Source organism: Stenella coeruleoalba (assembly GCF_951394435.1).
Source record: "Stenella coeruleoalba genome assembly, contig: scaffold_126, whole genome shotgun sequence".
Lineage (NCBI taxonomy): Eukaryota > Metazoa > Chordata > Mammalia > Artiodactyla > Delphinidae > Stenella > Stenella coeruleoalba.
In genome coordinates this window covers 1-980,087 of record NW_027646078.1, presented here as the reverse complement: position 1 = coordinate 980,087, position 980,087 = coordinate 1, and the positions used below count along the sequence as shown (strand labels likewise).

The 980,087-nt window shown below is 44.0% G+C and overlaps 2 long non-coding RNA genes across 6 annotated transcripts; both read left to right on the top strand.

The window, feature by feature from the left end:
• Positions 1 to 25,220: 25,220 nt before the first annotated feature.
• Positions 25,221 to 889,063, top strand: LOC307181358. 5 transcript variants are annotated; one of them, XR_013826541.1, is made up of 4 exons: positions 76,609 to 76,676; positions 244,037 to 244,118; positions 278,784 to 278,869; positions 888,979 to 889,063. It is a non-coding gene; the product is annotated as an uncharacterized lncRNA (long non-coding RNA). The 5 variants fall into 5 exon arrangements; XR_013826544.1 differs by lacking the exon at positions 888,979 to 889,063 and adding an exon at positions 806,871 to 806,952; XR_013826540.1 differs by lacking the exons at positions 76,609 to 76,676; positions 244,037 to 244,118 and adding an exon at positions 25,221 to 25,302.
• On the top strand, positions 457,283 to 774,273 carry LOC307181359. Its single transcript, XR_013826545.1, has 3 exons — positions 457,283 to 457,350; positions 769,455 to 769,536; positions 774,189 to 774,273. It is a non-coding gene; the product is annotated as an uncharacterized lncRNA (long non-coding RNA).
• Positions 889,064 to 980,087: the final 91,024 nt, after the last annotated feature.

Below are 980,087 nucleotides of genomic sequence, written 5' to 3'. Positions count from 1 at the left end.
ACTTGGGTTCCACATGCATGTTTTAGCTGAAGGAAGAATACCTTAAACCTGGAGAGTTGAGACCCGTGGAATGGGTACCATGCAATATGACTTCAAAGGGTCTTCATTTGCTCACCGAACCTCTCCAATCCTATCACTGCTGCGTTTATGCCCCTGTACACATGCTTGATTCTCTTTCGGAGACATAGCAATCCATAGGATTTAAGATACTTACTAGTCAGGTACATTCTTAGGCGTTTAATATGCGGTGTTGAGTCCATTTCGTTGAGAAAGGAGTAGCTCTTGTCTATTCCATATTTGACTTAAGGAACTTTATCTGTGCTCATTTCAATCTCTGGTTTTATGCAGCACCCCAACTCACCTTTCCCCTTAAGCAAGCATAAGTTGTTTTTCTAAATTTGAGACCCTGTTCTGTTCTGTAATTCAGTTCCTGTGTAGCCAAGTTTACATTCCGTGTATTACTGATATCTTATGATGTTTCTTTTTCTGTGTGACTTACTTCAGTTAGAATCATCATACCTGAATCCACTCATTGTGCTGCTAAGGGCCTGATGACACAGATTTCATTGCTGAGTGATATTGCTTTGTAAGTAAATACCACAAGTTCTTTATCCATTTTTCACTTTCTGCGATGTTGAACTTGTACTGTAAACGAGGTTCTTGTAAACAGAGACGTTCCAAACTTTGGGGTGGCTGTGTCTTTTTGATTTTAATTTCCCTAAGCTATAGGACCATAAGTGGAAGTGCCCTAGGTTCTGTTGCTTTGTTTTTTAGATGTTTCAGGAAACACCATACACTTCTCCCGAGTGGTTGTTGGCAATTTACATCCCGCCCATCAGCATAACAAGGCTCCCAGTTCTCCATGGCCTGTCCTGCCTTTCTGGATTTTACACTTTTTTCAGATGGCCCTTTTGACCGGGAGGAAGTGAGACTTCATTGTAGTGCAGATTTCCTTTGCAAGCTTGCTTGGTTGGCCAAAAAGGGCGTATGCGTTTTTTCCTGAATATATTCAGGAAAAAACGCATACGCCCTTTTTGGCCAAGTGCATCATTGTGGACGTTCTGCCTCTTTTCCTATGCTTTCAATGCAATTCCAGTCTACCTCCTGAAATCGGTTTCCTGCAATTCTGCCCCGCTTTCAAGTCCTCTTGGCAGCCTTACTTCAGTCTATTTTTGGACAATAGCTGTCATTTATAACTCTGCAGGTTTGTGAATTACAGTGCCCCTGAGCTCCTTTCTTCAACTCGCTTTCTTGTGACCTGGCCGCAACACCGCAGGATGGCTTCAGGCCCTAATCTGGTTCCGGCACGGCACGCTGAGCCTTTGGTTATTTCCTCTTCCTGGTGGGAAATGAGAGTTAAATTTGCCCGTCCAGACACCTCCAGCTAGCCTCTCATTGGTTCTCACTATTCCTGTTCATCTTCCGCAGAAATTGCAAACTGGGCCAAACAGGAGGTTAAAGGCGCTGACTCTCCAAGTGGGGAGAGTGTTAGTAAAGCGTCTGGAATGTTGCACCCGAGTACCAGGGGAGGAAAACTGAGACATATTTGAACACGTCTCCCGATCACATGGTTGATCATACTCTAGGTTCCACATGCATGTTTTAGCTGAAGGAAGAATACCTTAAACCTGGGTAGTTGAAACCCGTGGAATGGGTACCATGCAATATGACTTCAAAGGGTCTTCATTTGCTCACCGAACCTCTCCAATCCTATCACTGCTGCGTTTATGCCCCTGTACACATGCTTGATTCTCTTTCGGAGACATAGCAATCCATAGGTTTTACGATACTAGTCAGGTACATTCTTAGGCGTTTAATATGCGGTGTTGAGTCCATTTCGTTGAGCAAGGAGTAGCTCTTGTCTATTCCATATTTGGCTTAAGGAACTTTATCTGTGCTCATTTCAATCTCTGGTTTTATGCAGCACCCCAACTCGCCTTTACCCTTAAGCAAGCATAAGTTGGTTTTCTAAATTTGAGACCCTGTTCTGTTCTGTAATTCAGTTCTTGTGTAGCCAAGTTTCCATTCCGTGTATTACTGATATCTTAGGATGTTTCTTTTTCTGTGTGACTTATTTCGGTTAGAATCATCGTACCTGAATCCACTCATTGTGCTGCTAAGGGCCTGATGACATAGATTTCATTGCTGAGTGATATTGCTTTGTAAGTGAATACCACAACTTCTTTATCCATTTTTCACTTTCTGCGATGTTGAACTTGTACTGTAAACGAGGTTCTTGTAAACAGAGCCGTTCCAAACTTTGGGGTGGCTGTGTATTTTTGAATTTAATTTCCCTAAGCTATAGGACCACAAGTGGCAGTGCCCTAGGCTCTGTTGCTTTGTTTTTTAGATGTTTCAGGAAACACCATACACTTCTCCCAAGTGTCTGTTGGCAATTTACATCCCGCCCATCAGCATAACAAGGCTCCCAGTTCTCAATGGCCTGTTGCCTTTCTGGATTTTACACTTTTTTCAGATGGCCCTTTTGACCGGGGGGAAGTGAGACTTCATTGTAGTGCAGATTTCCTTTGAAAGCTTGCTTGGTTGGCCAAAAAGGGCGTATGCGTTTTTTCCTGAATATATTCAGGAAAAAACACATACGCCCTTTTTGGCCAAGTGCATCATTGTGGACGTTCTGCCTCTTTTCCTATGCTTTCAATGCAATTCCAGTCTACCTCCTGAAATCGGTTTCCTGCAATTCTGCCCCGCTTTCAAGTCCTCTTGGCAGCCTTACTTCAGTCTATTTTTGGACGATAGCTGTCATTTATAACTCTGCAGGTTTGTGAATTACAGTGCCCCTGAGCTCCTTTCTTCAACTCGCTTTCTTGTGACCTGGCCGCAACACCGCAGGATGGCTTCAGGCCCTAATCTGGTTCCGGCCCGGCACGCTGAGCCTTTGGTTATTTCCTCTTCCTGGTGGGAAATGAGAGTTAAATTCGCCCGTCCAGACACCTCCAGCTAGCCTCTCATTGGTTCTCGCTATTCCTGTTCATCTTCCGCAGAAATTGCAAACTGGGCCAAACAGGAGGTTAAAGGCGCTGACTCTCCAAGTGGGGAGAGTGTTAGTAAAGCGTCTGGAATGTTGCACCCGAGTACCAGGGGAGGAAAACTGAGACATATTTGAACACGTCTCCCGATCACATGGTTGATCATACTCTAGGTTCCACATGCATGTTTTAGCTGAAGGAAGAATACCTTAAACCTGGAGAGTTGAGACCCGTGGAATGGGTACCATGCAATATGACTTCAAAGGGTCTTCATTTGCTCACCGAACCTCTCCAATCCTATCACTGCTTCGTTTATGCCCCTGTACACATGCTTGATTCTCTTTTGGAGACATAGCAATCCATAGGTTTTACGATACTTACTAGTCAGGTACATTCTTAGGCGTTTAATATGCGGTGTTGAGTCCCTTTCGTTGAGCAAGGAGTAGCTCTTGTCTATTCCATATTTGGCTTAAGGAACTTTATCTGTGCTCATTGCAATCTCTGGTTTTATGCAGCACCCCAACTCACCTTTACCCTTAAGCAAGAATAAGTTGGTTTTCTAAATTTGAGACGCTGTTCTGTTCTGTAATTCAGTTCCTGTGTAGCCAAGTTTACATTCCGTGTATTACTGATATCTTATGATGTTTCTTTTTCTGTGTGACTTATTTCAATTAGAATCATCATACCTGAATCCACTCATTGTGCTGCTAAGGGCCTGATGACACAGATTTCATTGCTGAGTGATATTGCTTTGTAAGTAAATACCACAACTTCTTTATCCATTTTTCACTTTCTGCGATGTTGAACTTGTACTGTAAACGAGGTTCTTGTAAACAGAGCCGTTCCAAACTTTGGGGTGGCTGTGTCTTTTTGATTTTAATTTCCCTAAGCTATAGGACCATAAGTGGAAGTGCCCTAGGTTCTGTTGCTTTGTTTTTTAGATGTTTCAGGAAACACCATACACTTCTCCCGAGTGGTTGTTGGCAATTTACATCCCGCCCATCAGCATAACAAGGCTCCCAGTTCTCCATGGCCTGTCCTGCCTTTCTGGATTTTACACTTTTTTCAGATGGCCCTTTTGACCGGGGGGAAGTGAGACTTCATTGTAGTGCAGATTTCCTTTGCAAGCTTGCTTGGTTGGCCAAAAAGAGTGTATGCGTTTTTTCCTGAATATATTCAGGAAAAAACGCATACGCCCTTTTTGGCCAAGTGCATCATTGTGGACGTTCTGCCTCTTTTCCTATGCTTTCAATGCAATTCCAGTCTACCTCCTGAAATCGGTTTCCTGCAATTCTGCCCCGCTTTCAAGTCCTCTTGGCAGCCTTACTTCAGTCTATTTTTGGACGATAGCTGTCATTTATAACTCTGCAGGTTTGTGAATTACAGTGCCCCTGAGCTCCTTTCTTCAACTCGCTTTCTTGTGACCTGGCCGCAACACCGCAGGATGGCTTCAGGCCCTAATCTGGTTCCGGCACGGCACGCTGAGCCTTTGGTTATTTCCTCTTCCTGGTGGGAAATGAGAGTTAAATTTGCCCGTCCAGACACCTCCAGCTAGCCTCTCATTGGTTCTCGCTATTCCTGTTCATCTTCCGCAGAAATTGCAAACTGGGCCAAACAGGAGGTTAAAGGGACTGACTCTCCAAGTGGGGAGAGTGTTAGTAAAGCGTCTGGAATGTTGCACCCGAGTACCAGGGGAGGAAAACTGAGACATATTTGAACACGTCTCCCGATCACATGGTTGATCATACTCTAGGTTCCACATGCATGTTTTAGCTGAAGGAAGAATACCTTAAACCTGGGTAGTTGAAACCCGTGGAATGGGTACCATGCAATATGACTTCAAAGGGTCTTCATTTGCTCACCGAACCTCTCCAATCCTATCACTGCTGCGTTTATGCCCCTGTACACATGCTTGATTCTCTTTCGGAGACATAGCAATCCATAGGTTTTACGATACTAGTCAGGTACATTCTTAGGTGTTTAATATGCGGTGTTGAGTCCATTTCGTTGAGCAAGGAGTAGCTCTTGTCTATTCCATATTTGGCTTAAGGAACTTTATCTGTGCTCATTTCAATCTCTGGTTTTATGCAGCACCCCAACTCACCTTTACCCTTAAGCAAGCATAAGTTGGTTTTCTAAATTTGAGACCCTGTTCTGTTCTGTAATTCAGTTCCTGTGTAGCCAAGTTTCCATTCCGTGTATTACTGATATCTTATGATGTTTCTTTTTCTGTGTGACTTATTTCAGTTAGAATCATCATACCTGAATCCACTCATTGTGCTGCTAAGGGCCTGATGACATAGATTTCATTGCTGAGTGATATTGCTTTGTAAGTGAATACCACAACTTCTTTATCCATTTTTCACTTTCTGCGATGTTGAACTTGTACTGTAAACGAGGTTCTTGTAAACAGAGCCGTTCCAAACTTTGGGGTGGCTGTGTCTTTTTGAATTTAATTTCCCTAAGCTATAGGACCACAAGTGGCAGTGCCCTAGGCTCTGTTGCTTTGTTTTTTAGATATTTCAGGAAACACCATACACTTCTCCCAAGTGTCTGTTGGCAATTTACATCCTGCCCATCAGGATAACAAGGCTCCCAGTTTTCAATGGCCTGTTGCCTTTCTGGATTTTACACTTTTTTCAGATGGCCCTTTTGACCGGGGGGAAGTGAGACTTCATTGTAGTGCAGATTTCCTTTGCAAGCTTGCTTGGTTGGCCAAAAAGGGCGTATGCGTTTTTTCCTGAATATATTCAGGAAAAAACGCATACGCCCTTTTTGGCCAAGTGCATCATTGTGGACGTTCTGCCTCTTTTCCTATGCTTTCAATGCAATTCCAGTCTACCTCCTGAAATCGGTTTCCTGCAATTCTGCCCCGCTTTCAAGTCCTCTTGGCAGCCTTACTTCAGTCTATTTTTGGACGATAGCTGTCATTTATAACTCTGCAGGTTTGTGAATTACAGTGCCCCTGAGCTCCTTTCTTCAACTCGCTTTCTTGTGACCTGGCCGCAACACCGCAGGATGGCTTCAGGCCCTAATCTGGTTCCGGCCCAGCACGCTGAGCCTTTGGTTATTTCCTCTTCCTGGTGGGAAATGAGAGTTAAATTTGCCCGTCCAGACACCTCCAGCTAGTCTCTCATTGGTTCTCGCTATTCCTGTTCATCTTCCGCAGAAATTGCAAACTGGGCCAAACAGGAGGTTAAAGGCGCTGACTCTCCAAGTGGGGAGAGTGTTAGTAAAGCGTCTGGAATGTTGCACCCGAGTACCAGGGGAGGAAAACTGAGACATATTTGAACACGTCTCCCGTTCACATGGTTGATCATACTTGGGTTCCACATGCATGTTTTAGCTGAAGGAAGAATACCTTAAACCTCTAGAGTTGAGACCCGTGTAATGGGTACCATGCAATATGACTTCAAAGGGTCTTCATTTGCTCACCGAACCTCTCCAATCCTATCACTGCTGCGTTTATGCCCCTGTACACATGCTTGATTCTCTTTCGGAGACATAGCAATCCATAGGTTTTACGATACTTACTAGTCAGGTACATTCTTAGGCGTTTAATATGCGGTGTTGAGTCCATTTCGTTGAGCAAGGAGTAGCTCTTGTCTATTCCATATTTGGCTTAAGGAACTTTATCTGTGCTCATTTCAATCTCTGGTTTTATGCAGCACCCCAACTCACCTTTACCCTTAAGCAAGCATAAGTTGGTTTTCTAAATTTGAGACCCTGTTCTGTTCTGTAATTCAGTTCCTGTGTAGCCAAGTTTCCATTCCGTGTATTACTGATATCTTATGATGTTTCTTTTTCTGTGTGACTTATTTCAGTTAGAATCATCATACCTGAATCCACTCATTGTGCTGCTAAGGGCCTGATGACATAGATTTCATTGCTGAGTGATATTGCTTTGTAAGTGAATACCACAACTTCTTTATCCATTTTTCACTTTCTGCGATGTTGAACTTGTACTGTAAACGAGGTTCTTGTAAACAGAGCCGTTCCAAACTTTGGGGTGGCTGTGTCTTTTTGAATTTAATTTCCCTAAGCTATAGGACCACAAGTGGCAGTGCCCTAGGCTCTGTTGCTTTGTTTTTTAGATGTTTCAGGAAACACCATACACTTCTCCCAAGTGTCTGTTGGCAATTTACATCCCGCCCATCAGCATAACAAGGCTCCCAGTTCTGAATGGCCTGTTGCCTTTCTGGATTTTACACTTTTTTCAGATGGCCCTTTTGACCGGGGGGAAGTGAGACTTCATTGTAGTGCAGATTTCCTTTGCAAGCTTGCTTGGTTGGCCAAAAAGGGCGTATGCGTTTTTTCCTGAATATATTCAGGAAAAAACACATACGCCCTTTTTGGCCAAGTGCATCATTGTGGACGTTCTGCCTCTTTTCCTATGCTTTCAATGCAATTCCAGTCTACCTCCTGAAATCGGTTTCCTGCAATTCTGCCCCGCTTTCAAGTCCTCTTGGCAGCCTTACTTCAGTCTATTTTTGGACGATAGCTGTCATTTATAACTCTGCAGGTTTGTGAATTACAGTGCCCCTGAGCTCCTTTCTTCAACTCGCTTTCTTGTGACCTGGCCGCAACACCGCAGGATGGCTTCAGGCCCTAATCTGGTTCCGGCCCGGCACGCTGAGCCTTTGGTTATTTCCTCTTCCTGGTGGGAAATGAGAGTTAAATTTGCCCGTCCAGACACCTCCAGCTAGCCTCTCATTGGTTCTCGCTATTCCTGTTCATCTTCCGCAGAAATTGCAAACTGGGCCAAACAGGAGGTTAAAGGCGCTGACTCTCCAAGTGGGGAGAGTGTTAGTAAAGCGTCTGGAATGTTGCACCCGAGTACCAGGGGAGGAAAACTGAGACATATTTGAACACGTCTCCCGATCACATGGTTGATCATACTCTAGGTTCCACATACATGTTTTAGCTGAAGGAAGAATACCTTAAACCTGGGTAGTTGAAACCCGTGGAATGGGTACCATGCAATATGACTTCAAAGGGTCTTCACTTGCTCACCGAAACTCTCCAATCCTATCACTGCTTCGTTTATGCCCCTGTACACATGCTTGATTCTCTTTTGGAGACATAGCAATCCATAGGTTTTACGATACTTACTAGTCAGGTACATTCTTAGGCGTTTAATATGCGGTGTTGAGTCCCTTTCGTTGAGCAAGGAGTAGCTCTTGTCTATTCCATATTTGGCTTAAGGAACTTTATCTGTGCTCATTGCAATCTCTGGTTTTATGCAGCACCCCAACTCACCTTTACCCTTAAGCAAGAATAAGTTGGTTTTCTAAATTTGAGACGCTGTTCTGTTCTGTAATTCAGTTCCTGTGTAGCCAAGTTTACATTCCGTGTATTACTGATATCTTATGATGTTTCTTTTTCTGTGTGACTTATTTCAGTTAGAATCATCATACGTGAATCCACTCATTGTGCTGCTAAGGGCCTGATGACACAGATTTCATTGCTGAGTGATATTGCTTTGTAAGTAAATACCACAACTTCTTTATCCATTTTTCACTTTCTGCGATGTTGAACTTGTACTGTAAACGAGGTTCTTGTAAACAGAGCCGTTCCAAACTTTGGGGTGGCTGTGTCTTTTTGATTTTAATTTCCCTAACCTATAGGACCATAATTGGAAGTGCCCTAGGTTCTGTTGCTTTGTTTTTTAGATGTTTCAGGAATCACCATACACTTCTCCCGAGTGGTTGTTGGCAATTTACATCCCGCCCATCAGCATAACAAGGCTCCCAGTTCTCCATGGCCTGTCCTGCCTTTCTGGATTTTACACTTTTTTCAGATGGCCCTTTTGACCGGGGGGAAGTGAGACTTCATTGTAGTGCAGATTTCCTTTGCAAGCTTGCTTGGTTGGCCAAAAAGGGTGTATGCGTTTTTTCCTGAATATATTCAGGAAAAAACGCATACGCCCTTTTTGGCCAAGTGCATCATTGTGGACGTTCTGCCTCTTTTCCTATGCTTTCAATGCAATTCCAGTCTACCTCCTGAAATCGGTTTCCTGCAATTCTGCCCCGCTTTCAAGTCCTCTTGGCAGCCTTACTTCAGTCTATTTTGGATGATAGCTGTCATTTATAACTCTGCAGGTTTGTGAATTACAGTGCCCCTGTGCTCCTTTCTTCAACTTGCTTTCTTGTGACCTGGCCGCAACACCGCAGGATGGCTTCAGGCCCTAATCTGGTTCCGGCACGGCACGCTGAGCCTTTGGTTATTTCCTTTTCCTGGTGGGAAATGAGAGTTAAATTTGCCCGTCCAGACACCTCCAGCTAGTCTCTCATTGGTTCTCGCTATTCCTGTTCATCTTCCGCAGAAATTGCAAACTGGGCCAAACAGGAGGTTAAAGGCGCTGACTCTCCAAGTGGGGAGAGTGTTAGTAAAGCGTCTGGAATGTTGCACCCGAGTACCAGGGGAGGAAAACTGAGACATATTTGAACACGTCTCCCGTTCACATGGTTGATCATACTTGGGTTCCACATGCATGTTTTAGCTGAAGGAAGAATACCTTAAACCTCTAGAGTTGAGACCCGTGTAATGGGTACCATGCAATATGACTTCAAAGGGTCTTCATTTGCTCACCGAACCTCTCCAATCCTATCACTGCTGCGTTTATGCCCCTGTACACATGCTTGATTCTCTTTCGGAGACATAGCAATCCATAGGTTTTAAGATACTTACTAGTCAGGTACATTCTTAGGCGTTTGATATGCGGTGTTGAGTCCATTTCGTTGAGCAAGGAGTAGCTCTTGTCTATTCCATATTTGACTTAAGGAACTTTATCTGTGCTCATTTCAATCTCTGGTTTTATGCAGCACCCCAACTCACCTTTCCCCTTAAGCAAGCATAAGTTGTTTTTCTAAATTTGAGACCCTGTTCTGTTCTGTAATTCAGTTCCTGTGTAGCCAAGTTTACATTCCGTGTATTACTGATATCTTATGATGTTTCTTTTTCTGTGTGACTTACTTCAGTTAGAATCATCATACCTGAATCCACTCATTGTGCTGCTACGGGCCTGATGACACAGATTTCATTGCTGAGTGATATTGCTTTGTAAGTAAATACCACAACTTCTTTATCCATTTTTCACTTTCTGCGATGTTGAACTTGTACTGTAAACGAGGTTCTTGTAAACAGAGCCGTTCCAAACTTTGGGGTGGCTGTGTCTTTTTGATTTTAATTTCCCTAAGCTATAGGACCATAAGTGGCAGTGCCCTAGGCTCTGTTGCTTTGTTTTTTAGATGTTTCAGGAAACACCATACACTTCTCCCGAGTGGTTGTTGGCAATTTACATCCCGCCCATCAGCATAACAAGGCTCCCAGTTCTCCATGGCCTGTCCTGCCTTTCTGGATTTTACACTTTTTTCAGATGGCCCTTTTGACCGGGGGGAAGTGAGACTTCATTGTAGTGCAGATTTCCTTTGCAAGCTTGCTTGGTTGGCCAAAAAGGGCGTATGCGTTTTTTCCTGAATATATTCAGGAAAAAACGCATACGCCCTTTTTGGCCAAGTGCATCATTGTGGACGTTCTGCCTCTTTTCCTATGCTTTCAATGCAATTCCAGTCTACCTCCTGAAATCGGTTTCCTGCAATTCTGCCCCGCTTTCAAGTCCTCTTGGCAGCCTTACTTCAGTCTATTTTTGGACGATAGCTGTCATTTATAAGTCTGCAGGTTTGTGCATTACAGTGCCCCTGAGCTCCTTTCTTCAACTTGCTTTCTTGTGACCTGGCCACAACACCGCAGGATGGCTTCAGGCCCTAATCTGGTTCCGGCATGGCACGCTGAGCCTTTGGTTATTTCCTTTTCCTGGTGGGAAATGAGAGTTAAATTTGCCCGTCCAGACACCTGCAGCTAGCCTCTCATTGGTTCTCGCTATTCCTGTTCATCTTCCGCAGAAATTGCAAACTGGACCAAACAGGAGGTTAAAGGCGCTGACTCTCCAAGTGGGGAGAGTGTTAGTAAAGCGTCTGGAATGTTGCACCCGAGTACCAGGGGAGGAAAACTGAGACATATTTGAACATGTCTCCCGTTCACATGGTTGATCATACTTGGGTTCCACATGCATGTTTTAGCTGAAGGAAGAATACCTTAAACCTGGAGAGTTGAGACCCGTGGAATGGGTACCATGCAATATGACTTCAAAGGGTCTTCATTTGCTCACCGAACCTGTCCAATCCTATCACTGCTGCGTTTATGCCCCTGTACACATGCTTGATTCTCTTTCGGAGACATAGCAATCCATAGGATTTAAGATACTTACTAGTCAGGTACATTCTTAGGCGTTTAATATGCGGTGCTGAGTCCATTTCGTTGAGAAAGGAGTAGCTCTTGTCTATTCCATATTTGACTTAAGGAACTTTATCTGTGCTCATTTCAATCTCTGGTTTTATGCAGCACCCCAACTCACCTTTCCCCTTAAGCAAGCATAAGTTGTTTTTCTAAATTTGAGACCCTGTTCTGTTCTGTAATTCAGTTCCTGTGTAGCCAAGTTTACATTCCGTGTATTACTGATATCTTATGATGTTTCTTTTTCTGTGTGACTTACTTCAGTTAGAATCATCATACCTGAATCCACTCATTGTGCTGCTAAGGTCCTGATGACACAGATTTCATTGCTGAGTGATATTGCTTTGTAAGTAAATACCACAACTTCTTTATCCATTTTTCACTTTCTGCGATGTTGAACTTGTACTGTAAACGAGGTTCTTGTAAACAGAGCCGTTCCAAACTTTGGGGTGGCTGTGTCTTTTTGATTTTAATTTCCCTAAGCTATAGGACCATAAGTGGAAGTGCCCTAGGTTCTGTTGTGTTGGGGATGTTGGGAGCCATATAGGAAGTGCCTTTGAGTCACAGCACAGACGAGACCCATAGTATCAAGCAAAGTTGATGCTATCGGGTATAAATATGGAGAAGCAAAGCTCTCCTCTGCAAAGCTGGTGCTGTCAGACATAAATATGGAAAAACAAAGCTTTTTTCCAAATCATGCCCCACACATGGAGTTGCTTTGAGCCAAGAGCCTGGTATCCCTGGGCAGAGAAAGCCCTTCCTCCCTGGGACTCCCTGCTGATGAAAGTTCTTCCTTTCTCTGTCCTGCAATGGCCCCTCTTGCCCTTTTGCCAAGAGGCGCTCTCTTCTCACAATCTCCTAGCCCAGGGCTGATGCCTGGGCTTTTCTGCCCACACTGAGGTTAAGGCCTCCTGGTGGCTGGTGCCGTGTAATTGGTCTCTCTTGCCCAGTGCTGTAAGCTGGGCCCTCTCTGGAGGAGAAACCTGGGTTCCCGAAGACATGTGATCAGAGCCGGGGCCCCGCCAGTTGGCGAGGGAATCCCAGGGCAGGTGCTGGGCGTGGAGGCCACGGGGGCATAGGCTACCAAGGTGACAGAGAACTGACCTTCTCTGGGGGCGCTGCACCTCGCTCACTCGCACACCTCACATCTCCCTGCTTGGCCCCGGAGGATGGCTGGTTAGCCAGAGACGGGTAAGATTCCTCAGGGAAGGAACAACCTAAGACAGGCACAGTCGCAGAGGGGCCATCAGGAGAGAACTTGGGGGCCAACAGAGGTGGGGCATAGACCCTCACCCCCCCAACTTTGCAGGAGCCTGAACCCTCACCCCTTTTGAGAGAGGTCTCTTGTCCCCATGGCTGCTTCGCTTCCCACGCCCAGCTCAGATGAGAACCCAGGTAGCAGACCAGAGACCTGGCCAATGGCAACTGCTCTTCCACCGCAGCAGGGCTCTGTTTCCCATTTCCTCCGTGAACCACAGCTTTTCTCTGTGTGGAAGCAAAGCTTTCCTCTGTGTGGCTCCCCTTGTTTTTCCCTGCCTTTGCCTAAGGTGATTTTTATAGGATTGCTTTTGGTGTTGGGAAAAATGTATAGTTTTAATGCAGGGGTTTAGGAAAGACCCCAATTTAGGGTAAAAACCAAGAGAAGGATTATAGCTACTTTGGCTCCTTTAATGATTATATTTGTTGGGGAAATATAATGGTGGGAACATTTCTACAGCAGCTTTGTACTTTAAAAGAAAAATTGCAAGAGTTATGGCCTCCCAGTGGAGTTATAAACATGCTGGGAAATACCTGGGTATGGTGACAAGGTTTTATGCAACAGTGGGTTTAATCAATGAGCTTACGGTACAATGTCCGCTCCCATGGTTTTTTAGAAGTATAAAAAATGATGTGTATTGTTTTGATTGTTTTGATTACTATTGTAGGTTAGGAAATTTTTGGCTATGGTGGTGGGAAGGTTTTATGCTACAGTGGGTACATAATAAATTAGAGTAGGCTACTTGGTAGCCTTTTATAAGTAAAATTGTTTTTTGTATAATTTAGTGCCTTGTTTTGATTATAAAGGTAGAAGAAAATAGTCTATAAATATTTACAATTGTTAAAAGAATAATGTGCTTGAGTTTGTGCTTTGAATAGTTGGCTGATTGAACAAGAACATATAGGTACAAGAACATCTAATTTTCTAAAGAAGACAATGAAACCACAGACTGTGTTCCTGACGTAGATGTGACCAACATGTGACTAACCACAGGAGAAGAAAGAAACTCTGGGCGATGGGAAAATTACCTAACCTGTTTTAATCAATCTGCTGATGTAAATTACCTTTGTTTTGTGGCCTATGTGGGGGAATTTTTGGCGTGGGAATGAGAATGTTAAATTTGAAAATGAGATCACTTTATAGTATAAAAGCTTTTGGAATCTTGAAAATAAATTTGTCAGATCCTTGCATCCTCTGAGGTGTACTGAGTTCTGTCCACGCCGACTCCGTCTTCTCCTTTGGGTGAATCCTGTTCAGCTGGGGCTGGTCCCCGGCAAGTGGCGCCCGAACAGGGACCTGAAGGGGTAAGTATAATTTTCGGACGGATAGGAGTCTCACCGTAGGGTGCTGCAGACCCCCAGTTAAAGGAGAACTGGTTAGGAAGGTGAGTAAGGCGGTGTCAAGATGGGACACGCTGAGTCCAGAGAGAGGCTCTTATTTATTGATATAGTTAAACATATGATAAATGGAAGAGGAATTAAGGTAACTAATAAGCAATTAACTCAGTTTTTTCAGTTTGTACAGGAACAATGTCCTTGGTTTCCAGAAGAGGGAACAGTTAATATAGAAACCTGGCAAAAAGTGGGGCAGACTTTGCAAGTATATTACAGTCATTTTGGACCTGAGAAAGTTCCAATAGATACTTTTACTTTATGGAACCTTATTAGAGAGAATATTGCTCCCCTGCCTGAGGGTCAAAAAAACCCTTATAAATACCCTCCTTTATGCAAGGAATAGCTATTGCTATTATTATTGCTATTATTATATTGTAGTGGTAATTATGATTATTATAATTATAATTATATGTATTTATATGTAATATATATATATATAAAATATATATATAATAAATAAATAATAATAAAATAAATAAAATAAATAAATAAATAAATAAAATATATATATAAAATATGTATATGTTTATATAATTATATATATATATATTAAATATAATATAATAATAAAATAATTATAATAATAATTATATTATAATTGCTATTATTACCAACGTTATCAATGGAAGGTTTTACCTCAAGGGATGAAAAATAGTCCCACCTTATGTCAGAAATATGTTGACCAAGCTATATGTTCAATTAGACAAAAATATAAAGAGATATATATTATACATTATATGGATGATATTTTATTAGCTGGAGAGGATAGAGCTGTTTTACATGATATATTGCAAGAATTGATAGAGGCTTTAGAAAAATATGGATTAAAGGTAGCCCCTGAAAAAATTCAAACTGAGCCTCCTTATAATTATTTGGGCAGATTAATACAGGAATTTTCCATTCAGCATATACCCTTTCAGCTAAGAACCGATCATTTGGTTACTTTAAATGATTTTCAAAAGTTTTTAGGAGATATAAATTGGATAAGGCCTTTATTAAAAATTACTACTGTGGAATTAAAACCTTTGTTTTTGATATTACAAGGAGATCCTAACCCCTTATCCTCTAGAGAGTTAACTGCAGAAGGAAAACAAGCCATAGAAAAAATAGAAAAAGCTTTAAAAAATGTTTTTATTAAAAGACTAGATTATACCAAACCTTGGGATTTAATTATTTTAAGGACTCCAGTTATTCCTACAGGATTATTATGGCAAGATGGACCATTAGAATGGATACATTTGGCTGCTAATCCTAAAAAAATTGTTGCTTCATACCCATTTATGGTAAGTTTAATTATCATAAAAGAAAAAAAAAGGAGTAGAGAATTGTTCGGGAAAGATGTGGATAATATTATTGTTCCCTATAATAAAGAACAATTAGAAGCCTTGTTAATGTTTGAAGATTATTTGGGAATTGCTTTAATGGCTTATACAGGACAAATATTGTATCATTTGCCAAAGAATAATTTATTATAGTTTTTTAAAGATAATGCTGTTATATTTCCAGTATGGTATAGAAAAGAACCTTTGGAGGAGGCTGTATTAGTGTTTACTGATGGCTCTTCAACAGGTAAGGCAGCTTATATTATTGGAAAAGAAAAATATAGTTTAAAAACAGAAGGATGTTCTGCACAGCAATCTGAAATAATGGCAGTAATTGAAGTATTGAAGAAAACACGAAATTGTAAAATTAATTTATATACGGATTCATTATATATAGTTAAATTATTTCCAGCAATAGAAACAGCAGCCTTTCCTGAGAATAAGAGTACAATTATTAAGTTGCTTAAGAGACTACAAAAGAGTATATGGAAAAGAATACAACCTTATTATATAGGCCACATTAGAGCTCATTCTGGATTGCCAGGGCCTTTAGCAGAAGGCAATGCCTCTGCTGATGCCCTGACTAAAATTTTTATAGTAGATGAGAATAAAGTACAAGAAGCAATAGAATCTCATCAGCTGCATCATCAAAATGCTAATGCCTTAAGATATCAGTTTAGTCTAACTAGAGAAGCAGCAAGGGAAATAGTAAAAAATTGCTCTGTGTGTCCTACACAAACTAATGTACCTCAACAAGGAGTAAATCCCCGAGGTTTGCGAGCTAATGATTTGTGGCAAATGGATGTGACTCATGTACCCAGTTTTGGAAAGCTGTCATATGTACATGTTTGTGTAGATACCTTTTCACATGTAATTGTAGCCTCAGCTAGGACCGGAGAGGCCTTTAAGGATGTGTGCCAGCACTTGATGTTTTGCTTTAGTTATTTGGGAATTCCCCGAAAGTTAAAAACTGACAATGGCCCTGCTTATGTTTCTAAATCTTTTCAGCAATTATGCCAGCAGTTTGGCATAGCCCATAGTACAGGAATTCCTTATAATCCACAAGGACAAGCTATAATTGAAAGAACTAACCAGATATTAAAAAATATGATTTATAAATTGCAAAATGGAGATTTAAAATATTTTTCTCCTCATCATTTACTTAACCATTCTATGTTTGTATTAAATTATTTAAATATGAATGATAAAGAGAAAACTCCTATGATGAGACATTGGGAGATAAATGAAGAAAGTATAAAACCAAAGGTATTATGGAAGGATGTTTTAACAGGAAAATGGAATGGACCAGATATATTACTAACTAGTGGTAGAGGATATGCTTGTATTTTTCCTCAGAATTTTGATTCACCAATTTGGATTCCTGATCGATTAATTAGACACCCTGAGGTGGGAAATTTATCGAAGCATTTTTTAGAAAAGAAATCACACTGCTGAGATGGCGGAATTACATCCCCGGGAAGAAAAACCAATTAACCCTACGGCCTGCGATAAAGAGGTACAAACTTCTCCTGAATTATTGGAGAAAAAACCTACACTGCCTTCTCGTTCACGAAAAAGAAGGTATGCTGTTTCCACCACTGAAGCGGCTCCAATGACTTGGGGGGCAATTAAAAAACTTTGCCTGACTGCTAAAAATACTATGATTACACAAGAATTGCCGTTGACGACTCCTAATTTTTTTGTGGTTATGCTTACTTTGCTTTCAGTTCAGGTGAACGCCAATGATACGTATTGGACTTTCTTTCCAGATCCTCCTATTTTACATACATGTACTTGGACAGATTCCATTATTCCAGTGACTTCTTCATTCCCTGACTTGACCGATGGCATTCGAGGAATACAGGGCTATAAACAATTTGTTATTAATTTTAACTACTCATTTACAGGTCAGACTGACTTTCCTCCAATATGCTTTTTTCTTGGCTCAGGGTCAATAGAAAATAGTCGAACAAAAAATGGATGTTTGTCAGTAGTTGATGCAGGATTTTTGACAGATTCCCCTAAAAGACCCCCTAAAGAGCCAGTAGGAAGAGATAAAACCACAAGATATTTATGGTCATTGTTAGGGAAAGTTGTAGGACAAAATCAAGTTTATGTTAATAAATATCCAGCTAAAGTTGTTCATCCTTCTAGATATGATGATTGTGATGAGGCTGCAGGGGAAGCTACAAATGAATGGATTCGGATAAATATTAAAACTGGATATCCTTTATGGATATATTGTATGTATAATAAAGAGAATAAAATAACCATTCCTGGAACTAGATATTATATTTCAGATTGGAGTACTAATTTTCCTGAGGGAGATTATAGAACATATTTAGAGAAAGGCATATTATATCCATGGAATAATTCCTATATTCCCCGTCCATTGAAGGTAAATAGATGGAATAGTCATGGATGGGTGGCTCCTATTTATACTTTTGTATATGAAAATAAAACCTATTATCAACCTCAGTTATGGAGATTACCCTTAACCACTCGTAAAATAACGTTAATTAGAGCTACTACCCATATGGAAGAATACCATGTTCAAACCTGTGTGTCATCTCCGTATTCCTTATTGCTTTCTAATGATAGTGAAAAGTTACAGATTATGCAGTATAATATGAGATTTTATATTACCTGTCAGCAATGCATACTGACCACTTGTATTGTTCCTGAAATGAATGTGTCAACCATAATGGTGTTAAAAAGACCAGCTTATATTATGTTGCCAGTAGCGCTTAATAAATCTTGGTATACAGATATAGGGGCGGAAATTGTAAGACAGGTTGGAGAGCTCATACGGCCAAAAAGATTTGTGGCTACTTTGATTTTGGGAATTTCCGCTTTGATAGGAATACTGAGTTCTTTTACTGTTGCAACATATACTTTAGTAAAAAAAGTACAAACAGCACAATATGCTAATGATTTATCAAAAAATATATCCTTGGCTTTAGCGACTCAGGAAGCAATAGATAGAAAGTTAGAAGCTAAAGTTGATGCCCTTGAAGAAGCAGTTTTACATATTGGTCAAGAACTTACTGCTTTAAAAATTCGCCTATTTTTAACATGCCATAAAAAATATTCTTGGATATGTGTTACTCCCTTAGAAGTAAATTATTCTGAATATTCCTGGGAAAAAATTCAAATGCATATTTTAAATATATGGAATTCTAGTGATGTAGGAATTGATTTGGAACATTTACATAAACAAATTCATGATATTACAGCCTTTCAATATGATATAAATCCCTCTAAGGCTGCTGCAGAATTTTTACAAAATTTACAAAGTTATTTTAAGGGTAATTCCTTTATGCATATTTTAATAAATTATGGGGCTGCCGGAGTGGTTATAATCTTGCTCCTTATTTCTTTTCCAGTCATTATCCGATTAATTCAAGTTGCCCTCCAGAGTGTATATAAAACCAAAGTGGAATTGCATACTGCCTTTTTAAAAAATAAAAAAGGGGGAGATGTTGGGAGCCATATAGGAAGTGCCTTTGAGTCACAGCACAGACGAGACCCATAGTATCAAGCAAAGTTGATGCTATCGGGTATAAATATGGAGAAGCAAAGCTCTCCTCTGCAAAGCTGGTGCTGTCAGACATAAATATGGAAAAACAAAGCTTTTTTCCAAATCATGCCCCACACATGGAGTTGCTTTGAGCCAAGAGCCTGGTATCCCTGGGCAGAGAAAGCCCTTCCTCCCTGGGACTCCCTGCTGATGAAAGTTCTTCCTTTCTCTGTCCTGCAATGGCCCCTCTTGCCCTTTTGCCAAGAGGCGCTCTCTTCTCACAATCTCCTAGCCCAGGGCTGATGCCTGGGCTTTTCTGCCCACACTGAGGTTAAGGCCTCCTGGTGGCTGGTGCCGTGTAATTGGTCTCTCTTGCCCAGTGCTGTAAGCTGGGCCCTCTCTGGAGGAGAAACCTGGGTTCCCGAAGACATGTGATCAGAGCCGGGGCCCCGCCAGTTGGCGAGGGAATCCCAGGGCAGGTGCTGGGCGTGGAGGCCACGGGGGCATAGGCTACCAAGGTGACAGAGAACTGACCTTCTCTGGGGGCGCTGCACCTCGCTCACTCGCACACCTCACATCTCCCTGCTTGGCCCCGGAGGATGGCTGGTTAGCCAGAGACGGGTAAGATTCCTCAGGGAAGGAACAACCTAAGACAGGCACAGTCGCAGAGGGGCCATCAGGAGAGAACTTGGGGGCCAACAGAGGTGGGGCATAGACCCTCACCCCCCCAACTTTGCAGGAGCCTGAACCCTCACCCCTTTTGAGAGAGGTCTCTTGTCCCCATGGCTGCTTCGCTTCCCACGCCCAGCTCAGATGAGAACCCAGGTAGCAGACCAGAGACCTGGCCAATGGCAACTGCTCTTCCACCGCAGCAGGGCTCTGTTTCCCATTTCCTCCGTGAACCACAGCTTTTCTCTGTGTGGAAGCAAAGCTTTCCTCTGTGTGGCTCCCCTTGTTTTTCCCTGCCTTTGCCTAAGGTGATTTTTATAGGATTGCTTTTGGTGTTGGGAAAAATGTATAGTTTTAATGCAGGGGTTTAGGAAAGACCCCAATTTAGGGTAAAAACCAAGAGAAGGATTATAGCTACTTTGGCTCCTTTAATGATTATATTTGTTGGGGAAATATAATGGTGGGAACATTTCTACAGCAGCTTTGTACTTTAAAAGAAAAATTGCAAGAGTTATGGCCTCCCAGTGGAGTTATAAACATGCTGGGAAATACCTGGGTATGGTGACAAGGTTTTATGCAACAGTGGGTTTAATCAATGAGCTTACGGTACAATGTCCGCTCCCATGGTTTTTTAGAAGTATAAAAAATGATGTGTATTGTTTTGATTGTTTTGATTACTATTGTAGGTTAGGAAATTTTTGGCTATGGTGGTGGGAAGGTTTTATGCTACAGTGGGTACATAATAAATTAGAGTAGGCTACTTGGTAGCCTTTTATAAGTAAAATTGTTTTTTGTATAATTTAGTGCCTTGTTTTGATTATAAAGGTAGAAGAAAATAGTCTATAAATATTTACAATTGTTAAAAGAATAATGTGCTTGAGTTTGTGCTTTGAATAGTTGGCTGATTGAACAAGAACATATAGGTACAAGAACATCTAATTTTCTAAAGAAGACAATGAAACCACAGACTGTGTTCCTGACGTAGATGTGACCAACATGTGACTAACCACAGGAGAAGAAAGAAACTCTGGGCGATGGGAAAATTACCTAACCTGTTTTAATCAATCTGCTGATGTAAATTACCTTTGTTTTGTGGCCTATGTGGGGGAATTTTTGGCGTGGGAATGAGAATGTTAAATTTGAAAATGAGATCACTTTATAGTATAAAAGCTTTTGGAATCTTGAAAATAAATTTGTCAGATCCTTGCATCCTCTGAGGTGTACTGAGTTCTGTCCACGCCGACTCCGTCTTCTCCTTTGGGTGAATCCTGTTCAGCTGGGGCTGGTCCCCGGCACTGTTGCTTTGTTTTTTAGATGTTTCAGGAAACACCATACACTTCTCCCGAGTGGTTGTTGGCAATTTATATCCCGCCCATCAGCATAACAAGGCTCCCAGTTCTCCATGGCCTGTCCTGCCTTTCTGGATTTTACACTTTTTTCAGATGGCCCTTTTGACCGGGGGGAAGTGAGACTTCATTGTAGTGCAGATTTCCTTTGCAAGCTTGCTTGGTTGGCCAAAAAGGGCGTATGCGTTTTTTCCTGAATATATTCAGGAAAAAACGCATACGCCCTTTTTGGCCAAGTGCATCATTGTGGACGTTCTGCCTCTTTTCTTATGCTTTCAATGCAATTCCAGTCTACCTCCTGAAATCGGTTTCCTGCAATTCTGCCCCGCTTTCAAGTCCTCTTGGCAGCCTTACTTCAGTCTATTTTTGGACGATAGCTGTCATTTATAACTCTGCAGGTTTGTGAATTACAGTGCCCCTGAGCTCCTTTCTTCAACTCGCTTTCTTGTGACCTGGCCGCAACACCGCAGGATGGCTTCAGGCCCTAATCTGGTTCCGGCATGGCACGCTGAGCCTTTGGTTATTTCCTCTTCCTGGTGGGAAATGAGAGTTAAATTTGCCCGTCCAGACACCTCCAGCTAGCCTCTCATTGGTTCTCGCTATTCCTGTTCATCTTCCGCAGAAATTGCAAACTGGGCCAAACAGGAGGTTAAAGGGACTGACTCTCCAAGTGGGGAGAGTGTTAGTAAAGCGTCTGGAATGTTGCACCCGAGTACCAGGGGAGGAAAACTGAGACATATTTGAACATGTCTCCCGATCACATGGTTGATCATACTCTAGGTTCCACATGCATGTTTTAGCTGAAGGAAGAATACCTTAAACCTGGGTAGTTGAAACCCGTGGAATGGGTACCATGCAATATGACTTCAAAGGGTCTTCATTTGCTCACCGAACCTCTCCAATCCTATCACTGCTGCGTTTATGCCCCTGTACACATGCTTGATTCTCTTTCGGAGACATAGCAATCCATAGGTTTTACGATACTAGTCAGGTACATTCTTAGGCGTTTAATATGCGGTGTTGAGTCCATTTCGTTGAGCAAGGAGTAGCTCTTGTCTATTCCATATTTGGCTTAAGGAACTTTATCTGTGCTCATTTCAATCTCTGGTTTTATGCAGCACCCCAACTCACCTTTACCCTTAAGCAAGCATAAGTTGGTTTTCTAAATTTGAGACCCTGTTCTGTTCTGTAATTCAGTTCCTGTGTAGCCAAGTTTCCATTCCGTGTATTACTGATATCTTATGATGTTTCTTTTTCTGTGTGACTTATTTCAGTTAGAATCATCATACCTGAATCCACTCATTGTGCTGCTAAGGGCCTGATGACATAGATTTCATTGCTGAGTGATATTGCTTTGTAAGTGAATACCACAACTTCTTTATCCATTTTTCACTTTCTGCGATGTTGAACTTGTACTGTAAACGAGGTTCTTGTAAACAGAGCCGTTCCAAACTTTGGGGTGGCTGTGTCTTTTTGAATTTAATTTCCCTAAGCTATAGGACCACAAGTGGCAGTGCCCTAGGCTCTGTTGCTTTGTTTTTTAGATGTTTCAGGAAACACCATACACTTCTCCCAAGTGTCTGTTGGCAATTTACATCCCGCCCATCAGCATAACAAGGCTCCCAGTTCTCAATGGCCTGTTGCCTTTCTGGATTTTACACTTTTTTCAGATGGCCCTTTTGACCGGGGGGAAGTGAGACTTCATTGTAGTGCAGATTTCCTTTGCAAGCTTGCTTGGTTGGCCAAAAAGGGCGTATGCGTTTTTTCCTGAATATATTCAGGAAAAAACGCATACGCCCTTTTTGGCCAAGTGCATCATTGTGGACGTTCTGCCTCTTTTCCTATGTTTTCAATGCAATTCCAGTCTACCTCCTGAAATCGGTTTCCTGCAATTCTGCCCCGCTTTCAAGTCCTCTTGGCAGCCTTACTTCAGTCTATTTTTGGACGATAGCTGTCATTTATAACTCTGCAGGTTTGTGAATTACAGTGCCCCTGAGCTCCTTTCTTCAACTCGCTTTCTTGTGACCTGGCCGCAACACCGCAGGATGGCTTCAGGCCCTAATCTGGTTCCGGCCCGGCACGCTGAGCCTTTGGTTATTTCCTCTTCCTGGTGGGAAATGAGAGTTAAATTTGCCCGTCCAGACACCTCCAGCTAGCCTCTCATTGGTTCTCGCTATTCCTGTTCATCTTCCGCAGAAATTGCAAACTGGGCCAAACAGGAGGTTAAAGGCGCTGACTCTCCAAGTGGGGAGAGTGTTAGTAAAGCGTCTGGAATGTTGCACCCGAGTACCAGGGGAGGAAAACTGAGACATATTTGAACACGTCTCCCGTTCACATGGTTGATCATACTTGGGTTCCACATGCATGTTTTAGCTGAAGGAAGAATACCTTAAACCTGGAGAGTTGAGACCCGTGGAATGGGTACCATGCAATATGACTTCAAAGGGTCTTCATTTGCTCACCGAACCTCTCCAATCCTATCACTGCTGCGTTTATGCCCCTGTACACATGCTTGATTCTCTTTCGGAGACATAGCAATCCATAGGTTTTAAGATACTTACTAGTCAGGTACATTCTTAGGCGTTTAATATGCGGTGTTGAGTCCATTTCGTTGAGCAAGGAGTAGCTCTTGTCTATTCCATATTTGACTAAAGGAACTTTATCTGTGCTCATTTCAATCTCTGGTTTTATGCAGCACCCCACCTCACCTTTACCCTTAAGCAAGCATAAGTTGGTTTTCTAAATTTGAGACACTGTTCTGTTCTGTAATTCAGTTCCTGTGTAGCCAAGTTTACATTCCGTGTATTACTGATATCTTATGATGTTTCTTTTTCTGTGTGACTTATTTCAGTTACAATCATTATACCTGAATCCACTGATTGTGATGCTAAGGGCCTGATGAATAGATTTCTTTGCTGAGTGATATTGCTTTGTAAGTAAATACCACAACTTCTTTATCCATTTTTCACTTTCTGCGATGTTGAACTTGTACTGTAAACGAGGTTCTTGTAAACAGAGGTGTCCCAAACTTTGGGGTGGCTGTGTCTTTTTGATTTTAATTTCCCTAAGCTATAGGACCATAAGTGGCAGTGCCCTAGGCTCTGTTGCTTTGTTTTTTAGATGTTTCAGGAAACACCATACACTTCTCCCGAGTGTCTGTTGGCAATTTACATCCCGCCCATCAGCATAACAAGGCTCCCAGTTCTCCATGGCCTGTCCTGCCTTTCTGGATTTTACACTTTTTTCAGATGGCCCTTTTGACCGGGGGGAAGTGAGACTTCATTGTAGTGCAGATTTCCTTTGCAAGCTTGCTTGGTTGGCCAAAAATGGCGTATGCGTTTTTTCCTGAATATATTCAGGAAAAAACGCATACGCCCTTTTTGGCCAAGTGCATCATTGTGGACGTTCTGCCTCTTTTCTTATGCTTTCAATGCAATTTCAGTCTACCTCCTGAAATCGGTTTCCTGCAATTCTGCCCCGCTTTCAAGTCCTCTTGGCAGCCTTACTTCAGTCTATTTTTGGACGATAGCTGTCATTTATAACTCTGCAGGTTTGTGAATTACAGTGCCCCTGAGCTCCTTTCTTCAACTCGCTTTCTTGTGACCTGGCCGCAACACCGCAGGATGGCTTCTGGCCCTAATCTGGTTCTGGCACGGCAGGCTGAGCCTTTGGTTATTTCCTCCTCCTGGAGGGAAATGAGAGTTAAATTTGCCCGTCCAGACACCTCCAGCTAGCCTCTCATTGGTTCTCGCTATTCCTGTTCATCTTCCGCAGAAATTGCAAACTGGGCCAAACAGGAGGTTAAAGGCGCTGACTCTCCAAGTGGGGAGAGTGTTAGTAAAGCGTCTGGAATGTTGCACCCGAGTACCAGGGGAGGAAAACTGAGACATATTTGAACACGTCTCCCGATCACATGGTTGATCATACTTGGGTTCCACATGCATGTTTTAGCTGAAGGAAGAATACCTTAAACCTGGAGAGTTAAGACCCGTGTAATGGGTACCATGCAATATGACTTCAAAGGGTCTTCATTTGCTCAGCGAACCTCTCCAATCCTATCACTGCTGCGTTTATGCCCCTGTACACATGCTTGATTCTCTTTCGGAGACATAGCAATCCATAGGTTTTAAGATACTTACTAGTCAGGTACATTCTTAGGCGTTTAATATGGGGTGTTGAGTCCATTTCGTTGAGCAAGGAGTAGCTCTTGTCTATTCCATATTTGGCTTAAGGAACTTTATCTGTGCTCATTTCAATCTCTGGTTTTATGCAGCACCCCAACTCACCTTTACCCTTAAGCAAGAATAAGTTGGTTTTCTAAATTTGAGACCCTGTTCTGTTCTGTAATTCAGTTCCTGTGTAGCCAAGTTTACATTCCGTGTATTACTGATATCTTATGATGTTTCTTTTTCTGTGTGACTTATTTCAGTTAGAATCATCATACCTGAATCCACTCATTGTGCTGCTAAGGGCCTGATGACACAGATTTCATTGCTGAGTGATATTGTTTTGTAAGTAAATACCACAACTTCTTTATCCATTTTTCACTTTCTGCGATGTTGAACTTGTACTGTAAACGAGGTTCTTGTAAACAGAGCCGTTCCAAACTTTGGGGTGGCTGTGTCTTTTTGATTTTAATTTCCCTAAGCTATAGGACCATAAGTGGCAGTGCCCTAGGCTCTGTTGCTTTGTATTTTAGATGTTTCAGGAAACACCATACACTTCTCCCGAGTGTCTGTTGGCAATTTACATCCCGCCCATCAGCATAACAAGGCTCCCAGTTCTCCATGGCCTGTTCTGCCTTTCTGGATTTTACACTTTTTTCAGATGGCCCTTTTGGCCGGGGGGAAGTGAGACTTCATTGTAGTGCAGATTTCCTTTGCAAGCTTGCTTGGTTGGCCAAAAAGGGCGTATGCGTTTTTTCCTGAATATATTCAGGAAAAAACGCATACGCCCTTTTTGGCCAAGTGCATCATTGTGGACGTTCTGCCTCTTTTCCTATGCTTTCAATGCAATTCCAGTCTACCTCCTGAAATCGGTTTCCTGCAATTCTGCCCCGCTTTCAAGTCCTCTTGGCAGCCTTACTTCAGTCTATTTTTGGACGATAGCTGTCATTTATAACTCTGCAGGTTTGTGAATTACAGTGCCCCTGAGCTCCTTTCTTCAACTCGCTTTCTTGTGACCTGGCCGTAACACCGCAGGATGGCTTCAGGCCCTAATCTGGTTCCGGCACGGCATGCTGAGCCTTTGGTTAATTCCTCTTCCTGGTGGGAAATGAGAGTTAAATTTGCCCGTCCAGACACCTCCAGCTAGCCTCTCATTGGTTCTCGCTATTCCTGTTCATCTTCCGCAGAAATTGCAAACTGGGCCAAACAGGAGGTTAAAGGGACTGACTCTCCAAGTGGGGAGAGTGTTAGTAAAGCGTCTGGAATGTTGCACCCGAGTACCAGGGGAGGAAAACTGAGACATATTTGAACACGTCTCCCGATCACATGGTTGATCATACTCTAGGTTCCACATGCATGTTTTAGCTGAAGGAAGAATACCTTAAACCTGGGTATTTGAAACCCGTGTAATGGGTACCATGCAATATGACTTCAAAGGGTTTTCATTTGCTCACCGCACCTCTCCAATCCTATCACTGCTGCGTTTATGCCCCTGTACACATGCTTGATTCTCTTTCGGAGACATAGCAATCCATAGGTTTTAAGATACTTACAAGTCAGGTACATTCTTAGGTGTTTAATATGCGGTGTTGAGTCCATTTCGTTGAGCAAGGAGTAGTTCTTGTCTATTCCATATTTGGCTTAAGGAACTTTATCTGTGCTCATTTCAATCTCTGGTTTTATGCAGCACCCCAACTCACCATTACTCTTAAGCAAGCATAAGTTGTTTTTCTTAATTTGAGACCCTGTTCTGTTCTGTAATTCAGTTCCTGTGTAGCCAAGTTTCCATTCCGTGTATTACTGATATCTTATGATGTTTCTTTTTCTATGTGACTTATTTCAGTTAGAATCATCATACCTGAATCCACTTATTGTGCTGCTAAGGGCCTGATGACACAGATTTCATTGCTGCGTGATATTGCTTTGTAAGTGAATACCACAACTTCTTTATCCATTTTTCACTTTCTGCAATGTTGAACTTGTACTGTAAACGAGGTTCTTGTAAACAGAGCCGTTCCAAACTTTGGGGTGTCTGTGTCTTTTTGATTTTAATTTCCCTAAGCTATAGGACCATAAGTGGAAGTGCCCTAGGCTCTGTTGCTTTGTTTTTTAGATGTTTCAGGAAACACCATACACTTCTCCCAGGTGTCTGTTGGCAATTTACATCCCGCCCATCAACATAACAAGGCTCCCAGTTCTCAATGGCCTGTTGCCTTTCTGGATTTTACACTTTTTTCAGATGGCCCTTTTGGCCAGGGGGAAGTGAGACTTCATTGTAGTGCAGATTTCCTTTGCAAGCTTGCTTGGTTGGCCAAAAAGGGCGTATGCGTTTTTTCCTGAATATATTCAGGAAAAAACGCATACGCCCTTTTTGGCCAAGTGCATCATTGTGGACGTTCTGCCTCTTTTCCTATGCTTTCAATGCAATTCCAGTCTACCTCCTGAAATCGGTTTCCTGCAATTCTGCCCCGCTTTCAAGTCCTCTTGGCAGCCTTACTTCAGTCTATTTTTGGACGATAGCTGTCATTTATAACTCTGCAGGTTTGTGAATTACAGTGCCCCTGAGCTCCTTTCTTCAACTCGCTTTCTTGTGACCTGGCCGCAACACCGCAGGATGGCTTCAGGCCCTAATCTGGTTCCGGCCCGGCATGCTGAGCCTTTGGTTAATTCCTCTTCCTGGTGGGAAATGAGAGTTAAATTTGCCCGTCCAGACACCTCCAGCTAGCCTCTCATTGGTTCTCGCTATTCCTGTTCATCTTCCGCAGAAATTGCAAACTGGGCCAAACAGGAGGTTAAAGGGACTGACTCTCCAAGTGGGGAGAGTGTTAGTAAAGCGTCTGGAATGTTGCACCCGAGTACCAGGGGAGGAAAACTGAGACATATTTGAACACGTCTCCCGATCACATGGTTGATCATACTCTAGGTTCCACATGCATGTTTTAGCTGAAGGAAGAATACCTTAAACCTGGGTAGTTGAAACCCGTGGAATGGGTACCATGCAATATGACTTCAAAGGGTCTTCACTTGCTCACCGAACCTCTCCAATCCTATCACTGCTTCGTTTATGCCCCTGTACACATGCTTGATTCTCTTTTGGAGACATAGGAATCCATAGGTTTTACGATACTTACTAGTCAGGTACATGCTTAGGCGTTTAATATGCGGTGTTGAGTCCCTGTCGTTGAGCAACGAGTAGCTCTTGTCTATTCCATATTTGGCTTAAGGAACTTTATCTGTGCTCATTGCAATCTCTGGTTTTATGCAGCACCCCAACTCACCTTTACCCTTAAGCAAGCATAAGTTGGTTTTCTAAATTTGAGACCCTGTTTTGTTCTGTAATTCAGTTCCTGTGTAGCCAAGTTTCCATTCCGTGTATTACTGATATCTTATGATGTTTCTTTTTCTGTGTGACTTATTTCAGTTAGAATCATCATACCTGAATCCACTCATTGTGCTGCTAAGGGCCTGATGACATAGATTTCATTGCTGAGTGATATTGCTTTGTAAGTGAATACCACAACTTCTTTATCCATTTTTCACTTTCTGCGATGTTGAACTTGTACTGTAAACGAGGTTCTTGTAAACAGAGCCGTTCCAAACTTTGGGGTGGCTGTGTCTTTTTGAATTTAATTTCCCTAAGCTATAGGACCACAAGTGGCAGTGCCCTAGGCTCTGTTGCTTTGTTTTTTAGATGTTTCAGGAAACACCATACACTTCTCCCAAGTGTCTGTTGGCAATTTACATCCCGCCCATCAGCATAACAAGGCTCCCAGTTCTCAATGGCCTGTTGCCTTTCTGGATTTTACACTTTTTTCAGATGGCCCTTTTGACCGGGGGGAAGTGAGACTTCATTGTAGTGCAGATTTCCTTTGCAAGCTTGCTTGGTTGGCCAAAAAGGGCGTATGCGTTTTTTCCTGAATATATTCAGGAAAAAACGCATACGCCCTTTTTGGCCAAGTGCATCATTGTGGACGTTCTGCCTCTTTTCCTATGCTTTCAATGCAATTCCAGTCTACCTCCTGAAATCGGTTTCCTGCAATTCTGCCCCGCTTTCAAGTCCTCTTGGCAGCCTTACTTCAGTCTATTTTTGGACGATAGCTGTCATTTATAACTCTGCAGGTTTGTGAATTACAGTGCCCCTGAGCTCCTTTCTTCAACTCGCTTTCTTGTGACCTGGCCGCAACACCGCAGGATGGCTTCAGGCCCTAATCTGGTTCCGGCCCGGCACGCTGAGCCTTTGGTTATTTCCTCTTCCTGGTGGGAAATGAGAGTTAAATTTGCCCGTCCAGACACCTCCAGCTAGCCTCTCATTGGTTCTCGCTATTCCTGTTCATCTTCCGCAGAAATTGCAAACTGGGCCAAACAGGAGGTTAAAGGCGCTGACTCTCCAAGTGGGGAGAGTGTTAGTAAAGCGTCTGGAATGTTGCACCCGAGTACCAGGGGAGGAAAACTGAGACATATTTGAACACGTCTCCCGATCACATGGTTGATCATACTCTAGGTTCCACATGCATGTTTTAGCTGAAGGAAGAATACCTTAAACCTGGATAGTTGAAACCCGTGGAATGGGTACCATGCAATATGACTTCAAAGGGTCTTCACTTGCTCACCGAACCTCTCCAATCCTATCACTGCTTCGTTTATGCCCCTGTACACATGCTTGATTCTCTTTTGGAGACATAGCAATCCATAGGTTTTACGATACTTACTAGTCAGGTACATTCTTAGGCGTTTAATATGCGGTGTTGAGTCCCTTTCGTTGAGCAACGAGTAGCTCTTGTCTATTCCATATTTGGCTTAAGGAACTTTATCTGTGCTCATTGCAATCTCTGGTTTTATGCAGCACCCCAACTCACCTTTACCCTTAAGCAAGAATAAGTTGGTTTTCTAAATTTGAGACGCTGTTCTGTTCTGTAATTCAGTTCCTGTGTAGCCAAGTTTACATTCCGTGTATTACTGATATCTTATGATGTTTCTTTTTCTGTGTGACTTATTTCAGTTAGAATCATCATACCTGAATCCACTCATTGTGCTGCTAAGGGCCTGATGACACAGATTTCATTGCTGAGTGATATTGCTTTGTAAGTAAATACCACAACTTCTTTATCCATTTTTCACTTTCTGCGATGTTGAACTTGTACTGTAAACGAGGTTCTTGTAAACAGAGCCGTTCCAAACTTTGGGGTGGCTGTGTCTTTTTGATTTTAATTTCCCTAAGCTATAGGACCATAATTGAAAGTGCCCTAGGTTCTGTTGCTTTGTTTTTTAGATGTTTCAGGAAACACCATACACTTCTCCCGAGTGGTTGTTGGCAATTTACATCCCGCCCATCAGCATAACAAGGCTCCCAGTTCTCCATGGCCTGTCCTGCCTTTCTGGATTTTACACTTTTTTCAGATGGTCCTTTTGACCGGGGGAAAGTGAGACTTCATTGTAGTGCAGATTTCCTTTGCAAGCTTGCTTGGTTGGCCAAAAAGGGCGTATGCGTTTTTTCCTGAATATATTCAGGAAAAAACGCATACGCCCTTTTTGGCCAAGTGCATCATTGTGGACGTTCTGCCTCTTTTCCTATGCTTTCAATGCAATTCCAGTCTACCTCCTGAAATCGGTTTCCTGCAATTCTGCCCTGCTTTCAAGTCCTCTTGGCAGCCTTACTTCAGTCTATTTTGGATGATAGCTGTCATTTATAACTCTGCAGGTTTGTGAATTACAGTGCCCCTGAGCTCCTTTCTTCAACTTGCTTTCTTGTGACCTGGCCGCAACACCGCAGGATGGCTTCAGGCCCTAATCTGGTTCCGGCACGGCACGCTGAGCCTTTGGTAATTTCCTTTTCCTGGTGGGAAATGAGAGTTAAATTTGCCCGTCCAGACACCTCCAGCTAGTCTCTCATTGGTTCTCGCTATTCCTGTTCATCTTCCACAGAAATTTCAAACTGGGCCAAACAGGAGGTTAAAGGCGCTGACTCTCCAAGTGGGGAGAGTGTTAGTAAAGCGTCTGGAATGTTGCACCCGAGTACCAGGGGAGGAAAACTGAGACATGTTTGAACACGTCTCCCGTTCACATGGTTGATCATACTTGGGTTCCACATGCATGTTTTAGCTGAAGGAAGAATACCTTAAACCTGGAGAGTTGAGACCCGTGTAATGGGTACCATGCAATATGACTTCAAAGGGTCTTCATTTGCTCACCGAACCTCTCCAATCCTATCACTGCTGCGTTTATGCCCCTGTACACATGCTTGATTCTCTTTCGGAGACATAGCAATCCATAGGTTTTAAGATACTTACTAGTCAGGTACATTCTTAGGCGTTTAATATGCGGTGTTGAGTCCATTTCGTTGAGCAAGGAGTAGCTCTTGTCTATTCCATATTTGACTTAAGGAACTTTATCTGTGCTCATTTCAATCTCTGGTTTTATGCAGCACCCCAACTCACCTTTCCCCTTAAGCAAGCATAAGTTGTTTTTCTAAATTTGAGACCCTGTTCTGTTCTGTAATTCAGTTCCTGTGTAGCCAAGTTTACATTCCGTGTATTACTGATATCTTATGATGTTTCTTTTTCTGTGTGACTTACTTCAGTTAGAATCATCATACCTGAATCCACTCATTGTGCTGCTACGGGCCTGATGACACAGATTTCATTGCTGAGTGATATTGCTTTGTAAGTAAATACCACAACTTCTTTATCCATTTTTCACTTTCTGCGATGTTGAACTTGTACTGTAAACGAGGTTCTTGTAAACAGAGCCGTTCCAAACTTTGGGGTGGCTGTGTCTTTTTGATTTTAATTTCCCTAAGCTATAGGACCATAAGTGGCAGTGCCCTAGGCTCTGTTGCTTTGTTTTTTAGATGTTTCAGGAAACACCATACACTTCTCCCGAGTGGTTGTTGGCAATTTACATCCCGCCCATCAGCATAACAAGGCTCCCAGTTCTCCATGGCCTGTCCTGCCTTTCTGGATTTTACACTTTTTTCAGATGGCCCTTTTGACCGGGGGGAAGTGAGACTTCATTGTAGTGCAGATTTCCTTTGCAAGCTTGCTTGGTTGGCCAAAAAGGGCGTATGCGTTTTTTCCTGAATATATTCAGGAAAAAACGCATACGCCCTTTTTGGCCAAGTGCATCATTGTGGACGTTCTGCCTCTTTTCCTATGCTTTCAATGCAATTCCAGTCTACCTCCTGAAATCGGTTTCCTGCAATTCTGCCCCGCTTTCAAGTCCTCTTGGCAGCCTTACTTCAGTCTATTTTTGGACGATAGCTGTCATTTATAAGTCTGCAGGTTTGTGCATTACAGTGCCCCTGAGCTCCTTTCTTCAACTCGCTTTCTTGTGACCTGGCCACAACACCGCAGGATGGCTTCAGGCCCTAATCTGGTTCCGGCATGGCACGCTGAGCCTTTGGTTATTTCCTTTTCCTGGTGGGAAATGAGAGTTAAATTTGCCCGTCCAGACACCTCCAGCTAGTCTCTCATTGGTTCTCGCTATTCCTGTTCATCTTCCGCAGAAATTTCAAACTGGACCAAACAGGAGGTTAAAGGCGCTGACTCTCCAAGTGGGGAGAGTGTTAGTAAAGCGTCTGGAATGTTGCACCCGAGTACCAGGGGAGGAAAACTGAGACATATTTGAACACGTCTCCCGTTCACATGGTTGATCATACTTGGGTTCCACATGCATGTTTTAGCTGAAGGAAGAATACCTTAAACCTGGAGAGTTGAGACCCGTGGAATGGGTACCATGCAATATGACTTCAAAGGGTCTTCATTTGCTCACCGAACCTCTCCAATCCTATCACTGCTGCGTTTATGCCCCTGTACACATGCTTGATTCTCTTTCGGAGACATAGCAATCCATAGGTTTTACGATACTAGTCAGGTACATTCTTAGGCGTTTAATATGCGGTGTTGAGTCCATTTCGTTGAGCAAGGAGTAGCTCTTGTCTATTCCATATTTGGCTTAAGGAACTTTATCTGTGCTCATTTCAATCTCTGGTTTTATGCAGCACCCCAACTCACCTTTACCCTTAAGCAAGCATAAGTTGGTTTTCTAAATTTGAGACCCTGTTCTGTTCTGTAATTCAGTTCCTGTGTAGCCAAGTTTCCATTCCGTGTATTACTGATATCTTATGATGTTTCTTTTTCTGTGTGACTTATTTCAGTTAGAATCATCATACCTGAATCCACTCATTGTGCTGCTAAGGGCCTGATGACACAGATTTCATTGCTGAGTGATATTGCTTTGTAAGTAAATACCACAACTTCTTTATCCATTTTTCACTTTCTGCGATGTTGAACTTGTACTGTAAACGAGGTTCTTGTAAACAGAGCCGTTCCAAACTTTGGGGTGGCTGTGTCTTTTTGAATTTAATTTCCCTAAGCTATAGGACCACAAGTGGCAGTGCCCTAGGCTCTGTTGCTTTGTTTTTTAGATGTTTCAGGAAACACCATACACTTCTCCCAAGTGTCTGTTGGCAATTTACATCCCGCCCATCAGCATAACAAGGCTCCCAGTTCTCAATGGCCTGTTGCCTTTCTGGATTTTACACTTTTTTCAGATGGCCCTTTTGACCGGGGGGAAGTGAGACTTCATTGTAGTGCAGATTTCCTTTGCAAGCTTGCTTGGTTGGCCAAAAAGGGCGTATGCGTTTTTTCCTGAATATATTCAGGAAAAAACGCATACGCCCTTTTTGGCCAAGTGCATCATTGTGGACGTTCTGCCTCTTTTCCTATGCTTTCAATGCAATTCCAGTCTACCTCCTGAAATCGGTTTCCTGCAATTCTGCCCCGCTTTCAAGTCCTCTTGGCAGCCTTACTTCAGTCTATTTTTGGACGATAGCTGTCATTTATAACTCTGCAGGTTTGTGAATTACAGTGCCCCTGAGCTCCTTTCTTCAACTCGCTTTCTTGTGACCTGGCCGCAACACCGCAGGATGGCTTCAGGCCCTAATCTGGTTCCGGCCCGGCATGCTGAGCCTTTGGTTATTTCCTCTTCCTGGTGGGAAATGAGAGTTAAATTTGCCCGTCCAGACACCTCCAGCTAGCCTCTCATTGGTTCTCGCTATTCCTGTTCATCTTCCGCAGAAATTGCAAACTGGGCCAAACAGGAGGTTAAAGGCGCTGACTCTCCAAGTGGGGAGAGTGTTAGTAAAGCGTCTGGAATGTTGCACCCGAGTACCAGGGGAGGAAAACTGAGACATATTTGAACACGTCTCCCGATCACATGGTTGATCATACTCTAGGTTCCACATGCATGTTTTAGCTGAAGGAAGAATACCTTAAACCTGGATAGTTGAAACCCGTGGAATGGGTACCATGCAATATGACTTCAAAGGGTCTTCACTTGCTCACCGAACCTCTCCAATCCTATCACTGCTTCGTTTATGCCCCTGTACACATGCTTGATTCTCTTTTGGAGACATAGCAATCCATAGGTTTTACGATACTTACTAGTCAGGTACATTCTTAGGCGTTTAATATGCGGTGTTGAGTCCCTTTCGTTGAGCAACGAGTAGCTCTTGTCTATTCCATATTTGGCTTAAGGAACTTTATCTGTGCTCATTGCAATCTCTGGTTTTATGCAGCACCCCAACTCACCTTTACCCTTAAGCAAGAATAAGTTGGTTTTCTAAATTTGAGACGCTGTTCTGTTCTGTAATTCAGTTCCTGTGTAGCCAAGTTTACATTCCGTGTATTACTGATATCTTATGATGTTTCTTTTTCTGTGTGACTTATTTCAGTTAGAATCATCATACCTGAATCCACTCATTGTGCTGCTAAGGGCCTGATGACACAGATTTCATTGCTGAGTGATATTGCTTTGTAAGTAAATACCACAACTTCTTTATCCATTTTTCACTTTCTGCGATGTTGAACTTGTACTGTAAACGAGGTTCTTGTAAACAGAGCCGTTCCAAACTTTGGGGTGGCTGTGTCTTTTTGATTTTAATTTCCCTAAGCTATAGGACCATAATTGAAAGTGCCCTAGGTTCTGTTGCTTTGTTTTTTAGATGTTTCAGGAAACACCATACACTTCTCCCGAGTGGTTGTTGGCAATTTACATCCCGCCCATCAGCATAACAAGGCTCCCAGTTCTCCATGGCCTGTCCTGCCTTTCTGGATTTTACACTTTTTTCAGATGGTCCTTTTGCCCGGGGGAAAGTGAGACTTCATTGTAGTGCAGATTTCCTTTGCAAGCTTGCTTGGTTGGCCAAAATGTTCGTATGCGTTTTTTCCTGAATATATTCAGGAAAAAACGCATACGCCCTTTTTGGCCAAGTGCATCATTGTGGACGTTCTGCCTCTTTTCCTATGCTTTCAATGCAATTCCAGTCTACCTCCTGAAATCGGTTTCCTGCAATTCTGCCCTGCTTTCAAGTCCTCTTGGCAGCCTTACTTCAGTCTATTTTGGATGATAGCTGTCATTTATAACTCTGCAGGTTTGTGAATTACAGTGCCCCTGAGCTCCTTTCTTCAACTTGCTTTCTTGTGACCTGGCCGCAACACCGCAGGATGGCTTCAGGCCCTAATCTGGTTCCGGCACGGCACGCTGAGCCTTTGGTAATTTCCTTTTCCTGGTGGGAAATGAGAGTTAAATTTGCCCGTCCAGACACCTCCAGCTAGTCTCTCATTGGTTCTCGCTATTCCTGTTCATCTTCCACAGAAATTTCAAACTGGGCCAAACAGGAGGTTAAAGGCGCTGACTCTCCAAGTGGGGAGAGTGTTAGTAAAGCGTCTGGAATGTTGCACCCGAGTACCAGGGGAGGAAAACTGAGACATATTTGAACACGTCTCCCGTTCACATGGTTGATCATACTTGGGTTCCACATGCATGTTTTAGCTGAAGGAAGAATACCTTAAACCTGGAGAGTTGAGACCCGTGTAATGGGTACCATGCAATATGACTTCAAAGGGTCTTCATTTGCTCACCGAACCTCTCCAATCCTATCACTGCTGCGTTTATGCCCCTGTACACATGCTTGATTCTCTTTCGGAGACATAGCAATCCATAGGTTTTAAGATACTAGTCAGGTACATTCTTAGGCGTTTAATATGCGGTGTTGAGTCCATTTCGTTGAGCAAGGAGTAGCTCTTGTCTATTCCATATTTGGCTTAAGGAACTTTATCTGTGCTCATTTCAATCTCTGGTTTTATGCAGCACCCCAACTCACCTTTACCCTTAAGCAAGCATAAGTTGGTTTTCTAAATTTGAGACCCTGTTCTGTTCTGTAATTCAGTTCCTGTGTAGCCAAGATTCCATTCCGTGTATTACTGATATCTTATGATGTTTCTTTTTCTGTGTGACTTATTTCAGTTAGAATCATCATACCTGAATCCACTCATTGTGCTGCTAAGGGCCTGATGACATAGATTTCATTGCTGAGTGATATTGCTTTGTAAGTGAATACCACAACTTCTTTATCCATTTTTCACTTTCTGCGATGTTGAACTTGTACTGTAAACGAGGTTCTTGTAAACAGAGCCGTTCCAAACTTTGGGGTGGCTGTGTCTTTTTGAATTTAATTTCCCTAAGCTATAGGACCACAAGTGGCAGTGCCCTAGGCTCTGTTGCTTTGTTTTTTAGATGTTTCAGGAAACACCATACACTTCTCCCAAGTGTCTGTTGGCAATTTACATCCCGCCCATCAGCATAACAAGGCTCCCAGTTCTCAATGGCCTGCTGCCTTTCTGGATTTTACACTTTTTTCAGATGGCCCTTTTGACCGGGGGGAAGTGAGACTTCATTGTAGTGCAGATTTCCTTTGCAAGCTTGCTTGGTTGGCCAAAAAGGGCGTATGCGTTTTTTCCTGAATATATTCAGGAAAAAACGCATACGCCCTTTTTGGCCAAGTGCATCATTGTGGACGTTCTGCCTCTTTTCCTATGCTTTCAATGCAATTCCAGTCTACCTCCTGAAATCGGTTTCCTGCAATTCTGCCCCGCTTTCAAGTCCTCTTGGCAGCCTTACTTCAGTCTATTTTTGGACGATAGCTGTCATTTATAACTCTGCAGGTTTGTGCATTACAGTGCCCCTGAGCTCCTTTCTTCAACTCGCTTTCTTGTGACCTGGCCGCAACACCGCAGGATGGCTTCAGGCCCTAATCTGGTTCCGGCACGGCACGCTGAGCCTTTGGTTATTTCCTCTTCCTGGTGGGAAATGAGAGTTAAATTTGCCCGTCCAGACACCTCCAGCTAGCCTCTCATTGGTTCTCGCTATTCCTGTTCATCTTCCGCAGAATTTGCAAACTGGGCCAAACAGGAGGTTAAAGGCGCTGACTCTCCAAGTGGGGAGAGTGTTAGTAAAGCGTCTGGAATGTTGCACCCGAGTACCAGGGGAGGAAAACTGAGACATATTTGAACACGTCTCCCGTTCACATGGTTGATCATACTTGGGTTCCACATGCATGTTTTAGATGAAGGAAGAATACCTTAAACCTGGAGAGTTGAGACCCGTGGAATGGGTACCATGCAATATGACTTCAAAGGGTCTTCATTTGCTCACCGAACCTCTCCAATCCTATCACTGCTGCGTTTATGCCCCTGTACACATGCTTGATTCTCTTTCGGAGACATAGCAATCCATAGGTTTTACGATACTAGTCAGGTACATTCTTAGGCGTTTAATATGCGGTGTTGAGTCCATTTCGTTGAGCAAGGAGTAGCTCTTGTCTATTCCATATTTGACTTAAGGAACTTTATCTGTGCTCATTTCAATCTCTGGTTTTATGCAGCACCCCACCTCACCTTTACCCTTAAGCAAGCATAAGTTGGTTTTCTAAATTTGAGACACTGTTCTGTTCTGTAATTCAGTTCCTGTGTAGCCAAGTTTACATTCCGTGTATTACTGATATCTTATGATGTTTCTTTTTCTGTGTGACTTATTTCAGTTAGAATCATCATACCTGAATCCACTCATTGTGATGCTAAGGGCCTGATGACATAGATTTCATTGCTGAGTGATATTGCTTTGTAAGTAAATACCACAACTTCTTTATCCATTTTTCACTTTCTGCGATGTTGAACTTGTACTGTAAACGAGGTTCTTGTAAACAGAGGTGTCCCAAACTTTGGGGTGGCTGTGTCTTTTTGATTTTAATTTCCCTAAGCTATAGGACCATAAGTGGCAGTGCCCTAGGCTCTGTTGCTTTGTTTTTTAGATGTTTCAGGAAACACCATACACTTCTCCTGAGTGTCTGTTGGCAATTTACATCCCGCCCATCAGCATAACAAGGCTCCCAGTTCTCCATGGCCTGTCCTGCCTTTCTGGATTTTACACTTTTTTCAGATGGCCCTTTTGACCGGGGGGAAGTGAGACTTCATTGTAGTGCAGATTTCCTTTGCAAGCTTGCTTGGTTGGCCAAAAAGGGCGTATGCGTTTTTTCCTGAATATATTCAGGAAAAAACGCATACGCCCTTTTTGGCCAAGTGCATCATTGTGGACGTTCTGCCTCTTTTCTTATGCTTTCAATGCAATTTCAGTCTACCTCCTGAAATCGGTTTCCTGCAATTCTGCCCCGCTTTCAAGTCCTCTTGGCAGCCTTACTTCAGTCTATTTTTGGACGATAGCTGTCATTTATAACTCTGCAGGTTTGTGAATTACAGTGCCCCTGAGCTCCTTTCTTCAACTCGCTTTCTTGTGACCTGGCCGCAACACCGCAGGATGGCTTCTTGCCCTAATCTGGTTCTGGCACGGCAGGCTGAGCCTTTGGTTATTTCCTCCTCCTGGTGGGAAATGAGAGTTAAATTTGCCCGTCCAGACACCTCCAGCTAGCCTCTCATTGGTTCTCGCTATTCCTGTTCATCTTCCGCAGAAATTGCAAACTGGGCCAAACAGGAGGTTAAAGGCGCTGACTCTCCAAGTGGGGAGAGTGTTAGTAAAGCGTCTGGAATGTTGCACCCGAGTACCAGGGGAGGAAAACTGAGACATATTTGAACACGTCTCCCGATCACATGGTTGATCATACTCTGGGGTCCACATGCATGTTTTAGCTGAAGGAAGAATACCTTAAACCTGGGTAGTTGAAACCCGTGGAATGGGTACCATGCAATATGACTTCAAAGGGTCTTCATTTGCTCACCGAACCTCTCCAATCCTATCACTGCTGCGTTTATGCCCCTGTACACATGCTTGATTCTCTTTCGGAGACATAGCAATCCATAGGTTTTAAGATACTTACTAGTCAGGTACATTCTTAGGCGTTTAATATGCGGTGTTGAGTCCATTTCGTTGAGCAAGGAGTAGCTCTTGTCTATTCCATATTTGGCTTAAGGAACTTTATCTGTGCTCATTTCAATCTCTGGTTTTATGCAGCACCCCAACTCACCTTTACCCTTAAGCAAGCATAAGTTGGTTTTCTAAATTTGAGACCCTGTTCTGTTCTGTAATTCAGTTCCTGTGTAGCCAAGTTTCCATTCCGTGTATTACTGATATCTTATGATGTTTCTTTTTCTGTGTGACTTATTTCAGTTAGAATCATCATACCTGAATACACTCATTGTGCTGCTAAGGGCCTGATGACATAGATTTCATTGCTGAGTGATATTGCTTTGTAAGTGAATACCACAACTTCTTTATCCATTTTTCACTTTCTGCGATGTTGAACTTGTACTGTAAACGAGGTTCTTGTAAACAGAGCCGTTCCAAACTTTGGGGTGGCTGTGTCTTTTTGAATTTAATTTCCCTAAGCTATAGGACCACAAGTGGCAGTGCCCTAGGCTCTGTTGCTTTGTTTTTTAGATGTTTCAGGAAACACCATACACTTCTCCCAAGTGTCTGTTGGCAATTTACATCCCGCCCATCAGCATAACAAGGCTCCCAGTTCTCAATGGCCTGTTGCCTTTCTGGATTTTACACTTTTTTCAGATGGCCCTTTTGACCGGGGGGAAGTGAGACTTCATTGTAGTGCAGATTTCCTTTGCAAGCTTGCTTGGTTGGCCAAAAAGGGCGTATGCGTTTTTTCCTGAATATATTCAGGAAAAAACGCATACGCCCTTTTTGGCCAAGTGCATCATTGTGGACGTTCTGCCTCTTTTCCTATGCTTTCAATGCAATTCCAGTCTACCTCCTGAAATCGGTTTCCTGCAATTCTGCCCCGCTTTCAAGTCCTCTTGGCAGCCTTACTTCAGTCTATTTTTGGACGATAGCTGTCATTTATAACTCTGCAGGTTTGTGCATTACAGTGCCCCTGAGCTCCTTTCTTCAACTCGCTTTCTTGTGACCTGGCCGCAACACCGCAGGATGGCTTCAGGCCCTAATCTGGTTCCGGCCCGGCACGCTGAGCCTTTGGTTATTTCCTCTTCCTGGTGGGAAATGAGAGTTAAATTTGCCCGTCCAGACACCTCCAGCTAGCCTCTCATTGGTTCTCGCTATTCCTGTTCATCTTCCGCAGAAATTGCAAACTGGGCCAAACAGGAGGTTAAAGGCGCTGACTCTCCAAGTGGGGAGAGTGTTAGTAAAGCGTCTGGAATGTTGCACCCGAGTACCAGGGGAGGAAAACTGAGACATATTTGAACACGTCTCCCGTTCACATGGTTGATCATACTTGGGTTCCACATGCATGTTTTAGCTGACGGAAGAATACCTTAAACCTGGAGAGTTGAGACCCGTGGAATGGGTACCATGCAATATGACTTCAAAGGGTCTTCATTTGCTCACCGAACCTCTCCAATCCTATCACTGCTGCGTTTATGCCCCTGTACACATGCTTGATTCTCTTTCGGAGACATAGCAATCCATAGGTTTTACGATACTAGTCAGGTACATTCTTAGGCGTTTAATATGCGGTGTTGAGTCCATTTCGTTGAGCAAGGAGTAGCTCTTGTCTATTCCATATTTGACTTAAGGAACTTTATCTGTGCTCATTTCAATCTCTGGTTTTATGCAGCACCCCACCTCACCTTTACCCTTAAGCAAGCATAAGTTGGTTTTCTAAATTTGAGACACTGTTCTGTTCTGTAATTCAGTTCCTGTGTAGCCAAGTTTACATTCCGTGTATTACTGATATCTTATGATGTTTCTTTTTCTGTGTGACTTATTTCAGTTACAATCATCATACCTGAATCCACTCATTGTGATGCTAAGTGCCTGATGACATAGATTTCATTGCTGAGTGATATCGCTTTGTAAGTAAATACCACAACTTCTTTATCCATTTTTCACTTTCTGCGATGTTGAACTTGTACTGTAAACGAGGTTCTTGTAAACAGAGGTGTCCCAAACTTTGGGGTGGCTGTGTCTTTTTGATTTTAATTTCCCTAAGCTATAGGACCATAAGTGGCAGTGCCCTAGGCTCTGTTGCTTTGTTTTTTAGATGTTTCAGGAAACACCATACACTTCTCCCGAGTGTCTGTTGGCAATTTACATCCCTCCCATCAGCATAACAAGGCTCCCAGTTCTCCATGGCCTGTCCTGCCTTTCTGGATTTTACACTTTTTTCAGATGGCCCTTTTGACCGGGGGGAAGTGAGACTTCATTGTAGTGCAGATTTCCTTTGCAAGCTTGCTTGGTTGGCCAAAAATGGCGTATGCGTTTTTTCCTGAATATATTCAGGAAAAAACGCATACGCCCTTTTTGGCCAAGTGCATCATTGTGGACGTTCTGCCTCTTTTCTTATGCTTTCAATGCAATTTCAGTCTACCTCCTGAAATCGGTTTCCTGCAATTCTGCCCCGCTTTCAAGTCCTCTTGGCAGCCTTACTTCAGTCTATTTTTGGACGATAGCTGTCATTTATAACTCTGCAGGTTTGTGAATTACAGTGCCCCTGAGCTCCTTTCTTCAACTCGCTTTCTTGTGACCTGGCCGCAACACCGCAGGATGGCTTCTGGCCCTAATCTTGTTCTGGCACGGCAGGCTGAGCCTTTGGTTATTTCCTCCTCCTGGTGGGAAATGAGAGTTAAATTTGCCCGTCCAGACACCTCCAGCTAGCCTCTCATTGGTTCTCGCTATTCCTGTTCATCTTCCGCAGAAATTGCAAACTGGGCCAAACAGGAGGTTAAAGGCGCTGACTCTCCAAGTGGGGAGAGTGTTAGTAAAGCGTCTGGAATGTTGCACCCGAGTACCAGGGGAGGAAAACTGAGACATATTTGAACACGTCTCCCGATCACATGGTTGATCATACTCTGGGGTCCACATGCATGTTTTAGCTGAAGGAAGAATACCTTAAACCTGGGTAGTTGAAACCCGTGGAATGGGTACCATGCAATATGACTTCAAAGGGTCTTCATTTGCTCACCGAACCTCTCCAATCCTATCACTGCTGCGTTTATGCCCCTGTACACATGCTTGATTCTCTTTCGGAGACATAGCAATCCATAGGTTTTAAGATACTTACTAGTCAGGTACATTCTTAGGCGTTTAATATGCGGTGTTGAGTCCATTTCGTTGAGCAAGGAGTAGCTCTTGTCTATTCCATATTTGGCTTAAGGAACTTTATCTGTGCTCATTTCAATCTCTGGTTTTATGCAGCACCCCAACTCACCTTTACCCTTAAGCAAGCATAAGTTGGTTTTCTAAATTTGAGACCCTGTTCTGTTCTGTAATTCAGTTCCTGTGTAGCCAAGTTTCCATTCCGTGTATTACTGATATCTTATGACGTTTCTTTTTCTGTGTGACTTATTTCAGTTAGAATCATCATACCTGAATCCACTCATTGTGCTGCTAAGGGCCTGATGACATAGATTTCATTGCTGAGTGATATTGCTTTGTAAGTGAATACCACAACTTCTTTATCCATTTTTCACTTTCTGCGATGTTGAACTTGTACTGTAAACGAGGTTCTTGTAAACAGAGCCGTTCCAAACTTTGGGGTGGCTGTGTCTTTTTGAATTTAATTTCCCTAAGCTATAGGACCACAAGTGGCAGTGCCCTAGGCTCTGTTGCTTTGTTTTTTAGATGTTTCAGGAAACACCATACACTTCTCCCAAGTGTCTGTTGGCAATTTACATCCCGCCCATCAGCATAACAAGGCTCCCAGTTCTCAATGGCCTGTTGCCTTTCTGGATTTTACACTTTTTTCAGATGGCCCTTTTGAACGGGGGGAAGTGAGACTTCATTGTAGTGCAGATTTCCTTTGCAAGCTTGCTTGGTTGGCCAAAAAGGGCGTATGCGTTTTTTCCTGAATATATTCAGGAAAAAACGCATACGCCCTTTTTGGCCAAGTACATCATTGTGGACGTTCTGCCTCTTTTCCTATGCTTTCAATGCAATTCCAGTCTACCTCCTGAAATCGGTTTCCTGCAATTCTGCCCCGCTTTCAAGTCCTCTTGGCAGCCTTACTTCAGTCTATTTTTGGACGATAGCTGTCATTTATAACTCTGCAGGTTTGTGAATTACAGTGCCCCTGAGCTCCTTTCTTCAACTCGCTTTCTTGTGACCTGGCCGCAACACCGCAGGATGGCTTCAGGCCCTAATCTGGTTCCGGCCCGGCACGCTGAGCCTTTGGTTATTTCCTCTTCCTGGTGGGAAATGAGAGTTAAATTTGCCCGTCCAGACACCTCCAGCTAGCCTCTCATTGGTTCTCGCTATTCCTGTTCATCTTCCGCAGAAATTGCAAACTGGGCCAAACAGGAGGTTAAAGGCGCTGACTCTCCAAGTGGGGAGAGTGTTAGTAAAGCGTCTGGAATGTTGCACCCGAGTACCAGGGGAGGAAAACTGAGACATATTTGAACACGTCTCCCGTTCACATGGTTGATCATACTTGGGTTCCACATGCATGTTTTAGCTGAAGGAAGAATACCTTAAACCTGGAGAGTTGAGACCCGTGGAATGGGTACCATGCAATATGACTTCAAAGGGTCTTCATTTGCTCACCGAACCTCTCCAATCCTATCACTGCTGCGTTTATGCCCCTGTACACATGCTTGATTCTCTTTCGGAGACATAGCAATCCATAGGTTTTACGATACTAGTCAGGTACATTCTTAGGCGTTTAATATGCGGTGTTGAGTCCATTTCGTTGAGCAAGGAGTAGCTCTTGTCTATTCCATATTTGACTTAAGGAACTTTATCTGTGCTCATTTCAATCTCTGGTTTTATGCAGCACCCCACCTCACCTTTACCCTTAAGGAAGCATAAGTTGGTTTTCTAAATTTGAGACACTGTTCTGTTCTGTAATTCAGTTCCTGTGTAGCCAAGTTTACATTCCGTGTATTACTGATATCTTATGATGTTTCTTTTTCTGTGTGACTTATTTCAGTTAGAATCATCATACCTGAATCCACTCATTGTGATGCTAAGGGCCTGATGACATAGATTTCATTGCTGAGTGATATTGCTTTGTAAGTAAATACCACAACTTCTTTATCCATTTTTCACTTTCTGCGATGTTGAACTTGTACTGTAAACGAGGTTCTTGTAAACAGAGGTGTCCCAAACTTTGGGGTGGCTGTGTCTTTTTGATTTTAATTTCCCTAAGCTATAGGACCATAAGTGGCAGTGCCCTAGGCTCTGTTGCTTTGTTTTTTAGATGTTTCAGGAAACACCATACACTTCTCCCGAGTGTCTGTTGGCAATTTACATCCCGCCCATCAGCATAACAAGGCTCCCAGTTCTCAATGGCCTGTTGCCTTTCTGGATTTTACACTTTTTTCAGATGGCCCTTTTGACCGGGGGGAAGTGAGACTTCATTGTAGTGCAGATTTCCTTTGCAAGCTTGCTTGGTTGGCCAAAAAGGGCGTATGCGTTTTTTCCTGAATATATTCAGGAAAAAACGCATACGCCCTTTTTGGCCAAGTGCATCATTGTGGACGTTCTGCCTCTTTTCCTATGCTTTCAATGCAATTCCAGTCTACCTCCTGAAATCGGTTTCCTGCAATTCTGCCCCGCTTTCAAGGCCTCTTGGCAGCCTTACTTCAGTCTATTTTTGGACGATAGCTGTCATTTATAACTCTGCAGGTTTGTGAATTACAGTGCCCCTGAGCTCCTTTCTTCAACTCGCTTTCTTGTGACCTGGCCGCAACACCGCAGGATGGCTTCAGGCCCTAATCTGGTTCCGGCACGGCACGCTGAGCCTTTGGTTAATGCCTCTTCCTGGTGGGAAATGAGAGTTAAATTTGCCCGTCCAGACACCTCCAGCTAGCCTCTCATTGGTTCTCGCTATTCCTGTTCATCTTCCGCAGAAATTGCAAACTGGGCCAAACAGGAGGTTAAAGGGACTGACTCTCCAAGTCAGGAGAGTGTTAGTAAAGCGTCTGGAATGTTGCACCCGAGTACCAGGGGAGGAAAACTGAGACATATTTGAACACGTCTCCCGATCACATGGTTGATCATACTCTAGGTTCCACATGCATGTTTTAGCTGAAGGAAGAATACCTTAAACCTGGGTAGTTGAAACCCGTGGAATGGGTACCATGCAATATGACTTCAAAGGGTCTTCATTTGCTCACCGAACCTCTCCAATCCTATCACTGCTGCGTTTATGCCCCTGTACACATGCTTGATTCTCTTTCGGAGACATAGCAATCCATAGGTTTTAAGATACTTACTAGTCAGGAACATTCTTAGGCGTTTATTATGGGGTGTTGAGTCCATTTCGCTGAGCAAGGAGTAGCTCTTGTCTATTCCATATTTGGCTTAAGGAACTTTATCTGTGCTCATTGCAATCTCTGGTTTTATGCAGCACCCCAACTCACCTTTACCCTTAAGCAAGCATAAGTTGGTTTTCTAAATTTGAGACCCTGTTCTGTTCTGTAATTCAGTTCCTGTGTAGCCAAGTTTACATTCCGTGTATTACTGATATCTTATGATGTTTCTTTTTCTGTGTGACTTATTTCAGTTACAATCATCATACCTGAATCCACTCATTGTGATGCTAAGGGCCTGATGACATAGATTTCATTGCTGAGTGATATTGCTTTGTAAGTAAATACCACAACTTCTTTATCCATTTTTCACTTTCTGCGATGTTGAACTTGTACTGTAAACGAGGTTCTTGTAAACAGAGGTGTCCCAAACTTTGGGGTGGCTGTGTCTTTTTGATTTTAATTTCCCTAAGCTATAGGACCATAAGTGGCAGTGCCCTAGGCTCTGTTGCTTTGTTTTTTAGATGTTTCAGGAAACACCATACACTTCTCCCGAGTGTCTGTTGGCAATTTACATCCCGCCCATCAGCATAACAAGGCTCCCAGTTCTCCATGGCCTGTCCTGCCTTTCTGGATTTTACACTTTTTTCAGATGGCCCTTTTGACCGGGGGGAAGTGAGACTTCATTGTAGTGCAGATTTCCTTTGCAAGCTTGCTTGGTTGGCCAAAAAGGGTGTATGCGTTTTTTCCTGAATATATTCAGGAAAAAACGCATACGCCCTTTTTAGCCAAGTGCATCATTGTGGACGTTCTGCCTCTTTTCCTATGCTTTCAATGCAATTCCAATCTACCTCCTGAAATCGGTTTCCTGCAATTCTGCCCCGCTTTCAAGTCCTCTTGGCAGCCTTACTTCAGTCTATTTTGGATGATAGCTGTCATTTATAACTCTGCAGGTTTGTGAATTACAGTGCCCCTGAGCTCCTTTCTTCAACTTGCTTTCTTGTGACCTGGCCGCAACACCGCAGGATGGCTTCAGGCCCTAATCTGGTTCCGGCACGGCACGCTGAGCCTTTGGTTATTTCCTTTTCCTGGTGGGAAATGAGAGTTAAATTTGCCCGTCCAGACACCTCCAGCTAGCCTCTCATTGGTTCTCGCTATTCCTGTTCATCTTCCGCAGAAATTGCAAACTGGGACAAACAGGAGGTTAAAGGGACTGACTCTCCAAGTGGGGAGAGTGTTAGTAAAGCGTCTGGAATGTTGCACCCGAGTACCAGGGGAGGAAAACTGAGACATATTTGAACACGTCTCCCGTCCACATGGTTGATCATACTCTAGGTTCCACATGCATGTTTTAGCTGAAGGAAGAATACCTTAAACCTGGGTAGTTGAAACCCGTGGAATGGGTACCATGCAATATGACTTCAAAGGGTCTTCATTTGCTCACCGAACCTCTCCAATCCTATCACTGCTGCGTTTATGCCCCTGTACACATGCTTGATTCTCTTTCGGAGACATAGCAATCCATAGGTTTTAAGATACTTACTAGTCAGGTACATTCTTAGGCGTTTAATATGCGGTGTTGAGTCCATTTCGTTGAGCAAGGAGTAGCTCTTGTCTATTCCATATTTGGCTTAAGGAACTTTATCTGTGCTCATTTCAATCTCTGGTTTTATGCAGCACCCCAACTCACCTTTCCCCTTAAGCAAGCATAAGTTGGTTTTCTAAATTTGAGACCCTGTTCTGTTCTGTAATTCAGTTCCTGTGTAGCCAAGTTTACATTCCGTGTATTACTGATATCTTATGATGTTTCTTTTTCTGTGTGACTTACTTCAGTTAGAATCATCATACCTGAATCCACTCATTGTGATGCTACGGGCCTGATGACACAGATTTCATTGCTGAGTGATATTGCTTTGTAAGTAAATACCACAACTTCTTTATCCATTTTTCACTTTCTGCGATGTTGAACTTGTACTGTAAACGAGGTTCTTGTAAACAGAGCCGTTCCAAACTTTGGGGTGGCTGTGTCTTTTTGATTTTAATTTCCCTAAGCTATAGGACCATAAGTGGCAGTGCCCTAGGCTCTGTTGCTTTGTTTTTTAGATGTTTCAGGAAACACCATACACTTCTCCCGAGTGGTTGTTGGCAATTTACATCCCGCCCATCAGCATAACAAGGCTCCCAGTTCTCCATGGCCTGTCCAGCCTTTCTGGATTTTACACTTTTTTCAGATGGCCCTTTTGACCGGGGGGAAGTGAGACTTCATTGTAGTGCAGATTTCCTTTGCAAGCTTGCTTGGTTGGCCAAAAAGGGCGTATGCGTTTTTTCCTGATTCAGGAAAAAACGCATACGCCCTTTTTGGCCAAGTGCATCATTGTGGACGTTCTGCCTCTTTTCCTATGCTTTCAATGCAATTCCAGTCTACCTCCTGAAATCGGTTTCCTGCAATTCTGCCCCGCTTTCAAGTGCTCTTGGCAGCCTTACTTCAGTCTATTTTTGGACGATAGCTGTCATTTATAACTCTGCAGCTTTGTGAATTACAGTGCCCCTGAGCTCCTTTCTTCAACTCGCTTTCTTGTGACCTGGCCGCAACACCGCAGGATGGCTTCAGGCCCTAATCTGGTTCCGGCACGGCACGCTGAGCCTTTGGTTATTTCCTCTTCCTGGTGGGAAATGAGAGTTAAATTTGCCCGTCCAGACACCTCCAGCTAGCCTCTCATTGGTTCTCGCTATTCCTGTTCATCTTCCGCAGAAATTGCAAACTGGGCCAAACAGGAGGTTAAAGGCGCTGACTCTCCAAGTGGGGAGAGTGTTAGTAAAGCGTCTGGAATGTTGCACCCGAGTACCAGGGGAGGAAAACTGAGACATATTTGAACACATCTCCCGTTCACATGGTTGATCATACTTGGGTTCCACATGCATGTTTTAGCTGAAGGAAGAATACCTTAAATCTGGAGAGTTGAGACCCGTGGAATGGGTACCATGCAATATGACTTCAAAGGGTCTTCATTTGCTCACCGAACCTCTCCAATCCTATCACTGCTGCGTTTATGCCCCTGTACACATGCTTGATTCTCTTTCGGAGACATAGCAATCCATAGGTTTTACGATAATAGTCAGGTACATTCTTAGGCGTTTAATATGCGGTGTTGAGTCCATTTCGTTGAGCAAGGAGTAGCTCTTGTCTATTCCATATTTGACTTAAGGAACTTTATCTGTGCTCATTTCAATCTCTGGTTTTATGCAGCACCCCACCTCACCTTTACCCTTAAGCAAGCATAAGTTGGTTTTCTAAATTTGAGACCCTGTTCTGTTCTGTAATTCAGTTCCTGTGTAGCCAAGTTTACATTCCGTGTATTACTGATATCTTATAATGTTTCTTTTTCTGTGTGACTTATTTCAGTTAGAATCATCATACCTGAATCCACTCATTGTGATGCTAAGGGCCTGATGACATAGATTTCATTGCTGAGTGATATTGCTTTGTAAGTAAATACCACAACTTCTTTATCCATTTTTCACTTTCTGCGATGTTGAACTTGTACTGTAAACGAGGTTCTTGTAAACAGAGCCGTTCCAAACTTTGGGGTGGCTGTGTCTTTTTGATTTTAATTTCCCTAAGCTATAGGACCATAAGTGGCAGTGCCCTAGGCTCTGTTGCTTTGTTTTTTAGATGTTTCAGGAAACACCATACCCTTCTCCCGAGTGTCTGTTGGCAATTTACATCCCGCCCATCAGCATAACAAGGCTCCCAGTTCTCCATGGCCTGTCCTGCCTTTCTGGATTTTACACTTTTTTCAGATGGCCCTTTTGACCGGGGGGAAGTGAGACTTCATTGTAGTGCAGATTTCCTTTGCAAGCTTGCTTGGTTGGCCAAAAAGGGCGTATGCGTTTTTTCCTGAATATATTCAGGAAAAAACGCATACGCCCTTTTTGGCCAAGTGCATCATTGTGGACGTTCTGCCTCTTTTCTTATGCTTTCAATGCAATTTCAGTCTACCTCCTGATATCGGTTTCCTGCAATTCTGCCCCGCTTTCAAGTCCTCTTGGCAGCCTTACTTCAGTCTATTTTTGGACGATAGCTGTCATTTATAACTCTGCAGGTTTGTGAATTACAGTGCCCCTGAGCTCCTTTCTTCAACTCGCTTTCTTGTGACCTGGCCGCAACACCGCAGGATGGCTTCTGGCCCTAATCTGGTTCTGGCACGGCAGGCTGAGCCTTTGGTTATTTCCTCCTCCTGGTGGGAAATGAGAGTTAAATTTGCCCGTCCAGACACCTCCAGCTAGCCTCTCATTGGTTCTCGCTATTCCTGTTCATCTTCCGCAGAAATTGCAAACTGGGCCAAACAGGAGGTTAAAGGCGCTGACTCTCCAAGTGGGGAGAGTGTTAGTAAAGCGTCTGGAATGTTGCACCCGAGTACCAGGGGAGGAAAACTGAGACATATTTGAACACGTCTCCCGATCACATGGTTGATCATAATCTGGGGTCCACATGCATGTTTTAGCTGAAGGAAGAATACCTAAAACCTGGGTAATTGAAACCCGTGGAATGGGTACCATGCAATATGACTTCAAAGGGTCTTCATTTGCTCACCGAACCTCTCCAATCCTATCACTGCTGCATTTATGCCCCTGTACACATGCTTGATTCTCTTTTGGAGACATAGCAATCCATAGGTTTTACAATACTTACTAGTCAGGTACATTCTTAGGCGTTTAATATGCGGTGTTGAGTCCATTTCGTTGAGCAAGGAGTAGCTCTTGTCTATTCCATATTTGACTTAAGGAACTTTATCTGTGCTCATTTCAATCTCTGGTTTTATGCAGCACCCCAACTCACCTTTACTCTTAAGCAAGCATAAGTTGGTTTTCTAAATTTGAGACCCTGTTCTGTTCTGTAATTCAGTTCCTGTGTAGCCAAGTTTCCATTCCGTGTATTACTGATATCTTATGATGTTTCTTTTTCTGTGTGACTTATTTCAGTTAGAATCATCATACCTGAATCCACTCATTGTGATGCTAAGGGCCTGATGACATAGATTTCATTGCTGAGTGATATTGCTTTGTAAGTAAATACCACAACTTCTTTATCCATTTTTCACTTTCTGCGATGTTGAATTTGTACTGTAAACGAGGTTCTTGTAAACAGAGGCGTCCCAAACTTTGGGGTGGCTGTGTCTTTTCGATTTTAATTTCCCTAAGCTATAGGACCATAAGTGGCAGTGCCCTAGGCTCTGTTGCTTTGTTTTTTAGATGTTTCAGGAAACACCATACACTTCTCCCTAGTGTCTGTTGGCAATTTACATCCCGCCCATCAGCATAACAAGGCTCCCAGTTCTCCATGGCTTGTCCTACCTTTCTGGATTTTACACTTTTTTCAGATGGCCCTTTTGACCGGGGGGAAGTGAGACTTCATTGTAGTGCAGATTTCCTTTGCAAGCTTGCTTGGTTGGCCAAAAAAGGAGTATGCGTTTTTTCCTGAATATATTCAGGAATAATTTGCCCGTCCAGACACCTCCAGCTAGCCTCTCATTGGTTCTCGCTATTCCTGTTCATCTTCCGCAAAAATTGCAAACTGGGCCAAACAGGAGGTTAAAGGCGCTGACTCTCCAAGTGGGGAGAGTGTTAGTAAAGCGTCTGGAATGTTGCACCCGAGTACCAGGGGAGGAAAACTGAGACATATTTGAACACGTCTCCCGTTCATATGGTTGATCATACTTGGGTTCCACATGCATGTTTTAGCTGAAGGAAGAATACCTTAAACCTGGAGAGTTGAGACCCGTGTAATGGGTACCATGCAATATGACTTCAAAGGGTCTTCATTTGCTCTTCGAACCTCTCCAATCCTATCACTGCTGCGTTTATGCCCCTGTACACATGCTTGATTCTCTTTTGGAGACATAGCAATCCATAGGTTTTACGATACCTACTAGTCAGGTACATTCTTAGGCGTTTAATATGCGGTGTTGAGTCCATTTCGTTGAGCAAGGAGTAGCTCTTGTCTATTCCATATTTGACTTAAGGAAATTTATCTGTGCTCATTTCAATCTCTGGTTTTATGCAGCACCCCAACTCACCTTTACCCTTAAGCAAGCATAAGTTGGTTTTCTAAATTTGAGACCCTGTTCTGTTCTGTAATTCAGTTCCTGTGTAGCCAAGTTTACATTCCGTGTATTACTGATATCTTATGATGTTTCTTTTTCTGTGTGACTTATTTCAGTTAGAATCATCATACCTGAATCCACTCATTGTGATGCTAAGGGCCTGATGACATAGATTTCATTGCTGAGTGATATTGCTTTGTAAGTAAATACCACAACTTCTTTATCCATTTTTCACTTTCTGCGATGTTGAACTTGTACTGTAAACGAGGTTCTTGTAAACAGAGGCGTCCCAAACTTTGGGGTGGCTGTGTCTTTTTGATTTTAATTTCCCTAAGCTATAGGACCATAAGTGGATGTGCCCTAGGCTCTGTTGCTTTGTTTTTTAGATGTTTCAGGAAACACCATACACTTCTCTCGCCCGAGTGGTTGTTGGCAATTTACATCCCGCCCATCAGCATAACAAGGCTCCCAGTTCTCCATGGCCTGTCCTGCCTTTCTGGATTTTACACTTTTTTCAGATGGCCCTTTTGACCGGGGGGAAGTGAGACTTCATTGTAGTGCAGATTTCCTTTGCAAGCTTGCTTGGTTGGCCAAAAAGGGCGTATGCGTTTTTTCCTGAATATATTCAGGAAAAAACGCATACGCCCTTTTTGGCCAAGTGCATCATTGTGGACGTTCTGCCTCTTTTCCTATGCTTTCAATGCAATTCCAGTCTACCTCCTGAAATCGGTTTCCTGCAATTCTGCCCCGCTTTCAAGTCCTCTTGGCAGCCTTACTTCAGTCTATTTTTGGACGATAGCTGTCATTTATAAGTCTGCAGGTTTGTGCATTACAGTGCCCCTGAGCTCCTTTCTTCAACTTGCTTTCTTGTGACCTGGCCGCAACACCGCAGGATGGCTTCAGGCCCTAATCTGGTTCCGGCCCGGCACGCTGAGCCTTTGGTTATTTCCTCTTCCTGGTGGGAAATGAGAGTTAAATTTGCCCGTCCAGACACCTCCAGCTAGCCTCTCATTGGTTCTCGCTATTCCTGTTCATCTTCCGCAGAAATTGCAAACTGGGCCAAACAGGAGGTTAAAGGGACTGACTCTCCAAGTGGGGAGAGTGTTAGTAAAGCGTCTGGAATGTTGCACCCGAGTACCAGGGGAGGAAAACTTAGACATATTTGAACACATCTCCCGATCACATGGTTGATCATACTCTAGGTTCCACATGCATGTTTTAGCTGAAGGAAGAATACCTTAAACCTGGGTAGTTGAAACCCGTGGAATGGGTACCATGCAATATGACTTCAAAGGGTCTTCATTTGCTCTCCGAACCTCTCCAATCCTATCACTGCTGCGTTTATGCCCCTGTACACATGCTTGATTCTCTTTCGGAGACATAGCAATCCATAGGTTTTAAGATACTTACTAGTCAGGTACATTCTTAGGTGTTTAATATGCGGTGTTGAGTCCATTTCGTTGAGCAAGGAGTAGCTCTTGTCTATTCCATATTTGGCTTAAGGAACTTTATCTGTGCTCATTTCAATCTCTGGTTTTATGCAGCACCCCAACTCACCTTTACCCTTAAGCAAGCATAAGTTGCTTTTCTAAATTTGAGACCCTGTTCTGTTCTGTAATTCAGTTCCTGTGTAGCCAAGTTTCCATTCCGTGTATTACTGATATCTTATGATGTTTCTTTTTCTGTGTGACTTACTTCAGTTAGAATCATCATACCTGAATCCACTCATTGTGCTGCTAAGGGCCTGATGACATAGATTTCATTGCTGAGTGATATTGCTTTGTAAGTGAATACCACAACTACTTTATCCATTTTTCACTTTCTGCGATGTTGAACTTGTACTGTAAACGAGGTTCTTGTAAACAGAGCCGTTCCAAACTTTGGGGTGGCTGTGTCTTTTTGAATTTAATTTCCCTAAGCTATAGGACCACAAGTGGCAGTGCCCTAGGCTCTGTTGCTTTGTTTTTTAGATGTTTCAGGAAACACCATACACTTCTCCCAAGTGTCTGTTGGCAATTTACATCCCGCCCATCAGCATAACAAGGCTCCCAGTTCTCAATGGCCTGTTGCCTTTCTGGATTTTACACTTTTTTCAGATGGCCCTTTTGACCGGGGGGAAGTGAGACTTCATTGTAGTGCAGATTTCCTTTGCAAGCTTGCTTGGTTGGCCAAAAAGGGCGTATGCGTTTTTTCCTGAATATATTCAGGAAAAAACGCATACGCCCTTTTTGGCCAAGTGCATCATTGTGGACGTTCTGCCTCTTTTCCTATGCTTTCAATGCAATTCCAGTCTACCTCCTGAAATCGGTTTCCTGCAATTCTGCCCCGCTTTCAAGTCCTCTTGGCAGCCTTACTTCAGTCTATTTTTGGACGATAGCTGTCATTTATAACTCTGCAGGTTTGTGAATTACAGTGCCCCTGAGCTCCTTTCTTCAACTCGCTTTCTTGTGACCTGGCCGCAACACCGCAGGATGGCTTCAGGCCCTAATCTGGTTCCGGCCCGGCACGCTGAGCCTTTGGTTATTTCCTCTTCCTGGTGGGAAACGATAGTTAAATTTGCCCGTCCAGACACCTCCAGCTAGCCTCTCATTGGTTCTCGCTATTCCTGTTCATCTTCCGCAGAAATTGCAAACTGGGCCAAACAGGAGGTTAAAGGCGCTGACTCTCCAAGTGGGGAGAGTGTTAGTAAAGCATCTGGAATGTTGCACCCGAGTACCAGGGGAGGAAAACTGAGACATATTTGAACACGTCTCCCGTTCACATGGTTGATCATACTTGGGTTCCACATGCATGTTTTAGCTGAAGGAAGAATACCTTAAACCTGGAGAGTTGAGACCCGTGGAATGGGTACCATGCAATATGACTTCAAAGGGTCTTCATTTGCTCACCGAACCTCTCCAATCCTATCACTGCTGCGTTTATGCCCCTGTACACATGCTTGATTCTCTTTCGGAGACATAGCAATCCATAGGTTTTACGATACTAGTCAGGTACATTCTTAGGCGTTTAATATGCGGTGTTGAGTCCATTTCGTTGAGCAAGGAGTAGCTCTTGTCTATTCCATATTTGACTTAAGGAACTTTATCTGTGCTCATTTCAATCTCTGGTTTTATGCAGCACCCCACCTCACCTTTACCCTTAAGCAAGCATAAGTTGGTTTTCTAAATTTGAGACACTGTTCTGTTCTGTAATTCAGTTCCTGTGTAGCCAAGTTTACATTCTGTGTATTACTGATATCTTATGATGTTTCTTTTTCTGTGTGACTTACTTCAGTTAGAATCATCATACCTGAATCCACTCATTGTGCTGCTAAGGGCCTGATGACACAGATTTCATTGCTGAGTGATATTGCTTTGTAAGTAAATACCACAACTTCTTTATCCATTTTTCACTTTCTGCGATGTTGAACTTGTACTGTAAACGAGGTTCTTGTAAACAGAGCCGTTCCAAACTTTGGGGTGGCTGTGTCTTTTTGATTTTAATTTCCCTAAGCTATAGGACCATAAGTGGAAGTGCCCTAGGTTCTGTTGCTTTGTTTTTTAGATGTTTCAGGAAACACCATACACTTCTCCCCAGTGGTTGTTGGCAATTTACATCCCGCCCATCAGCATAACAAGGCTCCCAGTTCTCCATGGCCTGTCCTGCCTTTCTGGATTTTACACTTTTTTCAGATGGCCCTTTTGACCGGGGGGAAGTGAGACTTCATTGTAGTGCAGATTTCCTTTGCAAGCTTGCTTGGTTGGCCAAAAAGGGTGTATGCGTTTTTTCCTGAATATATTCAGGAAAAAACGCATACGCCCTTTTTGGCCAAGTGCATCATTGTGGACGTTCTGCCTCTTTTCCTATGCTTTCAATGCAATTGCAGTCTACCTCCTGAAATCGGTTTCCTGCAATTCTGCCCCGCTTTCAAGTCCTCTTGGCAACCTTACTTCAGTCTATTTTGGATGATAGCTGTCATTTATAACTCTGCAGGTTTGTGAATTACAGTGCCCCTGAGCTCCTTTCTTCAACTTGCTTTCTTGTGACCTGGCCGCAACACCGCAGGATGGCTTCAGGCCCTAATCTGGTTCCGGCACGGCACGCTGAGCCTTTGGTTATTTCCTTTTCCTGGTGGGAAATGAGAGTTAAATTTGCCCGTCCAGACACCTCCAGCTAGTCTCTCATTGGTTCTCGCTATTCCTGTTCATCTTCCGCAGAAATTTCAAACTGGGCCAAACAGGAGGTTAAAGGCGCTGACTCTCCAAGTGGGGAGAGTGTTAGTAAAGCGTCTGGAATGTTGCACCCGAGTACCAGGGGAGGAAAACTGAGACATATTTGAACACGTCTCCCGTTCACATGGTTGATCATACTTGGGTTCCACATGCATGTTTTAGCTGAAGGAAGAATACCTTAAACCTGTAGAGTTGAGACCCGTGTAATGGGTACCATGCAATATGACTTCAAAGGGTCTTCATTTGCTCACCGAACCTCTCCAATCCTATCACTGCTGCGTTTATGCCCCTGTACACATGCTTGATTCTCTTTCGGAGACATAGCAATCCATAGGTTTTAAGATACTTACTAGTCAGGTACATTCTTAGGCGTTTAATATGCGGTGTTGAGTCCATTTCATTGAGCAAGGAGTAGCTCTTGTCTATTCCATATTTGACTTAAGGAACTTTATCTGTGCTCATTTCAATCTCTGGTTTTATGCAGCACCCCAACTCACCTTTACCCTTAAGCAAGCATAAGTTGGTTCTCTAAATTTGAGACCCTGTTCTGTTCTGTAATTCAGTTCGTGTGTAGCCAAGTTTACATTCCGTGTATTACTGATATCTTATGATGTTTCTTTTTCTGTGTGACTTACTTCAGTTAGAATCATCATACCTGAATCCACTCATTGTGCTGCTAAGGGCCTGATGACACAGATTTCATTGCTGAGTGATATTGCTTTGTAAGTAAATACCACAACTTCTTTATCCATTTTTCACTTTCTGCGATGTTGAACTTGTACTGTAAACGAGATTCTTGTAAACAGAGGTGTCCCAAACTTTGGGGTGGCTGTGTCTTTTTGATTTTAATTTCCCTAAGCTATAGGACCATAAGTGGCAGTGCCCTAGGCTCTGTTGCTTTGTTTTTTAGATGTTTCAGGAAACACCATACACTTCTCCCGAGTGTCTGTTGGCAATTTACATCCCGCCCATCAGCATAACAAGGCTCCCAGTTCTCCATGGCCTGTCCTGCCTTTCTGGATTTTACACTTTTTTCAGATGGCCCTTTTGACCGGGGGGAAGTGAGACTTCATTGTAGTGCAGATTTCCTTTGCAAGCTTGCTTGGTTGGCCAAAAAGGGCGTATGCGTTTTTTCCTGAATATATTCAGGAAAAAACGCATACGCCCTTTTTGGCCAAGTGCATCATTGTGGACGTTCTGCCTCTTTTCTTATGCTTTCAATGCAATTTCAGTCTACCTCCTGAAATCGGTTTCCTGCAATTCTGCCCCACTTTCAAGTCCTCTTGGCAGCCTTACTTCAGTCTATTTTTGGACGATAGCTGTCATTTATAACTCTGCAGGTTTGTGAATTACAGTGCCCCTGAGCTCCTTTCTTCAACTCGCTTTCTTGTGACCTGGCCGCAACACCGCAGGATGGCTTCTGGCCCTAATCTGGTTCTGGCACGGCAGGCTGAGCCTTTGGTTATTTCCTCCTCCTGGTGGGAAATGAGAGTTAAATTTGCCCGTCCAGACACCTCCAGCTAGCCTCTCATTGGTTCTCGCTATTCCTGTTCATCTTCCGCAGAAATTGCAAACTGGGCCAAACAGGAGGTTAAAGGCGCTGACTCTCCAAGTGGGGAGAGTGTTAGTAAAGCGTCTGGAATGTTGCACCCGAGTACCAGGGGAGGAAAACTGAGACATATTTGAACACGTCTCCCGATCACATGGTTGATCATACTCTGGGGTCCACATGCATGTTTTAGCTGAAGGAAGAATACCTAAAACCTGGGTAATTGAAACCCGTGGAATGGGTACCATGCAATATGACTTCAAAGGGTCTTCATTTAATCACCGAACCTCTCCAATCCTATCACTGCTGCGTTTATGCCCCTGTACAAATGCTTGATTCTCTTTCGGAGACATAGCAATCCATAGGTTTTAAGATACTTACTAGTCAGGTACATTCTTAGGCGTTTAATATGCGGTGTTGAGTCCATTTCGTTGAGCAAGCAGTAGCTCTTGTCTATTCCATATTTGGCTTAAGGAACTATATCTGTGCTCATTTCAATCTCTGGTTTTATGCAGCAACCCAACTCACCTTTCCCCTTAAGCAAGCATATGTTGGTTTTCTAAATTTGAGAACCTGTTCTGTTTTGGAATTCAGTTCCTGTGTAGCCAAGTTTACATTCCGTGTATTACTGATATCTTATGATGTTTCTTTTTCTGTGTGACTTATTTCAGTTAGAATCATCGTACCTGAATCTACTCATTATGCTGCTACGGGCCTGATGACATAGATTTCATTGCTGAGTGATACTGCATTGTACGTAAGTACCACAAGTTCTTTATCCATTTTTCACTTTCTGCCATGTTGAACTTGTACTGTAAACGAGGTTCTTGTAAACAGAGCCGTTCCAAACTTTGGGGTGGCTGTGTCTTTTTGATTTTAATTTCCCTAAGCTATAGGACCATAAGTGGAAGTGCCCTAGGCTCTGTTGCTTTGTTTTTTAGATGTTTCAGGAAACACCATACACTTCTCCCAAGTGTCTGTTGGCAATTTACATCCCGCCCATCAGCATAACAAGGCTCCCAGTTCTCAATGGCCTGTTGCCTTTCTGGATTTTACACTTTTTTCAGATGGCCCTTTTGACCGGGGGGAAGTGAGACTTCATTGTAGTGCAGATTTCCTTTGCAAGCTTGCTTGGTTGGCCAAAAAGGGCGTATGCGTTTTTTCCTGAATATATTCAGGAAAAAACGCATACGCCCTTTTTGGCCAAGTGCATCATTGTGGACGTTCTGCCTCTTTTCCTATGCTTTCAATGCAATTCCAGTCTACCTCCTGAAATCGGTTTCCTGCAATTCTGCCCCGCTTTCAAGTCCTCTTGGCAGCCTTACTTCAGTCTATTTTTGGACGATAGCTGTCATTTATAACTCTGCAGGTTTGTGAATTACAGTGCCCCTGAGCTCCTTTCTTCAACTCGCTTTCTTGTGACCTGGCCGCAACACCGCAGGATGGCTTCAGGCCCTAATCTGGTTCCGGCACGGCACGCTGAGCCTTTGGTTAATGCCTCTTCCTGGTGGGAAATGAGAGTTAAATTTGCCCGTCCAGACACCTCCAGCTAGCCTCTCATTGGTTCTCGTTATTCCTGTTCATCTTCCGCAGAAATTGTAAACTGGGCCAAACAGGAGGTTAAAGGCGCTGACTCTCCAAGTGGGGAGAGTGTTATTAAAGCGTCTGGAATGTTGCACCCGAGTACCAGGGGAGGAAAACTGAGACATATTTGAACACGTCTCCCGATCACATGGTTGATCATACTCTAGGTTCCACATGCATGTTTTAGCTGAAGGAAGAATACCTTAAACCTGGGTAGTTGAAACCCGTGGAATGGGTACCATGCAATATGACTTCAAAGGGTCTTCATTTGCTCACCGAACCTCTCCAATCCTATCACTGCTGCGTTTATGCCCCTGTACACATGCTTGATTCTCTTTCGGAGACATAGCAATCCATAGGTTTTAAGATACTTACTAGTCAGGAACATTCTTAGGCGTTTAATATGGGGTGTTGAGTCCATTTCGCTGAGCAAGGAATAGCTCTTGTCTATTCCATATTTGGCTTAAAGAACTTTATCTGTGCTCATTGCAATCTCTGGTTTTATGCAGCACCCCAACTCACCTTTACCCTTAAGCAAGAATAAGTTGGTTTTCTAAATTTGAGACCCTGTTCTGTTCTGTAATTCAGTTCCTGTGTAGCCAAGTTTACATTCCGTGTATTACTGATATCTTATGATGTTTCTTTTTCTGTGTGACTTATTTCAGTTAGAATCATCATACCTGAATCCACTCATTGTGCTGCTAAGGGCCTGATGACACAGATTTCATTGCTGAGTGATATTGCTTTGTAAGTAAATACCACAACTTCTTTATCCATTTTTCACTTTCTGCGATGTTGAACTTGTACTGTAAACGCGGTTCTTGTAAACAGAGCCGTTCCAAACTTTGGGGTGGCTGTGTCTTTTTGATTTTAATTTCCCTAAGCTATAGGACCATAAGTGGAAGTGCCCTAGGTTCTGTTGCTTTGTTTTTTAGATGTTTCAGGAAACACCATACACTTCTCCCGAGTGTCTGTTGGCAATTTACATCCCGCCCATCAGCATAACAAGGCTCCCAGTTCTCCATGGCCTGTCCTGCCTTTCTGGATTTTACACTTTTTTCAGATGGCCCTTTTGACCGGGGGGAAGTGAGACTTCATTGTAGTGCAGATTTCCTTTGCAAGCTTGCTTGGTTGGCCAAAAAGGGTGTATGCGTTTTTTCCTGAATATATTCAGGAAAAAACGCATACGCCCTTTTTGGCCAAGTGCATCATTGTGGACGTTCTGCCTCTTTTCCTATGCTTTCAATGCAATTCCAGTCTACCTCCTGAAATCGGTTTCCTGCAATTCTGCCCCGCTTTCAAGTCCTCTTGGCAGCCTTACTTCAGTCTATTTTGGATGATAGCTGTCATTTATAACTCTGCAGGTTTGTGAATTACAGTGCCCCTGAGCTCCTTTCTTCAACTTGCTTTCTTGTGACCTGGCCGCAACACCGCAGGATGGCTTCAGGCCCTAATCTGGTTCCGGCACGGCACGCTGAGCCTTTGGTTATTTCCTTTTCCTGGTGGGAAATGAGAGTTAAATTTGCCCGTCCAGACACCTCCAGCTAGTCTCTCATTGGTTCTCGCTATTCCTGTTCATCTTCCGCAGAAATTTCAAACTGGGCCAAACAGGAGGTTAAAGGCGCTGACTCTCCAAGTGGGGAGAGTGTTAGTAAAGCGTCTGGAATGTTGCACCCGAGTATCAGGGGAGGAAAACTGAGACATATTTGAACACGTCTCCCGTTCACATGGTTGATCATTCTTGGGTTCCACATGCATGTTTTAGCTGAAGGAAGAATACCTTAAACCTGGAGAGTTGAGACCCGTGGAATGGGTACCATGCAATATGACTTCAAAGGGTCTTCATTTGCTCACCGAACCTCTCCAATCCTATCACTGCTGCATTTATGCCCCTGTACACATGCTTGATTCTCTTTTGGAGACATAGCAATCCATAGGTTTTACAATACTTACTAGTCAGGTACATTCTTAGGCGTTTAATATGCGGTGTTGAGTCCATTTCGTTGAGCAAGGAGTAGCTCTTGTCTATTCCATATTTGACTTAAGGAACTTTATCTGTGCTCATTTCAATCTCTGGTTTTATGCAGCACCCCAACTCACCTTTACCCTTAAGCAAGCATAAGTTGGTTTTCTAAATTTGAGACCCTGTTCTGTTCTGTAATTCAGTTCCTGTGTAGCCAAGTTTCCATTCCGTGTATTACTGATATCTTATGATGTTTCTTTTTCTGTGTGACTTATTTCAGTTAGAATCATCATACCTGAATCCACTCATTGTGATGCTAAGGGCCTGATGACATAGATTTCATTGCTGAGTGATATTGCTTTGTAAGTAAATACCACAACTTCTTTATCCATTTTTCACTTTCTGCGATGTTGAACTTGTACTGTAAACGAGGTTCTTGTAAACAGAGGCGTCCCAAACTTTGGGGTGGCTGTGTCTTTTTGATTTTAATTTCCCTAAGCTATAGGACCATAAGTGGCAGTGCCCTAGGCTCTGTTGCTGTGTTTTTTAGATGTTTCAGGAAACACCATACACTTCTCCCGAGTGTCTGTTGGCAATTTACATCCCGCCCATCAGCATAACAAGGCTCCCAGTTCTCCATGGCCTGTCCTAACTTTCTGGATTTTACACTTTTTTCAGATGGCCCTTTTGACCGGGGGGAAGTGAGACTTCATTGTAGTGCAGATTTCCTTTGCAAGCTTGCTTGGTTGGCCAAAAAGGGAGTATGCGTTTTTTCCTGAATATATTCAGGAATAATTTGCCCGTCCAGACACCTCCAGCTAGCCTCTCATTGGTTCTCGCTATTCCTGTTCATCTTCCGCAGAAATTGCAAACTGGGCCAAACAGGAGGTTAAAGGGACTGACTCTCCAAGTGGGGAGAGTGTTAGTAAAGCGTCTGGAATGTTGCACCCGAGTACCAGGGGAGGAAAACTGAGACATATTTGAACACGTCTCCCGATCACATGGTTGATCATACTCTAGGTTCCACATGCATGTTTTAGCTGAAGGAAGAATACCTTAAACCTGGGTAGTTGAAACCCGTGGAATGGGTACCATGCAATATGACTTCAAAGGGTCTTCATTTGCTCACCGTATCTCTCCAATCCTATCACTGCTGCGTTTATGCCCCTGTACACATGCTTGATTCTCTTTCGGAGACATAGCAATCCATAGGTTTTAAGATACTTACAAGTCAGGTACATTCTTAGGCGTTTAATATGTGGTGTTGAGTCCATTTCGTTGAGCAAGGAGTAGCTCTTGTCTATTCCATATTTGGCTTAAGGAACTTTATCTGTGCTCATTTCAATCTCTGGTTTTATGCAGCACCCCAACTCACCTTTCCCCTTAAGCAAGCATAAGTTGTTTTTCTAAATTTGAGACCCTGTTCTGTTCTGTAATTCAGTTCCTGTGTAGCCAAGTTTCCATTCCGTGTATTACTGATATCTTATGATGTTTCTTTTTCTGTGTGACTTACTTCAGTTAGAATCATCATACCTGAATCCACTCATTGTGCTGCTAAGGGCCTGATGACATAGATTTCATTGCTGAGTGATATTGCTTTGTAAGTGAATAACACAACTTCTTTATCCATTTTTCACTTTCTGCGATGTTGAACTTGTACTGTAAACGAGGTTCTTTTAAACAGAGCTGTTCCAAACTTTGGGGTGGCTGTGTCTTTTTGATTTTAATTTCCCTAAGCTATAGGACCATAAGTGGAAGTGCCCTAGGCTCTGTTGCTTTGTTTTTTAGATGTTTCAGGAAACACCATACAGTTCTCCCAAGTGTCTGTTGGCAATTTACATCCCGCCCATCAGCATAACAAGGCTCCCAGTTCTCAATGGCCTGTTGCCTTTCTGGATTTTACACTTTTTTCAGATGGCCCTTTTGACCGGGGGGAAGTGAGACTTCATTGTAGTGCAGATTTCCTTTGCAAGCTTGCTTGGTTGGCCAAAAAGGGCGTATGCGTTTTTTCCTGAATATATTCAGGAAAAAACGCATACGCCCTTTTTGGCCAAGTGCATCATTGTGGACGTTCTGCCTCTTTTCCTATGCTTTCAATGCAATTCCAGTCTACCTCCTGAAATCGGTTTCCTGCAATTCTGCCCCGCTTTCAAGTCCTCTTGGCAGCCTTACTTCAGTCTATTTTTGGACGATAGCTGTCATTTATAACTCTGCAGGTTTGTGAATTACAGTGCCCCTGAGCTCCTTTCTTCAACTCGCTTTCTTGTGACCTGGCCGCAACACCGCAGGATGGCTTCAGGCCCTAATCTGGTTCCGGCCCGGCATGCTGAGCCTTTGGTTAATTCCTCTTCCTGGTGGGAAATGAGAGTTAAATTTGCCCGTCCAGACACCTCCAGCTAGCCTCTCATTGGTTCTCGCTATTGCTGTTCATCTTCCGCAGAAATTGCAAACTGGGCCAAACAGGAGGTTAAAGGCGCTGACTCTCCAAGTGGGGAGAGTGTTAGTAAAGCGTCTGGAATGTTGCACCCGAGTACCAGGGGAGGAAAACTGAGACATATTTGAACACGTCTCCCGTTCACATGGTTGATCATACTTGGGTTCCACATACATGTTTTAGCTGAAGGAAGAATACCTTAAACCTGGAGAGTTGAGACCCGTGTAATGGGTACCATGCAATATGACTTCAAAGGGTCTTCGTTTGCTCACCGAACCTCTCCAATCCTATCACTGCTGCGTTTATGCCCCTGTACACATGCTTGATTCTCTTTTGGAGACATAGCAATCCATAGGTTTTACGATACTTACTAGTCAGGTACATTCTTAGGCGTTTAATATGCGGTGTTGAGTCCATTTCGTTGAGCAAGGAGTAGCTCTTGTCTATTCCATATTTGACTTAAGGAACTTTATCTGTGCTCATTTCAATCTCTGGTTTTATGCAGCACCCCAACTCACCTTTACCCTTAAGCAAGCATAAGTTGGTTTTCTAAATTTGAGACCCTGTTCTGTTCTGTAATTCAGTTCCTGTGTAGCCAAGTTTCCATTCCGTGTATTACTGATATCTTATGATGTTTTTTTTCTGTGTGACTTATTTCAGTTAGAATCATCATACCTGAATCCACTCATTGTGATGCTAAGGGCCTGATGACATAGATTTCATTGCTGAGTGATATTGCTTTGTAAGTAAATACCACAACTTCTTTATCCATTTTTCACTTTCTGCGATGTTGAACTTGTACTGTAAACGAGGTTCTTGTAAACAGAGCCGTCCCAAACTTTGGGGTGGCTGTGTCTTTTTGATTTTAATTTCCCTAAGCTATAGGACCATAAGTGGCAGTGCCATAGACTCTGTTGCTTTGTTTTTTAGATGTTTCAGGAAACACCATACACTTCTCCCAAGTGTCTGTTGGCAATTTACATCCCGCCCATCAGCATAACAAGGCTCCCAGTTCTCCATGGCCTGTCCTGCCTTTCTGGATTTTACACTTTTTTCAGATGGCCCTTTTGACCGGGGGGAAGTGAGACTTCATTGTAGTGCAGATTTCCTTTGCAAGCTTGCTTGGTTGGCCAAAAAGGGTGTATGCGTTTTTTCCTGAATATATTCAGGAAAAAACGCATACGCCCTTTTTGGCCAAGTGCATCATTGTGGACGTTCTGCCTCTTTTCCTATGCTTTCAATGCAATTGCAGTCTACCTCCTGAAATCGGTTTCCTGCAATTCTGCCCCGCTTTCAAGTCCTCTTGGCAGCCTTACTTCAGTCTATTTTTGGACGATAGCTGTCATTTATAACTCTGCAGGTTTGTGAATTACAGTGCCCCTGAGCTCCTTTCTTCAACTCGCTTTCTTGTGACCTGGCCGCAACACCGCAGGATGGCTTCAGGCCCTAATCTGGTTCCGGCCCGGCATGCTGAGCCTTTGGTTAATTCCTCTTCCTGGTGGGAAATGAGAGTTAAATTTGCCCGTCCAGACACCTCCAGCTAGCCTCTCATTGGTTCTCGCTATACCTGTTCATCTTCCGCAGAAATTGCAAACTGGGCCAAACAGGAGGTTAAAGGGACTGACTCTCCAAGTGGGGAGAGTGTTAGTAAAGCGTCTGGAATGTTGCACCCGAGTACCAGGGGAGGAAAACTGAGACATATTTGAACACGTCTCCCGATCACATGGTTGATCATACTCTAGGTTCCACATGCATGTTTTAGCTGAAGGAAGAATACCTTAAACCTGGGTAGTTGAAACCCGTGGAATGGGTACCATGCAATATGACTTCAAAGGGTCTTCATTTGCTCACCGAACCTCTCCAATCCTATCACTGCTGCGTTTATGCCCCTGTACACATGCTTGATTCTCTTTTGGAGACATAGCAATCCATAGGTTTTAAGATACTTACAAGTCAGGTACATTCTTAGGCGTTTAATATGCGGTGTTGAGTCCATTTCGTTGAGCAAGGAGTAGCTCTTGTCTATTCCATATTTGGCTTAAGGAACTTTATCTGTGCTCATTTCAATCTCTGGTTTTATGCAGCACCCCAACTCACCTTTACCCTTAAGCAAGCATAAGTTGTTTTTCTAAATTTGAGACCCTGTTCTGTTCTGTAATTCAGTTCCTGTGTAGCCAAGTTTACATTCCGTGTATTACTGATATCTTATGATGTTTCTTTTTCTGTGTGACTTATTTCAGTTAGAATCATCATACCTGAATCCACTCATTGTGCTGCTAAGGGCCTGATGACATAGATTTCATTGCTGAGTGTTATTGCTTTGTAAGTGTATACCACAACTTCTTTATCCATTTTTCACTTTCTGCGATGTTGAACTTGTACTGTAAACGAGGTTCTTTTAAACAGAGCCGTTCCAAACTTTGGGGTGGCTGTGTCTTTTTGATTTTAATTTCCCTAAGCTATAGGACCATAAGTGGAAGTGCCCTAGGCTCTGTTGCTTTGTTTTTTAGATGTTTCAGGAAACACCATACACTTCTCCCAAGTGTCTGTTGGCAATTTACATCCCGCCCATCAGCATAACAAGGTTCCCAGTTCTCAATGGCCTGTTGCCTTTCTGGATTTTACACTTTTTTCAGATGGCCCTTTTGACCGGGGGGAAGTGAGACTTCATTGTAGTGCAAATTTCCTTTGCAAGCTTGCTTGGTTGGCCAAAAAGGGCGTATGCGTTTTTTCCAGAATATATTCAGAAAAAACGCATACGCCCTTTTTGGCCAAGTGCATCATTGTGGACGTTCTGCCTCTTTTCCTATGCTTTCAATGCAATTGCAGTCTACCTCCTGAAATCGGTTTCCTGCAATTCTGCCCCGCTTTCAAGTCCTCTTGGCAGCCTTACTTCAGTCTATTTTTGGACGATAGCTGTCATTTATAACTCTGCAGGTTTGTGAATTACAGTGCCCCTGAGCTCCTTTCTTCAACTCGCTTTCTTGTGACCTGGCCGCAACACCGCAGGATGGCTTCAGGCCCTAATCTGGTTCCGGCCCGGCATGCTGAGCCTTTGGTTAATTCCTCTTCCTGGTGGGAAATGAGAGTTAAATTTGCCCGTCCAGACACCTCCAGCTAGCCTCTCATTGGTTCTCGCTATTCCTGTTCATCTTCCGCAGAAATTGCAAACTGGGCCAAACAGGAGGTTAAAGGCGCTGACTCTCCAAGTGGGGAGAGTGTTAGTAAAGCGTCTGGAATGTTGCACCCGAGTACCAGGGGAGGAAAACTGAGACATATTTGAACACGTCTCCCGTTCACATGGTTGATCATACTTGGGTTCCACATGCATGTTTTAGCTGAAGGAAGAATACCTTAAACCTGGAGAGTGGAGACCCGTGTAATGGGTACCATGCAATATGACTTCAAAGGGTCTTCATTTGCTCACCGAACCTCTCCAATCCTATCACTGCTGCGTTTATGCCCCTGTACACATGCTTGATTCTCTTTTGGAGACATAGCAATCCATAGGTTTTACGATACTTACTAGTCAGGTACATTCTTAGGCGTTTAATATGCGGTGTTGAGTCCATTTCGTTGAGCAAGGAGTAGCTCTTGTCTATTCCATATTTGGCTTAAGGAACTTTATCTGTGCTCATTTCAATCTCTGGTTTTATGCAGCACCCCAACTCACCTTTACCCTTAAGCAAGCATAAGTTGTTTTTCTAAATTTGAGACCCTGTTCTGTTCTGTAATTCAGTTCCTGTGTAGCCAAGTTTCCATTCCGTGTATTACTGATATCTTATGATGTTTCTTTTTCTGTGTGACTTATTTCAGATAGAATCATCATACCTGAATCCACTCATTGTGCTGCTAAGGGCCTGATGACATAGATTTCATTGCTGAGTGATATTGCTTTGTAAGTGAATACCACAACTTCTTTATCCATTTTTCACTTTCTGCGATGTTGAACTTGTACTGTAAACGAGGTTCTTGTAAACAGAGCCGTTCCAAACTTTGGGGTGGCTGTGTCTTTTTGATTTTAATTTCCCTAAGCTATAGGACCATAAGTGGCAGTGCCCTAGGCTCTGTTGCTTTGTTTTTTAGATGTTTCAGGAAACACCATACACTTCTCCCAAGTGTCTGTTGGCAATTTACATCCCGCCCATCAGCATAACAAGGCTCCCAGTTGTCCATGGCCTGTTGCCTTTCTGGATTTTACACTTTTTTCAGATGGCCCTTTTGACCGGGGGGAAGTGAGACTTCATTGTAGTGCAGATTTCCTTTGCAAGCTTGCTTGGTTGGCCAAAAAGGGCGTATGCGTTTTTTCCTGAATATATTCAGGAAAAAACGCATACGCCCTTTTTGGCCAAGTGCATCATTGTGGACGTTCTGCCTCTTTTCCTATGCTTTCAATGCAATTCCAGTCTACCTCCTGAAATCGGTTTCCTGCAATTCTGCCCCGCTTTCAAGTCCTCTTGGCAGCCTTACTTCAGTCTATTTTTGGACGATAGCTGTCATTTATAACTCTGCAGGTTTGTGAATTACAGTGCCCCTGAGCTCCTTTCTTCAACTCGCTTTCTTGTGACCTGGCCGCAACACCGCAGGATGGCTTCAGGCCCTAATCTGGTTCCGGCCCGGCATGCTGAGCCTTTGGTTAATTCCTCTTCCTAGAGGGAAATGAGAGTTAAATTTGCCCGTCCAGACACCTCCAGCTAGCCTCTCATTGGTTCTCGCTATTCCTGTTCATCTTCCGCAGAAATTGCAAACTGGGCCAAACAGGAGGTTAAAGGGACTGACTCTCCAAGTGGGGAGAGTGTTAGTAAAGCGTCTGGAATGTTGCACCCGAGTACCAGGGGAGGAAAACTGAGACATATTTGAACACGTCTGCCGATCACATGGTTGATCATACTCTAGGTTCCACATGCATGTTTTAGCTGAAGGAAGAATACCTTAAACCTGGGTAGTTGAAACCCGTGGAATGGGTACCATGCAATATGACTTCAAAGGGTCTTCATTTGCTCACCGAACCTCTCCAATCCTATCACTGCTGCGTTTATGCCCCTGTACACATGCTTGATTCTCTTTCGGAGACATAGCAATCCATAGGTTTTAAGATACTTACTAGTCAGGTACATTCTTAGGCGTTTAATATGGGGTGTTGAGTCCATTTCGTTGAGCAAGGAGTAGCTCTTGTCTATTCCATATTTGGCTTAAGGAACTTTATCTGTGCTCATTTCAATCTCTGGTTTTATGCAGCACCCCAACTCACCTTTACCCTTAAGCAAGAATAAGTTGGTTTTCTAAATTTGAGACCCTGTTCTGTTCTGTAATTCAGTTCCTGTGTAGTCAAGTTTACATTCCGTGTATTACTGATATCTTATGATGTTTCTTTTTCTGTGTGACTTATTTCAGTTAGAATCATCATACCTGAATCCACTCATTGTGCTGCTAAGGGCCTGATGACACAGATTTCATTGCTGAGTGATATTGCTTTGTAAGTAAATACCACAACTTCTTTATCCATTTTTCACTTTCTGCGATTTTGAACTTGTACTGTAAACGAGGTTCTTGTAAACAGAGCCGTTCCAAACTTTGGGGTGGCTGTGTCTTTTTGATTTTAATTTCCCTAAGCTATAGGACCATAAGTGGAAGTGCCCTAGGTTCTGTTGCTTTGTTTTTTAGATGTTTCAGGAAACACCATACACTTCTCCCGAGTGGTTGTTGGCAATTTACATCCTGCCCATCAGCATAACAAGGCTCCCAGTTCTCCATGGTCTGTCCTGCCTTTCTGGATTTTACACTTTCTTCAGATGGCCCTTTTGACCAGGGGGAAGTGAGACTTCATTGTAGTGCAGATTTCCTTTGCAAGCTTGCTTGGTTGGCCAAAAAGGGCGTATGCGTTTTTTCCTGAATATAAGGAAAAAACGCATACGCACTTTTTGGCCAAGTGCATCATTGTGGACGTTCTGCCTCTTTTCCTATGCTTTCAATGCAATTCCAGTCTACCTCCTGAAATCGGTTTCCTGCAATTCTGCCCCGCTTTCAAGTCCTCTTGGCAGCCTTACTTCAGTCTATTTTTGGACGATAGCTGTCATTTATAACTCTGCAGGTTTGTGAATTACAGTGCCCCTGAGCTCCTTTCTTCAACTCGCTTTCTTTTGAGCTGGCCGCAACACCGCAGGATGGCTTCAGGCCCTAATCTGGTTCCGGTACGGCACGCTGAGCCTTTGGTTATTTCCTCTTCCTGGTGGGAAATGAGAGTTAAATTTGCCCGTCCAGACACCTCCAGCTAGCCTCTCATTGGTTCTCGCTATTCCTGTTCATCTTCCGCAGAAATTGCAAACTGGGCCAAACAGGAGGTTAAAGGCACTGACTCTCCAAGTGGGGAGAGTGTTAGTAAAGCGTCTGGAATGTTGCACCCGAGTACCAGGGGAGGAAAACTGAGACATATTTGAACACGTCTCCCGTTCACATGGTTGATCATACTTGGGTTCCACATGCATGTTTTAGCTGAAGGAAGAATACCTTAAACCTGGAGAGTTGAGACCCGTGTAATGGGTACCATGCAATATGACTTCAAAGGGTCTTCATTTGCTCACCGAACCTCTCCAATCCTATCACTGCTGCGTTTATGCCCCTGTACACATGCTTGATTCTCTTTTGGAGACATAGCAATCCATAGGTTTTACGATACTTACTAGTCAGGTACATTCTTAGGCGTTTAATATGCGGTGTTGAGTCCATTTCGTTGAGCAAGGAGTAGCTCTTGTCTATTCCATATTTGACTTAAGGAACTTTATCTGTGCTCATTTCAATCTCTGGTTTTATGCAGCACCCCAACTCACCTTTACCCTTAAGCAAGCATAAGTTGGTTTTCTAAATTTGAGACACTGTTCTGTTTTGGAATTCAGTTCCTGTGTAGCCAAGTTTACATTCCGTGTATTAGTGATATCTTATGATGTTTCTTTTTCTGTGTGACTTATTTCAGTTAGAGTCATCATACCTGAATCCACTCATTGTGCTGCTAAGGGCCTGATGACACAGATTTCATTGCTGAGTGATATTGCTTTGTAAGTAAATACCACAACTTCTTTATCCATTTTTCACTTTCTGCGATGTTGAACTTGTACTGTAAACGAGGTTCTTGTAAACAGAGCCGTTCCAAACTTTGGGGTGGCTGTGTCTTTTTGATTTTAATTTCAATAAGCTATAGGACCATAAGTGGAAGTGCCCTAGGTTCTGTTGCTTTGTTTTTTAGATGTTTCAGGAAACACCATACACTTCTCCCGAGTGGTTGTTGGCAATTTACATCCCGCCCATCAGCATAACAAGGCTCCCAGTTCTCCATGGCCTGTCCTGCCTTTCTGGATTTTACACTTTTTTCAGATGGCCCTTTTGACCGGGGGGAAGTGAGACTTCATTGTAGTGCAGATTTCCTTTGCAAGCTTGCTTGGTTGGCCAAAAAGGGCGTATGCGTTTTTTCCTGAATATATTCAGGAAAAAACGCATACGCCCTTTTTGGCCAAGTGCATCATTGTGGACGTTCTGCCTCTTTTCCTATGCTTTCAATGCAATTCCAGTCTACCTCCTGAAATCGGTTTCCTGCAATTCTGCCCCACTTTCAAGTCCTCTTGGCAGCCTTACTTCAGTCTATTTTTGGACGATAGCTGTCATTTATAACTCTGCAGGTTTGTGAATTACAGTGCCCCTGAGCTCCTTTCTTCAACTCGCTTTCTTGTGACCTGGCCGCAACACCGCAGGATGGCTTCAGGCCCTAATCTGGTTCCGGACCGGCATGCTGAGCCTTTGGTTAATTCCTCTTCCTGGTGGGAAATGAGAGTTAAATTTGCCCGTCCAGACACCTCCAGCTAGCCTCTCATTGGTTCTCGCTATTCCTGTTCATCTTCCGCAGAAATTGCAAACTGGGCCAAACAGGAGGTTAAAGGGACTGACTCTCCAAGTGGGGAGAGTGTTAGTAAAGCGTCTGGAATGTTGCACCCGAGTACCAGGGGAGGAAAACTGAGACATATTTGAACACGTCTCCCGATCACATGGTTGATCATACTCTAGGTTCCACATGCATGTTTTAGCTGAAGGAAGAATACCTTAAACCTGGGTAGTTGAAACCCGTGGAATGGGTACCATGCAATATGACTTCAAAGGGTCTTCATTTGCTCACCGAACCTCTCCAATCCTATCACTGCTGCGTTTATGCCCCTGTACACATGCTTGATTCTCTTTCGGAGACATAGCAATCCATAGGTTTTAAGATACTTACTAGTCAGGTACATTCTTAGGCGTTTAATATGGGGTGTTGAGTCCATTTCGTTGAGCAAGGAGTAGCTCTTGTCTATTCCATATTTGGCTTAAGGAACTTTATCTGTGCTCATTTCAATCTCTGGTTTTATGCAGCACCCCAACTCACCTTTACCCTTAAGCAAGAATAAGTTGGTTTTCTAAATTTGAGACCCTGTTCTGTTCTGTAATTCAGTTCCTGTGTAGCCAAGTTTACATTCCGTGTATTACTGATATCTTATGATGTTTCTTTTTCTGTGTGACTTATTTCAGTTAGAATCATCATACCTGAATCCACTCATTGTGCTGCTAAGGGCCTGATGACACAGATTTCATTGCTGAGTGATATTGCTTTGTAAGTAAATACCACAACTTCTTTATCCATTTTTCACTTTCTGCGATGTTGAACTTGTACTGTAAAGGAGGTTCTTGTAAACAGAGGCGTCCCAAACTTTGGGGTGGCTGTGTCTTTTTGATTTTAATTTCCCTAAGCTATAGGACCATAAGTGGCAGTGCCCTAGGCTCTGTTGCTTTGTTTTTTAGATGTTTCAGGAAACACCATACACTTCTCCCGAGTGTCTGTTGGCAATTTACATCCCACCCATCAGCATAACAAGGCTCCCAGTTCTCCATGGCCTGTTGCCTTTCTGGATTTTACACTTTTTTCAGATGGCCCTTTTGACCGGGGGGAAGTGAGACTTCATTGTAGTGCAGATTTCCTTTGCAAGCTTGCTTGGTTGGCCAAAAAGGGCGTATGCGTTTTTTCCTGAATATATTCAGGAAAAAACGCATACGCCCTTTTTGGCCAAGTGCATCATTGTGGACGTTCTGCCTCTTTTCCTATGCTTTCAATGCAATTCCAGTCTACCTCCTGAAATCGGTTTCCTGCAATTCTGCCCCGCTTTCAAGTCCTCTTGGCAGCCTTACTTCAGTCTATTTTTGGATGATAGCTGTCATTTATAACTCTGCAGGTTTGTGAATTACAGTGCCCCTGAGCTCCTTTCTTCAACTCGCTTTCTTGTGACCTGGCCGCAACACCGCAGGATGGCTTCAGGCCCTAATCTGGTTCCGGCCCGGCATGCTGAGCCTTTGGTTAATTCCTCTTCCTGGTGGGAAATGAGAGTTAAATTTGCCCGTCCAGACACCTCCAGCTAGCCTCTCATTGGTTCTCGCTATTCCTGTTCATCTTCCGCAGAAATTGCAAACTGGGCCAAACAGGAGGTTAAAGGGACTGACTCTCCAAGTGGGGAGAGTGTTAGTAAAGCGTCTGGAATGTTGCACCCGAGTACCAGGGGAGGAAAACTGAGACATATTTGAACACGTCTCCCGATCACATGGTTGATCATACTCTAGGTTCCACATGCATGTTTTAGCTGAAGGAAGAATACCTTAAACCTGGGTAGTTGAAACCCGTGGAATGGGTACCATGCAATATGACTTCAAAGGGTCTTCATTTGCTCACCGAACCTCTCCAATCCTATCACTGCTGCGTTTATGCCCCTGTACACATGCTTGATTCTCTTTCGGAGACATAGCAATCCATAGGTTTTAAGATACTTACTAGTCAGGTACATTCTTAGGCGTTTAATATGGGGTGTTGAGTCCATTTCGTTGAGCAAGGAGTAGCTCTTGTCTATTCCATATTTGGCTTAAGGAACTTTATCTGTGCTCATTTCAATCTCTGGTTTTATGCAGCACCCCAACTCACCTTTACCCTTAAGCAAGAATAAGTTGGTTTTCTAAATTTGAGACCCTGTTCTGTTCTGTAATTCAGTTCCTGTGTAGCCAAGTTTATATTCCGTGTATTACTGATATCTTATGATGTTTCTTTTTCTGTGTGACTTATTTCAGTTAGAATCATCATACCTGAATCCACTCATTGTGCTGCTAAGGGCCTGATGACACAGATTTCATTGCTGAGTGATATTGCTTTGTAAGTAAATACCACAACTTCTTTATCCATTTTTCACTTTCTGCGATGTTGAACTTGTACTGTAAACGAGGTTCTTGTAAACAGAGCCGTTCCAAACTTTGGCGTGGCTGTGTCTTTTTGATTTTAATTTCCCTAAGCTATAGGACCATAAGTGGCAGTGCCCTAGGTTCTGTTGCTTTGTTTTTTAGATGTTTCAGGAAACACCATACACTTCTCCCGAGTGGTTGTTGGCAATTTACATCCCGCCCATCAGCATAACAAGGCTCCCAGTTCTCCATGGCCTGTCCTGCCTTTCTGGATTTTACACTTTTTTCAGATGGCCCTTTTGACAGGGGGGAAGTGAGACTTCATTGTAGTGCAGATTTCCTTTGCAAGCTTGCTTGGTTGGCCAAAAAGGGCGTATGCGTTTTTTCCTGAATATATTCAGGAAAAAACGCATACGCCCTTTTTGGCCAAGTGCATCATTGTGGACGTTCTGCCTCTTTTCCTATGCTTTCAATGCAATTCCAGTCTGCCTCCTGAAATCGGTTTCCTGCAATTCTGCCCCGCTTTCAAGTCCTCTTGGCAGCCTTACTTCAGTCTATTTTTGGACGATAGCTGTCATTTATAACTCTGCAGGTTTGTGAATTACAGTGCCCCTGAGCTCCTTTCTTCAACTTGCTTTCCTGTGACCTGGCAGCAACACCGCAGGATGGCTTCAGGCCCTAATCTGGTTCCGGCCCGGCATGCTGAGCCTTTGGTTAATTCCTCTTCCTGGTGGGAAATGAGAGTTAAATTTGCCCGTCCAGACACCTCCAGCTAGCCTCTCATTGGTTCTCGCTATTCCTGTTCATCTTCCGCAGAAATTGCCAACTGGGCCAAACAGGAGGTTAAAGGGACTGACTCTCCAAGTGGGGAGAGTGTTAGTAAAGCGTCTGGAATGTTGCACCCGAGTACCAGGGGAGGAAAACTGAGACATATTTGAACACGTCTCCCGATCACATGGTTGATCATACTCTAGGTTCCACATGCATGTTTTAGCTGAAGGAAGAATACCTTAAACCTGGGTAGTTGAAACCCGTGGAATGGGTACCATGCAATATGACTTCAAAGGGTCTTCATTTGCTCACCGAACCTCTCCAATCCTATCACTGCTGCGTTTATGCCCCGGTACACATGCTTGATTCTCTTTCGGAGACATAGCAATCCATAGGTTTTAAGATACTTACAAGTCAGATACATTCTTAGGCGTTTAATATGCGGTGTTGAGTCCATTTCGTTGAGCAAGGAGTAGCTCTTGTCTATTCCATATTTGACTTAAGGAACTTTATCTGTGCTCATTTCAATCTCTGGTTTTATGCAGCACCCCAACTCACCTTTACCCTTAAGCAAGCATAAGTTGTTTTTCTAAATTTGAGACCCTGTTCTGTTCTGTAATTCAGTTCCTGTGTGGCCAAGTTTCCATTCCGTGTATTACTGATATCTTATGATGTTTCTTTTTCTGTGTGACTTATTTCAGTTAGAATCATCATACCTGAATCCACTCATTGTGCTGCTAATGGCCTGATGACATAGATTTCATTGCTGAGTGATATTGCTTTGTAAGTGAATACCACAACTTCTTTATCCATTTTTCACTTTCTGCGATGTTGAACTTGTACTGTAAACGAGGTTCTTGTAAACAGAGCCGTTCCAAACTTTGGGGTGGCTGTGTCTTTTTGATTTTAATTTCAATAAGCTATAGGACCATAAGTGGAAGTGCCCTAGGCTCTGTTGCTTTGTTTTTTAGATGTTTCAGGAAACACCATGCACTTCTCCCAAGTGTCTGTTGGCAATTTACATCCCACCCATCAGCATAACAAGGCTCCCAGTTCTCCATGGCCTGTTGCCTTTCTGGATTTTACACTTTTTTCAGATGGCCCTTTTGACCGGGGGGAAGTGAGACTTCATTGTAGTGCAGATTTCCTTTGCAAGCTTGCTTGGTTGGCCAAAAAGGGCGTATGCGTTTTTTCCTGAATATATTCAGGAAAAAACGCATACGCCCTTTTTGGCCAAGTGCATCATTGTGGACGTTCTGCCTCTTTTCCTATGCTTTCAATGCAATTCCAGTCTACCTCCTGAAATCGGTTTCCTGCAATTCTGCCCCTCTTTCAAGTCCTCTTGGCAGCCTTACTTCAGTCTATTTTTGGACGATATCTGTCATTTATAACTCTGCAGGTTTGTGAATTACAGTGCCCCTGAGCTCCTTTCTTCAACTCGCTTTCTTGTGACCTGGCCGCAACACCGCAGGATGGCTTCAGGCCCTAATCTGGTTCCGGCCCGGCATGCTGAGCCTTTGGTTAATTCCTCTTCCTGGTGGGAAATGAGAGTTAAATTTGCCCGTCCAGACACCTCCAGCTAGCCTCTCATTGGTTCTCGCTATTCCTGTTCATCTTCCGCAGAAATTGCAAACTGGGCCAAACAGGAGTTTAAAGGCGCTGACTCTCCAAGTGGGGAGAGTGTTAGTAAAGCGTCTGGAATGTTGCACCCGAGTACCAGGGGAGGAAAACTGAGACATATTTGAACACGTCTCCCGTTCACATGGTTGATCATACTTGGGTTCCACATGCATGTTTTAGCTGAAGGAAGAATACCTTAAACCTGGAGAGTTGAGACCCGTGTAATGGGTACCATGCAATATGACTTCAAAGGGTCTTCATTTGCTCACCGAAACTCTCCAATCCTATCACTGCTGCGTTTATGCCCCTGTACACATGCTTGATTCTCTTTTGGAGACATAGCAATCCATAGGTTTTACGATACTTACTAGTCAGGTACATTCTTAGGCGTTTAATATGCGGTGTTGAGTCCATTTCGTTGAGCAAGGAGTAGCTCTCGTCTATTTCATATTTGACTTAAGGAACTTTATCTGTGCTCATTTCAATCTCTGGTTTTATGCAGCACCCCAACTCACCTTTACCCTTAAGCAAGCATAAGTTGGTTTTCTAAATTTGAGACCATGTTCTGTTCTGTAATTCAGTTCCTGTGTAGCCAAGTTTCCATTCCGTGTATTACTGATATCTTATGATGTTTCTTTTTCTGTGTGACTTATTTCAGTTAGAATCATCATACCTGAATCCACTCATTGTGATGCTAAGGGCCTGATGACATAGATTTCATTGCTGAGTGATATTGCTTTGTAAGTAAATACCACAACTTCTTTATCCATTTTTCACTTTCTGCGATGTTGAACTTGTACTGTAAACGAGGTTCTTGTAAACAGAGGCGTCCCAAACTTTGGGGTGGCTGTGTCTTTTTGATTTTAATTTCCCTAAGCTATAGGACCATAAGTGGCAGTGCCCTAGGCTCTGTTGCTTTGTTTTTTAGATGTTTCAGGAAACACCATACACTTCTCCGGAGTGTCTGTTGGCAATTTACATCCCGCCGATCAGCATAACAAGGCTCCCAGTTCTCCATGGCCTGTCCTGCCTTTCTGGATTTTACACTTTTTTCAGATGGCCCTTTTGACCGGGGGAAGTGAGACTTCATTGTAGTGCAGATTTCCTTTGCAAGCTTGCTTGGTTGGCCAAAAAGGGCGTATGCGTTTTTTCCTGAATATATTCAGGAAAAAACGCATACGCCCTTTTTGGCCAAGTGCATCATTGTGGACGTTCTGCCTCTTTTCCTATGCTTTCAATGCAATTCCAGTCTACCTCCTGAAATCGGTTTCCTGCAATTCTGCCCCACTTTCAAGTCCTCTTGGCAGCCTTACTTCAGTCTATTTTTGGACGATAGCTGTCATTTATAACTCTGCAGGTTTGTGAATTACAGTGCCCCTGAGCTCCTTTCTTCAACTCGCTTTCTTTTGACCTGGCCGCAACACCGCAGGATGGCTTCAGGCCCTAATCTGGTTCCGGACCGGCATGCTGAGCCTTTGGTTAATTCCTCTTCCTGGTGGGAAATTAGAGTTAAATTTGCCCGTCCAGACACCTCCAGCTAGCCTCTCATTGGTTCTCGCTATTCCTGTTCATCTTCCGCAGAAATTGCAAACTGGGCCAAACAGGAGGTTAAAGGGACTGACTCTCCAAGTGGGGAGAGTGTTAGTAAAGCGTCTGGAATGTTGCACCCGAGTACCAGGGGAGGAAAACTGAGACATATTTGAACACGTCTCCCGATCACATGGTTGATCATACTCTAGGTTCCACATGCATGTTTTAGCTGAAGGAAGAATACCTTAAACCTGGGTAGTTGAAACCCGTGGAATGGGTACCATGCAATATGACTTCAAAGGGTCTTCATTTGCTCACCGAACCTCTCCAATCCTATCACTGCTGCGTTTATGCCCCTGTACACATGCTTGATTCTCTTTCGGAGACATAGCAATCCATAGGTTTTAAGATACTTACTAGTCAGGTACATTCTTAGGCGTTTAATATGCGGTGTTGAGTCCATTTCGTTGAGCAAGGAGTAGCTCTTGTCTATTCCATATTTGGCTTAAGGAACTTTATCTGTGCTCATTTCAATCTCTGGTTTTATGCAGCACCCCAACTCACCTTTCCCCTTAAGCAAGCATAAGTTGGTTTTCTAAATTTGAGACCCTGTTCTGTTCTGTAATTCAGTTCCTGTGTAGCCAAGTTTACATTCCGTGTATTACTGATATCTTATGATGTTTCTTTTTCTGTGTGACTTATTTCAGTTAGAATCATCATACCTGAATCCACTCATTGTGCTGCTAAGGGCCTGATGACACAGATTTCATTGCTGAGTGATATTGCTTTGTAAGTAAATACCACAACTTCTTTATCCATTTTTCACTTTCTGCGATGTTGAACTTGTACTGTAAACGAGGTTCTTGTAAACAGAGGCGTCCCAAACTTTGGGGTGGCTGTGTCTTTTTGATTTTAATTTCCCTAAGCTATAGGACCATAAGTGGAAGTGCCCTAGGCTCTGTTGCTTTGTTTTTTAGATGTTTCAGGAAACACCATACACTTGTCCCAAGTGTCTGTTGGCAATTTACATCCCGCCCATCAGCATAACAAGGCTCCCAGTTCTCCATGGCCTGTCCTGCCTTTCTGGATTTTACACTTTATTCAGATGGCCCATTTGACCGGGGGGAAGTGAGACTTCATTGTAGTGCAGATTTCCTTTGCAAGCTTGCTTGGTTGGCCAAAAAGGGCGTATGCGTTTTTTCCTGAATATATTCAGGAAAAAACGCATACGCCCTTTTTGGCCAAGTGCATCATTGTGGACGTTCTGCCTCTTTTCCTATGCTTTCAATGCAATTCCAGTCTACCTCCTGAAATCGGTTTCCTGCAATTCTGCCCCGCTTTCAAGTCCTCTTGGCAGCCTTACTTCAGTTTATTTTTGGACGATAGCTGTCATTTATAACTCTGCAGGTTTGTGAATTACAGTGCCCCTGAGCTCCTTTCTCCAACTCGCTTTCTTGTGACCTGGCCGCAACACCGCAGGATGGCTTCAGGCCCTAATCTAGTTCCGGCACGGCACGCTGAGCCTTTGGTTATTTCCTCTTCCTGGTGGGAAATGAGAGTTAAATTTGCCCGTCCAGACACCTCCAGATAGTCTCTCATTGGTTCTCGCTATTCCTGTTCATCTTCCGCAGAAATTGCAAACTGGGCCAAACAGGAGGTTAAAGGCGCTGACTCTCCAAGTCGGGAGAGTGTTAGTAAAGCGTCTGGAATGTTGCACCCGAGTACCAGGGTACGAAAACTGAGACATATTTGAACACGTCTCCCGTTCACATGGTTGATCATACTTGGGTTCCACATGCATGTTTTAGCTGAAGGAAGAATACCTTAAACCTGGAGAGTTGAGACCCGTGTAATGGGTACCATGCAATATGACTTCAAAGGGTCTTCATTTGCTCACCAAACCTCTCCAATCCTATCACTGCTGCGTTTATGCCCCTGTACACACGCTTGATTCTCTTTTGGAGACATAGCAATCCATAGGTTTTAAGATACTTACTAGTCAGGTACATTCTTAGGCGTTTAATATGCGGTGTTGAGTCCATTTCGTTGAGCAAGGAGTAGCTCTTGTCTATTCCATATTTGGCTTAAGGAACTTTATCTGTGCTCATTTCAATCTCTGGTTTTATGCAGCACCCCAACTCACCTTTACCCTTAAGCAAGCATAAGTTGGTTTTCTAAATTTGAGACCCTGTTCTGTTCTGTAATTCAGTTCCTGTGTAGCCAAGTTTACATTCCGTGTATTACTGATATCTTATGATGTTTCTTTTTCTGTGTGACTTATTTCAGTTAGAATCATCATACCTGAATCCACTCATTGTGCTGCTAAGGGCCTGATGTCACAGATTTCATTGCTGAGTGATATTGCTTTGTAAGTAAATACCACAACTTCTTTATCCATTTTTCACTTTCTGCGATGTTGAACTTGTACTGTAAACGAGGTTCTTGTAAACAGAGGCGTCCCAAACTTTGGGGTGGCTGTGTCTTTTTGATTTTAATTTCCCTAAGCTATAGGACCATAAGTGGCAGTGCCCTAGGCTCTGTTGCTTTGTTTTTTAGATGTTTCAGGAAACACCATACAATTCTCCCGAGTGTCTGTTGGCAATTTACATCCCGCCCATCAGCATAACAAGGCTCCCAGTTCTCCATGGCCTGTCCTGCCTTTCTGGATTTTACACTTTTTTCAGATGGCCCTTTTGACCGGGGGGAAGTGAGACTTCATTGTAGTGCAGATTTCCTTTGCAAGCTTGCTTGGTTGGCCAAAAAGGGCGTATGCGTTTTTTCCTGAATATATTCAGGAAAAAACGCATACGCCCTTTTTGGCCAACTGCATCATTGTGGACGTTCTGCCTCTTTTCCTATGCTTTCAATGCAATTCCAGTCTACCTCCTGAAATCGGTTTCCTGCAATTCTGCCCCGCTTTCAAGTCCTCTTGGCAGCCTTACTTCAGTCTATTTTGGACGATAGCTGTCATTTATAACTCTGCAGGTTTGTGAATTACAGTGCCCCTGAGCTCCTTTCTTCAACTCGCTTTCTTTTGAGCTGGCCGCAACACCGCAGGATGGCTTCAGGCCCTAATCTGGTTCCGGCACGGCACGCTGAGCCTTTGGTTAATTCCTCTTCCTGGTGGGAAATGAGAGTTAAATTTGCCCGTCCAGACACCTCCAGCTAGCCTCTCATTGGTTCTCGCTATTCCTGTTCATCTTCCGCAGAAATTGCAAACTGGGCCAAACAGGAGGTTAAAGGGACTGACTCTCCAAGTGGGGAGAGTGTTAGTAAAGCGTCTGGAATGTCGCACCCGAGTACCAGGGGAGGAAAACTGAGACATATTTGAACACGTCTCCCGATCACATGGTTGATCATACTCTAGGTTCCACATGCATGTTTTAGCTGAAGGAAGAATACCTTAAACCTGGAGAGTTAAGACCCGTGTAATGGGTACCATGCAATATGACTTCAAAGGGTCTTCATTTGCTCACCGAACCTCTCCAATCCTATCACTGCTGCGTTTATGCCCCTGTACACATGCTTGATTCTCTTTCGGAGACATAGCAATCCATAGGTTTTAAGATACTTACTAGTCAGGTACATTCTTAGGCGTTTAATATGCGGTGTTGAGTCCATTTCGTTGAGCAAGGAGTAGCTCTTGTCTATTCCATATTTGACTTAAGGAACTTTATCTGTGCTCATTTCAATCTCTGGTTTTATGCAGCACCCCAACTCACCTTTCCCCTTAAGCAAGCATAAGTTGGTTTTCTAAATTAGAGACCCTGTTCTGTTCTGTAATTCAGTTCCTGTGTAGCCAAGTTTACATTCCGTGTATTACTGATATCTTATGATGTTTCTTTTTCTGTGTGACTTATTTCAGTTAGAATCATCATACCTGAATCCACTCATTGTGCTGCTAAGGGCCTGATGACATAGAATTCATTGCTGAGTGATATTGCTTTGTAAGTAAATACCACAACTTCTTTATCCATTTTTCACTTTCTGCGATGTTGAACTTGTACGGTAAACGAGGTTCTTGTAAACAGAGGCGTCCCAAACTTTGGGGTGGCTGTGTCTTTTTGATTTTAATTTCCCTAAGCTATAGGACCATAAGTGGCAGTGCCCTAGGCTCTGTTGCTTTGTTTTTTAGATGTTTCAGGAAACACCATACACTTCTCCCGAGTGGTTGTTGGCAATTTACATCCCGCCCATCAGCATAACAAGGCTCCCAGTTCTCCATGGCCTGTCCTGCCTTTCTGGATTTTACACTTTTTTCAGATGGCCCTTTTGACCGGGGGGAAGTGAGACTTCATTGTAGTGCAGATTTCCTTTGCAAGCTTGCTTGGTTGGCCAAAAAGGGCGTATGCGTTTTTTCCTGAATATATTCAGGAAAAAACGCATACGCCCTTTTTGGCCAAGTGCATCATTGTGGACGTTCTGCCTCTTTTCCTATGCTTTCAATGCAATTCCAGTCTACCTCCTGAAATCGGTTTCCTGCAATTCTGCCCCGCTTTCAAGTCCTCTTGGCAGCCTTACTTCAGTTTATTTTTGGACGATAGCTGTCATTTATAACTCTGCAGGTTTGTGAATTACAGTGCCCCTGAGCTCCTTTCTTCAACTCGCTTTCTTGTGACCTGGCCGCAACACCGCAGGATGGCTTCAGGCCGTAATCTAGTTCCGGCACGGCACGCTGAGCCTTTGGTTATTTCCTCTTCCTGGTGGGAAATGAGAGTTAAATTTGCCCGTCCAGACACCTCCAGCTAGCCTCTCATTGGTTCTCGCTATTCCTGTTCATCTTCCGCAGAAATTGCAAACTGGGCCAAACAGGAGGTTAAAGGCGCTGACTCTCCAAGTCGGGAGAGTGTTAGTAAAGCGTCTGGAATGTTGCACCCGAGTACCAGGGTACGAAAACTGAGACATATTTGAACACGTCTCCCGTTCACATGGTTGATCATACTTGGGTTCCACATGCATGTTTTAGCTGAAGGAAGAATACCTTAAACCTGGAGAGTTGAGACCCGTGTAATGGGTACCATGCAATATGACTTCAAAGGGTCTTCATTTGCTCACCGAACCTCTCCAATCCTATCACTGCTGCGTTTATGCCCCTGTACACACGCTTGATTCTCTTTTGGAGACATAGCAATCCATAGGTTTTAAGATACTTACTAGTCAGGTACATTCATAGGCGTTTAATATGCGGTGTTGAGTCCATTTCGTTGAGCAAGGAGTAGCTCTTGTCTATTCCATATTTGACTTAAGGAACTTTATCTGTGCTCATTTCAATCTCTGGTTTTATGCAGCACCCCAACTCACCTTTCCCCTTAAGCAAGCATAAGTTGGTTTTCTAAATTTGAGACCCTGTTCTGTTCTGTAATTCAGTTCCTGTGTAGCCAAGTTTACATTCCGTGTATTACTGATATCTTATGATGTTTCTTTTTCTGTGTGACTTATTTCAGTTAGAATCATCATACCTGAATCCACTCATTGTGCTGCTAAGGGCCTGATGACATAGATTTCATTGCTGAGTGATATTGCTTTGTAAGTAAATACCACAACTTCTTTATCCATTTTTCACTTTCTGCGATGTTGAACTTGTACTGTAAACGAGGTTCTTGTAAACAGAGGCGTCCCAAACTTTGGGGTGGCTGTGTCTTTTTGATTTTAATTTCCCTAAGCTATAGGACCATAAGTGGCAGTGCCCTAGGCTCTGTTGCTTTGTTTTTTAGATGTTTCAGGAAACACCATACACTTCTCCCGAGTGTCTGTTGGCAATTTACATCCCGCCCATCAGCATAACAAGGCTCCCAGTTCTCCATGGCCTGTCCTGCCTTTCTGGATTTTACCCTTTTTTCAGATGGCCCTTTTGACCGGGGGGAAGTGAGACTTCATTGTAGTGCAGATTTCCTTTGCAAGCTTGCTTGGTTGGCCAAAAAGGGCGTATGCGTTTTTTCCTGAATATATTCAGGAAAAAACGCATACGCCCTTTTTGGCCAAGTGCATCATTGTGGACGTTCTGCCTCTTTTCCTATGCTTTCAATGCAATTCCAGTCTACCTCCTGAAATCGGTTTCCTGCAATTCTGCCCCGCTTTCAAGTCCTCTTGGCAGCCTTACTTCAGTCTACTTTTGGACGATAGCTGTCATTTATAACTCTGCAGGTTTGTGAATTACAGTGCCCCTGAGCTCCTTTCTTCAACTCGCTTTCTTGTGACTTGGCCGCAACACCGCAGGATGGCTTCAGGCCCTAATCTGGTTCCGGCACGGCACGCTGAGCCTTTGGTTAATTCCTCTTCCTGGTGGGAAATGAGAGTTAAATTTGCCCGTCCAGACACCTCCAGCTAGCCTCTCATTGGTTCTCGCTATTCCTGTTCATCTTCCGCAGAAATTGCAAACTGGGCCAAACAGGAGGTTAAAGGCGCTGACTCGCCAAGTGGGGAGAGTGTTAGTAAAGCGTCTGGAATGTAGCACCCGAGTACCAGGGGAGGAAAACTGAGACATATTTGAACACGTCTCCCGTTCACATGGTTGATCATACTTGGGTTCCACATGCATGTTTTAGCTGAAGGAAGAATACCTTAAACCTGGAGAGTTGAGACCGGTGGAATGGGTACCATGCAATATGACTTCAAAGGGTCTTCATTTGCTCACCAAACCTCTCCAATCCTATCACTGCTGCGTTTATGCCCCTGTACACATGCTTGATTCTCTTTCGGAGACATAGCAATCCATAGGTTTTACGATACTTACTAGTCAGGTACATTCTTAGGCGTTTAATATGCGGTGTTGAGTCCATTTCGTTGAGCAAGGAGTAGCTCTTGTCTATTCCATATTTGACTTAAGGAACTTTATCTGTGCTCATTTCAATCTCTGCGTTTATGCAGCACCCCAACTCACCTTTACCCTTAAGCAAGCATAAGTTGGTTTTCTAAATTTGAGACCCTGTTCTGTTCTGTAATTCAGTTCCTGTGTAGCCAAGTTTACATTCCGTGTATTACTGATATCTTATGATGTTTCTTTTTCTGTGTGACTTATTTCAGTTAGAATCATCATACCTGAATCCACTCATTGTTCTGCTAAGGGCCTGATGACACAGATTTCATTGCTGAGTGATATTGCTTTGTAAGTAAATACCACAACTTCTTTATCCATTTTTCACTTTCTGCGATGTTGAACTTGTACTGTAAACGAGGTTCTTGTAAACAGAGGCGTCCCAAACTTTGGGGTGGCTGTGTCTTTTTGATTTTAATTTCCCTAAGCTATAGGACCATAAGTGGCAGTGCCCTAGGCTCTGTTGCTTTGTTTTTTAGATGTTTCAGGAAACACCATACACTTCTCCCGAGTGTCCGTTGGCAATTTACATCCCGCCCATCAGCATAACAATGCTCCCAGTTCTCCATGGCCTTTCCTGCCTTTCTGGATTTTACACTTTTTTCAGATGGCCCTTTTGACCGGGGGGAAGTGAGACTTCATTGTAGTGCAGATTTCCTTTGCAAGCTTGCTTGGTTGGCCAAAAAGGGCGTATGCGTTTTTTCCTGAATATATTCAGGAAAAAACACATACGCACTTTTTGGCCAAGTGCATCATTGTGGACGTTCTGCCTCTTTTCCTATGCTTTCAATGCAATTCCAGTCTACCTCCTGAAATTGGTTTCCTGCAATTCTGCCCCGCTTTCAAGTCCTCTTGGCAGCCTTACTTCAGTCTATTTTTGGACGATAGCTGTCATTTATAACTCTGCAGGTTTGTGAATTACAGTGCCCCTGAGCTCCTTTCTTCAACTCGCTTTCTTTTGAGCTGGCCGCAACACCGCAGGATGGCTTCAGGCCCTAATCTGGTTCCGGTACGGCACGCTGAGCCTTTGGTTATTTCCTCTTCCTGGTGGGAAATGAGAGTTAAATTTGCCCGTCCAGACACCTCCAGCTAGCCTCTCATTGGTTCTCGCTATTCCTGTTCATCTTCCGCAGAAATTGCAAACTGGGCCAAACAGGAGGTTAAAGGCGCTGACTCTCCAAGTGGGGAGAGTGTTAGTAAAGCGTCTGGAATGTTGCACCCGAGTACCAGGGGAGGAAAACTGAGACATATTTGAACACGTCTCCCATTCACATGGTTGATCATACTTGGGTTCCACATGCATGTTTTAGCTGAAGGAAGAATACCTTAAACCTGGAGAGTTGAGACCCGTGTAATGGGTACCATGCAATATGACTTCAAAGGGTCTTCATTTGCTCACCGAACCTCTCCAATCCTATCACTGCTGCGTTTATGCCCCTGTACACATGCTTGATTCTCTTTTGGAGACATAGCAATCCATAGGTTTTACGATACTTACTAGTCAGGTACATTCTTAGGCGTTTAATATGCGGTGTTGAGTCCATTTCGTTGAGCAAGGAGTAGCTCTTGTCTATTCCATATTTGACTTAAGGAACTTTATCTGTGCTCATTTCAATCTCTGGTTTTATGCAGCACCCCACCTCACCTTTACCCTTAAGCAAGCATAAGTTGGTTTTCTAAATTTGAGACCCTGTTCTGTTTTGGAATTCAGTTCCTGTGTAGCCAAGTTTACATTCCGTGTATTAGTGATATCTTATGATGTTTCTTTTTCTGTGTGACTTATTTCAGTTAGAGTCATCATACCTGAATCCACTCATTGTGCTGCTAAGGGCCTGATGACACAGATTTCATTGCTGAGTGATATTGCTTTGTAAGTAAATACCACAACTTCTTTATCCATTTTTCACTTTCTGCGATGTTGAACTTGTACTGTAAACGAGGTTCTTGTAAACAGAGCCGTTCCAAACTTTGGGGTGGCTGTGTCTTTTTGATTTTAATTTCCCTAAGCTATAGGACCATAAGTGGAAGTGCCCTAGGTTCTGTTGCTTTGTTTTTTAGATGTTTCAGGAAACACCATACACTTCTCCCGAGTGGTTGTTGGCAATTTACATCCCGCCCATCAGCATAACAAGGCTCCCAGTTCTCCATGGCCTGTCCTGCCTTTCTGGATTTTACACTTTTTTCAGATGGCCCTTTTGACCGGGGGGAAGTGAGACTTCATTGTAGTGCAGATTTCCTTTGCAAGCTTGCTTGGTTGGCCAAAAAGGGCGTATGCGTTTTTTCCTGAATATATTCAGGAAAAAACGCATACGCCCTTTTTGGCCAAGTGCATCATTGTGGACGTTCTGCCTCTTTTCCTATGCTTTCAATGCAATTCCAGTCTACCTCCTGAAATCGGTTTCCTGCAATTCTGCCCCGCTTTCAAGTCCTCTTGGCAGCCTTACTTCAGTTTATTTTTGGACGATAGCTGTCATTTATAACTCTGCAGGTTTGTGAATTACAGTGCCCCTGAGCTCCTTTCTTCAACTCGCTTTCTTGTGACCTGGCCGCAACACCGCAGGATGGCTTCAGGCCCTAATCTAGTTCCGGCACGGCACGCTGAGCCTTTGGTTATTTCCTCTTCCTGGTGGGAAATGAGAGTTAAATTTGCCCGTCCAGACACCTCCAGATAGTCTCTCATTGGTTCTCGCTATTCCTGTTCATCTTCCGCAGAAATTGCAAACTGGGCCAAACAGGAGGTTAAAGGCGCTGACTCTCCAAGTCGGGAGAGTGTTAGTAAAGCGTCTGGAATGTTGCACCCGAGTACCAGGGTACGAAAACTGAGACATATTTGAACACGTCTCCCGTTCACATGGTTGATCATACTTGGGTTCCACATGCATGTTTTAGCTGAAGGAAGAATACCTTAAACCTGGAGAGTTGAGACCCGTGTAATGGGTACCATGCAATATGACTTCAAAGGGTCTTCATTTGCTCACCAAACCTCTCCAATCCTATCACTGCTGCGTTTATGCCCCTGTACACACGCTTGATTCTCTTTTGGAGACATAGCAATCCATAAGTTTTAAGATACTTACTAGTCAGGTACATTCTTAGGCGTTTAATATGCGGTGTTGAGTCCATTTCGTTGAGCAAGGAGTAGCTCTTGTCTATTCCATATTTGGCTTAAGGAACTTTATCTGTGCTCATTTCAATCTCTGGTTTTATGCAGCACCCCAACTCACCTTTACCCTTAAGCAAGCATAAGTTGGTTTTCTAAATTTGAGACCCTGTTCTGTTCTGTAATTCAGTTCCTGTGTAGCCAAGTTTACATTCCGTGTATTACTGATATCTTATGATGTTTCTTTTTCTGTGTGACTTATTTCAGTTAGAATCATCATACCTGAATCCACTCATTGTGCTGCTAAGGGCCTGATGACACAGATTTCATTGCTGAGTGATATTGCTTTGTAAGTAAATACCACAACTTCTTTATCCATTTTTCACTTTCTGCGATGTTGAACTTGTACTGTAAACGAGGTTCTTGTAAACAGAGGCGTCCCAAACTTTGGGGTGGCTGTGTCTTTTTGATTTTAATTTCCCTAAGCTATAGGACCATAAGTGGCAGTGCCCTAGGCTCTGTTGCTTTGTTTTTTAGATGTTTCAGGAAACACCATACAATTCTCCCGAGTGTCTGTTGGCAATTTACATCCCGCCCATCAGCATAACAAGGCTCCCAGTTCTCCATGGCCTGTCCTGCCTTTCTGGATTTTACACTTTTTTCAGATGGCCCTTTTGACCGGGGGGAAGTGAGACTTCATTGTAGTGCAGATTTCCTTTGCAAGCTTGCTTGGTTGGCCAAAAAGGGCGTATGCGTTTTTTCCTGAATATATTCAGGAAAAAACGCATACGCCCTTTTTGGCCAAGTGCATCATTGTGGACGTTCTGCCTCTTTTCCTATGCTTTCAATGCAATTCCAGTCTACCTCCTGAAATCTGTTTCCTGCAATTCTGCCCCGCTTTCAAGTCCTCTTGGCAGCCTTACTTCAGTCTATTTTGGACGATAGCTGTCATTTATAACTCTGCAGGTTTGTGAATTACAGTGCCCCTGAGCTCCTTTCTTCAACTCGCTTTCTTGTGACCTGGCCGCAACACCGCAGGATGGCTTCAGGCCCTAATCTGGTTCCGGCACGGCACGCTGAGCCTTTGGTTAATTCCTCTTCCTGGTGGGAAATGAGAGTTAAATTTGCCCGTCCAGACACCTCCAGCTAGCCTCTCATTGGTTCTCGCTATTCCTGTTCATCTTCCGCAGAAATTGCAAACTGGGCCAAACAGGAGGTTAAAGGCGCTGACTCGCCAAGTGGGGAGAGTGTTAGTAAAGCGTCTGGAATGTAGCACCCGAGTACCAGGGGAGGAAAACTGAGACATATTTGAACACGTCTCCCGTTCACATGGTTGATCATACTTGGGTTCCACATGCATGTTTTAGCTGAAGGAAGAATACCTTAAACCTGGAGAGTTGAGACCGGTGGAATGGGTACCATGCAATATGACTTCAAAGGGTCTTCATTTGCTCACCAAACCTCTCCAATCCTATCACTGCTGCGTTTATGCCCCTGTACACATGCTTGATTCTCTTTCGGAGACATAGCAATCCATAGGTTTTACGATACTTACTAGTCAGGTACATTCTTAGGCGTTTAATATGCGGTGTTGAGTCCATTTCGTTGAGCAAGGAGTAGCTCTTGTCTATTCCATATTTGACTTAAGGAACTTTATCTGTGCTCATTTCAATCTCTGCGTTTATGCAGCACCCCAACTCACCTTTACCCTTAAGCAAGCATAAGTTGGTTTTCTAAATTTGAGACCCTGTTCTGTTCTGTAATTCAGTTCCTGTGTAGCCAAGTTTACATTCCGTGTATTACTGATATCTTATGATGTTTCTTTTTCTGTGTGACTTATTTCAGTTAGAATCATCATACCTGAATCCACTCATTGTGCTGCTAAGGGCCTGATGACACAGATTTCATTGCTGAGTGATATTGCTTTGTAAGTAAATACCACAACTTCTTTATCCATTTTTCACTTTCTGCGATGTTGAACTTGTACTGTAAACGAGGTTCTTGTAAACAGAGGCGTCCCAAACTTTGGGGTGGCTGTGTCTTTTTGATTTTAATTTCCCTAAGCTATAGGACCATAAGTGGCAGTGCCCTAGGCTCTGTTGCTTTGTTTTTTAGATGTTTCAGGAAACACCATACACTTCTCCCGAGTGTCCGTTGGCAATTTACATCCCGCCCATCAGCCTAACAATGCTCCCAGTTCTCCATGGCCTTTCCTGCCTTTCTGGATTTTACACTTTTTTCAGATGGCCCTTTTGACTGGGGGGAAGTGAGACTTCATTGTAGTGCAGATTTCTTTTGCAAGCTTGCTTTGTTGGCCAAAAAGGGCGTATGCGTTTTTTCCTGAATATATTCAGGAAAAAACGCATACGCCCTTTTTGGCCAAGTGCATCATTGTGGACGTTCTGCCTCTTTTCCTATGCTTTCAATGCAATTCCAGTCTACCTCCTGAAATCGGTTTCCTGCAATTCTGCCCCGCTTTCAAGTCCTCTTGGCAGCCTTACTTCAGTCTATTTTTGGACGATAGCTGTCATTTATAACTCTGCAGGTTTGTGAATTACAGTGCCCCTGAGCTCCTTTCTTCAACTCGCTTTCTTTTGAGCTGGCCGCAACACCGCAGGATGGCTTCAGGCCCTAATCTAGTTCCGGCACGGCACGCTGAGCCTTTGGTTATTTCCTCTTCCTGGTGGGAAATGAGAGTTAAATTTGCCCGTCCAGACACCTCCAGCTAGCCTCTCATTGGTTCTCGCTATTCCTGTTCATCTTCCGCAGAAATTGCAAACTGGGCCAAACAGGAGGTTAAAGGCGCTGACTCTCCAAGTCGGGAGAGTGTTAGTAAAGCGTCTGGAATGTTGCACACGAGTACCAGGGTACGAAAACTGAGACATATTTGAACACGTCTCCCGTTCACATGGTTGATCATACTTGGGTTCCACATGCATGTTTTAGCTGAAGGAAGAATACCTTAAACCTGGAGAGTTGAGACCCGTGTAATGGGTACCATGCAATATGACTTCAAAGGGTCTTCATTTGCTCACCGAACCTCTCCAATCCTATCACTGCTGCGTTTATGCCCCTGTACACACGCTTGATTCTCTTTTGGAGACATAGCAATCCATAGGTTTTAAGATACTTACTAGTCAGGTACATTCTGAGGCGTTTAATATGCGGTGTTGAGTCCATTTCGTTGAGCAAGGAGTAGCTCTTGTCTATTCCATATGTGGCTTAAGGAACTTTATCTGTGCTCATTTCAATCTCTGGTTTTATGCAGAACCTCAACTCACCTTTACCCTTAAGCAAGCATAAGTTGGTTTTCTAAATTTGAGACCCTGTTCTGTTCTGTAATTCAGTTCCTGTGTAGCCAAGTTTACATTCCGTGTATTACTGATATCTTATGATGTTTCTTTTCTGTGTGACTTATTTCAGTTAGAATCATCATACCTGAATCCACTCATTGTGCTGCTACGGGCCTGATGACACAGATTTCATTGCTGAGTGATATTGCTTTGTAAGTAAATACCACAACTTCTTTATCCATTTTTCACTTTCTGCGATGTTGAACTTGTACTGTAAACGAGGTTCTTATAAACAGAGCCGATGCAAACTTTGGGGTGGCTGTGTCTTTTTGATTTTAATTTCCCTAAGCTATAGGACCATAAGTGGCAGTGCCCTAGGCTCTGTTGCTTTGTTTTTTAGATGTTTCAGGAAACACCATACACTTCTCCCGAGTGGTTGTTGGCAATTTACATCCCGCCCATCAGCATAACAAGGCTCCCAGTTCTCCATGGCCTGTCCTGCCTTTCTGGATTTTACACTTTTTTCAGATGGCCCTTTTGACCGGGGGGAAGTGAGACTTCATTGTAGTGCAGATTTCCTTTGCAAGCTTGCTTGGTTGGCCAAAAAGGGCGTATGCGTTTTTTCCTGAATATATTCAGGAAAAAACGCATACGCCCTTTTTGGCCAAGTGCATCATTGTGGACGTTCTGCCTCTTTTCCTATGCTTTCAATGCAATTCCAGTCTACCTCCTGAAATCGGTTTCCTGCAATTCTGCCCCGCTTTCAAGTCCTCTTGGCAGCCTTACTTCAGTCTATTTTTGGACGATAGCTGTCATTTATAACTCTGCAGGTTTGTGAATTACAGTGCCCCTGAGCTCCTTTCTTCAACTCGCTTTCTTGTGACCTGGCCGCAGCACCGCAGGATGGCTTCAGGCCCTAATCTGGTTCCGGCACGGCACGCTGAGCCTTTGGTTAATTCCTCTTCCTGGTGGGAAATGAGAGTTAAATTTGCCCGTCCAGACACCTCCAGCTAGCCTCTCATTTGTTCTCGCTATTCCTGTTCATCTTCCGCAGAAATTGCAAACTGGGCCAAACAGGAGGTTAAAGGCGCTGACTCGCCAAGTGGGGAGAGTGTTAGTAAAGCGTCTGGAATGTTGCACCCGAGTACCAGGGGAGGAAAACTGAGACATATTTGAACACGTCTCCCGTTCACATGGTTGATCATACTTGGGTTCCACATGCATGTTTTAGCTGAAGGAAGAATACCTTAAACCTGGAGAGTTGAGACCGGTGGAATGGGTACCATGCAATATGACTTCAAAGGGTCTTCATTTGCTCACCGAACCTCTCCAATCCTATCACTGCTGCGTTTATGCCCCTGTACACATGCTTGATTCTCTTTCGGAGACATAGCAATCCATAGGTTTTACGATACTTACTAGTCAGGTACATTCTTAGGCGTTTAATATGCGGTGTTGAGTCCATTTCGTTGAGCAAGGAGTAGCTCTTGTCTATTCCATATTTGACTTAAGGAACTTTATCTGTGCTCATTTCAATCTCTGCTTTTATGCAGCACCCCAACTCACCTTTACCCTTAAGCAAGCATAAGTTGGTTTTCTAAATTTGAGACCCTGTTCTGTTCTGTAATTCAGTTCCTGTGTAGCCAAGTTTACATTCCGTGTATTACTGATATCTTATGATGTTTCTTTTTCTGTGTGACTTATTTCAGTTAGAATAATCATACCTGAATCCACTCATTGTGCTGCTAAGGGCCTGATGACATAGAATTCATTGCTGAGTGATATTGCTTTGTAAGTAAATACCACAACTTCTTTATCCATTTTTCACTTTCTGCGATGTTGAACTTGTACTGTAAACGAGGTTCTTGTAAACAGAGCCGTTCCAAACTTTGGGGTGGCTGTGTCTTTTTGATTTTAATTTCCCTAAGCTATAGGACCATAAGTGGAAGTGCCCTAGGTTCTGTTGCTTTGTTTTTTAGATGTTTCAGGAAACACCATATACTTCTCCCGAGTGGTTGTTGGCAATTTACATCCCGCCCATCAGCATAACAAGGCTCCCAGTTCTCCATGGCCTGTCCTGCCTTTCTGGATTTTACACTTTTTTCAGATGGCCCTTTTGACCGGGGGGAAGTGAGACTTCATTGTAGTGCAGATTTCCTTTGCAAGCTTGCTTGGTTGGCCAAAAAGGGCGTATGCGTTTTTTCCTGAATATATTCAGGAAAAAACGCATACGCCCTTTTTGGCCAAGTGCATCATTGTGGACGTTCTGCCTCTTTTCCTATGCTTTCAATGCAATTCCAGTCTACCTCCTGAAATCGGTTTCCTGCAATTCTGCCCCGCTTTCAAGTCCTCTTGGCAGCCTTACTTCAGTCTATTTTTGGACGATAGCTGTCATTTATAACTCTGCAGGTTTGTGAATTACAGTGCCCCTGGGCTCCTTTCTTCAACTCGCTTTCTTTTGAGCTGGCCGCAACACCGCAGGATGGCTTCAGGCCCTAATCTGGTTCCGGTACGGCACGCTGAGCCTTTGGTTATTTCCTCTTCCTGGTGGGAAATGAGAGTTAAATTTGCCCGTCCAGACACCTCCAGCTAGCCTCTCATTGGTTCTCGCTATTCCTGTTCATCTTCCGCAGAAATTGCAAACTGGGCCAAACAGGAGGTTAAAGGGACTGACTCTCCAAGTCGGGAGAGTGTTAGTAAAGCGTCTGGAATGTTGCACCCGAGTACCAGGGGAGGAAAACTGAGACATATTTGAACACGTCTCCCGTTCACATGGTTGATCATACTCTGGGTTCCACATGCATGTTTTAGCTGAAGGAAGAATACCTTAAACCTGGAGAGTTGAGACCCGTGTAATGGGTACCATGCAATATGACTTCAAAGGGTCTTCATTTGCTCACCGAACCTCTCCAATCCTATCACTGCTGCGTTTATTCCCCTGTACACACGCTTGATTCTCTTTTGGAGACATAGCAATCCATAGGTTTTAAGATACTTACTAGTCAGGTACATTCCTATGGGTTTAATATGGGGTTTTGAGTCCATTTCGTTGAGCAAGGAGTAGCTCTTGTCTATTCCATATTTGGCTTAAGGAACTTTATCTGTGCTCATTTCAATCTCTGGTTTTATGCAGCACCCCAACTCACCTTTCCCCTTAAGCAAGCATAAGTTGGTTTTCTAAATTTGAGTCCCTGTTCTGTTCTGGAATGCAGTTCCTGTGTAGCCATGTTTACATTCCGTGTATTAGTGATATCTTATGATGTTTCTTTTTCTGTGTGACTTATTTCAGTTGGAATCATTGTACCTGAATCCACTCATTATGCTGCTACAGGCCTGATGACATAGATTTCATTGCTGAGTGATACTGCATTGTACGTAAGTACCACAAGTTCTTTATCCATTTTTCACGTTCTGCGATGTTGAACTTGTACTGTAAACGAGGTTCTTGTAAACAGAGGCGTCCCAAACTTTGGGGTGGCTGTGTCTTTTTGATTTTAATTTCCCTAAGCTATAGGACCATAAGTGGCAGTGCCCTAGGCTCTGTTGCTTTGTTTTTTAGATGTTTCAGGAAACACCATACACTTCTCCCAAGTGTCTGTTGGCAATTTACATCCCGCCCATCAGCATAACAAGGCTCCCAGTTCTCCATGGCCTGTCCTGCCTTTCTGGATTTTACACTTTTTTCAGATGGCCCTTTTGACCGGGGGGAAGTGAGACTTCATTGTAGTGCAGATTTCCTTTGCAAGCTTGCTTGGTTGGCCAAAAAGGGCGTATGCGTTTTTTCCTGAATATATTCAGGAAAAAACGCATACGCCCTTTTTGGCCAAGTGCATCATTGTGGACGTTCTGCCTCTTTTCCTATGCTTTCAATGCAATTCCAGTCTACCTCCTGAAATCAGTTTTCTGCAATTCTGCCCCGCTTTCAAGTCCTCTTGGCAGCCTTACTTCAGTCTATTTTTGGACGATAGCTGTCATTTATAACTCTGCAGGTTTGTGAATTACAGTGCCCCTGAGCTCCTTTCTTCAACTCGCTTTCTTTTGAGCTGGCCGCAACACCGCAGGATGGCTTCAGGCCCTAATCTGGTTCCGGTACGGCACGCTGAGCCTTTGGTTATTTCCTTTTCCTGGTGGCAAATGAGAGTTAAATTTGCCCGTCCAGACACCTCCAGCTAGCCTCTCATTGGTTCTTGCTATTCCTGTTCATCTTCCGCAGAAATTGCAAACTGGGCCAAACAGGAGGTTAAAGGCGCTGACTCTCCAAGTGGGGAGAGTGTTAGTAAAGCGTCTGGAATGTTGCACCCGAGTACCAGGGGAGGAAAACTGACATATTTGAACACGTCTCCCGATCACATGGTTGATCGTACTCTAGGTTCCACATGCATGTTTTAGCTGAAGGAAGAATACCTTAAACCTGGGTAGTTGAAACCCGTGGAATGGGTACCATGCAATATGACTTCAAAGGGTCTTCATTTGCTCACCGAACCTCTCCAATCCTATCACTGCTGCGTTTATGCCCCTGTACACATGCTTGATTCTCTTTCGGAGACATAGCAATCCATAGGTTTTAAGATACTTACTAGTCAGGTACATTCTTAGGCGTTTAATATGCGGTGTTGAGTCCATTTCGTTGAGCAAGGAGTAGCTCTTGTCTATTCCATATTTGACTTAAGGAACTTTATCTGTGCTCATTTCAATCTCTGGTTTTATGCAGCACCCCAACTCACCTTTACCCTTAAGCAAGCATAAGTTGGTTTTCTAAATTTGAGTCCCTGTTCTCTTCTGTAATTCAGTTCCTGTGTAGCCAAGTATACATTCCGTGTATTACTGATATCTTATGATGTTTCTTTTTCTGTGTGACTTACTTCAGTTAGAATCATCATACCTGAATCCACTCATTGTGCTGCTAAGGGCCTGATGACACAGATTTCATTGCTGAGTGATATTGCTTTGTAAGTAAATACCACAACTTCTTTATCCATTTTTCACTTTCTGCGATGTTGAACTTGTACTGTAAACGAGGTTCTTGTAAACAGAGCCGTTCCAAACTTTGGGGTGGCTGTGTCTTTTTGATTTTAATTTCCCTAAGCTATAGGACCATAAGTGGAAGTGCCCTAGGTTCTGTTGCTTTGTTTTTTAGATGTTTCAGGAAACACCATACACTTCTCCCGAGTGGTTGTTGGCAATTTACATCCCGCCCATCAGCCTAACAAGGCTCCCAGTTCTCCATGGCCTGTCCTGCCTTTCTGGATTTTACACTTTTTTCAGATGGCCCTTTTGACCGGGGGGAAGTGAGACTTCATTGTAGTGCAGATTTCCTTTGCAAGCTTGCTTGGTTGGCCAAAAAGGGCGTATGCGTTTTTTCCTGAATATATTCAGGAAAAAACGCATACGCCCTTTTTGGCCAAGTGCATCATTGTGGACGTTCTGCCTCTTTTCCTATGCTTTCAATGCAATTCCAGTCTACCTCCTGAAATCGGTTTCCTGCAATTCTGCCCCGCTTTCAAGTCCTCTTGGCAGCCTTACTTCAGTCTATTTTTGGACGATAGCTGTCATTTATAACTCTGCAGGTTTGTGAATTACAGTGCCCCTGAGCTCCTTTCTTCAACTCGCTTTCTTTTGAGCTGGCCGCAACACCGCAGGATGGCTTCAGGCCCTAATCTGGTTCCGGTACGGCACGCTGAGCCTTTGGTTATTTCCTCTTCCTGGTGGGAAATGAGAGTTAAATTTGCCCGTCCAGACACCTCCAGCTAGCCTCTCATTGGTTCTCGCTATTCCTGTTCATCTTCCGCAGAAATTGCAAACTGGGCCAAACAGGAGGTTAAAGGCGCTGACTCTCCATGTGGGGAGAGTGTTAGTAAAGCGTCTGGAATGTTGCACCCGAGTACCAGGGGAGGAAAACTGAGACATATTTGAACACGTCTCCCGTTCACATGGTTGATCATACTTGGGTTCCACATGAATGTTTTAGCTGAAGGAAGAATACCTTAAACCTGGAGAGTTGAGACCCGTGTAATGGGTACCATGCAATATGACTTCAAAGGGTCTTCATTTGCTCACCGAACCTCTCCAATCCTATCACTGCTGCGTTTATGCCCCTGTACACACGCTTGATTCTCTTTTGGAGACATAGCAATCCATAGGTTTTAAGCTACTTACTAGTCAGGTACATTCTTAGGCGTTTAATATGGGGTGTTGAGTCCATTTCGTTGAGCAAGGAGTAGCTGTTTTCTATTCCATATTTCGTTGAGCAAGGAGTAGCTCTTGTCTATTCCATATTTGACTTAAGGAACTTTATCTGTGCTCATTTCAATCTCTGGTTTTATGCAGCACCACAACTCACCTTTCCCCTTAAGCAAGCATAAGTTGGTTTTCTAAATTTGAGACCCTGTTCTGTTCTGTAATTCAGTTCCTGTGTAGCCAGGTTTACATTCCGTGTATTACTGATATCTTATGATGTTTCTTTTTCTGTGTGACTTATTTCAGTTAGAATCATCATACCTGAATCCACTCATTGTGCTGCTAAGGGCCTGATGACACAGATTTCATTGCTGAGTGATATTGCTTTGTAAGTAAATACCACAAGTTCTTTATCCATTTTTCACTTTCTGCGATGTTGAACTTGTACTGTAAACGAGGTTCTTGTAAACAGAGCCGTTCCAAACTTTGGGGTGGCTGTGTCTTTTTGATTTTAATTTCCCTAAGCTATAGGACCATAAGTGGAAGTGCCCTAGGTTCTGTTGCTTTGCTTTTTAGATGTTTCAGGAAACACCATACACTTCTCCCGAGTGGTTGTTGGCAATTTACATCCCACCCATCAGCATAACAAGGCTCCCAGTTCTCCATGGCCTGTCCTGCCTTTCTGGATTTTACACTTTTTTCAGATGGCCCTTTTGACCGGGGGGAAATGAGACTTCATTGTAGTGCAGATTTCCTTTGCATGCTTGCTTGGTTGGCCAAAAAGGGCGTATGCGTTTTTTCCTGAATATATTCAGGAAAAAACGCATACGCCCTTTTTGGCCAAGTGCATCATTGTGGACGTTCTGCCTCTTTTCCTATGCTTTCAATGCAATTCCAGTCTACCTCCTGAAATCGGTTTCCTGCAATTCTGCCCCGCTTTCAAGTCCTCTTGGCAGCCTTACTTCAGTCTATTTTTGGACGATAGCTGTCATTTATAACTCTGCAGGTTTGTGAATTACAGTGCCCCTGAGCTCCTTTCTTCAACTCGCTTTCTTTTGAGCTGGCCGCAACACCGCAGGATGGCTTCAGGCCCTAATCTGGTTCCGGCACGGCACGCTGAGCCTTTGGTTATTTCCTCTTCCTGGTGGGAAATGAGAGTTAAATTTGCCCGTCCAGACACCTCCAGCTAGTCTCTCATTGGTTCTCGCTATTCCTGTTCATCTTCCGCAGAAATTGCAAACTGGGCCAAACAGGAGGTTAAAGGCGCTGACTCTCCAAGTCGGGAGAGTGTTAGTAAAGCGTCTGGAATGTTGCACCCGAGTACCAGGTACGAAAACTGAGACATATTTGAACACGTCTCCCGATCACATGGTTGATCATACTCTAGGTTCCACATGCATGTTTTAGCTGAAGGAAGAATACCTTAAACCTGGAGAGTTGAGACCCGTGTAATGGGTACCATGCAATATGACTTCAAAGGGTCTTCATTTGCTCACCGAAACTCTCCAATCCTATCACTGCTGCGTTTATGCCCCTGTACACATGCTTGATTCTCTTTCGGAGTCATAGCAATCCATAGGTTTTAAGATACTTACTAGTCAGGTACATTCTTAGGCGTTTAATATGCGGTGTTGAGTCCATTTCGTTGAGCAAGGAGTAGCTCTTGTCTATTCCATATTTGACTTAAGGAACTTTATCTGTGCTCATTTCAATCTCTGGTTTTATGCAGCACCCCAACTCACCTTTCCCCTTAAGCAAGCATAAGTTGGTTTTCTAAATTTGAGACCCTGTTCTGTTCTGTAATTCACTTCCTGTGTAGCCAAGTTTACATTCCGTGTATTAGTGATATCTTATGATGTTTCTTTTTCTGTGTGACTTATTTCAGTTAGAATCATCATACCTGAATCCACTCATTGTGCTGCTAAGGGCCTGATGACACAGATTTCATTGCTGAGTGATATTGCTTTGTAAGTAAATACCACAAGTTCTTTATCCATTTTTCACTTTCTGCGATGTTGAACTTGTACTGTAAACGAGGTTCTTGTAAACAGAGCCGTTCCAAACTTTGGGGTGGCTGTGTCTTTTTGATTTTAATTTCCCTAAGCTATAGGACCATATGTTGAAGTGCCCTAGGTTCTGTGGCTTTGTTTTTTAGATGTTTCAGGAAACACCATACACTTCTCCCGAGTGGTTGTTGGCAATTTACATCCCGCCCATCAGCATAACAAGGCTCCCAGTTCTCCATGGCCTGTCCTGCCTTTCTGGATTTTACACTTTTTTCAGATGACCCTTTTGACTTGGGGGAAGTGAGACTTCATTGTAGTGCAGATTTCCTTTGCAAGCTTGCTTGGTTGGCCAAAAAGGGCGTATGCGTTTTTTCCTGAATATATTCAGGAAAAAACGCATACGCCCTTTTTGGCCAAGTGCATCATTGTGGACGTTCTGCCTCTTTTCCTATGCTTTCAATGCAATTCCAGTCTACCTCCTGAAATCGGTTTCCTGCAATTCTGCCCCGCTTTCAAGTCCTCTTGGCAGCCTTACTTCAGTCTATTTTTGGACGATAGCTGTCATTTATAACTCTGCAGGTTTGTGAATTACAGTGCCCCTGAGCTCCTTTCTTCAACATGCTTTCTTGTGACCTGGCCGCAACACCACAGGAGGGCTTCAGGCCCTAATCTGGTTCCGGCAGGACACGCTGAGCCTTTGGTTAATTCCTCTTCCTGGTGGAAAATGAGAGTTAAATTTGCCCGTCCAGACACCTCCAGCTAGCCTCTCATTGGTTCTCGCTATTCCTGTTCGTCTTCCGCAGAAATTGCAAACTGGGCCAAACAGGAGGTTAAAGGGACTGACTCTCCAAGTCGGGAGAGTGTTAGTAAAGCGTCTGGAATGTTGCACCCGAGTACCAGCGTACGAAATCTGAGACATATTTGAACATGTCTCCCGATCACATGGTTGATCATACTCTAGGTTCCACATGCATGTTTTAGCGAAGGAAGAATACCTTAAACCTGGGTAGTTGAAACCCGTGGAATGGGTACCATGCAATATGACTTCAAAGGGTCTTCATTTGCTCACCGAACCTCTCCAATCCTATCACTGCTGCGTTTATGCCCCTGTACACATGCTTGATTCTCTTTCGGAGACATAGCAATCCATAGGTTTTAAGATACTTACTAGTCAGGTACATTCTTAGGCGTTTAATATGGGGTGTTAAGTCCATTTCGTTGAGCAAGGAGTAGCTCTTGTCTATTCCATATTTGACTTAAGGAACTTTATCTGTGCTCATTTCAATCTCTGGTTTTATGCAGCACCCCAACTCACCTTTCCCCTTAAGCAAGCATAAGTTGGTTTTCTAAATTTGAGACCCTGTTCTGTTTTGGAATGCAGTTCCTGTGTAGCCAAGTTTACATTCCGTGTATTAGTGATATCTTATGATGTTTCTTTTTCTGTGTGACTTATTTCAGTTAGAATCATCATACCTGAATCCACTCATTGTGCTGCTAAGGGCCTGATGACACAGATTTCATTGCTGAGTGATATTGCTTTGTAAGTAAATACCACAACTTCTTTATCCATTTTTCACTTTCTGCGATGTTGAACTTGTACTGTAAACGAGGTTCTTGTAAACAGATCCGTTCCAAACTTTGGCGTGGCTGTGTCTTTTTGATTTTAATTTCCCTAAGCTATAGGACCATAAGTGGCAGTGCCCTAGGTTCTGTTGCTTTGTTTTTTAGATGTTTCAGGAAACACCATAAACTTCTCCCGAGTGGTTGTTGGCAATTTACATCCCGCCCATCAGCATAACAAGGCTCCCAGTTCTCCATGGCCTGTCCTGCCTTTCTGGATTTTACACTTTTTTCAGATGGCCCTTTTGACCGGGGGGAAGTGAGACTTCACTGTAGTGCAGATTTCCTTTGCAAGCTTGCTTGGTTGGCCAAAAAGGGCGTATGCGTTTTTTCCTGAATATATTCAGGAAAAAACGCATACGCCCTTTTTGGCCAAGTGCATCATTGTGGACGTTCTGCCTCTTTTCCTATGCTTTCAATGCAATTCCAGTCTACCTCCTGAAATCGGTTTCCTGCAATTCTGCCCCGCTTTCAAGTCCTCTTGGCAGCCTTACTTCAGTCTATTTTTGGACGATAGCTGTCATTTATAACTCTGCAGTTTTGTGAATTACAGTGCCCCTGAGCTCCTTTCTTCAACTCGCTTTCTTTTGAGCTGGCCGCAACACCGCAGGATGGCTTCAGGCCGTAATCTGGTTCCGGCACGGCACGCTGAGCCTTTGGTTATTTCCTCTTCCTGGTGGGAAATGAGAGTTAAATTTGCCCGTCCAGACACCTCCAGCTAGTCTCTCATTGGTTCTCGCTATTCCTGTTCATCTTCCGCAGAAATTGCAAACTGGGCCAAACAGGAGGTTAAAGGCGCTGACTCTCCAAGTCGGGAGAGTGTTAGTAAAGCGTCTGGAATGTTGCACCCGAGTACCAGGGTACGAAAACTGAGACATATTTGAACACGTCTCCCGATCACATGGTTGATCATACTCTAGGTTCCACATGCATGTTTTAGCTGAAGGAAGAATACCTTAAACCTGGAGAGTTGAGACCCGTGTAATGGGTACCATGCAATATGACTTCAAAGGGTCTTCATTTGCTCACCGAACCTCTCCAATCCTATCACTGCTGTGTTTATGCCCCTGTACACATGCTTGATTCTCTTTCGGAGACATAGCAATCCATAGGTTTTAAGATACTTACTAGTCAGGTACATTCTTAGGCGTTTAATATGCGGTGTTGAGTCCATTTCGTTGAGCAAGGAGTAGCTCTTGTCTATTCCATATTTGACTTAAGGAACTTTATCTGTGCTCATTTCAATCTCTGGTTTTATGCAGCACCCCAACTCACCTTTCCCCTTAAGCAAGCATAAGTTGGTTTTCTAAATTTGAGACCCTGTTCTGTTCTGTAATTCAGTTCCTGTGTAGCCAAGTTTACATTCCGTGTATTAGTGATATCTTATGATGTTTCTTTTTCTGTGTGACTTATTTCAGTTAGAATCATCATACCTGAATCCACTCATTGTGCTGCTAAGGGCCTGATGACACAGATTTCATTGCTGAGTGATATTGCTTTGTAAGTAAATACCACAAGTTCTTTATCCATTTTTCACTTTCTGCGATGTTGAACTTGTACTGTAAATGAGGTTCTTGTAAACAGAGCCGTTCCAAACTTTGGGGTGGCTGTGTCTTTTTGATTTTAATTTCCCTAAGCTATAGGACCATAAGTTGAAGTGCCCTAGGTTCTGTTGCTTTGTTTTTTAGATGTTTCAGGAAACACCATACACTTCTCCCGAGTGGTTGTTGGCAATTTACATCCCGCCCATCAGCATAACAAGGCTCCCAGTTCTCCATGGCCTGTCCTGCCTTTCTGGATTTTACACGTTTTTCAGATGGCCCTTTTGACCGGGGGGAAGTGAGACTTCATTGTAGTGCAGATTTCCTTTGCAAGCTTGCTTGGTTGGCCAAAAAGGGCGTATGCGTTTTTTCCTGAATATATTCAGGAAAAAACGCATACGCCCTTTTTGGCCAAGTGCATCATTGTGGACGTTCTGCCTCTTTTCCTATGCTTTCAATGCAATTCCAGTCTACCTCCTGAAATCGGTTTCCTGCAATTCTGCCCCGCTTTCAAGTCCTCTTGGCAGCCTTACTTCAGTCTATTTTTGGACGATAGCTGTCATTTATAACTCTGCAGGTTTGTGAATTACAGTGCCCCTGAGCTCCTTTCTTCCACATGCTTTCTTGTGACCTGGCCGCAACACCACAGGATGGCTTCAGGCCCTAATCTGGTTCCGGCAGGACACGCTGAGCCTTTCGTTAATTCCTCTTCCTGGTGGAAAATGAGAGTTAAATTTGCCCGTCCAGACACCTCCAGCTAGCCTCTCATTGGTTCTCGCTATTCCTGTTCATCTTCCGCAGAAATTGCAAACTGGGCCAAACAGGAGGTTAAAGGCGCTAACTCTCCAAGTCGGGAGACTGTTAGTAAAGCGTCTGGAATGTTGCACCCGAGTACCAGGAACGAAAACTGAGACATATTTGAACACGTCTCCCGATCACATGGTTGATCATACTCTAGGTTCCACATGCATGTTTTAGCTGAAGGAAGAATACCTTAAACCTGGAGAGTTAAGACCCGTGTAATGGGTACCATGCAATATGACTTCAAAGGGTCTTCATTTGCTCACCGAACCTCTCCAATCCTATCACTGCTGCGTTTATGCCCCTGTACACATGCTTGATTCTCTTTCGGAGTCATAGCAATCCATAGGTTTTAAGATACTTACTAGTCAGGTACATTCTTAGGCGTTTAATATGCGGTGTTGAGTCCATTTCGTTGAGCAAGGAGTAGCTCTTGTCTATTCCATATTTGACTTAAGGAACTTTATCTGTTCTCATTTCAATCTCTGGTTTTATGCAGCACCACAACTCACCTTTCCCCTTAAGCAAGCATAAGTTGGTTTTCTAAATTTGAGACCCTGTTCTGTTCTGTAATTCAGTTCCTGTGTAGGCAAGTTTACATTCCGTGTATTACTGATATCTTATGATGTTTCTTTTTCTGTGTGACTTATTTCAGTTAGAATCATCATACCTGAATCCACTCATTGTGCTGCTAAGGGCCTGATGACACAGATTTCATTGCTGAGTGATATTGCTTTGTAAGTAAATACCACAAGTTCTTTATCCATTTTTCACTTTCTGCGATGTTGAACTTGTACTGTAAACGAGGTTCTTGTAAACAGAGCCGTTCCAAACTTTGGGGTGGCTGTGTCTTTTTGATTTTAATTTCCCTAAGCTATAGGACCATAAGTGGAAGTGCCCTAGGTTCTGTTGCTTTGTTTTTTAGATGTTTCAGGAAACACCATACACTTCTCCCGAGTGGTTGTTGGCAATTTACATCCCGCCCATCAGCATAACAAGGCTCCCAGTTCTCCATGGCCTGTCCTGCCTTTCTGGATTTTACACTTTTTTCAGATGGCCCTTTTGACCGGGGGAAGTGAGACTTCATTGTAGTGCAGATTTCCTTTGCAAGCTTGCTTGGTTGGCCAAAAAGGGCGTATGCGTTTTTTCCTGAATATATTCAGGAAAAAACGCATACGCCCTTTTTGGCCAAGTGCATCATTGTGGACGTTCTGCCTCTTTTCCTATGCTTTCAATGCAATTCCAGTCTACCTCCTGAAATCGGTTTCCTGCAATTCTGCCCCGCTTTCAAGTCCTCTTGGCAGCCTTACTTCAGTCTATTTTTGGACGATAGCTGTCATTTATAACTCTGCAGGTGTGTGAATTACAGTGCCCCTGAGCTCCTTTCTTCAACTCGCTTTCTTTTGAGCTGGCCGCAACACCGCAGGATGGCTTCAGGCCGTAATCTGGTTCTGGCACGGCACGCTGAGCCTTTGGTTATTTCCTCTTCCTGGTGGGAAATGAGAGTTAAATTTGCCCGTCCAGACACCTCCAGCTAGTCTCTCATTGGTTCTCGCTATTCCTGTTCATCTTCCGCAGAAATTGCAAACTGGGCCAAACAGGAGGTTAAAGGCGCTGACTCTCCAAGTCGGGAGAGTGTTAGTAAAGCGTCTGGAATGTTGCACCCGAGTACCAGGGTACGAAAACTGAGACATATTTGAACACGTCTCCCGATCACATGGTTGATCATACTCTAGGTTCCACATGCATGTTTTAGCTGAAGGAAGAATACCTTAAACCTGGAGAGTTAAGACCCGTGTAATGGGTACCATGCAATATGACTTCAAAGGGTCTTCATTTGCTCACCGAACCTCTCCAATCCTATCACTGCTGCGTTTATGCCCCTGTACACATGCTTGATTCTCTTTCGGAGACATAGCAATCCATAGGTTTTAAGATACTTACTAGTCAGGTACATTCTTAGGCGTTTAATATGCGGTGTTGAGTCCATTTCGTTGAGCAAGGAGTAGCTCTTGTCTATTCCATATTTGGCTTAAGGAACTTTATCTGTGCTCATTTCAATCTCTGGTTTTATGCAGCACCCCAACTCACCTTTACCCTTAAGCAAGCATAAGTTGGTTTTCTAAATTTGAGACCCTGTTCTGTTCTGTAATTCAGTTCCTGTGTAGCCAAGTTTACATTCCGTGTATTACTGATATCTTATGATGTTTCTTTTTCTGTGTGACTTATTTCAGTTAGAATCATCATACCTGAATCCATTCATTGTGCTGCTAAGGGCCTGATGACACAGATTTCATTGCTGAGTGATATTGCTTTGTAAGTAAATACCACAACTTCTTTATCCATTTTTCAGTTTCTGCGATGTTGAACTTGTACTGTAAACGAGGTTCTTGTAAACAGAGCCGTTCCAAACTTTGGGGTGGCTGTGTCTTTTTGATTTTAATTTCCCTAAGCTATAGGACCATAAGTGGAAGTGCCCTAGGTTCTGTTGCTTTGTTTTTTAGATGTTTCAGGAAACACCATACACTTCTCCCGAGTGGTTGTTGGCAATTTACATCCCGCCCATCAGCATAACAAGGCTCCCAGTTCTCCATGGCCTGTCCTGCCTTTCTGGATTTTACACTTTTTTCAGATGGCCCTTTTGACCGGGGGGAAGTGAGACTTCATTGTAGTGCAGATTTCCTTTGCAAGCTTGCTTGGTTGGCCAAAAAGGGCGTATGCGTTTTTTCCTGAATATATTCAGGAAAAAACGCATACGCCCTTTTTGGCCAAGTGCATCATTGTGGACGTTCTGCCTCTTTTCCTATGCTTTCAATGCAATTCCAGTCTACCTCCTGAAATCGGTTTCCTGCAATTCTGCCCCGCTTTCAAGTCCTCTTGGCAGCCTTACTTCAGTCTATTTTTGGACGATAGCTGTCATTTATAACTCTGCAGGTTTGTGAATTACAGTGCCCCTGAGCTCCTTTCTTCAACTCGCTTTCTTTTGAGCTGGCCGCAACACCGCAGGATGGCTTCAGGCCCTAATCTGGTTCCGGTACGGCACGCTGAGCCTTTGGTTATTTCCTCTTCCTGGTGGGAAATGAGAGTTAAATTTGCCCGTCCAGACACCTCCAGCTAGCCTCTCATTGGTTCTCGCTATTCCTGTTCATCTTCCGCAGAAATTGCAAACTGGGCCAAACAGGAGGTTAAAGGGACTGACTCTCCAAGTCGGGAGAGTGTTAGTAAAGCGTCTGGAATGTTGCACCCGAGTACCAGGGGAGGAAAACTGAGACATATTTGATCACGTCTCCCGATCACATGGTTGATCATACTCTAGGTTCCACATGCATGTTTTAGCTGAAGGAAGAATACCTTAAACCTGGTTAGTTGAAACCCGTGGAATGGGTACCATGCAATATGACTTCAAAGGGTCTTCATTTGCTCACCGAACCTCTCCAATCCTATCACTGCTGCGTTTATGCCCCTGTACACATGCTTGATTCTCTTTCGGAGACATAGCAATCCATAGGTTTTAAGATACTTACTAGTCAGGTACATTCTTAGGCGTTTAATATGGGGTGTTGAGTCCATTTCATTGAGCAAGGAGTAGCTCTTGTCTATTCCATATTTGGCTTAAGGAACTTTATCTGTGCTCATTTCAATCTCTGGTTTTATGCAGCACCACAACTCACCTTTACCCTTAAGCAAGTATAAGTTGGTTTTCTAAATTTGAGATGCTGTTCTGTTCTGTAATTCAGTTCCTGTGTAGCCAAGTTTACATTCCGTGTATTACTGATATCTTATGATGTTTCTTTTTCTGTGTGACTTATTTCAGTTAGAATCATCATACCTGAATCCACTCATTGTGCTGCTAAGGGCCTGATGACACAGATTTCATTGCTGAGTGATATTGCTTTGTAAGTAAATACCACAAGTTCTTTATCCATTTTTCACTTTCTGCGATGTTGAACTTGTACTGTAAACGAGGTTCTTGTAAACAGAGCCGTTCCAAACTTTGGGGTGGCTGTGTCTTTTTGATTTTAATTTCCCTAAGCTATAGGACCATATGTTGAAGTGCCCTAGGTTCTGTGGCTTTGTTTTTTAGATGTTTCAGGAAACACCATACACTTCTCCCGAGTGGTTGTTGGCAATTTACATCCCGCCCATCAGCATAACAAGGCTCCCAGTTCTCCATGGCCTGTCCTGCCTTTCTGGATTTTACACTTTTTTCAGATGACCCTTTTGACTTGGGGGAAGTGAGACTTCATTGTAGTGCAGATTTCCTTTGCAAGCTTGCTTGGTTGGCCAAAAAGGGCGTATGCGTTTTTTCCTGAATATATTCAGGAAAAAACGCATACGCCCTTTTTGGCCAAGTGCATCATTGTGGACGTTCTGCCTCTTTTCCTATGCTTTCAATGCAATTCCAGTCTACCTCCTGAAATCGGTTTCCTGCAATTCTGCCCCGCTTTCAAGTCCTCTTGGCAGCCTTACTTCAGTCTATTTTTGGACGATAGCTGTCATTTATAACTCTGCAGGTTTGTGAATTACAGTGCCCCTGAGCTCCTTTCTTCAACATGCTTTCTTGTGACCTGGCCGCAACACCACAGGAGGGCTTCAGGCCCTAATCTGGTTCCGGCAGGACACGCTGAGCCTTTGGTTAATTCCTCTTCCTGGTGGAAAATGAGAGTTAAATTTGCCCGTCCAGACACCTCCAGCTAGCCTCTCATTGGTTCTCGCTATTCCTGTTCGTCTTCCGCAGAAATTGCAAACTGGGCCAAACAGGAGGTTAAAGGGACTGACTCTCCAAGTCGGGAGAGTGTTAGTAAAGTGTCTGGAATGTTGCACCCGAGTACCAGCGTACGAAATCTGAGACATATTTGAACATGTCTCCCGATCACATGGTTGATCATACTCTAGGTTCCACATGCATGTTTTAGCGAAGGAAGAATACCTTAAACCTGGGTAGTTGAAACCCGTGGAATGGGTACCATGCAATATGACTTCAAAGGGTCTTCATTTGCTCACCGAACCTCTCCAATCCTATCACTGCTGCGTTTATGCCCCTGTACACATGCTTGATTCTCTTTCGGAGACATAGCAATCCATAGGTTTTAAGATACTTACTAGTCAGGTACATTCTTAGGCGTTTAATATGGGGTGTTAAGTCCATTTCGTTGAGCAAGGAGTAGCTCTTGTCTATTCCATATTTGACTTAAGGAACTTTATCTGTGCTCATTTCAATCTCTGGTTTTATGCAGCACCCCAACTCACCTTTCCCCTTAAGCAAGCATAAGTTGGTTTTCTAAATTTGAGACCCTGTTCTGTTTTGGAATGCAGTTCCTGTGTAGCCAAGTTTACATTCCGTGTATTAGTGATATCTTATGATGTTTCTTTTTCTGTGTGACTTATTTCAGTTAGAATCATCATACCTGAATCCACTCATTGTGCTGCTAAGGGCCTGATGACACAGATTTCATTGCTGAGTGATATTGCTTTGTAAGTAAATACCACAACTTCTTTATCCATTTTTCACTTTCTGCGATGTTGAACTTGTACTGTAAACGAGGTTCTTGTAAACAGATCCGTTCCAAACTTTGGCGTGGCTGTGTCTTTTTGATTTTAATTTCCCTAAGCTATAGGACCATAAGTGGCAGTGCCCTAGGTTCTGTTGCTTTGTTTTTTAGATGTTTCAGGAAACACCATAAACTTCTCCCGAGTGGTTGTTGGCAATTTACATCCCGCCCATCAGCATAACAAGGCTCCCAGTTCTCCATGGCCTGTCCTGCCTTTCTGGATTTTACACTTTTTTCAGATGGCCCTTTTGACCGGGGGGAAGTGAGACTTCACTGTAGTGCAGATTTCCTTTGCAAGCTTGCTTGGTTGGCCAAAAAGGGCGTATGCGTTTTTTCCTGAATATATTCAGGAAAAAACGCATACGCCCTTTTTGGCCAAGTGCATCATTGTGGACGTTCTGCCTCTTTTCCTATGCTTTCAATGCAATTCCAGTCTACCTCCTGAAATCGGTTTCCTGCAATTCTGCCCCGCTTTCAAGTCCTCTTGGCAGCCTTACTTCAGTCTATTTTTGGACGATAGCTGTCATTTATAACTCTGCAGTTTTGTGAATTACAGTGCCCCTGAGCTCCTTTCTTCAACTCGCTTTCTTTTGAGCTGGCCGCAACACCGCAGGATGGCTTCAGGCCGTAATCTGGTTCCGGCACGGCACGCTGAGCCTTTGGTTATTTCCTCTTCCTGGTGGGAAATGAGAGTTAAATTTGCCCGTCCAGACACCTCCAGCTAGTCTCTCATTGGTTCTCGCTATTCCTGTTCATCTTCCGCAGAAATTGCAAACTGGGCCAAACAGGAGGTTAAAGGCGCTGACTCTCCAAGTCGGGAGAGTGTTAGTAAAGCGTCTGGAATGTTGCACCCGAGTACCAGGGTACGAAAACTGAGACATATTTGAACACGTCTCCCGATCACATGGTTGATCATACTCTAGGTTCCACATGCATGTTTTAGCTGAAGGAAGAATACCTTAAACCTGGAGAGTTGAGACCCGTGTAATGGGTACCATGCAATATGACTTCAAAGGGTCTTCATTTGCTCACCGAACCTCTCCAATCCTATCACTGCTGTGTTTATGCCCCTGTACACATGCTTGATTCTCTTTCGGAGACATAGCAATCCATAGGTTTTAAGATACTTACTAGTCAGGTACATTCTTAGGCGTTTAATATGCGGTGTTGAGTCCATTTCGTTGAGCAAGGAGTAGCTCTTGTCTATTCCATATTTGACTTAAGGAACTTTATCTGTGCTCATTTCAATCTCTGGTTTTATGCAGCACCCCAACTCACCTTTCCCCTTAAGCAAGCATAAGTTGGTTTTCTAAATTTGAGACCCTGTTCTGTTCTGTAATTCAGTTCCTGTGTAGCCAAGTTTACATTCCGTGTATTAGTGATATCTTATGATGTTTCTTTTTCTGTGTGACTTATTTCAGTTAGAATCATCATACCTGAATCCACTCATTGTGCTGCTAAGGGCCTGATGACACAGATTTCATTGCTGAGTGATATTGCTTTGTAAGTAAATACCACAAGTTCTTTATCCATTTTTCACTTTCTGCGATGTTGAACTTGTACTGTAAATGAGGTTCTTGTAAACAGAGCCGTTCCAAACTTTGGGGTGGCTGTGTCTTTTTGATTTTAATTTCCCTAAGCTATAGGACCATAAGTTGAAGTGCCCTAGGTTCTGTTGCTTTGTTTTTTAGATGTTTCAGGAAACACCATACACTTCTCCCGAGTGGTTGTTGGCAATTTACATCCCGCCCATCAGCATAACAAGGCTCCCAGTTCTCCATGGCCTGTCCTGCCTTTCTGGATTTTACACGTTTTTCAGATGGCCCTTTTGACCGGGGGGAAGTGAGACTTCATTGTAGTGCAGATTTCCTTTGCAAGCTTGCTTGGTTGGCCAAAAAGGGCGTATGCGTTTTTTCCTGAATATATTCAGGAAAAAACGCATACGCCCTTTTTGGCCAAGTGCATCATTGTGGACGTTCTGCCTCTTTTCCTATGCTTTCAATGCAATTCCAGTCTACCTCCTGAAATCGGTTTCCTGCAATTCTGCCCCGCTTTCAAGTCCTCTTGGCAGCCTTACTTCAGTCTATTTTTGGACGATAGCTGTCATTTATAACTCTGCAGGTTTGTGAATTACAGTGCCCCTGAGCTCCTTTCTTCAACATGCTTTCTTGTGACCTGGCCGCAACACCACAGGATGGCTTCAGGCCCTAATCTGGTTCCGGCAGGACACGCTGAGCCTTTCGTTAATTCCTCTTCCTGGTGGAAAATGAGAGTTAAATTTGCCCGTCCAGACACCTCCAGCTAGCCTCTCATTGGTTCTCGCTATTCCTGTTCATCTTCCGCAGAAATTGCAAACTGGGCCAAACAGGAGGTTAAAGGCGCTAACTCTCCAAGTCGGGAGACTGTTAGTAAAGCGTCTGGAATGTTGCACCCGAGTACCAGGAACGAAAACTGAGACATATTTGAACACGTCTCCCGATCACATGGTTGATCATACTCTAGGTTCCACATGCATGTTTTAGCTGAAGGAAGAATACCTTAAACCTGGAGAGTTAAGACCCGTGTAATGGGTACCATGCAATATGACTTCAAAGGGTCTTCATTTGCTCACCGAACCTCTCCAATCCTATCACTGCTGCGTTTATGCCCCTGTACACATGCTTGATTCTCTTTCGGAGTCATAGCAATCCATAGGTTTTAAGATACTTACTAGTCAGGTACATTCTTAGGCGTTTAATATGCGGTGTTGAGTCCATTTCGTTGAGCAAGGAGTAGCTCTTGTCTATTCCATATTTGACTTAAGGAACTTTATCTGTTCTCATTTCAATCTCTGGTTTTATGCAGCACCACAACTCACCTTTCCCCTTAAGCAAGCATAAGTTGGTTTTCTAAATTTGAGACCCTGTTCTGTTCTGTAATTCAGTTCCTGTGTAGGCAAGTTTACATTCCGTGTATTACTGATATCTTATGATGTTTCTTTTTCTGTGTGACTTATTTCAGTTAGAATCATCATACCTGAATCCACTCATTGTGCTGCTAAGGGCCTGATGACACAGATTTCATTGCTGAGTGATATTGCTTTGTAAGTAAATACCACAAGTTCTTTATCCATTTTTCACTTTCTGCGATGTTGAACTTGTACTGTAAACGAGGTTCTTGTAAACAGAGCCGTTCCAAACTTTGGGGTGGCTGTGTCTTTTTGATTTTAATTTCCCTAAGCTATAGGACCATAAGTGGAAGTGCCCTAGGTTCTGTTGCTTTGTTTTTTAGATGTTTCAGGAAACACCATACACTTCTCCCGAGTGGTTGTTGGCAATTTACATCCCGCCCATCAGCATAACAAGGCTCCCAGTTCTCCATGGCCTGTCCTGCCTTTCTGGATTTTACACTTTTTTCAGATGGCCCTTTTGACCGGGGGAAGTGAGACTTCATTGTAGTGCAGATTTCCTTTGCAAGCTTGCTTGGTTGGCCAAAAAGGGCGTATGCGTTTTTTCCTGAATATATTCAGGAAAAAACGCATACGCCCTTTTTGGCCAAGTGCATCATTGTGGACGTTCTGCCTCTTTTCCTATGCTTTCAATGCAATTCCAGTCTACCTCCTGAAATCGGTTTCCTGCAATTCTGCCCCGCTTTCAAGTCCTCTTGGCAGCCTTACTTCAGTCTATTTTTGGACGATAGCTGTCATTTATAACTCTGCAGGTGTGTGAATTACAGTGCCCCTGAGCTCCTTTCTTCAACTCGCTTTCTTTTGAGCTGGCCGCAACACCGCAGGATGGCTTCAGGCCGTAATCTGGTTCTGGCACGGCACGCTGAGCCTTTGGTTATTTCCTCTTCCTGGTGGGAAATGAGAGTTAAATTTGCCCGTCCAGACACCTCCAGCTAGTCTCTCATTGGTTCTCGCTATTCCTGTTCATCTTCCGCAGAAATTGCAAACTGGGCCAAACAGGAGGTTAAAGGCGCTGACTCTCCAAGTCGGGAGAGTGTTAGTAAAGCGTCTGGAATGTTGCACCCGAGTACCAGGGTACGAAAACTGAGACATATTTGAACACGTCTCCCGATCACATGGTTGATCATACTCTAGGTTCCACATGCATGTTTTAGCTGAAGGAAGAATACCTTAAACCTGGAGAGTTAAGACCCGTGTAATGGGTACCATGCAATATGACTTCAAAGGGTCTTCATTTGCTCACCGAACCTCTCCAATCCTATCACTGCTGCGTTTATGCCCCTGTACACATGCTTGATTCTCTTTCGGAGACATAGCAATCCATAGGTTTTAAGATACTTACTAGTCAGGTACATTCTTAGGCGTTTAATATGCGGTGTTGAGTCCATTTCGTTGAGCAAGGAGTAGCTCTTGTCTATTCCATATTTGGCTTAAGGAACTTTATCTGTGCTCATTTCAATCTCTGGTTTTATGCAGCACCCCAACTCACCTTTACCCTTAAGCAAGCATAAGTTGGTTTTCTAAATTTGAGACCCTGTTCTGTTCTGTAATTCAGTTCCTGTGTAGCCAAGTTTACATTCCGTGTATTACTGATATCTTATGATGTTTCTTTTTCTGTGTGACTTATTTCAGTTAGAATCATCATACCTGAATCCATTCATTGTGCTGCTAAGGGCCTGATGACACAGATTTCATTGCTGAGTGATATTGCTTTGTAAGTAAATACCACAACTTCTTTATCCATTTTTCAGTTTCTGCGATGTTGAACTTGTACTGTAAACGAGGTTCTTGTAAACAGAGCCGTTCCAAACTTTGGGGTGGCTGTGTCTTTTTGATTTTAATTTCCCTAAGCTATAGGACCATAAGTGGAAGTGCCCTAGGTTCTGTTGCTTTGTTTTTTAGATGTTTCAGGAAACACCATACACTTCTCCCGAGTGGTTGTTGGCAATTTACATCCCGCCCATCAGCATAACAAGGCTCCCAGTTCTCCATGGCCTGTCCTGCCTTTCTGGATTTTACACTTTTTTCAGATGGCCCTTTTGACCGGGGGGAAGTGAGACTTCATTGTAGTGCAGATTTCCTTTGCAAGCTTGCTTGGTTGGCCAAAAAGGGCGTATGCGTTTTTTCCTGAATATATTCAGGAAAAAACGCATACGCCCTTTTTGGCCAAGTGCATCATTGTGGACGTTCTGCCTCTTTTCCTATGCTTTCAATGCAATTCCAGTCTACCTCCTGAAATCGGTTTCCTGCAATTCTGCCCTGCTTTCAAGTCCTCTTGGCAGCCTTACTTCAGTCTATTTTTGGACGATAGCTGTCATTTATAACTCTGCAGGTTTGTGAATTACAGTGCCCCTGAGCTCCTTTCTTCAACTCGCTTTCTTGTGAGTTGGCCGCAACACCGCAGGATTTCTTCAGGCCCTAATCTGGTTCCGGCACGGCACGCTGAGCCTTTGGTTAATTCCTCTTCCTGGTGGGAAATGAGAGTTAAATTTGCCCGTCCAGACACCTCCAGCTAGTCTCTCATTGGTTCTCGCTATTCCTGTTCATCTTCCGCAGAAATTGCAAACTGGGCCAAACAGGAGTTTAAAGGGACTGACTCTCCAAGTGGGGAGAGTGTTAGTAAAGCGTCTGGAATGTTGCACCCGAGTACCAGCGTACGAAAACTGAGACATATTTGAACACGTCTCCCGATCACATGGTTGATCATACTCTAGGTTCCACATGCATGTTTTAGCTGAAGGAAGAATACCTTAAACTTGGGTAGTTGAAACCCGTGGAATGGGTACCATGCAATATGATTTCAAAGGGTCTTCATTTGCTCACCGAACCTCACCAATCCTATCACTGCTGCGTTTATGCCCCTGTACACATGCTTGATTCTCTTTCGGAGACATAGCAATCCATAGGTTTTAAGATACTTACTAGTCAGGTACATTCTTAGGCGTTTAATATGCGGTGTTGAGTCCATTTCGTTGAGCAAGGAGTAGCTCTTGTCTATTCCATATTTGGCTTAAGGAACTTTATCTGTGCTCATTTCAATCTCTGGTTTTATGCAGCACCCCAACTCACCTTTCCCCTTAAGCAAGCATAAGTTGGTTTTCTAAATTTGAGACCCTGTTCTGTTCTGTAATTCAGTTCCTGTGTAGCCAAGTTTACATTCCGTGTATTACTGATATCTTATGATGTTTCTTTTTCTGTGTGACTTATTTCAGTTAGAATCATCATACCTGAATCCACTCATTGTGCTGCTAAGGGCCTGATGACACAGATTACATTGCTGAGTGATATTGCTTTGTAAGTAAATACCACAACTTCTTTATCCATTTTTCACTTTCTGCGATGTTGAACTTGTACTGTAAACGAGGTTCTTGTAAACAGAGCCGTTCCAAACTTTGGGGTGGCTGTGTCTTTTTGATTTTAATTTCCCTAAGCTATAGGACCATAAGTGGAAGTGCCCTAGGTTCTGTTGCTTTGTTTTTTAGATGTTTCAGGAAACACCATACACTTCTCCTGAGTGGTTGTTGGCAATTTACATCCCGCCCATCAGCATAACAAGGCTCCCAGTTCTCCATGGCCTGTCCTGCCTTTCTGGATTTTACACTTTTTTCAGATGGCCCTTTTGACCGGGGGGAAGTGAGACTTCATTGTAGTGCAGATTTCCTTTGCAAGCTTGCTTGGTTGGCCAAAAAGGGCGTATGCGTTTTTTCCTGAATATATTCAGGAAAAAACGCATACGCCCTTTTTGGCCAAGTGCATCATTGTGGACGTTCTGCCTCTTTTCCTATGCTTTCAATGCAATTCCAGTCTACCTCCTGAAATCGGTTTCCTGCAATTCTGCCCCGCTTTCAAGTCCTCTTGGCAGCCTTACTTCAGTCTATTTTTGGACGATAGCTGTCATTTATAACTCTGCAGGTTTGTGAATTACAGTGCCCCTGAGCTCCTTTCTTCAACTCGCTTTCTTGTGAGCTGGCCGCAACACCGCAGGATTTCTTCAGACCCTAATCTGGTTCCGGCACGGCACGCTGAGCCTTTGGTTAATTCCTCTTCCTGGTGGGAAATGAGAGTTAAATTTGCCCGTCCAGACACCTCCAGCTAGTCTCTCATTGGTTCTCGCTATTCCTGTTCATCTTCCGCAGAAATTGCAAACTGGGCCAAACAGGAGGTTAAAGGCGCTGACCTTCCAAGTGGGGAGAGTGTTAGTAAAGCGTCTGGAATGTTGCACCCGAGTACCAGGGTACGAAAACTGAGACATATTTGAAAACGTCTCCCGTTCACATGGTTGATCATACTTGGGTTCCACATGCATGTTTTAGCTGAAGGAAGAATACCTTAAACCTGGAGAGTTGAGACCCGTGTAATGGGTACCATGCAATATGACTTCAAAGGGTCTTCATTTGCTCACCGAACCTCTCCAATCCTATCACTGCTGCGTTTATGCCCCTGTACACATGCTTGATTCTCTTTTGGAGACATAGCAATCCATAGGTTTTACGATACTTACTAGTCAGGTACATTCTTAGGCGTTTAATATGCGGTGTTGAGTCCATTTCGTTGAGCAAGGAGTAGCTCTTGTCTATTCCATATTTGACTTAAGGAACTTTCTCTGTGCTCATTTCAATCTCTGGTTTTATGCAGCACCCCAACTCACCTTTACCCTTAAGCAAGCATAAGTTGGTTTTCTAAATTTGAGAACCTGTTCTGTTCTGTAATTCAGTTCCTGTGTAGCCAAGTTTACATTCCGTGTATTACTGATATCTTACGATGTTTCTTTTTCTGTGTGACTTATTTCAGTTAGAATCATCATACCTGAATCCACTCATTGTGCTGCTAAGGGCCTGATGACACAGATTTCATTGCTTGGTGATATTGCTTTGTAAGTAAATACCACAAGTTCTTTATCCATTTTTCACTTTCTGCGATGTTGAACTTGTAATGTAAACGAGGTTCTTGTAAACAGAGCCGTTCCAAACTTTGGGGTGGCTGTGTCTTTTTGATTTTAATTTCCCTAAGCTATAGGACCATAAGTTGAAGTGCCCTAGGTTCTGTTGCTTTGTTTTTTAGATGTTTCAGGAAACACCATACACTTCTCCCGAGTGGTTGTTGGCAATTTACATCCCGCCCATCAGCATAACAAGGCTCCCAGTTCTCCATGGCCTGTCCTGCCTTTCTGGATTTTACACTTTTTTCAGATGGCCCTTTTGACCGGGGGGGAAGTGAGACTTCATTGTAGTGCAGATTTCCTTTGCAAGCTTGCTTGGTTGGCCAAAAAGGGCGTATGCGTTTTTTCCTGAATATATTCAGGAAAAAACGCATACGCCCTTTTTGGCCAAGTGCATCATTGTGGACGTTCTGCCTCTTTTCCTATGCTTTCAATGCAATTCCAGTCTACCTCCTGAAATCGGTTTCCTGCAATTCTGCCCCGCTTTCAAGTCCTCTTGGCAGCCTTACTTCAGTCTATTTTTGGACGATAGCTGTCATTTATAACTCTGCAGGTTTGTGAATTACAGTGCCCCTGAGCTCCTTTCTTCAACATGCTTTCTTGTGACCTGGCCGCAACACCACAGGAGGGCTTCAGGCCCTAATCTGGTTCCGGCAGGACACGCTGAGCCTTTGGTTAATTCCTATTCCTGGTGGAAAATGAGAGTTAAATTTGCCCGTCCAGACACCTCCAGCTAGCCTCTCATTGGTTCTCGCTATTCCTGTTCGTCTTCCGCAGAAATTGCAAACTGGGCCAAACAGGAGGTTAAAGGGACTGACTCTCCAAGTCGGGAGAGTGTTAGTAAAGTGTCTGGAATGTTGCACCCGAGTACCAGGGTACGAAATCTGAGACATATTTGAACACGTCTCCCGATCACATGGTTGATCATACTCTAGGTTCCACATGCATGTTTTAGCTGAAGGAAGAATACCTTAAACCTGGGTAGTTGAAACCCGTGGAATGGGTACCATGCAATATGACTTCAAAGGGTCTTCATTTGCTCACCGAACCTCTCCAATCCTATCACTGCTGCGTTTATGCCCCTGTACACATGCTTGATTCTCTTTCAGAGACATAGCAATCCATAGGTTTTAAGATACTTACTAGTCAGGTACATTCTTAGGCGTTTAATATGGGGTGTTAAGTCCATTTCATTGAACAAGGAGTAGCTCTTGTCTATTCCATATTTGACTTAAGGAACTTTATCTGTGCTCATTTCAATCTCTGGTTTTATACAGCACCCCAACTCACCTTTCCCCTTAAGCAAGCATAAGTTGGTTTTCTAAATTTGAGACCCTGTTCTGTTTTGGAATGCAGTTCCTGTGTAGCCAAGTTTACATTCCGTGTATTAGTGATATCTTATGATGTTTCTTTTTCTGTGTGACTTATTTCAGTTAGAATCATCATACCTGAATCCACTCATTGTGCTGCTAAGGGCCTGATGACACAGATTTCATTGCTGAGTGATATTGCTTTGTAAGTAAATACCACAAGTTCTTTATCCATTTTTCACTTTCTGCGATGTTGAACTTGTACTGTAAATGAGGTTCTTGTAAACAGAGCCGTTCCAAACTTTATGGTGGCTGTGTCTTTTTGATTTTAATTTCCCTAAGCTATAGGACCATAAGTTGAAGTGCCATAGGTTCTGTTGCTTTGTTTTTTAGATGTTTCAGGAAACACCATACACTTCTCCCGAGTGGTTGTTGGCAATTTACATCCCGCCCATCAGCATAACAAGGCTCCCAGTTCTCCATGGCCTGTCCTGCCTTTCTGGATTTTACACTTTTTTCAGATGGCCCTTTTGACTTGGGGGAAGTGAGACTTCATTGTAGTGCAGATTTCCTTTGCAAGCTTGCTTGGTTGGCCAAAAAGGGCGTATGCGTTTTTTCCTGAATATATTCAGGAAAAAACGCATACGCCCTTTTTGGCCAAGTGCATCATTGTGGACGTTCTGCCTCTTTTCCTATGCTTTCAATGCAATTCCAGTCTACCTCCTGAAATCGGTTTCCTGCAATTCTGCCCCGCTTTCAAGTCCTCTTGGCAGCCTTACTTCAGTCTATTTTTGGACGATAGCTGTCATTTATAACTCTGCAGGTTTGTGAATTACAGTGCCCCTGAGCTCCTTTCTTCAACATGCTTTCTTGTGACCTGGCCGCAACACCACAGGAGGGCTTCAGGCCCTAATCTGGTTCCGGCAGGACACGCTGAGCCTTTGGTTAATTCCTATTCCTGGTGGAAAATGAGAGTTAAATTTGCCCGTCCAGACACCTCCAGCTAGCCTCTCATTGGTTCTCGCTATTCCTGTTCGTCTTCCGCAGAAATTGCAAACTGGGCCAAACAGGAGGTTAAAGGGACTGACTCTCCAAGTCGGGAGAGTGTTAGTAAAGTGTCTGGAATGTTGCACCCGAGTACCAGGGTACGAAATCTGAGACATATTTGAACACGTCTCCCGATCACATGGTTGATCATACTCTAGGTTCCACATGCATGTTTTAGCTGAAGGAAGAATACCTTAAACCTGGAGAGTTAAGACCCGTGTAATGGGTACCATGCAATATGACTTCAAAGGGTCTTCATTTGCTCACTAAACCTCTCCAATCCTATCACTGCTGCGTTTATGCCCCTGTACACATGCTTGATTCTCTTTCGGAGACATAGCAATCCATAGGTTTTAAGATACTTACTAGTCAGGTACATTCTTAGGCGTTTAATATGCGGTGTTGAGTCCATTTCGTTGAGCAAGGAGTAGCTCTTGTCTATTCCATATTTGACTTAAGGAACTTTATCTGTGCTCATTTCAATCTCTGGTTTTATGCAGCACCACAACTCACCTTTCCCCTTAAGCAAGCATAAGTTGGTTTTCTAAATTTGAGTCCCTGTTCTGTTCTGTAATTCAGTTCCTGTGTAGCCAAGTTTACATTCCGTGTATTACTGATATCTTATGATGTTTCTTTTTCTGTGTGACTTATTTCAGTTAGAATCATCATACCTGAATCCACTCATTGTGCTGCTAAGGGCCTGATGACACAGATTTCATTGCTGAGTGATATTGCTTTGTAAGTAAATACCACAAGTTCTTTATCCATTTTTCACTTTCTGCGATGTTGAACTTGTACTGTAAACGAGGTTCTTGTAAACAGAGCCGTTCCAAACTTTGGGGTGGCTGTGTCTTTTTGATTTTAATTTCCCTAAGCTATAGGACCATAAGTGGAAGTGCCCTAGGTTCTGTTGCTTTGTTTTTTAGATGTTTCAGGAAACACCATACACTTCTCCCGAGTGGTTGTTGGCAATTTACATCCCGCCCATCAGCATAACAAGGCTCCCAGTTCTCCATGGCCTGTCCTGCCTTTCTGGATTTTACACTTTTTTCAGATGGCCCTTTTGACTTGGGGGAAGTGAGACTTCATTGTAGTGCAGATTTCCTTTGCAAGCTTGCTTGGTTGGCCAAAAAGGGCGTATGCGTTTTTTCCTGAATATATTCAGGAAAAAACGCATACGCCCTTTTTGGCCAAGTGCATCATTGTGGACGTTCTGCCTCTTTTCCTATGCTTTCAATGCAATTCCAGTCTACCTCCTGAAATCGGTTTCCTGCAATTCTGCCCCGCTTTCAAGTCCTCTTGGCAGCCTTACTTCAGTCTATTTTTGGACGATAGCTGTCATTTATAACTCTGCAGGTTTGTGAATTACAGTGCCCCTGAGCTCCTTTCTTCAACTCGCTTTCTTTTGAGCTGGCCGCAACACCGCAGGATGGCTTCAGGCCGTAATCTGGTTCCGGCACGGCACGCTGAGCCTTTGGTTATTTCCTCTTCCTGGTGGGAAATGAGAGTTAAATTTGCCCGTCCAGACACCTCCAGCTAGTCTCTCATTGGTTCTCGCTATTCCTGTTCATCTTCCGCAGAAATTGCAAACTGGGCCAAACAGGAGGTTAAAGGCGCTGACTCTCCAAGTGGGGAGAGTGTTAGTAAAGCGTCTGGAATGTTGCACCCGAGTACCAGGGTATGAAAACTGAGACATATTTGAACACGTCTCCCGATCACATGGTTGATCATACTCTGTGTTCCACATGCATGTTTTAGCTGAAGGAAGAATACCTAAAACCTGGGTAGTTGAAACCCGTGGAATGGGTACCATGCAATATGACTTCAAAGGGTCTTCATTTGCTCACCGAACCTCTCCAATCCTATCACTGCTGCGTTTATTCCCCTGTACACATGCTTGATTCTCTTTCGGAGACATAGCAATCCATAGGTTTTACGATACTTACTAGTCAGGTACATTCTTAGGCGTTTAATATGCGGTGTTGAGTCCATTTCGATGAGCAAGGAGTAGCTCTTGTCTATTCCATATTTGGCTTAAGGAACTTTATCTGTGCTCATTTCAATCTCTGGTTTTATGCAGCACCCCAACTCACCTTTCCCCTTAAGCAAGCATAAGTTGGTTTTCTAAATTTGAGTCCCTGTTCTGTTCTGTAATTCAGTTCCTGTGTAGCCAAGTTTACATTCCGTGTATTACTGATATCTTATGATGTTTCTTTTTCTGTGTGACTTATTTCAGTTAGAATCATCATACCTGAATCCACTCATTGTGCTGCTAAGGGCCTGATGACACAGATTTCATTGCTGAGTGATATTGCTTTGTAAGTAAATACCACAACTTCTTTATCCATTTTTCAGTTTCTGCGATGTTGAACTTGTACTGTAAACGAGGTTCTTGTAAACAGAGGCGTCCCAAACTTTGGGGTGGCTGTGTCTTTTTGATTTTAATCTCCCTAAGCTATAGGACCATAAGTGGAAGTGCCCTAGGCTCTGTTGCTTTGTTTTTTAGATGTTTCAGGAAACACCATACACTTCTTCCAAGTGTCTGTTGGCAATTTACATCCCGCCCATCAGCATAACAAGGCTCCCAGTTCTCAATGGCCTGTCCTGCCTTTCTGGATTTTACACTTTTTTCAGATGCCCCTTTTGACCGGGGGGAAGTGAGACTTCATTGTAGTGCAGATTTCCTTTGCAAGCTTGCTTGGGTGGCCAAAAAGGGCGTATGCGTTTTTTCCTGAATATATTCAGGAAAAAACGCATACGCCCTTTTTGGCCAAGTGCATCATTGTGGACGTTCTGCCTCTTTTCCTATGCTTTCAATGCAATTCCAGTCTACCTCCTGAAATCGGTTTCCTGCAATTCTGCCCCGCTTTCAAGTCCTCTTGGCAGCCTTACTTCAGTATATTTTTGGACGATAGCTGTCATTTATAACTCTGCAGGTTTGTGAATTACAGTGCCCCTGATCTCCTGTCTTGAACTCGCTTTCTTGTGACCTGGCCGCAACACCGCAGGATGGCTTCAGGCCCTAATCTGGTTCCGGCCCGGCACGCTGAGCCTTTGGTTAATTCCTCTTCCTGGTGGGAAATGAGAGTTAAATTTGCCCGTTCAGACACCTCCAGCTAGCCTCTCATTGGTTCTCGCTATTCCTGTTCATCTTCCGCAGAAATTGCAAACTGGGCCAAACAGGAGGTTAAAGGGACTGACTCTCCAAGTGGGGAGAGTGTTAGTAAAGCGTCTGGAATGTTGCACCCGAGTACCAGGGGAGGAAAACTGAGACATATTTGAACACGTCTCCCGTTCACATGGTTGATCATACCTGGGTTCCACATGCATGTTTTAGCTGAAGGAAGAATACCTAAAACCTGGAGAGTTGAGACCCGTGTAATGGGTACCATGCAATATGACTCCAAAGGGTCTTCATTTGCTCACCGAACCTCTCCGATCCTATCACTGCTGCGTTTATGCCCCTGTACACACGCTTGATTCTCTTTTGGAGACATAGCAATCCATAGGTTTTAAGATACTTACTAGTCAGGTACATTCTTAGGCGTTTAATATGGGGTGTTGAGTCCATTTCGTTGAGCAAGGAGTAGCTCTTGTCTATTCCATATTTGGCTTAAGGAACTTTATCTGTGCTCATTTCAATCTCTGGTTTTATGCAGCACCCCAACTCACCTTTCCCCTTAAGCAAGCATAAGTTGGTTTTCTAAATTTGAGACCCTATTCTGTTTTGGAATGCAGTTCCTGTGTAGCCAAGTTTACGTTCCGTATATTAGTGATATTTTATGATGTTTCTTTTTCTGTGTGACTTATTTCAGTTAGAATCATCGTACCTGAATCCACTCATTATGCTGCTAAGGGCCTGATGACATAGATTTCATTGCTGAGTGATACTACATTGTACGTAAGTACCTCAAGTTCTTTATCCATTTTTCATTTTCTGTGATATTGAACTTGTACGGTAAACGAGGTTCTTGTAAACGGAGGGGTCCCAAACTTTGGGGTGGCTGTGTCTTTTTGATTTTAATTTCTCTAAGCTATAGGACCATAAGTGGAAGTGCCCTAGGCTCTGTTGCTTTGTTTTTTAGATGTTTCAGGAAACACCATACACTTCTCCAGAGTGGCTGTTGGCAATTTACATCCCGCCCATCAGCATAAGAAGGCTCCCAGTTCTCCATGGCCTGTCGTGCCTTTATGGATTTTACACTTTTTTCAGATGGCCCTTTTGACCGGGGGGAAGTGAGACTTCATTGTAGTGCAGATTTCCTTTGCAAGCTTGCTTGGTTGGCCAAAAAGGGCGTATGCGTTTTTTCCTGAATATATTCAGGAAAAAACGCATACGCCCTTTTTGGCCAAGTGCATCATTGTGGACGTTCTGCCTCTTTTCCTATGCTTTCAATGCAATTCCAGTCTACCTCCTGAAATCGGTTTCCTGCAATTCTGCCCCGCTTTCAAGTCCTCTTGGCAGCCTTACTTCAGTCTATTTTTGGACGATAGCTGTCATTTATAACTCTGCAGGTTTGTGAATTACAGTGCCCCTGAGCTCCTTTCTTCAACTCGCTTTCTTGTGAGCTGGCCGCAACACCGCAGGATGGCTTCAGGCCCTAATCTGGTTCCGGCACGGCACGCTGAGCCTTTGGTTAATTCCTCTTCCTGGTGGGAAATGAGAGTTAAATTTGCCCGTCCAGACACCTCCAGCTAGTCTCTCATTGGTTCTCGCTATTCCTGTTCATCTTCCGCAGAAATTGCAAACTGGGTCAAACAGGAGGTTAAAGGGACTGACTCTCCAAGTCGGGAGAGTGTTAGTAAAGCGTCTGGAATGTTGCACCCGAGTACCAGGGTACGAAAACTGAGACATATTTGAACACGTCTCCTGATCACATGGTTGATCATACTCTGGGTTCCACATGCATGTTTTAGCTGAAGGAAGAATACCTAAAACCTGGGTTATTGAAACCCGTGGAATGGGTACCATGCAATATGACTTCAAAGGGTCTTCATTTGCTCACCGAACCTCTCCAATCCTATCACTGCTGCGTTTATGCCCCTGTACACATGCTTGATTCTCTTTCGGAGACATAGCAATCCATAGGTTTTAAGATACTTACTAGTCAGGTACATTCTTAGGCGTTTAATATGCGGTGTTGAGTCCATTTCGTTGAGCAAGGAGTAGCTCTTGTCTATTCCATATTTGGCTTAAGGAACTTTATCTGTGCTCATTTCAATCTCTGGTTTTATGCAGCACCCCAACTCACCTTCCCCCTTAAGCAAGCATAAGTTGGTTTTCTAAATTTGAGACACTGTTCTGTTCTGTAATTCAGTTCCTGTGTAGCCAAGTTTACATTCCGTGTATTACTGATATCTTATGATGTTTCTTTTTCTGTGTGACTTATTTCAGTTAGAATCATCATACCTGAATCCACTCATTATGCTGCTAAGGGCCTGATGACACAGATTTCATTGCTGAGTGATATTGCTTTGTAAGTAAATACCACAACTTCTTTATCCATTTTTCACTTTCTGCGATGTTGAACTTGTACTGTAAACGAGGTTCTTGTAAACAGAGCCGTTCCAAACTTTGGGGTGGCTGTGTCTTTTTGATTTTAATTTCCCTAAGCTATAGGACCATAAGTGGAAGTGCCCTAGGCTCTGTTGCTTTGTTTTGTAGATGTTTCAGGAAACACCATACACTTCTCCCGAGTGGTTGTTGGCAATTTACATCCCGCCCATCAGCATAACAAGGCTCCCAGTTCTCCATGGCCTGTCCTGCCTTTCTGGATTTTACACTTTTTTCAGATGGCCCTTTTGACCGGGGGGAAGTGAGACTTCATTGTAGTGCAGATTTCCTTTGCAAGCTTGCTTGGTTGGCCAAAAAGGGCGTATGCGTTTTTTCCTGAATATATTCAGGAAAAAACGCATACGCCCTTTTTGGCCAAGTGCATCATTGTGGACGTTCTGCCTCTTTTCCTATGCTTTCAATGCAATTCCAGTCTACCTCCTGAAATCGGTTTCCTGCAATGCTGCCCCGCTTTCAAGTCCTCTTGGCAGCCTTACTTCAGTGTATTTTTGGACGATAGCTGTCATTTATAACTCTGCTGGTTGGTGATTTACAGTGCCCCTGAGCTCCTTTCTTCAACTCGCTTTCTTGTGACCTGGCCGCAACACCGCAGGATGGCTTCAGGCCCTAATCTGGTTCTGGCACGGCACGCTGAGCCTTTGGTTAATTCCTCTTACTGGTGGGAAATTAGAGTTAAATTTGCCCGTCCAGACACCTCCAGCTAGTCTCTCATTGGTTCTCGCTATTCCTGTTCATCTTCCGCAGAAATTGCAAACTGGGCCAAACAGGAGGTTAAAGGGACTGACTCTCCAAGTCGGGAGAGTGTTAGTAAAGCGTCTGGAATGTTGCACCCGAGTACCAGGGTACGAAAACTGAGACATATTTGAACACGTCTCCCGATCACATGGTTGATCATACTCTGGGTTCCACATGCATGTTTTAGCTGAAGGAAGAATACCTAAAACCTGGGTAGTTGAAACCCGTGGAATGGGTACCATGCAATATGATTTCAGTGGGTCTTCATTTGCTCACCGAACCTCTCCAATCCTATCACTGCTGCGTTTATGCCCCTGTACACACGCTTGATTCTCTTTTGGAGACATAGCAATCCATAGGTTTTAAGATACTTACTAGTCAGGTACATTCTTAGGCGTTTAATATGGGGTGTTGAGTCCATTTCGTTGAGCAAGGAGTAGCTCTTGTCTATTCCATATTTGGCTTAAGGAACTTTATCTGTGCTCATTTCAATCTCTGGTTTTATGCAGCACCCCAACTCACCTTTCCCCTTAAGCAAGCATAAGTTGGTTTTCTAAATTTGAGACCCTGTTCTGTTTTGGAATGCAGTTCCTGTGTAGCCAAGTTTACATTCCGTGTATTAGTGATATCTTATGATGTTTCTTTTTCTGTGTGACTTATTTCAGTTAGAATCATCGTACCTGAATCCACTCATTATGCTGCTACGGGCCTGATGACATAGATTTCATTGCTGAGTGATACTGCATTGTACGTAAGTACCTCAAGTTCTTTATCCATTTTTCACTTTCTGTGATATTGAACTTGTACGGTAAACGAGGTTCTTGTAAACGGAGGTGTCCCAAACTTTGGGGTGGCTGTGTCATTTTGATTTTAATTTCCCTAAGCTATAGGACCATAAGTGGCAGTGCCCTAGGCTCTGTTGCTTTGTTTTTTAGATGTTTCAGGAAACACCATACACTTCTCCCGAGTGTCTGTTGGCAATTTACATCCCGCCCATCAGCATAACAAGGCTCCCAGTTCTCCATGGCCTGTCCTGCCTTTCTGGATTTTACACATTTTTCAGATGGCCCTTTTGACCAGGGGGAAGTGAGACTTCATTGTAGTGCAGATTTCCTTTGCAAGTTTGCTTGGTTGGCAAAAAAGGGCGTATGCGTTTTTTCCTGAATATATTCAGGAAAAAACGCATACACCCTTTTTGGCCAAGTGCATCATTTGGACGTTCTGCCTATTTTCCTATGCTTTCAATGCAATTCCAGTCTACCTCCTGAAATCGGTTTCCTGCAATTCTGCCCCGCTTTCAAGTCCTCTTGGCAGCCTTACTTCAGTCTATTTTTGGACGATAGCTGTCATTTATAACTCTGCAGGTTTGTGAATTATAGTGCCCCTGAGCTCCTTTCTTCAACTTGCTTTCTTGTGAGCTGGCCGCAACACCGCAGGATGGCTTCAGGCCCTAATCTGGTTCCGGCACGGCACGCTGAGCCTTTGGTTATTTCCTCTTCCTGGTGGGAAATGAGAGTTAAATTTGCCCGTCCAGACACCTCCAGCTTGTCTTTCATTGGTTCTCGCTATTCCTGTTCATCTTCCGCAGAAATTGCAAACTGGGCCAAACAGGAGGTTAAAGGCGCTGACTCTCCAAGTCGGGAGAGTGTTAGTAAAGCGTCTGGAATGTTGCACCCGAGTACCAGGGGAGGAAAACTGGGACATATTTGAACACGTCTCCCGTTCACATGGTTGATCATACTCTGGGTTCCACATGCATGTTTTAGCTGAAGGAAGAATACCTTAAACCTGGAGAGTTGAGACCCGTGGAATGGGTACCATGCAATATGACTTCAAAGGGTCTTCATTTGCTCACGAACCACTCCAATCCTATCACTGCTGCGTTTATGCCCCTGTACACATGCTTGATTCTCTTTCGGAGACATAGCAATCCATAGGTTTTAAGATACTTACTAGTCAGGTACATTCTTAGGCGTTTAATATGCGGTGTTGAGTCCATTTCGTTGAGAAAGGAGTAGCTCTTGTCTATTCCATATTTGACTTAAGGAACTTTATCTGTGCTCATTTCAATCTCTGGTTTTATGCAGCACCCCAACTCACCTTTACCCTTAAGCAAGCATAAGTTGTTTTTCTAAATTTGAGACCCTGTTCTGTTCTGTAATTCAGTTCCTGTGTAGCCAAGTTTACATTCCGTGTATTACTGATATCTTATGATGTTTCTTTTTCTGTGTGACTTATTTCAGTTAGAATCATCGTACCTGAATCTACTCATTATGCTGCGACGGGCCTGATGACATAGATTTCATTGCTGAGTGATACTGCATTGTACGTAAGTACCTCAAGTTCTTTATCCATTTTTCACTTTCTGTGATATTGAACTTGTACGGTAAACGAGGTTCTTGTAAACGGAGGCGTCCCACACCTTGGGGTGGCTGTGTCTTTTTTATTTTAATTTCCCTAAGCTATAGGACCATAAGTGGAAGTGCCCTAGGCTCTGTTGCTTTGTTTTTTAGATGTTTCAGGAAACACCATACACTGCTCCAGAGTGGCTGTTGGCAATTTACATCCCGCCCATCAGCATAAGAAGGCTCCCAGTTCTCCATGGCCTGTCGTGCCTTTCTGGATTTTACACTTTTTTCAGATGGCCCTTTTGACCAGGTGGAAGTGAGACTTCATTGTAGTGCAGGTTTCCTTTGCAAGCTTGCTTGGTTGGCCAAAAAGTGCGTATGCGTTTTTTCCTGAATATATTCAGGAAAAAACGCATACGCCCTTTTTGGCCAAGTGCATCATTGTGGACGTTCTGCCTCTTTTCCTATGCTTTCAATGCAATTCCAGTCTACCTCCTGAAATCGGTTTCCTGCAATTCTGCCCCGCTTTCAAGTCCTCTTGGCAGCCTTACTTCAGTCTATTTTTGGACGATAGCTGTCATTTATAACTCTGCAGGTTTGTGAATTACAGTGCCCCTGAGCTCCTTTCTTCAACTCGCTTTCTTGTGACCTGGCCGCAACACTGCAGGATGGCTTCAGGCCCTAATCTGGTTCCGGCACGGCACGCTGAGCCTTTGGTTAATTCCTATTCCTGGTGGGAAATGAGAGTTAAATTTGCCCGTCCAGACACCTCCAGCTAGTCTCTCATTGGTTCTCGCTATTCCTGTTCATCTTCCGCAGAAATTGCAAACTGGGCCAAACAGGAGGTTAAAGGCGCTGACTCTCCAAGTCGGGAGAGTGTTAGTAAAGCGTCTGGAATGTTGCACCCGAGTACCAGGGTACAAAAACTGAGACATATTTGAACACGTCTCCCGTTCACATGGATGATCATACTCTTGGTTCCACATGCATGTTTTAGCTGAAGGAAGAATACCTTAAACCTGGAGAGTTGAGACCCGTGTAATGGGTACCATGCAATATGACTTCAAAGGGTCTTCATTTGCTCACGAACCTCTCCAATCCTATCACTGCTGCGTTTATGCCCCTCTACACATGCTTGATTCTCTTTTGGAGACATAGCAATCCATAGGTTTTAAGATACTTACTAGACAGGTACATTCTTAGGCGTTTAATATGCGGTGTTGAGTCCATTTCGTTGAGCAAGGAGTAGCTCTTGTCTATTCCATATTTGGCTTAAGGAACTTTATCTGTGCTCATTTCAATCTCTGGTTTTATGCAGCACCCCAACTCACCTTCCCCCTTAAGCAAGCATAAGTTGGTTTTCTAAATTTGAGACCCTGTTCTGTTCTGTAATTCAGTTCCTGTGTAGCCAAGTTTACATTCCGTGTATTACTGATATCTTATGATGTTTCTTTTTCTGTGTGACTTATTTCAGTTAGAATCATCATACCTGAATCCACTCATTGTGCTGCTAAGGGCCTGATGACACAGATTTCATTGCTGAGTGATATTGCTTTGTAAGTAAATACCACAACTTCTTTATCCATTTTTCACTTTCTGCGATGTTGAACTTGTACTGTAAACGAGGTTCTTGTAAACAGAGCCGTTCCAAACTTTGGGGTGGCTGTGTCTTTTTGATTTTAATTTCCCTAAGATATAGGACAATAAGTGGAAGTGCCCTAGGTTCTGTTGCTTTGTTTTTTAGATGTTTCAGGAAACACCATACACTTCTCCGGAGTGGTTGTTGCCAATTTACATCCCGCCCATCAGCATAACAAGGCTCCCAGTTCTCCATGGCCTGTCCTGCCTTTCTGGATTTTACACTTTTTTCAGATGGCCCTTTTGACCGAAGGGAAGTGAGACTTCATTGTAGTGCAGATTTCCTTTGCAAGCTTGCTTGGTTGGCCAAAAAGGGCGTATGCGTTTTTTCCTGAATATATTCAGGAAAAAACGCATACGCCCTTTTTCGCCAAGTGCATCATTGTGGACGTTCTGCCTCTTTTCCTATGCTTTCAATGCAATTCCAGTCTACCTCCTGAAATCAGTTTCCTGCAATTCTGCCCCGCTTTCAAGTCCTCTTGGCAGGCTTACTTCAGTATATTTTTGGACGATAGCTGTCATTTATAACTCTGCAGGTTTGTGAATTACAGTGCCCCTAAGCTCCTTTCTTCAACTCGCTTTCTTGTGACCTGGCCGCAACACCGAAGGATGGCTTCAGGCCCTAATCTGGTTCCGGCACGGCACGCTGAGCCTTTGGTTATTTCCTCTTCCTGGTGGGAAATGAGAGTTAAATTTGCCCGTCCAGACACCTCCAGCTAGTCTCTCATTGGTTCTCGTTATTCCTGTTCATCTTCCGCAGAAATTGCAAACTGGGCCAAACAGGAGGTTAAAGGGACTGACTCTCCAAGTGGGGAGAGTGTTAGTAAAGCGTCTGGAATGTTGCACCCGAGTACCAGGGGAGGAAAACTGAGACATAGTTGAACACGTCTCCCGTTCACACGGATGATCATACTCTTGGTTCCACATGCATGTTTTAGCTGAAGGAAGAATACCTTAAACCTGGAGAGTTGAGACCCGTGTAATGGGTACCATGCAATATGACTTCAAAGGGTCTTCATTTGCTCACGAACCTCTCCAATCCTATCACTGCTGCGTTTATGCCCCTGTACACATGCTTGATTCTCTTTTGGAGACATAGCAATCCATAGGTTTTAAGATACTTACTAGACAGGTACATTCTTAGGCGTTTAATATGCGGTGTTGAGTCCATTTCGTTGAGCAAGGAGTAGCTCTTGTCTATTCCATATTTGGCTTAAGGAACTTTATCTGTGCTCATTTCAATCTCTGGTTTTATGCAGCACCCCAACTCACCTTCCCCCTTAAGCAAGCATAAGTTGGTTTTCTAAATTTGAGACCCTGTTCTGTTCTGTAATTCAGTTCCTGTGTAGCCAAGTTTACATTCCGTGTATTACTGATATCTTATGATGTTTCTTTTCTGTGTGACTTATTTCAGTTAGAATCATCATACCTGAATCCACTCATTGTGCTGCTAAGGGCCTGATGACACAGATTTCATTGCTGAGTGATATTGCTTTGTAAGTAAATACCACAACTTCTTTATCCATTTTTCACTTTCTGCGATGTTGAACTTGTACTGTAAACGAGGTTCTTGTAAACAGAGCCGTTCCAAACTTTGGCGTGGCTGTGTCTTTTTGATTTTAATTTCCCTAAGATATAGGACCATAAGTGGAAGTGCCCTAGGTTCTGTTGCTTTGTTTTTTAGATGTTTCAGGAAACACCATACACTTCTCCCGAGTGGTTGTTGGCAATTTACATCCCGCCCATCAGCATAACAAGGCTCCCAGTTCTCCATGGCCTGTCCTGCCTTTCTGGATTTTACACTTTTTTCAGATGGCCCTTTTGACCGGGGGGAAGTGAGACTTCATTGTAGTGCAGATTTCCTTTGCAAGCTTGCTTGGTTGGCCAAAAAGGGCGTATGCGTTTTTTCCTGAATATATTCAGGAAAAAACGCATACGCCCTTTTTGGCCAAGTGCATCATTGTGGACGTTCTGCCTCTTTTCCTATGCTTTCAATGCAATTCCAGTCTACCTCCTGAAATCGGTTTCCTGCAATTCTGCCCCGCTTTCAAGTCCTCTTGGCAGCCTTACTTCAGTCTATTTTTGGACGATAGCTGTCATTTATAACTCTGCAGGTTTGTGAATTACAGTGCCCCTGAGCTCCTTTCTTTAACTCGCTCTCTTGTGAGCTGGCCGCAACACCGCAGGATGGCTTCAGGACCTAATCTGGTTCCGGCACGGCACGCTGAGCCTTTGGTTAATTCCTCTTCCTGGTGGGAAATGAGAGTTAAATTTGCCCGTCCAGACACCTCCAGCTAGTCTCTCATTGGTTCTCGCTATTCCTGTTCATCTTCCGCAGAAATTGCAAACTGGGCCAAACAGGAGGTTAAAGGGACTGACTCTCCAAGTCGGGAGAGTGTTAGTAAAGCATCTGGAATGTTGCACCCGAGTACCAGTGTACGAAAACTGAGACATATTTGAACACGTCTCCCGATCACATGGTTGATCATACTCTAGGTTCCACATGCATGTTTTAGCTGAAGGAAGAATACCTAAAACCTTGGTAGTTGAAACTCGTGGAATGGGTACCATGCAATATGACTTCAAAGGGTCTTCATTTGCTCACCGAACCTCTCCAATCCTATCACTGCTGCGTTTATGCCCCTGTACACATGCTTGATTCTCTTTCGGAGACATAGCAATCCATAGGTTTTACGATACTTACTAGTCAGGTACATTCTTAGGCGTTTAATATGCGGTGTTGAGTCCATTTCGTTGAGCAAGGAGTAGCTCTTGTCTATTCCATATTTGGCTTAAGGAACTTTATCTGTGCTCATTTCAATCTCTGGTTTTATGCAGCACCCCAACTCACCTTTCCCCTTAAGCAAGCATAAGTTGGTTTTCTAAATTTGAGACCCTGTTCTGTTCTGTAATTCAGTTTCTGTGTAGCCAAGTTTACATTCCGTGTATTACTGATATCTTATGATGTTTCTTTTTCTGTGTGACTTATTTCAGTTAGAATCATCATACCTGAATCCACTCATTGTGCTGCTAAGGGCCTGATGACACAGATTTCATTGCTGAGTGATATTGCTTTGTAAGTAAATACCACAACTTCTTTATCCATTTTTCACTTTCTGCGATGTTGAACTTGTACTGTAAACGAGGTTCTTGTAAACAGAGCCGTTCCAAACTTTGGGGTGGCTGTGTCTTTTTGATTTTAATTTCCCTAAGCTATAGGACCATAAGTGGAAGTGCCCTAGGCTCTGTTGCTTTGTTTTTTAGATGTTTCAGGAAACACCATACACTTCTCCCGAGTGGTTGTTGGCAATTTACATCCCGCCCATCAGCATAACAAGGCTCCCAGTTCTCCATGGCCTGTCCTGCCTTTCTGGATTTTACACTTTTTTCAGATGGCCCTTTTGACCGGGGGGAAGTGAGACTTCATTGTAGTGCAGATTTCCTTTGCAAGCTTGCTTGGTTGGCCAAAAAGGGCGTATGCGTTTTTTCCTGAATATATTCAGGAAAAAACGCATACGCCCTTTTTGGCCAAGTGCATCATTGTGGACGTTCTGCCTCTTTTCCTATGCTTTCAATGCAATTCCAGTCTACCTCCTGAAATCGGTTTCCTGCAACGCTGCCCCGCTTTCAAGTCCTCTTGGCAGCCTTACTTCAGTCTATTTTTGGACGATAGCTGTCATTTATAACTCTGCAGGTTTGTGAATTACAGTGCCCCTGAGCTCCTTTCTTCAACTCGCTTTCTTTTGAGCTGGCCGCAACACCGCAGGATGGCTTCAGGCCCTAATCTGGTTCTGGCATGGCACGCTGAGCCTTTGGTTATTTCCTCTTCCTGGTGGGAAATGAGAGTTAAATTTGCCCGTCCAGACACCTCCAGCTAGTCTCTCATTGGTTCTCGCTATTCCTGTTCATCTTCCACAGAAATTGCAAACTGGGCCAAACAGGAGGTTAAAGGCGCTGACTCTCCAAGTGGGGAGAGTGTTAGTAAAGTGTCTGGAATGTTGCACCCGAGTACCAGGGGAGGAAAACGGAGACATATTTGAACACGTCTCCCGTTCACATGGTTGATCATACTTGGGTTCCACATGCATGTTTTAGCTGAAGGAAGAATACCTTAAACCTGGAGAGTTAAGACCCGTGTATGGGTACCATGCAATATGACTTCTAAGGGTCTTCATTTGCTCACCGAACCTCTCCAATCCTATCACTGCTGCGTTTATGCCCCTGTACACATGCTTGATTCTCTTTTGGAGACATAGCAATCCATAGGTTTTACGATACTTACTAGTCAGGTACATTCTTAGGCGTTTAATATGCGGTGTTGAGTCCATTTCGTTGAGCAAGGAGTAGCTCTTGTCTATTCCATATTTGACTTAAGGAACTTTATCTGTGCTCATTTCAATCTCTGGTTTTATGCAGCACCCCAACTCACCTTTCCCCTTAAGCAAGCATAAGTTGGTTTTCTAAATTTGAGACCCTGTTCTGTTCTGTAATTCAGTTCCTGTGTAGCCAAGTTTACATTCCGTGTATTACTGATATCTTATGATGTTTCTTTTTCTGTGTGACTTACTTCAGTTAGAATCATCATACCTGAATCCACTCATTGTGCTGCTAAGAGCCTTGTGACACAGATTTCATTGCTGAGTGATACTGCATTGTACGTAAGTACCACAAGTTCTTTATCCATTTTTCACTTTCTGTGATATTGAACTTTTACGGTAAACGAGGTTGTTGTAAACAGAGGCGTCCCAAACTTTGGGGTGGCTGTGTCTTTTTGATTTTAATTTCCCTAAGCTATAGGACCATAAGTGGAAGTGCCCTAGGCTCTGTTGCTTTGTTTTTTAGATGTTTCAGGAAACACCATACACTTCTCCCGAGCGTCTGTTGGCAATTTACATCCCGCCCATCAGCATAACAAGGCTCCCAGTTCTCCATGGCCTGTCCTGCCTTTCTGGATTTTACACTTTTTTCAGATGGCCCTTTTGACCGGGGGGAAGTGAGACTTCATTGTAGTGCAGATTTCCTTTGCAAGCTTGCTTGGTTGGCCAAAAAGGGCGTATGCGTTTTTTCCTGAATATATTCAGGAAAAAACGCATATGCCCTTTTTGGCCAAGTGCATCATTGTGGACGTTCTGCCTCTTTTCCTATGCTTTCAATGCAATTCCAGTCTACCTCCTGAAATCGGTTTCCTGCAACGCTGCCCCGCTTTCAAGTCCTCTTGGCAGCCTTACTTCAGTCTATTTTTGGACGATAGCTGTCATTTATAACTCTGCAGGTTTGTGAATTACAGTGCCCCTGAGCTCCTTTCTTCAACTCGCTTTCTTTTGAGCTGGCCGCAACACCGCAGGATGGCTTCAGGCCCTAATCTGGTTCTGGCATGGCACGCTGAGCCTTTGGTTATTTCCTCTTCCTGGTGGGAAATGAGAGTTAAATTTGCCCGTCCAGACACCTCCAGCTAGTCTCTCATTGGTTCTCGCTATTCCTGTTCATCTTCCACAGAAATTGCAAACTGGGCCAAACAGGAGGTTAAAGGCGCTGACTCTCCAAGTGGGGAGAGTGTTAGTAAAGTGTCTGGAATGTTGCACCCGAGTACCAGGGGAGGAAAACGGAGACATATTTGAACACGTCTCCCGTTCACATGGTTGATCATACTTGGGTTCCACATGCATGTTTTAGCTGAAGGAAGAATACCTTAAACCTGGAGAGTTAAGACCCGTGTATGGGTACCATGCAATATGACTTCAAAGGGTCTTCATTTGCTCACCGAACCTCTCCAATCCTATCACTGCTGCGTTTATGCCCCTGTACACATGCTTGATTCTCTTTTGGAGACATAGCAATCCATAGGTTTTACGATACTTACTAGTCAGGTACATTCTTAGGCGTTTAATATGCGGTGTTGAGTCCATTTCGTTGAGCAAGGAGTAGCTCTTGTCTATTCCATATTTGACTTAAGGAACTTTATCTGTGCTCATTTCAATCTCTGGTTTTATGCAGCACCCCAACTCACCTTTCCCCTTAAGCAAGCATAAGTTGGTTTTCTAAATTTGAGACCCTGTTCTGTTCTGTAATTCAGTTCCTGTGTAGCCAAGTTTACATTCCGTGTATTACTGATATCTTATGATGTTTCTTTTTCTGTGTGACTTACTTCAGTTAGAATCATCATACCTGAATCCACTCATTGTGCTGCTAAGGGCCTTGTGACACAGATTTCATTGCTGAGTGATACTGCATTGTACGTAAGTACCACAAGTTCTTTATCCATTTTTCACTTTCTGTGATATTGAACTTTTACGGTAAACGAGGTTGTTGTAAACAGAGGCGTCCCAAACTTTGGGGTGGCTGTGTCTTTTTGATTTTAATTTCCCTAAGCTATAGGACCATAAGTGGAAGTGCCCTAGGCTCTGTTGCTTTGTTTTTTAGATGTTTCAGGAAACACCATACACTTCTCCCGAGCGTCTGTTGGCAATTTACATCCCGCCCATCAGCATAACAAGGCTCCCAGTTCTCCATGGCCTGTCCTGCCTTTCTGGATTTTACACTTTTTTCAGATGGCCCTTTTGACCGGGGGGAAGTGAGACTTCATTGTAGTGCAGATTTCCTTTGCAAGCTTGCTTGGTTGGCCAAAAAGGGCGTATGCGTTTTTTCCTGAATATATTCAGGAAAAAACGCATACGCCCTTTTTGGCCAAGTGCATCATTGTGGACGTTCTGCCTCTTTTCCTATGCTTTCAATGCAATTCCAGTCTACCTCCTGAAATCGGTTTCCTGCAACGCTGCCCCGCTTTCAAGTCCTCTTGGCAGCCTTACTTCAGTCTATTTTTGGACGATAGCTGTCATTTATAACTCTGCAGGTTTGTGAATTACAGTGCCCCTGAGCTCCTTTCTTCAACTCGCTTTCTTTTGAGCTGGCCGCAACACCGCAGGATGGCTTCAGGCCCTAATCTGGTTCTGGCATGGCACGCTGAGCCTTTGGTTATTTCCTCTTCCTGGTGGGAAATGAGAGTTAAATTTGCCCGTCCAGACACCTCCAGCTAGTCTCTCATTGGTTCTCGCTATTCCTGTTCATCTTCCGCAGAAAGTGCAAACGGGGCCAAACAGGAGGTTAAAGGCGCTGACTCTCCAAGTGGGGAGAGTGTTAGTAAAGCGTCTGGAATGTTGCACCCGAGTACCAGGGTACGAAAACTGAGACATATTTGAACACGTCTCCCGATCACATGGTTGATCATACTCTGGGTTCCACATGCATGTTTTAGCTGAAGGAAGAATACCTAAAACCTGGGTAGTTGAAATCCGTGGAATGGGTACCATGCAATATGACTTCAAAGGGTCTTCATTTGCTCACCGAACCTCTCCAATCCTATCACTGCTGCGTTTATGCCCCTGTACACATGCTTGATTCTCTTTCGGAGACATAGCAATCCATAGGTTTTACGATACTTACTAGTCAGGTACATTCTTAGGCGTTTAATATGCGGTGTTGAGTCCATTTCGTTGAGCAAGGAGTAGCTCTTGTCTATTCCATATTTGGCTTAAGGAACTTTATCTGTGCTCATTTCAATCTCTGGTTTTATGCAGCACCCCAACTCACCTTTCCCCTTAAGCAAGCATAAGTTGGTTTTCTAAATTTGAGACCCTGTTCTGTTCTGTAATTCAGTTCCTGTGTAGCCAAGTTTACATTCCGTGTATTACTGATATCTTATGATGTTTCTTTTTCTGTGTGACTTATTTCAGTTAGAATCATCATACCTGAATCCACTCATTGTGCTGCTAAGGGCCTGATGACACAGATTTCATTGCTGAGTGATATTGCTTTGTAAGTAAATACCACAACTTCTTTATCCATTTTTCACTTTCTGCGATGTTGAACTTGTACTGTAAACGAGGTTCTTGTAAACAGAGCCGTTCCAAACTTTGGGGTGGCTGTGTCTTTTTGATTTTAATTTCCCTAAGCTATAGGACCATAAGTGGAAGTGCCCGAGGTTCTGTTGCTTTGTTTTTTAGATGTTTCAGGAAACACCATACACTTCTCCCTAGTGTCTGTTGGCAATTTACATCCCGCACATCAGCATAACAAGGCTCCCAGTTCTCAATGGCCTGTTGCCTTTCTGGATTTTACACTTTTTTCAGATGGCCCTTTTGACCGGGAGGAAGTGAGACTTCATTGTAGTGCAGATTTCCTTTGCAAGCTTGCTTGGTTGGCCAAAAAGGGCGTATGCGTTTTTTCCTGAATATATTCAGGAAAAAACGCATACGCCCTTTTTGGCCAAGTGCATCATTGTGGACGTTCTGCCTCTTTTCCTATGCTTTCAATGCAATTCCAGTCTACCTCCTGAAATCGGTTTCCTGCAATTCTGCCCCGCTTTCAAGTCCTCTTGGCAGCCTTACTTCAGTCTATTTTTGGACGATAGCTGTCATTTATAACTCTGCAGGTTTGTGAATTACAGAGGCCCTGAGCTCCTTTCTTCAACTCGCTTTCTTTTGAGCTGGCCGCAACACCGCAGGATGGCTTCAGGCCCTAATCTGGTTCTGGCACGGCACGCTGAGCCTTTGGTTATTTCCTCTTCCTGGTGGGAAATGAGAGTTAAATTTGCCCGTGCAGACACCTCCAGTTAGTCTCTCATTGGTTCTCCCTAATCCTGTTCATCTTCCGCAGAAATTGCAAACTGGGCCAAACAGGAGGTTAAAGGTTCTGACTCTCCAAGTTGGGAGAGTGTTAGTAAAGGGTCTGGAATGTTGCACCCGAGTACCAGGGGAGGAAAACTGAGACATATTTGAACACGTCTCCCGTTCACACGGTTGATCATACTCTGGGTTCCACATGCATGTTTTAGCTGAAGGAAGAATACCTTAAACCTGGAGAGTTGAGACCCGTGGAATGGGTACCATGCAATATGACTTCTAAGGGTCTTCATTTGCTCACCGAACCTCTCCAATCCTATCACTGCTGCGTTTATGCCCCTGTACACACGCTTGATTCTCTTTCGGAGACATAGCAATCCATAGGTTTTAAGATACTTACTAGTCAGGTACATTCTTAGGCGTTTAATATGGGGTGTTGAGTCCATTTCGTTGAGCAAGGAGTAGCTCTTGTCTATTCCATATTTGGCTTAAGGAACTTTATCTGTGCTCATTTCAATCTCTGGTTTTATGCAGCACCCCAACTCACCTTCCCCCTTAAGCAAGCGTAAGTTGGTTTTCTAAACTTGAGACACTGTTCTGTTTTGTAATTCAGTTCCTGTGTAGCCAAGTTCACATTCTGTGTATTAGTGATACCTTATGATGTTTCTTTTCTGTGTGACTTATTTCAGTTCGAATCATCATACCTGAATCCACTCATTATGCTGCTGCGGGCCTGATGACATAGATTTCATTGCTGAGTGATATTGCATTGTACGTAAGTACCACAAGTTCTTTATCCATTTTTCACTTTCTGCGATATTGAACTTGTACCGTAAATGAGGTTCTTGTAAACAGAGCCGTCCCAAACTTTGGGGTGGCTGTGTCTTTTTGATTTTAATTTCCCTAAGCTATAGGACCATAAGTGGAAGTGCCCTAGGCTCTGTTGCTTTGTTTTTTAGATGTTTCAGGAAACACCATACACTTCTCCAGAGTGGCTGTTGGAAATTTACATCCCGCCCATCAGCATAACAAGGCTCCCAGTTCTCCATGGCCTGTCGTGCCTTTATGGATTTTACACTTTTTTCAGATGGCCCTTTTGACCGGGTGGAAGTGAGACTTCATTGTAGTGCAGATTTCCTTTGCAAGCTTGCTTGGTTGGCCAAAAAGGGCGTATGCGTTTTTTCCTGAATATATTCAGGAAAAAACGCATACGCCCTTTTTGGCCAAGTGCATCATTGTCGAGTTTCTGACTCTCTTCATATGCTTTCAATGCAATTCCAGTCTACCTCCTGAAATCGGTTTCCTGCAATTCTGCCCCGCTTTCAAGTCCTCTTGGCAGCCTTACTTCAGTCTATTTTTGGACGATAGCTGTCATTTATAACTCTGCAGGTTTGTGAATTACAGAGGCCCTGAGCTCCTTTCTTCAACTCGCTTTCTTTTGAGCTGGCCGCAACACCGCAGGATGGCTTCAGGCCCTAATCTGGTTCTGGCACGGCACGCTGAGCCTTTGGTTATTTCCTCTTCCTGGTGGGAAATGAGAGTTAAATTTGCCCGTCCAGACACCTCCAGCTAGTCTCTCATTGGTTCTCCCTATTCCTGTTCATCTTCCGCAGAAATTGCAAACTGGGCCAAACAGGAGGTTAAAGGTTCTGACTCTCCAAGTTGGGAGAGTGTTAGTAAAGGGTCTGGAATGTTGCACCCGAGTACCAGGGGAGGAAAACTGAGACATATTTGAACACGTCTCCCGTTCACACGGTTGATCATACTCTGGGTTCCACATGCATGTTTTAGCTGAAGGAAGAATACCTTAAACCTGGAGAGTTGAGACCCGTGGAATGGGTACCATGCAATATGACTTCTAAGGGTCTTCATTTGCTCACCGAACCTCTCCAATCCTATCACTGCTGCGTTTATGCCCCTGTACACATGCTTGATTCTCTTTCGGAGACATAGCAATCCATAGGTTTTAAGATACTTACTAGTCAGGTACATTCTTAGGCGTTTAATATGGGGTGTTGAGTCCATTTCGTTGAGCAAGGAGTAGCTCTTGTCTATTCCATATTTGGCTTAAGGAACTTTATCTGTGCTCATTTCAATCTCTGGTTTTATGCAGCACCCCAACTCACCTTCCCCCTTAAGCAAGCGTAAGTTGGTTTTCTAAACTTGAGACACTGTTCTGTTTTGTAATTCAGTTCATGTGTAGCCAAGTTCACATTCTGTGTATTAGTGATACCTTATGATGTTTCTTTTCTGTGTGACTTATTTCAGTTCGAATCATCATACCTGAATCCACTCATTATGCTGCTGCGGGCCTGATGACATAGATTTCATTGCTGAGTGATATTGCATTGTACGTAAGTACCACAAGTTCTTTATCCATTTTTCACTTTCTGCGATATTGAACTTGTACCGTAAATGAGGTTCTTGTAAACAGAGCCGTCTCAAACTTTGGGGTGGCTGTGTCTTTTTGATTTTAATTTCCCTAAGCTATAGGACCATAAGTGGAAGTGCCCTAGGCTCTGTTGCTTTGTTTTTTAGATGTTTCAGGAAACACCATACACTTCTCCAGAGTGGCTGTTGGCAATTTACATCCCGCCCATCAGCATAACAAGGCTCCCAGTTCTCCATGGCCTGTCGTGCCTTTATGGATTTTACACTTTTTTCAGATGGCCCTTTTGACCGGGTGGAAGTGAGACTTCATTGTAGTGCAGATTTCCTTTGCAAGCTTGCTTGGTTGGCCAAAAAGGGCGTATGCGTTTTTTCCTGAATATATTCAGGAAAAAACGCATACGCCCTTTTTGGCCAAGTGCATCATTGTCGAGTTTCTGACTCTCTTCATATGCTTTCAATGCAATTCCAGTCTACCTCCTGAAATCGGTTTCCTGCAATTCTGCCTTGCTTTCAATGCCTCTTCATAGCCTTACCTCAATATATTTTTTAAAAATAGTTGGCCTTTATAACTCTGCAGGTTTTTGAATTGCAGTGGCCCTTAGCTCCATTTTTTAGCTCTTATTTTTGTGGTCTTGCCCCATAACCACAGGATTCCTTGAAGCCCTATTTTTCTTCTGGGGCACCTTGCTGTGCCTTTGGTTAATTCTTCTTACTGATGTGATATTAGAGTGACATGTGCCCATTGAAACCGCTACAGCTAGTTTCTCACTGGTTCCCCCTATTCCCATTCATCCTCTGCACTAACTGCAGACTGTGCGATACCAGAACTTAAAGGCATTGACTCCATGTGGGGATGTTGTTAGTAAAGCGGCTGGAATGTCGATCCGGAGCCCCAGGAGGGGAAAAATGAGGTGCGTTTTAGAAACCTTTCCCGATCATATGGTATACCAGTCGCTGGGTTTCCCAAGCATGGTTTAGCTGTAGGAAGATTCCCTTCAACCTGGAGTGTTGGGACCCTTGGACTGAGTAGCATGAAGTATTGCATTAAACTTTCGGCAGTTGCTCACCAAAGCTCACCAATCCTGTCAGCCCCAAGTGTCCAGCCTTATGTCTTATCCAGCTGTGGGTTTATATGTGGTCAATCCAGGTTGCATCACAGCCCCTGAGCGAATTTTGTAAGAATTTTTCTCTCTTTCATTGTTTCAGCGTTTTGTTTTTAAAATTTATTTCTATAATGGGGTTTAGCTCATTTTCACTGCTGTGTTTGTGCCGCTCTGCACACACTTGATTCCCTTATGGAGATATATCAATACATGGGTTTTAGGATTCTTATTACTCAGATATATTTCTCTGCGGTGTATAGGGTGTGTTGAGGCCAGTTCATTGAGCAAGGTGTAGATCTTGTCTAATACCTATTTGGTTTATTGAACGGTATCTGTGCTAATTTCAAACTCTGGTTTTATGCATCACCCCACCTCTCCTTTCCCCTTAAGCTGACATAAGTGTGTTTTCTAAATGTGAGACACTGTTCTGTTCTGTAATTCATTTCTTGTGCAGCCATATTTACCCTCCCTCTATAAGTGATATCTTATGATATGTTTCTTTTTCTGTTTGACTTATTTCAAGTAGTATTATCGGACCTAAATCCACTCTTTATCCTTCTACTAGCCTTATTACATTGATTTCATGGTGAAGAGATATTCCATTGTACATAAGTACCACATCTTCTTTATCCATTGTTCTCTTTCCTGGGATATTTAAGGTGTACTGAAGTTGAGGTTCTTGTAAACAGAGTAGCCCTAAACTGTGGTGTGCTTGTGTCTTGTTGATTTTTAGACTTCCCTAGATATACTCCCATGATTGGAAGTGTCCTATGCTCTGTAGCTCTGTTTTTTAGATGATTTAGGAACCACCATACACTTCTCCAGAGTGGCTCTCGGCAGTTCACACACTGCCCATCAGCGTATAAAGGCTCCCTGTTCTCCATGGCCTGTCCTGCATTTCTGGTTTTTACAATTTTTTAGGATGGCCCTTTTGACCGGTGGGAAGTGAGACTTCTTTGTTGTGCACATTTGCATTGCTTGCTTGCTTCGTTGCCCATAAAGTGCGTATGCGTTTTTTCCTGGATATAATCAGGAAAAAACGCATACGCCCTTTTGGGCCAACTGCATCATTGTCGAAATTCTGCCGCTTTTCATGTGCGTTAAAGACGAGTCCAATCTATCTCTTGAAATCTGTTTCTTGCAATTCTGTCTTGCATTCAGATCCTCTTCTTTGCCTTACCTCAACATATTTTTGGACGTTAGTTTTCATTTATAACTCTGCAGGTTTGTGAATTGCAGTGACCCTGAGCTCCATTTTTTAAGTTGCTCTTTTGTGAGCTGGCCTCAAACCCGCAGGATTGCTTCAGGCCCTATTTTGGCTCCGGCGAGGCAGGCTGAGCCTTTCTTTAATTCTTATTCTTAATGGGAAATTAGAGTGATATGTGCCCGTCCAAACCCCTACAACTCTTCTCTCATTGGTTCCCCCTCTTCCCGTTCATCCTCCTCACAATTTGCAAAATGTGTGAAACAGAAGTTTAAATGTGCTGATTCTCCAAGTGGGGAGATTCTAAGTAGCGTGGCTGGAATGGTGAACAGGAGCACCAGGAGAGGATAAATGAGGTGCATTTTAGACACATCTCCCGATCACATGGTGTACAGTCCTCTGGGTTTTCCATGCATGTTTTAGCTGTAGGAAGATCCCTTGAACCTGCAGATTTGGGACCCATTGAATGGGTACCAGGTAGTATTACTTTAAAGGGTGTGCATTTCCTCACCCAACCTCACATTTCTCTTAGCGCAAACAGTTTCCAGCCTTATGTCTCATCCTGCTGTGGGTCTAGATGTGTTCAATCCATGTTGCATCACCGTCCCTGAGGAAAAGTTGTAAGAGGTTTTCTCTGTCTCTCTGTCGTTTATTTTTTTCAATTTATTACTATATTGGTTACAGCTGATTTTCAAAGCTCTGTTTCTTGCTGCTGTACCTCCACTTGATTCGCGTACAGAGAGACATCAATAAATTCTTTTTCAGATTCTTACCAGTCGTATATATTCTTTTCCGGTGACTTGAGTGTGCTGAGTGCAGTTCTTTTAGCTACCGTGTAGGCCTTGTTGATTATCAGTTTGGTATTTGGAATGGTATCTTTGCTAATTTCAACCTCCTGGATGATGCCTCACCCCTCCCCACCTTTCCCGTTTAGCAGCCTTATGCGTGTTTTCTACATATTTGACTATGTTTTTGTTTTGTAATTTATTTCATGTGTAGCCATTTTGGATTCCACCTTTAAGTGATATCTTATGATATGTGTCTTTTTCTTTTTGAATTCTGTCACTTAGAATGATCATACGTAACTCCTCCGGAGTTGTTACAACTGGCCATATTTCATTGATTTCCAGGCTGAATAATATTCCACTCTACCTAAGTACCACATCTCTATCCATTTTTTCCCTCCAGAGACATTTAAGTTATATCCTAGTCGAGGATCTTTTAAACAGAGAGGGGGTAAACATTGGGGTGCCTGTGTCCTCTCGATTTTTGTTTTTCCCAAGATATACGCCCATGAGTGCAAGTGCCCTATGCTCTGTAGCTCATTTTTTAGATGCTTTAGTAAACACAATACACTTCTCCAGAATGGCCGTTGGCAATATACATTTCCACTATAAGTCTCACAGGGCTCCCTCTTCTCGTTGCCCTGTCCTGCATTTCTGTTGTTTACGCTTTATGAGGATGGCTCTTCTGACTGATGCGAAGTGATATCTTTTGTAGTATTGACTTCCAGTGCCCACCTGTTTGGTTGGCTAAAAAAGTGTATGCCCTTTTCTTGAATATATACAGAAAAGAACGCATACACCCTTTTTGGCCAACTGCAATGTTGGCAATGTTCAGCTCCTTTTCTTGTGCTTAATGGCGAGTCCTTTCTACCTCCTCAAATCCCTTTCCTGCCATTCTCCCTTGCTTACAAGTCCTTTTCTCTGACTTTCCTCAAGACATTTTTCAGTGATGGATATTTTCAACTCTGCAGTTTTGTGAATTTTACTGCCCCTGAGTTCCATTGTTCAACTCGTGTTTATGGGAACTGGCCACAAAGCAGCGGGATTTCCTCAAGCCCTATACTGTTTCCATGGGCAACCCTAGCCTTTGGTCAATTCGTCTTCCTGATTGGAAATTAGAGTGACATGTGCCTGTCTGAACACCTAGGACTTGTCTCTCATTGTTCCTCATCCTTCCGCTTCATCCTCTGGACAAATTCCAAACTGTACGCAACAGGATGTTGACAGTGCTGACATCTCCAAGTGGGGAGACTGTTAGTAAAGACGCTGGAGGGGTGAACCCGAGCACCAGGAGATGAGGAGATGAGATGCCTTTTCCAAACTCTTCCCGATCAGACGGTATACCATCCTCTGGGTGTGACAGACATGTTTTAGCAGTAGGAAGAGTCCCATTCATGTAAGGAGAACACCAGGGCTTTTTCAAAATCAGTGTCTCCCCGAAACCCAAACTGGGGAAGTTTTTAAGCTACAGCTACACATATGTTCATTAAGGGCCTTGGGAAGTAGGCAGAGTCCAAACTTTAGATGATTGAAGTCTTCAGGGTCAGAAGCACTCACCACCAGCTTCCCTTAGGCTACACTTTAACTGTCATTGATAGATGATGTCAATAAAAATATCTATTCTTTTTCAGATTATTTCCCCTTATAGGTTATTGCAAAATGTTGAGTGTAGTTCCCTGTGCTATACAGTAGTTCCTTGTTGATGATCTATTTTATACATAGCAGTGTGTATGTGTTAATTCCAAACTGTTAATTTATCCCTCCTCCCACCTTTCCCCTTTGGTAATAATAAATTATAAGATTTTATACTTCTCAGAAATGGGGGAGCTGAAAGAGAGGTATCATTTTCAATGGAAAAGCATTTAAAACAAGATTGAAGGTTTAACCAAGATTATTAGCTGTACATCCTTGGAAAGAAATCACTTCGTTTCTCTAATATTGACCTGACAAATAAGACAAACCTTTTCACTGAACTTGCTTATAAAAAGTGATGGAAATATCAAATGGAAGTGTTAAAAACATCTTATTTTACCCGAGCCTTATACACTGTTCTATGTTAACTACAGTTTGGCTCACACATCTGTTCATTGAGGTGACAATAGTCTCAATTTCTGTTACTGATCCTCCAGAGTGGACCCCAACAAGTGTCCCCCTGCCCAGTGTCATTGGGGCCAACAGATCGAGACTGAGTTTGGTTCACAAGCAAAGGAAACTTTATATTTTGATCAGAGAATGGAGAGGTGAGAGCATGCACTACCCCGTGGGCTGTGGGCTGGGCTGCTGTGTAGAGATCCTGTCAGAGTCAGTGGGAGGGAGGGAGGCGGCGGAGCTCTCGAGGGCCGGGTTGGCTGTAGCTCAGGCTCTATATCGTGGAGTCTGCACTGGGCCCCAGGAGCTGAGGTGTCGACCCAGCCATTCTGCACTAGGAAATCTGGTCTGAAGTGCCGGGTGTGGAACCTCTGCATGCGGGACCCTAGGAGCACGTGAAATTAGACAAAGCACAAAGGATAAAAAAGGTTAGACTTGACTTTATTGCCCAGATTCTATTTTTATCTCCCAGGGATTTTTAATGGGCTTTGCTGGGGACAAACCCCTCCTCTGCCTTTTGTCCCGTTCCTCATTCTTGGAGTGCTGAGGGTGCAGACCCTTCTTCTGTAACTGCTGAGTGCTGAGTTGGGAGCCCTCATACCCTGGGGCGAGGGTCAGAGCTTCTCCCCAGCAGCCTCCCGGTGACGTTGATTGTCCCCAGGACCCCTGCCTCCCTGCTCGTCCACCTGAGCACCAGCATTGGAAGTGTTATAGATTCTAATGACCTTTAAGGGTCCAGGAAAGAGATGTGCAGAGACGCTGTGGGGGCCGGTTTCACCCCGCCCCACATTTGTTCGGCCACCTTAGGCTGACCGTCTCTGCCAGCCTAGATGCTCTGACCAGTAGTCTGCGCTTTCTTCAATTAGGCCCCTGAATTAACGTACAAACAGCACCAGGTGTCAGAGCCCTGCCCGCTCAACTCCCAGACAGTCCAGGGTCAGTGGTGACCAAGGACCATGATGGCTACTGAGTCAACAGCCTTTTGAAGTAAACAGGAATCCAGCCGGTCTTATTGGCCACCATCATCACGGTGTCTGTAGGCTTTTCTATGGTGACAGTGTGGTATACTGTTCCCCCGCCAAGATTATTAGCTCCCCTCTGGGTGCAGTAAGTCCTGCAAGCAGTAGTCTACTCTTTTGGGACACACTCTTGTTGTTTTATGAGAGAAACTCCAGGTCAAGTGATGTTCACACGAGTCGTCATGGTGCCCTGTTGCCCCCGGTTATCTCTCTGGATGTTGGAGTTGGAGGGCCTCCTCACTCGAGGTCGGTGTGCCCACGGAGCGAACCCTGCAACTTCAGGGCATGGTTGGTGGTTAGGATCACCACGTGGGGTCCTTTTCCCTTAGGAGGGAGGTGGCCTTTTGGGCTGCTGATTTCCAGGTTTTTAGATACCGCCAGTATCTTGGCCAGATGTGGCAGTGGGCCAAGCCCCTTAGTGACCGTAGTTTATCCTACCTGGATGGCATTCTTGCATTGTTCCATTTCAAGTGGTCCCAGTTTTTGCACTAATTCTCCAATGGCGATTCACCTTTCACCGGGAATGTAAAGGTCAAAGGGTTTAGCTAAATTAGGGAGTTCCAGGGCAAGGGTCTGAATTGACTGCTCTTTCCATTCTTGAAAGGCCACTTCTGGATTCTATTCAAAAGGATCATCATCTTTTCCTTTCAGTGTTTCATATAGAGGCCCAGCTAGTAGACTGTAGTTAGGGATCCAGAAGCAGCAAACCCTGGCCTCCCCAGGAACCCCTAAGCTGTCTTCTAGTTTTAGAAAGGGGTAAGGCTGAAAATGGTTTCTTCCCTTTCCTGGGATGGGCTTCTCTGACCTTCTGTGAGAATGAAGCCCAGGCAGGTCACCGCAGTCTGTGATATTTGAGCTTTTTCTTGGACAACTTCTATCCTTTATTGGCTTGGTAGTTCAGAGGCCTCCTTAGTAGGGCTGGTGATCAGAATGTCGTCTGCATATTGAAGGAGGGTTTCCTTTTCCAGAGGTAGAACTTTTAGGTCTTTAGCTAAGCTTTCCCCAAAGATGGTGTGGGAATTTTTGCACCCTTGGGGCCAGACGGCCCGGAAGTATTGTTTTAGTTGTATGTTGAGTCCTGCCACTCACAAGCCAAAATTTCTTGTGACTCTGGGACTAATGGAATACAAAAGAAGGCATCATTGAAGACTAATACAGAATACCATGTCCTGGTGGTTGGTAGAATGACCAGCAGGGTGTAGGAATTAGGAGCAACTGGAGGTATATCCTCGGTGGCTTCACTGACTGTCCTGACATCCTTTACCAGGTCCCCAGCAGCCCATGGGGCTCTCGTGGTCAGACCAATCCCAGAATATGGAGCTCACCTGGGCAGGTACCCCACCCCCACCCCAGCCCTCGGGGCTCTCGTGGTCAGGCCCCTCCCAGGATACAGAGCTACCCTTGCAGGTACCGTGGCAGGGCTGGGCACACAGGAACCGTGCACATAGCCCTCATTGCAGAGCACCCCCACCTCACCTGTCGCTCAGAGCTGACACAGAGCACCTCAGAGCAGGACTTGAACTAACAAACAGCAGCTGCGACAGGTCTGTGACCCTGGGCATCACTCCGTGAGGCCTCCCTCCACCTGGTCTTCCAGAGACTTCCACTGCACCCGGGGCACCAGGCCTCTGTCTCCAACCACCACCCACCCCTCCTCTGCCTGACTCCTGGGTTCCTCTCATTAGGAGAGGGTTTTCTTGAAGTTGTCTCCCACTCATGGGCCAGATAAAATGATTAGAAAACAAGCCAAAGCTGCAGCCCCTTGTCTATCCTGACTCTCAGGAGCCCACACCTGTTCCTTGGACCTGGCCGGTTCAGCAAGTTCCATTTTCTGCAACTGTGAGCCCCTGAGGGGTGATGATTGGCTGACCTGGGCAGCCTTACCGTGCCGGCCAGCCCTCCCCAGGTGTGCCTGGGTTGAGATCAATATAAATACCACTCCAGGCAGCAAGAGCCCCTGCAGCCGTGCCTGACGCCATTTTCTCTGCCCTGTCAGCAGTCTCGGGGCTGGGCTGGTGGGAGGGAGTGAGAGGCCACGGCTTTGTGGGTGGCCCAGTGTGAGTGGGGCTCTGCTGGACTTTCTGCAGCAGTTGCCAGGCTGCCACCTGCTAAAGAAGAGGATGTGTCACCCATACCTGCTGCTGGAATTTCTCCCTGGGCAGAGGTGAGGAAGGAAAAAAGCAGTGGGGGCAGGGACAGGACGGGTATCTCAGGCAGGGAAATGGAAATCTTCCAGAAGAGCACCCAGGGCCAGGACCATCCTGGCTGGCCTGCAGGCACCAAGTCGGCCGGCATGCTGTCACTCGTGTGGCTCTATGGCCCTTCCTCTAGGCTTTCAAGTCCTTGTATATATTCAGGTGTTTTACCTGGGACGGGTGGGAATAGTTCAGCAGCAACTGGCCTGGGGCTCAGCTCACGTTTACTCACAGATGCCTCGGCACGGTGCCCCAGCTTTGCAATGAGGACGCTTGTTGCGTGGGGGCTGCTGGCTGAATGGGAGACGATTCCCCACCACTGACCAACTTCAGAATTGTTTACAACTGGAGCAAGTGCCCTGATACGGTTTTCCTCTGTGTAACTGGTGGGTTCTGTGTTTTTTTTCTCTTTTTCGTTTTTGGTTCAAGGTAGATTTTATTCCTCTTTTTTGTATTTACAGATATAAGCATGGAAATAATTTATTCATATAAATACATGTATGTGCAGGGAATAATTGTTTTTTCTGTTTTATTTTTTAAATTTTACTTCTTTTTAATTTTGAATTTTATTTTATATTTTTATACAGCAGGTTCTTATTGGTTATCTATTTTATACATATAAATGTATACATGCCAATCCCAGTCTCTCAACTCCTCCCACCACCACCCCCCCAACAGCTTTCCCCCCTTGTTGTCCATACGTTTGTTGTCTACATCTGTTGCTCTGTTTATGCCTTGCAAAATGGTTAATCTGTACAGTTTTTCTAGGTTCCACATATATGCATGAATATACAAGATTTGTTTTTCTCTTTCTGACTTACTTCACTCTGTATGACAGTCTCTAGATCCATCGACGTCTCTACAAATGACCCAATTTCATTCCTTTTCATGGCTTAGTAATATTCCATTTTATATATGTACCACAGCTTTATGCATTCGTCTGTCTGTGGGCATTTAGGTTGCTTCCATTACCTCGATATTGTAAATAGTGATGCAATGAACATTGCGGTGAATGACTCTTTTTGATTTATGGTTTTGTCTGGGTATATGTCCAGTACTGGGATTGCTGTATCATATGGTAATTCTATTGTTAGTTTCTTAAGAAATTCCATATTGTTCTCCATAATGACTGTATCAATTTATATTCCCAACAATAGTGGAAGAGGGTTCCTTTTCTCCACACCCTTTCCAGCATTTTTTGTTTGTAGATTTTCAATGATGCCTATTCTACCAGGTGTGAGGTGATACCTCATTGTTGAATCCATTTCGTTGAGCAAGGGGTAGCTCTTGTCTATTACATATTTGGCTTATGGAACGGTATCTGTGCTAATTTCAAACTCTGCTTTTATGCAGCACCCCAACTCACCTTCCCCCTTAAGCAGGCATAAGTTGGTTTTCTAAACTTGAGACCCTGTTCTGTTTTGTAATTCAGTTCATGTGTAGCCAAGTTCACATTCCGTGTATTAGTGATACCTTATGATGTTTCTTTTTCTGTGTGACTTATTTCACTTAGAATCATCGTGCCTCAATCCACTCATTATGCTGGTACGGGCCTGGTGACATAGATTTCATTGCTGAGTGGTATTCTGTTGTACAGAAGTACCGCAACTTCTTTATCCATTATTTGCTCTCTGGGATATTTAACTTGTGCCGTAGAAGAGATTCCTGTAAAAAGAGCCGTCCCAAATTTTGGGGTTGCTGTGTCTTTTTGATTTTAATTTCCCTAAGCTATAGGACCATAAGTGGAAGTGCCCTAGGCTCTGTTGCTTTGTTTTTTAGATGTTTCAGGAAACACCATACACTTCTCCCAAGTGTCTGTTGGCAATTTACATCCCGCCCATCAGCATAACAAGGCTCCCAGTTCTCCATGGCCTGTCCTGCCTTTCTGGATTTTACACTTTATTCTGATGGCCCTTTTGACTGGGGGGAAGTGAGACTTCATTGTAGTGCAGATTTCCTTTGCAAGCTTGCTTGGTTGGCCAAAAAGGGCGTATGCGTTTTTTCCTGAATACATTCAGGAAAAAACGCATATGCTCTTTTGGCAAAGTGCATCATTGTGGACGTTCTGCCTCTTTTCCTACGCTTTCAATGCAATTCCAGTCTACCTCCTGAAATCGGTTTCCTGCAATTCTGCCCCGCTTTCAAGTCCTCTTGGAAGCCTTACTTCAGTATATTTTTGGACGATAGCTGTCATTTATAACTCTGCAGGTTTGTGAATTACAGAGACCCTGAGCTCCTTTCTTCAACTCGCTTTCTTTTGAGCTGGCCGCAACACCGCAGGATGGCTTCAGGCCCTAATCTGGTTCTGGCACGGCACGCTGAGCCTTTGGTTATTTCCTCTTCCTGGTGGGAAATGAGAGTTAAATTTGCCCGTCCAGACACCTCCAGCTAGTCTCTCATTGGTTCTCGCTATTCCTGTTCATCTTCCGCAGAAATTGCAAACTGGGCCAAACAGGAGGTTAAAGGTTCTGACTCTCCAAGTTGGGAGAGTGTTAGTAAAGGGTCTGGAATGTTGCACCCGAGTACCAGGGGAGGAAAACTGAGACATATTTGAACACGTCTCCCGTTCACACGGTTGATCATACTCTGGGTTCCACATGCATGTTTTAGCTGAAGGAAGAATACCTTAAACCTGGAGAGTTGAGACCCGTGGAATGGGTACCATGCAATATGACTTCTAAGGGTCTTCATTTGCTCACCGAACCTCTCCAATCCTATCACTGCTGCGTTTATGCCCCTGTACACACGCTTGATTCTCTTTCGGAGACATAGCAATCCATAGGTTTTAAGATACTTACTAGTCAGGTACATTCTTAGGCGTTTAATATGGGGTGTTGAGTCCATTTCGTTGAGCAAGGAGTAGCTCTTGTCTATTCCATATTTGGCTTAAGGAACTTTATCTGTGCTCATTTCAATCTCTGGTTTTATGCAGCACCCCAACTCACCTTCCCCCTTAAGCAAGCGTAAGTTGGTTTTCTAAACTTGAGACACTGTTCTGTTTTGTAATTCAGTTCATGTGTAGCCAAGTTCACATTCTGTGTATTAGTGATACCTTATGATGTTTCTTTTCTGTGTGACTTATTTCAGTTCGAATCATCATACCTGAATCCACTCATTATGCTGCTGCGGGCCTGATGACATAGATTTCATTGCTGAGTGATATTGCATTGTACGTAAGTACCACAAGTTCTTTATCCATTTTTCACTTTCTGCGATATTGAACTTGTACCGTAAATGAGGTTCTTGTAAACAGAGCCGTCCCAAACTTTGGGGTGGCTGTGTCTTTTTGATTTTAATTTCCCTAAGCTATAGGACCATAAGTGGAAGTGCCCTAGGCTCTGTTGCTTTGTTTTTTAGATGTTTCAGGAAACACCATACACTTCTCCCTAGTGTCTGTTGGCAATTTACATCCCGCCCATCAGCATAACAAGGCTCCCAGTTCTCCATGGCCTGTCGTGCCTTTATGGATTTTACACTTTTTTCAGATGGCCCTTTTGACCGGGTGGAAGTGAGACTTCATTGTAGTGCAGATTTCCTTTGCAAGCTTGCTTGGTTGGCCAAAAAGGGCGTATGCGTTTTTTCCTGAATATATTCAGGAAAAAACGCATACGCCCTTTTTGGCCAAGTGCATCATTGTCGAGTTTCTGACTCTCTTCATATGCTTTCAATGCAATTCCAGTCTACCTCCTGAAATCGGTTTCCTGCAATTCTGCCTTGCTTTCAATGCCTCTTCATAGCCTTACCTCAATATATTTTTTAAAAATAGTTGGCCTTTATAACTCTGCAGGTTTTTGAATTGCAGTGGCCCTTAGCTCCATTTTTTAGCTCTTATTTTTGTGGTCTTGCCCCATAACCACAGGATTCCTTGAAGCCCTATTTTTCTTCTGGGGCACCTTGCTGTGCCTTTGGTTAATTCTTCTTACTGATGTGATATTAGAGTGACATGTGCCCATTGAAACCGCTACAGCTAGTTTCTCACTGGTTCCCCCTATTCCCATTCATCCTCTGCACTAACTGCAGACTGTGCGATACCAGAACTTAAAGGCATTGACTCCATGTGGGGATGTTGTTAGTAAAGCGGCTGGAATGTCGATCCGGAGCCCCAGGAGGGGAAAAATGAGGTGCGTTTTAGAAACCTTTCCCGATCATATGGTATACCAGTCGCTGGGTTTCCCAAGCATGGTTTAGCTGTAGGAAGATTCCCTTCAACCTGGAGTGTTGGGACCCTTGGACTGAGTAGCATGAAGTATTGCATTAAACTTTCGGCAGTTGCTCACCAAAGCTCACCAATCCTGTCAGCCCCAAGTGTCCAGCCTTATGTCTTATCCAGCTGTGGGTTTATATGTGGTCAATCCAGGTTGCATCACAGCCCCTGAGCGAATTTTGTAAGAATTTTTCTCTCTTTCATTGTTTCAGCGTTTTGTTTTTAAAATTTATTTCTATAATGGGGTTTAGCTCATTTTCACTGCTGTGTTTGTGCCGCTCTGCACACACTTGATTCCCTTATGGAGATATATCAATACATGGGTTTTAGGATTCTTATTACTCAGATATATTTCTCTGCGGTGTATAGGGTGTGTTGAGGCCAGTTCATTGAGCAAGGTGTAGATCTTGTCTAATACCTATTTGGTTTATTGAACGGTATCTGTGCTAATTTCAAACTCTGGTTTTATGCATCACCCCACCTCTCCTTTCCCCTTAAGCTGACATAAGTGTGTTTTCTAAATGTGAGACACTGTTCTGTTCTGTAATTCATTTCTTGTGCAGCCATATTTACCCTCCCTCTATAAGTGATATCTTATGATATGTTTCTTTTTCTGTTTGACTTATTTCAAGTAGTATTATCGGACCTAAATCCACTCTTTATCCTTCTACTAGCCTTATTACATTGATTTCATGGTGAAGAGATATTCCATTGTACATAAGTACCACATCTTCTTTATCCATTGTTCTCTTTCCTGGGATATTTAAGGTGTACTGAAGTTGAGGTTCTTGTAAACAGAGTAGCCCTAAACTGTGGTGTGCTTGTGTCTTGTTGATTTTTAGACTTCCCTAGATATACTCCCATGATTGGAAGTGTCCTATGCTCTGTAGCTCTGTTTTTTAGATGATTTAGGAACCACCATACACTTCTCCAGAGTGGCTCTCGGCAGTTCACACACTGCCCATCAGCGTATAAAGGCTCCCTGTTCTCCATGGCCTGTCCTGCATTTCTGGTTTTTACAATTTTTTAGGATGGCCCTTTTGACCGGTGGGAAGTGAGACTTCTTTGTTGTGCACATTTGCATTGCTTGCTTGCTTCGTTGCCCATAAAGTGCGTATGCGTTTTTTCCTGGATATAATCAGGAAAAAACGCATACGCCCTTTTGGGCCAACTGCATCATTGTCGAAATTCTGCCGCTTTTCATGTGCGTTAAAGACGAGTCCAATCTATCTCTTGAAATCTGTTTCTTGCAATTCTGTCTTGCATTCAGATCCTCTTCTTTGCCTTACCTCAACATATTTTTGGACGTTAGTTTTCATTTATAACTCTGCAGGTTTGTGAATTGCAGTGACCCTGAGCTCCATTTTTTAAGTTGCTCTTTTGTGAGCTGGCCTCAAACCCGCAGGATTGCTTCAGGCCCTATTTTGGCTCCGGCGAGGCAGGCTGAGCCTTTCTTTAATTCTTATTCTTAATGGGAAATTAGAGTGATATGTGCCCGTCCAAACCCCTACAACTCTTCTCTCATTGGTTCCCCCTCTTCCCGTTCATCCTCCTCACAATTTGCAAAATGTGTGAAACAGAAGTTTAAATGTGCTGATTCTCCAAGTGGGGAGATTCTAAGTAGCGTGGCTGGAATGGTGAACAGGAGCACCAGGAGAGGATAAATGAGGTGCATTTTAGACACATCTCCCGATCACATGGTGTACAGTCCTCTGGGTTTTCCATGCATGTTTTAGCTGTAGGAAGATCCCTTGAACCTGCAGATTTGGGACCCATTGAATGGGTACCAGGTAGTATTACTTTAAAGGGTGTGCATTTCCTCACCCAACCTCACATTTCTCTTAGCGCAAACAGTTTCCAGCCTTATGTCTCATCCTGCTGTGGGTCTAGATGTGTTCAATCCATGTTGCATCACCGTCCCTGAGGAAAAGTTGTAAGAGGTTTTCTCTGTCTCTCTGTCGTTTATTTTTTTCAATTTATTACTATATTGGTTACAGCTGATTTTCAAAGCTCTGTTTCTTGCTGCTGTACCTCCACTTGATTCGCGTACAGAGAGACATCAATAAATTCTTTTTCAGATTCTTACCAGTCGTATATATTCTTTTCCGGTGACTTGAGTGTGCTGAGTGCAGTTCTTTTAGCTACCGTGTAGGCCTTGTTGATTATCAGTTTGGTATTTGGAATGGTATCTTTGCTAATTTCAACCTCCTGGATGATGCCTCACCCCTCCCCACCTTTCCCGTTTAGCAGCCTTATGCGTGTTTTCTACATATTTGACTATGTTTTTGTTTTGTAATTTATTTCATGTGTAGCCATTTTGGATTCCACCTTTAAGTGATATCTTATGATATGTGTCTTTTTCTTTTTGAATTCTGTCACTTAGAATGATCATACGTAACTCCTCCGGAGTTGTTACAACTGGCCATATTTCATTGATTTCCAGGCTGAATAATATTCCACTCTACCTAAGTACCACATCTCTATCCATTTTTTCCCTCCAGAGACATTTAAGTTATATCCTAGTCGAGGATCTTTTAAACAGAGAGGGGGTAAACATTGGGGTGCCTGTGTCCTCTCGATTTTTGTTTTTCCCAAGATATACGCCCATGAGTGCAAGTGCCCTATGCTCTGTAGCTCATTTTTTAGATGCTTTAGTAAACACAATACACTTCTCCAGAATGGCCGTTGGCAATATACATTTCCACTATAAGTCTCACAGGGCTCCCTCTTCTCGTTGCCCTGTCCTGCATTTCTGTTGTTTACGCTTTATGAGGATGGCTCTTCTGACTGATGCGAAGTGATATCTTTTGTAGTATTGACTTCCAGTGCCCACCTGTTTGGTTGGCTAAAAAAGTGTATGCCCTTTTCTTGAATATATACAGAAAAGAACGCATACACCCTTTTTGGCCAACTGCAATGTTGGCAATGTTCAGCTCCTTTTCTTGTGCTTAATGGCGAGTCCTTTCTACCTCCTCAAATCCCTTTCCTGCCATTCTCCCTTGCTTACAAGTCCTTTTCTCTGACTTTCCTCAAGACATTTTTCAGTGATGGATATTTTCAACTCTGCAGTTTTGTGAATTTTACTGCCCCTGAGTTCCATTGTTCAACTCGTGTTTATGGGAACTGGCCACAAAGCAGCGGGATTTCCTCAAGCCCTATACTGTTTCCATGGGCAACCCTAGCCTTTGGTCAATTCGTCTTCCTGATTGGAAATTAGAGTGACATGTGCCTGTCTGAACACCTAGGACTTGTCTCTCATTGTTCCTCATCCTTCCGCTTCATCCTCTGGACAAATTCCAAACTGTACGCAACAGGATGTTGACAGTGCTGACATCTCCAAGTGGGGAGACTGTTAGTAAAGACGCTGGAGGGGTGAACCCGAGCACCAGGAGATGAGGAGATGAGATGCCTTTTCCAAACTCTTCCCGATCAGATGGTATACCATCCTCTGGGTGTGACAGACATGTTTTAGCAGTAGGAAGAGTCCCATTCATGTAAGGAGAACACCAGGGCTTTTTCAAAATCAGTGTCTCCCCGAAACCCAAACTGGGGAAGTTTTTAAGCTACGGCTACACATATGTTCATTAAGGGCCTTGGGAAGTAGGCAGAGTCCAAACTTTAGATGATTGAAGTCTTCAGGGTCAGAAGCACTCACCACCAGCTTCCCTTAGGCTACACTTTAACTGTCATTGATAGATGATGTCAATAAAAATATCTATTCTTTTTCAGATTATTTCCCCTTATAGGTTATTGCAAAATGTTGAGTGTAGTTCCCTGTGCTATACAGTAGTTCCTTGTTGATGATCTATTTTATACATAGCAGTGTGTATGTGTTAATTCCAAACTGTTAATTTATCCCTCCTCCCACCTTTCCCCTTTGGTAATAATAAATTATAAGATTTTATACTTCTCAGAAATGGGGGAGCTGAAAGAGAGGTATCATTTTCAATGGAAAAGCATTTAAAACAAGATTGAAGGTTTAACCAAGATTATTAGCTGTACATCCTTGGAAAGAAATCACTTCGTTTCTCTAATATTGACCTGACAAATAAGACAAACCTTTTCACTGAACTTGCTTATAAAAAGTGATGGAAATATCAAATGGAAGTGTTAAAAACATCTTATTTTACCCGAGCCTTATACACTGTTCTATGTTAACTACAGTTTGGCTCACACATCTGTTCATTGAGGTGACAATAGTCTCAATTTCTGTTACTGATCCTCCAGAGTGGACCCCAACAAGTGTCCCCCTGCCCAGTGTCATTGGGGCCAACAGATCGAGACTGAGTTTGGTTCACAAGCAAAGGAAACTTTATATTTTGATCAGAGAATGGAGAGGTGAGAGCATGCACTACCCCGTGGGCTGTGGGCTGGGCTGCTGTGTAGAGATCCTGTCAGAGTCAGTGGGAGGGAGGGAGGCGGCGGAGCTCTCGAGGGCCGGGTTGGCTGTAGCTCAGGCTCTATATCGTGGAGTCTGCACTGGGCCCCAGGAGCTGAGGTGTCGACCCAGCCATTCTGCACTAGGAAATCTGGTCTGAAGTGCCGGGTGTGGAACCTCTGCATGCGGGACCCTAGGAGCACGTGAAATTAGACAAAGCACAAAGGATAAAAAAGGTTAGACTTGACTTTATTGCCCAGATTCTATTTTTATCTCCCAGGGATTTTTAATGGGCTTTGCTGGGGACAAACCCCTCCTCTGCCTTTTGTCCCGTTCCTCATTCTTGGAGTGCTGAGGGTGCAGACCCTTCTTCTGTAACTGCTGAGTGCTGAGTTGGGAGCCCTCATACCCTGGGGCGAGGGTCAGAGCTTCTCCCCAGCAGCCTCCCGGTGACGTTGATTGTCCCCAGGACCCCTGCCTCCCTGCTCGTCCACCTGAGCACCAGCATTGGAAGTGTTATAGATTCTAATGACCTTTAAGGGTCCAGGAAAGAGATGTGCAGAGACGCTGTGGGGGCCGGTTTCACCCCGCCCCACATTTGTTCGGCCACCTTAGGCTGACCGTCTCTGCCAGCCTAGATGCTCTGACCAGTAGTCTGCGCTTTCTTCAATTAGGCCCCTGAATTAACGTACAAACAGCACCAGGTGTCAGAGCCCTGCCCGCTCAACTCCCAGACAGTCCAGGGTCAGTGGTGACCAAGGACCATGATGGCTACTGAGTCAACAGCCTTTTGAAGTAAACAGGAATCCAGCCGGTCTTATTGGCCACCATCATCACGGTGTCTGTAGGCTTTTCTATGGTGACAGTGTGGTATACTGTTCCCCCGCCAAGATTATTAGCTCCCCTCTGGGTGCAGTAAGTCCTGCAAGCAGTAGTCTACTCTTTTGGGACACACTCTTGTTGTTTTATGAGAGAAACTCCAGGTCAAGTGATGTTCACACGAGTCGTCATGGTGCCCTGTTGCCCCCGGTTATCTCTCTGGATGTTGGAGTTGGAGGGCCTCCTCACTCGAGGTCGGTGTGCCCACGGAGCGAACCCTGCAACTTCAGGGCATGGTTGGTGGTTAGGATCACCACGTGGGGTCCTTTTCCCTTAGGAGGGAGGTGGCCTTTTGGGCTGCTGATTTCCAGGTTTTTAGATACCGCCAGTATCTTGGCCAGATGTGGCAGTGGGCCAAGCCCCTTAGTGACCGTAGTTTATCCTACCTGGATGGCATTCTTGCATTGTTCCATTTCAAGTGGTCCCAGTTTTTGCACTAATTCTCCAATGGCGATTCACCTTTCACCGGGAATGTAAAGGTCAAAGGGTTTAGCTAAATTAGGGAGTTCCAGGGCAAGGGTCTGAATTGACTGCTCTTTCCATTCTTGAAAGGCCACTTCTGGATTCTATTCAAAAGGATCATCATCTTTTCCTTTCAGTGTTTCATATAGAGGCCCAGCTAGTAGACTGTAGTTAGGGATCCAGAAGCAGCAAACCCTGGCCTCCCCAGGAACCCCTAAGCTGTCTTCTAGTTTTAGAAAGGGGTAAGGCTGAAAATGGTTTCTTCCCTTTCCTGGGATGGGCTTCTCTGACCTTCTGTGAGAATGAAGCCCAGGCAGGTCACCGCAGTCTGTGATATTTGAGCTTTTTCTTGGACAACTTCTATCCTTTATTGGCTTGGTAGTTCAGAGGCCTCCTTAGTAGGGCTGGTGATCAGAATGTCGTCTGCATATTGAAGGAGGGTTTCCTTTTCCAGAGGTAGAACTTTTAGGTCTTTAGCTAAGCTTTCCCCAAAGATGGTGTGGGAATTTTTGCACCCTTGGGGCCAGACGGCCCGGAAGTATTGTTTTAGTTGTATGTTGAGTCCTGCCACTCACAAGCCAAAATTTCTTGTGACTCTGGGACTAATGGAATACAAAAGAAGGCATCATTGAAGACTAATACAGAATACCATGTCCTGGTGGTTGGTAGAATGACCAGCAGGGTGTAGGAATTAGGAGCAACTGGAGGTATATCCTCGGTGGCTTCACTGACTGTCCTGACATCCTTTACCAGGTCCCCAGCAGCCCATGGGGCTCTCGTGGTCAGACCAATCCCAGAATATGGAGCTCACCTGGGCAGGTACCCCACCCCCACCCCAGCCCTCGGGGCTCTCGTGGTCAGGCCCCTCCCAGGATACAGAGCTACCCTTGCAGGTACCGTGGCAGGGCTGGGCACACAGGAACCGTGCACATAGCCCTCATTGCAGAGCACCCCCACCTCACCTGTCGCTCAGAGCTGACACAGAGCACCTCAGAGCAGGACTTGAACTAACAAACAGCAGCTGCGACAGGTCTGTGACCCTGGGCATCACTCCGTGAGGCCTCCCTCCACCTGGTCTTCCAGAGACTTCCACTGCACCCGGGGCACCAGGCCTCTGTCTCCAACCACCACCCACCCCTCCTCTGCCTGACTCCTGGGTTCCTCTCATTAGGAGAGGGTTTTCTTGAAGTTGTCTCCCACTCATGGGCCAGATAAAATGATTAGAAAACAAGCCAAAGCTGCAGCCCCTTGTCTATCCTGACTCTCAGGAGCCCACACCTGTTCCTTGGACCTGGCCGGTTCAGCAAGTTCCATTTTCTGCAACTGTGAGCCCCTGAGGGGTGATGATTGGCTGACCTGGGCAGCCTTACCGTGCCGGCCAGCCCTCCCCAGGTGTGCCTGGGTTGAGATCAATATAAATACCACTCCAGGCAGCAAGAGCCCCTGCAGCCGTGCCTGACGCCATTTTCTCTGCCCTGTCAGCAGTCTCGGGGCTGGGCTGGTGGGAGGGAGTGAGAGGCCACGGCTTTGTGGGTGGCCCAGTGTGAGTGGGGCTCTGCTGGACTTTCTGCAGCAGTTGCCAGGCTGCCACCTGCTAAAGAAGAGGATGTGTCACCCATACCTGCTGCTGGAATTTCTCCCTGGGCAGAGGTGAGGAAGGAAAAAAGCAGTGGGGGCAGGGACAGGACGGGTATCTCAGGCAGGGAAATGGAAATCTTCCAGAAGAGCACCCAGGGCCAGGACCATCCTGGCTGGCCTGCAGGCACCAAGTCGGCCGGCATGCTGTCACTCGTGTGGCTCTATGGCCCTTCCTCTAGGCTTTCAAGTCCTTGTATATATTCAGGTGTTTTACCTGGGACGGGTGGGAATAGTTCAGCAGCAACTGGCCTGGGGCTCAGCTCACGTTTACTCACAGATGCCTCGGCACGGTGCCCCAGCTTTGCAATGAGGACGCTTGTTGCGTGGGGGCTGCTGGCTGAATGGGAGACGATTCCCCACCACTGACCAACTTCAGAATTGTTTACAACTGGAGCAAGTGCCCTGATACGGTTTTCCTCTGTGTAACTGGTGGGTTCTGTGTTTTTTTTCTCTTTTTCGTTTTTGGTTCAAGGTAGATTTTATTCCTCTTTTTTGTATTTACAGATATAAGCATGGAAATAATTTATTCATATAAATACATGTATGTGCAGGGAATAATTGTTTTTTCTGTTTTATTTTTTAAATTTTACTTCTTTTTAATTTTGAATTTTATTTTATATTTTTATACAGCAGGTTCTTATTGGTTATCTATTTTATACATATAAATGTATACATGCCAATCCCAGTCTCTCAACTCCTCCCACCACCACCCCCCCAACAGCTTTCCCCCCTTGTTGTCCATACGTTTGTTGTCTACATCTGTTGCTCTATTTATGCCTTGCAAAATGGTTAATCTGTACAGTTTTTCTAGGTTCCACATATATGCATGAATATACAAGATTTGTTTTTCTCTTTCTGACTTACTTCACTCTGTATGACAGTCTCTAGATCCATCGACGTCTCTACAAATGACCCAATTTCATTCCTTTTCATGGCTTAGTAATATTCCATTTTATATATGTACCACAGCTTTATGCATTCGTCTGTCTGTGGGCATTTAGGTTGCTTCCATTACCTCGATATTGTAAATAGTGATGCAATGAACATTGCGGTGAATGACTCTTTTTGATTTATGGTTTTGTCTGGGTATATGTCCAGTACTGGGATTGCTGTATCATATGGTAATTCTATTGTTAGTTTCTTAAGAAATTCCATATTGTTCTCCATAATGACTGTATCAATTTATATTCCCAACAATAGTGGAAGAGGGTTCCTTTTCTCCACACCCTTTCCAGCATTTTTTGTTTGTAGATTTTCAATGATGCCTATTCTACCAGGTGTGAGGTGATACCTCATTGTTGAATCCATTTCGTTGAGCAAGGGGTAGCTCTTGTCTATTACATATTTGGCTTATGGAACGGTATCTGTGCTAATTTCAAACTCTGCTTTTATGCAGCACCCCAACTCACCTTCCCCCTTAAGCAGGCATAAGTTGGTTTTCTAAACTTGAGACCCTGTTCTGTTTTGTAATTCAGTTCATGTGTAGCCAAGTTCACATTCCGTGTATTAGTGATACCTTATGATGTTTCTTTTTCTGTGTGACTTATTTCACTTAGAATCATCGTGCCTCAATCCACTCATTATGCTGGTACGGGCCTGGTGACATAGATTTCATTGCTGAGTGGTATTCTGTTGTACAGAAGTACCGCAACTTCTTTATCCATTATTTGCTCTCTGGGATATTTAACTTGTGCCGTAGAAGAGATTCCTGTAAAAAGAGCCGTTCCAAATTTTGGGGTTGCTGTGTCTTTTTGATTTTAATTTCCCTAAGCTATAGGACCATAAGTGGAAGTGCCCTAGGCTCTGTTGCTTTGTTTTTTAGATGTTTCAGGAAACACCATACACTTCTCCCAAGTGTCTGTTGGCAATTTACATCCCGCACATCAGCATAACAAGGCTCCCATTTCTCCATGGCCTGTCCTGCCTTTCTGGATTTTACACTTTATTCTGATGGCCCTTTTGACCGGGGGGAAGTGAGACTTCATTGTAGTGCAGATTTCCTTTGCAAGCTTGCTTGGTTGGCCAAAAAGGGCGTATGCGTTTTTTCCTGAATATATTCAGGAAAAAACGCATATGCTCTTTTGGCAAAGTGCATCATTGTGGACGTTCTGCCTCTTTTCCTACGCTTTCAATGCAATTCCAGTCTACCTCCTGAAATCGGTATCCTGCAATTCTGCCCCGCTTTCAAGTCCTCTTGGAAGCCTTACTTCAGTATATTTTTGGACGATAGCTGTCATTTATAACTCTGCAGGTTTGTGAATTACAGAGACCCTGAGCTCCTTTCTTCAACTCGCTTTCTTTTGAGCTGGCCGCAACACCGCAGGATGGCTTCAGGCCCTAATCTGGTTCTGGCACGGCACGCTGAGCCTTTGGTTATTTCCTCTTCCTGGTGGGAAATGAGAGTTAAATTTGCCCGTCCAGACACCTCCAGCTAGTCTCTCATTGGTTCTCGCTATTCCTGTTCATCTTCCGCAGAAATTGCAAACTGGGCCAAACAGGAGGTTAAAGGTTCTGACTCTCCAAGTTGGGAGAGTGTTAGTAAAGGGTCTGGAATGTTGCACCCGAGTACCAGGGGAGGAAAACTGAGACATATTTGAACACGTCTCCCGTTCACACGGTTGATCATACTCTGGGTTCCACATGCATGTTTTAGCTGAAGGAAGAATACCTTAAACCTGGAGAGTTGAGACCCGTGGAATGGGTACCATGCAATATGACTTCTAAGGGTCTTCATTTGCTCACCGAACCTCTCCAATCCTATCACTGCTGCGTTTATGCCCCTGTACACACGCTTGATTCTCTTTCGGAGACATAGCAATCCATAGGTTTTAAGATACTTACTAGTCAGGTACATTCTTAGGCGTTTAATATGGGGTGTTGAGTCCATTTCGTTGAGCAAGGAGTAGCTCTTGTCTATTCCATATTTGGCTTAAGGAACTTTATCTGTGCTCATTTCAATCTCTGGTTTTATGCAGCACCCCAACTCACCTTCCCCCTTAAGCAAGCGTAAGTTGGTTTTCTAAACTTGAGACACTGTTCTGTTTTGTAATTCAGTTCATGTGTAGCCAAGTTCACATTCTGTGTATTAGTGATACCTTATGATGTTTCTTTTCTGTGTGACTTATTTCAGTTCGAATCATCATACCTGAATCCACTCATTATGCTGCTGCGGGCCTGATGACATAGATTTCATTGCTGAGTGATATTGCATTGTACGTAAGTACCACAAGTTCTTTATCCATTTTTCACTTTCTGCGATATTGAACTTGTACCGTAAACGAGGTTCTTGTAAACAGAGCCGTCCCAAACTTTGGGGTGGCTGTGTCTTTTTGATTTTAATTTCCCTAAGCTATAGGACCATAAGTGGAAGTGCCCTAGGCTCTGTTGCTTTGTTTTTTAGATGTTTCAGGAAACACCATACACTTCTCCAGAGTGTCTGTTGGCAATTTACATCCCGCCCATCAGCATAAGAAGGCTCCCAGTTCTCCATGGCCTGTCGTGCCTTTATGGATTTTACACATTTTTCAGATGGCCCTTTTGACCGGGGGGAAGTGAGACTTCATTGTAGTGCAGATTTCCTTTGCAAGCTTGCTTGGTTGGCCAAAAAGTGCGTATGCGTTTTTTCCTGAATATATTCAGGAAAAAACGCATACGCCCTTTTTGGCCAAGTGCATCATTGTCGAGTTTCTGACTCTCTTCATATGCTTTCAATGCAATTCCAGTCTACCTCCTGAAATCGGTTTCCTGCAATTCTGCCTTGCTTTCAATGCCTCTTCATAGCCTTACCTCAATATATTTTTTAAAAATAGTTGGCCTTTATAACTCTGCAGGTTTTTGAATTGCAGTGGCCCTTAGCTCCATTTTTTAGCTCTTATTTTTGTGGTCTTGCCCCATAACCACAGGATTCCTTGAAGCCCTATTTTTCTTCTGGGGCACCTTGCTGTGCCTTTGGTTAATTCTTCTTACTGATGTGATATTAGAGTGACATGTGCCCATTGAAACCGCTACAGCTAGTTTCTCACTGGTTCCCCCTATTCCCATTCATCCTCTGCACTAACTGCAGACTGTGCGATACCAGAACTTAAAGGCATTGACTCCATGTGGGGATGTTGTTAGTAAAGCGGCTGGAATGTCGATCCGGAGCCCCAGGAGGGGAAAAATGAGGTGCGTTTTAGAAACCTTTCCCGATCATATGGTATACCAGTCGCTGGGTTTCCCAAGCATGGTTTAGCTGTAGGAAGATTCCCTTCAACCTGGAGTGTTGGGACCCTTGGACTGAGTAGCATGAAGTATTGCATTAAACTTTCGGCAGTTGCTCACCAAAGCTCACCAATCCTGTCAGCCCCAAGTGTCCAGCCTTATGTCTTATCCAGCTGTGGGTTTATATGTGGTCAATCCAGGTTGCATCACAGCCCCTGAGCGAATTTTGTAAGAATTTTTCTCTCTTTCATTGTTTCAGCGTTTTGTTTTTAAAATTTATTTCTATAATGGGGTTTAGCTCCTTTTCACTGCTGTGTTTGTGCCGCTCTGCACACACTCGATTCCCTTATGGAGATATATCAATACATGGGTTTTAAGATTCTTATTCCTCAGATATATTTCTCTGCGGTGTATAGGGTGTGTTGAGGCCTGTTCATTGAGCAAGGTGTAGATCTTGTCTAATACCTATTTGGTTTATTGAACGGTATCTGTGCTAATTTCAAACTCTGGTTTTATGCATCACCCCACCTCTCCTTTCCCCTTAAGCTGACATAAGTGTGTTTTCTAAATGTGAGACACTGTTCTGTTCTGTAATTCATTTCTTGTGCAGCCATATTTACCCTCCCTCTATAAGTGATATCTTATGATATGTTTCTTTTTCTGTTTGACTTATTTCAAGTAGTATTATCGGACCTAAATCCACTCTTTATCCTTCTACTAGCCTTATTACATTGATTTCATGGTGAAGAGATATTCCATTGTACATAAGTACCACATCTTCTTTATCCATTGTTCTCTTTCCTGGGATATTTAAGGTGTACTGAAGTTGAGGTTCTTGTAAACAGAGTAGCCCTAAACTGTGGTGTGCTTGTGTCTTGTTGATTTTTAGACTTCCCTAGATATACTCCCATGATTGGAAGTGTCCTATGCTCTGTAGCTCTGTTTTTTAGATGATTTAGGAACCACCATACACTTCTCCAGAGTGGCTCTCGGCAGTTCACACACTGCCCATCAGCGTATAAAGGCTCCCTGTTCTCCATGGCCTGTCCTGCATTTCTGGTTTTTACAATTTTTTAGGATGGCCCTTTTGACCGGTGGGAAGTGAGACTTCTTTGTTGTGCACATTTGCATTGCTTGCTTGCTTCGTTGCCCATAAAGTGCGTATGCGTTTTTTCCTGGATATAATCAGGAAAAAACGCATACGCCCTTTTGGGCCAACTGCATCATTGTCGAAATTCTGCCGCTTTTCATGTGCGTTAAAGACGAGTCCAATCTATCTCTTGAAATCTGTTTCTTGCAATTCTGTCTTGCATTCAGATCCTCTTCTTTGCCTTACCTCAACATATTTTTGGACGTTAGTTTTCATTTATAACTCTGCAGGTTTGTGAATTGCAGTGACCCTGAGCTCCATTTTTTAAGTTGCTCTTTTGTGAGCTGGCCTCAAACCCGCAGGATTGCTTCAGGCCCTATTTTGGCTCCGGCGAGGCAGGCTGAGCCTTTCTTTAATTCTTATTCTTAATGGGAAATTAGAGTGATATGTGCCCGTCCAAACCCCTACAACTCTTCTCTCATTGGTTCCCCCTCTTCTCGTTCATCCTCCTCACAATTTGCAAAATGTGTGAAACAGAAGTTTAAATGTGCTGATTCTCCAAGTGGGGAGATTCTAAGTAGCGTGGCTGGAATGGTGAACAGGAGCACCAGGAGAGGATAAATGAGGTGCATTTTAGACACATCTCCCGATCACATGGTGTACAGTCCTCTGGGTTTTCCATGCATGTTTTAGCTGTAGGAAGATCCCTTGAACCTGCAGATTTGGGACCCATTGAATGGGTACCAGGTAGTATTACTTTAAAGGGTGTGCATTTCCTCACCCAACCTCACATTTCTCTTAGCGCAAACAGTTTCCAGCCTTATGTCTCATCCTGCTGTGGGTCTAGATGTGTTCAATCCATGTTGCATCACCGTCCCTGAGGAAAAGTTGTAAGAGGTTTTCTCTGTCTCTCTGTCGTTTATTTTTTTCAATTTATTACTATATTGGTTACAGCTGATTTTCAAAGCTCTGTTTCTTGCTGCTGTACATCCACTTGATTCACGTACAGAGAGACATCAATAAATTCTTTTTCAGATTCTTACCAGTCGTATATATTCTTTTCCGGTGACTTGAGTGTGCTGAGTGCAGTTCTTTTAGCTACCGTGTAGGCCTTGTTGATTATCAGTTTGGTATTTGGAATGGTATCTTTGCTAATTTCAACCTCCTGGATGATGCCTCACCCCTCCCCACCTTTCCCGTTTAGCAGCCTTATGCGTGTTTTCTACATATTTGACTATGTTTTTGTTTTGTAATTTATTTCATGTGTAGCCATTTTGGATTCCACCTTTAAGTGATATCTTATGATATGTGTCTTTTTCTTTTTGAATTCTGTCACTTAGAATGATCATACGTAACTCCTCCGGAGTTGTTACAACTGGCCATATTTCATTGATTTCCAGGCTGAATAATATTCCACTCTACCTAAGTACCACATCTCTATCCATTTTTTCCCTCCAGAGACATTTAAGTTATATCCTAGTCGAGGATCTTTTAAACAGAGAGGGGGTAAACATTGGGGTGCCTGTGTCCTCTCGATTTTTGTTTTTCCCAAGATATACGCCCATGAGTGCAAGTGCCCTATGCTCTGTAGCTCATTTTTTAGATGCTTTAGTAAACACAATACACTTCTCCAGAATGGCCGTTGGCAATATACATTTCCACTATAAGTCTCACAGGGCTCCCTCTTCTCGTTGCCCTGTCCTGCATTTCTGTTGTTTACGCTTTATGAGGATGGCTCTTCTGACTGATGCGAAGTGATATCTTTTGTAGTATTGACTTCCAGTGCCCACCTGTTTGGTTGGCTAAAAAAGTGTATGCCCTTTTCTTGAATATATACAGAAAAGAACGCATACACCCTTTTTGGCCAACTGCAATGTTGGCAATGTTCAGCTCCTTTTCTTGTGCTTAATGGCGAGTCCTTTCTACCTCCTCAAATCCCTTTCCTGCCATTCTCCCTTGCTTACAAGTCCTTTTCTCTGACTTTCCTCAAGACATTTTTCAGTGATGGATATTTTCAACTCTGCAGTTTTGTGAATTTTACTGCCCCTGAGTTCCATTGTTCAACTCGTGTTTATGGGAACTGGCCACAAAGCAGCGGGATTTCCTCAAGCCCTATACTGTTTCCATGGGCAACCCTAGCCTTTGGTCAATTCGTCTTCCTGATTGGAAATTAGAGTGACATGTGCCTGTCTGAACACCTAGGACTTGTCTCTCATTGTTCCTCATCCTTCCGCTTCATCCTCTGGACAAATTCCAAACTGTACGCAACAGGATGTTGACAGTGCTGACATCTCCAAGTGGGGAGACTGTTAGTAAAGACGCTGGAGGGGTGAACCCGAGCACCAGGAGATGAGGAGATGAGATGCCTTTTCCAAACTCTTCCCGATCAGACGGTATACCATCCTCTGGGTGTGACAGACATGTTTTAGCAGTAGGAAGAGTCCCATTCATGTAAGGAGAACACCAGGGCTTTTTCAAAATCAGTGTCTCCCCGAAACCCAAACTGGGGAAGTTTTTAAGCTACGGCTACACATATGTTCATTAAGGGCCTTGGGAAGTAGGCAGAGTCCAAACTTTAGATGATTGAAGTCTTCAGGGTCAGAAGCACTCACCACCAGCTTCCCTTAGGCTACACTTTAACTGTCATTGATAGATGATGTCAATAAAAATATCTATTCTTTTTCAGATTATTTCCCCTTATAGGTTATTGCAAAATGTTGAGTGTAGTTCCCTGTGCTATACAGTAGTTCCTTGTTGATGATCTATTTTATACATAACAGTGTGTATGTGTTAATTCCAAACTGTTAATTTATCCCTCCTCCCACCTTTCCCCTTTGGTAATAATAAATTATAAGATTTTATACTTCTCAGAAATGGGGGAGCTGAAAGAGAGGTATCATTTTCAATGGAAAAGCATTTAAAACAAGATTGAAGGTTTAACCAAGATTATTAGCTGTACATCCTTGGAAAGAAATCACTTCGTTTCTCTAATATTGACCTGACAAATAAGACAAACCTTTTCACTGAACTTGCTTATAAAAAGTGATGGAAATATCAAATGGAAGTGTTAAAAACATCTTATTTTACCCGAGCCTTATACACTGTTCTATGTTAACTACAGTTTGGCTCACACATCTGTTCATTGAGGTGACAATAGTCTCAATTTCTGTTACTGATCCTCCAGAGTGGACCCCAACAAGTGTCCCCCTGCCCAGTGTCATTGGGGCCAACAGATCGAGACTGAGTTTGGTTCACAAGCAAAGGAAACTTTATATTTTGATCAGAGAATGGAGAGGTGAGAGCATGCACTACCCCGTGGGCTGTGGGCTGGGCTGCTGTGTAGAGATCCTGTCAGAGTCAGTGGGAGGGAGGGAGGCGGCGGAGCTCTCGAGGGCCGGGTTGGCTGTAGCTCAGGCTCTATATCGTGGAGTCTGCACTGGGCCCCAGGAGCTGAGGTGTCGACCCAGCCATTCTGCACTAGGAAATCTGGTCTGAAGTGCCGGGTGTGGAACCTCTGCATGCGGGACCCTAGGAGCACGTGAAATTAGACAAAGCACAAAGGATAAAAAAGGTTAGACTTGACTTTATTGCCCAGATTCTATTTTTATCTCCCAGGGATTTTTAATGGGCTTTGCTGGGGACAAACCCCTCCTCTGCCTTTTGTCCCGTTCCTCATTCTTGGAGTGCTGAGGGTGCAGACCCTTCTTCTGTAACTGCTGAGTGCTGAGTTGGGAGCCCTCATACCCTGGGGCGAGGGTCAGAGCTTCTCCCCAGCAGCCTCCCGGTGACGTTGATTGTCCCCAGGACCCCTGCCTCCCTGCTCGTCCACCTGAGCACCAGCATTGGAAGTGTTATAGATTCTAATGACCTTTAAGGGTCCAGGAAAGAGATGTGCAGAGACACTGTGGGGGCCGGTTTCACCCCGCCCCACATTTGTTCGGCCACCTTAGGCTGACCGTCTCTGCCAGCCTAGATGCTCTGACCAGTAGTCTGCGCTTTCTTCAGTTAGGCCCCTGAATTAACGTACAAACAGCACCAGGTGTCAGAGCCCTGCCCGCTCAACTCCCAGACAGTCCAGGGTCAGTGGTGACCAAGGACCATGATGGCTACTGAGTCAACAGCCTTTTGAAGTAAACAGGAGTCCAGCCGGTCTTATTGGCCACCATCATCACGGTGTCTGTAGGCTTTTCTATGGTGACAGTGTGGTATACTGTTCCCCCGCCAAGATTATTAGCTCCCCTCTGGGTGCAGTAAGTCCTGCAAGCAGTAGTCTACTCTTTTGGGACACACTCTTGTTGTTTTATGAGAGAAACTCCAGGTCAAGTGATGTTCACACGAGTCGTCATGGTGCCCTGTTGCCCCCGGTTATCTCTCTGGATGTTGGAGTTGGAGGGCCTCCTCACTCGAGGTCGGTGTGCCCACGGAGTGAACCCTGCAACTTCAGGGCATGGTTGGTGGTTAGGATCACCACGTGGGGTCCTTTTCCCTTAGGAGGGAGGTGGCCTTTTGGGCTGCTGATTTCCAGGTTTTTAGATACCGCCAGTATCTTGGCCAGATGTGGCAGTGGGCCAAGCCCCTTAGTGACCGTAGTTTATCCTACCTGGATGGCATTCTTGCATTGTTCCATTTCAAGTGGTCCCAGTTTTTGCACTAATTCTCCAATGGCGATTCACCTTTCACCGGGAATGTAAAGGTCAAAGGGTTTAGCTAAATTAGGGAGTTCCAGGGCAAGGGTCTGAATTGACTGCTCTTTCCATTCTTGAAAGGCCACTTCTGGATTCTATTCAAAAGGATCATCATCTTTTCCTTTCAGTGTTTCATATAGAGGCCCAGCTAGTAGACTGTAGTTAGGGATCCAGAAGCAGCAAACCCTGGCCTCCCCAGGAACCCCTAAGCTGTCTTCTAGTTTTAGAAAGGGGTAAGGCTGAAAATGGTTTCTTCCCTTTCCTGGGATGGGCTTCTCTGACCTTCTGTGAGAATGAAGCCCAGGCAGGTCACCGCAGTCTGTGATATTTGAGCTTTTTCTTGGACAACTTCTATCCTTTATTGGCTTGGTAGTTCAGAGGCCTCCTTAGTAGGGCTGGTGATCAGAATGTCGTCTGCATATTGAAGGAGGGTTTCCTTTTCCAGAGGTAGAACTTTTAGGTCTTTAGCTAAGCTTTCCCCAAAGATGGTGTGGGAATTTTTGCACCCTTGGGGCCAGACGGCCCGGAAGTATTGTTTTAGTTGTATGTTGAGTCCTGCCACTCACAAGCCAAAATTTCTTGTGACTCTGGGACTAATGGAATACAAAAGAAGGCATCATTGAAGACTAATACAGAATACCATGTCCTGGTGGTTGGTAGAATGACCAGCAGGGTGTAGGAATTAGGAGCAACTGGAGGTATATCCTCGGTGGCTTCACTGACTGTCCTGACATCCTTTACCAGGTCCCCAGCAGCCCATGGGGCTCTCGTGGTCAGACCAATCCCAGAATATGGAGCTCACCTGGGCAGGTACCCCACCCCCACCCCAGCCCTCGGGGCTCTCGTGGTCAGGCCCCTCCCAGGATACAGAGCTACCCTTGCAGGTACCGTGGCAGGGCTGGGCACACAGGAACCGTGCACATAGCCCTCATTGCAGAGCACCCCCACCTCACCTGTCGCTCAGAGCTGACACAGAGCACCTCAGAGCAGGACTTGAACTAACAAACAGCAGCTGCGACAGGTCTGTGACCCTGGGCATCACTCCGTGAGGCCTCCCTCCACCTGGTCTTCCAGAGACTTCCACTGCACCCGGGGCACCAGGCCTCTGTCTCCAACCACCACCCACCCCTCCTCTGCCTGACTCCTGGGTTCCTCTCATTAGGAGAGGGTTTTCTTGAAGTTGTCTCCCACTCATGGGCCAGATAAAATGATTAGAAAACAAGCCAAAGCTGCAGCCCCTTGTCTATCCTGACTCTCAGGAGCCCACACCTGTTCCTTGGACCTGGCCGGTTCAGCAAGTTCCATTTTCTGCAACTGTGAGCCCCTGAGGGGTGATGATTGGCTGACCTGGGCAGCCTTACCGTGCCGGCCAGCCCTCCCCAGGTGTGCCTGGGTTGAGATCAATATAAATACCACTCCAGGCAGCAAGAGCCCCTGCAGCCGTGCCTGACGCCATTTTCTCTGCCCTGTCAGCAGTCTCGGGGCTGGGCTGGTGGGAGGGAGTGAGAGGCCACGGCTTTGTGGGTGGCCCAGTGTGAGTGGGGCTCTGCTGGACTTTCTGCAGCAGTTGCCAGGCTGCCACCTGCTAAAGAAGAGGATGTGTCACCCATACCTGCTGCTGGAATTTCTCCCTGGGCAGAGGTGAGGAAGGAAAAAAGCAGTGGGGGCAGGGACAGGACGGGTATCTCAGGCAGGGAAATGGAAATCTTCCAGAAGAGCACCCAGGGCCAGGACCATCCTGGCTGGCCTGCAGGCACCAAGTCGGCCGGCATGCTGTCACTCGTGTGGCTCTATGGCCCTTCCTCTAGGCTTTCAAGTCCTTGTATATATTCAGGTGTTTTACCTGGGACGGGTGGGAATAGTTCAGCAGCAACTGGCCTGGGGCTCAGCTCACGTTTACTCACAGATGCCTCGGCACGGTGCCCCAGCTTTGCAATGAGGACGCTTGTTGCGTGGGGGCTGCTGGCTGAATGGGAGACGATTCCCCACCACTGACCAACTTCAGAATTGTTTACAACTGGAGCAAGTGCCCTGATACGGTTTTCCTCTGTGTAACTGGTGGGTTCTGTGTTTTTTTTCTCTTTTTCGTTTTTGGTTCAAGGTAGATTTTATTCCTCTTTTTTGTATTTACAGATATAAGCATGGAAATAATTTATTCATATAAATACATGTATGTGCAGGGAATAATTGTTTTTTCTGTTTTATTTTTTAAATTTTACTTCTTTTTAATTTTGAATTTTATTTTATATTTTTATACAGCAGGTTCTTATTGGTTATCTATTTTATACATATAAATGTATACATGCCAATCCCAGTCTCTCAACTCCTCCCACCACCACCCCCCCAACAGCTTTCCCCCCTTGTTGTCCATACGTTTGTTGTCTACATCTGTTGCTCTATTTATGCCTTGCAAAATGGTTAATCTGTACAGTTTTTCTAGGTTCCACATATATGCATGAATATACAAGATTTGTTTTTCTCTTTCTGACTTACTTCACTCTGTATGACAGTCTCTAGATCCATCGACGTCTCTACAAATGACCCAATTTCATTCCTTTTCATGGCTTAGTAATATTCCATTTTATATATGTACCACAGCTTTATGCATTCGTCTGTCTGTGGGCATTTAGGTTGCTTCCATTACCTCGATATTGTAAATAGTGATGCAATGAACATTGCGGTGAATGACTCTTTTTGATTTATGGTTTTGTCTGGGTATATGTCCAGTACTGGGATTGCTGTATCATATGGTAATTCTATTGTTAGTTTCTTAAGAAATTCCATATTGTTCTCCATAATGACTGTATCAATTTATATTCCCAACAATAGTGGAAGAGGGTTCCTTTTCTCCACACCCTTTCCAGCATTTTTTGTTTGTAGATTTTCAATGATGCCTATTCTACCAGGTGTGAGGTGATACCTCATTGTTGAATCCATTTCGTTGAGCAAGGGGTAGCTCTTGTCTATTACATATTTGGCTTATGGAACGGTATCTGTGCTAATTTCAAACTCTGCTTTTATGCAGCACCCCAACTCACCTTCCCCCTTAAGCAGGCATAAGTTGGTTTTCTAAACTTGAGACCCTGTTCTGTTTTGTAATTCAGTTCATGTGTAGCCAAGTTCACATTCCGTGTATTAGTGATACCTTATGATGTTTCTTTTTCTGTGTGACTTATTTCACTTAGAATCATCGTGCCTCAATCCACTCATTATGCTGGTACGGGCCTGGTGACATAGATTTCATTGCTGAGTGGTATTCTGTTGTACAGAAGTACCGCAACTTCTTTATCCATTATTTGCTCTCTGGGATATTTAACTTGTGCCGTAGAAGAGATTCCTGTAAAAAGAGCCGTCCCAAATTTTGGGGTTGCTGTGTCTTTTTGATTTTAATTTCCCTAAGCTATAGGACCATAAGTGGAAGTGCCCTAGGCTCTGTTGCTTTGTTTTTTAGATGTTTCAGGAAACACCATACACTTCTCCCAAGTGTCTGTTGGCAATTTACATCCCGCACATCAGCATAACAAGGCTCCCATTTCTCCATGGCCTGTCCTGCCTTTCTGGATTTTACACTTTATTCTGATGGCCCTTTTGACCGGGGGGAAGTGAGACTTCATTGTAGTGCAGATTTCCTTTGCAAGCTTGCTTGGTTGGCCAAAAAGGGCGTATGCGTTTTTTCCTGAATATATTCAGGAAAAAACGCATATGCTCTTTTGGCAAAGTGCATCATTGTGGACGTTCTGCCTCTTTTCCTACGCTTTCAATGCAATTCCAGTCTACCTCCTGAAATCGGTATCCTGCAATTCTGCCCCGCTTTCAAGTCCTCTTGGAAGCCTTACTTCAGTATATTTTTGGACGATAGCTGTCATTTATAACTCTGCAGGTTTGTGAATTACAGAGACCCTGAGCTCCTTTCTTCAACTCGCTTTCTTTTGAGCTGGCCGCAACACCGCAGGATGGCTTCAGGCCCTAATCTGGTTCTGGCACGGCACGCTGAGCCTTTGGTTATTTCCTCTTCCTGGTGGGAAATGAGAGTTAAATTTGCCCGTCCAGACACCTCCAGCTAGTCTCTCATTGGTTCTCGCTATTCCTGTTCATCTTCCGCAGAAATTGCAAACTGGGCCAAACAGGAGGTTAAAGGTTCTGACTCTCCAAGTTGGGAGAGTGTTAGTAAAGGGTCTGGAATGTTGCACCCGAGTACCAGGGGAGGAAAACTGAGACATATTTGAACACGTCTCCCGTTCACACGGTTGATCATACTCTGGGTTCCACATGCATGTTTTAGCTGAAGGAAGAATACCTTAAACCTGGAGAGTTGAGACCCGTGGAATGGGTACCATGCAATATGACTTCTAAGGGTCTTCATTTGCTCACCGAACCTCTCCAATCCTATCACTGCTGCGTTTATGCCCCTGTACACACGCTTGATTCTCTTTCGGAGACATAGCAATCCATAGGTTTTAAGATACTTACTAGTCAGGTACATTCTTAGGCGTTTAATATGCGGTGTTGAGTCCATTTCGTTGAGCAAGGAGTAGCTCTTGTCTATTCCATATTTGGCTTAAGGAACTTTATCTGTGCTCATTTCAATCTCTGGTTTTATGCAGCACCCCAACTCACCTTTACCGTTAAGCAAGCATAAGTTGGTTTTCTAAATTTGAGACCCTGTTCTGTTCTGTAATTCAGTTCCTGTGTAGCCAAGTTTACATTCCGTGTATTACTGATATCTTATGATGTTTCTTTTTCTGTGTGACTTATTTCAGTTAGAATCATCATACCTGAATCCACTCATTGTGCTGCTAAGGGCCTGATGACACAGATTTCATTGCTGAGTGATATTGCTTTGTAAGTAAATACCACAACTTCTTTATCCATTTTTCACTTTCTGCAATGTTGAACTTGTACTGTAAACGAGGTTCTTGTAAACAGAGCCATTCGAAACTTTGGGGTGGCTGTGTCTTTTTGATTTTAAATTCCCTAAGCTATAGGACCATAAGTGGAAGTGACCTAGGCTCTGTTGCTTTGTTTTTTAGATGTTTCAGGAAACACCATACACTTCTCCCCAGTGGTTGTTGGCAATTTACATCCCGCCCTTCAGCATAACAAGTCTCCCAGTTCTCCATGGCCTGTCCTGCCTTTTTGGATTTTACACTTTTTTCAGATGGCCCTTTTGACCCGGGGGAAGTGAGACTTCATTGTAGTGCAGATTTCCTTTGCAAGCTTGCTTGGTTGGCCAAAAAGGGCGTATGCATTTTTTCCTGAATATATTCAGGAAAAAACGCATACGCCCTTTTTGGCCAAGTGCATCATTGTGGACGTTCTGCCTCTTTTCCTATGCTTTCAATGCAATTCCAGTCTACCTCCTGAAATCGGTTTCCTACAATTCTGCTCCGCTTTCAAGTCCTCTTGGCAGCCTTACTTCACTCTATTTTTGGAAGATAGCTGTCATTTATAACTCTGCAGGTTTGTGAATTACAGTGCCCCTGAGCTCCTTTCTTCAACTCGCTTTCTTTTGAGCTGGCCGCAACACCGCAGGATGGCTTCAGGCCCTAATCTGGTTCCGGCACAGCACGCTGAGCCTTTGGTTATTTCCTCTTCCTGGAGGGAAATGAGAGTTAAATTTGCCCGTCCAGACACCTCCAACTAGTCTCTCATTGGTTCTCGCTATTCCTGTTCATCTTCCAAGAAATTGCAAACTGGGCCAAACAGGAGGTTAAAGGCGCTGACTCTCCAAGTGGGGAGAGTGTTAGTAAAGCGTCTGGAATGTTGCACCCGAGTACCAGGGGAGGAAAACTGAGACATATTTGAACACGTCTCCCGTTCACATGGTTGATCATACTTGGGTTCCACATGCATCTTTTAGCTGAAGGAAGAATACCTTAAACCTGGGTATTTGAACCCGTGGAATGGGTACCATGCAATATGACTTCAAAGGGTCTTCATTTGCTCACCGAACCTCTCCAATCCTATCACTGCTGCGTTTATGCCCCTGTACACATGCTTGACTCTCTTTCGAAGACATAGCAATCCATAGGTTTTAAGATACTTACTAGTCAGGTACATTCTTAGGCGTTTAATATGCGGTGTTGAGTCCATTTCGTTGAGCAAGGAGTAGCTCTTGTCTATTCCATATTTGGCTTAAGGAACTTTATCTGTGCTCATTTCAATCTCTGCTTTTATGCAGCACCCCAACTCACCTTTCCCCTTAAGCAAGCATAAGTTGGTTTTCTAAATTTGAGACCCTGTTCTGTTCTGTAATTCAGTTCCTGTGTAGCCAAGTTTACATTCCGTGTATTACAGATATCTTATGATGTTTCTTTTTCTGTGTGACTTATTTCAGTTAGAATCATCATACCTGAATCCACTCATTGCGCTGCTAAGGGCCTGATGACACAGATTTCATTGCTGAGTGATATTGCTTTGTAAGTAAATACCACAACTTCTTTATCCATTTTTCACTTTCTGCGATGTTGAACTTGTACTGTAAACGAGGTTCTTGTAAACAGAGGCGTCCCAAACTTTGGGGTGGCTGTGTCTTTTTGATTTTAATTTCCCTAAGCTATAGGACCATAAGTGGCAGTGCCCTAGGCTCTGTTGCTTTGTTTTTTAGATGTTTCAGGAAACACCATACACTTCTCCTGAGTGTCTGTTGGTAATTTACATCCCGCCCATCAGCATAACAAGGCTCCCAGTTCTCCATGGCCTGTCCTGCCTTTCTGGATTTTACACTTTTTTCAGATGGCCCTTTGGACCGGGGGGAAGTGAGACTTCATTGTAGTGCAGATTTCCTTTGCAAGCTTGCTTGGTTGGCCAAAAAGGGCGTATGCGTTTTTTCCTGAATATATTCAGGAAAAAACGCATACGCCCTTTTTGGCCAAGTGCATCATTGTGGACGTTCTGCCTCTTTTCCTATGCTTTCAATGCAATTCCAGTCTACCTCCTGAAATCGGTTTCCTGCAATTCTGCCCCGCTTTCAAGTCCTCTTGGCAGCCTTACTTCAGTATATTTTTGGACGATAACTCTCATTTATAACTCTGCAGGTTTGTGAATTACAGTGCTTCTGAGCTCCTTTCTTTAACTCGCTTTCTTGTGACCTGGCCGCAACACCGCATGATGTCTAAAAGCCCTAATCTGGTTCTGGCATGGCACGCTGAGCCTTTGGTTATTTCCTCTTCCTGGTGGGAAATGAGAGTTAAATTTGCCCATCCAGACACCTCCAGCTAGTCTCTCATTGGTTCTCGCTATTCCTGTTCATCTTCCACAGAAATTGCAAACTGGGCCAAACAGGAGGTTAAAGGGACTGACTCTCCAAGTGGCGAGAATGTTAGTAAAGCGTCTGGAATGTTGCACCCGAGTACCAGGGTACGAAAACTGAGACATATTTGAACACGTCTCCCGATCACATGGTTGATCATACTCTAGGTTCCACATGCATGTTTTAGCTGAAGGAAGAATACCTTAAACCTGGGTAGTTGAAACCCGTGGAATGGGTACCATGCAATATGACTTCAAAGGGTCTTCATTTGCTCACCGAACCTCTCCAATCCTATCACTGCTGCGTTTATGCCCCTGTACACATGCTTGATTCTCTTTCGGAGACATAGCAATCCATAGGTTTTAAGATACTTACTAGTCAGGTACATTCTTAGGCGTTTAATATGCGGTGTTGAGTCCATTTCGTTGAGCAAGGAGTAGCTCTTGTCTATTCCATATTTGGCTTAAGGAACTTTATCTGTGCTCATTTCAATCTCTGGTTTTATGCAGCACCCCAACTCACCTTTCCCCTTAAGCAAGCATAAGTTGGTTTTCTAAATTTGAGACCCTGTTCTGTTCTGTAATTTAGTTCCTGTGTAGCCAAGTTTACATTCCGTGTATTACTGATATCTTATGATGTTTCTTTTTCTGTGTGACTTATTTCAGTTAGAATCATCATACCTGAATCCACTCATTGTGCTGCTAAGGGCCTGATGACACAGATTTCATTGCTGAGTGATATTGCTTTGTAAGTAAATACCACAACTTCTTTATCCATTTTTCACTTTCTGCGATGTTGAACTTGTACTGTAAACGAGGTTCTTGTAAACAGAGCCGTTCCAAACTTTGGGGTGGCTGTGTCTTTTTTACTTTAATTTCCCTAAGCTATAGGACCATAAGTGGAAGTGTCCTAGGTTCTGTTGCTTTGTTTTTTAGATGTTTCAGGAAACACCATACACTTCTCCCGAGTGGTTGTTGGCAATTTACATCCCGCCCATCAGCATAACAAGGCTCCCAGTTCTCCATGGCCTGTCCTGCCTTTCTGGATTTTACACTTTTTTCAGATGGCCCTTTTGACCGGGGGAAGTGAGACTTCATTGTAGTGCAGATTTCCTTTGCAAGCTTGCTTGGTTGGCCAAAAAGGGCGTATGCGTTTCTTCCTGAATATATTCAGGAAAAAACGCATACGCCCTTTTTGGCCAAGTGCATCATTGTGGACGTTCTGCCTCTTTTCCTATGCTCTCAATGCAATTCCAGTCTACCTCCTGAAATCGGTTTCCTGCAATTCTGCCCCGCTTTCAAGTCCTCTTGGCAGCCTTACTTCAGTCTATTTTTGGACGATAGCTCTCATTTATAACTCTGCAGGTTTGTGAATTACAGTGCCCCTGAGCTCCTTTCTTCAACTCGCTTTCTTGTGACCTGGCCGCAACACCGCAGGATGGCTTCAGGCCCTAATCTGGTTCCGGCCCGGCATGCTGAGCCTTTGGTTAATTCCTCTTCCTGGTGGGAAATGAGAGTTAAATTTGCCCGTCCAGACACCTCCAGCTAGCCTCTCATTGGTTCTCGCTATTCCTGTTCATCTTCCACAGAAATTGCAAACTGGGCCAAACAGGAGGTTAAAGGGACTGACTCTCCAAGTGGGGAGAGTGTTAGTAAAGCGTCTGGAATGTTGCACCCGAGTACCAAGGGAGGAAAACTGAGACATATTTGAATACGTCTCCCGTTCACATGGTTGATCATACTCTGGGTTCCACATGCATGTTTTAGCTGAAGGAAGAATACCTTAAACCTGGAGAGTTGAGACCCGTGTAATGGGTACCATGCAATATGACTTCAAAGGGTCTTCATATGCTCACCGAACCTCTCCAATCCTATCACTGCTGCGTTTATGCCCCTGTACACATGCTTGATTCTCTTTCGGTGACATAGCAATCCATAGGTTTTAAGATACTTACTAGTCAGGTACATTCTTAGGCGTTTAATATGGGGTGTTGAGTCCATTTCATTGAGCAAGGAGTAGCTCTTGTCTATTCCATATTTGGCTTAAGGAACTTTATCTGTGCTCATTTCAATCTCTGGTTTTATGCAGCACCCCAACTCACCTTTCCCCTTAAGCAAGCATAAGTTGGTTTTCTAAATTTGAGACCCTGTTCTGTTCTGTAATTCAGTTCCTGTGTAGCCAAGTTTACATTCCGTGTATTACTGATATCTTATGATGTTTCTTTTTCTGTGTGACTTATTTCAGTTAGAATCATCATACCTGAATCCACTCATTGTGCTGCTAAGGGCCTGATGACACAGATTTCATTGCTGAGTGATATTGCTTTGTAAGTAAATACCACAACTTCTTTATCCATTTTTCACTTTCTGCGATGTTGAACTTGTACTGTAAACGAGGTTCTTGTAAACAGAGCCGATCCAAACTCTGGGGTGGCTGTGTCTTTTTGATTTTAATTTCCCTAAGCTATAGGACCATAAGTGGAAGTGCCCTAGGTTCTGTTGCTTTGTTTTTTAGATGTTTCAGGAAACACCATACACTTCTCCCGAGTGGTTGTTGGCAATTTACATCCCGCCCATCAGCATAACAAGGCTCCCAGTTCTCCATGGCCTGTCCTGCCTTTCTGGATTTTACACTTTTTTCAGATTGCCCTTTTGACCGGGGGGAAGTGGGACTTCATTGTAGTGCAGATTTCCTTTGCAAGCTTGCTTGGTTGGCCAAAAAGGGCGTATGCGTTTTTTCCTGAATATATTCAGGAAAAAACGCATACGCCCTTTTTGGCCAAGTGCATCATTGTGGACGTTCTGCCTCTTTTCCTATGCTTTCAATGCAATTCCAGTCTACCTCCTGAAATCGGTTTCCTGCAATTCTGCCCCGCTTTCAAGTCCTCTTGGCAGCCTTACTTCAGTCTATTTTTGGACGATAGCTGTCATTTATAACTCTGCAGGTTTGTGAATTACAGTGCCCCTGAGCTCCTTTCTTCAACTCGCTTTCTTGTGACCTGGCCGCAACACCGCAGGATGGCTTCAGGACCTAATCTGGTTCCGGCCCGGCATGCTGAGCCTTTGGTTAATTCCTCTTCCTGGTGGGAAATGAGAGTTAAATTTGCCCGTCCAGACACCTGCAGCTAGCCTCTCATTGGTTCTCGCTATTCCTGTTCATCTTCTGCAGAAATTGCAAACTGGGCCAAACAGCAGGTTAAAGGGACTGATTCTCCAAGTCGGGAGAGTGTTAGTAAAGCGTCTGGAATGTTGCACCCGAGTACCAGGGTACGAAAACTGAGACATATTTGAACACGTCTCCCGTTCACATGGTTGATCATACTCTGGGTTCCACATGCATGTTTTAGCTGAAGGAAGAATACCTTAAACCTGGGTATTTGAAACCCGTGGAATGGGTACCATGCAATATGACTTCAAAGGGTCTTCATTTGCTCACCGAACCTCTCCAATCCTATCACTGCTGCGTTTATGCCCCTGTACACACGCTTGATTCTCTTTTGGAGACATAGCAATCCATAGGTTTTAAGATACTTACTAGTCAGGTACATTCTTAGGCGTTTAATATGGGGTGTTGAGTCCATTTCGTTGAGCAGGAGTAGCTCTTGTCTATTCCATATTTGGCTTAAGGAACTTTATCTGTGCTCATTTCAATCTCTGGTTTTATGCAGCACCCCAACTCACCTTTACCCTTAAGCAAGCATAAGTTGGTTTTCTAAATTTGAGACCCTGTTCTGTTTTGGAATGCAGTTCCTGTGTAGACAAGTTTACATTCCGTGTATTAGTGATATCTTATGATGTTTCTTTTTCTGTGTGACTTATTTCAGTTAGAATCATCGTACCTGAATCCACTCATTATGCTGCTACGGGCCTGATGACATAGATTTCATTGCTGAGTGATACTGCATTGTACGTAAGTACCACAAGTTCTTTATCCATTTTTCACTTTCTGTGATATTGAACTTCTACAGTAAACGAGGTTCTTGTAAACGGAGGCGTCCCAAACTTTGGGGTGGCTGTGTCTTTTTGATTTTAATTTCCCTAAGCTATAGGACCATAAGTGGATGTGCCCTTGGCTCTGTTGCTTTGTTTTTTAGATGTTTCAGGAAACACCATACACTTCTCCCGAGTGTCTGTTGGCAATTAACATCCCGCCCATCAGCATAACAAGGCTCCCAGTTCTCCATGGCCTGTCCTGCCTTTCTGGATTTTACACTTTTTTCAGATGGCCCTTTTGACCGGGGGGAAGTGAGACTTCATTGTAGTGCAGATTTCCTTTGCAAGCTTGCTTGGTTGGCCAAAAAGGGCGTATGCGTTTTTTCCTGAATATATTCAGGAAAAAACGCATACGCCCTTTTTGGCCAAGTGCATCATTGTGGACGTTCTGCCTCTTTTCCTATGCTTTCAATGCAATTCCAGTCTACCTCCTGAAATCGGTTTCCTGCAATTCTGCCCCGCTTTCAAGTCCTCTTGGCAGCCTTACTTCAGTCTATTTTTGGACGATAGCTGTCATTTATAACTCTGCAGGTTTGTGAATTACAGTGCCCCTGAGCTCCTTTCTTCAACTCGCTTTCTTGTGACCTGGCCGCAACACCGCAGGATGGCTTCAGGCCCTAATCTGGTTCTGGCACGGCACGCTGAGCCTTTGGTTAATTCCTCTTCCTGGTGGGAAATGAGAGTTAAATTTGCCCATCCAGACACCTCCAGCTAGTCTCTCATTGGTTCTCGCTATTCCTGTTCATCTTCCACAGAAATTGCAAACTGGGCCAAACAGGAGGTTAAAGGGACTGACTCTCCAAGTGGGGAGAGTGTTAGTAAAGTGTCTGGAATGTTGCACCCGAGTATCAGGGTACGAAAACTGAGACATATTTGAACACGTCTCCCGATCACATGGTTGATCATACTCTAGGTTCCACATGCATGTATTAGATGAAGGAAGAATATCTTAAACCTGGGTAGTTGAAACCCGTGGAATGGGTACCATGCAATATGACTTCAAAGGGTCTTCATTTGCTCACCAAACCTCTCCAATCCTATCACTGCTGCGTTTATGCCCCTGTACACACGCTTGATTGTCTTTTGGAGACATAGCAATCCATAGGTTTTAAGATACTTCCTAGTCAGGTACATTCATAGGCGTTTAATATGGGGTGTTGAGTCCATTTCGTTGAGCAAGGAGTAGCTCTTGTCTATTCCATATTTGGCTTAAGGAACTTTATCTGTGCTCATTTCAATCTCTGGTTTTATGCAGCACCCCAACTCACCTTTCCCCTTAAGCAAGCATAAGTTGGTTTTCTAAATTTGAGAACCTGTTCTGTTTTGGAATGCAGCTCCTGTGTAGCCAAGTTTACATTCCGTGTATTAGTGATATCTTATGATGTTTCTTTTTCTGTGTGACTTATTTCAGTTAGAATCATCGTACCTTAATCCACTCATTATGCTGCTACGGGCCTGATGACATAGATTTCATTGCTGAGTGATACTGCATTGTACGTAAGTACCACAAGTTCTTTATCCATTTTTCACTTTCTGTGATATTGAACTTGTACGGTAAACGAGGTTCTTGTAAACGGAGGCGTCCCAAACTTTGGGGTGGCTGTGTCTTTTTGATTTTAATTTCCCTAAGCTATAGGACCATAAGTGGAAGTGCCCTAGGCTCTGTTGCTTTGTTTTTTAGATGTTTCAGGAAACACCATACACTTCTCCCGAGTGTCTGTTGGCAATTTACATCCCGCCCATGAGCATAACAAGGCTCCCAGTTCTCCATGGCCTGTCCTGCCTTTCTGGATTTTACACTTTTTTCAGATGGCCCTTTTGACCGGGGAGAAGTGAGACTTCATTGTAGTGCAGATTTCCTTTGCAAGCTTGCTTGGTTGGCCAAAAAGGGCGTATGCGTTTTTTCCTGAATATATTCAGGAAAAAACGCATACGCCCTTTTTGGCCAAGTGCATCATTGTGGACGTTCTGCCTCTTTTCCTATGCTTTCAATGCAATTCCAGTCTACCTCCTGAAATCGGTTTCCTGCAATTCTGCCCCGCTTTCAAGTCCTCTTGGCAGCCTTACTTCAGTCTATTTTTGGACGATAGCTGTCATTTATAACTCTGCAGGTTTGTGAATTACAGTGCCCCTGAGCTCCTTTCTTCAACTCGCTTTCTTGTGACCTGGCTGCAACACCGCAGGATGGCTTCAGGCCCTAATCTGGTTCCGGCACGGCACGCTGAGCCTTTGGTTATTTCCTCTTCCTGGTGGGAAATGAGAGTTAAATTTGCCCGTCCAGACACCTCCAGCTAGTCTCTCATTGGTTCTCGCTATTCCTGTTCATCTTCCGCACAAATTGCAAACTGGTCCAAACAGGAGGTTAAAGGCGCTGACTCTCCAAGTGGGGAGAGTGTTAGTAAAGCGTCTGGAATGTTGCACCCGAGTACCAGGGGAGGAAAACTGAGACATATTTGAACACGTCTCCCGTTCACATGGTTGATCATACTTGGGTTCCACATGCATGTTTTAGCTGAAGGAAGAATACCTTAAACCTGGAGAGTTAAGACCCGTGTAATGGGTACCATGCAATATGACTTCAAAGGGTCTTCATTTGCTCACCGAACCTCTCCAATCCTATCACTGCTGCGTTTATGCCCCTGTACACATGCTTGATTCTCTTTCGGAGACATAGCAATCTATAGGTTTTAAGATACTTACTAGTCAGGTACATTCTTAGGCGTTTAATATGCGGTGTTGAGTCCATTTCGTTGAGCAAGGAGTAGCTCTTGTCTATTCCATATTTGGCTTAAGGAACTTTATCTGTGCTCATTTCAATCTCTGGTTTTATGCAGGACCCCAACTCACCTTTCCCCTTAAGCAAGCATAAGTTGGTTTTCTAAATTTGAGACCCTGTTCTGTTCTGTAATTCAGTTCCTGTGTAGCCAAGTTTCCATTCCGTGTATTACTGATATCTTATGATGTTTCTTTTTCTGTGTGACTTATTTCAGTTAGAATCATCATACCTGAATCCACTCATTGTGCTGCTAAGGGCCTGATGACACAGATTTCATTGCTGAGTGATATTGCTTTGTAAGTGAATACCACAACTTCTTTATCCATTTTTCACTTTCTGCGATGTTGAACTTGTACTGTAAACGAGGTTCTTGTAAACAGAGCCGTTCCACACTTTGGGGTGGCTGTGTCTTTTTGATTTTAATTTCCCTAAGCTATAGGACCATAAGTGGAAGTGCCCTAGGCTCTGTTGCTTTGTTTTTTAGATGTTTCAGGAAACAGCATACACATCTCCCAAGTGTCTGTTGGCAATTTACATCCCGCCCATCAGCATAACAAGGCTCCCAGTTCTCCATGGCCTGTCCTGCCTTTCTGGATTTTACACTTTTTTCAGATGGCCCTTCTGACCGGGGGGAAGTGAGACTTCATTGTAGTGCAGATTTCCTTTGCAAGCTTGCTTGGTTGGCCAAAAAGGGCGTATGCGTTTTTTCCTGAATATATTCAGGAAAAAACGCATACGCCCTTTTTGGCCAAGTGCATCATTGTGGACGTTCTGCCTCTTTTCCTATGCTTTCAATGCAATTCCAGTCTACCTCCTGAAATCGGTTTCCTGCAATTCTGCCCCGCTTTCAAGTCCTCTTGGCAGCCTTACTTCAGTCTATTTTTGGACGATAGCTGTCATTTATAACTCTGCAGGTTTGTGAATTACAGTGCCCCTGAGCTCCTTTCTTCAACTCGCTTTCTTGTGAGCTGGCCGCAACACCGCAGGATGGCTTCAGGCCCTAATCTGGTTCCGGCCCGGCATGCTGAGCCTTTGGTTAATTCCTCTTCCTGGTGAGAAATGAGAGTTAAATTTGCCCGTCCAGACACCTCCAGCTAGCCTCTCATTGGTTCTCGCTATTCCTGTTCATCTTCCGCAGAAATTGCAAACTGGGCCAAACAGGAGGTTAAAGGGACTGACTCTCCAAGTCGGGAGAGTGTTAGTAAAGCGTCTGGAATGTTGCACCCGAGTACCAGGGGAGGAAAACTGAGACATATTTGAACACGTCTCCCGTTCACATGGTTGATCATACTCTGGGTTCCACATGCATGTTTTAGCTGAAGGAAGAATACCTTAAACCTGGAGAGTTGAGACCCGTGAAATGGGTACCATGCAATATGACTTCAAAGGAGCTTCATTTGCTCACCGAACCTCTCCAATCCTATCACTGCTGCGTTTATGCCCCTGTACACACGCTTGATTCTCTTTTGGAGACATAGCAATCCATAGGTTTTAAGATACTTACTAGTCAGGTACATTCTTAGGCGTTTAATATGCGGTGTTGAGTCCATTTCGTTGAGCAAGGAGTAGCTCTTGTCTATTCCATATTAGGCTTAAGGAACTTTATCTGTGCTCATTTCAATCTCTGGTTTTATGCAGCACCCCAACTCACCTTTCCCCTTAAGCAAGCATAAGTTGGTTTTCTAAATTTGAGACCCTGTTCTGTTCTGTAATTCAGTTCCTGTGTAGCCAAGTTTACATTCCGTGTATTAGTGATATCTTATGATGTTTCTTTTTCTGTGTGACTTATTTCAGTTAGAATCATCGTACTGAATCCACTCATTATGCTGCTAAGGGCCTGATGACATAGATTTCATTGCTGAGTGATACTGCATTGTACGTAAGTACCACAAGTTCTTTATCCATTTTTCACTTTCTGTGATATTGAACTTGTAAGGTAAACGAGGTTCTTGTAAACGGAGGCATCCCAAACTTTGGGGTGGCTGTGTCTTTTTGATTTTAATTTCCCTAAGCTATAGGACCATAAGTGGAAGTGCCCTAGGCTCTGTTGCTTTGTTTTTTAGATGTTTCAGGAAACACCATACACTTCTCCCGAGTGTTTGTTGGCAATTTACATCCCGCCCATCAGCATAACAAGGCTCCCAGTTCTCCATGGCCTGTCCTGCCTTTCTGGATTTTACACTTTTTTCAGATGGCCCTTTTGACCGGGGGGAAGTGAGACTTCATTGTAGTGCAGATTTCCTTTGCAAGCTTGCTTGGTTGGCCAAAAAGGGCGTATGCGTTTTTTCCTGAATATATTCAGGAAAAAACGCATACGCCCTTTTTGGCCAAGTGCATCACTGTGGACGTTCTGCCTCTTTTCCTATGCTTTCAATGCAATTCCAGTCTACCTCCTGAAATCGGTTTCCTGCAATTCTGCCCTGCTTTCAAGTCCTCTTGGCAGCCTTACATCAGTTTATTTTTGGACGATAGCTGTCATTTATAACTCTGCAGGTTTGTGAATTACAGTGCCCCTGAGCTCCTTTCTTCAACTCGCTTTCTTGTGACCTGGCCGCAACACCGCAGGATGGCTTCAGGCCCTAATCTGGTTCTGGCACGGCACGCTGAGCCTTTGGTTAATTCCTCTTCCTGGTGGGAAATGAGAGTTAAATTTGCCCATCCAGACACCTCCAGCTAGTCTTTCATTGGTTCTCGCTATTCCTGTTCATCTTCCACAGAAATTGCAAACTGGGCCAAACAGGAGGTTAAAGGGACTGACTCTCCAAGTCGGGAGAGTGTTAGTAAATCGTCTGGAATGTTGCACCCGAGTTCCAGGGTACGAAAACTGAGACATATTTGAACACGTCTCCCGATCACATGGTTGATCATACTCTAGGTTCCACATGCATGTTTTAGCTGAAGGAAGAATACCTTAAACCTGGGTAGGTGAAACCCGTGGAATGGGTACCATACAATATGACTTCAAAGGGTCTTCATTTGCTCACCGAACCTCTCCAATCCTATCACTGCTGCGTTTATGCCCCAGTACACATGCTTGATTCTCTTTCGGAGACATAGCAATCCATAGGTTTTAAGATACTTACTAGTCAGGTACATTCTTAGGCGTTTAATATGCGGTGTTGAGTCCATTTCGTTGAGCAAGGAGTAGCTCTTGTCTATTCCATATTTGGCTTAAGGAACTTTATCTGTGCTCATTTCAATCTCTGGTTTTATGCAGCACCCCAACTCACCTTTCCCCTTAAGCAAGCATAAGTTGGTTTTCTAAATTTGAGACCCTGTTCTGTTCTGTAATTCAGTTCCTGTGTAGCCAAGTTTACATTCCGTGTATTACTGATATCTTTTTTTTTTTTTTTGCCGTAACTACCTTTATTGGTATCGCTTGTGTATCAGTTCATCAAAACCTTTGTTTCATATTTCTCGCCTTAATCCCCTGAAAGTTCCAGATGGGCAAAAATACTTTTAAATACGCAGCTGGCTTCTGTCTTATGTGCTTAATATTATACATTTGTTGCTTGTTTTGCACATGTCTATGGCTGCACTACTTGCAAGACGAAAGTCACATATAAAAATACAGACTAATCGAAACACAAAAGTCAGCCATTGTCTAGAATGTGGTTTACAATACAGAGCTTGCAGACAACACAGACTATATATATATAAGTCATCTGTCTGAAAACAGAAAGTAGTGTCTCAGACTGACTCCGGAGAAAGGTGCTGACACACAGGGAAACTCACTGATGATTCTCCTTTATGTTTATTAGATAGATCAATACCAAATTATTTCACATATATTATATTCAATATCTATATATATATATCTTGTAACCAAATTCTGGTTTAAAAGTCACAAACCAACATGTAAATACAAAATGTTAGGAAAGGTTTAACATACATAGGGGAAAACATGTCTTATGCCTCGCAAAGACTTTCTACAATCTAGCATAAAGGCAAATGTGGTTGAAAAAAAAGGAAATCCATATACAATTACAGAAAAACATTTAGTCAAGCCACCTAATATAAAATATTTCAGATATCATGTCCAAAAACGTCCACGTGTTGCAGAGGTCTCTACAAATCAATTAGAATGACGTCAACAAGATCTGCAAACCGAAGTCTTAGCAAGTAAACGTGACTCATGCTTTTCTCTCTGAGACAATGAGGCTTGACGTTCAGTTAAAGGCAGGTAAACACGACTATGAAGAAACCCTTCTTTACAACAGCTTAACGGTACCCATTTAGGGCAATATACCCGCTTTCCCAGCTATGTGTGCACGCAGTGTTCTGTGATAAAATGACTCAGTTACTTTAAAAAAGCATAAATGGCAAAACAAAATAACCAGAACTCCGCGAAGCTGGTAAAACCACAAAGACACTGAAATCCAGCAACTCCTGAGAGGCTGAGAGATCAAATGAATCATAAAATCTGGATGACTCTGATTTGGGGTTTAACTTTGGTTAAAACTGAAAAGTCTGAAAAGAACCAATGTTTTGGAAGAAGCAGTGTCACTTGTAAACATTCTGCCACCTAACTAAAAGGACGGCCTCTTCTTCTAGACCCACGACTTAATAAGACAGGAAGCTCTCAACACACAGCGCTGGAGAAGATGGATTCCACAAGTCAAACTTGAGTGAAACTGTTCTAATGCAATGTACCAAACACGCGTTTGTTCTTAGGAAAAATTACAAAACTAACAAATATTTTTCTCCAGAATTATAAAAGATAAAATCTATGAATCAGTACTGTTATGTGATTACAGAACAATAGCCAACTGAAAAAAAAAACAAAACACCAACCCACAGGCCGTCTACACCGTCCCCAATCCATTTCCTGCAGCCAGTACTTCCCACCTGCTCTGAGGACTGAGCCTTAGACACCGTTGACTGTATTTAAAGTTGAGTCAACAGTACTCTCTGTCTCTGGGGCAAAAGTAATGCAGCTCATTACTTACACACAACACTTGTTTCATTCTTCAGGACTTTCTTTGATGGGATTACTCAATGTTGGTTACTTTAAAGGTAACAAAAGGTGTCAGAAAAAAATGCCTTGGAATTCTTTTGCAATTCCACAAAGACACCTGGCAATCTGATACGTTCATTCCTCTCCCCATCACAATTTTTGTTTTTTAAAATTACAATTGACAACTCACGTAAGATGTAATTAATTTACTTAAAATAAGAGAGGGCTTTTCAATCAAGTATCCACGTTCCAAATAACTAAAACATTTAGTTAAATCTTTTAAATTAATCTTTTAATAAATCTTTAATTACTCGGTGCCAGTAATTAAGAGGTTGATTCCGTAAAATTCAAACTTGCACATAGGCGTGTCCCACTCAGAAAAGATTTCATACACTTAGCAACTTGTGCTTTTTGTCTCACCTTTTATAAGAAACACAGATTAATTTTAACTTCAGTTTTCCTTTCTGATGCAGACACGTGTACCTTGTGTAAGAAACGGTCTCCAGGCCACCTCCACATGTAGACCTCAGCATTTCCTGAGAGTGTGAAGTCAACCCCTCCTCCAGGAGACTCTCGCCCTTTTGAGACATTCCCCCTTGCACCTTATGTTTGTCAGACTATGTTTACAGAAATCAGATGACTGGATGAAAACTCTACAGGACAGTCAAGGACAGACGAGACGACGAGATGCAGAGCGGGAGCCCCTTCCTCCTCCAGTGCACCTGCTGCGGGCAGCCCTCCAGGAAGGCTTGGCCTCCTCCCCTGGACCACAGACTTACTTTTCTCTGTAATAAAGCAGGTAGTACTTCAGGGGATCTGGCAGAGGGAGGCTCAGGACCTTCTCATGCAGGAAGTTCACCGGGGGCTCGGGCTTGGTGTCCGGCGGGGTTGTCACCTCTTCTTCTTGCCGCTCGTCTTCCAGGTCTCCGCAGCTGGTGTCATCAGAGGGGTTGGAGAGCCGACTGGCAAACACCTCTTTGTCCAAAAAGACAATCGTTTCCATTCGGCGGCGGCGAACTCCGTTTAAACCTGGGAGTGTTCTTCAGTCCGTTCCCGTTTTTGTTCACAGCTTCCTGGTGGATGACCTTCTTAATGGTGCCCCGGATGGCAATGCGCGCCAGGTCCTGGAGGCTGCGAACCGCCAGGGGTGTGGACAAGTCGTGATTCTCCTGACTCCGACTGGCAGGGCTGGACGAGTGGAGCAAAAGACACAGCCAGAATCTTTTTGGTTTCCCAGGCGGAAGGACCCGTCCGAGTTATCTTAGTCAACTTCTCTTCCAGCGGCATGACCAGGACGCCCCCGACTTTGAGGAGGCTCTTCATGTACCCCTCGTGCTGCTTCTGCACGCCTGCCCCGCAGTACACCCGGTCATACTGAGAGCAGCCTGGAGAGATCTCCAGGCAATTGCCGGTGACGAAGGAGGGCTCGCAGAAGTCAAACTTGTCGAAGCTGTCACTCGTCCTGATGAAAAAGTCCAGCTTCTGCTTCGCATACTCTGTCACATCTGAATGGAGTTCCACCCCGTGGTTCACACCAAAAGGACCGAGGATGAGCCCCACCATGGAGCTGAGGTAGCCGGTGCCGCTGCCCAGGTTCAGGAAGGAAAGGCCAGGCTGCAGGTCCAGGGCCTCCATCACCTCCGAATAGATGCACGGAGCAGAGAGGTGGATGTTCCCGTGCTTCCACGCCAGGTCCTTGTACGCGTTCTCCTTAAACTCCTCGAGGTAATAGTCGGCGCGGTCAACAGCTCGGAAGGCCTGCTCCACCAGCTCGGAGCGGATGTACTGCGCCGCCTTCAGATGGTCTGTCAGCTCGTCGTTGTCTTCATCAGCACTCACCGCGCCTCCCATCTTCGGGACCGCGCTTACAGAAAGCTGCCGCTGGAGAGACCTCGGGAACCCCCGGAACGCTGGAGGGCGGACCCCCGGGGAGGGGGGAGGGGCGACGGGAGACGCCTGGGACGCGGAGGGGTGTTTATGCTTGGGGGTGGGGAACGAGAGGACAGCGGAAGAGGACAGGAAGACGGGGAGAGGAGAATGCGGCCCTGGGGGAGGGTCCGGGAGCCCGGGACCACGGGAAGGGGAGGGGTGGAGAGGAGGGAGAGAGGGGGAGGGGGCCGAGGGGCCGCACCGCCCCCATACCCCGCTGCAGGCCAGGCCGAGGGCGGCGGCGGCGGCGGCGGCGGCTCAGTACCTCCTGGCTCGGCGGGCCCGCGGAATCGGCCGCTGGGCCGCACCTGCAGCTCCTCCGGCGCCCCTCGCCAGTCCGCCTCCCACTACGCAGCCCCGACCTCCGCCCTACTGATATCTTATAATGTTTCTTTTTCTGTGTGACTTATTTCAGTTAGAATCATCATACCTGAATCCACTCATTGTGCTGCTAAGGGCCTGATGACACAGATTTCATTGCTGAGTGATATTGCTTTGTAAGTAAATACCACAACTTTTTTATCCATTTTTCACTTTCTGCGATGTTGAACTTGTACTGTAAATGAGGTTCTTGTAAACAGAGCCGTTCCAAACTTTGGGGTGGCTGTGTCTTTTTGATTTTAAATTCCCTAAGCTATAGGACCATAAGTGGAAGTGCCCTAGGCTCTGTTGCTTTGTTTTTTAGATGTTTCAGGAAACACCATACACTTCTCCCGAGTGGTTGTTGGCAATTTACATCCCGCCCTTCAGCATAACAAGGCTCCCAGTTCTCCATGGCCTGTCCTGCCTTTCTGGATTTTACACTTTTTTCAGATGGCCCTTTTGACCGGGGGGAAGTGAGACTTCATTGTAGTGCAGATTTCCTTTGCAAGCTTGCTTGGTTGGCCAAAAAGGGCGTATGCGTTTTTTCCTGAATATATTCAGGAAAAAACGCATACGCCCTTTTTGGCCAAGTGCATCATTGTGGACGTTCTGCCTCTTTTCCTATGCTTTCAATGCAATTCCAGTCTACCTCCTGAAATCGGTTTCCTGCAATTCTGCCCCGCTTTCAAGTCCTCTTGGCAGCCTTACTTCAGTCTATTTTTGGACGATTGCTGTCATTTATAACTCTGCAGGTTTGTGAATTACAGTGCCCCTGAGCTCCTTTCTTCAACTCGCTTTCTTGTGACCTGGCCGCAACACCGCAGGATGGCTTCAGGCCCTAATCTGGTTTCGGCACGGCACACTGAGCCTTTGGTTAATTCCTCTTCCTGGTGGGAAATGAGAGTTCAATTGGCCCGTCCAGACACCTCCAGCTAGCCTCTCATTGGTTCTCGCTATTCCTGTTCATCTTCCGCAGAAATTGCAAACTGGGCCAAACAGGAGGTTAAAGGCGCTGACTCTCCAAGTGGGGAGAGTGTTAGTAAAGCGTCTGGAATGTTGCACCCGAGTACCAGGGGAGGAAAACTGAGACATATTTGAACACGTCTCCTGTTCACATGGTTGATCATACTTGGGTTCCACATGCATGTTTTAGCTGAAGGAAGAATACCTTAAACCTGGGTAGTTGAAACCCGTGGAATGGGTACCATGCAATATGACTTCAAAGGGTCTTCATTTGCTCACCGAACCTCTCCAATCCTATCACTGCTGCGTTTATGCCCCTGTACACATGCTTGATTCTCTTTCAGAGACATAGCAATCCATAGGTTTTAAGATACTTACAAGTCAGGTACATTCTTAGGCGTTTAATATGCGGTGTTGAGTCCATTTCGTTGAGCAAGGAGTAGCTCTTGTCTATTCCATATTTGGCTTAAGGAACTTTATCTGTGCTCATTTCAATCTCTGGTTTTATGCAGCACCCCAACTCACCTTTACCCTTAAGCAAGCATTAGTTGTTTTTCTAAATGTGAGACCCTGTTCTGTTCTGTAATTCAGTTCCTGTGTAGCCAAGTTTCCATTCCGTGTATTACTGATATCTTATGATGTTTCTTTTTCTGTGTGACTTATTTCAGTTAGAATCATCATACCTGAATCCACTCATTGTGCTGCTAACGGCCTGATGACATAGATTTCATTGCTGAGTGATATTGCTTTGTAAGTGAATACCACAACTTCTTTATCCATTTTTCACTTTCTGCGATGTTGAACTTGTACTGTAAACGAGGTTCTTGTAAACAGAGCCGTTCCAAACTTTGGGGTGGCTGTGTCTTTTTGATTTTAATTTCCCTAAGCTATAGGACCATAAGTGGAAGTGCCCTAGGCTCTGTTGCTTTGTTTTTTAGATGTTTCAGGAAACACCATACACTTCTCCCAAGTGTCTGTTGACAATTTACATCCCGCCCATCAGCATAACAAGGCTCCCAGTTCTCAATGGCCTGTTGCATTTCTGGATTTTACACTTTTTTCAGATGGCCCTTTTGACCGGGGGTAAGTGAGACTTCATTGTAGTGCAGATTTCCTTTGCAAGCTTGCTTGGTTGGCCAAAAAGGGCGTATGCGTTTTTTCCTGAATATATTCAGGAAAAAACGCATACGCCCTTTTTGGCCAAGTGCATCATTGTGGACGTTCTGCCTCTTTTCCTATGCTTTCAATGCAACTCCAGTCTACCTCCTGAAATCGGTTTCCTGCAATTCTGCCCCGCTTTCAAGTCCTCTTGGCAGCCTTACTTCAGTCTATTTTTGGACAATAGCTGTCATTTATAACTCTGCAGGTTTGTGAATTACAGTGCCCCTGAGCTCCTTTCTTCAACTCGCTTTCTTGTGCCCTGGCCGCAACATCGCAGGATGGCTTCAGGCCCTAATCTGGTTCCGGCCCGGCACGCTGAGCCTTTGGTTATTTCCTCTTCCTGGCTGGAAATGAGAGTTAAATTTGCCCGTCCAGACACCTCCAGCTAGCCTCTCATTGGTTCTCGCTATTCCTGTTCATCTTCCGCAGAAATTGCAAACTGGGCCAAACAGGAGGTTAAAGGGACTGACTCTCCAAGTGGGGAGAGTGTTAGTAAAGCGTCTGGAATGTTGTACCCGAGTACCAGGGGAGGAAAACTGAGACATATTTGAACATGTCTCCCGATCACATGGTTGATCATACTCTAGGTTCCACATGCATGTTTTAGCTGAAGGAAGAATACCTTAAACCTGGGTAGTTGAAACCCGTGGAATGGGTACCATGTAATATGACTTCAAAGGGTCTTCATTTGCTCACCGAACCTCTCCAATCCTATCACTGCTGCGTTTATGCCCCTCTACACATGCTTGATTCTCTTTCGGAGACATAGCAATCCATAGGTTTTAAGATACTTACTAGTCAGATACATTCTTAGGCGTTTAATATGGGGTGTTGAGTTCATTTCGTGGAGCAAGGAGTAGCTCTTGTCTATTCCATATTTGGCTTAAGGATCTTTATCTGTGCTCATTTCCATCTCTGGTTTTATGCAGCACCCCAACTCACCTTTACCCTTAAGCAAGCATAAGTTGGTTTTCTAAATTTGAGACCCTGTTCTGTTCTGTAATTCAGTTCCTGTGTAGCCAAGTTTACATTCCGTGTATTACTGATATCTTATGATGTTTCTTTTTCTGTGTGACTTATTTCAGTTAGAATCATCATACCTGAGTCCACTCATTGTGCTACTAAGGGCCTGATGACACAGATTTCATTGCTGAGTGATATTGCTTTGTAAGTAAATACCACAACTTTTTTATCCATTTTTCACTTTCTGCGATGGTGAACTTGTACTGTAAACGAGGTTCTTGTAAACAGAGCCGTTCCAAACTTTGGGGTGGCTGTGTCTTTTTGATTTTAAATTCCCTAAGCTATAGGACCATAAGTGGAACTGCCCTAGGCTCTGTTGCTTTGTTTTTTAGATGTTTCAGGAAACACCATACACTTCTCCCGAGTGGTTGTTGGCAATTTACATCCCGCCCTTCAGCATAACAAGGCTCCCAGTTGTCCATGGCCTGTCCTGCCTTTCTGGATTTTACACTTTTTTCAGATGGCCCTTTTGACCGGGGGGAAGTGAGACTTCATTGTAGTGCAGATTTCCTTTGCAAGCTTGCTTGGTTGGCCAAAAAGGGCGTATGCGTTTTTTCCTGAATATATTCAGGAAAAAACGCATACGCCCTTTTTGGCCAAGTGCATCATTGTGGACGTTCTGCCTCTTTTCCTATGCTTTCAATGCAATTCCAGTCTACCTCCTGAAATCGGTTTCCTGCAATTCTGCCCCGCTTTCAAGTCCTCTTGGCAGCCTTACTTCAGTCTATTTTTGGACGATAGCTGTCATTTATAACTCTGCAGGTTTGTGAATTACAGTGCCCCTGAGCTCCTTTCTTCAACTCGCTTTCTTGTGAGCTGGCCGAAACACCACAGGATGGCTTCAGGCCCTAATCTGGTTCTGGCACGGCACGCTGAGCCTTTGGTTAATTCCTCTTCCTGGTGGGAAATGAGAGTTAAATTTGCCCGTCCAGACACCTCCAGCTAGTCTCTCATTGGTTCTCGCTATTCCTGTTCATCTTCCGCAGAAATTGCAAACTGGGCCAAACAGGAGGTTAAAGGGACTGACTCTCCAAGTCGGGAGAGTGTTAGTAAAGCGTCTGGAATGTTGCACCCGAGTACCAGGGTACGAAAACTGAGTCATATTTGAACACGTCTCCCGATCACATGGTTGATCATACTCTAGGTTCCACATGCATGTTTTAGCTGAATGAAGAATACCTTAAACCTGGGTAGTTGAAACCCGTGGAATGGGTACCATGCAATATGACTTCAAAGGGTCTTCATTTGCTCACCGAACCTCTCCAATCCTATCACTGCTGCGTTTATGCCCCTGTACACATGCTTGATTCTCTTTCGGAGACATAGCAATCCATAGGTTTTAAGATACTTACTAGTCAGGTACATTCTTAGGCGTTTAATATGCGGTGTTGAGTCCATTTCGTTGAGCAAGGAGTAGCTCTTGTCTATTCCATATTTGGCTTAAGGAACTTTATCTGTGCTCATTTCAATCTGGTTTTATGCAGCACCCCAACTCACCTTTACCCTTAAGCAAGCATAAGTTGGTTTTCTAAATTTGAGACCCTGTTCTGTTCTGTAATTCAGTTCCTGTGTAGCCAAGTTTACATTCCGTGTATTACTGATATCTTTTTTTTTTTTTTTTGCCGTAACTACCTTTATTGGTATCGCTTGTGTATCAGTTCATCAAAACCTTTGTTTCATATTTCTCGCCTTAATCCCCTGAAAGTTCCAGATGGGCAAAAATACTTTTAAATACGCAGCTCGCTTCTGTCTTATGTGCTTAATATTATACATTTGTTGCTTGTTTTGCACATGTCTATGGCTGCACTACTTGCAAGACGAAAGTCACATATAAAAATACAGACTAATCGAAACACAAAAGTCAGCCATTGTCTAGAATGTGGTTTACAATACAGAGCTTGCAGACAACACAGACTATATATATAAGTCATCTGTCTGAAAACAGAAAGTAGTGTCTCAGACTGACTCCGGAGAAAGGTGCTGACACACAGGGAAACTCATTGATGATTCTCCTTTATGTTTATTAGATAGATCAATACCAAATTATTTCACATATATTATATTCAATATCTATATATATATATCTTGTAACCATATTCTGGTTTAAAAGTCACAAACCAACATGTAAATACAAAATGTTAGGAAAGGTTTAACATACATAGGGGAAAACATGTCTTATGCCTCGCAAAGACTTTCTACAATCTAGCATAAAGGCAAATGTGGTTGAAAAAAAAGGAAATCCATATACAATTACAGAAAAACATTTAGTCAAGCCACCTAATATAAAATATTTCAGATATCATGTCCAAAAACGTCCACGTGTTGCAGAGGTCTCTACAAATCAATTAGAATGACGTCAACAAGATCTGCAAACCGAAGTCTTAGCAAGTAAACGTGACTCATGCTTTTCTCTCTGAGACAATGAGGCTTGACGTTCAGTTAAAGGCAGGTAAACACGACTATGAAGAAACCCTTCTTTACAACAGCTTAACGGTACCCATTTAGGGCAATATACCCGCTTTCCCAGCTATGTGTGCACGCAGTGTTCTGTGATAAAATGACTCAGTTACTTTAAAAAAGCATAAATGGCAAAACAAAATAACCAGAACTCCGCGAAGCTGGTAAAACCACAAAGACACTGAAATCCAGCAACTCCTGAGAGGCTGAGAGATCAAATGAATCATAAAATCTGGATGACTCTGATTTGGGGTTTAACTTTGGTTAAAACTGAAAAGTCTGAAAAGAACCAATGTTTTGGAAGAAGCAGTGTCACTTGTAAACATTCTGCCACCTAACTAAAAGGACGGCCTCTTCTTCTAGACCCACGACTTAATAAGACAGGAAGCTCTCAACACACAGCGCTGGAGAAGATGGATTCCACAAGTCAAACTTGAGTGAAACTGTTCTAATGCAATGTACCAAACACGCGTTTGTTCTTAGGAAAAATTACAAAACTAACAAATATTTTTCTCCAGAATTATAAAAGATAAAATCTATGAATCAGTACTGTTATGTGATTACAGAACAATAGCCAACTGAAAAAAAAAACAAAACACCAACCCACAGGCCGTCTACACCGTCCCCAATCCATTTCCTGCAGCCAGTACTTCCCACCTGCTCTGAGGACTGAGCCTTAGACACCGTTGACTGTATTTAAAGTTGAGTCAACAGTACTCTCTGTCTCTGGGGCAAAAGTAATGCAGCTCATTACTTACACACAACACTTGTTTCATTCTTCAGGACTTTCTTTGATGGGATTACTCAATGTTGGTTACTTTAAAGGTAACAAAAGGTGTCAGAAAAAAATGCCTTGGAATTCTTTTGCAATTCCACAAAGACACCTGGCAATCTGATACGTTCATTCCTCTCCCCATCACAATTTTTGTTTTTTAAAATTACAATTGACAACTCACGTAAGATGTAATTAATTTACTTAAAATAAGAGAGGGCTTTTCAATCAAGTATCCACGTTCCAAATAACTAAAACATTTAGTTAAATCTTTTAAATTAATCTTTTAATAAATCTTTAATTACTCGGTGCCAGTAATTAAGAGGTTGATTCCGTAAAATTCAAACTTGCACATAGGCGTGTCCCACTCAGAAAAGATTTCATACACTTAGCAACTTGTGCTTTTTGTCTCACCTTTTATAAGAAACACAGATTAATTTTAACTTCAGTTTTCCTTTCTGATGCAGACACGTGTACCTTGTGTAAGAAACGGTCTCCAGGCCACCTCCACATGTAGACCTCAGCATTTCCTGAGAGTGTGAAGTCAACCCCTCCTCCAGGAGACTCTCGCCCTTTTGAGACATTCCCCCTTGCACCTTATGTTTGTCAGACTATGTTTACAGAAATCAGATGACTGGATGAAAACTCTACAGGACAGTCAAGGACAGACGAGACGACGAGATGCAGAGCGGGAGCCCCTTCCTCCTCCAGTGCACCTGCTGCAGGCAGCCCTCCAGGAAGGCTTGGCCTCCTCCCCTGGACCACAGACTTACTTTTCTCTGTAATAAAGCAGGTAGTACTTCAGGGGATCTGGCAGAGGGAGGCTCAGGACCTTCTCATGCAGGAAGTTCACCGGGGGCTCGGGCTTGGTGTCCGGCGGGGTTGTCACCTCTTCTTCTTGCCGCTCGTCTTCCAGGTCTCCGCAGCTGGTGTCATCAGAGGGGTTGGAGAGCCGACTGGCAAACACCTCTTTGTCCAAAAAGACAATCGTTTCCATTCGGCGGCGGCGAACTCTCCTCCGTTTAAACCTGGGAGTGTTCTTCAGTCCGTTCCCGTTTTTGTTCACAGCTTCCTGGTGGATGACCTTCTTAATGGTGCCCCGGATGGCAATGCGCGCCAGGTCCTGGAGGCTGCGAACCGCCAGGGGTGTGGACAAGTCGTGATTCTCCTGACTCCGACTGGCAGGGCTGGACGAGTGGAGCAAAAGACACAGCCAGAATCTTTTTGGTTTCCCAGGCGGAAGGACCCGTCCGAGTTATCTTAGTCAACTTCTCTTCCAGCGGCATGACCAGGACGCCCCCGACTTTGAGGAGGCTCTTCATGTACCCCTCGTGCTGCTTCTGCACGCCTGCCCCGCAGTACACCCGGTCATACTGAGAGCAGCCTGGAGAGATCTCCAGGCAATTGCCGGTGACGAAGGAGGGCTCGCAGAAGTCAAACTTGTCGAAGCTGTCACTCGTCCTGATGAAAAAGTCCAGCTTCTGCTTCGCATACTCTGTCACATCTGAATGGAGTTCCACCCCGTGGTTCACACCAAAAGGACCGAGGATGAGCCCCACCATGGAGCTGAGGTAGCCGGTGCCGCTGCCCAGGTTCAGGAAGGAAAGGCCAGGCTGCAGGTCCAGGGCCTCCATCACCTCCGAATAGATGCACGGAGCAGAGAGGTGGATGTTCCCGTGCTTCCACGCCAGGTCCTTGTACGCGTTCTCCTTAAACTCCTCGAGGTAATAGTCGGCGCGGTCAACAGCTCGGAAGGCCTGCTCCACCAGCTCGGAGCGGATGTACTGCGCCGCCTTCAGATGGTCTGTCAGCTCGTCGTTGTCTTCATCAGCACTCACCGCGCCTCCCATCTTCGGGACCGCACTTACAGAAAGCTGCCGCTGGAGAGACCTCGGGAACCCCCGGAACGCTGGAGGGCGGACCCCCGGGGAGGGGGGAGGGGCGACGGGAGACGCCTGGGACGCGGAGGGGTGTTTATGCTTGGGGGTGGGGAACGAGAGGACAGCGGAAGAGGACAGGAAGACGGGGAGAGGAGAATGCGGCCCTGGGGGAGGGTCCGGGAGCCCGGGACCACGGGAAGGGGAGGGGTGGAGAGGAGGGAGAGAGGGGGAGGGGGCCGAGGGGCCGCACCGCCCCCATACCCCGCTGCAGGCCAGGCCGAGGGCGGCGGCGGCGGCGGCGGCGGCTCAGTACCTCCTGGCTCGGCGGGCCCGCGGAATCGGCCGCTGGGCCGCACCTGCAGCTCTTCCGGCGCCCCTCGCCAGTCCGCCTCCCACTACGCAGCCCCGACCTCCGCCCTATTGATATCTTATGATGTTTCTTTTTCTGTGTGACTTATTTCAGTTAGAATCATCATACCTGAATCCACTCATTGTGCTGCTAAGGGCCTGATGACACAGATTTCATTGCTGAGTGATATTGCTTTGTAAGTAAATACCACAACTTCTTTATCCATTTTTCACTTTCTGCGATGTTGAACTTGTACTGTAAATGAGGTTCTTGTAAACAGAGCCGTTCCAAACTTTGGGGTGGCTGTGTCTTTTTGATTTTAAATTCCCTAAGCTATAGGACCATAAGTGGAAGTGCCCTAGGCTCGGTTGCTTTGTTTTTTAGATGTTTCAGGAAACACCATACACTTCTCCCGAGTGGTTGTTGGCAATTTACATCCCGCCCTTCAGCATAACAAGGCTCCCAGTTCTCCATGGCCTGTCCTGCCTTTCTGGATTTTACACTTTTTTCAGATGGCCCTTTTGACCGGGGGGAAGTGAGACTTCATTGTAGTGCAGATTTCCTTTGCAAGCTTGCTTGGTTGGCCAAAAAGGGCGTATGCGTTTTTTCCTGAATATATTCAGGGAAAAACGCATACGCCCTTTTTGGCCAAGTGTATCATTGTGGACGTTCTGCCTCTTTTCCTATGCTTTCAATGCAATTCCAGTCTACCTCCTGAAATCGGTTTCCTGCAATTCTGCCCCGCTTTCAAGTCCTCTTGGCAGCCTTACTTCAGTCTATTTTTGGACGATTGCTGTCATTTATAACTCTGCAGGTTTGTGAATTTCAGTGCCCCTGATCTCCTTTCTTCAACTCGCTTTCTTGTGACCTGGCCGCAACACCGCAGGATGGCTTCAGGCCCTAATCTGGTTTCGGCACGGCACACTGAGCCTTTGGTTAATTCCTCTTCCTGGTGGGAAATGAGAGTTCAATTGGCCCGTCCAGACACCTCCAGCTAGCCTCTCATTGGTTCTCGCTATTCCTGTTCATCTTCCGCAGAAATTGCAAACTGGGCCAAACAGGAGGTTAAAGGTGCTGACTCTCCAAGTGGGGAGAGTGTTAGTAAAGCGTCTGGAATGTTGCACCCGAGTACCAGGGGAGGAAAACTGAGACATATTTGAACACGTCTCCCGTTCACATGGTTGATCATACTTGGGTTCCACATGCATGTTTTAGCTGAAGGAAGAATACCTTAAACCTGGAGAGTTGAGACCCGTGTAATGGGTACCATGCAATATGACTTCAAAGGGTCTTCATTTGCTCACCGAACCTCTCCAATCCTATCACTGCTGCGTTTATGCCCCTGTACACATGCTTGATTCTCTTTTGGAGACATAGCAATCCATAGGTTTTACGATACTTACTAGTCAGGTACATTCTTAGGCGTTTAATATGCGGTGTTGAGTCCATTTCGTTGAGCAAGGAGTAGCTCTTGTCTATTCCATATTTGACTTAAGGAACTTTATCTGTGCTCATTTCAATCTCTGGTTTTATGCAGCACCCCAACTCACCTTTACCCTTAAGCAAGCATAAGTTGGTTTTCTAAATTTGAGACCCTGTTCTGTTCTGTAATTCAGTTCCTGTGTAGCCAAGTTTACATTCCGTGTATTACTGATATCTTATGATGTTTCTTTTTCTGTGTGACTTATTTCAGTTAGAATCATCATACCTGAATCCACTCATTGTGCTGCTAAGGGCCTGATGACATAGATTTCATTGCTGAGTGATATTGCTTTGTAAGTAAATACCACAACTTCTTTATCCATTTTTCACTTTCTGCGATGTTGAACTTGTACTGTAAACGAGGTTCTTGTAAACAGAGGCGTCCCAAACTTTGGGGTGGCTGTGTCTTTTTGATTTTAATTTCCCTAAGCTATAGGACCATAAGTGGCAGTGCCCTAGGCTCTGTTGCTTTGTTTTTTAGATGTTTCAGGAAACACCATACACTTCTCCCGAGTGTCTGTTGGCAATTTACATCCCGCCCATCAGCATAACAAGGCTCCCAGTTCTCCATGGCCTGTCCTGCCTTTCTGGATTTTACACTTTTTTCAGATGGCCCTTTTGACCGGGGGGAAGTGAGACTTCATTGTAGTGCAGATTTCCTTTGCAAGCTTGCTTGGTTGGCCAAAAAGGGCGTATGCGTTTTTTCCTGAATATATTCAGGAAAAAACGCATACGCCCTTTTTGGCCAAGTGCATCATTGTGGACGTTCTGCCTCTTTTCCTATGCTTTCAATGCAACTCCAGTCTACCTCCTGAAATCGGTTTCCTGCAATTCTGCCCCGCTTTCAAGTCCTCTTGGCAGCCTTACTTCAGTCTATTTTTGGACGATAGCTGTCATTTATAACTCTGCAGTTTTGTGAATTACAGTGCCCCTGAGCTCCTTTCTACAACTCGCTTTCTTGGGACCTGGCCGCAACACCGCAGGATATCTTCAGGCCCTAATCTGGTTCTGGCATGGCACGCTGAGCCTTTGGTTAATTCCTCTTCCTGGTGGGAAATGAGAGTTAAATTTGCCCATCCAGACACCTCCAGCTAGTCTCTCATTGGTTCTCGCTATTCCTGTTCATCTTCCACAGAAATTGCAAACTGGGCCAAACAGGAGGTTAAAGGGACTGACTCTCCAAGTCGGGAGAGTGTTATTAAAGCATCTGGAATGTTGCACCCGAGTACCAGGGTACGAAAACTGAGACATATTTGAACACGTCTCCCGATCACATGGTTGATCATACTCTGGGTTCCACATGCATGTTTTAGCTGAAGGAAGAATACCTAAAACCTGGGTAGTTGAAACCCGTGGAATGGGTACCATGCAATATGACTTCAAAGGGTCTTCATTTGCTCACCGAACATCTCCAATCCTATCACTGCTGCGTTTATGCCCCTGTACACATGCTTGATTCTCTTTCGGAGACATAGCAATCCATAGGTTTTAAGATACTTACTAGTCAGGTACATTCTTAGGCGTTTAATATGCGGTGTTGAGTCCATTTCGTTGAGCAAGGAGTAGCTCTTGTCTATTCCATATTTGGCTTAAGGAACATTATCTGTGCTCATTTCAATCTCTGGTTTTATGCAGCACCCCAACTCACCTTTCCCCTTAAGCAAGCATAAGTTGGTTTTCTAAATTTGAGAACCTGTTCTGTTCTGTAAATCAGTTCCTGTGTAGCCAAGTTTACATTCCGTGTATTACTGATATCTTATGATGTTTCTTTTTCTGTGTGACTTATTTCAGTTAGAATCATCATACCTGAATCCACTCATTGTGCTGCTAAGGGCCTGATGACACAGATTTCATTGCTGAGTGATATTGCTTTGTAAGTAAATACCACAACTTCTTTATCCATTTTTCACTTTCTGCGATGTTGAACTTGTACTGTAAACGAGGTTCTTGTAAACAGAGCCGTTCCAAACTTTGGGGTGGCTGTGTCTTTTTGATTTTAATTTCCCTAAGCTATAGGACCATAAGTGGAAGTGCCCTAGGTTCTGTTGCTTTGTTTTTTAGATGTTTCAGGAAACACCATACACTTCTCCCGAGTGGTTGTTGGCAATTTACATCCTTCCCATCAGCATAACAAGGCTCCCAGTTCTCCATGGCCTGTCCTGCCTTTCTGGATTTTACCCTTTTTTCAGATGGTCCTTTTGACCGGGGGGAAGTGAGACTTCATTGTAGTGCAGATTTCCTTTGCAAGCTTGCTTGGTTGGCCAAAAAGGGCGTATGCGTTTTTTCCTGAATATATTCAGGAAAAAACGCATACGCCCTTTTTGGCCAAGTGCATCATTGTGGACGTTCTGCCTCTTTTCCTATGCTTTCAATGCAATTCCAGTCTACCTCCTGAAATCGGTTTCCTGCAATTCTGCCCCGCTTTCAAGTCCTCTTGGCAGCCTTACTTCAGTCTATTTTTGGACGATAGCTGTCATTTATAACTCTGCAGGTTTGTGAATTACAGTGCCCCTGAGCTCCTTTCTTCAACTCGCTTTCTTTTGAGCTGGCCGCAACACCGCAGGATGGCTTCAGGCCCTAATCTGGTTCCGGTACGGCACACTGAGCCTTTGGTTATTTCCTCTTCCTGGTGGGAAATGAGAGTTAAATTTGCCCGTCCAGACACCTCCAGCTAGCCTCTCATTGGTTCTCGCTATTCCTGTTCATCTTCCGCAGAAATTGCAAACTGGGCCAAACAGGAGGTTAAAGGCGCTGACTCTCCAAGTGGGGAGAGTGTTAGTAAAGCGTCTGGAATGTTGCACCCGAGTACCAGGGGAGGAAAACTGAGACATATTTGAACACGTCTCCCGTTCACATGGTTGATCATACTTGGGTTCCACATGCATGTTTTAGCTGAAGGAAGAATACCTAAAACCTGGGTAGTTGAAACCCGTGGAATGGGTACCATGCAATATGACTTCAAAGGGTCTTCATTTGCTCACCGAACATCTCCAACCCTATCACTGCTGCGTTTATGCCCCTGTACACATGCTTGATTCTCTTTCGGAGACATAGCAATCCATAGGTTTTAAGATACTTACTAGTCAGGTACATTCTTAGGCGTTTAATATGCGGTGTTGAGTCCATTTCGTTGAGCAAGGAGTAGCTCTTGTCTATTCCATATTTGGCTTAAGGAACTTTATCTGTGCTCATTTCAATCTCTGGTTTTATGCAGCACCCCAACTCACCTTTCCCCTTAAGCAAGCATAAGTTGGTTTTCGAAATTTGAGACCCTGTTCTGTTCTGTAATTCAGTTCCTGTCTACCCAAGTTTACATTCCGTGTATTACTGATATCTTATGATGTTTCTTTTTCTGTGTGACTTATTTCAGTTAGAATCATCATACCTGAATCCACTCATTGTGCTGCTAAGGGCCTGATGACACAGATTTCATTGCTGAGTGATATTGCTTTGTAAGTAAATACCACAACTTCTTTATCCATTTTTCACTTTCTGCGATGTTGAACTTGTACTGTAAATGAGGTTCTTGTAAACAGAGCCATTCCAAACTTTGGGGTGGCTGTGTCTTTTTCATTTTAATTTCCCTAAGCTATAGGACCATAAGTGGAAGTGCCCTAGGTTCTGTTGCTTTGTTTTTTAGATGTTTCAGGAAACACCATACACTTCTCCGGAGTGGTTGTTGGCAATTTACATCCCGCCCATCAGCATAACAAGGCTCCCAGTTCTCCATGGCCTGTCCTGCCTTTCTGGATTTTACACTTTTTTCAGATGGCCCTTTTGACCAGGGGGAAGTGAGACTTCATTGTAGTGCAGATTTCCTTTGCAAGCTTGCTTGGTTGGCCAAAAAGGGCGTATGCGTTTTTTCCTGAATATATTCAGGAAAAAACGCATACGCCCTTTTTGGCCAAGTGCATCATTGTGGACGTTCTGCCTCTTTTCCTATGCTTTCAATGCAATTCCAGTCTACCTCCTGAAATCGGTTTCCTGCAATTCTGCCCCGCTTTCAAGTCCTCTTGGCAGCCTTACTTCAGTCTATTTTTGGACGATAGCTGTCATTTATAACTCTGCAGGTTTGTGAATTACAGTGCCCCTGAGCTCCTTTCTTCAACTCGCTTTCTTGTGACCTGGCCGCAACACCGCAGGATGGCTTCAGGCCCTAATCTGGTTCCGGCCCGGCATTCTGAGCCTTTGGTTAATTCCTCTTCCTGGTGGGAAATGAGAGTTAAATTTGCCCGTTCAGACACCTCCAGCTAGTCTCTCATTGGTTCTCGCTATTCCTGTTCATCTTCCGCAGAAATTGCAAACTGGGCCAAACAGGAGGTTAAAGGGACTGACTCTCCAAGTCGGGAGAGTGTTAGTAAAGCGTCTGGAATGTTGCACCCGAGTACCAGGTGAGGAAAACTGAGACATATTTGAACACGTCTCCCGTTCACATGGTTGATCATACTCTGGGTTCCACATGCATGTTTTAGCTGAAGGAAGAATACCTTAAACCTGGAGAGTTGAGACCCGTGTAATGGGTACCATGCAATATGACTTCAAAGGGTCTTCATTTGCTCACCGAACCTCTCCAATCCTATCACTGCTGCGTTGATGCCCCTGTACACACGCTTGATTCTCTTTTGGAGACATAGCAATCCATAAGTTTTAAGATACTTACTAGTCAGGTACATTCTTAGGGGTTTAATATGGGGTTTTGAGTCCATTTCGTTGAGCAAGGAGTAGCTCTTGTCTATTCCATATTTGGCTAAAGGAACTTTATCTGTGCTCATTTCAATCTCTGGTTTTATGCAGCACCCCAACTCACCTTTCCCCGTAAGCAAGCATAAGTTGGTTTTCTAAATTTGAGAACCTGTTCTGTTTTGGAATGCAGTTCCTGTGTAGCCAAGTTTACATTCCGTGTATTAGTGATATCTTATGATGTTTCTTTTTCTGTGTGACTTATTTCAGTTAGAATCATCGTACCTGAATCCACTCATTATGCTGCTACGGGCCTGATGACATAGATTTCATTGCTGAGTGATACTGCATTGTACGTAAGTACCACAAGTTCTTTATCCATTTTTCACTTTCTGCGATGTTGAACTTGTACTGTAAACGAGGTTCTTGTAAACAGAGGCGTCCCAAACTTTGGGGTGGCTGTGTCTTTTTGATTTTAATTTCCCTAAGCTATAGGACCATAAGTGGCAGTGCCCTAGGCTCTGTTGCTTTGTTTTTTAGATGTTTCAGGAAACACCATACACTTCTCCCGAGTGTCTGTTGGCAATTTACATCCCGCCCATCAGCATAACAAGGCTCCCAGTTCTCCATGGCCTGTCCTGCCTTTCTGGATTTTACACTTTTTTCAGATGGCCCTTTTGACCGGGGGGAAGTGAGACTTCATTGTAGTGCAGATTTCCTTTGCAAGCTTGCTTGGTTGGCCAAAAAGTGCGTATGCGTTTTTTCCTGAATATATTCAGGAAAAAACGCATACGCCCTTTTTGGCCAAGTGCATCATTGTGGACGTTCTGCCTCTTTTCCTATGCTTTCAATGCAACTCCAGTCTACCCCCTGAAATCGGTTTCCTGCAATTCTGCCCCGCTTTCAAGTCCTCTTGGCAGCCTTACTTCAGTCTATTTTTGGACAATAGCTGTCATTTATAACTCTGCAGGTTTGTGAATTACAGTGCCCCTGAGCTCCTTTCTTCAACTCGCTTTCTTGTGCCCTGGCCGCAACATCGCAGGATGGCTTCAGGCCCTAATCTGGTTCCGGCCCGGCACGCTGAGCCTTTGGTTATTTCCTCTTCCTGTTGGGAAATGAGAGTTAAATTTGCCCGTCCAGACACCTCCAGCTAGCCTCTCATTGGTTCTCGCTATTTCTGTTCATCTTCCGCAGAAATTGCAAACTGTGCCAAACAGGAGCTTAAAGGCGCTGACTCTCCAAGTGGGGAGAGTGTTAGTAAAGCGTCTGGAATGTTGCACCCGAGTACCAGGGGAGGAAAACTGAGACATATTTGAACACGTCTCCCGTTCACATGGTTGATCATACTTGGGTTCCACATGCATGTTTTAGCTGAAGGAAGAATACCTTCAACCTGGAGAGCTGAGACCCGTGTAACGGGTACCATGCAATATGACTTCAAAGGGTCTTCATTTGCTCACCGAACCTCTCCAATCCTATCACTGCTGCGTTTATGCCCCTGTACACATGCTTGATTCTCTTTCGGAGACATAGCAATCCATAGGTTTTAAGATACTTACTAGTCAGGTACATTCTTAGGCGTTTAATATGCGGTGTTGAGTCCATTTCGTTGAGCAAGGAGTAGCTCTTGTCTATTCCATATTTGACTTAAGGAACTTTATCTGTGCTCATTTCAATCTCTGGTTTTATGCAGCACCCCAACTCACCTTTACCCTTAAGCAAGCATAAGTTGGTTTTCTAAATTTGAGACCCTGTTCTGTTCTGTAATTCAGTTCCTGTGTAGCCAAGTTTACATTCCGTGTATTACTGATATCTTATGATGTTTCTTTTTCTGTGTGACTTACTTCAGTTAGAATCATCATACCTGAATCCACTCATTGTGCTGCTAAGGGCCTGATGACATAGATTTCATTGCTGAGTGATATTGCTTTGTAAGTAAATACCACAACTTCTTTATCCATTTTTCACTTTCTGCGATGTTGAACTTGTACTGTAAACGAGGTTCTTGTAAACAGAGGCGTCCCAAACTTTGGGGTGGCTGTGTCTTTTTGATTTTGATTTCCCTAAGCTATAGGACCATAAGTGGCAGTGCCCTAGGCTCTGTTGCTTTGTTTTTTAGATGTTTCAGGAAACACCATACACTTCTCCCGAGTGTCTGTTGGCAATTTACATCCCGCCCATCAGCATAACAAGGCTCCCAGTTCTCCATGGCCTGTCCTGCCTTTCTGGATTTTACACTTTTTTCAGATGGCCCTTTTGACCGGGGGGAAGTGAGACTTCATTGTAGTGCAGATTTCCTTTGCAAGCTTGCTTGGTTGGCCAAAAAGGGCGTATGCGTTTTTTCCTGAATATATTCAGGAAAAAACGCATACGCCCTTTTTGGCCAAGTGCATCATTGTGGACGTTCTGCCTCTTTTCCTATGCTTTCAATGCAATTCCAGTCTACCTCCTGAAATAGGTTTCCTGCAATTCTGCCCCGCTTTCAAGTCCTCTTGGCAGCCTTACTTCAGTCTATTTTTGGACGATAGCTGTCATTTATAACTCTGCAGGTTTGTGAATTACAGTGGCCCTGAGCTCCTTTCCTCAACTCGCTTTCTTTTGAGCTGGCCACAACACCGCAGGATGGCTTCAGGCCCTAATCTGGTTCCGGCACGGCACGCTGAGCCTTTGGTTAATTCCTCTTCCTGGTGGGAAATGAGAGTTAAATTTGCCCGTCCAGACACCTCCAGCTAGCCTCTCATTGGTTCTCGCTATTCCTGTTCATCTTCCGCAGAAATTGCAAACTGGGCCAAACAGGAGGTTAAAGGGACTGACTCTCCAAGTCGGGAGAGTGTTAGTAAAGCGTCTGGAATGTTGCACCCGAGTACCAGGGTACAAAAACTGAGACATATTTGAACACGTCTCCCGATCGCATGGTTGATCATACTCTAGGTACCACATGCATGTTTTAGCTGAAGGAAGAATACCTTAAACCTGGGTAGTTGAAACCCGTGGAATGGGTACCATGCAATATGACTTCAAAAGGTCTTCATTTGCTCACCGAACCTCTCCAATCCTATCACTGCTGCGTTTATGCCCTGTACACATGCTTGATTCTCTTTCGGAGACATAGCAATCCATAGGTTTTAAGATACTTACTAGTCAAGTACATTCTTAGGCGTTTAATATGCGGTGTTGAGTCCATTTCGTTGAGCAAGGAGTATCTCTTGTCTATTCCATATTTGGCTTAAGGAACTTTATCTGTGCTCATTTCGATCTCTGGTTATGCAGCACCCCAATTCACCTTTACCCTTAAGCAAGCATAAGTTGGTTTTCTAAATTTGAGACCCTGTTCTGTTCTGTAATTCAGTTCCTGTGTAGCCAAGTTTACATTCCGTGTATTACTGATATCTTATGATGTTTCTTTTTCTGTGTGACTTATTTCAGTTAGAATCATCATACCTGAATCCACTCATTGTGCTGCTAAGGGCCTGATGACACAGATTACATTGCTGAGTGATATTGCTTTGTAAGTAAATACCACAACTTCTTTATCCATTTTTCACTTTCTGCGATGTTGAACTTGTACTGTAAACGAGGTTCTTATAAACAGAGCCGTTCCAAACTTTGGGGTGGCTGTGTCTTTTTGATTTTAATTTCCCTAAGCTATAGGACCATAAGTGGAAGTGCCCTAGGTTCTGTTGCTTTGTTTTTTAGATGTTTCAGGAAACACCATACACTTCTCCCGAGTGGTTGTTGGCAATTTACATCCCGCCCATCAGCATAACAAGGCTCCCAGTTCTCCATGGCCTGTCCTGCCTTTCTGGATTTTACACTTATTTCAGATGGCCCTTTTGACCGGGGGGAAGTGAGACTTCATTGTAGTGCAGATTTCCTTTGCAAGCTTGCTTGGTTGGCCAAAAAGGGCGTATGCGTTTTTTCCTGAATATATTCAGGAAAAAACGCATACGCCCTTTTTGGCCAAGTGCATCATTGTGGACGTTCTGCCTCTTTTCCTATGCTTTCAATGCAATTCCAGTCTACCTCCTGAAATCGGTTTCCTGCAATTCTGCCCCGCTTTCAAGTCCTCTTGGCAGCCTTACTTCAGTCTATTTTTGGACGATAGCTGTCATTTATAACTCTGCAGGTTTGTGAATTACAGTGCCCCTGAGCTCCTTTCTTCAACTCGCTTTCTTGTGAGCTGGCCGCAACACCGCAGGATGGCTTCAGGCCCTAATGTGGTTCCGGCACGGCACACTGAGCCTTTGGTTATTTCCTCTTCCTGGTGGGAAATGAGAGTTAAATTTGCCCGTCCAGACACCTCCAGCTAGCCTCTCATTGGTTCTCGCTATTCCTGTTCATCTTCCGCAGAAATTGCAAACTGGGCCAAACAGGAGGTTAAAGGCGCTGACTCTCCAAGTGGGGAGAGTGTTAGTAAAGCGTCTGGAATGTTGCACCCGAGTACCAGGGGAGGAAAACTGAGACATATTTGAACACGTCTCCCGTTCACATGGTTGATCATACTTGGGTTCCACATGCATGTTTTAGCTGAAGGAAGAATACCTTAAACCTGGAGAGTTGAGACCCGTGTAATGGGTACCATGCAATATGACTTCAAAGGGTCTTCATTTGCTCACCGAAACTCTCCAATCCTATCACTGCTGCGTTTATGCCCCTGTACACATGCTTGATTCTCTTTCGGAGACATAGCAATCCATAGGTTTTACGATACTTACTAGTCAGGTACATTCTTAGGCGTTTAATATGCGGTGTTGAGTCCATTTCGTTGAGCAAGGAGTAGCTCTTGTCTATTCCATATTTGGCTTAAGGAACTTTATCTGTGCTCATTTCAATCTCTGGTTTTATGCAGCACCCCAACTCACCTTTCCCCTTAAGCAAGCATAAGTTGGTTTTCGAAATTTGAGAACCTGTTCTGTTTTGGAATGCAGTTCCTGTGTAGCCAAGTTTACATTCCGTGTATTAGTGATATCTTATGATGTTTCTTTTTCTGTGTGACTTATTTCAGTTAGAATCATCGTACCTGAATCCACTCATTATGCTGCTACGGGCCTGATGACATAGATTTCATTGCTGAGTGATACTGCATTGTACGTAAGTACCACAAGTTCTTTATCCATTTTTCACTTTCTGCGATGTTGAACTTGTACTGTAAACGAGGTTCTTGTAAACAGAGGCGTCCCAAACTTTGGGGTGGCTGTGTCTTTTTGATTTTAATTTCCCTAAGCTATAGGACCATAAGTGGCAGTGCCCTAGGCTCTGTTGCTTTGTTTTTTAGATGTTTCAGGAAACACCATACACTTCTCCCGAGTGTCTGTTGGCAATTTACATCCCGCCCATCAGCATAACAAGGCTCCCAGTTCTCCATGGCCTGTCCTGCCTTTCTGGATTTTACACTTTTTTCAGATGGCCCTTTTGACCGGGGGGAAGTGAGACTTCATTGTAGTGCAGATTTCCTTTGCAAGCTTGCTTGGTTGGCCAAAAAGTGCGTATGCGTTTTTTCCTGAATATATTCAGGAAAAAACGCATACGCCCTTTTTGGCCAAGTGCATCATTGTGGACGTTCTGCCTCTTTTCCTATGCTTTCAATGCAACTCCAGTCTACCTCCTGAAATCGGTTTCCTGCAATTCTGCCCCGCTTTCAAGTCCTCTTGGCAGCCTTACTTCAGTCTATTTTTGGACGATAGCTGTCATTTATAACTCTGCAGGTTTGTGAATTACAGTGCCCCTGAGCTCCTTTCTTCAACTCGCTTTCTTGTGCCCTGGCCGCAACATCGCAGGATGGCTTCAGGCCCTAATCTGGTTCCGGCCCGGCACGCTGAGCCTTTGGTTATTTCCTCTTCCTGTTGGGAAATGAGAGTTAAATTTGCCCGTCCAGTCACCTCCAGCTAGCCTCTCATTGGTTCTCGCTATTCCTGTTCATCTTCCGCAGAAATTGCAAACTGGGCCAAACAGGAGGTTAAAGGGACTGACTCTCCAAGTGGGGAGAGTGTTAGTAAAGCGTCTGGAATGTTGCACCCGAGTACCAGGGGAGGAAAACTGAGACATATTTGAACATGTCTCCCGATCACATGGTTGATCATACTCTGGGTTCCACATGCATGTTTTAGCTGAAGGAAGAATACCTTAAACCTGGAGAGTTGAGACCCGTGGAATGGGTACCATGCAATATGACTTCAAAGGGTCTTCATTTGCTCACCGAACCTCTCCAATCCTATCACTGCTGCGTTTATTCCCCTATACACACGCTTGATTCTCTTTTGGAGACATAGCAATCCATAAGTTTTAAGATACTTACTAGTCAGGTACATTCTTAGGGGTTTAATATGGGATTTTGAATCCATTTCGTTGAGCAAGGAGTAGCTCTTGTCTATTCCATATTTGGCTAAAGGAACTTTATCTGTGCTCATTTCAATCTCTGGTTTTATGCAGCACCCCAACTCACCTTTACCCTTAAGCAAGCATAAGTTGGTTTTCTAAATTTGAGAACCTGTTCTGTTTTGGAATGCAGTTCCTGTGTAGCCAAGTTTACATTCCGTGTATTAGTGATATCTTATGATGTTTCTTTTTCTGTGTGACTTATTTCAGTTAGAATCATCGTACCTGAATCCACTCATTATGCTGCTACGGGCCTGATGACATAGATTTCATTGCTGAGTGATACTGCATTGTACGTAAGTACCAGAAGTTCTTTATCCATTTTTCACTTTCTGCGATGTTGAACTTGTACTGTAAACGAGGTTCTTGTAAACAGAGGCGTCCCAAACTTTGGGGTGGCTGTGTCTTTTTGATTTTAATTTCCCTAAGCTATAAGACCATAAGTGGCAGTGCCCTAGGCTCTGTTGCTTTGTTTTTTAGATGTTTCAGGAAACACCATACACTTCTCCCGAGTGTCTGTTGGCAATTTACATCCCGCCCAGCAGCATAACAAGGCTCCCAGTTCTCCATGGCCTGTCCTGCCTTTCTGGATTTTACACTTTTTTCAGATGGCCCTTTTGACCGGGGGGAAGTGAGACTTCATTGTAGTGCAGATTTCCTTTGCAAGCTTGCTTGGTTGGCCAAAAAGGGCGTATGTGTTTTTTCCTGAATATATTCAGGAAAAAACGCATACGCCCTTTTTGGCCAAGTGCATCATTGTGGACGTTCTGCCTCTTTTCCTATGCTTTCAATGCAATTCCAGTCTACCTCCTGAAATCGGTTTCCTGCAATTCTGCCCCACATTGAAGTCCTCTTGGCAGCCTTACTTCAGTCTATTTTTGGACGATAGCTGTCATTTATAACTCTGCAGGTTTGCGAATTACAGTGCCCCTGAGCTCCTTTCTTCAACTCGCTTTCTTGTGACCTGGCCGCAACACCGCAGGATGGCTTCAGGCCCTAATCTGGTTCCGGTACGGCACGCTGAGCCTTTGGTTAATTCCTCTTCCTGTTGGGAAATGAGAGTTAAATTTGCCCGTCCAGACACCTCCAGCTAGCCTCTCATTGGTTCTCGCTATTCCTGTTCATCTTCCGCAGAAATTGCAAACTGTGCCAAACAGGAGCTTAAAGGCGCTGACTCTCCAAGTGGGGAGAGTGTTAGTAAAGCGTCTGGAATGTTGCACCCGAGTACCAGGGGAGGAAAACTGAGACATATTTGAACACGTCTCCCGTTCACATGGTTGATCATACTTGGGTTCCACATGCATGTTTTAGCTGAAGGAAGAATACCTTAAACCTGGAGAGCTGAGACCCGTGTAACGGGTACCATGCAATATGACTTCAAAGGGTCTTCATTTGCTCACCGAACCTCTCCAATCCTATCACTGCTGCGTTTATGCCCCTGTACACATGCTTGATTCTCTTTCGGAGACATAGCAATCCATAGGTTTTAAGATACTTACTAGTCAGGTACATTCTTAGGCGTTTAATATGCGGTGTTGAGTCCATTTCGTTGAGCAAGGAGTAGCTCTTGTCTATTCCATATTTGACTTAAGGAACTTTATCTGTGCTCATTTCAATCTCTGGTTTTATGCAGCACCCCAACTCACCTTTACCCTTAAGCAAGCATAAGTTGGTTTTCTAAATTTGAGACACTGTTCTGTTCTGTAATTCAGTTCCTGTGTAGTCAAGTTTACATTCCGTGTATTACTGATATCTTATGATGTTTCTTTTTCTGTGTGACTTACTTCAGTTAGAATCATCATACCTGAATCCACTCATTGTGCTGCTAAGGGCCTGATGACATAGATTTCATTGCTGAGTGATATTGCTTTGTAAGTAAATACCACAACTTCTTTATCCATTTTTCACTTTCTGCGATGTTGAACTTGTACTGTAAACGAGGTTCTTGTAAACAGAGGCGTCCCAAACTTTGGGGTGGCTGTGTCTTTTTGATTTTGATTTCCCTAAGCTATAGGACCATAAGTGGCAGTGCCCTAGGCTCTGTTGCTTTGTTTTTTAGATGTTTCAGGAAACACCATACACTTCTCCCGAGTGTCTGTTGGCAATTTACATCCTGCCCATCAGCATAACAAGGCTCCCAGTTCTCCATGGCCTGTCCTGCCTTTCTGGATTTTACACTTTTTTCAGATGGCCCTTTTGACCGGGGGGAAGTGAGACTTCATTGTAGTGCAGATTTCCTTTGCAAGCTTGCTTGGTTGGCCAAAAAGTGCGTATGCGTTTTTTCCTGAATATATTCAGGAAAAAACGCATACGCCCTTTTTGGCCAAGTGCATCATTGCGGACGTTCTGCCTCTTTTCCTATGCTTTCAATGCAATTCCAGTCTACCTCCTGAAATAGGTTTCCTGCAATTCTGCCCCGCTTTCAAGTCCTCTTGGCAGCCTTACTTCAGTCTATTTTTGGACGATAGCTGTCATTTATAACTCTGCAGGTTTGTGAATTACAGTGCCCCTGAGCTCCTTTCCTCAACTCGCTTTCTTTTGAGCTGGCCACAACACCGCAGGATGGCTTCAGGCCCTAATCTGGTTCCGGCACGGCACGCTGAGCCTTTGGTTAATTCCTCTTCCTGGTGGGAAATGAGAGTTAAATTTGCCCGTCCAGACACCTCCAGCTAGCCTCTCATTGGTTCTCGCTATTCCTGTTCATCTTCCGCAGAAATTGCAAACTGGGCCAAACAGGAGGTTAAAGGGACTGACTCTCCAAGTGGGGAGAGTGTTAGTAAAGCGTCTGGAATGTTGCACCCGAGTACCAGGGGAGGAAAACTGAGACATATTTGAACACGTCTCCCGTTCACATGGTTGATCATACTTGGGTTCCACATGCATGTTTTAGCTGAAGGAAGAATACCTAAAACCTGGGTAGTTGAAACCCGTGGAATGGGTACCATGCAATATGACTTCAAAGGGTCTTCATTTGCTCACTGAACCTCTCCAATCCTATCACTGCTGCGTTTATGCCCCTGTACACATGCTTGATTCTCTTTCGGAGACATAGCAATCTATAGGTTTTAAGATACTTACTAGTCAGGTACATTCTTAGGCGTTTAATATGCGGTGTTGAGTCCATTTCGTTGAGCAAGGAGTAGCTCTTGTCTATTCCATATTTGGCTTAAGGAACTTTATCTGTGCTCATTTCAATCTCTGGTTTTATGCAGCACCCCAACTCACCTTTCCCCTTAAGCAAGCATAAGTTGGTTTTCTAAATTTGAGACCCTGTTCTGTTCTGTAATTCAGTTCCTGTGTAGCCAAGTTTACATTCCGTGTATTACTGATATCTTATGATGTTTCTTTTTCTGTGTGACTTATTTCAGTTAGAATCATCATACCTGAATCCACTCATTGTGCTGCTAAGGGCCTGATGACACAGATTTCATTGCTGAGTGATATTGCTTTGTAAGTAAATACCACAACTTCTTTATCCATTTTTCACTTTCTGCGATGTTGAACTTGTACTGTAAACGAGGTTCTTGTAAACAGAGCCGTTCCAAACTTTGGGGTGGCTGTGTCTTTTTGATTTTAATTTCCCTAAGCTATAGGACCATAAGTGGCAGTGCCCTAGGCTCTGTTGCTTTGTTTTTTAGATGTTTCAGGAAACACCATACACTTCTCCCAATTGTCTGTTGGCAATTTACATCCCGCCCATCAGCATAACAAGGCTCCCAGTTCTCCATGGCCTGTCCTGCCTTTCTGGATTTTACACTTTTTTCAGATGGCCCTTTTGACCGGGGGGAAGTGAAACTTCATTGTAGTGCAGATTTCCTTTGCAAGCTTGCTTGGTTGGCCAAAAAGTGCGTATGCGTTTTTTCCTGAATATATTCAGGAAAAGACGCATACGCCCTTTTTGGCCAAGTGCATCATTGTGGACGTTCTGCCTCTTTTCCTATGCTTTCAATGCAATTCCAGTCTACCTCCTGAAATCGGTTTCCTGCAATTCTGCCCCGCTTTCAAGTCCTCTTGGCAGCCTTACTTCAGTCTATTTTTGGACGATAGCTGTCATTTATAACTCTGCAGGTTTGTGAATTACAGTGCCCCTGAGCTCCTTTCTTCAACTCGCTTTCTTGTGAGCTGGCCGCAACACCGCAGGATGGCTTCAGGCCCTAATGTGGTTCCGGCACGGCACACTGAGCCTTTGGTTATTTCCTCTTCCTGGTGGGAAATGAGAGTTAAATTTGCCCGTCCAGACACCTCCAGCTAGCCTCTCATTGGTTCTCGCTATTCCTGTTCATCTTCCGCAGAAATTGCAAACTGGGCCAAACAGGAGGTTAAAGGCGCTGACTCTCCAAGTGGGGAGAGTGTTAGTAAAGCGTCTGGAATGTTGCACCCGAGTACCAGGGGAGGAAAACTGAGACATATTTGAACACGTCTCCCGTTCACATGGTTGATCATACTTGGGTTCCACATGCATGTTTTAGCTGAAGGAAGAATACCTAAAACCTGGGTAGTTGAAACCCGTGGAATGGGTACCATGCAATATGACTTCAAAGGGTCTTCATTTGCTCACCGAAACTCTCCAATCCTATCACTGCTGCGTTTATGCCCCTGTACACATGCTTGATTCTCTTTCGGAGACATAGCAATCCATAGGTTTTACGATACTTACTAGTCAGGTACATTCTTAGGCGTTTAATATGCGGTGTTGAGTCCATTTCGTTGAGCAAGGAGTAGCTCTTGTCTATTCCATATTTGGCTTAAGGAACTTTATCTGTGCTCATTTCAATCTCTGGTTTTATGCAGCACCCCAACTCACCTTTCCCCTTAAGCAAGCATAAGTTGGTTTTCGAAATTTGAGAACCTGTTCTGTTTTGGAATGCAGTTCCTGTGTAGCCAAGTTTACATTCCGTGTATTAGTGATATCTTATGATGTTTCTTTTTCTGTGTGACTTATTTCAGTTAGAATCATCGTACCTGAATCCACTCATTATGCTGCTACGGGCCTGATGACATAGATTTCATTGCTGAGTGATACTGCATTGTACGTAAGTACCACAAGTTCTTTATCCATTTTTCACTTTCTGCGATGTTGAACTTGTACTGTAAATGAGGTTCTTGTAAACAGAGGCGTCCCAAACTTTGGGGTGGCTGTGTCTTTTTGATTTTAATTTCCCTAAGCTATAAGACCATAAGTGGCAGTGCCCTAGGCTCTGTTGCTTTGTTTTTTATATGTTTCAGGAAACACCATACACTTCTCCCGAGTGTCTGTTGGCAATTTACATCCCGCCCATCAGCATAACAAGGCTCCCAGTTCTCCATGGCCTGTCCTGCCTTTCTGGATTTTACACTTTTTTCAGATGGCCCTTTTGACCGGGGGGAAGTGAGACTTCATTGTAGTGCAGATTTCCTTTGCAAGCTTGCTTGGTTGGCCAAAAAGGGCGTATGCGTTTTTTCCTGAATATATTCAGGAAAAAACGCATACGCCCTTTTTGGTCAAGTGCATCATTGTGGACGTTCTGCCTCTTTTCCTATGCTTTCAATGCAACTCCAGTCTACCTCCTGAAATCGGTTTCCTGCAATTCTGCCCCGCTTTCAAGTCCTCTTGGCAGCCTTACTTCAGTCTATTTTTGGACAATAGCTGTCATTTAAAACTCTGCAGGTTTGTGAATTACAGTGCCCCTGAGCTCCTTTCTTCAACTCGCTTTCTTGTGCCCTGGCCGCAACATCGCAGGATGGCTTCAGGCCCTAATCTGGTTCCGGCCCGGCACGCTGAGCCTTTGGTTATTTCCTCTTCCTGGTGGGAAATGAGAGTTAAATTTGCCCGTCCAGACACCTCCAGCTAGCCTCTCATTGGTTCTCGCTATTCCTGTTCATCTTCCGCAGAAATTGCAAACTGGGCCAAACAGGAGGTTAAAGGGACTGACTCTCCAAGTGGGGAGAGTGTTAGTAAAGCGTCTGGAATGTTGCACCCGAGTACCAGGGGAGGAAAACTGAGACATATTTGAACATGTCTCCCGATCACATGGTTGATCATACTCTGGGTTCCACATGCATGTTTTAGCTGAAGGAAGAATACCTTAAACCTGGAGAGTTGAGACCCGTGGAATGGGTACCATGCAATATGACTTCAAAGGGTCTTCATTTGCTCACCGAACCTCTCCAATCCTATCACTGCTGCGTTTATTCCCCTATACACACGCTTGATTCTCTTTTGGAGACATAGCAATCCATAAGTTTTAAGATACTTACTAGTCAGGTACATTCTTAGGGGTTTAATATGGGGTTTTGAATCCATTTCGTTGAGCAAGGAGTAGCTCTTGTCTATTCCATATTTGGCTAAAGGAACTTTATCTGTGCTCATTTCAATCTCTGGTTTTATGCAGCACCCCAACTCACCTTTACCCTTAAGCAAGCATAAGTTGGTTTTCTAAATTTGAGAACCTGTTCTGTTTTGGAATGCAGTTCCTGTGTAGCCAAGTTTACATTCCGTGTATTAGTGATATCTTATGATGTTTCTTTTTCTGTGTGACTTATTTCAGTTAGAATCATCGTACCTGGATCCACTCATTATGCTGCTACGGGCCTGATGACATAGATTTCATTGCTGAGTGATACTGCATTGTACGTAAGTACCACAAGTTCTTTATCCATTTTTCACTTTCTGCGATGTTGAACTTGTACTGTAAACGAGGTTCTTGTAAACAGAGGCGTCCCAAACTTTGGGGTGGCTGTGTCTTTTTGATTTTGATTTCCCTAAGCTATAGGACCATAAGTGGCAGTGCCCTAGGCTCTGTTGCTTTGTTTTTTAGATGTTTCAGGAAACACCATACACTTCTCCCGAGTGGTTGTTGGCAATTTACATCCCGCCCATCAGCATAACAAGGCTCCCAGTTCTCCATGGCCTGTCCTGCCTTTCTGGATTTTACACTTTTTTCAGATGGCCCTTTTGACCGGGGGGAAGTGAGACTTCATTGTAGTGCAGATTTCCTTTGCAAGCTTGCTTGGTTGGCCAAAAAGGGCGTATGCGTTTTTTCCTGAATATATTCAGGAAAAAACGCATACGCCCTTTTTGGCCAAGTGCATCATTGTGGACGTTCTGCCTCTTTTCCTATGCTTTCAATGCAATTCCTGTCTACCTCCTGAAATCGGTTTCCTGCAATTCTGCCCCGTTTTCAAGTCCTCTTGGCAGCCTTACTTCAGTCTATTTTTGGACGATAGCTGTCATTTATAACTCTGCAGGTTTGTGAATTACAGTGCCCCTGAGCTCCTTTCCTCAACTCGCTTTCTTTTGAGCTGGCCACAACACCGCAGGATGGCTTCAGGCCCTAATCTGGTTCCGGCACGGCACGCTGAGCCTTTGGTTAATTCCTCTTCCTGGTGGGAAATGAGAGTTAAATTTGCCCGTCCAGACACCTCCAGCTAGCCTCTCATTGGTTCTCGCTATTCCTGTTCATCTTCCGCAGAAATTGCAAACTGGGCCAAACAGGAGGTTAAAGGGACTGACTCTCCAAGTCGGGAGAGTGTTAGTAAAGCGTCTGGAATGTTGCACCCGAGTACCAGGGTACAAAAACTGAGACATATTTGAACACGTCTCCCGATCGCATGGTTGATCATACTCTAGGTACCACATGCATGTTTTAGCTGAAGGAAGAATACCTTAAACCTGGGTAGTTGAAACCCGTGGAATGGGTACCATGCAATATGACTTCAAAAGGTCTTCATTTGCTCACCGAACCTCTCCAATCCTATCACTGCTGCGTTTATGCCCTGTACACATGCTTGATTCTCTTTCGGAGACATAGCAATCCATAGGTTTTAAGATACTTAGTAGTCAAGTACATTCTTAGGCGTTTAATATGCGGTGTTGAGTCCATTTCGTTGAGCAAGGAGTATCTCTTGTCTATTCCATATTTGGCTTAAGGAACTTTATCTGTGCTCATTTCGATCTCTGGTTATGCAGCACCCCAATTCACCTTTACCCTTAAGCAAGCATAAGTTGGTTTTCTAAATTTGAGACCCTGTTCTGTTCTGTAATTCAGTTCCTGTGTAGCCAAGTTTACATTCCGTGTATTACTGATATCTTATGATGTTTCTTTTTCTGTGTGACTTATTTCAGTTAGAATCATCATACCTGAATCCACTCATTGTGCTGCTAAGGGCCTGATGACACAGATTACATTGCTGAGTGATATTGCTTTGTAAGTAAATACCACAACTTCTTTATCCATTTTTCACTTTCTGCGATGTTGAACTTGTACGGTAAACGAGGTTCTTGTAAACAGAGCCGTTCCAAACTTTGGGGTGGCTGTGTCTTTTTGATTTTAATTTCCCTAAGCTATAGGACCATAAGTGGAAGTGCCCTAGGTTCTGTTGCTTTGTTTTTTAGATGTTTCAGGAAACACCATACACTTCTCCCGAGTGGTTGTTGGCAATTTACATCCCGCCCATCAGCATAACAAGGCTCCCAGTTCTCCATGGCCTGTCCTGCCTTTCTGGATTTTACACTTTTTTCAGATGGCCCTTTTGACCGGGGGGAAGTGAGACTTCATTGTAGTGCAGATTTCCTTTGCAAGCTTGCTTGGTTGGCCAAAAAGGGCGTATGCGTTTTTTCCTGAATATATTCAGGAAAAAACGCATACGCCCTTTTTGGCCAAGTGCATCATTGTGGACGTTCTGCCTCTTTTCCTATGCTTTCAATGCAATTCCAGTCTACCTCCTGAAATCGGTTTCCTGCAATTCTGCCCCGCTTTCAAGTCCTCTTGGCAGCCTTACTTCAGTCTATTTTTGGACGATAGCTGTCATTTATAACTCTGCAGGTTTGTGAATTACAGTGCCCCTGAGCTCCTTTCTTCAACTCGCTTTCTTGTGAGCTGGCCGCAACACCGCAGGATGGCTTCAGGCCCTAAAGTGGTTCCGGCACGGCACACTGAGCCTTTGGTTATTTCCTCTTCCTGGTGGGAAATGAGAGTTAAATTTGCCCGTCCAGACACCTCCAGCTAGCCTCTCATTGGTTCTCGCTATTCCTGTTCATCTTCCGCAGAAATTGCAAACTGGGCCAAACAGGAGGTTAAAGGCGCTGACTCTCCAAGTGGGGAGAGTGTTAGTAAAGCGTCTGGAATGTTGCACCCGAGTACCAGGGGAGGAAAACTGAGACATATTTGAACACGTCTCCCGTTCACATGGTTGATCATACTTGGGTTCCACATGCATGTTTTAGCTGAAGGAAGAATACCTAAAACCTGGGTAGTTGAAATCCGTGGAATGGGTACCATGCAATATGACTTCAAAGGGTCTTCATTTGCTCACTGAACCTCTCCAATCCTATCACTGCTGCGTTTATGCCCCTGTACACATGCTTGATTCTCTTTCGGAGACATAGCAATCTATAGGTTTTAAGATACTTACTAGTCAGGTACATTCTTAGGCGTTTAATATGCGGTGTTGAGTCCATTTCGTTGAGCAAGGAGTAGCTCTTGTCTATTCCATATTTGGCTTAAGGAACTTTATCTGTGCTCATTTCAATCTCTGGTTTTATGCAGCACCCCAACTCACCTTTCCCCTTAAGCAAGCATAAGTTGGTTTTCTAAATTTGAGACCCTGTTCTGTTCTGTAATTCAGTTCCTGTGTAGCCAAGTTTACATTCCGTGTATTACTGATATCTTATGATGTTTCTTTTTCTGTGTGACTTATTTCAGTTAGAATCATCATACCTGAATCCACTCATTGTGCTGCTAAGGTCCTGATGACACAGATTTCATTGCTGAGTGATATTGCTTTGTAAGTAAATACCACAACTTCTTTATCCATTTTTCACTTTCTGCGATGTTGAACTTGTACTGTAAACGAGGTTCTTGTAAACAGAGCCGTTCCAAACTTTGGGGTGGCTGTGTCTTTTTGATTTTAATTTCCCTAAGCTATAGGACCATAAGTGGCAGTGCCCTAGGCTCTGTTGCTTTGTTTTTTAGATGTTTCAGGAAACACCATACACTTCTCCCAATTGTCTGTTGGCAATTTACATCCCGCCCATCAGCATAACAAGGCTCCCAGTTCTCCATGGCCTGTCCTGCCTTTCTGGATTTTACACTTTTTTCAGATGGCCCTTTTCACCGGGGGGAAGTGAAACTTCATTGTAGTGCAGATTTCCTTTGCAAGCTTGCTTGGTTGGCCAAAAAGTGCGTATGCGTTTTTTCCTGAATATATTCAGGAAAAGACGCATACGCCCTTTTTGGCCAAGTGCATCATTGTGGACGTTCTGCCTCTTTTCCTATGCTTTCAATGCAATTCCAGTCTACCTCCTGAAATCGGTTTCCTGCAATTCTGCCCCGCTTTCAAGTCCTCTTGGCAGCCTTACTTCAGTCTATTTTTGGACGATAGCTGTCATTTATAACTCTGCAGGTTTGTGAATTACAGTGCCCCTGAGCTCCTTTCTTCAACTCGCTTTCTTGTGAGCTGGCCGCAACACCGCAGGATGGCTTCAGGCCCTAATGTGGTTCCGGCATGGCACACTGAGCCTTTGGTTATTTCCTCTTCCTGGTGGGAAATGAGAGTTAAATTTGCCCGTCCAGACACCTCCAGCTAGCCTCTCATTGGTTCTCGCTATTCCTGTTCATCTTCCGCAGAAATTGCAAACTGGGCCAAACAGGAGGTTAAAGGCGCTGACTCTCCAAGTGGGGAGAGTGTTAGTAAAGCGTCTGGAATGTTGCACCCGAGTACCAGGGGAGGAAAACTGAGACATATTTGAACACGTCTCCCGTTCACATGGTTGATCATACTTGGGTTCCACATGCATGTTTTAGCTGAAGGAAGAATACCTAAAACCTGGGTAGTTGAAACCCGTGGAATGGGTACCATGCAATATGACTTCAAAGGGTCTTCATTTGCTCACCGAACCTCTCCAATCCTATCACTGCTGCGTTTATGCCCCTGTACACATGCTTGATTCTCTTTCGGAGACATAGCAATCCATAGGTTTTACGATACTTACTAGTCAGGTACATTCTTAGGCGTTTAATATGCGGTGTTGAGTCCATTTCGTTGAGCAAGGAGTAGCTCTTGTCTATTCCATATTTGGCTTAAGGAACTTTATCTGTGCTCATTTCAATCTCTGGTTTTATGCAGCACCCCAACTCACCTTTCCCCTTAAGCAAGCATAAGTTGGTTTTCGAAATTTGAGACCCTGTTCTGTTCTGTAATTCAGTTCCTGTGTAGCCAAGTTTACATTCCGTGTATTACTGATATCTTATGATGTTTCTTTTTCTGTGTGACTTATTTCAGTTAGAATCATCATACCTGAATCCACTCATTGTGCTGCTAAGGGCCTGATGACACAGATTTCATTGCTGAGTGATATTGCTTTGTAAGTGAATACCACAACTTCTTTATCCATTTTTCACTTTCTGCGATGTTGAACTTGTACTGTAAACGAGGTTCTTGTAAACAGAGCCGTTCCAAACTTTGGGGTGGCTGTGTCTTTTTGATTTTAATTTCCCTAAGCTATAGGACCATAAGTGGAAGTGCCCTAGGTTCTGTTGCTTTGTTTTTTAGATGTTTCAGGAAACACCATACACTTCTCCCGAGTGGTTGTTGGCAATTTACATCCCGCCCATCAGCATAACAAGGCTCCCAGTTCTCCATGGCCTGTCCTGCCTTTCTGGATTTTACACTTTTTTCAGATGGCCCTTTTGACCGGGGGGAAGTGAGACTTCATTGTAGTGCAGATTTCCTTTGCAAGCTTGCTTGGTTGGCCAAAAAGGGCGTATGCGTTTTTTCCTGAATATATTCAGGAAAAAACGCATACGCCCTTTTTGGCCAAGTGCATCATTGTGTACGTTCTGCCTCTTTTCCTATGCTTTCAATGCAATTCCAGTCTACCTCCTGAAATCGGTTTCCTGCAATTCTGCCCCGCTTTCAAGTCCTCTTGGCAGCCTTACTTCAGTCTATTTTTGGACGATAGCTGTCATTTATAACTCTGCAGGTTTGTGAATTACAGTGCCCCTGAGCTCCTTTCTTCAACTCGCTTTCTTGTGAGCTGGCCGCAACACCGCAGGATGGCTTCAGGCCCTAATCTGGTTCCTGCACGGCACACTGAGCCTTTGGTTATTTCCTCTTCCTGGTGGGAATTGAGAGTTAAATTTGCCCGTCCAGACACCTCCAGCTAGCCTCTCATTGGTTCTCGGTATTCCTGTTCATCTTCCGCAGAAATTGCAAACTGGGCCAAACAGGAGGTTAAAGGGACTGACTCTCCAAGTGGGGAGAGTGTTAGTAAAGCGTCTGGAATGTTGCACCCGAGTACCAGGGGAGGAAAACTGAGACATATTTGAACACGTCTCCCGTTCACATGGTTGATCATACTTGGGTTCCACATGCATGTTTTAGCTGAAGGAAGAATACCTAAAACCTGGGTAGTTGAAACCCGTGGAATGGGTACCATGCAATATGACTTCAAAGGGTCTTCATTTGCTCACTGAACCTCTCCAATCCTATCACTGCTGCGTTTATGCCCCTGTACACATGCTTGATTCTCTTTCGGAGACATAGCAATCTATAGGTTTTAAGATACTTACTAGTCAGGTACATTCTTAGGCGTTTAATATGCGGTGTTGAGTCCATTTCGTTGAGCAAGGAGTAGCTCTTGTCTATTCCATATTTGGCTTAAGGAACTTTATCTGTGCTCATTTCAATCTCTGGTTTTATGCAGCACCCCAACTCACCTTTCCCCTTAAGCAAGCATAAGTTGGTTTTCTAAATTTGAGACCCTGTTCTGTTCTGTAATTCAGTTCCTGTGTAGCCAAGTTTACATTCCGTGTATTACTGATATCTTATGATGTTTCTTTTTCTGTGTGACTTATTTCAGTTAGAATCATCATACCTGAATCCACTCATTGTGCTGCTAAGGGCCTGATGACACAGATTTCATTGCTGAGTGATATTGCTTTGTAAGTAAATACCACAACTTCTTTATCCATTTTTCACTTTCTGCGATGTTGAACTTGTACTGTAAACGAGGTTCTTGTAAACAGAGCCGTTCCAAACTTTGGGGTGGCTGTGTCTTTTTGATTTTAATTTCCCTAAGCTATAGGACCATAAGTGGAAGTGCCCTAGGTTCTGTTGCTTTGTTTTTTAGATGTTTCAGGAAACACCATACACTTCTCCCGAGTGGTTGTTGGTAATTTACATCCCGCCCATCAGCATAACAAGGCTCCCAGTTCTCCATGGCCTGTCCTGCCTTTCTGGATTTTACACTTTTTTCAGATGGCCCTTTTGACCGGGGGGAAGTGAGACTTCATTGTAGTGCAGATTTCCTTTGCAAGCTTGCTTGGTTGGCCAAAAAGGGCGTATGCGTTTTTTCCTGAATATATTCAGGAAAAAACGCATACGCCCTTTTTGGCCAAGTGCATCATTGTGGACGTTCTGCCTCTTTTCCTATGCTTTCAATGCAATTCCAGTCTACCTCCTGAAATCGGTTTCCTGCAATTCTGCCCCGCTTTCAAGTCCTCTTGGCAGCCTTACTTCAGTCTATTTTTGGACGATAGCTGTCATTTATAACTCTGCAGGTTTGTGAATTACAGTGCCCCTGAGCTCCTTTCTTCAACTCGCTTTCTTGTGAGCTGGCCGCAACACCGCAGGATGGCTTCAGGCCCTAATGTGGTTCCGGCACGGCACACTGAGCCTTTGGTTATTTCCTCTTCCTGGTGGGAAATGAGAGTTAAATTTGCCCGTCCAGACACCTCCAGCTAGCCTCTCATTGGTTCTCGCTATTCCTGTTCATCTTCCGCAGAAATTGCAAACTGGGCCAAACAGGAGGTTAAAGGGACTGACTCTCCAAGTGGGGAGAGTGTTAGTAAAGCGTCTGGAATGTTGCACCCGAGTACCAGGGGAGGAAAACTGAGACATATTTGAACACGTCTCACGTTCACATGGTTGATCATACTTGGGTTCCACATGCATGTTTTAGCTGAAGGAAGAATACCTAAAACCTGGGTAGTTGAAACCCGTGGAATGGGTATCATGCAATATGACTTCAAAGGGTCTTCATTTGCTCACTGAACCTCTCCAATCCTATCACTGCTGCGTTTATGCCCCTGTACACATGCTTGATTCTCTTTCGGAGACATAGCAATCTATAGGTTTTAAGATACTTACTAGTCAGGTACATTCTTAGGCGTTTAATATGCGGTGTTGAGTCCATTTCGTTGAGCAAGGAGTAGCTCTTGTCTATTCCATATTTGGCTTAAGGAACTTTATCTGTGCTCATTTCAATCTCTGGTTTTATTCAGCACCCCAACTCACCTTTCCCCTTAAGCAAGCATAAGTTGGTTTTCGAAATTTGAGACCCTGTTCTGTTCTGTAATTCAGTTCCTGTGTAGCCAAGTTTACATTCCGTGTATTACTGATATCTTATGATATTTCTTTTTCTGTGTGACTTATTTCAGTTAGAATCATCATACCTGAATCCACTCATTGTGCTGCTAAGGGCCTGATGACACAGATTTCATTGCTGAGTGATATTGCTTTGTAAGTAAATACCACAACTTCTTTATCCATTTTTCACTTTCTGCGATGTTGAACTTGTACTGTAAATGAGGTTCTTGTAAACAGAGCCGTTCCAAACTTTGGGGTGGCTGTGTCTTTTTGATTTTAATTTCCCTAAGCTATAGGACCATAAGTGGCAGTGCCCTAGGTTCTGTTGCTTTGTTTTTTAGATGTTTCAGGAAACATCATACACTTCTCCCAAGTGTCTGTTGGCAATTTACATCCCGCCCATCAGCATAACAAGGCTCCCAGTTCTCCATGGCCTGTCCTGCCTTTCTGGATTTTACACATTTTTCAGATGGCCCTTTTGACCGGGGGGAAGTGAAACTTCATTGTAGTGCAGATTTCCTTTGCAAGCTTCTTGGTTGGCCAAAAACGGCGTATGCGTTTTTTCCTGAATATATTCAGGAAAAAACGCATACGCCCTTTTTGGCCAAGTGCATCATTGTGGACGTTCTGCCTCTTTTCCTATGCTTTCAATGCAATTCCAGTCTACCTCCTGAAATCGGTTTCCTGCAATGCTGCCCCGCTTTCAAGTCCTCTTGGCAGCCTTACTTCAGTCTATTTTTGGACGATAGCTGTCATTTATAACTCTGCAGGTTTGTGAATTACAGTGCCCCTGAGCTCCTTTCTTCAACTCGCTTTCTTGTGAGCTGGCCGCAACACCGCAGGATGGCTTCAGGCCCTAATCTGGTTCCGGCACGGCACACTGAGCCTTTGGTTATTTCCTCTTCCTGGTGGGAAATGAGAGTTAAATTTGCCCGTCCAGACACCTCCAGCTAGCCTCTCTTTGGTTCTCGCTATTCCTGTTCATCTTCCGCAGAAATTGCAAACTGGGCCAAACAGGAGGTTAAAGGCGCTGACTCTCCAAGTGGGGAAAGTGTTAGTAAAGCATCTGGAATGATGCACCCGAGTACCAGGGGAGGAAAACTGAGACATATTTGAACACGTCTCCCGTTCACATGGTTGATCATACTTGGGTTCCACATGCATGTTTTAGCTGAAGGAAGAATACCTAAAACCTGGGTAGTTGAAACCCGTGGAATGGGTACCATGCAATATGACTTCAAAGGGTCTTCATTTGCTCACCGAACCTCTCCAATCCTATCACTGCTGCGTTTATGCCCCTGTACACATGCTTGATTCTCTTTCGGAGACATAGCAATCCATAGGTTTTAAGATACTTACTAGTCAGGTACATTCTTAGGCGTTTAATATGCGGTGTTGAGTCCATTTCGTTGAGCAAGGAGTAGCTCTTGTCTATTCCATATTTGGCTTAAGGAACTTTATCTGTGCTCATTTCAATCTCTGGTTTTATGCAGCACCCCAACTCACCTTTCCCCTTAAGCAAGCATAAGTTGGTTTTCGAAATTTGAGACCCTGTTCTGTTCTGTAATTCAGTTCCTGTGTAGCCAAGTTTACATTCCGTGTATTACTGATATCTTATGATGTTTCTTTTTCTGTGTGACTTATTTCAGTTAGAATCATCATACCTGAATCTACTCATTGTGCTGCTAAGGGCCTGATGACACAGATTTCATTGCTGAGTGATATTGCTTTGTAAGTAAATACCACAACTTTATCCATTTTTCACTTTCTGCGATGTTGAACTTGTACTGTAAACGAGGTTCTTGTAAACAGAGCCGTTCCAAACTTTGGGGTGGCTGTGTCTTTTTGATTTTAACTTCCCTAAGCTATAGGACCATAAGTGGCAGTGCCCTAGGTTCTGTTGCTTTGTTTTTTAGATGTTTCAGGAAACACCATACACTTCTCCTGAGTGGTTGTTGGCAATTTACATCCCGCCCATCAGCATAACAAGGCTCCCAGTTCTCCATGGCCTGTCCTGCCTTTCTGGATTTTACACTTTTTTCAGATGGCCCTTTTGATCGGGGGGAAGTGAGACTTCATTGTAGTGCAGATTTCCTTTGCAAGCTTGCTTGGTTGGCCAAAAAGGGCGTATGCGTTTTTTCCTGAATATATTCAGGAAAAAACGCATACGCCCTTTTTGGCCAAGTGCATCATTGTGTACGTTCTGCCTCTTTTCCTATGCTTTCAATGCAATTCCAGTCTACCTCCTGAAATCGGTTTCCTGCAATTCTGCCCCGCTTTCAAGTCCTCTTGGCAGCCTTACTTCAGTCTATTTTTGGACGATAGCTGTCATTTATAACTCTGCAGGTTTGTGAATTACAGTGCCCCTGAGCTCCTTTCTTCAACTCGCTTTCTTGTGAGCTGGCCGCAACACCGCAGGATGGCTTCAGGCCCTAATGTGGTTCCGGCACGGCACACTGAGCCTTTGGTTATTTCCTCTTCCTGGTGGGAAATGAGAGTTAAATTTGCCCGTCCAGACACCTCCAGCTAGCCTCTCATTGGTTCTCGCTATTCCTGTTCATATTCCGCAGAAATTGCATACTGGGCCAAACAGGAGGTTAAAGGGACTGACTCTCCAAGTGGGGAGAGTGTTAGTAAAGCGTCTGGAATGTTGCACCCGAGTACCAGGGGAGGAAAACTGAGACATATTTGAACACGTCTCCCGTTCACATGGTTGATCATACTTGGGTTCCACATGCATGTTTTAGCTGAAGGAAGAATACCTAAAACCTGGGTAGTTGAAACCCGTGGAATGGGTACCATGCAATATGACTTCAAAGGGTCTTCATTTGCTCACCGAACCTCTCCAATCCTATCACTGCTGCGTTTATGCCCCTGTACACATGCTTGATTCTCTTTCGGAGACATAGCAATCCATAGGTTTTACGATACTTACTAGTCAGGTACATTCTTAGGCGTTTAATATGCGGTGTTGAGTCCATTTCATTGAGCAAGGAGTAGCTCTTGTCTATTCCATATTTGGCTTAAGGAACTTTATCTGTGCTCATTTCAATCTCTGGTTTTATGCAGCACCCCAACTCACCTCTCCCCTTAAGCAAGCATAAGTTGGTTTTCGAAATTTGAGACCCTGTTCTGTTCTGTAATTCAGTTCCTGTGTAGCCAAGTTTACATTCCGTGTATTACTGATATCTTATGATGTTTCTTTTTCTGTGTGACTTATTTCAGTTAGAATCATCATAACTGAATCCACTCATTGTGCTGCTAAGGGCCTGATGACACAGATTTCATTGCTGAGTGATATTGCTTTGTAAGTAAATACCACAACTTCTTTATCCATTTTTCACTTTCTGCGATGTTGAACTTGTACTGTAAACGAGGTTCTTGTAAACAGAGCCATTCCAAACTTTGGGGTGGCTGTGTCTTTTTGATTTTAATTTCCCTAAGCTATAGGACCATAAGTGGAAGTGCCCTAGGTTCTGTTGCTTTGTTTTTTAGATGTTTCAGGAAACACCATACACTTCTCCCGAGTGGTTGTTGGCAATTTACATCCCGCCCATCAGCATAACAAGGCTCCCAGTTCTCCATGGCCTGTCCTGCCTTTCTGGATTTTACACTTTTTTCAGATGGCCCTTTGGACCTGGGCGAAGTGAGACTTCATTGTAGTGCAGATTTCCTTTGCAAGCTTGCTTGGTTGGCCAAAAAGGGCGTATGCGTTTTTTCCTGAATATATTCAGGAAAAAACGCATACGCCCTTTTTGGCCAAGTGCATCATTGTGTACGTTCTGCCTCTTTTCCTATGCTTTCAATGCAATTCCAGTCTACCTCCTGAAATCGGATTCCTGCAATTCTGCCCCGCTTTCAAGTCCTCTTGGCAGCCTTACTTCAGTCTATTTTTGGACGATAGCTGTCATTTATAACTCTGCAGGTTTGTGAATTACAGTGCCCCTGAGCTCCTTTCTTCAACTCGCTTTCTTGTGAGCTGGCCGCAACACCGCAGGATGGCTTCAGGCCCTAATCTGGTTCCGGCACGGCACACTGAGCCTTTGGTTATTTCCTCTTCCTGGTGGGAAATGAGAGTTAAATTTGCCCGTCCAGACACCTCCAGCTAGCCTCTCATTGGTTCTCGCTATTCCTGTTCATCTTCCGCAGAAATTGCAAACTGGGCCAAACAGGAGGTTAAAGGGACTGACTCTCCAAGTGGGGAGAGTGTTAGTAAAGCGTCTGGAATGTTGCACCCGAGTACCAGGGGAGGAAAACTGAGACATATTTGAACACGTCTCCCGTTCACATGGTTGATCATACTTGGGTTCCACATGCATGTTTTAGCTGAAGGAAGAATACCTAAAACCTGGGTAGTTGAAACCCGTGGAATGGGTACCATGCAATATGACTTCAAAGGGTCTTCATTTGCTCACTGAACCTCTCCAATCCTATCACTGCTGCGTTTATGCCCCTGTACACATGCTTGATTCTCTTTCGGAGACATAGCAATCTATAGGTTTTAAGATACTTACTAGTCAGGTACATTCTTAGGCGTTTAATATGCGGTGTTGAGTCCATTTCGTTGAGCAAGGAGTAGCTCTTGTCTATTCCATATTTGGCTTAAGGAACTTTATCTGTGCTCATTTCAATCTCTGGTTTTATTCAGCACCCCAACTCACCTTTCCCCTTAAGCAAGCATAAGTTGGTTTTCGAAATTTGAGACCCTGTTCTGTTCTGTAATTCAGTTCCTGTGTAGCCAAGTTTACATTCCGTGTATTACTGATATCTTATGATGTTTCTTTTTCTGTGTGACTTATTTCAGTTAGAATCATCATACCTGAATCCACTCATTGTGCTGCTAAGGGCCTGATGACACAGATTTCATTGCTGAGTGATATTGCTTTGTAAGTAAATACCACAACTTCTTTATCCATTTTTCACTTTCTGCGATGTTGAACTTGTACTGTAAATGAGGTTCTTGTAAACAGAGCCGTTCCAAACTTTGGGGTGGCTGTGTCTTTTTGATTTTAATTTCCCTAAGCTATAGGACCATAAGTGGCAGTGCCCTAGGTTCTGTTGCTTTGTTTTTTAGATGTTTCAGGAAACACCATACACTTCTCCCAAGTGTCTGTTGGCAATTTACATCCTGCCCATCAGCATAACAAGGCTCCCAGTTCTCCATGGCCTGTCCTGCCTTTCTGGATTTTACACATTTTTCAGATGGCCCTTTTGACCGGGGGGAAGTGAAACTTCATTGTAGTGCAGATTTCGTTTGCAAGCTTCTTGGTTGGCCAAAAACGGCGTATGCGTTTTTTCCTGAATATATTCAGGAAAAAACGCATACGCCCTTTTTGGCCAAGTGCATCATTGTGGACGTTCTGCCTCTTTTCCTATGCTTTCAATGCAATTCCAGTCTACCTCCTGAAATCGGTTTCCTGCAATGCTGCCCCGCTTTCAAGTCCTCTTGGCAGCCTTACTTCAGTATATTTTTGGACGATAGCTGTCATTTATAACTCTGCAGGTTTGTGAATTACAGTGCCCCTGAGCTCCTTTCTTCAACTCGCTTTCTTGTGAGCTGGTCGCAACACCGCAGGATGGCTTCAGGCCCTAATGTGGTTCCGGCACGGCACACTGAGCCTTTGGTTATTTCCTCTTCCTGGTGGGAAATGAGAGTTAAATTTGCCCGTCCAGACACCTCCAGCTAGCCTCTCATTGGTTCTCGCTATTCCTGTTCATCTTCCGCAGAAATTGCAAACTGGGCCAAACAGGAGGTTAAAGGCGCTGACTCTCCAAGTGGGGAGAGTGTTAGTAAAGCATCTGGAATGATGCACCCGAGTACCAGGGGAGGAAAACTGAGACATATTTGAACACGTCTCCCGTTCACATGGTTGATCATACTTGGGTTCCACATGCATGTTTTAGCTGAAGGAAGAATACCTAAAACCTGGGTAGTTGAAACCCGTGGAATGGGTACCATGCAATATGACTTCAAAGGGTCTTCATTTGCTCACCGAACCTCTCCAATCCTATCACTGCTGCGTTTATGCCCCTGTACACATGCTTGATTCTCTTTCGGAGACATAGCAATCCATAGGTTTTACGATACTTACTAGTCAGGTACATTCTTAGGCGTTTAATATGCGGTGTTGAGTCCATTTCGTTGAGCAAGGAGTAGCTCTTGTCTATTCCATATTTGGCTTAAGGAACTTTATCTGTGCTCATTTCAATCTCTGGTTTTATGCAGCACCCCAACTCACCTTTCCCCTTAAGCAAGCATAAGTTGGTTTTCGAAATTTGAGACCCTGTTCTGTTCTGTAATTCAGTTCCTGTGTAGCCAAGTTTACATTCCGTGTATTACTGATATCTTATGATGTTTCTTTTTCTGTGTGACTTATTTCAGTTAGAATCATCATACCTGAATCTACTCATTGTGCTGCTAAGGGCCTGATGACACAGATTTCATTGCTGAGTGATATTGCTTTGTAAGTAAATACCACAACTTCTTTATCCATTTTTCACTTTCTGCGATGTTGAACTTGTACTGTAAACGAGGTTCTTGTAAACAGAGCCGTTCCAAACTTTGGGGTGGCTGTGTCTTTTTGATTTTAATTTCCCTAAGCTATAGGACCATAAGTGGAAGTGCCCTAGGTTCTGTTGCTTTGTTTTTTAGATGTTTCAGGAAACACCATACACTTCTCCCGAGTGGATGTTGGCAATTTACATCCCGCCCATCAGCATAACAAGGCTCCCAGTTCTCCATGGCCTGTCCTGCCTTTCTGGATTTTACACTTTTTTCAGATGGCCCTTTTGACCGGGGGGAAGTGAGACTTCATTGTAGTGCAGATTTCCTTTGCAAGCTTGCTTGGTTGGCCAAAAAGGGCGTATGCGTTTTTTCCTGAATATATTCAGGAAAAAACGCATACGCCCTTTTTGGCCAAGTGCATCATTGTGGACGTTCTGCCTCTTTTCCTATGCTTTCAATGCAATTCCAGTCTACCTCCTGAAATCGGTTTCCTGCAATTCTGCCCCGCTTTCAAGTCCTCTTGGCAGCCTTACTTCAGTCTATTTTTGGACGATAGCTGTCATTTATAACTCTGCAGGTTTGTGAATTACAGTGCCCCTGAGCTCCTTTCTTCAACTCGCTTTCTTGTGAGCTGGCCGCAACACCGCAGGATGGCTTCAGGACCTAATCTGGTTCCGGCACGGCACGCTGAGCCTTTGGTTAATTCCTCTTCCTGGTGGGAAATGAGAGTTAAATTTGCCCGTCCAGACACCTCCAGCTAGCCTCTCATTGGTTCTCGCTATTCCTGTTCATCTTCCGCAGAAATTGCAAACTGGGCCAAACAGGAGGTTAAAGGGACTGACTCTCCAAGTCGGGAGAGTGTTAGTAAAGCATCTGGAATGTTGCACCCAAGTACCAGGGTACGAAAACTGAGACATATTTGAACACGTCTCCCGTTCACATGGTTGATCATACTTGGGTTCCACATGCATGTTTTAGCTGAAGGAAGAATACCTAAAACCTGGGTAGTTGAAACCCGTGGAATGGGTACCATGCAATATGACTTCAAAGGGTCTTCATTTGCTCACCGAACCTCTCCAATCCTATCACTGCTGCGTTTATGCCCCTGTACACATGCTTGATTCTCTTTCGGAGACATAGCAATCCATAGGTTTTAAGATACTTACTAGTCAGGTACATTCTTAGGCGTTTAATATGCGGTGTTGAGTCCATTTCGTTGAGCAAGGAGTAGCTCTTGTCTATTCCATATTTGGCTTAAGGAACTTTATCTGTGCTCATTTCAATCTCTGGTTTTATGCAGCACCCCAACTCACCTTTCCCCTTAAGCAAGCATAAGTTGGTTTTCGAAATTTGAGACCCTGTTCTGTTCTGTAATTCAGTTCCTGTGTAGCCAAGTTTACATTCCGTGTATTACTGATATCTTATGATGTTTCTTTTTCTGTGTGACTTATTTCAGTTAGAATCATCATACCTGAATCTACTCATTGTGCTGCTAAGGGCCTGATGACACAGATTTCATTGCTGAGTGATATTGCTTTGTAAGTAAATACCACAACTTTATCCATTTTTCAATTTCTGCGATGTTGAACTTGTACTGTAAACGAGGTTCTTGTAAACAGAGCCGTTCCAAACTTTGGGGTGGCTGTGTCTTTTTGATTTTAATTTCCCTAAGCTATAGGACCATAAGTGGAAGTGCCCTAGGTTCTGTTGCTTTGTTTTTTAGATGTTTCAGGAAACACCATACACTTCTCCCGAGTGGATGTTGGCAATTTACATCCCGCCCATCAGCATAACAAGGCTCCCAGTTCTCCATGGCCTGTCCTGCCTTTCTGGATTTTACACTTTTTTCAGATGGCCCTTTTGACCGGGGCGAAGTGAGACTTCATTGTAGTGCAGATTTCCTTTGCAAGCTTGCTTGGTTGGCCAAAAAGGGCGTATGCGTTTTTTCCTGAATATATTCAGGAAAAAACGCATACGCCCTTTTTGGCCAAGTGCATCATTGTGGACGTTCTGCCTCTTTTCCTATGCTTTCAATGCAATTCCAGTCTACCTCCTGAAATCGGTTTCCTGCAATTCTGCCCCGCTTTCAAGTCCTCTTGGCAGCCTTACTTCAGTCTATTTTTGGACGATAGCTGTCATTTATAACTCTGCAGGTTTGTGAATTACAGTGCCCCTGAGCTCCTTTCTTCAACTCGCTTTCTTGTGACCTGGCCGCAACACCGCAGGATGGCTTCAGGACCTAATCTGGTTCCGGCACGGCACGCTGAGCCTTTGGTTAATTCCTCTTCCTGGTGGGAAATGAGAGTTAAATTTGCCCGTCCAGACACCTCCAGCTAGCCTCTCATTGGTTCTCGCTATTCCTGTTCATCTTCCGCAGAATTTGCAAACTGGGCCAAACAGGAGGTTAAAGGGACTGACTCTCCAAGTCGGGAGAGTGTTAGTAAAGCATCTGGAATGTTGCACCCAAGTACCAGGGTACGAAAACTGAGACATATTTGAACACGTCTCCCGTTCACATGGTTGATCATACTTGGGTTCCACATGCATGTTTTAGCTGAAGGAAGAATACCTAAAACCTGGGTAGTTGAAACCCGTGGAATGGGTACCATGCAATATGACTTCAAAGGGTCTTCATTTGCTCACCGAACCTCTCCAATCCTATCACTGCTGCGTTTATGCCCCTGTACACATGCTTGATTCTCTTTCGGAGACATAGCAATCCATAGGTTTTAAGATACTTACTAGTCAGGTACATTCTTAGGCGTTTAATATGCGGTGTTGAGTCCATTTCGTTGAGCAAGGAGTAGCTCTTGTCTATTCCATATTTGGCTTAAGGAACTTTATCTGTGCTCATTTCAATCTCTGGTTTTATGCAGCACCCCAACTCACCTTTCCCCTTAAGCAAGCATAAGTTGGTTTTCTAAATTTGAGACCCTGTTCTGTTCTGTAATTCAGTTCCTGTGTAGCCAAGTTTACATTCCGTGTATTACTGATATCTTATGATGTTTCTTTTTCTGTGTGACTTATTTCAGTTAGAATCATCATAACTGAATCCACTCATTGTGCTGCTAAGGGCCTGATGACACAGATTTCATTGCTGAGTGATATTGCTTTGTAAGTAAATACCACAACTTCTTTATCCATTTTTCACTTTCTGCGATGTTGAACTTGTACTGTAAACGAGGTTCTTGTAAACAGAGCCGTTCCAAACTTTGGGGTGGCTGTGTCTTTTTGATTTTAATTTCCCTAAGCTATAGGACCATAAGTGGAAGTGCCCTAGGTTCTGTTGCTTTGTTTTTTAGATGTTTCAGGAAACACCATACACTTCTCCCGAGTGGTTGTTGGCAATTTACATCCCGCCCATCAGCATAACAAGGCTCCCAGTTCTCCATGGCCTGTCCTGCCTTTCTGGATTTTACACTTTTTTCAGATGGCCCTTTTGACCGGGGCGAAGTGAGACTTCATTGTAGTGCAGATTTCCTTTGCAAGCTTGCTTGGTTGGCCAAAAAGGGCGTATGCGTTTTTTCCTGAATATATTCAGGAAAAAACGCATACGCCCTTTTTGGCCAAGTGCATCATTGTGTACGTTCTGCCTCTTTTCCTATGCTTTCAATGCAATTCCAGTCTACCTCCTGAAATCGGATTCCTGCAATTCTGCCCCGCTTTCAAGTCCTCTTGGCAGCCTTACTTCAGTCTATTTTTGGACGATAGCTGTCATTTATAACTCTGCAGGTTTGTGAATTACAGTGCTCCTGAGCTCCTTTCTTCAACTCGCTTTCTTGTGAGCTTGCCGCAACACCGCAGGATGGCTTCAGGCCCTAATGTGGTTCCGGCACGGCACACTGAGCCTTTGGTTATTTCCTCTTCCTGGTGGGAAATGAGAGTTAAATTTGCCCGTCCAGACACCTCCAGCTAGCCTCTCATTGGTTCTCGCTATTCCTGTTCATCTTCCGCAGAAATTGCAAACTGGGCCAAACAGGAGGTTAAAGGGACTGACTCTCCAAGTGGGGAGAGTGTTAGTAAAGCGTCTGGAATGTTGCACCCGAGTACCAGGGGAGGAAAACTGAGACATATTTGAACACGTCTCCCGTTCACATGGTTGATCATACTTGGGTTCCACATGCATGTTTTAGCTGAAGGAAGAATACCTAAAACCTGGGTAGTTGAAACCCGTGGAATGGGTACCATGCAATATGACTTCAAAGGGTCTTCATTTGCTCACTGAACCTCTCCAATCCTATCACTGCTGCGTTTATGCCCCTGTACACTTGCTTGATTCTCTTTCGGAGACATAGCAATCTATAGGTTTTAAGATATTTACTAGTCAGGTACATTCTTAGGCGTTTAATATGCGGTGTTGAGTCCATTTCGTTGAGCAAGGAGTAGCTCTTGTCTATTCCATATTTGGCTTAAGGAACTTTATCTGTGCTCATTTCAATCTCTGGTTTTATGCAGCACCCCAACTCACCTTTCCCCTTAAGCAAGCATAAGTTGGTTTTCTAAATTTGAGACCCTGTTCTGTTCTGTAATTCAGTTCCTGTGTAGCCAAGTTTACATTCCGTGTATTACTGATATCTTATGATGTTTCTTTTTCTGTGTGACTTATTTCAGTTAGAATCATCATACCTGAATCCACTCATTGTGCTGCTAAGGGCCTGATGACACAGATTTCATTGCTGAGTGATATTGCTTTGTAAGTAAATACCACAAGTTCTTTATCCATTTTTCACTTTCTGCGATGTTGAACTTGTACTGTAAACGAGGTTCTTGTAAACAGAGCCGTTCCAAACTTTGGGGTGGCTGTGTCTTTTTGATTTTAATTTCCCTAAGCTATAGGACCATAAGTGGCAGTGCCCTAGGCTCTGTTGCTTTGTTTTTTAGATGTTTCAGGAAACACCATACACTTCTCCCGAGTGTCTGTTGGCAATTTACATCCCGCCCATCAGCATAACAAGGCTCCCAGTTCTCCATGGCCTGTCCTGCCTTTCTGGATTTTACACTTTTTTCAGATGGCCCTTTTGACCGGGGGGAAGTGAAACTTCATTGTAGTGCAGATTTCCTTTGCAAGCTTGCTTGGTTGGCCAAAAAGGGCGTATGCGTTTTTTCCTGAATATATTCAGGAAAAAACGCATACGCCCTTTTTGGCCAAGTGCATCATTGTGGACGTTCTGCCTCTTTTCCTATGCTTTCAATGCAATTCCAGTCTACCTCCTGAAATCGGTTTCCTGCAATTCTGCCCCGCTTTCAAGTCCTCTTGGCAGCCTTACTTCAGTATATTTTTGGACGATAGCTGTCATTTATAACTCTGCAGGTTTGTGAATTACAGTGCCCCTGAGCTCCTTTCTACAACTCGCTTTCTTGTGAGCTGGCTGCAACACCGCAGGATGGCTTCAGGCCCTAATCTGGTTCCGGCACGGCACACTGAGCCTTTGGTTATTTCCTCTTCCTGGTGGGAAATGAGAGTTAAATTTGCCCGTCCAGACACCTCCAGCTAGCCTCTCATTGGTTCTCGCTATTCCTGTTCATCTTCCGCAGAAATTGCAAACTGGGCCAAACAGGAGGTTAAAGGCGCTGACTCTCCAAGTGGGGAGAGTGTTAGTAAAGCGTCTGGAATGTTGCACCCGAGTACCAGGGGAGGAAAACTGAGACATATTTGAACACGTCTCCCGTTCACATGGTTGATCATACTTGGGTTCCACATGCATGTTTTAGCTGAAGGAAGAATACCTAAAACCTGGGTAGTTGAAACCCGTGGAATGGGTACCATGCAATATGACTTCAAAGGGTCTTCATTTGCTCACCGAACCTCTCCAATCCTATCACTGCTGCGTTTATGCCCCTGTACACATGCTTGATTCTCTTTCGGAGACATAGCAATCCATAGGTTTTAAGATACTTACTAGTCAGGTACATTCTTAGGCGTTTAATATGCGGTGTTGAGTCCATTTCGTTGAGCAAGGAGTAGCTCTTGTCTATTCCATATTTGGCTTAAGGAACTTTATCTGTGCTCATTTCAATCTCTGGTTTTATGCAGCACCCCAACTCACCTTTCCCCTTAAGCAAGCATAAGTTGGTTTTCTAAATTTGAGACCCTGTTCTGTTCTGTAATTCAGTTCCTGTGTAGCCAAGTTTACATTCCGTGTATTACTGATATCTTATGATGTTTCTTTTTCTGTGTGACTTATTTCAGTTAGAATCATCATACCTGAATCCACTCATTGTGCTGCTAAGGGCCTGATGACACAGATTTCATTGCTGAGTGATATTGCTTTGTAAGTAAATACCACAACTTCTTTATCCATTTTTCACTTTGTGATGTTGAACTTGTACTGTAAACGAGGTTCTTGTAAACAGAGCCGTTCCAAACTTTGGGGTGGCTGTGTCTTTTTGATTTTAATTTCCCTAAGCTATAGGACCATAAGTGGAAGTGCCCTAGGTTCTGTTGCTTTGTTTTTTAGATGTTTCAGGAAACACCATACACTTCTCCCGAGTGGTTGTTGGCAATTTACATCCCGCCCATCAGCATAACAAGGCTCCCAGTTCTCCATGGCCTGTCCTGCCTTTCTGGATTTTACACTTTTTTCAGATGGCCCTTTTGACCGGGGGGAAGTGAGACTTCATTGTAGTGCAGATTTCCTTTGCAAGCTTCCTTGGTTGGCCAAAAAGGGCGTATGCGTTTTTTCCTGAATATATTCAGGAAAAAACGCATACGCCCTTTTTGGCCAAGTGCATCATTGTGGACGTTCTGCCTCTTTTCCTATGCTTTCAATGCAATTCCAGTCTACCTCCTGAAATCGGTTTCCTGCAATTCTGCCCCGCTTTCAAGTCCTCTTGGCAGCCTTACTTCAGTCTATTTTTGGACGATAGCTGTCATTTATAACTCTGCAGGTTTGTGAATTACAGTGCCCCTGAGCTCCTTTCTTCAACTCGCTTTCTTGTGAGCTTGCCGCAACACCGCAGGATGCCTTCAGGCCCTAATCTGGTTCTGGCACGGCACACTGAGCCTTTGGTTATTTCCTCTTCCTGGTGGGAAATGAGAGTTAAATTTGCCCGTCCAGACACCTCCAGCTAGCCTCTCATTGGTTCTCGCTATTCCTGTTCATCTTCCGCAGAAATTGCAAACTGGGCCAAACAGGAGGTTAAAGGCACTGACTCTCCAAGTGGGGAGAGTGTTAGTAAAGCTTCTGGAATGTTGCACCCGAGTACCAGGGTATGAAAACTGAGACATATTTGAACACGTCTCCCGTTCACATGGTTGATCATACTTGGGTTCCATATGCATGTTTTAGCTGAAGGAAGAATACCTAAAACCTGGGTAGTTGAAACCCGTGGAATGGGTACCATGCAATATGACTTCAAAGGGTCTTCATTTGCTCACCGAACATCTCCAATCCTATCACTGCTGCGTTTATGCCCCTGTACACATGCTTGATTCTCTTTCGGAGACATAGCAATCTATAGGTTTTAAGATACTTACTAGTCAGGTACATTCTTAGGCGTTTAATATGCGGTGTTGAGTCCATTTCATTGAGCAAGGAGTAGCTCTTGTCTATTCCATATTTGGCTTAAGGAACTTTATCTGTGCTCATTTCAATCTCTGGTTTTACGCAGCACCCCAACTCACCTTTACCCTTAAGCAAGCATAAGTTGGTTTTCTAAATTTGAGACCCTGTTCTGTTCTGTAATTCAGTTCCTGTGTAGCCAAGTTTACATTCCGTGTATTACTGATATCTTATGATGTTTCTTTTTCTGTGTGACTTATTTCAGTTAGAATCATCATACCTGAATCCACTCATTGTGCTGCTAAGGGCCTGATGACACAGATTTCATTGCTGAGTGATATTGCTTTGTAAGTAAATACCACAAGTTCTTTATCCATTTTTCACTTTCTGCGATGTTGAACTTGTACTGTAAACGAGGTTCTTGTAAACAGAGCCGTTCCAAACTTTGGGGTGGCTGTGTCTTTTTGATTTTAATTTCCCTAAGCTATAGGACCATAAGTGGCAGTGCCCTAGGCTCTGTTGCTTTGTTTTTTAGATGTTTCAGGAAACACCATACACTTCTCCCGAGTGTCTGTTGGCAATTTACATCCCGCCCATCAGCATAACAAGGCTCCCAGTTCTCCATGGCCTGTCCTGCCTTTCTGGATTTTACACTTTTTTCAGATGGCCCTTTTGACCGGGGGGAAGTGAAACTTCATTGTAGTGCAGATTTCCTTTGCAAGCTTGCTTGGTTGGCCAAAAAGTGCGTATGCGTTTTTTCCTGAATATATTCAGGAAAAAACGCATACGCCCTTTTTGGCCAAGTGCATCATTGTGGACGTTCTGCCTCTTTTCCTATGCTTTCAATGCAATTCCAGTCTACCTCCTGAAATCGGTTTCCTGCAATTCTGCCCCGCTTTCAAGTCCTCTTGGCAGCCTTACTTCAGTATATTTTTGGACGATAGCTGTCATTTATAACTCTGCAGGTTTGTGAATTACAGTGCCCCTGAGCTCCTTTCTACAACTCGCTTTCTTGTGAGCTGGCCGCAACACCGCAGGATGGCTTCATGCCCTAATCTGGTTCCGGCACGGCACACTGAGCCTTTGGTTATTTCCTCTTCCTGGTGGGAAATGAGAGTTAAATTTGCCCGTCCAGACACCTCCAGCTAGCCTCTCATTGGTTCTCGCTATTCCTGTTCATCTTCCGCAGAAATTGCAAACTGGGCCAAACAGGAGGTTAAAGGCGCTGACTCTCCAAGTGGGGAGAGTGTTAGTAAAGCGTCTGGAATGTTGCACCCGAGTACCAGGGGAGGAAAACTGAGACATATTTGAACACGTCTCCCGTTCACATGGTTGATCATACTTGGGTTCCACATGCATGTTTTAGCTGAAGGAAGAATACCTAAAACCTGGGTAGTTGAAACCCGTGGAATGGGTACCATGCAATATGACTTCAAAGGGTCTTCATTTGCTCACCGAACCTCTCCAATCCTATCACTGCTGCGTTTATGCCCCTGTACACATGCTTGATTCTCTTTCGGAGACATAGCAATCCATAGGTTTTACGATACTTACTAGTCAGGTACATTCTTAGGCGTTTAATATGCGGTGTTGAGTCCATTTCGTTGAGCAAGGAGTAGCTCTTGTCTATTCCATATTTGGCTTAAGGAACTTTATCTGTGCTCATTTCAATCTCTGGTTTTATGCAGCACCCCAACTCACCTTTCCCCTTAAGCAAGCATAAGTTGGTTTTCTAAATTTGAGACCCTGTTCTGTTCTGTAATTCAGTTCCTGTGTAGCCAAGTTTACATTCCGTGTATTACTGATATCTTATGATGTTTCTTTTTCTGTGTGACTTATTTCAGTTAGAATCATCATACCTGAATCCACTCATTGTGCTGCTAAGGGCCTGATGACACAGATTTCATTGCTGAGTGATATTGCTTTGTAAGTAAATACCACAACTTCTTTATCCATTTTTCACTTTGTGATGTTGAACTTGTACTGTAAACGAGGTTCTTGTAAACAGAGCCGTTCCAAACTTTGGGGTGGCTGTGTCTTTTTGATTTTAATTTCCCTAAGCTATAGGACCATAAGTGGAAGTGCCCTAGGTTCTGTTGCTTTGTTTTTTAGATGTTTCAGGAAACACCATACACTTCTCCCGAGTGGTTGTTGGCAATTTACATCCCGCCCATCAGCATAACAAGGCTCCCAGTTCTCCATGGCCTGTCCTGCCTTTCTGGATTTTACACTTTTTTCAGATGGCCCTTTTGACCGGGGGGAAGTGAGACTTCATTGTAGTGCAGATTTCCTTTGCAAGCTTGCTTGGTTGGCCAAAAAGGGCGTATGCGTTTTTTCCTGAATATATTCAGGAAAAAACGCATACGCCCTTTTTGGCCAAGTGCATCATTGTGGACGTTCTGCCTCTTTTCCTATGCTTTCAATGCAATTCCAGTCTACCTCCTGAGATCGGTTTCCTGCAATTCTGCCCCGCTTTCAAGTCCTCTTGGCAGCCTTACTTCAGTCTATTTTTGGACGATAGCTGTCATTTATAACTCTGCAGGTTTGTGAATTACAGTGCCCCTGAGCTCCTTTCTTCAACTCGCTTTCTTGTGAGCTTTCCGCAACACCGCAGGATGCCTTCAGGCCCTAATCTGGTTCTGGCACGGCACACTGAGCCTTTGGTTATTTCCTCTTCCTGGTGGGAAATGAGAGTTAAATTTGCCCGTCCAGACACCTCCAGCTAGCCTCTCATTGGTTCTCGCTATTCCTGTTCATCTTCCGCAGAAATTGCAAACTGGGCCAAACAGGAGGTTAAAGGCACTGACTCTCCAAGTGGGGAGAGTGTTAGTAAAGCTTCTGGAATGTTGCACCCGAGTACCAGGGTATGAAAACTGAGACATATTTGAACACGTCTCCCGTTCACATGGTTGATCATACTTGGGTTCCATATGCATGTTTTAGCTGAAGGAAGAATACCTAAAACCTGGGTAGTTGAAACCCGTGGAATGGGTACCATGCAATATGACTTCAAAGGGTCTTCATTTGCTCACCGAACCTCTCCAATCCTATCACTGCTGCGTTTATGCCCCTGTACACATGCTTGATTCTCTTTCGGAGACATAGCAATCTATAGGTTTTAAGATACTTACTAGTCAGGTACATTCTTAGGCGTTTAATATGCGGTGTTGAGTCCATTTCGTTGAGCAAGGAGTAGCTCTTGTCTATTCCATATTTGACTTAAGGAACTTTACCTGTGCTCATTTCAATCTCTGGTTTTATGCAGCACCCCAACTCACCTTTACCCTTAAGCAAGCATAAGTTGGTTTTCTAAATTTGAGACCCTGTTCTGTTCTGTAATTCAGTTCCTGTGTAGCCAAGTTTACATTCCGTGTATTACTGATATCTTATGATGTTTCTTTTTCTGTGTGACTTATTTCAGTTAGAATCATCATACCTGAATCCACTCATTGTGATGCTAAGGGCCTGATGACATAGATTTCATTGCTGAGTTATATTGCTTTGTAAGTAAATACCACAACTTCTTTATCCATTTTTCACTTTCTGCGATGTTGAACTTGTACTGTAAACGAGGTTCTTGTAAACAGAGGCGTCCCAAACTTTGGGGTGGCTGTGTCTTTTTGATTTTAATTTCCCTAAGCTATAGGACCATAAGTGGCAGTGCCCTAGGCTCTGTTGCTTTGTTTTTTAGATGTTTCAGGAAACACCATACACTTCTCCCGAGTGTCTGTTGGCAATTTACATCCCGCCCATCAGCATAACAAGGCTCCCAGTTCTCCATGGCCTGTCCTGCCTTTCTGGATTTTACACTTTTTTCAGATGGCCCTTTTGACCGGGGGGAAGTGAGACTTCATTGTAGTGCAGATTTCCTTTGCAAGCTTGCTTGGTTGGCCAAAAAGGGCGTATGCGTTTTTTCCTGAATATATTCAGGAAAAAACGCATACGCCCTTTATGGCCAAGTGCATCATTGTGTACGTTCTGCCTCTTTTCCTATGCATTCAATGCAATTCCAGTCTACCTCCTAAAATCGGTTTCCTGCAATTCTGCCCCGCTTTCAAGTCCTCTTGGCAGCCTTACTTCAGTCTATTTTTGGACGATAGCTGTCATTTATAACTCTGCAGGTTTGTAAATTACAGTGCCCCTGAGCTCCTTTCTTCAACTCGCTTTCTTGTGAGCTGGCCGCAACACCGCAGGATGGCTTCAGGCCCTAATCTGGTTCCGGCACGGCACACTGAGCCTTTGGTTATTTCCTCTTCCTGGTGGGAAATGAGAGTTAAATTTGCCCGTCCAGACACCTCCAGCTAGCCTCTCATTGGTTCTCGCTATTCCTGTTCATCTTCCGCAGAAATTGCAAACTGGGCCAAACAGGAGGTTAAAGGCGCTGACTCTCCAAGTGGGGAGAGTGTTAGTAAAGCGTCTGGAATGTTGCACCCGAGTACCAGGGGAGGAAAACTGAGACATATTTGAACACGTCTCCCGTTCACATGGTTGATCATACTTGGGTTCCACATGCATGTTTTAGCTGAAGGAAGAATACCTAAAACCTGGGTAGTTGAAACCCGTGGAATGGGTACCATGCAATATGACTTCAAAGGGTCTTCATTTGCTCACCGAACCTCCCCAATCCTATCACTGCTGCGTTTATGCCCCTGTACACATGCTTGATTCTCTTTCGGAGACATAGCAATCCATAGGTTTTAAGATACTTACTAGTCAGGTACATTCTTAGGCGTTTAATATGCGGTGTTGAGTCCATTTCGTTGAGCAAGGAGTAGCTCTTGTCTATTCCATATTTGGCTTAAGGAACTTTATCTGTGCTCATTTCAATCTCTGGTTTTATGCAGCACCCCAACTCACCTTTCCCCTTAAGCAAGCATAAGTTGGTTTTCTAAATTTGAGACCCTCTTCTGTTCTGTAATTCAGTTCCTGTGTAGCCAAGTTTACATTCCGTGTATTACAGATATCTTATGATGTTTCTTTTTCTGTGTGACTTATTTCAGTTAGAATCATCATACCTGAATCCACTCATTGTGCTGCTAAGGGCCTGATGACACAGATTTCATTGCTGAGTGATATTGCTTTGTAAGTAAATACCGCAACTTCTTTATCCATTTTTCACTTTCTGCGATGTTGAACTTGTACTGTAAACGAGGTTCTTGTAAACAGAGCCGTTCCAAACTTTGGGGTGGCTGTGTCTTTTTGATTTTAATTTCCCTAAGCTATAGGACCATAAGTGGAAGTGCCCTAGGTTCTGTTGCTTTGTTTTTTAGATGTTTCAGGAAACACCATACACTTCTCCCGAGTGGTTGTTGGCAATTTACATCCCGCCCATCAGCATAACAAGGCTCCCAGTTCTCCATGGCCTGTCCTGCCTTTCTGGATTTTACACTTTTTTCAGATGGCCCTTTTGACCGGGGGAAAGTGAGACTTCATTGTAGTGCAGATTTCCTTTGCAAGCTTGCTTGGTTGGCCAAAAAGGGCGTATGCGTTTTTTCCTGAATATATTCAGGAAAAAACGCATACGCCCTTTTTGGCCAAGTGCATCATTGTGGACGTTCTGCCTCTTTTCCTATGCTTTCAATGCAATTCCAGTCTACCTCCTGAAATCGGTTTCCTGCAATTCTGCCCCGCTTTCAAGTCCTCTTGGCAGCCTTACTTCAGTCTATTTTTGGACGATAGCTGTCATTTATAACTCTGCAGGTTTGTGAATTACAGTGCCCCTGCGCTCCTTTCTTGAACTCGGTTTCTTTTGAGCTGGCCGCAACACCGCAGGATGGCTTCAGGCCCTAATCTGGTTCCGGCACGGCACACTGAGCCTTTGGTTATTTCCTCTTCCTGGTGGGAAATGAGAGTTAAATTTGCCCGTCCAGACACCTCCAGCTAGCCTCTCATTGGTTCTCGCTATTCCTGTTCATCTTCCGCAGAAATTGCAAACTGGGCCAAACAGGAGGTTAAAGGGACTGACTCTCCAAGTGGGGAGAGTGTTAGTAAAGCGTCTGGAATGTTGCACCCGAGTACCAGGGGAGGAAAACTGAGACATATTTGAACACGTCTCCCGTTCACATGGTTGATCATACTTGGGTTCCACATGCATGTTTTAGCTGAAGGAAGAATACCTAAAACCTGGGTAGTTGAAACCCGTGGAATGGGTACCATGCAATATGACTTCAAAGGGTCTTCATTTGCTCACCGAACCTCTCCAATCCTATCACTGCTGCGTTTATGCCCCTGTACACATGCTTGATTCTCTTTCGGAGACATAGCAATCCATAGGTTTTAAGATACTTACTAGTCAGGTACATTCTTAGGCGTCTAATATGCGGTGTTGAGTCCATTTCGTTGAGCAAGGAGTAGCTCTTGTCTATTCCATATTTGGCTTAAGGAACTTTATCTGTGCTCATTTCAATCTCTGGTTTTATGCAGCACCCCAACTCACCTTTCCCCTTAAGCAAGCATAAGTTGGTTTTCTAAATTTGAGACCCTCTTCTGTTCTGTAATTCAGTTCCTGTGTAGCCAAGTTTACATTCCGTGTATTACTGATATCTTATGATGTTTCTTTTTCTGTGTGACTTATTTCAGTTAGAATCATCATACCTGAATCCACTCATTGTGCTGCTAAGGGCCTGATGACACAGATTTCATTGCTGAGTGATATTGCTTTATAAGTAAATACCACAACTTCTTTATCCATTTTTCACTTTCTGCGATGTTGAACTTGTACTGTAAACGAGGTTCTTGTAAACAGAGCCGTTCCAAACTTTGGGGTGGCTGTGTCTTTTTGATTTTAAATTCCCTAAGCTATAGGACCATAAGTGGAAGTGCCCTAGGCTCTGTTGCTTTGTTTTTTAGATGTTTCAGGAAACACCATACACTTCTCCCGAGTGTCTGTTGGCAATTTACATCCCGCCCATCAGCATAACAAGGCTCCCAGTTCTCCATGGCCTGTCCTGCCTTTCTGGATTTTACACTTTTTTCAGATGGCCCTTTTGACCAGGGGGAAGTGAGACTTCATTGTAGTGCAGATTTCCTTTGCAAGCTTGCTTGGTTGGCCAAAAAGGGCGTATGCGTTTTTTCCTGAATATATTCAGGAAAAAACGCATACGCCCTTTTTGGCCAAGTGCATCATTGTGGACGTTCTGCCTCTTTTCCTATGCATTCAATGCAATTCCAGTCTACCTCCTAAAATCGGTTTCCTGCAATTCTGCCCCGCTTTCAACTCCTCTTGGCAGCCTTACTTCAGTCTATTTTTGGACGATAGCTGTCATTTATAACTCTGCAGGTTTGTAAATTACAGTGCCCCTGAGCTCCTTTCTTCAACTCGCTTTCTTGTGAGCTGGCCGCAACACCGCAGGATGGCTTCAGGCCCTAATCTGGTTCCGGCACGGCACACTGAGCCTTTGGTTATTTCCTCTTCCTGGTGGGAAATGAGAGTTAAATTTGCCCGTCCAGACACCTCCAGCTAGCCTCTCATTGGTTCTCGCTATTCCTGTTCATCTTCCGCAGAAATTGCAAACTGGGCCAAACAGGAGGTTAAAGGCGCTGACTCTCCAAGTGGGGAGAGTGTTAGTAAAGCGTCTGGAATGTTGCACCCGAGTACCAGGGGAGGAAAACTGAGACATATTTGAACACGTCTCCCGATCACATGGTTGATCATACTCTGGGTTCCACATGCATGTTTTAGCTGAAGGAAGAATACCTAAAACCTGGGTAGTTGAAACCCGTGGAATGGGTACCATGCAATATGACTTCAAAGGGTCTTCATTTGCTCACCGAACCTCTCCAATCCTATCACTGCTGCGTTTATGCCCCTGTACACATGCTTGATTCTCTTTCGGAGACATAGCAATCCATAGGTTTTAAGATACTTACTAGTCAGGTACATTCTTAGGCGTCTAATATGCGGTGTTGATTCCATTTCGTTGAGCAAGGAGTAGCTCTTGTCTATTCCATATTTGGCTTAAGGAACTTTATCTGTGCTCATTTCAATCTCTGGTTTTATGCAGCACCCCAACTCACCTTTCCCCTTAAGCAAGCATAAGTTGGTTTTCTAAATTTGAGACCCTCTTCTGTTCTGTAATTCAGTTCCTGTGTAGCCAAGTTTACATTCCGTGTATTACTGATATCTTATGATGTTTCTTTTTCTGTGTGACTTATTTCAGTTAGAATCATCATACCTGAATCCACTCATTGTGCTGCTAAGGGCCTGATGACACAGATTTCATTGCTGAGTGATATTGCTTTATAAGTAAATACCACAACTTCTTTATCCATTTTTCACTTTCTGCGATGTTGAACTTGTACTGTAAACGAGGTTCTTGTAAACAGAGCCGTTCCAAACTTTGGGGTGGCTGTGTCTTTTTGATTTTAAATTCCCTAAGCTATAGGACCATAAGTGGAAGTGCCCTAGGCTCTGTTGCTTTGTTTTTTAGATGTTTCAGGAAACACCATACACTTCTCCCGAGTGGTTGTTGGCAATATACATCCCGCCCATCAGCATAACAAGGCTCCCAGTTCTCCATGGCCTGTCCTGCCTTTCTGGATTTTACACTTTTTTCAGATGGCCCTTTTGACCGGGGGGAAGTGAGACTTCATTGTAGTGCAGATTTCCTTTGCAAGCTTGCTTGGTTGGCCAAAAAGGGCGTATGCGTTTTTTCCTGAATATATTCAGGAAAAAACGCATACGCCCTTTTTGGCCAAGTGCATCATTGTGGACGTTCTGCCTCTTTTCCTATGCATTCAATGCAATTCCAGTCTACCTCCTAAAATCGGTTTCCTGCAATTCTGCCCCGCTTTCAAGTCCTCTTGGCAGCCTTACTTCAGTCTATTTTTGGACGATAGCTGTCATTTATAACTCTGCAGGTTTGTAAATTACAGTGCCCCTGAGCTCCTTTCTTCAACTCGCTTTCTTGTGAGCTGGCCGCAACACCGCAGGATGGCTTCAGGCCCTAATCTGGTTCCGGCACGGCACACTGAGCCTTTGGTTATTTCCTCTTCCTGGTGGGAAATGAGAGTTAAATTTGCCCGTCCAGACACCTCCAGCTAGCCTCTCATTGGTTCTCGCTATTCCTGTTCATCTTCCGCAGAAATTGCAAACTGGGCCAAACAGGAGGTTAAAGGCGCTGACTCTCCAAGTGGGGAGAGTGTTAGTAAAGCGTCTGGAATGTTGCACCCGAGTACCAGGGGAGGAAAACTGAGACATATTTGAACACGTCTCCCGTTCACATGGTTGATCATACTTGGGTTCCACATGCATGTTTTAGCTGAAGGAAGAATACCTAAAACCTGGGTAGTTCAAACCCGTGGAATGGGTACCATGCAATATGACTTCAAAGGGTCTTCATTTGCTCACCGAACCTCCCCAATCCTATCACTGCTGCGTTTATGCCCCTGTACACATGCTTGATTCTCTTTCGGAGACATAGCAATCCATAGGTTTTAAGATACTTACTAGTCAGGTACATTCTTAGGCGTTTAATATGCGGTGTTGAGTCCATTTCGTTGAGCAAGGAGTAGCTCTTGTCTATTCCATATTTGACTTAAGGAACTTTACCTGTGCTCATTTCAATCTCTGGTTTTATGCAGCACCCCAACTCACCTTTACCCTTAAGCAAGAATAAGTTGGTTTTCTAAATTTGAGACCCTCTTCTGTTCTGTAATTCAGTTCCTGTGTAGCCAAGTTTCCATTCCGTGTATTACTGATATCTTATGATGTTTCTTTTTCTGTGTGACTTATTTCAGTTAGAATCATCATACCTGAATCCACTCATTGTGATGCTAAGGGCCTGATGACATAGATTTCATTGCTGAGTGATATTGCTTTGTAAGTAAATACCACAACTTCTTTATCCATTTTTCACTTTCTGCGATGTTGAACTTGTACTGTAAACGAGGTTCTTGTAAACAGAGGCGTCCCAAACTTTGGGGTGGCTGTGTCTTTTTGATTTTAATTTCCCTAAGCTATAGGACCATAAGTGGCAGTGCCCTAGGCTCTGTTGCTTTGTTTTTTAGATGTTTCAGGAAACACCATACACTTCTCCCGAGTGTCTGTTGGCAATTTACATCCCGCCCATCAGCATAACAAGGCTCCCAGTTCTCCATGGCCTGTCCTGCCTTTCTGGATTTTACACTTTTTTCAGATGGCCCTTTTGACCGGGGGGAAGTGAGACTTCATTGTAGTGCAGATTTCCTTTGCAAGCTTGCTTGGTTGGCCAAAAAGGGCGTATGCGTTTTTTCCTGAATATATTCAGGAAAAAACGCATACGCCCTTTTTGGCCAAGTGCATCATTGTGGACGTTCTGCCTCTTTTCCTATGCATTCAATGCAATTCCAGTCTACCTCCTAAAATGGGTTTCCTGCAATTCTGCCCCGCTTTCAACTCCTCTTGGCAGCCTTACTTCAGTCTATTTTTGGACGATAGCTGTCATTTATAACTCTGCAGGTTTGTAAATTACAGTGCCCCTGAGCTCCTTTCTTCAACTCGCTTTCTTGTGAGCTGGCCGCAACACCGCAGGATGGCTTCAGGCCCTAATCTGGTTCCGGCACGGCACACTGAGCCTTTGGTTATTTCCTCTTCCTGGTGGGAAATGAGAGTTAAATTTGCCCGTTCAGACACCTCCAGCTAGCCTCTCATTGGTTCTCGCTATTCCTGTTCATCTTCCGCAGAAATTGCAAACTGAGCCAAACAGGAGGTTAAAGGCGCTGACTCTCCAAGTGGGGAGAGTGTTAGTAAAGCGTCTGGAATGTTGCACCCGAGTACCAGGGGAGGAAAACTGAGACATATTTGAACACGTCTCCCGATCACATGGTTGATCATACTCTGGGTTCCACATGCATGTTTTAGCTGAAGGAAGAATACCTAAAACCTGGGTAGTTGAAACCCGTGGAATGGGTACCATGCAATATGACTTCAAAGGGTCTTCATTTGCTCACCGAACCTCTCCAATCCTATCACTGCTGCGTTTATGCCCCTGTACACATGCTTGATTCTCTTTCGGAGACATAGCAATCCATAGGTTTTAAGATACTTACTAGTCAGGTACATTCTTAGGCGTCTAATATGCGGTGTTGATTCCATTTCGTTGAGCAAGGAGTAGCTCTTGTCTATTCCATATTTGGCTTAAGGAACTTTATCTGTGCTCATTTCAATCTCTGGTTTTATGCAGCACCCCAACTCACCTTTCCCCTTAAGCAAGCATAAGTTGGTTTTCTAAATTTGAGACCCTCTTCTGTTCTGTAATTCAGTTCCTGTGTAGCCAAGTTTACATTCCGTGTATTACTGATATCTTATGATGTTTCCTTTTCTGTGTGACTTATTTCAGTTAGAATCATCATACCTGAATCCACTCATTGTGCTGCTAAGGGCCTGATGACACAGATTTCATTGCTGAGTGATATTGCTTTATAAGTAAATACCACAACTTCTTTATCCATTTTTCACTTTCTGCGATGTTGAACTTGTACTGTAAACGAGGTTCTTGTAAACAGAGCCGTTCCAAACTTTGGGGTGGCTGTGTCTTTTTGATTTTAAATTCCCTAAGCTATAGGACCATAAGTGGAAGTGCCCTAGGCTCTGTTGCTTTGTTTTTTAGATGTTTCAGGAAACACCATACACTTCTCCCGAGTGGTTGTTGGCAATATACATCCCGCCCATCAGCATAACAAGGCTCCCAGTTCTCCATGGCCTGTCCTGCCTTTCTGGATTTTACACTTTTTTCAGATGGCCCTTTTGACCGGGGGGAAGTGAGACTTCATTGTAGTGCAGATTTCCTTTGCAAGCTTGCTTGGTTGGCCAAAAAGGGCGTATGCGTTTTTTCCTGAATATATTCAGGAAAAAACGCATACGCCCTTTTTGGCCAAGTGCATCATTGTGGACGTTCTGCCTCTTTTCCTATGCATTCAATGCAATTCCAGTCTACCTCCTAAAATCGGTTTCCTGCAATTCTGCCCCGCTTTCAAGTCCTCTTGGCAGCCTTACTTCAGTCTATTTTTGGACGATAGCTGTCATTTATAACTCTGCAGGTTTGTAAATTACAGTGCCCCTGAGCTCCTTTCTTCAACTCGCTTTCTTGTGAGCTGGCCGCAACACCGCAGGATGGCTTCAGGCCCTAATCTGGTTCCGGCACGGCACACTGAGCCTTTGGTTATTTCCTCTTCCTGGTGGGAAATGAGAGTTAAATTTGCCCGTCCAGACACCTCCAGCTAGCCTCTCATTGGTTCTCGCTATTCCTGTTCATCTTCCGCAGAAATTGCAAACTGGGCCAAACAGGAGGTTAAAGGCGCTGACTCTCCAAGTGGGGAGAGTGTTAGTAAAGCGTCTGGAATGTTGCACCCGAGTACCAGGGGAGGAAAACTGAGACATATTTGAACACGTCTCCCGTTCACATGGTTGATCATACTTGGGTTCCACATGCATGTTTTAGCTGAAGGAAGAATACCTAAAACCTGGGTAGTTCAAACCCGTGGAATGGGTACCATGCAATATGACTTCAAAGGGTCTTCATTTGCTCACCGAACCTCCCCAATCCTATCACTGCTGCGTTTATGCCCCTGTACACATGCTTGATTCTCTTTCGGAGACATAGCAATCCATAGGTTTTAAGATACTTACTAGTCAGGTACATTCTTAGGTGTTTAATATGCGGTGTTGAGTCCATTTCGTTGAGCAAGGAGTAGCTCTTGTCTATTCCATATTTGACTTAAGGAACTTTACCTGTGCTCATTTCAATCTCTGGTTTTATGCAGCACCCCAACTCACCTTTACCCTTAAGCAAGAATAAGTTGGTTTTCTAAATTTGAGACCCTCTTCTGTTCTGTAATTCAGTTCCTGTGTAGCCAAGTTTCCATTCCGTGTATTACTGATATCTTATGATGTTTCTTTTTCTGTGTGACTTATTTCAGTTAGAATCATCATACCTGAATCCACTCATTGTGATGCTAAGGGCCTGATGACATAGATTTCATTGCTGAGTGATATTGCTTTGTAAGTAAATACCACAACTTCTTTATCCATTTTTCACTTTCTGCGATGTTGAACTTGTACTGTAAACGAGGTTCTTGTAAACAGAGGCGTCCCAAACTTTGGGGTGGCTGTGTCTTTTTGATTTTAATTTCCCTAAGCTATAGGACCATAAGTGGCAGTGCCCTAGGCTCTGTTGCTTTGTTTTTTAGATGTTTCAGGAAACACCATACACTTCTCCCGAGTGTCTGTTGGCAATTTACATCCCGCCCATCAGCATAACAAGGCTCCCAGTTCTCCATGGCCTGTCCTGCCTTTCTGGATTTTACACTTTTTTCAGATGGCCCTTTTGACCGGGGGGAAGTGAGACTTCATTGTAGTGCAGATTTCCTTTGCAAGCTTGCTTGGTTGGCCAAAAAGGGCGTATGCGTTTTTTCCTGAATATATTCAGGAAAAAACGCATACGCCCTTTTTGGCCAAGTGCATCATTGTGGACGTTCTGCCTCTTTTCCTATGCATTCAATGCAATTCCAGTCTACCTCCTAAAATGGGTTTCCTGCAATTCTGCCCCGCTTTCAACTCCTCTTGGCAGCCTTACTTCAGTCTATTTTTGGACGATAGCTGTCATTTATAACTCTGCAGGTTTGTAAATTACAGTGCCCCTGAGCTCCTTTCTTCAACTCGCTTTCTTGTGAGCTGGCCGCAACACCGCAGGATGGCTTCAGGCCCTAATCTGGTTCCGGCACGGCACACTGAGCCTTTGGTTATTTCCTCTTCCTGGTGGGAAATGAGAGTTAAATTTGCCCGTCCAGACACCTCCAGCTAGCCTCTCATTGGTTCTCGCTATTCCTGTTCATCTTCCACAGAAATTGCAAACTGGGCCAAACAGGAGGTTAAAGGCGCTGACTCTCCAAGTGGGGAGAGTGTTAGTAAAGCGTCTGGAATGTTGCACCCGAGTACCAGGGGAGGAAAACTGAGACATATTTGAACACGTCTCCCGTTCACATGGTTGATCATACTTGGGTTCCACATGCATGTTTTAGCTGAAGGAAGAATACCTAAAACCTGGGTAGTTGAAACCCGTGGAATGGGTACCATGCAATATGACTTCAAAGGGTCTTCATTTGCTCACCGAACCTCCCCAATCCTATCACTGCTGCGTTTATGCCCCTGTACACATGCTTGATTCTCTTTCGGAGACATAGCAATCCATAGGTTTTAAGATACTTACTAGTCAGGTACATTCTTAGGCGTTTAATATGCGGTGTTGAGTCCATTTCGTTGAGCAAGGAGTAGCTCTTGTCTATTCCATATTTGGCTTAAGGAACTTTATCTGTGCTCATTTCAATCTCTGGTTTTATGCAGCACCCCAACTCACCTTTACCCTTAAACAAGCATATGTTGGTTTTCTAAATTTGAGACCCTGTTCTGTTCTGTAATTCAGTTCCTGTGTAGCCAAGTTTACATTCCGTGTATTACTGATATCTTATGATGTTTCTTTTTCTGTGTGACTTATTTCAGTTAGAATCATCATACCTGAATCCACTCATTGTGCTGCTAAGGGCCTGATGACACAGATTTCATTGCTGAGTGATATTGCTTTGTAAGTAAATACCACAACTTCTTTATCCATTTTTCACTTTCTGCGATGTTGAACTTGTACTGTAAACGAGGTTCTTGTAAACAGAGCCGTTCCAAACTTTGGGGTGGCTGTGTCTTTTTGATTTTAATTTCCCTAAGCTATAGGACCATAAGTGGAAGTGCCCTAGGTTCTGTTGCTTTGTTTTTTAGATGTTTCAGGAAACACCATACACTTCTCCCGAGTGGTTGTTGGCAATTTACATCCCGCCCATCAGCATAACAAGGCTCCCAGTTCTCCATGGCCTGTCCTGCCTTTCTGGATTTTACACTTTTTTCAGATGGCCCTTTTGACCAGGGGGAAGTGAGACTTCATTGTAGTGCAGATTTCCTTTGCAAGCTTGCTTGGTTGGCCAAAAAGGGCGTATGCGTTTTTTCCTGAATATATTCAGGAAAAAACGCATACGCCCTTTTTGGCCAAGTGCATCATTGTGGACGTTCTGCCTCTTTTCCTATGCTTTCAATGCAATTCCAGTCTACCTCCTGAAATCGGTTTCCTGCAATTCTGCCCCGCTTTCAAGTCCTCTTGGCAGCCTTACTTCAGTCTATTTTTGGACGATAGCTGTCATTTATAACTCTGCAGGTTTGTGAATTACAGTGCCCCTGAGCTCCTTTCTTCAACTCGCTTTCTTGTGAGCTTGCCGCAACACCGCAGAATGGCTTCAGGCCCTAATCTGGTTCCGGCACGGCACACTGAGCCTTTGGTTATTTCCTCTTCCTGGTGGGAAATGAGAGTTAAATTTGCCCGTCCAGACACCTCCAGCTAGCCTCTCATTGGTTCTCGCTATTCCTGTTCATCTTCCGCAGAAATTGCAAACTGGGCCAAACAGGAGGTTAAAGGGACTGACTCTCCAAGTGGGGAGAGTGTTAGTAAAGCGTCTGGAATGTTGCACCCGAGTACCAGGGGAGGAAAACTGAGACATATTTGAACACGTCTCCCGTTCACATGGTTGATCATACTTGGGTTCCATATGCATGTTTTAGCTGAAGGAAGAATACCTGAAACCTGGGTAGTTGAAACCCCTGGAATGGGTACCATGCAATATGACTTCAAAGGGTCTTCATTTGCTCACCGAACCTCTCCAATCCTATCAGTGCTGCGTTTATGCCCCTGTACACATGCTTGATTCTCTTTCGGAGACATAGCAATCCATAGGTTTTAAGATACTTACTAGTCAGGTACATTCTTAGGCGTGTAATATGTGGTGTTGAGTCCATTTCGTTGAGCAAGGAGTAGCTCTTGTCTATTCCATATTTGACTTAAGGAACTTTATCTGTGCTCATTTCAATCTCTGGTTTTATGCAGCACCCCACCTCACCTTTACCCTTAAGCAAGCATAAGTTGGTTTTCTAAATTTGAGACCCTGTTCTGTTCTGTAATTCAGTTCCTGTGTAGCCAAGTTTACATTCCGTGTATTACTGATAACTTATGATGTTTCTTTTTCTGTGTGACTTATTTCAGTTAGAATCATCATACCTGAATCCACTCATTGTTCTGCTAAGGGCCTGATGACACAGATTTCATTGCTGAGTGATATTGCTTTGTAAGTAAATACCACATCTTCTTTATCCATTTTTCACTTTCTGCGATGTTGAACTTGTACTGTAAACGAGGTTCTTGTAAACAGAGGCGTCCCAAACTTTGGGGTGGCTGTGTCTTTTTGATTTTAATTTCCCTAAGCTATAGGACCATAAGTGGAAGTGCCCTAGGTTCTGTTGCTTTGTTTTTTAGATGTTTCAGGAAACACCATACACTTCTCCCGAGTGGTTGTTGGCAATTTACATCCCGCCCATCAGCATAACAAGGCTCCCTGTTCTCCATGGCCTGTCCTGCCTTTCTGGATTTTACACTTTTTTCAGATGGCCCTTTTGACCGGGGGGGAGTGAGACTTCATTGTAGTGCAGATTTCCTTTGCAAGCTTGCTTGGTTGGCCAAAAAGGGCGTATGCGTTTTTTCCTGAATATATTCAGGAAAAAACGCATACGCCCTTTTTGGCCAAGTGCATCATTGTGGACGTTCTGCCTCTTTTCCTATGCTTTCAATGCAATTCCAGTCTACCTCCTGAAATCGGTTTCCTGCAATTCTGCCCCGCTTTCAAGTCCTCTTGGCAGCCTTACTTCAGTCTATTTTTGGACGATAGCTGTCATTTATAACTCTGCAGGTTTGTGAATTACAGTGCCCCTGCGCTCCTTTCTTGAACTCGGTTTCTTTTGAGCTGGCCGCAACACCGCAGGATGACTTCAGGCCCTAATCTGGTTCCGGTACGGCACGCTGAGCCTTTGGTTATTTCCTCTTCCTGTTGGGAAATGAGAGTTAAATTTGCCCGTCCAGACACCTCCAGCTAGCCTCTCACTGGTTCTCGCTATTCCTGTTCATCTTCCGCAGAAATTGCAAACTGTGCCAAACAGGAGGTTAAAGGCGCTGACTCTCCAAGTGGGGAGAGTGTTAGTAAAGCGTCTGGAATGTTGCACCCGAGTACCAGGGGAGGAAAACTGAGACATATTTGAACACGTCTCCCGATCACATGGTTGATCATACTCTGGGTTCCACATGCATGTTTTAGCTGAAGGAAGAATACCTAAAACCTGGGTAGTTGAAACCCGTGGAATGGGTACCATGCAATATGACTTCAAAGGGTCTTCATTTGCTCACCAAACCTCTCCAATCCTATCACTGCTGCGTTTATGCCCCTGTACACATGCTTGATTCTCTTTCGGAGACATAGCAATCTATAGGTTTTAAGATACTTACTAGTCAGGTACATTCTTAGGCGTTTAATATGCGGTGTTGAGTCCATTTCGTTGAGCAAGGAGTAGCTCTTGTCTATTCCATATTTGGCTTAAGGAACTTTATCTGTGCTCATTTCAATCTCTGCTTTTATGCAGCACCCCAACTCACCTTTCCCCTTAAGCAAGCATAAGTTGGTTTTCTAAATTTGAGACCCTGTTCTGTTCTGTAATTCAGTTCCTGTGTAGCCAAGTTTACATTCCGTGTATTACTGATATCTTATGATGTTTCTTTTTCTGTGTGACTTATTTCAGTTAGAATCATCATACCTGAATCCACTCATTGTGCTGCTAAGGGCCTGATGACACAGATTTCATTGCTGAGTGATATTGCTTTGTAAGTAAATACCACAACTTCTTTATCCATTTTTCACTTTCTGTGATGTTGAACTTGTACTGTAAACGAGGTTCTTGTAAACAGAGCCGTTCCAAACTTTGGGGTGGCTGTGTCTTTTTGATTTTAATTTCCCTAAGCTATAGGACCATAAGTGGAAGTGCCCTAGGTTCTGTTGCTTTGTTTTTTAGATGTTTCAGGAAACACCATACACTTCTCCCGAGTGGTTGTTGGCAATTTACATCCCGCCCATCAGCATAACAAGGCTCTCAGTTCTCCATGGCCTGTCCTGCCTTTCTGGATTTTACACTTTTTTCAGATGGCCCTTTTGACCAGGGGGAAGTGAGACTTCATTGTAGTGCAGATTTCCTTTGCAAGCTTGCTTGGTTGGCCAAAAAGGGCGTATGCGTTTTTTCCTGAATATATTCAGGAAAAAACGCATACGCCCTTTTTGGCCAAGTGCATCATTGTGGACGTTCTGCCTCTTTTCCTATGCTTTCAATGCAATTCCAGTCTACCTCCTGAAATCGGTTTCCTGCAATTCTGCCCCGCTTTCAAGTCCTCTTGGCAGCCTTACTTCAGTCTATTTTTGGACGATAGCTGTCATTTATAACTCTGCAGGTTTGTGAATTACAGTGCCCCTGAGCTCCTTTCTTCAACTCGCTTTCTTGTGAGCTGGCCGCAACACCGCAGGATGGCTTCAGGCCCTAATCTGGTTCCGGCACGGCACACTGAGCCTTTGGTTATTTCCTCTTCCTGGTGGGAAATGAGAGTTAAATTTGCCCGTCCAGACACCTCCAGCTAGCCTCTCATTGGTTCTCGCTATTCCTGTTCATCTTCCGCAGAAATTGCAAACTGGGCCAAACAGGAGGTTAAAGGGACTGACTCTCCAAGTGGGGAGAGTGTTAGTAAAGCGTCTGGAATGTTGCACCCGAGTACCAGGGGAGGAAAACTGAGACATATTTGAACACGTCTCCCGTTCACATGGTTGATCATACTTGGGTTCCATATGCATGTTTTAGCTGAAGGAAGAATACCTGAAACCTGGGTAGTTGAAACCCCTGGAATGGGTACCATGCAATATGACTTCAAAGGGTCTTCATTTGCTCACCGAACCTCTCCAATCCTATCACTGCTGCGTTTATGCCCCTGTACACATGCTTGATTCTCTTTCGGAGACATAGCAATCCATAGGTTTTAAGATACTTAATAGTCAGGTACATTCTTAGGCGTTTAATATGGGGTGTTGAGTCCATTTCGTTGAGCAAGGAGTAGCTCTTGTCTATTCCATATTTGGCTTAAGGAACTTTATCTGTGCTCATTTCAATCTCTGGTTTTATGCAGCAACCCAACTCACCTTTCCCCTTAAGCAAGCATAAGTTGGTTTTCTAAATTTGAGACCCTGTTCTGTTTTGGAATTCAGTTCCTGTGTAGCCAAGTTTACATTCCGTGTATTACTGATATCTTATGATGTTTCTTTTCTGTGTGACTTATTTCAGTTAGAATCATCATACCTGAATCCACTCATTGTGCTGCTATGGGCCTGATAACACAGATTTCATTGCTGAGTGATATTGCTTTGTAAGTAAATACCACAACTTCTTTATCCATTTTTCACTTTCTGCGATGTTGAACTTGTACTGTAAACGAGGTTCTTGTAAACAGAGCCGTTCCAAACTTTGGGGTGGCTGTGTCTTTTTGATTTTAATTTCTCTAAGCTATAGGACCATAAGTGGCAGTGCCCTAGGCTCTGTTGCTTTGTTTTTTAGATGTTTCAGGAAACACCATACACTTCTCCCGAGTGGTTGTTGGCAATTTACATCCCGCCCATCAGCATAACAAGGCTCCCAGTTCTCCATGGCCTGTCCTGCCTTTCTGGATTTTACACTTTTTTCAGATGGCCCTTTTGACCGGGGGGAAGTGAGACTTCATTGTAGTGCAGATTTCCTTTGCAAGCTTGCTTGGTTGGCCAAAAAGGGCGTATGCGTTTTTTCCTGAATATATTCAGGAAAAAACGCATACGCCCTTTTTGGCCAAGTGCATCATTGTGGACGTTCTGCCTCTTTTCCTATGCTTTCAATGCAATTCCAGTCTACCTCCTGAAATCGGTTTCCTGCAATTCTGCCCCGCTTTCAAGTCCTCTTGGCAGCCTTACTTCAGTATATTTTTGGACGATAGCTGTCATTTATAACTCTGCAGGTTTGTGCATTACAGTGCCCCTGAGCTCCTTTCTTCAACTTGCTTTCTTGTGACCTGGCCGCAACACCGCAGGATGGCTTCAGGCCCTAATCTGGTTCCAGCATGGAACGCTGAGCCTTTGGTTATTTCCTTTTCCTGGTGGGAAATGAGAGTTAAATTTGCCCGTCCAGACACCTCCAGCTAGTCTCTCATTGGTTCTCGCTATTCCTGTTCATCTTCCGCAGAAATTGCAAACTGGGCCAAACAGGAGTTTAAAGGCGCTGACTCTCCAAGTGGGGAGAGTGTTAGTAAAGCGTCTGGAATGTTGCACCCGAGTACCAGGGGAGGAAAACTGAGACATATTTGAACACGTCTCCCGATCACATGGTTGATCATACTCTAGGTTCCACATGCATGTTTTAGCTGAAGGAAGAATACCTTAAACCTGGGTAGTTGAAACCCGTGGAATGGGTACCATGCAATATGACTTCAAAGGGTCTTCTTTTGCTCACCGAACCTCTCCAATCATATCACTGCTGCGTTTATGCCCCTGTACACATGCTTGATTCTCTTTCGGAGACATAGCAATCCATAGGTTTTAAGATACTTACTAGTCAGGTACATTCTTAGGCGTTTAATATGCGGTGTTGAGTCCATTTCGTTGAGCAAGGAGTAGTTCTTGTCTATTCCATATTTGACTTAAGGAACTTTATCTGTGCTCATTTCAATCTCTGGTTTTATGCAGCAACCCAACTCACCTTTCCCCTTAAGCAAGCATAAGTTGGTTTTCTAAATTTGAGTCCCTGTTCTGTTCTGTAATTCAGTTCCTGTGTAGCCAAGTTTACATTCCGTGTACTACTGATATCTTATGATGTTTCTTTTTCTGTGTGACTTACTTCAGTTAGAATCATCATACCTGAATCCACTCATTGTGCTGCTAAGGGCCTGATGACACAGATTTCATTGCTGAGTGATATTGCTTTGTAAGTAAATACCACAACTTCTTTATCCATTTTTCACTTTCTGCAATGTTGAACTTGTACTGTAAACGAGGTTCTTGTAAACAGAGCCATTCCAAACTTTGGGGTGGCTGTGTCTTTTTGATTTTAATTTCCCTAAGCTATAGGACCATAAGTGGAAGTGCCCTAGGTTCTGTTGCTTTGTTTTTTAGATGTTTCAGGAAACACCATACACTTCTCCCGAGTGGTTGTTGGCAATTTACATCCCGCCCATCAGCATAACAAGGCTCCCAGTTCTCCATGGCCTGTCCTGCCTTTCTGGATTTTACACATTTTTCAGATGGCCCTTTTGACCGGGGGGGAAGTGAGACTTCATTGTAGTGCAGATTTCCTTTGCAAGCTTGCTTGGTTGGCCAAAAAGGGCGTATGCGTTTTTTCCTGAATATATTCAGGAAAAAACGCATACGCCCTTTTTGGCCAAGTGCATCATTGTGGACGTTCTGCCTCTTTTCCTATGCTTTCAATGCAATTCCAGTCTACCTCCTGAAATCGGTTTCCTGCAATTCTGCCCCGCTTTCAAGTCCTCTTGGCAGCCTTACTTCAGTCTATTTTTGGACGATAGTTGTCATTTATAACTCTGCAGGTTTGTGAATTACAGTGCCCCTGAGCTCCTTTCTTCAACTCGCTTTCTTTTGAGCTGGCCGCAACACCGCAGGATGGCTTCAGGCCCTAATCTGGTTCCGGTACGGCACGCTGAGCCTTTGGTTATTTCCTCTTCCTGGTGGGAAATGAGAGTTAAATTTGCCCGTCCAGACACCTCCAGCTAGTCTCTCATTGGTTCTCGCTATTCCTGTTCATCTTCCGCAGAAATTGCAAACTGGGCCAAACAGGAGTTTAAAGGCGCTGACTCTCCAAGTGGGGAGAGTGTTAGTAAAGCGTCTGGAATGTTGCACCCGAGTACCAGGGGAGGAAAACTGAGACATATTTGAACACGTCTCCCGTTCACATGGTTGATCATACTTGGGTTCCACATGCAAGTTTTAGCTGAAGGAAGAATACCTTAAACCTGGAGAGTTGAGACCCGTGTAATGGGTACCATGCAATATGACTTCAAAGGGTCTTTATTTGCTCACCGAACCTCTCCAATCCTATCACTGCTGCGTTTATGCCCCTGTACACACGCTTGATTCTCTTTTGGAAACATAGCAATCCATAGGTTTTAAGATAATTACTAGTCAGGTACATTCTTAGGCGTTTAATATGGGGTGTTGAGTCCATTTCATTGAGCAAGGAGTAGCTCTTGTCTATTCCATATTTGGCTTAAGGAACTTTATCTGTGCTCATTTCAATCTCTGCTTTTATGCAGCACCCCAACTCACCTTTACCCTTAAGCAAGCATAAGTTGGTTTTCTAAATTTGAGACCCTGTTCTGTTCTGTAATTCAGTTCCTGTGTAGCCAAGTTTACATTCCGTGTATTACTGATATCTTATGATGTTTCTTTTCTGTGTGACTTATTTCAGTTAGAATCATCATACCTGAATCCACTCATTGTGCTGCTACGGGCCTGATGACACAGATTTCATTGCTGAGTGATATTGCTTTGTAAGTAAATACCACAACTTCTTTATCCATTTTTCACTTTCTGCGATGTTGAACTTGTACTGTAAACGAGGTTCTTGTAAACAGAGTCGTTCCAAACTTTGGGGTGGCTGTGTCTTTTTGATTTTAATTTCCCTAAGCTATAGGACCATAAGTGGCAGTGCCCTAGGCTCTGTTGCTTTGTTTTTTAGATGTTTCAGGAAACACCATACACTTCTCCAGAGTGTCTGTTGGCAATTTACATCCCGCCCTTCAGCATAACAAGGCTCCCAGTTCTCCATGGCCTGTCCTGCCTTTCTGGATTTTACACTTTTTTCAGATGGCCCTTTTGACCGGGGGGAAGTGAGACTTCATTGTAGTGCAGATTTCCTTTGCAAGCTTGCTTGGTTGGCCAAAAAGGGCGTATGCGTTTTTTCCTGAATATATTCAGGAAAAAACGCATACGCCCTTTTTGGCCAAGTGCATCATTGTGGACGTTCTGCCTCTTTTCCTATGCTTTCAATGCAATTCCAGTCTACCTCCTGAAATCGGTTTCCTGCAATTCTGACCCGCTTTCAAGTCCTCTTGGCAGCCTTACTTCAGTCTATTTTTGGACGATAGCTGTCATTTATAACTCTGCAGGTTTGTGAATTACAGTGCCCCTGAGCTCCTTTCTTCAACTCGCTTTCTTTTGAGCTGGCCGCAACACCGCAGGGTGGCTTCAGGCCCTAATCTGGTTCCGGTACGGCACGCTGAGCCTTTGGTTATTTCCTCTTCCTGGTGGGAAATGAGAGTTAAATTTGCCCGTCCAGACACCTCCAGCTAGCCTCTCATTGGTTCTCGCTATTCCTGTTCATCTTCCGCAGAAATTGCAAACTGGGCCAAACAGGAGGTTTAAGGCGCTGACTCTCCAAGTGGGGAGAGTGTTAGTAAAGCGTCTGGAATGTTGCACCCGAGTACCAGGGGAGGAAAACTGAGACATATTTGAACACGTCTCCCGTTCACATGGTTGATCATACTCTAGGTTCCACATGCATGTTTTAGCTGAAGGAAGAATACCTTAAACATGGAGAGTTGAGACCCGTGGAATGGGTACCATGCAATATGACTTCAAAGGGTCTTCATTTGCTCACCAAACCTCTCCAATCCTATCACTGCTGCGTTTATGCCCCTGTACACACGCTTGATTCTCTTTTGGAGACATAGCAATCCATAGGCTTTAAGATACTAACTAGTCAGGTACATTCTTAGGCGTTTAATATGGGGTGTTGAGTCCATTTCGTTGAGCAAGGAGTAGCTCTTGTCTATTCCATATTTGGCTTAAGGAACTTTATCTGTGCTCATTTCAATCTCTGGTTTTATGCAGCACCCCAACTCACCTTTCCCCTTAAGCAAGCATAAGTTGGTTTTCTAAATTTGAGACCCTGTTCTGTTTTGGAATGCAGTTCCTGTGTAGCCAAGTTTACATTCCGTGTATTACTGATATCTTATGATGTTTCTTTTTCTGTGTGACTTATTTCAGTTAGAATCATCGTACCTGAATCCACTCATTATGCTGCTACGGGCCTGATGACATAGATTTCATTGCTGAGTGATATTGCTTTGTAAGTGAATACCACAACTTCTTTATCCATTTTTCACTTTCTGCGATGTTGAACTTGTACTGTAAACGAGGTTCTTGTAAACAGAGCCGTTCCAAACTTTGGGGTGGCTGTGTCTTTTTGATTTTAATTTCCCTAAGCTATAGGACCATAAGTGGCAGTGCCCTAGGCTCTGTTGCTTTGTTTTTTAGATGTTTCAGGAAACACCATACACTTCTCCCGAGTGGTTGTTGGCAATTTACATCCCACCCATCAGCATAACAAGGCTCCCAGTTCTCCATGGCCTGTCCTGCCTTTCTGGATTTTACACTTTTTTCAGATGGCCCTTTTGACCGGGGGGAAGTGAGACTTCATTGTAGTGCAGATTTCCTTTGCAAGCTTGCTTGGTTGGCCAAAAAGGGCGTATGCGTTTTTTCCTGAATATATTCAGGAAAAAACGCATACGCCCTTTTTGGCCAAGTGCATCATTGTGGACGTTCTGCCTCTTTTCCTATGCTTTCAATGCAATTCCAGTCTACCTCCTGAAATCGGTTTCCTGCAATTCTGCCCCGCTTTCAAGTCCTCTTGGCAGCCTTACTTCAGTCTATTTTTGGACGATAGCTGTCATTTATAACTCTGCAGGTTTGTGCATTACAGTGCCCCTGAGCTCCTTTCTTCAACTTGCTTTCTTGTGACCTGGCCGCAACACCGCAGGATGGCTTCAGGCCCTAATCTGGTTCCGGCACGGCACGCTGAGCCTTTGGTTATTTCCTTTTCCTGGTGGGAAATGAGAGTTAAATTTGCCCGTCCTGACACCTCCAGCTAGTCTCTCATTGGTTCTCGCTATTCCTGTTCATCTTCCGCAGAAATTGCAAACTGGGCCAAACAGGAGGTTAAAGGCGCTGACTCTCCAAGTGGGGAGAGTGTTAGTAAAGCGTCTGGAATGTTGCACCCGAGTACCAGGGGAGGAAAACTGAGACATATTTGAACACGTCTCCCGTTCACATGGTTGATCATACTTGGGTTCCACATGCATGTTTTAGCTGAAGGAAGAATACCTTAAACCTGGAGAGTGAAGACCCGTGTAATGGGTACCATGCAATATGACTTCAAAGGGTCTTCATTTGCTCACCGAACCTCTCCAATCCTATCACAGCTGCGTTTATGTCCCTATACACATGCTTGATTCTCTTTCGGAGACATAGCAATCCATAGGTTTTTAAGATACTTACTAGTCAGGTACATTCTTAGGCATTTAATATGCGGTGTTGAGTCCATTTCGTTGAGCAAGGAGTAGCTCTTGTCTATTCCATATTTGACTTAAGGAACTTTATCTGTGCTCATTTCAATCTCTGGTTTTATGCAGCACCCCAACTCACCTTTACCCTTAAGCAAGCATAAGTTGGTTTTCTAAATTTGAGACCCTGTTCTGTTCTGTAATTCAGTTCCTGTGTAGCCAAGTTTACATTCCGTGTATTACTGATATCTTATGATGTTTCTTTTTCTGTGTGACTTACTTCAGTTAGAATCATCATACCTGAATCCACTCATTGTGCTGCTAAGGGCCTGATGACACAGATTTCATTGCTGAGTGATATTGCTTTGTAAGTAAATACCACAACTTCTTTATCCATTTTTCACTTTCTGCGATGTTGAACTTGTACTGTAAACGAGGTTCTTGTAAACAGAGCCGTTCCAAACTTTGGGGTGGCTGTGTCTTTTTGATTTTAATTTCCCTAAGCTATAGGACCATAAGTGGAAGTGCCCTAGGTTCTGTTGCTTTGTTTTTTAGATGTTTCAGGAAACACCATACACTTCTCCCGAGTGGTTGTTGGCAATTTACATCCCGCCCATCAGCATAACAAGGCTCCCAGTTCTCCATGGCCTGTCCTGCCTTTCTGGATTTTACACTTTTTTCAGATGGCCCTTTTGACCGGGGGGAAGTGAGACTTCATTGTAGTGCAGATTTCCTTTGCAAGCTTGCTTGGTTGGCCAAAAAGGGCGTATGCGTTTTCTCCTGAATATATTCAGGAAAAAACGCATACGCCCTTTTTGGCCAAGTGCATCATTGTGGACGTTCTGCCTCTTTTCCTATGCTTTCAATGCAATTCCAGTCTACCTCCTGAAATCGGTTTCCTGCAATTCTGCCCCGCTTTCAAGTCCTCTTGGCAGCCTTACTTCAGTCTATTTTTGGACGATAGCTGTCATTTATAACTCTGCAGGTTTGTGAATTACAGTGCCCCTGAGCTCCTTTCTTCAACTCGCTTTCTTGTGACCTGGCCGCAACACCGCAGGATGGCTTCAGGCCCTAATCTGGTTCCGGCACGGCACGCTGAGCCTTTGGTTATTTCCTCTTCCTGGTGGGAAATGAGAGTTAAATTTGCCCGTCCAGACACCTCCAGCTAGCCTCTCATTGGTTCTCGCTATTCCTGTTCATCTTCCGCAGAAATTGCAAACTGCGCCAAACAGGAGGATAAAGGCGCTGACTCTCCAAGTGGGGAGAGTGTTAGTAAAGCGTCTGGAATGTTGCACCCGAGTACCAGGGGAGGAAAACTGAGACATATTTGAACACGTCTCCCGTTCACATGGTTGATCATACTTGGGTTCCACATGCATGTTTTAGCTGAAGGAAGAATACCTAAAACCTGGGTAGTTGAAACCCGTGGAATGGGTACCATGCAATATGACTTCAAAGGGTCTTCATTTGCTCACCGAACCTCTCCAATCCTATCACTGCTGCGTTTATGCCCCTGTACACATGCTTGATTCTCTTTCGGAGACATAGCAATCCATAGGTTTTAAGATACTTACTAGTCAGGTACATTCTTAGGCGTTTAATATGCGGTGTTGAGTCCATTTCGTTGAGAAAGGAGTAGCTCTTGTCTATTCCATATTTGGCTTAAGGAACTTTATCTGTGCTCATTTCAATCTCTGGTTTTATGCAGCACCCCAACTCACCTTTCCCCTTAAGCAAGCATAAGTTGGTTTTCTAAATTTGAGACCCTGTTCTGTTTTGGAATTTAGTTCCTGTGTAGCCAAGTTTACATTCCGTGTATTAGGGATATCTTATGATGTTTCTTTTTCTGTGTGACTTATTTCAGTTAGAATCATCGTACCTGAATCTACTCATTATGCTGCTACGGGCCTGATGACATAGATTTCATTGCTGAGTGATACTGCATTGTACGTAAGTACCACAAGTTCTTTATCCATTTTTCACTTTCTGCGATGTTGAACTTGTACTGTAAACGAGGTTCTTGTAAACAGAGCCATTCCAAACTTTGGGGTGGCTGTGTCTTCTTGATTTTAATTTCCCTAAGCTATAGGACCATAAGTGGCAGTGCCCTAGGCTCTGTTGCTTTGTTTTTTAGATGTTTCAGGAAACACCATACACTTCTCCCGAGTGGTTGTTGGCAATTTACATCCCACCCATCAGCATAACAAGGCTCCCAGTTCTCCATGACCTGTCCTGCCTTTCTGGATTTTACAATTTTTTCAGATGGCCCTTTTGACCGGGCGGAAGTGAGACTTCATTGTAGTGCAGATTTCCTTTGCAAGCTTGCTTGGTTGGCCAAAAAGGGCGTATGCGTTTTTTCCTGAATATATTCAGGAAAAAACGCATACGCCCTTTTTGGTCAAGTGCATCATTGTGGACGTTCTGCCTCTTTTCCTATGCTTTCAATGCAATTCCAGTCTACCTCCTGAAATCGGTTTCCTGCAATTCTGCCCCGCTTTCAAGTCCTCTTGGCAGCCTTACTTCAGTCTATTTTTGGACGATAGCTGTCATTTATAACTCTGCAGGTTTGTGCATTACAGTGCCCCTGAGCTCCTTTCTTCAACTTGCTTTCTTGTGACCTGGCCGCAACACCGCAGGATGGCTTCAGGCCCTAATCTGGTTCCGGCACGGCACGCTGAGCCTTTGGTTATTTCCTTTTCCTGGTGGGAAATGAGAGTTAAATTTGCCCGTCCTGACACCTCCAGCTAGTCTCTCATTGGTTCTCGCTATTCCTGTTCATCTTCCGCAGAAATTGCAAACTGGGCCAAACAGGAGGTTAAAGGCGCTGACTCTCCAAGTGGGGAGAGTGTTAGTAAAGCGTCTGGAATGTTGCACCCGAGTACCAGGGGAGGAAAACTGAGACATATTTGAACACGTCTCCCGTTCACATGGTTGATCATACTTGGGTTCCACATGCATGTTTTAGCTGAAGGAAGAATACCTTAAACCTGGAGAGTTAAGACCCGTGTAATGGGTACCATGCAATATGACTTCAAAGGGTCTTCATTTGCTCACCGAACCTCTCCAATCCTATCACTGCTGCGTTTATGCCCCTGTACACATGCTTGATTCTCTTTCGGAGACATAGCAATCCATAGGTTTTAAGATACTTACTAGTCAGGTACATTCTTAGGCGTTTAATATGCGGTGTTGAGTCCATTTCGTTGAGAAAGGAGTAGCTCTTGTCTATTCCATATTTGGCTTAAGGAACTTTATCTGTGCTCATTTCAATCTCTGGTTTTATGCAGCACCCCAACTCACCTTTCCCCTTAAGCAAGCATAAGTTGGTTTTCTAAATTTGAGACCCTGTTCTGTTTTGGAATTTAGTTCCTGTGTAGCCAAGTTTACATTCCGTGTATTAGGGATATCTTATGATGTTTCTTTTTCTGTGTGACTTATTTCAGTTAGAATCATCGTACCTGAATCTACTCATTATGCTGCTACGGGCCTGATGACATAGATTTCATTGCTGAGTGATACTGCATTGTACGTAAGTACCACAAGTTCTTTATCCATTTTTCACTTTCTGCGATGTTGAACTTGTACTGTAAACGAGGTTCTTGTAAACAGAGCCATTCCAAACTTTGGGGTGGCTGTGTCTTCTTGATTTTAATTTCCCTAAGCTATAGGACCATAAGTGGCAGTGCCCTAGGCTCTGTTGCTTTGTTTTTTAGATGTTTCAGGAAACACCATACACTTCTCCCGAGTGGTTGTTGGCAATTTACATCCCACCCATCAGCATAACAAGGCTCCCAGTTCTCCATGACCTGTCCTGCCTTTCTGGATTTTACAATTTTTTCAGATGGCCCTTTTGACCGGGCGGAAGTGAGACTTCATTGTAGTGCAGATTTCCTTTGCAAGCTTGCTTGGTTGGCCAAAAAGGGCGTATGCGTTTTTTCCTGAATATATTCAGGAAAAAACGCATACGCCCTTTTTGGTCAAGTGCATCATTGTGGACGTTCTGCCTCTTTTCCTATGCTTTCAATGCAATTCCAGTCTACCTCCTGAAATCGGTTTCCTGCAATTCTGCCCCGCTTTCAAGTCCTCTTGGCAGCCTTACTTCAGTCTATTTTTGGACGATAGCTGTCATTTATAACTCTGCAGGTTTGTGCATTACAGTGCCCCTGAGCTCCTTTCTTCAACTTGCTTTCTTGTGACCTGGCCGCAACACCGCAGGATGGCTTCAGGCCCTAATCTGGTTCCGGCACGGCACGCTGAGCCTTTGGTTATTTCCTTTTCCTGGTGGGAAATGAGAGTTAAATTTGCCCGTCCTGACACCTCCAGCTAGTCTCTCATTGGTTCTCGCTATTCCTGTTCATCTTCCGCAGAAATTGCAAACTGGGCCAAACAGGAGGTTAAAGGCGCTGACTCTCCAAGTGGGGAGAGTGTTAGTAAAGCGTCTGGAATGTTGCACCCGAGTACCAGGGGAGGAAAACTGAGACATATTTGAACACGTCTCCCGTTCACATGGTTGATCATACTTGGGTTCCACATGCATGTTTTAGCTGAAGGAAGAATACCTTAAACCTGGAGAGTTAAGACCCGTGTAATGGGTACCATGCAATATGACTTCAAAGGGTCTTCATTTGCTCACCGAACCTCTCCAATCCTATCACTGCTGCGTTTATGCCCCTATACACATGCTTGATTCTCTTTCGGAGACATAGCAATCCATAGGTTTTTAAGATACTTACTAGTCAGGTACATTCTTAGGCATTTAATATGCGGTGTTGAGTCCATTTCGTTGAGCAAGGAGTAGCTCTTGTCTATTCCATATTTGACTTAAGGAACTTTATCTGTGCTCATTTCAATCTCTGCTTTTATGCAGCACCCCAACTCACCTTTACCCTTAAGCAAGCATAAGTTGGTTTTCTAAATTTGAGACCCTGTTCTGTTCTGTAATTCAGTTCCTGTGTAGCCAAGTTTACATTCCGTGTATTACTGATATCTTATGATGTTTCTTTTTCTGTGTGACTTACTTCAGTTAGAATCATCATACCTGAATCCACTCATTGTGCTGCTAAGGGCCTGATGACACAGATTTCATTGCTGAGTGATATTGCTTTGTAAGTAAATACCACAACTTCTTTATCCATTTTTCACTTTCTGCGATGTTGAACTTGTACTGTAAACGAGGTTCTTGTAAACAGAGCCGTTCCAAACTTTGGGGTGGCTGTGTCTTTTTGATTTTAATTTCCCTAAGCTATAGGACCATAAGTGGAAGTGCCCTAGGTTCTGTTGCTTTGTTTTTTAGATGTTTCAGGAAACACCATACACTTCTCCCGAGTGGTTGTTGGCAATTTACATCCCGCCCATCAGCATAACAAGGCTCCCAGTTCTCCATGGCCTGTCCTGCCTTTCTGGATTTTACACTTTTTTCAGATGGCCCTTTTGACCGGGGGGAAGTGAGACTTCATTGTAGTGCAGATTTCCTTTGCAAGCTTGCTTGGTTGGCCAAAAAGTGTGTATGCGTTTTTTCCTGAATATATTCAGGAAGAAACGCATACGCCCTTTTTGGCCAAGTGCATCATTGTGGACGTTCTGCCTCTTTTCCTATGCTTTCAATGCAATTCCAGTCTACCTCCTGAAATCGGTTTCCTGCAATTCTGCCCCGCTTTCAAGTCCTCTTGGCAGCCTTACTTCAGTCTATTTTTGGACGATAGCTGTCATTTATAACTCTGCAGGTTTGTGAATTACAGTGCCCCTGAGCTCCTTTCTTCAACTCGCTTTCTTTTGAGCTGGCCGTAACACCGCAGGATGGCTTCAGGCCCTAATCTGGTTCCGGTACGGCACGCTGAGCCTTTGGTTATTTCCTCTTCCTGGTGGGAAATGAGAGTTAAATTTGCCCGTCCAGACACCTCCAGCTAGCCTCTCATTGATTCTCGCTATTCCTGTTCATCTTCCGCAGAAATTGCAAACTAGGCCAAACAGGAGGATAAAGGCGCTGACTCTCCAAGTGGGGAGAGTGTTAGTAAAGCGTCTGGAATGTTGCACCCGAGTACCAGGGGAGGAAAACTGAGACATATTTGAACACGTCTCCCGTTCACATGGTTGATCATACTTGGGTTCCACATGCATGTTTTAGCTGAAGGAAGAATACCTAAAACCTGGGTGGTTGAAACCCGTGGAATGGGTACCATGCAATATGACTTCAAAGGGTCTTCATTTGCTCACCGAACCTCTCCAATCCTATCACTGCTGCGTTTATGCCCCTGTACACATGCTTGATTCTCTTTCGGAGACATAGCAATCCATAGGTTTTAAGATACTTACTAGTCAGGTACATTCTTAGGCGTTTAATATGCGGTGTTGAGTCCATTTCGTTGAGCAAGGAGTAGCTCTTGTCTATTCCATATTTGGCTTAAGGAACTTTATCTGTGCTCATTTCAATCTCTGGTTTTATGCAGCACCCCAACTCACCTTTCCCCTTAAGCAAGCATAAGTTGGTTTTCTAAATTTGAGACCCTGTTCTGTTCTGTAATTCAGTTCCTGTGTAGCCAAGTTTACATTCCGTGTATTACTGATATCTTATGATGTTTCTTTTTCTGTGTGACTTATTTCAGTTAGAATCATCATACCTGAATCCACTCATTGTGATGCTAAGGGCCTGATGACATAGAATTCATTGCTGAGTGATATTGCTTTGTAAGTAAATACCACAACTTCTTTATCCATTTTTCACTTTCTGCGATGTTGAACTTGTACTGTAAAGGAGGTTCTTGTAAACAGAGGCGTCCCAAACTTTGGGGTGGCTGTGTCTTTTTGATTTTAATTTCCCTATGCTATATGACCATAAGTGGCAGTGCCCTAGGCTCTGTTGCTTTGTTTTTTAGATGTTTCAGGAAACACCATACACTTCTCCCGAGTGTCTGTTGGCAATTTACATCCCGCCCATCAGCATAACAAGGCTCCCAGTTCTCCATGGCCTGTCCTGCCTTTCTGGATTTTACACTTTTTTCAGATGGCCCTTTTCACCGGGGGGAAGTGAGACTTCATTGTAGTGCAGATTTCCTTTGCAAGCTTGCTTGGTTGACCAAAAAGTGCGTATGCGTTTTTTCCTGAATATATTCAGGAAAAAACGCATACGCCCTTTTTGGCCAAGTGCATCATTGTGGACGTTCTGCCTCTTTTCCTATGCTTTCAATGCAATTCCAGTCTACCTCCTGAAATCGGTTTCCTGCAATTCTGCCCCGCTTTCAAGTCCTCTTGGCAGCCTTACTTCAGTCTATTTTTGGACGATAGCTGTCATTTATAAGTCTGCAGGTTTGTGAATTACAGTGCCCCTGAGCTCCTTTCTTCAACTCGCTTTCTTGTGACCTGGCCGCAACACCGCAGGATGGCTTCAGGCCCTAATCTGGTTCTGGCACGGCACGCTGAGCCTTTGGTTAATTCCTCTTCCTGGTGGGAAATGAGAGTTAAATTTGCCCGTCCAGACACCTCCAGCTAGTCTCTCATTGGTTCTCGCTATTCCTGTTCATCTTCCGCAGAAATTGCAAACTGGGCCAAACAGTAGGTTAAAGGGACTGACTCTCCAAGTCGGGAGAGTGTTAGTAAAGCGTCTGGAATGTTGCACCCGAGTACCAGGGGAGGAAAACTGAGACATATTTGAACACGTCTCCCGATCACATGGTTGATCATACTCTAGGTTCCACATGCATGTTTTAGCTGAAGGAAGAATACCTTAAACCTGGGTATCTGAAACCCGTGGAATGGGTACCATGCAATATGACTTCAAAGGGTCTTCATTTGCTCACCGAACATCTCCAATCCTATCACTGCTGCGTTTATGCCCCTGTACACACGCTTGATTCTCTTTCGGAGACATAGCAATCCATAGGTTTTAAGATACTTACTAGTCAGGTACATTCTTAGGCGTTTAATATGCGGTGTTGAGTCCATTTCGTTGAGCAAGGAGTAGCTCTTGTCTATTCCATATTTGGCTTAAGGAACTTTATCTGTGTTCATTTCAATCTCTGGTTTTATGCAGCACCCCAACTCACCTTTCCCCTTAAGCAAGCATAAGTTGGTTTTCTAAATTTGAGACCCTGTTCTGTTCTGTAATTCAGTTCCTGTGTAGCCAAGTTTACATTCCGTGTATTACTGATATCTTATGATGTTTCTTTTTCTGTGTGACTTATTACAGTTAGAATCATCATACCTGAATCCACTCATTGTGCTGCTACGGGCCTGATGACACAGATTTCATTGCTGAGTGATATTGCTTTGTAAGTAAATACCACAACTTCTTTATCCATTTTTCACTTTCTGCGATGTTGAACTTGTACTGTAAACGAGGTTCTTGTAAACAGAGCCGTTCCAAACTTTGGGGTGGCTGTGTCTTTTTGATTTTAATTTCCCTAAGCTATAGGACCATAAGTGGAAGTGCCCTAGGTTCTGTTGCTTTGTTTTTTAGATGTTTCAGGAAACACCATACACTTCTCCCGAGTGGTTGTTGGCAATTTACATCCCGCCCATCAGCATAACAAGGCTCCCAGTTCTCCATGGCCTGTCCTGCCTTTCTGGATTTTACACTTTTTTCAGATGGCCCTTTTGACCGGGGGGAAGTGAGACTTCATTGTAGTGCAGATTTCCTTTGCAAGCTTGCTTGGTTGGCCAAAAAGGGCGTATGCGTTTTTTCCTGAATATATTCAGGAAAAAACGCATACGCCCTTTTTGGCCAAGTGCATCATTGTGGACGTTCTGCCTCTTTTCCTATGCTTTCAATGCAATTCCAGTCTACCTCCTGAAATCGGTTTCCTGCAATTCTGCCCCGCTTTCAAGTCCTCTTGGCAGCCTTACTTCAGTCTATTTTTGGACGATAGCTGTCATTTATAACTCTGCAGGTTTGTGAATTACAGTGCCCCTGAGCTCCTTTCTTCAACTCGCTTTCTTGTGACCTGGCCGCAACACCGCAGGATGGCTTCAGGCCCTAATCTGGTTCCGGCACGGCACGCTGAGCCTTTGGTTATTTCCTCTTCCTGGTGGGAAATGAGAGTTAAATTTGCCCGTCCAGACACCTCCAGCTAGTCTCTCATTGGTTCTCGCTATTCCTGTTCATCTTCCGCAGAATTTGCAAACTGGGCCAAACAGGAGGTTAAAGGCGCTGACTCTCCAAGTGGGGAGAGTTTTAGTAAAGCGTCTGGAATGTTGCACCCGAGTACCAGGGGAGGAAAACTGAGACATATTTGAACACGTCTCCCGTTCACATGGTTGATCATACTTGCGTTCCACATGCATGTCTTAGCTGAAGGAAGAATACCTTAAACCTGGAGAGTTAAGACCCGTGTAATGGGTACCATGCAATATGACTTCAAAGGGTCTTCATTTGCTCACCGAACCTCTCCAATCCTATCACTGCTGCGTTTATGCCCCTGTACACATGCTTGATTCTCTTTCGGAGACATAGCAATCCATAGGTTTTTAAGATACTTACTAGTCAGGTACATTCTTAGGCGTTTAATATGCGGTGTTGAGTCCATTTCGTTGAGCAAGGAGTAGCTCTTGTCTATTCCATATTTGACTTAAGGAACTTTATCTGTGCTCATTTCAATCTCTGGTTTTATGCAGCACCCCAACTCACCTTTACCCTTAAGCAAGCATAAGTTGGTTTTCTAAATTTGAGACCCTGTTCTGTTCTGTAATTCAGTTCCTGTGTAGCCAAGTTTACATTCCGTGTATTACTGATATCTTATGATGTTTCTTTTTCTGTGTGACTTACTTCAGTTAGAATCATCATACCTGAATCCACTCATTGTGCTGCTAAGGGCCTGATGACACAGATTTCATTGCTGAGTGATATTGCTTTGTAAGTAAATACCACAACTTCTTTATCCATTTTTCACTTTCTGCGATGTTGAACTTGTACTGTAAACGAGGTTCTTGTAAACAGAGGCGTCCCAAACTTTGGGGTGGCTGTGTCTTTTTGATTTTAATTTCCCTAAGCTATAGGACCATAAGAGGAAGTGCCCTAGGTTCTGTTGCTTTGTTTTTTAGATGTTTCAGGAAACACCATACACTTCTCCCGAGTGGTTGTTGGCAATTTACATCCCGCCCATCAGCATAACAAGGCTCCCAGTTCTCCATGGCCTGTCCTGCCTTTCTGGATTTTACACTTTTTTCAGATGGCCCTTTTGACCGGGGGGAAGTGAGACTTCATTGTAGTGCAGATTTCCTTTGCAAGCTTGCTTGGTTGGCCAAAAAGGGCGTATGCATTTTTTCCTGAATATATTCAGGAAAAAACGCATACGCCCTTTTTGGCCAAGTGCATCATTGTGGACGTTCTGCCTCTTTTCCTATGTTTTCAATGCAATTCCAGTCTACCTCCTGAAATCGGTTTCCTGCAATTCTGCCCCGCTTTCAAGTCCTCTTGGCAGCCTTACTTCAGTCTATTTTTGGATGATAGCTGTCATTTATAACTCTGCAGGTTTGTGAATTACAGTGCCCCTGAGCTCCTTTCTTCAACTCGCTTTCTTTTGAGCTGGCCGCAACACCGCAGGATGGCTTCAGGCCCTAATCTGGTTCCGGCACGGCACGCTGAGCCTTTGGTTGTTTCCTCTTCCTGGTGGGAAATGAGAGTTAAATTTGCCCGTCCAGACACCTCCAGCTAGCCTCTCATTGGTTCTCGCTATTCCTGTTCATCTTCCGCAGAAATTGCAAACTGGGCCAAACAGGAGGTTAAAGGCGCTGACTCTCCAAGTGGGGAGAGTGTTAGTAAAGCGTCTGGAATGTTGCACCCGAGTACCAGGGGAGGAAAACTGAGACATATTTGAACACGTCTCCCGTTCACATGGTTGATCATACTTGGGTTCCACATGCATGTTTTAGCTGAAGGAAGAATACCTAAAACCTGGGTAGTTGAAACCCGTGGAATGGGTACCATGCAATATGACTTCAAAGGGTCTTCATTTGCTCACCGAACCTCTCCAATCCTATCACTGCTGCGTTTATGCCCCTGTACACACGCTTGATTCTCTTTCGGAGACATAGCAATCCATAGGTTTTAAGATACTTACTAGTCAGGTACATTCTTAGGCGTTTAATATGCGGTGTTGAGTCCATTTCGTTGAGCAAGGAGTAGCTCTTGTCTATTCCATATTTGGCTTAAGGAACTTTATCTGTGCTCATTTCAATCTCTGGTTTTATGCAGCACCCCAACTCACCTTTACCCTTAAGCAAGCATAAGTTGGTTTTCTAAATTTGAGACCCTGTTCTGTTCTGTAATTCAGTTCCTGTGTAGCCAAGTTTACATTCCGTGTATTAGTGATATCTTATGATGTTTCTTTTTCTGTGTGACTTATTTCAGTTAGAATCATCATACCTGAATCCACTCATTGTGATGCTAAGGGCCTGATGACATAGATTTCATTGCTGAGTGATATTGCTTTGTAAGTGAATACCACAACTTCTTTATCCATTTTTCACTTTCTGCGATGTTGAACTTGTACTGTAAACGAGGTTCTTGTAAACAGAGCCGTTCCAAACTTTGGGGTGGCTGTGTCTTTTTGATTTTAATTTCCCTAAGCTATAGGACCATAAGTGGAAGTGCCCTAGGCTCTGTTGCTTTGTTTTTTAGATGTTTCAGGAAACACCATACACTTCTCCCGAGTGGTTGTTGGCAATTTACATCCCGCCCATCAGCATAACAAGGCTCCCAGTTCTCCATGGCCTGTCCTGCCTTTCTGGATTTTACACTTTTTTCAGATGGCCCTTTTGACCGGGGGGAAGTGAGACTTCATTGTAGTGCAGATTTCCTTTGCAAGCTTGCTTGGTTGGCCAAAAAGGGCGTATGCGTTTTTTCCTGAATATATTCAGGAAAAAACGCATACGCCCTTTTTGGCCAAGTGCATCATTGTGGACGTTCTGCCTCTTTTCCTATGCTTTCAATGCAATTCCAGTCTACCTCCTGAAATCGGTTTCCTGCAATCCTGCCCCGCCTTCAAGTCCTCTTGGCAGCCTTACTTCAGTCTATTTTTGGACGATAGCTGTCATTTATAACTCTGCAGGTTTGTGAATTACAGTGCCCCTGAGCTCCTTTCTTCCACTCGCTTTCTTGTGACCTGGCCGCAACACCGCAGGATGGCTTCAGGCCCTAATCTGGTTCTGGCACGGCACGCTGAGCCTTTGGTTAATTCCTCTTCCTGGTGGGAAATGAGAGTTAAATTTGCCCGTCCAGACACCTCCAGCTAGTCTCTCATTGGTTCTCGCTATTCCTGTTCATCTTCCGCAGAAATTGCAAACTGGGCCAAACAGTAGGTTAAAGGGACTGACTCTCCAAGTCGGGAGAGTGTTAGTAAAGCGTCTGGAATGTTGCACCCGAGTACCAGGGGAGGAAAACTGAGACATATTTGAACACGTCTCCCGATCACATGGTTGATCATACTCTAGGTTCCACATGCATGTTTTAGCTGAAGGAAGAATACCTTAAACCTGGGTAGTTGAAACCCGTGGAATGGGTACCATGCAATATGACTTCAAAGGGTCTTCATTTGCTCACCGAACATCTCCAATCCTATCACTGCTGCGTTTATGCCCCTGTACACACGCTTGATTCTCTTTCGGAGACATAGCAATCCATAGGTTTTAAGATACTTACTAGTCAGGTACATTCTTAGGCGTTTAATATGCGGTGTTGAGTCCATTTCGTTGAGCAAGGAGTAGCTCTTGTCTATTCCATATTTGGCTTAAGGAACTTTATCTGTGTTCATTTCAATCTCTGGTTTTATGCAGCACCCCAACTCACCTTTCCCCTTAAGCAAGCATAAGTTGGTTTTCTAAATTTGAGACCCTGTTCTGTTCTGTAATTCAGTTCCTGTGTAGCCAAGTTTACATTCCGTGTATTACTGATATCTTATGATGTTTCTTTTTCTGTGTGACTTATTACAGTTAGAATCATCATACCTGAATCCACTCATTGTGCTGCTACGGGCCTGATGACACAGATTTCATTGCTGAGTGATATTGCTTTTTAAGTAAATACCACAACTTCTTTATCCATTTTTCACTTTCTGTGATGTTGAACTTGTACTGTAAACGAGGTTCTTGTAAACAGAGCCGTTCCAAACTTTGGGGTGGCTGTGTCTTTTTGATTTTAATTTCCCTAAGCTATAGGACCATAAGTGGAAGTGCCCTAGGTTCTGTTGCTTTGTTTTTTAGATGTTTCAGGAAACACCATACACTTCTCCCGAGTGGTTGTTGGCAATTTACATCCCGCCCATCAGCATAACAAGGCTCCCAGTTCTCCATGGCCTGTCCTGCCTTTCTGGATTTTACACTTTTTTCAGATGGCCCTTTTGACCGGGGGGAAGTGAGACTTCATTGTAGTGCAGATTTCCTTTGCAAGCTTGCTTGGTTGGCCAAAAAGGGCGTATGCGTTTTTTCCTGAATATATTCAGGAAAAAACGCATACGCCCTTTTTGGCCAAGTGCATCATTGTGGACGTTCTGCCTCTTTTCCTATGCTTTCAATGCAATTCCAGTCTACCTCCTGAAATCGGTTTCCTGCAATTCTGCCCCGCTTTCAAGTCCTCTTGGCAGCCTTACTTCAGTCTATTTTTGGACGATAGCTGTCATTTATAACTCTGCAGGTTTGTGAATTACAGTGCCCCTGAGCTCCTTTCTTCAACTCGCTTTCTTTTGAGCTGGCCGCAACACCGCAGGATGGCTTCAGGCCCTAATCTGGTTCCGGCACGGCACGCTGAGCCTTTGGTTGTTTCCTCTTCCTGGTGGGAAATGAGAGTTAAATTTGCCCGTCCAGACACCTCCAGCTAGCCTCTCATTGGTTCTCGCTATTCCTGTTCATCTTCCGCAGAAATTGCAAACTGGGCCAAACAGGAGGTTAAAGGCGCTGACTCTCCAAGTGGGGAGAGTGTTAGTAAAGCGTCTGGAATGTTGCACCCGAGTACCAGGGGAGGAAAACTGAGACATATTTGAACACGTCTCCCGTTCACATGGTTGATCATACTTGGGTTCCACATGCATGTTTTAGCTGAAGGAAGAATACCTAAAACCTGGGTAGTTGAAACCCGTGGAATGGGTACCATGCAATATGACTTCAAAGGGTCTTCATTTGCTCACCGAACCTCTCCAATCCTATCACTGCTGCGTTTATGCCCCTGTACACATGCTTGATTCTCTTTCGGAGACATAGCAATCCATAGGTTTTAAGATACTTACTAGTCAGGTACATTCTTAGGCGTTTAATATGCGGTGTTGAGTCCATTTCGTTGAGCAAGGAGTAGCTCTTGTCTATTCCATATTTGGCTTAAGGAACTTTATCTGTGCTCATTTCAATCTCTGGTTTTATGCAGCACCCCAACTCACCTTTACCCTTAAGCAAGCATAAGTTGGTTTTCTAAATTTGAGACCCTGTTCTGTTCTGTAATTCAGTTCCTGTGTAGCCAAGTTTACATTCCGTGTATTAGTGATATCTTATGATGTTTCTTTTTCTGTGTGACTTATTTCAGTTAGAATCATCATACCTGAATCCACTCATTGTGATGCTAAGGGCCTGATGACATAGATTTCATTGCTGAGTGATATTGCTTTGTAAGTGAATACCACAACTTCTTTATCCATTTTTCACTTTCTGCGATGTTGAACTTGTACTGTAAACGAGGTTCTTGTAAACAGAGCCGTTCCAAACTTTGGGGTGGCTGTGTCTTTTTGATTTTAATTTCCCTAAGCTATAGGACCATAAGTGGAAGTGCCCTAGGCTCTGTTGCTTTGTTTTTTAGATGTTTCAGGAAACACCATACACTTCTCCCGAGTGGTTGTTGACAATTTACATCCCGCCCATCAGCATAACAAGGCTCCCAGTTCTCAATGGCCTGTTGCCTTTCTGGATTTTACACTTTTTTCAGATGGCCCTTTTGACCGGGGGGAAGTGAGACTTCATTGTAGTGCAGATTTCCTTTGCAAGCTTGCTTGGTTGGCCAAAAAGGGCGTATGCGTTTTTTCCTGAATATATTCAGGAAAAAACGCATACGCCCTTTTTGGCCAAGTGCATCATTGTGGACGTTCTGCCTCTTTTCCTATGCTTTCAATGCAATTCCAGTCTACCTCCTGAAATCGGTTTCCTGCAATTCTGCCCCGCTTTCAAGTCCTCTTGGCAGCCTTACTTCAGTCTATTTTTGGACGATAGCTGTCATTTATAACTCTGCAGGTTTGTGCATTACAGTGCCCCTGAGCTCCTTTCTTCAACTTGCTTTCTTGTGACCTGGCCGCAACACCGCCGGATGGCTTCAGGCCCTAATCTGGTTCCGGCATGGCACGCTGAGCCTTTGGTTATTTCCTCTTCCTGGTGGGAAATGAGAGTTAAATTTGCCCGTCCAGACACCTCCAGCTAGCCTCTCATTGGTTCTCGCTATTCCTGTTCATCTTCCGAAGAAATTGCAAACTGGGCCAAACAGGAGGTTAAAGGCGCTGACTCTCCAAGTGCGGAGAGTGTTAGTAAAGCGTCTGGAATGTTGCACCCGAGTACCAGGGGAGGAAAACTGAGACATATTTGAACACGTCTCCCGTTCACATGGTTGATCATACTTGGGTTCCACATGCATGTTTTAGCTGAAGGAAGAATACCTTAAACCTGGAGAGTTGAGACCCGTGTAATGGGTACCATGCAATATGACTTCAAAGGGTCTTCATTTGCTCACCGAACCTCTCCAATCCTATCACTGCTGCGTTTATGCCCCTGTACACACGCTTGATTCTCTTTCGGAGACATAGCAATCCATAGGTTTTAAGATACTTACTAGTCAGGTACATTCTTAGGCGTTTACTATGGGGTATTGAGTCCATTTCGTTGAGCAAGGAGTAGCTCTTGTCTATTCCATATTTGACTTAAGGAACTTTATCTGTGCTCATTTCAATCTCTGGTTTTATGCAGCACCCCAACTCACCTTTCCCCTTAAGCAAGCATAAGTTGGTTTTCTAAATTTGAGACCCTGTTCTGTTTTGGAATGCAGTTCCTGTGTAGCCAAGTTTACATTCCGTGTATTAGTGATATCTTATGATGTTTCTTTTTCTGTGTGACTTATTTCAGTTAGAATCATCGTACCTGAATCCACTCATTATGCTGCTAAGGGCCTGATGACATAGATTTCATTGCTGAGTGATACTGCATTGTACGTAAGTACCACAAGTTCTTTATCCATTTTTCACTTTCTGTGATATTGAACTTGTATGGTAAACGAGGTTCTTGTAAACGGAGGCGTCCCAAACTTTGGGGTGGCTGTGTCTTTTTGATTTTAATTTCCCTAAGCTATAGGACCATAAGTGGAAGTGCCCTAGGCTCTGTTGCTTTGTTTTTTAGATGTTTCAGGAAACACCATACACTTCTCCCGAGTGGTTGTTGGCAATTTACATCCCGCCCATCAGCATAACAAGGCTCCCAGTTCTCCATGGCCTGTCCTGCCTTTCTGGATTTTACACTTTTTTCAGATGGCCCTTTTGACCGGGGGGAAGTGAGACTTCATTGTAGTGCACATTTCCTTTGCAAGCTTGCTTGGTTGGCCAAAAAGGGCGTATGCGTTTTTTCCTGAATATATTCAGGAAAAAACGCATACGCCCTTTTTGGCCAAGTGCATCATTGTGGACGTTCTGCCTCTTTTCCTATGCTTTCAATGCAATTCCAGTCTACCTCCTGAAATCGGTTTCCTGCAATTCTGCCCCGCCTTCAAGTCCTCTTGGCAGCCTTACTTCAGTCTATTTTTGGACGATAGCTGTCATTTATAACTCTGCAGGTTTGTGAATTACAGTGCCCCTGAGCTCCTTTCTTCAACTTGCTTTCTTGTGACCTGGCCGCAACACCGCAGGATGGCTTCAGGCCCTAATCTGGTTCCGGCACGGCATGCTGAGCCTTTGGTTATTTCCTCTTCCTGGTGGGAAATGAGAGTTAAATTTGCCCGTCCAGACACCTCCAGCTAGTCTCTCATTGGTTCTCGCTATTCCTGTTCATCTTCCGCAGAAATTGCAAACTGGGCCAAACAGGAGGTTAAAGGCGCTGACTCTCCAAGTGGGGAGAGTGTTAGTAAAGCGTCTGGAATGTTGCACCCGAGTACCAGGGGAGGAAAACTGAGACATATTTGAACACGTCTCCCGTTCACATGGTTGATCATACTTGGGTTCCACATGCATGTTTTAGCTGAAGGAAGAATACCTTAAACCTGGGTAGTTGAAACCCGTGGAATGGGTACCATGCAATATGACTTCAAAGGGTCTTCATTTGCTCACCGAACCTCTCCAATCCTATCACTGCTGCGTTTATGCCCCTGTACACATGCTTGATTCTCTTTCGGAGACATAGCAATCCATAGGTTTTAAGATACTTACTAGTCAGGTACATTCTTAGGCGTTTAATATGCGGTGTTGAGTCCATTTCGTTGAGCAAGGAGTAGCTCTTGTCTATTCCATATTTGGCTTAAGGAACTTTATCTGTGCTCATTTCAATCTCTGGTTTTATGCAGCACCCCAACTCACCTTTCCCCTTAAGCAAGCATAAGTTGGATTTCTAAATTTGAGACACTGTTCTGTTCTGTAATTCAGTTCCTGTGTAGCCAAGTTTACATTCCGTGTATTACTGATATCTTATGATGTTTCTTTTTCTGTGTGACTTATTTCAGTTAGAATCATCATACCTGAATCCACTCATTGTGCTGCTAAGGGCCTGATGACATAGCTTTCATTGCTGAGTGATATTGCTTTGTAAGTGAATACCACAACTTCTTTATCCATTTTTCACTTTCTGCGATGTTGAACTTGTACTGTAAACGAGGTTCTTGTAAACAGAGCCGTTCCAAACTTTGGGGTGACTGTGTCTTTTTGATTTTAATTTCCCTAAGCTATAGGACCATAAGTGGAAGTGCCCTAGGCTCTGTTGCTTTGTTTTTTAGATGTTTCAGGAAACACCATACACTTCTCCCAAGTGTCTGTTGGCAATTTACATCCCGCCCATCAGCATAACAAGGCTCCCAGTTCTCAATGGCCTGTTGCCTTTCTGCATTTTACACTTTCTTCAGATGGCCCTTTTGACCGGGGGGAAGTGAGACTTCATTGTAGTGCAGATTTCCTTTGCAAGCTTGCTTGGTTGGCCAAAAAGGGCGTATGTGTTTTTTCCTGAATATATTCAGGAAAAAACGCATACGCCCTTTTTGGCCAAGTGCATCATTGTGGACGTTCTGCCTCTTTTCCTATGCTTTCAATGCAATTCCATTCTACCTCCTGAAATCGGTTTCCTGCAATTCTGCCCCGCTTTCAAGTCCTCTTGGCAGCCTTACTTCAGTCTATTTTTGGACGATAGCTGTCATTTATAACTCTGCAGGTTTGTGAATTACAGTGCCCCTGAGCTCCTTTCTTCAACTCGCTTTCTTGTGACCTGGCCGCAACACCGCAGGATGGCTTCAGGCCCTAATCTGGTTCCGGCCCGGCATGCTCAGCCTTTGGTTAATTCCGCTTCCCGGTGGGAAATGAGAGTTAAATTTGCCCGTGCAGACACCTCCAGCTAGCCTCTCATTGGTTCTCGCTATTCCTGTTCATCTTCCGCAGAAATTGCAAACTGGGCCAAACAGGAGGTTAAAGGGACTGACTCTCCAAGTCGGGAGAGTGTTAGTAAAGCGTCTGGAATGTTGCACCCGAGTACCAGGGGAGGAAAACTGAGACATATTTGAACACGTCTCCCGATCACATGGTTGATCATACTCTAGGTTCCACATGCATGTTTTAGCTGAAGGAAGAATACCTTAAACCTGGGTATCTGAAACCCGTGGAATGGGTACCATGCAATATGACTTCAAAGGGTCTTCATTTGCTCACGAACCTCTCCAATCCTATCACTGCTGCGTTTATGCCCCTGTACACATGCTTGATTCTCTTTCGGAGACATAGCAATCCATAGGTTTTAAGATACTTACTAGTCAGGTACATTCTTAGGCGTTTAATATGCGGTGTTGAGTCCATTTCGTTGAGCAAGGAGTAGCTCTTGTCTATTCCATATTTGGCTTAAGGAACTTTATCTGTGCTCATTTCAATCTCTGGTTTTATGCAGCACCACAACTCACCTTTCCCCTTAAGCAAGAATAAGTTGGTTTTCTAAATTTGAGACCCTGTTCTGTTCTGTAATTCAGTTCCTGTGTAGCCAAGTTTACATTCCGTGTATTACTGATATCTTATGATGTTTCTTTTTCTGTGTGACTTATTTCAGTTAGAATCATCATACCTGAATCCACTCATTGTGCTGCTAAGGGCCTGATGACACAGATTTCATTGCTGAGTTATATTGCTTTGTAAGTAAATACCACAAGTTCTTTATCCATTTTTCACTTTCTGCGATGTTGAACTTGTACTGTAAACGAGGTTCTTTTAAACAGAGACGTTCCAAACTTTGGGGTGGCTGTGTCTTTTTGATTTTAATTTCCCTAAGCTATAGGACCATAAGTGGAAGTGCCCTAGGTTCTGTTGCTTTGTTTTTTAGATGTTTCAGGAAACACCATACACTTCTCCCGAGTGGTTGTTGGCAATTTACATCCCGCCCATCAGCATAACAAGGCTCCCAGTTCTCCATGGCCTGTCCTGCCTTTCTGGATTTTACACTTTTTTCAGATGGCCCTTTTGACCGGGGGGAAGTGAGACTTCATTGTAGTGCAGATTTCCTTTGCAAGCTTGCTTGGTTGGCCAAAAAGGGCGTATGCGTTTTTTCCTGAATATATTCAAGAAAAAACGCATACGCCCTTTTTGGCCAAGTGCATCATTGTGGACGTTCTGCCTCTTTTCCTATGCTTTCAATGCAATTCCAGTCTACCTCCTGAAATCGGTTTCCTGCAATTCTGCCCCGCTTTGAAGTCCTCTTGGCAGCCTTACTTCAGTCTATTTTTGGATGATAGCTGTCATTTATAACTCTGCAGGTTTGTGAATTACAGTGCTCTTGAGCTCCTTTCTTCAACTCGCTTTCTTTTGAGCTGGCCGCAACACCGCAGGATGGCTTCAGGCCCTAATCTGGTTCCGGCACGGCACGCTGAGCCTTTGGTTATTTCCTCTTCCTGGTGGGAAATGAGAGTTAAATTTGCCCGTCCAGACACCTCCAGCTAGTCTCTCATTGGTTCTCGCTATTCCTGTTCATCTTCCGCAGAAATTGCAAAATGGGCCAATCAGGAGGTTAAAGGCGCTGACTCTCCAAGTCGGGAGAGTGTTAGTAAAGCGTCTGGAATGTTGCACCCGAGTACCAGGTACGAAAACTGAGACATATTTGAACACGTCTCCCGATCACATGGTTGATCATACTCTAGGTTCCACATGCATGTTTTAGCTGAAGGAAGAATACCTTAAACCTGGAGAGTTAAGACCCGTGTAATGGGTACCATGCAATATGACTTCAAAGGGTCTTCATTTGCTCACCGAACCTCTCCAATCCTATCACTGCTGCGTTATGCCCCTGTACACATGCTTGATTCTCTTTCGCAGTCATAGCAATCCATAGGTTTTAAGATACTTACTAGTCAGGTACATTCTTAGGCGTTTAATATGCGGTGTTGAGTCCATTTCGTTGAGCAAGGAGTAGCTCTTGTCTATTCCATATTTGACTTAAGGAACTTTATCTGTGCTCATTTCAATCTCTGGTTTTATGCAGCACCGCAACTCACCTTTCCCCTTAAGCAAGCATAAGTTGGTTTTCTAAATTTGAGACCCTGTTCTGTTCTGTAATTCAGTTCCTGTGTAGCCAAGTTTACATTCCGTGTATTACTGATATCTTATGATGTTTCTTTTTCTGTGTGACTTATTTCAGTTAGAATCATCATACCTGAATCCACTCATTGTGCTGCTAAGGGCCTGATGACACAGATTTCATTGCTGAGTGATATTGCTTTGTAAGTAAATACCACAACTTCTTTATCCATTTTTCACTTTCTGCGATGTTGAACTTGTACTGTAAACGACGTTCTTGTAAACAGAGCCGTTCCAAACTTTGGGGTGGCTGTGTCTTTTTGATTTTAATTTCCCTAAGCTATAGGACCATAAGTGGAAGTGCCCTAGGTTCTGTTGCTTTGTTTTTTAGATGTTTCAGGAAACACCATACACTTCTCCCGAGTGGTTGTTGGCAATTTACATCCCGCCCATCAGCATAACAAGGCTCCCAGTTCTCCATGGCCTGTCCTGCCTTTCTGGATTTTACACTTTTTTCAGATGGCCCTTTTGACCGGGGGGAAGTGAGACTTCATTGTAGTGCAGATTTCCTTTGCAAGCTTGCTTGGTTGGCCAAAAAGGGCGTATGCGTTTTTTCCTGAATATATTCAGGAAAAAACGCATACGCACTTTTTGGCCAAGTGCATCATTGTGGACGTTCTGCCTCTTTTCCTATGCTTTCAATGCAATTCCAGTCTACCTCCTGAAATCGGTTTCCTGCAATTCTGCCCCGCTTTCAAGTCCTCTTGGCAGCCTTACTTCAGTCTATTTTTGGACGATAGCTGTCATTTATAACTCTGCAGGTTTGTGAATTACAGTGCCCCTGAGCTCCTTTCTTCAACTCGCTTTCTTTTGAGCTGGCCGCAACACCGCAGGATGGCTTCAGGCCCTAATCTGGTTCCGGCACGGCACGCTGAGCCTTTGGTTAATTCCTCTTCCTGGTGGGAAATGAGAGTTAAATTTGCCCGTCCAGACACCTCCAGCTAGCCTTTCATTGGTTCTCGCTATTCCTGTTCATCTTCCGCAGAAATTGCAAACTGGGCCAAACAGGAGGTTAAAGGGACTGACTCTCCAAGTCGGGAGAGTGTTAGTAAAGCGTCTGGAATGTTGCACCCGAGTACCAGGGGAGGAAAACTGAGACATATTTGAACACGTCTCCCGATCACATGGTTGATCATACTCTAGGTTCCACATGCATGTTTTAGCTGAAGGAAGAATACCTTAAACTGGGTAGTTGAAACCCGTGGAATGGGTACCATGCAATATGACTTCAAAGGGTCTTCATTTGCTCACCGAACCTCTCCAATCCTATCACTGCTGCGTTTATGCCCCTGTACACATGCTTGATTCTCTTTCGGAGACATAGCAATCCATAGGTTTTAAGATACTTACTAGTCAGGTACATTCTTAGGCGTTTAATATGGGGTGTTGAGTCCATTTCATTGAGCAAGGAGTAGCTCTTGTCTATTCCATATTTGGCTTAAGGAACTTTATCTGTGCTCATTTCAATCTCTGGTTTTATGCAGCACCCCAACTCACCTTTACTCTTAAGCAAGAATAAGTTGGTTTTCTAAATTTGAGACCCTGTTCTGTTCTGTAATTCAGTTCCTGTGTAGCCAAGTTTACATTCCGTGTATTACTGATATCTTATGATGTTTCTTTTTCTGTGTGACTTATTTCAGTTAGAATCATCATACCTGAATCCACTCATTGTGCTGCTAAGGGCCTGATGACACAGATTTCATTGCTGAGTGATATTGCTTTGTAAGTAAATACCACAAGTTCTTTATCCATTTTTCACTTTCTGCGATGTTGAACTTGTACTGTAAACGAGGTTCTTGTAAACAGAGCCGTTCCAAACTTTGGGGTGGCTGTGTCTTTTTGATTTTAATTTCCCTAAGCTATAGGACCATAAGTGGAAGTGCCCTAGGTTCTGTTGCTTTGTTTTTTAGATGTTTCAGGAAACACCATACACTTCTCCCGAGTGGTTGTTGGCAATTTACATCCCGCCCATCAGCATAACAAGGCTCCCAGTTCTCCATGGCCTGTCCTGCCTTTCTGGATTTTACACTTTTTTCAGATGGCCCTTTTGACCGGGGGGAAGTGAGACTTCATTGTAGTGCAGATTTCCTTTGCAAGCTTGCTTGGTTGGCCAAAAAGGGCGTATGCGTTTTTTCCTGAATATATTCAGGAAAAAACGCATACGCCCTTTTTGGCCAAGTGCATCATTGTGGACGTTCTGCCTCTTTTCCTATGCTTTCAATGCAATTCCAGTCTACCTCCTGAAATCGGTTTCCTGCAATTCTGCCCCGCTTTCAAGTCCTCTTGGCAGCCTTACTTCAGTCTATTTTTGGACGATAGCTGTCATTTATAACTCTGCAGGTTTGTGAATTACAGTGCCCCTGAGCTCCTTTCTTCAACTCGCTTTCTTTTGAGCTGGCCGCAACACCGCAGGATGGCTTCAGGCCCTAATCTGGTTCCGGCACGGCACGCTGAGCCTTTGGTTATTTCCTCTTCCTGGTGGGAAATGAGAGTTAAATTTGCCCGTCCAGACACCTCCAGCTAGTCTCTCATTGGTTCTCGCTATTCCTGTTCATCTTCCGCAGAAATTGCAAACTGGGCCAAACAGGAGGTTAAAGGCGCTGACTCTCCAAGTCGGGAGAGTGTTAGTAAAGCGTCTGGAATGTTGCACCCGAGTACCAGGGTATGAAAACTGAGACATATTTGAACACGTCTCCCGATCACATGGTTGATCATACTCTAGGTTCCACATGCATGTTTTAGCTGAAGGAAGAATACGTTAAACCTGGAGAGTTAACACCCGTGTAATGGGTACCATGCAATATGACTTCAAAGGGTCTTCATTTGCTCACCGAACCTCTCCAATCCTATCACTGCTGCGTTATGCCCCTGTACACATGCTTGATTCTCTTTCGGAGACATAGCAATCCATAGGTTTTAAGATACTTACTAGTCAGGTACATTCTTAGGCGTTTAATATGCGGTGTTGAGTCCATTTCGTTGAGCAAGGAGTAGCTCTTGTCTATTCCATATTTGACTTAAGGAACTTTATCTGTGCTCATTTCAATCTCTGGTTTTATGCAGCAGCACAACTCACCTTTCCCCTCAAGCAAGCATAAGTTGGTTTTCTAAATTTGAGACCCTGTTCTGTTCTGTAATTCAGTTCCTGTGTAGCCAAGTTTACATTCCGTGTATTACTGATATCTTATGATGTTTCTTTTTCTGTGTGACTTATTTCAGTTAGAATCATCATACCTGAATCCACTCATTGTGCTGCTAAGGGCCTGATGACACAGATTTCATTGCTGAGTGATATTGCTTTGTAAGTAAATACCACAAGTTCTTTATCCATTTTTCACTTTCTGCGATGTTGAACTTGTACTGTAAACGAGGTTCTTGTAAACAGAGCCGTTCCAAACTTTGGGGTGGCTGTGTCTTTTTGATTTTAATTTCCCTAAGCTATAGGACCATAAGTTGAAGTGCCCTAGGTTCTGTTGCTTTGTTTTTTAGATGTTTCAGGAAACACCATACACATCTCCCGAGTGGTTGTTTGCTATTTACATCCCGCCCATCAGCATAACAAGGCTCCCAGTTCTCCATGGCCTGTCCTGCCTTTCTGGATTTTACACTTTTTTCAGATGGCCCTTTTGACCGGGGGGAAGTGAGACTTCATTGTAGTGCAGATTTCCTTTGCAAGCTTGCTTGGTTGGCCAAAAAGGGCGTATGCGTTTTTTCCTGAATATATTCAGGAAAAAACGCATACGCCCTTTTTGGCCAAGTGCATCATTGTGGACGTTCTGCCTCTTTTCCTATGCTTTCAATGCAATTCCAGTCTACCTCCTGAAATCGGTTTCCTGCCATTCTGCCCCGCTTTTAAGTCCTCTTGGCAGCCTTACTTCAGTCTATTTTTGGACGATAGCTGTCATTTATAACTCTGCAGGTTTGTGAATTACTGTGCCCCTGAGCTCCTTTCTTCAACATGCTTTCTTGTGACCTGGCCGCAACACCACAGGAGGGCTTCAGGCCCTAATCTGGTTCCGGCAGGACACGCTGAGCCTTTGGTTAATTCCTCTTCCTGGTGGAAAATGAGAGTTAAATTTGCCCGTCCAGACACCTCCAGCTAGCCTCTCATTGGTTCTCGCTATTCCTGTTCATCTTCCGCAGAAATTGCAAACGGGGCCAAACAGGAGGTTAAAGGGACTGACTCTCCAAGTGGGGAGAGTGTTAGTAAAGTGTCTGGAATGTTGCACCCGAGTACCAGGGTACGAAATCTGAGACATATTTGAACACGTCTCCCGATCACATGGTTGATCATACTCTAGGTTCCACATGCATGTTTTAGCTGAAGGAAGAATACCTTAAACCTGGGTAGTTGAAACCCGTGGAATGGGTACCATGCAATATGACTTCAAAGGGTCTTCATTTGCTCACCGAACCTCTCCAATCCTATCACTGCTGCGTTTATGCCCCTGTACACATGCTTGATTCTCTTTCGGAGACATAGCAATCCATAGGTTTTAAGATACTTACTAGTCAGGTACATTCTTAGGCGTTTAATATGGGGTGTTAAGTCCATTTCATTGAGCAAGGAGTAGCTCTTGTCTATTCCATATTTGGCTTAAGGAACTTTATCTGTGCTCATTTCAATCTCTGGTTTTGTGCAGCACCCCAACTCACCTTTACCCTTAAGCAAGAATAAGTTGGTTTTCTAAATTTGAGACCCTGTTCTGTTCTGTAATTCAGTTCCTGTGTAGCCAAGTTTACATTCCGTGTATTACTGATATCTTATGATGTTTCTTTTTCTGTGTGACTTATTTCAGTTAGAATCATCATACCTGAATCCACTCATTGTGCTGCTAAGGGCCTGATGACACAGATTTCATTGCTGAGTGATATTGCTTTGTAAGTAAATACCACAAGTTCTTTATCCATTTTTCACTTTCTGCGATGTTGAACTTGTACTGTAAACGAGGTTCTTGTAAACATAGCCGTTCCAAACTTTGGGGTGGCTGTGTCTTTTTGATTTTAATTTCCCTAAGCTATAGGACCATAAGTGGAAGTGCCCTAGGTTCTGTTGCTTTGTTTTTTAGATGTTTCAGGAAACACCATACACTTCTCCCCAGTGGTTGTTGGCAATTTACATCCCGCCCATCAGCATAACAAGGCTCCCAGTTCTCCATGGCCTGTCCTGCCTGTCTGGATTTTACACTTTTTTCAGATGGCCCTTTTGACCGGGGGGAAGTGAGACTTCATTGTAGTGCAGATTTCCTTTGCAAGCTTGCTTGGTTGGCCAAAAAGGGCGTATGCGTTTTTTCCTGAATATATTCAGGAAAAAACGCATACGCCCTTTTTGGCCAAGTGCATCATTGTGGACGTTCTGCCTCTTTTCCTATGCTTTCAATGCAATTCCAGTCTACCTCCTGAAATCGGTTTCCTGCAATTCTGCCCCGCTTTCAAGTCCTCTTGGCAGCCTTACTTCAGTCTATTTTTGGACGATAGCTGTCATTTATAACTCTGCAGTTTTGTGAATTACAGTGCCCCTGAGCTCCTTTCTTCAACTCGCTTTCTTTTGAGCTGGCCGCAACACCGCAGGATGGCTTCAGGCCGTAATCTGGTTCCGGCACGGCACGCTGAGCCTTTGGTTATTTCCTCTTCCTGGTGGGAAATGAGAGTTAAATTTGCCCGTCCAGACACCTCCAGCTAGCCTCTCATTGGTTCTCGCTATTCCTGTTCATCTTCCGCAGAAATTGCAAACTGGGCCAAACAGGAGGTTAAAGGGACTGACTCTCCAAGTCGGGAGAGTGTTAGTAAAGCGTCTGGAATGTTGCACCCGAGTACCAGGGTATGAAAACTGAGACATATTTGAACACGTCTCCCGATCACATGGTTGATCATACTCTAGGTTCCACATGCATGTTTTAGCTGAAGGAAGAATACGTTAAACCTGGAGAGTTAACACCCGTGTAATGGGTACCATGCAATATGACTTCAAAGGGACTTCATTTGCTCAACGAACCTCTCCAATCCTATCACTGCTGCATTATGCCCCTGTACACATGCTTGATTCTCTTTCGGAGACATAGCAATCCATAGGTTTTAAGATACTTACTAGTCAGGTACATTCTTAGGCGTTTAATATGCGGTGTTGAGTCCATTTCGTTGAGCAAGGAGTAGCTCTTGTCTATTCCATATTTGACTTAAGGAACTTTATCTGTGCTCATTTCAATCTCTGGTTTTATGCAGCAGCACAACTCACCTTTCCCCTTAAGCAAGCATAAGTTGGTTTTCTAAATTTGAGATCCTGTTCTGTTCTGTAATTCAGTTCCTGTGTAGCCAAGTTTACATTCCGTGTATTACTGATATCTTATGATGTTTCTTTTTCTGTGTGACTTATTTCAGTTAGAATCATCATACCTGAATCCACTCATTGTGCTGCTAAGGGCCTGATGACACAGATTTCATTGCTGAGTGATATTGCTTTGTAAGTAAATACCACAAGTTCTTTATCCATTTTTCACTTTCTGCGATGTTGAATTTGTACTGTAAACGAGGTTCTTGTAAACAGAGCCGTTCCAAACTTTGGGGTGGCTGTGTCTTTTTGATTTTAATTTCCCTAAGCTATAGGACCATAAGTTGAAGTGCCCTAGGTTCTGTTGCTTTGTTTTTTAGATGTTTCAGGAAACACCATACACATCTCCCGAGTGGTTGTTGGCAATTTACATCCCGCCCATCAGCATAACAAGGCTCCCAGTTCTCCATGGCCTGTCCTGCCTTTCTGGATTTTACACTTTTTTCAGATGGCCCTTTTGACTGGGGGGAAGTGAGACTTCATTGTAGTGCAGATTTCCTTTGCAAGCTTGCTTGGTTGGCCAAAAAGGGCGTATGCGTTTTTTCCTGAATATATTCAGGAAAAAACGCATACGCCCTTTTTGGCCAAGTGCATCATTGTGGACGTTCTGCCTCTTTTCCTATGCTTTCAATGCAATTCCAGTCTACCTCCTGAAATCGGTTTCCTGCCATTCTGCCCCGCTTTTAAGTCCTCTTGGCAGCCTTACTTCAGTCTATTTTTGGACGATAGCTGTCATTTATAACTCTGCAGGTTTGAGAATTACTGTGCCCCTGAGCTCCTTTCTTCAACTTGCTTTCTTGTGACCTGGCCGCAACACCACAGGAGGGCTTCAGGCCCTAATCTGGTTCCAGCAGGACACGCTGAGCCTTTGGTTAATTCCTATTCCTGGTGGAAAATGAGAGTTAAATTTGCCCGTCCAGACACCTCCAGCTAGCCTCTCATTGGTTCTCGCTATTCCTGTTCATCTTCCGCAGAAATTGCAAACTGGGCCAAACAGGAGGTTAAAGGGACTGACTCTCCAAGTTGGGAGAGTGTTAGTAAAGTGTCTGGAATGTTGCACCCGAGTACCAGGGTACGAAATCTGAGACATATTTGAACACGTCTCCCGATCACATGGTTGATCATACTCTAGGTTCCACATGCATGTTTTAGCTGAAGGAAGAATACCTTAAACCTGGGTAGTTGAAACCCGTGGAATGGGTACCATGCAATATGACTTCAAAGGGTCTTCATTTGCTCACCGAACCTCTCCAATCCTATCACTGCTGCGTTTATGCCCCTGTACACATGCTTGATTCTCTTTCGGAGACATAGCAATCCATAGGTTTTAAGATACTTACTAGTCAGGTACATTCTTAGGCGTTTAATATGGGGTGTTAAGTCCATTTCATTGAGCAAGGAGTAGCTCTTGTCTATTCCATATTTGGCTTAAGGAACTTTATCTGTGCTCATTTCAATCTCTGGTTTTATGCAGCACCCCAACTCACCTTTACCCTTAAGCAAGCATAAGTTGGTTTTCTAAATTTGAGACCCTGTTCTGTTCTGTAATTCACTTCCTGTGTAGCCAAGTTTACATTCCGTGTATTACTGATATCTTATGATGTTTCTTTTTCTGTGTGACTTATTTCAGTTAGAATCATCATACCTGAATCCACTCATTGTGCTGCTAAGGGCCTGATGACACAGATTTCATTGCTGAGTGATATTGCTTTGTAAGTAAATACCACAAGTTCTTTATCCATTTTTCACTTTCTGCGATGTTGAACTTGTACTGTAAACGAGGTTCTTGTAAACAGAGCCATTCCAAACTTTGGGGTGGCTGTGTCTTTTTGATTTTAATTTCCCTAAGCTATAGGACCATAAGTGGAAGTGCCCTAGGTTCTGTTGCTTTGTTTTTTAGATGTTTCAGGAAACACCATACACTTCTCCCGAGTGGTTGTTGGCAATTTACATCCCGCCCATCAGCATAACAAGGCTCCCAGTTCTCCATGGCCTGTCCTGCCTTTCTGGATTTTACACTTTTTTCAGATGGCCCTTTTGACCGGGGGGAAGTGAGACTTCATTGTAGTGCAGATTTCCTTTGCAAGCTTGCTTGGTTGGCCAAAAAGGGCGTATGCGTTTTTTCCTGAATATATTCAGGAAAAAACGCATACGCCCTTTTTGGCCAAGTGCATCATTGTGGACGTTCTGCCTCTTTTCCTATGCTTTCAATGCAATTCCAGTCTACCTCCTGAAATCGGTTCCCTGCCATTCTGCCCCGCTTTTAAGTCCTCTTGGCAGCCTTACTTCAGTCTATTTTTGGATGATAGCTGTCATTTATAACTCTGCAGGTTTGTGAATTACTGTGCCCCTGAGCTCCTTTCTTCAACATGCTTTCTTGTGACCTCGCCGCAACACCACAGGAGGGCTTCAGGCCCTAATCTGGTTCCGGCAGGACACGCTGAGCCTTTGGTTAATTCCTCTTCCTGGTGGAAAATGAGAGTTAAATTTGCCCGTCCAGACACCTCCAGCTAGCCTCTCATTGGTTCTCGCTATTCCTGTTCATCTTCCGCAGAAATTGCAAACTGGGCCAAACAGGAGGTTAAAGGGACTGACTCTCCAAGTGGGGAGAGTGTTAGTAAAGTGTCTGGAATGTTGCACCCGAGTACCAGGGTACGAAATCTGAGACATATTTGAACACGTCTCCCGATCACATGGTTGATCATACTCTAGGTTCCACATGCATGTTTTAGCTGAAGGAAGAATACCTTAAACCTGGGTAGTTGAAACCCGTGGAATGGGTACCATGCAATATGACTTCAAAGGGTCTTCATTTGCTCACCGAACCTCTCCAATCCTATCACTGCTGCGTTTATGCCCCTGTACACATGCTTGATTCTCTTTCGGAGACATAGCAATCCATAGGTTTTAAGATACTTACTAGTCAGGTACATTCTTAGGCGTTTAATATGGGGTGTTAAGTCCATTTCATTGAGCAAGGAGTAGCTCTTGTCTATTCCATATTTGGCTTAAGGAACTTTATCTGTGCTCATTTCAATCTCTGGTTTTATGCAGCAGCACAACTCACCTTTCCCCTTAAGCAAGCATAAGTTGGTTTTCTAAATTTGAGACGCTGTTCTGTTCTGTAATTCAGTTCCTGTGTAGCCAAGTTTACATTCCGTGTATTACTGATATCTTATGATGTTTCTTTTTCTGTGTGACTTATTTCAGTTAGAATCATCATACCTGAATCCACTCATTGTGCTGCTAAGGGCCTGATGACACAGATTTCATTGCTGAGTGATATTGCTTTGTAAGTAAATACCACAAGTTCTTTATCCATTTTTCACTTTCTGCGATGTTGAACTTGTACTGTAAACGAGGTTCTTGTAAACATAGCCGTTCCAAACTTTGGGGTGGCTGTGTCTTTTTGATTTTAATTTCCCTAAGCTATAGGACCATAAGTGGAAGTGCCCTAGGTTCTGTTGCTTTGTTTTTTAGATGTTTCAGGAAACACCATACACTTCTCCCGAGTGGTTGTTGGCAATTTACATCCCGCCCATCAGCATAACAAGGCTCCCAGTTCTCCATGGCCTGTCCTGCCTTTCTGGATTTTACACTTTTTTCAGATGGCCCTTTTGACCGGGGGGAAGTGAGACTTCATTGTAGTGCAGATTTCCTTTGCAAGCTTGCTTGGTTGGCCAAAAAGGGCGTATGCGTTTTTTCCTGAATATATTCAGGAAAAAACGCATACGCCCTTTTTGGCCAAGTGCATCATTGTGGACGTTCTGCCTCTTTTCCTATGCTTTCAATGCAATTCCAGTCTACCTCCTGAAATCGGTTTCCTGCAATTCTGCCCCGCTTTCAAGTCCTCTTGGCAGCCTTACTTCAGTCTATTTTTGGACGATAGCTGTCATTTATAACTCTGCAGGTTTGTGAATTACAGTGCCCCTGAGCTCCTTTCTTCAACTCGCTTTCTTTTGAGCTGGCCGCAACACCGCAGGATGGCTTCAGGCCATAATCTGGTTCCGGCACGGCACGCTGAGCCTTTGGTTATTTCCTCTTCCTGGTGGGAAATGAGAGTTAAATTTGCCCGTCCAGACACCTCCAGCTAGTCTCTCATTGGTTCTCGCTATTCCTGTTCATCTCCGCAGAAATTGCAAACTGGGCCAAACAGGAGGTTAAAGGCGCTGACTCTCCAAGTCGGGAGAGTGTTAGTAAAGCGTCTGGAATGTTGCACCCGAGTACCAGGTACGAAAACTGAGACATATTTGAACACGCCTCCCGATCACATGGTTGATCATACTCTAGGTTCCACATGCATGTTTTAGCTGAAGGAAGAATACCTTAAACCTGGAGAGTTAAGACCCGTGTAATGGGTACCATGCAATATGACTTCAAAGGGTCTTCATTTGCTCACCGAACCTCTCCAATCCTATCACTGCTGCGTTTATGCCCCTGTACACATGCTTGATTCTCTTTCGGAGTCATAGCAATCCATAGGTTTTAAGATACTTACTAGTCAGGTACATTCTTAGGCGTTTAATATGGGGTGTTGAGTCCATTTCATTGAGCAAGGAGTAGCTCTTGTCTATTCCATATTTGGCTTAAGGAACTTTATCTGTGCTCATTTCAATCTCTGGTTTTATGCAGCACCACAACTCACCTTTACCCTTAAGCAAGAATAAGTTGGTTTTCTAAATTTGAGACGCTGTTCTGTTCTGTAATTCAGTTCCTGTGTAGCCAAGTTTACATTCCGTGTATTACTGATATCTTATGATGTTTCTTTTTCTGTGTGACTTATTTCAGTTAGAATCATCATACCTGAATCCACTCATTGTGCTGCTAAGGGCCTGATGACACAGATTTCATTGCTGAGTGATATTGCTTTGTAAGTAAATACCACAAGTTCTTTATCCATTTTTCACTTTCTGCGATGTTGAACTTGTACTGTAAACGAGGTTCTTGTAAACATAGCCGTTCCAAACTTTGGGGTGGCTGTGTCTTTTTGATTTTAATTTCCCTAAGCTATAGGACCATAAGTGGAAGTGCCCTAGGTTCTGTTGCTTTGTTTTTTAGATGTTTCAGGAAACACCATACACTTCTCCCGAGTGGTTGTTGGCAATTTACATCCCGCCCATCAGCATAACAAGGCTCCCAGTTCTCCATGGCCTGTCCTGCCTTTCTGGATTTTACACTTTTTTCAGATGGCCCTTTTGACCGGGGGGAAGTGAGACTTCATTGTAGTGCAGATTTCCTTTGCAAGCTTGCTTGGTTGGCCAAAAAGGGCGTATGCGTTTTTTCCTGAATATATTCAGGAAAAAACGCATACGCCCTTTTTGGCCAAGTGCATCATTGTGGACGTTCTGCCTCTTTTCCTATGCTTTCAATGCAATTCCAGTCTACCTCCTGAAATCGGTTTCCTGCAATTCTGCCCCGCTTTCAAGTCCTCTTGGCAGCCTTACTTCAGTCTATTTTTGGACGATAGCTGTCATTTATAACTCTGCAGGTTTGTGAATTACAGTGCCCCTGAGCTCCTTTCTTCAACTCGCTTTCTTTTGAGCTGGCCGCAACACCGCAGGATGGCTTCAGGCCATAATCTGGTTCCGGCACGGCACGCTGAGCCTTTGGTTATTTCCTCTTCCTGGTGGAAAATGAGAGTTAAATTTGCCCGTCCAGACACCTCCAGCTAGTCTCTCATTGGTTCTCGCTATTCCTGTTCATCTCCGCAGAAATTGCAAACTGGGCCAAACAGGAGGTTAAAGGCGCTGACTCTCCAAGTCGGGAGAGTGTTAGTAAAGCGTCTGGAATGTTGCACCCGAGTACCAGGTACGAAAACTGAGACATATTTGAACACGCCTCCCGATCACATGGTTGATCATACTCTAGGTTCCACATGCATGTTTTAGCTGAAGGAAGAATACCTTAAACCTGGAGAGTTAAGACCCGTGTAATGGGTACCATGCAATATGACTTCAAAGGGTCTTCATTTGCTCACCGAACCTCTCCAATCCTATCACTGCTGCGTTTATGCCCCTGTACACATGCTTGATTCTCTTTCGGAGTCATAGCAATCCATAGGTTTTAAGATACTTACTAGTCAGGTACATTCTTAGGCGTTTAATATGGGGTGTTGAGTCCATTTCATTGAGCAAGGAGTAGCTCTTGTCTATTCCATATTTGGCTTAAGGAACTTTATCTGTGCTCATTTCAATCTCTGGTTTTATGCAGCACCACAACTCACCTTTACCCTTAAGCAAGAATAAGTTGGTTTTCTAAATTTGAGACGCTGTTCTGTTCTGTAATTCAGTTCCTGTGTAGCCAAGTTTACATTCCGTGTATTACTGATATCTTATGATGTTTCTTTTTCTGTGTGACTTATTTCAGTTAGAATCATCATACCTGAATCCACTCATTGTGCTGCTAAGGGCCTGATGACACAGATTTCATTGCTGAGTGATATTGCTTTGTAAGTAAATACCACAAGTTCTTTATCCATTTTTCACTTTCTGCGATGTTGAACTTGTACTGTAAACGAGGTTCTTGTAAACATAGCCGTTCCAAACTTTGGGGTGGCTGTGTCTTTTTGATTTTAATTTCCCTAAGCTATAGGACCATAAGTGGAAGTGCCCTAGGTTCTGTTGCTTTGTTTTTTAGATGTTTCAGGAAACACCATACACTTCTCCCGAGTGGTTGTTGGCAATTTACATCCCGCCCATCAGCATAACAAGGCTCCCAGTTCTCCATGGCCTGTCCTGCCTTTCTGGATTTTACACTTTTTTCAGATGGCCCTTTTGACCGGGGGGAAGTGAGACTTCATTGTAGTGCAGATTTCCTTTGCAAGCTTGCTTGGTTGGCCAAAAAGGGCGTATGCGTTTTTTCCTGAATATATTCAGGAAAAAACGCATACGCCCTTTTTGGCCAAGTGCATCATTGTGGACGTTCTGCCTCTTTTCCTATGCTTTCAATGCAATTCCAGTCTACCTCCTGAAATCGGTTTCCTGCAATTCTGCCCCGCTTTGAAGTCCTCTTGGCAGCCTTACTTCAGTCTATTTTTGGACGATAGCTGTCATTTATAACTCTGCAGGTTTGTGAATTACAGTGCCCCTGAGCTCCTTTCTTCAACTTGCTTTCTTTTGAGCTGGCCGCAACACCGCAGGATGGCTTCAGGCCCTAATCTGGTTCCGGCACGGCACGCTGAGCCTTTGGTTATTTCCTCTTCCTGGTGGGAAATGAGAGTTAAATTTGCCCGTCCAGACACCTCCAGCTAGTCTCTCATTGGTTCTCGCTATTCCTGTTCATCTTCCGCAGAAATTGCAAACTGGGCCAAACAGGAAGTTAAAGGCGCTGACTCTCCAAGTCGGGAGAGTGTTAGTAAAGCGTCTGGAATGTTGCACCCGAGTACCAGGTACGAAAACTGAGACATATTTGAACACGCCTCCCGATCACATGGTTGATCATACTCTAGGTTCCACATGCATGTTTTAGCTGAAGGAAGAATACCTTAAACCTGGAGAGTTAAGACCCGTGTAATGGGTACCATGCAATATGACTTCAAAGGGTCTTCATTTGCTCACCGAACCTCTCCAATCCTATCACTGCTGCGTTTATGCCCCTGTACACATGCTTGATTCTCTTTCGGAGACATAGCAATCCATAGGTTTTAAGATACTTACTAGTCAGGTACATTCTTAGGCGTTTAATATGCGGTGTTGAGTCCATTTCGTTGAGCAAGGAGTAGCTCTTGTCTATTCCATATTTGACTTAAGGAACTTTATCTGTGCTCATTTCAATCTCTGGTTTTATGCAGCACCCCAACTCACCTTTCCCCTTAAGCAAGCATAAGTTGGTTTCCTAAATTTGAGACCCTGTTCTGTTCTGTAATTCAGTTCCTGTGTAGCCAAGTTTACATTCCGTGTATTACTGATATCTTATGATGTTTCTTTTTCTGTGTGACTTATTTCAGTTAGAATCATCATACCTGAATCCACTCATTGTGCTGCTAAGGGCCTGATGACACAGATTTCATTGCTGAGTGATATTGCTTTGTAAGTAAATACCACAAGTTCTTTATCCATTTTTCACTTTCTGCGATGTTGAACTTGTACTGTAAACGAGGTTCTTGTAAACAGAGCCGTTCCAAACTTTGGGGTGGCTGTGTCTTTTTGATTTTAATTTCCCTAATCTATAGGACCATAAGTTGAAGTGCCCTAAGTTCTGTTGCTTTGTTTTTTAGATGTTTCAGGAAACACCATACACTTCTCCCGAGTGGTTGTTGGCAATTTACATCCCGCCCATCAGCATAACAAGGCTCCCAGTTCTCCATGGCCTGTCCTGCCTTTCTGGATTTTACACTTTTTTCAGATGGCCCTTTTGACCGGGGGGAAGTGAGACTTCATTGTAGTGCAGATTTCCTTTGCAAGCTTGCTTGGTTGGCCAAAAAGGGCGTATGCGTTTTTTCCTGAATATATTCAGGAAAAAACGCATACGCCCTTTTTGGCCAAGTGCATCATTGTGGACGTTCTGCCTCTTTTCCTATGCTTTCAATGCAATTCCAGTCTACCTCCTGAAATCGGTTTCCTGCAATTCTGCCCCGCTTTCAAGTCCTCTTGGCAGCCTTACTTCAGTCTATTTTTGGACGATAGCTGTCATTTATAACTCTGCAGGTTTGTGAATTACAGTGCCCCTGAGCTCCTTTCTTCAACATGCTTTCTTGTGACCTGGCCGCAACACCACAGGATGGCTTCAGGCCCTAATCTGGTTCCGGCAGGACACGCTGAGCCTTTCGTTATTTCCTCTTCCTGGTGGAAAATGAGAGTTAAATTTGCCCGTCCAGACACCTCCAGCTAGCCTCTCATTGGTTCTCGCTATTCCTGTTCATCTTCCGCAGAAATTGCAAACTGGGCCAAACAGGAGGTTAAAGGCGCTGACTCTCCAAGTCGGGAGAGTGTTAGTAAAGTGTCTGGAATGTTGCACCCGAGTACCAGGTACGAAAACTGAGACATATTTGAACACGTCTCCCGATCACATGGTTGATCATACTCTAGGTTCCACATGCATGTTTTAGCTGAAGGAAGAATACCTTAAACCTGGAGAGTTAAGACCCGTGTAATGGGTACCATGCAATATGACTTCAAAGGGTCTTCATTTGCTCACCGAACCTCTCCAATCCTATCACTGCTGCGTTTATGCCCCTGTACACATGCTTGATTCTCTTTCGGAGTCATAGCAATCCATAGGTTTTAAGATACTTACTAGTCAGGTACATTCTTAGGCGTTTAATATGGGGTGTTGAGTCCATTTCATTGAGCAAGGAGTAGCTCTTGTCTATTCCATATTTGGCTTAAGGAACTTTATCTGTGCTCATTTCAATCTCTGGTTTTATGCAGCACCACAACTCACCTTTACCCTTAAGCAAGAATAAGTTGGTTTTCTAAATTTGAGACGCTGTTCTGTTCTGTAATTCAGTTCCTGTGTAGCCAAGTTTACATTCCGTGTATTACTGATATCTTATGATGTTTCTTTTTCTGTGTGACTTATTTCAGTTAGAATCATCATACCTGAATCCACTCATTGTGCTGCTAAGGGCCTGATGACACAGATTTCATTGCTGAGTGATATTGCTTTGTAAGTAAATACCACAACTTCTTTATCCATTTTTCACTTTCTGCGATGTTGAACTTGTACTGTAAATGAGGTTCTTGTAAACAGAGCCGTTCCAAACTTTGGGGTGGCTGTGTCTTTTTGATTTTAATTTCCCTAAGCTATAGGACCATAAGTGGAAGTGACCTAGGTTCTGTTGCTTTGTTTTTTAGATGTTTCAGGAAACACCATACACTTCTCCCGAGTGGTTGTTGGCAATTTACATCCCGCCCATCAGCATAACAAGGCTCCCAGTTCTCCATGGCCTGTCCTGCCTTTCTGGATTTTACACTTTTTTCAGATGGCCCTTTTGACCGGGGGGAAGTGAGACTTCATTGTAGTGCAGATTTCCTTTGCAAGCTTGCTTGGTTGGCCAAAAAGGGCGTATGCGTTTTTTCCTGAATATATTCAGGAAAAAACGCATACGCCCTTTTTGGCCAAGTGCATCATTGTGGACGTTCTGCCTCTTTTCCTATGCTTTCAATGCAATTCCAGTCTACCTCCTGAAATCGGTTTCCTGCAATTCTGCCCCGCTTTGAAGTCCTCTTGGCAGCCTTACTTCAGTCTATTTTTGGACGATAGCTGTCATTTATAACTCTGCAGGTTTGTGAATTACAGTGCCCCTGAGCTCCTTTCTTCAACTCGCTTTCTTTTGAGCTGGCCGCAACACCGCAGGATGGCTTCAGGCCCTAATCTGGTTCCGGCACGGCACGCTGAGCCTTTGGTTAATTCCTCTTCCTGGTGGGAAATGAGAGTTAAATTTGCCCGTCCAGACACCTCCAGCTAGTCTCTCATTGGTTCTCGCTATTCCTGTTCATCTTCCGCAGAAATTGCAAACTGGGCCAAACAGGAGGTTAAAGGCGCTGACTCTCCAAGTCGGGAGAGTGTTAGTAAAGCGTCTGGAATGTTGCACCCGAGTACCAGGTACGAAAACTGAGACATATTTGAACACGTCTCCCGATCACATGGTTGATCATACTCTAGGTTCCACATGCATGTTTTAGCTGAAGGAAGAATACCTTAAACCTGGAGAGTTAAGACCCGTGTAATGGGTACCATGCAATATGACTTCAAAGGTTCTTCATTTGCTCACCGAACCTCTCCAATCCTATCACTGCTGCGTTTATGCCCCTGTACACATGCTTGATTCTCTTTCGGAGACATAGCAATCCATAGGTTTTAAGATACTTACTAGTCAGGTACATTCTTAGGCGTTTAATATGCGGTGTTGAGTCCATTTCGTTGAGCAAGGAGTAGCTCTTGTCTATTCCATATTTGACTTAAGGAACTTTATCTGTGCTCATTTCAATCTCTGGTTTTATGCAGCACCCCAACTCACCTTTACCCTTAAGCAAGCATAAGTTGGTTTTCTAAATTTGAGACCCTGTTCTGTTCTGTAATTCAGTTCCTGTGTAGCCAAGTTTACATTCCGTGTATTACTGATATCTTATGATGTTTCTTTTTCTGTGTGACTTATTTCAGTTAGAATCATCATACCTGAATCCACTCATTGTGCTGCTAAGGGCCTGATGACACAGATTTCATTGCTGAGTGATATTGCTTTGTAAGTAAATACCACAAGTTCTTTATCCATTTTTCACTTTCTGCGATGTTGAACTTGTACTGTAAACGAGGTTCTTGTAAACAGAGCCGTTCCAAACTTTGGGGTGGCTGTGTCTTTTTGATTTTAATTTCCCTAATCTATAGGACCATAAGTTGAAGTGCCCTAGGTTCTGTTGCTTTGTTTTTTAGATGTTTCAGGAAACACCATACACTTCTCCCGAGTGGTTGTTGACAATTTACATCCCGCCCATCAGCATAACAAGGCTCCCAGTTCTCCATGGCCTGTCCTGCCTTTCTGGATTTTACACGTTTTTCAGATGGCCCTTTTGACCGGGGGGAAGTGAGACTTCATTGTAGTGCAGATTTCCTTTGCAAGCTTGCTTGGTTGGCCAAAAAGGGCGTATGCGTTTTTTCCTGAATATATTCAGGAAAAAACGCATACGCCCTTTTTGGCCAAGTGCATCATTGTGGACGTTCTGCCTCTTTTCCTATGCTTTCAATGCAATTCCAGTCTACCTCCTGAAATCGGGTTCCTGCAATTCTGCCCCGCTTTCAAGTCCTCTTGGCAGCCTTACTTCAGTCTATTTTTGGACGATAGCTGTCATTTATAACTCTGCAGGTTTGTGAATTACAGTGCCCCTGAGCTCCTTTCTTCAACTCGCTTTCTTTTGAGCTGGCCGCAACACCGCAGGATGGCTTCAGGCCCTAATCTGGTTCCGGCACGGCACGCTGAGCCTTTGGTTAATTCCTCTTCCTGGTGGGAAATGAGAGTTAAATTTGCCCGTCCAGACACCTCCAGCTAGCCTCTCATTGGTTCTCGCTATTCCTGTTCATCTTCCGCAGAAATTGCAAACTGGGCCAAACAGGAGGTTAAAGGGACTGACTCTCCAAGTTGGGAGAGTGTTAGTAAAGCGTCTGGAATGTTGCACCCGAGTACCAGGGGAGGAAAACTGAGACATATTTGAACACGTCTCCCGATCACATGGTTGATCATACTCTAGGTTCCACATGCATGTTTTAGCTGAAGGAAGAATACCTTAAACCTGGGTAGTTGAAACCCGTGGAATGGGTACCATGCAATATGACTTCAAAGGGTCTTCATTTGCTCACCGAACCTCTCCAATCCTATCACTGCTGCGTTTATGCCCCTGTACACATGCTTGATTCTCTTTCGGAGACATAGCAATCCATAGGTTTTAAGATACTTACTAGTCAGGTACATTCTTAGGCGTTTAATATGCGGTGTTGAGTCCATTTCGTTGAGCAAGGAGTAGCTCTTGTCTATTCCATATTTGACTTAAGGAACTTTATCTGTGCTCATTTCAATCTCTGGTTTTATGCAGCACCCCAACTCACCTTTCCCCTTAAGCAAGCATAAGTTGGTTTCCTAAATTTGAGACCCTGTTCTGTTCTGTAATTCAGTTCCTGTGTAGCCAAGTTTACATTCCGTGTATTACTGATATCTTATGATGTTTCTTTTTCTGTGTGACTTATTTCAGTTAGAATCATCATACCTGAATCCACTCATTGTGCTGCTAAGGGCCTGATGACACAGATTTCATTGCTGAGTGATATTGCTTTGTAAGTAAATACCACAAGTTCTTTATCCATTTTTCACTTTCTGCGATGTTGAACTTGTACTGTAAACGAGGTTCTTGTAAACAGAGCCGTTCCAAACTTTGGGGTGGCTGTGTCTTTTTGATTTTAATTTCCCTAATCTATAGGACCATAAGTTGAAGTGCCCTAAGTTCTGTTGCTTTGTTTTTTAGATGTTTCAGGAAACACCATACACTTCTCCCGAGTGGTTGTTGGCAATTTACATCCCGCCCATCAGCATAACAAGGCTCCCAGTTCTCCATGGCCTGTCCTGCCTTTCTGGATTTTACACTTTTTTCAGATGGCCCTTTTGACCGGGGGGAAGTGAGACTTCATTGTAGTGCAGATTTCCTTTGCAAGCTTGCTTGGTTGGCCAAAAAGGGCGTATGCGTTTTTTCCTGAATATATTCAGGAAAAAACGCATACGCCCTTTTTGGCCAAGTGCATCATTGTGGACGTTCTGCCTCTTTTCCTATGCTTTCAATGCAATTCCAGTCTACCTCCTGAAATCGGTTTCCTGCAATTCTGCCCCGCTTTCAAGTCCTCTTGGCAGCCTTACTTCAGTCTATTTTTGGACGATAGCTGTCATTTATAACTCTGCAGGTTTGTGAATTACAGTGCCCCTGAGCTCCTTTCTTCAACATGCTTTCTTGTGACCTGGCCGCAACACCACAGGATGGCTTCAGGCCCTAATCTGGTTCCGGCAGGACACGCTGAGCCTTTCGTTATTTCCTCTTCCTGGTGGAAAATGAGAGTTAAATTTGCCCGTCCAGACACCTCCAGCTAGCCTCTCATTGGTTCTCGCTATTCCTGTTCATCTTCCGCAGAAATTGCAAACTGGGCCAAACAGGAGGTTAAAGGCGCTGACTCTCCAAGTCGGGAGAGTGTTAGTAAAGTGTCTGGAATGTTGCACCCGAGTACCAGGTACGAAAACTGAGACATATTTGAACACGTCTCCCGATCACATGGTTGATCATACTCTAGGTTCCACATGCATGTTTTAGCTGAAGGAAGAATACCTTAAACCTGGAGAGTTAAGACCCGTGTAATGGGTACCATGCAATATGACTTCAAAGGGTCTTCATTTGCTCACCGAACCTCTCCAATCCTATCACTGCTGCGTTTATGCCCCTGTACACATGCTTGATTCTCTTTCGGAGTCATAGCAATCCATAGGTTTTAAGATACTTACTAGTCAGGTACATTCTTAGGCGTTTAATATGGGGTGTTGAGTCCATTTCATTGAGCAAGGAGTAGCTCTTGTCTATTCCATATTTGGCTTAAGGAACTTTATCTGTGCTCATTTCAATCTCTGGTTTTATGCAGCACCACAACTCACCTTTACCCTTAAGCAAGAATAAGTTGGTTTTCTAAATTTGAGACGCTGTTCTGTTCTGTAATTCAGTTCCTGTGTAGCCAAGTTTACATTCCGTGTATTACTGATATCTTATGATGTTTCTTTTTCTGTGTGACTTATTTCAGTTAGAATCATCATACCTGAATCCACTCATTGTGCTGCTAAGGGCCTGATGACATAGAATTCATTGCTGAGTGATATTGCTTTGTAAGTAAATACCACAACTTCTTTATCCATTTTTCACTTTCTGCGATGTTGAACTTGTACGGTAAACGAGGTTCTTGTAATCAGAGGTGTCCCAAAGTTTGGGGTGGCTGTGTCTTTTTGATTTTAATTTCTCTGAGCTATAGGACCATAAGTGGCAGTGCCCTAGGCTCTGTTGCTTTGTTTTTTAGATGTTTCAGGAAACACCATACACTTCTCCCGAGTGGTTGTTGGCAATTTACATCCCGCCCATCAGCATAACAAGGCTCCCAGTTCTCCATGGCCTGTCCTGCCTTTCTGGATTTTACACTTTTTTCAGATGGCCCTTTTGACCGGGGGGAAGTGAGACTTCATTGTAGTGCACATTTCCTTTGCAAGCTTGCTTGGTTGGCCAAAAAGGGCGTATGCGTTTTTTCCTGAATATATTCAGGAAAAAACGCATACGCCCTTTTTGGCCAAGTGCATCATTGTGGACGTTCTGCCTCTTTTCCTATGCTTTCAATGCAATTCCAGTCTACCTCCTGAAATCGGTTTCCTGCAATTCTGCCCCGCTTTGAAGTCCTCTTGGCAGCCTTACTTCAGTCTATTTTTGGACGATAGCTGTCATTTATAACTCTGCAGGTTTGTGAATTACAGTGCCCCTGAGCTCCTTTCTTCAACTCGCTTTCTTTTGAGCTGGCCGCAACACCGCAGGATGGCTTCAGGCCCTAATCTGGTTCCGGCACGGCACGCTGAGCCTTTGGTTATTTCCTCTTCCTGGTGGGAAATGAGAGTTAAATTTGCCCGTCCAGACACCTCCAGCTAGTCTCTCATTGGTTCTCGCTATTCCTGTTCATCTTCCGCAGAAATTGCAAACTGGGCCAAACAGGAGGTTAAAGGCGCTGACTCTCCAAGTCGGGAGAGTGTTAGTAAAGCGTCTGGAATGTTGCACCCGAGTACCAGGTACGAAAACTGAGACATATTTGAACACGTCTCCCGATCACATGGTTGATCATACTCTAGGTTCCACATGCATGTTTTAGCTGAAGGAAGAATACCTTAAACCTGGAGAGTTAAGACCCGTGTAATGGGTACCATGCAATATGACTTCAAAGGTTCTTCATTTGCTCACCGAACCTCTCCAATCCTATCACTGCTGCGTTTATGCCCCTGTACACATGCTTGATTCTCTTTCGGAGACATAGCAATCCATAGGTTTTAAGATACTTACTAGTCAGGTACATTCTTAGGCGTTTAATATGCGGTGTTGAGTCCATTTCGTTGAGCAAGGAGTAGCTCTTGTCTATTCCATATTTGACTTAAGGAACTTTATCTGTGCTCATTTCAATCTCTGGTTTTATGCAGCACCCCAACTCACCTTTACCCTTAAGCAAGCATAAGTTGGTTTTCTAAATTTGAGACCCTGTTCTGTTCTGTAATTCAGTTCCTGTGTAGCCAAGTTTACATTCCGTGTATTACTGATATCTTATGATGTTTCTTTTTCTGTGTGACTTATTTCAGTTAGAATCATCATACCTGAATCCACTCATTGTGCTGCTAAGGGCCTGATGACACAGATTTCATTGCTGAGTGATATTGCTTTGTAAGTAAATACCACAAGTTCTTTATCCATTTTTCACTTTCTGCGATGTTGAACTTGTACTGTAAACGAGGTTCTTGTAAACAGAGCCGTTCCAAACTTTGGGGTGGCTGTGTCTTTTTGATTTTAATTTCCCTAATCTATAGGACCATAAGTTGAAGTGCCCTAGGTTCTGTTGCTTTGTTTTTTAGATGTTTCAGGAAACACCATACACTTCTCCCGAGTGGTTGTTGACAATTTACATCCCGCCCATCAGCATAACAAGGCTCCCAGTTCTCCATGGCCTGTCCTGCCTTTCTGGATTTTACACGTTTTTCAGATGGCCCTTTTGACCGGGGGGAAGTGAGACTTCATTGTAGTGCAGATTTCCTTTGCAAGCTTGCTTGGTTGGCCAAAAAGGGCGTATGCGTTTTTTCCTGAATATATTCAGGAAAAAACGCATACGCCCTTTTTGGCCAAGTGCATCATTGTGGACGTTCTGCCTCTTTTCCTATGCTTTCAATGCAATTCCAGTCTACCTCCTGAAATCGGGTTCCTGCAATTCTGCCCCGCTTTCAAGTCCTCTTGGCAGCCTTACTTCAGTCTATTTTTGGACGATAGCTGTCATTTATAACTCTGCAGGTTTGTGAATTACAGTGCCCCTGAGCTCCTTTCTTCAACTCGCTTTCTTTTGAGCTGGCCGCAACACCGCAGGATGGCTTCAGGCCCTAATCTGGTTCCGGCACGGCACGCTGAGCCTTTGGTTAATTCCTCTTCCTGGTGGGAAATGAGAGTTAAATTTGCCCGTCCAGACACCTCCAGCTAGCCTCTCATTGGTTCTCGCTATTCCTGTTCATCTTCCGCAGAAATTGCAAACTGGGCCAAACAGGAGGTTAAAGGGACTGACTCTCCAAGTTGGGAGAGTGTTAGTAAAGCGTCTGGAATGTTGCACCCGAGTACCAGGGGAGGAAAACTGAGACATATTTGAACACGTCTCCCGATCACATGGTTGATCATACTCTAGGTTCCACATGCATGTTTTAGCTGAAGGAAGAATACCTTAAACCTGGGTAGTTGAAACCCGTGGAATGGGTACCATGCAATATGACTTCAAAGGGTCTTCATTTGCTCACCGAACCTCTCCAATCCTATCACTGCTGCGTTTATGCCCCTGTACACATGCTTGATTCTCTTTCGGAGACATAGCAATCCATAGGTTTTAAGATACTTACTAGTCAGGTACATTCTTAGGCGTTTAATAAGGGGTGTTGAGTCCATTTCATTGAGCAAGGAGTAGCTCTTGTCTATTCCATATTTGGCTTAAGGAACTTTATCTGTGCTCATTTCAATCTCTGGTTTTACGCAGCACCCCAACTCACCTTTACCCTTAAGCAAGCATAAGTTGGTTTTCTAAATTTGAGACCCTGTTCTGTTCTGTAATTCAGTTCCTGTGTAGCCAAGTTTACATTCCGTGTATTACTGATATCTTATGATGTTTCTTTTTCTGTGTGACTTATTTCAGTTAGAATCATCATACCTGAATCCACTCATTGTGCTGCTAAGGGCCTGATGACACAGATTTCATTGCTGAGTGATATTGCTTTGTAAGTAAATACCACAACTTCTTTATCCATTTTTCACTTTCTGCGATGTTGAACTTGTACTGTACACGAGGTTCTTGTAAACAGAGCCGTTCCAAACTTTGGGGTGGCTGTGTCTTTTTGATTTTAATTTCCCTAAGCTATAGGACCATAAGTGGAAGTGCCCTAGGTTCTGTTGCTTTGTTTTTTAGATGTTTCAGGAAACACCATACACTTCTCCCGAGTGGTTGTTGGCAATTTACATCCCGCCCATCAGCATAACAAGGCTCCCAGTTCTCCATGGCCTGTCCTGCCTTTCTGGATTTTACACTTTTTTCAGATGGCCCTTTTGACCGGGGGGAAGTGAGACTTCATTGTAGTGCAGATTTCCTTTGCAAGCTTGCTTGGTTGGCCAAAAAGGACGTATGCGTTTTTTCCTGAATATATTCAGGAAAAAACGCATACGCCCTTTTTGGCCAAGTGCATCATTGTGGACGTTCTGCCTCTTTTCCTATGCTTTCAATGCAATTCCAGTCAACCTCCTGAAATCGGTTTCCTGCAATGCTGCCCCGCTTTCAAGTCCTCTTGGCAGCCTTACTTCAGTCTATTTTTGGACGATAGCTGTCATTTATAACTCTGCAGGTTTGTGAATTACAGTGCCCCTGAGCTCCTGTCTTCAACTCGCTTTCTTTTGACCTGGCCGCAACACCGCAGGATGGCTTCAGGCCCTAATCTGGTTCCGGCCCGGCACGCCGAGCCTTTGGTTAATTCCTCTTCCTGGTGGGAAATGAGAGTTAAATTTGCCCGTTCAGACACCTCCAGCTAGCCTCTCATTGGTTCTCGCTATTCCTGTTCATCTTCCACAGAAATTGCAAACTGGGCCAAACAGGAGGTTAAAGGGACTGACTCTCCAAGTGGGGAGAGTGTTAGTAAAGCGTCTGGAATGTTGCACCCGAGTACCAGGGGAGGAAAACTGAGACATATTTGAACACGTCTCCCGTTCACATGGTTGATCATACCTGGGTTCCACATGCATGTTTTAGCTGAAGGAAGAATACCTAAACCTGGAGAGTTGAGACCCGTGTAATGGGTACCATGCAATATGACTTCAAAGGGTCTTCATTTGCTCACCGAACCTCTCCAATCCTATCACTGCTGCGTTTATGCCCCTGTACACACGCCTGATTCTCTTTTGGAGACATAGCAATCCATAGGTTTTAAGATACTTACTAGTCAGGTACATTCTTAGGCGTTTAATATGGGGTGTTGAGTCCATTTCGTTGAGCAAGGAGTAGCTCTTGTCTATTCCATATTTGGCTTAAGGAACTTTATCTGTGCTCATTTCAATCTCTGGTTTTATGCAGCACCCCAACTCACCTTTCCCCTTAAGCAAGCATAAGTTGGTTTTCTAAATTTGAGACGCTATTGTGTTTTGGAATGCAGTTCCTGTGTAGCCAAGTTTACATTCCGTATATTAGTGATATTTTATGATGTTTCTTTTTCTGTGTGACTTATTTCAGTTAGAATCATCGTACCTGAATCCACTCATTATGCTGCTAAGGGCCTGATGACATAGATTTCATTGCTGAGTGATACTGCATTGTACGTAAGTACCTCAAGTTCTTTATCCATTTTTCATTTTCTGTGATATTGAACTTGTACGGTAAACGAGGTTCTTGTAAACGGAGGGGTCCCAAACTTTGGGGTGGCTGTGTCTTTTTGATTTTAATTTCTCTAAGCTATAGGACCATAAGTGGAAGTGCCCTAGGCTCTGTTGCTTTGTTTTTTAGATGTTTCAGGAAACACCATACACTTCTCCGGAGTGGTTGTTGGCAATTTACATCCCGCCCATCAGCATAACAAGGCTCCCAGTTCTCCATGGCCTGTCCTGCCTTTCTGGATTTTACACTTTTTTCAGATGGCCCTTTTGACCGGGGGGAAGTGAGACTTCATTGTAGTGCAGATTTCCTTTGCAAGCTTGCTTGGTTGGCCAAAAAGTGCGTATGCGTTTTTTCCTGAATATATTCAGGAAAAAACGCATACGCCCTTTTGGCCAAGTGCATCATTGTGGACGTTCTGCCTCTTTTCCTATGCTTTCAATGCAATTCCAGTCTACCTCCTGAAATCGGTTTCCTGCAATGCTGCCCCGCTTTCAAGTCCTCTTGGCAGCCTTACTTCAGTCTATTTTTGGACGATAGCTGTCATTTATAACTCTGCAGGTTTGTGAATTACAGTGCCCCTGAGCTCCTTTCTTCAACTCGCTTTCTTTTGAGCTGGCCGCAACACCGCAGGATGGTTTCAGGCCCTAATCTGGTTCTGGCACGGCACGCTGAGCCTTTGGTTAATTCCTCTTCCTGGTGGGAAATGAGAGTTAAATTTGCCCGTCCAGACACCTCCAGCTAGTCTCTCATTGGTTCTCGCTATTCCTGTTCATCTTCCGCAGAAATTGCAAACTGGGCCAAACAGGAGGTTAAAGGGACTGACTCTCCAACTCGGGAGAGTGTTAGTAAAGCGTCTGGAATGTTGCACCCGAGTACCAGGTACGAAAACTGAGACATATTTGAACACGTCTCCCGATCACATGGTTGATCATACTCTGGGTTCCACATGCATGTTTTAGCTGAAGGAAGAATACCTTAAACCTGGGTAGTTGAAACCCGTGGAATGGGTACCATGCAATATGACTTCAAAGGGTCTTTATTTGCTCACCGAACCTCTCCAATCCTATCACTGCTGCGTTTATGCCCCTGTACACATGCTTGATTCTCTTTCGGAGACATAGCAATCAATAGGTTTTAAGATACTTACTAGTCAGGTACATTCTTAGGCGTTTAATATGGGGTGTTGAGTCCATTTCGTTGAGCAAGGAGTAGCTCTTGTCTATTCCATATTTGGCTTAAGGAACTTTATCTGTGCTCATTTCAATCTCTGGTTTTATGCAGCACCCCAACTCACCTTTCCCCTTAAGCAAGCATAAGTTGGTTTTCTAAATTTGAGACCCTGTTCTGTTTTGGAATGCAGTTCCTGTGTAGCCAAGTTTACATTCCGTGTATTACTGATATCTTATGATGTTTCTTTTTCTGTGTGACTTATTTCAGTTAGAATCATCGTACCTGAATCCACTCATTATGCTGCTACGGGCCTGATGACATAGATTTCATTGCTGAGTGATACTGCATTGTACGTAAGTACCACAAGTTCTTTATCCATTTTTCACTTTCTGTGATATTGAACTTGTACGGTAAACGAGGTTCTTGTAAACGGAGGCGTCCCAAACTTTGGGGTGGCTGTGTTTTTGATTTTAATTTCCCTAAGCTATAGGACCATAAGTGGAAGTGCCCTAGGCTCTGTTGCTTTGTTTTTTAGATGTTTCAGGAAACACCATACACTTCTCCTGAATGTCTGTTGGCAATTTACATCCCGCCCATCAGCATAACAAGGCTCCCAGTTCTCCATGGCCTGTCCTGCCTTTCTGGATTTTACACTTTTTTCAGATGGCCCTTTTGACCGGGGGGAAGTGAGACTTCATTGTAGTGCAGATTTCCTTTGCAAGCTTGCTTGGTTGGCCAAAAAGGGCGTATGCGTTTTTTCCTGAATATATTCAGGAAAAAACGCATACGCCCTTTTTGGCCAAGTGCATCATTGTGGACGTTCTGCCTCTTTTCCTATGCTTTCAATGCAATTCCAGTCTACCTCCTGAAATCGGTTTCCTGCAATTCTGCCCCGCTTTGAAGTCCTCTTGGCAGGCTTACTTCAGTCTATTTTTGGACGATAGCTGTCATTTATAACTCTGCAGGTTTGTGAATTACAGTGCCCCTGAGCTCCTTTCTTCAACTCGCTTTCTTTTGAGCTGGCCGCAACACCGCAGGATGTCTTCAGGCCCTAATCTGGTTCTGGCACGGCATTCTGAGCCTTTGGTTAATTCCTCTTCCTGGTGGGAAATGAGAGTTAAATTTGCCCATCCAGACACCTCCAGCTAGTCTCTCATTGATTCTCGCTATTCCTGTTCATCTTCCGCAGAAATTGCAAACTGGGCCAAACAGGAGGTTAAAGGGACTGACTCTCCAAGTTGGGAGAGTGTTAGTAAGCGTCTGGAATGTTGCACCCGAGTACCAGGGTACGAAAACTGAGACATATTTGAACACGTCTCCCGTTCACATGGTTGATCATACTCTGGGTTCCACATGCATGTTTTAGCTGAAGGAAGAATACCTTAAACCTGGAGAGTTGAGACCCGTGTAATGGGTACCATGCAATATGACTTCAAAGGATCTTCATTTGCTCACCGAACCTCTCCAATCCTATCACTGCTGCGTTTATGCCCCTGTACACACCCTTGATTCTCTTTTGGAGACATAGCAATCCATAGGTTTTAAGATACTTACTAGTCAGGTACATTCTTAGGCGTTTAATATGGGGTGTTGAGTCCATTTCGTTGAGCAAGGAGTAGCTCTTGTCTATTCCATATTTGGCTTAAGGAACTTTATCTGTGCTCATTTCAATCTCTGGTTTTATGCAGCACCCCAACTCACCTTCCCCCTTAAGCAAGCATAAGTTGGTTTTCTAAACTTGAGACACTGTTCTGTTTTGTAATTCAGTTCATGTGTAGCCAAGTTCACATTCTGTGTATTAGTGATACCTTATGATGTTTCTTTTCTGTGTGACTTATTTCAGTTCGAATCATCATACCTGAATCCACTTATTATGCAGCTATGGGCCTGATGACATAGATTTCATTGCTGAGTGATATTGCATTGTACGTAAGTACCACAAGTTCTTTATCCATTTTTCACTTTCTGCGATGTTGAACTTGTACTGTAAACGAGGTTCTTGTAAACAGAGCCGTCCCAAACTTTGGGGTGGCTGTGTCTTTTTGATTTTAATTTCCCTAAGCTATAGGACCATAAGTGGAAGTGCCCTAGGCTCTGTTGCTTTGTTTTTTAGATGTTTCAGGAAACACCATACACTTCTCCAGAGTGTCTGTTGGCAATTTACATCCCGCCCATCAGCATAAGAAGGCTCCCAGTTCTCCATGGCCTGTCGTACCTTTATGGATTTTACACTTTTTTCAGATGGCCCTTTTGACCAGGTGGAAGTGAGACTTCATTGTAGTGCAGATATCCTTTGCAAGCTTGCTTGGTTGGCCAAAAAGTGCGTATGCGTTTTTTCCTGAATATATTCAGGAAAAAACACATACGCCCTTTTTGGCCAAGTGCATCATTGTCGAGTTTCTGACTCTCTTCATATGCTTTCAATGCAATTCCAGTCTACCTCCTGAAATCGGTTTCCTGCAATTCTGCCTTGCTTTCAATGCCTCTTCATAGCCTTAACTCAATATATTTTTTAAAAATAGTTGGTCTTTATAACTCTGCAGGTTTTTGAATTGCAGTGGCCCTTAGCTCCATTTTTTAGCTCTTATTTTTGTGGTATTGCCCCATAACCACAGGATTCCTTGAAGCCCTATTTTTCTTCTGGGGCACCTGCTGTGCCTTTGGTTAATTCTTCTTACTGATGTGATATTAGAGTGACATGTGCCCATTGAAACCGCTACAGCTAGTTCCTCACTGTTTCCCCCTATTCCCATTCATCCTCTGCACTAACTGCAGACTGTGCGATACCAGAACTTAAAGGCATTGACTCCATGTGGGGATGTTGTTAGTAAAGTGGCTGGAATGTCGATCCGGAGCCCCAGGGGAGGAAAAATGAGGTGCGTTTTAGAAACCTTTCCCGATCATATGGTATACCAGTCGCTGGGTTTCCCAAGCATGGTTTAGCTGTAGGAAGATTCCCTTCAACCTGGAGTGTTGGGACCCTTGGAATGAGTAGCATGAAGTATTGCATTAAACTTTCGGCAGTTGCTCATCAAAGCTCACCAATCCTGTCAGCCCCAAGTGTCCAGCCTTATGTCTTATCCAGCTGTGGGTTTATATGTGGTCAATCCAGGTTGTATCACAGCCCCTGAGCGAATTTTGTAAGAATTTTTCTCTCTTTCATTGTTTCAGCGTTTTGTTTTTAAAATTTATTTCTATAATGGGGTTTAGCTCCTTTTCACTGCTGTGTTTGTGCCGCTCTGCACACACTTGATTCCCTTATGGAGATATATCAATACATGGGTTTTAAGATTCTTATTCCTCAGATATATTTCTCTGCGGTGTATAGGGAGTGTTGAGGCCAGTTCATTGAGCAAGGTGTAGATCTTGTCTAATACCTATTTGGTTTATTGAACGGTATCTGTGCTAATTTCAAACTCTGGTTTTATGCATCACCCCACCTCTCCTTTCCCCTTAAGCTGACATAAGTGTGTTTTCTAAATGTGAGACACTGTTCTGTTCTGTAATTCATTTCTTGTGCAGCCATATTTACCCTCCCTCTATAAGTGATATCTTATGATATGTTTCTTTTTCTGTTTGACTTATTTCAAGTAGTATTATCGGACCTAAATCCACTCTTTATCCTTCTACTAGCCTTATTACATTGATTTCATGGTGAAGAGATATTCCATTGTACATAAGTACCACATCTTCTTTATCCATTGTTCTCTTTCCTGGGATATTTAAGGTGTACTGAAGTTGAGGTTCTTGTAAACAGAGTAGCCCTAAACTGTGGTGTGCTTGTGTCTTGTTGATATTTAGACTTCCCTAGATATACTCCCATGATTGGAAGTGTCCTATGCTCTGTAGCTCTGTTTTTTAGATGATTTAGGAACCACCATACGCTTCTCCAGAGTGGCTCTCGGCAGTTCACACACTGCCCATCAGCGTATAAAGGCTCCCTGTTCTCCATGGCCTGTCCTGCATTTCTGGTTTTTACAATTTTTTAGGATGGCCCTTTTGACCGGTGGGAAGTGAGACTTCTTTGTTGTGCACATTTGCATTGCTTGCTTGCTTCGTTGCCCATAAGGTGCGTATGCGTTTTTTCCTGGATATAATCAGGAAAAAACGCATACGCCCTTTTGGGCCAACTGCATCATTGTCGAAATTCTGCCGCTTTTCATGTGCGTTAAAGACGAGTCCAATCTATCTCTTGAAATCTGTTTCTTGCAATTCTGTCTTGCATTCAGATCCTCTTCTTTGCCTTACCTCAACATATTTTTGGACGTTAGTTTTCATTTATAACTCTGCAGGTTTGTGAATTGCAGTGACCCTGAGCTCCATTTTTTAAGTTGCTCTTTTGTGAGCTGGCCTCAAACCCGCAGGATTGCTTCAGGCCCTATTTTGGCTCCGGCGAGGCAGGCTGAGCCTTTCTTTAATTCTTATTCTTAATGGGAAATTAGAGTGATATGTGCCCGTCCAAACCCCTACAACTCTTCTCTCATTGGTTCCCCCTCTTCCCGTTCATCCTCCTCACAATTTGCAAAATGTGTGAAACAGAAGTTTAAATGTGCTGATTCTCCAAGTGGGGAGATTCTAAGTAGCGTGGCTGGAATGGTGAACAGGAGCACCAGGAGAGGATAAATGAGGTGCATTTTAGACACATCTCCCGATCACATGGTGTACAGTCCTCTGGGTTTTCCATGCATGTTTTAGCTGTAGGAAGATCCCTTGAACCTGCAGATTTGGGACCCATTGAATGGGTACCAGGTAGTATTACTTTAAAGGGTGTGCATTTCCTCACCCAACCTCACATTTCTCTTAGCGCAAACAGTTTCCAGCCTTATGTCTCATCCTGCTGTGGGTCTAGATGTGTTCAATCCATGTTGCATCACCGTCCCTGAGGAAAAGTTGTAAGAGGTTTTCTCTGTCTCTCTGTCGTTTATTTTTTTCAATTTATTACTATATTGGTTACAGCTGATTTTCAAAGCTCTGTTTCTTGCTGCTGTACCTCCACTTGATTCGCGTACAGAGAGACATCAATAAATTCTTTTTCAGATTCTTACCAGTCGTATATATTCTTTTCCGGTGACTTGAGTGTGCTGAGTGCAGTTCTTTTAGCTACCGTGTAGGCCTTGTTGATTATCAGTTTGGTATTTGGAATGGTATCTTTGCTAATTTCAACCTCCTGGATGATGCCTCACCCCTCCCCACCTTTCCCGTTTAGCAGCCTTATGCGTGTTTTCTACATATTTGACTATGTTTTTGTTTTGTAATTTATTTCATGTGTAGCCATTTTGGATTCCACCTTTAAGTGATATCTTATGATATGTGTCTTTTTCTTTTTGAATTCTGTCACTTAGAATGATCATACGTAACTCCTCCGGAGTTGTTACAACTGGCCATATTTCATTGATTTCCAGGCTGAATAATATTCCACTCTACCTAAGTACCACATCTCTATCCATTTTTTCCCTCCAGAGACATTTAAGTTATATCCTAGTCGAGGATCTTTTAAACAGAGAGGGGGTAAACATTGGGGTGCCTGTGTCCTCTCGATTTTTGTTTTTCCCAAGATATACGCCCATGAGTGCAAGTGCCCTATGCTCTGTAGCTCATTTTTTAGATGCTTTAGTAAACACAATACACTTCTCCAGAATGGCCGTTGGCAATATACATTTCCACTATAAGTCTCACAGGGCTCCCTCTTCTCGTTGCCCTGTCCTGCATTTCTGTTGTTTACGCTTTATGAGGATGGCTCTTCTGACTGATGCGAAGTGATATCTTTTGTAGTATTGACTTCCAGTGCCCACCTGTTTGGTTGGCTAAAAAAGTGTATGCCCTTTTCTTGAATATATACAGAAAAGAACGCATACACCCTTTTTGGCCAACTGCAATGTTGGCAATGTTCAGCTCCTTTTCTTGTGCTTAATGGCGAGTCCTTTCTACCTCCTCAAATCCCTTTCCTGCCATTCTCCCTTGCTTACAAGTCCTTTTCTCTGACTTTCCTCAAGACATTTTTCAGTGATGGATATTTTCAACTCTGCAGTTTTGTGAATTTTACTGCCCCTGAGTTCCATTGTTCAACTCGTGTTTATGGGAACTGGCCACAAAGCAGCGGGATTTCCTCAAGCCCTATACTGTTTCCATGGGCAACCCTAGCCTTTGGTCAATTCGTCTTCCTGATTGGAAATTAGAGTGACATGTGCCTGTCTGAACACCTAGGACTTGTCTCTCATTGTTCCTCATCCTTCCGCTTCATCCTCTGGACAAATTCCAAACTGTACGCAACAGGATGTTGACAGTGCTGACATCTCCAAGTGGGGAGACTGTTAGTAAAGACGCTGGAGGGGTGAACCCGAGCACCAGGAGATGAGGAGATGAGATGCCTTTTCCAAACTCTTCCCGATCAGACGGTATACCATCCTCTGGGTGTGACAGACATGTTTTAGCAGTAGGAAGAGTCCCATTCATGTAAGGAGAACACCAGGGCTTTTTCAAAATCAGTGTCTCCCCGAAACCCAAACTGGGGAAGTTTTTAAGCTACGGCTACACATATGTTCATTAAGGGCCTTGGGAAGTAGGCAGAGTCCAAACTTTAGATGATTGAAGTCTTCAGGGTCAGAAGCACTCACCACCAGCTTCCCTTAGGCTACACTTTAACTGTCATTGATAGATGATGTCAATAAAAATATCTATTCTTTTTCAGATTATTTCCCCTTATAGGTTATTGCAAAATGTTGAGTGTAGTTCCCTGTGCTATACAGTAGTTCCTTGTTGATGATCTATTTTATACATAGCAGTGTGTATGTGTTAATTCCAAACTGTTAATTTATCCCTCCTCCCACCTTTCCCCTTTGGTAATAATAAATTATAAGATTTTATACTTCTCAGAAATGGGGGAGCTGAAAGAGAGGTATCATTTTCAATGGAAAAGCATTTAAAACAAGATTGAAGGTTTAACCAAGATTATTAGCTGTACATCCTTGGAAAGAAATCACTTCGTTTCTCTAATATTGACCTGACAAATAAGACAAACCTTTTCACTGAACTTGCTTATAAAAAGTGATGGAAATATCAAATGGAAGTGTTAAAGACATCTTATTTTACCCGAGCCTTATACACTGTTCTATGTTAACTACAGTTTGGCTCACACATCTGTTCATTGAGGTTACAATAGTCTCAATTTCTGTTACTGATCCTCCAGAGTGGACCCCAACAAGTGTCCCCCTGCCCAGTGTCATTGGGGCCAACAGATCGAGACTGAGTTTGGTTCACAAGCAAAGGAAACTTTATATTTTGATCAGAGAATGGAGAGGTGAGAGCATGCACTACCCCGTGGGCTGTGGGCTGGGCTGCTGTGTAGAGATCCTGTCAGAGTCAGTGGGAGGGAGGGAGGCGGCGGAGCTCTCGAGGGCCGGGTTGGCTGTAGCTCAGGCTCTATATCGTGGAGTCTGCACTGGGCCCCAGGAGCTGAGGTGTCGACCCAGCCATTCTGCACTAGGAAATCTGGTCTGAAGTGCCGGGTGTGGAACCTCTGCATGCGGGACCCTAGGAGCACGTGAAATTAGACAAAGCACAAAGGATAAAAAAGGTTAGACTTGACTTTATTGCCCAGATTCTATTTTTATCTCCCAGGGATTTTTAATGGGCTTTGCTGGGGACAAACCCCTCCTCTGCCTTTTGTCCCGTTCCTCATTCTTGGAGTGCTGAGGGTGCAGACCCTTCTTCTGTAACTGCTGAGTGCTGAGTTGGGAGCCTTCATACCCTGGGGCGAGGGTCAGAGCTTCTCCCCAGCAGCCTCCCGGTGACGTTGATTGTCCCCAGGACCCCTGCCTCCCTGCTCGTCCACCTGAGCACCAGCATTGGAAGTGTTATAGATTCTAATGACCTTTAAGGGTCCAGGAAAGAGATGTGCAGAGACGCTGTGGGGGCCGGTTTCACCCCGCCCCACATTTGTTCGGCCACCTTAGGCTGACCGTCTCTGCCAGCCTAGATGCTCTGACCAGTAGTCTGCGCTTTCTTCAATTAGGCCCCTGAATTAACGTACAAACAGCACCAGGTGTCAGAGCCCTGCCCGCTCAACTCCCAGACAGTCCAGGGTCAGTGGTGACCAAGGACCATGATGGCTACTGAGTCAACAGCCTTTTGAAGTAAACAGGAGTCCAGCCGGTCTTATTGGCCACCATCATCACGGTGTCTGTAGGCTTTTCTATGGTGACAGTGTGGTATACTGTTCCCCCGCCAAGATTATTAGCTCCCCTCTGGGTGCAGTAAGTCCTGCAAGCAGTAGTCTACTCTTTTGGGACACACTCTTGTTGTTTTATGAGAGAAACTCCAGGTCAAGTGATGTTCACACGAGTCGTCATGGTGCCCTGTTGCCCCCGGTTATCTCTCTGGATGTTGGAGTTGGAGGGCCTCCTCACTCGAGGTCGGTGTGCCCACGGAGCGAACCCTGCAACTTCAGGGCATGGTTGGTGGTTAGGATCACCACGTGGGGTCCTTTTCCCTTAGGAGGGAGGTGGCCTTTTGGGCTGCTGATTTCCAGGTTTTTAGATACCGCCAGTATCTTGGCCAGATGTGGCAGTGGGCCAAGCCCCTTAGTGACCGTAGTTTATCCTACCTGGATGGCATTCTTGCATTGTTCCATTTCAAGTGGTCCCAGTTTTTGCACTAATTCTCCAATGGCGATTCACCTTTCACCGGGAATGTAAAGGTCAAAGGGTTTAGCTAAATTAGGGAGTTCCAGGGCAAGGGTCTGAATTGACTGCTCTTTCCATTCTTGAAAGGCCACTTCTGGATTCTATTCAAAAGGATCATCATCTTTTCCTTTCAGTGTTTCATATAGAGGCCCAGCTAGTAGACTGTAGCTAGGGATCCAGAAGCAGCAAACCCTGGCCTCCCCAGGAACCCCTAAGCTGTCTTCTAGTTTTAGAAAGGGGTAAGGCTGAAAATGGTTTCTTCCCTTTCCTGGGATGGGCTTCTCTGACCTTCTGTGAGAATGAAGCCCAGGCAGGTCACCGCAGTCTGTGATATTTGAGCTTTTTCTTGGACAACTTCTATCCTTTATTGGCTTGGTAGTTCAGAGGCCTCCTTAGTAGGGCTGGTGATCAGAATGTCGTCTGCATATTGAAGGAGGGTTTCCTTTTCCAGAGGTAGAACTTTTAGGTCTTTAGCTAAGCTTTCCCCAAAGATGGTGTGGGAATTTTTGCACCCTTGGGGCCAGACGGCCCGGAAGTATTGTTTTAGTTGTATGTTGAGTCCTGCCACTCACAAGCCAAAATTTCTTGTGACTCTGGGACTAATGGAATACAAAAGAAGGCATCATTGAAGACTAATACAGAATACCATGTCCTGGTGGTTGGTAGAATGACCAGCAGGGTGTAGGAATTAGGAGCAACTGGAGGTATATCCTCGGTGGCTTCACTGACTGTCCTGACATCCTTTACCAGGTCCCCAGCAGCCCATGGGGCTCTCGTGGTCAGACCAATCCCAGAATATGGAGCTCACCTGGGCAGGTACCCCACCCCCACCCCAGCCCACGGGGCTCTCGTGGTCAGGCCCCTCCCAGGATACAGAGCTACCCTTGCAGGTACCGTGGCAGGGCTGGGCACACAGGAACCGTGCACATAGCCCTCATTGCAGAGCACCCCCAGCTCACCTGTCGCTCAGAGCTGACACAGAGCACCTCAGAGCAGGACTTGAACTAACAAACAGCAGCTGCGACAGGTCTGTGACCCTGGGCATCACTCCGTGAGGCCTCCCTCCACCTGGTCTTCCAGAGACTTCCACTGCACCCGGGGCACCAGGCCTCTGTCTCCAACCACCACCCACCCCTCCTCTGCCTGACTCCTGGGTTCCTCTCATTAGGAGAGGGTTTTCTTGAAGTTGTCTCCCACTCATGGGCCAGATAAAATGATTAGAAAACAAGCCAAAGCTGCAGCCCCTTGTCTATCCTGACTCTCAGGAGCCCACACCTGTTCCTTGGACCTGGCCGGTTCAGCAAGTTCCATTTTCTGCAACTGTGAGCCCCTGAGGGGTGATGATTGGCTGACCTGGGCAGCCTTACCGTGCCGGCCAGCCCTCCCCAGGTGTGCCTGGGTTGAGATCAATATAAATACCACTCCAGGCAGCAAGAGCCCCTGCAGCCGTGCCTGACGCCATTTTCTCTGCCCTGTCAGCAGTCTCGGGGCTGGGCTGGTGGGAGGGAGTGAGAGGCCACGGCTTTGTGGGTGGCCCAGTGTGAGTGGGGCTCTGCTGGACTTTCTGCAGCAGTTGCCAGGCTGCCACCTGCTAAAGAAGAGGATGTGTCACCCATACCTGCTGCTGGAATTTCTCCCTGGGCAGAGGTGAGGAAGGAAAAAAGCAGTGGGGGCAGGGACAGGACGGGTATCTCAGGCAGGGAAATGGAAATCTTCCAGAAGAGCACCCAGGGCCAGGACCATCCTGGCTGGCCTGCAGGCACCAAGTCGGCCGGCATGCTGTCACTCGTGTGGCTCTATGGCCCTTCCTCTAGGCTTTCAAGTCCTTGTATATATTCAGGTGTTTTACCTGGGACGGGTGGGAATAGTTCAGCAGCAACTGGCCTGGGGCTCAGCTCACGTTTACTCACAGATGCCTCGGCACGGTGCCCCAGCTTTGCAATGAGGACGCTTGTTGCGTGGGGGCTGCTGGCTGAATGGGAGACGATTCCCCACCACTGACCAACTTCAGAATTGTTTACAACTGGAGCAAGTGCCCTGATACGGTTTTCCTCTGTGTAACTGGTGGGTTCTGTGTTTTTTTTCTCTTTTTCGTTTTTGGTTCAAGGTAGATTTTATTCCTCTTTTTTGTATTTACAGATATAAGCATGGAAATAATTTATTCATATAAATACATGTATGTGCAGGGAATAATTGTTTTTTCTGTTTTATTTTTTAAATTTTACTTCTTTTTAATTTTGAATTTTATTTTATATTTTTATACAGCAGGTTCTTATTGGTTATCTATTTTATACATATAAATGTATACATGCCAATCCCAGTCTCTCAACTCCTCCCACCACCACCCCCCCAACAGCTTTCCCCCCTTGTTGTCCATACGTTTGTTGTCTACATCTGTTGCTCTGTTTATGCCTTGCAAAATGGTTAATCTGTACAGTTTTTCTAGGTTCCACATATATGCATGAATATACAAGATTTGTTTTTCTCTTTCTGACTTACTTCACTCTGTATGACAGTCTCTAGATCCATCGACGTCTCTACAAATGACCCAATTTCATTCCTTTTCATGGCTTAGTAATATTCCATTTTATATATGTACCACAGCTTTATGCATTCGTCTGTCTGTGGGCATTTAGGTTGCTTCCATTACCTCGATATTGTAAATAGTGATGCAATGAACATTGCGGTGAATGACTCTTTTTGATTTATGGTTTTGTCCGGGTATATGTCCAGTACTGGGATTGCTGTATCATATGGTAATTCTATTGTTAGTTTCTTAAGAAATTCCATATTGTTCTCCATAATGACTGTATCAATTTATATTCCCAACAATAGTGGAAGAGGGTTCCTTTTCTCCACACCCTTTCCAGCATTTTTTGTTTGTAGATTTTCAATGATGCCTATTCTACCAGGTGTGAGGTGATACCTCATTGTTGAATCCATTTCGTTGAGCAAGGGGTAGCTCTTGTCTATTACATATTTGGCTTATGGAACGGTATCTGTGCTAATTTCAAACTCTGCTTTTATGCAGCACCCCAACTCACCTTCCCCCTTAAGCAGGCATAAGTTGGTTTTCTAAACTTGAGACCCTGTTCTGTTTTGTAATTCAGTTCATGTGTAGCCAAGTTCACATTCCATGTATTAGTTATACCTTATGATGTTTCTTTTTCTGTGTGACTTATTTCACTTAGAATCATCGTGCCTCAATCCACTCATTATGCTGGTACGGGCCTGGTGACATAGATTTCATTGCTGAGTGGTATTCTGTTGTACAGAAGTACCGCAACTTCTTTATCCATTATTTGCTCTCTGGGATATTTAACTTGTGCCGTAGAAGAGATTCCTGTAAAAAGAGCCGTCCCAAATTTTGGGGTTGCTGTGTCTTTTTGATATTAATTTCCCTAAGCTATAGGACCATAAGTGGAAGTGCCCTAGGCTCTGTTGCTTTGTTTTTTAGATGTTTCAGGAAACACCATACACTTCTCCCGAGTGTCTGTTGGCAATTTACATCCCGCCCATCAGCATAACAAGTCTCCCAGTTCTCCATGGCCTGTCCTGCCTTTCTGGATTTTACACTTTATTCTGATGGCCCTTTTGACCGGGGGGAAGTGAGACTTCATTGTAGTGCAGATTTCCTTTGCAAGCTTGCTTGGTTGGCCAAAAAGGGCGTATGCGTTTTTTCCTGAATATATTCAGGAAAAAACGCATATGCCCTTTTGGCAAAGTGCATCATTGTGGACGTTCTGACTCTTTTCCTACGCTTTCAATGCAATTCCAGTCTACCTCCTGAAATCGGTATCCTGCAATTCTGCCCCGCTTTCAAGTCCTCTTGGCAGCCTTACTTCAGTCTATTTTTGGACGATAGCTGTCATTTATAACTCTGCAGGTTTGTGAATTACAGTGCCCCTGAGCTCCTTTCTTCAACTCGCTTTCTTGTGACCTGGCCGCAAAACCGCAGGATGGCTTCAGGCCCTAATCTGGTTCTGGCACGACACGCTGAGCCTTTGGTTATTTCCTCTTCCTGGTGGGAAATGAGAGTTAAATTTGCCCGTCCAGACACCTCCAGCTAGTCTCTCATTGGTTCTCGCTATTCCTGTTCATCTTCCGCAGAAATTGCAAACTGGGCCAAACAGGAGGTTAAAGGCGCTGACTCTCCAAGTGGGGAGAGTGTTAGTAAAGCGTCTGGAATGTTGCACCCGAGTACCAGGGGAGGAAAACTGAGACATATTTGAACACGTCTCCCGTTCACATAGTTGATCATTCTTGGGTTCCACATGCATCTTTTAGTTGAAGGAAGAATACCTTAAACCTGTGTATTTGAAACCCGTGGAATGGGTACCATGCAATATGACTTCAAAGGGTCTTCATTTGCTCACCGAACCTCTCCAATCCTATCACTGCTGCGTTTATGCCCCTGTACACATGCTTGATTCTCTTTCGGAGACATAGCAATCCATAGGTTTTAAGATACTTACTAGTCAGGTACATTCTTAGGCGTTTAATATGGGGTGTTGAGTCCATTTCGTTGAGCAAGGAGTAGCTCTTGTCTATTCCATATTTGGCTTAAGGAACTTTATCTGTGCTCATTTCAATCTCTGGTTTTATGCAGCACCCCAACTCACCTTTCCCCTTAAGCAAGCATAAGTTGGTTTTCTAAATTTGAGACCCTGTTCTGTTCTGTAATTCAGTTCCTGTGTAGCCAAGTTTACATTCCGTGTATTACTGATATCTTATGATGTTTCTTTTTCTGTGTGACTTATTTCAGTTAGAATCATCATACCTGAATCCACTCATTGTGCTGCTAAGGGCCTGATGACACAGATTTCATTGCTGAGTGATATTGCTTTGTAAGTAAATACCACAACTTCTTTATCCATTTTTCAATTTCTGCGATGTTGAACTTGTACTGTAAACGAGGTTCTTGTAAACAGAGCCGTTCGAAATTTTGGGGTGGCTGTGTCTTTTGATTTTAAATTCCCTAAGCTATAGGACCATAAGTGGCAGTGCCCTAGGCTCTGTTGCTTTGTTTTTTAGATGTTTCAGGAAACACCATACACTTCTCCCAAGTGTTTGTTGGCAATTTACATCCCGCCCTTCAGCATAACAAGGCTCCCAGTTCTCCATGGCCTGTCCTTCCTTTCTGGATTTTACACTTTATTCTGATGGCCCTTTTGACCGGGGGGAAGTGAGACTTCATTGTAGTGCAGATTTCCTTTGCAAGCTTGCTTGTTTGGCCAAAAAGTGCGTATGCGTTTTTTCCTGAATATTTTCAGGAAAAAACGCATACGCCCTTTTTGGCCAAGTGCATCATTGTGGACGTTCTGCCTCTTTTCCTATGCTTTCAATGCAATTCCAGTCTACCTCCTGAAATCGGTTTCCTGCAATTCTGCCCCGCTTTCAAGTCCTCTTGGCAGCCTTACTTCAGTCTATTTTTGGACGATAGCTGTCATTTATAACTCTGCAGGTTTGTGAATTACAGTGCCCCTGAGCTCCTTTCTTCAACTCGCTTTCTTTTGAGCTGGCCGCAACACTGCCGGATGGCTTCAGGCCCTAATCTGGTCCGGCACGGCACACTGAGCCTTTGGTTATTTCCTCTTCCTGGTGGGAAATGAGAGTTAAATTTGCCCGTCCAGACACCTCCAGCTAGCCTCTCATTGGTTCTCGCTATTCCTGTTCATCTTCCACAGAAATTGCAAACTGGGCCAAACAGGAGGTTAAAGGCGCTGACTTTCCAAGTGGGGAGAGTGTTCGTAAAGCGTCTGGAATGTTGCACCCGAGTACCAGGGGAGGAAAACTGAGACATTTGAACACGTCTCCCGATCACATGGTTGATCATACTCTAGGTTCCACATGCATGTTTTAGCTGAAGGAAGAATACCTTAAACCTGGGTAGTTGAAACCCGTGGAATGGGTACCATGCAATATGACTTCAAAGGGTCTTCATTTGCTCACCGAACCTCTCCAATCCTATCACTGCTGCGTTTATGCCCCTGTACACATGCTTGATTCTCTTTCGGAGACATAGCAATCCATAGGTTTTAAGATACTTACTAGTCAGGTACATTCTTAGGCGTTTAATATGGGGTGTTAAGTCCATTTCATTGAGCAAGGAGTAGCTCTTGTCTATTCCATATTTGGCTTAAGGAACTTTATCTGTGCTCATTTCAATCTCTGGTTTTATGCAGCACCCCAACTCACCTTTACCCTTAAGCAAGCATAAGTTGGTTTTCTAAATTTGAGACCCTGTTCTGTTCTGTAATTCACTTCCTGTGTAGCCAAGTTTACATTCCGTGTATTACTGATATCTTATGATGTTTCTTTTTCTGTGTGACTTATTTCAGTTAGAATCATCATACCTGAATCCACTCATTGTGCTGCTAAGGGCCTGATGACACAGATTTCATTGCTGAGTGATATTGCTTTGTAAGTAAATACCACAAGTTCTTTATCCATTTTTCACTTTCTGCGATGTTGAACTTGTACTGTAAACGAGGTTCTTGTAAACAGAGCCATTCCAAACTTTGGGGTGGCTGTGTCTTTTTGATTTTAATTTCCCTAAGCTATAGGACCATAAGTGGAAGTGCCCTAGGTTCTGTTGCTTTGTTTTTTAGATGTTTCAGGAAACACCATACACTTCTCCCGAGTGGTTGTTGGCAATTTACATCCCACCCATCAGCATAACAAGGCTCCCAGTTCTCCATGGCCTGTCCTGCCTTTCTGGATTTTACACTTTTTTCAGATGGCCCTTTTGACCGGGGGGAAGTGAGACTTCATTGTAGTGCAGATTTCCTTTGCAAGCTTGCTTGGTTGGCCAAAAAGGGCGTATGCGTTTTTTCCTGAATATATTCAGGAAAAAACGCATACGCCCTTTTTGGCCAAGTGCATCATTGTGGACGTTCTGCCTCTTTTCCTATGCTTTCAATGCAATTCCAGTCTACCTCCTGAAATCGGTTCCCTGCCATTCTGCCCCGCTTTTAAGTCCTCTTGGCAGCCTTACTTCAGTCTATTTTTGGATGATAGCTGTCATTTATAACTCTGCAGGTTTGTGAATTACTGTGCCCCTGAGCTCCTTTCTTCAACATGCTTTCTTGTGACCTCGCCGCAACACCACAGGAGGGCTTCAGGCCCTAATCTGGTTCCGGCAGGACACGCTGAGCCTTTGGTTAATTCCTCTTCCTGGTGGAAAATGAGAGTTAAATTTGCCCGTCCAGACACCTCCAGCTAGCCTCTCATTGGTTCTCGCTATTCCTGTTCATCTTCCGCAGAAATTGCAAACTGGGCCAAACAGGAGGTTAAAGGGACTGACTCTCCAAGTGGGGAGAGTGTTAGTAAAGTGTCTGGAATGTTGCACCCGAGTACCAGGGTACGAAATCTGAGACATATTTGAACACGTCTCCCGATCACATGGTTGATCATACTCTAGGTTCCACATGCATGTTTTAGCTGAAGGAAGAATACCTTAAACCTGGGTAGTTGAAACCCGTGGAATGGGTACCATGCAATATGACTTCAAAGGGTCTTCATTTGCTCACCGAACCTCTCCAATCCTATCACTGCTGCGTTTATGCCCCTGTACACATGCTTGATTCTCTTTCGGAGACATAGCAATCCATAGGTTTTAAGATACTTACTAGTCAGGTACATTCTTAGGCGTTTAATATGGGGTGTTAAGTCCATTTCATTGAGCAAGGAGTAGCTCTTGTCTATTCCATATTTGGCTTAAGGAACTTTATCTGTGCTCATTTCAATCTCTGGTTTTATGCAGCAGCACAACTCACCTTTCCCCTTAAGCAAGCATAAGTTGGTTTTCTAAATTTGAGACGCTGTTCTGTTCTGTAATTCAGTTCCTGTGTAGCCAAGTTTACATTCCGTGTATTACTGATATCTTATGATGTTTCTTTTTCTGTGTGACTTATTTCAGTTAGAATCATCATACCTGAATCCACTCATTGTGCTGCTAAGGGCCTGATGACACAGATTTCATTGCTGAGTGATATTGCTTTGTAAGTAAATACCACAAGTTCTTTATCCATTTTTCACTTTCTGCGATGTTGAACTTGTACTGTAAACGAGGTTCTTGTAAACATAGCCGTTCCAAACTTTGGGGTGGCTGTGTCTTTTTGATTTTAATTTCCCTAAGCTATAGGACCATAAGTGGAAGTGCCCTAGGTTCTGTTGCTTTGTTTTTTAGATGTTTCAGGAAACACCATACACTTCTCCCGAGTGGTTGTTGGCAATTTACATCCCGCCCATCAGCATAACAAGGCTCCCAGTTCTCCATGGCCTGTCCTGCCTTTCTGGATTTTACACTTTTTTCAGATGGCCCTTTTGACCGGGGGGAAGTGAGACTTCATTGTAGTGCAGATTTCCTTTGCAAGCTTGCTTGGTTGGCCAAAAAGGGCGTATGCGTTTTTTCCTGAATATATTCAGGAAAAAACGCATACGCCCTTTTTGGCCAAGTGCATCATTGTGGACGTTCTGCCTCTTTTCCTATGCTTTCAATGCAATTCCAGTCTACCTCCTGAAATCGGTTTCCTGCAATTCTGCCCCGCTTTCAAGTCCTCTTGGCAGCCTTACTTCAGTCTATTTTTGGACGATAGCTGTCATTTATAACTCTGCAGGTTTGTGAATTACAGTGCCCCTGAGCTCCTTTCTTCAACTCGCTTTCTTTTGAGCTGGCCGCAACACCGCAGGATGGCTTCAGGCCATAATCTGGTTCCGGCACGGCACGCTGAGCCTTTGGTTATTTCCTCTTCCTGGTGGGAAATGAGAGTTAAATTTGCCCGTCCAGACACCTCCAGCTAGTCTCTCATTGGTTCTCGCTATTCCTGTTCATCTCCGCAGAAATTGCAAACTGGGCCAAACAGGAGGTTAAAGGCGCTGACTCTCCAAGTCGGGAGAGTGTTAGTAAAGCGTCTGGAATGTTGCACCCGAGTACCAGGTACGAAAACTGAGACATATTTGAACACGCCTCCCGATCACATGGTTGATCATACTCTAGGTTCCACATGCATGTTTTAGCTGAAGGAAGAATACCTTAAACCTGGAGAGTTAAGACCCGTGTAATGGGTACCATGCAATATGACTTCAAAGGGTCTTCATTTGCTCACCGAACCTCTCCAATCCTATCACTGCTGCGTTTATGCCCCTGTACACATGCTTGATTCTCTTTCGGAGTCATAGCAATCCATAGGTTTTAAGATACTTACTAGTCAGGTACATTCTTAGGCGTTTAATATGGGGTGTTGAGTCCATTTCATTGAGCAAGGAGTAGCTCTTGTCTATTCCATATTTGGCTTAAGGAACTTTATCTGTGCTCATTTCAATCTCTGGTTTTATGCAGCACCACAACTCACCTTTACCCTTAAGCAAGAATAAGTTGGTTTTCTAAATTTGAGACGCTGTTCTGTTCTGTAATTCAGTTCCTGTGTAGCCAAGTTTACATTCCGTGTATTACTGATATCTTATGATGTTTCTTTTTCTGTGTGACTTATTTCAGTTAGAATCATCATACCTGAATCCACTCATTGTGCTGCTAAGGGCCTGATGACACAGATTTCATTGCTGAGTGATATTGCTTTGTAAGTAAATACCACAAGTTCTTTATCCATTTTTCACTTTCTGCGATGTTGAACTTGTACTGTAAACGAGGTTCTTGTAAACATAGCCGTTCCAAACTTTGGGGTGGCTGTGTCTTTTTGATTTTAATTTCCCTAAGCTATAGGACCATAAGTGGAAGTGCCCTAGGTTCTGTTGCTTTGTTTTTTAGATGTTTCAGGAAACACCATACACTTCTCCCGAGTGGTTGTTGGCAATTTACATCCCGCCCATCAGCATAACAAGGCTCCCAGTTCTCCATGGCCTGTCCTGCCTTTCTGGATTTTACACTTTTTTCAGATGGCCCTTTTGACCGGGGGGAAGTGAGACTTCATTGTAGTGCAGATTTCCTTTGCAAGCTTGCTTGGTTGGCCAAAAAGGGCGTATGCGTTTTTTCCTGAATATATTCAGGAAAAAACGCATACGCCCTTTTTGGCCAAGTGCATCATTGTGGACGTTCTGCCTCTTTTCCTATGCTTTCAATGCAATTCCAGTCTACCTCCTGAAATCGGTTTCCTGCAATTCTGCCCCGCTTTCAAGTCCTCTTGGCAGCCTTACTTCAGTCTATTTTTGGACGATAGCTGTCATTTATAACTCTGCAGGTTTGTGAATTACAGTGCCCCTGAGCTCCTTTCTTCAACTCGCTTTCTTTTGAGCTGGCCGCAACACCGCAGGATGGCTTCAGGCCATAATCTGGTTCCGGCACGGCACGCTGAGCCTTTGGTTATTTCCTCTTCCTGGTGGGAAATGAGAGTTAAATTTGCCCGTCCAGACACCTCCAGCTAGTCTCTCATTGGTTCTCGCTATTCCTGTTCATCTCCGCAGAAATTGCAAACTGGGCCAAACAGGAGGTTAAAGGCGCTGACTCTCCAAGTCGGGAGAGTGTTAGTAAAGCGTCTGGAATGTTGCACCCGAGTACCAGGTACGAAAACTGAGACATATTTGAACACGCCTCCCGATCACATGGTTGATCATACTCTAGGTTCCACATGCATGTTTTAGCTGAAGGAAGAATACCTTAAACCTGGAGAGTTAAGACCCGTGTAATGGGTACCATGCAATATGACTTCAAAGGGTCTTCATTTGCTCACCGAACCTCTCCAATCCTATCACTGCTGCGTTTATGCCCCTGTACACATGCTTGATTCTCTTTCGGAGTCATAGCAATCCATAGGTTTTAAGATACTTACTAGTCAGGTACATTCTTAGGCGTTTAATATGGGGTGTTGAGTCCATTTCATTGAGCAAGGAGTAGCTCTTGTCTATTCCATATTTGGCTTAAGGAACTTTATCTGTGCTCATTTCAATCTCTGGTTTTATGCAGCACCACAACTCACCTTTACCCTTAAGCAAGAATAAGTTGGTTTTCTAAATTTGAGACGCTGTTCTGTTCTGTAATTCAGTTCCTGTGTAGCCAAGTTTACATTCCGTGTATTACTGATATCTTATGATGTTTCTTTTTCTGTGTGACTTATTTCAGTTAGAATCATCATACCTGAATCCACTCATTGTGCTGCTAAGGGCCTGATGACACAGATTTCATTGCTGAGTGATATTGCTTTGTAAGTAAATACCACAAGTTCTTTATCCATTTTTCACTTTCTGCGATGTTGAACTTGTACTGTAAACGAGGTTCTTGTAAACATAGCCGTTCCAAACTTTGGGGTGGCTGTGTCTTTTTGATTTTAATTTCCCTAAGCTATAGGACCATAAGTGGAAGTGCCCTAGGTTCTGTTGCTTTGTTTTTTAGATGTTTCAGGAAACACCATACACTTCTCCCGAGTGGTTGTTGGCAATTTACATCCCGCCCATCAGCATAACAAGGCTCCCAGTTCTCCATGGCCTGTCCTGCCTTTCTGGATTTTACACTTTTTTCAGATGGCCCTTTTGACCGGGGGGAAGTGAGACTTCATTGTAGTGCAGATTTCCTTTGCAAGCTTGCTTGGTTGGCCAAAAAGGGCGTATGCGTTTTTTCCTGAATATATTCAGGAAAAAACGCATACGCCCTTTTTGGCCAAGTGCATCATTGTGGACGTTCTGCCTCTTTTCCTATGCTTTCAATGCAATTCCAGTCTACCTCCTGAAATCGGTTTCCTGCAATTCTGCCCCGCTTTGAAGTCCTCTTGGCAGCCTTACTTCAGTCTATTTTTGGACGATAGCTGTCATTTATAACTCTGCAGGTTTGTGAATTACAGTGCCCCTGAGCTCCTTTCTTCAACTTGCTTTCTTTTGAGCTGGCCGCAACACCGCAGGATGGCTTCAGGCCCTAATCTGGTTCCGGCACGGCACGCTGAGCCTTTGGTTATTTCCTCTTCCTGGTGGGAAATGAGAGTTAAATTTGCCCGTCCAGACACCTCCAGCTAGTCTCTCATTGGTTCTCGCTATTCCTGTTCATCTTCCGCAGAAATTGCAAACTGGGCCAAACAGGAAGTTAAAGGCGCTGACTCTCCAAGTCGGGAGAGTGTTAGTAAAGCGTCTGGAATGTTGCACCCGAGTACCAGGTACGAAAACTGAGACATATTTGAACACGCCTCCCGATCACATGGTTGATCATACTCTAGGTTCCACATGCATGTTTTAGCTGAAGGAAGAATACCTTAAACCTGGAGAGTTGAGACCCGTGGAATGGGTACCATGCAATATGACTTCAAAGGGTCTTCATTTGCTCACCGAACCTCTCCAATCCTATCACTGCTGCGTTTATGCCCCTGTACACATGCTTGATTCTCTTTCGGAGACATAGCAATCCATAGGTTTTAAGATACTTACTAGTCAGGTACATTCTTAGGCGTTTAATATGCGGTGTTGAGTCCATTTCGTTGAGCAAGGAGTAGCTCTTGTCTATTCCATATTTGACTTAAGGAACTTTATCTGTGCTCATTTCAATCTCTGGTTTTATGCAGCACCCCAACTCACCTTTCCCCTTAAGCAAGCATAAGTTGGTTTCCTAAATTTGAGACCCTGTTCTGTTCTGTAATTCAGTTCCTGTGTAGCCAAGTTTACATTCCGTGTATTACTGATATCTTATGATGTTTCTTTTTCTGTGTGACTTATTTCAGTTAGAATCATCATACCTGAATCCACTCATTGTGCTGCTAAGGGCCTGATGACACAGATTTCATTGCTGAGTGATATTGCTTTGTAAGTAAATACCACAAGTTCTTTATCCATTTTTCACTTTCTGCGATGTTGAACTTGTACTGTAAACGAGGTTCTTGTAAACAGAGCCGTTCCAAACTTTGGGGTGGCTGTGTCTTTTTGATTTTAATTTCCCTAATCTATAGGACCATAAGTTGAAGTGCCCTAAGTTCTGTTGCTTTGTTTTTTAGATGTTTCAGGAAACACCATACACTTCTCCCGAGTGGTTGTTGGCAATTTACATCCCGCCCATCAGCATAACAAGGCTCCCAGTTCTCCATGGCCTGTCCTGCCTTTCTGGATTTTACACTTTTTTCAGATGGCCCTTTTGACCGGGGGGAAGTGAGACTTCATTGTAGTGCAGATTTCCTTTGCAAGCTTGCTTGGTTGGCCAAAAAGGGCGTATGCGTTTTTTCCTGAATATATTCAGGAAAAAACGCATACGCCCTTTTTGGCCAAGTGCATCATTGTGGACGTTCTGCCTCTTTTCCTATGCTTTCAATGCAATTCCAGTCTACCTCCTGAAATCGGTTTCCTGCAATTCTGCCCCGCTTTCAAGTCCTCTTGGCAGCCTTACTTCAGTCTATTTTTGGACGATAGCTGTCATTTATAACTCTGCAGGTTTGTGAATTACAGTGCCCCTGAGCTCCTTTCTTCAACATGCTTTCTTGTGACCTGGCCGCAACACCACAGGATGGCTTCAGGCCCTAATCTGGTTCCGGCAGGACACGCTGAGCCTTTCGTTATTTCCTCTTCCTGGTGGAAAATGAGAGTTAAATTTGCCCGTCCGGACACCTCCAGCTAGCCTCTCATTGGTTCTCGCTATTCCTGTTCATCTTCCGCAGAAATTGCAAACTGGGCCAAACAGGAGGTTAAAGGCGCTGACTCTCCAAGTCGGGAGAGTGTTAGTAAAGTGTCTGGAATGTTGCACCCGAGTACCAGGTACGAAAACTGAGACATATTTGAACACGTCTCCCGATCACATGGTTGATCATACTCTAGGTTCCACATGCATGTTTTAGCTGAAGGAAGAATACCTTAAACCTGGAGAGTTAAGACCCGTGTAATGGGTACCATGCAATATGACTTCAAAGGGTCTTCATTTGCTCACCGAACCTCTCCAATCCTATCACTGCTGCGTTTATGCCCCTGTACACATGCTTGATTCTCTTTCGGAGTCATAGCAATCCATAGGTTTTAAGATACTTACTAGTCAGGTACATTCTTAGGCGTTTAATATGGGGTGTTGAGTCCATTTCATTGAGCAAGGAGTAGCTCTTGTCTATTCCATATTTGGCTTAAGGAACTTTATCTGTGCTCATTTCAATCTCTGGTTTTATGCAGCACCACAACTCACCTTTACCCTTAAGCAAGAATAAGTTGGTTTTCTAAATTTGAGACGCTGTTCTGTTCTGTAATTCAGTTCCTGTGTAGCCAAGTTTACATTCCGTGTATTACTGATATCTTATGATGTTTCTTTTTCTGTGTGACTTATTTCAGTTAGAATCATCATACCTGAATCCACTCATTGTGCTGCTAAGGGCCTGATGACACAGATTTCATTGCTGAGTGATATTGCTTTGTAAGTAAATACCACAACTTCTTTATCCATTTTTCACTTTCTGCGATGTTGAACTTGTACTGTAAATGAGGTTCTTGTAAACAGAGCCGTTCCAAACTTTGGGGTGGCTGTGTCTTTTTGATTTTAATTTCCCTAAGCTATAGGACCATAAGTGGAAGTGACCTAGGTTCTGTTGCTTTGTTTTTTAGATGTTTCAGGAAACACCATACACTTCTCCCGAGTGGTTGTTGGCAATTTACATCCCGCCCATCAGCATAACAAGGCTCCCAGTTCTCCATGGCCTGTCCTGCCTTTCTGGATTTTACACTTTTTTCAGATGGCCCTTTTGACCGGGGGGAAGTGAGACTTCATTGTAGTGCAGATTTCCTTTGCAAGCTTGCTTGGTTGGCCAAAAAGGGCGTATGCGTTTTTTCCTGAATATATTCAGGAAAAAACGCATACGCCCTTTTTGGCCAAGTGCATCATTGTGGACGTTCTGCCTCTTTTCCTATGCTTTCAATGCAATTCCAGTCTACCTCCTGAAATCGGTTTCCTGCAATTCTGCCCCGCTTTGAAGTCCTCTTGGCAGCCTTACTTCAGTCTATTTTTGGACGATAGCTGTCATTTATAACTCTGCAGGTTTGTGAATTACAGTGCCCCTGAGCTCCTTTCTTCAACTCGCTTTCTTTTGAGCTGGCCGCAACACCGCAGGATGGCTTCAGGCCCTAATCTGGTTCCGGCACGGCACGCTGAGCCTTTGGTTATTTCCTCTTCCTGGTGGGAAATGAGAGTTAAATTTGCCCGTCCAGACACCTCCAGCTAGTCTCTCATTGGTTCTCGCTATTCCTGTTCATCTTCCGCAGAAATTGCAAACTGGGCCAAACAGGAGGTTAAAGGCGCTGACTCTCCAAGTCGGGAGAGTGTTAGTAAAGCGTCTGGAATGTTGCACCCGAGTACCAGGTACGAAAACTGAGACATATTTGAACACGTCTCCCGATCACATGGTTGATCATACTCTAGGTTCCACATGCATGTTTTAGCTGAAGGAAGAATACCTTAAACCTGGAGAGTTAAGACCCGTGTAATGGGTACCATGCAATATGACTTCAAAGGTTCTTCATTTGCTCACCGAACCTCTCCAATCCTATCACTGCTGCGTTTATGCCCCTGTACACATGCTTGATTCTCTTTCGGAGACATAGCAATCCATAGGTTTTAAGATACTTACTAGTCAGGTACATTCTTAGGCGTTTAATATGCGGTGTTGAGTCCATTTCGTTGAGCAAGGAGTAGCTCTTGTCTATTCCATATTTGACTTAAGGAACTTTATCTGTGCTCATTTCAATCTCTGGTTTTATGCAGCACCCCAACTCACCTTTACCCTTAAGCAAGCATAAGTTGGTTTTCTAAATTTGAGACCCTGTTCTGTTCTGTAATTCAGTTCCTGTGTAGCCAAGTTTACATTCCGTGTATTACTGATATCTTATGATGTTTCTTTTTCTGTGTGACTTATTTCAGTTAGAATCATCATACCTGAATCCACTCATTGTGCTGCTAAGGGCCTGATGACACAGATTTCATTGCTGAGTGATATTGCTTTGTAAGTAAATACCACAAGTTCTTTATCCATTTTTCACTTTCTGCGATGTTGAACTTGTACTGTAAACGAGGTTCTTGTAAACAGAGCCGTTCCAAACTTTGGGGTGGCTGTGTCTTTTTGATTTTAATTTCCCTAATCTATAGGACCATAAGTTGAAGTGCCCTAGGTTCTGTTGCTTTGTTTTTTAGATGTTTCAGGAAACACCATACACTTCTCCCGAGTGGTTGTTGACAATTTACATCCCGCCCATCAGCATAACAAGGCTCCCAGTTCTCCATGGCCTGTCCTGCCTTTCTGGATTTTACACGTTTTTCAGATGGCCCTTTTGACCGGGGGGAAGTGAGACTTCATTGTAGTGCAGATTTCCTTTGCAAGCTTGCTTGGTTGGCCAAAAAGGGCGTATGCGTTTTTTCCTGAATATATTCAGGAAAAAACGCATACGCCCTTTTTGGCCAAGTGCATCATTGTGGACGTTCTGCCTCTTTTCCTATGCTTTCAATGCAATTCCAGTCTACCTCCTGAAATCGGGTTCCTGCAATTCTGCCCCGCTTTCAAGTCCTCTTGGCAGCCTTACTTCAGTCTATTTTTGGACGATAGCTGTCATTTATAACTCTGCAGGTTTGTGAATTACAGTGCCCCTGAGCTCCTTTCTTCAACTCGCTTTCTTTTGAGCTGGCCGCAACACCGCAGGATGGCTTCAGGCCCTAATCTGGTTCCGGCACGGCACGCTGAGCCTTTGGTTAATTCCTCTTCCTGGTGGGAAATGAGAGTTAAATTTGCCCGTCCAGACACCTCCAGCTAGCCTCTCATTGGTTCTCGCTATTCCTGTTCATCTTCCGCAGAAATTGCAAACTGGGCCAAACAGGAGGTTAAAGGGACTGACTCTCCAAGTTGGGAGAGTGTTAGTAAAGCGTCTGGAATGTTGCACCCGAGTACCAGGGGAGGAAAACTGAGACATATTTGAACACGTCTCCCGATCACATGGTTGATCATACTCTAGGTTCCACATGCATGTTTTAGCTGAAGGAAGAATACCTTAAACCTGGGTAGTTGAAACCCGTGGAATGGGTACCATGCAATATGACTTCAAAGGGTCTTCATTTGCTCACCGAACCTCTCCAATCCTATCACTGCTGCGTTTATGCCCCTGTACACATGCTTGATTCTCTTTCGGAGACATAGCAATCCATAGGTTTTAAGATACTTACTAGTCAGGTACATTCTTAGGCGTTTAATATGCGGTGTTGAGTCCATTTCGTTGAGCAAGGAGTAGCTCTTGTCTATTCCATATTTGACTTAAGGAACTTTATCTGTGCTCATTTCAATCTCTGGTTTTATGCAGCACCCCAACTCACCTTTCCCCTTAAGCAAGCATAAGTTGGTTTCCTAAATTTGAGACCCTGTTCTGTTCTGTAATTCAGTTCCTGTGTAGCCAAGTTTACATTCCGTGTATTACTGATATCTTATGATGTTTCTTTTTCTGTGTGACTTATTTCAGTTAGAATCATCATACCTGAATCCACTCATTGTGCTGCTAAGGGCCTGATGACACAGATTTCATTGCTGAGTGATATTGCTTTGTAAGTAAATACCACAAGTTCTTTATCCATTTTTCACTTTCTGCGATGTTGAACTTGTACTGTAAACGAGGTTCTTGTAAACAGAGCCGTTCCAAACTTTGGGGTGGCTGTGTCTTTTTGATTTTAATTTCCCTAATCTATAGGACCATAAGTTGAAGTGCCCTAAGTTCTGTTGCTTTGTTTTTTAGATGTTTCAGGAAACACCATACACTTCTCCCGAGTGGTTGTTGGCAATTTACATCCCGCCCATCAGCATAACAAGGCTCCCAGTTCTCCATGGCCTGTCCTGCCTTTCTGGATTTTACACTTTTTTCAGATGGCCCTTTTGACCGGGGGGAAGTGAGACTTCATTGTAGTGCAGATTTCCTTTGCAAGCTTGCTTGGTTGGCCAAAAAGGGCGTATGCGTTTTTTCCTGAATATATTCAGGAAAAAACGCATACGCCCTTTTTGGCCAAGTGCATCATTGTGGACGTTCTGCCTCTTTTCCTATGCTTTCAATGCAATTCCAGTCTACCTCCTGAAATCGGTTTCCTGCAATTCTGCCCCGCTTTCAAGTCCTCTTGGCAGCCTTACTTCAGTCTATTTTTGGACGATAGCTGTCATTTATAACTCTGCAGGTTTGTGAATTACAGTGCCCCTGAGCTCCTTTCTTCAACATGCTTTCTTGTGACCTGGCCGCAACACCACAGGATGGCTTCAGGCCCTAATCTGGTTCCGGCAGGACACGCTGAGCCTTTCGTTATTTCCTCTTCCTGGTGGAAAATGAGAGTTAAATTTGCCCGTCCAGACACCTCCAGCTAGCCTCTCATTGGTTCTCGCTATTCCTGTTCATCTTCCGCAGAAATTGCAAACTGGGCCAAACAGGAGGTTAAAGGCGCTGACTCTCCAAGTCGGGAGAGTGTTAGTAAAGTGTCTGGAATGTTGCACCCGAGTACCAGGTACGAAAACTGAGACATATTTGAACACGTCTCCCGATCACATGGTTGATCATACTCTAGGTTCCACATGCATGTTTTAGCTGAAGGAAGAATACCTTAAACCTGGAGAGTTAAGACCCGTGTAATGGGTACCATGCAATATGACTTCAAAGGGTCTTCATTTGCTCACCGAACCTCTCCAATCCTATCACTGCTGCGTTTATGCCCCTGTACACATGCTTGATTCTCTTTCGGAGTCATAGCAATCCATAGGTTTTAAGATACTTACTAGTCAGGTACATTCTTAGGCGTTTAATATGGGGTGTTGAGTCCATTTCATTGAGCAAGGAGTAGCTCTTGTCTATTCCATATTTGGCTTAAGGAACTTTATCTGTGCTCATTTCAATCTCTGGTTTTATGCAGCACCACAACTCACCTTTACCCTTAAGCAAGAATAAGTTGGTTTTCTAAATTTGAGACGCTGTTCTGTTCTGTAATTCAGTTCCTGTGTAGCCAAGTTTACATTCCGTGTATTACTGATATCTTATGATGTTTCTTTTTCTGTGTGACTTATTTCAGTTAGAATCATCATACCTGAATCCACTCATTGTGCTGCTAAGGGCCTGATGACATAGAATTCATTGCTGAGTGATATTGCTTTGTAAGTAAATACCACAACTTCTTTATCCATTTTTCACTTTCTGCGATGTTGAACTTGTACGGTAAACGAGGTTCTTGTAATCAGAGGTGTCCCAAAGTTTGGGGTGGCTGTGTCTTTTTGATTTTAATTTCTCTGAGCTATAGGACCATAAGTGGCAGTGCCCTAGGCTCTGTTGCTTTGTTTTTTAGATGTTTCAGGAAACACCATACACTTCTCCCGAGTGGTTGTTGGCAATTTACATCCCGCCCATCAGCATAACAAGGCTCCCAGTTCTCCATGGCCTGTCCTGCCTTTCTGGATTTTACACTTTTTTCAGATGGCCCTTTTGACCGGGGGGAAGTGAGACTTCATTGTAGTGCAGATTTCCTTTGCAAGCTTGCTTGGTTGGCCAAAAAGGGCGTATGCGTTTTTTCCTGAATATATTCAGGAAAAAACGCATACGCCCTTTTTGGCCAAGTGCATCATTGTGGACGTTCTGCCTCTTTTCCTATGCTTTCAATGCAATTCCAGTCTACCTCCTGAAATCGGTTTCCTGCAATTCTGCCCCACTTTGAAGTCCTCTTGGCAGCCTTACTTCAGTCTATTTTTGGACGATAGCTGTCATTTATAACTCTGCAGGTTTGTGAATTACAGTGCCCCTGAGCTCCTTTCTTCAACTCGCTTTCTTTTGAGCTGGCCGCAACACCGCAGGATGGCTTCAGGCCCTAATCTGGTTCCGGCACGGCACGCTGAGCCTTTGGTTATTTCCTCTTCCTGGTGGGAAATGAGAGTTAAATTTGCCCGTCCAGACACCTCCAGCTAGTCTCTCATTGGTTCTCGCTATTCCTGTTCATCTTCCGCAGAAATTGCAAACTGGGCCAAACAGGAGGTTAAAGGCGCTGACTCTCCAAGTCGGGAGAGTGTTAGTAAAGCGTCTGGAATGTTGCACCCGAGTACCAGGTACGAAAACTGAGACATATTTGAACACGTCTCCCGATCACATGGTTGATCATACTCTAGGTTCCACATGCATGTTTTAGCTGAAGGAAGAATACCTTAAACCTGGAGAGTTAAGACCCGTGTAATGGGTACCATGCAATATGACTTCAAAGGTTCTTCATTTGCTCACCGAACCTCTCCAATCCTATCACTGCTGCGTTTATGCCCCTGTACACATGCTTGATTCTCTTTCGGAGACATAGCAATCCATAGGTTTTAAGATACTTACTAGTCAGGTACATTCTTAGGCGTTTAATATGCGGTGTTGAGTCCATTTCGTTGAGCAAGGAGTAGCTCTTGTCTATTCCATATTTGACTTAAGGAACTTTATCTGTGCTCATTTCAATCTCTGGTTTTATGCAGCACCCCAACTCACCTTTACCCTTAAGCAAGCATAAGTTGGTTTTCTAAATTTGAGACCCTGTTCTGTTCTGTAATTCAGTTCCTGTGTAGCCAAGTTTACATTCCGTGTATTACTGATATCTTATGATGTTTCTTTTTCTGTGTGACTTATTTCAGTTAGAATCATCATACCTGAATCCACTCATTGTGCTGCTAAGGGCCTGATGACACAGATTTCATTGCTGAGTGATATTGCTTTGTAAGTAAATACCACAAGTTCTTTATCCATTTTTCACTTTCTGCGATGTTGAACTTGTACTGTAAACGAGGTTCTTGTAAACAGAGCCGTTCCAAACTTTGGGGTGGCTGTGTCTTTTTGATTTTAATTTCCCTAATCTATAGGACCATAAGTTGAAGTGCCCTAGGTTCTGTTGCTTTGTTTTTTAGATGTTTCAGGAAACACCATACACTTCTCCCGAGTGGTTGTTGACAATTTACATCCCGCCCATCAGCATAACAAGGCTCCCAGTTCTCCATGGCCTGTCCTGCCTTTCTGGATTTTACACGTTTTTCAGATGGCCCTTTTGACCGGGGGGAAGTGAGACTTCATTGTAGTGCAGATTTCCTTTGCAAGCTTGCTTGGTTGGCCAAAAAGGGCGTATGCGTTTTTTCCTGAATATATTCAGGAAAAAACGCATACGCCCTTTTTGGCCAAGTGCATCATTGTGGACGTTCTGCCTCTTTTCCTATGCTTTCAATGCAATTCCAGTCTACCTCCTGAAATCGGGTTCCTGCAATTCTGCCCCGCTTTCAAGTCCTCTTGGCAGCCTTACTTCAGTCTATTTTTGGACGATAGCTGTCATTTATAACTCTGCAGGTTTGTGAATTACAGTGCCCCTGAGCTCCTTTCTTCAACTCGCTTTCTTTTGAGCTGGCCGCAACACCGCAGGATGGCTTCAGGCCCTAATCTGGTTCCGGCACGGCACGCTGAGCCTTTGGTTAATTCCTCTTCCTGGTGGGAAATGAGAGTTAAATTTGCCCGTCCAGACACCTCCAGCTAGCCTCTCATTGGTTCTCGCTATTCCTGTTCATCTTCCGCAGAAATTGCAAACTGGGCCAAACAGGAGGTTAAAGGGACTGACTCTCCAAGTTGGGAGAGTGTTAGTAAAGCGTCTGGAATGTTGCACCCGAGTACCAGGGGAGGAAAACTGAGACATATTTGAACACGTCTCCCGATCACATGGTTGATCATACTCTAGGTTCCACATGCATGTTTTAGCTGAAGGAAGAATACCTTAAACCTGGGTAGTTGAAACCCGTGGAATGGGTACCATGCAATATGACTTCAAAGGGTCTTCATTTGCTCACCGAACCTCTCCAATCCTATCACTGCTGCGTTTATGCCCCTGTACACATGCTTGATTCTCTTTCGGAGACATAGCAATCCATAGGTTTTAAGATACTTACTAGTCAGGTACATTCTTAGGCGTTTAATAAGGGGTGTTGAGTCCATTTCATTGAGCAAGGAGTAGCTCTTGTCTATTCCATATTTGGCTTAAGGAACTTTATCTGTGCTCATTTCAATCTCTGGTTTTACGCAGCACCCCAACTCACCTTTACCCTTAAGCAAGCATAAGTTGGTTTTCTAAATTTGAGACCCTGTTCTGTTCTGTAATTCAGTTCCTGTGTAGCCAAGTTTACATTCCGTGTATTACTGATATCTTATGATGTTTCTTTTTCTGTGTGACTTATTTCAGTTAGAATCATCATACCTGAATCCACTCATTGTGCTGCTAAGGGCCTGATGACACAGATTTCATTGCTGAGTGATATTGCTTTGTAAGTAAATACCACAACTTCTTTATCCATTTTTCACTTTCTGCGATGTTGAACTTGTACTGTACACGAGGTTCTTGTAAACAGAGCCGTTCCAAACTTTGGGGTGGCTGTGTCTTTTTGATTTTAATTTCCCTAAGCTATAGGACCATAAGTGGAAGTGCCCTAGGTTCTGTTGCTTTGTTTTTTAGATGTTTCAGGAAACACCATACACTTCTCCCGAGTGGTTGTTGGCAATTTACATCCCGCCCATCAGCATAACAAGGCTCCCAGTTCTCCATGGCCTGTCCTGCCTTTCTGGATTTTACACTTTTTTCAGATGGCCCTTTTGACCGGGGGGAAGTGAGACTTCATTGTAGTGCAGATTTCCTTTGCAAGCTTGCTTGGTTGGCCAAAAAGGACGTATGCGTTTTTTCCTGAATATATTCAGGAAAAAACGCATACGCCCTTTTTGGCCAAGTGCATCATTGTGGACGTTCTGCCTCTTTTCCTATGCTTTCAATGCAATTCCAGTCAACCTCCTGAAATCGGTTTCCTGCAATGCTGCCTCGCTTTCAAGTCCTCTTGGCAGCCTTACTTCAGTCTATTTTTGGACGATAGCTGTCATTTATAACTCTGCAGGTTTGTGAATTACAGTGCCCCTGAGCTCCTGTCTTCAACTCGCTTTCTTTTGACCTGGCCGCAACACCGCAGGATGGCTTCAGGCCCTAATCTGGTTCCGGCCCGGCACGCCGAGCCTTTGGTTAATTCCTCTTCCTGGTGGGAAATGAGAGTTAAATTTGCCCGTTCAGACACCTCCAGCTAGCCTCTCATTGGTTCTCGCTATTCCTGTTCATCTTCCGCAGAAATTGCAAACTGGGCCAAACAGGAGGTTAAAGGGACTGACTCTCCAAGTGGGGAGAGTGTTAGTAAAGCGTCTGGAATGTTGCACCCGAGTACCAGGGGAGGAAAACTGAGACATATTTGAACACGTCTCCCGTTCACATGGTTGATCATACCTGGGTTCCACATGCATGTTTTAGCTGAAGGAAGAATACCTAAACCTGGAGAGTTGAGACCCGTGTAATGGGTACCATGCAATATGACTTCAAAGGGTCTTCATTTGCTCACCGAACCTCTCCAATCCTATCACTGCTGCGTTTATGCCCCTGTACACACGCCTGATTCTCTTTTGGAGACATAGCAATCCATAGGTTTTAAGATACTTACTAGTCAGGTACATTCTTAGGCGTTTAATATGGGGTGTTGAGTCCATTTCGTTGAGCAAGGAGTAGCTCTTGTCTATTCCATATTTGGCTTAAGGAACTTTATCTGTGCTCATTTCAATCTCTGGTTTTATGCAGCACCCCAACTCACCTTTCCCCTTAAGCAAGCATAAGTTGGTTTTCTAAATTTGAGACGCTATTGTGTTTTGGAATGCAGTTCCTGTGTAGCCAAGTTTACATTCCGTATATTAGTGATATTTTATGATGTTTCTTTTTCTGTGTGACTTATTTCAGTTAGAATCATCGTACCTGAATCCACTCATTATGCTGCTAAGGGCCTGATGACATAGATTTCATTGCTGAGTGATACTGCATTGTACGTAAGTACCTCAAGTTCTTTATCCATTTTTCATTTTCTGTGATATTGAACTTGTACGGTAAACGAGGTTCTTGTAAACGGAGGGGTCCCAAACTTTGGGGTGGCTGTGTCTTTTTGATTTTAATTTCTCTAAGCTATAGGACCATAAGTGGAAGTGCCCTAGGCTCTGTTGCTTTGTTTTTTAGATGTTTCAGGAAACACCATACACTTCTCCGGAGTGGTTGTTGGCAATTTACATCCCGCCCATCAGCATAACAAGGCTCCCAGTTCTCCATGGCCTGTCCTGCCTTTCTGGATTTTACACTTTTTTCAGATGGCCCTTTTGACCGGGGGGAAGTGAGACTTCATTGTAGTGCAGATTTCCTTTGCAAGCTTGCTTGGTTGGCCAAAAAGTGCGTATGCGTTTTTTCCTGAATATATTCAGGAAAAAACGCATACGCCCTTTTGGCCAAGTGCATCATTGTGGACGTTCTGCCTCTTTTCCTATGCTTTCAATGCAATTCCAGTCTACCTCCTGAAATCGGTTTCCTGCAATGCTGCCCCGCTTTCAAGTCCTCTTGGCAGCCTTACTTCAGTCTATTTTTGGACGATAGCTGTCATTTATAACTCTGCAGGTTTGTGAATTACAGTGCCCCTGAGCTCCTTTCTTCAACTCGCTTTCTTTTGAGCTGGCCGCAACACCGCAGGATGGTTTCAGGCCCTAATCTGGTTCTGGCACGGCACGCTGAGCCTTTGGTTAATTCCTCTTCCTGGTGGGAAATGAGAGTTAAATTTGCCCGTCCAGACACCTCCAGCTAGTCTCTCATTGGTTCTCGCTATTCCTGTTCATCTTCCGCAGAAATTGCAAACTGGGCCAAACAGGAGGTTAAAGGGACTGACTCTCCAACTCGGGAGAGTGTTAGTAAAGCGTCTGGAATGTTGCACCCGAGTACCAGGTACGAAAACTGAGACATATTTGAACACGTCTCCCGATCACATGGTTGATCATACTCTGGGTTCCACATGCATGTTTTAGCTGAAGGAAGAATACCTTAAACCTGGGTAGTTGAAACCCGTGGAATGGGTACCATGCAATATGACTTCAAAGGGTCTTTATTTGCTCACCGAACCTCTCCAATCCTATCACTGCTGCGTTTATGCCCCTGTACACATGCTTGATTCTCTTTCGGAGACATAGCAATCAATAGGTTTTAAGATACTTACTAGTCAGGTACATTCTTAGGCGTTTAATATGGGGTGTTGAGTCCATTTCGTTGAGCAAGGAGTAGCTCTTGTCTATTCCATATTTGGCTTAAGGAACTTTATCTGTGCTCATTTCAATCTCTGGTTTTATGCAGCACCCCAACTCACCTTTCCCCTTAAGCAAGCATAAGTTGGTTTTCTAAATTTGAGACCCTGTTCTGTTTTGGAATGCAGTTCCTGTGTAGCCAAGTTTACATTCCGTGTATTACTGATATCTTATGATGTTTCTTTTTCTGTGTGACTTATTTCAGTTAGAATCATCGTACCTGAATCCACTCATTATGCTGCTACGGGCCTGATGACATAGATTTCATTGCTGAGTGATACTGCATTGTACGTAAGTACCACAAGTTCTTTATCCATTTTTCACTTTCTGTGATATTGAACTTGTACGGTAAACGAGGTTCTTGTAAACGGAGGCGTCCCAAACTTTGGGGTGGCTGTGTTTTTGATTTTAATTTCCCTAAGCTATAGGACCATAAGTGGAAGTGCCCTAGGCTCTGTTGCTTTGTTTTTTAGATGTTTCAGGAAACACCATACACTTCTCCTGAATGTCTGTTGGCAATTTACATCCCGCCCATCAGCATAACAAGGCTCCCAGTTCTCCATGGCCTGTCCTGCCTTTCTGGATTTTACACTTTTTTCAGATGGCCCTTTTGACCGGGGGGAAGTGAGACTTCATTGTAGTGCAGATTTCCTTTGCAAGCTTGCTTGGTTGGCCAAAAAGGGCGTATGCGTTTTTTCCTGAATATATTCAGGAAAAAACGCATACGCCCTTTTTGGCCAAGTGCATCATTGTGGACGTTCTGCCTCTTTTCCTATGCTTTCAATGCAATTCCAGTCTACCTCCTGAAATCGGTTTCCTGCAATTCTGCCCCGCTTTGAAGTCCTCTTGGCAGGCTTACTTCAGTCTATTTTTGGACGATAGCTGTCATTTATAACTCTGCAGGTTTGTGAATTACAGTGCCCCTGAGCTCCTTTCTTCAACTCGCTTTCTTTTGAGCTGGCCGCAACACCGCAGGATGTCTTCAGGCCCTAATCTGGTTCTGGCACGGCATTCTGAGCCTTTGGTTAATTCCTCTTCCTGGTGGGAAATGAGAGTTAAATTTGCCCATCCAGACACCTCCAGCTAGTCTCTCATTGATTCTCGCTATTCCTGTTCATCTTCCGCAGAAATTGCAAACTGGGCCAAACAGGAGGTTAAAGGGACTGACTCTCCAAGTTGGGAGAGTGTTAGTAAGCGTCTGGAATGTTGCACCCGAGTACCAGGGTACGAAAACTGAGACATATTTGAACACGTCTCCCGTTCACATGGTTGATCATACTCTGGGTTCCACATGCATGTTTTAGCTGAAGGAAGAATACCTTAAACCTGGAGAGTTGAGACCCGTGTAATGGGTACCATGCAATATGACTTCAAAGGATCTTCATTTGCTCACCGAACCTCTCCAATCCTATCACTGCTGCGTTTATGCCCCTGTACACACCCTTGATTCTCTTTTGGAGACATAGCAATCCATAGGTTTTAAGATACTTACTAGTCAGGTACATTCTTAGGCGTTTAATATGGGGTGTTGAGTCCATTTCGTTGAGCAAGGAGTAGCTCTTGTCTATTCCATATTTGGCTTAAGGAACTTTATCTGTGCTCATTTCAATCTCTGGTTTTATGCAGCACCCCAACTCACCTTCCCCCTTAAGCAAGCATAAGTTGGTTTTCTAAACTTGAGACACTGTTCTGTTTTGTAATTCAGTTCATGTGTAGCCAAGTTCACATTCTGTGTATTAGTGATACCTTATGATGTTTCTTTTCTGTGTGACTTATTTCAGTTCGAATCATCATACCTGAATCCACTTATTATGCAGCTATGGGCCTGATGACATAGATTTCATTGCTGAGTGATATTGCATTGTACGTAAGTACCACAAGTTCTTTATCCATTTTTCACTTTCTGCGATGTTGAACTTGTACTGTAAACGAGGTTCTTGTAAACAGAGCCGTCCCAAACTTTGGGGTGGCTGTGTCTTTTTGATTTTAATTTCCCTAAGCTATAGGACCATAAGTGGAAGTGCCCTAGGCTCTGTTGCTTTGTTTTTTAGATGTTTCAGGAAACACCATACACTTCTCCAGAGTGTCTGTTGGCAATTTACATCCCGCCCATCAGCATAAGAAGGCTCCCAGTTCTCCATGGCCTGTCGTACCTTTATGGATTTTACACTTTTTTCAGATGGCCCTTTTGACCAGGTGGAAGTGAGACTTCATTGTAGTGCAGATATCCTTTGCAAGCTTGCTTGGTTGGCCAAAAAGTGCGTATGCGTTTTTTCCTGAATATATTCAGGAAAAAACACATACGCCCTTTTTGGCCAAGTGCATCATTGTCGAGTTTCTGACTCTCTTCATATGCTTTCAATGCAATTCCAGTCTACCTCCTGAAATCGGTTTCCTGCAATTCTGCCTTGCTTTCAATGCCTCTTCATAGCCTTAACTCAATATATTTTTTAAAAATAGTTGGTCTTTATAACTCTGCAGGTTTTTGAATTGCAGTGGCCCTTAGCTCCATTTTTTAGCTCTTATTTTTGTGGTATTGCCCCATAACCACAGGATTCCTTGAAGCCCTATTTTTCTTCTGGGGCACCTGCTGTGCCTTTGGTTAATTCTTCTTACTGATGTGATATTAGAGTGACATGTGCCCATTGAAACCGCTACAGCTAGTTCCTCACTGTTTCCCCCTATTCCCATTCATCCTCTGCACTAACTGCAGACTGTGCGATACCAGAACTTAAAGGCATTGACTCCATGTGGGGATGTTGTTAGTAAAGTGGCTGGAATGTCGATCCGGAGCCCCAGGGGAGGAAAAATGAGGTGCGTTTTAGAAACCTTTCCCGATCATATGGTATACCAGTCGCTGGGTTTCCCAAGCATGGTTTAGCTGTAGGAAGATTCCCTTCAACCTGGAGTGTTGGGACCCTTGGAATGAGTAGCATGAAGTATTGCATTAAACTTTCGGCAGTTGCTCATCAAAGCTCACCAATCCTGTCAGCCCCAAGTGTCCAGCCTTATGTCTTATCCAGCTGTGGGTTTATATGTGGTCAATCCAGGTTGTATCACAGCCCCTGAGCGAATTTTGTAAGAATTTTTCTCTCTTTCATTGTTTCAGCGTTTTGTTTTTAAAATTTATTTCTATAATGGGGTTTAGCTCCTTTTCACTGCTGTGTTTGTGCCGCTCTGCACACACTTGATTCCCTTATGGAGATATATCAATACATGGGTTTTAAGATTCTTATTCCTCAGATATATTTCTCTGCGGTGTATAGGGAGTGTTGAGGCCAGTTCATTGAGCAAGGTGTAGATCTTGTCTAATACCTATTTGGTTTATTGAACGGTATCTGTGCTAATTTCAAACTCTGGTTTTATGCATCACCCCACCTCTCCTTTCCCCTTAAGCTGACATAAGTGTGTTTTCTAAATGTGAGACACTGTTCTGTTCTGTAATTCATTTCTTGTGCAGCCATATTTACCCTCCCTCTATAAGTGATATCTTATGATATGTTTCTTTTTCTGTTTGACTTATTTCAAGTAGTATTATCGGACCTAAATCCACTCTTTATCCTTCTACTAGCCTTATTACATTGATTTCATGGTGAAGAGATATTCCATTGTACATAAGTACCACATCTTCTTTATCCATTGTTCTCTTTCCTGGGATATTTAAGGTGTACTGAAGTTGAGGTTCTTGTAAACAGAGTAGCCCTAAACTGTGGTGTGCTTGTGTCTTGTTGATATTTAGACTTCCCTAGATATACTCCCATGATTGGAAGTGTCCTATGCTCTGTAGCTCTGTTTTTTAGATGATTTAGGAACCACCATACGCTTCTCCAGAGTGGCTCTCGGCAGTTCACACACTGCCCATCAGCGTATAAAGGCTCCCTGTTCTCCATGGCCTGTCCTGCATTTCTGGTTTTTACAATTTTTTAGGATGGCCCTTTTGACCGGTGGGAAGTGAGACTTCTTTGTTGTGCACATTTGCATTGCTTGCTTGCTTCGTTGCCCATAAGGTGCGTATGCGTTTTTTCCTGGATATAATCAGGAAAAAACGCATACGCCCTTTTGGGCCAACTGCATCATTGTCGAAATTCTGCCGCTTTTCATGTGCGTTAAAGACGAGTCCAATCTATCTCTTGAAATCTGTTTCTTGCAATTCTGTCTTGCATTCAGATCCTCTTCTTTGCCTTACCTCAACATATTTTTGGACGTTAGTTTTCATTTATAACTCTGCAGGTTTGTGAATTGCAGTGACCCTGAGCTCCATTTTTTAAGTTGCTCTTTTGTGAGCTGGCCTCAAACCCGCAGGATTGCTTCAGGCCCTATTTTGGCTCCGGCGAGGCAGGCTGAGCCTTTCTTTAATTCTTATTCTTAATGGGAAATTAGAGTGATATGTGCCCGTCCAAACCCCTACAACTCTTCTCTCATTGGTTCCCCCTCTTCCCGTTCATCCTCCTCACAATTTGCAAAATGTGTGAAACAGAAGTTTAAATGTGCTGATTCTCCAAGTGGGGAGATTCTAAGTAGCGTGGCTGGAATGGTGAACAGGAGCACCAGGAGAGGATAAATGAGGTGCATTTTAGACACATCTCCCGATCACATGGTGTACAGTCCTCTGGGTTTTCCATGCATGTTTTAGCTGTAGGAAGATCCCTTGAACCTGCAGATTTGGGACCCATTGAATGGGTACCAGGTAGTATTACTTTAAAGGGTGTGCATTTCCTCACCCAACCTCACATTTCTCTTAGCACAAACAGTTTCCAGCCTTATGTCTCATCCTGCTGTGGGTCTAGATGTGTTCAATCCATGTTGCATCACCGTCCCTGAGGAAAAGTTGTAAGAGGTTTTCTCTGTCTCTCTGTCGTTTATTTTTTTCAATTTATTACTATATTGGTTACAGCTGATTTTCAAAGCTCTGTTTCTTGCTGCTGTACCTCCACTTGATTCGCGTACAGAGAGACATCAATAAATTCTTTTTCAGATTCTTACCAGTCGTATATATTCTTTTCCGGTGACTTGAGTGTGCTGAGTGCAGTTCTTTTAGCTACCGTGTAGGCCTTGTTGATTATCAGTTTGGTATTTGGAATGGTATCTTTGCTAATTTCAACCTCCTGGATGATGCCTCACCCCTCCCCACCTTTCCCGTTTAGCAGCCTTATGCGTGTTTTCTACATATTTGACTATGTTTTTGTTTTGTAATTTATTTCATGTGTAGCCATTTTGGATTCCACCTTTAAGTGATATCTTATGATATGTGTCTTTTTCTTTTTGAATTCTGTCACTTAGAATGATCATACGTAACTCCTCCGGAGTTGTTACAACTGGCCATATTTCATTGATTTCCAGGCTGAATAATATTCCACTCTACCTAAGTACCACATCTCTATCCATTTTTTCCCTCCAGAGACATTTAAGTTATATCCTAGTCGAGGATCTTTTAAACAGAGAGGGGGTAAACATTGGGGTGCCTGTGTCCTCTCGATTTTTGTTTTTCCCAAGATATACGCCCATGAGTGCAAGTGCCCTATGCTCTGTAGCTCATTTTTTAGATGCTTTAGTAAACACAATACACTTCTCCAGAATGGCCGTTGGCAATATACATTTCCACTATAAGTCTCACAGGGCTCCCTCTTCTCGTTGCCCTGTCCTGCATTTCTGTTGTTTACGCTTTATGAGGATGGCTCTTCTGACTGATGCGAAGTGATATCTTTTGTAGTATTGACTTCCAGTGCCCACCTGTTTGGTTGGCTAAAAAAGTGTATGCCCTTTTCTTGAATATATACAGAAAAGAACGCATACACCCTTTTTGGCCAACTGCAATGTTGGCAATGTTCAGCTCCTTTTCTTGTGCTTAATGGCGAGTCCTTTCTACCTCCTCAAATCCCTTTCCTGCCATTCTCCCTTGCTTACAAGTCCTTTTCTCTGACTTTCCTCAAGACATTTTTCAGTGATGGATATTTTCAACTCTGCAGTTTTGTGAATTTTACTGCCCCTGAGTTCCATTGTTCAACTCGTGTTTATGGGAACTGGCCACAAAGCAGCGGGATTTCCTCAAGCCCTATACTGTTTCCATGGGCAACCCTAGCCTTTGGTCAATTCGTCTTCCTGATTGGAAATTAGAGTGACATGTGCCTGTCTGAACACCTAGGACTTGTCTCTCATTGTTCCTCATCCTTCCGCTTCATCCTCTGGACAAATTCCAAACTGTACGCAACAGGATGTTGACAGTGCTGACATCTCCAAGTGGGGAGACTGTTAGTAAAGACGCTGGAGGGGTGAACCCGAGCACCAGGAGATGAGGAGATGAGATGCCTTTTCCAAACTCTTCCCGATCAGACGGTATACCATCCTCTGGGTGTGACAGACATGTTTTAGCAGTAGGAAGAGTCCCATTCATGTAAGGAGAACACCAGGGCTTTTTCAAAATCAGTGTCTCCCCGAAACCCAAACTGGGGAAGTTTTTAAGCTACGGCTACACATATGTTCATTAAGGGCCTTGGGAAGTAGGCAGAGTCCAAACTTTAGATGATTGAAGTCTTCAGGGTCAGAAGCACTCACCACCAGCTTCCCTTAGGCTACACTTTAACTGTCATTGATAGATGATGTCAATAAAAATATCTATTCTTTTTCAGATTATTTCCCCTTATAGGTTATTGCAAAATGTTGAGTGTAGTTCCCTGTGCTATACAGTAGTTCCTTGTTGATGATCTATTTTATACATAGCAGTGTGTATGTGTTAATTCCAAACTGTTAATTTATCCCTCCTCCCACCTTTCCCCTTTGGTAATAATAAATTATAAGATTTTATACTTCTCAGAAATGGGGGAGCTGAAAGAGAGGTATCATTTTCAATGGAAAAGCATTTAAAACAAGATTGAAGGTTTAACCAAGATTATTAGCTGTACATCCTTGGAAAGAAATCACTTCGTTTCTCTAATATTGACCTGACAAATAAGACAAACCTTTTCACTGAACTTGCTTATAAAAAGTGATGGAAATATCAAATGGAAGTGTTAAAGACATCTTATTTTACCCGAGCCTTATACACTGTTCTATGTTAACTACAGTTTGGCTCACACATCTGTTCATTGAGGTTACAATAGTCTCAATTTCTGTTACTGATCCTCCAGAGTGGACCCCAACAAGTGTCCCCCTGCCCAGTGTCATTGGGGCCAACAGATCGAGACTGAGTTTGGTTCACAAGCAAAGGAAACTTTATATTTTGATCAGAGAATGGAGAGGTGAGAGCATGCACTACCCCGTGGGCTGTGGGCTGGGCTGCTGTGTAGAGATCCTGTCAGAGTCAGTGGGAGGGAGGGAGGCGGCGGAGCTCTCGAGGGCCGGGTTGGCTGTAGCTCAGGCTCTATATCGTGGAGTCTGCACTGGGCCCCAGGAGCTGAGGTGTCGACCCAGCCATTCTGCACTAGGAAATCTGGTCTGAAGTGCCGGGTGTGGAACCTCTGCATGCGGGACCCTAGGAGCACGTGAAATTAGACAAAGCACAAAGGATAAAAAAGGTTAGACTTGACTTTATTGCCCAGATTCTATTTTTATCTCCCAGGGATTTTTAATGGGCTTTGCTGGGGACAAACCCCTCCTCTGCCTTTTGTCCCGTTCCTCATTCTTGGAGTGCTGAGGGTGCAGACCCTTCTTCTGTAACTGCTGAGTGCTGAGTTGGGAGCCTTCATACCCTGGGGCGAGGGTCAGAGCTTCTCCCCAGCAGCCTCCCGGTGACGTTGATTGTCCCCAGGACCCCTGCCTCCCTGCTCGTCCACCTGAGCACCAGCATTGGAAGTGTTATAGATTCTAATGACCTTTAAGGGTCCAGGAAAGAGATGTGCAGAGACGCTGTGGGGGCCGGTTTCACCCCGCCCCACATTTGTTCGGCCACCTTAGGCTGACCGTCTCTGCCAGCCTAGATGCTCTGACCAGTAGTCTGCGCTTTCTTCAATTAGGCCCCTGAATTAACGTACAAACAGCACCAGGTGTCAGAGCCCTGCCCGCTCAACTCCCAGACAGTCCAGGGTCAGTGGTGACCAAGGACCATGATGGCTACTGAGTCAACAGCCTTTTGAAGTAAACAGGAGTCCAGCCGGTCTTATTGGCCACCATCATCACGGTGTCTGTAGGCTTTTCTATGGTGACAGTGTGGTATACTGTTCCCCCGCCAAGATTATTAGCTCCCCTCTGGGTGCAGTAAGTCCTGCAAGCAGTAGTCTACTCTTTTGGGACACACTCTTGTTGTTTTATGAGAGAAACTCCAGGTCAAGTGATGTTCACACGAGTCGTCATGGTGCCCTGTTGCCCCCGGTTATCTCTCTGGATGTTGGAGTTGGAGGGCCTCCTCACTCGAGGTCGGTGTGCCCACGGAGCGAACCCTGCAACTTCAGGGCATGGTTGGTGGTTAGGATCACCACGTGGGGTCCTTTTCCCTTAGGAGGGAGGTGGCCTTTTGGGCTGCTGATTTCCAGGTTTTTAGATACCGCCAGTATCTTGGCCAGATGTGGCAGTGGGCCAAGCCCCTTAGTGACCGTAGTTTATCCTACCTGGATGGCATTCTTGCATTGTTCCATTTCAAGTGGTCCCAGTTTTTGCACTAATTCTCCAATGGCGATTCACCTTTCACCGGGAATGTAAAGGTCAAAGGGTTTAGCTAAATTAGGGAGTTCCAGGGCAAGGGTCTGAATTGACTGCTCTTTCCATTCTTGAAAGGCCACTTCTGGATTCTATTCAAAAGGATCATCATCTTTTCCTTTCAGTGTTTCATATAGAGGCCCAGCTAGTAGACTGTAGCTAGGGATCCAGAAGCAGCAAACCCTGGCCTCCCCAGGAACCCCTAAGCTGTCTTCTAGTTTTAGAAAGGGGTAAGGCTGAAAATGGTTTCTTCCCTTTCCTGGGATGGGCTTCTCTGACCTTCTGTGAGAATGAAGCCCAGGCAGGTCACCGCAGTCTGTGATATTTGAGCTTTTTCTTGGACAACTTCTATCCTTTATTGGCTTGGTAGTTCAGAGGCCTCCTTAGTAGGGCTGGTGATCAGAATGTCGTCTGCATATTGAAGGAGGGTTTCCTTTTCCAGAGGTAGAACTTTTAGGTCTTTAGCTAAGCTTTCCCCAAAGATGGTGTGGGAATTTTTGCACCCTTGGGGCCAGACGGCCCGGAAGTATTGTTTTAGTTGTATGTTGAGTCCTGCCACTCACAAGCCAAAATTTCTTGTGACTCTGGGACTAATGGAATACAAAAGAAGGCATCATTGAAGACTAATACAGAATACCATGTCCTGGTGGTTGGTAGAATGACCAGCAGGGTGTAGGAATTAGGAGCAACTGGAGGTATATCCTCGGTGGCTTCACTGACTGTCCTGACATCCTTTACCAGGTCCCCAGCAGCCCATGGGGCTCTCGTGGTCAGACCAATCCCAGAATATGGAGCTCACCTGGGCAGGTACCCCACCCCCACCCCAGCCCACGGGGCTCTCGTGGTCAGGCCCCTCCCAGGATACAGAGCTACCCTTGCAGGTACCGTGGCAGGGCTGGGCACACAGGAACCGTGCACATAGCCCTCATTGCAGAGCACCCCCAGCTCACCTGTCGCTCAGAGCTGACACAGAGCACCTCAGAGCAGGACTTGAACTAACAAACAGCAGCTGCGACAGGTCTGTGACCCTGGGCATCACTCCGTGAGGCCTCCCTCCACCTGGTCTTCCAGAGACTTCCACTGCACCCGGGGCACCAGGCCTCTGTCTCCAACCACCACCCACCCCTCCTCTGCCTGACTCCTGGGTTCCTCTCATTAGGAGAGGGTTTTCTTGAAGTTGTCTCCCACTCATGGGCCAGATAAAATGATTAGAAAACAAGCCAAAGCTGCAGCCCCTTGTCTATCCTGACTCTCAGGAGCCCACACCTGTTCCTTGGACCTGGCCGGTTCAGCAAGTTCCATTTTCTGCAACTGTGAGCCCCTGAGGGGTGATGATTGGCTGACCTGGGCAGCCTTACCGTGCCGGCCAGCCCTCCCCAGGTGTGCCTGGGTTGAGATCAATATAAATACCACTCCAGGCAGCAAGAGCCCCTGCAGCCGTGCCTGACGCCATTTTCTCTGCCCTGTCAGCAGTCTCGGGGCTGGGCTGGTGGGAGGGAGTGAGAGGCCACGGCTTTGTGGGTGGCCCAGTGTGAGTGGGGCTCTGCTGGACTTTCTGCAGCAGTTGCCAGGCTGCCACCTGCTAAAGAAGAGGATGTGTCACCCATACCTGCTGCTGGAATTTCTCCCTGGGCAGAGGTGAGGAAGGAAAAAAGCAGTGGGGGCAGGGACAGGACGGGTATCTCAGGCAGGGAAATGGAAATCTTCCAGAAGAGCACCCAGGGCCAGGACCATCCTGGCTGGCCTGCAGGCACCAAGTCGGCCGGCATGCTGTCACTCGTGTGGCTCTATGGCCCTTCCTCTAGGCTTTCAAGTCCTTGTATATATTCAGGTGTTTTACCTGGGACGGGTGGGAATAGTTCAGCAGCAACTGGCCTGGGGCTCAGCTCACGTTTACTCACAGATGCCTCGGCACGGTGCCCCAGCTTTGCAATGAGGACGCTTGTTGCGTGGGGGCTGCTGGCTGAATGGGAGACGATTCCCCACCACTGACCAACTTCAGAATTGTTTACAACTGGAGCAAGTGCCCTGATACGGTTTTCCTCTGTGTAACTGGTGGGTTCTGTGTTTTTTTTCTCTTTTTCGTTTTTGGTTCAAGGTAGATTTTATTCCTCTTTTTTGTATTTACAGATATAAGCATGGAAATAATTTATTCATATAAATACATGTATGTGCAGGGAATAATTGTTTTTTCTGTTTTATTTTTTAAATTTTACTTCTTTTTAATTTTGAATTTTATTTTATATTTTTATACAGCAGGTTCTTATTGGTTATCTATTTTATACATATAAATGTATACATGCCAATCCCAGTCTCTCAACTCCTCCCACCACCACCCCCCCAACAGCTTTCCCCCCTTGTTGTCCATACGTTTGTTGTCTACATCTGTTGCTCTGTTTATGCCTTGCAAAATGGTTAATCTGTACAGTTTTTCTAGGTTCCACATATATGCATGAATATACAAGATTTGTTTTTCTCTTTCTGACTTACTTCACTCTGTATGACAGTCTCTAGATCCATCGACGTCTCTACAAATGACCCAATTTCATTCCTTTTCATGGCTTAGTAATATTCCATTTTATATATGTACCACAGCTTTATGCATTCGTCTGTCTGTGGGCATTTAGGTTGCTTCCATTACCTCGATATTGTAAATAGTGATGCAATGAACATTGCGGTGAATGACTCTTTTTGATTTATGGTTTTGTCCGGGTATATGTCCAGTACTGGGATTGCTGTATCATATGGTAATTCTATTGTTAGTTTCTTAAGAAATTCCATATTGTTCTCCATAATGACTGTATCAATTTATATTCCCAACAATAGTGGAAGAGGGTTCCTTTTCTCCACACCCTTTCCAGCATTTTTTGTTTGTAGATTTTCAATGATGCCTATTCTACCAGGTGTGAGGTGATACCTCATTGTTGAATCCATTTCGTTGAGCAAGGGGTAGCTCTTGTCTATTACATATTTGGCTTATGGAACGGTATCTGTGCTAATTTCAAACTCTGCTTTTATGCAGCACCCCAACTCACCTTCCCCCTTAAGCAGGCATAAGTTGGTTTTCTAAACTTGAGACCCTGTTCTGTTTTGTAATTCAGTTCATGTGTAGCCAAGTTCACATTCCGTGTATTAGTGATACCTTATGATGTTTCTTTTTCTGTGTGACTTATTTCACTTAGAATCATCGTGCCTCAATCCACTCATTATGCTGGTACGGGCCTGGTGACATAGATTTCATTGCTGAGTGGTATTCTGTTGTACAGAAGTACCGCAACTTCTTTATCCATTATTTGCTCTCTGGGATATTTAACTTGTGCCGTAGAAGAGATTCCTGTAAAAAGAGCCGTCCCAAATTTTGGGGTTGCTGTGTCTTTTTGATATTAATTTCCCTAAGCTATAGGACCATAAGTGGAAGTGCCCTAGGCTCTGTTGCTTTGTTTTTTAGATGTTTCAGGAAACACCATACACTTCTCCCGAGTGTCTGTTGGCAATTTACATCCCGCCCATCAGCATAACAAGGCTCCCATTTCTCCATGGCCTGTCCTGCCTTTCTGGATTTTACACTTTATTCTGATGGCCCTTTTGACCGGGGGGAAGTGAGACTTCATTGTAGTGCAGATTTCCTTTGCAAGCTTGCTTGGTTGGCCAAAAAGGGCGTATGCGTTTTTTCCTGAATATATTCAGGAAAAAACGCATATGCCCTTTTGGCAAAGTGCATCATTGTGGACGTTCTGACTCTTTTCCTACGCTTTCAATGCAATTCCAGTCTACCTCCTGAAATCGGTATCCTGCAATTCTGCCCCGCTTTCAAGTCCTCTTGGAAGCCTTACTTCAGTCTATTTTTGGACGATAGCTGTCATTTATAACTCTGCAGGTTTGTGAATTACAGAGGCCCTGAGCTCCTTTCTTCAACTCGCTTTCTTTTGAGCTGGCCGCAACACCGCAGGATGGCTTCAGGCCCTAATCTGGTTCTGGCACGGCACGCTGAGCCTTTGGTTATTTCCTCTTCCTGGTGGGAAATGAGAGTTAAATTTGCCCGTCCAGACACCTCCAGCTAGTCTCTCATTGGTTCTCCCTATTCCTGTTCATCTTCCGCAGAAATTGCAAACTGGGCCAAACAGGAGGTTAAAGGTTCTGACTCTCCAAGTTGGGAGAGTGTTAGTAAAGGGTCTGGAATGTTGCACCCGAGTACCAGGGGAGGAAAACTGAGACATATTTGAACACGTCTCCCGTTCACACGGTTGATCATACTCTGGGTTCCACATGCATGTTTTAGCTGAAGGAAGAATACCTTAAACCTGGAGAGTTGAGACCCGTGGAATGGGTACCATGCAATATGACTTCTAAGGGTCTTCATTTGCTCACCGAACCTCTCCAATCCTATCACTGCTGCGTTTATGCCCCTGTACACACGCTTGATTCTCTTTCGGAGACATAGCAATCCATAGGTTTTAAGATACTTACTAGTCAGGTACATTCTTAGGCGTTTAATATGGGGTGTTGAGTCCATTTCGTTGAGCAAGGAGTAGCTCTTGTCTATTCCATATTTGGCTTAAGGAACTTTATCTGTGCTCATTTCAATCTCTGGTTTTATGCAGCACCCCAACTCACCTTCCCCCTTAAGCAAGCGTAAGTTGGTTTTCTAAACTTGAGACACTGTTCTGTTTTGTAATTCAGTTCATGTGTAGCCAAGTTCACATTCTGTGTATTAGTGATACCTTATGATGTTTCTTTTCTGTGTGACTTATTTCAGTTCGAATCATCATACCTGAATCCACTCATTATGCTGCTGCGGGCCTGATGACATAGATTTCATTGCTGAGTGATATTGCATTGTACGTAAGTACCACAAGTTCTTTATCCATTTTTCACTTTCTGCGATATTGAACTTGTACCGTAAATGAGGTTCTTGTAAACAGAGCCGTCCCAAACTTTGGGGTGGCTGTGTCTTTTTGATTTTAATTTCCCTAAGCTATAGGACCATAAGTGGAAGTGCCCTAGGCTCTGTTGCTTTGTTTTTTAGATGTTTCAGGAAACACCATACACTTCTCCAGAGTGGCTGTTGGCAATTTACATCCCGCCCATCAGCATAAGAAGGCTCCCAGTTCTCCATGGCCTGTCGTGCCTTTATGGATTTTACACTTTTTTCAGATGGCCCTTTTGACCGGGTGGAAGTGAGACTTCATTGTAGTGCAGATTTCCTTTGCAAGCTTGCTTGGTTGGCCAAAAAGGGCGTATGCGTTTTTTCCTGAATATATTCAGGAAAAAACGCATACGCCCTTTTTGGCCAAGTGCATCATTGTCGAGTTTCTGACTCTCTTCATATGCTTTCAATGCAATTCCAGTCTACCTCCTGAAATCGGTTTCCTGCAATTCTGCCTTGCTTTCAATGCCTCTTCATAGCCTTACCTCAATATATTTTTTAAAAATAGTTGGCCTTTATAACTCTGCAGGTTTTTGAATTGCAGTGGCCCTTAGCTCCATTTTTTAGCTCTTATTTTTGTGGTCTTGCCCCATAACCACAGGATTCCTTGAAGCCCTATTTTTCTTCTGGGGCACCTTGCTGTGCCTTTGGTTAATTCTTCTTACTGATGTGATATTAGAGTGACATGTGCCCATTGAAACCGCTACAGCTAGTTTCTCACTGGTTCCCCCTATTCCCATTCATCCTCTGCACTAACTGCAGACTGTGCGATACCAGAACTTAAAGGCATTGACTCCATGTGGGGATGTTGTTAGTAAAGCGGCTGGAATGTCGATCCGGAGCCCCAGGAGGGGAAAAATGAGGTGCGTTTTAGAAACCTTTCCCGATCATATGGTATACCAGTCGCTGGGTTTCCCAAGCATGGTTTAGCTGTAGGAAGATTCCCTTCAACCTGGAGTGTTGGGACCCTTGGACTGAGTAGCATGAAGTATTGCATTAAACTTTCGGCAGTTGCTCACCAAAGCTCACCAATCCTGTCAGCCCCAAGTGTCCAGCCTTATGTCTTATCCAGCTGTGGGTTTATATGTGGTCAATCCAGGTTGCATCACAGCCCCTGAGCGAATTTTGTAAGAATTTTTCTCTCTTTCATTGTTTCAGCGTTTTGTTTTTAAAATTTATTTCTATAATGGGGTTTAGCTCCTTTTCACTGCTGTGTTTGTGCCGCTCTGCACACACTCGATTCCCTTATGGAGATATATCAATACATGGGTTTTAAGATTCTTATTCCTCAGATATATTTCTCTGCGGTGTATAGGGTGTGTTGAGGCCTGTTCATTGAGCAAGGTGTAGATCTTGTCTAATACCTATTTGGTTTATTGAACGGTATCTGTGCTAATTTCAAACTCTGGTTTTATGCATCACCCCACCTCTCCTTTCCCCTTAAGCTGACATAAGTGTGTTTTCTAAATGTGAGACACTGTTCTGTTCTGTAATTCATTTCTTGTGCAGCCATATTTACCCTCCCTCTATAAGTGATATCTTATGATATGTTTCTTTTTCTGTTTGACTTATTTCAAGTAGTATTATCGGACCTAAATCCACTCTTTATCCTTCTACTAGCCTTATTACATTGATTTCATGGTGAAGAGATATTCCATTGTACATAAGTACCACATCTTCTTTATCCATTGTTCTCTTTCCTGGGATATTTAAGGTGTACTGAAGTTGAGGTTCTTGTAAACAGAGTAGCCCTAAACTGTGGTGTGCTTGTGTCTTGTTGATTTTTAGACTTCCCTAGATATACTCCCATGATTGGAAGTGTCCTATGCTCTGTAGCTCTGTTTTTTAGATGATTTAGGAACCACCATACGCTTCTCCAGAGTGGCTCTCGGCAGTTCACACACTGCCCATCAGCGTATAAAGGCTCCCTGTTCTCCATGGCCTGTCCTGCATTTCTGGTTTTTACAATTTTTTAGGATGGCCCTTTTGACCGGTGGGAAGTGAGACTTCTTTGTTGTGCACATTTGCATTGCTTGCTTGCTTCGTTGCCCATAAAGTGCGTATGCGTTTTTTCCTGGATATAATCAGGAAAAAACGCATACGCCCTTTTGGGCCAACTGCATCATTGTCGAAATTCTGCCGCTTTTCATGTGCGTTAAAGACGAGTCCAATCTATCTCTTGAAATCTGTTTCTTGCAATTCTGTCTTGCATTCAGATCCTCTTCTTTGCCTTACCTCAACATATTTTTGGACGTTAGTTTTCATTTATAACTCTGCAGGTTTGTGAATTGCAGTGACCCTGAGCTCCATTTTTTAAGTTGCTCTTTTGTGAGCTGGCCTCAAACCCGCAGGATTGCTTCAGGCCCTATTTTGGCTCCGGCGAGGCAGGCTGAGCCTTTCTTTAATTCTTATTCTTAATGGGAAATTAGAGTGATATGTGCCCGTCCAAACCCCTACAACTCTTCTCTCATTGGTTCCCCCTCTTCCCGTTCATCCTCCTCACAATTTGCAAAATGTGTGAAACAGAAGTTTAAATGTGCTGATTCTCCAAGTGGGGAGATTCTAAGTAGCGTGGCTGGAATGGTGAACAGGAGCACCAGGAGAGGATAAATGAGGTGCATTTTAGACACATCTCCCGATCACATGGTGTACAGTCCTCTGGGTTTTCCATGCATGTTTTAGCTGTAGGAAGATCCCTTGAACCTGCAGATTTGGGACCCATTGAATGGGTACCAGGTAGTATTACTTTAAAGGGTGTGCATTTCCTCACCCAACCTCACATTTCTCTTAGCGCAAACAGTTTCCAGCCTTATGTCTCATCCTGCTGTGGGTCTAGATGTGTTCAATCCATGTTGCATCACCGTCCCTGAGGAAAAGTTGTAAGAGGTTTTCTCTGTCTCTCTGTCGTTTATTTTTTTCAATTTATTACTATATTGGTTACAGCTGATTTTCAAAGCTCTGTTTCTTGCTGCTGTACATCCACTTGATTCGCGTACAGAGAGACATCAATAAATTCTTTTTCAGATTCTTACCAGTCGTATATATTCTTTTCCGGTGACTTGAGTGTGCTGAGTGCAGTTCTTTTAGCTACCGTGTAGGCCTTGTTGATTATCAGTTTGGTATTTGGAATGGTATCTTTGCTAATTTCAACCTCCTGGATGATGCCTCACCCCTCCCCACCTTTCCCGTTTAGCAGCCTTATGCGTGTTTTCTACATATTTGACTATGTTTTTGTTTTGTAATTTATTTCATGTGTAGCCATTTTGGATTCCACCTTTAAGTGATATCTTATGATATGTGTCTTTTTCTTTTTGAATTCTGTCACTTAGAATGATCATACGTAACTCCTCCGGAGTTGTTACAACTGGCCATATTTCATTGATTTCCAGGCTGAATAATATTCCACTCTACCTAAGTACCACATCTCTATCCATTTTTTCCCTCCAGAGACATTTAAGTTATATCCTAGTCGAGGATCTTTTAAACAGAGAGGGGGTAAACATTGGGGTGCCTGTGTCCTCTCGATTTTTGTTTTTCCCAAGATATACGCCCATGAGTGCAAGTGCCCTATGCTCTGTAGCTCATTTTTTAGATGCTTTAGTAAACACAATACACTTCTCCAGAATGGCCGTTGGCAATATACATTTCCACTATAAGTCTCACAGGGCTCCCTCTTCTCATTGCCCTGTCCTGCATTTCTGTTGTTTACGCTTTATGAGGATGGCTCTTCTGACTGATGCGAAGTGATATCTTTTGTAGTATTGACTTCCAGTGCCCACCTGTTTGGTTGGCTAAAAAAGTGTATGCCCTTTTCTTGAATATATACAGAAAAGAACGCATACACCCTTTTTGGCCAACTGCAATGTTGGCAATGTTGGCAATGTTCAGCTCCTTTTCTTGTGCTTAATGGCGAGTCCTTTCTACCTCCTCAAATCCCTTTCCTGCCATTCTCCCTTGCTTACAAGTCCTTTTCTCTGACTTTCCTCAAGACATTTTTCAGTGATGGATATTTTCAACTCTGCAGTTTTGTGAATTTTACTGCCCCTGAGTTCCATTGTTCAACTCGTGTTTATGGGAACTGGCCACAAAGCAGCGGGATTTCCTCAAGCCCTATACTGTTTCCATGGGCAACCCTAGCCTTTGGTCAATTCGTCTTCCTGATTGGAAATTAGAGTGACATGTGCCTGTCTGAACACCTAGGACTTGTCTCTCATTGTTCCTCATCCTTCCGCTTCATCCTCTGGACAAATTCCAAACTGTACGCAACAGGATGTTGACAGTGCTGACATCTCCAAGTGGGGAGACTGTTAGTAAAGACGCTGGAGGGGTGAACCCGAGCACCAGGAGATGAGGAGATGAGATGCCTTTTCCAAACTCTTCCCGATCAGACGGTATACCATCCTCTGGGTGTGACAGACATGTTTTAGCAGTAGGAAGAGTCCCATTCATGTAAGGAGAACACCAGGGCTTTTTCAAAATCAGTGTCTCCCCGAAACCCAAACTGGGGAAGTTTTTAAGCTACGGCTACACATATGTTCATTAAGGGCCTTGGGAAGTAGGCAGAGTCCAAACTTTAGATGATTGAAGTCTTCAGGGTCAGAAGCACTCACCACCAGCTTCCCTTAGGCTACACTTTAACTGTCATTGATAGATGATGTCAATAAAAATATCTATTCTTTTTCAGATTATTTCCCCTTATAGGTTATTGCAAAATGTTGAGTGTAGTTCCCTGTGCTATACAGTAGTTCCTTGTTGATGATCTATTTTATACATAGCAGTGTGTATGTGTTAATTCCAAACTGTTAATTTATCCCTCCTCCCACCTTTTCCCCTTTGGTAATAATAAATTATAAGATTTTATACTTCTCAGAAATGGGGGAGCTGAAAGAGAGGTATCATTTTCAATGGAAAAGCATTTAAAACAAGATTGAAGGTTTAACCAAGATTATTAGCTGTACATCCTTGGAAAGAAATCACTTCGTTTCTCTAATATTGACCTGACAAATAAGACAAACCTTTTCACTGAACTTGCTTATAAAAAGTGATGGAAATATCAAATGGAAGTGTTAAAGACATCTTATTTTACCCGAGCCTTATACACTGTTCTATGTTAACTACAGTTTGGCTCACACATCTGTTCATTGAGGTTACAATAGTCTCAATTTCTGTTACTGATCCTCCAGAGTGGACCCCAACAAGTGTCCCCCTGCCCAGTGTCATTGGGGCCAACAGATCGAGACTGAGTTTGGTTCACAAGCAAAGGAAACTTTATATTTTGATCAGAGAATGGAGAGGTGAGAGCATGCACTACCCCGTGGGCTGTGGGCTGGGCTGCTGTGTAGAGATCCTGTCAGAGTCAGTGGGAGGGAGGGAGGCGGCGGAGCTCTCGAGGGCCGGGTTGGCTGTAGCTCAGGCTCTATATCGTGGAGTCTGCACTGGGCCCCAGGAGCTGAGGTGTCGACCCAGCCATTCTGCACTAGGAAATCTGGTCTGAAGTGCCGGGTGTGGAACCTCTGCATGCGGGACCCTAGGAGCACGTGAAATTAGACAAAGCACAAAGGATAAAAAAGGTTAGACTTGACTTTATTGCCCAGATTCTATTTTTATCTCCCAGGGATTTTTAATGGGCTTTGCTGGGGACAAACCCCTCCTCTGCCTTTTGTCCCGTTCCTCATTCTTGGAGTGCTGAGGGTGCAGACCCTTCTTCTGTAACTGCTGAGTGCTGAGTTGGGAGCCTTCATACCCTGGGGCGAGGGTCAGAGCTTCTCCCCAGCAGCCTCCCGGTGACGTTGATTGTCCCCAGGACCCCTGCCTCCCTGCTCGTCCACCTGAGCACCAGCATTGGAAGTGTTATAGATTCTAATGACCTTTAAGGGTCCAGGAAAGAGATGTGCAGAGACGCTGTGGGGGCCGGTTTCACCCCGCCCCACATTTGTTCGGCCACCTTAGGCTGACCGTCTCTGCCAGCCTAGATGCTCTGACCAGTAGTCTGCGCTTTCTTCAATTAGGCCCCTGAATTAACGTACAAACAGCACCAGGTGTCAGAGCCCTGCCCGCTCAACTCCCAGACAGTCCAGGGTCAGTGGTGACCAAGGACCATGATGGCTACTGAGTCAACAGCCTTTTGAAGTAAACAGGAGTCCAGCCGGTCTTATTGGCCACCATCATCACGGTGTCTGTAGGCTTTTCTATGGTGACAGTGTGGTATACTGTTCCCCCGCCAAGATTATTAGCTCCCCTCTGGGTGCAGTAAGTCCTGCAAGCAGTAGTCTACTCTTTTGGGACACACTCTTGTTGTTTTATGAGAGAAACTCCAGGTCAAGTGATGTTCACACGAGTCGTCATGGTGCCCTGTTGCCCCCGGTTATCTCTCTGGATGTTGGAGTTGGAGGGCCTCCTCACTCGAGGTCGGTGTGCCCACGGAGCGAACCCTGCAACTTCAGGGCATGGTTGGTGGTTAGGATCACCACGTGGGGTCCTTTTCCCTTAGGAGGGAGGTGGCCTTTTGGGCTGCTGATTTCCAGGTTTTTAGATACCGCCAGTATCTTGGCCAGATGTGGCAGTGGGCCAAGCCCCTTAGTGACCGTAGTTTATCCTACCTGGATGGCATTCTTGCATTGTTCCATTTCAAGTGGTCCCAGTTTTTGCACTAATTCTCCAATGGCGATTCACCTTTCACCGGGAATGTAAAGGTCAAAGGGTTTAGCTAAATTAGGGAGTTCCAGGGCAAGGGTCTGAATTGACTGCTCTTTCCATTCTTGAAAGGCCACTTCTGGATTCTATTCAAAAGGATCATCATCTTTTCCTTTCAGTGTTTCATATAGAGGCCCAGCTAGTAGACTGTAGCTAGGGATCCAGAAGCAGCAAACCCTGGCCTCCCCAGGAACCCCTAAGCTGTCTTCTAGTTTTAGAAAGGGGTAAGGCTGAAAATGGTTTCTTCCCTTTCCTGGGATGGGCTTCTCTGACCTTCTGTGAGAATGAAGCCCAGGCAGGTCACCGCAGTCTGTGATATTTGAGCTTTTTCTTGGACAACTTCTATCCTTTATTGGCTTGGTAGTTCAGAGGCCTCCTTAGTAGGGCTGGTGATCAGAATGTCGTCTGCATATTGAAGGAGGGTTTCCTTTTCCAGAGGTAGAACTTTTAGGTCTTTAGCTAAGCTTTCCCCAAAGATGGTGTGGGAATTTTTGCACCCTTGGGGCCAGACGGCCCGGAAGTATTGTTTTAGTTGTATGTTGAGTCCTGCCACTCACAAGCCAAAATTTCTTGTGACTCTGGGACTAATGGAATACAAAAGAAGGCATCATTGAAGACTAATACAGAATACCATGTCCTGGTGGTTGGTAGAATGACCAGCAGGGTGTAGGAATTAGGAGCAACTGGAGGTATATCCTCGGTGGCTTCACTGACTGTCCTGACATCCTTTACCAGGTCCCCAGCAGCCCATGGGGCTCTCGTGGTCAGACCAATCCCAGAATATGGAGCTCACCTGGGCAGGTACCCCACCCCCACCCCAGCCCACGGGGCTCTCGTGGTCAGGCCCCTCCCAGGATACAGAGCTACCCTTGCAGGTACCGTGGCAGGGCTGGGCACACAGGAACCGTGCACATAGCCCTCATTGCAGAGCACCCCCAGCTCACCTGTCGCTCAGAGCTGACACAGAGCACCTCAGAGCAGGACTTGAACTAACAAACAGCAGCTGCGACAGGTCTGTGACCCTGGGCATCACTCCGTGAGGCCTCCCTCCACCTGGTCTTCCAGAGACTTCCACTGCACCCGGGGCACCAGGCCTCTGTCTCCAACCACCACCCACCCCTCCTCTGCCTGACTCCTGGGTTCCTCTCATTAGGAGAGGGTTTTCTTGAAGTTGTCTCCCACTCATGGGCCAGATAAAATGATTAGAAAACAAGCCAAAGCTGCAGCCCCTTGTCTATCCTGACTCTCAGGAGCCCACACCTGTTCCTTGGACCTGGCCGGTTCAGCAAGTTCCATTTTCTGCAACTGTGAGCCCCTGAGGGGTGATGATTGGCTGACCTGGGCAGCCTTACCGTGCCGGCCAGCCCTCCCCAGGTGTGCCTGGGTTGAGATCAATATAAATACCACTCCAGGCAGCAAGAGCCCCTGCAGCCGTGCCTGACGCCATTTTCTCTGCCCTGTCAGCAGTCTCGGGGCTGGGCTGGTGGGAGGGAGTGAGAGGCCACGGCTTTGTGGGTGGCCCAGTGTGAGTGGGGCTCTGCTGGACTTTCTGCAGCAGTTGCCAGGCTGCCACCTGCTAAAGAAGAGGATGTGTCACCCATACCTGCTGCTGGAATTTCTCCCTGGGCAGAGGTGAGGAAGGAAAAAAGCAGTGGGGGCAGGGACAGGACGGGTATCTCAGGCAGGGAAATGGAAATCTTCCAGAAGAGCACCCAGGGCCAGGACCATCCTGGCTGGCCTGCAGGCACCAAGTCGGCCGGCATGCTGTCACTCGTGTGGCTCTATGGCCCTTCCTCTAGGCTTTCAAGTCCTTGTATATATTCAGGTGTTTTACCTGGGACGGGTGGGAATAGTTCAGCAGCAACTGGCCTGGGGCTCAGCTCACGTTTACTCACAGATGCCTCGGCACGGTGCCCCAGCTTTGCAATGAGGACGCTTGTTGCGTGGGGGCTGCTGGCTGAATGGGAGACGATTCCCCACCACTGACCAACTTCAGAATTGTTTACAACTGGAGCAAGTGCCCTGATACGGTTTTCCTCTGTGTAACTGGTGGGTTCTGTGTTTTTTTTCTCTTTTTCGTTTTTGGTTCAAGGTAGATTTTATTCCTCTTTTTTGTATTTACAGATATAAGCATGGAAATAATTTATTCATATAAATACATGTATGTGCAGGGAATAATTGTTTTTTCTGTTTTATTTTTTAAATTTTACTTCTTTTTAATTTTGAATTTTATTTTATATTTTTATACAGCAGGTTCTTATTGGTTATCTATTTTATACATATAAATGTATACATGCCAATCCCAGTCTCTCAACTCCTCCCACCACCACCCCCCCAACAGCTTTCCCCCCTTGTTGTCCATACGTTTGTTGTCTACATCTGTTGCTCTGTTTATGCCTTGCAAAATGGTTAATCTGTACAGTTTTTCTAGGTTCCACATATATGCATGAATATACAAGATTTGTTTTTCTCTTTCTGACTTACTTCACTCTGTATGACAGTCTCTAGATCCATCGACGTCTCTACAAATGACCCAATTTCATTCCTTTTCATGGCTTAGTAATATTCCATTTTATATATGTACCACAGCTTTATGCATTCGTCTGTCTGTGGGCATTTAGGTTGCTTCCATTACCTCGATATTGTAAATAGTGATGCAATGAACATTGCGGTGAATGACTCTTTTTGATTTATGGTTTTGTCCGGGTATATGTCCAGTACTGGGATTGCTGTATCATATGGTAATTCTATTGTTAGTTTCTTAAGAAATTCCATATTGTTCTCCATAATGACTGTATCAATTTATATTCCCAACAATAGTGGAAGAGGGTTCCTTTTCTCCACACCCTTTCCAGCATTTTTTGTTTGTAGATTTTCAATGATGCCTATTCTACCAGGTGTGAGGTGATACCTCATTGTTGAATCCATTTCGTTGAGCAAGGGGTAGCTCTTGTCTATTACATATTTGGCTTATGGAACGGTATCTGTGCTAATTTCAAACTCTGCTTTTATGCAGCACCCCAACTCACCTTCCCCCTTAAGCAGGCATAAGTTGGTTTTCTAAACTTGAGACCCTGTTCTGTTTTGTAATTCAGTTCATGTGTAGCCAAGTTCACATTCCATGTATTAGTTATACCTTATGATGTTTCTTTTTCTGTGTGACTTATTTCACTTAGAATCATCGTGCCTCAATCCACTCATTATGCTGGTACGGGCCTGGTGACATAGATTTCATTGCTGAGTGGTATTCTGTTGTACAGAAGTACCGCAACTTCTTTATCCATTATTTGCTCTCTGGGATATTTAACTTGTGCCGTAGAAGAGATTCCTGTAAAAAGAGCCGTCCCAAATTTTGGGGTTGCTGTGTCTTTTTGATATTAATTTCCCTAAGCTATAGGACCATAAGTGGAAGTGCCCTAGGCTCTGTTGCTTTGTTTTTTAGATGTTTCAGGAAACACCATACACTTCTCCCGAGTGTCTGTTGGCAATTTACATCCCGCCCATCAGCATAACAAGTCTCCCAGTTCTCCATGGCCTGTCCTGCCTTTCTGGATTTTACACTTTATTCTGATGGCCCTTTTGACTGGGGGGAAGTGAGACTTCATTGTAGTGCAGATTTCCTTTGCAAGCTTGCTTGGTTGGCCAAAAAGGGCGTATGCGTTTTTTCCTGAATATATTCAGGAAAAAACGCATATGCCCTTTTGGCAAAGTGCATCATTGTGGACGTTCTGACTCTTTTCCTACGCTTTCAATGCAATTCCAGTCTACCTCCTGAAATCGGTATCCTGCAATTCTGCCCCGCTTTCAAGTCCTCTTGGCAGCCTTACTTCAGTCTATTTTTGGACGATAGCTGTCATTTATAACTCTGCAGGTTTGTGAATTACAGTGCCCCTGAGCTCCTTTCTTCAACTCGCTTTCTTGTGACCTGGCCGCAAAACCGCAGGATGGCTTCAGGCCCTAATCTGGTTCTGGCACGACACGCTGAGCCTTTGGTTATTTCCTCTTCCTGGTGGGAAATGAGAGTTAAATTTGCCCGTCCAGACACCTCCAGCTAGTCTCTCATTGGTTCTCGCTATTCCTGTTCATCTTCCGCAGAAATTGCAAACTGGGCCAAACAGGAGGTTAAAGGCGCTGACTCTCCAAGTGGGGAGAGTGTTAGTAAAGCGTCTGGAATGTTGCACCCGAGTACCAGGGGAGGAAAACTGAGACATATTTGAACACGTCTCCCGTTCACATAGTTGATCATTCTTGGGTTCCACATGCATCTTTTAGTTGAAGGAAGAATACCTTAAACCTGTGTATTTGAAACCCGTGGAATGGGTACCATGCAATATGACTTCAAAGGGTCTTCATTTGCTCACCGAACCTCTCCAATCCTATCACTGCTGCGTTTATGCCCCTGTACACATGCTTGATTCTCTTTCGGAGACATAGCAATCCATAGGTTTTAAGATACTTACTAGTCAGGTACATTCTTAGGCGTTTAATATGGGGTGTTGAGTCCATTTCGTTGAGCAAGGAGTAGCTCTTGTCTATTCCATATTTGGCTTAAGGAACTTTATCTGTGCTCATTTCAATCTCTGGTTTTATGCAGCACCCCAACTCACCTTTCCCCTTAAGCAAGCATAAGTTGGTTTTCTAAATTTGAGACCCTGTTCTGTTCTGTAATTCAGTTCCTGTGTAGCCAAGTTTACATTCCGTGTATTACTGATATCTTATGATGTTTCTTTTTCTGTGTGACTTATTTCAGTTAGAATCATCATACCTGAATCCACTCATTGTGCTGCTAAGGGCCTGATGACACAGATTTCATTGCTGAGTGATATTGCTTTGTAAGTAAATACCACAACTTCTTTATCCATTTCTCAATTTCTGCGATGTTGAACTTGTACTGTAAACGAGGTTCTTGTAAACAGAGCCGTTCGAAATTTTGGGGTGGCTGTGTCTTTTGATTTTAAATTCCCTAAGCTATAGGACCATAAGTGGCAGTGCCCTAGGCTCTGTTGCTTTGTTTTTTAGATGTTTCAGGAAACACCATACACTTCTCCCAAGTGTTTGTTGGCAATTTACATCCCGCCCTTCAGCATAACAAGGCTCCCAGTTCTCCATGGCCTGTCCTGCCTTTCTGGATTTTACACTTTTTTCAGATGGCCCTTTTGACCGGGGGGAAGTGAGACTTCATTGTAGTGCAGATTTCCTTTGCAAGCTTGCTTGTTTGGCCAAAAAGTGCGTATGCGTTTTTTCCTGAATATTTTCAGGAAAAAACGCATACGCCCTTTTTGGCCAAGTGCATCATTGTGGACGTTCTGCCTCTTTTCCTATGCTTTCAATGCAATTCCAGTCTACCTCCTGAAATCGGTTTCCTGCAATTCTGCCCCGCTTTCAAGTCCTCTTGGCAGCCTTACTTCAGTCTATTTTTGGACGATAGCTGTCATTTATAACTCTGCAGGTTTGTGAATTACAGTGCCCCTGAGCTCCTTTCTTCAACTCGCTTTCTTGTGACCTGGCCGCAACACTGCCGGATGGCTTCAGGCCCTAATCTGGTCCGGCACGGCACACTGAGCCTTTGGTTATTTCCTCTTCCTGGTGGGAAATGAGAGTTAAATTTGCCCGTCCAGACACCTCCAGCTAGCCTCTCATTGGTTCTCGCTATTCCTGTTCATCTTCCACAGAAATTGCAAACTGGGCCAAACAGGAGGTTAAAGGCGCTGACTTTCCAAGTGGGGAGAGTGTTCGTAAAGCGTCTGGAATGTTGCACCCGAGTACCAGGGGAGGAAAACTGAGACATTTGAACACGTCTCCCGATCACATGGTTGATCATACTCTAGGTTCCACATGCATGTTTTAGCTGAAGGAAGAATACCTTAAACCTGGGTAGTTGAAACCCGTGGAATGCGTACCATGCAATATGACTTCAAAGGGTCTTCATTTGCTCACCGAACCTCTCCAATCCTATCACTGCTGCGTTTATGCCCCTGTACACATGCTTGATTCTCTTTCGGAGACATAGCAATCCATAGGTTTTAAGATACTTACTAGTCAGGTACATTCTTAGGCGTTTAATATGGGGTGTTGAGTCCATTTCGTTGAGCAAGGAGTAGCTCTTGTCTATTCCATATTTGGCTTAAGGAACTTTATCTGTGCTCATTTCAATCTCTGGTTTTATGCAGCACCCCAACTCACCTTTCCCCTTAAGCAAGCATAAGTTAGTTTTCTAAATTTGAGACCCTGTTCTGTTCTGTAATTCAGTTCCTGTGTAGCCAAGTTTCCATTCCGTGTATTACTGATATCTTATGATGTTTCTTTTTCTGTGTGACTTATTTCAGTTAGAATCATCATACCTGAATCCACTCATTGTGCTGCTAAGGGCCTGATGACACAGATTTCATTGCTGAGTGATATTGCTTTGTAAGTAAATACCACAACTTCTTTATCCATTTTTCAATTTCTGCGATGTTGAACTTGTACTGTAAACGAGGTTCTTGTAAACAGAGGCGTCCCAAACTTTGGGGTGGCTGTGTCTTTTTGATTTTAATTTCCCTAAGCTATAGGACCATAAGTGGCAGTGCCCTAGGCTCTGTTGCTTTGTTTTTTAGATGTTTCAGGAAACACCATACACTTCTCCCGAGTGTCTGTTGGTAATTTACATCCCGCCCATCAGCATAAGAAGGTTCCCAGTTCTCCATGGCCTATCCTGCCTTTCTGGATTTTACACTTTTTTCAGATGGCCCTTTTGACCGGGGGGAAGTGAGACTTCATTGTAGTGCAGATTTCCTTTGCAAGCTTGCTTGGTTGGCCAAAAAGGGCGTATGCGTTTTTTCCTGAATATATTCAGGAAAAAACGCATACGCCCTTTTTGGCCAAGTGCATCATTGTGGACGTTCTGCCTCTTTTCCTATGCTTTCAATGCAATTCCAGTCTACCTCCTGAAATCGGTTTCCTGCAATTCTGCCCCGCTTTCAAGTCCTCTTGGCAGCCTTACTTCAGTCTATTTTTGGACGATAGCTGTCATTTATAACTCTGCAGGTTTGTGAATTACTGTGCTCCTGAGCTCCTTTCTTTAACTCGCTTTCTTGTGACCTGGCCGCAACACCGCAGGATGGCTTCAGGCCCTAATCTGGTTCTGGCACGGCACGCTGAGCCTTTGGTTAATTCCTCTTCCTGGTGGGAAATGAGAGTTAAATTTGCCCATCCAACACCTCCAGCTAGTCTCTCATTGGTTCTCGCTATTCCTGTTCATCTTCCACAGAAATTGCAAACTGGGCCAAAAAGGAGGTTAAAGGGACTGACTCTCCAAGTGGGGAGAGTGTTAGTAATGTGTCTGGAATGTTGCAGCCGAGTACAAGGGTACGAAAACCGAGACATATTTGAACACGTCTCCCGATCACATGGTTGATCATACTCTAGGTTCCACATGCATGTTTTAGCTGAAGGAAGAATACCTTAAACCTGGGTAGTTGAAACCCGTGGAATGGGTACCATGCAATATGACTTCAAAGGGTCTTCATTTGCTCACCGAACCTCTCCAATCCTATCACTGCTGCGTTTATGCCCCTGTACACATGCTTGATTCTCTTTCGGAGACATAGCAATCCATAGGTTTTAAGATACTTACTAGTCAGATACATTCTTAGGCGTTTAATATGGGGTGTTGAGTCCATTTCGTTGAGCAAGGAGTAGCTCTTGTCTCTTCCATATTTGGCTTAAGGAACTTTATCTGTGCTCATTTCAATCTCTGGTTTTATGCAGCACCCCAACTCACCTTTCCCCTTAAGCAAGCATAAGTTGGTTTTCTAAATTTGAGACCCTGTTCTGTTCTGTAATTCAGTTCCTGTGTAGCCAAGTTTATATTCCGTGTATTACTGATATCTTATGATGTTTCTTTTTCTGTGTGACTTATTTCAGTTAGAATCATCATACCTGAATCCACTCATTGTGCTGCTAAGGGCCTGATGACACAGATTTCATTGCTGAGTGATATTGCTTTGTAAGTAAATACCACAACTTCTTTATCCATTTTTCACTTTCTGCGATGTTGAACTTGTACTGTAAACGAGGTTCTTGTAAACAGAGGCGTCCCAAACTTTGGGGTGCCTGTGTCTTTTTTATTTTAATTTCCCTAAGCTATAGGACCATAAGTGGCAGTGCCCTAGGCTCTGTTGCTTTGTTTTTTAGATGTTTCAGGAAACACCATACACTTCTCCTGAGTGTCTATTGGCAATTTACATCCCGCCCATCAGCATAAGAAGGCTCCCAGTTCTCAATGCCTGTTGCCTTTCTGGATTTTACACTTTTTTCAGATGTCCCTTTTGACCGGGGGGAAGTGAGACTTCATTGTAGTGCAGATTTCCTTTGCAAGCTTGCTTGGTTGGCCAAAAAGGGCGTATGCGTTTTTTCCTGAATATATTCAGGAAAAAACGCATACGCCCTTTTTGGCCAAGTGCATCATTGTGGACGTTCTGCCTCTTTTCCTATGCTTTCAATGCAATTCCAGTCTACCTCCTGAAATCGGTTTCCTGCAATTCTGCCCCGCTTTCAACTCCTCTTGGCAGCCTTACTTCAGTCTATTTTTGGACGATAGCTCTCATTTATAACTCTGCAGGTTTGTGAATTACAGTGCCCCTGAGCTCCTTTCTTCAACTCGCTTTCTTGTGACCTGGCCGCAACACCGCAGGATGGCTTCAGGCCCTAATATGGTTCCGGCCTGGCATGCTGAGCCTTTGGTTAATTCCTCTTCCTGGTGGGAAATGAGAGTTAAATTTGCCCGTCCAGACACCTCCAGCTAGCCTCTCATTGGTTCTCGCTATTCCTGTTCATCTTCCGCAGAAATTGCAAACTGGGCCAAACAGGAGTTTAAAGGGACTGACTCTCCTAGTCGGGAGAGTGTTAGTAAAGCGTCTGGAATGTTGCACCCGAGTACCAGGGGAGGAAAACTGAGACATATTTGAACACGTCTCCCGTTCACATGGTTGATCATCTCTGGGTTCCACATGCATGTTTTAGCTGAAGGAAGAATACCTTAAACCTGGAGAGCTGAGACCCGTGTAATGGGTACCATGCAATATGACTTCAAAGGGTCTTCATTTGCTCACCGAAGCTCTCCAATCCTATCACTGCTGCGTTTATGCCCCTGTACACATGCTTGATTCTCTTTCGGAGACATAGCAATCCATAGGTTTTAAGATACTTACTAGTCTAGTACATTCTTAGGCGTTTAATATGGGGTGTTGAGTCCATTTCGTTGAGCAAGGAGTAGCTCTTGTCTATTCCATATTTGGCTTAAGGAACTTTATCTGTGCTCATTTCAATCTCTGGTTTTATGCAGCACCCCAACTCACCTTTCCCCTTAAGCAAGCATAAGTTGGTTTTCTAAATTTGAGACCCTGTTCTGTTCTGTAATTCAGTTCCTGTGTAGCCAAGTTTACATTCCGTGTATTACTGATATCTTATGATGTTTCTTTTTCTGTGTGACTTATTTCAGTTAGAATCATCATACCTGAATCCACTCATTGTGCTGCTAAGGGCCTGATGACACAGATTTCATTGCTGAGTGATATTGCTTTGTAAGTAAATACCACAACTTCTTTATCCATTTTTCACTTTCTGCGATGTTGAACTTGTACTGTAAACGAGGTTCTTGTAAACAGAGCCGTTCCAAACTTTGGGGTGGCTGTGTCTTTTTGATTTTAAATTCCCTAAGCTATAGGACCATAAGTGGAAGTGCCCTAGGCCCTGTTGCTTTGTTTTTTAGATGTTTCAGGAAACACCATACACTTCTCCTGAGTGTTTGTTGGCAATTTACATCCCGCCCTTCAGCATAACAAGGCTCCCATTTCTCCATGGCCTCTCCTGCCTTTCTGGATTTTACACTTTTTTCAGATGGCCCTTTTGACCGGGGGGAAGTGAGACTTCATTGTAGTGCAGATTTCCTTTGCAAGCTTGCTTGGTTGGCCAAAAAGGGCGTATGCGTTTTTTCCTGAATATATTCAGGAAAAAACGCATACGCCCTTTTTGGCCAAGTGCATCATTGTGGACGTTCTGCCTCTTTTCCTATGCTTTCAATGCAATTCCAGTCTACCTCCTGAAATCGGTTTCCTGCAATTCTGCCCCGCTTTCTAGTCCTCTTGGCAGCCTTACTTCAGTCTATTTTTGGACGATAGCTGTCATTTATAACTCTGCAGGTTTGTGAATTACAGTGCCCCTGAGCTCCTTTCTTCAACTCGCTTTCTTGTGACCTGGCCGCAACACCGCAGGATGGCTTCAGGCCCTAATCTGGTTCCGGCACGGCACGCTGAGCCTTTGGTTATTTCCTCTTCCTGGTGGGAAATGAGAGTTAAATTTGCCCGTCCAGACACCTCCAGCTAGTCTCTTATTGGTTCTCGCTATTCCTGTTCATCTTCCAAGAAATTGCAAACTGGGCCAAACAGGAGGTTAAAGGCGCTGACTTTCCAAGTGGTGAGAGTGTTAGTAAAGCGTCTGGAATGTTGCACCCGAGTACCAGGGGAGGAAAACTGAGACATATTTGAACACGTCTCCCATTCACATGGTTGATCATACTTGGGTTCCACATGCATGTTTTAGCTGAAGGAAGAATACCTTAAACCTGGGTAGTTGAAACCCGTGGAATGGGTACCATGCAATATGACTTCAAAGGGTCTTCATTCGCTCACCGAACCTCTCCAATCCTATCACTGCTGCGTTTATGCCCCTGTACACATGCTTGATTCTCTTTCGGAGACATAGCATTCCATAGGTTTTAAGATACTTACTAGTCAGGTACATTCTTAGGCGTTTAATATGCGGTGTTGAGTCCATTTCGTTGAGCAAGGAGTAGCTCTTGTCTATTCCATATTTGGCTTAAGGAACTTTATCTGTGCTCATTTCAATCTCTGGTTTTATGCAGCACCCCAACTCACCTTTCCCCTTAAGCAAGCATAAGTTGGTTTTCTAAATTTGAGACCCTGTTCTGTTCTGTAATTCAGTTCCTGTGTAGCCAAGTTTACATTCCGTGTATTACTGATATCTTATGATGTTTCTTTTTCTGTGTGACTTATTTCAGTTAGAACCATCATACCTGAATCCACTCATTGTGCTGCTAAGGGCCTGATGACACAGATTTCATTGCTGAGTGATATTGCTTTGTAAGTAAATACCACAACTTTTTTATCCATTTTTCACTTTCTGCGATGTTGAACTTGTACTGTAAACGAGGTTCTTGTAAACAGAGGCGTCCCAAACATTGGGGTGGCTGTGTCTTTTTGATTTTAAATTCCCTAAGCTATAGGACCATAAGTGGAAGTGCCCTAGGTTCTGTTGCTTTGTTTTTTAGATGTTTCAGGAAACACCATACACTTCTCCGGAGTGTTTGTTGGCAATTTACATCCCGCTCTTCAGCATAACAAGGCTCCCAGTTCTCCATGGCCTGTCCTGCCTTTCTGGATTTTACACTTTTTTCAGATGGCCCTTTTGACCGGGGGGAAGTGAGACTTCATTGTAGTGCAGATTTCCTTTGCAAGCTTTCTTGGTTGGCCAAAAAGGGCGTATGCGTTTTTTCCTGAATATATTCAGGAAAAAACGCATACGCCCTTTTTGGCCAAGTGCATCATTGTGGACGTTCTGCCTCTTTTCCTATGCTTTCAATGCAATTCCAGTCTACCTCCTGAAATCGGTTTCCTGCAATTCTGCCCCGCTTTCTAGTCCTCTTGGCAGCCTTACTTCAGTCTATTTTTGGACGATAGCTGTCATTTATAACTCTGCAGGTTTGTGAATTACAGTGCCCCTGAGCTCCTTTCTTCAACTCGCTTTTGTTTGAGCTGGCCACAACACTGCAGGATGGCTTCAGGCCCTAATCTGGTCCGGCTCGGCACACTGAGCCTTTGGTTATTTCCTCTTCCTGGTGGGAAATGAGAGTTAAATTTGCCCGTCCCGACACCTCCAGCTAGCCTCTCATTATTTCTCGCTATTCCTGTTCATCTTCCGCAGAAATTGCAAACTGGGCCAAACAGGAGGTTAAAGGCGCTGACTTTCCAACTGGGGAGAGTGTTAGTAAAGCGTCTGGAATGTTGCACCCGAGTACCAGGGGAGGAAAACTGAGACATATTTGAACACGTCTCCCATTCACATGGTTGATCATACTTGGGTTCCACATGCATGTTTTAGCTGAAGGAAGAATACCTAAAACCTGGGTAGTTGAAACCCGTGGAATGGGTACCATGCAATATGACTTCAAAGGGTCTTCATTTGCTCACCGAACCTCTCCAATCCTATCACTGCTGCGTTTATGCCCCTGTACACATGCTTGATTCTCTTTCGGAGACATAGCAATCCATAGGTTTTAAGATACTTACTAGTCAGGTACATTCTTAGGCGTTTAATATGGGGTGTTGAGTCCATTTCGTTGAGCAAGGAGTAGCTCTTGTCTATTCCATATTTGGCTTAAGGAACTTTATCTGTGCTCATTTCAATCTCTGGTTTTATGCAGCACCCCAACTCACCTTTACCCTTAAGCAAGCATAGGTTGGTTTTCTAAATTTGAGACCCTGTTCTGTTCTGTAATTCAGTTCCTGTGTAGCCAAGTTTACATTCCGTGTATTACTGATATCTTATGATGTTTCTTTTTCTGTGTGACTTATTTCAGTTAGAATCATCATACCTGAATCCACTCATTGTGCTGCTAAGGGCCTGATGACACAGATTTCATTGCTGAGTGATATTGCTTTGTAAGTAAATACCACAACTTCTTTATCCATTTTTCAATTTCTGCGATATTGAACTTGTACTGTAAACGAGGTTCTTGTAAACAGAGGCGTCCCAAACTTTGGGGTGGCTGTGTCTTTTTGATTTTAATTTCCCTATGCTATAGGACCATAAGTGGCAGTGCCCTAGGCTCTGTTGCTTTGTTTTTTAGATGTTTCAGGAAACACCATACACTCTCCTGAGTGTCTGTTGGTAATTTACATCCCGCCCATCAGCATAACAAGGCTCCCAGTTCTCCATGGCCTGTCCTGCCTTTCTGGATTTTACACTTTTTTCAGATGGCCCTTTTGACCGGTGGGAAGTGAGACTTCATTGTAGTGCAGATTTCCTTTGCAAGCTTGCTTGGTTGGCCAAAAAGGGCGTATGCGTTTTTTCCTGAATATATTCAGGAAAAAACGCATACGCACTTTTTGGCCAAGTGCATCATTGTGGACGTTCTGCCTCTTTTCCTATGCTTTCAATGCAATTCCAGTCTACCTCCTGAAATCGGTTTCCTGCAATTCTGCCCCGCTTTCAAGTCCTCTTGGCAGCCTTACTTCAGTATATTTTTGGACGATAGCTGTCGTTTAAAACTCTGCAGGTTTGTGAATTACAGTGCCCCTGAGCTCCTTTCTTTAACTCGCTTTCTTGTGACCTGGCCGCAACACCGCAGGATGTCTTCAGGCCCTAATCTGGTTCCGGCACGGCACGCTGAGCCTTTGGTTATTTCCTCTTCCTGGTGGGAAATGAGAGTTAAATTTGCCCATCCAGACACCTCCAGCTAGTCTCTCATTGGTTCTCACTATTCCTGTTCATCTTCCACAGAAATTGCAAACTGGGCCAAACAGGAGGTTAAAGGGACTGACTCTCCAAGTGGGGAGAGTGTTAGTAAAGCGTCTGGAATGTTGCACCCGAGTACCAGGGTATGAAAACTGAGACATATTTGAACACGTCTCCCGATCACATGGTTGATCATACTCTAGGTTCCACATGCATGTTTTAGCTGAAGGAAGAATACCTTAAACCTGGGTATTTGAAACCCGTGGAATGGGTACCATGCAATATGACTTCAAAGGGTCTTCATTTGCTCACCGAACCTCTCCAATCCTATCACTGCTGCGTTTATGCCCCTGTACACATGCTTGATTCTCTTTCGGAGACATAGCAATCCATAGGTTTTAAGATACTTACTAGTCAGGTACATTCTTAGGCGTTTAATATGCGGTGTTGAGTCCATTTCGTTGAGCAAGGAGTAGCTCTTGTCTATTCCATATTTGACTTAAGGAACTTTATCTGTGCTCATTTCAATCTCTGGTTTTATGCAGCACCCCAACTCACCTTTACCCTTAAGCAAGCATAAGTTGGTTTTCTAAATTTGAGACCCTGTTCTGTTCTGTAATTCAGTTCCTGTGTAGCCAAGTTTACATTCCGTGTATTACTGATATCTTATGATGTTTCTTTTTCTGTGTGACTTATTTCAGTTAGAATCATCATACCTGAATCCACTCATTGTGCTGCTAAGGGCCTGATGACACAGATTTCATTGCTGAGTGATATTGCTTTGTAAGTAAATACTACAACTTCTTTATCCATTTTTCACTTTCTGCGATGTTGAACTTGTACTGTAAACGAGGTTCTTGTAAACAGAGCCGTTCCAAACTTTGGGGTGGCTGTGTCTTTTTGATTTTAATTTCCCTAAGCTATAGGACCATAAGTGGAAGTGCCCTAGGTTCTGTTGCTTTGTTTTTTAGATGTTTCAGGAAACACCATACACTTCTCCCGAGTGGTTGTTGGCAATTTACATCCCGCCCATCAGCATAACAAGGCTCCCAGTTCTCCATGGCCTGTCCTGCCTTTCTGGATTTTACACTTTTTTCAGATGGCCCTTTTGACCGGGGGGAAGTGAGACTTCATTGTAGTGCAGATTTCCTTTGCAAGCTTGCTTGGTTGGCCAAAAAGGGCGTATGCGTTTTTTCCTGAATATATTCAGGAAAAAACGCATACGCCCTTTTTGGCCAAGTGCATCATTGTGGACGTTCTGCCTCTTTTCCTATGCTTTCAATGCAATTCCAGTCTACCTCCTGAAATCGGTTTCCTGCAATTCTGCCCCGCTTTCAAGTCCTCTTGGCAGCCTTACTTCAGTCTATTTTTGGACGATAGCTGTCATTTATAACTCTGCAGGTTTGTGAATTACAGTGCCCCTGAGCTCCTTTCTTCAACTCGCTTTCTTGTGAGCTGGCCGCAACACCGCAGGATGGCTTCAGGCCCTAATCTGGTTCCGGCACGGCACGCTGAGCCTTTGGTTATTTCCTCTTCCTGGTGGGAAATGAGAGTTAAATTTGCCCGTCCAGACACCTCCAGCTAGCCTCTCATTGGTTCTCGCTATTCCTGTTCATCTTCCGCAGAAATTGCAAACTGGGCCAAACAGGAGTTTAAAGGGACTGACTCTCCTAGTCGGGAGAGTGTTAGTAAAGCGTCTGGAATGTTGCACCCGAGTACCAGGGGAGGAAAACTGAGACATATTTGAACACGTCTCCCGTTCACATGGTTGATCATCTCTGGGTTCCACATGCATGTTTTAGCTGAAGGAAGAATACCTTAAACCTGGAGAGCTGAGACCCGTGTAATGGGTACCATGCAATATGACTTCAAAGGGTCTTCATTTGCTCACCGAAGCTCTCCAATCCTATCACTGCTGCGTTTATGCCCCTGTACACATGCTTGATTCTCTTTCGGAGACATAGCAATCCATAGGTTTTAAGATACTTACTAGTCTAGTACATTCTTAGGCGTTTAATATGGGGTGTTGAGTCCATTTCGTTGAGCAAGGAGTAGCTCTTGTCTATTCCATATTTGGCTTAAGGAACTTTATCTGTGCTCATTTCAATCTCTGGTTTTATGCAGCACCCCAACTCACCTTTCCCCTTAAGCAAGCATAAGTTGGTTTTCTAAATTTGAGACCCTGTTCTGTTCTGTAATTCAGTTCCTGTGTAGCCAAGTTTACATTCCGTGTATTACTGATATCTTATGATGTTTCTTTTTCTGTGTGACTTATTTCAGTTAGAATCATCATACCTGAATCCACTCATTGTGCTGCTAAGGGCCTGATGACACAGATTTCATTGCTGAGTGATATTGCTTTGTAAGTAAATACCACAACTTCTTTATCCATTTTTCACTTTCTGCGATGTTGAACTTGTACTGTAAACGAGGTTCTTGTAAACAGAGCCGTTCCAAACTTTGGGGTGGCTGTGTCTTTTTGATTTTAAATTCCCTAAGCTATAGGACCATAAGTGGAAGTGCCCTAGGCCCTGTTGCTTTGTTTTTTAGATGTTTCAGGAAACACCATACACTTCTCCTGAGTGTTTGTTGGCAATTTACATCCCGCCCTTCAGCATAACAAGGCTCCCATTTCTCCATGGCCTCTCCTGCCTTTCTGGATTTTACACTTTTTTCAGATGGCCCTTTTGACCGGGGGGAAGTGAGACTTCATTGTAGTGCAGATTTCCTTTGCAAGCTTGCTTGGTTGGCCAAAAAGGGCGTATGCGTTTTTTCCTGAATATATTCAGGAAAAAACGCATACGCCCTTTTTGGCCAAGTGCATCATTGTGGACGTTCTGCCTCTTTTCCTATGCTTTCAATGCAATTCCAGTCTACCTCCTGAAATCGGTTTCCTGCAATTCTGCCCCGCTTTCTAGTCCTCTTGGCAGCCTTACTTCAGTCTATTTTTGGACGATAGCTGTCATTTATAACTCTGCAGGTTTGTGAATTACAGTGCCCCTGAGCTCCTTTCTTCAACTCGCTTTCTTGTGACCTGGCCGCAACACCGCAGGATGGCTTCAGGCCCTAATCTGGTTCCGGCACGGCACGCTGAGCCTTTGGTTATTTCCTCTTCCTGGTGGGAAATGAGAGTTAAATTTGCCCGTCCAGACACCTCCAGCTAGTCTCTTATTGGTTCTCGCTATTCCTGTTCATCTTCCAAGAAATTGCAAACTGGGCCAAACAGGAGGTTAAAGGCGCTGACTTTCCAAGTGGTGAGAGTGTTAGTAAAGCGTCTGGAATGTTGCACCCGAGTACCAGGGGAGGAAAACTGAGACATATTTGAACACGTCTCCCATTCACATGGTTGATCATACTTGGGTTCCACATGCATGTTTTAGCTGAAGGAAGAATACCTTAAACCTGGGTAGTTGAAACCCGTGGAATGGGTACCATGCAATATGACTTCAAAGGGTCTTCATTCGCTCACCGAACCTCTCCAATCCTATCACTGCTGCGTTTATGCCCCTGTACACATGCTTGATTCTCTTTCGGAGACATAGCATTCCATAGGTTTTAAGATACTTACTAGTCAGGTACATTCTTAGGCGTTTAATATGCGGTGTTGAGTCCATTTCGTTGAGCAAGGAGTAGCTCTTGTCTATTCCATATTTGGCTTAAGGAACTTTATCTGTGCTCATTTCAATCTCTGGTTTTATGCAGCACCCCAACTCACCTTTCCCCTTAAGCAAGCATAAGTTGGTTTTCTAAATTTGAGACCCTGTTCTGTTCTGTAATTCAGTTCCTGTGTAGCCAAGTTTACATTCCGTGTATTACTGATATCTTATGATGTTTCTTTTTCTGTGTGACTTATTTCAGTTAGAACCATCATACCTGAATCCACTCATTGTGCTGCTAAGGGCCTGATGACACAGATTTCATTGCTGAGTGATATTGCTTTGTAAGTAAATACCACAACTTTTTTATCCATTTTTCACTTTCTGCGATGTTGAACTTGTACTGTAAACGAGGTTCTTGTAAACAGAGGCGTCCCAAACATTGGGGTGGCTGTGTCTTTTTGATTTTAAATTCCCTAAGCTATAGGACCATAAGTGGAAGTGCCCTAGGTTCTGTTGCTTTGTTTTTTAGATGTTTCAGGAAACACCATACACTTCTCCGGAGTGTTTGTTGGCAATTTACATCCCGCTCTTCAGCATAACAAGGCTCCCAGTTCTCCATGGCCTGTCCTGCCTTTCTGGATTTTACACTTTTTTCAGATGGCCCTTTTGACCGGGGGGAAGTGAGACTTCATTGTAGTGCAGATTTCCTTTGCAAGCTTTCTTGGTTGGCCAAAAAGGGCGTATGCGTTTTTTCCTGAATATATTCAGGAAAAAACGCATACGCCCTTTTTGGCCAAGTGCATCATTGTGGACGTTCTGCCTCTTTTCCTATGCTTTCAATGCAATTCCAGTCTACCTCCTGAAATCGGTTTCCTGCAATTCTGCCCCGCTTTCTAGTCCTCTTGGCAGCCTTACTTCAGTCTATTTTTGGACGATAGCTGTCATTTATAACTCTGCAGGTTTGTGAATTACAGTGCCCCTGAGCTCCTTTCTTCAACTCGCTTTTGTTTGAGCTGGCCACAACACTGCAGGATGGCTTCAGGCCCTAATCTGGTCCGGCTCGGCACACTGAGCCTTTGGTTATTTCCTCTTCCTGGTGGGAAATGAGAGTTAAATTTGCCCGTCCCGACACCTCCAGCTAGCCTCTCATTATTTCTCGCTATTCCTGTTCATCTTCCGCAGAAATTGCAAACTGGGCCAAACAGGAGGTTAAAGGCGCTGACTTTCCAACTGGGGAGAGTGTTAGTAAAGCGTCTGGAATGTTGCACCCGAGTACCAGGGGAGGAAAACTGAGACATATTTGAACACGTCTCCCATTCACATGGTTGATCATACTTGGGTTCCACATGCATGTTTTAGCTGAAGGAAGAATACCTAAAACCTGGGTAGTTGAAACCCGTGGAATGGGTACCATGCAATATGACTTCAAAGGGTCTTCATTTGCTCACCGAACCTCTCCAATCCTATCACTGCTGCGTTTATGCCCCTGTACACATGCTTGATTCTCTTTCGGAGACATAGCAATCCATAGGTTTTAAGATACTTACTAGTCAGGTACATTCTTAGGCGTTTAATATGGGGTGTTGAGTCCATTTCGTTGAGCAAGGAGTAGCTCTTGTCTATTCCATATTTGGCTTAAGGAACTTTATCTGTGCTCATTTCAATCTCTGGTTTTATGCAGCACCCCAACTCACCTTTACCCTTAAGCAAGCATAGGTTGGTTTTCTAAATTTGAGACCCTGTTCTGTTCTGTAATTCAGTTCCTGTGTAGCCAAGTTTACATTCCGTGTATTACTGATATCTTATGATGTTTCTTTTTCTGTGTGACTTATTTCAGTTAGAATCATCATACCTGAATCCACTCATTGTGCTGCTAAGGGCCTGATGACACAGATTTCATTGCTGAGTGATATTGCTTTGTAAGTAAATACCACAACTTCTTTATCCATTTTTCAATTTCTGCGATATTGAACTTGTACTGTAAACGAGGTTCTTGTAAACAGAGGCGTCCCAAACTTTGGGGTGGCTGTGTCTTTTTGATTTTAATTTCCCTATGCTATAGGACCATAAGTGGCAGTGCCCTAGGCTCTGTTGCTTTGTTTTTTAGATGTTTCAGGAAACACCATACACTCTCCTGAGTGTCTGTTGGTAATTTACATCCCGCCCATCAGCATAACAAGGCTCCCAGTTCTCCATGGCCTGTCCTGCCTTTCTGGATTTTACACTTTTTTCAGATGGCCCTTTTGACCGGTGGGAAGTGAGACTTCATTGTAGTGCAGATTTCCTTTGCAAGCTTGCTTGGTTGGCCAAAAAGGGCGTATGCGTTTTTTCCTGAATATATTCAGGAAAAAACGCATACGCACTTTTTGGCCAAGTGCATCATTGTGGTCGTTCTGCCTCTTTTCCTATGCTTTCAATGCAATTCCAGTCTACCTCCTGAAATCGGTTTCCTGCAATTCTGCCCCGCTTTCAAGTCCTCTTGGCAGCCTTACTTCAGTATATTTTTGGACGATAGCTGTCGTTTAAAACTCTGCAGGTTTGTGAATTACAGTGCCCCTGAGCTCCTTTCTTTAACTCGCTTTCTTGTGACCTGGCCGCAACACCGCAGGATGTCTTCAGGCCCTAATCTGGTTCCGGCACGGCACGCTGAGCCTTTGGTTATTTCCTCTTCCTGGTGGGAAATGAGAGTTAAATTTGCCCATCCAGACACCTCCAGCTAGTCTCTCATTGGTTCTCACTATTCCTGTTCATCTTCCACAGAAATTGCAAACTGGGCCAAACAGGAGGTTAAAGGGACTGACTCTCCAAGTGGGGAGAGTGTTAGTAAAGCGTCTGGAATGTTGCACCCGAGTACCAGGGTATGAAAACTGAGACATATTTGAACACGTCTCCCGATCACATGGTTGATCATACTCTAGGTTCCACATGCATGTTTTAGCTGAAGGAAGAATACCTTAAACCTGGGTATTTGAAACCCGTGGAATGGGTACCATGCAATATGACTTCAAAGGGTCTTCATTTGCTCACCGAACCTCTCCAATCCTATCACTGCTGCGTTTATGCCCCTGTACACATGCTTGATTCTCTTTCGGAGACATAGCAATCCATAGGTTTTAAGATACTTACTAGTCAGGTACATTCTTAGGCGTTTAATATGCGGTGTTGAGTCCATTTCGTTGAGCAAGGAGTAGCTCTTGTCTATTCCATATTTGACTTAAGGAACTTTATCTGTGCTCATTTCAATCTCTGGTTTTATGCAGCACCCCAACTCACCTTTACCCTTAAGCAAGCATAAGTTGGTTTTCTAAATTTGAGACCCTGTTCTGTTCTGTAATTCAGTTCCTGTGTAGCCAAGTTTACATTCCGTGTATTACTGATATCTTATGATGTTTCTTTTTCTGTGTGACTTATTTCAGTTAGAATCATCATACCTGAATCCACTCATTGTGCTGCTAAGGGCCTGATGACACAGATTTCATTGCTGAGTGATATTGCTTTGTAAGTAAATACTACAACTTCTTTATCCATTTTTCACTTTCTGCGATGTTGAACTTGTACTGTAAACGAGGTTCTTGTAAACAGAGCCGTTCCAAACTTTGGGGTGGCTGTGTCTTTTTGATTTTAATTTCCCTAAGCTATAGGACCATAAGTGGAAGTGCCCTAGGTTCTGTTGCTTTGTTTTTTAGATGTTTCAGGAAACACCATACACTTCTCCCGAGTGGTTGTTGGCAATTTACATCCCGCCCATCAGCATAACAAGGCTCCCAGTTCTCCATGGCCTGTCCTGCCTTTCTGGATTTTACACTTTTTTCAGATGGCCCTTTTGACCGGGGGGAAGTGAGACTTCATTGTAGTGCAGATTTCCTTTGCAAGCTTGCTTGGTTGGCCAAAAAGGGCGTATGCGTTTTTTCCTGAATATATTCAGGAAAAAACGCATACGCCCTTTTTGGCCAAGTGCATCATTGTGGACGTTCTGCCTCTTTTCCTATGCTTTCAATGCAATTCCAGTCTACCTCCTGAAATCGGTTTCCTGCAATTCTGCCCCGCTTTCAAGTCCTCTTGGCAGCCTTACTTCAGTCTATTTTTGGACGATAGCTGTCATTTATAACTCTGCAGGTTTGTGAATTACAGTGCCCCTGAGCTCCTTTCTTCAACTCGCTTTCTTGTGAGCTGGCCGCAACACCGCAGGATGGCTTCAGGCCCTAATCTGGTTCCGGCACGGCACGCTGAGCCTTTGGTTAATTCCTCTTCCTGCTGGGAAATGAGAGTTAAATTTGCCCGTCCAGACACCTCCAGCTAGTCTCTCATTGGTTCTCGCTATTCCTGTTCATCTTCCGCAGAAATTGCAAACTGGGCCAAACAGGAGGTTAAAGGGACTGACTCTCCAAGTCGGGAGAGTGTTAGTAAAGCGTCTGGAATGTTGCACCCGAGTACCATGGTACGAAAACTGAGACATATTTGAACACGTCTCCCGATCACATGGTTGATCATACTCTAGGTTCCACATGCATGTTTTAGCTGAAGGAAGAATACCTTAAACCTGGGTATTTGAAACCCGTGTAATGGGTACCATGCAATATGACTTCAAAGGGTCTTCATTTGCTCACTGAACCTCTCCAATCCTATCACTGCTGCGTTTATGCCCCTGTACACACGCTTGATTCTCTTTTGGAGACATAGCAATCCATAGGTTTTAAGATACTTACTAGTCAGGTACATTCTTAGACGTTTAATAGGGGGTTTTGAGTCCATTTTGTTGAGCAAGGAGTAGCTCTTGTCTATTCCATATTTGGCTTAAGGAACTTTATCTGTGCTCATTTCAATCTCTGGTTTTATGCAGCACCCCAACTCACCTTTCCCCTTAAGCAAGCATAAGTTGGTTTTCTAAATTTGAGACCTTGTTCTGTTTTGGAAAGCAGTTCCTGTGTAGCCAAGTTTACATTCCGTGTATTAGTGATATCTTATGATGTTTCTTTTCTGTGTGACTTATTTCAGTTAGAATCATCGTACCTGAATCCACTCATTATGCTGCTACGGGCCTGATGACATAGATTTCATTGCTGAGTGATACTGCATTGTACGTAAGTACCACAAGTTCTTTATCCATTTTTCACTTTCTGTGATATTGAACTTGTACGGTAAACGAGGTTTTTGTAAACGGAGGCGTCCCAAACTTTGGGGTGGCTGTGTCTTTTTGATTTTAATTTCCCTAAGCTATAGGACCATAAGTGGAAGTGCCCTAGGCTCTGTTGCTTTGTTTTTTAGATGTTTCAGGAAACACCATACACTTCTCCTGAGTGTCTGTTGCCAATTTACATCCCGCCCATCAGCATAACAAGGCTCCCAGTTCTCCATGGCCTGTCCTGCCTTTCTGGATTTTACACTTTTTTCAGATGGCCCTTTTGACCGGGGAGAAGTGAGACTTCATTGTAGTGCAGATTTCCTTTGCAAGCTTGCTTGGCTGGCCAAAAAGGGCGTATGCGTTTTTTCCTGAATATATTCAGGAAAAAACGCATACGCCCTTTTTGGCCAAGTGCATCATTGTGGACGTTCTGCCTCTTTTCCTATGCTTTCAATGCAATTCCAGTCTACCTCCTGAAATCGGTTTCCTGCAATTCTGCCCCGCTTTCAAGTCCTCTTGGCAGCCTTACTTCAGTCTATTTTTGGACGATAGCTGTCATTTATAACTCTGCAGGTTTGTGAATTACAGTGCCCCTGAGCTCCTTTCTTCAACTCGCTTTCTTGTGACCTGGCCGCAACACCGCAGGATGGCTTCAGGCCCTAATCTGGTTCCGGCCCGGCATGCTGAGCCTTTGGTTAATTCCTCTTCCTGGTGGGAAATGAGAGTTAAATTTGCCCATCCAGACACCTCCAGCTAGTCTCTCATTGGTTCTCGCTATTCCTGTTCATCTTCCGCAGAAATTGCAAACTGGGCCAAACAGGAGGTTAAAGGGACTGACTCTCCAAGTGGGGAGAGTGTTAGTAAAGCGTCTGGAATGTTGCACCCGAGTACCAGGGGAGGAAAACTGAGACATATTTGAACACGTCTCCCGTTCGCATGGTTGATCATACTTGGGTTCCACATGCATGTTTTAGCTGAAGGAAGAATACCTTAAACCTGGAGAGTTAAGACCCGTGTAATGGGTACCATGCAATATGACCTCAAAGGGTCTTCATTTGCTCACCGAACCTCTCCAATCCTATCACTGCTGCGTTTATGCCCCTGTACACATGCTTGATTCTCTTTCGGAGACATAGCAATCCATAGGTTTTAAGATACTTACTAGTCAGGTACATTCTTAGGCGTTTAATATGCGGTGTTGAGTCCATTTCGTTGAGCAAGGAGTAGCTCTTGTCTATTCCATATTTGGCTTAAGGATCTTTATCTGTGCTCATTTCAATCTCTGGTTTTATGCAGCACCCCAACTCACCTTTCCCCTTAAGCAAGCATAAGTTGGTTTTCTAAATTTGAGACCCTGTTCTGTTCTGTAATTCAGTTCCTGTGTAGCGAAGTTTACATTCCGTGTATTACTGATATCTTATGATGTTTCTTTTTCTGTGTGACTTATTTCAGTTAGAATCATCATACCTGAATCCACTCATTGTGCTGCTAAGGGCCTTGTGACACAGATTTCATTGCTGAGTGATATTGCTTTGTAAGTAAATACCACAACTTCTTTATCCATTTTTCACTTTCTGCGATGTTGAACTTGTACTGTAAACGAGGTTCTTGTAAACAGAGCCGTTCCAAACTTTGGGGTGGCTGTGTCTTTTTCATTTTAATTTCCCTAAGCTATAGGACCATAAGTGGAAGTGCCCTAGGTTCTGTTGCTTTGTTTTTTAGTTGTTTCAGGAAACACCATACATTTCTCCCGAGTGGTTGTTGGCAATTTACATCCCGCCCATCAGCATAACAAGGCTCCCAGTTCTCCATGGCCTGTCCTGCCTTTCTGGATTTTACACTTTTTTCAGATGGCCCTTTTGACCGGGGGGAAGTGAGACTTCATTGTAGTGCAGATTTCCTTTGCAAGCTTGCTTGGTTGGCCAAAAAGGGCGTATGCGTTTTTTCCTGAATATATTCAGGAAAAAACGCATACGCCCTTTTTGGCCAAGTGCATCATTGTGGACGTTCTGCCTCTTTTCCTATGCTTTCAATGCAATTCCAGTCTACCTCCTGAAATCGGTTTCCTGCAATTCTGCCCCGCTTTCAAGTCCTCTTGGCAGCCTTACTTCAGTCTATTTTTGGACGATAGCTGTCATTTATAACTCTGCAGGTTTGTGAATTACAGTGCCCCTGAGCTCCTTTCTTCAACTCGCTTTCTTGTGAGCTGGCCGCAACACCGCAGGATGGCTTCAGGCCCTAATCTGGTTCCGGTACGGCACGCTGAGCCTTTGGTTATTTCCTCTTCCTGGTGGGAAATGAGAGTTAAATTTGCCCGTCCAGGCACCTCCAGCTAGCCTCTCATTGGTTCTCGCTATTCCTGTTCATCTTCCGCAGAAATTGCAAACTGGGCCAAACAGGAGGTTAAAGGTGCTGACTCTCCAATTGGGGAGAGTGTTAGTAAAGCGTCTGGAATGTTGCACCCGAGTACCAGGGGAGGAAAACTGAGACATATTTGAACACGTCTCCCGTTCACATGGTTGATCATACTTGGGTTCCACATGCATGTTTTAGCTGAAGGAAGAATACCTTAAACCTGGAGAGTTGAGACCCTTGTAATGGGTACCATGCAATATGACTTCAAAGGGTCTTCATTTGCTCACCGAACCTCTCCAATCCTATCACTGCTGCGTTTATGCCCCTGTACACATGCTTGATTCTCTTTCGGAGACATAGCAATCCATAGGTTTTAAGATACTTACTAGTCAGGTACATTCTTAGGCGTTTAATATGCGGTGTTGAGTCCATTTCGTTGAGCAAGGAGTAGCTCTTGTCTATTCCATATTTGACTTAAGGAACTTTATCTGTGCTCATTTCAATCTCTGGTTTTATGCAGCACCCCAACTCACCTTTACCCTTAAGCAAGCATAAGTTGGTTTTCTAAATTTGAGACCATGTTCTGTTCTGTAATTCATTTCCTGTGTAGTCAAGTTTCCATTCCGTGTATTACTGATATCTTATGATGTTTCTTTTTCTGTGTGACTTATTTCAGTTAGAATCATCATACCTGAATCCACTCATTGTGCTGCTAAGGGCATGATGACACAGATTTCATTGCTGAGTGATATTGCTTTGTAAGTAAATACCACAACTTCTTTATCCATTTTTCACTTTCTGCGATGTTGAACTTGTACTGTAAACGAGGTTCTTGTAAACAGAGCCATTCCAAACTTCGGGGTGGCTGTGTCTTTTTGATTTTAATTTCCCTAAGCTATAGGACCATAAGTGGAAGTGCCCTAGGTTCTGTTGCTTTATTTTTTAGATGTTTCAGGAAACTCCATACACTTCTCCCGAGTGGTTGTTGGCAATTTACATCCCGCCCATCAGCATAACAAGGCTCCCAGTTCTCCATGGCCTGTCCTGCCTTTCTGGATTTTACACTTTTTTCAGATGGCCCTTTTGACCGGGGGGAAGTGAGACTTCATTGTAGTGCAGATTTCCTTTGCAAGCTTGCTTGGTTGGCCAAAAAGGGCGTATGCGTTTTTTCCTGAATATATTCAGGAAAAAACGCATACGCCCTTTTTGGCCAAGTGCATCATTGTGGACGTTCTGCCTCTTTTCCTATGCTTTCAATGCAATTCCAGTCTACCTCCTGAAATCGGTTTCCTGCAATTCTGCCCCGCTTTCAAGTCCTCTTGGCAGCCTTACTTCAGTCTATTTTTGGACGATAGCTGTCATTTATAACTCTGCAGGTTTGTGAATTACAGTGCCCCTGAGCTCCTTTCTTCAACTCGCTTTCTTTTGAGCTGGCCGCAACACCGCAGGATGGCTTCAGGCCCTAATCTGGTTCCGGTACGGCACGCTGAGCCTTTGGTTATTTCCTCTTCCTGGTGGGAAATGAGAGTTAAATTTGCCCGTCCAGACACCTCCAGCTAGCCTCTCATTGGTTCTCGCTATTCCTGTTCATCTTCCGCAGAAATTGCAAACTGGGCCAAACAGGAGGTTAAACGCGCTGACTCTCCAAGTGGGGAGAGTGTTAGTAAAGCGTCTGGAATGTTGCACCCGAGTACCAGGGGAGGAAAACTGAGACATATTTGAACACGTCTCCCGTTCACATGGTTGATCATACTTGGGTTCCACATGCATGTTTTAGCTGAAGGAAGAATACCTTAAACCTGGGTAGTTGAAACCCGTGGAATGGGTACCATGCAATATGACTTCAAAGGGTCTTCATTTGCTCACCGAACCTCTCCAATCCTATCACTGCTGCGTTTATGCCCCTGTACACATGCTTGATTCTCTTTCGGAGACATAGCAATCCATAGGTTTTACGATACTTACTAGTCAGGTATATTCTTAGGCGTTTAATATGCGGTGTTGACTCCAATTCGTTGAGCAAGGAGTAGCTCTTGTCTATTCCATATTTGACTTAAGGAACTTTATCTGTGCTCATTTCAATCTCTGGTTTTATGCAGCACCCCAACTCACCTTTACCCTTAAGCAAGCATACTTGGTTTTCTAAATTTGAGACCCTGTTCTGTTCTGTAATTCAGTTCCTGTGTAGCCAAGTTTACATTCCGTGTATTACTGATATCTTATGATGTTTCTTTTTCTGTGTGACTTACTTCAGATAGAATCATCATACCTGAATCCACTCATTGTGCTGCTAAGGGCCTGATGACACAGATTTCATTGCTGAGTGATATTGCTTTGTAAGTAAATACCACAACTTCTTTATCCATTTTTCACTTTCTGCGATGTTGAACTTGTACTGTAAACGAGGTTCTTGTAAACAGAGCCGTTCCAAACTTTGGGGTGGCTGTGTCTTTTTGATTTTAATTTCCCTAAGCTATAGGACCATAAGTGGCAGTGCCCTAGGCTCTGTTGCTTTGTATTTTAGATGTTTCAGGAAACACCATACACTTCTCCCAAGTGTCTGTTGGCAATTTACATCCCGCCCATCAGCATAACAAGGCTCCCAGTTCTCCATGGCCTGTCCTGCCTTTCTGGATTTTACACTTTTTTCAGATGGCCCTTTTGGCCGGGGGGAAGTGAGACTTCATTGTAGTGCAGATTTCCTTTGCAAGCTTGCTTGGTTGGCCAAAAAGGGCGTATGCGTTTTTTGTGAATATATTCAGGAAAAAACGCATACGCCCTTTTTGGCCAAGTGCATCATTGTGGACGTTCTGCCTCTTTTCCTATGCTTTCAATGCAATTCCAGTCTACCTCCTGAAATCGGTTTCCTGCAATTCTGCCCCGCTTTCAAGTCCTCTTGGCAGCCTTACTTCAGTCTATTTTTGGACGATAGCTGTCATTTATAACTCTGCAGGTTTGTGAATTACAGTGCCCCTGAGCTCCTTTCTTCAACTCGCTTTCTTGTGAGCTGGCCGCAACACCGCAGGATGGCTTCAGGCCCTAATCTGGTTCCGGCCCGGCATGCTGAGCCTTTGGTTAATTCCTCTTCCTGGTGGGAAATGAGAGTTAAATTTGCCCGTCCAGACACCTCCAGCTAGCCTCTCATTGGTTCTCGCTATTCCTGTTCATCTTCCGCAGAAATTGCAAACTGGGCCAAACAGGAGTTTAAAGGGACTGACTCTCCAAGTGGGGAGAGTGTTAGTAAAGCGTCTGGAATGTTGCACCCGAGTACCAGGGGAGGAAAACTGAGACATATTTGAACACGTCTCCCGATCACATGGTTGATCATACTCTAGGTTCCACATGCATGTTTTAGCTGAAGGAAGAATACCTTAAACCTGGGTAGTTGAAACCCGTGTAATGGGTTCCATGCAATATGACTTCAAAGGGTCTTCATTTGCTCACCGCACCTCTCCAATCCTATCACTGCTGCGTTTATGCCCCTGTACACATGCTTGATTCTCTTTCGGAGACATAGCAATCCATAGGTTTTAAGATACTTACTAGTCAGGTACATTCTTAGGTGTTTAATATGCGGTGTTCAGTCCATTTCGTTGAGCAAGGAGTAGCTCTTGTCTATTCCATATTTGGCTTAAGGAACTTTATCTGTGCTGATTTCAATCTCTGGTTTTATGCAGCACCCCAACTCACCGTTACTCTTAAGCAAGCATAAGTTGTTTTTCTAAATTTGAGACCCTGTTCTGTTCTGTAATTCAGTTCCTGTGTAGCCAAGTTTACATTCCGTGTATTACTGATATCTTATGATGTTTCTTTTTCTATGTGACTTATTTCAGTTAGAATCATCATACCTGAATCCACTTATTGTGCTGCTAAGGGCCTGATGACACAGATTTCATTGCTGCGTGATATTGCTTTGTAAGTGAATACCACAACTTCTTTATCCATTTTTCACTTTCTGCAATGTTGAACTTGTACTGTAAACGAGGTTCTTGTAAACAGAGGCGTCCCAAACTTTGGGGTGGCTGTGTCTTTTTGATTTTAATTTCCCTAAGCTATAGGACCATAAGTGGCAGTGCCCTAGGCTCTGTTGCTTTGTTTTTTAGATGTTTCAGGAAACACCATACACTTCTCCCGAGTGGTTGTTGGCAATTTACATCCCGCCCATCAGCATAACAAGGCTCCCAGTTCTCCATGGCCTGTCCTGCCTTTCTGGATTTTACACTTTTTTCAGATGGCCCTTTTGACCGGGGGGAAGTGAGACTTCATTGTAGTGCAGATTTCCTTTGCAAGCTTGCTTGGCTGGCCAAAAAGGGCGTATGCGTTTTTTCCTGAATATATTCAGGAAAAAACGCATACGCCCTTTTTGGCCAAGTGCATCATTGTGGACGTTCTGCCTCTTTTCCTATGCTTTCAATGCAATTCCAGTCTACCTCCTGAAATCGGTTTCCTGCAATTCTGCCCCGCTTTCAAGTCCTCTTGGCAGCCTTACTTCAGTCTATTTTGGATGATAGCTGTCATTTATAACTCTGCAGGTTTGTGAATTACAGTGCCCCTGAGCTCCTTTCTTCAACTTGCTTTCTTGTGACCTGGCCGCAACACCGCAGGATGGCTTCAGGCCCTAATCTGGTTCCGGCACGGCACGCTGAGCCTTTGGTTATTTCCTTTTCCTGGTGGGAAATGAGAGTTAAATTTGCCCGTCCAGACACCTCCAGCTAGTCTCTCATTGGTTCTCGCTATTCCTGTTCATCTTCCGCAGAAATTTCAAACTGGGCCAAACAGGAGGTTAAAGGCGCTGACTCTCCAAGTGGGGAGAGTGTTAGTAAAGCGTCTGGAATGTTGCACCCGAGTACCAGGGGAGGACAACTGAGACATATTTGAACACGTCTCCCGTTCACATGGTTGATCATACTTGGGTTCCACATGCATGTTTTAGCTGAAGGAAGAATACCTTAAACCTGTAGAGCTGAGACCCGTGTAATGGGTACCATGCAATATGACTTCAAAGGGTCTTCATTTGCTCACCGAACCTCTCCAATCCTATCACTGCTGCGTTTATGCCCCTGTACACATGCTTGATTCTCTTTCGGAGACATAGCAATCCATAGGTTTTACGATACTAGTCAGGTACATTCTTAGGCGTTTAATATGCGGTGTTGAGTCCATTTCGTTGAGCAAGGAGTAGCTCTTGTCTATTCCATATTTGACTTAAGGAACTTTATCTGTGCTCATTTCAATCTCTGGTTTTATGCAGCACCCCACCTCACCTTTACCCTTAAGCAAGCATAAGTTGGTTTTCTAAATTTGAGACACTGTTCTGTTCTGTAATTCAGTTCCTGTGTAGCCAAGTTTACATTCCGTGTATTACTGATATCTTATGATGTTTCTTTTTCTGTGTGACTTATTTCAGTTACAATCATCATACCTGAATCCACTCATTGTGATGCTAAGGGCCTGATGACATAGATTTCATTGCTGAGTGATATTGCTTTGTAAGTAAATACCACAACTTCTTTATCCATTTTTCACTTTCTGCGATGTTGAACTTGTACTGTAAACGAGGTTCTTGTAAACAGAGGTGTCCCAAACTTTGGGGTGGCTGTGTCTTTTTGATTTTAATTTCCCTAAGCTATAGGACCATAAGTGGCAGTGCCCTAGGCTCTGTTGCTTTGTTTTTTAGATGTTTCAGGAAACACCATACACTTCTCCCGAGTGTCTGTTGGCAATTTACATCCCGCCCATCAGCATAACAAGGCTCCCAGTTCTCCATGGCCTGTCCTGCCTTTCTGGATTTTACACTTTTTTCAGATGGCCCTTTTGACCGGGGGGAAGTGAGACTTCATTGTAGTGCAGATTTCCTTTGCAAGCTTGCTTGGTTGGCCAAAAAGGGCGTATGCGTTTTTTCCTGAATATATTCAGGAAAAAACGCATACGCCCTTTTTGGCCAAGTGCATCATTGTGGACGTTCTGCCTCTTTTCTTATGCTTTCAATGCAATTTCAGTCTACCTCCTGAAATCGGTTTCCTGCAATTCTGCCCCGCTTTCAAGTCCTCTTGGCAGCCTTACTTCAGTCTATTTTTGGACGATAGCTGTCATTTATAACTCTGCAGGTTTGTGAATTACAGTGCCCCTGAGCTCCTTTCTTCAACTCGCTTTCTTGTGACCTGGCCGCAACACCGCAGGATGGCTTCTGGCCCTAATCTGGTTCTGGCACGGCAAGCTGAGCCTTTGGTTATTTCCTCCTCCTGGTGGGAAATGAGAGTTAAATTTGCCCGTCCAGACACCTCCAGCTAGCCTCTCATTGGTTCTCGCTATTCCTGTTCATCTTCCGCAGAAATTGCAAACTGGGCCAAACAGGAGGTTAAAGGCGCTGACTCTCCAAGTGGGGAGAGTGTTAGTAAAGCGTCTGGAATGTTGCACCCGAGTACCAGGGGAGGAAAACTGAGACATATTTGAACACGTCTCCCGATCACATGGTTGATCATACTCTGGGGTCCACATGCATGTTTTAGCTGAAGGAAGAATACCTTAAACCTGGGTAGTTGAAACCCGTGGAATGGGTACCATGCAATATGACTTCAAAGGGTCTTCATTTGCTCACCGAACCTCTCCAATCCTATCACTGCTGCGTTTATGCCCCTGTACACATGCTTGATTCTCTTTCGGAGACATAGCAATCCATAGGTTTTAAGATACTTACTAGTCAGGTACATTCTTAGGCGTTTAATATGCGGTGTTGAGTCCATTTCGTTGAGCAAGGAGTAGCTCTTGTCTATTCCATATTTGGCTTAAGGAACTTTATCTGTGCTCATTTCAATCTCTGGTTTTATGCAGCACCCCAACTCACCTTTACCCTTAAGCAAGCATAAGTTGGTTTTCTAAATTTGAGACCCTGTTCTGTTCTGTAATTCAGTTCCTGTGTAGCCAAGTTTCCATTCCGTGTATTACTGATATCTTATGATGTTTCTTTTTCTGTGTGACTTATTTCAGTTAGAATCATCATACCTGAATCCACTCATTGTGCTGCTAAGGGCCTGATGACATAGATTTCATTGCTGAGTGATATTGCTTTGTAAGTGAATACCACAACTTCTTTATCCATTTTTCACTTTCTGCGATATTGAACTTGTACTGTAAACGAGGTTCTTGTAAACAGAGCCGTTCCAAACTTTGGGGTGGCTGTGTCTTTTTGAATTTAATTTCCCTAAGCTATAGGACCACAAGTGGCAGTGCCCTAGGCTCTGTTGCTTTGTTTTTTAGATGTTTCAGGAAACACCATACACTTCTCCCAAGTGTCTGTTGGCAATTTACATCCCGCCCATCAGCATAACAAGGCTCCCAGTTCTCAATGGCCTGTTTCCTTTCTGGATTTTACACTTTTTTCAGATGGCCCTTTTGACCGGGGGGAAGTGAGACTTCATTGTAGTGCAGATTTCCTTTGCAAGCTTGCTTGGTTGGCCAAAAAGGGCATATGCGTTTTTTCCTGAATATATTCAGGAAAAAACGCATACGCCCTTTTTGGCCAAGTGCATCATTGTGGACGTTCTGCCTCTTTTCCTATGCTTTCAATGCAATTCCAGTCTACCTCCTGAAATCGGTTTCCTGCAATTCTGCCCCGCTTTCAAGTCCTCTTGGCAGCCTTACTTCAGTCTATTTTTGGACGATAGCTGTCATTTATAACTCTGCAGGTTTGTGAATTACAGTGCCCCTGAGCTCCTTTCTTCAACTCGCATTCTTTTGAGCTGGCCGCAACACCGCAGGATGGCTTCAGGCCCTAATCTGGTTCCGGTACGGCACGCTGAGCCTTTGGTTATTTCCTCTTCCTGGTGGGAAATGAGAGTTAAATTTGCCCGTCCAGACACCTCCAGCTAGTCTCTCATTGGTTCTTGCTATTCCTGTTCAACTTCCGCAGAAATTGCAAACTGGGCCAAACAGGAGGTTAAAGGCGCTGACTCTCCAAGTGGGGAGAGTGTTAGTAAAGCGTCTGGAATGTTGCACCCGAGTACCAGGGGAGGAAAACTGAGACATATTTGAACACGTCTCCCGTTCACATGGTTGATCATACTTGGGTTCCACATGCATGTTTTAGCTGAAGGAAGAATACCTTAAACCTGGAGAGTTGAGACCCATGGAATGGGTACCATGCAATATGACTTCAAAGGGTCTTCATTTGCTCACCGAACCTTTCCAATCCTATCACTGCTGCGTTTATGCCCCTGTACATATGCTTGATTCTCTTTCGGAGACATAGCAATCCATAGGTTTTAAGATACTTACTAGTCAGGTACATTCTTAGGCGTTTAATATGCGGTGTTGAGTCCATTTCGTTGAGCAAGGAGTAGCTCTTGTCTATTCCATATTTGACTTAAGGAACTTTATCTGTGCTCATTTCAATCTCTGGTTTTATGCAGCACCCCAACTCACCTTTCCCCTTAAGCAAGCATAAGTTGTTTTTCTAAATTTGAGACCCTGTTCTGTTCTGTAATTCAGTTCCTGTGTAGCCAAGTTTACATTCCGTGTATTACTGATATCTTATGATGTTTCTTTTTCTGTGTGACTTACTTCAGTTAGAATCATCATACCTGAATCCACTCATTGTGCTGCTACGGGCCTGATGACACAGATTTCATTGCTGAGTGATATTGCTTTGTAAGTAAATACCACAACTTCTTTATCCATTTTTCACTTTCTGCGATGTTGAACTTGTACTGTAAACGAGGTTCTTGTAAACAGAGCCGTTCCAAACTTTGGGGTGGCTGTGTCTTTTTGATTTTAATTTCCCTAAGCTATAGGACCATAAGTGGCAGTGCCCTAGGCTCTGTTGCTTTGTTTTTTAGATGTTTCAGGAAACACCATACACTTCTCCCGAGTGGTTGTTGGCAATTTACATCCCGCCCATCAGCATAACAAGGCTCCCAGTTCTCCATGGCCTGTCCTGCCTTTCTGGATTTTACACTTTTTTCAGATGGCCCTTTTGACCTGGGGGAAGTGAGACTTCATTGTAGTGCAGATTTCCTTTGCAAGCTTGCTTGGTTGGCCAAAAAGGGCGTATGCGTTTTTTCCTGAATATATTCAGGAAAAAACGCATACGCCCTTTTTGGCCAAGTGCATCATTGTGGACGTTCTGCCTCTTTTCCTATGCTTTCAATGCAATTCCAGTCTACCTCCTGAAATCGGTTTCCTGCAATTCTGCCCCGCTTTCAAGTCCTCTTGGCAGCCTTACTTCAGTCTATTTTTGGACGATAGCTGTCATTTATAACTCTGCAGGTTTGTGAATTACAGTGCCCCTGAGCTCCTTTCTTCAACTCGCTTTCTTGTGACCTGGCCGCAACACCGCAGGATGGCTTCAGGCCCTAATCTGGTTCCGGCACGGCACGCTGTGCCTTTGGTTATTTCCTCTTCCTGGTGGGAAATGAGAGTTAAATTTGCCCGTCCAGACACCTCCAGCTAGCCTCTCATTGGTTCTCGCTATTCCTGTTCATCTTCCGCAGAAATTGCAAACTGGGCCAAACAGGAGGTTAAAGGCGCTGACTCTCCAAGTGGGGAGAGTGTTAGTAAAGCATCTGGAATGTTGCACCCGAGTACCAGGGGAGGAAAACTGAGACATATTTGAACACGTCTCCCGATCACATGGTTGATCATACTTGGGTTCCACATGCATGTTTTAGCTGAAGGAAGAATACCTTAAACCTGGGTAGTTGAAACCCGTGGAATGGGTACCATGCAATATGACTTCAAAGGGTCTTCATTTGCTCACCGAACCTCTCCAATCCTATCACTGCTGCGTTTATGCCCCTGTACACATGCTTGATTCTCTTTCGGAGACATAGCAATCCATAGGTTTTAAGATACTTACTAGTCAGGTACATTCTTACGCGTTTAATATGGGGTGTTGAGTCCATTTCGTTGAGCAAGGAGTAGCTCTTGTCTATTCCATATTTGGCTTAAGGAACTTTATCTGTGCTCATTTCAATCTCTGGTTTTATGCAGCACCCCAACTCACCTTTACCCTTAAGCAAGAATAAGTTGGTTTTCTAAATTTGAGACCCTGTTCTGTTCTGTAATTCAGTTCCTGTGTAGCCAAGTTTACATTCCGTGTATTACTGATATCTTATGATGTTTCTTTTTCTGTGTGACTTATTTCAGTTAGAATCATCATACCTGAATCCACTCATTGTGCTGCTAAGGGCCTGATGACACAGATTTCATTGCTGAGTGATATTGCTTTGTAAGTAAATACCACAACTTCTTTATCCATTTTTCACTTTCTGCGATGTTGAACTTGTACTGTAAACGAGGTTCTTGTAAACAGAGCCGTTCCAAACTTTGGCGTGGCTGTGTCTTTTTGATTTTAATTTCCCTAAGCTATAGGACCATAAGTGGCAGTGCCCTAGGTTCTGTTGCTTTGTTTTTTAGATGTTTCAGGAAACACCATACACTTCTCCCGAGTGGTTGTTGGCAATTTACATCCCGCCCATCAGCATAACAAGGCTCCCAGTTCTCCATGGCCTGTCCTGCCTTTCTGGATTTTACACTTTTTTCAGATGGCCCTTTTGACCGGGGGGAAGTGAGACTTCATTGTAGTGCAGATTTCCTTTGCAAGCTTGCTTGGTTGGCCAAAAAGGGCGTATGCGTTTTTTCCTGAATATATTCAGGAAAAAACGCATACGCCCTTTTTGGCCAAGTGCATCATTGTGGACGTTCTGCCTCTTTTCCTATGCTTTCAATGCAATTCCAGTCTACCTCCTGAAATCGGTTTCCTGCAATTCTGCCCCGCTTTCAAGTCCTCTTGGCAGCCTTACTTCAGTCTATTTTTGGACGATAGCTGTCATTTATAACTCTGCAGGTTTGTGAATTACAGTGCCCCTGAGCTCCTTTCTTCAACTTGCTTTCCTGTGACCTGGCAGCAACACCGCAGGATGGCTTCAGGCCCTAATCTTGTTCCGGCCCGGCATGCTGAGCCTTTGGTTAATTCCTCTTCCTGGTGGGAAATGAGAGTTAAATTTGCCCGTCCAGACACCTCCAGCTAGCCTCTCATTGGTTCTCGCTATTCCTGTTCATCTTCCGCAGAAATTGCAAACTGGGCCAAACAGGAGGTTAAAGGGACTGACTCTCCAAGTGGGGAGAGTGTTAGTAAAGCGTCTGGAATGTTGCACCCAAGTACCAGGGGAGGAAAACTGAGACATATTTGAACACGTCTCCCGATCACATGGTTGATCATACTCTAGGTTCCACATGCATGTTTTAGCTGAAGGAAGAATACCTTAAACCTGGGTAGTTGAAACCCGTGGAATGGGTACCATGCAATATGACTTCAAAGGGTCTTCATTTGCTCACCGAACCTCTCCAATCCTATCACTGCTGCGTTTATGCCCCGGTACACATGCTTGATTCTCTTTTGGAGACATAGCAATCCATAGGTTTTAAGATACTTACAAGTCAGGTACATTCTTAGGCGTTTAATATGCGGTGTTGAGTCCATTTCGTTGAGCAAGGAGTAGCTCTTGTCTATTCCATATTTGGCTTAAGGAACTTTATCTGTGCTCATTTCAATCTCTGGTTTTATGCAGCACCCCAACTCACCTTTACCCTTAAGCAAGCATAAGTTGTTTTTCTAAATTTGAGACCCTGTTCTGTTCTGTAATTCAGTTCCTGTGTAGCCAAGTTTCCATTCCGTGTATTACTGATATCTTATGATGTTTCTTTTTCTGTGTGATTTATTTCAGTTAGAATCATCATACCTGAATCCACTCATTGTGCTGCTAATGGCCTGATGGCATAGATTTCATTGCTGAGTGATATTGCTTTGTAAGTTAATACCACAACTTCTTTATCCATTTTTCACTTTCTGCGATGTTGAACTTGTACTGTAAACGAGGTTCTTGTAAACAGAGTCGTTCCAAACTTTGGGGTGGCTGTGTCTTTTTGATTTTAATTTCCCTAAGCTATAGGACCATAAGTGGAAGTGCCCTAGGCTCTGTTGCTTTGTTTTTTAGATGTTTCAGGAAACACCATGCACTTCTCCCAAGTGTCTGTTGGTAATTTACATCCCACCCATCAGCATAACAAGGCTCCCAGTTCTCCATGGCCTGTTGCCTTTCTGGATTTTACACTTTTTACAGATGGCCCTTTTGACCGGGGGGAAGTGAGACTTCATTGTAGTGCAGATTTCCTTTGCAAGCTTGCTTGGTTGGCCAAAAAGGGCGTATGCGTTTTTTCCTGAATATATTCAGGAAAAAACGCATACGCCCTTTTTGGCCAAGTGCATCATTGTGGACGTTCTGCCTCTTTTCCTATGCTTTCAATGCAATTCCAGTCTACCTCCTGAAATCGGTTTCCTGCAATTCTGCCCCGCTTTCAAGTCCTCTTGGCAGCCTTACTTCAGTCTATTTTTGGACGATATCTGTCATTTATAACTCTGCAGGTTTGTGAATTACAGTGCCCCTGAGCTCCTTTCTTCAACTCGCTTTCTTGTGACCTGGCCGCAACACCGCAGGATGGCTTCAGGCCCTAATCTGGTTCCGGCCCGGCATGCTGAGCCTTTGGTTAATTCCTCTTCCTGGTGGGAAATGAGAGTTAAATTTGCCCGTCCAGACACCTCCAGCTAGCCTCTCATTGGTTCTCGCTATTCCTGTTCATCTTCCACAGAAATTGCAAACTGGGCCAAACAGGAGGTTAAAGGGACTGACTCTCCAAGTCGGGAGAGTGTTAGTAAAGCGTCTGGAATGTTGCACCCGAGTACCAGGGGAGGAAAACTGAGACATATTTGAACACGTCTCCCGTTCACATGGTTGATCATACTTGGGTTCCACATGCATGTTTTAGCTGAAGGAAGAATACCTTAAACCTGGAGAGTTAAGACCCGTGTAATGGGTACCATGCAATATGACTTCAAAGGGTCTTCATTTGCTCACCGAAACTCTCCAATCCTATCACTGCTGCGTTTATGCCCCTGTACACATGCTTGATTCTCTTTCGGAGACATAGCAATCCATAGGTTTTAAGATACTTACTAGTCAGGTACATTCTTAGGCGTTTAATATGCGGTGTTGAGTCCATTTCGTTGAGCAAGGAGTAGCTCTTGTCTATTCCATATTTGGCTTAAGGAACTTTATCTGTGCTCATTTCAATCTCTGGTTTTATGCAGCACCCCAACTCACCTTTCCCCTTAAGCAAGCATAAGTTGGTTTTCTAAATTTGAGACCCTGTTCTGTTCTGTAATTCAGTTCCTGTGTAGCCAAGTTTACATTCCGTGTATTACTGATATCTTATGATGTTTCTTTTTCTGTGTGACTTATTTCAGTTAGAATCATCATACCTGAATCCACTCATTGTGCTGCTAAGGGCCTGATGACATAGAATTCATTGCTGAGTGATATTGCTTTGTAAGTAAATACCACAACTTCTTTATCCATTTTTCACTTTCTGCGATGTTGAACTTGTACGGTAAACGAGGTTCTTGTAAACAGAGGCGTCCCAAAGTTTGGGGTGGCTGTGTCTTTTTGATTTTAATTTCCCTAAGCTATAGGACCATAAGTGGCAGTGCCCTACGCTCTGTTGCTTTGTTTTTTAGATGTTTCAGGAAACACCATACACTTCTCCCGAGTGGTTGTTGGCAATTTACATCCCGCCCATCAGCATAACAAGGCTCCCAGTTCTCCATGGCCTGTCCTGCCTTTCTGGATTTTACACTTTTTTCAGATGGCCCTTTTGACCGGGGGGAAGTGAGACTTCATTGTAGTGCAGATTTCCTTTGCAAGCTTGCTTGGTTGGCCAAAAAGGGCGTATGCGTTTTTTCCTGAATATATTCAGGAAAAAACGCATACGCCCTTTTTGGCCAAGTGCATCATTGTGGACGTTCTGCCTCTTTTCCTATGCTTTCAATGCAATTCCAGTCTACCTCCTGAAATCGGTTTCCTGCAATTCTGCCCCGCTTTCAAGTCCTCTTGGCAGCCTTACTTCAGTTTATTTTTGGACGATAGCTGTCATTTATAACTCTGCAGGTTTGTGAATTACAGTGCCCCTGAGCTCCTTTCTTCAACTCGCTTTCTTGTGACCTGGCCGCAACACCGCAGGATGGCTTCAGGCCCTAATCTAGTTCCGGCACGGCACGCTGAGCCTTTGGTTATTTCCTCTTCCTGGTGGGAAATGAGAGTTAAATTTGCCCGTCCAGACACCTCCAGCTAGCCTCTCATTGGTTCTCGCTATTCCTGTTCATCTTCCGCAGAAATTGCAAACTGGGCCAAACAGGAGGTTAAAGGCGCTGACTCTCCAAGTGGGGAGAGTGTTAGTAAAGCGTCTGGAATGTTGCACCCGAGTACCAGGGGAGGAAAACTGAGACATATTTGAACACGTCTCCCGTTCACATGGTTGATCATACTTGGGTTCCACATGCATGTTTTAGCTGAAGGAAGAATACCTAAAACCTGGGTAGTTGAAACCCGTGGAATGGGTACCATGCAATATGACTTCAAAGGGTCTTCATTTGCTCACCGAACCTCTCCAATCTTATCACTGCTGCGTTTATGCCCCTGTACACATGCTTGATTCTCTTTCGGAGACATAGCAATCCATAGGTTTTAAGATACTTACTAGTCAGGTACATTCTTAGGCGTTTAATATGGGGTGTTGAGTCCATTTCGTTGAGCAAGGAGTAGCTCTTGTCTATTCCATATTTGGCTTAAGGAACTTTATCTGTGCTCATTTCAATCTCTGGTTTTATGCAGCACCCCAACTCACCTTTCCCCTTAAGCAAGCATAAGTTGGTTTTCTAAATTTGAGACCCTGTTCTGTTCTGTAATTCAGTTCCTGTGTAGCCAAGTTTACATTCCGTGTATTACTGATATCTTATGATGTTTCTTTTTCTGTGTGACTTATTTCAGTTAGAATCATCATACCTGAATCCACTCATTGTGCTGCTAAGGGCCTGATGACATAGAATTCATTGCTGAGTGATATTGCTTTGTAAGTAAATACCACAACTTCTTTATCCATTTTTCACTTTCTGCGATGTTGAACTTGTACGGTAAACGAGGTTCTTGTAATCAGAGGTGTCCCAAAGTTTGGGGTGGCTGTGTCTTTTTGATTTTAATTTCTCTGAGCTATAGGACCATAAGTGGCAGTGCCCTAGGCTCTGTTGCTTTGTTTTTTAGATGTTTCAGGAAACACCATACACTTCTCCCGAGTGGTTGTTGGCAATTTACATCCCGCCCATCAGCATAACAAGGCTCCCAGTTCTCCATGGCCTGTCCTGCCTTTCTGGATTTTACACTTTTTTCAGATGGCCCTTTTGACCGGGGGGAAGTGAGACTTCATTGTAGTGCAGATTTCCTTTGCAAGCTTGCTTGGTTGGCCAAAAAGGGCGTATGCGTTTTTTCCTGAATATATTCAGGAAAAAACGCATACGCCCTTTTTGGCCAAGTGCATCATTGTGGACGTTCTGCCTCTTTTCCTATGCTTTCAATGCAATTCCAGTCTACCTCCTGAAATCGGGTTCCTGCAATTCTGCCCCGCTTTCAAGTCCTCTTGGCAGCCTTACTTCAGTCTATTTTTGGACGATAGCTGTCATTTATAACTCTGCAGGTTTGTGAATTACAGTGCCCCTGAGCTCCTTTCTTCAACTCGCTTTCTTGTGACCTGGCCGCAACACCGCAGGATGGCTTCAGGCCCTAATCTGGTTCCGGCACGGCACGCTGAGCCTTTGGTTAATTCCTCTTCCTGGTGGGAAATGAGAGTTAAATTTGCCCGTCCAGACACCTCCAGCTAGCCTCTCATTGGTTCTCGCTATTCCTGTTCATCTTCCACAGAAATTGCAAACTGGGCCAAACAGGAGGTTAAAGGGACTGACTCTCCAAGTCGGGAGAGTGTTAGTAAAGCGTCTGGAATGTTGCACCCGAGTACCAGGGGAGGAAAACTGAGACATATTTGAACACGTCTCCCGTTCACATGGTTGATCATACTTGGGTTCCACATGCATGTTTTAGCTGAAGGAAGAATACCTTAAACCTGGAGAGTTAAGACCCGTGTAATGGGTACCATGCAATATGACTTCAAAGGGTCTTCATTTGCTCACCGAAACTCTCCAATCCTATCACTGCTGCGTTTATGCCCCTGTACACATGCTTGATTCTCTTTCGGAGACATAGCAATCCATAGGTTTTAAGATACTTACTAGTCAGGTACATTCTTAGGCGTTTAATATGCGGTGTTGAGTCCATTTCGTTGAGCAAGGAGTAGCTCTTGTCTATTCCATATTTGGCTTAAGGAACTTTATCTGTGCTCATTTCAATCTCTGGTTTTATGCAGCACCCCAACTCACCTTTCCCCTTAAGCAAGCATAAGTTGGTTTTCTAAATTTGAGACCCTGTTCTGTTCTGTAATTCAGTTCCTGTGTAGCCAAGTTTACATTCCGTGTATTACTGATATCTTATGATGTTTCTTTTTCTGTGTGACTTATTTCAGTTAGAATCATCATACCTGAATCCACTCATTGTGCTGCTAAGGGCCTGATGACATAGAATTCATTGCTGAGTGATATTGCTTTGTAAGTAAATACCACAACTTCTTTATCCATTTTTCACTTTCTGCGATGTTGAACTTGTACGGTAAACGAGGTTCTTGTAAACAGAGGCGTCCCAAAGTTTGGGGTGGCTGTGTCTTTTTGATTTTAATTTCCCTAAGCTATAGGACCATAAGTGGCAGTGCCCTACGCTCTGTTGCTTTGTTTTTTAGATGTTTCAGGAAACACCATACACTTCTCCCGAGTGGTTGTTGGCAATTTACATCCCGCCCATCAGCATAACAAGGCTCCCAGTTCTCCATGGCCTGTCCTGCCTTTCTGGATTTTACACTTTTTTCAGATGGCCCTTTTGACCGGGGGGAAGTGAGACTTCATTGTAGTGCAGATTTCCTTTGCAAGCTTGCTTGGTTGGCCAAAAAGGGCGTATGCGTTTTTTCCTGAATATATTCAGGAAAAAACGCATACGCCCTTTTTGGCCAAGTGCATCATTGTGGACGTTCTGCCTCTTTTCCTATGCTTTCAATGCAATTCCAGTCTACCTCCTGAAATCGGTTTCCTGCAATTCTGCCCCGCTTTCAAGTCCTCTTGGCAGCCTTACTTCAGTTTATTTTTGGACGATAGCTGTCATTTATAACTCTGCAGGTTTGTGAATTACAGTGCCCCTGAGCTCCTTTCTTCAACTCGCTTTCTTGTGACCTGGCCGCAACACCGCAGGATGGCTTCAGGCCCTAATCTAGTTCCGGCACGGCACGCTGAGCCTTTGGTTATTTCCTCTTCCTGGTGGGAAATGAGAGTTAAATTTGCCCGTCCAGACACCTCCAGCTAGCCTCTCATTGGTTCTCGCTATTCCTGTTCATCTTCCGCAGAAATTGCAAACTGGGCCAAACAGGAGGTTAAAGGCGCTGACTCTCCAAGTGGGGAGAGTGTTAGTAAAGCGTCTGGAATGTTGCACCCGAGTACCAGGGGAGGAAAACTGAGACATATTTGAACACGTCTCCCGTTCACATGGTTGATCATACTTGGGTTCCACATGCATGTTTTAGCTGAAGGAAGAATACCTAAAACCTGGGTAGTTGAAACCCGTGGAATGGGTACCATGCAATATGACTTCAAAGGGTCTTCATTTGCTCACCGAACCTCTCCAATCTTATCACTGCTGCGTTTATGCCCCTGTACACATGCTTGATTCTCTTTCGGAGACATAGCAATCCATAGGTTTTAAGATACTTACTAGTCAGGTACATTCTTAGGCGTTTAATATGGGGTGTTGAGTCCATTTCGTTGAGCAAGGAGTAGCTCTTGTCTATTCCATATTTGGCTTAAGGAACTTTATCTGTGCTCATTTCAATCTCTGGTTTTATGCAGCACCCCAACTCACCTTTCCCCTTAAGCAAGCATAAGTTGGTTTTCTAAATTTGAGACCCTGTTCTGTTCTGTAATTCAGTTCCTGTGTAGCCAAGTTTACATTCCGTGTATTACTGATATCTTATGATGTTTCTTTTTCTGTGTGACTTATTTCAGTTAGAATCATCATACCTGAATCCACTCATTGTGCTGCTAAGGGCCTGATGACATAGAATTCATTGCTGAGTGATATTGCTTTGTAAGTAAATACCACAACTTCTTTATCCATTTTTCACTTTCTGCGATGTTGAACTTGTACGGTAAACGAGGTTCTTGTAATCAGAGGTGTCCCAAAGTTTGGGGTGGCTGTGTCTTTTTGATTTTAATTTCTCTGAGCTATAGGACCATAAGTGGCAGTGCCCTAGGCTCTGTTGCTTTGTTTTTTAGATGTTTCAGGAAACACCATACACTTCTCCCGAGTGGTTGTTGGCAATTTACATCCCGCCCATCAGCATAACAAGGCTCCCAGTTCTCCATGGCCTGTCCTGCCTTTCTGGATTTTACACTTTTTTCAGATGGCCCTTTTGACCGGGGGGAAGTGAGACTTCATTGTAGTGCAGATTTCCTTTGCAAGCTTGCTTGGTTGGCCAAAAAGGGCGTATGCGTTTTTTCCTGAATATATTCAGGAAAAAACGCATACGCCCTTTTTGGCCAAGTGCATCATTGTGGACGTTCTGCCTCTTTTCCTATGCTTTCAATGCAATTCCAGTCTACCTCCTGAAATCGGGTTCCTGCAATTCTGCCCCGCTTTCAAGTCCTCTTGGCAGCCTTACTTCAGTCTATTTTTGGACGATAGCTGTCATTTATAACTCTGCAGGTTTGTGAATTACAGTGCCCCTGAGCTCCTTTCTTCAACTCGCTTTCTTGTGACCTGGCCGCAACACCGCAGGATGGCTTCAGGCCCTAATCTGGTTCCGGCACGGCACGCTGAGCCTTTGGTTAATTCCTCTTCCTGGTGGGAAATGAGAGTTAAATTTGCCCGTCCAGACACCTCCAGCTAGCCTCTCATTGGTTCTCGCTATTCCTGTTCATCTTCCGCAGAAATTGCAAACTGGGCCAAACAGGAGGTTAAAGGCGCTGACTCGCCAAGTGGGGAGAGTGTTAGTAAAGCATCTGGAATGTTGCACCCGAGTACCAGGGGAGGAAAACTGAGACATATTTGAACACGTCTCCCGTTCACATGGTTGATCATACTTGGGTTCCACATGCATGTTTTAGCTGAAGGAAGAATACCTTAAACCTGGAGATTTGAGACCGGTGGAATGGGTACCATGCAATATGACTTCAAAGGGTCTTCATTTGCTCACCGAACCTCTCCAATCCTATCACTGCTGCATTTATGCCCCTGTACACATGCTTGATTCTCTTTCGGAGACATAGCAATCCATAGGTTTTACGATACTTACTAGTCAGGTACATTCTTAGGCGTTTAATATGCGGTGTTGAGTCCATTTCGTTGAGCAAGGAGTAGCTGTTGTCTATTCCATATTTGACTTAAGGAACTTTATCTGTGCTCATTTCAATCTCTGCTTTTATGCAGCACCCCAACTCACCTTTACCCTTAAGCAAGCATAAGTTGGTTTTCTAAATTTGAGACCCTGTTCTGTTCTGTAATTCAGTTCCTGTGTAGCCAAGTTTACATTCCGTGTATTACTGATATCTTATGATGTTTCTTTTTCTGTGTGACTTATTTCAGTTAGAATCATCATACCTGAATCCACTCATTGTGCTGCTAAGGGCCTGATGACACAGATTTCATTGCTGAGTGATATTGCTTTGTAAGTAAATACCACAACTTCTTTATCCATTTTTCACTTTCTGCGATGTTGAACTTGTACTGTAAACGAGGTTCTTATAAACAGAGCCGATGCAAACTTTGGGGTGGCTGTGTCTTTTTTATTTTAATTTCCCTAAGCTATAGGACCATAAGTGGCAGTGCCCTAGGCTCTGTTGCTTTGTTTTTTAGATGTTTCAGGAAACACCATACACTTCTCCCAAGTGTCTGTTGGCAATTTACATCCCGCCCATCAGCATAACAAGGCTCCCAGTTCTCCATGGCCTGTCCTGCCTTTCTGGATTTTACACTTTTTTCAGATGGCCCTTTTGACCGGGGGGAAGTGAGACTTCATTGTAGTGCAGATTTCCTTTGCAAGCTTGCTTGGTTGGCCAAAAAGTGCGTATGCGTTTTTTCCTGAATATATTCAGGAAAAAACGCATACGCCCTTTTTGGCCAAGTGCATCATTGTGGACGTTCTGCCTCTTTTCCTATGCTTTCAATGCAATTCCAGTCTACCTCCTGAAATCGGTTTCCTGCAATTCTGCCCCGCTTTCAAGTCCTCTTGGCAGCCTTACTTCAGTCTATTTTTGGACGATAGCTGTCATTTATAACTCTGCAGGTTTGTGAATTACAGTGCCCCTGAGCTCCTTTCTTCAACTCGCTTTCTTGTGACCTGGCCGCAACACCGCAGGATGGCTTCAGGCCCTAATCTGGTTCCGGCACGGCACGCTGAGCCTTTGGTTAATTCCTCTTCCTGGTGGGAAATGAGAGTTAAATTTGCCCGTCCAGACACCTCCAGCTAGCCTCTCATTGGTTCTCGCTATTCCTGTTCATCATCCACAGAAATTGCAAACTGGGCCAAACAGGAGGTTAAAGGCGCTGACTCGCCAAGTGGGGAGAGTGTTAGTAAAGCGTCTGGAATGTTGCACCCGAGTACCAGGGGAGGAAAACTGAGACATATTTGAACACGTCTCCCGTTCACATGGTTGATCATACTCTGGGTTCCACATGCATGTTTTAGCTGAAGGAAGAATACCTTAAACCTGGAGAGTTGAGACCCGTGTAATGGGTATCATGCAATATGACTTCAAAGGGTCTTCATTTGCTCACCGAACCTCTCCAATCCTATCACTGCTGCGTTTATTCCCCTGTACACACGCTTGATTCTCTTTTGGAGACATAGCAATCCATAGGTTTTAAGCTACTTAGTAGTCAGGTACATTCTTAGGCGTTTAATATGGGGTGTTGAGTCCATTTCGTTGAGCAAGGAGTAGCTCTTGTCTATTCCATATTTAGCTTAACGAACTTTATCTGTGCTCATTTCAATCTCTGGTTTTATGCAGCACCCCAACTCACCTTTACCCTTAAGCAAGCATAAGTTGGTTTTCTAAATTTGAGACACTGTTCTGTTTTGGAATTCAGTTCCTGTGTAGCCAAGTTTACATTCCGTGTATTAGTGATATCTTATGATGTTTCTTTTTCTGTGTGACTTATTTCAGTTACAATCATCATACCTGAATCCACTCATTGTGCTGCTAAGGGCCTGATGACACAGATATCATTGCTGAGTGATATTGCTTTGTAAGTAAATACCACAACTTCTTTATCCATTTTTCACTTTCTGCGATGTTGAACTTGTACTGTAAACGAGGTTCTTGTAAACAGAGCTGTTCCAAACTTTGGGGTGGCTGTGTCTTTTTGATTTTAATTTCCCTAAGCTATAGGACCATAAGTGGAAGTGCCCTAGGTTCTGTTGCTTTGTTTTTTAGATGTTTCAGGAAACACCATACACTTCTCCCGAGTGGTTGTTGGCAATTTACATCCCGCCCATCACCATAACAAGGCTCCCAGTTCTCCATGGCCTGTCTTGTCTTTCTGGATTTTACACTTTTTTCAGATGGCCCTTTTGACCGGGGGGAAGTGAGACTTCATTGTAGTGCAGATTTCCTTTGCAAGCTTGCTTGGTTGGCCAAAAAGGGCGTATGCGTTTTTTCCTGAATATATTCAGGAAAAAACGCATACGCCCTTTTTGGCCAAGTGCATCATTGTGGACGTTCTGCCTCTTTTCCTATGCTTTCAATGCAATTCCAGTCTACCTCCTGAAATCGGTTTCCTGCAATTCTGCCCCGCTTTCAAGTCCTCTTGGCAGCCTTACTTCAGTCTATTTTTGGACGATAGCTGTCATTTATAAGTCTGCAGGTTTGTGAATTACAGTGCCCCTGAGCTCCTTTCTTCAACTCGCTTTCTTGTGACCTGGCCGCAACACCGCAGGATGGCTTCAGGCCCTAATCTGGTTCTGGCACGACACGCTGAGCCTTTGGTTAATTCCTCTTCCTGGTGGGAAATGAGAGTTAAATTTGCCCGTCCAGACACCTACAGCTAGTCTCTCATTGGTTCTCGCTATTCCTGTTCATCTTCCGCAGAAATTGCAAACTGGGCCAAACAGGAGGTTAAAGGGACTGACTCTCCAAGTCGGGAGAGTGTTAGTAAAGCGTCTGGAATGTTGCACCCGAGTACCAGGGGAGGAAAACTGAGACATATTTGAACACGTCTCCCGTTCACATGGTTGATCATACTTGGGTTCCACATGAATGTTTTAGCTGAAGGAAGAATACCTTAAACCTGGAGAGTTGAGACCCGTGTAATGGGTACCATGCAATATGACTTCAAAGGGTCTTCATTTGCTCACCGAACCTCTCCAATCCTATCACTGCTGCTTTTATGCCCCTGTACACACGCTTGATTCTCTTTTGGAGACATAGCAATCCATAGGTTTTAAGATACTTACTAGTCAGGTACATTCTTAGGCGTTTAATATGGGGTGTTGAGTCCATTTCGTTGAGCAAGGAGTAGCTCTTGTCTATTCCATATTTAGCTTAAGGAACTTTATCTGTGCTCATTTCAATCTCTGGTTTTATGCAGCACCCCAACTCACCTTTACCCTTAAGCAAGCATAAGTTGGTTTTCTAAATTTGAGACACTGTTCTGTTTTGGAATTCAGTTCCTGTGTAGCCAAGTTTACATTCCGTGTATTAGTGATATCTTATGATGTTTCTTTTTCTGTGTGACTTATTTCAGTTACAATCATCATACCTGAATCCACTCATTGTGCTGCTAAGGGCCTGATGACACAGATATCATTGCTGAGTGATATTGCTTTGTAAGTAAATACCACAACTTCTTTATCCATTTTTCACTTTCTGCGATGTTGAACTTGTACTGTAAACGAGGTTCTTGTAAACAGAGCTGTTCCAAACTTTGGGGTGGCTGTGTCTTTTTGATTTTAATTTCCCTAAGCTATAGGACCATAAGTGGAAGTGCCCTAGGTTCTGTTGCTTTGTTTTTTAGATTTTTCAGGAAACACCATACACTTCTCCCGAGTGGTTGTTGGCAATTTACATCCCGCCCATCAGCATAACAAGGCTCCCAGTTCTCCATGGCCTGTCCTGCCTTTCTGGATTTTACACTTTTTTCAGATGGCCCTTTTGACCGGGGGGAAGTGAGACTTCATTGTAGTGCAGATTTCCTTTGCAAGCTTGCTTGGTTGGCCAAAAAGGTCGTATGCGTTTTTTCCTGAATATATTCAGGAAAAAACGCATACGCCCTTTTTGGCCAAGTGCATCATTGTGGACGTTCTGCCTCTTTTCCTATGCTTTCAATGCAATTCCAGTCTACCTCCTGAAATCGGTTTCCTGCAATTCTGCCCTGCTTTCAAGTCCTCTTGGCAGCCTTACTTCAGTCTATTTTTGGACGATAGCTGTCATTTATAAGTCTGCAGGTTTGTGAATTACAGTGCCCCTGAGCTCCTTTCTTCAACTCGCTTTCTTGTGACCTGGCCGCAACACCGCAGGATGGCTTCAGGCCCTAATCTGGTTCTGGCACGACACGCTGAGCCTTTGGTTAATTCCTCTTCCTGGTGGGAAATGAGAGTTAAATTTGCCCGTCCAGACACCTACAGCTAGTCTCTCATTGGTTCTCGCTATTCCTGTTCATCTTCCGCAGAAATTGCAAACTGGGCCAAACAGGAGGTTAAAGGGACTGACTCTGCAAGTCGGGAGAGTGTTAGTAAATCGTCTGGAATGTTGCACCCGAGTACCAGGGGAGGAAAACTGAGACATATTTGAACACGTCTCCCGATCACATGGTTGATCATACTCTAGGTTCCACATGCATGTTTTAGCTGAAGGAAGAATACCTTAAACCTGGAGAGTTGAGACCCGTGTAATGCGTACCATGCAATATGACTTCAAAGGGTCTTCATTTGCTCACCGAACCTCTCCAATCCTATCACTGCTGCGTTTATGCCCCTGTACACATGCTTGATTCTCTTTTGGAGACATAGCAATCCATAGGTTTTCCGATACTTACTAGTCAGGTACATTCTTAGGCGTTTAATATGCGGTGTTGAGTCCATTTCGTTGAGCAAGGAGTAGCTCTTGTCTATTCCATATTTGACTTAAGGAACTTTATCTGTGCTCATTTCAATCTCTGGTTTTATGCAGCACCCCAACTCACCTTTACCCTTAAGCAAGCATAAGTTGGTTTTCTAAATTTGAGACCCTGTTCTGTTCTGTAATTCAGTTCCTGTGTAGCCAAGTTTACATTCCGTGTATTACTGATATCTTATGATGTTTCTTTTTCTGTGTGACTTATTTCAGTTAGAATCATCATACCTGAATCCACTCATTGTGATGCTAAGGGCCTGATGACATAGATTTCATTGCTGAGTGATATTGCTTTGTAAGTAAATACCACAACTTCTTTATCCATTTTTCACTTTCTGCGATGTTGAACTTGTACTGTAAACGAGGTTCTTATAAACAGAGCCGATGCAAACTTTGGGGTGGCTGTGTCTTTTTTATTTTAATTTCCCTAAGCTATAGGACCATAAGTGGCAGTGCCCTAGGCTCTGTTGCTTTGTTTTTTAGATGTTTCAGGAAACACCATACACTTCTCCCAAGTGTCTGTTGGCAATTTACATCCCGCCCATCAGCATAACAAGGCTCCCAGTTCTCCATGGCCTGTCCTGCCTTTCTGGATTTTACACTTTTTTCAGATGGCCCTTTTGACCGGGGGGAAGTGAGACTTCATTGTAGTGCAGATTTCCTTTGCAAGCTTGCTTGGTTGGCCAAAAAGGGCGTATGCGTTTTTTCCTGAATATATTCAGGAAAAAACGCATACGCCCTTTTTGGCCAAGTGCATCATTGTGGACGTTCTGCCTCTTTTCCTATGCTTTCAATGCAATTCCAGTCTACCTCCTGAAATCGGTTTCCTGCAATTCTGCCCCGCTTTCAAGTCCTCTTGGCAGCCTTACTTCAGTCTATTTTTGGACGATAGCTGTCATTTATAACTCTGCAGGTTTGTGAATTACAGTGCCCCTGAGCTCCTTTCTTCAACTCGCTTTCTTGTGACCTGGCCGCAACACCGCAGGATGGCTTCAGGCCCTAATCTGGTTCCGGCACGGCACGCTGAGCCTTTGGTTAATTCCTCTTCCTGGTGGGAAATGAGAGTTAAATTTGCCCGTCCAGACACCTCCAGCTAGCCTCTCATTGGTTCTCGCTATTCCTGTTCATCTTCCGCAGAAATTGCAAACTGGGCCAAACAGGAGGTTAAAGGCGCTGACTCGCCAAGTGGGGAGAGTGTTAGTAAAGCGTCTGGAATGTTGCACCCGAGTACCAGGGGAGGAAAACTGAGACATATTTGAACACGTCTCCCGTTCACATGGTTGATCATACTTGGGTTCCACATGCATGTTTTAGCTGAAGGAAGAATACCTTAAACCTGGAGAGTTGAGACCGGTGGAATGGGTACCATGCAATATGACTTCAAAGGGTCTTCATTTGCTCACCGAACCTCTCCAATCCTATCACTGCTGCGTTTATGCCCCTGTACACATGCTTGATTCTCTTTCGGAGACATAGCAATCCATAGGTTTTACGATACTTACTAGTCAGGTACATTCTTAGGCGTTTAATATGCGGTGTTGAGTCCATTTCGTTGAGCAAGGAGTAGCTCTTGTCTATTCCATATTTGACTTAAGGAACTTTATCTGTGCTCATTTCAATCTCTGCTTTTATGCAGCACCCCAACTCACCTTTACCCTTAAGCAAGCATAAGTTGGTTTTCTAAATTTGAGACCCTGTTCTGTTCTGTAATTCAGTTCCTGTGTAGCCAAGTTTACATTCCGTGTATTACTGATATCTTATGATGTTTCTTTTTCTGTGTGACTTATTTCAGTTAGAATCATCATACCTGAATCCACTCATTGTGCTGCTAAGGGCCTGATGACACAGATTTCATTGCTGAGTGATATTGCTTTGTAAGTAAATACCACAACTTCTTTATCCATTTTTCACTTTCTGCGATGTTGAACTTGTACTGTAAACGAGGTTCTTGTAAACAGAAGCGTCCCAAACTTTGGGGTGGCTGTGTCTTTTTGATTTTAATTTCCCTAAGCTATAGGACCATAAGTGGCAGTGCCCTAGGCTCTGTTGCTTTGTTTTTTAGATGTTTCAGGAAACACCATACAATTCTCCCGAGTGTCTGTTGGCAATTTACATCCCGCCCATCAGCATAACAAGGCTCCCAGTTCTCCATGGCCTGTCCTGCCTTTCTGGATTTTACACTTTTTTCAGATGGCCCTTTTGACTGGGGGGAAGTGAGACTTCATTGTAGTGCAGATTTCTTTTGCAAGCTTGCTTGGTTGGCCAAAAAGGGCGTATGCGTTTTTTCCTGAATATATTCAGGAAAAAACGCATACGCCCTTTTTGGCCAAGTGCATCATTGTGGACGTTCTGCCTCTTTTCCTATGCTTTCAATGCAATTCCAGTCTACCTCCTGAAATCGGTTTCCTGCAATTCTGGCCCGCTTTCAAATCCTCTTGGCAGCCTTACTTCAGTCTATTTTTGGACGATAGCTGTCATTTATAACTCTGCAGGTTTGTGAATTACAGTGCCCCTGAGCTCCTTTCTTCAACTCGCTTTCTTGTGACCTGGCCGCAACACCGCAGGATGGCTTCAGGCCCTAATCTGGTTCCGGCACGGCACGCTGAGCCTTTGGTTAATTCCTCTTCCTGGTGGGAAATGAGAGTTAAATTTGCCCGTCCAGACACCTCCAGCTAGTCTCTCATTGGTTCTCGCTATTCCTGTTCATCTTCCGCAGAAATTTCAAACTGGGCCAAACAGGAGGTTAAAGGCGCTGACTCTCCAAGTGGGGAGAGTGTTAGTAAAGCGTCTGGAATGTTGCACCCGAGTACCAGGGGAGGAAAACTGAGACATATTTGAACACGTCTCCCGTTCACATGGTTGATCATACTTGGGTTCCACATGCATGTTTTAGCTGAAGGAAGAATACCTTAAACCTGTAGAGTTGAGACCCGTGTAATGGGTACCATGCAATATGACTTCAAAGGGTCTTCATTTGCTCACCGAACCTCTCCAATCCTATCACTGCTGCGTTTATGCCCCTGTACACATGCTTGATTCTCTTTCGGAGACATAGCAATCCATAGGTTTTAAGATACTTACTAGTCAGGTACATTCTTAGGCGTTTAATATGCGGTGTTGAGTCCATTTCGTTGAGCAAGGAGTAGCTCTTGTCTATTCCATATTTGACTTAAGGAACTTTATCTGTGCTCATTTCAATCTCTGGTTTTATGCAGCACCCCAACTCACCTTTACCCTTAAGCAAGCATAAGTTGGTTCTCTAAATTTGAGACCCTGTTCTGTTCTGTAATTCAGTTCCTGTGTAGCCAAGTTTACATTCCGTGTATTACTGATATCTTATGATGTTTCTTTTTCTGTGTGACTTACTTCAGTTAGAATCATCATACCTGAATCCACTCATTGTGCTGCTACGGGCCTGATGACACAGATTTCATTGCTGAGTGATATTGCTTTGTAAGTAAATACCACAACTTCTTTATCCATTTTTCACTTTCTGCGATGTTGAACTTGTACTGTAAACGAGGTTCTTGTAAACAGAGGCGTCCCAAACTTTGGGGTGGCTGTGTCTTTTTGATTTTAATTTCCCTAAGCTATAGGACCATAAGTGGCAGTGCCCTAGGCTCTGTTGCTTTGTTTTTTAGATGTTTCAGGAAACACCATACAATTCTCCCGAGTGTCTGTTGGCAATTTACATCCCGCCCATCAGCATAACAAGGCTCCCAGTTCTCCATGGCCTGTCCTGCCTTTCTGGATTTTACACTTTTTTCAGATGGCCCTTTTGACTGGGGGGAAGTGAGACTTCATTGTAGTGCAGATTTCTTTTGCAAGCTTGCTTGGTTGGCCAAAAAGGGCGTATGCGTTTTTTCCTGAATATATTCAGGAAAAAACGCATACGCCCTTTTTGGCCAAGTGCATCATTGTGGACGTTCTGCCTCTTTTCCTATGCTTTCAATGCAATTCCAGTCTACCTCCTGAAATCGGTTTCCTGCAATTCTGGCCCGCTTTCAAGTCCTCTTGGCAGCCTTACTTCAGTCTATTTTTGGACGATAGCTGTCATTTATAACTCTGCAGGTTTGTGAATTACAGTGCCCCTGAGCTCCTTTCTTCAACTCGCTTTCTTGTGACCTGGCCGCAACACCGCAGGATGGCTTCAGGCCCTAATCTGGTTCCGGCACGGCACGCTGAGCCTTTGGTTAATTCCTCTTCCTGGTGGGAAATGAGAGTTAAATTTGCCCGTCCAGACACCTCCAGCTAGTCTCTCATTGGTTCTCGCTATTCCTGTTCATCTTCCGCAGAAATTTCAAACTGGGCCAAACAGGAGGTTAAAGGCGCTCACTCTCCAAGTGGGGAGAGTGTTAGTAAAGCGTCTGGAATGTTGCACCCGAGTACCAGGGGAGGAAAACTGAGACATATTTGAACACGTCTCCCGTTCACATGGTTGATCATACTTGGGTTCCACATGCATGTTTTAGCTGAAGGAAGAATACCTTAAACCTGTAGAGTTGAGACCCGTGTAATGGGTACCATGCAATATGACTTCAAAGGGTCTTCATTTGCTCACCGAACCTCTCCAATCCTATCACTGCTGCGTTTATGCCCCTGTACACATGCTTGATTCTCTTTCGGAGACATAGCAATCCATAGGTTTTAAGATACTTACTAGTCAGGTACATTCTTAGGTGTTTAATATGCGGTGTTGAGTCCATTTCGTTGAGCAAGGAGTAGCTCTTGTCTATTCCATATTTGACTTAAGGAACTTTATCTGTGCTCATTTCAATCTCTGGTTTTATGCAGCACCCCAACTCACCTTTACCCTTAAGCAAGCATAAGTTGGTTCTCTAAATTTGAGACCCTGTTCTGTTCTGTAATTCAGTTCCTGTGTAGCCAAGTTTACATTCCGTGTATTACTGATATCTTATGATGTTTCTTTTTCTGTGTGACTTACTTCAGTTAGAATCATCATACCTGAATCCACTCATTGTGCTGCTACGGGCCTGATGACACAGATTTCATTGCTGAGTGATATTGCTTTGTAAGTAAATACCACAACTTCTTTATCCATTTTTCACTTTCTGCGATGTTGAACTTGTACTGTAAACGAGGTTCTTGTAAACAGAGCCGTTCCAAACTTTGGGGTGGCTGTGTCTTTTTGATTTTAATTTCCCTAAGCTATAGGACCATAAGTGGAAGTGCCCTAGGCTCTGTTGCTTTGTTTTTTAGATGTTTCAGGAAACACCATACACTTCTCCCGAGTGGTTGTTGGCAATTTACATCCCGCCCATCAGCATAACAAGGCTCCCAGTTCTCCATGGCCTGTCCTGCCTTTCTGGATTTTACACTTTTTTCAGATGGCCCTTTTGACCTGGGGGAAGTGAGACTTCATTGTAGTGCAGATTTCCTTTGCAAGCTTGCTTGGTTGGCCAAAAAGGGCGTATGCGTTTTTTCCTGAATATATTCAGGAAAAAACGCATACGCCCTTTTTGGCCAAGTGCATCATTGTGGACGTTCTGCCTCTTTTCCTATGCTTTCAATGCAATTCCAGTCTACCTCCTGAAATCGGTTTCCTGCAATTCTGCCCCGCTTTCAAGTCCTCTTGGCAGCCTTACTTCAGTCTATGTTTGGACGATAGCTGTCATTTATAACTCTGCAGGTTTGTGAATTACAGTGCCCCTGAGCTCCTTTCTTCAACTCGCTTTCTTGTGACCTGGCCGCAACACCGCAGGATGGCTTCAGGCCCTAATCTGGTTCCGGCACGGCACGCTGTGCCTTTGGTTATTTCCTCTTCCTGGTGGGAAATGAGAGTTAAATTTGCCCGTCCAGACACCTCCAGCTAGCCTCTCATTGGTTCTCGCTATTCCTGTTCATCTTCCGCAGAAATTGCAAACTGGGCCAAACAGGAGGTTAAAGGCGCTGACTCTCCAAGTGGGGAGAGTGTTAGTAAAGCATCTGGAATGTTGCACCCGAGTACCAGGGGAGGAAAACTGAGACATATTTGAACACGTCTCCCGATCACATGGTTGATCATACTTGGGTTCCACATGCATGTTTTAGCTGAAGGAAGAATACCTTAAACCTGGGTAGTTGAAACCCGTGGAATGGGTACCATGCAATATGACTTCAAAGGGTCTTCATTTGCTCACCGAACCTCTCCAATCCTATCACTGCTGCGTTTATGCCCCTGTACACATGCTTGATTCTCTTTCGGAGACATAGCAATCCATAGGTTTTAAGATACTTACTAGTCAGGTACATTCTTACGCGTTTAATATGGGGTGTTGAGTCCATTTCGTTGAGCAAGGAGTAGCTCTTGTCTATTCCATATTTGGCTTAAGGAACTTTATCTGTGCTCATTTCAATCTCTGGTTTTATGCAGCACCCCAACTCACCTTTACCCTTAAGCAAGAATAAGTTGGTTTTCTAAATTTGAGACCCTGTTCTGTTCTGTAATTCAGTTCCTGTGTAGCCAAGTTTACATTCCGTGTATTACTGATATCTTATGATGTTTCTTTTTCTGTGTGACTTATTTCAGTTAGAATCATCATACCTGAATCCACTCATTGTGCTGCTAAGGGCCTGATGACACAGATTTCATTGCTGAGTGATATTGCTTTGTAAGTAAATACCACAACTTCTTTATCCATTTTTCACTTTCTGCGATGTTGAACTTGTACTGTAAACGAGGTTCTTGTAAACAGAGCCGTTCCAAACTTTGGCGTGGCTGTGTCTTTTTGATTTTAATTTCCCTAAGCTATAGGACCATAAGTGGCAGTGCCCTAGGTTCTGTTGCTTTGTTTTTTAGATGTTTCAGGAAACACCATACACTTCTCCCGAGTGGTTGTTGGCAATTTACATCCCGCCCATCAGCATAACAAGGCTCCCAGTTCTCCATGGCCTGTCCTGCCTTTCTGGATTTTACACTTTTTTCAGATGGCCCTTTTGACCGGGGGGAAGTGAGACTTCATTGTAGTGCAGATTTCCTTTGCAAGCTTGCTTGGTTGGCCAAAAAGGGCGTATGCGTTTTTTCCTGAATATATTCAGGAAAAAACGCATACGCCCTTTTTGGCCAAGTGCATCATTGTGGACGTTCTGCCTCTTTTCCTATGCTTTCAATGCAATTCCAGTCTACCTCCTGAAATCGGTTTCCTGCAATTCTGCCCCGCTTTCAAGTCCTCTTGGCAGCCTTACTTCAGTCTATTTTTGGACGATAGCTGTCATTTATAACTCTGCAGGTTTGTGAATTACAGTGCCCCTGAGCTCCTTTCTTCAACTTGCTTTCCTGTGACCTGGCAGCAACACCGCAGGATGGCTTCAGGCCCTAATCTGGTTCCGGCCCGGCATGCTGAGCCTTTGGTTAATTCCTCTTCCTGGTGGGAAATGAGAGTTAAATTTGCCCGTCCAGACACCTCCAGCTAGCCTCTCATTGGTTCTCGCTATTCCTGTTCATCTTCCGCAGAAATTGCAAACTGGGCCAAACAGGAGGTTAAAGGGACTGACTCTCCAAGTGGGGAGAGTGTTAGTAAAGCGTCTGGAATGTTGCACCCAAGTACCAGGGGAGGAAAACTGAGACATATTTGAACACGTCTCCCGATCACATGGTTGATCATACTCTAGGTTCCACATGCATGTTTTAGCTGAAGGAAGAATACCTTAAACCTGGGTAGTTGAAACCCGTGGAATGGGTACCATGCAATATGACTTCAAAGGGTCTTCATTTGCTCACCGAACCTCTCCAATCCTATCACTGCTGCGTTTATGCCCCGGTACACATGCTTGATTCTCTTTTGGAGACATAGCAATCCATAGGTTTTAAGATACTTACAAGTCAGGTACATTCTTAGGCGTTTAATATGCGGTGTTGAGTCCATTTCGTTGAGCAAGGAGTAGCTCTTGTCTATTCCATATTTGGCTTAAGGAACTTTATCTGTGCTCATTTCAATCTCTGGTTTTATGCAGCACCCCAACTCACCTTTACCCTTAAGCAAGCATAAGTTGTTTTTCTAAATTTGAGACCCTGTTCTGTTCTGTAATTCAGTTCCTGTGTAGCCAAGCTTCCATTCCGTGTATTACTGATATCTTATGATGTTTCTTTTTCTGTGTGATTTATTTCAGTTAGAATCATCATACCTGAATCCACTCATTGTGCTGCTAATGGCCTGATGGCATAGATTTCATTGCTGAGTGATGTTGCTTTGTAAGTGAATACCACAACTTCTTTATCCATTTTTCACTTTCTGCGATGTTGAACTTGTACTGTAAACGAGGTTCTTGTAAACAGAGTCGTTCCAAACTTTGGGGTGGCTGTGTCTTTTTGATTTTAATTTCCCTAAGCTATAGGACCATAAGTGGAAGTGCCCTAGGCTCTGTTGCTTTGTTTTTTAGATGTTTCAGGAAACACCATGCACTTCTCCCAAGTGTCTGTTGGTAATTTACATCCCACCCATCAGCATAACAAGGCTCCCAGTTCTCCATGGCCTGTTGCCTTTCTGGATTTTACACTTTTTACAGATGGCCCTTTTGACCGGGGGGAAGTGAGACTTCATTGTAGTGCAGATTTCCTTTGCAAGCTTGCTTGGTTGGCCAAAAAGGGCGTATGCGTTTTTTCCTGAATATATTCAGGAAAAAACGCATACGCCCTTTTTGGCCAAGTGCATCATTGTGGACGTTCTGCCTCTTTTCCTATGCTTTCAATGCAATTCCAGTCTACCTCCTGAAATCGGTTTCCTGCAATTCTGCCCCGCTTTCAAGTCCTCTTGGCAGCCTTACTTCAGTCTATTTTTGGACGATATCTGTCATTTATAACTCTGCAGGTTTGTGAATTACAGTGCCCCTGAGCTCCTTTCTTCAACTCGCTTTCTTGTGACCTGGCCGCAACACCGCAGGATGGCTTCAGGCCCTAATCTGGTTCCGGCCCGGCATGCTGAGCCTTTGGTTAATTCCTCTTCCTGGTGGGAAATGAGAGTTAAATTTGCCCGTCCAGACACCTCCAGCTAGCCTCTCATTGGTTCTCGCTATTCCTGTTCATCTTCCGCAGAAATTGCAAACTGGGCCAAACAGGAGGTTAAAGGGACTGACTCTCCAAGTCGGGAGAGTGTTAGTAAAGCGTCTGGAATGTTGCACCCGAGTACCAGGGGAGGAAAACTGAGACATATTTGAACACGTCTCCCGTTCACATGGTTGATCATACTTGGGTTCCACATGCATGTTTTAGCTGAAGGAAGAATACCTAAAACCTGGGTAGTTGAAACCCGTGGAATGGGTACCATGCAATATGACTTCAAAGGGTCTTCATTTGCTCACCGAACCTCTCCAATCTTATCACTGCTGCGTTTATGCCCCTGTACACATGCTTGATTCTCTTTCGGAGACATAGCAATCCATAGGTTTTAAGATACTTACTAGTCAGGTACATTCTTAGGCGTTTAATATGCGGTGTTGAGTCCATTTCGTTGAGCAAGGAGTAGCTCTTGTCTATTCCATATTTGGCTTAAGGAACTTTATCTGTGCTCATTTCAATCTCTGGTTTTATGCAGCACCCCAACTCACCTTTACCCTTAAGCAAGCATAAGTTGGTTTTCTAAATTTGAGACCCTGTTCTGTTCTGTAATTCAGTTCCTGTGTAGCCAAGTTTACATTCCGTGTATTACTGATATCTTATGATGTTTCTTTTTCTGTGTGACTTATTTCAGTTAGAATCATCATACCTGAATCCACTCATTGTGCTGCTAAGGGCCTGATGACATAGAATTCATTGCTGAGTGATATTGCTTTGTAAGTAAATACCACAACTTCTTTATCCATTTTTCACTTTCTGCGATGTTGAACTTGTACGGTAAACGAGGTTCTTGTAATCAGAGGTGTCCCAAAGTTTGGGGTGGCTGTGTCTTTTTGATTTTAATTTCTCTGAGCTATAGGACCATAAGTGGCAGTGCCCTAGGCTCTGTTGCTTTGTTTTTTAGATGTTTCAGGAAACACCATACACTTCTCCCGAGTGGTTGTTGGCAATTTACATCCCGCCCATCAGCATAACAAGGCTCCCAGTTCTCCATGGCCTGTCCTGCCTTTCTGGATTTTACACTTTTTTCAGATGGCCCTTTTGACCGGGGGGAAGTGAGACTTCATTGTAGTGCAGATTTCCTTTGCAAGCTTGCTTGGTTGGCCAAAAAGGGCGTATGCGTTTTTTCCTGAATATATTCAGGAAAAAACGCATACGCCCTTTTTGGCCAAGTGCATCATTGTGGACGTTCTGCCTCTTTTCCTATGCTTTCAATGCAATTCCAGTCTACCTCCTGAAATCGGTTTCCTGCAATTCTGCCCCGCTTTCAAGTCCTCTTGGCAGCCTTACTTCAGTCTATTTTTGGACGATAGCTGTCATTTATAACTCTGCAGGTTTGTGAATTACAGTGCCCCTGAGCTCCTTTCTTCAACTCGCTTTCTTGTGACCTGGCCGCAACACCGCAGGATGGCTTCAGGCCCTAATCTGGTTCCGGCACGGCACGCTGAGCCTTTGGTTAATTCCTCTTCCTGGTGGGAAATGAGAGTTAAATTTGCCCGTCCAGACACCTCCAGCTAGCCTCTCATTGGTTCTCGCTATTCCTGTTCATCTTCCGCAGAAATTGCAAACTGGGCCAAACAGGAGGTTAAAGGCGCTGACTCGCCAAGTGGGGAGAGTGTTAGTAAAGCATCTGGAATGTTGCACCCGAGTACCAGGGGAGGAAAACTGAGACATATTTGAACACGTCTCCCGTTCACATGGTTGATCATACTTGGGTTCCACATGCATGTTTTAGCTGAAGGAAGAATACCTTAAACCTGGAGATTTGAGACCGGTGGAATGGGTACCATGCAATATGACTTCAAAGGGTCTTCATTTGCTCACCGAACCTCTCCAATCCTATCACTGCTGCATTTATGCCCCTGTACACATGCTTGATTCTCTTTCGGAGAAATAGCAATCCATAGGTTTTACGATACTTACTAGTCAGGTACATTCTTAGGCGTTTAATATGCGGTGTTGAGTCCATTTCGTTGAGCAAGGAGTAGCTCTTGTCTATTCCATATTTGACTTAAGGAACTTTATCTGTGCTCATTTCAATCTCTGCTTTTATGCAGCACCCCAACTCACCTTTACCCTTAAGCAAGCATAAGTTGGTTTTCTAAATTTGAGACCCTGTTCTGTTCTGTAATTCAGTTCCTGTGTAGCCAAGTTTACATTCCGTGTATTACTGATATCTTATGATGTTTCTTTTTCTGTGTGACTTATTTCAGTTAGAATCATCATACCTGAATCCACTCATTGTGCTGCTAAGGGCCTGATGACACAGATTTCATTGCTGAGTGATATTGCTTTGTAAGTAAATACCACAACTTCTTTATCCATTTTTCACTTTCTGCGATGTTGAACTTGTACTGTAAACGAGGTTCTTATAAACAGAGCCGATGCAAACTTTGGGGTGGCTGTGTCTTTTTTATTTTAATTTCCCTAAGCTATAGGACCATAAGTGGCAGTGCCCTAGGCTCTGTTGCTTTGTTTTTTAGATGTTTCAGGAAACACCATACACTTCTCCCAAGTGTCTGTTGGCAATTTACATCCCGCCCATCAGCATAACAAGGCTCCCAGTTCTCCATGGCCTGTCCTGCCTTTCTGGATTTTACACTTTTTTCAGATGGCCCTTTTGACCGGGGGGAAGTGAGACTTCATTGTAGTGCAGATTTCCTTTGCAAGCTTGCTTGGTTGGCCAAAAAGTGCGTATGCGTTTTTTCCTGAATATATTCAGGAAAAAACGCATACGCCCTTTTTGGCCAAGTGCATCATTGTGGACGTTCTGCCTCTTTTCCTATGCTTTCAATGCAATTCCAGTCTACCTCCTGAAATCGGTTTCCTGCAATTCTGCCCCGCTTTCAAGTCCTCTTGGCAGCCTTACTTCAGTCTATTTTTGGACGATAGCTGTCATTTATAACTCTGCAGGTTTGTGAATTACAGTGCCCCTGAGCTCCTTTCTTCAACTCGCTTTCTTGTGACCTGGCCGCAACACCGCAGGATGGCTTCAGGCCCTAATCTGGTTCCGGCACGGCACGCTGAGCCTTTGGTTAATTCCTCTTCCTGGTGGGAAATGAGAGTTAAATTTGCCCGTCCAGACACCTCCAGCTAGCCTCTCATTGGTTCTCGCTATTCCTGTTCATCATCCACAGAAATTGCAAACTGCGCCAAACAGGAGGTTAAAGGCGCTGACTCGCCAAGTGGGGAGAGTGTTAGTAAAGCATCTGGAATGTTGCACCCGAGTACCAGGGGAGGAAAACTGAGACATATTTGAACACGTCTCCCGTTCACATGGTTGATCATACTCTAAGTTCCACATGCATGTTTTAGCTGAAGGAAGAATACCTTAAACCTGGAGAGTTGAGACCCGTGTAATGCGTACCATGCAATATGACTTCAAAGGGTCTTCATTTGCTCACCGAACCTCTCCAATCTTATCACTGCTGCGTTTATGCCCCTGTACACATGCTTGATTCTCTTTCGGAGACATAGCAATCCATAGGTTTTAAGATACTTACTAGTCAGGTACATTCTTAGGCGTTTAATATGGGGTGTTGAGTCCATTTCGTTGAGCAAGGAGTAGTTCTTGTCTATTCCATATTTGGCTTAAGGAACTTTATCTGTGCTCATTTCAATCTCTGGTTTTATGCAGCACCCCAACTCACCTTTCCCCTTAAGCAAGCATAAGTTGGTTTTCTAAATTTGAGACCCTGTTCTGTTCTGTAATTCAGTTCCTGTGTAGCCAAGTTTACATTCCGTGTATTACTGATATCTTATGATGTTTCTTTTTCTGTGTGACTTATTTCAGTTAGAATCATCATACCTGAATCCACTCATTGTGCTGCTAAGGGCCTGATGACATAGAATTCATTGCTGAGTCATATTGCTTTGTAAGTAAATACCACAACTTCTTTATCCATTTTTCACTTTCTGCGATGTTGAACTTGTACGGTAAACGAGGTTCTTGTAATCAGAGGTGTCCCAAAGTTTGGGGTGGCTGTGTCTTTTGATTTTAATTTCTCTGAGCTATAGGACCATAAGTGGCAGTGCCCTAGGCTCTGTTGCTTTGTTTTTTAGATGTTTCAGGAAACACCATACACTTCTCCCGAGTGGTTGTTGGCAATTTACATCCCGCCCATCAGCATAACAAGGCTCCCAGTTCTCCATGGCCTGTCCTGCCTTTCTGGATTTTACACTTTTTTCAGATGGCCCTTTTGACCGGGGGGAAGTGAGACTTCATTGTAGTGCAGATTTCCTTTGCAAGCTTGCTTGGTTGGCCAAAAAGGGCGTATGCGTTTTTTCCTGAATATATTCAGGAAAAAACGCATACGCCCTTTTTGGCCAAGTGCATCATTGTGGACGTTCTGCCTCTTTTCCTATGCTTTCAATGCAATTCCAGTCTACCTCCTGAAATCGGTTTCCTGCAATTCTGCCCCGCTTTCAAGTCCTCTTGGCAGCCTTACTTCAGTCTATTTTTGGACGATAGCTGTCATTTATAACTCTGCAGGTTTGTGAATTACAGTGCCCCTGAGCTCCTTTCTTCAACTCGCTTTCTTGTGACCTGGCCGCAACACGGCAGGATGGCTTCAGGCCCTAATCTGGTTCCGGCACGGCACGCTGAGCCTTTGGTTAATTCCTCTTCCTGGTGGGAAATGAGAGTTAAATTTGCCCGTCCAGACACCTCCAGCTAGCCTCTCATTGGTTCTCGCTATTCCTGTTCATCTTCCGCAGAAATTGCAAACTGGGCCAAACAGGAGGTTAAAGGCGCTGACTCGCCAAGTGGGGAGAGTGTTAGTAAAGCATCTGGAATGTTGCACCCGAGTACCAGGGGAGGAAAACTGAGACATATTTGAACACGTCTCCCGTTCACATGGTTGATCATACTTGGGTTCCACATGCATGTTTTAGCTGAAGGAAGAATACCTTAAACCTGGAGATTTGAGACCGGTGGAATGGGTACCATGCAATATGACTTCAAAGGGTCTTCATTTGCTCACCGAACCTCTCCAATCCTATCACTGCTGCATTTATGCCCCTGTACACATGCTTGATTCTCTTTCGGAGACATAGCAATCCATAGGTTTTACGATACTTACTAGTCAGGTACATTCTTAGGCGTTTAATATGCGGTGTTGAGTCCATTTCGTTGAGCAAGGAGTAGCTCTTGTCTATTCCATATTTGACTTAAGGAACTTTATCTGTGCTCATTTCAATCTCTGCTTTTATGCAGCACCCCAACTCACCTTTACCCTTAAGCAAGCATAAGTTGGTTTTCTAAATTTGAGACCCTGTTCTGTTCTGTAATTCAGTTCCTGTGTAGCCAAGTTTACATTCCGTGTATTACTGATATCTTATGATGTTTCTTTTTCTGTGTGACTTATTTCAGTTAGAATCATCATACCTGAATCCACTCATTGTGCTGCTAAGGGCCTGATGACACAGATTTCATTGCTGAGTGATATTGCTTTGTAAGTAAATACCACAACTTCTTTATCCATTTTTCACTTTCTGCGATGTTGAACTTGTACTGTAAACGAGGTTCTTATAAACAGAGCCGATGCAAACTTTGGGGTGGCTGTGTCTTTTTTATTTTAATTTCCCTAAGCTATAGGACCATAAGTGGCAGTGCCCTAGGCTCTGTTGCTTTGTTTTTTAGATGTTTCAGGAAACACCATACACTTCTCCCAAGTGTCTGTTGGCAATTTACATCCCGCCCATCAGCATAACAAGGCTCCCAGTTCTCCATGGCCTGTCCTGCCTTTCTGGATTTTACACTTTTTTCAGATGGCCCTTTTGACCGGGGGGAAGTGAGACTTCATTGTAGTGCAGATTTCCTTTGCAAGCTTGCTTGGTTGGCCAAAAAGTGCGTATGCGTTTTTTCCTGAATATATTCAGGAAAAAACGCATACGCCCTTTTTGGCCAAGTGCATCATTGTGGACGTTCTGCCTCTTTTCCTATGCTTTCAATGCAATTCCAGTCTACCTCCTGAAATCGGTTTCCTGCAATTCTGCCCCGCTTTCAAGTCCTCTTGGCAGCCTTACTTCAGTCTATTTTTGGACGATAGCTGTCATTTATAACTCTGCAGGTTTGTGAATTACAGTGCCCCTGAGCTCCTTTCTTCAACTCGCTTTCTTGTGACCTGGCCGCAACACCGCAGGATGGCTTCAGGCCCTAATCTGGTTCCGGCCCGGCACGCTGAGCCTTTGGTTAATTCCTCTTCCTGGTGGGAAATGAGAGTTAAATTTGCCCGTCCAGACACCTCCAGCTAGCCTCTCATTGGTTCTCGCTATTCCTGTTCATCATCCACAGAAATTGCAAACTGGGCCAAACAGGAGGTTAAAGGCGCTGACTCGCCAAGTGGGGAGAGTGTTAGTAAAGCGTCTGGAATGTTGCACCCGAGTACCAGGGGAGGAAAACTGAGACATATTTGAACACGTCTCCCGTTCACATGGTTGATCATACTCTAAGTTCCACATGCATGTTTTAGCTGAAGGAAGAATACCTTAAACCTGGAGAGTTGAGACCCGTGTAATGCGTACCATGCAATATGACTTCAAAGGGTCTTCATTTGCTCACCGAACCTCTCCAATCCTATCACTGCTGCGTTTATGCCCCTGTACACATGCTTGATTCTCTTTTGGAGACATAGCAATCCATAGGTTTTCCGATACTTACTAGTCAGGTACATTCTTAGGCGTTTAATATGCGGTGTTGAGTCCATTTCGTTGAGCAAGGAGTAGCTCTTGTCTATTCCATATTTGACTTAAGGAACTTTATCTGTGCTCATTTCAATCTCTGGTTTTATGCAGCACCCCAACTCACCTTTACCCTTAAGCAAGCATAAGTTGGTTTTCTAAATTTGAGACCCTGTTCTGTTCTGTAATTCAGTTCCTGTGTAGCCAAGTTTACATTCAGTGTATTACTGATATCTTATGATGTTTCTTTTTCTGTGTGACTTACTTCAGTTAGAATCATCATACCTGAATCCACTCATTGTGCTGCTAAGGGCCTGATGACAGAGATTTCATTGCTGAGTGATATTGCTTTGTAAGTAAATACCACAACTTCTTTATCCATTTTTCACTTTCTGCGATGTTGAACTTGTACTGTAAACGAGGTTCTTGTAAACAGAGCCGTTCCAAACTTTGGGGTGGCTGTGTCTTTTTGATTTTAATTTCCCTAAGCTATAGGACCATAAGTGGAAGTGCCCTAAGTTCTGTTGCTTTGTTTTTTAGATGTTTCAGGAAACACCATACACTTCTCCCGAGTGGTTGTTGGCAATTTACATCCCGCCCATCAGCATAACAAGGCTCCCAGTTCTCCATGGCCTGTCCTGCCTTTCTGGATTTTACACTTTTTTCAGATGGCCCTTTTGACCGGGGGGAAGTGAGACTTCATTGTAGTGCAGATTTCCTTTGCAAGCTTGCTTGGTTGGCCAAAAAGGGCGTATGCGTTTTTTCCTGAATATATTCAGGAAAAAACGCATACGCCCTTTTTGGCCAAGTGCATCATTGTGGACGTTCTGCCTCTTTTCCTATGCTTTCAATGCAATTCCAGTCTACCTCCTGAAATCGGTTTCCTGCAATTCTGCCCCGCTTTCAAGTCCTCTTGGCAGCCTTACTTCAGTCTATTTTTGGACGATAGCTGTCATTTATAACTCTGCAGGTTTGTGAATTACAGTGCCCCTGAGCTCCTTTCTTCAACTCGCTTTCTTTTGAGCTGGCCGCAACACCGCAGGATGGCTTCAGGCCCTAATCTGGTTCCGGTACGGCACGCTGAGCCTTTGGTTAATTCCTCTTCCTGGTGGGAAATGAGAGTTAAATTTGCCCGTCCAGACACCTCCTGCAAGCCTCTCATTGGTTCTCGTTATTCCTGTTCATCTTCCGCAGAAATTGCAAACTGGGCCAAACTGGAGGTTAAAGGCGCTGACTCTCCATGTGGGGAGAGTGTTAGTAAAGCGTCTGGAATGTTGCACCCGAGTACCAGGGGAGGAAAACTGAGACATATTTGAACACGTCTCCCGTTCACATGGTTGATCATACTTGGGTTCCACATGAATGTTTTAGCTGAAGGAAGAATACCTTAAACCTGGAGAGTTGAGACCCGTGTAATGGGTACCATGCAATATGACTTCAAAGGGTCTTCATTTGCTCACTGAACCTCTCCAATCCTATCACTGCTGCTTTTATGCCCCTGTACACACGCTTGATTCTCTTTTGGAGACATAGCAATCCATAGGTTTTAAGCTACTTAGTAGTCAGGTACATTCTTAGGCGTTTAATATGGGGTGTTGAGTCCATTTCGTTGAGCAAGGAGTAGCTCTTGTCTATTCCATATTTAGCTTAAGGAACTTTATCTGTGCTCATTTCAATCTCTGGTTTTATGCAGCACCCCAACTCACCTTTACCCTTAAGCAAGCATAAGTTGGTTTTCTAAATTTGAGACACTGTTCTGTTTTGGAATTCAGTTCCTGTGTAGCCAAGTTTACATTCCGTGTATTAGTGATATCTTATGATGTTTCTTTTTCTGTGTGACTTATTTCAGTTACAATCATCATACCTGAATCCACTCATTGTGCTGCTAAGGGCCTGATGACACAGATATCATTGCTGAGTGATATTGCTTTGTAAGTAAATACCACAACTTCTTTATCCATTTTTCACTTTCTGCGATGTTGAACTTGTACTGTAAACGAGGTTCTTGTAAACAGAGCTGTTCCAAACTTTGGGGTGGCTGTGTCTTTTTGATTTTAATTTCCCTAAGCTATAGGACCATAAGTGGAAGTGCCCTAGGTTCTGTTGCTTTGTTTTTTAGATGTTTCAGGAAACACCATACACTTCTCCCGAGTGGTTGTTGGCAATTTACATCCCGCCCATCAGCATAACAAGGCTCCCAGTTCTCCATGGCCTGTCCTGCCTTTCTGGATTTTACACTTTTTTCAGATGGCCCTTTTGACCGGGGGGAAGTGAGACTTCATTGTAGTGCAGATTTCCTTTGCAAGCTTGCTTGGTTGGCCAAAAAGGTCGTATGCGTTTTTTCCTGAATATATTCAGGAAAAAACGCATACGCCCTTTTTGGCCAAGTGCATCATTGTGGACGTTCTGCGTCTTTTCCTATGCTTTCAATGCAATTCCAGTCTACCTCCTGAAATCGGTTTCCTGCAATTCTGCCCTGCTTTCAAGTCCTCTTGGCAGCCTTACTTCAGTCTATTTTTGGACGATAGCTGTCATTTATAAGTCTGCAGGTTTGTGAATTACAGTGCCCCTGAGCTCCTTTCTTCAACTCGCTTTCTTGTGACCTGGCCGCAACACCGCAGGATGGCTTCAGGCCCTAATCTGGTTCTGGCACGACACGCTGAGCCTTTGGTTAATTCCTCTTCCTGGTGGGAAATGAGAGTTAAATTTGCCCGTCCAGACACCTACAGCTAGTCTCTCATTGGTTCTCGCTATTCCTGTTCATCTTCCGCAGAAATTGCAAACTGGGCCAAACAGGAGGTTAAAGGGACTGACTCTCCAAGTCGGGAGAGTGTTAGTAAAGCGTCTGGAATGTTGCACCCGAGTACCAGGGGAGGAAAACTGAGACATATTTGAACACGTCTCCCGATCACATGGTTGATCATACTCTAGGTTCCACATGCATGTTTTAGCTGAAGGAAGAATACCTTAAACCTGGAGAGTTGAGACCCGTGTAATGCGCACCATGCAATATGACTTCAAAGGGTCTTCATTTGCTCACCGAACCTCTCCAATCCTATCACTGCTGCGTTTATGCCCCTGTACACATGCTTGATTCTCTTTTGGAGACATAGCAATCCATAGGTTTTCCGATACTTACTAGTCAGGTACATTCTTAGGCGTTTAATATGCGGTGTTGAGTCCATTTCGTTGAGCAAGGAGTAGCTCTTGTCTATTCCATATTTGACTTAAGGAACTTTATCTGTGCTCATTTCAATCTCTGGTTTTATGCAGCACCCCAACTCACCTTTACCCTTAAGCAAGCATAAGTTGGTTTTCTAAATTTGAGACCCTGTTCTGTTCTGTAATTCAGTTCCTGTGTAGCCAAGTTTACATTCCGTGTATTACTGATATCTTATGATGTTTCTTTTTCTGTGTGACTTATTTCAGTTAGAATCATCATACCTGAATCCACTCATTGTGATGCTAAGGGCCTGATGACATAGATTTCATTGCTGAGTGATATTGCTTTGTAAGTAAATACCACAACTTCTTTATCCATTTTTCACTTTCTGCGATGTTGAACTTGTACTGTAAACGAGGTTCTTATAAACAGAGCCGATGCAAACTTTGGGGTGGCTGTGTCTTTTTGATTTTAATTTCCCTAAGCTATAGGACCATAAGTGGAAGTGCCCTAGGTTCTGTTGCTTTGTTTTTTAGATGTTTCAGGAAACACCATACACTTCTCCCGAGTGGTTGTTGGCAATTTACATCCCGCCCATCAGCATAACAAGGCTCCCAGTTCTCCATGGCCTGTCCTGCCTTTCTGGATTTTACACTTTTTTCAGATGGCCCTTTTGACCGGGGGGAAGTGAGACTTCATTGTAGTGCAGATTTCCTTTGCAAGCTTGCTTGGTTGGCCAAAAAGGTCGTATGCGTTTTTTCCTGAATATATTCAGGAAAAAACGCATACGCCCTTTTTGGCCAAGTGCATCATTGTGGACGTTCTGCCTCTTTTCCTATGCTTTCAATGCAATTCCAGTCTACCTCCTGAAATCGGTTTCCTGCAATTCTGCCCTGCTTTCAAGTCCTCTTGGCAGCCTTACTTCAGTCTATTTTTGGACGATAGCTGTCATTTATAAGTCTGCAGGTTTGTGAATTACAGTGCCCCTGAGCTCCTTTCTTCAACTCGCTTTCTTGTGACCTGGCCGCAACACCGCAGGATGGCTTCAGGCCCTAATCTGGTTCTGGCACGACACGCTGAGCCTTTGGTTAATTCCTCTTCCTGGTGGGAAATGAGAGTTAAATTTGCCCGTCCAGACACCTACAGCTAGTCTCTCATTGGTTCTCGCTATTCCTGTTCATCTTCCGCAGAAATTGCAAACTGGGCCAAACAGGAGGTTAAAGGGACTGACTCTCCAAGTCGGGAGAGTGTTAGTAAAGCGTCTGGAATGTTGCACCCGAGTACCAGGGGAGGAAAACTGAGACATATTTGAACACGTCTCCCGATCACATGGTTGATCATACTCTAGGTTCCACATGCATGTTTTAGCTGAAGGAAGAATACCTTAAACCTGGAGAGTTGAGACCCGTGTAATGCGTACCATGCAATATGACTTCAAAGGGTCTTCATTTGCTCACCGAACCTCTCCAATCCTATCACTGCTGCGTTTATGCCCCTGTACACATGCTTGATTCTCTTTTGGAGACATAGCAATCCATAGGTTTTCCGATACTTACTAGTCAGGTACATTCTTAGGCGTTTAATATGCGGTGTTGAGTCCATTTCGTTGAGCAAGGAGTAGCTCTTGTCTATTCCATATTTGACTTAAGGAACTTTATCTGTGCTCATTTCAATCTCTGGTTTTATGCAGCACCCCAACTCACCTTTACCCTTAAGCAAGCATAAGTTGGTTTTCTAAATTTGAGACCCTGTTCTGTTCTGTAATTCAGTTCCTGTGTAGCCAAGTTTACATTCCGTGTATTACTGATATCTTATGATGTTTCTTTTTCTGTGTGACTTATTTCAGTTAGAATCATCATACCTGAATCCACTCATTGTGATGCTAAGGGCCTGATGACATAGATTTCATTGCTGAGTGATATTGCTTTGTAAGTAAATACCACAACTTCTTTATCCATTTTTCACTTTCTGCGATGTTGAACTTGTACTGTAAACGAGGTTCTTATAAACAGAGCCGATGCAAACTTTGGGGTGGCTGTGTCTTTTTTATTTTAATTTCCCTAAGCTATAGGACCATAAGTGGCAGTGCCCTAGGCTCTGTTGCTTTGTTTTTTAGATGTTTCAGGAAACACCATACACTTCTCCCAAGTGTCTGTTGGCAATTTACATCCCGCCCATCAGCATAACAAGGCTCCCAGTTCTCCATGGCCTGTCCTGCCTTTCTGGATTTTACACTTTTTTCAGATGGCCCTTTTGACCGGGGGGAAGTGAGACTTCATTGTAGTGCAGATTTCCTTTGCAAGCTTGCTTGGTTGGCCAAAAAGGGCGTATGCGTTTTTTCCTGAATATATTCAGGAAAAAACGCATACGCCCTTTTTGGCCAAGTGCATCATTGTGGACGTTCTGCCTCTTTTCCTATGCTTTCAATGCAATTCCAGTCTACCTCCTGAAATCGGTTTCCTGCAATTCTGCCCCGCTTTCAAGTCCTCTTGGCAGCCTTACTTCAGTCTATTTTTGGACGATAGCTGTCATTTATAACTCTGCAGGTTTGTGAATTACAGTGCCCCTGAGCTCCTTTCTTCAACTCGCTTTCTTGTGACCTGGCCGCAACACCGGAGGATGGCTTCAGGCCCTAATCTGGTTCCGGCACGGCACGCTGAGCCTTTGGTTAATTCCTCTTCCTGGTGGGAAATGAGAGTTAAATTTGCCCGTCCAGACACCTCCAGCTAGCCTCTCATTGGTTCTCGCTATTCCTGTTCATCTTCCGCAGAAATTGCAAACTGGGCCAAACAGGAGGTTAAAGGCGCTGACTCGCCAAGTGGGGAGAGTGTTAGTAAAGCGTCTGGAATGTTGCACCCGAGTACCAGGGGAGGAAAACTGAGACATATTTGAACACGTCTCCCGTTCACATGGTTGATCATACTTGGGTTCCACATGCATGTTTTAGCTGAAGGAAGAATACCTTAAACCTGGAGAGTTGAGACCGGTGGAATGGGTACCATGCAATATGACTTCAAAGGGTCTTCATTTGCTCACCGAACCTCTCCAATCCTATCACTGCTGCGTTTATGCCCCTGTACACATGCTTGATTCTCTTTCGGAGACATAGCAATCCATAGGTTTTACGATACTTACTAGTCAGGTACATTCTTAGGCGTTTAATATGCGGTGTTGAGTCCATTTCGTTGAGCAAGGAGTAGCTCTTGTCTATTCCATATTTGACTTAAGGAACTTTATCTGTGCTCATTTCAATCTCTGCTTTTATGCAGCACCCCAACTCACCTTTACCCTTAAGCAAGCATAAGTTGGTTTTCTAAATTTGAGACCCTGTTCTGTTCTGTAATTCAGTTCCTGTGTAGCCAAGTTTACATTCCGTGTATTACTGATATCTTATGATGTTTCTTTTTCTGTGTGACTTATTTCAGTTAGAATCATCATACCTGAATCCACTCATTGTGCTGCTAAGGGCCTGATGACACAGATTTCATTGCTGAGTGATATTGCTTTGTAAGTAAATACCACAACTTCTTTATCCATTTTTCACTTTCTGCGATGTTGAACTTGTACTGTAAACGAGGTTCTTGTAAACAGAGGCGTCCCAAACTTTGGGGTGGCTGTGTCTTTTTGATTTTAATTTCCCTAAGCTATAGGACCATAAGTGGCAGTGCCCTAGGCTCTGTTGCTTTGTTTTTTAGATGTTTCAGGAAACACCATACAATTCTCCCGAGTGTCTGTTGGCAATTTACATCCCGCCCATCAGCATAACAAGGCTCCCAGTTCTCCATGGCCTGTCCTGCCTTTCTGGATTTTACACTTTTTTCAGATGGCCCTTTTGACTGGGGGGAAGTGAGACTTCATTGTAGTGCAGATTTCTTTTGCAAGCTTGCTTGGTTGGCCAAAAAGGGCGTATGCGTTTTTTCCTGAATATATTCAGGAAAAAACGCATACGCCCTTTTTGGCCAAGTGCATCATTGTGGACGTTCTGCCTCTTTTCCTATGCTTTCAATGCAATTCCAGTCTACCTCCTGAAATCGGTTTCCTGCAATTCTGGCCCGCTTTCAAGTCCTCTTGGCAGCCTTACTTCAGTCTATTTTTGGACGATAGCTGTCATTTATAACTCTGCAGGTTTGTGAATTACAGTGCCCCTGAGCTCCTTTCTTCAACTCGCTTTCTTGTGACCTGGCCGCAACACCGCAGGATGGCTTCAGGCCCTAATCTGGTTCCGGCACGGCACGCTGAGCCTTTGGTTAATTCCTCTTCCTGGTGGGAAATGAGAGTTAAATTTGCCCGTCCAGACACCTCCAGCTAGCCTCTCATTGGTTCTCGCTATTCCTGTTCATCTTCCGCAGAAATTGCAAACTGGGCCAAACAGGAGGTTAAAGGGACTGACTCTCCAAGTGGGGAGAGTGTTAGTAAAGCATCTGGAATGTTGCACCCGAGTACCAGGGGAGGAAAACTGAGACATATTTGAACACGTCTCCCGATCACATGGTTGATCATACTCTAGGTTCCACATGCATGTTTTAGCTGAAGGAAGAATACCTTAAACCTGGGTAGTTGAAACCCGTGGAATGGGTACCATGCAATATGACTTCAAAGGGTCTTCATTTGCTCACCGAACCTCTCCAATCCTATCACTGCTGCGTTTATGCCCCTGTACACATGCTTGATTCTCTTTCGGAGACATAGCAATCATTGGTTTTTAAGACACTTACTAGTCAGGTACATTCTTAGGCGTTTAATATGCGGTGTTGAGTCCATTTCGTTGAGCAAGGAGTAGCTCTTGTCTATTCCTTATTTGACTTAAGGAACTTTATCTGTGCTCATTTCACTCTCTGGTTTTATGCAGCACCCCAACTCACCTTTACCCTTAAGCAAGCATAAGTTGCTTTTCTAAATTTGAGACCCTGTTCTGTTTTGGAATTCAGTTCCTGTGTAGCCAAGTTTACATTCCGTGTATTACTGATATCTTATGATGTTTCTTTTTCTGTGTGACTTATTTCAGTTAGAATCATCATACCTGAATCCACTCATTGTGCTGCTAAGGGCCTGATGACATAGAATTCATTGCTGAGTGATATTGCTTTGTAAGTAAATACCACAACTTCTTTATCCATTTTTCACTTTCTGCGATGTTGAACTTGTACTGTAAACGAGGTTCTTGTAAACAGAGCCGATGCAAACTTTGGGGTGGCTGTGTCTTTTTGATTTTAATTTCCCTAAGCTATAGGACCATAAGTGGCAGTGCCCTAGGCTCTGTTGCTTTGTTTTTTAGATGTTTCAGGAAACACCATATACTTCTCCCGAGTGGTTGTTGGCAATTTACATCCCGCCCATCAGCATAACAAGGCTCCCAGTTCTCCATGGCCTGTCCTGCCTTTCTGGATTTTACACTTTTTTCAGATGGCCCTTTTGACCGGGGGGAAGTGAGACTTCATTGTAGTGCAGATTTCCTTTGCAAGCTTGCTTGGTTGGCCAAAAAGGGCGTATGCGTTTTTTCCTGAATATATTCAGGAAAAAACGCATACGCCCTTTTTGGCCAAGTGCATCATTGTGGACGTTCTGCCTCTTTTCCTATGCTTTCAATGCAATTCCAGTCTACCTCCTGAAATCGGTTTCCTGCAATTCTGCCCCGCTTTCAAGTCCTCTTGGCAGCCTTACTTCAGTCTATTTTTGGACGATAGCTGTCATTTATAACTCTGCAGGTTTGTGAATTACAGTGCCCCTGGGCTCCTTTCTTCAACTCGCTTTCTTTTGAGCTGGCCGCAACACCGCAGGATGGCTTCAGGCCCTAATCTGGTTCCGGTACGGCACGCTGAGCCTTTGGTTATTTCCTCTTCCTGGTGGGAAATGAGAGTTAAATTTGCCCGTCCAGACACCTCCAGCTAGCCTCTCATTGGTTCTCGCTATTCCTGTTCATCTTCCGCAGAAATTGCAAACTGGGCCAAACAGGAGGTTAAAGGGACTGACTCTCCAAGTGGGGAGAGTGTTAGTAAAGCGTCTGGAATGTTGCACCCGAGTACCAGGGGAGGAAAACTGAGACATATTTGAACACGTCTCCCGTTCACATGGTTGATCATACTCTGGGTTCCACATGCATGTTTTAGCTGAAGGAAGAATACCTTAAACCTGGAGAGTTGAGACCCGTGTAATGGGTACCATGCAATATGACTTCAAAGGGTCTTCATTTGCTCACCGAACCTCTCCAATCCTATCACTGCTGCGTTTATTCCCCTGTACACAAGCTTGATTCTCTTTTGGAGACGTAGCAATCCATAGGTTTTAAGATACTTACTAGTCAGGTACATTCCTATGGGTTTAATATGGGGTTTTGAGTCCATTTCGTTGAGCAAGGAGTAGCTCTTGTCTATTCCATATTTGGCTTAAGGAACTTTATCTGTGCTCATTTCAATCTCTGGTTTTATGCAGCACCCCAACTCACCTTTCCCCTTAAGCAAGCATAAGTTGGTTTTCTAAATTTGAGTCCCTGTTCTGTTCTGGAATGCAGTTCCTGTGTAGCCATGTTTACATTCCGTGTATTAGTGATATCTTATGATGTTTCTTTTTCTGTGTGACTTATTTCAGTTAGAATCATCGTACCTGAATCCACTCATTATGCTGCTACAGGCCTGATGACATAGATTTTATTGCTGAGTGATACTGCATTGTACGTAAGTACCACAAGTTCTTTATCCATTTTTCACGTTCTGCGATGTTGAACTTGTACTGTAAAAGAGGTTCTTGTAAACAGAGGCGTCCCAAACTTTGGGGTGGCTGTGTCTTTTTGATTTTAATTTCCCTAAGCTATAGGACCATAAGTGGCAGTGCCCTAGGCTCTGTTGCTTTGTTTTTTAGATGTTTCAGGAAACACCATACACTTCTCCCGAGTGTCTGTTGGCAATTTACATCCCGCCCATCAGCATAACAAGGCTCCCAGTTCTCCATGGCCTGTCCTGCCTTTCTGGATTTTACACTTTTTTCAGATGGCCCTTTTGACCGGGGGGAAGTGAGACTTCATTGTAGTGCAGATTTCCTTTGCAAGCTTGCTTGGTTGGCCAAAAAGGGCGTATGCGTTTTTTCCTGAATATATTCAGGAAAAAACGCATACGCCCTTTTTGGCCAAGTGCATCATTGTGGACGTTCTGCCTCTTTTCCTATGCTTTCAATGCAATTCCAGTCTACCTCCTGAAATCAGGTTCCTGCAATTCTACCCCGCTTTCAAGTCCTCTTGGCAGCCTTACTTCAGTCTATTTTTGGACGATAGCTGTCATTTATAACTCTGCAGGTTTGTGAATTACAGTGCCCCTGAGCTCCTTTCTTCAACTCGCTTTCTTGTGACCTGGCCGCAACACCGCAGGATGGCTTCAGGCCCTAATCTGGTTCCGGCACGGCACGCTGAGCCTTTGGTTAATTCCTCTTCCTGGTGGGAAATGAGAGTTAAATTTGCCCGTCCAGACACCTCCAGCTAGCCTCTCATTGGTTCTCGCTATTCCTGTTCATCTTCCGCAGAAATTGCAAACTGGGCCAAACAGGAGGTTAAAGGCGCTGACTCTCCAAGTGGGGAGAGTGTTAGTAAAGCGTCTGGAATGTTGCACCCGAGTACCAGGGGAGGAAAACTGAGACATATTTGAACACGTCTCCCGTTCACATGGTTGATCATACTTGGGTTCCATATGCATGTTTTAGCTGAAGGAAGAATACCTTAAACCTGGAGAGTTGAGACCGGTGGAATGGGTACCATGCAATATGACTTCAAAGGGTCTTCATTTGCTCACCGAACCTCTCCAATCCTATCACTGCTGCGTTTATGCCCCTGTACACATGCTTGATTCTCTTTCGGAGACATAGCAATCCATAGGTTTTACGATACTTACTAGTCAGGTACATTCTTAGGCGTTTAATATGCGGTGTTGAGTCCATTTCGTTGAGCAAGGAGTAGCTCTTGTCTATTCCATATTTGACTTAAGGAACTTTATCTGTGCTCATTTCAATCTCTGCTTTTATGCAGCACCCCAACTCACCTTTACCCTTAAGCAAGCATAAGTTGGTTTTCTAAATTTGAGACCCTGTTCTGTTCTGTAATTCAGTTCCTGTGTAGCCAAGTTTACATTCCGTGTATTACTGATATCTTATGATGTTTCTTTTTCTGTGTGACTTATTTCAGTTAGAATCATCATACCTGAATCCACTCATTGTGCTGCTAAGGGCCTGATGACACAGATTTCATTGCTGAGTGATATTGCTTTGTAAGTAAATACCACAACTTCTTTATCCATTTTTCACTTTCTGCGATGTTGAACTTGTACTGTAAACGAGGTTCTTGTAAACAGAGGCGTCCCAAACTTTGGGGTGGCTGTGTCTTTTTGATTTTAATTTCCCTAAGCTATAGGACCATAAGTGGCAGTGCCCTAGGCTCTGTTGCTTTGTTTTTTAGATGTTTCAGGAAACACCATACACTTCTCCCAAGTGTCTGTTGGCAATTTACATCCCGCCCATCAGCATAACAAGGCTCCCAGTTCTCCATGGCCTGTCCTGCCTTTCTGGATTTTACACTTTTTTCAGATGGCCCTTTTGACCGGGGGGGAGTGAGACTTCATTGTAGTGCAGATTTCCTTTGCAAGCTTGCTTGGTTGGCCAAAAAGGGCGTATGCGTTTTTTCCTGAATATATTCAGGAAAAAACGCATACGCCCTTTTTGGCCAAGTGCATCATTGTGGACGTTCTGCCTCTTTTCCTATGCTTTCAATGCAATTCCAGTCTACCTCCTGAAATCGGTTTCCTGCAATTCTGCCCCGCTTTCAAGTCCTCTTGGCAGCCTTACTTCAGTCTATTTTTGGACGATAGCTGTCATTTATAACTCTGCAGGTTTGTGAATTACAGTGCCCCTGAGCTCCTTTCTTCAACTCGCTTTCTTGTGACCTGGCCGCAACACCGCAGGATGGCTTCAGGCCCTAATCTGGTTCCGGCACGGCACGCTGAGCCTTTGGTTAATTCCTCTTCCTGGTGGGAAATGAGAGTTAAATTTGCCCGTCCAGACACCTCCAGCTAGCCTCTCATTGGTTCTCGCTATTCCTGTTCATCTTCCGCAGAAATTGCAAACTGGGCCAAACAGGAGGTTAAAGGCGCTGACTCTCCAAGTGGGGAGAGTGTTAGTAAAGCGTCTGGAATGTTGCACCCGAGTACCAGGGGAGGAAAACTGAGACATATTTGAACACGTCTCCCGTTCACATGGTTGATCATACTTGGGTTCCACATGCATGTTTTAGCTGAAGGAAGAATACCTTAAACCTGGAGAGTTGAGACCGGTGGAATGGGTACCATGCAATATGACTTCAAAGGGTCTTCATTTGCTCACCGAACCTCTCCAATCCTATCACTGCTGCGTTTATGCCCCTGTACACATGCTTGATTCTCTTTCGGAGACATAGCAATCCATAGGTTTTACGATACTTACTAGTCAGGTACATTCTTAGGCGTTTAATATGCGGTGTTGAGTCCATTTCGTTGAGCAAGGAGTAGCTCTTGTCTATTCCATATTTGACTTAAGGAACTTTATCTGTGCTCATTTCAATCTCTGCTTTTATGCAGCACCCCAACTCACCTTTACCCTTAAGCAAGCATAAGTTGGTTTTCTAAATTTGAGACCCTGTTCTGTTCTGTAATTCAGTTCCTGTGTAGCCAAGTTTACATTCCGTGTATTACTGATATCTTATGATGTTTCTTTTTCTGTGTGACTTATTTCAGTTAGAATCATCATACCTGAATCCACTCATTGTGCTGCTAAGGGCCTGATGACACAGATTTCATTGCTGAGTGATATTGCTTTGTAAGTAAATACCACAACTTCTTTATCCATTTTTCACTTTCTGCGATGTTGAACTTGTACTGTATACGAGGTTCTTGTAAACAGAGGCGTCCCAAACTTTGGGGTGGCTGTGTCTTTTTGATTTTAATTTCCCTAAGCTATAGGACCATAAGTGGCAGTGCCCTAGGCTCTGTTGCTTTGTTTTTTAGATGTTTCAGGAAACACCATACACTTCTCCCAAGTGTCTGTTGGCAATTTACATCCCGCCCATCAGCATAACAAGGCTCCCAGTTCTCCATGGCCTGTCCTGCCTTTCTGGATTTTACACTTTTTTCAGATGGCCCTTTTGACTGGGGGGAAGTGAGACTTCATTGTAGTGCAGATTTCTTTTGCAAGCTTGCTTGGTTGGCCAAAAAGGGCGTATGCGTTTTTTCCTGAATATATTCAGGAAAAAACGCATACGCCCTTTTTGGCCAAGTGCATCATTGTGGACGTTCTGCCTCTTTTCCTATGCTTTCAATGCAATTCCAGTCTACCTCCTGAAATCGGTTTCCTGCAATTCTGCCCCGCTTTCAAGTCCTCTTGGCAGCCTTACTTCAGTCTATTTTTGGACGATAGCTGTCATTTATAACTCTGCAGGTTTGTGAATTACAGTGCCCCTGAGCTCCTTTCTTCAACTCGCTTTCTTGTGACCTGGCCGCAACACCGCAGGATGGCTTCAGGCCCTAATCTGGTTCCGGCACGGCACGCTGAGCCTTTGGTTAATTCCTCTTCCTGGTGGGAAATGAGAGTTAAATTTGCCCGTCCAGACACCTCCAGCTAGCCTCTCATTGGTTCTCGCTATTCCTGTTCATCTTCCGCAGAAATTGCAAACTGGGCCAAACAGGAGGTTAAAGGGACTGACTCTCCAAGTGGGGAGAGTGTTAGTAAAGCATCTGGAATGTTGCACCCGAGTACCAGGGGAGGAAAACTGAGACATATTTGAACACGTCTCCCGATCACATGGTTGATCATACTCTAGGTTCCACATGCATGTTTTAGCTGAAGGAAGAATACCTTAAACCTGGGTAGTTGAAACCCGTTGAATGGGTACCATGCAATATGACTTCAAAGGGTCTTCATTTGCTCACCGAACCTCTCCAATCCTATCACTGCTGCGTTTATGCCCCTGTACACATGCTTGATTCTCTTTCGGAGACATAGCAATCATTGGTTTTTAAGACACTTACTAGTCAGGTACATTCTTAGGCGTTTAATATGCGGTGTTGAGTCCATTTCGTTGAGCAAGGAGTAGCTCTTGTCTATTCCTTATTTGACTTAAGGAACTTTATCTGTGCTCATTTCAATCTCTGGTTTTATGCAGCACCCCAACTCACCTTTACCCTTAAGCAAGCATAAGTTGCTTTTCTAAATTTGAGACCCTGTTCTGTTTTGGAATTCAGTTCCTGTGTAGCCAAGTTTACATTCCGTGTATTACTGATATCTTATGATGTTTCTTTTTCTGTGTGACTTATTTCAGTTAGAATCATCATACCTGAATCCACTCATTGTGCTGCTAAGGGCCTGATGACATAGAATTCATTGCTGAGTGATATTGCTTTGTAAGTAAATACCACAACTTCTTTATCCATTTTTCACTTTCTGTGATGTTGAACTTGTACTGTAAACGAGGTTCTTGTAAACAGAGCCGATGCAAACTTTGGGGTGGCTGTGTCTTTTTTATTTTAATTTCCCTAAGCTATAGGACCATAAGTGGCAGTGCCCTAGGCTCTGTTGCTTTGTTTTTTAGATGTTTCAGGAAACACCATATACTTCTCCCGAGTGGTTGTTGGCAATTTACATCCCGCCCATCAGCATAACAAGGCTCCCAGTTCTCCATGGCCTGTCCTGCCTTTCTGGATTTTACACTTTTTTCAGATGGCCCTTTTGACCGGGGGGAAGTGAGACTTCATTGTAGTGCAGATTTCCTTTGCAAGCTTGCTTGGTTGGCCAAAAAGGGCGTATGCGTTTTTTCCTGAATATATTCAGGAAAAAACGCATACGCCCTTTTTGGCCAAGTGCATCATTGTGGACGTTCTGCCTCTTTTCCTATGCTTTCAATGCAATTCCAGTCTACCTCCTGAAATCGGTTTCCTGCAATTCTGCCCCGCTTTCAAGTCCTCTTGGCAGCCTTACTTCAGTGTATTTTTGGACGATAGCTGTCATTTATAACTCTGCAGGTTTGTGAATTACAGTGCCCCTGGGCTCCTTTCTTCAACTCGCTTTCTTTTCAGCTGGCCGCAACACCGCAGGATGGCTTCAGGCCCTAATCTGGTTCCGGTACGGCACGCTGAGCCTTTGGTTATTTCCTCTTCCTCGTGGGAAATGAGAGTTAAATTTGCCCGTCCAGACACCTCCAGCTAGCCTCTCATTGGTTCTCGCTATTCCTGTTCATCTTCCGCAGAAATTGCAAACTGGGCCAAACAGGAGGTTAAAGGGACTGACTCTCCAAGTGGGGAGAGTGTTAGTAAAGCGTCTGGAATGTTGCACCCGAGTACCAGGGGAGGAAAACTGAGACATATTTGAACACGTCTCCCGTTCACATGGTTGATCATACTTGGGTTCCACATGCATGTTTTAGCTGAAGGAAGAATACCTTAAACCTGGAGAGTTGAGACCCGTGTAATGGGTACCATGCAATATGACTTCAAAGGGTCTTCATTTGCTCACCGAACCTCTCCAATCCTATCACTGCTGCGTTTATTCCCCTGTACACACGCTTGATTCTCTTTTGGAGACATAGCAATCCATAGGTTTTAAGATACTTACTAGTCAGGTACATTCCTATGGGTTTAATATGGGGTTTTGAGTCCATTTCATTGAGCAAGGAGTAGCTCTTGTCTATTCCATATTTGGCTTAAGGAACTTTATCTGTGCTCATTTCAATCTCTGGTTTTATGCAGCACCCCAACTCACCTTTCCCCTTAAGCAAGCATAAGTTGGTTTTCTAAATTTGAGTCCCTGTTCTGTTCTGGAATGCAGTTCCTGTGTAGCCATGTTTACATTCCGTGTATTAGTGATATCTTATGATGTTTCTTTTTCTGTGTGACTTATTTCAGTTAGAATCATCGTACCTGAATCCACTCATTATGCTGCTACAGGCCTGATGACATAGATTTCATTGCTGAGTGATACTGCATTGTACGTAAGTACCACAAGTTCTTTATCCATTTTTCACGTTCTGCGATGTTGAACTTGTACTGTAAACGAGGTTCTTGTAAACAGAGGCGTCCCAAACTTTGGGGTGGCTGTGTCTTTTTGATTTTAATTTCCCTAAGCTATAGGACCATAAGTGGCAGTGCCCTAGGCTCTGTTGCTTTGTTTTTTAGATGTTTCAGGAAACACCATACACTTCTCCCGAGTGTCTGTTGGCAATTTACATCCCGCCCATCAGCATAACAAGGCTCCCAGTTCTCCATGGCCTGTCCTGCCTTTCTGGATTTTACACTTTTTTCAGATGGCCCTTTTGACCGGGGGGAAGTGAGACTTCATTGTAGTGCAGATTTCCTTTGCAAGCTTGCTTGGTTGGCCAAAAAGGGCGTATGCGTTTTTTCCTGAATATATTCAGGAAAAAACGCATACGCCCTTTTTGGCCAAGTGCATCATTGTGGACGTTCTGCCTCTTTTCCTATGCTTTCAATGCAATTCCAGTCTACCTCCTGAAATCAGTTTCCTGCAATTCTGCCCCGCTTTCAAGTCCTCTTGGCAGCCTTACTTCAGTCTATTTTTGGACGATAGCTGTCATTTATAACTCTGCAGGTTTGTGAATTACAGTGCCCCTGAGCTCCTTTCTTCAACTCGCTTTTTTTGAGCTGGCCGCAACACCGCAGGATGGCTTCAGGCCCTAATCTGGTTCCGGTACGGCACGCTGAGCCTTTGGTTATTTCCTTTTCCTGGTGGCAAATGAGAGTTAAATTTGCCCGTCCAGACACCTCCAGCTAGCCTCTCATTGGTTCTTGCTATTCCTGTTCATCTTCCGCAGAAATTGCAAACTGGGCCAAACAGGAGGTTAAAGGGACTGACTCTCCGAGTCGGGAGAGTGTTAGTAAAGCGTCTGGAATGTTGCACCCGAGTACCAGGGGAGGAAAACTGACATATTTGAACACGTCTCCCGATCACATGGTTGATCGTACTCTAGGTTCCACATGCATGTTTTAGCTGAAGGAAGAATACCTTAAACCTGGGTAGTTGAAACCCGTGGAATGGGTACCATGCAATATGACTTCAAAGGGTCTTCATTTGCTCACCGAACCTCTCCAATCCTATCACTGCTGCGTTTATGCCCCTGTACACATGCTTGATTCTCTTTCGGAGACATAGCAATCCATAGGTTTTAAGATACTTACTAGTCAGGTACATTCTTAGGCGTTTAATATGCGGTGTTGAGTCCATTTCGTTGAGCAAGGAGTAGCTCTTGTCTATTCCATATTTGACTTAAGGAACTTTATCTGTGCTCATTTCAATCTCTGCTTTTATGCAGCACCCCAACTCACCTTTACCCTTAAGCAAGCATAAGTTGGTTTTCTAAATTTGAGACCCTGTTCTGTTCTGTAATTCAGTTCCTGTGTAGCCAAGTTTACATTCCGTGTATTACTGATATCTTATGATGTTTCTTTTTCTGTGTGACTTATTTCAGTTAGAATCATCATACCTGAATCCACTCATTGTGCTGCTAAGGGCCTGATGACACAGATTTCATTGCTGAGTGATATTGCTTTGTAAGTAAATACCACAACTTCTTTATCCATTTTTCACTTTCTGCGATGTTGAACTTGTACTGTAAACGAGGTTCTTGTAAACAGAGGCGTCCCAAACTTTGGGGTGGCTGTGTCTTTTTGATTTTAATTTCCCTAAGCTATAGGACCATAAGTGGCAGTGCTCTAGGCTCTGTTGCTTTGTTTTTTAGATGTTTCAGGAAACACCATACAATTCTCCCGAGTGTCTGTTGGCAATTTACATCCCGCCCATCAGCATAACAAGGCTCCCAGTTCTCCATGGCCTGTCCTGCCTTTCTGGATTTTACACTTTTTTCAGATGGCCCTTTTGACTGGGGGGAAGTGAGACTTCATTGTAGTGCATATTTCTTTTGCAAGCTTGCTTGGTTGGCCAAAAAGGGCGTATGCGTTTTTTCCTGAATATATTCAGGAAAAAACGCATACGCCCTTTTTGGCCAAGTGCATCATTGTGGACGTTCTGCCTCTTTTCCTATGCTTTCAATGCAATTCCAGTCTACCTCCTGAAATCGGTTTCCTGCAATTCTGGCCCGCTTTCAAGTCCTCTTGGCAGCCTTACTTCAGTCTATTTTTGGACGATAGCTGTCATTTATAACTCTGCAGGTTTGTGAATTACAGTGCCCCTGAGCTCCTTTCTTCAACTCGCTTTCTTGTGACCTGGCCGCAACACCGCAGGATGGCTTCAGGCCCTAATCTGGTTCCGGCACGGCACGCTGAGCCTTTGGTTAATTCCTCTTCCTGGTGGGAAATGAGAGTTAAATTTGCCCGTCCAGACACCTCCAGCTAGCCTCTCATTGGTTCTCGCTATTCCTGTTCATCTTCCGCAGAAATTGCAAACTGGGCCAAACACGAGGTTAAAGGGACTGACTCTCCAAGTGGGGAGAGTGTTAGTAAAGCGTCTGGAATGTTGTACCCGAGTACCAGGGGTGGAAAACTGAGACATATTTGAACACGTCTCCCGATCACATGGTTGATCATACTCTAGGTTCCACATGCATGTTTTAGCTGAAGGAAGAATACCTTAAACCTGGGTAGTTGAAACCCGTGGAATGGGTACCATGCAATATGACTTCAAAGGGTCTTCATTTGCTAGCCGAACCTCTCCAATCCTATCACTGCTGCGTTTATGCCCCTGTACACATGCTTGATTCTCTTTCGGAGACATAGCAATCATTGGTTTTTAAGACACTTATTAGTCAGGTACATTCTTAGGCGTTTAATATGCGGTGTTGAGTCCATTTCGTTGAGCAAGGAGTAGCTCTTGTCTATTCCTTATTTGACTTAAGGAACTTTGTCTGTGCTCATTTCAATCTCTGGTTTTATGCAGCACCCCAACTCACCTTTACCCTTAAGCAAGCATAAGTTGCTTTTCTAAATTTGAGACCCTGTTCTGTTCTGTAATTCAGTTCCTGTGTAGCCAAGTTTACATTCCGTGTATTACTGATATCTTATGATGTTTCTTTTTCTGTGTGACTTATTTCAGTTAGAATCATCATACCTGAATCCACTCATTGTGCTGCTAAGGGCCTGATGACATAGAATTCATTGCTGAGTGATATTGCTTTGTAAGTAAATACCACAACTTCTTTATCCATTTTTCACTTTCTGCGATGTTGAACTTGTACTGTAAACGAGGTTCTTGTAAACAGAGCCGTTCCAAACTTTGGGGTGGCTGTGTCTTTTTGATTTTAATTTCCCTAAGCTATAGGACCATAAGTGGAAGTGCCCTAGGTTCTGTTGCTTTGTTTTTTAGATGTTTCAGGAAACACCATATACTTCTCCCGAGTGGTTGTTGGCAATTTACATCCCGCCCATCAGCATAACAAGGCTCCCAGTTCTCCATGGCCTGTCCTGCCTTTCTGGATTTTACACTTTTTTCAGATGGCCCTTTTGACCGGGGGGAAGTGAGACTTCATTGTAGTGCAGATTTCCTTTGCAAGCTTGCTTGGTTGGCCAAAAAGGGCGTATGCGTTTTTTCCTGAATATATTCAGGAAAAAACGCATACGCCCTTTTTGGCCAAGTGCATCATTGTGGACGTTCTGCCTCTTTTCCTATGCTTTCAATGCAATTCCAGTCTACCTCCTGAAATCGGTTTCCTGCAATTCTGCCCCGCTTTCAAGTCCTCTTGGCAGCCTTACTTCAGTGTATTTTTGGACGATAGCTGTCATTTATAACTCTGCAGGTTTGTGAATTACAGTGCCCCTGGGCTCCTTTCTTCAACTCGCTTTCTTTTGAGCTGGCCGCAACACCGCAGGATGGCTTCAGGCCCTAATCTGGTTCCGGTACGGCACGCTGAGCCTTTGGTTATTTCCTCTTCCTGGTGGGAAATGAGAGTTAAATTTGCCCGTCCAGACACCTCCAGCTAGCCTCTCATTGGTTCTCGCTATTCCTGTTCATCTTCCGCAGAAATTGCAAACTGGGCCAAACAGGAGGTTAAAGGGACTGACTCTCCAAGTGGGGAGAGTGTTAGTAAAGCGTCTGGAATGTTGCACCCGAGTACCAGGGGAGGAAAACTGAGACATATTTGAACACGTCTCCCATTCACATGGTTGATCATACTCTGGGTTCCACATGCATGTTTTAGCTGAAGGAAGAATACCTTAAACCTGGAGAGTTGAGACCCGTGTAATGGGTACCATGCAATATGACTTCAAAGGGTCTTCATTTGCTCACCGAACCTCTCCAATCCTATCACTGCTGCGTTTATTCCCCTGTACACACGCTTGATTCTCTTTTGGAGACATAGCAATCCATAGGTTTTAAGATACTTACTAGTCAGGTACATTCCTATGGGTTTAATATGGGGTTTTGAGTCCATTTCGTTAAGCAAGGAGTAGCTCTTGTCTATTCCATATTTGGCTTAAGGAACATTATCTGTGCTCATTTCAATCTCTGGTTTTATGCAGCACCCCAACTCACCTTTCCCCTTAAGCAAGCATAAGTTGGTTTTCTAAATTTGAGTCCCTGTTCTGTTCTGGAATGCAGTTCCTGTGTAGCCATGTTTACATTCCGTGTATTAGTGATATCTTATGATGTTTCTTTTTCTGTGTGACTTATTTCAGTTAGAATCATCGTACCTGAATCCACTCATTATGCTGCTACAGGCCTGATGACATAGATTTCATTGCTGAGTGATACTGCATTGTACGTAAGTACCACAAGTTCTTTATCCATTTTTCACGTTCTGCGATGTTGAACTTGTACTGTAAACGAGGTTCTTGTAAACAGAGGCGTCCCAAACTTTGGGGTGGCTGTGTCTTTTTGATTTTAATTTCCCTAAGCTATAGGACCATAAGTGGCAGTGCCCTAGGCTCTGTTGCTTTGTTTTTTAGATGTTTCAGGAAACACCATACACTTCTCCCGAGTGTCTGTTGGCAATTTACATCCCGCCCATCAGCATAACAAGGCTCCCAGTTCTCCATGGCCTGTCCTGCCTTTCTGGATTTTACACTTTTTTCAGATGGCCCTTTTGACCGGGGGGAAGTGAGACTTCATTGTAGTGCAGATTTCCTTTGCAAGCTTGCTTGGTTGGCCAAAAAGGGCGTATGCGTTTTCTCCTGAATATATTCAGGAAAAAACGCATACGCCCTTTTTGGCCAAGTGCATCATTGTGGACGTTCTGCCTCTTTTCCTATGCTTTCAATGCAATTCCAGTCTACCTCCTGAAATCAGTTTCCTGCAATTCTGCCCCGCTTTCAAGTCCTCTTGGCAGCCTTACTTCAGTCTATTTTTGGACGATAGCTGTCATTTATAACTCTGCAGGTTTGTGAATTACAGTGCCCCTGAGCTCCTTTCTTCAACTCGCTTTCTTTTGAGCTGGCCGCAACACCGCAGGATGGCTTCAGGCCCTTATCTGGTTCCGGTACGGCACGCTGAGCCTTTGGTTATTTCCTTTTCCTGGTGGCAAATGAGAGTTAAATTTGCCCGTCCAGACACCTCCAGCTAGCCTCTCATTGGTTCTCGCTATTCCTGTTCATCTTCCGCAGAAATTGCAAACTGGGCCAAACAGGAGGTTAAAGGCGCTGACTCTCCATGTGGGGAGAGTGTTAGTAAAGCGTCTGGAATGTTGCACCCGAGTACCAGGGGAGGAAAACTGAGACATATTTGAACACATCTCCCGTTCACATGGTTGATCATACTTGGGTTCCACATGAATGTTTTAGCTGAAGGAAGAATACCTTAAACCTGGAGAGTTGAGACCCGTGTAATGGGTACCATGCAATATGACTTCAAAGGGTCTTCATTTGCTCACCGAACCTCTCCAATCCTATCACTGCTGCGTTTATGCCCCTGTACACACGCTTGATTCTCTTTTGGAGACATAGCAATCCATAGGTTTTAAGCTACTTACTAGTCAGGTACATTCTTAGGCGTTTAATATGGGGTGTTGAGTCCATTTCATTGAGCAAGGAGTAGCTCTTGTCTATTCCATATTTAGCTTAACGAACTTTATCTGTGCTCATTTCAATCTCTGGTTTTATGCAGCACCCCAACTCACCTTTACCCTTAAGCAAGCATAAGTTGGTTTTCTAAATTTGAGACACTGTTCTGTTTTGGAATTCAGTTCCTGTGTAGCCAAGTTTACATTCCATGTATTAGTGATATCTTATGATGTTTCTTTTTCTGTGTGACTTATTTCAGTTACAATCATCATACCTGAATCCACTCATTGTGCTGCTAAGGGCCTGATGACACAGATATCATTGCTGAGTGATATTGCTTTGTAAGTAAATACCACAACTTCTTTATCCATTTTTCACTTTCTGCGATGTTGAACTTGTACTGTAAACGAGGTTCTTGTAAACAGAGCTGTTCCAAACTTTGGGGTGGCTGTGTCTTTTTGATTTTAATTTCCCTAAGCTATAGGACCATAAGTGGAAGTGCCCTAGGTTCTGTTGCTTTGTTTTTTAGATGTTTCAGGAAACACCATACACTTCTCCCGAGTGGTTGTTGGCAATTTACATCCCGCCCATCACCATAACAAGGCTCCCAGTTCTCCATGGCCTGTCTTGTCTTTCTGGATTTTACACTTTTTTCAGATGGCCCTTTTGACCGGGGGGAAGTGAGACTTCATTGTAGTGCAGATTTCCTTTGCAAGCTTGCTTGGTTGGCCAAAAAGGGCGTATGCGTTTTTTCCTGAATATATTCAGGAAAAAACGCATACGCCCTTTTTGGCCAAGTGCATCATTGTGGACGTTCTGCCTCTTTTCCTATGCTTTCAATGCAATTCCAGTCTACCTCCTGAAATCGGTTTCCTGCAATTCTGCCCCGCTTTCAAGTCCTCTTGGCAGCCTTACTTCAGTCTATTTTTGGACGATAGCTGTCATTTATAACTCTGCAGGTTTGTGAATTACAGTGCCCCTGAGCTCCTTTCTTCAACTCGCTTTCTTTTGAGCTGGCCGCAACACCGCAGGATGGCTTCAGGCCCTAATCTGGTTCCGGTACGGCACGCTGAGCCTTTGGTTATTTCCTCTTCCTGGTGGGAAATGAGAGTTAAATTTGCCCGTCCAGACACCTCCAGCTAGCCTCTCATTGGTTCTCGCTATTCCTGTTCATCTTCCGCAGAAATTGCAAACTGGGCCAAACAGGAGGTTAAAGGGGCTGACTCTCCAAGTGAGGAGAGTGTTAGTAAAGCGTCTGGGATGTTGCACCCGAGTACCAGGGGAGGAAAACTGAGACATATTTGAACACGTCTCCCGTTCACATTGTTGATCATACTTGGGTTCCACATGCATGTTTTAGCTGAAGGAAGAATACCTTAAACCTGGAGAGTTAAGACCCGTGTAATGGGTACCATGCAATATGACTTCAAAGGGTCTTCATTTGCTCACCGAACCTCTCCAATCCTATCACTGCTGCGTTTATGCCCCTGTACACACGCTTGATTCTCTTTTGGAGACATAGCAATTCATAGGTTTTAAGATACTTACTAGTCAGGTACATTCTTAGGCGTTTAATATGGGGTGTTGAGTCCATTTCGTTGAGCAAGGAGTAGCTCTTGTCTATTCCATATTTGGCTTAAGGAACTTTATCTGTGCTCATTTCAATCTCTGGTTTTATGCAGCACCCCAACTCACCTTTCCCCTTAAGCAAGCATAAGTTGGTTTTCTAAATTTGAGACCCTGTTCTGTTCTGTAATTCAGTTCCTGTGTAGCCAAGTTTACATTCCGTGTATTAGTGATATCTTATGATGTTTCTTTTTCTGTGTGACTTATTTCAGATAGAATCATCGTACCTGAATCCACTCATTGTGCTGCTAAGGGCCTGATGACACAGATTTCATTGCTGAGTGATATTGCTTTGTAAGTAAATACCACAACTTCTTTATCCATTTTTCACTTTCTGCGATGTTGAACTTGTACTGTAAACGAGGTTCTTGTAAACAGATCCGTTCCAAACTTTGGGGTGGCTGTGTCTTTTTGATTTTAATTTCCCTAAGCTATAGGACCATAAGTGGAAGTGCCGTAGGTTCTGTTGCTTTGTTTTTTACATGTTTCACGAAACACCATACACTTCTCCCGAGTGGTTGTTGGCAATTTACATCCCTCCCATCAGCATAACAAGGCTCCCAGTTCTCCATGGCCTGTCTTGTCTTTCTGGATTTTACACTTTTTTCAGATGGCCCTTTTGACCGGGGGGAAGTGAGACTTCATTGTAGTGCAGATTACCTTTGCAAGCTTGCTTGGTTGGCCAAAAAGGGCGTATACGTTTTTTCCTGAATATATTCAGGAAAAAACGCATACGCCCTTTTTGGCCAAGTGCATCATTGTGGACGTTCTGCCTCTTTTCCTACGCTTTCAATGCAATTCCAGTCTACCTCCTGAAATCGGTTTCCTGCAATTCTGCCCCGCTTTCAAGTCCTCTTGGCAGCCTTACTTCAGTCTATTTTTGGACGATAGCTGTCATTTATAACTCTGCAGGTTTGTGAATTACAGTGCCCCTGAGCTCCTTTCTTCAACTCGCTTTCTTGTGACCTGGCCGCAACACCGCAGGATGGCTTCAGGCCCTAATCTGGTTCCGGCCCGGCATGCTGAGCCTTTGGTTAATTCCTCTTCCTGGTGGGAAATGAGAGTTAAATTTGCCCGTCCAGACACCTCCAGCTAGTCTCTCATTGGTTCTCGCTATTCCTGTTCATCTTCCACAGAAATTGCAAACTGGGCCAAACAGGAGGTTAAAGGGACTGACTCTCCAAGTCGGGAGAGTGTTAGTAAAGCGTCTGGAATGTTGCACCCGAGTACCAGGGGAGGAAAACTGAGACATATTTGAACACGTCTCCCGATCACATGGTTGATCATACTCTAAGTTCCACATGCATGTTTTAGCTGAAGGAAGAATACCTTAAACCTGGAGAGTTGAGACCCGTGTAATGCGTACCATGCAATATGACTTCAAAGGGTCTTCATTTGCTCACCGAACCTCTCCAATCCTATCACTGCTGCGTTTATGCCCCTGTACACATGCTTGATTCTCTTTTGGAGACATAGCAATCCATAGGTTTTCCGATACTTACTAGTCAGGTACATTCTTAGGCGTTTAATATGCGGTGTTGAGTCCATTTCGTTGAGCAAGGAGTAGCTCTTGTCTATTCCATATTTGACTTAAGGAACTTTATCTGTGCTCATTTCAATCTCTGGTTTTATGCAGCACCCCAACTCACCTTTACCCTTAAGCAAGCATAAGTTGGTTTTCTAAATTTGAGACCCTGTTCTGTTTTGGAATTCAGTTCCTGTGTAGCCAAGTTTACATTCCGTGTATTAGTGATATCTTATGATGTTTCTTTTTCTGTGTGACTTATTTCAGTTAGAATCATCGTACCTGAATCCACTCATTGTGCTGCTAAGGGCCTGATGACACAGATTTCATTGCTGAGTGATATTGTTTTGTAAGTAAATACCACAACTTCTTTATCCATTTTTCACTTTCTGTGATGTTGAACTTGTACTGTAAACGAGGTTCTTGTAAACAGAGCCGTTCCAAACTTTGGGGTGGCTGTGTCTTTTTGATTTTAATTTCCCTAAGCTATAGGACCATAAGTGGAAGTGCCCTAGGTTCTGTTGCTTTGTTTTTTAGATGTTTCAGGAAACACCGTACACTTCTCCCGAGTGGTTGTTGGCAATTTACATCCCGCCCATCAGCATAACAAGGCTCCCAGTTCTCCATGGCCTGTCTTGTCTTTCTGGATTTTACACTTTTTTCAGATGGCCCTTTTGACTGGGGGGAAGTGAGACTTCATTGTAGTGCAGATTTCCTTTGCAAGCTTGCTTGGTTGGCCAAAAAGGGCGTATGCGTTTTTTCCTGAATATATTCAGGAAAAAACGCATACGCCCTTTTTGGCCAAGTGCATCATTGTGGACGTTCTGCCTCTTTTCCTATGCTTTCAATGCAATTCCAGTCTACCTCCTGAAATCTGTTTCCTGCAATTCTGCCCCGCTTTCAAGTCCTCTTGGCAGCCTTACTTCAGTCTATTTTTGGACGATAGCTGTCATTTATAACTCTGCAGGTTTGTGAATTACAGTGCCCCTGAGCTCCTTTCTTCAACTCGCTTTCTTGTGACCTGGCCGCAACACCGCAGGATGGCTTCAGGCCCTAATCTGGTTCTGGCACGGCACGCTGAGTCTTTGGTTAATTCCTCTTCCTGGTGGGAAATGAGAGTTAAATTTGCCCGTCCAGACACCTCCAGCTAGTCTCTCATTGGTTCTCGCTATTCCTGTTCATCTTCCGCAGAAATTGCAAACTGGGCCAAACAGGAGGTTAAAGGGACTGACTCTCCAAGTCGGGAGAGTGTTAGTAAAGCGTCTGGAATGTTGCACCCGAGTACCAGGGGAGGAAAACTGAGACATATTTGAACACGTCTCCCGATCACATGGTTGATCATACTCTAGGTTCCACATGCATGTTTTAGCTGAAGGAAGAATACCTTAAACCTGGGTATCTGAAACCCGTGGAATGGGTACCATGCAATATGACTTCAAAGGGTCTTCATTTGCTCACCGAACCTCTCCAATCCTATCACTGCTGCGTTTATGCCCCTGTACACATGCTTGATTCTCTTTCGGAGACATAGCAATCCATAGGTTTTAAGATACTTACTAGTCAGGTACATTCTTAGGCGTTTAATATGCGGTGTTGAGTCCATTTCGTTGAGCAAGGAGTAGCTCTTGTCTATTCCATATTTGGCTTAAGGAACTTTATCTGTGCTCATTTCAATCTCTGGTTTTATGCAGCACCCCAACTCACCTTTCCCCTTAAGCAAGCATAAGTTGGTTTTCTAAATTTGAGACCCTGTTCTGTTCTGTAATTCAGTTCCTGTGTAGCCAAGTTTACATTCCGTGTATTACTGATATCTTATGATGTTTCTTTTTCTGTGTGACTTATTTCAGTTAGAATCATCATACCTGAATCCACTCATTGTGCTGCTAAGGGCCTGATGACACAGATTTCATTGCTGAGTGATATTGCTTTGTAAGTAAATACCACAACTTCTTTATCCATTTTTCAGTTTCTGCGATGTTGAACTTGTACTGTAAACGAGGTTCTTGTAAACAGAGCCGTTCCAAACTTTGGGGTGGCTGTGTCTTTTTGATTTTAATTTCCCTAAGCTATAGGACCATAAGTGGAAGTGCCCTAGGTTCTGTTGCTTTGTTTTTTAGATGTTTCAGGAAACACCATACACTTCTCCCGAGTGGTTGTTGGCAATTTACATCCCGCCCATCAGCATAACAAGGCTCCCAGTTCTCCATGGCCTGTCCTGCCTTTCTGGATTTTACACTTTTTTCAGATGGCCCTTTTGACCGGGGGGAAGTGAGACTTCATTGTAGTGCAGATTTCCTTTGCAAGCTTGCTTGGTTGGCCAAAAAGGGCGTATGCGTTTTTTCCTGAATATATTCAGGAAAAAACGCATACGCACTTTTTGGCCAAGTGCATCATTGTGGACGTTCTGCCTCTTTTCCTATGCTTTCAATGCAATTCCAGTCTACCTCCTGAAATCGGTTTCCTGCAATTCTGCCCCGATTTCAAGTCCTCTTGGCAGCCTTACTTCAGTCTATTTTTGGACGATAGCTGTCATTTATAACTCTGCAGGTTTGTGAATTACAGTGCCCCTGAGCTCCTTTCTTCAACTCGCTTTCTTGTGACCTGGCCGCAACACCGCAGGATGGCTTCAGGCCCTAATCTGGTTCCGGCACGGCACGATGAGCCTTTGGTTATTTCCTCTTCCTGGTGGGAAATGAGAGTTAAATTTGCACGTCCAGACACCTCCAGCTAGTCTCTCATTGGTTCTCGCTATTCCTGTTCATCTTCCGCAGAAATTGCAAACTGGGCCAAACAGGAGGTTAAAGGCGCTGACTCTCCAATTGGGGAGAGTGTTAGTAAAGCGTCTGGAATGTTGCACCCGAGTACCAGGGGAGGAAAACTGAGACATATTTGAACACGTCTCCCGTTCACATGGTTGATCATACTTGGGTTCCACATGCATGTTTTAGCTGAAGGAAGAATACCTTAAACCTGGAGAGTTAAGACCCGTGTAATGGGTACCATGCAATATGACTTCAAAGGGTCTTCATTTGCTCACCGAACCTCTCCAATCCTATCACTGCTGCGTTTATGCCCCTGTACACATGCTTGATTCTCTTTCGGAGACATAGCAATCCATAGGTTTTAAGATACTTACTAGTCAGGTACATTCTTAGGCGTTTAATATGCGGTGTTGAGTCCATTTCGTTGAGCAAGGAGTAGCTCTTGTCTATTCCATATTTGACTTAAGGAACTTTATCTGTGCTCATTTCAATCTCTGGTTTTATGCAGCACCCCAACTCACCTTTCCCCTTAAGCAAGCATAAGTTGGTTTTCTAAATTTGAGACCCTGTTCTGTTCTGTAATTCAGTTCCTGTGTAGCCAAGTTTACATTCCGTGTATTACTGATATCTTATGATGTTTCTTTTTCTGTGTGACTTACTTCAGTTAGAATCATCATACCTGAATCCACTCATTGTGCTGCTAAGGGCCTGATGACACAGATTTCATTGCTGAGTGATATTGCTTTGTAAGTAAATACCACAACTTCTTTATCCATTTTTCACTTTCTGCGATGTTGAACTTGTACTGTAAATGAGGTTCTTGTAAACAGAGCCGTTCCAAACTTTGGGGTGGCTGTGTCTTTTTGATTTTAATTTCCCTAAGCTATAGGACCATAAGTTGAAGTGCCCTAGGCTCTGTTGCTTTGTTTTTTAGATGTTTCAGGAAACACCATACACTTCTCCCGAGTGGTTGTTGGCAATTTACATCCCGCCCATCAGCATAACAAGGCTCCCAGTTCTCCATGGCCTGTCCTGCCTTTCTGGATTTTACACTTTTTTCAGATGGCCCTTTTGACCGGGGGGAAGTGAGACTTCATTGTAGTGCAGATTTCTTTGCAAGCTTGCTTGGTTGGCCAAAAAGGGCGTATGCGTTTTTTCCTGAATATATTCAGGAAAAAACGCATACGCCCTTTTTGGCCAAGTGCATCATTGTGGACGTTCTGCCTCTTTTCCTATGCTTTCAATGCAATTCCAGTCTACCTCCTGAAATCGGTTTCCTGCAATTCTGCCCCGCTTTCAAGTCCTCTTGGTAGCCTTACTTCAGTCTATTTTTGGACGATAGCTGTCATTTATAACTCTGCAGGTTTGTGAATTACAGTGCCCCTGAGCTCCTTTCTTCAACTCGCTTTCTTGTGACCTGGCCGCAACACCGCAGGATGGCTTCAGGCCCTAATCTGGTTCCGGCTCGGCACGCTGAGCCTTTGGTTATTTCCTCTTCCTGGTGGGAAATGAGAGTTAAATTTGCCCGTCCAGACACCTCCAGCTAGCCTCTCATTGGTTCTCGCTATTCCTGTTCATCTTCCGCAGAAATTGCAAACTGGGCCAAACAGGAGGTTAAAGGCGCTGACTCTCCAAGTGGGGAGAGTGTTAGTAAAGCGTCTGGAATGTTGCACCCGAGTACCAGGGGAGGAAAACTGAGACATATTTGAACACGTCTCCCGATCACATGGTTGATCATACTCTAGGTTCTACATGCATGTTTTAGCTGAAGGAAGAATACCTTAAACCTGGAGAGTTGAGACCCGTGTAATGCGTACCATGCAATATGACTTCAAAGGATCTTCATTTGCTCACCGAACCTCTCCAATCACTGCTGCGATTATGCCCCTGTACACATGCTTGATTCTCTTTTGGAGACATAGCAATACATAGGTTTTACGATACTTACTAGTCAGGTACATTCTTAGGCGTTTAATATGCGGTGTTGAGTCCATTTCGTTGAGCAAGGAGTAGCTCTTGTCTATTCCATATTTGACTTAAGGAAGTTTATCTGTGCTCATTTCAATCTCTGGTTTTATGCAGCACCCCAACTCACCTTTACCCTTAAGTAAGCATAAGTTGCTTTTCTAAATTTGAGACCCTGTTCTGTTCTGTAATTCAGTTCCTGTGTAGCCAAGTTTACATTCCGTGTATTACTGATATCTTATGATGTTTCTTTTCTGTGTGACTTATTTCAGTTAGAATCATCATACCTGAATCCACTCATTGTGCTGCTACGGGCCTGATGACATAGATTTCATTGCTGAGTGATATTGCTTTGTAAGTAAATACCACAAGTTTTTTATCCATTTTTCACTTTCTGCGATGTTGAACTTGTACTGTAAACGAGGTTCTTGTAAACAGAGCCGTTCCAAACTTTGGGGTGGCTGTGTCTTTTTGATTTTAATTTCCCTAAGCTATAGGACCATAAGTGGCAGTGCCCTAGGATCTGTTGCTTTGTTTTTTAGATGTTTCAGGAAACACCATACACTTCTCCCGAGTGTCTGCTGGCAATTTACATCCCGCCCATCAGCATAACAAGGCTCCCAGTTCTCCATGGCCTGTCCTGCCTTTCTGGATTTTACACTTTTTTCAGATGGCCCTTTTGACCGGGGGGAAGTGAGACTTCATTGTAGTGCAGATTTCCTTTGCAAGCTTGCTTGGTTGGCCAAAAAGGGCGTATGCGTTTTTTCCTGAATATATTCAGGAAAAAACGCATATGCCCTTTTTGGCCAAGTGCATCATTGTGGACGTTCTGCCTCTTTTCCTATGCTTTCAGTGCAATTCCAGTCTACCTCCTGAAATCGGTTTCCTGCAATTCTGCCCCGCTTTCAAGTCCTCTTGGCAGCCTTACTTCAGTCTATTTTTGGACGATAGCTGTCATTTATAACTCTGCAGGTTTGTGAATTACAGTGCCCCTGAGCTCCTTTCTTCAACTCGCTTTCTTGTGACCTGGCCGCAACACCGCAGGATGGCTTCAGGCCCTAATCTGGTTCCGGCACGGCACGCTGAGCCTTTGGTTAATTCCTCTTCCTGGTGGGAAATGAGAGTTAAATTTGCCCGTCCAGACACCTCCAGCTAGTCTCTCATTGGTTCTCGCTATTCCTGTTCATCTTCCGCAGAAATTGCAAACTGGGCCAAACAGGAGGTTAAAGGCGCTGACTCTCCAAGTGCGGAGAGTGTTAGTAAAGCGTATGGAATGTTGCACCCGAGTACCAGGGGAGGAAAACTGAGACATATTTGAACACGTCTCCCGTTCACATGGTTGATCATACTTGGGTTCCACATGCATGTTTTAGCTGAAGGAAGAATACCTTAAACCTGGAGAGTTGAGACCCGTGTAATGGGTACCATGCAATATGACTTCAAAGGGTCTTCATTTGCTCACCGAACCTCTCCAATCCTATCACTGCTGCGTTTATGCCCCTGTACACACGCTTGATTCTCTTTTGGAGACATAACAATCCATAGGTTTTAAGATACTTACTAGTCAGGTACATTCTTAGGCGTTTAATATGGGGTGTTGAGTCCATTTCGTTGAGCAAGGAGTAGCTCTTGTCTATTCCATATTTGGCTTAAGGAACTTTATCTGTGCTCATTTCAATCTCTGGTTTTATGCAGCACCCCAACTCACCTTTACCCTTAAGCAAGCATAAGTTGGTTTTCTAAATTTGAGACCCTGTTCTGTTTTGGAATTCAGTTCCTGTGTAGCCAAGTTTACATTCCGTGTATTAGTGATATCTTATGATGTTTCTTTTTCTGTGTGACTTATTTCAGTTAGAATCATCGTACCTGAATCCACTCATTGTGCTGCTAAGGGCCTGATGACACAGATTTCATTGCTGAGTGATATTGCTTTGTAAGTAAATACCACAACTTCTTTATCCATTTTTCACTTTCTGCGATGTTGAACTTGTACTGTAAACGAGGTTCTTGTAAACAGATCCGTTCCAAACTTTGGGGTGGCTGTGTCTTTTTGATTTTAATTTCCCTAAGCTATAGGACCATAAGTGGAAGTGCCCTAGGTTCTGTTGCTTTGTTTTTTACATGTTTCAGGAAACACCATACACTTCTCCCGAGTGGTTGTTGGCAATTTACATCCCGCCCATCAGCATAACAAGGCTCCCAGTTCTCCATGGCCTGTCTTGTCTTTCTGGATTTTACACTTTTTTCAGATGGCCCTTTTGACCGGGGGGAAGTGAGACTTCATTGTAGTGCAGATTTCCTTTGCAAGCTTGCTTGGTTGGCCAAAAAGGGCGTATGCGTTTTTTCCTGAATATATTCAGGAAAAAACGCATACGCCCTTTTTGGCCAAGTGCATCATTGTGGACGTTCTGCCTCTTTTCCTACGTTTTCAATGCAATTCCAGTCTACCTCCTGAAATCGGTTTCCTGCAATTCTGCCCCGCTTTCAAGTCCTCTTGGCAGCCTTACTTCAGTCTATTTTTGGACGATAGCTGTCATTTATAACTCTGCAGGTTTGTGAATTACAGTGCCCCTGAGCTCCTTTCTTCAACTCGCTTTCTTGTGACCTGGCCGCAACACCGCAGGATGGCTTCAGGCCCTAATCTGGTTCCGGCCCGGCATGCTGAGCCTTTGGTTAATTCCTCTTCCTGGTGGGAAATGAGAGTTAAATTTGCCCGTCCAGACACCTCCAGCTAGTCTCTCATTGGTTCTCGCTATTCCTGTTCATCTTCCACAGAAATTGCAAACTGGGCCAAACAGGAGGTTAAAGGGACTGACTCTCCAAGTAGGGAGAGTGTTAGTAAAGCGTCTGGAATGTTGCACCCGAGTACCAGGGGAGGAAAACTGAGACATATTTGAACACGTCTCCCGATCACATGGTTGATCATACTCTAGGTTCCACATGCATGTTTTAGCTGAAGGAAGAATACCTTAAACCTGGAGAATTGAGACCCGTGGAATGGGTACCATGCAATATGACTTCAAAGGGTCTTCATTTGCTCACCGAACCTCTCCAATCCTATCACTGCTGCGTTTATGCCCCTGTACACATGCTTGATTCTCTTTCGGAGACATAGCAATCCATAGGTTTTTAAGATACTTACTAGTCAGGTACATTCTTAGGCGTTTAATATGCGGTGTTGAGTCCATTTCGTTGAGCAAGGAGTAGCTCTTGTCTATTCCATATTTGACTTAAGGAACTTTATCTGTGCTCATTTCAATCTCTGCTTTTATGCAGCACCCCAACTCACCTTTACCCTTAAGCAAGCATAAGTTGGTTTTCTAAATTTGAGACCCTGTTCTGTTCTGTAATTCAGTTCCTGTGTAGCCAAGTTTACATTCCGTGTATTACTGATATCTTATGATGTTTCTTTTTCTGTGTGACTTACTTCAGTTAGAATCATCATACCTGAATCCACTCATTGTGCTGCTAAGGGCCTGATGACACAGATTTCATTGCTGAGTGATATTGCTTTGTAAGTAAATACCACAACTTCTTTATCCATTTTTCACTTTCTGCGATGTTGAACTTGTACTGTAAACGAGGTTCTTGTAAACAGAGCCGTTCCAAACTTTGGGGTGGCTGTGTCTTTTTGATTTTAATTTCCCTAAGCTATAGGACCATAAGTGGAAGTGCCCTAGGTTCTGTTGCTTTGTTTTTTAGATGTTTCAGGAAACACCATACACTTCTCCCGAGTGGTTGTTGGCAATTTACATCCCGCCCATCAGCATAACAAGGCTCCCAGTTCTCCATGGCCTGTCCTGCCTTTCTGGATTTTACACTTTTTTCAGATGGCCCTTTTGACCGGGGGGAAGTGAGACTTCATTGTAGTGCAGATTTCCTTTGCAAGCTTGCTTGGTTGGCCAAAAAGGGCGTATGCGTTTTTTCCTGAATATATTCAGGAAAAAACGCATACGCACTTTTTGGCCAAGTGCATCATTGTGGACGTTCTGCCTCTTTTCCTATGCTTTCAATGCAATTCCAGTCTACCTCCTGAAATCGGTTTCCTGCAATTCTGCCCCGCTTTCAAGTCCTCTTGGCAGCCTTACTTCAGTCTATTTTTGGACGATAGCTGTCATTTATAACTCTGCAGGTTTGTGAATTACAGTGCCCCTGAGCTCCTTTCTTCAACTCGCTTTCTTGTGACCTGGCCGCAACACCGCAGGATGGCTTCAGGCCCTAATCTGGTTCCGGCACGGCACGATGAGCCTTTGGTTATTTCCTCTTCCTGGTGGGAAATGAGAGTTAAATTTGCACGTCCAGACACCTCCAGCTAGTCTCTCATTGGTTCTCGCTATTCCTGTTCATCTTCCGCAGAAATTGCAAACTGGGCCAAACAGGAGGTTAAAGGCGCTGACTCTCCAATTGGGGAGAGTGTTAGTAAAGCGTCTGGAATGTTGCACCCGAGTACCAGGGGAGGAAAACTGAGACATATTTGAACACGTCTCCCGTTCACATGGTTGATCATACTTGGGTTCCACATGCATGTTTTAGCTGAAGGAAGAATACCTTAAACCTGGAGAGTTAAGACCCGTGTAATGGGTACCATGCAATATGACTTCAAAGGGTCTTCATTTGCTCACCGAACCTCTCCAATCCTATCACTGCTGCGTTTATGCCCCTGTACACATGCTTGATTCTCTTTCGGAGACATAGCAATCCATAGGTTTTAAGATACTTACTAGTCAGGTACATTCTTAGGCGTTTAATATGCGGTGTTGAGTCCATTTCGTTGAGCAAGGAGTAGCTCTTGTCTATACCATATTTGACTTAAGGAACTTTATCTGTGCTCATTTCAATCTCTGGTTTTATGCAGCACCCCAACTCACCTTTCCCCTTAAGCAAGCATAAGTTGGTTTTCTAAATTTGAGACCCTGTTCTGTTCTGTAATTCAGTTCCTGTGTAGCCAAGTTTACATTCCGTGTATTACTGATATCTTATGATGTTTCTTTTTCTGTGTGACTTACTTCAGTTAGAATCATCATACCTGAATCCACTCATTGTGCTGCTAAGGGCCTGATGACACAGATTTCATTGCTGAGTGATATTGCTTTGTAAGTAAATACCACAACTTCTTTATCCATTTTTCACTTTCTGCGATGTTGAACTTGTACTGTAAATGAGGTTCTTGTAAACAGAGCCGTTCCAAACTTTGGGGTGGCTGTGTCTTTTTGATTTTAATTTCCCTAAGCTATAGGACCATAAGTTGAAGTGCCCTAGGCTCTGTTGCTTTGTTTTTTAGATGTTTCAGGAAACACCATACACTTCTCCCGAGTGGTTGTTGGCAATTTACATCCCGCCCATCAGCATAACAAGGCTCCCAGTTCTCCATGGCCTGTCCTGCCTTTCTGGATTTTACACTTTTTTCAGATGGCCCTTTTGACCGGGGGGAAGTGAGACTTCATTGTAGTGCAGATTTCTTTGCAAGCTTGCTTGGTTGGCCAAAAAGGGCGTATGCGTTTTTTCCTGAATATATTCAGGAAAAAACGCATACGCCCTTTTTGGCCAAGTGCATCATTGTGGACGTTCTGCCTCTTTTCCTATGCTTTCAATGCAATTCCAGTCTACCTCCTGAAATCGGTTTCCTGCAATTCTGCCCCGCTTTCAAGTCCTCTTGGTAGCCTTACTTCAGTCTATTTTTGGACGATAGCTGTCATTTATAACTCTGCAGGTTTGTGAATTACAGTGCCCCTGAGCTCCTTTCTTCAACTCGCTTTCTTGTGACCTGGCCGCAACACCGCAGGATGGCTTCAGGCCCTAATCTGGTTCCGGCTCGGCACGCTGAGCCTTTGGTTATTTCCTCTTCCTGGTGGGAAATGAGAGTTAAATTTGCCCGTCCAGACACCTCCAGCTAGCCTCTCATTGGTTCTCGCTATTCCTGTTCATCTTCCGCAGAAATTGCAAACTGGGCCAAACAGGAGGTTAAAGGCGCTGACTCTCCAAGTGGGGAGAGTTTTAGTAAAGCGTCTGGAATGTTGCACCCGAGTACCAGGGGAGGAAAACTGAGACATATTTGAACACGTCTCCCGATCACATGGTTGATCATACTCTAGGTTCTACATGCATGTTTTAGCTGAAGGAAGAATACCTTAAACCTGGAGAGTTGAGACCCGTGTAATGCGTACCATGCAATATGACTTCAAAGGATCTTCATTTGCTCACCGAACCTCTCCAATCACTGCTGCGATTATGCCCCTGTACACATGCTTGATTCTCTTTTGGAGACATAGCAATCCATAGGTTTTACGATACTTACTAGTCAGGTACATTCTTAGGCGTTTAATATGCGGTGTTGAGTCCATTTCGTTGAGCAAGGAGTAGCTCTTGTCTATTCCATATTTGACTTAAGGAAGTTTATCTGTGCTCATTTCAATCTCTGGTTTTATGCAGCACCCCAACTCACCTTTCCCCTTAAGTAAGCATAAGTTGCTTTTCTAAATTTGAGACCCTGTTCTGTTCTGTAATTCAGTTCCTGTGTAGCCAAGTTTACATTCCGTGTATTACTGATATCTTATGATGTTTCTTTTCTGTGTGACTTATTTCAGTTAGAATCATCATACCTGAATCCACTCATTGTGCTGCTACGGGCCTGATGACATAGATTTCATTGCTGAGTGATATTGCTTTGTAAGTAAATACCACAAGTTCTTTATCCATTTTTCACTTTCTGCGATGTTGAACTTGTACTGTAAACGAGGTTCTTGTAAACAGAGCCGTTCCAAACTTTGGGGTGGCTGTGTCTTTTTGATTTTAATTTCCCTAAGCTATAGGACCATAAGTGGCAGTGCCCTAGGATCTGTTGCTTTGTTTTTTAGATGTTTCAGGAAACACCATACACTTCTCCCGAGTGTCTGCTGGCAATTTACATCCCGCCCATCAGCATAACAAGGCTCCCAGTTCTCCATGGCCTGTCCTGCCTTTCTGGATTTTACACTTTTTTCAGATGGCCCTTTTGACCGGGGGGAAGTGAGACTTCATTGTAGTGCAGATTTCCTTTGCAAGCTTGCTTGGTTGGCCAAAAAGTGCGTATGCGTTTTTTCCTGAATATATTCAGGAAAAAACGCATATGCCCTTTTTGGCCAAGTGCATCATTGTGGACGTTCTGCCTCTTTTCCTATGCTTTCAGTGCAATTCCAGTCTACCTCCTGAAATCGGTTTCCTGCAATTCTGCCCCGCTTTCAAGTCCTCTTGGCAGCCTTACTTCAGTCTATTTTTGGACGATAGCTGTCATTTATAACTCTGCAGGTTTGTGAATTACAGTGCCCCTGAGCTCCTTTCTTCAACTCGCTTTCTTGTGACCTGGCCGCAACACCGCAGGATGGCTTCAGGCCCTAATCTGGTTCCGGCACGGCACGCTGAGCCTTTGGTTAATTCCTCTTCCTGGTGGGAAATGAGAGTTAAATTTGCCCGTCCAGACACCTCCAGCTAGTCTCTCATTGGTTCTCGCTATTCCTGTTCATCTTCCGCAGAAATTGCAAACTGGGCCAAACAGGAGGTTAAAGGCGCTGACTCTCCAAGTGCGGAGAGTGTTAGTAAAGCGTATGGAATGTTGCACCCGAGTACCAGGGGAGGAAAACTGAGACATATTTGAACACGTCTCCCGTTCACATGGTTGATCATACTTGGGTTCCACATGCATGTTTTAGCTGAAGGAAGAATACCTTAAACCTGGAGAGTTGAGACCCGTGTAATGGGTACCATGCAATATGACTTCAAAGGGTCTTCATTTGCTCACCGAACCTCTCCAATCCTATCACTGCTGCGTTTATGCCCCTGTACACACGCTTGATTCTCTTTTGGAGACATAACAATCCATAGGTTTTAAGATACTTACTAGTCAGGTACATTCTTAGGCGTTTAATATGGGGTGTTGAGTCCATTTCGTTGAGCAAGGAGTAGCTCTTGTCTATTCCATATTTGGCTTAAGGAACTTTATCTGTGCTCATTTCAATCTCTGGTTTTATGCAGCACCCCAACTCACCTTTACCCTTAAGCAAGCATAAGTTGGTTTTCTAAATTTGAGACCCTGTTCTGTTTTGGAATTCAGTTCCTGTGTAGCCAAGTTTACATTCCGTGTATTAGTGATATCTTATGATGTTTCTTTTTCTGTGTGACTTATTTCAGTTAGAATCATCGTACCTGAATCCACTCATTGTGCTGCTAAGGGCCTGATGACACAGATTTCATTGCTGAGTGATATTGCTTTGTAAGTAAATACCACAACTTCTTTATCCATTTTTCACTTTCTGCGATGTTGAACTTGTACTGTAAACGAGGTTCTTGTAAACAGATCCGTTCCAAACTTTGGGGTGGCTGTGTCTTTTTGATTTTAATTTCCCTAAGCTATAGGACCATAAGTGGAAGTGCCCTAGGTTCTGTTGCTTTGTTTTTTACATGTTTCAGGAAACACCATACACTTCTCCCGAGTGGTTGTTGGCAATTTACATCCCGCCCATCAGCATAACAAGGCTCCCAGTTCTCCATGGCCTGTCTTGTCTTTCTGGATTTTACACTTTTTTCAGATGGCCCTTTTGACCGGGGGGAAGTGAGACTTCATTGTAGTGCAGATTTCCTTTGCAAGCTTGCTTGGTTGGCCAAAAAGGGCGTATGCGTTTTTTCCTGAATATATTCAGGAAAAAACACATACGCCCTTTTTGGCCAAGTGCATCATTGTGGACGTTCTGCCTATTTTCCTACGTTTTCAATGCAATTCCAGTCTACCTCCTGAAATCGGTTTCCTGCAATTCTGCCCCGCTTTCAAGTCCTCTTGGCAGCCTTACTTCAGTCTATTTTTGGACGATAGCTGTCATTTATAACTCTGCAGTTTTGTGAATTACAGTGCCCCTGAGCTCCTTTCTTCAACTCACTTTCTTGTGACCTGGCCGCAACACCGCAGGATGGCTTCAGGCCCTAATCTGGTTCCGGCCCGGCATGCTGAGCCTTTGGTTAATTCCTCTTCCTGGTGGGAAATGAGAGTTAAATTTGCCCGTCCAGACACCTCCAGCTAGTCTCTCATTGGTTCTCGCTATTCCTGTTCATCTTCCACAGAAATTGCAAACTGGGCCAAACAGGAGGTTAAAGGGACTGACTCTCCAAGTAGGGAGAGTGTTAGTAAAGCGTCTGGAATGTTGCACCCGAGTACCAGGGGAGGAAAACTGAGACATATTTGAACACGTCTCCCGATCACATGGTTGATCATACTCTAGGTTCCACATGCATGTTTTAGCTGAAGGAAGAATACCTTAAACCTGGAGAGTTGAGACCCGTGGAATGGGTACCATGCAATATGACTTCAAAGGGTCTTCATTTGCTCACCGAACCTCTCCAATCCTATCACTGCTGCGTTTATGCCCCTGTACACATGCTTGATTCTCTTTCGGAGACATAGCAATCCATAGGTTTTTAAGATACTTACTAGTCAGGTACATTCTTAGGCGTTTAATATGCGGTGTTGAGTCCATTTCGTTGAGCAAGGAGTAGCTCTTGTCTATTCCATATTTGACTTAAGGAACTTTATCTGTGCTCATTTCAATCTCTGCTTTTATGCAGCACCCCAACTCACCTTTACCCTTAAGCAAGCATAAGTTGGTTTTCTAAATTTGAGACCCTGTTCTGTTCTGTAATTCAGTTCCTGTGTAGCCAAGTTTACATTCCGTGTATTACTGATATCTTATGATGTTTCTTTTTCTGTGTGACTTACTTCAGTTAGAATCATCATACCTGAATCCACTCATTGTGCTGCTAAGGGCCTGATGACACAGATTTCATTGCTGAGTGATATTGCTTTGTAAGTAAATACCACAACTTCTTTATCCATTTTTCACTTTCTGCGATGTTGAACTTGTACTGTAAACGAGGTTCTTGTAAACAGAGGCGTCCCAAACTTTGGGGTGGCTGTGTCTTTTTGATTTTAATTTCCCTAAGCTATAGGACCATAAGTGGAAGTGCCCTAGGTTCTGTTGCTTTGTTTTTTAGATGTTTCAGGAAACACCATACACTTCTCCCGAGTGGTTGTTGGCAATTTACATCCCGCCCATCAGCATAACAAGGCTCCCTTTTCTCCATGGCCTGTCCTGCCTTTCTGGATTTTACACTTTTTTCAGATGGCCCTTTTGACCGGGGGGAAGTGAGACTTCATTGTAGTGCAGATTTCCTTTGCAAGCTTGCTTGGTTGGCCAAAAAGGGCGTATGCGTTTTTTCCTGAATATATTCAGGAAAAAACGCATACGCCCTTTTTGGCCAAGTGCATCATTGTGGACGTTCTGCCTCTTTTCCTATGCTTTCAATGCAATTCCAGTCTACCTCCTGAAATCGGTTTCCTGCAATTCTGCCCCGATTTCAAGTCCTCTTGGCAGCCTTACTTCAGTCTATTTTTGGACGATAGCTGTCATTTATAACTCTGCAGGTTTGTGAATTACAGTGCCCCTGAGCTCCTTTCTTCAACTCGCTTTCTTTTGAGCTGGCCGCAACACCGCAGGATGGCTTCAGGCCCTAATCTGGTTCCGGTACGGCACGCTGAGCCTTTGGTTATTTCCTCTTCCTGGTGGGAAATGAGAGTTAAATTTGCCCGTCCAGACACCTCCAGCTAGCCTCTCATTGGTTCTCGCTATTCCTGTTCATCTTCCGCAGAAATTGCAAACTGGACCAAACAGGAGGTTAAAGGCGCTGACTCTCCAAGTGGGGAGAGTGTTAGTAAAGCGTCTGGAATGTTGCACCCGAGTACCAGGGGAGGAAAACTGAGACATATTTGAACACGTCTCCCGTTCACATGGTTGATCATACTTGGGTTCCACATGCATGTTTTAGCTGAAGGAAGAATACCTAAAACCTGGGTAGTTGAAACCCGTGGAATGGGTACCATGCAATATGACTTCAAAGGATCTTCATTTGCTCACCGAACCTCTCCAATCCTATCACTGCTGCGTTTATGCCCCTGTACACATGCTTGATTCTCTTTCGGAGACATAGCAATCCATAGGTTTTAAGATACTTACTAGTCAGGTACATTCTTAGGCGTTTGATATGCGGTGTTGAGTCCATTTCGTTGAGCAAGGAGTAGCTCTTGTCTATTCCATATTTGGCTTAAGGAACTTTATCTGTGCTCATTTCAATCTCTGGTTTTATGCAGCACCCCAACTCACCTTTACCCTTAAGCAAGCATAAGTTGGTTTTCTAAATTTGGGACCCTGTTCTGTTCTGTAATTCAGTTCCTGTGTAGCCAAGTTTACATTCCGTGTATTACTGATATCTTATGAGGTTTCTTTTCTGTGTGACTTATTTCAGTTAGAATCATCATACCTGAATCCACTCATTGTGCTGCTACGGGCCTGATGACACAGATTTCATTGCTGAGTGATATTGCTTTGTAAGTAAATACCACAACTTCTTTATCCATTTTTCACTTTCTGCGATGTTGAACTTGTACTGTAAACGAGGTTCTTGTAAACAGAGCCGTTCCAAACTTTGGGGTGGCTGTGTCTTTTTGATTTTAATTTCCCTAAGCTATAGGACCATAAGTGGCAGTGCCCTAGGCTCTGTTGCTTTGTTTTTTAGATGTTTCAGGAAACACCATACACTTCTCCCGAGTGGTTGTTGGCAATTTACATCCCGCCCATCAGCATAACAAGGCTCCCAGTTCTCCATGGCCTGTCCTGCCTTTCTGGATTTTACCCTTTTTTCAGATGGCCCTTTTGACCGGGGGGAAGTGAGACTTCATTGTAGTGCAGATTTCCTTTGCAAGCTTGCTTGGTTGGCCAAAAAGGGCGTATGCGTTTTTTCCTGAATATATTCAGGAAAAAACGCATACGCCCTTTTTGGCCAAGTGCATCATTGTGGACGTTCTGCCTCTTTTCCTATGCTTTCAATGCAATTCCAGTCTACCTCCTGAAATCGGTTTCCTGCAATTCTGCCCCGCTTTCAAGTCCTCTTGGCAGCCTTACTTCAGTCTATTTTTGGACGATAGCTGTCATTTATAACTCTGCAGGTTTGTGAATTACAGTGCCCCTGAGCTCCTTTCTTCAACTCGCTTTCTTGTGACCTGGCCGCAACACCGCAGGATGGCTTCAGGCCCTAATCTGGTTCCGGCACGGCACGCTGAGCCTTTGGTTAATTCCTCTTCCTGGTGGGAAATGAGAGTTAAATTTGCCCGTCCAGACACCTCCAGCTAGTCTCTCATTGGTTCTCGCTATTCCTGTTCATCTTCCGCAGAAATTGCAAACTGGGCCAAACAGGAGGTTAAAGGCGCTGACTCTCCAAGTGGGGAGAGTGTTAGTAAAGCGTCTGGAATGTTGCACCCGAGTACCAGGGGAGGAAAACTGAGACATATTTGAACACGTCTCCCGTTCACATGGTTGATCATACTTGGGTTCCACATGCATGTTTTAGCTGAAGGAAGAATACCTTAAACCTGGAGAGTTGAGACCCGTGGAATGGGTACCATGCAATATGACTTCAAAGGGTCTTCATTTGCTCACCGAACCTCTCCAATCCTATCACTGCTGCGTTTATGCCCCTGTACACACGCTTGATTCTCTTTTGGAGACATAGCAATCCATAGGTTTTAAGATACTTACTAGTCAGGTACATTCTTAGGCGTTTAATATGCGGTGTTGAGTCCATTTCGTTGAGCAAGGAGTAGCTCTTGTCTATTCCATATTTGGCTTAAGGAACTTTATCTGTGCTCATTTCAATCTCTGGTTTTATGCAGCACCCCAACTCACCTTTACCCTTAAGCAAGCATAAGTTGGTTTTCTAAATTTGAGACCCTGTTCTGTTTTGGAATTCAGTTCCTGTGTAGCCAAGTTTACATTCCGTGTATTAGTGATATCTTATGATGTTTCTTTTTCTGTGTGACTTATTTCAGTTAGAATCATCGTACGTGAATCCACTCATTGTGCTGCTAAGGGCCTGATGACACAGATTTCATTGCTGAGTGATATTGCTTTGTAAGTAAATACCACAACTTCTTTATCCATTTTTCACTTTCTGCGATGTTGAACTTGTACTGTAAACGTGGTTCTTGTAAACAGATCCGTTCCAAACTTTGGGGTGGCTGTGTCTTTTTGATTTTAATTTCCCTAAGCTATAGGACCATAAGTGGAAGTGCCCTAGGTTCTGTTGCTTTGTTTTTTACATGTTTCAGGAAACACCATACACTTCTCCCGAGTGGTTGTTGGCAATTTACATCCCGCCCATCATCATAACAAGGCTCCCAGTTCTCCATGGCCTGTCTTGTCTTTCTGGATTTTACACTTTTTTCAGATGGCCCTTTTGACCGGGGGGAAGTGAGACTTCATTGTAGTGCAGATTTCCTTTGCAAGCTTGCTTGGTTGGCCAAAAAGGGTGTATGCGTTTTTTCCTGAATATATTCAGGAAAAAACGCATACGCCCTTTTTGGCCAAGTGCATCATTGTGGACGTTCTGCCTCTTTTCCTACGTTTTCAATGCAATTCCAGTCTACCTCCTGAAATCGGTTTCCTGCAATTCTGCCCCGCTTTCAAGTCCTCTTGGCAGCCTTACTTCAGTCTATTTTTGGACGATAGCTGTCATTTATAACTCTGCAGGTTTGTGAATTACAGTGCCCCTGAGCTCCTTTCTTCAACTCGCTTTCTTGTGACCTGGCCGCAACACCGCAGGATGGCTTCAGGCCCTAATCTGGTTCCCGTACGGCATGCTGAGCCTTTGGTTATTTCCTCTTCCTGGTGGGAAATGAGAGTTAAATTTGCCCGTCCAGACACCTCCAGCTAGCCTCTCATTGGTTCTCGCTATTCCTGTTCATCTTCCGCAGAAATTGCAAACTGGGCCAAACAGGAGGTTAAAGGCGCTGACTCTCCAAGTGGGGAGAGTGTTAGTAAAGCGTCTGGAATGTTGCACCCGAGTACCAGGGGAGGAAAACTGAGACATATTTGAACACGTCTCCCGTTCACATGGTTGATCATACTTGGGTTCCACATGCATGTTTTAGCTGAAGGAAGAATACCTTAAACCTGGAGAGTTGAGACCCGTGGAATGGGTACCATGCAATATGACTTCAAAGGGTCTTCATTTGCTCACCATACCTCTCCAATCCTATCACTGCTGCGTTTATGCCCCTGTATACACGCTTGATTCTCTTTCGGAGACATAGCAATCCATAGGTTTTAAGCTACTTACTAGTCAGGTACATTCTTAGGCGTTTAATATGCGGTGTTGAGTCCATTTCGTTGAGCAAGGAGTAGCTCTTGTCTATTCCATATTTGGCTTAAGGAACTTTATCTGTGCTCATTTCAATCTCTGGTTTTATGCAGCACCCCAACTCACCTTTACCCTTAAGCAAGCATAAGTTGGTTTTCTAAATTTGAGACCCTGTTCTGTTCTGTAATTCAGTTCCTGTGTAGCCAAGTTTACATTCCGTGTATTAGTGATATCTTATGATGTTTCTTTTTCTATGTGACTTATTTCAGTTAGAATCATCATACCTGAATCCACTCATTGTGATGCTAAGGGCCTGATGACATAGATTTCATTGCTGAGTGATATTGCTTTGTAAGTGAATACCACAACTTCTTTATCCATTTTTCACTTTCTGCGATGTTGAACTTGTACTGTAAACGAGGTTCTTGTAAACAGAGCCGTTCCAAACTTTGGGGTGGCTGTGTCTTTTTGATTTTAATTTCCCTAAGCTATAGGACCATAAGTGGAAGTGCCCTAGGCTCTGTTGCTTTGTTTTTTAGATGTTTCAGGAAACACCATACACTTCTCCCGAGTGGTTGTTGGCAATTTACATCCCGCCCATCAGCATAACAAGGCTCCCAGTTCTCAATGGCCTGTTGCCGTTCTGGATTTTACACTTTTTTCAGATGGCCCTTTTGACCGGGGGGAAGTGAGACTTCATTGTAGTGCAGATTTCCTTTGCAAGCTTGCTTGGTTGGCCAAAAAGGGCGTATGCGTTTTTTCCTGAATATATTCAGGAAAAAACGCATACGCCCTTTTTGGCCAAGTGCATCATTGTGGACGTTCTGCCTCTTTTCCTATGCTTTCAATGCAATTCCAGTCTACCTCCTGAAATTGGTTTCCTGCAATTCTGCCCCGCTTTCAAGTCCTCTTGGCAGCCTTACTTCAGTCTATTTTTGGACGATAGCTGTCATTTATAACTCTGCAGGTTTGTGCATTACAGTGCCCCTGAGCTCCTTTCTTCAACTTGCTTTCTTGTGACCTGGCCGCAACACAGCCGGATGGCTTCAGGCCCTAATCTGGTTCCGGCACGGCACGCTGAGCCTTTGGTTATTTCCTCTTCCTGGTGGGAAATGAGAGTTAAATTTGCCCGTCCAGACACCACCAGCTAGCCTCTCATTGGTTCTCGCTATTCCTGTTCATCTTCCGCAGAAATTGCAAACTGGGCCAAACAGGAGGTTAAAGGCGCTGACTCTCCAAGTGGGGAGAGTGTTAGTAAAGCATCTGGAATGTTGCACCCGAGTACCAGGGGAGGAAAACTGAGACATATTTGAACACGTCTCCCGTTCACATGGTTGATCATACTTGGGTTCCACATGCATGTTTTAGCTGAAGGAAGAATACCTTAAACCTGGAGAGTTAAGACCCGTGTAATGGGTACCATGCAATATGACTTCAAAGGGTCTTCATTTGCTCACCGAACCTCTCCAATCCTATCACTGCTGCGTTTATGCCCCTGTACACATGCTTGATTCTCTTTCGGAGACATAGCAATCCATAGGTTTTACGATACTTACTAGTCAGGTACATTCTTAGGCGTTTAATATGCGGTGTTGAGTCCATTTCGTTGAGCAAGGAGTAGCTCTTGTCTATTCCATATTTGGCTTAAGGAACTTTATCTGTGCTCATTTCAATCTCTGGTTTTATGCAGCACCCCAACTCACCTTTCCCCTTAAGCAAGCATAATTTGGTTTTCTAAATTTGAGACCCTGTTCTGTTTTGGAATGCAGTTCCTGTGTAGCCAAGTTTACATTCCGTGTATTAATGATATCTTATGATGTTTCTTTTTCTGTGTGACTTATTTCAGTTAGAATCATCGTACCTGAATCCACTCATTATACTGCTACGGGCCTGATGACATAGATTTCATTGCTGAGTGATACTGCATTGTACGTAAGTACCACAAGTTCTTTATCCATTTTTCACTTTCTGTGATATTGAACTTGTACGGTAAACGAGGTTCTTGTAAACGGAGGCGTCCCAAACTTTGGGGTGGCTGTGTGTTTTTGATTTTAATTTCCCTAAGCTATAGGACCATAAGTGGAAGTGCCCTAGGCTCTCTTGCTTTGTTTTTTAGATGTTTCAGGAAACACCATACACTTCTCCTGAGTGTCTGGTGGCAATTTACATCCCGCCCATCAGCATAACAAGGCTCCCAGTTCTCCATGGCCTGTCCTGCCTTTCTGGATTTTACACTTTCTTCAGATGGCCCTTTTGACCGGGGAGAAGTGAGACTTCATTGTAGTGCAGATTTCCTTTGCAAGCTTGCTGGGTTGGCCAAAAAGGGCGTATGCGTTTTTTCCTGAATATATTCAGGAAAAAACGCATACGCCCTTTTTGGCCAAGTGCATCATTGTGGACGTTCTGCCTCTTTTCCTATGCTTTCAATGCAATTCCAGTCTACCTCCTGAAATCGGTTTCCTGCAATTCTGCCCCGCTTTCAAGTCCTCTTGGCAGCCTTACTTCAGTATATTTTTGGACAATAGCTGTCATTTATAACTCTGCAGGTTTGTGAATTACAGTGCCCCTGAGCTCATTTCTTCAACTCGCTTTCTTTTCAGCTGGCCGCAACACCGCAGGATGGCTTCAGGCCCTAATCTGGTTCTGGCACGGCACGCTGAGCCTTTGGTTAATTCCTCTTCCTGGTGGGAAATGAGAGTTAAATTTGCCCGTCCAGACACCTCCAGCTAGCCTCTCATTGGTTCTCGCTATTCCTGTTCATCTTCCGCAGAATTTGCAAACTGGGCCAAACAGGAGGTTAAAGGGACTGACTCTCCAAGTGGGGAGAGTGTTAGTAAAGCGTCTGGATTGTTGCACCCAAGTACCAGGGTACAAAAACTGAGACTTATTTGAACACGTCTCCCGATCACATGGTTGATCATACTCTAGGTTCCACATGCATGTTTTAGCTGAAGGAAGAATACCTTAAACCTGGGTAGTTGAAACCCGTGGAATGGGTACCATGCAATATGACTTCAAAGGGTCTTCATTTGCTCACCGAACCTCTCCAATCCTATCACTGCTGCGTTTATGCCCCTGTACACATGCTTGATTCTCTTTCGGAGACATAGCAATCCATAGGTTTTAAGATACTTACTAGTCAGGTACATTCTTAGGCGTTTAATATGCGGTGTTGAGTCCATTTCGTTGAGCAAGGAGTAGCTCTTGTCTATTCCATATTTGGCTTAAGGAACTTTATCTGTGCTCATTTCAATCTCTGGTTTTATGCAGCACCCCAACTCACCTTTCCCCTTAAGCAAGCATAAGTTGGTTTTCTAAATTTGAGACACTGTTCTGTTCTGTAATTCATTTCCTGTGTAGCCAAGTTTACATTCCGTGTATTACTGATATCTTATGATGTTTCTTTTTCTGTGTGACTTATTTCAGTTAGAATCATCATACCTGAATCCACTCATTGTGCTGCTAAGGGCGTGATGACATAGATTTCATTGCTGAGTGATATTGCTTTGTAAGTGAATACCACAACTTCTTTATCCATTTTTCACTTTCTGCGATGTTGAACTTGTACCGTAAACGAGGTTCTTGTAAACAGAGCCGTTCCAAACTTTGGGGTGACTGTGTCTTTTTGATTTTAATTTCCCTAAGCTATAGGACCATAAGTGGAAGTGCCCTAGGCTCTGTTGCTTTGTTTTTTAGATGTTTCAGGAAACACCATACACTTCTCCCAAGTGTCTGTTGGCAATTTACATCCCGCCCATCAGCATAACAAGGCTCCCAGTTCTCAATGGCCTGTTGCCTTTCTGCATTTTACACTTTCTTCAGATGGCCCTTTTGACCGGGGGGAAGTGAGACTTCATTGTAGTGCAGATTTCCTTTGCAAGCTTGCTTGGTTGGCCAAAAAGGGCGTATGCGTTTTTTCCTGAATATATTCAGGAAAAAACGTATACGCCCTTTTTGGCCAAGTGCATCATTGTGGACGTTCTGCCTCTTTTCCTATGCTTTCAATGCAATTCCAGTCTACCTCCTGAAATCGGTTTCCTGCAATTCTGCCCCGCTTTCAAGTCCTCTTGGCAGCCTTACTTCAGTCTATTTTTGGACGATAGCTGTCATTTATAACTCTGCAGGTTTGTGAATTACAGTGCCCCTGAGCTCCTTTCTTCAACTCGCTTTCTTGTGACCTGGCCGCAACACCGCAGGATGGCTTCAGGCCCTAATCTGGTTCCGGCCCGGCATGCTCAGCCTTTGGTTAATTCCGCTTCCCGGTGGGAAATGAGAGTTAAATTTGCCCGTGCAGACACCTCCAGCTAGCCTCTCATTGGTTTTCGCTATTCCTGTTCATCTTCCGCAGAAATTGCAAACTGGGCCAAACAGGAGGTTAAAGGGACTGACTCTCCAAGTCGGGAGAGTGTTAGTAAAGCGTCTGGAATGTTGCACCCGAGTACCAGGGGAGGAAAACTGAGACATATTTGAACACGTCTCCCGATCACATGGTTGATCATACTCTAGGTTCCACATGCATGTTTTAGCTGAAGGAAGAATACCTTAAACCTGGGTATCTGAAACCCGTGGAATGGGTACCATGCAATATGACTTCAGAGGGTCTTCATTTGCTCACGAACCTCTCCAATCCTATCACTGCTGCGTTTATGCCCCTGTACACATGCTTGATTCTCTTTCGGAGACATAGCAATCCATAGGTTTTAAGATACTTACTAGTCAGGTACATTCTTAGGCGTTTAATATGCGGTGTTGAGTCCATTTCGTTGAGCAAGGAGTAGCTCTTGTCTATTCCATATTTGGCTTAAGGAACTTTATCTGTGCTCATTTCAATCTCTGGTTTTATGCAGCACCCCAACTCACCTTTCCCCTTAAGCAAGCATAAGTTGGTTTTCTAAATTTGAGACCCTGTTCTGTTCTGTAATTCAGTTCCTGTGTAGCCAAGTTTACATTCCGTGTATTACTGATATCTTATGATGTTTCTTTTTCTGTGTGACTTATTTCAGTTAGAATCATCATACCTGAATCCACTCATTGTGCTGCTAAGGGCCTGATGACACAGATTTCATTGCTGAGTGATATTGCTTTGTAAGTAAATACCAAAACTTCTTTATCCATTTTTCACTTTCTGCGATGTTGAACTTGTACTGTAAACGAGGTTCTTGTAAACAGAGCCGTTCCAAACTTTGGGGTGGCTGTGTCTTTTTGATTTTAATTTCCCTAAGCTATAGGACCATAAGTGGAAGTGCCCTAGGTTCTGTTGCTTTGTCTTTTAGATGTTTCAGGAAACACCATACACTTCTCCCGAGTGGTTGTTGGCAATTTACATCCCGCCCGTCAGAATAACAAGGCTCCCAGTTCTCCATGGCCTGTCCTGCCTTTCTGGATTTTACACTTTTTTCAGATGGCCCTTTTGACCGGGGGGAAGTGAGACTTCATTGTAGTGCAGATTTCCTTTGCAAGCTTGCTTGGTTGGCCAAAAAGGGCGTATGCGTTTTTTCCTGAATATATTCAGGAAAAAACGCATACGCCCTTTTTGGCCAAGTGCATCATTGTGGACGTTCTGCCTCTTTTCCTATGCTTTCAATGCAATTCCAGTCTACCTCCTGAAATCGGTTTCCTGCAATTCTGCCCCGCTTTCAAGTCCTCTTGGCAGCCTTACTTCAGTCTATTTTTGGACGATAGCTGTCATTTATAACTCTGCAGGTTTGTGAATTACAGTGCCCCTGAGCTCCTTTCTTCAACTCGCTTTCTTTTGAGCTGGCCGCAACACCGCAGGATGGCTTCAGGCCGTAATCTGGTTCTGGCACGGCACGCTGAGCCTTTGGTTAATTCCTCTTCCTGGTGGGAAATGAGAGTTAAATTTGCCCGTCCAGACACCTCCAGCTAGCCTCTCATTGGTTCTCGCTATTCCTGTTCATCTTCCGCAGAAATTGCAAACTGGGCCAAACAGGAGGTTAAAGGGACTGACTCTCCAAGTCGGGAGAGTGTTAGTAAAGCGTCTGGAATGTTGCACCCGAGTACCAGGGGAGGAAAACTGAGACATATTTGAACACGTCTCCCGATCACATGGTTGATCATACTCTAGGTTCCACATGCATGTTTTAGCTGAAGGAAGAATACCTTAAACCTGGGTAGTTGAAACCCGTGGAATGGGTACCATGCAATATGACTTCAAAGGGTCTTCATTTGCTCACCGAACCTCTCCAATCCTATCACTGCTGCGTTTATGCCCCTGTACACATGCTTGATTCTCTTTCGGAGACATAGCAATCCATAGGTTTTAAGATACTTACTAGTCAGGTACATTCTTAGGCGTTTAATATGGGGTGTTGAGTCCATTTCATTGAGCAAGGAGTAGCTCTTGTCTATTCCATATTTGGCTTAAGGAACTTTATCTGTGCTCATTTCAATCTCTGGTTTTATGCAGCACCCCAACTCACCTTTACCCTTAAGCAAGAATAAGTTGGTTTTCTAAATTTGAGACCCTGTTCTGTTCTGTAATTCAGTTCCTGTGTAGCCAAGTTTACATTCCGTGTATTACTGATATCTTATGATGTTTCTTTTTCTGTGTGACTTATTTCAGTTAGAATCATCATACCTGAATCCACTCATTGTGCTGCTAAGGGCCTGATGACACAGATTTCATTGCTGAGTGATATTGCTTTGTAAGTAAATACCACAAGTTCTTTATCCATTTTTCACTTTCTGCGATGTTGAACTTGTACTGTAAACGAGGTTCTTGTAAACAGAGCCATTCCAAACTTTGGGGTGGCTGTGTCTTTTTGATTTTAATTTCCCTAAGCTATAGGACCATAAGTGGAAGTGCCCTAGGTTCTGTTGCTTTGTTTTTTAGATGTTTCAGGAAACACCATACACTTCTCCCGAGTGGTTGTTGGCAATTTACATCCCGCCCATCAGCATAACAAGGCTCCCTGTTCTCCATGGCCTGTCCTGCCTTTCTGGATTTTACACTTTTTTCAGATGGCCCTTTTGACCGGGGGGAAGTGAGACTTCATTGTAGTGCAGATTTCCTCTGCAAGCTTGCTTGGTTGGCCAAAAAGGGCGTATGCGTTTTTTCCTGAATATATTCAGGAAAAAACGCATACGCCCTTTTTGGCCAAGTGCATCATTGTGGACGTTCTGCCTCTTTTCCTATGCTTTCAATGCAATTCCAGTCTACCTCCTGAAATCGGTTTCCTGCAATTCTGCCCCGCTTTCAAGTCCTCTTGGCAGCTTTACTTCAGTCTATTTTTGGACGATAGCTGTCATTTATAACTCTGCAGGTTTGTGAATTACAGTGCCCCTGAGCTCCTTTCTTCAACTCGCTTTCTTTTGAGCTGGCCGCAACACCGCAGGAAGGCTTCAGGCCGTAATCTGGTTCCGGCACGGCACGCTGAGCCTTTGGTTATTTCCTCTTCCTGGTGGGAAATGAGAGTTAAATTTGCCCGTCCAGACACCTCCAGCTAGCCTCTCATTGGTTCTCGCTATTCCTGTTCATCTTCCGCAGAAATTGCAAACTGGGCCAAACAGGAGGTTAAAGGCGCTGACTCTCCAAGTCGGGAGAGTGTTAGTAAAGCGTCTGGAATGTTGCACCCGAGTAGCAGGTACGAAAACTGAGACATATTTGAACACGTCTCCCGATCACATGGCTGATCATACTCTAGGTTCCACATGCATGTTTTAGCTGAAGGAAGAATACCTTAAACCTGGAGAGTTAAGACCCGTGTAATGGGTACCATGCAATATGACTTCAAAGGGTCTTCATTTGCTCACCGAACCTCTCCAATCCTATCACTGCTGCGTTTATGCCCCTGTACACATGCTTGATTCTCTTTCGGAGTCATAGCAATCCATAGGTTTTAAGATACTTACTAGTCAGGTACATTCTTAGGCGTTTAATATGCGGTGTTGAGTCCATTTCGTTGAGCAAGGAGTAGCTCTTGTCTATTCCATATTTGACTTAAGGAACTTTATCTGTGCTCATTTCAATCTCTGGTTTTATGCAGCACCCCAACTCACCTTTCCCCTTAAGCAAGCATAAGTTGGTTTTCTAAATTTGAGACCCTGTTCTGTTCTGTAATTCACTTCCTGTGTAGCCAAGTTTACATTCCGTGTATTAGTGATATCTTATGATGTTTCTTTTTCTGTGTGACTTATTTCAGTTAGAATCATCATACCTGAATCCACTCATTGTGCTGCTAAGGGCCTGATGACACAGATTTGATTGCTGAGTGATATTGCTTTGTAAGTAAATACCACAAGTTCTTTATCCATTTTTCACTTTCTGCGATGTTGAACTTGTACTGTAAACGAGGTTCTTGTAAACAGAGGCCTTCCAAACTTTGGGGTGGCTGTGTCTTTTTGATTTTAATTTCCCTAAGCTATAGGACCATAAGTGGAAGTGCCCTAGGTTCTGGTGCTTTGTTTTTTAGATGTTTCAGGAAACACCATAAACTTCTCCCGAGTGGTTGTTGGCAATTTACATCCCGCCCGTCAACATAACAAGGCTCCCAGTTCTCCATGGCCTGTCCTGCCTTTCTGGATTTTACACTTTTCTCAGATGGCCCTTTTGACTGGGGGGAAGTGAGACTTCATTGTAGTGCAGATTTCCTTTGCAAGCTTGCTTGGTTGGCCAAAAAGGGCGTATGCGTTTTTTCCTGAATATATTCAGGAAAAAACGCATACGCCCTTTTTGGCCAAGTGCATCATTGTGGACGTTCTGCCTCTTTTCCTATGCTTTCAATGCAATTCCAGTCTACCTCCTGAAATTGGTTTCCTGCAATTCTGCCCCGCTTTCAAGTCCTCTTGGCAGCCTTACTTCAGTCTATTTTTGGACGATAGCTGTCATTTATAACTCTGCAGGTTTGTGAATTACAGTGCCCCTGAGCTCCTTTCTTCAACTCGCTTTCTTTTGAGCTGGCCGCAACACCGCAGGATGGCTTCAGGCCCTAATCTGGTTCCGGCACGGCACGCTGAGCCTTTGGTTAATTCCTCTTCCTGGTGGGAAATGAGAGTTAAATTTGCCCGTCCAGACACCTCCAGCTAGCCTCTCATTGGTTCTCGCTATTCCTGTTCATCTTCCGCAGAAATTGCAAACTGTGCCAAACAGGAGGTTAAAGGCGCTGACTCTCCAAGTGGGGAGAGTGTTAGTAAAGCGTCTGGAATGTTGCACCCGAGTACCAGGGGAGGAAAACTGAGACATATTTGAACACGTCTCCCGATCACATGGTTGATCATACTCTGTGTTCCACATGCATGTTTTAGCTGAAGGAAGAATACCTTAAACCTGGAGAGTTGAGACCCGTGTAATGGGTACCATGCAATATGACTTCAAAGGGTCTTCATTTGCTCACCGAACCTCTCCAATCCTATCACTGCTGCGTTTATGCCCCTGTACACACGCTTGATTCTCTTTTGGAGACATAGCAATCCATAGGTTTTAAGATACTTACTAGTCAGGTACATTCTTAGGCGTTTAATATGGGGTTTTGAGTCCATTTCGTTGAGCAAGGAGTAGCTCTTGTCCATTCCATATTTGGCTTAAGGAAATTTATCTGTGCTCATTTCAATCTCTGGTTTTATGCAGCACCCCAACTCACCTTTCCCCTTAAGCAAGCATAAGTTGGTTTTCTAAATTTGAGACCCTGTTCTGTTTTGGAATGCAGTTCCTGTGTAGCCAAGTTTACATTCCGTGTATTAGTGATATCTTATGATGTTTCTTTTTCTGTGTGACTTATTTCAGTTAGAATCATCGTACCTGAATCCACTCATTATAATGCTACAGGCCTGATGACATAGATTTCATTGCTGAGTGATACTGCATTGTACGTAAGTACCACAAGTTCTTTATCCATTTTTCACTTTCTGCGATGTTGAACTTGTACTGTAAACGACGTTCTTGTAAACAGAGCCATTCCAAACTTTGGGGTGGCTGTGTCTTTTTGATTTTAATTTCCCTAAGCTATAGGACCATAAGTGGAAGTGCCCTAGGTTCTGTTGCTTTGTTTTTTAGATGTTTCAGGAAACACCATAAACTTCTCCCGAGTGGTTGTTGGCAATTTACATCCCGCCCATCAGCATAACAAGGCTCCCAGTTCTCCATGGCCTGTCCTGCCTTTCTGGATTTTACACTTTTTTCAGATGGCCCTTTTGACCGGGGGGAAGTGAGACTTCATTGTAGTGCAGATTTCCTTTGCAAGCTTGCTTGGTTGGCCAAAAAGGGCGTATGCGTTTTTTCCTGAATATATTCAGGAAAAAACGCATACGCCCTTTTTGGCCAAGTGCATCATTGTGGACGTTCTGCCTCTTTTCCTATGCTTTCAATGCAATTCCAGTCTACCTCCTGAAATCGGTTTCCTGCAATTCTGCCCCGCTTTCAAGTCCTCTTGGCAGCCTTACTTCAGTCTATTTTTGGACGATAGCTGTCATTTATAACTCTGCAGGTTTGTGAATTACAGTGCCCCTGAGCTCCTTTCTTCAACTCGCTTTCTTTTGAGCTGGCCGCAACACCGCAGGATGGCTTCAGGCCCTAATCTGGTTCCGGCACGGCACGCTGAGCCTTTGGTTAATTCCTCTTCCTGGTGGGAAATGAGAGTTAAATTTGCCCGTCCAGACACCTCCAGCTAGCCTCTCATTGGTTCTCGCTATTCCTGTTCATCTTCCGCAGAAATTGCAAACTGGGCCAAACAGGAGGTTAAAGGGACTGACTCTCCAAGTCGGGAGAGTGTTAGTAAAGCGTCTGGAATGTTGCACCCGAGTACCAGGGGAGGAAAACTGAGACATATTTGAACACGTCTCCCGATCACATGGTTGATCATACTCTAGGTTCCACATGCATGTTTTAGCTGAAGGAAGAATACCTTAAACCTGGGTAGTTGAAACCCGTGGAATGGGTACCATGCAATATGACTTCAAAGGGTCTTCATTTGCTCACCGAACCTCTCCAATCCTATCACTGCTGCGTTTATGCCCCTGTACACATGCTTGATTCTCTTTCGGAGACATAGCAATCCATAGGTTTTAAGATACTTACTAGTCAGGTACATTCTTAGGCGTTTAATATGGGGTGTTGAGTCCATTTCATTGAGCAAGGAGTAGCTCTTGTCTATTCCATATTTGGCTTAAGGAACTTTATCTGTGCTCATTTCAATGTCTGGTTTTATGCAGCACCCCAACTCACCTTTACCCTTAAGCAAGAATAAGTTGGTTTTCTAAATTTGAGACCCTGTTCTGTTCTGTAATTCAGTTCCTGTGTAGCCAAGTTTACATTCCGTGTATTACTGATATCTTATGATGTTTCTTTTTCTGTGTGACTTATTTCAGTTAGAATCATCATACCTGAATCCACTCATTGTGCTGCTAAGGGCCTGATGACACAGATTTCATTGCTGAGTGATATTGCTTTGTAAGTAAATACCACAAGTTCTTTATCCATTTTTCACTTTCTGCGATGTTGAACTTGTACTGTAAACGAGGTTCTTGTAAACAGAGCCGTTCCAAACTTTGGGGTGGCTGTGTCTTTTTGATTTTAATTTCCCTAAGCTATAGGACCATAAGTGGAAGTGCCCTAGGTTCTGTTGCTTTGTTTTTTAGATGTTTCAGGAAACACCATACACTTCTCCCGAGTGGTTGTTGGCAATTTACATCCCGCCCGTCAGCATAACAAGGCTCCCAGTTCTCCATGGCCTGTCCTGCCTTTCTGGATTTTACACTTTTTTCAGATGGCCCTTTTGACCGGGGGGAAGTGAGACTTCATTGTAGTGCAGATTTCCTTTGCAAGCTTGCTTGGTTGGCCAAAAAGGGCGTATGTGTTTTTTCCTGAATATATTCAGGAAAAAACGCATACGCCCTTTTTGTCCAAGTGCATCATTGTGGACGTTCTGCCTCTTTTCCTATGCTTTCAATGCAATTCCAGTCTACCTCCTGAAATCGGTTTCCTGCAATTCTGCCCCACTTTCAAGTCCTCTTGGCAGCCTTACTTCAGTCTATTTTTGGACGATAGCTGTCATTTATAACTCTGCAGGTTTGTGAATTACAGTGCCCCTGAGCTCCTTTCTTCAACTCGCTTTCTTTTGAGCTGGCCGCAACACCGCAGGATGGCTTCAGGCCGTAATCTGGTTCTGGCACGGCACGCTGAGCCTTTGGTTATTTCCTCTTCCTGGTGGGAAATGAGAGTTAAATTTGCCCGTCCAGACACCTCCAGCTAGTCTCTCATTGGTTCTCGCTATTCCTGTTCATCTTCCGCAGAAATTGCAAACTGGGCCAAACAGGAGGTTAAAGGCGCTGACTCTCCAAGTCGGGAGAGTGTTAGTAAAGCGTCTGGAATGTTGCACCCGAGTACCAGGGTACGAAAACTGAGACATATTTGAACACGTCTCCCGATCACATGGTTGATCATACTCTAGGTTCCACATGCATGTTTTAGCTGAAGGAAGAATACGTTAAACCTGGATAGTTAAGACCCGTGTAATGGGTTACCATGCAATATGACTTCAAAGGGTCTTCATTTGCTCACCGAACCTCTCCAATCCTATCACTGCTGCGTTATGCCCCTGTACACATGCTTGATTCTCTTTCGGAGACATAGCAATCCATAGGTTTTAAGATACTTACTAGTCAGGTACATTCTTAGGCGTTTAATATGCGGTGTTGAGTCCATTTCGTTGAGCAAGGAGTAACTCTTGTCTATTCCATATTTGACTTAAGGAACTTTATCTGTGCTCATTTCAATCTCTGGTTTTATGCAACACCACAACTCACCTTTCCCCTTAAGCAAGCATAAGTTGGTTTTCTAAATTTGAGACCCTGTTCTGTTCTGTAATTCAGTTCCTGTGTAGCCAAGTTTACATTCCATGTATTACTGATATCTTATGATGTTTCTTTTTCTGTGTGACTTATTTCAGTTAGAATCATCATACCTGAATCCACTCATTGTGCTGCTAAGGGCCTGATGACACAGATTTCATTGCTGAGTGATATTGCTTTGTAAGTAAATACCACAAGTTCTTTATCCATTTTTCACTTTCTGCGATGTTGAACTTGTACTGTAAACGAGGTTCTTGTAAACAGAGCCATTCCAAACTTTGGGGTGGCTGTGTCTTTTTGATTTTAATTTCCCTAAGCTATAGGACCATAAGTGGAAGTGCCCTAGGTTCTGTTGCTTTGTTTTTTAGATGTTTCAGGAAACACCATACACTTCTCCCGAGTGGTTGTTGGCAATTTACATCCCGCCCGTCAGCATAACAAGGCTCCCAGTTCTCCATGGCCTGTCCTGCCTTTCTGGATTTTACACTTTTTTCAGATGGCCCTTTTGACCGGGGGGAAGTGAGACTTCATTGTAGTGCAGATTTCCTTTGCAAGCTTGCTTGGTTGGCCAAAAAGGGCGTATGTGTTTTTTCCTGAATATATTCAGGAAAAAACGCATACGCCCTTTTTGTCCAAGTGCATCATTGTGGACGTTCTGCCTCTTTTCCTATGCTTTCAATGCAATTCCAGTCTACCTCCTGAAATCGGTTTCCTGCAATTCTGCCCCACTTTCAAGTCCTCTTGGCAGCCTTACTTCAGTCTATTTTTGGACGATAGCTGTCATTTATAACTCTGCAGGTTTGTGAATTACAGTGCCCCTGAGCTCCTTTCTTCAACTCGCTTTCTTTTGAGCTGGCCGCAACACCGCAGGATGGCTTCAGGCCGTAATCTGGTTCTGGCACGGCACGCTGAGCCTTTGGTTATTTCCTCTTCCTGGTGGGAAATGAGAGTTAAATTTGCCCGTCCAGACACCTCCAGCTAGTCTCTCATTGGTTCTCGCTATTCCTGTTCATCTTCCGCAGAAATTGCAAACTGGGCCAAACAGGAGGTTAAAGGCGCTGACTCTCCAAGTCGGGAGAGTGTTAGTAAAGCGTCTGGAATGTTGCACCCGAGTACCAGGGTACGAAAACTGAGACATATTTGAACACGTCTCCCGATCACATGGTTGATCATACTCTAGGTTCCACATGCATGTTTTAGCTGAAGGAAGAATACGTTAAACCTGGATAGTTAAGACCCGTGTAATGGGTTACCATGCAATATGACTTCAAAGGGTCTTCATTTGCTCACCGAACCTCTCCAATCCTATCACTGCTGCGTTATGCCCCTGTACACATGCTTGATTCTCTTTCGGAGACATAGCAATCCATAGGTTTTAAGATACTTACTAGTCAGGTACATTCTTAGGCGTTTAATATGCGGTGTTGAGTCCATTTCGTTGAGCAAGGAGTAACTCTTGTCTATTCCATATTTGACTTAAGGAACTTTATCTGTGCTCATTTCAATCTCTGGTTTTATGCAACACCACAACTCACCTTTCCCCTTAAGCAAGCATAAGTTGGTTTTCTAAATTTGAGACCCTGTTCTGTTCTGTAATTCAGTTCCTGTGTAGCCAAGTTTACATTCCATGTATTACTGATATCTTATGATGTTTCTTTTTCTGTGTGACTTATTTCAGTTAGAATCATCATACCTGAATCCACTCATTGTGCTGCTAAGGGCCTGATGACACAGATTTCATTGCTGAGTGATATTGCTTTGTAAGTAAATACCACAAGTTCTTTATCCATTTTTCACTTTCTGCGATGTTGAACTTGTACTGTAAACGAGGTTCTTGTAAACAGAGCCATTCCAAACTTTGGGGTGGCTGTGTCTTTTTGATTTTAATTTCCCTAAGCTATAGGACCATAAGTTGAAGTGCCCTAGGTTCTGTTGCTTTGTTTTTTAGATGTTTCAGGAAACACCATACACTTCTCCCGAGTGGTTGTTGGCAATTTACATCCCGCCCATCAGCATAACAAGGCTCCCAGTTCTCCATGGCCTGTCCTGCCTTTCTGGATTTTACACTTTTTTCAGATGGCCCTTTTGACTTGGGGGAAGTGAGACTTCATTGTAGTGCAGATTTCCTTTGCAAGCTTGCTTGGTTGGCCAAAAAGGGCGTATGCGTTTTTTCCTGAATATATTCAGGAAAAAACGCATACGCCCTTTTTGGCCAAGTGCATCATTGTGGACGTTCTGCCTCTTTTCCTATGCTTTCAATGCAATTCCAGTCTACCTCCTGAAATCGGTTTCCTGCAATTCTGCCCCGCTTTCAAGTCCTCTTGGCAGCCTTACTTCAGTATATTTTTGGACGATAGCTGTCATTTATAACTCTGCAGGTTTGTGAATTACAGTGCCCCTGAGCTCCTTTCTTCAACTCGCTTTCTTGTGACCTGGCCACAACACCGCAGGATGGCTTCAGGCCCTAATCTGGTTCCGGCCCCGCACGCTGAGCCGTTGGTTAATTCCTCTTCCTGGTGGGAAATGAGAGTTAAATTTGCCCGTCCAGACACCTCCAGCTAGCCTCTCATTGGTTCTCGCTATTCCTGTTCGTCTTCCGCAGAAATTGCAAACTGGGCCAAACAGGAGGTTAAAGGGACTGACTCTCCAAGTCGGGAGAGTGTTAGTAAAGTGTCTGGAATGTTGCACCCGAGTACCAGGGTACGAAATCTGAGACATATTTGAACACGTCTCCCGATCACATGGTTGATCATACTCTAGGTTCCACATGCATGTTTTAGCTGAAGGAAGAATACCTTAAACCTGGGTAGTTGAAACCCGTGGAATGGGTACCATGCAATATGACTTCAAAGGGTCTTCATTTGCTCACCGAACCTCTCCAATCCTATCACTGCTGCGTTTATGCCCCTGTACACATGCTTGATTCTCTTTCGGAGACATAGCAATCCATAGGTTTTAAGATACTTACTAGTCAGGTACATTCTTAGGCATTTAATATGCGGTGTTGAGTCCATTTCGTTGAGCAAGGAGTAGCTCTTGTCTATTCCATATTTGACTTAAGGAACTTTATCTGTGCTCATTTCAATCTCTGGTTTTATGCAGCACCCCAACTCACCTTTCCCCTTAAGCAAGCATAAGTTGGTTTTCTAAATTTGAGACCCTGTTCTGTTCTGTAATTCAGTTCCTGTGTAGCCAAGTTTACATTCCGTGTATTACTGATATCTTATGATGTTTCTTTTTCTGTGTGACTTATTTCAGTTAGAATCATCATACCTGAATCCACTCATTGTGCTGCTAAGGGCCTGATGACACAGATTTCATTGCTGAGTGATATTGCTTTGTAAGTAAATACCACAAGTTCTTTATCCATTTTTCACTTTCTGCGATATTGAACTTGTACTGTAAACGAGGTTCTTGTAAACAGAGCCGTTCCAAACTTTGGGGTGGCTGTGTCTTTTTGATTTTAATTTCCCTAAGCTATAGGACCATAAGTTGAAGTGCCCTAAGTTCTGTTGCTTTGTTTTTTAGATGTTTCAGGAAACACCATACACTTCTCCCGAGTGGTTGTTGGCAATTTACATCCCGCCCATCAGCATAACAAGGCTCCCAGTTCTCCATGGCCTGTCCTGCCTTTCTGGATTTTACACGTTTTTCAGATGGCCCTTTTGACCGGGGGGAAGTGAGACTTCATTGTAGTGCAGATTTCCTTTGCAAGCTTGCTTGGTTGGCCAAAAAGGGCGTATGCGTTTTTTCCTGAATATATTCAGGAAAAAACGCATACGCCCTTTTTGGCCAAGTGCATCATTCTGGACGTTCTGCCTCTTTTCCTATGCTTTCAATGCAATTCCAGTCTACCTCCTGAAATCGGGTTCCTGCAATTCTGCCCCGCTTTCAAGTCCTCTTGGCAGCCTTACTTCAGTCTATTTTTGGACGATAGCTGTCATTTATAACTCTGCAGTTTTGTGAATTACAGTGCCCCTGAGCTCCTTTCTTCAACTCGCTTTCTTTTGAGCTGGCCGCAACACCGCAGGATGGCTTCAGGCCGTAATCTGGTTCCGGCACGGCACGCTGAGCCTTTGGTTATTTCCTCTTCCTGGTGGGAAATGAGAGTTAAATTTGCCCGTCCAGACACCTCCAGCTAGTCTCTCATTGGTTCTCGCTATTCCTGTTCATCTTCCGCAGAAATTGCAAACTGGGCCAAACAGGAGGTTAAAGGCGCTGACTCTCCAAGTCGGGAGAGTGTTAGTAAAGCCTCTGGAATGTTGCACCCGAGTACCAGGGTACGAAAACTGAGACATATTTGAACACGTCTCCCGATCACATGGTTGATCATACTCTAGGTTCCTCATGCATGTTTTAGCTGAAGGAAGAATACCTTAAACCTGGAGAGTTAAGACCCGTGTAATGGGTACCATGCAATATGACTTCAAAGGGTCTTCATTTGCTCACCGAACCTCTCCAATCCTATCACTGCTGCGTTTATGCCCCTGTACACATGCTTGATTCTCTTTCGGAGACATAGCAATCCATAGGTTTTAAGATACTTACTAGTCAGGTACATTCTTAGGCGTTTAATATGGGGTGTTGAGTCCATTTCATTGAGCAAGGAGTAGCTCTTGTCTATTCCATATTTGGCTTAAGGAACTTTATCTGTGCTCATTTCAATGTCTGGTTTTATGCAGCACCCCAACTCACCTTTACCCTTAAGCAAGAATAAGTTGGTTTTCTAAATTTGAGACCCTGTTCTGTTCTGTAATTCAGTTCCTGTGTAGCCAAGTTTACATTCCGTGTATTACTGATATCTTATGATGTTTCTTTTTCTGTGTGACTTATTTCAGTTAGAATCATCATACCTGAATCCACTCATTGTGCTGCTAAGGGCCTGATGACACAGATTTCATTGCTGAGTGATATTGCTTTGTAAGTAAATACCACAAGTTCTTTATCCATTTTTCACTTTCTGCGATGTTGAACTTGTACTGTAAACGAGGTTCTTGTAAACAGAGCCGTTCCAAACTTTGGGGTGGCTGTGTCTTTTTGATTTTAATTTCCCTAAGCTATAGGACCATAAGTGGAAGTGCCCTAGGTTCTGTTGCTTTGTTTTTTAGATGTTTCAGGAAACACCATACACTTCTCCCGAGTGGTTGTTGGCAATTTACATCCCGCCCATCAGCATAACAAGGCTCCCAGTTCTCCATGGCCTGTCCTGCCTTTCTGGATTTTACACTTTTTTCAGATGGCCCTTTTGACCGGGGGGAAGTGAGACTTCATTGTAGTGCAGATTTCCTTTGCAAGCTTGCTTGGTTGGCCAAAAAGGGCGTATGTGTTTTTTCCTGAATATATTCAGGAAAAAACGCATACGCCCTTTTTGTCCAAGTGCATCATTGTGGACGTTCTGCCTCTTTTCCTATGCTTTCAATGCAATTCCAGTCTACCTCCTGAAATCGGTTTCCTGCAATTCTGCCCCGCTTTCAAGTCCTCTTGGCAGCCTTACTTCAGTCTATTTTTGGACGATAGCTGTCATTTATAACTCTGCAGGTTTGTGAATTACAGTGCCCCTGAGCTCCTTTCTTCAACTCGCTTTCTTTTGAGCTGGCCGCAACACCGCAGGATGGCTTCAGGCCGTAATCTGGTTCTGGCACGGCACGCTGAGCCTTTGGTTATTTCCTCTTCCTGGTGGGAAATGAGAGTTAAATTTGCCCGTCCAGACACCTCCAGCTAGTCTCTCATTGGTTCTCGCTATTCCTGTTCATCTTCCGCAGAAATTGCAAACTGGGCCAAACAGGAGGTTAAAGGCGCTGACTCTCCAAGTCGGGAGAGTGTTAGTAAAGCGTCTGGAATGTTGCACCCGAGTACCAGGGTACGAAAACTGAGACATATTTGAACACGTCTCCCGATCACATGGTTGATCATACTCTAGGTTCCACATGCATGTTTTAGCTGAAGGAAGAATACGTTAAACCTGGATAGTTAAGACCCGTGTAATGGGTTACCATGCAATATGACTTCAAAGGGTCTTCATTTGCTCACCGAACCTCTCCAATCCTATCACTGCTGCGTTATGCCCCTGTACACATGCTTGATTCTCTTTCGGAGACATAGCAATCCATAGGTTTTAAGATACTTACTAGTCAGGTACATTCTTAGGCGTTTAATATGCGGTGTTGAGTCCATTTCGTTGAGCAAGGAGTAACTCTTGTCTATTCCATATTTGACTTAAGGAACTTTATCTGTGCTCATTTCAATCTCTGGTTTTATGCAACACCACAACTCACCTTTCCCCTTAAGCAAGCATAAGTTGGTTTTCTAAATTTGAGACCCTGTTCTGTTCTGTAATTCAGTTCCTGTGTAGCCAAGTTTACATTCCATGTATTACTGATATCTTATGATGTTTCTTTTTCTGTGTGACTTATTTCAGTTAGAATCATCATACCTGAATCCACTCATTGTGCTGCTAAGGGCCTGATGACACAGATTTCATTGCTGAGTGATATTGCTTTGTAAGTAAATACCACAAGTTCTTTATCCATTTTTCACTTTCTGCGATGTTGAACTTGTACTGTAAACGAGGTTCTTGTAAACAGAGCCATTCCAAACTTTGGGGTGGCTGTGTCTTTTTGATTTTAATTTCCCTAAGCTATAGGACCATAAGTTGAAGTGCCCTAGGTTCTGTTGCTTTGTTTTTTAGATGTTTCAGGAAACACCATACACTTCTCCCGAGTGGTTGTTGGCAATTTACATCCCGCCCATCAGCATAACAAGGCTCCCAGTTCTCCATGGCCTGTCCTGCCTTTCTGGATTTTACACTTTTTTCAGATGGCCCTTTTGACTTGGGGGAAGTGAGACTTCATTGTAGTGCAGATTTCCTTTGCAAGCTTGCTTGGTTGGCCAAAAAGGGCGTATGCGTTTTTTCCTGAATATATTCAGGAAAAAACGCATACGCCCTTTTTGGCCAAGTGCATCATTGTGGACGTTCTGCCTCTTTTCCTATGCTTTCAATGCAATTCCAGTCTACCTCCTGAAATCGGTTTCCTGCAATTCTGCCCCGCTTTCAAGTCCTCTTGGCAGCCTTACTTCAGTATATTTTTGGACGATAGCTGTCATTTATAACTCTGCAGGTTTGTGAATTACAGTGCCCCTGAGCTCCTTTCCTCAACTCGCTTTCTTGTGACCTGGCCACAACACCGCAGGATGGCTTCAGGCCCTAATCTGGTTCCGGCCCCGCACGCTGATCCGTTGGTTAATTCCTCTTCCTGGTGGGAAATGAGAGTTAAATTTGCCCGTCCAGACACCTCCAGCTAGCCTCTCATTGGTTCTCGCTATTCCTGTTCGTCTTCCGCAGAAATTGCAAACTGGGCCAAACAGGAGGTTAAAGGGACTGACTCTCCAAGTCGGGAGAGTGTTAGTAAAGTGTCTGGAATGTTGCACCCGAGTACCAGGGTACGAAATCTGAGACATATTTGAACACGTCTCCCGATCACATGGTTGATCATACTCTAGGTTCCACATGCATGTTTTAGCTGAAGGAAGAATACCTTAAACCTGGGTAGTTGAAACCCGTGGAATGGGTACCATGCAATATGACTTCAAAGGGTCTTCATTTGCTCACCGAACCTCTCCAATCCTATCACTGCTGCGTTTATGCCCCTGTACACATGCTTGATTCTCTTTCGGAGACATAGCAATCCATAGGTTTTAAGATACTTACTAGTCAGGTACATTCTTAGGCATTTAATATGCGGTGTTGAGTCCATTTCGTTGAGCAAGGAGTAGCTCTTGTCTATTCCATATTTGACTTAAGGAACTTTATCTGTGCTCATTTCAATCTCTGGTTTTATGCAGCACCCCAACTCACCTTTACCCTTAAGCAAGAATAAGTTGGTTTTCTAAATTTGAGACCCTGTTCTGTTCTGTAATTCAGTTCCTGTGTAGCCAAGTTTACATTCCGTGTATTACTGATATCTTATGATGTTTCTTTTTCTGTGTGACTTATTTCAGTTAGAATCATCATACCTGAATCCACTCATTGTGCTGCTAAGGGCCTGATGACACAGATTTCATTGCTGAGTGATATTGCTTTGTAAGTAAATACCACAAGTTCTTTATCCATTTTTCACTTTCTGCGATGTTGAACTTGTACTGTAAACGAGGTTCTTGTAAACAGAGCCGTTCCAAACTTTGGGGTGGCTGTGTCTTTTTGATTTTAATTTCCCTAAGCTATAGGACCATAAGTGGAAGTGCCCTAGGTTCTGTTGCTTTGTTTTTTAGATGTTTCAGGAAACACCATACACTTCTCCCGAGTGGTTGTTGGCAATTTACATCCCGCCCATCAGCATAACAAGGCTCCCAGTTCTCCATGGCCTGTCCTGCCTTTCTGGATTTTACACTTTTTTCAGATGGCCCTTTTGACCGGGGGGAAGTGAGACTTCATTGTAGTGCAGATTTCCTTTGCAAGCTTGCTTGGTTGGCCAAAAAGGGCGTATGTGTTTTTTCCTGAATATATTCAGGAAAAAACGCATACGCCCTTTTTGTCCAAGTGCATCATTGTGGACGTTCTGCCTCTTTTCCTATGCTTTCAATGCAATTCCAGTCTACCTCCTGAAATCGGTTTCCTGCAATTCTGCCCCGCTTTCAAGTCCTCTTGGCAGCCTTACTTCAGTCTATTTTTGGACGATAGCTGTCATTTATAACTCTGCAGGTTTGTGAATTACAGTGCCCCTGAGCTCCTTTCTTCAACTCGCTTTCTTTTGAGCTGGCCGCAACACCGCAGGATGGCTTCAGGCCGTAATCTGGTTCTGGCACGGCACGCTGAGCCTTTGGTTATTTCCTCTTCCTGGTGGGAAATGAGAGTTAAATTTGCCCGTCCAGACACCTCCAGCTAGTCTCTCATTGGTTCTCGCTATTCCTGTTCATCTTCCGCAGAAATTGCAAACTGGGCCAAACAGGAGGTTAAAGGCGCTGACTCTCCAAGTCGGGAGAGTGTTAGTAAAGCGTCTGGAATGTTGCACCCGAGTACCAGGGTACGAAAACTGAGACATATTTGAACACGTCTCCCGATCACATGGTTGATCATACTCTAGGTTCCACATGCATGTTTTAGCTGAAGGAAGAATACGTTAAACCTGGATAGTTAAGACCCGTGTAATGGGTTACCATGCAATATGACTTCAAAGGGTCTTCATTTGCTCACCGAACCTCTCCAATCCTATCACTGCTGCGTTATGCCCCTGTACACATGCTTGATTCTCTTTCGGAGACATAGCAATCCATAGGTTTTAAGATACTTACTAGTCAGGTACATTCTTAGGCGTTTAATATGCGGTGTTGAGTCCATTTCGTTGAGCAAGGAGTAACTCTTGTCTATTCCATATTTGACTTAAGGAACTTTATCTGTGCTCATTTCAATCTCTGGTTTTATGCAACACCACAACTCACCTTTCCCCTTAAGCAAGCATAAGTTGGTTTTCTAAATTTGAGACCCTGTTCTGTTCTGTAATTCAGTTCCTGTGTAGCCAAGTTTACATTCCATGTATTACTGATATCTTATGATGTTTCTTTTTCTGTGTGACTTATTTCAGTTAGAATCATCATACCTGAATCCACTCATTGTGCTGCTAAGGGCCTGATGACACAGATTTCATTGCTGAGTGATATTGCTTTGTAAGTAAATACCACAAGTTCTTTATCCATTTTTCACTTTCTGCGATGTTGAACTTGTACTGTAAACGAGGTTCTTGTAAACAGAGCCATTCCAAACTTTGGGGTGGCTGTGTCTTTTTGATTTTAATTTCCCTAAGCTATAGGACCATAAGTTGAAGTGCCCTAGGTTCTGTTGCTTTGTTTTTTAGATGTTTCAGGAAACACCATACACTTCTCCCGAGTGGTTGTTGGCAATTTACATCCCGCCCATCAGCATAACAAGGCTCCCAGTTCTCCATGGCCTGTCCTGCCTTTCTGGATTTTACACTTTTTTCAGATGGCCCTTTTGACTTGGGGGAAGTGAGACTTCATTGTAGTGCAGATTTCCTTTGCAAGCTTGCTTGGTTGGCCAAAAAGGGCGTATGCGTTTTTTCCTGAATATATTCAGGAAAAAACGCATACGCCCTTTTTGGCCAAGTGCATCATTGTGGACGTTCTGCCTCTTTTCCTATGCTTTCAATGCAATTCCAGTCTACCTCCTGAAATCGGTTTCCTGCAATTCTGCCCCGCTTTCAAGTCCTCTTGGCAGCCTTACTTCAGTATATTTTTGGACGATAGCTGTCATTTATAACTCTGCAGGTTTGTGAATTACAGTGCCCCTGAGCTCCTTTCCTCAACTCGCTTTCTTGTGACCTGGCCACAACACCGCAGGATGGCTTCAGGCCCTAATCTGGTTCCGGCCCCGCACGCTGATCCGTTGGTTAATTCCTCTTCCTGGTGGGAAATGAGAGTTAAATTTGCCCGTCCAGACACCTCCAGCTAGCCTCTCATTGGTTCTCGCTATTCCTGTTCGTCTTCCGCAGAAATTGCAAACTGGGCCAAACAGGAGGTTAAAGGGACTGACTCTCCAAGTCGGGAGAGTGTTAGTAAAGTGTCTGGAATGTTGCACCCGAGTACCAGGGTACGAAATCTGAGACATATTTGAACACGTCTCCCGATCACATGGTTGATCATACTCTAGGTTCCACATGCATGTTTTAGCTGAAGGAAGAATACCTTAAACCTGGGTAGTTGAAACCCGTGGAATGGGTACCATGCAATATGACTTCAAAGGGTCTTCATTTGCTCACCGAACCTCTCCAATCCTATCACTGCTGCGTTTATGCCCCTGTACACATGCTTGATTCTCTTTCGGAGACATAGCAATCCATAGGTTTTAAGATACTTACTAGTCAGGTACATTCTTAGGCATTTAATATGCGGTGTTGAGTCCATTTCGTTGAGCAAGGAGTAGCTCTTGTCTATTCCATATTTGACTTAAGGAACTTTATCTGTGCTCATTTCAATCTCTGGTTTTATGCAGCACCCCAACTCACCTTTACCCTTAAGCAAGCATAAGTTGGTTTTCTAAATTTGAGACCCTGTTCTGTTCTGTAATTCAGTTCCTGTGTAGCCAAGTTTACATTCCGTGTATTACTGATATCTTATGATGTTTCTTTTTCTGTGTGACTTATTTCAGTTAGAATCATCATACCTGAATCCACTCATTGTGCTGCTAAGGGCCTGATGACACAGATTTCATTGCTGAGTGATATTGCTTTGTAAGTAAATACCACAAGTTCTTTATCCATTTTTCACTTTCTGCGATATTGAACTTGTACTGTAAACGAGGTTCTTGTAAACAGAGCCGTTCCAAACTTTGGGGTGGCTGTGTCTTTTTGATTTTAATTTCCCTAAGCTATAGGACCATAAGTTGAAGTGCCCTAGGTTCTGTTGCTTTGTTTTTTAGATGTTTCAGGAAACACCATACACTTCTCCCGAGTGGTTGTTGGCAATTTACATCCCGCCCATCAGCATAACAAGGCTCCCAGTTCTCCATGGCCTGTCCTGCCTTTCTGGATTTTACACGTTTTTCAGATGGCCCTTTTGACCGGGGGGAAGTGAGACTTCATTGTAGTGCAGATTTCCTTTGCAAGCTTGCTTGGTTGGCCAAAAAGGGCGTATGCGTTTTTTCCTGAATATATTCAGGAAAAAACGCATACGCCCTTTTTGGCCAAGTGCATCATTGTGGACGTTCTGCCTCTTTTCCTATGCTTTCAATGCAATTCCAGTCTACCTCCTGAAATCGGGTTCCTGCAATTCTGCCCCGCTTTCAAGTCCTCTTGGCAGCCTTACTTCAGTCTATTTTTGGACGATAGCTGTCATTTATAACTCTGCAGTTTTGTGAATTACAGTGCCCCTGAGCTCCTTTCTTCAACTCGCTTTCTTTTGAGCTGGCCGCAACACCGCAGGATGGCTTCAGGCCGTAATCTGGTTCCGGCACGGCACGCTGAGCCTTTGGTTATTTCCTCTTCCTGGTGGGAAATGAGAGTTAAATTTGCCCGTCCAGACACCTCCAGCTAGTCTCTCATTGGTTCTCGCTATTCCTGTTCATCTTCCGCAGAAATTGCAAACTGGGCCAAACAGGAGGTTAAAGGCGCTGACTCTCCAAGTCGGGAGAGTGTTAGTAAAGCCTCTGGAATGTTGCACCCGAGTACCAGGGTACGAAAACTGAGACATATTTGAACACGTCTCCCGATCACATGGTTGATCATACTCTAGGTTCCTCATGCATGTTTTAGCTGAAGGAAGAATACCTTAAACCTGGAGAGTTAAGACCCGTGTAATGGGTACCATGCAATATGACTTCAAAGGGTCTTCATTTGCTCACCGAACCTCTCCAATCCTATCACTGCTGCGTTTATGCCCCTGTACACATGCTTGATTCTCTTTCGGAGACATAGCAATCCATAGGTTTTAAGATACTTACTAGTCAGGTACATTCTTAGGCGTTTAATATGCGGTGTTGAGTCCATTTCGTTGAGCAAGGAGTAGCTCTTGTCTATTCCATATTTGGCTTAAGGAACTTTATCTGTGCTCATTTCAATCTCTGGTTTTATGCAGCACCCCAACTCACCTTTCCCCTTAAGCAAGCATAAGTTGGTTTTCTAAATTTGAGACCCTGTTCTGTTCTGTAATTCAGTTCCTGTGTAGCCAAGTTTACATTCCGTGTATTACTGATATCTTATGATGTTTCTTTTTCTGTGTGACTTATTTCAGTTAGAATCATCATACCTGAATCCACTCATTGTGCTGCTAAGGGCCTGATGACACAGATTTCATTGCTGAGTGATATTGCTTTGTAAGTAAATACCACAACTTCTTTATCCATTTTTCAGTTTCTGCGATGTTGAACTTGTACTGTAAACGAGGTTCTTGTAAACAGAGCCGTTCCAAACTTTGGGGTGGCTGTGTCTTTTTGATTTTAATTTCCCTAAGCTATACGACCATAAGTGGAAGTGCCCTAGGTTCTGTTGCTTTGTTTTTTAGATGTTTCAGGAAACACCATACACTTCTCCCGAGTGGTTGTTGGCAATTTACATCCCGCCCATCAGCATAACAAGGCTCCCAGTTCTCCATGGCCTGTCCTGCCTTTCTGGATTTTACACTTTTTTCAGATGGCCCTTTTGACCGGGGGGAAGTGAGACTTCATTGTAGTGCAGATTTCCTTTGCAAGCTTGCTTGGTTGGCCAAAAAGGGCGTATGCGTTTTTTCCTGAATATATGGCCAAAAAGGGCGTATGCGTTTTTTCCTGAATATATTCAGGAAAAAACGCATACGCCCTTTTTGGCCAAGTGCATCATTGTGGACGTTCTGCCTCTTTTCCTATGCTTTCAATGCAATTCCAGTCTACCTCCTGAAATCGGTTTCCTGCAATTCTGCCCCGCTTTCAAGTCCTCTTGGCAGCCTTACTTCAGTCTATTTTTGGACGATAGCTGTCATTTATAACTCTGCAGGTTTGTGAATTACAGTGCCCCTGAGCTCCTTTCTTCAACTCGCTTTCTTGTGAGCTGGCCGCAACACCGCAGGATTTCTTCAGGCCCTAATCTGGTTCCGGCACGGCACACTGAGCCTTTGGTTAATTCCTCTTCCTGGTGGGAAATGAGAGTTAAATTTGCCCGTCCAGACACCTCCAGCTAGTCTCTCATTGGTTCTCGCTATTCCTGTTCATCTTCCGCAGAAATTGCAAACTGGGCCAAACAGGAGTTTAAAGGGACTGACTCTCCAAGTGGGGAGAGTGTTAGTAAAGCGTCTGGAATGTTGCACCCGAGTACCAGGGTACGAAAACTGAGACATATTTGAACACGTCTCCCGATCACATGGTTGATCATACTCTAGGTTCCACATGCATGTTTTAGCTGAAGGAAGAATACCTTAAACTTGGGTAGTTGAAACCCGTGGAATGGGTACCATGCAATATGACTTCAAAGGGTCTTCATTTGCTCACCGAACCTCTCCAATCCTATCACTGCTGCGTTTATGCCCCTGTACACATGCTTGATTCTCTTTCGGAGACATAGCAATCCATAGGTTTTAAGATACTTACAAGTAAGGTACATTCTTAGGCGTTTAATATGCGGTGTTGAGTCCATTTCGTTGAGCAAGGAGTAGCTCTTGTCTATTCCATATTTGGCTTAAGGAACTTTATCTGTGCTCATTTCAATCTCTGGTTTTATGCAGCACCCCAACTCACCTTTACCCTTAAGCAAGCATAAGTTGTTTTTCTAAATTTGAGAACCTGTTCTGTTCTGTAATTCAGTTCCTGTGTAGCCAAGTTTACATTCCGTGTATTACTGATATCTTATGATGTTTCTTTTTCTGTGTGACTTATTTCAGTTAGAATCATCATACCTGAATCCACTCATTGTGCTGCTAAGGGCCTGATGACACAGATTTCATTGCTGAGTGATATTGCTTTGTAAGTAAATACCACAACTTCTTTATCCATTTTTCACTTTCTGCGATGTTGAACTTGTACTGTAAACGAGGTTCTTGTAAACAGAGCCGTTCCAAACTTTGGGGTGGCTGTTTCTTTTTGATTTTAAATTCCCTAAGTTATAGGACCATAAGTGGAAGTGCCCTAGGCTCTGTTGCTTTGTTTTTTAGATGTTTCAGGAAACACCATACACTTCTCCTGAGTGTCTGTTGGCAATTTACATCCCGCCCTTCAGCATAACAAGGCTCCCAGTTCTCCATGGCCTGTCCTGCCTTTTTGGATTTTACACTTTTCTCAGATGGCCCTTTTGACCGGGGGGAAGTGAGACTTCATTGTAGTGCAGATTTCCTTTGCAAGCTTGCTTGGTTGGCCAAAAAGGGCGTATGCGTTTTTTCCTGAATATATTCAGGAAAAAACGCATACGCACTTTTTGGCCAAGTACATCATTGTGGACGTTCTGCCTCTTTTCCTATGCTTTCAATGCAATTCCAGTCTACCTCCTGAAATCGGTTTCCTGCAATTCTGCCCCGCTTTCAAGTCCTCTTGGCAGCCTTACTTCAGTCTATTTTTGGACGATAGCTGTCATTTATAACTCTGCAGGTTTGTGAATTACAGTGCCCCTGAGCTCCTTTCTTCAACTCGCTTTCTTGTGACCTGGCCGCAACACCGCAGGATGGCTTCAGGCCCTAATCTGGTTCCGGCATCGCACGCTGAGCCTTTGGTTATTTCCTCTTCCTGGTGGGAAATGAGAGTTAAATTTGCCCGTCCAGACACCTCCAGCTAGTCTCTCATTGGTTCTCGCTATTCCTGTTCGTCTTCCGCAGAAATTGCAAACTGGGCCAAACAGGAGGTTAAAGGGACTGACTCTCCAAGTCGGGAGAGTGTTAGTAAAGTGTCTGGAATGTTGCACCCGAGTACCAGGGTACGAAATCTGAGACATATTTGAACACGTCTCCCGATCACATGGTTGATCATACTCTAGGTTCCACATGCATGTTTTAGCTGAAGGAAGAATACCTTAAACCTGGGTAGTTGAAACCCGTGGAATGGGTACCATGCAATATGACTTCAAAGGGTCTTCATTTGCTCACCGAACCTCTCCAATCCTATCACTGCTGCGTTTATGCCCCTGTACACATGCTTGATTCTCTTTCGGAGACATAGCAATCCATAGGTTTTAAGATACTTACTAGTCAGGTACATTCTTAGGCGTTTAATATGGGGTGTTAAGTCCATTTCATTGAGCAAGGAGTAGCTCTTGTCTATTCCATATTTGACTTAAGGAACTTTATCTGTGCTCATTTCAATCTCTGGTTTTATGCAGCACCCCAACTCACCTTTCCCCTTAAGCAAGCATAAGTTGGTTTTCTAAATTTGAGACCCTGTTCTGTTTTGGAATGCAGTTCCTGTGTAGCCAAGTTTACATTCCGTGTATTAGTGATATCTTATGATGTTTCTTTTTCTGTGTGACTTATTTCAGTTAGAATCATCATACCTGAATCCACTCATTGTGCTGCTAAGGGCCTGATGACACAGATTTCATTGCTGAGTGATATTGCTTTGTAAGTAAATACCACAAGTTCTTTATCCATTTTTCACTTTCTGCGATGTTGAACTTGTACTGTAAACGAGGTTCTTGTAAACAGAGCCGTTCCAAACTTTGGGGTGGCTGTGTCTTTTTGATTTTAATTTCCCTAAGCTATAGGACCATAAGTGGAAATGCCCTAGGTTCTGTTTCTTTGTTTTTTAGATGTTTCAGGAAACACCATAAACTTCTCCCGAGTGGTTGTTGGCAATTTACATCCTGCCCATCAGCATAACAAGGCTCCCAGTTCTCCATGGCCTGTCCTGCCTTTCTGGATTTTACACTTTTTTCAGATGGCACTTTTGACCGGGGGGAAGTGAGATTTCATTGTAGTGCAGATTTCCTTTGCAAGCTTGCTTGGTTGGCCAAAAAGGGCGTATGCGTTTTTTCCTGAATATATTCAGGAAAAAACGCATACGCCCTTTTTGGCCAAGTGCATCATTGTGGACGTTCTGCCTCTTTTTCTATGCTTTCAATGCAATTCCAGTCTACCTCCTGAAATCGGTTTCCTGCAATTCTGCCCCGCTTTCAAGTCCTCTTGGCAGCCTTACTTCAGTCTATTTTTGGAGGATAGCTGTCATTTATAACTCTGCAGGTTTGTGAATTACAGTGCCCCTGAGCTCCTTTCTTCAACTCGCTTTCTTTTGAGCTGGCCGCAACACCGCAGGATGGCTTCAGGCCCTAATCTGGTTCCGGCACGGCACACTGAGCCTTTGGTTATTTCCTCTTCCTGGTGGGAAATGAGAGTTAAATTTGCCCGTCCAGACACCTCCAGCTAGTCTCTCATTGGTTCTCGCTATTCCTGTTCATCTTCCGCAGAAATTGCAAACTGGGCCAAACAGGAGGTTAAAGGCGCTGACCTTCCAAGTGGGGAGAGTGTTAGTAAAGCGTCTGGAATGTTGCACCCGAGTACCAGGGGAGGAAAACTGAGACATATTTGAAAACGTCTCCCGTTCACATGGTTGATCATACTTGGGTTCCACATGCATGTTTTAGCTGAAGGAAGAATACCTTAAACCTGGAGAGTTGAGACCCGTGGAATGGGTACCATGCAATATGACTTCAAAGGGTCTTCATTTGCTCACCGAACCTCTCCAATCCTATCACTGCTGCGTTTATGCCCCTGTACACATGCTTGATTCTCTTTTGGAGACATAGCAATCCATAGGTTTTACGATACTTACTAGTCAGGTACATTCTTAGGCGTTTAATATGCGGTGTTGAGTCCATTTCGTTGAGCAAGGAGTAGCTCTTGTCTATTCCATATTTGACTTAAGGAACTTTATCTGTGCTCATTTCAATCTCTGGTTTTATGCAGCACCCCAACTCACCTTTACCCTTAAGCAAGCATAAGTTGGTTTTCTAAATTTGAGAACCTGTTCTGTTCTGTAATTCAGTTCCTGTGTAGCCAAGATTACATTCCGTGTATTACTGATATCTTATGATGTTTCTTTTTCTGTGTGACTTATTTCAGTTAGAATCATCATACCTGAATCCACTCATTGTGCTGCTAAGGGCCTGATGACACAGATTTCATTGCTTGGTGATATTGCTTTGTAAGTAAATACCACAACTTCTTTATCCATTTTTCACTTTCTGCGATGTTGAACTTGTACTGTAGACGAGGTTCTTGTAAACAGAGGCGTCCCAAACTTTGGGGTGGCTGTGTCTTTTTGATTTTAATTTCCCTAAGCTATAGGACCATAAGTGGCAGTGCCCTAGGCTCTGTTGCTTTGTTTTTTAGATGTTTCAGGAAACACCATACACTTCTCCCGAGTGTCTCTTGGCAATTTACATGCCGCCCATCAGCATAACAAGGCTCCCAGTTCTCCATGGCCTGTCCTGCCTTTCTGGATTTTACACTTTTTTCAGATGGCCCTTTTGACTGGGGGGAAGTGAGACTTCATTGTAGTGCAGATTTCCTTTGCAAGCTTGCTTGGTTGGCCAAAAAGGGCGTATGCGTTTTTTCCTGAATATATTCAGGAAAAAACGCATACGCCCTTTTTGGCCAAGTGCATCATTGTGGACGTTCTGCCTCTTTTCCTATGCTATCAATGCAATTCCAGTCTACCTCCTGAAATCGGTTTCCTGCAATTCTGCCCCGCTTTCAAGTCCTCTTGGCAGCCTTACTTCAGTCTATTTTTGGACGATAGCTGTCATTTATAACTCTGCAGGTTTGTGAATTACAGTGCCCCTGAGCTCCTTTCTTCAACTCGCTTTCTTGTGACCTGGCCGCAACACCGCAGGATGGCTTCAGGCCCTAATCTGGTTCCGGCATCGCACGCTGAGCCTTTGGTTATTTCCTCTTCCTGGTGGGAAATGAGAGTTAAATTTGCCCGTCCAGACACCTCCAGCTAGTCTCTCATTGGTTCTCGCTATTCCTGTTCGTCTTCCGCAGAAATTGCAAACTGGGCCAAACAGGAGGTTAAAGGGACTGACTCTCCAAGTCGGGAGAGTGTTAGTAAAGTGTCTGGAATGTTGCACCCGAGTACCAGGGTACGAAATCTGAGACATATTTGAACACGTCTCCCGATCACATGGTTGATCATACTCTAGGTTCCACATGCATGTTTTAGCTGAAGGAAGAATACCTTAAACCTGGGTAGTTGAAACCCGTGGAATGGGTACCATGCAATATGACTTCAAAGGGTCTTCATTTGCTCACCGAACCTCTCCAATCCTATCACTGCTGCGTTTATGCCCCTGTACACATGCTTGATTCTCTTTCGGAGACATAGCAATCCATAGGTTTTAAGATACTTACTAGTCAGGTACATTCTTAGGCGTTTAATATGGGGTGTTAAGTCCATTTCATTGAGCAAGGAGTAGCTCTTGTCTATTCCATATTTGACTTAAGGAACTTTATCTGTGCTCATTTCAATCTCTGGTTTTATGCAGCACCCCAACTCACCTTTCCCCTTAAGCAAGCATAAGTTGGTTTTCTAAATTTGAGACCCTGTTCTGTTTTGGAATGCAGTTCCTGTGTAGCCAAGTTTACATTCCGTGTATTAGTGATATCTTATGATGTTTCTTTTTCTGTGTGACTTATTTCAGTTAGAATCATCATACCTGAATCCACTCATTGTGCTGCTAAGGGCCTGATGACACAGATTTCATTGCTGAGTGATATTGCTTTGTAAGTAAATACCACAAGTTCTTTATCCATTTTACACTTTCTGCGATGTTGAACTTGTACTGTAAACGAGGTTCTTGTAAACAGAGCCGTTCCAAACTTTGGGGTGGCTGTGTCTTTTTGATTTTAATTTCCCTAAGCTATAGGACCATAAGTGGAAATGCCCTAGGTTCTGTTTCTTTGTTTTTTAGATGTTTCAGGAAACACCATAAACTTCTCCCGAGTGGTTGTTGGCAATTTACATCCCGCCCATCAGCATAACAAGGCTCCCAGTTCTCCATGGCCTGTCCTGCCTTTCTGGATTTTACACTTTTTTCAGATGGCCCTTTTGACCGGGGGGAAGTGAGATTTCATTGTAGTGCAGATTTCCTTTGCAAGCTTGCTTGGTTGGCCAAAAAGGGCGTATGCGTTTTTTCCTGAATATATTCAGGAAAAAACGCATACGCCCTTTTTGGCCAAGTGCATCATTGTGGACGTTCTGCCTCTTTTCCTATGCTTTCAATGCAATTCCAGTCTACCTCCTGAAATCGGTTTCCTGCAATTCTGCCCCGCTTTCAAGTCCTCTTGGCAGCCTTACTTCAGTCTATTTTTGGACGATAGCTGTCATTTATAACTCTGCAGGTTTGTGAATTACAGTGCCCCTGAGCTCCTTTCTTCAACTCACTTTCTTTTGAGCTGGCTGCAACACCGCAGGATGGCTTCAGGCCGTAATCTGGTTCCGGCACGGCACGCTGAGCCTTTGGTTATTTCCTCTTCCTGGTGGGAAATGAGAGTTAAATTTGCCCGTCCAGACACCTCCAGCTAGTCTCTCATTGGTTCTCGCTATTCCTGTTCATCTTCCGCAGAAATTGCAAACTGGGCCAAACAGGAGGTTAAAGGCGCTGACTCTCCAAGTCGGGAGAGTGTTAGTAAAGCATCTGGAATGTTGCACCCGAGTACCAGGGTACGAAAACTGAGACATATTTGAACACGTCTCCCGTTCACATGGTTGATCATACTTGGGTTCCACATGCATGTTTTAGCTGAAGGAAGAATACATTAAACCTGGAGAGTTGAGACCCGTGGAATGGGTACCATGCAATATGACTTCAAAGGGTCTTCATTTGCTCACCGAACCTCTCCAATCCTATCACTGCTGCGTTTATTCCCCTGTACACATGCTTGATTCTCTTTCGGAGACATAGCAATCCATAGGTTTTAAGATACTTACTAGTCAGGTACATTCTTAGGCGTTTAATATGCGGTGTTGAGTCCATTTCGTTGAGCAAGGAGTAGCTCTTGTCTATTCCATATTTGGCTTAAGGAACTTTATCTGTGCTCATTTCAATCTCTGGTTTTATGCAGCACCCCAACTCACCTTTCCCCTTAAGCAAGCATAAGTTGGTTTTCTAAATTTGAGACCCTGTTCTGTTCTGTAATTCAGTTCCTGTGTAGCCAAGTTTACATTCCGTGTATTACTGATATCTTATGATGTTTCTTTTTCTGTGTGACTTATTTCAGTTAGCATCATCATACCTGAATCCACTCATTGTGCTGCTAAGGGCCTGATGACACAGATTTCATTGCTGAGTGATATTGCTTTGTAAGTAAATACCACAACTTCTTTATCCATTTTTCACTTTCTGCGATGTTGAACTTGTACTGTAAACGAGGTTCTTGTAAACAGAGCCGTTCCAAACTTTGGGGTGGCTGTGTCTTTTTGATTTTAATTTCCCTAAGCTATAGGACCATAAGTTGAAGTGCCCTAGGTTCTGTTGCTTTGTTTTTTAGATGTTTCAGGAAACACCATACACTTCTCCCGAGTGGTTGTTGGCAATTTACATCCCGCCCATCAGCATAACAAGGCTCCCAGTTCTCCATGGCCTGTCCTGCCTTTCTGGATTTTACACTTTTTTCAGATGGCCCTTTTGACTTGGGGGAAGTGAGAGTTCATTGTAGTGCAGATTTCCTTTGCAAGCTTGCTTGGTTGGCCAAAAAGGGCGTATGCGTTTTTTCCTGAATATATTCAGGAAAAAACGCATACGCCCTTTTTGGCCAAGTGCATCATTGTGGACGTTCTGCCTCTTTTCCTATGCTTTCAATGCAATTCCAGTCTACCTCCTGAAATCGGTTTCCTGCAATTCTGCCCCGCTTTCAAGTCCTCTTGGCAGCCTTACTTCAGTCTATTTTTGGACGATAGCTGTCATTTATAACTCTGCAGGTTTGTGAATTACAGTGCCCCTGAGCTCCTTTCTTCAACATGCTTTCTTGTGACCTGGCCGCAACACCACAGGAGGGCTTCAGGCCCTAATCTGGTTCCGGCAGGAGACGCTGAGCCTTTGGTTAATTCCTATTCCTGGTGGAAAATGAGAGTTAAATTTGCCCGTCCAGACACCTCCAGCTAGCCTCTCATTGGTTCTCGCTATTCCTGTTCGTCTTCCGCAGAAATTGCAAACTGGGCCAAACAGGAGGTTAAAGGGACTGACTCTCCAAGTCGGGAGAGTGTTAGTAAAGCGTCTGGAATGTTGCACCCGAGTACCAGGTACGAAAACTGAGACATATTTGAACACGTCTCCCGATCACATGGTTGATCATACTCTAGGTTCCACATGCATGTTTTAGCTGAAGGAAGAATACCTTAAACCTGGAGAGTTAAGACCCGTGTAATGGGTACCATGCAATATGACTTCAAAGGGTCTTCATTTGCTCACCGAACCTCTCCAATCCTATCACTGCTGCGTTTATTCCCCTGTACACATGCTTGATTCTCTTTCGGAGACATAGCAATCCATAGGTTTTAAGATACTTACTAGTCAGGTACATTCTTAGGCGTTTAATATGCGGTGTTGAGTCCATTTCGTTGAGCAAGGAGTAGCTCTTGTCTATTCCATATTTGGCTTAAGGAACTTTATCTGTGCTCATTTCAATCTCTGGTTTTATGCAGCACCCCAACTCACCTTTCCCCTTAAGCAAGCATAAGTTGGTTTTCTAAATTTGAGACCCTGTTCTGTTCTGTAATTCAGTTCCTGTGTAGCCAAGTTTACATTCCGTGTATTACTGATATCTTATGATGTTTCTTTTTCTGTGTGACTTATTTCAGTTAGCATCATCATACCTGAATCCACTCATTGTGCTGCTAAGGGCCTGATGACACAGATTTCATTGCTGAGTGATATTGCTTTGTAAGTAAATACCACAACTTCTTTATCCATTTTTCACTTTCTGCGATGTTGAACTTGTACTGTAAACGAGGTTCTTGTAAACAGAGCCGTTCCAAACTTTGGGGTGGCTGTGTCTTTTTGATTTTAATTTCCCTAAGCTATAGGACCATAAGTTGAAGTGCCCTAGGTTCTGTTGCTTTGTTTTTTAGATGTTTCAGGAAACACCATACACTTCTCCCGAGTGGTTGTTGGCAATTTACATCCCGCCCATCAGCATAACAAGGCTCCCAGTTCTCCATGGCCTGTCCTGCCTTTCTGGATTTTACACTTTTTTCAGATGGCCCTTTTGACTTGGGGGAAGTGAGACTTCATTGTAGTGCAGATTTCCTTTGCAAGCTTGCTTGGTTGGCCAAAAAGGGCGTATGCGTTTTTTCCTGAATATATTCAGGAAAAAACGCATACGCCCTTTTTGGCCAAGTGCATCATTGTGGACGTTCTGCCTCTTTTCCTATGCTTTCAATGCAATTCCAGTCTACCTCCTGAAATCGGTTTCCTGCAATTCTGCCCCGCTTTCAAGTCCTCTTGGCAGCCTTACTTCAGTCTATTTTTGGACGATAGCTGTCATTTATAACTCTGCAGGTTTGTGAATTACAGTGCCCCTGAGCTCCTTTCTTCAACATGCTTTCTTGTGACCTGGCCGCAACACCACAGGAGGGCTTCAGGCCCTAATCTGGTTCCGGCAGGAGACGCTGAGCCTTTGGTTAATTCCTATTCCTGGTGGAAAATGAGAGTTAAATTTGCCCGTCCAGACACCTCCAGCTAGCCTCTCATTGGTTCTCGCTATTCCTGTTCGTCTTCCGCAGAAATTGCAAACTGGGCCAAACAGGAGGTTAAAGGGACTGACTCTCCAAGTCGGGAGAGTGTTAGTAAAGCGTCTGGAATGTTGCACCCGAGTACCAGGTACGAAAACTGAGACATATTTGAACACGTCTCCCGATCACATGGTTGATCATACTCTAGGTTCCACATGCATGTTTTAGCTGAAGGAAGAATACCTTAAACCTGGAGAGTTAAGACCCGTGTAATGGGTACCATGCAATATGACTTCAAAGGGTCTTCATTTGCTCACCGAACCTCTCCAATCCTATCACTGCTGCGTTTATGCCCCTGTACACATGCTTGATTCTCTTTCGGAGTCATAGCAATCCATAGGTTTTAAGATACTTACTAGTCAGGTACATTCTTAGGCGTTTAATATGTGGTGTTGAGTCCATTTCGTTGAGCAAGGAGTAGCTCTTGTCTATTCCATATTTGACTTAAGGAACTTTATCTGTGCTCATTTCAATCTCTGGTTTTATGCAGCACCACAACTCACCTTTCCCCTTAAGCAAGCATAAGTTGGTTTTCTAAATTTGAGTCCCTGTTCTGTTCTGTAATTCAGTTCCTGTGTAGCCAAGTTTACATTCCGTGTATTACTGATATCTTATGATGTTTCTTTTTCTGTGTGACTTATTTCAGTTAGAATCATCATACCTGAATCCACTCATTGTGCTGCTAAGGGCCTGATGACACAGATTTCATTGCTGAGTGATATTGCTTTGTAAGTAAATACCACAACTTCTTTATCCATTTTTCACTTTCTGCGATGTTGAACTTGTACTGTAAACGAGGTTCTTGTAAACAGAGCCATTCCGAACTTTGGGGTGGCTGTGTCTTTTTGATTTTAATTTCCCTAAGCTATAGGACCATAAGTGGAAGTGCCCTAGGTTCTGTTGCTTTGTTTTTTAGATGTTTCAGGAAACACCATACACTTCTCCCGAGTGGTTGTTGGCAATTTACATCCCGCCCATCAGCATAACAAGGCTCCCAGTTCTCCATGGCCTGTCCTGCCTTTCTGGATTTTACACTTTTTTCAGATGGCCCTTTTGACCGGGGGGAAGTGAGACTTCATTGTAGTGCAGATTTCCTTTGCAAGCTTGCTTGGTTGGCCAAAAAGGGCGTATGCGTTTTTTCCTGAATATATTCAGGAAAAAACGCATACGCCCTTTTTGGCCAAGTGCATCATTGTGGACGTTCTGCCTCTTTTCCTATGCTTTCAATGCAATTCCAGTCTACCTCCTGAAATCGGTTTCCTGCAATTCTGCCCCGCTTTCAAGTCCTCTTGGCAGCCTTACTTCAGTCTATTTTTGGACGATAGCTGTCATTTATAACTCTGCAGGTTTGTGAATTACAGTGCCCCTGAGCTCCTTTCTTCAACTCGCTTTCTTTTGAGCTGGCCGCAACACCGCAGGATGGCTTCAGGCCGTAATCTGGTTCCGGCACGGCACGCTGAGCCTTTGGTTATTTCCTCTTCCTGGTGGGAAATGAGAGTTAAATTTGCCCGTCCAGACACCTCCAGCTAGTCTCTCATTGGTTCTCGCTATTCCTGTTCATCTTCCGCAGAAATTGCAAACTGGGCCAAACAGGAGGTTAAAGGCGCTGACTCTCCAAGTCGGGAGAGTGTTAGTAAAGCGTCTGGAATGTTGCACCCGAGTACCAGGGTACGAAAACTGAGACATATTTGAACACGTCTCCCGATCACATGGTTGATCATACTCTAGGTTCCACATGCATGTTTTAGCTGAAGGAAGAATACCTTAAACCTGGAGAGTTAAGACCCGTGTAATGGGTACCATGCAATATGACTTCAAAGGGTCTTCATTTGCTCACCGAACCTCTCCAATCCTATCACTGCTGCGTTTATGCCCCTGTACACATGCTTGATTCTCTTTCGGAGACATAGCAATCCATAGGTTTTAAGATACTTACTAGTCAGGTACATTCTTAGGCCTTTAATATGCGGTGTTGAGTCCATTTCGTTGAGCAAGGAGTAGCTCTTGTCTATTCCATATTTGGCTTAAGGAACTTTATCTGTGCTCATTTCAATCTCTGGTTTTATGCAGCACCCCAACTCACCTTTCCCCTTAAGCAAGCATAAGTTGGTTTTCTAAATTTGAGACCCTGTTCTGTTCTGTAATTCAGTTCCTGTGTAGCCAAGTTTACATTCCGTGTATTACTGATATCTTATGATGTTTCTTTTTCTGTGTGACTTATTTCAGTTCGAATCATCATACCTGAATCCACTCATTGTGCTGCTAAGGGCCTGATTACACAGATTTCATTGCTGAGTGATATTGCTTTGTAAGTAAATACCACAACTTCTTTATCCATTTTTCACTTTCTGCGATGTTGAACTTGTACTGTAAACGAGGTTCTTGTAAACAGAGCCGTTCCAAACTTTGGGGTGGCTGTGTCTTTTTGATTTTAATTTCCCTAAGCTATAGGACCATAAGTGGAAGTGCCCTAGGTTCTGTTGCTTTGTTTTTTAGATGTTTCAGGAAACACCATACACTTCTCCCGAGTGGTTGTTGGCAATTTACATCCCGCCCATCAGCATAACAAGGCTCCCAGTTCTCCATGGCCTGTCCTGCCTTTCTGGATTTTACACTTTTTTCAGATGGCCCTTTTGACCGGGGGGAAGTGAGACTTCATTGTAGTGCAGATTTCCTTTGCAAGCTTGCTTGGTTGGCCAAAAAGGGCGTATGCGTTTTTTCCTGAATATATTCAGGAAAAAACGCATACGCCCTTTTTGGCCAAGTGCATCATTGTGGACGTTCTGCCTCTTTTCCTATGCTTTCAATGCAATTCCAGTCTACCTCCTGAAATCGGTTTCCTGCAATTCTGCCCCGCTTTCAAGTCCTCTTGGCAGCCTTACTTCAGTCTATTTTTGGACGATAGCTGTCATTTATAACTCTGCAGGTTTGTGAATTACAGTGCCCCTGAGCTCCTTTCTTCAACTCGCTTTCTTTTGAGCTGGCCGCAACACCGCAGGATTTCTTCAGGCCCTAATCTGGTTCCGGAACGGCACGCTGAGCCTTTGGTTAATTCCTCTTCCTGGTGGGAAATGAGAGTTAAATTTGCCCGTCCAGACACCTCCAGCTAGTCTCTCATTGGTTCTCGCTATTCCTGTTCATCTTCCGCAGAAATTGCAAACTGGGCCAAACAGGAGTTTAAAGGGACTGACTCTCCAAGTGGGGAGAGTGTTAGTAAAGCGTCTGGAATGTTGCACCCGAGTACCAGGGTACGAAAACTGAGACATATTTGAACACGTCTCCCGATCACATGGTTGATCATACTCTAGGTTCCACATGCATGTTTTAGCTGAAGGAAGAATACCTTAAACTTGGGTAGTTGAAACCCGTGGAATGGGTACCATGCAATATGACTTCAAAGGGTCTTCATTTGCTCACCGAACCTCTCCAATCCTATCACTGCTGCGTTTATGCCCCTGTACACATGCTTGATTCTCTTTCGGAGACATAGCAATCCATAGGTTTTAAGATACTTACAAGTAAGGTACATTCTTAGGCGTTTAATATGCGGTGTTGAGTCCATTTCGTTGAGCAAGGAGTAGCTCTTGTCTATTCCATATTTGGCTTAAGGAACTTTATCTGTGCTCATTTCAATCTCTGGTTTTATGCAGCACCCCAACTCACCTTTACCCTTAAGCAAGCATAAGTTGTTTTTCTAAATTTGAGAACCTGTTCTGTTCTGTAATTCAGTTCCTGTGTAGCCAAGTTTACATTCCGTGTATTACTGATATCTTATGATGTTTCTTTTTCTGTGTGACTTATTTCAGTTAGAATCATCATACCTGAATCCACTCATTGTGCTGCTAAGGGCCTGATGACACAGATTTCATTGCTGAGTGATATTGCTTTGTAAGTAAATACCACAACTTCTTTATCCATTTTTCACTTTCTGCGATGTTGAACTTGTACTGTAAACGAGGTTCTTGTAAACAGAGCCGTTCCAAACTTTGGGGTGGCTGTGTCTTTTTGATTTTAAATTCCCTAAGCTATAGGACCATAAGTGGAAGTGCCCTAGGCTCTGTTGCTTTGTTTTTTAGATGTTTCAGGAAACACCATACACTTCTCCCGAGTGGCTGTTGGCAATTTACATCCCGCCCTTCAGCATAACAAGGCTCCCAGTTCTCCATGGCCTGTCCTGCCTTTTTGGATTTTACACTTTTCTCAGATGGCCCTTTTGACCGGGGCGAAGTGAGACTTCATTGTAGTGCAGATTTCCTTTGCAAGCTTGCTTGGTTGGCCAAAAAGGGCGTATGCGTTTTTTCCTGAATATATTCAGGAAAAAACGCATACGCCCTTTTTGGCCAAGTGCATCATTGTGGACGTTCTGCCTCTTTTCCTATGCTTTCAATGCAATTCCAGTCTACCTCCTGAAATCGGTTTCCTGCAATTCTGCCCCGCTTTCAAGTCCTCTTGGCAGCCTTACTTCAGTCTATTTTTGGACGATAGCTGTCATTTATAACTCTGCAGGTTTGTGAATTACAGTGCCCCTGAGCTCCTTTCTTCAACTCGCTTTCTTTTGAGCTGGCCGCAACACCGCAGGATGGCTTCAGGCCCTAATCTGGTTCCGGCACGGCACACTGAGCCTTTGGTTATTTCCTCTTCCTGGTGGGAAATGAGAGTTAAATTTGCCCGTCCAGACACCTCCAGCTAGTCTCTCATTGGTTCTCGCTATTCCTGTTCATCTTCCGCAGAAATTGCAAACTGGGCCAAACAGGAGGTTAAAGGCGCTGACCTTCCAAGTGGGGAGAGTGTTAGTAAAGAGTCTGGAATGTTGCACCCGAGTACCAGGGGAGGAAAACTGAGACATATTTGAAAACGTCTCCCGTTCACATGGTTGATCATACTTGGGTTCCACATGCATGTTTTAGCTGAAGGAAGAATACCTTAAACCTGGAGAGTTGAGACCCGTGTAATGGGTACCATGCAATATGACTTCAAAGGGTCTTCATTTGCTCACCGAACCTCTCCAATCCTATCACTGCTGCGTTTATGCCCCTGTACACATGCTTGATTCTCTTTTGGAGACATAGCAATCCATAGGTTTTACGATACTTACTAGTCAGGTACATTCTTAGGCGTTTAATATGCGGTGTTGAGTCCATTTCGTTGAGCAAGGAGTAGCTCTTGTCTATTCCATATTTGACTTAAGGAACTTTATCTGTGCTCATTTCAATCTCTGGTTTTATGCAGCACCCCAACTCACCTTTCCCCTTAAGCAAGCATAAGTTGGTTTTCTAAATTTGAGAACATGTTCTGTTCTGTAATTCAGTTCCTGTGTAGCCAAGTTTACATTCCGTGTATTACTGATATCTTATGATGTTTCTTTTTCTGTGTGACTTATTTCAGTTACAATCATCATACCTGAATCCAGTCATTGTGCTGCTAAGGGCCTGATGACACAGATTTCATTGCTTGGTGATATTGCTTTGTAAGTAAATACCACAACTTCTTTATCCATTTTTCACTTTCTGCGATGTTGAACTTGTACTGTAGACGAGGTTCTTGTAAACAGAGGCGTCCCAAACTTTGGGGTGGCTGTGTCTTTTTGATTTTAATTTCCCTAAGCTATAGGACCATAAGTGGCAGTGCCCTAGGCTCTGTTGCTTTGTTTTTTAGATGTTTCAGGAAACACCATAAACTTCTCCCAAGTGTCTGTTGGCAATTTACATCCCGCCCATCAGCATAACAAGGCTCCCAGTTCTCAATGGCCTGTTGCCTTTCTGGATTTTACACTTTTTTCAGATGGCCCTTTTGACCGGGGGGAAGTGAGACTTCATTGTAGTGCAGATTTCCTTTGCAAGCTTGCTTGGTTGGCCAAAAAGGGCGTATGCGTTTTTTCCTGAATATATTCAGGAAAAAACGCATACGCCCTTTTTGGCCAAGTGCATCATTGTGGACGTTCTGCCTCTTTTCCTGTGCTTTCAATGCAATTCCAGTCTACTTCCTGAAATCGGTTTCCTGCAATTCTGCCCCGCTTTCAAGTCCTCTTGGCAGCCTTACTTCAGTCTATTTTTGGACGATAGCTGTCATTTATAACTCTGCAGGTTTGTGAATTACAGTGCCCCTGAGCTCCTTTCTTCAACTCGCTTTCTTGTGACCTGGCCGCAACACCGCAGGATGGCTTCACGCCCTAATCTGGTTCCGGCATGGCACGCTGAGCCTTTGGTTATTTCCTCTTCCTGGTGGGAAATGAGAGTTAAATTTGCCCGTCCAGACACCTCCAGCTAGTCTCTCATTGGTTCTCGCTATTCCTGTTCATCTTCCGCAGAAATTGCAAACTGGGCCAAACAGGAGGTTAAAGGCGCTGACTCTCCAAGTGGGGAGAGTGTTAGTAAAGCATCTGGAATGTTGCACCCGAGTACCAGGGTACGAAAACTGAGACATATTTGAACACGTCTCCCGATCACATGGTTGATCATACTCTGTGTTCCACATGCATGTTTCAGCTGAAGGAAGAATACCTAAAACCTGGGTAGTTGAAACCCGTGGAATGGGTACCATGCAATATGACTTCAAAGGGTCTTCATTTGCTCACCGAACCTCTCCAATCCTATCACTGCTGCGTTTATTCCCCTGTACACATGCTTGATTCTCTTTCGGAGACATAGCAATCCATAGGTTTTAAGATACTTACTAGTCAGGTACATTCTTAGGCGTTTAATATGCGGTGTTGAGTCCATTTCGTTGAGCAAGGAGTAGCTCTTGTCTATTCCATATTTGGCTTAAGGAACTTTATCTGTGCTCATTTCAATCTCTGGTTTTATGCAGCACCCAAACTCACCTTTACCCTTAAGCAAGCATAAGTTGGTTTTCTAAATTTGAGACCCTGTTCTGTTCTGTAATTCAGTTCCTGTGTAGCCAAGTTTACATTCCGTGTATTACTGATATCTTATGATGTTTCTTTTTCTGTGTGACTTATTTCAGTTAGAATCATCATACCTGAATCCACTCATTGTGCTGCTAAGGGCCTGATGACACAGATTTCATTGCTGAGTGATATTGCTTTGTAAGTAAATACCACAACTTCTTTATCCATTTTTCACTTTCTGCGATGTTGAACTTGTACTGTAAACGAGGTTCTTGTAAACAGAGCCATTCCAAACTTTGGGGTGGCTGTGTCTTTTTGATTTTAATTTCCCTAAGCTATAGGACCATAAGTGGAAGTGCCCTAGGTTCTGTTGCTTTCTTTTTTAGATGTTTCAGGAAACACCATACACTTCTCCCGAGTGGTTGTTGGCAATTTACATCCCGCCCATCAGCATAACAAGGCTCCCAGTTCTCCATGTCCTGTCCTGCCTTTCTGGATTTTACACTTTTTTCAGATGGCCCTTTTGACCGGGGGGAAGTGAGACTTCATTGTAGTGCAGATTTACTTTGCAAGCTTGCTTGGTTGGCCAAAAAGGGCGTATGCGTTTTTTCCTGAATATATTCAGGAAAAAACGCATACGCCCTTTTTGGCCAAGTGCATCATTGTGGACGTTCTGCCTCTTTTCCTATGCTTTCAATGCAATTCCAGTCTACCTCCTGAAATCGGTTTCCTGCAATTCTGCCCCGCTTTCAAGTCCTCTTGGCAGCCTTACTTCAGTCTATTTTTGGACGATAGCTGTCATTTATAACTCTGCAGGTTTGTGAATTACAGTGCCCCTGAGCTCCTTTCTTCAACTCGCTTTCTTTTGAGCTGGCCGCAACACCGCAGGATGGCTTCAGGCCCTAATCTGGTTCCGGCATGGCACGCTGAGCCTTTGGTTATTTCCTCTTCCTGGTGGGAAATGAGAGTTAAATTTGCCCGTCCAGACACCTCCAGCTAGTCTCTCATTGGTTCTCGCTATTCCTGTTCATCTTCCGCAGAAATTGCAAACTGGGCCAAACAGGAGGTTAAAGGCGCTGACTCTCCAAGTGGGGAGAGTGTTAGTAAAGCATCTGGAATGTTGCACCCGAGTACCAGGGTACGAAAACTGAGACATATTTGAACACTTCTCCCGATCACATGGTTGATCATACTCTGTGTTCCACATGCATGTTTTAGCTGAAGGAAGAATACCTAAAACCTGGGTAGTTGAAACCCGTGGAATGGGTACCATGCAATATGACTTCAAAGGGTCTTCATTTGCTCACCGAACCTCTCCAATCCTATCACTGCTGCGTTTATTCCCCTGTACACATGCTTGATTCTCTTTCGGAGACATAGCAATCCATAGGTTTTAAGATACTTACTAGTCAGGTACATTCTTAGGCGTTTAATATGCGGTGTTGAGTCCATTTCGTTGAGCAAGGAGTAGCTCTTGTCTATTCCATATTTGGCTTAAGGAACTTTATCTGTGCTCATTTCAATCTCTGGTTTTATGCAGCACCCCAACTCACCTTTCCCCTTAAGCAAGCATAAGTTGGTTTTCTAAATTTGAGACCCTGTTCTGTTCTGTAATTCAGTTCCTGTGTAGCCAAGTTTACATTCCGTGTATTACTGATATCTTATGATGTTTCTTCTTCTGTGTGACTTATTTCAGTTAGAATCATCATACCTGAATCCACTCATTGTGCTGCTAAGGGCCTGATGACACAGATTTCATTGCTGAGTGATATTGCTTTGTAAGTGAATACCACAACTTCTTTATCCATTTTTCACTTTCTGCGATGTTGAACTTGTACTGTAAACGAGGTTCTTGTAAACGGAGGGGTCCCAAACTTTGGGGTGGCTGTGTCTTTTTGATTTTAATTTCTCTAAGCTATAGGACCATAAGTGGAAGTGCCCTAGGCTCTGTTGCTTTGTTTTTTAGATGTTTCAGGAAACACCATACACTTCTCCAGAGTGGCTGTTGGCAATTTACATCCCGCCCATCAGCATAAGAAGGCTCCCAGTTCTCCATGGCCTGTCGTGCCTTTCTGGATTTTACACTTTTTTCAGATGGCCCTTTTGACCGGGGGGAAGTGAGACTTCATTGTAGTGCAGATTTCCTTTGCAAGCTTGCTTGGTTGGCCAAAAAGGGCGTATGCGTTTTTTCCTGAATATATTCAGGAAAAAACGCATACGCCCTTTTTGGCCAAGTGCATCATTGTGGACGTTCTGCCTCTTTTCCTATGCTTTCAATGCAATTCCAGTCTACCTCCTGAAATCGGTTTCCTGCAATTCTGCCCCGCTTTCAAGTCCTCTTGGCAGCCTTACTTCAGTCTATTTTTGGACGATAGCTGTCATTTATAACTCTGCAGGTTTGTGAATTACAGTGCCCCTGAGCTCCTTTCTTCAACTCGCTTTCTTGTGACCTGGCCGCAACACCGCAGGATGGCTTCAGGCCCTAATCTGGTTCCGGCACGGCACGCTGAGCCTTTGGTTAATTCCTCTTCCTGGTGGGAAATGAGAGTTAAATTTGCCCGTCCAGACACCTCCAGCTAGTCTCTCATTGGTTCTCGCTATTCCTGTTCATCTTCCGAAGAAATTGCAAACTGGGCCAAACAGGAGGTTAAAGGGACTGACTCTCCAAGTCGGGAGAGTGTTAGTAAAGCGACTGGAATGTTGCACCCGAGTACCAGGGTACGAAAACTGAGACATATTTGAACACGTCTCCCGATCACATGGTTGATCATACTCTGGGTTCCACATGCATGTTTTAGCTGAAGGAAGAATACCTAAAACCTGGGTAGTTGAAACCCGTGGAATGGGTACCATGCAATATGACTTCAAAGGGTCTTCATTTGCTCACCGAACCTCTCCAATCCTATCACTGCTGCGTTTATGCCCCTGTTCACATGCTTGATTCTCTTTCGGAGACATAGCAATCCATAGGTTTTAAGATACTTACTAGTCAGGTACATTCTTAGGCGTTTAATATGGGGTGTTGAGTCCATTTCGTTGAGCAAGGAGTAGCTCTTGTCTATTCCATATTTGGCTTAAGGAACTTTATCTGTGCTCATTTCAATCTCTGGTTTTATGCAGCACCCCAACTCACCTTTCCCCTTAAGCAAGCATAAGTTGGTTTTCTAAATTTGAGACCCTGTTCTGTTTTGGAATGCAGTTCCTGTGTAGCCAAGTTTACATTCCGTGTATTAGTGATATCTTATGATGTTTCTTTTTCTGTGTGACTTATTTCAGTTAGAATCATCGTACCTGAATCCACTCATTATGCTGCTTCGGGCCTGATGACATAGATTTCATTGCTGAGTGATACTGCATTGTACGTAAGTACCTCAAGTTCTTTATCCATTTTTCACTTTCTGTGATATTGAACTTGTACGGTAAACGAGGTTCTTGTAAACGGAGGTGTCCCAAACTTTGGGGTGGCTGTGTCATTTTGATTTTAATTTCCCTAAGCTATAGGACCATAAGTGGCAGTGCCCTAGGCTCTGTTGCTTTGTTTTTTAGATGTTTCAGGAAACACCATACACTTCTCCCGAGTGTCTGTTGGCAATTTACATCCCGCCCATCAGCATAACAAGGCTCCCAGTTCTCCATGGCCTGTCCTGCCTTTCTGGATTTTACACATTTTTCAGATGGCCCTTTTGACCAGGGGGAAGTGAGACTTCATTGTAGTGCAGATTTCCTTTGCAAGTTTGCTTGGTTGGCCAAAACGGGCGTATGCGTTTTTTCCTGAATATATTCAGGAAAAAACGCATACACCCTTTTTGGCCAAGTGCATCATTGTGGACGTTCTGCCTATTTTCCTATGCTTTCAATGCAATTCCAGTCTACCTCCTGAAATCGGTTTCCTGCAATTCTGCCCCGCTTTCAAGTCCTCTTGGCAGCCTTACTTCAGTCTATTTTTGGACGATAGCTGTCATTTATAACTCTGCAGGTTTGTGAATTATAGTGCCCCTGAGCTACTTTCTTCAACTTGCTTTCTTGTGACCTGGCCGCAACACCGCAGGATGGCTTCAGGCCCTAATCTGGTTCCGGCACGGCACGCTGAGCCTTTGGTTATTTCCTCTTCCTGGTGGGAAATGAGAGTTAAATTTGCCCGTCCAGACACCTCCAGCTTGTCTTTCATTGGTTCTCGCTATTCCTGTTCATCTTCCGCAGAAATTGCAAACTGGGCCAAACAGGAGGTTAAAGGCGCTGACTCTCCAAGTCGGGAGAGTGTTAGTAAAGCGTCTGGAATGTTGCACCCGAGTACCAGGGGAGGAAAACTGGGACATATTTGAACACGTCTCCCGTTCACATGGTTGATCATACTCTGGGTTCCACATGCATGTTTTAGCTGAAGGAAGAATACCTTAAACCTGGAGAGTTGAGACCCGTGGAATGGGTACCATGCAATATGACTTCAAAGGGTCTTCATTTGCTCACGAACCTCTCCAATCCTATCACTGCTGCGTTTATGCCCCTGTACACATGCTTGATTCTCTTTCGGAGACATAGCAATCCATAGGTTTTACGATACTTACTAGTCAGGTACATTCTTAGGCGTTTAATATGCGGTGTTGAGTCCATTTCGTTGAGAAAGGAGTAGCTCTTGTCTATTCCATATTTGACTTAAGGAACTTTATCTGTGCTCATTTCAATCTCTGGTTTTATGCAGCACCTCAACTCACCTTTACCCTTAAGCAAGCATAAGTTGTTTTTCTAAATTTGAGACCCTGTTCTGTTCTGTAATTCAGTTCCTGTGTAGCGAAGTTTACATTCCGTGTATTACTGATATCTTATGATGTTTCTTTTTCTGTGTGACTTATTTCAGTTAGTATCATCGTACCTGAATCCACTCATTATGCTGCGACGGGCCTGATGACATAGATTTCATTGCTGAGTGATACTGCATTGTACGTAAGTACCTCAAGTTCTTTATCCATTTTTCACTTTCTGTGATATTGAACTTGTACGGTAAACGAGGTTCTTGTAAACAGAGCCGTTCCAAACTTTGGGGTGGCTGTGTCTTTTTGATTTTAATTTCCCTAAGATATAGGACAATAAGTGGAAGCGCCCTAGGTTCTGTTGCTTTGTTTTTTAGATGTTTCAGGAAACACCATACACTTCTCCGGAGTGGTTGTTGCCAATTTACATCCCGCCCATCAGCATAACAAGGCTCCCAGTTCTCCATGGCCTGTCCTGCCTTTCTGGATTTTACACTTTTTTCAGATGGCCCTTTTGACCGGGGGGAAGTGAGACTTCATTGTAGTGCAGATTTCCTTTGCAAGCTTGCTTGGTTGGCCAAAAAGGGCGTATGCGTTTTTTCCTGAATATATTCAGAAAAAAACGCATACGCCCTTTTTGGCCAAGTGCATCATTGTGGACGTTCTGCCTCTTTTCCTATGCTTTCAATGCAATTCCAGTCTACCTCCTGAAATCGGTTTCCTGCAATTCTGCCCCGCTTTCAAGTCCTCTTGGCAGGCTTACTTCAGTATATTTTTGGATGATAGCTGTCATTTATAACTCTGCAGGTTTGTGAATTACAGTGCCCCTGAGCTCCTTTCTTCAACTCGCTTTCTTGTGACCTGGCCGCAACACCGAAGGATGGCTTCAGGCCCTAATCTGGTTCCGGCACGGCACGCTGAGCCTTTGGTTATTTCCTCTTCCTGGTGGGAAATGAGAGTTAAATTTGCCCGTCCAGACACCTCCAGCTAGTCTCTCATTGGTTCTCGCTAATCCTGTTCATCTTCCGCAGAAATTGCAAACTGGGCCAAACAGGAGGTTAAAGGGACTGACTCTCCAAGTGGGGAGAGTGTTAGTAAAGCGTCTGGAATGTTGCACCCGAGTACCAGGGTACAAAAACTGAGACATAGTTGAACACGTCTCCCGTTCACACGGATGATCATACTCTTGGTTCCACATGCATGTTTTAGCTGAAGGAAGAATACCTTAAACCTGGAGAGTTGAGACCCGTGGAATGGGTACCATGCAATATGACTTCAAAGGGTCTTCATTTGCTCACGAACCTCTCCAATCCTATCACTGCTGCGTTTATGCCCCTGTACACATGCTTGATTCTCTTTTGGAGACATAGCAATCCATAGGTTTTAAGATACTTACTAGACAGGTACATTCTTAGGCGTTTAATATGCGGTGTTGAGTCCATTTCGTTGAGCAAGGAGTAGCTCTTGTCTATTCCATATTTGGCTTAAGGAACTTTATCTTTGCTCATTTCAATCTCTGGTTTTATGCAGCACCCCAACTCACCTTCCCCCTTAAGCAAGCATAAGTTGGTTTTCTAAATTTGAGACCCTGTTCTGTTCTGTAATTCAGTTCCTGTGTAGCCAAGTTTACATTCCGTGTATTACTGATATCTTATGATGTTTCTTTTCTGTGTGACTTATTTCAGTTAGAATCATCATACCTGAATCCACTCATTGTGCTGCTAAGGGCCTGATGACACAGATTTCATTGCTGAGTGATATTGCTTTGTAAGTAAATACCACAACTTCTTTATCCATTTTTCACTTTCTGCGATGTTGAACTTGTACTGTAAACGAGGTTCTTGTAAACAGAGCCGTTCCAAACTTTGGGGTGGCTGTGTCTTTTTGATTTTAATTTCCCTAAGATATAGGACCATAAGTGGAAGTGCCCTAGGTTCTGTTGCTTTGTTTTTTAGATGTTTCAGGAAACACCATACACTTCTCCCGAGTGGTTGTTGGCAATTTACATCCCGCCCATCAGCATAACAAGGCTCCCAGTTCTCCATGGCCTGTCCTGCCTTTCTGGATTTTACACTTTTTTCAGATGGCCCTTTTGACCGGGGGGAAGTGAGACTTCATTGTAGTGCAGATTTCCTTTGCAAGCTTGCTTGGTTGGCCAAAAAGGGCGTATGCGTGTTTTCCTGAATATATTCAGGAAAAAACGCATACGCCCTTTTTGGCCAAGTGCATCATTGTGGACGTTCTGCCTCTTTTCCTATGCTTTCAATGCAATTCCAGTCTACCTCCTGAAATCGGTTTCCTGCAATTCTGCCCCGCTTTCAAGTCCTCTTGGCAGGCTTAGTTCAGTCTATTTTTGGACGATAGCTGTCATTTATAACTCTGCAGGTTTGTGAATTACAGTGCCCCTGAGCTCCTTTCTTCAACTAGCTTTCTTGTGACCTGGCCGCAACACCACAGGATGGCTTCAGGCCCTAATCTGGTTCCGGCACGGCACGCTGAGCCTTTGGTTATTTCCTCTTCCTGGTGGGAAATGAGAGTTAAATTTGCCCGTCCAGACACCTCCAGCTAGTCTCTCATTGGTTCTCGCTATTCCTGTTCATCTTCCGCAGAAATTGCAAACTGGGCCAAACAGGAGGTTAAAGGCACTGACTCTCCAAGTCGGGAGAGTGTTAGTAAAGCGTCTGGAATGTTGCACCCGAGTACCAGGGTACAAAAACTGAGACATAGTTGAACACGTCTCCCGTTCACACGGATGATCATACTCTTGGTTCCACATGCATGTTTTAGCTGAAGGAAGAATACCTTAAATCTGGAGAGTTGAGACCCGTGAAATGGGTACCATGCAATATGACTTCAAAGGGTGTTCATTTGCTCACGAACCTCTCCAATCCTATCACTGCTGCGTTTATGCCCCTGTACACATGCTTGATTCTCTTTCGGAGACATAGCAATCCATAGGTTTTACGATACTTACTAGTCAGGTACATTCTTAGGCGTTTAATATGCGGTGTTGAGTCCATTTCGTTGAGCAAGGAGTAGCTCTTGTCTATTCCATATTTGGCTTAAGGAACTTTATCTGTGCTCATTTCAATCTCTGGTTTTATGCAGCACCCCAACTCACCTTTCCCCTTAAGCAAGCATAAGTTGGTTTTCTAAATTTGAGACCCTGTTCTGTTCTGTAATTCAGTTCCTGTGTAGCCAAGTTTACATTCCGTGTATTACTGATATCTTATGATGTTTCTTTTTCTGTGTGACTTATTTCAGTTCGAATCATCATACCTGAATCCACTCATTGTGCTGCTAAGGGCCTGATGACACAGATTTCATTGCTGAGTGATATTGCTTTGTAAGTAAATACCACAACTTCTTTATCCATTTTTCACTTTCTGCGATGTTGAACTTGTACTGTAAACGAGGTTCTTGTAAACAGAGCCGTTCCAAACTTTGGGGTGGCTGTGTCTTTTTGATTTTAAATTCCCTAAGCTATAGGACCATAAGTGGAAGTGCCCTAGGCTCTGTTGCTTTGTTTTTTAGATGTTTCAGGAAACACCATACACTTCTCCCGAGTGGTTGTTGGCAATTTACATCCCGCCCATCAGCATAACAAGGCTCCCAGTTCTCCATGGCCTGTCCTGCCTTTCTGGATTTTACACTTTTTTCAGATGGCCCTTTTGACCGGGGGGAAGTGAGACTTCATTGTAGTGCAGATTTCCTTTGCAAGCTTGCTTGGTTGGCCAAAAAGGGCATATGCGTTTTTTCCTGAATATATTCAGGAAAAAACGCATACGCCCTTTTTGGCCAAGTGCATCATTGTGGACGTTCTGCCTCTTTTCCTATGCTTTCAATGCAATTCCAGTCTACCTCCTGAAATCGGTTTCCTGCAATGCTGCCCCGCTTTCAAGTCCTCTTGGCAGCCTTACTTCAGTCTATTTTTGGACGATAGCTGTCATTTATAACTCTGCAGGTTTGTGAATTACAGTGCCCCTGAGCTCCTTTCTTCAACTCGCTTTCTTTTGAGCTGGCCGCAACACCGCAGGATGGCTTCAGGCCCTAATCTGGTTCTGGCATGGCACGCTGAGCCTTTGGTTATTTCCTCTTCCTGGTGGGAAATGAGAGTTAAATTTGCCCGTCCAGACACCTCCAGCTAGTCTCTCATTGGTTCTCGCTATTCCTGTTCATCTTCCACAGAAATTGCAAACTGGGCCAAACAGGAGGTTAAAGGCGCTGACTCTCCAAGTGGGGAGAGTGTTAGTAAAGTGTCTGGAATGTTGCACCCGAGTACCAGGGGAGGAAAACTGAGACATATTTGAACACGTCTCCCGTTCACATGGTTGATCATACTTGGGTTCCACATGCATGTTTTAGCTGAAGGAAGAATACCTTAAACCTGGAGAGTTAAGACCCGTGTATGGGTACCATGCAATATGACTTCAAAGGGTCTTCATTTGTTCACCGAACCTCTCCAATCCTATCACTGCTGCGTTTATGCCCCTGTACACATGCTTGATTCTCTTTTGGAGACATAGCAATCCATAGGTTTTACGATACTTACTAGTCAGGTACATTCTTAGGCATTTAATATGCGGTGTTGAGTCCATTTCGTTGAGCAAGGAGTAGCTCTTGTCTATTCCATATTTGACTTAAGGAACTTTATCTGTGCTCATTTCAATCTCTGGTTTTATGCAGCACCCCAACTCACCTTTCCCCTTAAGCAAGCATAAGTTGGTTTTCTAAATTTGAGACCCTGTTCTGTTCTGTAATTCAGTTCCTGTGTAGCCAAGTTTACATTCCGTGTATTACTGATATCTTATGATGTTTCTTTTTCTGTGTGACTTACTTCAGTTAGAATCATCATACCTGAATCCACTCATTGTGCTGCTAAGGGCCTTGTGACACAGATTTCATTGCTGAGTGATACTGCATTGTACGTAAGTACCACAAGTTCTTTATCCATTTTTCACTTTCTGTGATATTGAACTTGTACGGTAAACGAGGTTGTTGTAAACAGAGGCGTCCCAAACTTTGGGGTGGCTGTGTCTTTTTGATTTTAATTTCCCTAAGCTATAGGACCATAAGTGGAAGTGCCCTAGGCTCTGTTGCTTTGTTTTTTAGATGTTTCAGGAAACACCATACACTTCTCCCGAGCGTCTGTTGGCAATTTACATCCCGCCCATCAGCATAACAAGGCTCCCAGTTCTCCATGGCCTGTCCTGCCTTTCTGGATTTTACACTTTTTTCAGATGGCCCTTTTGACCGGGGGGAAGTGAAACTTCATTGTAGTGCAGATTTCCTTTGCAAGCTTGCTTGGTTGGCCAAAAAGGGCGTATGCGTGTTTTCCTGAATATATTCAGGAAAAAACGCATACGCCCTTTTTGGCCAAGTGCATCATTGTGGACGTTCTGCCTCTTTTCCTATGCTTTCAATGCAATTCCAGTCTACCTCCTGAAATCGGTTTCCTGCAATTCTGCCCCGCTTTCAAGTCCTCTTGGCAGCCTTACTTCAGTCTATTTTTGGACGATAGCTGTCATTTATAACTCTGCAGGTTTGTGAATTACAGTGCCCCTGAGCTCCTTTCTTCAACTCGCTTTCTTGTGAGCTGGCTGCAACACCGCAGGATGGCTTCAGGCCCTAATCTGGTTCCGGCACGGCACGCTGAGCCTTTGGTTAATTCCTCTTCCTGGTGGGAAATGATAGTTAAATTTGCCCGTCCAGACACCTCCAGCTAGTCTCTCATTGGTTCTCGCTATTCCTGTTCATCTTCCGCAGAAAGTGCAAACGGGGCCAAACAGGAGGTTAAAGGCGCTGACTCTCCAAGTGGGGAGAGTGTTAGTAAAGCGTCTGGAATGTTGCACCCGAGTACCAGGGTAGGAAAACTGAGACATATTTGAACACGTCTCCCGATCACATGGTTGATCATACTCTGGGTTCCACATGCATGTTTTAGCTGAAGGAAGAATACCTAAAACCTGGGTAGTTGAAACCCGTGGAATGGGTACCATGCAATATGACTTCAAAGGGTCTTCATTTGCTCACCAAACCTCTCCAATCCTATCACTGCTGCGTTTATGCCCCTGTACACATGCTTGATTCTCTTTCGGAGACATAGCAATCCATAGGTTTTACGATACTTACTAGTCAGGTACATTCTTAGGCGTTTAATATGCGGTGTTGAGTCCAATTCGTTGAGCAAGGAGTAGCTCTTGTCTATTCCATATTTGGCTTAAGGAACTTTATCTGTGCTCATTTCAATCTCTGGTTTTATGCAGCACCCCAACTCACCTTTCCCCTTAAGCAAGCATAAGTTGTTTTTCTAAATTTGAGACCCTGTTCTGTTCTGTAATTCAGTTCCTGTGTAGCCAAGTTTACATTCCGTGTATTACTGATATCTTATGATGTTTCTTTTTCTGTGTGACTTATTTCAGTTAGAATCATCATACCTGAATCCACTCATTGTGCTGCTAAGGGCCTGATGACACAGATTTCATTGCTGAGTGATATTGCTTTGTAAGTAAATACCACAACTTCTTTATCCATTTTTCACTTTCTGCGATGTTGAACTTGTACTGTAAACGAGGTTCTTGTAAACAGAGCCGTTCCAAACTTTGGGGTGGCTGTGTCTTTTTGATTTTAATTTCCCTAAGCTATAGGACCATAAGTGGAAGTGCCCGAGGTTCTGTTGCTTTGTTTTTTAGATGTTTCAGGAAACACCATACACTTCTCCCTAGTGTCTGTTGGCAATTTACATCCCGCACATCAGCATAACAAGGCTCCCAGTTCTCAATGGCCTGTTGCCTTTCTGGATTTTACACTTTTTTCAGATGGCCCTTTTGACCGGGGGGAAGTGAGACTTCATTGTAGTGCAGATTTCCTTTGCAAGCTTGCTTGGTTGGCCAAAAAGGGCGTATGCGTTTTTTCCTGAATATATTCAGGAAAAAACGCATACGCCCTTTTTGGCCAAGTGCATCATTGTGGACGTTCTGCCTCTTTTCCTATGCTTTCAATGCAATTCCAGTCTACCTCCTGAAATCGGTTTCCTGCAATTCTGCCCCGCTTTCAAGTCCTCTTGGCAGCCTTACTTCAGTCTATTTTTGGACGATAGCTGTCATTTATAACTCTGCAGGTTTGTGAATTACAGTGCCCCTGAGCTCCTTTCTTCAACTCGCTTTCTTGTGAGCTGGCCGCAACACCGCAGGATGGCTTCAGGCCCTAATCTGGTTCCGGCACGGCACGCTGAGCCTTTGGTTAATTCCTCTTCCTGGTGGGAAATGAGAGTTAAATTTGCCCGTCCAGACACCTCCAGCTAGCCTCTCATTGGTTCTCGCTATTCCTGTTCATCTTCCGCAGAAATTGCAAACTGGGCCAAACAGGAGGTTAAATGGACTGACTCTCCAAGTCGGGAGAGTGTTAGTCAAGCATCTGGAATGTTGCACCCGAGTACCAGGGTACGAAAACTGAGACATATTTGAACACGTCTCCCGATCACATGGTTGATCATACTCTAGGTTCCACATGCATGTTTTAGCTGAAGGAAGAATACCTTAAACCTGGGTAGTTGAAACCCGTGGAATGGGTACCATGCAATATGACTTCAAAGGGTCTTCATTTGCTCACCGAACCTCTCCAATCCTATCACTGCTGTGTTTATGCCCCTGTACACATGCTTGATTCTCTTTCGGAGACATAGCAATCCATAGGTTTTAAGATACTTACAAGTCAGGTACATTCTTAGGCGTTTAATATGCGGTGTTGAGTCCATTTCGTTGAGCAAGGAGTAGCTCTTGTCTATTCCATATTTGGCTTAAGGAACTTTATCTGTGCTCATTTCAATCTCTGGTTTTATGCAGCACCCCAACTCACCTTTACCCTTAAGCAAGCATAAGTTGGTTTTCTAAATTTGAGACCCTGTTCTGTTCTGTAATTCAGTTCCTGTGTAGCCAAGTTTACATTCCGTGTATTACTGATATCTTATGATGTTTCTTTTTCTGTGTGACTTATTTCAGTTCGAATCATCATACCTGAATCCACTCATTGTGCTGCTAAGGGCCTGATGACACAGATTTCATTGCTGAGTGATATTGCTTTGTAAGTAAATACCACAACTTCCTTATCCATTTTTCACTTTCTGCGATGTTGAACTTGTACTGTAAACGAGGTTCTTGTAAACAGAGCCGTTCCAAACTTTGGGGTGGCTGTGTCTTTTTGATTTTAATTTCCCTAAGCTATAGGACCATAAGTGGAAGTGCCCGAGGTTCTGTTGCTTTGTTTTTTAGATGTTTCAGGAAACACCATACACTTCTCCCGAGTGGTTGTTGGCAATTTACATCCCGCCCATCAGCATAACAAGGCTCCCAGTTCTCAATGGCCTGTTGCCTTTCTGGATTTTACACTTTTTTCAGATGGCCCTTTTGACTGGGGGGAAGTGAGACTTCATTGTAGTGCAGATTTCCTTTGCAAGCTTGCTTGGTTGGCCAAAAAGGACGTATGCGTTTTTTCCTGAATATATTCAGGAAAAAACGCTTACGCCCTTTTTGGCCAAGTGCATCATTGTGGACGTTCTGCCTCTTTTCCTATGCTTTCAATGCAATTCCAGTCTACCTCCTGAAATCGGTTTCCTGCAATTCTGCCTTGCTTTCAATGCCTCTTCATAGCCTTACCTCAATATATTTTTTAAAAATAGTTGGCCTTTATAACTCTGCAGGTTTTTGAATTGCAGTGGCCCTTAGCTCCATTTTTTAGCTCTTATTTTTGTGGTATTGCCCCATAACCACAGGATTCCTTGAAGCCCTATTTTTCTTCTGGGGCACCTTGCTGTGCCTTTGGTTAATTCTTCTTACTGATGTGATATTAGAGTGACATGTGCCCATTGAAACCGCTACAGCTAGTTTCTCACTGGTTCCCCCTATTCCCATTCATCCTCTGCACTAACTGCAGACTGTGCGATACCAGAACTTAAAGGCATTGACTCCATGTGGGGATGTTGTTAGTAAAGCGGCTGGAATGTCGATCCGGAGCCCCAGGAGAGGATAAATGAGGTGCGTTTTAGAAACCTTTCCCGATCATATGGTATACCAGTCGCTGGGTTTCCCAAGCATGGTTTAGCTGTAGGAAGATTCCCTTCAACCTGGAGTGTTGGGACCCTTGGACTGAGTAGCATGAAGTATTGCATTAAACTTTCGGCAGTTGCTCACCAAAGCTCACCAATCCTGTCAGCCCCAAGTGTCCAGCCTTATGTCTTATCCAGCTGTGGGTTTATATGTGGTCAATCCAGGTTGCATCACAGCCCCTGAGCAAATTTTGTAAGAATTTTTCTCTCTTTCATTGTTTCAGCGTTTTGTTTTTAAAATTTATTTCTATAATGGGGTTTAGCTCCTTTTCACTGCTGTGTTTGTGCCGCTCTGCACACACTCGATTCCCTTATGGAGATATATCAATACATGGGTTTTAAGATTCTTATTCCTCAGATATATTTCTCTGCGGTGTATAGGGTGTGTTGAGGCCTGTTCATTGAGCAAGGTGTAGATCTTGTCTAATACCTATTTGGTTTATTGAACGGTATCTGTGCTAATTTCAAACTCTGGTTTTATGCATCACCCCACCTCTCCTTTCCCCTTAAGCTGACATAAGTGTGTTTTCTAAATGTGAGACACTGTTCTGTTCTGTAATTCATTTCTTGTGCAGCCATATTTACCCTCCCTCTATAAGTGATATCTTATGATATGTTTCTTTTTCTGTTTGACTTATTTCAAGTAGTATTATCGGACCTAAATCCACTCTTTATCCTTCTACTAGCCTTATTACATTGATTTCATGGTGAAGAGATATTCCATTGTACATAAGTACCACATCTTCTTTATCCATTGTTCTCTTTCCTGGGATATTTAAGGTGTACTGAAGTTGAGGTTCTTGTAAACAGAGTAGCCCTAAACTGTGGTGTGCTTGTGTCTTGTTGATTTTTAGACTTCCCTAGATATACTCCCATGATTGGAAGTGTCCTATGCTCTGTAGCTCTGTTTTTTAGATGATTTAGGAACCACCATACACTTCTCCAGAGTGGCTCTCGGCAGTTCACACACTGCCCATCAGCGTATAAAGGCTCCCTGTTCTCCATGGCCTGTCCTGCATTTCTGGTTTTTACAATTTTTTAGGATGGCCCTTTTGACCGGTGGGAAGTGAGACTTCTTTGTTGTGCACATTTGCATTGCTTGCTTGCTTCGTTGCCCATAGAGTGCGTATGCGTTTTTTCCTGGATATAATCAGGAAAAAACGCATACGCCCTTTTGGGCCAACTGCATCATTGTCGAAATTCTGCCGCTTTTCATGTGCGTTAAAGACGAGTCCAATCTATCTCTTGAAATCTGTTTCTTGCAATTCTGTCTTGCATTCAGATCCTCTTCTTTGCCTTACCTCAACATATTTTTGGACGTTAGTTTTCATTTATAACTCTGCAGGTTTGTGAATTGCAGTGACCCTGAGCTCCATTTTTTAAGTTGCTCTTTTGTGAGCTGGCCTCAAACCCGCAGGATTGCTTCAGGCCCTATTTTGGCTCCGGCGAGGCAGGCTGAGCCTTTCTTTAATTCTTATTCTTAATGGGAAATTAGAGTGATATGTGCCCGTCCAAACCCCTACAACTCTTCTCTCATTGGTTCCCCCTCTTCCCGTTCATCCTCCTCACAATTTGCAAAATGTGTGAAACAGAAGTTTAAATGTGCTGATTCTCCAAGTGGGGAGATTCTAAGTAGCGTGGCTGGAATGGTGAACAGGAGCACCAGGAGAGGATAAATGAGGTGCATTTTAGACACATCTCCCGATCACATGGTGTACAGTCCTCTGGGTTTTCCATGCATGTTTTAGCTGTAGGAAGATCCCTTGAACCTGCAGATTTGGGACCCATTGAATGGGTACCAGGTAGTATTACTTTAAAGGGTGTGCATTTCCTCACCCAACCTCACATTTCTCTTAGCGCAAACAGTTTCCAGCCTTATGTCTCATCCTGCTGTGGGTCTAGATGTGTTCAATCCATGTTGCATCACCGTCCCTGAGGAAAAGTTGTAAGAGGTTTTCTCTGTCTCTCTGTCGTTTATTTTTTTCAATTTATTACTATATTGGTTACAGCTGATTTTCAAAGCTCTGTTTCTTGCTGCTGTACATCCACTTGATTCGCGTACAGAGAGACATCAATAAATTCTTTTTCAGATTCTTACCAGTCGTATATATTCTTTTCCGGTGACTTGAGTGTGCTGAGTGCAGTTCTTTTAGCTACCGTGTAGGCCTTGTTGATTATCAGTTTGGTATTTGGAATGGTATCTTTGCTAATTTCAACCTCCTGGATGATGCCTCACCCCTCCCCACCTTTCCCGTTTAGCAGCCTTATGCGTGTTTTCTACATATTTGACTATGTTTTTGTTTTGTAATTTATTTCATGTGTCGCCATTTTGGATTCCACCTTTAAGTGATATCTTATGATATGTGTCTTTTTCTTTTTGAATTCTGTCACTTAGAATGATCATACGTAACTCCTCCGGAGTTGTTACAACTGGCCATATTTCATTGATTTCCAGGCTGAATAATATTCCACTCTACCTAAGTACCACATCTCTATCCATTTTTTCCCTCCAGAGACATTTAAGTTATATCCTAGTCGAGGATCTTTTAAACAGAGAGGGGGTAAACATTGGGGTGCCTGTGTCCTCTCGATTTTTGTTTTTCCCAAGATATACGCCCATGAGTGCAAGTGCCCTATGCTCTGTAGCTCATTTTTTAGATGCTTTAGTAAACACAATACACTTCTCCAGAATGGCCGTTGGCAATATACATTTCCACTATAAGTCTCACAGGGCTCCCTCTTCTCGTTGCCCTGTCCTGCATTTCTGTTGTTTACGCTTTATGAGGATGGCTCTTCTGACTGATGCGAAGTGATATCTTTTGTAGTATTGACTTCCAGTGCCCACCTGTTTGGTTGGCTAAAAAAGTGTATGCCCTTTTCTTGAATATATACAGAAAAGAACGCATACACCCTTTTTGGCCAACTGCAATGTTGGCAATGTTCAGCTCCTTTTCTTGTGCTTAATGGCGAGTCCTTTCTACCTCCTCAAATCCCTTTCCTGCCATTCTCCCTTGCTTACAAGTCCTTTTCTCTGACTTTCCTCAAGACATTTTTCAGTGATGGATATTTTCAACTCTGCAGTTTTGTGAATTTTACTGCCCCTGAGTTCCATTGTTCAACTCGTGTTTATGGGAACTGGCCACAAAGCAGCGGGATTTCCTCAAGCCCTATACTGTTTCCATGGGCAACCCTAGCCTTTGGTCAATTCGTCTTCCTGATTGGAAATTAGAGTGACATGTGCCTGTCTGAACACCTAGGACTTGTCTCTCATTGTTCCTCATCCTTCCGCTTCATCCTCTGGACAAATTCCAAACTGTACGCAACAGGATGTTGACAGTGCTGACATCTCCAAGTGGGGAGACTGTTAGTAAAGACGCTGGAGGGGTGAACCCGAGCACCAGGAGATGAGGAGATGAGATGCCTTTTCCAAACTCTTCCCGATCAGACGGTATACCATCCTCTGGGTGTGACAGACATGTTTTAGCAGTAGGAAGAGTCCCATTCATGTAAGGAGAACACCAGGGCTTTTTCAAAATCAGTGTCTCCCCGAAACCCAAACTGGGGAAGTTTTTAAGCTACGGCTACACATATGTTCATTAAGGGCCTTGGGAAGTAGGCAGAGTCCAAACTTTAGATGATTGAAGTCTTCAGGGTCAGAAGCACTCACCACCAGCTTCCCTTAGGCTACACTTTAACTGTCATTGATAGATGATGTCAATAAAAATATCTATTCTTTTTCAGATTATTTCCCCTTATAGGTTATTGCAAAATGTTGAGTGTAGTTCCCTGTGCTATACAGTAGTTCCTTGTTGATGATCTATTTTATACATAGCAGTGTGTATGTGTTAATTCCAAACTGTTAATTTATCCCTCCTCCCACCTTTCCCCTTTGGTAATAATAAATTATAAGATTTTATACTTCTCAGAAATGGGGGAGCTGAAAGAGAGGTATCATTTTCAATGGAAAAGCATTTAAAACAAGATTGAAGGTTTAACCAAGATTATTAGCTGTACATCCTTGGAAAGAAATCACTTCGTTTCTCTAATATTGACCTGACAAATAAGACAAACCTTTTCACTGAACTTGCTTATAAAAAGTGATGGAAATATCAAATGGAAGTGTTAAAAACATCTTATTTTACCCGAGCCTTATACACTGTTCTATGTTAACTACAGTTTGGCTCACACATCTGTTCATTGAGGTTACAATAGTCTCAATTTCTGTTACTGATCCTCCAGAGTGGACCCCAACAAGTGTCCCCCTGCCCAGTGTCATTGGGGCCAACAGATCGAGACTGAGTTTGGTTCACAAGCAAAGGAAACTTTATATTTTGATCAGAGAATGGCGAGGTGAGAGCATGCACTACCCCGTGGGCTGTGGGCTGGGCTGCTGTGTAGAGATCCTGTCAGAGTCAGTGGGAGGGAGGGAGGCGGCGGAGCTCTCGAGGGCTGGGTTGGCTGTAGCTCAGGCTCTATATCGTGGAGTCTGCACTGGGCCCCAGGAGCTGAGGTGTCGACCCAGCCATTCTGCACTAGGAAATCTGGTCTGAAGTGCCGGGTGTGGAACCTCTGCATGCGGGACCCTAGGAGCACGTGAAATTAGACAAAGCACAAAGGATAAAAAAGGTTAGACTTGACTTTATTGCCCAGATTCTATTTTTATCTCCCAGGGATTTTTAATGGGCTTTGCTGGGGACAAACCCCTCCTCTGCCTTTTGTCCCGTTCCTCATTCTTGGAGTGCTGAGGGTGCAGACCCTTCTTCTGTAACTGCTGAGTGCTGAGTTGGGAGCCCTCATAACCTGGGGCGAGGGTCAGAGCTTCTCCCCAGCAGCCTCCCGGTGACGTTGATTGTCCCCAGGACCCCTGCCTCCCTGCTCGTCCACCTGAGCACCAGCATTGGAAGTGTTATAGATTCTAATGACCTTTAAGGGTCCAGGAAAGAGATGTGCAGAGACGCTGTGGGGGCCGGTTTCACCCCGCCCCACATTTGTTCGGCCACCTTAGGCTGACCGTCTCTGCCAGCCTAGATGCTCTGACCAGTAGTCTGCGCTTTCTTCAATTAGGCCCCTGAATTAACGTACAAACAGCACCAGGTGTCAGAGCCCTGCCCGCTCAACTCCCAGACAGTCCAGGGTCAGTGGTGACCAAGGACCATGATGGCTACTGAGTCAACAGCCTTTTGAAGTAAACAGGAGTCCAGCCGGTCTTATTGGCCACCATCATCACGGTGTCTGTAGGCTTTTCTATGGTGACAGTGTGGTATACTGTTCCCCCGCCAAGATTATTAGCTCCCCTCTGGGTGCAGTAAGTCCTGCAAGCAGTAGTCTACTCTTTTGGGACACACTCTTGTTGTTTTATGAGAGAAACTCCAGGTCAAGTGATGTTCACACGAGTCGTCATGGTGCCCTGTTGCCCCCGGTTATCTCTCTGGATGTTGGAGTTGGAGGGCCTCCTCACTTGAGGTCGGTGTGCCCACGGAGCGAACCCTGCAACTTCAGGGCATGGTTGGTGGTTAGGATCACCACGTGGTGTCCTTTTCCCTTAGGAGGGAGGTGGCCTTTTGGGCTGCTGATTTCCAGGTTTTTAGATACCGCCAGTATCTTGGCCAGATGTGGCAGTGGGCCAAGCCCCTTAGTGACCGTAGTTTATCCTACCTGGATGGCATTCTTGCATTGTTCCATTTCAAGTGGTCCCAGTTTTTGCACTAATTCTCCAATGGCGATTCACCTTTCACCGGGAATGTAAAGGTCAAAGGGTTTAGCTAAATTAGGGAGTTCCAGGGCAAGGGTCTGAATTGACTGCTCTTTCCATTCTTGAAAGGCCACTTCTGGATTCTATTCAAAAGGATCATCATCTTTTCCTTTCAGTGTTTCATATAGAGGCCCAGCTAGTAGACTGTAGTTAGGGATCCAGAAGCAGCAAACCCTGGCCTCCCCAGGAACCCCTAAGCTGTCTTCTAGTTTTAGAAAGGGGTAAGGCTGAAAATGGTTTCTTCCCTTTCCTGGGATGGGCTTCTCTGACCTTCTGTGAGAATGAAGCCCAGGCAGGTCACCGCAGTCTGTGATATTTGAGCTTTTTCTTGGACAACTTCTATCCTTTATTGGCTTGGTAGTTCAGAGGCCTCCTTAGTAGGGCTGGTGATCAGAATGTCGTCTGCATATTGAAGGAGGGTTTCCTTTTCCAGAGGTAGAACTTTTAGGTCTTTAGCTAAGCTTTCCCCAAAGATGGTGTGGGAATTTTTGCACCCTTGGGGCCAGACGGCCCGGAAGTATTGTTTTAGTTGTATGTTGAGTCCTGCCACTCACAAGCCAAAATTTCTTGTGACTCTGGGACTAATGGAATACAAAAGAAGGCATCATTGAAGACTAATACAGAATACCATGTCCTGGTGGTTGGTAGAATGACCAGCAGGGTGTAGGAATTAGGAGCAACTGGAGGTATATCCTCGGTGGCTTCACTGACTGTCCTGACATCCTTTACCAGGTCCCCAGCAGCCCATGGGGCTCTCGTGGTCAGACCAATCCCAGAATATGGAGCTCACCTGGGCAGGTACCCCACCCCCACCCCAGCCCACGGGGCTCTCGTGGTCAGGCCCCTCCCAGGATACAGAGCTACCCTTGCAGGTACCGTGGCAGGGCTGGGCACACAGGAACCGTGCACATAGCCCTCATTGCAGAGCACCCCCAGCTCACCTGTCGCTCAGAGCTGACACAGAGCACCTCAGAGCAGGACTTGAACTAACAAACAGCAGCTGCGACAGGTCTGTGACCCTGGGCATCACTCCGTGAGGCCTCCCTCCACCTGGTCTTCCAGAGACTTCCACTGCACCCGGGGCACCAGGCCTCTGTCTCCAACCACCACCCACCCCTCCTCTGCCTGACTCCTGGGTTCCTCTCATTAGGAGAGGGTTTTCTTGAAGTTGTCTCCCACTCATGGGCCAGATAAAATGATTAGAAAACAAGCCAAAGCTGCAGCCCCTTGTCTATCCTGACTCTCAGGAGCCCACACCTGTTCCTTGGACCTGGCCGGTTCAGCAAGTTCCATTTTCTGCAACTGTGAGCCCCTGAGGGGTGATGATTGGCTGACCTGGGCAGCCTTACCGTGCCGGCCAGCCCTCCCCAGGTGTGCCTGGGTTGAGATCAATATAAATACCACTCCAGGCAGCAAGAGCCCCTGCAGCCGTGCCTGACGCCATTTTCTCTGCCCTGTCAGCAGTCTCGGGGCTGGGCTGGTGGGAGGGAGTGAGAGGCCACGGCTTTGTGGGTGGCCCAGTGTGAGTGGGGCTCTGCTGGACTTTCTGCAGCAGTTGCCAGGCTGCCACCTGCTAAAGAAGAGGATGTGTCACCCATACCTGCTGCTGGAATTTCTCCCTGGGCAGAGGTGAGGAAGGAAAAAAGCAGTGGGGGCAGGGACAGGACGGGTATCTCAGGCAGGGAAATGGAAATCTTCCAGAAGAGCACCCAGGGCCAGGACCATCCTGGCTGGCCTGCAGGCACCAAGTCGGCCGGCATGCTGTCACTCGTGTGGCTCTATGGCCCTTCCTCTAGGCTTTCAAGTCCTTGTATATATTCAGGTGTTTTACCTGGGACGGGTGGGAATAGTTCAGCAGCAACTGGCCTGGGGCTCAGCTCACGTTTACTCACAGATGCCTCGGCACGGTGCCCCAGCTTTGCAATGAGGACGCTTGTTGCGTGGGGGCTGCTGGCTGAATGGGAGACGATTCCCCACCACTGACCAACTTCAGAATTGTTTACAACTGGAGCAAGTGCCCTGATACGGTTTTCCTCTGTGGAACTGGTGGGTTCTGTGTTTTTTTTCTCTTTTTCGTTTTTGGTTCAAGGTAGATTTTATTCCTCTTTTTTGTATTTACAGATATAAGCATGGAAATAATTTATTCATATAAATACATGTATGTGCAGGGAATAATTGTTTTTTCTGTTTTATTTTTTAAATTTTACTTCTTTTTAATTTTGAATTTTATTTTATATTTTTATACAGCAGGTTCTTATTGGTTATCTATTTTATACATATAAATGTATACATGCCAATCCCAGTCTCTCAACTCCTCCCACCACCACCCCCCCAACAGCTTTCCCCCCTTGTTGTCCATACGTTTGTTGTCTACATCTGTTGCTCTGTTTATGCCTTGCAAAATGGTTAATCTGTACAGTTTTTCTAGGTTCCACATATATGCATGAATATACAAGATTTGTTTTTCTCTTTCTGACTTACTTCACTCTGTATGACAGTCTCTAGATCCATCGACGTCTCTACAAATGACCCAATTTCATTCCTTTTCATGGCTTAGTAATATTCCATTTTATATATGTACCACAGCTTTATGCATTCGTCTGTCTGTGGGCATTTAGGTTGCTTCCATTACCTCGATATTGTAAATAGTGATGCAATGAACATTGCGGTGAATGACTCTTTTTGATTTATGGTTTTGTCCGGGTATATGTCCAGTACTGGGATTGCTGTATCATATGGTAATTCTATTGTTAGTTTCTTAAGAAATTCCATATTGTTCTCCATAATGACTGTATCAATTTATATTCCCAACAATAGTGGAAGAGGGTTCCTTTTCTCCACACCCTTTCCAGCATTTTTTGTTTGTAGATTTTCAATGATGCCTATTCTACCAGGTGTGAGGTGATACCTCATTGTTGAATCCATTTCGTTGAGCAAGGGGTAGCTCTTGTCTATTACATATTTGGCTTATGGAACGGTATCTGTGCTAATTTCAAACTCTGCTTTTATGCAGCACCCCAACTCACCTTCCCCCTTAAGCAGGCATAAGTTGGTTTTCTAAACTTGAGACCCTGTTCTGTTTTGTAATTCAGTTCATGTGTAGCCAAGTTCACATTCCATGTATTAGTTATACCTTATGATGTTTCTTTTTCTGTGTGACTTATTTCACTTAGAATCATCGTGCCTCAATCCACTCATTATGCTGGTACGGGCCTGGTGACATAGATTTCATTGCTGAGTGGTATTCTGTTGTACAGAAGTACCGCAACTTCTTTATCCATTATTTGCTCTCTGGGATATTTAACTTGTGCCGTAGAAGAGATTCCTGTAAAAAGAGCCGTCCCAAATTTTGGGGTTGCTGTGTCTTTTTGATATTAATTTCCCTAAGCTATAGGACCATAAGTGGAAGTGCCCTAGGCTCTGTTGCTTTGTTTTTTAGATGTTTCAGGAAACACCATACACTTCTCCCGAGTGTCTGTTGGCAATTTACATCCCGCCCATCAGCATAACAAGTCTCCCAGTTCTCCATGGCCTGTCCTGCCTTTCTGGATTTTACACTTTATTCTGATGGCCCTTTTGACCGGGGGGAAGTGAGACTTCATTGTAGTGCAGATTTCCTTTGCAAGCTTGCTTGGTTGGCCAAAAAGGGCGTATGCGTTTTTTCCTGAATATATTCAGGAAAAAACGCATATGCCCTTTTGGCAAAGTGCATAATTGTGGACGTTCTGACTCTTTTCCTACGCTTTCAATGCAATTCCAGTCTACCTCCTGAAATCGGTATCCTGCAATTCTGCCCCGCTTTCAAGTCCTCTTGGCAGCCTTACTTCAGTCTATTTTTGGACGATAGCTGTCATTTATAACTCTGCAGGTTTGTGAATTACAGTGCCCCTGAGCTCCTTTCTTCAACTCGCTTTCTTGTGACCTGGCCGCAAAACCGCAGGATGGCTTCAGGCCCTAATCTGGTTCTGGCACGACACGCTGAGCCTTTGGTTATTTCCTCTTCCTGGTGGGAAATGAGAGTTAAATTTGCCCGTCCAGACACCTCCAGCTAGTCTCTCATTGGTTCTCGCTATTCCTGTTCATCTTCCGCAGAAATTGCAAACTGGGCCAAACAGGAGGTTAAAGGCGCTGACTCTCCAAGTGGGGAGAGTGTTAGTAAAGCGTCTGGAATGTTGCACCCGAGTACCAGGGGAGGAAAACTGAGACATATTTGAACACGTCTCCCGTTCACATAGTTGATCATTCTTGGGTTCCACATGCATCTTTTAGTTGAAGGAAGAATACCTTAAACCTGTGTATTTGAAACCCGTGGAATGGGTACCATGCAATATGACTTCAAAGGGTCTTCATTTGCTCACCGAACCTCTCCAATCCTATCACTGCTGCGTTTATGCCCCTGTACACATGCTTGATTCTCTTTCGGAGACATAGCAATCCATAGGTTTTAAGATACTTACTAGTCAGGTACATTCTTAGGCGTTTAATATGGGGTGTTGAGTCCATTTCGTTGAGCAAGGAGTAGCTCTTGTCTATTCCATATTTGGCTTAAGGAACTTTATCTGTGCTCATTTCAATCTCTGGTTTTATGCAGCACCCCAACTCACCTTTCCCCTTAAGCAAGCATAAGTTGGTTTTCTAAATTTGAGACCCTGTTCTGTTCTGTAATTCAGTTCCTGTGTAGCCAAGTTTACATTCCGTGTATTACTGATATCTTATGATGTTTCTTTTTCTGTGTGACTTATTTCAGTTAGAATCATCATACCTGAATCCACTCATTGTGCTGCTAAGTGCCTGATGACACAGATTTCATTGCTGAGTGATATTGCTTTGTAAGTAAATACCACAACTTCTTTATCCATTTTTCAATTTCTGCGATGTTGAACTTGTACTGTAAACGAGGTTCTTGTAAACAGAGCCGTTCGAAATTTTGGGGTGGCTGTGTCTTTTGATTTTAAATTCCCTAAGCTATAGGACCATAAGTGGCAGTGCCCTAGGCTCTGTTGCTTTGTTTTTTAGATGTTTCAGGAAACACCATACACTTCTCCCAAGTGTTTGTTGGCAATTTACATCCCGCCCTTCAGCATAACAAGGCTCCCAGTTCTCCATGGCCTGTCCTTCCTTTCTGGATTTTACACTTTATTCTGATGGCCCTTTTGACCGGGGGGAAGTGAGACTTCATTGTAGTGCAGATTTCCTTTGCAAGCTTGCTTGTTTGGCCAAAAAGTGCGTATGCGTTTTTTCCTGAATATTTTCAGGAAAAAACGCATACGCCCTTTTTGGCCAAGTGCATCATTGTGGACGTTCTGCCTCTTTTCCTATGCTTTCAATGCAATTCCAGTCTACCTCCTGAAATCGGTTTCCTGCAATTCTGCCCCGCTTTCAAGTCCTCTTGGCAGCCTTACTTCAGTCTATTTTTGGACGATAGCTGTCATTTATAACTCTGCAGGTTTGTGAATTACAGTGCCCCTGAGCTCCTTTCTTCAACTCGCTTTCTTTTGAGCTGGCCGCAACACTGCCGGATGGCTTCAGGCCCTAATCTGGTCCGGCACGGCACACTGAGCCTTTGGTTATTTCCTCTTCCTGGTGGGAAATGAGAGTTAAATTTGCCCGTCCAGACACCTCCAGCTAGCCTCTCATTGGTTCTCGCTATTCCTGTTCATCTTCCACAGAAATTGCAAACTGGGCCAAACAGGAGGTTAAAGGCGCTGACTTTCCAAGTGGGGAGAGTGTTCGTAAAGCGTCTGGAATGTTGCACCCGAGTACCAGGGGAGGAAAACTGAGACATTTGAACACGTCTCCCGATCACATGGTTGATCATACTCTAGGTTCCACATGCATGTTTTAGCTGAAGGAAGAATACCTTAAACCTGGGTAGTTGAAACCCGTGGAATGCGTACCATGCAATATGACTTCAAAGGGTCTTCATTTGCTCACAGAACCTCTCCAATCCTATCACTGCTGCGTTTATGCCCCTGTACACATGCTTGATTCTCTTTCGGAGACATAGCAATCCATAGGTTTTAAGATACTTACTAGTCAGGTACATTCTTAGGCGTTTAATATGGGGTGTTGAGTCCATTTCGTTGAGCAAGGAGTAGCTCTTGTCTATTCCATATTTGGCTTAAGGAACTTTATCTGTGCTCATTTCAATCTCTGGTTTTATGCAGCACCCCAACTCACCTTTCCCCTTAAGCAAGCATAAGTTAGTTTTCTAAATTTGAGACCCTGTTCTGTTCTGTAATTCAGTTCCTGTGTAGCCAAGTTTCCATTCCGTGTATTACTGATATCTTATGATGTTTCTTTTTCTGTGTGACTTATTTCAGTTAGAATCATCATACCTGAATCCACTCATTGTGCTGCTAAGGGCCTGATGACACAGATTTCATTGCTGAGTGATATTGCTTTGTAAGTAAATACCACAACTTCTTTATCCATTTTTCAATTTCTGCGATGTTGAACTTGTACTGTAAACGAGGTTCTTGTAAACAGAGGCGTCCCAAACTTTGGGGTGGCTGTGTCTTTTTGATTTTAATTTCCCTAAGCTATAGGACCATAAGTGGCAGTGCCCTAGGCTCTGTTGCTTTGTTTTTTAGATGTTTCAGGAAACACCATACACTTCTCCCGAGTGTCTGTTGGTAATTTACATCCCGCCCATCAGCATAAGAAGGTTCCCAGTTCTCCATGGCCTATCCTGCCTTTCTGGATTTTACACTTTTTTCAGATGGCCCTTTTGACCGGGGGGAAGTGAGACTTCATTGTAGTGCAGATTTCCTTTGCAAGCTTGCTTGGTTGGCCAAAAAGGGCGTATGCGTTTTTTCCTGAATATATTCAGGAAAAAACGCATACGCCCTTTTTGGCCAAGTGCATCATTGTGGACGTTCTGCCTCTTTTCCTATGCTTTCAATGCAATTCCAGTCTACCTCCTGAAATCGGTTTCCTGCAATTCTGCCCCGCTTTCAAGTCCTCTTGGCAGCCTTACTTCAGTCTATTTTTGGACGATAGCTGTCATTTATAACTCTGCAGGTTTGTGAATTACTGTGCTCCTGAGCTCCTTTCTTTAACTCGCTTTCTTGTGACCTGGCCGCAACACCGCAGGATGGCTTCAGGCCCTAATCTGGTTCTGGCACGGCACGCTGAGCCTTTGGTTAATTCCTCTTCCTGGTGGGAAATGAGAGTTAAATTTGCCCATCCAGACACCTCCAGCTAGTCTCTCATTGGTTCTCGCTATTCCTGTTCATCTTCCACAGAAATTGCAAACTGGGCCAAAAAGGAGGTTAAAGGGACTGACTCTCCAAGTGGGGAGAGTGTTAGTAATGTGTCTGGAATGTTGCAGCCGAGTACAAGGGTACGAAAACCGAGACATATTTGAACACGTCTCCCGATCACATGGTTGATCATACTCTAGGTTCCACATGCATGTTTTAGCTGAAGGAAGAATACCTTAAACCTGGGTAGTTGAAACCCGTGGAATGGGTACCATGCAATATGACTTCAAAGGGTCTTCATTTGCTCACCGAACCTCTCCAATCCTATCACTGCTGCGTTTATGCCCCTGTACACATGCTTGATTCTCTTTCGGAGACATAGCAATCCATAGGTTTTAAGATACTTACTAGTCAGATACATTCTTAGGCGTTTAATATGGGGTGTTGAGTCCATTTCGTTGAGCAAGGAGTAGCTCTTGTCTCTTCCATATTTGGCTTAAGGAACTTTATCTGTGCTCATTTCAATCTCTGGTTTTATGCAACACCCCAACTCACCTTTCCCCTTAAGCAAGCATAAGTTGGTTTTCTAAATTTGAGACCCTGTTCTGTTCTGTAATTCAGTTCCTGTGTAGCCAAGTTTATATTCCGTGTATTACTGATATCTTATGATGTTTCTTTTTCTGTGTGACTTATTTCAGTTAGAATCATCATACCTGAATCCACTCATTGTGCTGCTAAGGGCCTGATGACACAGATTTCATTGCTGAGTGATATTGCTTTGTAAGTAAATACCACAACTTCTTTATCCATTTTTCACTTTCTGCGATGTTGAACTTGTACTGTAAACGAGGTTCTTGTAAACAGAGGCGTCCCAAACTTTGGGGTGCCTGTGTCTTTTTGATTTTAATTTCCCTAAGCTATAGGACCATAAGTGGCAGTGCCCTAGGCTCTGTTGCTTTGTTTTTTAGATGTTTCAGGAAACAGCATACACTTCTCCTGAGTGTCTGTTGGTAATTTACATCCCGCCCATCAGCATAAGAAGGTTCCCAGTTCTCCATGGCCTGTCCTGCCTTTCTGGATTTTACACTTTTTTCAGATGGCCCTTTTGACCCGGGGGAAGTGAGACTTCATTGTAGTGCAGATTTCCTTTGCAAGTTTGCTTGGTTGGCCAAAAAGGGCGTATGCGTTTTTTCCTGAATATATTCAGGAAAAAACGCATACGCCCTTTTTGGCCAAGTGCATCATTGTGGACGTTCTGCCTCTTTTCCTATGCTTTCAATGCAATTCCAGTCTACCTCCTGAAATCGGTTTCCTGCAATTCTGCCCCGCTTTCAAGTCCTCTTGGCAGCCTTACTTCAGTCTATTTTTGGACAATAGCTGTCATTTATAACTCTGCAGGTTTGTGAATTACAGTGCCCCTGAGCTCCTTTCTTCAACTCGCTTTCTTGTGAGCTGGCCGCAACACCGCAGGATGGCTTCAGGCCCTAATGTGGTTCCGGCATGGCACGCTGAGCCTTTGGTTAATTCCTCTTCCTGGTGGGAAATGAGAGTTAAATTTGCCCATCCAGAAACCTCCAGCTAGTCTCTCATTGGTCCTCGCTATTCCTGTTCATCTTCCACAGAAATTGCAAACTGGGCCAAACAGGAGGTTAAAGGGACTGACTCTCCAAGTGGGGAGAGTGTTAGTAAAGCGTCTGGAATGTTGCACCCGAGTACCAGGGTACGAAAACTGAGACATATTTGAACACGTCTCCCGATCACATGGTTGATCATACTCTAGGTTCCACATGCATGTTTTAGCTGAAGGAAGAATACCTTAAACCTGGGTAGTTGAAACCAGTGGAATGGGTACCATGCAATATGACTTCAAAGGGTCTTCATTTGCTCACCGAACCTCTCCAATCCTATCACTGCTGCATTCATGCCCCTGTACACACGCTTGATTCTCTTTTGGAGACATAGCAATCCATAGGTTTTAAGATACTTACTAGTCAGGTACATTCTTAAGCGTTTAATATGGGGTTTTGAGTCCATTTTGTTGAGCAAGGAGTAGCTCTTGTCTATTCCATATTTGGCTTAAGGAACTTTATCTGTTCTCATTTCAATCTCTTGTTTTATGCAGCACCCCAACTCACCTTTCCCCTTAAGCAAGCATAAGTTGGTTTTCTAAATTTGAGACTCTGTTCTGTTTTGGAATGCAGTTCATGTGTAGCCAAGTTTACATTCCATGTATTAGTGATATCTTATGATGTTTCTTTTTCTGTGTGACTTATTTCAGTTAGAATCATCGTACCTGAATCCACTCATTATGCTGCTACGGACCTGATGACATAGATTTCATTGCTGAGTGATACTGCATTGTACGTAAGTACCACAAGTTCTTTATCCATTTTTCACTTTCTGTGATATTGAACTTGTATGGTAAACGAGGTTCTTGTAAACGGAGGCGTCCCAAACTTTGGGGTGGCTGTGTCTTTTTGAATTTAATTTCCCTAAGCTATAGGACCATAAGTGGAAGTGCCCTAGGCTCTGTTGCTTTGTTTTTTAGATGTTTCAGGAAACACCATACACTTCTCCTGAGTGTCTGTTGGCAATTTACATCCCGCCCATCAGCATAACAAGGCTCCCAGTTCTCAATGCCCTGTTGCCTTTCTGGATTTTACACTTTTTTCAGATGGCCCTTTTGACCAGGGGGAAGTGAGACTTCATTGTAGTGCAGATTTCCTTTGCAAGCCTGCTTGGTTGGCCAAAAAGGGCGTATGCGTTTTTTCCTGAATATATTCAGGAAAAAACGCATACGCCCTTTTTGGCCAAGTGCATCATTGTGGACGTTCTGCCTCTTTTCCTATGCTTTCAATGCAATTCCAGTCTACCTCCTGAAATCGGTTTCCTGCAATTCTGCTCCGCTTTCAAGTCCTCTTGGCAGCCTTACTTCAGGATATTTTTGGACGATAGCTGTCATTTATAACTCTGCAGGTTTGTGAATTACAGTGCCCCTGAGCTCCTTTCTTCAACTCGCTTTCTTTTGAGCTGGCCGCAACACCGCAGGATGGCTTCAGGCCCTAATCTGGTTCCGGTACGGCACGCTGAGCCTTTGGTTATTTCCTCTTCCTGGTGGGAAATGAGAGTTAAATTTGCCCGTCCAGACACCTCCAGCTAGTCTCTCATTGGTTCTCTCTATTCCTGTTCATCTTCCGCAGAAATTGCAAACTGGGCCAAACCGGAGGTTAAAGGGACTGACTCTCCAAGTCGGGAGAGTGTTAGTAAAGCATCTGGAATGTTGCACCCGAGGACCAGGGTACGAAAACTGAGACATATTTGAACATGTCTCCCAATCACATGGTTGATCATACTCTAGGTTCCACATGCATGTTTTAGCTGAAGGAAGAATACCTTAAACCTGGGTATTTGAAACCCGTGTAATGGGTACCATGCAATATGACTTCAAAGGGTCTTCATTTGCTCACCGAACCTCTCCAATCCTATCACTGCTGCGTTCATGCCCCTGTTCACATGCTTGATTCTCTTTCGGGGACATAGCAATCTATAGGTTTTATGATACTTACTAGTCAGGTACATTCTTAGGCGTTTAATATGCGGTGTTGAGTCCATTTCGTTGAGCAAGTGGTAGCTCTTGTCTATTCCATATTTGGCTTAAGGAACTTTATCTGTGCTCATTTCAATCTCTGGTTTTATGCAGCACCCCAACTCACCTTTCCCCTTAAGCAAGCATAAGTTGGTTTTCTAAATTTGAGACCCTGTTCTGTTTTGGAATGCAGTTCCTGTGTAGCCAAGTTTACATTCCGTGTATTAGTGATATCTTATGATGTTTCTTTTTCTGTGTGACTTATTTCAGTTAGAATCATCGTACCTGAATCCACTCATTATGCTGCTACGGGCCTGATGACATAGATTTCATTGCTGAGTGATACTGCATTGTACGTAAGTACCACAAGTTCTTTATCCATTTTTCACTTTCTGTGATATTGAACTTGTACGGTAAACGAGGTTCTTGTAAACAGAGGCGTCCCAAACTTTGGGGTGGCTGTGTCTTTTTGATTTTAATTTCCCGAAGCTATAGGACCATAAGTGGAAGTGCCCTAGGCTCTGTTGCTTTGTTTTTTAGATGTTTCAGGAAACACCATACACTTCTCCTGAGTGTCTGTTTGCAATTTACATCCCGCCCATCAGCATAAGAAGGCTCCCAGTTCTCAATGCCTGTTGCCTTTCTGGATTTTACACTTTTTTCAGATGTCCCTTTTGACCGGGGGGAAGTGAGACTTCATTGTAGTGCAGATTTCCTTTGCAAGCTTGCTTGGTTGGCCAAAAAGGGCGTATGCGTTTTTTCCTGAATATATTCAGGAAAAAACGCATACGCCCTTTTTGGCCAAGTGCATCATTGTGGACGTTCTGACTCTTTTCCTACGCTTTCAATGCAATTCCAGTCTACCTCCTGAAATCGGTATCCTGCAATTCTGCCCCGCTTTCAAGTCCTCTTGGCAGCCTTACTTCAGTCTATTTTTGGACGATAGCTGTCATTTATAACTCTGCAGGTTTGTGAATTACAGTGCCCCTGAGCTCCTTTCTTCAACTCGCTTTCTTGTGACCTGGCCGCAAAACCGCAGGATGGCTTCAGGCCCTAATCTGGTTCTGGCACGACACGCTGAGCCTTTGGTTATTTCCTCTTCCTGGTGGGAAATGAGAGTTAAATTTGCCCGTCCAGACACCTCCAGCTAGTCTCTCATTGGTTCTCGCTATTCCTGTTCATCTTCCGCAGAAATTGCAAACTGGGCCAAACAGGAGGTTAAAGGCGCTGACTCTCCAAGTGGGGAGAGTGTTAGTAAAGCGTCTGGAATGTTGCACCCGAGTACCAGGGGAGGAAAACTGAGACATATTTGAACACGTCTCCCGTTCACATAGTTGATCATTCTTGGGTTCCACATGCATCTTTTAGTTGAAGGAAGAATACCTTAAACCTGTGTATTTGAAACCCGTGGAATGGGTACCATGCAATATGACTTCAAAGGGTCTTCATTTGCTCACCGAACCTCTCCAATCCTATCACTGCTGCGTTTATGCCCCTGTACACATGCTTGATTCTCTTTCGGAGACATAGCAATCCATAGGTTTTAAGATACTTACTAGTCAGGTACATTCTTAGGCGTTTAATATGGGGTGTTGAGTCCATTTCGTTGAGCAAGGAGTAGCTCTTGTCTATTCCATATTTGGCTTAAGGAACTTTATCTGTGCTCATTTCAATCTCTGGTTTTATGCAGCACCCCAACTCACCTTTCCCCTTAAGCAAGCATAAGTTGGTTTTCTAAATTTGAGACCCTGTTCTGTTCTGTAATTCAGTTCCTGTGTAGCCAAGTTTACATTCCGTGTATTACTGATATCTTATGATGTTTCTTTTTCTGTGTGACTTATTTCAGTTAGAATCATCATACCTGAATCCACTCATTGTGCTGCTAAGGGCCTGATGACACAGATTTCATTGCTGAGTGATATTGCTTTGTAAGTAAATACCACAACTTCTTTATCCATTTTTCAATTTCTGCGATGTTGAACTTGTACTGTAAACGAGGTTCTTGTAAACAGAGCCGTTCGAAATTTTGGGGTGGCTGTGTCTTTTGATTTTAAATTCCCTAAGCTATAGGACCATAAGTGGCAGTGCCCTAGGCTCTGTTGCTTTGTTTTTTAGATGTTTCAGGAAACACCATACACTTCTCCCAAGTGTTTGTTGGCAATTTACATCCCGCCCTTCAGCATAACAAGGCTCCCAGTTCTCCATGGCCTGTCCTGCCTTTCTGGATTTTACACTTTTTTCAGATGGCCCTTTTGACCGGGGGGAAGTGAGACTTCATTGTAGTGCAGATTTCCTTTGCAAGCTTGCTTGTTTGGCCAAAAAGTGCGTATGCGTTTTTTCCTGAATATTTTCAGGAAAAAACGCATACGCCCTTTTTGGCCAAGTGCATCATTGTGGACGTTCTGCCTCTTTTCCTATGCTTTCAATGCAATTCCAGTCTACCTCCTGAAATCGGTTTCCTGCAATTCTGCCCCGCTTTCAAGTCCTCTTGGCAGCCTTACTTCAGTCTATTTTTGGACGATAGCTGTCATTTATAACTCTGCAGGTTTGTGAATTACAGTGCCCCTGAGCTCCTTTCTTCAACTCGCTTTCTTGTGACCTGGCCGCAACACTGCCGGATGGCTTCAGGCCCTAATCTGGTCCGGCACGGCACACTGAGCCTTTGGTTATTTCCTCTTCCTGGTGGGAAATGAGAGTTAAATTTGCCCGTCCAGACACCTCCAGCTAGCCTCTCATTGGTTCTCGCTATTCCTGTTCATCTTCCACAGAAATTGCAAACTGGGCCAAACAGGAGGTTAAAGGCGCTGACTTTCCAAGTGGGGAGAGTGTTCGTAAAGCGTCTGGAATGTTGCACCCGAGTACCAGGGGAGGAAAACTGAGACATTTGAACACGTCTCCCGATCACATGGTTGATCATACTCTAGGTTCCACATGCATGTTTTAGCTGAAGGAAGAATACCTTAAACCTGGGTAGTTGAAACCCGTGGAATGCGTACCATGCAATATGACTTCAAAGGGTCTTCATTTGCTCACAGAACCTCTCCAATCCTATCACTGCTGCGTTTATGCCCCTGTACACATGCTTGATTCTCTTTCGGAGACATAGCAATCCATAGGTTTTAAGATACTTACTAGTCAGGTACATTCTTAGGCGTTTAATATGGGGTGTTGAGTCCATTTCGTTGAGCAAGGAGTAGCTCTTGTCTATTCCATATTTGGCTTAAGGAACTTTATCTGTGCTCATTTCAATCTCTGGTTTTATGCAGCACCCCAACTCACCTTTCCCCTTAAGCAAGCATAAGTTAGTTTTCTAAATTTGAGACCCTGTTCTGTTCTGTAATTCAGTTCCTGTGTAGCCAAGTTTCCATTCCGTGTATTACTGATATCTTATGATGTTTCTTTTTCTGTGTGACTTATTTCAGTTAGAATCATCATACCTGAATCCACTCATTGTGCTGCTAAGGGCCTGATGACACAGATTTCATTGCTGAGTGATATTGCTTTGTAAGTAAATACCACAACTTCTTTATCCATTTTTCAATTTCTGCGATGTTGAACTTGTACTGTAAACGAGGTTCTTGTAAACAGAGGCGTCCCAAACTTTGGGGTGGCTGTGTCTTTTTGATTTTAATTTCCCTAAGCTATAGGACCATAAGTGGCAGTGCCCTAGGCTCTGTTGCTTTGTTTTTTAGATGTTTCAGGAAACACCATACACTTCTCCCGAGTGTCTGTTGGTAATTTACATCCCGCCCATCAGCATAAGAAGGTTCCCAGTTCTCCATGGCCTATCCTGCCTTTCTGGATTTTACACTTTTTTCAGATGGCCCTTTTGACCGGGGGGAAGTGAGACTTCATTGTAGTGCAGATTTCCTTTGCAAGCTTGCTTGGTTGGCCAAAAAGGGCGTATGCGTTTTTTCCTGAATATATTCAGGAAAAAACGCATACGCCCTTTTTGGCCAAGTGCATCATTGTGGACGTTCTGCCTCTTTTCCTATGCTTTCAATGCAATTCCAGTCTACCTCCTGAAATCGGTTTCCTGCAATTCTGCCCCGCTTTCAAGTCCTCTTGGCAGCCTTACTTCAGTCTATTTTTGGACGATAGCTGTCATTTATAACTCTGCAGGTTTGTGAATTACTGTGCTCCTGAGCTCCTTTCTTTAACTCGCTTTCTTGTGACCTGGCCGCAACACCGCAGGATGGCTTCAGGCCCTAATCTGGTTCTGGCACGGCACGCTGAGCCTTTGGTTAATTCCTCTTCCTGGTGGGAAATGAGAGTTAAATTTGCCCATCCAACACCTCCAGCTAGTCTCTCATTGGTTCTCGCTATTCCTGTTCATCTTCCACAGAAATTGCAAACTGGGCCAAAAAGGAGGTTAAAGGGACGGACTCTCCAAGTGGGGAGAGTGTTAGTAATGTGTCTGGAATGTTGCAGCCGAGTACAAGGGTACGAAAACCGAGACATATTTGAACACGTCTCCCGATCACATGGTTGATCATACTCTAGGTTCCACATGCATGTTTTAGCTGAAGGAAGAATACCTTAAACCTGGGTAGTTGAAACCCGTGGAATGGGTACCATGCAATATGACTTCAAAGGGTCTTCATTTGCTCACCGAACCTCTCCAATCCTATCACTGCTGCGTTTATGCCCCTGTACACATGCTTGATTCTCTTTCGGAGACATAGCAATCCATAGGTTTTAAGATACTTACTAGTCAGATACATTCTTAGGCGTTTAATATGGGGTGTTGAGTCCATTTCGTTGAGCAAGGAGTAGCTCTTGTCTCTTCCATATTTGGCTTAAGGAACTTTATCTGTGCTCATTTCAATCTCTGGTTTTATGCAGCACCCCAACTCACCTTTCCCCTTAAGCAAGCATAAGTTGGTTTTCTAAATTTGAGACCCTGTTCTGTTCTGTAATTCAGTTCCTGTGTAGCCAAGTTTATATTCCGTGTATTACTGATATCTTATGATGTTTCTTTTTCTGTGTGACTTATTTCACTTAGAATCATCATACCTGAATCCACTCATTGTGCTGCTAAGGGCCTGATGACACAGATTTCATTGCTGAGTGATATTGCTTTGTAAGTAAATACCACAACTTCTTTATCCATTTTTCACTTTCTGCGATGTTGAACTTGTACTGTAAACGAGGTTCTTGTAAACAGAGGCGTCCCAAACTTTGGGGTGCCTGTGTCTTTTTTATTTTAATTTCCCTAAGCTATAGGACCATAAGTGGCAGTGCCCTAGGCTCTGTTGCTTTGTTTTTTAGATGTTTCAGGAAACACCATACACTTCTCCTGAGTGTCTGTTGGCAATTTACATCCCGCCCATCAGCATAAGAAGGCTCCCAGTTCTCAATGCCTGTTGCCTTTCTGGATTTTACACTTTTTTCAGATGTCCCTTTTGACCGGGGGGAAGTGAGACTTCATTGTAGTGCAGATTTCCTTTGCAAGCTTGCTTGGTTGGCCAAAAAGGGCGTATGCGTTTTTTCCTGAATATATTCAGGAAAAAACGCATACGCCCTTTTTGGCCAAGTGCATCATTGTGGACGTTCTGCCTCTTTTCCTATGCTTTCAATGCAATTCCAGTCTACCTCCTGAAATCGGTTTCCTGCAATTCTGCCCCGCTTTCAACTCCTCTTGGCAGCCTTACTTCAGTCTATTTTTGGACGATAGCTCTCATTTATAACTCTGCAGGTTTGTGAATTACAGTGCCCCTGAGCTCCTTTCTTCAACTCGCTTTCTTGTGACCTGGCCGCAACACCGCAGGATGGCTTCAGGCCCTAATATGGTTCCGGCCTGGCATGCTGAGCCTTTGGTTAATTCCTCTTCCTGGTGGGAAATGAGAGTTAAATTTGCCCGTCCAGACACCTCCAGCTAGCCTCTCATTGGTTCTCGCTATTCCTGTTCATCTTCCGCAGAAATTGCAAACTGGGCCAAACAGGAGTTTAAAGGGACTGACTCTCCTAGTCGGGAGAGTGTTAGTAAAGCGTCTGGAATGTTGCACCCGAGTAACAGGGTACGAAAACTGAGACATATTTGAACACGTCTCCCGTTCACATGGTTGATCATCTCTGGGTTCCACATGCATGTTTTAGCTGAAGGAAGAATACCTTAAACCTGGAGAGCTGAGACCCGTGTAATGGGTACCATGCAATATGACTTCAAAGGGTCTTCATTTGCTCACCGAAGCTCTCCAATCCTATCACTGCTGCGTTTATGCCCCTGTACACATGCTTGATTCTCTTTCGGAGACATAGCAATCCATAGGTTTTAAGATACTTACTAGTCTAGTACATTCTTAGGCGTTTAATATGGGGTGTTGAGTCCATTTCGTTGAGCAAGGAGTAGCTCTTGTCTATTCCATATTTGGCTTAAGGAACTTTATCTGTGCTCATTTCAATCTCTGGTTTTATGCAGCACCCCAACTCACCTTTCCCCTTAAGCAAGCATAAGTTGGTTTTCTAAATTTGAGACCCTGTTCTGTTCTGTAATTCAGTTCCTGTGTAGCCAAGTTTACATTCCGTGTATTACTGATATCTTATGATGTTTCTTTTTCTGTGTGACTTATTTCAGTTAGAATCATCATACCTGAATCCACTCATTGTGCTGCTAAGGGCCTGATGACACAGATTTCATTGCTGAGTGATATTGCTTTGTAAGTAAATACCACAACTTCTTTATCCATTTTTCACTTTCTGCGATGTTGAACTTGTACTGTAAACGAGGTTCTTGTAAACAGAGCCGTTCCAAACTTTGGGGTGGCTGTGTCTTTTTGATTTTAAATTCCCTAAGCTATAGGACCATAAGTGGAAGTGCCCTAGGCCCTGTTGCTTTGTTTTTTAGATGTTTCAGGAAACACCATACACTTCTCCTGAGTGTTTGTTGGCAATTTACATCCCGCCCTTCAGCATAACAAGGCTCCCATTTCTCCATGGCCTCTCCTGCCTTTCTGGATTTTACACTTTTTTCAGATGGCCCTTTTGACCGGGGGGAAGTGAGACTTCATTGTAGTGCAGATTTCCTTTGCAAGCTTGCTTGGTTGGCCAAAAAGGGCGTATGCGTTTTTTCCTGAATATATTCAGGAAAAAACGCATACGCCCTTTTTGGCCAAGTGCATCATTGTGGACGTTCTGCCTCTTTTCCTATGCTTTCAATGCAATTCCAGTCTACCTCCTGAAATCGGTTTCCTGCAATTCTGCCCCGCTTTCTAGTCCTCTTGGCAGCCTTACTTCAGTCTATTTTTGGACGATAGCTGTCATTTATAACTCTGCAGGTTTGTGAATTACAGTGCCCCTGAGCTCCTTTCTTCAACTCGCTTTCTTGTGACCTGGCCGCAACACCGCAGGATGGCTTCAGGCCCTAATCTGGTTCCGGCACGGCACGCTGAGCCTTTGGTTATTTCCTCTTCCTGGTGGGAAATGAGAGTTAAATTTGCCCGTCCAGACACCTCCAGCTAGTCTCTTATTGGTTCTCGCTATTCCTGTTCATCTTCCAAGAAATTGCAAACTGGGCCAAACAGGAGGTTAAAGGCGCTGACTTTCCAAGTGGTGAGAGTGTTAGTAAAGCGTCTGGAATGTTGCACCCGAGTACCAGGGGAGGAAAACTGAGACATATTTGAACACGTCTCCCATTCACATGGTTGATCATACTTGGGTTCCACATGCATGTTTTAGCTGAAGGAAGAATACCTTAAACCTGGGTAGTTGAAACCCGTGGAATGGGTACCATGCAATATGACTTCAAAGGGTCTTCATTCGCTCACCGAACCTCTCCAATCCTATCACTGCTGTGTTTATGCCCCTGTACACATGCTTGATTCTCTTTCGGAGACATAGCATTCCATAGGTTTTAAGATACTTACTAGTCAGGTACATTCTTAGGCGTTTAATATGCGGTGTTGAGTCCATTTCGTTGAGCAAGGAGTAGCTCTTGTCTATTCCATATTTGGCTTAAGGAACTTTATCTGTGCTCATTTCAATCTCTGGTTTTATGCAGCACCCCAACTCACCTTTCCCCTTAAGCAAGCATAAGTTGGTTTTCTAAATTTGAGACCCTGTTCTGTTCTGTAATTCAGTTCCTGTGTAGCCAAGTTTACATTCCGTGTATTACTGATATCTTATGATGTTTCTTTTTCTGTGTGACTTATTTCAGTTAGAACCATCATACCTGAATCCACTCATTGTGCTGCTAAGGGCCTGATGACACAGATTTCATTGCTGAGTGATATTGCTTTGTAAGTAAATACCACAACTTTTTTATCCATTTTTCACTTTCTGCGATGTTGAACTTGTACTGTAAACGAGGTTCTTGTAAACAGAGGCGTCCCAAACATTGGGGTGGCTGTGTCTTTTTGATTTTAAATTCCCTAAGCTATAGGACCATAAGTGGAAGTGCCCTAGGTTCTGTTGCTTTGTTTTTTAGATGTTTCAGGAAACACCATACACTTCTCCGGAGTGCTTGTTGGCAATTTACATCCCGCTCTTCAGCATAACAAGGCTCCCAGTTCTCCATGGCCTGTCCTGCCTTTCTGGATTTTACACTTTTTTCAGATGGCCCTTTTGACCGTGGGGAAGTGAGACTTCATTGTAGTGCAGATTTCCTTTGCAAGCTTGCTTGGTTGGCCAAAAAGGGCGTATGCGTTTTTTCCTGAATATATTCAGGAAAAAACGCATACGCCCTTTTTGGCCAAGTGCATCATTGTGGACGTTCTGCCTCTTTTCCTATGCTTTCAATGCAATTCCAGTCTACCTCCTGAAATCGGTTTCCTGCAATTCTGCCCCGCTTTCTAGTCCTCTTGGCAGCCTTACTTCAGTCTATTTTTGGACGATAGCTGTCATTTATAACTCTGCAGGTTTGTGAATTACAGTGCCCCTGAGCTCCTTTCTTCAACTCGCTTTTGTTTGAGCTGGCCACAACACTGCAGGATGGCTTCAGGCCCTAATCTGGTCCGGCTCGGCACACTGAGCCTTTGGTTATTTCCTCTTCCTGGTGGGAAATGAGAGTTAAATTTGCCCGTCCCGACACCTCCAGCTAGCCTCTCATTATTTCTCGCTATTCCTGTTCATCTTCCGCAGAAATTGCAAACTGGGCCAAACAGGAGGTTAAAGGCGCTGACTTTCCAACTGGGGAGAGTGTTAGTAAAGCGTCTGGAATGTTGCACCCGAGTACCAGGGGAGGAAAACTGAGACATATTTGAACACGTCTCCCATTCACATGGTTGATCATACTTGGGTTCCACATGCATGTTTTAGCTGAAGGAAGAATACCTAAAACCTGGGTAGTTGAAACCCGTGGAATGGGTACCATGCAATATGACTTCAAAGGGTCTTCATTTGCTCACCGAACCTCTCCAATCCTATCACTGCTGCGTTTATGCCCCTGTACACATGCTTGATTCTCTTTCGGAGACATAGCAATCCATAGGTTTTAAGATACTTACTAGTCAGGTACATTCTTAGGCGTTTAATATGGGGTGTTGAGTCCATTTCGTTGAGCAAGGAGTAGCTCTTGTCTATTCCATATTTGGCTTAAGGAACTTTATCTGTGCTCATTTCAATCTCTGGTTTTATGCAGCACCCCAACTCACCTTTACCCTTAAGCAAGCATAGGTTGGTTTTCTAAATTTGAGACCCTGTTCTGTTCTGTAATTCAGTTCCTGTGTAGCCAAGTTTACATTCCGTGTATTACTGATATCTTATGATGTTTCTTTTTCTGTGTGACTTATTTCAGTTAGAATCATCATACCTGAATCCACTCATTGTGCTGCTAAGGGCCTGATGACACAGATTTCATTGCTGAGTGATATTGCTTTGTAAGTAAATACCACAACTTCTTTATCCATTTTTCAATTTCTGCGATATTGAACTTGTACTGTAAACGAGGTTCTTGTAAACAGAGGCGTCCCAAACTTTGGGGTGGCTGTGTCTTTTTGATTTTAATTTCCCTATGCTATAGGACCATAAGTGGAAGTGCCCTAGGCTCTGTTGCTTTGTTTTTTAGATGTTTCAGGAAACACCATACACTCTCCTGAGTGTCTGTTGGTAATTTACATCCCGCCCATCAGCATAACAAGGCTCCCAGTTCTCCATGGCCTGTCCTGCCTTTCTGGATTTTACACTTTTTTCAGATGGCCCTTTTGACCGGTGGGAAGTGAGACTTCATTGTAGTGCAGATTTCCTTTGCAAGCTTGCTTGGTTGGCCAAAAAGGGCGTATGCGTTTTTTCCTGAATATATTCAGGAAAAAACGCATACGCACTTTTTGGCCAAGTGCATCATTGTGGACGTTCTGCCTCTTTTCCTATGCTTTCAATGCAATTCCAGTCTACCTCCTGAAATCGGTTTCCTGCAATTCTGCCCCGCTTTCAAGTCCTCTTGGCAGCCTTACTTCAGTATATTTTTGGACGATAGCTGTCGTTTAAAACTCTGCAGGTTTGTGAATTACAGTGCCCCTGAGCTCCTTTCTTTAACTCGCTTTCTTGTGACCTGGCCGCAACACCGCAGGATGTCTTCAGGCCCTAATCTGGTTCCGGCACGGCACGCTGAGCCTTTGGTTATTTCCTCTTCCTGGTGGGAAATGAGAGTTAAATTTGCCCATCCAGACACCTCCAGCTAGTCTCTCATTGGTTCTCACTATTCCTGTTCATCTTCCACAGAAATTGCAAACTGGGCCAAACAGGAGGTTAAAGGGACTGACTCTCCAAGTGGGGAGAGTGTTAGTAAAGCGTCTGGAATGTTGCACCCGAGTACCAGGGTATGAAAACTGAGACATATTTGAACACGTCTCCCGATCACATGGTTGATCATACTCTAGGTTCCACATGCATGTTTTAGCTGAAGGAAGAATACCTTAAACCTGGGTATTTGAAACCCGTGGAATGGGTACCATGCAATATGACTTCAAAGGGTCTTCATTTGCTCACCGAACCTCTCCAATCCTATCACTGCTGCGTTTATGCCCCTGTACACATGCTTGATTCTCTTTCGGAGACATAGCAATCCATAGGTTTTAAGATACTTACTAGTCAGGTACATTCTTAGGCGTTTAATATGCGGTGTTGAGTCCATTTCGTTGAGCAAGGAGTAGCTCTTGTCTATTCCATATTTGACTTAAGGAACTTTATCTGTGCTCATTTCAATCTCTGGTTTTATGCAGCACCCCAACTCACCTTTACCCTTAAGCAAGCATAAGTTGGTTTTCTAAATTTGAGACCCTGTTCTGTTCTGTAATTCAGTTCCTGTGTAGCCAAGTTTACATTCCGTGTATTACTGATATCTTATGATGTTTCTTTTTCTGTGTGACTTATTTCAGTTAGAATCATCATACCTGAATCCACTCATTGTGCTGCTAAGGGCCTGATGACACAGATTTCATTGCTGAGTGATATTGCTTTGTAAGTAAATACTACAACTTCTTTATCCATTTTTCACTTTCTGCGATGTTGAACTTGTACTGTAAACGAGGTTCTTGTAAACAGAGCCGTTCCAAACTTTGGGGTGGCTGTGTCTTTTTGATTTTAATTTCCCTAAGCTATAGGACCATAAGTGGCAGTGCCCTAGGCTCTGTTGCTTTGTTTTTTAGATGTTTCAGGAAACACCATACACTTCTCCCGAGTGGTTGTTGGCAATTTACATCCCGCCCATCAGCATAACAAGGCTCCCAGTTCTCCATGGCCTGTCCTGCCTTTCTGGATTTTACACTTTTTTCAGATGGCCCTTTTGACCGGGGAGAAGTGAGACTTCATTGTAGTGCAGATTTCCTTTGCAAGCTTGCTTGGCTGGCCAAAAAGGGCGTATGCGTTTTTTCCTGAATATATTCAGGAAAAAACGCATACGCCCTTTTTGGCCAAGTGCATCATTGTGGACGTTCTGCCTCTTTTCCTATGCTTTCAATGCAATTCCAGTCTACCTCCTGAAATCGGTTTCCTGCAATTCTGCCCCGCTTTCAAGTCCTCTTGGCAGCCTTACTTCAGTCTATTTTTGGACGATAGCTGTCATTTATAACTCTGCAGGTTTGTGAATTACAGTGCCCCTGAGCTCCTTTCTTCAACTCGCTTTCTTGTGACCTGGCCGCAACACCGCAGGATGGCTTCAGGCCCTAATCTGGTTCCGGCCCGGCATGCTGAGCCTTTGGTTAATTCCTCTTCCTGGTGGGAAATGAGAGTTAAATTTGCCCATCCAGACACCTCCAGCTAGTCTCTCATTGGTTCTCGCTATTCCTGTTCATCTTCCGCAGAAATTGCAAACTGGGCCAAACAGGAGGTTAAAGGGACTGACTCTCCAAGTGGGGAGAGTGTTAGTAAAGCGTCTGGAATGTTGCACCCGAGTACCAGGGGAGGAAAACTGAGACATATTTGAACACGTCTCCCGTTCGCATGGTTGATCATACTTGGGTTCCACATGCATGTTTTAGCTGAAGGAAGAATACCTTAAACCTGGAGAGTTAAGACCCGTGTAATGGGTACCATGCAATATGACCTCAAAGGGTCTTCATTTGCTCACCGAACCTCTCCAATCCTATCACTGCTGCGTTTATGCCCCTGTACACATGCTTGATTCTCTTTCGGAGACATAGCAATCCATAGGTTTTAAGATACTTACTAGTCAGGTACATTCTTAGGCGTTTAATATGCGGTGTTGAGTCCATTTCGTTGAGCAAGGAGTAGCTCTTGTCTATTCCATATTTGGCTTAAGGATCTTTATCTGTGCTCATTTCAATCTCTGGTTTTATGCAGCACCCCAACTCACCTTTCCCCTTAAGCAAGCATAAGTTGGTTTTCTAAATTTGAGACCCTGTTCTGTTCTGTAATTCAGTTCCTGTGTAGCGAAGTTTACATTCCGTGTATTACTGATATCTTATGATGTTTCTTTTTCTGTGTGACTTATTTCAGTTAGAATCATCATACCTGAATCCACTCATTGTGCTGCTAAGGGCCTTGTGACACAGATTTCATTGCTGAGTGATATTGCTTTGTAAGTAAATACCACAACTTCTTTATCCATTTTTCACTTTCTGCGATGTTGAACTTGTACTGTAAACGAGGTTCTTGTGAACAGAGCCGTTCCAAACTTTGGGGTGGCTGTGTCTTTTTCATTTTAATTTCCCTAAGCTATAGGACCATAAGTGGAAGTGCCCTAGGTTCTGTTGCTTTGTTTTTTAGTTGTTTCAGGAAACACCATACACTTCTCCCGAGTGGTTGTTGGCAATTTACATCCCGCCCATCAGCATAACAAGGCTCCCAGTTCTCCATGGCCTGTCCTGCCTTTCTGGATTTTACACTTTTTTCAGATGGCCCTTTTGACCGGGGGGAAGTGAGACTTCATTGTAGTGCAGATTTCCTTTGCAAGCTTGCTTGGTTGGCCAAAAAGGGCGTATGCGTTTTTTCCTGAATATATTCAGGAAAAAACGCATACGCCCTTTTTGGCCAAGTGCATCATTGTGGACGTTCTGCCTCTTTTCCTATGCTTTCAATGCAATTCCAGTCTACCTCCTGAAATCGGTTTCCTGCAATTCTGCCCCGCTTTCAAGTCCTCTTGGCAGCCTTACTTCAGTCTATTTTTGGACGATAGCTGTCATTTATAACTCTGCAGGTTTGTGAATTACAGTGCCCCTGAGCTCCTTTCTTCAACTCGCTTTCTTGTGAGCTGGCCGCAACACCGCAGGATGGCTTCAGGCCCTAATCTGGTTCCGGTACGGCACGCTGAGCCTTTGGTTATTTCCTCTTCCTGGTGGGAAATGAGAGTTAAATTTGCCCGTCCAGGCACCTCCAGCTAGCCTCTCATTGGTTCTCGCTATTCCTGTTCATCTTCCGCAGAAATTGCAAACTGGGCCAAACAGGAGGTTAAAGGTGCTGACTCTCCAATTGGGGAGAGTGTTAGTAAAGCGTCTGGAATGTTGCACCCGAGTACCAGGGGAGGAAAACTGAGACATATTTGAACACGTCTCCCGTTCACATGGTTGATCATACTTGGGTTCCACATGCATGTTTTAGCTGAAGGAAGAATACCTTAAACCTGGAGAGTTGAGACCCTTGTAATGGGTACCATGCAATATGACTTCAAAGGGTCTTCATTTGCTCACCGAACCTCTCCAATCCTATCACTGCTGCGTTTATGCCCCTGTACACATGCTTGATTCTCTTTCGGAGACATAGCAATCCATAGGTTTTAAGATACTTACTAGTCAGGTACATTCTTAGGCGTTTAATATGCGGTGTTGAGTCCATTTCGTTGAGCAAGGAGTAGCTCTTGTCTATTCCATATTTGACTTAAGGAACTTTATCTGTGCTCATTTCAATCTCTGGTTTTATGCAGCACCCCAACTCACCTTTACCCTTAAGCAAGCATAAGTTGGTTTTCTAAATTTGAGACCATGTTCTGTTCTGTAATTCATTTCCTGTGTAGTCAAGTTTCCATTCCGTGTATTACTGATATCTTATGATGTTTCTTTTTCTGTGTGACTTATTTCAGTTAGAATCATCATACCTGAATCCACTCATTGTGCTGCTAAGGGCATGATGACACAGATTTCATTGCTGAGTGATATTGCTTTGTAAGTAAATACCACAACTTCTTTATCCATTTTTCACTTTCTGCGATGTTGAACTTGTACTGTAAACGAGGTTCTTGTAAACAGAGCCATTCCAAACTTCGGGGTGGCTGTGTCTTTTTGATTTTAATTTCCCTAAGCTATAGGACCATAAGTGGAAGTGCCCTAGGTTCTGTTGCTTTATTTTTTAGATGTTTCAGGAAACTCCATACACTTCTCCCGAGTGGTTGTTGGCAATTTACATCCCGCCCATCAGCATAACAAGGCTCCCAGTTCTCCATGGCCTGTCCTGCCTTTCTGGATTTTACACTTTTTTCAGATGGCCCTTTTGACCGGGGGGAAGTGAGACTTCATTGTAGTGCAGATTTCCTTTGCAAGCTTGCTTGGTTGGCCAAAAAGGGCGTATGCGTTTTTTCCTGAATATATTCAGGAAAAAACGCATACGCCCTTTTTGGCCAAGTGCATCATTGTGGACGTTCTGCCTCTTTTCCTATGCTTTCAATGCAATTCCAGTCTACCTCCTGAAATCGGTTTCCTGCAATTCTGCCCCGCTTTCAAGTCCTCTTGGCAGCCTTACTTCAGTCTATTTTTGGACGATAGCTGTCATTTATAACTCTGCAGGTTTGTGAATTACAGTGCCCCTGAGCTCCTTTCTTCAACTCGCTTTCTTTTGAGCTGGCCGCAACACCGCAGGATGGCTTCAGGCCCTAATCTGGTTCCGGTACGGCACGCTGAGCCTTTGGTTATTTCCTCTTCCTGGTGGGAAATGAGAGTTAAATTTGCCCGTCCAGACACCTCCAGCTAGCCTCTCATTGGTTCTCGCTATTCCTGTTCATCTTCCGCAGAAATTGCAAACTGGGCCAAACAGGAGGTTAAACGCGCTGACTCTCCAAGTGGGGAGAGTGTTAGTAAAGCGTCTGGAATGTTGCACCCGAGTACCAGGGGAGGAAAACTGAGACATATTTGAACACGTCTCCCGTTCACATGGTTGATCATACTTGGGTTCCACATGCATGTTTTAGCTGAAGGAAGAATACCTTAAACCTGGGTAGTTGAAACCCGTGGAATGGGTACCATGCAATATGACTTCAAAGGGTCTTCATTTGCTCACCGAACCTCTCCAATCCTATCACTGCTGCGTTTATGCCCCTGTACACATGCTTGATTCTCTTTCGGAGACATAGCAATCCATAGGTTTTAAGATACTTACTAGTCAGGTATATTCTTAGGCGTTTAATATGCGGTGTTGACTCCAATTCGTTGAGCAAGGAGTAGCTCTTGTCTATTCCATATTTGACTTAAGGAACTTTATCTGTGCTCATTTCAATCTCTGGTTTTATGCAGCACCCCAACTCACCTTTACCCTTAAGCAAGCATACTTGGTTTTCTAAATTTGAGACCCTGTTCTGTTCTGTAATTCAGTTCCTGTGTAGCCAAGTTTACATTCCGTGTATTACTGATATCTTATGATGTTTCTTTTTCTGTGTGACTTACTTCAGATAGAATCATCATACCTGAATCCACTCATTGTGCTGCTAAGGGCCTGATGACACAGATTTCATTGCTGAGTGATATTGCTTTGTAAGTAAATACCACAACTTCTTTATCCATTTTTCACTTTCTGCGATGTTGAACTTGTACTGTAAACGAGGTTCTTGTAAACAGAGCCGTTCCAAACTTTGGGGTGGCTGTGTCTTTTTGATTTTAATTTCCCTAAGCTATAGGACCATAAGTGGCAGTGCCCTAGGCTCTGTTGCTTTGTATTTTAGATGTTTCAGGAAACACCATACACTTCTCCCAAGTGTCTGTTGGCAATTTACATCCCGCCCATCAGCATAACAAGGCTCCCAGTTCTCCATGGCCTGTCCTGCCTTTCTGGATTTTACACTTTTTTCAGATGGCCCTTTTCGCCGGGGGGTAGTGAGACTTCATTGTAGTGCAGATTTCCTTTGCAAGCTTGCTTGGTTGGCCAAAAAGGGCGTATGCGTTTTTTCCTGAATATATTCAGGAAAAAACGCATACGCCCTTTTTGGCCAAGTGCATCATTGTGGACGTTCTGCCTCTTTTCCTATGCTTTCAATGCAATTCCAGTCTACCTCCTGAAATCGGTTTCCTGCAATTCTGCCCCGCTTTCAAGTCCTCTTGGCAGCCTTACTTCAGTCTATTTTTGGACGATAGCTGTCATTTATAACTCTGCAGGTTTGTGAATTACAGTGCCCCTGAGCTCCTTTCTTCAACTCGCTTTCTTGTGAGCTGGCCGCAACACCGCAGGATGGCTTCAGGCCCTAATCTGGTTCCGGCCCGGCATGCTGAGCCTTTGGTTAATTCCTCTTCCTGGTGGGAAATGAGAGTTAAATTTGCCCGTCCAGACACCTCCAGCTAGCCTCTCATTGGTTCTCGCTATTCCTGTTCATCTTCCGCAGAAATTGCAAACTGGGCCAAACAGGAGTTTAAAGGGACTGACTCTCCAAGTGGGGAGAGTGTTAGTAAAGCGTCTGGAATGTTGCACCCGAGTACCAGGGGAGGAAAACTGAGACATATTTGAACACGTCTCCCGATCACATGGTTGATCATACTCTAGGTTCCACATGCATGTTTTAGCTGAAGGAAGAATACCTTAAACCTGGGTAGTTGAAACCCGTGTAATGGGTTCCATGCAATATGACTTCAAAGGGTCTTCATTTGCTCACCGCACCTCTCCAATCCTATCACTGCTGCGTTTATGCCCCTGTACACATGCTTGATTCTCTTTCGGAGACATAGCAATCCATAGGTTTTAAGATACTTACTAGTCAGGTACATTCTTAGGTGTTTAATATGCGGTGTTCAGTCCATTTCGTTGAGCAAGGAGTAGCTCTTGTCTATTCCATATTTGGCTTAAGGAACTTTATCTGTGCTGATTTCAATCTCTGGTTTTATGCAGCACCCCAACTCACCGTTACTCTTAAGCAAGCATAAGTTGTTTTTCTAAATTTGAGACCCTGTTCTGTTCTGTAATTCAGTTCCTGTGTAGCCAAGTTTACATTCCGTGTATTACTGATATCTTATGATGTTTCTTTTTCTATGTGACTTATTTCAGTTAGAATCATCATACCTGAATCCACTTATTGTGCTGCTAAGGGCCTGATGACACAGATTTCATTGCTGCGTGATATTGCTTTGTAAGTGAATACCACAACTTCTTTATCCATTTTTCACTTTCTGCAATGTTGAACTTGTACTGTAAACGAGGTTCTTGTAAACAGAGGCGTCCCAAACTTTGGGGTGGCTGTGTCTTTTTGATTTTAATTTCCCTAAGCTATAGGACCATAAGTGGCAGTGCCCTAGGCTCTGTTGCTTTGTTTTTTAGATGTTTCAGGAAACACCATACACTTCTCCCGAGTGGTTGTTGGCAATTTACATCCCGCCCATCAGCATAACAAGGCTCCCAGTTCTCCATGGCCTGTCCTGCCTTTCTGGATTTTACACTTTTTTCAGATGGCCCTTTTGACCGGGGGGAAGTGAGACTTCATTGTAGTGCAGATTTCCTTTGCAAGCTTGCTTGGCTGGCCAAAAAGGGCGTATGCGTTTTTTCCTGAATATATTCAGGAAAAAACGCATACGCCCTTTTTGGCCAAGTGCATCATTGTGGACGTTCTGCCTCTTTTCCTATGCTTTCAATGCAATTCCAGTCTACCTCCTGAAATCGGTTTCCTGCAATTCTGCCCCGCTTTCAAGTCCTCTTGGCAGCCTTACTTCAGTCTATTTTGGATGATAGCTGTCATTTATAACTCTGCAGGTTTGTGAATTACAGTGCCCCTGAGCTCCTTTCTTCAACTTGCTTTCTTGTGACCTGGCCGCAACACCGCAGGATGGCTTCAGGCCCTAATCTGGTTCCGGCACGGCACGCTGAGCCTTTGGTTATTTCCTTTTCCTGGTGGGAAATGAGAGTTAAATTTGCCCGTCCAGACACCTCCAGCTAGTCTCTCATTGGTTCTCGCTATTCCTGTTCATCTTCCGCAGAAATTTCAAACTGGGCCAAACAGGAGGTTAAAGGCGCTGACTCTCCAAGTGGGGAGAGTGTTAGTAAAGCGTCTGGAATGTTGCACCCGAGTACCAGGGGAGGACAACTGAGACATATTTGAACACGTCTCCCGTTCACATGGTTGATCATACTTGGGTTCCACATGCATGTTTTAGCTGAAGGAAGAATACCTTAAACCTGTAGAGCTGAGACCCGTGTAATGGGTACCATGCAATATGACTTCAAAGGGTCTTCATTTGCTCACCGAACCTCTCCAATCCTATCACTGCTGCGTTTATGCCCCTGTACACATGCTTGATTCTCTTTCGGAGACATAGCAATCCATAGGTTTTACGATACTAGTCAGGTACATTCTTAGGCGTTTAATATGCGGTGTTGAGTCCATTTCGTTGAGCAAGGAGTAGCTCTTGTCTATTCCATATTTGACTTAAGGAACTTTATCTGTGCTCATTTCAATCTCTGGTTTTATGCAGCACCCCACCTCACCTTTACCCTTAAGCAAGCATAAGTTGGTTTTCTAAATTTGAGACACTGTTCTGTTCTGTAATTCAGTTCCTGTGTAGCCAAGTTTACATTCCGTGTATTACTGATATCTTATGATGTTTCTTTTTCTGTGTGACTTATTTCAGTTACAATCATCATACCTGAATCCACTCATTGTGATGCTAAGGGCCTGATGACATAGATTTCATTGCTGAGTGATATTGCTTTGTAAGTAAATACCACAACTTCTTTATCCATTTTTCACTTTCTGCGATGTTGAACTTGTACTGTAAACGAGGTTCTTGTAAACAGAGGTGTCCCAAACTTTGGGGTGGCTGTGTCTTTTTGATTTTAATTTCCCTAAGCTATAGGACCATAAGTGGCAGTGCCCTAGGCTCTGTTGCTTTGTTTTTTAGATGTTTCAGGAAACACCATACACTTCTCCCGAGTGTCTGTTGGCAATTTACATCCCGCCCATCAGCATAACAAGGCTCCCAGTTCTCCATGGCCTGTCCTGCCTTTCTGGATTTTACACTTTTTTCAGATGGCCCTTTTGACCGGGGGGAAGTGAGACTTCATTGTAGTGCAGATTTCCTTTGCAAGCTTGCTTGGTTGGCCAAAAAGGGCGTATGCGTTTTTTCCTGAATATATTCAGGAAAAAACGCATACGCCCTTTTTGGCCAAGTGCATCATTGTGGACGTTCTGCCTCTTTTCTTATGCTTTCAATGCAATTTCAGTCTACCTCCTGAAATCGGTTTCCTGCAATTCTGCCCCGCTTTCAAGTCCTCTTGGCAGCCTTACTTCAGTCTATTTTTGGACGATAGCTGTCATTTATAACTCTGCAGGTTTGTGAATTACAGTGCCCCTGAGCTCCTTTCTTCAACTCGCTTTCTTGTGACCTGGCCGCAACACCGCAGGATGGCTTCTGGCCCTAATCTGGTTCTGGCACGGCAAGCTGAGCCTTTGGTTATTTCCTCCTCCTGGTGGGAAATGAGAGTTAAATTTGCCCGTCCAGACACCTCCAGCTAGCCTCTCATTGGTTCTCGCTATTCCTGTTCATCTTCCGCAGAAATTGCAAACTGGGCCAAACAGGAGGTTAAAGGCGCTGACTCTCCAAGTGGGGAGAGTGTTAGTAAAGCGTCTGGAATGTTGCACCCGAGTACCAGGGGAGGAAAACTGAGACATATTTGAACACGTCTCCCGATCACATGGTTGATCATACTCTGGGGTCCACATGCATGTTTTAGCTGAAGGAAGAATACCTTAAACCTGGGTAGTTGAAACCCGTGGAATGGGTACCATGCAATATGACTTCAAAGGGTCTTCATTTGCTCACCGAACCTCTCCAATCCTATCACTGCTGCGTTTATGCCCCTGTACACATGCTTGATTCTCTTTCGGAGACATAGCAATCCATAGGTTTTAAGATACTTACTAGTCAGGTACATTCTTAGGCGTTTAATATGCGGTGTTGAGTCCATTTCGTTGAGCAAGGAGTAGCTCTTGTCTATTCCATATTTGGCTTAAGGAACTTTATCTGTGCTCATTTCAATCTCTGGTTTTATGCAGCACCCCAACTCACCTTTACCCTTAAGCAAGCATAAGTTGGTTTTCTAAATTTGAGACCCTGTTCTGTTCTGTAATTCAGTTCCTGTGTAGCCAAGTTTCCATTCCGTGTATTACTGATATCTTATGATGTTTCTTTTTCTGTGTGACTTATTTCAGTTAGAATCATCATACCTGAATCCACTCATTGTGCTGCTAAGGGCCTGATGACATAGATTTCATTGCTGAGTGATATTGCTTTGTAAGTGAATACCACAACTTCTTTATCCATTTTTCACTTTCTGCGATATTGAACTTGTACTGTAAACGAGGTTCTTGTAAACAGAGCCGTTCCAAACTTTGGGGTGGCTGTGTCTTTTTGAATTTAATTTCCCTAAGCTATAGGACCACAAGTGGCAGTGCCCTAGGCTCTGTTGCTTTGTTTTTTAGATGTTTCAGGAAACACCATACACTTCTCCCAAGTGTCTGTTGGCAATTTACATCCCGCCCATCAGCATAACAAGGCTCCCAGTTCTCAATGGCCTGTTGCCTTTCTGGATTTTACACTTTTTTCAGATGGCCCTTTTGACCGGGGGGAAGTGAGACTTCATTGTAGTGCAGATTTCCTTTGCAAGCTTGCTTGGTTGGCCAAAAAGGGCATATGCGTTTTTTCCTGAATATATTCAGGAAAAAACGCATACGCCCTTTTTGGCCAAGTGCATCATTGTGGACGTTCTGCCTCTTTTCCTATGCTTTCAATGCAATTCCAGTCTACCTCCTGAAATCGGTTTCCTGCAATTCTGCCCCGCTTTCAAGTCCTCTTGGCAGCCTTACTTCAGTCTATTTTTGGACGATAGCTGTCATTTATAACTCTGCAGGTTTGTGAATTACAGTGCCCCTGAGCTCCTTTCTTCAACTCGCATTCTTTTGAGCTGGCCGCAACACCGCAGGATGGCTTCAGGCCCTAATCTGGTTCCGGTACGGCACGCTGAGCCTTTGGTTATTTCCTCTTCCTGGTGGGAAATGAGAGTTAAATTTGCCCGTCCAGACACCTCCAGCTAGTCTCTCATTGGTTCTTGCTATTCCTGTTCATCTTCCGCAGAAATTGCAAACTGGGCCAAACAGGAGGTTAAAGGCGCTGACTCTCCAAGTGGGGAGAGTGTTAGTAAAGCGTCTGGAATGTTGCACCCGAGTACCAGGGGAGGAAAACTGAGACATATTTGAACACGTCTCCCGTTCACATGGTTGATCATACTTGGGTTCCACATGCATGTTTTAGCTGAAGGAAGAATACCTTAAACCTGGAGAGTTGAGACCCGTGGAATGGGTACCATGCAATATGACTTCAAAGGGTCTTCATTTGCTCACCGAACCTTTCCAATCCTATCACTGCTGCGTTTATGCCCCTGTACATATGCTTGATTCTCTTTCGGAGACATAGCAATCCATAGGTTTTAAGATACTTACTAGTCAGGTACATTCTTAGGCGTTTAATATGCGGTGTTGAGTCCATTTCGTTGAGCAAGGAGTAGCTCTTGTCTATTCCATATTTGACTTAAGGAACTTTATCTGTGCTCATTTCAATCTCTGGTTTTATGCAGCACCCCAACTCACCTTTCCCCTTAAGCAAGCATAAGTTGTTTTTCTAAATTTGAGACCCTGTTCTGTTCTGTAATTCAGTTCCTGTGTAGCCAAGTTTACATTCCGTGTATTACTGATATCTTATGATGTTTCTTTTTCTGTGTGACTTACTTCAGTTAGAATCATCATACCTGAATCCACTCATTGTGCTGCTACGGGCCTGATGACACAGATTTCATTGCTGAGTGATATTGCTTTGTAAGTAAATACCACAACTTCTTTATCCATTTTTCACTTTCTGCGATGTTGAACTTGTACTGTAAACGAGGTTCTTGTAAACAGAGCCGTTCCAAACTTTGGGGTGGCTGTGTCTTTTTGATTTTAATTTCCCTAAGCTATAGGACCATAAGTGGCAGTGCCCTAGGCTCTGTTGCTTTGTTTTTTAGATGTTTCAGGAAACACCATACACTTCTCCCGAGTGGTTGTTGGCAATTTACATCCCGCCCATCAGCATAACAAGGCTCCCAGTTCTCCATGGCCTGTCCTGCCTTTCTGGATTTTACACTTTTTTCAGATGGCCCTTTTGACCTGGGGGAAGTGAGACTTCATTGTAGTGCAGATTTCCTTTGCAAGCTTGCTTGGTTGGCCAAAAAGGGCGTATGCGTTTTTTCCTGAATATATTCAGGAAAAAACGCATACGCCCTTTTTGGCCAAGTGCATCATTGTGGACGTTCTGCCTCTTTTCCTATGCTTTCAATGCAATTCCAGTCTACCTCCTGAAATCGGTTTCCTGCAATTCTGCCCCGCTTTCAAGTCCTCTTGGCAGCCTTACTTCAGTCTATTTTTGGACGATAGCTGTCATTTATAACTCTGCAGGTTTGTGAATTACAGTGCCCCTGAGCTCCTTTCTTCAACTCGCTTTCTTGTGACCTGGCCGCAACACCGCAGGATGGCTTCAGGCCCTAATCTGGTTCCGGCACGGCACGCTGTGCCTTTGGTTATTTCCTCTTCCTGGTGGGAAATGAGAGTTAAATTTGCCCGTCCAGACACCTCCAGCTAGCCTCTCATTGGTTCTCGCTATTCCTGTTCATCTTCCGCAGAAATTGCAAACTGGGCCAAACAGGAGGTTAAAGGCGCTGACTCTCCAAGTGTGGAGAGTGTTAGTAAAGCATCTGGAATGTTGCACCCGAGTACCAGGGGAGGAAAACTGAGACATATTTGAACACGTCTCCCGATCACATGGTTGATCATACTTGGGTTCCACATGCATGTTTTAGCTGAAGGAAGAATACCTTAAACCTGGGTAGTTGAAACCCGTGGAATGGGTACCATGCAATATGACTTCAAAGGGTCTTCATTTGCTCACCGAACCTCTCCAATCCTATCACTGCTGCGTTTATGCCCCTGTACACATGCTTGATTCTCTTTCGGAGACATAGCAATCCATAGGTTTTAAGATACTTACTAGTCAGGTACATTCTTACGCGTTTAATATGGGGTGTTGAGTCCATTTCGTTGAGCAAGGAGTAGCTCTTGTCTATTCCATATTTGGCTTAAGGAACTTTATCTGTGCTCATTTCAATCTCTGGTTTTATGCAGCACCCCAACTCACCTTTACCCTTAAGCAAGAATAAGTTGGTTTTCTAAATTTGAGACCCTGTTCTGTTCTGTAATTCAGTTCCTGTGTAGCCAAGTTTACATTCCGTGTATTACTGATATCTTATGATGTTTCTTTTTCTGTGTGACTTACTTCAGTTAGAATCATCATACCTGAATCCACTCATTGTGCTGCTAAGGGCCTGATGACACAGATTTCATTGCTGAGTGATATTGCTTTGTAAGTAAATACCACAACTTCTTTATCCATTTTTCACTTTCTGCGATGTTGAACTTGTACTGTAAACGAGGTTCTTGTAAACAGAGTCGTTCCAAACTTTGGGGTGGCTGTGTCTTTTTGATTTTAATTTCCCTAAGCTATAGGACCATAAGTGGAAGTGCCCTAGGCTCTGTTGCTTTGTTTTTTAGATGTTTCAGGAAACACCATGCACTTCTCCCAAGTGTCTGTTGGTAATTTACATCCCACCCATCAGCATAACAAGGCTCCCAGTTCTCCATGGCCTGTTGCCTTTCTGGATTTTACACTTTTTACAGATGGCCCTTTTGACCGGGGGGAAGTGAGACTTCATTGTAGTGCAGATTTCCTTTGCAAGCTTGCTTGGTTGGCCAAAAAGGGCGTATGCGTTTTTTCCTGAATATATTCAGGAAAAAACGCATACGCCCTTTTTGGCCAAGTGCATCATTGTGGACGTTCTGCCTCTTTTCCTATGCTTTCAATGCAATTCCAGTCTACCTCCTGAAATCGGTTTCCTGCAATTCTGCCCCGCTTTCAAGTCCTCTTGGCAGCCTTACTTCAGTCTATTTTTGGACGATATCTGTCATTTATAACTCTGCAGGTTTGTGAATTACAGTGCCCCTGAGCTCCTTTCTTCAACTCGCTTTCTTGTGACCTGGCCGCAACACCGCAGGATGGCTTCAGGCCCTAATCTGGTTCCGGCCCGGCATGCTGAGCCTTTGGTTAATTCCTCTTCCTGGTGGGAAATGAGAGTTAAATTTGCCCGTCCAGACACCTCCAGCTAGCCTCTCATTGGTTCTCGCTATTCCTGTTCATCTTCCACAGAAATTGCAAACTTGGCCAAACAGGAGGTTAAAGGGACTGACTCTCCAAGTCGGGAGAGTGTTAGTAAAGCGTCTGGAATGTTGCACCCGAGTACCAGGGGAGGAAAACTGAGACATATTTGAACACGTCTCCCGTTCACATGGTTGATCATACTTGGGTTCCACATGCATGTTTTAGCTGAAGGAAGAATACCTTAAACCTGGAGAGTTAAGACCCGTGTAATGGGTACCATGCAATATGACTTCAAAGGGTCTTCATTTGCTCACCGAAACTCTCCAATCCTATCACTGCTGCGTTTATGCCCCTGTACACATGCTTGATTCTCTTTCGGAGACATAGCAATCCATAGGTTTTAAGATACTTACTAGTCAGGTACATTCTTAGGCGTTTAATATGCGGTGTTGAGTCCATTTCGTTGAGCAAGGAGTAGCTCTTGTCTATTCCATATTTGGCTTAAGGAACTTTATCTGTGCTCATTTCAATCTCTGGTTTTATGCAGCACCCCAACTCACCTTTCCCCTTAAGCAAGCATAAGTTGGTTTTCTAAATTTGAGACCCTGTTCTGTTCTGTAATTCAGTTCCTGTGTAGCCAAGTTTACATTCCGTGTATTACTGATATCTTATGATGTTTCTTTTTCTGTGTGACTTATTTCAGTTAGAATCATCATACCTGAATCCACTCATTGTGCTGCTAAGGGCCTGATGACATAGAATTCATTGCTGAGTGATATTGCTTTGTAAGTAAATACCACAACTTCTTTATCCATTTTTCACTTTCTGCGATGTTGAACTTGTACGGTAAACGAGGTTCTTGTAAACAGAGGCGTCCCAAAGTTTGGGGTGGCTGTGTCTTTTTGATTTTAATTTCCCTAAGCTATAGGACCATAAGTGGCAGTGCCCTACGCTCTGTTGCTTTGTTTTTTAGATGTTTCAGGAAACACCATACACTTCTCCCGAGTGGTTGTTGGCAATTTACATCCCGCCCATCAGCATAACAAGGCTCCCAGTTCTCCATGGCCTGTCCTGCCTTTCTGGATTTTACACTTTTTTCAGATGGCCCTTTTGACCGGGGGGAAGTGAGACTTCATTGTAGTGCAGATTTCCTTTGCAAGCTTGCTTGGTTGGCCAAAAAGGGCGTATGCGTTTTTTCCTGAATATATTCAGGAAAAAACGCATACGCCCTTTTTGGCCAAGTGCATCATTGTGGACGTTCTGCCTCTTTTCCTATGCTTTCAATGCAATTCCAGTCTACCTCCTGAAATCGGTTTCCTGCAATTCTGCCCCGCTTTCAAGTCCTCTTGGCAGCCTTACTTCAGTTTATTTTTGGACGATAGCTGTCATTTATAACTCTGCAGGTTTGTGAATTACAGTGCCCCTGAGCTCCTTTCTTCAACTCGCTTTCTTGTGACCTGGCCGCAACACCGCAGGATGGCTTCAGGCCCTAATCTAGTTCCGGCACGGCACGCTGTGCCTTTGGTTATTTCCTCTTCCTGGTGGGAAATGAGAGTTAAATTTGCCCGTCCAGACACCTCCAGCTAGCCTCTCATTGGTTCTCGCTATTCCTGTTCATCTTCCGCAGAAATTGCAAACTGGGCCAAACAGGAGGTTAAAGGCGCTGACTCTCCAAGTGGGGAGAGTGTTAGTAAAGCGTCTGGAATGTTGCACCCGAGTACCAGGGGAGGAAAACTGAGACATATTTGAACACGTCTCCCGTTCACATGGTTGATCATACTTGGGTTCCACATGCATGTTTTAGCTGAAGGAAGAATACCTAAAACCTGGGTAGTTGAAACCCGTGGAATGGGTACCATGCAATATGACTTCAAAGGGTCTTCATTTGCTCACCGAACCTCTCCAATCTTATCACTGCTGCGTTTATGCCCCTGTACACATGCTTGATTCTCTTTCGGAGACATAGCAATCCATAGGTTTTAAGATACTTACTAGTCAGGTACATTCTTAGGCGTTTAATATGGGGTGTTGAGTCCATTTCGTTGAGCAAGGAGTAGCTCTTGTCTATTCCATATTTGGCTTAAGGAACTTTATCTGTGCTCATTTCAATCTCTGGTTTTATGCAGCACCCCAACTCACCTTTCCCCTTAAGCAAGCATAAGTTGGTTTTCTAAATTTGAGACCCTGTTCTGTTCTGTAATTCAGTTCCTGTGTAGCCAAGTTTACATTCCGTGTATTACTGATATCTTATGATGTTTCTTTTTCTGTGTGACTTATTTCAGTTAGAATCATCATACCTGAATCCACTCATTGTGCTGCTAAGGGCCTGATGACATAGAATTCATTGCTGAGTGATATTGCTTTGTAAGTAAATACCACAACTTCTTTATCCATTTTTCACTTTCTGCGATGTTGAACTTGTACGGTAAACGAGGTTCTTGTAATCAGAGGTGTCCCAAAGTTTGGGGTGGCTGTGTCTTTTTGATTTTAATTTCTCTGAGCTATAGGACCATAAGTGGCAGTGCCCTAGGCTCTGTTGCTTTGTTTTTTAGATGTTTCAGGAAACACCATACACTTCTCCCGAGTGGTTGTTGGCAATTTACATCCCGCCCATCAGCATAACAAGGCTCCCAGTTCTCCATGGCCTGTCCTGCCTTTCTGGATTTTACACTTTTTTCAGATGGCCCTTTTGACCGGGGGGAAGTGAGACTTCATTGTAGTGCAGATTTCCTTTGCAAGCTTGCTTGGTTGGCCAAAAAGGGCGTATGCGTTTTTTCCTGAATATATTCAGGAAAAAACGCATACGCCCTTTTTGGCCAAGTGCATCATTGTGGACGTTCTGCCTCTTTTCCTATGCTTTCAATGCAATTCCAGTCTACCTCCTGAAATCGGGTTCCTGCAATTCTGCCCCGCTTTCAAGTCCTCTTGGCAGCCTTACTTCAGTCTATTTTTGGACGATAGCTGTCATTTATAACTCTGCAGGTTTGTGAATTACAGTGCCCCTGAGCTCCTTTCTTCAACTCGCTTTCTTGTGACCTGGCCGCAACACCGCAGGATGGCTTCAGGCCCTAATCTGGTTCCGGCACGGCACGCTGAGCCTTTGGTTAATTCCTCTTCCTGGTGGGAAATGAGAGTTAAATTTGCCCGTCCAGACACCTCCAGCTAGCCTCTCATTGGTTCTCGCTATTCCTGTTCATCTTCCGCAGAAATTGCAAACTGGGCCAAACAGGAGGTTAAAGGCGCTGACTCGCCAAGTGGGGAGAGTGTTAGTAAAGCATCTGGAATGTTGCACCCGAGTACCAGGGGAGGAAAACTGAGACATATTTGAACACGTCTCCCGTTCACATGGTTGATCATACTTGGGTTCCACATGCATGTTTTAGCTGAAGGAAGAATACCTTAAACCTGGAGATTTGAGACCGGTGGAATGGGTACCATGCAATATGACTTCAAAGGGTCTTCATTTGCTCACCGAACCTCTCCAATCCTATCACTGCTGCATTTATGCCCCTGTACACATGCTTGATTCTCTTTCGGAGACATAGCAATCCATAGGTTTTACGATACTTACTAGTCAGGTACATTCTTAGGCGTTTAATATGCGGTGTTGAGTCCATTTCGTTGAGCAAGGAGTAGCTCTTGTCTATTCCATATTTGACTTAAGGAACTTTATCTGTGCTCATTTCAATCTCTGCTTTTATGCAGCACCCCAACTCACCTTTACCCTTAAGCAAGCATAAGTTGGTTTTCTAAATTTGAGACCCTGTTCTGTTCTGTAATTCAGTTCCTGTGTAGCCAAGTTTACATTCCGTGTATTACTGATATCTTATGATGTTTCTTTTTCTGTGTGACTTATTTCAGTTAGAATCATCATACCTGAATCCACTCATTGTGCTGCTAAGGGCCTGATGACACAGATTTCATTGCTGAGTGATATTGCTTTGTAAGTAAATACCACAACTTCTTTATCCATTTTTCACTTTCTGCGATGTTGAACTTGTACTGTAAACGAGGTTCTTATAAACAGAGCCGATGCAAACTTTGGGGTGGCTGTGTCTTTTTTATTTTAATTTCCCTAAGCTATAGGACCATAAGTGGCAGTGCCCTAGGCTCTGTTGCTTTGTTTTTTAGATGTTTCAGGAAACACCATACACTTCTCCCAAGTGTCTGTTGGCAATTTACATCCCGCCCATCAGCATAACAAGGCTCCCAGTTCTCCATGGCCTGTCCTGCCTTTCTGGATTTTACACTTTTTTCAGATGGCCCTTTTGACCGGGGGGAAGTGAGACTTCATTGTAGTGCAGATTTCCTTTGCAAGCTTGCTTGGTTGGCCAAAAAGTGCGTATGCGTTTTTTCCTGAATATATTCAGGAAAAAACGCATACGCCCTTTTTGGCCAAGTGCATCATTGTGGACGTTCTGCCTCTTTTCCTATGCTTTCAATGCAATTCCAGTCTACCTCCTGAAATCGGTTTCCTACAATTCTGCCCCGCTTTCAAGTCCTCTTGGCAGCCTTACTTCAGTGTATTTTTGGACGATAGCTGTCATTTATAACTCTGCAGGTTTGTGAATTACAGTGCCCCTGGGCTCCTTTCTTCAACTCGCTTTCTTTTGAGCTGGCCGCAACACCGCAGGATGGCTTCAGGCCCTAATCTGGTTCCGGTACGGCACGCTGAGCCTTTGGTTATTTCCTCTTCCTGGTGGGAAATGAGAGTTAAATTTGCCCGTCCAGACACCTCCAGCTAGCCTCTCATTGGTTCTCGCTATTCCTGTTCATCTTCCGCAGAAATTGCAAACTGGGCCAAACAGGAGGTTAAAGGCGCTGACTCTCCAAGTGGGGAGAGTGTTAGTAAAGCGTCTGGAATGTTGCACCCGAGTACCAGGGGAGGAAAACTGAGACATATTTGAACACGTCTCTCGTTCACATGGTTGATCATACTTGGGTTCCACATACATGTTTTAGCTGAAGGAAGAATACCTTAAACCTGGAGAGTTGAGACCCGTGTAATGGGTATCATGCAATATGACTTCAAAGGGTCTTCATTTGCTCACCGAACCTCTCCAATCCTATCACTGCTGCGTTTATTCCCCTGTACACACGCTTGATTCTCTTTTGGAGACATAGCAATCCATAGGTTTTAAGCTACTTAGTAGTCAGGTACATTCTTAGGCGTTTAATATGGGGTGTTGAGTCCATTTCGTTGAGCAAGGAGTAGCTCTTGTCTATTCCATATTTAGCTTAACGAACTTTATCTGTGCTCATTTCAATCTCTGGTTTTATGCAGCACCCCAACTCACCTTTACCCTTAAGCAAGCATAAGTTGGTTTTCTAAATTTGAGACACTGTTCTGTTTTGGAATTCAGTTCCTGTGTAGCCAAGTTTACATTCCGTGTATTAGTGATATCTTATGATGTTTCTTTTTCTGTGTGACTTATTTCAGTTACAATCATCATACCTGAATCCACTCATTGTGCTGCTAAGGGCCTGATGACACAGATATCATTGCTGAGTGATATTGCTTTGTAAGTAAATACCACAACTTCTTTATCCATTTTTCACTTTCTGCGATGTTGAACTTGTACTGTAAACGAGGTTCTTGTAAACAGAGCTGTTCCAAACTTTGGGGTGGCTGTGTCTTTTTGATTTTAATTTCCCTAAGCTATAGGACCATAAGTGGAAGTGCCCTAGGTTCTGTTGCTTTGTTTTTTAGATGTTTCAGGAAACACCATACACTTCTCCCGAGTGGTTGTTGGCAATTTACATCCCGCCCATCACCATAACAAGGCTCCCAGTTCTCCATGGCCTGTCTTGTCTTTCTGGATTTTACACTTTTTTCAGATGGCCCTTTTGACCGGGGGGAAGTGAGACTTCATTGTAGTGCAGATTTCCTTTGCAAGCTTGCTTGGTTGGCCAAAAAGGGCGTATGCGTTTTTTCCTGAATATATTCAGGAAAAAACGCATACGCCCTTTTTGGCCAAGTGCATCATTGTGGACGTTCTGCCTCTTTTCCTATGCTTTCAATGCAATTCCAGTCTACCTCCTGAAATCGGTTTCCTGCAATTCTGCCCCGCTTTCAAGTCCTCTTGGCAGCCTTACTTCAGTCTATTTTTGGACGATAGCTGTCATTTATAAGTCTGCAGGTTTGTGAATTACAGTGCCCCTGAGCTCCTTTCTTCAACTCGCTTTCTTGTGACCTGGCCGCAACACCGCAGGATGGCTTCAGGCCCTAATCTGGTTCTGGCACGACACGCTGAGCCTTTGGTTAATTCCTCTTCCTGGTGGGAAATGAGAGTTAAATTTGCCCGTCCAGACACCTACAGCTAGTCTCTCATTGGTTCTCGCTATTCCTGTTCATCTTCCGCAGAAATTACAAACTGGGCCAAACAGGAGGTTAAAGGGACTGACTCTCCAAGTCGGGAGAGTGTTAGTAAAGCGTCTGGAATGTTGCACCCGAGTACCAGGGGAGGAAAACTGAGACATATTTGAACACGTCTCCCGTTCACATGGTTGATCATACTTGGGTTCCACATGAATGTTTTAGCTGAAGGAAGAATACCTTAAACCTGGAGAGTTGAGACCCGTGTAATGGGTACCATGCAATATGACTTCAAAGGGTCTTCATTTGCTCACCGAACCTCTCCAATCCTATCACTGCTGCTTTTATGCCCCTGTACACACACTTGATTCTCTTTTGGAGACATAGCAATCCATAGGTTTTAAGCTACTTAGTAGTCAGGTACATTCTTAGGCGTTTAATATGGGGTGTTGAGTCCATTTCGTTGAGCAAGGAGTAGCTCTTGTCTATTCCATATTTAGCTTAAGGAACTTTATCTGTGCTCATTTCAATCTCTGGTTTTATGCAGCACCCCAACTCACCTTTACCCTTAAGCAAGCATAAGTTGGTTTTCTAAATTTGAGACACTGTTCTGTTTTGGAATTCAGTTCCTGTGTAGCCAAGTTTACATTCCGTGTATTAGTGATATCTTATGATGTTTCTTTTTCTGTGTGACTTATTTCAGTTACAATCATCATACCTGAATCCACTCATTGTGCTGCTAAGGGCCTGATGACACAGATATCATTGCTGAGTGATATTGCTTTGTAAGTAAATACCACAACTTCTTTATCCATTTTTCACTTTCTGCGATGTTGAACTTGTACTGTAAACGAGGTTCTTGTAAACAGAGCTGTTCCAAACTTTGGGGTGGCTGTGTCTTTTTGATTTTAATTTCCCTAAGCTATAGGACCATAAGTGGAAGTGCCCTAGGTTCTGTTGCTTTGTTTTTTAGATTTTTCAGGAAACACCATACACTTCTCCCGAGTGGTTGTTGGCAATTTACATCCCGCCCATCAGCATAACAAGGCTCCCAGTTCTCCATGGCCTGTCCTGCCTTTCTGGATTTTACACTTTTTTCAGATGGCCCTTTTGACCGGGGGGAAGTGAGACTTCATTGTAGTGCAGATTTCCTTTGCAAGCTTGCTTGGTTGGCCAAAAAGGGCGTATGCGTTTTTTCCTGAATATATTCAGGAAAAAACGCATACGCCCTTTTTGGCCAAGTGCATCATTGTGGACGTTCTGCCTCTTTTCCTATGCTTTCAATGCAATTCCAGTCTACCTCCTGAAATCGGTTTCCTGCAATTCTGCCCTGCTTTCAAGTCCTCTTGGCAGCCTTACTTCAGTCTATTTTTGGACGATAGCTGTCATTTATAAGTCTGCAGGTTTGTGAATTACAGTGCCCCTGAGCTCCTTTCTTCAACTCGCTTTCTTGTGACCTGGCCGCAACACCGCAGGATGGCTTCAGGCCCTAATCTGGTTCTGGCACGACACGCTGAGCCTTTGGTTAATTCCTCTTCCTGGTGGGAAATGAGAGTTAAATTTGCCCGTCCAGACACCTACAGCTAGTCTCTCATTGGTTCTCGCTATTCCTGTTCATCTTCCGCAGAAATTGCAAACTGGGCCAAACAGGAGGTTAAAGGGACTGACTCTCCAAGTGGGGAGAGTGTTAGTAAAGCGTCTGGAATGTTGCACCCAAGTACCAGGGGAGGAAAACTGAGACATATTTGAACACGTCTCCCGATCACATGGTTGATCATACTCTAGGTTCCACATGCATGTTTTAGCTGAAGGAAGAATACCTTAAACCTGGGTAGTTGAAACCCGTGGAATGGGTACCATGCAATATGACTTCAAAGGGTCTTCATTTGCTCACCGAACCTCTCCAATCCTATCACTGCTGCGTTTATGCCCCGGTACACATGCTTGATTCTCTTTTGGAGACATAGCAATCCATAGGTTTTAAGATACTTACAAGTCAGGTACATTCTTAGGCGTTTAATATGCGGTGTTGAGTCCATTTCGTTGAGCAAGGAGTAGCTCTTGTCTATTCCATATTTGGCTTAAGGAACTTTATCTGTGCTCATTTCAATCTCTGGTTTTATGCAGCACCCCAACTCACCTTTACCCTTAAGCAAGCATAAGTTGTTTTTCTAAATTTGAGACCCTGTTCTGTTCTGTAATTCAGTTCCTGTGTAGCCAAGTTTCCATTCCGTGTATTACTGATATCTTATGATGTTTCTTTTTCTGTGTGATTTATTTCAGTTAGAATCATCATACCTGAATCCACTCATTGTGCTGCTAATGGCCTGATGGCATAGATTTCATTGCTGAGTGATATTGCTTTGTAAGTGAATACCACAACTTCTTTATCCATTTTTCACTTTCTGCGATGTTGAACTTGTACTGTAAACGAGGTTCTTGTAAACAGAGTCGTTCCAAACTTTGGGGTGGCTGTGTCTTTTTGATTTTAATTTCCCTAAGCTATAGGACCATAAGTGGAAGTGCCCTAGGCTCTGTTGCTTTGTTTTTTAGATGTTTCAGGAAACACCATGCACTTCTCCCAAGTGTCTGTTGGTAATTTACATCCCACCCATCAGCATAACAAGGCTCCCAGTTCTCCATGGCCTGTTGCCTTTCTGGATTTTACACTTTTTACAGATGGCCCTTTTGACCGGGGGGAAGTGAGACTTCATTGTAGTGCAGATTTCCTTTGCAAGCTTGCTTGGTTGGCCAAAAAGGGCGTATGCGTTTTTTCCTGAATATATTCAGGAAAAAACGCATACGCCCTTTTTGGCCAAGTGCATCATTGTGGACGTTCTGCCTCTTTTCCTATGCTTTCAATGCAATTCCAGTCTACCTCCTGAAATCGGTTTCCTGCAATTCTGCCCCGCTTTCAAGTCCTCTTGGCAGCCTTACTTCAGTCTATTTTTGGACGATATCTGTCATTTATAACTCTGCAGGTTTGTGAATTACAGTGCCCCTGAGCTCCTTTCTTCAACTCGCTTTCTTGTGACCTGGCCGCAACACCGCAGGATGGCTTCAGGCCCTAATCTGGTTCCGGCCCGGCATGCTGAGCCTTTGGTTAATTCCTCTTCCTGGTGGGAAATGAGAGTTAAATTTGCCCGTCCAGACACCTCCAGCTAGCCTCTCATTGGTTCTCGCTATTCCTGTTCATCTTCCACAGAAATTGCAAACTGGGCCAAACAGGAGGTTAAAGGGACTGACTCTCCAAGTCGGGAGAGTGTTAGTAAAGCGTCTGGAATGTTGCACCCGAGTACCAGGGGAGGAAAACTGAGACATATTTGAACACGTCTCCCGTTCACATGGTTGATCATACTTGGGTTCCACATGCATGTTTTAGCTGAAGGAAGAATACCTTAAACCTGGAGAGTTAAGACCCGTGTAATGGGTACCATGCAATATGACTTCAAAGGGTCTTCATTTGCTCACCGAAACTCTCCAATCCTATCACTGCTGCGTTTATGCCCCTGTACACATGCTTGATTCTCTTTCAGAGACATAGCAATCCATAGGTTTTAAGATACTTACTAGTCAGGTACATTCTTAGGCGTTTAATATGCGGTGTTGAGTCCATTTCGTTGAGCAAGGAGTAGCTCTTGTCTATTCCATATTTGGCTTAAGGAACTTTATCTGTGCTCATTTCAATCTCTGGTTTTATGCAGCACCCCAACTCACCTTTCCCCTTAAGCAAGCATAAGTTGGTTTTCTAAATTTGAGACCCTGTTCTGTTCTGTAATTCAGTTCCTGTGTAGCCAAGTTTACATTCCGTGTATTACTGATATCTTATGATGTTTCTTTTTCTGTGTGACTTATTTCAGTTAGAATCATCATACCTGAATCCACTCATTGTGCTGCTAAGGGCCTGATGACATAGAATTCATTGCTGAGTGATATTGCTTTGTAAGTAAATACCACAACTTCTTTATCCATTTTTCACTTTCTGCGATGTTGAACTTGTACGGTAAACGAGGTTCTTGTAAACAGAGGCGTCCCAAAGTTTGGGGTGGCTGTGTCTTTTTGATTTTAATTTCCCTAAGCTATAGGACCATAAGTGGCAGTGCCCTAGGCTCTGTTGCTTTGTTTTTTAGATGTTTCAGGAAACACCATACACTTCTCCCGAGTGGTTGTTGGCAATTTACATCCCGCCCATCAGCATAACAAGGCTCCCAGTTCTCCATGGCCTGTCCTGCCTTTCTGGATTTTACACTTTTTTCAGATGGCCCTTTTGACCGGGGGGAAGTGAGACTTCATTGTAGTGCAGATTTCCTTTGCAAGCTTGCTTGGTTGGCCAAAAAGGGCGTATGCGTTTTTTCCTGAATATATTCAGGAAAAAACGCATACGCCCTTTTTGGCCAATTGCATCATTGTGGACGTTCTGCCTCTTTTCCTATGCTTTCAATGCAATTCCAGTCTACCTCCTGAAATCGGTTTCCTGCAATTCTGCCCCGCTTTCAAGTCCTCTTGGCAGCCTTACTTCAGTTTATTTTTGGACGATAGCTGTCATTTATAACTCTGCAGGTTTGTGAATTACAGTGCCCCTGAGCTCCTTTCTTCAACTCGCTTTCTTGTGACCTGGCCGCAACACCGCAGGATGGCTTCAGGCCCTAATCTAGTTCCGGCACGGCACGCTGAGCCTTTGGTTATTTCCTCTTCCTGGTGGGAAATGAGAGTTAAATTTGCCCGTCCAGACACCTCCAGCTAGCCTCTCATTGGTTCTCGCTATTCCTGTTCATCTTCCGCAGAAATTGCAAACTGGGCCAAACAGGAGGTTAAAGGCGCTGACTCTCCAAGTGGGGAGAGTGTTAGTAAAGCGTCTGGAATGTTGCACCCGAGTACCAGGGGAGGAAAACTGAGACATATTTGAACACGTCTCCCGTTCACATGGTTGATCATACTTGGGTTCCACATGCATGTTTTAGCTGAAGGAAGAATACCTAAAACCTGGGTAGTTGAAACCCGTGGAATGGGTACCATGCAATATGACTTCAAAGGGTCTTCATTTGCTCACCGAACCTCTCCAATCTTATCACTGCTGCGTTTATGCCCCTGTACACATGCTTGATTCTCTTTCGGAGACATAGCAATCCATAGGTTTTAAGATACTTACTAGTCAGGTACATTCTTAGGCGTTTAATATGGGGTGTTGAGTCCATTTCGTTGAGCAAGGAGTAGCTCTTGTCTATTCCATATTTGGCTTAAGGAACTTTATCTGTGCTCATTTCAATCTCTGGTTTTATGCAGCACCCCAACTCACCTTTCCCCTTAAGCAAGCATAAGTTGGTTTTCTAAATTTGAGACCCTGTTCTGTTCTGTAATTCAGTTCCTGTGTAGCCAAGTTTACATTCCGTGTATTACTGATATCTTATGATGTTTCTTTTTCTGTGTGACTTATTTCAGTTAGAATCATCATACCTGAATCCACTCATTGTGCTGCTAAGGGCCTGATGACATAGAATTCATTGCTGAGTGATATTGCTTTGTAAGTAAATACCACAACTTCTTTATCCATTTTTCACTTTCTGCGATGTTGAACTTGTACGGTAAACGAGGTTCTTGTAATCAGAGGTGTCCCAAAGTTTGGGGTGGCTGTGTCTTTTTGATTTTAATTTCTCTGAGCTATAGGACCATAAGTGGCAGTGCCCTAGGCTCTGTTGCTTTGTTTTTTAGATGTTTCAGGAAACACCATACACTTCTCCCGAGTGGTTGTTGGCAATTTACATCCCGCCCATCAGCATAACAAGGCTCCCAGTTCTCCATGGCCTGTCCTGCCTTTCTGGATTTTACACTTTTTTCAGATGGCCCTTTTGACCGGGGGGAAGTGAGACTTCATTGTAGTGCAGATTTCCTTTGCAAGCTTGCTTGGTTGGCCAAAAAGGGCGTATGCGTTTTTTCCTGAATATATTCAGGAAAAAACGCATACGCCCTTTTTGGCCAAGTGCATCATTGTGGACGTTCTGCCTCTTTTCCTATGCTTTCAATGCAATTCCAGTCTACCTCCTGAAATCGGGTTCCTGCAATTCTGCCCCGCTTTCAAGTCCTCTTGGCAGCCTTACTTCAGTCTATTTTTGGACGATAGCTGTCATTTATAACTCTGCAGGTTTGTGAATTACAGTGCCCCTGAGCTCCTTTCTTCAACTCGCTTTCTTGTGACCTGGCCGCAACACCGCAGGATGGCTTCAGGCCCTAATCTGGTTCCGGCACGGCACGCTGAGCCTTTGGTTAATTCCTCTTCCTGGTGGGAAATGAGAGTTAAATTTGCCCGTCCAGACACCTCCAGCTAGCCTCTCATTGGTTCTCGCTATTCCTGTTCATCTTCCGCAGAAATTGCAAACTGGGCCAAACAGGAGGTTAAAGGCGCTGACTCGCCAAGTGGGGAGAGTGTTAGTAAAGCATCTGGAATGTTGCACCCGAGTACCAGGGGAGGAAAACTGAGACATATTTGAACACGTCTCCCGTTCACATGGTTGATCATACTTGGGTTCCACATGCATGTTTTAGCTGAAGGAAGAATACCTTAAACCTGGAGATTTGAGACCGGTGGAATGGGTACCATGCAATATGACTTCAAAGGGTCTTCATTTGCTCACCGAACCTCTCCAATCCTATCACTGCTGCATTTATGCCCCTGTACACATGCTTGATTCTCTTTCGGAGACATAGCAATCCATAGGTTTTACGATACTTACTAGTCAGGTACATTCTTAGGCGTTTAATATGCGGTGTTGAGTCCATTTCGTTGAGCAAGGAGTAGCTCTTGTCTATTCCATATTTGACTTAAGGAACTTTATCTGTGCTCATTTCAATCTCTGCTTTTATGCAGCACCCCAACTCACCTTTACCCTTAAGCAAGCATAAGTTGGTTTTCTAAATTTGAGACCCTGTTCTGTTCTGTAATTCAGTTCCTGTGTAGCCAAGTTTACATTCCGTGTATTACTGATATCTTATGATGTTTCTTTTTCTGTGTGACTTATTTCAGTTAGAATCATCATACCTGAATCCACTCATTGTGCTGCTAAGGGCCTGATGACACAGATTTCATTGCTGAGTGATATTGCTTTGTAAGTAAATACCACAACTTCTTTATCCATTTTTCACTTTCTGCGATGTTGAACTTGTACTGTAAACGAGGTTCTTATAAACAGAGCCGATGCAAACTTTGGGGTGGCTGTGTCTTTTTTATTTTAATTTCCCTAAGCTATAGGACCATAAGTGGCAGTGCCCTAGGCTCTGTTGCTTTGTTTTTTAGATGTTTCAGGAAACACCATACACTTCTCCCAAGTGTCTGTTGGCAATTTACATCCCGCCCATCAGCATAACAAGGCTCCCAGTTCTCCATGGCCTGTCCTGCCTTTCTGGATTTTACACTTTTTTCAGATGGCCCTTTTGACCGGGGGGAAGTGAGACTTCATTGTAGTGCAGATTTCCTTTGCAAGCTTGCTTGGTTGGCCAAAAAGGGCGTATGCGTTTTTTCCTGAATATATTCAGGAAAAAACGCATACGCCCTTTTTGGCCAAGTGCATCATTGTGGACGTTCTGCCTCTTTTCCTATGCTTTCAATGCAATTCCAGTCTACCTCCTGAAATCGGGTTCCTGCAATTCTGCCCCGCTTTCAAGTCCTCTTGGCAGCCTTACTTCAGTCTATTTTTGGACGATAGCTGTCATTTATAACTCTGCAGGTTTGTGAATTACAGTGCCCCTGAGCTCCTTTCTTCAACTCGCTTTCTTGTGACCTGGCCGCAACACCGCAGGATGGCTTCAGGCCCTAATCTGGTTCCGGCACGGCACGCTGAGCCTTTGGTTAATTCCTCTTCCTGGTGGGAAATGAGAGTTAAATTTGCCCGTCCAGACACCTCCAGCTAGCCTCTCATTGGTTCTCGCTATTCCTGTTCATCATCCACAGAAATTGCAAACTGGGCCAAACAGGAGGTTAAAGGCGCTGACTCGCCAAGTGGGGAGAGTGTTAGTAAAGCGTCTGGAATGTTGCACCCGAGTACCAGGGGAGGAAAACTGAGACATATTTGAACACGTCTCCCGTTCACATGGTTGATCATACTCTGGGTTCCACATGCATGTTTTAGCTGAAGGAAGAATACCTTAAACCTGGAGAGTTGAGACCCGTGTAATGGGTATCATGCAATATGACTTCAAAGGGTCTTCATTTGCTCACCGAACCTCTCCAATCCTATCACTGCTGCGTTTATTCCCCTGTACACACGCTTGATTCTCTTTTGGAGACATAGCAATCCATAGGTTTTAAGCTACTTAGTAGTCAGGTACATTCTTAGGCGTTTAATATGGGGTGTTGAGTCCATTTCGTTGAGCAAGGAGTAGCTCTTGTCTATTCCATATTTAGCTTAACGAACTTTATCTGTGCTCATTTCAATCTCTGGTTTTATGCAGCACCCCAACTCACCTTTACCCTTAAGCAAGCATAAGTTGGTTTTCTAAATTTGAGACACTGTTCTGTTTTGGAATTCAGTTCCTGTGTAGCCAAGTTTACATTCCGTGTATTAGTGATATCTTATGATGTTTCTTTTTATGTGTGACTTATTTCAGTTACAATCATCATACCTGAATCCACTCATTGTGCTGCTAAGGGCCTGATGACACAGATATCATTGCTGAGTGATATTGCTTTGTAAGTAAATACCACAACTTCTTTATCCATTTTTCACTTTCTGCGATGTTGAACTTGTACTGTAAACGAGGTTCTTGTAAACAGAGCTGTTCCAAACTTTGGGGTGGCTGTGTCTTTTTGATTTTAATTTCCCTAAGCTATAGGACCATAAGTGGAAGTGCCCTAGGTTCTGTTGCTTTGTTTTTTAGATGTTTCAGGAAACACCATACACTTCTCCCGAGTGGTTGTTGGCAATTTACATCCCGCCCATCACCATAACAAGGCTCCCAGTTCTCCATGGCCTGTCTTGTCTTTCTGGATTTTACACTTTTTTCAGATGGCCCTTTTGACCGGGGGGAAGTGAGACTTCATTGTAGTGCAGATTTCCTTTGCAAGCTTGCTTGGTTGGCCAAAAAGGGCGTATGCGTTTTTTCCTGAATATATTCAGGAAAAAACGCATACGCCCTTTTTGGCCAAGTGCATCATTGTGGACGTTCTGCCTCTTTTCCTATGCTTTCAATGCAATTCCAGTCTACCTCCTGAAATCGGTTTCCTGCAATTCTGCCCCGCTTTCAAGTCCTCTTGGCAGCCTTACTTCAGTCTATTTTTGGACGATAGCTGTCATTTATAAGTCTGCAGGTTTGTGAATTACAGTGCCCCTGAGCTCCTTTCTTCAACTCGCTTTCTTGTGACCTGGCCGCAACACCGCAGGATGGCTTCAGGCCCTAATCTGGTTCTGGCACGACACGCTGAGCCTTTGGTTAATTCCTCTTCCTGGTGGGAAATGAGAGTTAAATTTGCCCGTCCAGACACCTACAGCTAGTCTCTCATTGGTTCTCGCTATTCCTGTTCATCTTCCGCAGAAATTGCAAACTGGGCCAAACAGGAGGTTAAAGGGACTGACTCTCCAAGTCGGGAGAGTGTTAGTAAAGCGTCTGGAATGTTGCACCCGAGTACCAGGGGAGGAAAACTGAGACATATTTGAACACGTCTCCCGTTCACATGGTTGATCATACTTGGGTTCCACATGAATGTTTTAGCTGAAGGAAGAATACCTTAAACCTGGAGAGTTGAGACCCGTGTAATGGGTACCATGCAATATGACTTCAAAGGGTCTTCATTTGCTCACCGAACCTCTCCAATCCTATCACTGCTGCTTTTATGCCCCTGTACACACGCTTGATTCTCTTTTGGAGACATAGCAATCCATAGGTTTTAAGCTACTTACTAGTCAGGTACATTCTTAGGCGTTTAATATGGGGTGTTGAGTCCATTTCGTTGAGCAAGGAGTAGCTCTTGTCTATTCCATATTTAGCTTAAGGAACTTTATCTGTGCTCATTTCAATCTCTGGTTTTATGCAGCACCCCAACTCACCTTTACCCTTAAGCAAGCATAAGTTGGTTTTCTAAATTTGAGACACTGTTCTGTTTTGGAATTCAGTTCCTGTGTAGCCAAGTTTACATTCCGTGTATTAGTGATATCTTATGATGTTTCTTTTTCTGTGTGACTTATTTCAGTTACAATCATCATACCTGAATCCACTCATTGTGCTGCTAAGGGCCTGATGACACAGATATCATTGCTGAGTGATATTGCTTTGTAAGTAAATACCACAACTTCTTTATCCATTTTTCACTTTCTGCGATGTTCAACTTGTACTGTAAACGAGGTTCTTGTAAACAGAGCTGTTCCAAACTTTGGGGTGGCTGTGTCTTTTTGATTTTAATTTCCCTAAGCTATAGGACCATAAGTGGAAGTGCCCTAGGTTCTGTTGCTTTGTTTTTTAGATTTTTCAGGAAACACCATACACTTCTCCCGAGTGGTTGTTGGCAATTTACATCCCGCCCATCAGCATAACAAGGCTCCCAGTTCTCCATGGCCTGTCCTGCCTTTCTGGATTTTACACTTTTTTCAGATGGCCCTTTTGACCGGGGGGAAGTGAGACTTCATTGTAGTGCAGATTTCCTTTGCAAGCTTGCTTGGTTGGCCAAAAAGGTCGTATGCGTTTTTTCCTGAATATATTCAGGAAAAAACGCATACGCCCTTTTTGGCCAAGTGCATCATTGTGGACGTTCTGCCTCTTTTCCTATGCTTTCAATGCAATTCCAGTCTACCTCCTGAAATCGGTTTCCTGCAATTCTGCCCTGCTTTCAAGTCCTCTTGGCAGCCTTACTTCAGTCTATTTTTGGACGATAGCTGTCATTTATAAGTCTGCAGGTTTGTGAATTACAGTGCCCCTGAGCTCCTTTCTTCAACTCGCTTTCTTGTGACCTGGCCGCAACACCGCAGGATGGCTTCAGGCCCTAATCTGGTTCTGGCACGACACGCTGAGCCTTTGGTTAATTCCTCTTCCTGGTGGGAAATGAGAGTTAAATTTGCCCGTCCAGACACCTACAGCTAGTCTCTCATTGGTTCTCGCTATTCCTGTTCATCTTCCGCAGAAATTGCAAACTGGGCCAAACAGGAGGTTAAAGGGACTGACTCTCCAAGTCGGGAGAGTGTTAGTAAATCGTCTGGAATGTTGCACCCGAGTACCAGGGGAGGAAAACTGAGACATATTTGAACACGTCTCCCAATCACATGGTTGATCATACTCTAGGTTCCACATGCATGTTTTAGCTGAAGGAAGAATACCTTAAACCTGGAGAGTTGAGACCCGTGTAATGCGTACCATGCAATATGACTTCAAAGGGTCTTCATTTGCTCACCGAACCTCTCCAATCCTATCACTGCTGCGTTTATGCCCCTGTACACATGCTTGATTCTCTTTTGGAGACATAGCAATCCATAGGTTTTCCGATACTTACTAGTCAGGTACATTCTTAGGCGTTTAATATGCGGTGTTGAGTCCATTTCGTTGAGCAAGGAGTAGCTCTTGTCTATTCCATATTTGACTTAAGGAACTTTATCTGTGCTCATTTCAATCTCTGGTTTTATGCAGCACCCCAACTCACCTTTACCCTTAAGCAAGCATAAGTTGGTTTTCTAAATTTGAGACCCTGTTCTGTTCTGTAATTCAGTTCCTGTGTAGCCAAGTTTACATTCCGTGTATTACTGATATCTTATGATGTTTCTTTTTCTGTGTGACTTATTTCAGTTAGAATCATCATACCTGAATCCACTCATTGTGATGCTAAGGGCCTGATGACATAGATTTCATTGCTGAGTGATATTGCTTTGTAAGTAAATACCACAACTTCTTTATCCATTTTTCACTTTCTGCGATGTTGAACTTGTACTGTAAACGAGGTTCTTATAAACAGAGCCGATGCAAACTTTGGGGTGGCTGTGTCTTTTTTATTTTAATTTCCCTAAGCTATAGGACCATAAGTGGCAGTGCCCTAGGCTCTGTTGCTTTGTTTTTTAGATGTTTCAGGAAACACCATACACTTCTCCCAAGTGTCTGTTGGCAATTTACATCCCGCCCATCAGCATAACAAGGCTCCCAGTTCTCCATGGCCTGTCCTGCCTTTCTGGATTTTACACTTTTTTCAGATGGCCCTTTTGACCGGGGGGAAGTGAGACTTCATTGTAGTGCAGATTTCCTTTGCAAGCTTGCTTGGTTGGCCAAAAAGGGCGTATGCGTTTTTTCCTGAATATATTCAGGAAAAAACGCATACGCCCTTTTTGGCCAAGTGCATCATTGTGGACGTTCTGCCTCTTTTCCTATGCTTTCAATGCAATTCCAGTCTACCTCCTGAAATCGGTTTCCTGCAATTCTGCCCCGCTTTCAAGTCCTCTTGGCAGCCTTACTTCAGTCTATTTTTGGACGATAGCTGTCATTTATAACTCTGCAGGTTTGTGAATTACAGTGCCCCTGAGCTCCTTTCTTCAACTCGCTTTCTTGTGACCTGGCCGCAACACCGCAGGATGGCTTCAGGCCCTAATCTGGTTCCGGCACGGCACGCTGAGCCTTTGGTTAATTCCTCTTCCTGGTGGGAAATGAGAGTTAAATTTGCCCGTCCAGACACCTCCAGCTAGCCTCTCATTGGTTCTCGCTATTCCTGTTCATCTTCCGCAGAAATTGCAAACTGGGCCAAACAGGAGGTTAAAGGCGCTGACTCGCCAAGTGGGGAGAGTGTTAGTAAAGCGTCTGGAATGTTGCACCCGAGTACCAGGGGAGGAAAACTGAGACATATTTGAACACGTCTCCCGTTCACATGGTTGATCATACTTGGGTTCCACATGCATGTTTTAGCTGAAGGAAGAATACCTTAAACCTGGAGAGTTGAGACCGGTGGAATGGGTACCATGCAATATGACTTCAAAGGGTCTTCATTTGCTCACCGAACCTCTCCAATCCTATCACTGCTGCGTTTATGCCCCTGTACACATGCTTGATTCTCTTTCGGAGACATAGCAATCCATAGGTTTTACGATACTTACTAGTCAGGTACATTCTTAGGCGTTTAATATGCGGTGTTGAGTCCATTTCGTTGAGCAAGGAGTAGCTCTTGTCTATTCCATATTTGACTTAAGGAACTTTATCTGTGCTCATTTCAATCTCTGCTTTTATGCAGCACCCCAACTCACCTTTACCCTTAAGCAAGCATAAGTTGGTTTTCTAAATTTGAGACCCTGTTCTGTTCTGTAATTCAGTTCCTGTGTAGCCAAGTTTACATTCCGTGTATTACTGATATCTTATGATGTTTCTTTTTCTGTGTGACTTATTTCAGTTAGAATCATCATACCTGAATCCACTCATTGTGCTGCTAAGGGCCTGATGACACAGATTTCATTGCTGAGTGATATTGCTTTGTAAGTAAATACCACAACTTCTTTATCCATTTTTCACTTTCTGCGATGTTGAACTTGTACTGTAAACGAGGTTCTTGTAAACAGAAGCGTCCCAAACTTTGGGGTGGCTGTGTCTTTTTGATTTTAATTTCCCTAAGCTATAGGACCATAAGTGGCAGTGCCCTAGGCTCTGTTGCTTTGTTTTTTAGATGTTTCAGGAAACACCATACAATTCTCCCGAGTGTCTGTTGGCAATTTACATCCCGCCCATCAGCATAACAAGGCTCCCAGTTCTCCATGGCCTGTCCTGCCTTTCTGGATTTTACACTTTTTTCAGATGGCCCTTTTGACTGGGGGGAAGTGAGACTTCATTGTAGTGCAGATTTCTTTTGCAAGCTTGCTTGGTTGGCCAAAAAGGGCGTATGCGTTTTTTCCTGAATATATTCAGGAAAAAACGCATACGCCCTTTTTGGCCAAGTGCATCATTGTGGACGTTCTGCCTCTTTTCCTATGCTTTCAATGCAATTCCAGTCTACCTCCTGAAATCGGTTTCCTGCAATTCTGGCCCGCTTTCAAATCCTCTTGGCAGCCTTACTTCAGTCTATTTTTGGACGATAGCTGTCATTTATAACTCTGCAGGTTTGTGAATTACAGTGCCCCTGAGCTCCTTTCTTCAACTCGCTTTCTTGTGACCTGGCCGCAACACCGCAGGATGGCTTCAGGCCCTAATCTGGTTCCGGCACGGCACGCTGAGCCTTTGGTTAATTCCTCTTCCTGGTGGGAAATGAGAGTTAAATTTGCCCGTCCAGACACCTCCAGCTAGTCTCTCATTGGTTCTCGCTATTCCTGTTCATCTTCCGCAGAAATTTCAAACTGGGCCAAACAGGAGGTTAAAGGCGCTGACTCTCCAAGTGGGGAGAGTGTTAGTAAAGCGTCTGGAATGTTGCACCCGAGTACCAGGGGAGGAAAACTGAGACATATTTGAACACGTCTCCCGTTCACATGGTTGATCATACTTGGGTTCCACATGCATGTTTTAGCTGAAGGAAGAATACCTTAAACCTGGAGAGTTGAGACCCGTGTAATGGGTACCATGCAATATGACTTCAAAGGGTCTTCATTTGCTCACCGAACCTCTCCAATCCTATCACTGCTGCGTTTATGCCCCTGTACACATGCTTGATTCTCTTTCGGAGACATAGCAATCCATAGGTTTTAAGATACTTACTAGTCAGGTACATTCTTAGGCGTTTAATATGCGGTGTTGAGTCCATTTCGTTGAGCAAGGAGTAGCTCTTGTCTATTCCATATTTGACTTAAGGAACTTTACCTGTGCTCATTTCAATCTCTGGTTTTATGCAGCACCCCAACTCACCTTTACCCTTAAGCAAGCATAAGTTGGTTCTCTAAATTTGAGACCCTGTTCTGTTCTGTAATTCAGTTCCTGTGTAGCCAAGTTTACATTCCGTGTATTACTGATATCTTATGATGTTTCTTTTTCTGTGTGACTTACTTCAGTTAGAATCATCATACCTGAATCCACTCATTGTGCTGCTACGGGCCTGATGACACAGATTTCATTGCTGAGTGATATTGCTTTGTAAGTAAATACCACAACTTCTTTATCCATTTTTCACTTTCTGCGATGTTGAACTTGTACGGTAAACGAGGTTCTTGTAATCAGAGGTGTCCCAAAGTTTGGGGTGGCTGTGTCTTTTTGATTTTAATTTCTCTGAGCTATAGGACCATAAGTGGCAGTGCCCTAGGCTCTGTTGCTTTGTTTTTTAGATGTTTCAGGAAACACCATACACTTCTCCCGAGTGGTTGTTGGCAATTTACATCCCGCCCATCAGCATAACAAGGCTCCCAGTTCTCCATGGCCTGTCCTGCCTTTCTGGATTTTACACTTTTTTCAGATGGCCCTTTTGACCGGGGGGAAGTGAGACTTCATTGTAGTGCAGATTTCCTTTGCAAGCTTGCTTGGTTGGCCAAAAAGGGCGTATGCGTTTTTTCCTGAATATATTCAGGAAAAAACGCATACGCCCTTTTTGGCCAAGTGCATCATTGTGGACGTTCTGCCTCTTTTCCTATGCTTTCAATGCAATTCCAGTCTACCTCCTGAAATCGGGTTCCTGCAATTCTGCCCCGCTTTCAAGTCCTCTTGGCAGCCTTACTTCAGTCTATTTTTGGACGATAGCTGTCATTTATAACTCTGCAGGTTTGTGAATTACAGTGCCCCTGAGCTCCTTTCTTCAACTCGCTTTCTTGTGACCTGGCCGCAACACCGCAGGATGGCTTCAGGCCCTAATCTGGTTCCGGCACGGCACGCTGAGCCTTTGGTTAATTCCTCTTCCTGGTGGGAAATGAGAGTTAAATTTGCCCGTCCAGACACCTCCAGCTAGCCTCTCATTGGTTCTCGCTATTCCTGTTCATCTTCCGCAGAAATTGCAAACTGGGCCAAACAGGAGGTTAAAGGCGCTGACTCGCCAAGTGGGGAGAGTGTTAGTAAAGCATCTGGAATGTTGCACCCGAGTACCAGGGGAGGAAAACTGAGACATATTTGAACACGTCTCCCGTTCACATGGTTGATCATACTTGGGTTCCACATGCATGTTTTAGCTGAAGGAAGAATACCTTAAACCTGGAGATTTGAGACCGGTGGAATGGGTACCATGCAATATGACTTCAAAGGGTCTTCATTTGCTCACCGAACCTCTCCAATCCTATCACTGCTGCATTTATGCCCCTGTACACATGCTTGATTCTCTTTCGGAGACATAGCAATCCATAGGTTTTACGATACTTACTAGTCAGGTACATTCTTAGGCGTTTAATATGCGGTGTTGAGTCCATTTCGTTGAGCAAGGAGTAGCTCTTGTCTATTCCATATTTGACTTAAGGAACTTTATCTGTGCTCATTTCAATCTCTGCTTTTATGCAGCACCCCAACTCACCTTTACCCTTAAGCAAGCATAAGTTGGTTTTCTAAATTTGAGACCCTGTTCTGTTCTGTAATTCAGTTCCTGTGTAGCCAAGTTTACATTCCGTGTATTACTGATATCTTATGATGTTTCTTTTTCTGTGTGACTTATTTCAGTTAGAATCATCATACCTGAATCCACTCATTGTGCTGCTAAGGGCCTGATGACACAGATTTCATTGCTGAGTGATATTGCTTTGTAAGTAAATACCACAACTTCTTTATCCATTTTTCACTTTCTGCGATGTTGAACTTGTACTGTAAACGAGGTTCTTATAAACAGAGCCGATGCAAACTTTGGGGTGGCTGTGTCTTTTTTATTTTAATTTCCCTAAGCTATAGGACCATAAGTGGCAGTGCCCTAGGCTCTGTTGCTTTGTTTTTTAGATGTTTCAGGAAACACCATACACTTCTCCCAAGTGTCTGTTGGCAATTTACATCCCGCCCATCAGCATAACAAGGCTCCCAGTTCTCCATGGCCTGTCCTGCCTTTCTGGATTTTACACTTTTTTCAGATGGCCCTTTTGACCGGGGGGAAGTGAGACTTCATTGTAGTGCAGATTTCCTTTGCAAGCTTGCTTGGTTGGCCAAAAAGGGCGTATGCGTTTTTTCCTGAATATATTCAGGAAAAAACGCATACGCCCTTTTTGGCCAAGTGCATCATTGTGGACGTTCTGCCTCTTTTCCTATGCTTTCAATGCAATTCCAGTCTACCTCCTGAAATCGGGTTCCTGCAATTCTGCCCCGCTTTCAAGTCCTCTTGGCAGCCTTACTTCAGTCTATTTTTGGACGATAGCTGTCATTTATAACTCTGCAGGTTTGTGAATTACAGTGCCCCTGAGCTCCTTTCTTCAACTCGCTTTCTTGTGACCTGGCCGCAACACCGCAGGATGGCTTCAGGCCCTAATCTGGTTCCGGCACGGCACGCTGAGCCTTTGGTTAATTCCTCTTCCTGGTGGGAAATGAGAGTTAAATTTGCCCGTCCAGACACCTCCAGCTAGCCTCTCATTGGTTCTCGCTATTCCTGTTCATCATCCACAGAAATTGCAAACTGGGCCAAACAGGAGGTTAAAGGCGCTGACTCGCCAAGTGGGGAGAGTGTTAGTAAAGCGTCTGGAATGTTGCACCCGAGTACCAGGGGAGGAAAACTGAGACATATTTGAACACGTCTCCCGTTCACATGGTTGATCATACTCTGGGTTCCACATGCATGTTTTAGCTGAAGGAAGAATACCTTAAACCTGGAGAGTTGAGACCCGTGTAATGGGTATCATGCAATATGACTTCAAAGGGTCTTCATTTGCTCACCGAACCTCTCCAATCCTATCACTGCTGCGTTTATTCCCCTGTACACACGCTTGATTCTCTTTTGGAGACATAGCAATCCATAGGTTTTAAGCTACTTAGTAGTCAGGTACATTCTTAGGCGTTTAATATGGGGTGTTGAGTCCATTTCGTTGAGCAAGGAGTAGCTCTTGTCTATTCCATATTTAGCTTAACGAACTTTATCTGTGCTCATTTCAATCTCTGGTTTTATGCAGCACCCCAACTCACCTTTACCCTTAAGCAAGCATAAGTTGGTTTTCTAAATTTGAGACACTGTTCTGTTTTGGAATTCAGTTCCTGTGTAGCCAAGTTTACATTCCGTGTATTAGTGATATCTTATGATGTTTCTTTTTATGTGTGACTTATTTCAGTTACAATCATCATACCTGAATCCACTCATTGTGCTGCTAAGGGCCTGATGACACAGATATCATTGCTGAGTGATATTGCTTTGTAAGTAAATACCACAACTTCTTTATCCATTTTTCACTTTCTGCGATGTTGAACTTGTACTGTAAACGAGGTTCTTGTAAACAGAGCTGTTCCAAACTTTGGGGTGGCTGTGTCTTTTTGATTTTAATTTCCCTAAGCTATAGGACCATAAGTGGAAGTGCCCTAGGTTCTGTTGCTTTGTTTTTTAGATGTTTCAGGAAACACCATACACTTCTCCCGAGTGGTTGTTGGCAATTTACATCCCGCCCATCACCATAACAAGGCTCCCAGTTCTCCATGGCCTGTCTTGTCTTTCTGGATTTTACACTTTTTTCAGATGGCCCTTTTGACCGGGGGGAAGTGAGACTTCATTGTAGTGCAGATTTCCTTTGCAAGCTTGCTTGGTTGGCCAAAAAGGGCGTATGCGTTTTTTCCTGAATATATTCAGGAAAAAACGCATACGCCCTTTTTGGCCAAGTGCATCATTGTGGACGTTCTGCCTCTTTTCCTATGCTTTCAATGCAATTCCAGTCTACCTCCTGAAATCGGTTTCCTGCAATTCTGCCCCGCTTTCAAGTCCTCTTGGCAGCCTTACTTCAGTCTATTTTTGGACGATAGCTGTCATTTATAAGTCTGCAGGTTTGTGAATTACAGTGCCCCTGAGCTCCTTTCTTCAACTCGCTTTCTTGTGACCTGGCCGCAACACCGCAGGATGGCTTCAGGCCCTAATCTGGTTCTGGCACGACACGCTGAGCCTTTGGTTAATTCCTCTTCCTGGTGGGAAATGAGAGTTAAATTTGCCCGTCCAGACACCTACAGCTAGTCTCTCATTGGTTCTCGCTATTCCTGTTCATCTTCCGCAGAAATTGCAAACTGGGCCAAACAGGAGGTTAAAGGGACTGACTCTCCAAGTCGGGAGAGTGTTAGTAAAGCGTCTGGAATGTTGCACCCGAGTACCAGGGGAGGAAAACTGAGACATATTTGAACACGTCTCCCGTTCACATGGTTGATCATACTTGGGTTCCACATGAATGTTTTAGCTGAAGGAAGAATACCTTAAACCTGGAGAGTTGAGACCCGTGTAATGGGTACCATGCAATATGACTTCAAAGGGTCTTCATTTGCTCACCGAACCTCTCCAATCCTATCACTGCTGCTTTTATGCCCCTGTACACACGCTTGATTCTCTTTTGGAGACATAGCAATCCATAGGTTTTAAGCTACTTACTAGTCAGGTACATTCTTAGGCGTTTAATATGGGGTGTTGAGTCCATTTCGTTGAGCAAGGAGTAGCTCTTGTCTATTCCATATTTAGCTTAAGGAACTTTATCTGTGCTCATTTCAATCTCTGGTTTTATGCAGCACCCCAACTCACCTTTACCCTTAAGCAAGCATAAGTTGGTTTTCTAAATTTGAGACACTGTTCTGTTTTGGAATTCAGTTCCTGTGTAGCCAAGTTTACATTCCGTGTATTAGTGATATCTTATGATGTTTCTTTTTCTGTGTGACTTATTTCAGTTACAATCATCATACCTGAATCCACTCATTGTGCTGCTAAGGGCCTGATGACACAGATATCATTGCTGAGTGATATTGCTTTGTAAGTAAATACCACAACTTCTTTATCCATTTTTCACTTTCTGCGATGTTCAACTTGTACTGTAAACGAGGTTCTTGTAAACAGAGCTGTTCCAAACTTTGGGGTGGCTGTGTCTTTTTGATTTTAATTTCCCTAAGCTATAGGACCATAAGTGGAAGTGCCCTAGGTTCTGTTGCTTTGTTTTTTAGATTTTTCAGGAAACACCATACACTTCTCCCGAGTGGTTGTTGGCAATTTACATCCCGCCCATCAGCATAACAAGGCTCCCAGTTCTCCATGGCCTGTCCTGCCTTTCTGGATTTTACACTTTTTTCAGATGGCCCTTTTGACCGGGGGGAAGTGAGACTTCATTGTAGTGCAGATTTCCTTTGCAAGCTTGCTTGGTTGGCCAAAAAGGTCGTATGCGTTTTTTCCTGAATATATTCAGGAAAAAACGCATACGCCCTTTTTGGCCAAGTGCATCATTGTGGACGTTCTGCCTCTTTTCCTATGCTTTCAATGCAATTCCAGTCTACCTCCTGAAATCGGTTTCCTGCAATTCTGCCCTGCTTTCAAGTCCTCTTGGCAGCCTTACTTCAGTCTATTTTTGGACGATAGCTGTCATTTATAAGTCTGCAGGTTTGTGAATTACAGTGCCCCTGAGCTCCTTTCTTCAACTCGCTTTCTTGTGACCTGGCCGCAACACCGCAGGATGGCTTCAGGCCCTAATCTGGTTCTGGCACGACACGCTGAGCCTTTGGTTAATTCCTCTTCCTGGTGGGAAATGAGAGTTAAATTTGCCCGTCCAGACACCTACAGCTAGTCTCTCATTGGTTCTCGCTATTCCTGTTCATCTTCCGCAGAAATTGCAAACTGGGCCAAACAGGAGGTTAAAGGGACTGACTCTCCAAGTCGGGAGAGTGTTAGTAAATCGTCTGGAATGTTGCACCCGAGTACCAGGGGAGGAAAACTGAGACATATTTGAACACGTCTCCCGATCACATGGTTGATCATACTCTAGGTTCCACATGCATGTTTTAGCTGAAGGAAGAATACCTTAAACCTGGAGAGTTGAGACCCGTGTAATGCGTACCATGCAATATGACTTCAAAGGGTCTTCATTTGCTCACCGAACCTCTCCAATCCTATCACTGCTGCGTTTATGCCCCTGTACACATGCTTGATTCTCTTTTGGAGACATAGCAATCCATAGGTTTTCCGATACTTACTAGTCAGGTACATTCTTAGGCGTTTAATATGCGGTGTTGAGTCCATTTCGTTGAGCAAGGAGTAGCTCTTGTCTATTCCATATTTGACTTAAGGAACTTTATCTGTGCTCATTTCAATCTCTGGTTTTATGCAGCACCCCAACTCACCTTTACCCTTAAGCAAGCATAAGTTGGTTTTCTAAATTTGAGACCCTGTTCTGTTCTGTAATTCAGTTCCTGTGTAGCCAAGTTTACATTCCGTGTATTACTGATATCTTATGATGTTTCTTTTTCTGTGTGACTTATTTCAGTTAGAATCATCATACCTGAATCCACTCATTGTGATGCTAAGGGCCTGATGACATAGATTTCATTGCTGAGTGATATTGCTTTGTAAGTAAATACCACAACTTCTTTATCCATTTTTCACTTTCTGCGATGTTGAACTTGTACTGTAAACGAGGTTCTTATAAACAGAGCCGATGCAAACTTTGGGGTGGCTGTGTCTTTTTTATTTTAATTTCCCTAAGCTATAGGACCATAAGTGGCAGTGCCCTAGGCTCTGTTGCTTTGTTTTTTAGATGTTTCAGGAAACACCATACACTTCTCCCAAGTGTCTGTTGGCAATTTACATCCCGCCCATCAGCATAACAAGGCTCCCAGTTCTCCATGGCCTGTCCTGCCTTTCTGGATTTTACACTTTTTTCAGATGGCCCTTTTGACCGGGGGGAAGTGAGACTTCATTGTAGTGCAGATTTCCTTTGCAAGCTTGCTTGGTTGGCCAAAAAGGGCGTATGCGTTTTTTCCTGAATATATTCAGGAAAAAACGCATACGCCCTTTTTGGCCAAGTGCATCATTGTGGACGTTCTGCCTCTTTTCCTATGCTTTCAATGCAATTCCAGTCTACCTCCTGAAATCGGTTTCCTGCAATTCTGCCCCGCTTTCAAGTCCTCTTGGCAGCCTTACTTCAGTCTATTTTTGGACGATAGCTGTCATTTATAACTCTGCAGGTTTGTGAATTACAGTGCCCCTGAGCTCCTTTCTTCAACTCGCTTTCTTGTGACCTGGCCGCAACACCGCAGGATGGCTTCAGGCCCTAATCTGGTTCCGGCACGGCACGCTGAGCCTTTGGTTAATTCCTCTTCCTGGTGGGAAATGAGAGTTAAATTTGCCCGTCCAGACACCTCCAGCTAGCCTCTCATTGGTTCTCGCTATTCCTGTTCATCTTCCGCAGAAATTGCAAACTGGGCCAAACAGGAGGTTAAAGGCGCTGACTCGCCAAGTGGGGAGAGTGTTAGTAAAGCGTCTGGAATGTTGCACCCGAGTACCAGGGGAGGAAAACTGAGACATATTTGAACACGTCTCCCGTTCACATGGTTGATCATACTTGGGTTCCACATGCATGTTTTAGCTGAAGGAAGAATACCTTAAACCTGGAGAGTTGAGACCGGTGGAATGGGTACCATGCAATATGACTTCAAAGGGTCTTCATTTGCTCACCGAACCTCTCCAATCCTATCACTGCTGCGTTTATGCCCCTGTACACATGCTTGATTCTCTTTCGGAGACATAGCAATCCATAGGTTTTACGATACTTACTAGTCAGGTACATTCTTAGGCGTTTAATATGCGGTGTTGAGTCCATTTCGTTGAGCAAGGAGTAGCTCTTGTCTATTCCATATTTGACTTAAGGAACTTTATCTGTGCTCATTTCAATCTCTGCTTTTATGCAGCACCCCAACTCACCTTTACCCTTAAGCAAGCATAAGTTGGTTTTCTAAATTTGAGACCCTGTTCTGTTCTGTAATTCAGTTCCTGTGTAGCCAAGTTTACATTCCGTGTATTACTGATATCTTATGATGTTTCTTTTTCTGTGTGACTTATTTCAGTTAGAATCATCATACCTGAATCCACTCATTGTGCTGCTAAGGGCCTGATGACACAGATTTCATTGCTGAGTGATATTGCTTTGTAAGTAAATACCACAACTTCTTTATCCATTTTTCACTTTCTGCGATGTTGAACTTGTACTGTAAACGAGGTTCTTGTAAACAGAAGCGTCCCAAACTTTGGGGTGGCTGTGTCTTTTTGATTTTAATTTCCCTAAGCTATAGGACCATAAGTGGCAGTGCCCTAGGCTCTGTTGCTTTGTTTTTTAGATGTTTCAGGAAACACCATACAATTCTCCCGAGTGTCTGTTGGCAATTTACATCCCGCCCATCAGCATAACAAGGCTCCCAGTTCTCCATGGCCTGTCCTGCCTTTCTGGATTTTACACTTTTTTCAGATGGCCCTTTTGACTGGGGGGAAGTGAGACTTCATTGTAGTGCAGATTTCTTTTGCAAGCTTGCTTGGTTGGCCAAAAAGGGCGTATGCGTTTTTTCCTGAATATATTCAGGAAAAAACGCATACGCCCTTTTTGGCCAAGTGCATCATTGTGGACGTTCTGCCTCTTTTCCTATGCTTTCAATGCAATTCCAGTCTACCTCCTGAAATCGGTTTCCTGCAATTCTGGCCCGCTTTCAAATCCTCTTGGCAGCCTTACTTCAGTCTATTTTTGGACGATAGCTGTCATTTATAACTCTGCAGGTTTGTGAATTACAGTGCCCCTGAGCTCCTTTCTTCAACTCGCTTTCTTGTGACCTGGCCGCAACACCGCAGGATGGCTTCAGGCCCTAATCTGGTTCCGGCACGGCACGCTGAGCCTTTGGTTAATTCCTCTTCCTGGTGGGAAATGAGAGTTAAATTTGCCCGTCCAGACACCTCCAGCTAGTCTCTCATTGGTTCTCGCTATTCCTGTTCATCTTCCGCAGAAATTTCAAACTGGGCCAAACAGGAGGTTAAAGGCGCTGACTCTCCAAGTGGGGAGAGTGTTAGTAAAGCGTCTGGAATGTTGCACCCGAGTACCAGGGGAGGAAAACTGAGACATATTTGAACACGTCTCCCGTTCACATGGTTGATCATACTTGGGTTCCACATGCATGTTTTAGCTGAAGGAAGAATACCTTAAACCTGGAGAGTTGAGACCCGTGTAATGGGTACCATGCAATATGACTTCAAAGGGTCTTCATTTGCTCACCGAACCTCTCCAATCCTATCACTGCTGCGTTTATGCCCCTGTACACATGCTTGATTCTCTTTCGGAGACATAGCAATCCATAGGTTTTAAGATACTTACTAGTCAGGTACATTCTTAGGCGTTTAATATGCGGTGTTGAGTCCATTTCGTTGAGCAAGGAGTAGCTCTTGTCTATTCCATATTTGACTTAAGGAACTTTACCTGTGCTCATTTCAATCTCTGGTTTTATGCAGCACCCCAACTCACCTTTACCCTTAAGCAAGCATAAGTTGGTTCTCTAAATTTGAGACCCTGTTCTGTTCTGTAATTCAGTTCCTGTGTAGCCAAGTTTACATTCCGTGTATTACTGATATCTTATGATGTTTCTTTTTCTGTGTGACTTACTTCAGTTAGAATCATCATACCTGAATCCACTCATTGTGCTGCTACGGGCCTGATGACACAGATTTCATTGCTGAGTGATATTGCTTTGTAAGTAAATACCACAACTTCTTTATCCATTTTTCACTTTCTGCGATGTTGAACTTGTACTGTAAACGAGGTTCTTGTAAACAGAGGCGTCCCAAACTTTGGGGTGGCTGTGTCTTTTTGATTTTAATTTCCCTAAGCTATAGGACCATAAGTGGCAGTGCCCTAGGCTCTGTTGCTTTGTTTTTTAGATGTTTCAGGAAACACCATACAATTCTCCCGAGTGTCTGTTGGCAATTTACATCCCGCCCATCAGCATAACAAGGCTCCCAGTTCTCCATGGCCTGTCCTGCCTTTCTGGATTTTACACTTTTTTCAGATGGCCCTTTTGACTGGGGGGAAGTGAGACTTCATTGTAGTGCAGATTTCTTTTGCAAGCTTGCTTGGTTGGCCAAAAAGGGCGTATGCGTTTTTTCCTGAATATATTCAGGAAAAAACGCATACGCCCTTTTTGGCCAAGTGCATCATTGTGGACGTTCTGCCTCTTTTCCTATGCTTTCAATGCAATTCCAGTCTACCTCCTGAAATCGGTTTCCTGCAATTCTGGCCCGCTTTCAAGTCCTCTTGGCAGCCTTACTTCAGTCTATTTTTGGACGATAGCTGTCATTTATAACTCTGCAGGTTTGTGAATTACAGTGCCCCTGAGCTCCTTTCTTCAACTCGCTTTCTTGTGACCTGGCCGCAACACCGCAGGATGGCTTCAGGCCCTAATCTGGTTCCGGCATGGCACGCTGAGCCTTTGGTTAATTCCTCTTCCTGGTGGGAAATGAGAGTTAAATTTGCCCGTCCAGACACCTCCAGCTAGTCTCTCATTGGTTCTCGCTATTCCTGTTCATCTTCCGCAGAAATTTCAAACTGGGCCAAACAGGAGGTTAAAGGCGCTGACTCTCCAAGTGGGGAGAGTGTTAGTAAAGCGTCTGGAATGTTGCACCCGAGTACCAGGGGAGGAAAACTGAGACATATTTGAACACGTCTCCCGTTCACATGGTTGATCATACTTGGGTTCCACATGCATGTTTTAGCTGAAGGAAGAATACCTTAAACCTGTAGAGTTGAGACCCGTGTAATGGGTACCATGCAATATGACTTCAAAGGGTCTTCATTTGCTCACCGAACCTCTCCAATCCTATCACTGCTGCGTTTATGCCCCTGTACACATGCTTGATTCTCTTTCGGAGACATAGCAATCCATAGGTTTTAAGATACTTACTAGTCAGGTACATTCTTAGGTGTTTAATATGCGGTGTTGAGTCCATTTCGTTGAGCAAGGAGTAGCTCTTGTCTATTCCATATTTGACTTAAGGAACTTTATCTGTGCTCATTTCAATCTCTGGTTTTATGCAGCACCCCAACTCACCTTTACCCTTAAGCAAGCATAAGTTGGTTCTCTAAATTTGAGACCCTGTTCTGTTCTGTAATTCAGTTCCTGTGTAGCCAAGTTTACATTCCGTGTATTACTGATATCTTATGATGTTTCTTTTTCTGTGTGACTTACTTCAGTTAGAATCATCATACCTGAATCCACTCATTGTGCTGCTACGGGCCTGATGACACAGATTTCATTGCTGAGTGATATTGCTTTGTAAGTAAATACCACAACTTCTTTATCCATTTTTCACTTTCTGCGATGTTGAACTTGTACTGTAAACGAGGTTCTTGTAAACAGAGCCGTTCCAAACTTTGGGGTGGCTGTGTCTTTTTGATTTTAATTTCCCTAAGCTATAGGACCATAAGTGGAAGTGCCCTAGGCTCTGTTGCTTTGTTTTTTAGATGTTTCAGGAAACACCATACACTTCTCCCGAGTGGTTGTTGGCAATTTACATCCCGCCCATCAGCATAACAAGGCTCCCAGTTCTCCATGGCCTGTCCTGCCTTTCTGGATTTTACACTTTTTTCAGATGGCCCTTTTGACCTGGGGGAAGTGAGACTTCATTGTAGTGCAGATTTCCTTTGCAAGCTTGCTTGGTTGGCCAAAAAGGGCGTATGCGTTTTTTCCTGAATATATTCAGGAAAAAACGCATACGCCCTTTTTGGCCAAGTGCATCATTGTGGACGTTCTGCCTCTTTTCCTATGCTTTCAATGCAATTCCAGTCTACCTCCTGAAATCGGTTTCCTGCAATTCTGCCCCGCTTTCAAGTCCTCTTGGCAGCCTTACTTCAGTCTATGTTTGGACGATAGCTGTCATTTATAACTCTGCAGGTTTGTGAATTACAGTGCCCCTGAGCTCCTTTCTTCAACTCGCTTTCTTGTGACCTGGCCGCAACACCGCAGGATGGCTTCAGGCCCTAATCTGGTTCCGGCACGGCACGCTGTGCCTTTGGTTATTTCCTCTTCCTGGTGGGAAATGAGAGTTAAATTTGCCCGTCCAGACACCTCCAGCTAGCCTCTCATTGGTTCTCGCTATTCCTGTTCATCTTCCGCAGAAATTGCAAACTGGGCCAAACAGGAGGTTAAAGGCGCTGACTCTCCAAGTGGGGAGAGTGTTAGTAAAGCATCTGGAATGTTGCACCCGAGTACCAGGGGAGGAAAACTGAGACATATTTGAACACGTCTCCCGATCACATGGTTGATCATACTTGGGTTCCACATGCATGTTTTAGCTGAAGGAAGAATACCTTAAACCTGGGTAGTTGAAACCCGTGGAATGGGTACCATGCAATATGACTTCAAAGGGTCTTCATTTGCTCACCGAACCTCTCCAATCCTATCACTGCTGCGTTTATGCCCCTGTACACATGCTTGATTCTCTTTCGGAGACATAGCAATCCATAGGTTTTAAGATACTTACTAGTCAGGTACATTCTTACGCGTTTAATATGGGGTGTTGAGTCCATTTCGTTGAGCAAGGAGTAGCTCTTGTCTATTCCATATTTGGCTTAAGGAACTTTATCTGTGCTCATTTCAATCTCTGGTTTTATGCAGCACCCCAACTCACCTTTACCCTTAAGCAAGAATAAGTTGGTTTTCTAAATTTGAGACCCTGTTCTGTTCTGTAATTCAGTTCCTGTGTAGCCAAGTTTACATTCCGTGTATTACTGATATCTTATGATGTTTCTTTTTCTGTGTGACTTATTTCAGTTAGAATCATCATACCTGAATCCACTCATTGTGCTGCTAAGGGCCTGATGACACAGATTTCATTGCTGAGTGATATTGCTTTGTAAGTAAATACCACAACTTCTTTATCCATTTTTCACTTTCTGCGATGTTGAACTTGTACTGTAAACGAGGTTCTTGTAAACAGAGCCGTTCCAAACTTTGGCGTGGCTGTGTCTTTTTGATTTTAATTTCCCTAAGCTATAGGACCATAAGTGGCAGTGCCCTAGGTTCTGTTGCTTTGTTTTTTAGATGTTTCAGGAAACACCATACACTTCTCCCGAGTGGTTGTTGGCAATTTACATCCCGCCCATCAGCATAACAAGGCTCCCAGTTCTCCATGGCCTGTCCTGCCTTTCTGGATTTTACACTTTTTTCAGATGGCCCTTTTGACCGGGGGGAAGTGAGACTTCATTGTAGTGCAGATTTCCTTTGCAAGCTTGCTTGGTTGGCCAAAAAGGGCGTATGCGTTTTTTCCTGAATATATTCAGGAAAAAACGCATACGCCCTTTTTGGCCAAGTGCATCATTGTGGACGTTCTGCCTCTTTTCCTATGCTTTCAATGCAATTCCAGTCTACCTCCTGAAATCGGTTTCCTGCAATTCTGCCCCGCTTTCAAGTCCTCTTGGCAGCCTTACTTCAGTCTATTTTTGGACGATAGCTGTCATTTATAACTCTGCAGGTTTGTGAATTACAGTGCCCCTGAGCTCCTTTCTTCAACTTGCTTTCCTGTGACCTGGCAGCAACACCGCAGGATGGCTTCAGGCCCTAATCTGGTTCCGGCCCGGCATGCTGAGCCTTTGGTTAATTCCTCTTCCTGGTGGGAAATGAGAGTTAAATTTGCCCGTCCAGACACCTCCAGCTAGCCTCTCATTGGTTCTCGCTATTCCTGTTCATCTTCCGCAGAAATTGCAAACTGGGCCAAACAGGAGGTTAAAGGGACTGACTCTCCAAGTGGGGAGAGTGTTAGTAAAGCGTCTGGAATGTTGCACCCAAGTACCAGGGGAGGAAAACTGAGACATATTTGAACACGTCTCCCGATCACATGGTTGATCATACTCTAGGTTCCACATGCATGTTTTAGCTGAAGGAAGAATACCTTAAACCTGGGTAGTTGAAACCCGTGGAATGGGTACCATGCAATATGACTTCAAAGGGTCTTCATTTGCTCACCGAACCTCTCCAATCCTATCACTGCTGCGTTTATGCCCCGGTACACATGCTTGATTCTCTTTTGGAGACATAGCAATCCATAGGTTTTAAGATACTTACAAGTCAGGTACATTCTTAGGCGTTTAATATGCGGTGTTGAGTCCATTTCGTTGAGCAAGGAGTAGCTCTTGTCTATTCCATATTTGGCTTAAGGAACTTTATCTGTGCTCATTTCAATCTCTGGTTTTATGCAGCACCCCAACTCACCTTTACCCTTAAGCAAGCATAAGTTGTTTTTCTAAATTTGAGACCCTGTTCTGTTCTGTAATTCAGTTCCTGTGTAGCCAAGTTTCCATTCCGTGTATTACTGATATCTTATGATGTTTCTTTTTCTGTGTGATTTATTTCAGTTAGAATCATCATACCTGAATCCACTCATTGTGCTGCTAATGGCCTGATGGCATAGATTTCATTGCTGAGTGATATTGCTTTGTAAGTGAATACCACAACTTCTTTATCCATTTTTCACTTTCTGCGATGTTGAACTTGTACTGTAAACGAGGTTCTTGTAAACAGAGTCGTTCCAAACTTTGGGGTGGCTGTGTCTTTTTGATTTTAATTTCCCTAAGCTATAGGACCATAAGTGGAAGTGCCCTAGGCTCTGTTGCTTTGTTTTTTAGATGTTTCAGGAAACACCATGCACTTCTCCCAAGTGTCTGTTGGTAATTTACATCCCACCCATCAGCATAACAAGGCTCCCAGTTCTCCATGGCCTGTTGCCTTTCTGGATTTTACACTTTTTACAGATGGCCCTTTTGACCGTGGGGAAGTGAGACTTCATTGTAGTGCAGATTTCCTTTGCAAGCTTGCTTGGTTGGCCAAAAAGGGCGTATGCGTTTTTTCCTGAATATATTCAGGAAAAAACGCATACGCCCTTTTTGGCCAAGTGCATCATTGTGGACGTTCTGCCTCTTTTCCTATGCTTTCAATGCAATTCCAGTCTACCTCCTGAAATCGGTTTCCTGCAATTCTGCCCCGCTTTCAAGTCCTCTTGGCAGCCTTACTTCAGTCTATTTTTGGACGATATCTGTCATTTATAACTCTGCAGGTTTGTGAATTACAGTGCCCCTGAGCTCCTTTCTTCAACTCGCTTTCTTGTGACCTGGCCGCAACACCGCAGGATGGCTTCAGGCCCTAATCTGGTTCCGGCCCGGCATGCTGAGCCTTTGGTTAATTCCTCTTCCTGGTGGGAAATGAGAGTTAAATTTGCCCGTCCAGACACCTCCAGCTAGCCTCTCATTGGTTCTCGCTATTCCTGTTCATCTTCCGCAGAAATTGCAAACTGGGCCAAACAGGAGGTTAAAGGGACTGACTCTCCAAGTCGGGAGAGTGTTAGTAAAGCGTCTGGAATGTTGCACCCGAGTACCAGGGGAGGAAAACTGAGACATATTTGAACACGTCTCCCGTTCACATGGTTGATCATACTTGGGTTCCACATGCATGTTTTAGCTGAAGGAAGAATACCTAAAACCTGGGTAGTTGAAACCCGTGGAATGGGTACCATGCAATATGACTTCAAAGGGTCTTCATTTGCTCACCGAACCTCTCCAATCTTATCACTGCTGCGTTTATGCCCCTGTACACATGCTTGATTCTCTTTCGGAGACATAGCAATCCATAGGTTTTAAGATACTTACTAGTCAGGTACATTCTTAGGCGTTTAATATGCGGTGTTGAGTCCATTTCGTTGAGCAAGGAGTAGCTCTTGTCTATTCCATATTTGGCTTAAGGAACTTTATCTGTGCTCATTTCAATCTCTGGTTTTATGCAGCACCCCAACTCACCTTTCCCCTTAAGCAAGCATAAGTTGGTTTTCTAAATTTGAGACCCTGTTCTGTTCTGTAATTCAGTTCCTGTGTAGCCAAGTTTACATTCCGTGTATTACTGATATCTTATGATGTTTCTTTTTCTGTGTGACTTATTTCAGTTAGAATCATCATACCTGAATCCACTCATTGTGCTGCTAAGGGCCTGATGACATAGAATTCATTGCTGAGTGATATTGCTTTGTAAGTAAATACCACAACTTCTTTATCCATTTTTCACTTTCTGCGATGTTGAACTTGTACGGTAAACGAGGTTCTTGTAATCAGAGGTGTCCCAAAGTTTGGGGTGGCTGTGTCTTTTTGATTTTAATTTCTCTGAGCTATAGGACCATAAGTGGCAGTGCCCTAGGCTCTGTTGCTTTGTTTTTTAGATGTTTCAGGAAACACCATACACTTCTCCCGAGTGGTTGTTGGCAATTTACATCCCGCCCATCAGCATAACAAGGCTCCCAGTTCTCCATGGCCTGTCCTGCCTTTCTGGATTTTACACTTTTTTCAGATGGCCCTTTTGACCGGGGGGAAGTGAGACTTCATTGTAGTGCAGATTTCCTTTGCAAGCTTGCTTGGTTGGCCAAAAAGTGCGTATGCGTTTTTTCCTGAATATATTCAGGAAAAAACGCATACGCCCTTTTTGGCCAAGTGCATCATTGTGGACGTTCTGCCTCTTTTCCTATGCTTTCAATGCAATTCCAGTCTACCTCCTGAAATCGGGTTCCTGCAATTCTGCCCCGCTTTCAAGTCCTCTTGGCAGCCTTACTTCAGTCTATTTTTGGACGATAGCTGTCATTTATAACTCTGCAGGTTTGTGAATTACAGTGCCCCTGAGCTCCTTTCTTCAACTCGCTTTCTTGTGACCTGGCCGCAACACCGCAGGATGGCTTCAGGCCCTAATCTGGTTCCGGCACGGCACGCTGAGCCTTTGGTTAATTCCTCTTCCTGGTGGGAAATGAGAGTTAAATTTGCCCGTCCAGACACCTCCAGCTAGCCTCTCATTGGTTCTCGCTATTCCTGTTCATCTTCCGCAGAAATTGCAAACTGGGCCAAACAGGAGGTTAAAGGCGCTGACTCGCCAAGTGGGGAGAGTGTTAGTAAAGCATCTGGAATGTTGCACCCGAGTACCAGGGGAGGAAAACTGAGACATATTTGAACACGTCTCCCGTTCACATGGTTGATCATACTTGGGTTCCACATGCATGTTTTAGCTGAAGGAAGAATACCTTAAACCTGGAGATTTGAGACCGGTGGAATGGGTACCATGCAATATGACTTCAAAGGGTCTTCATTTGCTCACCGAACCTCTCCAATCCTATCACTGCTGCATTTATGCCCCTGTACACATGCTTGATTCTCTTTCGGAGACATAGCAATCCATAGGTTTTACGATACTTACTAGTCAGGTACATTCTTAGGCGTTTAATATGCGGTGTTGAGTCCATTTCGTTGAGCAAGGAGTAGCTCTTGTCTATTCCATATTTGACTTAAGGAACTTTATCTGTGCTCATTTCAATCTCTGCTTTTATGCAGCACCCCAACTCACCTTTACCCTTAAGCAAGCATAAGTTGGTTTTCTAAATTTGAGACCCTGTTCTGTTCTGTAATTCAGTTCCTGTGTAGCCAAGTTTACATTCCGTGTATTACTGATATCTTATGATGTTTCTTTTTCTGTGTGACTTATTTCAGTTAGAATCATCATACCTGAATCCACTCATTGTGCTGCTAAGGGCCTGATGACACAGATTTCATTGCTGAGTGATATTGCTTTGTAAGTAAATACCACAACTTCTTTATCCATTTTTCACTTTCTGCGATGTTGAACTTGTACTGTAAACGAGGTTCTTATAAACAGAGCCGATGCAAACTTTGGGGTGGCTGTGTCTTTTTTATTTTAATTTCCCTAAGCTATAGGACCATAAGTGGCAGTGCCCTAGGCTCTGTTGCTTTGTTTTTTAGATGTTTCAGGAAACACCATACACTTCTCCCAAGTGTCTGTTGGCAATTTACATCCCGCCCATCAGCATAACAAGGCTCCCAGTTCTCCATGGCCTGTCCTGCCTTTCTGGATTTTACACTTTTTTCAGATGGCCCTTTTGACCGGGGGGAAGTGAGACTTCATTGTAGTGCAGATTTCCTTTGCAAGCTTGCTTGGTTGGCCAAAAAGTGCGTATGCGTTTTTTCCTGAATATATTCAGGAAAAAACGCATACGCCCTTTTTGGCCAAGTGCATCATTGTGGACGTTCTGCCTCTTTTCCTATGCTTTCAATGCAATTCCAGTCTACCTCCTGAAATCGGTTTCCTGCAATTCTGCCCCGCTTTCAAGTCCTCTTGGCAGCCTTACTTCAGTCTATTTTTGGACGATAGCTGTCATTTATAACTCTGCAGGTTTGTGAATTACAGTGCCCCTGAGCTCCTTTCTTCAACTCGCTTTCTTGTGACCTGGCCGCAACACCGCAGGATGGCTTCAGGCCCTAATCTGGTTCCGGCACGGCACGCTGAGCCTTTGGTTAATTCCTCTTCCTGGTGGGAAATGAGAGTTAAATTTGCCCGTCCAGACACCTCCAGCTAGCCTCTCATTGGTTCTCGCTATTCCTGTTCATCATCCACAGAAATTGCAAACTGCGCCAAACAGGAGGTTAAAGGCGCTGACTCGCCAAGTGGGGAGAGTGTTAGTAAAGCATCTGGAATGTTGCACCCGAGTACCAGTGGAGGAAAACTGAGACATATTTGAACACGTCTCCCGTTCACATGGTTGATCATACTCTAAGTTCCACATGCATGTTTTAGCTGAAGGAAGAATACCTTAAACCTGGAGAGTTGAGACCCGTGTAATGCGTACCATGCAATATGACTTCAAAGGGTCTTCATTTGCTCACCGAACCTCTCCAATCTTATCACTGCTGCGTTTATGCCCCTGTACACATGCTTGATTCTCTTTCGGAGACATAGCAATCCATAGGTTTTAAGATACTTACTAGTCAGGTACATTCTTAGGCGTTTAATATGGGGTGTTGAGTCCATTTCGTTGAGCAAGGAGTAGTTCTTGTCTATTCCATATTTGGCTTAAGGAACTTTATCTGTGCTCATTTCAATCTCTGGTTTTATGCAGCACCCCAACTCACCTTTCCCCTTAAGCAAGCATAAGTTGGTTTTCTAAATTTGAGACCCTGTTCTGTTCTGTAATTCAGTTCCTGTGTAGCCAAGTTTACATTCCGTGTATTACTGATATCTTATGATGTTTCTTTTTCTGTGTGACTTATTTCAGTTAGAATCATCATACCTGAATCCACTCATTGTGCTGCTAAGGGCCTGATGACATAGAATTCATTGCTGAGTCATATTGCTTTGTAAGTAAATACCACAACTTCTTTATCCATTTTTCACTTTCTGCGATGTTGAACTTGTACGGTAAACGAGGTTCTTGTAATCAGAGGTGTCCCAAAGTTTGGGGTGGCTGTGTCTTTTGATTTTAATTTCTCTGAGCTATAGGACCATAAGTGGCAGTGCCCTAGGCTCTGTTGCTTTGTTTTTTAGATGTTTCAGGAAACACCATACACTTCTCCCGAGTGGTTGTTGGCAATTTACATCCCGCCCATCAGCATAACAAGGCTCCCAGTTCTCCATGGCCTGTCCTGCCTTTCTGGATTTTACACTTTTTTCAGATGGCCCTTTTGACCGGGGGGAAGTGAGACTTCATTGTAGTGCAGATTTCCTTTGCAAGCTTGCTTGGTTGGCCAAAAAGGGCGTATGCGTTTTTTCCTGAATATATTCAGGAAAAAACGCATACGCCCTTTTTGGCCAAGTGCATCATTGTGGACGTTCTGCCTCTTTTCCTATGCTTTCAATGCAATTCCAGTCTACCTCCTGAAATCGGTTTCCTGCAATTCTGCCCCGCTTTCAAGTCCTCTTGGCAGCCTTACTTCAGTCTATTTTTGGACGATAGCTGTCATTTATAACTCTGCAGGTTTGTGAATTACAGTGCCCCTGAGCTCCTTTCTTCAACTCGCTTTCTTGTGACCTGGCCGCAACACGGCAGGATGGCTTCAGGCCCTAATCTGGTTCCGGCACGGCACGCTGAGCCTTTGGTTAATTCCTCTTCCTGGTGGGAAATGAGAGTTAAATTTGCCCGTCCAGACACCTCCAGCTAGCCTCTCATTGGTTCTCGCTATTCCTGTTCATCTTCCGCAGAAATTGCAAACTGGGCCAAACAGGAGGTTAAAGGCGCTGACTCGCCAAGTGGGGAGAGTGTTAGTAAAGCATCTGGAATGTTGCACCCGAGTACCAGGGGAGGAAAACTGAGACATATTTGAACACGTCTCCCGTTCACATGGTTGATCATACTTGGGTTCCACATGCATGTTTTAGCTGAAGGAAGAATACCTTAAACCTGGAGATTTGAGACCGGTGGAATGGGTACCATGCAATATGACTTCAAAGGGTCTTCATTTGCTCACCGAACCTCTCCAATCCTATCACTGCTGCATTTATGCCCCTGTACACATGCTTGATTCTCTTTCGGAGACATAGCAATCCATAGGTTTTACGATACTTACTAGTCAGGTACATTCTTAGGCGTTTAATATGCGGTGTTGAGTCCATTTCGTTGAGCAAGGAGTAGCTCTTGTCTATTCCATATTTGACTTAAGGAACTTTATCTGTGCTCATTTCAATCTCTGCTTTTATGCAGCACCCCAACTCACCTTTACCCTTAAGCAAGCATAAGTTGGTTTTCTAAATTTGAGACCCTGTTCTGTTCTGTAATTCAGTTCCTGTGTAGCCAAGTTTACATTCCGTGTATTACTGATATCTTATGATGTTTCTTTTTCTGTGTGACTTATTTCAGTTAGAATCATCATACCTGAATCCACTCATTGTGCTGCTAAGGGCCTGATGACACAGATTTCATTGCTGAGTGATATTGCTTTGTAAGTAAATACCACAACTTCTTTATCCATTTTTCACTTTCTGCGATGTTGAACTTGTACTGTAAACGAGGTTCTTATAAACAGAGCCGATGCAAACTTTGGGGTGGCTGTGTCTTTTTTATTTTAATTTCCCTAAGCTATAGGACCATAAGTGGCAGTGCCCTAGGCTCTGTTGCTTTGTTTTTTAGATGTTTCAGGAAACACCATACACTTCTCCCAAGTGTCTGTTGGCAATTTACATCCCGCCCATCAGCATAACAAGGCTCCCAGTTCTCCATGGCCTGTCCTGCCTTTCTGGATTTTACACTTTTTTCAGATGGCCCTTTTGACCGGGGGGAAGTGAGACTTCATTGTAGTGCAGATTTCCTTTGCAAGCTTGCTTGGTTGGCCAAAAAGTGCGTATGCGTTTTTTCCTGAATATATTCAGGAAAAAACGCATACGCCCTTTTTGGCCAAGTGCATCATTGTGGACGTTCTGCCTCTTTTCCTATGCTTTCAATGCAATTCCAGTCTACCTCCTGAAATCGGTTTCCTGCAATTCTGCCCCGCTTTCAAGTCCTCTTGGCAGCCTTACTTCAGTCTATTTTTGGACGATAGCTGTCATTTATAACTCTGCAGGTTTGTGAATTACAGTGCCCCTGAGCTCCTTTCTTCAACTCGCTTTCTTGTGACCTGGCCGCAACACCGCAGGATGGCTTCAGGCCCTAATCTGGTTCCGGCCCGGCACGCTGAGCCTTTGGTTAATTCCTCTTCCTGGTGGGAAATGAGAGTTAAATTTGCCCGTCCAGACACCTCCAGCTAGCCTCTCATTGGTTCTCGCTATTCCTGTTCATCATCCACAGAAATTGCAAACTGGGCCAAACAGGAGGTTAAAGGCGCTGACTCGCCAAGTGGGGAGAGTGTTAGTAAAGCGTCTGGAATGTTGCACCCGAGTACCAGGGGAGGAAAACTGAGACATATTTGAACACGTCTCCCGTTCACATGGTTGATCATACTCTAAGTTCCACATGCATGTTTTAGCTGAAGGAAGAATACCTTAAACCTGGAGAGTTGAGACCCGTGTAATGCGTACCATGCAATATGACTTCAAAGGGTCTTCATTTGCTCACCGAACCTCTCCAATCCTATCACTGCTGCGTTTATGCCCCTGTACACATGCTTGATTCTCTTTTGGAGACATAGCAATCCATAGGTTTTCCGATACTTACTAGTCAGGTACATTCTTAGGCGTTTAATATGCGGTGTTGAGTCCATTTCGTTGAGCAAGGAGTAGCTCTTGTCTATTCCATATTTGACTTAAGGAACTTTATCTGTGCTCATTTCAATCTCTGGTTTTATGCAGCACCCCAACTCACCTTTACCCTTAAGCAAGCATAAGTTGGTTTTCTAAATTTGAGACCCTGTTCTGTTCTGTAATTCAGTTCCTGTGTAGCCAAGTTTACATTCAGTGTATTACTGATATCTTATGATGTTTCTTTTTCTGTGTGACTTACTTCAGTTAGAATCATCATACCTGAATCCACTCATTGTGCTGCTAAGGGCCTGATGACAGAGATTTCATTGCTGAGTGATATTGCTTTGTAAGTAAATACCACAACTTCTTTATCCATTTTTCACTTTCTGCGATGTTGAACTTGTACTGTAAACGAGGTTCTTGTAAACAGAGCCGTTCCAAACTTTGGGGTGGCTGTGTCTTTTTGATTTTAATTTCCCTAAGCTATAGGACCATAAGTGGAAGTGCCCTAAGTTCTGTTGCTTTGTTTTTTAGATGTTTCAGGAAACACCATACACTTCTCCCGAGTGGTTGTTGGCAATTTACATCCCGCCCATCAGCATAACAAGGCTCCCAGTTCTCCATGGCCTGTCCTGCCTTTCTGGATTTTACACTTTTTTCAGATGGCCCTTTTGACCGGGGGGAAGTGAGACTTCATTGTAGTGCAGATTTCCTTTGCAAGCTTGCTTGGTTGGCCAAAAAGGGCGTATGCGTTTTTTCCTGAATATATTCAGGAAAAAACGCATACGCCCTTTTTGGCCAAGTGCATCATTGTGGACGTTCTGCCTCTTTTCCTATGCTTTCAATGCAATTCCAGTCTACCTCCTGAAATCGGTTTCCTGCAATTCTGCCCCGCTTTCAAGTCCTCTTGGCAGCCTTACTTCAGTCTATTTTTGGACGATAGCTGTCATTTATAACTCTGCAGGTTTGTGAATTACAGTGCCCCTGAGCTCCTTTCTTCAACTCGCTTTCTTTTGAGCTGGCCGCAACACCGCAGGATGGCTTCAGGCCCTAATCTGGTTCCGGTACGGCACGCTGAGCCTTTGGTTAATTCCTCTTCCTGGTGGGAAATGAGAGTTAAATTTGCCCGTCCAGACACCTCCTGCAAGCCTCTCATTGGTTCTCGTTATTCCTGTTCATCTTCCGCAGAAATTGCAAACTGGGCCAAACTGGAGGTTAAAGGCGCTGACTCTCCATGTGGGGAGAGTGTTAGTAAAGCGTCTGGAATGTTGCACCCGAGTACCAGGGGAGGAAAACTGAGACATATTTGAACACGTCTCCCGTTCACATGGTTGATCATACTTGGGTTCCACATGAATGTTTTAGCTGAAGGAAGAATACCTTAAACCTGGAGAGTTGAGACCCGTGTAATGGGTACCATGCAATATGACTTCAAAGGGTCTTCATTTGCTCACTGAACCTCTCCAATCCTATCACTGCTGCTTTTATGCCCCTGTACACACGCTTGATTCTCTTTTGGAGACATAGCAATCCATAGGTTTTAAGCTACTTAGTAGTCAGGTACATTCTTAGGCGTTTAATATGGGGTGTTGAGTCCATTTCGTTGAGCAAGGAGTAGCTCTTGTCTATTCCATATTTAGCTTAAGGAACTTTATCTGTGCTCATTTCAATCTCTGGTTTTATGCAGCACCCCAACTCACCTTTACCCTTAAGCAAGCATAAGTTGGTTTTCTAAATTTGAGACACTGTTCTGTTTTGGAATTCAGTTCCTGTGTAGCCAAGTTTACATTCCGTGTATTAGTGATATCTTATGATGTTTCTTTTTCTGTGTGACTTATTTCAGTTACAATCATCATACCTGAATCCACTCATTGTGCTGCTAAGGGCCTGATGACACAGATATCATTGCTGAGTGATATTGCTTTGTAAGTAAATACCACAACTTCTTTATCCATTTTTCACTTTCTGCGATGTTGAACTTGTACTGTAAACGAGGTTCTTGTAAACAGAGCTGTTCCAAACTTTGGGGTGGCTGTGTCTTTTTGATTTTAATTTCCCTAAGCTATAGGACCATAAGTGGAAGTGCCCTAGGTTCTGTTGCTTTGTTTTTTAGATGTTTCAGGAAACACCATACACTTCTCCCGAGTGGTTGTTGGCAATTTACATCCCGCCCATCAGCATAACAAGGCTCCCAGTTCTCCATGGCCTGTCCTGCCTTTCTGGATTTTACACTTTTTTCAGATGGCCCTTTTGACCGGGGGGAAGTGAGACTTCATTGTAGTGCAGATTTCCTTTGCAAGCTTGCTTGGTTGGCCAAAAAGGTCGTATGCGTTTTTTCCTGAATATATTCAGGAAAAAACGCATACGCCCTTTTTGGCCAAGTGCATCATTGTGGACGTTCTGCCTCTTTTCCTATGCTTTCAATGCAATTCCAGTCTACCTCCTGAAATCGGTTTCCTGCAATTCTGCCCTGCTTTCAAGTCCTCTTGGCAGCCTTACTTCAGTCTATTTTTGGACGATAGCTGTCATTTATAAGTCTGCAGGTTTGTGAATTACAGTGCCCCTGAGCTCCTTTCTTCAACTCGCTTTCTTGTGACCTGGCCGCAACACCGCAGGATGGCTTCAGGCCCTAATCTGGTTCTGGCACGACACGCTGAGCCTTTGGTTAATTCCTCTTCCTGGTGGGAAATGAGAGTTAAATTTGCCCGTCCAGACACCTACAGCTAGTCTCTCATTGGTTCTCGCTATTCCTGTTCATCTTCCGCAGAAATTGCAAACTGGGCCAAACAGGAGGTTAAAGGGACTGACTCTCCAAGTCGGGAGAGTGTTAGTAAAGCGTCTGGAATGTTGCACCCGAGTACCAGGGGAGGAAAACTGAGACATATTTGAACACGTCTCCCGATCACATGGTTGATCATACTCTAGGTTCCACATGCATGTTTTAGCTGAAGGAAGAATACCTTAAACCTGGAGAGTTGAGACCCGTGTAATGCGTACCATGCAATATGACTTCAAAGGGTCTTCATTTGCTCACCGAACCTCTCCAATCCTATCACTGCTGCGTTTATGCCCCTGTACACATGCTTGATTCTCTTTTGGAGACATAGCAATCCATAGGTTTTCCGATACTTACTAGTCAGGTACATTCTTAGGCGTTTAATATGCGGTGTTGAGTCCATTTCGTTGAGCAAGGAGTAGCTCTTGTCTATTCCATATTTGACTTAAGGAACTTTATCTGTGCTCATTTCAATCTCTGGTTTTATGCAGCACCCCAACTCACCTTTACCCTTAAGCAAGCATAAGTTGGTTTTCTAAATTTGAGACCCTGTTCTGTTCTGTAATTCAGTTCCTGTGTAGCCAAGTTTACATTCCGTGTATTACTGATATCTTATGATGTTTCTTTTTCTGTGTGACTTATTTCAGTTAGAATCATCATACCTGAATCCACTCATTGTGATGCTAAGGGCCTGATGACATAGATTTCATTGCTGAGTGATATTGCTTTGTAAGTAAATACCACAACTTCTTTATCCATTTTTCACTTTCTGCGATGTTGAACTTGTACTGTAAACGAGGTTCTTATAAACAGAGCCGATGCAAACTTTGGGGTGGCTGTGTCTTTTTGATTTTAATTTCCCTAAGCTATAGGACCATAAGTGGAAGTGCCCTAGGTTCTGTTGCTTTGTTTTTTAGATGTTTCAGGAAACACCATACACTTCTCCCGAGTGGTTGTTGGCAATTTACATCCCGCCCATCAGCATAACAAGGCTCCCAGTTCTCCATGGCCTGTCCTGCCTTTCTGGATTTTACACTTTTTTCAGATGGCCCTTTTGACCGGGGGGAAGTGAGACTTCATTGTAGTGCAGATTTCCTTTGCAAGCTTGCTTGGTTGGCCAAAAAGGTCGTATGCGTTTTTTCCTGAATATATTCAGGAAAAAACGCATACGCCCTTTTTGGCCAAGTGCATCATTGTGGACGTTCTGCCTCTTTTCCTATGCTTTCAATGCAATTCCAGTCTACCTCCTGAAATCGGTTTCCTGCAATTCTGCCCTGCTTTCAAGTCCTCTTGGCAGCCTTACTTCAGTCTATTTTTGGACGATAGCTGTCATTTATAAGTCTGCAGGTTTGTGAATTACAGTGCCCCTGAGCTCCTTTCTTCAACTCGCTTTCTTGTGACCTGGCCGCAACACCGCAGGATGGCTTCAGGCCCTAATCTGGTTCTGGCACGACACGCTGAGCCTTTGGTTAATTCCTCTTCCTGGTGGGAAATGAGAGTTAAATTTGCCCGTCCAGACACCTACAGCTAGTCTCTCATTGGTTCTCGCTATTCCTGTTCATCTTCCGCAGAAATTGCAAACTGGGCCAAACAGGAGGTTAAAGGGACTGACTCTCCAAGTCGGGAGAGTGTTAGTAAAGCGTCTGGAATGTTGCACCCGAGTACCAGGGGAGGAAAACTGAGACATATTTGAACACGTCTCCCGATCACATGGTTGATCATACTCTAGGTTCCACATGCATGTTTTAGCTGAAGGAAGAATACCTTAAACCTGGAGAGTTGAGACCCGTGTAATGCGTACCATGCAATATGACTTCAAAGGGTCTTCATTTGCTCACCGAACCTCTCCAATCCTATCACTGCTGCGTTTATGCCCCTGTACACATGCTTGATTCTCTTTTGGAGACATAGCAATCCATAGGTTTTCCGATACTTACTAGTCAGGTACATTCTTAGGCGTTTAATATGCGGTGTTGAGTCCATTTCGTTGAGCAAGGAGTAGCTCTTGTCTATTCCATATTTGACTTAAGGAACTTTATCTGTGCTCATTTCAATCTCTGGTTTTATGCAGCACCCCAACTCACCTTTACCCTTAAGCAAGCATAAGTTGGTTTTCTAAATTTGAGACCCTGTTCTGTTCTGTAATTCAGTTCCTGTGTAGCCAAGTTTACATTCCGTGTATTACTGATATCTTATGATGTTTCTTTTTCTGTGTGACTTATTTCAGTTAGAATCATCATACCTGAATCCACTCATTGTGATGCTAAGGGCCTGATGACATAGATTTCATTGCTGAGTGATATTGCTTTGTAAGTAAATACCACAACTTCTTTATCCATTTTTCACTTTCTGCGATGTTGAACTTGTACTGTAAACGAGGTTCTTATAAACAGAGCCGATGCAAACTTTGGGGTGGCTGTGTCTTTTTTATTTTAATTTCCCTAAGCTATAGGACCATAAGTGGCAGTGCCCTAGGCTCTGTTGCTTTGTTTTTTAGATGTTTCAGGAAACACCATACACTTCTCCCAAGTGTCTGTTGGCAATTTACATCCCGCCCATCAGCATAACAAGGCTCCCAGTTCTCCATGGCCTGTCCTGCCTTTCTGGATTTTACACTTTTTTCAGATGGCCCTTTTGACCGGGGGGAAGTGAGACTTCATTGTAGTGCAGATTTCCTTTGCAAGCTTGCTTGGTTGGCCAAAAAGGGCGTATGCGTTTTTTCCTGAATATATTCAGGAAAAAACGCATACGCCCTTTTTGGCCAAGTGCATCATTGTGGACGTTCTGCCTCTTTTCCTATGCTTTCAATGCAATTCCAGTCTACCTCCTGAAATCGGTTTCCTGCAATTCTGCCCCGCTTTCAAGTCCTCTTGGCAGCCTTACTTCAGTCTATTTTTGGACGATAGCTGTCATTTATAACTCTGCAGGTTTGTGAATTACAGTGCCCCTGAGCTCCTTTCTTCAACTCGCTTTCTTGTGACCTGGCCGCAACACCGGAGGATGGCTTCAGGCCCTAATCTGGTTCCGGCACGGCACGCTGAGCCTTTGGTTAATTCCTCTTCCTGGTGGGAAATGAGAGTTAAATTTGCCCGTCCAGACACCTCCAGCTAGCCTCTCATTGGTTCTCGCTATTCCTGTTCATCTTCCGCAGAAATTGCAAACTGGGCCAAACAGGAGGTTAAAGGCGCTGACTCGCCAAGTGGGGAGAGTGTTAGTAAAGCGTCTGGAATGTTGCACCCGAGTACCACGGGAGGAAAACTGAGACATATTTGAACACGTCTCCCGTTCACATGGTTGATCATACTTGGGTTCCACATGCATGTTTTAGCTGAAGGAAGAATACCTTAAACCTGGAGAGTTGAGACCGGTGGAATGGGTACCATGCAATATGACTTCAAAGGGTCTTCATTTGCTCACCGAACCTCTCCAATCCTATCACTGCTGCGTTTATGCCCCTGTACACATGCTTGATTCTCTTTCGGAGACATAGCAATCCATAGGTTTTACGATACTTACTAGTCAGGTACATTCTTAGGCGTTTAATATGCGGTGTTGAGTCCATTTCGTTGAGCAAGGAGTAGCTCTTGTCTATTCCATATTTGACTTAAGGAACTTTATCTGTGCTCATTTCAATCTCTGCTTTTATGCAGCACCCCAACTCACCTTTACCCTTAAGCAAGCATAAGTTGGTTTTCTAAATTTGAGACCCTGTTCTGTTCTGTAATTAAGTTCCTGTGTAGCCAAGTTTACATTCCGTGTATTACTGATATCTTATGATGTTTCTTTTTCTGTGTGACTTATTTCAGTTAGAATCATCATACCTGAATCCACTCATTGTGCTGCTAAGGGCCTGATGACACAGATTTCATTGCTGAGTGATATTGCTTTGTAAGTAAATACCACAACTTCTTTATCCATTTTTCACTTTCTGCGATGTTGAACTTGTACTGTAAACGAGGTTCTTGTAAACAGAGGCGTCCCAAACTTTGGGGTGGCTGTGTCTTTTTGATTTTAATTTCCCTAAGCTATAGGACCATAAGTGGCAGTGCCCTAGGCTCTGTTGCTTTGTTTTTTAGATGTTTCAGGAAACACCATACAATTCTCCCGAGTGTCTGTTGGCAATTTACATCCCGCCCATCAGCATAACAAGGCTCCCAGTTCTCCATGGCCTGTCCTGCCTTTCTGGATTTTACACTTTTTTCAGATGGCCCTTTTGACTGGGGGGAAGTGAGACTTCATTGTAGTGCAGATTTCTTTTGCAAGCTTGCTTGGTTGGCCAAAAAGGGCGTATGCGTTTTTTCCTGAATATATTCAGGAAAAAACGCATACGCCCTTTTTGGCCAAGTGCATCATTGTGGACGTTCTGCCTCTTTTCCTATGCTTTCAATGCAATTCCAGTCTACCTCCTGAAATCGGTTTCCTGCAATTCTGGCCCGCTTTCAAGTCCTCTTGGCAGCCTTACTTCAGTCTATTTTTGGACGATAGCTGTCATTTATAACTCTGCAGGTTTGTGAATTACAGTGCCCCTGAGCTCCTTTCTTCAACTCGCTTTCTTGTGACCTGGCCGCAACACCGCAGGATGGCTTCAGGCCCTAATCTGGTTCCGGCACGGCACGCTGAGCCTTTGGTTAATTCCTCTTCCTGGTGGGAAATGAGAGTTAAATTTGCCCGTCCAGACACCTCCAGCTAGCCTCTCATTGGTTCTCGCTATTCCTGTTCATCTTCCGCAGAAATTGCAAACTGGGCCAAACAGGAGGTTAAAGGGACTGACTCTCCAAGTGGGGAGAGTGTTAGTAAAGCATCTGGAATGTTGCACCCGAGTACCAGGGGAGGAAAACTGAGACATATTTGAACACGTCTCCCGATCACATGGTTGATCATACTCTAGGTTCCACATGCATGTTTTAGCTGAAGGAAGAATACCTTAAACCTGGGTAGTTGAAACCCGTGGAATGGGTACCATGCAATATGACTTCAAAGGGTCTTCATTTGCTCACCGAACCTCTCCAATCCTATCACTGCTGCGTTTATGCCCCTGTACACATGCTTGATTCTCTTTCGGAGACATAGCAATCATTGGTTTTTAAGACACTTACTAGTCAGGTACATTCTTAGGCGTTTAATATGCGGTGTTGAGTCCATTTCGTTGAGCAAGGAGTAGCTCTTGTCTATTCCTTATTTGACTTAAGGAACTTTATCTGTGCTCATTTCACTCTCTGGTTTTATGCAGCACCCCAACTCACCTTTACCCTTAAGCAAGCATAAGTTGCTTTTCTAAATTTGAGACCCTGTTCTGTTTTGGAATTCAGTTCCTGTGTAGCCAAGTTTACATTCCGTGTATTACTGATATCTTATGATGTTTCTTTTTCTGTGTGACTTATTTCAGTTAGAATCATCGTACCTGAATCCACTCATTATGCTGCTACAGGCCTGATGACATAGATTTTATTGCTGAGTGATACTGCATTGTACGTAAGTACCACAAGTTCTTTATCCATTTTTCACGTTCTGCGATGTTGAACTTGTACTGTAAAAGAGGTTCTTGTAAACAGAGGCGTCCCAAACTTTGGGGTGGCTGTGTCTTTTTGATTTTAATTTCCCTAAGCTATAGGACCATAAGTGGCAGTGCCCTAGGCTCTGTTGCTTTGTTTTTTAGATGTTTCAGGAAACACCATACACTTCTCCCGAGTGTCTGTTGGCAATTTACATCCCGCCCATCAGCATAACAAGGCTCCCAGTTCTCCATGGCCTGTCCTGCCTTTCTGGATTTTACACTTTTTTCAGATGGCCCTTTTGACCGGGGGGAAGTGAGACTTCATTGTAGTGCAGATTTCCTTTGCAAGCTTGCTTGGTTGGCCAAAAAGGGCGTATGCGTTTTTTCCTGAATATATTCAGGAAAAAACGCATACGCCCTTTTTGGCCAAGTGCATCATTGTGGACGTTCTGCCTCTTTTCCTATGCTTTCAATGCAATTCCAGTCTACCTCCTGAAATCAGGTTCCTGCAATTCTACCCCGCTTTCAAGTCCTCTTGGCAGCCTTACTTCAGTCTATTTTTGGACGATAGCTGTCATTTATAACTCTGCAGGTTTGTGAATTACAGTGCCCCTGAGCTCCTTTCTTCAACTCGCTTTCTTTTGAGCTGGCCGCAACACCGCAGGATGGCTTCAGGCCCTAATCTGGTTCCGGCACGGCACGCTGAGCCTTTGGTTAATTCCTCTTCCTGGTGGGAAATGAGAGTTAAATTTGCCCGTCCAGACACCTCCAGCTAGCCTCTCATTGGTTCTCGCTATTCCTGTTCATCTTCCGCAGAAATTGCAAACTGGGCCAAACAGGAGGTTAAAGGCGCTGACTCTCCAAGTGGGGAGAGTGTTAGTAAAGCGTCTGGAATGTTGCACCCGAGTACCAGGGGAGGAAAACTGAGACATATTTGAACACGTCTCCCGTTCACATGGTTGATCATACTTGGGTTCCATATGCATGTTTTAGCTGAAGGAAGAATACCTTAAACCTGGAGAGTTGAGACCGGTGGAATGGGTACCATGCAATATGACTTCAAAGGGTCTTCATTTGCTCACCGAACCTCTCCAATCCTATCACTGCTGCGTTTATGCCCCTGTACACATGCTTGATTCTCTTTCGGAGACATAGCAATCCATAGGTTTTACGATACTTACTAGTCAGGTACATTCTTAGGCGTTTAATATGCGGTGTTGAGTCCATTTCGTTGAGCAAGGAGTAGCTCTTGTCTATTCCATATTTGACTTAAGGAACTTTATCTGTGCTCATTTCAATCTCTGCTTTTATGCAGCACCCCAACTCACCTTTACCCTTAAGCAAGCATAAGTTGGTTTTCTAAATTTGAGACCCTGTTCTGTTCTGTAATTCAGTTCCTGTGTAGCCAAGTTTACATTCCGTGTATTACTGATATCTTATGATGTTTCTTTTTCTGTGTGACTTATTTCAGTTAGAATCATCATACCTGAATCCACTCATTGTGCTGCTAAGGGCCTGATGACACAGATTTCATTGCTGAGTGATATTGCTTTGTAAGTAAATACCACAACTTCTTTATCCATTTTTCACTTTCTGCGATGTTGAACTTGTACTGTAAACGAGGTTCTTGTAAACAGAGGCGTCCCAAACTTTGGGGTGGCTGTGTCTTTTTGATTTTAATTTCCCTAAGCTATAGGACCATAAGTGGCAGTGCCCTAGGCTCTGTTGCTTTGTTTTTTAGATGTTTCAGGAAACACCATACACTTCTCCCAAGTGTCTGTTGGCAATTTACATCCCGCCCATCAGCATAACAAGGCTCCCAGTTCTCCATGGCCTGTCCTGCCTTTCTGGATTTTACACTTTTTTCAGATGGCCCTTTTGACCGGGGGGGAGTGAGACTTCATTGTAGTGCAGATTTCCTTTGCAAGCTTGCTTGGTTGGCCAAAAAGGGCGTATGCGTTTTTTCCTGAATATATTCAGGAAAAAACGCATACGCCCTTTTTGGCCAAGTGCATCATTGTGGACGTTCTGCCTCTTTTCCTATGCTTTCAATGCAATTCCAGTCTACCTCCTGAAATCGGTTTCCTGCAATTCTGCCCCGCTTTCAAGTCCTCTTGGCAGCCTTACTTCAGTCTATTTTTGGACGATAGCTGTCATTTATAACTCTGCAGGTTTGTGAATTACAGTGCCCCTGAGCTCCTTTCTTCAACTCGCTTTCTTGTGACCTGGCCGCAACACCGCAGGATGGCTTCAGGCCCTAATCTGGTTCCGGCACGGCACGCTGAGCCTTTGGTTAATTCCTCTTCCTGGTGGGAAATGAGAGTTAAATTTGCCCGTCCAGACACCTCCAGCTAGCCTCTCATTGGTTCTCGCTATTCCTGTTCATCTTCCGCAGAAATTGCAAACTGGGCCAAACAGGAGGTTAAAGGCGCTGACTCTCCAAGTGGGGAGAGTGTTAGTAAAGCGTCTGGAATGTTGCACCCGAGTACCAGGGGAGGAAAACTGAGACATATTTGAACACGTCTCCCGTTCACATGGTTGATCATACTTGGGTTCCACATGCATGTTTTAGCTGAAGGAAGAATACCTTAAACCTGGAGAGTTGAGACCGGTGGAATGGGTACCATGCAATATGACTTCAAAGGGTCTTCATTTGCTCACCGAACCTCTCCAATCCTATCACTGCTGCGTTTATGCCCCTGTACACATGCTTGATTCTCTTTCGGAGACATAGCAATCCATAGGTTTTACGATACTTACTAGTCAGGTACATTCTTAGGCGTTTAATATGCGGTGTTGAGTCCATTTCGTTGAGCAAGGAGTAGCTCTTGTCTATTCCATATTTGACTTAAGGAACTTTATCTGTGCTCATTTCAATCTCTGCTTTTATGCAGCACCCCAACTCACCTTTACCCTTAAGCAAGCATAAGTTGGTTTTCTAAATTTGAGACCCTGTTCTGTTCTGTAATTCAGTTCCTGTGTAGCCAAGTTTACATTCCGTGTATTACTGATATCTTATGATGTTTCTTTTTCTGTGTGACTTATTTCAGTTAGAATCATCATACCTGAATCCACTCATTGTGCTGCTAAGGGCCTGATGACACAGATTTCATTGCTGAGTGATATTGCTTTGTAAGTAAATACCACAACTTCTTTATCCATTTTTCACTTTCTGCGATGTTGAACTTGTACTGTATACGAGGTTCTTGTAAACAGAGGCGTCCCAAACTTTGGGGTGGCTGTGTCTTTTTGATTTTAATTTCCCTAAGCTATAGGACCATAAGTGGCAGTGCCCTAGGCTCTGTTGCTTTGTTTTTTAGATGTTTCAGGAAACACCATACACTTCTCCCAAGTGTCTGTTGGCAATTTACATCCCGCCCATCAGCATAACAAGGCTCCCAGTTCTCCATGGCCTGTCCTGCCTTTCTGGATTTTACACTTTTTTCAGATGGCCCTTTTGACTGGGGGGAAGTGAGACTTCATTGTAGTGCAGATTTCTTTTGCAAGCTTGCTTGGTTGGCCAAAAAGGGCGTATGCGTTTTTTCCTGAATATATTCAGGAAAAAACGCATACGCCCTTTTTGGCCAAGTGCATCATTGTGGACGTTCTGCCTCTTTTCCTATGCTTTCAATGCAATTCCAGTCTACCTCCTGAAATCGGTTTCCTGCAATTCTGCCCCGCTTTCAAGTCCTCTTGGCAGCCTTACTTCAGTCTATTTTTGGACGATAGCTGTCATTTATAACTCTGCAGGTTTGTGAATTACAGTGCCCCTGAGCTCCTTTCTTCAACTCGCTTTCTTGTGACCTGGCCGCAACACCGCAGGATGGCTTCAGGCCCTAATCTGGTTCCGGCACGGCACGCTGAGCCTTTGGTTAATTCCTCTTCCTGGTGGGAAATGAGAGTTAAATTTGCCCGTCCAGACACCTCCAGCTAGCCTCTCATTGGTTCTCGCTATTCCTGTTCATCTTCCGCAGAAATTGCAAACTGGGCCAAACAGGAGGTTAAAGGGACTGACTCTCCAAGTGGGGAGAGTGTTAGTAAAGCATCTGGAATGTTGCACCCGAGTACCAGGGGAGGAAAACTGAGACATATTTGAACACGTCTCCCGATCACATGGTTGATCATACTCTAGGTTCCACATGCATGTTTTAGCTGAAGGAAGAATACCTTAAACCTGGGTAGTTGAAACCCGTTGAATGGGTACCATGCAATATGACTTCAAAGGGTCTTCATTTGCTCACCGAACCTCTCCAATCCTATCACTGCTGCGTTTATGCCCCTGTACACATGCTTGATTCTCTTTCGGAGACATAGCAATCATTGGTTTTTAAGACACTTACTAGTCAGGTACATTCTTAGGCGTTTAATAGGCGGTGTTGAGTCCATTTCGTTGAGCAAGGAGTAGCTCTTGTCTATTCCTTATTTGACTTAAGGAACTTTATCTGTGCTCATTTCAATCTCTGGTTTTATGCAGCACCCCAACTCACCTTTACCCTTAAGCAAGCATAAGTTGCTTTTCTAAATTTGAGACCCTGTTCTGTTTTGGAATTCAGTTCCTGTGTAGCCAAGTTTACATTCCGTGTATTACTGATATCTTATGATGTTTCTTTTTCTGTGTGACTTATTTCAGTTAGAATCATCATACCTGAATCCACTCATTGTGCTGCTAAGGGCCTGATGACATAGAATTCATTGCTGAGTGATATTGCTTTGTAAGTAAATACCACAACTTCTTTATCCATTTTTCACTTTCTGTGATGTTGAACTTGTACTGTAAACGAGGTTCTTGTAAACAGAGCCGATGCAAACTTTGGGGTGGCTGTGTCTTTTTTATTTTAATTTCCCTAAGCTATAGGACCATAAGTGGCAGTGCCCTAGGCTCTGTTGCTTTGTTTTTTAGATGTTTCAGGAAACACCATATACTTCTCCCGAGTGGTTGTTGGCAATTTACATCCCGCCCATCAGCATAACAAGGCTCCCAGTTCTCCATGGCCTGTCCTGCCTTTCTGGATTTTACACTTTTTTCAGATGGCCCTTTTGACCGGGGGGAAGTGAGACTTCATTGTAGTGCAGATTTCCTTTGCAAGCTTGCTTGGTTGGCCAAAAAGGGCGTATGCGTTTTTTCCTGAATATATTCAGGAAAAAACGCATACGCCCTTTTTGGCCAAGTGCATCATTGTGGACGTTCTGCCTCTTTTCCTATGCTTTCAATGCAATTCCAGTCTACCTCCTGAAATCGGTTTCCTGCAATTCTGCCCCGCTTTCAAGTCCTCTTGGCAGCCTTACTTCAGTGTATTTTTGGACGATAGCTGTCATTTATAACTCTGCAGGTTTGTGAATTACAGTGCCCCTGGGCTCCTTTCTTCAACTCGCTTTCTTTTCAGCTGGCCGCAACACCGCAGGATGGCTTCAGGCCCTAATCTGGTTCCGGTACGGCACGCTGAGCCTTTGGTTATTTCCTCTTCCTCGTGGGAAATGAGAGTTAAATTTGCCCGTCCAGACACCTCCAGCTAGCCTCTCATTGGTTCTCGCTATTCCTGTTCATCTTCCGCAGAAATTGCAAACTGGGCCAAACAGGAGGTTAAAGGGACTGACTCTCCAAGTGGGGAGAGTGTTAGTAAAGCGTCTGGAATGTTGCACCCGAGTACCAGGGGAGGAAAACTGAGACATATTTGAACACGTCTCCCGTTCACATGGTTGATCATACTTGGGTTCCACATGCATGTTTTAGCTGAAGGAAGAATACCTTAAACCTGGAGAGTTGAGACCCGTGTAATGGGTACCATGCAATATGACTTCAAAGGGTCTTCATTTGCTCACCGAACCTCTCCAATCCTATCACTGCTGCGTTTATTCCCCTGTACACACGCTTGATTCTCTTTTGGAGACATAGCAATCCATAGGTTTTAAGATACTTACTAGTCAGGTACATTCCTATGGGTTTAATATGGGGTTTTGAGTCCATTTCGTTGAGCAAGGAGTAGCTCTTGTCTATTCCATATTTGGCTTAAGGAACTTTATCTGTGCTCATTTCAATCTCTGGTTTTATGCAGCACCCCAACTCACCTTTCCCCTTAAGCAAGCATAAGTTGGTTTTCTAAATTTGAGTCCCTGTTCTGTTCTGGAATGCAGTTCCTGTGTAGCCATGTTTACATTCCGTGTATTAGTGATATCTTATGATGTTTCTTTTTCTGTGTGACTTATTTCAGTTAGAATCATCGTACCTGAATCCACTCATTATGCTGCTACAGGCCTGATGACATAGATTTCATTGCTGAGTGATACTGCATTGTACGTAAGTACCACAAGTTCTTTATCCATTTTTCACGTTCTGCGATGTTGAACTTGTACTGTAAACGAGGTTCTTGTAAACAGAGGCGTCCCAAACTTTGGGGTGGCTGTGTCTTTTTGATTTTAATTTCCCTAAGCTATAGGACCATAAGTGGCAGTGCCCTAGGCTCTGTTGCTTTGTTTTTTAGATGTTTCAGGAAACACCATACACTTCTCCCGAGTGTCTGTTGGCAATTTACATCCCGCCCATCAGCATAACAAGGCTCCCAGTTCTCCATGGCCTGTCCTGCCTTTCTGGATTTTACACTTTTTTCAGATGGCCCTTTTGACCGGGGGGAAGTGAGACTTCATTGTAGTGCAGATTTCCTTTGCAAGCTTGCTTGGTTGGCCAAAAAGGGCGTATGCGTTTTTTCCTGAATATATTCAGGAAAAAACGCATACGCCCTTTTTGGCCAAGTGCATCATTGTGGACGTTCTGCCTCTTTTCCTATGCTTTCAATGCAATTCCAGTCTACCTCCTGAAATCAGTTTCCTGCAATTCTGCCCCGCTTTCAAGTCCTCTTGGCAGCCTTACTTCAGTCTATTTTTGGACGATAGCTGTCATTTATAACTCTGCAGGTTTGTGAATTACAGTGCCCCTGAGCTCCTTTCTTCAACTCGCTTTTTTTGAGCTGGCCGCAACACCGCAGGATGGCTTCAGGCCCTAATCTGGTTCCGGTACGGCACGCTGAGCCTTTGGTTATTTCCTTTTCCTGGTGGCAAATGAGAGTTAAATTTGCCCGTCCAGACACCTCCAGCTAGCCTCTCATTGGTTCTTGCTATTCCTGTTCATCTTCCGCAGAAATTGCAAACTGGGCCAAACAGGAGGTTAAAGGGACTGACTCTCCGAGTCGGGAGAGTGTTAGTAAAGCGTCTGGAATGTTGCACCCGAGTACCAGGGGAGGAAAACTGACATATTTGAACACGTCTCCCGATCACATGGTTGATCGTACTCTAGGTTCCACATGCATGTTTTAGCTGAAGGAAGAATACCTTAAACCTGGGTAGTTGAAACCCGTGGAATGGGTACCATGCAATATGACTTCAAAGGGTCTTCATTTGCTCACCGAACCTCTCCAATCCTATCACTGCTGCGTTTATGCCCCTGTACACATGCTTGATTCTCTTTCGGAGACATAGCAATCCATAGGTTTTAAGATACTTACTAGTCAGGTACATTCTTAGGCGTTTAATATGCGGTGTTGAGTCCATTTCGTTGAGCAAGGAGTAGCTCTTGTCTATTCCATATTTGACTTAAGGAACTTTATCTGTGCTCATTTCAATCTCTGCTTTTATGCAGCACCCCAACTCACCTTTACCCTTAAGCAAGCATAAGTTGGTTTTCTAAATTTGAGACCCTGTTCTGTTCTGTAATTCAGTTCCTGTGTAGCCAAGTTTACATTCCGTGTATTACTGATATCTTATGATGTTTCTTTTTCTGTGTGACTTATTTCAGTTAGAATCATCATACCTGAATCCACTCATTGTGCTGCTAAGGGCCTGATGACACAGATTTCATTGCTGAGTGATATTGCTTTGTAAGTAAATACCACAACTTCTTTATCCATTTTTCACTTTCTGCGATGTTGAACTTGTACTGTAAACGAGGTTCTTGTAAACAGAGGCGTCCCAAACTTTGGGGTGGCTGTGTCTTTTTGATTTTAATTTCCCTAAGCTATAGGACCATAAGTGGCAGTGCTCTAGGCTCTGTTGCTTTGTTTTTTAGATGTTTCAGGAAACACCATACAATTCTCCCCAGTGTCTGTTGGCAATTTACATCCCGCCCATCAGCATAACAAGGCTCCCAGTTCTCCATGGCCTGTCCTGCCTTTCTGGATTTTACACTTTTTTCAGATGGCCCTTTTGACTGGGGGGAAGTGAGACTTCATTGTAGTGCATATTTCTTTTGCAAGCTTGCTTGGTTGGCCAAAAAGGGCGTATGCGTTTTTTCCTGAATATATTCAGGAAAAAACGCATACGCCCTTTTTGGCCAAGTGCATCATTGTGGACGTTCTGCCTCTTTTCCTATGCTTTCAATGCAATTCCAGTCTACCTCCTGAAATCGGTTTCCTGCAATTCTGGCCCGCTTTCAAGTCCTCTTGGCAGCCTTACTTCAGTCTATTTTTGGACGATAGCTGTCATTTATAACTCTGCAGGTTTGTGAATTACAGTGCCCCTGAGCTCCTTTCTTCAACTCGCTTTCTTGTGACCTGGCCGCAACACCGCAGGATGGCTTCAGGCCCTAATCTGGTTCCGGCACGGCACGCTGAGCCTTTGGTTAATTCCTCTTCCTGGTGGGAAATGAGAGTTAAATTTGCCCGTCCAGACACCTCCAGCTAGCCTCTCATTGGTTCTCGCTATTCCTGTTCATCTTCCGCAGAAATTGCAAACTGGGCCAAACACGAGGTTAAAGGGACTGACTCTCCAAGTGGGGAGAGTGTTAGTAAAGCGTCTGGAATGTTGTACCCGAGTACCAGGGGTGGAAAACTGAGACATATTTGAACACGTCTCCCGATCACATGGTTGATCATACTCTAGGTTCCACATGCATGTTTTAGCTGAAGGAAGAATACCTTAAACCTGGGTAGTTGAAACCCGTGGAATGGGTACCATGCAATATGACTTCAAAGGGTCTTCATTTGCTAGCCGAACCTCTCCAATCCTATCACTGCTGCGTTTATGCCCCTGTACACATGCTTGATTCTCTTTCGGAGACATAGCAATCATTGGTTTTTAAGACACTTATTAGTCAGGTACATTCTTAGGCGTTTAATATGCGGTGTTGAGTCCATTTCGTTGAGCAAGGAGTAGCTCTTGTCTATTCCTTATTTGACTTAAGGAACTTTGTCTGTGCTCATTTCAATCTCTGGTTTTATGCAGCACCCCAACTCACCTTTACCCTTAAGCAAGCATAAGTTGCTTTTCTAAATTTGAGACCCTGTTCTGTTCTGTAATTCAGTTCCTGTGTAGCCAAGTTTACATTCCGTGTATTACTGATATCTTATGATGTTTCTTTTTCTGTGTGACTTATTTCAGTTAGAATCATCATACCTGAATCCACTCATTGTGCTGCTAAGGGCCTGATGACATAGAATTCATTGCTGAGTGATATTGCTTTGTAAGTAAATACCACAACTTCTTTATCCATTTTTCACTTTCTGCGATGTTGAACTTGTACTGTAAACGAGGTTCTTGTAAACAGAGCCGTTCCAAACTTTGGGGTGGCTGTGTCTTTTTGATTTTAATTTCCCTAAGCTATAGGACCATAAGTGGAAGTGCCCTAGGTTCTGTTGCTTTGTTTTTTAGATGTTTCAGGAAACACCATATACTTCTCCCGAGTGGTTGTTGGCAATTTACATCCCGCCCATCAGCATAACAAGGCTCCCAGTTCTCCATGGCCTGTCCTGCCTTTCTGGATTTTACACTTTTTTCAGATGGCCCTTTTGACCGGGGGGAAGTGAGACTTCATTGTAGTGCAGATTTCCTTTGCAAGCTTGCTTGGTTGGCCAAAAAGGGCGTATGCGTTTTTTCCTGAATATATTCAGGAAAAAACGCATACGCCCTTTTTGGCCAAGTGCATCATTGTGGACGTTCTGCCTCTTTTCCTATGCTTTCAATGCAATTCCAGTCTACCTCCTGAAATCGGTTTCCTGCAATTCTGCCCCGCTTTCAAGTCCTCTTGGCAGCCTTACTTCAGTGTATTTTTGGACGATAGCTGTCATTTATAACTCTGCAGGTTTGTGAATTACAGTGCCCCTGGGCTCCTTTCTTCAACTCGCTTTCTTTTGAGCTGGCCGCAACACCGCAGGATGGCTTCAGGCCCTAATCTGGTTCCGGTACGGCACGCTGAGCCTTTGGTTATTTCCTCTTCCTGGTGGGAAATGAGAGTTAAATTTGCCCGTCCAGACACCTCCAGCTAGCCTCTCATTGGTTCTCGCTATTCCTGTTCATCTTCCGCAGAAATTGCAAACTGGGCCAAACAGGAGGTTAAAGGGACTGACTCTCCAAGTGGGGAGAGTGTTAGTAAAGCGTCTGGAATGTTGCACCCGAGTACCAGGGGAGGAAAACTGAGACATATTTGAACACGTCTCCCATTCACATGGTTGATCATACTCTGGGTTCCACATGCATGTTTTAGCTGAAGGAAGAATACCTTAAACCTGGAGAGTTGAGACCCGTGTAATGGGTACCATGCAATATGACTTCAAAGGGTCTTCATTTGCTCACCGAACCTCTCCAATCCTATCACTGCTGCGTTTATTCCCCTGTACACACGCTTGATTCTCTTTTGGAGACATAGCAATCCATAGGTTTTAAGATACTTACTAGTCAGGTACATTCCTATGGGTTTAATATGGGGTTTTGAGTCCATTTCGTTAAGCAAGGAGTAGCTCTTGTCTATTCCATATTTGGCTTAAGGAACATTATCTGTGCTCATTTCAATCTCTGGTTTTATGCAGCACCCCAACTCACCTTTCCCCTTAAGCAAGCATAAGTTGGTTTTCTAAATTTGAGTCCCTGTTCTGTTCTGGAATGCAGTTCCTGTGTAGCCATGTTTACATTCCGTGTATTAGTGATATCTTATGATGTTTCTTTTTCTGTGTGACTTATTTCAGTTAGAATCATCGTACCTGAATCCACTCATTATGCTGCTACAGGCCTGATGACATAGATTTCATTGCTGAGTGATACTGCATTGTACGTAAGTACCACAAGTTCTTTATCCATTTTTCACGTTCTGCGATGTTGAACTTGTACTGTAAACGAGGTTCTTGTAAACAGAGGCGTCCCAAACTTTGGGGTGGCTGTGTCTTTTTGATTTTAATTTCCCTAAGCTATAGGACCATAAGTGGCAGTGCCCTAGGCTCTGTTGCTTTGTTTTTTAGATGTTTCAGGAAACACCATACACTTCTCCCGAGTGTCTGTTGGCAATTTACATCCCGCCCATCAGCATAACAAGGCTCCCAGTTCTCCATGGCCTGTCCTGCCTTTCTGGATTTTACACTTTTTTCAGATGGCCCTTTTGACCGGGGGGAAGTGAGACTTCATTGTAGTGCAGATTTCCTTTGCAAGCTTGCTTGGTTGGCCAAAAAGGGCGTATGCGTTTTTTCCTGAATATATTCAGGAAAAAACGCATACGCCCTTTTTGGCCAAGTGCATCATTGTGGACGTTCTGCCTCTTTTCCTATGCTTTCAATGCAATTCCAGTCTACCTCCTGAAATCAGTTTCCTGCAATTCTGCCCCGCTTTCAAGTCCTCTTGGCAGCCTTACTTCAGTCTATTTTTGGACGATAGCTGTCATTTATAACTCTGCAGGTTTGTGAATTACAGTGCCCCTGAGCTCCTTTCTTCAACTCGCTTTCTTTTGAGCTGGCCGCAACACCGCAGGATGGCTTCAGGCCCTTATCTGGTTCCGGTACGGCACGCTGAGCCTTTGGTTATTTCCTTTTCCTGGTGGCAAATGAGAGTTAAATTTGCCCGTCCAGACACCTCCAGCTAGCCTCTCATTGGTTCTCGCTATTCCTGTTCATCTTCCGCAGAAATTGCAAACTGGGCCAAACAGGAGGTTAAAGGCGCTGACTCTCCATGTGGGGAGAGTGTTAGTAAAGCGTCTGGAATGTTGCACCCGAGTACCAGGGGAGGAAAACTGAGACATATTTGAACACATCTCCCGTTCACATGGTTGATCATACTTGGGTTCCACATGAATGTTTTAGCTGAAGGAAGAATACCTTAAACCTGGAGAGTTGAGACCCGTGTAATGGGTACCATGCAATATGACTTCAAAGGGTCTTCATTTGCTCACCGAACCTCTCCAATCCTATCACTGCTGCGTTTATGCCCCTGTACACACGCTTGATTCTCTTTTGGAGACATAGCAATCCATAGGTTTTAAGCTACTTACTAGTCAGGTACATTCTTAGGCGTTTAATATGGGGTGTTGATTCCATTTCATTGAGCAAGGAGTAGCTCTTGTCTATTCCATATTTAGCTTAACGAACTTTATCTGTGCTCATTTCAATCTCTGGTTTTATGCAGCACCCCAACTCACCTTTACCCTTAAGCAAGCATAAGTTGGTTTTCTAAATTTGAGACACTGTTCTGTTTTGGAATTCAGTTCCTGTGTAGCCAAGTTTACATTCCATGTATTAGTGATATCTTATGATGTTTCTTTTTCTGTGTGACTTATTTCAGTTACAATCATCATACCTGAATCCACTCATTGTGCTGCTAAGGGCCTGATGACACAGATATCATTGCTGAGTGATATTGCTTTGTAAGTAAATACCACAACTTCTTTATCCATTTTTCACTTTCTGCGATGTTGAACTTGTACTGTAAACGAGGTTCTTGTAAACAGAGCTGTTCCAAACTTTGGGGTGGCTGTGTCTTTTTGATTTTAATTTCCCTAAGCTATAGGACCATAAGTGGAAGTGCCCTAGGTTCTGTTGCTTTGTTTTTTAGATGTTTCAGGAAACACCATACACTTCTCCCGAGTGGTTGTTGGCAATTTACATCCCGCCCATCACCATAACAAGGCTCCCAGTTCTCCATGGCCTGTCTTGTCTTTCTGGATTTTACACTTTTTTCAGATGGCCCTTTTGACCGGGGGGAAGTGAGACTTCATTGTAGTGCAGATTTCCTTTGCAAGCTTGCTTGGTTGGCCAAAAAGGGCGTATGCGTTTTTTCCTGAATATATTCAGGAAAAAACGCATACGCCCTTTTTGGCCAAGTGCATCATTGTGGACGTTCTGCCTCTTTTCCTATGCTTTCAATGCAATTCCAGTCTACCTCCTGAAATCGGTTTCCTGCAATTCTGCCCCGCTTTCAAGTCCTCTTGGCAGCCTTACTTCAGTCTATTTTTGGACGATAGCTGTCATTTATAACTCTGCAGGTTTGTGAATTACAGTGCCCCTGAGCTCCTTTCTTCAACTCGCTTTCTTTTGAGCTGGCCGCAACACCGCAGGATGGCTTCAGGCCCTAATCTGGTTCCGGTACGGCACGCTGAGCCTTTGGTTATTTCCTCTTCCTGGTGGGAAATGAGAGTTAAATTTGCCCGTCCAGACACCTCCAGCTAGCCTCTCATTGGTTCTCGCTATTCCTGTTCATCTTCCGCAGAAATTGCAAACTGGGCCAAACAGGAGGTTAAAGGGGCTGACTCTCCAAGTGAGGAGAGTGTTAGTAAAGCGTCTGGGATGTTGCACCCGAGTACCAGGGGAGGAAAACTGAGACATATTTGAACACGTCTCCCGTTCACATTGTTGATCATACTTGGGTTCCACATGCATGTTTTAGCTGAAGGAAGAATACCTTAAACCTGGAGAGTTAAGACCCGTGTAATGGGTACCATGCAATATGACTTCAAAGGGTCTTCATTTGCTCACCGAACCTCTCCAATCCTATCACTGCTGCGTTTATGCCCCTGTACACACGCTTGATTCTCTTTTGGAGACATAGCAATTCATAGGTTTTAAGATACTTACTAGTCAGGTACATTCTTAGGCGTTTAATATGGGGTGTTGAGTCCATTTCGTTGAGCAAGGAGTAGCTCTTGTCTATTCCATATTTGGCTTAAGGAACTTTATCTGTGCTCATTTCAATCTCTGGTTTTATGCAGCACCCCAACTCACCTTTCCCCTTAAGCAAGCATAAGTTGGTTTTCTAAATTTGAGACCCTGTTCTGTTCTGTAATTCAGTTCCTGTGTAGCCAAGTTTACATTCCGTGTATTAGTGATATCTTATGATGTTTCTTTTTCTGTGTGACTTATTTCAGATAGAATCATCGTACCTGAATCCACTCATTGTGCTGCTAAGGGCCTGATGACACAGATTTCATTGCTGAGTGATATTGCTTTGTAAGTAAATACCACAACTTCTTTATCCATTTTTCACTTTCTGCGATGTTGAACTTGTACTGTAAACGAGGTTCTTGTAAACAGATCCGTTCCAAACTTTGGGGTGGCTGTGTCTTTTTGATTTTAATTTCCCTAAGCTATAGGACCATAAGTGGAAGTGCCGTAGGTTCTGTTGCTTTGTTTTTTACATGTTTCACGAAACACCATACACTTCTCCCGAGTGGTTGTTGGCAATTTACATCCCTCCCATCAGCATAACAAGGCTCCCAGTTCTCCATGGCCTGTCTTGTCTTTCTGGATTTTACACTTTTTTCAGATGGCCCTTTTGACCGGGGGGAAGTGAGACTTCATTGTAGTGCAGATTACCTTTGCAAGCTTGCTTGGTTGGCCAAAAAGGGCGTATACGTTTTTTCCTGAATATATTCAGGAAAAAACGCATACGCCCTTTTTGGCCAAGTGCATCATTGTGGACGTTCTGCCTCTTTTCCTACGCTTTCAATGCAATTCCAGTCTACCTCCTGAAATCGGTTTCCTGCAATTCTGCCCCGCTTTCAAGTCCTCTTGGCAGCCTTACTTCAGTCTATTTTTGGACGATAGCTGTCATTTATAACTCTGCAGGTTTGTGAATTACAGTGCCCCTGAGCTCCTTTCTTCAACTCGCTTTCTTGTGACCTGGCCGCAACACCGCAGGATGGCTTCAGGCCCTAATCTGGTTCCGGCTCGGCACGCTGAGCCTTTGGTTATTTCCTCTTCCTGGTGGGAAATGAGAGTTAAATTTGCCCGTCCAGACACCTCCAGCTAGCCTCTCATTGGTTCTCGCTATTCCTGTTCATCTTCCGCAGAAATTGCAAACTGGGCCAAACAGGAGGTTAAAGGCGCTGACTCTCCAAGTGGGGAGAGTGTTAGTAAAGCGTCTGGAATGTTGCACCCGAGTACCAGGGGAGGAAAACTGAGACATATTTGAACACGTCTCCCGATCACATGGTTGATCATACTCTAGGTTCTACATGCATGTTTTAGCTGAAGGAAGAATACCTTAAACCTGGAGAGTTGAGACCCGTGTAATGCGTACCATGCAATATGACTTCAAAGGATCTTCATTTGCTCACCGAACCTCTCCAATCACTGCTGCGATTATGCCCCTGTACACATGCTTGATTCTCTTTTGGAGACATAGCAATCCATAGGTTTTACGATACTTACTAGTCAGGTACATTCTTAGGCGTTTAATATGCGGTGTTGAGTCCATTTCGTTGAGCAAGGAGTAGCTCTTGTCTATTCCATATTTGACTTAAGGAAGTTTATCTGTGCTCATTTCAATCTCTGGTTTTATGCAGCACCCCAACTCACCTTTACCCTTAAGTAAGCATAAGTTGCTTTTCTAAATTTGAGACCCTGTTCTGTTCTGTAATTCAGTTCCTGTGTAGCCAAGTTTACATTCCGTGTATTACTGATATCTTATGATGTTTCTTTTCTGTGTGACTTATTTCAGTTAGAATCATCATACCTGAATCCACTCATTGTGCTGCTACGGGCCTGATGACATAGATTTCATTGCTGAGTGATATTGCTTTGTAAGTAAATACCACAAGTTTTTTATCCATTTTTCACTTTCTGCGATGTTGAACTTGTACTGTAAACGAGGTTCTTGTAAACAGAGCCGTTTTAAACTTTGGGGTGGCTGTGTCTTTTTGATTTTAATTTCCCTAAGCTATAGGACCATAAGTGGCAGTGCCCTAGGATCTGTTGCTTTGTTTTTTAGATGTTTCAGGAAACACCATACACTTCTCCCGAGTGTCTGCTGGCAATTTACATCCCGCCCATCAGCATAACAAGGCTCCCAGTTCTCCATGGCCTGTCCTGCCTTTCTGGATTTTACACTTTTTTCAGATGGCCCTTTTGACCGGGGGGAAGTGAGACTTCATTGTAGTGCAGATTTCCTTTGCAAGCTTGCTTGGTTGGCCAAAAAGGGCGTATGCGTTTTTTCCTGAATATATTCAGGAAAAAACGCATATGCCCTTTTTGGCCAAGTGCATCATTGTGGACGTTCTGCCTCTTTTCCTATGCTTTCAGTGCAATTCCAGTCTACCTCCTGAAATCGGTTTCCTGCAATTCTGCCCCGCTTTCAAGTCCTCTTGGCAGCCTTACTTCAGTCTATTTTTGGACGATAGCTGTCATTTATAACTCTGCAGGTTTGTGAATTACAGTGCCCCTGAGCTCCTTTCTTCAACTCGCTTTCTTGTGACCTGGCCGCAACACCGCAGGATGGCTTCAGGCCCTAATCTGGTTCCGGCACGGCACGCTGAGCCTTTGGTTAATTCCTCTTCCTGGTGGGAAATGAGAGTTAAATTTGCCCGTCCAGACACCTCCAGCTAGTCTCTCATTGGTTCTCGCTATTCCTGTTCATCTTCCGCAGAAATTGCAAACTGGGCCAAACAGGAGGTTAAAGGCGCTGACTCTCCAAGTGCGGAGAGTGTTAGTAAAGCGTATGGAATGTTGCACCCGAGTACCAGGGGAGGAAAACTGAGACATATTTGAACACGTCTCCCGTTCACATGGTTGATCATACTTGGGTTCCACATGCATGTTTTAGCTGAAGGAAGAATACCTTAAACCTGGAGAGTTGAGACCCGTGTAATGGGTACCATGCAATATGACTTCAAAGGGTCTTCATTTGCTCACCGAACCTCTCCAATCCTATCACTGCTGCGTTTATGCCCCTGTACACACGCTTGATTCTCTTTTGGAGACATAACAATCCATAGGTTTTAAGATACTTACTAGTCAGGTACATTCTTAGGCGTTTAATATGGGGTGTTGAGTCCATTTCGTTGAGCAAGGAGTAGCTCTTGTCTATTCCATATTTGGCTTAAGGAACTTTATCTGTGCTCATTTCAATCTCTGGTTTTATGCAGCACCCCAACTCACCTTTACCCTTAAGCAAGCATAAGTTGGTTTTCTAAATTTGAGACCCTGTTCTGTTTTGGAATTCAGTTCCTGTGTAGCCAAGTTTACATTCCGTGTATTAGTGATATCTTATGATGTTTCTTTTTCTGTGTGACTTATTTCAGTTAGAATCATCGTACCTGAATCCACTCATTGTGCTGCTAAGGGCCTGATGACACAGATTTCATTGCTGAGTGATATTGCTTTGTAAGTAAATACCACAACTTCTTTATCCATTTTTCACTTTCTGCGATGTTGAACTTGTACTGTAAACGAGGTTCTTGTAAACAGATCCGTTCCAAACTTTGGGGTGGCTGTGTCTTTTTGATTTTAATTTCCCTAAGCTATAGGACCATAAGTGGAAGTGCCCTAGGTTCTGTTGCTTTGTTTTTTACATGTTTCAGGAAACACCATACACTTCTCCCGAGTGTCTGTTGGCAATTTACATCCCGCCCATCAGCATAACAAGGCTCCCAGTTCTCCATGGCCTGTCTTGTCTTTCTGGATTTTACACTTTTTTCAGATGGCCCTTTTGACCGGGGGGAAGTGAGACTTCATTGTAGTGCAGATTTCCTTTGCAAGCTTGCTTGGTTGGCCAAAAAGGGCGTATGCGTTTTTTCCTGAATATATTCAGGAAAAAACGCATACGCCCTTTTTGGCCAAGTGCATCATTGTGGACGTTCTGCCTCTTTTCCTACGTTTTCAATGCAATTCCAGTCTACCTCCTGAAATCGGTTTCCTGCAATTCTGCCCCGCTTTCAAGTCCTCTTGGCAGCCTTACTTCAGTCTATTTTTGGACGATAGCTGTCATTTATAACTCTGCAGGTTTGTGAATTACAGTGCCCCTGAGCTCCTTTCTTCAACTCGCTTTCTTGTGACCTGGCCGCAACACCGCAGGATGGCTTCAGGCCCTAATCTGGTTCCGGCCCGGCATGCTGAGCCTTTGGTTAATTCCTCTTCCTGGTGGGAAATGAGAGTTAAATTTGCCCGTCCAGACACCTCCAGCTAGTCTCTCATTGGTTCTCGCTATTCCTGTTCATCTTCCACAGAAATTGCAAACTGGGCCAAACAGGAGGTTAAAGGGACTGACTCTCCAAGTAGGGAGAGTGTTAGTAAAGCGTCTGGAATGTTGCACCCGAGTACCAGGGGAGGAAAACTGAGACATATTTGAACACGTCTCCCGATCACATGGTTGATCATACTCTAGGTTCCACATGCATGTTTTAGCTGAAGGAAGAATACCTTAAACCTGGAGAATTGAGACCCGTGGAATGGGTACCATGCAATATGACTTCAAAGGGTCTTCATTTGCTCACCGAACCTCTCCAATCCTATCACTGCTGCGTTTATGCCCCTGTACACATGCTTGATTCTCTTTCGGAGACATAGCAATCCATAGGTTTTTAAGATACTTACTAGTCAGGTACATTCTTAGGCGTTTAATATGCGGTGTTGAGTCCATTTCGTTGAGCAAGGAGTAGCTCTTGTCTATTCCATATTTGACTTAAGGAACTTTATCTGTGCTCATTTCAATCTCTGCTTTTATGCAGCACCCCAACTCACCTTTACCCTTAAGCAAGCATAAGTTGGTTTTCTAAATTTGAGACCCTGTTCTGTTCTGTAATTCAGTTCCTGTGTAGCCAAGTTTACATTCCGTGTATTACTGATATCTTATGATGTTTCTTTTTCTGTGTGACTTACTTCAGTTAGAATCATCATACCTGAATCCACTCATTGTGCTGCTAAGGGCCTGATGACACAGATTTCATTGCTGAGTGATATTGCTTTGTAAGTAAATACCACAACTTCTTTATCCATTTTTCACTTTCTGCGATGTTGAACTTGTACTGTAAACGAGGTTCTTGTAAACAGAGCCGTTCCAAACTTTGGGGTGGCTGTGTCTTTTTGATTTTAATTTCCCTAAGCTATAGGACCATAAGTGGAAGTGCCCTAGGTTCTGTTGCTTTGTTTTTTAGATGTTTCAGGAAACACCATACACTTCTCCCGAGTGGTTGTTGGCAATTTACATCCCGCCCATCAGCATAACAAGGCTCCCAGTTCTCCATGGCCTGTCCTGCCTTTCTGGATTTTACACTTTTTTCAGATGGCCCTTTTGACCGGGGGGAAGTGAGACTTCATTGTAGTGCAGATTTCCTTTGCAAGCTTGCTTGGTTGGCCAAAAAGGGCGTATGCGTTTTTTCCTGAATATATTCAGGAAAAAACGCATACGCACTTTTTGGCCAAGTGCATCATTGTGGACGTTCTGCCTCTTTTCCTATGCTTTCAATGCAATTCCAGTCTACCTCCTGAAATCGGTTTCCTGCAATTCTGCCCCGCTTTCAAGTCCTCTTGGCAGCCTTACTTCAGTCTATTTTTGGACGATAGCTGTCATTTATAACTCTGCAGGTTTGTGAATTACAGTGCCCCTGAGCTCCTTTCTTCAACTCGCTTTCTTGTGACCTGGCCGCAACACCGCAGGATGGCTTCAGGCCCTAATCTGGTTCCGGCACGGCACGATGAGCCTTTGGTTATTTCCTCTTCCTGGTGGGAAATGAGAGTTAAATTTGCACGTCCAGACACCTCCAGCTAGTCTCTCATTGGTTCTCGCTATTCCTGTTCATCTTCCGCAGAAATTGCAAACTGGGCCAAACAGGAGGTTAAAGGCGCTGACTCTCCAATTGGGGAGAGTGTTAGTAAAGCGTCTGGAATGTTGCACCCGAGTACCAGGGGAGGAAAACTGAGACATATTTGAACACGTCTCCCGTTCACATGGTTGATCATACTTGGGTTCCACATGCATGTTTTAGCTGAAGGAAGAATACCTTAAACCTGGAGAGTTAAGACCCGTGTAATGGGTACCATGCAATATGACTTCAAAGGGTCTTCATTTGCTCACCGAACCTCTCCAATCCTATCACTGCTGCGTTTATGCCCCTGTACACATGCTTGATTCTCTTTCGGAGACATAGCAATCCATAGGTTTTAAGATACTTACTAGTCAGGTACATTCTTAGGCGTTTAATATGCGGTGTTGAGTCCATTTCGTTGAGCAAGGAGTAGCTCTTGTCTATACCATATTTGACTTAAGGAACTTTATCTGTGCTCATTTCAATCTCTGGTTTTATGCAGCACCCCAACTCACCTTTCCCCTTAAGCAAGCATAAGTTGGTTTTCTAAATTTGAGACCCTGTTCTGTTCTGTAATTCAGTTCCTGTGTAGCCAAGTTTACATTCCGTGTATTACTGATATCTTATGATGTTTCTTTTTCTGTGTGACTTACTTCAGTTAGAATCATCATACCTGAATCCACTCATTGTGCTGCTAAGGGCCTGATGACACAGATTTCATTGCTGAGTGATATTGCTTTGTAAGTAAATACCACAACTTCTTTATCCATTTTTCACTTTCTGCGATGTTGAACTTGTACTGTAAATGAGGTTCTTGTAAACAGAGCCGTTCCAAACTTTGGGGTGGCTGTGTCTTTTTGATTTTAATTTCCCTAAGCTATAGGACCATAAGTTGAAGTGCCCTAGGCTCTGTTGCTTTGTTTTTTAGATGTTTCAGGAAACACCATACACTTCTCCCGAGTGGTTGTTGGCAATTTACATCCCGCCCATCAGCATAACAAGGCTCCCAGTTCTCCATGGCCTGTCCTGCCTTTCTGGATTTTACACTTTTTTCAGATGGCCCTTTTGACCGGGGGGAAGTGAGACTTCATTGTAGTGCAGATTTCTTTGCAAGCTTGCTTGGTTGGCCAAAAAGGGCGTATGCGTTTTTTCCTGAATATATTCAGGAAAAAACGCATACGCCCTTTTTGGCCAAGTGCATCATTGTGGACGTTCTGCCTCTTTTCCTATGCTTTCAATGCAATTCCAGTCTACCTCCTGAAATCGGTTTCCTGCAATTCTGCCCCGCTTTCAAGTCCTCTTGGTAGCCTTACTTCAGTCTATTTTTGGACGATAGCTGTCATTTATAACTCTGCAGGTTTGTGAATTACAGTGCCCCTGAGCTCCTTTCTTCAACTCGCTTTCTTGTGACCTGGCCGCAACACCGCAGGATGGCTTCAGGCCCTAATCTGGTTCCGGCTCGGCACGCTGAGCCTTTGGTTATTTCCTCTTCCTGGTGGGAAATGAGAGTTAAATTTGCCCGTCCAGACACCTCCAGCTAGCCTCTCATTGGTTCTCGCTATTCCTGTTCATCTTCCGCAGAAATTGCAAACTGGGCCAAACAGGAGGTTAAAGGCGCTGACTCTCCAAGTGGGGAGAGTTTTAGTAAAGCGTCTGGAATGTTGCACCCGAGTACCAGGGGAGGAAAACTGAGACATATTTGAACACGTCTCCCGATCACATGGTTGATCATACTCTAGGTTCTACATGCATGTTTTAGCTGAAGGAAGAATACCTTAAACCTGGAGAGTTGAGACCCGTGTAATGCGTACCATGCAATATGACTTCAAAGGATCTTCATTTGCTCACCGAACCTCTCCAATCACTGCTGCGATTATGCCCCTGTACACATGCTTGATTCTCTTTTGGAGACATAGCAATCCATAGGTTTTACGATACTTACTAGTCAGGTACATTCTTAGGCGTTTAATATGCGGTGTTGAGTCCATTTCGTTGAGCAAGGAGTAGCTCTTGTCTATTCCATATTTGACTTAAGGAAGTTTATCTGTGCTCATTTCAATCTCTGGTTTTATGCAGCACCCCAACTCACCTTTCCCCTTAAGTAAGCATAAGTTGCTTTTCTAAATTTGAGACCCTGTTCTGTTCTGTAATTCAGTTCCTGTGTAGCCAAGTTTACATTCCGTGTATTACTGATATCTTATGATGTTTCTTTTCTGTGTGACTTATTTCAGTTAGAATCATCATACCTGAATCCACTCATTGTGCTGCTACGGGCCTGATGACATAGATTTCATTGCTGAGTGATATTGCTTTGTAAGTAAATACCACAAGTTCTTTATCCATTTTTCACTTTCTGCGATGTTGAACTTGTACTGTAAACGAGGTTCTTGTAAACAGAGCCGTTCCAAACTTTGGGGTGGCTGTGTCTTTTTGATTTTAATTTCCCTAAGCTATAGGACCATAAGTGGCAGTGCCCTAGGATCTGTTGCTTTGTTTTTTAGATGTTTCAGGAAACACCATACACTTCTCCCGAGTGTCTGCTGGCAATTTACATCCCGCCCATCAGCATAACAAGGCTCCCAGTTCTCCATGGCCTGTCCTGCCTTTCTGGATTTTACACTTTTTTCAGATGGCCCTTTTGACCGGGGGGAAGTGAGACTTCATTGTAGTGCAGATTTCCTTTGCAAGCTTGCTTGGTTGGCCAAAAAGGGCGTATGCGTTTTTTCCTGAATATATTCAGGAAAAAACGCATATGCCCTTTTTGGCCAAGTGCATCATTGTGGACGTTCTGCCTCTTTTCCTATGCTTTCAGTGCAATTCCAGTCTACCTCCTGAAATCGGTTTCCTGCAATTCTGCCCCGCTTTCAAGTCCTCTTGGCAGCCTTACTTCAGTCTATTTTTGGACGATAGCTGTCATTTATAACTCTGCAGGTTTGTGAATTACAGTGCCCCTGAGCTCCTTTCTTCAACTCGCTTTCTTGTGACCTGGCCGCAACACCGCAGGATGGCTTCAGGCCCTAATCTGGTTCCGGCACGGCACGCTGAGCCTTTGGTTAATTCCTCTTCCTGGTGGGAAATGAGAGTTAAATTTGCCCGTCCAGACACCTCCAGCTAGTCTCTCATTGGTTCTCGCTATTCCTGTTCATCTTCCGCAGAAATTGCAAACTGGGCCAAACAGGAGGTTAAAGGCGCTGACTCTCCAAGTGCGGAGAGTGTTAGTAAAGCATATGGAATGTTGCACCCGAGTACCAGGGGAGGAAAACTGAGACATATTTGAACACGTCTCCCGTTCACATGGTTGATCATACTTGGGTTCCACATGCATGTTTTAGCTGAAGGAAGAATACCTTAAACCTGGAGAGTTGAGACCCGTGTAATGGGTACCATGCAATATGACTTCAAAGGGTCTTCATTTGCTCACCGAACCTCTCCAATCCTATCACTGCTGCGTTTATGCCCCTGTACACACGCTTGATTCTCTTTTGGAGACATAACAATCCATAGGTTTTAAGATACTTACTAGTCAGGTACATTCTTAGGCGTTTAATATGGGGTGTTGAGTCCATTTCGTTGAGCAAGGAGTAGCTCTTGTCTATTCCATATTTGGCTTAAGGAACTTTATCTGTGCTCATTTCAATCTCTGGTTTTATGCAGCACCCCAACTCACCTTTACCCTTAAGCAAGCATAAGTTGGTTTTCTAAATTTGAGACCCTGTTCTGTTTTGGAATTCAGTTCCTGTGTAGCCAAGTTTACATTCCGTGTATTAGTGATATCTTATGATGTTTCTTTTTCTGTGTGACTTATTTCAGTTAGAATCATCGTACCTGAATCCACTCATTGTGCTGCTAAGGGCCTGATGACACAGATTTCATTGCTGAGTGATATTGCTTTGTAAGTAAATACCACAACTTCTTTATCCATTTTTCACTTTCTGCGATGTTGAACTTGTACTGTAAACGAGGTTCTTGTAAACAGATCCGTTCCAAACTTTGGGGTGGCTGTGTCTTTTTGATTTTAATTTCCCTAAGCTATAGGACCATAAGTGGAAGTGCCCTAGGTTCTGTTGCTTTGTTTTTTACATGTTTCAGGAAACACCATACACTTCTCCCGAGTGGTTGTTGGCAATTTACATCCCGCCCATCAGCATAACAAGGCTCCCAGTTCTCCATGGCCTGTCTTGTCTTTCTGGATTTTACACTTTTTTCAGATGGCCCTTTTGACCGGGGGGAAGTGAGACTTCATTGTAGTGCAGATTTCCTTTGCAAGCTTGCTTGGTTGGCCAAAAAGGGCGTATGCGTTTTTTCCTGAATATATTCAGGAAAAAACGCATACGCCCTTTTTGGCCAAGTGCATCATTGTGGACGTTCTGCCTCTTTTCCTACGTTTTCAATGCAATTCCAGTCTACCTCCTGAAATCGGTTTCCTGCAATTCTGCCCCGCTTTCAAGTCCTCTTGGCAGCCTTACTTCAGTCTATTTTTGGACGATAGCTGTCATTTATAACTCTGCAGGTTTGTGAATTACAGTGCCCCTGAGCTCCTTTCTTCAACTCACTTTCTTGTGACCTGGCCGCAACACCGCAGGATGGCTTCAGGCCCTAATCTGGTTCCGGCCCGGCATGCTGAGCCTTTGGTTAATTCCTCTTCCTGGTGGGAAATGAGAGTTAAATTTGCCCGTCCAGACACCTCCAGCTAGTCTCTCATTGGTTCTCGCTATTCCTGTTCATCTTCCACAGAAATTGCAAACTGGGCCAAACAGGAGGTTAAAGGGACTGACTCTCCAAGTAGGGAGAGTGTTAGTAAAGCGTCTGGAATGTTGCACCCGAGTACCAGGGGAGGAAAACTGAGACATATTTGAACACGTCTCCCGATCACATGGTTGATCATACTCTAGGTTCCACATGCATGTTTTAGCTGAAGGAAGAATACCTTAAACCTGGAGAGTTGAGACCCGTGGAATGGGTACCATGCAATATGACTTCAAAGGGTCTTCATTTGCTCACCGAACCTCTCCAATCCTATCACTGCTGCGTTTATGCCCCTGTACACATGCTTGATTCTCTTTCGGAGACATAGCAATCCATAGGTTTTTAAGATACTTACTAGTCAGGTACATTCTTAGGCGTTTAATATGCGGTGTTGAGTCCATTTCGTTGAGCAAGGAGTAGCTCTTGTCTATTCCATATTTGACTTAAGGAACTTTATCTGTGCTCATTTCAATCTCTGCTTTTATGCAGCACCCCAACTCACCTTTACCCTTAAGCAAGCATAAGTTGGTTTTCTAAATTTGAGACCCTGTTCTGTTCTGTAATTCAGTTCCTGTGTAGCCAAGTTTACATTCCGTGTATTACTGATATCTTATGATGTTTCTTTTTCTGTGTGACTTACTTCAGTTAGAATCATCATACCTGAATCCACTCATTGTGCTGCTAAGGGCCTGATGACACAGATTTCATTGCTGAGTGATATTGCTTTGTAAGTAAATACCACAACTTCTTTATCCATTTTTCACTTTCTGCGATGTTGAACTTGTACTGTAAACGAGGTTCTTGTAAACAGAGGCGTCCCAAACTTTGGGGTGGCTGTGTCTTTTTGATTTTAATTTCCCTAAGCTATAGGACCATAAGTGGAAGTGCCCTAGGTTCTGTTGCTTTGTTTTTTAGATGTTTCAGGAAACACCATACACTTCTCCCGAGTGGTTGTTGGCAATTTACATCCCGCCCATCAGCATAACAAGGCTCCCTGTTCTCCATGGCCTGTCCTGCCTTTCTGGATTTTACACTTTTTTCAGATGGCCCTTTTGACCGGGGGGAAGTGAGACTTCATTGTAGTGCAGATTTCCTTTGCAAGCTTGCTTGGTTGGCCAAAAAGGGCGTATGCGTTTTTTCCTGAATATATTCAGGAAAAAACGCATACGCCCTTTTTGGCCAAGTGCATCATTGTGGACGTTCTGCCTCTTTTCCTATGCTTTCAATGCAATTCCAGTCTACCTCCTGAAATCGGTTTCCTGCAATTCTGCCCCGATTTCAAGTCCTCTTGGCAGCCTTACTTCAGTCTATTTTTGGACGATAGCTGTCATTTATAACTCTGCAGGTTTGTGAATTACAGTGCCCCTGAGCTCCTTTCTTCAACTCGCTTTCTTTTGAGCTGGCCGCAACACCGCAGGATGGCTTCAGGCCCTAATCTGGTTCCGGTACGGCACGCTGAGCCTTTGGTTATTTCCTCTTCCTGGTGGGAAATGAGAGTTAAATTTGCCCGTCCAGACACCTCCAGCTAGCCTCTCATTGGTTCTCGCTATTCCTGTTCATCTTCCGCAGAAATTGCAAACTGGACCAAACAGGAGGTTAAAGGCGCTGACTCTCCAAGTGGGGAGAGTGTTAGTAAAGCGTCTGGAATGTTGCACCCGAGTACCAGGGGAGGAAAACTGAGACATATTTGAACACGTCTCCCGTTCACATGGTTGATCATACTTGGGTTCCACATGCATGTTTTAGCTGAAGGAAGAATACCTAAAACCTGGGTAGTTGAAACCCGTGGAATGGGTACCATGCAATATGACTTCAAAGGATCTTCATTTGCTCACCGAACCTCTCCAATCCTATCACTGCTGCGTTTATGCCCCTGTACACATGCTTGATTCTCTTTCGGAGACATAGCAATCCATAGGTTTTAAGATACTTACTAGTCAGGTACATTCTTAGGCGTTTGATATGCGGTGTTGAGTCCATTTCGTTGAGCAAGGAGTAGCTCTTGTCTATTCCATATTTGGCTTAAGGAACTTTATCTGTGCTCATTTCAATCTCTGGTTTTATGCAGCACCCCAACTCACCTTTACCCTTAAGCAAGCATAAGTTGGTTTTCTAAATTTGGGACCCTGTTCTGTTCTGTAATTCAGTTCCTGTGTAGCCAAGTTTACATTCCGTGTATTACTGATATCTTATGAGGTTTCTTTTCTGTGTGACTTATTTCAGTTAGAATCATCATACCTGAATCCACTCATTGTGCTGCTACGGGCCTGATGACACAGATTTCATTGCTGAGTGATATTGCTTTGTAAGTAAATACCACAACTTCTTTATCCATTTTTCACTTTCTGCGATGTTGAACTTGTACTGTAAACGAGGTTCTTGTAAACAGAGCCGTTCCAAACTTTGGGGTGGCTGTGTCTTTTTGATTTTAATTTCCCTAAGCTATAGGACCATAAGTGGCAGTGCCCTAGGCTCTGTTGCTTTGTTTTTTAGATGTTTCAGGAAACACCATACACTTCTCCCGAGTGGTTGTTGGCAATTTACATCCCGCCCATCAGCATAACAAGGCTCCCAGTTCTCCATGGCCTGTCCTGCCTTTCTGGATTTTACCCTTTTTTCAGATGGCCCTTTTGACCGGGGGGAAGTGAGACTTCATTGTAGTGCAGATTTCCTTTGCAAGCTTGCTTGGTTGGCCAAAAAGGGCGTATGCGTTTTTTCCTGAATATATTCAGGAAAAAACGCATACGCCCTTTTTGGCCAAGTGCATCATTGTGGACGTTCTGCCTCTTTTCCTATGCTTTCAATGCAATTCCAGTCTACCTCCTGAAATCGGTTTCCTGCAATTCTGCCCCGCTTTCAAGTCCTCTTGGCAGCCTTACTTCAGTCTATTTTTGGACGATAGCTGTCATTTATAACTCTGCAGGTTTGTGAATTACAGTGCCCCTGAGCTCCTTTCTTCAACTCGCTTTCTTGTGACCTGGCCGCAACACCGCAGGATGGCTTCAGGCCCTAATCTGGTTCCGGCACGGCACGCTGAGCCTTTGGTTAATTCCTCTTCCTGGTGGGAAATGAGAGTTAAATTTGCCCGTCCAGACACCTCCAGCTAGTCTCTCATTGGTTCTCGCTATTCCTGTTCATCTTCCGCAGAAATTGCAAACTGGGCCAAACAGGAGGTTAAAGGCGCTGACTCTCCAAGTGCGGAGAGTGTTAGTAAAGCGTCTGGAATGTTGCACCCGAGTACCAGGGGAGGAAAACTGAGACATATTTGAACACGTCTCCCGTTCACATGGTTGATCATACTTGGGTTCCACATGCATGTTTTAGCTGAAGGAAGAATACCTTAAACCTGGAGAGTTGAGACCCGTGGAATGGGTACCATGCAATATGACTTCAAAGGGTCTTCATTTGCTCACCGAACCTCTCCAATCCTATCACTGCTGCGTTTATGCCCCTGTACACACGCTTGATTCTCTTTTGGAGACATAGCAATCCATAGGTTTTAAGATACTTACTAGTCAGGTACATTCTTAGGCGTTTAATATGCGGTGTTGAGTCCATTTCGTTGAGCAAGGAGTAGCTCTTGTCTATTCCATATTTGGCTTAAGGAACTTTATCTGTGCTCATTTCAATCTCTGGTTTTATGCAGCACCCCAACTCACCTTTACCCTTAAGCAAGCATAAGTTGGTTTTCTAAATTTGAGACCCTGTTCTGTTTTGGAATTCAGTTCCTGTGTAGCCAAGTTTACATTCCGTGTATTAGTGATATCTTATGATGTTTCTTTTTCTGTGTGACTTATTTCAGTTAGAATCATCGTACGTGAATCCACTCATTGTGCTGCTAAGGGCCTGATGACACAGATTTCATTGCTGAGTGATATTGCTTTGTAAGTAAATACCACAACTTCTTTATCCATTTTTCACTTTCTGCGATGTTGAACTTGTACTGTAAACGTGGTTCTTGTAAACAGATCCGTTCCAAACTTTGGGGTGGCTGTGTCTTTTTGATTTTAATTTCCCTAAGCTATAGGACCATAAGTGGAAGTGCCCTAGGTTCTGTTGCTTTGTTTTTTACATGTTTCAGGAAACACCATACACTTCTCCCGAGTGGTTGTTGGCAATTTACATCCCGCCCATCATCATAACAAGGCTCCCAGTTCTCCATGGCCTGTCTTGTCTTTCTGGATTTTACACTTTTTTCAGATGGCCCTTTTGACCGGGGGGAAGTGAGACTTCATTGTAGTGCAGATTTCCTTTGCAAGCTTGCTTGGTTGGCCAAAAAGGGTGTATGCGTTTTTTCCTGAATATATTCAGGAAAAAACGCATACGCCCTTTTTGGCCAAGTGCATCATTGTGGACGTTCTGCCTCTTTTCCTACGTTTTCAATGCAATTCCAGTCTACCTCCTGAAATCGGTTTCCTGCAATTCTGCCCCGCTTTCAAGTCCTCTTGGCAGCCTTACTTCAGTCTATTTTTGGACGATAGCTGTCATTTATAACTCTGCAGGTTTGTGAATTACAGTGCCCCTGAGCTCCTTTCTTCAACTCGCTTTCTTGTGACCTGGCCGCAACACCGCAGGATGGCTTCAGGCCCTAATCTGGTTCCGGTACGGCATGCTGAGCCTTTGGTTATTTCCTCTTCCTGGTGGGAAATGAGAGTTAAATTTGCCCGTCCAGACACCTCCAGCTAGCCTCTCATTGGTTCTCGCTATTCCTGTTCATCTTCCGCAGAAATTGCAAACTGGGCCAAACAGGAGGTTAAAGGCGCTGACTCTCCAAGTGGGGAGAGTGTTAGTAAAGCGTCTGGAATGTTGCACCCGAGTACCAGGGGAGGAAAACTGAGACATATTTGAACACGTCTCCCGTTCACATGGTTGATCATACTTGGGTTCCACATGCATGTTTTAGCTGAAGGAAGAATACCTTAAACCTGGAGAGTTGAGACCCGTGGAATGGGTACCATGCAATATGACTTCAAAGGGTCTTCATTTGCTCACCATACCTCTCCAATCCTATCACTGCTGCGTTTATGCCCCTGTATACACGCTTGATTCTCTTTCGGAGACATAGCAATCCATAGGTTTTAAGCTACTTACTAGTCAGGTACATTCTTAGGCGTTTAATATGCGGTGTTGAGTCCATTTCGTTGAGCAAGGAGTAGCTCTTGTCTATTCCATATTTGGCTTAAGGAACTTTATCTGTGCTCATTTCAATCTCTGGTTTTATGCAGCACCCCAACTCACCTTTACCCTTAAGCAAGCATAAGTTGGTTTTCTAAATTTGAGACCCTGTTCTGTTCTGTAATTCAGTTCCTGTGTAGCCAAGTTTACATTCCGTGTATTAGTGATATCTTATGATGTTTCTTTTTCTATGTGACTTATTTCAGTTAGAATCATCATACCTGAATCCACTCATTGTGATGCTAAGGGCCTGATGACATAGATTTCATTGCTGAGTGATATTGCTTTGTAAGTGAATACCACAACTTCTTTATCCATTTTTCACTTTCTGCGATGTTGAACTTGTACTGTAAACGAGGTTCTTGTAAACAGAGCCGTTCCAAACTTTGGGGTGGCTGTGTCTTTTTGATTTTAATTTCCCTAAGCTATAGGACCATAAGTGGAAGTGCCCTAGGCTCTGTTGCTTTGTTTTTTAGATGTTTCAGGAAACACCATACACTTCTCCCGAGTGGTTGTTGGCAATTTACATCCCGCCCATCAGCATAACAAGGCTCCTAGTTCTCAATGGCCTGTTGCCGTTCTGGATTTTACACTTTTTTCAGATGGCCCTTTTGACCGGGGGGAAGTGAGACTTCATTGTAGTGCAGATTTCCTTTGCAAGCTTGCTTGGTTGGCCAAAAAGGGCGTATGCGTTTTTTCCTGAATATATTCAGGAAAAAACGCATACGCCCTTTTTGGCCAAGTGCATCATTGTGGACGTTCTGCCTCTTTTCCTATGCTTTCAATGCAATTCCAGTCTACCTCCTGAAATTGGTTTCCTGCAATTCTGCCCCGCTTTCAAGTCCTCTTGGCAGCCTTACTTCAGTCTATTTTTGGACGATAGCTGTCATTTATAACTCTGCAGGTTTGTGCATTACAGTGCCCCTGAGCTCCTTTCTTCAACTTGCTTTCTTGTGACCTGGCCGCAACACAGCCGGATGGCTTCAGGCCCTAATCTGGTTCCGGCACGGCACGCTGAGCCTTTGGTTATTTCCTCTTCCTGGTGGGAAATGAGAGTTAAATTTGCCCGTCCAGACACCACCAGCTAGCCTCTCATTGGTTCTCGCTATTCCTGTTCATCTTCCGCAGAAATTGCAAACTGGGCCAAACAGGAGGTTAAAGGCGCTGACTCTCCAAGTGGGGAGAGTGTTAGTAAAGCATCTGGAATGTTGCACCCGAGTACCAGGGGAGGAAAACTGAGACATATTTGAACACGTCTCCCGTTCACATGGTTGATCATACTTGGGTTCCACATGCATGTTTTAGCTGAAGGAAGAATACCTTAAACCTGGAGAGTTAAGACCCGTGTAATGGGTACCATGCAATATGACTTCAAAGGGTCTTCATTTGCTCACCGAACCTCTCCAATCCTATCACTGCTGCGTTTATGCCCCTGTACACATGCTTGATTCTCTTTCGGAGACATAGCAATCCATAGGTTTTACGATACTTACTAGTCAGGTACATTCTTAGGCGTTTAATATGCGGTGTTGAGTCCATTTCGTTGAGCAAGGAGTAGCTCTTGTCTATTCCATATTTGGCTTAAGGAACTTTATCTGTGCTCATTTCAATCTCTGGTTTTATGCAGCACCCCAACTCACCTTTCCCCTTAAGCAAGCATAATTTGGTTTTCTAAATTTGAGACCCTGTTCTGTTTTGGAATGCAGTTCCTGTGTAGCCAAGTTTACATTCCGTGTATTAATGATATCTTATGATGTTTCTTTTTCTGTGTGATTTATTTCAGTTAGAATCATCGTACCTGAATCCACTCATTATACTGCTACGGGCCTGATGACATAGATTTCATTGCTGAGTGATACTGCATTGTACGTAAGTACCACAAGTTCTTTATCCATTTTTCACTTTCTGTGATATTGAACTTGTACGGTAAACGAGGTTCTTGTAAACGGAGGCGTCCCAAACTTTGGGGTGGCTGTGTGTTTTTGATTTTAATTTCCCTAAGCTATAGGACCATAAGTGGAAGTGCCCTAGGCTCTGTTGCTTTGTTTTTTAGATGTTTCAGGAAACACCATACACTTCTCCTGAGTGTCTGGTGGCAATTTACATCCCGCCCATCAGCATAACAAGGCTCCCAGTTCTCCATGGCCTGTCCTGCCTTTCTGGATTTTACACTTTCTTCAGATGGCCCTTTTGACCGGGGAGAAGTGAGACTTCATTGTAGTGCAGATTTCCTTTGCAAGCTTGCTGGGTTGGCCAAAAAGGGCGTATGCGTTTTTTCCTGAATATATTCAGGAAAAAACGCATACGCCCTTTTTGGCCAAGTGCATCATTGTGGACGTTCTGCCTCTTTTCCTATGCTTTCAATGCAATTCCAGTCTACCTCCTGAAATCGGTTTCCTGCAATTCTGCCCCGCTTTCAAGTCCTCATGGCAGCCTTACTTCAGTATATTTTTGGACAATAGCTGTCATTTATAACTCTGCAGGTTTGTGAATTACAGTGCCCCTGAGCTCATTTCTTCAACTCGCTTTCTTTTCAGCTGGCCGCAACACCGCAGGATGGCTTCAGGCCCTAATCTGGTTCTGGCACGGCACGCTGAGCCTTTGGTTAATTCCTCTTCCTGGTGGGAAATGAGAGTTAAATTTGCCCGTCCAGACACCTCCAGCTAGCCTCTCATTGGTTCTCGCTATTCCTGTTCATCTTCCGCAGAATTTGCAAACTGGGCCAAACAGGAGGTTAAAGGGACTGACTCTCCAAGTGGGGAGAGTGTTAGTAAAGCGTCTGGATTGTTGCACCCAAGTACCAGGGTACAAAAACTGAGACTTATTTGAACACGTCTCCCGATCACATGGTTGATCATACTCTAGGTTCCACATGCATGTTTTAGCTGAAGGAAGAATACCTTAAACCTGGGTAGTTGAAACCCGTGGAATGGGTACCATGCAATATGACTTCAAAGGGTCTTCATTTGCTCACCGAACCTCTCCAATCCTATCACTGCTGCGTTTATGCCCCTGTACACATGCTTGATTCTCTTTCGGAGACATAGCAATCCATAGGTTTTAAGATACTTACTAGTCAGGTACATTCTTAGGCGTTTAATATGCGGTGTTGAGTCCATTTCGTTGAGCAAGGAGTAGCTCTTGTCTATTCCATATTTGGCTTAAGGAACTTTATCTGTGCTCATTTCAATCTCTGGTTTTATGCAGCACCCCAACTCACCTTTCCCCTTAAGCAAGCATAAGTTGGTTTTCTAAATTTGAGACACTGTTCTGTTCTGTAATTCATTTCCTGTGTAGCCAAGTTTACATTCCGTGTATTACTGATATCTTATGATGTTTCTTTTTCTGTGTGACTTATTTCAGTTAGAATCATCATACCTGAATCCACTCATTGTGCTGCTAAGGGCGTGATGACATAGATTTCATTGCTGAGTGATATTGCTTTGTAAGTGAATACCACAACTTCTTTATCCATTTTTCACTTTCTGCGATGTTGAACTTGTACCGTAAACGAGGTTCTTGTAAACAGAGCCGTTCCAAACTTTGGGGTGACTGTGTCTTTTTGATTTTAATTTCCCTAAGCTATAGGACCATAAGTGGAAGTGCCCTAGGCTCTGTTGCTTTGTTTTTTAGATGTTTCAGGAAACACCATACACTTCTCCCAAGTGTCTGTTGGCAATTTACATCCCGCCCATCAGCATAACAAGGCTCCCAGTTCTCAATGGCCTGTTGCCTTTCTGCATTTTACACTTTCTTCAGATGGCCCTTTTGACCGGGGGGAAGTGAGACTTCATTGTAGTGCAGATTTCCTTTGCAAGCTTGCTTGGTTGGCCAAAAAGGGCGTATGCGTTTTTTCCTGAATATATTCAGGAAAAAACGTATACGCCCTTTTTGGCCAAGTGCATCATTGTGGACGTTCTGCCTCTTTTCCTATGCTTTCAATGCAATTCCAGTCTACCTCCTGAAATCGGTTTCCTGCAATTCTGCCCCGCTTTCAAGTCCTCTTGGCAGCCTTACTTCAGTCTATTTTTGGACGATAGCTGTCATTTATAACTCTGCAGGTTTGTGAATTACAGTGCCCCTGAGCTCCTTTCTTCAACTCGCTTTCTTGTGACCTGGCCGCAACACCGCAGGATGGCTTCAGGCCCTAATCTGGTTCCGGCCCGGCATGCTCAGCCTTTGGTTAATTCCGCTTCCCGGTGGGAAATGAGAGTTAAATTTGCCCGTGCAGACACCTCCAGCTAGCCTCTCATTGGTTTTCGCTATTCCTGTTCATCTTCCGCAGAAATTGCAAACTGGGCCAAACAGGAGGTTAAAGGGACTGACTCTCCAAGTCGGGAGAGTGTTAGTAAAGCGTCTGGAATGTTGCACCCGAGTACCAGGGGAGGAAAACTGAGACATATTTGAACACGTCTCCCGATCACATGGTTGATCATACTCTAGGTTCCACATGCATGTTTTAGCTGAAGGAAGAATACCTTAAACCTGGGTATCTGAAACCCGTGGAATGGGTACCATGCAATATGACTTCAGAGGGTCTTCATTTGCTCACGAACCTCTCCAATCCTATCACTGCTGCGTTTATGCCCCTGTACACATGCTTGATTCTCTTTCGGAGACATAGCAATCCATAGGTTTTAAGATACTTACTAGTCAGGTACATTCTTAGGCGTTTAATATGCGGTGTTGAGTCCATTTCGTTGAGCAAGGAGTAGCTCTTGTCTATTCCATATTTGGCTTAAGGAACTTTATCTGTGCTCATTTCAATCTCTGGTTTTATGCAGCACCCCAACTCACCTTTCCCCTTAAGCAAGCATAAGTTGGTTTTCTAAATTTGAGACCCTGTTCTGTTCTGTAATTCAGTTCCTGTGTAGCCAAGTTTACATTCCGTGTATTACTGATATCTTATGATGTTTCTTTTTCTGTGTGACTTATTTCAGTTAGAATCATCATACCTGAATCCACTCATTGTGCTGCTAAGGGCCTGATGACACAGATTTCATTGCTGAGTGATATTGCTTTGTAAGTAAATACCAAAACTTCTTTATCCATTTTTCACTTTCTGCGATGTTGAACTTGTACTGTAAACGAGGTTCTTGTAAACAGAGCCGTTCCAAACTTTGGGGTGGCTGTGTCTTTTTGATTTTAATTTCCCTAAGCTATAGGACCATAAGTGGAAGTGCCCTAGGTTCTGTTGCTTTGTCTTTTAGATGTTTCAGGAAACACCATACACTTCTCCCGAGTGGTTGTTGGCAATTTACATCCCGCCCGTCAGAATAACAAGGCTCCCAGTTCTCCATGGCCTGTCCTGCCTTTCTGGATTTTACACTTTTTTCAGATGGCCCTTTTGACCGGGGGGAAGTGAGACTTCATTGTAGTGCAGATTTCCTTTGCAAGCTTGCTTGGTTGGCCAAAAAGGGCGTATGCGTTTTTTCCTGAATATATTCAGGAAAAAACGCATACGCCCTTTTTGGCCAAGTGCATCATTGTGGACGTTCTGCCTCTTTTCCTATGCTTTCAATGCAATTCCAGTCTACCTCCTGAAATCGGTTTCCTGCAATTCTGCCCCGCTTTCAAGTCCTCTTGGCAGCCTTACTTCAGTCTATTTTTGGACGATAGCTGTCATTTATAACTCTGCAGGTTTGTGAATTACAGTGCCCCTGAGCTCCTTTCTTCAACTCGCTTTCTTTTGAGCTGGCCGCAACACCGCAGGATGGCTTCAGGCCGTAATCTGGTTCTGGCACGGCACGCTGAGCCTTTGGTTAATTCCTCTTCCTGGTGGGAAATGAGAGTTAAATTTGCCCGTCCAGACACCTCCAGCTAGCCTCTCATTGGTTCTCGCTATTCCTGTTCATCTTCCGCAGAAATTGCAAACTGGGCCAAACAGGAGGTTAAAGGGACTGACTCTCCAAGTCGGGAGAGTGTTAGTAAAGCGTCTGGAATGTTGCACCCGAGTACCAGGGGAGGAAAACTGAGACATATTTGAACACGTCTCCCGATCACATGGTTGATCATACTCTAGGTTCCACATGCATGTTTTAGCTGAAGGAAGAATACCTTAAACCTGGGTAGTTGAAACCCGTGGAATGGGTACCATGCAATATGACTTCAAAGGGTCTTCATTTGCTCACCGAACCTCTCCAATCCTATCACTGCTGCGTTTATGCCCCTGTACACATGCTTGATTCTCTTTCGGAGACATAGCAATCCATAGGTTTTAAGATACTTACTAGTCAGGTACATTCTTAGGCGTTTAATATGGGGTGTTGAGTCCATTTCATTGAGCAAGGAGTAGCTCTTGTCTATTCCATATTTGGCTTAAGGAACTTTATCTGTGCTCATTTCAATCTCTGGTTTTATGCAGCACCCCAACTCACCTTTACCCTTAAGCAAGAATAAGTTGGTTTTCTAAATTTGAGACCCTGTTCTGTTCTGTAATTCAGTTCCTGTGTAGCCAAGTTTACATTCCGTGTATTACTGATATCTTATGATGTTTCTTTTTCTGTGTGACTTATTTCAGTTAGAATCATCATACCTGAATCCACTCATTGTGCTGCTAAGGGCCTGATGACACAGATTTCATTGCTGAGTGATATTGCTTTGTAAGTAAATACCACAAGTTCTTTATCCATTTTTCACTTTCTGCGATGTTGAACTTGTACTGTAAACGAGGTTCTTGTAAACAGAGCCATTCCAAACTTTGGGGTGGCTGTGTCTTTTTGATTTTAATTTCCCTAAGCTATAGGACCATAAGTGGAAGTGCCCTAGGTTCTGTTGCTTTGTTTTTTAGATGTTTCAGGAAACACCATACACTTCTCCCGAGTGGTTGTTGGCAATTTACATCCCGCCCATCAGCATAACAAGGCTCCCAGTTCTCCATGGCCTGTCCTGCCTTTCTGGATTTTACACTTTTTTCAGATGGCCCTTTTGACCGGGGGGAAGTGAGACTTCATTGTAGTGCAGATTTCCTCTGCAAGCTTGCTTGGTTGGCCAAAAAGGGCGTATGCGTTTTTTCCTGAATATATTCAGGAAAAAACGCATACGCCCTTTTTGGCCAAGTGCATCATTGTGGACGTTCTGCCTCTTTTCCTATGCTTTCAATGCAATTCCAGTCTACCTCCTGAAATCGGTTTCCTGCAATTCTGCCCCGCTTTCAAGTCCTCTTGGCAGCTTTACTTCAGTCTATTTTTGGACGATAGCTGTCATTTATAACTCTGCAGGTTTGTGAATTACAGTGCCCCTGAGCTCCTTTCTTCAACTCGCTTTCTTTTGAGCTGGCCGCAACACCGCAGGAAGGCTTCAGGCCGTAATCTGGTTCCGGCACGGCACGCTGAGCCTTTGGTTATTTCCTCTTCCTGGTGGGAAATGAGAGTTAAATTTGCCCGTCCAGACACCTCCAGCTAGCCTCTCATTGGTTCTCGCTATTCCTGTTCATCTTCCGCAGAAATTGCAAACTGGGCCAAACAGGAGGTTAAAGGCGCTGACTCTCCAAGTCGGGAGAGTGTTAGTAAAGCGTCTGGAATGTTGCACCCGAGTAGCAGGTACGAAAACTGAGACATATTTGAACACGTCTCCCGATCACATGGCTGATCATACTCTAGGTTCCACATGCATGTTTTAGCTGAAGGAAGAATACCTTAAACCTGGAGAGTTAAGACCCGTGTAATGGGTACCATGCAATATGACTTCAAAGGGTCTTCATTTGCTCACCGAACCTCTCCAATCCTATCACTGCTGCGTTTATGCCCCTGTACACATGCTTGATTCTCTTTCGGAGTCATAGCAATCCATAGGTTTTAAGATACTTACTAGTCAGGTACATTCTTAGGCGTTTAATATGCGGTGTTGAGTCCATTTCGTTGAGCAAGGAGTAGCTCTTGTCTATTCCATATTTGACTTAAGGAACTTTATCTGTGCTCATTTCAATCTCTGGTTTTATGCAGCACCCCAACTCACCTTTCCCCTTAAGCAAGCATAAGTTGGTTTTCTAAATTTGAGACCCTGTTCTGTTCTGTAATTCACTTCCTGTGTAGCCAAGTTTACATTCCGTGTATTAGTGATATCTTATGATGTTTCTTTTTCTGTGTGACTTATTTCAGTTAGAATCATCATACCTGAATCCACTCATTGTGCTGCTAAGGGCCTGATGACACAGATTTGATTGCTGAGTGATATTGCTTTGTAAGTAAATACCACAAGTTCTTTATCCATTTTTCACTTTCTGCGATGTTGAACTTGTACTGTAAACGAGGTTCTTGTAAACAGAGGCCTTCCAAACTTTGGGGTGGCTGTGTCTTTTTGATTTTAATTTCCCTAAGCTATAGGACCATAAGTGGAAGTGCCCTAGGTTCTGGTGCTTTGTTTTTTAGATGTTTCAGGAAACACCATAAACTTCTCCCGAGTGGTTGTTGGCAATTTACATCCCGCCCGTCAACATAACAAGGCTCCCAGTTCTCCATGGCCTGTCCTGCCTTTCTGGATTTTACACTTTTCTCAGATGGCCCTTTTGACTGGGGGGAAGTGAGACTTCATTGTAGTGCAGATTTCCTTTGCAAGCTTGCTTGGTTGGCCAAAAAGGGCGTATGCGTTTTTTCCTGAATATATTCAGGAAAAAACGCATACGCCCTTTTTGGCCAAGTGCATCATTGTGGACGTTCTGCCTCTTTTCCTATGCTTTCAATGCAATTCCAGTCTACCTCCTGAAATTGGTTTCCTGCAATTCTGCCCCGCTTTCAAGTCCTCTTGGCAGCCTTACTTCAGTCTATTTTTGGACGATAGCTGTCATTTATAACTCTGCAGGTTTGTGAATTACAGTGCCCCTGAGCTCCTTTCTTCAACTCGCTTTCTTTTGAGCTGGCCGCAACACCGCAGGATGGCTTCAGGCCCTAATCTGGTTCCGGCACGGCACGCTGAGCCTTTGGTTAATTCCTCTTCCTGGTGGGAAATGAGAGTTAAATTTGCCCGTCCAGACACCTCCAGCTAGCCTCTCATTGGTTCTCGCTATTCCTGTTCATCTTCCGCAGAAATTGCAAACTGTGCCAAACAGGAGGTTAAAGGCGCTGACTCTCCAAGTGGGGAGAGTGTTAGTAAAGCGTCTGGAATGTTGCACCCGAGTACCAGGGGAGGAAAACTGAGACATATTTGAACACGTCTCCCGATCACATGGTTGATCATACTCTGTGTTCCACATGCATGTTTTAGCTGAAGGAAGAATACCTTAAACCTGGAGAGTTGAGACCCGTGTAATGGGTACCATGCAATATGACTTCAAAGGGTCTTCATTTGCTCACCGAACCTCTCCAATCCTATCACTGCTGCGTTTATGCCCCTGTACACACGCTTGATTCTCTTTTGGAGACATAGCAATCCATAGGTTTTAAGATACTTACTAGTCAGGTACATTCTTAGGCGTTTAATATGGGGTTTTGAGTCCATTTCGTTGAGCAAGGAGTAGCTCTTGTCCATTCCATATTTGGCTTAAGGAACTTTATCTGTGCTCATTTCAATCTCTGGTTTTATGCAGCACCCCAACTCACCTTTCCCCTTAAGCAAGCATAAGTTGGTTTTCTAAATTTGAGACCCTGTTCTGTTTTGGAATGCAGTTCCTGTGTAGCCAAGTTTACATTCCGTGTATTAGTGATATCTTATGATGTTTCTTTTTCTGTGTGACTTATTTCAGTTAGAATCATCGTACCTGAATCCACTCATTATAATGCTACAGGCCTGATGACATAGATTTCATTGCTGAGTGATACTGCATTGTACGTAAGTACCACAAGTTCTTTATCCATTTTTCACTTTCTGCGATGTTGAACTTGTACTGTAAACGACGTTCTTGTAAACAGAGCCATTCCAAACTTTGGGGTGGCTGTGTCTTTTTGATTTTAATTTCCCTAAGCTATAGGACCATAAGTGGAAGTGCCCTAGGTTCTGTTGCTTTGTTTTTTAGATGTTTCAGGAAACACCATAAACTTCTCCCGAGTGGTTGTTGGCAATTTACATCCCGCCCATCAGCATAACAAGGCTCCCAGTTCTCCATGGCCTGTCCTGCCTTTCTGGATTTTACACTTTTTTCAGATGGCCCTTTTGACCGGGGGGAAGTGAGACTTCATTGTAGTGCAGATTTCCTTTGCAAGCTTGCTTGGTTGGCCAAAAAGGGCGTATGCGTTTTTTCCTGAATATATTCAGGAAAAAACGCATACGCCCTTTTTGGCCAAGTGCATCATTGTGGACGTTCTGCCTCTTTTCCTATGCTTTCAATGCAATTCCAGTCTACCTCCTGAAATCGGTTTCCTGCAATTCTGCCCCGCTTTCAAGTCCTCTTGGCAGCCTTACTTCAGTCTATTTTTGGACGATAGCTGTCATTTATAACTCTGCAGGTTTGTGAATTACAGTGCCCCTGAGCTCCTTTCTTCAACTCGCTTTCTTTTGAGCTGGCCGCAACACCGCAGGATGGCTTCAGGCCCTAATCTGGTTCCGGCACGGCACGCTGAGCCTTTGGTTAATTCCTCTTCCTGGTGGGAAATGAGAGTTAAATTTGCCCGTCCAGACACCTCCAGCTAGCCTCTCATTGGTTCTCGCTATTCCTGTTCATCTTCCGCAGAAATTGCAAACTGGGCCAAACAGGAGGTTAAAGGGACTGACTCTCCAAGTCGGGAGAGTGTTAGTAAAGCGTCTGGAATGTTGCACCCGAGTACCAGGGGAGGAAAACTGAGACATATTTGAACACGTCTCCCGATCACATGGTTGATCATACTCTAGGTTCCACATGCATGTTTTAGCTGAAGGAAGAATACCTTAAACCTGGGTAGTTGAAACCCGTGGAATGGGTACCATGCAATATGACTTCAAAGGGTCTTCATTTGCTCACCGAACCTCTCCAATCCTATCACTGCTGCGTTTATGCCCCTGTACACATGCTTGATTCTCTTTCGGAGACATAGCAATCCATAGGTTTTAAGATACTTACTAGTCAGGTACATTCTTAGGCGTTTAATATGGGGTGTTGAGTCCATTTCATTGAGCAAGGAGTAGCTCTTGTCTATTCCATATTTGGCTTAAGGAACTTTATCTGTGCTCATTTCAATGTCTGGTTTTATGCAGCACCCCAACTCACCTTTACCCTTAAGCAAGAATAAGTTGGTTTTCTAAATTTGAGACCCTGTTCTGTTCTGTAATTCAGTTCCTGTGTAGCCAAGTTTACATTCCGTGTATTACTGATATCTTATGATGTTTCTTTTTCTGTGTGACTTATTTCAGTTAGAATCATCATACCTGAATCCACTCATTGTGCTGCTAAGGGCCTGATGACACAGATTTCATTGCTGAGTGATATTGCTTTGTAAGTAAATACCACAAGTTCTTTATCCATTTTTCACTTTCTGCGATGTTGAACTTGTACTGTAAACGAGGTTCTTGTAAACAGAGCCGTTCCAAACTTTGGGGTGGCTGTGTCTTTTTGATTTTAATTTCCCTAAGCTATAGGACCATAAGTGGAAGTGCCCTAGGTTCTGTTGCTTTGTTTTTTAGATGTTTCAGGAAACACCATACACTTCTCCCGAGTGGTTGTTGGCAATTTACATCCCGCCCGTCAGCATAACAAGGCTCCCAGTTCTCCATGGCCTGTCCTGCCTTTCTGGATTTTACACTTTTTTCAGATGGCCCTTTTGACCGGGGGGAAGTGAGACTTCATTGTAGTGCAGATTTCCTTTGCAAGCTTGCTTGGTTGGCCAAAAAGGGCGTATGTGTTTTTTCCTGAATATATTCAGGAAAAAACGCATACGCCCTTTTTGTCCAAGTGCATCATTGTGGACGTTCTGCCTCTTTTCCTATGCTTTCAATGCAATTCCAGTCTACCTCCTGAAATCGGTTTCCTGCAATTCTGCCCCGCTTTCAAGTCCTCTTGGCAGCCTTACTTCAGTCTATTTTTGGACGATAGCTGTCATTTATAACTCTGCAGGTTTGTGAATTACAGTGCCCCTGAGCTCCTTTCTTCAACTCGCTTTCTTTTGAGCTGGCCGCAACACCGCAGGATGGCTTCAGGCCGTAATCTGGTTCTGGCACGGCACGCTGAGCCTTTGGTTATTTCCTCTTCCTGGTGGGAAATGAGAGTTAAATTTGCCCGTCCAGACACCTCCAGCTAGTCTCTCATTGGTTCTCGCTATTCCTGTTCATCTTCCGCAGAAATTGCAAACTGTGCCAAACAGGAGGTTAAAGGCGCTGACTCTCCAAGTCGGGAGAGTGTTAGTAAAGCGTCTGGAATGTTGCACCCGAGTACCAGGGTACGAAAACTGAGACATATTTGAACACGTCTCCCGATCACATGGTTGATCATACTCTAGGTTCCACATGCATGTTTTAGCTGAAGGAAGAATACGTTAAACCTGGATAGTTAAGACCCGTGTAATGGGTTACCATGCAATATGACTTCAAAGGGTCTTCATTTGCTCACCGAACCTCTCCAATCCTATCACTGCTGCGTTATGCCCCTGTACACATGCTTGATTCTCTTTCGGAGACATAGCAATCCATAGGTTTTAAGATACTTACTAGTCAGGTACATTCTTAGGCGTTTAATATGCGGTGTTGAGTCCATTTCGTTGAGCAAGGAGTAACTCTTGTCTATTCCATATTTGACTTAAGGAACTTTATCTGTGCTCATTTCAATCTCTGGTTTTATGCAACACCACAACTCACCTTTCCCCTTAAGCAAGCATAAGTTGGTTTTCTAAATTTGAGACCCTGTTCTGTTCTGTAATTCAGTTCCTGTGTAGCCAAGTTTACATTCCATGTATTACTGATATCTTATGATGTTTCTTTTTCTGTGTGACTTATTTCAGTTAGAATCATCATACCTGAATCCACTCATTGTGCTGCTAAGGGCCTGATGACACAGATTTCATTGCTGAGTGATATTGCTTTGTAAGTAAATACCACAAGTTCTTTATCCATTTTTCACTTTCTGCGATGTTGAACTTGTACTGTAAACGAGGTTCTTGTAAACAGAGCCATTCCAAACTTTGGGGTGGCTGTGTCTTTTTGATTTTAATTTCCCTAAGCTATAGGACCATAAGTTGAAGTGCCCTAGGTTCTGTTGCTTTGTTTTTTAGATGTTTCAGGAAACACCATACACTTCTCCCGAGTGGTTGTTGGCAATTTACATCCCGCCCATCAGCATAACAAGGCTCCCAGTTCTCCATGGCCTGTCCTGCCTTTCTGGATTTTACACTTTTTTCAGATGGCCCTTTTGACTTGGGGGAAGTGAGACTTCATTGTAGTGCAGATTTCCTTTGCAAGCTTGCTTGGTTGGCCAAAAAGGGCGTATGCGTTTTTTCCTGAATATATTCAGGAAAAAACGCATACGCCCTTTTTGGCCAAGTGCATCATTGTGGACGTTCTGCCTCTTTTCCTATGCTTTCAATGCAATTCCAGTCTACCTCCTGAAATCGGTTTCCTGCAATTCTGCCCCGCTTTCAAGTCCTCTTGGCAGCCTTACTTCAGTATATTTTTGGACGATAGCTGTCATTTATAACTCTGCAGGTTTGTGAATTACAGTGCCCCTGAGCTCCTTTCTTCAACTCGCTTTCTTGTGACCTGGCCACAACACCGCAGGATGGCTTCAGGCCCTAATCTGGTTCCGGCCCCGCACGCTGAGCCGTTGGTTAATTCCTCTTCCTGGTGGGAAATGAGAGTTAAATTTGCCCGTCCAGACACCTCCAGCTAGCCTCTCATTGGTTCTCGCTATTCCTGTTCGTCTTCCGCAGAAATTGCAAACTGGGCCAAACAGGAGGTTAAAGGGACTGACTCTCCAAGTCGGGAGAGTGTTAGTAAAGTGTCTGGAATGTTGCACCCGAGTACCAGGGTACGAAATCTGAGACATATTTGAACACGTCTCCCGATCACATGGTTGATCATACTCTAGGTTCCACATGCATGTTTTAGCTGAAGGAAGAATACCTTAAACCTGGGTAGTTGAAACCCGTGGAATGGGTACCATGCAATATGACTTCAAAGGGTCTTCATTTGCTCACCGAACCTCTCCAATCCTATCACTGCTGCGTTTATGCCCCTGTACACATGCTTGATTCTCTTTCGGAGACATAGCAATCCATAGGTTTTAAGATACTTACTAGTCAGGTACATTCTTAGGCATTTAATATGCGGTGTTGAGTCCATTTCGTTGAGCAAGGAGTAGCTCTTGTCTATTCCATATTTGACTTAAGGAACTTTATCTGTGCTCATTTCAATCTCTGGTTTTATGCAGCACCCCAACTCACCTTTCCCCTTAAGCAAGCATAAGTTGGTTTTCTAAATTTGAGACCCTGTTCTGTTCTGTAATTCAGTTCCTGTGTAGCCAAGTTTACATTCCGTGTATTACTGATATCTTATGATGTTTCTTTTTCTGTGTGACTTATTTCAGTTAGAATCATCATACCTGAATCCACTCATTGTGCTGCTAAGGGCCTGATGACACAGATTTCATTGCTGAGTGATATTGCTTTGTAAGTAAATACCACAAGTTCTTTATTCATTTTTCACTTTCTGCGATATTGAACTTGTACTGTAAACGAGGTTCTTGTAAACAGAGCCGTTCCAAACTTTGGGGTGGCTGTGTCTTTTTGATTTTAATTTCCCTAAGCTATAGGACCATAAGTTGAAGTGCCCTAGGTTCTGTTGCTTTGTTTTTTAGATGTTTCAGGAAACACCATACACTTCTCCCGAGTGGTTGTTGGCAATTTACATCCCGCCCATCAGCATAACAAGGCTCCCAGTTCTCCATGGCCTGTCCTGCCTTTCTGGATTTTACACGTTTTTCAGATGGCCCTTTTGACCGGGGGGAAGTGAGACTTCATTGTAGTGCAGATTTCCTTTGCAAGCTTGCTTGGTTGGCCAAAAAGGGCGTATGCGTTTTTTCCTGAATATATTCAGGAAAAAACGCATACGCCCTTTTTGGCCAAGTGCATCATTCTGGACGTTCTGCCTCTTTTCCTATGCTTTCAATGCAATTCCAGTCTACCTCCTGAAATCGGGTTCCTGCAATTCTGCCCCGCTTTCAAGTCCTCTTGGCAGCCTTACTTCAGTCTATTTTTGGACGATAGCTGTCATTTATAACTCTGCAGTTTTGTGAATTACAGTGCCCCTGAGCTCCTTTCTTCAACTCGCTTTCTTTTGAGCTGGCCGCAACACCGCAGGATGGCTTCAGGCCGTAATCTGGTTCCGGCACGGCACGCTGAGCCTTTGGTTATTTCCTCTTCCTGGTGGGAAATGAGAGTTAAATTTGCCCGTCCAGACACCTCCAGCTAGTCTCTCATTGGTTCTCGCTATTCCTGTTCATCTTCCGCAGAAATTGCAAACTGGGCCAAACAGGAGGTTAAAGGCGCTGACTCTCCAAGTCGGGAGAGTGTTAGTAAAGCCTCTGGAATGTTGCACCCGAGTACCAGGGTACGAAAACTGAGACATATTTGAACACGTCTCCCGATCACATGGTTGATCATACTCTAGGTTCCTCATGCATGTTTTAGCTGAAGGAAGAATACCTTAAACCTGGAGAGTTAAGACCCGTGTAATGGGTACCATGCAATATGACTTCAAAGGGTCTTCATTTGCTCACCGAACCTCTCCAATCCTATCACTGCTGCGTTTATGCCCCTGTACACATGCTTGATTCTCTTTCGGAGACATAGCAATCCATAGGTTTTAAGATACTTACTAGTCAGGTACATTCTTAGGCGTTTAATATGGGGTGTTGAGTCCATTTCATTGAGCAAGGAGTAGCTCTTGTCTATTCCATATTTGGCTTAAGGAACTTTATCTGTGCTCATTTCAATGTCTGGTTTTATGCAGCACCCCAACTCACCTTTACCCTTAAGCAAGAATAAGTTGGTTTTCTAAATTTGAGACCCTGTTCTGTTCTGTAATTCAGTTCCTGTGTAGCCAAGTTTACATTCCGTGTATTACTGATATCTTATGATGTTTCTTTTTCTGTGTGACTTATTTCAGTTAGAATCATCATACCTGAATCCACTCATTGTGCTGCTAAGGGCCTGATGACACAGATTTCATTGCTGAGTGATATTGCTTTGTAAGTAAATACCACAAGTTCTTTATCCATTTTTCACTTTCTGCGATGTTGAACTTGTACTGTAAACGAGGTTCTTGTAAACAGAGCCGTTCCAAACTTTGGGGTGGCTGTGTCTTTTTGATTTTAATTTCCCTAAGCTATAGGACCATAAGTGGAAGTGCCCTAGGTTCTGTTGCTTTGTTTTTTAGATGTTTCAGGAAACACCATACACTTCTCCCGAGTGGTTGTTGGCAATTTACATCCCGCCCATCAGCATAACAAGGCTCCCAGTTCTCCATGGCCTGTCCTGCCTTTCTGGATTTTACACTTTTTTCAGATGGCCCTTTTGACCGGGGGGAAGTGAGACTTCATTGTAGTGCAGATTTCCTTTGCAAGCTTGCTTGGTTGGCCAAAAAGGGCGTATGTGTTTTTTCCTGAATATATTCAGGAAAAAACGCATACGCCCTTTTTGTCCAAGTGCATCATTGTGGACGTTCTGCCTCTTTTCCTATGCTTTCAATGCAATTCCAGTCTACCTCCTGAAATCGGTTTCCTGCAATTCTGCCCCGCTTTCAAGTCCTCTTGGCAGCCTTACTTCAGTCTATTTTTGGACGATAGCTGTCATTTATAACTCTGCAGGTTTGTGAATTACAGTGCCCCTGAGCTCCTTTCTTCAACTCGCTTTCTTTTGAGCTGGCCGCAACACCGCAGGATGGCTTCAGGCCGTAATCTGGTTCTGGCACGGCACGCTGAGCCTTTGGTTATTTCCTCTTCCTGGTGGGAAATGAGAGTTAAATTTGCCCGTCCAGACACCTCCAGCTAGTCTCTCATTGGTTCTCGCTATTCCTGTTCATCTTCCGCAGAAATTGCAAACTGGGCCAAACAGGAGGTTAAAGGCGCTGACTCTCCAAGTCGGGAGAGTGTTAGTAAAGCGTCTGGAATGTTGCACCCGAGTACCAGGGTACGAAAACTGAGACATATTTGAACACGTCTCCCGATCACATGGTTGATCATACTCTAGGTTCCACATGCATGTTTTAGCTGAAGGAAGAATACGTTAAACCTGGATAGTTAAGACCCGTGTAATGGGTTACCATGCAATATGACTTCAAAGGGTCTTCATTTGCTCACCGAACCTCTCCAATCCTATCACTGCTGCGTTATGCCCCTGTACACATGCTTGATTCTCTTTCGGAGACATAGCAATCCATAGGTTTTAAGATACTTACTAGTCAGGTACATTCTTAGGCGTTTAATATGCGGTGTTGAGTCCATTTCGTTGAGCAAGGAGTAACTCTTGTCTATTCCATATTTGACTTAAGGAACTTTATCTGTGCTCATTTCAATCTCTGGTTTTATGCAACACCACAACTCACCTTTCCCCTTAAGCAAGCATAAGTTGGTTTTCTAAATTTGAGACCCTGTTCTGTTCTGTAATTCAGTTCCTGTGTAGCCAAGTTTACATTCCATGTATTACTGATATCTTATGATGTTTCTTTTTCTGTGTGACTTATTTCAGTTAGAATCATCATACCTGAATCCACTCATTGTGCTGCTAAGGGCCTGATGACACAGATTTCATTGCTGAGTGATATTGCTTTGTAAGTAAATACCACAAGTTCTTTATCCATTTTTCACTTTCTGCGATGTTGAACTTGTACTGTAAACGAGGTTCTTGTAAACAGAGCCATTCCAAACTTTGGGGTGGCTGTGTCTTTTTGATTTTAATTTCCCTAAGCTATAGGACCATAAGTTGAAGTGCCCTAGGTTCTGTTGCTTTGTTTTTTAGATGTTTCAGGAAACACCATACACTTCTCCCGAGTGGTTGTTGGCAATTTACATCCCGCCCATCAGCATAACAAGGCTCCCAGTTCTCCATGGCCTGTCCTGCCTTTCTGGATTTTACACTTTTTTCAGATGGCCCTTTTGACTTGGGGGAAGTGAGACTTCATTGTAGTGCAGATTTCCTTTGCAAGCTTGCTTGGTTGGCCAAAAAGGGCGTATGCGTTTTTTCCTGAATATATTCAGGAAAAAACGCATACGCCCTTTTTGGCCAAGTGCATCATTGTGGACGTTCTGCCTCTTTTCCTATGCTTTCAATGCAATTCCAGTCTACCTCCTGAAATCGGTTTCCTGCAATTCTGCCCCGCTTTCAAGTCCTCTTGGCAGCCTTACTTCAGTATATTTTTGGACGATAGCTGTCATTTATAACTCTGCAGGTTTGTGAATTACAGTGCCCCTGAGCTCCTTTCTTCAACTCGCTTTCTTGTGACCTGGCCACAACACCGCAGGATGGCTTCAGGCCCTAATCTGGTTCCGGCCCCGCACGCTGAGCCGTTGGTTAATTCCTCTTCCTGGTGGGAAATGAGAGTTAAATTTGCCCGTCCAGACACCTCCAGCTAGCCTCTCATTGGTTCTCGCTATTCCTGTTCGTCTTCCGCAGAAATTGCAAACTGGGCCAAACAGGAGGTTAAAGGGACTGACTCTCCAAGTCGGGAGAGTGTTAGTAAAGTGTCTGGAATGTTGCACCCGAGTACCAGGGTACGAAATCTGAGACATATTTGAACACGTCTCCCGATCACATGGTTGATCATACTCTAGGTTCCACATGCATGTTTTAGCTGAAGGAAGAATACCTTAAACCTGGGTAGTTGAAACCCGTGGAATGGGTACCATGCAATATGACTTCAAAGGGTCTTCATTTGCTCACCGAACCTCTCCAATCCTATCACTGCTGCGTTTATGCCCCTGTACACATGCTTGATTCTCTTTCGGAGACATAGCAATCCATAGGTTTTAAGATACTTACTAGTCAGGTACATTCTTAGGCATTTAATATGCGGTGTTGAGTCCATTTCGTTGAGCAAGGAGTAGCTCTTGTCTATTCCATATTTGACTTAAGGAACTTTATCTGTGCTCATTTCAATCTCTGGTTTTATGCAGCACCCCAACTCACCTTTCCCCTTAAGCAAGCATAAGTTGGTTTTCTAAATTTGAGACCCTGTTCTGTTCTGTAATTCAGTTCCTGTGTAGCCAAGTTTACATTCCGTGTATTACTGATATCTTATGATGTTTCTTTTTCTGTGTGACTTATTTCAGTTAGAATCATCATACCTGAATCCACTCATTGTGCTGCTAAGGGCCTGATGACACAGATTTCATTGCTGAGTGATATTGCTTTGTAAGTAAATACCACAAGTTCTTTATCCATTTTTCACTTTCTGCGATATTGAACTTGTACTGTAAACGAGGTTCTTGTAAACAGAGCCGTTCCAAACTTTGGGGTGGCTGTGTCTTTTTGATTTTAATTTCCCTAAGCTATAGGACCATAAGTTGAAGTGCCCTAGGTTCTGTTGCTTTGTTTTTTAGATGTTTCAGGAAACACCATACACTTCTCCCGAGTGGTTGTTGGCAATTTACATCCCGCCCATCAGCATAACAAGGCTCCCAGTTCTCCATGGCCTGTCCTGCCTTTCTGGATTTTACACGTTTTTCAGATGGCCCTTTTGACCGGGGGGAAGTGAGACTTCATTGTAGTGCAGATTTCCTTTGCAAGCTTGCTTGGTTGGCCAAAAAGGGCGTATGCGTTTTTTCCTGAATATATTCAGGAAAAAACGCATACGCCCTTTTTGGCCAAGTGCATCATTGTGGACGTTCTGCCTCTTTTCCTATGCTTTCAATGCAATTCCAGTCTACCTCCTGAAATCGGGTTCCTGCAATTCTGCCCCGCTTTCAAGTCCTCTTGGCAGCCTTACTTCAGTCTATTTTTGGACGATAGCTGTCATTTATAACTCTGCAGTTTTGTGAATTACAGTGCCCCTGAGCTCCTTTCTTCAACTCGCTTTCTTTTGAGCTGGCCGCAACACCGCAGGATGGCTTCAGGCCGTAATCTGGTTCCGGCACGGCACGCTGAGCCTTTGGTTATTTCCTCTTCCTGGTGGGAAATGAGAGTTAAATTTGCCCGTCCAGACACCTCCAGCTAGTCTCTCATTGGTTCTCGCTATTCCTGTTCATCTTCCGCAGAAATTGCAAACTGGGCCAAACAGGAGGTTAAAGGCGCTGACTCTCCAAGTCGGGAGAGTGTTAGTAAAGCCTCTGGAATGTTGCACCCGAGTACCAGGGTACGAAAACTGAGACATATTTGAACACGTCTCCCGATCACATGGTTGATCATACTCTAGGTTCCTCATGCATGTTTTAGCTGAAGGAAGAATACCTTAAACCTGGAGAGTTAAGACCCGTGTAATGGGTACCATGCAATATGACTTCAAAGGGTCTTCATTTGCTCACCGAACCTCTCCAATCCTATCACTGCTGCGTTTATGCCCCTGTACACATGCTTGATTCTCTTTCGGAGACATAGCAATCCATAGGTTTTAAGATACTTACTAGTCAGGTACATTCTTAGGCGTTTAATATGCGGTGTTGAGTCCATTTCGTTGAGCAAGGAGTAGCTCTTGTCTATTCCATATTTGGCTTAAGGAACTTTATCTGTGCTCATTTCAATCTCTGGTTTTATGCAGCACCCCAACTCACCTTTCCCCTTAAGCAAGCATAAGTTGGTTTTCTAAATTTGAGACCCTGTTCTGTTCTGTAATTCAGTTCCTGTGTAGCCAAGTTTACATTCCGTGTATTACTGATATCTTATGATGTTTCTTTTTCTGTGTGACTTATTTCAGTTAGAATCATCATACCTGAATCCACTCATTGTGCTGCTAAGGGCCTGATGACACAGATTTCATTGCTGAGTGATATTGCTTTGTAAGTAAATACCACAACTTCTTTATCCATTTTTCAGTTTCTGCGATGTTGAACTTGTACTGTAAACGAGGTTCTTGTAAACAGAGCCGTTCCAAACTTTGGGGTGGCTGTGTCTTTTTGATTTTAATTTCCCTAAGCTATACGACCATAAGTGGAAGTGCCCTAGGTTCTGTTGCTTTGTTTTTTAGATGTTTCAGGAAACACCATACACTTCTCCCGAGTGGTTGTTGGCAATTTACATCCCGCCCATCAGCATAACAAGGCTCCCAGTTCTCCATGGCCTGTCCTGCCTTTTTGGATTTTACACTTTTCTCAGATGGCCCTTTTGACCGGGGGGAAGTGAGACTTCATTGTAGTGCAGATTTCCTTTGCAAGCTTGCTTGGTTGGCCAAAAAGGGCGTATGCGTTTTTTCCTGAATATATTCAGGAAAAAACGCATACGCACTTTTTGGCCAAGTACATCATTGTGGACGTTCTGCCTCTTTTCCTATGCTTTCAATGCAATTCCAGTCTACCTCCTGAAATCGGTTTCCTGCAATTCTGCCCCGCTTTCAAGTCCTCTTGGCAGCCTTACTTCAGTCTATTTTTGGACGATAGCTGTCATTTATAACTCTGCAGGTTTGTGAATTACAGTGCCCCTGAGCTCCTTTCTTCAACTCGCTTTCTTGTGACCTGGCCGCAACACCACAGGAGGGCTTCAGGCCCTAATCTGGTTCCGGCATCGCACGCTGAGCCTTTGGTTATTTCCTCTTCCTGGTGGGAAATGAGAGTTAAATTTGCCCGTCCAGACACCTCCAGCTAGTCTCTCATTGGTTCTCGCTATTCCTGTTCGTCTTCCGCAGAAATTGCAAACTGGGCCAAACAGGAGGTTAAAGGCGCTGACCTTCCAAGTGGGGAGAGTGTTAGTAAAGCGTCTGGAATGTTGCACCCGAGTACCAGGGGAGGAAAACTGAGACATATTTGAAAACGTCTCCCGTTCACATGGTTGATCATACTTGGGTTCCACATGCATGTTTTAGCTGAAGGAAGAATACCTTAAACCTGGAGAGTTGAGACCCGTGGAATGGGTACCATGCAATATGACTTCAAAGGGTCTTCATTTGCTCACCGAACCTCTCCAATCCTATCACTGCTGCGTTTATGCCCCTGTACACATGCTTGATTCTCTTTTGGAGACATAGCAATCCATAGGTTTTACGATACTTACTAGTCAGGTACATTCTTAGGCGTTTAATATGCGGTGTTGAGTCCATTTCGTTGAGCAAGGAGTAGCTCTTGTCTATTCCATATTTGACTTAAGGAACTTTATCTGTGCTCATTTCAATCTCTGGTTTTATGCAGCACCCCAACTCACCTTTACCCTTAAGCAAGCATAAGTTGGTTTTCTAAATTTGAGAACCTGTTCTGTTCTGTAATTCAGTTCCTGTGTAGCCAAGTTTACATTCCGTGTATTACTGATATCTTATGATGTTTCTTTTTCTGTGTGACTTATTTCAGTTAGAATCATCATACCTGAATCCACTCATTGTGCTGCTAAGGGCCTGATGACACAGATTTCATTGCTTGGTGATATTGCTTTGTAAGTAAATACCACAACTTCTTTATCCATTTTTCACTTTCTGCGATGTTGAACTTGTACTGTAGACGAGGTTCTTGTAAACAGAGGCGTCCCAAAGTTTGGGGTGGCTGTGTCTTTTTGATTTTAATTTCCCTAAGCTATAGGACCATAAGTGGCAGTGCCCTAGGCTCTGTTGCTTTGTTTTTTAGATGTTTCAGGAAACACCATACACTTCTCCCGAGTGTCTGTTGGCAATTTACATGCCGCCCATCAGCATAACAAGGCTCCCAGTTCTCCATGGCCTGTCCTGCCTTTCAAGATTTTACACTTTTTTCAGATGGCCCTTTTGACTGGGGGGAAGTGAGACTTCATTGTAGTGCAGATTTCCTTTGCAAGCTTGCTTGGTTGGCCAAAAAGGGCGTATGCGTTTTTTCCTGAATATATTCAGGAAAAAACGCATACGCCCTTTTTGGCCAAGTGCATCATTGTGGACGTTCTGCCTCTTTTCCTATGCTATCAATGCAATTCCAGTCTACCTCCTGAAATCGGTTTCCTGCAATTCTGCCCCGCTTTCAAGTCCTCTTGGCAGCCTTACTTCAGTCTATTTTTGGACGATAGCTGTCATTTATAACTCTGCAGGTTTGTGAATTACAGTGCCCCTGAGCTCCTTTCTTCAACTCGCTTTCTTGTGACCTGGCCGCAACACCGCAGGATGGCTTCAGGCCCTAATCTGGTTCCGGCATCGCACGCTGAGCCTTTGGTTATTTCCTCTTCCTGGTGGGAAATGAGAGTTAAATTTGCCCGTCCAGACACCTCCAGCTAGTCTCTCATTGGTTCTCGCTATTCCTGTTCGTCTTCCGCAGAAATTGCAAACTGGGCCAAACAGGAGGTTAAAGGGACTGACTCTCCAAGTCGGGAGAGTGTTAGTAAAGTGTCTGGAATGTTGCACCCGAGTACCAGGGTACGAAATCTGAGACATATTTGAACACGTCTCCCGATCACATGGTTGATCATACTCTAGGTTCCACATGCATGTTTTAGCTGAAGGAAGAATACCTTAAACCTGGGTAGTTGAAACCCGTGGAATGGGTACCATGCAATATGACTTCAAAGGGTCTTCATTTGCTCACCGAACCTCTCCAATCCTATCACTGCTGCGTTTATGCCCCTGTACACATGCTTGATTCTCTTTCGGAGACATAGCAATCCATAGGTTTTAAGATACTTACTAGTCAGGTACATTCTTAGGCGTTTAATATGGGGTGTTAAGTCCATTTCATTGAGCAAGGAGTAGCTCTTGTCTATTCCATATTTGACTTAAGGAACTTTATCTGTGCTCATTTCAATCTCTGGTTTTATGCAGCACCCCAACTCACCTTTCCCCTTAAGCAAGCATAAGTTGGTTTTCTAAATTTGAGACCCTGTTCTGTTTTGGAATGCAGTTCCTGTGTAGCCAAGTTTACATTCCGTGTATTAGTGATATCTTATGATGTTTCTTTTTCTGTGTGACTTATTTCAGTTAGAATCATCATACCTGAATCCACTCATTGTGCTGCTAAGGGCCTGATGACACAGATTTCATTGCTGAGTGATATTGCTTTGTAAGTAAATACCACAAGTTCTTTATCCATTTTACACTTTCTGCGATGTTGAACTTGTACTGTAAACGAGGTTCTTGTAAACAGAGCCGTTCCAAACTTTGGGGTGGCTGTGTCTTTTTGATTTTAATTTCCCTAAGCTATAGGACCATAAGTGGAAATGCCCTAGGTTCTGTTTCTTTGTTTTTTAGATGTTTCAGGAAACACCATAAACTTCTCCCGAGTGGTTGTTGGCAATTTACATCCCGACCATCAGCATAACAAGGCTCCCAGTTCTCCATGGCCTGTCCTGCCTTTCTGGATTTTACACTTTTTTCAGATGGCCCTTTTGACCGGGGGGAAGTGAGATTTCATTGTAGTGCAGATTTCCTTTGCAAGCTTGCTTGGTTGGCCAAAAAGGGCGTATGCGTTTTTTCCTGAATATATTCAGGAAAAAACGCATACGCCCTTTTTGGCCAAGTGCATCATTGTGGACGTTCTGCCTCTTTTCCTATGCTTTCAATGCAAATCCAGTCTACCTCCTGAAATCGGTTTCCTGCAATTCTGCCCCGCTTTCAAGTCCTCTTGGCAGCCTTACTTCAGTCTATTTTTGGACGATAGCTGTCATTTATAACTCTGCAGGTTTGTGAATTACAGTGCCCCTGAGCTCCTTTCTTCAACTCACTTTCTTTTGAGCTGGCTGCAACACCGCAGGATGGCTTCAGGCCGTAATCTGGTTCCGGCACGGCACGCTGAGCCTTTGGTTATTTCCTCTTCCTGGTGGGAAATGAGAGTTAAATTTGCCCGTCCAGACACCTCCAGCTAGTCTCTCATTGGTTCTCGCTATTCCTGTTCATCTTCCGCAGAAATTGCAAACTGGGCCAAACAGGAGGTTAAAGGCGCTGACTCTCCAAGTCGGGAGAGTGTTAGTAAAGCATCTGGAATGTTGCACCCGAGTACCAGGGTACGAAAACTGAGACATATTTGAACACGTCTCCCGTTCACATGGTTGATCATACTTGGGTTCCACATGCATGTTTTAGCTGAAGGAAGAATACATTAAACCTGGAGAGTTGAGACCCGTGGAATGGGTACCATGCAATATGACTTCAAAGGGTCTTCATTTGCTCACCGAACCTCTCCAATCCTATCACTGCTGCGTTTATTCCCCTGTACACATGCTTGATTCTCTTTCGGAGACATAGCAATCCATAGGTTTTAAGATACTTACTAGTCAGGTACATTCTTAGGCGTTTAATATGCGGTGTTGAGTCCATTTCGTTGAGCAAGGAGTAGCTCTTGTCTATTCCATATTTGGCTTAAGGAACTTTATCTGTGCTCATTTCAATCTCTGGTTTTATGCAGCACCCCAACTCACCTTTCCCCTTAAGCAAGCATAAGTTGGTTTTCTAAATTTGAGACCCTGTTCTGTTCTGTAATTCAGTTCCTGTGTAGCCAAGTTTACATTCCGTGTATTACTGATATCTTATGATGTTTCTTTTTCTGTGTGACTTATTTCAGTTAGCATCATCATACCTGAATCCACTCATTGTGCTGCTAAGGGCCTGATGACACAGATTTCATTGCTGAGTGATATTGCTTTGTAAGTAAATACCACAACTTCTTTATCCATTTTTCACTTTCTGCGATGTTGAACTTGTACTGTAAACGAGGTTCTTGTAAACAGAGCCGTTCCAAACTTTGGGGTGGCTGTGTCTTTTTGATTTTAATTTCCCTAAGCTATAGGACCATAAGTTGAAGTGCCCTAGGTTCTGTTGCTTTGTTTTTTAGATGTTTCAGGAAACACCATACACTTCTCCCGAGTGGTTGTTGGCAATTTACATCCCGCCCATCAGCATAACAAGGCTCCCAGTTCTCCATGGCCTGTCCTGCCTTTCTGGATTTTACACTTTTTTCAGATGGCCCTTTTGACTTGGGGGAAGTGAGACTTCATTGTAGTGCAGATTTCCTTTGCAAGCTTGCTTGGTTGGCCAAAAAGGGCGTATGCGTTTTTTCCTGAATATATTCAGGAAAAAACGCATACGCCCTTTTTGGCCAAGTGCATCATTGTGGACGTTCTGCCTCTTTTCCTATGCTTTCAATGCAATTCCAGTCTACCTCCTGAAATCGGTTTCCTGCAATTCTGCCCCGCTTTCAAGTCCTCTTGGCAGCCTTACTTCAGTCTATTTTTGGACGATAGCTGTCATTTATAACTCTGCAGGTTTGTGAATTACAGTGCCCCTGAGCTCCTTTCTTCAACATGCTTTCTTGTGACCTGGCCGCAACACCACAGGAGGGCTTCAGGCCCTAATCTGGTTCCGGCAGGAGACGCTGAGCCTTTGGTTAATTCCTATTCCTGGTGGAAAATGAGAGTTAAATTTGCCCGTCCAGACACCTCCAGCTAGCCTCTCATTGGTTCTCGCTATTCCTGTTCGTCTTCCGCAGAAATTGCAAACTGGGCCAAACAGGAGGTTAAAGGGACTGACTCTCCAAGTCGGGAGAGTGTTAGTAAAGCGTCTGGAATGTTGCACCCGAGTACCAGGTACGAAAACTGAGACATATTTGAACACGTCTCCCGATCACATGGTTGATCATACTCTAGGTTCCACATGCATGTTTTAGCTGAAGGAAGAATACCTTAAACCTGGAGAGTTAAGACCCGTGTAATGGGTACCATGCAATATGACTTCAAAGGGTCTTCATTTGCTCACCGAACCTCTCCAATCCTATCACTGCTGCGTTTATGCCCCTGTACACATGCTTGATTCTCTTTCGGAGTCATAGCAATCCATAGGTTTTAAGATACTTACTAGTCAGGTACATTCTTAGGCGTTTAATATGTGGTGTTGAGTCCATTTCGTTGAGCAAGGAGTAGCTCTTGTCTATTCCATATTTGACTTAAGGAACTTTATCTGTGCTCATTTCAATCTCTGGTTTTATGCAGCACCACAACTCACCTTTCCCCTTAAGCAAGCATAAGTTGGTTTTCTAAATTTGAGTCCCTGTTCTGTTCTGTAATTCAGTTCCTGTGTAGCCAAGTTTACATTCCGTGTATTACTGATATCTTATGATGTTTCTTTTTCTGTGTGACTTATTTCAGTTAGAATCATCATACCTGAATCCACTCATTGTGCTGCTAAGGGCCTGATGACACAGATTTCATTGCTGAGTGATATTGCTTTGTAAGTAAATACCACAACTTCTTTATCCATTTTTCACTTTCTGCGATGTTGAACTTGTACTGTAAACGAGGTTCTTGTAAACAGAGCCATTCCGAACTTTGGGGTGGCTGTGTCTTTTTGATTTTAATTTCCCTAAGCTATAGGACCATAAGTGGAAGTGCCCTAGGTTCTGTTGCTTTGTTTTTTAGATGTTTCAGGAAACACCATACACTTCTCCCGAGTGGTTGTTGGCAATTTACATCCCGCCCATCAGCATAACAAGGCTCCCAGTTCTCCATGGCCTGTCCTGCCTTTCTGGATTTTACACTTTTTTCAGATGGCCCTTTTGACCGGGGGGAAGTGAGACTTCATTGTAGTGCAGATTTCCTTTGCAAGCTTGCTTGGTTGGCCAAAAAGGGCGTATGCGTTTTTTCCTGAATATATTCAGGAAAAAACGCATACGCCCTTTTTGGCCAAGTGCATCATTGTGGACGTTCTGCCTCTTTTCCTATGCTTTCAATGCAATTCCAGTCTACCTCCTGAAATCGGTTTCCTGCAATTCTGCCCCGCTTTCAAGTCCTCTTGGCAGCCTTACTTCAGTCTATTTTTGGACGATAGCTGTCATTTATAACTCTGCAGGTTTGTGAATTACAGTGCCCCTGAGCTCCTTTCTTCAACTCGCTTTCTTTTGAGCTGGCCGCAACACCGCAGGATGGCTTCAGGCCGTAATCTGGTTCCGGCACGGCACGCTGAGCCTTTGGTTATTTCCTCTTCCTGGTGGGAAATGAGAGTTAAATTTGCCCGTCCAGACACCTCCAGCTAGTCTCTCATTGGTTCTCGCTATTCCTGTTCATCTTCCGCAGAAATTGCAAACTGGGCCAAACAGGAGGTTAAAGGCGCTGACTCTCCAAGTCGGGAGAGTGTTAGTAAAGCGTCTGGAATGTTGCACCCGAGTACCAGGGTACGAAAACTGAGACATATTTGAACACGTCTCCCGATCACATGGTTGATCATACTCTAGGTTCCACATGCATGTTTTAGCTGAAGGAAGAATACCTTAAACCTGGAGAGTTAAGACCCGTGTAATGGGTACCATGCAATATGACTTCAAAGGGTCTTCATTTGCTCACCGAACCTCTCCAATCCTATCACTGCTGCGTTTATGCCCCTGTACACATGCTTGATTCTCTTTCGGAGACATAGCAATCCATAGGTTTTAAGATACTTACTAGTCAGGTACATTCTTAGGCCTTTAATATGCGGTGTTGAGTCCATTTCGTTGAGCAAGGAGTAGCTCTTGTCTATTCCATATTTGGCTTAAGGAACTTTATCTGTGCTCATTTCAATCTCTGGTTTTATGCAGCACCCCAACTCACCTTTCCCCTTAAGCAAGCATAAGTTGGTTTTCTAAATTTGAGACCCTGTTCTGTTCTGTAATTCAGTTCCTGTGTAGCCAAGTTTACATTCCGTGTATTACTGATATCTTATGATGTTTCTTTTTCTGTGTGACTTATTTCAGTTCGAATCATCATACCTGAATCCACTCATTGTGCTGCTAAGGGCCTGATTACACAGATTTCATTGCTGAGTGATATTGCTTTGTAAGTAAATACCACAACTTCTTTATCCATTTTTCACTTTCTGCGATGTTGAACTTGTACTGTAAACGAGGTTCTTGTAAACAGAGCCGTTCCAAACTTTGGGGTGGCTGTGTCTTTTTGATTTTAATTTCCCTAAGCTATAGGACCATAAGTGGAAGTGCCCTAGGTTCTGTTGCTTTGTTTTTTAGATGTTTCAGGAAACACCATACACTTCTCCCGAGTGGTTGTTGGCAATTTACATCCCGCCCATCAGCATAACAAGGCTCCCAGTTCTCCATGGCCTGTCCTGCCTTTCTGGATTTTACACTTTTTTCAGATGGCCCTTTTGACCGGGGGGAAGTGAGACTTCATTGTAGTGCAGATTTCCTTTGCAAGCTTGCTTGGTTGGCCAAAAAGGGCGTATGCGTTTTTTCCTGAATATATTCAGGAAAAAACGCATACGCCCTTTTTGGCCAAGTGCATCATTGTGGACGTTCTGCCTCTTTTCCTATGCTTTCAATGCAATTCCAGTCTACCTCCTGAAATCGGTTTCCTGCAATTCTGCCCCGCTTTCAAGTCCTCTTGGCAGCCTTACTTCAGTCTATTTTTGGACGATAGCTGTCATTTATAACTCTGCAGGTTTGTGAATTACAGTGCCCCTGAGCTCCTTTCTTCAACTCGCTTTCTTTTGAGCTGGCCGCAACACCGCAGGATTTCTTCAGGCCCTAATCTGGTTCCGGAACGGCACGCTGAGCCTTTGGTTAATTCCTCTTCCTGGTGGGAAATGAGAGTTAAATTTGCCCGTCCAGACACCTCCAGCTAGTCTCTCATTGGTTCTCGCTATTCCTGTTCATCTTCCGCAGAAATTGCAAACTGGGCCAAACAGGAGTTTAAAGGGACTGACTCTCCAAGTGGGGAGAGTGTTAGTAAAGCGTCTGGAATGTTGCACCCGAGTACCAGGGTACGAAAACTGAGACATATTTGAACACGTCTCCCGATCACATGGTTGATCATACTCTAGGTTCCACATGCATGTTTTAGCTGAAGGAAGAATACCTTAAACTTGGGTAGTTGAAACCCGTGGAATGGGTACCATGCAATATGACTTCAAAGGGTCTTCATTTGCTCACCGAACCTCTCCAATCCTATCACTGCTGCGTTTATGCCCCTGTACACATGCTTGATTCTCTTTCGGAGACATAGCAATCCATAGGTTTTAAGATACTTACAAGTAAGGTACATTCTTAGGCGTTTAATATGCGGTGTTGAGTCCATTTCGTTGAGCAAGGAGTAGCTCTTGTCTATTCCATATTTGGCTTAAGGAACTTTATCTGTGCTCATTTCAATCTCTGGTTTTATGCAGCACCCCAACTCACCTTTACCCTTAAGCAAGCATAAGTTGTTTTTCTAAATTTGAGAACTTGTTCTGTTCTGTAATTCAGTTCCTGTGTAGCCAAGTTTACATTCCATGTATTACTGATATCTTATGATGTTTCTTTTTCTGTGTGACTTATTTCAGTTAGAATCATCATACCTGAATCCACTCATTGTGCTGCTAAGGGCCTGATGACACAGATTTCATTGCTGAGTGATATTGCTTTGTAAGTAAATACCACAACTTCTTTATCCATTTTTCACTTTCTGCGATGTTGAACTTGTACTGTAAACGAGGTTCTTGTAAACAGAGCCGTTCCAAACTTTGGGGTGGCTGTGTCTTTTTGATTTTAAATTCCCTAAGCTATAGGACCATAAGTGGAAGTGCCCTAGGCTCTGTTGCTTTGTTTTTTAGATGTTTCAGGAAACACCATACACTTCTCCCGAGTGGCTGTTGGCAATTTACATCCCGCCCTTCAGCATAACAAGGCTCCCAGTTCTCCATGGCCTGTCCTGCCTTTTTGGATTTTACACTTTTCTCAGATGGCCCTTTTGACCGGGGGGAAGTGAGACTTCATTGTAGTGCAGATTTCCTTTGCAAGCTTGCTTGGTTGGCCAAAAAGGGCGTATGCGTTTTTTCCTGAATATATTCAGGAAAAAACGCATACGCCCTTTTTGGCCAAGTGCATCATTGTGGACGTTCTGCCTCTTTTCCTATGCTTTCAATGCAATTCCAGTCTACCTCCTGAAATCGGTTTCCTGCAATTCTGCCCCGCTTTCAAGTCCTCTTGGCAGCCTTACTTCAGTCTATTTTTGGACGATAGCTGTCATTTATAACTCTGCAGGTTTGTGAATTACAGTGCCCCTGAGCTCCTTTCTTCAACTCGCTTTCTTTTGAGCTGGCCGCAACACCGCAGGATGGCTTCAGGCCCTAATCTGGTTCCGGCACGGCACACTGAGCCTTTGGTTATTTCCTCTTCCTGGTGGGAAATGAGAGTTAAATTTGCCCGTCCAGACACCTCCAGCTAGTCTCTCATTGGTTCTCGCTATTCCTGTTCATCTTCCGCAGAAATTGCAAACTGGGCCAAACAGGAGGTTAAAGGCGCTGACCTTCCAAGTGGGGAGAGTGTTAGTAAAGAGTCTGGAATGTTGCACCCGAGTACCAGGGGAGGAAAACTGAGACATATTTGAAAACGTCTCCCGTTCACATGGTTGATCATACTTGGGTTCCACATGCATGTTTTAGCTGAAGGAAGAATACCTTAAACCTGGAGAGTTGAGACCCGTGTAATGGGTACCATGCAATATGACTTCAAAGGGTCTTCATTTGCTCACCGAACCTCTCCAATCCTATCACTGCTGCGTTTATGCCCCTGTACACATGCTTGATTCTCTTTTGGAGACATAGCAATCCATAGGTTTTACGATACTTACTAGTCAGGTACATTCTTAGGCGTTTAATATGCGGTGTTGAGTCCATTTCGTTGAGCAAGGAGTAGCTCTTGTCTATTCCATATTTGACTTAAGGAACTTTATCTGTGCTCATTTCAATCTCTGGTTTTATGCAGCACCCCAACTCACCTTTACCCTTAAGCAAGCATAAGTTGGTTTTCTAAATTTGAGAACATGTTCTGTTCTGTAATTCAGTTCCTGTGTAGCCAAGTTTACATTCCGTGTATTACTGATATCTTATGATGTTTCTTTTTCTGTGTGACTTATTTCAGTTACAATCATCATACCTGAATCCAGTCATTGTGCTGCTAAGGGCCTGATGACACAGATTTCATTGCTTGGTGATATTGCTTTGTAAGTAAATACCACAACTTCTTTATCCATTTTTCACTTTCTGCGATGTTGAACTTGTACTGTAGACGAGGTTCTTGTAAACAGAGGCGTCCCAAACTTTGGGGTGGCTGTGTCTTTTTGATTTTAATTTCCCTAAGCTATAGGACCATAAGTGGCAGTGCCCTAGGCTCTGTTGCTTTGTTTTTTAGATGTTTCAGGAAACACCATAAACTTCTCCCAAGTGTCTGTTGGCAATTTACATCCCGCCCATCAGCATAACAAGGCTCCCAGTTCTCAATGGCCTGTTGCCTTTCTGGATTTTACACTTTTTTCAGATGGCCCTTTTGACCGGGGGGAAGTGAGACTTCATTGTAGTGCAGATTTCCTTTGCAAGCTTGCTTGGTTGGCCAAAAAGGGCGTATGCGTTTTTTCCTGAATATATTCAGGAAAAAACGCATACGCCCTTTTTGGCCAAGTGCATCATTGTGGACGTTCTGCCTCTTTTCCTGTGCTTTCAATGCAATTCCAGTCTACTTCCTGAAATCGGTTTCCTGCAATTCTGCCCCGCTTTCAAGTCCTCTTGGCAGCCTTACTTCAGTCTATTTTTGGACGATAGCTGTCATTTATAACTCTGCAGGTTTGTGAATTACAGTGCCCCTGAGCTCCTTTCTTCAACTCGCTTTCTTGTGACCTGGCCGCAACACCGCAGGATGGCTTCACGCCCTAATCTGGTTCCGGCATGGCACGCTGAGCCTTTGGTTATTTCCTCTTCCTGGTGGGAAATGAGAGTTAAATTTGCCCGTCCAGACACCTCCAGCTAGTCTCTCATTGGTTCTCGCTATTCCTGTTCATCTTCCGCAGAAATTGCAAACTGGGCCAAACAGGAGGTTAAAGGCGCTGACTCTCCAAGTGGGGAGAGTGTTAGTAAAGCATCTGGAATGTTGCACCCGAGTACCAGGGTACGAAAACTGAGACATATTTGAACACGTCTCCCGATCACATGGTTGATCATACTCTGTGTTCCACATGCATGTTTCAGCTGAAGGAAGAATACCTAAAACCTGGGTAGTTGAAACCCGTGGAATGGGTACCATGCAATATGACTTCAAAGGGTCTTCATTTGCTCACCGAACCTCTCCAATCCTATCACTGCTGCGTTTATTCCCCTGTACACATGCTTGATTCTCTTTCGGAGACATAGCAATCCATAGGTTTTAAGATACTTACTAGTCAGGTACATTCTTAGGCGTTTAATATGCGGTGTTGAGTCCATTTCGTTGAGCAAGGAGTAGCTCTTGTCTATTCCATATTTGGCTTAAGGAACTTTATCTGTGCTCATTTCAATCTCTGGTTTTATGCAGCACCCAAACTCACCTTTACCCTTAAGCAAGCATAAGTTGGTTTTCTAAATTTGAGACCCTGTTCTGTTCTGTAATTCAGTTCCTGTGTAGCCAAGTTTACATTCCGTGTATTACTGATATCTTATGATGTTTCTTTTTCTGTGTGACTTATTTCAGTTAGAATCATCATACCTGAATCCACTCATTGTGCTGCTAAGGGCCTGATGACACAGATTTCATTGCTGAGTGATATTGCTTTGTAAGTAAATACCACAACTTCTTTATCCATTTTTCACTTTCTGCGATGTTGAACTTGTACTGTAAACGAGGTTCTTGTAAACAGAGCCATTCCAAACTTTGGGGTGGCTGTGTCTTTTTGATTTTAATTTCCCTAAGCTATAGGACCATAAGTGGAAGTGCCCTAGGTTCTGTTGCTTTCTTTTTTAGATGTTTCAGGAAACACCATAAACTTCTCCCGAGTGGTTGTTGGCAATTTACATCCCGCCCATCAGCATAACAAGGCTCCCAGTTCTCCATGTCCTGTCCTGCCTTTCTGGATTTTACACTTTTTTCAGATGGCCCTTTTGACCGGGGGGAAGTGAGACTTCATTGTAGTGCAGATTTACTTTGCAAGCTTGCTTGGTTGGCCAAAAAGGGCGTATGCGTTTTTTCCTGAATATATTCAGGAAAAAACGCATACGCCCTTTTTGGCCAAGTGCATCATTGTGGACGTTCTGCCTCTTTTCCTATGCTTTCAATGCAATTCCAGTCTACCTCCTGAAATCGGTTTCCTGCAATTCTGCCCCGCTTTCAAGTCCTCTTGGCAGCCTTACTTCAGTCTATTTTTGGACGATAGCTGTCATTTATAACTCTGCAGGTTTGTGAATTACAGTGCCCCTGAGCTCCTTTCTTCAACTCGCTTTCTTTTGAGCTGGCCGCAACACCGCAGGATGGCTTCAGGCCCTAATCTGGTTCCGGCATGGCACGCTGAGCCTTTGGTTATTTCCTCTTCCTGGTGGGAAATGAGAGTTAAATTTGCCCGTCCAGACACCTCCAGCTAGTCTCTCATTGGTTCTCGCTATTCCTGTTCATCTTCCGCAGAAATTGCAAACTGGGCCAAACAGGAGGTTAAAGGCGCTGACTCTCCAAGTGGGGAGAGTGTTAGTAAAGCATCTGGAATGTTGCACCCGAGTACCAGGGTACGAAAACTGAGACATATTTGAACACTTCTCCCGATCACATGGTTGATCATACTCTGTGTTCCACATGCATGTTTTAGCTGAAGGAAGAATACCTAAAACCTGGGTAGTTGAAACCCGTGGAATGGGTACCATGCAATATGACTTCAAAGGGTCTTCATTTGCTCACCGAACCTCTCCAATCCTATCACTGCTGCGTTTATGCCCCTGTACACATGCTTGATTCTCTTTCGGAGACATAGCAATCCATAGGTTTTAAGATACTTACTAGTCAGGTACATTCTTAGGCGTTTAATATGCGGTGTTGAGTCCATTTCGTTGAGCAAGGAGTAGCTCTTGTCTATTCCATATTTGGCTTAAGGAACTTTATCTGTGCTCATTTCAATCTCTGGTTTTATGCAGCACCCCAACTCACCTTTCCCCTTAAGCAAGCATAAGTTGGTTTTCTAAATTTGAGACCCTGTTCTGTTCTGTAATTCAGTTCCTGTGTAGCCAAGTTTACATTCCGTGTATTACTGATATCTTATGATGTTTCTTCTTCTGTGTGACTTATTTCAGTTAGAATCATCATACCTGAATCCACTCATTGTGCTGCTAAGGGCCTGATGACACAGATTTCATTGCTGAGTGATATTGCTTTGTAAGTGAATACCACAACTTCTTTATCCATTTTTCACTTTCTGCGATGTTGAACTTGTACTGTAAACGAGGTTCTTGTAAACGGAGGGGTCCCAAACTTTGGGGTGGCTGTGTCTTTTTGATTTTAATTTCTCTAAGCTATAGGACCATAAGTGGAAGTGCCCTAGGCTCTGTTGCTTTGTTTTTTAGATGTTTCAGGAAACACCATACACTTCTCCAGAGTGGCTGTTGGCAATTTACATCCCGCCCATCAGCATAAGAAGGCTCCCAGTTCTCCATGGCCTGTCGTGCCTTTCTGGATTTTACACTTTTTTCAGATGGCCCTTTTGACCGGGGGGAAGTGAGACTTCATTGTAGTGCAGATTTCCTTTGCAAGCTTGCTTGGTTGGCCAAAAAGGGCGTATGCGTTTTTTCCTGAATATATTCAGGAAAAAACGCATACGCCCTTTTTGGCCAAGTGCATCATTGTGGACGTTCTGCCTCTTTTCCTATGCTTTCAATGCAATTCCAGTCTACCTCCTGAAATCGGTTTCCTGCAATTCTGCCCCGCTTTCAAGTCCTCTTGGCAGCCTTACTTCAGTCTATTTTTGGACGATAGCTGTCATTTATAACTCTGCAGGTTTGTGAATTACAGTGCCCCTGAGCTCCTTTCTTCAACTCGCTTTCTTGTGACCTGGCCGCAACACCGCAGGATGGCTTCAGGCCCTAATCTGGTTCCGGCACGGCACGCTGAGCCTTTGGTTAATTCCTCTTCCTGGTGGGAAATGAGAGTTAAATTTGCCCGTCCAGACACCTCCAGCTAGTCTCTCATTGGTTCTCGCTATTCCTGTTCATCTTCCGAAGAAATTGCAAACTGGGCCAAACAGGAGGTTAAAGGGACTGACTCTCCAAGTCGGGAGAGTGTTAGTAAAGCGACTGGAATGTTGCACCCGAGTACCAGGGTACGAAAACTGAGACATATTTGAACACGTCTCCCGATCACATGGTTGATCATACTCTGGGTTCCACATGCATGTTTTAGCTGAAGGAAGAATACCTAAAACCTGGGTAGTTGAAACCCGTGGAATGGGTACCATGCAATATGACTTCAAAGGGTCTTCATTTGCTCACCGAACCTCTCCAATCCTATCACTGCTGCGTTTATGCCCCTGTTCACATGCTTGATTCTCTTTCGGAGACATAGCAATCCATAGGTTTTAAGATACTTACTAGTCAGGTACATTCTTAGGCGTTTAATATGGGGTGTTGAGTCCATTTCGTTGAGCAAGGAGTAGCTCTTGTCTATTCCATATTTGGCTTAAGGAACTTTATCTGTGCTCATTTCAATCTCTGGTTTTATGCAGCACCCCAACTCACCTTTCCCCTTAAGCAAGCATAAGTTGGTTTTCTAAATTTGAGACCCTGTTCTGTTTTGGAATGCAGTTCCTGTGTAGCCAAGTTTACATTCCGTGTATTAGTGATATCTTATGATGTTTCTTTTTCTGTGTGACTTATTTCAGTTAGAATCATCGTACCTGAATCCACTCATTATGCTGCTTCGGGCCTGATGACATAGATTTCATTGCTGAGTGATACTGCATTGTACGTAAGTACCTCAAGTTCTTTATCCATTTTTCACTTTCTGTGATATTGAACTTGTACGGTAAACGAGGTTCTTGTAAACGGAGGTGTCCCAAACTTTGGGGTGGCTGTGTCATTTTGATTTTAATTTCCCTAAGCTATAGGACCATAAGTGGCAGTGCCCTAGGCTCTGTTGCTTTGTTTTTTAGATGTTTCAGGAAACACCATACACTTCTCCCGAGTGTCTGTTGGCAATTTACATCCCGCCCATCAGCATAACAAGGCTCCCAGTTCTCCATGGCCTGTCCTGCCTTTCTGGATTTTACACATTTTTCAGATGGCCCTTTTGACCAGGGGGAAGTGAGACTTCATTGTAGTGCAGATTTCCTTTGCAAGTTTGCTTGGTTGGCCAAAACGGGCGTATGCGTTTTTTCCTGAATATATTCAGGAAAAAACGCATACACCCTTTTTGGCCAAGTGCATCATTGTGGACGTTCTGCCTATTTTCCTATGCTTTCAATGCAATTCCAGTCTACCTCCTGAAATCGGTTTCCTGCAATTCTGCCCCGCTTTCAAGTCCTCTTGGCAGCCTTACTTCAGTCTATTTTTGGACGATAGCTGTCATTTATAACTCTGCAGGTTTGTGAATTATAGTGCCCCTGAGCTACTTTCTTCAACTTGCTTTCTTGTGACCTGGCCGCAACACCGCAGGATGGCTTCAGGCCCTAATCTGGTTCCGGCACGGCACGCTGAGCCTTTGGTTATTTCCTCTTCCTGGTGGGAAATGAGAGTTAAATTTGCCCGTCCAGACACCTCCAGCTTGTCTTTCATTGGTTCTCGCTATTCCTGTTCATCTTCCGCAGAAATTGCAAACTGGGCCAAACAGGAGGTTAAAGGCGCTGACTCTCCAAGTCGGGAGAGTGTTAGTAAAGCGTCTGGAATGTTGCACCCGAGTACCAGGGGAGGAAAACTGGGACATATTTGAACACGTCTCCCGTTCACATGGTTGATCATACTCTGGGTTCCACATGCATGTTTTAGCTGAAGGAAGAATACCTTAAACCTGGAGAGTTGAGACCCGTGGAATGGGTACCATGCAATATGACTTCAAAGGGTCTTCATTTGCTCACGAACCTCTCCAATCCTATCACTGCTGCGTTTATGCCCCTGTACACATGCTTGATTCTCTTTCGGAGACATAGCAATCCATAGGTTTTAAGATACTTACTAGTCAGGTACATTCTTAGGCGTTTAATATGCGGTGTTGAGTCCATTTCGTTGAGAAAGGAGTAGCTCTTGTCTATTCCATATTTGACTTAAGGAACTTTATCTGTGCTCATTTCAATCTCTGGTTTTATGCAGCACCTCAACTCACCTTTACCCTTAAGCAAGCATAAGTTGTTTTTCTAAATTTGAGACCCTGTTCTGTTCTGTAATTCAGTTCCTGTGTAGCGAAGTTTACATTCCGTGTATTACTGATATCTTATGATGTTTCTTTTTCTGTGTGACTTATTTCAGTTAGTATCATCGTACCTGAATCCACTCATTATGCTGCGACGGGCCTGATGACATAGATTTCATTGCTGAGTGATACTGCATTGTACGTAAGTACCTCAAGTTCTTTATCCATTTTTCACTTTCTGTGATATTGAACTTGTACGGTAAACGAGGTTCTTGTAAACAGAGCCGTTCCAAACTTTGGGGTGGCTGTGTCTTTTTGATTTTAATTTCCCTAAGTTATAGGACAATAAGTGGAAGCGCCCTAGGTTCTGTTGCTTTGTTTTTTAGATGTTTCAGGAAACACCATACACTTCTCCGGAGTGGTTGTTGCCAATTTACATCCCGCCCATCAGCATAACAAGGCTCCCAGTTCTCCATGGCCTGTCCTGCCTTTCTGGATTTTACAGTTTTTTCAGATGGCCCTTTTGACCGGGGGGAAGTGAGACTTCATTGTAGTGCAGATTTCCTTTGCAAGCTTGCTTGGTTGGCCAAAAAGGGCGTATGCGTTTTTTCCTGAATATATTCAGAAAAAAACGCATACGCCCTTTTTGGCCAAGTGCATCATTGTGGACGTTCTGCCTCTTTTCCTATGCTTTCAATGCAATTCCAGTCTACCTCCTGAAATCGGTTTCCTGCAATTCTGCCCCGCTTTCAAGTCCTCTTGGCAGGCTTACTTCAGTATATTTTTGGATGATAGCTGTCATTTATAACTCTGCAGGTTTGTGAATTACAGTTCCCCTGAGCTCCTTTCTTCAACTCGCTTTCTTGTGACCTGGCCGCAACACCGAAGGATGGCTTCAGGCCCTAATCTGGTTCCGGCACGGCACGCTGAGCCTTTGGTTATTTCCTCTTCCTGGTGGGAAATGAGAGTTAAATTTGCCCGTCCAGACACCTCCAGCTAGTCTCTCATTGGTTCTCGCTAATCCTGTTCATCTTCCGCAGAAATTGCAAACTGGGCCAAACAGGAGGTTAAAGGGACTGACTCTCCAAGTGGGGAGAGTGTTAGTAAAGCGTCTGGAATGTTGCACCCGAGTACCAGGGTACAAAAACTGAGACATAGTTGAACACGTCTCCCGTTCACACGGATGATCATACTCTTGGTTCCACATGCATGTTTTAGCTGAAGGAAGAATACCTTAAACCTGGAGAGTTGAGACCCGTGTAATGGGTACCATGCAATATGACTTCAAAGGGTCTTCATTTGCTCACGAACCTCTCCAATCCTATCACTGCTGCGTTTATGCCCCTGTACACATGCTTGATTCTCTTTTGGAGACATAGCAATCCATAGGTTTTAAGATACTTACTAGACAGGTACATTCTTAGGCGTTTAATATGCGGTGTTGAGTCCATTTCGTTGAGCAAGGAGTAGCTCTTGTCTATTCCATATTTGGCTTAAGGAACTTTATCTTTGCTCATTTCAATCTCTGGTTTTATGCAGCACCCCAACTCACCTTCCCCCTTAAGCAAGCATAAGTTGGTTTTCTAAATTTGAGACCCTGTTCTGTTCTGTAATTCAGTTCCTGTGTAGCCAAGTTTACATTCCGTGTATTACTGATATCTTATGATGTTTCTTTTCTGTGTGACTTATTTCAGTTAGAATCATCATACCTGAATCCACTCATTGTGCTGCTAAGGGCCTGATGACACAGATTTCATTGCTGAGTGATATTGCTTTGTAAGTAAATACCACAACTTCTTTATCCATTTTTCACTTTCTGCGATGTTGAACTTGTACTGTAAACGAGGTTCTTGTAAACAGAGCCGTTCCAAACTTTGGGGTGGCTGTGTCTTTTTGATTTTAATTTCCCTAAGATATAGGACCATAAGTGGAAGTGCCCTAGGTTCTGTTGCTTTGTTTTTTAGATGTTTCAGGAAACACCATACACTTCTCCCGAGTGGTTGTTGGCAATTTACATCCCGCCCATCAGCATAACAAGGCTCCCAGTTCTCCATGGCCTGTCCTGCCTTTCTGGATTTTACACTTTTTTCAGATGGCCCTTTTGACCGGGGGGAAGTGAGACTTCATTGTAGTGCAGATTTCCTTTGCAAGCTTGCTTGGTTGGCCAAAAAGGGCGTATGCGTGTTTTCCTGAATATATTCAGGAAAAAACGCATACGCCCTTTTTGGCCAAGTGCATCATTGTGGACGTTCTGCCTCTTTTCCTATGCTTTCAATGCAATTCCAGTCTACCTCCTGAAATCGGTTTCCTGCAATTCTGCCCCGCTTTCAAGTCCTCTTGGCAGGCTTAGTTCAGTCTATTTTTGGACGATAGCTGTCATTTATAACTCTGCAGGTTTGTGAATTACAGTGCCCCTGAGCTCCTTTCTTCAACTAGCTTTCTTGTGACCTGGCCGCAACACCACAGGATGGCTTCAGGCCCTAATCTGGTTCCGGCACGGCACGCTGAGCCTTTGGTTGTTTCCTCTTCCTGGTGGGAAATGAGAGTTAAATTTGCCCGTCCAGACACCTCCAGCTAGTCTCTCATTGGTTCTCGCTATTCCTGTTCATCTTCCGCAGAAATTGCAAACTGGGCCAAACAGGAGGTTAAAGGCACTGACTCTCCAAGTCGGGAGAGTGTTAGTAAAGCGTCTGGAATGTTGCACCCGAGTACCAGGGTACAAAAACTGACACATAGTTGAACACGTCTCCCGTTCACACGGATGATCATACTCTTGGTTCCACATGCATGTTTTAGCTGAAGGAAGAATACCTTAAATCTGGAGAGTTGAGACCCGTGAAATGGGTACCATGCAATATGACTTCAAAGGGTGTTCATTTGCTCACGAACCTCTCCAATCCTATCACTGCTGCGTTTATGCCCCTGTACACATGCTTGATTCTCTTTCGGAGACATAGCAATCCATAGGTTTTACGATACTTACTAGTCAGGTACATTCTTAGGCGTTTAATATGCGGTGTTGAGTCCATTTCGTTGAGCAAGGAGTAGCTCTTGTCTATTCCATATTTGGCTTAAGGAACTTTATCTGTGCTCATTTCAATCTCTGGTTTTATGCAGCACCCCAACTCACCTTTCCCCTTAAGCAAGCATAAGTTGGTTTTCTAAATTTGAGACCCTGTTCTGTTCTGTAATTCAGTTCCTGTGTAGCCAAGTTTACATTCCGTGTATTACTGATATCTTATGATGTTTCTTTTTCTGTGTGACTTATTTCAGTTCGAATCATCATACCTGAATCCACTCATTGTGCTGCTAAGGGCCTGATGACACAGATTTCATTGCTGAGTGATATTGCTTTGTAAGTAAATACCACAACTTCTTTATCCATTTTTCACTTTCTGCGATGTTGAACTTGTACTGTAAACGAGGTTCTTGTAAACAGAGCCGTTCCAAACTTTGGGGTGGCTGTGTCTTTTTGATTTTAAATTCCCTAAGCTATAGGACCATAAGTGGAAGTGCCCTAGGCTCTGTTGCTTTGTTTTTTAGATGTTTCAGGAAACACCATACACTTCTCCCGAGTGGTTGTTGGCAATTTACATCCCGCCCATCAGCATAACAAGGCTCCCAGTTCTCCATGGCCTGTCCTGCCTTTCTGGATTTTACACTTTTTTCAGATGGCCCTTTTGACCGGGGGGAAGTGAGACTTCATTGTAGTGCAGATTTCCTTTGCAAGCTTGCTTGGTTGGCCAAAAAGGGCATATGCGTTTTTTCCTGAATATATTCAGGAAAAAACGCATACGCCCTTTTTGGCCAAGTGCATCATTGTGGACGTTCTGCCTCTTTTCCTATGCTTTCAATGCAATTCCAGTCTACCTCCTGAAATCGGTTTCCTGCAATGCTGCCCCGCTTTCAAGTCCTCTTGGCAGCCTTACTTCAGTCTATTTTTGGACGATAGCTGTCATTTATAACTCTGCAGGTTTGTGAATTACAGTGCCCCTGAGCTCCTTTCTTCAACTCGCTTTCTTTTGAGCTGGCCGCAACACCGCAGGATGGCTTCAGGCCCTAATCTGGTTCTGGCATGGCACGCTGAGCCTTTGGTTATTTCCTCTTCCTGGTGGGAAATGAGAGTTAAATTTGCCCGTCCAGACACCTCCAGCTAGTCTCTCATTGGTTCTCGCTATTCCTGTTCATCTTCCACAGAAATTGCAAACTGGGCCAAACAGGAGGTTAAAGGCGCTGACTCTCCAAGTGGGGAGAGTGTTAGTAAAGTGTCTGGAATGTTGCACCCGAGTACCAGGGGAGGAAAACTGAGACATATTTGAACACGTCTCCCGTTCACATGGTTGATCATACTTGGGTTCCACATGCATGTTTTAGCTGAAGGAAGAATACCTTAAACCTGGAGAGTTAAGACCCGTGTATGGGTACCATGCAATATGACTTCAAAGGGTCTTCATTTGTTCACCGAACCTCTCCAATCCTATCACTGCTGCGTTTATGCCCCTGTACACATGCTTGATTCTCTTTTGGAGACATAGCAATCCATAGGTTTTACGATACTTACTAGTCAGGTACATTCTTAGGCATTTAATATGCGGTGTTGAGTCCATTTCGTTGAGCAAGGAGTAGCTCTTGTCTATTCCATATTTGACTTAAGGAACTTTATCTGTGCTCATTTCAATCTCTGGTTTTATGCAGCACCCCAACTCACCTTTCCCCTTAAGCAAGCATAAGTTGGTTTTCTAAATTTGAGACCCTGTTCTGTTCTGTAATTCAGTTCCTGTGTAGCCAAGTTTACATTCCGTGTATTACTGATATCTTATGATGTTTCTTTTTCTGTGTGACTTACTTCAGTTAGAATCATCATACCTGAATCCACTCATTGTGCTGCTAAGGGCCTTGTGACACAGATTTCATTGCTGAGTGATACTGCATTGTACGTAAGTACCACAAGTTCTTTATCCATTTTTCACTTTCTGTGATATTGAACTTGTACGGTAAACGAGGTTGTTGTAAACAGAGGCGTCCCAAACTTTGGGGTGGCTGTGTCTTTTTGATTTTAATTTCCCTAAGCTATAGGACCATAAGTGGAAGTGCCCTAGGCTCTGTTGCTTTGTTTTTTAGATGTTTCAGGAAACACCATACACTTCTCCCGAGCGTCTGTTGGCAATTTACATCCCGCCCATCAGCATAACAAGGCTCCCAGTTCTCCATGGCCTGTCCTGCCTTTCTGGATTTTACACTTTTTTCAGATGGCCCTTTTGACCGGGGGGAAGTGAAACTTCATTGTAGTGCAGATTTCCTTTGCAAGCTTGCTTGGTTGGCCAAAAAGGGCGTATGCGTGTTTTCCTGAATATATTCAGGAAAAAACGCATACGCCCTTTTTGGCCAAGTGCATCATTGTGGACGTTCTGCCTCTTCTCCTATGCTTTCAATGCAATTCCAGTCTACCTCCTGAAATCGGTTTCCTGCAATTCTGCCCCGCTTTCAAGTCCTCTTGGCAGCCTTACTTCAGTCTATTTTTGGACGATAGCTGTCATTTATAACTCTGCAGGTTTGTGAATTACAGTGCCCCTGAGCTCCTTTCTTCAACTCGCTTTCTTGTGAGCTGGCTGCAACACCGCAGGATGGCTTCAGGCCCTAATCTGGTTCCGGCACGGCACGCTGAGCCTTTGGTTAATTCCTCTTCCTGGTGGGAAATGATAGTTAAATTTGCCCGTCCAGACACCTCCAGCTAGTCTCTCATTGGTTCTCGCTATTCCTGTTCATCTTCCGCAGAAAGTGCAAACGGGGCCAACCAGGAGGTTAAAGGCGCTGACTCTCCAAGTGGGGAGAGTGTTAGTAAAGCGTCTGGAATGTTGCACCCGAGTACCAGGGTAGGAAAACTGAGACATATTTGAACACGTCTCCCGATCACATGGTTGATCATACTCTGGGTTCCACATGCATGTTTTAGCTGAAGGAAGAATACCTAAAACCTGGGTAGTTGAAACCCGTGGAATGGGTACCATGCAATATGACTTCAAAGGGTCTTCATTTGCTCACCAAACCTCTCCAATCCTATCACTGCTGCGTTTATGCCCCTGTACACATGCTTGATTCTCTTTCGGAGACATAGCAATCCATAGGTTTTACGATACTTACTAGTCAGGTACATTCTTAGGCGTTTAATATGCGGTGTTGAGTCCAATTCGTTGAGCAAGGAGTAGCTCTTGTCTATTCCATATTTGGCTTAAGGAACTTTATCTGTGCTCATTTCAATCTCTGGTTTTATGCAGCACCCCAACTCACCTTTCCCCTTAAGCAAGCATAAGTTGTTTTTCTAAATTTGAGACCCTGTTCTGTTCTGTAATTCAGTTCCTGTGTAGCCAAGTTTACATTCCGTGTATTACTGATATCTTATGATGTTTCTTTTTCTGTGTGACTTATTTCAGTTAGAATCATCATACCTGAATCCACTCATTGTGCTGCTAAGGGCCTGATGACACAGATTTCATTGCTGAGTGATATTGCTTTGTAAGTAAATACCACAACTTCTTTATCCATTTTTCACTTTCTGCGATGTTGAACTTGTACTGTAAACGAGGTTCTTGTAAACAGAGCCGTTCCAAACTTTGGGGTGGCTGTGTCTTTTTGATTTTAATTTCCCTAAGCTATAGGACCATAAGTGGAAGTGCCCGAGGTTCTGTTGCTTTGTTTTTTAGATGTTTCAGGAAACACCATACACTTCTCCCTAGTGTCTGTTGGCAATTTACATCCCGCACATCAGCATAACAAGGCTCCCAGTTCTCAATGGCCTGTTGCCTTTCTGGATTTTACACTTTTTTCAGATGGCCCTTTTGACCGGGGGGAAGTGAGACTTCATTGTAGTGCAGATTTCCTTTGCAAGCTTGCTTGGTTGGCCAAAAAGGGCGTATGCGTTTTTTCCTGAATATATTCAGGAAAAAACGCATACGCCCTTTTTGGCCAAGTGCATCATTGTGGACGTTCTGCCTCTTTTCCTATGCTTTCAATGCAATTCCAGTCTACCTCCTGAAATCGGTTTCCTGCAATTCTGCCCCGCTTTCAAGTCCTCTTGGCAGCCTTACTTCAGTCTATTTTTGGACGATAGCTGTCATTTATAACTCTGCAGGTTTGTGAATTACAGTGCCCCTGAGCTCCTTTCTTCAACTCGCTTTCTTGTGAGCTGGCCGCAACACCGCAGGATGGCTTCAGGCCCTAATCTGGTTCCGGCACGGCACGCTGAGCCTTTGGTTAATTCCTCTTCCTGGTGGGAAATGAGAGTTAAATTTGCCCGTCCAGACACCTCCAGCTAGCCTCTCATTGGTTCTCGCTATTCCTGTTCATCTTCCGCAGAAATTGCAAACTGGGCCAAACAGGAGGTTAAATGGACTGACTCTCCAAGTCGGGAGAGTGTTAGTCAAGCGTCTGGAATGTTGCACCCGAGTACCAGGGTACGAAAACTGAGACATATTTGAACACGTCTCCCGATCACATGGTTGATCATACTCTAGGTTCCACATGCATGTTTTAGCTGAAGGAAGAATACCTTAAACCTGGGTAGTTGAAACCCGTGGAATGGGTACCATGCAATATGACTTCAAAGGGTCTTCATTTGCTCACCGAACCTCTCCAATCCTATCACTGCTGTGTTTATGCCCCTGTACACATGCTTGATTCTCTTTCGGAGACATAGCAATCCATAGGTTTTAAGATACTTACAAGTCAGGTACATTCTTAGGCGTTTAATATGCGGTGTTGAGTCCATTTCGTTGAGCAAGGAGTAGCTCTTGTCTATTCCATATTTGGCTTAAGGAACTTTATCTGTGCTCATTTCAATCTCTGGTTTTATGCAGCACCCCAACTCACCTTTACCCTTAAGCAAGCATAAGTTGGTTTTCTAAATTTGAGACCCTGTTCTGTTCTGTAATTCAGTTCCTGTGTAGCCAAGTTTACATTCCGTGTATTACTGATATCTTATGATGTTTCTTTTTCTGTGTGACTTATTTCAGTTCGAATCATCATACCTGAATCCACTCATTGTGCTGCTAAGGGCCTGATGACACAGATTTCATTGCTGAGTGATATTGCTTTGTAAGTAAATACCACAACTTCCTTATCCATTTTTCACTTTCTGCGATGTTGAACTTGTACTGTAAACGAGGTTCTTGTAAACAGAGCCGTTCCAAACTTTGGGGTGGCTGTGTCTTTTTGATTTTAATTTCCCTAAGCTATAGGACCATAAGTGGAAGTGCCCGAGGTTCTGTTGCTTTGTTTTTTAGATGTTTCAGGAAACACCATACACTTCTCCCGAGTGGTTGTTGGCAATTTACATCCCGCCCATCAGCATAACAAGGCTCCCAGTTCTCAATGGCCTGTTGCCTTTCTGGATTTTACACTTTTTTCAGATGGCCCTTTTGACTGGGGGGAAGTGAGACTTCATTGTAGTGCAGATTTCCTTTGCAAGCTTGCTTGGTTGGCCAAAAAGGACGTATGCGTTTTTTCCTGAATATATTCAGGAAAAAACGCTTACGCCCTTTTTGGCCAAGTGCATCATTGTGGACGTTCTGCCTCTTTTCCTATGCTTTCAATGCAATTCCAGTCTACCTCCTGAAATCGGTTTCCTGCAATTCTGCCTTGCTTTCAATGCCTCTTCATAGCCTTACCTCAATATATTTTTTAAAAATAGTTGGCCTTTATAACTCTGCAGGTTTTTGAATTGCAGTGGCCCTTAGCTCCATTTTTTAGCTCTTATTTTTGTGGTATTGCCCCATAACCACAGGATTCCTTGAAGCCCTATTTTTCTTCTGGGGCACCTTGCTGTGCCTTTGGTTAATTCTTCTTACTGATGTGATATTAGAGTGACATGTGCCCATTGAAACCGCTACAGCTAGTTTCTCACTGGTTCCCCCTATTCCCATTCATCCTCTGCACTAACTGCAGACTGTGCGATACCAGAACTTAAAGGCATTGACTCCATGTGGGGATGTTGTTAGTAAAGCGGCTGGAATGTCGATCCGGAGCCCCAGGAGAGGATAAATGAGGTGCGTTTTAGAAACCTTTCCCGATCATATGGTATACCAGTCGCTGGGTTTCCCAAGCATGGTTTAGCTGTAGGAAGATTCCCTTCAACCTGGAGTGTTGGGACCCTTGGACTGAGTAGCATGAAGTATTGCATTAAACTTTCGGCAGTTGCTCACCAAAGCTCACCAATCCTGTCAGCCCCAAGTGTCCAGCCTTATGTCTTATCCAGCTGTGGGTTTATATGTGGTCAATCCAGGTTGCATCACAGCCCCTGAGCAAATTTTGTAAGAATTTTTCTCTCTTTCATTGTTTCAGCGTTTTGTTTTTAAAATTTATTTCTATAATGGGGTTTAGCTCCTTTTCACTGCTGTGTTTGTGCCGCTCTGCACACACTCGATTCCCTTATGGAGATATATCAATACATGGGTTTTAAGATTCTTATTCCTCAGATATATTTCTCTGCGGTGTATAGGGTGTGTTGAGGCCTGTTCATTGAGCAAGGTGTAGATCTTGTCTAATACCTATTTGGTTTATTGAACGGTATCTGTGCTAATTTCAAACTCTGGTTTTATGCATCACCCCACCTCTCCTTTCCCCTTAAGCTGACATAAGTGTGTTTTCTAAATGTGAGACACTGTTCTGTTCTGTAATTCATTTCTTGTGCAGCCATATTTACCCTCCCTCTATAAGTGATATCTTATGATATGTTTCTTTTTCTGTTTGACTTATTTCAAGTAGTATTATCGGACCTAAATCCACTCTTTATCCTTCTACTAGCCTTATTACATTGATTTCATGGTGAAGAGATATTCCATTGTACATAAGTACCACATCTTCTTTATCCATTGTTCTCTTTCCTGGGATATTTAAGGTGTACTGAAGTTGAGGTTCTTGTAAACAGAGTAGCCCTAAACTGTGGTGTGCTTGTGTCTTGTTGATTTTTAGACTTCCCTAGATATACTCCCATGATTGGAAGTGTCCTATGCTCTGTAGCTCTGTTTTTTAGATGATTTAGGAACCACCATACACTTCTCCAGAGTGGCTCTCGGCAGTTCACACACTGCCCATCAGCGTATAAAGGCTCCCTGTTCTCCATGGCCTGTCCTGCATTTCTGGTTTTTACAATTTTTTAGGATGGCCCTTTTGACCGGTGGGAAGTGAGACTTCTTTGTTGTGCACATTTGCATTGCTTGCTTGCTTCGTTGCCCATAGAGTGCGTATGCGTTTTTTCCTGGATATAATCAGGAAAAAACGCATACGCCCTTTTGGGCCAACTGCATCATTGTCGAAATTCTGCCGCTTTTCATGTGCGTTAAAGACGAGTCCAATCTATCTCTTGAAATCTGTTTCTTGCAATTCTGTCTTGCATTCAGATCCTCTTCTTTGCCTTACCTCAACATATTTTTGGACGTTAGTTTTCATTTATAACTCTGCAGGTTTGTGAATTGCAGTGACCCTGAGCTCCATTTTTTAAGTTGCTCTTTTGTGAGCTGGCCTCAAACCCGCAGGATTGCTTCAGGCCCTATTTTGGCTCCGGCGAGGCAGGCTGAGCCTTTCTTTAATTCTTATTCTTAATGGGAAATTAGAGTGATATGTGCCCGTCCAAACCCCTACAACTCTTCTCTCATTGGTTCCCCCTCTTCCCGTTCATCCTCCTCACAATTTGCAAAATGTGTGAAACAGAAGTTTAAATGTGCTGATTCTCCAAGTGGGGAGATTCTAAGTAGCGTGGCTGGAATGGTGAACAGGAGCACCAGGAGAGGATAAATGAGGTGCATTTTAGACACATCTCCCGATCACATGGTGTACAGTCCTCTGGGTTTTCCATGCATGTTTTAGCTGTAGGAAGATCCCTTGAACCTGCAGATTTGGGACCCATTGAATGGGTACCAGGTAGTATTACTTTAAAGGGTGTGCATTTCCTCACCCAACCTCACATTTCTCTTAGCGCAAACAGTTTCCAGCCTTATGTCTCATCCTGCTGTGGGTCTAGATGTGTTCAATCCATGTTGCATCACCGTCCCTGAGGAAAAGTTGTAAGAGGTTTTCTCTGTCTCTCTGTCGTTTATTTTTTTCAATTTATTACTATATTGGTTACAGCTGATTTTCAAAGCTCTGTTTCTTGCTGCTGTACATCCACTTGATTCGCGTACAGAGAGACATCAATAAATTCTTTTTCAGATTCTTACCAGTCGTATATATTCTTTTCCGGTGACTTGAGTGTGCTGAGTGCAGTTCTTTTAGCTACCGTGTAGGCCTTGTTGATTATCAGTTTGGTATTTGGAATGGTATCTTTGCTAATTTCAACCTCCTGGATGATGCCTCACCCCTCCCCACCTTTCCCGTTTAGCAGCCTTATGCGTGTTTTCTACATATTTGACTATGTTTTTGTTTTGTAATTTATTTCATGTGTCGCCATTTTGGATTCCACCTTTAAGTGATATCTTATGATATGTGTCTTTTTCTTTTTGAATTCTGTCACTTAGAATGATCATACGTAACTCCTCCGGAGTTGTTACAACTGGCCATATTTCATTGATTTCCAGGCTGAATAATATTCCACTCTACCTAAGTACCACATCTCTATCCATTTTTTCCCTCCAGAGACATTTAAGTTATATCCTAGTCGAGGATCTTTTAAACAGAGAGGGGGTAAACATTGGGGTGCCTGTGTCCTCTCGATTTTTGTTTTTCCCAAGATATACGCCCATGAGTGCAAGTGCCCTATGCTCTGTAGCTCATTTTTTAGATGCTTTAGTAAACACAATACACTTCTCCAGAATGGCCGTTGGCAATATACATTTCCACTATAAGTCTCACAGGGCTCCCTCTTCTCGTTGCCCTGTCCTGCATTTCTGTTGTTTACGCTTTATGAGGATGGCTCTTCTGACTGATGCGAAGTGATATCTTTTGTAGTATTGACTTCCAGTGCCCACCTGTTTGGTTGGCTAAAAAAGTGTATGCCCTTTTCTTGAATATATACAGAAAAGAACGCATACACCCTTTTTGGCCAACTGCAATGTTGGCAATGTTCAGCTCCTTTTCTTGTGCTTAATGGCGAGTCCTTTCTACCTCCTCAAATCCCTTTCCTGCCATTCTCCCTTGCTTACAAGTCCTTTTCTCTGACTTTCCTCAAGACATTTTTCAGTGATGGATATTTTCAACTCTGCAGTTTTGTGAATTTTACTGCCCCTGAGTTCCATTGTTCAACTCGTGTTTATGGGAACTGGCCACAAAGCAGCGGGATTTCCTCAAGCCCTATACTGTTTCCATGGGCAACCCTAGCCTTTGGTCAATTCGTCTTCCTGATTGGAAATTAGAGTGACATGTGCCTGTCTGAACACCTAGGACTTGTCTCTCATTGTTCCTCATCCTTCCGCTTCATCCTCTGGACAAATTCCAAACTGTACGCAACAGGATGTTGACAGTGCTGACATCTCCAAGTGGGGAGACTGTTAGTAAAGACGCTGGAGGGGTGAACCCGAGCACCAGGAGATGAGGAGATGAGATGCCTTTTCCAAACTCTTCCCGATCAGACGGTATACCATCCTCTGGGTGTGACAGACATGTTTTAGCAGTAGGAAGAGTCCCATTCATGTAAGGAGAACACCAGGGCTTTTTCAAAATCAGTGTCTCCCCGAAACCCAAACTGGGGAAGTTTTTAAGCTACGGCTACACATATGTTCATTAAGGGCCTTGGGAAGTAGGCAGAGTCCAAACTTTAGATGATTGAAGTCTTCAGGGTCAGAAGCACTCACCACCAGCTTCCCTTAGGCTACACTTTAACTGTCATTGATAGATGATGTCAATAAAAATATCTATTCTTTTTCAGATTATTTCCCCTTATAGGTTATTGCAAAATGTTGAGTGTAGTTCCCTGTGCTATACAGTAGTTCCTTGTTGATGATCTATTTTATACATAGCAGTGTGTATGTGTTAATTCCAAACTGTTAATTTATCCCTCCTCCCACCTTTCCCCTTTGGTAATAATAAATTATAAGATTTTATACTTCTCAGAAATGGGGGAGCTGAAAGAGAGGTATCATTTTCAATGGAAAAGCATTTAAAACAAGATTGAAGGTTTAACCAAGATTATTAGCTGTACATCCTTGGAAAGAAATCACTTCGTTTCTCTAATATTGACCTGACAAATAAGACAAACCTTTTCACTGAACTTGCTTATAAAAAGTGATGGAAATATCAAATGGAAGTGTTAAAAACATCTTATTTTACCCGAGCCTTATACACTGTTCTATGTTAACTACAGTTTGGCTCACACATCTGTTCATTGAGGTTACAATAGTCTCAATTTCTGTTACTGATCCTCCAGAGTGGACCCCAACAAGTGTCCCCCTGCCCAGTGTCATTGGGGCCAACAGATCGAGACTGAGTTTGGTTCACAAGCAAAGGAAACTTTATATTTTGATCAGAGAATGGCGAGGTGAGAGCATGCACTACCCCGTGGGCTGTGGGCTGGGCTGCTGTGTAGAGATCCTGTCAGAGTCAGTGGGAGGGAGGGAGGCGGCGGAGCTCTCGAGGGCTGGGTTGGCTGTAGCTCAGGCTCTATATCGTGGAGTCTGCACTGGGCCCCAGGAGCTGAGGTGTCGACCCAGCCATTCTGCACTAGGAAATCTGGTCTGAAGTGCCGGGTGTGGAACCTCTGCATGCGGGACCCTAGGAGCACGTGAAATTAGACAAAGCACAAAGGATAAAAAAGGTTAGACTTGACTTTATTGCCCAGATTCTATTTTTATCTCCCAGGGATTTTTAATGGGCTTTGCTGGGGACAAACCCCTCCTCTGCCTTTTGTCCCGTTCCTCATTCTTGGAGTGCTGAGGGTGCAGACCCTTCTTCTGTAACTGCTGAGTGCTGAGTTGGGAGCCCTCATAACCTGGGGCGAGGGTCAGAGCTTCTCCCCAGCAGCCTCCCGGTGACGTTGATTGTCCCCAGGACCCCTGCCTCCCTGCTCGTCCACCTGAGCACCAGCATTGGAAGTGTTATAGATTCTAATGACCTTTAAGGGTCCAGGAAAGAGATGTGCAGAGACGCTGTGGGGGCCGGTTTCACCCCGCCCCACATTTGTTCGGCCACCTTAGGCTGACCGTCTCTGCCAGCCTAGATGCTCTGACCAGTAGTCTGCGCTTTCTTCAATTAGGCCCCTGAATTAACGTACAAACAGCACCAGGTGTCAGAGCCCTGCCCGCTCAACTCCCAGACAGTCCAGGGTCAGTGGTGACCAAGGACCATGATGGCTACTGAGTCAACAGCCTTTTGAAGTAAACAGGAGTCCAGCCGGTCTTATTGGCCACCATCATCACGGTGTCTGTAGGCTTTTCTATGGTGACAGTGTGGTATACTGTTCCCCCGCCAAGATTATTAGCTCCCCTCTGGGTGCAGTAAGTCCTGCAAGCAGTAGTCTACTCTTTTGGGACACACTCTTGTTGTTTTATGAGAGAAACTCCAGGTCAAGTGATGTTCACACGAGTCGTCATGGTGCCCTGTTGCCCCCGGTTATCTCTCTGGATGTTGGAGTTGGAGGGCCTCCTCACTTGAGGTCGGTGTGCCCACGGAGCGAACCCTGCAACTTCAGGGCATGGTTGGTGGTTAGGATCACCACGTGGTGTCCTTTTCCCTTAGGAGGGAGGTGGCCTTTTGGGCTGCTGATTTCCAGGTTTTTAGATACCGCCAGTATCTTGGCCAGATGTGGCAGTGGGCCAAGCCCCTTAGTGACCGTAGTTTATCCTACCTGGATGGCATTCTTGCATTGTTCCATTTCAAGTGGTCCCAGTTTTTGCACTAATTCTCCAATGGCGATTCACCTTTCACCGGGAATGTAAAGGTCAAAGGGTTTAGCTAAATTAGGGAGTTCCAGGGCAAGGGTCTGAATTGACTGCTCTTTCCATTCTTGAAAGGCCACTTCTGGATTCTATTCAAAAGGATCATCATCTTTTCCTTTCAGTGTTTCATATAGAGGCCCAGCTAGTAGACTGTAGTTAGGGATCCAGAAGCAGCAAACCCTGGCCTCCCCAGGAACCCCTAAGCTGTCTTCTAGTTTTAGAAAGGGGTAAGGCTGAAAATGGTTTCTTCCCTTTCCTGGGATGGGCTTCTCTGACCTTCTGTGAGAATGAAGCCCAGGCAGGTCACCGCAGTCTGTGATATTTGAGCTTTTTCTTGGACAACTTCTATCCTTTATTGGCTTGGTAGTTCAGAGGCCTCCTTAGTAGGGCTGGTGATCAGAATGTCGTCTGCATATTGAAGGAGGGTTTCCTTTTCCAGAGGTAGAACTTTTAGGTCTTTAGCTAAGCTTTCCCCAAAGATGGTGTGGGAATTTTTGCACCCTTGGGGCCAGACGGCCCGGAAGTATTGTTTTAGTTGTATGTTGAGTCCTGCCACTCACAAGCCAAAATTTCTTGTGACTCTGGGACTAATGGAATACAAAAGAAGGCATCATTGAAGACTAATACAGAATACCATGTCCTGGTGGTTGGTAGAATGACCAGCAGGGTGTAGGAATTAGGAGCAACTGGAGGTATATCCTCGGTGGCTTCACTGACTGTCCTGACATCCTTTACCAGGTCCCCAGCAGCCCATGGGGCTCTCGTGGTCAGACCAATCCCAGAATATGGAGCTCACCTGGGCAGGTACCCCACCCCCACCCCAGCCCTCGGGGCTCTCGTGGTCAGGCCCCTCCCAGGATACAGAGCTACCCTTGCAGGTACCGTGGCAGGGCTGGGCACACAGGAACCGTGCACATAGCCTTCATTGCAGAGCACCCCCAGCTCACCTGTCGCTCAGAGCTGACACAGAGCACCTCAGAGCAGGACTTGAACTAACAAACAGCAGCTGCGACAGGTCTGTGACCCTGGGCATCACTCCGTGAGGCCTCCCTCCACCTGGTCTTCCAGAGACTTCCACTGCACCCGGGGCACCAGGCCTCTGTCTCCAACCACCACCCACCCCTCCTCTGCCTGACTCCTGGGTTCCTCTCATTAGGAGAGGGTTTTCTTGAAGTTGTCTCCCACTCATGGGCCAGATAAAATGATTAGAAAACAAGCCAAAGCTGCAGCCCCTTGTCTATCCTGACTCTCAGGAGCCCACACCTGTTCCTTGGACCTGGCCGGTTCAGCAAGTTCCATTTTCTGCAACTGTGAGCCCCTGAGGGGTGATGATTGGCTGACCTGGGCAGCCTTACCGTGCCGGCCAGCCCTCCCCAGGTGTGCCTGGGTTGAGATCAATATAAATACCACTCCAGGCAGCAAGAGCCCCTGCAGCCGTGCCTGACGCCATTTTCTCTGCCCTGTCAGCAGTCTCGGGGCTGGGCTGGTGGGAGGGAGTGAGAGGCCACGGCTTTGTGGGTGGCCCAGTGTGAGTGGGGCTCTGCTGGACTTTCTGCAGCAGTTGCCAGGCTGCCACCTGCTAAAGAAGAGGATGTGTCACCCATACCTGCTGCTGGAATTTCTCCCTGGGCAGAGGTGAGGAAGGAAAAAAGCAGTGGGGGCAGGGACAGGACGGGTATCTCAGGCAGGGAAATGGAAATCTTCCAGAAGAGCACCCAGGGCCAGGACCATCCTGGCTGGCCTGCAGGCACCAAGTCGGCCGGCATGCTGTCACTCGTGTGGCTCTATGGCCCTTCCTCTAGGCTTTCAAGTCCTTGTATATATTCAGGTGTTTTACCTGGGACGGGTGGGAATAGTTCAGCAGCAACTGGCCTGGGGCTCAGCTCACGTTTACTCACAGATGCCTCGGCACGGTGCCCCAGCTTTGCAATGAGGACGCTTGTTGCGTGGGGGCTGCTGGCTGAATGGGAGACGATTCCCCACCACTGACCAACTTCAGAATTGTTTACAACTGGAGCAAGTGCCCTGATACGGTTTTCCTCTGTGGAACTGGTGGGTTCTGTGTTTTTTTTCTCTTTTTCGTTTTTGGTTCAAGGTAGATTTTATTCCTCTTTTTTGTATTTACAGATATAAGCATGGAAATAATTTATTCATATAAATACATGTATGTGCAGGGAATAATTGTTTTTTCTGTTTTATTTTTTAAATTTTACTTCTTTTTAATTTTGAATTTTATTTTATATTTTTATACAGCAGGTTCTTATTGGTTATCTATTTTATACATATAAATGTATACATGCCAATCCCAGTCTCTCAACTCCTCCCACCACCACCCCCCCAACAGCTTTCCCCCCTTGTTGTCCATACGTTTGTTGTCTACATCTGTTGCTCTGTTTATGCCTTGCAAAATGGTTAATCTGTACAGTTTTTCTAGGTTCCACATATATGCATGAATATACAAGATTTGTTTTTCTCTTTCTGACTTACTTCACTCTGTATGACAGTCTCTAGATCCATCGACGTCTCTACAAATGACCCAATTTCATTCCTTTTCATGGCTTAGTAATATTCCATTTTATATATGTACCACAGCTTTATGCATTCGTCTGTCTGTGGGCATTTAGGTTGCTTCCATTACCTCGATATTGTAAATAGTGATGCAATGAACATTGCGGTGAATGACTCTTTTTGATTTATGGTTTTGTCTGGGTATATGTCCAGTACTGGGATTGCTGTATCATATGGTAATTCTATTGTTAGTTTCTTAAGAAATTCCATATTGTTCTCCATAATGACTGTATCAATTTATACTCCCAACAATAGTGGAAGAGGGTTCCTTTTCTCCACACCCTTTCCAGCATTTTTTGTTTGTAGATTTTCAATGATGCCTATTCTACCAGGTGTGAGGTGATACCTCATTGTTGAATCCATTTCGTTGAGCAAGGGGTAGCTCTTGTCTATTACATATTTGGCTTATGGAACGGTATCTGTGCTAATTTCAAACTCTGCTTTTATGCAGCACCCCAACTCACCTTCCCCCTTAAGCAGGCATAAGTTGGTTTTCTAAACTTGAGACCCTGTTCTGTTTTGTAATTCAGTTCATGTGTAGCCAAGTTCACATTCCGTGTATTAGTGATACCTTATGATGTTTCTTTTTCTGTGTGACTTATTTCACTTAGAATCATCGTGCCTCAATCCACTCATTATGCTGGTACGGGCCTGGTGACATAGATTTCATTGCTGAGTGGTATTCTGTTGTACAGAAGTACCGCAACTTCTTTATCCATTATTTGCTCTCTGGGATATTTAACTTGTGCTGTAGAAGAGATTCCTGTAAAAAGAGCCGTCCCAAATTTTGGGGTTGCTGTGTCTTTTTGATATTAATTTCCCTAAGCTATAGGACCATAAGTGGAAGTGCCCTAGGCTCTGTTGCTTTGTTTTTTAGATGTTTCAGGAAACACCATACACTTCTCCCGAGTGTCTGTTGGCAATTTACATCTCGCCCATCAGCATAACAAGGCTCCCATTTCTCCATGGCCTGTCCTGCCTTTCTGGATTTTACACTTTATTCTGATGGCCCTTTTGACCGGGGGGAAGTGAGACTTCATTGTAGTGCAGATTTCCTTTGCAAGCTTGCTTGGTTGGCCAAAAAGGGCGTATGCGTTTTTTCCTGAATATATTCAGGAAAAAACGCATATGCCCTTTTGGCAAAGTGCATCATTGTGGACGTTCTGCCTCTTTTCCTGTGCTTTCAATGCAATTCCAGTCTACCTCCTGAAATCGGTATCCTGCAATTCTGCCCCGCTTTCAAGTCCTCTTGGCAGCCTTACTTCAGTCTATTTTTGGACGATAGCTGTCATTTATAACTCTGCAGGTTTGTGAATTACAGTGCCCCTGAGCTCCTTTCTTCAACTCGCTTTCTTGTGACCTGGCCGCAACACCGCAGGATGGCTTCAGGCCCTAATCTGGTTCTGGCACGACACGCTGAGCCTTTGGTTATTTCCTCTTCCTGGTGGGAAATGAGAGTTAAATTTGCCCGTCCAGACACCTCCAGCTAGTCTCTCATTGGTTCTCGCTATTCCTGTTCATCTTCCGCAGAAATTGCAAACTGGGCCAAACAGGAGGTTAAAGGCGCTGACTCTCCAAGTGGGGAGAGTGTTAGTAAAGCGTCTGGAATGTTGCACCCGAGTACCAGGGGAGGAAAACTGAGACATATTTGAACACGTCTCCCGTTCACATAGTTGATCATTCTTGGGTTCCACATGCATCTTTTAGTTGAAGGAAGAATACCTTAAACCTGTGTATTTGAAACCCGTGGAATGGGTACCATGCAATATGACTTCAAAGGGTCTTCATTTGCTCACCGAACCTCACCAATCCTATCACTGCTGCGTTTATGCCCCTGTACACATGCTTGATTCTCTTTCGGAGACATAGCAATCCATAGGTTTTAAGATACTTACTAGTCAGGTACATTCTTAGGCGTTTAATATGGGGTGTTGAGTCCATTTCGTTGAGCAAGGAGTAGCTCTTGTCTATTCCATATTTGGCTTAAGGAACTTTATCTGTGCTCATTTCAATCTCTGGTTTTATGCAGCACCCCAACTCACCTTTCCCCTTAAGCAAGCATAAGTTGGTTTTCTAAATTTGAGACCCTGTTCTGTTCTGTAATTCAGTTCCTGTGTAGCCAAGTTTCCATTCCGTGTATTACTGATATCTTATGATGTTTCTTTTTCTGTGTGACTTATTTCAGTTAGAATCATCATACCTGAATCCACTCATTGTGCTGCTAAGGGCCTGATGACACAGATTTCATTGCTGAGTGATATTGCTTTGTAAGTAAATACCACAACTTCTTTATCCATTTTTCAATTTCTGCGATGTTGAACTTGTACTGTAAACGAGGTTCTTGTAAACACAGGCGTCCCAAACTTTGGGGTGGCTGTGTCTTTTTGATTTTAAATTCCCTAAGCTATAGGACCATAAGTGGCAGTGCCCTAGGCTCTGTTGCTTTGTTTTTTAGATGTTTCAGGAAACACCATACATTTCTCCCGAGTGTTTGTTGGCAATTTACATCCCGCCCTTCAGCATAACAAGGCTCCCAGTTCTCCATGGCCTGTCCTGCCTTTCTGGATTTTACACTTTTTTCAGATGGCCCTTTTAACCGGGGGGAAGTGAGACTTCATTGTAGTGCAGATTTCCTTTGCAAGCTTGCTTGTTTGGCCAAAAAGGGCGTATGCGTTTTTTCCTGAATATATTCAGGAAAAAACGCATACGCCCTTTTTGGCCAAGTGCATCATTGTGGACGTTCTGCCTCTTTTCCTATGCTTTCAATGCAATTCCAGTCTACCTCCTGAAATCGGTTTCCTGCAATTCTGCCCCGCTTTCAAGTCCTCTTGGCAGCCTTACTTCAGTCTATTTTTGGACGATAGCTGTCATTTATAACTCTGCAGGTTTGTGAATTACAGTGCCCCTGAGCTCCTTTCTTCAACTCGCTTTCTTGTGAGCTGGCCGCAACACTGCAGGATGGCTTCAGGCCCTAATCTGGTCCGGCACGGCACACTGAGCCTTTGGTTATTTCCTCTTCCTGGTGGGAAATGAGAGTTAAATTTGCCCGTCCAGACACCACCAGCTAGCCTCTCATTGTTTCTCGCTATTCCTGTTCATCTTCCGCAGAAATTGCAAACTGGGCCAAACAGGAGGTTAAAGGCGCTGACTTTCCAAGTGGGGAGACTGTTCGTAAAGCGTCTGGAATGTTGCACCCGAGTACCAGGGGAGGGAAACTGAGACATATTTGAACACGTCTCCCATTCACATGGTTGATCATACTTGGGTTCCACATGCATGTTTTAGCTGAAGGAAGAATACCTAAAACCTGGGTAGTTGAAACCCGTGGAATGGGTACCATGCAATATGACTTCAAAGGGTCTTCATTTGCGCACCGAACCTCTCCAATCCTATCACTGCTGCGTTTATGCCCCTGTACACATGCTTGATTCTCTTTCGGAGACATAGCAATCCATAGGTTTTAAGATACTTACTAGTCAGGTACATTCTTAGGCGTTTAATATGGGGTGTTGAGTCCATTTCGTTGAGCAAGGAGTAGCTCTTGTCTATTCCATATTTGGCTTAAGGAACTTTATCTGTGCTCATTTCAATCTCTGGTTTTATGCAGCACCCCAACTCACCTTTCCCCTTAAGCAAGCATAAGTTGGTTTTCTAAATTTGAGACCCTGTTCTGTTCTGTAATTCAGTTCCTGTGTAGCCAAGTTTCCATTCCGTGTATTACTGATATCTTATGATGTTTCTTTTTCTGTGTGACTTATTTCAGTTAGAATCATCATACCTGAATCCACTCATTGTGCTGCTAAGGGCCTGATGACACAGATTTCATTGCTGAGTGATATTGCTTTGTAAGTAAATACCACAACTTCTTTATCCATTTTTCAATTTCTGCGATGTTGAACTTGTACTGTAAACGAGGTTCTTTTAAACAGAGCCGTTCCAAACTTTGGGGTGGCTGTGTCTTTTTGATTTTAATTTCCCTAAGCTATAGGACCATAAGTGGCAGTGCCCTAGGCTCTGTTGCTTTGTTTTTTAGATGTTTCAGGAAACACCATACACTTCTCCTGAGTGTCTGTTGGTAATTTACATCCCGCCCATCAGCATAACAAGGCTCCCTGTTCTCCATGGCCTGTCTTGCCTTTCTGGATTTTACACTTTTTTCAGATGGCCCTTTTGACCGGGGGGAAGTGAGACTTCATTGTAGTGCAGATTTCCTTTGCAAGCTTGCTTGGTTGGCCAAAAAGGGCGTATGCGTTTTTTCCTGAATATATTCAGGAAAAAACGCATACGCCCTTTTTGGCCAAGTGCATCATTGTGGACGTTCTGCCTCTTTTCCTATGCTTTCAATGCAATTCCAGTCTACCTCCTGAAATCGGTTTCCTGCAATTCTGCCCCGCTTTCAAGTCCTCTTGGCAGCCTTACTTCAGTCTATTTTTGGACAATAGCTGTCATTTATAACTCTGCAGGTTTGTGAATTACAGTGCCCCTGAGCTCCTTTCTTCAACTCGCTTTCTTGTGAGCTGGCCGCAACACCGCAGGATGTCTTCAGGCCCTAATGTGGTTCCGGCATGGCACGCTGAGCCTTTGGTTAATTCCTCTTCCTGGTGGGAAATGAGAGTTAAATTTGCCCGTCCAGACACCTCCAGCTAGTCTTTCATTGGTTCTCGCTATTCCTGTTCATCTTCCACAGAAATTGCAAACTGGGCCAAACAGGTGGTTAAAGGGACTGACGCTCCAAGTGGGGAGAGTGTTAGTAAAGCGTCTGGAATGTTGCACCCGAGTACCAGGGTACGAAAACTGAGACATATTTGAACACGTTTCCCGATCACATGGTTGATCATGCTCTAGGTTCCACATGCATGTTTTAGATGAAGGAAGAATACCTTAAACCTGGGTAGTTGAAACCTGTGGAATGGGTACCATGCAATATGACTTCAAAGGGTCTTTATTCGCTCACGAACCTCTCCAATCCTATCACTGCTGTGTTTATGCCCCTGTACACATGCTTGATTCTCTTTTGGAGACATAGCAATCCATAGGTTTTAAGATACTTACTAGTCAGGTACATTCTTAGGGGTTTAATATTGGGTGTTGAGTACATTTCGTTGAGCAAGGAGTAGCTCTTGTCTATTCCATATTTGGCTTAAGGAACTTTATCTGTGCTCATTTCAATCTCTGGTTTTATGCAGCACCCCAACTCACCTTTCCCCTTAAGCAAGCATAAGTTGGTTTTCTAAATTTGAGACCCTGTTCTGTTCTGTAATTCAGTTCCTGTGTAGCCAAGTTTCCATTCTGTGTATTACTGATATCTTATGATGTTTCTTTTCTGTGTGACTTATTTCAGTTAGAATCATCATACCTGAATCCACTCATTGTGCTGCTAAGGGCCTGATGACACAGATTTCATTGCTGAGTGATATTGCTTTGTAAGTAAATACCACAAGTTCTTTATCCATTTTTCACTTTCTGCGATGTTGAACTTGTACTGTAAACGAGGTTCTTGTAAACAGAGCCGTTCCAAACTTTGGGGTGGCTGTGTCTTTTTGATTTTAATTTCCCTAAGCTATAGGACCATAAGTGGAAGTGCCCTAGGTTCTGTTGCTTTGTTTTTTAGATGTTTCAGGAAACACCATACACTTTTCCCGAGTGGTTGTTGGCAATTTACATCCCGCCCATCAGCATAACAAGGCTCCCAGTTCTCCATGGCCTGTCCTGCCTTTTTGGATTTTACACTTTTTTCAGATGGCCCTTTTGACCGGGGGGAAGTGAGACTTCATTTTAGTGCAGATTTCCTTTGCAAGCTTGCTTGGTTGGCCAAAAAGGGCGTATGCGTTTTTTCCTGAATATATTCAGGAAAAAACGCATACGCCCTTTTTGGCCAAGTGCATCATTGTGGACGTTCTGCCTCTTTTCCTATGCTTTCAATGCAATTCCAGTCTACCTCCTGAAATCGGTTTCCTGCAATTCTGCTCCGCTTTCAAGTCCTCTTGGCAGCCTTACTTCAGTATATTTTTGGACGATAGCTGTCATTTACAACTCTGCAGGTTTGTGAATTACAGTCCCCTGAGCTCCTTTCTTCAACTCGCTTTCTTTTGAGCTGGCCGCAACACCGCAGGATGGCTTCAGGCCCTAATCTGGTTCCGGTACGGCACGCTGAGCCTTTGGTTAATTCCTCTTCCTGGTGGGAAATGAGAGTTAAATTTGCCCGTCCAGACACCTCCAGCTAGCCTCTCATTGGTTCTCGTTATTCCTGTTCATCTTCCGCAGAAATTGCAAACTGGGCCAAACAGGAGGTTAAAGGCGCTGACTCTCCAAGTGGGGAGAGTGTTAGTAAAGCGTCTGGAATGTTGCACCCGAGTACCAGGGGAGGAAAACTGAGACATATTTGAACACGTCTCCCGTTCACATGGTTGATCATACTCTAGGTTCCACATGCATGTTTTAGCTGAAGGAAGAATACCTTAAACCTGGGTAGTTGAAACCCGTGGAATGGGTACCATGCAATATGACTTCAAAGGGCCTTCATTTGCTCACCGAACCTCTCCAATCCTATCACTGCTGCGTTTATGCCCCTGTACACATGCTTGATTTCCTTCGGAGACATAGCAATCCATAGGTTTTAAGATACTTACTAGTCAGGTACATTCTTAGGCGTTTAATATGCGGTGTTGAGTCCATTTCGTTGAGCAAGGAGTAGCTCTTGTCTATTCCATATTTGGCTTAAGGAACTTTATCTGTGCTCATTTCAATCTCTGGTTTTATGCAGCACCCCAACTCACCTTTCCCCTTAAGCAAGCATAAGTTGGTTTTCTAAATTTGAGACCCTGTTCTGTTTTGGAATGCAGTTCCTGTGTAGCCAAGTTTACATTCCGTGTATTAGTGATATCTTATGATGTTTCTTTTTCTGTGTGACTTATTTCAGTTAGAATCATCATACCTGAATCCACTCATTGTGCTGCTAAGGGCCTGATGACACAGATTTCATTGCTGAGTGATATTGCTTTGTAAGTAAATACCACAACTTCTTTATCCATTTTTCACTTTCTGCGTTGTTGAACTTGTACTGTAAACGAGGTTCTTGTAAACAGAGCCGTTCCAAAGTTTGGGGTGGCTGTGTCTTTTTCGTTTTAATTTCCCTAAGCTCTAGGACCATAAGTGGAAGTGCCCTAGGTTCTGTTGCTTTGTTTTTTAGTTGTTTCAGGAAACACCATACACTTCTCCCAAGTGGTTCTTGGCAATTTACATCCCGCCCATCAGCATAACAAGGCTCCCAGTTCTCCATGGCCTGTCCTGCCTTTCTGGATTTTACACTTTTTTCAGATGGCCCTTTTGACCTGGAGGAAGTGAGACTTCATTGTAGTGCAGATTTCCTTTGCAAGCTTGCTTGGTTGGCCAAAAAGGGCGTATGCGTTTTTTCCTGAATATATTCAGGAAAAAACGCATACGCCCTTTTTGGCCAAGTGCATCATTGTGGACGTTCTGCCTCTTTTCCTATGCTTTCAATGCAATTCCAGTCTACCTCCTGAAATCGGTTTCCTGCAATTCTGCCCCGCTTTCAAGTCCTCTTGGCAGCCTTACTTCAGTCTATTTTGGGACGATAGCTCTCATTTATAACTCTGCAGGTTTGTGAATTACAGTGCTCCTGAGCTCCTTTCTTTAACTCGATTTCTTCTGACCTGGCCGCAACACCGCAGGATGTCTTCAGGCCCTAATCTTGTTCTGGCACGGCACGCTGAGCCTTTGGTTAATTCCTCTTCCTGGTGGGAAATGAGAGTTAAATTTGCCCATCCAGACACCTCCAGCTAGTCTCTCATTGGTTCTCGCTATTCCTGTTCATCTTCCACAGAAATTGCAAACTGGGCCAAACAGGAGGTTAAAGGGACTGACTTTCCAAGTGGGGAGAGTGTTAGTAAAGCGTCTGGAATGTTGCACCCGAGTACCAGGGTACGAAAACTGAGACATATTTGAACACGTCTCCCGATCACATGGTTGATCATACTCTAGGTTCCACATGCATGTTTTTGCTGAAGGAAGAATACCTTAAACCTGGGTAGTTGAAACCCGTGGAATGGGTAACATGCAATATGACTTCAAAGGGTCTTCATTTGCTCACCGAACCTTTCCAATCCTATCACTGCTGCGTTTATGCCCCTGTACACACGCTTGATTCTCTTTTGGAGACATAGCAATCCATAGGTTTTAAGATACTTACTAGTCAGGTACATTCTTAGGCGTTTAATATGGGGTGTTGAGTCCATTTCGTTGAGCAAGGAGTAGCTCTTGTCTATTCCATATTTGGCTTAAGGAACTTTATCTGTGCTCATTTCAATCTCTGGTTTTATGCAGCACCCCAACGCACCTTTCCCCTTAAGCAAGCATATGTTGGTTTTCTAAATTTGAGACCCTGTTCTGTTTTGGAATGCAGTTCCTGTGTAGCCAAGTTTACATTCCGTATATTAGTGATATCTTATGATGTTTCTTTTTCTGTGTGACTTATTTCAGTTAGAATCATCGTACCTGAATCCACTCATTATGCTGCTACGGGCCTGATGACATAGATTTCATTGCTGAGTGATACTGCATTGTACGTAAGTACCACAAGTTCTTTATCCATTTTTCACTTTCTGTGATATTGAACTTTTACGGTAAACGAGGTTCTTGTAAACGGAGGCGTCCCAAACTTTGGGGTGGCTGTGTCTTTTTGATTTTAATTTCCCTAAGCTATAGGACCATAAGTGGAAGTGCCCTAGGTTCTGTTGCTTTGTTTTTTAGATGTTTCAGGAAACACCATACACTTCTCCCGAGTGGTTGTTGGCAATTTACATCCCGCCCATCAGCATAACAAGGCTCCCAGTTCTCCATGGCCTGTCCTGCCTTTCTGGATTTTACCCTTTTTTCAGATGGCCCTTTTAACCGGGGGGAAGTGAGACTTCATTGTAGTGCAGATTTCCTTTGCAAGCTTGCTTGGTTGGCCAAAAAGGGCGTATGCGTTTTTTCCTGAATATATTCAGGAAAAAACGCATACGCCCTTTTTGGCCAAGTGCATCATTGTGGACGTTCTGCCTCTTTTCCTATGCTTTCAACGCAATTCCAGTCTACCTCCTGAAATCGATTTCCTGCAATTCTGCCCCGCTTTCAAGTCCTCTTGGCAGCCTTACTTCAGTCTATTTTTGGACGATAGCTGTCATTTATAACTCTGCAGGTTTGTGAATTACAGTGCCCCTGAGCTCCTTTCTTCAACTCGCTTTCTTTTGAGCTGGCCGCAACACCGCAGGATGGCTTCAGGCCCTAATCTGGTTCCGGCACGGCACACTGAGCCTTTGGTTATTTCCTCTTCCTGGTGGGAAATGAGAGTTAAATTTGCCCATCCAGACACCTCCAGCTAGTCTCTCATTGGTTCTCGCTATTCCTGTTCATCTTCCACAGAAATTGCAAACTGGGCCAAACAGGAGGTTAAAGGGACTGACTCTCCAAGTCGGGAGAGTGTTAGTAAAGCGTCTGGAATGTTGCACCCGAGTACCAGGGGAGGAAAACTGAGACATATTTGAACACGTCTCCCGTTCACATGGTTGATCATACTTGGGTTCCACATGCATGTTTTAGCTGAAGGAAGAATACCTTAAATCTGTGTATTTGAAACCCGTGGAATGGGTACCATGCAATATGACTTCAAAGGGTCTTCATTTGCTCACCGAACCTCTCCAATCCTATCACTGCTGCGTTTATGCCCCTGTACACATGCTTGATTCTCTTTCGGAGACATAGCAATCCATAGGTTTTAAGATACTTACTAGTCAGGTACATTCTTAGGCGTTTAATATGCGGTGTTGAGTCCACTTCATTGAGCAAGGAGTAGCACTTGTCTATTCCATATTTGGCTTAAGGAACTTTATCTGTGCTCATTTCAATCTCTGGTTTTATGCAGCACCCCAACTCACCTTTACCCTTAAGCAAGCATAAGTTGGTTTTCTAAATTTGAGACCCTGTTCTGTTCTGTAATTCAGTTCCTGTGTAGCCAAGTTTCCATTCCGTGTATTACTGATATCTTATGATGTTTCTTTTTCTGTGTGACTTATTTCAGTTAGAATCATCATACCTGAATCCACTCATTGTGCTGCTAAGGGCCTGATGACACAGATTTCATTGCTGAGTGATATTGCTTTGTAAGTAAATACCACAACTTCTTTATCCATTTTTCACTTTCTGCGATGTTGAACTTGTACTGTAAATGAGGTTCTTGTAAACAGAGCCATTCCAAACTTTGGGGTGGCTGTGTCTTTTTCATTTTAATTTCCCTAAGCTATAGGACCATAAGTGGAAGTGCCCTAGGTTCTGTTGCTTTGTTTTTTAGATGTTTCAGGAAACACCATACACTTCTCCCGAGTGGTTGTTGGCAATTTACATCCCGCCCTTCAGCATAACAAGGCTCCCAGTTCTCCATGGCCTGTCCTGCCTTTCTGGATTTTACACTTTTTTCAGATGGCCCTTTTGACCGGGGGGAAGTGAGACTTCATTGTAGTGCAGATTTCCTTTGCAAGCTTGCTTGGTTGGCCAAAAAGTGCGTATGCGTTTTTTCCTGAATATATTCAGGAAAAAACGCATACGCCCTTTTTGGCCAAGTGCATCATTGTGGACGTTCTGCCTCTTTTCCTATGCTTTCAATGCAATTCCAGTCTACCTCCTGAAATCGGTTTCCTGCAATTCTGCCCCGCTTTCAAGTCCTCTTGGCAGCCTTATTTCAGTCTGTGTTTGGACGATAGCTCTCATTTATAACTCTGCAGGTTTGTGAGTTACAGTGCCCCGGAGCTCCTTTCTTCAACTCGCTTTCTTGTGACCTGGCCGCAACACCGCAGAATGGCTTCAGGCCCTAATCTGTTTCCGGCACGGCATGATGAGCCTTTGGTTATTTCCTCTTCCTGGTGGGAAATGAGAGTTAAATTTGCCCGTCCAGACACCTCCAGCTAGTCTCTCATTGGTTCTCGCTATTCCTGTTCATCTTCCACAGAAATTGCAAACTGGGCCAAACAGGAGGTTAAAGGGACTGACTCTCCAAGTCGGGAGAGTGTTAGTAAAGCGTCTGGAATGTTGCACCCGAGTACCAGGGGAGGAAAACTGAGACATATTTGAACACGTCTCCCGTTCACATGGTTGATCATACTTGGGTTCCACATGCATGTTTTAGCTGAAGGAAGAATACCTTAAATCTGTGTATTTGAAACCCGTGGAATGGGTACCATGCAATATGACTTCAAAGGGTCTTCATTTGCTCACCGAACCTCTCCAATCCTATCACTGCTGCGTTTATGCCCCTGTACACATGCTTGATTCTCTTTCGGAGACATAGCAATCCATAGGTTTTAAGATACTTACTAGTCAGGTACATTCTTAGGTGTTTAATATGCGGTGTTGAGTCCACTTCATTGAGCAAGGAGTAGCACTTGTCTATTCCATATTTGGCTTAAGGAACTTTATCTGTGCTCATTTCAATCTCTGGTTTTATGCAGCACCCCAACTCACCTTTACCCTTAAGCAAGCATAAGTTGGTTTTCTAAATTTGAGACCCTGTTCTGTTCTGTAATTCAGTTCCTGTGTAGCCAAGTTTCCATTCCGTGTATTACTGATATCTTATGATGTTTCTTTTTCTGTGTGACTTATTTCAGTTAGAATCATCATACCTGAATCCACTCATTGTGCTGCTAAGGGCCTGATGACACAGATTTCATTGCTGAGTGATATTGCTTTGTAAGTAAATACCACAACTTCTTTATCCATTTTTCACTTTCTGCGATGTTGAACTTGTACTGTAAATGAGGTTCTTGTAAACAGAGCCATTCCAAACTTTGGGGTGGCTGTGTCTTTTTCATTTTAATTTCCCTAAGCTATAGGACCATAAGTGGAAGTGCCCTAGGTTCTGTTGCTTTGTTTTTTAGATGTTTCAGGAAACACCATACACTTCTCCCGAGTGGTTGTTGGCAATTTACATCCCGCCCTTCAGCATAACAAGGCTCCCAGTTCTCCATGGCCTGTCCTGCCTTTCTGGATTTTACACTTTTTTCAGATGGCCCTTTTGACCGGGGGGAAGTGAGACTTCATTGTAGTGCAGATTTCCTTTGCAAGCTTGCTTGGTTGGCCAAAAAGTGCGTATGCGTTTTTTCCTGAATATATTCAGGAAAAAACGCATACGCCCTTTTTGGCCAAGTGCATCATTGTGGACGTTCTGCCTCTTTTCCTATGCTTTCAATGCAATTCCAGTCTACCTCCTGAAATCGGTTTCCTGCAATTCTGCCCCGCTTTCAAGTCCTCTTGGCAGCCTTACTTCAGTCTATTTTTGGACGATAGTTCTCATTTATAACGCTGCATGTTTGTGAATTACAGTGCCCCTGAGCTCCTTTCTTCAACTCGCTTTCTTGTGACCTGGCCGCAACACTGCAGGATGGCTTCAGGCCCTAATCTGGTTCCGGTACGGCACGCTGACCCTTTGGTTATTTCCTCTTCCTGGTGGGAAATGAGAGTTAAATTTGCCCGTCCAGACACCTCCAGCTAGCCTCTCATTGGTTCTCGCTATTCCTGTTCATCTTCCGCAGAAATTGCAAACTGGGCCAAACAGGAGGTTAAAGGCGCTGACTCTCCAAGTGGGGAGAGTGTTAGTAAAGCGTCTAGAATGTTGCACCCGAGTACCAGGGGAGGAAAACTGAGACATATTTGAACACGTCTCCCGTTCACATGGTTGATCATACTCTGGGTTCCACATGCATGTTTTAGCTGAAGGAAGAATACCTTAAACCTGGAGAGTTGAGACCCGTGTAATGGGTACCATGCAATATGACTTCAAAGGGTCTTCATTTGCTCACCGAACCTCTCCAATCCTATCACTGCTGCGTTTATGCCCCTGTACACATGCTTGATTCTCTTTCGGAGACATAGCAATCCATAGGTTTTAAGATACTTACTAGTCAGGTACATTCTTAGGCGTTTAATATGCGGTGTTGAGTCCATTTCGTTGAGCAAGGAGTAGCTCTTGTCTATTCCATATTTGGCTTAAGGAACTTTATCTGTGCTCATTTCAATCTCTGGTTTTATGCAACAATCCAACTCACCTTTCCCCTTAAGCAAGCATAAGTTGGTTTTCTAAATTTGAGACCCTGTTCTGTTTTGGAATTCAGTTCCTGTGTAGCCAAGTTTACATTCCGTGTATTAGTGATATCTTATGATGTTTCTTTTTCTGTGTGACTTATTTCAGTTAGAATCATCGTACCTGAATCCACTCATGATGCTGCTACGGGCCTGATGACATAGATTTCATTGCTGAGTGATACTGCATTGTACGTAAGTACCACAAGTTCTTTATCCATTTTTCACTTTCTGTGATATTGAACTTGTACGGTAAAAGAGGTTCTTGTAAACAGAGGCGTCCCAAACTTTGGGGTGGCTGTGTCTTTTTGATTTTAATTTCCCTAAGCTATAGGACCATAAGTGGCAGTGCCCTAGGCTCTGTTGCTTTGTTTTTTAGATGTTTAAGGAAACACCATACACTTCTCCTGAGTGTCTGTTGGCAATTTACATCCCGCCCATCAGCATAACAAGGCTCCCAGTTCTCCATGGCTTGTCCTGCCTTTCTGGATTTTACCCTTTTTTCAGATGGCCCTTTTGACCGGGGGGAAGTGAGACTTCATTGTAGTGCAGATTTCCTTTGCAAGCTTGCTTGGTTGGCCAAAAAGGGCGTATGCGTTTTTTCCTGAATATATTCAGGAAAAAACGCATACGCCCTTTTTGGCCAAGTGCATCATTGTGGACGTTCTGCCTCTTTTCCTATGCTTTCAATGCAATTCCAGTCTACCTCCTGAAATCGGATTCCTGCAATTCTGCCCCGCTTTCAAGTCCTCTCGGCAGCCTTACTTCAGTCTATTTTTGGACGATAGCTGTCATTTATAACTCTGCAGGTTTGTGAATTACAGTGCCCCTGAGCTCCTTTCTTCAACTCGCTTTCTTTTGAGCTGGCCGCAACACCGCAGGATGGCTTCAGGCCCTAATCTGGTTCCGGCACGGCACGCTGAGCCTTTGGTTATTTCCTCTTCCTGGTGGGAAATGAGAGTTAAATTGGCCCGTCCAGACACCTCCAGCTAGCCTCTCATTGGTTCTCGCTATTCCTGTTCATCTTCCGCAGAAATTGCAAACTGGGCCAAACAGGAGGTTAAAGGCGCTGACTCTCCAAGTGGGGAGAGTGTTAGTAAAGCGTCTGGAATGTTGCACCCGAGTACCAGGGTACAAAAACTGAGACATATTTGAACACGTCTCCCATTCACATGGTTGATTATACTCTGGGTTCCACATGCATGTTTTAGCTGAAGGAAGAATACCTTAAACCTGGAGAGTTGAGACCCGTGTAATGGGTACCATACAATATGACTTCAAAGGGTCTTCATTTGCTCACCTTACCTCTCCAATCCTATCACTGCTGCGTTTATGCCCCTGTACACACGCTTGATTCTCTTTTGGAGACATAGCAATCCATAGGTTTTAAGATACTTACTAGTCAGGTACATTCTTAGGCGTTTAATATGGGGTTTTGAGTCCATTTCGTTGAGCAAGGTGTAGCTGTTGTCTATTCCATATTTGGCTTAAGGAACTTTATCTGTGCTCATTTCAATCTCTGGTTTTTTGCAGCACCCCAACTCACCTTTCCCCTTAAGCAAGCATAAGTTGGTTTTCTAAATTTGAGACCCTGTTCTGTTTTGGAATGCAGTTCCTGTGTAGCCAAGTTTACATTCCGTGTATTAGTGATATCTTATGATGTTTCTTTTTCTGTGTGACTTATTTCAGTTAGAATCATCATACCTGAATCCACTCATTGTGCTGCTAAGGGCCTGATGACACAGATTTCATTGCTGAGTGATATTGCTTTGTAAGTAAATACCACAACTTCTTTCTCCATTTTTCACTTTCTGCGATGTTGAACTTGTACTGTAAACGAGGTTCTTGTAAACAGAGCCGTTCCAAACTTTGGGGTGGCTGTGTCTTTTTCATTTTAATTTCCCTAAGCTATAGGACCATAAGTGGAAGTGCCCTAGGTTCTGTTGCTTTGTTTTTTAGTTGTTTCAGGAAACACCATACACTTCTCCCAAGTGGTTCTTGGCAATTTACATCCCGCCCATCAGCATAACAAGGCTCCCAGCTCTCCATGGCCTGTCCTGCCTTTCTGGATTTTACACTTTTTTCAGATGGCCCTTTTGACCGGGGGGAAGTGAGACTTCATTGTAGTGCAGATTTCCTTTGCAAGCTTGCTTGGTTGGCCAAAAAGGGCGTATGCGTTTTTTCCTGAATATATTCAGGAAAAAACGCATACGCCCTTTTTGGCCAAGTGCATCATTGTGGACGTTCTGCCTCTTTTCCTATGCTTTCAATGCAATTCCAGTCTACCTCCTGAAATCGGTTTCCTGCAATTCTGCCCCGCTTTCAAGTCCTCTTGGCAGCCTTACTTCAGTCTATTTTTGGACGATAGCTCTCATTTATAACTCTGCAGGTTTGTGAATTACAGTGCCCCTGACCTCGTTTCTTCAACTCGCTTTCTTGTGACCTGGCCGCAACACCGCAGGATGGCTTCAGGCCCTAATCTGGTTCCGGCAAGGCACGCTGAGCCTTTGGTTATTTCCTCTTCCTGGTGGGAAATGAGAGTTAAATTTGCCCAACCAGACACCTCCAGCTATTCTTTCATTGGTTCTCGCTATTCCTGTTCATCTTCCACAGAAATTGCAAACTGGGCCAAACAGGAGGTTAAAGGGACTGACTCTCCAAGTCGGGAGAGTGTTAGTAAAGCGTCTGGAATGTTGCACCCGAGTACCAGGGTACGAAAACTGAGACATATTTGAACACGTCCCCCGATCACATGGTTGATCATACTCTAGGTTCCACATGCATGTTTTAGATGAAGGAAGAATACCTTAAACCTGGGTAGTTGAAACCCGTGGAATGTGTACCATGCAATATGACTTCAAAGGGTCTTCATTTGCTCACGAACCTCTCCAATCCTATCACTGCTGCGTTTATGCCCCTGTACACATGCTTGATTCTCTTTCGGAGACATAGCAATCCATAGGTTTTAAGATACTTACTAGTCAGGTACATTCTTAGGCGTTTAATATGCGGTGTTGAGTCCATTTCGTTGAGCAAGGAGTAGCTCTTGTCTATTCCATATTTGGCTTAAGGAACTTTATCTGTGCTCATTTCAATCTCTGGTTTTATGCAGCACCCCAACTCACCTTTCCCCTTAAGCAAGCATAAGTTGGTTTTCTAAATTTGAGACCCTGTTCTGTTCTGTAATTCAGTTCCTGTGTAGCCAAGTTTACATTCCGTGTATTAGTGATATCTTATGATGTTTCTTTTTCTGTGTGACTTATTTCAGTTAGAATCATCGTACCTGAATCCAGTCATTATGCTGCTACGGGCCTGATGACATAGATTTCATTGCTGAGTGATACTGCATTGTACGTAAGTACCACAAGTTCTTTATCCATTTTTCACTTTCTGCGATGTTGAACTTGTACTGTAAACGAGGTTCTTGTAAACAGAGCCGTTCCAAACTTTGGGGTGGCTGTGTCTTTTTGATTTTAATTTCCCTAAGCTATAGGACCATAAGTGGCAGTGCCCTAGGCTCTGTTGCTTTGTTTTTTAGATGTTTCAGGAAACACCATACACTTCTCCCGAGTGGTTGTTGGCAATTTACATCCCGCCCATCAGCATAACAAGGCTCCCAGTTCTCCATGGCCTGTCCTGCCTTTCTGGATTTTACACTTTTTTCAGATGGCCCTTTTGACCGGGGGGAAGTGAGACTTCATTGTAGTGCAGATTTCCTTTGCAAGCTTGCTTGGTTGGCCAAAAAGGGCGTATGCGTTTTTTCCTGAATATATTCAGGAAAAAACGCATACGCCCTTTTTGGCCAAGTGCATCATTGTGGACGTTCTGCCTCTTTTCCTATGCTTTCAATGCAATTCCAGTCTACCTCCTGAAATCGGTTTCCTGCAATTCTGCTCCGCTTTCAAGTCCTCTTGGCAGCCTTACTTCAGTCTATTTTTGGACGATAGCTGTCATTTATAACTCTGCAGGTTTGTGAATTACAGTGCCCCTGAGCTCCTTTCTTCAACTCGCTTTCTTGTGAGCTGGCCGCAACACCGCAGGATGGCTTCAGGCCCTAATCTGGTTCCGGCACGGCACGCTGAGCCTTTGGTTAATTCCTCTTCCTGGTGGGAAATGAGAGTTAAATTTGCCCGTCCAGACACCTCCAGCTAGTCTCTCATTGGTTCTCGCTATTCCTGTTCATCTTCCGCAGAAATTGCAAACTGGGCCAAACAGGAGGTTAAAGGGACTGACTCTCCAAGTCGGGAGAGTGTTAGTAAAGCGTCTGGAATGTTGCACCCGAGTACCAGGGGAGGAAAACTGAGACATATTTGAACACGTCTCCCGTTCGCATGGTTGATCATACTTGGGTTCCACATGCATGTTTTAGCTGAAGGAAGAATACCTTAAACCTGGAGAGTTAAGACCCGTGTAATGGGTACCGTGCAATATGACTTCAAAGGGTCTTCATTTGCTCACCGAACCTCTCCAATCCTATCACTGCTGCGTTTATGCCCCTGTACACATGCTTGATTCTCTTTCGGAGACATAGCAATCCATAGGTTTTAAGATAATTACTAGTCAGGTACATTCTTAGGCGTTTAATATGCGGTGTTGAGTCCATTTCGTTGCGCAAGGAGTAGCTCTTGTCTATTCCATATTTGGCTTAAGGAACTTTATCTGTGCTCATTTCAATCTCTGGTTTTATGCAGCACCCCAACTCACCTTTACCCTTAAGCAAGCATAAGTTGGTTTTCTAAATTTGAGACCCTGTTCTGTTCTGTAATTCAGTTCCTGTGTAGCGAAGTTTACATTCCGTGTATTACTGATATCTTATGATGTTTCTTTTTCTGTGTGACTTATTTCAGTTAGAATCATCATACCTGAATCCAGTCATTGTGCTGCTAAGGGCCTTGTGACACAGATTTCATTGCTGAGTGATATTGCTTTGTAAGTAAATACCACAACTTCTTTATCCATTTTTCACTTTCTGCGATGTTGAACTTGTACTGTAAACGAGGTTCTTGTAAACAGAGCCGTTCCAAACTTTGGGGTGGCTGTGTCTTTTTGATTTTAATTTCCCTAAGCTATAGGACCATAAGTGGAAGTGCCCTAGGCTCTGTTGCTTTGTTTTTTAGATGTTTCAGGAAACACCATACACTTCTCCTGAGTGTCTGTTGGCAATTTACATCCCGCCCTTCAGCATAACAAGGCTCCCAGTTCTCCATGGCCTGTCCTGCCTTTCTGGATTTTACACTTTTTTCAAATGGCCCATTTGACCGGGGAGAAGTGAGACTTCATTGTAGTGCAGATTTCCTTTGCAAGTTTGCTTGGTTGGCCAAAAAGGGCGTATGCGTTTTTTCCTGAATATATTCAGGAAAAAACGCATACGCCCTTTTTGGCCAAGTGCATCATTGTGGACGTTCTGCCTCTTTTCCTATGCTTTCAATGCAATTCCAGTCTACCTCCTGAAATCGGTTTCCTGCAATTCTGCCCCGCTTTCAAGTCCTCTTGGCAGCCTTACTTCAGTATATTTTTGGACGATAGCTGTCATTTATAACTCTGCAGGTTTGTGAATTACAGTGCCCCTGAGCTCCTTTCTTCAACTCGCTTTCTTGTGACCTGGCCGCAACACCGCAGGATGGCTTCAGGCCCTAATCTGGTTCTGGCACGGCACGCTGAGCCTTTGGTTAATCCCTCTTCCTGGTGGGAAATGAGAGTTAAATTTGCCCATCCAGACACCTCCAGCTAGTCTCTCATTGGTTCTCGCTATTCCTGTTCATCTTCCGTAGAAATTGCAAACTGGGCCAAACAGGAGGTTAAAGGGACTGACTCTCCAAGTCGGGAGAGTGTTAGTAAAGCGTCTGGAATGTTGCACCCGAGTACCAGGGGAGGAAAACTGAGACATATTTGAACACGTCTCCCGTTCGCATGGTTGATCATACTTGGGTTCCACATGCATGTTTTAGCTGAAGGAAGAATACCTTAAACCTGGGTATTTGAAACCCGTGGAATGGGTACCATGCAATATGACTTCAAAGGGTCTTCATTTGCTCACCAAACCTCTCCAATCCTATCACTGCTGCGTTTATGCTCCTGTACACATGCTTGATTCTCTTTCGGAGACATAGCAATCCATAGGTTGTAAGATACTTACTAGTCAGGTACATTCTTAGGTGTTTAATATGCGGTGTTGAGTCCATTTCGTTGAGCAAGGAGTAGCTCTTGTCTATTCCATATTTAACTTAAGGAACTTTATCTGTGCTCATTTCAATCTCTGGTTTTATGCAGCACCCCAACTCACCTTTCCCCTTAAGCAAGCATAAGTTGGTTTTCTAAATTTGAGACCCTGTTCTGTTCTGTAATTCAGTTCCTGTGTAGCCAAGTTTACATTCCGTGTATTACTGATATCTTATGATGTTTCTTTTTCTGTGTGACTTATTTCAGTTAGAATCATCATACCTGAATCCACTCATTGTGCTGCTAAGGGCCTTGTGACACAGATTTCATTGCTGAGTGATATTGCTTTGTAAGTAAATATCACAACTTCTTTATCCATTTTTCACTTTCTGCGATGTTGAACTTGTACTGTAAACGAGGTTCTTGTAAACAGAGCCATTCGAAACTTTGGGGTGGCTGTGTCTTTTTGATTTTAATTTCCCTAAGCTATAGGACCATAAGTGGAAGTGCCCTAGGTTCTGTTGCTTTGTTTTTTAGATGTTTCAGGAAACACCATACACTTCACCCGAGTGGCTGTTGGCAATTTACATCCCGCCCATCAGCATAACAAGGCTCCCAGTTCTCCATGGCCTGTCCTGCCTTTCTGGATTTTACACTTTTTTCAGATGGCCCTTTTGACCGGGGGGAAGAGAGACTTCATTGTAGTGCAGATTTCCTTTGCAAGCTTGCTTGGTTGGCCAAAAAGGGCGTATGCGTTTTTTCCTGAATATATTCAGGAAAAAACGCATACGCCCTTTTTGGCCAAGTGCATCATTGTGGACGTTCTGCCTCTTTTCCTATGCTTTCAATGCAATTCCAGTCTACCTCCTGAAATCGGTTTCCTGCAATTCTGCCCCGCTTTCAAGTCCTCTTGGCAGCCTTACTTCAGTCTATTTTTGGACGATAGCTGTCATTTATAACTCTGCAGGTTTGTGAATTACAGTGCCCCTGAGCTCCTTTCTTCAACTCGCTTTCTTGTGACCTGGCCGCAACACTGCAGGATGGCTTCAGGCCCTAATCTTGTTCCGGCCCGGCATGCTGAGCCTTTGGTTAATTCCTCTTCCTGGTGGGAAATGAGAGTTAAATTTGCCCGTCCAGACACCTCCAGCTAGCCTCTCATTGGTTCTCTCTATTCCTGTTCATTTTCCGCAGAATTTGCAAACTGGGCCAAACAGGAGGTTAAAGGGACTGACTCTCCAAGTCGGGAGAGTGTTAGTAAAGCGTCTGGAATGTTGCACCCGAGTACCAGGGGAGGAAAACTGAGACATATTTGAACACGTCTCCCGTTCACATGGTTGATCATACTCTGTGTTCCACATGCATGTTTTAGCTGAAGGAAGAATACCTTAAACCTGGAGAGTTGAGACCCGTGTAATGGGTACCATGCAATATGACTTCAAAGGGTCTTCATTTGCTCACTGAACCTCTCCAATCCTATCACTGCTGCGTTTATGCCCCTGTACACACGCTTGATTCTCTTTTGGAGACATAGCAATCCATAGGTTTTAAGATACTTACTAGTCAGGTACATTCTTAGACGTTTAATATGGGGTTTTGAGTCCATTTCGTTGAGCAAGGAGTAGCTCTTGTCTATTCCATATTTGGCTTAAGGAACTTTATCTGTGCTCATTTCAATCTCTGGTTTTATGCAGCACCCCAACTCACCTTTCCCCTTAAGCAAGCATAAGTTGGTTTTCTAAATTTGAGACCCTGTTCTGTTTTGGAATGCAGTTCCTGTGTAGCCAAGTTTACATTCCGTGTATTAGTGATATCTTATGATGTTTCTTTTTCTGTGTGACTTATTTCAGTTAGAATCATCGTACCTGAATCCACTCATTATGCTGCTACGGGCATGATGACATAGATTTCATTTCTGAGTGATACTGCATTGTACGTAAGTACCACAAGTTCTTTATCCATTTTTCACTTTCTGTGATATTGAACTTGTACGGTAAACGAGGTTCTTGTAAACGGAGGCGTCCCAAACTTTGGGGTGGCTGTGTCTTTTTGATTTTAATTTCCCTAAGCTCTAGGACCATAAGTGGAAGTGCCCTAGGCTCTGTTGCTTTGTTTTTTAGATGTTTCAGGAAACACCATACACTTCTCCTGAGTGTCTGTTGGCAATTTACATCCCGCCCATCAGCATAACAAGGCTCCCAGTTCTCCATGGCCTGTCCTGCCTTTCTGGATTTTACACTTTTTTCAGATGGCCCTTTTGACCGGGGAGAAGTGAGACTTCATTGTAGTGCAGATTTCCTTTGCAAGTTTGCTTGGTTGGCCAAAAAGGGCGTATGCGTTTTTTCCTGAATATATTCAGGAAAAAACGCATACGCCCTTTTTGGCCAAGTGCATCATTGTGGACGTTCTGCCTCTTTTCCTATGCTTTCAATGCAATTCCAGTCTACCTCCTGAAATCGGTTTCCTGCAATTCTGCCCCGCTTTCAAGTCCTCTTGGCAGCCTTACTTCAGTATATTTTTGGACGATAGCTGTCATTTATAACTCTGCAGGTTTGTGAATTACAGTGCCCCTGAGCTCCTTTCTTCAACTCGCTTTCTTGTGACCTGGCCGCAACACCGCAGGATGGCTTCAGGCCCTAATCTGGTTCTGGCACGGCACGCTGAGCCTTTGGTTAATTCCTCTTCCTGGTGGGAAATGAGAGTTAAATTTGCCCATCCAGACACCTCCAGCTAGTCTCTCATTGGTTCTCGCTATTCCTGTTCATCTTCCGCAGAAATTGCAAACTGGGCCAAACAGGAGGTTAAAGGGACTGACTCTCCAAGTGGGGAGAGTGTTAGTAAAGCGTCTGGAATGTTGCACCCGAGTACCAGGGGAGGAAAACTGAGACATATTTGAACACGTCTCCCATTCACATGGTTGATCATACTTGGGTTCCACATGAATGTTTTAGCTGAAGGAAGAATACCTTAAACCTGGGTAGTTGAAACCCGTGGAATGGGTACCATGCAATATGACTTCAAAGGGTCTTCATTCGCTCACCGAACCTCTCCAATCCTATCACTGCTGCGTTTATGCCCCTGTACACATGCTTGATTCTCTTTCAGAGACATAGCAATCCATAGGTTTTAAGATACTTACTAGTCAGGTACATTCTTAGGCGTTTAATATGCGGTGTTGAGTCCATTTCGTTGAGCAAGGAGTAGCTCTTGTCTATTCCATATTTGGCTTAAGGAACTTTATCTGTGCTCATTTCAATCTCTGGTTTTATGCAGCACCCCAACTCACCTTTCCCCTTAAGCAAGCATAAGTTGGTTTTCTAAATTTGAGACCCTGTTCTGTTCTGTAATTCAGTTCCTGTGTAGCCAAGTTTACATTCCATGTATTACTGATATCTTATGATGTTTCTTTTTCTGTGTGACTTATTTCAGTTCGAATCATCATACCTGAATCCACTCATTGTGCTGCTAAGGGCCTGATGACACAGATTTCATTGCTGAGTGATATTGCTTTGTAAGTAAATACCACAACTTCTTTATCCATTTTTCACTTTCTGCGATGTTGAACTTGTACTGTAAACGAGGTTCTTGTAAACAGAGGCGTCCCAAACTTTGGGGTGGCTGTGTCTTTTTGATTTTAAATTCCCTAAGCTATAGGACCATAAGTGGAAGTGCCCTAGGCTCTGTTGCTTTGTTTTTTAGATGTTTCAGGAAACACCATACACTTCTCCCGAGTGTTTGTTGGCAATTTACATCCCGCCCTTCAGCATAACAAGGCTCCCAGTTCTCCATGGCCTGTCCTGCCTTTCTGGATTTTACACTTTTTTCAGATGGCCCTTTTGACCGGGGGGAAGTGAGACTTCATTGTAGTGCAGATTTCCTTTGCAAGCTTGCTTGGTTGGCAAAAAAGGGCGTATGCGTTTTTTCCTGAATATATTCAGGAAAAAACGCATACGCCCTTTTTGGCCAAGTGCATCATTGTGGACGTTCTGCCTCTTTTCCTATGCTTTCAATGCAATTCCAGTCTAACTCCTGAAATCGGTTTCCTGCAATTCTGCCCCGCTTTCAAGTCCTCTTGGCAGCCTTACTTCAGTCTATTTTTGGACGATAGCTGTCATTTATAACTCTGCAGGTTTGTGAATTACAGTGCCCCTGAGCTCCTTTCTTCAACTCGCTTTCTTTTGAGCTGGCCGCAACACCGCAGGATGGCTTCAGGCCCTAATCTGGTTCCGGCACGGCACGCTGAGCCTTTGGTTATTTCCTCTTCCTGGTGGGAAATGAGAGTTAAATTTGCCCGTCCAGACACCTCCAGCTAGCCTCTCATTGGTTCTCGCTATTCCTGTTCATCTTCCGCAGAAATTGCAAACTGGGCCAAACAGGAGGTTAAAGGCGCTGACTCTCCAAGTGGGGAGAGTGTTAGTAAAGCGTCTGGAATGTTGCACCCGAGTACCAGGGGAGGAAAACTGAGACATATTTGAACACGTCTCTCGTTCACATGGTTGATCATACTTGGGTTCCACATACATGTTTTAGCTGAAGGAAGAATACCTTAAACCTGGAGAGTTGAGACCCGTGTAATGGGTACCATGCAATATGACTTCAAAGGGTCTTCATTTGCTCACCGAACCTTTCCAATCCTATCACTGCTGCATTTATGCCCCTGTACACACGCTTGATTCTCTTTCGGAGACATAGCAATCCATAGGTTTTAAGATACTTACTAGTCAGGTACATTCTTAGGCGTTTAATATGCGGTGTTGAGTCCATTTCGTTGAGCAAGGAGTAGCTCTTGTCTATTCCATATTTGGCTTAAGGAACTTTATCTGTGCTCATTTCAATCTCTGGTTTTATGCAGCACCCCAACTCACCTTTACCCTTAAGCAAGCATAAGTTGGTTTTCTAAATTTGAGACCCTGTTCTGTTCTGTAATTCAGTTCCTGTGTAGCCAAGTTTACATTCCGTGTATTACTGATATCTTATGATGTTTCTTTTTCTGTGTGACTTATTTCAGTTAGAATCATCATACCTGAATCCACTCATTGTGCTGCTAAGGGCCTGATGACATAGATTTCATTGCTGAGTGATACTGCATTGTACGTAAGTACCACAAGTTCTTTATCCATTTTTCACTTTCTGTGATATTAAACTTGTACGGTAAACGAGGTTCTTGTAAACGGAGGCGTCCCAAACTTTGGGGTGGCTGTGTCTTTTTGATTTTAATTTCCCTAAGCTATAGGACCATAAGTGGCAGTGTCCTAGGCTCTGTTGCTTTGTTTTTTAGATGTTTCAGGAAACACCATACACTTCTCCCGAGTGTCTGTTGGCAATTTACATCCCGCCCATCAGCATAACAAGGCTCCCAGTTCTCCATGGCCTGTCCTGCCTTTCTGGATTTTACACTTTTTTCAGATGGCCCTTTTGACCGGTGGGAAGTGAGACTTCATTGTAGTGCAGATTTCCTTTGCAAGCTTGCTTGGTTGGCCAAAAAGGGCGTATGCGTTTTTTCCTGAATATATTCAGGAAAAAACGCATACTCCCTTTTTGGCCAAGTGCATCATTGTGGACGTTCTGCCTCTTTTCCTATGCTTTCAATGCAATTCCAGTCTACCTCCTGATATCGGTTTCCTGCAATTCTGCCCCACTTTCAAGTCCTCTTGGCAGCCTTACTTCAGTCTATTTTTGGACGATAGCTGTCATTTATAACTCTGCAGGTTTGTGAATTACAGTGCCCCTGAGCTCCTTTCTTCAACTCGCTTTCTTTTGAGCTGGCCGCAACACCGCAGGATGGCTTCAGGCCCTAATCTGGTTCCGGTACGGCACACTGAGCCTTTGGTTATTTCCTCTTCCTGGTGGGAAATGAGAGTTAAATTTGCCCGTTCAGACACCTCCAGCTAGCCTCGCATTGGTTCTCGCTATTCCTGTTCATCTACCGCAGAAATTGCAAACTGTGCCAAACAGGAGGTTAAAGGCGCTGACTCTCCAAGTGGGGAGAGTGTTAGTAAAGCGTCTAGAATGTTGCACCCGAGTACCAGGGGAGGAAAACTGAGACATATTTGAACACGTCTCCCGTTCACATGGTTGATCATACTCTGGGTTCCACATGCATGTTTTAGCTGAAGGAAGAATACCTTAAACCTGGAGAGTTGAGACCCGTGGAATGGGTACCGTGCAATATGACTTCAAAGGGTCTTCATTTGCTCACCGAACCTCTCCAATCCTATCACTGCTGCGTTTATGCCCCTGTACACATGCTTGATTCTCTTTCGGAGACATAGCAATGCATAGGTTTTAAGATACTTACTAGTCAGGTACATTCTTAGGCGTTTAATATGCGGTGTTGAGTCCATTTCGTTGAGCAAGGAGTAGCTCTTGTCTATTCCATATTTGGCTTAAGGAACTTTATCTGTGCTCATTTCAATCTCTGGTTTTATGCAGCACCCCAACTCACCTTTACCCTTAAGCAAGCATAAGTTGGTTTTCTAAATTTGAGACCCTGTTCTGTTCTGTAATTCAGTTCCTGTGTAGCCAAGTTTACATTCCGTGTATTACTGATATCTTATGATGTTTCTTTTCTGTGTGACTTATTTCAGTTAGAATCATCATACCTGAATCCACTCATTGTGCTGCTACGGGCCTGATGACACAGATTTCATTGCTGAGTGATATTGCTTTGTAAGTAAATACCACAACTTCTTTATCCATTTTTCACTTTCTGCGATGTTGAACTTGTACTGTAAACGAGGTTCTTATAAACAGAGCCGATCCAAACTTTGGGGTGGCTGTATCTTTTTTATTTTAATTTCCCTAAGCTATAGGACCATAAGTGGCAGTGCCCTAGGCTCTGTTGCTTTGTTTTTTAGATGTTTCAGGAAACACCATACACTTCTCCCGAGTGTCTGTTGGCAATTTACATCCCGCCCATCAGCATAACAAGGCTCCCAGTTCTCCATGGCCTGTCCTGCCTTTCTGGATTTTACACTTTTTTCAGATGGCCCTTTTGACCGGGGGGAAGTGAGACTTCATTGTAGTGCAGATTTCCTTTGCAAGCTTGCTTGGTTGGCCAAAAAGGGCGTATGCGTTTTTTCCTGAATATATTCAGGAAAAAACGCATATGCCCTTTTTGGCCAAGTGCATCATTGTGGACGTTCTGCCTCTTTTCCTATGCTTTCAATGCAATTCCAGTCTACCTCCTGAAATCGGTTTCCTGCAATTCTGCCCCGCTTTCTAGTCCTCTTAGCAGCCTTACTTCAGTCTATTTTTGGACGATAGCTGTCATTTATAACTCTGCAGGTTTGTGAATTACAGTGCCCCTGAGCTCCTTTCTTCAACTCGCTTTCTTGTGACCTGGCCGCAACACCGCAGGATGGCTTCAGGCCCTAATCTGGTTCCGGCACGGCACGCTGAGCCTTTGGTTATTTCCTCTTCCTGGTGGGCAATGAGAGTTAAATTTGCCCGTCCAGACACCTCCAGCTAGTCTCTCATTGGTTCTCGCTATTCCTGTTCATCTTCCAAGAAATTGCAAACTGGGCCAAAAAGGAGGTTAAAGGCGCTGACTTTCCAAGTGGTGAGAGTGTTAGTAAAGCGTCTGGAATGTTGCACCCGAGTACCAGGGGAGGAAAACTGAGACATATTTGAACACGTCTCCCGTTCACATGGTTGATCATACTCTGGGTTCCACATGCATGTTTTAGCTGAAGGAAGAATACCTTAAACCTGTGTATTTGAAACCCGTGGAATGGGTACCATGCAATATGACTTCAAAGGGTCTTCATTTGCTCACCGAACCACTCCAATCCTATCACTGCTGCATTTATGCCCCTGTACACATGCTTTATTCTCTTTTGGAGGCATAGCAATCCATAGGTTTTAAGATACTTACTAGTCAGGTACATTCCTAGGGGTTTAATATGGGGTTTTGAGTCCATTTCGTTGAGCAAGGAGTAGCTCATGTCTATTCCATATTTGGCTTAAGGAACTTTATCTGTGCTCATTTCAATCTCTGGTTTTATGCAGCACCCCAACTCACCTTTCCCCTTAAGCAAGCATAAGTTGGTTTTCTAAATTTGAGACCCTGTTCTGTTCTGTAATTCAGTTCCTGTGTAGCCAAGTTTACATTCCGTGTATTAGTGATATCTTATGATGTTTCTTTTTCTGTGTGACTTATTTCAGTTAGAATCATCGTACCTGAATCCAGTCATTATGCTGCTACGGGCCTGATGACATAGATTTCATTGCTGAGTGATACTGCATTGTACGTAAGTACCACAAGTTCTTTATCCATTTTTCACTTTCTGCGATGTTGAACTTGTACTGTAAACGAGGTTCTTGTAAACAGAGCCGTTCCAAACTTTGGGGTAGCTGTGTCTTTTTGATTTTAATTTCCCTAAGCTATAGGACCATAAGTGGAAGTGCCCTAGGCTCTGTTGCTTTGTTTTTTAGATGTTTCAGGAAACACCATACACTTCTCCCGAGTGGTTGTTGGCAATTTACATCCCGCCCATCAGCATAACAAGGCTCCCAGTTCTCCATGGCCTGTCCTGCCTTTCTGGATTTTACACTTTTTTCAGATGGCCCTTTTGACCGGGGGGAAGTGAGACTTCATTGTAGTGCAGATTTCCTTTGCAAGCTTGCTTGGTTGGCCAAAAAGGGCGTATGCGTTTTTTCCTGAATATATTCAGGAAAGAACGCATACGCCCTTTTTGGCCAAGTGCATCATTGTGGACGTTCTGCCTCTTTTCCTATGCTTTCAATGCAATTCCAGTCTACCTCCTGAAATCGGTTTCCTGCAATTCTGCCCCGCTTTCTAGTCCTCTTGGCAGCCTTACTTCAGTCTATTTTTGGACGATAGCTGTCATTTATAACTCTGCAGGTTTGTGAATTACAGTGCCCCTGAGCTCCTTTCTTCAACTCGCTTTCTTTTGAGCTGGCCACAACACTGCAGGATGGCTTCAGGCCCTAATCTGGTCCGGCACGGCACACTGAGCCTTTGGTTATTTCCTCTTCCTGGTGGGAAATGAGAGTCAAATTTGCCCGTCCAGACACCTCCAGCTAGCCTCTCATTGGTTCTCGCTATTCCTGTTCATCTTCCGCAGAAATTGCAAACTGGGCCAAACAGGAGGTTAAAGGCGCTGACTTTCCAAGTGGGGAGAGTGTTAGTAAAGCGTCTGGAATGTTGCACCCGAGTACCAGGGGAGGAAAACTGAGACATATTTGAACACGTCTCCCGTTCGCATGGTTGATCATACTTGGGTTCCACATGCATGTTTTAGCTGAAGGAAGAATACCTTAAACCTGGAGAGTTAAGACCCGTGTAATGGGTACCATGCAATATGACTTCAAAGGGTCTTCATTTGCTCACCGAACCTCTCCAATCCTATCACTGCTGCGTTTATGCCCCTGTACACATGCTTGATTCTCTTTCGGAGACATAGCAATCCATAGGTTTTAAGATACTTACTAGTCAGGTACATTCTTAGGCGTTTAATATGCGGTGTTGAGTCCATTTCGTTGCGCAAGGAGTAGCTCTTGTCTATTCCATATTTGGCTTAAGGAACTTTATCTGTGCTCATTTCAATCTCTGGTTTTATGCAGCACCCCAACTCACCTTTACCCTTAAGCAAGCATAAGTTGGTTTTCTAAATTTGAGACCCTGTTCTGTTCTGTAATTCAGTTCCTGTGTAGCGAAGTTTACATTCCGTGTATTACTGATATCTTATGATGTTTCTTTTTCTGTGTGACTTATTTCAGTTAGAATCATCATACCTGAATCCACTCATTGTGCTGCTAAGGGCCTTGTGACACAGATTTCATTGCTGAGTGATATTGCTTTGTAAGTAAATACCACAACTTCTTTATCCATTTTTCACTTTCTGCGATGTTGAACTTGTACTGTAAACGAGGTTCTTGTAAACAGAGCCGTTCCAAACTTTGGGGTGGCTGTGTCTTTTTGATTTTAATTTCCCTAAGCTATAGGACCATAAGTGGAAGTGCCCTAGGCTCTGTTGCTTTTTTTTTAGATGTTTCAGGAAACACCATACACTTCTCCCGAGTGGTTGTTGGCAATTTACATCCCGCCCATCAGCATAACAAGGCTCCCAGTTCTCCATGGCCTGTCCTGCCTTTCTGGATTTTACACTTTTTTCAGATGGCCCTTTTGACCGGGGGGAAGTGAGACTTCATTGTAGTGCAGATTTCCTTTGCAAGCTTGCTTGGTTGGCCAAAAAGGGCGTATGCGTTTTTTCCTGAATATATTCAGGAAAAAACGCATACGCCCTTTTTGGCCAAGTGCATCATTGTGGACGTTCTGCCTCTTTTCCTATGCTTTCAATGCAATTCCAGTCTACCTCCTGAAATCGGTTTCCTGCAATTCTGCCCCGCTTTCTAGTCCTCTTGGCAGCCTTACTTCAGTCTATTTTTGGACGATAGCTGTCATTTATAACTCTGCAGGTTTGTGAATTACAGTGCCCCTGAGCTCCTTTCTTCAACTCGCTTTCTTGTGACCTGGCTGCAACACCGCAGGATGGCTTCAGGCCCTAATCTGGTTCCTGCACGGCACGCTTAGCCTTTGGTTATTTCCTCTTCCTGGTGGGAAATGAGAGTTAAATTTGCCCGTCCAGACACCTCCAGCTAGTCTCTCATTGGTTCTCGCTATTCCTGTTCATCTTCCGCAGAAATTGCAAACTGGGCCAAACAGGAGGTTAAAGGGACTGACTCTCCAAGTCGGGAGAGTGTTAGTAAAGCGTCTGGAATGTTGCACCCGAGTACCAGGGGAGGAAAACTGAGACATATTTGAACACGTCTCCCGTTCGCATGGTTGATCATACTTGGGTTCCACATGCATGTTTTAGCTGAAGGAAGAATACCTTAAACCTGGAGAGTTAAGACCCGTGTAATGGGTACCATGCAATAAGACTTCAAAGGGTCTTCATTTGCTCACCGAACCTCTCCAATCCTATCACTGCTGCGTTTATGCCCCTGTACACATGCTTGATTCTCTTTTGGAGACATAGCAATCCATAGGTTTTAAGATACTTACTAGTCAGGTACATTCTTAGGCGTTTAATATGCGGTGTTGAGTCCATTTCGTTGCGCAAGGAGTAGCTCTTGTCTATTCCATATTTGGCTTAAGGAACTTTATCTGTGCTCATTTCAATCTCTGGTTTTATGCAGCACCCCAACTCACCTTTACCCTTAAGCAAGCATAAGTTGGTTTTCTAAATTTGAGACCCTGTTCTGTTCTGTAATTCAGTTCCTGTGTAGCGAAGTTTACATTCCGTGTATTACTGATATCTTATGATGTTTCTTTTTCTGTGTGACTTATTTCAGTTAGAATCATCATACCTGAATCCACTCATTGTGCTGCTAAGGGCCTTGTGACACAGATTTCATTGCTGAGTGATATTGCTTTGTAAGTAAATACCACAACTTCTTTATCCATTTTTCACTTTCTGCGATGTTGAACTTGTACTGTAAACGAGGTTCTTGTAAACAGAGGCGTCCCGAACTTTGGGGTGGCTGTGTCTTTTTGATTTTAATTTCCCTAAGCTATAGGACCATAAGTGGCAGTGCCCTAGGCTCTGTTGCTTTGTTTTTTAGATGTTTCAGGAAACACCATACACTTCTCCTGATTGTCTGTTGGTAATTTACATCCCGCCCATCAGCATAACAAGGCTCCCAGTTCTCCATGGCCTGTCCTGCCTTTCTGGATTTTACACTTTTTTCAGATAGCCCTTTTGACCGGTGGGAAGTGAGACTTCATTGTAGTGCAGATTTCCTTTGCAAGCTTGCTTGGTTGGCCAAAAAGGGCGTATGCGTTTTTTCCTGAATATATTCAGGAAAAAACGCATACGCCCTTTTTGGCCAAGTGCATCATTGTGGACGTTCTGCCTCTTTTCCTATGCTTTCAATGCAATTCCAGTCTACCTCCTGAAATCGGTTTCCTGCAATTCTGCCCCGCTTTCAAGTCCTCTTGGCAGCCTTACTTCAGTATATTTTTGGACGATAGCTGTCGTTTATAACTCTGCAGGTTTGTGAATTACAGTGCTCCTGAGCTCCTTTCTTTAACTCGCTTTCTTGTGACCTGGCCGCAACACCGCAGGATGTCTTCAGGCCCTAATCTGGTTCAGGCACGGCACGCTGAGCCTTTGGTTATTTCCTCTTCCTGGTGGGAAATGAGAGTTAAATTTGCCCATCCAGACACCTCCAGCTAGTCTCTCATTGGTTCTCGCTATTCCTGTTCATCTTCCACAGAAATTGCAAACTGGGTCAAACAGGAGGTTAAAGGGACTGACTCTCCAAGTGGGGAGAGTGTTAGTAAAGCGTCTGGAATGTTGCACCCGAGTACCAGGGGAGGAAAACTGAGACATATTTGAACACGTCTCCCGATCACATGGTTGATCATACTCTAGGTTCCACATGCATGTTTTAGCTGAAGGAAGAATACCTTAAACCTGGGTATTTGAAACCCGTGGAATGGGTACCATGCAATATGACTTCAAAGGGTCTTCATTTGCTCACCAAACCTCTCCAATCCTATCACTGCTGCGTTTATGCCCCTGTACACATGCTTGATTCTCTTTCGGAGACATAGCAATCCATAGGTTTTAAGATACTTACTAGTCAGGTACATTCTTAGGCGTTTAATATGCGGTGTTGAGTCCATTTTGTTGAGCAAGGAGTAGCTCTTGTCTATTCCATATTTGGCTTAAGGAACTTTATCTGTGCTCATTTCAATCTCTGGTTTTATGCAGCACCCCAACTCACCTTTCCCCTTAAGCAAGCATAAGTTGGTTTTCTAAATTTGAGACCCTGTTCTGTTCTGTAATTCAGTTCCTGTGTAGCGAAGTTTACATTCCGTGTATTACTGATATCTTATGATGTTTCTTTTTCTGTGTGACTTATTTCAGTTAGAATCATCATACCTGAATCCACTCATTGTGCTGCTAAGGGCCTTGTGACACAGATTTCATTGCTGAGTGATATTGCTTTGTAAGTAAATACCACAACTTCTTTATCCATTTTTCACTTTCTGTGATGTTGAACTTGTACTGTAAACGAGGTTCTTGTAAACAGAGCCGTTCCAAACTTTGGGGTGGCTGTGTCTTTTTCATTTTAATTTCCCTAAGCTATAGGACCATAAGTGGAAGTGCCCTAGGTTCTGTTGCTTTGTTTTTTAGTTGTTTCAGGAAACACCATACACTTCTCCCGAGTGTCTGTTGGCAATTTACATCCCGCCCATCAGCATAACAGGGCTCCCAGTTCTCCATGGCCTGTCCTGCCTTTCTGGATTTTACACTTTTTTCAGATGGCCCTTTTGACCAGGGGGAAGTGAGACTTCATTGTAGTGCAGATTTCCTTTGCAAGCTTGCTTGGTTGGCCAAAAAGGGCGTATGCGTTTTTTCCTGAATATATTCTGGAAAAAACGCATACGCCCTTTTTGGCCAAGTGCATAATTGTGGACGTTCTGCCTCTTTTCCCATGCTTTCAATGCAATTCCAGTCTACCTCCTGAAATTGGTTTCCTGCAATTCTGCCCCGCTTTCAAGTCCTCTTGGCAGCCTTACTTCAGTCTATTTTTGGACGATAGCTCTCATTTATAACTCTGCAGGTTTGTGAATTACAGTGCCCCTGAGCTCGTTTCTTCAACTCGCTTTCTTGTGACCTGGCCGCAACACCGCAGGATGGCTTCAGGCCCTAATCTGGTTCCGGCACGGCACGCTGAGCCTTTGGTTATTTCCTCTTCCTGGTGGGAAATGAGAGTTAAATTTGCCCATCCAGACACCTCCAGCTATTCTTTCATTGGTTCTCGCTATTCCTGTTCATCTTCCACAGAAATTGCAAACTGGGCCAAACAGGAGGTTAAAGGGACTGACTCTCCAAGTCGGGAGAGTGTTAGTAAAGCGTCTGGAATGTTGCACCCGAGTACCAGGGTACGAAAACTGAGACATATTTGAACACGTCTCCCGTTCACATGGTTGATCATACTTGGGTTCCACATGCATGTTTTAGCTGAAGGAAGAATACCTTAAACCTGGGTATTTGAAACCCGTGGAATGGGTACCATGCAATATGACTTCAAAGGGTCTTCATTTGCTCACCGAACCTCTCCAATCCTATCACTGCTGCGTTTATGCCCCTGTACACATGCTTGATTCTCTTTCGGAGACATAGCAATCCATAGGTTGTAAGATACTTACTAGTCAGGTACATTCTTAGGCGTTTAATATGCAGTGTTGAGTCCATTTCGTTGAGCAAGGAGTAGCTCTTGTCTATTCCATATTTGGCTTAAGGAACTTTATCTGTGCTCATTTCAATCTCTGGTTCTATGCAGCACCCCAACTCACCTTTCCCCTTAAGCAAGCATAAGTTGGTTTTCTAAATTTGAGACCCTGTTCTGTTTTGGAATGCAGTTCCTGTGTAGCCAAGTTTACATTCCGTGTATTAGTGATAACTTATGATGTTTCTTTTTCTGTGTGACTTATTTCAGTTAGAATCATCGTACCTGAATCCAGTCATTATGCTGCTAAGGGCCTGATGACATAGATTTCATTGCTGAGTGATACTGCATTGTACGTAAGTACCACAAGTTCTTTATCCATTTTTCAGTTTCTGTGATATTGAACTTGTACGGTAAACGAGGTTCTTGTAAACGGAGGCGTACCAAACTTTGGGGTGGCTGTGTCTTTTTGATTTTAAATTCCCTAAGCTATAGGACCATAAGTGGCAGTGCCCTAGGCTCTGTTGCTTTGTTTTTTAGATGTTTCAGGAAACACCATACACTTCTCCCGAGTGGTTGTTGGCAATTTACATCCCGCCCATCAGCATAACAAGGCTCCCAGTTCTTCATGGCCTGTCCTGCCTTTCTGGATTTTACACTTTTTCAGATGGCCCTTTTGACCGGGGGGAAGTGAGACTTCATTGTAGTGCAGATTTCCTTTGCAAGCTTGCTTGGTTGGCCAAAAAGGGCGTATGCGTTTTTTCCTGAATATATTCAGGAAAAAACGCATACGCCCTTTTTGGCCAAGTGCATAATTGTGGACGTTCTGCCTCTTTTCCTATGCTTTCAATGCAATTCCAGTCTACCTCCTGAAATCGGTTTCCTGCAATTCTGCCCCGCTTTCAAGTCCTCTTGGCAGCCTTACTTCAGTCTATTTTTGGACGATAGCTCTCATTTATAACTCTGCAGGTTTGTGAATTACAGTGCCCCTGAGCTCGTTTCTTCAACTCGCTTTCTTGTGACCTGGCCGCAACACCGCAGGATGGCTTCAGGCCCTAATCTGGTTCCGGCACGGCACGCTGAGCCTTTGGTTATTTCCTCTTCCTGGTGGGAAATGAGAGTTAAATTTGCCCATCCAGACACCTCCAGCTATTCTTTCATTGGTTCTCGCTATTCCTGTTCATCTTCCACAGAAATTGCAAACTGGGCCAAACAGGAGGTTAAAGGGACTGACTCTCCAAGTCGGGAGAGTGTTAGTAAAGCGTCTGGAATGTTGCACCCGAGTACCAGGGTACGAAAACTGAGACATATTTGAACACGTCTCCCGTTCACATGGTTGATCATACTTGGGTTCCACATGCATGTTTTAGCTGAAGGAAGAATACCTTAAACCTGGGTATTTGAAACCCGTGGAATGGGTACCATGCAATATGACTTCAAAGGGTCTTCATTTGCTCACCGAACCTCTCCAATCCTATCACTGCTGCGTTTATGCCCCTGTACACATGCTTGATTCTCTTTCGGAGACATAGCAATCCATAGGTTGTAAGATACTTACTAGTCAGGTACATTCTTAGGCGTTTAATATGCAGTGTTGAGTCCATTTCGTTGAGCAAGGAGTAGCTCTTGTCTATTCCATATTTGGCTTAAGGAACTTTATCTGTGCTCATTTCAATCTCTGGTTCTATGCAGCACCCCAACTCACCTTTCCCCTTAAGCAAGCATAAGTTGGTTTTCTAAATTTGAGACCCTGTTCTGTTTTGGAATGCAGTTCCTGTGTAGCCAAGTTTACATTCCGTGTATTAGTGATAACTTATGATGTTTCTTTTTCTGTGTGACTTATTTCAGTTAGAATCATCGTACCTGAATCCAGTCATTATGCTGCTAAGGGCCTGATGACATAGATTTCATTGCTGAGTGATACTGCATTGTACGTAAGTACCACAAGTTCTTTATCCATTTTTCAGTTTCTGTGATATTGAACTTGTACGGTAAACGAGGTTCTTGTAAACGGAGGCGTACCAAACTTTGGGGTGGCTGTGTCTTTTTGATTTTAAATTCCCTAAGCTATAGGACCATAAGTGGCAGTGCCCTAGGCTCTGTTGCTTTGTTTTTTAGATGTTTCAGGAAACACCATACACTTCTCCCGAGTGGTTGTTGGCAATTTACATCCCGCCCATCAGCATAACAAGGCTCCCAGTTCTTCATGGCCTGTCCTGCCTTTCTGGATTTTACACTTTTTCAGATGGCCCTTTTGACCGGGGGGAAGTGAGACTTCATTGTAGTGCAGATTTCCTTTGCAAGCTTGCTTGGTTGGCCAAAAAGGGCGTATGCGTTTTTTCCTGAATATATTCAGGAAAAAACGCATACGCCCTTTTTGGCCAAGTGCATAATTGTGGACGTTCTGCCTCTTTTCCTATGCTTTCAATGCAATTCCAGTCTACCTCCTGAAATCGGTTTCCTGCAATTCTGCCCCGCTTTCAAGTCCTCTTGGCAGCCTTACTTCAGTCTATTTTTGGACGATAGCTGTCATTTATAACTCTGCAGGTTTGTGAATTACAGTGCCCCTGAGCTCCTTTCTTCAACTCGCTTTCTTGTGACCTGGCCGCAACACCGCAGGATGGCTTCAGGCCCTAATCTGGTTCCGGCACGGCACGCTGAGCCTTTGGTTATTTCCTCTTCCTGGTTGGAAATGAGAGTTAAATTTGCCCGTCCAGACACCTCCAGCTAGTCTCTCATTGGTTTTCGCTATTCCTGTTCATCTTCCGCAGAAATTGCAAACTGGGCCAAAGAGGAGGTTAAAGGCGCTGACTCTCCAAGTGGGGAGAGTGTTAGTAAAGCGTCTGGAATGTTGCACCCGAGTACCAGGGGAGGAAAACTGAGACATATTTGAACACGTCTCCCGTTCACATGGTTGATCATACTTGGGTTCCACATGCATGTTTTAGCTGAAGGAAGAATACCTTAAACCTGGGTATTTGAAACCCGTGGAATGGGTACCATGCAATATGACTTCAAAGGGTCTTCATTTGCTCACCGAACCTCTCCAATCCTATCACTGCTGCGTTTATGCCCCTGTACACATGCTTGATTCTCTTTCGGAGACATAGCAATCCATAGGATTTAAGATACTTACTAGTCAGGTACATTCTTAGGCGTTTAATATGCGGTGTTGAGTCCATTTCGATGAGCAAGGAGTAGCTCTTGTCTATTCCATATTTGGCTTAAGGAACTTTATCTGTGCTCATTTCAATCTCTGGTTTTATGCAGCACCCCAACTCACCTTTCCCCTTAAGCAAGCATAAGTTGTTTTTCTAAATTTGAGACCCTGTTCTGTTCTGTAATTCAGTTCCTGTGTAGCCAAGTTTCCATTCCGTGTATTACTGATATCTTATGATGTTTCTTTTTCTGTGTGACTTATTTCAGTTAGAATCATCATACCTGAATCCACTCATTGTGCTGCTAAGGGCCTGATGACATAGATTTCATTGCTGAGTGATATTGCTTTGTAAGTAAATACCACAACTTCTTTATCCATTTTTCACTTTCTGCGATGTTGAACTTGTACTGTAAACGAGGTTCTTGTAAATAGAGCCGTTCCAAACTTTGGGGTGGCTGTGTCTTTTTGATTTTAATTTCCCTAAGCTATAGGACCATAAGTGGAAGTGCCCTAGGTTCTGTTGCTTTGTTTTTTAGATGTTTCAGGAAACACCATACACTTCTCCCGAGTGGTTGTTGGCAATTTACATCCCGCCCATCAGCATAACAAGGCTCCCAGTTCCCCATGGCCTGTCCTGCCTTTCTGGATTTTACACTTTTTTCAGATGGCCCTTTTGACCGAGGGGAAGTGAGACTTCATTGTAGTGCAGATTTCCTTTGCAAGCTTGCTTGGTTGGCCAAAAAGGGCGTATGCGTTTTTTCCTGAATATATTCAGGAAAAAACGCATACGCCCTTTTTGGCCAAGTGCATCATTGTGGACGTTCTGCCTCTTTTCCTATGCTTTCAATGCAATTCCAGTCTACCTCCTGAAATCGGTTTCCTGCAATTCTGCCCCGCTTTCAAGTCCTCTTGGCAGCTTTACTTCAGTATATTTTTGGACGATAGCTGTTATTTATAACTCTGCAGGTTTGTGAATTACAGTGCCCCTGAGCTGCTTTCTTCAACTCGCTTTCTTTTGAGCTGGCCGCAACACCGCAGGATGGCTTCAGGCCCTAATCTGGTTCCGGTACGGCACGCTGAGCCTTTGGTTATTTCCTCTTCCTGGTGGGAAATGAGAGTTAAATTTGCCCGTCCAGACACCTCCAGCTAGCCTCTCATTGGTTCTCGCTATTCCTGTTCATCTTCCGCAGAAATTGCAAACTGGGCCAAAGAGGAGGTTAAAGGCGCTGACTCTCCAAGTGGGGAGAGTGTTAGTAAAGCGTCTGGAATGTTGCACCCGAGTACCAGGGGAGGAAAACTGAGACATATTTGAACACGTCTCCCGTTCACATGGTTGATCATACTCTGGGTTCCACATGCATGTTTTAGCTGAAGGAAGAATACCTAAAACCTGGGTAGTTGAAACCCGTGGAATGGGTACCATGCAATATGACTTCAAAGGGTCTTCATTTGCTCACCGAACATCTCCAATCCTATCACTGCTGCGTTTATGCCCCTGTACACATGCTTGATTCTCTTTCGGAGACATAGCAATCCATAGGTTTTAAGATACTTACTAGTCAGTTACATTCTTAGGCGTTTAATATGCGGTGTTGAGTCCATTTCGTTGAGCAAGGAGTAGCTCTTGTCTATTCCATATTTGGCTTAAGGAACATTATCTGTGCTCATTTCAATCTCTGGTTTTATGCAGCACCCCAACTCACCTTTCCCCTTAAGCAAGCATAAGTTGGTTTTCTAAATTTGAGAACCTGTTCTGTTCTGTAAATCAGTTCCTGTGTAGCCAAGTTTACATTCCGTGTATTACTGATATCTTATGATGTTTATTTTTCTGTGTGACTTATTTCAGTTAGAATCATCGTACCTGAATCCACTCATGATGCTGCTACGGGCCTGATGACATAGATTTCATTGCTGAGTGATACTGCATTGTACGTAAGTACCACAAGTTCTTTATCCATTTTTCACTTTCTGTGATATTGAACTTGTACGGTAAACGAGGTTCTTGTAAACAGAGGCGTCCCAAACTTTGGGGTGGCTGTGTCTTTTTGATTTTAAATTCCCTAAGCTATAAGACCATAAGTGGAAGTGGCCTAGGCTCTGTTGCTTTGTTTTTTAGATGTTTCAGGAAACACCATACACTTCTCCCGAGTGTCTGTTGGCAATTTACATCCCGCCCATCAGCATAACAAGGCTCCCAGTTCTCCATGGCCTGTCCTGCCTTTCTGGATTTTACACTTTTTTCAGATGGCCCTTTTGACCGGGGGGAAGTGAGACTTCATTGTAGTGCAGATTTCCTTTGCAAGCTTGCTTGGTTGGCCAAAAAGGGTGTATGCGTTTTTTCCTGAATATATTCAGGAAAAAACGCATACGCCCTTTTTGGCCAAGTGCATCATTGTGGACGTTCTGCCTCTTTTCCTATGCTTTCAATGCAATTCCAGTCTACCTCCTGAAATCGGTTTCCTGCAATTCTGCCCCGCTTTCAAGTCCTCTTGGCAGCCTTACTTCAGTGTATTTTTGGACGATAGCTGTCATTTATAACTCTGCAGGTTTGTGAATTACAGTGCCCCTGGGCTCCTTTCTTCAACTCGCTTTCTTTTGAGCTGGCCGCAACACCGCAGGATGGCTTCAGGCCCTAATCTGGTTCCGGTACGGCACGCTGAGCCTTTGGTTATTTCCTCTTCCTGGTGGGAAATGAGAGTTAAATTTGCCCGTCCAGACACCTCCAGCTAGCCTCTCATTGGTTCTCGCTATTCCTGTTCATCTTCCGCAGAAATTGCAAACTGGGCCAAACAGGAGGTTAAAGGGACTGACTCTCCAAGTGGGGAGAGTGTTAGTAAAGCGTCTGGAATGTTGCACTCGAGTACCAGGGGAGGAAAACTGAGACATATTTGAACACGTCTCCCGTTCACATGGTTGATCATACTCTGGGTTCCACATGCATGTTTTAGCTGAAGGAAGAATACCTTAAACCTGGAGATTGAGACCCGTGGAATGGGTACCATGCAATATGACTTCAAAGGGTCTTCATTTGCTCACCGAACTTCTCCAATCCTATCACTGCTGCGTTTATTCCCCTGTACACACGCTTGATTCTCTTTTGGAGACATAGCAATCCATAGGTTTTAAGATACTTACTAGTCAGGTACATTCCTAGGGGTTTAATATGGGGTTTTGAGTCCATTTCGTTGAGCAAGGAGTAGCTCTTGTCTATTCCATATTTGGCTTAAGGAACTTTATCTGTGCTCATTTCAATCTCTGGTTTTATGCAGCACCCCAACTCACCTTTCCCCTTAAGCAAGCATAAGTTGGTTTTCTAAATTTGAGTCCCTGTTCTGTTCTGGAATGCAGTTCCTGTGTAGCCAAGTTTACATTCGGTGTATTAGTGATATCTTATGATGTTTCTTTTTCTGTGTGACTTATTTCAGTTAGAATCATCGTACCTGAATCTACTCATTATGCTGCTACAGGTCTGATGACATAGATTTCATTGCTGAGTGATACTGCATTGTACGTAAGTACCACAAGTTCTTTATCCATTTTTCACGTTCTGCGATGTTGAACTTGTACTGTAAACGAGGTTCTTGTAAACAGAGGCGTCCCAAACTTTGGGGTGGCTGTGTCTTTTTGATTTTAATTTCCCTAAGCTATAGGACCATAAGTGGCAGTGCCCTAGGCTCTGTTGCTTTGTTTTTTAGATGTTTCAGGAAACACCATACACTTCTCCCGAGTATCTGTTGGCAATTTACAACCCGGCCATCAGCATAACAAGGCTCCCAGTTCTCCATGGCCTGTCCTGCCTTTCTGGATTTTACACTTTTTTCAGATGGCCCTTTTGACCGGGGGGAAGTGAGACTTCATTGTAGTGCAGATTTCCTTTGCAAGCTTGCTTGGTTGGCCAAAAAGGGCGTATGCGTTTTTTCCTGAATATATTCAGGAAAAAACGCATACGCCCTTTATGGCCAAGTGCATCATTGTGGACGTTCTGCCTCTTTTCCTATGCTTTCAATGCAATTCCAGTCTACCTCCTGAAATCGGTTTCCTGCAATTCTGCCCCGCTTTCAAGTCCTCTTGGCAGCCTTACTTCAGTCTATTTTTGGACGATAGCTGTCATTTATAACTCTGCAGGTTTGTGAATTACAGTGTCCCTGAGCTCCTTTCTTCAACTCGCTTTCTTTTGAGCTGGCCGCAACACCGCAGGATGGCTTCAGGCCCTAATCTGGTTCCGGTACGGCACGCTGAGCCTTTGGTTATTTCCTTTTCCTGGTGGCAAATGAGAGTTAAATTTGCCCGTCCAGACACCTCCAGCTAGCCTCTCATTGGTTCTTGCTATTCCTGTTCATCTTCCGCAGAAATTGCAAACTGGGCCAAACAGGAGGTTAAAGGGACTGACTCTCCAAGTCGGGAGAGTGTTAGTAAAGCGTCTGGAATGTTGCACCCGAGTACCAGGGGAGGAAAACTGACATATTTGAACACGTCTCCCGATCACATGGTTGATCGTACTCTAGGTTCCACATGCATGTTTTAGCTGAAGGAAGAATACCTTAAACCTGGGTAGTTGAAACCCGTGGAATGGGTACCATGCAATATGACTTCAAAGGGTCTTCATTTGCTCACCGAACCTCTCCAATCCTATCACTGCTGCGTTTATGCCCCTGTACACATGCTTGATTCTCTTTCGGAGACATAGCAATCCATAGGTTTTAAGATACTTACTAGTCAGGTACATTCTTAGGCGTTTAATATGCGGTGTTGAGTCCATTTCGTTGAGCAAGGAGTAGCTCTTGTCTATTCCATATTTGACTTAAGGAACTTTATCTGTGCTCATTTCAATCTCTGGTTTTATGCAGCACCCCAACTCACCTTTACCCTTAAGCAAGCATAAGTTGGTTTTCTAAATTTGAGTCCCTGTTCTGTTCTGTAATTCAGTTCCTGTGTAGCCAAGTTTACATTCCGTGTATTACTGATATCTTATGATGTTTCTTTTTCTGTGTGACTTACTTCAGTTAGAATCATCATACCTGAATCCACTCATTGTGCTGCTAAGGGCCTGATGACACAGATTTCATTGCTGAGTGATATTGCTTTGTAAGTAAATACCACAACTTCTTTATCCATTTTTCACTTTCTGCGATGTTGAACTTGTACTGTAAACGAGGTTCTTGTAAACAGAGCCGTTCCAAACTTTGGGGTGGCTGTGTCTTTTTGATTTTAATTTCCCTAAGCTATAGGACCATAAGTGGAAGTGCCCTAGGTTCTGTTGCTTTGTTTTTTAGATGTTTCAGGAAACACCATACACTTCTCCCCAGTGGTTGTTGGCAATTTACATCCCGCCCATCAGCATAACAAGGCTCCCAGTTCTCCATGGCCTGTCCTGCCTTTCTGGATTTTACACTTTTTTCAGATGGCCCTTTTGACCGGGGGGAAGTGAGACTTCATTGTAGTGCAGATTTCCTTTGCAAGCTTGCTTGGTTGGCCAAAAAGGGCGTATGCGTTTTTTCCTGAATATATACAGGAAAAAACGCATATGCCCTTTTTGGCCAAGTGCATCATTGTGGACGTTCTGCCTCTTTTCCTATGCTTTCAATGCAATTCCAGTCTACCTCCTGAAATCGGTTTCCTGCAATTCTGCCCCGCTTTCAAGTCCTCTTGGCAGCCTTACTTCAGTCTATTTTTGGACGATAGCTGTCATTTATAACTCTGCAGGTTTGTGAATTACAGTGCCCCTGAGCTCCTTTCTTCAACTCGCTTTCTTTTGAGCTGGCCGCAACACCGCAGGATGGCTTCAGGCCCTAATCTGGTTCCGGTACGGCACGCTGAGCCTTTGGTTATTTCCTCTTCCTGGTGGGAAATGAGAGTTAAATTTGCCCGTCCAGACACCTCCAGCTAGCCTCTCATTGGTTCTCGTTATTCCTGTTCATCTTCCGCAGAAATTGCAAACTGGGCCAAACAGGAGGTTAAAGGCGCTGACTCTCCAAGTGGGGAGAGTGTTAGTAAAGCGTCTGGAATGTTGCACCCGAGTACCAGGGGAGGAAAAGTGAGACATATTTGAACACGTCTCCCGTTCACATGGTTGATCATACTTGGGTTCCACATGAATGTTTTAGCTGAAGGAAGAATACCTTAAACCTGGAGAGTTGAGACCCGTGTAATGGGTACCATGCAATATGACTTCAAAGGGTCTTCATTTGCTCACCGAACCTCTCCAATCCTATCACTGCTGCGTTTATGCCCCTGTACACACGCTTGATTCTCTTTTGGAGACATAGCAATCCATAGGTTTTAAGCTACTTACTAGTCAGGTACATTCTTAGGCGTTTAATATGGGGTGTTGAGTCCATTTCGTTGAGCAAGGAGTAGCTCTTGTCTATTCCATATTTAGCTTAAGGAACTTTATCTGTGCTCATTTCAATCTCTGGTTTTATGCAGCACCCCAACTCACCTTTACCCTTAAGCAAGCATAAGTTGGTTTTCTAAATTTGAGACACTATTCTGTTTTGGAATTCAGTTCCTGTGTAGCCAAGTTTACATTCCGTGTATTAGTGATATCTTATGATGTTTCTTTTTCTGTGTGACTTATTTCAGTTACAATCATCATACCTGAATCCACTCATTGTGCTGCTAAGGGCCTGATGACACAGATATCATTGCTGAGTGATATTGCTTTGTAAGTAAATACCACAACTTCTTTATCCATTTTTCACTTTCTGCGATGTTGAACTTGTACTGTAAACGAGGTTCTTGTAAACAGAGCTGTTCCAAACTTTGGGGTGGCTGTGTCTTTTTGATTTTAATTTCCCTAAGCTATAGGACCATAAGTGGAAGTGCCCTAGGTTCTGTTGCTTTGTTTTTTAGATGTTTCAGGAAACACCATACAATTCTCCCGAGTGGTTGTTGGCAATTTACATCCCGCCCATCAGCATAACAAGGCTCCCAGTTCTCCATGGCCTGTCTTGTCTTTCTGGATTTTACACTTTTTTCAGATGGCCCTTTTGACCGGGGGGAAGTGAGACTTCATTGTAGCGCAGATTTCCTTTGCAAGCTTGCTTGGTTGGCCAAAAAGGGCGTATGCGTTTTTTCCTGAATATATTCAGGAAAAAACGCATACGCCCTTTTTGGCCAAGTGCATCATTGTGGACGTTCTGCCTCTTTTCCTATGCTTTCAATGCAATTCCAGTCTACCTCCTGAAATCGGTTTCCTGCAATTCTGCCCCGATTTCAAGTCCTCTTGGCAGCCTTACTTCAGTCTATTTTTGGACGATAGCTGTCATTTATAAGTCTGCAGGTTTGTGAATTACAGTGCCCCTGAGCTCCTTTCTTCAACTCGCTTTCTTGTGACCTGGCCGCAACACCGCAGGATGGCTTCAGGCCCTAATCTGGTTCTGGCACGACACGCTGAGCCTTTGGTTAATTCCTCTTCCTGGTGGGAAATGAGAGTTAAATTTGCCCATCCAGACACCTACAGCTAGTCTCTCATTGGTTCTCGCTATTCCTGTTCATCTTCCGCAGAAATTGCAAACTGGGCCAAACAGGAGGTTAAAGGGACTGACTCTCCAAGTCGGGAGAGTGTTAGTAAAGCGTCTGGAATGTTGCACCCGAGTACCAGGGGAGGAAAACTGAGACATATTTGAACACGTCTCCCGATCACATGGTTGATCATACTCTAGGTTCCACATGCATGTTTTAGCTGAAGGAAGAATACCTTAAACCTGGAGAGTTGAGACCCGTGTAATGCGTACCATGCAATATGACTTCAAAGGGTCTTCATTTGCTCACCGAACCTCTCCAATCCTATCACTGCTGCGTTTATGCCCCTGTACACATGCTTGATTCTCTTTTGGAGACATAGCAATCCATAGGTTTTCCGATACTTACTAGTCAGGTACATTCTTAGGCGTTTAATATGCGGTGTTGAGTCCATTTCGTTGAGCAAGGAGTAGCTCTTGTCTATTCCATATTTGACTTAAGGAACTTTATCTGTGCTCATTTCAATCTCTGCTTTTATGCAGCACCCCAACTCACCTTTACCCTTAAGCAAGCATAAGTTGGTTTTCTAAATTTGAGACCCTGTTCTGTTCTGTAATTCAGTTCCTGTGTAGCCAAGTTTACATTCCGTGTATTACTGATATCTTATGATGTTTCTTTTCTGTGTGACTTATTTCAGTTAGAATCATCATACCTGAATCCACTCATTGTGCTGCTACGGGCCTGATGACACAGATTTCATTGCTGAGTGATATTGCTTTGTAAGTAAATACCACAACTTCTTTATCCATTTTTCACTTTCTGCGATGTTGAACTTGTACTGTAAACGAGGTTCTTGTAAACAGAGCCGTTCGAAAGTTTGGGGTGGCTGTGTCTTTTTGATTTTAATTTCCCTAAGCTATAGGACCATAAGTGGCAGTGCCCTAGGCTCTGTTGCTTTGTTTTTTAGATGTTTCAGAAAACACCATACACTTCTCCCGAGTGGTTGTTGGCAATTTACATCCCGCCCATCAGCATAACAAGGCTCCCAGTTCTCCATGGCCTGTCCTGCCTTTCTGGATTTTACACTTTTTTCAGATGGCCCTTTTGACCGGGGGGAAGTGAGACTTCATTGTAGTGCAGATTTCCTTTGCAAGCTTGCTTGGTTGGCCAAAAAGGGCGTATGCGTTTTTTCCTGAATATATTCAGGAAAAAACGCATACGCCCTTTTTGGCCAAGTGCATCATTGTGGACGTTCTGCCTCTTTTCCTATGCTTTCAATGCAATTCCAGTCTACCTCCTGAAATCGGTTTCCTGCAATTCTGCCCCGCTTTCAAGTCCTCTTGGCAGCCTTACTTCAGTCTATTTTTGGACGATAGCTGTCATTTATAACTCTGCAGGTTTGTGAATTACAGTGCCCCTGAGCTCCTTTCTTCAACTCGCTTTCTTGTGACCTGGCCGCAACACCGCAGGATGGCTTCAGGCCCTAATCTGGTTCCGGCACGGCACACTGAGCCTTTGGTTATTTCCTCTTCCTGGTGGGAAATGAGAGTTAAATTTGCCCGTCCAGACACCTCCAGCTAGTCTCTCATTGGTTCTCGCTATTCCTGTTCATCTTCCGCAGAAATTACAAACTGGGCCAAACAGGAGGTTAAAGGCGCTGACTCTCCAAGTGTGGAGAGTGTTAGTAAAGTGTCTGGAATGTTGCACCCGAGTACCAGGGGAGGAAAACTGAGACATATTTGAACACGTCTCCCGTTCACATGGTTGATCATACTTGGGTTCCACATGCATGTTTTAGCTGAAGGAAGAATACCTTAAACCTGGAGAGTTGAGACCCGTGTAATGGGTACCATGCAATATGACTTCAAAGGGTCTTCATTTGCTCACCGAACCTCTCCAATCCTATCACTGCTGCGTTTATGCCCCTGTACACATGCTTGATTCTCTTTTGGAGACATAGCAATCCATAGGTTTTACGATACTTACTAGTCAGGTACATTCTTAGGCGTTTAATATGCGGTGTTGAGTCCATTTCGTTGAGCAAGGAGTAGCTCTTGTCTATTCCATATTTGACTTAAGGAACTTTATCTGTGCTCATTTCAATCTCTGGTTTTATGCAGCACCCCAACTCACCTTTACCCTTAAGCAAGCATAAGTTGGTTTTCTAAATTTGAGACCCTGTTCTGTTCTGTAATTCAGTTGCTGTGTAGCCAAGTTTACATTCCGTGTATTACTGATATCTTATGATGTTTCTTTTTCTGTGTGACTTATTTCAGTTAGAATCATCATACCTGAATCCACTCATTGTGATGCTAAGGGCCTGATGACATAGATTTCATTGCTGAGTGATATTGCTTTGTAAGTAAATACCACAACTTCTTTATCCATTTTTCACTTTCTGGGATGTTGAACTTGTACTGTAAACGAGGTTCTTGTAAACAGAGCCGTTCCAAACTTTGGGGTGGCTGTGTCTTTTTGATTTTAATTTCCCTAAGCTATAGGACCATAATTGGCAGTGCCCTAGGCTCTGTTGCTTTGTTTTTTAGATGTTTCAGGAAACACCATATACTTCTCCCGAGTGGTTGTTGGCAATTTACATCCCGCCCATCAGCATAACAAGGCTCCCAGTTCTCCATGGCCTGTCCTGCCTTTCTGGATTTTACACTTTTTTCAGATGGCCCTTTTGACCGGGGGGAAGTGAGACTTCATTGTAGTGCAGATTTCCTTTGCAAGCTTGCTTGGTTGGCCAAAAAGGGCGTATGCGTTTTTTCCTGAATATATTCAGGAAAAAACGCATACGCCCTTTTTGGCCAAGTGCATCATTGTGGACGTTCTGCCTCTTTTCCTATGCTTTCAATGCAATTCCAGTCTACCTCCTGAAATCGGTTTCCTGCAATTCTGCCCCGCTTTCAAGTCCTCTTGGCAGCCTTACTTCAGTGTATTTTTGGACGATAGCTGTCATTTATAACTCTGCAGGTTTGTGAATTACAGTGCCCCTGGGCTCCTTTCTTCAACTCGCTTTCTTTTGAGCTGGCCGCAACACCGCAGGATGGCTTCAGGCCCTAATCTGGTTCCGGTACGGCACGCTGAGCCTTTGGTTATTTCCTCTTCCTGGTGGGAAATGAGAGTTAAATTTGCCCGTCCAGACACCTCCAGCTAGCCTCTCATTGGTTCTCGCTATTCCTGTTCATCTTCCGCAGAAATTGCAAACTGGGCCAAACAGGAGGTTAAAGGGACTGACTCTCCAAGTGGGGAGAGTGTTAGTAAAGCGTCTGGAATGTTGCACTCGAGTACCAGGGGAGGAAAACTGAGACATATTTGAACACGTCTCCCGTTCACATGGTTGATCATACTCTGGGTTCCACATGCATGTTTTAGCTGAAGGAAGAATACCTTAAACCTGGAGAGTTGAGACCCGTGTAATGGGTACCATGCAATATGACTTCAAAGGGTCTTCATTTGCTCACCGAACCTCTCCAATCCTATCACTGCTGCGTTTATTCCCCTGTACACACGCTTGATTCTCTTTTGGAGACATAGCAATCCATAGGTTTTAAGATACTTACTAGTCAGGTACATTCCTAGGGGTTTAATATGGGGTTTTGAGTCCATTTCGTTGAGCAAGGAGTAGCTCTTGTCTATTCCATATTTGGCTTAAGGAACTTTATGTGTGCTCATTTCAATCTCTGGTTTTATGCAGCACCCCAACTCACCTTTCCCCTTAAGCAAGCATAAGTTGGTTTTCTAAATTTGAGTCCCTGTTCTGTTCTGGAATGCAGTTCCTGTGTAGCCAAGTTTACATTCCGTGTATTAGTGATATCTTATGATGTTTCTTTTTCTGTGTGACTTATTTCAGTTAGAATCATCGTACCTGAATCCACTCATTATGCTGCTACAGGCCTGATGACATAGATTTTATTGCTGAGTGATACTGCAATGTACGTAAGTACCACAAGTTCTTTATCCATTTTTCACGTTCTGCGATGTTGAACTTGTACTGTAAACGAGGTTCTTGTAAACAGAGGCGTCCCAAACTTTGGGGTGGCTGTGTCTTTTTGATTTTAATTTCCCTAAGCTATAGGACCATAAGTGGCAGTGCCCTAGACTCTGTTGCTTTGTTTTTTAGATGTTTCAGGAAACACCATACACTTCTCCCGAGTGTCTGTTGGCAATTTACATCCCGCCCATCAGCATAACAAGGCTCCCAGTTCTCCATGGCCTGTCCTGCCTTTCTGGATTTTACACTTTTTTCAGATGGCCCTTTTGACCGGGGGGAAGTGAGACTTCATTGTAGTGCAGATTTCCTTTGCAAGCTTGCTTGGTTGGCCAAAAAGGGCGTATGCGTTTTTTCCTGAATATATTCAGGAAAAAACGCATACGCCCTTTTTGGCCAAGTGCATCATTGTGGACGTTCTGCCTCTTTTCCTATGCTTTCAATGCAATTCCAGTCTACCTCCTGAAATCAGTTTCCTACAATTCTGCCCCGCTTTCAAGTCCTCTTGGCAGCCTTACTTCAGTCTATTTTTGGACGATAGCTGTCATTTATAACTCTGCAGGTTTGTGAATTACAGTGCCCCTGAGCTCCTTTCTTCAACTCGCTTTCTTTTGAGCTGGCCGCAACACCGCAGGATGGCTTCAGGCCCTAATCTGGTTCCGGTACGGCACGCTGAGCCTTTGGTTATTTCCTTTTCCTGGTGGCAAATGAGAGTTAAATTTGCCCGTCCAGACACCTCCAGCTAGCCTCTCATTGGTTCTTGCTATTCCTGTTCATCTTCCGCAGAAATTGCAAACTGGGCCAAACAGGAGGTTAAAGGGACTGACTCTCCAAGTCGGGAGAGTGTTAGTAAAGCGTCTGGAATGTTGCACCCGAGTACCAGGGGAGGAAAACTGACATATTTGAACACGTCTCCCGTTCACATGGTTGATCATACTTGGGTTCCACATGCATGTTTTAGCTGAAGGAAGAATACCTTAAACCTGGAGAGTTGAGACCCGTGTAATGGGTACCATGCAATATGACTTCAAAGGGTCTTCATTTGCTCACCGAACCTCTCCAATCCTATCACTGCTGCGTTTATGCCCCTGTACACATGCTTGATTCTCTTTCGGAGACATAGCAATCCATAGGTTTTAAGATACTTACTAGTCAGGTACATTCTTAGGCGTTTAATATGCGGTGTTGAGTCCATTTCGTTGAGCAAGGAGTAGCTCTTGTCTATTCCATATTTGACTTAAGGAACTTTATCTGTGCTCATTTCAATCTCTGCTTTTATGCAGCACCCCAACTCACCTTTACCCTTAAGCAAGCATAAGTTGGTTTTCTAAATTTGAGACCCTGTTCTGTTCTGTAATTCAGTTCCTGTGTAGCCAAGTTTACATTCCGTGTATTACTGATATCTTATGATGTTTCTTTTTCTGTGTGACTTATTTCAGTTAGAATCATCATACCTGAATCCACTCATTGTGATGCTAAGGGCCTGATGACATAGATTTCATTGCTGAGTGATATTGCTTTGTAAGTAAATACCACAACTTCTTTATCCATTTTTCACTTTCTGGGATGTTGAACTTGTACTGTAAACGAGGTTCTTGTAAACAGAGCCGTTCCAAACTTTGGGGTGGCTGTGTCTTTTTGATTTTAATTTCCCTAAGCTATAGGACCATAAGTGGAAGTGCCCTAGGCTCTGTTGCTTTGTTTTTTAGATGTTTCTGGAAACACCATACACTTCTCCCGAGTGTCTGTTGGCAATTTACATCCCGCCCTTCAGCATAACAAGGCTCCCAGTTCTCCATGGCCTGTCCTGCCTTTCTGGATTTTACACTTTTTTCAGATGGCCCTTTTGACCGGGGGGAAGTGAGACTTCATTGTAGTGCAGATTTCCTTTGCAAGCTTGCTTGGTTGGCCAAAAAGGGCGTATGCGTTTTTTCCTGAATATATTCAGGAAAAAACGCATACGCCCTTTTTGGCCAAGTGCATCATTGTGAACGTTCTGCCTCTTTTCCTATGCATTCAATGCAATTCCAGTCTACCTCCTGAAATCGGTTTCCTGCAATTCTGCCCCGCATTCAAGTCCTCTTGGCAGCCTTACTTCAGTCTATTTTTGAACGATAGCTGTCATTTATAACTCTGCAGGTTTGTGAATTACAGTGCCCCTGAGCTCCTTTCTTCAACTCGCTTTCTTTTGAGCTGGCCGCAACACTGCAGGATGGCTTCAGGCCCTAATCTGGTTCCGGCACGGCACGCTGAGCCTTTGGTTAATTCCTCTTCCTGGTGGGAAATGAGAGTTAAATTTGCCCGTCCAGACACCTCCAGCTAGCCTCTCATTGGTTCTCGCTATTCCTGTTCATCTTCCGCAGAAATTGCAAACTGGGCCAAACAGGAGGTTAAAGGGACTGACTCTCCAAGTCGGGAGAGTGTTAGTAAAGCTTCTGGAATGTTGCACTCGAGTACCAGGGGAGGAAAACTGAGACATATTTGAACACGTCTCCCGATCACATGGTTGATCATACTCTAGGTTCCACATGCATGTTTTAGCTGAAAGAAGAATACCTTAAACCTGGGTAGTTGAAACCCGTGGAATGGGTACCATGCAATATGACTTCAAAGGGTCTTCATTTGCTCACCGAACCTCTCCAATCCTATCACTGCTGCGTTTATGCCCCTGTACACATGCTTGATTCTCTTTCGGAGACATAGCAATCCATAGGTTTTAAGATACTTACTAGTCAGGTACATTCTTAGGCGTTTAATATGCGGTGTTGAGTCCATTTCGTTGAGCAAGGAGTAGCTCTTGTCTATTCCATATTTGACTTAAGGAACTTTATCTGTGCTCATTTCAATCTCTGGTTTTATGCAGCACCCCAACTCACCTTTCCCCTTAAGCAAGCATAAGTTGGTTTTCTAAATTTGAGACCCTGTTCTGTTCTGTAATTCAGTTCCTGTGTAGCCAAGTTTACATTCCGTGTATTACTGATATCTTATGATGTTTCTTTTTCTGTGTGACTTACTTCAGTTAGAATCATCATACCTGAATCCACTCATTGTGCTGCTAAGGGCCTGATGACACAGATTTCATTGCTGAGTGATATTGCTTTGTAAGTAAATACCACAACTTCTTTATCCATTTTTCACTTTCTGCGATGTTGAACTTGTACTGTAAACGAGGTTCTTGTAAACAGAGCCGTTCCAAACTTTGGGGTGGCTGTTTCTTTTTGATTTTAAATTCCCTAAGCTATAGGACCATAAGTGGAAGTGCCCTAGGCTCTGTTGCTTTGTTTTTTAGATGTTTCAGGAAACACCATACACTTCTCCCGAGTGGTTGTTGGCAATTTACATCCCGCCCTTCAGCATAACAAGGCTCCCAGTTCTCCATGGCCTGTCCTGCCTTTTTGGATTTTACACTTTTCTCAGATGGCCCTTTTGACCGGGGGGAAGTGAGACTTCATTGTAGTGCAGATTCCCTTTGCAAGCTTGCTTGGTTGGCCAAAAAGGGCGTATGCGTTTTTTCCTGAATATATTCAGGAAAAAACGCATACGCCCTTTTTGGCCAAGTGCATCATTGTGGACGTTCTGCCTCTTTTCCTATGCTTTCAATGAAATTCCAGTCTACCTCCTGAAATCGGTTTCCTGCAATTCTGCCCCGCTTTCAAGTCCTCTTGGCAGCCTTACTTCAGTCTATTTTTGGACGATAGCTGTCATTTATAACTCTGCAGGTTTGTGAATTACAGTGCCCCTGGGCTCCTTTCTTCAACTCGCTTTCTTTTGAGCTGGCCGCAACACCGCAGGATGGCTTCAGGCCCTAATCTGGTTCTGGTACGGCACGCTGAGCCTTTGGTTATTTCCTCTTCCTGGTGGGAAATGAGAGTTAAATTTGCCCGTCCAGACACCTCCAGCTAGCCTCTCATTGGTTCTCGCTATTCCTGTTCATCTTCCGCAGAAATTGCAAACTGAGCCAAACAGGAGGTTAAAGGGACTGACTCTCCAAGTCGGAAGAGTGTTAGTAAAGCGACTGGAATGTTGCACCCGAGTACCAGGGGAGGAAAACTGAGACATATTTGAACACGTCTCCCGTTCACATGGTTGATCATACTCTGGGTTCCACATGCATGTTTTAGCTGAAGGAAGAATACCTTAAACCTGGAGAGTTGAGACCCGTGTAATGGGTACCATGCAATATGACTTCAAAGGGTGTTCATTTGCTCACCGAACCTCTCCAATCCTATCACTGCTGCGTTTATGCCCCTGTACACACGCTTGATTCTCTTTTGGAGACATAGCAATCCATAGGTTTTAAGATACTTACTAGTCAGGTACATTCTTAGGCGTTTAATATGGGGTGTTGAGTCCATTTCGTTGAGCAAGGAGTAGCTCTTGTCTATTCCATATTTGGCTTAAGGAACTTTATCTGTGCTCATTTCAATCTCTGGTTTTATGTAGCACCCCAACTCACCTTTCCCCTTAAGCAAGCATAAGTTGGTTTTCTAAATTTGAGACCCTGTTCTGTTTTGGAATGCAGTTCCTGTGTAGCCAAGTTTACATTCCGTGTATTAGTGATATCTTATGATGTTTCTTTTTCTGTGTGACTTATTTCAGTTAGAATCATCGTACCTGAATCCACTCATTGTGCTGCTAAGGGCCTGATGACACAGATTTCATTGCTGAGTGATATTGCTTTGTAAGTAAATACCACAACTTCTTTATCCATTTTTCAGTTTCTGCGATGTTGAACTTGTACTGTAAACGAGGTTCTTGTAAACAGAGCCGTTCCAAACTTTGGGGTGGCTGTGTCTTTTTGATTTTAATTTCCCTAAGCTATAGGACCATAAGTGGAAGTGCCCTAGGTTCTGTTGCTTTGTTTTTTAGATGTTTCAGGAAACACCATACACTTCTCCCGAGTGGTTGTTGGCAATTTACATCCCGCCCATCAGCATAACAAGGCTCCCAGTTCTCCATGGCCTGTCCTGCCTTTCTGGATTTTACACTTTTTTCAGATGGCCCTTTTGACCGGGGGGAAGTGAGACTTCATTGTAGTGCAGATTTCCTTTGCAAGCTTGCTTGGTTGGCCAAAAAGGGCGTATGCGTTTTTTCCTGAATATATTCAGGAAAAAATGCATACGCCCTTTTTGGCCAAGTGCATCATTGTGGACGTTCTGCCTCTTTTCCTATGCTTTCAATGCAATTCCAGTCTACCTCCTGAAATCGGTTTCCTGCAATTCTGCCCCGCTTTCAAGTCCTCTTGGCAGCCTTACTTCAGTCTATTTTTGGACGATAGCTGTCATTTATAACTCTGCAGGTTTGTGAATTACAGTGCCCCTGAGCTCCTTTCTTCAACTCGCTTTCTTGTGACCTGGCCGCAACACCGCAGGATGGCTTCAGGCCCTAATCTGGTTCCGGCACGGCACGCTGAGCCTTTGGTTATTTCCTCTTCCTGGTGGGAAATGAGAGTTAAATTTGCCCGTCCAGACACCTCCAGCTAGTCTCTCATTGGTTCTCGCTATTCCTGTTCATCTTCCGCAGAAATTGCAAACTGGGCCAAACAGGAGGTTAAAGGGACTGACTCTCCAAGTCGGGAGAGTGTTAGTAAAGCATCTGGAATGTTGCACCCGAGTACCAGGGTACGAAACCTGAGACATATTTGAAAACGTCTCCCGATCACATGGTTGATCATACTCTAGGTTCCACATGCATGTTTTAGCTGAAGGAAGAATACCTTAAACTTGGGTAGTTGAAACCCGTGGAATGGGTACCATGCAATATGACTTCAAAGGGTCTTCATTTGCTCACCGAACCTCTCCAATCCTATCACTGCTGCATTTATGCCCCTGTACACATGCTTGATTCTCTTTCGGAGACATAGCAATCCATAGGTTTTAAGATACTTACAAGTAAGGTACATTCTTAGGCGTTTAATATGCGGTGTTGAGTCCATTTCGTTGAGCAAGGAGTAGCTCTTGTCTATTCCATATTTGGCTTAAGGAACTTTATCTGTGCTCATTTCAATCTCTGGTTTTATGCAGCACCCCAACTCACCTTTACCCTTAAGCAAGCATAAGTTGTTTTTCTAAATTTGAGAACCTGTTCTGTTCTGTAATTCAGTTCCTGTGTAGCCAAGTTTCCATTCCGTGTATTACTGATATCTTATGATGTTTCTTTTTCTGTGTGACTTATTTCAGTTAGAATCATCATACCTGAATCCACTCATTGTGCTGCTAAGGGCCTGATGACACAGATTTCATTGCTGAGTGATATTGCTTTGTAAGTAAATACCACAACTTCTTTATCCATTTTTCACTTTCTGCGATGTTGAACTTGTACTGTAAACGAGGTTCTTGTAAACAGAGCCGTTCCAAACTTTGGGGTGGCTGTGTCTTTTTGATTTTAAATTCCCTAAGCCATAGGACCATAAGTGGAAGTGCCCTAGGCTCTGTTGCTTTGTTTTTTAGATGTTTCAGGAAACACCATACACTTCTCCCGAGTGGTTGTTGGCAATTTACATCCCGCCCATCAGCATAACAAGGCTCCCAGTTCTCCATGGCCTGTCCTGCCTTTCTGGATTTTACACTTTTTTCAGATGGCCCTTTTGACCGGGGGGAAGTGAGACTTCATTGTAGTGCAGATTTCCTTTGCAAGCTTGCTTGGTTGGCCAAAAAGGGCGTATGCGTTTTTTCCTGAATATATTCAGGAAAAAACGCATACGCCCTTTTTGGCCAAGTGCATCATTGTGGACGTTCTGCCTCTTTTCCTATGCTTTCAATGCAATTCCAGTCTACCTCCTGAAATCGGTTTCCTGCAATTCTGCCCCGCTTTCAAGTCCTCTTGGCAGCCTTATTTCAGTCTATTTTTGGACGATAGCTGTCATTTATAACTCTGCAGGTTTGTGAATTACAGTGCCCCTGAGCTCCTTTCTTCAACTCGCTTTCTTTTGAGCTGGCCGCAACACCGTAGGATGGCTTCAGGCCCTAATCTGGTTCCGGCACGGCACACTGAGCCTTTGGTTATTTCCTCTTCCTGGTGGGAAATGAGAGTTAAATTTGCCCGTCCAGACACCTCCAGCTAGTCTCTCATTGGTTCTCGCTATTCCTGTTCATCTTCCGCAGAAATTGCAAACTGGGCCAAACAGGAGGTTAAAGGGACTGACTCTCCAAGTCGGGAGAGTGTTAGTAAAGCATCTGGAATGTTGCACCCGAGTACCAGGGTACGAAAACTGAGACATATTTGAAAACGTCTCCCGATCACATGGTTGATCATACTCTAGGTTCCACATGCATGTTTTAGCTGAAGGAAGAATACCTTAAACTTGGGTAGTTGAAACCCGTGGAATGGGTACCATGCAATATGACTTCAAAGGGTCTTCATTTGCTCACCGAACCTCTCCAATCCTATCACTGCTGCATTTATGCCCCTGTACACATGCTTGATTCTCTTTCGGAGACATAGCAATCCATAGGTTTTAAGATACTTACAAGTAAGGTACATTCTTAGGCGTTTAATATGCGGTGTTGAGTCCATTTCGTTGAGCAAGGAGTAGCTCTTGTCTATTCCATATTTGGCTTAAGGAACTTTATCTGTGCTCATTTCAATCTCTGGTTTTATGCAGCACCCCAACTCACCTTTACCCTTAAGCAAGCATAAGTTGTTTTTCTAAATTTGAGAACCTGTTCTGTTCTGTAATTCAGTTCCTGTGTAGCCAAGTTTCCATTCCGTGTATTACTGATATCTTATGATGTTTCTTTTTCTGTGTGACTTATTTCAGTTAGAATCATCATACCTGAATCCACTCATTGTGCTTCTAAGGGCCTGATGACACAGATTTCATTGCTGTGTGATATTGCTTTGTAAGTAAATACCACAACTTCTTTATCCATTTTTCACTTTCTGCGATGTTGAACTTGTACTGTAAACGAGGTTCTTGTAAACAGAGCCGTTCCAAACTTTGGGGTGGCTGTGTCTTTTTGATTTTAAATTCCCTAAGCCATAGGACCATAAGTGGAAGTGCCCTAGGCTCTGTTGCTTTGTTTTTTAGATGTTTCAGGAAACACCATACACTTCTCCCGAGTGTCTGTTGGCAATTTACATCCCGCCCATCAGCATAACAAGGCTCCCAGTTCTCCATGGCCTGTCCTGCCTTTCTGGATTTTACACTTTTTTCAGATGGCCCTTTTGACCCGGGGGAAGTGAGACTTCATTGTAGTGCAGATTTCCTTTGCAAGCTTGCTTGGTTGGCCAAAAAGTGCGTATGCGTTTTTTCCTGAATATATTCAGGAAAAAACGCATACGCCCTTTTTGGCCAAGTGCATCATTGTGGACGTTCTGCCTCTTTTCCTATGCTTTCAATGCAATTCCAGTCTACCTCCTGAAATCGGTTTCCTGCAATGCTGCCCCGCTTTCAAGTCCTCTTGGCAGCCTTACTTCAGTCTATTTTTGGACGATAGCTGTCATTTATAACTCTGCAGGTTTGTGAATTACAGTGCCCCTGAGCTCCTTTCTTCAACTCGCTTTCTTGTGACCTGGCCGCAACACCGCAGGATAGCTTCAGGCCCTAATCTGGTTCTGGCACGGCACGCTGAGCCTTTGGTTAATTCCTCTTCCTGGTGGGAAATGAGAGTTAAATTTGCCCGTCCAGACACCTCCAGCTAGTCTCTCACTGGTTCTCGCTATTCCTGTTCATCTTCCGCAGAAATTGCAAACTGGGCCAAACAGGAGGTTAAAGGGACTGACTCTCCAACTCGGGAGAGTGTTAGTAAAGCGTCTGGAATGTTGCACCCGAGTACCAGGGTACGAAAACTGAGACATATTTGAACACGTCTCCCGATCACATGGTTGATCATACTCTGGGTTCCACATGCATGTTTTAGCTGAAGGAAGAATACCTTAAACCTGGGTAGTTGAAACCCGTGGAATGGGTACCATGCAATATGACTTCAAAGGGTCTTCATTTGCTCACCGAACCTCTCCAATCCTATCACTGCTGCGTTTATGCCCCTGTACACATGCTTGATTCTCTTTCGGAGACATAGCAATCAATAGGTTTTAAGATACTTACTAGTCAGGTACATTCTTACGCGTTTAATATGGGGTGTTGAGTCCATTTCGTTGAGCAAGGAATAGCTCTTGTCTATTCCATATTTGGCTTAAGGAACTTTATCTGTGCTCATTTCAATCTCTGGTTTTATGCAGCACCCCAACTCACCTTTCCCCTTAAGCAAGCATAAGTTGGTTCTAAATTTGAGACCCTGTTCTGTTTTGGAATGCAGTTCCTGTGTAGCCAAGTTTACATTCCGTGTATTACTGATATCTTATGATGTTTCTTTTTCTGTGTGACTTATTTCAGTTAGAATCATCGTACCTGAATCCACTCATTATGCTGCTACGGGCCTGATGACATAGATTTCATTGCTGAGTGATACTGCATTGTACGTAAGTACCACAAGTTCTTTATCCATTTTTCACTTTCTGTGATATTAAACTTGTACGGTAAACGAGGTTCTTGTAAACGGAGGCGTCCCAAACTTTGGGGTGGCTGTGTTTTTGATTTTAATTTCCCTAAGCTATAGGACCATAAGTGGAAGTGCCCTAAGCTCTGTTGCTTTGTTTTTTAGATGTTTCAGGAAACACCATACACTTCTCCTGAGTGTCTGTTGGCAATTTACATCCCGCCCATCAGCATAACAAGGCTCCCAGTTCTCCATGGCCTGTCCTGCCTTTCTGGATTTTACACTTTTTTCAGATGGCCCTTTTGACCGGGGGGAAGTGAGACTTCATTGTAGTGCAGATTTCCTTTGCAAGCTTGCTTGGTTGGCCAAAAAGTGCGTATGCGTTTTTTCCTGAATATATTCAGGAAAAAACGCATACGCCCTTTTTGGCCAAGTGCATCATTGTGGACGTTCTGCCTCTTTTCCTATGCTTTCAATGCAATTCCAGTCTACCTCCTGAAATCGGTTTCCTGCAATTCTGCCCCGCTTTCAAGTCCTCTTGGCAGCCTTCCTTCAGTCTATTTTTGGACGATAGCTGTCATTTATAACTCTGCAGGTTTGTGAATTACAGTGCCCCTGAGCTCCTTTCTTCAACTCGCTTTCTTTTGAGCTGGCCGCAACACCGCAGGATGTCTTCAGGCCCTAATCTGGTTCTGGCACGGCATTCTGAGCCTTTGGTTAATTCCTCTTCCTGGTGGGAAATGAGAGTTAAATTTGCCCATCCAGACACCTCCAGCTAGTCTCTCATTGATTCTCGCTATTCCTGTTCATCTTCCGCAGAAATTGCAAACTGGGCCAAACAGGAGGTTAAAGGGACTGACTCTCCAAGTGGGGAGAGTGTTAGTAAGCGTCTGGAATGTTGCACCCGAGTACCAGGGTACGAAAACTGAGACATATTTGAACACGTCTCCCGATCACATGGTTGATCATACTCTAGGTTCCACATGCATGTTTTAGCTGAAGGAAGAATACCTTAAACCTGGGTAGTTGAAACCCATGGAATGGGTACCATGCAATATGACTTCAAAGGGTCTTCATTTGCTCACGAACCTCTCCAGTCCTATCACTGCTGCGTTTATGCCCCTGTACACATGCTTGATTCTCTTTTGGAGACATAGCAATCCATAGGTTTTAAGATACTTACTAGTCAGGTACATTCTTAGGCGTTTAATATGCGGTGTTGAGTCCATTTCGTTGAGCAAGGAGTAGCTCATGTCTATTCCATATTTGGCTTAAGGAACTTTATCTGTGCTCATTTCAATCTCTGGTTTTATGCAGCACCCCAACTCACCTTTCCCCTTAAGCAAGCATAAGTTGGTTTTCTAAATTTGAGACCCTGTTCTGTTCTGTAATTCAGTTCCTGTGTAGCCAAGTTTACATTCCGTGTATTAGTGATATCTTATGATGTTTCTTTTTCTGTGTGACTTATTTCAGTTAGAATCATCATACCTGAATCCACTCATTGTGCTGCTAAGGGCCTGATGACACAGATTTCATTGCTGAGTGTTATTGTTTTGTAAGTAAATACCACAGCTTCTTTATCCATTTTTCATTTTCTGCGATGTTGAACTTGTTCTGTAAACGAGATTCTTGTAAACAGAGGCGTCCCAAACTTTGGGGTGGCTGTGTCTTTTTCATTTTAATTTCCCTAAGCTATAGGACCATAAGTGGAAGTGCCCTAGGCTCTGTTGATTTGTTTTTTCGATGTTTCAGGAAACACCATACACTTCTCCCGAGTGTCTGTTGGCAATTTACATCCCGCCCATCAGCATAACAAGGCTCCCAGTTCTCCATGGCCTGTCCTGCCTTTCTGGATTTTACACTTTTTTCAGATGGCCCTTTTGACCGGGGGGAAGTGAGACTTCATTGTAGTGCAGATTTCCTTTGCAAGCTTGCTTGGTTGGCCAAAAAGGGCGTATGCGTTTTTTCCTGAATATATTCAGGAAAAAACGCATACGCCCTTTTTGGCCAAGTGCATCATTGTGGACGTTCTGCCTCTTTTCCTATGCTTTCAGTGTAATTCCAGTCTACCTCCTGAAATCGGTTTCCTGCAATGCTGCCCCGCTTTCAAGTCCTCTTGGCAGCCTTACTTCAGTCTATTTTTGGACGATAGCTGTCATTTATAACTCTGCAGGTTTGTGAATTACAGTGCCCCTGAGCTCCTTTCTTCAACTCGTTTTCTTGTGAGCTGGCTGCAACACCGCTGGATAGCTTCAGGCCCTAATCTGGTTCCGGCACGGCATGCTGAGCCTTTGGTTATTTCCTCTTTCTGGTGGGAAATGAGAGTTAAATTTGCCCGTCCAGACACCTCCAGCTAGTCTCTCATTGGTTCTCCCTATTCCTGTTCATCTTCCGCAGAAATTGCAAACGGGGCCAAACAGGAGGTTAAAGGTGCTGACTCTCCAAGTGGGGAGAGTGTTAGTAAAGCGTCTGGAATGTTGCACCCGAGTACCAGGGGAGGAAAACTGAGACATACTTGAACACGTCTCCCGTTCACATGGTTGATCATACTCTGGGTTCCACATGCATGTTTTAGCTGAAGGAAGAATACCTTAAACCTGGAGAGTTGAGACCCGTGGAATGGGTACCATGCAATATGATTTCAAAGGATCTTCATTTGCTCACCGAACCTCTCCAATCCTATCACTGCTGCGTTTATGCCCCTGTACACACCCTTGATTCTCTTTTGGAGACATAGCAATCCATAGGTTTTAAGATACTTACTAGTCAGGTACATTCTTAGGCGTTTAATATGGGGTGTTGAGTCCATTTCGTTGAGCAAGGAGTAGCTCTTGTCTATTCCATATTTGGCTTAAGGAACTTTATCTGTGCTCATTTCAATCTCTGGTTTTATGCAGCACCCCAACTCACCTTTCCCCTTAAGCAAGCATAAGTTGGTTTTCTAAATTTGAGACCCTGTTCTGTTCTGTAATTCAGTTCCTGTGTAGCCAAGTTTACATTCCGTGTATTACTGATATCTTATGATGTTTCTTTTTCTGTGTGACTTACTTCAGTTAGAATCATCATACCTGAATCCACTCATTGTGCTGCTAAGGGCCTGATGACACAGATTTCATTGCTGAGTGATATTGCTTTGTAAGTAAATACCACAACTTCTTTATCCATTTTTCACTTTCTGCGATGTTGAACTTGTACTGTAAACGAGGTTCTTGTAAACAGAGCCGTTCCAAACTTTGGGGTGGCTGTGTCTTTTTGATTTTAAATTCCCTAAGCCATAGGACCATAAGTGGAAGTGCCCTAGGCTCTGTTGCTTTGTTTTTTAGATGTTTCAGGAAACACCATACACTTCTCCGGAGTGGTTGTTGGCAATTTACATCCCGCCCATCAGCATAACAAGGCTCCCAGTTCTCCATGGCCTGTCCTGCCTTTCTGGATTTTACACTTTTTTCAGATGGCCCTTTTGACCCGGGGGAAGTGAGACTTCATTGTAGTGCAGATTTCCTTTGCAAGCTTGCTTGGTTGGCCAAAAAGTGCGTATGCGTTTTTTCCTGAATATATTCAGGAAAAAACGCATACGCCCTTTTTGGCCAAGTGCATCATTGTGGACGTTCTGCCTCTTTTCCTATGCTTTCAATGCAATTCCAGTCTACCTCCTGAAATCGGTTTCCTGCAATGCTGCCCCGCTTTCAAGTCCTCTTGGCAGCCTTACTTCAGTCTATTTTTGGATGATAGCTGTCATTTATAACTCTGCAGGTTTGTGAATTACAGTGCCCCTGAGCTCCTTTCTTCAACTCGCTTTCTTGTGACCTGGCCGCAACACCGCAGGATAGCTTCAGGCCCTAATCTGGTTCTGGCACGGCACGCTGAGCCTTTGGTTAATTCCTCTTCCTGGTGGGAAATGAGAGTTAAATTTGCCCGTCCAGACACCTCCAGCTAGTCTCTCATTGGTTCTCGCTATTCCTGTTCATCTTCCGCAGAAATTGCAAACTGGGCCAAACAGGAGGTTAAAGGGACTGACTCTCCAACTCGGGAGAGTGTTAGTAAAGCGTCTGGAATGTTGCACCCGAGTACCAGGGTACGAAAACTGAGACATATTTGAACACGTCTCCCGATCACATGGTTGATCATACTCTGGGTTCCACATGCATGTTTTAGCTGAAGGAAGAATACCTTAAACCTGGGTAGTTGAAACCCGTGGAATGGGTACCATGCAATATGACTTCAAAGGGTCTTCATTTGCTCACCGAACCTCTCCAATCCTATCACTGCTGCGTTTATGCCCCTGTACACATGCTTGATTCTCTTTCGGAGACATAGCAATCAATAGGTTTTAAGATACTTACTAGTCAGGTACATTCTTAGGCGTTTAATATGGGGTGTTGAGTCCATTTCGTTGAGCAAGGAGTAGCTCTTGTCTATTCCATATTTGGCTTAAGGAACTTTATCTGTGCTCATTTCAATCTCTGGTTTTATGCAGCACCCCAACTCACCTTTCCCCTTAAGCAAGCATAAGTTGGTTCTAAATTTGAGACCCTGTTCTGTTTTGGAATGCAGTTCCTGTGTAGCCAAGTTTACATTCCGTGTATTACTGATATCTTATGATGTTTCTTTTTCTGTGTGACTTATTTCAGTTAGAATCATCGTACCTGAATCCGCTCATTATGCTGCTACGGGCCTGATGACATAGATTTCATTGCTGAGTGATACTGCATTGTACGTAAGTACCACAAGTTCTTTATCCATTTTTCACTTTCTGTGATATTGAACTTGTACGGTAAACGAGGTTCTTGTAAACGGAGGCGTCCCAAACTTTGGGGTGGCTGTGTTTTTGATTTTAATTTCCCTAAGCTATAGGACCATAAGTGGAAGTGCCCTAGGCTCTGTTGCTTTGTTTTTTAGATGTTTCAGGAAACACCATACACTTCTCCTGAGTGTCTGTTGGCAATTTACATCCCGCCCTTCAGCATAACAAGGCTCCCAGTTCTCCATGGCCTGTCCTGCCTTTCTGGATTTTACACTTTTTTCAGATGGCCCTTTTGACCGGGGGGAAGTGAGACTTCATTGTAGTGCAGATTTCCTTTGCAAGCTTGCTTGGTTGGCCAAAAAGGGCGTATGCGTTTTTTCCTGAATATATTCAGGAAAAAATGCATACGCCCTTTTTGGCCAAGTGCATCATTGTGGACGTTCTGCCTCTTTTCCTATGCTTTCAATGCAATTCCAGTCTACCTCCTGAAATCGGTTTCCTGCAATTCTGCCCCGCTTTCAAGTCCTCTTGGCAGCCTTCCTTCAGTCTATTTTTGGACGATAGCTGTCATTTATAACTCTGCAGGTTTGTGAATTACAGTGCCCCTGAGCTCCTTTCTTCAACTCGCTTTCTTTTGAGCTGGCCGCAACACCGCAGGATGTCTTCAGGCCCTAATCTGGTTCTGGCACGGCATGCTGAGCCTTTGGTTAATTCCTCTTCCTGGTGGGAAATGAGAGTTAAATTTGCCCATCCAGACACCTCCAGCTAGTCTCTCATTGATTCTCGCTATTCCTGTTCATCTTCCGCAGAAATTGCAAACTGGGCCAAACAGGAGGTTAAAGGGACTGACTCTCCAAGTGGGGAGAGTGTTAGTAAGTGTCTGGAATGTTGCACCCGAGTACCAGGGTACGAAAACTGAGACATATTTGAACACGTCTCCCGATCACATGGTTGATCATACTCTAGGTTCCACATGCATGTTTTAGCTGAAGGAAGAATACCTTAAACCTGGGTAGTTGAAACCCATGGAATGGGTACCATGCAATATGACTTCAAAGGGTCTTCATTTGCTCACGAACCTCTCCAGTCCTATCACTGCTGCGTTTATGCCCCTGTACACATGCTTGATTCTCTTTTGGAGACATAGCAATCCATAGGTTTTAAGATACTTACTAGTCAGGTACATTCTTAGGCGTTTAATATGCGGTGTTGAGTCCATTTCGTTGAGCAAGGAGTAGCTCTTGTCTATTCCATATTTGGCTTAAGGAACTTTATCTGTGCTCATTTCAATCTCTGGTTTTATGCAGCACCCCAACTCACCTTTACCCTTAAGCAAGCATAAGTTGGTTTTCTAAATTTGAGACCCTGTTCTGTTCTGTAATTCAGTTCCTGTGTAGCCAAGTTTACATTCCGTGTATTAGTGATATCTTATGATGTTTCTTTTTCTGTGTGACTTATTTCAGTTAGAATCATCATACCTGAATCCACTGATTGTGCTGCTAAGGGCCTGATGACACAGATTTCATTGCTGAGTGTTATTGTTTTGTAAGTAAATACCACAGCTTCTTTATCCATTTTTCATTTTCTGCGATGTTGAACTTGTACTGTAAACGAGATTCTTGTAAACAGAGGCGTCCCAAACTTTGGGGTGGCTGTGTCTTTTTTATTTTAATTTCCCTAAGCTATAGGACCATAAGTGGAAGTGCCCTAGGCTCTGTTGATTTGTTTTTTCGATGTTTCAGGAAACACCATACACTTCTCCCGAGTGTCTGTTGGCAATTTACATCCCGCCCATCAGCATAACAAGGCTCCCAGTTCTCCATGGCCTGTCCTGCCTTTCTGGATTTTACACTTTTTTCAGATGGCCCTTTTGACCGGGGGGAAGTGAGACTTCATTGTAGTGCAGATTTCCTTTGCAAGCTTGCTTGGTTGGCCAAAAAGGGCGTGTGCGTTTTTTCCTGAATATATTCAGGAAAAAACGCATACGCCCTTTTTGGCCACGTGCATCATTGTGGACGTTCTGCCTCTTTTCCTATGCTTTCAATGTAATTCCAGTCTACCTCCTGAAATCGGTTTCCTGCAATGCTGCCCCGCTTTCAAGTCCTCTTGGCAGCCTTACTTCAGTATATTTTTGGACGATAGCTGTCATTTATAACTCTGCAGGTTTGTGAATTACAGTGCCCCTGAGCTCCTTTCTTCAACTCGTTTTCTTGTGAGCTGGCTGCAACACCGCTGGATAGCTTCAGGCCCTAATCTGGTTCCGGCACGGCATGCTGAGCCTTTGGTTATTTCCTCTTTCTGGTGGGAAATGAGAGTTAAATTTGCCCGTCCAGACACCTCCAGCTAGTCTCTCATTGGTTCTCCCTATTCCTGTTCATCTTCCGCAGAAATTGCAAACGGGGCCAAACAGGAGGTTAAAGGTGCTGACTCTCCAAGTGGGGAGAGTGTTAGTAAAGCGTCTGGAATGTTGCACCCGAGTACCAGGGGAGGAAAACTGAGACATACTTGAACACGTCTCCCGTTCACATGGTTGATCATACTCTGGGTTCCACATGCATGTTTTAGCTGAAGGAAGAATACCTTAAACCTGGAGAGTTGAGACCCGTGTAATGGGTACCATGCAATATGATTTCAAAGGATCTTCATTTGCTCACCGAACCTCTCCAATCCTATCACTGCTGCGTTTATGCCCCTGTACACACCCTTGATTCTCTTTTGGAGACATAGCAATCCATAGGTTTTAAGATACTTACTAGTCAGGTACATTCTTAGGCGTTTAATATGGGGTGTTGAGTCCATTTCGTTGAGCAAGGAGTAGCTCTTGTCTATTCCATATTTGGCTTAAGGAACTTTATCTGTGCTCATTTCAATCTCTGGTTTTATGCAGCACCCCAACTCACCTTCCCCCTTAAGCAAGCATAAGTTGGTTTTCTAAACTTGAGACACTGTTCTGTTTTGTAATTCAGTTCATGTGTAGCCAAGTTCACATTCTGTGTATTAGTGAATCCTTATGATGTTTCTTTTCTGTGTGACTTATTTCATTTCGAATCATCATACCTGAATCCACTTATTATGCAGCTATGGGCCTGATGACATAGATTTCATTGCTGAGTGATATTGCATTGTACGTAAGTACCACAAGTTCTTTATCCATTTTTCACTTTCTGCGATATTGAACTTGTACTGTAAACGAGGTTCTTGTAAACAGAGCCGTCCCAAACTTTGGGGTGGCTGTGTCTTTTTGATATTAATTTCCCTAAGCTATAGGACCATAAGTGGAAGTGCCCTAGGCTCTGTTGCTTTGTTTTTTAGATGTTTCAGGAAACACCATACACTTCTCCAGAGTGTCTGTTGGCAATTTACATCCCGCCCATCAGCATAAGAAGGCTCCCAGTTCTCCATGGCCTGTCGTGCCTTTATGGATTTTACACTTTTTTCAGATGGCCCTTTTGACCAGGTGGAAGTGAGACTTCATTGTAGTGCAGATATCCTTTGCAAGCTTGCTTGGTTGGCCAAAAAGTGCGTATGCGTTTTTTCCTGAATATATTCAGGAAAAAACACATACGCCCTTTTTGGCCAAGTGCATCATTGTCGAGTTTCTGACTCTCTTCATATGCTTTCAATGCAATTCCAGTCTACCTCCTGAAATCGGTTTCCTGCAATTCTGCCTTGCTTTCAATGCCTCTTCATAGCCTTAACTCAATATATTTTTTAAAAATAGTTGGCCTTTATAACTCTGCAGGTTTTTGAATTGCAGTGGCCCTTAGCTCCATTTTTTAGCTCTTATTTTTGTGGTATTGCCCCATAACCACAGGATTCCTTGAAGCCCTATTTTTCTTCTGGGGCACCTGCTGTGCCTTTGGTTAATTCTTCTTACTGATGTGATATTAGAGTGACATGTGCCCATTGAAACCGCTACAGCTAGTTCCTCACTGTTTCCCCCTATTCCCATTCATCCTCTGCACTAACTGCAGACTGTGCGATACCAGAACTTAAAGGCATTGACTCCATGTGGGGATGTTGTTAGTAAAGTGGCTGGAATGTCGATCCGGAGCCCCAGGAGAGGAAAAATGAGGTGCGTTTTAGAAACCTTTCCCGATCATATGGTATACCAGTCGCTGGGTTTCCCAAGCATGGTTTAGCTGTAGGAAGATTCCCTTCAACCTGGAGTGTTGGGACCCTTGGAATGAGTAGCATGAAGTATTGCATTAAACTTTCGGCAGTTGCTCACCAAAGCTCACCAATCCTGTCAGCCCCAAGTGTCCAGCCTTATGTCTTATCCAGCTGTGGGTTTATATGTGGTCAATCCAGGTTGTATCACATCCCCTGAGCGAATTTTGTAAGAATTTTTCTCTCTTTCATTGTTTCAGCGTTTTGTTTTTAAAATTTATTTCTATAATGGGGTTTAGCTCCTTTTCACTGCTGTGTTTGTGCCACTCTGCACACACTTGATTCCCTTATGGAGATATATCAATACATGGGTTTTAAGATTCTTATTCCTCAGATATATTTCTCTGCGGTGTATAGGGAGTGTTGAGGCCAGTTCATTGAGCAAGGTGTAGATCTTGTCTAATACCTATTTGGTTTATTGAACGGTATCTGTGCTAATTTCAAACTCTGGTTTTATGCATCACCCCACCTCTCCTTTCCCCTTAAGCTGACATAAGTGTGTTTTCTAAATGTGAGACACTGTTCTGTTCTGTAATTCATTTCTTGTGCAGCCATATTTACCCTCCCTCTATAAGTGATATCTTATGATATGTTTCTTTTTCTGTTTGACTTATTTCAAGTAGTATTATCGGACCTAAATCCACTCTTTATCCTTCTACTAGCCTTATTACATTGATTTCATGGTGAAGAGATATTCCATTGTACATAAGTACCACATCTTCTTTATCCATTGTTCTCTTTCCTGGGATATTTAAGGTGTACTGAAGTTGAGGTTCTTGTAAACAGAGTAGCCCTAAACTGTGGTGTGCTTGTGTCTTGTTGATTTTTAGACTTCCCTAGATATACTCCCATGATTGGAAGTGTCCTATGCTCTGTAGCTCTGTTTTTTAGATGATTTAGGAACCACCATACGCTTCTCCAGAGTGGCTCTCGGCAGTTCACACACTGCCCATCAGCGTATAAAGGCTCCCTGTTCTCCATGGCCTGTCCTGCATTTCTGGTTTTTACAATTTTTTAGGATGGCCCTTTTGACCGGTGGGAAGTGAGACTTCTTTGTTGTGCACATTTGCATTGCTTGCTTGCTTCGTTGCCCATAAAGTGCGTATGCGTTTTTTCCTGGATATAATCAGGAAAAAACGCATACGCCCTTTTGGGCCAACTGCATCATTGTCGAAATTCTGCCGCTTTTCATGTGCGTTAAAGACGAGTCCAATCTATCTCTTGAAATCTGTTTCTTGCAATTCTGTCTTGCATTCAGATCCTCTTCTTTGCCTTACCTCAACATATTTTTGGACGTTAGTTTTCATTTATAACTCTGCAGGTTTGTGAATTGCAGTGACCCTGAGCTCCATTTTTTAAGTTGCTCTTTTGTGAGCTGGCCTCAAACCCGCAGGATTGCTTCAGGCCCTATTTTGGCTCCGGCGAGGCAGGCTGAGCCTTTCTTTAATTCTTATTCTTAATGGGAAATTAGAGTGATATGTGCCCGTCCAAACCCCTACAACTCTTCTCTCATTGGTTCCCCCTCTTCCCGTTCATCCTCCTCACAATTTGCAAAATGTGTGAAACAGAAGTTTAAATGTGCTGATTCTCCAAGTGGGGAGATTCTAAGTAGCGTGGCTGGAATGGTGAACAGGAGCACCAGGAGAGGATAAATGAGGTGCATTTTAGACACATCTCCCGATCACATGGTGTACAGTCCTCTGGGTTTTCCATGCATGTTTTAGCTGTAGGAAGATCCCTTGAACCTGCAGATTTGGGACCCATTGAATGGGTACCAGGTAGTATTACTTTAAAGGGTGTGCATTTCCTCACCCAACCTCACATTTCTCTTAGCGCAAACAGTTTCCAGCCTTATGTCTCATCCTGCTGTGGGTCTAGATGTGTTCAATCCATGTTGCATCACCGTCCCTGAGGAAAAGTTGTAAGAGGTTTTCTCTGTCTCTCTGTCGTTTATTTTTTTCAATTTATTACTATATTGGTTACAGCTGATTTTCAAAGCTCTGTTTCTTGCTGCTGTACCTCCACTTGATTCGCGTACAGAGAGACATCAATAAATTCTTTTTCAGATTCTTACCAGTCGTATATATTCTTTTCCGGTGACTTGAGTGTGCTGAGTGCAGTTCTTTTAGCTACCGTGTAGGCCTTGTTGATTATCAGTTTGGTATTTGGAATGGTATCTTTGCTAATTTCAACCTCCTGGATGATGCCTCACCCCTCCCCACCTTTCCCGTTTAGCAGCCTTATGCGTGTTTTCTACATATTTGACTATGTTTTTGTTTTGTAATTTATTTCATGTGTAGCCATTTTGGATTCCACCTTTAAGTGATATCTTATGATATGTGTCTTTTTCTTTTTGAATTCTGTCACTTAGAATGATCATACGTAACTCCTCCGGAGTTGTTACAACTGGCCATATTTCATTGATTTCCAGGCTGAATAATATTCCACTCTACCTAAGTACCACATCTCTATCCATTTTTTCCCTCCAGAGACATTTAAGTTATATCCTAGTCGAGGATCTTTTAAACAGAGAGGGGGTAAACATTGGGGTGCCTGTGTCCTCTCGATTTTTGTTTTTCCCAAGATATACGCCCATGAGTGCAAGTGCCCTATGCTCTGTAGCTCATTTTTTAGATGCTTTAGTAAACACAATACACTTCTCCAGAATGGCCGTTGGCAATATACATTTCCACTATAAGTCTCACAGGGCTCCCTCTTCTCGTTGCCCTGTCCTGCATTTCTGTTGTTTACGCTTTATGAGGATGGCTCTTCTGACTGATGCGAAGTGATATCTTTTGTAGCATTGACTTCCAGTGCCCACCTGTTTGGTTGGCTAAAAAAGTGTATGCCCTTTTCTTGAATATATACAGAAAAGAACGCATACACCCTTTTTGGCCAACTGCAATGTTGGCAATGTTCAGCTCCTTTTCTTGTGCTTAATGGCGAGTCCTTTCTACCTCCTCAAATCCCTTTCCTGCCATTCTCCCTTGCTTACAAGTCCTTTTCTCTGACTTTCCTCAAGACATTTTTCAGTGATGGATATTTTCAACTCTGCAGTTTTGTGAATTTTACTGCCCCTGAGTTCCATTGTTCAACTCGTGTTTATGGGAACTGGCCACAAAGCAGCGGGATTTCCTCAAGCCCTATACTGTTTCCATGGGCAACCCTAGCCTTTGGTCAATTCGTCTTCCTGATTGGAAATTAGAGTGACATGTGCCTGTCTGAACACCTAGGACTTGTCTCTCATTGTTCCTCATCCTTCCGCTTCATCCTCTGGACAAATTCCAAACTGTACGCAACAGGATGTTGACAGTGCTGACATCTCCAAGTGGGGAGACTGTTAGTAAAGACGCTGGAGGGGTGAACCCGAGCACCAGGAGATGAGGAGATGAGATGCCTTTTCCAAACTCTTCCCGATCAGACGGTATACCATCCTCTGGGTGTGACAGACATGTTTTAGCAGTAGGAAGAGTCCCATTCATGTAAGGAGAACACCAGGGCTTTTTCAAAATCAGTGTCTCCCCGAAACCCAAACTGGGGAAGTTTTTAAGCTACGGCTACACATATGTTCATTAAGGGCCTTGGGAAGTAGGCAGAGTCCAAACTTTAGATGATTGAAGTCTTCAGGGTCAGAAGCACTCACCACCAGCTTCCCTTAGGCTACACTTTAACTGTCATTGATAGATGATGTCAATAAAAATATCTATTCTTTTTCAGATTATTTCCCCTTATAGGTTATTGCAAAATGTTGAGTGTAGTTCCCTGTGCTATACAGTAGTTCCTTGTTGATGATCTATTTTATACATAGCAGTGTGTATGTGTTAATTCCAAACTGTTAATTTATCCCTCCTCCCACCTTTCCCCTTTGGTAATAATAAATTATAAGATTTTATACTTCTCAGAAATGGGGGAGCTGAAAGAGAGGTATCATTTTCAATGGAAAAGCATTTAAAACAAGATTGAAGGTTTAACCAAGATTATTAGCTGTACATCCTTGGAAAGAAATCACTTCGTTTCTCTAATATTGACCTGACAAATAAGACAAACCTTTTCACTGAACTTGCTTATAAAAAGTGATGGAAATATCAAATGGAAGTGTTAAAAACATCTTATTTTACCCGAGCCTTATACACTGTTCTATGTTAACTACAGTTTGGCTCACACATCTGTTCATTGAGGTTACAATAGTCTCAATTTCTGTTACTGATCCTCCAGAGTGGACCCCAACAAGTGTCCCCCTGCCCAGTGTCATTGGGGCCAACAGATCGAGACTGAGTTTGGTTCACAAGCAAAGGAAACTTTATATTTTGATCAGAGAATGGAGAGGTGAGAGCATGCACTACCCCGTGGGCTGTGGGCTGGGCTGCTGTGTAGAGATCCTGTCAGAGTCAGTGGGAGGGAGGGAGGCGGCGGAGCTCTCGAGGGCCGGGTTGGCTGTAGCTCAGGCTCTATATCGTGGAGTCTGCACTGGGCCCCAGGAGCTGAGGTGTCGACCCAGCCATTCTGCACTAGGAAATCTGGTCTGAAGTGCCGGGTGTGGAACCTCTGCATGCGGGACCCTAGGAGCACGTGAAATTAGACAAAGCACAAAGGATAAAAAAGTTTAGACTTGACTTTATTGCCCAGATTCTATTTTTATCTCCCAGGGATTTTTAATGGGCTTTGCTGGGGACAAACCCCTCCTCTGCCTTTTGTCCCGTTCCTCATTCTTGGAGTGCTGAGGGTGCACACCCTTCTTCTGTAACTGCTGAGTGCTGAGTTGGGAGCCCTCATACCCTGGGGCGAGGGTCAGAGCTTCTCCCCAGCAGCCTCCCGGTGACGTTGATTGTCCCCAGGACCCCTGCCTCCCTGCTCGTCCACCTGAGCACCAGCATTGGAAGTGTTATAGATTCTAATGACCTTTAAGTGTCCAGGAAAGAGATGTGCAGAGACGCTGTGGGGGCCGGTTTCACCCCGCCCCACATTTGTTCGGCCACCTTAGGCTGACCGTCTCTGCCAGCCTAGATGCTCTGACCAGTAGTCTGCGCTTTCTTCAATTAGGCCCCTGAATTAACGTACAAACAGCACCAGGTGTCAGAGCCCTGCCCGCTCAACTCCCAGACAGTCCAGGGTCAGTGGTGACCAAGGACCATGATGGCTACTGAGTCAACAGCCTTTTGAAGTAAACAGGAGTCCAGCCGGTCTTATTGGCCACCATCATCACGGTGTCTGTAGGCTTTTCTATGGTGACAGTGTGGTATACTGTTCCCCCGCCAAGATTATTAGCTCCCCTCTGGGTGCAGTAAGTCCTGCAAGCAGTAGTCTACTCTTTTGGGACACACTCTTGTTGTTTTATGAGAGAAACTCCAGGTCAAGTGATGTTCACACGAGTCGTCATGGTGCCCTGTTGCCCCCGGTTATCTCTCTGGATGTTGGAGTTGGAGGGCCTCCTCACTCGAGGTCGGTGTGCCCACGGAGCGAACCCTGCAACTTCAGGGCATGGTTGGTGGTTAGGATCACCACGTGGGGTCCTTTTCCCTTAGGAGGGAGGTGGCCTTTTGGGCTGCTGATTTCCAGGTTTTTAGATACCGCCAGTATCTTGGCCAGATGTGGCAGTGGGCCAAGCCCCTTAGTGACCGTAGTTTATCCTACCTGGATGGCATTCTTGCATTGTTCCATTTCAAGTGGTCCCAGTTTTTGCACTAATTCTCCAATGGCGATTCACCTTTCACCGGGAATGTAAAGGTCAAAGGGTTTAGCTAAATTAGGGAGTTCCAGGGCAAGGGTCTGAATTGACTGCTCTTTCCATTCTTGAAAGGCCACTTCTGGATTCTATTCAAAAGGATCATCATCTTTTCCTTTCAGTGTTTCATATAGAGGCCCAGCTAGTAGACTGTAGCTAGGGATCCAGAAGCAGCAAACCCTGGCCTCCCCAGGAACCCCTAAGCTGTCTTCTAGTTTTAGAAAGGGGTAAGGCTGAAAATGGTTTCTTCCCTTTCCTGGGATGGGCTTCTCTGACCTTCTGTGAGAATGAAGCCCAGGCAGGTCACCGCAGTCTGTGATATTTGAGCTTTTTCTTGGACAACTTCTATCCTTTATTGGCTTGGTAGTTCAGAGGCCTCCTTAGTAGGGCTGGTGATCAGAATGTCGTCTGCATATTGAAGGAGGGTTTCCTTTTCCAGAGGTAGAACTTTTAGGTCTTTAGCTAAGCTTTCCCCAAAGATGGTGTGGGAATTTTTGCACCCTTGGGGCCAGACGGCCCGGAAGTATTGTTTTAGTTGTATGTTGAGTCCTGCCACTCACAAGCCAAAATTTCTTGTGACTCTGGGACTAATGGAATACAAAAGAAGGCATCATTGAAGACTAATACAGAATACCATGTCCTGGTGGTTGGTAGAATGACCAGCAGGGTGTAGGAATTAGGAGCAACTGGAGGTATATCCTCGGTGGCTTCACTGACTGTCCTGACATCCTTTACCAGGTCCCCAGCAGCCCATGGGGCTCTCGTGGTCAGACCAATCCCAGAATATGGAGCTCACCTGGGCAGGTACCCCACCCCCACCCCAGCCCACGGGGCTCTCGTGGTCAGGCCCCTCCCAGGATACAGAGCTACCCTTGCAGGTACCGTGGCAGGGCTGGGCACACAGGAACCGTGCACATAGCCCTCATTGCAGAGCACCCCCAGCTCACCTGTCGCTCAGAGCTGACACAGAGCACCTCAGAGCAGGACTTGAACTAACAAACAGCAGCTGCGACAGGTCTGTGACCCTGGGCATCACTCCGTGAGGCCTCCCTCCACCTGGTCTTCCAGAGACTTCCACTGCACCCGGGGCACCAGGCCTCTGTCTCCAACCACCACCCACCCCTCCTCTGCCTGACTCCTGGGTTCCTCTCATTAGGAGAGGGTTTTCTTGAAGTTGTCTCCCACTCATGGGCCAGATAAAATGATTAGAAAACAAGCCAAAGCTGCAGCCCCTTGTCTATCCTGACTCTCAGGAGCCCACACCTGTTCCTTGGACCTGGCCGGTTCAGCAAGTTCCATTTTCTGCAACTGTGAGCCCCTGAGGGGTGATGATTGGCTGACCTGGGCAGCCTTACCGTGCCGGCCAGCCCTCCCCAGGTGTGCCTGGGTTGAGATCAATATAAATACCACTCCAGGCAGCAAGAGCCCCTGCAGCCGTGCCTGACGCCATTTTCTCTGCCCTGTCAGCAGTCTCGGGGCTGGGCTGGTGGGAGGGAGTGAGAGGCCACGGCTTTGTGGGTGGCCCAGTGTGAGTGGGGCTCTGCTGGACTTTCTGCAGCAGTTGCCAGGCTGCCACCTGCTAAAGAAGAGGATGTGTCACCCATACCTGCTGCTGGAATTTCTCCCTGGGCAGAGGTGAGGAAGGAAAAAAGCAGTGGGGGCAGGGACAGGACGGGTATCTCAGGCAGGGAAATGGAAATCTTCCAGAAGAGCACCCAGGGCCAGGACCATCCTGGCTGGCCTGCAGGCACCAAGTCGGCCGGCATGCTGTCACTCGTGTGGCTCTATGGCCCTTCCTCTAGGCTTTCAAGTCCTTGTATATATTCAGGTGTTTTACCTGGGACGGGTGGGAATAGTTCAGCAGCAACTGGCCTGGGGCTCAGCTCACGTTTACTCACAGATGCCTCGGCACGGTGCCCCAGCTTTGCAATGAGGACGCTTGTTGCGTGGGGGCTGCTGGCTGAATGGGAGACGATTCCCCACCACTGACCAACTTCAGAATTGTTTACAACTGGAGCAAGTGCCCTGATACGGTTTTCCTCTGTGTAACTGGTGGGTTCTGTGTTTTTTTTCTCTTTTTCGTTTTTGGTTCAAGGTAGATTTTATTCCTCTTTTTTGTATTTACAGATATAAGCATGGAAATAATTTATTCATATAAATACATGTATGTGCAGGGAATAATTGTTTTTTCTGTTTTATTTTTTAAATTTTACTTCTTTTTAATTTTGAATTTTATTTTATATTTTTATACAGCAGGTTCTTATTGGTTATCTATTTTATACATATAAATGTATACATGCCAATCCCAGTCTCTCAACTCCTCCCACCACCACCCCCCCAACAGCTTTCCCCCCTTGTTGTCCATACGTTTGTTGTCTACATCTGTTGCTCTATTTATGCCTTGCAAAATGGTTAATCTGTACAGTTTTTCTAGGTTCCACATATATGCATGAATATACAAGATTTGTTTTTCTCTTTCTGACTTACTTCACTCTGTATGACAGTCTCTAGATCCATCGACGTCTCTACAAATGACCCAATTTCATTCCTTTTCATGGCTTAGTAATATTCCATTTTATATATGTACCACAGCTTTATGCATTCGTCTGTCTGTGGGCATTTAGGTTGCTTCCATTACCTCGATATTGTAAATAGTGATGCAATGAACATTGCGGTGAATGACTCTTTTTGATTTATGGTTTTGTCTGGGTATATGTCCAGTACTGGGATTGCTGTATCATATGGTAATTCTATTGTTAGTTTCCTAAGAAATTCCATATTGTTCTCCATAATGACTGTATCAATTTATATTCCCAACAATAGTGGAAGAGGGTTCCTTTTCTCCACACCCTTTCCAGCATTTTTTGTTTGTAGATTTTCAATGATGCCTATTCTACCAGGTGTGAGGTGATACCTCATTGTTGAATCCATTTCGTTGAGCAAGGGGTAGCTCTTGTCTATTACATATTTGGCTTATGGAACGGTATCTGTGCTAATTTCAAACTCTGCTTTTATGCAGCACCCCAACTCACCTTCCCCCTTAAGCAGGCATAAGTTGGTTTTCTAAACTTGAGACCCTGTTCTGTTTTGTAATTCAGTTCATGTGTAGCCAAGTTCACATTCCGTGTATTAGTGATACCTTATGATGTTTCTTTTTCTGTGTGACTTATTTCACTTAGAATCATCGTGCCTCAATCCACTCATTATGCTGGTACGGGCCTGGTGACATAGATTTCATTGCTGAGTGGTATTCTGTTGTACAGAAGTACCGCAACTTCTTTATCCATTATTTGCTCTCTGGGATATTTAACTTGTGCCGTAGAAGAGATTCCTGTAAAAAGAGCCGTCCCAAATTTTGGGGTTGCTGTGTCTTTTTGATTTTAATTTCCCTAAGCTATAGGACCATAAGTGGAAGTGCCCTAGGCTCTGTTGCTTTGTTTTTTAGATGTTTCAGGAAACACCATACACTTCTCCCAAGTGTCTGTTGGCAATTTACATCCCGCCCATCAGCATAACAAGGCTCCCATTTCTCCATGGCCTGTCCTGCCTTTCTGGATTTTACACTTTATTCTGATGGCCCTTTTGACCGGGGGGAAGTGAGACTTCATTGTAGTGCAGATTTCCTTTGCAAGCTTGCTTTGTTGGCCAAAAAGGGCGTATGCGTTTTTTCCTGAATATATTCAGGAAAAAACGCATATGCTCTTTTGGCAAAGTGCATCATTGTGGACGTTCTGCCTCTTTTCCTACGCTTTCAATGCAATTCCAGTCTACCTCCTGAAATCGGTATCCTGCAATTCTGCCCCGCTTTCAAGTCCTCTTGGCAGCCTTCCTTCAGTCTATTTTTGGACGATAGCTGTCATTTATAACTCTGCAGGTTTGTGAATTACAGAGACCCTGAGCTCCTTTCTTCAACTTGCTTTCTTTTGAGCTGGCCGCAACACCGCAGGATGGCTTCAGGCCCTAATCTGGTTCCGGCACGGCACGCTGAGCCTTTGGTTATTTCCTCTTCCTGGTGGGAAATGAGAGTTAAATTTGCCCGTCCAGACACCTCTAGCTAGTCTCTCATTGGTTCTCCCTATTCCTGTTCATCTTCCACAGAAATTGCAAACTGGGCCAAACAGGAGGTTAAAGGTTCTGACTCTCCAAGTTGGGAGAGTGTTAGTAAAGGGTCTGGAATGTTGCACCCGAGTACCAGGGGAGGAAAACTGAGACATATTTGAACACGTCTCCCGTTCACACGGTTGATCATACTCTGGGTTCCACATGCATGTTTTAGCTGAAGGAAGAATACCTTAAACCTGGAGAGTTGAGACCCGTGGAATGGGTACCATGCAATATGACTTCTAAGGGTCTTCATTTGCTCACCGAACCTCTCCAATCCTATCACTGCTGCGTTTATGCCCCTGTACACACGCTTGATTCTCTTTCGGAGACATAGCAATCCATAGGTTTTAAGATACTTACTAGTCAGGTACATTCTTAGGCGTTTAATATGGGGTGTTGAGTCCATTTCGTTGAGCAAGGAGTAGCTCTTGTCTATTCCATATTTGGCTTAAGGAACTTTATCTGTGCTCATTTCAATCTCTGGTTTTATGCAGCACCCCAACTCACCTTCCCCCTTAAGCAAGCGTAAGTTGGTTTTCTAAACTTGAGACACTGTTCTGTTTTGTAATTCAGTTCATGTGTAGCCAAGTTCACATTCTGTGTATTAGTGATACCTTATGATGTTTCTTTTCTGTGTGACTTATTTCAGTTCGAATCATCATACCTGAATCCACTCATTATGCTGCTGCGGGCCTGATGACATAGATTTCATTGCTGAGTGATATTGCATTGTACGTAAGTACCACAAGTTCTTTATCCATTTTTCACTTTCTGCGATATTGAACTTGTACCGTAAACGAGGTTCTTGTAAACAGAGCCGTCCCAGACTTTGGGGTGGCTGTGTCTTTTTGATTTTAATTTCCCTAAGCTATAGGACCATAAGTGGAAGTGCCCTAGGCTCTGTTGCTTTGTTTTTTAGATGTTTCAGGAAACACCATACACTTCTCCAGAGTGGCTGTTGGCAATTTACATCCCGCCCATCAGCATAAGAAGGCTCCCAGTTCTCCATGGCCTGTCGTGCCTTTATGGATTTTACACTTTTTTCAGATGGCCCTTTTGACCGGGTGGAAGTGAGACTTCATTGTAGTGCAGATTTCCTTTGCAAGCTTGCTTGGTTGGCCAAAAAGGGCGTATGCGTTTTTTCCTGAATATATTCAGGAAAAAACGCATACGCCCTTTTTGGCCAAGTGCATCATTGTCGAGTTTCTGACTCTCTTCATATGCTTTCAATGCAATTCCAGTCTACCTCCTGAAATCGGTTTCCTGCAATTCTGCCTTGCTTTCAATGCCTCTTCATAGCCTTACCTCAATATATTTTTTAAAAATAGTTGGCCTTTATAACTCTGCAGGTTTTTGAATTGCAGTGGCCCTTAGCTCCATTTTTTAGCTCTTATTTTTGTGGTCTTGCCCCATAACCACAGGATTCCTTGAAGCCCTATTTTTCTTCTGGGGCACCTTGCTGTGCCTTTGGTTAATTCTTACTGATGTGATATTAGAGTGACATGTGCCCATTGAAACCGCTACAGCTAGTTTCTCACTGGTTCCCCCTATTCCCATTCATCCTCTGCACTAACTGCAGACTGTGCGATACCAGAACTTAAAGGCATTGACTCCATGTGGGGATGTTGTTAGTAAAGCGGCTGGAATGTCGATCCGGAGCCCCAGGAGGGGAAAAATGAGGTGCGTTTTAGAAACCTTTCCCGATCATATGGTATACCAGTCGCTGGGTTTCCCAAGCATGGTTTAGCTGTAGGAAGATTCCCTTCAACCTGGAGTGTTGGGACCCTTGGACTGAGTAGCATGAAGTATTGCATTAAACTTTCGGCAGTTGCTCACCAAAGCTCACCAATCCTGTCAGCCCCAAGTGTCCAGCCTTATGTCTTATCCAGCTGTGGGTTTATATGTGGTCAATCCAGGTTGCATCACAGCCCCTGAGCGAATTTTGTAAGAATTTTTCTCTCTTTCATTGTTTCAGCGTTTTGTTTTTAAAATTTATTTCTATAATGGGGTTTAGCTCCTTTTCACTGCTGTGTTTGTTCCGCTCTGCACACACTCGATTCCCTTATGGAGATATATCAATACATGGGTTTTAAGATTCTTATTCCTCAGATATATTTCTCTGCGGTGTATAGGGTGTGTTGAGGCCTGTTCATTGAGCAAGGTGTAGATCTTGTCTAATACCTATTTGGTTTATTGAACGGTATCTGTGCTAATTTCAAACTCTGGTTTTATGCATCACCCCACCTCTCCTTTCCCCTTAAGCTGACATAAGTGTGTTTTCTAAATGTGAGACACTGTTCTGTTCTGTAATTCATTTCTTGTGCAGCCATATTTACCCTCCCTCTATAAGTGATATCTTATGATATGTTTCTTTTTCTGTTTGACTTATTTCAAGTAGTATTATCGGACCTAAATCCACTCTTTATCCTTCTACTAGCCTTATTACATTGATTTCATGGTGAAGAGATATTCCATTGTACATAAGTACCACATCTTCTTTATCCATTGTTCTCTTTCCTGGGATATTTAAGGTGTACTGAAGTTGAGGTTCTTGTAAACAGAGTAGCCCTAAACTGTGGTGTGCTTGTGTCTTGTTGATTTTTAGACTTCCCTAGATATACTCCCATGATTGGAAGTCTCCTATGCTCTGTAGCTCTGTTTTTTAGATGATTTAGGAACCACCATACACTTCTCCAGAGTGGCTCTCGGCCGTTCACACACTGCCCATCAGCGTATAAAGGCTCCCTGTTCTCCATGGCCTGTCCTGCATTTCTGGTTTTTACAATTTTTTAGGATGGCCCTTTTGACCGGTGGGAAGTGAGACTTCTTTGTTGTGCACATTTGCATTGCTTGCTTGCTTCGTTGCCCATAAAGTGCGTATGCGTTTTTTCCTGGATATAATCAGGAAAAAACGCATACGCCCTTTTGGGCCAACTGCATCATTGTCGAAATTCTGCCGCTTTTCATGTGCGTTAAAGACGAGTCCAATCTATCTCTTGAAATCTGTTTCTTGCAATTCTGTCTTGCATTCAGATCCTCTTCTTTGCCTTACCTCAACATATTTTTGGACGTTAGTTTTCATTTATAACTCTGCAGGTTTGTGAATTGCAGTGACCCTGAGCTCCATTTTTTAAGTTGCTCTTTTGTGAGCTGGCCTCAAACCCGCAGGATTGCTTCAGGCCCTATTTTGGCTCCGGCGAGGCAGGCTGAGCCTTTCTTTAATTCTTATTCTTAATGGGAAATTAGAGTGATATGTGCCCGTCCAAACCCCTACAACTCTTCTCTCATTGGTTCCCCCTCTTCCCGTTCATCCTCCTCACAATTTGCAAAATGTGTGAAACAGAAGTTTAAATGTGCTGATTCTCCAAGTGGGGAGATTCTAAGTAGCGTGGCTGGAATGGTGAACAGGAGCACCAGGAGAGGATAAATGAGGTGCATTTTAGACACATCTCCCGATCACATGGTGTACAGTCCTCTGGGTTTTCCATGCATGTTTTAGCTGTAGGAAGATCCCTTGAACCTGCAGATTTGGGACCCATTGAATGGGTACCAGGTAGTATTACTTTAAAGGGTGTGCATTTCCTCACCCAACCTCACATTTCTCTTAGCGCAAACAGTTTCCAGCCTTATGTCTCATCCTGCTGTGGGTCTAGATGTGTTCAATCCATGTTGCATCACCGTCCCTGAGGAAAAGTTGTAAGAGGTTTTCTCTGTCTCTCTGTCGTTTATTTTTTTCAATTTATTACTATATTGGTTACAGCTGATTTTCAAAGCTCTGTTTCTTGCTGCTGTACATCCACTTGATTCGCGTACAGAGAGACATCAATAAATTCTTTTTCAGATTCTTACCAGTCGTATATATTCTTTTCCGGTGACTTGAGTGTGCTGAGTGCAGTTCTTTTAGCTACCGTGTAGGCCTTGTTGATTATCAGTTTGGTATTTGGAATGGTATCTTTGCTAATTTCAACCTCCTGGATGATGCCTCACCCCTCCCCACCTTTCCCGTTTAGCAGCCTTATGCGTGTTTTCTACATATTTGACTATGTTTTTGTTTTGTAATTTATTTCATGTGTAGCCATTTTGGATTCCACCTTTAAGTGATATCTTATGATATGTGTCTTTTTCTTTTTGAATTCTGTCACTTAGAATGATCATACGTAACTCCTCCGGAGTTGTTACAACTGGCCATATTTCATTGATTTCCAGGCTGAATAATATTCCACTCTACCTAAGTACCACATCTCTATCCATTTTTTCCCTCCAGAGACATTTAAGTTATATCCTAGTCGAGGATCTTTTAAACAGAGAGGGGGTAAACATTGGGGTGCCTGTGTCCTCTCGATTTTTGTTTTTCCCAAGATATACGCCCATGAGTGCAAGTGCCCTATGCTCTGTAGCTCATTTTTTAGATGCTTTAGTAAACACAATACACTTCTCCAGAATGGCCGTTGGCAATATACATTTCCACTATAAGTCTCACAGGGCTCCCTCTTCTCGTTGCCCTGTCCTGCATTTCTGTTGTTTACGCTTTATGAGGATGGCTCTTCTGACTGATGCGAAGTGATATCTTTTGTAGTATTGACTTCCAGTGCCCACCTGTTTGGTTGGCTAAAAAAGTGTATGCCCTTTTCTTGAATATATACAGAAAAGAACGCATACACCCTTTTTGGCCAACTGCAATGTTGGCAATGTTCAGCTCCTTTTCTTGTGCTTAATGGCGAGTCCTTTCTACCTCCTCAAATCCCTTTCCTGCCATTCTCCCTTGCTTACAAGTCCTTTTCTCTGACTTTCCTCAAGACATTTTTCAGTGATGGATATTTTCAACTCTGCAGTTTTGTGAATTTTACTGCCCCTGAGTTCCATTGTTCAACTCGTGTTTATGGGAACTGGCCACAAAGCAGCAGGATTTCCTCAAGCCCTATACTGTTTCCATGGGCAACCCTAGCCTTTGGTCAATTCGTCTTCCTGATTGGAAATTAGAGTGACATGTGCCTGTCTGAACACCTAGGACTTGTCTCTCATTGTTCCTCATCCTTCCGCTTCATCCTCTGGACAAATTCCAAACTGTACGCAACAGGATGTTGACAGTGCTGACATCTCCAAGTGGGGAGACTGTTAGTAAAGACGCTGGAGGGGTGAACCCGAGCACCAGGAGATGAGGAGATGAGATGCCTTTTCCAAACTCTTCCCGATCAGACGGTATACCATCCTCTGGGTGTGACAGACATGTTTTAGCAGTAGGAAGAGTCCCATTCATGTAAGGAGAACACCAGGGCTTTTTCAAAATCAGTGTCTCCCCGAAACCCAAACTGGGGAAGTTTTTAAGCTACGGCTACACATATGTTCATTAAGGGCCTTGGGAAGTAGGCAGAGTCCAAACTTTAGATGATTGAAGTCTTCAGGGTCAGAAGCACTCACCACCAGCTTCCCTTAGGCTACACTTTAACTGTCATTGATAGATGATGTCAATAAAAATATCTATTCTTTTTCAGATTATTTCCCCTTATAGGTTATTGCAAAATGTTGAGTGTAGTTCCCTGTGCTATACAGTAGTTCCTTGTTGATGATCTATTTTATACATAGCAGTGTGTATGTGTTAATTCCAAACTGTTAATTTATCCCTCCTCCCACCTTTCCCCTTTGGTAATAATAAATTATAAGATTTTATACTTCTCAGAAATGGGGGAGCTGAAAGAGAGGTATCATTTTCAATGGAAAAGCATTTAAAACAAGATTGAAGGTTTAACCAAGATTATTAGCTGTACATCCTTGGAAAGAAATCACTTCGTTTCTCTAATATTGACCTGACAAATAAGACAAACCTTTTCACTGAACTTGCTTATAAAAAGTGATGGAAATATCAAATGGAAGTGTTAAAAACATCTTATTTTACCCGAGCCTTATACACTGTTCTATGTTAACTACAGTTTGGCTCACACATCTGTTCATTGAGGTGACAATAGTCTCAATTTCTGTTACTGATCCTCCAGAGTGGACCCCAACAAGTGTCCCCCTGCCCAGTGTCATTGGGGCCAACAGATCGAGACTGAGTTTGGTTCACAAGCAAAGGAAACTTTATATTTTGATCAGAGAATGGAGAGGTGAGAGCATGCACTACCCCGTGGGCTATGGGCTGGGCTGCTGTGTAGAGATCCTGTCAGAGTCAGTGGGAGGGAGGGAGGCGGCGGAGCTCTCGAGGGCCGGGTTGGCTGTAGCTCAGGCTCTATATCGTGGAGTCTGCACTGGGCCCCAGGAGCTGAGGTGTCGACCCAGCCATTCTGCACTAGGAAATCTGGTCTGAAGTGCCGGGTGTGGAACCTCTGCATGCGGGACCCTAGGAGCACGTGAAATTAGACAAAGCACAAAGGATAAAAAAGGTTAGACTTGACTTTATTGCCCAGATTCTATTTTTATCTCCCAGGGATTTTTAATGGGCTTTGCTGGGGACAAACCCCTCCTCTGCCTTTTGTCCCGTTCCTCATTCTTGGAGTGCTGAGGGTGCAGACCCTTCTTCTGTAACTGCTGAGTGCTGAGTTGGGAGCCCTCATACCCTGGGGCGAGGGTCAGAGCTTCTCCCCAGCAGCCTCCCGGTGACGTTGATTGTCCCCAGGACCCCTGCCTCCCTGCTCGTCCACCTGAGCACCAGCATTGGAAGTGTTATAGATTCTAATGACCTTTAAGGGTCCAGGAAAGAGATGTGCAGAGACGCTGTGGGGGCCGGTTTCACCCCGCCCCACATTTGTTCGGCCACCTTAGGCTGACCGTCTCTGCCAGCCTAGATGCTCTGACCAGTAGTCTGCGCTTTCTTCAATTAGGCCCCTGAATTAACGTACAAACAGCACCAGGTGTCAGAGCCCTGCCCGCTCAACTCCCAGACAGTCCAGGGTCAGTGGTGACCAAGGACCATGATGGCTACTGAGTCAACAGCCTTTTGAAGTAAACAGGAGTCCAGCCGGTCTTATTGGCCACCATCATCACGGTGTCTGTAGGCTTTTCTATGGTGACAGTGTGGTATACTGTTCCCCCGCCAAGATTATTAGCTCCCCTCTGGGTGCAGTAAGTCCTGCAAGCAGTAGTCTACTCTTTTGGGACACACTCTTGTTGTTTTATGAGAGAAACTCCAGGTCAAGTGATGTTCACATGAGTCGTCATGGTGCCCTGTTGCCCCCGGTTATCTCTCTGGATGTTGGAGTTGGAGGGCCTCCTCACTCGAGGTCGGTGTGCCCACGGAGCGAACCCTGCAACTTCAGGGCATGGTTGGTGGTTAGGATCACCACGTGGGGTCCTTTTCCCTTAGGAGGGAGGTGGCCTTTTGGGCTGCTGATTTCCAGGTTTTTAGATACCGCCAGTATCTTGGCCAGATGTGGCAGTGGGCCAAGCCCCTTAGTGACCGTAGTTTATCCTACCTGGATGGCATTCTTGCATTGTTCCATTTCAAGTGGTCCCAGTTTTTGCACTAATTCTCCAATGGCGATTCACCTTTCACCAGGAATGTAAAGGTCAAAGGGTTTAGCTAAATTAGGGAGTTCCAGGGCAAGGGTCTGAATTGACTGCTCTTTCCATTCTTGAAAGGCCACTTCTAGATTCTATTCAAAAGGATCATCATCTTTTCCTTTCAGTGTTTCATATAGAGGCCCAGCTAGTAGACTGTAGTTAGGGATCCAGAAGCAGCAAACCCTGGCCTCCCCAGGAACCCCTAAGCTGTCTTCTAGTTTTAGAAAGGGGTAAGGCTGAAAATGGTTTCTTCCCTTTCCTGGGATGGGCTTCTCTGACCTTCTGTGAGAATGAAGCCCAGGCAGGTCACCGCAGTCTGTGATATTTGAGCTTTTTCTTGGACAACTTCTATCCTTTATTGGCTTGGTAGTTCAGAGGCCTCCTTAGTAGGGCTGGTGATCAGAATGTCGTCTGCATATTGAAGGAGGGTTTCCTTTTCCAGAGGTAGAACTTTTAGGTCTTTAGCTAAGCTTTCCCCAAAGATGGTGTGGGAATTTTTGCACCCTTGGGGCCAGACGGCCCGGAAGTATTGTTTTAGTTGTATGTTGAGTCCTGCCACTCACAAGCCAAAATTTCTTGTGACTCTGGGACTAATGGAATACAAAAGAAGGCATCATTGAAGACTAATACAGAATACCATGTCCTGGTGGTTGGTAGAATGACCAGCAGGGTGTAGGAATTAGGAGCAACTGGAGGTATATCCTCGGTGGCTTCACTGACTGTCCTGACATCCTTTACCAGGTCCCCAGCAGCCCATGGGGCTCTCGTGGTCAGACCAATCCCAGAATATGGAGCTCACCTGGGCAGGTACCCCACCCCCACCCCAGCCCTCGGGGCTCTCGTGGTCAGGCCCCTCCCAGGATACAGAGCTACCCTTGCAGGTACCGTGGCAGGGCTGGGCACACAGGAACCGTGCACATAGCCCTCATTGCAGAGCACCCCCACCTCACCTGTCGCTCAGAGCTGACACAGAGCACCTCAGAGCAGGACTTGAACTAACAAACAGCAGCTGCGACAGGTCTGTGACCCTGGGCATCACTCCGTGAGGCCTCCCTCCACCTGGTCTTCCAGAGACTTCCACTGCACCCGGGGCACCAGGCCTCTGTCTCCAACCACCACCCACCCCTCCTCTGCCTGACTCCTGGGTTCCTCTCATTAGGAGAGGGTTTTCTTGAAGTTGTCTCCCACTCATGGGCCAGATAAAATGATTAGAAAACAAGCCAAAGCTGCAGCCCCTTGTCTATCCTGACTCTCAGGAGCCCACACCTGTTCCTTGGACCTGGCCGGTTCAGCAAGTTCCATTTTCTGCAACTGTGAGCCCCTGAGGGGTGATGATTGGCTGACCTGGGCAGCCTTACCGTGCCGGCCAGCCCTCCCCAGGTGTGCCTGGGTTGAGATCAATATAAATACCACTCCAGGCAGCAAGAGCCCCTGCAGCCGTGCCTGACGCCATTTTCTCTGCCCTGTCAGCAGTCTCGGGGCTGGGCTGGTAGGAGGGAGTGAGAGGCCACGGCTTTGTGGGTGGCCCAGTGTGAGTGGGGCTCTGCTGGACTTTCTGCAGCAGTTGCCAGGCTGCCACCTGCTAAAGAAGAGGATGTGTCACCCATACCTGCTGCTGGAATTTCTCCCTGGGCAGAGGTGAGGAAGGAAAAAAGCAGTGGGGGCAGGGACAGGACGGGTATCTCAGGCAGGGAAATGGAAATCTTCCAGAAGAGCACCCAGGGCCAGGACCATCCTGGCTGGCCTGCAGGCACCAAGTCGGCCGGCATGCTGTCACTCGTGTGGCTCTATGGCCCTTCCTCTAGGCTTTCAAGTCCTTGTATATATTCAGGTGTTTTACCTGGGACGGGTGGGAATAGTTCAGCAGCAACTGGCCTGGGGCTCAGCTCACGTTTACTCACAGATGCCTCGGCACGGTGCCCCAGCTTTGCAATGAGGACGCTTGTTGCGTGGGGGCTGCTGGCTGAATGGGAGACGATTCCCCACCACTGACCAACTTCAGAATTGTTTACAACTGGAGCAAGTGCCCTGATACGGTTTTCCTCTGTGTAACTGGTGGGTTCTGTGTTTTTTTTCTCTTTTTCGTTTTTGGTTCAAGGTAGATTTTATTCCTCTTTTTTGTATTTACAGATATAAGCATGGAAATAATTTATTCATATAAATACATGTATGTGCAGGGAATAATTGTTTTTTCTGTTTTATTTTTTAAATTTTACTTCTTTTTAATTTTGAATTTTATTTTATATTTTTATACAGCAGGTTCTTATTGGTTATCTATTTTATACATATAAATGTATACATGCCAATCCCAGTCTCTCAACTCCTCCCACCACCACCCCCCCAACAGCTTTCCCCCCTTGTTGTCCATACGTTTGTTGTCTACATCTGTTGCTCTGTTTATGCCTTGCAAAATGGTTAATCTGTACAGTTTTTCTAGGTTCCACATATATGCATGAATATACAAGATTTGTTTTTCTCTTTCTGACTTACTTCACTCTGTATGACAGTCTCTAGATCCATCGACGTCTCTACAAATGACCCAATTTCATTCCTTTTCATGGCTTAGTAATATTCCATTTTATATATGTACCACAGCTTTATGCATTCGTCTGTCTGTGGGCATTTAGGTTGCTTCCATTACCTCGATATTGTAAATAGTGATGCAATGAACATTGCGGTGAATGACTCTTTTTGATTTATGGTTTTGTCTGGGTATATGTCCAGTACTGGGATTGCTGTATCATATGGTAATTCTATTGTTAGTTTCTTAAGAAATTCCATATTGTTCTCCATAATGACTGTATCAATTTATATTCCCAACAATAGTGGAAGAGGGTTCCTTTTCTCCACACCCTTTCCAGCATTTTTTGTTTGTAGATTTTCAATGATGCCTATTCTACCAGGTGTGAGGTGATACCTCATTGTTGAATCCATTTCGTTGAGCAAGGGGTAGCTCTTGTCTATTACATATTTGGCTTATGGAACGGTATCTGTGCTAATTTCAAACTCTGCTTTTATGCAGCACCCCAACTCACCTTCCCCCTTAAGCAGGCATAAGTTGGTTTTCTAAACTTGAGACCCTGTTCTGTTTTGTAATTCAGTTCATGTGTAGCCAAGTTCACATTCCGTGTATTAGTGATACCTTATGATGTTTCTTTTTCTGTGTGACTTATTTCACTTAGAATCATCGTGCCTCAATCCACTCATTATGCTGGTACGGGCCTGGTGACATAGATTTCATTGCTGAGTGGTATTCTGTTGTACAGAAGTACTGCAACTTCTTTATCCATTATTTGCTTTCTGGGATATTTAACTTGTGCCGTAGAAGAGATTCCTGTAAAAAGAGCCGTCCCAAATTTTGGGGTTGCTGTGTCTTTTTGATATTAATTTCCCTAAGCTATAGGACCATAAGTGGAAGTGCCCTAGGCTCTGTTGCTTTGTTTTTTAGATGTTTCAGGAAACACCATACACTTCTCCCGAGTGTCTGTTGGCAATTTACATCCCGCCCATCAGCATAACAAGGCTCCCATTTCTCCATGGCCTGTCCTGCCTTTCTGGATTTTACACTTTATTCTGATGGCCCTTTTGACCGGGGGGAAGTGAGACTTCATTGTAGTGCAGATTTCCTTTGCAAGCTTGCTTGGTTGGCCAAAAAGGGCGTATGCGTTTTTTCCTGAATATATTCAGGAAAAAACGCATACGCCCTTTTTGGCCAAGTGCATCATTGTGGACGTTCTGCCTCTTTTCCTATGCTTTCAATGCAATTCCAGTCTACCTCCTGAAATCGGTTTCCTGCAATTCTGCCCTGCTTTCAAGTCCTCTTGGCAGCCTTACTTCAGTCTATTTTTGGACGATAGCTGTCATTTATAACTCTGCAGGTTTGTGAATTACAGTGCCCCTGAGCTCCTTTCTTCAACTCGCTTTCTTGTGACCTGGCTGCAACACCGCAGGATGGCTTCAGGCCCTAATCTGGTTCCTGCACGGCACGCTTAGCCTTTGGTTATTTCCTCTTCCTGGTGGGAAATGAGAGTTAAATTTGCCCGTCCAGACACCTCCAGCTAGTCTCTCATTGGTTCTCGCTATTCCTGTTCATCTTCCGCAGAAATTGCAAACTGGGCCAAACAGGAGGTTAAAGGGACTGACTCTCCAAGTCGGGAGAGTGTTAGTAAAGCGTCTGGAATGTTGCACCCGAGTACCAGGGCACGAAAACTGAGACATATTTGAACACGTCTCCCGATCCCATGGTTGATCATACTCTGGGTTCCACATGCATGTTTTAGCTGAAGGAAGAATACCTAAAACCTCGGTAGTTGAAACCCGTGGAATGGGTACCATGCAATATGACTTCAAAGGGTCTTCATTTGCTCACCGAACCTCTCCAATCCTATCACTGCTGCGTTTATGCCCCTGTACACATGCTTGATTCTCTTTCGGAGACATAGCAATCCATAGGTTTTAAGATACTTACTAGTCAGGTACATTCTTAGGCGTTTAATATGCGGTGTTGAGTCCATTTCGTTGAGCAAGGAGTAGCTCTTGTCTATTCCATATTTGGCTTAAGGAACTTTATCTGTGCTCATTTCAATCTCTGGTTTTATGCAGCACCCCAACTCACCTTTCCCCTTAAGCAAGCATAAGTTGGTTTTCTAAATTTGAGACCCTGTTCTGTTCTGTAATTCAGTTCCTGTGTAGCCAAGTTTCCATTCCGTGTATTACTGATATCTTATGATGTTTCTTTTTCTGTGTGACTTATTTCAGTTAGAATCATCATACCTGAATCCACTCATTGTGCTGCTAAGGGCCTGATGACATAGATTTCATTGCTGAGTGATATTGCTTTGTAAGTGAATACCACAACTTCTTTATCCATTTTTCACTTTCTGCGATGTTGAACTTGTACTGTAAACGAGGTTCTTGTAAACAGAGCCGTTCCACACTTTGGGGTGGCTGTGTCTTTTTGATTTTAATTTCCCTAAGCTATAGGACCATAAGTGGAAGTGCCCTAGGCTCTGTTGCTTTGTTTTTTAGATGTTTCAGGAAACAGCATACACATCTCCCAAGTGTCTGTTGGCAATTTACATCCCGCCCATCAGCATAACAAGGCTCCCAGTTCTCCATGGCCTGTCCTGCCTTTCTGGATTTTACACTTTTTTCAGATGGCCCTTTTGACCGGGGGGAAGTGAGACTTCATTGTAGTGCAGATTTCCTTTGCAAGCTTGCTTGGTTGGCCAAAAAGGGCGTATGCGTTTTTTCCTGAATATATTCAGGAAAAAACGCATACGCCCTTTTTGGCCAAGTGCATCATTGTGGACGTTCTGCCTCTTTTCCTATGCTTTCAATGCAATTCCAGTCTACCTCCTGAAATCGGTTTCCTGCAATTCTGCCCCGCTTTCAAGTCCTCTTGGCAGCCTTACTTCAGTATATTTTTGGACGATAGCTGTCATTTATAACTCTGCAGGTTTGTGAATTACAGTGCCCCTGAGCTCCTTTCTTCAACTCGCTTTCTTGTGAGCTGGCCGCAACACCGCAGGATGGCTTCAGGCCCTAATCTGGTTCCGGCCCGGCATGCTGAGCGTTTGGTTAATTCCTCTTCCTGGTGAGAAATGAGAGTTAAATTTGCCCGTCCAGACACCTCCAGCTAGCCTCTCATTGGTTCTCGCTATTCCTGTTCATCTTCCGCAGAAATTGCAAACTGGGCCAAACAGGAGGTTAAAGGGACTGACTCTCCAAGTCGGGAGAGTGTTAGTAAAGCGTCTGGAATGTTGCACCTGAGTACCAGGGGAGGAAAACTGAGACATATTTGAACACGTCTCCCGTTCACATGGTTGATCATACTCTGGGTTCCACATGCATGTTTTAGCTGAAGGAAGAATACCTTAAACCTGGAGAGTTGAGACCCGTGAAATGGGTACCATGCAATATGACTTCAAAGGAGCTTCATTTGCTCACCGAACCTCTCCAATCCTATCACTGCTGCGTTTATGCCCCTGTACACACGCTTGATTCTCTTTTGGAGACATAGCAATCCATAGGTTTTAAGATACTTACTAGTCAGGTACATTCTTAGGCGTTTAATATGGGGTGTTGAGTCCATTTCGTTGAGCAAGGAGTAGCTCTTGTCTATTTCATATTTGGCTTAAGGAACTTTATCTGTGCTCATTTCAATCTCTGGTTTTATGCAGCACCCCAACTCACCTTTCCCCTTAAGCAAGCATAAGTTGGTTTTCTAAATTTGAGACCCTGTTCTGTTCTGTAATTCAGTTCCTGTGTAGCCAAGTTTACATTCCGTGTATTAGTGATATCTTATGATGTTTCTTTTTCTGTGTGACTTATTTCAGTTAGAATCATCATACCTGAATCCACTCATTGTGCTGCTAAGGGCCTGATGACATAGATTTCATTGCTGAGTGATACTGCATTGTACGTAAGTACCACAAGTTCTTTATCCATTTTTCACTTTCTGTGATATTGAACTTGTACGGTAAACGAGGTTCTTGTAAACAGAGGCGTCCCAAACTTTGGGGTGGCTGTGTCTTTTTGATTTTAATTTCCCTAAGCTATAGGACCATAAGTGGCAGTGCCCTAGGCTCTGTTGCTTTGTTTTTTAGATGTTTCAGGAAACACCATACACTTCTCCTGAGTGTTTGTTGGCAATTTACATCCCGCCCTTCAGCATAACAAGGCTCCCAGTTCTCCATGGCCTGTCCTGCCTTTCTGGATTTTACACTTTTTTCAGATGGCCCTTTTGACCGTGGGGAAGTGAGACTTCATTGTAGTGCAGATTTCCTTTGCAAGCTTGCTTGTTTGGCCAAAAAGGGCGTATGCGTTTTTTCCTGAATATATTCAGGAAAAAACGCATACGCCCTTTTTGGCCAAGTGCATCATTGTGGACGTTCTGCCTCTTTTCCTATGCTTTCAATGCAATTCCAGTCTACCTCCTGAAATCGGTTTCCTGCAATTCTGCCCCGCTTTCAAGTCCTCTTGGCAGCCTTACTTCAGTCTATTTTTGGACGATAGCTGTCATTTATAACTCTGCAGGTTTGTGAATTACAGTGCCCCTGAGCTCCTTTCTTCAACTCGCTTTCTTTTGAGCTGGCCGCAACACTGCAGGATGACTTCAGGCCCTAATCTGGTCCGGCACGGCACACTGAGCCTTTGGTTATTTCCTCTTCCTGGTGTGAAATGAGAGTTAAATTTGTCCGTCCAGACACCTCCAGCTAGCCTCTCATTGGTTCTCGCTATTCCTGTTCATCTTCCGCAGAAATTGCAAACTGGACCAAACAGGAGGTTAAAGGCGCTGACTTTCCAAGTGGGGAGAGTGTTCGTAAAGCGTCTGGAATGTTGCACCCGAGTACCAGGGGAGGAAAACTGAGACATATTTGAACACGTCTCCCATTCACATGGTTGATCTAACTTGGGTTCCACATGCATGTTTTAGCTGAGGAAGAATACCTAAAACCTGGGTAGTTGAAACCCATGGAATGGGTACCATGCAATATGACTTCAAAGGGTCTTCATTTGCTCACCGAACCTCTCCAATCCTATCACTGCTGCGTTTATGCCCCTGTACACATGCTTGATTCTCTTTCGGAGACATAGCAATCCATAGGTTTTAAGATACTTACTAGTCAGGTACATTCTTAGGCGTTTAATATGGGGTGTTGAGTCCATTTCGTTGAGCAAGGAGTAGCTCTTGTCTATTCCATATTTGGCTTAAGGAACTTTATCTGTGCTCATTTCAATCTCTGGTTTTATGCAGCACCCCAACTCACCTTTCCCCTTAAGCAAGCATAAGTTGGTTTTCTAAATTTGAGACCCTGTTCTGTTCTGTAATTCAGTTCCTGTGTAGCCAAGTTTCCATTCCGTGTATTACTGATATCTTATGATGTTTCTTTTTCTGTGTGACTTATTTCAGTTAGAATCATCATACCTGAATCCACTCATTGTGCTGCTAAGGGCCTGATGACACAGATTTTATTGCTGAGTGATATTGCTTTGTAAGTAAATACCACAACTTCTTTATCCATTTTTCACTTTCTGCGATGTTGAACTTGTACTGTAAACGAGGTTCTTGTAAACAGAGCCATTCGAAACTTTGGGGTGGCTGTGTCTTTTTGATTTTAAATTCCCGAAGCTATAGCACCATAAGTGGAAGTGCCCTAGGCTCTGTTGCTTTGTTTTTTAGATGTTTCAGGAAACACCATACACTTCTCCCGAGTGTTTGTTGGCAATTTACATCCCGCCCTTCAGCATAACAAGGCTCCCAGTTCTCCATGGCCTGTCCTGCCTTTTTGGATTTTACACTTTTTTCAGATGGCCCTTTTGACCGGGGGGAAGTGAGACTTCATTGTAGTGCAGATTTCCTTTGCAAGCTTGCTTGGTTGGCCAAAAAGGGCGTATGCGTTTTTTCCTGAATATATTCAGGAAAAAACGCATACGCCCTTTTTGGCCAAGTGCATCATTGTGGACGTTCTGCCTCTTTTCCTATGCTTTCAATGCAATTCCAGTCTACCTCCTGAAATCGGTTTCCTGCAATTCTGCCCCGCTTTCAAGTCCTCTTGGCAGCCTTACTTCAGTCTATTTTTGGACGATAGCTGTCATTTATAACTCTGCAGGTTTGTGAATTACAGTGCCCCTGAGCTCCTTTCTTCAACTCGCTTTCTTTTGAGCTGGCCGCAACACTGCAGGATGGCTTCAGGCCCTAATCTGGTTCCGGCACGGCACACTGAGTCTTTGGTTATTTCCTCTTCCTGGTGGGAAATGAGAGTTAAATTTGCCCGTCCAGACACCACCAGCTAGCCTCTCATTGGTTCTCGCTATTCCTGTTCATCTTCCGCAGAAATTGCAAACTGGGCCAAACAGGAGGTTAAAGGCGCTGACTTTCCAAGTGGGGAGAGTGTTAGTAAAGCGTCTGGAATGTTGCACCCGAGTACCAGGGGAGGAAAACTGAGACATATTTGAACACGTCTCCCATTCACATGGTTGATCATACTTGGGTTCCACATGCATGTTTTAGCTGAAGGAAGAATACCTAAAACCTGGGTAGTTGAAACCCGTGGAATGGGTACCATGCAATATGACTTCAAAGGGTCTTCATTTGCTCACTGAACCTCTCCAATCCTATCACTGCTGCGTTTATGCCCCTGTACACATGCTTGATTCTCTTTCGGAGACATAGCAATCCATAGGTTTTAAGATACTTACTAGTCAGGTACATTCTTAGGCGTTTAATATGGGGTGTTGAGTCCATTTCGTTGAGCAAGGAGTAGCTCTTGTCTCTTCCATATTTGGCTTAAGGAACTTTATCTGTGCTCATTTCAATCTCTGGTTTTATGCAGCACCCCAACTCACCTTTCCCCTTAAGCAAGCATAAGTTGGTTTTCTAAATTTGAGACCCTGTTCTGTTCTGTAATTCAGTTCCTGTGTAGCCAAGTTTCCATTCCGTGTATTACTGATATCTTATGATGTTTCTTTTTCTGTGTGACTTATTTCAGTTAGAATCATCATACCTGAATCCACTCATTGTGCTGCTAAGGGCCTGATGACACAGATTTCATTGCTGAGTGATATTGCTTTGTAAGTAAATACCACAACTTCTTTATCCATTTTTCAATTTCTGCGATGTTGAACTTGTACTGTAAACGAGGTTCTTGTAAACAGAGGCGTCCCAAACTTTGGGGTGCCTGTGTCTTTTTGATTTTAATTTCCCTAAGCTATAGGACCATAAGTGGCAGTGCCCTAGGCTCTGTTGCTTTGTTTTTTAGATGTTTCAGGAAACACCATACACTTCTCCCAAGTGTCTGTTGGCAATTTACATCCCGCCCATCAGCATAACAAGGCTCCCAGTTCTCCATGGCCTGTCCTGCCTTTCTGGATTTTACACTTTTTTCAGATGGCCCTTTTGACCAGGGGGAAGAGAGACTTCATTGTAGTGCAGATTTCCTTTGCAAGCCTGCTTGGTTGGCCAAAAAGGGCGTATGCGTTTTTTCCTGAATATATTCAGGAAAAAACGCATACGCCCTTTTTGGCCAAGTGCATCATTGTGGACGTTCTGCCTCTTTTCCTATGCTTTCAATGCAATTCCAGTCTACCTCCTGAAATCGGTTTCCCGCAATTCTGCTCCGCTTTCAAGTCCTCTTGGCAGCCTTACTTCAGGATATTTTTGGACGATAGCTGTCATTTATAACTCTGCAGGTTTGTGAATTACAGTGCCCCTGAGCTCCTTTCTTCAACTCGCTTTCTTTTGAGCTGGCCGCAACACCGCAGGATGGCTTCAGGCCCTAATCTGGTTCCGCTACGGCACGCTGAGCCTTTGGTTATTTCCTCTTCCTGGTGGGAAATGAGAGTTAAATTTGCCCGTCCAGACACCTCCAGCTAGTCTCTCATTGGTTCTCGCTATTCCTGTTCATTTTCCGCAGAAATTGCAAACTGGGCCAAACAGGAGGTTAAAGGCGCTGACTCTCCAAGTGGGGAGAGTGTTAGTAAAGCGTCTGGAATGTTGCACCCGAGGACCAGGGTACGAAAACTGAGACATATTTGAACATGTCTCCCAATCACATGGTTGATCATACTCTAGGTTCCACATGCATGTTTTAGCTGAAGGAAGAATACCTTAAACCTGGGTATTTGAAACCTGTTTAATGGGTACCATGCAATATGACTTCAAAGGGTCTTCATTTGCTCACCGAACCTCTCCAATCCTATCACTGCTGCGTTTATGCCCCTGTTCACATGCTTGATTCTCTTTCGGAGACATAGCAATCTATAGGTTTTATGATACTTACTAGTCAGGTACATTCTTAGGCGTTTAATATGCGGTGTTGAGTCCATTTCGTTGAGCAAGGAGTAGCTCTTGTCTATTCCATATTTGGCTTAAGGAACTTTATCTGTGCTCATTTCAATCTCTGGTTTTATGCAGCACCCCAACTCACCTTTCCCCTTAAGCAAGCATAAGTTGGTTTTCTAAATTTGAGACCCTGTTCTGTTTTGGAATGCAGTTCCTGTGTAGCCAAGTTTACATTCCGTGTATTAGTGATATCTTATGATGTTTCTTTTTCTGTGTGACTTATTTCAGTTAGAATCATCGTACCTGAATCCACTCATTATGCTGCTACGGGCCTGATGACATAGATTTCATTGCTGAGTGATACTGCATTGTACGTAAGTACCACAAGTTCTTTATCCATTTTTCACTTTCTGTGATATTGAACTTGTACGGTAAACGAGGTTCTTGTAAACAGAGGCGTCCCAAACTTTGGGGTGGCTGTGTCTTTTTGATTTTAATTTCCCTAAGCTATAGGACCATAAGTGGAAGTGCCCTAGGCTCTGTTGCTTTGTTTTTTAGATGTTTCAGGAAACACCATACACTTCTCCTGAGTGTCTGTTGGCAATTTACATCCCGCCCATCAGCATAAGAAGGCTCCCAGTTCTCAATGCCTGTTGCCTTTCTGGATTTTACACTTTTTTCAGATGGCCCTTTTGACCGGGGGGAAGTGAGACTTCATTGTAGTGCAGATTTCCTTTGCAAGCTTGCTTGGTTGGCCAAAAAGGGCGTATGCGTTTTTTCCTGAATATATTCAGGAAAAAACGCATACGCCCTTTTTGGCCAAGTGCATCATTGTGGACGTTCTGCCTCTTTTCCTATGCTTTCAATGCAATTCCAGTCTACCTCCTGAAATCGGTTTCCTGCAATTCTGCCCCGCTTTCAACTCCTCTTGGCAGCCTTACTTCAGTCTATTTTTGGACGATAGCTGTCATTTATAACTCTGCAGGTGTCTGAATTACAGTGCCCCTGAGCTCCTTTCTTCAACTCGCTTTCTTGTGACCTGGCCGCAACACCGCAGGATGGCTTCAGGCCCTAATATGGTTCCGGTCTGGCATGCTGAGCCTTTGGTTAATTCCTCTTCCTGGTGGGAAATGAGAGTTAAATTTGCCCGTCCAGACACCTCCAGCTAGCCTCTCATTGGTTCTCGCTATTCCTGTTCATCTTCCGCAGAAATTGCAAACTGGGCCAAACAGGAGTTTAAAGGGACTGACTCTCCAAGTCGGGAGAGTGTTAGTAAAGCGTCTGGAATGTTGCACCCGAGTAACAGGGTACGAAAACTGAGACATATTTGAACACGTCTCCCGTTCACATGGTTGATCATACTCTGGGTTCCACATGCATGTTTTAGCTGAAGGAAGAATACCTTAAACCTGGAGAGCTGAGACCCGTGTAATGGGTACCATGCAATATGACTTCAAAGAGTCTTCATTTGCTCACCGAACCTCTCCAATCCTATCACTGCTGCGTTTATGCCCCTGTACACATGCTTGATTCTCTTTTGGAGACATAGCAATCCATAGGTTTTAAGATACTTACTAGTCAGGTACATTCTTAGGCGTTTAATATGGGGTTTTGAGTCCATTTCGTTGAGCAAGGAGTAGCTCTTGTCTATTCCATATTTGGCTTAAGGAACTTTATCTGTTCTCATTTCAATCTCTGGTTTTATGCAGCACCCCAACTCACCTTTCCCCTTAAGCAAGCATAAGTTGGTTTTCTAAATTTGAGACCCTGTTCTGTTTTGGAATGCAGTTCCTGTGTAGCCAAGTTTACATTCCGTGTATTAGTGATATCTTATGATGTTTCTTTTTCTGTGTGACTTATTTCAGTTAGAATCATCGTACCTGAATCCACTCATTATGCTGCTACGGGCCTGATGACATAGATTTCATTGCTGAGTGATACTGCATTTTACGTAAGTACCACAATTTCTTTATCCATTTTTCACTTTCTGTGATATTGAACTTGTACGGTAAACGAGGTTCTTGTAAACGGAGGCGTCCCAAACTTTGGGGTGGCTGTGTCTTTTTGATTTTAATTTCCCTAAGCTATAGGACCATAAGTGGAAGTGCCCTAGGCTCTGTTGCTTTGTTTTTTAGATGTTTCAGGAAACACCATACACTTCTCCTGAGTGTCTGTTGGCAATTTACATCCCGCCCATCAGCATAACAAGGCTCCCAGTTCTCCATGGCCTGTCCTGCCTTTCTGGATTTTACACTTTTTTCAGATGGCCCTTTTGACCGGGGGGAAGTGAGACTTCATTGTAGTGCAGATTTCCTTTGCAAGTTTGCTTGGTTGGCCAAAAAGGGCGTATGCGTTTTTTCCTGAATATATTCAGGAAAAAACGCATACGCCCTTTTTGGCCAAGTGCATCATTGTGGACGTTCTGCCTCTTTTCCTATGCTTTCAATGCAATTCCAGTCTACCTCCTGAAATCGGTTTCCTGCAATTCTGCTCCGCTTTCAAGTCCTCTTGGCAGCCTTACTTCAGGATATTTTTGGACGATAGCTGTCATTTATAACTCTGCAGGTTTGTGAATTACAGTGCCCGTGAGCTCCTTTCTTCAACTCACTTTCTTTTGAGCTGGCCGCAACACCGCAGGATGGCTTCAGGCCCTAATCTGGTTCCGCTACGGCACGCTGAGCCTTTGGTTATTTCCTCTTCCTGGTGGGAAATGAGAGTTAAATTTGCCCGTCCAGACACCTCCAGCTAGTCTCTCATTGGTTCTCGCTATTCCTGTTCATCTTCCGCAGAAATTGCAAACTGGGCCAAACCGGAGGTTAAAGTGACTGACTCTCCAAGTCGGGAGAGTGTTAGTAAAGCGTCTGGAATGTTGCACCCGAGGACCAGGGTACGAAAACTGAGACATATTTGAACATGTCTCCCAATCACATGGTTGATCATACTCTAGGTTCCACATGCATGTTTTAGCTGAAGGAAGAATACCTTAAACCTGGGTATTTGAAACCCGTGTAATGGGTACCATGCAATATGACTTCAAAGGGTCTTCATTTGCTCACCGAACCTCTCCAATCCTATCACTGCTGCGTTTATGCCCCTGTTCACATGCTTGATTCTCTTTCGGAGACATAGCAATCTATAGGTTTTATGATACTTACTAGTCAGGTACATTCTTAGGCGTTTAATATGCGGTGTTGAGTCCATTTCGTTGAGCAAGGAGTAGCTCTTGTCTATTCCATATTTGGCTTAAGGAACTTTATCTGTGCTCATTTCAATCTCTGGTTTTATGCAGCACCCCAACTCACCTTTCCCCTTAAGCAAGCATAAGTTGGTTTTCTAAATTTGAGACCCTGTTCTGTTTTGGAATGCAGTTCCTGTGTAGCCAAGTTTACATTCCGTGTATTAGTGATATCTTATGATGTTTCTTTTTCTGTGTGACTTATTTCAGTTAGAATCATCGTACCTGAATCCACTCATTATGCTGCTAAGGGCCTGATGACATAGATTTCATTGCTGAGTGATACTGCATTGTACGTAAGTACCACAAGTTCTTTATCCATTTTTCACTTTCTGTGATATTGAACTTGTACGGTAAACAAGGTTCTTGTAAACAGAGGCGTCCCAAACTTTGGGGTGGCTGTGTCTTTTTGATTTTAATTTCCCTAAGCTATAGGACCATAAGTGGAAGTGCCCTAGGCTCTGTTGCTTTGTTTTTTAGATGTTTCAGGAAACACCATACACTTCTCCTGAGTGTCTGTTGGCAATTTACATCCCGCCCATCAGCATAAGAAGGCTCCCAGTTCTCAATGCCTGTTGCCTTTCTGGATTTTACACTTTTTTCAGATGGCCCTTTTGACCGGGGGGAAGTGAGACTTCATTGTAGTGCAGATTTCCTTTGCAAGCTTGCTTGGTTGGCCAAAAAGGGCGTATGCGTTTTTTCCTGAATATATTCAGGAAAAAACGCATACGCCCTTTTTGGCCAAGTGCATCATTGTGGACGTTCTGCCTCTTTTCCTATGCTTTCAATGCAATTCCAGTCTACCTCCTGAAATCGGTTTCCTGCAATTCTGCCCCGCTTTCAAGTCCTCTTGGCAGCCTTACTTCAGTCTATTTTTGGACGATAGCTGTCATTTATAACTCTGCAGGTTTGTGAATTACAGTGCCCCTGAGCTCCTTTCTTCAACTCGCTTTTGTTTGAGCTGGCCACAACACTGCAGGATGGCTTCAGGCCCTAATCTGGTCCGGCTCGGCACACTGAGCCTTTGGTTATTTCCTCTTCCTGGTGGGAAATGAGAGTTAAATTTGCCCGTCCAGACACCTCCAGCTAGCCTCTCATTGGTTCTCGCTATTCCTGTTCATCTTCCGCAGAAATTGCAAACTGGGCCAAACAGGAGGTTAAAGGCGCTGACTCTCCAAGTGGGGAGAGTGTTAGTAAAGCGTCTGGAATGTTGCACCCGAGTACCAGGGGAGGAAAACTGAGACATATTTGAACACGTCTCCCATTCACATGGTTGATCATACTTGGGTTCCACATGCATGTTTTAGCTGAAGGAAGAATACCTAAAACCTGGGTAGTTGAAACCCGTGGAATGGGTACCATGCAATATGACTTCAAAGGGTCTTCATTTGCTCACCGAACCTCTCCAATCCTATCACTGCTGCGTTTATGCCCCTGTACACATGCTTGATTCTCTTTCGGAGACATAGCAATCCATAGGTTTTAAGATACTTACTAGTCAGGTACATTCTTAGGCGTTTAATATGGGGTGTTGAGTCCATTTCGTTGAGCAAGGAGTAGCTCTTGTCTATTCCATATTTGACTTAAGGAACTTTATCTGTGCTCATTTCAATCTCTGGTTTTATGCAGCACCCCAACTCACCTTTCCCCTTAAGCAAGCATAAGTTGGTTTTCTAAATTTGAGACCCTGTTCTGTTCTGTAATTCAGTTCCTGTGTAGCCAAGTTTACATTCCGTGTATTACTGATATCTTATGATGTTTCTTTTTCTGTGTGACTTATTTCAGTTAGAATCATCATACCTGAATCCACTCATTGTGCTGCTAAGGGCCTGATGACACAGATTTCATTGCTGAGTGATATTGCTTTGTAAGTAAATACCACAACTTCTTTATCCATTTTTCAATTTCTGCGATGTTGAACTTGTACTGTAAACGAGGTTCTCGTAAACAGAGGCGTCCCAAACTTTGGGGTGGCTGTGTCTTTTTGATTTTAATTTCCCTAAGCTATAGGGCCATAAGTGGCAGTGCCCTAGGCTCTGTTGCTTTGTTTTTTAGATGTTTCAGGAAACACCATACACTTCTCCTGAGTGTCTGTTGGTAATTTACATCCCGCCCATCAGCATAACAAGGCTCCCAGTTCTCCATGGCCTGTCCTGCCTTTCTGGATTTTACACTTTTTTCAGATGGCCCTTTTGACCGGTGGGAAGTGAGACTTCATTGTAGTGCAGATTTCCTTTGCAAGCTTGCTTGGTTGGCCAAAAAGGGCGTATGCGTTTTTTCCTGAATATATTCAGGAAAAAACGCATACGCCCTTTTTGGCCAAGTGCATCATTGTGGACGTTCTGCCTCTTTTCCTATGCTTTCAATGCAATTCCAGTCTACCTCCTGAAATCGGTTTCCTGCAATTCTGCCCCGCTTTCAAGTCCTCTTGGCAGCCTTACTTCAGTATATTTTTGGACGATAGCTGTCGTTTATAACTCTGCAGGTTTGTGAATTACAGTGCTCCTGAGCTCCTTTCTTTAACTCGCTTTCTTGTGACATGGCCGCAACACCGCAGGATGTCTTCAGGCCCTAATCTGGTTCCGGCACGGCACGCTGAGCCTTTGGTTATTTCCTCTTCCTGGTGGGAAATGAGAGTTAAATTTGCCCAACCAGACACCTCCAGCTAGTCTCTCATTGGTTCTCGCTATTCCTGTTCATCTTCCACAGAAATTGCAAACTGGGCCAAACAGGAGGTTAAAGGGACTGACTCTCCAAGTGGGGAGAGTGTTAGTAAAGCGTCTGGAATGTTGCACCCGAGTACCAGGGGAGGAAAACTGAGACATATTTGAACACGTCTCCCGATCACATGGTTGATCATACTCTAGGTTCCACATGCATGTTTTAGCTGAAGGAAGAATACCTTAAACCTGGGTATTTGAAACCCGTGGAATGGGTACCATGCAATATGACTTCAAAGGGTATTCATTTGCTCACCGAACCTCTCCAATCCTATCACTGCTGCGTTTATGCCCCTGTACACATGCTTGATTCTCTTTCGGAGACATAGCAATCCATAGGTTTTAAGATACTTACTAGTCAGGTACATTCTTAGGCGTTTAATATGCGGTGTTGAGTCCATTTCGTTGAGCAAGGAGTAGCTCTTGTCTATTCCATATTTGGCTTAAGGAACTTTATCTGTGCTCATTTCAATCTCTGGTTTTATGCAGCACCCCAACTCACCTTTCCCCTTAAGCAAGCATAAGTTGGTTTTCTAAATTTGAGACCCTGTTCTGTTCTGTAATTCAGTTCCTGTGTAGCCAAGTTTACATTCCGTGTATTACTGATATCTTATGATGTTTCTTTTTCTGTGTGACTTATTTCAGTTAGAATCATCATACCTGAATCCACTCATTGTGCTGCTAAGGGCCTGATGACACAGATTTCATTGCTGAGTGATATTGCTTTGTAAGTAAATACCACAACTTCTTTATCCATTTTTCACTTTCTGCGATGTTGAACTTGTACTGTAAACGAGGTTCTTGTAAACAGAGCCGTTCCAAACTTTGGGGTGGCTGTGTCTTTTTGATTTTAATTTCCCTAAGCTATAGGACCATAAGTGGAAGTGCCCTAGGTTCTGTTGCTTTGTTTTTTAGATGTTTCAGGAAACACCATACACTTCTCCCGAGTGGTTGTTGGCAATTTACATCCCGCCCATCAGCATAACAAGGCTCCCAGTTCTCCATGGCCTGTCCTGCCTTTCTGGATTTTACACTTTTTTCAGATGGCCCTTTTGACCGGGGGGAAGTGAGACTTCATTGTAGTGCAGATTTCCTTTGCAAGCTTGCTTGGTTGGCCAAAAAGGGCGTATGCGTTTTTTCCTGAATATATTCAGGAAAAAACGCATACGCCCTTTTTGGCCAAGTGCATCATTGTGGACGTTCTGCCTCTTTTCCTATGCTTTCAATGCAATTCCAGTCTACCTCCTGAAATCGGTTTCCTGCAATTCTGCCCCGCTTTCAAGTCCTCTTGGCAGCCTTACTTCAGTCTATTTTTGGACGATAGCTGTCATTTATAACTCTGCAGGTTTGTGAATTACAGTGCCCCTGAGCTCCTTTCTTCAACTCGCTTTCTTGTGAGCTGGCCGCAACACCGCAGGATGGCTTCAGGCCCTAATCTGGTTCCGGCACGGCACGCTGAGCCTTTGGTTAATTCCTCTTCCTGGTGGGAAATGAGAGTTAAATTTGCCCGTCCAGACACCTCCAGCTAGTCTCTCATTGGTTCTCGCTATTCCTGTTCATCTTCCGCAGAAATTGCAAACTGGGCCAAACAGGAGGTTAAAGGGACTGACTCTCCAACTCGGGAGAGTGTTAGTAAAGCGTCTGGAATGTTGCACCCGAGTACCAGGGTACGAAAACTGAGACATATTTGAACACGTCTCCCGATCACATGGTTGATCATACTCTAGGTTCCACATGCATGTTTTAGCTGAAGGAAGAATACCTTAAACCTGGGTATTTGAAACCCGTGGAATGGGTACCATGCAATATGACTTCAAAGGGTCTTCATTTGCTCACTGAACCTCTCCAATCCTATCACTGCTGCGTTTATGCCCCTGTACACACGCTTGATTCTCTTTTGGAGACATAGCAATCCATAGGTTTTAAGATACTTACTAGTCAGGTACATTCTTAGGCGTTTAATATGGGGTTTTGAGTCCATTTCGTTGAGCAAGGAGTAGCTCTTGTCTATTCCATATTTGGCTTAAGGAACTTTATCTGTGCTCATTTCAATCTCTGGTTTTATGCAGCACCCCAACTCACCTTTCCCCTTAAGCAAGCATAAGTTGGTTTTCTAAATTTGAGACCTTGTTCTGTTTTGGAATGCAGTTCCTGTGTAGCCAAGTTTACATTCCGTGTATTAGTGATATCTTATGATGTTTCTTTTCTGTGTGACTTATTTCAGTTAGAATCATCGTACCTGAATCCACTCATTATGCTGCTACGGGCCTGATGACATAGATTTCATTGCTGAGTGATACTGCATTGTACGTAAGTACCACAAGTTCTTTATCCATTTTTCACTTTCTGTGATATTGAACTTGTACGGTAAACGAGGTTCTTGTAAACGGAGGCGTCCCAAACTTTGGGGTGGCTGTGTCTTTTTGATTTTAATTTCCCTAAGCTATAGGACCATAAGTGGCAGTGCCCTAGGCTCTGTTGCTTTTTTTTTAGATGTTTCAGGAAACACCATACACTTCTCCTGAGTGTCTGTTGGCAATTTACATCCCGCCCATCAGCATAACAAGGCTCCCAGTTCTCCATGGCCTGTCCTGCCTTTCTGGATTTTACACTTTTTTCAGATTGCCCTTTTGACCGGGGAGAAGTGAGACTTCATTGTAGTGCAGATTTCCTTTGCAAGCTTGCTTGGTTGGCCAAAAAGGGCGTATGCGTTTTTTCCTGAATATATTCAGGAAAAAACGCATACGCCCTTTTTGGCCAAGTGCATCATTGTGGACGTTCTGCCTCTTTTCCTATGCTTTCAATGCAATTCCAGTCTACCTCCTGAAATCGGTTTCCTGCAATTCTGCCCCGCTTTCAAGTCCTCTTGGCAGCCTTACTTCAGTCTATTTTTGGACGATAGCTGTCATTTATAACTCTGCAGGTTTGTGAATTACAGTGCCCCTGAGCTCCTTTCTTCAACTTGCTTTCTTGTGACCTGGCCGCAACACCGCAGGATGGCTTCAGGCCCTAATCTGGTTCCGGCACGGCACGCTGAGCCTCTGGTTATTTCCTCTTCCTGGTGGGAAATGAGAGTTAAATTTGCCCGTCCAGACACCTCCAGCTAGTCTCTCATTGGTTCTCGCTATTCCTGTTCATCTTCTGCAGAAATTGCAAACTGGGCCAAACAGGAGGTTAAAGGCGCTGACTCTCCAAGTGGGGAGAGTGTTAGTAAAGCGTCTGGAATGTGGCACCCGAGTACCAGGGGAGGAAAACTGAGACATATTTGAACACGTCTCCCGATCACATGGTTGATCATACTCTAGGTTCCACATGCATGTTTTAGCTGAAGGAAGAATACCTTAAACCTGGGTAGTTGAAACCCGTGGAATGGGTACCATGCAATATGACTTCAAAGGGTCTTCATTTGCTCACCGAACCTCTCCAATCCTATCACTGCTGCGTTTATGCCCCTGTACACACGCTTGATTCTCTTTTGGAGACATAGCAATCCATAGGTTTTAAGATACTTACTAGTCAGGTACATTCTTAGGCGTTTAATATGGGGTGTTGAGTCCATTTCGTTGAGCAAGGAGTAGCTCTTGTCTATTCCATATTTGGCTTAAGGAACTTTATCTGTGCTGATTTCAATCTCTGGTTTTATGCAGCACCCCAACTCACCTTTACCCTAAAGCAAGCATAAGTTGGTTTTCTAAATTTGAGACCCTGTTCTGTTCTGTAATTCAGTTCCTGTGTAGCCAAGTTTACATTCCGTGTATTAGTGATATCTTATGATGTTTCTTTTTCTGTGTGACTTATTTCAGTTAGAATCATCGTACCTGAATCCAGTCATTATGCTGCTACGGGCCTGATGACATAGATTTCATTGCTGAGTGATACTGCATTGTATGTAAGTACCACAAGTTCTTTATCCATTTTTCACTTTCTGCGATGTTGAACTTGTACTGTAAACGAGGTTCTTGTAAACAGAGCCGTTCCAAACTTTGGGGTGGCTGTGTCTCTTTGATTTTAATTTCCCTAAGCTATAGGACCATAAGTGGAAGTGCCCTAGGTTCTGTTGCTTTGTTTTTTAGATGTTTCAGGAAACACCATACACTTCTCCCGAGTGGTTGTTGGTAATTTACATCCCGCCCATCAGCATAACAAGGCTCCCAGTTCTCCATGGCCTGTCCTGCCTTTCTGGATTTTACACTTTTTTCAGATGGCCCTTTTGACCGGGGGGAAGTGAGACTTCATTGTAGTGCAGATTTCCTTTGCAAGCTTGCTTGGTTGGCCAAAAAGGGCGTATGCGTTTTTTCCTGAATATATTCAGGAAAAAACGCATACGCCCTTTTTGGCCAAGTGCATCATTGTGGACGTTCTGCCTCTTTTCCTATGCTTTCAATGCAATTCCAGTCTACCTCCTGAAATCGGTTTCCTGCAATTCTGCCCCGCTTTCAAGTCCTCTTGGCAGCCTTACTTCAGTATATTTTTGGACGATAGCTGTCGTTTATAACTCTGCAGGTTTGTGAATTACAGTGCTCCTGAGCTCCTTTCTTTAACTCGCTTTCTTGTGACATGGCCGCAACACCGCAGGATGTCTTCAGGCCCTAATCTGGTTCCGGCACGGCACGCTGAGCCTTTGGTTATTTCCTCTTCCTGGTGGGAAATGAGAGTTAAATTTGCCCATCCAGACACCTCCAGCTAGTCTCTCATTGGTTCTCGCTATTCCTGTTCATCTTCCGCAGAAATTGCAAACTGGGCCAAACAGGAGGTTAAAGGGACTGACTCTCCAAGTGGGGAGAGTGTTAGTAAAGCGTCTGGAATGTTGCACCCGAGTACCAGGGGAGGAAAACTGAGACATATTTGAACACGTCTCCCGATCACATGGTTGATCATACTCTAGGTTCCACATGCATGTTTTAGCTGAAGGAAGAATACCTTAAACCTGGGTATTTGAAACCCGTGGAATGGGTACCATGCAATATGACTTCAAAGGGTCTTCATTTGCTCACCGAACCTCTCCAATCCTATCACTGCTGCGTTTATGCCCCTGTACACATGCTTGATTCTCTTTCGGAGACATAGCAATCCATAGGTTTTAAGATACTTACTAGTCAGGTACATTCTTAGGCGTTTAATATGCGGTGTTGAGTCCATTTCGTTGAGCAAGGAGTAGCTCTTGTCTATTCCATATTTGGCTTAAGGAACTTTATCTGTGCTCATTTCAATCTCTGGTTTTATGCAGCACCCCAACTCACCTTTCCCCTTAAGCAAGCATAAGTTGGTTTTCTAAATTTGAGACCCTGTTCTCTTCTGTAATTCAGTTCCTGTGTAGCCAAGTTTACATTCCGTGTATTACTGATATCTTATGATGTTTCTTTTTCTGTGTGACTTATTTCAGTTAGAATCATCATACCTGAATCCACTCATTGTGCTGCTAAGGGCCTGATGACACAGATTTCATTGCTGAGTGATATTGCTTTGTAAGTAAATACCACAACTTCTTTATCCATTTTTCACTTTCTGCGATGTTGAACTTGTACTGTAAACGAGGTTCTTGTAAACAGAGCCGTTCCAAACTTTGGGGTGGCTGTGTCTTTTTGATTTTAATTTCCCTAAGCTATAGGACCATAAGTGGAAGTGCCCTAGGTTCTGTTGCTTTGTTTTTTAGATGTTTCAGGAAACACCATACACTTCTCCCGAGTGGTTGTTGGCAATTTACATCCCGCCCATCAGCATAACAAGGCTCCCAGTTCTCCATGGCCTGTCCTGCCTTTCTGGATTTTACACTTTTTTCAGATGGCCCTTTTGACCGGGGGGAAGTGAGACTTCATTGTAGTGCAGATTTCCTTTGCAAGCTTGCTTGGTTGGCCAAAAAGGGCGTATGCGTTTTTTCCTGAATATATTCAGGAAAAAACGCATACGCCCTTTTTGGCCAAGTGCATCATTGTGGACGTTCTGCCTCTTTTCCTATGCTTTCAATGCAATTCCAGTCTACCTCCTGAAATCGGTTTCCTGCAATTCTGCCCCGCTTTCAAGTCCTCTTGGCAGCCTTACTTCAGTCTATTTTTGGACGATAGCTGTCATTTATAACTCTGCAGGTTTGTGAATTACAGTGCCCCTGAGCTCCTTTCTTCAACTCGCTTTCTTGTGAGCTGGCCGCAACACCGCAGGATGGCTTCAGGCCCTAATCTGGTTCCGGCACGGCACGCTGAGCCTTTGGTTAATTCCTCTTCCTGGTGGGAAATGAGAGTTAAATTTGCCCGTCCAGACACCTCCAGCTAGTCTCTCATTGGTTCTCGCTATTCCTGTTCATCTTCCGCAGAAATTGCAAACTGGGCCAAACAGGAGGTTAAAGGGACTGACTCTCCAAGTCGGGAGAGTGTTAGTAAAGCGTCTGGAATGTTGCACCCGAGTACCAGGGTACGAAAACTGAGACATATTTGAACACGTCTCCCGATCACATGGTTGATCATACTCTAGGTTCCACATGCATGTTTTAGCTGAAGGAAGAATACCTTAAACCTGGGTAGTTGAAACCCGTGGAATGGGTACCATGCAATATGACTTCAAAGGGTCTTCATTTGCTCACCGAACCTCTCCAATCCTATCACTGCTGCGTTTATGCCCCTGTACACATGCTTGATTCTCTTTTGGAGACATAGCAATCCATAGGTTTTAAGATACTTACTAGTCAGGTACATTCTTAGGCGTTTAATATGGGGTGTTGAGTCCATTTCGTTGAGCAAGGAGTAGCTCTTGTCTATTCCATATTTGGCTTAAGGAACTTTATCTGTGCTCATTTCAATCTCTGGTTTTATGCAGCACCCCAACTCACCTTTACCCTTAAGCAAGCATAAGTTGGTTTTCTAAATTTGAGACCCTGTTCTGTTCTGTAATTCAGTTCCTGTGTAGCCAAGTTTACATTCCGTGTATTAGTGATATCTTATGATGTTTCTTTTTCTGTGTGACTTATTTCAGTTAGAATCATCGTACCTGAATCCAGTCATTATGCTGCTACGGGCCTGATGACATAGATTTCATTGCTGAGTGATACTGCATTGTACGTAAGTACCACAAGTTCTTTATCCATTTTTCACTTTCTGCGATGTTGAACTTGTACTGTAAACGAGGTTCTTGTAAACAGAGCCGTTCCAAACTTTGGGGTGGCTGTGTCTCTTTGATTTTAATTTCCCTAAGCTATAGGACCATAAGTGGAAGTGCCCTAGGTTCTGTTGCTTTGTTTTTTAGATGTTTCAGGAAACACCATACACTTCTCCCGAGTGGTTGTTGGCAATTTACATCCCGCCCATCAGCATAACAAGGCTCCCAGTTCTCCATGGCCTGTCCTGCCTTTCTGGATTTTACACTTTTTTCAGATGGCCCTTTTGACCAGGGGGAAGTGAGACTTCATTGTAGTGCAGATTTCCTTTGCAAGCTTGCTTGGTTGGCCAAAAAGGGCGTATGCGTTTTTTCCTGAATATATTCAGGAAAAAACGCATACGCCCTTTTTGGCCAAGTGCATCATTGTGGACGTTCTGCCTCTTTTCCTATGCTTTCAATGCAATTCCAGTCTACCTCCTGAAATCGGTTTCCTGCAATTCTGCCCCGCTTTCAAGTCCTCTTGGCAGCCTTACTTCAGTATATTTTTGGACGATAGCTGTCGTTTATAACTCTGCAGGTTTGTGAATTACAGTGCTCCTGAGCTCCTTTCTTTAACTCGCTTTCTTGTGACATGGCCGCAACACCGCAGGATGTCTTCAGGCCCTAATCTGGTTCCGGCACGGCACGCTGAGCCTTTGGTTATTTCCTCTTCCTGGTGGGAAATGAGAGTTCAATTTGCCCATCCAGACACCTCCAGCTAGTCTCTCATTGGTTCTCGCTATTCCTGTTCATCTTCCACAGAAATTGCAAACTGGGCCAAACAGGAGGTTAAAGGGACTGACTCTCCAAGTGGGGAGAGTGTTAGTAAAGCGTCTGGAATGTTGCACCCGAGTACCAGGGGAGGAAAACTGAGACATATTTGAACACGTCTCCCGATCACATGGTTGATCATACTCTAGGTTCCACATGCATGTTTTAGCTGAAGGAAGAATACCTTAAACCTGGGTATTTGAAACCCGTGGAATGGGTACCATGCAATATGACTTCAAAGGGTCTTCATTTGCTCACCGAACCTCTCCAATCCTATCACTGCTGCGTTTATGCCCCTGTACACATGCTTGATTCTCTTTCGGAGACATAGCAATCCATAGGTTTTAAGATACTTACTAGTCAGGTACATTCTTAGGCGTTTAATATGCGGTGTTGAGTCCATTTCGTTGAGCAAGGAGTAGCTCTTGTCTATTCCATATTTGGCTTAAGGAACTTTATCTGTGCTCATTTCAATCTCTGGTTTTATGCAGCACCCCAACTCACCTTTCCCCTTAAGCAAGCATAAGTTGGTTTTCTAAATTTGAGACCCTGTTCTGTTCTGTAATTCAGTTCCTGTGTAGCCAAGTTTACATTCCGTGTATTACTGATATCTTATGATGTTTCTTTTTCTGTGTGACTTATTTCAGTTAGAATCATCATACCTGAATCCACTCATTGTGCTGCTAAGGGCCTGATGACACAGATTTCATTGCTGAGTGATATTGCTTTGTAAGTAAATACCACAACTTCTTTATCCATTTTTCACTTTCTGCGATGTTGAACTTGTACTGTAAACGAGGTTCTTGTAAACAGAGCCGTTCCAAACTTTGGGGTGGCTGTGTCTTTTTGATTTTAATTTCCCTAAGCTATAGGACCATAAGTGGAAGTGCCCTAGGTTCTGTTGCTTTGTTTTTTAGATGTTTCAGGAAACACCATACACTTCTCCCGAGTGGTTGTTGGCAATTTACATCCCGCCCATCAGCATAACAAGGCTCCCAGTTCTCCATGGCCTGTCCTGCCTTTCTGGATTTTACACTTTTTTCAGATGGCCCTTTTGACCGGTGGGAAGTGAGACTTCATTGTAGTGCAGATTTCCTTTGCAAGCTTGCTTGGTTGGCCAAAAAGGGCGTATGCGTTTTTTCCTGAATATATTCAGGAAAAAACGCATACGCCCTTTTTGGCCAAGTGCATCATTGTGGACGTTCTGCCTCTTTTCCTATGCTTTCAATGCAATTCCAGTCTACCTCCTGAAATCGGTTTCCTGCAATTCTGCCCCGCTTTCAAGTCCTCTTGGCAGCCTTACTTCAGTCTATTTTTGGACGATAGCTGTCATTTATAACTCTGCAGGTTTGTGAATTACAGTGCCCCTGAGCTCCTTTCTTCAACTCGCTTTCTTGTGAGCTGGCCGCAACACCGCAGGATGGCTTCAGGCCCTAATCTGGTTCCGGCACGGCATGCTGAGCCTTTGGTTAATTCCTCTTCCTGGTGGGAAATGAGAGTTAAATTTGCCCGTCCAGACACCTCCAGCTAGTCTCTCATTGGTTCTCGCTATTCCTGTTCATCTTCCGCAGAAATTGCAAACTGGGCCAAACAGGAGGTTAAAGGGACTGACTCTCCAAGTCGGGAGAGTGTTAGTAAAGCGTCTGGAATGTTGCACCCGAGTACCAGGGTACGAAAACTGAGACATATTTGAACACGTCTCCCGATCACATGGTTGATCATACTCTAGGTTCCACATGCATGTTTTAGCTGAAGGAAGAATACCTTAAACCTGGGTATTTGAAACCCGTGGAATGGGTACCATGCAATATGACTTCAAAGGGTCTTCATTTGCTCACTGAACCTCTCCAATCCTATCACTGCTGCGTTTATGCCCCTGTACACACGCTTGATTCTCTTTTGGAGACATAGCAATCCATAGGTTTTAAGATACTTACTAGTCAGGTACATTCTTAGGCGTTTAATATGGGGTTTTGAGTCCATTTCGTTGAGCAAGGAGTAGCTCTTGTCTATTCCATATTTGGCTTAAGGAACTTTATCTGTGCTCATTTCAATCTCTGGTTTTATGCAGCACCCCAACTCACCTTTCCCCTTAAGCAAGCATAAGTTGGTTTTCTAAATTTGAGACCTTGTTCTGTTTTGGAATGCAGTTCCTGTGTAGCCAAGTTTACATTCCGTGTATTAGTGATATCTTATGATGTTTCTTTTCTGTGTGACTTATTTCAGTTAGAATCATCGTACCTGAATCCACTCATTATGCTGCTACGGGCCTGATGACATAGATTTCATTGCTGAGTGATACTGCATTGTACGTAAGTACCACAAGTTCTTTATCCATTTTTCACTTTCTGTGATATTGAACTTGTACGGTAAACGAGGTTCTTGTAAACGGAGGCGTCCCAAACTTTGGGGTGGCTGTGTCTTTTTTTTTTTAATTTCCCTAAGCTATAGGACCATAAGTGGAAGTGCCCTAGGCTCTGTTGCTTTTTTTTTAGATGTTTCAGGAAACACCATACACTTCTCCTGAGTGTCTGTTGGCAATTTACATCCCGCCCATCAGCATAACAAGGCTCCCAGTTCTCCATGGCCTGTCCTGCCTTTCTGGATTTTACACTTTTTTCAGATGGCCCTTTTGACCGGGGAGAAGTGAGACTTCATTGTAGTGCAGATTTCCTTTGCAAGCTTGCTTGGTTGGCCAAAAAGGGCGTATGCGTTTTTTCCTGAATATATTCAGGAAAAAACGCATACGCCCTTTTTGGCCAAGTGCATCATTGTGGACGTTCTGCCTCTTTTCCTATGCTTTCAATGCAATTCCAGTCTACCTCCTGAAATCGGTTTCCTGCAATTCTGCCCCGCTTTCAAGTCCTCTTGGCAGCCTTACTTCAGTCTATTTTTGGACGATATCTGTCATTTATAACTCTGCAGGTTTGTGAATTACAGTGCCCCTGAGCTCCTTTCTTCAACTTGCTTTCTTGTGACCTGGCCGCAACACCGCAGGATGGCTTCAGGCCGTAATTTGGTTCCGGCACGGCACGCTGAGCCTCTGGTTATTTCCTCTTCCTGGTGGGAAATGAGAGTTAAATTTGCCCGTCCAGACACCTCCAGCTAGTCTCTCATTGGTTCTCGCTATTCCTGTTCATCTTCCGCAGAAATTGCAAACTGAGCTAAACAGGAGGTTAAAGGGACTGACTCTCCAAGTCGGAAGAGTGTTAGTAAAGCGACTGGAATGTTGCACCCGAGTACCAGGGGAGGAAAACTGAGACATATTTGAACACGTCTCCCGTTCACATGGTTGATCATACTCTGGGTTCCACATGCATGTTTTAGCTGAAGGAAGAATACCTTAAACCTGGAGAGTTGAGACCCGTGTAATGGGTACCATGCAATATGACTTCAAAGGGTGTTCATTTGCTCACCGAACCTCTCCAATCCTATCACTGCTGCGTTTATGCCCCTGTACACACGCTTGATTCTCTTTTGGAGACATAGCAATCCATAGGTTTTAAGATACTTACTAGTCAGGTACATTCTTAGGCGTTTAATATGGGGTGTTGAGTCCATTTCGTTGAGCAAGGAGTAGCTCTTGTCTATTCCATATTTGGCTTAAGGAACTTTATCTGTGCTCATTTCAATCTCTGGTTTTATGTAGCACCCCAACTCACCTTTCCCCTTAAGCAAGCATAAGTTGGTTTTCTAAATTTGAGACCCTGTTCTGTTTTGGAATGCAGTTCCTGTGTAGCCAAGTTTACATTCCGTGTATGAGTGATATCTTATGATGTTTCTTTTTCTGTGTGACTTATTTCAGTTAGAATCATCGTACCTGAATCCACTCATTGTGCTGCTAAGGGCCTGATGACACAGATTTCATTGCTGAGTGATATTGCTTTGTAAGTAAATACCACAACTTCTTTATCCATTTTTCAGTTTCTGCGATGTTGAACTTGTACTGTAAACGAGGTTCTTGTAAACAGAGCCGTTCCAAACTTTGGGGTGGCTGTGTCTTTTTGATTTTAATTTTCCTAAGCTATAGGACCATAAGTGGAAGTGCCCTAGGTTCTGTTGCTTTGTTTTTTAGATGTTTCAGGAAACACCATACACTTCTCCCGAGTGGTTGTTGGCAATTTACATCCCGCCCATCAGCATAACAAGGCTCCCAGTTCTCCATGGCCTGTCCTGCCTTTCTGGATTTTACACTTTTTTCAGATGGCCCTTTTGACCGGGGGGAAGTGAGACTTCATTGTAGTGCAGATTTCCTTTGCAAGCTTGCTTGGTTGGCCAAAAAGGGCGTATGCGTTTTTTCCTGAATATATTCAGGAAAAAACGCATACGCCCTTTTTGGCCAAGTGCATCATTGTGGACGTTCTGCCTCTTTTCCTATGCTTTCAATGCAATTCCAGTCTACCTCCTGAAATCGGTTTCCTGCAATTCTGCCCCGCTTTCAAGTCCTCTTGGCAGCCTTACTTCAGTCTATTTTTGGACGATAGCTGTCATTTATAACTCTGCAGGTTTGTGAATTACAGTGCCCCTGAGCTCCTTTCTTCAACTCGCTTTCTTGTGACCTGGCCGCAACACCGCAGGATGGCTTCAGGCCCTAATCTGTTTCCGGCACGGCACGCTGAGCCTTTGGTTAATTCCTCTTCCTGGTGGGAAATGAGAGTTAAATTTGCCCGTCCAGACACCTCCAGCTAGTCTCTCATTGGTTCTCGCTATTCCTGTTCATCTTCCGCAGAAATTGCAAACTGGGCCAAACAGGAGGTTAAAGGCGCTGACTCTCCAAGTGGGGAGAGTGTTAGTAAAGCGTCTGGAATGTTGCACCCGAGTACCAGGGGAGGAAAACTGAGACATATTTGAACACGTCTCCCGTTCACATGGTTGATCATACTTGGGTTCCACATGCATGTTTTAGCTGAAGGAAGAATACCTTAAACCTGGAGAGTTAAGACCCGTGTAATGGGTACCATGCAATATGACTTCAAAGGGTCTTCATTTGCTCACCGAACCTCTCCAATCCTATCACTGCTGCATTTATGCCCCTGTACACATGCTTGATTCTCTTTCGGAGACATAGCAATCCATAGGTTTTAAGATACTTACTAGTCAGGTACATTCTTAGGCGTTTAATATGCGGTGTTGAGTCCATTTCGTTGAGCAAGGAGTAGCTCTTGTCTATTCCATATTTGACTTAAGGAACTTTATCTGTGCTCATTTCAATCTCTGGTTTTATGCAGCACCCCAACTCACCTTTCCCCTTAAGCAAGCATAAGTTGGTTTTCTAAATTTGAGACCCTGTTCTGTTCTGTAATTCAGTTCCTGTGTAGCCAAGTTTACATTCCGTGTATTACTGATATCTTATGATGTTTCTTTTTCTGTGTGACTTACTTCAGTTAGAATCATCATACCTGAATCCACTCATTGTGCTGCTAAGGGCCTGATGACACAGATTTCATTGCTGAGTGATATTGCTTTGTAAGTAAATACCACAACTTCTTTATCCATTTTTCACTTTCTGCGATGTTGAACTTGTACTGTAAACGAGGTTCTTGTAAACAGAGCCGTTCCAAACTTTGGGGTGGCTGTTTCTTTTTGATTTTAAATTCCCTAAGCTATAGGACCATAAGTGGAAGTGCCCTAGGCTCTGTTGCTTTGTTTTTTAGATGTTTCAGGAAACACCATACACTTCTCCTGAGTGTCTGTTGGCAATTTACATCCCGCCCTTCAGCATAACAAGGCTCCCAGTTCTCCATGGCCTGTCCTGCCTTTTTGGATTTTACACTTTTCTCAGATGGCCCTTTTGACCGGGGGGAAGTGAGACTTCATTGTAGTGCAGATTTCCTTTGCAAGCTTGCTTGGTTGGCCAAAAAGGGCGTATGCGTTTTTTCCTGAATATATTCAGGAAAAAACGCATACGCCCTTTTTGGCCAAGTGCATCATTGTGGACGTTCTGCCTCTTTTCCTATGCTTTCAATGCAATTCCAGTCTACCTCCTGAAATCGGTTTCCTGCAATTCTGCCCCGCTTTCAAGTCCTCTTGGCAGCCTTACTTCAGTCTATTTTTGGACGATAGCTGTCATTTATAACTCTGCAGGTTTGTGAATTACAGTGCCCCTGGGCTCCTTTCTTCAACTCGCTTTCTTTTGAGCTGGCCGCAACACCGCAGGATGGCTTCAGGCCCTAATCTGGTTCCGGCACGGCACGCTGAGCCTTTGGTTAATTCCTCTTCCTGGTGGGAAATGAGAGTTAAATTTGCCCGTCCAGACACCTCCAGCTAGTCTCTCATTGGTTCTCGCTATTCCTGTTCATCTTCCGCAGAAATTGCAAACTGGGCCAAACAGGAGGTTAAAGGGACTGACTCTCCAAGTCGGGAGAGTGTTATAAAGCATCTGGAATGTTGCACGCGAGTACCAGGGGAGGAAAACTGAGAAATATTTGAACACGTCTCCCGTTCACATGGTTGATCATACTCTGGGTTCCACATGCATGTTTTAGCTGAAGGAAGAATACCTTAAACCTGGAGAGTTGAGACCCGTGTAATGGGTACCATGCAATATGACTTCAAAGGGTCTTCATTTGCTCACCGAACCTCTCCAATCCTATCACTGCTGCGTTTATGCCCCTGTACACACGCTTGATTCTCTTTTGGAGACATAGCAATCCATAGGTTTTAAGATACTTACTAGTCAGGTACATTCTTAGGGGTTTAATATGGGGTTTTGAGTCCATTTCGTTGAGCAAGGAGTAGCTCTTGTCTATTCCATATTTGGCTTAAGGAACTTTATCTGTGCTCATTTCAATCTCTGGTTTTATGCAGCACCCCAACTCACCTTTCCCCTTAAGCAAGCATAAGTTGGTTTTCTAAATTTGAGACCCTGTTCTGTTCTGGAATGCAGTTCCTGTGTAGCCAAGTTTACATTCCGTGTATTAGTGATATCTTATGATGTTTCTTTTTCTGTGTGACTTATTTCAGTTAGAATCATCGTACCTGAATCCACTCATTATGCTGCTACAGGCCTGATGACACAGATTTCATTGCTGAGTGATATTGCTTTGTAAGTAAATACCACAAGTTCTTTATCCATTTTTCACTTTCTGCGATGTTGAACTTGTACTGTAAACGAGGTTCTTGTAAACAGAGGCGTCCCAAACTTTGGGGTGGCTGTGTCTTTTTGATTTTAATTTCCCTAAGCTATAGGACCATAAGTGGAAGTGCCCTAGGCTCTGTTGCTTTGTTTTTTAGATGTTTCAGGAAACACCATACACTTCTCCCGAGTGGTTGTTGGCAATTTACATCCCGCCCATCAGCATAACAACGCTCCCAGTTCTCCATGGCCTGTCCTGCCTTTCTGGATTTTACACTTTTTTCAGATGGCCCTTTTGACCGGGGGGAAGTGAGACTTCATTGTAGTGCAGATTTCCTTTGCAAGCTTGCTTGGTTGGCCAAAAAGGGCGTATGCGTTTTTTCCTGAATATATTCAGGAAAAAACGCATACGCCCTTTTTGGCCAAGTGCATCATTGTGGACGTTCTGCCTCTTTTCGTATGCTTTCAATGCAATTCCAGTCTACCTCCTGAAATCGGTTTCCTGCAATTCTGCCCCGCTTTCAAGTCCTCTTGGCAGCCTTACTTCAGTCTATTTTTGGACGATAACTGTCATTTATAACTCTGCAGGTTTGTGAATTACAGTGCCCCTGAGCTCCTTTCTTCAACTCGCTTTCTTGTGAGCTGGCCGCAACACCGCAGGATGGCTTCAGGCCCTAATCTGGTTCCGGCACGGCACGCTGAGCCTTTGGTTATTTCCTCTTCCTGGTGGGAAATGAGAGTTAAATTTGCCCGTCCAGACACCTCCAGCTAGCCTCTCATTGGTTCTTGCTATTCCTGTTCATCTTCCGCAGAAATTGCAAACTGGGCCAAACAGGAGGTTAAAGGGACTGACTCTCCAAGTCGGGAGAGTGTTAGTAAAGCGTCTGGAATGTTGCACCCGAGTACCAGGGTACGAAAACTGACATATTTGAACACGTCTCCCGATCACATGGTTGATCATACTCTAGGTTCCACATGCATGTTTTAGCTGAAGGAAGAATACCTTAAACCTGGGTAGTTGAAACCCGTGGAATGGGTACCATGCAATATGACTTCAAAGGGTCTTCATTTGCTCACCGAACCTCTCCAATCCTATCACTGCTGCGTTTATGCCCCTGTACACATGCTTGATTCTCTTTCGGAGACATAGCAATCCATAGGTTTTAAGATACTTACTAGTCAGGTACATTCTTAGGCGTTTAATATGCGGTGTTGAGTCCATTTCGTTGAGCAAGGAGTAGCTCTTGTCTATTCCATATTTGACTTAAGGAACTTTATCTGTGCTCATTTCAATCTCTGCTTTTATGCAGCACCCCAACTCACCTTTACCCTTAAGCAAGCATAAGTTGGTTTTCTAAATTTGAGACCCTGTTCTGTTCTGTAATTCAGTTCCTGTGTAGCCAAGTTTACATTCCGTGTATTACTGATATCTTATGATGTTTCTTTTTCTGTGTGACTTACTTCAGTTAGAATCATCATACCTGAATCCACTCATTGTGCTGCTAAGGGCCTGATGACACAGATTTCATTGCTGAGTGATATTGCTTTGTAAGTAAATACCACAACTTCTTTATCCATTTTTCACTTTCTGTGATGTTGAACTTGTACTGTAAACGAGGTTCTTGTAAACAGAGCCGTTCCAAACTTTGGGGTGGCTGTGTCTTTTTGATTTTAATTTCCCTAAGCTATAGGACCGTAAGTGGAAGTGCCCTAGGTTCTGTTGCTTTGTTTTTTACATGTTTCAGGAAACACCATACACTTCTCCCGAGTGGTTGTTGGCAATTTACATCCTGCCCATCAGCATAACAAGGCTCCCAGTTCTCCATGGCCTGTCTTGTCTTTCTGGATTTTACACTTTTTTCAGATGGCCCTTTTGACCGGGGGGAAGTGAGACTTCATTGTAGTGCAGATTTCCTTTGCAAGCTTGCTTGGTTGGCCAAAAAGGGCGTATGCGTTTTTTCCTGAATATATTCAGGAAAAAACGCATACGCCCTTTTTGGCCAAGTGCATCATTGTGGACGTTCTGCCTCTTTTCTTATGCTTTCAATGCAATTCCAGTCTACCTCCTGAAATCGGTTTCCTGCAATTCTGCCCCGCTTTCAAGTCCTCTTGGCAGCCTTACTTCAGTCTATTTTTGGACGATAGCTGTCATTTATAAGTCTGCAGGTTTGTGAATTACAGTGCCCCTGAGCTCCTTTCTTCAACTCGCTTTCTTGTGACCTGGCCGCAACACCGCAGGATGGCTTCAGGCCCTAATCTGGTTCTGGCACGGCACGCTGAGCCTTTGGTTAATTCCTCTTCCTGGTGGGAAATGAGAGTTAAATTTGCCCGTCCAGACACTTCCAGCTAGTCTCTCATTGGTTCTCGCTATTCCTGTTCATCTTCCGCAGAAATTGCAAACTGGGCCAAACAGGAGGTTAAAGGGACTGACTCTCCAAGTCGGGAGAGTGTTAGTAAAGCGTCTGGAATGTTGCACCCGAGTACCAGGGGAGGAAAACTGAGACATATTTGAACACGTCTCCCGATCACATGGTTGATCATACTCTAGGTTCCACATGCATGTTTTAGCTGAAGGAAGAATACCTTAAACCTGGAGAGTTGAGACCCGTGTAATGCGTACCATGCAATATGACTTCAAAGGGTGTTCATTTGCTCACCGAACCTCTCCAATCCTATCACTGCTGCGTTTATGCCCCTGTACACACGCTTGATTCTCTTTTGGAGACATAGCAATCCATAGGTTTTAAGATACTTACTAGTCAGGTACATTCTTAGGCGTTTAATATGGGGTGTTGAGTCCATTTCGTTGAGCAAGGAGTAGCTCTTGTCTATTCCATATTTGGCTTAAGGAACTTTATCTGTGCTCATTTCAATCTCTGGTTTTATGTAGCACCCCAACTCACCTTTCCCCTTAAGCAAGCATAAGTTGGTTTTCTAAATTTGAGACCCTGTTCTGTTTTGGAATGCAGTTCCTGTGTAGCCAAGTTTACATTCCGTGTATTAGTGATATCTTATGATGTTTCTTTTTCTGTGTGACTTATTTCAGTTAGAATCATCGTACCTGAATCCACTCATTGTGCTGCTAAGGGCCTGATGACACAGATTTCATTGCTGAGTGATATTGCTTTGAAGGAAATACCACAACTTCTTTATCCATTTTTCAGTTTCTGCGATGTTGAACTTGTACTGTAAACGAGGTTCTTGTAAACAGAGCCGTTCCAAACTTTGGGGTGGCTGTGTCTTTTTGATTTTAATTTCCCTAAGCTATAGGACCATAAGTGGAAGTGCCCTAGGTTCTGTTGCTTTGTTTTTTAGATGTTTCAGGAAACACCATACACTTCTCCCGAGTGGTTGTTGGCAATTTACATCCCGCCCATCAGCATAACAAGGCTCCCAGTTCTCCATGGCCTGTCCTGCCTTTCTGGATTTTACACTTTTTTCAGATGGCCCTTTTGACCGGGGGGAAGTGAGACTTCATTGTACTGCAGATTTCCTTTGCAAGCTTGCTTGGTTGGCCAAAAAGGGCGTATGCGTTTTTTCCTGAATATATTCAGGAAAAAACGCATACGCCCTTTTTGGCCAAGTGCATCATTGTGGACGTTCTGCCTCTTTTCCTATGCTTTCAATGCAATTCCAGTCTACCTCCTGAAATCGGTTTCCTGCAATTCTGCCCCGCTTTCAAGTCCTCTTGGCAGCCTTACTTCAGTCTATTTTTGGAAGATAGCTGTCATTTATAACTCTGCAGGTTTGTGAATTACAGTGCCCCTGAGCTCCTTTCTTCAACTCGCTTTCTTGTGACCTGGCCGCAACACCGCAGGATGGCTTCAGGCCCTAATCTGGTTCCGGCACGGCACGCTGAGCCTTTGGTTAATTCCTCTTCCTGGTGGGAAATGAGAGTTAAATTTGCCCGTCCAGACACCTCCAGCTAGCCTCTCATTGGTTCTCGCTATTCCTGTTCATCTTCCGCAGAAATTGCAAACTGGGCCAAACAGGAGGTTAAAGGGACTGACTCTCCAAGTCGGGAGAGTGTTAGTAAAGCGTCTGGAATGTTGCACCCGAGTACCAGGGTACGAAAACTGAGACATATTTGAACACGTCTCCCGATCACACGGTTGATCATACTCTAGGTTCCACATGCATGTTTTAGCTGAAGGAAGAATACCTTAAACTTGGGTAGTTGAAACCCGTGGAATGGGTACCATGCAATATGACTTCAAAGGGTCTTCATTTGCTCACCGAACCTCTCCAATCCTATCACTGCTGCGTTTATGCCCCTGTACACATGCTTGATTCTCTTTCGGTGACATAGCAATCCATAGGTTTTAAGATACTTACTAGTCAGGTACATTCTTAGGCGTTTAATATGGGGTGTTGAGTCCATTTCGTTGAGCAAGGAGTAGCTCTTGTCTATTCCATATTTGACTTAAGGAACTTTATCTGTGCTCATTTCAATCTCTGGTTTTATGCAGCACCCCAACTCACCTTTCCCCTTAAGCAAGCATAAGTTGGTTTTCTAAATTTGAGACCCTGTTCTGTTCTGTAATTCAGTTCCTGTGTAGCCAAGTTTACATTCCGTGTATTACTGATATCTTATGATGTTTCTTTTTCTGTGTGACTTATTTCAGTTAGAATCATCATACCTGAATCCACTCATTGTGCTGCTAAGGGCCTGATGACACAGATTTCATTGCTGAGTGATATTGCTTTGTAAGTAAATACCACAACTTCTTTATCCATTTTTCAATTTCTGCGATGTTGAACTTGTACTGTAAACGAGGTTCTCGTAAACAGAGGCGTCCCAAACTTTGGGGTGGCTGTGTCTTTTTGATTTTAATTTCCCTAAGCTATAGGGCCATAAGTGGCAGTGCCCTAGGCTCTGTTGCTTTGTTTTTTAGATGTTTCAGGAAACACCATACACTTCTCCTGAGTGTCTGTTGGTAATTTACATCCCGCCCATCAGCATAACAAGGCTCCCAGTTCTCCATGGCCTGTCCTGCCTTTCTGGATTTTACACTTTTTTCAGATGGCCCTTTTGACCGGTGGGAAGTGAGACTTCATTGTAGTGCAGATTTCCTTTGCAAGCTTGCTTGGTTGGCCAAAAAGTGCGTATGCGTTTTTTCCTGAATATATTCAGGAAAAAACGCATACGCCCTTTTTGGCCAAGTGCATCATTGTGGACGTTCTGCCTCTTTTCCTATGCTTTCAATGCAATTCCAGTCTACCTCCTGAAATCGGTTTCCTGCAATTCTGCCCCGCTTTCAAGTCCTCTTGGCAGCCTTACTTCAGTATATTTTTGGACGATAGCTGTCGTTTATAACTCTGCAGGTTTGTGAATTACAGTGCTCCTGAGCTCCTTTCTTTAACTCGCTTTCTTGTGACATGGCCGCAACACCGCAGGATGTCTTCAGGCCCTAATCTGGTTCTGGCACGGCACGCTGAGCCTTTGGTTATTTCCTCTTCCTGGTGGGAAATGAGAGTTAAATTTGCCCATCCAGACACCTCCAGCTAGTCTCTCATTGGTTCTCGCTATTCCTGTTCATCTTCCACAGAAATTGCAAACTGGGCCAAACAGGAGGTTAAAGGGACTGACTCTCCAAGTGGGGAGAGTGTTAGTAAAGCGTCTGGAATGTTGCACCCGAGTACCAGGGGAGGAAAACTGAGACATATTTGAACACGTCTCCCGATCACATGGTTGATCATACTCTAGGTTCCACATGCATGTTTTAGCTGAAGGAAGAATACCTTAAACCTGGGTATTTGAAACCCGTGGAATGGGTACCATGCAATATGACTTCAAAGGGTCTTCATTTGCTCACCGAACCTCTCCAATCCTATCACTGCTGCGTTTATGCCCCTGTACACATGCTTGATTCTCTTTCGGAGACATAGCAATCCATAGGTTTTAAGATACTTACTAGTCAGGTACATTCTTAGGCGTTTAATATGCGGTGTTGAGTCCATTTCGTTGAGCAAGGAGTAGCTCTTGTCTATTCCATATTTGGCTTAAGGAACTTTATCTGTGCTCATTTCAATCTCTGGTTTTATGCAGCACCCCAACTCACCTTTCCCCTTAAGCAAGCATAAGTTGGTTTTCTAAATTTGAGACCCTGTTCTGTTCTGTAATTCAGTTCCTGTGTAGCCAAGTTTACATTCCGTGTATTACTGATATCTTATGATGTTTCTTTTTCTGTGTGACTTATTTCAGTTAGAATCATCATACCTGAATCCACTCATTGTGCTGCTAAGGGCCTGATGACACAGATTTCATTGCTGAGTGATATTGCTTTGTAAGTAAATACCACAACTTCTTTATCCATTTTTCACTTTCTGCGATGTTGAACTTGTACTGTAAACGAGGTTCTTGTAAACAGAGCCGTTCCAAACTTTGGGGTGGCTGTGTCTTTTTGATTTTAATTTCCCTAAGCTATAGGACCATAAGTGGAAGTGCCCTAGGTTCTGTTGCTTTGTTTTTTAGATGTTTCAGGAAACACCATACACTTCTCCCGAGTGGTTGTTGGCAATTTACATCCCGCCCATCAGCATAACAAGGCTCCCAGTTCTCCATGGCCTGTCCTGCCTTTCTGGATTTTACACTTTTTTCAGATGGCCCTTTTGACCGGGGGGAAGTGAGACTTCATTGTAGTGCAGATTTCCTTTGCAAGCTTGCTTGGTTGGCCAAAAAGGGCGTATGCGTTTTTTCCTGAATATATTCAGGAAAAAACGCATACGCCCTTTTTGGCCAAGTGCATCATTGTGGACGTTCTGCCTCTTTTCCTATGCTTTCAATGCAATTCCAGTCTACCTCCTGAAATCGGTTTCCTGCAATTCTGCCCCGCTTTCAAGTCCTCTTGGCAGCCTTACTTCAGTCTATTTTTGGATGATAGCTGTCATTTATAACTCTGCAGGTTTGTGAATTACAGTGCCCCTGAGCTCCTTTCTTCAACTCGCTTTCTTGTGAGCTGGCCGCAACACCGCAGGATGGCTTCAGGCCCTAATCTGGTTCCGGCACGGCACGCTGAGCCTTTGGTTAATTCCTCTTCCTGGTGGGAAATGAGAGTTAAATTTGCCCGTCCAGACACCTCCAGCTAGTCTCTCATTGGTTCTCGCTATTCCTGTTCATCTTCCGCAGAAATTGCAAACTGGGCCAAACAGGAGGTTAAAGGGACTGACTCTCCAAGTCGGGAGAGTGTTAGTAAAGCGTCTGGAATGTTGCACCTGAGTACCAGGGTACGAAAACTGAGACATATTTGAACACGTCTCCCGATCACATGGTTGATCATACTCTAGGTTCCACATGCATGTTTTAGCTGAAGGAAGAATACCTTAAACCTGGGTATTTGAAACCCGTGGAATGGGTACCATGCAATATGACTTCAAAGGGTCTTCATTTGCTCACTGAACCTCTCCAATCCTATCACTGCTGCGTTTATGCCCCTGTACACACGCTTGATTCTCTTTTGGAGACATAGCAATCCATAGGTTTTAAGATACTTACTAGTCAGGTACATTCTTAGGCGTTTAATATGGGGTTTTGAGTCCATTTCGTTGAGCAAGGAGTAGCTCTTGTCTATTCCATATTTGGCTTAAGGAACTTTATCTGTGCTCATTTCAATCTCTGGTTTTATGCAGCACCCCAACTCACCTTTCCCCTTAAGCAAGCATAAGTTGGTTTTCTAAATTTGAGACCTTGTTCTGTTTTGGAATGCAGTTCCTGTGTAGCCAAGTTTACATTCCGTGTATTAGTGATATCTTATGATGTTTCTTTTCTGTGTGACTTATTTCAGTTAGAATCATCGTACCTGAATCCACTCATTATGCTGCTACGGGCCTGATGACATAGATTTCATTGCTGAGTGATACTGCATTGTACGTAAGTACCACAAGTTCTTTATCCATTTTTCACTTTCTGTGATATTGAACTTGTACGGTAAACGAGGTTCTTGTAAACGGAGGCGTCCCAAACTTTGGGGTGGCTGTGTCTTTTTGATTTTAATTTCCCTAAGCTATAGGACCATAAGTGGAAGTGCCCTAGGCTCTGTTGCTTTTTTTTTAGATGTTTCAGGAAACACCATACACTTCTCCTGAGTGTCTGTTGGCAATTTACATCCCGCCCATCAGCATAACAAGGCTCCCAGTTCTCCATGGCCTGTCCTGCCTTTCTGGATTTTACACTTTTTTCAGATGGCCCTTTTGACCGGGGAGAAGTGAGACTTCATTGTAGTGCAGATTTCCTTTGCAAGCTTGCTTGGTTGGCCAAAAAGGGCGTATGCGTTTTTTCCTGAATATATTCAGGAAAAAACGCATACGCCCTTTTTGGCCAAGTGCATCATTGTGGACGTTCTGCCTCTTTTCCTATGCTTTCAATGCAATTCCAGTCTACCTCCTGAAATCGGTTTCCTGCAATTCTGCCCCGCTTTCAAGTCCTCTTGGCAGCCTTACTTCAGTCTATTTTTGGACGATAGCTGTCATTTATAACTCTGCAGGTTTGTGAATTACAGTGCCCCTGAGCTCCTTTCTTCAACTTGCTTTCTTGTGACCTGGCCGCAACACCGCAGGATGGCTTCAGGCCCTAATCTGGTTCCGGCACGGCACGCTGAGCCTCTGGTTATTTCCTCTTCCTGGTGGGAAATGAGAGTTAAATTTGCCCGTCCAGACACCTCCAGCTAGTCTCTCATTGGTTCTCGCTATTCCTGTTCATCTTCTGCAGAAATTGCAAACTGGGCCAAACAGGAGGTTAAAGGCGCTGACTCTCCAAGTGGGGAGAGTGTTAGTAAAGCGTCTGGAATGTTGCACCCGAGTACCAGGGGAGGAAAACTGAGACATATTTGAACACGTCTCCCGATCACATGGTTGATCATACTCTAGGTTCCACATGCATGTTTTAGCTGAAGGAAGAATACCTTAAACCTGGGTAGTTGAAACCCGTGGAATGGGTACCATGCAATATGACTTCAAAGGGTCTTCATTTGCTCACCGAACCTCTCCAATCCTATCACTGCTGCGTTTATGCCCCTGTACACATGCTTGATTCTCTTTCGGAGACATAGCAATCCATAGGTTTTAAGATACTTACTAGTCAGGTACATTCTTAGGCGTTTAATATGGGGTGTTGAGTCCATTTCGTTGAGCAAGGAGTAGCTCTTGTCTATTCCATATTTGGCTTAAGGAACTTTATCTGTGCTCATTTCAATCTCTGGTTTTATGCAGCACCCCAACTCACCTTTACCCTTAAGCAAGCATAAGTTGGTTTTCTAAATTTGAGACCCTGTTCTGTTCTGTAATTCAGTTCCTGTGTAGCCAAGTTTACATTCCGTGTATTAGTGATATCTTATGATGTTTCTTTTTCTGTGTGACTTATTTCAGTTAGAATCATCGTACCTGAATCCAGTCATTATGCTGCTACGGGCCTGATGACATAGATTTCATTGCTGAGTGATACTGCATTGTACGTAAGTACCACAAGTTCTTTATCCATTTTTCACTTTCTGCGATGTTGAACTTGTACTGTAAACGAGGTTCTTGTAAACAGAGCCGTTCCAAACTTTGGGGTGGCTGTGTCTCTTTGATTTTAATTTCCCTAAGCTATAGGACCATAAGTGGAAGTGCCCTAGGTTCTGTTGCTTTGTTTTTTAGATGTTTCAGGAAACACCATACACTTCTCCCGAGTGGTTGTTGGTAATTTACATCCCGCCCATCAGCATAACAAGGCTCCCAGTTCTCCATGGCCTGTCCTGCCTTTCTGGATTTTACACTTTTTTCAGATGGCCCTTTTGACCGGTGGGAAGTGAGACTTCATTGTAGTGCAGATTTCCTTTGCAAGCTTGCTTGGTTGGCCAAAAAGGGCGTATGCGTTTTTTCCTGAATATATTCAGGAAAAAACGCATACGCCCTTTTTGGCCAAGTGCATCATTGTGGACGTTCTGCCTCTTTTCCTATGCTTTCAATGCAATTCCAGTCTACCTCCTGAAATCGGTTTCCTGCAATTCTGCCCCGCTTTCAAGTCCTCTTGGCAGCCTTACTTCAGTATATTTTTGGACGATAGCTGTCGTTTATAACTCTGCAGGTTTGTGAATTACAGTGCTCCTGAGCTCCTTTCTTTAACTCGCTTTCTTGTGACATGGCCGCAACACCGCAGGATGTCTTCAGGCCCTAATCTGGTTCCGGCACGGCACGCTGAGCCTTTGGTTATTTCCTCTTCCTGGTGGGAAATGAGAGTTAAATTTGCCCATCCAGACACCTCCAGCTAGTCTCTCATTGGTTCTCGCTATTCCTGTTCATCTTCCACAGAAATTGCAAACTGGGCCAAACAGGAGGTTAAAGGGACTGACTCTCCAAGTGGGGAGAGTGTTAGTAAAGCGACTGGAATGTTGCACCCGAGTACCAGGGGAGGAAAACTGAGACATATTTGAACACGTCTCCCGATCACATGGTTGATCATACTCTAGGTTCCACATGCATGTTTTAGCTGAAGGAAGAATACCTTAAACCTTGGTATTTGAAACCCGTGGAATGGGTACCATGCAATATGACTTCAAAGGGTCTTCATTTGCTCACCGAACCTCTCCAATCCTATCACTGCTGCGTTTATGCCCCTGTACACATGCTTGATTCTCTTTCGGAGACATAGCAATCCATAGGTTTTAAGATACTTACTAGTCAGGTACATTCTTAGGCGTTTAATATGCGGTGTTGAGTCCATTTCGTTGAGCAAGGAGTAGCTCTTGTCTATTCCATATTTGGCTTAAGGAACTTTATCTGTGCTCATTTCAATCTCTGGTTTTATGCAGCACCCCAACTCACCTTTCCCCTTAAGCAAGCATAAGTTGGTTTTCTAAATTTGAGACCCTGTTCTGTTCTGTAATTCAGTTCCTGTGTAGCCAAGTTTACATTCCGTGTATTACTGATATCTTATGATGTTTCTTTTTCTGTGTGACTTATTTCAGTTAGAATCATCATACCTGAATCCACTCATTGTGCTGCTAAGGGCCTGATGACACAGATTTCATTGCTGAGTGATATTGCTTTGTAAGTAAATACCACAACTTCTTTATCCATTTTTCACTTTCTGCGATGTTGAACTTGTACTGTAAACGAGGTTCTTGTAAACAGAGCTGTTCCAAACTTTGGGGTGGCTGTGTCTTTTTGATTTTAATTTCCCTAAGCTATAGGACCATAAGTGGAAGTGCCCTAGGTTCTGTTGCTTTGTTTTTTAGATGTTTCAGGAAACACCATACACTTCTCCCGAGTGGTTGTTGGCAATTTACATCCTGCCCATCAGCATAACAAGGCTCCCAGTTCTCCATGGCCTGTCCTGCCTTTCTGGATTTTACACTTTTTTCAGATGGCCCTTTTGACCGGGGGGAAGTGAGACTTCATTGTAGTGCAGATTTCCTTTGCAAGCTTGCTTGGTTGGCCAAAAAGGGCGTATGCGTTTTTTCCTGAATATATTCAGGAAAAAACGCATACGCCCTTTTTGGCCAAGTGCATCATTGTGGACGTTCTGCCTCTTTTCCTATGCTTTCAATGCAATTCCAGTCTACCTCCTGAAATCGGTTTCCTGCAATTCTGCCCCGCTTTCAAGTCCTCTTGGCAGCCTTACTTCAGTCTATTTTTGGACGATAGCTGTCATTTATAACTCTGCAGGTTTGTGAATTACAGTGCCCCTGAGCTCCTTTCTTCAACTCGCTTTCTTGTGAGCTGGCCGCAACACCGCAGGATGTCTTCAGGCCCTAATCTGGTTCCGGCACGGCACGCTGAGCCTTTGGTTAATTCCTCTTCCTGGTGGGAAATGAGAGTTAAATTTGCCCGTCCAGACACCTCCAGCTAGTCTCTCATTGGTTCTCGCTATTCCTGTTCATCTTCCGCAGAAATTGCAAACTGGGCCAAACAGGAGGTTAAAGGGACTGACTCTCCAAGTCGGGAGAGTGTTAGTAAAGCGTCTGGAATGTTGCACCCGAGTACCAGGGTACGAAAACTGAGACATATTTGAACACGTCTCCCGATCACATGGTTGATCATACTCTAGGTTCCACATGCATGTTTCAGCTGAAGGAAGAATACCTTAAACCTGGGTATTTGAAACCCGTGGAATGGGTACCATGCAATATGACTTCAAAGGGTCTTCATTTGCTCACTGAACCTCTCCAATCCTATCACTGCTGCGTTTATGCCCCTGTACACACGCTTGATTCTCTTTTGGAGACATAGCAATCCATAGGTTTTAAGATACTTACTAGTCAGGTACATTCTTAGGCGTTTAATATGGGGTTTTGAGTCCATTTCGTTGAGCAAGGAGTAGCTCTTGTCTATTCCATATTTGGCTTAAGGAACTTTATCTGTGCTCATTTCAATCTCTGGTTTTATGCAGCACCCCAACTCACCTTTCCCCTGAAGCAAGCATAAGTTGGTTTTCTAAATTTGAGACCTTGTTCTGTTTTGGAATGCAGTTCCTGTGTAGCCAAGTTTACATTCCGTGTATTAGTGATATCTTATGATGTTTCTTTTCTGTGTGACTTATTTCAGTTAGAATCATCGTACCTGAATCCACTCATTATGCTGCTACGGGCCTGATGACATAGATTTCATTGCTGAGTGATACTGCATTGTACGTAAGTACCACAAGTTCTTTATCCATTTTTCACTTTCTGTGATATTGAACTTGTACGGTAAACGAGGTTCTTGTAAACGGAGGCGTCCCAAACTTTGGGGTGGCTGTGTCTTTTTGATTTTAATTTCCCTAAGCTATAGGACCATAAGTGGAAGTGCCCTAGGCTCTGTTGCTTTTTTTTTAGATGTTTCAGGAAACACCATACTTCTCCTGATTGTCTGTTGGCAATTTACATCCCGCCCATCAGCATAACAAGGCTCCCAGTTCTCCATGGCCTGTCCTGCCTTTCTGGATTTTACACTTTTTTCAGATGGCCCTTTTGACCGGGGAGAAGTGAGACTTCATTGTAGTGCACATTTCTTTTGCAAGCTTGCTTGGTTGGCCAAAAAGGGCGTATGCGTTTTTTCCTGAATATATTCAGGAAAAAACGCATACGCCCTTTTTGGCCAAGTGCATCATTGTGGACGTTCTGCCTCTTTTCCTATGCTTTCAATGCAATTCCAGTCTACCTCCTGAAATCGGTTTCCTGCAATTCTGCCCCGCTTTCAAGTCCTCTTGGCAGCCTTACTTCAGTCTATTTTTGGACGATAGCTGTCATTTATAACTCTGCAGGTTTGTGAATTACAGTGCCCCTGAGCTCCTTTCTTCAACTTGCTTTCTTGTGACCTGGCCGCAACACCGCATGATGGCTTCAGGCCCTAATCTGGTTCCGGCACGGCACGCTGAGCCTCTGGTTATTTCCTCTTCCTGGTGGGAAATGAGAGTTAAATTTGCCCGTCCAGACACCTCCAGCTAGTCTCTCATTGGTTCTCGCTATTCCTGTTCATCTTCTGCAGAAATTGCAAACTGGGCCAAACAGGAGGTTAAAGGCGCTGACTCTCCAAGTGGGGAGAGTGTTAGTAAAGCGTCTGGAATGTTGCACCCGAGTACCAGGGGAGGAAAACTGAGACATATTTGAACACGTCTTCCGATCACATGGTTGATCATACTCTAGGTTCCACATGCATGTTTTAGCTGAAGGAAGAATACCTTAAACCTGGGTAGTTGAAACCCGTGGAATGGGTACCATGCAATATGACTTCAAAGGGTCTTCATTTGCTCACCGAACCTCTCCAATCCTATCACTGCTGCGTTTATGCCCCTGTACACATGCTTGATTCTCTTTCGGAGACATAGCAATCCATAGGTTTTAAGATACTTACTAGTCAGGTACATTCTTAGGCGTTTAATATGGGGTGTTGAGTCCATTTCGTTGAGCAAGGAGTAGCTCTTGTCTATTCCATATTTGGCTTAAGGAACTTTATCTGTGCTCATTTCAATCTCTGGTTTTATGCAGCACCCCAACTCACCTTTACCCTTAAGCAAGCATAAGTTGGTTTTCTAAATTTGAGACCCTGTTCTGTTCTGTAATTCAGTTCCTGTGTAGCCAAGTTTACATTCCGTGTATTAGTGATATCTTATGATGTTTCTTTTTCTGTGTGACTTATTTCAGTTAGAATCATCGTACCTGAATCCAGTCATTATGCTGCTACGGGCCTGATGACATAGATTTCATTGCTGAGTGATACTGCATTGTACGTAAGTACCACAAGTTCTTTATCCATTTTTCACTTTCTGCGATGTTGAACTTGTACTGTAAACGAGGTTCTTGTAAACAGAGCCGTTCCAAACTTTGGGGTGGCTGTGTCTCTTTGATTTTAATTTCCCTAAGCTATAGGACCATAAGTGGAAGTGCCCTAGGTTCTGTTGCTTTGTTTTTTAGATGTTTCAGGAAACACCATACACTTCTCCCGAGTGGTTGTTGGTAATTTACATCCCGCCCATCAGCATAACAAGGCTCCCAGTTCTCCGTGGCCTGTCCTGCCTTTCTGGATTTTACACTTTTTTCAGATGGCCCTTTTGACCGGTGGGAAGTGAGACTTCATTGTAGTGCAGATTTCCTTTGCAAGCTTGCTTGGTTGGCCAAAAAGGGCGTATGCGTTTTTTCCTGAATATATTCAGGAAAAAACGCATACGCCCTTTTTGGCCAAGTGCATCATTGTGGACGTTCTGCCTCTTTTCCTATGCTTTCAATGCAATTCCAGTCTACCTCCTGAAATCGGTTTCCTGCAATTCTGCCCCGCTTTCAAGTCCTCTTGGCAGCCTTACTTCAGTATATTTTTGGACGATAGCTGTCGTTTATAACTCTGCAGGTTTGTGAATTACAGTGCTCCTGAGCTCCTTTCTTTAACTCGCTTTCTTGTGACATGGCCGCAACACCGCAGGATGTCTTCAGGCCCTAATCTGGTTCCGGCACGGCACGCTGAGCCTTTGGTTATTTCCTCTTCCTGGTGGGAAATGAGAGTTAAATTTGCCCATCCAGACACCTCCAGCTAGTCTCTCATTGGTTCTCGCTATTCCTGTTCATCTTCCACAGAAATTGCAAACTGGGCCAAACAGGAGGTTAAAGGGACTGACTCTCCAAGTCGGGAGAGTGTTAGTAAAGCGTCTGGAATGTTGCACCCGAGTACCAGGGGAGGAAAACTGAGACATATTTGAACACGTCTCCCGATCACATGGTTGATCATACTCTAGGTTCCACATGCATGTTTTAGCTGAAGGAAGAATACCTTAAACCTGGGTATTTGAAACCCGTGGAATGGGTACCATGCAATATGACTTCAAAGGGTCTTCATTTGCTCACCGAACCTCTCCAATCCTATCACTGCTGCGTTTATGCCCCTGTACACATGCTTGATTCTCTTTCGGAGACATAGCAATCCATAGGTTTTAAGATACTTACTAGTCAGGTACATTCTTAGGCGTTTAATATGGGGTGTTGAGTCCATTTCGTTGAGCAAGGAGTAGCTCTTGTCTATTCCATATTTGGCTTAAGGAACTTTATCTGTGCTCATTTCAATCTCTGGTTTTATGCAGCACCCCAACTCACCTTTCCCCTTAAGCAAGCATAAGTTGGTTTTCTAAATTTGAGACCCTGTTCTGTTCTGTAATTCAGTTCCTGTGTAGCCAAGTTTACATTCCGTGTATTACTGATATCTTATGATGTTTCTTTTTCTGTGTGACTTATTTCAGTTAGAATCATCATACCTGAATCCACTCATTGTGCTGCTAAGGGCCTGATGACACAGATTTCATTGCTGAGTGATATTGCTTTGTAAGTAAATACCACAACTTCTTTATCCATTTTTCACTTTCTGCGATGTTGAACTTGTACTGTAAACGAGGTTCTTGTAAACAGAGCCGTTCCAAACTTTGGGGTGGCTGTGTCTTTTTGATTTTAATTTCCCTAAGCTATAGGACCATAAGTGGAAGTGCCCTAGGTTCTGTTGCTTTGTTTTTTAGATGTTTCAGGAAACACCATACACTTCTCCCGAGTGGTTGTTGGCAATTTACATCCCGCCCATCAGCATAACAAGGCTCCCAGTTCTCCATGGCCTGTCCTGCCTTTCTGGATTTTACACTTTTTTCAGATGGCCCTTTTGACCGGGGGGAAGTGAGACGTCATTGTAGTGCAGATTTCCTTTGCAAGCTTGCTTGGTTGGCCAAAAAGGGCGTATGCGTTTTTTCCTGAATATATTCAGGAAAAAACGCATACGCCCTTTTTGGCCAAGTGCATCATTGTGGACGTTCTGCCTCTTTTCCTATGCTTTCAATGCAATTCCAGTCTACCTCCTGAAATCGGTTTCCTGCAATTCTGCCCCGCTTTCAAGTCCTCTTGGCAGCCTTACTTCAGTCTATTTTTGGACGATAGCTGTCATTTATAACTCTGCAGGTTTGTGAATTACAGTGCCCCTGAGCTCCTTTCTTCAACTCGCTTTCTTTTGAGCTGGCCGCAACACCGCAGGATGGCTTCCGGCCCTAATCTGGTTCCGGCACGGCACGCTGAGCCTTTGGTTAATTCCTCTTCCTGGTGGGAAATGAGAGTTAAATTTGCCCGTCCAGACACCTCCAGCTAGTCTCTTATTGGTTCTCGCTATTCCTGTTCATCTTCCGCAGAAATTGCAAACTGGGCCAAACAGGAGGTTAAAGGGACTGACTCTCCAAGTCGGGAGAGTGTTAGTAAAGCGTCTGGAATGTTGCACCCGAGTACCAGGGTACGAAAACTGAGACATATTTGAACACGTCTCCTGATCACATGGTTGATCATACTCTAGGTTCCACATGCATGTTTTAGCTGAAGGAAGAATACCTTAAACCTGGGTATTTGAAACCCGTGGAATGGGTACCATGCAATATGACTTCAAAGGGTCTTCATTTGCTCACTGAACCTCTCCAATCCTATCACTGCTGCGTTTATGCCCCTGTACACACGCTTGATTCTCTTTTGGAGACATAGCAATCCATAGGTTTTAAGATACTTACTAGTCAGGTACATTCTTAGGCGTTTAATATGGGGTTTTGAGTCCATTTCGTTGAGCAAGGAGTAGCTCTTGTCTATTCCATATTTGGCTTAAGGAACTTTATCTGTGCTCATTTCAATCTCTGGTTTTATGCAGCACCCCAACTCACCTTTCCCCTTAAGCAAGCATAAGTTGGTTTTCTAAATTTGAGACCTTGTTCTGTTTTGGAATGCAGTTCCTGTGTAGCCAAGTTTACATTCCGTGTATTAGTGATATCTTATGATGTTTCTTTTCTGTGTGACTTATTTCAGTTAGAATCATCGTACCTGAATCCACTCATTATGCTGCTACGGGCCTGATGACATAGATTTCATTGCTGAGTGATACTGCATTGTACGTAAGTACCACAAGTTCTTTATCCATTTTTCACTTTCTGTGATATTGAACTTGTACGGTAAACGAGGTTCTTGTAAACGGAGGCGTCCCAAACTTTGGGGTGGCTGTGTCTTTTTGATTTTAATTTCCCTAAGCTATAGGACCATAAGTGGAAGTGCCCTAGGCTCTGTTGCTTTTTTTTTAGATGTTTCAGGAAACACCATACACTTCTCCTGAGGGTCTGTTGGCAATTTACATCCCGCCCATCAGCATAACAAGGCTCCCAGTTCTCCATGGCCTGTCCTGCCTTTCTGGATTTTACACTTTTTTCAGATGGCCCTTTTGACCGGGGAGAAGTGAGACTTCATTGTAGTGCAGATTTCCTTTGCAAGCTTGCTTGGTTGGCCAAAAAGTGCGTATGCGTTTTTTCCTGAATATATTCAGGAAAAAACGCATACGCCCTTTTTGGCCAAGTGCATCATTGTGGACGTTCTGCCTCTTTTCCTATGCTTTCAATGCAATTCCAGTCTACCTCCTGAAATCGGTTTCCTGCAATTCTGCCCCGCTTTCAAGTCCTCTTGGCAGCCTTACTTCAGTCTATTTTTGGACGATAGCTGTCATTTATAACTCTGCAGGTTTGTGAATTACAGTGCCCCTGAGCTCCTTTCTTCAACTCGCTTTTGTTTGAGCTGGCCACAACACTGCAGGATGTCTTCAGGCCCTAATCTGGTCCGGCTCGGCACACTGAGCCTTTGGTTATTTCCTCTTCCTGGTGGGAAATGAGAGTTAAATTTGCCCGTCCAGACACCTCCAGCTAGCCTCTCATTGGTTCTCGCTATTCCTGTTCATCTTCTGCAGAAATTGCAAACTGGGCCAAACAGGAGGTTAAAGGCGCTGACTCTCCAAGTGGGGAGAGTGTTAGTAAAGCGTCTGGAATGTTGCACCCGAGTACCAGGGGAGGAAAACTGAGACATATTTGAACACGTCTCCCGATCACATGGTTGATCATACTCTAGGTTCCACATGCATGTTTTAGCTGAAGGAAGAATACCTTAAACCTGGGTATTTGAAACCCGTGGAATGGGTACCATGCAATATGACTTCAAAGGGTCTTCATTTGTTCACCGAACCTCTCCAATCCTATCACTGCTGCGTTTATGCCCCTGTACACATGCTTGATTCTCTTTCGGAGACATAGCAATCCATAGGTTTTAAGATACTTACTAGTCAGGTACATTCTTAGGCGTTTAATATGGGGTGTTAAGTCCATTTCGTTGAGCAAGGAGTAGCTCTTGTCTATTCCATATTTGGCTTAAGGAACTTTATCTGTGCTCATTTCAATCTCTGGTTTTATGCAGCACCCCAACTCACCTTTACCCTTAAGCAAGCATAAGTTGGTTTTCTAAATTTGAGACCCTGTTCTGTTCTGTAATTCAGTTCCTGTGTAGCCAAGTTTACATTCCGTGTATTAGTGATATCTTATGATGTTTCTTTTTCTGTGTGACTTATTTCAGTTAGAATCATCGTACCTGAATCCAGTCATTATGCTGCTACGGGCCTGATGACATAGATTTCATTGCTGAGTGATACTGCATTGTACGTAAGTACCACAAGTTCTTTATCCATTTTTCACTTTCTGCGATGTTGAACTTGTACTGTAAACGAGGTTCTTGTAAACAGAGCCGTTCCAAACTTTGGGGTGGCTGTGTCTTTTTGATTTTAATTTCCCTAAGCTATAGGACCATAAGTGGAAGTGCCCTAGGTTCTGTTGCTTTGTTTTTTAGATGTTTCAGGAAACACCATACACTTCTCCCGAGTGGTTGTTGGCAATTTACATCCCGCCCATCAGCATAACAAGGCTCCCAGTTCTCCATGGCCTGTCCTGCCTTTCTGGATTTTACACTTTTTTCAGATGGCCCTTTTGACCGGGGGGAAGTGAGACTTCATTGTAGTGCAGATTTCCTTTGCAAGCTTGCTTGGTTGGCCAAAAAGGGCGTATGCGTTTTTTCCTGAATATATTCAGGAAAAAACGCATACGCCCTTTTTGGCCAAGTGCATCATTGTGGACGTTCTGCCTCTTTTCCTATGCTTTCAATGCAATTCCAGTCTACCTCCTGAAATCGGTTTCCTGCAATTCTGCCCCGCTTTCAAGTCCACTTGGCAGCCTTACTTCAGTCTATTTTTGGACGATAGCTGTCATTTATAACTCTGCAGGTTTGTGAATTACAGTGCCCCTGAGCTCCTTTCTTCAACTCGCTTTCTTGTGACCTGGCCGCAACACCGCAGGATGGCTTCAGGCCCTAATCTGGTTCCGGCACGGCACGCTGAGCCTTTGGTTAATTCCTCTTCCTGGTGGGAAATGAGAGTTAAATTTGCCCGTCCAGACACCTCCAGCTAGTCTCTCATTGGTTCTCGCTATTCCTGTTCATCTTCCGCAGAAATTGCAAACTGGGCCAAACAGGAGGTTAAAGGGGCTGACTCTCCAAGTCGGGAGAGTGTTAGTAAAGCGTCTGGAATGTTGCACCCGAGTACCAGGGGAGGAAAACTGAGACATATTTGAACACGTCTCCCGTTCGCATGGTTGATCATACTTGGGTTCCACATGCATGTTTTAGCTGATGGAAGAATACCTTAAACCTGGAGAGTTAAGACCCGTGTAATGGGTACCATGCAATATGACTTCAAAGGGTCTTCATTTGCTCACCGAACCTCTCCAATCCTATCACTGCTGCGTTTATGCCCCTGTACACATGCTTGATTCTCTTTCGGAGACATAGCAATCCATAGGTTTTAAGATACTTACTAGTCAGGTACATTCTTAGGCGTTTAATATGCGGTGTTGAGTCCATTTCGTTGCGCAAGGAGTAGCTCTTGTCTATTCCATATTTGGCTTAAGGAACTTTATCTGTGCTCATTTCAATCTCTGGTTTTATGCAGCACCCCAACTCACCTTTACCCTTAAGCAAGCATAAGTTGGTTTTCTAAATTTGAGACCCTTTTCTGTTCTGTAATTCAGTTCCTGTGTAGCGAAGTTTACATTCCGTGTATTACTGATATCTTATGATGTTTCTTTTTCTGTGTGACTTATTTCAGTTAGAATCATCATACCTGAATCCACTCATTGTGCTGCTAAGGGCCTTGTGACACAGATTTCATTGCTGAGTGATATTGCTTTGTAAGTAAATACCACAACTTCTTTATCCATTTTTCACTTTCTGCGATGTTGAACTTGTACTGTAAACGAGGTTCTTGTAAACAGAGGCGTCCCAAACTTTGGGGTGGCTGTGTCTTTTTGATTTTAAATTCCCTAAGCTATAGGACCATAAGTGGAAGTGCCCTAGGCTCTGTTGCTTTGTTTTTTAGATGTTTCAGGAAACACCATACACTTCTCCTGAGTGTCTGTTGGCAATTTACATCCCGCCCATCAGCATAACAAGGCTCCCAGTTCTCCATGGCCTGTCCTGCCTTTCTGGATTTTACACTTTTTTCAGATGGCCCTTTTGACCGGGGAGAAGTGAGACTTCATTGTAGTGCAGATTTCCTTTGCAAGCTTGCTTGGTTGGCCAAAAAGGGCGTATACGTTTTTTCCTGAATATATTCAGGAAAAAACGCATACGCCCTTTTTGGCCAAGTGCATCATTGTGGACGTTCTGCCTCTTTTCCTATGCTTTCAATGCAATTCCAGTCTACCTCCTGAAATCGGTTTCCTGCAATTCTGCCCCGCTTTCAAGTCCTCTTGGCAGCCTTACTTCAGTCTATTTTTGGACGATAGCTGTCATTTATAACTCTGCAGGTTTGTGAATTACAGTGCCCCTGAGCTCCTTTCTTCAACTCGCTTTTGTTTGAGCTGGCCACAACACTGCAGGATGGCTTCAGGCCCTAATCTGGTCCGGCTCGGCACACTGAGCCTTTGGTTATTTCCTCTTCCTGGTGGGAAATGAGAGTTAAATTTGCCCGTCCAGACACCTCCAGCTAGCCTCTCATTGGTTCTCGCTATTCCTGTTCATCTTCCGCAGAAATTGCAAACTGGGCCAAACAGGAGGTTAAAGGCGCTGACTCTCCAAGTGGGGAGAGTGTTAGTAAAGCGTCTGGAATGTTGCACCCGAGTACCAGGGGAGGAAAACTGAGACATATTTGAACACGTCTCCCATTCACATGGTTGATCATACTTGGGTTCCACATGCATGTTTTAGCTGAAGGAAGAATACCTAAAACCTGGGTAGTTGAAACCCGTGGAATGGGTACCATGCAATATGACTTCAAAGGGTCTTCATTTGCTCACCGAACCTCTCCAATCCTATCACTGCTGCGTTTATGCCCCTGTACACATGCTTGATTCTCTTTCGGAGACATAGCAATCCATAGGTTTTAAGATACTTACTAGTCAGGTACATTCTTAGGCGTTTAATATGGGGTGTTGAGTCCATTTCGTTGAGCAAGGAGTAGCTCTTGTCTATTCCATATTTGACTTAAGGAACTTTATCTGTGCTCATTTCAATCTCTGGTTTTATGCAGCACCCCAACTCACCTTTCCCCTTAAGCAAGCATAAGTTGGTTTTCTAAATTTGAGACCCTGTTCTGTTCTGTAATTCAGTTCCTGTGTAGCCAAGTTTACATTCCGTGTATTACTGATATCTTATGATGTTTCTTTTTCTGTGTGACTTATTTCAGTTAGAATCATCATACCTGAATCCACTCATTGTGCTGCTAAGGGCCTGATGACACAGATTTCATTGCTGAGCGATATTGCTTTGTAAGTAAATACCACAACTTCTTTATCCATTTTTCAATTTCTGCGATGTTGAACTTGTACTGTAAACGAGGTTCTTGTAAACAGAGGCGTCCCAAACTTTTGGGTGGCTGTGTCTTTTTGATTTTAATTTCCCTAAGCTATAGGACCATAAGTGGAAGTGCCCTAGGCTCTGTTGCTTTGTTTTTTAGATGTTTCAGGAAACACCATACACTTCTCCTGAGTGTCTGTTGGTAATTTACATCCCGCCCATCAGCATAACAAGGCTCCCAGTTCTCCATGGCCTGTCCTGCCTTTCTGGATTTTACACTTTTTTCAGATGGCCCTTTTGACCGGTGGGAAGTGAGACTTCATTGTAGTGCAGATTTCCTTTGCAAGCTTGCTTGGTTGGCCAAAAAGGGCGTATGCGTTTTTTCCTGAATATATTCAGGAAAAAACGCATACGCCCTTTTTGGCCAAGTGCATCATTGTGGACGTTCTGCCTCTTTTCCTATGCTTTCAATGCAATTCCAGTCTACCTCCTGAAATCGGTTTCCTGCAATTCTGCCCCGCTTTCAAGTCCTCTTGGCAGCCTTACTTCAGTATATTTTTGGACGATAGCTGTCGTTTATAACTCTGCAGGTTTGTGAATTACAGTGCTCCTGAGCTCCTTTCTTTAACTCGCTTTCTTGTGACATGGCCGCAACACCGCAGGATGTCTTCAGGCCCTAATCTGGTTCCGGCACGGCACGCTGAGCCTTTGGTTATTTCCTCTTCCTGGTGGGAAATGAGAGTTAAATTTGCCCGTCCAGACACCTCCAGCTAGTCTCTCATTGGTTCTCGCTATTCCTGTTCATCTTCCACAGAAATTGCAAACTGGGCCAAACAGGAGGTTAAAGGGACTGACTCTCCAAGTGGGGAGAGTGTTAGTAAAGCGTCTGGAATGTTGCACCCGAGTACCAGGGGAGGAAAACTGAGACATATTTGAACACGTCTCCCGATCACATGGTTGATCATACTCTAGGTTCCACATGCATGTTTTAGCTGAAGGAAGAATACCTTAAACCTGGGTATTTGAAACCCGTGGAATGGGTACCATGCAATATGACTTCAAAGGGTCTTCATTTGCTCACCGAACCTCTCCAATCCTATCACTGCTGCGTTTATGCCCCTGTACACATGCTTGATTCTCTTTCGGAGACATAGCAATCCATAGGTTTTAAGATACTTACTAGTCAGGTACATTCTTAGGCGTTTAATATGGGGTTTTGAGTCCATTTCGTTGAGCAAGGAGTAGCTCTGGTCTATTCCATATTTGGCTTAAGGAACTTTATCTGTGCTCATTTCAATCTCTGGTTTTATGCAGCACCCCAACTCACCTTTCCCCTTAAGCAAGCATAAGTTGGTTTTCTAAATTTGAGACCTTGTTCTGTTTTGGAATGCAGTTCCTGTGTAGCCAAGTTTACATTCCGTGTATTAGTGATATCTTATGATGTTTCTTTTCTGTGTGACTTATTTCAGTTAGAATCATCGTACCTGAATCCACTCATTATGCTGCTACGGGCCTGATGACATAGATTTCATTGCTGAGTGATACTGCATTGTACGTAAGTACCACAAGTTCTTTATCCATTTTTCACTTTCTGTGATATTGAACTTGTACGGTAAACGAGGTTCTTGTAAACGGAGGCGTCCCAAACTTTGGGGTGGCTGTGTCTTTTTGATTTTAATTTCCCTAAGCTATAGGACCATAAGTGGAAGTGCCCTAGGCTCTGTTGCTTTTTTTTTAGATATTTCAGGAAACACCATACACTTCTCCTGAGTGTCTGTTGGCAATTTACATCCCGCCCATCAGCATAACAAGGCTCCCAGTTCTCCATGGCCTGTCCTGCCTTTCTGGATTTTACACTTTTTTCAGATGGCCCTTTTGACCGGGGAGAAGTGAGACTTCATTGTAGTGCAGATTTCCTTTGCAAGCTTGCTTGGTTGGCCAAAAAGGGCGTATGCGTTTTTTCCTGAATATATTCAGGAAAAAACGCATACGCCCTTTTTGGCCAAGTGCATCATTGTGGACGTTCTGCCTCTTTTCCTATGCTTTCAATGCAATTCCAGTCTACCTCCTGAAATCGGTTTCCTGCAATTCTGCCCCGCTTTCAAGTCCTCTTGGCAGCCTTACTTCAGTCTATTTTTGGACGATAGCTGTCATTTATAACTCTGCAGGTTTGTGAATTACAGTGCCCCTGAGCTCCTTTCTTCAACTTGCTTTCTTGTGACCTGGCCGCAACACCGCAGGATGGCTTCAGGCCCTAATCTGGTTCCGGCACGGCACGCTGAGCCTCTGGTTATTTCCTCTTCCTGGTGGGAAATGAGAGTTAAATTTGCCCGTCCAGACACCTCCAGCTAGTCTCTCATTGGTTCTCGCTATTCCTGTTCATCTTCCGCAGAAATTGCAAACTGGGCCAAACAGGAGGTTAAAGGCGCTGACTCTCCAAGTGGGGAGAGTGTTAGTAAAGCGTCTGGAATGTTGCACCCGAGTACCAGGGGAGGAAAACTGAGACATATTTGAACACGTCTCCCGATCACATGGTTGATCATACTCTAGGTTCCACATGCATGTTTTAGCTGAAGGAAGAATACCTTAAACCTGGGTAGTTGAAACCCGTGGAATGGGTACCATGCAATATGACTTCAAAGGGTCTTCATTTGCTCACCGAACCTCTCCAATCCTATCACTGCTGCGTTTATGCCCCTGTACACATGCTTGATTCTCTTTCGGAGACATAGCAATCCATAGGTTTTAAGATACTTACTAGTCAGGTACATTCTTAGGCGTTTAATATGGGGTGTTGAGTCCATTTCGTTGAGCAAGGAGTAGCTCTTGTCTATTCCATATTTGGCTTAAGGAACTTTATCTGTGCTCATTTCAATCTCTGGTTTTATGCAGCACCCCAACTCACCTTTACCCTTAAGCAAGCATAAGTTGGTTTTCTAAATTTGAGACCCTGTTCTGTTCTGTAATTCAGTTCCTGTGTAGCCAAGTTTACATTCCGTGTATTAGTGATATCTTATGATGTTTCTTTTTCTGTGTGACTTATTTCAGTTAGAATCATCGTACCTGAATCCAGTCATTATGCTGCTACGGGCCTGATGACATAGATTTCATTGCTGAGTGATACTGCATTGTACGTAAGTACCACAAGTTCTTTATCCATTTTTCACTTTCTGCGATGTTGAACTTGTACTGTAAACGAGGTTCTTGTAAACAGAGCCGTTCCAAACTTTGGGGTGGCTGTGTCTCTTTGATTTTAATTTCCCTAAGCTATAGGACCATAAGTGGAAGTGCCCTAGGTTCTGTTGCTTTGTTTTTTAGATGTTTCAGGAAACACCATACACTTCTCCCGAGTGGTTGTTGGTAATTTACATCCCGCCCATCAGCATAACAAGGCTCCCAGTTCTCCATGGCCTGTCCTGCCTTTCTGGATTTTACACTTTTTTCAGATGGCCCTTTTGACCGGTGGGAAGTGAGACTTCATTGTAGTGCAGATTTCCTTTGCAAGCTTGCTTGGTTGGCCAAAAAGGGCGTATGCGTTTTTTCCTGAATATATTCAGGAAAAAACGCATACGCCCTTTTTGGCCAAGTGCATCATTGTGGACGTTCTGCCTCTTTTCCTATGCTTTCAATGCAATTCCAGTCTACCTCCTGAAATCGGTTTCCTGCAATTCTGCCCCGCTTTCAAGTCCTCTTGGCAGCCTTACTTCAGTATATTTTTGGACGATAGCTGTCGTTTATAACTCTGCAGGTTTGTGAATTACAGTGCTCCTGAGCTCCTTTCTTTAACTCGCTTTCTTGTGACATGGCCGCAACACTGCAGGATGTCTTCAGGCCCTAATCTGGTTCCGGCACGGCACGCTGAGCCTTTGGTTATTTCCTCTTCCTGGTGGGAAATGAGAGTTAAATTTGCCCGTCCAGACACCTCCAGCTAGCCTCTCATTGGTTCTCGCTATTCCTGTTCATCTTCCGCAGAAATTGCAAACTGGGCCAAACAGGAGGTTAAAGGCGCTGACTCTCCAAGTGGGGAGAGTGTTAGTAAAGCGTCTGGAATGTTGCACCCGAGTACCAGGGGAGGAAAACTGAGACATATTTGAACACGTCTCCCATTCACATGGTTGATCATACTTGGGTTCCACATGCATGTTTTAGCTGAAGGAAGAATACCTAAAACCTGGGTAGTTGAAACCCGTGGAATGGGTACCATGCAATATGACTTCAAAGGGTCTTCATTTGCTCACCGAACCTCTCCAATCCTATCACTGCTGCGTTTATGCCCCTGTACACATGCTTGATTCTCTTTCGGAGACATAGCAATCCATAGGTTTTAAGATACTTACTAGTCAGGTACATTCTTAGGCGTTTAATATGGGGTGTTGAGTCCATTTCGTTGAGCAAGGAGTAGCTCTTGTCTATTCCATATTTGACTTAAGGAACTTTATCTGTGCTCATTTCAATCTCTGGTTTTATGCAGCACCCCAACTCACCTTTCCCCTTAAGCAAGCATAAGTTGGTTTTCTAAATTTGAGACCCTGTTCTGTTCTGTAATTCAGTTCCTGTGTAGCCAAGTTTACATTCCGTGTATTACTGATATCTTATGATGTTTCTTTTTCTGTGTGACTTATTTCAGTTAGAATCATCATACCTGAATCCACTCATTGTGCTGCTAAGGGCCTGATGACACAGATTTCATTGCTGAGTGATATTGCTTTGTAAGTAAATACCACAACTTCTTTATCCATTTTTCAATTTCTGCGATGTTGAACTTGTACTGTAAACGAGGTTCTTGTAAACAGAGGCGTCCCAAACTTTTGGGTGGCTGTGTCTTTTTGATTTTAATTTCCCTAAGCTATAGGACCATAAGTGGAAGTGCCCTAGGCTCTGTTGCTTTGTTTTTTAGATGTTTCAGGAAACACCATACACTTCTCCTGAGTGTCTGTTGGTAATTTACATCCCGCCCATCAGCATAACAAGGCTCCCAGTTCTCCATGGCCTGTCCTGCCTTTCTGGATTTTACACTTTTTTCAGATGGCCCTTTTGACCGGTGGGAAGTGAGACTTCATTGTAGTGCAGATTTCCTTTGCAAGCTTGCTTGGTTGGCCAAAAAGGGCGTATGCGTTTTTTCCTGAATATATTCAGGAAAAAACGCATACGCCCTTTTTGGCCAAGTGCATCATTGTGGACGTTCTGCCTCTTTTCCTATGCTTTCAATGCAATTCCAGTCTACCTCCTGAAATCGGTTTCCTGCAATTCTGCCCCGCTTTCAAGTCCTCTTGGCAGCCTTACTTCAGTATATTTTTGGACGATAGCTGTCGTTTATAACTCTGCAGGTTTGTGAATTACAGTGCTCCTGAGCTCCTTTCTTTAACTCGCTTTCTTGTGACATGGCCGCAACACCGCAGGATGTCTTCAGGCCCTAATCTGGTTCCGGCACGGCACGCTGAGCCTTTGGTTATTTCCTCTTCCTGGTGGGAAATGAGAGTTAAATTTGCCCGTCCAGACACCTCCAGCTAGTCTCTCATTGGTTCTCGCTATTCCTGTTCATCTTCCACAGAAATTGCAAACTGGGCCAAACAGGAGGTTAAAGGGACTGACTCTCCAAGTGGGGAGAGTGTTAGTAAAGCGTCTGGAATGTTGCACCCGAGTACCAGGGGAGGAAAACTGAGACATATTTGAACACGTCTCCCGATCACATGGTTGATCATACTCTAGGTTCCACATGCATGTTTTAGCTGAAGGAAGAATACCTTAAACCTGGGTATTTGAAACCCGTGGAATGGGTACCATGCAATATGACTTCAAAGGGTCTTCATTTGCTCACCGAACCTCTCCAATCCTATCACTGCTGCGTTTATGCCCCTGTACACATGCTTGATTCTCTTTCGGAGACATAGCAATCCATAGGTTTTAAGATACTTACTAGTCAGGTACATTCTTAGGCGTTTAATATGGGGTTTTGAGTCCATTTCGTTGAGCAAGGAGTAGCTCTTGTCTATTCCATATTTGGCTTAAGGAACTTTATCTGTGCTCATTTCAATCTCTGGTTTTATGCAGCACCCCAACTCACCTTTCCCCTTAAGCAAGCATAAGTTGGTTTTCTAAATTTGAGACCTTGTTCTGTTTTGGAATGCAGTTCCTGTGTAGCCAAGTTTACATTCCGTGTATTAGTGATATCTTATGATGTTTCTTTTCTGTGTGACTTATTTCAGTTAGAATCATCGTACCTGAATCCACTCATTATGCTGCTACGGGCCTGATGACATAGATTTCATTGCTGAGTGATACTGCATTGTACGTAAGTACCACAAGTTCTTTATCCATTTTTCACTTTCTGTGATATTGAACTTGTACGGTAAACGAGGTTCTTGTAAACGGAGGCGTCCCAAACTTTGGGGTGGCTGTGTCTTTTTGATTTTAATTTCCCTAAGCTATAGGACCATAAGTGGAAGTGCCCTAGGCTCTGTTGCTTTTTTTTTAGATGTTTCAGGAAACACCATACACTTCTCCTGAGTGTCTGTTGGCAATTTACATCCCGCCCATCAGCATAACAAGGCTCCCAGTTCTCCATGGCCTGTCCTGCCTTTCTGGATTTTACACTTTTTTCAGATGGCCCTTTTGACCGGGGAGAAGTGAGACTTCATTGTAGTGCAGATTTCCTTTGCAAGCTTGCTTGGTTGGCCAAAAAGGGCGTATGCGTTTTTTCCTGAATATATTCAGGAAAAAACGCATACGCCCTTTTTGGCCAAGTGCATCATTGTGGACGTTCTGCCTCTTTTCCTATGCTTTCAATGCAATTCCAGTCTACCTCCTGAAATCGGTTTCCTGCAATTCTGCCCCGCTTTCAAGTCCTCTTGGCAGCCTTACTTCAGTCTATTTTTGGACGATAGCTGTCATTTATAACTCTGCAGGTTTGTGAATTACAGTGCCCCTGAGCTCCTTTCTTCAACTTGCTTTCTTGTGACCTGGCCGCAACACCGCAGGATGGCTTCAGGCCCTAATCTGGTTCCGGCACGGCACGCTGAGCCTCTGGTTATTTCCTCTTCCTGGTGGGAAATGAGAGTTAAATTTGCCCGTCCAGACACCTCCAGCTAGTCTCTCATTGGTTCTCGCTATTCCTGTTCATCTTCCGCAGAAATTGCAAACTGGGCCAAACAGGAGGTTAAAGGCGCTGACTCTCCAAGTGGGGAGAGTGTTAGTAAAGCGTCTGGAATGTTGCACCCGAGTACCAGGGGAGGAAAACTGAGACATATTTGAACACGTCTCCCGATCACATGGTTGATCATACTCTAGGTTCCACATGCATGTTTTAGCTGAAGGAAGAATACCTTAAACCTGGGTAGTTGAAACCCGTGGAATGGGTACCATGCAATATGACTTCAAAGGGTCTTCATTTGCTCACCGAACCTCTCCAATCCTATCACTGCTGCGTTTATGCCCCTGTACACATGCTTGATTCTCTTTCGGAGACATAGCAATCCATAGGTTTTAAGATACTTACTAGTCAGGTACATTCTTAGGCGTTTAATATGGGGTGTTGAGTCCATTTCGTTGAGCAAGGAGTAGCTCTTGTCTATTCCATATTTGGCTTAAGGAACTTTATCTGTGCTCATTTCAATCTCTGGTTTTATGCAGCACCCCAACTCACCTTTACCCTTAAGCAAGCATAAGTTGGTTTTCTAAATTTGAGACCCTGTTCTGTTCTGTAATTCAGTTCCTGTGTAGCCAAGTTTACATTCCGTGTATTAGTGATATCTTATGATGTTTCTTTTTCTGTGTGACTTATTTCAGTTAGAATCATCGTACCTGAATCCACTCATTATGCTGCTACGGGCCTGATGACATAGATTTCATTGCTGAGTGATACTGCATTGTACGTAAGTACCACAAGTTCTTTATCCATTTTTCACTTTCTGCGATGTTGAACTTGTACTGTAAACGAGGTTCTTGTAAACAGAGCCGTTCCAAACTTTGGGGTGGCTGTGTCTCTTTGATTTTAATTTCCCTAAGCTATAGGACCATAAGTGGAAGTGCCCTAGGTTCTGTTGCTTTGTTTTTTAGATGTTTCAGGAAACACCATACACTTCTCCCGAGTGGTTGTTGGTAATTTACATCCCGCCCATCAGCATAACAAGGCTCCCAGTTCTCCATGGCCTGTCCTGCCTTTCTGGATTTTACACTTTTTTCAGATGGCCCTTTTGACCGGTGGGAAGTGAGACTTCATTGTAGTGCAGATTTCCTTTGCAAGCTTGCTTGGTTGGCCAAAAAGGGCGTATGCGTTTTTTCCTGAATATATTCAGGAAAAAACGCATACGCCCTTTTTGGCCAAGTGCATCATTGTGGACGTTCTGCCTCTTTTCCTATGCTTTCAATGCAATTCCAGTCTACCTCCTGAAATCGGTTTCCTGCAATTCTGCCCCGCTTTCAAGTCCTCTTGGCAGCCTTACTTCAGTATATTTTTGGACGATAGCTGTCGTTTATAACTCTGCAGGTTTGTGAATTACAGTGCTCCTGAGCTCCTTTCTTTAACTCGCTTTCTTGTGACATGGCCGCAACACCGCAGGATGTCTTCAGGCCCTAATCTGGTTCCGGCACGGCACGCTGAGCCTTTGGTTATTTCCTCTTCCTGGTGGGAAATGAGAGTTAAATTTGCCCATCCAGACACCTCCAGCTAGTCTCTCATTGGTTCTCGCTATTCCTGTTCATCTTCCACAGAAATTGCAAACTGGGCCAAACAGGAGGTTAAAGGGACTGACTCTCCAAGTGGGGAGAGTGTTAGTAAAGCGTCTGGAATGTTGCACCCGAGTACCAGGGGAGGAAAACTGAGACATATTTGAACACGTCTCCCGATCACATGGTTGATCATACTCTAGGTTCCACATGCATGTTTTAGCTGAAGGAAGAATACCTTAAACCTGGGTATTTGAAACCCGTGGAATGGGTACCATGCAATATGACTTCAAAGGGTCTTCATTTGCTCACCAAACCTCTCCAATCCTATCACTGCTGCGTTTATGCCCCTGTACACATGCTTGATTCTCTTTCGGAGACATAGCAATCCATAGGTTTTAAGATACTTACTAGTCAGGTACATTCTTAGGCGTTTAATATGCGGTGTTGAGTCCATTTCGTTGAGCAAGGAGTAGCTCTTGTCTATTCCATATTTGGCTTAAGGAACTTTATCTGTGCTCATTTCAATCTCTGGTTTTATGCAGCACCCCAACTCACCTTTCCCCTTAAGCAAGCATAAGTTGGTTTTCTAAATTTGAGACCCTGTTCTGTTCTGTAATTCAGTTCCTGTGTAGCCAAGTTTACATTCCGTGTATTACTGATATCTTATGATGTTTCTTTTTCTGTGTGACTTATTTCAGTTAGAATCATCATACCTGAATCCACTCATTGTGCTGCTAAGGGCCTGATGACACAGATTTCATTGCTGAGTGATATTGCTTTGTAAGTAAATACCACAACTTCTTTATCCATTTTTCACTTTCTGCGATGTTGAACTTGTACTGTAAACGAGGTTCTTGTAAACAGAGCCGTTCCAAACTTTGGGGTGGCTGTGTCTTTTTGATTTTAATTTCCCTAAGCTATAGGACCATAAGTGGAAGTGCCCTAGGTTCTGTTGCTTTGTTTTTTAGATGTTTCAGGAAACACCATACACTTCTCCCGAGTGGTTGTTGGCAATTTACATCCCGCCCATCAGCATAACAAGGCTCCCAGTTCTCCATGGCCTGTCCTGCCTTTCTGGATTTTACACTTTTTTCAGATGGCCCTTTTGACCGGGGGGAAGTGAGACGTCATTGTAGTGCAGATTTCCTTTGCAAGCTTGCTTGGTTGGCCAAAAAGGGCGTATGCGTTTTTTCCTGAATATATTCAGGAAAAAACGCATACGCCCTTTTTGGCCAAGTGCATCATTGTGGACGTTCTGCCTCTTTTCCTATGCTTTCAATGCAATTCCAGTCTACCTCCTGAAATCGGTTTCCTGCAATTCTGCCCCGCTTTCAAGTCCTCTTGGCAGCCTTACTTCAGTCTATTTTTGGACGATAGCTGTCATTTATAACTCTGCAGGTTTGTGAATTACAGTGCCCCTGAGCTCCTTTCTTCAACTCGCTTTCTTTTGAGCTGGCCGCAACACCGCAGGATGGCTTCCGGCCCTAATCTGGTTCCGGCACGGCACGCTGAGCCTTTGGTTAATTCCTCTTCCTGGTGGGAAATGAGAGTTAAATTTGCCCGTCCAGACACCTCCAGCTAGTCTCTTATTGGTTCTCGCTATTCCTGTTCATCTTCCGCAGAAATTGCAAACTGGGCCAAACAGGAGGTTAAAGGGACTGACTCTCCAAGTCGGGAGAGTGTTAGTAAAGCGTCTGGAATGTTGCACCCGAGTACCAGGGTACGAAAACTGAGACATATTTGAACACGTCTCCTGATCACATGGTTGATCATACTCTAGGTTCCACATGCATGTTTTAGCTGAAGGAAGAATACCTTAAACCTGGGTATTTGAAACCCGTGGAATGGGTACCATGCAATATGACTTCAAAGGGTCTTCATTTGCTCACTGAACCTCTCCAATCCTATCACTGCTGCGTTTATGCCCCTGTACACACGCTTGATTCTCTTTTGGAGACATAGCAATCCATAGGTTTTAAGATACTTACTAGTCAGGTACATTCTTAGGCGTTTAATATGGGGTTTTGAGTCCATTTCGTTGAGCAAGGAGTAGCTCTTGTCTATTCCATATTTGGCTTAAGGAACTTTATCTGTGCTCATTTCAATCTCTGGTTTTATGCAGCACCCCAACTCACCTTTCCCCTTAAGCAAGCATAAGTTGGTTTTCTAAATTTGAGACCTTGTTCTGTTTTGGAATGCAGTTCCTGTGTAGCCAAGTTTACATTCCGTGTATTAGTGATATCTTATGATGTTTCTTTTCTGTGTGACTTATTTCAGTTAGAATCATCGTACCTGAATCCACTCATTATGCTGCTACGGGCCTGATGACATAGATTTCATTGCTGAGTGATACTGCATTGTACGTAAGTACCACAAGTTCTTTATCCATTTTTCACTTTCTGTGATATTGAACTTGTACGGTAAACGAGGTTCTTGTAAACGGAGGCGTCCCAAACTTTGGGGTGGCTGTGTCTTTTTGATTTTAATTTCCCTAAGCTATAGGACCATAAGTGGAAGTGCCCTAGGCTCTGTTGCTTTTTTTTTAGATGTTTCAGGAAACACCATACACTTCTCCTGAGGGTCTGTTGGCAATTTACATCCCGCCCATCAGCATAACAAGGCTCCCAGTTCTCCATGGCCTGTCCTGCCTTTCTGGATTTTACACTTTTTTCAGATGGCCCTTTTGACCGGGGAGAAGTGAGACTTCATTGTAGTGCAGATTTCCTTTGCAAGCTTGCTTGGTTGGCCAAAAAGTGCGTATGCGTTTTTTCCTGAATATATTCAGGAAAAAACGCATACGCCCTTTTTGGCCAAGTGCATCATTGTGGACGTTCTGCCTCTTTTCCTATGCTTTCAATGCAATTCCAGTCTACCTCCTGAAATCGGTTTCCTGCAATTCTGCCCCGCTTTCAAGTCCTCTTGGCAGCCTTACTTCAGTCTATTTTTGGACGATAGCTGTCATTTATAACTCTGCAGGTTTGTGAATTACAGTGCCCCTGAGCTCCTTTCTTCAACTCGCTTTTGTTTGAGCTGGCCACAACACTGCAGGATGTCTTCAGGCCCTAATCTGGTCCGGCTCGGCACACTGAGCCTTTGGTTATTTCCTCTTCCTGGTGGGAAATGAGAGTTAAATTTGCCCGTCCAGACACCTCCAGCTAGCCTCTCATTGGTTCTCGCTATTCCTGTTCATCTTCTGCAGAAATTGCAAACTGGGCCAAACAGGAGGTTAAAGGCGCTGACTCTCCAAGTGGGGAGAGTGTTAGTAAAGCGTCTGGAATGTTGCACCCGAGTACCAGGGGAGGAAAACTGAGACATATTTGAACACGTCTCCCGATCACATGGTTGATCATACTCTAGGTTCCACATGCATGTTTTAGCTGAAGGAAGAATACCTTAAACCTGGGTAGTTGAAACCCGTGGAATGGGTACCATGCAATATGACTTCAAAGGGTCTTCATTTGTTCACCGAACCTCTCCAATCCTATCACTGCTGCGTTTATGCCCCTGTACACATGCTTGATTCTCTTTCGGAGACATAGCAATCCATAGGTTTTAAGATACTTACTAGTCAGGTACATTCTTAGGCGTTTAATATGGGGTGTTAAGTCCATTTCGTTGAGCAAGGAGTAGCTCTTGTCTATTCCATATTTGGCTTAAGGAACTTTATCTGTGCTCATTTCAATCTCTGGTTTTATGCAGCACCCCAACTCACCTTTACCCTTAAGCAAGCATAAGTTGGTTTTCTAAATTTGAGACCCTGTTCTGTTCTGTAATTCAGTTCCTGTGTAGCCAAGTTTACATTCCGTGTATTAGTGATATCTTATGATGTTTCTTTTTCTGTGTGACTTATTTCAGTTAGAATCATCGTACCTGAATCCAGTCATTATGCTGCTACGGGCCTGATGACATAGATTTCATTGCTGAGTGATACTGCATTGTACGTAAGTACCACAAGTTCTTTATCCATTTTTCACTTTCTGCGATGTTGAACTTGTACTGTAAACGAGGTTCTTGTAAACAGAGCCGTTCCAAACTTTGGGGTGGCTGTGTCTTTTTGATTTTAATTTCCCTAAGCTATAGGACCATAAGTGGAAGTGCCCTAGGTTCTGTTGCTTTGTTTTTTAGATGTTTCAGGAAACACCATACACTTCTCCCGAGTGGTTGTTGGCAATTTACATCCCGCCCATCAGCATAACAAGGCTCCCAGTTCTCCATGGCCTGTCCTGCCTTTCTGGATTTTACACTTTTTTCAGATGGCCCTTTTGACCGGGGGGAAGTGAGACTTCATTGTAGTGCAGATTTCCTTTGCAAGCTTGCTTGGTTGGCCAAAAAGGGCGTATGCGTTTTTTCCTGAATATATTCAGGAAAAAACGCATACGCCCTTTTTGGCCAAGTGCATCATTGTGGACGTTCTGCCTCTTTTCCTATGCTTTCAATGCAATTCCAGTCTACCTCCTGAAATCGGTTTCCTGCAATTCTGCCCCGCTTTCAAGTCCACTTGGCAGCCTTACTTCAGTCTATTTTTGGACGATAGCTGTCATTTATAACTCTGCAGGTTTGTGAATTACAGTGCCCCTGAGCTCCTTTCTTCAACTCGCTTTCTTGTGACCTGGCCGCAACACCGCAGGATGGCTTCAGGCCCTAATCTGGTTCCGGCACGGCACGCTGAGCCTTTGGTTAATTCCTCTTCCTGGTGGGAAATGAGAGTTAAATTTGCCCGTCCAGACACCTCCAGCTAGTCTCTCATTGGTTCTCGCTATTCCTGTTCATCTTCCGCAGAAATTGCAAACTGGGCCAAACAGGAGGTTAAAGGGGCTGACTCTCCAAGTCGGGAGAGTGTTAGTAAAGCGTCTGGAATGTTGCACCCGAGTACCAGGGGAGGAAAACTGAGACATATTTGAACACGTCTCCCGTTCGCATGGTTGATCATACTTGGGTTCCACATGCATGTTTTAGCTGATGGAAGAATACCTTAAACCTGGAGAGTTAAGACCCGTGTAATGGGTACCATGCAATATGACTTCAAAGGGTCTTCATTTGCTCACCGAACCTCTCCAATCCTATCACTGCTGCGTTTATGCCCCTGTACACATGCTTGATTCTCTTTCGGAGACATAGCAATCCATAGGTTTTAAGATACTTACTAGTCAGGTACATTCTTAGGCGTTTAATATGCGGTGTTGAGTCCATTTCGTTGCGCAAGGAGTAGCTCTTGTCTATTCCATATTTGGCTTAAGGAACTTTATCTGTGCTCATTTCAATCTCTGGTTTTATGCAGCACCCCAACTCACCTTTACCCTTAAGCAAGCATAAGTTGGTTTTCTAAATTTGAGACCCTTTTCTGTTCTGTAATTCAGTTCCTGTGTAGCGAAGTTTACATTCCGTGTATTACTGATATCTTATGATGTTTCTTTTTCTGTGTGACTTATTTCAGTTAGAATCATCATACCTGAATCCACTCATTGTGCTGCTAAGGGCCTTGTGACACAGATTTCATTGCTGAGTGATATTGCTTTGTAAGTAAATACCACAACTTCTTTATCCATTTTTCACTTTCTGCGATGTTGAACTTGTACTGTAAACGAGGTTCTTGTAAACAGAGGCGTCCCAAACTTTGGGGTGGCTGTGTCTTTTTGATTTTAAATTCCCTAAGCTATAGGACCATAAGTGGAAGTGCCCTAGGCTCTGTTGCTTTGTTTTTTAGATGTTTCAGGAAACACCATACACTTCTCCTGAGTGTCTGTTGGCAATTTACATCCCGCCCATCAGCATAACAAGGCTCCCAGTTCTCCATGGCCTGTCCTGCCTTTCTGGATTTTACACTTTTTTCAGATGGCCCTTTTGACCGGGGAGAAGTGAGACTTCATTGTAGTGCAGATTTCCATTGCAAGCTTGCTTGGTTGGCCAAAAAGGGCGTATACGTTTTTTCCTGAATATATTCAGGAAAAAACGCATACGCCCTTTTTGGCCAAGTGCATCATTGTGGACGTTCTGCCTCTTTTCCTATGCTTTCAATGCAATTCCAGTCTACCTCCTGAAATCGGTTTCCTGCAATTCTGCCCCGCTTTCAAGTCCTCTTGGCAGCCTTACTTCAGTCTATTTTTGGACGATAGCTGTCATTTATAACTCTGCAGGTTTGTGAATTACAGTGCCCCTGAGCTCCTTTCTTCAACTCGCTTTTGTTTGAGCTGGCCACAACACTGCAGGATGGCTTCAGGCCCTAATCTGGTCCGGCTCGGCACACTGAGCCTTTGGTTATTTCCTCTTCCTGGTGGGAAATGAGAGTTAAATTTGCCCGTCCAGACACCTCCAGCTAGCCTCTCATTGGTTCTCGCTATTCCTGTTCATCTTCCGCAGAAATTGCAAACTGGGCCAAACAGGAGGTTAAAGGCGCTGACTCTCCAAGTGGGGAGAGTGTTAGTAAAGCGTCTGGAATGTTGCACCCGAGTACCAGGGGAGGAAAACTGAGACATATTTGAACACGTCTCCCATTCACATGGTTGATCATACTTGGGTTCCACATGCATGTTTTAGCTGAAGGAAGAATACCTAAAACCTGGGTAGTTGAAACCCGTGGAATGGGTACCATGCAATATGACTTCAAAGGGTCTTCATTTGCTCACCGAACCTCTCCAATCCTATCACTGCTGCGTTTATGCCCCTGTACACATGCTTGATTCTCTTTCGGAGACATAGCAATCCATAGGTTTTAAGATACTTACTAGTCAGGTACATTCTTAGGCGTTTAATATGGGGTGTTGAGTCCATTTCGTTGAGCAAGGAGTAGCTCTTGTCTATTCCATATTTGACTTAAGGAACTTTATCTGTGCTCATTTCAATCTCTGGTTTTATGCAGCACCCCAACTCACCTTTCCCCTTAAGCAAGCATAAGTTGGTTTTCTAAATTTGAGACCCTGTTCTGTTCTGTAATTCAGTTCCTGTGTAGCCAAGTTTACATTCCGTGTATTACTGATATCTTATGATGTTTCTTTTTCTGTGTGACTTATTTCAGTTAGAATCATCATACCTGAATCCACTCATTGTGCTGCTAAGGGCCTGATGACACAGATTTCATTGCTGAGTGATATTGCTTTGTAAGTAAATACCACAACTTCTTTATCCATTTTTCAATTTCTGCGATGTTGAACTTGTACTGTAAACGAGGTTCTTGTAAACAGAGGCGTCCCAAACTTTTGGGTGGCTGTGTCTTTTTGATTTTAATTTCCCTAAGCTATAGGACCATAAGTGGAAGTGCCCTAGGCTCTGTTGCTTTGTTTTTTAGATGTTTCAGGAAACACCATACACTTCTCCTGAGTGTCTGTTGGTAATTTACATCCCGCCCATCAGCATAACAAGGCTCCCAGTTCTCCATGGCCTGTCCTGCCTTTCTGGATTTTACACTTTTTTCAGATGGCCCTTTTGACCGGTGGGAAGTGAGACTTCATTGTAGTGCAGATTTCCTTTGCAAGCTTGCTTGGTTGGCCAAAAAGGGCGTATGCGTTTTTTCCTGAATATATTCAGGAAAAAACGCATACGCCCTTTTTGGCCAAGTGCATCATTGTGGACGTTCTGCCTCTTTTCCTATGCTTTCAATGCAATTCCAGTCTACCTCCTGAAATCGGTTTCCTGCAATTCTGCCCCGCTTTCAAGTCCTCTTGGCAGCCTTACTTCAGTATATTTTTGGACGATAGCTGTCGTTTATAACTCTGCAGGTTTGTGAATTACAGTGCTCCTGAGCTCCTTTCTTTAACTCGCTTTCTTGTGACATGGCCGCAACACTGCAGGATGTCTTCAGGCCCTAATCTGGTTCCGGCACGGCACGCTGAGCCTTTGGTTATTTCCTCTTCCTGGTGGGAAATGAGAGTTAAATTTGCCCGTCCAGACACCTCCAGCTAGTCTCTCATTGGTTCTCGCTATTCCTGTTCATCTTCCACAGAAATTGCAAACTGGGCCAAACAGGAGGTTAAAGGGACTGACTCTCCAAGTGGGGAGAGTGTTAGTAAAGCGTCTGGAATGTTGCACCCGAGTACCAGGGGAGGAAAACTGAGACATATTTGAACACGTCTCCCGATCACATGGTTGATCATACTCTAGGTTCCACATGCATGTTTTAGCTGAAGGAAGAATACCTTAAACCTGGGTATTTGAAACCCGTGGAATGGGTACCATGCAATATGACTTCAAAGGGTCTTCATTTGCTCACCGAACCTCTCCAATCCTATCACTGCTGCGTTTATGCCCCTGTACACATGCTTGATTCTCTTTCGGAGACATAGCAATCCATAGGTTTTAAGATACTTACTAGTCAGGTACATTCTTAGGCGTTTAATATGGGGTTTTGAGTCCATTTCGTTGAGCAAGGAGTAGCTCTTGTCTATTCCATATTTGGCTTAAGGAACTTTATCTGTGCTCATTTCAATCTCTGGTTTTATGCAGCACCCCAACTCACCTTTCCCCTTAAGCAAGCATAAGTTGGTTTTCTAAATTTGAGACCTTGTTCTGTTTTGGAATGCAGTTCCTGTGTAGCCAAGTTTACATTCCGTGTATTAGTGATATCTTATGATGTTTCTTTTCTGTGTGACTTATTTCAGTTAGAATCATCGTACCTGAATCCACTCATTATGCTGCTACGGGCCTGATGACATAGATTTCATTGCTGAGTGATACTGCATTGTACGTAAGTACCACAAGTTCTTTATCCATTTTTCACTTTCTGTGATATTGAACTTGTACGGTAAACGAGGTTCTTGTAAACGGAGGCGTCCCAAACTTTGGGGTGGCTGTGTCTTTTTGATTTTAATTTCCCTAAGCTATAGGACCATAAGTGGAAGTGCCCTAGGCTCTGTTGCTTTTTTTTTAGATATTTCAGGAAACACCATACACTTCTCCTGAGTGTCTGTTGGCAATTTACATCCCGCCCATCAGCATAACAAGGCTCCCAGTTCTCCATGGCCTGTCCTGCCTTTCTGGATTTTACACTTTTTTCAGATGGCCCTTTTGACCGGGGAGAAGTGAGACTTCATTGTAGTGCAGATTTCCTTTGCAAGCTTGCTTGGTTGGCCAAAAAGGGCGTATGCGTTTTTTCCTGAATATATTCAGGAAAAAACGCATACGCCCTTTTTGGCCAAGTGCATCATTGTGGACGTTCTGCCTCTTTTCCTATGCTTTCAATGCAATTCCAGTCTACCTCCTGAAATCGGTTTCCTGCAATTCTGCCCCGCTTTCAAGTCCTCTTGGCAGCCTTACTTCAGTCTATTTTTGGACGATAGCTGTCATTTATAACTCTGCAGGTTTGTGAATTACAGTGCCCCTGAGCTCCTTTCTTCAACTTGCTTTCTTGTGACCTGGCCGCAACACCGCAGGATGGCTTCAGGCCCTAATCTGGTTCCGGCACGGCACGCTGAGCCTCTGGTTATTTCCTCTTCCTGGTGGGAAATGAGAGTTAAATTTGCCCGTCCAGACACCTCCAGCTAGTCTCTCATTGGTTCTCGCTATTCCTGTTCATCTTCCGCAGAAATTGCAAACTGGGCCAAACAGGAGGTTAAAGGCGCTGACTCTCCAAGTGGGGAGAGTGTTAGTAAAGCGTCTGGAATGTTGCACCCGAGTACCAGGGGAGGAAAACTGAGACATATTTGAACACGTCTCCCGATCACATGGTTGATCATACTCTAGGTTCCACATGCATGTTTTAGCTGAAGGAAGAATACCTTAAACCTGGGTAGTTGAAACCCGTGGAATGGGTACCATGCAATATGACTTCAAAGGGTCTTCATTTGCTCACCGAACCTCTCCAATCCTATCACTGCTGCGTTTATGCCCCTGTACACATGCTTGATTCTCTTTCGGAGACATAGCAATCCATAGGTTTTAAGATACTTACTAGTCAGGTACATTCTTAGGCGTTTAATATGGGGTGTTGAGTCCATTTCGTTGAGCAAGGAGTAGCTCTTGTCTATTCCATATTTGGCTTAAGGAACTTTATCTGTGCTCATTTCAATCTCTGGTTTTATGCAGCACCCCAACTCACCTTTACCCTTAAGCAAGCATAAGTTGGTTTTCTAAATTTGAGACCCTGTTCTGTTCTGTAATTCAGTTCCTGTGTAGCCAAGTTTACATTCCGTGTATTAGTGATATCTTATGATGTTTCTTTTTCTGTGTGACTTATTTCAGTTAGAATCATCGTACCTGAATCCAGTCATTATGCTGCTACGGGCCTGATGACATAGATTTCATTGCTGAGTGATACTGCATTGTACGTAAGTACCACAAGTTCTTTATCCATTTTTCACTTTCTGCGATGTTGAACTTGTACTGTAAACGAGGTTCTTGTAAACAGAGCCGTTCCAAACTTTGGGGTGGCTGTGTCTCTTTGATTTTAATTTCCCTAAGCTATAGGACCATAAGTGGAAGTGCCCTAGGTTCTGTTGCTTTGTTTTTTAGATGTTTCAGGAAACACCATACACTTCTCCCGAGTGGTTGTTGGTAATTTACATCCCGCCCATCAGCATAACAAGGCTCCCAGTTCTCCATGGCCTGTCCTGCCTTTCTGGATTTTACACTTTTTTCAGATGGCCCTTTTGACCGGTGGGAAGTGAGACTTCATTGTAGTGCAGATTTCCTTTGCAAGCTTGCTTGGTTGGCCAAAAAGGGCGTATGCGTTTTTTCCTGAATATATTCAGGAAAAAACGCATACGCCCTTTTTGGCCAAGTGCATCATTGTGGACGTTCTGCCTCTTTTCCTATGCTTTCAATGCAATTCCAGTCTACCTCCTGAAATCGGTTTCCTGCAATTCTGCCCCGCTTTCAAGTCCTCTTGGCAGCCTTACTTCAGTATATTTTTGGACGATAGCTGTCGTTTATAACTCTGCAGGTTTGTGAATTACAGTGCTCCTGAGCTCCTTTCTTTAACTCGCTTTCTTGTGACATGGCCGCAACACTGCAGGATGTCTTCAGGCCCTAATCTGGTTCCGGCACGGCACGCTGAGCCTTTGGTTATTTCCTCTTCCTGGTGGGAAATGAGAGTTAAATTTGCCCGTCCAGACACCTCCAGCTAGCCTCTCATTGGTTCTCGCTATTCCTGTTCATCTTCCGCAGAAATTGCAAACTGGGCCAAACAGGAGGTTAAAGGCGCTGACTCTCCAAGTGGGGAGAGTGTTAGTAAAGCGTCTGGAATGTTGCACCCGAGTACCAGGGGAGGAAAACTGAGACATATTTGAACACGTCTCCCATTCACATGGTTGATCATACTTGGGTTCCACATGCATGTTTTAGCTGAAGGAAGAATACCTAAAACCTGGGTAGTTGAAACCCGTGGAATGGGTACCATGCAATATGACTTCAAAGGGTCTTCATTTGCTCACCGAACCTCTCCAATCCTATCACTGCTGCGTTTATGCCCCTGTACACATGCTTGATTCTCTTTCGGAGACATAGCAATCCATAGGTTTTAAGATACTTACTAGTCAGGTACATTCTTAGGCGTTTAATATGGGGTGTTGAGTCCATTTCGTTGAGCAAGGAGTAGCTCTTGTCTATTCCATATTTGACTTAAGGAACTTTATCTGTGCTCATTTCAATCTCTGGTTTTATGCAGCACCCCAACTCACCTTTCCCCTTAAGCAAGCATAAGTTGGTTTTCTAAATTTGAGACCCTGTTCTGTTCTGTAATTCAGTTCCTGTGTAGCCAAGTTTACATTCCGTGTATTACTGATATCTTATGATGTTTCTTTTTCTGTGTGACTTATTTCAGTTAGAATCATCATACCTGAATCCACTCATTGTGCTGCTAAGGGCCTGATGACACAGATTTCATTGCTGAGTGATATTGCTTTGTAAGTAAATACCACAACTTCTTTATCCATTTTTCAATTTCTGCGATGTTGAACTTGTACTGTAAACGAGGTTCTTGTAAACAGAGGCGTCCCAAACTTTTGGGTGGCTGTGTCTTTTTGATTTTAATTTCCCTAAGCTATAGGACCATAAGTGGAAGTGCCCTAGGCTCTGTTGCTTTGTTTTTTAGATGTTTCAGGAAACACCATACACTTCTCCTGAGTGTCTGTTGGTAATTTACATCCCGCCCATCAGCATAACAAGGCTCCCAGTTCTCCATGGCCTGTCCTGCCTTTCTGGATTTTACACTTTTTTCAGATGGCCCTTTTGACCGGTGGGAAGTGAGACTTCATTGTAGTGCAGATTTCCTTTGCAAGCTTGCTTGGTTGGCCAAAAAGGGCGTATGCGTTTTTTCCTGAATATATTCAGGAAAAAACGCATACGCCCTTTTTGGCCAAGTGCATCATTGTGGACGTTCTGCCTCTTTTCCTATGCTTTCAATGCAATTCCAGTCTACCTCCTGAAATCGGTTTCCTGCAATTCTGCCCCGCTTTCAAGTCCTCTTGGCAGCCTTACTTCAGTATATTTTTGGACGATAGCTGTCGTTTATAACTCTGCAGGTTTGTGAATTACAGTGCTCCTGAGCTCCTTTCTTTAACTCGCTTTCTTGTGACATGGCCGCAACACCGCAGGATGTCTTCAGGCCCTAATCTGGTTCCGGCACGGCACGCTGAGCCTTTGGTTATTTCCTCTTCCTGGTGGGAAATGAGAGTTAAATTTGCCCGTCCAGACACCTCCAGCTAGTCTCTCATTGGTTCTCGCTATTCCTGTTCATCTTCCACAGAAATTGCAAACTGGGCCAAACAGGAGGTTAAAGGGACTGACTCTCCAAGTGGGGAGAGTGTTAGTAAAGCGTCTGGAATGTTGCACCCGAGTACCAGGGGAGGAAAACTGAGACATATTTGAACACGTCTCCCGATCACATGGTTGATCATACTCTAGGTTCCACATGCATGTTTTAGCTGAAGGAAGAATACCTTAAACCTGGGTATTTGAAACCCGTGGAATGGGTACCATGCAATATGACTTCAAAGGGTCTTCATTTGCTCACCGAACCTCTCCAATCCTATCACTGCTGCGTTTATGCCCCTGTACACATGCTTGATTCTCTTTCGGAGACATAGCAATCCATAGGTTTTAAGATACTTACTAGTCAGGTACATTCTTAGGCGTTTAATATGGGGTTTTGAGTCCATTTCGTTGAGCAAGGAGTAGCTCTTGTCTATTCCATATTTGGCTTAAGGAACTTTATCTGTGCTCATTTCAATCTCTGGTTTTATGCAGCACCCCAACTCACCTTTCCCCTTAAGCAAGCATAAGTTGGTTTTCTAAATTTGAGACCTTGTTCTGTTTTGGAATGCAGTTCCTGTGTAGCCAAGTTTACATTCCGTGTATTAGTGATATCTTATGATGTTTCTTTTCTGTGTGACTTATTTCAGTTAGAATCATCGTACCTGAATCCACTCATTATGCTGCTACGGGCCTGATGACATAGATTTCATTGCTGAGTGATACTGCATTGTACGTAAGTACCACAAGTTCTTTATCCATTTTTCACTTTCTGTGATATTGAACTTGTACGGTAAACGAGGTTCTTGTAAACGGAGGCGTCCCAAACTTTGGGGTGGCTGTGTCTTTTTGATTTTAATTTCCCTAAGCTATAGGACCATAAGTGGAAGTGCCCTAGGCTCTGTTGCTTTTTTTTTAGATGTTTCAGGAAACACCATACACTTCTCCTGAGTGTCTGTTGGCAATTTACATCCCGCCCATCAGCATAACAAGGCTCCCAGTTCTCCATGGCCTGTCCTGCCTTTCTGGATTTTACACTTTTTTCAGATGGCCCTTTTGACCGGGGAGAAGTGAGACTTCATTGTAGTGCAGATTTCCTTTGCAAGCTTGCTTGGTTGGCCAAAAAGGGCGTATGCGTTTTTTCCTGAATATATTCAGGAAAAAACGCATACGCCCTTTTTGGCCAAGTGCATCATTGTGGACGTTCTGCCTCTTTTCCTATGCTTTCAATGCAATTCCAGTCTACCTCCTGAAATCGGTTTCCTGCAATTCTGCCCCGCTTTCAAGTCCTCTTGGCAGCCTTACTTCAGTCTATTTTTGGACGATAGCTGTCATTTATAACTCTGCAGGTTTGTGAATTACAGTGCCCCTGAGCTCCTTTCTTCAACTTGCTTTCTTGTGACCTGGCCGCAACACCGCAGGATGGCTTCAGGCCCTAATCTGGTTCCGGCACGGCACGTTGAGCCTCTGGTTATTTCCTCTTCCTGGTGGGAAATGAGAGTTAAATTTGCCCGTCCAGACACCTCCAGCTAGTCTCTCATTGGTTCTCGCTATTCCTGTTCATCTTCCGCAGAAATTGCAAACTGGGCCAAACAGGAGGTTAAAGGCGCTGACTCTCCAAGTGGGGAGAGTGTTAGTAAAGCGTCTGGAATGTTGCACCCGAGTACCAGGGGAGGAAAACTGAGACATATTTGAACACATCTCCCGATCACATGGTTGATCATACTCTAGGTTCCACATGCATGTTTTAGCTGAAGGAAGAATACCTTAAACCTGGGTAGTTGAAACCCGTGGAATGGGTACCATGCAATATGACTTCAAAGGGTCTTCATTTGCTCACCGAACCTCTCCAATCCTATCACTGCTGCGTTTATGCCCCTGTACACATGCTTGATTCTCTTTCGGAGACATAGCAATCCATAGGTTTTAAGATACTTACTAGTCAGGTACATTCTTAGGCGTTTAATATGGGGTGTTGAGTCCATTTCGTTGAGCAAGGAGTAGCTCTTGTCTATTCCATATTTGGCTTAAGGAACTTTATCTGTGCTCATTTCAATCTCTGGTTTTATGCAGCACCCCAACTCACCTTTACCCTTAAGCAAGCATAAGTTGGTTTTCTAAATTTGAGACCCTGTTCTGTTCTGTAATTCAGTTCCTGTGTAGCCAAGTTTACATTCCGTGTATTAGTGATATCTTATGATGTTTCTTTTTCTGTGTGACTTATTTCAGTTAGAATCATCGTACCTGAATCCACTCATTATGCTGCTACGGGCCTGATGACATAGATTTCATTGCTGAGTGATACTGCATTGTACGTAAGTACCACAAGTTCTTTATCCATTTTTCACTTTCTGCGATGTTGAACTTGTACTGTAAACGAGGTTCTTGTAAACAGAGCCGTTCCAAACTTTGGGGTGGCTGTGTCTCTTTGATTTTAATTTCCCTAAGCTATAGGACCATAAGTGGAAGTGCCCTAGGTTCTGTTGCTTTGTTTTTTAGATGTTTCAGGAAACACCATACACTTCTCCCGAGTGGTTGTTGGTAATTTACATCCCGCCCATCAGCATAACAAGGCTCCCAGTTCTCCATGGCCTGTCCTGCCTTTCTGGATTTTACACTTTTTTCAGATGGCCCTTTTGACCGGTGGGAAGTGAGACTTCATTGTAGTGCAGATTTCCTTTGCAAGCTTGCTTGGTTGGCCAAAAAGGGCGTATGCGTTTTTTCCTGAATATATTCAGGAAAAAACGCATACGCCCTTTTTGGCCAAGTGCATCATTGTGGACGTTCTGCCTCTTTTCCTATGCTTTCAATGCAATTCCAGTCTACCTCCTGAAATCGGTTTCCTGCAATTCTGCCCCGCTTTCAAGTCCTCTTGGCAGCCTTACTTCAGTATATTTTTGGACGATAGCTGTCGTTTATAACTCTGCAGGTTTGTGAATTACAGTGCTCCTGAGCTCCTTTCTTTAACTCGCTTTCTTGTGACATGGCCGCAACACCGCAGGATGTCTTCAGGCCCTAATCTGGTTCCGGCACGGCACGCTGAGCCTTTGGTTATTTCCTCTTCCTGGTGGGAAATGAGAGTTAAATTTGCCCATCCAGACACCTCCAGCTAGTCTCTCATTGGTTCTCGCTATTCCTGTTCATCTTCCACAGAAATTGCAAACTGGGCCAAACAGGAGGTTAAAGGGACTGACTCTCCAAGTGGGGAGAGTGTTAGTAAAGCGTCTGGAATGTTGCACCCGAGTACCAGGGGAGGAAAACTGAGACATATTTGAACACGTCTCCCGATCACATGGTTGATCATACTCTAGGTTCCACATGCATGTTTTAGCTGAAGGAAGAATACCTTAAACCTGGGTATTTGAAACCCGTGGAATGGGTACCATGCAATATGACTTCAAAGGGTCTTCATTTGCTCACCAAACCTCTCCAATCCTATCACTGCTGCGTTTATGCCCCTGTACACATGCTTGATTCTCTTTCGGAGACATAGCAATCCATAGGTTTTAAGATACTTACTAGTCAGGTACATTCTTAGGCGTTTAATATGCGGTGTTGAGTCCATTTCGTTGAGCAAGGAGTAGCTCTTGTCTATTCCATATTTGGCTTAAGGAACTTTATCTGTGCTCATTTCAATCTCTGGTTTTATGCAGCACCCCAACTCACCTTTCCCCTTAAGCAAGCATAAGTTGGTTTTCTAAATTTGAGACCCTGTTCTGTTCTGTAATTCAGTTCCTGTGTAGCCAAGTTTACATTCCGTGTATTACTGATATCTTATGATGTTTCTTTTTCTGTGTGACTTATTTCAGTTAGAATCATCATACCTGAATCCACTCATTGTGCTGCTAAGGGCCTGATGACACAGATTTCATTGCTGAGTGATATTGCTTTGTAAGTAAATACCACAACTTCTTTATCCATTTTTCACTTTCTGCGATGTTGAACTTGTACTGTAAACGAGGTTCTTGTAAACAGAGCTGTTCCAAACTTTGGGGTGGCTGTGTCTTTTTGATTTTAATTTCCCTAAGCTATAGGACCATAAGTGGAAGTGCCCTAGGTTCTGTTGCTTTGTTTTTTAGATGTTTCAGGAAACACCATACACTTCTCCCGAGTGGTTGTTGGCAATTTACATCCCGCCCATCAGCATAACAAGGCTCCCAGTTCTCCATGGCCTGTCCTGCCTTTCTGGATTTTACACTTTTTTCAGATGGCCCTTTTGACCGGGGGGAAGTGAGACTTCATTGTAGTGCAGATTTCCTTTGCAAGCTTGCTTGGTTGGCCAAAAAGGGCGTATGCGTTTTTTCCTGAATATATTCAGGAAAAAACGCATACGCCCTTTTTGGCCAAGTGCATCATTGTGGACGTTCTGCCTCTTTTCCTATGCTTTCAATGCAATTCCAGTCTACCTCCTGAAATCGGTTTCCTGCAATTCTGCCCCGCTTTCAAGTCCTCTTGGCAGCCTTACTTCAGTCTATTTTTGGACGATAGCTGTCATTTATAACTCTGCAGGTTTGTGAATTACAGTGCCCCTGAGCTCCTTTCTTCAACTCGCTTTCTTGTGACCTGGCCGCAACACCGCAGGATGGCTTCAGGCCCTAATCTGGTTCCGGCACGGCACGCTGAGCCTTTGGTTAATTCCTCTTCCTGGTGGGAAATGAGAGTTAACTTTGCCCGTCCAGACACCTCCAGCTAGTCTCTCATTGGTTCTCGCTATTCCTGTTCATCTTCCGCAGAAATTGCAAACTGGGCCAAACAGGAGGTTAAAGGGACTGACTCTCCAAGTCGGGAGAGTGTTAGTAAAGCGTCTGGAATGTTGCACCCGAGTACCAGGGTACGAAAACTGAGACATATTTGAACACGTCTCCCGATCACATGGTTGATCATACTCTAGGTTCCACATGCATGTTTTAGCTGAAGGAAGAATACCTTAAACCTGGGTATTTGAAACCCGTGGAATGGGTACCATGCAATATGACTTCAAAGGGTCTTCATTTGCTCACTGAACCTCTCCAATCCTATCACTGCTGCGTTTATGCCCCTGTACACACGCTTGATTCTCTTTTGGAGACATAGCAATCCATAGGTTTTAAGATACTTACTAGTCAGGTACATTCTTAGGCGTTTAATATGGGGTTTTGAGTCCATTTCGTTGAGCAAGGAGTAGCTCTTGTCTATTCCATATTTGGCTTAAGGAACTTTATCTGTGCTCATTTCAATCTCTGGTTTTATGCAGCACCCCAACTCACCTTTCCCCTTAAGCAAGCATAAGTTGGTTTTCTAAATTTGAGACCTTGTTCTGTTTTGGAATGCAGTTCCTGTGTAGCCAAGTTTACATTCCGTGTATTAGTGATATCTTATGATGTTTCTTTTCTGTGTGACTTATTTCAGTTAGAATCATCGTACCTGAATCCACTCATTATGCTGCTACGGGCCTGATGACATAGATTTCATTGCTGAGTGATACTGCATTGTACGTAAGTACCACAAGTTCTTTATCCATTTTTCACTTTCTGTGATATTGAACTTGTACGGTAAACGAGGTTCTTGTAAACGGAGGCGTCCCAAACTTTGGGGTGGCTGTGTCTTTTTGATTTTAATTTCCCTAAGCTATAGGACCATAAGTGGAAGTGCCCTAGGCTCTGTTGCTTTTTTTTTAGATGTTTCAGGAAACACCATACTTCTCCTGAGTGTCTGTTGGCAATTTACATCCCGCCCATCAGCATAACAAGGCTCCCAGTTCTCCATGGCCTGTCCTGCCTTTCTGGATTTTACACTTTTTTCAGATGGCCCTTTTGACCGGGGAGAAGTGAGACTTCATTGTAGTGCACATTTCTTTTGCAAGCTTGCTTGGTTGGCCAAAAAGGGCGTATGCGTTTTTTCCTGAATATATTCAGGAAAAAACGCATACGCCCTTTTTGGCCAAGTGCATCATTGTGGACGTTCTGCCTCTTTTCCTATGCTTTCAATGCAATTCCAGTCTACCTCCTGAAATCGGTTTCCTGCAATTCTGCCCCGCTTTCAAGTCCTCTTGGCAGCCTTACTTCAGTCTATTTTTGGACGATAGCTGTCATTTATAACTCTGCAGGTTTGTGAATTACAGTGCCCCTGAGCTCCTTTCTTCAACTTGCTTTCTTGTGACCTGGCCGCAACACCGCAGGATGGCTTCAGGCCCTAATCTGGTTCCGGCACGGCACGCTGAGCCTCTGGTTATTTCCTCTTCCTGGTGGGAAATGAGAGTTAAATTTGCCCGTCCAGACACCTCCAGCTAGTCTCTCATTGGTTCTCGCTATTCCTGTTCATCTTCTGCAGAAATTGCAAACTGGGCCAAACAGGAGGTTAAAGGCGCTGACTCTCCAAGTGGGGAGAGTGTTAGTAAAGCGTCTGGAATGTTGCACCCGAGTACCAGGGGAGGAAAACTGAGACATATTTGAACACGTCTTCCGATCACATGGTTGATCATACTCTAGGTTCCACATGCATGTTTTAGCTGAAGGAAGAATACCTTAAACCTGGGTAGTTGAAACCCGTGGAATGGGTACCATGCAATATGACTTCAAAGGGTCTTCATTTGCTCACCGAACCTCTCCAATCCTATCACTGCTGCGTTTATGCCCCTGTACACATGCTTGATTCTCTTTCGGAGACATAGCAATCCATAGGTTTTAAGATACTTACTAGTCAGGTACATTCTTAGGCGTTTAATATGGGGTGTTGAGTCCATTTCGTTGAGCAAGGAGTAGCTCTTGTCTATTCCATATTTTGCTTAAGGAACTTTATCTGTGCTCATTTCAATCTCTGGTTTTATGCAGCACCCCAACTCACCTTTCCCCTTAAGCAAGCATAAGTTGGTTTTCTAAATTTGAGACCCTGTTCTGTTCTGTAATTCAGTTCCTGTGTAGCCAAGTTTACATTCCGTGTATTACTGATATCTTATGATGTTTCTTTTTCTGTGTGACTTATTTCAGTTAGAATCATCATACCTGAATCCACTCATTGTGCTGCTAAGGGCCTGATGACACAGATTTCATTGCTGAGTGATATTGCTTTGTAAGTAAATACCACAACTTCTTTATCCATTTTTCACTTTCTGCGATGTTGAACTTGTACTGTAAACGAGGTTCTTGTAAACAGAGCCGTTCCAAACTTTGGGGTGGCTGTGTCTTTTTGATTTTAATTTCCCTAAGCTATAGGACCATAAGTGGAAGTGCCCTAGGTTCTGTTGCTTTGTTTTTTAGATGTTTCAGGAAACACCATACACTTCTCCCGAGTGGTTGTTGGCAATTTACATCCCGCCCATCAGCATAACAAGGCTCCCAGTTCTCCATGGCCTGTCCTGCCTTTCTGGATTTTACACTTTTTTCAGATGGCCCTTTTGACCGGGGGGAAGTGAGACGTCATTGTAGTGCAGATTTCCTTTGCAAGCTTGCTTGGTTGGCCAAAAAGGGCGTATGCGTTTTTTCCTGAATATATTCAGGAAAAAACGCATACGCCCTTTTTGGCCAAGTGCATCATTGTGGACGTTCTGCCTCTTTTCCTATGCTTTCAATGCAATTCCAGTCTACCTCCTGAAATCGGTTTCCTGCAATTCTGCCCCGCTTTCAAGTCCTCTTGGCAGCCTTACTTCAGTCTATTTTTGGACGATAGCTGTCATTTATAACTCTGCAGGTTTGTGAATTACAGTGCCCCTGAGCTCCTTTCTTCAACTCGCTTTCTTGTGAGCTGGCCGCAACACCGCAGGATGGCTTCAGGCCCTAATCTGGTTCAGGCACGGCACGCTGAGCCTTTGGTTAATTCCTCTTCCTGGTGGGAAATGAGAGTTAAATTTGCCCGTCCAGACACCTCCAGCTAGTCTCTCATTGGTTCTCGCTATTCCTGTTCATCTTCCGCAGAAATTGCAAACTGGGCCAAACAGGAGGTTAAAGGGACTGACTCTCCAAGTCGGGAGAGTGTTAGTAAAGCGTCTGGAATGTTGCACCCGAGTACCAGGGTACGAAAACTGAGACATATTTGAACACGTCTCCTGATCACATGGTTGATCATACTCTAGGTTCCACATGCATGTTTTAGCTGAAGGAAGAATACCTTAAACCTGGGTATTTGAAACCCGTGGAATGGGTACCATGCAATATGACTTCAAAGGGTCTTCATTTGCTCACTGAACCTCTCCAATCCTATCACTGCTGCGTTTATGCCCCTGTACACACGCTTGATTCTCTTTTGGAGACATAGCAATCCATAGGTTTTAAGATACTTACTAGTCAGGTACATTCTTAGGCGTTTAATATGGGGTTTTGAGTCCATTTCGTTGAGCAAGGAGTAGCTCTTGTCTATTCCATATTTGGCTTAAGGAACTTTATCTGTGCTCATTTCAATCTCTGGTTTTATGCAGCACCCCAACTCACCTTTCCCCTTAAGCAAGCATAAGTTGGTTTTCTAAATTTGAGACCTTGTTCTGTTTTGGAATGCAGTTCCTGTGTAGCCAAGTTTACATTCCGTGTATTAGTGATATCTTATGATGTTTCTTTTCTGTGTGACTTATTTCAGTTAGAATCATCGTACCTGAATCCACTCATTATGCTGCTACGGGCCTGATGACATAGATTTCATTGCTGAGTGATACTGCATTGTACGTAAGTACCACAAGTTCTTTATCCATTTTTCACTTTCTGTGATATTGAACTTGTACTGTAAACGAGGTTCTTGTAAACAGAGCCGTTCCAAACTTTGGGGTGGCTGTGTCTTTTTGATTTTAATTTCCCTAAGCTATAGGACCATAAGTGGAAGTGCCCTAGGTTCTGTTGCTTTGTTTTTTAGATGTTTCAGGAAACACCATACACTTCTCCCGAGTGGTTGTTGGCAATTTACATCCCGCCCATCAGCATAACAAGGCTCCCAGTTCTCCATGGCCTGTCCTGCCTTTCTGGATTTTACACTTTTTTCAGATGGCCCTTTTGACCGGGGGGAAGTGAGACTTCATTGTAGTGCAGATTTCCTTTGCAAGCTTGCTTGGTTGGCCAAAAAGGGCGTATGCGTTTTTTCCTGAATATATTCAGGAAAAAACGCATACGCCCTTTTTGGCCAAGTGCATCATTGTGGACGTTCTGCCTCTTTTCCTATGCTTTCAATGCAATTCCAGTCTACCTCCTGAAATCGGTTTCCTGCAATTCTGCCCCGCTTTCAAGTCCTCTTGGCAGCCTTACTTCAGTCTATTTTTGGACGATAGCTGTCATTTATAACTCTGCAGGTTTGTGAATTACAGTGCCCCTGAGCTCCTTTCTTCAATTCGCTTTCTTGTGAGCTGGCCGCAACACCGCAGGATGGCTTCAGGCCCTAATCTGGTTCCGGCACGGCACGCTGAGCCTTTGGTTAATTCCTCTTCCTGGTGGGAAATGAGAGTTAAATTTGCCCGTCCAGACACCTCCAGCTAGTCTCTCATTGGTTCTCGCTATTCCTGTTCATCTTCCGCAGAAATTGCAAACTGGGCCAAACAGGAGGTTAAAGGGACTGACTCTCCAAGTCGGGAGAGTGTTAGTAAAGCGTCTGGAATGTTGCACCCGAGTACCAGGGTACGAAAACTGAGACATATTTGAACACGTCTCCCGATCACATGGTTGATCATACTCTAGGTTCCACATGCATGTTTTAGCTGAAGGAAGAATACCTTAAACCTGGGTATTTGAAACCCGTGGAATGGGTACCATGCAATATGACTTCAAAGGGTCTTTATTTGCTCACTGAACCTCTCCAATCCTATCACTGCTGCGTTTATGCCCCTGTACACACGCTTGATTCTCTTTTGGAGACATAGCAATCCATAGGTTTTAAGATACTTACTAGTCAGGTACATTCTTAGGCGTTTAATATGGGGTTTTGAGTCCATTTCGTTGAGCAAGGAGTAGCTCTTGTCTATTCCATATTTGGCTTAAGGAACTTTATCTGTGCTCATTTCAATCTCTGGTTTTATGCAGCACCCCAACTCACCTTTCCCCTTAAGCAAGCATAAGTTGGTTTTCTAAATTTGAGACCTTGTTCTGTTTTGGAATGCAGTTCCTGTGTAGCCAAGTTTACATTCCGTGTATTAGTGATATCTTATGATGTTTCTTTTCTGTGTGACTTATTTCAGTTAGAATCATCGTACCTGAATCCACTCATTATGCTGCTACGGGCCTGATGACATAGATTTCATTGCTGAGTGATACTGCATTGTACGTAAATACCACAAGTTCTTTATCCATTTTTCACTTTCTGTGATATTGAACTTGTACGGTAAATGAGGTTCTTGTAAACGGAGGCGTCCCAAACTTTGGGGTGGCTGTGTCTTTTTGATTTTAATTTCCCTAAGCTATAGGACCATAAGTGGAAGTGCCCTAGGCTCTGTTGCTTTTTTTTTAGATGTTTCAGGAAACACCATACACTTCTCCTGAGTGTCTGTTGGCAATTTACATCCCGCCCATCAGCATAACAAGGCTCCCAGTTCTCCATGGCCTGTCCTGCCTTTCTGGATTTTACACTTTTTTCAGATGGCCCTTTTGACCGGGGAGAAGTGAGACTTCATTGTAGTGCAGATTTCCTTTGCAAGCTTGCTTGGTTGGCCAAAAAGGGCGTATGCGTTTTTTCCTGAATATATTCAGGAAAAAACGCATACGCCCTTTTTGGCCAAGTGCATCATTGTGGACGTTCTGCCTCTTTTCCTATGCTTTCAATGCAATTCCAGTCTACCTCCTGAAATCGGTTTCCTGCAATTCTGCCCCGCTTTCAAGTCCTCTTGGCAGCCTTACTTCAGTCTATTTTTGGACGATAGCTGTCATTTATAACTCTGCAGGTTTGTGAATTACAGTGTCCCTTAGCTCCTTTCTTCAACTTGCTTTCTTGTGACCTGGCCGCAACACCGCAGGATGGTTTCAGGCCCTAATCTGGTTCCGGCATGGCACGCTGAGCCTCTGGTTATTTCCTCTTCCTGGTGGGAAATGAGAGTTAAATTTGCCCGTCCAGACACCTCCAGCTAGTCTCTCATTGGTTCTCGCTATTCGTGTTCATCTTCTGCAGAAATTGCAAACTGGGCCAAACAGGAGGTTAAAGGCGCTGACTCTCCAAGTGGGGAGAGTGTTAGTAAAGCGTCTGGAATGTTGCACCCGAGTACCAGGGGAGGAAAACTGAGACATATTTGAACACGTCTCCCGATCACATGGTTGATCATACTCTAGGTTCCACATGCATGTTTTAGCTGAAGGAAGAATACCTTAAACCTGGGTAGTTGAAACCCGTGGAATGGGTACCATGCAATATGACTTCAAAGGGTCTTCATTTGCTCACCGAACCTCTCCAATCCTATCACTGCTGCGTTTATGCCCCTGTACACATGCTTGATTCTCTTTCGGAGACATAGCAATCCATAGGTTTTAAGATACTTACTAGTCAGGTACATTCTTAGGCGTTTAATATGGGGTGTTGAGTCCATTTCGTTGAGCAAGGAGTAGCTCTTGTCTATTCCATATTTGGCTTAAGGAACTTTATCTGTGCTCATTTCAATCTCTGGTTTTATGCAGCACCCCAACTCACCTTTACCCTTAAGCAAGCATAAGTTGGTTTTCTAAATTTGAGACCCTGTTGTGTTGTGTAATTCAGTTCCTGTGTAGCCAAGTTTACATTCCGTGTATTAGTGATATCTTATGATGTTTCTTTTTCTGTGTGACTTATTTCAGTTAGAATCATCGTACCTGAATCCACTCATTATGCTGCTACGGGCCTGATGACATAGATTTCATTGCTGAGTGATACTGCATTGTACGTAAGTACCACAAGTTCTTTATCCATTTTTCACTTTCTGCGATGTTGAACTTGTACTGTAAACGAGGTTCTTGTAAACAGAGCCGTTCCAAACTTTGGGGTGGCTGTGTCTCTTTGATTTTAATTTCCCTAAGCTATAGGACCATAAGTGGAAGTGCCCTAGGTTCTGTTGCTTTGTTTTTTAGATGTTTCAGGAAACACCATACACTTCTCCCGAGTGGTTGTTGGTAATTTACATCCCGCCCATCAGCATAACAAGGCTCCCAGTTCTCCATGGCCTGTCCTGCCTTTCTGGATTTTACACTTTTTTCAGATGGCCCTTTTGACCGGTGGGAAGTGAGACTTCATTGTAGTGCAGATTTCCTTTGCAAGCTTGCTTGGTTGGCCAAAAAGGGCGTATGCGTTTTTTCCTGAATATATTCAGGAAAAAACGCATACGCCCTTTTTGGCCAAGTGCATCATTGTGGACGTTCTGCCTCTTTTCCTATGCTTTCAATGCAATTCCAGTCTACCTCCTGAAATCGGTTTCCTGCAATTCTGCCCCGCTTTCAAGTCCTCTTGGCAGCCTTACTTCAGTATATTTTTGGACGATAGCTGTCGTTTATAACTCTGCAGGTTTGTGAATTACAGTGCTCCTGAGCTCCTTTCTTTAACTCGCTTTCTTGTGACATGGCCGCAACACCGCAGGATGTCTTCAGGCCCTAATCTGGTTCCGGCACGGCATGCTGAGCCTTTGGTTATTTCCTCTTCCTGGTGGGAAATGAGAGTTAAATTTGCCCATCCAGACACCTCCAGCTAGTCTCTCATTGGTTCTCGCTATTCCTGTTCATCTTCCACAGAAATTGCAAACTGGGCCAAACAGGAGGTTAAAGGGACTGACTCTCCAAGTCGGGAGAGTGTTAGTAAAGCGTCTGGAATGTTGCACCCGAGTACCAGGGGAGGAAAACTGAGACATATTTGAACACGTCTCCCGATCACATGGTTGATCATACTCTAGGTTCCACATGCATGTTTTAGCTGAAGGAAGAATACCTTAAACCTGGGTATTTGAAACCCGTGGAATGGGTACCATGCAATATGACTTCAAAGGGTCTTCATTTGCTCACCGAACCTCTCCAATCCTATCACTGCTGCGTTTATGCCCCTGTACACATGCTTGATTCTCTTTCGGAGACATAGCAATCCATAGGTTTTAAGATACTTACTAGTCAGGTACATTCTTAGGCGTTTAATATGCGGTGTTGAGTCCATTTCGTTGAGCAAGGAGTAGCTCTTGTCTATTCCATATTTGGCTTAAGGAACTTTATCTGTGCTCATTTCAATCTCTGGTTTTATGCAGCACCCCAACTCACCTTTCCCCTTAAGCAAGCATAAGTTGGTTTTCTAAATTTGAGACCCTGTTCTGTTCTGTAATTCAGTTCCTGTGTAGCCAAGTTTACATTCCGTGTATTACTGATATCTTATGATGTTTCTTTTTCTGTGTGACTTATTTCAGTTAGAATCATCATACCTGAATCCACTCATTGTGCTGCTAAGGGCCTGATGACACAGATTTCATTGCTGAGTGATATTGCTTTGTAAGTAAATACCACAACTTCTTTATCCATTTTTCACTTTCTGCGATGTTGAACTTGTACTGTAAACGAGGTTCTTGTAAACAGAGCCGTTCCAAACTTTGGGGTGGCTGTGTCTTTTTGATTTTAATTTCCCTAAGCTATAGGACCATAAGTGGAAGTGCCCTAGGTTCTGTTGCTTTGTTTTTTAGATGTTTCAGGAAACACCATACACTTCTCCCGAGTGTCTGTTGGCAATTTACATCCCGCCCATCAGCATAACAAGGCTCCCAGTTCTCCATGGCCTGTCCTGCCTTTCTGGATTTTACACTTTTTTCAGATGGCCCTTTTGACCGGTGGGAAGTGAGACTTCATTGTAGTGCAGATTTCCTTTGCAAGCTTGCTTGGTTGGCCAAAAAGGGCGTATGCGTTTTTTCCTGAATATATTCAGGAAAAAACGCATACGCCCTTTTTGGCCAAGTGCATCATTGTGGACGTTCTGCCTCTTTTCCTATGCTTTCAATGCAATTCCAGTCTACCTCCTGAAATCGGTTTCCTGCAATTCTGCCCCGCTTTCAAGTCCTCTTGGCAGCCTTACTTCAGTCTATTTTTGGACGATAGCTGTCATTTATAACTCTGCAGGTTTGTGAATTACAGTGCCCCTGAGCTCCTTTCTTCAACTCTCTTTCTTGTGACCTGGCCGCAACACCGCAGGATGGCTTCAGGCCCTAATCTGGTTCCGGCACGGCACGCTGAGCCTTTGGTTAATTCCTCTTCCTGGTGGGAAATGAGAGTTAAATTTGCCCGTCCAGACACCTCCAGCTAGTCTCTCATTGGTTCTCGCTATTCCTGTTCATCTTCCGCAGAAATTGCAAACTGGGCCAAACAGGAGGTTAAAGGGACTGACTCTCCAAGTCGGGAGAGTGTTAGTAAAGCGTCTGGAATGTTGCACCCGAGTACCAGGGTACGAAAACTGAGACATATTTGAACACGTCTCCCGATCACATGGTTGATCATACTCTAGGTTCCACATGCATGTTTTAGCTGAAGGAAGAATACCTTAAACCTGGGTATTTGAAACCCGTGGAATGGGTACCATGCAATATGACTTCAAAGGGTCTTCATTTGCTCACTGAACCTCTCCAATCCTATCACTGCTGCGTTTATGCCCCTGTACACACGCTTGATTCTCTTTTGGAGACATAGCAATCCATAGGTTTTAAGATACTTACTAGTCAGGTACATTCTTAGGCGTTTAATATGGGGTTTTGAGTCCATTTCGTTGAGCAAGGAGTAGCTCTTGTCTATTCCATATTTGGCTTAAGGAACTTTACCTGTGCTCATTTCAATCTCTGGTTTTATGCAGCACCCCAACTCACCTTTCCCCTTAAGCAAGCATAAGTTGGTTTTCTAAATTTGAGACCTTGTTCTGTTTTGGAATGCAGTTCCTGTGTAGCCAAGTTTACATTCCGTGTATTAGTGATATCTTATGATGTTTCTTTTCTGTGTGACTTATTTCAGTTAGAATCATCGTACCTGAATCCACTCATTATGCTGCTACGGGCCTGATGACATAGATTTCATTGCTGAGTGATACTGCATTGTACGTAAGTACCACAAGTTCTTTATCCATTTTTCACTTTCTGTGATATTGAACTTGTACGGTAAACGAGGTTCTTGTAAACGGAGGCGTCCCAAACTTTGGGGTGGCTGTGTCTTTTTGATTTTAATTTCCCTAAGCTATAGGACCATAAGTGGAAGTGCCCTAGGCTCTGTTGCTTTTTTTTTAGATGTTTCAGGAAACACCATACACTTCTCCTGAGTGTCTGTTGGCAATTTACATCCCGCCCATCAGCATAACAAGGCTCCCAGTTCTCCATGGCCTGTCCTGCCTTTCTGGATTTTACACTTTTTTCAGATGGCCCTTTTGACCGGGGAGAAGTGAGACTTCATTGTAGTGCAGATTTCCTTTGCAAGCTTGCTTGGTTGGCCAAAAAGGGCGTATGCGTTTTTTCCTGAATATATTCAGGAAAAAACGCATACGCCCTTTTTGGCCAAGTGCATCATTGTGGACGTTCTGCCTCTTTTCCTATGCTTTCAATGCAATTCCAGTCTACCTCCTGAAATCGGTTTCCTGCAATTCTGCCCCGCTTTCAAGTCCTCTTGGCAGCCTTACTTCAGTCTATTTTTGGACGATAGCTGTCATTTATAACTCTGCAGGTTTGTGAATTACAGTGCCCCTGAGCTCCTTTCTTCAACTCGCTTTCTTGTGAGCTGGCCGCAACACCGCAGGATGGCTTCAGGCCCTAATCTGGTTCCGGCACGGCACGCTGAGCCTCTGGTTATTTCCTCTTCCTGGTGGGAAATGAGAGTTAAATTTGCCCGTCCAGACACCTCCAGCTAGTCTCTCATTAGTTCTCGCTATTCCTGTTCATCTTCTGCAGAAATTGCAAACTGGGCCAAACAGGAGGTTAAAGGCGCTGACTCTCCAAGTGGGGAGAGTGTTAGTAAAGCGTCTGGAATGTTGCACCCGAGTACCAGGGGAGGAAAACTGAGACATATTTGAACACGTCTCCCGATCACATGGTTGATCATACTCTAGGTTCCACATGCATGTTTTAGCTGAAGGAAGAATACCTTAAACCTGGGTAGTTGAAACCCGTGGAATGGGTATCATGCAATATGACTTCAAAGGGTCTTCATTTGCTCACCGAACCTCTCCAATCCTATCACTGCTGCGTTTATGCCCCTGTACACATGCTTGATTCTCTTTCGGAGACATAGCAATCCATAGGTTTTAAGATACTTACTAGTCAGGTACATTCTTAGGCGTTTAATATGGGGTGTTGAGTCCATTTCGTTGAGCAAGGAGTAGCTCTTGTCTATTCCATATTTGGCTTAAGGAACTTTATCTGTGCTCATTTCAATCTCTGGTTTTATGCAGCACCCCAACTCACCTTTCCCCTTAAGCAAGCATAAGTTGGTTTTCTAAATTTGAGACCCTGTTCTGTTCTGTAATTCAGTTCCTGTGTAGCCAAGTTTACATTCCGTGTATTAGTGATATCTTATGATGTTTCTCTTTCTGTGTGACTTATTTCAGTTAGAATCATCGTACCTGAATCCAGTCATTATGCTGCTACGGGCCTGATGACATAGATTTCATTGCTGAGTGATACTGCATTGTACGTAAGTACCACAAGTTCTTTATCCATTTTTCACTTTCTGCGATGTTGAACTTGTACTGTAAACGAGGTTCTTGTAAACAGAGCCGTTCCAAACTTTGGGGTGGCTGTGTCTCTTTGATTTTAATTTCCCTAAGCTATAGGACCATAAGTGGAAGTTCCCTAGGTTCTGTTGCTTTGTTTTTTAGATGTTTCAGGAAACACCATACACTTCTCCCGAGTGGTTGTTGGTAATTTACATCCCGCCCATCAGCATAACAAGGCTCCCAGTTCTCCATGGCCTGTCCTGCCTTTCTGGATTTTACACTTTTTTCAGATGGCCCTTTTGACCGGGGGGAAGTGAGACTTCATTGTAGTGCAGATTTCCTTTGCAAGCTTGCTTGGTTGGCCAAAAAGGGCGTATGCGTTTTTTCCTGAATATATTCAGGAAAAAACGCATACGCCCTTTTTGGCCAAGTGCATCATTGTGGACGTTCTGTCTCTTTTCCTATGCTTTCAATGCAATTCCAGTCTACCTCCTGAAATCGGTTTCCTGCAATTCTGCCCCGCTTTCAAGTCCTCTTGGCAGCCTTACTTCAGTATATTTTTGGACGATAGCTGTCGTTTATAACTCTGCAGGTTTGTGAATTACAGTGCTCCTGAGCTCCTTTCTTTAACTCGCTTTCTTGTGACATGGCCGCAACACCGCAGGATGTCTTCAGGCCCTAATCTGGTTCCGGCACGGCACGCTGAGCCTTTGGTTATTTCCTCTTCCTGGTGGGAAATGAGAGTTAAATTTGCCCATCCAGACACCTCCAGCTAGTCTCTCATTGGTTCTCGCTATTCCTGTTCATCTTCCACAGAAATTGCAAACTGGGCCAAACAGGAGGTTAAAGGGACTGACTCTCCAAGTGGGGAGAGTGTTAGTAAAGCGTCTGGAATGTTGCACCCGAGTACCAGGGGAGGAAAACTGAGACATATTTGAACACGTCTCCCGATCACATGGTTGATCATACTCTAGGTTCCACATGCATGTTTTAGCTGAAGGAAGAATACCTTAAACCTGGGTAGTTGAAACCCGTGGAATGGGTACCATGCAATATGACTTCAAAGGGTCTTCATTTGCTCACCGAACCTCTCCAATCCTATCACTGCTGCGTTTATGCCCCTGTACACATGCTTGATTCTCTTTCGGAGACATAGCAATCCATAGGTTTTAAGATACTTACTAGTCAGGTACATTCTTAGGCGTTTAATATGCGGTGTTGAGTCCATTTCGTTGAGCAAGGAGTAGCTCTTGTCTATTCCATATTTGGCTTAAGGAACTTTATCTGTGCTCATTTCAATCTCTGGTTTTATGCAGCACCCCAACTCACCTTTCCCCTTAAGCAAGCATAAGTTGGTTTTCTAAATTTGAGACCCTGTTCTGTTCTGTAATTCAGTTCCTGTGTAGCCAAGTTTACATTCCGTGTATTACTGATATCTTATGATGTTTCTTTTTCTGTGTGACTTATTTCAGTTAGAATCATCATACCTGAATCCACTCATTGTGCTGCTAAGGGCCTGATGACACAGATTTCATTGCTGAGTGATATTGCTTTGTAAGTAAATACCACAACTTCTTTATCCATTTTTCACTTTCTGCGATGTTGAACTTGTACTGTAAACGAGGTTCTTGTAAACAGAGCCGTTCCAAACTTTGGGGTGGCTGTGTCTTTTTGATTTTAATTTCCCTAAGCTATAGGACCATAAGTGGAAGTGCCCTAGGTTCTGTTGCTTTGCTTTTTAGATGTTTCAGGAAACACCATACACTTCTCCCGAGTGGTTGTTGGCAATTTACATCCCGCCCATCAGCATAACAAGGCTCCCAGTTCTCCATGGCCTGTCCTGCCTTTCTGGATTTTACACTTTTTTCAGATGGCCCTTTTGACCGGGGGGAAGTGAGACTTCATTGTAGTGCAGATTTCCTTTGCAAGCTTGCTTGGTTGGCCAAAAAGGGCGTATGCGTTTTTTCCTGAATATATTCAGGAAAAAACGCATACGCCCTTTTTGGCCAAGTGCATCATTGTGGACGTTCTGCCTCTTTTCCTATGCTTTCAATGCAATTCCAGTCTACCTCCTGAAATCGGTTTCCTGCAATTCTGCCCCGCTTTCAAGTCCTCTTGGCAGCCTTACTTCAGTCTATTTTTGGACGATAGCTGTCATTTATAACTCTGCAGGTTTGTGAATTACAGTGCCCCTGAGCTCCTTTCTTCAATTCGCTTTCTTGTGAGCTGGCCGCAACACCGCAGGATGGCTTCAGGCCCTAATCTGGTTCCGGCACGGCACGCTGAGCCTTTGGTTAATTCCTCTTCCTGGTGGGAAATGAGAGTTAAATTTGCCCGTCCAGAAACCTCCAGCTAGTCTCTCATTGGTTCTCGCTATTCCTGTTCATCTTCTGCAGAAATTGCAAACTGGGCCAAACAGGAGGTTAAAGGGACTGACTCTCCAAGTCGGGAGAGTGTTAGTAAAGCGTCTGGAATGTTGCACCCGAGTACCAGGGTACGAAAACTGAGACATATTTGAACACGTCTCCCGATCACATGGTTGATCATACTCTAGGTTCCACATGCATGTTTTAGCTGAAGGAAGAATACCTTAAACCTGGGTATTTGAAACCCGTGGAATGGGTACCATGCAATATGACTTCAAAGGGTCTTCATTTGCTCACTGAACCTCTCCAATCCTATCACTGCTGCGTTTATGCCCCTGTACACACGCTTGATTCTCTTTTGGAGACATAGCAATCCATAGGTTTTAAGATACTTACTAGTCAGGTACATTCTTAGGCGTTTAATATGGGGTTTTGAGTCCATTTTGTTGAGCAAGGAGTAGCTCTTGTCTATTCCATATTTGGCTTAAGGAACTTTATCTGTGCTCATTTCAATCTCTGGTTTTATGCAGCACCCCAACTCACCTTTCCCCTTAAGCAAGCATAAGTTGGTTTTCTAAATTTGAGACCTTGTTCTGTTTTGGAATGCAGTTCCTGTGTAGCCAAGTTTACATTCCGTGTATTAGTGATATCTTATGATGTTTCTTTTCTGTGTGACTTATTTCAGTTAGAATCAGCGTACCTGAATCCACTCATTATGCTGCTACGGGCCTGATGACATAGATTTCATTGCTGAGTGATACTGCATTGTACGTAAGTACCACAAGTTCTTTATCCATTTTTCACTTTCTGTGATATTGAACTTGTACGGTAAACGAGGTTCTTGTAAACGGAGGCGTCCCAAACTTTGGGGTGGCTGTGTCTTTTTGATTTTAATTTCCCTAAGCTATAGGACCATAAGTGGAAGTGCCCTAGGCTCTGTTGCTTTTTTTTTAGATGTTTCAGGAAACACCATACACTTCTCCTGAGTGTCTGTTGGCAATTTACATCCCGCCCATCAGCATAACAAGGCTCCCAGTTCTCCATGGCCTGTCCTGCCTTTGTGGATTTTACACTTTTTTCAGATGGCCCTTTTGACCGGGGAGAAGTGAGACTTCATTGTAGTGCAGATTTCCTTTGCAAGCTTGCTTGGTTGGCCAAAAAGGGCGTATGCGTTTTTTCCTGAATATATTCAGGAAAAAACGCATACGCCCTTTTTGGCCAAGTGCATCATTGTGGACGTTCTGCCTCTTTTCCTATGCTTTCAATGCAATTCCAGTCTACCTCCTGAAATCGGTTTCCTGCAATTCTGCCCCGCTTTCAAGTCCTCTTGGCAGCCTTACTTCAGTCTATTTTTGGACGATAGCTGTCATTTATAACTCTGCAGGTTTGTGAATTACAGTGCCCCTGAGCTCCTTTCTTCAACTCGCTTTCTTGTGAGCTGGCCGCAACACCGCAGGATGGCTTCAGGCCCTAATCTGGTCCGGCACGGCACGCTGAGCCTTTGGTTAATTCCTCTTCCTGGTGGGAAATGAGAGTTAAATTTGCCCGTCCAGACACCTCCAGCTAGTCTCTCATTGGTTCTCGCTATTCCTGTTCATCTTCTGCAGAAATTGCAAACTGGGCCAAACAGGAGGTTAAAGGCGCTGACTCTCCAAGTGGGGAGAGTGTTAGTAAAGCGTCTGGAATGTTGCACCCGAGTACCAGGGGAGGAAAACTGAGACATATTTGAACACGTCTCCCGATCACATGGTTGATCATACTCTAGGTTCCACATGCATGTTTTAGCTGAAGGAAGAATACCTTAAACCTGGGTAGTTGAAACCCGTGGAATGGGTACCATGCAATGTGACTTCAAAGGGTCTTCATTTGCTCACCGAACCTCTCCAATCCTATCACTGCTGCGTTTATGCCCCTGTACACATGCTTGATTCTCTTTCGGAGACATAGCAATCCATAGGTTTTAAGATACTTACTAGTCAGGTACATTCTTAGGCGTTTAATATGGGGTGTTGAGTCCATTTCGTTGAGCAAGGAGTAGCTCTTGTCTATTCCATATTTGGCTTAAGGAACTTTATCTGTGCTCATTTCAATCTCTGGTTTTATGCAGCACCCCAACTCACCTTTCCCCTTAAGCAAGCATAAGTTGGTTTTCTAAATTTGAGACCCTGTTCTGTTCTGTAATTCAGTTCCTGTGTAGCCAAGTTTACATTCCGTGTATTAGTGATATCTTATGATGTTTCTCTTTCTGTGTGACTTATTTCAGTTAGAATCATCGTACCTGAATCCAGTCATTATGCTGCTACGGGCCTGATGACATAGATTTCATTGCTGAGTGATACTGCATTGTACGTAAGTACCACAAGTTCTTTATCCATTTTTCACTTTCTGCGATGTTGAACTTGTACTGTAAACGAGGTTCTTGTAAACAGAGCCGTTCCAAACTTTGGGGTGGCTGTGTCTCTTTGATTTTAATTTCCCTAAGCTATAGGACCATAAGTGGAAGTGCCCTAGGTTCTGTTGCTTTGTTTTTTAGATGTTTCAGGAAACACCATACACTTCTCCCGAGTGGTTGTTGGTAATTTACATCCCGCCCATCAGCATAACAAGGCTCCCAGTTCTCCATGGCCTGTCCTGCCTTTCTGGATTTTACACTTTTTTCAGATGGCCCTTTTGACCGGTGGGAAGTGAGACTTCATTGTAGTGCAGATTTCCTTTGCAAGCTTGCTTGGTTGGCCAAAAAGGGCGTATGCGTTTTTTCCTGAATATATTCAGGAAAAAACGCATACGCCCTTTTTGGCCAAGTGCATCATTGTGGACGTTCTGCCTCTTTTCCTATGCTTTCAATGCAATTCCAGTCTACCTCCTGAAATCGGTTTCCTGCAATTCTGCCCCGCTTTCAAGTCCTCTTGGCAGCCTTACTTCAGTATATTTTTGGACGATAGCTGTCGTTTATAACTCTGCAGGTTTGTGAATTACAGTGCTCCTGAGCTCCTTTCTTTAACTCGCTTTCTTGTGACATGGCCGCAACACCGCAGGATGTCTTCAGGCCCTAATCTGGTTCCGGCACGGCACGCTGAGCCTTTGGTTATTTCCTCTTCCTGGTGGGAAATGAGAGTTAAATTTGCCCATCCAGACACCTCCAGCTAGTCTCTCATTGGTTCTCGCTATTCCTGTTCATCTTCCACAGAAATTGCAAACTGGGCCAAACAGGAGGTTAAAGGGACTGACTCTCCAAGTGGGGAGAGTGTTAGTAAAGCGTCTGGAATGTTGCACCCGAGTACCAGGGGAGGAAAACTGAGACATATTTGAACACGTCTCCCGATCACATGGTTGATCATACTCTAGGTTCCACATGCATGTTTTAGCTGAAGGAAGAATACCTTAAACCTGGGTATTTGAAACCTGTGGAATGGGTACCATGCAATATGACTTCAAAGGGTCTTCATTTGCTCACCGAACCTCTCCAATCCTATCACTGCTGCGTTTATGCCCCTGTACACATGCTTGATTCTCTTTTGGAGACATAGCAATCCATAGGTTTTAAGATACTTACTAGTCAGGTACATTCTTAGGCGTTTAATATGCGGTGTTGAGTCCATTTCGTTGAGCAAGGAGTAGCTCTTGTCTATTCCATATTTGGCTTAAGGAACTTTATCTGTGCTCATTTCAATCTCTGGTTTTATGCAGCACCCCAACTCACCTTTCCCCTTAAGCAAGCATAAGTTGGTTTTCTAAATTTGAGACCCTGTTCTGTTCTGTAATTCAGTTCCTGTGTAGCCAAGTTTACATTCCGTGTATTACTGATATCTTATGATGTTTCTTTTTCTGTGTGACTTATTTCAGTTAGAATCATCATACCTGAATCCACTCATTGTGCTGCTAAGGGCCTGATGACACAGATTTCATTGCTGAGTGATATTGCTTTGTAAGTAAATACCACAACTTCTTTATCCATTTTTCACTTTCTGCGATGTTGAACTTGTACTGTAAACGAGGTTCTTGTAAACAGAGCCGTTCCAAACTTTGGGGTGGCTGTGTCTTTTTGATTTTAATTTCCCTAAGCTATAGGACCATAAGTGGAAGTGCCCTAGGTTCTGTTGCTTTGTTTTTTAGATGTTTCAGGAAACACCATACACTTCTCCCGAGTGGTTGTTGGCAATTTACATCCCGCCCATCAGCATAACAAGGCTCCCAGTTCTCCATGGCCTGTCCTGCCTTTCTGGATTTTACACTTTTTTCAGATGGCCCTTTTGACCGGGGGGAAGTGAGACTTCATTGTAGTGCAGATTTCCTTTGCAAGCTTGCTTGGTTGGCCAAAAAGGGCGTATGCGTTTTTTCCTGAATATATTCAGGAAAAAACGCATACGCCCTTTTTGGCCAAGTGCATCATTGTGGACGTTCTGCCTCTTTTCCTATGCTTTCAATGCAATTCCAGTCTACCTCCTGAAATCGGTTTCCTGCAATTCTGCCCCGCTTTCAAGTCCTCTTGGCAGCCTTACTTCAGTCTATTTTTGGACGATAGCTGTCATTTATAACTCTGCAGGTTTGTGAATTACAGTGCCCCTGAGCTCCTTTCTTCAACTCGCTTTCTTGTGAGCTGGCCGCAACACCGCAGGATGGCTTCAGGCCCTAATCTGGTTCCGGCACGGCACGCTGAGCCTTTGGTTAATTCCTCTTCCTGGTGGGAAATGAGAGTTAAATTTGCCCGTCCAGACACCTCCAGCTAGTCTCTCATTGGTTCTCGCTATTCCTGTTCATCTTCCGCAGAAATTGCAAACTGGGCCAAACAGGAGGTTAAAGGGACTGACTCTCCAAGTCGGGAGAGTGTTAGTAAAGCGTCTGGAATGTTGCACCCGAGTACCAGGGTACGAAAACTGAGACATATTTGAACACGTCTCCCGATCACATGGTTGATCATACTCTAGGTTCCACATGCATGTTTTAGCTGAAGGAAGAATACCTTAAACCTGGGTATTTGAAACCTGTGGAATGGGTACCATGCAATATGACTTCAAAGGGTCTTCATTTGCTCACTGAACCTCTCCAATCCTATCACTGCTGCGTTTATGCCCCTGTACACACGCTTGATTCTCTTTTGGAGACATAGCAATCCATAGGTTTTAAGATACTTACTAGTCAGGTACATTCTTAGGCGTTTAATATGGGGTTTTGAGTCCATTTCGTTGAGCAAGGAGTAGCTCTTGTCTATTCCATATTTGGCTTAAGGAACTTTATCTGTGCTCATTTCAATCTCTGGTTTTATGCAGCACCCCAACTCACCTTTCCCCTTAAGCAAGCATAAGTTGGTTTTCTAAATTTGAGACCTTGTTCTGTTTTGGAATGCAGTTCCTGTGTAGCCAAGTTTACATTCCGTGTATTAGTGATATCTTATGATGTTTCTTTTCTGTGTGACTTATTTCAGTTAGAATCATCGTACCTGAATCCACTCATTATGCTGCTACGGGCCTGATGACATAGATTTCATTGCTGAGTGATACTGCATTGTACGTTAGTACCACAAGTTCTTTATCCATTTTTCACTTTCTGTGATATTGAACTTGTACGGTAACCGAGGTTCTTGTAAACGGAGGCGTCCCAAACTTTGGGGTGGCTGTGTCTTTTTGATTTTAATTTCCCTAAGCTATAGGACCATAAGTGGAAGTGCCCTAGGCTCTGTTGCTTTTTTTTTAGATGTTTCAGGAAACACCATACACTTCTCCTGAGTGTCTGTTGGCAATTTACATCCCGCCCATCAGCATAACAAGGCTCCCAGTTCTCCATGGCCTGTCCTGCCTTTCTGGATTTTACACTTTTTTCAGATGGCCCTTTTGACCGGGGAGAAGTGAGACTTCATTGTAGTGCAGATTTCCTTTGCAAGCTTGCTTGGTTGGCCAAAAAGGGCGTATGCGTTTTTTCCTGAAAATATTCAGGAAAAAACGCATACGCCCTTTTTGGCCAAGTGCATCATTGTGGACGTTCTGCCTCTTTTCCTATGCTTTCAATGCAATTCCAGTCTACTTCCTGAAATCGGTTTCCTGCAATTCTGCCCCGCTTTCAAGTCCTCTTGGCAGCCTTACTTCAGTCTATTTTTGGACGATAGCTGTCATTTATAACTCTGCAGGTTTGTGAATTACAGTGCCCCTGAGCTCCTTTCTTCAACTTGCTTTCTTGTGACCTGGCCGCAACACCGCAGGATGGCTTCAGGCCCTAATCTGGTTCCGGCACGGCATGCTGAGCCTCTGGTTATTTCCTCTTCCTGGTGGGAAATGAGAGTTAAATTTGCCCGTCCAGACACCTCCAGCTAGTCTCTCATTGGTTCTCGCTATTCCTGTTCATCTTCTGCAGAAATTGCAAACTGGGCCAAACAGGAGGTTAAAGGCGCTGACTCTCCAAGTGGGGAGAGTGTTAGTAAAGCGTCTGGAATGTTGCACCCGAGTACCAGGGGAGGAAAACTGAGACATATTTGAACACGTCTCCCGATCACATGGTTGATCATACTCTAGGTTCCACATGCATGTTTTAGCTGAAGGAAGAATACCTTAAACCTGGGTAGTTGAAACCCGTGGAATGGGTACCATGCAATATGACTTCAAAGGGTCTTCATTTGCTCACCGAACCTCTCCAATCCTATCACTGCTGCGTTTATGCCCCTGTACACATGCTTGATTCTCTTTCGGAGACATAGCAATCCATAGGTTTTAAGATACTTACTAGTCAGGTACATTCTTAGGCGTTTAATATGGGGTGTTGAGTCCATTTCGTTGAGCAAGGAGTAGTTCTTGTCTATTCCATATTTGGCTTAAGGAACTTTATCTGTGCTCATTTCAATCTCTGGTTTTATGCAGCACCCCAACTCACCTTTACCCTTAAGCAAGCATAAGTTGGTTTTCTAAATTTGAGACCCTGTTCTGTTCTGTAATTCAGTTCCTGTGTAGCCAAGTTTACATTCCGTGTATTAGTGATATCTTATGATGTTTCTTTTTCTGTGTGACTTATTTCAGTTAGAATCATCGTACCTGAATCCAGTCATTATGCTGCTACGGGCCTGATGACATAGATTTCATTGCTGAGTGATACTGCATTGTACGTAAGTACCACAAGTTCTTTATCCATTTTTCACTTTCTGCGATGTTGAACTTGTACTGTAAACGAGGTTCTTGTAAACAGAGCCGTTCCAAACTTTGGGGTGGCTGTGTCTCTTTGATTTTAATTTCCCTAAGCTATAGGACCATAAGTGGAAGTGCCCTAGGTTCTGTTGCTTTGTTTTTTAGATGTTTCAGGAAACACCATACACTTCTCCCGAGTGGTTGTTGGTAATTTACATCCCGCCCATCAGCATAACAAGGCTCCCAGTTCTCCATGGCCTGTCCTGCCTTTCTGGATTTTACACTTTTTTCAGATGGCCCTTTTGACCGGTGGGAAGTGAGACTTCATTGTAGTGCAGATTTCCTTTGCAAGCTTGCTTGGTTGGCCAAAAAGGGCGTATGCGTTTTTTCCTGAATATATTCAGGAAAAAACGCATACGCCCTTTTTGGCCAAGTGCATCATTGTGGACGTTCTGCCTCTTTTCCTATGCTTTCAATGCAATTCCAGTCTACCTCCTGAAATCGGTTTCCTGCAATTCTGCCCCGCTTTCAAGTCCTCTTGGCAGCCTTACTTCAGTATATTTTTGGACGATAGCTGTCGTTTATAACTCTGCAGGTTTGTGAATTACAGTGCTCCTGAGCTCCTTTCTTTAACTCGCTTTCTTGTGACATGGCCGCAACACCGCAGGATGTCTTCAGGCCCTAATCTGGTTCCGGCACGGCACGCTGAGCCTTTGGTTATTTCCTCTTCCTGGTGGGAAATGAGAGTTAAATTTGCCCATCCAGACACCTCCAGCTAGTCTCTCATTGGTTCTCGCTATTCCTGTTCATCTTCCACAGAAATTGCAAACTGGGCCAAACAGGAGGTTAAAGGGACTGACTCTTCAAGTGGGGAGAGTGTTAGTAAAGCGTCTGGAATGTTGCACCCGAGTACCAGGGGAGGAAAACTGAGACATATTTGAACACGTCTCCCGATCACATGGTTGATCATACTCTAGGTTCCACATGCATGTTTTAGCTGAAGGAAGAATACCTTAAACCTGGGTATTTGAAACCTGTGGAATGGGTACCATGCAATATGACTTCAAAGGGTCTTCATTTGCTCACCGAACCTCTCCAATCCTATCACTGCTGCGTTTATGCCCCTGTACACATGCTTGATTCTCTTTTGGAGACATAGCAATCCATAGGTTTTAAGATACTTACTAGTCAGGTACATTCTTAGGCGTTTAATATGCGGTGTTGAGTCCATTTCGTTGAGCAAGGAGTAGCTCTTGTCTATTCCATATTTGGCTTAAGGAACTTTATCTGTGCTCATTTCAATCTCTGGTTTTATGCAGCACCCCAACTCACCTTTCCCCTTAAGCAAGCATAAGTTGGTTTTCTAAATTTGAGACCCTGTTCTGTTCTGTAATTCAGTTCCTGTGTAGCCAAGTTTACATTCCGTGTATTACTGATATCTTATGATGTTTCTTTTTCTGTGTGACTTATTTCAGTTAGAATCATCATACCTGAATCCACTCATTGTGCTGCTAAGGGCCTGATGACACAGATTTCATTGCTGAGTGATATTGCTTTGTAAGTAAATACCACAACTTCTTTATCCATTTTTCACTTTCTGCGATGTTGAACTTGTACTGTAAACGAGGTTCTTGTAAACAGAGCCGTTCCAAACTTTGGGGTGGCTGTGTCTTTTTGATTTTAATTTCCCTAAGCTATAGGACCATAAGTGGAAGTGCCCTAGGTTCTGTTGCTTTGTTTTTTAGATGTTTCAGGAAACACCATACACTTCTCCCGAGTGGTTGTTGGCAATTTACATCCCGCCCATCAGCATAACAAGGCTCCCAGTTCTCCATGGCCTGTCCTGCCTTTCTGGATTTTACACTTTTTTCAGATGGCCCTTTTGACCGGGGGGAAGTGAGACTTCATTGTAGTGCAGATTTCCTTTGCAAGCTTGCTTGGTTGGCCAAAAAGGGCGTATGCGTTTTTTCCTGAATATATTCAGGAAAAAACGCATACGCCCTTTTTGGCCAAGTGCATCATTGTGGACGTTCTGCCTCTTTTCCTATGCTTTCAATGCAATTCCAGTCTACCTCCTGAAATCGGTTTCCTGCAATTCTGCCCCGCTTTCAAGTCCTCTTGGCAGCCTTACTTCAGTCTATTTTTGCACGATAGCTGTCATTTATAACTCTGCAGGTTTGTGAATTACAGTGCCCCTGAGCTCCTTTCTTCAACTCGCTTTCTTGTGAGCTGGCCGCAACACCGCAGGATGGCTTCAGGCCCTAATCTGGTTCCGGCACGGCACGCTGAGCCTTTGGTTAATTCCTCTTCCTGGTGGGAAATGAGAGTTAAATTTGCCCGTCCAGACACCTCCAGCTAGTCTCTCATTGGTTCTCGCTATTCCTGTTCATCTTCCGCAGAAATTGCAAACTGGGCCAAACAGGAGGTTAAAGGGACTGACTCTCCAAGTCGGGAGAGTGTTAGTAAAGCGTCTGGAATGTTGCACCCGAGTACCAGGGTACGAAAACTGAGACATATTTGAACACGTCTCCCGATCACATGGTTGATCATACTCTAGGTTCCACATGCATGTTTTAGCTGAAGGAAGAATACCTTAAACCTGGGTATTTGAAACCTGTGGAATGGGTACCATGCAATATGACTTCAAAGGGTCTTCATTTGCTCACTGAACCTCTCCAATCCTATCACTGCTGCGTTTATGCCCCTGTACACACGCTTGATTCTCTTTTGGAGACATAGCAATCCATAGGTTTTAAGATACTTACTAGTCAGGTACATTCTTAGGCGTTTAATATGGGGTTTTGAGTCCATTTCGTTGAGCAAGGAGTAGCTCTTGTCTATTCCATATTTGGCTTAAGGAACTTTATCTGTGCTCATTTCAATCTCTGGTTTTATGCAGCACCCCAACTCACCTTTCCCCTTAAGCAAGCATAAGTTGGTTTTCTAAATTTGAGACCTTGTTCTGTTTTGGAATGCAGTTCCTGTGTAGCCAAGTTTACATTCCGTGTATTAGTGATATCTTATGATGTTTCTTTTCTGTGTGACTTATTTCAGTTAGAATCATCGTACCTGAATCCACTCATTATGCTGCTACGGGCCTGATGACATAGATTTCATTGCTGAGTGATACTGCATTGTACGTTAGTACCACAAGTTCTTTATCCATTTTTCACTTTCTGTGATATTGAACTTGTACGGTAACCGAGGTTCTTGTAAACGGAGGCGTCCCAAACTTTGGGGTGGCTGTGTCTTTTTGATTTTAATTTCCCTAAGCTATAGGACCATAAGTGGAAGTGCCCTAGGCTCTGTTGCTTTTTTTTTAGATGTTTCAGGAAACACCATACACTTCTCCTGAGTGTCTGTTGGCAATTTACATCCCGCCCATCAGCATAACAAGGCTCCCAGTTCTCCATGGCCTGTCCTGCCTTTCTGGATTTTACACTTTTTTCAGATGGCCCTTTTGACCGGGGAGAAGTGAGACTTCATTGTAGTGCAGATTTCCTTTGCAAGCTTGCTTGGTTGGCCAAAAAGGGCGTATGCGTTTTTTCCTGAATATATTCAGGAAAAAACGCATACGCCCTTTTTGGCCAAGTGCATCATTGTGGACGTTCTGCCTCTTTTCCTATGCTTTCAATGCAATTCCAGTCTACCTCCTGAAATCGGTTTCCTGCAATTCTGCCCCGCTTTCAAGTCCTCTTGGCAGCCTTACTTCAGTCTATTTTTGGACGATAGCTGTCATTTATAACTCTGCAGGTTTGTGAATTACAGTGCCCCTGAGCTCCTTTCTTCAACTTGCTTTCTTGTGACCTGGCCGCAACACCGCAGGATGGCTTCAGGCCCTAATCTGGTTCCGGCACGGCACGCTGAGCCTCTGGTTATTTCCTCTTCCTGGTGGGAAATGAGAGTTAAATTTGCCCGTCCAGACACCTCCAGCTAGTCTCTCATTGGTTCTCGCTATTCCTGTTCATCTTCTGCAGAAATTGCAAACTGGGCCAAACAGGAGGTTAAAGGCGCTGACTCTCCAAGTGGGGAGAGTGTTAGTAAAGCGTCTGGAATGTTGCACCCGAGTACCAGGGGAGGAAAACTGAGACATATTTGAACACGTCTCCCGATCACATGGTTGATCATACTCTAGGTTCCACATGCATGTTTTAGCTGAAGGAAGAATACCTTAAACCTGGGTAGTTGAAACCCGTGGAATGGGTACCATGCAATATGACTTCAAAGGGTCTTCATTTGCTCACCGAACCTCTCCAATCCTATCACTGCTGCGTTTATGCCCCTGTACACATGCTTGATTCTCTTTCGGAGACATAGCAATCCATAGGTTTTAAGATACTTACTAGTCAGGTACATTCTTAGGCGTTTAATATGGGGTGTTGAGTCCATTTCGTTGAGCAAGGAGTAGTTCTTGTCTATTCCATATTTGGCTTAAGGAACTTTATCTGTGCTCATTTCAATCTCTGGTTTTATGCAGCACCCCAACTCACCTTTACCCTTAAGCAAGCATAAGTTGGTTTTCTAAATTTGAGACCCTGTTCTGTTCTGTAATTCAGTTCCTGTGTAGCCAAGTTTACATTCCGTGTATTAGTGATATCTTATGATGTTTCTTTTTCTGTGTGACTTATTTCAGTTAGAATCATCGTACCTGAATCCAGTCATTATGCTGCTACGGGCCTGATGACATAGATTTCATTGCTGAGTGATACTGCATTGTACGTAAGTACCACAAGTTCTTTATCCATTTTTCACTTTCTGCGATGTTGAACTTGTACTGTAAACGAGGTTCTTGTAAACAGAGCCGTTCCAAACTTTGGGGTGGCTGTGTCTCTTTGATTTTAATTTCCCTAAGCTATAGGACCATAAGTGGAAGTGCCCTAGGTTCTGTTGCTTTGTTTTTTAGATGTTTCAGGAAACACCATACACTTCTCCCGAGTGGTTGTTGGTAATTTACATCCCGCCCATCAGCATAACAAGGCTCCCAGTTCTCCATGGCCTGTCCTGCCTTTCTGGATTTTACACTTTTTTCAGATGGCCCTTTTGACCGGTGGGAAGTGAGACTTCATTGTAGTGCAGATTTCCTTTGCAAGCTTGCTTGGTTGGCCAAAAAGGGCGTATGCGTTTTTTCCTGAATATATTCAGGAAAAAACGCATACGCCCTTTTTGGCCAAGTGCATCATTGTGGACGTTCTGCCTCTTTTCCTATGCTTTCAATGCAATTCCAGTCTACCTCCTGAAATCGGTTTCCTGCAATTCTGCCCCGCTTTCAAGTCCTCTTGGCAGCCTTACTTCAGTATATTTTTGGACGATAGCTGTCGTTTATAACTCTGCAGGTTTGTGAATTACAGTGCTCCTGAGCTCCTTTCTTTAACTCGCTTTCTTGTGACATGGCCGCAACACCGCAGGATGTCTTCAGGCCCTAATCTGGTTCCGGCACGGCACGCTGAGCCTTTGGTTATTTCCTCTTCCTGGTGGGAAATGAGAGTTAAATTTGCCCATCCAGACACCTCCAGCTAGTCTCTCATTGGTTCTCGCTATTCCTGTTCATCTTCCACAGAAATTGCAAACTGGGCCAAACAGGAGGTTAAAGGGACTGACTCTCCAAGTGGGGAGAGTGTTAGTAAAGCGTCTGGAATGTTGCACCCGAGTACCAGGGGAGGAAAACTGAGACATATTTGAACACGTCTCCCGATCACATGGTTGATCATACTCTAGGTTCCACATGCATGTTTTAGCTGAAGGAAGAATACCTTAAACCTGGGTATTTGAAACCCGTGGAATGGGTACCATGCAATATGACTTCAAAGGGTCTTCATTTGCTCACCGAACCTCTCCAATCCTATCACTGCTGCGTTTATGCCCCTGTACACATGCTTGATTCTCTTTCGGAGACATAGCAATCCATAGGTTTTAAGATACTTACTAGTCAGGTACATTCTTAGGCGTTTAATATGCGGTGTTGAGTCCATTTCGTTGAGCAAGGAGTAGCTCTTGTCTATTCCATATTTGGCTTAAGGAACTTTATCTGTGCTCATTTCAATCTCTGCTTTTATGCAGCACCCCAACTCACCTTTCCCCTTAAGCAAGCATAAGTTGGTTTTCTAAATTTGAGACCCTGTTCTGTTCTGTAATTCAGTTCCTGTGTAGCCAAGTTTACATTCCGTGTATTACTGATATCTTATGATGTTTCTTTTTCTGTGTGACTTATTTCAGTTAGAATCATCATACCTGAATCCACTCATTGTGCTGCTAAGGGCCTGATGACACAGATTTCATTGCTGAGTGATATTGCTTTGTAAGTAAATACCACAACTTCTTTATCCATTTTTCACTTTCTGCGATGTTGAACTTGTACTGTAAACGAGGTTCTTGTAAACAGAGCCGTTCCAAACTTTGGGGTGGCTGTGTCTTTTTGATTTTAATTTCCCTAAGCTATAGGACCATAAGTGGAAGTGCCCTAGGTTCTGTTGCTTTGTTTTTTAGATGTTTCAGGAAACACCATACACTTCTCCCGAGTGGTTGTTGGCAATTTACATCCCGCCCATCAGCATAACAAGGCTCCCAGTTCTCCATGGCCTGTCCTGCCTTTCTGGATTTTACACTTTTTTCAGATGGCCCTTTTGACCGGGGGGAAGTGAGACTTCATTGTAGTGCAGATTTCCTTTGCAAGCTTGCTTGGTTGGCCAAAAAGGGCGTATGCGTTTTTTCCTGAATATATTCAGGAAAAAACGCATACGCCCTTTTTGGCCAAGTGCATCATTGTGGACGTTCTGCCTCTTTTCCTATGCTTTCAATGCAATTCCAGTCTACCTCCTGAAATCGGTTTCCTGCAATTCTGCCCCGCTTTCAAGTCCTCTTGGCAGCCTTACTTCAGTCTATTTTTGGACGATAGCTGTCATTTATAACTCTGCAGGTTTGTGAATTACAGTGCCCCTGAGCTCCTTTCTTCAATTCGCTTTCTTGTGAGCTGGCCGCAACACCGCAGGATGGCTTCAGGCCCTAATCTGGTTCCGGCACGGCACGCTGAGCCTTTGGTTAATTCCTCTTCCTGGTGGGAAATGAGAGTTAAATTTGCCCGTCCAGACACCTCCAGCTAGTCTCTCATTGGTTCTCGCTATTCCTGTTCATCTTCCGCAGAAATTGCAAACTGGGCCAAACAGGAGGTTAAAGGGACTGACTCTCCAAGTCGGGAGAGTGTTAGTAAAGCGTCTGGAATGTTGCACCCGAGTACCAGGGTACGAAAACTGAGACATATTTGAACACGTCTCCCGATCACATGGTTGATCATACTCTAGGTTCCACATGCATGTTTTAGCTGAAGGAAGAATACCTTAAACCTGGGTATTTGAAACCCGTGGAATGGGTACCATGCAATATGACTTCAAAGGGTCTTCATTTGCTCACCGAACCTCTCCAATCCTATCACTGCTGCGTTTATGCCCCTGTACACATGCTTGATTCTCTTTTGGAGACATAGCAATCCATAGGTTTTACGATACTTACTAGTCAGGTCCATTCTTAGGCGTTTAATATGCGGTTTTGAGTCCATTTCGTTGAGCAAGGAGTAGCTCTTGTCTATTCCATATTTGACTTAAGGAACTTAATCTGTGCTCATTTCAATCTCTGGTTTTATGCAGCACCCCAACTCACCTTTACCCTTAAGCAAGCATAAGTTGGTTTTCTAAATTTGAGACCCTGTTCTGTTCTGTAATTCAGTTCCTGTGTAGCCAAGTTTACATTCCGTGTATTACTGATATCTTATGATGTTTCTTTTTCTGTGTGACTTATTTCAGTTAGAATCATCATACCTGAATCCACTCATTGTGCTGCTAAGGGCCTGATGACACAGATTTCATTGCTGAGTGATATTGCTTTGTAAGTAAATACCACAACTTCTTTATCCATTTTTCACTTTCTGCGATGTTGAACTTGTACTGTAAACGAAGTTCTTGTAAACAGAGCCGTTCCAAACTTTGGGGTGGCTGTGTCTTTTTGATTTTAATTTCCCTAAGCTATAGGACCATAAGTGGAAGTGCCCTAGGTTCTGTTGCTTTGTTTTTTAGATGTTTCAGGAAACACCATACACTTCTCCCGAGTGGTTGTTGGCAATTTACATCCCGCCCATCAGCATAACAAGGCTCCCAGTTCTCCATGGCCTGTCCTGCCTTTCTGGATTTTACACTTTTTTCAGATGGCCCTTTTGACCGGGGGGAAGTGAGACTTCATTGTAGTGCAGATTTCCTTTGCAAGCTTGCTTGGTTGGCCAAAAAGGGCGTATGCGTTTTTTCCTGAATATATTCAGGAAAAAACGCATACGCCCTTTTTGGCCAAGTGCATCATTGTGGACGTTCTGCCTCTTTTCCTATGCTTTCAATGCAATTCCAGTCTACCTCCTGAAATCGGTTTCCTGCAATTCTGCCCCGCTTTCAAGTCCTCTTGGCAGCCTTACTTCAGTCTATTTTTGGACGATAGCTGTCATTTATAACTCTGCAGGTTTGTGAATTACAGTGCCCCTGAGCTCCTTTCTTCAACTCGCTTTCTTGTGAGCTGGCCGCAACACCGCAGGATGGCTTCAGGCCCTAATCTGGTTCTGGCACGGCACACTGAGCCTTTGGTTAATTCCTCTTCCTGGTGGGAAATGAGAGTTAAATTTGCCCGTCCAGACACCTCCAGCTAGTCTCTCATTGGTTCTCGCTATTCCTGTTCATCTTCCGCAGAAATTGCAAACTGGGCCAAACAGGAGGTTAAAGGGACTGACTCTCCAAGTCGGGAGAGTGTTAGTAAAGCGTCTGGAATGTTGCACCCGAGTACCAGGGTACGAAAACTGAGACATATTTGAACACGTCTCCCGATCACATGGTTGATCATACTCTAGGTTCCACATGCATGTTTTAGCTGAAGGAAGAATACCTTAAACCTGGGTATTTGAAACCCGTGGAATGGGTACCATGCAATATGACTTCAAAGGGTCTTCATTTGCTCACTGAACCTCTCCAATCCTATCACTGCTGCGTTCATGCCCCTGTACACACGCTTGATTCTCTTTTGGAGACATAGCAATCCATAGGTTTTAAGATACTTACTAGTCAGGTACATTCTTAGGCGTTTAATATGGGGTTTTGAGTCCATTTCGTTGAGCAAGGAGTAGCTCTTGTCTATTCCATATTTGGCTTAAGGAACTTTATCTGTGCTCATTTCAATCTCTGGTTTTATGCAGCACCCCAACTCACCTTTCCCCTTAAGCAAGCATAAGTTGGTTTTCTAAATTTGAGACCTTGTTCTGTTTTGGAATGCAGTTCCTGTGTAGCCAAGTTTACATTCCGTGTATTAGTGATATCTTATGATGTTTCTTTTCTGTGTGACTTATTTCAGTTAGAATCATCGTACCTGAATCCACTCATTATGCTGCTACGGGCCTGATGACATAGATTTCATTGCTGAGTGATACTGCATTGTACGTTAGTAGCACAAGTTCTTTATCCATTTTTCACTTTCTGTGATATTGAACTTGTACGGTAACCGAGGTTCTTGTAAACGGAGGCGTCCCAAACTTTGGGGTGGCTGTGTCTTTTTGATTTTAATTTCCCTAAGCTATAGGACCATAAGTGGAAGTGCCCTAGGCTCTGTTGCTTTTTTTTTAGATGTTTCAGGAAACACCATACACTTCTCCTGAGTGTCTGTTGGCAATTTACATCCCGCCCATCAGCATAACAAGGCTCCCAGTTCTCCATGGCCTGTCCTGCCTTTCTGGATTTTACACTTTTTTCAGATGGCCCTTTTGACCGGGGAGAAGTGAGACTTCATTGTACTGCAGATTTCCTTTGCAAGCTTGCTTGGTTGGCCAAAAAGGGCGTATGCGTTTTTTCCTGAATATATTCAGGAAAAAACGCATACGCCCTTTTTGGCCAAGTGCATCATTGTGGACGTTCTGCCTCTTTTCCTATGCTTTCAATGCAATTCCAGTCTACCTCCTGAAATCGGTTTCCTGCAATTCTGCCCCGCTTTCAAGTCCTCTTGGCAGCCTTACTTCAGTCTATTTTTGGACGATAGCTGTCATTTATAACTCTGCAGGTTTGTGAATTACAGTGCCCCTGAGCTCCTTTCTTCAACTTGCTTTCTTGTGACCTGGCCGCAACACCGCAGGATGGCTTCAGGCCCTAATCTGGTTCCGGCACGGCACGCTGAGCCTCTGGTTATTTCCTCTTCCTGGTGGGAAATGAGAGTTAAATTTGCCCGTCCAGACACCTCCAGCTAGTCTCTCATTGGTTCTCGCTATTCCTGTTCATCTTCTGCAGAAATTGCAAACTGGGCCAAACAGGAGGTTAAAGGCGCTGACTCTCCAAGTGGGGAGAGTGTTAGTAAAGCGTCTGGAATGTTGCACCCGAGTACCAGGGGAGGAAAACTGAGACATATTTGAACACGTCTCCCGATCACATGGTTGATCATACTCTAGGTTCCACATGCATGTTTTAGCTGAAGGAAGAATACCTTAAACCTGGGTAGTTGAAACCCGTGGAATGGGTACCATGCAATATGACTTCAAAGGGTCTTCATTTGCTCACCGAACCTCTCCAATCCTATCACTGCTGCGTTTATGCCCCTGTACACATGCTTGATTCTCTTTCGGAGACATAGCAATCCATAGGTTTTAAGATACTTACTAGTCAGGTACATTCTTAGGCGTTTAATATGGGGTGTTGAGTCCATTTCGTTGAGCAAGGAGTAGTTCTTGTCTATTCCATATTTGGCTTAAGGAACTTTATCTGTGCTCATTTCAATCTCTGGTTTTATGCAGCACCCCAACTCACCTTTACCCTTAAGCAAGCATAAGTTGGTTTTCTAAATTTGAGACCCTGTTCTGTTCTGTAATTCAGTTCCTGTGTAGCCAAGTTTACATTCCGTGTATTAGTGATATCTTATGATGTTTCTTTTTCTGTGTGACTTATTTCAGTTAGAATCATCGTACCTGAATCCAGTCATTATGCTGCTACGGGCCTGATGACATAGATTTCATTGCTGAGTGATACTGCATTGTACGTAAGTACCACAAGTTCTTTATCCATTTTTCACTTTCTGCGATGTTGAACTTGTACTGTAAACGAGGTTCTTGTAAACAGAGCCGTTCCAAACTTTGGGGTGGCTGTGTCTCTTTGATTTTAATTTCCCTAAGCTATAGGACCATAAGTGGAAGTGCCCTAGGTTCTGTTGCTTTGTTTTTTAGATGTTTCAGGAAACACCATACACTTCTCCCGAGTGGTTGTTGGTAATTTACATCCCGCCCATCAGCATAACAAGGCTCCCAGTTCTCCATGGCCTGTCCTGCCTTTCTGGATTTTACACTTTTTTCAGATGGCCCTTTTGACCGGTGGGAAGTGAGACTTCATTGTAGTGCAGATTTCCTTTGCAAGCTTGCTTGGTTGGCCAAAAAGGGCGTATGCGTTTTTTCCTGAATATATTCAGGAAAAAACGCATACGCCCTTTTTGGCCAAGTGCATCATTGTGGACGTTCTGCCTCTTTTCCTATGCTTTCAATGCAATTCCAGTCTACCTCCTGAAATCGGTTTCCTGCAATTCTGCCCCGCTTTCAAGTCCTCTTGGCAGCCTTACTTCAGTATATTTTTGGACGATAGCTGTCGTTTATAACTCTGCAGGTTTGTGAATTACAGTGCTCCTGAGCTCCTTTCTTTAACTCGCTTTCTTGTGACATGGCCGCAACACCGCAGGATGTCTTCAGGCCCTAATCTGGTTCCGGCACGGCACGCTGAGCCTTTGGTTATTTCCTCTTCCTGGTGGGAAATGAGAGTAAAATTTGCCCATCCAGACACCTCCAGCTAGTCTCTCATTGGTTCTCGCTATTCCTGTTCATCTTCCACAGAAATTGCAAACTGGGCCAAACAGGAGGTTAAAGGGACTGACTCTCCAAGTGGGGAGAGTGTTAGTAAAGCGTCTGGAATGTTGCACCCGAGTACCAGGGGAGGAAAACTGAGACATATTTGAACACGTCTCCCGATCACATGGTTGATCATACTCTAGGTTCCACATGCATGTTTTAGCTGAAGGAAGAATACCTTAAACCTGGGTATTTGAAACCCGTGGAATGGGTACCATGCAATATGACTTCAAAGGGTCTTCATTTGCTCACCGAACCTCTCCAATCCTATCACTGCTGCGTTTATGCCCCTGTACACATGCTTGATTCTCTTTCGGAGACATAGCAATCCATAGGTTTTAAGATACTTACTAGTCAGGTACATTCTTAGGCGTTTAATATGCGGTGTTGAGTCCATTTCGTTGAGCAAGGAGTAGCTCTTGTCTATTCCATATTTGGCTTAAGGAACTTTATCTGTGCTCATTTCAATCTCTGCTTTTATGCAGCACCCCAACTCACCTTTCCCCTTAAGCAAGCATAAGTTGGTTTTCTAAATTTGAGACCCTGTTCTGTTCTGTAATTCAGTTCCTGTGTAGCCAAGTTTACATTCCGTGTATTACTGATATCTTATGATGTTTCTTTTTCTGTGTGACTTATTTCAGTTAGAATCATCATACCTGAATCCACTCATTGTGCTGCTAAGGGCCTGATGACACAGATTTCATTGCTGAGTGATATTGCTTTGTAAGTAAATACCACAACTTCTTTATCCATTTTTCACTTTCTGCGATGTTGAACTTGTACTGTAAACGAGGTTCTTGTAAACAGAGCCGTTCCACACTTTGGGGTGGCTGTGTCTTTTTGATTTTAATTTCCCTAAGCTATAGGACCATAAGTGGAAGTGCCCTAGGTTCTGTTGCTTTGTTTTGTAGATGTTTCAGGAAACACCATACACTTCTCCCGAGTGGTTGTTGGCAATTTACATCCCGCCCATCAGCATAACAAGGCTCCCAGTTCTCCATGGCCTGTCCTGCCTTTCTGGATTTTACACTTTTTTCAGATGGCCCTTTTGACCGGGGGGAAGTGAGACTTCATTGTAGTGCAGATTTCCTTTGCAAGCTTGCTTGGTTGGCCAAAAAGGGCGTATGCGTTTTTTCCTGAATATATTCAGGAAAAAACGCATACGCCCTTTTTGGCCAAGTGCATCATTGTGGACGTTCTGCCTCTTTTCCTATGCTTTCAATGCAATTCCAGTCTACCTCCTGAAATCGGTTTCCTGCAATTCTGCCCCGCTTTCAAGTCCTCTTGGCAGCCTTACTTCAGTCTATTTTTGGACGATAGCTGTCATTTATAACTCTGCAGGTTTGTGAATTACAGTGCCCCTGAGCTCCTTTCTTCAATTCGCTTTCTTGTGAGCTGGCCGCAACACCGCAGGATGGCTTCAGGCCCTAATCTGGTTCCGGCACGGCACGCTGAGCCTTTGGTTAATTCCTCTTCCTGGTGGGAAATGAGAGTTAAATTTGCCCGTCCAGACACCTCCAGCTAGTCTCTCATTGGTTCTCGCTATTCCTGTTCATCTTCCGCAGAAATTGCAAACTGGGCCAAACAGGAGGTTAAAGGGACTGACTCTCCAAGTCGGGAGAGTGTTAGTAAAGCGTCTGGAATGTTGCACCCGAGTACCAGGGTACGAAAACTGAGACATATTTGAACACGTCTCCCGATCACATGGTTGATCATACTCTAGGTTCCACATGCATGTTTTAGCTGAAGGAAGAATACCTTAAACCTGGGTATTTGAAACCCGTGGAATGGGTACCATGCAATATGACTTCAAAGGGTCTTCATTTGCTCACCGAACCTCTCCAATCCTATCACTGCTGCGTTTATGCCCCTGTACACATGCTTGATTCTCTTTTGGAGACATAGCAATCCATAGGTTTTACGATACTTACTAGTCAGGTCCATTCTTAGGCGTTTAATATGCGGTTTTGAGTCCATTTCGTTGAGCAAGGAGTAGCTCTTGTCTATTCCATATTTGACTTAAGGAACTTAATCTGTGCTCATTTCAATCTCTGGTTTTATGCAGCACCCCAACTCACCTTTACCCTTAAGCAAGCATAAGTTGGTTTTCTAAATTTGAGACCCTGTTCTGTTCTGTAATTCAGTTCCTGTGTAGCCAAGTTTACATTCCGTGTATTACTGATATCTTATGATGTTTCTTTTTCTGTGTGACTTATTTCAGTTAGAATCATCATACCTGAATCCACTCATTGTGCTGCTAAGGGCCTGATGACACAGATTTCATTGCTGAGTGATATTGCTTTGTAAGTAAATACCACAACTTCTTTATCCATTTTTCACTTTCTGCGATGTTGAACTTGTACTGTAAACGAGGTTCTTGTAAACAGAGCCGTTCCAAACTTTGGGGTGGCTGTGTCTTTTTGATTTTAATTTCCCTAAGCTATAGGACCATAAGTGGAAGTGCCCTAGGTTCTGTTGCTTTGTTTTTTAGATGTTTCAGGAAACACCATACACTTCTCCCGAGTGGTTGTTGGCAATTTACATCCCGCCCATCAGCATAACAAGGCTCCCAGTTCTCCATGGCCTGTCCTGCCTTTCTGGATTTTACACTTTTTTCAGATGGCCCTTTTGACCGGGGGGAAGTGAGACTTCATTGTAGTGCAGATTTCCTTTGCAAGCTTGCTTGGTTGGCCAAAAAGGGCGTATGCGTTTTTTCCTGAATATATTCAGGAAAAAACGCATACGCCCTTTTTGGCCAAGTGCATCATTGTGGACGTTCTGCCTCTTTTCCTATGCTTTCAATGCAATTCCAGTCTACCTCCTGAAATCGGTTTCCTGCAATTCTGCCCCGCTTTCAAGTCCTCTTGGCAGCCTTACTTCAGTCTATTTTTGGACGATAGCTGTCATTTATAACTCTGCAGGTTTGTGAATTACAGTGCCCCGAGCTCCTTTCTTCAACTCGCTTTCTTGTGAGCTGGCCGCAACACCGCAGGATGGCTTCAGGCCCTAATCTGGTTCCGGCACGGCACGCTGAGCCTTTGGTTAATTCCTCTTCCTGGTGGGAAATGAGAGTTAAATTTGCCCGTCCAGACACCTCCAGCTAGTCTCTCATTGGTTCTCGCTATTCCTGTTCATCTTCCGCAGAAATTGCAAACTGGGCCAAACAGGAGGTTAAAGGGACTGACTCTCCAAGTCGGGAGAGTGTTAGTAAAGCGTCTGGAATGTTGCACCCGAGTACCAGGGTACGAAAACTGAGACATATTTGAACACGTCTCCCGATCACATGGTTGATCATACTCTAGGTTCCACATGCATGTTTTAGCTGAAGGAAGAATACCTTAAACCTGGGTATTTGAAACCCGTGGAATGGGTACCATGCAATATGACTTCAAAGGGTCTTCATTTGCTCACTGAACCTCTCCAATCCTATCACTGCTGCGTTTATGCCCCTGTACACACGCTTGATTCTCTTTTGGAGACATAGCAATCCATAGGTTTTAAGATACTTACTAGTCAGGTACATTCTTAGGCGTTTAATATGGGGTTTTGAGTCCATTTCGTTGAGCAAGGAGTAGCTCTTGTCTATTCCATATTTGGCTTAAGGAACTTTATCTGTGCTCATTTCAATCTCTGGTTTTATGCAGCACCCCAACTCACCTTTCCCCTTAAGCAAGCATAAGTTGGTTTTCTAAATTTGAGACCTTGTTCTGTTTTGGAATGCAGTTCCTGTGTAGCCAAGTTTACATTCCATGTATTAGTGATATCTTATGATGTTTCTTTTCTGTGTGACTTATTTCAGTTAGAATCATCGTACCTGAATCCACTCATTATGCTGCTACGGGCCTGATGACATAGATTTCATTGCTGAGTGATACTGCATTGTACGTAAGTACCACAAGTTCTTTATCCATTTTTCACTTTCTGTGATATTGAACTTGTACGGTAAACGAGGTTCTTGTAAACGGAGGCGTCCCAAACTTTGGGGTGGCTGTGTCTTTTTGATTTTAATTTCCCTAAGCTATAGGACCATAAGTGGAAGTGCCCTAGGCTCTGTTGCTTTTTTTTTAGATGTTTCAGGAAACACCATACACTTCTCCTGAGTGTCTGTTGGCAATTTACATCCCGCCCATCAGCATAACAAGGCTCCCAGTTCTCCATGGCCTGTCCTGCCTTTCTGGATTTTACACTTTTTTCAGATGGCCCTTTTGACCGGGGAGAAGTGAGACTTCATTGTAGTGCAGATTTCCTTTGCAAGCTTGCTTGGTTGGCCAAAAAGGGCGTATGCGTTTTTTCCTGAATATATTCAGGAAAAAACGCATACGCCCTTTTTGGCCAAGTGCATCATTGTGGACGTTCTGCCTCTTTTCCTATGCTTTCAATGCAATTCCAGTCTACCTCCTGAAATCGGTTTCCTGCAATTCTGCCCCGCTTTCAAGTCCTCTTGGCAGCCTTACTTCAGTCTATTTTTGGACGATAGCTGTCATTTATAACTCTGCAGGTTTGTGAATTACAGTGCCCCTGAGCTCCTTTCTTCAACTCGCTTTTGTTTGAGCTGGCCACAACACTGCAGGATGGCTTCAGGCCCTAATCTGGTCCGGCTCGGCACACTGAGCCTTTGGTTATTTCCTCTTCCTGGTGGGAAATGAGAGTTAAATTTGCCCGTCCAGACACCTCCAGCTAGCCTCTCATTGGTTCTCGCTATTCCTGTTCATCTTCTGCAGAAATTGCAAACTGGGCCAAACAGGAGGTTAAAGGCGCTGACTTTCCAAGTGGGGAGAGTGTTAGTAAAGCGTCTGGAATGTTGCACCCGAGTACCAGGGGAGGAAAACTGAGACATATTTGAACACGTCTCCCATTCACATGGTTGATCATACTTGGGTTCCACATGCACGTTTTAGCTGAAGGAAGAATACCTAAAACCTGGGTAGTTGAAACCAGTGGAATGGGTACCATGCAATATGACTTCAAAGGGTCTTCATTTGCTCACCGAACCTCTCCAATCCTATCACTGCTGCGTTTATGCCCCTGTACACATGCTTGATTCTCTTTCGGAGACATAGCAATCCATAGGTTTTAAGATACTTACTAGTCAGGTACATTCTTAGGCGTTTAATATGGGGTGTTGAGTCCATTTCGTTGAGCAAGGAGTAGCTCTTGTCTATTCCATATTTGGCTTAAGGAACTTTATCTGTGCTCATTTCAATCTCTGGTTTTATGCAGCACCCCAACTCACCTTTACCCTTAAGCAAGCATAGGTTGGTTTTCTAAATTTGAGACCCTGTTCTGTTCTGTAATTCAGTTCCTGTGTAGCCAAGTTTACATTCCGTGTATTACTGATATCTTATGATGTTTCTTTTTCTGTGTGACTTATTTCAGTTAGAATCATCATACCTGAATCCACTCATTGTGCTGCTAAGGGCCTGATGACACAGATTTCATTGCTGAGTGATATTGCTTTGTAAGTAAATACCACAACTTCTTTATCCATTTTTCACTTTCTGCGATGTTGAACTTGTACTGTAAACGAGGTTCTTGTAAACAGAGGCGTCCCAAACTTTGGGGTGGCTGTGTCTTTTTGATTTTAATTTCCCTAAGCTATAGGACCATAAGTGGCAGTGCCCTAGGCTCTGTTGCTTTGTTTTTTAGATGTTTCAGGAAACACCATACACTTCTCCTGAGTGTCTGTTGGTAATTTACATCCCGCCCATCAGCATAACAAGGCTCCCAGTTCTCCATGGCCTGTCCTGCCTTTCTGGATTTTACACTTTTTTCAGATGGCCCTTTTGACCGGTGGGAAGTGAGACTTCATTGTAGTGCAGATTTCCTTTGCAAGCTTGCTTGGTTGGCCAAAAAGGGCGTATGCGTTTTTTCCTGAATATATTCAGGAAAAAACGCATACGCCCTTTTTGGCCAAGTGCATCATTGTGGACGTTCTGCCTCTTTTCCTATGCTTTCAATGCAATTCCAGTCTACCTCCTGAAATCGGTTTCCTGCAATTCTGCCCCGCTTTCAAGTCCTCTTGGCAGCCTTACTTCAGTATATTTCTGGACGATAGCTGTCGTTTATAACTCTGCAGGTTTGTGAATTACAGTGCTCCTGAGCTCCTTTCTTTAACTCGCTTTCTTGTGACATGGCCGCAACACCGCAGGATGTCTTCAGGCCCTAATCTGGTTCCGGCACGGCACGCTGAGCCTTTGGTTATTTCCTCTTCCTGGTGGGAAATGAGAGTTAAATTTGCCCATCCAGACACCTCCAGCTAGTCTCTCATTGGTTCTCGCTATTCCTGTTCATCTTCCACAGAAATTGCAAACTGGGCCAAACAGGAGGTTAAAGGGACTGACTCTCCAAGTCGGGAGAGTGTTAGTAAAGCGTCTGGAATGTTGCACCCGAGTACCAGGGTACGAAAACTGAGACATATTTGAACACGTCTCCCGATCACATGGTTGATCATACTCTAGGTTCCACATGCATGTTTTAGCTGAAGGAAGAATACCTTAAACCTGGGTATTTGAAACCCGTGGAATGGGTACCATGCAATATGACTTCAAAGGGTCTTCATTTGCTCACTGAACCTCTCCAATCCTATCACTGCTGCGTTTATGCCCCTGTACACACGCTTGATTCTCTTTTGGAGACATAGCAATCCATAGGTTTTAAGATACTTACTAGTCAGGTACATTCTTAGGCGTTTAATATGGGGTTTTGAGTCCATTTCGTTGAGCAAGGAGTAGCTCTTGTCTATTCCATATTTGGCTTAAGGAACTTTATCTGTGCTCATTTCAATCTCTGGTTTTATGCAGCACCCCAACTCACCTTTCCCCTTAAGCAAGCATAAGTTGGTTTTCTAAATTTGAGACCTTGTTCTGTTTTGGAATGCAGTTCCTGTGTAGCCAAGTTTACATTCCGTGTATTAGTGATATCTTATGATGTTTCTTTTCTGTGTGACTTATTTCAGTTAGAATCATCGTACCTGAATCCACTCATTATGCTGCTACGGGCCTGATGACATAGATTTCATTGCTGAGTGATACTGCATTGTACGTTAGTACCACAAGTTCTTTATCCATTTTTCACTTTCTGTGATATTGAACTTGTACGGTAAACGAGGTTCTTGTAAACGGAGGCGTCCCAAACTTTGGGGTGGCTGTGTCTTTTTGATTTTAATTTCCCTAAGCTATAGGACCATAAGTGGAAGTGCCCTAGGCTCTGTTGCTTTTTTTTTAGATGTTTCAGGAAACACCATACACTTCTCCTGAGTGTCTGTTGGCAATTTACATCCCGCCCATCAGCATAACAAGGCTCCCAGTTCTCCATGGCCTGTCCTGCCTTTCTGGATTTTACACTTTTTTCAGATGGCCCTTTTGACCGGGGAGAAGTGAGACTTCATTGTAGTGCAGATTTCCTTTGCAAGCTTGCTTGGTTGGCCAAAAAGGGCGTATGCGTTTTTTCCTGAATATATTCAGGAAAAAACGCATACGCCCTTTTTGGCCAAGTGCATCATTGTGGACGTTCTGCCTCTTTTCCTATGCTTTCAATGCAATTCCAGTCTACCTCCTGAAATCGGTTTCCTGCAATTCTGCCCCGCTTTCAAGTCCTCTTGGCAGCCTTACTTCAGTCTATTTTTGGACGATAGCTGTCATTTATAACTCTGCAGGTTTGTGAATTACAGTGCCCCTGAGCTCCTTTCTTCAACTTGCTTTCTTGTGACCTGGCCGCAACACCGCAGGATGGCTTCAGGCCCTAATCTGGTTCCGGCACGGCACGCTGAGCCTCTGGTTATTTCCTCTTCCTGGTGGGAAATGAGAGTTAAATTTGCCCGTCCAGACACCTCCAGCTAGTCTCTCATTGGTTCTCGCTATTCCTGTTCATCTTCTGCAGAAATTGCAAACTGGGCCAAACAGGAGGTTAAAGGCGCTGACTCTCCAAGTGGGGAGAGTGTTAGTAAAGCGTCTGGAATGTTGCACCCGAGTACCAGGGGAGGAAAACTGAGACATATTTGAACACGTCTCCCGATCACATGGTTGATCATACTCTAGGTTCCACATGCATGTTTTAGCTGAAGGAAGAATACCTTAAACCTGGGTAGTTGAAACCCGTGGAATGGGTACCATGCAATATGACTTCAAAGGGTCTTCATTTGCTCACTGAACCTCTCCAATCCTATCACTGCTGCGTTTATGCCCCTGTACACACGCTTGATTCTCTTTTGGAGACATAGCAATCCATAGGTTTTAAGATACTTACTAGTCAGGTACATTCTTAGGCGTTTAATATGGGGTTTTGAGTCCATTTCGTTGAGCAAGGAGTAGCTCTTGTCTATTCCATATTTGGCTTAAGGAACTTTATCTGTGCTCATTTCAATCTCTGGTTTTATGCAGCACCCCAACTCACCTTTCCCCTTAAGCAAGCATAAGTTGGTTTTCTAAATTTGAGACCTTGTTCTGTTTTGGAATGCAGTTCCTGTGTAGCCAAGTTTACATTCCGTGTATTAGTGATATCTTATGATGTTTCTTTTCTTTGTGACTTATTTCAGTTAGAATCATCGTACCTGAATCCACTCATTATGCTGCTACGGGCCTGATGACATAGATTTCATTGCTGAGTGATACTGCATTGTACGTTAGTACCACAAGTTCTTTATCCATTTTTCACTTTCTGTGATATTGAACTTGTACGGTAAACGAGGTTCTTGTAAACGGAGGCGTCCCAAACTTTGGGGTGGCTGTGTCTTTTTGATTTTAATTTCCCTAAGCTATAGGACCATAAGTGGAAGTGCCCTAGGCTCTGTTGCTTTTTTTTTAGATGTTTCAGGAAACACCATACACTTCTCCTGAGTGTCTGTTGGCAATTTACATCCCGCCCATCAGCATAACAAGGCTCCCAGTTCTCCATGGCCTGTCCTGCCTTTCTGGATTTTACACTTTTTTCAGATGGCCCTTTTGACCGGGGAGAAGTGAGACTTCATTGTAGTGCAGATTTCCTTTGCAAGCTTGCTTGGTTGGCCAAAAAGGGCGTATGCGTTTTTTCCTGAATATATTCAGGAAAAAACGCATACGCCCTTTTTGGCCAAGTGCATCATTGTGGACGTTCTGCCTCTTTTCCTATGCTTTCAATGCAATTCCAGTCTACCTCCTGAAATCGGTTTCCTGCAATTCTGCCCCGCTTTCAAGTCCTCTTGGCAGCCTTACTTCAGTCTATTTTTGGACGATAGCTGTCATTTATAACTCTGCAGGTTTGTGAATTACAGTGCCCCTGAGCTCCTTTCTTCAACTTGCTTTCTTGTGACCTGGCCGCAACACCGCAGGATGGCTTCAGGCCCTAATCTGGTTCCGGCACGGCACGCTGAGCCTCTGGTTATTTCCTCTTCCTGGTGGGAAATGAGAGTTAAATTTGCCCGTCCAGACACCTCCAGCTAGTCTCTCATTGGTTCTCGCTATTCCTGTTCATTTTCTGCAGAAATTGCAAACTGGGCCAAACAGGAGGTTAAAGGCGCTGACTCTCCAAGTGGGGAGAGTGTTAGTAAAGCGTCTGGAATGTTGCACCCGAGTACCAGGGGAGGAAAACTGAGACATATTTGAACACGTCTCCCGATCACATGGTTGATCATACTCTAGGTTCCACATGCATGTTTTAGCTGAAGGAAGAATACCTTAAACCTGGGTAGTTGAAACCCGTGGAATGGGTACCATGCAATATGACTTCAAAGGGTCTTCATTTGCTCACCGAACCTCTCCAATCCTATCACTGCTGCGTTTATGCCCCTGTACACATGCTTGATTCTCTTTCGGAGACATAGCAATCCATAGGTTTTAAGATACTTACTAGTCAGGTACATTCTTAGGCGTTTAATATGGGGTGTTGAGTCCATTTCGTTGAGCAAGGAGTAGCTCTTGTCTATTCAATATTTGGCTTAAGGAACTTTATCTGTGCTCATTTCAATCTCTGGTTTTATGCAGCACCCCAACTCACCTTTACCCTTAAGCAAGCATAAGTTGGTTTTCTAAATTTGAGACCCTGTTCTGTTCTGTAATTCAGTTCCTGTGTAGCCAAGTTTACATTCCGTGTATTAGTGATATCTTATGATGTTTCTTTTTCTGTGTGACTTATTTCAGTTAGAATCATCGTACCTGAATCCAGTCATTATGCTGCTACGGGCCTGATGACATAGATTTCATTGCTGAGTGATACTGCATTGTACGTAAGTACCACAAGTTCTTTATCCATTTTTCACTTTCTGCGATGTTGAACTTGTACTGTAAACGAGGTTCTTGTAAACAGAGCCGTTCCAAACTTTGGGGTGGCTGTGTCTCTTTGATTTTAATTTCCCTAAGCTATAGGACCATAAGTGGAAGTGCCCTAGGTTCTGTTGCTTTGTTTTTTAGATGTTTCAGGAAACACCATACACTTCTCCCGAATGGTTGTTGGTAATTTACATCCCGCCCATCAGCATAACAAGGCTCCCAGTTCTCCATGGCCTGTCCTGCCTTTCTGGATTTTACACTTTTTTCAGATGGCCCTTTTGACCGGTGGGAAGTGAGACTTCATTGTAGTGCAGATTTCCTTTGCAAGCTTGCTTGGTTGGCCAAAAAGGGCGTATGCGTTTTTTCCTGAATATATTCAGGAAAAAACGCATACGCCCTTTTTGGCCAAGTGCATCATTGTGGACGTTCTGCCTCTTTTCCTATGCTTTCAATGCAATTCCAGTCTACCTCCTGAAATCGGTTTCCTGCAATTCTGCCCCGCTTTCAAGTCCTCTTGGCAGCCTTACTTCAGTATATTTTTGGACGATAGCTGTCGTTTATAACTCTGCAGGTTTGTGAATTACAGTGCTCCTGAGCTCCTTTCTTTAACTCGCTTTCTTGTGACATGGCCGCAACACTGCAGGATGTCTTCAGGCCCTAATCTGGTTCCGGCACGGCACGCTGAGCCTTTGGTTATTTCCTCTTCCTGGTGGGAAATGAGAGTTAAATTTGCTCATCCAGACACCTCCAGCTAGTCTCTCATTGGTTCTCGCTATTCCTGTTCATCTTCCACAGAAATTGCAAACTGGGCCAAACAGGAGGTTAAAGGGACTGACTCTCCAAGTGGGGAGAGTGTTAGTAAAGCGTCTGGAATGTTGCACCCGAGTACCAGGGGAGGAAAACTGAGACATATTTGAACACGTCTCCCGATCACATGGTTGATCATACTCTAGGTTCCACATGCATGTTTTAGCTGAAGGAAGAATACCTTAAACCTGGGTATTTGAAACCCGTGGAATGGGTACCATGCAATATGACTTCAAAGGGTCTTCATTTGCTCACCGAACCTCTCCAATCCTATCACTGCTGCGTTTATGCCCCTGTACACATGCTTGATTCTCTTTCGGAGACATAGCAATCCATAGGTTTTAAGATACTTACTAGTCAGGTACATTCTTAGGCGTTTAATATGCGGTGTTGAGTCCATTTCGTTGAGCAAGGAGTAGCTCTTGTCTATTCCATATTTGGCTTAAGGAACTTTATCTGTGCTCATTTCAATCTCTGGTTTTATGCAGCACCCCAACTCACCTTTCCCCTTAAGCAAGCATAAGTTGGTTTTCTAAATTTGAGACCCTGTTCTGTTCTGTAATTCAGTTCCTGTGTAGCCAAGTTTACATTCCGTGTATTAGTGATATCTTATGATGTTTCTTTTTCTGTGTGACTTATTTCAGTTAGAATCATCATACCTGAATCCACTCATTGTGCTGCTAAGGGCCTGATGACACAGATTTCATTGCTGAGTGATATTGCTTTGTAAGTAAATACCACAACTTCTTTATCCATTTTTCACTTTCTGCGATGTTGAACTTGTACTGTAAACGAGGTTCTTGTAAACAGAGCCGTTCCAAACTTTGGGGTGGCTGTGTCTTTTTGATTTTAATTTCCCTAAGCTATAGGACCATAAGTGGCAGTGCCCTAGGTTCTGTTGCTTTGTTTTTTAGATGTTTCAGGAAACACCATACACTTCTCCCGAGTGGTTGTTGGCAATTTACATCCCGCCCATCAGCATAACAAGGCTCCCAGTTCTCCATGGCCTGTCCTGCCTTTCTGGATTTTACACTTTTTTCAGATGGCCCTTTTGACCGGGGGGAAGTGAGACTTCATTGTAGTGCAGATTTCCTTTGCAAGCTTGCTTGGTTGGCCAAAAAGGGCGTATGCGTTTTTTCCTGAATATATTCAGGAAAAAACGCATACGCCCTTTTTGGCCAAGTGCATCATTGTGGACGTTCTGCCTCTTTTCCTATGCTTTCAATGCAATTTCAGTCTACCTCCTGAAATCAGTTTCCTGCAATTCTGCCCCGCTTTCAAGTCCTCTTGGCAGCCTTATTTCAGTCTATTTTTGGACGATAGCTGTCATTTATAACTCTGCAGGTTTGTGAATTACAGTGCCCCTGAGCTCCTTTCTTCAACTCGCTTTCTTGTGACCTGGCCACAACACCGCAGGATGGCTTCAGGCCCTAATCTGGTTCTGGCACGGCACGCTGAGCCTTTGGTTATTTCCTCCTCCTGGTGGGAAATGAGAGTTAAATTTGCCCGTCCAGACACCTCCAGCTAGCCTCTCATTGGTTCTCGCTATTCCTGTTCATCTTCCACAGAAATTGCAAACTGGGCCAAACAGGAGGTTAAAGGCGCTGACTCTCCAAGTGGGGAGAGTGTTAGTAAAGCGTCTGGAATGTTGCACCCGAGTACCAGGGGAGGAAAACTGAGACATATTTGAACACGTCTCCCGATCACATGGTTGATCATACTCTGGGTTCCACATGCATGTTTTAGCTGAACGAAGAATACCTAAAACCTGGGTAGTTGAAACCCGTGGAATGGGTACCATGCAATATGACTTCAAAGGGTCTTCATTTGCTCACCGAACCTCTCCAATCCTATCACTGCTGCGTTTATGCCCCTGTACACATGCTTGATTCTCTTTCGGAGACATAGCAATCCATAGGTTTTAAGATACTTACTAGTCAGGTACATTCTTAGGCGTTTAATATGCGGTGTTGAGTCCATTTCGTTGAGCAAGGAGTAGCTCTTGTCTATTCCATATTTGACTTAAGGAACTTTATCTGTGCTCATTTCAATCTCTGGTTTTATGCAGCACCCCACCTCGCCTTTACCCTTAAGCAAGCATAAGTTGGTTTTCTAAATTTGAGACCCTGTTCTGTTCTGTAATTCAGTTCCTGTGTAGCCAAGTTTACATTCCGTGTATTACTGATATCTTATGATGTTTCTTTTTCTGTGTGACTTATTTCAGTTAGAATCATCATACCTGAATCCACTCATTGTTCTGCTAAGGGCCTGATGACATAGATTTCATTGCTGAGTGATATTGCTTTGTAAGTAAATACCACAACTTCTTTATCCATTTTTCACTTTCTGTGATGTTGAACTTGTACGGTAAACGAGGTTCTTGTAAACGGAGGCGTCCCAAACTTTGGGGTGGCTGTGTCTTTTTGATTTTAATTTCCCTAAGCTATAGGACCATAAGTGGAAGTGCCCTAGGCTCTGTTGCTTTGTTTTTTAGATGTTTCAGGAAACACCATACACTTCTCCTGAGTGTCTGTTGGCAATTTACATCCCGCCCATCAGCATAACAAGGCTCCCAGTTCTCCATGGCCTGTCCTGCCTTTCTGGATTTTACACTTTTTTCAGATGGCCCTTTTGACCGGGGAGAAGTGAGACTTCATTGTAGTGCAGATTTCCTTTGCAAGCTTGCTTGGTTGGCCAAAAAGGGCGTATGCGTTTTTTCCTGAATATATTCAGGAAAAAACGCATACGCCCTTTTTGGCCAAGTGCATCATTGTGGACGTTCTGCCTCTTTTCCTATGCTTTCAATGCAATTCCAGTCTACCTCCTGAAATCGGTTTCCTGCAATTCTGCCCCGCTTTCAAGTCCTCTTGGCAGCCTTACTTCAGTCTATTTTTGGACGATAGCTGTCATTTATAACTCTGCAGGTTTGTGAATTACAGTGCCCCTGAGCTCCTTTCTTCAACTTGCTTTCTTGTGACCTGGCCGCAACACCGCAGGATGGCTTCAGGCCCTAATCTGGTTCCGGCACGGCACGCTGAGCCTCTGGTTATTTCCTCTTCCTGGTGGGAAATGAGAGTTAAATTTGCCCGTCCAGACACCTCCAGCTAGTCTCTCATTGGTTCTCGCTATTCCTGTTCATCTTCTGCAGAAATTGCAAACTGGGCCAAACAGGAGGTTAAAGGCGCTGACTCTCCAAGTGGGGAGAGTGTTAGTAAAGCGTCTGGAATGTTGCACCCGAGTACCAGGGGAGGAAAACTGAGACATATTTGAACACGTCTCCCGATCACATGGTTGATCATACTCTAGGTTCCACATGCATGTTTTAGCTGAAGGAAGAATACCTTAAACCTGGGTAGTTGAAACCCGTGGAATGGGTACCATGCAATATGACTTCAAAGGGTCTTCATTTGCTCACCGAACCTCTCCAATCCTATCACTGCTGCGTTTATGCCCCTGTACACACGCTTGATTCTCTTTTGGAGACATAGCAATCCATAGGTTTTAAGATACTTACTAGTCAGGTACATTCTTAGGCGTTTAATATGGGGTGTTGAGTCCATTTCGTTGAGCAAGGAGTAGCTCTTGTCTATTCCATATTTGGCTTAAGGAACTTTATCTGTGCTGATTTCAATCTCTGGTTTTATGCAGCACCCCAACTCACCTTTACCCTAAAGCAAGCATAAGTTGGTTTTCTAAATTTGAGACCCTGTTCTGTTCTGTAATTCAGTTCCTGTGTAGCCAAGTTTACATTCCGTGTATTAGTGATATCTTATGATGTTTCTTTTTCTGTGTGACTTATTTCAGTTAGAATCATCGTACCTGAATCCAGTCATTATGCTGCTACGGGCCTGATGACATAGATTTCATTGCTGAGTGATACTGCATTGTACGTAAGTACCACAAGTTCTTTATCCATTTTTCACTTTCTGCGATGTTGAACTTGTACTGTAAACGAGGTTCTTGTAAACAGAGCCGTTCCAAACTTTGGGGTGGCTGTGTCTCTTTGATTTTAATTTCCCTAAGCTATAGGACCATAAGTGGAAGTGCCCTAGGTTCTGTTGCTTTGTTTTTTAGATGTTTCAGGAAACACCATACACTTCTCCCGAGTGGTTGTTGGTAATTTACATCCCGCCCATCAGCATAACAAGGCTCCCAGTTCTCCATGGCCTGTCCTGCCTTTCTGGATTTTACACTTTTTTCAGATGGCCCTTTTGACCGGGGGGAAGTGAGACTTCATTGTAGTGCAGATTTCCTTTGCAAGCTTGCTTGGTTGGCCAAAAAGGGCGTATGCGTTTTTTCCTGAATATATTCAGGAAAAAACGCATACGCCCTTTTTGGCCAAGTGCATCATTGTGGACGTTCTGCCTCTTTTCCTATGCTTTCAATGCAATTCCAGTCTACCTCCTGAAATCGGTTTCCTGCAATTCTGCCCCGCTTTCAAGTCCTCTTGGCAGCCTTACTTCAGTATATTTTTGGATGATAGCTGTCGTTTATAACTCTGCAGGTTTGTGAATTACAGTGCTCCTGAGCTCCTTTCTTTAACTCGCTTTCTTGTGACATGGCCGCAACACCGCAGGATGTCTTCAGGCCCTAATCTGGTTCCGGCACGGCACGCTGAGCCTTTGGTTATTTCCTCTTCCTGGTGGGAAATGAGAGTTAAATTTGCCCATCCAGACACCTCCAGCTAGTCTCTCATTGGTTCTCGCTATTCCTGTTCATCTTCCGCAGAAATTGCAAACTGGGCCAAACAGGAGGTTAAAGGGACTGACTCTCCAAGTGGGGAGAGTGTTAGTAAAGCGTCTGGAATGTTGCACCCGAGTACCAGGGGAGGAAAACTGAGACATATTTGAACACGTCTCCCGATCACATGGTTGATCATACTCTAGGTTCCACATGCATGTTTTAGCTGAAGGAAGAATACCTTAAACCTGGGTATTTGAAACCCGTGGAATGGGTACCATGCAATATGACTTCAAAGGGTCTTCATTTGCTCACCGAACCTCTCCAATCCTATCACTGCTGCGTTTATGCCCCTGTACACATGCTTGATTCTCTTTCGGAGACATAGCAATCCATAGGTTTTAAGATACTTACTAGTCAGGTACATTCTTAGGCGTTTAATATGCGGTGTTGAGTCCATTTCGTTGAGCAAGGAGTAGCTCTTGTCTATTCCATATTTGGCTTAAGGAACTTTATCTGTGCTCATTTCAATCTCTGGTTTTATGCAGCACCCCAACTCACCTTTCCCCTTAAGCAAGCATAAGTTGGTTTTCTAAATTTGAGACCCTGTTCTCTTCTGTAATTCAGTTCCTGTGTAGCCAAGTTTACATTCCGTGTATTACTGATATCTTATGATGTTTCTTTTTCTGTGTGACTTATTTCAGTTAGAATCATCATACCTGAATCCACTCATTGTGCTGCTAAGGGCCTGATGACACAGATTTCATTGCTGAGTGATATTGCTTTGTAAGTAAATACCACAACTTCTTTATCCATTTTTCACTTTCTGCGATGTTGAACTTGTACTGTAAACGAGGTTCTTGTAAACAGAGCCGTTCCAAACTTTGGGGTGGCTGTGTCTTTTTGATTTTAATTTCCCTAAGCTATAGGACCATAAGTGGAAGTGCCCTAGGTTCTGTTGCTTTGTTTTTTAGATGTTTCAGGAAACACCATACACTTCTCCCGAGTGGTTGTTGGCAATTTACATCCCGCCCATCAGCATAACAAGGCTCCCAGTTCTCCATGGCCTGTCCTGCCTTTCTGGATTTTACACTTTTTTCAGATGGCCCTTTTGACCGGGGGGAAGTGAGACTTCATTGTAGTGCAGATTTCCTTTGCAAGCTTGCTTGGTTGGCCAAAAAGGGCGTATGCGTTTTTTCCTGAATATATTCAGGAAAAAACGCATACGCCCTTTTTGGCCAAGTGCATCATTGTGGACGTTCTGCCTCTTTTCCTATGCTTTCAATGCAATTCCAGTCTACCTCCTGAAATCGGTTTCCTGCAATTCTGCCCCGCTTTCAAGTCCTCTTGGCAGCCTTACTTCAGTCTATTTTTGGACGATAGCTGTCATTTATAACTCTGCAGGTTTGTGAATTACAGTGCCCCTGAGCTCCTTTCTTCAACTCGCTTTCTTGTGAGCTGGCCGCAACACCGCAGGATGGCTTCAGGCCCTAATCTGGTTCCGGCACGGCACGCTGAGCCTTTGGTTAATTCCTCTTCCTGGTGGGAAATGAGAGTTAAATTTGCCCGTCCAGACACCTCCAGCTAGTCTCTCATTGGTTCTCGCTATTCCTGTTCATCTTCCGCAGAAATTGCAAACTGGGCCAAACAGGAGGTTAAAGGGACTGACTCTCCAAGTCGGGAGAGTGTTAGTAAAGCGTCTGGAATGTTGCACCCGAGTACCAGGGTACGAAAACTGAGACATATTTGAACACGTCTCCCGATCACATGGTTGATCATACTCTAGGTTCCACATGCATGTTTTAGCTGAAGGAAGAATACCTTAAACCTGGGTAGTTGAAACCCGTGGAATGGGTACCATGCAATATGACTTCAAAGGGTCTTCATTTGCTCACCGAACCTCTCCAATCCTATCACTGCTGCGTTTATGCCCCTGTACACATGCTTGATTCTCTTTTGGAGACATAGCAATCCATAGGTTTTAAGATACTTACTAGTCAGGTACATTCTTAGGCGTTTAATATGGGGTGTTGAGTCCATTTCGTTGAGCAAGGAGTAGCTCTTGTCTATTCCATATTTGGCTTAAGGAACTTTATCTGTGCTCATTTCAATCTCTGGTTTTATGCAGCACCCCAACTCACCTTTCCCCTTAAGCAAGCATAAGTTGGTTTTCTAAATTTGAGACCCTGTTCTGTTCTGTAATTCAGTTCCTGTGTAGCCAAGTTTACATTCCGTGTATTACTGATATCTTATGATGTTTCTTTTTCTGTGTGACTTATTTCAGTTAGAATCATCGTACCTGAATCCAGTCATTATGCTGCTACGGGCCTGATGACATAGATTTCATTGCTGAGTGATACTGCATTGTACGTAAGTACCACAAGTTCTTTATCCATTTTTCACTTTCTGCGATGTTGAACTTGTACTGTAAACGAGGTTCTTGTAAACAGAGCCGTTCCAAACTTTGGGGTGGCTGTGTCTCTTTGATTTTAATTTCCCTAAGCTATAGGACCATAAGTGGAAGTGCCCTAGGTTCTGTTGCTTTGTTTTTTAGATGTTTCAGGAAACACCATACACTTCTCCCGAGTGGTTGTTGGCAATTTACATCCCGCCCATCAGCATAACAAGGCTCCGAGTTCTCCATGGCCTGTCCTGCCTTTCTGGATTTTACACTTTTTTCAGATGGCCCTTTTGACCAGGGGGAAGTGAGACTTCATTGTAGTGCAGATTTCCTTTGCAAGCTTGCTTGGTTGGCCAAAAAGGGCGTATGCGTTTTTTCCTGAATATATTCAGGAAAAAACGCATACGCCCTTTTTGGCCAAGTGCATCATTGTGGACGTTCTGCCTCTTTTCCTATGCTTTCAATGCAATTCCAGTCTACCTCCTGAAATCGGTTTCCTGCAATTCTGCCCCGCTTTCAAGTCCTCTTGGCAGCCTTACTTCAGTATATTTTTGGACGATAGCTGTCGTTTATAACTCTGCAGGTTTGTGAATTACAGTGCTCCTGAGCTCCTTTCTTTAACTCGCTTTCTTGTGACATGGCCGCAACACCGCAGGATGTCTTCAGGCCCTAATCTGGTTCCGGCACGGCACGCTGAGCCTTTGGTTATTTCCTCTTCCTGGTGGGAAATGAGAGTTAAATTTGCCCATCCAGACACCTCCAGCTAGTCTCTCATTGGTTCTCGCTATTCCTGTTCATCTTCCACAGAAATTGCAAACTGGGCCAAACAGGAGGTTAAAGGGACTGACTCTCCAAGTGGGGAGAGTGTTAGTAAAGCGTCTGGAATGTTGCACCCGAGTACCAGGGGAGGAAAACTGAGACATATTTGAACACGTCTCCCGATCACATGGTTGATCATACTCTAGGTTCCACATGCATGTTTTAGCTGAAGGAAGAATACCTTAAACCTGGGTATTTGAAACCCGTGGAATGGGTACCATGCAATATGACTTCAAAGGGTCTTCATTTGCTCACCGAACCTCTCCAATCCTATCACTGCTGCGTTTATGCCCCTGTACACATGCTTGATTCTCTTTCGGAGACATAGCAATCCATAGGTTTTAAGATACTTACTAGTCAGGTACATTCTTAGGCGTTTAATATGCGGTGTTGAGTCCATTTCATTGAGCAAGGAGTAGCTCTTGTCTATTCCATATTTGGCTTAAGGAACTTTATCTGTGCTCATTTCAATCTCTGGTTTTATGCAGCACCCCAACTCACCTTTCCCCTTAAGCAAGCATAAGTTGGTTTTCTAAATTTGAGACCCTGTTCTGTTCTGTAATTCAGTTCCTGTGTAGCCAAGTTTACATTCCGTGTATTACTGATATCTTATGATGTTTCTTTTTCTGTGTGACTTATTTCAGTTAGAATCATCATACCTGAATCCACTCATTGTGCTGCTAAGGGCCTGATGACACAGATTTCATTGCTGAGTGATATTGCTTTGTAAGTAAATACCACAACTTCTTTATCCATTTTTCACTTTCTGCGATGTTGAACTTGTACTGTAAACGAGGTTCTTGTAAACAGAGCCGTTCCAAACTTTGGGGTGGCTGTGTCTTTTTGATTTTAATTTCCCTAAGCTATAGGACCATAAGTGGAAGTGCCCTAGGTTCTGTTGCTTTGTTTTTTAGATGTTTCAGGAAACACCATACACTTCTCCCGAGTGGTTGTTGGCAATTTACATCCCGCCCATCAGCATAACAAGGCTCCCAGTTCTCCATGGCCTGTCCTGCCTTTCTGGATTTTACACTTTTTTCAGATGGCCCTTTTGACCGGTGGGAAGTGAGACTTCATTGTAGTGCAGATTTCCTTTGCAAGCTTGCTTGGTTGGCCAAAAAGGGCGTATGCGTTTTTTCCTGAATATATTCAGGAAAAAACGCATACGCCCTTTTTGGCCAAGTGCATCATTGTGGACGTTCTGCCTCTTTTCCTATGCTTTCAATGCAATTCCAGTCTACCTCCTGAAATCGGTTTCCTGCAATTCTGCCCCGCTTTCAAGTCCTCTTGGCAGCCTTACTTCAGTCTATTTTTGGACGATAGCTGTCATTTATAACTCTGCAGGTTTGTGAATTACAGTGCCCCTGAGCTCCTTTCTTCAACTCGCTTTCTTGTGAGCTGGCCGCAACACCGCAGGATGGCTTCAGGCCCTAATCTGGTTCCGGCACGGCACGCTGAGCCTTTGGTTAATTCCTCTTCCTGGTGGGAAATGAGAGTTAAATTTGCCCGTCCAGACACCTCCAGCTAGTCTCTCATTGGTTCTCGCTATTCCTGTTCATCTTCCGCAGAAATTGCAAACTGGGCCAAACAGGAGGTTAAAGGGACTGACTCTCCAAGTCGGGAGAGTGTTAGTAAAGCGTCTGGAATGTTGCACCCGAGTACCAGGGTACGAAAACTGAGACATATTTGAACACGTCTCCCGATCACATGGTTGATCATACTCTAGGTTCCACATGCGTGTTTTAGCTGAAGGAAGAATACCTTAAACCTGGGTATTTGAAACCCGTGGAATGGGTACCATGCAATATGACTTCAAAGGGTCTTCATTTGCTCACTGAACCTCTCCAATCCTATCACTGCTGCGTTTATGCCCCTGTACACACGCTTGATTCTCTTTTGGAGACATAGCAATCCATAGGTTTTAAGATACTTACTAGTCAGGTACATTCTTAGGCGTTTAATATGGGGTTTTGAGTCCATTTCGTTGAGCAAGGAGTAGCTCTTGTCTATTCCATATTTGGCTTAAGGAACTTTATCTGTGCTCATTTCAATCTCTGGTTTTATGCAGCACCCCAACTCACCTTTCCCCTTAAGCAAGCATAAGTTGGTTTTCTAAATTTGAGACCTTGTTCTGTTTTGGAATGCAGTTCCTGTGTAGCCAAGTTTACATTCCGTGTATTAGTGATATCTTATGATGTTTCTTTTCTGTGTGACTTATTTCAGTTAGAATCATCGTACCTGAATCCACTCATTATGCTGCTACGGGCCTGATGACATAGATTTCATTGCTGAGTGATACTGCATTGTACGTAAGTACCACAAGTTCTTTATCCATTTTTCACTTTCTGTGATATTGAACTTGTACGGTAAACGAGGTTCTTGTAAACGGAGGCGTCCCAAACTTTGGGGTGGCTGTGTCTTTTTGATTTTAATTTCCCTAAGCTATAGGACCATAAGTGGAAGTGCCCTAGGCTCTGTTGCTTTTTTTTTAGATGTTTCAGGAAACACCATACACTTCTCCTGAGTGTCTGTTGGCAATTTACATCCCGCCCATCAGCATAACAAGGCTCCCAGTTCTCCATGGCCTGTCCTGCCTTTCTGGATTTTACACTTTTTTCAGATGGCCCTTTTGACCGGGGGGAAGTGAGACTTCATTGTAGTGCAGATTTCCTTTGCAAGCTTGCTTGGTTGGCCAAAAAGGGCGTATGCGTTTTTTCCTGAATATATTCAGGAAAAAACGCATACGCCCTTTTTGGCCAAGTGCATCATTGTGGACGTTCTGCCTCTTTTCCTATGCTTTCAATGCAATTCCAGTCTACCTCCTGAAATCGGTTTCCTGCAATTCTGCCCCGCTTTCAAGTCCTCTTGGCAGCCTTACTTCAGTCTATTTTTGGACGATATCTGTCATTTATAACTCTGCAGGTTTGTGAATTACAGTGCCCCTGAGCTCCTTTCTTCAACTTGCTTTCTTGTGACCTGGCCGCAACACCGCAGGATGGCTTCAGGCCGTAATTTGGTTCCGGCACGGCACGCTGAGCCTCTGGTTATTTCCTCTTCCTGGTGGGAAATGAGAGTTAAATTTGCCCGTCCAGACACCTCCAGCTAGTCTCTCATTGGTTCTCGCTATTCCTGTTCATCTTCCGCAGAAATTGCAAACTGAGCCAAACAGGAGGTTAAAGGGACTGACTCTCCAAGTCGGAAGAGTGTTAGTAAAGCGACTGGAATGTTGCACCCGAGTACCAGGGGAGGAAAACTGAGACATATTTGAACACGTCTCCCGTTCACATGGTTGATCATACTCTGGGTTCCACATGCATGTTTTAGCTGAAGGAAGAATACCTTAAACCTGGAGAGTTGAGACCCGTGTAATGGGTACCATGCAATATGACTTCAAAGGGTGTTCATTTGCTCACCGAACCTCTCCAATCCTATCACTGCTGCGTTTATGCCCCTGTACACACGCTTGATTCTCTTTTGGAGACATAGCAATCCATAGGTTTTAAGATACTTACTAGTCAGGTACATTCTTAGGCGTTTAATATGGGGTGTTGAGTCCATTTCGTTGAGCAAGGAGTAGCTCTTGTCTATTCCATATTTGGCTTAAGGAACTTTATCTGTGCTCATTTCAATCTCTGGTTTTATGTAGCACCCCAACTCACCTTTCCCCTTAAGCAAGCATAAGTTGGTTTTCTAAATTTGAGACCCTGTTCTGTTTTGGAATGCAGTTCCTGTGTAGCCAAGTTTACATTCCGTGTATGAGTGATATCTTATGATGTTTCTTTTTCTGTGTGACTTATTTCAGTTAGAATCATCGTACCTGAATCCACTCATTGTGCTGCTAAGGGCCTGATGACACAGATTTCATTGCTGAGTGATATTGCTTTGTAAGTAAATACCACAACTTCTTTATCCATTTTTCAGTTTCTGCGATGTTGAACTTGTACTGTAAACGAGGTTCTTGTAAACAGAGCCGTTCCAAACTTTGGGGTGGCTGTGTCTTTTTGATTTTAATTTTCCTAAGCTATAGGACCATAAGTGGAAGTGCCCTAGGTTCTGTTGCTTTGTTTTTTAGATGTTTCAGGAAACACCATACACTTCTCCCGAGTGGTTGTTGGCAATTTACATCCCGCCCATCAGCATAACAAGGCTCCCAGTTCTCCATGGCCTGTCCTGCCTTTCTGGATTTTACACTTTTTTCAGATGGCCCTTTTGACCGGGGGGAAGTGAGACTTCATTGTAGTGCAGATTTCCTTTGCAAGCTTGCTTGGTTGGCCAAAAAGGGCGTATGCGTTTTTTCCTGAATATATTCAGGAAAAAACGCATACGCCCTTTTTGGCCAAGTGCATCATTGTGGACGTTCTGCCTCTTTTCCTATGCTTTCAATGCAATTCCAGTCTACCTCCTGAAATCGGTTTCCTGCAATTCTGCCCCGCTTTCAAGTCCTCTTGGCAGCCTTACTTCAGTCTATTTTTGGACGATAGCTGTCATTTATAACTCTGCAGGTTTGTGAATTACAGTGCCCCTGAGCTCCTTTCTTCAACTCGCTTTCTTGTGACCTGGCCGCAACACCGCAGGATGGCTTCAGGCCCTAATCTGTTTCCGGCACGGCACGCTGAGCCTTTGGTTAATTCCTCTTCCTGGTGGGAAATGAGAGTTAAATTTGCCCGTCCAGACACCTCCAGCTAGTCTCTCATTGGTTCTCGCTATTCCTGTTCATCTTCCGCAGAAATTGCAAACTGGGCCAAACAGGAGGTTAAAGGCGCTGACTCTCCAAGTGGGGAGAGTGTTAGTAAAGCGTCTGGAATGTTGCACCCGAGTACCAGGGGAGGAAAACTGAGACATATTTGAACACGTCTCCCGTTCACATGGTTGATCATACTTGGGTTCCACATGCATGTTTTAGCTGAAGGAAGAATACCTTAAACCTGGAGAGTTAAGACCCGTGTAATGGGTACCATGCAATATGACTTCAAAGGGTGTTCATTTGCTCACCGAACCTCTCCAATCCTATCACTGCTGCGTTTATGCCCCTGTACACACGCTTGATTCTCTTTTGGAGACATAGCAATCCATAGGTTTTAAGATACTTACTAGTCAGGTACATTCTTAGGCGTTTAATATGGGGTGTTGAGTCCATTTCGTTGAGCAAGGAGTAGCTCTTGTCTATTCCATATTTGGCTTAAGGAACTTTATCTGTGCTCATTTCAATCTCTGGTTTTATGTAGCACCCCAACTCACCTTTCCCCTTAAGCAAGCATAAGTTGGTTTTCTAAATTTTTGACCCTGTTCTGTTTTGGAATGCAGTTCCTGTGTAGCCAAGTTTACATTCCGTGTATTAGTGATATCTTATGATGTTTCTTTTTCTGTGTGACTTATTTCAGTTAGAATCATCGTACCTGAATCCACTCATTGTGCTGCTAAGGGCCTGATGACACAGATTTCATTGCTGAGTGATATTGCTTTGAAGGAAATACCACAACTTCTTTATCCATTTTTCAGTTTCTGCGATGTTGAACTTGTACTGTAAACGAGGTTCTTGTAAACAGAGCCGTTCCAAACTTTGGGGTGGCTGTGTCTTTTTGATTTTAATTTCCCTAAGCTATAGGACCATAAGTGGAAGTGCCCTAGGTTCTGTTGCTTTGTTTTTTAGATGTTTCAGGAAACACCATACACTTCTCCCGAGTGGTTGTTGGCAATTTACATCCCGCCCATCAGCATAACAAGGCTCCCAGTTCTCCATGGCCTGTCCTGCCTTTCTGGATTTTACACTTTTTTCAGATGGCCCTTTTGACCGGGGGGAAGTGAGACTTCATTGTACTGCAGATTTCCTTTGCAAGCTTGCTTGGTTGGCCAAAAAGGGCGTATGCGTTTTTTCCTGAATATATTCAGGAAAAAACGCATACGCCCTTTTTGGCCAAGTGCATCATTGTGGACGTTCTGCCTCTTTTCCTATGCTTTCAATGCAATTCCAGTCTACCTCCTGAAATCGGTTTCCTGCAATTCTGCCCCGCTTTCAAGTCCTCTTGGCAGCCTTACTTCAGTCTATTTTTGGACGATAGCTGTCATTTATAACTCTGCAGGTTTGTGAATTACAGTGCCCCTGAGCTCCTTTCTTCAACTCGCTTTCTTGTGACCTGGCCGCAACACCGCAGGATGGCTTCAGGCCCTAATCTGGTTCCGGCACGGCACGCTGAGCCTTTGGTTAATTCCTCTTCCTGGTGGGAAATGAGAGTTAAATTTGCCCGTCCAGACACCTCCAGCTAGCCTCTCATTGGTTCTCGCTATTCCTGTTCATCTTCCGCAGAAATTGCAAACTGGGCCAAACAGGAGGTTAAAGGGACTGACTCTCCAAGTCGGGAGAGTGTTAGTAAAGCGTCTGGAATGTTGCACCCGAGTACCAGGGTACGAAAACTGAGACATATTTGAACACGTCTCCCGATCACACGGTTGATCATACTCTAGGTTCCACATGCATGTTTTAGCTGAAGGAAGAATACCTTAAACTTGGGTAGTTGAAACCCGTGGAATGGGTACCATGCAATATGACTTCAAAGGGTCTTCATTTGCTCACCGAACCTCTCCAATCCTATCACTGCTGCGTTTATGCCCCTGTACACATGCTTGATTCTCTTTCGGAGACATAGCAATCCATAGGTTTTAAGATACTTACTAGTCAGGTACATTCTTAGGCGTTTAATATGGGGTGTTGAGTCCATTTCGTTGAGCAAGGAGTAGCTCTTGTCTATTCCATATTTGACTTAAGGAACTTTATCTGTGCTCATTTCAATCTCTGGTTTTATGCAGCACCCCAACTCACCTTTCCCCTTAAGCAAGCATAAGTTGGTTTTCTAAATTTGAGACCCTGTTCTGCTCTGTAATTCAGTTCCTGTGTAGCCAAGTTTACATTCCGTGTATTACTGATATCTTATGATGTTTCTTTTTCTGTGTGACTTATTTCAGTTAGAATCATCATACCTGAATCCACTCATTGTGCTGCTAAGGGCCTGATGACACAGATTTCATTGCTGAGTGATATTGCTTTGTAAGTAAATACCACAACTTCTTTATCCATTTTTCAATTTCTGCGATGTTGAACTTGTACTGTAAACGAGGTTCTCGTAAACAGAGGCGTCCCAAACTTTGGGGTGGCTGTGTCTTTTTGATTTTAATTTCCCTAAGCTATAGGGCCATAAGTGGCAGTGCCCTAGGCTCTGTTGCTTTGTTTTTTAGATGTTTCAGGAAACACCATACACTTCTCCTGAGTGTCTGTTGGTAATTTACATCCCGCCCATCAGCATAACAAGGCTCCCAGTTCTCCATGGCCTGTCCTGCCTTTCTGGATTTTACACTTTTTTCAGATGGCCCTTTTGACCGGTGGGAAGTGAGACTTCATTGTAGTGCAGATTTCCTTTGCAAGCTTGCTTGGTTGGCCAAAAAGGGCGTATGCGTTTTTTCCTGAATATATTCAGGAAAAAACGCATACGCCCTTTTTGGCCAAGTGCATCATTGTGGACGTTCTGCCTCTTTTCCTATGCTTTCAATGCAATTCCAGTCTACCTCCTGAAATCGGTTTCCTGCAATTCTGCCCCGCTTTCAAGTCCTCTTGGCAGCCTTACTTCAGTATATTTTTGGACGATAGCTGTCGTTTATAACTCTGCAGGTTTGTGAATTACAGTGCTCCTGAGCTCCTTTCTTTAACTCGCTTTCTTGTGACATGGCCGCAACACCGCAGGATGTCTTCAGGCCCTAATCTGGTTCTGGCACGGCACGCTGAGCCTTTGGTTATTTCCTCTTCCTGGTGGGAAATGAGAGTTAAATTTGCCCATCCAGACACCTCCAGCTAGTCTCTCATTGGTTCTCGCTATTCCTGTTCATCTTCCACAGAAATTGCAAACTGGGCCAAACAGGAGGTTAAAGGGACTGACTCTCCAAGTGGGGAGAGTGTTAGTAAAGCGTCTGGAATGTTGCACCCGAGTACCAGGGGAGGAAAACTGAGACATATTTGAACACGTCTCCCGATCACATGGTTGATCATACTCTAGGTTCCACATGCATGTTTTAGCTGAAGGAAGAATACCTTAAACCTGGGTATTTGAAACCCGTGGAATGGGTACCATGCAATATGACTTCAAAGGGTCTTCATTTGCTCACCGAACCTCTCCAATCCTATCACTGCTGCGTTTATGCCCCTGTACACATGCTTGATTCTCTTTCGGAGACATAGCAATCCATAGGTTTTAAGATACTTACTAGTCAGGTACATTCTTAGGCGTTTAATATGCGGTGTTGAGTCCATTTCGTTGAGCAAGGAGTAGCTCTTGTGTATTCCATATTTGGCTTAAGGAACTTTATCTGTGCTCATTTCAATCTCTGGTTTTATGCAGCACCCCAACTCACCTTTCCCCTTAAGCAAGCATAAGTTGGTTTTCTAAATTTGAGACCCTGTTCTGTTCTGTAATTCAGTTCCTGTGTAGCCAAGTTTACATTCCGTGTATTACTGATATCTTATGATGTTTCTTTTTCTGTGTGACTTATTTCAGTTAGAATCATCATACCTGAATCCACTCATTGTGCTGCTAAGGGCCTGATGACACAGATTTCATTGCTGAGTGATATTGCTTTGTAAGTAAATACCACAACTTCTTTATCCATTTTTCACTTTCTGCGATGTTGAACTTGTACTGTAAACGAGGTTCTTGTAAACAGAGCCGTTCCAAACTTTGGGGTGGCTGTGTCTTTTTGATTTTAATTTCCCTAAGCTATAGGACCATAAGTGGAAGTGCCCTAGGTTCTGTTGCTTTGTTTTTTAGATGTTTCAGGAAACACCATACACTTCTCCCGAGTGGTTGTTGGCAATTTACATCCCGCCCATCAGCATAACAAGGCTCCCAGTTCTCCATGGCCTGTCCTGCCTTTCTGGATTTTACACTTTTTTCAGATGGCCCTTTTGACCGGGGGGAAGTGAGACTTCATTGTAGTGCAGATTTCCTTTGCAAGCTTGCTTGGTTGGCCAAAAAGGGCGTATGCGTTTTTTCCTGAATATATTCAGGAAAAAACGCATACGCCCTTTTTGGCCAAGTGCATCATTGTGGACGTTCTGCCTCTTTTCCTATGCTTTCAATGCAATTCCAGTCTACCTCCTGAAATCGGTTTCCTGCAATTCTGCCCCGCTTTCAAGTCCTCTTGGCAGCCTTACTTCAGTCTATTTTTGGACGATAGCTGTCATTTATAACTCTGCAGGTTTGTGAATTACAGTGCCCCTGAGCTCCTTTCTTCAACTCGCTTTCTTGTGAGCTGGCCGCAACACCGCAGGATGGCTTCAGGCCCTAATCTGGTTCCGGCACGGCACGCTGAGCCTTTGGTTAATTCCTCTTCCTGGTGGGAAATGAGAGTTAAATTTGCCCGTCCAGACACCTCCAGCTAGTCTCTCATTGGTTCTCGCTATTCCTGTTCATCTTCCGCAGAAATTGCAAACTGGGCCAAACAGGAGGTTAAAGGGACTGACTCTCCAAGTCGGGAGAGTGTTAGTAAAGCCTCTGGAATGTTGCACCCGAGTACCAGGGTACGAAAACTGAGACATATTTGAACACGTCTCCCGATCACATGGTTGATCATACTCTAGGTTCCACATGCATGTTTTAGCTGAAGGAAGAATACCTTAAACCTGGGTATTTGAAACCCGTGGAATGGGTACCATGCAATATGACTTCAAAGGGTCTTCATTTGCTCACTGAACCTCTCCAATCCTATCACTGCTGCGTTTATGCCGCTGTACACACGCTTGATTCTCTTTTGGAGACATAGCAATCCATAGGTTTTAAGATACTTACTAGTCAGGTACATTCTTAGGCGTTTAATATGGGGTTTTGAGTCCATTTCGTTGAGCAAGGAGTAGCTCTTGTCTATTCCATATTTGGCTTAAGGAACTTTATCTGTGCTCATTTCAATCTCTGGTTTTATGCAGCACCCCAACTCACCTTTCCCCTTAAGCAAGCATAAGTTGGTTTTCTAAATTTGAGACCTTGTTCTGTTTTGGAATGCAGTTCCTGTGTAGCCAAGTTTACATTCCGTGTATTAGTGATATCTTATGATGTTTCTTTTCTGTGTGACTTATTTCAGTTAGAATCATCGTACCTGAATCCACTCATTATGCTGCTACGGGCCTGATGACATAGATTTCATTGCTGAGTGATACTGCATTGTACGTAAGTACCACAAGTTCTTTATCCATTTTTCACTTTCTGTGATATTGAACTTGTACGGTAAACGAGGTTCTTGTAAACGGAGGCGTCCCAAACTTTGGGGTGGCTGTGTCTTTTTGATTTTAATTTCCCTAAGCTATAGGACCATAAGTGGAAGTGCCCTAGGCTCTGTTGCTTTTTTTTTAGATGTTTCAGGAAACACCATACACTTCTCCTGAGTGTCTGTTGGCAATTTACATCCCGCCCATCAGCATAACAAGGCTCCCAGTTCTCCATGGCCTGTCCTGCCTTTCTGGATTTTACACTTTTTTCAGATGGCCCTTTTGACCGGGGAGAAGTGAGACTTCATTGTAGTGCAGATTTCCTTTGCAAGCTTGCTTGGTTGGCCAAAAAGGGCGTATGCGTTTTTTCCTGAATATATTCAGGAAAAAACGCATACGCCCTTTTTGGCCAAGTGCATCATTGTGGACGTTCTGCCTCTTTTCCTATGCTTTCAATGCAATTCCAGTCTACCTCCTGAAATCGGTTTCCTGCAATTCTGCCCCGCTTTCAAGTCCTCTTGGCAGCCTTACTTCAGTCTATTTTTGGACGATAGCTGTCATTTATAACTCTGCAGGTTTGTGAATTACAGTGCCCCTGAGCTCCTTTCTTCAACTTGCTTTCTTGTGACCTGGCCGCAACACCGCAGGATGGCTTCAGGCCCTAATCTGGTTCCAGCACGGCACGCTGAGCCTCTGGTTATTTCCTCTTCCTGGTGGGAAATGAGAGTTAAATTTGCCCGTCCAGACACCTCCAGCTAGTCTCTCATTGGTTCTCGCTATTCCTGTTCATCTTCTGCAGAAATTGCAAACTGGGCCAAACAGGAGGTTAAAGGCGCTGACTCTCCAAGTGGGGAGAGTGTTAGTAAAGCGTCTGGAATGTTGCACCCGAGTACCAGGGGAGGAAAACTGAGACATATTTGAACACGTCTCCCGATCACATGGTTGATCATACTCTAGGTTCCACATGCATGTTTTAGCTGAAGGAAGAATACCTTAAACCTGGGTAGTTGAAACCCGTGGAATGGGTACCATGCAATATGACTTCAAAGGGTCTTCATTTGCTCACCGAACCTCTCCAATCCTATCACTGCTGCGTTTATGCCCCTGTACACATGCTTGATTCTCTTTCGGAGACATAGCAATCCATAGGTTTTAAGATACTTACTAGTCAGGTACATTCTTAGGCGTTTAATATGGGGTGTTGAGTCCATTTCGTTGAGCAAGGAGTAGCTCTTGTCTATTCCATATTTGGCTTAAGGAACTTTATCTGTGCTCATTTCAATCTCTGGTTTTATGCAGCACCCCAACTCACCTTTCCCCTTAAGCAAGCATAAGTTGGTTTTCTAAATTTGAGACCCTGTTCTGTTCTGTAATTCAGTTCCTGTGTAGCCAAGTTTACATTCCGTGTATTACTGATATCTTATGATGTTTCTTTTTCTGTGTGACTTATTTCAGTTAGAATCATCGTACCTGAATCCAGTCATTATGCTGCTACGGGCCTGATGACATAGATTTCATTGCTGAGTGATACTGCATTGTACGTAAGTACCACAAGTTCTTTATCCATTTTTCACTTTCTGCGATGTTGAACTTGTACTGTAAACGAGGTTCTTGTAAACAGAGCCGTTCCAAACTTTGGGGTGGCTGTGTCTCTTTGATTTTAATTTCCCTAAGCTATAGGACCATAAGTGGAAGTGCCCTAGGTTCTGTTGCTTTGTTTTTTAGATGTTTCAGGAAACACCATACACTTCTCCCGAGTGGTTGTTGGTAATTTACATCCCGCCCATGAGCATAACAAGGCTCCCAGTTCTCCATGGCCTGTCCTGCCTTTCTGTATTTTACACTTTTTTCAGATGGCCCTTTTGACCGGTGGGAAGTGAGACTTCATTGTAGTGCAGATTTCCTTTGCAAGCTTGCTTGGTTGGCCAAAAAGGGCGTATGCGTTTTTTCCTGAATATATTCAGGAAAAAACGCATACGCCCTTTTTGGCCAAGTGCATCATTGTGGACGTTCTGCCTCTTTTCCTATGCTTTCAATGCAATTCCAGTCTACCTCCTGAAATCGGTTTCCTGCAATTCTGCCCCGCTTTCAAGTCCTCTTGGCAGCCTTACTTCAGTATATTTTTGGACGATAGCTGTCGTTTATAACTCTGCAGGTTTGTGAATTACAGTGCTCCTGAGCTCCTTTCTTTAACTCGCTTTCTTGTGACATGGCCGCAACACCGCAGGATGTCTTCAGGCCCTAATCTGGTTCCGGCACGGCACGCTGAGCCTTTGGTTATTTCCTCTTCCTGGTGGGAAATGAGAGTTAAATTTGCCCATCCAGACACCTCCAGCTAGTCTCTCATTGGTTCTCGCTATTCCTGTTCATCTTCCACAGAAATTGCAAACTGGGCCAAACAGGAGGTTAAAGGGACTGACTCTCCAAGTGGGGAGAGTGTTAGTAAAGCGTCTGGAATGTTGCACCCGAGTACCAGGGGAGGAAAACTGAGACATATTTGAACACGTCTCCCGATCACATGGTTGATCATACTCTAGGTTCCACATGCATGTTTTAGCTGAAGGAAGAATACCTTAAACCTTGGTATTTGAAACCCGTGGAATGGGTACCATGCAATATGACTTCAAAGGGTCTTCATTTGCTCACCGAACCTCTCCAATCCTATCACTGCTGCGTTTATGCCCCTGTACACATGCTTGATTCTCTTTCGGAGACATAGCAATCCATAGGTTTTAAGATACTTACTAGTCAGGTACATTCTTAGGCGTTTAATATGCGGTGTTGAGTCCATTTCGTTGAGCAAGGAGTAGCTCTTGTCTATTCCATATTTGGCTTAAGGAACTTTATCTGTGCTCATTTCAATCTCTGGTTTTATGCAGCACCCCAACTCACCTTTACCCTTAAGCAAGCATAAGTTGGTTTTCTAAATTTGAGACCCTGTTCTGTTCTGTAATTCAGTTCCTGTGTAGCCAAGTTTACATTCCGTGTATTACTGATATCTTATGATGTTTCTTTTTCTGTGTGACTTATTTCAGTTAGAATCATCATACCTGAATCCACTCATTGTGCTGCTAAGGGCCTGATGACACAGATTTCATTGCTGAGTGATATTGCTTTGTAAGTAAATACCACAACTTCTTTATCCATTTTTCACTTTCTGCGATGTTGAACTTGTACTGTAAACGAGGTTCTTGTAAACAGAGCTGTTCCAAACTTTGGGGTGGCTGTGTCTTTTTGATTTTAATTTCCCTAAGCTATAGGACCATAAGTGGAAGTGCCCTAGGTTCTGTTGCTTTGTTTTTTAGATGTTTCAGGAAACACCATACACTTCTCCCGAGTGGTTGTTGGCAATTTACATCCCGCCCATCAGCATAACAAGGCTCCCAGTTCTCCATGGCCTGTCCTGCCTTTCTGGATTTTACACTTTTTTCAGATGGCCCTTTTGACCGGGGGGAAGTGAGACTTCATTGTAGTGCAGATTTCCTTTGCAAGCTTGCTTGGTTGGCCAAAAAGGGCGTATGCGTTTTTTCCTGAATATATTCAGGAAAAAACGCATACGCCCTTTTTGGCCAAGTGCATCATTGTGGACGTTCTGCCTCTTTTCCTATGCTTTCAATGCAATTCCAGTCTACCTCCTGAAATCGGTTTCCTGCAATTCTGCCCCGCTTTCAAGTCCTCTTGGCAGCCTTACTTCAGTCTATTTTTGGACGATAGCTGTCATTTATAACTCTGCAGGTTTGTGAATTACAGTGCCCCTGAGCTCCTTTCTTCAACTCGCTTTCTTGTGAGCTGGCCGCAACACCGCAGGATGGCTTCAGGCCCTAATCTGGTTCCGGCACGGCACGCTGAGCCTTTGGTTAATTCCTCTTCCTGGTGGGAAATGAGAGTTAAATTTGCCCGTCCAGACACCTCCAGCTAGTCTCTCATTGGTTCTCGCTATTCCTGTTCATCTTCCGCAGAAATTGCAAACTGGGCCAAACAGGAGGTTAAAGGGACTGACTCTCCAAGTCGGGAGAGTGTTAGTAAAGCGTCTGGAATGTTGCACCCGAGTACCAGGGTACGAAAACTGAGACATATTTGAACACGTCTCCCGATCACATGGTTGATCATACTCTAGGTTCCACATGCATGTTTCAGCTGAAGGAAGAATACCTTAAACCTGGGTATTTGAAACCCGTGGAATGGGTACCATGCAATATGACTTCAAAGGGTCTTCATTTGCTCACTGAACCTCTCCAATCCTATCACTGCTGCGTTTATGCCCCTGTACACACGCTTGATTCTCTTTTGGAGACATAGCAATCCATAGGTTTTAAGATACTTACTAGTCAGGTACATTCTTAGGCGTTTAATATGGGGTTTTGAGTCCATTTCGTTGAGCAAGGAGTAGCTCTTGTCTATTCCATATTTGGCTTAAGGAACTTTATCTGTGCTCATTTCAATCTCTGGTTTTATGCAGCACCCCAACTCACCTTTCCCCTTAAGCAAGCATAAGTTGGTTTTCTAAATTTGAGACCTTGTTCTGTTTTGGAATGCAGTTCCTGTGTAGCCAAGTTTACATTCCGTGTATTAGTGATATCTTATGATGTTTCTTTTCTGTGTGACTTATTTCAGTTAGAATCATCGTACCTGAATCCACTCATTATGCTGCTACGGGCCTGATGATATAGATTTCATTGCTGAGTGATACTGCATTGTACGTAAGTACCACAAGTTCTTTATCCATTTTTCACTTTCTGTGATATTGAACTTGTATGGTAAACGAGGTTCTTGTAAACGGAGGCGTCCCAAACTTTGGGGTGGCTGTGTCTTTTTGATTTTAATTTCCCTAAGCTATAGGACCATAAGTGGAAGTGCCCTAGGCTCTGTTGCTTTTTTTTTAGATGTTTCAGGAAACACCATACTTCTCCTGAGTGTCTGTTGGCAATTTACATCCCGCCCATCAGCATAACAAGGCTCCCAGTTCTCCATGGCCTGTCCTGCCTTTCTGGATTTTACACTTTTTTCAGATGGCCCTTTTGACCGGGGAGAAGTGAGACTTCATTGTAGTGCACATTTCTTTTGCAAGCTTGCTTGGTTGGCCAAAAAGGGCGTATGCGTTTTTTCCTGAATATATTCAGGAAAAAACGCATACGCCCTTTTTGGCCAAGTGCATCATTGTGGACGTTCTGCCTCTTTTCCTATGCTTTCAATGCAATTCCAGTCTACCTCCTGAAATCGGTTTCCTGCAATTCTGCCCCGCTTTCAAGTCCTCTTGGCAGCCTTACTTCAGTCTATTTTTGGACGATAGCTGTCATTTATAACTCTGCAGGTTTGTGAATTACAGTGCCCCTGAGCTCCTTTCTTCAACTTGCTTTCTTGTGACCTGGCCGCAACACCGCATGATGGCTTCAGGCCCTAATCTGGTTCCGGCACGGCGCGCTGAGCCTCTGGTTATTTCCTCTTCCTGGTGGGAAATGAGAGTTAAATTTGCCCGTCCAGACACCTCCAGCTAGTCTCTCATTGGTTCTCGCTATTCCTGTTCATCTTCTGCAGAAATTGCAAACTGGGCCAAACAGGAGGTTAAAGGCGCTGACTCTCCAAGTGGGGAGAGTGTTAGTAAAGCGTCTGGAATGTTGCACCCGAGTACCAGGGGAGGAAAACTGAGACATATTTGAACACGTCTTCCGATCACATGGTTGATCATACTCTAGGTTCCACATGCATGTTTTAGCTGAAGGAAGAATACCTTAAACCTGGGTAGTTGAAACCCGTGGAATGGGTACCATGCAATATGACTTCAAAGGGTCTTCATTTGCTCACCGAACCTCTCCAATCCTATCACTGCTGCGTTTATGCCCCTGTACACATGCTTGATTCTCTTTCGGAGACATAGCAATCCATAGGTTTTAAGATACTTACTAGTCAGGTACATTCTTAGGCGTTTAATATGGGGTGTTGAGTCCATTTCGTTGAGCAAGGAGTAGCTCTTGTCTATTCCATATTTGGCTTAAGGAACTTTATCTGTGCTCATTTCAATCTCTGGTTTTATGCAGCACCCCAACTCACCTTTACCTTTAAGCAAGCATAAGTTGGTTTTCTAAATTTGAGACCCTGTTCTGTTCTGTAATTCAGTTCCTGTGTAGCCAAGTTTACATTCCGTGTATTAGTGATATCTTATGATGTTTCTTTTTCTGTGTGACTTATTTCAGTTAGAATCATCGTACCTGAATCCAGTCATTATGCTGCTACGGGCCTGATGACATAGATTTCATTGCTGAGTGATACTGCATTGTACGTAAGTACCACAAGTTCTTTATCCATTTTTCACTTTCTGCGATGTTGAACTTGTACTGTAAACGAGGTTCTTGTAAACAGAGCCGTTCCAAACTTTGGGGTGGCTGTGTCTCTTTGATTTTAATTTCCCTAAGCTATAGGACCATAAGTGGAAGTGCCCTAGGTTCTGTTGCTTTGTTTTTTAGATGTTTCAGGAAACACCATACACTTCTCCCGAGTGGTTGTTGGTAATTTACATCCCGCCCATCAGCATAACAAGGCTCCCAGTTCTCCGTGGCCTGTCCTGCCTTCTGGATTTTACACTTTTTTCAGATGGCCCTTTTGACCGGTGGGAAGTGAGACTTCATTGTAGTGCAGATTTCCTTTGCAAGCTTGCTTGGTTGGCCAAAAAGGGCGTATGCGTTTTTTCCTGAATATATTCAGGAAAAAACGCATACGCCCTTTTTGGCCAAGTGCATCATTGTGGACGTTCTGCCTCTTTTCCTATGCTTTCAATGCAATTCCAGTCTACCTCCTGAAATCGGTTTCCTGCAATTCTGCCCCGCTTTCAAGTCCTCTTGGCAGCCTTACTTCAGTATATTTTTGGACGATAGCTGTCGTTTATAACTCTGCAGGTTTGTGAATTACAGTGCTCCTGAGCTCCTTTCTTTAACTCGCTTTCTTGTGACATGGCCGCAACACCGCAGGATGTCTTCAGGCCCTAATCTGGTTCCGGCACGGCACGCTGAGCCTTTGGTTATTTCCTCTTCCTGGTGGGAAATGAGAGTTAAATTTGCCCATCCAGACACCTCCAGCTAGTCTCTCATTGGTTCTCGCTATTCCTGTTCATCTTCCACAGAAATTGCAAACTGGGCCAAACAGGAGGTTAAAGGGACTGACTCTCCAAGTGGGGAGAGTGTTAGTAAAGCGTCTGGAATGTTGCACCCGAGTACCAGGGGAGGAAAACTGAGACATATTTGAACACGTCTCCCGATCACATGGTTGATCATACTCTAGGTTCCACATGCATGTTTTAGCTGAAGGAAGAATACCTTAAACCTGGGTATTTGAAACCCGTGGAATGGGTACCATGCAATATGACTTCAAAGGGTCTTCATTTGCTCACCGAACCTCTCCAATCCTATCACTGCTGCGTTTATGCCCTTGTACACATGCTTGATTCTCTTTCGGAGACATAGCAATCCATAGGTTTTAAGATACTTACTAGTCAGGTACATTCTTAGGCGTTTAATATGGGGTGTTGAGTCCATTTCGTTGAGCAAGGAGTAGCTCTTGTCTATTCCATATTTGGCTTAAGGAACTTTATCTGTGCTCATTTCAATCTCTGGTTTTATGCAGCACCCCAACTCACCTTTCCCCTTAAGCAAGCATAAGTTGGTTTTCTAAATTTGAGACCCTGTTCTGTTCTGTAATTCAGTTCCTGTGTAGCCAAGTTTACATTCCGTGTATTACTGATATCTTATGATGTTTCTTTTTCTGTGTGACTTATTTCAGTTAGAATCATCATACCTGAATCCACTCATTGTGCTGCTAAGGGCCTGATGACACAGATTTCATTGCTGAGTGATATTGCTTTGTAAGTAAATACCACAACTTCTTTATCCATTTTTCACTTTCTGCGATGTTGAACTTGTACTGTAAACGAGGTTCTTGTAAACAGAGCCGTTCCAAACTTTGGGGTGGCTGTGTCTTTTTGATTTTAAATTCCCTAAGCTATAGGACCATAAGTGGAAGTGCCCTAGGTTCTGTTGCTTTGTTTTTTAGATGTTTCAGGAAACACCATACACTTCTCCCGAGTGGTTGTTGGCAATTTACATCCCGCCCATCAGCATAACAAGGCTCCCAGTTCTCCATGGCCTGTCCTGCCTTTCTGGATTTTACACTTTTTTCAGATGGCCCTTTTGACCGGGGGGAAGTGAGACGTCATTGTAGTGCAGATTTCCTTTGCAAGCTTGCTTGGTTGGCCAAAAAGGGCGTATGCGTTTTTTCCTGAATATATTCAGGAAAAAACGCATACGCCCTTTTTGGCCAAGTGCATCATTGTGGACGTTCTGCCTCTTTTCCTATGCTTTCAATGCAATTCCAGTCTACCTCCTGAAATCGGTTTCCTGCAATTCTGCCCCGCTTTCAAGTCCTCTTGGCAGCCTTACTTCAGTCTATTTTTGGACGATAGCTGTCATTTATAACTCTGCAGGTTTGTGAATTACAGTGCCCCTGAGCTCCTTTCTTCAACTCGCTTTCTTTTGAGCTGGCCGCAACACCGCAGGATGGCTTCCGGCCCTAATCTGGTTCCGGCATGGCACGCTGAGCCTTTGGTTAATTCCTCTTCCTGGTGGGAAATGAGAGTTAAATTTGCCCGTCCAGACACCTCCAGCTAGTCTCTCATTGGTTCTCGCTATTCCTGTTCATCTTCCGCAGAAATTGCAAACTGGGCCAAACAGGAGGTTAAAGGGACTGACTCTCCAAGTCGGGAGAGTGTTAGTAAAGCGTCTGGAATGTTGCACCCGAGTACCAGGGTACGAAAACTGAGACATATTTGAACACGTCTCCTGATCACATGGTTGATCATACTCTAGGTTCCACATGCATGTTTTAGCTGAAGGAAGAATACCTTAAACCTGGGTATTTGAAACCCGTGGAATGGGTACCATGCAATATGACTTCAAAGGGTCTTCATTTGCTCACCGAACCTCTCCAATCCTATCACTGCTGCGTTTATGCCCCTGTACACATGCTTGATTCTCTTTCGGAGACATAGCAATCCATAGGTTTTAAGATACTTACTAGTCAGGTACATTCTTAGGCGTTTAATATGGGGTGTTGAGTCCATTTCGTTGAGCAAGGAGTAGCTCTTGTCTATTCCATATTTGGCTTAAGGAACTTTATCTGTGCTCATTTCAATCTCTGGTTTTATGCAGCACCCCAACTCACCTTTCCCCTTAAGCAAGCATAAGTTGGTTTTCTAAATTTGAGACCCTGTTCTGTTCTGTAATTCAGTTCCTGTGTAGCCAAGTTTACATTCCGTGTATTACTGATATCTTATGATGTTTCTTTTTCTGTGTGACTTATTTCAGTTAGAATCATCATACCTGAATCCACTCATTGTGCTGCTAAGGGCCTGATGACACAGATTTCATTGCTGAGTGATATTGCTTTGTAAGTAAATACCACAACTTCTTTATCCATTTTTCACTTTCTGCGATGTTGAACTTGTACTGTAAACGAGGTTCTTGTAAACAGAGCCGTTCCAAACTTTGGGGTGGCTGTGTCTTTTTGATTTTAAATTCCCTAAGCTATAGGACCATAAGTGGAAGTGCCCTAGGTTCTGTTGCTTTGTTTTTTAGATGTTTCAGGAAACACCATACACTTCTCCCGAGTGGTTGTTGGCAATTTACATCCCGCCCATCAGCATAACAAGGCTCCCAGTTCTCCATGGCCTGTCCTGCCTTTCTGGATTTTACACTTTTTTCAGATGGCCCTTTTGACCGGGGGGAAGTGAGACGTCATTGTAGTGCAGATTTCCTTTGCAAGCTTGCTTGGTTGGCCAAAAAGGGCGTATGCGTTTTTTCCTGAATATATTCAGGAAAAAACGCATACGCCCTTTTTGGCCAAGTGCATCATTGTGGACGTTCTGCCTCTTTTCCTATGCTTTCAATGCAATTCCAGTCTACCTCCTGAAATCGGTTTCCTGCAATTCTGCCCCGCTTTCAAGTCCTCTTGGCAGCCTTACTTCAGTCTATTTTTGGACGATAGCTGTCATTTATAACTCTGCAGGTTTGTGAATTACAGTGCCCCTGAGCTCCTTTCTTCAACTCGCTTTCTTTTGAGCTGGCCGCAACACCGCAGGATGGCTTCCGGCCCTAATCTGGTTCCGGCACGGCACGCTGAGCCTTTGGTTAATTCCTCTTCCTGGTGGGAAATGAGAGTTAAATTTGCCCGTCCAGACACCTCCAGCTAGTCTCTCATTGGTTCTCGCTATTCCTGTTCATCTTCCGCAGAAATTGCAAACTGGGCCAAACAGGAGGTTAAAGGGACTGACTCTCCAAGTCGGGAGAGTGTTAGTAAAGCGTCTGGAATGTTGCACCCGAGTACCAGGGTACGAAAACTGAGACATATTTGAACACGTCTCCTGATCACATGGTTGATCATACTCTAGGTTCCACATGCATGTTTTAGCTGAAGGAAGAATACCTTAAACCTGGGTATTTGAAACCCGTGGAATGGGTACCATGCAATATGACTTCAAAGGGTCTTCATTTGCTCACTGAACCTCTCCAATCCTATCACTGCTGCGTTTATGCCCCTGTACACACGCTTGATTCTCTTTTGGAGACATAGCAATCCATAGGTTTTAAGATACTTACTAGTCAGGTACATTCTTAGGCGTTTAATATGGGGTTTTGAGTCCATTTCGTTGAGCAAGGAGTAGCTCTTGTCTATTCCATATTTGGCTTAAGGAACTTTATCTGTGCTCATTTCAATCTCTGGTTTTATGCAGCACCCCAACTCACCTTTCCCCTTAAGCAAGCATAAGTTGGTTTTCTAAATTTGAGACCTTGTTCTGTTTTGGAATGCAGTTCCTGTGTAGCCAAGTTTACATTCCGTGTATTAGTGATATCTTATGATGTTTCTTTTCTGTGTGACTTATTTCAGTTAGAATCATCGTACCTGAATCCACTCATTATGCTGCTACGGGCCTGATGACATAGATTTCATTGCTGAGTGATACTGCATTGTACGTAAGTACCACAAGTTCTTTATCCATTTTTCACTTTCTGTGATATTGAACTTGTACGGTAAACGAGGTTCTTGTAAACGGAGGCGTCCCAAACTTTGGGGTGGCTGTGTCTTTTTGATTTTAATTTCCCTAAGCTATAGGACCATAAGTGGAAGTGCCCTAGGCTCTGTTGCTTTTTTTTTAGATGTTTCAGGAAACACCATACACTTCTCCTGAGGGTCTGTTGGCAATTTACATCCCGCCCATCAGCATAACAAGGCTCCCAGTTCTCCATGGCCTGTCCTGCCTTTCTGGATTTTACACTTTTTTCAGATGGCCCTTTTGACCGGGGAGAAGTGAGACTTCATTGTAGTGCAGATTTCCTTTGCAAGCTTGCTTGGTTGGCCAAAAAGGGCGTATGCGTTTTTTCCTGAATATATTCAGGAAAAAACGCATACGCCCTTTTTGGCCAAGTGCATCATTGTGGACGTTCTGCCTCTTTTCCTATGCTTTCAATGCAATTCCAGTCTACCTCCTGAAATCGGTTTCCTGCAATTCTGCCCCGCTTTCAAGTCCTCTTGGCAGCCTTACTTCAGTCTATTTTTGGACGATAGCTGTCATTTATAACTCTGCAGGTTTGTGAATTACAGTGCCCCTGAGCTCCTTTCTTCAACTCGCTTTTGTTTGAGCTGGCCACAACACTGCAGGATGGCTTCAGGCCCTAATCTGGTCCGGCTCGGCACACTGAGCCTTTGGTTATTTCCTCTTCCTGGTGGGAAATGAGAGTTAAATTTGCCCGTCCAGACACCTCCAGCTAGCCTCTCATTGGTTCTCGCTATTCCTGTTCATCTTCTGCAGAAATTGCAAACTGGGCCAAACAGGAGGTTAAAGGCGCTGACTCTCCAAGTGGGGAGAGTGTTAGTAAAGCGTCTGGAATGTTGCACCCGAGTACCAGGGGAGGAAAACTGAGACATATTTGAACACGTCTCCCGATCACATGGTTGATCATACTCTAGGTTCCACATGCATGTTTTAGCTGAAGGAAGAATACCTTAAACCTGGGTAGTTGAAACCCGTGGAATGGGTACCATGCAATATGACTTCAAAGGGTCTTCATTTGTTCACCGAACCTCTCCAATCCTATCACTGCTGCGTTTATGCCCCTGTACACATGCTTGATTCTCTTTCGGAGACATAGCAATCCATAGGTTTTAAGATACTTACTAGTCAGGTACATTCTTAGGCGTTTAATATGGGGTGTTGAGTCCATTTCGTTGAGCAAGGAGTAGCTCTTGTCTATTCCATATTTGGCTTAAGGAACTTTATCTGTGCTCATTTCAATCTCTGGTTTTATGCAGCACCCCAACTCACCTTTACCCTTAAGCAAGCATAAGTTGGTTTTCTAAATTTGAGACCCTGTTCTGTTCTGTAATTCAGTTCCTGTGTAGCCAAGTTTACATTCCGTGTATTAGTGATATCTTATGATGTTTCTTTTTCTGTGTGACTTATTTCAGTTAGAATCATCGTACCTGAATCCAGTCATTATGCTGCTACGGGCCTGATGACATAGATTTCATTGCTGAGTGATACTGCATTGTACGTAAGTACCACAAGTTCTTTATCCATTTTTCACTTTCTGCGATGTTGAACTTGTACTGTAAACGAGGTTCTTGTAAACAGAGCCGTTCCAAACTTTGGGGTGGCTGTGTCTTTTTGATTTTAATTTCCCTAAGCTATAGGACCATAAGTGGAAGTGCCCTAGGTTCTGTTGCTTTGTTTTTTAGATGTTTCAGGAAACACCATACACTTCTCCCGAGTGGTTGTTGGCAATTTACATCCCGCCCATCAGCATAACAAGGCTCCCAGTTCTCCATGGCCTGTCCTGCCTTTCTGGATTTTACACTTTTTTCAGATGGCCCTTTTGACCGGGGGGAAGTGAGACTTCATTGTAGTGCAGATTTCCTTTGCAAGCTTGCTTGGTTGGCCAAAAAGGGCGTATGCGTTTTTTCCTGAATATATTCAGGAAAAAACGCATACGCCCTTTTTGGCCAAGTGCATCATTGTGGACGTTCTGCCTCTTTTCCTATGCTTTCAATGCAATTCCAGTCTACCTCCTGAAATCGGTTTCCTGCAATTCTGCCCCGCTTTCAAGTCCTCTTGGCAGCCTTACTTCAGTCTATTTTTGGACGATAGCTGTCATTTATAACTCTGCAGGTTTGTGAATTACAGTGCCCCTGAGCTCCTTTCTTCAACTCGCTTTTGTTTGAGCTGGCCACAACACTGCAGGATGGCTTCAGGCCCTAATCTGGTCCGGCTCGGCACACTGAGCCTTTGGTTATTTCCTCTTCCTGGTGGGAAATGAGAGTTAAATTTGCCCGTCCAGACACCTCCAGCTAGCCTCTCATTGGTTCTCGCTATTCCTGTTCATCTTCCGCAGAAATTGCAAACTGGGCCAAACAGGAGGTTAAAGGCGCTGACTCTCCAAGTGGGGAGAGTGTTAGTAAAGCGTCTGGAATGTTGCACCCGAGTACCAGGGGAGGAAAACTGAGACATATTTGAACACGTCTCCCATTCACATGGTTGATCATACTTGGGTTCCACATGCATGTTTTAGCTGAAGGAAGAATACCTAAAACCTGGGTAGTTGAAACCCGTGGAATGGGTACCATGCAATATGACTTCAAAGGGTCTTCATTTGCTCACCGAACCTCTCCAATCCTATCACTGCTGCGTTTATGCCCCTGTACACATGCTTGATTCTCTTTCGGAGACATAGCAATCCATAGGTTTTAAGATACTTACTAGTCAGGTACATTCTTAGGCGTTTAATATGGGGTGTTGAGTCCATTTCGTTGAGCAAGGAGTAGCTCTTGTCTATTCCATATTTGACTTAAGGAACTTTATCTGTGCTCATTTCAATCTCTGGTTTTATGCAGCACCCCAACTCACCTTTCCCCTTAAGCAAGCATAAGTTGGTTTTCTAAATTTGAGACCCTGTTCTGTTCTGTAATTCAGTTCCTGTGTAGCCAAGTTTACATTCCGTGTATTACTGATATCTTATGATGTTTCTTTTTCTGTGTGACTTATTTCAGTTAGAATCATCATACCTGAATCCACTCATTGTGCTGCTAAGGGCCTGATGACACAGATTTCATTGCTGAGTGATATTGCTTTGTAAGTAAATACCACAACTTCTTTATCCATTTTTCAATTTCTGCGATGTTGAACTTGTACTGTAAACGAGGTTCTTGTAAACAGAGGCGTCCCAAACTTTTGGGTGGCTGTGTCTTTTTGATTTTAATTTCCCTAAGCTATAGGACCATAAGTGGAAGTGCCCTAGGCTCTGTTGCTTTGTTTTTTAGATGTTTCAGGAAACACCATACACTTCTCCTGAGTGTCTGTTGGTAATTTACATCCCGCCCATCAGCATAACAAGGCTCCCAGTTCTCCATGGCCTGTCCTGCCTTTCTGGATTTTACACTTTTTTCAGATGGCCCTTTTGACCGGTGGGAAGTGAGACTTCATTGTAGTGCAGATTTCCTTTGCAAGCTTGCTTGGTTGGCCAAAAAGGGCGTATGCGTTTTTTCCTGAATATATTCAGGAAAAAACGCATACGCCCTTTTTGGCCAAGTGCATCATTGTGGACGTTCTGCCTCTTTTCCTATGCTTTCAATGCAATTCCAGTCTACCTCCTGAAATCGGTTTCCTGCAATTCTGCCCCGCTTTCAAGTCCTCTTGGCAGCCTTACTTCAGTATATTTTTGGACGATAGCTGTCGTTTATAACTCTGCAGGTTTGTGAATTACAGTGCTCCTGAGCTCCTTTCTTTAACTCGCTTTCTTGTGACATGGCCGCAACACCGCAGGATGTCTTCAGGCCCTAATCTGGTTCCGGCACGGCACGCTGAGCCTTTGGTTATTTCCTCTTCCTGGTGGGAAATGAGAGTTAAATTTGCCCGTCCAGACACCTCCAGCTAGTCTCTCATTGGTTCTCGCTATTCCTGTTCATCTTCCACAGAAATTGCAAACTGGGCCAAACAGGAGGTTAAAGGGACTGACTCTCCAAGTGGGGAGAGTGTTAGTAAAGCGTCTGGAATGTTGCACCCGAGTACCAGGGGAGGAAAACTGAGACATATTTGAACACGTCTCCCGATCACATGGTTGATCATACTCTAGGTTCCACATGCATGTTTTAGCTGAAGGAAGAATACCTTAAACCTGGGTATTTGAAACCCGTGGAATGGGTACCATGCAATATGACTTCAAAGGGTCTTCATTTGCTCACCGAACCTCTCCAATCCTATCACTGCTGCGTTTATGCCCCTGTACACATGCTTGATTCTCTTTCGGAGACATAGCAATCCATAGGTTTTAAGATACTTACTAGTCAGGTACATTCTTAGGCGTTTAATATGGGGTTTTGAGTCCATTTCGTTGAGCAAGGAGTAGCTCTTGTCTATTCCATATTTGGCTTAAGGAACTTTATCTGTGCTCATTTCAATCTCTGGTTTTATGCAGCACCCCAACTCACCTTTCCCCTTAAGCAAGCATAAGTTGGTTTTCTAAATTTGAGACCTTGTTCTGTTTTGGAATGCAGTTCCTGTGTAGCCAAGTTTACATTCCGTGTATTAGTGATATCTTATGATGTTTCTTTTCTGTGTGACTTATTTCAGTTAGAATCATCGTACCTGAATCCACTCATTATGCTGCTACGGGCCTGATGACATAGATTTCATTGCTGAGTGATACTGCATTGTACGTAAGTACCACAAGTTCTTTATCCATTTTTCACTTTCTGTGATATTGAACTTGTACGGTAAACGAGGTTCTTGTAAACGGAGGCGTCCCAAACTTTGGGGTGGCTGTGTCTTTTTGATTTTAATTTCCCTAAGCTATAGGACCATAAGTGGAAGTGCCCTAGGCTCTGTTGCTTTTTTTTTAGATGTTTCAGGAAACACCATACACTTCTCCTGAGTGTCTGTTGGCAATTTACATCCCGCCCATCAGCATAACAAGGCTCCCAGTTCTCCATGGCCTGTCCTGCCTTTCTGGATTTTACACTTTTTTCAGATGGCCCTTTTGACCGGGGAGAAGTGAGACTTCATTGTAGTGCAGATTTCCTTTGCAAGCTTGCTTGGTTGGCCAAAAAGGGCGTATGCGTTTTTTCCTGAATATATTCAGGAAAAAACGCATACGCCCTTTTTGGCCAAGTGCATCATTGTGGACGTTCTGCCTCTTTTCCTATGCTTTCAATGCAATTCCAGTCTACCTCCTGAAATCGGTTTCCTGCAATTCTGCCCCGCTTTCAAGTCCTCTTGGCAGCCTTACTTCAGTCTATTTTTGGACGATAGCTGTCATTTATAACTCTGCAGGTTTGTGAATTACAGTGCCCCTGAGCTCCTTTCTTCAACTTGCTTTCTTGTGACCTGGCCGCAACACCGCAGGATGGCTTCAGGCCCTAATCTGGTTCCGGCACGGCACGCTGAGCCTCTGGTTATTTCCTCTTCCTGGTGGGAAATGAGAGTTAAATTTGCCCGTCCAGACACCTCCAGCTAGTCTCTCATTGGTTCTCGCTATTCCTGTTCATCTTCCGCAGAAATTGCAAACTGGGCCAAACAGGAGGTTAAAGGCGCTGACTCTCCAAGTGGGGAGAGTGTTAGTAAAGCGTCTGGAATGTTGCACCCGAGTACCAGGGGAGGAAAACTGAGACATATTTGAACACGTCTCCCGATCACATGGTTGATCATACTCTAGGTTCCACATGCATGTTTTAGCTGAAGGAAGAATACCTTAAACCTGGGTAGTTGAAACCCGTGGAATGGGTACCATGCAATATGACTTCAAAGGGTCTTCATTTGCTCACCGAACCTCTCCAATCCTATCACTGCTGCGTTTATGCCCCTGTACACATGCTTGATTCTCTTTCGGAGACATAGCAATCCATAGGTTTTAAGATACTTACTAGTCAGGTACATTCTTAGGCGTTTAATATGGGGTGTTGAGTCCATTTCGTTGAGCAAGGAGTAGCTCTTGTCTATTCCATATTTGGCTTAAGGAACTTTATCTGTGCTCATTTCAATCTCTGGTTTTATGCAGCACCCCAACTCACCTTTACCCTTAAGCAAGCATAAGTTGGTTTTCTAAATTTGAGACCCTGTTCTGTTCTGTAATTCAGTTCCTGTGTAGCCAAGTTTACATTCCGTGTATTAGTGATATCTTATGATGTTTCTTTTTCTGTGTGACTTATTTCAGTTAGAATCATCGTACCTGAATCCAGTCATTATGCTGCTACGGGCCTGATGACATAGATTTCATTGCTGAGTGATACTGCATTGTACGTAAGTACCACAACTTCTTTATCCATTTTTCACTTTCTGCGATGTTGAACTTGTACTGTAAACGAGGTTCTTGTAAACAGAGCCGTTCCAAACTTTGGGGTGGCTGTGTCTCTTTGATTTTAATTTCCCTAAGCTATAGGACCATAAGTGGAAGTGCCCTAGGTTCTGTTGCTTTGTTTTTTAGATGTTTCAGGAAACACCATACACTTCTCCCGAGTGGTTGTTGGTAATTTACATCCCGCCCATCAGCATAACAAGGCTCCCAGTTCTCCATGGCCTGTCCTGCCTTTCTGGATTTTACACTTTTTTCAGATGGCCCTTTTGACCGGTGGGAAGTGAGACTTCATTGTAGTGCAGATTTCCTTTGCAAGCTTGCTTGGTTGGCCAAAAAGGGCGTATGCGTTTTTTCCTGAATATATTCAGGAAAAAACGCATACGCCCTTTTTGGCCAAGTGCATCATTGTGGACGTTCTGCCTCTTTTCCTATGCTTTCAATGCAATTCCAGTCTACCTCCTGAAATCGGTTTCCTGCAATTCTGCCCCGCTTTCAAGTCCTCTTGGCAGCCTTACTTCAGTATATTTTTGGACGATAGCTGTCGTTTATAACTCTGCAGGTTTGTGAATTACAGTGCTCCTGAGCTCCTTTCTTTAACTCGCTTTCTTGTGACATGGCCGCAACACCGCAGGATGTCTTCAGGCCCTAATCTGGTTCCGGCACGGCACGCTGAGCCTTTGGTTATTTCCTCTTCCTGGTGGGAAATGAGAGTTAAATTTGCCCATCCAGACACCTCCAGCTAGTCTCTCATTGGTTCTCGCTATTCCTGTTCATCTTCCACAGAAATTGCAAACTGGGCCAAACAGGAGGTTAAAGGGACTGACTCTCCAAGTGGGGAGAGTGTTAGTAAAGCGTCTGGAATGTTGCACCCGAGTACCAGGGGAGGAAAACTGAGACATATTTGAACACGTCTCCCGATCACATGGTTGATCATACTCTAGGTTCCACATGCATGTTTTAGCTGAAGGAAGAATAACTTAAACCTGGGTATTTGAAACCCGTGGAATGGGTACCATGCAATATGACTTCAAAGGGTCTTCATTTGCTCACCGAACCTCTCCAATCCTATCACTGCTGCGTTTATGCCCCTGTACACATGCTTGATTCTCTTTCGGAGACATAGCAATCCATAGGTTTTAAGATACTTACTAGTCAGGTACATTCTTAGGCGTTTAATATGCGGTGTTGAGTCCATTTCGTTGAGCAAGGAGTAGCTCTTGTCTATTCCATATTTGGCTTAAGGAACTTTATCTGTGCTCATTTCAATCTCTGGTTTTATGCAGCACCCCAACTCACCTTTCCCCTTAAGCAAGCATAAGTTGGTTTTCTAAATTTGAGACCCTGTTCTGTTCTGTAATTCAGTTCCTGTGTAGCCAAGTTTACATTCCGTGTATTACTGATATCTTATGATGTTTCTTTTTCTGTGTGACTTATTTCAGTTAGAATCATCATACCTGAATCCACTCATTGTGCTGCTAAGGGCCTGATGACACAGATTTCATTGCTGAGTGATATTGCTTTGTAAGTAAATACCACAACTTCTTTATCCATTTTTCACTTTCTGCGATGTTGAACTTGTACTGTAAACGAGGTTCTTGTAAACAGAGCTGTTCCAAACTTTGGGGTGGCTGTGTCTTTTTGATTTTAATTTCCCTAAGCTATAGGACCATAAGTGGAAGTGCCCTAGGTTCTGTTGCTTTGTTTTTTAGATGTTTCAGGAAACACCATACACTTCTCCCGAGTGGTTGTTGGCAATTTACATCCCGCCCATCAGCATAACAAGGCTCCCAGTTCTCCATGGCCTGTCCTGCCTTTCTGGATTTTACACTTTTTTCAGATGGCCCTTTTGACCGGGGGGAAGTGAGACTTCATTGTAGTGCAGATTTCCTTTGCAAGCTTGCTTGGTTGGCCAAAAAGGGCGTATGCGTTTTTTCCTGAATATATTCAGGAAAAAACGCATACGCCCTTTTTGGCCAAGTGCATCATTGTGGACGTTCTGCCTCTTTTCCTATGCTTTCAATGCAATTCCAGTCTACCTCCTGAAATCGGTTTCCTGCAATTCTGCCCCGCTTTCAAGTCCTCTTGGCAGCCTTACTTCAGTCTATTTTTGGACGATAGCTGTCATTTATAACTCTGCAGGTTTGTGAATTACAGTGCCCCTGAGCTCCTTTCTTCAACTCGCTTTCTTGTGAGCTGGCCGCAACACCGCAGGATGGCTTCAGGCCCTAATCTGGTTCCGGCACGGCACGCTGAGCCTTTGGTTAATTCCTCTTCCTGGTGGGAAATGAGAGTTAACTTTGCCCGTCCAGACACCTCCAGCTAGTCTCTCATTGGTTCTCGCTATTCCTGTTCATCTTCCGCAGAAATTGCAAACTGGGCCAAACAGGAGGTTAAAGGGACTGACTCTCCAAGTCGGGAGAGTGTTAGTAAAGCGTCTGGAATGTTGCACCCGAGTACCAGGGTACGAAAACTGAGACATATTTGAACACGTCTCCCGATCACATGGTTGATCATACTCTAGGTTCCACATGCATGTTTTAGCTGAAGGAAGAATACCTTAAACCTGGGTATTTGAAACCCGTGGAATGGGTACCATGCAATATGACTTCAAAGGGTCTTCATTTGCTCACTGAACCTCTCCAATCCTATCACTGCTGCGTTTATGCCCCTGTACACACGCTTGATTCTCTTTTGGAGACATAGCAATCCATAGGTTTTAAGATACTTACTAGTCAGGTACATTCTTAGGCGTTTAATATGGGGTTTTGAGTCCATTTCGTTGAGCAAGGAGTAGCTCTTGTCTATTCCATATTTGGCTTAAGGAACTTTATCTGTGCTCATTTCAATCTCTGGTTTTATGCAGCACCCCAACTCACCTTTCCCCTTAAGCAAGCATAAGTTGGTTTTCTAAATTTGAGACCTTGTTCTGTTTTGGAATGCAGTTCCTGTGTAGCCAAGTTTACATTCCGTGTATTAGTGATATCTTATGATGTTTCTTTTCTGTGTGACTTATTTCAGTTAGAATCATCGTACCTGAATCCACTCATTATGCTGCTACGGGCCTGATGACATAGATTTCATTGCTGAGTGATACTGCATTGTACGTAAGTACCACAAGTTCTTTATCCATTTTTCACTTTCTGTGATATTGAACTTGTACGGTAAACGAGGTTCTTGTAAACGGAGGCGTCCCAAACTTTGGGGTGGCTGTGTCTTTTTGATTTTAATTTCCCTAAGCTATAGGACCATAAGTGGAAGTGCCCTAGGCTCTGTTGCTTTTTTTTTAGATGTTTCAGGAAACACCATACTTCTCCTGAGTGTCTGTTGGCAATTTACATCCCGCCCATCAGCATAACAAGGCTCCCAGTTCTCCATGGCCTGTCCTGCCTTTCTGGATTTTACACTTTTTTCAGATGGCCCTTTTGACCGGGGAGAAGTGAGACTTCATTGTAGTGCACATTTCTTTTGCAAGCTTGCTTGGTTGGCCAAAAAGGGCGTATGCGTTTTTTCCTGAATATATTCAGGAAAAAACGCATACGCCCTTTTTGGCCAAGTGCATCATTGTGGACGTTCTGCCTCTTTTCCTATGCTTTCAATGCAATTCCAGTCTACCTCCTGAAATCGGTTTCCTGCAATTCTGCCCCGCTTTCAAGTCCTCTTGGCAGCCTTACTTCAGTCTATTTTTGGACGATAGCTGTCATTTATAACTCTGCAGGTTTGTGAATTACAGTGCCCCTGAGCTCCTTTCTTCAACTTGCTTTCTTGTGACCTGGCCGCAACACCGCAGGATGGCTTCAGGCCCTAATCTGGTTCCGGCACGGCACGCTGAGCCTCTGGTTATTTCCTCTTCCTGGTGGGAAATGAGAGTTAAATTTGCCCGTCCAGACACCTCCAGCTAGTCTCTCATTGGTTCTCGCTATTCCTGTTCATCTTCTGCAGAAATTGCAAACTGGGCCAAACAGGAGGTTAAAGGCGCTGACTCTCCAAGTGGGGAGAGTGTTAGTAAAGCGTCTGGAATGTTGCACCCGAGTACCAGGGGAGGAAAACTGAGACATATTTGAACACGTCTTCCGATCACATGGTTGATCATACTCTAGGTTCCACATGCATGTTTTAGCTGAAGGAAGAATACCTTAAACCTGGGTAGTTGAAACCCGTGGAATGGGTACCATGCAATATGACTTCAAAGGGTCTTCATTTGCTCACCGAACCTCTCCAATCCTATCACTGCTGCGTTTATGCCCCTGTACACATGCTTGATTCTCTTTCGGAGACATAGCAATCCATAGGTTTTAAGATACTTACTAGTCAGGTACATTCTTAGGCGTTTAATATGGGGTGTTGAGTCCATTTCGTTGAGCAAGGAGTAGCTCTTGTCTATTCCATATTTGGCTTAAGGAACTTTATCTGTGCTCATTTCAATCTCTGGTTTTATGCAGCACCCCAACTCACCTTTACCCTTAAGCAAGCATAAGTTGGTTTTCTAAATTTGAGACCCTGTTCTGTTCTGTAATTCAGTTCCTGTGTAGCCAAGTTTACATTCCGTGTATTAGTGATATCTTATGATGTTTCTTTTTCTGTGTGACTTATTTCAGTTAGAATCATCGTACCTGAATCCAGTCATTATGCTGCTACGGGCCTGATGACATAGATTTCATTGCTGAGTGATACTGCATTGTACGTAAGTACCACAAGTTCTTTATCCATTTTTCACTTTCTGCGATGTTGAACTTGTACTATAAACGAGGTTCTTGTAAACAGAGCCGTTCCAAACTTTGGGGTGGCTGTGTCTCTTTGATTTTAATTTCCCTAAGCTATAGGACCATAAGTGGAAGTGCCCTAGGTTCTGTTGCTTTGTTTTTTAGATGTTTCAGGAAACACCATACACTTCTCCCGAGTGGTTGTTGGTAATTTACATCCCGCCCATCAGCATAACAAGGCTCCCAGTTCTCCGTGGCCTGTCCTGCCTTTCTGGATTTTACACTTTTTTCAGATGGCCCTTTTGACCGGTGGGAAGTGAGACTTCATTGTAGTGCAGATTTCCTTTGCAAGCTTGCTTGGTTGGCCAAAAAGGGCGTATGCGTTTTTTCCTGAATATATTCAGGAAAAAACGCATACGCCCTTTTTGGCCAAGTGCATCATTGTGGACGTTCTGCCTCTTTTCCTATGCTTTCAATGCAATTCCAGTCTACCTCCTGAAATCGGTTTCCTGCAATTCTGCCCCGCTTTCAAGTCCTCTTGGCAGCCTTACTTCAGTATATTTTTGGACGATAGCTGTCGTTTATAACTCTGCAGGTTTGTGAATTACAGTGCTCCTGAGCTCCTTTCTTTAACTCGCTTTCTTGTGACATGGCCGCAACACCGCAGGATGTCTTCAGGCCCTAATCTGGTTCCGGCACGGCACGCTGAGCCTTTGGTTATTTCCTCTTCCTGGTGGGAAATGAGAGTTAAATTTGCCCATCCAGACACCTCCAGCTAGTCTCTCATTGGTTCTCGCTATTCCTGTTCATCTTCCACAGAAATTGCAAACTGGGCCAAACAGGAGGTTAAAGGGACTGACTCTCCAAGTCGGGAGAGTGTTAGTAAAGTGTCTGGAATGTTGCACCCGAGTACCAGGGGAGGAAAACTGAGACATATTTGAACACGTCTCCCGATCACATGGTTGATCATACTCTAGGTTCCACATGCATGTTTTAGCTGAAGGAAGAATACCTTAAACCTGGGTATTTGAAACCCGTGGAATGGGTACCATGCAATATGACTTCAAAGGGTCTTCATTTGCTCACCGAACCTCTCCAATCCTATCACTGCTGCGTTTATGCCCCTGTACACATGCTTGATTCTCTTTCGGAGACATAGCAATCCATAGGTTTTAAGATACTTACTAGTCAGGTACATTCTTAGGCGTTTAATATGGGGTGTTGAGTCCATTTCGTTGAGCAAGGAGTAGCTCTTGTCTATTCCATATTTGGCTTAAGGAACTTTATCTGTGCTCATTTCAATCTCTGGTTTTATGCAGCACCCCAACTCACCTTTACCCTTAAGCAAGCATAAGTTGGTTTTCTAAATTTGAGACCCTGTTCTGTTCTGTAATTCAGTTCCTGTGTAGCCAAGTTTACATTCCGTGTATTAGTGATATCTTATGATGTTTCTTTTTCTGTGTGACTTATTTCAGTTAGAATCATCGTACCTGAATCCAGTCATTATGCTGCTACGGGCCTGATGACATAGATTTCATTGCTGAGTGATACTGCATTGTACGTAAGTACCACAAGTTCTTTATCCATTTTTCACTTTCTGCGATGTTGAACTTGTACTGTAAACGAGGTTCTTGTAAACAGAGCCGTTCCAAACTTTGGGGTGGCTGTGTCTCTTTGATTTTAATTTCCCTAAGCTATAGGACCATAAGTGGAAGTGCCCTAGGTTCTGTTGCTTTGTTTTTTAGATGTTTCAGGAAACACCATACACTTCTCCCGAGTGGTTGTTGGTAATTTACATCCCGCCCATCAGCATAACAAGGCTCCCAGTTCTCCGTGGCCTGTCCTGCCTTTCTGGATTTTACAAGTTTTTCAGATGGCCCTTTTGACCGGTGGGAAGTGAGACTTCATTGTAGTGCAGATTTCCTTTGCAAGCTTGCTTGGTTGGCCAAAAAGGGCGTATGCGTTTTTTCCTGAATATATTCAGGAAAAAACGCATACGCCCTTTTTGGCCAAGTGCATCATTGTGGACGTTCTGCCTCTTTTCCTATGCTTTCAATGCAATTCCAGTCTACCTCCTGAAATCGGTTTCCTGCAATTCTGCCCCGCTTTCAAGTCCTCTTGGCAGCCTTACTTCAGTATATTTTTGGACGATAGCTGTCGTTTATAACTCTGCAGGTTTGTGAATTACAGTGCTCCTGAGCTCCTTTCTTTAACTCGCTTTCTTGTGACATGGCCGCAACACCGCAGGATGTCTTCAGGCCCTAATCTGGTTCCGGCACGGCACGCTGAGCCTTTGGTTATTTCCTCTTCCTGGTGGGAAATGAGAGTTAAATTTGCCCATCCAGACACCTCCAGCTAGTCTCTCATTGGTTCTCGCTATTCCTGTTCATCTTCCACAGAAATTGCAAACTGGGCCAAACAGGAGGTTAAAGGGACTGACTCTCCAAGTCGGGAGAGTGTTAGTAAAGTGTCTGGAATGTTGCACCCGAGTACCAGGGGAGGAAAACTGAGACATATTTGAACACGTCTCCCGATCACATGGTTGATCATACTCTAGGTTCCACATGCATGTTTTAGCTGAAGGAAGAATACCTTAAACCTGGGTATTTGAAACCCGTGGAATGGGTACCATGCAATATGACTTCAAAGGGTCTTCATTTGCTCACCGAACCTCTCCAATCCTATCACTGCTGCGTTTATGCCCCTGTACACATGCTTGATTCTCTTTCGGAGACATAGCAATCCATAGGTTTTAAGATACTTACTAGTCAGGTACATTCTTAGGCGTTTAATATGGGGTGTTGAGTCCATTTCGTTGAGCAAGGAGTAGCTCTTGTCTATTCCATATTTTGCTTAAGGAACTTTATCTGTGCTCATTTCAATCTCTGGTTTTATGCAGCACCCCAACTCACCTTTCCCCTTAAGCAAGCATAAGTTGGTTTTCTAAATTTGAGACCCTGTTCTGTTCTGTAATTCAGTTCCTGTGTAGCCAAGTTTACATTCCGTGTATTACTGATATCTTATGATGTTTCTTTTTCTGTGTGACTTATTTCAGTTAGAATCATCATACCTGAATCCACTCATTGTGCTGCTAAGGGCCTGATGACACAGATTTCATTGCTGAGTGATATTGCTTTGTAAGTAAATACCACAACTTCTTTATCCATTTTTCACTTTCTGCGATGTTGAACTTGTACTGTAAACGAGGTTCTTGTAAACAGAGCCGTTCCAAACTTTGGGGTGGCTGTGTCTTTTTGATTTTAATTTCCCTAAGCTATAGGACCATAAGTGGAAGTGCCCTAGGTTCTGTTGCTTTGTTTTTTAGATGTTTCAGGAAACACCATACACTTCTCCCGAGTGGTTGTTGGCAATTTACATCCCGCCCATCAGCATAACAAGGCTCCCAGTTCTCCATGGCCTGTCCTGCCTTTCTGGATTTTACACTTTTTTCAGATGGCCCTTTTGACCGGGGGGAAGTGAGACGTCATTGTAGTGCAGATTTCCTTTGCAAGCTTGCTTGGTTGGCCAAAAAGGGCGTATGCGTTTTTTCCTGAATATATTCAGGAAAAAACGCATACGCCCTTTTTGGCCAAGTGCATCATTGTGGACGTTCTGCCTCTTTTCCTATGCTTTCAATGCAATTCCAGTCTACCTCCTGAAATCGGTTTCCTGCAATTCTGCCCCGCTTTCAAGTCCTCTTGGCAGCCTTACTTCAGTCTATTTTTGGACGATAGCTGTCATTTATAACTCTGCAGGTTTGTGAATTACAGTGCCCCTGAGCTCCTTTCTTCAACTCGCTTTCTTGTGAGCTGGCCGCAACACCGCAGGATGGCTTCAGGCCCTAATCTGGTTCCGGCACGGCACGCTGAGCCTTTGGTTAATTCCTCTTCCTGGTGGGAAATGAGAGTTAAATTTGCCCGTCCAGACACCTCCAGCTAGTCTCTCATTGGTTCTCGCTATTCCTGTTCATCTTCCGCAGAAATTGCAAACTGGGCCAAACAGGAGGTTAAAGGGACTGACTCTCCAAGTCGGGAGAGTGTTAGTAAAGCGTCTGGAATGTTGCACCCGAGTACCAGGGTACGAAAACTGAGACATATTTGAACACGTCTCCTGATCACATGGTTGATCATACTCTAGGTTCCACATGCATGTTTTAGCTGAAGGAAGAATACCTTAAACCTGGGTATTTGAAACCCGTGGAATGGGTACCATGCAATATGACTTCAAAGGGTCTTCATTTGCTCACTGAACCTCTCCAATCCTATCACTGCTGCGTTTATGCCCCTGTACACACGCTTGATTCTCTTTTGGAGACATAGCAATCCATAGGTTTTAAGATACTTACTAGTCAGGTACATTCTTAGGCGTTTAATATGGGGTTTTGAGTCCATTTCGTTGAGCAAGGAGTAGCTCTTGTCTATTCCATATTTGGCTTAAGGAACTTTATCTGTGCTCATTTCAATCTCTGGTTTTATGCAGCACCCCAACTCACCTTTCCCCTTAAGCAAGCATAAGTTGGTTTTCTAAATTTGAGACCTTGTTCTGTTTTGGAATGCAGTTCCTGTGTAGCCAAGTTTACATTCCGTGTATTAGTGATATCTTATGATGTTTCTTTTCTGTGTGACTTATTTCAGTTAGAATCATCGTACCTGAATCCACTCATTATGCTGCTACGGGCCTGATGACATAGATTTCATTGCTGAGTGATACTGCATTGTACGTAAGTACCACAAGTTCTTTATCCATTTTTCACTTTCTGTGATATTGAACTTGTACTGTAAACGAGGTTCTTGTAAACAGAGCCGTTCCAAACTTTGGGGTGGCTGTGTCTTTTTGATTTTAATTTCCCTAAGCTATAGGACCATAAGTGGAAGTGCCCTAGGTTCTGTTGCTTTGTTTTTTAGATGTTTCAGGAAACACCATACACTTCTCCCGAGTGGTTGTTGGCAATTTACATCCCGCCCATCAGCATAACAAGGCTCCCAGTTCTCCATGGCCTGTCCTGCCTTTCTGGATTTTACACTTTTTTCAGATGGCCCTTTTGACCGGGGGGAAGTGAGACTTCATTGTAGTGCAGATTTCCTTTGCAAGCTTGCTTGGTTGGCCAAAAAGGGCGTATGCGTTTTTTCCTGAATATATTCAGGAAAAAACGCATACGCCCTTTTTGGCCAAGTGCATCATTGTGGACGTTCTGCCTCTTTTCCTATGCTTTCAATGCAATTCCAGTCTACCTCCTGAAATCGGTTTCCTGCAATTCTGCCCCGCTTTCAAGTCCTCTTGGCAGCCTTACTTCAGTCTATTTTTGGACGATAGCTGTCATTTATAACTCTGCAGGTTTGTGAATTACAGTGCCCCTGAGCTCCTTTCTTCAATTCGCTTTCTTGTGAGCTGGCCGCAACACCGCAGGATGGCTTCAGGCCCTAATCTGGTTCCGGCACGGCACGCTGAGCCTTTGGTTAATTCCTCTTCCTGGTGGGAAATGAGAGTTAAATTTGCCCGTCCAGACACCTCCAGCTAGTCTCTCATTGGTTCTCGCTATTCCTGTTCATCTTCCGCAGAAATTGCAAACTGGGCCAAACAGGAGGTTAAAGGGACTGACTCTCCAAGTCGGGAGAGTGTTAGTAAAGCGTCTGGAATGTTGCACCCGAGTACCAGGGTACGAAAACTGAGACATATTTGAACACGTCTCCCGATCACATGGTTGATCATACTCTAGGTTCCACATGCATGTTTTAGCTGAAGGAAGAATACCTTAAACCTGGGTATTTGAAACCCGTGGAATGGGTACCATGCAATATGACTTCAAAGGGTCTTTATTTGCTCACTGAACCTCTCCAATCCTATCACTGCTGCGTTTATGCCCCTGTACACACGCTTGATTCTCTTTTGGAGACATAGCAATCCATAGGTTTTAAGATACTTACTAGTCAGGTACATTCTTAGGCGTTTAATATGGGGTTTTGAGTCCATTTCGTTGAGCAAGGAGTAGCTCTTGTCTATTCCATATTTGGCTTAAGGAACTTTATCTGTGCTCATTTCAATCTCTGGTTTTATGCAGCACCCCAACTCACCTTTCCCCTTAAGCAAGCATAAGTTGGTTTTCTAAATTTGAGACCTTGTTCTGTTTTGGAATGCAGTTCCTGTGTAGCCAAGTTTACATTCCGTGTATTAGTGATATCTTATGATGTTTCTTTTCTGTGTGACTTATTTCAGTTAGAATCATCGTACCTGAATCCACTCATTATGCTGCTACGGGCCTGATGACATAGATTTCATTGCTGAGTGATACTGCATTGTACGTAAGTACCACAAGTTCTTTATCCATTTTTCACTTTCTGTGATATTGAACTTGTACGGTAAACGAGGTTCTTGTAAACGGAGGCGTCCCAAACTTTGGGGTGGCTGTGTCTTTTTGATTTTAATTTCCCTAAGCTATAGGACCGTAAGTGGAAGTGCCCTAGGCTCTGTTGCTTTTTTTTTAGATGTTTCAGGAAACACCATACACTTCTCCTGAGTGTCTGTTGGCAATTTACATCCCGCCCATCAGCATAACAAGGCTCCCAGTTCTCCATGGCCTGTCCTGCCTTTCTGGATTTTACACTTTTTTCAGATGGCCCTTTTGACCGGGGAGAAGTGAGACTTCATTGTAGTGCAGATTTCCTTTGCAAGCTTGCTTGGTTGGCCAAAAAGGGCGTATGCGTTTTTTCCTGAATATATTCAGGAAAAAACGCATACGCCCTTTTTGGCCAAGTGCATCATTGTGGACGTTCTGCCTCTTTTCCTATGCTTTCAATGCAATTCCAGTCTACCTCCTGAAATCGGTTTCCTGCAATTCTGCCCCGCTTTCAAGTCCTCTTGGCAGCCTTACTTCAGTCTATTTTTGGACGATAGCTGTCATTTATAACTCTGCAGGTTTGTGAATTACAGTGTCCCTTAGCTCCTTTCTTCAACTTGCTTTCTTGTGACCTGGCCGCAACACCGCAGGATGGTTTCAGGCCCTAATCTGGTTCCGGCATGGCACGCTGAGCCTCTGGTTATTTCCTCTTCCTGGTGGGAAATGAGAGTTAAATTTGCCCGTCCAGACACCTCCAGCTAGTCTCTCATTGGTTCTCGCTATTCCTGTTCATCTTCTGCAGAAATTGCAAACTGGGCCAAACAGGAGGTTAAAGGCGCTGACTCTCCAAGTGGGGAGAGTGTTAGTAAAGCGTCTGGAATGTTGCACCCGAGTACCAGGGGAGGAAAACTGAGACATATTTGAACACGTCTCCCGATCACATGGTTGATCATACTCTAGGTTCCACATGCATGTTTTAGCTGAAGGAAGAATACCTTAAACCTGGGTAGTTGAAACCCGTGGAATGGGTACCATGCAATATGACTTCAAAGGGTCTTCATTTGCTCACCGAACCTCTCCAATCCTATCACTGCTGCGTTTATGCCCCTGTACACATGCTTGATTCTCTTTCGGAGACATAGCAATCCATAGGTTTTAAGATACTTACTAGTCAGGTACATTCTTAGGCGTTTAATATGGGGTGTTGAGTCCATTTCGTTGAGCAAGGAGTAGCTCTTGTCTATTCCATATTTGGCTTAAGGAACTTTATCTGTGCTCATTTCAATCTCTGGTTTTATGCAGCACCCCAACTCACCTTTACCCTTAAGCAAGCATAAGTTGGTTTTCTAAATTTGAGACCCTGTTCTGTTCTGTAATTCAGTTCCTGTGTAGCCAAGTTTACATTCCGTGTATTAGTGATATCTTATGATGTTTCTTTTTCTGTGTGACTTATTTCAGTTAGAATCATCGTACCTGAATCCACTCATTATGCTGCTACGGGCCTGATGACATAGATTTCATTGCTGAGTGATACTGCATTGTACGTAAGTACCACAAGTTCTTTATCCATTTTTCACTTTCTGCGATGTTGAACTTGTACTGTAAACGAGGTTCTTGTAAACAGAGCCGTTCCAAACTTTGGGGTGGCTGTGTCTCTTTGATTTTAATTTCCCTAAGCTATAGGACCATAAGTGGAAGTGCCCTAGGTTCTGTTGCTTTGTTTTTTAGATGTTTCAGGAAACACCATACACTTCTCCCGAGTGGTTGTTGGTAATTTACATCCCGCCCATCAGCATAACAAGGCTCCCAGTTCTCCATGGCCTGTCCTGCCTTTCTGGATTTTACACTTTTTTCAGATGGCCCTTTTGACCGGTGGGAAGTGAGACTTCATTGTAGTGCAGATTTCCTTTGCAAGCTTGCTTGGTTGGCCAAAAAGGGCGTATGCGTTTTTTCCTGAATATATTCAGGAAAAAACGCATACGCCCTTTTTGGCCAAGTGCATCATTGTGGACGTTCTGCCTCTTTTCCTATGCTTTCAATGCAATTCCAGTCTACCTCCTGAAATCGGTTTCCTGCAATTCTGCCCCGCTTTCAAGTCCTCTTGGCAGCCTTACTTCAGTATATTTTTGGACGATAGCTGTCGTTTATAACTCTGCAGGTTTGTGAATTACAGTGCTCCTGAGCTCCTTTCTTTAACTCGCTTTCTTGTGACATGGCCGCAACACCGCAGGATGTCTTCAGGCCCTAATCTGGTTCCGGCACGGCACGCTGAGCCTTTGGTTATTTCCTCTTCCTGGTGGGAAATGAGAGTTAAATTTGCCCATCCAGACACCTCCAGCTAGTCTCTCATTGGTTCTCGCTATTCCTGTTCATCTTCCACAGAAATTGCAAACTGGGCCAAACAGGAGGTTAAAGGGACTGACTCTCCAAGTCGGGAGAGTGTTAGTAAAGCGTCTGGAATGTTGCACCCGAGTACCAGGGGAGGAAAACTGAGACATATTTGAACACGTCTCCCGATCACATGGTTGATCATACTCTAGGTTCCACATGCATGTTTTAGCTGAAGGAAGAATACCTTAAACCTGGGTATTTGAAACCCGTGGAATGGGTACCATGCAATATGACTTCAAAGGGTCTTCATTTGCTCACCGAACCTCTCCAATCCTATCACTGCTGCGTTTATGCCCCTGTACACATGCTTGATTCTCTTTCGGAGACATAGCAATCCATAGGTTTTAAGATACTTACTAGTCAGGTACATTCTTAGGCGTTTAATATGCGGTGTTGAGTCCATTTCGTTGAGCAAGGAGTAGCTCTTGTCTATTCCATATTTGGCTTAAGGAACTTTACCTGTGCTCATTTCAATCTCTGGTTTTATGCAGCACCCCAACTCACCTTTCCCCTTAAGCAAGCATAAGTTGGTTTTCTAAATTTGAGACCTTGTTCTGTTTTGGAATGCAGTTCCTGTGTAGCCAAGTTTACATTCCGTGTATTAGTGATATCTTATGATGTTTCTTTTCTGTGTGACTTATTTCAGTTAGAATCATCGTACCTGAATCCACTCATTATGCTGCTACGGGCCTGATGACATAGATTTCATTGCTGAGTGATACTGCATTGTACGTAAGTACCACAAGTTCTTTATCCATTTTTCACTTTCTGTGATATTGAACTTGTACGGTAAACGAGGTTCTTGTAAACGGAGGCGTCCCAAACTTTGGGGTGGCTGTGTCTTTTTGATTTTAATTTCCCTAAGCTATAGGACCATAAGTGGAAGTGCCCTAGGCTCTGTTGCTTTTTTTTTAGATGTTTCAGGAAACACCATACAGTTCTCCTGAGTGTCTGTTGGCAATTTACATCCCGCCCATCAGCATAACAAGGCTCCCAGTTCTCCATGGCCTGTCCTGCCTTTCTGGATTTTACACTTTTTTCAGATGGCCCTTTTGACCGGGGAGAAGTGAGACTTCATTGTAGTGCAGATTTCCTTTGCAAGCTTGCTTGGTTGGCCAAAAAGGGCGTATGCGTTTTTTCCTGAATATATTCAGGAAAAAACGCATACGCCCTTTTTGGCCAAGTGCATCATTGTGGACGTTCTGCCTCTTTTCCTATGCTTTCAATGCAATTCCAGTCTACCTCCTGAAATCGGTTTCCTGCAATTCTGCCCCGCTTTCAAGTCCTCTTGGCAGCCTTACTTCAGTCTATTTTTGGACGATAGCTGTCATTTATAACTCTGCAGGTTTGTGAATTACAGTGCCCCTGAGCTCCTTTCTTCAACTCGCTTTCTTGTGAGCTGGCCGCAACACCGCAGGATGGCTTCAGGCCCTAATCTGGTTCCGGCACGGCACGCTGAGCCTCTGGTTATTTCCTCTTCCTGGTGGGAAATGAGAGTTAAATTTGCCCGTCCAGACACCTCCAGCTAGTCTCTCATTAGTTCTCGCTATTCCTGTTCATCTTCTGCAGAAATTGCAAACTGGGCCAAACAGGAGGTTAAAGGCGCTGACTCTCCAAGTGGGGAGAGTGTTAGTAAAGCGTCTGGAATGTTGCACCCGAGTACCAGGGGAGGAAAACTGAGACATATTTGAACACGTCTCCCGATCACATGGTTGATCATACTCTAGGTTCCACATGCATGTTTTAGCTGAAGGAAGAATACCTTAAACCTGGGTAGTTGAAACCCGTGGAATGGGTATCATGCAATATGACTTCAAAGGGTCTTCATTTGCTCACCGAACCTCTCCAATCCTATCACTGCTGCGTTTATGCCCCTGTACACATGCTTGATTCTCTTTCGGAGACATAGCAATCCATAGGTTTTAAGATACTTACTAGTCAGGTACATTCTTAGGCGTTTAATATGCGGTGTTGAGTCCATTTCGTTGAGCAAGGAGTAGCTCTTGTCTATTCCATATTTGGCTTAAGGAACTTTATCTGTGCTCATTTCAATCTCTGGTTTTATGCAGCACCCCAACTCACCTTTCCCCTTAAGCAAGCATAAGTTGGTTTTCTAAATTTGAGACCCTGTTCTGTTCTGTAATTCAGTTCCTGTGTAGCCAAGTTTACATTCCGTGTATTAGTGATATCTTATGATGTTTCTCTTTCTGTGTGACTTATTTCAGTTAGAATCATCGTACCTGAATCCAGTCATTATGCTGCTACGGGCCTGATGACATAGATTTCATTGCTGAGTGATACTGCATTGTACGTAAGTACCACAAGTTCTTTATCCATTTTTCACTTTCTGCGATGTTGAACTTGTACTGTAAACGAGGTTCTTGTAAACAGAGCCGTTCCAAACTTTGGGGTGGCTGTGTCTCTTTGATTTTAATTTCCCTAAGCTATAGGACCATAAGTGGAAGTTCCCTAGGTTCTGTTGCTTTGTTTTTTAGATGTTTCAGGAAACACCATACACTTCTCCCGAGTGGTTGTTGGTAATTTACATCCCGCCCATCAGCATAACAAGGCTCCCAGTTCTCCATGGCCTGTCCTGCCTTTCTGGATTTTACACTTTTTTCAGATGGCCCTTTTGACCGGGGGGAAGTGAGACTTCATTGTAGTGCAGATTTCCTTTGCAAGCTTGCTTGGTTGGCCAAAAAGGGCGTATGCGTTTTTTCCTGAATATATTCAGGAAAAAACGCATACGCCCTTTTTGGCCAAGTGCATCATTGTGGACGTTCTGCCTCTTTTCCTATGCTTTCAATGCAATTCCAGTCTACCTCCTGAAATCGGTTTCCTGCAATTCTGCCCCGCTTTCAAGTCCTCTTGGCAGCCTTACTTCAGTATATTTTTGGACGATAGCTGTCGTTTATAACTCTGCAGGTTTGTGAATTACAGTGCTCCTGAGCTCCTTTCTTTAACTCGCTTTCTTGTGACATGGCCGCAACACCGCAGGATGTCTTCAGGCCCTAATCTGGTTCCGGCACGGCACGCTGAGCCTTTGGTTATTTCCTCTTCCTGGTGGGAAATGAGAGTTAAATTTGCCCATCCAGACACCTCCAGCTAGTCTCTCATTGGTTCTCGCTATTCCTGTTCATCTTCCACAGAAATTGCAAACTGGGCCAAACAGGAGGTTAAAGGGACTGACTCTCCAAGTGGGGAGAGTGTTAGTAAAGCGTCTGGAATGTTGCACCCGAGTACCAGGGGAGGAAAACTGAGACATATTTGAACACGTCTCCCGATCACATGGTTGATCATACTCTAGGTTCCACATGCATGTTTTAGCTGAAGGAAGAATACCTTAAACCTGGGTAGTTGAAACCCGTGGAATGGGTACCATGCAATATGACTTCAAAGGGTCTTCATTTGCTCACCGAACCTCTCCAATCCTATCACTGCTGCGTTTATGCCCCTGTACACATGCTTGATTCTCTTTCGGAGACATAGCAATCCATAGGTTTTAAGATACTTACTAGTCAGGTACATTCTTAGGCGTTTAATATGCGGTGTTGAGTCCATTTCGTTGAGCAAGGAGTAGCTCTTGTCTATTCCATATTTGGCTTAAGGAACTTTATCTGTGCTCATTTCAATCTCTGGTTTTATGCAGCACCCCAACTCACCTTTCCCCTTAAGCAAGCATAAGTTGGTTTTCTAAATTTGAGACCCTGTTCTGTTCTGTAATTCAGTTCCTGTGTAGCCAAGTTTACATTCCGTGTATTACTGATATCTTATGATGTTTCTTTTTCTGTGTGACTTATTTCAGTTAGAATCATCATACCTGAATCCACTCATTGTGCTGCTAAGGGCCTGATGACACAGATTTCATTGCTGAGTGATATTGCTTTGTAAGTAAATACCACAACTTCTTTATCCATTTTTCACTTTCTGCGATGTTGAACTTGTACTGTAAACGAGGTTCTTGTAAACAGAGCCGTTCCAAACTTTGGGGTGGCTGTGTCTTTTTGATTTTAATTTCCCTAAGCTATAGGACCATAAGTGGAAGTGCCCTAGGTTCTGTTGCTTTGTTTTTTAGATGTTTCAGGAAACACCATACACTTCTCCCGAGTGGTTGTTGGCAATTTACATCCCGCCCATCAGCATAACAAGGCTCCCAGTTCTCCATGGCCTGTCCTGCCTTTCTGGATTTTACACTTTTTTCAGATGGCCCTTTTGACCGGGGGGAAGTGAGACTTCATTGTAGTGCAGATTTCCTTTGCAAGCTTGCTTGGTTGGCCAAAAAGGGCGTATGCGTTTTTTCCTGAATATATTCAGGAAAAAACGCATACGCCCTTTTTGGCCAAGTGCATCATTGTGGACGTTCTGCCTCTTTTCCTATGCTTTCAATGCAATTCCAGTCTACCTCCTGAAATCGGTTTCCTGCAATTCTGCCCCGCTTTCAAGTCCTCTTGGCAGCCTTACTTCAGTCTATTTTTGGACGATAGCTGTCATTTATAACTCTGCAGGTTTGTGAATTACAGTGCCCCTGAGCTCCTTTCTTCAATTCGCTTTCTTGTGAGCTGGCCGCAACACCGCAGGATGGCTTCAGGCCCTAATCTGGTTCCGGCACGGCACGCTGAGCCTTTGGTTAATTCCTCTTCCTGGTGGGAAATGAGAGTTAAATTTGCCCGTCCAGAAACCTCCAGCTAGTCTCTCATTGGTTCTCGCTATTCCTGTTCATCTTCCGCAGAAATTGCAAACTGGGCCAAACAGGAGGTTAAAGGGACTGACTCTCCAAGTCGGGAGAGTGTTAGTAAAGCGTCTGGAATGTTGCACCCGAGTACCAGGGTACGAAAACTGAGACATATTTGAACACGTCTCCCGATCACATGGTTGATCATACTCTAGGTTCCACATGCATGTTTTAGCTGAAGGAAGAATACCTTAAACCTGGGTATTTGAAACCCGTGGAATGGGTACCATGCAATATGACTTCAAAGGGTCTTCATTTGCTCACTGAACCTCTCCAATCCTATCACTGCTGCGTTTATGCCCCTGTACACACGCTTGATTCTCTTTTGGAGACATAGCAATCCATAGGTTTTAAGATACTTACTAGTCAGGTACATTCTTAGGCGTTTAATATGGGGTTTTGAGTCCATTTTGTTGAGCAAGGAGTAGCTCTTGTCTATTCCATATTTGGCTTAAGGAACTTTATCTGTGCTCATTTCAATCTCTGGTTTTATGCAGCACCCCAACTCACCTTTCCCCTTAAGCAAGCATAAGTTGGTTTTCTAAATTTGAGACCTTGTTCTGTTTTGGAATGCAGTTCCTGTGTAGCCAAGTTTACATTCCGTGTATTAGTGATATCTTATGATGTTTCTTTTCTGTGTGACTTATTTCAGTTAGAATCATCGTACCTGAATCCACTCATTATGCTGCTACGGGCCTGATGACATAGATTTCATTGCTGAGTGATACTGCATTGTACGTAAGTACCACAAGTTCTTTATCCATTTTTCACTTTCTGTGATATTGAACTTGTACGGTAAACGAGGTTCTTGTAAACGGAGGCGTCCCAAACTTTGGGGTGGCTGTGTCTTTTTGATTTTAATTTCCCTAAGCTATAGGACCATAAGTGGAAGTGCCCTAGGCTCTGTTGCTTTTTTTTTAGATGTTTCAGGAAACACCATACACTTCTCCTGAGTGTCTGTTGGCAATTTACATCCCGCCCATCAGCATAACAAGGCTCCCAGTTCTCCATGGCCTGTCCTGCCTTTCTGGATTTTACACTTTTTTCAGATGGCCCTTTTGACCGGGGAGAAGTGAGACTTCATTGTAGTGCAGATTTCCTTTGCAAGCTTGCTTGGTTGGCCAAAAAGGGCGTATGCGTTTTTTCCTGAATATATTCAGGAAAAAACGCATACGCCCTTTTTGGCCAAGTGCATCATTGTGGACGTTCTGCCTCTTTTCCTATGCTTTCAATGCAATTCCAGTCTACCTCCTGAAATCGGTTTCCTGCAATTCTGCCCCGCTTTCAAGTCCTCTTGGCAGCCTTACTTCAGTCTATTTTTGGACGATAGCTGTCATTTATAACTCTGCAGGTTTGTGAATTACAGTGCCCCTGAGCTCCTTTCTTCAACTCGCTTTCTTGTGAGCTGGCCGCAACACCGCAGGATGGCTTCAGGCCCTAATCTGGTTCCGGCACGGCACGCTGAGCCTTTGGTTAATTCCTCTTCCTGGTGGGAAATGAGAGTTAAATTTGCCCGTCCAGACACCTCCAGCTAGTCTCTCATTGGTTCTCGCTATTCCTGTTCATCTTCTGCAGAAATTGCAAACTGGGCCAAACAGGAGGTTAAAGGCGCTGACTCTCCAAGTGGGGAGAGTGTTAGTAAAGCGTCTGGAATGTTGCACCCGAGTACCAGGGGAGGAAAACTGAGACATATTTGAACACGTCTCCCGATCACATGGTTGATCATACTCTAGGTTCCACATGCATGTTTTAGCTGAAGGAAGAATACCTTAAACCTGGGTAGTTGAAACCCGTGGAATGGGTACCATGCAATATGACTTCAAAGGGTCTTCATTTGCTCACCGAACCTCTCCAATCCTATCACTGCTGCGTTTATGCCCCTGTACACATGCTTGATTCTCTTTCGGAGACATAGCAATCCATAGGTTTTAAGATACTTACTAGTCAGGTACATTCTTAGGCGTTTAATATGCGGTGTTGAGTCCATTTCGTTGAGCAAGGAGTAGCTCTTGTCTATTCCATATTTGGCTTAAGGAACTTTATCTGTGCTCATTTCAATCTCTGGTTTTATGCAGCACCCCAACTCACCTTTCCCCTTAAGCAAGCATAAGTTGGTTTTCTAAATTTGAGACCCTGTTCTGTTCTGTAATTCAGTTCCTGTGTAGCCAAGTTTACATTCCGTGTATTACTGATATCTTATGATGTTTCTTTTTCTGTGTGACTTATTTCAGTTAGAATCATCATACCTGAATCCACTCATTGTGCTGCTAAGGGCCTGATGACACAGATTTCATTGCTGAGTGATATTGCTTTGTAAGTAAATACCACAACTTCTTTATCCATTTTTCACTTTCTGCGATGTTGAACTTGTACTGTAAACGAGGTTCTTGTAAACAGAGCCGTTCCAAACTTTGGGGTGGCTGTGTCTTTTTGATTTTAATTTCCCTAAGCTATAAGACCATAAGTGGAAGTGCCCTAGGTTCTGTTGCTTTGTTTTTTAGATGTTTCAGGAAACACCATACACTTCTCCCGAGTGGTTGTTGGCAATTTACATCCCGCCCATCAGCATAACAAGGCTCCCAGTTCTCCATGGCCTGTCCTGCCTTTCTGGATTTTACACTTTTTTCAGATGGCCCTTTTGACCGGGGGGAAGTGAGACTTCATTGTAGTGCAGATTTCCTTTGCAAGCTTGCTTGGTTGGCCAAAAAGGGCGTATGCGTTTTTTCCTGAATATATTCAGGAAAAAACGCATACGCCCTTTTTGGCCAAGTGCATCATTGTGGACGTTCTGCCTCTTTTCCTATGCTTTCAATGCAATTCCAGTCTACCTCCTGAAATCGGTTTCCTGCAATTCTGCCCCGCTTTCAAGTCCTCTTGGCAGCCTTACTTCAGTCTATTTTTGCACGATAGCTGTCATTTATAACTCTGCAGGTTTGTGAATTACAGTGCCCCTGAGCTCCTTTCTTCAACTCGCTTTCTTGTGAGCTGGCCGCAACACCGCAGGATGGCTTCAGGCCCTAATCTGGTTCCGGCACGGCACGCTGAGCCTTTGGTTAATTCCTCTTCCTGGTGGGAAATGAGAGTTAAATTTGCCCGTCCAGACACCTCCAGCTAGTCTCTCATTGGTTCTCGCTATTCCTGTTCATCTTCCGCAGAAATTGCAAACTGGGCCAAACAGGAGGTTAAAGGGACTGACTCTCCAAGTCGGGAGAGTGTTAGTAAAGCGTCTGGAATGTTGCACCCGAGTACCAGGGTACGAAAACTGAGACATATTTGAACACGTCTCCCGATCACATGGTTGATCATACTCTAGGTTCCACATGCATGTTTTAGCTGAAGGAAGAATACCTTAAACCTGGGTATTTGAAACCCGTGGAATGGGTACCATGCAATATGACTTCAAAGGGTCTTCATTTGCTCACTGAACCTCTCCAATCCTATCACTGCTGCGTTTATGCCCCTGTACACACGCTTGATTCTCTTTTGGAGACATAGCAATCCATAGGTTTTAAGATACTTACTAGTCAGGTACATTCTTAGGCGTTTAATATGGGGTTTTGAGTCCATTTTGTTGAGCAAGGAGTAGCTCTTGTCTATTCCATATTTGGCTTAAGGAACTTTATCTGTGCTCATTTCAATCTCTGGTTTTATGCAGCACCCCAACTCACCTTTCCCCTTAAGCAAGCATAAGTTGGTTTTCTAAATTTGAGACCTTGTTCTGTTTTGGAATGCAGTTCCTGTGTAGCCAAGTTTACATTCCGTGTATTAGTGATATCTTATGATGTTTCTTTTCTGTGTGACTTATTTCAGTTAGAATCATCGTACCTGAATCCACTCATTATGCTGCTACGGGCCTGATGACATAGATTTCATTGCTGAGTGATACTGCATTGTACGTAAGTACCACAAGTTCTTTATCCATTTTTCACTTTCTGTGATATTGAACTTGTACGGTAAACGAGGTTCTTGTAAACGGAGGCGTCCCAAACTTTGGGGTGGCTGTGTCTTTTTGATTTTAATTTCCCTAAGCTATAGGACCATAAGTGGAAGTGCCCTAGGCTCTGTTGCTTTTTTTTTAGATGTTTCAGGAAACACCATACACTTCTCCTGAGTGTCTGTTGGCAATTTACATCCCGCCCATCAGCATAACAAGGCTCCCAGTTCTCCATGGCCTGTCCTGCCTTTCTGGATTTTACACTTTTTTCAGATGGCCCTTTTGACCGGGGAGAAGTGAGACTTCATTGTAGTGCAGATTTCCTTTGCAAGCTTGCTTGGTTGGCCAAAAAGGGCGTATGCGTTTTTTCCTGAATATATTCAGGAAAAAACGCATACGCCCTTTTTGGCCAAGTGCATCATTGTGGACGTTCTGCCTCTTTTCCTATGCTTTCAATGCAATTCCAGTCTACCTCCTGAAATCGGTTTCCTGCAATTCTGCCCCGCTTTCAAGTCCTCTTGGCAGCCTTACTTCAGTCTATTTTTGGACGATAGCTGTCATTTATAACTCTGCAGGTTTGTGAATTACAGTGCCCCTGAGCTCCTTTCTTCAACTCGCTTTCTTGTGAGCTGGCCGCAACACCGCAGGATGGCTTCAGGCCCTAATCTGGTTCCGGCACGGCACGCTGAGCCTTTGGTTAATTCCTCTTCCTGGTGGGAAATGAGAGTTAAATTTGCCCGTCCAGACACCTCCAGCTAGTCTCTCATTGGTTCTCGCTATTCCTGTTCATCTTCTGCAGAAATTGCAAACTGGGCCAAACAGGAGGTTAAAGGCGCTGACTCTCCAAGTGGGGAGAGTGTTAGTAAAGCGTCTGGAATGTTGCACCCGAGTACCAGGGGAGGAAAACTGAGACATATTTGAACACGTCTCCCGATCACATGGTTGATCATACTCTAGGTTCCACATGCATGTTTTAGCTGAAGGAAGAATACCTTAAACCTGGGTAGTTGAAACCCGTGGAATGGGTACCATGCAATATGACTTCAAAGGGTCTTCATTTGCTCACCGAACCTCTCCAATCCTATCACTGCTGCGTTTATGCCCCTGTACACATGCTTGATTCTCTTTCGGAGACATAGCAATCCATAGGTTTTAAGATACTTACTAGTCAGGTACATTCTTAGGCGTTTAATATGCGGTGTTGAGTCCATTTCGTTGAGCAAGGAGTAGCTCTTGTCTATTCCATATTTGGCTTAAGGAACTTTATCTGTGCTCATTTCAATCTCTGGTTTTATGCAGCACCCCAACTCACCTTTCCCCTTAAGCAAGCATAAGTTGGTTTTCTAAATTTGAGACCCTGTTCTGTTCTGTAATTCAGTTCCTGTGTAGCCAAGTTTACATTCCGTGTATTACTGATATCTTATGATGTTTCTTTTTCTGTGTGACTTATTTCAGTTAGAATCATCATACCTGAATCCACTCATTGTGCTGCTAAGGGCCTGATGACACAGATTTCATTGCTGAGTGATATTGCTTTGTAAGTAAATACCACAACTTCTTTATCCATTTTTCACTTTCTGCGATGTTGAACTTGTACTGTAAACGAGGTTCTTGTAAACAGAGCCGTTCCAAACTTTGGGGTGGCTGTGTCTTTTTGATTTTAATTTCCCTAAGCTATAAGACCATAAGTGGAAGTGCCCTAGGTTCTGTTGCTTTGTTTTTTAGATGTTTCAGGAAACACCATACACTTCTCCCGAGTGGTTGTTGGCAATTTACATCCCGCCCATCAGCATAACAAGGCTCCCAGTTCTCCATGGCCTGTCCTGCCTTTCTGGATTTTACACTTTTTTCAGATGGCCCTTTTGACCGGGGGGAAGTGAGACTTCATTGTAGTGCAGATTTCCTTTGCAAGCTTGCTTGGTTGGCCAAAAAGGGCGTATGCGTTTTTTCCTGAATATATTCAGGAAAAAACGCATACGCCCTTTTTGGCCAAGTGCATCATTGTGGACGTTCTGCCTCTTTTCCTATGCTTTCAATGCAATTCCAGTCTACCTCCTGAAATCGGTTTCCTGCAATTCTGCCCCGCTTTCAAGTCCTCTTGGCAGCCTTACTTCAGTCTATTTTTGCACGATAGCTGTCATTTATAACTCTGCAGGTTTGTGAATTACAGTGCCCCTGAGCTCCTTTCTTCAACTCGCTTTCTTGTGAGCTGGCCGCAACACCGCAGGATGGCTTCAGGCCCTAATCTGGTTCCGGCACGGCACGCTGAGCCTTTGGTTAATTCCTCTTCCTGGTGGGAAATGAGAGTTAAATTTGCCCGTCCAGACACCTCCAGCTAGTCTCTCATTGGTTCTCGCTATTCCTGTTCATCTTCCGCAGAAATTGCAAACTGGGCCAAACAGGAGGTTAAAGGGACTGACTCTCCAAGTCGGGAGAGTGTTAGTAAAGCGTCTGGAATGTTGCACCCGAGTACCAGGGTACGAAAACTGAGACATATTTGAACACGTCTCCCGATCACATGGTTGATCATACTCTAGGTTCCACATGCATGTTTTAGCTGAAGGAAGAATACCTTAAACCTGGGTATTTGAAACCCGTGGAATGGGTACCATGCAATATGACTTCAAAGGGTCTTCATTTGCTCACTGAACCTCTCCAATCCTATCACTGCTGCGTTTATGCCCCTGTACACACGCTTGATTCTCTTTTGGAGACATAGCAATCCATAGGTTTTAAGATACTTACTAGTCAGGTACATTCTTAGGCGTTTAATATGGGGTTTTGAGTCCATTTCGTTGAGCAAGGAGTAGCTCTTGTCTATTCCATATTTGGCTTAAGGAACTTTATCTGTGCTCATTTCAATCTCTGGTTTTATGCAGCACCCCAACTCACCTTTCCCCTTAAGCAAGCATAAGTTGGTTTTCTAAATTTGAGACCTTGTTCTGTTTTGGAATGCAGTTCCTGTGTAGCCAAGTTTACATTCCGTGTATTAGTGATATCTTATGATGTTTCTTTTCTGTGTGACTTATTTCAGTTAGAATCATCGTACCTGAATCCACTCATTATGCTGCTACGGGCCTGATGACATAGATTTCATTGCTGAGTGATACTGCATTGTACGTAAGTACCACAAGTTCTTTATCCATTTTTCACTTTCTGTGATATTGAACTTGTACGGTAACCGAGGTTCTTGTAAACGGAGGCGTCCCAAACTTTGGGGTGGCTGTGTCTTTTTGATTTTAATTTCCCTAAGCTATAGGACCATAAGTGGAAGTGCCCTAGGCTCTGTTGCTTTTTTTTTAGATGTTTCAGGAAACACCATACACTTCTCCTGAGTGTCTGTTGGCAATTTACATCCCGCCCATCAGCATAACAAGGCTCCCAGTTCTCCATGGCCTGTCCTGCCTTTCTGGATTTTACACTTTTTTCAGATGGCCCTTTTGACCGGGGAGAAGTGAGACTTCATTGTAGTGCAGATTTCCTTTGCAAGCTTGCTTGGTTGGCCAAAAAGGGCGTATGCGTTTTTTCCTGAATATATTCAGGAAAAAACGCATACGCCCTTTTTGGCCAAGTGCATCATTGTGGACGTTCTGCCTCTTTTCCTATGCTTTCAATGCAATTCCAGTCTACCTCCTGAAATCGGTTTCCTGCAATTCTGCCCCGCTTTCAAGTCCTCTTGGCAGCCTTACTTCAGTCTATTTTTGGACGATAGCTGTCATTTATAACTCTGCAGGTTTGTGAATTACAGTGCCCCTGAGCTCCTTTCTTCAACTCGCTTTCTTGTGAGCTGGCCGCAACACCGCAGGATGGCTTCAGGCCCTAATCTGGTTCCGGCACGGCACGCTGAGCCTTTGGTTAATTCCTCTTCCTGGTGGGAAATGAGAGTTAAATTTGCCCGTCCAGACACCTCCAGCTAGTCTCTCATTGGTTCTCGCTATTCCTGTTCATCTTCTGCAGAAATTGCAAACTGGGCCAAACAGGAGGTTAAAGGCGCTGACTCTCCAAGTGGGGAGAGTGTTAGTAAAGCGTCTGGAATGTTGCACCCGAGTACCAGGGGAGGAAAACTGAGACATATTTGAACACGTCTCCCGATCACATGGTTGATCATACTCTAGGTTCCACATGCATGTTTTAGC